The 1,153,433-nt window shown below is 37.2% G+C and overlaps 38 protein-coding genes, 10 long non-coding RNA genes and 1 other non-coding gene across 92 annotated transcripts in view; 27 read left to right on the forward strand and 22 right to left on the reverse strand.

The window, feature by feature from the left end:
- Positions 1-17,415: 17,415 nt before the first annotated feature.
- LOC139973379 (uncharacterized) lies at positions 17,416-21,574 on the forward strand. Of its 2 annotated transcripts, XR_011795196.1 has the most exons (3): positions 17,416-18,246; positions 18,530-19,739; positions 19,973-21,574. XR_011795196.1 is itself a non-coding variant. In XM_071980018.1 (2 exons), the coding sequence occupies exons 1-2, from the start codon at positions 17,685-17,687 to the stop codon at positions 19,108-19,110; spliced, it is 1,143 nt and encodes a 380-aa protein (XP_071836119.1). In that variant the 5' UTR covers positions 17,416-17,684; the 3' UTR covers positions 19,111-19,761. The 2 variants fall into 2 exon arrangements, 1 of the variants encoding a protein (XP_071836119.1); XM_071980018.1 differs by lacking the exon at positions 19,973-21,574 and having other exon boundaries at positions 18,530-19,761.
- LOC139973381 (alpha-1A adrenergic receptor-like) lies at positions 20,623-31,061 on the forward strand. Its single transcript, XM_071980020.1, has 3 exons — positions 20,623-21,934; positions 26,545-27,118; positions 28,121-31,061. The coding sequence occupies exons 1-3, from the start codon at positions 21,635-21,637 to the stop codon at positions 28,324-28,326; spliced, it is 1,080 nt and encodes a 359-aa protein (XP_071836121.1). The 5' UTR covers positions 20,623-21,634; the 3' UTR covers positions 28,327-31,061.
- A 7,863-nt stretch (positions 31,062-38,924) lies between these two features.
- Trnat-cgu (transfer RNA threonine (anticodon CGU)) lies at positions 38,925-38,997 on the forward strand. The gene has a single exon. It is a non-coding gene; the product is annotated as a tRNA-Thr (tRNA).
- Positions 38,998-40,438: 1,441 nt separating this feature from the next.
- On the reverse strand, positions 40,439-117,802 carry LOC139973373 (dual oxidase 2-like). Of its 4 annotated transcripts, XM_071979997.1 has the most exons (34): positions 117,665-117,802; positions 104,613-104,759; positions 82,825-82,963; positions 81,713-81,811; positions 74,621-74,716; positions 73,585-73,746; positions 72,887-73,065; positions 71,229-71,436; positions 69,710-69,873; positions 69,045-69,120; positions 68,352-68,448; positions 68,061-68,136; positions 67,688-67,784; positions 66,863-67,035; positions 66,451-66,626; positions 66,006-66,124; positions 65,042-65,206; positions 64,318-64,449; positions 63,131-63,519; positions 61,997-62,210; positions 61,166-61,259; positions 60,110-60,285; positions 58,561-58,744; positions 56,886-57,076; positions 55,855-56,085; positions 54,559-54,652; positions 54,172-54,221; positions 52,931-53,212; positions 51,898-52,127; positions 50,884-51,042; positions 47,800-47,832; positions 44,228-44,383; positions 42,778-42,906; positions 40,439-42,273 (listed from the first exon to the last, which is right to left on the reverse strand). In XM_071979997.1, exons 3-34 carry the CDS (start codon positions 82,910-82,912, stop codon positions 42,148-42,150), a joined length of 4,845 nt encoding a protein of 1,614 aa, XP_071836098.1. In that variant the 5' UTR covers positions 82,913-82,963; positions 104,613-104,759; positions 117,665-117,802; the 3' UTR covers positions 40,439-42,147. The 4 variants fall into 4 exon arrangements, with proteins under 4 accessions (XP_071836098.1, XP_071836099.1, XP_071836097.1 ...); XM_071979998.1 differs by lacking the exons at positions 104,613-104,759; positions 117,665-117,802 and adding an exon at positions 103,382-103,489; XM_071979996.1 differs by lacking the exons at positions 104,613-104,759; positions 117,665-117,802 and adding an exon at positions 88,715-89,028.
- LOC139973376 (uncharacterized) lies at positions 96,538-101,267 on the forward strand. Its single transcript, XM_071980004.1, has one exon. It carries the CDS (start codon positions 97,663-97,665, stop codon positions 99,139-99,141), a length of 1,479 nt encoding a protein of 492 aa, XP_071836105.1. The 5' UTR covers positions 96,538-97,662; the 3' UTR covers positions 99,142-101,267.
- LOC139973380 (inositol monophosphatase 3-like) lies at positions 106,664-115,420 on the forward strand. Its single transcript, XM_071980019.1, has 5 exons — positions 106,664-107,276; positions 108,765-108,930; positions 109,926-110,021; positions 111,091-111,264; positions 111,994-115,420. The coding sequence occupies exons 1-5, from the start codon at positions 106,881-106,883 to the stop codon at positions 112,239-112,241; spliced, it is 1,080 nt and encodes a 359-aa protein (XP_071836120.1). The 5' UTR covers positions 106,664-106,880; the 3' UTR covers positions 112,242-115,420.
- Positions 117,803-117,889: 87 nt separating the features above from the next.
- Positions 117,890-127,240, reverse strand: LOC139973392 (uncharacterized). Its single transcript, XM_071980042.1, has 6 exons — positions 126,811-127,240; positions 124,999-125,115; positions 122,768-122,841; positions 122,222-122,368; positions 121,709-121,784; positions 117,890-119,623 (listed from the first exon to the last, which is right to left on the reverse strand). Exons 1-6 carry the CDS (start codon positions 126,952-126,954, stop codon positions 119,516-119,518), a joined length of 666 nt encoding a protein of 221 aa, XP_071836143.1. The 5' UTR covers positions 126,955-127,240; the 3' UTR covers positions 117,890-119,515.
- A 3,141-nt stretch (positions 127,241-130,381) lies between these two features.
- LOC139973848 (alpha-(1,3)-fucosyltransferase C-like) lies at positions 130,382-131,497 on the forward strand. Its single transcript, XM_071980722.1, has one exon. The coding sequence runs from the start codon at positions 130,382-130,384 to the stop codon at positions 131,495-131,497; it is 1,116 nt and encodes a 371-aa protein (XP_071836823.1).
- Positions 131,498-134,706: 3,209 nt separating this feature from the next.
- Positions 134,707-147,492, reverse strand: LOC139973523 (uncharacterized). Its single transcript, XM_071980258.1, has 8 exons — positions 147,335-147,492; positions 141,345-141,375; positions 140,547-140,719; positions 139,316-139,580; positions 138,641-138,849; positions 137,970-138,287; positions 136,838-137,099; positions 134,707-135,339 (listed from the first exon to the last, which is right to left on the reverse strand). Exons 1-8 carry the CDS (start codon positions 147,413-147,415, stop codon positions 135,038-135,040), a joined length of 1,641 nt encoding a protein of 546 aa, XP_071836359.1. The 5' UTR covers positions 147,416-147,492; the 3' UTR covers positions 134,707-135,037.
- A 3,893-nt stretch (positions 147,493-151,385) lies between these two features.
- On the reverse strand, positions 151,386-164,146 carry LOC139973524 (uncharacterized). Its single transcript, XM_071980259.1, has 8 exons — positions 163,998-164,146; positions 157,944-157,974; positions 157,291-157,463; positions 156,046-156,310; positions 155,371-155,573; positions 154,708-155,025; positions 153,623-153,884; positions 151,386-152,086 (listed from the first exon to the last, which is right to left on the reverse strand). The coding sequence occupies exons 1-8, from the start codon at positions 164,076-164,078 to the stop codon at positions 151,776-151,778; spliced, it is 1,644 nt and encodes a 547-aa protein (XP_071836360.1). The 5' UTR covers positions 164,079-164,146; the 3' UTR covers positions 151,386-151,775.
- Positions 164,147-164,671: 525 nt separating this feature from the next.
- On the reverse strand, positions 164,672-170,219 carry LOC139973471 (uncharacterized). Its single transcript, XM_071980167.1, has 4 exons — positions 169,092-170,219; positions 167,977-168,162; positions 167,337-167,430; positions 164,672-166,892 (listed from the first exon to the last, which is right to left on the reverse strand). Exons 1-4 carry the CDS (start codon positions 169,099-169,101, stop codon positions 165,740-165,742), a joined length of 1,443 nt encoding a protein of 480 aa, XP_071836268.1. The 5' UTR covers positions 169,102-170,219; the 3' UTR covers positions 164,672-165,739.
- Positions 170,220-172,213: 1,994 nt separating this feature from the next.
- On the forward strand, positions 172,214-183,994 carry LOC139973472 (poly(U)-specific endoribonuclease-B-like). Of its 2 annotated transcripts, none has more exons than XM_071980170.1 (7): positions 172,214-172,341; positions 173,682-173,710; positions 175,148-175,344; positions 176,691-176,803; positions 177,528-177,649; positions 178,396-178,549; positions 179,876-183,994. In XM_071980170.1, exons 2-7 carry the CDS (start codon positions 173,697-173,699, stop codon positions 180,134-180,136), a joined length of 861 nt encoding a protein of 286 aa, XP_071836271.1. In that variant the 5' UTR covers positions 172,214-172,341; positions 173,682-173,696; the 3' UTR covers positions 180,137-183,994. The 2 variants fall into 2 exon arrangements, with proteins under 2 accessions (XP_071836271.1, XP_071836270.1); XM_071980169.1 differs by lacking the exon at positions 172,214-172,341 and adding an exon at positions 172,931-173,055.
- A 1,015-nt stretch (positions 183,995-185,009) lies between these two features.
- On the forward strand, positions 185,010-212,293 carry LOC139973040 (cytosolic carboxypeptidase-like protein 5). 8 transcript variants are annotated; one of them, XM_071979393.1, is made up of 17 exons: positions 185,010-185,148; positions 187,293-187,567; positions 188,732-188,903; positions 189,577-189,740; positions 190,985-191,162; positions 191,879-192,918; positions 193,508-193,643; positions 194,578-194,762; positions 195,761-195,927; positions 196,803-197,272; positions 199,276-199,404; positions 200,904-201,046; positions 201,757-201,980; positions 202,607-202,676; positions 204,113-204,159; positions 206,998-207,073; positions 210,503-212,293. In XM_071979393.1, the coding sequence occupies exons 2-16, from the start codon at positions 187,371-187,373 to the stop codon at positions 207,042-207,044; spliced, it is 3,369 nt and encodes a 1,122-aa protein (XP_071835494.1). In that variant the 5' UTR covers positions 185,010-185,148; positions 187,293-187,370; the 3' UTR covers positions 207,045-207,073; positions 210,503-212,293. The 8 variants fall into 8 exon arrangements, with proteins under 8 accessions (XP_071835494.1, XP_071835495.1, XP_071835488.1 ...); XM_071979394.1 differs by having other exon boundaries at positions 207,004-207,073; XM_071979387.1 differs by lacking the exon at positions 204,113-204,159.
- Positions 212,294-214,145: 1,852 nt separating this feature from the next.
- Positions 214,146-224,737, reverse strand: LOC139973041 (uncharacterized). Its single transcript, XM_071979396.1, has 7 exons — positions 224,492-224,737; positions 222,475-222,922; positions 220,931-221,013; positions 220,177-220,240; positions 219,302-219,405; positions 218,776-218,870; positions 214,146-218,145 (listed from the first exon to the last, which is right to left on the reverse strand). The coding sequence occupies exons 2-7, from the start codon at positions 222,874-222,876 to the stop codon at positions 217,805-217,807; spliced, it is 1,089 nt and encodes a 362-aa protein (XP_071835497.1). The 5' UTR covers positions 222,877-222,922; positions 224,492-224,737; the 3' UTR covers positions 214,146-217,804.
- A 2,015-nt stretch (positions 224,738-226,752) lies between these two features.
- Positions 226,753-238,352, forward strand: LOC139973042 (uncharacterized). 2 transcript variants are annotated; one of them, XM_071979397.1, is made up of 8 exons: positions 226,753-226,913; positions 228,268-228,402; positions 229,143-229,253; positions 230,287-230,436; positions 233,921-233,972; positions 234,631-234,713; positions 234,932-235,021; positions 237,992-238,352. In XM_071979397.1, exons 2-8 carry the CDS (start codon positions 228,304-228,306, stop codon positions 238,238-238,240), a joined length of 834 nt encoding a protein of 277 aa, XP_071835498.1. In that variant the 5' UTR covers positions 226,753-226,913; positions 228,268-228,303; the 3' UTR covers positions 238,241-238,352. The 2 variants fall into 2 exon arrangements, with proteins under 2 accessions (XP_071835498.1, XP_071835501.1); XM_071979400.1 differs by having other exon boundaries at positions 233,924-233,972.
- A 6,422-nt stretch (positions 238,353-244,774) lies between these two features.
- Positions 244,775-256,635, reverse strand: LOC139973516 (uncharacterized). The gene is made up of 3 exons (XM_071980249.1): positions 256,403-256,635; positions 247,633-247,989; positions 244,775-245,896 (listed from the first exon to the last, which is right to left on the reverse strand). Exons 2-3 carry the CDS (start codon positions 247,834-247,836, stop codon positions 245,423-245,425), a joined length of 678 nt encoding a protein of 225 aa, XP_071836350.1. The 5' UTR covers positions 247,837-247,989; positions 256,403-256,635; the 3' UTR covers positions 244,775-245,422.
- Positions 256,636-259,313: 2,678 nt separating this feature from the next.
- On the forward strand, positions 259,314-266,171 carry LOC139974420 (uncharacterized). The gene is made up of 3 exons (XM_071981563.1): positions 259,314-259,473; positions 260,067-260,186; positions 261,623-266,171. The coding sequence occupies exons 2-3, from the start codon at positions 260,086-260,088 to the stop codon at positions 262,488-262,490; spliced, it is 969 nt and encodes a 322-aa protein (XP_071837664.1). The 5' UTR covers positions 259,314-259,473; positions 260,067-260,085; the 3' UTR covers positions 262,491-266,171.
- Positions 265,229-282,582, reverse strand: LOC139974419 (CDK5 and ABL1 enzyme substrate 2-like). Of its 2 annotated transcripts, none has more exons than XM_071981562.1 (10): positions 281,927-282,582; positions 280,736-280,966; positions 279,728-279,814; positions 277,963-278,092; positions 273,118-273,268; positions 271,757-271,875; positions 270,700-270,806; positions 269,723-269,859; positions 269,221-269,288; positions 265,229-267,949 (listed from the first exon to the last, which is right to left on the reverse strand). In XM_071981562.1, exons 1-10 carry the CDS (start codon positions 282,403-282,405, stop codon positions 267,812-267,814), a joined length of 1,647 nt encoding a protein of 548 aa, XP_071837663.1. In that variant the 5' UTR covers positions 282,406-282,582; the 3' UTR covers positions 265,229-267,811. The 2 variants fall into 2 exon arrangements, with proteins under 2 accessions (XP_071837663.1, XP_071837662.1); XM_071981561.1 differs by lacking the exon at positions 277,963-278,092 and adding an exon at positions 278,952-279,081 and having other exon boundaries at positions 281,927-282,544.
- A 2,546-nt stretch (positions 282,583-285,128) lies between these two features.
- LOC139974422 (organic cation transporter-like protein) lies at positions 285,129-297,899 on the forward strand. Its single transcript, XM_071981574.1, has 10 exons — positions 285,129-285,720; positions 287,822-288,341; positions 288,942-289,172; positions 290,259-290,455; positions 290,710-291,051; positions 292,107-292,241; positions 294,866-294,951; positions 295,586-295,706; positions 296,442-296,514; positions 297,707-297,899. Exons 2-10 carry the CDS (start codon positions 288,042-288,044, stop codon positions 297,893-297,895), a joined length of 1,674 nt encoding a protein of 557 aa, XP_071837675.1. The 5' UTR covers positions 285,129-285,720; positions 287,822-288,041; the 3' UTR covers positions 297,896-297,899.
- A 7,414-nt stretch (positions 297,900-305,313) lies between these two features.
- On the forward strand, positions 305,314-325,994 carry LOC139974421 (organic cation transporter-like protein). 9 transcript variants are annotated; one of them, XM_071981567.1, is made up of 16 exons: positions 305,314-305,386; positions 306,494-306,836; positions 308,746-308,976; positions 311,414-311,610; positions 312,006-312,365; positions 312,700-312,834; positions 313,971-314,056; positions 315,720-315,840; positions 316,533-316,605; positions 316,817-317,109; positions 317,151-320,573; positions 320,852-321,145; positions 322,578-322,717; positions 323,605-323,716; positions 324,104-324,186; positions 325,906-325,994. In XM_071981567.1, the coding sequence occupies exons 2-10, from the start codon at positions 306,501-306,503 to the stop codon at positions 317,021-317,023; spliced, it is 1,746 nt and encodes a 581-aa protein (XP_071837668.1). In that variant the 5' UTR covers positions 305,314-305,386; positions 306,494-306,500; the 3' UTR covers positions 317,024-317,109; positions 317,151-320,573; positions 320,852-321,145; positions 322,578-322,717; positions 323,605-323,716; positions 324,104-324,186; positions 325,906-325,994. The 9 variants fall into 9 exon arrangements, with proteins under 9 accessions (XP_071837668.1, XP_071837666.1, XP_071837670.1 ...); XM_071981565.1 differs by lacking the exon at positions 324,104-324,186 and having other exon boundaries at positions 317,151-320,653; XM_071981569.1 differs by lacking the exon at positions 324,104-324,186 and having other exon boundaries at positions 320,852-321,474.
- Positions 325,995-358,014: 32,020 nt separating this feature from the next.
- On the reverse strand, positions 358,015-364,051 carry LOC139974426 (uncharacterized). The gene is made up of 3 exons (XR_011795478.1): positions 363,875-364,051; positions 362,509-362,606; positions 358,015-358,190 (listed from the first exon to the last, which is right to left on the reverse strand). It is a non-coding gene; the product is annotated as an uncharacterized lncRNA (long non-coding RNA).
- Positions 364,052-370,698: 6,647 nt separating this feature from the next.
- Positions 370,699-379,529, forward strand: LOC139973587 (uncharacterized). The gene is made up of 5 exons (XR_011795262.1): positions 370,699-371,008; positions 372,402-372,542; positions 373,815-373,899; positions 374,466-374,586; positions 377,259-379,529. It is a non-coding gene; the product is annotated as an uncharacterized lncRNA (long non-coding RNA).
- Positions 379,530-385,186: 5,657 nt separating this feature from the next.
- On the reverse strand, positions 385,187-400,683 carry LOC139973849 (uncharacterized). The gene is made up of 6 exons (XM_071980723.1): positions 400,656-400,683; positions 398,909-399,066; positions 398,419-398,529; positions 394,521-394,568; positions 390,365-390,532; positions 385,187-389,843 (listed from the first exon to the last, which is right to left on the reverse strand). The coding sequence occupies exons 1-6, from the start codon at positions 400,681-400,683 to the stop codon at positions 389,826-389,828; spliced, it is 531 nt and encodes a 176-aa protein (XP_071836824.1). The 3' UTR covers positions 385,187-389,825.
- LOC139974425 (uncharacterized) lies at positions 399,211-403,856 on the reverse strand. The gene is made up of 3 exons (XM_071981581.1): positions 403,568-403,856; positions 402,580-402,852; positions 399,211-401,872 (listed from the first exon to the last, which is right to left on the reverse strand). The coding sequence occupies exons 1-3, from the start codon at positions 403,568-403,570 to the stop codon at positions 401,795-401,797; spliced, it is 354 nt and encodes a 117-aa protein (XP_071837682.1). The 5' UTR covers positions 403,571-403,856; the 3' UTR covers positions 399,211-401,794.
- An 11,230-nt stretch (positions 403,857-415,086) lies between these two features.
- LOC139974427 (uncharacterized) lies at positions 415,087-452,502 on the forward strand. Of its 2 annotated transcripts, XR_011795480.1 has the most exons (14): positions 415,087-416,112; positions 419,201-419,358; positions 419,714-419,787; positions 420,744-422,699; positions 424,925-424,998; positions 427,751-427,868; positions 433,804-433,921; positions 437,042-437,115; positions 439,869-439,986; positions 440,690-440,757; positions 443,083-443,156; positions 445,909-446,026; positions 448,415-448,522; positions 449,752-452,502. It is a non-coding gene; the product is annotated as an uncharacterized lncRNA (long non-coding RNA). The 2 variants fall into 2 exon arrangements; XR_011795479.1 differs by lacking the exons at positions 440,690-440,757; positions 443,083-443,156 and having other exon boundaries at positions 415,098-416,112; positions 420,744-420,815.
- LOC139974423 (GDP-fucose protein O-fucosyltransferase 1-like) lies at positions 417,103-462,301 on the reverse strand. Of its 5 annotated transcripts, none has more exons than XM_071981576.1 (9): positions 461,960-462,073; positions 460,985-461,182; positions 459,740-459,834; positions 458,753-458,927; positions 457,542-457,674; positions 456,077-456,275; positions 455,047-455,271; positions 454,193-454,369; positions 417,103-419,113 (listed from the first exon to the last, which is right to left on the reverse strand). In XM_071981576.1, the coding sequence occupies exons 2-8, from the start codon at positions 461,154-461,156 to the stop codon at positions 454,205-454,207; spliced, it is 1,164 nt and encodes a 387-aa protein (XP_071837677.1). In that variant the 5' UTR covers positions 461,157-461,182; positions 461,960-462,073; the 3' UTR covers positions 417,103-419,113; positions 454,193-454,204. The 5 variants fall into 5 exon arrangements, with proteins under 5 accessions (XP_071837677.1, XP_071837680.1, XP_071837678.1 ...); XM_071981579.1 differs by lacking the exon at positions 417,103-419,113 and adding an exon at positions 461,622-461,654 and having other exon boundaries at positions 451,887-454,369; positions 461,960-462,017; XM_071981577.1 differs by lacking the exons at positions 417,103-419,113; positions 461,960-462,073 and adding an exon at positions 462,129-462,301 and having other exon boundaries at positions 451,887-454,369.
- Positions 462,302-465,341: 3,040 nt separating this feature from the next.
- LOC139973576 (GDP-fucose protein O-fucosyltransferase 1-like) lies at positions 465,342-473,310 on the reverse strand. 2 transcript variants are annotated; one of them, XM_071980361.1, is made up of 8 exons: positions 472,947-473,310; positions 471,224-471,467; positions 470,363-470,457; positions 469,628-469,802; positions 468,987-469,119; positions 467,998-468,193; positions 467,063-467,287; positions 465,342-466,089 (listed from the first exon to the last, which is right to left on the reverse strand). In XM_071980361.1, the coding sequence occupies exons 2-8, from the start codon at positions 471,438-471,440 to the stop codon at positions 465,925-465,927; spliced, it is 1,206 nt and encodes a 401-aa protein (XP_071836462.1). In that variant the 5' UTR covers positions 471,441-471,467; positions 472,947-473,310; the 3' UTR covers positions 465,342-465,924. The 2 variants fall into 2 exon arrangements, with proteins under 2 accessions (XP_071836462.1, XP_071836464.1); XM_071980363.1 differs by lacking the exons at positions 470,363-470,457; positions 472,947-473,310 and having other exon boundaries at positions 471,224-471,396.
- Positions 473,311-475,834: 2,524 nt separating this feature from the next.
- LOC139974429 (uncharacterized) lies at positions 475,835-504,727 on the forward strand. Its single transcript, XM_071981583.1, has 10 exons — positions 475,835-475,991; positions 476,989-477,579; positions 487,331-487,844; positions 492,555-492,620; positions 494,371-494,534; positions 496,673-496,809; positions 497,011-497,174; positions 498,129-498,398; positions 498,608-498,706; positions 499,519-504,727. The coding sequence occupies exons 2-10, from the start codon at positions 477,112-477,114 to the stop codon at positions 499,635-499,637; spliced, it is 2,001 nt and encodes a 666-aa protein (XP_071837684.1). The 5' UTR covers positions 475,835-475,991; positions 476,989-477,111; the 3' UTR covers positions 499,638-504,727.
- Positions 502,091-512,884, reverse strand: LOC139974432 (adenosine 5'-monophosphoramidase HINT3-like). The gene is made up of 5 exons (XM_071981587.1): positions 511,996-512,884; positions 511,419-511,536; positions 510,671-510,737; positions 508,196-508,322; positions 502,091-507,451 (listed from the first exon to the last, which is right to left on the reverse strand). Exons 1-5 carry the CDS (start codon positions 512,122-512,124, stop codon positions 507,392-507,394), a joined length of 501 nt encoding a protein of 166 aa, XP_071837688.1. The 5' UTR covers positions 512,125-512,884; the 3' UTR covers positions 502,091-507,391.
- A 118-nt stretch (positions 512,885-513,002) lies between these two features.
- On the forward strand, positions 513,003-534,577 carry LOC139974430 (squalene monooxygenase-like). The gene is made up of 10 exons (XM_071981584.1): positions 513,003-513,176; positions 522,005-522,262; positions 522,951-523,200; positions 523,452-523,629; positions 524,571-524,667; positions 525,285-525,570; positions 526,474-526,689; positions 527,324-527,443; positions 529,377-529,464; positions 530,204-534,577. The coding sequence occupies exons 2-10, from the start codon at positions 522,152-522,154 to the stop codon at positions 530,397-530,399; spliced, it is 1,542 nt and encodes a 513-aa protein (XP_071837685.1). The 5' UTR covers positions 513,003-513,176; positions 522,005-522,151; the 3' UTR covers positions 530,400-534,577.
- Positions 534,578-535,696: 1,119 nt separating this feature from the next.
- LOC139974431 (ciliary microtubule inner protein 2C-like) lies at positions 535,697-543,969 on the reverse strand. The gene is made up of 4 exons (XM_071981585.1): positions 543,652-543,969; positions 541,068-541,341; positions 540,335-540,447; positions 535,697-536,039 (listed from the first exon to the last, which is right to left on the reverse strand). Exons 1-4 carry the CDS (start codon positions 543,720-543,722, stop codon positions 535,880-535,882), a joined length of 618 nt encoding a protein of 205 aa, XP_071837686.1. The 5' UTR covers positions 543,723-543,969; the 3' UTR covers positions 535,697-535,879.
- On the forward strand, positions 541,547-566,140 carry LOC139974428 (radial spoke head 10 homolog B-like). Its single transcript, XM_071981582.1, has 20 exons — positions 541,547-541,811; positions 542,142-542,236; positions 544,173-544,404; positions 546,661-546,736; positions 547,440-547,508; positions 548,474-548,647; positions 549,610-549,816; positions 550,089-550,265; positions 550,846-550,993; positions 551,595-551,719; positions 552,503-552,689; positions 553,513-553,624; positions 554,322-554,499; positions 555,211-555,372; positions 556,000-556,164; positions 560,285-560,440; positions 561,104-561,179; positions 563,786-563,938; positions 564,617-564,768; positions 565,402-566,140. Exons 3-20 carry the CDS (start codon positions 544,178-544,180, stop codon positions 565,582-565,584), a joined length of 2,727 nt encoding a protein of 908 aa, XP_071837683.1. The 5' UTR covers positions 541,547-541,811; positions 542,142-542,236; positions 544,173-544,177; the 3' UTR covers positions 565,585-566,140.
- LOC139974433 (uncharacterized) lies at positions 565,904-568,673 on the reverse strand. Its single transcript, XR_011795481.1, has 2 exons — positions 567,274-568,673; positions 565,904-567,204 (listed from the first exon to the last, which is right to left on the reverse strand). It is a non-coding gene; the product is annotated as an uncharacterized lncRNA (long non-coding RNA).
- Positions 568,674-575,831: 7,158 nt separating this feature from the next.
- Positions 575,832-777,513, reverse strand: LOC139973850 (protein phosphatase EYA4-like). The gene is made up of 17 exons (XM_071980725.1): positions 777,363-777,513; positions 734,339-734,566; positions 618,784-618,842; positions 616,975-617,102; positions 613,256-613,333; positions 609,518-609,604; positions 605,769-605,844; positions 599,538-599,677; positions 597,026-597,154; positions 596,278-596,375; positions 595,840-595,987; positions 590,500-590,651; positions 589,477-589,560; positions 582,340-582,429; positions 577,737-577,795; positions 577,277-577,437; positions 575,832-575,956 (listed from the first exon to the last, which is right to left on the reverse strand). The coding sequence occupies exons 2-17, from the start codon at positions 734,366-734,368 to the stop codon at positions 575,832-575,834; spliced, it is 1,644 nt and encodes a 547-aa protein (XP_071836826.1). The 5' UTR covers positions 734,369-734,566; positions 777,363-777,513.
- Positions 777,514-784,858: 7,345 nt separating this feature from the next.
- On the forward strand, positions 784,859-857,560 carry LOC139974569 (uncharacterized). Of its 6 annotated transcripts, XM_071981802.1 has the most exons (71): positions 784,866-785,541; positions 790,482-790,607; positions 791,579-791,695; positions 793,115-793,234; positions 794,232-794,345; positions 795,644-795,763; positions 796,744-796,854; positions 797,682-797,795; positions 798,200-798,310; positions 799,504-799,614; positions 800,320-800,430; positions 802,638-802,760; positions 803,656-803,769; positions 804,193-804,315; positions 805,414-805,524; positions 806,047-806,169; positions 807,111-807,221; positions 807,918-808,037; positions 808,977-809,090; positions 810,851-810,964; positions 811,560-811,670; positions 814,135-814,266; positions 815,221-815,334; positions 815,569-815,679; positions 816,425-816,535; positions 816,942-817,064; positions 817,326-817,436; positions 817,924-818,034; positions 818,287-818,397; positions 818,695-818,805; positions 819,843-819,953; positions 820,842-820,952; positions 821,412-821,522; positions 821,823-821,948; positions 823,623-823,739; positions 824,226-824,348; positions 824,692-824,805; positions 825,219-825,329; positions 826,261-826,380; positions 829,931-830,044; positions 831,182-831,295; positions 833,039-833,152; positions 833,727-833,840; positions 834,453-834,566; positions 835,792-835,905; positions 836,883-836,996; positions 837,816-837,935; positions 838,523-838,642; positions 839,591-839,707; positions 840,434-840,544; positions 840,885-841,088; positions 841,428-841,544; positions 841,745-841,861; positions 842,083-842,199; positions 842,821-842,934; positions 843,803-843,922; positions 844,856-844,969; positions 845,866-845,973; positions 846,199-846,312; positions 847,121-847,240; positions 847,581-847,697; positions 848,260-848,376; positions 848,900-849,016; positions 849,953-850,069; positions 850,377-850,496; positions 850,917-851,309; positions 851,566-851,676; positions 852,590-852,706; positions 853,343-853,453; positions 854,489-854,602; positions 855,917-857,560. In XM_071981802.1, the coding sequence occupies exons 1-71, from the start codon at positions 785,454-785,456 to the stop codon at positions 856,399-856,401; spliced, it is 8,916 nt and encodes a 2,971-aa protein (XP_071837903.1). In that variant the 5' UTR covers positions 784,866-785,453; the 3' UTR covers positions 856,402-857,560. The 6 variants fall into 6 exon arrangements, with proteins under 6 accessions (XP_071837909.1, XP_071837903.1, XP_071837904.1 ...); XM_071981803.1 differs by lacking the exon at positions 842,083-842,199; XM_071981808.1 differs by lacking the exons at positions 852,590-852,706; positions 853,343-853,453; positions 854,489-854,602; positions 855,917-857,560 and adding an exon at positions 852,402-852,457 and having other exon boundaries at positions 784,859-785,541.
- Positions 857,561-861,853: 4,293 nt separating this feature from the next.
- LOC139974574 (uncharacterized) lies at positions 861,854-870,308 on the forward strand. The gene is made up of 6 exons (XM_071981822.1): positions 861,854-861,976; positions 863,162-863,227; positions 863,359-864,392; positions 865,923-866,225; positions 867,318-867,585; positions 868,543-870,308. The coding sequence occupies exons 1-6, from the start codon at positions 861,910-861,912 to the stop codon at positions 868,809-868,811; spliced, it is 2,007 nt and encodes a 668-aa protein (XP_071837923.1). The 5' UTR covers positions 861,854-861,909; the 3' UTR covers positions 868,812-870,308.
- Positions 870,309-872,590: 2,282 nt separating this feature from the next.
- On the forward strand, positions 872,591-881,707 carry LOC139974055 (microfibril-associated glycoprotein 4-like). Of its 2 annotated transcripts, XM_071980969.1 has the most exons (8): positions 872,592-872,832; positions 875,222-875,287; positions 876,266-876,346; positions 876,557-876,637; positions 877,412-877,620; positions 879,101-879,412; positions 879,801-880,053; positions 880,240-881,707. In XM_071980969.1, exons 1-8 carry the CDS (start codon positions 872,760-872,762, stop codon positions 880,551-880,553), a joined length of 1,389 nt encoding a protein of 462 aa, XP_071837070.1. In that variant the 5' UTR covers positions 872,592-872,759; the 3' UTR covers positions 880,554-881,707. The 2 variants fall into 2 exon arrangements, with proteins under 2 accessions (XP_071837071.1, XP_071837070.1); XM_071980970.1 differs by lacking the exon at positions 876,266-876,346 and having other exon boundaries at positions 872,591-872,832.
- Positions 881,708-882,477: 770 nt separating this feature from the next.
- On the forward strand, positions 882,478-918,329 carry LOC139974571 (structural maintenance of chromosomes protein 6-like). Of its 4 annotated transcripts, none has more exons than XM_071981814.1 (24): positions 882,478-882,679; positions 883,843-883,991; positions 884,522-884,636; positions 885,423-885,528; positions 887,157-887,355; positions 888,383-888,463; positions 888,932-889,171; positions 890,905-890,985; positions 891,820-891,966; positions 892,395-892,483; positions 893,439-893,603; positions 895,728-895,897; positions 896,901-897,079; positions 898,680-898,790; positions 901,995-902,191; positions 903,448-903,607; positions 904,870-905,097; positions 905,789-905,926; positions 906,149-906,267; positions 907,967-908,066; positions 912,115-912,273; positions 913,924-914,079; positions 914,997-915,094; positions 915,969-918,329. In XM_071981814.1, the coding sequence occupies exons 2-24, from the start codon at positions 883,851-883,853 to the stop codon at positions 916,081-916,083; spliced, it is 3,294 nt and encodes a 1,097-aa protein (XP_071837915.1). In that variant the 5' UTR covers positions 882,478-882,679; positions 883,843-883,850; the 3' UTR covers positions 916,084-918,329. The 4 variants fall into 4 exon arrangements, with proteins under 4 accessions (XP_071837915.1, XP_071837917.1, XP_071837913.1 ...); XM_071981812.1 differs by lacking the exon at positions 912,115-912,273 and adding an exon at positions 911,319-911,477 and having other exon boundaries at positions 882,480-882,679; XM_071981813.1 differs by lacking the exon at positions 912,115-912,273 and adding an exon at positions 911,319-911,477 and having other exon boundaries at positions 882,480-882,679; positions 883,850-883,991.
- A 2,830-nt stretch (positions 918,330-921,159) lies between these two features.
- LOC139974575 (regulator of chromosome condensation-like) lies at positions 921,160-932,114 on the forward strand. Its single transcript, XM_071981823.1, has 9 exons — positions 921,160-921,315; positions 922,187-922,277; positions 922,745-922,944; positions 923,644-923,823; positions 924,454-924,670; positions 925,401-925,556; positions 926,450-926,563; positions 927,351-927,509; positions 928,674-932,114. The coding sequence occupies exons 2-9, from the start codon at positions 922,199-922,201 to the stop codon at positions 928,838-928,840; spliced, it is 1,272 nt and encodes a 423-aa protein (XP_071837924.1). The 5' UTR covers positions 921,160-921,315; positions 922,187-922,198; the 3' UTR covers positions 928,841-932,114.
- A 2,433-nt stretch (positions 932,115-934,547) lies between these two features.
- Positions 934,548-955,285, forward strand: LOC139974573 (hephaestin-like protein). Of its 2 annotated transcripts, none has more exons than XM_071981821.1 (16): positions 934,548-934,729; positions 935,220-935,396; positions 940,040-940,284; positions 942,196-942,408; positions 943,690-943,827; positions 944,197-944,363; positions 945,461-945,584; positions 946,026-946,197; positions 947,141-947,421; positions 948,210-948,421; positions 949,235-949,376; positions 949,841-950,053; positions 951,060-951,267; positions 951,986-952,599; positions 953,396-953,578; positions 954,867-955,285. In XM_071981821.1, the coding sequence occupies exons 2-16, from the start codon at positions 935,239-935,241 to the stop codon at positions 954,998-955,000; spliced, it is 3,204 nt and encodes a 1,067-aa protein (XP_071837922.1). In that variant the 5' UTR covers positions 934,548-934,729; positions 935,220-935,238; the 3' UTR covers positions 955,001-955,285. The 2 variants fall into 2 exon arrangements, with proteins under 2 accessions (XP_071837922.1, XP_071837921.1); XM_071981820.1 differs by having other exon boundaries at positions 934,549-934,729; positions 935,237-935,396.
- Positions 955,286-958,334: 3,049 nt separating this feature from the next.
- Positions 958,335-1,001,392, forward strand: LOC139974570 (hephaestin-like protein). Of its 3 annotated transcripts, none has more exons than XM_071981809.1 (17): positions 958,335-958,536; positions 970,788-970,975; positions 975,152-975,396; positions 978,254-978,466; positions 979,306-979,449; positions 980,479-980,645; positions 983,183-983,306; positions 983,603-983,768; positions 985,427-985,707; positions 986,935-987,137; positions 988,902-989,052; positions 990,565-990,777; positions 991,405-991,612; positions 992,769-993,361; positions 994,345-994,527; positions 997,711-997,821; positions 999,125-1,001,392. In XM_071981809.1, the coding sequence occupies exons 1-17, from the start codon at positions 958,387-958,389 to the stop codon at positions 999,217-999,219; spliced, it is 3,435 nt and encodes a 1,144-aa protein (XP_071837910.1). In that variant the 5' UTR covers positions 958,335-958,386; the 3' UTR covers positions 999,220-1,001,392. The 3 variants fall into 3 exon arrangements, with proteins under 3 accessions (XP_071837910.1, XP_071837911.1, XP_071837912.1); XM_071981810.1 differs by lacking the exon at positions 958,335-958,536 and adding an exon at positions 964,158-964,552; XM_071981811.1 differs by lacking the exons at positions 958,335-958,536; positions 970,788-970,975; positions 975,152-975,396 and adding an exon at positions 975,815-975,923.
- Positions 967,942-969,392, reverse strand: LOC139974582 (uncharacterized). The gene is made up of 2 exons (XR_011795511.1): positions 968,651-969,392; positions 967,942-968,594 (listed from the first exon to the last, which is right to left on the reverse strand). It is a non-coding gene; the product is annotated as an uncharacterized lncRNA (long non-coding RNA).
- A 355-nt stretch (positions 1,001,393-1,001,747) lies between the features above and the next one.
- Positions 1,001,748-1,008,282, reverse strand: LOC139974578 (EEF1A lysine methyltransferase 1-like). The gene is made up of 5 exons (XM_071981825.1): positions 1,008,129-1,008,282; positions 1,006,494-1,006,655; positions 1,005,547-1,005,629; positions 1,003,075-1,003,352; positions 1,001,748-1,002,881 (listed from the first exon to the last, which is right to left on the reverse strand). The coding sequence occupies exons 1-5, from the start codon at positions 1,008,198-1,008,200 to the stop codon at positions 1,002,742-1,002,744; spliced, it is 735 nt and encodes a 244-aa protein (XP_071837926.1). The 5' UTR covers positions 1,008,201-1,008,282; the 3' UTR covers positions 1,001,748-1,002,741.
- Positions 1,003,494-1,005,111, forward strand: LOC139974585 (uncharacterized). The gene is made up of 2 exons (XR_011795513.1): positions 1,003,494-1,003,706; positions 1,003,754-1,005,111. It is a non-coding gene; the product is annotated as an uncharacterized lncRNA (long non-coding RNA).
- On the reverse strand, positions 1,003,943-1,005,540 carry LOC139974581 (uncharacterized). The gene is made up of 2 exons (XR_011795510.1): positions 1,005,071-1,005,540; positions 1,003,943-1,004,516 (listed from the first exon to the last, which is right to left on the reverse strand). It is a non-coding gene; the product is annotated as an uncharacterized lncRNA (long non-coding RNA).
- Positions 1,008,283-1,013,121: 4,839 nt separating the features above from the next.
- LOC139974586 (uncharacterized) lies at positions 1,013,122-1,101,702 on the reverse strand. Of its 2 annotated transcripts, none has more exons than XR_011795514.1 (3): positions 1,101,436-1,101,702; positions 1,013,899-1,014,017; positions 1,013,122-1,013,283 (listed from the first exon to the last, which is right to left on the reverse strand). It is a non-coding gene; the product is annotated as an uncharacterized lncRNA (long non-coding RNA). The 2 variants fall into 2 exon arrangements; XR_011795515.1 differs by lacking the exon at positions 1,101,436-1,101,702 and adding an exon at positions 1,024,999-1,025,600.
- Positions 1,015,138-1,071,813, forward strand: LOC139974580 (uncharacterized). 3 transcript variants are annotated; one of them, XR_011795509.1, is made up of 6 exons: positions 1,015,138-1,015,853; positions 1,019,453-1,019,694; positions 1,023,315-1,023,387; positions 1,046,691-1,046,863; positions 1,064,477-1,064,560; positions 1,070,467-1,071,813. It is a non-coding gene; the product is annotated as an uncharacterized lncRNA (long non-coding RNA). The 3 variants fall into 3 exon arrangements; XR_011795508.1 differs by having other exon boundaries at positions 1,015,139-1,015,853; positions 1,064,477-1,064,611; XR_011795507.1 differs by having other exon boundaries at positions 1,015,143-1,015,853; positions 1,064,477-1,071,813.
- Positions 1,101,703-1,124,345: 22,643 nt separating the features above from the next.
- Positions 1,124,346-1,128,258, forward strand: LOC139974577 (transcription factor Sox-11-like). The gene has a single exon (XM_071981824.1). The coding sequence runs from the start codon at positions 1,124,498-1,124,500 to the stop codon at positions 1,125,644-1,125,646; it is 1,149 nt and encodes a 382-aa protein (XP_071837925.1). The 5' UTR covers positions 1,124,346-1,124,497; the 3' UTR covers positions 1,125,647-1,128,258.
- Positions 1,128,259-1,153,200: 24,942 nt separating this feature from the next.
- The window catches only part of LOC139973616 (uncharacterized), a 4,596-nt gene continuing 4,363 nt past the window's right edge, over positions 1,153,201-1,153,433 (reverse strand). The window contains exon 2 of the long non-coding RNA XR_011795270.1: positions 1,153,201-1,153,433. This exon is cut by the window's right edge and continues 2,334 nt beyond it. This is a non-coding gene — a long non-coding RNA (uncharacterized lncRNA).

Below are 1,153,433 nucleotides of genomic sequence, written 5' to 3' on the forward strand. Positions count from 1 at the left end.
TGCTCTGATCACATGGAAAGGAATCAAAAGGGCGCCACACATCCCAGGTACAATTTTGGGAAGAATTAAAAAAAGTCGTGATTTGGGCCAAAATCGAACAAAATCATGAGGGTATAGCCTTACAAAATTGCCAAATTTCGGCCAAAAATGAAAGTTCTTAAATTTCTCTCAGGATACTTATACGGGTTCCCAGAACCCAAATAAACGCTTCTCTCGTGACAAAAGTGGAATTCGACGAAGTTTTAGTCATTTCAATTTCATATGAAATCACGTCAAGATATGGTTTTTAAATTTCATTTTTTACCGAAATATGACTGTTTATTCTGCTCTGATCACATGGAAAGAAATCAAAAGGGCGCCACACATTCCAGGTACACTTTTGGGAAGAATTAAAAAAAGTCGTGATTTGGGCCAAAATCGAACAAAATCATAAGGGTATAGCCTTACAAAATTGCCAAATTTCGGCCAAAAATGAAAGTTCTTAAATTTCTCTCAGGATACATATACGGGTTCCCAGAACCAAAATAAACGCTTCTCTCGTGACAAAAGTGGAATTCGACGAAGTTTTAGTCTTTTAAATTTCATATGAAATCACGTCAAGATATGGTTTTTCAATTTCATTTTTTACCGAAATATGACTGTTTATTCTGCTCTGATCACATGGAAAGGAATCAAAAGGGCGCCACACATCCCAGGTACAATTTTGGGAAGAATTAAAAAAAGTCGTGATTTGGGCCAAAATCGAACAAAATCATAAGGGCCTTACAAAATTGCCAAATTTCGGCCAAAAATGAAAGTTCTTAAATTTCTCTCAGGATACTTATACGGGTTCCCAGAACCCAAATAAACGCTTCTCTTGTGACAAAAGTGGAATTCGACGAAGTTTTAGTCATTTAAATTTCATATGAAATCACGTCAAGATATGGTTTTTAAATTTCATTTTTTACCGAAATATGACTGTTTATTCTGCTCTGATCACATGGAAAGAAATCAAAAGGGCGCCACACATCCCAGGTACAATTTTGGGAAGAATTAAAAAAAGTCGTGATTTGGGCCAAAATCGAACAAAATCATAAGGGTATAGCCTTACAAAATTGCCAAATTTCGGCCAAAAATGAAAGTTCTTAAATTTCTCTCAGGATACTTATACGGGTTCCCAGAACCCAAATAAACGCTTCTCTCGTGACAAAAGTGGAATTCGACGAAGTTTTAGTCATTTAAATTTCATATGAAATCACGTCAAGATATGGTTTTTAAATTTCATTTTTTACCGAAATATGACTGTTTATTCTGCTCTGATCACATGGAAAGGAATCAAAAGGGCGCCACACATCCCAGGTACACTTTTGGGAAGAATTAAAAAAAGTCGTGATTTGGGCCAAAATCGAACAAAATCATAAGGGTATAGCCTTACAAAATTTCGGCCAAAAATGAAAGTTCTTAAATTTCTCTCAGGATACTTATACGGGTTCCCAGAACCCAAATAAACGCTTCTCTCTTGACAAAAGTGGAATTCGACGAAGTTTTAGTCATTTCAATTTCATATGAAATCACGTCAAGATATGGTTTTTCAATTTCATTTTTTACCGAAATATGACTGTTTATTCTGCTCTGATCACATGGAAAGGAATCAAAAGGGCGCCACACATCCCAGGTACAATTTTGGGAAGAATTAAAAAAAGTCGTGATTTGGGCCAAAATCGAACAAAATCATAAGGGCCTTACAAAATTGCCAAATTTCGGCCAAAAATGAAAGTTCTTAAATTTCTCTCAGGATACTTATACGGGTTCCCAGAACCCAAATAAACGCTTCTCTTGTGACAAAAGTGGAATTCGACGAAGTTTTAGTCATTTCAATTTCATATGAAATCACGTCAAGATATGGTTTTTAAATTTCATTTTTTACCGAAATATGACTGTTTATTCTGCTCTGATCACATGGAAAGAAATCAAAAGGGCGCCACACATCCCAGGTACAATTTTGGGAAGAATTAAAAAAAGTCGTGATTTGGGCCAAAATCGAACAAAATCATAAGGGTATAGCCTTACAAAATTGCCAAATTTCGGCCAAAAATGAAAGTTCTTAAATTTCTCTCAGGATACTTATACGGGTTCCCAGAACCCAAATAAACGCTTCTCTCGTGACAAAAGTGGAATTCGACGAAGTTTTAGTCATTTAAATTTCATATGAAATCACGTCAAGATATGGTTTTTAAATTTCATTTTTTAACGAAATATGACTGTTTATTCTGCTCTGATCACATGGAAAGGAATCAAAAGGGCGCCACACATCCCAGGTACACTTTTGGGAAGAATTAAAAAAAGTCGTGATTTGGGCCAAAATCGAACAAAATCATAAGGGTATAGCCTTACAAAATTTCGGCCAAAAATGAAAGTTCTTAAATTTCTCTCAGGATACTTATACGGGTTCCCAGAACCCAAATAAACGCTTCCCTCTTGACAAAAGTGGAATTCGACGAAGTTTTAGTCATTTCAATTTCATATGAAATCACGTCAAGATATGGTTTTTAAATTTCATTTTTTACCGAAATATGACTGTTTATTCTGCTCTGATCACATGGAAGGAAATCAAAAGGGCGCCACACATTCCAGGTACACTTTTGGGAAGAATTAAAAAAGTCGTGATTTGGGCCAAAATCGAACAAAATCATAAGGGTATAGCCTTACAAAATTGCCAATATTCGGCCAAAAATGAAAGTTCTTAAATTTCTCTCAGGATACATATACGGGTTCCCAGAACCCAAATAAACGCTTCTCTCGTGACAAAAGTGGAATTCGACGAAGTTTTAGTCCTTTAAATTTCATATGAAATCACGTCAAGATATGGTTTTTAAATTTCATTTTTTACCGAAATATGACTGTTTATTCTGCTCTGATCACATGGATAGAAATCAAAAGGGCGCCACACATCCCAGGTACACTTTTGGGAAGAATTAAAAAAAGTCGTGATTTGGGCCAAAATCGAACAAAATCATAAGGGTATAGCCTTACAAAATTGCCAAATTTCGGCCAAAAATGAAAGTTCTTAAATTTCTCTCAGGATACTTATACGGGTTCCCAGAACCCAAATAAACGCTTCTCTCGTGACAAAAGTGGAATTCGACGAAGTTTTAGTCATATAAATTTCATATGAAATCACGTCAAGATATGGTTTTTCAATTTCATTTTTTACCGCAAATATGACTGTTTATTCTGCTCTGATCACATGGAAAGGAATCAAAAGGGCGCCACACATCCCAGGTACAATTTTGGGAAGAATTAAAAAAAGTCGTGATTTGGGCCAAAATCGAACAAAATCATAAGGGTATAGCCTTACAAAATTGCCAAATTTCGGCCAAAAATGAAAGTTCTTAAATTTCTCTCAGGATACTTATACGGGTTCCCAGAACCCAAATAAACGCTTCTCTCGTGACAAAAGTGGAATTCGACGAAGTTTTAGTCATTTCAATATCATATGAAATCACGTCAAGATATGGTTTTTAAATTTCATTTTTTACCGAAATATGACTGTTTATTCTGCTCTGATCACATGGAAAGGAATCAAAAGGGCGCCACACATCCCAGGTACAATTTTGGGAAGAATTAAAAAAAGTCGTGATTTGGGCCAAAATCGAACAAAATCATAAGGGTATAGCCTTACAAAATTGCCAAATTTCGGCCAAAAATGAAAGTTCTTAAATTTCTCTCAGGATACTTATACGGGTTCCCAGAACCCAAATAAACGCTTCTCTCGTGACAAAAGTGGAATTCGACGAAGTTTTAGTCATTTCAATTTCATATGAAATCACGTCAAGATATGGTTTTTAAATTTCATTTTTTACCGAAATATGACTGTTTATTCTGCTCTGATCACATGGAAAGAAATCAAAAGGGCGCCACACATTCCAGGTACACTTTTGGGAAGAATTAAAAAAATTGCCAAAATTCGGCCAAAAATGAAAGTTCTTAAATTTCTCTCAGGATACATATACGGGTTCCCAGAACCAAAATAAACGCTTCTCTCGTGACAAAAGTGGAATTCGACGAAGTTTTAGTCTTTTAAATTTCATATGAAATCACGTCAAGATATGGTGATTTGGGCCAAAATCGAACAAAATCATAAGGGTATAGCCTTACAAAATTGCCAAATTTCGGCCAAAAATGAAAGTTCTTAAATTTCTCTCAGGATACTTATACGGGTTCCCAGAACCCAAATAAACGCTTCTCTTGTGACAAAAGTGGAATTCGACGAAGTTTTAGTCATATAAATTTCATATGAAATCACGTCAAGATATGGTTTTTAAATTTCATTTTTTACCGAAAATATGACTGTTTATTCTGCTCTGATCACATGGAAAGGAATCAAAAGGGCGCCACACATCCCAGGTACAATTTTGGGAAGAATTAAGAAAAGTCGTGATTTGGGCCAAAATCGAACAAAATCATAAGGGTATAGCCTTACAAAATTGCCAAATTTCGGCCAAAAATGAAAGTTCTTAAATTTCTCTCAGGATACTTATACGGGTTCCCAGAACCCAAATAAACGCTTCTCTCGTGACAAAAGTGGAATTCGACGAAGTTTTAGTCATTTCAATTTCATATGAAATCACGTCAAGATATGGTTTTTAAATTTCATTTTTTACCGAAATATGACTGTTTATTCTGCTCTGATCACATGGGAAGGAATCAAAAGGGCGCCACACATCCCAGGTACAATTTTGGGAAGAATTAAGAAAAGTCGTGATTTGGGCCAAAATCGAACAAAATCATAAGGGTATAGCCTTACAAAATTGCCAAATTTCGGCCAAAAATGAAAGTTCTTAAATTTCTCTCAGGATACTTATACGGGTTCCCAGAACCCAAATAAACGCTTCTCTTGTGACAAAAGTGGAATTCGACGAAGTTTTAGTCATTTAAATTTCATATGAAATCACGTCAAGATATGGTTTTTAAATTTCATTTTTTACCGAAATATGACTGTTTATTCTGCTCTGATCACATGGAAAGGAATCAAAAGGGCGCCACACATCCCAGGTACAATTTTGGGAAGAATTAAAAAAAGTCGTGATTTGGGCCAAAATCGAACAAAATCATAAGGGCCTTACAAAATTGCCAAATTTCGGCCAAAAATGAAAGTTCTTAAATTTCTCTCAGGATACTTATACGGGTTCCCAGAACCAAAATAAACGCTTCTCTTGTGACAAAAGTGGAATTCGACGAAGTTTTAGTCTTTTAAATTTCATATGAAATCACGTCAAGATATGGTTTTTAAATTTCATTTTTTACCGAAATATGACTGTTTATTCTGCTCTGATCACATGGAAAGAAATCAAAAGGGCGCCACACATCCCAGGTACAATTTTGGGAAGAATTAAAAAAAGTCGTGATTTGGGCCAAAATCGAACAAAATCATAAGGGTATAGCCTTACAAAATTGCCAATATTCGGCCAAAAATGAAAGTTCTTAAATTTCTCTCAGGATACTTATACGGGTTCCCAGAACCCAAATAAACGCTTCTCTCGTGACAAAAGTGGAATTCGACGAAGTTTTAGTCATTTAAATTTCATATGAAATCACGTCAAGATATGGTTTTTAAATTTCATTTTTTAACGAAATATGACTGTTTATTCTGCTCTGATCACATGGAAAGGAATCAAAAGGGCGCCACACATCCCAGGTACACTTTTGGGAAGAATTAAAAAAAGTCGTGATTTGGGCCAAAATCGAACAAAATCATAAGGGTATAGCCTTACAAAATTGCCAAATTTCGGCCAAAAATGAAAGTTCTTAAATTTCTCTCAGGATACTTATACGGGTTCCCAGAACCCAAATAAACGCTTCTCTCTTGACAAAAGTGGAATTCGACGAAGTTTTAGTCATTTCAATTTCATATGAAATCACGTCAAGATATGGTTTTTAAATTTCATTTTTTACCGAAATATGACTGTTTATTCTGCTCTGATCACATGGAAAGGAATCAAAAGGGCGCCACACATTCCAGGTACACTTTTGGGAAGAATTAAAAAAAGTCGTGATTTGGGCCAAAATCGAACAAAATCATAAGGGTATAGCCTTACAAAATTGCCAAATTTCGGCCAAAAATGGAAAGTTCTTAAATTTCTCTCAGGATACTTATACGGGCTCCCAGAACCCAAATAAACGCTTCTCTCTTGACAAAAGTGGAATTCGACGAAGTTTTAGTCATATAAATTTCATATGAAATCACGTCAAGATATGGTTTTTAAATTTCATTTTTTACCGAAATATGACTGTTTATTCTGCTCTGATCACATGGAAAGAAATCAAAAGGGCGCCACACATCCCAGGTACAATTTTGGGAAGAATTAAAAAAAGTCGTGATTTGGGCCAAAATCGAACAAAATCATAAGGGTATAGCCTTACAAAATTGCCAAATTTCGGCCAAAAATGAAAGTTCTTAAATTTCTCTCAGGATACTTATACGGGTTCCCAGAACCCAAATAAACGCTTCTCTCGTGACAAAAGTGGAATTCGACGAAGTTTTAGTCATTTCAATTTCATATGAAATCACGTCAAGATATGGTTTTTAAATTTCATTTTTTACCGAAATATGACTGTTTATTCTGCTCTGATCACATGGAAAGGAATCAAAAGGGCGCCACACATCCCCGGTACAATTTTGGGAAGAATTAAAAAAAGTCGTGATTTGGGCCAAAATCGAACAAAATCATAAGGGTATATATAGCCTTACAAAATTGCCAAATTTCGGCCAAAAATGAAAGTTCTTAAATTTCTCTCAGGATACTTATACGGGTTCCCAGAACCCAAAGAAACGCTTCCCTCTTGACAAAAGTGGAATTCGACGAAGTTTTAGTCATTTAAATTTCATATGAAATCACGTCAAGATATGGTTTTTAAATTTCATTTTTTACCGAAATATGACTGTTTATTCTGCTCTGATCACATGGAAAGAAATCAAAAGGGCGCCACACATTCCAGGTACACTTTTGGGAAGAATTAAAAAAAGTCGTGATTTGGGCCAAAATCGAACAAAATCATAAGGGTATATATAGCCTTACAAAATTGCCAATATTCGGCCAAAAATGGAAAGTTCTTAAATTTCTCTCAGGATACTATAAACGCTTCTCTTGTGACAAAAGTGGAATTCGACGAAGTTTTAGTCATATAAATTTCATATGAAATCACGTCAAGATATGGTTTTTAAATTTCATTTTTTACCGAAAATATGACTGTTTATTCTGCTCTGATCACATGGAAAGGAATCAAAAGGGCGCCACACATCCCAGGTACAATTTTGGGAAGAATTAAAAAAATTGCCAAAATTCGGCCAAAAATGAAAGTTCTTAAATTTCTCTCAGGATACATATACGGGTTCCCAGAACCAAAATAAACGCTTCTCTTGTGACAAAAGTGGAATTCGACGAAGTTTTAGTCCTTTAAATTTCATATGAAATCACGTCAAGATATGGTGATTTGGGCCAAAATCGAACAAAATCATAAGGGTATAGCCTTACAAAATTGCCAAATTTCGGCCAAAAATGAAAGTTCTTAAATTTCTCTCAGGATACTTATACGGGTTCCCAGAACCCAAATAAACGCTTCTCTCGTGACAAAAGTGGAATTCGACGAAGTTTTAGTCATTTCAATTTCATATGAAATCACGTCAAGATATGGTTTTTAAATTTCATTTTTTACCGAAATATGACTGTTTATTCTGCTCTGATCACATGGAAAGGAATCAAAAGGGCGCCACACATCCCCGGTACAATTTTGGGAAGAATTAAAAAAAGTCGTGATTTGGGCCAAAATCGAACAAAATCATAAGGGTATATATAGCCTTACAAAATTGCCAAATTTCGGCCAAAAATGAAAGTTCTTAAATTTCTCTCAGGATACATATACGGGTTCCCAGAACCAAAATAAACGCTTCTCTCGTGACAAAAGTGGAATTCGACGAAGTTTTAGTCCTTTAAATTTCATATGAAATCACGTCAAGATATGGTTTTTAAATTTCATTTTTTACCGAAATATGACTGTTTATTCTGCTCTGATCACATGGAAAGGAATCAAAAGGGCGCCACACATCCCAGGTACAATTTTGGGAAGAATTAAAAAAAGTCGTGATTTGGGCCAAACTCGAACAAAATCATAAGGGCCTTACAAAATTGCCAAATTTCGGCCAAAAATGAAAGTTCTTAAATTTCTCTCAGGATACTTATACGGGTTCCCAGAACCAAAATAAACGCTTCTCTTGTGACAAAAGTGGAATTCGACGAAGTTTTAGTCATTTCAATTTCATATGAAATCACGTCAAGATATGGTTTTTAAATTTCATTTTTTACCGAAATATGACTGTTTATTCTGCTCTGATCACATGGAAAGAAATCAAAAGGGCGCCACACATCCCAGGTACAATTTTGGGAAGAATTAAAAAAAGTCGTGATTTGGGCCAAAATCGAACAAAATCATAAGGGCCTTACAAAATTGCCAAATTTCGGCCAAAAATGAAAGTTCTTAAATTTCTCTCAGGATACTTATACGGGTTCCCAGAACCCAAATAAACGCTTCTCTCGTGACAAAAGTGGAATTCGACGAAGTTTTAGTCATTTCAATTTCATATGAAATCACGTCAAGATATGGTTTTTAAATTTCATTTTTTACCGAAATATGACTGTTTATTCTGCTCTGATCACATGGAAAGGAATCAAAAGGGCGCCACACATCCCAGGTACAATTTTGGGAAGAATTAAAAAAAGTCGTGATTTGGGCCAAAATCGAACAAAATCATAAGGGTATAGTCTTACAAAATTGCCAAATTTCGGCCAAAAATGGAAAGTTCTTAAATTTCTCTCAGGATACTTATACGGGCTCCCAGAACCCAAATAAACGCTTCTCTCTTGACAAAAGTGGAATTCGACGAAGTTTTAGTCATATAAATTTCATATGAAATCACGTCAAGATATGGTTTTTAAATTTCATTTTTTACCGAAATATGACTGTTTATTCTGCTCTGATCACATGGAAAGAAATCAAAAGGGCGCCACACATCCCAGGTACAATTTTGGGAAGAATTAAAAAAAGTCGTGATTTGGGCCAAAATCGAACAAAATCATAAGGGTATAGCCTTACAAAATTGCCAAATTTCGGCCAAAAATGAAAGTTCTTAAATTTCTCTCAGGATACTTATACGGGTTCCCAGAACCCAAATAAACGCTTCTCTCGTGACAAAAGTGGAATTCGACGAAGTTTTAGTCATTTCAATTTCATATGAAATCACGTCAAGATATGGTTTTTAAATTTCATTTTTTACCGAAATATGACTGTTTATTCTGCTCTGATCACATGGAAAGGAATCAAAAGGGCGCCACACATCCCAGGTACAATTTTGGGAAGAATTAAAAAAAGTCGTGATTTGGGCCAAAATCGAACAAAATCATAAGGGTATATATAGCCTTACAAAATTGCCAAATTTCGGCCAAAAATGAAAGTTCTTAAATTTCTCTCAGGATACTTATACGGGTTCCCAGAACCCAAAGAAACGCTTCCCTCTTGACAAAAGTGGAATTCGACGAAGTTTTAGTCATTTAAATTTCATATGAAATCACGTCAAGATATGGTTTTTAAATTTCATTTTTTACCGAAATATGACTGTTTATTCTGCTCTGATCACATGGAAAGAAATCAAAAGGGCGCCACACATTCCAGGTACACTTTTGGGAAGAATTAAAAAAAGTCGTGATTTGGGCCAAAATCGAACAAAATCATAAGGGTATATATAGCCTTACAAAATTGCCAATATTCGGCCAAAAATGGAAAGTTCTTAAATTTCTCTCAGGATACTATAAACGCTTCTCTTGTGACAAAAGTGGAATTCGACGAAGTTTTAGTCATATAAATTTCATATGAAATCACGTCAAGATATGGTTTTTAAATTTCATTTTTTACCGAAAATATGACTGTTTATTCTGCTCTGATCACATGGAAAGGAATCAAAAGGGCGCCACACATCCCAGGTACAATTTTGGGAAGAATTAAAAAAATTGCCAAAATTCGGCCAAAAATGAAAGTTCTTAAATTTCTCTCAGGATACATATACGGGTTCCCAGAACCAAAATAAACGCTTCTCTTGTGACAAAAGTGGAATTCGACGAAGTTTTAGTCCTTTAAATTTCATATGAAATCACGTCAAGATATGGTGATTTGGGCCAAAATCGAACAAAATCATAAGGGTATAGCCTTACAAAATTGCCAAATTTCGGCCAAAAATGAAAGTTCTTAAATTTCTCTCAGGATACTTATACGGGTTCCCAGAACCCAAATAAACGCTTCTCTCGTGACAAAAGTGGAATTCGACGAAGTTTTAGTCATTTCAATTTCATATGAAATCACGTCAAGATATGGTTTTTAAATTTCATTTTTTACCGAAATATGACTGTTTATTCTGCTCTGATCACATGGAAAGGAATCAAAAGGGCGCCACACATCCCCGGTACAATTTTGGGAAGAATTAAAAAAAGTCGTGATTTGGGCCAAAATCGAACAAAATCATAAGGGTATATATAGCCTTACAAAATTGCCAAATTTCGGCCAAAAATGAAAGTTCTTAAATTTCTCTCAGGATACATATACGGGTTCCCAGAACCAAAATAAACGCTTCTCTCGTGACAAAAGTGGAATTCGACGAAGTTTTAGTCCTTTAAATTTCATATGAAATCACGTCAAGATATGGTTTTTAAATTTCATTTTTTACCGAAATATGACTGTTTATTCTGCTCTGATCACATGGAAAGGAATCAAAAGGGCGCCACACATCCCAGGTACAATTTTGGGAAGAATTAAAAAAAGTCGTGATTTGGGCCAAACTCGAACAAAATCATAAGGGCCTTACAAAATTGCCAAATTTCGGCCAAAAATGAAAGTTCTTAAATTTCTCTCAGGATACTTATACGGGTTCCCAGAACCAAAATAAACGCTTCTCTTGTGACAAAAGTGGAATTCGACGAAGTTTTAGTCATTTAAATTTCATATGAAATCACGTCAAGATATGGTTTTTAAATTTCATTTTTTACCGAAATATGACTGTTTATTCTGCTCTGATCACATGGAAAGAAATCAAAAGGGCGCCACACATCCCAGGTACAATTTTGGGAAGAATTAAAAAAAGTCGTGATTTGGGCCAAAATCGAACAAAATCATAAGGGCCTTACAAAATTGCCAAATTTCGGCCAAAAATGAAAGTTCTTAAATTTCTCTCAGGATACTTATACGGGTTCCCAGAACCCAAATAAACGCTTCTCTCGTGACAAAAGTGGAATTCGACGAAGTTTTAGTCATTTCAATTTCATATGAAATCACGTCAAGATATGGTTTTTAAATTTCATTTTTTACCGAAATATGACTGTTTATTCTGCTCTGATCACATGGAAAGGAATCAAAAGGGCGCCACACATCCCAGGTACAATTTTGGGAAGAATTAAAAAAAGTCGTGATTTGGGCCAAAATCGAACAAAATCATAAGGGTATAGCCTTACAAAATTGCCAAATTTCGGCCAAAAATGAAAGTTCTTAAATTTCTCTCAGGATACTTATACGGGTTCCCAGAACCCAAATAAACGCTTCTCTCGTGACAAAAGTGGAATTCGACGAAGTTTTAGTCATTTCAATTTCATATGAAATCACGTCAAGATATGGTTTTTAAATTTCATTTTTTACCGAAATATGACTGTTTATTCTGCTCTGATCACATGGAAAGAAATCAAAAGGGCGCCACACATTCCAGGTACACTTTTGGGAAGAATTAAAAAAATTGCCAAAATTCGGCCAAAAATGAAAGTTCTTAAATTTCTCTCAGGATACATATACGGGTTCCCAGAACCAAAATAAACGCTTCTCTCGTGACAAAAGTGGAATTCGACGAAGTTTTAGTCCTTTAAATTTCATATGAAATCACGTCAAGATATGGTGATTTGGGCCAAAATCGAACAAAATCATAAGGGTATAGCCTTACAAAATTGCCAAATTTCGGCCAAAAATGAAAGTTCTTAAATTTCTCTCAGGATACTTATACGGGTTCCCAGAACCCAAATAAACGCTTCTCTCGTGACAAAAGTGGAATTCGACGAAGTTTTAGTCATTTCAATTTCATATGAAATCACGTCAAGATATGGTTTTTAAATTTCATTTTTTACCGAAATATGACTGTTTATTCTGCTCTGATCACATGGAAAGGAATCAAAAGGGCGCCACACATCCCCGGTACAATTTTGGGAAGAATTAAAAAAAGTCGTGATTTGGGCCAAACTCGAACAAAATCATAAGGGCCTTACAAAATTGCCAAATTTCGGCCAAAAATGAAAGTTCTTAAATTTCTCTCAGGATACTTATACGGGTTCCCAGAACCAAAATAAACGCTTCTCTTGTGACAAAAGTGGAATTCGACGAAGTTTTAGTCATTTCAATTTCATATGAAATCACGTCAAGATATGGTTTTTAAATTTCATTTTTTACCGAAATATGACTGTTTATTCTGCTCTGATCACATGGAAAGAAATCAAAAGGGCGCCACACATCCCAGGTACAATTTTGGGAAGAATTAAAAAAAGTCGTGATTTGGGCCAAAATCGAACAAAATCATAAGGGCCTTACAAAATTGCCAAATTTCGGCCAAAAATGAAAGTTCTTAAATTTCTCTCAGGATACTTATACGGGTTCCCAGAACCAAAATAAACGCTTCTCTTGTGACAAAAGTGGAATTCGACGAAGTTTTAGTCATTTCAATTTCATATGAAATCACGTCAAGATATGGTTTTTAAATTTCATTTTTTACCGAAATATGACTGTTTATTCTGCTCTGATCACATGGAAAGAAATCAAAAGGGCGCCACACATCCCAGGTACAATTTTGGGAAGAATTAAAAAAAGTCGTGATTTGGGCCAAAATCGAACAAAATCATAAGGGTATAGCCTTACAAAATTGCCAAATTTCGGCCAAAAATGAAAGTTCTTAAATTTCTCTCAGGATACTTATACGGGTTCCCAGAACCCAAATAAACGCTTCTCTCGTGACAAAAGTGGAATTCGACGAAGTTTTAGTCATTTAAATTTCATATGAAATCACGTCAAGATATGGTTTTTAAATTTCATTTTTTAACGAAATATGACTGTTTATTCTGCTCTGATCACATGGAAAGAAATCAAAAGGGCGCCACACATTCCAGGTACACTTTTGGGAAGAATTAAAAAAATTGCCAAAATTCGGCCAAAAATGAAAGTTCTTAAATTTCTCTCAGGATACATATACGGGTTCCCAGAACCAAAATAAACGCTTCTCTCGTGACAAAAGTGGAATTCGACGAAGTTTTAGTCCTTTAAATTTCATATGAAATCACGTCAAGATATGGTGATTTGGGCCAAAATCGAACAAAATCATAAGGGTATAGCCTTACAAAATTGCCAAATTTCGGCCAAAAATGAAAGTTCTTAAATTTCTCTCAGGATACTTATACGGGTTCCCAGAACCAAAATAAACGCTTCTCTCGTGACAAAAGTGGAATTCGACGAAGTTTTAGTCATTTCAATTTCATATGAAATCACGTCAAGATATGGTTTTTAAATTTCATTTTTTACCGAAATATGACTGTTTATTCTGCTCTGATCACATGGAAAGGAATCAAAAGGGCGCCACACATCCCCGGTACAATTTTGGGAAGAATTAAAAAAAGTCGTGATTTGGGCCAAAATCGAACAAAATCATAAGGGTATATATAGCCTTACAAAATTGCCAAATTTCGGCCAAAAATGAAAGTTCTTAAATTTCTCTCAGGATACATATACGGGTTCCCAGAACCAAAATAAACGCTTCTCTCGTGACAAAAGTGGAATTCGACGAAGTTTTAGTCCTTTAAATTTCATATGAAATCACGTCAAGATATGGTTTTTAAATTTCATTTTTTACCGAAATATGACTGTTTATTCTGCTCTGATCACATGGAAAGGAATCAAAAGGGCGCCACACATCCCAGGTACAATTTTGGGAAGAATTAAAAAAAGTCGTGATTTGGGCCAAACTCGAACAAAATCATAAGGGCCTTACAAAATTGCCAAATTTCGGCCAAAAATGAAAGTTCTTAAATTTCTCTCAGGATACTTATACGGGTTCCCAGAACCAAAATAAACGCTTCTCTTGTGACAAAAGTGGAATTCGACGAAGTTTTAGTCATTTCAATTTCATATGAAATCACGTCAAGATATGGTTTTTAAATTTCATTTTTTACCGAAATATGACTGTTTATTCTGCTCTGATCACATGGAAAGAAATCAAAAGGGCGCCACACATCCCAGGTACAATTTTGGGAAGAATTAAAAAAAGTCGTGATTTGGGCCAAAATCGAACAAAATCATAAGGGCCTTACAAAATTGCCAAATTTCGGCCAAAAATGAAAGTTCTTAAATTTCTCTCAGGATACTTATACGGGTTCCCAGAACCAAAATAAACGCTTCTCTTGTGACAAAAGTGGAATTCGACGAAGTTTTAGTCATTTCAATTTCATATGAAATCACGTCAAGATATGGTTTTTAAATTTCATTTTTTACCGAAATATGACTGTTTATTCTGCTCTGATCACATGGAAAGAAATCAAAAGGGCGCCACACATCCCAGGTACAATTTTGGGAAGAATTAAAAAAAGTCGTGATTTGGGCCAAAATCGAACAAAATCATAAGGGTATAGCCTTACAAAATTGCCAAATTTCGGCCAAAAATGAAAGTTCTTAAATTTCTCTCAGGATACTTATACGGGTTCCCAGAACCCAAATAAACGCTTCTCTCGTGACAAAAGTGGAATTCGACGAAGTTTTAGTCATTTAAATTTCATATGAAATCACGTCAAGATATGGTTTTTAAATTTCATTTTTTAACGAAATATGACTGTTTATTCTGCTCTGATCACATGGAAAGAAATCAAAAGGGCGCCACACATCCCAGGTACACTTTTGGGAAGAATTAAAAAAAGTCGTGATTTGGGCCAAAATCGAACAAAATCATAAGGGTATAGCCTTACAAAATTGCCAAATTTCGGCCAAAAATGAAAGTTCTTAAATTTCTCTCAGGATACTTATACGGGTTCCCAGAACCCAAATAAACGCTTCTCTCTTGACAAAAGTGGAATTCGACGAAGTTTTAGTCATTTCAATTTCATATGAAATCACGTCAAGATATGGTTTTTAAATTTCATTTTTTACCGAAATATGACTGTTTATTCTGCTCTGATCACATGGAAAGGAATCAAAAGGGCGCCACACATTCCAGGTACACTTTTGGGAAGAATTAAAAAAAGTCGTGATTTGGGCCAAAATCGAACAAAATCATAAAGGTATAGCCTTACAAAATTGCCAAATTTCGGCCAAAAATGAAAGTTCTTAAATTTCTCTCAGGATACTTATACGGGTTCCCAGAACCCAAATAAACGCTTCTCTCTTGACAAAAGTGGAATTCGACGAAGTTTTAGTCATATAAATTTCATATGAAATCACGTCAAGATATGGTTTTTAAATTTCATTTTTTACCGAAATATGACTGTTTATTCTGCTCTGATCACATGGAAAGGAATCAAAAGGGCGCCACACATCCCCGGTACAATTTTGGGAAGAATTAAAAAAAGTCGTGATTTGGGCCAAAATCGAACAAAATCATAAGGGTATATATAGCCTTACAAAATTGCCAAATTTCGGCCAAAAAGGAAAGTTCTTAAATTTCTCTCAGGATACTTATACGGGTTCCCAGAACCCAAATAAACGCTTCTCTCGTGACAAAAGTGGAATTCGACGAAGTTTTAGTCATTTCAATTTCATATGAAATCACGTCAAGATATGGTTTTTAAATTTCATTTTTTACCGAAATATGACTGTTTATTCTGCTCTGATCACATGGAAAGGAATCAAAAGGGCGCCACACATCCCAGGTACAATTTTGGGAAGAATTAAAAAAAGTCGTGATTTGGGCCAAAATCGAACAAAATCATAAGGGCCTTACAAAATTGCCAAATTTCGGCCAAAAATGAAAGTTCTTAAATTTCTCTCAGGATACTTATACGGGTTCCCAGAACCAAAATAAACGCTTCTCTTGTGACAAAAGTGGAATTCGACGAAGTTTTAGTCATTTAAATTTCATATGAAATCACGTCAAGATATGGTTTTTAAATTTCATTTTTTACCGAAATATGACTGTTTATTCTGCTCTGATCACATGGAAAGAAATCAAAAGGGCGCCACACATCCCAGGTACAATTTTGGGAAGAATTAAAAAAAGTCGTGATTTGGGCCAAAATCGAACAAAATCATAAGGGTATAGCCTTACAAAATTGCCAAATTTCGGCCAAAAATGAAAGTTCTTAAATTTCTCTCAGGATACTTATACGGGTTCCCAGAACCAAAATAAACGCTTCTCTCGTGACAAAAGTGGAATTCGACGAAGTTTTAGTCATTTCAATTTCATATGAAATCACGTCAAGATATGGTTTTTAAATTTCATTTTTTACCGAAATATGACTGTTTATTCTGCTCTGATCACATGGAAAGAAATCAAAAGGGCGCCACACATTCCAGGTACACTTTTGGGAAGAATTAAAAAAAGTCGTGATTTGGGCCAAAATCGAACAAAATCATAAGGGTATAGCCTTACAAAATTGCCAAATTTCGGCCAAAAATGAAAGTTCTTAAATTTCTCTCAGGATACTTATACGGGTTCCCAGAACCCAAATAAACGCTTCTCTCGTGACAAAAGTGGAATTCGACGAAGTTTTAGTCATTTCAATTTCATATGAAATCACGTCAAGATATGGTTTTTAAATTTCATTTTTTACCGAAATATGACTGTTTATTCTGCTCTGATCACATGGAGAGGAATCAAAAGGGCGCCACACATCCCAGGTACAATTTTGGGAAGAATTAAAAAAAGTCGTGATTTGGGCCAAAATCGAACAAAATCATAAGGGTATATATAGCCTTACAAAATTGCCAAATTTCGGCCAAAAAGGAAAGTTCTTAAATTTCTCTCAGGATACTTATACGGGTTCCCAGAACCCAAATAAACGCTTCTCTCTTGACAAAAGTGGAATTCGACGAAGTTTTAGTCATTTCAATTTCATATGAAATCACGTCAAGATATGGTTTTTAAATTTCATTTTGTACCGAAATATGACTGTTTATTCTGCTCTGATCACATGGAAAGAAATCAAAAGGGCGCCACACATCCCAGGTACAATTTTGGGAAGAATTAAAAAAAGTCGTGATTTGGGCCAAAATCGAACAAAATCATACAAAATCGAACAAAATAAAAAAAAAACATAAAAAAATAAAAATAAAAAAATAAACAAAATAAAACAAAATAAAACAAAACAAAATAAAACAAAACAAAAATAAACAAAACAAAACAAAACAAAATAAAAAATCGAACAAACAACAAAATCGAACAAAATTGCCAAATTTCGGCCAAAAATGAAAGTTCTTAAATTTCTCTCAGGATACTTATACGGGTTCCCAAGATATGGTTTTTAAATTTTGGTGAAGAATTCCAAGGGATAAGAGATTTTGCAATCATGTTACTCCCTACAACTCTGTATTATTGTAAGATTCCTTCTATTAAAAAGTTTCGTCATCTCATCCGTTAATCACAAAAACTTCACTTTATGTCGGACACCCTCTTTCTCTATCTCTCTCTCTCCTCAGAGGGTTTACTCACCGTAACTTCCCAACAGAATGTTGACAATAAACAGACAACCCTACGAGTGATGGGTGCACAACAAAACGACCAAAACCTGAATCATACCTCACGCAGTACAACAAGAGCCGTACCATCAACAGAATTAGCTGAGGTCTCAACCTCACGAAGGACCACCGACGAATACAGTACAGCAATAATGACCACGGAAACTACAGTCTCGACTACAATCCAACAGCATAAGAGCACCACAGATACACCAACAATAGGAATTCATACAACAGAACTAGAACCTTTGCAGCAAACCCCTTCAGAGGAATCGACGATAATTGCAGACTCGTTAACCAAACAGCGGCAAGAGAGCACCACATATACACCATCCGTTACTGCATCACAGGAACCACTACTTAGCCGCCGAACCGCTTCTACACCTGTCAACACACTGTTGTCAACGGCAGAAACATTGTTAGACCATTCAGTACCGTTAACCGTTGAAGTTGAAACACCATACACGACAATTGATACCACCGGTTTGTATACAATGAGTCGAAGCAATGTCATAGCATTTTGTACATTTTCAAATATAAGTTATATTAGTATAGGTCACTTTCCTGGAATGGGCCACATGTTAAATGTTTCCAAAATCAAAACCTAAGATGGATAGCGCCCTTTTGATTCCTTTCCAAGGATTGAAGTTACTCCTTACAACTCTGTATTATTGTAAGATTCCTTCTATTCAAAGGTTTCGTTATCTCATCCGTTAATCACAAAAAAAATCACTTTATATCGGACACTCTCTCTCTCTCTCTTCAGAGGGTTCACTCACCGTAACTCCCCAACTATATGTTGACAACAAACAGACAACCCTACGAGTGATGGGTACACAACAAAACGACCAAAACCTGAATCATACCTCACGCAGTACAACAAGAGCCATACCATCAACTGAATTAGCTGAGGTCTCAACCTCACGAAGGACCACTGACGAATACAGTACAGCAATAATGACCACGGAAACTACAGTCTCGACTACAATCCAACATAAGAGCACGACAGATACACCAACAATAGGAACCAATACAACAGAACTAGAACCTTTGCAGCAAACCCCTTCAGAGGAAAGGACGATAATTGCAGCCTCGTTAACCAAACAGCAGCAAGAGAGCACCACATATACACCATCCGTTACTGCATCACAGGAACCGCTACTTAGCCGCCAAACCGTTTCTACACCTGTCAACACACTGTTGTCAACGGCAGAAACATTGTTAGACCATTCAGTACCGTTAACCGTTGAAGTTGCAACACCATACACGGCAGTTGATACCACTGGTTTGTATACAATGAGTCCAAGTAATGTCATAGCATTTTGTACATTGTCAAATATATATTAGTATAGGTCAGTTTCGTGCAGTGCGCCACATGTTAATTGTGAATACGATTCGTATATATTTTTTTCTCTAGCTTACAACCAAGCTACAGGTAAGTGCGTCTGTAAATCAACACGGTAAGATTGAAATTTACTTAAGCAATAAAACTATTATATGTGTAGTATATCAAAAGGACATTTACATATAAGTATCGGACGTGACTGGTCCGTGAACGAAGGCCAGGCTCGAAGATGACGATTGGCGGAGACACATGACGAAAGTGGCTGGTTCGTGGCCGAGAGCTCAAAGATGTCGAATGGAGAAGATGTACGACGAAAGAAGCTGGTTCCTAACCGACATGTTTTTTCTCTAGGTTACAACCAAGCTACAGGTAAGTGTGTGTATACATTCAACACGGTAAGAGTTAAAGTTTACATCAGCAATATAACTATAACATGTTTAGTATATGACAAGAGCATTTAAATTTGATGTACCGGACGTGACTGGTTCCTGAACGAAGGCCCAGAGATGGTGAACGGCGGAGATGCACGGCGAACGTGGCTGGTTCGTGGCCGAGGGCTCGAAGATGTCGAATGGCGGAGATGCACGACGAACGTGGTTGGTTCGTGGCCGAGGGCTCGAAGATGGTCAAGGTAAAGGATGACATAACCGATTCTTTGAATCAAAGAACATACTTTTTGTTGTACATTTATCAGGTATCATTTATCTATAACTTATCGATAAGTTATCATTTCTGTAGACTGTCATTCTTTTGATATCTCGTGATATAGACATCTCGAAAAGTCGGTATGTCAGATATGTTCTAACTGATATATTGTAATGATTAATTTAATTACTCACCGAATCTTTTCCCAAAACTGTTTAGTTGAAGAAACAGAAGAAGAATAAATCAGTACTAGGGAGCCGAGGTAAGGATGGCTAGAAGGGGAGATGTGGAGTCCTATATGAAGTTTCTCGGTTTGTTATTCAATCATTCAACATCACCACACCGACACATAATAAGTATCATATGAACAGGTTAACCGGTGCTATAGAAACTTACTGAAGGATTTTCATTGACATTGTTTGGCTATTTAGGGACAGCACCAAATAATAACCGAAACAGTACATTGAGCAAAATTACTATGGTTTTTTTGTCTATGCTAAAATGGCTGATTTTGATCAAGCACGCAAAAAACACTTGTCCAAGTCCCCATCACTCCCACAATGTACTTTGCCAAGTTTACCAAGACTCATGCATTTTCTTTGAGTCGAAGAAACTCCCTAAGATATTGCCAATACTTGACAGGGAGTAAGACCTGAAAATTTCAGAGACCACTCTATCAAACAGTCATTTATCATCATTTACTATTACAGTATTTTAGCATTTTACTCTCTTGCAACCCTGACAAAACTTCAGAAATTAGTTCCTTGTCATACGTTGATGGTAACTCTTTAGCAGATATGACGGGCACAGAAAGCCAGATGAGAAATCCCCGTCATTTATGATTCATTGTTTGCCTCCCTTTGTTGCCACTTTCAGACAGGCAATAAGTATCTACAATTTACCAGTGCATATATACTGACTTGGAAATGATACACAAGATTTATTTTCATAAATGCTATATCAATAGAACTTAATACAGGAAATGTAGGGAAGTAACTTCCCTTAAAGGACATTCGCTTGCATTTTTTTGGGCATTAGGGACAGCCCCTTATAATAACTGAACAGGAAATTTAGCAAGATTACTATGGTTTTTGCCGATGCTAAAATTTCTGATTTTTTGTTATTGTTGAATAAAATTGAAATAATGAAGGCATGATAACAAAACTGCAACTACGACATTTTTCAAAATTATAACAATTAAAAAAAAAGAATATGGAACATTCCATACCATATTGATGAATTAATTCCAAAACCGAATCTTATCATATTAAACGTATTTTGAAGGTTGTATTATCCCTCAATACTCAGAATGCCGGACACTATCTCAGAGACTTGTGTTGGGTTTATGATATATAACAGCACTGTACCAATTTTATGTCATGAAATGTGCAGTATAGGTCACCACCCTTCCCCAGCCCCACCGAAACACACTCACACATTTCTTTAAATTCACACAAAGTCAATTTTTTGACAAAACCTTGCGTTCAGGGCTACTCATAGAGACTTAAATCGTGGAATATGCCACAGAAATTCCAATCTGATTCACCAAACTTTCGATTGAGCCGGAAGAAAAACATAACTAAACACACATTGCTTTTTTTTTTATTTGAAAGTGAAACAAGAAGTGTCATACAATCCTTGAATGAGACAGCTATTGAGTATTGGTTAATTACAAATCCTTTTTTCAACTGTCTGATTGTCTAGTTTTATAACACAGCGCTTGCCTTACAGGTCTAACAATTATATAAAACTTGAACGTAGCAACGTCCTTAAGTTGGTTATTTCCATTATCATCATCAGGAACAGTGCATTTATGACCTCATAGTCTCTACGTGTCTCCAATCTCTTATTTTGATAAATTCCATCCGCAATTTTTAAAAGATGTCTACTGCAGGATTGCTAAATCAGACCAGATTGCATGGCGATTCGACAGAGCCTTCTGATGTCATCAATGTATTTGCGGTCATCTCATTAATAATGATCATGTTAGTCAGTATTTTATGGAACGTGTTAGCTTTGATAGCAATTAAGAGGACGCGGTCTCCACAAAATAATATTCACACTTTGTTCATCATTAATTTATGTGTCGCTGATCTTGCAATCGCAACAACCAGTATTCCCTTTACTCTGTTTGATCTTCTCTACGAGGGATACCTACTGCGCAGCTCCATCCTCTGCAATGTAAGTATACCCACATCTTATTTCTTGTATATTCCGTGTGTTAGTGCCCCCTGCCATGCATCTATGTCCTCTTAATGTATCTGTACCCTCTATCCTCTATTTGTGTATTACCGTCTATCAGTAACGTAGCCGTACTCTGTTTGATCTTCTCTACGAGGGATACCTACTGCGCAGCTCGATCCTCTGCAATGTAAGTATACATACATCTTATTTCTTGTATATTTCGTGTGTAAGTGTCCCCTGTCATGCATCAATGTCCTCTTAATGTATATATCTATATATATATATATATGTACCCTCTATCCTCTATTTGTTTTATTACCGTCTATCGGTGACCGTAGCCAGAAGGGTGGGGAGGGGAAATTTTCGGAGAAGAAATGGGGACGGAAACCACCCCCCCCCAAAAAAAAAATAGCCAAGATTTTGATACTGAATATAGGCTACCTGCTTTATAACACGATGTGATCTGCTTCTCAGAAAATGCTCGTTATTAACCGTATAATAGCCGTAAATAACCGTAAAGCCGTAATAACCGTAAAGCATATAGAACGAGATTCCATACGTCGTATGGAATTTGATTGTCGTGTTTTAATAAAACACAATAGGCCTATCTCCATTTGGGTCAATACAGAGATGTGAGACACATACGTAAATACCTACCCACAAGTACTATTATGCATTCGTATATGTTTGATGACGTTAATATACACAGAGGGCCATAGCCACTGAGAGCATGTGAACACGTTCCTCCTCTCCCTATCCTCCAGCTCCAAATCCTCTTCCAAATGGCGTACAAACATGTGTAATATTTGATAACATATAGGCTGGCCTGTTTCGTGGCAACATGTCTATGGCAAATGATAACGTATATAAATCTCAAAGAGTTCTGTTTGATTTGATTTGATTTGATTTGATTTGATTTGATTTGATTTGATTTGATTTGATTTGATTTGATTCGGCAAGATATCAATCTTCATCTACATACAAACAAAAAATTGCACATAAAGATAAACATTTAAAAATACAAGATGGGAATATACTTAAATGCATCAAAAAGAAAATAACAAGCCAAGGATAACCCTTTAAGCTAAAAGCTTATTTCCAAAGGGGTCTGTCAATAAGTCTGTTAATATGAAATTGTGCAGGTTGAGTACAAGATTGAAATTCTGTGACAGTAAGACCAACATGACAGATAGTTTGGGACCAATATAATGCCAAGTTAGTAACTAACAAGTTAGAAATGTGTAAAAGCGAATTGGCCTGTAACAGTGCCAAGTAACAGTAACCGAAGGGACAAATACAAGCACAGAAAACAGACAGATGAATGAGCAGGGTGAATACAGATAGATGTAAGAGGATTAGTAGGCAAGGGAAGGAGAGAAGAAAGAAACCAACAGGGGGAAGAGGAGAGGTAGGAGATAACCTGTAGAGGGACAAAGAGAGAATTAAGCGAGTTGGAAATGCTAACATGTACGTTCAACAAAATGTTAGCAAATTGAAATAATGTCATTGCTCTTTTCCGTAGATAATGTTACCACTCAGTTCTTCGTTGTTCTCTTACTTGTGTAATGACGTATAAATTAAATTTCATATTTAAAGATATAAAAGGGATCTTTGGTTAAAAAATGAGAGATAAATGTGTATCACGATATACTGTACTACAGTTTTATTATTATTTAACTGTTTAGGGTTGTTTTCAATATAGTACAGACCCTCATTAAATGTGACTTGTTTAATTCAAATACTGACACAAATTGACTTGGGCCAAAAAATTTGACTTGACTTGCATCTGTTGACCTGACTTGACTTGAATATGTTTCTGCTTTGTCTTGACTCGAATCGACTTGGGAATTGACCCAAGGTTGACTATAGAGTTATACGACACTGCTAAAAGTCAGTGGCGGCGGAACCGGGGGGGCTTGGGGGGGGGCTCAGCCCCCCCAATAAAAAAGTTGAGGGGGCAAATGCATGATAAGCCCCCCCAATATTTACCAAGGCTCCGAAACGTGCATCTGCCCATTTTTCAATGCATACTTGTCGATCTGTCCGATGCACACGTATACTATACAGGTGTAATAATTTTAGTAAATGCTGGAGGACCCTCGGCCCGTCCCCTGGCTATAGACCACATTGTCACCCCAACCGCTTCTTCACGCCCCGTGAAAAGTGGAAGCAGTGAGTGTGAGTACCGGTAAGCTCAACACAACTTCGTCTTAGGCCAATGACTTGCCTCATTTCAGCCAGTTCTCCAACATCCCCTTACTCAGTGGCGGAGCGTCCTGACGGACTCAAATAGACTGCTGGCGCCCTTTTCAGCTTTTCACTACTTTTTAATTATTCGCGTTTATTGACTATTTTATTGCGCTCTCATCTATCTATTGACATTTGTCATATTCTGTTGGTGTAATTTTCCGACAAAATGGCGACGACACCTATTTATTCTCCGTTTATCTGCAAATTAGCAAGGCCCGGAGAGGGTCATTTCCTGCAATCTAGGGAGTATCTTTACTCAAAAAATATCTGTACGCTCCGCGCCAACCTGTGGTGGCGCTCCGCTTAGATAGTGTCGAAAGTGCCCCTACAGACCATTCTTGCCCCCCCCCCCCGCCCCCGACCAATACCCCTAGCTCCGCCACTGCCCTTACTACACTCAAAAAACGTCTTTGCGAGTACACTACGAGTAATAGCTACTCTCTTAAAACACCATCGGATATACAAATAACAATGTTTTTACAGACTTTTACGTGCAATCAGAGAAATTGCAGGCTTGAGACCCATATTTTAGGGCTAGGTATTCGAAGCATAAAGCACTCGGGAAGTGCCGTTTCCGGCCATCTGGGGGTTTGAAAAAACCCAAAATTTTCTTGTACGCTCCGCGCCAACCGATGGTGGCGCTCCGCTTAGATAGTCTCCACACATTAGCCCCCCCCAATAATTTTTCCGTTCCGCCGCGCCTTCTAAAAGTGCAAATGATTTGAAACCTTTCAAGTCGTGAAAAGAACTCCGGGCGTCACTCGTTTGTTTTATGATAGTAGCCTACTTGTCTACGTATCTGAAGTGTGAACAGTTTTCAGATGTTTCTATGTTCCTGATTCTCGTACTAATTATATACATGATTGTATTTTACCAGGGTATGCCTACTTTACTAATGATTAACAATTGAAAGTAGGCTAGAGCATTCTTTAGAACCTACTACAAAGGGAAATGAAGTACTTCATAACACAGGTATATCAGATGGACACAATTAATCCTTTACTGGAAATGAAAGCAAAACCAAGTTTCATGTTAATAATGTCTTACTACGAACGTCGGTTACCACTCTTTAGTGGTTTGGACTAACTAACGTATACTTAGAATACGAGGTAATAAAACGAGTTACGGAAATGTTTCAAAATTATCCAAAGAACTAATAATAGTAATAATAATGGCATTTCTATCGCGCTCACTTCTGTAGAAACTATATGCAGTAAAGCTTTACAAAAACAACAACCACACCATGAAACAGTACTAGTGAAATGAACCCGGAACAGATGTGTTTTAAAATTGCTCCTAAAACTCGTGAAGGAACAGCACGACCAGTGGCGGCGCCAGGAATTTTTAGTTCGGGAGGCTAAGGGGGGGGGGGGCTGAGCCAATTTTGGGGGTGGCTTACAAGATTGAGTGATCGCCGTCCTGGGGGAGGGGTATAAGGGGAGGGGGTGCCCCCTCCCCTTTTGAAATTTTCCCAATCCTGGAAAGGCCTACATGCAAAATGGTGGCATTTAGCGAGGCTTTTGTCACCTGAAAATTTCTCCAAAAATATGCATTTTTTTGTGAGTAACTTTAGTCAAATTAGAATGGAAGATACCAATTCACAGTTTTCGTATCACTAAAATATTACCTGCTGTGAAAGATCCAATTCCTTTGCTCAATTATTATATCGCTGACTATTATCATGTGAAAAATTCATCAAAATTTCCATTGACCATTGTAGCACTGCGTTATGGCTGACAAAATTTGGGTAGGCTATATTGTTTCAATGAGGTTTTTTTTTTGTTGCCTATTTCAGTTGGGGGGCTGATGGGGGGGGGGCTGACTACTTCAGTGGGGGGCTAAAGCCCCCCAAGCCCCCCTTGGCGCCGCCACTGAACACGACTGAACAAACAAAAGTTCTGACCAAATTCAAGCCTTTACGATTAACTTCATTCGCCTAGCATTCAATCTCATTTATTGCTTGCTAGTCCTGGTTTGTTCCCCTCATGTTGATTCGACAGTGTCTGCAGTTCAAAATATTTCAGAGCAATATGCGGTACTAAGCACTACCACGTCACATGACCTTCATTGTCTGATCACGTGTTGTTTTCCCTCTTGAATATGCAACGTGGACGCAAGCAACACAAGCGTGCATGACAAACGTTTGTGTGCATAAATGTATATACAGCGATATGCCGCAATGCCAGTTCAACCTTTTCAAGTAGGCCTACTGTATAAAGTAGACCAAACACTACAACTGAATCTATTATGAAAGTGTACTTTTATTATTCTTAATGTGTTTGCGACATAAGGGACTGTATATATTATCATTAATGTTTACTTATCGATCGTTTCCTTCTTAATTGAATTCTTTACAGATCAACGGGTTCTTAGTAACGATTTTCCCAGCTGTTAATGTACAAACAGTGGCCCTCATAGCGGTCCATCGGTATGTCCAAACAATTCATCCTCACAGCGTGGTTGTCGATATTAAGCGAGCTACGCTGGCCTTAGTATCCGTCTGGTCGGTCTCTGTAACCCTGGCAACGCTCCCTTTGACACACCTGGTGTCTCACATTGACTATTCGCGCGCGTTACATCACTGTTGTCCCAGCTTCAAGGATCCTTGCATTTATGGCTACGTATGTCTCACGGCTTACATCGTGACTATACCAGCCAGTATTTTCTGCTACACGTCGATAACGAGAAAACTCTCTCAAATGGCAAAAACTCTCAACTTGCGAAAGAAGAGAGTGAAACCGTGGAATGACATCTTCTATGACGACGATACTCTGCCATCTTCGGGCGGTTTAGCGAAAGATGAGTTATCATCGACAGTAGCCGGACCATCTTCGGCGGTTACCACTGGTAACGACCGTCACAGAAGCCGCAAGTTGGAGAGGAAACGCGCAATATTAAAATTAGCCGCAGATAAACGAGTAGCGATTGCTAGTAAGTACCGTGTATAGCTCAATTGTGGTGTAGTACATATGAATGGTGTCTTATGGTAAGCCAAATGCCTAATAAGGAGATACTACAGGTCTTTCGGTCGAGAAACCTGGATTAGTGACCGTTAATCCTGGTATATCTACCAATAATCCAGGGATTTCAACCGATAAACCAGGTTACTTAATCGTAGTTGAATTTTTTATTTTTTGGGGGGAGGGGGAGGGGTAGGGGGTATTGTGTTTCCATGTATGGTCACTAACCTTGTGAACAGTATCTCTGTTTCCTAAAGCCCTTCATATTATGTTTTGTTTTTCTCTAAAGTACCGTTACTGTGTTAGGTTTGTCTGTATGATAGATAATATGAGATATAAATTTGAATTGCATTGAAATATCCGCAAAACGCTGGATTACTGGAAGAAAGTCTATGTCTTTCGAGCGACAGACCAACTTTGTCGGCGATAATCCAAATTTCGACTGATAATCCAGGTTTATTGTTGTACAGCTTGATTTATCGACCGATAAACCTGCTGGATTATCAGCTTATTAGTTATTCCATTTACACTGGTCAATAACTCAGGTTTTTGTTTTTCCTCGACCGAAAAACCTGCTGGAATAACAAGCAGTTGGCTTGCCATAGGAATGACATAAGTATCAACTAGACACAACACGATAGCTATTATTACAGGAAGAAACATGATGGCGGAAGGTTAACGATCAATTAGCCTATACTTAACCTATATCAGTGTTTCAGACGTCACGTATTATTCTTTCAGTCTGTGATCAGTATTGTTTACACTTACTTTTCACAACAACTGAATGTTTCCTAACTGTCGAATTGCATAAAATGTGTGCCTAGGCTCGTCCACGTATGATGACGCGAATGTTTGTGCTGTTACAAACAAAACAATTACTATTTCGTATGTTAAGTAATTGAATGAATTCAATTGGAAAGAGATTCACAGTAATATTCAAAATCTGATTCTATACTATTTTTTTCTATTCCAGGTGCTTTGATAATCTTCACAACCATCACCTGTTGGACGCCATTCGCCCTCACAAACGTTTGCTTCTTGCGAGGTGAAATAAAGCCAGGATTCTCGATATTTATTTTGTGGCTCGCTTATACAAATTCAGTTCTAGATCCAATCATTTACATATTTTTCAATAAAAGTGTTTGCGAAAAAGTGAAGCAAACGCTTAAATGTAGATGAGCAGAGAAGGACACTTGTCTCCCTTTTGAGAAAGGGAACGATGTTAATACTAGCCGTGACTTAAAAGTTTCCTCAAGTTTAACGGACCAAAGGATCCAATGCACAGAATAACTTCTAAATCCAATCCTCACAATTTGGAATTTTCTCATTGTGTAAAAATCGCCACCTTCCTTCTTTCCGTTTACTGATGTAACCTCGTACGGTTCACTTACGGTCACAACTCGACCAGCGAGATTGCCCGCACAACGGACGTGTATTACTCCTGCACTGGTTAGCTGCATTCGTAATACCACCGTTAGTAGATGGTACACATCCACACCTGCTACGAAAGGTTACCCGAGAGGTGGCACAAACCATATCAATGCGCACGTGGAACCTTAGTACGTCGGAACAAATTGATTAATTCAACAAATGTATCAAATATCACCGACTGACCGAAACGGGAAAAAACATGAAAGATTTATACTATTTGCAGTTTCTATATCAGTTGTGCATACTTGTGAGAGGATATATTTCTACATAGTATATATATGAACAATGCAATAGGAAACCCGTTTGATTGTGCAATTTCCATATCATGTGCTATTCCAAACTTTCTTTTTGACCCGGGAGTAGGGACACTATCAAGTGCTGCGGTCCGCGGATTGGATACGCAATGGCTGGAAATCTGATCAACTTGTCAATCTCATAGTTACGTCATATTCTTGTTACGTCATAATCTTGGTCTTATAAAATCAAAAGTCACCAACGGTGAAACTCTCTATAATTTGCAATAAGTTACTGTACGGAAGAGGAGAAGAAATATAAGATTTGCCCGAAACTGAGTATCAACTACATTAACGACTGACCATTACATTTGGCTCATTAGCCCACAGTGGAATACACGTAAAGTGTTTTCATAAGTGTACATACACGTACATTTGTTTGGTCTTGTTTTGTATTTTGTCAACAACAAAAATCTACAGTGGTAAGAATGAGTTATCGGAAATAACATGTTTCATAAATTAACCTATAACTTATAACTATAGATATACATTAGCAACGGACTGTTTCCTTGCAGCCGATACAAGGAAACGAATCTACACGAAAACTTGACAAACAGATCTTATGGTACTTGGCAACGTTGAAAGCCATTAAAATAATAAATTTATTAACAATCCAAATGTATAATTGTTCAAATGATGCGTTTAACAATTTGTAACAAATGTATTGAATTCAGCGAGCTATTAATGTCCGGTTTCGAAATGATAAAATTGTTATTTTCACATTCCAACAGTATGCATTGTTTAGTAATTTAAGCTATACCGCTTCATCAATCGGAAGAAAATTGCTGACATAACTATATGAATATTTTGATCTTAATTCGATGGCGCCGAAAAGTACTTACCAAGAGGGAATGGGGGGGGGGGGGTCCACATCCTAGAATGGAATTCATCAATCTCCAATTCCTGAGTTATCTAGTTTACAAGGTTTCAAAAGCTTAAATGGCTGCAGCTGACCTTTTGACCTACTCCAATTTGGGGTCCACCTACAAGTAGAATTTCATCCAAGCATCCCCTTTTGCGTTATTGTGTTTACATTGTTTTCATGCTTTGAACTATGTTGCCCTCAAATGACCTATGACCAACAATTTCAGTAGGATGTTTACAAGGGTTTCAGACTTTTACCCCAAATGACCTTTTATCTCCACAGATAACAATATGGTTCTTGTACTCACTAAGATTTATCAACATACCAAGTACCAAAGGATGTACTTTTCGAATTATATCGTTTCAAGGCTTTCATACTTTGACCCTTCACTTACATATTTCATGGCAAACAATTGTCCAGTAATTTGCCAAAATTCTGTTGTATACTGAGCTCATATGCACATGGTTTCAAACCGTGAGAACTTTTTGTTTTGTGATGTAAAGCATATGTATATCGATATATAGCTTCCGGACTTAAAGCATGTAGCCTCAGCGAAAGAGGAACAAAAGCTCTCTGTATAATTATTTTTGAAACCAAAGACAAGAAGAAAAAAATCCATTTCCAGAAACGGGCGTGGGGAAAAATAGAAATAAATCGGCCTGGAAGGCAGTTCTTTGTGTACACAGTCGCATGTATCTGTGGGGGAAGCTGCATGGCTTGTAACCTACACTACAAATCGAGTGGCTGTCCAATACAATAAGAAGTTTTAGCTCATTTTAGATCTTAAGAATATGTCGCCGCGCCCTCTCATTTGAAGTCTTCATTAATCCTGAAGTAAATGAGAATCAATTATTGATTATATTACATCCTTCCTGGCCCCTTAATCGACCCTGGTCCCGGAATTACATCCCACTGAACCCCCCCCCCCCCGCCCCTTTCGTGAGGCCTGCTCGTTTCTTCAGACCCAATTCCCACCCCCGTCCATCGCTACCAAGTCTTCAAGCAGAACCAATCAGACAAGACCAGTCTAACCATGTTGCTACACTGTCTTCAGAGCCCACAAGGCTGTCAATTATCTTGCTTCCGTGTCTTTCTGATCGGCCTGACCAACTACTGTATGTTGCTAAGATGTCGTCAGACCCGATACCAAACAACTCTGTTGCTCTTCATTTCTGTGGACCTAACCAGTTTAACATATTGTCACTTCTAAAGGCTAGGCATAGGCTAATACAATAGGTGCATTTCTTTTGCGAAGACGTGTGTGGAGTAAAACTGTTTTGATTCTCTTTGCTAAGACCTGCTCAAGTTTTCCTTCTCTTCCTTTTTTTTTTTTGATATCTTAATTTCTGGTGGTGGTGGGGGGGGGGGGATCTGAAAGTTAACAAACATTTTGAATTATGCAAGATTCGCAAGTTTGGGTGTAGTGTGGCTTTAGGCTTATTTCCAGTCGTTCTTTGTACTTATCATTGGAGATATATAAGATACGACCATGGGATATGGATGTCATAGTGTTTAAACGACTACTTAAAGGAGACTTGTGTACTCTGTATGAATGTGACTTTGCTTTTTTTCATGCTGGTTTAGTTTGATAGAATGATTTCCATATTTCTTAATAAAAATTTACCAGAAAGCCAGAAGGTTTTGTGATTCCTTGCCATATTATTAGCTCAAAATTCCACGTAACTATCTGACTAATGTACAGCAAGTGAGTAAACTTTGTCCAAGAATTAAGTAAGAACCATCTCTTATTTGTAGCACTCACCTTTTGATCTTGAATACTCGTCAGCTCCGTTTACTCGATTATAATCAAAGTTACATTCAGGCCTACTGATTCAAGTACTTGCTTAGTTTGGCAGCTGCAATTAGCTAAATTTAGCCTATAGCTATTAAAAGCCTACAGTAGACCACTGCGCGCGTAATAAAATACATATTACTGTACCTACATAACCGCACTCGATGGAGTGTCACGAACCGTATGCACAACGACTTCGACAACGTTTGTCCTCATCCTTTCTATGATTCGTCCTAATTGTTGTTGCACGACCAGCATGTAATTGTTATGAAGCTAAGCTAGCTAATCCAAAGCTAGCTAATACACTGCGATAACTATATTTGTTTTTAGGCCACTGCACATCTGGCTGTCTTACAAAATATGAAAGTTTATATTGTCCATCAGTTAAGTTCGTCAAATGTATTACAGTCGAGACATTGGACAATAAACAAAAATCATCCTACTGGAAAAATTGGAAAAGAGCACTAGTTTTGTCTTTCTGATAGGTTATGTAAAAGAACATGTAAAATAATTCAAACAGGAAACAAAATCTGCTGATAATATCATATGATATCATATGATAATGATGAAACTGGCAAAACATTGCACCAGATCGTATCTAAGGACCTTCCATTGTTCAAAATATCTCAAAGGGGACACCCCCTCCCCTTAGACTCCTCCCCAATATCAATCACAAAAAGTGCTCCCCCTTTCAAATTCCTTGCTACGTCGCTGGCACTCACTTGGGGGGGGGGGGGGTTCAACCAATTAATTCACTGGTAGGGATTTTACAGTATAGAATTTTTACCAATATTGAGCTAGCATCAGCTCGGCCACCCACCATCCCTTAATAAATATTATTGAATGAGAGTAACATGACATTGCTTATGAAGTTTGAAATGTTTTCACAACTTACCGCCGAAGCCAAAGTTATCTACTGTAAATCAGACAGAATAAGGTTAAACATTGAGACCATTTGAGATAACCTGTTGACCCCTTGAGCCAAGTTTGAGATAATTTGAAGCTCAGAGTGTCAAAACTGATATGGGCCACTTGAGTGTTTTCAAATCACCCAACCCATGATCATCAACTGTGTGAAGCAGATTTCATTTCCTGGATGGAAGTATGGTTTGGTGAAGACCTACTTTATATTGGCCCCTTCACAAAACTAAGCTGAACTGACATTGGCCATCTATGTTTGAGAAAATCATAGCATCGGAGAACTCACAGATTGTAGTTTTAAATATTGAAGTTATCATGTTAACAAGGAATGCAGACATTGACACCATGTTGACCTCATAGCATCATGTTGACCTCACAGCATAGACCTCAGAAAATCATAGCATCGGAGAACTCACAGATTGTAGTTTTAAATATTGAAGTTATCATGTTAACAAGGAATGCAGACATTGACACCATGTTGACCTCATGTGACCTTTGACCTCTACCAATTTCAACAGGGTTCATGCACTCACCAAACTGGATCTACATGTTGTGTGTCAAGTTCAACAAAGATCCACTTTTAGAGTTATCATGAACAAAGTTTTCAGATTTTGACCTCTTTTGACCTCAATTGGCCTTTGAACTTCACAGAAAGGATCCACATACCAAGTAGGAAGTTAATCCATGTTATATATATTTTTGACTGTTTACAATTAGGTGCCACATACACACCATCACCATTGCATAGGTTCCTATTCCTTTAGCTTTCTTCGGCAAGGAATCACAGATGAGACATGGCAAAGGGTGAAAAATTTGAAATTTACTAGGTAAATGAAAATAAAAGGGATTTCAGACGAAAATTGGAAAGAAAAAGTCACAATTGTTAATGCTAACTTCTGTTTACGCCAAATGAGCTGGTTTCTGGTAGTTACTAAGGCAGGCCTACACACCATTTATGGGTTTTTCAATGATCATAGTACAACTATCATCAATTATTTAGACATTAATCCAATGAGGACCGTGCGATTCGCAAAGTTCCACAAAACGGTAACTCGAATGGGTGGAACGAATAGCAGAAGAGTACTGCACACTGTAAAAGTAACAGAACTTCATCAGTTTCCTGATGACAACTGAACTTGAAAAAAAAAGGGAGGGAGAAAATATGAAAAGTCGCTACCTTCAGAGTCAATTTTCGAAACAATTGGCTTCAATTATAGGATTTACTTTGTGTTTCCTTGCGTTTGCACTTGCGTTGCTCACACGTACTTGTCCTAATTGATACCTCCAAATTCGTAACTGATACGAAGGCAAAAAGGGGGCCAGTCTTCCCTGACCGAAGTTGCTTGATTGGTTTTCGGCCGATGAATACCTTGAAAATTTGAGAATTACAATCTAAAGTACTCATCTTGAACACTGGTGCTGTAATACTTGTAACTCCCCAGTGTGAGGTACTGTGGCACTATTACATTGCATTCATAGGTTAACTTTCACATTACTTCACATGCGGTAGGCATCTCAATCATTTTATAACATTCCAGTCTTATAGTTTTCTAGGTGTGATCGAACTTGTTTCATATTATTAAATGATGAAGCGGTAATAAAAAGAAAAACAATTCTGTGGAAGTTTAATCGTTTTTCTTGAAGGGATCAAAGTGTTAACTTATACATTTTGTAGTCTGACAATTAATTAAGCTCCATAGCATGATCTGTATTCTGTACCCCAGATACCCTGCGCTAATGGCAGTCCTGTAGCCAGACTGGGGAGGGAACTTGCCCCCCACCCATCCCACCCCTGTGCTGACTGATGTTCCCCTCCCCCCAAACCCCATGAATGCAACCTTGTGTACAATACTTCACATGTTACTGGACATGATTATTTGTGCACTCCTTGGAATTGCTGGTGCCCCTCCAACTCAGAATTCTTAGCTAAAACAGTCCCAATCCGTAAAACCGCACAGTAAACAATCGGGAAAATCCCACTGGTTAACAGGATGGCTACAGTACTTCTAGCAAATCTATAGAACCATACCATGAGGCCTGTACGACAGTATTTGCCAGCAAATACAGTGCGTCTGCTATCACTTTAAAATTACCTCTTAAGGTCTGAAGAGATATATGGTTTCCATTTCATCATTTCATCAAAAGCACTTCCATTGATCTATTTTGATATAAACTGAACCTGTTTAGCGAGATTTTATGATTCTTCCTGGTTTTATCTCTGATGACCGGTGACCGGCTTGTCCCAACGGCAAGAACATCATCCAGGGTTAGTTGTCACAGGCTTTTTCCTTCCTAGCTCTGAAAAGTGATGAAAAATATTTTGTTTAGTTGTGCAGGTTCCACTCACACTGACCTCCAGGAGATATGTATGTGTGTATTTGTATGTATTTTAGATCCTCCTGCAAGCAGGACGTCACGAAGAAGCCTCATTGGCTTATCAAAGCCGCAAGCTGACCGAAATCAGTATCTTACATTCACATTTATTTAACGTCCATGATTATGAATTGTCAACAACTCTGTAACTGGACAACATATATTAATCTGGGAGTGACTCGAACCGGGGACCTTATGATTGGAAGGCACCGGCGTTGGCACCGGCGTTGACCATGGCGATATCTCAACCAGATGATATCTCAACCAGGGCTTGAATCCATGATCCAGAAGGGCAAGGTGACTTGCTTAGGACAAGTTAGACATTTCCTTGGACACTCATTGAAAAGCCAGGGCACTACAGCAATTTTTCAGTTTTCAGTTGGGTAGGCTGGCATGCATATATTCTAACACACATGTCACTTTGGAATCCTAATCAACATAATTATGAGAATACCTTCAGCAACTTGACAGAAGGAGCAAGGCAGTCATTGCTGTCAGCAATGGATTATTGTTAAAGTCATTATGGCCAGTGGTAGGGCCTATCGCAGCAATATGCTGTTGGTGCCATCCCTTAATTCAAACCCTGATCCGAATGTATCAACAGACTCTGAATAAAATGTTTAAGCAATATTGCATGTGCTACTGTTGATTTGCTAAGAATTTGAAATCAATAAACAGGGTAATCGGTTCGGCAGTTTCACTTTTACTTAAATGCAGCTAGTGCTTTTATTATTAAAGCCATCTCCAGTAGCATAGTTTGCATTGCATTTACCTGCAATGAACAATGTATGTCCATTTCCCTAGCTACCAATTGAAAATTACATCCAGTACTTAGTTGCCATTATTCAACATAACACCAAACATATAGATGAACAATGGGCTGGACATATAACCATTCTATCGTGATTTAGTTAAACTTCATCAGATCACCCTTCCTTTATGTATATTTGCGTTGGATTGGTTTGGCAGTTGAGGAAGAGAGTTATAAGGGAGCACGTAAAGAGAGAGGAGGAATAAAGAGCAGAAAGATATGTCAACTGTTCACGTCTTAATTTGTACTTGTTGTGTAATATTTACAGGACCCTGTCACAAATGGTGGAAGTGCGGGGCACTGATAAGTTGCGAAAATTCAGCAGTTATGTCAAGATTATAAGTTGCGATCAATAGCCAAATCTTTGACAATTTAACAACCGCCGTCAACTTGATAAATGTATCGTAAAATCACCTGATTCACCCATAGGCAATAGAGCTGCTGTTAATTCTAGAATGGCGTCATATTTGCGACCTGACTCCTTTCATGTTAAGCCAAGTGAAGATCCGTATCTCTGGCTCATTAAATTTTAATCATGGACATTGTTGTCGCAACTTCCTCGAGAGCAAATTGCCCAAGCAATGAATATGTTGCTTGTAGGGAGTGCTAATATCTGGCTAAATTCTCTATCACCTGTAACGAAACAAGATCCAGAATTACTCTACGCATCTATTGAAAGTCATTTTTGTTCCATTCATCCAAAATGGCTGCAAGAATATCAACTATGGGACAGGAAGATGGAACCCGGAGAACCGCTGGATTCATTTATTTTGGACATCTAACAACGATGCAGTAGGCTCAACAAAGTGGATAAAGAAAGAACTGCTGCGCTGGTGAGAGGGTTAACGCCACTCCTGAGGATGTTCGTGATCCAACGGAATCCGAAAACCTGGGAGGACGCCGTGTCGGCAGCACGACTGGCAACCGAATCCCACTCTATCAACAACGCCACAGTGAGTGCAGCGACTACTCGACATTCTGACCAGTACGATGAAAAAACGGCAATTTGGCTCAGCAAGGAAGGAAATACAAGACCTTACAACGACGGTGTCGGCGATGTCAACTCAATTGTCGACCCTGCAGATCTCACCCTTGGATAAGGTAACATGTCAGATATGTTCACGGGAAGGTCACACCGCCCCCCAATGTTATTCTTTTCAAAGTATGATAGACCTACCTAGGCCTACATAGGCCTACCTGTTGGGAATGTGGAAAACCGGGTCACATAGCTCGATTTTGTTGTAGTGTTGGACTGGGTTCGTACTGGGATAGAGGGCGCGATCGTGGTATGGGAAGAGGTAGAGGTCGGCCAATGTATTCAAGTCATCAGTTCTAAATCTCACCATCACAGAAGTTAAAAGGGTGGAACGGATCTTAGTCAGGTTTGATTGATAACTTAGCATGTAGACCTATTATTCTTTCTCTCCTTTTTCGTAAATGGTAGGGACACAAGAGGACTGTGCAAAGTCACTGCCTAAAGTTGCACAAAGTTTGTTGTACCAGTAGATTGGGCTTAGCCTACTTACTTGTTAGTAAGTACTTCTCTCAGAGAGTTTTGAAAAAATGTTTGATTCGCCTGTGTGTGTCGTCTTTTCAAATATTCGATGGTTAAGAATGCTTTGGACATTTATTGCAATACTGTAGTGTAACAGGATTTGAGATTTCTGTGGTTAGCTTGTTATCTTGAAGTTGAAGGGTCGTCAATAGGGTTTTTAGTCCCCTCCTGATCTTTTATATTTTACAACTAAACTAAGTCTGAGTTTTGAACCATATGAACTCTAATCATATCAGTTCTAATGTAAAGTTGATAGGCTTTAGGCCTAGCCAATATGAGTATAACTATAAAGGAGTATTAAGTTACTTTGAACTACAGTTAGTCTAAACTAGCCTAGATATTATAATGTATATATATATATTTTTTAATGTGAGGCAGATGCCTGTATACTCTTCTGCTATGTTACGGTACCTTACAGTACCTAGCTTAACAATAACAATTACGGAATCCTGTGCACAGTACTGTACTAGTAGTATTAGTAGGCCGTAGGTTAGTGTACTTAACGTTAGGCTAACAGTAACAGATAGGCCTACTGGTAATAGGTTGAGCCTACTGTGACAACAGTGTGAGTTGAAACTGAAAGTTGAAACCGTAAGAACTGTAAGATGAAACTGAAACCTAGCACAGAATTCTTTATGTAGTAATCAATACTAATGTGTGAAATAACTTACCAGCATGAATACCGGAATCAATTAAACCCATACAAAACTGTTACGTTTGAGTTTGGGAATTCACCCAATTTGACTTCAAAATGACAGCAGTATTACTGATGATACATCTTAAGGGTTTCATGTCGAGGTGATTTTTAGACCACGCCTACTTAGTGAGACTCTGTTCAACCCTCCGAAACCGTGCTCCTTCTAGGTGGAGTTCTTACACCGGTTTTATCACTCGTCATCGATATTTTTAAGAAAAGTCACCCAAAAGGAGGTTTGGCACGAAAACCAACGACTTAACTTATCCACTCTCAACGCCCAGTACCCTTTCATCGAGACTGTTATCGTGTGAATGATTACGTTGTTACGTCAAATGTATTGGAGTCCATTGGAAAGTGTGCAGAATCGATACATAATCGTAGCCAAAAAACGAGATGAATGCAGATACATTTACGTCTTTTTATATACCAGGCAGCTTTAATAGATCGTGTAAACCTTGAGACCTACTGAGTTTATAACTTAGACAACAATGTCACGCAGTTAAAGTATATGTATCATTCCAATCCAATCATAATGTTTCGGTGGTCTACAACTCATGGACTTTTAAATGAAATGTAAAAACTTTAAAAAGGAGAGGTAATATTTCATTTCGAACGAGTCAACATTGTTGCATGAATTAAAATACCTTTTTTTTTACTGTTTTCCACCGTTGGCAGTTAAGATTGTGGTGTTTAAGTTACCAGTTGGGTTGCATGGGGATATCAGACAAATATGAAAACGATCAATGAGCGGTTTGTATAAGCCAGTACTCATGAAACACTTACGGGTTATACGAACAAGCCGAATGGACAGTGCAGCTGTATCAGCACGATTTGCGTGGGGATAATCGAAACATAAAAAAGATTCAATTTGTCACCTTAGCGGTCGAAAGTCCCACAAACATGTCTAGATTGATCAATATTACCTTCGTCGTAGGTAGTTCATTAAAAATAACGACTTAAGCGTGGTTACTTCGAAAAAGTGGAGAGTTGCAAATAAATGTTCTTCAATAATAATTAATCATGCCAATTTGGCATGTTCGGCGCGGTGGCCAAGTGGCTAAGGCGTCGGTCTCGTAAACCGAAGATCGAGGGTTCGACCCCCTCTCGCGCCTGGAACTGACAAGCCTTTTTTTTTTTTTTTCCCCCCCTTAGCACAGTATTTTTTTCAATCGCTCAACCTATACTTTTATTACTGTCTATGAGACCATGGAGGTAAAACCTGGTGTTACCTACTCAGCTTGGAGTTCCCTCATAGGAATTGTAAACACTCCAACAAGTACTAAAACTGTTTGGTTACGTAATAATATTGCGTATAGCGTGAACGTTTTGCTTACAGCTTTAAACTGGCGAGGTTAGGGTTTCTTTCTAACAGAAAACGAAAGTCGCAGTAGTTACCATTACTGGCTATTCCAAGAAAATTAAATGTACCTCACTCTCAGAAAAACGGTTTCCATGTGCCTATATCGACATGGAGATTTCGAGCACGAAAACTAGTTTCACAACAGTAGCGATCGATACAGTATGAATGGTTCAGTAAAAGCTGCATATTCCAAATTGGCAAACTTACCCGTTTACTTTTTCTTTTCTCTTTTCTTTATCGCTTAATAATTTGATATATGTCTTTCTTTTCTTTAACTCGTGTCGTACTCAAAAGACGTATATATATAAAGAATATGCTACTTTATGCTTAATGCTAGCCTATTAATTGAATTAAAACAAACAAAGAGAATTGAACCCAGATGATTTCTCCATAAATCTTCTTTTTGTCTGGTCAAATACTAGGACCATTCAGCTAGTATCGGGTGCGGATCCAGGAACTAAGGAAGGGGAGGGGCGGATGGGGGAGGGGAGTGTATACCCCCTTTCAAGCACACAACAACCTTACGTGCATACCTATAATTGTAGACCTAATCTATAGCCTAATAATGTATCAGAATGCATCACTTCACGTCTAAAATGTACACCCCTTCTTGGGAGAGGACCTCCACGCCCCCTGCAAGGGATTCGGGTTCAGTGACCTCCGAATCACACCCTTTCTTTTGAAATTCCCGGATCTACCTTTGAGTATCGCAGCTCAGTGACCGTTGTTGAACTCCCCCCCCCCCCCGATTGTGGCCAGGGTTCCTATTAATATCATTGTGAGTATCATGTGCTAGATATTGTTCAGTACAGGGGTCAACTTTCCCTACACTATACTGGTTTATATCAAACTTAAGTTTGATTATGTAATGTTGAATGCTTACAATAAAAACAAAAGATAACAAGATTTGCTTTCAAATTGATGAATCTTTATTTTACAGCAAATGCAGGGCTGGAGAAACAATACAAATCTTGATGGAAGATATTAGGACAAAACAATAACATCAAAGTGATATTCAATGAAAGCATCTATAATATTCATAACTATATAACTATATATATAAATATATATATATATATATATATATATATATAACTATATAACTATATATATATATATATATATAACTATATATATATAAATATATATATATATATATATATATATATATATATATATATATATATATATATATATATATATATATATATCGTATTTCGATATATATCGATATATATCATAGTTTTGACGTGTTGTCCTGTTAACACTAATACATTCAGTCTGTCCCTCTAGAACCACCACAGTTTTCAAATATTGCAAGTTACGTCAATGCAGTATCTCGACAACGGTTTAACACCAATATATCCATATGCATATTAACTTAACTTGTCATCTCTACAAACAAACAAAAATCGTATTTTTGACGTGTTGTCGTGTTAACACCAACACATTCAGTCTGTCCCTCTAAAACCACCACATTATTCAAATATAAATACAATATTACACAGAACCATTGCCAAAAATATGAAAAAAAACTACAGAGCATAGCTTATTAAACGTGGATTAAGTGATAATAGACAGTGATAGTGTGGACAAAACATCCCTAACAATGGCCACTACCAATTCAGCCCAAATAGTCATTTCATTAATAATTAAACACTCTGAAAAGTTAGATAATACAAAATAATATATACAAAGAAATTGAACCCATTAAAAGGTGCTCGTTGATACTTTGTGACTGTAAACCAAGTAGTCCGCTCGTCAGAAGCAACACAAAAGTCATAACACAGACCATACGAAATAAAGGCATGGTCGCAGCCCCATGCCCCATAGAATTCCCACATAAGCCCCATATAAGCCCCATATAATCAATGTACCTTGATTATATAAAACTATATGAACATTTATTTCTAGACACTAATAAAATATGTGTATTAAAAAAAACACTAATTTAACGGAAAGAATTTTCTTACGAGCTGACGTCATCTTCATAATAATCATGATTGCCGAGTACGTCATTGGACATGTTAATCCAATTTGCATGTTAAAATATCTAGAAAGTCACTGTAAATGTTCTGTTTTTGTAGACGTATCATAAAGTTAGTTATCATCTGAAGTTAAAAATGCAACGTCACGGCCACGCCGCCCTCAGTTTTAAAAATCCTGTATCCCACCGCTGACACCACCGCTGACACCACCACTGACACATCGATCCACCTGCAACCGTTTCTTGTGCTCTCTCTCCCCGAGAATATGGTAAGTATAATGTATCCTTCACAATTTTGCAACAAGTACCCGGTCCATGGGTTTTTTTTTTCAAAAACATCAGAATGCTACACTTGCTTTTAATATCTCATTGAAGTCTGTTGGCTTAGCCACATTATTTACAAAAATGTTTAAAAGAATTGACTGTTAAAGAATGTCTTCGTTTTGAAAGAAATGCTCTTCATTAGACAAAAGAGGATTATTTTTTCTAGAAAGTCACTGTAAACTTTTTGTTTCGTAGACGTATCAAAAAGTTAGTTATCATCTGAAGTTAAGAATGCGCCCTCACTATTAAAATCTTGTATCCCACCGCTGACACCACCGCTGACACATCGATCCACCTGTAACCGTTTCTTGTGCTCTCTTTCCTCTAGAATATGGTAAGTATAATGTATCCTTCACAATGTTGCAACAAGTACCCGGTCCATGGGGGGGGGGGATGTTTCAAAATACCTCCGACTGCCACACTTGCTTTTAAAATCTCATTGAAGTCCGTTGGCTTAGCCACATTATTTACAGAAATGTTTGAAAGAATTGACTGTTAAAGAATGTCGTTGTTTTGAAAGAAATGCTCCTTGTCAGACAAAAAGAGCGTTTTTTTTTTGTTTTTTTTTTAAGATGACCGGATATGAGATCACTAAAACGTCTCAGAGTGGTGACTAAACGCAACCTTTCCATGAACTTTGTTAAGTGCTGTACACGCGGAGACAAGTCCAGTATTCATCTGTGGCGGACCGCAACTGAAAACCCCTATAGGGCAAACCTATGAATGAAAACAAGCAAACGAAGACATATCAGTGACGTTAGGAGACAAATTAAAGTATTTTATTCAAACTCACACTATAACCTCGATATCAAGCTTGTCAGAAATTCAGGCTTGGTTTAAATTTCTGTTTAACATTATGTGAATAGAGACATGCCTAGTTTGAACTCAACACATATCTTATAGGCCATATTGCAACATTTTGTATGAATATTTCAGATCCCGGTTCCGTCTATTGCACATTTAACTTTACTAGGGGATCTATTGAAATGTGATGCTCTTACCAAATAGCACAATGTCATAATGAACGATGTACCGTAAATTTCCATATTCATGAATTATTTGGAATAATAAGAAAATACAAATGCAATATCTCGACTTTTAAAGATTGGACCAAATATTTGATTATGTGTAATCTCGCGCAGATATATTCGCACGCATTAGACGAAAGGTGGAGCATAGAGCGCTCCAGTTTCTAAGTTTCAAAAGGGAATTACTGCTTACCCCACTGTGGTTGTCTTTGATAGATTGTAAAAATGAAACAAAGTCTGGTCTTCCAAAATGAGTTTCTGAACGTAGTCCGGTAAACAGGGATCGACTTGAGACCTTGTAGAAGTGGCGTTCACATACATACTGTAAAATGGTAATTAATTGGATGTAAAACAAAAGAATGAGAAATAGATAGCATAAAGTCATTCGAGAGAGTACCTGCATTGATAATCAGAAATGTCCAAGTTTGTAACATGAGACGGGAGAAATCAGGGGGGGTAGGAGCCGGGGGAACTGGGGGCACGTGCCCCTCCCCCTTACTTTATACCAAACTAGCAAATGTCCTTTACTGGCAAATAAAATGTGCACATTTCATGAAGAACTGTCTTTTGGATATCTTAAGCCTTTGTTAATTTTAATATTTTATTTTAATTATTTTTTTAATCTGTATATGCTATTTTTAAAATGGCATCCCATATCTTGTTGTAGCATGGTTAACAATAAACAATCTCAATAAATAGTACTGATAGCATACTAACACATCATATATATTTAAGTGATATGGCCGTTGTGTATCGGTTTATAGCATAACGAGTGGTGGTTGTGGAATGAGAAAGTGCCCCTCTGATGTTGTGCCCCCCCCCTCCCCACTTTTTGGAAGCTTCCTACCCCCTGAGTGAAATAATAATAGGGGAATGGGGACGACAGTAAACAAGGGGTAATGGGATGTCATGGAATGGGACACAAACTAACAGTAAAGGTTATCGGAATAATTGTGTCCTAATATAATATACGCAAACTATAACAGAGCAAAACGGTGAGCGTGGCTAACTATGGGACATACTGCACTAATACACAAAATAGGTACTACCGTGACATTAAACGGGAGCCAAGCTCCTACTGGTTATCAGGATATCCTCTGTCATAATATTGGACACAAAGTATTAATTATGGGATTGATCAGACATTAAGTTTATAAACTTGTATATATCCAAGAAATCTTTTTCTGAGATTACACAATATATATTAATAAGTACAGAGTTGATAATAGCTTATTAATTATTTGTGGAATATATAAATATTCTCGACACTATCTCGAAAAGTTGACTGTTAATTTCAAGAACCAAAAAAAAATCAAACTTTCAAGATTTAAAAAAAAAAGGATGAAACTGTTGAGGCGAATTCTGTGATAAAGTAATACAAACAAAAGTTCGAGAAGAAAATGCCACAAATTTGAGATATCGTTGAGAAAAATCAATACTTTTTCACATGTACTTAAAGAATATCCGTATAGTCTACCAAATTTGAAACGAAGGAACGCTGCATTTTGATTCTTATTTTTGATCACTTGACCACGTGATCATTTGATCACGTGATCACTTGATCACTTGAGGTAGTGATTCTTAATCAGCAAACTCTCTCTCTCTCTCTTCGCCGATAGTGTAGTGAATGAATGATGACTTACCAACATAGTCGTTCGTAAGTCAAATTCCTGGAAGAACTGAGTAATGAAGATATGTGACTCGACAAACATATCCTCGTCGCTTTCCTCGACTTTACGAATGATATCTGTGAACCACTCGAAGTGTTTCTGCGTTCTCGTCAGCCATATGAAGTAGACCTGCGCATTGATTGATACAGAGAAGCATTGGATATACGTATAAGTGAGTGAGATCATCCACATCTGGAATATATATAGAAACCCACTTTTAATATACAAGCTACAGGCAAGCATTTTACATAACATTGTGTATCCAACCAACGTTAGGAAAAGTTCGTGCAAAATTTAACAAGTAAAATTACGACAGTTTAACCAATCTAGAAGTAATAGATTTGTCCAAATTGTCTGCATTTTACTCTGACCGAACTTTAACAATCACTGGTTGGATACATACGTACCCAGTGTCAGGGACGTAGTCAGGGGAGCAATGGGAGCGATCGCCTCCCCCCCCCCCTTCCACCTCCTTTGAGTACCCCGAAAAATAAAAACTTAACGAAAAGCAGGAAATGTCATTGAAGCCCTCTTTTCAGGTTAAAGGACGCTAAGCGACCCTTCTCAATCTTTTCCCTGAAAGTTCGTCTGCTACGTAATACAATACTCTTATGATTGTTTTATTTATTTCCTGCAATGTGGGAGGCATTTTGGGCCAAAATTTTCTTTGTACATCATGGCGCTCCGTTAAGTGTAATAATGCTCCCTTTGTGAGTAGTGCCCCTTTTAATATTCTGCCCACCCCCCCCCCGCTCCCCGCCCTTTCAAAATTCTGGCTACGTTCCTGCCCAATGTTTGGTTAGACATTTGCTCAACTTAGCTTTAATTAGTACGATACTACGTGAGTCAATCACCCGTATGTCAAAACTTAACACAGAGTATAATTTTACTGTTATTAATATTGTAAAAGTATATAAATCATTTTAAGTTCTTTTCTTTTTTAATGCAAACTTGGTAACTGCTTGAAAGCAATTTATATTTTCAGAGATATGTTTTCTTTGATCACGGATGCAGCTAAGAACGCAATCACCATGCAGTTGACCCCATCATTTACATTAATGAATTACCGTTACGATACGCTTGTTATGGTAGCGATCGTTCTCATCCGGTCGTATTTCTTATCAACGACAATAATCAAACGTGTTTTGAGGAATAGAAGCCAGTTTAGCGTAATGATGATAACTAATTAATTTGTTACATCAGCCAATACCACAAACCAAATGAAATGGTGCAAAGCGGGCGAAAAAAAAGCTTTAATTTTTTACATATTATTTTTAAACAGGTTTTCGTCAAAACTGAAAGCAGTTCATTTCACACCCTTTAATTATGAATAGCCCCATCAAGTAAATCGACAACTCAAATAAGTTCACCGTATAGTCATTGGTTCTGTCCACCACCTTTTACTTTATTGTCATGAAATGAGCTAATAAGCAGGAAATTAACAACAACAAACCAATGATATAAATGATAGTTAATTCAATCAATGATGGACAAAGGACAAGAAAAGGAATAAAACAAATATTAGGAATAGAAGATGTTATCATAGAAGCACCGATATAATGATTATACCTAAATCTTTGGAGATTTGCTTTAGTTTGTGGCGTCCAAAAAAAATAATAATAATAATACTCATAATAATGAGGTTGTTACTGGTATAGCATTGTGTGTATACCGTAAGTGTATATTGACGTACTTACATGTATCATTGTGTTCACACTGAGTGAATAATGACGTAGTTACTGGTTGCATAGCGTTCACTCTGAGTGAATAATGAGGTAATTAACTGTGGTATACATGGAGTATTTCAAAAATTAAGACTCATTACGCAGATTAAGTTTTTACAACGTCGAATTGATGATAGTGTTCAAAAGCAGGCCATGACTCAAAATTCAATCTTTTCATCGGTGCTGAGGACCAGCTGGGAGGAAAGGGCTTAATTGAGACGTTAAATCATCGTCCCATTCCTCAAAATTGTTTGGATAATGCAAATTGATGAAACATCGTTACTAGGGACGTTACAGAACTGTTCAAATTGCATTAAGTCGCTAAAAGCCTATACCCTTCGGGCGTTCTGCACCCTTGCGTTCGGACCGTTCCATTTTCATACTATTGAAAGGTACATCAGGATTTCCACGTTCAACAATACCACGTGACTTTATGTCAATTTATTTTCAACTACTTTAACTCTGACCTGGCATTTGCTTTCAACTATTATCGCGGAAGCCACTAAAAATACGTCCAAATTAAGCGTGGCTGGTCGTTGTATTCCACCAGTACCTTTCAATAGCCAAACGCAATGCTCAGAGGATGTGATCTGGCGCCAGGCAAGCATAGTGAAGTAGGGAGTTCCTGGCTGTTGTATAGCTTTAATGAACTTAAAATATTAAATCGCAATGTTGCCTATTGCAGATACAACGAACATTTGAATAGCGGACTTCGTAAACAAACGGCGTTTAAAACGAGATGCGGGTAGGTTATGTTACTAACAACGTTTCAGAAAACATGCGCGAAGATGACATTACACCCTGCCAAACAAAACGCAGGTGAGGTGAGGTGACGTGGACAGCCTTCCAGATGATACAAGACTACGTTGCCGATTACATTTGAAACGATCGATACGAGGGGAGATGACGTTAAGAACAACGCTTCAAATTATAGGCGCGAAGATTAAAGTATGTTACTATCAACGTTAACGTTTCAGAAGACAGGCGCGAAGATGACTTCATAGCAAACCTAGCAAACAAAACTCGGGCAGATGAGGTGGAGAGCCTTCGAGATGCTTCCACATAACGTTACAGACTACGTTTAAAACGATCGATACGAGGGGGGGATGACGTTTAGAACAACACTTCAAATTATAGGCGCGAAGATTATGTTACTAACAACGTTTCAGAAGACAGGCGCGAAGATGACTTCATAGATAATCTGCCAAACAAAACGAGGGTAGATGACGTGGACAGCCTTCTAGATGCTTCCAGATAACGTTACCAACCACGTTTGAAACGATCGATACAAGGGGAGATGACGTTAAGAACAACGCTTCAAATGATAGTTGCGAAGATTATGTTACTAACAACGTTTCAGAAGACAGGCGCGAAGATGACTTCATAGATAATCTGCCAAACAAAACGCGGGCAGATGACGTGGACAGCCTTCGAGATGCTTCCAGATGACGTTACAGACTACGTTTGAAACGATCGATACGAGGGGAGATGACGTTAGAAAAACGCTTCAAAGGATAGGCCAAAACATTATGTTACTAATGTTACTAACAACGTTTGCAATGATATGCATGCGGCAAGATGAAGATTTGGACAACACTGCCAAATAAAACGCTGGCTTTATGGACATATTTATTTTATTTTTATTTCATTTTATTTTATTTGTGAGTATATGTTGGAGTGACGAATGACATCACAGAACACAACAGGTATCTATGAATGGGTTGTATCCTTACCATGAAGTGAAAATGAGTTAGTACGCAAAGCGTTACTAAATGAGCGATGAACTTTTCTTCATTAAACGCATCATGAAGACATTATTACCTTTTTAATTTTCTTCCATTTATATCGTTTCTCCTGCTCAAAAGTGTCAAAAGAAAAAACACATTTTTACATTGAACAGACTCGATTGATTTCTTCTTTTAGCAAGGATTGCAGGAAATTATTGCAAAAAAAGTCTCAGCCGTGTATACTGTAACAGAATACTGTAGTTACCATGTATGTACTATTTATAATCTTGTTCACATTTCATCGAAGAATAGAAGGTCCTCGAGAATTCTACCAAAAAGCTTCGTCCGATCACACAGCTTGCCAACAAATAATCGGTTAAGCAAACATGTCCAAAACATTCCAGTTGATCAATCTTGAACAAAGTTTTGGTCGGTAACTGGAATAAATTCTAACTAAATTTGAAGACTTCCTGTAAACTCTCACCTTGAATTTGTATTACTCCAATGCGTTAGTGTTGCATGAATCAACGACTTTGTGAATCGGTGGAGGGGGGGGGGGTGCAATTTCCTTTTAGGGCATTCATTTTAGTCTAACAAGCAGCGTAATTCAGGTGCGTATCCAGGGGGGGGCGTTGGGGGCGCGCGCCCCCCGGGTAAGAAAAAGAGAGAAAAAAAGAGAAGAAAAAAGGAAAAAAGAGGGGAAAAAAGAGGAGGAGGAGAGGAAGGAAGGGAAAAGAAAAAGAAGAAAGAGAGAAAAAAGGAGAAAAGGAGGGAGTAAAAGAAAAACTCGAAGACACCGGGAAGAGAAAGAGGAACAGTTACATCATTACAGCGCTGAAGGGTAGCCAGTGACGGATCAATGATTTCGTAAAAGTGTGACTCACCCTACCCCTTACACCGACAACTCCATTTTTTACGTTTCCATTTTCCTCTCTCACTAATGATCTATATATATACTATATATGGTCTATCATAACGCGTGTGTAGAATTGTGCTATGAAACCAACTGTGGCTGGTCTCGAACTCGACCGTGTCGTCGGGGAACATGACGATTTTTGGGATGGGGGCGACCGACCGCCCCCCCCCCATTCAGCATTTTTCTAAATGATATCGCTAAGTAATTTCAAAATAGAAAGTGCTTAGATGCAACTTACAAGGCCTGGGAATCGCCTGGTCATTTCCAGCGATCTGGGAGACATTTTCGGCCAAAATTTCTTGTACGCTTCGCGCTAACAAATGGTCCTGGGTAGTGCCATTTCCAGCGATCTGGGAGACACTTTCGGCCAAAATTTTCTTGTACGCTTAGCGCCAACCTATGGTGGCGCTACGCTTAGATAATTTGCCTACAGGCTTCGCCCCTCCCTTGGCAAATTCCTCGCTACGCGCCTGTTCGAATTTGTAACGCAAACAGCAGATATCACATCATATGAGTGAGCATGAAAATGGCGTTCCAGGATGAAAAGCCTCAAAACTGTTCGACTTGCCTGGAAAAATAACCAAAAATTTTCGCGCGCGAAGCGCGCGTTCAACGGGTTAATGTCAATATCATATAAGCAAGCACCGGTTATTACATCGCATGCCATCATGTACCGTACGGTCCGTTCAAATTGCGCAGTATACCGCGGGATGCTAATGTAAACAACGACATGTCTCATGTAGATGTATAAAAAGCATGGAGGTCCAATTATGTCAAAACTCTCTTTTACATTAGTAATGGCGAATTAGGGGCTGCACCCCGCCGCGCAGTGGCGGAGCGTCCATACGGTCAGGGGGGCGGATGCCCCCCCCCTGACGGACTCAAATGGACTGCTGGCGCCTTTTCCAGCTCTTTACCACTTTTTACTTATTCTACATTATTCACTTTCTTATTGCGCTCTCATCTACTTATTGACATTTGTCATATTTTGTTGGTGTAATTTGGCGATGACACCTTATTCTTCGTTTATCTGCAAATTAGCCAGGACCGGAAAGGGTCATTTCCGGCGATCTAGGGAGTATCTTTACTCAACAATTTTCTGTACGCTACGCGCCAACCAGTGGTGGTGCTCCGCTTAGATAGTGTCGAAAGCGCCCCTACAGACCATTCTCGCCCCTCCTGACCAATACCCCTAGCTCCGCCACTGCCGCTGCGCCTCCTACGCCTATGTGTGTAGTGTTCGGTTGAAGGAAATATCTGCTATTTTTTCATTTCCTTCAACCAAGTTTTATAATAGCCGTTATAAGAGGTTTTAATATTTGTACACCAATAAATTAACTGTGTCTGAATTTTCGAAAATTTTTCACCAACATTCTGCATCGAACTTCCCTCTACTCGTGCAATTTTGGCCGGTTTCTTAGGGGTTGAAGGAAGTTTTTCTATATTGGTTGTCCATAGATGAAATTTTGTTTTGAAGTAAGATTATTCACGAGAAATGTGAATTTTCTAATTCTGAACAAATATGGGGCTTAAAACCTTGAAAAGTGGGGCTGACGGGTATTGTGGGCCGCGACGTAGAATCACATACAAATGCAAAGACCCACAGGAGATGCGATCAGGTCGAATATGATGTGTGCCGGGTTGACAACCTTCAAAAAGGTTATGGATGGAAAAAAAAAACTATTAGGAAATACTTGGTTCTCAGGCAAAAAGTGTACATCTGGTTGGTCATTTCAAGCCCGAGAAGTGCCGTTTCCGGTTATCTGGGGGGTATCAAAATAAGAAATTTTCTTGTACGCTGCGCGCCAACCGATGGTGGCGCTCCGCTTAGATAGTAATTCGCGCCCCCCGGGTTTGAAAATCCTGGATACGCGCCTGTAATTGAATGACGTATCATGGACTGATCATATCTATCAAACCGTATCTCATGTAGCTGTTTCATTCAAACCGGAGGGTAACTTGCAGAAGGTTATGGATGGTGTAAATTGGTTAGATGGCAACTATGCTACATTGTCCAGTAATTCTAATCTAACAAGCCGCATCTCATGTAGTTGCATGTTTTCTCTCAAACTGATGATATAAATTGCAGTGGGTTAGGTACAAGTTTACATTGGTTATATAGATGACATCTATGCAAACATTGGTTAGAGATCAAAATTACTGACACCATTTCTATAGTTTACACAGGCTTTTTTCGTTGGCTACGTTAAATCAAAACTAGCTCAATTTTCGTTTCCTTCAACAACAAACAAAGTACAATACCTTTTTACATGGAAACTGCGCCCTCTTAGCAGAGTTGTGAACAATGTCCTTCAGAATAGATGCAAATGGTGTTACACCTATACCCGCGCCAATCAGCACAGAGACTTCAAACTTAAACCAGTCTTGATGGCCCTCGCCATAAGGTCCATCGAGGAATATCTGAAACGTGGAAAACATCACAATCACAATGTACTCTGAGCGATCACAAATATGGACTGACGTATGTTACATCACATACTAGATTATTGAGTACTCACATTTCACACGTGAAAGGGTACAATTCTATATATGAGTACCAACATTACCCGAGATTGCTACGGGATGGCATATTTGTCTTTCATCTGCCAATAAGATAACCTTGGGGCCTCGCATACAAATTTACTGTGGTTTTCGGAACAATTTCGGTGAAAGGAGATATTAAAAGTTGTAAGGCCTGGATTGCTGCCTTACGTAGAAAAGTACCTACTTTAACCTTTATATTACGGGTTGCGAGTAACTATGAGATACTTTTTTCATTCATATCCCCATGGTAGCAGGTTAATCTCACAAGAAAATGAAAACGGATGTCCAAATGAATTGGTAAACGGAAGAGTACAGTATGATTATATAAATATATATCTATATATATATATATATATATATATATATATATATTTATATATATATATTTATATATTTTATATATATTTTCATTTTCATATATATAAATATATATATATATATATATATAAAGAACCTAACACAATTATGACTATACCGTCTATTCTATTAAATGCCAATTTTTTGAAATTCCTCGTGTATTTCATATTTTCAAACTTAAAATTAATCCAGTTTTGCGTCTGAAAATATTCCAGACAGACCACTATCGGGTCACCTCGTGATGGAAATTATCAAATTGAATCGAACTATTAACTATTATACTCATAAAACAAACGTTTGAGTCTTCTATAACGTCTGGATAGAGCAGACGCTATATATATATCACGCATTCATATTCATATAGCGTTGACTTACTTTGGGAAGTGGCTTATCACGCAAAGTTTCCGGGTCGTACACTTTACGTAGAGCAGTGGTCCATGGGCCTACTGCCCTCACATGGACTGATAGGTTGTCTTCATGAGGGGCTGATGTCAATGTGAAAGGATGGTACTCATGTGCTCCGAGGGCACTGCAAGCGATTCGCACCCATTGTCCAGACTTGTACTCAAACGTCGATGGTCTAGTAAAGACAACGTTGGTGACCTCTGTACAGAGAAAAAAATTAATTTCGTAATGAATATACTTATAATTAATTATTAAAACATTAATAAAAAATTAATTATTCATTCGCAATTAATTAATAATTAATAACTAATTAATTTATACAAGTATTGTAAATCCTTAATTTTCCTTGTTTCTTGTCTAGCTTCTCGCTCCTTCTAGTTGATCAAATAATTTTGTAATGAATATACTTATAATTAATTATTAAAACATTAATAAAAAATAAATTATTCATTCGTAATTAATTAATAATTAATAACTAATTAATTTATACAAGTATTGTAAATCCTTAATTTTCCTTGTTTCTTGTCTAGCTTCTCGCTCCTTCTAGTTGATCAGCCTTTATTATACTACTTCAAAAATGTTTTCCCGATAAAAGTATAGACCATTGTTCACCGGCTAATACAATAGCGTGCGCAAGTTGAGGGAGTGCATGGCATGTCAGTCGGAGGAAAAACTTTCAGCCTGGGATTTTTCAATGTATTAGTATTCATTAACACAACCTTGTAATTAGAGACCTAATTTTTAGATTAAATATACTTCAGTATGCACCATTTAACCTGTCAACCTCTACATAGGAGTCACATTCAACGACCACATAGGCGCACCATTTATAGGTGAAGGAAAGAGTGATCCGCATACATCCCGTCCATTCAGAACCTATACCTTAAACCATTTGAGGAAATTTTGGAAGCTGCCACCCCTTCCCCCCCCCCCCCACCCTCCTCCTCAAAGCTTTGAAATCCGTGTGTACGTCACTGGGTTAAATTTTGAAATGTATTATTACCTGATGGTAGAAGTTGCGCTTTTAACACTGGTATCTCGACCTTTCTACGGCTAACAGATATGAGTTTGTCGATCGTGAACATAATCGCAGGGAAAAGAAAGAACTTGAAGAAATCGGGTGTCTGGACGAGTCGGGCGCTTCCGTGGACAATGCACAAGATGAATAGCACTATGTAAAGCTGATGAGCGGTCCAAAAGAATCGGAAGACTCTTCGTCTGGCATAAGGTGTTGCGAAGGTGTACATCACAGTAGCCACCATCACTAACAACACACCAGAGACGCCTGTTGAATACAATAAAGAGAACAATTAAGGTGTTGCAAAGGTGTACATAACAGTCGCCACCATCACTAACAACACACCAGAGACGCCTGTCGAATACAATAACGAGAACAGTGGGTGGTCAGACCTGATGATGCTAGAAGCCTGACGGTGGGTAATGGATGTCTTGTGAGGCTTAGAGGCCTTGTGGGGCATGGATATCTTGTGGGGCTTGGAGGCCGTCTGGGCCTAAGAGGTCTCATGGTGAAGCTTGGAGGCCGTCTGGGCATGGAAGCATTGTGGGGCATGGAATCATTGTGGGGCATGGATGCATTGTGAGGCTTGTAGGCCTTGTGGGGTATGTAGGCCTGTTGGAACGATTTGGAGGCATTGTGGGCCTAAGAGGTCTGGTGAGGCCTATAGACCTGGTATGGCATGGACGCCTTGTTGGGCTTGGAGGCCTCGTGGGCTTGGATGCCTTCGGGGGCTTAGAGGCCTTGTGGGCCTTAGACATGCGGTGAGGCTGGAGGTCTTGTGGGCCATGGAAGCCTTATGGGGCTGGATGCCTCATAGGGCTTGGAAGCCTTGTGGTCTTTGAGGCCTTGCGATGTATGTTGGCGGGGGGGGGGGGGGCGATTTGGAGGACTTGTGGGTCTAGAAGGTGTAGTAGGGCTTGGCGGCATGGTGGGGCTTAGAGGCCTGGTGAAAATTGGAGGCTTGGTGGGGGCGTGGATGCCTTGTGGGTTCAAGGGTTTGATGGGGTTTGGGGACTGGATAGGGTTACATGTAAAGTGAATACCTCTCTTTCAGCTATTGATGAAGCTAAAGAAAACGTTACTTGACCGCATTTTCGGTTTCCATACAACGTATTATAGATTCCTGAGCTAGGTTACCAATCAAGTTCATGTCTTGGCGGCCTCTTTTTATGGTATGGTTTACAGTGCCATCGATTAAATCTTGAAAATGGATTAAACATATTTACCTGTAACTGTGCCCCAAACCCAGTGGTGAAATTTTGGCAGTTCATTTGACCTAAGAAGTAGAGAACAAATAAATAGGTTAATTAGTACTGACTTTGAATACCCTAATTCTAGCACGATTCGTGATCTATACAATAATTGGTATGCTTATATTTTAGCCATATGTTAAGAAATCTCGGTTCCATACTTCCACATGCAATGAATCTTTGTATTAACTGCCTGTCCTCTATACAAAATATAAAAGTTTTTATATGACATTCAAAGTTATATACTGTACATTGTAGTATGCCTAATGTAACGTTATATACTAAATCATATCAGTCGCATTAGATTTACAAATATGAAGTTGTTCTGTTTGGAATAATAAAAGTAAAATATAAATATATTACCTATGAAAAGTTGCCCGAACCAAACACGTGACATCATCAGCAGGCTGCGATGTCACGTGTAGAAAGTTACTGAAATGACCTAATGCATGGACCACTAGAAGAGCAAAACGAGAGTAAAGAATGAAATGCGTGAGAATGATATATATATATATATATATATATATATATATATATATATATATATATATATATATATATATATATATATATATATATATATATATATATATCACTTTGAACCATATTAGGAAGTCAACAGCCGTACCAATGTAGAGTCTGGGGGTGTCTCTTGTAAATTTTATATTAAAGCATCGCGCCCTCGCTTATTTCGAATACCGTTCGTATCTGACATAACTTGTCTCTTTTTGAAGATACACGCACTCGTTTCAAATTAGGACAGGCGTTGTGCTTTTACTGTGGCAGGGCTTGACTGAATACCAAGATTTGTCTCTTAATGACAATTGGTAATCACTTATCAATTAATAACTAGATGGACACATGTGTCCTTGTGTAGACCCTGCGGAAGTCCTGGGAGCAGTAGAGTAACCACAGCAGTATTAGGACTGGCGAAAAAAGTGAGAGTAAACTTTAGGGGGCCGGGAAGATATGGAGGGGGCCCTGGTAAATATCAAATGAAGAATCGTAAATTCTTATTTTTTAGGATGAGTGTACAAAGGAGCCTTATTGACATAATTGTACCCGGGTCCGACCTGGCTCTCGACATCTTTGAACATTATAACAGGAAGAAGACACCAAACATATTACATGGAGCATTTTGATACAACTAAACATTCACTCAAGATTGAAGTTTTTTTCTCAAGCACAATAAAATAACCCTATTCGACAACGAGGCTAAAATGGTTGCATAATACCCCCACTTAGTTCTACCTTGCCCCCACCCCCCCCCACCCAGTGGCGGAGCGTCCATACAGTCAGGGGGCGGATGCCCCCTGACGGACTCAAATGGACTGCTGGCGCCCTTTTCAGCTATTTACCACTTTTTACTTATTCGCGATTACTGACTTTTTTATTGCGCTCTCATCTATAGACATTTGTCACATTTTGTTGGCGATGACACCTATTTATTCTTCGTTTATCTGCAAATTAGCAAGTCCCGGAAAGGGTAAGTTCCGGTGATCTAGGGAGTATCTTTACTCAAAAACTTTCTGTACGCTCCGCACCAACCTGTGGTGGCAGCGCCCCTACAGACCATTCTCGACCCCCTGACCAATACCCCTAGCTCCGCCACTGCCCCACCCCTAAATTCCATCAAACAAAATAGATATTGTAACCTACCAGAAAAGATGACTGCCAAGTAAGCTACGAATTTGTGGAAGGCCAGAGATGAATCCAGTGGGATATATTTGCTAACCACTGTCTCCCTCAGCTTAGTTATAAAGTTTCGACTGACTGTCACCAACAATGTTGAGAAGGTAAACATCTGAGCTGCTGCTGCACCTCGAGTAATTGATAGTCCCAATCCAGTTACGGCCCGCATTCCTTTGTGTTCACTTTCATATGTGTACACTAAAAAATGAAATTGTGAAAACATAAAGAGTTCTTTCAACTATACAACCTTTCAAAATCATCAGTATTGCTCTTTTAAAGATGATAGTCAGATAAATGGTCACCCATTTGGCCAAAATACAAAATACAAATTGCAAGGCCTGGGAAGTGCCATTTCCAGCGATCTGGGAGGCATTTTCAGCCAAAATTTTCTTGTACGCTTCGAGCCAACCATGGTGGCGCTACGCTTAGATAGTTTGCCAGGCCGAATTTATAGTTTCGCCCCTCCCTCGGCAAATTCCTGGCTACACGCCTGATTTGATAGCACAATTCTACTGTGTTTGTAATTGGTGAGGCTGATTGGCGGGATCGTCAAGTTGTTAACGTATTATAAGACGAAAACACACATAACTATTGATCCGGACAAGAAGTAGTTGCAAGAACTAATTGTAATACGACGGGTTGTGTTGCACTTTGCGAGGTTACATCGTATCCAGTTTTACATGATGCCATATGCCTTGTGTCAATACATTCTGATCCTACTTTCTGATCTTACTTTGTTTCTGTTATTTTCTATCTCTTTCTTTAGGGTTACTAGCTTTGATAAACATTTTATGTTTTTATAGTATCCTGTATATACCATTCCTGCAGTTTTTTTTGTATGTCTATGCATATGCGAAATATATTAACTGAACTGAACTGAACTAACACAGAGTACACGAACATAAGAAACAATAAAATATTTCGTAATATAATAATAACAAGTAAATTTCTGGGAGCTTAAAAGATCCAAACTTATCTCTTAATTGAGTGATCCTTACCGTACAGTTTGTAGAGGACGATGCCACAGAGAACTAACAAGTACAAGATCAGACAGAAAATGTGAGACATGTGATTTTCTGTGAATGCAATATATGAGCGAAGCTTTCGCTGGAATGCATTGCGAGGGTATTGCTTCTTGATGGTCCGGATGGATAGCTTTTCATCAGAAACACGGCGTCCGGACGATTTCCTTTTGTAAATGGAAGAAAGGAAGGACAGTGAAAATGTTACTTAATGCAAATCAACAGTTACTATGATGAGAACGTTATAGAGAGACATAATAATGTTAAGTTTTCGTTTAATAATAATAATAATACACAGTTCTTATAAAGCGCAAATACACACTTAAGTCTCAGTGCGCTGATTATTATTAACCCCTGGTCATTGGTAACTTGTCACACCCACACACCAAAGTGTGCACAATTCAATCAATCTCTCCTGGGGCACCACAGTGCACCACAACCACGTGTCCCCCGGGGGACTTCCCATAGGGTGCAGCCACAAACCGGCGCACGCAACTATATTTACAAGTTACCTCGCAGGTCCCCATTTATACACCTGGGTGAAGAGAGGCAATGGAGATAAAGCGCCTTGCCCAAGGACACAACGCAATGATCTGGCCAGGGCTCGAACCTGTAATCCTTAGATCACAAGTCCACTGCCTTAACCACTTGACCACAACGCCCTAAAGTACCATATAATTCAGCAATTCTGTTTTGTACAAAATGTTGAAATTTCTGACCTATTTGACCTCCAATTACAGGCAGGATTGTGTGTTGAAATTGTCCAAAGAATATCATCCACCGCTGATTACTTTTTTTATTTTTGCTAACAATTAATACTTTACGTTTCAAAAAAATAAATAAATGAGGAACTCATCATCCAGTGTAGTTGCAAATTGGTATCACGGTGTGTAGGTGTATCGTTTGGAAGAGAATTGCTAGCTTAAGAAAGACAGTTCGTAATCGTTCGCCAGACAAGACTCATTATGAAGTTACCCTAATGGCGGCACCTCTGTTCCATTATATATCAGTAAATGATGACGCCCTCTCTATCTCTAATGGCGATAATATCGATAGTAAAAAGACAAAATTCGATATGAAGTTACCTAAAATGGTGAGTTTATCTATGGCTACACTTACCTTCGTCAACCATGATAAACAAATTAAACGCAATATAGCATCGACAAAGTATTATATCTGTGTATAGTTGTTGTATTTCAGTGCAAGGTATTTTCGGGTGCAAAAATATTAAGAAAAGATCTTTTTATGTCAGAGATTTTATTTTACCGGTGTATGTATGTATTTTAGATCCTCCTGCAAGCAGGAACTCGCGAAGAAGCCTCATTGACTTATCAAAGCCGCAAGTTGACCAAAGTCAGTCTCTTAGATTCATATTTAACGTCCATAATTATGAATTGTCAATTGTCAACAACTCTGTAACTGGACGACATACATTAATCTTGGAGTGACTCGAACTCGGAACCTTAAGATTGAAAGGCACCGGCGTTAACCACTGAGCTAACACTCCTGTGTGTTGTATATCGTCAGACGTATGATGGAGTACATAAAGAACAACGCACTGTCGTTGGTTAGCAAGTTGACCTTCAACATTGGAACATTGTCGTAAGTAAAAAATTCATATAACACCTTAAACATATTTATTTATTCATACCTGGAGGAACCGGATGAAGTTGCTGCTTTTTTACTTTCCCCTCCATCTTTAAGACTAAACCGGCGTGCCATAGATGAGATTGCTGATTTGCCATCGGGAAGTAGACTGAAACGTCTGTTTTCGGATGATGCCGGAAGGCTACCACGTCGACTGTCGTTTTCAACGCTTTGCATTAAATCGGAACCTAAGCAAAATACAAAAGTAGGGTCCGAAATAACAATAATACTCAAAGGACTATAGATATTGACAGTAAAAGGTTAGAAGAAGAAGCTAAATGGTCCAAGACCAAAGCAAGATAAAAAACAATTCGTGATGAAAGGAAGACAAGCTCTAGGTTTTGCAACATATTGAACTTTCCTAAACAAGTATACCCATAGGCGTAGGAGGCGGGGGCCTGGGGGGGGGGGTGCCCCAACCAAATATCTTTGTGAAAATTCGGGCAATATGCTGAGAATTTTTCGGGCACCTACTGAAGGAAAATAAATTGTAATGATTAAGCTAAAGGAAATGAATAGTTTTAAAAACAATCTCCATGGTAATTAAAATAAAGTTGTAAGCTTGCCCGACTAATTCGCCATTACTAATGTAAAAGCTTATATGATATGTACATTAACATGTTGAGCGAGAAAATTGTTGGTTATATTTTTCGGGCAAGTCGTTACAGCCCCCCCCCCCCCCCCATGAAATTGGGCTCCTACACCTATGCAAGTAGCCTACCTAAATATTAAAACATTAAATATGCAACATTGTTTCTCTCGGACGGACGCTTTTCCACATTTGTATTGACATGGACCTATATTAATGGAGCTCCACGTTATTGATCACGCAACAAAAGCAAACCAACATTTTTATTCCGAAAATGTTAGCCCTTTTTCTTCATTACAGAATATTAAATGAGATTTTACAATCATGCAGGTAAACTGCGATTTTATGAAATATTAAACATCATCTTAACCTAACCTATTCTGAATACAACAATCAAATGGTGACTACCTTTCAATCATAATTACCAGTCCAACGCTGCCAATATATAAATGTCGTTTGACGACGTATATTTTTTTTAAAGTTATTTTACGTAATATTACCTTTTTATAATCTCTTGTTTGTTATAACCTTGTACGTTTATAACCTCCTATTGTTTTTTTTTTATTATATAACCCCCTATTGTATTGTTAATAACCTCTTATTGGTGTTTGCTCTTTTTTTGTGTTGTTATTTTAAGATTAGTTTTATTAGGTTATTATTTGTTTTCACTGTATTTATTTCCTTTTTATCGCTTTTTGTTTTTGTTTTTTGGGGAAGCGCTTTGATACTTTTTGTGATTTAGCGCTATATAAATGACGTATTTATTTATTATAATTATGATCATAAATACCACTGTATTTCTGTGGAAGGAGACTCGTACAGAAAGACAATTACACTAAGAAATAGCCATCCGAGCAAAACGTAAGAACACCAGAAACTGCCCATAATTGTATTATTTGCTGGGTGTCAGTATACGAGACATGAATTAAGCAACCATCATGTAACTTATAGGCGTGCCTTATACCTTTTATTTTGAGGGAAGCATTGCTTAGTTGTTCCATATGTTCTGCCATCAGTGTTTTGAAATCATCAAAAGTGAGTTCTTCTTTATTTTCTAGACCACTGTTGATAAACATGGCAGCTATGGCTTCCTCGACTTGTTCCTGTTCCATGGATGTTCTTGCCATTTCCAGAAGTGATCTAAAGACAAAGAGAAATTAGAAAGATTTAATTTAATTTAATTTAAATTAAATTAAATTAATTTAATTTTATTTTTTTTTATTTTTTGAATAAATTATGTAAAATATATTGCTGTAAAACATTTTTCTCTGAAAATGGTGACAAGAGTCTAAATGAGACTGAGTAGTGCCCTCCCCCCCTCCCCGAGAAAGAATACCCGAACCCTGGGCAATGCACCATGACGGACCCTAGGCAGTTATGAAACATGTAAGTACCATGATACAGCAAGTTGTACAAAACATCAAATATAGCCTGTGAACTACTTTCCATTTTGTTTACTGTACTCTTCTTCCGCCCCAACCCACCCCCTCCCCCCCCCTTGCGTTGACTATTGGTGAAGGATGGAGGGTTTAGTCAACCAAAGTTCATAATAACGATGTCTATGAATCTACAAGGACGACGACAAATTATATGGATAGCAACCTCCTGGAATCATTAAAAAGGGTGTGAAGACTCGCGCAAAAGAAACGTCTAATGCCGGTAATATGACATAGTTTCGAATGAGGTGTAACAGAAGTGTTAGACACCACCATTGATCCCAGAAAATACACACACAGTTTGATACCGTCGGTAATTAGACACTAGTGTACAGTCAGTACATACAGCTACAGTCAATACCCACAGCACAGTGTACAAACGATACAGCGATGGACATCTCAGGTCTAGATAGAAGATAACAAGGTATCACGTTTCATTACCGTCTGCATTTTGTAGCGACAAGAGAAAAACTTCACTTGCAAGCAACGGAAAGTTAACTTTTTCAGAACGCGGCACGCGGTTTGGAGCGAGTCTTCAATGCCTTTAACATTCGGACATTGCCTAGATATATGTGATATCTTACTTTAGCATGCCTTCCAACTCTTTTCTTGACAGTTCTCCGGAATTATCGACATCATACATGTTAAACATCATTTCGAGTTTGTCTTCTGGCTTCCCTGAGGATTTATAAAAAAAAAAATATTAGTTAGTAATAAGTATACATTTACTTTTACAGTAAATAAAACCGAAGCTGTACTAACTTACAAGACTACATTAAAACTAATGAGTGAATGCTTCTGTGGAGTGTTACAGTAGTATGATTTCTGTGTATTGCAGCGTAGCGTAGAGTCAGTGTAGCGTCGTTCTCTGTGTATCGTCTGTGCATTGTTGTTGTAACGCAATGGCGATGTACTGTTGTTGAAGTGCTGTACTGTTGTACTGTTGTACTGTTTTACTGTTGTTGAGGTGCAGTGTAGTGCCAGTATTGTGTTGCTTAGTATTTTCGAATTATCTATCATAATTATGAACGACTTATAATTTTTCTTTTAAATGACCATGTTACACAACTTATCGAGCACCTAAAAATTACAAGATTATTCATGGTTCATCTAGGTTATGTTAATTTGCTAATGATACAGTACTCCCAAATAGGTATAATGATTACATAACATTAGTGCAGTGAAATTAATTCAATTGCCGATTTGCTTTATTATTATGTATGTATTTTAGATCCTCCTGCAAGCAGGAACTCGCGAAGAAGCCTCATTGGCTTATCAAAGCCGCAAGCTGACCAAAGTCAGTCTCTTACATTCATATATTAACGTCATATTAACGTCATATTTAACGTCATATATAACGCATTACTTGAAAATGATTGATAATGCCAGCTGGGCTATTCATGAATAATAATTACCTTCAGCAAATATCACAGTCACGTCCAAGAATTCGCGAAATGAAATCGTTCCATTTTTATCTTTGTCAGCCAGCTCAAACATGAGTTCAACGAACATAGAATCCTGCGTCAGTTTCAGAATATCGGCAAACTCGCTCTTCGTCATCTCGGTGGAGAATATTTCCCGATTTTCTGGTTCGTGGTTATCGTCCATTAAAACGTCTGGTTCGAAAGCCTATAGTGATCAACATGACCAAAAAAAAATTAAAGGTAAAAATGCATTCACCTCAGTTTATCTTTACTCTTTGGGCGTAGGTTACTGCAGTGTGTGTTCTATAGTGTAGTTTCATGACCTGCACTTTCGAAGGTAAACTGTAATGGTAGAACAACAGAACTCAGGGTAACGTCCAAAAAAGAGAGAAAGCGTAATAAGTATAATTTTCGACCTCACCAAATTCTTCCTCACACCCCGCCTCTTCCCGATCAAAAAATACTCAAAACCCTCATTTCAGCACAATTGTCAATTTCTTTACTAAAATTAACTTTTTATTTAATATGGTCAGTTTGGTTTTCGTCCCGGAAAATCTACTTTTCAGACCCTTCTTTTTTTTGTCATCCAGACTCTTTCTTCCGCTTTCGAGGAAGGTCATTTCGTCAATGGCACTTTGCTTGAATTCTCGAAAGCTTTAGGCATCCTAGATGATAGTATGTCTACTTTCTAAGCTCGATAAACACGGGGTAAGAGGTCTTCCTTTGCAAATGGTTGAGAAATTACGTAGTGGCCACTAACCACACCCACTCACCTAAATAATGGTGAAGGTTGCGTGCCTCAGAGGTCACTTCTAGGTTCTCCTCCTTTGATCATTTATGTTAACTATCTTCATCGTTCAATTGACAAGATCTTTATGATTCTTTATACTGACGTCACCAATCTGTACTGTTCTGGGTATAACCCATTGTGAATCATTGCTGCTCTTGCACACAAAAATAGTTGCATAATGTTTTGACTGTGGGTTTAACGATAACAAACTTTCACTCAATGTCAAAACGACCAGTTTTGTGATGGTCTCCATTTGCAAACCAGTCAATCCCATCAAGTTGCAGTGGACCTTAATATATCTACATCAACCATTTCAAATTTTCTCATCAACTTACTTGAACAAAGGCAGCTCTTACAAATCTCTCCACATTCTGTTGTCGTTTTTCTTTCGTTACCACCATTTTTCTAAGCTCCTTATCTTTCATATCTAATCTTCCTGTCATCACGTCTGAGTCGCCTAGAAACTCCTCAAAGCCATCCAGAAACAACGTACGGTTGTCTACGTGATCAAATATCAGGACCAGGTCGTATTCCTTCTCTACTTTGAGTAACAGTGTTCGGCCGCCATTATCACTCGAGAGAACCACTGTGATTTTCTGCTTGGCAAGATCTATGGTCCGCAAAATGTCACCATCTCCGGTTTCGTAGACCCGTAACCCACGCGGGGACGCACTGTAACCGACCTCTACCATACGTGTCTCTTTAGGTCCACACCACTCTTCGGCTGAGGAACGAGTCGATAGATTACAATCATTTATTACATCAATATCCAGTGACGAAGCAAAGCTACATTGTGTTTCGAGAATGTCACAACTTTACTATATAGAGTACTCAGAAACATGTAATCACGAAGTTACCTTGGAAGCTAAAACATTCATATTGAGTTTTATATATTTATATCTCCAAACGAAAACATGATTTGCAAATATTCGTATTGATTTTCTATCATGAAGAAAGACTCAACCGGCAGATTAATAACTTACACCAGACTTTCAACGAAGATAACAAACTTTTTAGTTTACAGTACCTCAGTTGATTCAGGTTCATGTACCATTATATTTTTTCAGTTGTTATATATATATATATAGAAATATATATATATATACATATATATATATATATATATATATATATACGTGCCTATAGTGGCCTGTGGATATAATATATACTCATTGCATGCCCAGTTTCATATGGATATGACATATGACGATTGCGAATGCCCAGCTACCTGTGGATATGATTATCGTCGTTTCATGCCCATTTACCCTCGGTGCATGCCCAGTTTCATGTGGATATGATATATACTCATTGCATGCCCTGTTACCTGTGGATATGTCATATCATGGTTGCGAATGTCCATCTACCCCCCCCCCCCCCCCGCCCTACCACCACCTCCGGATACACAGAACACGCAGACAGCCCTAAAACCGGAACAAAGAGACGCTGCATTGCTATACAGAAATTAATGATTCATTTCAATAATAACCATTCGAATGTGTGCTCCTTTGTTGGGGGGACTTACCGACACTATGCTTGCGAACCACTTCGTCGCTCAGTTGTCGGGTTGAGCTTTTCTTCCGAACGTACAACTGTCGTGCTCGTTTCCCCATGCGTTCCTGCCGTTTAGCTAGTATGAATACAATCGTTATAACCCCTGCAGATAGCAAACAAGATACAAACGTAAAACATACCATAAAATTATTAAACACAATTATTACGGGAAAAGTTTACGATTTGAAACAGTCAATTGATTAGATTTAATAGCTTGATAATATTGTGCGTATACAGTCACCATTAATTGTAACTCATATCGAGTTACGTAAGAGGATGAATTTAAGTTAATCCAAACAAATATGAATCAAATCTTAATCATTTCAGCAAACAGTAATCGAAACGATATGAGTAATCAACAAGTTTATTTATTAATTTAAAATTATGAAATAGTAAACAATAATATTAAACATAATAGAAAACGATATTGGTATAGTCAATGAGATAATATTAATCATTTTATTCATTGCGATTATAGTATTGATATCAGTAAACTCATCAATACAATACAAATTTATCATCGATGATAGAAATCAATAAGTAATCAATAATACATTAGGTATGATTGAGATAATAAGTGAGCAATACGATATCGATTATAATTGATATATATTAATTAATAACTTAAGGATATCTATAAGGTAATATAAAGGAAGAAGATAAATTTATTGTAACAGCAATAAAATGTACTTTACCAACTATCCATCCGACGATACTTAGTAAAGTGGCACCAAAGCTGAACCAAGAACCCTCAAAGAAATTGAAGAATTCTAGAGGAGTACACTGCTCGAGGTTAGTGTCCAGTGCGGCTCTGCCTTCGTTCTGGAACCAATCTAAACTTCCTGAGAAGCACGGATCCCCTAAAACCGCGATAACATAAAAAATATCATATGTTAATTACAATTTAGGGGGTCATTACCCATTACTCCTTAAACCAGGGGTGGGCAACCTTTTTGAATGAACGGGCCAGATATAAGGAGTGAAACATTGACTGGGCCGCACCTAACCAACGACCTGCAGTTTATTTCAAACCATTGATTCCGAGGACTTTCAAGCAATAGGTTTGTGTACTTAATCTATATTCACAAAAACATAATGTCAATACAGTACAGTTGATAATTAATGGGGATAATAGGCCTACCTGACAGCACCATTAGTGCCGATTACTTCTAAGCAGCTAGCACGTCTTTTAATGATGATGTAAAATGTATTGATTTTTTTTTTCTTTTTCTTGAGACATCACACGGGCCACAAAAAAATCACTGGCGGACCGCATGTGGCCCGCAGGCCGTAGGTTACCCATCCCAGCCTTTAACGGATATATGCACATGAATATATATATATATATATAAATATATATATATATATATATATATATATATATATATATATATGTAATAAATATATGGAAATAGATATATGGAAATATACAGCTCTGTAAGGATGTGGATGTGATCTAAAGTTGCACAAACTTCCTAGAAGAGTTCTGTCAAACAGTGAACGGAACATGCAATTACGGGGTGACACCGCAGAAAATGCCAAAACAGCCTATACCTATAGAATTCTCCATTACTAGTACCAAGTTATTCCGTCCCAAATATCGGTAATACAAATATTTCTCAGTCAGATAGGAAGGTAAAACTTAAAATTATCTCTCACCATCTCGGTAATAGAAAGGATTTTTTTGAATGTCACTTCCATCTATATCGGTGGTCAAAGTGATGACGTCGTATATAGTAATGTTACGGATGTAATCAATTTGCTTTTCAGTGAAATGGCTGTGAGAAAAAAAAAGTTTGATTAGAAAATGAAAAAATGATCACTGCTTAGGTAGGTCTTTGAGGATATAACAGAATAAGCCAATCATGACCTAAGATACATATTTGATAAAATGCACGTGACCATTTTACTGTAGGGTGAGAGGCATTGTGTAAATTAATATAGGCCTACTAGTATAGAGAAAATCTTTCCAGTTCTGAACTAGATATTTATATTTGCTAGATGAACTATGGAACCACATCGAGGTTGTACATGGTGCAACGTATGAACGTAACTGTCCCGATGTATGGACGATTTGTCATCAAGTATAGTTGGTGCAACGTACCCGTTAGCTTGGTTTTCAAACCAGAACCTATCGCCATCTCTGATTCGAGAGAACTGGTCCAGTATGATGTGTGTAAATAACTCCCCTGGACCCTCTGAAGTCGACTCCATCATTCCACCAGTCCATAAGTCAAGTTTCCTCACGTCACCGTGCATCTCCAGCAATTCTCTTAATTTCTGCAAACAACAAATTTTATCACATTTCGTCAAATTAAAACGACAGCTATCTTCCAAAGGGATTTTACCTTATACGACAAATTGTAAACGCGGAAACTCATCTCATAAATCATGATAACACAGCTTATATATGTAGTTTCAAGCTTGGAAATAGCCAAACTTGACACGAGAACATAAAAACTAAGGTTTACGAACGTTAAGATATGGAACTAAATCATATTTTATTTTATTTTTACCTCAGCGGTTATGGTTGAATTATTCGGGACAATGTCCAAAAAAGAGTCGACCGCTTTCAAACCCAGCATCTCCCTTGCGGTGTTATAATCTGGTAGCCCATGATCTCTACCACGCATGATATCCGTAGCAACAAGATCCACACGACTGTAACCATGGGGTCCATATGAGAAAGCTTTCAAAAGAGAAGAACGTAAAATGTGTTTTATTTTGTCAATAGGTGTGTTTGTTCCCAGTATACAGTGGCGGAGCGTCCATACAGTCAGAGGGGGCGGATGCCCCCCCCCCCTGACGGACTCAAAGGGACTGTTGGCGCCCTTTTCAGATTTTTTACCACTTTCTACTTATTCGCGATTATTGACATTTTTATTGCGCTCTCAAATACCTATTGACATTTGTCACATTTTTGTTGGTGTAATTTTCTGACAAAATGGCGATGACACCTATTTATTCTTCGTTTATCTGAAAACCAGCAATGCCCGGAAAGGGTCATTTCCGGCGATCTAGGGAGTATCTTTACTCAAAGTGTCTGTACGCTCCGCGCCAACCTGTGACGCTCCGCTTAGATAGTGTCGAAAGCGCCTCTACAGACCATTCTCGCCCCCTGACCAATACCCCTAGCTCCGCCACTGCCAGTATAGATGATACAACCATCTTTTAGGTGGAAATGTGCGGATCCCATTTCAATATATAGGTTTCATGGATTATTTCAATTGTTTCCAAACTTTGAAGGATATAACATTATCGCTTTCCACCCTGCAATCATATGACTTGAAAGGTTTGATAATGATATGATGTTAACCTACCCGAGATCATAATCTACTTACTTCTGAGATCCTCAACGATCACGTGGTCTTCACGTTCTGCCCTCTGTGAAGCCATACCTAGAATAATCTCCTCGATGGCTACATTTTCTGAAATATTCTAAACAAGATGAGAGTGACGAAAAATGAACACAGAGCTAGTTAGAATGTATAACAATAGGACTGTTACACACCCACATATATATAAATATATATATATATATATATATATATATATATATACACACACACATATATCCTTTAATTATAGTAATCATAAATAGCTTGCTTGAATTTAAATTCACGTTATTCTGTATTAATAAGCACAACATCATGATAATATTAAATTAGAAGAAAGCAAATTATGTATTTGCCACAATTGGACTTTTTGTCTAACCTGTGAATTCCAGAAAACGTTGCACATTCTGTTCCCTCCGGTCTGGGTAAGGTTGCTAAACACACAGTATTTGTTTCTAAACGAGATGGGGAAAAAATATTAATGTGTTTGCTTCATTCTCGTCTTATCAATCACTCCATGCTACCGCCATAAGGGCACCTTCTTGATCCTTCTCCCTCCCCCTCCTCAAAATATTCAGCATACTTCACCTCCTAACTCATGCACTTTATAATTATTTTCTTTTATTTAAAACTTAATCCCTAGCTTTTGCGCTTATCTACGTTTGCCTACCTTTTATAAACTGCGGCAGGAACCATTGTATGACCAAACCTCATTGCAGCGGCCTGGAATTCATGAGTAATTCCTGGATTTATGTACGTTTTGTAGCCTGCAAATAAAAAGAGTAAACTAAAGCTACTTAAAAGGCATTGAAGACTCGCCCCAAACCGCTTGCCGCGCTCTGAAAAAGTAAACTTTCCGTTGCTTTCAAATGACGTTTTCTTCTTGTCGCTTCAAAATGCAGACAGTAATGAAACGTGATACTTTTATCTAGACCCGAGATGTCCATCGCTGCTATGTACACTTTGATGTGGGTATTTACCGTAGCTGTATGTAATGACTGTACACTAGTGTCTGATTACCGACGGTAGCAAGCTGTGTGTATTTTCTGGGATCGATGGTGGTGTCTAACACTTCCGTTTCACTTCATTCTAAACTAGGTCAGATTATCGGCATTAGACGTTTCTTTGTGCGCGAGTCTTCACACCCTTTAATAATTGAAATGACTGCATGGAATAACATGTTTCATCGATTCGTTCATTACGTCGTTGACCACTCATTCACTATGTCATGTCATTTTACTTCATTAAAAAAATTTCGCTTGAAAGAGAGAAGCAAATTGAACCATCATATGCAATCGTGAATTCTATTTTACGAGGAACTCACATAATTATTCGATAAAGTAAACACAGAGACATATTATACCTGCATACTCCAACATCTTCATATCTTTTTCACTGAGATTCAAGAAAGCTGGCAACCAATCATAAAAAGCAATTTTCTGTAAAGGAAAGAGGATGAAAGTGATGAGAAATTGCTTTTTCTGTCAACATTCTTATAAATTTCGGTACGTGTTGTGTTAAACGCTCTCCACTAAAAGTGACCTCCTGATTTTGGGGGCATTTCTGAATCATCATCATTCTTGTTAATGCTTGGATGCTGAAGAGGATGAAATAATTTACTGATGGTTTAAACATCTGGAGGATTGAATGTGATTTCAGGCATTTTGGAAAATCCTGGATGAAACAAGAAAATTTCTGTAGCGAGAAATGGCATATGGGTTGGGGTATCACTATGCTAACCTGTGAGCTCTTCTAGCATTCAATCAACCATCTCCCAAGTTAGGAACAAGATGTTGACAATCAAAATTTTTTGTTTCAATCACAATTGGGGTAAAACTTTTCTCTTCAACGTAAGTGAAACATTGGCTGTCACTGCAGCAATATTCCTCTGATTCATCTAAGATACGTCAGATACAAAGCTATCGGACGGGGTTTTTTTTTTTATTTCAGCGGACTAAACTGTTACCATGAAGATATATTTGATAACCTCTACGCTGCTGGGTGGGGGGGGGGGGAAGAAACACTCACCTGATAGGTCGCAATCACCCATTTACGGGATTCTTGGAAAATTCTTTCGTCTCTCCATTCGGTATTTTGTTTGAAAAGATCCGCCCAGTAATTGTGCCAACGGTACATCAAGATACCAATTGCGAATAGATAGGGTGTCTCGTGACCACGAGCGTTTCCGAACTCTACCGAGAAGAAATATATGAAGCTGCATCAAGGTCACGTGATCATCGAGTTTTCTAGGTGTTTAGAATTAGTCATGCGTCTAGTCGGCCTATACTAGTTACGGTAGGTGATTTACCAAGTGGGACCAGTACTTCAGCCGTTCATTGAAAGATTTCAATAATTCACATAAAATATCTTACACCATGTTCCAACAATCACGGTATGATAACATGAACTGAAGCTATGCACTGCGATTTAAACAGATATGTTACGGACGTAAGCTAAATATATCAGTTTGCACAAATTGCGCAAGAAAGTTACGAGAATGACGCCACACCGTCCAGAATCCCGAGGTCCTGTGCCACCGGCTGTGAGACGTGAGCAACAACCCCACTTAAATAAACAATCTTGTGTCACTGGCAGCGAACCCTATAGTGTTATATGGTTTAGGAGTGAAGGCTGAGGCAAAACTAGGAGAAGAAAAAACATCAGGTTTCGAAAGAGCAAACCAACTTTAGTTATAAGAGGTCCCGTGATTAAGTACTGTAGCATCCGGGCGTTAGATGGCGAAGATCTTTGTGTTAATTTTCATTTGTTTAGAGGAGGTACTCGTACACCACAGTACTTTAGTAACTGTCCACGGTTGTTACACATCTTTCATCCGATGCAAGCACTAGAGGCGGCAGGGAAGCGCTTTAAACATTTGTTTGTTTATGATTTGCTAAATTTGTTCTCTTTTCTGTTGCCTATTAACCCATCAAATAGTTTGTTTAATGCTGCTTTAATATGAAACAGCCTGTGTAAAATATAGTTTGAATATAACATATGCCTCTAAGCGACTGTCGTGCCTACAAACTAGAAGAGTATATTAATCGCATTCGCTATAGGCCTATGCATATGCAGACAATTTATTCTCAACTTACCTTGTCATCTCCGCTATGTATACCTTGTGGACTTCATCTAATTTAGTAAAATGTCCTATAATTTCATTGAAATTTCCTTCAATTAACTTTGTGATTGTTAAACTGACATCGGCGCTTTATGTATGGATGTTCACTCAAAAGGACACTTGGCAAGAATGGTAAAGAGGTAACAAGGTAGGAGAGGGAAGCTGGTATAGCTATTCAAGAAATTTTTTATCATTTAATTGTTTTCTGCCGATTGAAAATTACTTTAATCATTGAAAAACAGTCGATCGAGAACTTCATTGTATGTGTGCGAACGTAACTATACTGGCGTGAACATTACCTCAACGCGAATATAAAGTCCCCGGAAATTCTTGGCAATTATACCCATCACCTTTATATAGCGTAAACTTGCTGCATTGGATGGCCTGAGAAAAGTTTGGGTTATAAGGTTGGAGGGAATAACTCACTGTGCAGACGTCGAGACTCCTTCAAAACAGAGTCAAATGGAGAGGCAGGGTTGGTCATTGGTAAACCCTCTTTGTTCCTTTCAGGGTACTCAAAGTTGTTCTCATCAAATGCCAGTCTGCCGCCATGATAGCTTCTAAGGAATGATGACCAACTATGGGTGGTCCCGTAAATACTACTTCCGTCAAGCCAGGCTGTCTGCACGTTTAACTATATGGACATGGACAACATCAGGTAATATATATATCAAACAGGAATTAGTTCTATCTGATATTGAGTACATTTTTGGGGACTTGGGGGGGGGGGGGAGGGGAGGGGGGGTGGGTGCGATATATTTAGATATATATATATATAATATATATATATATATATATATATATATATATTTATATATATATATATATATATATATATATATATATATATATATATATATATATATATATATATATATATATATATATATATATATATTGAGATATATATTGAGATATATATATATATTGAGATATATATATATATTGAGATATATATTGAGATATATTGAGATACGTTGAATATATTACTTTCTATGTGAAAGACATGTTCAATTTGGCAGGTATATATCCTCAAGTAAACTTGTAGACAAGATTCTAGTGAAAAAAATACTTCCGTATGATTAATATTATATGCCGTGTATATAACAGACTTACTTCGTATATGTATAAGATATGTTACATATATGTTCTATAAAGTACGTGATCATTATGAAAGATATCAGCCAATACAATAAACGTGCTCAGAACAAAGGAGAATTTCTATTGACATTTGGAGGCAATAGCATACGATAGTCCATGGCATGTCAGGTATGGGTCACTATTATTAGTCCGGGTGCGCAAAGGGGGGGGGGGGAGGGTCCATCAAAGCGTTCAGTCGGGGGAAGGGTTTCAACATTCAAAAATGTATGTTTAATTTAACACATACTTGAGTTTGACTTTAATTAAAGACCTCAATTCTAGTCTAAATAGTCTCAGAATGCACCATTTGACGTCCGAAAACTTCAAGCTGGTCCCTTTCAACGACCTCACAGCCATACCACTCATCCGAAAATGTTGATCCGACTCCAGCCCGTCCATAAAGTTTCATGCCCCTACCAAAATCAGTACGGAGGGGAAAGGGGGCTTTGGAATCACCCCACCTCCCACCTTTGAAATTTCTGTAATCGTCCTATAAAAGTGTGACATGTATTTCGTTTTATAGTCTTATTAAAAGGCATTGAAGACTCGCCCCAAACCGCGTGCCGCGCTCTTAAAAAGTAAACTTTCCGTTGCTTGCAAATGACGTTTTCTTCTTGTCACTACAAAATGCAGACAGTAATGAAACGTGATACCTTGAATTCTTTTATCTAGACCTGAGATGTCCACGCTGCTATGTACACTGTGTTGTGGGTATTGACCGTATGCTGTATGTATTGACTGTACACTAGTGTCTAATTACCGACGGTAGCAAGCTGTATGTGTATTTTCTGGGATCGATGGTGGTGTATAACACTTCTGTTACACCTCATTCGAAACTAGGTCAGATTACCGGCACGAGACGTTTCTTTATGTGCGAGTCTTCACACCCTTTAAAACATGACCAAATCCACTAATTCACTGATAATGCAAAGCCTATACCGTACCTGCTGTCGCGGATTATTGACTTGCGGGCTGTCGTTGTCATGCTCGGCGGATCTCTTGAAATACATTTGCTTTGCATCGGAAAATGACGATCTTCGGTTCTCCGGTATATCGACGTTTACATATTCCGGTGGGCAACTTGGACGGTGTGTATCAACAATTTCATGAACAATATGTTCTCCTGCATGGTATAAATAAAACAACGAAATTTGAAAAGCCACTCATCATATTTTTAATACGTTCAAAATTCATTTTTATAACCAACTGGTCAAAGCGTTAAAACAGGGTGAAAACTTTCTTTACCACTAGTAGTTGTCAATCAAATGATTTTGTAGAAAATATAAGTCTCTTATTTTTTATTCTCTTCTTTTCATTTTGCTTTACGAAATAAGTTTGTGAGAATAATAGTAAGGATAGGAACCCGCTTTTAAGCTTTGCTGATTCAACTAAGGAGAACATTTGGTAATGTCTCCCTAATGTGTTTAACGTTTATTTTCACGCTAGTTGTAAAGTTACTCTGAAAGCATATACTGGTTATATTAAATAATATACTGGCAACATTACATTCACAGGGATAGTGCATCTACCGGTAATATAAACCTATATAGCTGACAGCGGTATGATGCAGCGTACACTGGCATTACGCAACTGGCACACCCAAAGAAAGCGAAGCACAACCGTGCAGGTCCATGAGCCTTACCAAAAAAAACTAAGAGGACGGATTTATCGGAGTTAGAAGCAAGGCCTGCCTCTCCTTTGCTCAGGGTCTCACTGACTTCCATTGGATTTGGTCTGTCTGCTCCCGATAACGAGTACGACCCATCTGAGTACGCAGCCGGCATCGACCGCATCAGTGGAGTCTCTAATATGATACAGGCGGTGTAAAAAACAAACATACTATATGAATATTGTCTGACACAAAACAAAAATCAATGAAAACTTCAACATTTTGACATTATTATAGAGTTACAGCCCTCGTCATCTTCATCGTAGCTCGCGTCACACTGACTGGCACCGTCACCAACGCCGTTGTCATCGTCGTCATATATAATAATAATAATAATAATAATAATAATAATAATAATAATAATAATAATAATAATAATAATAATAATAATAACAGTAATAATAATAATTATAATCATAATCATAATCATAAATAATAATAATAATAATAATCATAAAAATAATAATAATAATAATAATGATAATAATAATAGTAATAATAATAATAATAAATAATAATAATAATAATAGTAAAGGCTTATAAGCACAACTACTGCAGAAAATTGTGTGCACTGCTGTGCTGGAAAACAACTAAATAAATCTCAAAGTAACGATACAAAAGTTAAACCCGGTCGAGATTCTGGCTGAAATCAGAACCATTGAAAAATATATTCCGACGATACCGTAGCTACAGTACGTCCTTCGAACTCATCATTTCTGAAACGTCATCACCAACACCCAACGTCGTTGTCCTATTCATCATATTTAACCTAAAGGAGAGTTCCTTCATTCATTTCTTCATGGGTCGTTCCAATAATTAACATTATCTCAATCAACTGCGATTGTATTTTATCGGCTGGACTTTACCGGGGTCTCCGATCTCTTTGTAGTATTGCCTTACCTATTCTCCCACGCCCCTCTCGGACCACACCCTCTCGCCCCTCCCCCCCCCTTCCCCACCTTCTCCCATCCGCCATAGGTCAATAAAATGATAAATGGTCGTAGTTTACCTGATCCACCAAAGTCCGGTCTGTCAGCATTATTGTACCACCCATTATGAGATTCGTATTCGACTATGTTCCCATCCTCGAATAGTCCAAGATCCCCTTTAAAAGAAAAGTAAGCCATATTAATACTTGTTTTCACATGATTATCCTTAATTTGGTAAATCTCTGTTTGTCATTCTCAGATTTTCAAGAACAACGAGCGTGGGCACTTTCGAATTTCCGCTTCGGTTTATGTTGCTCCTTAGAATATATAGTCAGGACGTTCGTTCTGTGTATATATATATATATATATATATATATATATATATATATATATATATATATATATATATATATATATATATATATATATATATATATATATACATATATATATATATATATATATATATATATCGTCGAATTCAAACACGTACTGAGGGCGCCCTTCCACACATCTGCTTGTCAGGGAGTCCAGCCTTAAAACTTGGTTTTAACAGATTTTCGAAAAAGGAAGTGAGGGCGCGCTCTTATTATAATTGTAACTGGCAAAGTAACAGCAGCATGCCAGGGTCTTTAACAAGACTATAGAAAATAAGAAGAATGAGTACATAGTTTAACCAACGTCAGATTTTGATTATTTATTCAATGCTTTTGCAATACCAAAATCACATAGATACTTAGTTCATTAAGCTTAACTAAAGTCAATTGAAGTAATAGTGTAACGAATCACATGTGGCTCGATGACGTCATATTTGGACTTGATCAAGTCTAAAAAAATCCTTGTGTGTGCACGGAACATTAAATCTGTGATATCTCTCAAATATGGAAAAGGGTTTTTCTATGCTGTTTGGGGGAAAGTTGTGTCTCCTTTAAATGCAGCTGTAGTAAAGCGGTAAGGGAATGACGTCATTGTTTTCCAAATTGCTATTGGCTCATAATATTTACATTGCGATGCAGTATTGGAAAGTGGTTTTAGTGTGATGAGCTGCGGTCTTTTACTGTTAACTAATACTCAAGCTTGATATGTTACAGTCGCGGCAAAACTCAAAAAGAGCATCTTTAAGTTACCATCAACAACACAATCTAAAACTCTACAGGCAAGGAACCAGCGGTTTGGGATTTACACCCCTCCCCTCCCCCCCCCCCACTCCTCCCAACTCCTTCAACCCACACAAAAACTTAAAGTCGCGGCAAAACTCAAAACAGCATCTTTAAGTTACCATCAACAACTCACCTAAAATTCTACAGGCGAGGAACCAGCGGTTTGGGATTTACACCCCCTACCCCCCCCCCCACCCCTCCCCCTTCAACCCACATAAAAACTAAGAGTAGTTATTTTCAGGAAATTGCGTGTAGATCTAATTATAAACTTACTGTATAGTTTTAAGTATGCCTCCGAATTCACCATGTCACATCTATTTATTTTCTGTTGGGGTGGGGGTGGGTGTGGGGTGGGGGACATGTGAGCCGGCTTCAACGCCGACTCCAGTCAGTACCACACCCCTCTTACTGTATCCAGCCCTGTACACATTGGTATAAAATGATTTACAAACTGCTAGTTTCTTTAAGATACCCTCAGTCCAAACCACATGTTTTTTTAATATTATGTTTCACGTGAGTATAGATTGGTATTTTAACAATGTTCATGCAAGGTAATTTGATTCAAAATTTTATTACAATGAGTTTTACAATGACCTCTGCATGAACTTTGCAGCCTTATAATCATCCATGCAGAAAGCCATTATGTCATCAGCTATAGAGTATATACGACGTTGTGAAATAGTGATTTCATGGCAACAAAATACTGGAGAAGGTCAAGCACTGTAGGTCACCAAAGACGAATCGAAAGCAACGGGCCCGCAAACTTTCGGGCCAACGAATGATCTATACAGGGGGCTTCCATAAGGACTAAGCCACGCCCAACCAGTTATAATAATAAAGTTTATTATATGCATGATAGAAAACATTACTCTTTAGAGGATTTTGCTGATTATTTATTTGTATAAAACAATAAAAATTAAATTCCCTGATTTAAAAAAAACGACTGAAGTTAGCACTCAGTCGATCTACGTCGGCTATAAAGTAAAGTTGCCGACGTATGGAAATTCCCGCGACCAACCAAATGTTTTAATTTTGCGGTCCGTCTGGCTAGGGAAAAACCAATGTTGTATTCCCAATCACGAAGGTACAAGTCAGGGATTCGCTAGTACAATTGGTGAACTTTTTCTCCCACGCAACCGAGACAAAAGGAAAAATACATATTTTAGAACCATTGTTGCTTGGTTGGTACACATAATTATCTAGATTCGAGCAAAGCAAATAATTTTAATGAATTCACAGAGCGGTTAGTAATGTCCGCCCTATTGTTATATGCATATTTGTACTGTCGGGTGACGTTATCCCGTTATGATTGTGATAGACCACAATATACGATGGTTATCTCATTATTCGACTTTAGTTTGCTAAATACACCCAACTGCGTAAGAACTTCACAATGAATCACTTCAGTTATATGTATGTATCTATCTTGACCTTTAAAATCACAAAACATTCAATATTCTCTTCGGAGAATTTTGTATTTGCAGACCGACGAGACACTCTTAGAGTAACCCGATAGTGACGTCTTTTGCCTTCCATAAAATGTCTTATCATGACAAATACGTGGGATGTATTTCAATAACGTTTCGTGGAAGATGTAGTTCAAACACATTGGGTGTGTTATACATGTATGACATATTTAATTACAAAGCGAAATCATTTTCGATCGTTGTGTTTCAAGTGTCTGATTACAAACAGCCCTTTTGTCAAGTCAATTGCTTTTGATCAACTTTTGAGCCACACGTTTGTAGTTGACCTTGTTTATACAAAGCCCCCACATGACACTCTCCGTCTAAAAGCAGAGCTTTTTTACCAAGAAAATGATTATGTTATGTTGCGTGTAAATGTTGGATGGTTACCAGCTCCGTATGTAACTGTAATAGAGCAATAATAGACATTAAAAAACTTGTTTCAATTTAACCAACGGTACGATAGTTACTTCTGATGTTTGTCGAAATAAGCCCGACGCAAACTGCCACATAACGACGGTCGGGTTGAGTCGGTTAGTAGTGTTCAGTCAGTCGGTCGGGTATTGTGCAAATGGGCTGTAGGGATTTTGATCGATCTCGTAAAAACGAAGAAAGGTATATGGAAGTGCTATAGTAGAACGAATCCTCGCTTTTATGACAATATGCTTTCAGTATTATACGTTTCGTCCTTACAAGAAGTGAATAAATGTAATTTTTCATAAAATAGTCCATCCGTCACTAAGCATATATAATTAATGCTATGTCTATAGTGAATCATATATTGCACATAAGTTCAGTGAAAATAATATCAAAAACAATAACACTATGTAAGAAAATCGCCGTTTTGGATACGAATATATATAGGTATTATATATAGTGCGAATATTGCCCGTAACGATGGGTATATAAACACACACACACACACACATACACACACACACACATATATATATATATATATATATATATTTATATATATATATATTTATATATATATATATATATATATATATATATATATATATATATATATATATATATATATATATACATATTTTTTTTAATTTTTTTTTTATAACCTATACTCGGTAGTTCAACATAGTCACCTTAGATGACCGTCCAGGGCAGTCCACCGTTTAATGAAATCCGTAAAACTCTGACGTGCGTTCTTTTTTTGGTTGCCACTTTGTCTGGTCGAGTTTGTTTTCAGTATTTAAGAAAACTATTGAAGGATGAACTCCAACGAGTCGCCAAAGTTCCCCTTTATCAGGGCAGAACGCATAAACTGGTCACAGTGACGTATATATCAGTGTCTATTTTGTCTTCGTTTGTTTGTTTGTGTTCTTTTTCTTCTTTTGTTTCTTCTTCTTCTCTTTGGTACTCGACATGCATGTACACCCATGCAGTATCGTTTTGAAAGAGATTTTGTTAGAAGGTTCATATATATATATATATAGCCTAGATGCATATCAGCGGGTACTTGCCTCGGGCGACGGGAACACTTGGGTTGTAGATTATATACGTTTGCGTTGTAGGCTTTCAATATAACTTCACATATTATGCTAGTGATATACCATTAACGTTTTTTTAAGAACGGTTCCAATGTGGGTACTTAAAGCACTGTCGTAGCGTATATAGATGACCAAAATGATTTATATTAGTATCATTGAGCACCTTATTATGGAATTCACAATTTTGTTGAACTCAGTTTTTAAGTAATCAGACAAGATTCAGGCGTGGGTGTGTGTTGTTGATTAATGTGCAACCACCCCCCCCCCCCACACCCACACACACACACACCTTTCATTTCATAAAAATAAATGAAAAGTTTTTTCTTAATTTATAACTAATTTAGAACTACCTTATATCCTATATACGTCTCACAATGGACCATTTCACCCTTTCTGAGGGGAACCCCAGACTCCCTCCCCACCCCACCCCCTCCCTACATGGGAAACGGTACGTAAACGTAGTAAACGGTACGCTTGGTAGGGTTAGACTGCGCTTAGATTTATTTTAGATTAATTTATATTGTCAAACAATACGACTCAACCAAAATTGATATACTGCATGGGAAATCCGTAATCTGACTCAAGGTTTCTTACACCTGTGTCTGCATGAATGCCGGAGATTCTGGAACTTATTAATGGACTTAGGGATGGCCAAGCTCCGGGTGTGTATTATATGGCATTTCCATTCCAAGTTAATTACAAAAATTAATAACGTATTTACCTCAGGTATAATATCTTGATGCTCTTAAAATAGCAAAGTTTATTCCACCGTTTAAAAATGGTGAATATACACATTACCTGAAACCTATAGGCCTATAAGTTTACTCTTATGAATACTTTAAAATCTTGAAGTGTTATAGGAAAACAGATGAGATTTTTTTTGGCTTGTTTTTTCAAACAAACACGATGTTATTCACAAATTTCAGTTTGGTTTTAGGGGTGGCTCACTCGACATGTTATGCTTCATTGAAATTGTAAGTAACATTCGCCCCTAATTGGATAATAATAACAATGTACTGGAAACTTTTGTGAAGACTTGAAGAAAGCTTTTGACACAGTCAACCATGCTATTCGCTTGAAGAAGCTGTTACACTATATGGCAGGGTTTCCCTAACTTTATCCCCCTCCCCCCCACGAACCCCCTGTGGATGTCAGAATTGTCCACGAACCCCTAACTTTTCGATACACGATCTGAGTCGTTATTATACTCTCATACGCATAACAGTGCTTCGTAAATGATCAAGTTCATAGTGTAATATTGTAATGGAAAAAAAACAAGAGATGAACAAATATTTATTTGGAAACTTCAATCTTCACGACGTACTGTCATGCCGGCCTACATCAACTTCACCAAAGTCACGCGGCCTGTGTCTGTTTCATAATTCAGTCATTTATCACATGCAAGGTACGATACTACCATGGCAACATATGCGTACGGAACGCGAAAAGAGTTTGTCGATAGGTACGACTTTTGTACATTTACTAAATTATATGATATATCAGATTTAAGTTCAACAAATAGTACTCTAGTTTTGACTATCAGACACGTCTCATGAACCTCCTGGCATGGACTAACGCACCCCCTGGGAGTTCATGTGCACCCCAGTTAGGGAACCCTATATGGGTATCTATGTCAAGGCGTATAATATTCTTTCAAGTTTCCTAAGCCACCTATAATGTAATTAAAATCTCAACGCATACTCGAAATAATAATCTCTTTTTCTGTAAGACGTCATAAAGCTGTACACGACAAAATAACCAGAATTAGGCCCAGGCCTATTTGTTGTGTGAAAGTAAAGTGGGCCTAACGTTTAGAATTATATTTTGGCACAAGCTTTCACTAATGTAACGATCGAGCGCTTCACCTCATTCTTTCCAAAGGAATATCAAATCTTTTCTTATAATCAGTTGTCATTTCTAAGTTCTAGATGTTCAATCTAACTGCTTACTATTTATCTCCTACCTCTCCTTCCCCCCCCCCCCCCCGTTGGTTTATTTCTTCTCTCCACCCCTTGTCTACTAGTCCTCTTATATCTTTCTCTTTTGTGTGTTCACCCTGCTCATTAACCTGTCTGTATTTTGTGTGTGTATTTGTCCCCTCTGTTACTGTAAATGTCATTCAGCCTCTGAAGAAGATCCTGCTAGGATCGAAACGTCGGGCCCTCTTACTTTTACACATTTTCTGACACATGCTCTTTAGTGGATGAGCAGTTTGCTAACAGTTTTGTTTTATTTTTGCTTACTGTCCTGACAAGTTACGTTTTTATCCTTTGTCCTTGATATTGTCTTTCTGTTTGTTGTTTGTTTGGGGATTTTTAAGGGGGAGAGGGGGGGGGGGTGGGTTCACGGTCACTAACTTTGATGAACAGTATTGTTTCTTTTTCTAGTGTCCATCATATGTAATATTATTTAATTCTTTGTTAAAACTACTCTTTTCTTTCTGTGAGTTATGTACATACGATAAAAAAAATATATAAAAATAAATGAATTGAAAAATAAATACCAATGGTAAACTGATGGTATAATTACCAAATAAACCATTATTATACATGACGTGGAATTTAGGAACACGTCATAGGAACTAATAGTTGTTAAGGGGTTCCTAAGTCTTTGTTCAGACCGGTGATAAGAAACAATAGTAATTCGTTCGAGGCCTATTCATAAACCCACCACATCCGTTCTTGTGAATGGAAAATAATGCATGGTTGGAGGGTCCCAGAAGATAAGCCTCCTACTGAAATATTTTAGGGACAACCCCCGTCTCTATAATTACCTTTATGTGCAAGTAGGCTATACGTCATTTACGACTCAGTCGTTGATTGTGCCATTGTTATGTTGCATTTGAACAATGTGATTTAGTATATATATATATATATATATATATATATATATATATATATATATATATATATATATATATATGTGATAGTGTGATTGAGAACAAACTAATTACCATAATTATAATAAGTGTGTAACCAGCATACTACTAATGCAAAAAAAAAAACATCCTGTTTGATAACTTGGAGTTTACTCACATTCATTCGGTTCTAGTTGCCTTCTTTCACGTACTCCAATCTCCGCATTGATAGAGTCACGGTTCGATTCCTCTATCTTCTCCACATTAAGCGGATGTCCTGCATGGAGGTAATAATTTGAAGTGAACACCCGAGGCGCGTGTCCTTAACACTACCCCCACCTTCTCCCCTCCACCTTTGACCTCACTTACTTATAGACGTAATGGGAAGCGCCATTTGATTTCTAAATCCTGTTTTGTTTTGTCTATTGAAGCCCCCCCCCCCTCCCCCTCAACCCACCGTAGATAAAATATAATCATAACATATGAACATAATAATAAGATGTTAGCATATGTTTATATAATAACATGTTAACATAGTGTAAGCAACATTGTGTGTTAACATGACGTTAACATCGATGATATGTTAACAAATTCATATTATGCAGTTATATGTATCGGTGTGTTCTAAAATAATATCAACACTAAATTAAGCAATGAATTCAGCCACACATGGAAACCGCCTACTATATATATTCTACTGGTGGACACATGTTCCGGTTTAGATGTATCTAAAATCCTTTGAAATCCCCCTCACTAATTCCTTTTTTTTCTTCTCATTTAGACAAAAGAGCCATTTTGCATTACAAAAGGAGGAACTTCTAATTTATGAAAATGAGAAGTCTTGGGATTTTACAGACATAAGTCCTCCCCCCCCCATCCATCCCCCTTCCCGCCACCGCCCCTGTATGAATAGCTGTAACTGTGGATAAAGTCATTTCCGTACACGGCTTGGATATAATTAGATTTAAACGCAAGTTTGTCAATTTACTTTACTGCAATTGCAAGTGTTCACGGGCTTCCTAGTTGCTTACAATCAAGTATTCATGAGCTAATCCATTACTTGGCTGCGATCAGATTTTCATGAGCTCAAGGCAATTGCTTGCAATCAAGTATTCATTAGCTAATCCAGTACTTGGCTGCAATCAAATGTTCATGAGCTATAGGCAATTGCTTGCAATCAAGTACGCTTGGGTCTATTTTATGAAAATAAAAAATAAGCTGCGTTGGAGTGAAGTTTATGATCTTATCGATTCACCGTTTGCTAACTTAACGTCAGACAGTAATACTTACCAGAAACAGCATTCCATAGGACGCAGTAGCAACAGACTTGAAGGAAAACACCTATCAACTTTCTCCTGAAAATAGGAAACGACACCATAGCTGCAGTGACCCACCGAAGTAGTCTAGAAATCGTAAACTCTTGGTAATCCTATAAAAAATAGAAGTAAAATATTGAAACAATTTAAAGTTAAAAAAAAGGAGAAGGAGAAGGAGCTAGAAGGAGAAGGAGCTAGAACAGGGGCGTAGCCAGGATTTTCAAAGGTTTAGGCACGACTATCTTTGCGGAGCGCCACCATCAGTTGACGCGGAGCAGTGGCGGAGAAACAGGGGGGGTTGGGGGGTTTTAACCCCCCACTTTTTGAAGAGGGGGGGGTTGGCCCACACAATCAACCCCCCTAGTTTTTGCCAGTAATGTTCTGTTATAGCCTATGTTATGTGCTCCAAATGGCGTAATAAATCAAATTATTAAATTTGAAATTGTTAAAGTCATTTCAACCTTTTACCTGGTAGGCTACATCAACAATTAACGACCGAAAACCGAGTTAGAATTGACCCACACATTATTTCTAGCCCCTTTCCCTCACCTTGCGCATTGGAACTTGTAGCTCATAGCGCTAACTTCACCCCACAACAGACATACACAAAATAACGTTTTGTTGCTGTTGAATAGCTTTGGAACTGTATACACTGGCCAACTTCAACGAGGTGAAGGAAGGAAAAGAAAAAGAAGAAAGAGAGAAAAGGAGAAAAGGATGGAGTAGAAAATACGGCAAGAAAACGGGAAGAGAAAGAGGAACAGTGACAAAATTATTCGAATTTGTAAAGCAAACAGCAGGTATCACATCATATCATTGAGCATGAAAATGGCATTCCACGATTAACAGCCTCCAAACCATGGGCCCAGATCCTGGTGAGGACAGCGGGACGCGTCCCCACCAACTTTTTCAGTAGTGGGAACATGATATACCTTGTCCCCACCAATTTGTCTTGACCAATAGCTGCATTTCAAGTTCCCCTGTATTGAACTTTGGCGCAGTTTGATCCAGCATTGTGCAAATGACATGCAGAAGTTCTCATTTTATTATATTTATCCACAGTTGTTAAATATAGGACGGAAATCGCATTTGCAGCAGTCTATCATTGTTTTCTGGGAGAGGACCCCAGACCCATCGTATATACAAAAGTCTACTTGGATTATTTGTCCCCTGATTTTCTTTCTGCAGACGCCCATGTATTTCTCCAAACTAAATTTCTAAGCCATGAGATCTAAAACTTAAGGAGGTTTAGGAGCATCATTAGGTCTGGGAAGTGTTATTTCCGGCGATCTGGGAGGTATATTTGCCCAAAAAAATCGTACGCTACGCGCGAAACCCATGGTCGCGCTCCGCTTAGATAGTGTCATAGAACAGACACGCGTCCCCACCATTATCCAAGACTGATCTGCGCCCATGCTCAAAACTGTCGATGTGTGTAGTGTTCGGTTTCGGAAATATCTGGTATATTTTTATTTCCTTCAACGAAATTTTTTAGTAGCCGTCTGAATTTTCGAAAATTCCCTAACCAACATTCTTCATCATACTTCATCATACTCGTGCAATTTTGACCCGTCTGTTAGGTTTTGAAGGAGGTTTTTCTATATCGGTTGTCCATAGATGATATTTTGTGCAATATTATGGGTATGTTTTGAAGTGAATTTATTCACGAGAATTGTGAATTTTCAAATTCTGAACAGTGGGGCTGACGGATATTGTGGGCCGCGATGAAGAATCACCTACAAAAGCAATGATCCACAGGATATGTGATGAAGTCGAACATGATGTGTGACTGGTGACGAAGTTATAGATGAGAAAGAAAGTATTTGGAAAAAAACTTGGTTCTCAGGCAAAAGTGTACATATGGTTGGTCAGTTTCAAGCCCGAGAAGTGCCATTTCCGGTGATCTGGGGGTACCAAAACCACAAATTTGCTTGTACGCTGCGCGCCAACCAATGGTGGCGCTCCGCTTAGATAGTAATACGCGCTCCCCTCCCCCCCCCCCCCCGGGTTAGAAAATCCTGCATACGCCACTGGTTAAATGCAACTTTTCAAGGCCTGGGCAGTGCCATTTACTGCAATCTGGGAGGCAATATTTGCCAAAAAATTCTTGAGCACTTCGCGCCAACTTATGGTGGCGCTCCACTTAGATAGTGAGCCAGCAGTTATGACTTTTTATTTCATCAATGGCCTGCAACCCCCCCCCCCCCCCCACTTCTGACAAGAAATCTCCGCCACTGACGCGGAGCGTACAAGAAAATGTTTGGATTTACAAACCCCCCAGATGGACGGAAACGGCCGTTCCTGAGTGTTCATTCTGGTTCTTTGGCCTCTTGCTAACTTGAGACACCTCATTCAATATCACTTTTAAACCCCAAAAAACAAACGAGTTAAAAAAGTACGCAATTCAAAAATTAGCAAGGAACATGTACAGAGTAGTCTTACTTTTCATATACTTGTATATACAATACTTGTATATACAATACTTGTATATACAAAGATAGGCCAGAAATGTCTTTGATACAACTATAGCTAGTAATTGTCTTTGATACAACTGTAGCTAGTAAATGTTTAAGTTAGCCTAATAATTCGGCGGGTAGAGTGTTGAATGAAACGGCACGCGATAGAAATGACAGCCTAGATAACAGAAGAATAGGTCACCTAATTTAGCTATATTCTTGCTACGTTCTATTCAATAGTCTTTCCTGTCTAGACTCTAAAACTCGTGCAGCAAGCTTATGGATTTGAATTATGGGTGTTTAAAAAAAAGGATAAACTTAGCCAAAAAAGTGTAGGCCCGGGCCTACAGTGCTACATACTGGCTACGCCCCTGTAGAAGGAGAAGGAGCTAGAAGGAGCTAGAAGGAGCTAGAAGGAGAAGGAGAAGGAGAAGGAGAAGGAGAAGGAGAAGGAGAAGGAGAAGGAGAAGGAGAAGGAGAAGGAGAAGGAGAAGGAGAAGGAGGAGAAGAAGAATTAGTCATAGTAGTGATGACGATGACGATGACGGAAACAATAACATTCTTTTTTTTTTCCATTTCAGGTCTTGTTTCGTATGTTGAAAGGTCATTCGATACAAACGCCAAATATGTTTTAAAAAAGAAACACACAAATTTGCCATAAATCAGTGTTTTAAAGGTCGTCAACACATTAGAATGCCTACAAATTGCAACTATTTGCGTGGTATAGGTTTATATAGGCTACGTGTAAAACTTGAACTAAGCTAGATCTGTGACATGCGTACCTGAATTTGATGCTGTGCCTTTGATACGATACAAGTTAATAATGACATCATTAATCTGACTAAAAATATCAAAATATTAAGGGCGTTAACAGGAGGGAGATATACTTGCATCTATATTTCTATGTTATTGACTACAGTACCACTATGAACGACCTTCATGCAGCTGTAAGTTCATCGCTTGAACGTGGGAATGGCCTCTAAACGTACTAGTGAGAGTTAACATAGTTTCGGGAGCAGTGGTGAATTGAGTGTGAAGTTAACTGTTATGCAAGTCATGTGACGCTTGCGAAACATCTCTTTTTCTTTTCTTTTTTTTCTCTTTTTGCTCCATTTATTCGAAATCTGCTTTCTGTCACCAATGAATCATGTAGGGGCACAGCCAAAGGCTTGAATGGACATGCAAATACAAATCACTACAAACACACGAAAAAAGATGTACAACAACTAACGAAATAAGTCAACACAACAAGAGAAAGCGAAAAATCGATGTTGTTTGACATAGAAGATGAACATGCATGGGAATTGAGCAATATCATTCCGTCCATATTGTATGTGTGACGTCACACTACCATCAGAAGGTTAAAAACCTTTAAATTTTAATTAGTATTGATATAGTATAATTATCGGACAACATTAGTACCAAAATCATTCACATTATCTGTCAAAGTATTTGCAAACAACAAATGTATAAATTAGCAATAAAAGTAATCATAAAAGAAAATAGTATGGCATTTCAACTTTTTCAACTATGTAGATTTTTTTGTTAAAGCTTACACAAGTCTAAGCCTGCATATTAAAACAAAAAAGGCATTAAACCTCCTAATAGTTCCGATAAGGAGACGTTTGCGTAATAGCTTTTGCTCTTTTTTTATAATAATTTTTGCTCTCAAAAGCGTCTCTACAACAAGTATTATTATGGAGCTATGTTACGGAGCTCGGAAAGTGGAGTAAAAGTGTACCAGCGAAAACTATGAAACTGGCCTCTAAAAATGTCCTAGCTGAGAGAATACCTTTAATTAAAGATGATGGCGACTGGTATATTCTCTTGTTAAATGGTTTCATAGCTATTGAAATTGTTTGATTCAGAAAACCTCAGCAAGCCTCCCTCTCCACCCCCCCCCCCTCTGCGAACGATACTACACTCGGGAAGTGAATCACAAGTACATTGGAGAAACACAAAAATATCTTGTGAAAAAAAATAAGAAAGGACTTTTCCCAGAATGACCACATTTATTCTGTATTTATGACGGGTGAAAGTTAAAAATTTGTTTTCGGATGGCAATGTAGTCCTTAGTAAACACGGTCCGGTAGGACACTTTGTACTGGCAAACTATATTTTCTGCGGGATATATTCGAAGTATACAAACACCCCTCAAGTAAATTGGTACCTTGTCCTCCGTCACTCCTTAACTTTCTGTATAATATATACACTGCGATGGTAACCAGGTTTTTATCTTTAGCTACTGAATAATTTATCTAGAAATTAATTTGTCACTGCATGTTATAGCATACAGCTTTATGAAATTCCATATCCCGGAAAAAAAATTAACACACGCTGCCACGACTTCATGAATCTGTATGCATCGTGAACATTCTTTTATCAGAACCTTTCAGTCTCTGTTTTATTAATCTAACTGCTCATTGGAAAATCATTTTATATGATTGTAACTACTGCTTAATTAATGTGCCTGTTATTTAAAATATGGAATTTAGTATTTTCTACACACACCAGGGATCTGCTCACACTGGGCGGCACCGGGCGGCTGCGCCCAGCACAAACATTAATTTAAACATTTCCGCCCGGTAATTTTTTGATGATAATTTAACAAATTTCACCATAACCAAAGTATGGGAGAATACATGGCACATAATAGGAAAAATAGCATCACCTAAGCATTCTTCATGTGCAAAATTTGTCCAATGGGGAGGGGGTACCCCACCCATGAGATCCCTCTCCAAGGATGTGGATCAAACTACCGTGCAATCTGCACGGCACTCAAATATTCCTGAGCACATCCCTGCACACAAACACATACATGAACTTTGATAACTAAGCAAACATTTCAAAATGAATCAAATTTGAAGTATAAAATCAAGGAGAAGATTATATTCATAGTATAAATAAAGATTTTGATCTAAATCTACCCGTAATGACATCACAAGCCATCTTCTGAGATCCACTTACTGGAGATTAATGTAAAAGTCTAGCCAGTCAACTTGGATTAGGCCTGTGTTCAACCAACCATATCTCGACCAAGGGACAAGATTTTTCTCTTTAATTATTTGTAAGTTGCAATTGAAAGGAAGGCCCGTGTAGATTCAAGTTAATATTTGTATAGGCCAAAGAAGGGGTTTGAATGATTGCACATTATTTTATTGAGTTATACAAACCAAGACTGTTCGATATTATAAAAAAAAAAAGAGAAAAATATGAATTACGACGTGAACATTATAATGATGGGGTTTAAGGATTCAAGCCCAGTCGTCAATTGGACGTTCTACTTTGGGTACCGAATTAAAGAGGTGTAGCTTTAATTATTTTAAACGATTTAAAAAAAAAATTGATTTGAGGTAGCAATTCAATACGTGTTAAGAATTCAAAGTTATCATTATCTGATCTACTTACCAGAGAAGAAAAAAAGAAAATGAGCGGCTCTCTTTCGATTCTTCGGGTGCGAATGTCAATGCAGCATCCACAGTTAAAATGAGTGTTGTAAAGACAATCAAGAATAATTAATCACCTATAACTACACGACTCAGGTTGGCCGAGTGCCCAACTAACTTCTATGGCGGCGTGTTTTTACCAGAACCCCAAAATAATGTTTGTGAGCTTCAGTGATCGCCTGCGCACCTCAACTGACACCAAGTTGCTAAAAGGTCGATACGTTTTGAGGTATTTATATAAGTGCAGCACACCACCAAACCCATAAATGATAATCAATGTCAATTGTGTTATGTTACCCGTGTGAACGCGTGTCAGCCTATATAATATAATAGACTGTTTCCACGCCTTTCATGGCAAAATTATAACAAAACCGCGAAGGTAACTGGTTTCTCACCGGCTGCGGTCGAGTCCATTTTTTGGGTGCCACCAAAGAGCAACTCTGTCGACTTCTACTCTACTGTCACGGTAAGAGCAGGTGATGCTGTGTGTTAAAATGGCGGCGGGAGTCACAACCCTCCAATATGAATGACCACTAGATCAAAATGGGCTGAGTTGAAAATATTTAAAGGGATAATCCGGTGGCTGACAATGAGTGCTTAATAAAGGGTGGGTTTGCCTCCTAAGGAATTAACATTTTTTCGAAAGATGCCTTTAATAAATAATAAAAATCTCATATAAAGACGCATTGCGAGTGGTATGGATACATACGTTCGACTAACTGGGATGGGACCAGGGGGTGGGGTGAGGTGGGGGGAGGGTGTTGATGTGACCACACAGACTTTCCTATTTATGTTAGGCTAGTTTATAAAGGGCCAAGGACCTGTGCTCGAGTCACGTGTATCTTGACTAAATCAATTTATTAATTTGTTAATTAATTTCGTGATTTAATTGACTTTATTTGCAGATGTACATCAAATGAATGGTGCCTTGGCTTACGGTCAGGTGACCCCTGGATGGTACAGAATGAGTTATGTTGGGTGTATAGAACTTACTATAGCAATGGTCAGTCGAGCGGAACATCATGATTTTACGGTAATGCATGTCATTAGGGTCATATATTCACATGTATTGAAAGCGAGTTAGAAGTTCCTGTTGTTTTACAGTATACGTTCCCTTCAACTCTCAAGTCCACCCATGCAAGACTATAAATTGCGCAACTCAATCCTGCTCATATCATTCAGTTGACGCTGATTACGTCATCATCATCCACTGCCGGTGAAGCAGTACGAACTGTCGCATGTCCCCCTGATTCAGTATACATACTGTCCTAGTCCCCCTAGGACATTTTATACTGGATATACCAGTACATATTGTCTCCCTGGACAACATATGCTATGATTAACACCGGAGGGGGACATTACTTAACGGCCGTTTATTTTGTTATAAAGTGTGTACTCCGAACACAATGTCCGCTAGCAGTAAAATAAATAGTCAGTAAAAGACTTTGGCAGTATCCGTATTATTAGCAAATTCGTCCAATTTCGGCTTCCGTATATTTAGAAGTACGTCGATCGATCGTGCGACAACTAAAAACGGAAAATTTCTCAGAAAAATGTGAGACAAATTGCCGATTTTCTAAGAGATGAGAGCTATCCAAGTGGTTTTTACAACAACAAAAAGCCAGAAGAGGATCTTACGGAGACAAAGTCAGTCTTTCAGACTGGCTGAAAATGGAACTCTTGCATACCTAGGCCTACATGGAATGAAAGTTTTGCCGATCTAGGGCTTAAATCGAGGCAGCTCACAATGGCATCGGAGGTAATTGATGTGTACAGTAAAGGATACACACTATGCCTGTGGTTAGTCCAGGCCGTTTGGTAGGAAATGTGACTTTAGTCATAATAGTATACTTAGGCCTATGTAATTTTACACGTAGGAAAGGCTTATCCTCTAGTTGCACAGTGATGGTCACATTTACGGAAGTTTATTTCTACATTACATTGCATATTGCAATTTATTTTAATGTTTTCAACCTTCACACCTGCATATTCTTAATGGCCGAGATAAATTTCTGGACACGAAACAGCAGCGCAGTAGCTCTAGCCTATAGTATAAGGTTAACAAGCTAAGAAATAAAATGGGTTTTATTTCGTTTACGTTTCATTCTGCGTGGCCTTAGGCGCGTAGCCAAGGGGGGAAGGGGGCAGCCGCCCCCCCCCTTGAGCATATTTTTAAAATATTGTTTTAATGTTTTTATGATATCGCTAGTATTTTCAACAGAGAAAATGCTAAGATGCAACTTACAAGGCCTGGGAAGTGCCATTTCCAGCGATCTGGGAGGCATTTTTAGCCAAAATTTTCTTGTACGCTTCGCGCCAACACATGGTGGCGCTACGCTTAGATAGTTTGCAATGCCGAATCTACAGTTTCGCCCCTCCCTTGGCAAATTCCTGGGTACGCGCCTGGCTTATGCAACCCTGTCCTGCTAGCCTATAATTAAATTGATATCATATTTTGGTAATTCACCCATGAGCACTCTGAATTGTCTAATAAAACATAATGTCAAATGGCAAGCATTCGTTAATGGCTATTCGCCGTTTGACATCATGTAATATCCCAGTCAAAAACTAACTATAGGCCTAATTGGTGCACAAATCATGATATTATTCTTTTACCACGTTTGGTTAGTTGTTTTATTTTTGCTTATTGTGCATTATAATCAGTTGCATGTTTGAGCAAAGTTGTTAGTTCATGAACAAAGTTGTTACGGCCTAGTTGGGTTTTTTTTAGTACTCAATTGTCATAACACATTAATGAAAAATATCATAAATTTCCACATTTTATGGCTCTGCTTATCAAAGAAGTTACCAAGCGTAACAAAATCATATCACTCAAGCTTACAGAGATAGTGATTGGCTGCATGCATACAGCAATATAAAAATGCAATAAATGGATATAGCCTAGCCTACTGCTATAGGAAATTGGTACTTAATGTATATGTAACAAATTCGGATTCATTGTGGTTGGTGAGATATTGAAGGCCTGAATAACTAGATTATGGAAGCAAGTATATATGTATATATGTTTATGTATATATGTATATATATGTTTGTATATATATATATATATGTATATATATATATATATATATATATTTATATATATATATATATATATATATATATATATATTTATGTATATATGGGGGGTTTTTTGGGGGGTTTTTTCCCTTTCTTTCTCTCTTGGGAGTCCTTTACCTTGTTAAGCCTGAATTGGCTTTTTAGAGGACTTCCCTCCACATGTATATATCATGTGGAAAATCAAATAAATCAAATCAAATCAAGTACATTTTCCAGATGTTCTAATTGCATATAGGTTGTCCACAACATGCAGTAAGATTCAAGCCTAGTTGAAGTCACTCTGTCTGGACAAAATTGAATATTTACAAGTTTACAGGTAATCTGTATAGCCATTAATTCTGGCCATTATAATTGCTAGAAGTTTTCATAAAGTACTTTCCTGGAGGTTTTATCCCTTCAAATTGTGCTCAGACATTCTAAATGAACACACAAAATGATTGAATGTTCCAGTGACGCACATTTTCTCCAGCTGAGGATGGTAAATAATATAGATTTAGAATTTTCACCAAAGTGACCATAATGTATAGATTCAGAAAATTATGTTCGTGAATATCATCCAACTTCATGTTTTGATTTTTACTTCATTTCTTTGAACAAACTTATCTCTACAAGAATGACGTATTTAAAGTGTGAACATGATGAGACAAACAAATCTATAGCTTATTGCAACCTGCTGTCATATTTTCTATTATTCTTCTTTTTTCTTCTCTTTTTTGCTTTGTTTTTGTTTCTTAGATGTTTACAGCTCTTTTGAAGAGGATATCGTAATGTTTCCAAGCAAACTGAAAGTATTGGCTGCAAAATTAATCAGACGAGGTGTTTGTATAGGGGAGGGAGGTGGTGGCTGACATTGTTGATAGAATACAAAGTATTGTTGCCCTTTTCGAAATGCATAGCTATTGTAAGGAAAAGGCACCGTGCCATTTTTCTGATGGGGATGTAGAGCCTCAAGCCTTATTACATATCTGTTCTATTTAGAACCACTTTTTGTTCATTAAGAAAATGCCATATTTAGAAACAGCGAACCTTTATCACTGGAATTCATCATGGCATTTGTCTATACAAATGAATATTTGTTCCACGCATGGTCATCGCAACTGGGTTAGGGGCTGGGGGGGGGGGCTCATGGTCCCTCCATCTTTTTGCCAAGGGAGAAAACCTTTTCCTCGACGGTAGAGTAAGAAAAATAAGGAAGCGTAAGAAAGTAAACAATGAAGTGGTAATGAAAGTCACGAAATATGGTTCAGGCCTGTACGGAGAGGATGGAGGGGGGGGGGGGGGGGGGGTGGACAGTGATGATATTTTCAAGGTTTCAAAGTTGATGTGCTCGATAGACCATGTCATTTGTTCAGAATCAGTGACCCATTTTCTCAGTCTTCACGAGTTTGTTTTCTTCCGAATTCGCAGTTTTCGTTCTTTTCAAAACAAAGGACACAAAGGCAACACCTAGCTAGACTGTAAACTAACTGATCAGCGTATCCGAGCTCTTGCACCACTATATATATGGTAGTGTGACGTCATACGTGTCCCATGTGACGTCATACGAACGATTTACCATAAACATTCTCGCGTTATTCAACGATGGTCTCGTGCAAGATAATTTAGTCGACTTTTTTTTCAGGGAGTGGTCAGGCCCTAGCTGACATAGCACTGATTTGACCTCAGCCTTGGATGACAGCCTATGCCCAAATTAAAGAGATATATACCAGTGATATATATATATAGACCATGTGACACTTAATAATATCAAAGAGAAACTATAGTCGTGCCTGTTTGACAACCCTCTCTCGATAGTATGTACCCACTTGTACTCGACATGTGGTTGATTGAAGGTGCATCACAATATGTCATATGTGATGTCATAATGGGAGATGTTCTTCAAATATAGCTTTGTTTTTGTATTATTGTATTCATCTTATATGATATATAGCCTTGAAATGTTATACATTTAGAATATCTGCTTATTTGTCAAAATTAACATTCTCTGTATATCAAGAATTACTTTAAATGCCCCTTTTTTGAAATTTAAGTTTCCTCTTAAGATAATTATTTTAAATATTATGGGTGGTGGTGGGTGGGGTGTGGTGGTGGTGGGGGGGGTGAGGGGTAGATATTTCAGTTCAATTGCCGTGATGACGTCATATATTGTGCAGCTACTAGCTGCATCCAAACCTATACTACCAATTTTAAAACCTGCATATCGTTGCCACACAAAATGGTATAAAAAAAGAAGGTGTCGACCTAAACGTGCATAAAATTGACAGCAATTTTGTCACCCAATCACTGAACTTCAACAACCGGGATCCCCCGTTGAGTTTTTTAAGATGTAAGTAACCTTTACAAAATCACTGTTTTGCCGAGCAGTCCAGTCTGTATACTTTCTTAAATTATATGTATAAATGTCAGAGACCCATCAATCAAGATGTTTTGTCTATATGCATAACCGTATATTCAAACACGTACACCGCAAATTGCCACGAACAAATAGTATGAATGTCACACACACAGTTTGGTGGACATTAGGATTTCATGATTAACGGTTAAATACAGACATTTAATTCTTGGAATACGGTAGGTAGTTCTATAGTCTTCCAGACAGTTTGCAAATTTTAAAAGGTGACTATCCTGAGAAGAAAAAAACAAATAAAGGTACAAAGTAAAAGCGATATTGGATATTGTTTACATCACTGATACGTGATACCTCGTATGACTATAGACTTCCAGACAGTTTGCATATTTTTTTTTTTTAAAGATGAATACCTATTAAACCAATAAAGGTACTAGTTAAAGCCTGATAACAACTCAGTTAGGTGTTGTTCTCCTTTAATTACACTATAACATGTTAAAACTAACTGACATTTTACAAACACACCCTGGAGTCGAACGATTGATTCGTATATACAGATCATAAAATTTAGGGGGGTGTGGTACCACCCCCACCCCCTCACACCCGTCCTCGCTCCCCACTCACACACACACACACACACGCACTACAATCCAAAAAGATGAAATTATGTTAGGAAAACATTGCGAATTTACTAAAGTTGCAACGTAAAGTATAGGCCTACATAGCTTATAATTAAAATTTAAATTATAATCGTCAAGTGACGGAACATTGTTGGGTCCATTTTATCATGCGTGTATGGAGAAGGGAATCCATGATATAGCCATCGGCATTGCGTTCATTGCTTTATATATATGCTTGCGATGAAGAACTCCAAAGAATTAAGAAAAAATATCTTGCTACGTCACTTGGGAAATAGGCTAGTTTCAAAGTCCTGATGGGGGGGGGGTTACCGTGTTGTCTTTGTGTGATGTAATTGTGCTACAAGAAATAATTGATATATGTACATTCAAACCTCTCAAACCTATGTTTTTTTAACATAAACGTAAACAGTCCTTTTAGTTACTTATAGAGACCAATATGTAGGGCCATGGAGGTAAACCTGCTGTTTTACTTCCATGATAGACATATTGGCATCATCAGCAAACAACATGTTACAGGGAGTATGGCTATTAGCTAGTCCAATCAAGCGACAAAATATATAAACGTACAATCACATATGATTCACATCGATATGGGGCCACTGGGTTTCCATTTGGCATGTGTTTCCTACAAGATTTCTAACCGTAGGTGCGAGGCCATATATTTTATGATATCGCTAGTAATTTCAAAATAGAATATGCCTAGATGCAACTTACAAGGCCTGGGAAGTGCCATTTCCAGCGATCTGGGAGGCATTTTCGGCCAATTTTTTCTTTTTACGCATTGCGCCAACCGTGGTGGCGCTACGCTTAGATAGTTTGCCTTCAAGATTCGCCCCTCAGTCCCTTGGCAAATTACTCGATACGCGCCTGTCTAACCGTGTCACAATTTGTTACCAAATATCTCCAAAAACGTCACAGACTTTCAACGAAAGTAGTTTTTACTTATTTCGAATTGAATTAGCTAGACGGACCGCATCCGTAATGAAAAAATATATATATATATATGTAACTATATATATATATATATATATATACTCATGATATATATATATATATATATATATATATGTGTGTAATATATATATATATATACTCATGATATATATATATATATATATATATACTCATGATATATATATATATATATATATATATATACTCATGATATATATATATATATATATATATATATATATATATATATATATATATATATATATATACATATATATCTATATCTATATCTATACAAAATATCACGAAGCGCGCGAACATTTTTGGGGATGAAAGTTGCTACGCGCCTGCACCAAGCAAATATCCCCCCCCCCCCCCCACCAATATTTGAAACAAATCGCCGCCCCTGCATACATCAATACGTGTTTTGTGTGGTAGCGTGTTTGATACATGTCATGTATACTATAATGATATTTTTATTTTGTTTTGGTAAGAATAGTCACCTAGATAGAGCCTTTGCAAGTAAACGAAGCAACTATAAGGAACATTGACGACCCAGTTCGTTAACTTTTCAAACAAACAAGTGTCAAAAGATAAACACCTTGCATTAGGGCGACAAACTGCACACATACCTGCACAGCTCTGAGGCAATCAATAGGGGTTACAACGTGTGTCTTCCAATCGCTTTGATACACCCGGTTGTCAATGTCGTTGCTATGACCACGAGACGCACTGTATCGATCTTAACAGGGCGCTATAGTGCCCAGCTGGTAGATGTTGTTTTTCGACAATAGCTGTATAGACAGAGGGGGTACATGATCCATGCAGTACGGTAACTTATGGTTTCAATGGTGTATACAGTTGCGCACCAGGAGAGGCATTGCAACAAAGCGATGGTCCCATGTATTTCACGTGATGAACGGAGCTCTTAATTACTTATATTTACACAGGACGGAGAGAAGAATATCTCTAAAAGTGATAAGTTCTTATGGATCATTAATAAATACGTTTAATTTCATCAATTGTGAGAGAGAAATTCAAGCATGGCTTCCGAAAACTTTTGACACTGTATTATCTCATAGTAGGTAGATCTACACACAATATAGGCCTACCGTGTTGAAATCACATCGTGTGTTGCATGACTTTCTCGAGGAGTAACAGGTCCCATCCATCTTTTTAACTGACCTACCAACCTTCTTCATACTGTACTTTACAGAATGGTTTAATGCCAACAGTATATCTTCACCACAATTTCCCTGTATTGGCCCATTTCCATGTGTGCAAGTTCAACAGATACTGTGATAACGGCAGGGCGCACTACACACAGAATCTCAACAGTGCAGTTTATTTGACGAAACGATGGTGATCATATTTTTCTTTACTATGTAAATGTCAAAGGTGAAATCTATTTTGCCAACCCCTACAGCGACTGTTGCCACGAAACAGTTCATATGTAACACACGGCATGCAATGTATATGGTGGTCTAATCTCCTGCATACACTGTTTGCACAAGGCAGATTGTGTCCACATCAAAACAAGGTATCAGAATCAGTACTTGCGGCTCGGTAAATATTTTTTTTTTTTTTGATAATCCCTACTACGTACACTAGTCCAACCGAGTACAAGCTAGTCGAGAACTGCCATAATCGTGGCACGTAGAATCTGGATTTATCTTACTCTTTTAAGAGGTAGCGGGACCTTGTGAAGTCAGACAAGAAAAGCAGTAACTAAATCGGGAATTACCTCATTTTTTGCTGCAAGTGTGTGAATGGCGTAATTTATATCACAAGTATGTTTTGAAAGTTTATCATACGCAGGCCTTTCGAACACCGTAGTAGTATCATAGGCCTACACTACTGACTGACTACTGCAATGTGCAACAGATTATGATGAGCTCCTTCAATCGATTGTCGCAAGCTAGCGAACCGGCAATTCCATTGCGCCGCCCTAAAATTCGCCGAGCATGGAGTGCACCTTCACATCGCCAACCACCGCCAAATCAACCGCTTAAAGTTTCCGGTTTTCACCTGCACCGTGATATCGAGTCTGAATTTCAGAGCGAACTTGGTAAGAATTTATTTGAGCAGACTGTACAGCTTCAGGAAAATTCCGCTACATTAGCCCCTGTTAATATTAGTAACCTGCCTGCCACAGGGAGAATTGCCTGTTGCTGGAGGCAATGTGATAAAACTCCGCACTTGTACGATCAACGGCGCTGTGTTAATATTCGTGACACCATCTGCAAATCTCCGCTTGTTACGGAAAACAAGAATTTCATTTCTTATTTCACAAGAGGTCAACTCGACAAAGTCTCTGTGGCAAAGTCACGGGGATATACCGACTTACCGGTACCGAATATCGGAAAATTTGTCAAACGCGTTCGTAGTGCTGATGTTGGTTCGTTAACACAATTTTCATTGAAAGATCAATATTGTAATGAGTCTATTGAAGAGATTAGAGGAAATTACTGGAGATCAAAAGTTTTGGAGAAGGAAGAAAAAGACAGAATTACATTGGTAGAAGGGATTTGTCGAGATATTCTCAATGAACTTTGTGATGGCCCTGTTTCTGATCAGCTATACTTCAGCGAAAAAAGAAAACATTTATTAAAAATAAAAATGTCTCTAGACGAAGAAACTGAAAACTGGATAAGTCTTGTCAAAGAAGAAGCGAAAAGGGAAGCCGAACAAAGAGAGGCAGCTGCGAAAAAGCTTCTCGAGTACGAGGAGTCAAAACGACCGAAGAGGAAAAAGAATTCGAAAAAGAAACGACCAAAATCGATACTGAAAAGCAGGTTGCGTTCAAAGTCTGATACAGACAGCGATTTGGCGTCCCTTAAAAGTTCAAGGGAAGGAGGAAAGTCTGTACGATTTCGAGAAAACTTAACTGATACAAAGATTATCAATAGATCCAAAACAGGCACGAGTAAGAAAAGGGGGAAGAAAAAACAGGAGACTGGACTCACCGAGCTTGACCAGTCTAAAGGACAAAAGAAGGCAGGTGGACGCATTCTGTCGCCGAAACGACGATCTAGCAGGAAAAAGAAAACGTTTCCTGGTTACACAAGCAGTGAAAAACTTTCAAAACAAAAAGTGACGCCAATCGAAGAAATATCGTCGGTAAGCCCAATAGATTCGACAACCATGGGAACGAAAGCAGACCACCGCCGTGAAGAAATATCAAACGTTGAAGCTCAAGATGAAACTGTCGATTGCTTGCCTCAGGAATTAGTCAAAATTGTTACTCCTGACGAACCTCCGAACTTTTCACTGGCGGATGAATATCACACTAAAAAGGAACTGGTGGCTGACTGGTTACAAAATAAATATTGTTCCGCCGCTCCAAAAACCATACCTTTAATTTGACTGATAACTTAATTACGCATTATTATTTTTTTATTATTATTATTATTATTGACTCTCTATACGCAAAGCATCAACGTGAGTATTAAAGGTGGGCAATGGTGGACAATACAACTCTTCCATGACTAGGTCAGGTTATTTTCTTTCTTTTCCTTTCCATTCTCTCGCCATTATATACAATTGACATGTACTTCTTGAGCTTAGTAAACTACAAGTGAATTTATTTTTAGCTGAAGAAAGAACACATTCTATATAAGTATGGTTAAATTTTGCATGGTGAATTTTTCACGTGATGAAGTTTGCAGGCGATTCCATCTTAGTGAGTTTGAGATATGTGTAATACTGAAATTGTCTCATTTTGTATAACTGAACTTGACGCAAACATATATAGTGTTATAGTTGCCCACTGAGAGCAAACTGATATTTTTTTTAACGTTTTATATTTGACTTTAATTATGATCGTGACCTTGGATTAGAACGGGTTCCAAATTTATGGGTTGTAAACACAATAATCTATCAATGACTTTACGCTATTGTAGCTTGAAGGAAACTGATGATAGCATTGCTCTTATATGATTCACATGCAGCCACTTAAAGGCATTGAAGACTCGCCCCAAACCGCGTGCCGCCCTCTGCCAAAAAATGTTCACTTTCCGTTGCTTGCAAGTGAAGTTTTTTTCTTGTCGCTACAAAATGCAGACAGTAATGAAACGTGATACCTTGTTATCTTTTATCTAGACCTGAGATGTCCATCGCTGCTATGTATACTGTGTTATAGGTATTGACCGTAGCTGCAAGTATTAACTGTACACTAGTGTCTAATTACCGACGGTAACATGTGTGTATTTTCTGGGATCGATGGTGGTGTCTAACACTTCTGTTACACCTCATTCGAAACTAGGTCAGATTACCGGCATCATACGTTTCTTTGTGCGCGAGTCTTAACTCCCTTTTAAAAGTATTTTCTGATGACTAACTTGGTAAACTTTATTTTGAAGAAAACAATATTCCAGACTGCCAGTTGAACCCCCCCCCCCCCCCCTATCTCAATATCTTGCCCTTAACTCGAGAGATGGTTGATTGAATGTATCATATGGCTAAGCCTTTAACTATACTCCCGGAAGTTGCGTCACATTAGGGGATCTTTGACGTCATCTCGGCAAATGGTCTTCTTTTCTTTTCTTTTTTTTTTGTAAAAATATTCTTTTCCTTGTAGAGAAATGATTGACATATGATACAGGAAAACAGAGACGTTTTCACCCGAAGTGCTGTAAAATGACATCCTTTCTCCGTTTGGCAGATGCATGTTTTTACAAAATATCACAACATTTCAAAAAAATAATATCTTCGCGAAAGAAACTGGTATGAGAATGTGGTTTTCACCTAGAAGAATTTCAGCAATTTTGCTAAACAATCAACTCTAGTCACCAGAGAGTCCTTTAAAGTTTGTATATTGTTTACAACTAGACATAGATTAATGGTGGATAATTGCAACTTATAATTAGTGTTTAATTGTTCAGATTATTTTTATTATTTCTATCATGATTAGATTTACACAGGGCAAACTTTCTGACGTTCAGTTTTGAAAAAGATGGTTTGATATGTTATAGTAAAGAAACATTCATTAATGATTTTTTCAGTTATTCCGGTTTTTGAAGCTGTAGTCGATGATGGGTGAATGCCTCATGACTTATGCAAAGAATTTATGATGCCAATGATACAGTACGAATCTTTATAATAAATGAATGAAATGTTTTGGGGATCAAATGTAAACAAGTCAGAAAGTGGTCAACGGAAAGTTTCTAATCAATTTTTACATCTCTATTCGCCAGAGTTGTTCGAGAGCACCCCCCCCCCCCCTCCCATTCCTTCTAGAAGGACCTTTTTTATTCAGTCACATGAGCTTTCTGCGAATAGATCAAGTTATTACAGTACGTCTCATTGTTATTGTGATTGTTTTGAACCACATAGACATGTCTGTATGTGGTTTAGTACTGAGGTCCACAATAGAGGTAAAAAGGGAATTTCCCTGATTTCACCAAGACAATGAAGTTAAGTAACGCAGTCTGCATGGATTTGATTGAATTTAAATTACAATATATTTTCTAATACAATACTCCTTATTTTTCTATTGTGAGTCATATCTTATTTCTCTGCCTTTGTTTATTTTATTTCATTTTGGGGAAGATTTGGATTTTTTTATAATATATATATTCTTACACATGACCCTACTCTTTACACAAGTCTATGTAAGCCTATTAGTAGCTCCTTTGTTGCAATTGTCCGTTTGCATGTTATTGTAATTCACTACTCGCCAGTCAAAGTACTATGCTCTTCCTTCATTAGTTGAAACCGCTTTGTGGAAAATAGTTCTCTTTCCGAAAGAAAAAAAAATTATTTGAATTGTCTTCTCATCTCTTCAGTCATTTACATAATCCGATTTAACCTTAGTGTAACACCCCTATCCACATGTTATCTACAACTTTCAATTAAAAACAGCCTTCGCGACATTTGTCATTTAGTATAAGCAAAATAGAACGAACATCGGGATGACATGCTTCCCAATTACCTATAGTATATGAAAAATAGAACGAGCAAGAACATGACATGTCCGCTTCGTTAAGGAAAAATAGAAGGAACATGTACACGACATGTTTTATTTAGTATATAAAAATAGAATGAATATAACAATATGACATGCCCATCCAGATATATGAATAAGGAACGAACAACAACACGTCCACTTAGTATATTAAAATAGGACGAACATGACTTGCCCATCCAGATATATGAAAACTGAACGAACAATAATATGTCTGTGCACTTAGTATATGAAAAAAGAATGAACATGATATGCCCATTTAGATATATGAAAAAGAACGAACAACAACATGTCCACTTATTGTATGAAAATAGAACGAACATGAACATGGCATGCCCATCTAGATATATGAAAAAGAACGAACAACAACATGTCCACTAAGTATATGAAAATAGAGCGAACATGGCATGCCCATCTAGATATATGAAAAAGAACGAACAACAATATGTCCACTAAGTATATGAAAATAGAACGAACATGAACATGACATGCACATTTAGATATATGAAAACTGAACGAACAACAACATGTCCACTTATTGTATGAAAATAGAACGAACATGAACATGACCGCCCATCTAGTTATATGAAAAATAACGAACCACAACACGTCCACTTAGTATGAAAATAGAGCGAACATGAACATGACCTGCCCATCTAGATATATGAAAATAGAACTAAAAACAACACGTCCACTTAGTACATAAAATTATAACCAAAATGGACATGACATGCCCATTTAGATATATGAAAAAGAACGAACAACAACATGTCCACTTATAGAACGATCATGAACATGACTTTACTCACTATATGAAAATAAGCGGATATCACATGATATGCACACTCAGTAGCGGATTAAGGGCGGGACAACAGGGGAACGTGCTCCGCCCCCCCCCCACATTTTGGGGGCCCCACATTTAGAGTATCCTAAAATTTACAAAACTGTCGTAATTGTGATCATTGAAGGTCTCGAATGTTAGCGGTGAAAGGTCTTTTTCAAAACTTAAGTTGATTAAAAATCACATGAGAACCACGATGAGCCAACAGAGATTGGTGAACCTCAGTATTCTCGCTATCGAAAGTGACATTTTAAATTCATTAAAACACGATGAAATACTCTCTGCAAGCATGAAAGTGCGGAAAAAATACAGACTATAGGGCCCCCCACACAATTGCGTGCCCCCCCCCCCACACGCTTAGTCCGGCCCTGTGCACACTATATGAAACTGAAAGAACAACAACACGGCATGCTCACAGCTTAGTACATAAAACTAGAACGATCATCAATGTGACATGAAGAATGATTATCGTAGAACCTACCCTATCCCCTGTTGCTCTTTCTGTGTTAGAAATATAGCTGCATCCTCCTCTAATATTTCAATGAATTTTTATGCAAACATGGCTGCAACTTCAGCCATGCTTCGTTCTCGCATATACGTACTATACAAACCCGGTAATTCAGTATCACCATTTAATATCAATTATAATTATCCCAGCAGACACAAAAACGTATATCATAACATTTTTCATCGTGCTATAGAACTATTATAGTTCTATATATAGCACGAATACGATGATCTGCATGTATAGTTAATAATTGAATCAAGCAGAATGCAAATGTGTAGTTATATATACTCACTCTTGACTGCCTACAGAAATCACTAACAGGTTGAATTAATTACAGTACAGGAAACAGGGAAACTTTACCAAACAGTACGTAGTATATATCTAACTGACCAGATCATGGATGTGTAGTAGTATAATTGAAATGGTGATGGCTATGTATATATATATAATGAATTAAGCGGCAAAGTGAATGCTTGTAAACTTGTCATCGATTTTCTCTTATTTGCATGAAGCTGGCAAACATTGCACTTTTATAACAGCCAAACATGTGGTGACAGACGCTAGCCTATACAGTTAGGCTAGCGTCAGAAAAATGCATGTTCATCGCCCGCGTAAATGACAGCCGGCCAAGTAGTGGTATTACAAAACATGCCGTAATATGTATGGCGCGGGAAGGAATAAATTGAAAACGGCCTATATAAAGTAGTGTAAGCAAACATATACTCGGACCTAACGTATAAATGAGCGATATCAACACAATGGTTATATATGGTTTTAGATGAAACTAATTCGAAGTTTGATATATCGTCATTAATTTAAAATACTTAGTTACAGTTTTGAGATAGACAGTGTACATTTTTTAGATGCAAAAGTCGACATTCTTTTTCGAAATTGCGATATGAACATTTTAAATGTGCTCAATATTTTCGACTCCTCTAAATGTCAAGCAAAAACAAAAAGACTAATTAAGAAGAGCGTGATTTTGAGTAATTCATTTTTTTTCAATTCAAACTTTTAGGAAAAACTCTCATCATTGCGATATCAATTGCCGACATGTTTCTTGAAATTGTTACCCTTATATAAACTGCCGAGAAAAATATTAGGAATCAGCGTAATTTTCGAGGAAAATATTCGAAATTTTGGTCAAGTTGGTGAAGATGATACTGAGTTAAAATTTTCAGGAACAAGTGAAAATAACAATGAAAAAATAAAGAAATAAAAGGTCATGTAGAAATTTCTGAGATAATAGAACTTAAATTCCGAGAAAAACGGTAGGGTCTCGTATGGGTCGTGGCTCAGTCTTGATCAAGAAAATCCTATATCGTGGACCTACAAGTTTGTAGACTGATGCTCTAAAAGACGTCATTATACTATACTATTTACTGTTTCTATCACTGAGACAATATAGTAATACGAAGAAATTAATGCCGACACAACACAAGAGAGAGCATTTATATATATATATATATATATATATATATATATATATATATATATATATATATAAATATATGTTTGCTTACCTCATTTCGTCAACGGCACCATCCAGTAATCCCCGACAGAAAGTGTTTAAGCCAGCTGTGATAATGGCTGCTTGGAGGAGCACGGCGAAAGACGTAATCACAAAGAAAGGAATCATGATGAACAGTCGCACCCACTGTCGCATTGCTCTAATAATAATAAATCAAATAATCAAGACAAGAACATTAAAACCAATAATTGTAAAGCTATGTATCGCTTTACGAGAGAGCAGCATAATCAAACGTATTAAACTGCACACTGGTAAAATATCTGTCATTAAATGATTTGATCAATGATGTATATGTATATATGTATATATATATATATATATATATATATATATATATATATATATATATATATATATATAAATATAAATAAATATATATATATATATATACATATATATATATATATATATATATATATATATATATATATATATATATATATATATAGTATCATTAGAGAAGAAGCAGTACAGCCATATAAATTGAAGCCACTCATCCAACTGGTGGCGCTTCGCTTTTACGGCAAGTAGAGTTCTCTATAAAGGAACTCTAACGGCAAGAAAGTACCGGCGCGTAATACAAACACTACCGTCTTTTGACATAACTAAAGTGATAAAGTTGACATAAATCACTCGAAATGGTGATATCGTGTGCCGCATTAAGGGGCATAAATCGTCAAATATGTGGCAGTGGACTGTAGTTTCACAGGTATTTCTTAGAAGCAATTACATATAGGAATCTAAATACTTTACACTATATTGTCGTATGCTCAGCTGCTGTATTGTTATTCACTGGACCCTGGATATAGTTATCCTAGGCCCTTAGACCGGATACAGCTGTCCTTTCGGATACGATTTGACTAAAGCCTAATGGCAAAAATGATTACCACCTTATTTGTCTTAAAACTGTTTCCCAGAATAACATGGGATGGCGGTTATGATGTCCTGGGCGTATCACTAACATATAATACTAGGAAAATAGGCTACTACACACTTTGCAACATTAACATTAAACTGAGAACTGCATATGCACAGAGGAAGTATTACACAAATGTAGGTGTGAGGAGGTGGTGGAGAGGAGGTAGGGTTGCTTTTTCGTGGCACTTTTCAGGGACATCTATGACACTATTTGAGTGGAGCATTTAAATAATACTAGCAAGAAAAATGTTTCCAGACATTAAAAGTTGCACAAAACACTCCACTTACTCGAGTCATTAGTGGCGGGAAAAAAAGCTGTCAAAGTTGGTTCTCCAGCCATGAGTGTATAGTAGCCTACTTACCACTCTGGTCTCCAAAACATGTCTCTGTTGTGAAAGTACACCTGCTCTTTAAAAAAAAACGGGTAAAATCACATTCAGTTTCAAAGTCCCAACGCACAATGTATGTATGAAGACGTAAAAATGATATGGCTTTTTGCCGTACAACGCAAAGCGCCATCACTTTTTCGAGGAATCACTGCTTAAACGCACGGCAATTCACTGTGTCAACATTCTTCTTAGTTTAATTTCTAAATTAAACAAAACTGTTGGCAAATTGCTTATCCACTGAACTTAGCCGGGGTAAGAAAATGAGTAAAGTAAGTTGGCCTGACGTTTCGATCCTAGCAGGATTTTCTTCAGAGGCTAAAATGACAATAACAGTAACAGAAGAGACAAATACATGAACAGAATACAGACAGGTTAAAGGGCAGGGTGAACTCAAAAGAGATAGATGTAAATGGATAAGTAGACAATGGTTCAATTTCTATGAGTACAACACGAACGCACAAGTTACAAATTTGGAGCGGCATGCTCATCATAGGACTCGAGGTAGTTCAGCAGCACCTACATTGACACAGATATAAGTACATAGAATTTTCACAACAAAATGCATGAAAACATGATATTACACGCACAATCTAGTGAAACTAACTTCATGTTTCGTTTACCATATATGTGCTTAAGTAAATTTTATTAAGATGTTTGTGGATGATGCAAGTCAGCGGCGTTATTTGCTAGAACGTATTATGTAACATTATGTGTGAACTATTTTCTGTCAATGCGGCAAACTTCGCTTTTACGTTATCTGATTATTGTTTCGCGCAACAAGTGCCCGTTCTAAAGGTACGGAAACGCTCTACCAAACACTATCTCAGTGCATAGAAGTGACGTGGATGCGGAAAGTTAGTAACACGTAGCGGCCATAACATTTCTATCAGTTTTAATTATGAGCCTTGATACACTGGAAGGCACCGATTGAGAAGTATCTTTTTTTTCGAGGAATGACGAAGGTATACGGGCACGAAGTTCAAAGTGACTCTAGTCGTATATTTTTAAAGAAGACAATGAATAGCGTAAAGATTAGTCCAATCGGGCTTTTGGTGTTGGCCTTTGTAGGGGCCTTAGCACTGTACTATGTGCAGCAAAGTTGGTGGGGACATGAAATTGAGGTCTCGACATCTGCCGATGAAATAAGCATGAAACAACTGTTATCTGCTGCAATATATGCAGCCGAAAAAGGTGGTGTCGAAGTTGTGAAAGTACGAAAAGATGCTGATCTAGAAGAAAAGAGCAAAGGGAAAACCTTAGAAGGTGCCAATAATCCTGTGACAGCTGGAGACATGAAATCCCATGAAGCAATTGTGTATTCCCTGAAAGTAACATTTGACGGTTTACCAGTAAGTTTTGGTTACTTTTAGTCTTGTAACTTATCACTATGGTAGCATACTACCCATGTTGGTCTACGGTAAGTTATGCTGTGGATACTGAAGTATATGTAAAATACCATAACTAGCCTTGGCCTACAGTAGTCTTAAATTTGAACCTTACCTAGGAGTAGGACCTAGCCTAGGCCTATAAATGTGTAATGTTGTTAGGCCTAGGCTATAGCGTACATAAACTCACCAAGCCTAGCCTAGGAATATAGTAGCCTACTGTAGAAAACCAGTCTTATTATGCCTATATGATAGCATATATATTTGTGGTGACAGTGCACTTAGGACTGCCTGGGCATCTGCTACAGTTACTGTCTTGAGTGCTCTCACCCACCCCCCCCCCACTTTTACTTTTAGTATTGTCAGCTGACATCAAACCCTTTGTCATAAGGATGAATGCTGGCATTATAGTCAACTCCATCGCAGATACTTCCTTTAGTAACATTTTCGAAGACTAGAACTCATTTCGCAGCAAGTTTGTAGGTAATTAAGCAAATGTATATATTCTCTGACATGATTTGTAGAACATGCTACTGATAAATCAGATCCTACTTCTCAATGATACTGTATATGACAAGTACTATAGATTAGACTTTTCAGTCAAGGTTGCAGGATTTTCTAGATTGTTGAAAGCTTCAGCATACCGTGGGAAAGGTAATCGTGTACTTACAGTAGTTTCAAGGGGAAATGAATTGGCTTGTTAAATCACACCCTTTGTTGAGGAAACAGGTTTATCAAAAATTCTCAAGTACGTATAGAGAGGGGGCAATATATCTGGTAAGAGAGAGTGTTGGTTATCTCCATTTCTAACACCTCCCTGCTTGCGCATGCATGAAAAGGCTTGCTAATTGCACACTTTGTACATTCATGAAACAGATTCTTAAATTCTCAAGTATATATGTAGTGAGAGGGGGTTATATATTCTGGAAAAGAAACTCGGGTTGAATCTCCATCTGCAGTACCTCCTTGCTTTTGCTGTAAAGTAACTGACATGGCACTGTTCTGTACAGTAGACTTTGTCGTTTGCCAAATGGACGAAGTAATTTTGAATACCATTGGCAATGTACTGTATGGTCTGTGTTGAGTAGTGGTGTAGCAAAATCATATGCAAATGCGACTAATTTGAATGATATGTTTTCATACGTTGACAACAGTTATCTTACAAAGTTTCCAATCATACAAGAGCAGAATATTTACATTTCGGTCCTCAAGCAAGCAGTCGGTGTTAGTGTAATCTCTATGGTTTTAATAAGGGTTGGAAAGTGGGACACTACAGTATGGTCTGATAAAGATATTTAGCCTTTTGCATTAATTACTGTAGCCTGGATGTCAACATCCATGGAAGGTTCCACTGACCCACTTTCATGTTTCTCATTTGCTATATACTGTACAACATTTGGAATATTAGTAATGCCACTGACGTACAGTTTTGTGATTTATCATCCATCAAAGGTTGTATCCGAAGAGAAGGAAGATAAGCCATGGGATAAAACAAAAGTCAAGAAGTTGGAGGTGAACCATCCAGATGTGAAGTCTATCATCACCGACGATCAGATGATACCCATCAAAGACGTAGTCGTGTGGGTCGACCCCCTTGATGCTACACAGGAATACACTGGTAAGTTTTAGCATGTCATTGATACAGTGCTTCGTCTCATGGAAGTCCATAGTATATAGTATACATGCTTACATCACTGTACTTAGGCTTTCTGGTAACTTCGCCCAACAGCCATTTCGCCCAACTGCCATTTCGTCCAACTAGCATGGGCATTTCGCCCAACCAGCATGGTCATTTCGCCCAACCAGCATGGTCATTTCGCCTAACCAGCATGGTCATTTCGACCAACCATTTTTTTACTCATTTTCGGTGAGAATAATATCGCTTTTGATGGGAGGCCTATTGTTCGTGGGTCATTAATCCACAGCTCTTGTTCTGCTTGATGACTTCGGTCAAGCATTTATCAAGTCCGCCAGGCGTTAATCAAGGGTATTGTTCACAGCAGTTGGGTGTTAATCTAGTTCTACATAGTGTTAATCTAATGTTATCAAAAAAGGGGGTGATCAGTCTCCATAAAAACCTATCAAACCTAACCCCTTAAACACTGATCCATCTTACCGACTGTAACCACGACTTCAAGTTGCCTTAATAATGGGTTCGTATCCCGTAACTTTAACAATTCCCGAACGTTTCCTTATTAATTTGACCAAACCCATAGAAGTATCCCTGTCCGTTATATTGAAGTATAATATTTAATCAATGTTGGTCGAAATAACCAGCAAGGTTGGGCGAAATGACCAAGCTGGTTGGGGCGTTGGGCGAAAGGACCAACAGGGTTGGGCGAAATGGTATAGTTGGTCGAAATGGCAGTTGAGCCAAATGGTTGTTGGGCGAGTGACCAGTTTCCGTACAGCAGTAATGGCAGTGCCAAGTGTTCAGTCTAAAACAGTCCTTACCTATAAACGTCCAATCTCTTCCAATCATTGTCGCAGATATTCTGTCCATTCATTGTTCTTTTCAATCACAATCACAGCTGTAAATCAGTTTTGTTACAGTTGAAAAAATGTCAAATACTTAACAAGTTTTCTTCCTTTCTCCCTCCCTCCTCCTGATAGAGAATTTAGTCCATTATGTGACAACAATGGTCTGTGTTGCTATCAAGGGAGAGCCTGTGATTGGTGTTATCCACAAACCATTTTCTGACCAAACAAGTGAGTATCTACTCTTTTATATGTTGTATTTATTTTTTAGTTCCAGTTTCTTCACGACTGAAGTGATTTTTATGTCAGTTATTAGTTCTCTGGTTGGCTAGTGTACAGTACGTCTTAATTGTTTACCCTATTCCGCTACTTTTGTAGTAAGATACTTTACAGCCGACAAGAAAGCTATGAATAATGCATGATAGCCTTGGTAAAGACATTGGGCAAATTTAGCAGTCAGGCCCTCGTAAGCAATTAGATACCAGCACTTGTTGATAGGTTTTTCTTTGAACAGGATTATTAATCGGTTCGTAGAGATTCGATACGATTTATAGAAACAGCCTGGCTGGTAAAACTGATGAGCATTTCCATCCCTTTTCATTTGATATTCCTCTGCACAACTAAATTTCAAATTCCTATGAGCAGAATGAGTGTCATTTCTGCTACCCTGCATCATCTTATGAAATCGTGAATGTTAGTAAATAAGTATTGTGAGGGCAACACAAATCATAATATCTTCTCATATCATCACTTAAGGTTTCATTGGAAATTATCAATTACCTTCAGTAAGCTATTTATGGTAGAAGGAAAGTGTAGAAGGACAAAGAGGGGATTAAGGGAAGAGTGTAGGGAATAAATTAGAGAAGGACAAGGACAGAAAAGTGTGGAGAAAACAAGGTGGAAGAGAGCTTCAAGAGGAGGGGTGACAGAGGAGGATACCAGGTGGTGCAGGGGGGAAAGCAGAGGAAAGGTTAGTCATGTCCTTCCTGAATGTTCAGCCCATGAGGTTGAATGGTACGAAGGCGTTGCATCCGCAGCCTCTCTCTGCTGATTCGTACTAAGTCAGGACGGCTATCTAAGGATTCAATCCCCTGTAGGGACATGTCATTGATTGTATTGTTAGGAAGGTTAAAGTGTTATCGAACCGGGGTCTCAGTCTTCATGGTGTTGACTGTGCATCTGTGACAATAGAACCGCTTCTTGAGGGTGGTTTTGGTTTCACCAACATACTGGATGCGGCAAACTCTACAATTCGTTTTATATTATATTTAACACTTTCTTAACTTTTCATGCCATTTAGCTTGGGCTTGGGTTGGACATGGTCACTCTGCCAATCTGAAGTCACCACCGTACAAAGTGAGCATGAAGGAGAGCCCAAATATCATCGTATCGAGGAGTCATGCGGGAGCGGTCAAAGGTGTGGCAGAGGAAACCTTTGGAAAAGAAGTTAACGTTATAAAAGCTGGTGGCGCAGGTGGGTATTTCACCGATTCATTTGAGGAACGGTTCCTCTCTGCTTCAGCAGGTCGCTTTAGAATGTTCTATATTGTTGATGCTATCTGTCGTGAAAATTAACTAGGTTTTTCTGCACACGTCTATGAAAGGAGACACTGATCCAAGTATCATCTTTAGTCTACACAATGGAGACGACTCCCCAAAAAGAGTTGAAAAACCCACCTTTGCTCCATCTGGGAGATATCCTAGTTTTAAAAGGTCATCTCGGAAGGGAGGGGGGGGGGGGGGAGATGGGGTTGGCACTAAGTCACTGACACCTTCAATATTCTCTTTGTTTCAAGGTCTGTAGAATGTTAGCAGAGCAGAGCAGAATATTTCAAACAATAGAATCTTATATCAGAAACTTTGCGACTATGTTTGATATTTTGACCACAATAACAAAAAAATCATGATTATGGGACTTACTGGTGTGGTAAAGCACTGAATCTACTGAACCAAATGAATGGAAGTACACTACAGTAACAGGCATAGTCTGGACTGTATGAATCTTGCACCGAGTATCAACAGTGAATCAGCCGAGATGAATACACATGATACAAATTTGGGGCTGGTCATTGTATTAATACATCAGTAGTAACAAATGCGCGGCAGTCACTTAAAATACCGAATGCTGTTGTTATTCATTTAATTTTATTTTTTTTTGTTGAATTTCTTAAATTTCTTGTTCTACTTCTTCTCATCTTAACAGGTTACAAAGTTTTAGAGCTGTTTGCAGGCAATGCAGATGCCTACATACATACTACGTTGATTAAAAAATGGGACATCTGTGCTGGAAATGCACTCCTGAAGGAGATGAGTAGTAAAATGACCACATTATCAGGTGAATCTATCGGCTACGAGTACCAAAGCGATCCAAAGAACGATGGCGGCCTGTTGGCTTCAATATGGGACCATGATAATTTCTTGAAAAAATTGTCCAGCGCCAAAGGAGTTTGAAAAAAAATAGGGATTTATTTATCAAAATCTGATGAGTAAGTCCGTTTCTATTCTTGGAAGTTTTACATTGTGGGTTGACAGGCTGTGGGTTTTGTTGAGAGCAGAAATTTCCCAGGTGTCGATCAAGAACTGCCATCAGATTCTTTGAATAAATGGGAGTTGGATAGCCTTTCATCAGCAAAGAAACACATTTGGGTTATAAAAGTACATATCCTTTTCTTTCATAAATTGATATATCACATTTTGTCTCCCTCTTTTATGAATTGAAACGTAAACATTATTTGCTTCTGGGTTCAAGGAAAGTAATGTATTATGGAAAAAAAATGGGGGAGGGGGGGGGGTAATGTGTGAAAGGTTTACAATTTGAGACCGAGGTTTTTTCTTTGTAATTTGAATTTATTGCCTCTCACTAAAAGTTTCTTCTACTTAACATATAGTGTATAGTATTTGCAAAATGATAAATGTTCAAAAGTAGGTTTGATGAATCACCTGAGCAATCTTTGCAGAGCAATGTATCATGTCTTCCAGTGTACATTGGCATCAATGTTGAATCTGGAATCAAAATGGTTGTGAAGTGTGTCTTTCGATGCAAGCAATTATTGCATTATTATGAAGTTAAGATGTTGAAGGAGCCAGATATTTCCTGTCATCACAATTACCTGCACAAATTACTACTTGATTTACTGTACTCTTTATGATCAGGTTTATGATACACATGGACATATAAAGGCATTTGGTTTTTGTCAGAAATTGTGATTATTATGCCTTTCAATAATAAGGTCCCAATGTCGTCCATGTATGTCGTCCAGTTACAGAGTTGTTGACAATTGACAATTCATAATCATGGATGTTAAATATGAATCTAAGAGACCGACTTCGGTCAGCTTGCGGCTTTGATAAGCCAATGATGGCTTCGTCGCGAGTTCCTGTTTGCAGGAGGATCTAAAATACAATATTATGACGGCTGGAACATTGTGCTAATATTAATCATCAGATCACTTTGGAAGAATGCAGTTATGTAACTTAGGTTTAAGTTATGTGTAAAAGAAGTATGTAGCATGTACATGACAGTTAGATAGCTAGTCATATGAGGGTAGCAGTACTTTGCAGTGACGGTCTGGGGATTATACAGTAGATTCCAGCCATTTGCTTAATATAAGTTTAGCTTATAATGTTACCCATGTATGCCAGAAACTGTGTGCATACGCCAAAAATAATGTTTTTATTCATCGTCATAGTGCAGCTGTCGTGTTCTCTGTTTTTAAGTGTGACCGTACATCCTGCATTCTTGTTTTTAAATGACCAAGACATACATAAAATGTTCCTTACCATGCAGTGTACAGCCTTTAGTGCAAGTAGTAGGTTGTGAAATGTCTGGCCAATTCCATGAATTGCTGATTTAAAAAAAAAAGCACCCCCCCCCAGCTTCCAGCAGAGGAAAACATTGACAGTGTGAAAAATGCATGAAATTTTCTTCATACAAAATGCCAACACCGCAATCATAGCAGTTTTCTTATGGGGGAAAATGTGATTTTTTGTGTTAAATGTATCGATAGTTTGGGATTGTATCTGGCAACAACGGAATGAATGATGTCATCGCGACAATTCAGCTGAAATTGGTTTTGTTTTTATGTTTATAATATTTAGCTAACTTATCCACAGAACAAGATAATATTTCTACAATAAAAGCTGCTCCTTGATGGAGTTCTTAATACAGAGAACTTTGGCGGGAATGACAGCTAAGCAAACATTCCAAATGTATCACATTTCAAAGATAAATTAACGAGAAGATTAGAAAAAGTAATACTTTTGAAGAACAATTGCTGCAATGACATCACATACCACTGTGATCCACTTCAGGGAAGAATCAATGGTTTAGCCAGAAAAATAGGTTTCCTTCAACCGTTTCAGTCAACCATACCCCCTCCACTCCCTCAGCCCCCCCCCCCCCCCCGGTTTCAGGCAGTGTCAGATTGTCTGCCTCAGGAATATGCCTTTAAAGGAAACCATTTAGCACATGCTATTTTATTTCTACCTGGCAATAAATAGCACTAAGGGGAATGTGAATCTCTTAGATGTGGTTTATGGCATAGGAATATCTCAAGTGTAAGATTGACAGAGGATTTGTTCAGTTTTTTGCACAATTGATATCTTCCATCGTTTTTTCATTTTGCTATTTTATTTTTCTATAAGTTCTTGAATTAAAAACTTGCAAATGAAGGTTGTTGCTACTGTAAAATAGGTAGCTCTATAACCTTTGCTAGACTTAATGATTCTTAACCTTTAATAAAGCGGAAAGTGACTTAGCCACCGAATAAAAGTTGCTTGGTGGTACAGTAAGCTAATATTACCACACCCTTGATGTTGTTCACTTTACAAATCAGTGATCAAACTTGATTTGAACATCATTATATGTACATTTAATTGAGCTTTTGTTATAGTCTATCTATGTTCTAATTGATTTATATTTAGTATAGATTTATATTTCTGTAGAAATAGTTTCGATTTATATTTGCATATATTGCATGTAGAGTGGGAGGCCCAGATAGTATTCTGTACAATGGAAACCTTGCTGGTACAGTATGTGTAGTGAGTGGTACAAAACCACTAATGATGGTTACAGGTTGACTGTAGGCCTGGCAGGATTGTCAGCCAGGAATTTGAGTTAGAGGGGCACCAAAATTTAAAAATGGGCTCAATATTCGTGCCTGGTTCCTTTTGAAGTGTCTGTACATGTGATGGTGGCACATGTGGGGTGGGGGGCATTAGACTGCACGGGGGGTTGGGGAGGGGGCACATCACTCTGACCTGGCCATGAGCCAGTTGTGAGGCCTGCTATCTTTAACCTGCCGTGATCATTTCTGTATTTTTGCTGTTCTTTTGCAGTTCAGTGAAGCCTGTCAAAATAGAAATGTGTTGTCTGTTCAGTTACAGTAAAATAGTTTTCACTTTGTTGTAGTTTAGTTTTAAGTACTGTTTTCTGTTATGCATCGGCAGAATTTCTGTCTGTTCTTCTTCATATTCTATTTATTTTTCCTCATCGTGTTTATTTGGACTGGACATTTCAAATTCAATTTTTTTGATCTGTGAACAATTATTTGTTATGAATCTGCAGAAGTGATTTATTTTATATACTTTTGACTCTTTCTCTTTGTTTCAATAAAGGTAATGATATTTAATTTTCTTTCCATTTGTATTTATTAACGTACCCCGTCCTTGCCTTAAGTGTGTAAACGAAATGAACGTGGAGACATCAAGTGTGTACACTGGTATAAGAGTACTTTGTATTGCATAAGAGAGATTGCCCAGTGTTAACTACAAGCCATTCGAGGCCACTACGTCAAACCTGAAGATGATTTATTACAGCACTGGACGAAATGAGTGTTGCACAAGGAAGCTGCCTGTTATAGCCTTGAAAGTGGAAAGACTTACTGAGAGGGCTAGTTTAAGGTGACCAGACGTCCCCGATTTTCGGGGACAGTCCCCGATTACAGTGTGCTGTCCCCGATGAACAAGTGTCCCCGAAAATGTCCCCAATTCGTCAAAATGTTCAGGAATTTCGAAAATATCCCACATTATTAGTAAAATAATTTTAAAGACTAGTCAAGTGTGCAGTCGCAGAACGGAACTAACCAGTATTTCAGGTGGGCCAGTGTGAAGTGGAAACATTGTTAAAATATATTTCAGATCGATCTAGCCTAGCACTCTTTCGTAAAGTAAGTAAATTTCATCACTTGATTTAAAAGTGCTTGTAAGTATCACCATTTTACATCTAAGCACCTTGGGCACTTGAAACTTTTCCACCCCCTCCCCTTACACCCCTCCCCCATATCAGTCACGCAATAAATGTCCTTGATTCCAGTCAGGAGATATGGTCACCTTAGTCTAGTTATTACTGTAGTGCTCGTCAGCGCTGCAATATTGTAATTACTGGCCAAGTGAACAATACCTACATGACTGGACATTGAAACTGAAAGTTTCATATAGTCTCTGTACATTTGCAGTGTCAGATGCTAGCTGCGTAGCCAACATATTATGCCTGTCATGGCACTAACTTTATAGGTACCTACAAGACTAAGTTAACTCCCTGGTGTGTTGTCCATCCAAAAATAACATCATGAACAACCAAAAAGTTCTCCCTATAATGCAAGCACTCCACACACATTACAATGCTGTGTGTTTGCAGGCAAATGCAGTTCTAGTTTACCTAAAGGCTTTCGTTACATTTCCGGTATTTGCCGTGGCAGACTAGTAACAAAAGCAATAAAGTTCGTCGGTTTATATAAAAAAACTACCTAGCTTGTATACAATACAGTCTCCAGAAACAGGATATTGACAAATATCATACTCCAGCTGCCTCGTCTTGAATGAGTGACCAGCCCTAATCAATGATCTGTGGATAATTTAAATAAGAAGTCCCCAGTGTAGCGTGCCGTACCCCAGCCAAGGAGCTGGCACTCTGTGACTCTCTCTAAGAAAGGGCTGGGGATGGGGAGGTGACATTGTGTCTTGTTAGGTATGTAGTTAGGCTACATATAGATCGTTCCGAGTAATAGACAACAACCAGAAGACTACGTCCTCCCACCACTTCGAATCATCATATGAGTTCAACTAATACGGTCAACTATGGTGCTACTATGATTTACGTCAATTATGGCAACTACGTACGAAAGATGCCCTCCCATAAAACCCATCCAAATGTATACGTGCACATTGGCACATTGCAGTGTGTCTGTACACAGTGTATTGGTGCAGAGTACTGTTTGATACAGTGTACACAGTAGGTACTAACGAACCAATATTATATACCCAATCAAAATTGGACCAGTAGCTGTTTGAGGCCTAGCGTGGGTAATAATCTGCATTGTACAGGTGCAGAATACTGTGTGATACAGTATACACAGTAAGTAATATTGAACCAACATTTACATACTACATACAAAATTGGACCAGTGGCTGTTTAAGGCCTAGCCTGGGCTATATTCTGGTGAGCCTCTAGTGTCTTACCTTGGGTTATGGCAAAATCTCAATTAACCTATGTATACAGGAAAGAATATGGAACAGAATAAGGAGATTCTGGTCAGAGCAATTATCTCAGTGCCGCCCAAAACATTTTAGGTGACGAACTGGTTGGGCAGTGGTTGCTATGTAGCTTAGACTATGTCACATTACAATGTAAGGTTAACGTTATGTCTTACTACGTAACGTTTACGGCTAGGCTACTTTCGTGAATCTCGTACGGTATTGCGAACAACTTGTGCCTAAATTCCAGACCCCGAAAGGCCAAGTGTCGTGACTTAAGCAAACTGCTTTTGTCTCGCAGAGCCACTTCTTTTCTAAGCCAACCCCTAACATCCAAGCAAAATACTTTTATAAGAAATTTATAGGAAATATTAGTGAGAGTTTACATCAAGTAGTCTTACCGAATCTCGAAAGGTATAGTACAGTATGTATTAGTTGATGCAGTAGTATTATAGGCTTCATAGCTGTTGTCTGCTAATGGTTCGTTGACATCACTGATCTGTAGATCAGTGGTTGACATACGACATTACGTAAACAACAAGCCAAGGCTCAGTACCATACTTTTTGTTTGACGTCATCAATTTCTACAACTCGTAGTCTTACCAAAAAAACTCTGTAAATTGCAGTCATTTTCTCAGTTACATTTATATTTATATTACAATTATGACAAATAATTATAATCTGGAGTATAATATATACGTAAAAATGAATTGTATAAGTAATTAAATCCCATTTTTTGTCACTGCTTTTAGGATTCTGTAAATTCGAAATGGTGACATTTGTACACATAAACGAAACGACTTGGAATTCTGCCCCCTCCCCTCCAGCACTGAGACCCACAGCTAAGCTCGAGTATACTCTCTCGCAAAAAGACCGTTTGACCTACAACTAGCTAACTAATTTCATGCACACTCTTTTGTCTTGTATTTATTTCCATCAATGTGCTGTGTTCATCATTCCTCGGGGTATTTTTTTGTTAACAAACTGATAATATTAGTTTGAATAATTTACACCAAAGATCAAAATATAAATGAACATCGCAATGCTAGCGTTAACGTTTGTAATGACTTCTAATTTTTGCGAGTCTCATATTAGTGTGAGTCACCCATCATCAGCAAAATTCTCTTGCATTGAGTTACATTATACTGCTGGATTTTCCTTTGTTTAGAACATTTATACGAGTTCATTATAATGAAAATGGCACCATGTTATATACATCATATCATTTATTATAGTTTTTTATATAGTTTTATTAACCCAATACTGAAACGCAATGTCGCGAACATTCTCTCCCCTCAAAAGTACGTTGTAGTTTATCAGAAAATTTTTCAATGATTTTAGGGGTCAAAATTAATTAACATGCCCTGGAAAACGTCATCATATGGCTCTCGACATGGCCAAGTAAATGACAAAAAACGTAACTACCCCCCCACCCTTCTCCTCCTCACTGCTACTAAATTTAGAACAATGCATATAACTGAATACATATATATACAGAACGAACCAGTGTTTTGTTGGTAACATACAAATATACTGGGAGAAATTATCATCAGTGGTCTATGAAATTTAAGCATGCAATGAATTATACTAGCACGTCAGAACTCTATGTATGAAATAAAATGATACACTCCGGCATAATATAATAACAATAATAATAATAATATATTAATCAGCAGTTACTTTTACGACGCTTAAGCGACCACAACTGTGGGAGAAACCCGCAAGGGCGTATGGATTACAACTTACACGTCGGGTGGCTTCCAATTCAACATTTCAACTCAAATTTGGAATCTTTCCAATTTAGAAATTCATTTCAGATTGAATATAGTTCAATAGTTATAACGGGGATGTATTAGGGAGGTTTCACAGACATGAAACTACTCTGGAGAGGTGTCGAAATTTGGTCCCAAATAATCCAGCGTTTGTTTGTGCTTGACGGTATTTACATTAAGATTGGTGTAATAGTTGATCAGCAACAGCCGTACGCCCTCTATTTTATTGATGTGACTCTGTTGGCTATTTTCCCCGCTGGTATATGAAATTTGAAATCATCATAATCGGGTCATATCGCTGTAAGATAGGCAGCTCCAGCACGTAAAGTACTAACATATTTAATCTCAAATTCGAAATTGAACACATCAAGTGTGAACTTTACAACCTACGATAACAAAAAAAAAACAATTGTACATGAAATTTTGTGCGATCGCGGAAATGTGCTTTGCTTTTAATAAAACGACGCCTCAAATACGGTTTCACTGCTGCCGCCTTCGTTGATTTGGAGGTTTCTTAGAGGAGAGCGCAACAAGACATGAAGATGTGGTGAGAATCGCCCAAATTAGAAATGAGCTCCATGAAGCAATCTGTGGATATAAGAATGTACAGGAGAACATCAAAGATAAATGAATCTTCACGTATCAGTGCATATATGGCAATGTGTGTGTGTTTGTCTGTGTGTGTGTGAGTGTAAGAAGAGTGCTACGTGAAATCAAACTTGCACATATCAGTCCAAGGGCGTAGGAACCGGGGGGCTGGGGGCGCCAGCCCCCCCAGTAAAAAATGTGGAGGGGCGGAAGTATCATTCCGCCCCCCCCCCCCCGCTTCGCAAGTCAGAAAACCCCTTTTTCATTTCCAAATGAGAAAAAAATCTCATTTGGAGCACCAAATTGCATCTAAGGCCTGGTGAAAATACAAAATTAAGTTTACAAAATGGAGTGGGTGTTGAAGTGTGCTATATTGCACCAAATTGCATCTGAGGCTACCTGGAAATGCAAAAAAATCCCCTTAGACCCCCCCCCCCCAGGCCGGCCATCAGTCTTCAGCCACCCCACTCAAAAGTACCTTCCTACGCCACTGTATATCAGTCTACCTATAAAGACGTTCATATTAATTAACATTCATGCATCATTGCATCAGTTACAAAGAAAAAGACCACATAAATGAATCTTCACATGTCGGTGAACCAGTCTATACCTATGAAAACGTTCATATTAATTAACATTCACAAATCATTGCATCAGTTTTATATAGACGACTGAAGCAATTAATACCCACATATCGGTGAACCAGTCTATATTTGAAAGGATCTGTATTAATCAACATTCACACATCATCGCATCAGGGTATATAGAAGAACATATAAATCAATCTTCACATATCGGTGAACCAGTCCAATATTTCAAGGGATCCATTTTAATGAACATTCACAAATCATTCAATCATGTTATATAGAAGACCACATAAAGGAATCTTCACATATCAGTGAACCAGTCCAATCTTTCAAGGGATCCATTTTAATGAACATTCACATATCATTCAATCATGTTATATAGAAGACCACATAAAGGAATCTTCACATATCGGTGAACCAGTCCAATCTTTCAAGGGATCCATTTAAATGAACATTCACACATCATTGCATCATTCTATATAGAAGACATCGACATAAATGAATCTTCACATATCGGTTAATCAGGCTTCCTATGAAGGAAGCATCCATTACAATGAACATTCACATATCATTGTATCAGTCTATATAGAAGACATCGACACAAATGCACATTTACATATCGGTTAATCAGGCTTCCTATGAAGGAAATATCCATTACAATGAGCCTTCACACATCATTGTATCATTCTATATAGAAGACATCGACACAAATGAACATTCACATATCGGTGGATTATAGTTTATCTGTGAAGAAGACATCCATACTAATGAGCATTCACACACCGTTGCGTCAGTTCATCTATGACTTGTAGGGTATGAGGCATGCAGATAACTTTTATCTTGATGTAAAATTTGAGCCTTCACATATATGGTGTATAGATCAGTCTATATCTACAATGGTGCGTACAGTATATGCCTATATAAAGAAGACATCTACTGTATGTACATGAAACTACACATAAAATGCAATGTTGAGCGCATAGCCACGAGCTAGGGTTTAGTGGGGTTGTTTTGTCTCGCCATTCGGCCCAGCCGATTTTCCACGTACCTGCTCTGTCGGCCTTGCGTTTGCTTGAACATCTTCTCTTGTTATGATCTCGATATTAATCATAACCTTTACCATCCATATTGGTATTCAACACGCATATTGTTTGTTTTAATGGAGGTCAAAGGGCATTTGATGTCAACGTATACGGTGTCTTGATATAGCAATAGCGTTTTAAATTTGGATGTTACGGAGCAAAATATACCCCAAACATCATGCGTGGTATGTTAGTGAACCAAAACAAGATGTACCATATCTTTCTGAAGGTCGATATTTTGATGATAAAGAAAATAAAATCTTTTTCAATGTTGAAAGCAATTCCTGTCTCTGTATGTAAACATTCTCGCAATTTTGTGTGTGTGTGTATATATTGATCGTGTGTCTATGTATGTATGTTTGTTTGCGTTAATTTATTTTGTAAACAGTGTAGTAGATTTATAGCAGTCAACTTACCATTCCCTTGAAAAGGCGGTCATAAAAACGGAAACCGTCGTAGATACTCCAGTCTATGGGCTGAAACATCCAACATCTACAGAGATATAAGCGATGTGTTACATTTCAGTTATCAGTGAAAAAAACAGATTTATTCAAAAGGGAAACGTTATTTGGCCTGTAACTAAATTAGATATTAAATCAGTGGCTAAATTTATTTACGATGAGTCGATTTGGAAATCTGAGGCAAATTTTGAAAGATTCAATATTGACTTTTGCTATTCCTCAATATATCTTCAGTATTTGTACCCAAATAGGCTATATATATATATATATATATATATATATATATATATATATATATATATATATATATATATATATATATATATATATATATATATATAAATATATATAAATATATATATATATATATATATATATATATATATATATATATATATATATATATATATATATATATATATATATATATATATATATATATATATATATATATATATATGCTTATACCTCATTTCGTCAACGGCACCATCCAGTAATCCCCGACAGAAAGTGTTTAAGCCAGCTGTGATAATGGCTGCTTGGAGGAGCACGGCGAAAGACGTAATCACAAAGAAAGGAATCATGATAATCAGTCGCACCCACTGTCGCATTGCTCTAATAATAATAATAAATCAAATAATCAAGACAAGAACATTAAAACTAATAATTGTAAAGCTATGTATCGCTTTACGAGATAGCAGCAATGATAATCAAAACATATTATACTGCACATTGGCAAAATATCTGTAATTGAATGATTTGATCAAACTACTCATATCTAATTATTGTCCGAAAGTTGTTTCAGAGTCATAATGCAACAAATATGTGCCAATAATTGTACTTTTTTTAACGACATATAATGTGTATGCATCTTTGGCATTACAATATCGAATGAAGATGAGAATGAAATTATTTGACATTCCAATCAGGTGAAGTAATGATTCTTATAACATTAACACAGAAACTAAAGATTTCGAAAGTGTATGTTCAATAATTTGTAAAAAAAATACTCACGGTGACACGAGCCTTGTACAAATGACGATGATTCTAAGCATTATTAACAAGAGCGCTGACATAGCCAAAAACACCTGAAACGGATTTTTTTTAAAGAAAAAAAAAAGGCATTTATTGCAATGAAATACCAAGTTGGCTACATTCTCTGTGACGAACGCTGAACATAGTCAATGAGTATACGGGTATGCACCGGGCGTTAAGAGTGTATACAGCAATGAATTTGACAGTATGTGAGTGTTAATAGAGTTCGTCGGTGAGTATGGCAGTGAATGTGGCAGTGAGTATGCATCGAGTGTTGAGGGAGTATGGCAATAAACATGACAATATATATTGAGTGTACGTTAGGATAGTTCGTTAGTGGGTATGACAGTGAGTATGTATTGAGTGGTAAAGGAGTATGGCAATCAATGAGTAGGGCAGAATGTGCTGAATGTTAAGAGAGTTCGTTAGTGAGAATGGCAGTGAGTATGTATTGAGTGGTAAGGAAGTATGGCAATCATTGAGTATAGGGCAGAATGTGCTGAATGTTAAGAGAGTAAGCTAGTGAGAATGGCAGTGAGTATGCATTGAGTGGTAAGGGAGTATGGTAATCATTGAGTATAGGGCAGAATGTGCTGAATGTTAAGAGAGTTTATCTGTGAGTATGGCAGTGAGTATGTATTGAGTGGTAAGGGAGTATGGCAATCATTGAGTAGGGCAGAATGTGCTGAATGATAAGAGAGTTCGTTAGTGAGAATGGCAGTGAGTATGCATTGAGTGGTAAGGGAGTATGGCAATCATTGAGTAGGGCAGAATGTGTTGAATCATAAGAGAGTTCATATGTGAGTATGGCAGTGAGTATGCATTGAGTGGTAAGGGAGTATGGCAATCATTGAGTAGGGCAGAATGTGCTGAATGTTAAGAGAGTTCGCTAATGAGAATGGCAGTAAGTATGCATTGAGTGGTAAGGGAGTATGGCATTCATTGAGTATGGGGCAGAATGTGCTGAATGTTAAGAGAGTTTATCTGTGAGTATGGCAGTGAGTATGCATTGAGTGGTAAGGGAGTATGGCAATCAATGAGTAGGGCAGAATGTGCTGAATGTTAAGAGAGTTCGCTAATGAGAATGGCAGTAAGTATGCATTGAGTGGTAAGGGAGTATGGCATTCATTGAGTATGGGGCAGAATGTGCTGAATGTTAAGAGAGTTCATCTGTGAGTATGGCAGTATGTGTTGAGTATACAGAGAATATAACAACCAGGAGGTATGTGCTAAGTGATAAGAGAGTAAGTCAATTTTTAACCAGTAAAGACAAGTAACATGACCATACATGGAAGAGACATCTCAACACTCTCACCAGATTCCATTGCCGCTCCACCCATATCCACACCCCACCATTCTCTCTCTCCCCCCCCCCCACTTCCCCTTCAGTGTTATTGAGTTAAAACATGGTTCCCACATCTAACAAGACACTCTGCACTATATAACACCACACTGCAAAGAGTTCGGATAACATTGCATGGGCTGTTCAATATAGCTCCTCACCATAAGTATATCATAATCTCAATTTCTAATTACCTCTTCCTTTGTTATTTATTTTCAACATTCAGGTCATTTCCTCCGGGATAATGAGGGCAGTATAATTAGGTACTTAACAGACTAGTTTTTATCATTTGTGAGCGAGTCTTTCTTCTTTAAAGAGAAGAATCGGGACGTCAAATCGGTGGGCAATAGCTGTTATAACTACAGTAGGACCATTGGAGAGGGGAGGGGGGAGATCATTTTGATATCCTGCCAAACAGACCACTTTAACTTTATAAAGATCGAAAGGTACAATGTGACCAAACTAGAGGCTATAACCTATGTCTATATATTAACTAGCGTGACCAGAATCTGATAAGGAAATGATAGCTTTATCACTTGAAATCCTATGAATGAGGTGGTCTGTAGTTGTATCAGATACAGGACATGAATGATTTGTCTGTTGGCCTTTGAAAGGAAACATAGTGTCAAGCTATACAAACAATTCAGTTTCACTTTGCAAGATTAGGAAGCCAAGTGGCCATGGTTTCAGTCATCGAATGGTCCATCAATGTTATGCTTTAACAAGCAATTTACCCTTTCTGAGACATTTATTATTGTCTAGTATATATGAACATTGCTATATTAAGTCCGGAGCCTCTAGCCTATGTTTGAAAGTGTATGTCGGGCTGCCTCACATGATGACCAAACTGCGATAGACACATACATACCTGTAAAATTATGCAATAATCACACTCGAAGGATGAAGGATTTACGTCAATTCGAAAATAGACTATGTTTGTGTAAGTGACTTCAGCAAAAAGTGGGCAGTCGCCTTCAAAGTCGGCCTGAAAAGAATGAATGACCAAAAAGAAATTAGAAAAAGAGTGAATGATCAAACTTATTTGTCCTTTCGACACAATAATATTATAATAGGTTATATTACAGTAATAATATTTAGAAACACTGAAATTTGTAAGGAACGATTATCCGTAACGTGTAGGCATTTAGCAAAACAAAGAGTGAGGGGATGATCTCAACTTTCAATGGCTGACGAATGAAAGGGTTTAGGCCGATGTAAGCTGTCTAACAGGAAATGGAGAATTTGGGAAAGATTCGTCCCACCAACCGTGATATTATGTAATCCGTGCATGGTGTGTGGGTGGCATACTCCTATTAGAGTCTATATCCATCCGCTCGATTGTTCTCCTTCAGGAAAAGTGCCAAAAAGCAGCAGGAGAACATCTTTGATGACCTGTTATCAATCATGATCTAGTTTTTTTGTGGCTTGCATGTTGAAGAGCATGAATGGAAGTACATGTGGTGAGAAAATTGGGTCAATTGAGGCAATTTTAGACCCCTTTAGGCCTCCCAGGAGCAGCGTAGGAAATTTGTTTACCACTGAGTGAAGAGGTTTGTTTACAAGTGACGAAAACTTCCAGCTCGGATAGCAAAAAAATCCACACGGTCATGTAATAGAAAATTGATGGTGCCATGCATGAAAGGCCAATTTGTCAGCTATCCGGTGAAGGGTAGCGTTTAGCTAGTGAAAACTTCTATCCAGACTTAGAGACCACGTTACTTTTGTAATTTAGTGTGTAAGTCAATGGAGCTTTTAATGGGCGTATGCTACCTGTACCACGCACTGATGAAGTTCTAACAAGTATAGAAGTGCCAGAGCATCACTTAAAAAGACGTAGCAGGCTTGGGTTCTGCACACCGAGCCTATATAATCAGTGCTTGTATTATGGTAAATTGATCTGGCGTTGACTTCGTATTACTTATAACAGTAGTGTATTGTTGCAATCCAATTAAACCTTAATTCTTTCTTCAGAAGGGTTTATAAAGATGACTTTGAAAGCCTGACAAGTCAAATATGGATAGTCTGCCAACGCAGCATGTAATGGGTCATATAGTGGCTGCCTAAATATGGTATTTAGTACTCACCTTATTGTAAAATAAAGCATATTGCTTTATTAAAGTTTGTGTCCTAGATGCCATTTACCTCGTATTGGGAGTTAAGGATAGTGGCTCAGATGGGACATGGGGTCGGGGGCACAGTAGTCTGTGCGGGGAGGATCTCTTTTGTCCCTACCTGACTTGGGGCCTGCCAGTACCATGTATAAATAGTTTTCTAACCGTCTTCCGCCTACAGTACATGGGCTCGCTCTTATATATATTTATATATATATATATATATATATATATATATATATATATATATATATATTTATATGTATATATATATATATAAATATATGTATGTATATAGTAGTCTATATATATATGTTTATATATATATATGTTTATATATATATATATATATTTACATATATATATATATATATATATATAGACAACTATATATATATATATATATATAGACAACTATATATATATATATATATATATATATAGACAACTATATATATGTATATCGTATATAGTTGTCCTTACCTTCTACCGCTTATATCATATACTAAGTGTACTCTTACCTTCTATACCGCTTATAACATATTTCAGGGGGGTCGGGTCCGGCTTACCTTTACTAATGCAACGGTGACTGCTGCAACTCCACCAACAGCTGCAGCCCCAAATAATAATGTTATCTCAAATACATTGAATAAGCGAGATCTAATCGTTGTTTCTTGAACATGCACTTGAGTGACTTCTTCGTCTCCACCCATCGTTCTGCCTCGCGTATTAAAAAAAAAAACCGATCCAAAACAAATCACGTATAAGTACCGCCTTGTCTTTACTCAATAATACGTCTTGAAATTTTCTTGATCGAAGTTTTCAATTTCAGAATGTTTTGCGGTAATTCCAGGTATAATATATCCTGTAGATAACCTTGGCTCGGTAAACGTTCATTTACAATCTTGTTTTTTTTTTACAGTTTGATAAATAACTAATTGTCCCAGCGTTTTCGATGCATCCACGTAGCGTACAATTTGCCACACTTAAGTGCGTGTAGAAAACCTATGCACGATTAAGGATAGCAGGGTGTTTTTTAGTCACATGTAAGGACGGAACTCTCATAATTGGCCCCTTCCTTCTCTGCCTTCATTAATAGATTCAAACGAAGGATATACGTTGGGAAATGCGACTTATTTAATTAAAACCTCATCACATTAACAGTAGAAAATGAAAATGAAACATGTATTAAATGTGAACGCATTCTCTTGAGGTATAAGATTTTCAAACAATACATTTTAACATGTCAACAGATGAAACCTGAAATCGCAATCTTATGATCTAAGCAAACTATAGCGATCATATATATATATATATATATATATATATATATATATATATATATATATATATATATATATATATATATATATATATATATATATATATATATATATATATATATATATATGTATATGTATATATATATATATATATATATATATATATATATATATATATATATATATATATATATCTGGAACAGTGGCGTAGGAAGGTACCTTTGAGTGGGGGGGGGGGGCTGAAGACTGATGGCCGGAATTTTTTGCATTTCCAGGTGACCTCAGATGCAATTTGGTGCAATATAGCTCACTTCAACACCCACTCCATTTTGTAAACTTAATTTTGTATTTTCACCTGGACTTAAAATCAATTTGGTGCTCCAAATGAGATTTGTTTTCTCATCTGGAAATGAAAGGGGTTTTCTGACTTGCGAAGCGCGGGGGGGGGGGGGGGGGGCGGAATGATACTTCCGCCCCTCCACATTTTCCACTGGGCAGCCCCCCGGTTCCTACGCCCTTGATCTGGAAGGATATGGAGCAATGATAACGTCACCTCCGACTGAACCCGACAACAAACGAGTTTTTACAATCTCGGGAGCATTCTATACGCAACTATAATACTCCGCGAAAATTGTGAGCAGTTGTAACCTCCCTCGATTTTCGTGAGCACAAGTAACATTATGATCTGCCTAAGTTTTAAAAGAGGAACATTATGAACAGAAATCAATCTTGCAATAATATAATTGCCTTGCATTTTGTAAGCACGTGTTTATTCGATACTTACGCAGTCTTACATACAATATTAGATTCACCGTTTTTTCCTTTATTTCAACTTTTTATGGTTTTATTTATATCTTTTTTCTTCATTTTTCAGAGATAGAACTTGGGAGTCTCTGTGTTACAACCACATTGGAGTCTGAAGTTACATCCACACACACGTAAAAAATAATGTACATGCATAATGCGGGCAAGACAAACTAGTTAACAGCGTGCGTCATTTTTTATTATCTTAAAGGGTGGCACAATCCCACCCATCCTTCTTCAATTGATGTGATAAACATATTTACCGTACATGTCAGACCAACTTCCTCAGACAGCTAAGATAAATATCACTCCACTTGGAAGATACCACGGAAGTAGTGTTCCTTCACACACAGACGGCCGAAGACTTTATCAAGTCTAAATATGACATCATCGAGCCACGTATGTTTCACCTGGTCACCTATAGTCTTGGTGATAATGTTTATGTTCTGTATTGGAGTTGGCGTTGAAAATGTTGAATCAAAAATATTCAACATCTTATGATGACCCAATGATAGTTTCGGCCAACAACACTGTTGAAATTCTACCTTGAAGGTATTAAAGAAATAAAGGGAAGGGAGAAAGTAAGATATTTTAGATCCTAGCGGCAATATGACATCACAGATTTACTAAATGACATCTCCTAAGCACTACAGCTGTTTGGGAGCGTTGTCCCTTGCACAGATCTCCGTCATATGAGTTAAGATGATGGTTGGGTTTTTTGTCCCCCCCCCCTCCCCTCCCCCCCTCGTTCCCTTGTCTGAAAACAAAATATAGCAGTGAAATTCTACTGAATTTGAAAATGGAATGCAAAACAGTGGAAAACAAACAAAGTAGACGTGTAACCAGATTTGCAAGACTGGCGTTTTTGTAAAAAGAAAATGTTGAATAGAAACGGAAAAAAAAAATAGTTGTAGTAAAACCCTAAAAAAGGAAGGCATTTTACGATACTTCTTTCTGTTTACTTTCTTACACACCTTTTGAAACACTTGGTCTGATTTGCATCTAATTCGAATGACAATGGCCACGTGTTTTGTCGATGCGTAATAATGGTTTTTTACCAATGAGTTACAGTAATCTGCATGCATTAATGGTTAGGAGGAAATTGTTTTCACTATACACCTGTATTCGAATTTGAATCAAGAGTATAGCCAGCCGACAAATTACGGCCTATTAAGCTTGCTTAAGTTATGATATACTTCACTTTCCAACAGGAAATCGGAAACTTATACAGCAATGTACAGGAAGCAAATATTACCCCTGCGTCTGATATCGATCATTACTAACTTATCAATATGCCTACTAGTTCAGTCACTCATTGGCAAATTACCACACGGGTCATCTCCTATGTACAGACGTATACCTGTGAACTGTATTGTTGTAACTCGCAGTACAGTCATTACAAATTGGGAAGTCCAGACCAGTTGCCTGGCGAACTATGAGAACGTGTCGTCTACATATATAGACGTACTTTATATAACGCAACCATATATGAACAACGACGTATGTATGGGCTGAGGACAGCAAAACTTCGTTCCATTTGTTGCGCTTTATATAATGGCTATCTTATATACTTGGAGAATCATGCGGCTGTGTTAACTATATAAGCTAGGCTCCTATAGAGTCACGTGTACCAACATATATCCTATCTTTAAGCCCAGGATGTAAGGTTATAGTCGGAACTATAAAGGGCTTCATTTGACGTCTGAAAATGTGTTTATTTTAATTTAATGGATCGGTATGATGAAGATGTGAGCTTCGGTATAGAGTTACATGGGACTTATCAATGACGGCGTGTATTGCACTATCTGATATCGCATGTGACCACTGGGCTATCAGTGAATGAATCGACCCTGTACCAGATTTGAAGCTTAAAATGTCGCAAGACGTTCAATCAAGACTCAAGCGAATTTTGCTAACTGTAGCCATTTTCTCGGCAATTTTCACAGTTTCCCTGAAAAATTTATTTTCTCCGGTATATATCAGTTTTGATTGGCTCAAAGTTAAAAGTAAAAAATTTCATTCAGTTCAATTCAAGAAGGATTTGCATCTTAACATGCAAACGTGTCCATGTGAACTAGTAAGGGCAGGTAGAAATATTGTCGACGGCGATTACACTCATAGAATGGTGATTGTGAAGTCGACGCCGTATTGGTACGGACGGTATTCCCAAGAAAGGATTGTTACGTGTGACGGATATGCTGTGTTAGTCTCCTACTCACGGGGCGATCTCTGTACAATCTGCTCGGCTGACTATGTAGTCATCAATGCACGATTAGAAACTTGGGAGTGGCTACAACTGCACCAACTCAGAACAAACGATCAGGTTTGGGTGCATACGACAGAAGAGAGTCCCATTAATTCCAGGAAGTTGGTACCCGATAAAAGACTAGTGGATGCCATAACACTGAACGTAACCCAGACCTGGCACCCGAACGCTGACATCTATTTGCCGTATGGGGAGTTTGTACCCTACCCTCCTGGGGTTAGCAAGAAGCTGTCTACTAATTCAAACTTTGAGAGCAAGAACAAGCTTGTGCTTTGGATTTCGAGTCATTGTTACACACAGATGTGGCATAGATACAATTTTGTCTACGATTTTGCCAAACATATACCCGTTGATATGTATGGTGATTGTGGGAATTTGACCTGTCTCATAGGTGATCCGACTTGCCGAGATATCTTTCGACAGTACAAGTTTTTATTGGCTTTAGAAAATAGCTGTTGCGGAGGTTACATAACAGAAAAGTTTTGGAATAGTTTAACTAAAATAGAAGCGATTCCTATCGTTGTGGGCGCGCCCAAGGAGGATTACGAACGGTTAGCTCCGGCAGGTTCATTCATCCACGCAGATGATTTCCCATCAATGGAGGACTTAGCTGATTACATCTTCAAAGTTGCCAAAAATAAGGGCTTATATAGTTCATATTTCAAGTGGCGAGAACATGGAGATATCGTAAGCCACAAACCGCATGAAATGTTATCTATTAGTAATGAAGGTATTTGTTCATTGTTAGATTTTACGCACTCGAGCAGTTTCTTATTAAAAACATCTTCCTTCCATCCGTACGGGCCGAACTGGATGGGTGGATGTTTCTCGTGTGGCGAGCATACCTGGATTCAGAGATATGTCCATAAAAATGTCACTGAAAAACTTAAGACACTCCACTAATTTATGGAGACCTCGGAAATGCAATGACAGGATCGAAAGAATCATGGTTGTTAACCGGGGGCTTTGATCCAGGATTTCAAAGAAGGATAAGGTGTAACCCTGGGATCGTTGAAGGCGACTCCCAGGTAAGGAGATCACCCAGTGCTCACGCAAATATATATATATATATATATATATATATATACATACATATATATATATATATATATATATATATATATATATATATATATATTTGTTTGCTTCAACCACTCCCACTCATATTAATATGCATACTCTCACTTAGAATAAATAATGGTAATCACCAACCCAGCCATTGGGTACTTATTGTTGTACCTAAAATTGTCCAAACTTCCATAGTAGAAATCATTGTGTGTGCTTTCGTCTATTTAGGTGGTCGTTTCAATTTGGATATTACTTGTTATGTCCGTGAAATTACACTCTAAATTTCTAATAAAATGGTAGAAAGTTGAAAAAAAATCGCTATTTTTAGCGTTTGCAGGCACTTAACGTTTTTGGCAACTGGTCAGCAGAACTGCCCAGTTCAATATTCAATAATAATATCAATAGAATATTCACTCTTGTTTGAGAATCGTTACGATAAAACGAAGTTCTTTTGTCGTGGCAAACAGAAACCAATAGAACTTTAAACTGCAGCCCTGAAAACAAACGGCATATCGTGAAAGACTCGACGAAATATATTGATAACGTCATCTGTAAGTTCGTGAAGCAATGCTAGAGTCTGTGAGAAAGCTCAGACTAAATATTATCCCGGAATACCAAATATAATGGTCGTAGGGATGAAAAAAAAACATGGAAACTGGTTTTGAAGTTGTTTTTCAGTAAGCAATGACATTTTAAGCAATATAGAAAATTAAAAAGAAGTCAATGCACTTGAACTTAAAAATCCTATGAAGATGCATGTGAAATGTTAAAATACATGTTGGCTAGTTTGAAAGTACTGCTCCTCTGATAATATTAAAGATAAATACAACAGCGAATTAAAAGGCAATGCATACACAGTTTAATGAAGTGACACTTAAGGATGAACACGTTAAAACGACATAAACAAATTGAGGACCTCAATGCGAGGACATCTATTCAAGGACGTCAATTCGAGAACAGAGGAGGGCGCTCTTCGTAAAATGATTTTCTACCATACACACAGTTCAGCCAAATTTGTGTCTGATGGTGAAAAATTTGAGGACATCCCCCATACTGATACTGGAGCTTGCTGAAAACACTTTGAGTCCTTTTTCCAATTTTACAATTAGAGGACGTCCTCAAATTGACGGTCACACCAAATATCCTCAAAGCGAAGGTGTGTACCAGAACACAAGTCCTCGAGTTGATAGCTAAGGCAACACCTACCTATGCAATCCCCTCCACACACACACTCCCCCCCCCCCCACCTTACGCACACAAACCCGCCCGGGTATGTTGAAATATGAACATCTGATATGACTTCCGTCTTTATGTTATTAAATTTACCATCTGATACACCTATTACATTGAACAGGATATTATGATCATTGTCCAAACTACATGTTATTCAAGGCTTAATGTTATCAATATTTATGTCTCTAAAATCTGTTTACTTAATTTTTGTCTCTTCGTACCTTTCTGCTGTCAATGACATCCACTCACAACAGGTGAATTGTTTCCTGTTAGCCTATATAACGACCATATGTAGACTTAACGTGGTATAACAGACTGACAGTACAAGTATATTGGTTTCAAAAAATCCCAGTAAAGTTTTGAGCCTTTTGTTGTCTGTCAAATGAGGAAATGAGGAAAATGTGTTGATGTTATAAGTAAACACAAAGATAATTGGAATGCACTTGTTAGCAGTTTGTTTGAATGTTTTGTCTGAATTTGCTGAATCGGTGTGCTTAAACAGAAAAAATGTTATTAGCTGTCATTTACAATTCAATCTTGACGTTCTTGTTCCTAATCAATATTTCAAATTTTACCGATCAACTATTCAAATTAGATAACGTCATCAGACATCAGTTGTCAAATGCATAGGCGTAGAAATATGCGGTTCAAACGATTCATTAATTGAACCAGGGCCCCAAATGTCCAGAGACTCCCTCCCATAAGGGTTTGCTCTACAATACTGAATCAACGAATCACAACTGGTGCTCATATTTCCTCATGAAATATTTGAATGATTACCATAGTCTCTATGCATCATAGCTAGAGGCAAGGTGCCGAATAAAGGGAACAGCTGGGTCAGGGGGCGGTGCTGCAATTTCATATATGTTTCGTTCTTTCGTAGAGATTCTCAAAGCACAAAAATCCATATAAGGAAGAGGAATTATGGATCCATTCTGGGAATTCTCAATAAAAGCTTGCATCTCAGAGCCCTCCTGATTGTCAAGAAGCTGTCGGATTTTCAATCCCACCCCCCCCCCCCCCGCTCGTTGTGATGTAGGCCTACTAAAGCAAAAAAAGTATAGGATACTTTCAATAACAATGCCACAAGAAACATACTCATTATCAGTGTGTATTGAATTCGACTGCACTTGTTACTGTCGTTGATGGGATCAAGATCAAGACAATTAGCTTGTTTTCTTTAGCATGGTCGCTTTAGTATCATGGGGCTTTTTAATATTCAGTTTATAGCACTGTATCGCAAACGTTATTAATGAGGGATACGTTCAGAAGAACAAAAGAAACGTAAAATTTCAAACTCGAGTACTGCATTAATATTTGCTCTGCTGTGGTTCCTCGAATCATGTTATAGGTTGTTATAAATTTTCCAAGACAGGATTTTGTTTTGTTTTTCAAAACCCGGTGGATGGCATCACACTCACACATTTCATGGAATTCGGTTCGCAACCCGGTAAACACGTGTGTGTTTAAATTCATAGCAACGATAAGGAATCGTACAATACTAGGGAATAAAACAAAAAGGTAAAATCAAGCTTCACCAAAGATCTGAAATGTTGCAAATTAAATTTGGGAATGAGAATGTACGTAAATAATATAGCCTAATAAACAAGTAGTGCCCATATTTTTTTATGAGAACGGTATAGAGATGCTTATCGCAAGCGAAAAATATCTTCCAAAGGTCATTCATACCAGACAGGAACAACTGAAAACTTTAAAACATCATGTAGAGTACGTACACTCAAATAAAGACAGATCGAGACTCTTTTATTTGTATAAAGACAGATCGAGACTCCTTTATTTGTATCTACTTATATATTTTCGTTTTGGTAAGCGTACACAGAAGTTCGTGTTTTACATTAAAATGGTAAAGAAATGGAAGCAATATATGTATCTTTCCTATATGAACTTTCCTTTCACTTCCACTGTCTCTGTATAGACTGCAGAAAGTCCTATACTTTTGAATGTGTCCTCATTGTTGTTGTAATACTCAATAGTTCTCTGAATCAGATAACAAATGATATAGTCCAACGAAGTTGTTGTATCCATGACTGACGAGTAAATTGAAACTTAACATGGATGATTGATAAAGATATCTCAGGGTCCAGATTTTACAATCTATATGTGTATGAGAGATATTGTTTGCTATCCAACTGGTCGTATCCTCATTTTTGTACCATCGATGCCGCAATCGTTCCCAGGAAGATTATACCAGAAGATTCCGCGGTAGTCGCTGTATTGGTAGTCTCCGTTGAGGTTAGAAGCAGTGCAATAGTAATAGTATCCACCGTAACTAAAGCGGTAGCAGCTGTAATAATAATAATAATAATAATAATGCCACCAGCCACTGCGATGCTTCTGTGCACAGTTGACACTACTCCAATGATCGTAGTCCCGATCGTGCGTGCTGAAAGGTTTATTGTTTCTGTATTTCATGGCGTCATAACCTGAAAGAATGGAAATGAGGACGTATATAATCAACATCGCATACAAAGGAACTGAAATACTCTAACAATAACCATGTTATGAGGTTAAACATTTTGAAGATTTTTTATTCCATTTTTATTCCATAACCGTATTTAATCTAGTTTATATTTTAACAAGCTTGCAAGTATTCATAAATACATGCTTGTATGTTAATATGTGATTGTGTTTACGTGCGAAATGAAGCACGGTCATTTTTAGTGAGGGGGGGGGGGGGGGGTGAGATGAATGGATATGATTTATCGCCATGTCAGTTAGAAAATTCAACGCTTTAATTCTTTTTGTAAGCCAGGTTGGTAGATATTGGTTTTCAAATGTACTCAATTTATCCGATGTAAAAGAAATGTGCAATTAGGTTAATTTGTCTCAGGGATCATTGAAGGCAAACCTAAAGGAAAAACTGCATCTTTCATGAAGGTTTTCTTTTGCAACCAGATTATAACTACTCAACTGTGTATTAGTTTAAAACTTGTTTTCCACCTCTGAGAGACACATTCACCAATTGAATATCAAATCATATGCATGTCAATATCATCACTTCCATATGTGTGCTGTGCATTCATGAGGCACATTCAATTGAACTATGTAACTATTTGTTCATATTAATGATATCATAGTTAAGTGACTAATTGGGACATCATATGAACACCGCTGTGATTTAAATTTTTCCAAATATTAAAAACAAGTAACACACAAACAATATAGAGAGGTGTAGTGGACGTGATCCCGCCAACAACGCAACTCTGTCGGTTATCGCGATGACACTGCAAGTGATATTTGGATAATAGTGTAATAAATAGAGCCCAGCTTTTGTGTCAAGGTTCAAATGTTTAAAGTGTTCTGAATTTCCATGTTACTCAGATTCGAGCAGTAACGGTCATCATTGTCTTTTCGATCAGCAAGCTATGCTCATTTGCATTGAACAGCATTGGGCTCAGTTTTTGTTTTAATAATGATATATGTAATAACTGCATCTTCCAATGAGCGCGTAATGCCAAATGTGCAAGTGGTCTAAAATATATTAAACTTGATTGCAGCTCGGTAAAGCTAACCTTTGAAAATGATCATGATTAAGAAATTTCATCTTATCTACCGCCTGTATTTTGTAAGTAATTATGATAAGCATAGTTTTATATTCTAGTTTTCTAGGAAATAGCGTTATCATAACATACTTGTTTTCCGTTCCCTTCACTGAGTTTAGCCACGATGTCGTGTGGGGTTTATTAGAATCATCATTAAATGTATTACACATGCAGTAGTTTTCGAGTAATAATAATTTTTTGAAATGAAAATGGGTTACATATTACATGTTCATATTTACATTGTTTGTTTTTTGTAGTCTCTTAGCAAGATTCATTTTTCAAGCATCCTGTGAAGTTCTGTAGAGGTTATTATGCACCCAAACCATTAAAAACTAACGTTATCAAACAAAAGCTTCATAAATTTGCAAAATACACTAACCTGCATTTCCTGTGTACGAGCCTATAGAGAGTCTATATTTATTACCCTCGTCTCCAATTCTGAATGTGGAGTAGCGGGCGTGGAACTGTGAACCAGCTGAATCTGTCAGGTCAATCATTAGTTGGTAGGTCTTCTGAGTTGTAAGGTCGTGAATCTTGTCGTTACCAAGCCAGTGATCCCCGCTTGGACTTTCAAACCCGTCCCTGTATGCATTCCAACCACGATAGAAGTTAACTGAACCAGACGTCCTGTTCTGTAGAATCTAGAAATATGTAAAGATATAAATATGATATAAAGTTAAATATCGTTCCAACCTGTTTCCGTTCATTGTTTACTCCAGCACTTTAATCTGAAATAGGGCAGATGTTTTATTTCTTCCAAAAACTGATGGATGGCAACGCACTCACACATTTCATGGAAGTTGGTTCGCAACTCGTTTTACCGGTAAACACGTGTTTTAAATACTTAGTAACGATAAGGAAATCGTATAATACTGTACGGAAGAAAACAAAAAGGTAAATTGATGCATCGCCAAAGTTCTAAAATGGCGCAAATGAATAGGAATGTATTTATATAATATAGCCTAATATAGTAGTGCCAATGCATCTTCCATCTGACAAACGTAAAGATATGTTTATCGCAAGCATCCAATTTCTGCCAAAGATCGGTATTGCTCTTCAATCTTCAGACCCTTACTCATGTTTCCCTCGCAAAGACAACCAGGCCAAACGTGAAAGTTATTGACGTTACCGTTATGTTTAGATACTGATATTTCTGTCTAAAAGCTGTTCAATTCAAGACGACATAAGGCTTACGCAATTGAGAGCTATAGAGTAGCGATAAAACATCGTAAGTTCATTGGACATCTCGCGTCCAACAAACACACTCAGCACAACAAAACTCAAATTTGTTATGTGAAGTCCTCTTTCCGGTGAGTATTGAAATTAACTTGATATTCAACGTCAGACAAACTGACGATCAATCGACTCGATATATCGACAAACTTGTCCTGTTTAATTGAGAAGAAGCTTTATAGTTCCTTTCTTAGAGACATGCACTGCCCGTGGGTCCACATGCAACTCGACCAAGACGGTTAGAAGTTATCCCTCTCTTGTGGATTGTAAAGACTTACCGTCCATCCTCCTCCGTCCGTTGACATCTCACAGTAGACCTGGAAGCCAGAATCCTCCCAGCCAGTAGGATAGATGGTATAAACCCCGTCGATATGGATCCCTGTATTGTATATCTCGTAGCAATCCTTCGGAGGTTCGTTCCGAATACACGTTACCCCATCTCCTTCATACGTATCGTTGCAAATACATCTTCTCACACCGTCTCTCTCCTGACACGTTGCATCGTCACTGCATCGGTAGTCATTTTCATAACTCAGCCGATTTTCGTTGCAGTTTATACGGGAAGTACAGTCAGAATTGACAAATGATTCACCGTCCTGTCATGGCAAATAGACCTTAAAAATTTCAGTTTATCAAAAACTATTTGCTGACTCACTTTTCACTAATGAATTTAAGTCAAATTACCATAACCAGTGTTTTTTCACGTATTGCTCATGCATTAATATTTCATAGAATACTCTATGCACACAGTAACATGAAAGATTTAGCGAAGAAGGAACATCGTATTTATATGTGATAAAGCATGTGGAAATGAGGAATTGTCTAGTGCTGCAACATCTTCCATTCCATTATTAGCTTATGGAAGAAGTTGACCAAATCAGCGTTTACTTTTGGAGCAGGTTGAATGAGCAAAAAAGGCAACAAACTTCTCACTGATCCATTGACTTACATTAAGCACACTTCCCTTTTCTTGTAAAAAGCATCCACACTGACTTTGAGGTATGCAGTTCTCTCCTTGTATCATATAACCGTTTGGACAGATGCACCTTTCTGTTTCCATAGATGCTGAATTAATACACGTATTGGGTTCAGTACAAAGTCTCTCGCATGTACTCTTAGAAAACCTCGTATTCGATGGACACTCCTCGATAAATGGACCTGGGAGAAGGTAAAGGAAAAGATCATCTTAAAATTCAGTTGGTGGTTGTGACATATTTGAGGCATTGAAATTATTAAATGGTCCAGATATAGATCGTAATGGCTTCCGATATTACCTTTATCACCTACAGTACAGACAGGTGGGTGGGTGGGGGGGGGGCGAATAACCTTATATATAACGTACGCAACACTACTTGACAAGAAAGAAATTGTTGTATTGTTTTATTACATTAAGGATAATAATTCTATTCAAATTTTAATTCTTCGATTTTTTTTTGGGGGGGGGTGATAAATATATGTTTCAATAATACTACTAGAAACTCTAATAGAAACCTTTAGCAATTTAAGAGGAACTTGGCAGGTACCCACATTTCCTTCTTTAAGCATAGCTCCTACGAAAACATGAAATAAGATGAAAATCGGTCTTTGCTGAGATTAAACAGAAATGTAAACACAGAACATTTACCTGGATCGCCACTTTCGTTTCCAAGTCTTTGAATAGAATATTGGCTCCATTCATCGGCGATACGAAAATCGTCGTAAGTCACGTAATACGTGTGCCCTGCAGCATTCGTTAAGTCCATACGAAGTTGATACTTCTTTTGATTTGTTAGGTAAGCGAATTTTTCATTTCCTAACCAAAATTCACTTCCCAGATATCCAAAACCGTGCTTGTAATCGTCCCAATTCCGAGTAAAGTTGATGAATCCATCCGTCCGTCGCTGTATTACCTGTCGTAATGAAACAGAATCAAGGTAGGCCTATGTTAATTTCTTGCACAATGAAGTTTTTTTTTTTTTTTTTTGTGGCTGCAACTGTTTTTTTTTCAACATTTTCTGAATATTTAGGCTAAAACCACATCCTCATAGGATGTTTCCAACGCGTAGAATTGATTTTTTTTCAAATTTTTTATGATATTTTGCCAAATAATCCATCTGGCAACCATAGAATGGAAGATGTCATCATGGCACTTTACCTGACAAAAATATGCATGCTTTTTAAATAAATTCTTAATCATTTATTCACAGTTATAAATAACATTTCTACAACAAAGATATATTTTGATGAAAATTCTTAGTACGGAGAACTTTGACAAACTAACTTAACATTATAAATTTATCAGGTTAAAGAATTAATCAACAAGAGAATTATAATAACATCAGTAAAGATTTGAAGAGCATGTGCCCAGATGACATCACAGACCTCCTACTGTGATCCAACTTCCTGGAGTAGTTGAAGGTTTAGCCAGCCAAAGATAGGTAACATTCAATCAACAATACCTCATGTCACAGGCAAGAAATTGAGATGAGGTTTTCAACAAGCAGGGTGAAACACTTTCTCTTCAATATAACTATCACATTGTTTATTCACCAGTAAATAATTTTAACTGGCAAGTTAGTAAAAAAGTTGATTCGAGTCGTCCACACTACGTCACTGAATATTTCGTTTCAGCGTGCATAAATTTTGATATTTGGAGAAAAAAAAACATGACTTTTTTTTTCTCATGAAATTTTAATGCTGCCTCTTGAAGTTCAATCAAAACTGGGCCTCCTATTGTTCGAAGAGGAACCCAAACAAAAGTTCATTTATAAAGTTCCTGGTTGTTTGGGGTCTTCCGTTGGTCAATTTTATTGACTAGTCCAGTATTATATTTTGAATTTTTGAAACTATAAGCTTAGCGAACGTTATCAACTTACCGTCCATCCATTACTGCCTGAGTCGTTTTCACAGTACACTTCGAACGGCTCTGGGAAACCAGCAGGTTTGATTTTGTAAACACCAGATGCATTTGGGGTATTTGAACATTTACTGAGGATTTCTTGGCAATCTTTCGGGTTCTCGGTTGATTGAAATAGAAAGTAAGATAAACCTATAACAGAAAATAATGGATGACAGCAGCATTAACTTTATCTAAGGAAGAGTCATTTAATTGATTTATTAATTTTTGTATTTATTCCTAATTTCATGCAGTTTTTTCCCTTCACCAAAACGAGTGCCCGGTTAGCATACACATCGACTACTCAGGGCCAATAATATCATCTCAACAACCATCGAGAAAGCTGTCTGTCAATGAATAACATGTCTACTTCACTACTCCTTCCTCTCTCCTCCCTCCTCCTTCCTCCTTCTCCCTCCTCCCTCCTCCCTCCTCCCTCCTCCCTCCTCCTCCTCCCTCCTCCCTCCTCCCTCCTCCCTCCTCCCTCCTCCCTCCTCCCTCCTCCCTCCTCCCTCCTCCCTCCTCCCTCCTCCCTCCTCTCTCCTCCCTCCTCCCTCCTCCCTCCTCCCTCAACAATTTGTATACAATTCTATAGGACCATTTTGTTTTTGCTTTATTATATTAAAGTTTATTCTTACGGAAACATCTTCATTAATGAACAAACGTGCAAATGATTTCAAATACGAATAATATTACCTGGAATCGTAAAGGGGTTGTGAATATTTTAAGCTTAAGTGTAAGAAATTATACATATAGTCAATAACAAAAGGTAACTTACTCGATGATCGATCAGTGACGTCAGCAGAAGCCTGCATGGTAAGACAAAGAACGTATAGACTGATCTTTAATATCCTTAATGCACATAAATATCAATGAATTGTTGGAGTTTAGAAAAGGTTCAATATTAAAATAATCATGTTTTTACGTTTCCTTTCACCTTATTGAATGTTAAGGCATTAATTCTGTGACGAACTCCAGTTATAAGTGCGTAAAATTGTCATTGTTACTGAATTTATCGCAAATTCCAAATACATAATCTAAACAAGACAATAGTATTTACGGAAACAACTAACGTACAGCAAGGTCGGTGTAAACCACATTTTCTGGAACAAAGGATCGTTTGTTTCTTTAAAGAAGCATATTAGGCAAAGTGACCAGCCATACCAAAGAGCACATCTTTTCTCGTTATCAGATTCAGATATCCACGGAATAACAACAACTGCCAAAACCCATTTTTGTTTGGCTCTCTCTCTCTATTTCCTTGTCGGTATATGATTTTTGTTTTTCGTAGGAAAAATTTGATATTTTTGATCAGCAAATACTACGATTGCTTTTTTTTCTTTCCCCAGACAATGTTGTAATTGGCTTCTTTTTTATTTATTTTTTTCGTTTCGATTTCGTGATGTATAATGCAGAACTTACACGAAAATATCCGCCGTGAAGCGAGTTGACAATCACCGCTATATAGTTTTGCATTTCCTGTCACTCATTTTTGTTATCATTTTATTGTTTTCGCAAGCAACATTTTCATTCTGTTTTCAAAATTACCAGTGCAGTTCCACACCACAGTCTCCCAACTAAATAAGGCAATTTGTCGATAACATTCGACAGGAAAACGTATAAAATTTAATAGACATTCTTGGCAGAAGATCCTATATTTACCGATGCTTTAAAAAAACATCGATAGCAATGAACAAAGACTTTGTAGGAATTAACTAACAGATGCTCAATCCCTATGTTCTGATATTTTTTTATGAATTTCATTACATCGCGTGCATTTAACTCAGTACCTTTGTCTGGTACCTGGATATAAAATGGAGATACTGTTTCGTATTTACGAACGGAATCAACGCTTAGTTGCTCGGACAAGTCATTTTCATAGAGAAATATCGCCCTGGCAAGTATATGTGCACAATAATTATTTATATATTTGTTAAATCTAATATCTTAATCTTTTCATTATTCACCAAATTGCAACATTTTCTGCGAGCATGAAATAAAGTTATACCGATGATGTGAATTTAACTCATTGGCTACTGATATGTAGCTCTATGTAACATTAACAATCTGTTTTCTATGTCCAGAAACAAGCGGTAACGATCTAAAATTGCAAGAGTGTGAACAACAACTTGTACGTTACCATGTATTTTGTAAATTTCTTAGAATACAACTCGACTCAATGACCACTGATGTGTAGCTTTACGAAAGGTTAAAAATCTGCTATATCGTTTTAAATAGTATAAGCTGTACAGATCTACAATAAACATAAACTGGAAGATAGTTAACCCCAAACTATAACCATCACGTTTACAACAAGTTTACGTTTCCCATTAACGTGTAAAGGTCACAATGGTATGATATTTATTCGACATACATTTGAGCTGCATGGTAACATGCATACGCCTCCCTATACTGTTAAGCTATTTCTTTGTGACTGTACGAGCAATTTTTGTTAGTGCGATGACACAGATCCTCTGGTTTGAACACAAAGATGTGTAAACGAATTGGTAACCAAAAGGCCGAGGTAAAAGATAATGCCGATATTTGGTATTTTTAACACAGATTTTTGTCGTGCTATAACCTCATATACTTTGCCAAGCTTTTCAGATTATGAGCGCTATCATTTTGTTAAACCAGAAAACTTCGCACGTGAATCATAATACTATAAAATTATATAACGGTGTGTGCATGACCCTGTTTGAATCGTTAAAAATACTATATCAAAGATAGTGAAATATACTATATATGGATGAACTTGGTGTTTAATGCATCAATTCGACAGTTTCCTTCCTCTGCATTTTACTTCTATCTTTATTATAAAATGGTCTAATGCGTCTTTCAAGTTGCCTGTAATCTTTTAAAGCTTGTGACTCTAGGCACATAACCCACATAAATGTTTACAGTGTTAGGATATGGTAATGTCATATCTTTCTAACAACGAAAAATGTTATTACAAAAGGTTATCCTGAATATAACAAAGGAAAATCGTTCTTAATTTCGATAAAATGATAGCTTAATTTGATCAATATATTTGTAAAAAATTTGATCATAACCGTTATGCATACAATTTAACACATCTTGAGTTTTGAATTTAAAACATAGAATCGGTTTGATCAAAGAAGTAACATGGGCTGTTGCCCATTAAATCTCGTCTTTAGTTTTGCGACAAATGGTTCCTTTCATATAATGCTGCTTCGAAAAAACACTGAAAGCAAATTTATAATCCTGCCTTATACTTACCTTCACATGTTTATATATTTTTTTTAATGAACACATATATTATGGTTTAATAATTGTGTTAAAAATAAATTTGTTAATAAAGAGCATATTAAGCCTATCTATTCACATCTACATAATAAGGCGAAAACAGAAATGAAACTGAAGTACACTTTTTAGCCACCAAATTTGTGAAGCCAACTAATAAATTGTTACTGTTAAATGAATATCATTCGTGGTTCTTGGGCTTCACTTCTAAACTATAGTTTCTTGAGATCTCCCTATCCTAGTTAAAAGGAATAATATAAAATGAGTAGGCGCAGGCATGCTACTTTGAGTGTAAATTATCAAAACGGACTATCATTTGTGAAAACGTTTATTAAAAATACCGAAGTTCGTAATGCGGAATCGCTTTCAACTGTACACTGGAGAACACAATTGAATAAATGTCGTAGAAACAGACTGTCACGAAATCAGCGACGTTTACACCGTGTTAGGTTTGATCTTTCTCACCGTAAATATGAACTAAACATTGTATTTGCAGTTAAAAACCAATGGCTTTTGGAGCAACAATGCTTCCGTCCAAGCTTATCAAAATTTAAATTTAGAAGAAAACATATTTAGCCTGTTTTTCATAGAATCAAAACTTTTGTTTATCGGAGGAAGAAAGATTCAAACAGTTAACGCTGTCGGAATAAGATTCAAGAAGTAATTTTTTAAGTACAAAAATAAGGAGACAATTCACGGGATATTAAATGGGAACGCTGTTAAATATTTTTCAATTAAGTTTCCTATACAAAGTGGTCGAATGTTCAAATAACACTTTGAGATTCAAAACCGTTTCAATTTGTACGTCTCACAACGTAAACTCCCAAAGTAAGTAGGATGATATTTTTGCTGTCAATATAGTGTATAAGAACTGAAAAAAAGATATACATAGGTTTTTTTAATATGGCGCCTAACATAGATGGAAAAAAAGAACACGTCTACAGAATTTTTCAATAAGTAGGCTACCAACTTGAAAGTATTCAAACCGATGAATTATTTGACACGTTTAACGTTTCAGGTTTTTGTAAGGAAAAAGGTATCGACAACATTGTCAAATTGTGAACTTGTTCAATGTCATTTCCAATTTAAATAAATTGTTGAATCTGAGACGCTCCTAATCAGGGATCCAAATACATGGACTTTAATATCTATAGACTTACCGACAGGGATGACAAGAAAAAATCAACAATATGGATACAAGAAAGTTCCTTACAAGGACATCTTTGAATTGAATAATTTGAGTCTTAATCATCTAAGTATTTTTTCAAATGACAAACTGGGATTATTCTATCTGAAAAAATCTTCCTGTCATAGGAAATCATCACTCGACAGAATAAGCAAATTTTAATGATGAACATCGTTATTTAGTGCATTTCATAGATTCACTTTAGGTTCAAACTTTTACAAATTACGTCTGCTAAGCAAGCTACATTTTCTTATATCATTGAAAAATGATCATTATACGAAGTAATATCTGTGTATATCGAGCTTGAAGTTAGTAGTTCAAAATAGACTAGAACAAACTTCAAACAAATATGTTTTAACTAGTTGAATACGTTAAATCAAAAGTCCTTGCTCATTTGTTTTCTTCCTTCATTTGTTAGACAAGAAATAAGAAATATATGAAACTAAGTCGCAACTTGTGAATATATAACACTTGTTAATATATGAATAAGGTCTTATAAAGTACATTTGCGTTGTAGTTTAAAGTTTACTTTTCGTTTTTTATTATTTTTTTTTATCTTTTAGGACAGGTCGGGTAAAGAATTATGAACACGAATCATGACGAAAAATCAACAATATATGGTTACAAGAAAGTTGCTGACAAGGATATTTCTTAGCTGAATAATTGGAGTCTTAATCATCTAAGTATATTTCAAAATGACAAGCTGATGTTATCCTAGCTGAAAACAATATTTACTGTCAAATAAAATCATCACTCGACAGAATGAGCAAATTTTTATGATGAATATTATTATTTAGTGCATTCCGTAGATCAAACTTTTGGTTCAAAATTTTAAAAATCACGTTTACTAAGCAAGCTACATATTCTTAAATCATAAAAAGGAGTATTATACGAAGTAATATATGTGTATATCAAGCTTGATTTAATGGTTCAAAATAGACAAGTAAAAATCTTCAAATAAATAGGTTTTAACTAGTTCAATACGTTACATCAAAAGTACTTGCTGATTTGTTTTCTTCTTTCATTTGTTAGACAAGAAATATATCAAACTAAGTCGCGACTTGTGAAGATGTAACACTTGTTAATATATGAAGAAGTTCTTATAAAATGCCTTTGCGTTGTAGTTTAAAGTTTACTTCACGTTTTTTTTTTTTTTAGTTTTTTTTTAGGACAGGTCGAGTAAAGAATTATGAACACGAATCATTACGAAAAAATCAACAATATGGATACAAGAAATTTTCTTCCTTACAAGGACATTTTCTTAACTGAATGATTTGAGTCTTAATCCTCTTAGTTTATTTCAAAATGACAAGCTGCGGTTTTCCTAGCTGAAACATTTTTATTGTCAAAGGAAATCGTCATTCGACAGAGAGGGCAAATTTTGATGAAAACATCATTTTTAGGTTTTAGTGCATTTCATAGATCAAGTTTTGGTTCAAACTTTTAAAAATACGTCTGCAAAGCGAGCTAAATTTCTTATAATGAAATATATTGAAAAATGAATATTATACGAAATTAAAAATCTGTGTATATTGAGCTTGATTCAAAATAGATTTAAAAAAATCTTTATAAAATTGGTTTTAACTAGTTTAATACGTTACATCAAAGTCGTTGTTCATTTGTTTTCTTTGTTCATTTGTTAGACAAGAAATATGTAGAAGTCGCGACTTGAGAAAATATAACACTTGTTAATATATGAAGTAAGTCCTATAAAATACATATGCGTTGTAGTTTAATTTTGTATTAATTTTTTAATTGTTTGATTTTTTAGGACAGGTCGAGTAAGGAATTATGAACACGAAACATTACGTTCAACTATCGTCTACATATTTGAACAAAAAATTGTATGTATTTTTTTTTGGGGGGGGGTCCCGTTGACGTATTAAAATAACATGAATAATATATTAAAGACAGCGTTGATTTGGCTAACTCGGTAACTGGAAATAGAAGTGCAGCATTCATCGGACTGTTTCGTAAAATAACTATTTCAATTAACTTATGGTTAACCTACATCACCTATTAAAACAACTTTTCTATTTCTCATTTTTATATCTTGAATATTGAAAAGCTGAGATGTCAATATTCACAAACATATCGTGAAATTATTGAATACCTTCCCCAAAAATTGTTAACTGTATTTCGGTATGAGTTATGGTCAATACAACTTAGTGTAACAAACATTGCAGCGATAACAATTATGCATTGCTAATTTTTAATTTTGAAAGAAGACCAAAAATGAAGTTACTATTATGTGAAAAAGTAACGGAGTTGTTAAATGTTTGCATGCGGCTAGTCCATACAAAATTTGAGAAACTTACCGTTATTGATGCAAGGACATTCCATCCCATCAACAATGTGAAAAAGTTGACGCAGAAAAGTTCCCTTCTTTGGTTCCCCATCTTGCGAGCCCTGTGCTTTACGAATGATAACTGAGATAATCTTCATGAATGACTAAAGTGACCATCAAGGGCGGTTCGCCGTTTCGCTTCAATTGAAAAAAAGTACCGAAGACGCTTGTTGAAACATTAAAAGGTCTTTATCGTATTACATGACGTTTGCTACCAGTTGGCCATGCCATCTTGACAAGTCCCTTCTTATCTTCCGTTAGAATGTATGTAAATAGAAGCTACAAAATGTCATGGCGTGACATGATTGGGTAAGGCAGCGTTACAATGCGCAAGTCTGCAAGCGGCTGATGTAATTTTAAACGAGGAAGTTAATGGAGATGTTCGCCGATCATGGCGGAGGAGGATGGACGGTGAGTCTAGTATGCCATCCTATTACAAATATATGTATATATGGGTAATATGACTAGCGGAGGAGGATGGACGGTATCTCTGGTATGACATTCTACATAATATACGATATATTGAATATGTATTATATGACTGTTGGAGGAGGGTGGACGTTAAGTCTAGTATGACATCCTATAGTATAGACGATATATTGTATATGTATAATATGACTGGCGGAGGATGGACGGTAAGTCTAATATGACATCCTATAGTACATGAAGACATATTCTTTCACTCAAATATACCATAGCTGTATTCCTCACCCCCCCCCCTTTGCACTCCACCCCATGCCAAAAAAAACATCTAATCATAAGATTCTAGTGTGGAAGTTTCAGTTTGTATTAACCCCTCGCACTCGTTCACCAAAACATTTGGTACTTATCAATGTACCTAAAGTTATTATTATATCCTTAGCAGACATCTTGTGTGTACTTTGTGGTCTTTTGTGGTAGTTTTAATTTGGATATTACCTGTTATGTCCGTGAAAACACAATCTAAATTTCCACATTAAAGGTTATCGGAAATACTACCAAATGTTCAAGAATGTAAACAAGATGTTACTCATTCCATAATAAGGGACTTACTTGGAGGATCAGAGAAACTCTAACAGTAATTTTGAAAGAATTATAGCCTGCTCAAAAATGGGGGCCGATACGGATGACTTTGAACACTGTGAAAGAAACTAACCTGGGAAGGTAATTTGTTGTATAGTATGGAAATTACTACTCGGTAATTAATACAGATAAAGAGTTTTGTTCAATGAAAATTACTACATTGACTTAAATTTTGGCCAGATTTTGCTGTAGCATTAACTAAACCATCAATTCGAGTAGGTTTGGGGCTTTTAAACTTACTCCTAGCTTCAGAGTACTCAAACGATACATCGACCAGCAGGAAGAGATACGTGAGCCGATTGCTTCTTTCCATGTTACGCGGTTTATCAGTAAACAGTATTATCTTCAGCTTACCCTCTCCACACTTACGACAACGATGACACGACTTGACAAACTGCAGCAGGAAATGTGTACTTGAAGCTACAGCTTATGCGCATGATCAATATGATGAAATCTTACCAAATGTATATGTAATGAATGATTTGCATCTTATTATCACAGTTAGGCAAACATTTACTGATGTATGAAAACCATTTGCTAGCGGGGATGTGTATAATAATAGACTTTTTTTTAAACGTATGAACATTGATGATTAAGTCTCTCTGATTGGGTAATCGGTTTTGAGCGTTACGAAAGTATGACGTGACTAATGAGTTAAAATACTATGTAAAGATCTATTAAGGTAATTATATCTACCTGGTTTCGGTTTTATTGGTCGAACGTTTAAACACCTATACATCTGAGAGTGTATTTTGGGTAAGTTTTTTTGCATGTGTGAGGTGCGAGGTGTATCCGGTTAGTTTTGTAGAGAAAACAGATTTAATGAACCTTCGGTCTTACTTTGTTTTGTTTCTCATATTTGTTTGGTTTACTTTTACTTATATCTGCGTGATTTCAACGATTCAAGATTTCCTATAAACGTTCCTCAGCATATTTTATCTACTTCGAGTCTTTGCACTTTGCGTCGTCTCTTTCACATAAATAATCAAATAAAATTAAATTATGTTCTTGGTCTTAACTTAAATAGTAGAATTTGTTTCCAGTGACATAAGCTCTGTAAAGCGCTATAACAAGTTTGTGCATTTGAACATTGAACAAGTTTTCCTTTGTCTCCACTAACCCCCCCCCCCCCCACCATACACACATACCCCTCGCCCCTCCACACACTCTCGCACGTGAACTCAATCACACAAACCTTCTCAGTTATGTTAAAACATTAAGGTCTGATGTGATTCAGTCTCCCGTCTTTAAGTTATTGAAATTACCGTTTGACACACCTATTACATTGAACGGGATATTATGATCATTGTCGAAACTACATGTTATTCAAGGCTAAAAGTTATTAACATTTATGGTTCTGAAATCTGTTTCCTTGATTTTGTCTCTTAGAACCTTTTATTTGTCAATGACATCTCACTCACAAACGGCGAATTGTTTCCTGTTTAACGACCATTTGTAGACTTTACGTGGTAGAAAAGGCTGAGCTTTTATAGTACAAGTACATTGGTTTCAAGGTATCCCAGTGAAGTTTTCATTCTTTTGATTGAAATGAGGAAATTTTGCTGATGTTATGAATTAACGCAAGGATAATTGGAATGCACTTGTTAAATTTGCTGAATTTGCTGAATGAGTGTGCTTAAACAGAACATATTATTAGCTGTCATTGACGATTCAATCTGAACGTTCTTGTTCTCTTTTAATATTTCAAATTTTACCGACCAACTCTTTAAATTAGATAACGTCATCAGTCGTCAGTTGCCACATGCAAAGGCGTAGAAAAATGCGGTTCAAGCATCATTAATTGAACCAGGGAGTTGTTATGGAACCAAGGCTCCAAATGTCAAGAAGCTCCCTTAGGGTTCGCTCTGCCATATTGAATCAACGAATCACAGCTGTTACTCATGTTTCTTCGTGTATATTTGAAAGATTGACAAAGTGTCTATACCTCATAGCTAGAGGCAAGGTGCCGAATGAAGTGAACAGCTGCAATTTCATATATGTTTCGTTCTCTCGTAGAGATTCTCAAAGCACAAAAGTCCATATAAGAAAGAGGAATTATGGACCCACTCTGGAATTTTCAGTAAAAGCCAGCATCTCAGAGCTCTCGTGATTGTAAAGAAGCTGTCGGATTTTCTTTCTTATTATGAACCCACTCTGGAATTTTCAATAAAAGCCTGCTTCTCAGAGCTCTCGTGTTTGTCAAGAAGCTGTTGAATTTTCTTTCTTTTCCGCATGTTGTGATATACTATAGCAAAAAGGTGTCTACTACAGTACATTCATTTACAATGCCACAAGAAACATACTCATTATCAGTGTGTATTGAATTCGACGGCACTTGTTACTATCGTTGATGGGATAAAGACAATTAGCTTGTTTTCTTTAGCATGGTCGCTTTAGTATCATGGGGCTTTTTAATATTCAGTTTATAGCACTGTATCGCAAACGTTATTAATGAGGGAAACGTTCAGAAGAACAAAATAACGTAAAATTTCAAACTCGAATACTGCATTAATATTTGCTCTGCTGTGGTTCCTCGAATCATGTTATAGGTTGTTATAAATTTTCCAAGACAGAATTTTGTTTTGTTTTGCAAAACCCGATGGTTGGCACCACACTCACACATTTCATGGAATTCGGTTCGCAATCCGCTAAACACGTGTGTGTTTAAATTCATAGCAACGATAAGGAATCGTACAATACTAGGGAAGAAAACAAAAAGGTAAAATCAAGCTTCACCAAAGATCTGAAATGTTGCAAATTAAATTTGGGAATGAGAATGTACGTAAATAATATAGCCTAATAAACAAGTAGTGCCCATATTTTTTTATGAGAACGGTATAGAGATGCTTATCGCAAGCGAAAAATATCTTCCAAAGGTCATTCATACCAGACAGGAACAACTGAAAACTTTAAAACATCATGTAGAGTACGTACACTCAAATAAAGACAGATCGAGACTCTTTTATTTGTATAAAGACAGATCGAGACTCCTTTATTTGTATCTACTTATATATTTTCGTTTTGGTAAGCGTACACAGAAGTTCGTGTTTTACATTAAAATGGTAAAGAAATGGAAGCAATATATGTATCTTTCCTATATGAACTTTCCTTTCACTTCCACTGTCTCTGTATAGACTGCAGAAAGTCCTATACTTTTGAATGTGTCCTCATTGTTGTTGTAATACTCAATAGTTCTCTGAATCAGATAACAAATGATATAGTCCAACGAAGTTGTTGTATCCATGACTGACGAGTAAATTGAAACTTAACATGGATGATTGATAAAGATATCTCAGGGTCCAGATTTTACGAAATTTCACAATCTAAATGTGTATGAGAGATATTGTTTGCTATCCAACTGGTCGTATCCTCATTTTTGTACCATCGATGCCGCAATCGTTCCCAGGAAGATTATACCAGAAGATTCCGCGGTAGTCGCTGTCTTGGTAGTCTCCGTTGAGGTTAGAAGCAGTGCAGTAGTAATAGTATCCACCGTAACTAAAGCGGTAGCAGCGGTTGTAATAATAATAATAAGAATAATAATAGCCATACCACCAGGCACCGCGATGCTTCTGTGCACAGTTGACACTACTCCAATGATCGTAGTCCCGATCGTGCGTGCTGAAAGGTTCATTGTTTCTGTATTTCATGGCGTCATAACCTGAAAGAATGGAAATGAGGACGTATATAATCAACATCGCATACAAAGGAACTGAAATACTCTAACAATAACAATGTTATGAGGTTAAACATTTTGAGGATTTTATTCCATAACCGTATTTAATCTAGTTTATATTTTAACAAGCTTGCAAGTATTCATAAATACATGCTTGTATGTTAATATGTGATTGTGTTTACGTGCGAAATGAAGCACGGTCATTTTTAGTGAGGGGGGGGGGGGTGAGATGAATGGATATGATTTATCGCCATGTCAGTTAGAAAATTCAACGCTTTAATTCTTTTTGTAAGCCAGGTTCGTAGATATAGGTTTTCAAATGTACTCAATTTATCCGATGTAAAAGAAATGTGCAATTAGGTTAATTTGTCTCAGGGATCATTGAAGGCAAATCTAAAGGAAAAACTGCATCTTTCAGGAAGTGTTTTTTTGCAACGAGATTATAACTACTCAACTGTGTATTAGTTTAAAACTTGTTCTCCGCCTCTGAGAGACACATTCACCAATTGAATGTCAAATCATATGCATGTCAATATCATCACTTCCATATGTGTGCTGTGCATTCATGAGGCACATTCAATTGAACTATGTAACTATTTGTTCATATTAATGATATCATAGTAAAGTGACTATATAAGGACATCATATGAACACCGCTGTGATTTAAATTTTTCTAAATATTAAAAATAAGTAACACACAAACAATTTAGAGAGGTGTAGTGGACGTGATCCCGCCAACAACGCAACTCTGTCGGTTATCGCGATGACACTGCAAGTGATATTTGGATAATAGTGTAATAAATAGAGCCCAGCTTTTGTGTCAAGGTTCAAATGTTTAAAGTGTTCTGAATTTCCATGTTACTCAGATTCGAGCAGTAACGGTCATCATTGTCTTTTCGATCAGCAAGCTATGCTCATTTGCATTGAACAGCATTGGGCCCAGTTTTTGTTATAATAATGATATATGTAATGACTGCATCTTCCAATTAGCGCGTAATGCCAAATGTGCAAGTGGTCTAAAATATATTAAACTTGATTGCAGCTCGGGAAAGTTAACCTTTGAAAATGATCATGATTAAGAAATTTCATCTTATCTACCGCCTGTATTTTGTAAGTAATTATGATAAGCATAGTTTTTTATTCTAGTTTTCTAGGAAATAGTGTTATCATAACATACTTGTTTTCCGTTCCCTTCACTGAGTTTAGCCACGATGTCGTGTGGGGTTTATTAATCATAATTAAATGTATTACACATGCAGTAGTTTTCGAGTAAAAATAAATTTTTTAAATGAAAATGGGTTACATATTACATGTTCATATTTGTTTTGTTTTTTTGTTTTTTGTAGTCTCTTAGCAAGATTCATTTTTCAAGCATCCTGTGAAGTTCTGTAGAGGTTATTATGCACCCAAACCATTATAAACTAACGTTATCAAACAAAAGCTTCATAAATTTGCAAAAAAACTTAAATAAAAACTAACGTTATCAAAGAAAAGCTTCATAAATTTGCAAAATACACCAACCTGCATTTCCTGTGTACGAGCCTATAGAGAGTCTATATTTATTACCCTCGTCTCCAATTCTGAATGTGGAGTAGCGGGCGTGGAACTGTGAACCAGCTGAATCTATCAGGTCAATCTGTAGTTGGTAGGTCTTCTGAGTTGTAAGGTCGTGAATCTTGTCGTTACCAAGCCAGTGATCCCCGCTTGGACTTCCAAACCCGTCCCTGTATGCATTCCAATCACGATAGAAGTTAACTGAACCAGACGTCCTTTTCTGGAGAATCTAGAAATATGTAAAGATATAAATATGATATAAAGTTAAATATCGTTCCAATGCTGTTTCCGTTCATTATTTTCTCGTACACTTTAATCTGAAATAGGGCAGATGTTTTATTTCTTCCAAAAACTGATGGATAGCAACGTACTCACACATTTCATGGAAGTTGGTTCGCAACTCGTTTTACCGGTAAACACGTGTTTTAAATACTTAGTAACGATAAGGAAATCGTATAATACTGTACGGAAGAAAACAAAAGGTAAATTGATGCATCGCCAAAGATCTGAAATGGCGCAATGAATGGGAATGTATTTATATAATATAGCCTAATATAATAGTGCCAATGCATCCTCCATCTGACAAACGTATATAGATGTTTATCGCAAGCATCCAATTTCTGCCAAAGATCGGTATTGCTCTTCAATTGCCTCAGACCCTTACTCATGTTTCGCTCACAAAGACAACCAGGCCAACCGTGAAAGTTATTGACGTTACCGTTGTGTTTATATACTGATATTCGTTCTTAGAAGTTGTTCAATGGACAATTCATTGGACATCTCGCGTCCAACAAACACACTCAGCACAACAAAACTCTCAAATTTGTTATGTGAAATCCTCTTTCCTGTGAGTGTTGAAATTAACTTGATATTCAACGTCAGACATACTGAAGATCAATCGACTCGATATATCGACAAACTTGCCCTGTTTAATTGAGAAGAAGCTTTATAGTTCCTTTCTTACATTTAGACATGCACTGCCCGTGGGTCCACATGCAACTCGACCAAGACGGTCAGAAGTTATCCCTCTCTTGAGGAATGTAAAGACTTACCGTCCATCCTCCTCCGTTCGTTGACATCTCACAGTAGACCTGGAAGCCAGAATCCTCCCTGCCAGTAGGATAGATGGTATAAACCCCGTCGGTACGGATCCCTGTATTGTATATCTCGTAGCAATCCTTCCGGGGTTCGTTCCGAATACACGTTACCCCATCTCCTTCATACCTATCGTTGCAAATACATCTTCTCACACCGTCTCTCTCCTGACACGTCGCATTGTCACTACACCGGTAGTCATCTTCATAACTCAGCCGATTGTCGCTGCAGTTTACACGGGAAGTACAGTCAGAATTGACAAATGTTTCACCGTCCTGTCATGGAAAACAGACCTTTCAATTTCAGTTTATCAAAAACCATTTGCTGACTCACTTTTCACTAATGAATTTAAGTCAAATTACCATAACCAGTGTTTTTTCACGTATTGCTCATGCATGAATATTTCATAAAATACTCTATGCAAACAGTAACCTGAAAGATTTAGCGAAGAAGGAACATGAAAGTGAGTAAGCATGTGGAAATGAGGAATTGTCTTGTACTGCAACATCTTCCGTACCATGATTAGCTTATGGAAGAAGTTGACCAAATCAGCGTTTACTTTTGGAGCAGGTTGAATGAGCAAAAAAGGCAACAAACTTCTCACTGATCCATTGACTTACATTAAGCACACTTCCCTTTTCTTGTAAAAAGCATCCACACTGACTTTGAGGTATGCAGTTCTCTCCTTGTATCATATAATCGTTTGGACAGATGCACCTTTCTGATTCCATAGATGCTGAATTAATACACGTATCGGGTTCGGTACATCGTCTCTCGCATGTGCTATTAGAAAATATCGTATTCGATGGACACGGATCTGGGTCTGGATATGGGTAAAGGTAAATGAAGACATAATCTTTTAATTAACTTGGGAGTTATGACTTCTTTGACACATTGAAATTAGTAAATGGTCCAGAAATAAAGTCGCAATTGCTTCCGATATACCCTTTCTCACCTACAGGACAGACAGGAATGTTTGGGTGGGGGGATTGAAACGGTTAACAGTATATATAAGGTACGCAACACTACTTGACAACAAGGAAATTGTTGTATTTCTTTTATTACATTAAGGATAATAGTTCTATTCAAATTTTGGTGCTCCCAATTTTTTCTCTCTTCTTGGGTAATAAATAAATGTTTCAATAATTCTACTAGAAACTCTAAAAGTAACATTTAGGAATTTAAGAGAAACTTGACAGGTACCCACATTCTCGTCTATTAACATAGCTTTTACGTAGTAAGGAAATAAGATGAAAATCTATCTTCGCTGAGAAATGTAAACACAGAACAGTTACCTGCATTGCCACCTTCCTCTCCAAGACTTTGAATAGAGTATTGGCTCCATTCATCAACGATACGAAAATCGTCGTAGGTCACGTGATACGAGTGCCCTGCAGCATCCGTAAAGTCAATACGAAGTTGATATTTCTTTTGATTAGTTAGGTGAGCGATTTTTTCATTTCCTAACCAAAATTCACTTCCCAGAAATCCAAAACCGTTCTTGTATTCGTTCCAATTCCGATTAAAGTTGATGAATCCATCCGTCCGTCGCTGTATTACCTGTCGTAAATAAAACAGAATGAAGATAGGCCTATGTTTATTTCTTGCACAATGAAGATGTTTTTTGTTTTTTTGGTGGCTGGAACTGGTTTTTAGCAAAATTGCTCAAATTTTCTGAATATTTAAGTGAAAACCACATCCTCATAGGATGTTTCATTGCAACGCGTAGAATTTGATTTTTTTTCTCCAAGTTTCCATGATAAGTTGCCGATCCATCTGGCAACAGCAGAATGGGTGATGGATATCATAAAAGCACTTCAGCTGAAAAAATTATTTATGGTCTTTTAATAAATTTTTAATCATTTATTCACAGATAAAAATAATATTTCTACAAAAAAGATATATTTTGATAAAAATTCTTAGTACTGAGAAATTTGACAAACTAAGTTAATATTATAAATTTATCAGGTTCCAAGAATTAATCAACAAGGAAATTATGATAACATAAGTAAATCTTTTGAAGAACATCTGCCCAGATGACATCACAGATCTCATACTGTGATCTAACTTCCTGGAGTAGCTGAAGGTTTAGCCAGCCAAAAATAGGTAACATTCAATCAACAATACCTCATGTTACAGGCAAGAAATTGAGGTGAGATTTTCAACTAGCAGGGTGAAACACTTTCTCTTCAATATAACTATCACATTGTTTATTCACCAGTAAATAAATTTAACTGCCAAGTTAGTAAAAAAGTTGACTCGAGTCGTCCACACTACGTTACTCAATATTTAGTTTCATCATGCGTAAATTTTGATATTTGAAGAAAAACTTTTTTTTTACTTATGAAATTTTAATGCTGCCTCTTGAAGTTCAATCAAACTTGGTCCTCCTATTGTTCGAATACGAACCCAAACAAAACTTCATTAATAAAGTTCCTGGTTGTTTGGGGTCTTCCGTTGGTCAATTTTATTGACTAGTCCAGTATTATATTTTGAATTTTTGAAACTATTTATAAGCTTAGCTAACGTTATCAACTTACCGTCCATCCATCACTGCCTGAGTCGTTATCACAGTACACTTCGAACGGCTCTGGGAAACCAGCAGGTTTGATTTTGTAAACACCAGATGCATTTTGGGTATTTGAACAGGTACTGAGGATTTCTTGGCAATCTTTCGGGTTCTCGGTTGATTGAAATAGAAAGTAAGATAAACCTATAACAGAAAATAATGGAAGAGAGCAGCATTAACTTTATCTAAGGAAGGATCATTTAATTGATTGACTTATTTTTTGTATTTAGTCCTAATTTCATGTAGTTCATTCCCTTCACCAAAACGAGTGCCCGGTTAGCATACACGCCGATTACTCAGATCCAATGATACCATCTCAACGACCTTTCAAACCACCGAGAAAGCTGTCTGTCAATGAATAACATGTCTACTTAACTCCTGCTTCCTCCCTCCTCTCTCTTCCATCCTCCATCCTCCCTCAACAATTTGTATACAAATTTAGAACCATTTGATTTTGCTTTTTTATATTAAAGTTTATTCTTACGGAAACACCTTCATTAATGAACAAACGTGCAAATGATTTCAAATACGAATAATATCACCTGGAATCGTAAAGGGGTTGTGAATGTTTTAAGCTAAAGTGTAAGAAATTATACATATAGTCAATAACAAAAGGTAACTTACTCGATGATCGATTAGTGACGTCAGCAGAAGCCTGCATGGTAAGACAAATAACGTATAGACTGATCTTTTATATCCTTAATGCACATAAATATTAATGAATTGTTGGAGTTTAATAAACGGTTCAATATTAAAATAATCATGTTGTTACGTTTCCTTTCACTTTATTAAATATGAAAGCATTAATTCTGTGACGAACTCCAATTATAAAGTGCGTAACATTGTCATTATTACTGAAATTATCGCAAATTATAAATACATAATCTAAACAAGGCAATAGTATTTACGGAAAAAACTAACGTACAGCAGGTCGGTGTAAACCACATTTTCTGGAACAAAGGATCGTTTTTGTTTCTTTAAAGAAGCATATTAGGCAAAGTGACCAGTCGTCCCAAAGGTCAAATTTTTCTCGTTATCAGATTCAGATATCCACAGAACAACAACAACTGCCAAAACCCATTTTTGTTTGGCTCTCTCTCTCTATTTCCTTGTCGGTATATGATATTTGTTTTTCGTAGGAAAAAAATGATATTTTTGACCAGCAAATACTACGATTGCTTTTTGTTTTCTTTCCCCAGACAATGTTGTAATTGGCTTCTTTTTAATTTATTTTTTTCGTTTCGATTTCGTGATGTATAATGCATGGCCTTACACGAAAATATCCGCCGTGATGCGAGTCGACAATCACCGCTATATAGTTTTGTATTTCCCCTGTCACTCATTTTGTTATCATATTTTTGTTTTCGCAAGAAACATTTTCATTCTGTTTTCAAAATTACCAGTGCAGTTCCTCACCACAGTCTCCCAAATAAATAAGGCAAAATGTCAATAACTTTCGACAGGAAAACGTAATAAAATTAAATAGACATTCTTGGCAGAAGGTCCTATATTTACCGATGCTTTAAAAAACGTCGATAGCAATGAACAAAGACTTTGTAGGATTTAACAACAGATGCTCAATCCCTGTGTTCTGGAAACGGTTATTATGAATTTCATAAGATCGCGTGCATTTAACTCAGTATACCTTTGTCTGGTATCTTGATATAAAATGGAGATACTGTTTCGTAGTTACGAACGGAATCAACGCTGAGTCGTTCGGACAAGTTCTTTGCATAGAGAAATATCGTTCTGGCAAGTATATACATGTGCACATTAATTATTTATATATTTATTAAACTAATGATTTAACCTTTTCACCAAATTCCGATATTTCCTGCGAGCATGAAATGAAGTTATACCGATAATTTGAACTCATTAGCTCATTAGCTACTGATGTGTAGTTTCAGTAACGTTAAAAATCTGTTTTGTATGTCCAGAAACAAGCGGTATCGATCTAAAATTGCAAGCGTGTTAACCACAACCTATACGTTTACCATTTTGTTTGGGAAATTTCTTAGAATATAACTCGACTCAATGACCACTGACGTGTAGTTTTACGTAAGGTTAAAAATCTGCTATATCGTTAAAAAAAGTAAAACTGTATCAATCTACAATAAACATAAACAGGAAGATAGTTAACCCCAACTCTTACCATCACGTTTACAACAAGCTTACGTTTCCCATGTACTAGTAAAGTTCTTAGAACACAATGGTATGACATTATATTCGACATACATTTGAGTTGCATGGTAACATACATACGCCTTCCTTTACTTTTAGACAATTTCTCTGTGACTGTACGAGCAATTTTTGTTAGTGGGATGACAGAGATCCTTTGGTTTAACACAAGGATGTGTAAGTTAATTGGTGACCAAAAGGCCGAGGTAAAAGATTATGGTGATATTTTGTATTTTAACAACATATGTTTGTCGTGGCATAACCTCATCTTTGCAAAGCTATTATGGTTGTCAGCTTTATCATTTTGTTGAAACAGAAAACTTGGCACGTGAATCATAATACTAAAATTATATAAAGGTGTGTGTATGACCAGTTTGAATCATTCAAAATACTATTTTAAAGATAGTAAAGTATAATATGAATGAATTTGGTGTATAATGCACTAATTCGACAATTTTCCTTCATCTGCATATTACTTATATCTTTATTATAAAATGGTCTAATGCGTCTTTCGCGTTGCCAGTAATATTTTAAAGCTTGAGAATCTTGACACATAACCCACATGAAGTTTACAGTGTTAGGATAAAGTAATATCATGTTTTTCTAACAACGCAAAATGTTATTACAAAAGGTTATCCTGAATATAACAAAGAAATATCGTTCTTAATTTCGATAAAATGATAGATTAATTTCATCAATCTATTTCTCAAAATTTTGAGCATCATCGTTATGCATCCAATTTAACATAATTTAGGTTTTGAATTTGAAACATAGAATCGGTTGGATCAAAGCAGTAAGCCTATAACGGTAACATGGGCTGTTGCCTTTTTCTTATTTTAAATCCCGTCTATAGTTTTGCTACAAATGGTTCCTTTCGTATAATGCAGCTTCGAAAATACTCTGAAGTAAACTATAATCCTGCCTTACACTCTCCTTACTGACATGAACTCATGTTTCTATATGTTATAAACACACATATTTTATTGTTTAATAAATATGTTAAAAATATAAATCTGTCAATAAAGAGCATATTACCCCTTTCTATTCACATCTACATAATACAGCGAAAACAGCGAAAACAGAAATAGAAATGGAGTACATTTTTCAGCCACCAAATTTGTGAAACAAACTAATAAATTGTTACTGTTAAATGAAATCATTCGCGCTTCTTGCGCTTCACTTCTAACCTATAGTTTCTTGAGATCTCCCTATCCTAGTTAAAAGGAATAATATAAAATGAGTAGGCGCAGGCATGCTACTTTGAGTGTAAATTATCAAAACGGACTATCATTTGTGAAAACGTTTGTTAAAAATACCGAAGTTCGTAATGCGGAATCGCTTTCAACTGTACACTGGAGAACACAATTGAATAAATGTCGTAGAAACAGGCTGTCACGAAATCAGCGACGTTTACACCGTGTTAGGTTTGATCTTTCTCACCGTAAATATGAAATAAACATTGCATTTGCAGTTAAAAACCAATCGCTTTTGGAGCAACAATGCTTCCGTCCAAGCTTATCAAAATTTAAATTGAGAAGAAAACATATTTAGCATGTTTTTCATAGAATCAATACTTTTGTTTATCGGAGGAAGAAGATTCAAACAGTTAACGCTGTCAGAATAAGCTTCAAGAAGTAATTGTTTAAAGTACAAATATAAGGAGACAATTCACGGGATATTAAATGGGAACGCTGTTAAATATTTTTCAATTTAGTTTCCTATACAAAGTGGTCGAATGTTCAAATAACACTTTGAGATTCAAAAGCGATTCAAATTCTACGTCTCGCAACGTAAATTGCCCAAGTAAGTAGGACGATATCTTTTGTTGTCAATATAGTGTATAAGAACTGTAAAAAAGATATATATATATATATATGTTTTTTAATATTACGACTAACATAGATGAAAAAAAGCTTCTTTGGTATATACACTGACAAAGTCTACAATTTTCTCAAGGATTCTTTAGCAATTCGTTTTTTTCATTGTATAAATTATATCACGTCTACAGAATTTTTCAAGGAGTAGGCTACCAACTTGAAAGTATTCAAACTGATGAATTATTTGACACGTTTAACGTTTCCATATTTTTGTAAGGAAAAAGGGTATCGACAAATCGTCAAATTGTGAACTTGTTCAAAGTCATTTCCATTAAAATAAGTTGTTGAATCTGAGACGCTCCTAATCAGGGATCCAAATACATGGACTTTAATATCTATAGACTTACCGACAGGGATGACAAGAAAAAATCAATAATTTGAGTCTTAATCATCTAAGTATATTTTCAAATGACAAACTGGGATTATCCTATCTGAAAAAAAATATTTCCTGTAATAGGAAATCATCACTCGACAGAATGAGCAAATTTTAATGATGAACATCGTCATTTAGTGCATTTCATAGATCAACTTTAGGTTCAAACTTTTAAAAATCAAGTCTGCTAAGCAAGCTACATTTTCTTATATCAATGAAAAATGATCATTATACGAAGTAATATCTGTATATATCGAGCTTGGTTTAGTCGTTCAAAATAGACTAGAAAAAAACTTCAAACAAATATGTTTTAATTAGTTTAATACGTTACAGTAAAAGTACTTGCTAATTGTTTCTTCTTTCATTTGTTAGACAAGAAATATATCAAACTAAGTCTCGACTTGTGAAGATATAACACTTGTTATAGATGAAGAAGATCTTATAGAAAACATTTGCGTTGTAGTTTATAGGTAATTTTTTTTTTTTATTCTTTTTTAGGACCGGTCGAGTAAAGAATTATGAACACGAATCATTACGAAAACTTCAACAATATGAAGACAAGAAAGTTCATTACAAAGACATTTTTAACTGAATAATTTGAGTCTTAATCATCTAAGTATATATCAAAAAGACAAACTACGGTGATCCTAGTTGTAAAATCCTTACTGTCAAAGAAATCACCACTCGACAGAGAGGGCAACTTTTAATGATGAACATCGTTATTTAGTGCATTTCATAGATTAACTTTAGGTTCAAACTTTTAAAACTCACGTTTACTAAGCAAGCTTCATATTCTTATATCATTGAAAAATGATCATTATATGAAGTAATATCTGTGTATATCGAGCTTGATTTAATGGTTCAAAATAGACAAGTAAAAAACTTTAAAGAAATATGTTTCAACTAGTTCAATACGTTACATCAAAAGTACTTGCTCATTTGTTTTCATCTTTCATATGTTAGACAAGAAATATATCTAAGTCGCGACTTGTGAAGATATAACACTTGTTAATAGATGACTAAAGTCTTATAACGTACATTTGCGTTGTAGTTTAAAGTTTACACTCCGTTTTTTTTTTTTTAGGACAGGTCGAGTTAAGAATTATGAACACGAATCATTACGAAAAATTCAACAATATGAAGACAATTAAGTTCTTTACAAGGACATTTCTTAGCTGAATAATTTGAGTCTTAATCATCTAAGTATATATCAAAAAGACAAGCTGTGGTTATCCTAGCTGTAAAATCTTTACTTTAAACTTTGAGGAAATCATCACTCGACAGGATGGCAAATTTTGGTGATGAACATTATTATTTTTTTAGTGCATTACATAGATCCAGTTTAGGTTCAAACTTTTAAAAATCACGTCTGCTAAGCGAGCTACATTTCTTATAATGAAAAATATTGAAATATAAATATTATACAAAATCATATCTGTGTATATTGAGCTTGATTTAAATTAGACTAAAAAAATCTTTAAAAATTTTGTTTTAACTAGTTTAATACGTTACATCAAAAGTCCTTGCTCATTTTTTCTTTTTCATTTGTTAGACAAGAAATATATAGAAGTCGCGACTTTTGAAGATATAACACTTTATAAAATATGAAGTAAGTCCTATAAAATACATGTGCGTTGTAGTTTAAAGTTTTATTTTTTATTTTGTAGGATAAGTCGAGTAACGAATTATGAAAACGAAACATTACGTTCAACTATCGTCCACATATGTATAAAAATATATATATATGTATTTTTTTTGGGGGGGGGGGGTCCTGTTGACGTATTAAAATTACATGAATAATATATTTAAAACAGCGTTGATTTTGCTAACTCGGTGTAGGAAAATAGCAGTGCAGCCTTCATCGGACTGTTTCGTAAAATAACTATTTCACTTAACTGATGGTTAACCTACATCACCTATTAAAACAACTTTTGTATTTCCAATTTTTATCTTTTGATAATTGGAAAGCTGAGATGTCAAATATTCGTAAACATGATCGTGAAATTATTGAATACCTTCCCCAAAAGTTGTAAACTGTATTTTGGTATCAGTTACATGGAAAATACAACTTGGTGTTACAAACATTGCAGTGATAATAAATACACAGTGTTATTTTTAATTTTGAAAGAAGACCAAAAATGAACTTTTATGTGAAAAAGTAACGGAGTTGTTAATTGTTTGCATGCAACCTGCAGTCCTCAGCCTACAGACATTTCACCCAACTAGTCCATAAAAAATTAAGAAACTTACCGTTATTGATGCAAGGACATTCCATCCCATCAACAATGTGAAAAAGTTGACGCAGAAAAGTTGCCTTCTTTGGTTCCCCATCTTGCGAGCCCTGTGCTTTGCGAATGATAACTGAGATTATCTTCATGAATGACTAAAGTGACCATCAAGTACGGTTCGCCGTTTCGCTTCAAAATGCGGAAATTCTCGAAAAGTACCGAAGACGCTTGTTGAAACTTTGAAAGTTCTTTATCGTATTACATGACGTTTGCGACTAGTGGACCATACCATCTTGACAAGTCCCTTCTAGTCTTCCGTTAGAATGTATGTAAATAGAAGCTACGAAATGTCTTGGAGTGACATGATTGGGTGTGACAGCGTTCTAATGCGCAAGTCTGCAAGCGGCTGATGTAATTTTAAACGAGGAAGTAAATGAAGATGTTCGCATTTTCAGTCGAGATTAAACAATTATGCACATGACCGCTGGCATCATTAAATATATAGGAGCTACTACCACGTTTAAACAGCTATATATGCTTGTAAACGGCCAAGATGATACATTATCAAAAATACTGACTTCTCACTGTAAGAGACCACAATGAGTTAAAAAGTTTTTCCGAACGTTTTTTGTTTTTGACTTTTCATAATATCGAGTTGGTATTATGCATGCATACGTACAGACTGAGATATCGTTATTGAAAACTGTCCAATGTTCCAAGTATTTTAACTTTGGAGTATTTCATATGAACGAGATTTTATAAGACTTAGTGTTGGAGAGGTCTCTTTCAGTTTACAATCAGAATGCTCCCGAAATATTCTCCTGAATTGACAAACATATACTTCTGCATAGGCACAATACATGCTGTTTATGCTAATCCAAGAAAGGACGTGATACGTAACTTCAACGTGTCTTTCTAACTTTATTGCATGGCACGTTGATTGTTACAGAGTATTTTCGTATTACAAATTAAATGAGCAAGCTGCTTTCTCTCAAACTGCAATTTTAATTATTAACAAGTTATGATGCGAGAATAAAGACTTGAAAAAACAGTGATCTATATGAAATTAATTAGGCAAAAACATTGATAAATATATTGAATAATGGTTGTAAATATTTGCCAGTCACTGGTCACAACTTAGAAGCTTGTATATGTATTCAGTTAATATATAAGTTATGAGACTAATTCTGACGTGACATTATTACATATTGCCTCTACTCCACTATTGCCAGCTGCCTGGGTGGTTTGTTTTTAGCTTAACAGATTAACATATTTCAAAGTATGTACAAACTATGTGAAGGGAATTGGGTTAGTCAGACAGATAGTTCTATCAATTATTTCGTCTAACTTTCAGACCGCTGTCAACATGCCTGCCATTCCTTAAATGATGACTTCAAGCAGAATTTTGGTTTCGATATGTAATAGTTCAAGCAAAAAGAAAAATATATTGAGTGCTAGTAAATGCTTCACTAGCTACATCGGCTTCAATGTAGTCACCTTTTTAAAATATGCTAAATCTCTGAAATACTTCTCTTATGCTATATTGGTGATTGCGCGGGTGGATCCAGGATTTCGTCATGGAGACGGGGTGGCCATGAGGTTGGTGAAGACGACTTCGACAACAACAAAAACTATAAATGTTTAGACGTGAAATATGGTGCTTTCGGAGGCATATATTGGCAATAAATTATCGCTCTATTATCAGGTCTACGCTAAATGTTTTGCTCAAAACTACTTTTACAAACTGTCGAAACTCTCTTTAAGTTATCGCATGTCGTTATGATTCACGGGGTACTCCTCGTAAACCGTTTCATCCTCTTCTGTAAAATCCACTGTGTAAACATCATCCTCTCCAGACGTCGATATATGCGGCGTCTCGTGACTATGAACTTCACCTTTGAGTGAACTGATCTCTCCATCACTTCCAAAGTAAATGGAATCACCTTCATCACTGTCCCCCTTGGACGACTGGCCGGTGCGGCTATCTGACGTCATTCGGAGCCTTTCTAATGCTCTCTCTGTGAAGGGTAGAGTTGGCCTTTCAAAGCTTCCTTTCGTCATAACATTTCTGGAGGTATGATCTATCTTCTTTAAAACCGTTGGCACTTGATCTGCAACATCTGTTTTGAGCAAAGCCGATAGTTTCGATTCTATACTCTGGCTTATAGATGCTACGTGGGACCGTGAAGGTTTCGCAACGTTCGGGAGAAATATTTCATCTCTCTTATTTCTGACGGAGCTTGACACTTGTACATCACCAGACAACCGTCTCATTTCGAGCGACGTGGTCTGATGCAAAACGCGCGCATCTTCTGCATCTTCTCTGGCATGGAAACTGGCGTTACTGAAAGATGATCTTCTCTTCAAATGGAAGTTAGCCGCGGAAGAAGCAATGCTTTCAAGTTCAACATGACTGAATGTTTTCATGTTTTCATCTCTCTCGTCGTTGTCCAAAGGTACCGAGACTTCAGTTCTCGTGCTGTTTTCAGAATAAATTCCACTGGTTCTTTCCAACTCCGGTTCATCATCTGACGTTTTTACCATGTCAGTACTTTTGGTATCCTCACCATCAATTGCCCCTACTTTCCCCGTTAGTTGATCACTGTTGTCTCGCATCTCACCTTCTTCGTAGAGGGTTTCAGGTATCTGAACCAAACGATCGCCATTTCCTCTCTTGCCATCTGTGTAGCCTTCCGCAGTAACCACATGCGCATTGCTGCTGCTTTCAGAGCCGGATGTCAGTATGTTGCCTTCATCATTACCGCTGTCACTTGAGGCCATCTTCAAGATGGCGCTTCCTCTCGATTCATCGTTGTCACTATTAACACTCATCTCTCTTCTCAGATTATTATTTCTGTTTCGATTTTTGTTGTTCTTTTCAACATCTGCGTAAAAATAGCGACGTATCTTGCCTTTCCTACACACACAAAAAAGACAAATAGAAAAAGACGATACGATATTAAGCTGGTGTGTAATGGAAATGAAGTAACTAAGTTTGCACAAACAAAGAAAAAGAGGTGCAGCCATTTCAATTATAATCGTCATGTATATCAATTGTAATGCATAGTTTTTGAGGTTTTTTCGCACACAAAAATGGAGAGAAAAAACAACGGATACCGTCGGATTCAAGGTTCATAACGACAAAACACAACACCCTAAATGACAACCAAATCCGATCATATAAGATATTATACATTCTCATTACCATATGACATGTGACACTGACATTTTTCTTTCTTTGTTGTTTGTTAACGGAGGATTTGATGCATGACTAACAATGCACATGCCCAACTCGCATCTATAATCTACGTTAGATGAATACAAATATTGATTGTGCATAAGCGATAAAGATCTTATTTACCTTCTCATTATTCTCAATAAGCAGATCATTGCTAAAATGAAAAGAAGAATAGCACATAGTGAAGCTACAAGAGCGGCTGTGAAGGATTCAACATCTGCGGGGAAAACAAAAGCATTGAAACATGTATTAATTACATTTCGAAGCAAGTTTGAGATTTTATACGAGTGATACTAGTAATATAAAGTATTGTATGTGTAGTACAGCGTATATAAGTAATGTGTAGAGAAATTATAGCAGTGTGAAATTAAAAAGCTTACAATTTTACCGTGTATAATATTGACCATAGCCTGAAAAAAAATGCTAAGTTATTTCAACGAGCACACCGTGGTGTAATCAAATATTACGTAGAGAGCTAGCAATATGAAGTATATTACCCAACCATACATTTCAAATGATAAATAAACGTCACATATTTTAAAAATGAGTTTGGGAAGTTTACTATGAAATAGAAACGTGTATATCTCTCGTTACCGAAAATTGAACTATTGATTTGTGAAAATGGGGTTCACGTGACAAGTGGAGATGCGCGTGCCCCAGTGCACCCCCACCCCCCCCCCCCCCCCATCGCCAAACCTGTCCACCATTAAAGAACTGTCATATTGTCGCATTCTATTCCACTGTACTTCTATTATAAACTCACCGAAACGACAAAATCGGTCCCCGCCTACCCACTCTCCCATGCGACATTCTCCTTTTACATCTCCCACGAGCGTAGTTGTCGATTCGCATCTGTACTCGACGAACTCGCGTCCACAATATGCTTTCCTTCTCGGGTAAATGGTGAGCCCCGGTCTGTCGTTGGGTGGAGAGCAACACAAGTACGACGCTGCATAAAAAGTAAATAAAACGGAATTGTCGTTTACATTTTATATGGTTGTATGACTTTTGTTAAAATATAAATTAGCTGAGAATATATATAAAATTTGTTATAATTTTGTAAGGAGTGGTAGTTCTATAAATGATCTGCAATGTAGATCTGTGTTTTTTATTTAGTTGAAAAACCAAATGACTTTCTCAAACTATTAAAACATTGTTTGGGAGTACATTAAGTAACACAGTAGTTCCTCATCTAGCGTACCGTATTCGATTCAGTACTGTGCATAGATATTCAAAGGTGGGGCCGACTAAATTCTAAATTCCCATGTCTGATATAGGTAAGGGCCTGGGCCCTGGGCCCGGAGGAGTGACTTAACTCTTCCCAGACAGAATGTTAAAAGCATCTGACTGTATGTATTATTACGACTGGCTATGGATATATATATCATAGGCGTATAAAAACAGTGGGTGGGGCAGTTGATTGTACGCTGGGACACGACCCACCAACTTTCTAACTGTAGAGGTACATTTCACAGTATTCATAGCCCGTTCAACTAGATCGATACGATATATTAGCAGAGATAAATACATTGCAGGCAATCAAACTATCAATTTCAACTATTCTATGCTTCATAATCCGTCACAACATTCTACAGTTTGGGAAATTTTGAAAGTTTGACATAAAATATCGAAATCTTGACACAAAAGTTTGACAATTGAAGGACGTGATCGAAAGTTTGAGATCAAACATTCGAATCTTTTGAGGTCAAATATTCGACTTTGAGCTACAAAAAGTCAAAATTTTTTATGTTCCATTTTGGCTTCCGTAGTATTTTCAAAACGCAAAATATTCTGTGGAAGATACCCAAATGGTGCCAGTTTTCTATACCACTGCACACTTTTGAAGAAATGCCTATGCCAATGTGTATTATTACTTACGGAGTGTCATACTGATTCTGTTCCACGACGATTCTCACGATCCTTAGGCATGAGAGCAACGAAGAATTGATCCAACATTAATCCTTTTTAACTCCAAAATGTTCCATTACTTTCAGTATATGGTCTAAATGTTGTGAATTTCATACAAGCTTTATCTATTCAAATACATTTGTTTATTTCGACAAATGTCCACCATTTATTATTGTTCGTTCATAAATGCTGTCAAAATGACAAAAACTATGTTTAAAAGGTTGAAACGTTATCCATAGTTCGTTGCATCTCGTAACAAAAGAACAATCTCATAACACGCTCTGGTATGGGAGAATTCCAGATAAGCGTCTCCACTGTAAATTCACAGAATTGAATGGACACGTCAATGAAGAAAAATGTAAAATTAAATACAACATAGGTAATCTGAGTTTCTTTTTTTTTTCTTTTTTCTTGTGCAAATTATATGACCGCTTGTGAGTTCCGAAATACTTTTTAGCTACTTTTGTAAGTGAATAGATCCTCTGATGAAATATTGAAAACAGGCCAATATATATGTATTTGCTCCGTCGATGTTAAAAATTCAACAGTAACTTCACTATCAACTGCCAAAGGAGAAATCGTTAGACCAAATTGTAGTTTAATCATTTATAAGAATAGATATTTTAGAACTGAAAATAAACACAACTGTCTATCCAGTTTTATGCAGAAATGGTAAAAAGATTCAATATGTCCAGTATAGCATTGCATGAATATACTCCGTGAACAGAGCGTTTTATCTTAATATTAACAATGTCGAAAAATATCTATTTGCCATTGTCATAAACATGCGAGCAACAAAAATTTTACTTTCCCCATTTCCATGCGTGTGTGTTCATGTAAGACCTATGTGCGTATATGGAGAACCAATCAACCTAAACAAGGTTGTGGTCTTCCAGTATAATATATATTTATTTTCCGTCTGTGTGTATCACAAAATGATAAACAAGTAGAACTAATAAACAACTCTTTCCTCACAGAAAATATTCCTTTCGAATGACAACGATAGAAATGCCATACGAACACCCAATTTCACGATGAAATAATAACTGACTACCTATATACATATTAATTTGAAGAATGGTCTGTATATCCACGGTCAATTCCAATCTGCCTACTGCGGAGATTATTGGTTATACTCTAGTATATAGTTCTGAGTACATATTTTATGCCAATATTAGTTCGTCCGTTCATTTCATAGTCCAATGCTCCTATAGGTTTTCACTTGTCCTTAAACCCTTTTATAATATCGCAAATTTATCTCATCAAGTAGAAATTGACGCGGGGAGTCGCAGCTATTATGTGACTTCATTCTTCACATCTCTCTTTCTCTCGTTATCCAAACAGAATCACCGGCTTGAATAAACATCCATGGAAGGTCCTGAAAGCAGAGATATCCGGAATAATTTCAAATCAAGCCTCAGTAAAGATGGGCTGGGTTTAATATGAGAAATTCATAAGTCGAAATATGGAAATTATGAGAGAAATTTATACTTCTGTGAGGAGAAACGATTAGTTGGCCGTTTCCATTGAAGATACTCAGCAATAAAACTAAGTAAGAAAACTATAAGCGCATGCTATGCGTGGGCGGATTCACAAAAGACGAAAATGGAACATTAACTGGAGGCAAAGAGAAATTCTTGGTTTAGAAATATTTCATCTACAGAACAATACAACTATTTTCCCTGGGGCGGGAACTTCGATATTACCAAACTATGTACAGCGGTGAACATTACATACCGTATAGGAGAATAAATAAAAGCTGTTTATTTTGGTTGAATTCTTTGTTAGTCTCACGTGATATACATTGAGTTTACGATTAAAAACATAATAACATAATGATGTCACGAGGAAGAAATATACTGCTTCCAAAGAGGTTTTCGTTAGACTGTAAATACAATGTTACTTAGCCAAAACTCGAAAAGTTTACCCACATAATTCCCGATATTAATTTACAAGCGAACAACATTATCATTGAGTAAGCTTTTCAAATGCATCCATTTTGAAGGTAAACATTCTGCAGTATACGCCATGCTACAGTAGTACATATGTTGACGTAAGATGCAATGCTTGAATTTCAAAAAGACGGACTATAAAGCACCATAAAAAAATATATAAACGATATGGCCCCCTACCCCCTCCCGCCCAACCCTAATTAGTAGAGATAAATCATGTAGCATATATATGTGTAAGACAATGAACCGTAAATTATAACTCAGTCAGTGATATATATTTGCCTCTTTGCCCTAATTGCTTTGTTTTTCTTCGTTTCGTTTTGCTTTAGTTTCTTCTTGTAAATCGATACCATATATCATTCTAATTTTCATATAACCAACACCCTGCCCCCCTACCGACCCAGATATACCTCCTCTAACATACTGTATTCCCAAGTTCCAAGACCATGCACTCACCCCGTACCCCTCCCCCAGTAAATTTCCACACATCCCTCATTCCCTGTGGATTAAACGCAGTAGGCCCCACCGGAAAGTAACCCTCTCCCCTGTGCACTTTACTCTCCTTTTCAACCTCACAACCACCTGCCTCGATCCTCACATTTCTCGTAAAATTGCTTGTCAATGAGGCTACATATTGTTACACCAGGCGCGTAGCCAAGGGGGCGAAGGTGTGACCGCCCCCCCCCCCTTGAGCACATTTTTTTTATGTTTTTATGATATCACTAGTAATTTCAAGTTTGGTCGAACTTACAAGGGCTTGGAAAGGTCCATTTCCAGCGATCTGGGAGGCATATAAGTTCAGCCAAAAAAAATGTGTACGCGTAGCGCCAACCTATTGTGGCGCTCTGCTAAGATAGTTTCCAATGCAGAATCTACGGCTCTGATCGTTTGCCTACAGGATGGCCCCTCCCTTGGCAAATTCCTGGTTACTCGTGATTTAGCTCACGCATGGAGTTAACCTCCATGGTTCACGCAATCATGGTTCACCCAATCACCCCGCAGCAGGTTTCACAAGACCACATGATTATATCACAGTGGTCGATATGGGTGTGTCGTCTGTTGGAGCGATCGAGGCCTTGATTTGGGAAATCTAGCTCATTCTTGTTTAAATATGCCATTTACCTGGTTATTCTAGCATATCGTCCATATAAAATATGGTTACTCCTGTTAACCTTGAAACGTCTGCTTTTAGTACATTGTGTATTGTCGACTGCTTGCCATTCCCGTTAAGTTAACCTCTCCTTTCCAATCGTTGTGGACATCTAACGGTAATCGAATTTCAAATAAGTTCAGCTAACTTGTTTAATAAGTTCTTCGTTGCAAGCTTACGGTCTCATATTCCTTGTAGTTACAAACTGTACTTAATGTTCTTCCACTGTAGATTGCATACTAGTTACTACTAAGTACTATTAGTATTACTACAGTAGGTTAAAGTACTATCAGTTCACTACTACTACCAATCTAATTTGCATGTTAGGCTACAAAGTACAGGATTGTACTTATACGTGTAGGTGTTCAAGTTCAGTAACTTTGTACAAACAAACCGCAGTATGGCCTATGTAGTGTACTATTGGCATTCTTTCTGTGAAATCATCAAAAGTTGGCTAATTTTCTCCCGGTTACCATTCTAAAGGAAATGATAATAATATTGTTCTAGTTTTTTTATATGAATGTGGGAGGTGCTTCCGTTTTTAATGTGCTGTATCTGATTTTTTTTTTATTTATTTTTTTTTTAACAAGGGTCTTCCTCTATCATGGGTTTTGAGTTTTACGCTAGGTGTCTATGCTGGTAACATTGGCTGGCATGAGACCGCTGGATGCATGCCAAGTCTACCTTAAGTAGACCTGTAATATCTTGGTACAAAACCACAAACTATTTGTACTAAGGCCTAATGCCATATTAAAAAGCATGTTGCTTGTCATCTAGAATGTTAGCACTTTACTACCGATGGAATGTCCGAAAGGTGTGGACAATTTGCAGTGTAAGTCATCTGAAGGTTGAGAAAACAATGAAGAGGACCTCCTCCTTCCTATTTGATTTTCGGTAGAAAATAGTTGAATGTCAAACAGATATATGTATCTTTCATTTCTTTTGTGACCTACTGTACTGCATTTCATAGTTGTTTACAGCAATTCAAGACTGAAAGCCACTCACAGTCTTACAGTGTCAGAAATTAAGGCAGTTATAACCATGTAGCACACATTCAGTAGTTCTTGGATATGGCCAACTGTTCCAGAGTTCAACACTGACATGGACCAGGGAAAACAACTATATATATTGTTGCTTGTTTGCCAGGTTTATTAGCATTGTGTGCTATTTTTCATTTAGTGACTAAAACATTGTGAGGACATTGACACCTTTGCAGATAAGGTAAATTAAAAATTATAGCTATATAGCAAGAAGAAATTTGGGTGGGTGCCTACTAAAAGAGTTTGGACATTTCACAACTTAGACAATGTTTGTGAATTTGTGCTCTCTCGTCTTTGGAATAAGAACAACGTTGAATTTGGAAGCCTCCTCAGTTCACATCATTATGTCTGCCTCTAAAGAAATAAGTGGTATTTTTTTCTAACATGTTATCCATTTTTCTTTTGAATTCATTTTCAGAATTTACTGACCAACATGGCCCAAAGAGAGTGAGTGTCTCTTCCTAGTGGTGTTTTGGAAATGTTGTCTATATATATATATTAATATATATATATATATATATATATATATATATATATATATATACAGGTCATGAAGAAATGTCATGATTAATCTGGTGAAAAAGCAGCTTGCCTCCAAGAATGAACAGCTTTGACTTTCAGGCATTGCAACTCCAGTCTCTGACAGTGTCAGCCAGTCAATACTGTATGGATAGCTCAGTATCCACAGCATTAGGGAATGCAGTTAATAGCCGCATACCACCCTATGGGTTTAAGAATGCTTTGGACAAGCACTTTAAGCATTGTAATCGGGTCTGAGTGTTTGTGTCTTCAGTTTTTTTTCTCTCTCTCTATAGGGTCCTTGATGGGTACTTAAGTGTCCCTCCTGATCCTTTTTTCTACTAAACTAAACTAAACTAACTAAACTATGTCGTTATCATATTTTTCCAGCGAAATGGAAAAGACCGGTGAAGCTCATGAGAGTTTGGTCTTGCAGTCTGCAGATTTTGTTATGTACTGTTAGCAGCATAGCATTTCAAATATTAAATTGATAAAGTGATATTAATTTGGATGTACATCAAAAATTTATAATCACAGAGTGAAATTTTGAGAAAAATTAGTGGATTTATTTGCAAGTTTTAATAATACACAGGTCTGTATGGTGATATTTTAAAAAAGTCATCGGTATTAGGATTTAGCCCCAAATTGTTAGCACATGTGCTAAAAATTGCCAGAAGCTTTCAATAGTAAGACTTTCCAAGGGGCTCTGGTCCTCCAAAACTTAAGAAAGAAGAGGCGTGGCTTAGCGATTACTACCGTTTAGATAGGTCATAAGGTTTCTGATTCAAATCCTCACCAGGAATTAGATTTGCTTGACCCGTTAAATTGCTGTTTCCCAGTTTTATTGAGCTGAGTCGTCCGTGGACTTGGTATTTGTGGTTTCCAAATTCGGAACTGCGGTTTGGCTCTGTTCTTTCAATGGTTTCGAAACAGCTTCATTCACCAAAGCTGCACTGCAGTGATGATGAATGTGGTAACTTGAACTCCCTCAGTATTTGAGAAAGTGGTCAGATGCTGAGGTACAATCTCGTCCAGATGTCGGATGGGGATGTTATAAATGCCGAACCCTGGAGCATTAACAGGGGTGACAATTGCACGCCCGCCACATAATTCTCTAAACGATCTCCAAAATGAGAAGGCTTGGTATATAAGTCAGTGTTTATCCAAGATCATTACATGAATAAGGTTTCAAATGGGCTTCTGTTAACTTCCTAAGCCTTGGGAAATACAAAGCTAAACTGAAACTAATTGAAGATGGTCAGTACACTGCTTGTTGAAATTTGAGCATTTTCTAGCATATATGGGTGTAATTAATACTGGTAACCTTTGAACTGTGTTACTCTTTCCTGAAATACCTCTCTGTAGATTCAATCCTGACAAAGAGTTGTCCCACATGTGCACAAAGCTGTGGACGTTGGACGTGAATCGACTCGTCCCCGGCAAGGATTACAATCTCGATCTTCAGGGAGAGACCAAAGTCTACAAAAGAGAAGACAAGGCCAAAGATCCTCTGTTTCTAAACGTCAACGAAGACAAACTGAAGAAACTGCCCACATTCAAAGGTTTGTTAGAATTCGGAGATTATATGTATTATAACGCACATACTTTACATACAAGAAGAGAGTTAGATTCAGGCTGATCACCTGCACTAACCATGAGAAAGTATTCATTTGTCATAAACTGAGCTTCACAGCTTGGCCCGAGATTTAAAACCTCATAATTGGCTTCAGGAGATAAGTAATTAAGGATAGTATTGCCAACCCCAAAAATTATCATTACTGCAAAGTTTAATTACTGTATCACTTAGGAGGCTTTTCTAACTCTGATTGGTCAAAACTGATGTGGTAGAAAAAAACAGTGTTATTAAGCAAAGCAGATGGTCGAAATTAAAGATGAACAATATCCAACCTCAGACTACTTATTAATTAGCTCCTTAATTCTCTCACTGGCTTGGTTAATGGATATATACATTGGGTGCTTCACTGTTACATCCAGATAAAAACTTATCTGGTATTGCATAGCAAATAAAGCCAAATCGTAACACAACTACTTGGCAAAGTTGCTTAGCAATGTTTATGCACATAGAACTGTAGAAGGTTTTATTTCCAGTGGTGACCAAAATCCTTTTATCTGACCAAACGTTGAATTTGTGGTTACGGCAGCATGGAATATAAACAGGGACGATGGGGGGGGGGGGGGGGAATCGTCTCCTGTTTTGTCCAAACAGCCCTCAGAGAAACATCGCGAGGGGCTAAAAAAAAATAGAACTGTAAGCAAAACTGCCCCCAGTGTTATGTCACTGAGAAATAATTTCTGTTTTATTACAACAATTTGAGTCCCCAAAATGTTGATGTTTTTCGATGCACCCGTTATGCGAAATTTTCATCTGTGCTGTAACTCGGTCATCGCTGCAATTGTAGTGCATATATTTACATGTGTTATGTTATTTATATGCATACGTCTCATTGTAATTTCTACTGATGCACATTGCATGTTTATCTAGCCTACCTCTGCTTTGGGAAATAATTATACACATGCACGTTAAGTTTCGACAATTCTTTTTCTTTCCTTTAAAAATTAATTCCAAACGAGTGTTCCAAGCAGGCTTTTCATGCTTTTTGAGCATCCATTCTGATCGGTGGGGTCTTGCGGGGCCTGGCTCAGTCCTCGTGGAATATCATGGGTTGTGGACCTAAAAGAATGCAGTCTGCTGGGTTAGATACTAATAATTTAATTGACCATATTCAAAAAGTAGATTGGTAAATATATTTGGTGGGTCAAAATATTTTCCATGTTGAAAAGTTTCTTCACATTTTTCGGAGCTTGCCGACACGGATCAATTAAGTTTTTTTATATTAACAGTAAGACCAATAATTTTATTGATCATTACCTCTGCCTTCTCTTGTAGCCTTCATTGCCCTCTTAGATAACTATGCAACAGAGACTGGAGTGCCTGAAGAGGTCACCCCACAAGAAGAGAAGGAAAATAGACATTTTCTGGAAGAAATCATGAAAACGAAGGTATCTTAAATACTTGTAATACTGCTGTTGAATTCTCCTTAAAATTTGATAAATTTGGAATATTTCCATAGGCGACCATCTTCTAGAAAACCAGTACTTCATCAAACAGTGATCATAGTTTGTGTACAGATACTGTTTGTATCTGCTTAACTTATATAACAGAAGGAGAAACTTATTATCGTCTGCTCAGTTGCCATGGTGGACTTGTCTTTCATTTCTGATGTAAACTTTTATATTTTTGCAATAAAATTGCCATTAGATTGACTTCAGCCACTGGAATATGAATATATATATATGTATATATATATACAGGGTTATAGCCACGCCGGTGGTAACCGCCACTCACGCCTGCCGGCCGGCATTGGAAGTGAATAAACAGTCCACTGGCCGGCACAAAAAAATAGTAAAATGCTTGTGAAATACAACAAAAGTAACAAATTTATCTTTCCCTTGCCGTAAAACATGATAATAACGTCACCTTTTTCTGTTATTTACCAATTGTCAATCTGAAAAGTAGCAAAAATCACCCTTAAGCGGGCCCCTGGACCCCCGGCCGTGAGATGAGAGAGCTTCGCTCGCTACGCTCGCTACGCTTCGCAAATTTATTTAACCAGCACTCACAATCTCCTAGCTATAACCCTGTATATATATATATATATATATATATATATATATATGTGCAAATACATAAATACATACAAATCCCCCACCCAACTCCCTACAGGTCATGAAGAAATGTCATGAATATCTGGTGAAGAAGCAGCTTGCCTCCAACGACGTATCGCAATTCAAGCAACAGCTTTATGATCTTTGGTTCAAACTGTACAGAAGGACAAGGGGTATGAGGTAAGTCAGTGAAGTGGGACACCGTTAAAGACAAATATATTGTCTCTGGCTACCGTGTCCCCAACTCAGTACATGAAACTGGCAAATTGCACAAAACCTGCACATTTATTCCAAAATTTTACAATTTGAATTATTTGCAGGAAATTGAGCATCACTTCTGTTGCATACTTCTTTGTATTCTGACAGGACACGTGTGTAGCAAGGGTATACAGGGTATCATGTACCATTTCTGGGGGTACGTACCCCAGTGTAGTTGCAGTGAGGGTGACCCTCAGGGAACCAGTACCAAAGATTTAGATAAGAACACATATCAACATCTTAGTCTAACCATAGTCTCCCCACTGCTAAATATTTTGGGGCCATGTTATGTGATTGCTGTATTGTGGGGAAAAGGACACATGTTTAAATTGTATGAAGAGTAGCATAGGTATACACCTGGAGATCATATTTGATATTATAAAAATGATGTTTTTGTACCTGTGAAAAAACATATATAATGTTAATTACCAGTTTGAAGTCCAGAGAAGCCAATTTTACATTATTCTTGGTGTGGACCGAATGTACCCATTTCTACACTGCAAAAGTGTATGGATGTAGTAGAAGTAGCAACTATATATGTTAGATAATGATAATGCAGACCAGCTGTATATTGGTTTCTTTGTCAGCTATTTTAATTCTTTAAAATGGAAGTTTGAGGGTTAGGGTAAATTCAAGTTAACTTTTCTCTTCTTTTTTTTACCATTCAGGGAAGCAGACTCATCAGGGTTTGAGCATGTCTTTGTAGGTGAGTGTAGAGGAGGGACAGATGAGGTGATCGGTTTCCATAACTGGATCCAATACTACTTGGAAGAGAAGAGAGGCAACGTGGACTACCAAGGATGGATTCGACCCAGGGGCAAGGTAAGGCTTTATGTATATATATATTTCAATATATGTAATTGAAATTGTAGTGAGTTGGAAAATCCTGAACAGCGGGAGGCCCGGGTTCGAAAACTCTCGGTGGAGGCTGGAAGATTTTTCACTGTTCTGGATTTACCAACTCACTTCAATTTCAATTACACACAGGTGTCCCACAGGTTTAAATAGCAAAGCAGCTAGGTCACCACAAACAAAACCAGATTGTAAGCACGATATCTCAGCAACCACAAGTTGAATCAATATGATACGTGGGGTATAGATGCCCCATGGTGAGTAGGTGTGTTGGTTAGTGAATATCATATCTTAATTATTATACCCTAAGGATGTGCCAAATTTTTCTTGGTTCTCATCTCATGAATATAAATGAGTGGGTGGGGCGCAATGTAAAATTTAGTGCACACTGGTATGGTGATGTAGGTATGTAATAAGCACATTTTAATGACATCACCAACTTAATGACATTAGCGTTTTAATCAGGGAAGATAAAATTCTTAATCAGATATCTCTGAAATTAGCTATATAATGTATGTACTTGGATAATACAATGTCAGTATACAGATACATGCTAATGAGATCATCAAACTTTACCTCATTAATATTCATGCATGTATCTGTTTTTGTACTATGCCCCTAAATAGACTTTGTCAACTCGATAACAGATTCCTGGTACCTTACTTTATATGTTGCCGCATTAAACAATAGAGAATCCTCTTCATGTTGGTGCGCACAAGTTCATAAATATTAACATGTATGGCTTACTGCACTATGAATATGCTTAGGCATCTAAACCACCAAACAATTTCATCTTCTGGTTAATATATTCCAACAAAATCACTTCAAGAATGTTTCCCAAATTGATCATTTAGTTTGTGATGTCAAAACGTGCTCATTCCATGGTTTGGTAAACCCAAAGACTAGTGCCCCCTGTGTTGAAAAACATTCTGAAGTGAAAGGAATTAACCTCCAATATATTTGTGCAGACTGGTCACAAGTTTAGGCTGCCGACTGTAGCTTAACATGACAAGGCAGTCCATGCACTTAATTAAAATTTTCTATGAATTTTGCTTTAATTAAAATTTTGTTTAAAGTTTGCTAGAATTCATTTGGGAGGGGAAAGGGTAACTTTGTTTTGAATTTTGAATTAAGTTTGTTCTCTTCAAGTCAAAGTGACACCTCCCACCACCTCTCAAAATTCTGCCATTACACCCCTTCCAACCCCCATTCCCGGGATTCAATCCCCTTCAACTAAAAAATGGATGGACGTTTTCCGTCGTGCTATCCATCTCTCGTCTTTGTCTCCTCTTCCAGAAATCGAGGAGTTCGGCAACGGACAGTCATTCCCAGCTGATTAGCATCCAGTTCACGTGGAAGAGCGACACCAAACCTGTCGGTAGCTCCTTCATCGGCACCAGTCCAGAGTTTGAGGTGGCACTGTACACTCTGGTCTTCTTCGCCGGTCAGCACGGCAAGAATTACATCTCCGTAGCGGATTACGACATCGAGCTCGTGGTCCACAAAATGGGTGACAAGTTGGGTAGCAGTTACCCTGTGAGCCTCCATAAAGAATAGAATTCACAACTTTCTTTCTTTCCTTTTTTTTGTTTCTTTCTTTTTTAGGGGTTAATCAATAATGCTAAAGTGTTTAATTATTTTGCTTTATGCTTAAACTATGCTATATCCCTCAAATGTTTCCCTCAGCTTTTGATCAAGAGTCATATTTGCCTAACAAATTCACTTGTGCCTATTAAAAAGAGTTATCATCTCTGTTAATACCAGCATTCATGAATATGCACAGCTCTCATGAATTATTTATGCTGGCATGAATATGCATCGAGAGAATAGATGATATACTGTTTCATGATCGCAGGTCATGGTAGCCTGTGCCAAGGCTTCATATTAAGAATGTTCAATGGAGAAGTTAACCTATGGGTGAATTGTTTGTTTGTTCTTCAAAAAAAAAACTCAAAAGTGGTAAATACTTTTCCAATATTTTCTAGGAAGTCCATGTTTGTCTGCCATGTACGTGCTACATGTTATCTTGCAAATAGTACTATTAACTGCGAACACACAATTAGCTCAAAATGGTAATGTCAGGTTAGTTTTTAACTTTTAATGGATAGGGATATTGGTGGAAAAGGATAATTATGTTTGCAATCAAATTGCAGGGATTTCCAACATACGTCAACATGTGTTTCCGTTGTTTAATTTGGCCTATAATATACGCAAGTTTTTCTTTAATTTTTATACACTTAGTAGCCCTTTGAGGGCATGGATTTAGTTGTAGTGTGGTATAGTGGACATTTAATATGGGTTAATAATTTGTCTTCCCATTTTCTTTTACCTCATTGGATGGTCTTCATAATATTTTAGCTGCTTCTCAGATGGTGATTAGCTAATACGGAATGTTACGAAAGCATCAAAATTGGAACACATTGGAGTGCAGTTAATATTGTATGCTTCCAAGGGGGAATATTTGTGTATGTTTGGTATACTTAAATAACTCTCTCAACTCCTTCAAAAATTAATAAAATAATTTTCTACTTTATTTATTTATTTTCTTTTTGTTGGTTGCTGGGTTGTTTTTTGTTTTTGATTGTTTTACTCAGGGGCATTCTTTTTTTATACAGAAAACTAAACTTTTGTGCTGTTTAATTTTGGTCACTCCTTGACAACGATAAACCTACCGTTCTTCGTAGTTATGAAGGGACAGACATTCACCTTCGAGAATAATTTCCCCAGAGAAATCGATCGGCAACTGCACTGTCAAGCTTTTGCGATACGTTTTATGAAAACCTCGAAGGCCACCGTATTGTAAAAATTTGTTATCTTCTGTGTTGATTCGTTCATTACCTTGAATGCAATACTGAAATTTAGCAGATGCAATAGTTACCATGGTAACATGTGATATTATGAGACAGTAACTTCCATGGCAGTGACTAACATATAATGTCCTTTTCTGGAGAATTGTTTTGTTCAAATTCAAGGCTTTTGGAGCAAGACAAGAAAAATCACTGCCAAAATTTTACTTAATTATTTTTTTGAGAAATGTTGTGCCAGTTATTAACTATATTATATCAGCAATTGGACCGTTCAGACTAATAAGAGAAAATATTAATTAAGAGGTGGTAATATGTAAATTTTTGTAATGCAGATATTAAACATGTAATTTTTAACAAAGTTCAAGCTTTTCATACTTTATACTAGACATCACTTAATTTGACTGTTGATACATTCCTATCATGCAGAAACAACATTTCAGGTGTAGACTTTCCAGTACTTGTCATCAAGCATGGATTAAGATAACAATTTAAAGTTCATCAGGTTTGTTAACTTTATTGTACAATATTTTATACACATAAGTGCAATTACCACATGGAGTAAAAATAATTTATACAACGCAGCCACAAAAATTGTCATAGGTCAGAAAGTAATCTTACAGAATTCATAGTTAATTCTTTGTAATGTCATTTTCAAAATGAATATATGTTTATTTATGAAGTGAATTCATCTAGCCATGATAGAAGGATGTTATACAGAGTACAACAGAATATATTGTATTGCTCTATTGAAAGGTCAATATATTTATTGAATGTAATTCGAATTAATTATTCATAACAGAAGAGATGGATTGAAAGACATCCTGCATAAGGTATTTTATCATGATGTTGTACAATATGCCAGGTGGGTGGAACTGTGGGTAATCGAAGTGTCACGCACCAAAAATGTCACATTCATAAGTGATAACTGAGTAACGATGCTAATTGTATGAATCACTTATTTACAATAACCATGCTGTGCCAATTTTGGTTAATTGCCCAAGTTACTGGCCCTAGATAATTGTAAACATGACACTTGTATGAGTTGGGAATCAAACTTTAAACACTTTTATTTCAGAAATATAAAATTGTGAAACATCAAATACCAAAGTGACAATTAAGCATGGTAATTGTTTTTTGGGAAATATGTTTTGTTAAAATTTTGTGATAGTTTTTATTTTATTGGTTGGTCACTTTTGGGTTTATTTTCATCAACATTGCCACCAAAAAAACTTCACCAAAGTAGGGTTTATGTTAACCTTTTATTTATTTCTATAGCCATTAAATAATATTTACAATTCCTATATACTGTTTTAGCACTTAGTTAATTAATAGGTCTTAATTACATTACTGTATTCCATATTGTTAGCTCCATGACCAACTTTTTACTTCTCCCTTGTGGCACTTTATTTTCCCTTCTTCTTCATGTTAATCTTGGCTGAGTTTACACACAGTACATCATCTTTGGCTGAGTTTAGTGGATCAGACCCTTTGTTCAACATTCATTCAAGTTCAACGTTCAAAATCAACGTTCTTTACCGTTTATAAACCAAGCGATTGCTTACAAGGTTGAGCTCCTAATGTGGGTCTGTGTCATAGATATATTTAGATGAATATTGTGAGGCTGTTCACTTTCTTGTTCAGTTTTCCATTCAATACAGGGTAAAATAATGTCACCAATTGGCAAGTTTTCTAGCAAGTAAAGGAATTAACAAAAACATTGATGAATAAACAGATTTCATAAAGTTCTCATTTGAAATTGGTATTTTCCCTCAAATTTTTTTAAAATTTTTTGTTTCTTTCTTTTTTGATAATCATTAATGACACAATGGGTACGATACTTACCTAACAATACAATAATTTTTGTTTGATCATCATCAAATTAATATCATTACATACAACATGTTGTGATTTATGTCGTTTGCATTTGAGAACGAAATCTGTAGCACAAACAGTTCTTGTCAAAGGAGCTGGGCAGCTTGCCCTTCCACCACCTCCTTTAATCAACCACCAAATTTGCATCTCGCTTTTATCTGTGTCAGTGTCTGTTATTTTTTGACAGTGAGGGATATTTGTTTAAAGGACGAAAAGTATGAAGTGTAGAAATTGAAACTAGAAGATGCCGCGAAGCACTGAATAATAGAGCATATGTGTGTGTGTCTGTGTTAAGCTTGTATACACAGACAAATAGACTAAATAATATAGCTTATATGGTGGATTCTTAAACCGTATCAAATTGTTTACTGAATGATAACAGTGGGCACAATTTGGTTGGTTATTGGTAAATTGTTCACATATTGTAATGGAAATTAACAAGTTTTGTCATCTTCAGAATTATTAAAAATGATTAAAACATATAATGTAATTAATGAAGATTTCATGGGTTAGTATATCTTCACTGAATGGTTTGCAGAGTTCCTGCAGATATATGTGTTAGTTTCATTGCTTTGGAACTTCTGATTGTCAAACACAGCCACCTATGACTCAATTACCTCAGATTAACTTAAAGGGTATGTTTCGTTTTTTTTTTTTTGTGATCATTATTAATCTCATTAACAATTATGCATGTGTACACAATAATTGAAATGAAAATAAACTTTTCCCAAGTTTTCTTATTATTTTACAGCATTCATGAATCATTGTAGCTGGTTAGCAAATATATAAAAAAATAAATGAATAAGGTATGATAACAAGGAACAAGTGCGTAGCGAGGAATTTGCCAAGGGGGGGCGAAAACTGTAGCAGCTGTAGCAAACTATCTAAGCGTAGCGCCACCACGTGTTGGCCGAAAATGCCTCCTCCCAGACTCACTGGAAATGGCACTTTCCAGGCCTTGTTAGTTGCATCTAAGCATTTTTTATTTTGAAGTTACTAGCGATATCATCAAAAAAATATGCTCAAGGGGGACGGTTGCCCCCTTCGCCCCCCCCCCCCCCTCCCCTGGCTATGCGCCTGACAAGGAATGGTAATTAGATATGATCAAATCGATGAAATGACTTGTCGTGGTGACTGGCTTTTATAGTCACACAGTTCGATTAGGCCTATAATATGGTGACTTTATGACAACACAGTATGTAACTTAGACTAGTAACTATGGATTGAACAATCTATCGGGTTCTGACAATGTTAAGCGTCTTAGAAATCGAAAACGGAGTGAAACCCTCAGTGGTTTCCTAGGCAATTTATGAAGTGTGGCCGCATAGTCACGGTATGGGAGCAGTGACATGCACAGGATTTTAAAGACCGTGTGGGGGAAATTCAAGATTTTCTCTACTGATTAATGAAAGGTGTTTCTTCAACCTATGTGGAAGGCCACAGTTTATAAACCAAGGTCAAGGAGCTGTCGGTCTAATTCAGAGCCGCAGCAACAATTACGTCTTCACATGAGCCCAAATTAATGGGGGCAGCAGAACCATTTTCTTTTCCTTTATCTCCGTAAGAAAAGATATGGCCATTTTGGGGCTTCTGCTACTGATATCTAATTCTTCCCCGACTGAATGTAAGAAATTATCCCGAGTGAAGTTGGCGGTAGGGACCGTGTCTCCCTTCGCCGCCTTTGCGTACGGACGTCTGCTTTGTAACAGGAACTGAAGCCCCTCTGAGCCGCCATACTAAATCAGTCCCTTCTTTATCCAATGAGAAGTAGGGATTACCCACACGTGCTAGTTGCTACAAAATTTGTTTACGATTGAGCAGACGCCTAATTGAAACAACATAGCAACGACGTTTTGAATGCGCACTTCGTTACAATATATAGCATATTTGGTAAACAGTTTGATGTATGTATTGTGCTGTATGTGTTGTAATATAAGTTATCCAGCAGCCTCATAAAGGCTTTTCAAAGGCTATGATGTTCATTATCAGACCCCTCCTCAATTCCCCAAAATTTTCACAACTAGCCTAGTGTTAACATATATGTCTACTGATTCACGTTAGGCGCCTGGCCTAGGCTGCATTCGGGCCTAGCCCGTTCATTCTAACGTTTGGCGATGTTGTTAGGTCTACCAGTACCACTAGTAGTAGTAGTACTGACATTGCACTCTGCAAGGTAAAGTTTATATGACTGCAGAAGAAACTTATGTTGGCGAAATTTAGAGTAAGTTGGATAAGGGGTCCTAATCCTAGCCTATTTTGTCAGTGTCAAGTTACTGGCTAACTTTGGCTATCCTATAGGCATATATCTCTTACTTAGCCTAAGCCTAACTTAAGACGGCCTAGTAAGACCTAGACTATAGTTGGGGGATGCACAAAGCAAAGGATTCATAATACGAAATGTTAAATCTATGTTTGGTTGAAATTTAAAGGCATTTAAGACTTGCCCCAAACCGCATGCGGCCATCTGTAAAAGTTAACTTTCTGTTGCTTGCAAGTGACGTTTTATTTGTGTGGCTACAAAATGCAGACAGTATAGGCTCAAGCCATATCTGCAAGATCTAAAATATGGACAGATTCAAAGGATACTTGTGCATATCTGATCTAGGCCATCTCAGCATAGCAAGAAAAACAGGTTATACAATTATATCAAGGCCTATTTATCAATAGGCCTTGGAAACAGTCTAAGATTCCATTGCACAAGACAAATTCATTTCAATTTATTGTTGGCAATCAACTTGCCATAAATTTTTAACGTGTGTTTTTCTTGCTAACTTTGGTCCTATGCTGGTTATACCTATCATCAAAAGTTTGCTCGTAGTCATTCTATTGCTAAGGTATTAAAGTTTTCAGACTAATATAATAATAAACCATGTTGATATCTGGCCAACCACAGATATATTCCCCATTCACATTGAGTATCAGCATGGCCCAGGTCATTAATTGCATTGCTCAGCAACCCAACATAGCCTATTAGTAGGCCTAACTGTGTTAGACCTCACCATAATTATGTTTTACTGTAGGAACCCTGTTGTTTTATGATTGTTAACTTGGTTTTAAGGTCATATGAAGGATAAGTTGTAATTTCAGAGAGGTAAGTTGTTATTGTTTTGTGTGTCTCTGGCAATGTTAGGAGTTTGGGCTAAATTCTTAATGTATTTACATTAATTATAAAAATTCTGACCACAGGACTTCTTTTACCAGGCTGAAATTTTATTCTATGGCACATCATCAAAACTTTTCTGGTTTTAAAGGTGATTTGCAAAGATCTGTACTCGATCTCAAATTTTAAGTACTTCACCCAAACCTTGTGTGCACATGTGCCCTAATAACTGTGTGCACTGCAATAACAATTTCTAGAAATGGGGTATATCATGAGTGGTCATATTGCATATTACAGCGTAATACCTGGTCATGAGGTATATCTTTCCCAATAGATTTCCTGTCCCATCTCATATCTGTAGATATCTGCTTTAATAAATATAGCCCAGGCCAAATCTGTTTATCCAGTAAGATAAACTTGTACTCTTCTAACTCATGAAGCAATACCCACTGGATTGTAGTTGTATAATCCCACTTAAACTTACATCTTACATAGGTGTAAGACATTTCACAATTCCAAAACCTTTCATGAATGTGGATGCACCGTGTACACACCTTGTCTCTTAGTAGCCACCTTATTATATCAGTTATATAGAGCAATCAAACACATCGTATTGTCATCCATTCCACTGGCACTGATACATTTCTACACCATCTACAGTATAAATAGAGAGTGAGTCATTAGTTCAAACATGTGACACTGTCAGTTGCATTGTGGTGAACTTGTACCAGATCATGGCGGCCTTGTTAATGTGCATGATATCTTTGGTACATTGACAAAACCATACCTTAACAAGCCAAAAATAACACTGCAAAGACTTGCCATGTAAGTTGTATTCAGTTTACGACATCTTTTGTTAGCTTGTATTTAGTATAGTCATCAAACATGTGTCATCAATCTGTAACTTTGTTTTTCTTCATCCTTTTGCTTACAGATAACTAATGAACACATTGTGAAGAAATGGATGTCAGGTGACATTGTCCATTAAGTCGACAAGCTAGTCTCTGTCATTATGGAAGCAAGACTGGGGGGCATCCTCTTTACTTCCAAGTTTGACTCGGGTAATCTGGCCAGAATCGAGAGAGTCCATGGAGACGATGACGATTCCGGTAACCATAGAATAGGTGACTTCACCGCCACTCCAGATTATGAGTTCAATCTCTGGACCAAACCAGACTGCGATGGCACAGAATACCAGAACGGAAATCGGTTTGTATCTTTGCAATATTTCTGAGACTGCTTCATACAGATCTACTTAGTTGCTTTCATTTATTTGAGTAACTACAAATGAAGTTCTAAATCCTGTATTAAAGCATCATATTTGTCAGTATATGCATATTATTTCACTCCTCAGTACATGTAAAGCAAAGCAGTGGTTTAAGTTCTTTCCTGAAAGTGATTTTACGAGTATTCTGGTTTCTGCAAGAGGCATTTATGTCATTTTTGCGACATTAAGTATGTACGAATGAGGCGGTATGTCTCGGTGTGAATGGTGCAGTTAGCTGTTACTGTACCTCTTTCCAACAAACTTGTCCGAAATTCTTATAAATGTAAAGTAGGCTCGGAGTAGAGTATTTATACTTAATCTGTTATGGAAGTGGTGTAGCTCGAGGCTTACTGCTAATATTTTATATGAGGAGAAATGGATTTGTCTCGTGGTATTAAACATAGATGCATGTATTTGTGTCCATGTTTACATTCGAAGGTGTTTGTACTGCAGATACAACCATACCACTGCTGTAAGGTTGAGAAACATTTACCTCCAATTGGTGTATACAGTAGTTAGATTATCCATTACATACAACGTGCTGTATTTTGGAGTTTTGAGACTTTCTGGACCAAAAACCTAATTGAATATCACTGATATCTGTTGCCAATGGTGCCTGCATTATTCATTTTTTTTAGAAACAATCGTTGTGCCTCTTAGAAATGCCCTCTCTGGCAGTGGCACAGAATGTCATGGTACCCATTTGTGTGTTCCGGCAATCCACAGTTTCTTCATGCAATCAAAAATTTGTCAAATTCGTTTGATTATTTCAATGACATAGTTTGTCTAAATATTATTAAGTCTAGGGGGACTGTAAGACATCACAACCAGAACCATTAGTTATCATGCAAAAAGCTGGGTCCCATACAGGAGGTTTTGGTATCAATTAATTTTTTTTGGGGGGGGGGGTTTCATTAAATGTTTTAACACTCTCCATTGTGAAGCATCCCTAAACATTGTTAGGCTAATGCAAAACTTTCCTCCTCAGATTTCTGTTGTTGGAATTGCCCATTTCCTACCCCCCCCCCCCCTCCCTCTTCCACCTCCACCTCAACCTATGTCCATTTGACATAATTTGTTTACTGTTGTGTTTTGTCCCCTTTCAGGTCGTGGTTCCATTTTGCTGTGAAAGGATGTCCTATGAACAAACTGGTCAAGTTCAACATCATGAATATGAACCGTCAGGGCAAACTCTACAATCAGGGCATGGCTCCAGTGGTCAAAGTACTGCCACAGAAACCCCGCTGGGAGAGAATCCGAGACAGGCCTGTATGTGAGGTATTGTTAATAGCCAGTGTACTCTCTGTGTGTGTTACACTGATTTATACTGATTTATAATATTGACCTGGATAGTTTAAAAGGCAATAATAAATAGCATGGCTTCTGTGGTCAATGCACTACCTCACCAACCTTGTTTGGAGGTAATCAGAGACAGGCCTGTATGTGAGGTATTGTTAACAGCCAGTGTACTTTCTGTGTGTGTGTGCTTCAGCGATCTATACTGTGCGTGTGACCTGGATCAGCTCTTTGGTAATAAATGGCGTGGCTTCTGTGGTCGAGGCACTACCTCAACAACCTTGTTGGGAAGGAACTCAGAGACCTAAAATTGCTGTTAAAAGTCGTTTAAATAAGTTCATAAAATGATCAAAATATCATGTTAATGTCCTCTGAAAGGAAGCTATAGTTAGAAAACTTGACTTAAGTTTGGGTGCACAAAGTTGCTTCTGTTGACTGCACCTTCTTTGAAGGAACAATGTTCATGATAACCTGTTAAAAATAACGTACTGTTTATACTTTTCCTTAAAACCCACACAATTGCGAGTTCTACAGTTGCAGTATAAAATGTTCCTTGGTATTAAACGTAGTCTTAAAATTGTTCCAAATTTAGTGTTTTAAGCCCTGTGGTTATCTTACTTTCCCTTATCTGTATAATTTCTCCACCTCTTTGAAGACCGTGGACGGACAGTTCATCATGGCGTTCACTTACCGATTCGAGTATCGGTATTCGACAGTTTATTTTGCTTTCTGCTATCCGTTTTCATACACCGAGTGCCAGAATATGTTGGAAGAGTTAGATCAACAGTTTAACCACTGCCAGGAAGCTGGAACACCAAGGTGAGATCCATTTAACAATTACATTAGGTTACAGTGACATGTTAATGATATAGACTGCCTGGGATGAGAAAATATTTCAAAGCAGTCGGCAGGCAGGGCGACCTTTCTAACCGTCAACGAGACGACAAACTTTCCCTTCCAACTAGTCAGACGGACAAGTGTTATAAAGTGTTTTAAAGTGTTTTAAAGTGTTATAAAGTGTTATAAAGTGTTAAATTTCACAGGCAGATTTGACAAAGAATGTCTCATGTTTGGATGGTCCTTAGCAGCAACTTTAAGGATTTCAGCAATAAGGAGCTAATATTTTGCAGTACATTAGAGCTAATTGAATTTGCACAGGACTAAATACATCCCTGACTACAGTCAGATATATATGACAGAGAGTTGTTCTCAAGCTGACATAGATATATTATTATATTCGATTGGCCTATTGCTCAGAACAAGTCATTTAAAAAGATTTTAGCATACTCCATGTATACTAATTGTACACAACAGTTAAAGCTGTTTGCAGGAGCTTCCAACACTATTAGGTCACTTTTTGGTGTAAAAATTGATCCACCTATGGTACAGTTAAGATGCACAAATCATAACATTAGGCCATTTTGTTACATTGTCTTCTCATAACATGTCATGATACTGTAAGCAACCGTAATGATATCTAGAATTAACATGTAACAGGAGCATCAATGATGGCATTCCCCTGAAACTTTTCTCAGTGTTTTTGTGACTCATTTGAGAAACTGTTATGTCATATCTGGCCTGTTTCTGCATCCACAAATACGTTTACACTCCAGTTGCCTGGAGTAGTGCACTTTTGGCAATGGCCATAAGCTAAGAGAATTAGCACTTTGTTTAAACCACAGGCTTCAGTTGAGGGATTTCCATGCCCTTATTAATCTGTAAATTTGGTATGAAATTTTAAATAAGCACATGTATATCTGTTCTGCAGATCCACTGTAAATGGTAACATTTTTAGTTGCCTTACTCAAATTGAAATATGTTCAGTTGGGTCAAAGGAATATATGTTGTAAATTGGTGTCTTTTCGAAGATAGAGTTATAGGAACCTGAAGGTACATCTGTTTTATTTACTTTGCATGTTAAAGTTAAATCCCTTTCAAATCCGTCTCAAAATAATGGATATTCCTAAGAAATAACAGGCTATGAATACATTGTTAGTCAGATCGTTTCTAGTGAAGACTTGATATTTTTCTCTTTTTTCTTTCTTTTTTCGTTCCTTCTGCAGTTCTCTAGATTCAATCTACTACCACAGAGAATTACTCTGCCATTCGTTGGACGGGCTAAGAGTGGATCTACTTACAGTGTCTTCTTACCACGGCATCACTGACAACCATGAACCTAGACTGGAAAAACTCTTTCCAGATATGACCACCACAAGGGCTCGCAGATTTGAAGGCAAAAGAGTAAGTAGCGTGTGAGGAGCTTTCTTCTCTCTTTTATTCTTTCTTTCTTTTTGCTTTTTGATATGGTTATGATGTTGAGATATTAAAGATGTGGGCACACGCATTTGTGCGATTAAACTGTTCCTTTTTGCTCGTGAGAGATCATGAAGTGATGTGATGAAACGATATAATTTTGGGTAACTTTTAGTAGTTTCGCAACTAAATTTTTTATAGTGTTTGCACATGACACCATTGTTTATTTCTGCATGAATTGAGTGTATTACCAGCCTTCTTTTGAGCTCAGTTATAGTGAAACAGTTAGTAACCCCCCCCCCTTCCTTAGGTGGTATGTGCCATATGACATGATACGTCACTGCTTTGTTCCAACTATATACTTATATTGTTTCCAAGTAGAGGTTACTACTTCTATTAAGGGGTTCCGTATGAAGATTCCCCCTTAATTTAAGTCATAACTTAAATCAACTAAAGCAAGTCTGATTTCACGCGACCAAGTCAATGGGCTGTTAGTGTGTGATTTCCGTCTCACTGAGTTAACTGAGTGGAAAAGGCCCATTGACTTACTGTGTTAAAAGTCAAAAGATTGTCGATTCAATGTTCTTGTGAAGGACAAATCAGTAACGATCTCAACAAGATCCTTTTTTTTTGTATTTCTTCCGATGTTGTACACACCTATTTCTCAACTTTATCTCTGTAATTCTCCCTATTTTGTTGATAAGGTTTACTTTTTGAGCAGCCGAGTTCATCCTGGCGAGACACCTGCAAGTTTTGTTTTCAACGGATTCTTGGACTTTATACTCCGTTCCAAGGATCCTCGGTCACAGCAGCTGAGAAGGCAATACGTGTTTAAGATGGTTCCCCTCTTGAATCCAGACGGGGTGCAACGAGGGCATTACAGAACCGACCAAAGAGGCGTTAACTTAAATAGAATGTACACGAATCCAGATTTTGGATTTCACCCTTCAGTGTATGCTGCAAAGAGTATAGTCATTCACCATCATAAACATTCCAGAGTCATAAACGAGCCGAATTCTGAGCCAGCCGTCGATGACTCCAAGTCTAGAGCTAGTTGTCAAAAATCCAACGGAACAAGTGAAGATGTACAACCTGCTACGGGGGAGAAGAAAAACTGCAACTCACCGCTCGGCGTCGAACAGGTAGATAACGATGACATGACGTCGTCAAATAGTAAACCGAATGCAATAACGATAGTTTACGAAGGTAACGGGTCTGGCTCTCTGGGCAGGACTCCTCAAAGCAGTTTAGAAGATTTTGAAAGTAGTGAAACGGACCACGGTCCTAGGTGTAGATCGAGCCACTCTACCGTAAGGACAGACTCTGGACCATCGGAACGAACAGTCGACGTTGAATCGGATGACGATGACGACGATCTCTGCCACGGCATGGATAAACTCTCACTGCTGACGACGACCGCGACAGGGACCAACAGCAACAATTCCAACAGCGTCGACAGCCTGTCGATTCCGTGGCACGAGAGCGGCATCGCGTTCTACGTGGACCTCCATGGGCACGCGTCCAAACGTGGATGTTTCATCTACGGCAACCATCTCCGGGACGAGGAGAAGCAAGTGGAGAACGTCCTCTTCCCGAAGCTGATCTCCTTGAATTCTTCTCACTTCGACTTTGACGGCTGTAACTTCTCAGAGAAGAACATGTACACGAAGGACAAACGGGATGGGATGTCCAAGGAAGGCAGCGGTAGAGTAGCCATGCTCAAGTCAACCGGTATCGTCCACAGGTGAGTCAATTTCCTGCTTGTTTCTTTTGGTGTCACTGGCAAGATTCTTCACATTAAAGTACATGTTTGAAGAATATAGTATACATAGAGGAATGCTTTTGTCAATATCTCTCCCAAAGTCTATAGACCAGGGTAGCAACCACCAATTTTTTATTTTTCTTTATTTAACTGGTGGGTGGGGGGATGGGGAGGGCTAAGACGTTATGTCATCTAGAAGAGTGGTCAAAGGGTTGGGTTGCCCCCTCCCCTTTTAGACATTTTGGTAAAATGGAAGCTGCTTTTAGATGCAACGAAATAGTGCTATATTTTGAATCTTTTAATACAATTTTGACAAATTTTCTTATTGTTTAGGTTGTAAAGCAGATGCATGCTATATAAGTATGTGCTGTAAACTAGGATGTTTTTGGCTTTGTAATATTCTGCCAGTGGTTGGAGGGCCCTCACTCCATCTCTCCTCCCTGATTATACTCTGGGATGGCTAAAGTTTGTAAGTGGAAATAAGGAGGTTACATTGAAGACATGTGTTGAAACAACTTTCTCATACTAAGCTTTTTGATGATGCTCATTCTCTCCCTCTGCTTATCAACAGTTATACCCTTGAGTGCAATTACAACACGGGACGATTCATGAATTCTTTAGCTCCTGCATGCATGGATGACGGCAGGGCAACACCACCGCAGGTAGCGGGCTTCCCACCAAAGTATTCCATCGCCCATTTTGAAGACGTAATTATAACAATTTATATATCATTTGTTTTTTGGGGGGGTTTTTTTTGAAAATCTTACTGTGTGAGTTATGATGATTGAAATGTTGTATAAAAGTAGTTGTCAAGTAGTTTAAATGTAAAGATGGAAACTTTGTTTCTTTATTTTTGTTACTTTATTTTTATCTCTATATTTTAGTCTTTTGCAGTGTGTACAATTATATGCAAAACAGAAAATTAATACTAAGAGTTAACATAAGTACAACAGTACATTAATTATTAATATGTAGATACAAAGAAATTGAGCACATCCCCATGAAAGTTTAATGAAGAAATTTTTAGATAAAAAATATTACCATTGTAGAGCCCTGAACGTCGGCAGAAAATTAAGATGTCACATTTCTCGAGGAATTTACTGTGTATGATATGGAGCTCACTGAAGGTAGCAGATTGAGTCTGTGAGGAGGGAGACAGGCAGTCATGTCCGAGTGGACAAGTGCAGGGACACATCTCCTTAAGAAAATATGCTCTCATCAAAGAATTCCATCACAAATAGAACAAAAAAGAGATTTGATTGTATGTGTCTTTTCAAACAAGCTGTTAAACTTTTATCAATAATTGGTTTGTTAATGATCCTTGATTAGCATAAACGTTATTTTTTTTGTTTTTTTTTGTATGTATGTATGTTTGCTTTCCTTTTTTAATCAAAAAGTAGGAAAAGCTATTTTTGTTGTTTGAATAATTAACTATAAAATCAGGTTTCTAATCCATTTCCATTTTTGATGGAATTTATTTTTCATTTACTGTAAGTTCATGAACAGAAGGGGCAGAGTCTATGGCTGTCTCTATCTGAAACAGTTCAAGGTAAGTCTTTCTCAAGTCACTGTTTTTTTTCTGTATTTTTTCCCTTTTTACGTATATTTAACCATTTCATATTTTCTCACTTTTCGGGTTAGGTTGGGAGAGCACTTGCCGTTGCAGCTCTGGATTTCACAGACTCGAATCCCTGGTCCAGAATTGCATCCACGGAGTACAACAGTGTTCATGGAATCAGAGCTTGGGTACAGAGGTACCTGCGGAGTATGAGGGGAGCACCGTCCTTGCCAAAGAAGATGTCCAGGGTAGCATCTAAAACATCAAGGTAATGAGAAGTGAAAAAAAAACAGTTTACAGGTTTGCAGTCTCAATATTTTAAAGAACTTGGGACTTTTAATTGTTAGTTATTATGTTTGCTCACAATAATAAATAAATTCAATAAAAAAAATAAGAAGAAAAAAAATATGAATATTTGATTCCCTTTATTTGTGGCCTTGTTTAAAGCATATTTTGAATTAATTTGGATAAATTTGTGAATGCTTATCAACATTGAATCCCATTACCCAAGGTAGGTCTTAGTTTGACTAGTTAGATTTTATTACCCAAAAAAATAAAGCACAAAATTTACAAAGTTTTCCAATTCTTTTAATTTCAATGTGATTTAATCATTAATACGAAATTTATCTGAGAATGGAATCAATTTCATAAACTGCTCACTTGCTAATCTTCACATTAAAATGATGAGGCAAGAATTCAAATAGTTATGAATTAGGTTTGTTTTTGGAACCTGTTTTATCCATACTTTTTCAACATTGTTAATCATTCAGGTATGACTAATATATGTAAATTGTGTTAGCTATTTGAATTAAACATTGTAAATATTTGTGTTCTTTTTCCCCATCAAATGGTTAGGTATTGGAATATTTAAATATGCTAATGGAAGTGTAAAGTTGTTTGTCGGAGAAACAAATATTGGAAAAGAAGTTGAAGGAAGTCAAGTCAGGCACAGAACCAGGGGAGGGTAGGGGTGTACACCTGTCTCCCTTTTCAACCCCACACCAAATATTTTATAGAAGTTATTAGCACAACTTTGCATGTAAACCCCAACTAAAGGCCTAAGTTATAGTCTAGATATGCCACAAAATGGACCATTTCAGGTCTCAACTTTTAATTTTTCTGTGAAAAGATCCGCCAAACCTTATCCCCCATTCATCCCCATACATGGGAGTCAGGTTCATTGACCTCAGGACCACAACCCATCCTTTTAAAAAGTCTTATATCTGCCCTGAAGTTATTTAATGATTCCATTGCTCCTCCGATTAGCCTGGTGGCAACAGCAACAAGTCGACATAACCTCAACATGGTGTCGAGGCCAAGGCTGGTCGCGGGTGATACCAGAGCTGTCGCGTTTGGCAGAAGGGTAACACCAAGGCCGTCCGGTTCTCCGGTTAAAAAGAGTTCCGTGTCAAAGAATCTCGGACCGGTCAGAGGTAAGAAAATACCGGATGAAGGAAAACCAAGTATGAAACAAGTAGAATCACATCTAGCAATGAGTTAATAAAGCTGCTTGGATGATTCTGCTCGCATGTGTTTCGAAGCGTAATCATCGCATTAGTTACTTACATATGTTTACGAGGAGTTTCATGTAAGGGTAATCACAGAATGGGGTAAATGTGTCAACTTGTGTTTGCATGTATGACCTGATTACTAAAGAACCAGTATAAACTATTTATTTAAATGGAAATATACAAAGTCAATTGGATCACTCATAGCAAAATAATATACATTATTGACATGTGTTTTGATACAGGTAGCTATGTATATACCAGCCAGTTGGGGACAAATTTCCTAATGCTAAAAACCTCTCAAACCTGTCCTCCCATTGCATGCTGCAGAGCATTGGTATTGTCAGTACAAACAGTTCCTAACCTCGATCTGATAGAAACATGATATTCATACTGCTCATACTGACAGTATAAGTGCTCTGAAGCAGGACATGACAGTACAGTATTGAAAAACATTGTCCCAACTGGGTCACCTATACTGGTAATGACAATGATAATTGTGATATGTTTGTTTTTTGTTCTCATTCATAGGACCTGACCAGTAGTTCACTCACAGCACAATTATCTACACACATATGTGTGTGTGTACATATGTGTGTATGGGATATGTGGATATGTATGATATGATATGTGGATAAATGCGTGTATGGGATAGTTAAGTACAATGTGGGTCATCATGGATTGGAATGGGTGAAAAAAGTTGCGCACACAGCTTTTGCTTGTGTTTTTCTTTTTATATTGACATCCTATCAGTTAACAAGATAACAAACTGCCACCATTTTTCTCTGATATTCCTGCAGAAACGAAAGCATCAATCGAGAGAAAGAAGAAAATCACGTCAAATCAGCCGACGGTCTCTTCAAATTCGAAAACGAAAGCCACTCACAGCGTATCGTCCAAGTCGTTTGAGAAACCTATCACTCCGTCCCTCCAGAACAAGTCCCATCCTCCAGGAATCTCCAGCAAGCAGCAGGACAAGGACCTAGTCTCCCTCCCTCTGACCCATAAACCGCCCAACGCCAGCCTCTCGATCATAAGAGCGAGGTCTGGTTCCCGTATCGGCAGAGACCAACAGACTCGCGGCGATCAGTTCGTAACGAAGAAGATCGAAAACGTCCGCAACGCCAAGAATTTAAACGAGGAAAAGGAGAGAGCATTCGAAGAAGATTCTTCGGTCGTTCAGGGTCTCTTGAATCACATGGTGGTTCAGGTCTTGGAGCAGAGACCAGACAGTGCCATGGCTGGTCAATTTGGCTTGAATAGAGAGAAGGTGAGTTTTTCTGGTCCTATTACCCTCTTTAGCTTTCCTTCATTTCAAGTTTTGGCTCTGGAATGAAATACCCAGAAGTTAGAAATAGAAAGCGAAGTGAGTTTCTGCAGTTGCCATTTTTTGTTTTTACTTTATTATTGTTTGAATAATCAGCGCACTAATACCTTTTTTCGTTATCATTGGCTTAAATATTCCACTACTGTAGCAAGAGATAACCAGTGACAATATCAATATATCAGTTTGTGATACTTCTTTTCCCAAATTTTGTGGGAAATGTCCTATCCTTTCATTTTTTTCCCTCATAATTGTTGCCCGAAGTTCTGCTAAGTTTTCACACTTTTACAAAATGTCTGGTCTTTGGAATTCAGACTAAAATCCAATTTGAAACTGCCACAGTTGTGTACACTTTTTAGCCTGATTCTCAATGCTAAATGAAACGCAAAGGCCAGCTTAGGATCATGTTTTGAGAACAAAGCACATCTTCAAATCAGTCGATTACATGAATGAGTGTAGCAAAGGTCAGAACGACTTACCTTTTGCAGGCTCAGCGTGGCCAAATATCCCCACCATGATGCATCAGAATGGTCTTTACTGTCTGCCTTTTGGCCCATTTGTACAAGTTTCAATGGACCTTTTTGTCTCATGGACCACATAACCCAACTAACCACAAAGTAACCTATTCAGCCTTCATTTACTGTTGCATGTTTATTTGAATACAACTACCTTGCTATGACACTAACATTAAGAATAAGCTGAATCTGTCAAGTTGATAGCCAATAGACAAAAAGTGTAAGTTAAAGTCATTCAGCATCCCCAACATGCATGTATGTGGCTGCTTTGAGTGTCGTTAAGATACTAACCACCCATCCAAGCCGATATTATAATAACCAATACCATTGCACAGCATCATTATTCCTAAGGAGTGGTGGAGCATTAGTGCTCCATAGTCACACAGTCATAGATTGCTTCTCTATAGCAATAGAAAGGTCAGAAAAATGTTCTCACAATAAAAAAATGTTGCACTCTCATACTACAGAACAACAACGAACATTTTAAAGTTTACACCCATGTTTGTGGAGAGACTTGAACAAGTAACAAGTTGTATGAAAGATTCCGACGTGAGATTGATGCAGTGATGGTAAACTTAGTTCTTGCCATCAAGGTACATTAATCCATGGATTACCCAGATTTGTTTTACCTGGATTATCCACAACCAGTATCCAACAATGTACCTTTAATGGGAACAAAAACAACAAAAATGCAAGTTCTAAGCACTTTACTGTACTTTTTGTTGTATTTATATTATGTAAACATGGAGAATAGATTCCTTTGTGATTATTAATTTATTTTCACATCTTCCTTGTCATGTAATTAATATGTCCTCCTCCTCCTATAGAGGGCAGTATGCCTGTTATTTGACTCAATTCATTTCCCCCAACTTCATTGTAATGTAATAAACATGTCCTCCCCAATTGAGGGCAGTATGACACTAAACACAACAATTCTCAGATCATACTTCCCAAAGAAACAGTACATAGTACTTTGCACTGACTATTACACATGGCAATCTTTGCTTAAGTGTGCTAGCAAACATTTATACGATTTAATGCATTCATATGATTTCTCCTGTTGAAATTTTGTTGCATTTCTTCGAAGAAATTTCTGACAAAGAGGAACAACCAATTCAGTTTAGGAATGGAATTCCTTGATAGAAAATTATTTCATTTCGTTTATAGATGTACACTTGTTATATATTGTTCTAGCAATGAGTTGTTTTAAAACTTTCCTTTTTGAAGTGTTTTAAATGTTGTAAATCTTTTAATTTTATGAACTGCTTGTTCTTATAACCTGTTTGAATATTGTAACAATTTCCTGCATAAAGGAAAAATTGTGTTTTATTGTGCCACTTTTTCAGTCCTTTTCCGCCACATTCAGCAATTTCTTTTTCCCCCCTCACTTTTCTGCATGCACCTACTACTCGCTTGTTAACCCTTGTTATACAGTCTCACCTTGGATCAGTGAATGTTCTGCAGCGCCCTCACTCTGCGTTTGCTCTCCGCAATACTTACCAGCACATTAATCGACTAACACAATGGCCCATGAGCAAAGTAGTGATGCAGGTACCTCAGATGGTAAGGCAATCTTTGTACATGAATATTTATGAGGTCATTATGCATGCAACTAACAGCCAATCATGTTAAAGTGGCTGGCTGTGTTCCATTAGTAAATTTGTATAAACAATATGGCAAACTTGGATACCAGATTTAAGCCCTCAAGTTTAAACTGTATTCTGTGTGTACACTTTCAGATACTTTCTTCTTGTTTTCTTTTTGCTTTTTTGAAATAACATGTTTTCTTGAAAGGAGGAGTTAAGAACTTTGTTATGATGCTAATTAATGTAATAAACTAACGCTATATTAACAAGGATCCTTAATGTTTGAGAGAGATTTAGGATAGATTGCAACATGTCAGGCTAGACATTCAACAAAATGTTGAATGTGTTGAAAATATGTTGAATGTTGAAAAAGTATTAACATCTTGTTAAGTACAATTGATACAGTATTGACGCTATGATAGTGAATGGCTTGACAGTTATCAGATTTCTTACACAATAATTTAACATTCTCGCCTTGTCTTTTTCCACATGTATAAAATTCATTTTTGTTACAAAATTGATGAAATAAATTAAAAGTTTTGTATTTCTTGCCCGACTTTCCTACACAAAGTCAGATCAAAGAAAATTTGATAACCTGGCTCTCACCTGAAATGTTTCTTTCTTGAAAATAGCAAACGACTAACTTATCAAAATTATTGTCATTATTGTTAATATCTCTTCGACATTACTATGATTAATTTGTAACCCAGTATGCTGCCCTCACAGTACCTCAGTTATTTGCATTGCATTTGAACTGGATCGACTCTATCCTCGTCTATCATTAATAATAACAATGTGAAGTGCGTCGAATGTAAATACAAGATCAAACACTTGCTATGTTTATACTCTCACTTTGTTGTCTTCTTTATCTATTAAACTTCAAGAATCAAGTTTAATTCTTGATGTGTTCCTCCATGTTAACAAATTGCTTATCTATAGTAAAAGAAAGCCTTTTTAGGTAAATATATATTTATAAAGGTTAATGGGCCTCACCTTTCAATTCTAGCGAGATCTTAAGGGATGAACTTAAAAAGAGAAAAAAGTATTTGCAATTGAAGAAGATCCTGTTAGGATAGTGGTCATCAGGCATACAGTTTTAGTCTGTGTTGTTACTATGTCCTATGTATTTTAACTATGTCCTATGAATTTTGACTATGTCCTATGTATTTTGACCATGTCCTATGTATTTTGACCATGTCCTATGTATTTTGATCATGTCCTATGTATTTTGACCATGTCCAATGTATTTTGACTATGTCCTGTGTATATTAACTATGTCCTATGTATTTTGACTATGACCTATGTATTTTGACTATGTCCTATGTATTTCTTACTCTGTTCTGTGTTACTTTGTCGCATGTTTTTTCTTCTTCTTTTCTGTAAATGTTACAGAAAATTTTGTTTTGTTTTAAGTCCTTACAGTCTAGCGTTGTTATATCTTTGACAATTCTGCTCATATCAAATAACATTTTGCAGACCACACCGTTAATCAATCCGGTGGGTGGCGGCAGTACTCATCATAAGGATCAGTCAATGTTCAGATCTTTCATCCAGAGAAAAAACAGCAATTTACAGATGAGGCACGGCAAGACTAATAATACCAAACAGGAACCTGCTCAGTAAGCTGAAATTAATCATTAACGGATTTGATAAATAGTTTTGCATCCAATTTTATGTGACGACTGAATCTGAGAATCCCAAGTAATGTGCCCTTTAAATCAGCGGTTTCATAATAATTTTAGGGCCATGACCCAGCCAAAACTTTTTGACATTCAGCTGATGATTCATTGATGATCCCCAGTCCCCTCACCCTATTTATTATTACAATGACACTGAAATGTGGTTGCTAAGTTTGAGGGGGAGGGGGGTGGGGCTCTGCTTCCTTGCCACAACTTGATCGATCTTGGATTGCACATGGGGACATCTTGTCTAGTACTACAATGCTTTGAATAAAGATAAGTTGACATTTTTCCTGCAAATTCTGAGACAATATCACAACCCATCAAAAATCCTTTGCGACTCGAACAGTGGGTCAGGAAGGAGGTATCCTGTTAATTACTTCCGAACACATTCAAGTGAAAATGAGGTATTTTACAACATGATAAACAGTTCAAAAAGTGGAGGCATTTCACTTTTGTACATCGGAAACACATGTTGTGCCTAGTATATAACAGATCCATACCCCCTCAAAGGCTTTATTCAAATCATTGTGTTCCATTTCTCTTTGATATGAAGATGTGATTTTTCCTTTTATTTTATTTTATTTTTTATTTATTTATTTATTATTTTGGTGACATTTATTTATGCTTTTCTGTATTGGCATTTTTAGATCTAATGTGTTACCAAAGCATCCTAAGAAGTCTTCCGTCCCTAAGAGGAGAAGCCTATCCCACAGTCCAAACAGGAAACAATCCCACTTAATTCACAAGCCAAAGATGAAAAACCAAGAGCAACATTCACAAAGTCAAGAAGACAAGCTCTACAATACAGGATACATGGATCGTATCATCCAGCAACGACTATTGAATAGCAGTTTGTCAGATCCCCACCCTGGTGAGCAGATTTAAGATTACCCATCCCCTAAATGTACCCCTATTCCCCTCCCCTTCATGGCACCACCTGCCCATCTCATTGTCTCATCATGCCATTGATGCAGAATGTTTTTGTTAATACTCTATTCATAAATTGTTGTCAAAGGTCAGGCATGCTCCTCCGAACCAGACCCGCACATAGTCAGGAATTTGAGTCTGAGGTGCACACGCAATTTAAGGAGGGGCACAGTGTAACTTCTGTAACTTAATTGTGAAGTTTGGTGCACATGATGGTAGTTAAGGTGGGAGGTATAGCTGTCTGTAGGGGGAGGGGCAGGTGGGGGGAGGGGGCTGGTGGGGGGAGGGGGCCAGTGGGGGGAGGGGGCCAGTGGGGGGGCATGGCCCCAGTCTGGCTTTGAGCCTTCACTGAACCAAGAGACTATTGCACATTCATGTGACGAGTAATGTTCCTATATAGGTACATATGTTACGATATCATATAAGAACTCCCCTTGATCCTAAACCTTATAGTGCTGATAAATTCACTGTTTCTGTTTTAAACTCTCTTTAAAAGTTACATTCAATTTGTCAGATTATTGGCAAAAATCTGTCTAAAAATTTAAGTCATATTGCTCTTTCCACTTACAGGAGATTCAGTCTATCCTAACCTCACATGCAAATCACTTGAACCGAGCCCATCATCTGCTTCTCTAAGAAGGTAAGAATCATGAAACCCCATCCCTCCCTCACACCTACCCCTTCCTCTGCTAGTTAGGAGAATTTGTCATCTTGTTGTTCAATTAAGGGTCGTCTTTGGAAACGTCTTTTTTTCTCATGTCCAAACACCATGTTGTTATAAACCACTTCATTCTGTGACTATTTAGGACATTTCAATCAACCCCTTTGGACCCTCAGTTATAGTTTTTGTTCTATGAGCTGAATAGTTCTTGTAAAGTTTTCGATATATTTACAGTAGTTTTGTAAATGTTAATTTTAGCTCCGAGCACACACTGTGTTATGGTTACAGATTTTGAATTAACAATGTAAAATGTCAGAATTTTGTAACATTTTATGTTTTTATATTTAGCTACTGTATTATGAACGGAGAGTTCAACTTTTTATCAAATCTTTTTAAAAAATCAGCTTGTTGTTTGATATTGTACAAGTTAAATAAATCTGGGGGGGGGAGGGGAATTGTATTTCATTTTATTTAAGGGCTCTGAAATGAAAGGGAATTTCCCCCCTTTGAAGTCAAGTTGGTTCAAGTTGAAGAAGGTCAAGGCGTTTGATTGATTTTCAAGGATGTTTGTGATAACTTGTTTTGTTTCGTTTTCCCTTGTTTTCATTCATTTTTGGGAATTGAGAAATCTGTTTTGCATGACCTGGTATTGCCAGAATGTTTTCTTAGGAAGCCTCGAACCCTGCGAGCACTTTCCTCATGGCTTAAACATAGAAAGGATCGAATTTGCCAATTGATATTATTGCCATGGATTTTTGATGGTTTTAATGCTAAGTTTTAATAAACATATAGGTAAAAAATAATGATATATATTTTATAAACCATAAATCCAAACTTTTAACATATTGTGCTACATTATTGAGAATGTTACCTCAAAAGAGAAAAAAAAAACTGGTAACATTCTGTTCATCTACTGCTAAAAAGTTGTGTGAGGTAAACATTATTAACATTAGAGGGCCCAAGTATGGTAACCCAGAATTCCAAGCGTTCAACACATTGTAAGTGTATGAGAGTGTGAATCAATAATTTAATAGCAAACTGCTAAATCTGTACCCGCAAACACTTTCTGTGAAGGGAGAAAAAAAAATAAGTAAAAGGTTATAATATGTATCTTCATACCTTCCAAGTCGAGAATTTTTTTTATGATAAATAGTTAAGTTTAGTTTGAATTTGCATGAATCATTAGTGGTATAGTAGCAGAATTTGTTCATTAATTAAGACATGTAGTTAAATATCAGCTTAGTTTTTCACATTTGTTTCTTATCCTTTCGTAACATTTTGGCATCACAGTTTTGATGTTATATTTCTCTATTTTCGTTTCTCTTCTTCATCTTCATCGCTGTCGGCTGATTTAATTTGAATGTTCCCGTTTTTTTTTTCTTTTCTTTTTTATGACTGTTCTCTTTCCATCCAAGCTTACATGACATGAAACGAATTTTGAAATTGGTTTCTCCAACTCCTGGTATGTGAGAGAGTCTGTTCAGGCAGTCTGCATGGCTTCTACATATATATATATAAACGACACTACCTCTTTAATTACTACTAACACAAAACTCGCATTTAAATGGCTTTACTGCCCTAGTGCATGTATGCATACTTTAGCTCTGGGTTAACAATATCTAACAAATTAGCAAATGGTCTCTTTGCTTGCTTCTCTTCACTCTGCCAGTACCCACTCAAACGACTGTTTTTACCCTCTAGATTTCTTATAGTCACACTTTTAGACTGTCTCTGCAGTAACAAGATTAAAATTCAGTAGTAGTAGCTACCTCCAGTAGTGTTAGCCAGCAGAATTTTAAAGAGGTGCAGTGGCCTTCTTCTTTTAGTTATAATTTATTTTATTTTATTATTTATTAATTTTTTTTATTTTTACTTTTTACTTTTATTTTGTCATTATTATTTAAGCCGTTTAGTTCATTAACCCTCATATATGCATACCTTTTCTGTATTTGGTTTGATCCTAGAACCCTCTAAATTATACCGAACTACTTTTTATACTTCCGAAAGGGTTTGCTTCCCCCAGTTCAGATTTATGATACAAATCTGGGGTATTTGTACATTTCGTGTGGAGGACATGATTTGTTAACATACAGACCAACGAAGAAGAAGATTCGGCCTTTGCTTCTTTCATTGTTTTGTGTACAATACAGAGTAGTTGAGGATATGGTATGATTATGAAGAGACTTTTCATGCTCAATATTTTTTGATTTATTTATTTTTTTCATTCCCCTCCCTTTCTTTCTTCTTTGTGAGGAAAGTCTTTTATATTAGAAAAATGTCCTGATGCCTCATAAATCCTTTGTATTATTTTTGCTTATTGAATAGAAATTATGGGGAGGGGGGGGGTAGGATTTCCTCTGAACCATCCCTTTAAGGAGAGGAAAGGAACCTGAATCGTGATCTATTTGTTTATTGCTCCAAAATCACATCAATAACAAACAATGAAATTTGGCAAATATTTGAAATGTTTTGCCAATGAAAAATAAACAAAAATAGAAATTTACTTTCACTCTTGGAGACATGAAAGCTTCTGTACTGGATTAAACTGTCAATGACTCGAGAGTTTTAGAGCCGCCAAATGAAAATGAAGGATGACGTTAGTGAATTTTACAAATTTCTGGACCAGGTAGTTGAATGGCCTGGACCAGGAAGCATTCTTTTCTTCTTTTTTTTTCTTTTTTTCTACTGTCGGTCATTCCCCCGAAGGACTGTACCCGTCACTAATTATTTTTGTCAAGAGACAGAAATATTACAAGTTAACAACACTCAAATTGCAGTTTTCTAAATATGGTGTGTGTCTGCTTTGCAAATTAACCCAATGTTAGGCTATTGCTGCATACAGTAGAGTCTCTGGCTGGCTGGCAGCCTAACATGGTGGGTGCATACCACCAAATACATAGGTTAATAAATTAATCAGCGGTGAACAGTAATGAATTGCAGAAATGATGAAATCATTTATAGGGTGGTGTAAATGCTTCATTTTGTAAAATATAGCAACTTTTACTTATATCCCACACTGCTGTAACAACACTGTTGTTTATTCACAATTATTCATCAGGTATTCCCGTTGCTTTTATTTAAATTAAAAAAATATATACTTGCTGCTATACAAACACGAAATTCCAAAAGGTGTTCTGCAGACAATAATCTTCTAGTAACCTTAGCAATATAACCATTTCTATGACTTGCTGTGTATATATATATATATATATATATATATATATATATATATTTTGTAAGGAATACAGTTTCTGCCAGGGGTAACAATTTTTGTGAATGGCGCAGAGTGACTTTTTAGTCTGTTTCGTGATTTGCACTTGTATTTATATTGGGACAATGTAGTGCAATTATCTCTGTAATAGTTTATACCAGTTTTGATGTTTTAACCAGACTTTGGTCTATATATTTTGATCAGGTTGTGAATATTAAAATAAAAACAAGTTTAATACGGTAAGCTTTGGGCTGGAATGGATTAATTAATGTTTCACCAATTTAATATTAAGGCATTTGTGAATGATAATCTGAGAACAGTGACAGAGAAGTTTTATAATAATATGTGCGAAATTCTAATGATTGATGGTATCCATGGAGATAGATTAATCACACCAAAGGGGGGGGGGGGTAGTACTGCTCCTAGTTGAACATGTCTTTAACAGACTCGTGGGGAGGGGGTCATCAGGCAGGGGGGGAAGTGCCTTATTTGACTATGGAAGGTGTGGCCAATAAGAAATCAGAATTCTTATTTACCAATAAGTTGATATATGAACACATAGTGTGATTGAAAGCTGACAGAAGATGATAAACCTTTTGTTCCTTAATAACAGCCAGAATGGAAAAGATATCACTTTATGAAATGATCCCATGTCCTGCCTTACAGGTATTTAGCTCAGGCCCCCATTACAAAAATCCATTTTCTTTCCCAGTCATCCAAATAAAATCTTGAAAATATTTCAGATGATGATGATTTTTTATTGTTAAGATGGTAAAGGATACTAACAGGTTAACTGTTTACATGCTGCAAGATCTTTATTAGTGAAAAACCTGCATCCATTAATATACTCCATTAGAACACAAAAAAAGAAATGGTAATAAAGAGAATAACAATGTGCTACTTACATATAGGAAAATAATTCATAATTTATAATCTTGTAGAAAGATCACATACAGTATATTAAAACACTTCTGAAGAAGTCACATTCTTTTCTGTTTTGAAATATTATTTTGTTAAAAGAACCTCGATACAACTAATTCAAAGTAATAAAATTTAAAAAATAAGAAATTTTTTGATGTTCTTTCTAAGGTACAGTGCACCCCAGGCGATTGCCAGCTCTGGACAAAAGTTGGTGATGTCACGCTCAAGGTCAAGTTCACCTCTGGTAAGACATTATGTTTGCTTTAATGGATTCCTTTGATAGTATGATGTATGCAGCTGTGTACATAGAGATTTTTCTTTTGTGCGAAATTTCTCAATCGTTCACCGGTCAATATGTTTGGTCGAAACAGAACACCACTGAGCTTAAAGGAGGGAGACACACACCCAGCCACCATAACTGGTCAATGTGATAGAGATAATAACTGTAATGAACATCTCCCCAAAACAGCTAAGAAAAATCTTATTCCATTCGGGAGATATCAGAGATTTTAGTGTTCTTTCACACACAAGGTTTGAAGACTTGATCAAGTCTAAATATGACATCATCAAGCCACATGTGCTTCAAGGTTTTTTTTTTTTTTTTTTAATGTATTTGTATGTTTAGTGTACGTGATGGAGATGGGTTTTGGAAACCTAAAATCTTGAACCTTTTAGTCTTGATGTGACTGAATGAACCTTTAAGTCTTGAACCTTAAAGTCTTGAACCTTTAAGTCTTGAACCTTTAAGTCTTTAACCTTTAAGTCTTGAACCTTTCAGTTTTGAACCTTTAAGTCTTGAACCTAGTCTTGAACCTTTAAGTCTTGAACCTAGTCTTGAACCTTTAAGTCTTGAACCTTTAAGTCTTGAACCTTTAAGTTTTGAACCTTGTCTTGAACCTTTAAGTCTTGATGTGACTGAATGATGTCATTGGTTTTACTGTTTTCAGTGTCAATATGGTTTTTACATTCCACCCTGAAAATACTAAAAGGGAAAATGAAACGGTTTCAGAACCTCGTGGCACTATGACGTCACAGATTGACAATATCGTCCCCTCTTTCGCGTACTGACAAATGTTTATATTAAAAAATGTATATCACAGTCCAAATCATTGCACTGATTTGCAACTGAAGTTTTGATCACAAATAATATCCTTTTAAGCGGTCTTCTAGTTTTAAGTTACAGATAACAAAAATTATACTTGATTGTCACTATAAATTTAAAGGATGCAGAACAATTTTTAAGAGCATATAGATGTTTCAAAATCATTTGTCACTACGTAAAAACAAAATAAAAGTATATTCCTATTCGTCAGTAGGCGAAACAAGGGACGATATGACAGGTCCCAGCCACTGTAATATCTCCCAAACAGAACAAGATATTTCTAGGCTGTTTTTGGGGGAGTTGTTTTTCACAAAGCTAGATCTCTGTGATGTACGCCAAACCCGATAGGTGTGGTTGTGTCCCCTTCTTTGCCATGGTTACAACGTAACAAGGAAATACAAATAAAATTAACCGGGCAAGTTCGAATCGACTGCCTGTTTCCCTGTGTCAAATTTTGTCATGAAATTCTGTTGTCATGCTGTCATATTGTCCTTGCGATTGGATGAGTCTATTGACAGATAATTACGTATTCACGAGGAAAATTGAGTATTGACTGACCAGTCAGTTTACTTGGCACCACACGCTCACCGAGGTCACCCCCTCTTTTCTAGAAAAGATTTCCACGACAAACAATTTAGACTATTAAGAGCATTCAGGTTGTTTTCTTTTTTCACTTTGTTTATTTATTCCGTGGAATATGCAAGCAACCTCCAGGATCTGTAATTGTGGCCCGCGGCTTGTGAAAACACAGCTGTCACGAAAGTGTTTTTCATGGAGGTGTCAGTGAACATCTTAGGAAGTCGATGTTTTGTTTAAAACGTCAAAGCCGAAGGATTGTCACATTTCTTCCCATATTTAAGCCGGTTTGAGAGCAAGATTGTTATTCTTAATAAATTTTTTTTCATTGAAATCTTGTCTTTCATGTTGAATTCAGACACATCTTATACCCGATGAAAAGGAAATGGATTTTGAAACAAACAAAAAAATGTACTTAAAAATGATAGCAAAGAATTGATGAAGATATTTGTTGATCTCTTAAGACCCTTTCCTACTGCTTTCAGGTTGTATCAAATAAAATGAGGGGAGGAGGGTGGGAGGGTGCCCTTGATCCACCTAGAGTCACATCATAAATTTTTATGTAATGTTTGATTGTTCATGTTATCATCCTAGCACCCATTTCTAAAAAATAAATAGGGAAGTTAAAGCAGAATTTGCTTCAACCTAAGGCTTGGAGTGCTCAGTTGGTACAGCACTGGGCATAGTTGATTCCTTAAGTTCATGATCCCTTCAAATTTTGTAAGCATTTTTCGGGACAACCTGGGCTTACTTTTTGGTTGTCCATACAACAAGTTGGGGAAAAAATGTACCAAAGAACGAAGAATATGTACGTTTGTACACTGTAGTTCGTTTGGTGAATAGAACCTCTGTTCAGCTTTAGAGCTAGTAAAACTCTTCTTTGGATGGATAATAGGCCATTTAAACACTAATTATTGTTTGATATCAATAGATCCCCAAAGTGATGGAGAATGGTAATTTATCATTTTACCAAATTGGCAATATTTTAGTTACAAATTTTTGCAATGTGCATTTTGATGTAAACAACTAGTGTGTTGAAGTGTTTTGCTGAACATGAAAAAGAAAGGAAAAAGTCATTCCCACGTAACTATCCAACTTTCATCCTCCCTTGAGCGTTCCATCGTTCTATCGCTGAAAATACCACGCAAGGTTTATGTAACATATTCAACACCCTTTTGTCCAATCATATCACATCACTTATTATTATTATGCAAAATGAAACCTAGGAAGAGTCCAAAAAAATATATTTATTTTGACTATGTACATATGTTTCCCTTATCCAGGACATTTATCCATAAATTTATTAACATCTGTAAAAGTCTCCTATAGAAGAACCCTTGACGATTCACAGTTTTCCAGTCATCAATCACTCATGAAAAATAGACCAAAACCAGAGAACCAACCCTGAATGTTACTTTTATAATTTCCTTAGTATGCAGCAAAGTATGTACATTAGGTATGCAGAACTAGACCTGGCATAGTATTTTGACATGCAAATGTGCTGTTAGATTCATTGGAAAGATGATTATCTGTCATTAATATCGTCTATAACCTAAGACTTGTAATTAAAGGCATTGAAGACTCGCCCCAAACCGTGTGCCGCGCACTGAAAAAGTTAACTTTCCGTTGCTTGCAAATGACGTTTTCTTCTTGTCGCTACAAAATGCAGACAGTCATGAAACGTGATACCTTGTTATCTTTGATCTAGACCGGAGATGTCCATGCTGCTATGTACACTGTGCTGTGGGTATTGACCATAGTTGTATGTATTGACTGTACACTAGTGTCTAATTACCGACGGTAGCAAGCTGTGTGTGTATTTTCTGGGATCGATGGTGGTGTCTAACACTTGTTTTGCACCTCATTCGGAACTAGGTCAGATTACCGGCATGAGACGTTCTTTGTGCGCGATCCTTCACTCCCTTTAACATGGAATCAATTTATTTATTTATTTATTTACTTATTTATTTATTTATTTATTATTTTTATTTATAGAGAACTCTCTCCTGCCAAGTTGTCGATTTGAATGATCTGACGACAAAATCGCAGCCTCTGGAACCATCCCAGTTGCTCTGGAATGACCTTTGACATTTCCCTTGGCGATCAACACTTTCGATGAAAGTGTTACGTAGCCCAGCATCAAGATTTGCATGCGAGGGGGTTCAACTTTGTTAATAGTTCATCCGATTCGGTGGATTTAAAAAGGGGGGAAATGGCAAAAAATGTGCTTATATTAAGGTTTTTATATCTAATTGCTGCAACTTAACGTGCTGTTACAGTCATACAGGTTTATGAAACACTTCATAATGATTGGTGAATCCTTGTGATGTACCAGCTGTCCTGGGGGTTGGGTGGGGTGGGGGTTTAAAGGAAGATTGTTGTTAACTTTGATCCAAGCAACAGCAGTGACAACATAACCTTGCAATGTTTGATATTTTGTTGTTTGAAAGACCTTGCATCCGGATTTACCGTGTATACATATTATTTATTACTCTGTGTTGATCTAACAGTAAGGACCTGGGTTGATGTTGTGATTGTTTGGTGAAGACTTTGAAGAGGCTCAAGTTTGTACCACTTTCTACTACTTTTATGCACTTTCTTTGTAGCTCTCTGTGATGGTAAGAGCTTTATATTATTTATCAGTTATGACTTTTGTAAAACCCATGTGAATGTGTATCATCTTAAATATGGTTCACAGGGGTACAATCCAGATTCGAACCTCATAGTCGAACAATCGATCAATCTATCAATCAGTATTTATATAGCACTGATATCGTGGAACACTTCAAAAGCGCCTTGAAAGAGAAATCATTCAATTTTGGTGGAGAAAATTAGTTCATTTTTAGAGATCTAACCATTTGGTAGTAAGTGAATGGGGGAGGCAGGGGGGGGGGGACTGGTACTGTATCGTCCTCTACCCTTCTTGCATGACAAAAAACGGTGGCTAAAACACTGTCCTAACTACATCAACACCCTTTCGGCCTCATGGAGGCATTGTCCACTAGCTGGAATAATTTGCCATTTCTGGTTTGTCCAGTAGCTGGAATTGTTGACCACCATCTTGGCTGGTGTGTTTTTGTTATGTGACATAAGGCGATGCAGACCACTTGCTGTTTTTGTTACACATAACCTTTGACACGACTTACAATTGTGTAAAGAATCTGTTTGTGAATTCAAGCCAGATGATTCAAAAACAGGAAATTAGAAGCTGTAAAATTTGAAGGGTGACAAAGATGATCCAAATACTCCAGGAAAAAAAAATAGAAAGGTTAACCAAATTAAATCTTGTTGTCACTTTCACAATCATGGTTTATGTTAGAACCGGTATAATCACTTCAGATTTCTCTAATTACATGGAAAAGCGTTAACTTACCTGAATAATATTATGATTAGCCAAGGTTTTGTTGTGTCAGTTGGTGTCAGTGCTATTCCCACTGCCATTGGATATGGCTGTGTGTCACAAACAGCAACATTAAACTTTAAATAAAAGGTATTAATTTAAGGCAATTCCTCATGCAGAAAGGGGGGGGGGAATGTGTATTAGACAGGTCCGTGGAATTGGAGGTTTCTTTTTTCTTCCTCTGAAACATGATCAGTATCTGTGTGAATGGATATATGATAAAAAAATATATCATATACTGATGATGGCTCATTAACTGGCATTCAGCTGGTACTTAGTTTAATCAGCCAATAAATATTAAAACTTCAGCCCAGAGTTTTATATACAAATTATGGCCATGGATAATAGAGATTTTGTCACTGTGTTGATAATTGAAACTTAGGAGGCAGGGGGGTTGGTGGTGGGGGGTGGGGTTAAGTGGGTGGGCATTTTGAAAGCTGACCTTCTGAAGGTTTAATAGAAGCATTGACTTTTAATTTCTGTGTTTTTTTTTTCTCTTTTTATTTGACAATCAGATACATTTCTAATACTTGCTTAATTCTTCACTTGCCAGTCGGTAACTCAAGTCGTGTGTACTTTTATTGCTGAATATTTTGTAAACCATTTTCTACTATAGGCCGGGTGCTCTTTATCCAGTAATTTGCAGATTTGTCGTTGGTGAAATGTTTGTTAATTCTTTTACGTTTGAAAGTTATTCCACGTTTAGACAGCTGCCAAAGGACCGAGTGAACAGACATGTACTGAACGTTCAAAGAACTGGAGTACTGACATGTTCAGAAGTCATGTTCAAATACCGATACGATATAATCTAGGTGTCCCTGTCCGTATCAGGAGGGAGGGGGCATACTTCAAGGAAAAAGCCAGCTGTTATCAAGTTATGAAAAGGATGTGGTGAGCAACTAAAAATATTTTTGTATTTGTATGTTTGGTTTGTGTTTTTTTCATGTTTAGAGGAAGGTACAACAGTCACTCTGGACTCAAGTACCACATATTCTACTTGAGTATTAAATATTGTACTCTAGTAAGTACTTACTGCGAGCGCATTACTAGTACCGTGAACTACCGTTTCAAAAATGTTTTGATCGTGGTAATAGTTGGACCTACCAAATGTGGCAAGCTGCAGGCTGGAACTTGTGATGATAATGTGATGTGTTGTGTAACTAAATAGAGGGAGGTAAGGGCGGGTAGAGCAGTTACCCCGCCTCACCCTTATGTCCAATGTGACTTTTTCGACTAGCTATTCGTTGCAGGGACAAGTAATCGTCCCTACACAAAAAAGACTTCATTAGCCTCGCTGTGATAATTGATTTCCCAGTTTAATGTTTTCTACACTGAAGAGAAGTTCACATTTATATATGTGATGTTGTCAGTTATGACACTCAATGTGTGTGATACTAGATGGCAAAGCATGAATCAAATGTAAAGTTATCTGCACATTACTGGAAGTTTTCCACATGCAGTCCCACAGTAATTTATATCATCAGATTTTCATACTCGGTAGAAACCTTTCACGGTGACCCTATCGAGTGAACAATACTACCTTGCTGATGGTGTTTCATTCAGGCAAGGTCTGATATGCACCTTCTTTATGTGTTACAGTCATTATTTACCAATCTTCACCATCTGTCCCAAAGGTTGATTCTTTTGATGTACATACCAAATTGATGTAAAATTCTGATGTTTGTACTCAAAAGTGACAATGTCTTGGGATGTCAGGACCAAAACCGGTGCAAGAAACTACTACCTAATTGTGGATATATTTCTATGGTAATGTAACGTAAACAACAGTTTGAGAGTCACCATCAATTTGCTTTAGAAGGGTTTCTACTTTCACTTTGGTCTCATATGTATCTTAACTTCTGCAAAACTGTAATAGTGTGCTATGCTAAATTAAGATGTGCGTTTGTATGTAAATATTTACCATAAAAACCAAGTTGAAAAAAGAAGTCCGTCCAAACAGAAGACAGACTCGGATTTTGGGTCTTTCTCCTCATCTTTTAGTTGTCATGGTTTTTAACGCTTCACTGGCAGGAGACTTGGATAAGTCTAACTACCGATGCCACATCAAATGTTAACTTAAAGGCTCTCGGAATTTGGTCCGTGTATCACGAACAGAACTCTAAGAATTTATTTCATCTGTGTTAAAAAAAGGGGACTTTTCGTGACTGAAATTAAGCCAAACTTTCTTGATGACTTTTGAAAGAAAAAAAAAGGATCTAAACAACACACAAGAGTTAATTCATTTGACGTATTTTTTTATTTCAACATTTTCTTTTTTCTCACTCCATTGAAAATTAACTGTTGTCTCTCTTTTGTAACAATGCTGAACTGAACAAAACTGAAATTTTCTTATACTTCAAATAAGAATATTAAAAAAAAAAAAAAACACAGAAATGAAGCATAGAATGAAAAAAAAAAAATTAAAAATTTGGAAATGATTACATATCACTGCACATGCTAGATATTATCACACACTTCTTCAGATGTGAATGTTTCTCTCAAAAGCTATAATAATGCCTGAGTGACAGCCATTCTCTTAAATTGCAGAGGTGATGCCCCCTCCCCGACCACCCCATTGCGTGGGAGGAACGAGGGTACGGATGAAACAAAAGCTACAGACACCCTGTGAACCTATCGCACAACAGGAGACAAATCAGTACACACTGAATCTTTGCATAATCCATTCCATAGTTCTTAAAGATCGGCTTTATTGGCTCCAATTATAGCACGCTATAGCTAGGAAAGTTTGATGATTACGTAATTGACCTGCCACGGTCCTAAATCCACCTCCGGCTCGGCAATTAGCCTGCGTAGCTTCTTAACACCATGAGGCTCTTTGTATAAACACTGTGTGGAAATATGTTCATGTCTACAGTGTAGTTAATCATACAGCGTTCACACAAAGACCCTCATACAAGAACAAAATATGTGGCAGGTGTTGCAGACTAATTGGTAAAAAGAGGTCATTTTACGACCAAGGCAGGTCGATTACGTAATCTCAAGAAACTTTTCCATGATAGCGTGCTATAGTTGGGGTCTATAAGCAGAAGTTTAAGTGTGCCATGTCCTGGTTCCAGCTCAGGTGAAACTTTACAAGTATTGTCTTCTACAGTTTATCTATACATGCCACGTACGTACTCGGTATTAACCAGAACAGAGAGTATCGACTCAACATTGCTTTAATAATGATTTCTGAAGTATATCGATAACTTGATTTATTCCAATACCCACATTATTTGGACAGATTGAAAAAGGAAGTTTTATAAAAGTCAGTCACAAAGTTACTACCATTCTAACACTCATAACAATCATGAAAGGGATTATTTTCAACAATATTTTGAGGTTTTTAATATCAGTTTGAGATTTTAGTCCTTTTTCATCCGAGTGTTATCGACTGTCGTATGTCATACGTTTCAAAAGTAATATTTAAAAAAAATTAACCAAATGTGTTAAGCCAATTTTTATCCTGTTTTATGTATGTCTTTTTCTGTGAACAAAAAACAAAAAAGCTCTCATTTCAATTAAATTATTGAGAGCTTTACCTCTGATTTGAGATATGCCTGTCAGACTTTTTGACAATGGTGTTTAATCTGAAAATTTGCTAATTACATGTTCAAAAAGTGAGATTAAATAGTATTTTAATTACAACAATTATATAGCCAACCATCCTCTTGTTGCTGGACTCGCTAGAGTAAAGTAGTATAAAGTACAAGGTTCTAATTTCCATATTCCAATGTTTCTTATTCTTAAAGTAAAGATAGTCAAATGTTAAAGGTTTAGTTTACAACATTTGACAACATTCTCTACACATTGTATTCACACCCTTTGAGAAAAAAACAAAACATGGTCACCTACTTTATAAATAGTCCTATCCAAATAAGTTAACAATTTTCCTTGTGGATGAGAGCCGTAAAAGCTCCTCGTCTGTTTATACACCCTGTCAATTTTATGAGTTACTGGAAAAAGTAGCAATTTTTATCCGTCAATTTGTCTGAAAAGAATAACGGTGACCAACACACAAGGCAAATACAAATACTGTGCAAAAGGTGTTCAAGTAGTGCCAATTTTTTTTTTTTCCATCTCAACATTTTGGTAGTATTTTTTCAATGTTTTCTTTCTTTTAAGAAATCTGTGTCTCCATTTAGAATATCCTATAAAAATCCATTTAGAGTGCAATTTTAGGCCATTTCTTACATATTTGCCACTTGGTTATTACATGTATACAAATCTGTAGTTGCTACGAGCCAGACTTCCCGGTAACGAATCTGCTTCCACAGCAATGCAGAAATTGTTTTGATTTATTTCTATATTCCAATTTATCCACAAATGCTGAAATGTGTAGAATCACCACAAAAATGTCAATGACAAATACGAGCTACAATTAATCCATTGTTTCAGTTCATTATGCTTTCCTTTGGAAATCAAAAAATTCCAAAATTCCATCATTAAAGCCATTTTCTTGTTTAATAAGACAAAACATTGGCTCAGGGTCAATATCGACCGAATAAAAAGTGTTGGAAAGTGAATAAACCATTGATGGAGCTCACTCTGTGATGAACTATTTCTTCACATTCAACGAAGCTCTCACCTGATGATTAGTGATAATTAGCTTGCATTTCTGCCCATTTTTGTGTCCCTCATTTACCATGTACCATAGAAGTACAACATTTTCTGTGTATGAAGCAACAGCAAATCTCGAACAAAACACAATATTTCCTTTACAGAGTAGGGCCATTAAATATTGCCTATTTTTTTCCAGAACTTTTTTTTTAATTGGCATTTGCAAGTGGAAGTTACACTTGTAACATTGATCAAGATGAAGAAACCTAGTTACTCTTGTAAATTGATATTCAGGAGGAGAGGTTACCAAAAAAACTGGTTGGAAATATTTTCATGTTTGACTTGCAGTGTCCCATGAGAAGAAAAAAAAAACACATAAGAAAGGGTGTTATAAGAAAACTCTTAAGACAAGAATTCAAATAGAAAAAGAAATTTTCCAAAATTTCACCAACACAACAACTCTATCTCGTAATAAAACATAACAGAGGTTTTTAACTTCGATAAATCCGACCCCTTCCGTGGTTTACACCGTGGCAGAATCTAGCGTAGCACACTCCTTTAAGTAAGTACCGCGTTACCTGTCAGGTCATAAGCGTAGACAGTGAGACACGACAGAGTTAAAAGTAGAAAATTGTCTATAAAAATGCCAAAACAAACAAAAAACCGTGTTAGGAGAACGATACAAAATACCTGAAACTGCTTAACGATCAATTTCTATGGAAGGCCAAAAGCTGTAAATACTTTCGCCAGTGCGTCCTTCCACTGTCCATTCATTAGACATTCAGGTGTACCACTTTCACAGGTGTACATTTCACAAACTTTGTCATTCCACCAATCGGTACCACTTTTAGAAAGTGCGCTCGCCGTGCATCACTCACAACGATATCTACATACAAAACTATCGAAACGGACTTTGGTGTTTCACATAGAAGACGATGAAAAAACATTCACAGCTGTAAAGACGTGTATGTGCAAAACCACAGAAGACCATTTTGTGTTCTTCTCACAAACCAAACTTACTATTTCATTCGTAAAATTTTAATCCCGTCCGATGCAATCGTTCCATTCAGCACTCTTATCAATCTCCCGCTAGTTTCATGCTTCTTCGCCGATAAACGACGGTCGCCTGTATCGCGGCCCTAGGAAGCTCTCCCGGTTAAACGTCCGGTTATATGTTGGTGACCGCGTCGGACCGTAATTGAATGACCGCTTTGAGAAGACGCATCTTTTGCAGACACTCGAAGACTTTGGAGTCTTGACCACTTTTTGCAAGTCGCTCACAGACAGCTGATCTCAAACAAACAGTTTATTCTGCGCCTAGTCTGCTGGAGTGTGGGTCAAAGGTCATCGTCCGATAATTCACTCTCCCATTCTTCCTCCTCCATTGCTTCTTCTTCATCAACATCATCTTCATCGTCGTCATTATCCAGAGGGTCTTCCTCCAAGTCATCTTCCACTTCCACAACTTTTTCCACCCCTCCCCATCCCCCTCCTACTACTCCTCCTCCCACCCTTATAATGTCCTGTTTCCTTTTATCTTTCTTCTCTGCCATCTTCTTCTCTGACTGATTCTTGTTCGGCTGCTTGGGCTGTTTCTTCTCTATCCGCTCCATCTGGTGCGGTTCCACGAGGGGGTAGATATGGTGAATAGCATGTTGGACGTTTTCTACTGAGGGCGCTGTGTCCGAGAAAAGAAAGAACAAAACGGGATGTCATCTTCAAATGACAACCAACAATAATCGGTGATTAACTTAACCAGAAGAATAACGATCATAACAAAGCAAAAAATGTTCCTTCAGTTTGTAATATTTTACATAACAAGCAGTTCCTCCTTGTGCACACAATCTATGCACACATGTGTGTGCATAGAGTGTAATATTTTGCAGAGCAAGGGGTTCCACAAGTTCTATTTGCAAATAGCATTTAGAAATTGATACCTTTTAATACAAGAAGTGAATTTCAAGCAAAAAACTGTGATGTCACATATGCACACTGACAAGACATGATTTGGATTTTTCTTTCTGCGAAAAAAGATATCTGCAATATTTCTACACACTCGAAATATATGCGTCATAATATGCATAAACCATATTCATCGATAGTTTGTAAACTTCACACCCACTTCAGTAAAAAGTTGCAACTCCACTCAATCTGAGGTCTAACCAACAAGAGGGCAAGAAGGGAAGCAACACTCATTCCTATGTCACATATAAGCGCCATGAGCACCTTCGGGCAGATACCGGCGCTATGCAAAGTGCCCATTATTATTATTATATTGATAACTACTGGGCAAAGTCATTCAGCTCACCTGTAACAGTTATACTTCCCGTTGAAAATATTTTAAGAGTTGCCTTTGGTGATTTTATTTTGTAGGTCACAGCTGGGTGTATTTCGGGCTCATAACTGGGAAGAAAATGAGACAAGAATAGTACCGTCGTTATTGGCTGACAATGAAGAGGCAATGAAGAAAACCGTTAGCACACCGCTTATATCCTGGCAAAGGGCCATGTGTATAGGTACTATATAGCAATCGCTCATTTTCTCCAATTTATCTGTCTGTTCATCGGACCCCTCTCTAACCTTTCCTCTCAAGTTTGACAGAAATCTCAAAGCCTAAGTTGCTGTGTTGGGTTCGACTTGTGTTGAACACATACAGTAGGTGGATTTCTAACTTATCCACAAATTACTCATGGAATGACAAAAAATATCACCAGAACATGTGAACGACATATATGCAAGTATAGCAAGGATACAGGTTTGGGTAGGGGGTGGGGGGGTTAGGTGGGGGAGGGAGGGAGGCAGCAGCAAGGAACCAGTAAAAATAATGTCCATACCTTGCACTTTGTGTATGCCCTTCGGAAAATTGTGCTATTCGTATTGCAAAAGGTAGACGGCATGTCCCGAGAACATTGACGACTTGAAATTGATGGAAATGAACCTGAAAAGGAATCGAAAAATGGAAGGGAAAAAAAGGATATGAATTGCTCAAAAGCTAACCGCCCATGGGGTGGGGAGTGTCTGATGTCCTCTTACGTCCACAGTCTGTGACCATCTTCAGAGAGTGTTAATTAAATCAGTGTCCGTGAAGTAATCAAAATAACGCCCCCCATTTAAATCCACATCCTGTTATTTTTTTCTCTACGATATTGTTTACCTACTCATACCCAAAACTCCCCTTTCATCAACAAACCACGATAATTTTAACATTTTTGTCACTCACATTAATTGACATAATTTCATTAATCATCTTAGGCTACCTTCCCAATGACGTCCCTCAGCCTACAGATGAATCACAATCGAAGATACTTTCCGGGTTTTTATTTTTTTTTCTCACGCGGCAGCAAGATAATTTGGCTGTACCAAGACTATTTGCTTGCAAATACCACAACTCTGTGCAAAAAATACCATAGCACCCATTCACAGGTCTTGCGCATGCCCTCCTTGCACTTCCAGACATTTATTAAAAATGTGAAAATGAAATAAACGATGATATTGCTCACGGCAAAACCCGGCGAGGGAAAAAACAGTCGCCTGCCGATGAGACAGTTTAAAGTAATTTAAGTCAAGGTTGGTGTAGAGAAAGGTTAACACATATCGACTGTGCGTACTAACATTATAACAGAGTGAATGTAAATTATGAGCCGGTCTTCTTAGCATGTACTACTACAGTGTACAAGTACTCCCAAATTAGCAAAGAAGAGTTCCTTACCCTGAATCCCAGTTTCTGCAGCTGCCTAGCTATTCTCCTGGCGCACATTTTAGCATCTGATTCACTTAGAATGCAAAGAGACAAAAAACATAATTAGCATGAGCACCATAATTAAGGTCCATGGAAACAATATTAAAAGGTAATGAGATACAGTAGAGGAGAATGGGGTAAGCAAGGGGGGCAGAAGACGAGGTTAGAAAATGAGCTCAGCAAGAGGAACTTTTTGTCAAAAATACCAGATGCCCACAGTTAGTATGACACTCATATGGCAATGCAATTTCAATCTTTCTCCCTTTCTCTTTTTAATAAGAGCACAATGCACTACTTGTTTTTCAACATAGCTTCTCTACCAAATTCACAATATACCACTTTGCTTGTAGTATGTGTGCTTCCTGTTCTATTTTTCTTTTTTCTACTTTATCATTGTCCTTTTCTTGGATTAGGGAGGGGGGAAGGGGGGAGGGGAGGGCAATCAAGAATGATGTTAGGCCTGATTTGAGTTTACCACAACGAAACAGCAAAATGATGCTATATACCAAATGGGTTAGGGGGGGGGGTTGGGTGGGGAGGGGTTTGATAGATTGAGACAAGTAACTTACTGTCCAGCCCTAGATTTACTTTATTCCGAGGCATTGTGCCAAACCTATCTATGCCACACTATGTGGTAGGCTGGTTATGGCTGACAGCACAAGCAACACTTTGCTCTCTACAGTCTCGCTCGAAAGGAATGATCAAATTGATGCCAAATTTTTACCTGCTGTTGCCGGTCACAGTGATTTTACCGGACGACCATATTGTAGCTGTACAGTATGGCTTCCTCAACTTCATCAGGACTTTCTGGATTAACAAAAATGAAACGTAGACGTGTATAAAATAAGAAATTTAAAATACATATATATATATATATAGATAGATATATATATATATGCAATTTGATCCTAGCAGGATCGTCTGCAAAGGTAAATTTGTTTTTGCGCCTTTTGTTTTGAACCCGCCCACTCATAATACAATACTACTATCATAACAGGATACAACAGTGCTGTACATAAAGAGTAAGATTACACAACCAGCCGTCCCTTATGTACGGCAAAAACCAAACAGAAGGCTGCAGCCCCTTATTGTACGATATTTTTGGCACACAATGACCTCAAATGCCTGGACATTACAAACAGAACAAGCAGCACTAAATCAATGTTACAGGATGACCATGTGCAGATAAGTGATTTGCGTCTTTTTAATAATTCGCACACATGACACGGGAAGCAGAGACAGACCAGTTTCTCAAATTTCTCTAATACGCCCTCGCACTTCCCACACTGTCTTCTACACAGTAAACTGCAACTTTCTGTTACGGTATTCATCGGCCAAACAAAGTTATAAATCTTTGTCTTGATAAGAACATAATTTCAAACATTTCATTCATATCAGATAACTTTGTTAAGATCAGATGATTTTCAAATAATGCTGGCCAGTAGCCAATGTTTATTCATGACCGAGAATGCAAACATTTCCTGTCTTGTAAATTCTCGAGACGGCTGTGAAAAGTACTTGTTAAAACTGTACATGTATGTATCCGATCTGTGATAACAATGGAAAGAGACAATGTTTTGTTTTCTTCCTGTTCTCGTACCAGTATTGTACTGTACGTACAGAAATGTTGTACATAACTAGACACGTACGATAAGCTCACAAAAAAATAGCAAACACTTTAATGCAATCTGAGTATCATGCCGTGAACAAGAAGCCGAGGCCATCATTAAATTTGTGTACAGTAGGATTCCAGACATAAATTATCAATTTGAATATGATGTGAATATGATGAATGTGAACAGAGCATTAATGACTTGCACTCATTTCATGTTTTGGCTTTATGTTAAGACTATGACAAAAAGTTGAACCACTACTCCTCCTTTAACAGGTATGGGGATGCAGGATTCCCAAAGAGAAAGGACGGGCGGTACCGAGGTTATCGAAGCCGACCCCCCTGTAAGGTGGTATGGGGGAATCTCCAACTTTTGCCAGAGAAAAAGAAAAGAATTGAATTTTAGGCAAACCAATGGTGCAATCTGAGGGATAGCTTTTTTTTAAATTAAGTCTATAACTATTTTCAACTATTATGAATACCATTTATTTTAATGACTTTAATATTAAATTGTTATTACTATTTAACTACTTTTAACTCTTTTGTTTGCTGATGACAATGAGGTGTACATGGGTCCAACACCCCCCCCCCCCTCCCCCTTTCCCCCTCTTGGAATCTGCACACGTTTAAAAGCTCCTAGCACTATCTTCTCTTACCCCTGCCTCTCGCTTGTACTCCACGTTTCTACCCTCCATTCCAATTCTCTTCAGGTTCAGATGGCATCGCACACTAAAAGTACATACGACATTGCTGATGAAAATGTCAATGTCGGGCTTGCCGTCGTCATCTCCGTTCTTTGCATCGTCTTTGGTGTTGCTATCTTTGGCTTCTTGAGTGGCACTACATAACGGGCTCGCTTCCGTTGCCTTGTCAGCGCTGTCTTCATGTGAGGAGGTAGTAGTGGAAGTGAAAAAGGTTGGGACATTTGCATACTGCTGCTGCACGGCTGAGAGGTCCTGTGCCGTGGGAGGAGGGCTCACGCTGGCGGCAGTGGACTGTATGATACCGTGGGCGTGGGAAGGGAAAGACTGAATCTGGTGGAGGGTTGTTGCCTCCATTGTCGTTGAAAGATGATAGAGTCGGGTCTCTTTCAAGACCAACAACCTACAAAAAAAAATTTTTTTTTAACTAATGCAATGTAATGTAAGGTAATAATTACATGATGTTAATGAAAACATGTTGAAACTAGATGTACAGTGTAATTTGCAAAAACGTATGTACATGAAACAAGTACAACAAAAATTAATGTAATGTAATGTTATGTAATAATCACACGATTTGATATAAAACCATTTTGAAACTATGTATCAGTGTGCTTTGCAAAAATGTATACATGAAACAAGGAAGCACAAAACAAAAAGGGAGGATATTTTGTTACTTTAATTACTGTGGAGGTCTACTGTAACAGTTGACCCCAGTTGGATGCTATGTAGGCCTACTACAAATCTGTATGCATACTATTCTCCTCCAAATATAGTCAACGAGTGAACTTTGTATTCATTAACCTCCACATCATGTCAATTGTTTTTACACATTGGTCACAGTCTCAGAAGGAACTTTTTGTCAAGGGTATTAAAAGTTGTAATAGTGAGTATAATCTTGTTATGGCACTTAAAGTTTAACATTAAATATAAGCAGTTTGCTCATGAATGATAATTTAATGATAAGTAAAACATTCTTAGTTACATTTAATAACCATCTGTGAAGCACGTTGGACAGTTTGACTTCAAACCACATACATCTGCTAGGGGATGTGGGAGGGGGAAGAGGGGGGGGCTGGACTGTAGTGAATGTTGTTTAAGAATTATGGTACTGTAAAATACTGTATATGGCCCTACTAGTAAATTCATCTAAATATGAGACAACAATGGGTTATGCCATCCTGAAAAGAGATGGTATACCAGTTATGTAGCGAAAATGTTCTATTTTAAATTCCAATATTATATATTCACACACAATTACATAATCCTCAATCCATCTATGAGATCAACAATCACTTCGTTTTCCTTGGGCCTAATTTGAGAGTTACAAAGCATACAACATCACATACTTAAGCATATCGTTAGAATAATTTGGTTTGATTTGAACACACAAATTTAAATTAAATTTCATGATATTATGTTTTCATTTGCTGATATTTGAAGACTAAGCTTATCGTCCTTCAATAGTTTTGCCTACGGTAGGCAAGAATTAAGTCAATCAAGAGATTTTTTAAACACGATCGTTAAATTATGCTACCACAGAGCCACACCATCAGCCTATATCATTCATAGGCCTAATCATGTATGCCTACTGACAATGTTGTTAGAGTTAGCATGCTGAACCTAGCCTAGGCGCTAGTTTGTGCTCGACCTCAAGTCAAGAAAGTAAAGACGATGTGCAATGCTACTTCTCTATCAATTAGTCAAATTAATGACTTTTACTAACTGTGCTGAAGACAACATTGCTACGGTTAGGAAGGATCCCGCGTACCGTTAAATTACAGTAAGTATGCACACAGCGAGTCGCTTATTAAAATTAAATATAATGAGCTATTACTGTAGTACGCCTAGCCTGCAGCCTAGTTGCAGATAATATTCCATTAACGTTAGGCTACGCTGAAATAATATAATAATTTAACAAAAGACTGTATCTATTCCTCCAAATGTTTCGTAGAATACATGACACACTTACCGTGTAATATTCAAGGCATCTGCATTTTCTTAGACTCAAATTATGGGAATAAAAGCATACTTTTTAATGAAAATGTAGTGGCGCAGGTTACAGTCCAGTTAGTGCCAGGCAGCTTCACCACAGGAAACTCGTCATTGTATCGGGCCTGTCTCTTTAATATAGCGGACTATTGGTGGCAGCAGCTCTGTTTGATATTGAGTTGTTCATGCTGTTTATATAATATCTATCAGCGGATGTACAGCAAACTTAGTGACCCAAGGAACCGACTCTAATCCGTACTTTTCCATGATTCATTGATCGGATGCAACTTCCAAATTTCACCGTCAAATTTCATGGCAATTTTTATTTCGGCCGAGGAGCGGGTCATGGGAGGGAGGAGAGGAGGTGGCGGCAGCATATCCATGGCCAATTGAGAGTGGTAATGTAAAATGGAACGTAGGTCAATGGAGGATAGGGGGATGTACATCATGGAAGTCCGATCAAGAATGTATTAGATGGTAATGTGATGAGGTCTTAATTCATCCCTTCATTTCTTTATTATTGTATTAACAGGGTAAGTTTAGTTTATGTGAAAAGGAAATACAAAAGCCGCTAGAATCCAACCATCAACTTCTTCTTTTTTTATATATCTCATTGTATTGTAATGCTGAAATACCGAAGATACTTATCAAATGTCTCTTCTCAGTAAACCAGATTCGGGCAAACTGATTTAATTTGTTAAGGCGGAGCAGAGGTTCATATCGATCCGGTTTGCGAATTCTTATTGAATGGAAATAAAGCAAATTAAAAGGCAACCCGGGTATTCTGGGAGAATTTAAGCGAATTTACATTAATTACGTTTTAAGATGTCAATTTATACCGTTGACTTCGAATCTTGTACAGAAATTGACTCTACAAGGCTTAAAAGAATCATGATATAAATAAATTGCCTTTCTTTAAATATTCCATCCACATATTTTACTTGATATCTTTATGCACAACCGCCGTGAATAAACCACCGGCAATCCAGGTTCGGTGAGACGCAATCTCTCCAGTTATATCCAGACCTATAATGACTTATCCAATCTGTGATCCAAACAATACGGTTAAAAGGTATTGAATTATTGACAATTATCAATCATTAATTGCTTCATGTCCATGCACGTTACATAGGCGTATTTAAATATCAATATTTTCAGTGTTGAACAAATTCAGCATAAGTGCTTCGAAAGTAGGCCATCCTCTTTTTCAGGTACAAAAACAATTCTCAGGAACAGGCTTCATTCTCATCCCCATTTTTATATGGCAAAGCTAATTCGTTGCTATGTTACAAAAAACAATCGAGTTGATAAAAACTGATCATCAAATTCCCCCTTCCCTGCGCCAGTGTTATGATACTATTAACCAAGGGCCAATTTTCCTTAGACAATAATATATGATTTCTTGTATTTACTTCTTCAATGTCTAGGAAAAATTTGGATAATGAAAACGATTTTTAATGCCCTTTTCCACCACACAGATATATCACTTTATTTGAGTTAAACACTATGCTGCAATCGTTAGGTATGTGTAGGTTATGTAGGCCATATCTTTCACTGGAATTAAATAATTCATGCAGAAAAAAATCCGGGTGCAAGATGACCGTAGCCTGGCTTATAACAAGTAAATTGTTTAATGCATGGAAACTTGATTGAATTTTTACGTATGGAAGGCCAAAAACGAACATTATTCAGTAGCTTTTTATGCAGCTTTCATTTTGAATTTTTGCAAGTGATTTAGTCATTCTGTTGCAGTAAATGTTGCCGAATAACGAGTACGTTAACTAAAGTCGTCCTGCTGCAGCAAAGACTGCCGTATAATGAGTAAGATTCACGTTAGTCCTTATTTGGCAATAACATTGCCTCATAATTAGATTTGTTCTTTCTTGATCATTATGTAACTGTAAATATTGCCGCATAATGACTACGATATTTATATTTTCGTCATTATGCGGCAGTAAAAACTGCATAATAAAGAAAATATGATTTTTGTCCGAAATGGCGACCTTTCTGTGACAGTTGACAGACTGCAAAATAAAAATTCAAGCTTTAGTCATGATGTTGAGTGAAACGAACCTCACATAATGACTTGTTCTTCTCATTATGTGACACAGGGTTTACTACTGTAGAAGGATTAAAAGCTGCCTAAAAAGTTACTGAAAAAGCTCATTTTGGCGTTCCATAGCTACGCGATCATTCTTTTAGAATTACGTAACTATATTATACCCATTTGGCGTTCAATAGCAATTTAGCATTTAGTATAAAAAGAAACCCGCGAAGAATTAAATAGTATCACCGTGGTCACTCGTTTCAGTCTCAAGCAAGTTGTACTTCGAATGAGTTTCCGTTTATCTTGAATCAACCCTTTTATACCGTTTTCTGGTTAAGATTGTTATATTTATTGAGTAAGTACAGACTGCTGTCGAACAAGCTTAGAGAAAGCTCTACATTTTCAATTCGCCCAAGAAACTAGTTGGACCGTCTGCCTATAGCCTAGGCCTAGCTTAGGTCTTACGTTAGGCTACACCAAACGTTAGTTATATTGTCCTCACATAGTTGTGACGAATAGCCTAACATAAACTGTACAAAGGGTACTACGTAGGCGCAGTAGGATTCCAAGTTGGTTGGAGTTAGGCCTACGCTATGCGTAAAGGTAATACTACTTTAGTGTAATATTGCCTGATGTCAGACATAAAACCTGTAGGACACATGATTGCTAAGCTGCAATGCATAGCATAGACGGTACAATTATAGAATACAAGGCCATTCATTAACTCTTCCCAGCATCCGGATGCGCAGATGCGCGGTGAACCTGTACATGTCCGTAAAATTACACGTATGACGCCCTCTAAAATTCCATCACGTATTTCATTTTGACTCCGCATCCGCGCATCCACCTCGTGAGTACTACTACTAGGAAAGGACTTAAATAATTTTCGAAAGTTTCCCCATATACCATCACGTATTTCATTTTGACTCCGCATCCACGCATCCGCGCATCCACCACGGGAGCACTGGGAATGGACTTCAATAATTTTCGAAAAGTTTCAACATATACCATCACGTATTTCCAATACTGAAAGTCCCGTATGTACGAAGATATTCCACATCAATAGTGTGTCGTTCTTAAAAGGCATCCGTACATGTGCGACGCCCACTAAAATTCCGGAAGTACTAGGAAAGGACCTAGGAAATTTTTGACTCCGCATCCACGCATCCGCGCATCCACTCAAAAAGAAAGAACTGGGACTCTGACATTTTTTACTTACATACGTACTGGGGTGAGACTGAGCATCCGTGCATCCGGATGCTCAGATAGAATCATCGAGTGGCCCTGTATTCTATAATTACTCCGCATAGACATTGGGCCCTACAGTGCTAGGCCTAGGCAATACAGCAGTAGGGCTAGGCTAGTACTAGCCTACTACTACTAGTAGTAGTAGAAGTAATATGCCTACTTCCAACTTACTAAATTTAGAAAATTACTAGTCCATACATAACTTAACTTAGTCAGCCTAGTTGCAATTTAACAATGTCAGCCTTTTGCTAAAAAATGCAATGCAACTGGCTAAAATCAAGTGCGAGTGTCCACGAACAAATCATGAAAGAGTTGCAACTTACATATCTAAGTCTAAGATACCTTTATTTTTATCAATAACACCAATTTTATCAAAAAATTTATGAATAAAACTGTTGATTTCTACATGAATGAAAATTGCTACAACCTCATGAAATAACCCCTCCTTTTTCCATCATTAGCCTTAGAGAAGAAAATTTGCCTGAAGACTTGAAAAGATGAATATCAGTGCACAGTCAGCATCAAGTACACATTCAACTGGGACAGCCAGGAAACCAGCCAAAACCATCAAGTTGAAGACATTCCTGAATTCAAAGGTGCTGGACATCTTACCTCTTCATCTTCACCATCTTCAGAAGCCACAAATTGGAAATGGCTAACAGTGTCATAAAAAACTTCAAACTATTGTCATCTCAGAAGATTTGCAATTTCTTCCTCTACTAAGATAATGAATGTTTCTATCTGCTCCTCCCATACTGCTATTGTAGTTATAGAAATTAGAGGGTCTGCGCACAGTTATCTGATAGATGTGGGTCAGGCTGTACTTTGGGTCCTACTTGTGACTGGTCTGGTATCCACATTACATCAAATACGAATGATTATTTCTTTGTTATGAAAAGAACTTTCCGTTCAAAAAGGTAAAGACATTTTGTGATCTCAAGAGGTGCTGCGTTATATAGGATAATTTAAAACATTGAGGGAATTGCTATTATTGTTCCTGATAGAATGGTGACAGTCAAACATAGTTGGTTCTTTGATCAAAAGTTGAATGTTAAACTGAAGCCCTACCAACCCATCCCCCCCCCCCCCCTTGCCCTCCCATTTTGTAATTCATGTGTGCAGTGCCATACTAAAATTTAACATACCTCCTGATCATTCATAAATTTGGCAAATATTTTATCTATATTATTATCTACATGAAATACTGTACGATCAGAATCTATGATTGAAAGTTGTCAAAGTTGGCCTGCAAAAATTAAGTTACTCAAAACCATATTGAGTGAATATTTACATTATTTGTTTAATAATTTTGTGTTTAAATTGTACATTTCTGTAGGCTCCGCACAGCTCTCCCAGTCAACGTAAATCACTGCAGCAGTTACAGCCCTCTGCTGGAGATGACAGCAAACTTGTTGGAAAAGACGGATTCGTTCGAAGCGTAAATCAGGTGCGTATGAAATTTTATAATGTTTGCCGTTGAGTTTGAGAAAGTGTTGATGGATTTTACAAAAAAAAATGTTTACAATTGTATAATGGAAATCTATACTAATGACCACACTAAGCTGTTAGCTTAAAGCAAACTCTTGTATATTCTTAGGGAGATATCAGAGCATTCTATTTTCTATCTTTGCGATATTGAGGGGCTTTGAGCAAGTCTTGAAAATAAACTCACAGTGCCAATATACTTCAGCCTTTTTTCTGCTTTTCTAAGTGAAATTTTGATGAATGTGATGTTTGCAAATGTATGCCTTTGTCTGTTTAACAATATAAATCTAGTACTATAATCAAATTCAAATAACATTCTAAAATATGAACAGAAAAGGTGGGTGAAAAGGTTGGGACTGTTTCTCATACTTACAGAATAACATTTCTTTGGGAAAGCCAAATGTAAAACTGGAATAGTTTCCAAATTTATGCTCTTGGCAATCCAAGTGATAACCAAATGATAACCAAGTGATAACCCATTTATTACTTGTGATAACCAAGTGATAATTTGTGATAACCAAGTAATAACTTTAGCTTATTGTGGATTTTATAATCAAATTGGAATATATCGTGTTGCAAAATTTCACATAAAAATGAAAAGGAATGTTTTTTAATGTTTCTTGTTGTTTTGATTTTTCTTATTGGGTTATGAAGATTGCATACTTTGTTAATGGAATGGGTTAAAAAAGCAAATTGTTACTTTCCCATGTTTACATAAATTGACATCCTCGGTTTGGTGGCGTATCATGTTCCTGATTGCCTAATGTGATTAATTTTTTACTATTTCTCTTCCAGTTAAGCTGCAAATAGTTTGATGCAACAAATTTGTGTTTTAGTTCTTAGTCTAAAGAGATGGATATAACCACAAATGAAGGGGGGGGGGGAGGGACTAACAAATAATGTGGATGGAGACAAATAGGTATTTTAATGACTTAAAATAATTTCTATGTAGCCCTAAATCCTGTATCTTTTATTTTTTTATTGTCCTGCTACAGAAACCCCGAACTCCAAAGAGAAAGCGAGATGGAGATGGCGAGAAACCAGCAAAGAGGCATGCAAAGTTCATCGCCAAACCGAGCAAGAAATTTTCTGTTTACAAAGATATCACAGCTGAAGGATCAAAAAGCTCAGGAGAAACTGTCGCAGTGAGTTTTGTCTTTCTCTTTCTGATTTTCGATTCCAATGAAAATTGCTCCTTGTACGTAGTGTCATTTGAAACTGAACTGTGTAACAAATAATTATTATTACACCAATGTTAAAACAAAAGCTTCAGTGAAAATGAAAGAGAAATAGTAGGGAAGGTGGGTGGCAGATTTTTTGCAAGAGGACAAGGGGTTTATCCGTTGGTAAAACAGACGGTGACAAGGGGAACCAGCAGGTAGGAAAGGGGGCGGGGTTACGTCCTCCACAGATAGGAACAAAAGTCAAAATTTAATTGTTTTACCATTTTTCAATAAAAGCCAAAAATACAATTAAACTCACACCAGTAATAAAATTAATGATAACGATAATAAACACATTTCTTAATCACCCAAACTACGGGGGGGAAAGGTAACAACTGACCGCTGACCAATCAACATAGGAGGTTAAAACATGAGTCTTAAGTTGCAGTTTAAAAGAATACACAATAGGATAGTGTCAACTAACAATGGAGTTTCACAGACGAAGGGGCTTCAGACACCAATGCGCTGTCTCGAGTGTCTGCTGCTGTATTTATATTAACACCTTGAATTAGTATTATATTCTCATCCAAGAAGGATGCATCTAGCTGTTAATTAACTCTATGAGTTAATATTGAAATGGAAATGATGTACGATAGGCTTTCATGTTAATTTTTTGTCGTGATATAGGTAACAATGACTCTTGTCTAGATGTTTATTGCAGCATTAACAGTGCGCCAACCGACACGATTGTTGGAACTTGTGTATGGTGCATGGTGAGAATTGCTACATTGCAAACACACAAATTGTAACAGTCATGTTTTACAAGTCTTATCAGTCAGTGTTTTTACAGTAACATCCAATGTTACTTAAGTTTGTGGAACACGTTCGGTGCACTTAAGTGCAGGGAATTCTAGAGGATCACAATCAGAGCAACCATAAACAGGATAATACAAGATATAACACCACTCCACCAGAAACATGTGAGCTCGACAGCTGCCTCACATGTGCGATGTCTCCATCTCTATGACAATATTTTTCTGTACAGGAAAGGCTATAGAGTTAAATTTGTACGGTAATTAAAGTAATGACCGAATGCTTCAGTTAGTTTCCCTTCATGTTTGTATACCTGTGGGCTTTTTTACATCTGTGACTGTTATCATGTGTTGCTGTAAATTTAAATTACAACCATACCTGATTAAAAATTCACACATACTACATAAGAAGAACGAAAAGGGTAAAAATATGAACGTCATCAGTCGTAACCTCCGGTCGATTCCGAAACTAATCGTACAGTACTCGTGTAGGCAATAATCTACATAATGAAATGCACTGCATTAAATAATATTAGGCCAAAGTGTGGTAAACGTACGATGAAAAACGGTGAAGTTTAGTTCAGTTGCTGGCCACAAAAGTCAACGGTAAGTGGAACAGAAAAGTGTGTGAACAGGTTGGTTCCTTTTAGGATAAAGCAGGAAAAAAAGGGGCAGATATATGTAGATTAAAATTGTTTCTCAGGATAAGCATAGGATTATTTTTTGAGGCATAATTGTTTTTGATCATTTGGATAATCTACTGTACTTACTTGTAATGCTAGTAGAGTGTGCAGTAGACTCAATACGATGATATCGAGTCCAAAAAAGGGACTAGTAGATGGGATGGAGGTACAGGGTAGATAGAACTGATAGAAGAAATAAGCTCAGGCATTTTCAGTTATTAGTGGTCAAGCCTATGTTTACAATTTTGTTTACAATTTAGATTTATCGGTTAATGTCAGACTGAAGGTCCAGTAGCTGCAGAGAGGACAGGGGAGAGGGAGGATAAGGCCCTGTTTCTGTATATTTATTAAAATATTGGAGAAATTGGTGCAGGCAAGAATCTATTGAAATTGTATTTAGCATTATTAAGTTCAACCCATGTTTGAAAACCATGACCCAAAATAATGCAACAAACTAAAGCTATATTTTCCTCGAGCTCACTTATAACACAAAATTTTGTAGGCAGACCACATACATATAGCATACTCAAATAATAAATTTAATTACAAGAGATTGAAAATTGGAAGTCAGTGCCACACACATAGGCATAACTTAATGGTCTACAAAAGGGTGTCAAATATAATTCCTATAGGCCCCCTTTTCAAGTGGCTAGGACAATTTTAGTTGCTTGGCCTATCTGTTTTGATGTGTCCATCGTCTTGGCACGTGACCGCCAATGTTTGGCCAAACAGATCCCTGTGAAGGAAATGAATGGCATACTGCAGAGTCTGTTTTAGTCATTTAGTTGTTAAGTGCCTTCTTCTACCCATGTTATGCAATGAAGCATCGTGTATACATCGATTGGTGGAATTCATTATGCAATACACATGAAGTCAAAAAAGATTTAAACCTTGCACTTTTAATAGATCTTTCAAGTGGATCGATTGCAAATTGTTAACCTGGCTACGATAATTTTATTCGCTTGACCTTTTCTGTTTATAGTGTACATTGTCTTGAAATAAATGAATGGCATATTGCAGAATTGCTCTGTGTATAGCAGAAACTGTTTCAGGATCCAGTGCATTCTTCTTGAACCTATTTACATTACTTTCACTTTTACAATTTTGATAATGTTCCATTTTCAATGTACTTTTCAATCCGATAAGTAGATACAAGTAATTAATTGATAGGATCAAGTGCCTTCTACATCAGAAACCCATTGTTAAATGAAACAATATACACTGTACACTGATTGTGAAATTCAATTTAATACATTAAACATTAGAAATGACAACTTTTTAAACGTTGCACTTTTGATGGACGTTTTCCGAGTGGATTAATTATTATTCCTGGCTAGGACAGTTTAAGTTGCTTGGCTTTAAGTCTGGTTTCCTCATCAAAAGAATGGGCAAGTGCATGTGGTTCCCTCCGTAAGAGCTCAAAAGTCGCGAGGAAAGTCTGCTCTTACCTTGGTGTTTGTGGTTCAGGACCTCACCCTACATTTGGAATGGATAAATTATAAGCCTGCAGATAGCATGAATAGTGGCTGTTGTCCGTCAATCCATCCGTCCGTCTTGAGTTAGTGTTACTGCTGCCTGGAATACCATGTAAACCTACACCCGTAGACAGATTCATGAATGAGTTGAGCCTTGAAATATAGCCTGCATATCACACTTCCATAATTGGCAATACCTGCACCCCCCTTTTCCCTTCCTCTGAATTTACACTGAATGAACCATTACGTCTTTTCATCTCATAAGACTTATCTCTCCTTAGCTTGGGACACCTCTTTATTAGGAAAATATGCTCACTCAAACTTGTTTTAATGAAAAGTAATAGTTTCCTATTTCGCTCAAAATTCTTTCATTGTGACTGTTGAGAGCAAACTTGCTTTTTGTCAAAGAATATGAAAACAAGGTATTTTTCTCAATGTCTTGTTCGAGTCTTGGCACACTCTGATGTGATTATTTTTGTGATGTTCTTGTCCGTAGCAGAAGACAAAGAAAACCCCAGAGGAAGAGGCATATGAGCTGATGGTACAAGGTATGAAATTTGGGCTTTCTTTCTATTTTCTGTTTAAATTTGTTAAAATGTTTTATTGCTCTGTGCATACTACTGTACTCCCTCTTCCTAACCCAGATGACACTATGAACATACAAATTGACTGTTCCTACAGTACTTTTTTAATAGCAAAAATTGCATTCTTTCTGTAGCAATGTAAAATCAAACAAGAGAAATAAGAAACAAATGAATAAAGGAAGAAAAAATAGAAGGTGGTTTGGTCTGATGCTGCAGTGCAGGTATTTCATATTGCTGAAGTTAGTTTTCTACTGCTACACTTAGTGACACACAGGTTGGACTTCATGCCCCACTGTGTGAACTTAGTGCCACATGGCATGAACTTAATGCCCCATGGTATGAACTTAATACCCCACAGGATGAAAGTTGTGCCCCACATGATAAAATTAGTGCCACATGGTATGAAGTTAATGCCCGACCGTATGAACTTAATGCCCCATGGTATGAACCTAATACCCACAGGATGAAATTAGTGCCCAACATAATGAAATAAGTGCCCACATGATGAACTTTAAGGCGTGGAAAGAGATGAATCTGAAGCTAATTGTACTAAGATATTGATTTGGAAACAGAACAATGGATCTTCGTGTGATGTTTACATTCTATTTATTTTGATTTACAGAGGAAATTCCAGAGAAATATTGGGAAGATATTGCTGAAGAAAGAAGGGTAGCTCTTGAAAATACCTTGAATGAGAATGAGAGGGTAAGACATATATCAATATTGATTTTTCTTTCAACATTTTCAGTAAAAGATTCAAATTTCTCTTTAGAATTATCTTAATCTTGAAAAGACTGTGATTTGCAAGAGTCTAGTTACCACTTGGTATTAATATTAAGTATTTTGTGTTTACTCTAAGCTTTTACATTTCATAATAAGTTTAGAGTTGATTTATGCTTTTACGTGCTATCTCTTCCATTCAGCTGCACACAGAAGTTAATGATCTTAAAGAGGAGAACCAGAGGTTAAAGGTCACAGCCGATCAAGCAGTCTACCTCGCTGAAGTCGTTCAGGTGAGTAATATTGTGGTTGCTTTAAATTTTAAATTCTGATATTTAATGAGGGCAGTTTGCTGCACCTACTCATGTATGAAGATATAAAATATGACGAACAACGTCAGCTGGTGTCTACACTTCATCTCCAAGGTCTCTCATTTATGAGATGATTTAGGAAAATGTCAATTTTGGATGTCTCAAAGGTTGTTTACTAATTAATAACATAGAAAATAAGATATCACCTTTTCACTGTATCTTTCTTCCTGCAAGTGGAAAGGGTTTGGGGTGGGGGGGGTGGGCATGTGGATGATTAGCATGTGGTTTCAATGTCTCAAAGGTCGTTTACTAATTATTAACATAGAAAATAAGATATCACCTTTTCACTTTATCTTTCTTCCTGAAAGTGGAAAGGGTTTGGGGCGGGGGGGGGGGGGATTAGCATGTGGTTTCAATGTCTCAAAGGTCGTTTACTAATTAATAACATAGAAAATAAGATATCACCTTTTCACTTTATCTTTCTTCCTGAGAGTGGAAAGGGTTTGGGACGGGGGGGGGGGGGGGCATGTGGATGATCAATATGTGGTTTATTTTTCGTAGAAAATGGTCTTTTCACATATATGTTGAATTTTGCAGGTCTGAAATATAAGCTACAGTAAATATTCTTCAGATTACATAAACATTAGGTTGTTAGTTCACTTTGAAAGAATGGAGAGAACACCAAATTTCTTTTTATCTGCTGACATATGCCACCACTTTGAAAAACACAAAACTAATTAGCCACTTCAGCACCCATATCATATGTCATATATGCTTCTCATACTGTGAAGCCAAAAACACAGAAGGGAAAGAAAGAAAGGAAACAAACATATATAGAGCTTTGTTTGGAACAAGATTTTGACAAGTTTGACCTGATTTTGACAAGATTTTGACCTGGAATACTGTAGTTTTACTTTTTTCCTTTTTTTTATAATTTTCAAATTAACTGCCACTGGAGTAATTCATATATATGTATATATATATATGTATATATATGCATGTGTGATATCAAATGTGTATGACGATGTTGTGTAACAGTTTTATTGGCAACATTGTTACGGTAGTATTTATATTGTAACTTTCATCAAGAGACTTGGATAAAACGGCTTTGATAGTGATATAGATTAAGTACCAGCAACATTGAAACAGAATAAACGAGCAAGTTGGACCTTTTAAAACGTTTTGATAAACAATCTGTTTGTGATGACTGAATCTGTTTACCATTAGGAGAGAATTTCTACATCTGTAGTTTTAATCATATGTTTGAAGTTGCAACTTATTGATTGCAGCAATCACCACCTTATGTAGGTGAGAAAATGATTATTTAAACAGACTGCAAGCAGCTGTGTGTGAACATTGTCTGTGCATGTAGCCATTCATGGAATGAACTTGAAAAACATTTTTTTCAAAAAGATTGACTGAAGCTGATATGGCCAATGGCCAGTTTGTGGCAATTGCATTTTTTAGCTCATACCAGCATGCTGGTGTGAGCTATTGTTACAGTGCGGCGTCTATCACTCTATCATTCTATCACTCTATCACTCTATCCGTCAACAATTGGTAAAACCGCTCCCACTCGCACAGTGTTTGTTGGAATTCCCTGAAACTTGGACACAAGGACCATTGGGTATAGGGCCATCAGAGATGGTCCGAAATTTGGGGTCAAAGGTCACCTGTGGGCCGTAATGGGCCATTTTGTGGAAATACGCAAAATGCTTCTTCTCCTACAGATTTCATGGTACAATGTTGAGGGTTTGTCACGATAGTACTATGGAAGTTTTACCTTCAGAGTGTTCATGAATTTGAGATCAAAGATCAACTAGGGGTCTTTTGTGGCCCGGGCCGTGGCCCTATATTTTCAAATTGCTCCTGTTCGTACAGTGTATGGCCAGTTATAATGAAACTTGGTCACAACGTTCCTCGGGATGAGAGTTACGAGGGGTGTTCGGAAAATTGAGGTCAAATGTCATTTAGGGGGTCATCGGGGGTCATTCTTTGTAATATTTTCAAATATCTCAATCTCCTCAAGATTTTGATGGATCATATTCAAAGTTGAACTGATGATTGTTGGATTGTGTATGAATAAGGTGATGCCTAATAATTTTTGGTCAAAAGTTAATTAATTACAATTAATGCCCATTGTTTAAAAAAAATCTGAGCCTTCACTTTTAGCCAAAGCTCCTTTAATTTGTCTCCCAGTCTCTGCAGTGTTTGTTTACATTTGTGGTTAAGCTCTGCAGAGGCTGTTAGTGGAATTAAAGCAGGACTGGGAGTTGTTATTAACTGTTGAACTGTAAGCATGAGAGCCCTATAGCCAATCAGCACTTGCCGATTCTTAGAAGTCTTTGAGCCTGAGGTATGTAGGTAGCTTGTAAAGTTATATAGGGAGTGCTTGTGAAGTTATCACTGCTAAGGTAGAGGGGAGAAGGTTTAATAGGGTACAGTAGGTCAGTGGTATTGTTTGAGAGAGTGGGTAAAATAGGATTTAAAGGGGAAAATAGGAATTATAGCCAGTGGTGTGGCCAGGATTCTGCTAACAGAGGGGGGGGGGGTATCCCTCATGGGCCCAAAATTGGTTTTGTGGGCCCTACATTTTTAAGCTCGAAAAGGTATGAGCTTCTGCACCATTGGTGCTCTAGTTTCCCCAGTGGTACTAAAGATGTGACATTGGGGTTACCCCTTCATGGAAGATGTCCACATTCCATGAAGGAAACTGAACTGTGGATATCAATATGGAACTGAGACACCATTCAACTCTTTTTTTAAATGCAGGCTGAAGAAAGCCTCTTATAAGACCATGCTTGTTTTTAAGAGACTTTTACTGTTGTGTTTTGTGGCTTATTTGTGGCAAGTTTAAAATACTTTGTAAAGAACTACCCAGTAGTGCTTAAACATTTTGAAGTAGCATAAAAAAAATTCAAGTTGACTCATGTAGCTACTTTTCATTGCCAGGATCTCCTTGGAGAGAAGGAAGAGGAAGAGGATGGGGAGAAGGAGGATGAAGATGAGATTAAATGTGAAGAAAGATTGAAAGAGGATGAGGGAGATGCAGTGAATACAGAAGAAGATGGAAATGACAGAAAGCTGAACCAAAACTGCACACGAGAGGAGAGTAGTGAGGAGGAAACGGAGAGCAACAGTAGGTCAGAGGACGACGAAGAAAATGTCGAGAGTGAATCAGAAAGCAACGACTGTAGATAACATGTTTCATAGAAAAGAGGTTTATCAAACCTACCGAGCAATGATCCATACCAAACAATTGATCAGGCATAAAGTAGATGCACTGGTAGATATTGTTTTATTTTGTCCACTCACAAACAATTCAGCAGTGCTTAATTTAAATACATTTTGAGTTGTACAAAACTGTTGGCCACACACCATTGCTTTCATTGGCATTAATCCCCATAATATAGTTGACATTAATACCCTTATGGTTTCCCCCATCCGTTGACCAGTGTTAGGATCTGGCTTAACAACATCTGAAATAGAAAAAGCTTGTCGTCATGGATGGGCTCAAGAAAACAAGGTCTGATTGAGGTAGGGAAGGAGGCGGATAGAATGGGCAGAACTGTGCTAGAGACTTTGAAATATTTGGAGAGCGTTGTGTTTGTGGCTGGTCCTTCACCCTTACCCCACCCCGCTCCACCCCTCCTCGTCATTACACATACTTGATGTGTAATTAGAATAAGATCCTTTTGGAGTGTTGGCTGTGCTCGAGAAAATAGGTCGGACTGGAGCAGGATGAGAGGAGCAGCACTAAGGCTTGGATCTCAATGTATTTATGAGCAAATTGAGATTTTAAAGGGTTGACATGCAACATGCATGGTGTTATTAAGGGTAGCAGCAATAATAAGCTATTTAAGCAGATGCCAAAGATTTGACAATAATTTGTGGAGAACATCTCAGTGAGATAAAAGAAAGAAAATATGTTAAAGAGTCAACACCCCTTTTGATATGATTGTATAGTAGGCAATCTTTTATTGACCTCTACTGGAAATAAAATATATTAGAAGCTGCTCTTACTGTGGACAGATACTGAACATCCTCAATTAACCTCGTTAAAAGGGGAAAGGAAAAACAACAGGATTGATTGTCACTGACCTATCGACAAATGGGAGGAAAATGTTTATCTCAGGAAGTTTGGTGGTGTTGATTCCAGAAGAAAGTTTGTGACTTTTAATGCACAAGTTTCATTATTATGATATTATTCAATGGTCTGGTACCAAGCTATTGGCCATGGGAGGGGTGATGAATGTGTGCACTTTGTTAAACACTAGTACCAATTTTTTAGGGGGGAAGTGGTTGTTATACCCTTTTTGGGAGGGTGGAGGTGGGGGGACGGTTGGGGGATGGTGGGGGAGGGGAGGGTGGAGGTGGGGAGGGGAGGGGATTGATTTTCAAGTTCAACTGTTGGGCAGTTTTTCTGCATTTTTTTTAGCTCTAATGTAAAGAAACCATATTGTTGTCCTAAAGTTAACTTTGTTTCTTCTTTGTTCTTGTTTTGGGGTGGAGGGATGGAGGAATTTCTTGTCAGATGTATCTTTTAGGGTTTGTTTACAACAATACCCCATTGTTTCAGTAGTACCTATACAGACTGTCACTTTTGGTTTGATAATTAAATCGTCCTCAACAGTGTGGTACAATTAACATTATGATGGACATTGCATCGGATACTTTACTTTGTATATTTTGTAAAATAATTACTTAAATTTTTTATCTTTCATTTCTATTCGTTATTTTATTCCGTCATTTGGAAAATAAAAGACAAATGAGACAAAGCAATTGTTTGTATCGGAATATTCTTTTCTCAAGAAGAACTACATATTTATGTATATTTTTACATTTCCATACATAAAATTTTTACATTGCTATACATAAAATAGTTCAATGGATAGTAAAACTCTTTGAACATTAAATTTCAGTACTCCTTTGTCATTTTACATTACTCTCATAAAGATCTTACAATAAGGTCAGTAAAACGCACACGAAGTTTTAACATGGGCATAGGAGCCCAATTTTTGGGGGTTGGGGGGGGGGAGGAGCTGTAACGATGTGCCCGAAAAATGTAACATATAGTAGGGCGTACTGGTGAGATCCAATTGAAATTCGAATTACTTATGAGGAATGCCAACAGTGATATATACCATAACATCATCTTGGACAGAGAAGGAAACCGTGGAGTGTGAACTGTGTTTAAACTCCACAACATCAATGTCAGATAAGTTTTGTTAATCTCTTCATTTTTAGTGATATGTACCGTGTAAATGTCTCTTATACTCACTTAAGTGATGTGGAGAAAACAATTTAGCTGTCAGGCAAGCTTAGAACATTAGTCTACTGTAATTATTTGAGGCTGAATACATTACGTAACTACTGACTCTCATCAAACAAGATTATTGCAGTTTTTTTTTTTTTTTGCTGTGACCGAAACAACATCAGTATATTGCCCGCATTTTCACAGAAATATCTTGTTGTGGGGTTGCGTTGGCCACCCCTCCCACCCTCCCTCCTACAACTATGTCTTAACTGCAACAATCTCGTGGTGGTGGGGAGGGATGCCCTCCAAAGAGATATATTTTGTAAATTTGAACCGTACGCAGATGCAAAATGCTGCTATATTTTGCAAGTTTCAAATCTATGTTGAAGAATGTTGTACTGTACATGTTTATATTCAGTTCAAACAGGAGACATGGGTTCAACCACGTACACGCCTCGTGATTGGATAAAGCCCTCCCTCTCATCACAAGGAGTAGACCCAGTACGTGGTTGCTTCTCTGCCTCCTTTTCCCGATGTTTTAATTTCCTCAAGTATCCCAGAATTTAACCTATTGTCTTCCAATGATTATCATTATCCATTGTCTAAGACTTTCTAGCGGATACTAATCACACAGAAACAATAATATTTATCTTTGAAGTGTTCTACAGATAGCCTATTGTTTCACTTCCTGCTAGGATCAAGATTGTGTCAGTTACATTGTTTTCCTTTTTAAGGGTTTGCGATGTCCCATTACTTTGAGATGAGGAGGACGGGGGGGGGGGGGGATGGCGGAGAGAGGGAGTGACGTCAGCAGGATGTATGCTTAAAATAGAACGGAATGTTTGCTAGTCAGGATAGTTGCTAATAATACTTTTAAACCATCTTTGAAAACGAAAAATGTTTTGACTATAAATGTTTGAATAAGTAACACAATAGTCATAGATATAGTTATAGTTATTTTGTCAGCATGTGATGTCGCTTTGTTTGTTGTCATAATTTTGAAATGAAAGTAAACTACATTGCTACAAAATAACAATGCCAGTTTTTACGAATAGATTATGCTTTAGACATATCATTGGTAACAGGTGGATTTCGGTTATTCTCAGCTGTGAAACTAGGCGTGTTAGCCGGATATGATTTAACGTTTACTCTGTTGGGGTGTGTGGGTTTTGGCAACGCGAATCACAACAAGAAGTTGAAACCACAAAATCAGCACATTATCGAAAGATCCAGATATCTGATAAAAGCTCTGCTAAGGGTTTACAAATGCTTAGTTAAAGTGGTAGGGAGTTTGAACGAACATTTGTATCATTCTTGTTGTTGTTTTCTGACTTTGGTAACCGATTTATCACGTTTCCAGGAATTCAACTGGTTCTAACTGTGTGTCTTAATTTTGCTGGAATTTGGGTGAAACTGTATAGAAAATTATTTTGGTGTTGGTTAATGAAACATTTCCCAATTTGCGCTAATGGCAACAAGATGAACCGTTTGTGCTAACTTAACAAGGTAAACCGTTTGTACTTTAAAGACGATTAACCGTTTGTGCGTTAACCTTTGTGGCTTGAAAACAGTATAAGAATGTCATAATGACCTGAATTATAAAATTTTACACTTCCTTTCAAATTTCGTGAGATGAAACCTTAAAAGTTTGACTGTAGCCAGAAAGAATAATATTCTGACATGTTTCGAGCTTCTCCGAAACAGTATCAGTGATTGCAACTATGACCAATTGACTAGGAAACAAATAAAACCCATCATGTATTTTTACCGGTCGGGTGTATGTCTGTAGGGTTTGAATGTAGCATAACACGACATGAACGTCTTACATGCAGAATAGGAACACTTGGTATAACATAACAGGATTACCACTATTAAATTGTACTGATGTTATTTCCAACCAATGAGCATTCGCCCTTTAAGATTTTCCCGGATGAAACCTATGTTAAAGGAGGCAATGCTGATGTTTCATATATTAAGCGACAATCCTATCAATGTGGCTATAATGCCAAATGGAACAAAATAATATTTTAGAATTTTACAGTTAAGTTTTCGTGAAGCTTTTCTCAGGTTTAGCCTATATATGAAACTTACTCCTAGAAAAAGTCACCATCCTAGAATCCTAGACACTCTCCAAGGATGAATTCTTGAAATTGAAAGTTACAATTGACTAACTTAAGAGTGAGATAATTATATTAATTAATAAAATCATATTACTGTTATATAAAAAATATACAAGAAGCACTATATATAGTAAAAAATATTTTATTTGATAATTTTTTTAAATTCATTTTATACCATGTTTGTATCAACATTGAACTCAATTAATTTCAATTGTATATACGTACTGTAAGGATACAAGTACAACATTTATCCCTTACACATGTGCCACATGTACGTCAAGCTTATCGCAAGGCATTTGGGGGGGGGGGGGGTTCTTTAAATTAAAATTCGTCAGTAATCCTTCCAAATAAGCTTGAAGGTGAAATACTGGTCACCCATTACTCGAAATTACTAAAACAGGACATTTTTACGGCCATCATGAAAAGCAGTCTTCTGTCACTGAAATGGATAATGGTCTAATTAAGAATTCATTAGAGGGTGGAACTGCCAGGGGAGGTACGTTTTCTTTATCAGCTATATATGTTAGCGTGTTCAAATTTAGAGTGTAACTTAAAGGCATTGAAGACTCGCCCCAAACCGCGTGCGGCCATCTGAAAACGTTAACTTTCCGTTGCTTATAAGTGAGCTACAAAATGCAGACAGCACAGTAATGGAACGTGCTACCTTGTTATCTTTAGCTGGACCTGAGATGCCCACCGCTGTATGATTTGTACACTGTGCTGTGGGTATTGACCGCAGCTGTATGTACTGACTGTACACTAGTGTCTAATTACCGATGGTATAGCAAGCTGTGTGTGTGTATTTTCGATGGTGGTGTCTAACACTTCTGTTGCACCTCATTCGAAACTAGGTCAGATTACCGGCATTAGACGTTTCTTTTTGCGCGAGTCTTCACACCCTTTAAGCATACTAACATCGATGGCCAGTCTGGTGAATTTTAATTAAATAAAAGAAAACTCAGCTACCGCATGACTTATACAGTACGATGAAAAAGTCTTGTCACGAACACCTCCACACAGCTGAAAGAATTCTTGTTCTGATATGGAGATATTCTGGTTCAAAGGTCATCTTATAGTCATCTTATCAGCGTGTGACGTCGCTTTGTTTATTGTCATAACATGCATGAAAATGAAAGTAAGCTATACATTGTTACAAAATAACAATGCCAGTTTGTACGAATAGGTTAAATAGATTTAGTCATATTTTTCTATTTATGTGACCGAACACATAAACTATAATATATCCCCAACTACAGGGAGTCAAATTTAGGTTAGCTGTTCGATGGATGTGTTCTTCATAAATATCTAAATATAGCATGCCGTAAGTAAGGAATGATCGTTAGGTTTCTCCCCCCCCCCCCCCCATTCCCTTTAAATTTTGAAGGGAAAAAACCCCAACCATTGTTAAGCAAAAATTGATGGCCATCTTAATATTTCCTTCATCCTGTTGAACTCACCGTGAATGGCTAGCTGCCAAGAAGACATAACAAAGGCGATTTGTTATGCCAAGGGAGGAAACATTAAACGGTTGAATGTGTAATTATCATACAACATCAACGCCTTAGGCTATTACAACCACTCAGAAGGAAGACTGTTTGGCTCCTCACAAAGACAGACATTTTGATAACCTCATTTCTTTAACACCATTCTCTGTCTGCAGACAGACCTGACCTAGACTCACAACTTAAAGCAGCAAAATTTAGTGCTGAATTATATGAAGATTTTATCTGCACTGTATATAGGTGTCTCACTGTAAGACAGTTTATATATAAGCAGTTTAAATTACGATATATATTTTCATCCTTTTCAAATCATGAAGCAAGATCGTAATTTGTACTTTACTTAAAATTAGCCGATATCAGTAATGCGTGACTCGACAATAGTGTTTGCGCGCTATTTCTTAATCAGATGCGAATGTATTTTTCTTCTGACCAAGGAAAAAAATTTGATTGTCTTAGTTTTGTTTTTATCAAGTGTAATCTTAGTTTAAGAAACACTTTACATAGTGACGTAAATTTGCTGCGAGCTATTTACACACACTGCTGCTTTAACCAATGCATTCCGATGTACAGAACAGAGGGTTTAGAACAGGAAACAGATGATTTCATTCAGTACAGATGACGTCACGGCAAGTCACAATTTACAACCTACCGTATGTCACTATTAGTACATATTAGTACAAATACAGTACCGGTAGCCCACGTATACAAAGTCACGAAAGCACCAACCCCTTTTCTCTCCTTACCTCTGAGAACAGGTTAAATCCGTTTTATACCTTATTGACCAGCAAGCTCTACCCTTCACTGCTGCATCGTCACAATTCCTCCCTTTGTCTTCCCCATGCCCACCCCCCCCCCCCTGCAGGCGGAAAGTTTGTGATAATACCCCTGTCATTATCTCAAGGCTTCAAGTGATTAAAAATTGAACATTAATGTTTTTGCCACAAAACATATACATAAAATATCTCCACAAAAGTACTTAATCTTGTCGTCATCTATGGTCATGGCAGGCCAGCAGGGCAATAAATGTAATAATGTCTACTACGTTTGGTCGACAAGCGGTCCATGTAGCCTTTCATCCATGTACGAGATTTATAAATGTGTACATATACAGTATACATTACGAGGTGTCGTCGACTATGGCAAGCCAAGGAGGCCATAAAGGCTGTCAAGTACGCATACTCAAAACAACCCAATCAATGCAGCGTTTTCACTGATCCCGTGATACGCCTGCCAACGAATCGTCGAAATTCAGTAACGTGGGAAATGAATTGTGTTACCAAGTTAATAGATCCGAAAACGTTAACATGCAGATAAGGATTCAGTTTGTAATATAGCTTACACAGTTTTACACAATAACTGGACTCGGAAATCTCCACATGCTGTTCACCAGATGGTTTTGGAGCATCAGGCGTTCTCGGGAATCCTATTTACGCTGTTCCGTGGAAGCTAGTAGCCGATCAGTCGCATATCATCGACGCATTTCCAGTTTAACCGAACGGTGACTTCAGCAGTCGTATTCGTCTTCAGTTGCCCCGGAAGTAAAGGACATATTCCTCGTCCGCATGGCTAGCAGCTCTGCCGGTCCCGGAGATTTGACGCAGGTCGGCGTGAGGACCGACAGGGCCCTACCGCGGTATTCGAGTGTATCGAACGCAGGATTTTCTTCCACTGAATCGCACTCACTGCCGTCGGAGTCTTCGTTGAAGAAATGTTTCGGCGGACTCGCCTGCGGTTCACCGGGTCCTCGAGGGTGCCTGGCGTTCTTCTTTGCGGGTAACGTCTGGTACCAACTTGAAATTGGCTTCTTAGGGGAAAGCTGCGGCGAACCGGCGACCATTTCGTCAAATTGATTGGAGTTGAGGTCTTGAGTATAAGACGGTAATCTGTTTATAAAACCGTACCGTCTGAGATGATGTATTACAGACCGAAGTTCGATAAATTGTCTCGTCAACGATTTGTCCTGTTTCTTGAGTTCATGCTTCAGGTAAATTGAAAGGGAGAGAATGAAAAAATGGATGAGAAACATCAAAGATTATGGAAATTTGTCCTTGAATAAAACATTAAATGAAATTTTAATTCTTCGAAAAATTTAAATGACTTAAGTTGACCAAACCGGTGTGTGGGAAGGGAGGGGAAAAGGAGAGCATGGGAATACAATTGAATTTGCCGCAGTTTTGTGTTATACCGTATCAAATGTAAATAAAAATTTGACGTAAAAAAAATCCAACATATGAACTAATAGTGTATTACATCAAACTTGCATTGGATTGGGAATGATGAAAGTATAGGAAACAACTTAAAAGGGACATATAAAAAACATATTATGAAACACAAAATACTGTCTGTATTGGACGTGTCGTAAGTCTCTGTTAAGCACGAACCGAATGGTTGTGCATACGTCTCAAAGTGTCGAATCAGTCAATAACGTGTGAATAATTTCATAGTGTTGGTCAGAATAGCAAAAAAACGTACACCCACTTACGCAAAATGCAGCTTTGATAGTTTTCTGTGATTTAATTTGTATGAAGGCTATAGCTGGTATATATTGACCTATCAGAGGACCTCATTAGACCGTCTGTTTGTTACAATTTTTGTTTCTCTTGTTCTTTTTTTTTTTTGCGTTTCTTTATACGAACCACACCAACTATAACAAACCGGTAAACACCGTGAGACCTCGTATAGGAAATTATCCGGAAGAAACCGGACACGGTTATTGAACCTCGATTGCTTCCTGGGTTTACACTACACTGTAAGGCCTATCACAAGAAAGGTTTATCGTGTATAGATATGTATATATATTGCTGCTGCAAGTAACAGATGGTTGGCTATATAGTGTAAGCTTACATATGACTTAAAGGGATTAAAGAACGGCCGTTTGGTAATGATTTCCATCATATATAGGATAAATGGTTATAACCGTGTGAGAATTCTTAAGAAGCAGTGATATGTTAACAACATATGTTGCAATAGGAGATAAATTAATTTCTTGAGGCGTTATATCGGTGTATGGTAGAATACACAAAAATCAGCCAATTGCAAATATAAATAAATATGTATGTATGTATGTATGTATATATATATATATATATATATTTCATTGAGCTAGTATACTACTGTTGGACATGGTGTTGTTTGTGTTTTCTCGGAGGGGGTGGGGAGGGGGTTGGCAGTAGAAAGGGCTATAGAATACCCTCAGTCTCTCTCAGCAATTACCTAGAAGGCATCGGGTATTGCCCTATATTTTTTTTTTTAAAAGGAGCTCAATAAAAATATCCCTCCTGGGGCTCTCTATCGCACCTGGCAATACGTTTCATGAACCCGACGGGGGAGGCATGTATCCATTCCCGTTAATTTTCACACCATCAGGGGTATTCACGTGGGCGTGATACCTCCAGATGCGATAATTTCAAAAGGAGTGAACGAACATGGGTCTTGCTCCTGCAGCCAACCCCCTCTACATCCTAAACCAGTTGTCGAGGGGTCCCTGTGTTTCTATGTGTTTCTATGTGTTTCTATGTGTCATTGCTTGGAGTGCCGTACTTTACTTATGACATGCAGCATGACAGCTCAATATTACTTAGAAAAGTATCATCATTAAGGAAAATGACGGTATCCAAACAATTAAAACAAACTGTAAAGTACATGCACTATACTAAAGGTTACAGTTGTACATACCGTATGTACTTCTCCGTTGCCAAAAAAAAATATACTTACAATTTCATTCCTTATCCACGTGATATTTCCAGACAATCTCGTCTCCCAATCACCGCCGTCTTCACCTGTCGTCTGCTCAGTCTCTCCACCATTGATGACATTTTCCGCCATGTTTTTCGAAGTCGTTGTATCTATCTTTTCGAACTGTTTGACTTCTGCGCGATGTTTTTCTATATCATTACGTAATTCCTGGTTGGTATCCATGGCTTCCACTTTATACCGCGGTGTAAAGGTGACATTCGTTGCCGCCAACCATGAAGCAAATTCCGTTTGATCATTAAATACTGTGTTTCAGGAACGATCGAGTTCTTTGATGTTGTTGCAGGTGCACGAAAATCGCCAAACTGTCCTCCCAACCTGTTTTGAAAGAAGCATACATAATATAACAATATTCTCTGCTATTAATAGGTCCTTATAAGCAGAATAAACCCTAGGAAAATTTTTGAAAGCAGCTTCACATGCATGCACTCACAGCATGCATAAAGATCAGTCGATGGCCTGCACACAGTCTTGTCAGCCTACATAATCAAAATAGACATATCAGAGTATGTGGCGTATATTAACAGAGTTATCGAATCGTCAGCATTGTATTAGGTGCGAATAAATTAGTGTATCCTAATTAACACTGTTAAAAATAGGCCTGTTTAATAAACCGGTGCTGAGAAACGCGTTCACTCTACCTGCGAGCGTCCTGGTTTTTATTTAACGCTAACTGAAATTCGCATCGATCTTATAACAAACTATACATGCATATAGGGAAACATACCACGCTAGGATATACCTTCGCAGGCCTCTGTCAATTTGATTTAGTAATCGTATAGGGATACTGAAAATCATGATGAGAGAGGATTATATTAGTCAGTTTGGGCCTCATTGATGTATTAAATGAAATTCGTTTTGTCCGTTGAATTCAATTTGGTAAACTTAGACTGATAGGTTTACCGCATCATATATACATAGGCTATATATATATATATATATATATATATATATATATATATATATATATATATATATATATATATTCGAATCCCGGTGGAGGCTGGAAGTTTTTTCACTGTTCTTGATTTTTCAACTCATTACGATTTTCAATTATATTATATTATATTGATAATATATATATTGATAATATTGTTTGTCAAGAGGGGGGGGGGCGGGGTATTCTTCCCTTAGATTTATTATGGGGAGGCTTAAGCCTCTTTGTACCTTCAAGATAATAATGCACCGTCGCGTATATATACGAGATGGTATAGATAATATCTGCATACCTTTTATTCATCTTTTATTCATGAAACATATATAGTCCCTACATAAAAAACAGCTTGAGATGAATTTAAATGAACCGCAAGATCGTCTAAGAAATGAATCCGTCACGGTGTAATTAAGTTTCATATTCACATTTAGTATAATTATATCATATAAAAGGGAAATTTTTGGAATATGTCAATTTCGTTAATAAATGAGGTCTCTCGACGTGACTTATTGGGCGACTGTTTAATATCGTTAGGTTGTTTAAATATTGAAATTTTTGACATTATCATATGGACATTTATTTCGAAATCCTTCTATGCAGAAATATTTCAGAAATACCGGTATAGCGCGTGCAAGTGCGGGTTTTTACTAAAACTGTCATTGCTACTGACGGATCTGCGCCTAGACTGCCAGACGTCAATGAAGAGTTTTCAATAATACCAGTGGTTACGAACCTTTTTGGAACCGGTAAACAAATCGCCCTTTCCCTACCTATATCCTGCCGTTGTCAAACGGTCTTTAATTAATACATTTTTCTCCACCCCCCCCAACAGTGTGTCATTGCCCCCTCCACCAGTCCCCTCCACCCGTCCCCTCGCCCCACTTTCGAATCATCGGATCACTAACCCATTATCATTAATACATTACAATTAATACATCATTAATACAATACATTAATACATCACACCAGGTATAGGGAACCACTGAACTATGAAACGTCCCATTTGGAAGACATTCATCAGTTTCGGTCATTTTTCAATATGTAACATATCTGGGAGTCCATACTGATAATCTATACGGTACCGTATATAAAAATAATCTTGTTACAAGACTGAATGGCCTGAATTACAATTACATTGATTTTAATGATAGGCATACACCTTTTCATCTTTTACGTATTGTATAAAACAATTCATCTTCTTATGTGTTACAATCACTCAAATGTACATCGCATCATAGAGATGACATCCCGACCCTCCCCACCCCACTCGTCCTGCACCCTCCCCTCCCCTCCACACCCCAACCCACTAAAATAATTGACGTAATTTTGTCTTCATTATAATCCTAAATTTGGTTAAACGTACATGTCTGTATTGTATCCATGGGAAAAGAACACATTCAAATTATGAACATTGTAGAAAACTGACAAAGCTGGAGAACAATTTATATTGCATATTGCTATTAACATTTCGAACAGTATAGACCTTATGTGTGTGTGTGTTTTCCCCCTTGGTGAATTTAACATCAATGCATTCATCAATAATGAAATCAGCTCCCTCGTAAATTTAATTTCAGTAAATGATGTGTTAGGTGCAATCATTGCAGTGGTGATCGACGTTAATAAACCAAATTGGATTTTAATTCGAAGTAGGTATCATCTTCGAAAGTTCAAGGCTGTTGGAAAGTTGGACTTGACAAGTCTGACTCCAAATTTCAAGTTTAAAGGGGGAAAAATGTTTACAGCTGTCGGTGTATATATACAATTCATAAAGATGTGTGGGAGCTTTATTAATCTATTGCATGCCACCTTCAGCCAGTGGGAACCTGAAAATGTGGTTTTGTATATACCTTGCAAGATCAATGACCCAGTGTGATATATATACATACATATATATATATATATATATATATATATATATATATATATATATATATATATATATATATATATATGTATGTATATATGACATGCATGTGGCAATCATTTATGTGATATATATATATATATATATATATATATATTCTTTCCTGTTCCTCGATCGGTTCACCATTTTGCTTTCACATAAATGGTTGCCACATGCATGTCATATATTATATATATATATATATATATATATATATATATATATGTATGTATATATGACATGCATGTGGCAATCATTTATGTGATATATATATATATATATATATATATATATATATATATATATATATATATAATATATGACATGCATGTGGCAACCATTTATGTGAAAGCAAAATGGTGAACCGATCGAGGAGCAGGAAAGAAAATCGTTAGAATTGTCCATAATTCGTCCTACATTCTACATAGACCCTTCCTTAGGGTTGATGTATTCCACACAATTATTGCCAGACGTTGCATGCTGAGCGTTGGAATCAAAACATCGAATTAAAAGTGATCGGAAAATGCTTTCATGAGTAGCCTATACTCAGACTATGTAATAAGGTAATTATGATTTAGTTTAACAGGTGAACATGATGGCTGGTTCTATTTCTAAGCAATATGTCAGTGTCATTTAAAGAGCATGACATGCTTAAAATGATTTTCAAAGAGTTCAACTTTTGAACCCTTCAAGATTTCGCGTCGTATAAGTTGTATCGCTACAGTATATCTTCAAAATGTGTAGAATATAGTGAGGCATGCATGAGGGAGGGGATGAGCTGGGGTGGGGATGGGGTTGGTGTGAGATGAAGGGAAGGGGGATGTTTTATCATGTGTTCCCCCATAGACATGCATCCCCTATATCTCAAAATAAGACAATGACAATTTAAGGCAGGACATTCCGCCCTCTAACTCGAATCTACTGCATAATGGGGAGACTTTTTTATTCCTTGTGTTTAAATTCAATTCATTTTCTCCCTAAGCTTCCTCTGGTAGCCTATACCCCTGCTTTATGGAATAGGGAAACCCAAGAGAGGCTAGCAAAACGCTTTCCTTTCAATTTATCTTCCTTTAGTACGGCTCAATTTATTTTAAACACCACTAAAATATGATTTACCTTCTACATCATGCACGAGTATACGCAATCAAGTTTTGTGTATGCGGCAAAGCACCAAATATGGGCCTCTTCTGATGGCGATATACGACGACAAGGGCTACTACCAGAGGACCGTTGCGCGCAGGTTTCTCCCCCCCCCCTCCATCCTCCTCCCAAGTTATGAAAGAATATACAACGGGATAAAACATACTTTGATAGAAAATATTCACACCCTCCGAGAGCTGCCCATCCAACAGTGCTCTTCCCCCTTCTATGTGGTCCTCTGCAGCCCCTCACCAATACCCTCATGTACCTCAGGAAAGTCCCTTGCGTAAAAAATTAAAGCATTCCTAAAGCTCTCGATGCAGCCAGGGTCTTTAACGGTGAGCGTTAAAAGTTTAATGGTTTTTGTTGTGATCTTCAATGCAAGTTATTGATGTACTTATTTGATAGCAAAAGTCCGCATATGCACCTGCATAACTTTCACTTTCTTTGATGCCCTAAAGCACCCCATTTTATAGGTATTTCCTTCTCATTGCATGATATAGCCTATATAAATATATATATATATATATGTTGTGTATATCACAGAAAATATTGACATCAAACCGTTTCACGCGATGCCCCCTGTGCTAATATAGTTGTTGCTCATCGTTGTTGTGGAAACAACTGAAGTTGGCATGGTGAGCGCGTGTGAACCGAAGCTTACACCTTACACCCATGCAGGCGGGGTGAATATACTTTTAGATAGGCTTGCAGTGCAAGCAAAACAGCATACATACGAGTACAACAGCTAGAATACCAGAACAAACAGCTCGAATACGAATACAACAGCATTAATACGAGTACAACAGCATGCATACGAGTACAACAGCATGCATACGATTACAACATCATGCATACGAGTACAACAGCATGCATACGAGTACAACAGCATGTATACGAGTACAACAGCATGCATACGAGCACAACAGCATAATACGAGCACAACAGCATGATACGAGCACAACAGCATGCACACGAGTACAACAGCTAGAATACCAGTACAACAGCTCGAATACGAATACAACAGCATTAATACGAGTACAACAGCATGCATACGAGTACACCAGCATGTATACGAGTACAACAGCATGCATACGAGTACAACAGCATAATACGAGCACAACAGCATGCATACGAGTACAACATCTAGAATACCAGTACAACAGCTCGAATACGAATACAACAGCATTAATACGAGTACAACAGCATACATACGAGTACAACAGTATGCATACGAGTACAACAGCATGCATACGAGTACAACAGCATGATACGAGCACAACAGCATACATACGAATACAACAGCTAGAATACCAGTACAACAGCTCGAATACGAATACAACAGCATTAATACGAGTACAACAGCATACATACGAGTACAACAGTATGCATACGAGTACAACAGCATGCATACGAGTACAACAGCATGATACGAGCACAACAGCATGAATACGAGTACAACAGCATGAGAGCGAGTACAACAGCATGAGTATACGATCACAACAGCATGAGTACGAGTACAACAGCAACCAAATGTCAGGTCGGTGTCGCACGATTTTCCACCTTGAAAACAATTCGATCGACCATCAATTTACAACAGGACATTACATATCATACAGCCGTATATACATTGACGACATACAGACGGACGGACAGTACACGGCCGCCACCGAGGCGACTATACCTATAAACGTGAAAGACTATGTAAAGTTTTCCTTTTTTTTTTTTTTTTTTGGTGGGGAGGAAGTACTGGAAAACAAATGGTCCGACTAAATTCTCGACTGTTGTGTTAAATTAATGTCATTCATACACAGTTTGAAACGAGTAAAACATGCCATATGCGTCGGAAGAAAGCATTTCCAATCATAATTCTAAGTATTTTGAAGATTCTTTACAAGCTACTGGGTCAAGTGAGGGTCGTAAAAGGGTCCCAGAGGTGTTATTATTATTATCCTTTTTTCTTTTCTTTTTTGGCCTGTTTGTATCAAATAAACGTGCCTTCTCTTTCGGAATACCCATTATGCCCGAACGGTCCTCTATTGATACGGTTATATGTCTTCAAATTTAATATCGTTGTCATGGTTACTGAGGAGTAAGGTAAATAGCTAAGGGGTGGTATTGTAAATTGTATTAGGGATTTCTATCTTACGAAAGTAAACTTTTGTCGGATAAGCATGCATGCATGCACCACTGTAACGCGCAGCTGGCTTGTGTGTCGGCTTGTAGACAACGTGCGTGGTTGATACTGTGCCATAATAGGATAATATATATATATATATATATATAGGCTAAATATATATATAGGCTATATATATATATGCTATATATATATATATAGCGGGAGGCCCGTGGTTCGAATCCCGGTAGAGGCTGAAAGTTTTTTCACTGTTCTTGATTTTCCAACTCATTACGATTTTCATTTTTATATATTCATTTGCCTTTGTCGTTTACCTCCATTGCATATATATATATATATATATATATATATATATATATATATATATATATATATATATATATATATATATATATATGAGAACATTTACAACAAACAATTAAACTCTCGATGATATTTAACTTTACGTTGAATGACCGGTCATGCATAAACCTTTCCTGAGACAACAAAATTTCAAAACAACCATTCCGTTTGAGAATTGATCGATGTAAATGATTACAAGTTGGCCTCTAAATGACGATAATATCTTCATCTGAATCATTAACGTTCTGGGGGAGCTGTCAAGGTTTACATTAATTTGTTTATGATCGTCGATGTTATTAACTTTGATTTCCGCTGTTCATGCACGTTCATTTTGTGTGTCTTCCTGTTGTTTCCATGCGTGGTTGCGACTTGTTTTCAGGAGGCATACATGACATTTATTCCGTAAACATGCATCGCTGGTGCATGATTTTGCTCAAAACTCGAAGTGCTTATCTTTATTTTTTTTCTTTTGTAAACTGTATCGTCGCCTGCACTTATGGAAAGCATTCTCATTGATATTTATACTAAATTCAGATTAATATCTTGACTTCAATCATCCTTTAAGGACTTGTCATACAAAGAAACAGAAAATGGTGTAATTTTGCTGGTACATGAATCATATAAACAACAGGTATAGATATAAGCTATGCATACTCTTTTTTTATCAGACACCGAGGCTGTATTTTAAATTTGAACGGTTTAATCGACACGGCCTGTACGGGGCGACGCGCTAGATATGCTAACAGCTTATATATATGTACGTTGATCATGGTGGGTGGTGCATGGTATATAAAAGCGTGACCGATTTAGCACACTGAATATAAAGGTCCAAGTTTTAAAGTTAGTACACTATATAATGTTTTTAACAATTGGCGATAATATGATATGCTGTTTATCATTAGGCCCGGTATAGGGCTTATTATAACATTTGCGACACTACGGTAGGTTGATTTTGAATATTAATTATAGCCATCACGATATGCCTATGAATTCTCTTGTTTCGCTTAATTTGCATCATTTTTAAAGATCGTTGAAACAAACACATTTCATTCGGAAAAATTGAGACTCACCGGCATTTCAATTATCATACAAGAAAAGTATAGTATGAAACGTCTCATGAACCAAGTCTTGACAAGTATAAAGTTCTTGACAAATTTCACCTCCTCCACTAACACGCACTTTGACAACGCATTATATAGGTAAAGAGCCACTATAACGCCTACCACTCACCGCCGCATATTGCACGGCCCCCTCCACCTCCTCCATACACACCGTACACATACATACCAATAGCATATTAACATCGGCCCCTTCCTGTTTCGATTAGGTCTCTGTTAGGGGTTCCGTTAATTAGGTTAATGTTTAAACTATGATTACTATCCTTTGTTTGAACACACTAAAAACATGTCCCATGCATACCTCAGTAACGCTTCAGCACATTTGCAGATGGGTCGACTTCGATACCAAAGAATAATTGAAGAATAATGTATTTTACCTGGTGTTGCTAGGAAATATCTCACCGTCCTGTGAAAGGTTGAAGGCTAGCTAGGAACATCATAAAGTAACACGTACTGACCTCAAGCAGAATCGAATGATATTATTCATATGAACAGCCGCGTGTATAATAAAGTTTCTCAGTGAACGAATTTCAGAAAGACAGGCTAAAGGATAGTATTTATGCTCTTGTTTTATATTTTGTAACGATAGTTATCGTCGATGTATACACACACACATATAAAGATATATATATATATATATATATATATATGTGTGTGTGTGTGTGTGTGTGTGTGTGTGTGGACGTGTTTGTATGTGTATAATTATACATATATACATATATATTTATATTTATAAATATATATACATACATATATATATCTGTCCAGGATATATGTCCAGGATATAATGTGAAAGTAAAACTCAATCCATATCCATCGCGTGTTGGCTTGTACACTAGCTGCTGTGTGCGGTTCGCATTGTTGCTGATATCCGTGTATATGATTAATACGTTAATAATTAGTTCGCGACACTTTGTATAGCGATGATGCTGTCTAAGCGGTTTATAATGATAAAACTACGAAGAGTATCTTAGAGAATGGAATAAGTACAAAGACATTAATTGCATGCAAAGACTATAGATGCCGAAATACAGCCTATCCTATATATACCTGCCTATTCTCGAAAATCAGCTCTATCACTTGAGTTCTATCATATAGATTTGCTGCCCAATATACATATAGTAAATATAACGAAAAGGGTATATAGGCCTACTTACCGTGAATCAAAATATTATCGATGAAAGTTGCTTAGCCACCTGCACGCGAGCTAACATCTGAAGTTATCACTTGAACTATGAACACTAACGCCTGCCTGCATAGAACGGTATTTTCGCAGAACTTCGTGGGGAATATTATCTCGTACATAATCATATATCTTGCCCTGGTATCATCTTTGTATGTAGTAGTATGCATGCGTAACAAACTATATATGTGGGACGTAGCTGCCGGACCAGGAAATGTTAACTGCTGTAAGTTTTCCTGCTGACAACAAGTGAGAGTACATTTACACTTTGAAAACTTAAAGGGTGTACGTCTTGGTATACTTCAAACAGTTTTGAAAGTGATTTATTTCATAGCCTCTATAGTCATAGCCATTCAGTCATGGGACCGTTACTTGATGGGGGAGGGGGTACATGATTTGAAACTTTGTCGCAACAATATTACATAGTAAAATGCGAGTATGTATGTATATTGACACGGTAATTTTGAAATGGTTTAAACTTCAGTTAAGTGATTATCTGATTGTTGAAATCACACATATATTTTCCACAACAAGTGAATTATTGCAAGCGTTACGTTGATACTAAATAACTTACATATCCTTGAAATTGTTAGGTAATGGGAGGGTGCGGGGACGTATGGTCTAGGAGGGAGTGGGAGAGGGATGCATGGAGAAAGAGGTGGAGAGAGAGAGAGAAAAAGAGTCTAGTGTAGTGTAGTGTATTGTGTCTGGAAGAAAAGAGACCCAGTTTTAACTCTTACTTGGAGAGACGCGTATAGAATTAATAACAAGTTCTGCCCTCTGTTCGTAATAAATATACGTTGTATACTTAACATGTATCATTTTAAATCAGTAACTTTTATAAGTGTCTAACCCACCTTGATATGTAGGCTATATGTCGTAATGCATATCTGGAAATAATATATAAGCCAACATTTCTGTAGTCACACATTTGAAAAATCACTTTTTGAGTTTTTGTCATGTGCGTCGACGCCAAAGATAGGGGAAAGCGCATGCACACAGTCCAGTACATTGCCTGGTGCTCCCCCAATCGACGAAATTGGCAAGTTTAATATAATGTTGGCACCATACATAGTACTACCCGATCTAGTCTAGGCTGTTCTAATATCTGCTATTATTTTATTACGTGCGATTGGAAAGAGGTGCACCCCCCCCCCACTTCACCCCAGTTGCCACAACATATCCTGAATCCGAGTCTGTCGATAATCATAGATAGTTTCCTTGGATATTTGACATCATGCATGGGCGTAAATTATCTTCCTATCATTTCTTGGTTTTAATATTTCTCCATAACTTTTTATCTGCGCAGAATGTAATGGGTGAATGTGTACAGAAAAATTCGCTACAGCATGCAGTCTATAATGAAAGTTTTTTTTTTTTTTTTGTCGGCGCCCATTGCCCTTGCAACAGTCAACAGCTGAACAGGTTCGTGCAACGTTGCATATATTGTGATGGTTACCTTTGCTCCGTATATACAGAAAAGCCAAATGCTTTCGAGATGTGATTACGTTAAATCTATATATCATATAAACATGTCCACGCTTGTGTGATCATGGAGGTGATTGACCACAAAAACATTGAAAAAAACCCACCTGCATAGGCCTAAGGCACGTTTTTGTCACTGCTGTAAAATAACGTGCACGTTATGTTCATTAATTTTACATCAGTTTGAAATATTGCTTAATTGCAGAGCATCATCTGATTCGCCGTGAGTCAAGTTTAGCGGGTAAACAGTATATGAACGTTTCTGAACATATGGACATGGTCGTGTGGGGATCCTTGGATACCGTATGTCATTCAGAAAACGACAATATGTATTTGATGAGCCGTTGGCGCTCCATACCCATGAGGGGTGTTTATTCTCAACGGTCAGGTGGCAAGACCCAACTTATATGTCCTAAATGATGGGAGTCGCGTTTAACGATCCCGTGGCCACACCCCCCCCCCCCCAATGTTCTTTATGAAATCATTGATTCGACCAGTCTCTGCTTCTCTACTTCCATAGAGGTTCATGTCCGTAAAGTAAAGCCATTCGGCAGAAAATGTGACTATTTGGCCCCGGCCGTAGGCTTTGAAATCCAATGACACGCTATACCGATTATGTCCTACCCACCATATCATAGCCGTCATGGCTTGCCATGCATGATCGTGGTGCTACTTGCAAATTAAGTACCGTAACCCCCCCCCCCCCCCGCCCACGAGATATTCGAATTTGAGTTACAAGTGGTGAAAGTTTGTCACATCGTCAACGTCCTAGCATAACATATATATATGTGTAATATATGTATAATATATGAATAATCTATATAATATATGTATAATATATATATATATATAGGCTATATTTGCACAATCGGTAATTTTTGTCATACATCGTCAACATCCTAGCATAAAATATAAAATATAATGGTGGTAGATGCAACAAAATTCACTCAGTATAGGCCCTGAACTGGTAGTGAATCCCTCTTAAAGGGATTCTACTACAAGGTTTTTAATGCGCTATGCAACCGATTGCTGTTCCCATATAATCAGTTACCGACAATATACAAACTTACACATAAATATGAAGAAGGAAAACAATATATATATAAACATATATATACATATATAAATATATAGGACTAAATATATATGCCGGATGCTCAATTGTGTAAGAGACCCAGAAGTAAATTACATCACGTAACCATATTGCAATAAAATATGTGAAAATACCATGCTGTGTACGGTACGAAGTGTAGACCAAAATGCGAAAGAAAGAAAAATAATATATGAATATTCATAATGACGTATCACTTTCTACACATAATTGTTGTGTTTACTACTAGTACTACGTGAAATGATGTATGAATGATGCACGCTACTATGTGCTATAAATAACTCAAATTTTGCTACGTAACGCTTACTACATATGCTGTGTATATGTTGTTATTACCGTATCTCACTTAGTCATCGTGCAGTTAGAGGATATTCCTTCAATTATATCACCAAACCTTTTCTACATTAACGTAGACATCGCTTACAGAAAGTAAAACAGTCAGATAATCCGTAAGTATCGTAATAGTCGGTTATCTTTGAGTTTTTTGGCAAGACTTTAAAGCTTAAGTGTTATTTGTCGCACAGACTAACTAAGGCTAAGTAACAATGTAGCTAGGCTAGAGGCTAGGGTGCATATCGCTATATTCGCACTATTGTAATGTTGTCTAGCCTAATTCAGGATACAGTTGGCTTAAGTTTGGCTGACTTATTAGCTTACTAGTGTTGAAACCGGATATCAATAACTATTCAAAACAATGGCCTAGCCTAAAATTATACCTAAAATAGATGCTAAAGTTAGGGCTTCAGTAGGATTAGGAAAATACTAGTAATAGTAATACTAACTAGGCCTAGCCTAGGCCTAGCTAGGCTAAACATGATGTACAAAAAAATGACATAGGAACTAGTCATAATCAAGGATAGGCTTTAGGTTAGTCTTGGCTACAACTTGAAACATGAAAAGCCAGTGTTCAGGTTACATTTCTTTGTAATTTTACATAATAATTCAATGGCTGTCATTGCCACAGACACAATTATGTCTAGGCTTTTCCTCTTGACTGCATTCTTATGACATGTTTATTTTTTCCCCTTACTACTCCTTGTAGATCTTACAAAGGAGAATTAATGCACATAACAATGGAAGAGAAAGAGAGAGAGGTCAGATTGATTGACGACAGCCCAAACCTCCATAAAATATTCAAGAAGTTACAAGTTGACCCTCAAAAGTAAGTTTATGTCATGTTTTGATTTTGTTACAGGTGTGCTGAGATAATAGCCCAGACCTAGTTTTCATTAACGAATGTGTGTGTGTGTGATTTTATGTATACTTGTATGTTTGAATGATTTAGATTTAATCCATTGCGTTGCAGACATTTAATGAGTCACTTGGAATTTGTCACAATCTACTACTGTACCGGTACAGTAATACTGTAGCATATTCATCGGTTGAAAGAAAGCTAACACTTTATTTGTTACCTCTCACTGACAACATTGCAGCAAAAACTGAGAAGTTTAATTCTAATGTTTGCAAATTGAACCCCACTTACAGTATTACATCAATATTTGTGAGATGCAAAATCTTCTGCATTGGTTGGAACCTCTTGTACAGTAAGTTACAGCAGTTTATTTATTAAAAGCAGTCACATGTACATCTCTTATATAGTAAAGTTGGTATCCAGTCAAAACGTCCCTTTACCAAAACGTCCCCGCTTTTTTAAGACCAAAACGTCCCCGCTTTTTACCAAAACGTCCCCGCAGTCAAAACGTCCCCGTGACAAAACGTCCCCGCTTTTATAATCAGTTGGAATGCAAGTGTGGATGTTTTTAGTTCAAATCAACGAGTAAGGATAAGTATAGTTCAGGTTGAAAACACAGTTTTTAGGGAGTGGGAAGTGCCGGTTATGAGGGCGGAAACATTTTTGAGTATAATTTTCTGAGGTAAGATACTATAAATAGAAAAAGGGATGCAAGAGGGCTGTAGATTAATATGATTTTTTTCAAACACAATTTGGTTTCTGAATTTAATACGATATTGAGGGAAGGAAATAAAAAATTTTTTTTTTTTTAGTTACTTTTGGAATATGCAAGACAGGCTGGATGTAAGTGATATATATTTTCCTACAGCACACTACGTTTATTTTATTTTTCTGAATTCAAATTATAACTTAAAATTAATATATATTCACAACTGTGAATGAATGTGATAGACAGGGACGTTTTGACTTACGGGGACGTTTTGACCAACGGGGACGTTTTGACCAAAAGCGGGGAGGTTTTGGTAAAGGGACGTTTTGACTGGTAAGCGTAAAGTTAAACCTTATAATGCAAGTGCATATCACTGGACAGTCGGAAAATATCTACTCGGTATCGCTTCGCAAAATGGACAAATTGCTATATACCTTGTGAAGATGTACTGTACAGGTGATAGCAGTATCTGGACACAGGTAACATAGTACTTTGCAAGGTAACGTTCAGAGCCTTCAAAAGTGCTATACAAAGTTCAAGCACTAAATTATGCCCTGAAAGTGCTATACTGTAGAACTTATAGCAAAATTGACTCAAACCTTATTACTACCCACTGTTTGTTTGGGCTTAGAATAACAGTTTGTTACTTTTTCATTTAAAAAAATAAACTATTTCATTTGTAACATTTCTCTTACAGCAGGAAAGATCTTTGGAGGAGAAGAAAACTCATGCAAAAGACACACAGCTGGCATCGATGCCCTTCTCTGAAAACCTTTCACAAGACCACAACCTCCAAGAAGGCGCCTCTGGTCAGGCCAGCAAAGTTCTGCGTGGTGAAATACCGCAGCAACCGGAAGAATGATAGCAATCAAGATGCCGTCTTTGTGAACGGTTCCAATCCGTCGAATCTGAAATTCGACGGTAGCTTCTCGTTTTCTTGCCCGTCTAACTTTAGCGTCAGCCAGACGGGAGGCTGGAAGACCTCCCTGACGCGGCGGAAGAGACTGCATCCGGCAGAGGAGAAATTTCAAAAGAAGAGGATGGCAAAGAGGATTAGCGGAACCAAAGATCTCATCTTGACCGAAGGACTCAGCATCACGACAAACAAAAATAAATTGCCGTCCTTCAGAACGTTAGCGACGATCGAGGAAGAACGGCCGGAAGAGGTCAGTGCTAAAGTTCAAGAGACAAGTCGTTCGTCCTCTTCCGTCCACGGTCATCGTGGCGCAAGTGCGGACGTCGTCCCGCAAGCTGCAGCATTTTCCTGTTTCGCCGATTCGGCCGGCTCCTCTTTCGCTAACGTCGGAGCTCGGATCGAGTACGGAGTGCCCGATCAGAAACCGCCGCAGAACACTTTTGCCAAATGGAAGTATCGAAATTCGGAAAGAACTTTGAACAGGAGGGGCAATATCGCAATGTCCAAACAGTCGTGTTCCCAGCAGGCCAGATTATCGCAGGCAGCGGCCGTCGATGACACGACGGTGGAAGAATTGGCCGGTTATTTTGACAACCTCGTGCACATCCCTAAAAAGATGTCCGCTATGGCGGAGATGATGTATACGTAGCCAAATCCTGCGACTGGGATTGAATAGTTTCTATATTTTTTTGTTGTGGAAGCGAGCAGATTTACAGTTACAGTGCAACTCACACTTGGAGAGTTATGTCATTGAAAAACGTGAGAATGAATGAAAGTCTAAGCCAGTAGCACCGTAGAAGTCAGAGGAAAGATATCATAAATTGCATCTGGATATCCCCACCCCCCCCCCCCCTCCCCTACCGTTTTCTTCCTCTGGATATCAAAATTAATTTCAGCAGCTCTAGCAGTCCATGAATTAGTATTCTCAGTATCCTCCATAGACTATAAAAGAGACAACATCTTTAAGCTGTACTCTAGGTTCGTTTTCCTGTTTGTAAATGTTTGGGACTTATCCAGAGACATCACCGCAAGGTATTATTATAAATAGTAAGCAATTTATTTGCAAGGTTAGTCCATACTGAACAGTGGAACCTTTCCCCACACTTTCCTTCCCACACAGATAAAAGACAAAGCAAGACTTCAATGTAAAGTTCCTTTGAAAGGAAGAGAGACAAGCAGAGATTTTAAAGTGTTTACTTTATTAACTAAATATTCTGTTTCCCTGTTGTGATCATCCATGATTGCAGTTTTCATGTTGAGTTTGTTTCTTCTTAGAATATAGAGTAAATCCATTTCTAGAAATAATTTTACTAGATACCGGTGACATTTGTTCAAGTTTTTGGTGGACCCTCTCATCCAGTTTGTATGTATGTTAAGTTCAAATCGAGACATTCATTCGTGCTGTAACTTGTACCAGCGGTACCCATCATATGGCATCCACTATCTCTCTTTCGATTGCCCGTCATCTTGATGTCAGTAATGATGTAGTGTCGTTATTTGGGGAAGTTTTATGTTTGTTACCAAGCAATCTATGTTTGAATATATTAAAAAGAGTCGAGATGTGGAGACACTTCTGTTTGTTATTTTACAAAGTAATTAATCATTGTACTTATTATTAATAATCTCTAAACGTTGAATGAGGATGTGTTCACTGAAAGAGGAAAGTGGTTGGCTTCTAAAGGCTACAGTATATTATTAAGCTGTTAATAATGCTTTGGATTGTTTATTTAGACTTGATGCATCAATTCAGAATGGTTGCATCCAGTATATTATTCCTTCTGAAGGTTAAAATAACAGGCTCTCTCTCTCTGGAGTAAATAGGTATCAAGGCTTGTCAGTAACAATTTAGTCAAACAGCTATTCTATTTCTCTGTTTTGAGAGTCTATGTGGACATGAAAAAGAAAATATTTATTTTGTCTATTCTTTTTTCTGAAGTTGAATTCCCCCGTCTTAATTTGAATAGACAGCGTCATTATGATAGTAAATTCTGATATCGAGTTAAACAAGCATAGAGTCAGATCTATAGTTTATTTCTGATGTAACCACTGGGTGTCTGAATCTTGCATTGGGTTTCTTGTATGCTCTTATCACTGAAGTTTGTCCATTCTTAAATCTATATTACAAATGCGGTTGGAAAGTCAGGAGGTAAAAATTTTCACTTACAGACGGTTGTGCACCCTTCACCTCTTGCCTCTGTGTTCCCATAGTCTGTGTTCCTGTAAAAGGAATGACATGAAGTGAAACGTGGCGCTTCAGGAAATTGGATCATTGTTTGGGATTCAGTTTGACTGATTCCACAAATTGTCTTAGTATATATAAAGAGGTAGTTGTTCCACAGGAGATTGTTGCAATTATTGCAAAAATTACCGATAAATAGTCTCAATATAAATTACTTTTTCCTCCCCACCCCCCCCTCCCCATCTTCTCACCCTTTGACTTCCCTGTGCTGTAACAGTAAAAAGAGTTTCATAATTATTTATTGTTTTAGGTCCTCAAATTTGTTTTGTGAAACATACAAACAACAGATGTTTTTTCTGTCTTATTACATATCATTGTCTAATGTGCCTTCTTTTGTTTATTGCTTTACTATCAGCTGGTCCAGAGGCAACTTATATTAAGAGGAAGGGGAAGGATGTGGCCCAGGGGTAGTTGAAATTGATACCCAGTGTAGGGGTATGGCCATATCTCTCCCCCCCCCCTACAAAAAAGTTAAGATGTGAAAATACTAAGCTTGAAAAAGGAGTGTACAGTACATCACCATAGCCTGTAACCTAAGTTTGACACTTGGTCTAGGCATCTATCTCCTGCATATGCAGTGGTGCATTCCACACCACCCTGAAAGGATGGTAGGCTGGGTTAGCATTCTGAAACACTAAACTCATTCCTTTCATGACAGGGTGGTGAGTAGGGTGTCATTGAGATATTTAACCTACTAACAAGGGAGCATATCCCCCCCCCCCCATCCATCATCCACTTTCAAAATAAAATCCAGCATGTACTTCTAATGATGTTTCCAATGATGTTTATGTTTGTTGCTTTTATGATGTTTCCATAGGAAAGAAAAAAAAAAAGTATCTACTCTACCAAACCATATTATTATCCCCCATAGGACCTCTTGCGAGGTCGAACAGGGGTAAACTCCTTTTTGTTGTTGAATGATGTTTTTTTACTCTCACGCCAACATACGTTGGTACTGTATTTCAATTTCAACTGCATCCCATAAAAGATTCTGGGAAAATCCCCCAGATTTCTTTATTCCATTTAAAATTATACCTCGAAACAAAAACGTACATTACATCGTAGTAGGGAAATTGGGTTAGGATGGGGGAAAATAATGAGTTTTGAGCCCCAAAAATCATTCACAGAAATAAGGAACAAAATCAGAATCATAGTTATATTTCTGTATTTACTTAAGTTATCAGCTTAAAACATTGCACATAAATATACCCACAGCACATACACCGCTGTAGTGTATGTACTTCCTGTTGTTCATTGATACTCTGTTTATTAACTATCATTTATAATACTTAACTGACTGGCCTTTTTGAATATGAATAAAGGTGAGCAGCATTTAACCGAGAAGGAAGTGGTAAAAAATTAAGTATTATAAGGTTAACTTCCTCCTTAGTGCGTGCTGAATTGAATTGTTTTGCTCCTAAGGACATTATCTTCCATTCCCCAAAGTTTGTGGGCGACTGCCTTCTCTGCTCACTATAAAAAGTACATTCTGACCAACAAGAAAAATATTTGAGGGAAACGGGTGAAAAATGTCACATTGTTCCTACTTCCTACGTTAAAAGAGGGAAGGAAGCAACCGTTTCCTGATGACAATATTAGCATCAAGACAAAAATGACTGGCTTTTGAACAACAAAACAAATCTTGTATCCTTTTCCAAGGTTAAATCTCATCAGTACTCCCCCTGCCCATACCCCCTCCCCCGCCCATTCCCCTCCCCTGCCCATTCCCCTCCCCCATCCCCCCCCCTCAAATGTGCCAGAAAGTCAGGCGACAATGGCCTCCCATGCTCAAGTTTCACTCAAGCATTAAGTAAAAACCCACCCAGACATTTAAATACCGATGACATTCAAAAACATGTGGGAAAATGGCTTGCCTGTTTTATGCTTTTTGAAAGTCTGTCCAAGAGTGACAACTATTCAACTTGCTAACATATTCACGGCAACATTGACGGTTCATCATTTGTATTTCCTTGGGAGGGGGACTGTTGGGGGAAGGGGAGGGGCATCATTTATCGGACAATAACAATTTGTCACTGGCACTTAGTTGCTGTAATAACACAAAATTTTACAGGACTAAAATTGGTATTGTTGTCTTTCAATTTTTTACTCGAATGAAATTAATGTTGCATAAACTTTTATGCTGGGTGTCAATTTGTTTGGATTTTTGGCAAACAGTAGACGAAATAAGTAGAATTAGAAATGTCAAACAGAGGTTGTCCTCTTAACTTGAAATTTATCCCGTCCTTCCCAGTTTTGCAATATTGGACACTAATACATCTTCGTCTGCACTATGGTGTCTCAAGGCATTCTTTCCTATAGTGTGTGCCACTTAAGCGCTGGCATGTTAAGAAAGGGGGGTACAAAAGCATTATTTGTGAACTAAACTATCACCATGTTTTAAAGGTACTGTAATAGTTTGACCTTCTTTGGTCCCCCCCACTCACTCCCTTCCCCTCCCCACCCCTCATTTCAAACAAAATTGGTCCTTTTCACTTATCAACTAAAATTTATAGATAGAATTCTTAATGTTTACATCAGTTTCCCACTGTCTTTTAATGATTGTGAAAATAATGTGCAATCATGTGCAGTTTAGAGAACTTGAATATCCAGCCTTCAAAAATGTCCACATGTTGGATATTTTTTCTCCCCTCGTCCTGTCAAAACAAAATACTGGATATTCAAAGCTATGCGAACACATACATTTAAAACTTTGGTCATAATCTCATCAATCATTTTCAAATGAGCTGTAATGAGCCAAAACCTCAAGCCTAAAAAAAAGCGATGATTTTAATTTGGTCTAGTAAGCAGAAATCTCAAGTTAACATTTCAAGGTAGGCTGTATGCTCCATGCAGCAACAAACCTAAAAGAATGTGTGCCCTCTATAGTTGAGGGAGTGAACATGTTACACTGTTGAAATAATGACAGACTTTTGTAATGAGCTTTCCAATGTTCACCAGGATCTGGACTTACTTGCCATCCCCCATATTAACATAAGTTTTTGTACAGTTTTACATGAGCAAGGAATCCTTCCACGAAGAAGTGACCTTTGTGACCTTATTTGTTGTAAGTGAGGTACAAACCTCCTATGTCAAGGGTTAATCATCACCAACCTCAAATGACCACTGAAAAACTTCCTAAATATCAACATGATGGTGTTGAGGTATCAGGACTGGTTTATTCATCAACCTGAAGAAGTGAGGTATTACCTCAGCTTGATGTATGGTGCAATATTTATGTCCTGACTATACCGACTTGATATCACAAGTTATATCAATAGTTACATCATGTCCTACTACCTCCATGAGGTAATACCTCAGCCTGGTGTTGTATGGTGTAATATTCATGTCCTGACTATACCAACTTGATATCACAAGCTATATCAATAGTTACATCATGTCCTGTCTGTAAATTACTGGTGCATTGAGGTAATACCTCAGTCAGATGTTGTGATGTTTCACCATTGTCTTGTAACTGCATCAACCTGATGAGAATGAGATGTTGCCTCTAGTTACTATTGTGAGGTACTAACGCTCTCATCTGCAGAAACTTGACGTAATGAGGCGCAACCTCAGTCAGATGTTGTGATGTTTCACCATTTAACTGCATCAAGCTGATGAGAATGAGATGTTGCCTCTAGTTACTGTTGTGAGGTACTAATGCTTTACATCTGCAGCAACTTGACGTAATGAGGCGCTACCTCAGTCAGATGTGGCGATTGCTTCAAGACATGTCACGACTGCATCAACCTGACATAGTGGGGCATCACCTCCTGGGTCGGAATGTGAAGGGCAAACTCAAGAGCAACTAGTACTGGGAACTCAAAAGAGAAAAGGTCCTTCCGGCTCTCTCGGAATGTATCTTCGATTTCCTGTTGTGAAAATGACAATGGTGTAATTAATCGGTGTCATTCAATCATTACTGACAACAAAGGAATATCAAAGCAAATCAACGTCTATTGTTACAGCTTGTACGAGTTATAACAATCACAATGAAAGAGACTTTATACTATGGAAAAAGAGTTTAAACTTATTAAAATTAAAATATACCCTTCAAAAACAGAACCATCCTTTTTCTCTTGTAGAAAATTTCTCACATACACTTTATAGGCAGAGGTCAGTTTTAACCTTTTAATTGTTCAACATCTTCATATAGCTTCTCACAGGTCCCCATTTTGCTTCACTGTGGGTCCTAGTTCTTTCTTTGCAGGGGGCGGGGTCCAAGTTGAACCCTTTCCCCTCCCCATTTGTAAGACAAACAAAATAATTCTGCAGGACTTTGGATGTTAGAAGCCATTTCCCATTGTAAGATCAAGAACAGTTACTATTGACAGTTACTATTGCATTGCTGTACTCAAAATGGAGACGGTAGATGGCCAATGAGAGTCAAAAGAGCCTTTTTTCTTTTTGACTTAAATTTTTATATCTGACTTACCTAAAATTCTGATTTTTTTTTTTTTTTTTTTTAATCTGTATTTTGAAGTACTAATAAATTTGTACTAATACATTTTAAGTCTGTAAATTCACCCAGATAAGTCAAAAGAGGATGTGCCTGGGAAAGTTAGGACACATGGTAACCCTATGCCCCTCCCAACCTCACACAGACCCCAGAGAGGTGCATCAGGGTGATCTATCAGTCTCTAAAATTATTAATTATTAATCTATATTTCAACTGCGATATGATTCTTTCAGCTTTGATGGTTGTGTTTCCAAGGTTATGTCTCACCACCAAATAAATGCATTGGAACAAAATTATGTTGCTAATTTGTTGCTCTAGTGTCAAAATTGATGTTGAAACCTGCATTCTGCATTCCATTATAACCACAACCAATACAATACCAATCTTTCGTTCTTTTTTCTTGGCACTAATAAACTATCACACATTCATGTAAAGGTCCTTTTTTCCCCATATTTCAAACTCTTCACAAGAGTTAGAGCACTCGTAACATTGAGATGTCAACCTTCTTTTAAATGGATTTTCTGGTTGTCTCTTGGACAAAGCACGTCTTACTTATTGGTTGTCCGAAGAGCGAATTTTGGTTGACCGAAAAGTATCCGAAAATTCCAACATAATAATGACCTACATGTATGTACACTGTAGGAGAGGGCATAATTAATTCAATCCAGAGACAATTCAACATACCTTAATTAGTGTCTGTAACTCGGCCCCTTTGATATCATTAAGTTTGGCCGAGAGGAGCAAGCATACACCTGAGAAAGCGAGAAATTAAAGAGGTAATGTTACAGCGTGAAGCAAAATTACATACATCTAGCAAATACATAGACAAACTAGCTAAATGAACAAGGCAATGCAAATATTTTTTTGTGGGATAACATATAGATCATTATAGAGTAGCTAACCATTATCAGATGAAATAAAAATAAACAAGATGTGTGTTTTGAAACTCTCAGTTATGTTCTAAAATTTGGCCCATTTATTCTTCAAAACACAGCTGGATAAAAGGATAACTTTTGGCATAACTAACTGTTGATTTGTAACTATGAAAAAGATCGTAACATTTTGGCAAACTAAAGTCCTTTCTTTCTTGCTTCTTTCTCTTCATATACATAATTTTGATTTTGATTCAACCCCACCCCCTCCCCCACCCCCCTAAACAAACTTCTTCTGAATGGTTTATACGAACCTGCCAGAAGCTTCCTATTTTCTTTATTTATCTTCTCATATAGCACCAATTTTTCAAAGTAGACATAAGCGAGGGCGAGAACGCCTGGATCCAGCTCACATTCATCTACGAGAATTTTCTTCATTTCTCTCTTTATACTGTAAAACGAAAAATGAATGAGATACAATGTAAAAAAAATTACAAAAAAATAAAACATGGCATCACTGTTTATTTTGAAGGTGCTATAAGGAAGGCTATAGTGTTAGCCAAAACAAAATCAGATCCAAATTTGCAGACTGTTTTTTTGGACTTTTTCTGACAAAATCTCACCAGTTGATAATTTGAATACCGAGGTAAACGCTTTGACGACTTCATATGCAAAATGATTTTGCTCGGTCGGTTCGTTTCATTTGTCTCTTTTCAAAAATTGTTGCAAACGTTTGCAACAGTGCAGCTAAGATAATACGCAGTTATACGAGAAGTTTTCTTTGCCTGAAAGCAAGCACACTTGGAAGGGAAGGGACAAAATTCAGACTTGAAGTTTGACTCCTGGTTTGAAATTTGAAAACCTAACAAAATTAGCAGGTGTATGCTCACTTTAAAAAAATAATCTAAGATAATATAAAAGATAAACTTCAGAAAAATAACTGGGAAATTGTTTCAACAAAAAAATGGAAAAGAGCAAATAAAATCTGTGGTAAAAGGCAAGATTTGCACAATTTACCACAGGATTATAATTTCCATCTCTGGGTCTTTAAAATTTGTATTCCTGATGTCACTGGTTTAAATTCTCTTCCAGCCAGTTTGTTTTTGTTTTGTTGCTATTTTCAAACTTTTGATACAAAACATGGCTGCATTTTTTTTTTTTTTTCTGTGTGAGAACACTGATAGCTGTTGATGCTGTTTTTAATATTACATCCAGCAACACAACAATCTGCTATGTGTTTTATTGTCAATTATAAATGCTTAAAGACCACGTGAACACACAAACAACACACCTTCTTAGTTTGCTGAGGGTTAAATCGATACCGGGGTATCTTGCTTTGAACTTCTCGTTGATATCTCTCTTGAGGGCGGACGGCTTTGCGTAGTCAATCACAGACACCTATTAAAGCAGAATGAGAACAGGAAAAAATGATATTTTGCAGTAAGTTTGCAGTAATAAAAAAACCCAGCCCCCCCCCAACCCCAACCCCTCTCACCTCAATACTAAATATATGCTCATCATTGACGCTGGTGATTGAAAGGGTAGAATATTTTTATTTGTTTGTTCAAAGCGACGTCTCAGTATCTTGTTTCTATCGTGAGGTATGGTTGACTCGGTGTAACCTTGATTGGGATGTATGACAGCAGACCAGTGGTCTGTGGGGTCAACAGGGCAGATCCTTTTTAAACGCTTTACTTTCCCATCGTAATCTTTTTCTTTGATTTATCCTTGAAATGTGATACGTTCAGAATGTGTGTGTTTAGTCATCGATGTTTCTCTGTATTTAGTAATTTATTAAAATGCAAGTTTTTATTTTGGTGGAAATATTAGTGCTTTCTGAGGAAAAGTGATTTATATATTACAACGAGAAAGAAAAAAAAGACATTTTCAGTTTAACTGCCATGATGGCATCATTCACTCTGCCCTTTGCATGATGCATGCACAAAACATCACCAAATTTGAGACGGTCGTAACGGAATAAACAAAACATCTTCAGACCTCCACAAATGACCTTTGACCTTCCCAAAAATAAAGTTTATTTTATTCCTTTGCAATCACTATGCACATACCAAATATGAACTTCAAACCAACCTTTAAATTTTGATTTATCCTGTTCACAAGGTTTTCAGACTCTGACTTCTGTTTACCTCACCTGAACTTTGACCTATTTTTTTTTCTTCCAGCAATGAATCAAAACTAGAATCACAACTTGTTGCTACAACAATGTACATATGATTTATATTATCAAATTGAGATAATCATAAAATTTTGAGAAAACCAAGAGACTATCCTGACCTCCTTGGCTTCACCTATTTATCAAAGAAAAACATAATATAAACAAGTTTTACCCGATAAGAAGAAAACTGGAAAAGTTTCTTGTGTTTTCCCGATATCAATTCAGGGTCGTCCAAATTATTGGGGTCATAGATTACACGTTGGCAGGGAATTTCTGGATTTGTTTCGACCTCTGCAAAAGGAAAAACATATTAATATCAAACCCTCAGTCTCAAAGAGTGCTGTCATGCTGATAAACAGGCAGTGTTTTCTGAATCCTGGTTGTTCACTCTGTCAAACGAATATACCATACACGTGGTGATGTAAATCAATGCAGAACTGATAGAATGATCTGAATGCGTTGCTAAAAGGTTACAGACACACTAAGGACGATAACAATGTTGAGATGCATTTTGATTGTTTCTGTTCACTTTCAAACACAATATGAGGGGTGATGCAATGATTTTGGAATAAACAAATGCTCCATTGTGTGAGATCTGCATTCTAGGTTAAAAGGTGGTAAATCCATTGTGTAATAAATGGATTGAAGACTTACCCTGAGAGTATAACTATGCACCCTGAGAGTATGACTCTATACCTGAGAGTATAACTCTATACCCAACAGTATAACTCTATACCCGACAGTATAACTCTATACCCGACAGTATAACTCTATACCCTGAGAGTGTAACTATACACCCTTAGAGTATTAATCTATACACCCTTAGAGTATTAATCTATACCCAAGAGTATAACCCTATACCCGAGAGTATTACTCTTTACCCAAGAGTATAACTCTATACCCGAGAGTATAAATTTCTACCTGAGAGTATAACTCTATGCCCGAGGGTATAACTCTATGCCCGAGGGTATAACTCTATACTCGAGAGTATAACTCTATACCCTGAGAGTATAACTCTATACCCGAGAGTATAACTATACACCCTGAGAGTATAACTGATTATAAATTTGCACCCTGAGAGTATAACTTTATACCTGAGAGTATAACTCTATACCCAAGAGTAAAATTCTATACCCAAGAGTATAAATCTATACCTGAGAGTATAACTCCATACCCAAGAGTACAGCTCTATACCCGAGTGTATAACTAACTCTATAACTGAGAGTATAACTCTAGACTATATAGAGAGTAGAACTTAGGTAGGATAACACCAAAGCAGGGTTGCAGAGTTGTTCTAAAAGAAAATTGGGAAGGGTGTGGGAGATGGTAGTGCCCTAGAAGGTAGCATCAGGGTACATCAACAAATATGAAAAAACAGCAAAGGGTATGGTATGGGGAGGAGAGAAAGGGTTAATGGCAGGGATGGATTATTCGTCTTCAATAAGATGTCTTGTTTGTTATTACAATGTTTTTCACAACTTTTTCTATGTAATATATACACCCAGCAGATGAGATTTTGATAAAGTACCTTACCTCTCTCAGTGATAGTAGACACAGGAGCTATGACCCCTCCAACAGCCAGTGCTGGGGATGTCCCCAATATGCCCTCTGTGACCGTATGTTTCCTTAAGGCCAGAGAGCTGGAGTTTAACGTCGGTATCAGCATGTGACTATAGGACACAGTCTGTGGAAAGGAGAACACAACAAGGCATGAGTATCACATAGTAGGTCACATGGTAGGTCATATGGTAGGTCACATGGTAGGTGACAACATAGCTGTCATGTGTGTTATATGCTTTAGTGAACAGAACCTTGAAAAAACAGAAATCAATGCCATACAATGTCTTCAAGGTCAGTCAAATTCATATGGTCACAATTGCAGATTGAAAGTGTCCAGCAGAGAGGGTCAGATTGATGCATTGAGGGAGATGGAATAGGACAGTCCCTAACCCCCCATTCACCATCAATACCCCCCCCCAACCCCATCACCTCTCCATGTTTTTTGAGAAAGATGTGTCACACTTTTGTTTGATACCAAACAACTTATGAAAAGTGGCTACTATCGCAGTTATTTGACCCAAATGCTGCTCGTATATTTTCAATTTTTATTTCTTTCTGCAAAGTCTACAGTAAAAGTCCACAACATGCAGCCATACTATATCTGACTGGGATGACTTAACCGAACCCATACAACTCTAGAAATAGTTACTGGTACTGCTAATTACTGCAGTGACATTCCAAACATGGGCTTTTTAACCTTCCCCAGATATAAAGTCAACAACCAGCAATTCCAACAGAGCTGTAGCCCTCCCATTCAATGTCCTTGTGTGTTTAATATCATACTAGTTATTATCCTGCATAGCATATGTTTTTTTAATTCCTTCAGAAGGGAGTGATTAGTGAAGCAATGCTGTAACAAATCGTTTGATTATTTGTAACACACTGAATATTCATCAGGATGATTAAATCAAAGGGATTAATTACAGCATACACATTTATGCAAATATCTGAGACACACTGTAGGTAAAATGCTGTGTTGGGATATGTACAATTTCAACCAATAGCTGATTGGAATCTATACATACTCATACTACAACCAATGGCTGTGATTGGTGATTTCAGTTGGGATCTATGCATATTCATATATATTAATATGAAACCTTCAAAACCACCTTGTTATCACTGTTAGAAATTAATTTCAGCATATATTTCCAAAGCAATATGAATTTAAATGAACCACAGGAATGCAATTCTTTGCATAGATTTCATTCAAAAAAAGGATGTTTTCCCATTAATATTTAAGAGTGAAGATGCGGATGATTGTTGAAACTCGATCTAGTTGTGATCTAACTAGGCAGCTCTTCAGGCATAAGCCGACTGGCCCATTGTTTTCATTCGACAGGGTCGGTTTTTGCAGTTAATGACTCCCAGTGGAAGGTTTCTAAGCTGCTTTATGGGAATATATTTTATATCAAAAGGCTAACTGGAGGGTGGAGAAGTGAGTAAGCTAACTGGAGGGTGGAGAAGTGAGTAGGGTGAATTCCCCTCCCCTCCCCCATCCCCAAGTCATAATGCCCCATAAACAAACATTTGTGTCGTGTTATAACGAGGGTAATTGCCATGGAACTATTTTTTGTCAATTTTGAACTGTTTACAACTTTATACGAACCCTTCACCAGATCTGGTAAAAAAAAACACACAAAACTTGCTCATTTGTACTTTTGCAGACAAACACACAGACAAACAGATATCAATATTTTACTACAAATTTTGCTTTGCATCTAATAGTACTACACTGGACACCCAATGTCCAACTTTTCAAGTTATATTCTTGCGCAGCAACGAGCTGCCTGTTTTTCGGATTGTGTCAAACACAAAGAAGGAAACCAAGGCTCTCTAGGATGGAGCAATGAATGGGAATGTGCTCATTTCAAAACGAAAGAAAGAAAAAAAATTGACAACTTTCAAAACTAATATTGTACCCAACACAATAAATCAAATGACATCTTGTGAATGCCTTTTTTGTTATTTTGAAGAAAATAAGACAACTCAGGAATACATTATAAAACACAAATACCAAAACAACGAGAGATTGCACTTTATCAACAACAAAAAAACTAAGGTGGGAGAAGAAAAACCAAATCAACGGTGCAAGGGTGAACAATTTGCCTCCGAGAGGGTGCTTAATTAAAAAAAAATAGAAACAAAGGAACATTTGAAAGACAAAAAAGGAAAACGAGGTGTTGGAACACAATCTAATTCTTCCATACAGCGATAAATAGTGCGAGACCCTTTGGAAAATAAATTGCCCAAAGTGAAAAGAGAAGTTACTGAAGAGAAACTAGAAGATTACACGGATTGCAAGAGGAGGGCAATATTTTGTGATTGTCAAATGTTGTGCTTTTGTTTTGTTTTTTTCGGTGCATGTAAAACTTGGATGGTGTGTGTAATTAAGGCAATATAGTAGGCTCTGATGTGGCATACCATACATAACGAGCTTAAAGATGCTAAGAGAGTGGCGAGAAGACATCAAGTGCATTTTCAACCACTTGTCATGCAATATCTGAACGACCAATTTATTGAGTAATGTCTCAAAATATCGATTTCAAAGGACAAGGAAGATCCACCTCATCATCCTTTCATTTCCATCTCTCCTCCCTCCTCCCCTCCCTTCCCCCCCCCTCCCACTTCCCAGAAAATCATACCCCCTTCCCTTCTCCCACAACCCAAATCCATTACCACCACCTCCTCTCCGCACTCGAGAGAAAGATTCTTCTCATTTATATCGTTATCAGTAAGGTAAATATATTCGAAGTGTTGAAAACAACAAATTTACGGAAGATATGGGATGTTCAAAATGGGTTTGAAAATAGAGATTCACTCCCAACTTGATTTATGGATATTTGATGAATATTTGTATGACAACATTTGAACTGTTTCGCTGAACAAAACGAGAAAAGTACTTTTATATGCTGGTGAACACTCGTTTCTCCCATTCATTGTACAGTGTTGTTTTATTTAGTTTCCATTCTGGCCACTGAAATGCATATTTTAACGTTCATTGTAAAGGTCAATGTAACATTGTGCACTTTATTTATAGCTACTTGAACTCACTTGAAGTCACTTTCAATCTAATTTTGCGAATAAAATAAACTCTGATGAGTCACTCGACAGCATATCCTGTTGACTTAGCAGAGCTAACCAACAGACCTGGCAATATTTAGACCACATACTTGTATTTTTTTTTTTTTTTTCACGAGTGGGCACAGTGGTTTTCCAAATAAAACTTGTTGGATTAGTGAATGAAATGGGTTGTCAGAAATATACAGCATTTTTTCACAATACTCTGAGAAAAAGGTTTAACTCAACAAAAGAGGTGCACAGACAGAAGGACATACAACACACAGAAATTCATCGGAACAGATTTTTAATGTTGATTTTGTTTTAGGTTTTTTTGATAAAAAAATGAAAAAAATTCCCATAAATATGTAATAGTGCAGATCATTAACTTGGATATGTTAAGTTCATTCCAACTAATGAAGGGGGAAAAAAATCCAAGTTGATTTGTATTCCTGATTAATACTAATATGAAAGATGGATCTGAGTAAAAACATTATGTTTACAGTTGCACTGAAATCTTTAAAAAAAACTTGGTGAAAAAATGACTAGGAGGATCTCTTTGTTCGATCAATTGCGTTGTTTAATTGCATGTGACTTTAATTTGAAGGGGGCAGACGGCAAAGATCGCCTCCTAACGTCCCAACAAAATACTGATCTTATATGTACATTCTGTACTAAAATTTCAATATTTGGAATGTTTCTCAACGAAACAAAACTTGTTAATTAAAACTTGTTGTGACTTTCTTAACAAAAGGGCACCTTTTACAAGAATGGAAGGATGCTTGAACGAAAAGTGGGGGGGGGGGACTAATATAATGCAAAATATAGTCTGTTGAGATATTTTTTCGTAAAACTTTGAGAATACGTTCCTGAATAGAGTGATTCTGATTCAAATACTTTTAATTTCTATTCTACTCAATAACATCATCCCTGCCTTATCCCTTCATTACATCCCTGATATACACACTGAAAAAAAGTGACATTTATTAAATCTGTTCAGCATATGAAATGAAGGTTTTGCAAAATAAGGACTAATCAAAAATACTTATTTGGATTCCTTAAACATCATTAAAGGCCTAAGAATGCTAAGCATACAGAATTTCATGAAGTATGCTTTTTATACACACATAGGTATGGGGAGGAGAAGCAGAATAAGCAAAAGGACAAGGGCACTGGGGCATCTTGGGCAGATGGGGGGGGCATAGAAGGGTCTGGAGTTTCTTGGGCATGCTGTCATAAATAACTACAGTATGTTGGTCTTAAAGTTGTACCATACCCAACAGTCTACGACTACTTCCAAATTCTTTTGCATGCGATCTGATATCACACCTCCAGCCGATTTGATGAAAACTAGCAATTCTGTTTAAAAGAGCAAAACTTTTCTTCTAAGGCATACAGCCACCCTTTGGATGATGGTCAAAATGTCGAAATGCCTGCGAGGCACACATTTCGTTGTTTTGAATATAAAAAAATAAAAAAAACTGTCAGGCAAATGATTTATGGCATATTACCGCACGTGGTATAGAAGCTTTCGTTACCCCCGGTATAATAAAGCACCATTTCCCATTAAGGTTATGAAAATTCAAACAGGAGGCAGAAGAAAAAAAGAGAGAAAAAACAAATCAAAAAGGTGAGCTGCAGAAGAGAGAACGGCGGCAGAGAGAGGCACAAAAATACAAGAGAAGGAAAAAACCAAAAAACTGTAATTTGGAGATCTACTGAGGATGTGCAGGTGCTGTATGACTACTGCAATGTTACCATTTCCTCATCCATAAAATCTGCTACCCCTAATAAATTAATCATCATCTGCCGTCTCTCTCCTCGAGGGGATCGGGTTATTGTGATCCTGGTATTAGGATGCAAAACTGACGAGGATTCCTGGTCGTATCTGGTCGTTATAGAAGAGAAGGAATTATATCAATGAACAGGAACCAAAAATGAAAAAGTTATCGGCTGTCGGGAGTGGCAGAAGATGTCCGTCCCCTTGTTGGTGTAAACAAACAACAAACTTTGTCATTGGTTGCACGTCCATCCTTTGACCTAAAGCCTTTCAGACCGTGTTTCGGCCGAAGCTTCTAAAAGTTATTTAAGTTTTTTGGCTTTTTTTCCCCCTGAAAACGTACATGATGATAATGTACACAATGCACACTATGACAGGGATGTGCTCACACTGGACGACGGCGGGCGCCGCCAACCAGCACAGACGGTATTTTAACTATTTCCGCCCGGGACAAGTTTTTATGATTAATTTAACAAATTTTACCATTATCAAAATATGGGTGAATACTCAACACAGAAGTTAGTTCGAGAATAGGAAAGAGAAAGCACCATTTGCCATCTAAGCGTACTTCGTTTGCCAAAAAATTTTCCAAAGGGGAGGGGGACCCCTCCCCCAGGACGTGGATCACACTACCGCAGAAAAATCCACCCGGCACTCATATATATTCCCGAGCACATCCCTGCGATAGCGTTACTGTCAATGTAGACTTCATCAGCCACAAGTTTCCAGTAACCACATTTTAGAACCCTGATACGATACCCACAAATTAACTACTAAATTTAAATTGGTTCAAAATCACTCAATTTTAAAGCCGCTTTGTAAGGTCGTTCGGAATTCCGTTTAGAAAAGATCATAATAAAAAAATATGACAATGAACTGCTTCAAGTGTCAGGAAGACGTGTCTCCTTTGAGGGCCTTTTATCTTCTGCCACCCCTTCACAGCACCATTAGGGTGAGATTGCCATACCTTTCCTTCATCCCCTAGCTCTACACCATCCAGGGTGTTTGAGTAAGGAGGTACGTCCTGTGATAATTCCAGTAGCCTCGGTAGGACCACTGAGCCCACTCTGGGTCTGGGCAACGCCTCAGAGTCTCTTCTACCGAAATGGAAACGAACATTTACAAACATAGAGGGGAAGATACCAAAGGAAGAAATGGAAAAACAGTCACGTGGTTTTATTTTCTTTGAGGAACCATACCAAGACTCACACTGGTCACAAAACAAGTGAAAACAACGAAAAAGAAAAGGTTCTTGGTCGTGGGCTGCTTTCAATAATAAGCTCTATCACTGAAAAAATAATTGACCACACTGATGGTGAATTGTAAAAGAGCATGCTTAGTTTGCTAGTATGCCCGACTGTCAACCATCCTCCACCCACATGGCCAAACATCACCCCCACACCCTTCATTTCCCCCACACCCTTCCTCCTCCCCCACCCCCCACCACTGCCTTTCTCCCCCTCCAGCCGCCACAACCCAACAAAGACTGTTTATCATGCAATACTTGCAGGTGTTTTGGTACTTTCATTATCTGCTCGGTTTTATAAATTTAGAACACTTTAAAAGGTCACATGATTGACCCAAGATTTCAGGCAAATTCCAAAAAATTGAGAAGCGTCATCCATACTTCAAGTACTTCATGAAAGCAACAAGAAAACTGAGCCAAATTAACAATGGAAAAGTGCAAATGTAATTTAATATATATATATTTTTTAATGGATTATGAGATGACAGACTACTAACCTGATGTGAGCATATTGTGATGTTCTTTTATATCTCAAATGAGACCAGATGGCAAATGGAACCTTGTGGCTGGATACCAGCACAACACTGAAAGAAAGAAAACACAATGTCTTAATCATAGCATACAGGCCTAGAATTTAAAGCTTTAATCACTTGCTAGAGAGAAGGGGGAAAAAATGCCAGTGCATAAAACACTTTACTAGATAAAACAAAATTCCCACTTGCATATCCTTTGAATTAATTATATTACAGCAACTTTAACTTTCTAATGGCAGGAAAGTGCACTTGTTTTATTCTTCAGGCAAACAACAAAATCTACTGGAATTTAGCCTGTGCTATACCCTGAAAACATTGGAACCTATACTGTCAAATTAATAACTGTTTGTTCTGCAAATGAGCTTTGTGGTTTTATTTCTTATACTGTGAGTTAGTGTAGTTCTTGCAGTATGCCTTAGTCTCAGTATGACACAAGACATTTTATTCAAAGTCACAATGCACGTAATTGCACACAAATATGTCCCTCCCTATAATAAATAAACAGGTGAGTGTCTAAGGCATGGTGAGCTAACAATTGCCAATCCTGTGTATCAATATTCCAGAGTTGCCCACCCCCCCCAGCCCAACCCCCCCCCAAAAATAATAATAATAATATTTATAATTTACACAAACCAGGCATCTGGCAACAACAGAGTAAAGATGTCATCATTGTTTTCTCTTTAAAATATTTAAATCAGCTACTGTACCCACAGAGGACAACAATATTTACTGTGTATAAATGGTTGCATTGCTTTGGTGAAATTCTAAATACAGATATATCTTTGACAGCTACGCAAAGACTGTAATCTTTACAGGAAAGTTCTTAAATGGAAGATCTGCCATCGTGACAAATAAGCTAGAAACAGGATATGAAGATGTGGTTTTCAACTAAAACTTACAATCAGTTTTCCACTGTCCGCCACTGGATTAAAATCCCTTAAAAAAGTGAGTGTCACCCTGCGTTATTCTTACCGACCACCGCTGCAAAAGCCTCTGGTGAATCTCTGCCTAGAGAAATCCATCTCTGCTCCTTCTGGAGGCGATTCCAAACTGGAGAGTTTCCTGATGGTGATGACATGCTGGAGTTCTTCGTTGCTACTGTGATTAGATACACTCAAGTACGGTTCAGATGGGATTTGTTTCGCAAGGTGATGGCGTGGCTCGCTTGAGAAGGATCTGCTTACGAAGAATCTGTCACCGCTTCTGGGAGTAGAAAAATGGACAAACACTCAATAATAATCAGCAGTTCTTTTTACGACTCCTAAGCGACCACAAATGTGGGAGAAACACGTAAGGGCTTTTATGGATTGCAACTTACATGTCGGGTGGCTTCCAATTCAACAATTTAACTCTAATCTGGAATATTTTCAATTTAGAGAGTTATTTCAGAAGGGAAAACTGTAGATTACTCTTGGAAGAAAAACCCACCTTACTATGACCCGGACGCGCATCGAACCCGGAACCTCCCGATAACTAAGCCTCATTGCTTCAACTGCCACAGCCTTTATCCACTTGGCCACAGCATGGGTATACACTTGACATGTATTTAGACAGTCTTTGAAATGTCAATGCCATTCAAAAGGGAATGAGGAAACCAACCATGGCAATATTACCATCATTACCCTTAGGCACTTTGTAAGATGTAGGAATAGGATGCACAGCATAATGCCAGGCTGCGTGGGACAGAATATGTTGTGCTCTGCAGTTCATACAATAGAAGTTGCTGGTCTGTTGAAATATTCTATATTGTTGAATATTGAGTCAGCCATGCTGTAGGTGATTTTGAAGCTTTTAATTTTTGTAACTTGGATGCATGTACATATGCTAGATCAATTCAAGACAAAAATCAAGATAAAACATTCCTAGTGCAGTCAATATAACTACAAGTGACCTTGTAGTGAACCTGCAGTTCCCTGAAGTTCTGAGACATGATCAGCTTTCCATAATGGGTGAACCACGACAACGTTCTTATTCCTTTGAATTGCGATTGTAGTTGGTCTTACTAGCCTAAATCTCGGACAAAGAGGCCACATGCCGTATGGGATATTGTGGATGTTCTTTGAAGGCCTGCTTGGTATTTAACTTTACTTAGACTCAACCTACCCTATATTCAAAGAAATGGGAATGGCCTGTGGCCAACATTGTTAGGTTTAATTAACCTACCCTTTCGTAGGTGAACTCGGTGGAGTATGTCCTCCAGACGTCCTTCGTGTTCTGGGACCGGAAAGAGACCTTCTTAGTTTTGAACTTGTTGAAGATGTAGGCGTTTCATGAACGCCAGTTTCGGTATGCAAGAATGAAAGGGTACTGACATTTGTCGATGTTGCACTTGCACTGTTCCGTTGCCTAACTGACTTACCCTGTGGAGTTTCTAACGTCAGTACATTCGGTATGGAAACACGACTAGGAGTAGTAGTACTGTCACGCACGTTAGCAATGTTAACATTAGGCCTAACTTTAAAACCTACATCATCTTTAGTGTCATCGTCGACAACAGACACATTCTGTTTTGATCCTTCCCCGTTTTTACGGTGCTTTTTCTCTACCTTTCCACTGAGGGAAATATTAGAAAGGAATGTAATGGCCTCAGCTCTTCTTTTAGCAATTTTGTAGGAGCTATGCCTCCGACGACGGTCGGCCATGCTAATTGAGTCGAATGAATGATACACAAGTCAGCTTATGATTCAACTCATCATTCACATCTATCTATAAAATCGAGATCAATCGGTTGGTCCAAATATGGCTGAATTCGTGGTATGTACGTCATATATCAAGAATTCGAATTATGAAATCATTAAATATGGCTGAATATGTATATGTACGTCATGCTTGATGATAATTCGAATTAGTGATATATCATTAAATATGGCTGAACTCTTGATATGTTCGTCATATTTATTGATATCATTAATTTAACATTGAAAGAATTATGATACCTTGATATTATAAATTGATTGATATTTTGAATAAGCAAATTTATTGATATCAAGAATTGAATTCGTGGGTCAGAACTCTTTACAGTAATGTCTCATCTTGTATTGTTAATAATGGTTTTCTTTCCGAGTATTTCAGAGTCTCCACTAAGGGTGTCCGTCAAGGGTGCCCTCTGAGCCCATATTTGTTCATCACTTGCTCTGAGATTATACTGCTCTTATTATTTGAGGAGTTTTGGCAAGTTTCTGGATTTAAAGTAAATTTGGGCAAATCTTGCCTTTTTCCCCTTGGACTTTTTTTGCTCGACCCCACCACGTTATTTTCGCAATTTAAATTTTGTTATAAGCGACGAACTTGTCAATTATTTATAGGTACTTCTTTTAACATCTCACCAAGAAGACTTCTATAAGTTGAAATATGTCCCCAAACTGTCTCGTATTAAAAGCGGTTAATCTCTGGTCTTCTCGAGTTCTTACGCCCATCGGGAAAACTTTTTCGACAATAATGGAACTATGCCATCGGTTATGATGGGTTTTGTATACAAAGTTCGATCTGGATCATTTCCCTTTTAACTTTTACTTCGGAATTGTGTCGGCGATTCCAAGCCCTTAGAAAGAAAGTGTAAATCACGCTCACAACCGAAATGGTAATTAGCAACGCCCTGTAAAAGCTATTACGTCACCCAAAGTAACAAATTATGTATAGGCCTACAAGATACATCTAATTGAGAAAAAATCACAGCAATTCAGAAATGGCATGAAATCGATAGCAAGACGTATATGACTGGGAAAGTATTTTTGTGTACCTTATCTGGTTGTACGAGCAGTGGCGGCGCCAGGAATTTTTAGTTGGGGAGGCTAAGGGGGGGCTGGATATAAGGGGAGGGGGTTCCCCCTCCCCTTTTGAAATTTTTCCCAATCCTGGAAAGGCCTACATGCAAAATGGTGGCATTTAGCGAGGCTTTTGTCACCTGAAAATTTCTCCAAAAATATGCATTTTTTTGTGAGTAACTTTAGTCAAATTAGAATGGAAGATACCAATTCACAGTTTTCGTATCACTAAAATATTACCTGCTGTGAAAGATCCAATTCCTTTGCTCAATTATTATATCGCGCTCTCTGACACAACTCCTGTTTAGTCTGTATACACTCTGTTTGTGAAACGCACACGACATTGCCGTATGAGAACAAAATTCATCAAAATTTCCATTGACCATTGTAGCACTGCGTTATGGCTGACAACATTTGGGTAGGCTATATTGTTTCAATGAGGTTTTTTTTTTTTGCCTATTTCAGTTGGGGGGGCTAATGGGGGGGCTGACTACTTCAGTGGGGGGTTAAAGCCCCCCCCCCAAGCCCCCCCCCCCCCCTTGGCGCCGCCACTGTGTACGAGATACCAAAAATACACTACTTTAAGCTCCGTTTCTTGCATAGAATACTTTGTAGGCCTACGAACATGTTTTCATTTAGGATCAATGTAAAAGGATAGCTCGCTATACACATTTTGTCAGAGAGACTAAATGAAACACTAGAGCATTTGTTTTGGGAATGTGATTTTGTTAAAACCTTCTGCAGGGTTAGAGTCTTTTAACCTTTGCCCGAAGAGCAACTTTGATATTAACTATGATCACGTTATGTTTGTTCATATCTACGAAGCATAAACATCCAATTAACTTTTATCTTTTACCTGCAAAGTATTTTCAGTTGCAAATTAAATGATAAGCTGTCAGATGCTATGGCAGTTTACTAAACAAACTCAATTTTTTTTTTTTACAGGTAGAATATTACATGCTTAAATTAGCTAATAATGAATGCCGTAGTACAATCTTAAGCGACATGTATAATGATTGAATGTATCAATTACTTTCTCAAAAAAATATATATATATTAATTTTGGGATATGTAAATTTCTTTTTCATTAATTCTGTTTGTTTCTTGTATTGTTTTTGAGAATATTTTTTTTTTTTTGATTAACGTAAATGTAATCATTTATATAATTTGAAGCAAATTCGAATTAAAATTTGAAATTGATTGTTAGAAAGATATCAATAAATGGAGAAAAACAAATGAATTCGTGATATCAACAATTACAGGCTGATATCAACAAACTAAGTTATGATATCAACGATTTTCCTGCACTAATTAAATATCATCAAATTAATTAAAGACGCCATCAATTATTCAATTATATCATTCAATATATACTGATACCATTCAATATAGAGTAAGAGTAAAACGCGCATTTGCCATATACGCCAGTCAATGACCCGATTCGGTACAACAACTCGCACCGTTGTGTAATTCGATATGAGCCTATTGTTCCTGCCGACCTCGCTATCATCGACGCAAACTAGAACTGAAGATTGCCCATGAGGCTATTCATAACAAACTACAACAGACCTACGTGCCTTTCCATAGTGACACAATAGTGCAATCACCGACTAAAATGTGTAGTGATCACGATATGGACATTATTTAATAATTGACTGATCCGTGTACCAGCATACTTCCAGCTGTGTTATCTATATACAACAGATTATGATTATATTGAGTGTGGTATTGTTCTACCATAACTAGAGTTCCTTTATAGATAAAAGGGACTCTTAACCAAAACAGTCGCTTCTCGCGAGTAAGAATCGCGGTTGTTTCAAGTATTTCTGAGTGCATGGTTGGCTGTCTGCGTGATTGGCTGTGCGTGATTGCCTGTCGCAGACAACCATTCACTTAGATTCGTAATTTTCGCCTCGCAGTGACTAATTCTAATCGGAGCCGCGTTATTATAACGCCACTATATACACTTCTCAGAGCAACAGGAAATACTCAACAGAACACGGTTTTACGTATAGGCTATGAATCCTGTAGCAATAGCAGACCTCTTGTCGTCTGGCAAATTCGATGAATGTGCAACTGTCATTATTTGTTCATTTTAGCAAGCAACGTATATCAGAGAAGCAATATACAGCAGGATGTACGTATAGTATTGACTGAAGAGATAGACGCCAACACAGAACTTGCTTCACATCGGTAAGTTTATTCCTATTATCATATTCTTTTGTTGATATATTAATTTGAGTTGATGATACATCCAGTTAAAGTAAGCTCACCAAGAATATCACCGTTTGCCTATAGGCCGATACTGTTTCCATCGGAATATTGTGACTCTGGTAGACTAATACGTAGATACATATTTATAGTGAAGTGTTTTCCAATGAATTAGTATAAGTGAGGTTGCTATCCCCCCCCCCCCCAACACACACAATCACCGACCAGTGGTAAAGGGGCGCATTGGATGTTGGGTGGGTTACCAGTGTTTATCAGGAATATATTATAGGGCTGAAGACGTTAACGCGATCGCCGTCCGTAACAAGCATTAGCATGATGAGTTTCCTTTTGGTGCCAAATTATACTGTTTAGCATAACAATGTTACATGGGGAATATCGGGAAGGGAATAAAGGGGAGGGGGTGGGTGGGTAGTAAAGACGCCTTTCATTTCGTCTCTGATATGTGAAATAATGCATTCTGAGGCATATTTGTGCTATAAATTATGTGTATAAAACATAAAACTAAGTATACATGGAAGGTGCATAAGGCCAATATATATATATATATATATATATATATATACCTTTGTAATTATATTTTTTGTGTGGGTATAGGGGAGGACTGTAAATTATGTGTATAAAACATAAAACTAAGTATACATGGAAGGTGCATAAGGCCAATATATATATATATATATATATATATATATATGTACCTTTGTAATTATATTTTTTGTGTGGGTATAGGGGAGGACTGTAAATTATGTGTATAAAACATAAAACTAAGTATACATGGAAGGTGCATAAGGCCAATATATATATATATATATATATATATATATATATATATATATATATATATATATATATATATATATATATATATATATAAAGATACCTTTGTAATTATATTTTTTGTGTGGGTATAGGGGAGGACTGTAAAAGGAGGTCACCTCACACAAAGTGATCCCCAGGATTGGTGTCTGACTAAAGCTCCAGGCATCTAAATCATTGCGTAATCATGCCTATACTTATCAGACAGAGGCCTATATTGAAATTCGCTGAAGCATGCAAAAGTAGTCTGCTGGTATGTTTGCCACTCAGTGTATTCTTAACAGTATTGTAGTATGTTCTCTATGTGATACGGTAAATGTGTGTGTGTTTATCAGTTCCACTTCCAGTATTGCGTCGTGTATGGAGGAGCTGTGACAACTCTGTTGCTTGATATAGTTGTCGTGTTAATTGCTGTTTGTTTGCGAATTAAGGAAAGTGTCTTATTCTTCCAAAATCTGCTCAAACTTCGTTGAAATCACGTAAATGAATTAGGGATTAAACAAAACCTTGCATTTATTGACCGTATAATGGCAAACGAATTGTATTCCTAACATGCATTGTATATCGAATCACCTCCTAAGCAATAACTTCTTCCCTCGATGATTTGCTAACACATTCATTTATAGCTTTCGCAATGTATAAATGAGAGATATGAGAAACACGTGACAAGCACCATATACAATCCGTTAAAGGCAATGGGAAGGAGACTTTTTCTCCTGGATCAGTTTATTATGTTGTTTACGGATAGGGTGAGGATAGCTCCAACTCACCCTTAGCGCCTGGTGTGTGTCCGGGAGGGGAGGGTATATCCAGCTCCTTCTAAGCGCCAATGGTAAAATACAGAGTTGCAAACTTTGGTATACTGGTATATATGCGCGGGCGATTTGTCTGTTGAAAAGTATAGATATTCTAATTATCAGCTAACTTGTAAAAATGGCAGATCGCTGGATGGCAGGCTCTTCAAATTAACTTGAACACACACAAAAAAGAGCTCGTAATGCACTTTACGTACTTGTATATCATGCCGTTTCGATATAAAACATTGGAACTTTAAAGCACAACTATTCGGCAGATTTGGCAATTGGATCGGGTACATTATTCAGCATCAGGAGACCCCCCCCCCTCCACCACCACCAACACCACCACCCATGCCTCAGCCAGGCAAGGGCCTTTTGTGTATTTCAATATTCCAGTAATATGACGTTATTACCTCCCTCTCCACCTCTCTCTCCTGTTCTTGTCCAAACAGAGTTAACTGTGAAAAGGATGGTTTTGAATCGCTCTGGCAGATTACCAATACACATGTAGTGAACGATGAATGCAGAGAAGACTTGTTTAAGTCTTATCTTGTCAGTTTCGTGACGTCAAACTGAAGGCCACTAGTAATTCAACGAAGCTACCACTTATATATATTTTGTTATACGTAGATCATTTGGTAAAGAAAAACAAACCAAAGTGCCAAAAAGAAAATGGATCTTGACAAAGCTCTCTATTCTATCAACGACCACGGGCGCGGACAACTATTCATTCTATTCCTAATCAGTTGTATGGGCCAGCTTCCTGCTTCCTGGCACATTTTCGCGATCGTGTTTTTAGGGATCGTTCCCGATCATTTTTGCACCACTGACAATTCGGAATATGACCTTGACGATTGGACGACTGCAGTCTCGCCACATGAATATTCACAGTGTACACATGAAAATGGAAGTGAGTCATGTGACAGCTGGACGTACGCGCATGACGTCACGGGCTCCACAATTGTCAGCGAGGTACGTTTGTAGGCCTACACTATAGTTTAACTATCGTGTATATGTAGCCCTTCGACTCCCCCCCCCCCCCCCCTCCGCCCCCAAAAAAATCCTGGATCCGTTATTATATTACCTAAATTACTGTATATCTATCATGCATGGGAGGTATTTAACTGCTGACTTTCCAATGGTTCTATACAATTGATATCCAATAACAACAAGGAAGGAGGTTAAAATGCTCTCCTCTATTTTTAATATAATTAATAAAATATTTCAAACAAATTTCAATTTACAACGCCTGTAGCATTCGATCGTTTTTGTGCAACGCATCCGCTCGTCACATTGGTAAATTTCGCCAAGATGTACTATTAATTATCGTTTCAAATATCTTCCTTTTTTTACGTGCTGTAGTTTTATACTTTGACCACAGCAAGTCAACAACTTACCTGTCCCCTCGGGACCACCGTAGTAAAATACGCCTCTATATTTCTGTCTATCCTAAATTCATATTTTGTTTGGGTTACATTCAGCAAAGTTTTCAAAGTTTCAAAGTTTTCAAGATTTTTACATATTACATTTTACATATATAAAGATTTTACATGTCTTGAATTCGCCCGACAGTGGAACCTTGTATGTGATCGTGCCAGCTTTCTGGAATTGTCACAAACAGCGCTTATCATCGGTGTCACTATAGGGTCTGTAACCTTTGGTTTCTTAGCTGATCGTTTTGGCCGTAAAAGGGTGTTTTTCATGAGTCTGTTCGTCCAAGGACTTCTTGGCTGTATCGAGGCGTCTGTATCTTCCATTGAGGTATTCATCATAGTCCGTCTTTTCATCGGCATTGTTGATCAGGTAGAGATTATTTTGTTTTTTTAATTCTTAAGTTTTTGCATTACTTTCTTTGGTATAGTCTAAAGTGACGTCATCCTTCCCTTCGCTTATCTTCTATATATATATATATATATATATATATATATATATATATATATATATATATATATATATATATGTATATATATATATATATGTGTATATGTATATATATATATATGTATCTATATATATATATGTATATATATATTTAGATATAGATACATATATATATATAGATACAGATACATATAGATACATATACATATACAACTGAGTTGTCTGAAGATCGCTATAACGCGTGAAACTCCGAGTTACAACTACTAGTGTTCCACTAGTCTCATCTAGTATCAACATATATTCCGCTCTGTCCAATGGACATAGAGCACTCTGCGCCAAGATAGACGCCAACCTACTATATATATATATATATATATATATATATATATATATATATATATATATATATATATATATATATATATATATATATATATATATATATATATATGTATATATATATATATATATATATATATATATATATATATATATATATATATATATATATATGTATATATATGTATATATATATATATATATATATATATATATATATATATGATATGCGTCCATACAAACTCGATAGTAAGCAAAAAGAATAATTTTTTGTCATTCGCTTTATAGATGTTATTTATAGATTTGATAACCTATGGATTGATTGATGGGCATACTCAAACGATCGATCGCTGATTGATTAATTGACTGATTAAATGATCTATTAATTGATCTAATAATTGGCCCACGCATGCGTTTTCAATGTAAATGTTCCATATACTAATATCATTTACTTCATTTCTCTCTTACCTGTCCCCTCTACATACGTACTCCTATCTACCTAGACTTAAAACGAATGGCAACATCGTTGCACACAGCACATCCCTTCACTCTCCCACCCACTCCCACCCCTACCACTGCCCTATAAAATCATTGCCTATTTATCTAATTATCTCTCTTAATTCTTACTATTATTTTTAAATTTTCTCTTTCTTTTAATATCATTTTCAGGGATACGAGTTACCAACATACACAATGGTTTCCGAATTCTTTACACCACGATGTCGCCCGTACGCCTTTCCATGCATATTCATAGCCTGGGCCACGGGGATTATGACGTTACCTCTTCTAGCTTACTTCATTCGAGACTGGCGATATCTTCAGTTAGCCATTTCTATTCCGCTCCTGTTCTTTCCTCTGTTTTATTGGTAATTGTTATAATAAAAACTTCTTTCTCGTTTTTTGGGTAACAGAATTTCAACGAGAGACCAGTTTTGTTACTCAGTATGGCTAATCAAGTAAAAGTACTCATAATTAGCAATAATGAGATTTAGTTAGGTTTGGAGGGAATTTTATACAATGGGTTGGCAGTAAAGCGTGTAATTGTTCATAATCTGTGGATATAATATTGTCCGTTTGTTGCTATATACGTCACTTCCGTCCGCCATCCTCTTTTCTACAGGTTTGTACCCGAATCGCCAAGATGGCTGCTTTCTGTTGGACGTGAAGAAGAGGCACGCGCCGTTTTGCGTAGGATAGCCAAATGTAACGGTCGACCAAATGCAGTGATTGATTTCTCTGATGAACCAGAAACATTGAAGATGAAAACTGTAGAAGCAGACACTGGTGATACAGGGTTGAAACAACAAAATAACTCATATCGAGAAATTAATACGTTTGAAGAAGAAGTAGAAACTGACGTCAGAGATGACGTCAAAGACAGCAAGCTGGGGCAAGCTTCTTATCTGGATCTGTTTAGAGGATGGCAGATGACAAAAGTGACAGTAATCTTATTTATAATTTGGTGAGTATACAATAACCGGGGTGTGATGTATATAGTATTGTTCCTCCATGCGCAGGTGCGCAACCTCCATTGTTGATATGGGGGTAGTGTTGCTACCATGTCGTGATGGAGGATGAGTCTAAGGTGATTTGGATCCCCTCCCCCACCGCCCTCCTCCCCTCCCCCCACCTCCCCCTGTTGGGAAATTGTGGTATTATGGATAGCAAATGGTATTATGTTCTGTAACCTCTGAGACCACTTTGAATAATTTTCAAGTGTATAGATTGCACTGTGCGTATATGTTATATAAGGATAAGCGTGATATTCTGTCTGTCAGTAGGGAGAGAGGTGAGCCTCCCCCCTTGATTTCATGCAGGGAAAGTGGCCGATGCCCCCCCCCCCAACCCACATCCCCCTCCCATTAGAAGTATACACGTATGCGATATACACTACACGAAGGCTTAAAGGACGAACTCAGGCAGAATTTAGTCTTAAACAAGTCACAGCCCAGGAGCAGTAAGAATAGAGAGAAAACGTTTGAGTGCAAGTAATGTTTTCTAGTATACATAGCTGTTTCGATTTTCCAGATATTCACCTTTGAAGTACCGTATGATTATCTCTGGTATGCTCCTTTAAGACTTTACTGATGATGATGTCGGCTGCTATGTGCAGACCTACATTTTAATGTTCATCCGTCTTTCTATATCAATTCTAAATAAAGCAATCAAAATGGGGACTTTGAACTTCAAATAAGCACAACAGAGAGATGGAGATAATATTTCAACACCTTTGTCCCTTTACATGTAATGCATTGCAAATATAAAGTATCGTGTTCTGCTATAGAGGTTTCTTTGTGTTGCTTGTGAGGGCACTGACCTAATGGGTCTGTGTGTTAGAATAACTAGTCCAGCCACTTTAATCGATGAGCCTCAGATGTGTAAAGGATCATTTCTCAAGAATGCCGGTGTCTAGCTGGCAGACGATCTATACATGCCATACCGTACGCTATCGCACAATAGTTTATTAACGACTATAGCTATTTACGACTTGCGCCATCTATTTCTCTTCTCGCACAGGTTAGTTTCCTCCGTATCCTACTACGGGTTGACGTTTCACGCGGGGCAACTCGTCGGCGATATGTATGTCAATTTCTTCCTAAGTGGTGCTGTCGAGATTCCCTCCATTCTTTTGTTAATGGTTTTGGTGGTCAGGTAAGCATACTTATGTACTCGACGTTGGAGCATATATACATGAAACATTAGAGGGGGAAAAAAACACCCAAAGAGAACATGAAACCTGTTGTTCATAAAAATGACTGAAAGAGAGAAGACCAAATCATGAAATGGGTATCCAGATTAAGGGAGCGATGGTGAAGGGGAGGGGGAAGGGGCCGGGGGTAGACTAAGCAATCCAACCACTTAAAGTTGATGAGCCTCATATGTTTCATGGATCCATTCCTTTGGTATATTGGTACAGAAATAATGACCGAATCGATTGCAGTGTTTCTACAACCTATCAGATTATAATTGCGTACCGTCAACCCGTTTGATATTACGCAAGTGACTCTATAAAATGTAGATCATATATGCACAGTGTTCGATTTTTCCGGTATCGCATCGCAAAATGCGATCCAAAACAACAAACTTGCGAGACGTTTCCAAATCAGCATCGCACATTGTGCCGATTTGTGCGATTCAAATTCCTAGTCAGATTTGGGAGCAAACACTCAAACCTTAACTTACGAACTGTCGATCACAATGTAGAAGTTATAATTTATTGAGTTTATACTCAATGTACAACTTATTCACTTGACCGTATAGCGAAAAAAAAACCTGAAAAAATAATATCCTACCATAGTTAAGTGTAAAGCAAATAGCCTAACCACCTCGGCGGTTACGGATCTCACGTAACTAATAGGTTCCCTGGCAACGTACCAAAAAAATGTTAAGAAACAGGTGTTACACAGGGGATGAGCTCACAGTTGTTGGGAGGGTACCTGGGCAAATTTGCAGCACATAAACCGTGGTACAATAGTTGGGTATAGGGTTAAACACTGCAGTTGTAAAAATGTACGCATAGTGCACGCTATTCATTGTTAGGCAGTCTAGAAACGGGGCTTTACTGAACGTTGTTTGTTTCATAATATCGGAAGTTTTGTAAGTTGCACTTTTTAAAGATTGAAAGACAGATTAAATCTCTTTTCATTTTATAACATAATATAGCTACTTTAACTTGTCATTTTAAAATTTTCATCAGTTTCGTGACAATTTAAATAAAAAAAGTTGTCAGTATTTTGCATCCTCAACTGCGAAATTTTTCATCGCCAGACATCGCAAAAAATGACAACAATTTTCGGGGGCTTTCGCCCCCAGGATCCCCACGAGGGGTTCTACCCCATGACCCCACCATAGCCCTAAGACGGGCCCCTGGACACCACGCCTTTATGCTCGCACGTTACGCGTGCTAGGCAGGCGAACACCGGCGGGAAATCGGCAGTGTGTTCGCAGGAAATTGAACAAGGTTTTCCAACACTGCTGAACTGTGCAGTTACTGTATGCATCATGTTCAAGGTTTTCACGGAGGCCTTTGAGGAAATGAATGGTTAGTACAGTGTATATATGCTGCACTAATGCTGTGTGTAGGCCAAGGTTCACGAAGGTCATTGGTTATATTCGCGCGCCGTAGACGTGTTTTCAGATGTTACGGAGAGTCAGGTTTCCATGGATATTAATCGAAAATGAATCTGAGTTTAACTGACGCTAAAGAAATGGATCGTCTTGGGCAGATTAACAAATCATTGCAAGTATAAATAAGTACAGGTAGCTCTGCTGTTAAAAAGAAAAGTTCAATATCGGTTTGCTGTTATGGGCAATTAGGCAAAATTTTACCGATACCGATATGCTGCCGATATTGCAAATATCGGCCGATACCCATATTGAAAACGATTATCGTAGCAACACTAGTATAAATAATAATAATAAACAAACATTTTCTAGTTAATACATTGATCGCCAACATTTGGTCCGTTTTGTGGTAATTTCAAAACTGCTATTCAATATTGGGGAACTGCTATGCAACAAAAATATTGTATAGCAATTGTCGAAATTTGTTGCTATGCAATTTTTTGGCCATAAGTCGAACCCTGTATATGCATATGAACCATTGCAAAAAACAAATAAACTTAGTAGTGTTGAGGTTAATGATGGGATACAAGGGGACCGGGAACGTAAGAGAGCAGGAAGCCAGTTATTTTTTGTTAACTGAGGGAATAGAGAAGGACCCATTATGAAATAAGCATCCCGATTAAGAGAGCGCAAGTGAGGGAGGGGTTGGGTTGGTGGTTGAGGGGGATGAGTTACAGGGGGGGGTGTATAAACACTCGTGGTGGGGTAGTTTTACTTTTCTTCTCGTTCGTATACGAGAAAACAAACAGGATTTTTTTCACGGATTGAAGTCTATACTCTGTAATTTCTTCTCATCGATATTTCAGCTCATGTGCAACAATATTAATATCAGAGCAAAGAGTTAACATAATGGCACTGTGCACCCCACCCCCCCCCCCAACCCACCCCACCCTTCATAGAGGAATCTGCCACTGAAAGGGATCCCTTGGCTGAAATTCCTTCAGTCGTTTGATGTTGATCCTAATTTGGAAAGAGGAAATCCTCAACCTGTTTGGTGATCAGAATGATTAGAAAACTCTCGACTTTATTTGACTATTTATTGAGGGCAGCAAGCACAAAGTTTATCGAGGGCAGCAAGCACAAAGTTTATCGAGGGCAGCAACCACATCGACTATAATACCCTGATAGATCCTTGTGCTTTGTTCTTACAGGTTCGGTAGACGGGTGCCTCTTTCTGTCTTCTTCGTTATTGCTGGGATTGCCTGTTTTGTAACAGCATTCATACCCAAGACAACAGGTGAGTAAAAAAAAGTCCCAGTGGGGGCTTTTTGATATTCAATAACTCACATCATTTCAGGACAATACAATACATTACAATGCAGTTCAATACAATATTATGCAATTCGATGTGATGTGATGAAAAGCGATGCAATTCAATGTAATCTATATATAATACAGTACAATGCAAGAAAAGACAATTGATATCATATCCAGGCAAAACAAGACAATACAAAACAATACACTACACTAATAATGCAATACAATAATATACAATGCAATACAATACCATGTAATATAATGTCATGCAACCCGATAAAATATGATGAAGTTCAATTTAATTTAATACAAGGAAATGCGAGTCAAGAAAAGTAGACTTCAAGAAAATTACAATCCAAGAAAGTACACAAGGCAATCACCAACTGCTTAGGCAAAAGTAACGTCTGTTCCATAGACCACTAAACACTTATACCCCTTCTCACCGCCCCCTCTTCCACCCCCCCCCCCCCCGCCGCTCTGACTGAAACTCCCGATGTATTCCAAAAAGAATATCGACAAATTGAAGTTCTTGTCGAATAATATTTTACCATTGAGTGCACGTATTCAGATTCTTCCAAAATTCCTGCGTTACTTCTTTTTTTTTCTCCAAACAGCTAACGGTGGCGATTTGACAGCAGCTATCGTCACCTCGGCAATGATCGGCAAATTTTCGGTAACTGTGTCCTACCAGATTATATGCCTGTGTGCTACCGAGATATTCCCTACAGTTGTGAGGTCAGTATACTTGTATTACGTACCTGATTTAGTCTTTGTTTATCAATAAGTCTTTAAAAGGAAACACCCAAATTTAAAAATGTTCTTTCACTTCAGGAATGATCTTGCACTGACTGAGATCCTCAGTGTGAAATTATGTAAATTATGCATAACTTCATTCCCTCAGATTAAATTCAGTTTTCGGGTTGTTTTTTGTTTTTTGTCTTTTACGGTGTGCTCGCTCAACCATTTATATATATTTTATCATTTGCTGTAAGTTTCTACTGTTGCTGTATTATGAACGTTGGATATGATAAGCGCAGCCTCCCCCCCCTACCCCCTCCCTTTTTTCCCTCAAAGTTTACGCGTAGACCTATCGACTAACCTAATTTATAGACAAAATATGCATTTCACGTCATTTTGTTTTCTGGAAGAGGACCCTCAACCGCTCACATCTACATGCACAGGAGTCGGCTTCAAATATACCATGGCCGTACTTCTCTTTTTTTCAAAATCCTGGATCCGCTATTTGCTCCTCAACTCCCTCACCCCCCCCCCCCCCACAGAAAAAATCTTAGAATTACATCTAAGGAATTATAGTACCATATTTGATCACCAACGGTCGCTGTAACATTCTACCATTTATCTTGGGTTAGTATACTGTGTTAGTAAAGCCTGCTCCATTATATCTAAACACTTCTGTCTTAGACCATAATGCATAAACATATCATTATTTCCCTTATATCCATCGTTCAGGAACAAAGGCATTGGCTTTGTAGCTCTATCCGCAAGAATAGGTGCAATATTAGCCCCGTTTACCACAGCGATGGTAAGATATTTGTAAAAGTTTAATTTTCTCCAATCTAACCTTGGAATGTTTGGTTCCTTCTCATTTAACTGGTCACGTGACTACCTGTCAATCATACTTCGCCGTAAGACAGCGGCTTGACAGCGTGTTACGTACGTACGATTGGCGTCTTCATGCTCAGTATTATGGAACGCCAAAACCGACAAAAATGCAGTGGGAAAAATGTAATTTTTGGCGTTCCATACAAAATACCACTTGAGCACAAAACAGTGTCCTATGCACTTCATACTGTTACAGATTTGGAATACATTACTGCAGCACTCTGGTCGTTTTATTTCTTGCAGAAAGTTTGCTCGTATATAGTTTAAACTTATGCTCTAAATGTATGCTGTTTGTTGCGCTGATGATGTACAGAAACTATACGAACTGCTATATCTAATTCGCTGGCGTTCGATAGCGTTTCATAACAGCCCTAGCTCATATGCGATATGCTATTAGTAGATAACATCAAATAATAATCTCAATAAATATAAATAGTGCAAGTCTTAATATATAATATATATTTTATGCCTATATATTTTAGTACCAACATTTTTATTGCCCTGGTTTTAACTGATGATACCTTGATAAAGCATACGTTGGATTTTTTATTTTTATATATCATCCAAATAACACGGGTAGACTCCCTGAAGAGTTTAATACCAGCATGTTGAGATTAATTTGATGTATCTACTGTAAAGGCCTGTGTAATTAAATTTGAGCAATGAGCAATGCACATGCAGAACTATAACATATATAGACACAACGAAGGTTTGCTGATTTGCTATTTTTCCCCTTTGTTGCGCTCATTTTGTCCAGTTTAACTGTCTGTCATGCATCTTTGTCTCATTAATGTGTTCTTAGAATTTTTTCTCGTTTCAATTAGCCTCTGAAGAAGATCATGTTAGGATCGAAACGTCAAGCCCTCTAAACATTTACACACATGAATTTGATGGTGAAAACGAAATTTTCTTGGAACCCCAGTATATGATCACAAATCATGAATTCACTTGGAATACTTACAAATATATTTATAATAACTATTTTTCCTTTCGTAATTATTGTCAAATAGTTTTAAAAAACAAGGATATCTCTTTTGTATTCAATGATTGTCTGAAAAGAAGAAAAATCCAAATACTTCTTGCCCCTTTTCTCTCTATGCACGCATGCGCAGGAAGACCACATAGCGAAGTTTCCTATGATATTGTTTGGCTCCGTGTCTCTCGTACCGTGTTTGTTGGTTTTTCTTTTGCCGGAGATGAAAGGACGCCAACAACCACAGACAATCACCGACTTAGAACAGATTTTTGAAGAATGTAAACACAGCAAGAAACAGAGGCTGAGGAATACAGATGAAGCATGATATAGGTGACCAAAAGTAAATCACTTCCATGGAACAGCAAAAGTATTAGTTAACTAATTTAGTTCTGTTTATGTATTGTTAAGCCCATTGAACCCTGGGATTTTGCGCTATATAAGCACCGGTGTAACAATAATAAACGCTACAGTTTACGTATTTGTTGGACGTGTCGTACCACCATTAAATGCTCTCATTGACTTACACACTAAGCTCGTCACTTTTCTAAGGCCGCTAGAGCATAGATAGAAGTTTTCAACTGCCCACCATACGATAGCTGATGGCTTGAGCTATCACAGGTTTGCCACCATGACCGTTTAGATTTGGAGCTAGAAGAGCTCAAAGGTTAGCATAAAGTGCTCCCCCAAGCCCATGGCATCTGCCAACTCCCGCTGCGGAATATGCTTGTTTCACCCAGGAGCTTCTTAAAATGCCTTAAATCACCTTCAATCCTCCAGATTTTATAGACCGTCAGTAGTTTATTTGATCCTCTTCAACATCCAAGCATGAAAAAGAATGATGATGCTGACTCAGAAAATGACAAAACGAATCACTATTTATAGTAGGTTAATGACTATTTTAGGACAGTGGTTAACCTTTCAGGCGCCGCGTGCACTATACTCTAATTGTGGTATACGGTACCGAAACATGTACGTATAATGGGGATCTCGAGCCACGCGCCATATTAACAAAGTGCGCGGTCATATCGGTCCCATGGCTAGTTCCACGAAACTTGACAAGATTTCGTCTATGAAATTGCTGAGAATTCTTTGAGGAATCTCTCAGACGGACATTTCTTGTGCAAACTGCCATCATATTCACTATAATACACACGTAGTGTGACATATTCGAGCAGCACATTTGGTGTTGACCACTCAACTAGCACATGTTATCAACGAAATGTTGCCCAACATTAATTTGGCAACTTTACGCACGTCTGGTCGTCAACAATTCTGCCCCGAATGAATGGTAAACAATCCCCTAAGGAGATGTTTTAACCCCCGCCCCACCCTCCTCTTATTTTGGTCACGCCACTGTGTCAGCGTACTGCCCGGAGACCTTTGGCCCAAATACGGGGTGCGGGCATGAATTATTTGCGAATAGCCCCCTCCCCTTCTTTCTCAGTTACGTGATAGCGAATAAGATTTTTTTTTTTTAAATTGAAAGATGTGCAATATCTTTAACTAAAATGTATATCACATTGGTATATATATATATATCCTTATAAAAGGTATTTTGAAACTTTTCAGTTCTTTTTTGAATATCGAAACTAAATTTACTTTGCGTTGGAATTGACACGATCAAAATAAGACCAAGGGCTCACGTCCTTCCTATCCCCTCCTGCGGGGGGGGGGGTAGAGTGGTGTTGCACCACGTAAACATCTGTATCACACTAGATTAAATGTGACTTTTTGAGGTTGGTTCTCTTAATTGTAACTACACAAGAATGATAATTCATAAAGTAAACTTGGTGCCGCCGCGGTTCTTTTGAGCCCGAGATGAATTTTATTTTAAATAAATATAAATATTCTAACGGTAAGTGCAGTATGTCATTAGATTATAATGGAAGGGGAATATATTTACATACTTTTAGTTAAAAGAACTTCTACTTTTTTACAACATATTTTATAAGAGTCTTCCATTATAAATGATTGAAAAGTTAAAACTGAAGGGAGCATGCCCGTATCTGATTGTGTTTCATAAATTGTCGTTATTTGTTGTTGGGAGATCTTCTTTTAAGTCCACTCGTCTTGACGAAAGTATGTATGTATGTATGTATGTATATGTGATCTTCCTGCAAGCAGGAACTCGCGAAAGAAGTCATGGAGGCTTATAGACTCGCAAGCTGACCGAAGCCAATCTCTCGGCACACATCCATTTAACGTCCATGTCGGGAAGTTGTTATTGAACAACACCCTTGCCAGACGACACACCTTGCTGTCGGCGGGGAATCGAACCGGGGATCTCATGACTGGGAGACGCCGGCGTTAACCACTAGGCTATACACTCCGCCTTGAAAGTCGAAAACTAGGACCGCGACGATAGAGTTGAGTCCGGGTCGTAATAAGTCTGGTAGCGTGCGGTGGCAGGGTTAACAGCGTCTGACTTGCCCTAGTAAAGAATTGCTAAAGACCCCTCCCCATCCCAACCCCACCCCCCCCCCTCCCCACCTCAGAAAAGGAAGACGGAAGATATAAGCTGAAGATGTAAGCATTTATAACAATATTTTGAGCTTTCGTCGCAAGTTTAATTTGTTAAAAGGGGTTTCCATATATATAGGAAAAAGTGCGAACATTGGAACCATTCCACAATATATATTTGTTTACCAAAAGTTTAAATTGGAATATGCTAATGGAAATTAATACATCATATGTAGATTAATTGTTAGCAAGCCTTGACTATAGAGCAATTGCATTGGAGAATTAGCCAACATCTAATTAACAAACTGGTCATTAATTATTAAGAAGGAAAGAAATGCAAGGTACCGGTACCCAATCGAGCTGGCGAGTCCTCGCAATATCGTGTTACCCCATGACACTTTTTGCCGCCTATTAAGTCCACGTATATGGCAAGCCATGTGGGACAAACACCGCAAAATATATACGCGTATTAATTCGAATATATATATGTTGTACATGTGTAAAGTTTCGCTTTTTGAAGCGATCTCGCGAGCCCGCCAAAAACGTTGGTATATGTACACAGCAAGAGCGTAAATGTGTTTTCGTGTATATTCTAATTAATCCGTGCATATATTGGATTTAATCCCCATATGTATTCTATTTAATACGTGTATATATTCAAATTAATACGTGTATATATTCGAATTAATACGTGTATATATTCGAATTAATACGCGGATATATTTGGGCCATATGATTGGCTAATAATATATACGCGTATATATTCCAATTAATACGCGTATAAATTACGATGCTGATATATTATGCAGTGTTTGTCCCACATGGCTTGCCATACACGTGAAAGTTTAAAGTCTTTATAGTTTCCTCATAATTTTTCTCTTTAATAATTGCAAAAGAGAAGCATCCCAATGAGATCCACACACTGACAGATTTGCTCTTTTAAACAGTATATTTAATTCTCTTCATACTTGGGATACATTAGCATCTTAACACCCTACGGTCATCGGGCATGTCTCTCTTTTTTTTTCAAAGAAAATTCACATAATATAGAGCCTGGGCGCGAAAATCAAAATATTTAACGGATCCACTCTCATCCCCAGTCCCATCGGACATCGAGACTGTAACAGTATATGAGCATGAAGTGTCACGTCAAATGTGTATCACGAAGTCCCTCGGAAAGGCCGCATCAGATACTACAATTCCTATGGTCAACGTTTATGAAGTTTCAGTGTGAACGTTAGTACAGACTCTCCGGCTGCTCGTTGAACCCTAAGAAAAACAAAAATATCGTTCCTATTTCAGTTTCCATAAGACTTGGCCTGCACAAATATACATTTTACGAAAAGTCACCCAGGAAAGTACTACCTGGCCACGAAAAACCAAACAACCGAACGACTGATCCGCTCTCAACCCCAGTCCCCTTGTATCGAGACTGTGACTGTGTGATCATCGTCAGGTGTGCATCACAATTCCCCGATGCACAAGTCTGTGTTGTTCCTGAACCAACATAATGTCGGCTTTACGTTTCTTGGACTATAGACTCCGTTCAATGTCATTTACGTGGCGAAATTTAAGTAATGAGGGGATTATGCTCGAGAAATGAGGAAAGAAAAGAGAACATTGGAATTATAGGCTATAGTCTGAGGTAACAAACGGAATCTTATCAATGTAGGTTGCTAAGGCATGTGTCACAGACAAACTTAAGACTATGTATTCATCGCATGTGATAGTAGCATTAGAGAGGAGGCTAAAGACAGCAACAACTAAAACGAAGTGAAAAAAGGTTAGTATAAAAAGGACCAAGACATGGTACTGAGGTATTTCCATATCAAAGATTTCCGTGGAAAAGAATTGAAGAACAATGTGGCCTGACAAAGACGTAGAAAACCATCCCATGCAGTACGGTAACACGTGTATCAGGTTAGCCCGTTTACTGTCAGTCTGGTCATGTCTAGCATCCCCTGGACGGGGAGGGGTGGTGGTGAATGGCCAGGCTAGCGGGCTGCATGAACACCACTTACTTTTATTTGTACCGCCGTAAGTGAGCTTTCCAACACCCATTGGATCACATTGTCGCATTTGCGCTATTCTGTACTATACATCGACGGCCCTTAGGGCATATAGTAGAGAGTTCAGTGTGTGATTTCTGGCAAAATCGGCTTTCTCTTGCAATTAAAGTGACTATTTTACTTTTGGGGCGCATAGTTTCTGTAAAAAATGTGATCAGTTAACTATGCAGCAACGCTCAATTCTATAAATTAATTAATTTCGTTAGGTTTTGTTGTCTGCCTGAGGATTTCAAAGTAAAACATAATGTTGTTTGTCAATGGGGAATATACGGTACTCATACCTACGAAATTTCATGTTGTTCTCCAACGATTGTTTTTATTGGGGGGGGGGGGGGCGGTGTTAGATTAGATATTTTGTAAGCTTTACAACCATGTCAAAATGCTGCCGATAGATTCAGTATTTTATCAGACTCGCCTTTTGTTTTGTCGAAAATCCAATAATGACAAGATCGCCACCAAATATATTATTGATATGCAACGGGTGTCAACAAAGATCACGTGACCAAGGCCTTAATTTCTCGTTTCCGTGTTCCTTTAATTAAATAAGAATTGAAATGCTATAATAGATGTTAGACTTGTTTTCCAATTTATAATAGGATATGATTCATCTCTTGTAAAGCAGGAAGTGATAGCATTACAGTTTTGGTGGTCAGGATGACAATATACACAATATATACTCACTAGGCCTGTATGCACGTTTTATACGTAGGCTACGTGCCACATAACTACATCACAAGTACGTGGTACGTACGTATACGTATGTTCAAATTACAAGTGTAGGCCTACATGTAGAGTATAATGCTTCGTAATTGACGCACCATTAAATATTTCTAGATATCACCGTGGCAACCCTACTGCACTACTGCAGACATCCTAACCTATTTGCACCTATGCACAGTGCTGTATTGTATTCAGGACTCGACCAAGGCCAACGTGCAATAACGACCTTGCGCGAAGTCCGAGAACTGACAAAGTAGCCTGCTATTGGTTGAGAGTCCCGAACAGCACTGTGTCAGTCGTAACGTGTTTGTAAACAATCAATCTAGTTTTAGATTACACTTATTACGGGAATAAGCATAGGACCAACTGTTGGCTATTTTCAGAAATGTCGCAAGTGATGAAACATTCAAAAACCGGGAGAATAGAACAGTGGCGTAGGAAGGTACTTTTGAGTGGGGGGGCTGAAGACTGATGGCCGGCCTGGGGGAGGGGTCTAAGGGGAGGGGGTGTCCCCCTCCCCCTTGGAATTTTTTGCATTTCCAGGTAGCCTCAGATGCAATTTGGTGCAATATAACACACTTCAACACCCACTCCATTTTGTAAACTTAATTTTGTATTTTCACCAGGCCTTAGATGCAATTTGGTGCTCCAAATGAGATTTTTTTTCTCATTTGGAAATGAAAAAGGGGTTTTCTGACTTGCGAAGCGGGGGGGCGGAATGATACTTCCGCCCCTCCACATTTTTCACTGGGGGGCTGGCGCCCCCCCCCCCAGCCCCCCCCCGGTTCCTACGCCCTTGGAATAGAATATGAAGCCGGGAGATTCGGGTCAAAACCGGGAGTCTACCGGTATAACCGGGAGAGTTGACGGGTCTGCCTAAGCAGATACGTTTTTCACGAGTATGAGTCCGTTTCAGATATGTGCCGATGGAAGTTTGGTTCAAGCTTTCTACACACTCCCCGCCCCCCCCCCCCTAATGTTGCAGGTATTTCTCGCTTTTGGACATCTTACTCTCTAAAAATAACCAAAATTCCTCTAGATGATTACGCTAATACTCCGTAAGAACGACCCGTCTGCTACATCTAGGTTTGCCGCATATAGGCTCAGAGCATGGCAACAATATGGTACAGTAAATGTATGCACACACGGATTCTTAAGATGTTTTACTAACAAGGCACTTTGGTATTATCCAAGAGCTATACCCACCCAGCAGAAACGACTGTCAATTCATGGTAAATCAGGGGTTTTGTGTGTGTACAACCCTCTTTCACCCCAACAATTAAATGTAGTTAGTCATTAGCACAACTTTGCGTGTAGCCCTAATTATAGATCTAGGCCTATATACTAATTATAGCCTAATTATGCCTCTCGTCAACGACCATATCAATATTTCCGGGGAGTACCAGACCCCCCCCCCTCCATCCCACCCACATAGGAGTTCACGTCAACGACCCGAGGGTCAACCCCCTCCATTTTGTAAATCCTGGACCCTCCCGATTTAGTTTAGCTGTTGTTCCTGTAGTTAATTATCACAAATATGCAAAATGGTGCAAAGTATTATATCAGGTATTGGCTATATGAAGTTTCGACACAGATTCCAATTCCAAACAACTCAAGCACCGATCGATGTGGCCTTAAGGAACAATGGACAAAGGCTTGGCCTTCAATCTCAGTAAGCCGTGACGACGTTCAGTGAAAGGACAACTGCTGCTTGCATATATATAGACAAGTCTAAAAGGACGATAGGCCTATACTATCGGTAATATAACTATTATTACAGGAAGTACTGCTGTCACAAAATTGACTGCAAAATACATCATCATTTCGTTGAGTGATGTTTTTGATAACTATAGCCTACTATTTGATGGGTAGTTTGCCGCAATGCAGTATGATACACCACGAGCAACGAACACCGTATTTTGACGTGAATTGACCCACTGTGAGTGATCTCGAGTAGGTTACACATATAGGCCTATGATGAACACGATGCATCATCTAAATACAGATATGAACTAAACCTTGTTGGTTCATATATAAACATATTGGACTCTGTTAGTTGTCTGTTTAATCAAGCGTTCACTCTCAGCGTGTTTGCTACTGATAACAAATACTGTGCATGCATGGTCTATAGCCTATATATTCTTCCGATCATAATTTGTAAACATCACAATTTGGCGAGTATATATAGGAATGTACGGGTACATATATGTGCACTACGTTGGAGCTTTTCGGTGCCAGAAATTTTACAGCAGTTGGTGGTAGCCTATAGAACTACCGTATTATACGTACAGCTAACCTAGTCGCATTATATCCTACTGGGTACTACATGTGAGCGCATGTATTTCATGTAATCACAACACGCATTAGAAGTCAAAACTCGATGGCATCCGCAGCTGTAGAAGTTTCCAAGGAGTGACCCATCATTATTATTTCTTTTGTTTCACATGGAGTAAAACTGTTGATGCCGATAGCGATCGTTTTTTTGTTGATCTCTTAAAAGATACTATCGTTGAGATAATGTGAGTTGGTGACGTCACTTGCGCTCGACGAATAGCCACTTTACATCGGTAAGTAGCATATACCGTAATGTTATACCACACGACATAATCTATTTCGACTTCTTCTATACTTCTCCGTCATTTCAATAACGTGTTCATTTATATACAACCTATTTTTTACCAACTTTGTGCATTGATTTTTTAAATTATACAAGGCCTACTTGCAAAGAGGGAAAACCATAGATATAGAAAGGGAATGTCCTTAATGCTCTAGTTTCATAAAAAAATATATCTGCAATAGAAAGTCTTATAACAGTCATATAATGGTCGCACTTTTAGAAATCATCTTTCTCTAACCACCGAAGCCTATTTCCCTCTGTAAGACATTTGATTGTTTTCTCAGTAACATTCCACACGCAGGCCTTTACAGTTTATGACTATGTTGACATCCTTGTTTCTGCTATGATCCCAACTAGTAAAAGTTACCGTTAAAGTTCCACTGCAGTGGGAGTGGACAATGGGGTTAGGCATAGATGGGCTATAAGTAAGATGTGTATAACCAAAGTATGCATGTAAATATTGAATAGGTTATATCAATTTGCCAAAACATTGAATTAAAATAGTTAGTTGATGGGAGACGGGACTTGAAGAGAATGGTATTTCGTTACCTTTTACTTTTGGTAGCTAAAACCCACGCCCGTGGTTAGGCATATATATAATATATATATATATATATATATATATATATATATATATATATATAAATATATATATATATAAATATATATATATATATATATATATATATATATATATATATATATATATATATATATATATATATATATATATATATATATATATATATATATGATAGATGGCATTAATTCCAGGTGAAGAGTGCTCAATATACCTGGGTATAGAGCTGGATAGGTATAAATAATGTACACTCGTACAAAGTTTGCGCTATTACTCGAGTTTCATGCTTCTTCGCAATCGTCAGATAGCTATCTGACGATTGCGAAGAAGCATGAAACTCGAGTAATAGCGCAAACTTTGTACGAGTGTACATTATTTATACCTATATATATATATATATATATATATATATATATATATATATATATATATATATATATATATATATATTTACTAAACTTGGTTTCCTCTTTTCAGGACATCAATGATGGACCTCGACGGTGCCTTGTATTCTATCGGTGACCATGGCAAGGGTCAAATGTCAATCCTATTTCTAATATGCTTTATGGGTCAGCTGCCATCCTCTTGGCATATCTTCAGTATTGCATTTCTCGGCGCCACACCTAATTACGCCTGTGCATCATCGTTCGATGAACTTACAGAGGATCAATTACAATATGAATATTCAAACAGAACACCGGGATCAATGGAGAAACATGAATATTCAAAATGTCGTCATATTGGGCCAACCAATGACAGCACGGCGTGTGATGATTGGATATATGCAAACGAACCATACGGTTCCACGATAGTTAGTGAGGTATTGACGTGTGTTCTTTTTTCTTCTTCTTCTTCTGGAATTTCTACTAATTGAGGTATATTTGTTGATATGTTTTCGAGACTATTCAATACTAAAAATCCCACGACTTTGCAGTTTATACTTTTATACATTGCAGTCTATTGAACAAAATATTTATTTAAAGAAAATACAACAAGAAAAGGTTGACAATTTTGCTAATTTACGAATTGAATATTGCAAGGACCGAGGTCTACTAACGAGGCTTATTGTGCTTCTCTCGATGTCCCAAAAAAAAAACACACACACAACTTTGAAGACTTCCACACAGAACAGTTGCTCAAGGAGATGAACTAAAACACAACCGAAAAAAAAAATTCTTGTAACTGTTTGCAGTTTTAATTCAAATGAAAAAAAAATCGAAAATGTTTTCTTTAGCCTAACTTTCGAATGGACGAGGTCTGTAAGCCGCGAGTTTCTCCCGCACGTATATACTTTTGACCTCATTTATCGAATTTAAAAAAAAAAATAAAAAAAAATTATTGGTTAGCCCGTATAGGTTAACTATATAAGCGCAAGATTGAGATATATAGCGTGACCACTGACCTGTCACATATAAATATTTGCTTTGTTTTCATTTGTAACCAGCAATCTGCAATAGTTTTATACCGTTAATTAAGAAATAATGAGAATTAACAGTTTGAGAGAATCCAGGATGATAAAAATATAGAATGAATTCCGAAGAGCATGCAGAGAGGTTCTCAATAAGTCAACGAATTCAATGTTGGTCGGCGGAATAGAAAATTGGCAAAATATCTTGCGCTGACGTGATATGCGGGGGATTGTGAGTCCTATAGAGTTATACCAGGCTACACCTTTTACATTGCTTGGCTGCATTGATGATACATTGCACGTGAGATTGTGGCACTCACTGGCTCTTTGCTTCAAACCAGTGTTTCGTTTTAACCCTAGTAGAAAATTGATTGAGGAACCATATATAATCATAGATTGACCTAATGTGTAGTTACCTCCAAATTACCTAAGTCGTTATTTGCACTCTTTACATATAGAGCTGCATTCACGTGAATTCATGTCGAAAGAAGAATACTGCATGAATAAAGTCCTCGCCAAAAAAAGTGATTATATTGTGGCACTTTTTGAAAAATAGAATTCTCTTCGGAATTAAGTGTACTAGCGAATTGCCACCAGAAAGAAAAAAGTATAACCGTGGGGCAATAATGAGGACCTCCTGAGGCCACTGGCTGGAGTTCCTCTTTGTGTATGATAAACCATTTAATAAGCTCCAAAAAAAACAAATGAAAAACGTGTGTCCTTCGTACTAACCACAACTGACCTTTCCAAGAATTTGTTAACGTTTATTAATATGACCAGCAAAGTATATCTCATTCTGTTACATATTGACAGGAGGGTCCGACATGCAGAGGTCAATCTTACGTTGCAGTCGACATATATATAGATCATCACATTCCACACACACACGCACACACCCATAGTCACTGAACTATTAAAGGAATATTCCAGAGTAAAATTTATATTTGACTGATGAATTTTCAACGCATTCTAAGAATTCTAGTGAAGTTTGCGTACAATTCCTACGAACCGTTATTGAGATAACAATTTTTTAAAAGTTGACAAACTTTTGTACCGAAAGTCAAAACTTGAGGTAAAACATCAGGGTGTGATGTCATTTAAATCACACTGACAAAAATTTATTTGATGCTTTTGGCTTAGAAATTTACATCCAATTTCCATACTTCCAAATTGGGATACATGTCGACAAGGAAAAAAAAATTCACAAGGCTTCTTAGAATGTGACACTCTTTCACCAGTCAATTTTTTCTTTTCTTTTTTTCGTCGGGAATATCCTGTTAAATCAATATTTCTTCTCCTCATCTTCTCTTTAAATATTTAGTGGAACCTTGTTTGCGATCGAGCGAGTTTCGTGGAACTTTCACAGACTGTTTTAATGATAGGGGTGACCATTGGCTCGGTTATATTCGGCTATATTGTGGATCGCTTTGGAAGACGGCAGATATTTTTCGCGAGTTTATTCATGCAGGGTATCTTTGGATGTATCGAGGCGTTTTCTCCGTCATTTGTGATCTTTCTCGTCTTCCGCTTGTTTATCGGCATCACGGATCAGGTATAGCCTAACAGATACTTTGAAGGCCCCCCCCCCTCCCCTCCCCGACTCATTTAGTGTGGGGTATGAAACTATATGTGGAAGGGTGTCCTGGGCCCGAAGGAGTTGTCCAATTCCTTCCCAACTGAATGTCAAAAATCCACCCAACTGAATACGTTACACCCTGGATGACGATGTGGGCCCCTCCCCCTACTCCCCTACCCCCTGCGCACGTTACTAAAGTTAACCAGGTGGTTGTAGTCTGCCAAATACATTATTTCTGTATCAAATAAAGCTGACAGGAAATATTAATATTGATTTCATTTGCATTAACATGACTGAGAATTTTAGTCTTGATATAACAAGAGAGTCCAAGACAAAAGAGCAGTTTGAGTGCAAGTAGGCCTAATGTTTTCTATAGCTAGTCCGGTATTTAAAATATTCAGCTTTAGAGTAGTCAAATAAATGCTCCTTTAAGGCTAAATTGATGATATAACGTCGGTTCCTCGATTGCAGGTCTTAATGTTCATGTCTAATTTCATTGTTTTTATCAATAATAATAACTCAAAACTTCATTCGAACCACAGAGAGCAACGTTTGGATAACATTCAACACAAATTTATCCGTGTTACATTTTAACTGTTGCATTTGTAAACATATCACTTAAGGCCATAATATTATTATGTTTTCCTTTTAGTTTAGTGTTGCATCTGAGGAACTGATCTAATCGTCTGTGCGTTAGACTTTATAGTCCAGTCAATTTCAATTGATGAGCCTGAGATGCTTACCGGGGGGGGGGGGGGGGGGAGGTGGCAGGTATTTCTCAAAACTAAATAGTGAGATAGAAATACAACCTACACACATAGCAGTGTTTTACAACAGTATACAAGAAAATAAAAAATAAATTTTGTGCCAAACGTCATTCTTCATTTGTGAAAGATATATAAGGGCATTCTTTTCTGTTTAATCTGAAAGGGAAAACCCCTAGCTATACTGTTCGTACAGATTCACTCAATGGAAGATTGCTCTCTTGTACACGAACAATTTGAGGGTTTCCTTTATTGCGGTAACTCCAAAAATAGGCAATACTGTACATATAGCTGGTATTTTTGGTTCCTTGCTTTTTGCAAAGCAAGGAACCTATATGCGTTCAACATGGCGTGTGTGCGCGTGTATGTGTGTGTGTATGTGACGCTTGGCTTGTGTACACGATATCTCAATAAGGAAATGATGTATCATGATCAAACTTGTTGGGTGGATAGCCCATAGTAAGAGGAAGATCCATATTGTTTTTGGTGCCCGCAAAGGTCACCAAAGGTCAGTTAGATGCCAAAAACCAATATATTAAAAACAGCAATAACTCCCATTGACAGGGTCCGACATGGTTGATATTTTGGGAGTAATTGTGAATGGGGTAAGGGATCGTTTCCAAACATAACGGTAATGTGATCGAAGGTCAACAAAGGTCAATTAATGATAAAAAAACTAGTATTTTTGCGATAACTTGAGAACGAAATGTCCGTTAGGGTTGGGAGTTGCTTCAATGTAATCCAATTGTCGACCCGCATCTGGGTGACCCTTGACCTCAATTTGACCTCTGGTGACCTTTTCGTGTTTTAGGGATTTTTACAGTTTCGATGCTATTTTCAGATGTTAAAGGTACCTTCTGATCATAAATGTCAATAGGTTGACCCCCGGATGAGCTTTGTTTGTGAAGTTATATGAGGTCAAAGTTAATTATCAGACATTTAATGCAATAACTCCCAGTGCCAAGGTGTGACAAGGTTGATTTTTTTGGACAAGTTGCGAATGGTATAGGGGAATATTTTCAAACTTAGCGGACATGTGATCCAAGGTCATCAAAGGTCAGCAAATGTTAAAAAAATAGTATTTTGGGGGATAAAATGGGCAAAGAATTTTTTTTTTGAATTTTTACATGTTTTGATGCTCTATTTAGGTCTCAGCGATCAAAAATGTCAATTGGTTGACCTCCGGGTGACCTTTGTGTGTGAAGTTATGTATACAAGTTCAAAGTTAATTTTTAGACATTTAATGCAATTAAATCCCAATGCCAAGGTGTGACATGGTTGATATTTTGGGACAAGTTGTGAATGGGGTGTTGGAACATTTTCAAACTTAAGGTCATGTCATCTGAGGTCACCAATGTTATCATATCTGTTGACCCGCTTGTAGGTGACCTTATATTTCTTACATTTTCGACGCCATATTTAGATCTCAAAAGTGCCTTTTGATAAAAAATCCGATCACATTTTGTGATCACAAAAGTGTTGGCTATAGTGTTGGTTACTTTATGGGAACATGTAGGACCACAATTACTTGGACTATTTGAGCCCAATCTTGCTTGATAATATTATGTGTATTGTCATATACCCCAAGCAAGGAACCACAGTGCCCTTGGGCTCTTGTTTATTTTTATTTTTTGCTTCCATTTTTGAAGGGATTCGTACTACCAGCATGGGCTATGGTATCCGAGCTCTTTACTCCTCGCTGTAGACCTTACACGTTCCCATGCCTCTTTATATTTTGGGCTGTTGGAGTGATGACGTTACCAATCTTAGCGTATTTTATCCGAAACTGGAGATTCCTTCAACTGGCCTTGTCTTTGCCTTTGCTATTTTGCCCACTTTTATGCTGGTAAGTGCATAATACCGAAAGGACGTCATTCTACCTTCTCACCCCCCTCACCCCACCCCCCCCCACCCCACCGCCCACACACACAAACCCCTCCAAGATATAGTAATGTAAAATAATGGTCAGGTAGTTCGAAATGCAACACACATTTTACTGCCACGACTATATACGCATCAAAGAATTAGGTTTCACTGCGGCAGGCCTGTCGAGAAGAGAAGAGGGGGTCAGTTAGGTTACGGGCCCCAAGGCCCGAGGTCAAGCAGGGAAAATATGGAAAACAGTAAAGAATATTCTCATTATTGTCATGTTAAATTTAATTAAGGTAAACTAGAAAGTTAAAGAAATACCTCTGGAATATCCATTTGACATGTATTTACATCGTTTTGTAAATTATTTAGGTTCGTCCCTGAATCACCGAGATGGTTACTCTCGGTCGGAAGAAAGCAGGAGGCGACCACAATCTTACAAAATATCGCCAGAGTTAACGGACGAAAAGATGTCACCATATGTCTATCGACGAATAAAGACAAACTTATAGCAAAAAATGAGACCGAAAATAACCTACAAATCGTTCAAAATTCATCGAATGGAACCGAAGGCAAAAATAACTCTTACGAAAACGATACTACGGAAGAGGATACGTTACATGATGAATACAAAACAAAAGTAACACAAACGAATGGAAACAGAGCGTCATATCTTGATCTTTTCGCTGGAGTTCACATTGCCATGGTAACCATAGTCATATTTATTATCTGGTAAGATAAACATAATTGTTAATTATTTTGAAAAAATAACCACTATTATATTCATAGCGAATACAAATCGTGTACAATTAAAAAAAAAAAAAACCTATGTAGAGTCAATGTTCTAATCTTTAATATATCAAGGTTTATTTGCTGCAGAATCAAAGGTTAGGCTTTCTTCCCTACCAGCAACATACACCCGTCCAATATATCACTGCACACTAGGCTCGTTCGTTCACTCCTGCGAAGTTTTTGATAGTGTTTTTAAACTTCTGTTTTCGCCTTTGATTCCTTGTTTTTTTTCTCCATATTTATTTCATATATCCTCGTTTTTTTTTTATGACAGGTTGTTTGCGTCTATGACGTTCTACGGGCTGACACTAAATGCGAGTCATTTGGTGGGCAATCCTTACCTTAACTTTTTCCTGGTGGGATTAGTGGAGATACCGTCTGACTTGACTGTTATGATAACAGTCGCCAGGTACGCAGGCTTACATTCAGGATAGCATACAGCCTATTAAATCTCCCATTGACTTACACACTACATCGTCAAAGTAACTTAGTCTAGATAAAGTTCTGACTAGCTAAACGCTACTCATCACTGGATACCTGACAAGTTAGGCATTCATGGCAACATCGATTTTCCGTATCGTGAGCATGTTAGATTTGTTTGCTATCAGGGCCAGAAGTTTCGTCAGTTGTAAACAACCCTCTTCACTCAGTATTGACCAAGTTTCGTACGGTGCTCTTGGGATGCATAAAGTGGTCTAAAATTGCCTCAATTGACCCAATTTGTGCACCTCGTGTACTTCAATTCATGCTCTTCAACACTCAAGCTACAAAACAGAAACAGATTTTGCCTGATAATATATCAAAAAAAGATGTCCTCCTGATGCTTTTTCGCACTTTTCCAGAAGAACACTTGGGCGGATTGATATAGACTCCGATAGGAGTATGTCACCTCAGTGATACCTTTAACTGTCTTCTCAACACTTCCATACTTCCATTTTCGACCTTCTAGCTGGTTAACAGCTGGTTAATGATTGCATTCTTGTAATGGGCAAAGAAGTTGTCTTGATTTTCGTCTTTGTGTGGAAAAGAATATCTTTTGATAACTATTCGAAGGTTTTGGAGAAACTTAATTTACATTACAATTTACAGTTACGAAGTGGGCACCCTCCCCGTTTGAGAAATTTTGGTAAAATGGAGGATTCTTAGATTAATAAATGCTGTCGTACATTTTGCAATTTTTGAAACGACGTAGAAAAATTCTTGACTGTCTATGTTTTACCGCGCGTACATGCATGCTATATACTTATAAACTATACACTTGGATTTGTCTTGCAATGTTTTCCTGAGCCCCCTGATTTTTGCTCTGTGGGAGGTATATCCCCCAGAGGTATAAGTGATTGCGCCCAGGGTTGTGACAGGCATCCCCAGCACGGACATCGTGGTGTACTCAAGTGCAGTTGTACGCTAACATCACAGAAACAATCTGTTTGTAGATGAAAATTTCATTACTACTAAACAGAAAACTTCTCAACACTTGTTTATTAATTCTTTTCTCTCTTTTCATATTTTCTTTTTATTTACTTTTTTTGGGCTTCTGAATCATAGATTTGGTCGAAGAAGACCCATCTCGATATGTTTTGCTCTGGCGGGAATTGCCTGTATTGCCACTGCGTTCATTCCAAGGGAAACAGGTAAAATTTATAACCTTTCAAAAAGGTGGAAATTTAGAAGTACTCTTAATCGCAGCCCATGAAGAGGTACTCGTCATTAATCAAGTAGTATATATCGTGTTACTTCACCCCCCCCCCCCCTCGGGAGTTCAAACGAGGCGACCTCGTGAGACCATTTCGGGAGCCCCAGTTTTTTATCTGTTTGGGAGTGTTATCGAATCCTACAACTTAATTTTTTTTTAAAGCGGGCACCCGTTTTTCACACGAGGTCGTCATTGGTGTTGTTATCGTTAATAACAGGGAATTTAATTAACTAATTAATTACACATCGTACATGTCTCTCTATGTAAAATTTATCTATTTCAACAACACATAAGGCGACGTTGGCGTTTAATGTAAATACGTCACACTGGACCATTGTTAGGACTCCAGTATGGGTGCAATTTATAATACTCCCTCTGCAAAATACATGTAGCAAGGAATTTAATTAACTAATTAATTAATTACACATGTAAATGTTGTCTGTTTTCGGGGGCCTTTTCGGGAACTTTGCTTTTGATCTGTGTGGGAGTCTTATTGAATCCCACAACATTTTTTCCATTTTTGGATTGTCCAAGACAGTACATTAGTTCCACATTTACATGGTACATAAAATGCAGAAGGGAATGTATATTCACGCGTACACGCTATAGGATCCTAGCGCTCCCGTTTGTAACAGAAGTGATAATACCAAACCAGCAATAGTTGAAAGACCTGCCAATGCACTAATTAATATCCAGATTGTTTACTTTCCTACGTGAACTGTCCCAAACAGCTTATGTAACGGTCAAGCGGCACTAAACAAATGCGCTTATCTGGAATGTAAGATGTATCTAAATGATACCATACTTGGAGCCAAGGTCCTTCAAGATGAAAGAGATTGAAGCAAAACGAGTTGGAACTCGACTACATGCTATATGCTATGAAAGATAACAACATCAATGACGACCTCGTGTGAAAAACGGGTGCCCGCTTTAATAAAAATAATAATAATAATAATAATAATAAATAAATAAAATACAAAAACTTGTGGATTCGATAACACTCCCAAACATGCAGATCCAACAAATGGGGGCTCCCGAAACGGCTCGCGAAAAGAGCCCCCGAAAAGCGGGGACTTCCGAACTGGTCCCCCAAGTTCGCCCCGTTAAGACTCCCGAGGGGTTAGGGGTGACGTAGTACGATACGTACTACTTATTCATTCATTTTCTAAGTTGGTGGAAGGGAGCGATGGGCGGAGGGAGTGAGGGAGAGACTGACGGAGGTAGGGTAGGTGTGGAGGAGGGGGTCAGTATCGTTGGTTGATAACATTCATGAGGATCCTCCTTCTGCATATTCAACGTCTTATTATGATGATTTTTGATACATTTGTATTACTGACATTCTCACTTAATTCTTGGACAAATTCAACTCACTTGCTCTACATTATATTAGTCAGATATTTATTCACTTTTTCCTCGGAATTTTCAGCAAATTATAGGGCAAGGAATCAAATAGTCAACTGGCTTTATGGTTTCATATATTATGAATGCTAGTAACGAATTTAATCTAATGCTATTTTTTCCCCGTCATATTTACATATTTATGTAAATGATAATAGGTGTTGTTCAATGGTATTTTTTTTTTTTCATTTTGACCTAAACAGAGAGTGGTATTAATCTTACATCTGCAGTAGTGGCCACGGCAATGTTGGGAAAGTTTGCAATAACTGTATCCTTTCATACTACTTGCCTATGTGTAACAGAAGTGTTCCCTACGGTGCTAAGGTGAGCCAATATATTTTACGTATGCAATTATTATTAATTTTTTTCAGTTAAATATTACTTCTGACCGACAGAACGTAACCCAACTCAACCCGACCGTCGTAACTTGAACTCATAACTTGCAAACTCAGACAGTGTTCGAGTCCTACTTAAGACCCAACGACTGACTAATTACTTTGTTACGGTAGTTTTTAAGTCGTTTATATAGGCTCCAGTCGTAGAAACTCATTAATTATTTAATTAATATTTGGTTTAATTATCATTTAATACGTCACTGGTCCGACATTTTATGTACTACCGTAAGTCTGTCTATAGCAACGAAGCCGGATCATTTTTTTTTTTTTCAAATTGACTCTTTTCTTCCCATCTTGAGAGATTAGATCAAAAAGTGAACCAAGCGAAATCATTGGACCTTTTTCTGTCGATCCAAACTTCAGAAAAGTTTAATTAACTAGCTATTTGAACATCAGAGCAGTTTTAACATGCTGGACGTGAGGCGATGATGTATAGTGCATTAATAAAAGTTGTCAGTGAGAGGAGTCAAGCAGTGTGTGTATTAACATATATATATTAATATATGATATTAATATACATATATATATTAATATATGTATATGTAAATAAATATATTATACATATTTTACATACATATTTATCCTTTCAATATTAGAATATATATTTTCTTCTCATTTCAGGAGCAAAGGGATTGCTTTTGTCGCCATAGCAGTCAGATTAGGAGCAACGATCGCTCCTTTCATCATTTTAATGGTATGAATTTTTGTTATCTAGAGGCGTAGGAACATTTTTACTTTCACCTGTTTCACCTGACTTTCACCTGTTTCACCTTTGATTGTCTGCTTGATAAAGATTGTAGTAGAGGTTAACCTGCCGGGAAGGTAGATGACCAAGCCCCCACCCCCTTCTTCCCCCTCCTGCTGATCATTCCATTTATGCTCGTTTTCTCTCAATTTCCCACCAGGAAAATAGATTCCCAAAGCTACCAATGGTACTCTTCGGAGTTGTTGCCCTGGTACCGTCTCTCCTTATATTTTTACTACCTGAAATGAAAGACCGCCCTCAACCACAAACAATGGAGGACTTTAATGACCTGTTTCGTTCTAAGCAAAAATGGCTGCACGTACCATTATCTGATGATCACCAAGGCAGGAAAAAGACCAGTGTTTGAGGACCAGCATTTACGGGGAAACATTGTTGAGCCAAGGATGGTGGTGATGAGTGGGGGAGGGGGTGGTAGGAGCAGTTATCCAATAGGCAGATGAGTTGGGGGGGGGGTAGGAGCAGTTATCCAATAGGCAGATGAAGCAAGAGTCTTCCTGCTTGTAAGACATACCTCTTTTGTATCATTGGGTTTAACTAATAGACGGATGAGGAAAGACCAAAGGATTCCGTATCTTGTATAGCTTTAAGTACAAGAAGTGGATTTTTGTTAACATTAATAGAACCATGCTACCTCATAACACTACTTCCATTGTTTCGAAAATAAACAAATATAGTCCAGAGGGAAAACCTTTTTTTTGTGACCAATGAAAGCAGAACGTATTCGGAGAATCCTAATAAAATCTGCCTTCTTTTGGATATTTATGTTTTAAATTGTTCCAGTGTGTAACCACATAAGTGAACTTGAAGCAAACAGGGTGTGACGTCATCGTTGCACACTGAGAGCAAAACGTTTTGTGTTTCTTTATCTCTTCGCGTTAATATTTCACCTTGGATTGGACAGGCGTTTTCAACTTTGCTTTATAATTATGGGATGTGAAGTTATCGATTCTTCAATGACTATTGTGTAGTCACATTGTAATATGCATCCCTGTCAAGAAGTCGATGTACATGTTTTAACATGTTTTTTTTTTTAGAAACGTACAACAAATTTGTCAGTGTGCCTCTATGACATCACACCTGTTTGCCACAAGTTGCCATTTTGGTTATAAGACATGTCAAATTTCAACTTGGTTATCTCGAAAACGATCCAGAGGAATTGAATGCAAATTTCACCAGAAATGCTTATAGAATATGTTCCCCCTTCCACCAGTCAAAAAGGTGAATTTTCCTTTGGGTTATTCTATTAACAATTGCGTCTATAGTTTCATCACATTATTGCAAATTCCTCACAACTTGTAGCTTAAATAAGTCTGATTGCTTGTTATGTGTGGATGTTTGAGGCTTGGTGGTAGTAGTAAGTTGAGTCTCGTCTATCCGACATGCTCAGTGATTAACCTCCGCCACGTATCACGATCTTGTGCAAGGTTTATTGCTTCCTCGAAATTGTTAATATTAACGTCCTTAAATTGCGATTTTATTTTTCCAAGCAAGGTATAGTCACGGGCCTTCCTACTGGTTTAGCAGTATGTATCAATGCTTCTCTTTAAGCAACCTTTGCTGGAGCGTCCTCCTGAAGTCTTGCTACATGACCGAAAAATCTCAATCAAAAATCTCAATCTTCTATGTGCGACTATGGATGACCAAGGTTTTTGGTTGGTTTCATTGTAGAGCTCATCGTTTGATAACCAATTGTTAGTGGTCCATCTAATGTTTGAGGCTTACTAAAGGTTAAAGTAATTGCGTGCATTCTACATATTAAAGCAACGCATTCCATTCAGGGAATTAAAAATAGGAAAACATTAAACTAACGGCTTGTGTTTCAGTTGTTATATATTTGCATATTTTCAACCTCAGGGCACTTCTCCGAAGCGTAATGTGCGCCACATAATTTAACGAGGGGGAAAGAGGGGCGGCGCGCATTCATTCAGAAAATGCTTGAGAAAATATGTACCTTTTTACCTTAACATCTTAAACTACATGGCAATAGTGAACACCTTTGTTCCTCTTACACTAAGGATGTGACAAAGATAATAATAGTAATCATAATAATAATAATAAAAATGAAAACGATATAAAATGAAACTGTTAGCAAACTGCTTATCCACTAAAGAGCCTGTGTAGGAGAATGTGTAAAAGTAAGTTGGCCTGACGTTTCGATCCTAGCAGGATCTTTTTCAAATGCCAAATGACAAGTAACAGTAACAGAAGGGACAAAAACATGCCCAGAATACAGAGAGGTTAATGAGCATGGTGAACACAAAGAGATATATGCAAGGGGATTAGTAGACAAGGGATGGAGAAAAGAAAGAAAGAAACCAACAGGGGAAGAGGAGAGGTAGGAAATAAACAGTGGAGGGACAAAGAGGATTAAGGGAAGGGGGTAGGGAATAAACTGGAGAAGGACAAAGACAGAAAGGTGTGAAGAAAAAGGGTGGAAGAGAGCTATGAGGAGAGGGGTGAATGGGGGGAGAAGGAGGGGGGACAGAGGAAAAGTTAGTCATGTCCTTCCTAAATGTTGAGCCCATGAGGTTGAATGGTGCGATGGCGTTGCATCCACAGCCTCTCTCTGCTAATTCGTACTATGGTCAGGACGGCTACCTAAGGATTCAATCCCCTGTAGGGACATGTCGTTAATGGTATGTTTGGAAGGTTAAAGTGTTCTCCAACTGGGGTCTCAGTCTTCATTGTGTTGACTGTGGAACTGTGACCATAGAATCGCTTCTTGAGGGTGGTTTTGGTTTCGCCAACATACTTGATGCCGCAAACTCTACAAGAGATCAGATATATGACATTAGTGGTTGTGCAAGTGATTTGATTCCAAGTATTGTGTGTGAGTTGCATGCTGTGGCTGGTTATGGAATTGGATTCAACAATGTGGTGGCTGCAGATGATGCATCTCGAAGTACGATCACATTTGAAAGTACCATGCTGGATGGGTGTAGGGTTAGAAGTTAGAGGTGGAACAGCAGCACGCACAAGAAGGTCTCGTAGGTTGCGGCGATGATGGGTTTTTTCCATCATCGCCTACAGACGACCCGCAACCTATGAGACCTTCTTGTGCGTGCTGCTATTCCACCTCTAATGCAGAAACAAATTATGTAAAATTTATTATGTAAAAATTATGTCAAATGTTATTGGTCATTATGTGGAGGTTCTATTAGTGCCACATAAGGACTTAAATTGTTCTTGGTCATTATGTGGCGATAACTGTGTACAGTGGCGTAGGAAGGTACATTTGAGTGGGGGGGGGGGGCTGAAGACTGATGACCGGCCTGGGGGAGGGGTCTAAGGGGAGGGGGTGTCCCCCTCCCCTTTGGAATTTTTTGCATTTCCAGGTGGCCTCAGATGCAATTTGGTGCAATATAGCACTCTTCAACACCCACTCCATTTTGTAAACTTAATTTTGTATTTTCACCTGGCCTTAGATGCAATTTGGTGCTCCAAATGAGATTTTTTTTCTCATTTGGAAATGAAAAAGGGGTTTTATGACTTGCGAACCGGGGGGCGGAATGATACTTCCGCCCCTCCACATTTTTCACTGGGGGGCTGGCGCCCCCCCAGCCCACCGGTTCCTACGCCCTTGACTGTGTATTCACATCATGACTTAGGTTTACATAATTTGTTTCTGCGTTTTGTCGGTTTTGGCGTTCCATACAGCTATCATGCGGTGGATAGCACGGCTGAGGTTAGTTCCAAGGTGTTTCGACAACAGGGAAGTTGAACTGTGACGTACTTCCGTTTTCAAAAGCCTTGCTTTGTACGGCAAGAAAGTACCAGCGCGAAGTACAAACACTATGCGGTACACTAAAGTGATAAAGTTTACATAAATCACTTCAAATGGTGATATCGTGTGCCGCATTTCGCCAAAAATGTGGCAGTGTACTGCAGCTTCACAGGTAATTATTAAGAAGCGATAGCAGAAGCATTTACATAGGAATATAATTACTTTAGTGTCGTCTGCCCATCTAATGATCTAGTGAGTAGTGCTATTTTGTTATTCACTGGACCTTGGAAAGTTGGATGTAGGCTAGTTAGCCTACTGTAGGCCCCTAGGCCTAGACCAGCTATACGGCTGTCCTTTTGGATGCGAAATGACTTAAGCCTAATGACAGCAATTATCACCACCTCATTTTACTTATCTTTATCCTTCTTTATCCTTTATCCCTAACGATAGATCCACATGCCAGAATAACTGAAGATGACATTTACATAGCCTACCTTGCCCTTGGTCTACTGAAGAGCCATACTGGAAAGTACGACCTTTTACACAAAGATCTTTGGCGTATGGAAGTGTACGCCAATAAATTTGGCGTACGGCGTACATTACTGCCCCAGGGAAAAGTACAACAGTTGGCGTGGCGTATCGCGTAAGCGTGGAGGAAAATTCAGCCGCAACAGTGCAAGTGACGCAACATGGTTCATACCATCGAGTTTAATAAATCTGGAGAAACTTTCACACAGTAAATACGTGCGTACCATGCATGGAGGGTCATGTGATGTGTTCCAGGGTGGTACTAATATATTACTATCACTATTACGCATGATGATTTCACCCAAATTTTCATTACACGAAACATACAATTACAGATGTAAGTTATATGGTCCAGGAAGTGCCATTTCCTGCGATCTGGGAGGCATTATTGACCAAAACTTTTTGTGTACGCTCCGCGCCAACCGATGGTGGTGCTCCGCTTAGACAGTGTGGCGTACAAATACAGAACAAAACCACATCCAGCTTGGCGTATTTCTTTGGCGTATGGTCACAGTTCTTTCCAGTCTGAAGAGTAAGATTCTAACGTAGGTTCGCCTAGGTCATAACGAAGCCTACAATATTTCAGTCTATTAATATATCTACTAGAATTGTACAAATATTCAAACACATTCTCCATTTGCAACATATTCCCAACAATGTACAAGTTAGTGTGGCAAAAAGGTATAGGGCCTAAGCAGTAAAGCAGGCTAAAGCCTAGCCAGTAATCTGAGTCTTGATGTAGGCTAGGCCAAAGCCTATAGCCAAGTATGTTCTGGATAGTAACTTTAATTACAGGCAATTTGCATAAATTTACTCAACTATGATTTAAAGGCCTAATGATATTCACTTACCATGTTTGGACAAAGCTTTGTAGGCAATACAACACACTCAAGCCACCACTCGTGATAACATCTCATCTGTTGATGACAATATGTGACTGAATGTAGATATGCATCAAACTGTTTGCACTCTCACTTCATAAGGTGGGATCTGTTATCCTGCATAATCTACTACCCACTTTGCAACATTAACATTTAACTGAAAACTGCATGCACAGACTAATATGGAAATATTACACAAAAGTAGGTGTGTGGAAAGAGGGAGGGGAGTGGGGTGGAAGGTGGAGGGAGGGTTGCTTCTTCACTGCATTTTCCTGGGACAACTATGGCTCTATCTGAGTGGAGCACTAAAATAATACAAGCAAGAATATGTTTGCCATATGCTTCTCTGATACCGGAATTTCCAGACATTAAAAGTTGCATAAAGCACTCCACTTGCTCATAAGAGGCAAGAAAATGTTTCAAAGTTGGTTCTTATAAGTCAGGAGTATAGTAATTACTACTCTGATCTGGTCACCATAACATGTCTCTCTTGTGAAAAGTACACCTACTCTTTCGGAAAAATGGGTAAAATCAAATTCCGTTTTCAAAGTCGAATGGACAATGTATGTATGACGACTTATAAATGAGTTGGCTCTTTGCCTCACTTTTCTCAAGGCTTCACCGCTTCAACACACGATTACTGTAATTATGTCCCATTGAGATACTTTTCTTGACTCACAGGCAAAATGTTTATCGATCCTTCCATACAGAATCTCATATAATCTTTGATACAGCAATTTTTTTAATTCTCGTATATTCTCCTATAGGCAAATATGGAGAATAGATGTGCAATACAGTGTGTCAGTTGTGAGAAGCATGTCCTCTACCTTGCACACCATGTAGCCAGGCAACACCAGGTGAAGGACAAAGGCCAAAGATTGCGGCTTAAGTACTAGTGAGGACAAATGTAAGTAGCAAATGTTTGTGAAAAGTATCATATTCACACAATGTAAGAAGTAAAGTTCTAATATTTTGACAAGTAAAATTACTGCCTTTTTTCATTAAGGAACTCACATTCTTCTTCCAATTTGAATGACAGCATCTAGCTCTCTCCTTTTCTGCTCAATCAGCATGGAATTGTAGTAGCATCCTGTACTTCTGCCCTTAATCAAAAGTACTTTTATTGCAAGTTACTTTCAGATATAACCCTTCACGGTTCAAAAGGTCTCCTGTTAGAAATAACCCTTCACAGTTCACAAGGTCTCACCTGTTAGATCTAAAGATGCAGTACTTTAAGTGGCTAGAACATGTTTCATATTGTGTGATGTGACTCCAGTCAGTTAGTAACTCTATTCCAGCTAGATCTGAAGATGTTGTAAGTGGCTAGACCATGTTTTGTGTTGTGTGATGTTACTCCAGTCAGTCAGTAACTTTATTCGGCAGTGGATAACTTTGATTTGTCCAGTGGAAAATCCTGGAAAAGTAAAGAAATTTCAGTTTCAACCCTGATAGTTATTGAAATCTTTGATAGCCAAGTACTGTAACAAATTTGTGTTGAGATAATACTAATAGTATGAAATGTTATAAAAAGGTGAAGCTAATATGTATAATCAAACCAGGTTTTGAGACTGAAGACTTTTATTAACTTGGAGATAGTGAGCTTGGTGTCTTGGTAGCACATGCAATAAAAATACTATTTTTATGTCATAATATTTACTCACAATACTTTTGTTAAATTTTGAAAGTAAATATTTTATCAAAATGCCACACTTTTGGACCCATCATGTATTGAATAACCCATCATGTAAGTTTCTAAGATAGTAACCATGTTTTAATTTATTTGTATCTTCACAGAGGGGCAATCCTATACTGTACAGTAGTTACTCAGATTTTGATGGCGACTAGAGTTAAGAATTTAAGTGATGACACACTGGAAGGAAAACCTGCAGATAGAAATAGATGGGAAGTATGTTGAAATAAAGTATTCAGAGAATGAATTGTGACTTGAATATATGGCATATTGCAGTGATTTTTTGATGGACAGGAGAGTTTGCAGCTAATCAATTCATTTTGCTGCCATCTTAAAGTGTTTAAATGATTACCTGCTTAAATATTGATATCGTACAACATGGTGGATACCAAATCAAATTCATCAGTTGCGCTATTATGCCTTGGTTAAATATTTTGTAAAAAGTGTGATGTTTGTTGACAAAATTTTCAAATTCATCCTCAAAGCATATAACATTGTTGAACTGATGAATTTCAAATAGACATAAAATAGCAATGAAAAATGAACTAATTGACATGATTATAGCAAAGTATGGTCTGTGAAGGGGTGTGTCTCTTGTCTCAGGACTGATAGATGGGGACCTAGGTAGACTCACAGATGGCTGGTACAGTTAAGGATCAACTTACAAACAGTTCCAGTCTGAGACAGTTAGTATGGTTTATTTTCCTTGGTCAGATTGTAGAAATGAATATCTCTGATATGGGTAGTCAGTCTGTCATTGTGCAAGCCAAGGATGAACCTTGCCATATCAGAGGCTGTAGAATGTTTGCATTTTGACAAGAGAGTCCTGTTCATCAGTAGTTTAATTACCTAGCCTTTTGGCCATATATTGTATGTCCAGTTAGACTTTGGCAGAAAGCTCATTAGTGGCATGATGAAAGTGGTCCTTGCAGAAATTGGTGAAGTAGAGGGGTTAGAAAGGGATTTTCATGACATCTGTAAAAGGGCAGACTGTGTCCTATGGATACTTGATTTAAGTCTCCTATGAATAGAAATGATGTGTGCTTTGTGAGTCTCGAAAATTCAGGTTATGGAGAAATGACAGACCAAGTTCAGCATTCTCTTATTAATGATAGCCTATATAAATATCAGGTACGTCTAAGCAGTTCTCACTGGTCAGAGGTTGAGCACTGGTGCATGACTTGATGATAATTTTGGTTTGTAACCTAAAATATCCCCATCATCAACTCTCAGGCTGAATTTACTTATTCATGTTCTTGTTTGATGATTTGTACATCTTTGGTTGTGGCTATGTGCATGCAGGCACTTTTGATTATTTTTTCATAAAGACTATATGTGTGAGCTAACATTGGCTATGCTTGTCCAGTCAGGCTGTGAATCGGAATTCCTGTTCCTGGGTCAATTATACTATCTTTCACTTGCATCATTTCAGGAAAGCAGGAATTGTTGCTTGCAGTGCTGAACTGTTTTTATCCAAGCTTACAGTGGCTTTTCTTATTGATTAATGTTGAATGTGTTTCTGTAATTTTATAATTTTTGTGGTTGTAATTTCATGTTTGTCCTGTAATTTTTATTTCTGTTCTTTCCTTTTTAGCTGTCATTTCCTTGCCCAACATGCTGTTACATTGGAAAAGCACTTTTATCTATGGTTCATCATTGTTTATACAACTACAATCATGGCAATCTAATGTTTTACAAATATCTAAGTAAAATCACAACTTCAGTAGCAGTATCTCGAGGCCAGCCAATTTGAAGAAGTTCAGATTTACCATTTAAAAATTCATAAAATATAGTATTTTCCAATGTGACCTAATAAATATGATCTGAGCAACCAATAGTGAGGCATATAGCAGGGCTCTAAGCCAGGTTCACTTGTCCAAAATCAAGTCAAAGTCAACATGTCCTGAGTCCAAGCCATGTCAGAATCAGAGTAAAGGCCGGGACAAGAATATCAGAGTCGAGAATCCAGTTGAAACATAATTTTGATTTCTGTTGATCACACCAACTTGGCTGGCCTGGATGTATTGCCATTGCTAATGTTGTTTGTGATAATACTTAAATATTTGCAAATATTGGATTGCCATTGTGTTATCGATAAGGCATGATAAGTATGGACAGTTTGTCAACTGCTTGTGACAATTAGGATTCAAAGACATTTTAAAACTCTTTTCATAGTAGTGTTAATGAAGCAGTCTACGAGTCATGTATTACAAGTTTTCCCTGTCATATTGTATGGGAGGGGGCAGAAGAGAGTAAAGGAGGCTATTGGGGAATGGTAGGTATGGGTGTGGAGGAGGGGTAGGGAAAGATTAAACTTTGGAACAGGAGGACTCCCAGAAAAGTTGTCCATAGCTGTTTAAAACTATGAATGCATCATTATAACCTCAAACCTTGTTTATTTTCAGTGTGATAATCACCATGCAAAGCTCAAAGATCATCATTCAAGGGACTCGTGCGAAGAGACCAGCAAGAAAGTTAAAATCCTAGATTAGAGGTGAGAGGTTTGATCAGACATAGTGAAGTCTGCATGTTTTTGTGTGATTATGTGTGTGTGTATGTCTTATAATGGAATCTTGGGTTATATAGTTAAATGAGCCAATATGCCATGTTATGTTGGATTGTTGGTACTCATACCATAAATTAATTATGAATTAAGTTTTCAATATATACACAACTATAAAGTAGGTACAATTTCATCAAGCATGGAATGTGCTGCTGTACACATAAATTGACCTTACCAAAATTTGAAAACTTTATTATAACTCAAACATAAAATGTAAAACAAATTTTATGGACCAATACAAGATTTCTACATGCCAATAATTGGGTGAATGTTTTGTTACATTTCATAAAGTTGTATTTGTGTTGTGTGGATCATTCCATTCTAATGCCAATTAGTCCAAAAACATATCATGACTGTTACATTTAATAATTGTGGTTTTTTTACCAGATTTTCTTGGTTGATTACTGTAGGTGTTAACATGTACTAGTGAGAAATTATCATATTGGAGAATATTTTACCATTTTGTTAAATTTGCTAAACTAGAATGTTATATCCTGTATGGCTATAACATTATTTTATTTTTTCCATTTGGATTGAACTCATGTAAATATGATTATTATCATTACTTTATCAACAATGCAGATTTGAACAATTTGCACTTTTTAGTAAAAGTGAATTAATAACAACTTTTGTGGCTAATAGCTCATTTTTGGCAAGGAAGTCATTTCTATTGGTGGTTGATCATATGCAAATTCATCCCTTACTAATTTAATTATGTGATTAATTGTTGGTAAACAATGAAAAGTTCACACTAACTATCATTTCATGCGAAAAAATGATCAGTAGTGCAAGCAAGCCATGATATTTCTACTGGTCTAGGTTGTCATTACATATTTTTCTTTTATATAGACAAAATGATTGATGCCAAAGATATAAACACAGTAGTTATGATGCTGAAGAAGGAGACAACACCATACATCAGTGAGTTGTATTGTCTTGAAACAATTGATTGGCTCCTTGTTAATTACTTCCCATACTGGAGGCAACTAAAATTTATACAGTCAAGTTGGTGTCTGGGTGTGTATGTGACAATGAGCTTGTGAACAAAATATCTCTACAAAATGCATACTAGAGTGATACCATACTTGGTTTATAAGTTGGGAAGTTGGTGATCCCTATTGTTTTGGTGCACAACTCATGAATATTAGTGATTGGGCTTGGTTTACTGAGGCCTATAGCAAATAGCTTTGGCCATGTTAGTTTGCGTTTCCAATTTTTAGTGCTAATCTATTGGTATCTCAGTATCTGCCTTCTACTTTAATCTTGTCCAACTAAACATCTATAACATGAGAAGGTGTGATAGGGAGGGGGGGGGGGTGGATTGGATAACATGGGAGGGAGGAGGGAAGGTAAGAAAGGGTGGACCATTGCACTTTTCCCCAAAACCTTCAGTTTTGTTTCTCTGATTCACTTTATGCAGATACCATAATTTCAGAGCCAAACACATGGCTAAATCTGGGAAATAAGCTATGGACACCCCTCCCCTCAGACCCCTGCCCCTTATTCAGACATCAAGGCTTTATGCAGCTATTTGTGTGATCCAAAGAAAATATCATGCTTTGTGCGCTACTGATGTACTTGTTAAGTGAGAAGATTCAAATTTGGCCACCCCACTTTCCAAACCCACTGCTGATGCCGTCATGAGGTGATCCAAAAAACTTTCATTCATGAAACTACACAAAATCTATAAACATTAATTATTCCTTAACAATTACCAGCAAGAGTCTAATCATGGATAGTACCATATTGACATTTAAGTCTAGCTAGTTTTCCTTGTTGAAAACAATTCTCCTCTCCTTATGACCTTCCCAATTTAGTAGGGCAGCTGAAAGGGCTGTCAGCTGGGGCAGGTCTCACCCAGCATGCCCAGGGCCACTAGGCAAGTGTCCATACAAAGATTACACAAGTGGATAAAATGCTCATTTTCCTGTTGTGATCCTAATGAAGAAAAAGATTGATGAATTCAAAATAAAATTTACAAAAATTGAACCCCAAAATGACATGTTTGTTGGACAGTACAAATGCATATATTCCATTATATTTCAGTAACTAAACTGATTGAAAAAGAACATTTTTCCTCTCTGCATGCAAATTATTATTTTTGTTTTGTCTGAGGTTAACTTCTAGCTAGGCTGACTCCTACTGGCTCCTGCTCAACTTGCTCACCACATGGTAGAGCAAAGAAATACCATCATAAATGCATACAATTCAGCCATTACATCTTAAAAATGAAAATAGTGTTATTGAACTAAAATGTTACAAAATATCTTACTTATATGATGAATATTAATTATCCTTCCTGAGTGGATGAGATTGCAAGTCTCAGCTCGACACATGGTCCTTGTCATTGATGGAATGTGTACATTAGTACAGGTGATATTTGATATTAGAAAAGTAGGTTTGAAAAGTTTGGTTTGTCCTATTTCTGTTGTCTATCAGGTGCCTGGATGACTCTGATGAATTAGCTGAGAGTAGTGATCTTAAAGGGGAGCATTGGTTTAATTCCTGTGATTACAAGTCTCAGCTCATCACCTGATTGGTTGTTGGCATTGATGGCACATGTTCATGAGTTGCCAAGGCCTGTGCCATTTAAGTAAATTGTTCATGTGGAACATTGTCCTTATTTACAACTTTTTATTCTGAAAAATTAAATTAAAACTTCATTGTTATTTAAATCACATCAAATTTATGCATGTTGATGACCCACATTTGACCTTCATCACTTCTCAGCAATAAAGTACCTGTCTGAACATATGATATTCCACTCTAAATTTGCTGAACATGACATTTTGTCACTAATATCTGAGAGTTAATCCTAATATTTGAATATTCATAACAGCATCTGGCAATTTTTAAAAGTACACATTGGATAGATGTGAGGAGGCAAACTGTTAGGTATGTGGGAATTTGAAAGGATTTCTACTTGATAGGCACACTGGTAGTGTGCAAACTGGTAGTGGGACAAAATGACCTGTTATCTTCTCAAACTGCCAAAATGTTGATGAATGAAAACATAGTATAGAAGCTTCTACTTCTTAAATGCATTTTCATATATTTTGATAACTACTTTCAAGAAAATGTAACAGTAACTTCAGTCCCATACAGAAACTAGAATTTCTTCACACATTTACTGTGCAAAAAATGTTTATTATATTCAAAGCTAATTGTTGAGTGCATATTCCAGTTGGTTCATGGTGAGTCACTCTAGAGATCACAATTTTGTTTTGAGGTACTGATCAAGTTAGGTCTATAAACAATTATCTCTACATTTGACAAATTTCACCATGATGTCTTTGTTGGTATTTCAACAAAACTAACAAGTTAGTTTTAAGCAAAGTTCTGCAAAAGTTTATCAGCTGCAAAACCTCACTTTAAACATACAGCCGACTGTTGGCCAACAGGTACTGATAGAGTGCTGCAATATTTCTGTACCTTTAAAGTAGGGGGCTACCATGGACCATGATATTTTCTAAACCAGCCCCTTACTATTAACCTCAAAATAACAAAATAAATTACTGAATGCAAATGAAAACTCCCATTTTATAAGGGTAAATTTCCACTGACTCCAACCTGTTTTTTATCATTTAACCAATAACTCATTTGATTATAAATGAATTTGGATTCTACACTTGTGCAAAAGGAAATATCATCTGCCATTAGATAATCACTAGTTATGGCTGGTCTTATAGTGGCTATCTTTGGTGTGGAAGCTATAAATAATCAAAAGTTGCTGTGAGTCTTAACTACTCTGGATCATACCTTGCCACTTGGATTTGTTTTTAACAAACATTCATTTTCAGAGCAACATGTCTCTGATACAAAATGGAAAAAAAAATCAAACAAACCATATTAAAGAATTCTTTCTTTAAACTTTCTACCTATTATTAGATTAAACAGTAGTAATTATTTCTTAAGCGGCGACTTATGGGACATCATCCAGTTTTGCTTCTGCTTTTAACTTACTGCTCTCAATGTCATTGCATGTGTATTGTTTTTATGATTTTAAATGTTTTGTGATGTTATCTCTCTTTTTTATGTAGTTTCATAATAAGATCACCCTACACCAGGACTGCCTCCATCATGTACAATCAGAGTGTGATAAGGAAGACTTTCAAGTGAGGTTCATCATTGATACCATTGGTAAGATGTAAAAGAAAAATCATTTAATGCCTTTTTAGGATATTCTGTATGATAGTGCATCAAATTCAAGTGGGAAATGATCCACAGCTTAAACTATAAAACTAAGACTAAAAATTTCAACTTGAACGTTGGTCAAATTGTTTTTACTGACATTGGAGTACAGTATGTTAAAGGTAGTCTGTATTGGCCCTAAATTTGGCATGCTAAAATTGCTAGAAGTTTTCAAAAAGCACTAACCTTGAGGTCTTTACTTTCCAAACTGTTCTCATATTCTAAATGAACACACAAGATGACTGAATGTCCCAGTGAGATAATTGATTTAGTTCCAATATGGAAATTACCGCCATTTACTGTTGCTCAATGGAATACTATTATGAATACAAAGCAATTTTTCTTCCTGCCACTGGGATTGGGGTGGGATGGGGGGATGAGGGGGTCATGCCCAGTGTCTCTCTCATTTTGTTTTGTCCTTTTTGTGAGTGGGGGGATGGGGGGTGTTCATTTAGAAGAGTTGGTCTTGATAACATTACTGTTTCATTATAATGGTTGTACAGATGGAGGGATGGGGGTTAGCAGAAAGAAGGGAGATTATTTAAGAACAAAATCACTTGTAGAACACCAACTGTGTATGGCCTTCTGTGATTGTTCCCAATCCGATATGGAACGCGGGAAGTGAGGCTGTCCAAGATTGAAGACATTGGACACAACATCAAAGAACTCTTCTATTTTCTTTCCCTGTATCAGAAAATCTTTTTCAATCCATTCCTTTTTTGACATCTTGACAGGAATAGGAGTGTTTGCAACAAAGTAAATCAGGCAAGGTGATTTCTAGCTAGAGCATAGAGGAGAAATAATTTCTCCTGAGGAGGCATCCAAAATAGCTAGAACCAAGGAAGATGGCAACACCTTCTTGTACTTTTATGAGAATGGTGGAACTATAGAATGGTAAGCTAAAATGTTTGCTTCCCATATTATGGTCTGTAAATGTTTAATTTTTCTTTGACTATTCACAACATTAAGGATAACAATTTAAACTTTGATATGCATATTTTGTTCTATAAATATTCACAAAATGGAGGGTTCGAATGTCACACTACTTGCTAATTTGTGAGTAGGATTTTATTATTACCAGGAGAAAATGAAAGGCACTACTATTTTTCATGGCGTAGCCTAAATTCCCTGAGAATATTCGCTGCATATTTCTACAAATAAAACCTAGTCTACTTTCCAAAGATTTGTCTGATGGAGCGAGATATCACCTTTGAATTACACTGATTTTTCACCAGAAGTGGACTTGAAGCAAACAAGGGTGATGTCAGAGTTATGCACTGACAACAAAGTGTTTTTTTTACCTTTCACAAACTACTGTATGTTTGCACCTTGGAATGAATAACTTGCAAATCAGGAATCATACTTGATGCTTGGGGTTGACTTTTGTGTGAAAAGAGACAACTTCAAATGTACATCAAAACATATGACTTGAATCATATTCCTCCAGAATGTTACATTCATTTTCCTATTTAACCTGTCAAAAATTCATTTTGGCTTGTACTATCATATACAATGAGTGATCTGTCTATGTAGCTCTCTATACAGTGTGTCAACTTTTACAGTTGTTCATTCCTGCTCCTTTGGTTTCATAGTCATTCTGAATTGTTTTTATAATCCACTTAAACTTTCAATTTGTTGCCCTCAGTATTGATGCTACAGACACAGCCTGTGTTGCAAAGATGGTAAATGATGAGATTGGCAGGGAGGCCAATTCTGTTATGAAGAAACAGACACTTGAAGGAAGAGTCTGTCTCTGTTTGTTTGCCCTAAAAGACATGAAACATGGTCAAGAACTCCGGTACGACTATGGGCAAACAGATTTACCGTGGAGAAAGAAGGTAAGAAAGAAATTGCAAGGCATGAGTAAAAAATCACTGGTTTGTTAAAGTTTAATAGGGTATGGAGAAACATCTTAAAGATAAAGTCTTAGTCATGATGTTTTTTTCAGATTTTAACTTGTGGAAGTTCATGTCAGCATTAAGGAAAACTGAATGGATATTGCAACTGCTTCCACTTTATGTAGGGAACAGAGTGGTATGTTGTAACTGAACTGTGTAGACTTGGCGACAAACACATTGCTGGCACTAAACACATTTCTAACGTTAAAGATAAGTTTAAAAACCCTTTCTGCTAGAATGAGATTTGATTGAGGAAACCTTGGATGTTGTCATAACCTCATTATTCAATTGCAACTATTTATGTGGTTTGACACAATTCATAACATTTTTTTTAATTTAACCTTTGTGTTAGTTTATACTAATATCACCTTAATACCTTCCCTGGAGTTCAGTACTTGTCTTACAGTACTGATACTTAGCTATGCATGTGACTATGAAGAAGACAAATATGTGCTGTGGCTGCAGAGCACAAGACTCCTTTGATGCTTGAGACTTTCAAGAACTCCTCCGCACATACATTACAGGTCAGTAAAATACGAGAACTCTGTTTTCTTTCTTTCATTATGTATATATTATTACAACACTAGTGAAATTTTTATCAAATGACCTCATTGGACACTTGAGTCTAAACAAGGTCATTGTTTTGTTCCAACTGTGAAGTAACTTCTGTTTGTCCAAACCGGCTAGCAAGTGGTGTTATCAGGGAGTTGTTATGGAACGTAACAACTCCCTGGTGTAATCACTAGAGGGATGACTTCAGCATGGTACTCTCATGGGGGGTGTATGGTACTCTTATTGGGGGGTGTATGGTACTCTCATGGGGGGGGTGTATATAAGGCATGTCAAGGTTTGTAGGCCTAGACTGAATCCACAGTCTTTGTTTTCAAGAGAAGACTGAGAATTAGGATTCAGTATGAAGATACAAGTTGCTCTATTTGGTAGAAACTAATTAGCCATCCCACTGGAAGTCTTAAGTAAAACCAAAAAATAGGCATGAAGGAAACTGCCCAAAGCTTCAAATATTTCGCTATTTGGAACATGAGAATTTGTGGAAATTATTAAAAATATGAACACTTTTGAACTGTTCTAGACCTACCAGGAATTTGGACCCTAAACAAAGACCCAGAGAATTATAAAACTTATAATTTGAAGCAATGTTTATAATATCACCTTTCATGGGATGAATTGTAAGGTACATAACCTTGAGAATCTGTAAGATAAAATATATACTTTACTGCAAAATAGCTAAAACTACTTGCTACTAAACTTTTAGAGTCTTGCTAAACTGTGAGGTTAATTTACAAATTGTAATGGAAGTTGTCAATACTTGGTAAACTATTTACAAGGTAATAGTGGCCAAACATGATGTGGTAGGAATTAGAAAATATGCAATGAAATATAAGCAAGATTTGTGTACAGAAATAAATGAATTTATAGCAACCTTCTAGAAAATCTGCTTAACCACCAAATCTGCTAGAAATTAAATAATGGTCACTAATGCTCTTTGCTTCATTCCTCAAATAATTTTTCTGTTGCACAAAACTTTTAGAACCATTTATTGTGAATAATCTTTCTCTTCTCAAAACAATAAATAAAAGATGTAACTGTAAGTAAATGATAACAAAGGAATGTATGATCTTATATTTCTCAAGTTTATTTTCCTTTAATAATGTTGAAATCAAATATTACAAAACGATATAATGCATTGTATGAAATATTACAAATTTTGGTCCCTGGCACCGAATGTTCCTATTTTCACCCATCAATCCTCGTCTACCCCCTCCCCACCCCCACTCACTATTCACTCATCTAGTAGCCTTTGTTATCTACATAAACAGATTAAGAGGGAAATATTCTAAATATGTTGCATGATTGGATAAACTTGGAAGTAAATATTTAAAAGCCCATCTCTGTGATTTCTTCCTCCAAAAAACGAACTATTTCACAAATTTTTGTAGAAAAATAATTATTAAAAAGTTTACTTTTGATAATAATAACAACGATTGCAAAATAATATATATCTGTGAAGTTAAGATTTCCCTCTACCAGAAAAAAACAGAACACTGTTTAAAACATAAAAATGACAAAAATGTACAAAAAAAAACCCAAAAATCTTGCTATTGTTTGAGATCTTGAACATAACATACATCATATTGCATCTTGCTCATATCCAGATGTTTAAAGGAGCATTTTGAGGAAAAGTTCAATTTTTTTTTAGGCCCTGTCAAGATACTAAAATCCCATGCAACTGAAGGCAATTAATTTCACTTAGACAACTTTAACCTCAAATAATGTATTCCAAGTGAAACAATTTCAAACATGATCCATGTGATTTCTGTGCTTAAAATATGAAAAGTATCTGAGTGTTAAATATTGAAGATTAATGGATTTGTTAACCACTTTAACCACTGTCGGCTTGATTAAATTTACAATTAAACGCATAAAGCTTCTGTAATTGCTCCAAGAAAGTTGTTGTTTTTGGTTGAAAGCAATTTATTCCTTTCCTGTTGTAAGTCCTATTCATATAGGGTAAGACACGATGTTCTTGATTCATGAAGATTGATTGCCTGTTTATTTCTTACTCGTAAGTGCGTAGCACTGCCATCTTGGAGAGGGCGTACTTCAAGAATACATATCATAAATACATAAAGAATGTCATTACAATAACTGAACACAACATTTCCCCCTCCTTATAACTGAAGTGTAACCCCTGCAGTAGGGTCATAGGATTTTGTTTTCTTCAGAATTCATGTTTGTAAAAGAATACCACATGCATAAATCAACAACTTTAATAAACTTGAATAATAAACATATTAAACTTCAAACTGATCAAATCTCTTGACTACTTTAAACATTAAATTAGTCCATGACATAATCCCTCACCCAAGTGGGTGGTCTACGGTTCCTGATGGGCCGTTCCCTAATTGCTTCCCGTCCTCTGGGCCTCTCACATGGTTCTACTTGACCAGCCACAGGCAAGAGCCACTCTTCATTCCTGCCCTGGTTTGGGGCCCAACCTCCCATGTAGGGAACCAATCGCTCTACATTCCAGGTCTTGCCATCAGACAGAATGTAGGTGCTTTGACCAACTTTCTTGGTTATTTGTAAAGGATCAGAATAACTGCTTTTGCCCTTTGGAATATGTCCTGGTAAGTGGACACGTACCCAGTCATGCACCTTAAATACTCTGTGCTTAACCCTCTTTCTCTTGTCAAAATATTGCTTGCTCTTAGTCTGCGCATGCTCTACACGCTCTCTAACTCTATCTGGGTCAGTCTGTGTAGGTACAGGGGTTGCTCCCACTATATCTAATTTGGTTCGCAGATGACGACCATGCAATGCCATCTTTGGGGATTCCCCCGTTGTAGCATGAGGGGTACTCCTGTAAATACACAGAAATTCTCGCACTGCCCTTTTCCTATTGGTGTTCTCTAGCCTAGCTGTTTGTAAGTAACCCTTGAACACCCTATTGAATCGCTCTACTGTACTATTCCCTTGAGGGTGGTAGATAGCGGACATTCTATGTACTATGTTTCTCGAACGCAAGAATTCTTTAAATTCATGAGAAGTAAATTGTACACCATGGTCCGTCACAATCTCTTTAGGGTAGCCTTCCCTACTGAACACAGTTAATAAAAACTCTATCACCGTGCTTGATGTGACAGTATCCGTAAATGCAACCTCTGGCCACTTAGACTTGTAGTCTATCAGGGTAATTGCAAATCTGCATCCTAATGGTGCAGTCTCATCGGGACCCACAATGTCCAATCCCAGTTTGTCCCAACTACCTTCTGGTAATGGTACTGGCTGCATTGGAGCTACTCTTGTGCTCACCGACTTATCAGCCAAGTTGCATGTTGCACAATGCTTTACCCTTGTGGTAACCTGGTTGTCCATGCCTGGCCACCAATATAGCTTCCTTATTCTCTGTTTTGTCCTTACCATACCCTGGTGTCCCTTATGGGCCATGCTAACTATGATACTTGTTAGTCCTGTAGGGACTACAACTTTTCCACCCCTGAATATGATATTGTCATGCACTGACAATTCATCATGCACACTGTAGTATGGCTTCACTTTATCATCTACTCCTGATTTACTCTGAGGCCATCCCTGCTGTATGTACCCTTTTATAGTTTGGCAAGCCTCGTCCCTATTAGTCTCACTTTGTAGCTGAGTATAGGTAACGCTACTCTCCTGTAATACTGTTTGACATACCGCAGCAATGTCGTCATCGTCATCATCGACTACGCCAATTGCTGGGTTATGTTCCACTGGCAAACGGGATAGGGCGTCTGCCACTTTATTTTCTATACCAGGTTTGTATTCCACTGTATAGTTGTAATGACAGAGGCGTGTAGCCCAGCGGGCAATCCGCATTGGCCTATGGCCCGTTCCACTAGTGGCTAACAATGTAGTCAATGCCCTATGATCTGTCCTTAGGACAAATGGTCTACCCCATAAGTATGTATGCCATTTTTCAATCGCCCATACGCATGCCAAGGCCTCCCGTTCTCCCACCGAATATTTCTGTTCTGTAGCGGTTAGTTTACGGGATGCAAAACACACAGTGACCTCTTGCCCCCCTTGAATTTGTGTCATTACAGATCCAACACCATACCCACTAGCATCAGTTGTAACAATGGTCTCCCTATCCGGATCAAATAAGGCTAGCGCCGTACTATTGATGATTTCATGCTTTACTGCCTGAAATGCCACTTCGGCCTCCTTTGTCCATTCAAAGGCATCAGCTACCATTGTATCCCTAATGTGCTGAACTCGCATGGCAAAGTGGCGAATAAATTTGGAGTAATACCCCACCAGCCCCAAGAAAGATTTCACTTGATCCCTATTTGTTGGGGTGGGTGCCTCATTAATTGCTCTCACCAGGTCTGGGTTTGGAGATAGTCCCTTATGATCCACCACGTGACCCAAGATTTCAATTGACCCCACATTGAACTCACACTTAGAGTTCAGTTTCATCCCCACTGACCTGAGTTTGGTCAACACTGCATGCAATCTCTTATCATGCTCCCCCCTGTTTACACCATATACAATTATATCGTCAATGAAACATTGGACTCCTTGAATCCCCTGTAAAACAGAGCTCATGACACGTTGAAAACAGGTAGGAGCTGAGGCCAGGCCAAAGCAAACACGCTTATAACGATAAAGGCCTTCGTGTGTCACAAACGTTGTTAAGTAACGTGAACTCTCCTCTAACTCAAGCTGGTAGTAAGCCGACCTGAGGTCTAATTTTGAGAAAAATTTGGCATTCCTAAGCTCAGACAGGAGCTCATCAATATTCGGTAGGGGGTATTTTTCAATCACTACCGCTTCGTTAACTTTTCGCAAATCAACACAAATACGGATCCCCCCATCCTTTTTCCACGCTACTACTACTGGGGATACCCACTCGGATGCCTCCCGAACTGGTTCAATGACCCCCTCGTCTGTCAGACGCTTCAGCTCATTCGCAACTTTACCCCTGACTGCAAATGGTATGCGTCGTAGTTGCTGTTGTACTGGCTTGAAGCCAGGCTGAAGTTTTATTTTGTGGGCATAGCCTTTGATTCGCCCCACACCATCAGAAAATAAATCCTGAAATTGCCCTGTAATGGCACTTGAATCATGTGTGTAACTGTTAGCATCATTACTGCTGACTGTACCATCCTTCAGTCTAAGTGTAGGCCTATGTCTAGTAGTTTTACCATGACTAATACCTGTGTTATTATCACTACTAGTGTCAGGGCAAGTGTTAGGCTTAAAACCCTTGCTACCCCTCATAACACCGGGCGCACTAGGCATATTAGGTGTAGGCCCAACATCACTTGTACCCACCTGTAGGCATGATAATGATGTGCCATCCAACTGTAAGCCTAGTCCTTGGATGACATCTTTACCAATAAGGGAAATCCCCACCTCAACAACATAAATATTAGCATGCATGCTCTTTCCTTTATAGCCTACTTTGGCCGTAAAACAACCTAAAGTTTGAATAACAGTGTTGTTGTAGGAAACAAGTTTCTTATTTATTGGACCGAGGGATTCCCGCAAAAAATACTTATCAAACCTTCTTGCATTCATGAGGGTAATATCACTGCCTGTGTCCACCACAAACCTCAGACTGATGCTGTTGATTTCCAGTTCACAGACGATGCTCGGTTTCGCGGAACCGGCTTCAACCGCTGGTCCTGTAACGTTAGAAATTCCCAACACCTGTACACTATCTGTTCCTTCATCGGTAGTACTAGGATTATGTAGCGTACTGCTCTGTGTAGAATCCACCTTTCGAACACTCGCATTATTGTTGTTTTGTAAACAAACCCTCGCGAAGTGTCCTGTTTTACCACACGCGTCGCACTTAGCATTCTTTGCTCTGCATAGATGTGACTTGGCTAAATGTTGTTTCGATCCACAACGATAACAACACTGGCGCCCTCTGTTATCTGGAGTGTTCTGGTTTGTAAAACTAGAATTTCCCCGAGACTTTGTGAACTGCGACTGCGAGTTTCTAGCATCTCCTGATCTATGGTTGGAACGGTCAGAGTTCTTGCCCCTCGTAAACTTGACATTTGCGCACGTCGCTTCTTCCGGCATTTTCCCAGATATGGAACGGGAGTCTCTTACTGCTTGTTCCACCTGTCGGGCGGTTTCTATCGCTTTGGGTAACTTCAAATCCGTTTCCAAGAGTAGTCGTTCTCGTATACGTGTCGAGTTCGTTTTTTCGACGAGTTGATCCCGCAACATCTCGTCCAGGAAGGTTCCGAAATTACAGGTCGAAGACAACTCGCGTAATGCAGACATGTACGTGTCTACTGGCTCACCTGTTAGTTGTGCTCGCTTTCTGAAACGGTAGCGGGCTGCCACGACGTTTACTGTTGGTTCAAATCGTTTGTCCAAAACTTGGATAGTCCGATCGTAAACATCCTCGCCTTCTACAACGGGAAGGTCTGGCAATGTGTAGAAAATTCGCTGTCCTTCTAGTCCAAGCGAATGAAGCAGTATCGCCTGCTTTCGTCCGGCGGATGACGTATCCGTACCTGCCGCTAGCATGTAATTACTGAACATGCGCTTCCATTGCGGCCACAGTGTAGGCGGCTCTCCAGGGCTTGATAGAAAAACGGGCGGAGGGAGTAGTCCTGAGGTAGCCATGATTGTAAAAACACGTCCAAATTGTAAAATTTTCTCCTCGTCGCCAAATATAGTGTTTAGTTGTTATAAAAAAAGACACGATGTTCTTGATTCATGAAGATTGATTGCCTGTTTATTTCTTACTCGTAAGTGCGTAGCACTGCCATCTTGGAGAGGGCGTACTTCAAGAATACATATCATAAATACATAAAGAATGTCATTACAATAACTGAACACAACAGAATTGGTTTGTTTACGAGGTAAACACCCCCCCTACCCCAATACAGAAATCATTGATACAAATATGTAGCTAACCTGTTGCATTATTGTTCAGCATTATACATGGCTTTAGAACTCATTTGTATACATTTCCTCCAGTTCTGCTTGTGTTAATTCCTGTTAAGAATGAAACTTCATGTCTTCTTATGGCATATATACATTTTTGTTTCGTGCGCAGTTTTTATCAAGTTTTTTTGAAACACACTTAGAAGGAAGTGAAAATACAAGGAACTCTTTTTCTGATACAACAAATTTGTTACCATTAAAGAACAGAAAGTAAAACACAAAGTGTGTAATGTAGTCTAAGAGGTAAAAAATACTAACTTTGTAACACAAAAGAAAAAAAAAACTTTATGAATGTTGGTCCGTCAAATGTAATACAAACTATTCCTGTGTAAATAAAAAAAATATCTACAATGGCAGAAAAGGAGACAAAAGTCCTCCAAGCAATTCTGGGATACATATAAATATTGCAAAATTATGATGAGATATCAGAAATGAAAAAGTTATCATGTGTGACACATTGATTTTTAATTTTGAGGAGAACATGAATCGCCCATTAACCTTAAATAAATATAAAGAAAATGCATTTCTTTTACAAATGCTGAAAAAAAGTAGCCATCTCAATGAGCACTCGATCCAAAACTTTTTTTGATTTAATACAAACCAATGACCTACTTTTACGAACTCATTGTAATTAGTGACCATTTAGCAGTACATGTAATGATCCAGCAATGAGTTATGTCATAGACCCATTGCAATTAGTGACCATGTAGCAGTACGTGTAATTATCCAGCAATGAGCTATTTAATAGACCCCATTGTAATGAGTAACCATTTAGCAGTATGTGTTTTCTATTTTCTATTATCTATTGTTGTTACGTTGCAAGACAATATTACAACTGTATTATTCATTATGAGAATTGAATTCATGTTATTGATCCACTAACCAAGCTCTGCCTGTATGAATTTCAATATGTTGAACAATCAATATGTTTTGTGCACATTGGGACAATCATATATGTACAGTCATATATGACAGTCATATATGACAATTAACTCTACAGGGTGACAAATATTTGTAAATAGATCATTTCTTAACAAGACTGCAATTCTACGATGATTGGATGAGTACTGTCCTGAACAAACTAAACGTAGGTAAATGCCATGCTATGTATAATCCATTTTGAATCTGTTATCGATTCCAATCGTTCCAAGAATCCAGTGTTTGATATGGGAACCATGCAACCCATATAATCCATTCTCTTCTTCACCAGGAAACACCAGCTAACATGAAACATTCTCAATCACATTCTTTAGGATTCACGTTATCGGCGGCCATATTTCTGGGATGTTTCCTGAGCAAACATTGGCAATAGATTTGTAAAGATGGTGGCTTTTCACCTCTGTACCCTTGAGTTGTATCAGACTGAATCTCACACTATTGGATGTTGAAATAATTGTATTTTTTACAAAGAGATTACATTCTATTTAAATATTTTATGTATCTTCTTCATCGCTGTCTTGATTTCTGAAAAGTTTGGTCTGTCCTCTGGTTCTTTCCTCCAGCAGGCCTGGATCCATTCCCAGACGGCATCTGGACATTCCGGAGGCTGGTTCATCCGATAGCCTGAAATTGAGGAGAAGATAGGCTTATAACCATGACAACGACAAACTGGCACAGGCATCTAACGGTCGCTATGGTAGTGGTCAATAACGAGACATTTTAGGCATATTTCCAAGAATGTCAGACTTTTTTCTACATCATTTGTATCATTCATATATATATGTAACTAGCAGTAGTTAGTGAATCTAACGTAAATTAAGGTGGCATTTTTCTTGAGGACGAAAATAAGGAAGCAGTTACAGCTTTACAAAAATTACCCCCCCCCCCTCCACTCCCCCAAAGAATAATTCATTAACTGTCTGGTACAGCTTTGGAAACCCTCTATTATACCTACTGTGGCTTTCTTGTGTAACTATAGTAACCAACTGAGGACCACCTGGTGTAACTTTTGTTATCTATTATATATCATCTTTTAATTGTAATTTGAATTGTATACAGTGAGTACTATTATTTTCCAGTTCATCTGGCCAATATTCTTATTTTCCTTAAAGGGGGAGGGTAAGGTTAAGGTGACTTCATATTCCTCTCTCATTGTTTTTCAGTACTTACTGCCCTCTATTTTCTCTCTGGCCTCGTTGTTATTCATGCCGGGTACAGAGTGCTACCTCTGGAGAATATCTCCCAGAGGAGTACTCCATAACTCCAGACATCAGAGAGCGACGTGTATCTTCCTGAAAGAGGATAGAGAGAGGACAAGCAGAACGGGTTGATTCGTGAGGAGATAGATGATGCAAGTCTCACGTTGAATGGAAGAGTCTAAAACACATATTTATATATATATATATTTTATTATATATGCAATCAATTTAATATGTAATCTGAACAAGATTTGAATGCTAGTATCTGTCTGTTGATGTTTCATGCTACGATGTAAGCTAGGGGCAAATTTTTTACGGATTTGACTGGTTGTCCATCTGACAACCCGGCCTACTAGTTTGTATGTCAAGAAAATGATAAAAATATCAAAATAAGAATCACTAATATATTCACTGTAGGAGAGATTGATTAGACCATTGATTAGATTAGATTAATCAAAACTGATTGGTTGGAATTAAACAGGACTATAGCTGAGCCTTATGATGTTTTCATTTATATATTTGATTATTGATTCCTAGAGCTACAGTATGATGTGTCAACTGTTTTTCACAAATTATTCTTATTTTTCAAATTGGGGGCCTGGGGGAGGGATGTGGGGTGAAGAAATACATTATCAATGAATTTGGACAAAACAAATTCTAAGATGCCAATCAGGATGCTCATTATGGATTCCAAGGGCTCAGGTAAACTCTTCAATGAAGTGGCAGGGTTTGGGATTGTAAGTGTTTCACATAATAAAACGATTTTCAAAATGTTTCCTTGTGCTTTATTCCAAATTGTGAATGTTCTGATTTTGGCCAAAAATGAGAAATAAAATCTTGATGCTTTGGCCAGACAAAATCATTAAATTGAAAGAAAAAAAAATGTTCTCAAATGCCAGTCAGGATGCTCATTATGGATTCCAAGAGCTCGGGTATACTCTTCAATGAAGGTAAGTGTCAGTCTATGGAACACTAATAAAATGATTTTCAAATGTGTCTTTGTACTTTCTTTAAATTGAGAACGAATAATCTCATTATTGCTTTATAAGGACACCCTCTATACAGTGTAGAAAAACTAAAAATAATTGGCAAAAAAAAAATGGAGAATTGATAAGGCTATAGCCATACAAAATCCCAAAAATTTTGACCAAAAAAAAAAGTTCTCAAATGCCAGTCGGGATGCTCATTATGGATACCAAGAGACCAGATATGCTTCTCTCTGAAGTTAAAAGTGGTAGTTTATGAAATTTTTAGCCTATTAAAATGATTCTCAAAATGTTTCATTATAAATTCTCTCAAATTGAGAATGAATAATATCACTGTTGCTTTATAAGGACACCCTCTATCTAATGCATATGCATTGAAAGAACTATAAAGGTCATGATTTTGGCCAAAAAAAACAAACTCATAAGGCTATAGCCATACAAAATCATTAAATTTTGGAAACAAAAAAAAAGTTCTCAAATGCCAGTCAGGATGCTCATTATGGATTCCCAGAGCCCAGATATGCTTGTCTCTGAAGTTAAAAGTGGAAGTCTATGAAATTTTTAGCCTATTAAAATGATTCTCAAAATGTTTCATTATAAATTCTCTCAAATTGAGAATGAATAATATCATTGTTGCTTTATAAGAAGGACACCCTCTATCTAATGCATATGCATTGAAAGAACTATAAAGGTCATGATTTTGGCCCAAAAAAAACAAACTCATAAGGCTATAAGCCATACAAAATCATTAAATTTTGGAAACAAAAAAAAGTTCTCAAATGCCAGTCAGGATGCTCATTATGGATTCCCAGAGCCCAGATATGCTTGTCTCTGAAGTTAAAAGTGGAAGTCTATGAAATTTTTAGCCTATTAAAATGATTCTCAAAATGTTTCATTATAAATTCTCTCAAATTGAGAATGAATAATATCATTGTTGCTTTATAAGAAGGACACCCTCTATCTAATGCATATGCATTGAAAGAACTATAAAGGTCATGATTTTGGCCCCAAAAAAAACAAACTCATAAGGCTATAAGCCATACAAAATCATTAAATTTTGGAAACAAAAAAAAGTTCTCAAATGCCAGTCAGGATGCTCATTATGGATTCCCAGAGCCCAGTTATGCTTCTCTCTGAAGTTAAAAGTGGTAGTTTATGGAATTTTTAGCCTATTAAAATGATTCTCAAAATGTTTCATTATAAATTCTCTCAAATTGAGAATGAATAATATCATTGTTGCTTAATCAGAAGGAAACCCTCCATCCAATGCATATGTGTGGAAAGAACTAAAAGGGTCATGATTTTTGCCTCCCTCCTCCCCAAAGTAAGGCTTTGGCCATACAAACTCAATAAATTCAGACAAAAAAAAGTTCTCAAATGCCAGTCAGGATGCTCATTATGGATTCCCAGAGCCCAGTTATGCTTCTCTCTGAAGTTAAAAGTGGTAGTTTATGGAATTTTTAGCATATTAAAATGATTCTCAAAATGTTTCATTATAAATTCTCTCAAATTGAGAATGAATAATATCATTGTTGCTTAATCAGAAGGAAACCCTCCATCCAATGCATATGTGTGGAAAGAACTAAAAGGGTCATGATTTTTGCCTCCCTCCTCCCCAAAGTAAGGCTTTGGCCATACAAACTCAATAAATTCAGACAAAAAAAAGTTCTCAAATGCCAGTCAGGATGCTCATTATGGATTCCCAGAGCCCAGTTATGCTTCTCTCTGAAGTTAAAAGTGGTAGTTTATGGAATTTTTAGCATATTAAAATGATTCTCAAAATGTTTCATTATAAATTCTCTCAAATTGAGAATGAATAATATCATTGTTGCTTAATCAGAAGGACACCCTCCATCCAATGCATATGTGTGGAAAGAACTAAAAGGGTCGTGATTTTTTATCTCCCCCCTCCCCAATGTAAGGCTTTGGCCATACAAACTCAATAAATTCAGACAAAAAAAGTTCTCAATGCCAGTCAGGATGCTCAAGAGCCCAGATATGCTTCTCTCTGAAGTTATAAGTGGTAGCATATGGAATTTTTAGCATATTAAAATGATTCTCAAAATGTTTCATAATAAATTCTCTCAAACTGAGAATGAATTATATCATTGTTGCTTTATAAGAAGGACACCCTCTATGCAATGCATATGTGTGGAAAGAATTCAAAAGGTCATGATATTTGACCCCCCTCTCCCCCTCCCCCAAAAATCAAGGCTTTAGCCATACAAACTCATCAAATTCAGACATAAAAAAGTTCCCAAATGCCAGTCGGGATGCTCATTAATGTTCCAAGAGCCCAGATATGCTTCTCTCTAAAGTTAAAAGTGGTAATCTTTGGAATATTTAGCCTATTAAAATGATTTTCAAAATGTTTCATTTATAAATTCTCTCAAATTAAGAATAATATCATTGCTGCTTAATAAGAACGACACCCTCTATCTAATGCACATGTGTGGAAAGAATTAAATAGGTCATGATGTGGGCCATACGGCTGCAAATTTAGTGAATTTGGAGAAGGAAAGTTCTCAAATGCCAGTCAGGATGGTTATAATTGATTCCAAGAGCTCAAGTTTACTCTTCTATGAAGTTTAGTGGCAGTCTATGGAATTTATACCATAAAATGATTCTCAAAATGGGTCCTTGTAACTTTTAGTCAAACTATAGAGAGAATATCATTATCACTGAATTAAGAAGGACACCCAATTAGTTCTCAATTGACAGTCAGGATGCTCCCTATGTTTTCATACAGAGCTCAGAAATATGCTTTACTATGCAGTAATTTGTGTTTTTTTTAGCATTTGGTGTTTATTACTATCTGTTTTAGGCTTTTACAATAATTGTCTTACTGTACTATTGTTTCTCATACTTATTTATATTTATAAACATAGACTATGATTTAATCTTTTGTGCATTTTGCTAAGTTTTTAAAATTATTTTACTATTTACATACTTCTGAAATTGTTTTGGACTGTATGCGTTCAGGTTGTATTTTTTTATTATCGTTTAGTACAAGTGTTTTTTATATTGTTGGGCTTTTACATTTTATGCCTTATTGGTTCTATATATTTAATATTTAAGTTTTTGTTACTATTTGTTTTTAGGTTTTACATTTGCAAAGCGCTTTGAGCAGTGTTGCTGATTATGCGCTTAAAATATTACTTATTATTATTAATATTATTGACTGATGATTTTTTTGTTTTAGCTTTTGGTTAAAATCACAGACTTCTTTTAATTCTTTCCAAAATTATGGTTAGGATGGAAGTTGTCCTACTGCATTAAGTTCAAATAATATGCTACATTCTCAATTTGAAAGGAAGTGAAATGAAACGTTCTGATAATTATTTTAATATTTAGAGGTTTAACAGTCCATAGACTTCAACTATTAGTTTCAGTATAAAGCATATTTCTGAGCTCTGGGAATTTATAATGAGCATCCTGAATGGCATTTGAGAACCTTTGTTGTTTGTCCCAATTTAATGATTTTTGCATGGCTGAAACCTAATGATTTTTTTGTGGCAAATCATGCCTTCCTGTTTATTCCACAAGCAACAATGATATAATAAATTCATACTTTGAAAGAAGTTATAACAAAACATTTTAAAAATCATTTTAATATTTAGCGGCTCTAAGTTCCATAGACTAACTATTTAACTTGGAATCCATAATGAACATCCTGACTGGCATTTGAGAACTTTCTATTTTTTGGGGTCCATATTTAACAGTTTTGTAGGCTGAAACCTTATAATTTTGTTTTATTTTTTGGCCCAAAAAAATTAACTTTTAAGTTGAGGGTATCCTTCTGAATTAAGCAACAATTATATCAATTCTTAATTTGAAAGAAGTTATAATATAACATTTTAAAAAATCATTTTAATATTTAGAGGCTTTTGGTTCCATAGACTAACACTTTAACATCAGAACTTTCTATTTTTGTTTGTCCAACTTTAACAGTTTTGTTACTCTAAAACCATAAAATTATTTTAATACTATAAGAGGCCTAGCTCTGAGAATCCATAATGAGCATCCTGACTGGCATTTGAGAAATTGTTATTTGGTCCAAATTAAATAAGTTTGTAAAATGAAATTTAAGTTAAATTTAAATTAACTAAGTTATGATTTTCTTTAGCTAAACCATGACCTTTTTAAGTATTTCCACAATGATGCATAGGATGGTGTGTGTCTTTCTGAATTAAGCAACAATCATATAATACAATCCAAATTTGAAAGAAATTATTATGACATATTTTGAAAATCATTTTATGCACATTTCTGAGCTTTGAGATGCCATTATGAGTATCCTGACTTCTGTCCAAATTGAATGATTGAATGATTTTTGATAATATTTGAAAACAATCATGACCTTTTAAGGCCTTCCCAAAATTACACATAGGATGGAGGGTGTCCTTCAGCAAAAAGCAATAATGGCATTTGAAAACTTCTGCCAAATTGAAAGTTTTGTAGGGCCATATATAGCATATGACCTTTTTTTAATTCTTTAGCAAAAATCATGACTGTTTTAATTCTTTCCAAAATTATGCATAGAATGTCTTTTATTCTCAATTATCAGGTCTGGATGCTCTTTATGGATTCCTAGAGCCCTGGTTTGCATTTATTTTAGTGGAAGTCCCTAATTATCAAAATGATTTCATATAACACAAAATCATTCAATTTAGATTCTCAGCACCAAGAGTTTTATGCTTTTCTCTGAAGCTAAAAGTGGCATGTTAAGAGGGTTAAAACTCCATTTTTTTCTGTGGCTAAAATTCTGACCTTTTTTTAATTCTTTCTAATATTATACCTAGATTGGAAGTTGTCATTCTGATTTAAGTTATTATTACTTCTGAATTATTACTTCTGACTTATTACGTCTGAGTACTTATTACTTCTGAGTTATTATTACTTCTGAATTAAGTAATATGATCTGTTCTCACATTGATAGAAGTTATAGCCATTTTTTTGTAAAATCACTTTAATGTTTAGAGGGTAAAACTTCTAAAGACTACCACCTTTAACTCCATTTTTCTTTCTGTGGCTACAATCGTGACCTATTTTTAATTCTTTCTAATATTATACCTAGATTGGAAGTTGTCATTCTGAATTATATTAGATGAATATGATCTGTTCCTACCTTGAAAGAAGTTATAGACATTTTTTGGGGAAAATCACTTTAATGTTTAGAAGGTTAACTTTCAGAGAAAAGAACATTTCTGGGCTCTGTGAATCTATTTTAGAACTTTCATATTTTGTTTAAACTATAATGATATTGTACATGCTTATAAATACCTTATTTTGTTTGCCTTATGATGATTTTTTATTATTTGCCAAAATAATGACCTGTTTCTAAAATGATTTGATCCCAATTATTTATTATGTAATGGGCAATAGCCTTGTGATTCAATTTGTTTTTGGCCACACTCATTTTATCTTTTCATTTTAACTCAATACATGTTTCTGCATTTGAAAACTTTCGTTTTGGTCCAAATTTAATAATTTTGTAAGGCTAAAACCTTATGATTTTATCAGTTTTGGCCAAAGTCATAACCATTTAATTTTTTTTCCACAATTACGCATGAAATGGAAGGTTTCCTTCTGTGTTAGGCAACAATGGATACAATCAATTCCAAATTTGAAAGAAGTTATAATCAAACATGTTAAAAATCATTTTAAATATTTAGAGGCTTTAAGTTCCATAGACTAACACTTTTTACTTCAGAGAAAAGCAAATTTCTGGTCTCTGGGAATCCATAATGAGCATCCTGACTGGCATGTGAGAAACTTTTTATATTTGTCCCAATTTAATGTTTTGTAATGCTAAAGCTTAATGATTTTTGTTTTACTTTTTACCAAAATCATGACCTTTTAAGTTGTTCCACAAGTATATGCATATGATTTAGGGTGTCCTCCTAAATTCAGCACCAATGATATAATTCATTCCCAATGTAACAGAAGTTATGAAAAACATTTTGAAAATCATTTTAATAAGCATAAAAATCCAAACATTACCACTTTTAACCTTCAGAGAAAAGTATGTTTCCAAGCTCGGGGAATCGGTAATGAGCATCCTGACTGGCATTTGAGAACATTTTGTTTGTTCAAGTTAATTGATTTAGTAAGACTATTCATATCGCCTTACGAATTTTTAAATTTTCCACCAAAAATATCATGACCATTTTCATTCTTTCCACAATGATGCATAAGTGACAAAGGCTGTCCCTCCTAAAGTAAGCAACAATGATATAAAACATTCCCAATGTGAAAGAAGTAATTATGAAACATTTTGAAAATCATTTTAATAAGCATAAAAATCCATACACTACCACTTTTAACTTCAGAGAAAGTATGTTTCCAAGCTCTGGTTCCGTAATGGGCATCCTGAGTGGCATTGGAGAACTTGTTGAGTTTTTGGCCCCAATTTAGATATCATGAACAGTTTAATTCTTTCCACGGTGATGCATTAGATGGAAGGTGTCCTTCTGAAGGAAGCAATATGATATAAAACATTCCCAATGTGAAAGGAATTTTTAGAAACATTTTGAAAATCATTTTAATAAGCATAAAAATCCATACACTTACCACTTAACTTCAGAGAATAGCATATTTTTGAGCTCTGGGAATCCATAATGAGCATCCTGATGGCATTTGAGAACTTTTTTTTTTGTCCAAAATTTAACAGTTTTGTAAGGCCTTGTAAGCCTTACAAGTTTTTTTTTTTTTTGCGGCCGCAATCATGACCTTTAAGTTTTTCCACAATAATGCATAGGATGGAGGGTGTCCTTCTGTATAAAGCAACAATGATACAATACACTCCCAAGAAGTAATTATGAAACATTTTGAAAATCATTTAATAAGCATAAAATTCCATACACTACCACTTTTAACTTCAGAGAAAGTATGTTTCCAAGCTCTGGTTCCGTAATGGGCATCCTGAGTGGCATTGGAGAACTTGTTGAGTATTTGGCCCCAATTTAGATATCATGAACAGTTTAATTCTTTCCACGGTGATGCATTAGATGGAAGGTGTCCTTCTGAAGGAAGCAATATGATATAAAACATTCCCAATGTGAAAGGAATTTTTAGAAACATTTTGAAAATCATTTTAATAAGCATAAAAATCCATACACTACCACTTTTAACTTCAGAGAATAGCATATTTTTGAGCTCTGGGAATCCATAATTAGCATCCTGACTGGCATTTGAGAACTTTCTTTTTTGTCCAAAATTTAACAGTTTTGTAAGGCCTTGTAAACCTTACAAGTTTTTTTTTTGCGGCCATAATCATGACCTTTAAGTTTTTCCACAATAATGCATAGGATGGAGGGTGTCCTTCTGTATAAAGCAACAATGATATAATACATTCCCAATGTGAAAGAAGTTATATTGAAACATTTTGAAAATCATTTCAATAAGCATAAAAATCCATAGACTAAACACATTTTAACTTCAAAAAGAAGCATATTTCTGAGCTCTGGGAATCCATAATGAGCATCCTGACTGGCATTTGAGAACTTTCTTTTTTGTCCAAAATTTAACAGTTTTGTATGGCTATAAACCTTATGAGTTTTTTTTTGTTGGCCAAAATCATGACCTTTTTAGTTCTTTCCACACATATGCATTAGATAGAGGATGTCCTTCTAAATTAAGCAACAATAATATCATACATTCCCAATGTGAAAGAAGTTATAATGAAACATTTTAAAAATCATTTCAATAAGCATAAAAATCCATAGACTAACACATTTTAACTTCAGAGAGAAGCATATTTCTGAGCTCTGTTAATCTATAATGAGCATCCTGACTGGCATTTGAGAACTTTTTTTTTGGTCCAAATTTAATGAATTTGTATGGCTATAAACCTTATGAGTTTAATTTTTTGTTGGCCAAAATCATGACCTTTTAAGTTCTTTCTACACATATGCATTAGATAGAGGGTGTCCTTTTGAATTAAGCAACAGTGATATCATACATTCCCAATGTGAAAGAAGTTATGATTAAACATTTTGAAAATCATTTTAATAAGCATAAAAATCCATAGACTACCACATTTTAACTTCAGAGAGAAGCATATTTCTGAGCTCTGGGAATCTATAGTGATCATCCTGACTGGCATTTGAGAACTTTCTATTTTTGTTTGTCCAAATTTAACAATTTTGTAGTGCTAAAACCTTACAATTTTTTTGCCAAATATCATGACCTTTTTAAGTTTACCAACAATTATACATTAGATAGAAGGTGTCCTTCTGAATTAAGCAACAATGATATCACCAATTCCTAATTTGAAAGAAGTTATAATAAAACATTTTGAAAATCATTTCAATAAGCATAAAAAGACATAGACTAACACATTTTAACTTCAGAGAGAACGATATTTCTGAGCTATGGGAATCTATAATGAGCATTCTGACTGGCATTTGAGAACCTTTTTTTGTCCAAATTTTAACAATTTTGTAGGGCTAAAACCTTATAATTTTGTTTAATTTTTTGCCAAAAATCATGACCATTTTAAGTTTTACCACAGTGATACATAAGATAGAGGGTGTCCTTCTAAATTAAGCAACAATGATATAATCAATTCCTAATTTAAAAGAAGTTATAACAAAACATTTTAAAAATAATGCTTTAAGTTCCATAGACTAACACATTTCAGAAGAAAAGCATATTTCTGAGCTCTAGGAATCCATAATGAGCATCCTGACTGGCATTTGAGAACTTTCTATATCTGTTTGTTCAAATTTAACAATTTTGTAAGGCTAAAACCTTATAATTTTGTTTTAATTTTTGCCAAAACTATTGACCTTTTAGGTTTTTCCACAATTATGCATCATATAGAGGGTGTCCTTCTAAATTAGGCATCAATGATATAATCAATTCCAAATTTGAAAGAGATGTAATAAAACATTTTAAAAATCATTTAAATATTTAGAGGCTTTAAGTTCCATAAACTAACACATTTCAGAAGAAAAGCATATTTCTGAGCTCTAGGAATCCATAATGAGCATCCTGACTGGCATTTGAGAACTTTCTATTTCTGTATGTCCAAATTTAACAATTTTTTAAGGCTAAAACCTTATAAATATGTTTTACTTTTTGGGCAAAAATAATGAGGTTCTAAGTTTTTCCACAATAATGCATCAGATAGAGGATGTCTTTCTGAATTAAGCAACAATGATATCATCAATTCCTAATTTGAATGAAGTTATTACAAAATATTTCAAAATCTTTTTAATATTTAGAGGCTCTAAGTTCCATAGACTAACATTTTAATTTTTAGAGAAAAGCATATTTTTGAGCTCTGGGAATCCATATTGAGCCATCTGACTGGCATTTGAGAACTTTCTTTCTTGTTTGTCCCAATTTAACAATTTAAAGTTAGGTATATCTGAGCTTTTGAAATCAATATTTTAGCACTCTGACTTAATATATAGTCCTTTTTTAAAAACCTTCCATATAATTATTGTAAGTCTTTAGTCGTTATGATTTTTTTTCTAGAAACACAAAATTTTTAAATTGTTCCCAAAGTGATGCATAGGATGCCCTGTTGATTATAAAAATGCAAAGGGTTCAATTAAATTCAGTGTTATTCAAAGCTATATCATAATGTGAGGCTTAATATTTCATAGAACCCCACTTTTAACTCAAGAATAAACCAGACCCTAGTTTGGGGGGGAATTCCTAGTTTCTAAACTTTAATTTTTGCTACATTTTAAGGTTTCATAACCTGTCATAATTTTTTCAATTTTCAGCAACAAAGCACAAATTCCTCTTGCTTAATAAAAAACATGCCATCATTTGATGATGACGTTATATTGTCCCTAATGTTAATTATTATTACCCAAAAAAAAAAAATAGTAATAATACTATTTCACTTATATATAGCGCTTATACCAGCAATAGGTCTCAAAGCGCTTTACAGAAGATATGTTACCCCTGGTCAATGATAACCTGTCCCAGAGACAATCCCTCCAGGCAGCTGCAGTTATATACTGCGCCCAATGACAAGTTACCTAGCAGGTACCCATTTAACCCCTGGGTGGAGAGAGGCAATTGAGATAAAGCATCTTGCCCAAGGACACAAGGTAATGGACTAGGCAGGAGTCGAACCAGCAATCCTTGGATCACAAGTCTGACGCCTTAGCCAATTGTCCACAACACTCTCTAAGGTTTTGAACACGCAGGTTTTGAAACAGACCCACAGAATATTTCACTTTTATATAGCGCTTTATACCAGCAATAGGTCTCAAAGCGCTTTACAGAAGATATGCTATCCCTGGTCAATGATAACCTGTCCCAGAGACAATCCCTCCAGGCAGCTGCAGTTACATACTGCGCCCAATGACAAGTTACCTCACAGGTACCCATTTAACCCCTGGGTGGAGAGAGGCAATTGAGATAAAGGATCTTGCCCAAGGACACAAGGTAATGGACTAGGCAGGAGTCGAACCAGCAATCCTTGGATCACAAGTCCGTCCTCTTAGCCAATCGTCCACAACACTCTCTAAGGTTTTGAACACGCAGGTTTTGAAACAGACCCACAGAATATTTCACTTTTATATAGCGCTTATACCAGCAATAGGTATCAAAGCACTTTACAGAAGATATGTTATCCCTGGTCAATGATAACCTGTCCCAGAGACAATCCCTCCAGGCAGCTGCAGTTATATACTGCGCCCAATGACAAGTTACCTCACAGGTACCCATTTAACCTCTGGGTGGAGAGAGGCAATTGAGATAAAGCATCTTGCCCAAGGACACAAGGTAATGGACTAGGCAGGAGTCGAACCAGCAATCCTTGGATCACAAGTCCGACGCCTTAGCCAATCGTCCACAACACTCTCTAAGGTTTTGAACACGCAGGTTTTGAAACAGACCCACAGAATATTTCACTTTTATATAGCGCTTATACCAGCAATAGGTATCAAAGCACTTTACAGAAGATATGTTATCCCTGGTCAATGATAACCTGTCCCAGAGACAATCCCTCCAGGCGGCTGCAGTTATATACTGCGCCCAATGACAAGTTACCTCACAGGTACCCATTTAACCCCTGGGTGGAGAGAGGCAATTGAGATAAAGCATCTTGCCCAAGGACACAAGGTAATGGACTAGGCAGGAGTCGAACCAGCAATCCTTGGATCACAAGTCCGTCCTCTTAGCCAATCGTCCACAACACTCTCTAAGGTTTTGAACACGCAGGTTTTGAAACAGACCCACAGAATATTTCACTTTTATATAGCGCTTATACCAGCAACAGGTATCAAAGCACTTTACAGAAGATATGTTATCCCTGGTCAATGATAACCTGTCCCAGAGACAATCCCTCCAGGCGGCTGCAGTTATATACTGCGCCCAATGACAAGTTACCTCACAGGTACCCATTTAACCCCTGGGTGGAGAGAGGCAATTGAGATAAAGCATCTTGCCCAAGGACACAATGTAATGGACTAGGCAGGAGTCGAACCAGCAATCCTTGGATCACAAGTCCGACGCCTTAGCCAATCGTCCACAACACTCTCTAAGGTTTTGAACACGCAGGTTTTAAAACAGACCCACAGAATATTTCACTTTTATATAGCGCTTTATACCAGCAATAGGTCTCAAAGCGCTTTACAGAAGATATGCTATCCCTGGTCAATGATAACCTGTCCCAGAGACAATCCCTCCAGGCAGCTGCAGTTATATACTGCGCCCAATGACAGGTTACCTCACAGGTACCCATTTAACCCCTGGGTGGAGAGAGGCAATTGAGATAAAGCATCTTGCCCAAGGACACAAGGTAATGGACTAGGCAGGAGTCGAACCAGCAATCCTTGGATCACAAGTCCGACGCCTTAGCCAATCGTCCACAACACTCTCTAAGGTATTGAACACGCAGGTTTTGAAACAGACCCACAGAATATTTCACTTTTATATAGCGCTTTATACCAGCAATAGGTATCAAAGCACTTTACAGAAGATATGTTACCCCTGGTCAATGATAACCTGTCCCAGAGACAATCCCTCCAGGCGGCTGCAGTTATATACTGCGCCCAATGACAAGTTACCTCACAGGTACCCATTTAACCCCTGGGTGGAGAGAGGCAATTGAGATAAAGCATCTTGCCCAAGGACACAACGTAATGGACTAGGCAGGAGTCGAACCAGCAATCCTTGGATCACAAGTCCGACGCCTTAGCCAATCGTCCACGACACTCTCTTAGGTTTTGAACACGCAGGTTTTGAAACAGACCCACAGTAACTGCTTTTACCACTTCTTTGCCATACTCAGGCGCGTAGCCAGGAATTTGCCATGGGAGGGGCGAACCTGTAGGCAAACTATCAGAGCCAATTATGGCTCTGCAAACTATCTTAGCGTAGCGCCATCACGAGTGGCATGAAGCGTACAAGAAAACTTTGGCCGAAAATGCCTCCCAGATCGCTGGAAATGGCACTTCCCAGGCCTTGTAAGTTGCATTTAAGCATTTTCTATTTTGAAATTACTAGGGATATCAAAAAAATATACAAAAAAAATATGCTCAAGGGGGGGGCGGTCGCCCCCTTGGCCCCCCCTTGGCTACGTGCCTGGACATATGTATACACAACCTTTACCATATTTCATGGCCTCAGGGGCCGTCCATTTGATTGGTATCTGTCTCATGTTGTTGCTGTCGATCTGTTATTCCTCTTCTTCTTCTCTCGACATTCCAAAATCGCTGATCTTCAGAATATTCTTCGTGCCGACCAGACAATTCCTCGCAGCCAGGTCTCTGTCAATGAGGTGAAAGCATGACCATGAGTTTTACAGAGGTATACTGTGGGAGCATGGCAGTGACCATATATCAATCTACTAGATCTGCTGTAATATACAGAGCATTTGGCATCTCACGTTATTGGGCCCCTCCCAAAAAATTTCTCCCTACCTTGAGGTTTCATTCCTTAATGTTGCCGCATTTTTGATAATGTTAACATCATTTCAGTTCCACAGAGTGTTTTATTCTAACATTCGTGTAGATGGATAGGAGATTAATGGTGTGAGGTGGAGAGGGGGGGGGGGGTTGCATGATGGTGGTGAGGTTCTATCTGTTAACAGAAAGTTACTTATCACTACAATTTACTGGCAGCATTCTACAATTACAACCATCAAGAGCAAAATGTCTAATTTTTAAAAGGAGTGGGAATATCCCATTCTCCTTATTTGGTTAAGTAACGAGAATTGTCTTTAGTATTCAGTTTTGACATTTTCCCTTTGAAAGCAGGTATCACACAAAGTTTCAAATAGACAAGAGTCCTGATTACTTATCTGAGTTCTTCTTGTTTGTTCCTCAACAAATACATACTAGCATACATGCATACCCATGCCTACATCCATATACCCACACACATGTTTATTAATCCCAGGACAATTTCTAGTTTACCTGTGAATACAACTTTTGCCCTCCAAGTAAGCCATCCCTGATGCTGCGTCTTCACTCATTTTAATCTTCTCGGGGACACTCAAGGTCTTGCTGTCATCTCGAAGCAACTTCAAAAGATCTCCTCCTGCAAAGGTGACAGAGAAGCAAACATCAGTCAGTAAAATCACTTGTGGACGTCACCTAAAATGTCCCTGCATGTACACAAGAAAAAGGACGCTTATGAAACTAAAAAAACAATGCAGTCAACAAACCCACCCCCTCACCCACCCCACCCCCGTTTTCATTTTTTAATATTTTATTTGACTTGGGGTGCAATAGAGAAGAGTTACAACCATATGGGTTGTAATTAATACAGTTCTAACAAGATATTCATCTAAAAATTCACTTTTTTTCTTTTTCTTTTTTCCACCTTAAATAAAGAATGCAGCAGTAGTATAGACAAGGAGATGTCACACGCGAGGTCATGTGATATGTCACATGAGAGCTCACAATATATGTCACATGAGAGGCAACCAGTGGCTTAATAAACCTTAAAACAGTAATTTTTCATTGCCTACAGCTGAAGGGGTATACACAAGAATTCAGCTAACATCTTACGTTAGCCCATGTACCAACAGTAAGATTCTCCCCAATTAACTCAACATTAGTGCACACACATACTGTGTTGATAGGAATAGACTGGAGTAAACAACATGACACATGTTGTGCACACATGGTCATCCCTGTTAGCTTCAAATACAAGTCAATTGGCCAAACAAAAATTACAAGGTTCCAGGGACACTGGTACAAAGTGGGTAAATGTCAGTGAAATTAACTCATCTACCAATTAACTTTTCATTACCATTAAAGGCAATGAAGACTCGCCCCAAACAGTGTGCTGCCATCTGAAAAATTTAACTCTCTGTTGCTTGCAAGTGACGTTTTGTTCGTGTCGCTACAAAATGCAGACAGTAATGAAAGTGATACCTTGTTATCTTTAGCTGGACCTGAGATGTCCATCGCTGTATCGTTTGTACACTGTGCTGTGGGTATTGACCGCAGCTGTATGTACTGACTATACACTAGTGTCTAATTTACTGATGGTAGCAAGCTGTATGTGTATTTGCTGGGATTGATGGTGGTGTGTAACACTTCTATTACACCTCATTCGAAACTAGGTCAGATTACTGGCATTAGACGTTTCTTTTTTTGCGCGAGTCTTCACACCCTTTAAAAGATTGAATCATTGTGTCTTTCATGAAACTCACCTGTCCTAATTTGGTGTCCAGCAGGATGTCCTTGTGTCGAAGGTCGTGCTCGTCCTTGACCTTACTTATTGGATTTCTGATCATCGCGTTGGACGCTTTCGTCACCGGTGTTTGAGTTGACATGTGATGGTTCACCAGTTCCTGGATTGACCGAAAACTCCCTCCTTCCAATCGATACTGTTAAAAACCAGAACATTCAGACATTCAAAAAAATTGTGTGGAGGAGAAAAGTCAGGCTTAATGATATATCATATCAAACACACACAGTATGCCATTTCAATTTTGTAATGGGAGGGAGGAAGGGGAAGGGGGACCAAGATGTGTGGAAGGGGAGCCTTTGAGGACCCCTGGCCCCACCACTGCCTACAGAGGATGGTATTGTAACACCAAAATGTGTATTTTACATGGTGTTTTTACATGCTTTTATTTAAAAAATATTATGCTATTATGCTAATATATTACATATATATTATGCTAAATTATTAAAAAAAGCACTATTGTAATAATAGCTATCAGCAAAAATTAAGTCCCAAGATTGATTTGCTGTCATAGATGGGTTAACTCTCTGCAGGTTTAAAAACTCGCAATGGACTGACCGTGCTATCGTCTTGTTTCACGATCGGGAAGTGCCTCTGTTTATCGGCGGACCTGCAGGAGAGCACGTACTGGCCGGAGGCATGGCTCTTGAATCTGAAAATGAAGTCTCCCTCCTGTTTCAGCAGCTCCTCCGTCTCTTGTCTCGGCAGGGCGCCGTGGTACCAGGCTTCATCCTCCAGGGGCACGTCCTTGTTGGAGCTAGGCTGTAGACACAAACATCTCTGCCGTAAGTTACTCAACATCAACAACATTCTGTTAAATAACAACTTTGGACCACAAAAAATATAACTGAACCTAACAGTATTAGGAGACTGACTTGACACAATGAAGTCAGACCACAGTTGGAGCACACTTCTCCCATCTCATGTTTGTTCAGCTGGAAGATTTCAATTATCATATGACATGTGCACACTGTCACCTGACTAAGTACACTTGTCACCTGATTGAGTGCACATATCAACTGACTGAGTAGACTTGTCACCTGATTGAGTGCGCATATCACCTGAATGAGTGCACTTGTCACCTGATTGAGTGCACATATCATCTGACTGAGTGCACATATCACCTGACTGAGTGCACTTGTCACCTGATTGAGTGCACATATCACCTGACTAAGTGCACTTATCACATGACTGAGTGCACTTGTCACATGACTTCAGTGCATGAGAATGGTCTACCCTTCACCCACCTCAGACCGAAATACTTGCTAACATCACAGAATCTAAGCAGACTCAGAGATTGAAATAAGCCAAGACAATATGATTAACTCATATCTCCCATTCTTGGTATTATTTAAATGTACTATGAATTAACCATTGTCCACAATTCTTCAATTATCGGCCAAATGCTTAACACGCTAAAATTGTTCAAAGTACTTCCCGAAAGGCTTTCATCCTCTCTACATTATACTGAGATGGGTGGGTGGGTGTTCAATTAGATAAATATGTCGCAGTGAGTTTATATACTTTGTGGGTTGATATAATATACTTCTCGTTATTTGATGTTTTTAGTATGTGTAGGGGACACACTGATGACTATTAATATCAGTGTTTAATGCTTTAATATTCACACACACACTTATGACTTGTATAAACTACCTTCATACCTCTTTAATACTTCACACCCCGCATGTTTATGAGACTGATATTTTCACCGGTATATTTAAACAAAGCGAATCTAAAACATATCAGTACAGAATTGCCAAGGTATAATAAATTCAGGTTGCAGATAAACCCAGCTTCCTTAAAAAAAAATGGTATCAATAAAATCTGAGGTTTAATCTTCCTTCAAATCTGTAATATAGTATTCCCACCTAACATTTCCCAAGAAAATCGAACATGCGACTGAAGCACTGGGAACCTAAATAACTCAGACAAAGTAAAACAAGACGTGAAAGCAACAAGGAAACGGTCACCTTTATCACTAGTATACTAGCACTCTCTATAGCTAAATCAACTTTAACACACCTGCTGGCCTTGTTTATCAAACACAGGTTACCACAATATTAGCAATACATGTTTGGGAAATGTCATGTCATAAGTGTAGTAATAGAAGAAATCAAGTCAGAAAATCTGCTAGAAATGAACACTTCCATGTCCAATGATATGTTTCTCTTGAATCTCCCAGAGGAAGGAGTCTTGACTATAAAGACAACAATGGAGATTCGTAATTCAGGATGTTTGTAAATGAATAAAGTTTCAACTAGCTTCAATTATGTCTCTAGTTTAAGCAACAGAGGATAGGAGGAAACAGGATAACTAGCACATCTCCAAGCAGACACAAATTTTCTCTGACATTCAGATCAACTCTTAAGGTGGCATACTCCTATTAGGGTCTACATCAATCCACGGCAAGTGTTCTCCTTCAGGAAAAGTGCCAATTAGGAGCAGAAGAACAACTTTTTTGCTATGTTATCAATTAGGATGAGCTTTTTTGTGGCTTGGATGTTAAAGAACATGAATGGAAGCACATGTGGTTAAAAAATTGGGCAAAATTGAGGCAATTTTAGATCAGTTTATCCCTCCCAGGAGCAGCGGACAAAGATTGTTTACAGCCGAGTGAAGAGGTTTGTTTACAAGTGACGAAAAGTTCCGGCTCTCGTAGCAAAATATTTTCACGGTCATGGTAGGAAAATTGATGGTGCCATGAAAGGCCAACTTGTCAGCTATCTAGTGATGGGTAGCGTTTAGCAAGTGAAAACTTCTATCTAGACTTAGAAAAGGCATTACTTTTGTGATTTAGTGTGTAAGTCAATGGGGCTTTTAATGGGCGTATGCTACCTTAACAGTTAATATACAGAATATAGTAATTTATCATGTCTTATTTATAGAGGTAGGTTAAAGGTCATATGTATTTTCCTCCCAAGTTCATTGCAGACATTACTAGTCAGTTAATTAGGACATTTAAGTGTCTCATGCCATATGGTGGCCAAAGCAAGAACTTAAGTGCAAATGATTGGTCATGAATTACCACTTTTCTAGCACATTTTCACATACATATATGGTCATTTTCACAATCAGTGGTGTAACTTTCAATATTGGCACTTATTGCTTTGTAACTCAGTGACCAAATACCAGAATTCTTTATAGATTTTTTGCCATTTGACCATCCTAAGTGAAGTCTACCTTGGGTAGCTTAACAAACTTTCTCGGTTTCTTCAGGTGGATTTGGTGGCCATAAATATGCTTAAAATATGCTAGTTTAGCCATACACTTTCAACTTCACTGCTTTTGTCAGAGCCTGTACTTTTTGGTGGAAGGTATTTTCCAGTTCTTATTTGGTTGATATTATCAACAAGTGTCCAAACTAAAATGCAATTGTGTTCCCCAGGTTTCATATATAGAATGAACATAGACTTGTGTGTGTCATGAACACATGTGGCCTCCACTTCTGAATATATTATAAATAGGAAACATTAGGGGGACATCTTAAATCCATATTCCTTATATGTTAAAGACATACAGCTAAATGAATACTGTAGTAGGTAGGCCATTCAGCAAGCAGCCATGTACTGTAAGACAAAGTTTGTTACTGGTCCATCTTTTGTCAGGGAATTTATAGTTGAGTATACATGCTAAACGTTTGCCTAGATCACTGTAGCCTATATGTCCATGACCTTTGAATACATACTACATTCTGTACCCCACAATGTACAATGAACATGGATTTGTGTGTTTGGAGGGGGGGGGGGGCTACTAAGTAGGAGAGACCCATTGAAGACGAGTGTACTTGATTTAGGGATTTTCTTGTACACACATTGCTTCCACCGTCTTATGTCAAATTAAACATTTTGTGTCAACTTCAACATAGGCAACATTAGGGAGACATATTCATATATGTTGAAGACATGTACAGCTAAATGAACAGTACAGTTAAGACAAAGTTTGTCATTGGACTAGTGTTCAAACGATTATGCATAACAGAAAATACCGATTACCGATTATTTTTTTCATAATCGTACCGATTCCGATTCCATTTAATTTGAAAATGAGAAAATATCCCGTTTATACGAAATCGGCAATAAAGTTTGTGATAGAAACAATTATTGTTGTGATTTTCCTCTGTTTCCATTTGCTTCTTGTAATACAAGGCTCTTAGATATCCTTTTGTATGTACCAAGTAACCTCTGGAGTTTCTCGGAAAGAAAAAAAAATATGCAATAATCGTACCGATTCTGATTCCGATTAGGTTAATCGTTTGAACACTACATTGGACCATTTTATTTCAGGGAATGTATAGTTGAGGATGATAAATATTGGCCTAGCTGGCTCTCACTGTAGCCCTTCATGACCTTCGAATACATATTCCATACTACATACCTCACAATGTGCAATGGACATGGATAATTTGTGTGTGTGGAGGGAGAGGGGGCTACTAGGTAGGAAAGACCCATTGAAGACATGGGAACATGTTTTAAGGATTGCCATGAACACTATATGTGGCTTTAATGTCTCACAGGCCTATCAAATTAAATATTTTGTGTCAACTTACACATAGGCAACATTAGGGGACATATATTCATATGTTGAAGACGTGCTATTAACCACTGTGCCCCTGCTTATCTTGAACCATGGTCCATCTTATTTCAAGGAATTTATAGTTGAGGTTGCAAAACATTTGCCTAGCTCACTGTATCCCTACATGACCTTTGGATAAATATTCCATACTACTTAGCTCACAGTGTCCAATGGGCATATAAGTGGAGGGGGGGGGGGGGTACTAAGTAGGATAGACCTGCATTGGAATCATGTGTAACTAGGCTATACCAAAGTTCAAACACAAGCGTTAAAATGCCTCAGAACTCAATTTTTTTATAAGTAAATATTATATGTACTTGCCCAATGTTAAATGAATGGTGGTTATGACATTCAGCACACAGCCAAGTCCAGTAACACAAAGTTTGTCACTGGACCTGTATTGGGGTACACTTCAATCCAAACATCACAAAAGACATTTTTTGTATATGTACGCAGTTGTCAAACTCATTATCAATCACTACATGAAATATCAAACCTTTCTTACCTGTCAAGGTTTTGTGTGTTGTTTCAGGAGATGACTGCTGTCACAGGAGCTTGTTTCAGATTCTGTAAAATTTTCACAACTTTCCTCATCTTGTGGAACTGAAAGATATGTGCAAAAGGTCATGAAGAATTTGTAGCTACAGCTGGAGTATACATTGCATAATTATTTAAGAATGAAACAGATCCAACAGTAAGCTAATGGGGTCTTACTTTACCAAGTGCTGTAACGTTAGCTAGGCATTTTGGACTAGTCACTGACCATAACTGTGTGTTATGGTTTATCAAAGGTGGAAGCTGTTTAACCGATCGTCAGCCAAATACCCAGAATTTGTAGCAAAGTATATACTGTACCTGTACTATATATTGTCATATTTTCCGAGAGTACTGTATTTTTAACTCATAGAGACAGATATTTTGACTATTTATTTCTTCAATGTTGTTTACATTTTAGACTGTTGAACAGTGGCTTAATAAATTGGACAGATCATTAAATGTTTTGTTTAGTGTATTTTCAATAAAACTACTGTACTGTTTTTTTGCGTGCTTTGGGCGCTTTTATTAGACCTCCTAATCAAAGGTTTATTCTATACTAATGAGGTTATATTAATTGTTGCGGTTGGATTAACTAAATCCTTTTGTCTCGATGATTTGTGTTTCAAGGGTTTTAAGTTTTGTTCTGCTGGAACCTGAGGGTTTCACTGAGATTAAATTCAAGGTGTTTTGACAACGCAGCTAGTAGCCTAGTTGAGACTAGTTTCAAGGTATTTCCAAAACAAAACTTGGTATTGCTTTCTGAGGGTTCCACTGTGATTAGTGTCAAGGTGTTTCGACAACACAGCTAGTTGAGGCTAGTGTCAAGGTGTTTCGACAACAAAACTTGGTATTGCATTCTGAGGGTTTCACTGAGATTAGTGTCAAGGTGTTTCGACAACACAGCTAGTTGAGGCTAGTTTCAAGGTTTTTCGACAACAAAACTTGGTATTGCTTTCTGAGGTTTCCACTGAGATTAGTGTCAAGGTGTTTCGACAACACAGCTACAGTAGTTTAGGCTAGTGTCAAGGTGTTTCGACAACAAAACTTGGTATTGCATTCTGAGGGTTTCACTGAGATTAGTGTCAAGGTGTTTCGACAACGCAGCTATACAGTAGTTGAGGCTAGTTTCAAGGTGTTTCGACAACAAAACTTGGTATTGCATTCTGAGGGTTTCACTTACTGTACCAGGACAAAGTGATTCAAACACTTGGAATGCCATGCAGGGTGTTTCAATTACGGCATCACAGACACAGTGATTGAAACACCTGTTACAGCAAACTGAGTGTTTCGTGTACCAACTTTACCTAGGGCCTAGATCTGAGGGTTTCTCTTACCTTAGTGATGCAAACAGTTAGTACCGCAAACTCAGTGTTTCGTTTCCATCATTTCTTGACTTGATTTTATGCATTTCGATTTAACAATGCTCTAAAAGTAACTAACAACTTCACCTCTATCCCCAACACATCCCAAAACTCCATAATACGATCAGCGAATCCGAAACGGAAGTGACGTTAGAGGTCAACTAGCTGTGTTTGTCGAAACACCTTGGAACTAACCTCAGCCTGGATAGCACATGCGATGAAATGGATCGCCCTTATGGCAAGCCGTTTTACTTTTTATTCGATATTTGATGATATCATCAAATATTTGGTGATATCAGCAAATAATTGTTGATATCATCAAATCATTTGCTGATATCATCAAATAATTGCTGATATCAACAATTATTTGCTGATATCACCAAATAATTGTTGATATCAGCAATTCATTTGCTGATATCACCAATTCATTTGCTGATATCACCAATTCATTTGTTGATATCATCAAATAATTGCTGATATCAACAAATAATTGCTGATATCAACAAATATTTGCAGATATCAACAAATATTTGCTGATATCAGCAAATGAATTGGTGATATCAGCAAATCATTTGCTGATATCAACAATTCCGACATATCACTAATTAATTAGTGATATGTGGAACCGAATTGGTGATATCATTAAATGATTTGGTGATATCATTAAATGATTTGCTGATATCAGCAATTGAATTGGCGATATGTTGGAATTGATGATATCACCAATTCATTTGCTGATATCAACAATTCATTTGCTGATATCAGTAATTCAAGCGTATCGAACCAACGTCTACAAAAAGGAATTAGAAACGAGCGCCATCAACAGGCATTCTTTTTGGGTCTTAAGAGCGCTGTTTGGCTGGTAGCGGGCACCAAAAGGCGTCTGGTGCGCGATTAAATTCAGCCTTGGTAATAGCGATCAACGGGAGGGGGAAAGGGGACTAAGTTACACAGTACTATTACTGCCACTGGGAGAGGTACCGTCGCTACTCATGCTCTTGTGACAGGGAGGACAAACGTTGGACAAGCACCGAGTAGGCCAGGCCTATAAACCTATGAAAAATAATACCGGGGTGGTTAAGTAGTTTATTATGAAATACCAAAATGTAAAAAGTATACCCTGGTCGGCGACAGAAACAGGCTGGGAAACGTGTCCATTAGACTGGCTCCCCGATGGTGGCTGCAACCAGGGGCGGCGATTTGTTTCAAATATTGGGCGGGGGACTTTAACTTGGGTGCAGACGCGTAACAATTCCCCCCCCCCCCCAAATAAAAATTGTTCGCGCACTTCGTTATTTTGTATCTATGTATATATATGTATGTATACATATATATATATACATACAGGCGTGTATCCAGGATTTTCTAACCCGGGGGGGGGGGGGCGCGATCGAATTACTATCTAGGCGGAGCGACACCATTGGTTGGCGCGCAGCATACAAGAAAATTTCTGGTTTTGATAGCCCCCCAGATCACAGGAAATGGCACTTCTCGGGCTTGAAAATGATCAACAAGTTGTACATTTTGGCCTGAGAATCAAGTTTTCCCAATAGTTTTTTTTTCATCCATAACCATTTTCAAGATTGTCACCAGTCACACATCATGTTCGACCTCATCGCTTCTTCTGTGGATCATTGCTTTGGAAGGTAATACGACGTAACGGCCTATACAATACCCGTCAGCCCCACTTTTCAAGGTTTTAAGCCCATTATTTGTTCAGAATTTGAATAATAAATTCACTTCAAAACATATCCATAAATGTTGCACAAAATTTTCATCTATGACAACCAATAAAGAAAAACCCCTTCAACCCCTAACAGACCGGTCAAAATGGCACGAGTAGAGGGAAGTATGATGAAGAATGTTGGTCAGGGAATTTTCGAAAATTCAGACACAGTTAATTTATTGGTGTACAAATATTAAAACCTCTTATAACGGCTTCTATAACACTTCGATATCGCTAAAAAAGACAACAAATATCTTCGCCCCCACCCCCCTCCTTGGCTACGTGCCTGCGGTTAGAAATCTTGTAGGAAACAGGCCAAATGGAAACCCAGTGAACCCATATCGATGTGGATCATATATATGATTGTACTTACTTACACTCATACACAAGAGATGTACAGACATTATGATAATAATCATGAGTGACAACATGCTATACGGTCACAGGTCACAGAAACGACCACGAAGAGTCATTTACCTCAGGCAGCATGTGTTGGATGAAGTTTTAGCCACCGCCAAATAGGATTTGGATAAATAATCTCACGCATTATTTTCTATTTATAGCCACACAAAAAACTATGCCACCAAATATTTGGGGGGGGGGATATTAGATACTACATCCCCCACCTAAAATATGTCCCCCCCCCCCCCCATGATCGCCGCTCATGGCTGCAACGTTCCGTCTGGCTGTGCCTGTGCGTCTGCGATGGAAAGGAGCTGATCGAGCACAGCTGCTATTGAATTGAACCTGTGCTCATCGATGCTCGCGTTAATCCGTTCTAAATTGCTCTTTGTTTGGAGAAGACGTTCTTTCGCTTCAGAAGCATTCTCATTGCCAGTTAAGAGCCTCTCTACTTCGCCCAAAATCCGAGAACTTCTGTCAATAACGATCTGTGCTTCATCAAGTTTACCGCAATCGCCAAGGTGAAAGTAACGCTACCCGTACCCTGTTGTCTCGTCACTGTCATTTGCATGTACTGCTTAGTACACTGACATCGTGTGCGCATGCTTGTAAGACGGGCTGTCACGGTTGAATTACTGATATCATCGTCACGGTTGAATTACTGATATCAGCAAATGATTTGTTGATATCATCAAATGAATTGGTGATATCAACAAATGAATTGGTGATATCAACAAAAGCATGCATTAGTGATATGTACGGTTCATTTGCTGATATCATTAAATCAATTACTGATATCACCAATTGATTTGTTGATATCAGCAAATGAATTAGTGATATGTTGGAATTGTTGATATCATCAAATGATTTGCTGATATCACCAATTATTTGATGATATCAGCAAATAATTGTTGATATCATCAAATGATTTGCTGATATCATCAAATGATTTGCTGATATCACCAATTCATTTGCTGATATCACCAAATAATTGCTGATATCTGCAAATATTTGTTGATATCACCAATTATTTGTTGATATCAGCAATTATTTGATGATATCAACAAATGAATTGGTGATATCAGCAAATGAATTGCTGATATCAACAATTATTTGCTGATATCAGCAAATAATTGATGATATCAGCAATTATTTGATGATATCATCAAATGATTTGATGATATCAACAATTATTTGCTGATATCACCAAATATTTGATGATATCATCAAATATCGAATAAAAAGTAAAACGGCTTGCCATACGCCCTAAAATCACAACCATGCAGTCGTAAAAATTAAAATAAATGAACAATAAATGATTAAGAGTCCTAAAATGATTAAAAACGTCCATAAAACGATTTTCCATGGGTTTTTACGACTCATGTGCAGCGCCATTTTGTTCCGCGTGAGGAACGGGAGTGACGTTTTTTGCTCACTTTGTTGAAGTAAACAAACTTCGCTCACACAAACTTTTCACGCTGAAATCCACATGCCCGTATGGCAAGCCGTTTTACTTTTTATTCGATATTTGATGATATCATCAAATATTTGGTGATATCAGCAAGTAATTGTTGATATCATCAAATCATTTGATGATATCATCAAATAATTGCTGATATCAACAATTATTTGCTGATATCAGCAAATAATTGTTGATATCAGCAATTCATTTGCTGATATCACCAATTCATTTGCTGATATCACCAATTCATTTGTTGATATCATCAAATAATTGCTGATATCAACAAATATTTGCAGATATCAGCAATTATTTGGTGATATCAGCAAATGAATTGGTGATATCAGCAAATCATTTGATGATATCAGCAAATCATTTGATGATATCAACAATTATTTGCTGATATCATCAAATAATTGGTGATATCAGCAAATCATTTGATGATATCAACAATTCCAACATATCACTTATTCATTTGCTGATATCAACAAATCAATTGGTGATATCAGTAATTGATTTAATGATATCAGCAAATGAACCGTACATATCACTAATGCATGCTTTTGTTGATATCACCAATTCATTTGTTGATATCACCAATTCATTTGATGATATCACCAATTCATTTGCTGATATCAGTAATTCAACCGTGACGATGATATCAGTAATTCAACCGTGACAGCCCGTCTTACAAGCATGCGCACACGATGTCAGTGTACTAAGCAGTACATGCAAATGACAGTGACGAGACAACAGGGTACGGGTAGCGTTACTTTCACCTTGGCGATTGCGGTAAACTTGATGAAGCACAGATCGTTATTGACAGAAGTTCTCGGATTTTGGGCGAAGTAGAGAGGCTTTTAACTGGCAATGAGAATGCTTCTGAAGCGAAAGAACGCCTTCTCCAAAGCAAAGAGAAATTTAGAACGGATTAACTCGAGCATCGATGAGCACAGGTTCAATTCAATAGCAGCTGTGCACGATCAGCTCCTTTCCATTGCAGACGCACAGGCACAGCCAGACGGAACGTTGCAGCCATGAGCGGCGATCATGGGGGGGGGGGGGGTGGGAGACATATTTTAGGTGGGGGATGTAGTATCTAATATCCCCCTCCCCAATATTTGGTGGCATAGTGTTTTTGTGTGGCTATAAATAGAAAATAATGCATGAGATTATTTATCCAAATCCTATTTGGCGGTGGCTAAAACTTCATCCAACACATGCGCTATGAGGTAAATGACTCTTCGTCGTCGTTTCTGTGACCTGTGACCGTATAGCATGTTGTCACTCATGATTATTATCATAATGTCTGTACATCTCTTGTGTATGAGTGTAAGTACGTACAATCACACATATGATCCACATCGATATGGGTTCACTGGGTCACTGGGTTTCCATTTGGCCTGTTTCCTACAAGATTTCTAACCGCAGGCACGTAGCCAAGTAGGGGGGGGGGGTGGGGCGAAGATATTTTTTGTCTTTTTTAACGATATCGAAGTTTTATATTTATAATATTTGTACACAATAAATTAACTGTGTCTGAATTTTCGAAAATTCCCTGACCAACATTCTTCATCATACTTCCCTCTACTGACCGGTCTGTTAGGGGTTGAAGGTTTTTTTTCTATATTGGTTGACCATAGATGAAATTTTGTGCAACATTTATGGATATGTTTTGAAGTGAATTTATAATTCAAATTCTGAACAAATAATGGGCTTCAAACCTTGAAAAGTGGGGCTGACGGGTATTGTATAGGCCGTTACGTAGTATTACCTTCCAAAGCAATGATCCACAGGAGAAGCGATGAGGTCGAACATGATGTGTGACTGGTGACAATCTTGAAAAAGGTTATGGATAGAAAAAAAACTATTGGGAAAACTTGATTCTCAGGCCAAAGTATACAACTTGTTGATCATTTTCAAGCCCGAGAAGTGCCATTTCCTGTGATCTGGGGGGCTATCAAAACCAGACATTTTCTGTGGCGCTCCGCTTAGATAGTTATTCGATCGCGCCCCCGGGTTAGAAAATCCTGGATACACGCCTGTATTTATATATACATATATATATATATATATATATACAAAATAACGATATATATATATATATACAAAATAACGATATATATATATATATATATACAAAATAACGAAGTGCGCGAACAATTTTAATTTGGGGTGGGGGAATTGTTACGCGTCTGCACCCAAGTTAAAGTCCCCCCACCCCAATATTTGAAACAAATCTCCCGCCACTGGTTGCAGCCACCATCGGGGAGCCAGTCTAATGGACACAGTTCCCAGCCTGTTTCTGTCGCCCGCCGACCAGGGTATACTTTTTACATTTTGGTATTTCATATTGAGCTACTTAACCACCCCGATATTATTTTTCATAGGTTTATAGGCCTGGCCTACTCGGTGCTTGCCCAATGTTTGTCCTCCCTGTCACAAGTGCATGAGTAGCCACGGTACCTCTCCCAGTGGCAGTAGTGGTACTGTGTAACTTAGTCCCCTTTCCCCTCCCGTTGATCGCTATAACCAAGGCTGAAATTAACCGCGCACCAGGCGCCTTTCTGTGCCCGCTACCAGCCAAACAGCGCCCTTAAGACCCAAAAAGAATGCCTGTTGATGGCGCTCGTTTCTAATTCCTTTATGTAGACGTTGGTTCGATACGCTTGAATTACTGATATCAGCAAATGAATTGGTGATATCAGCAAATGAATTGTTGATATCAGCAATTCCAACATATCGCCAATTCAATTGCTGATATCAGCAAATCTTTTAATGATATCACCAAATCATTTCATGATATCAGCAATTCGGTTCCTCATATCACTAATTAATTAGTGATATGTCGGAATTGTTGATATCAGCAAATGATTTGCTGATATCATCAATTCAATTGCTGATATCACCAATTCATTTGCTGATATCAGCAAATATTTGTTGATATCAGCTATTATTTATTGATATCAGCAATTATTTGGTGATATCACCAAATGAATTGGTGATATCAGCAAATGAATTGGTGATATCAGCAAATGAATTGCTGATATCAACAATTATTTGGTGATATCACCAAATAATTGTTGATATCAGCAATTATTTGATGATATCATCAAATGATTTGATGATATCAACAATTATTTGATGATATCACCAAATATTTGATGATATCATCAAATATCGAATAAAAAGTAAAACGGCTTGCCATATGCCCGCAACCTAGCACAAAGGTAACAACTCTCAAAAGTTATTCTTATTGTTCGAGAGATGTCAGTAAAAATTATGCCTGAATGTCATGCCAATGGCTGAACGAACCGTTGGGGAACAGGAGAGGCGAAAGGAAAGCGTTTTTTGTTGTTCCGGACGGGAAGAATCGGGCCAAAAGAGACTTGGCACAGAGGTGGTTGTACGACTTTGGCACTGGTCATAGAAAAATAGCAATAGCAGTTGGGCGAAATGGTTGTTGGGCGAAGTGACCAGAAAGCATCCTTCTTCCTGTACCGTATGAAACTGCACTAACGTAAGTTGTAGTATAAGTTCACGAAGAATTCCTGGAAAGTCATCAGTATTACAAAAAGAGTCCATCCTCTCCTTTCTCGATCTTTTCTGCAAAAACGTCTGCAACAAACATTTTCCCTCTCAGATTACATTTGACGACATTCACCACAAAGACAGCAGCCTTCGTTGCTGTTCTCCGAATCAGATTTTAGAAACCTATTTTCGCGCAACTTGGCCAAAAATTAAGTTGCCGCGACCCTTCGTCACTCGTTTTAAGGTTCTGCTGTTGCCTTCTTTTTCTTCTTCTTCCAGTATGGTGCTAACTTCATCTTTGAAGACTCATGCACTTGATTGACAGGTTGGCTATGTGAACATTAGTCGTCTAACTGGATTAGGTTTTAAAAGCTTCAACAGATTGGACCCTAATAGACTCCTCAGATAGATAGTTCCAATCACGTACAGTACGGTGGGGGGGGGGGGAGATATCCTATAATAGTCTCTAGAACAATGTGGATTATGATAGGCTTGGGTGTTTTCACATCTGGTTGGAACTTGATGGTTCTTTGAGGTAAGATGTTGTGTTGGATCAATATGCTACCAACTGGTTCTGCATTTTGTAGAACATTTTCAACCTCGATATTCTACGTCTTTCGACAAGAAGCTTCCAATCTAGATCTTGGTTGCCTCTCTCTTAACACTTCAGTGCTATACTGAGGCTAGATAAGATATCCCTGAACGCCAAAAGAATCCATGAGCACGACTCAATTTATTTTATGTCCAAATTGGGTTGAATTAAGTTTTATTTGCTGTAGCTTTGTAAGTGGTTTTGTTCGATGTTGTTCGTTTGAGGTGGAGGTACGTGAGGATCTGGATACGCCTATATATGATAATTGCCCATAACCCTCCTAGGGAAAAAAAATTATTCCTCCCACTTGACATGTAGTTGTATTGTATGGGGAGTCGTGTGTGACAAATTTATACACCGAATATATTGGTTATTCTCATATATATTAGTGAGTCCATAATATATATCCTATGTTAACTACTTACCTCTCATATATGTTAAGGTTATGTAAAACATATTTATATTTTCCAAAACATATATACAATAGTAACTTATATATTCTTGTAATCATCATATATAATGTTTTTGCATACGGCTCTGCATATTATTTTGTCATGTTCGGCGAGTGCATATATAGGTATAAAGGTATAAGGGCATACCGCAGTTGTTGCCATCAGTGATGGATGATTTATAAGCTCATTACCACAAGAGGTATTTTGCTATTTTGCCATCGACCTGCTTCCTGACGTACATATTCTTATGTTCATTGAGTGCGTTTTGTTTTTTGTTTATTCTTCTTTCACCCTCTGTCTACATTGTTGATTCTTTTTTCTTTCATCTTCCGCTGCAGTTTATTTCCCCCACAAAAGGTCGCTATAGAAAATTTAGGAGAAACGGCTCAGTCGGAGTACAAGCATGGCTCATCTCTGAACACGGAGTCCAGTGGTACTAGTGGTAGCGATAGTTACAGGGACATTTTAACCAGTCATTAGTAAGTTTCACTCTCTAAACATGTTTGTCAGCTGGCAACATATTATGATCTATGTTTGATTCTTTTGTAAAACAATTCAAAATAAGAAACTGACTGGGAAAAGTAAATGGCAATGTACTTTATTGAGACAAATTATTGGATAATCCCAAACTGAATGTTTACTTACCATTTATGTAACTGGTTGAAAGGGAACGATGTGTCTTGGTAACGACATTTTAAACTATCTCAAGTTGTAAAGGATTGGGAAGGTATTAATAGAAGTCGGCTTGGGGTGGGGGGAGTGTAGGAGGGATGGGTGGCTAAAATAAGTTGCTTGATACGATATGATTTTTAAATTTTATTCTCTAAACAATTGACTGTACTGAAAGCTGCACAGTGCATTTTAAAGTAGACCACTATCTATTTCTTGCTGTAAAGCAGAACTGTTTGTGACTTTGTGTTGAGTTTGTTTTGATCTCAATCTCCCTTCATATAATGTATAGGGAGATGAGCTATTGTACTTCACCCCACATCAGAAATGTGAGTGAGTTAGTGTGTGTGCGTGGGTAGGTGGGTGGGCAAAATTAAGTATGTCTAAAACTCCTCCTAGACCCGAAGTCCAGTCAAGTTCAAGCTTGGTGGATGGGTGCCTGACCATGTTAACTCATGATGCCTGCATGATTGATGACGTCAAAGAGGTCAAGAAATCTAAAAATTGGTTTTTTACCATTTTCTGCATGCCAACTTGTTGGACAAAGGCATTAAACCACATTATATATGTAGAGAAAGAAGAGACAAAGTTTAAAACAAGACAGATTTAGCTGTTTAGGCTTGTAGTTAACAGGGTCAATTGATTTAAAGTTAAAATTGGTCTAAATTGTGCAAAAGAGTGTGTTGTGAAGTTAACTTCTCCTAGACTGTAAGTTTAATCAGGTTCAAACTTGGTGGGTAGGTGCCTGACTATGTACTGTAAACTTGATCTTGGGTGATTGGTATAAATGTCATAGGTGGAAGGTCAAATACTCAGAAACTGTAGCCATTTTCTGCTTGTCAAGTTGTCAGTATGTTGGAAAAAGTCATTAAACCACAAAATATGTAGACTATAATGGGACAAATTCTTATGCAGTTGTTAAGGGTCAAGGTCAAAGTTCATTGTAGGTCCATTCCATCATAGAAGAGATGAGATGCCATGGATTGCCATCTTGTCTTATGTTTTAATGGTAATAGATGCTAAGATCCCATAACAAGGGAGTTTATTAGGCAAGTTTCATTTGTTTCTGTTTTTCTCGACAGGTAAAATATGATTGATAAAGATGGCTACCTTCAAGGTTTGCAAGGAATTTAGATGACTAATGAAGCAATCCAGGACAGAATGAAGGTGAGATGACAAAACTATTATAAATGTATAATTCAACTGTCAATTTGAGGTAAAGTTTCATTAGTTTAATGTAAGTTTAATTGCTTTGTTCAAGGGCTGTCCTAACATTGTTGGTGTTTAATATCATTAGATGCAAAGTAACATTGCGTCTAACATGCAGCATCATGTATCCTGTTGAAAATTTCAAGTTTCATTGCTTTACACTACATTTCGTGTTTAATAGAATGCTGAGTGAAACTACCCACTGCTGTAGGTGATGAAACATTTGGTGTTTAATCCCGCAAGCTCCAGCTCATTCTTTGGGGCTTAAATTCCAGTTCGAAGAGAGAATAAAGTGACGTCTGCTCCTGTAATAGCATATAACATAACACGTCATTTAATGAAAGTGAAAAAAATCCCCATCTTGGTGGGGTGGAATTCATTTCCCCGGTGGGTTGTATTACAAAAGAGAAATCTGTAAGCTATGATGATTATTAATGCATCTTTGCGTAATTCATTACTAATCCATCTTTGCGTGATTGGTTATTAAATCCATCTTTGCATGATTGATTATTAATCCTGCTTAGATGTTGAAGGACAGCGTAGTAAAATCAGAGGATTCCGTGAAGAGACTGGTAGCAGAGCTCAAGATGCTAGGTCAAAGGGTCGTTCAATCTCTTAAAGCCGTACAGAAGGAGGAATAGCCAGGTACATTTTCAAGTTTCTTCCATTTGGGTTTGGTACGTTGAGAGTACAATATGGATATGATGCTCGCATTGTATAATAAAATTATTGGTAGCAGTATGCTGGAGACAATGGGTTGTTGTTTGCAAGCGGGTCACAGATATGGTCATGTGCGAAGAAAGTTGGAATGAATTTCAAAACTAACCAATGAGTCTGTCTTGCGTACAAAGATTTACTTCGCTGCTAAATAAACCTGAGCGTGTTTAGCAGGAGTGTCAAGCATAAATCAGGGACGTTTAAATTCGGTTAAAATGTACTATTTATGGTAGTTCGCAAGCGAAGATGTTACCTAACTTAAATGGAATTGATTCAAGTTTTTGTATTGAATGAGTTCAGTTGATAAATTTTATGTCCCTGCCAACCCCACCCCACCCCTGGAAAGAAGTTTCCCTAACTGTGATGAAACATCACTTAGTAATAGTCAGTCTTACCGAAGGCGATGGAGTACAACAGAGTTGAGGAGTGTGGAATTTTCCAAACGTTAAAGAATACATCAAGTTTATTTCCTTCGTCCTCAGATTCAGTGTAAAGTATATTTGGTGAATATTGTAAGGATAACAAGCTTGTTCCCTTTTTCCTAGAACTGAATAAGTATTCACGCAAAGCAATTTGCTCTTTTTACCCATCATGAAAGTAGCTGTGCAGTTACTAGTGTATTGCAAACAATATTATACCTGCCATTAGTTTTGCCATATGCAACTGTGCAAGAATTTTTTTTTTTGGGGGGGGGGGGTTTCCCTTAAATTGTATGTGCATTGTGTCATGTTTGTTATGACATATAAGGCTTTGGTCTGTGCAGTGATCATTTTTTCCTATAATCCCAGAGTTATATAAATATATTTAGAGAAAAATCTTGAAAAGGGTGTAACAATATTAACATCGGGTCAGGTCAGATCTTTCTGGAAACCTACACGTAAAGAGACTAGGAGAGAATTGGTCGGGGAGGATGGGAGGGGGGGGGGTAGGTCTTTGTGGAATATTTAGGGACATGGCAGTTATTGTGTGTTGTTCTCCATCTCAATTAAAGACCTGTAATTTATTTGTTAATAAACACCCAGTTACTTAGTATTTTGCTGTTTTGGATGCACTGTCAGGGGTGGGACCTAGATTCCCCATCTCTTAGTTTTTGTCTGTAACCCCACCAAAACACATATCCAGTACCACTAAACCCACTCCAAACCCTGTTGCTCCATTTACCCGAGAGAATCTTACTATGAAATTGACTGACTTGCTACACAAGTGCAAAGATATTGGGCATTTTTTTTGTTTCCATTAACAGAAACTCTGGTATTATCATCAATATAATGATAAACAAAATGGAGAAACTTTCAGCACATGTATTCAAAATAGTAAACACTAACTTATTGCCTCCACTCCACCCTCTACTTTAAATATTCTGGCTTTGCTTTCTGATTATGGGCAGGTTTGAGATGTAGTACATTTCTCCATCCGTGTTATTGTCAGATAATGAAATGAGAATAAGAATTAATAAAATTGTAAAAGAAATGTTTCCTTCCTTGACAGCATGACTTCATATTTGTCACATCTTTAGTATCTACCTAAATGACAAATGTAGGCTGAATTTTTTGACACATTATGTCGTAGTCCACCAGAAAATGGTTAATTTGAGATTTTACACTCATAAACTGCTGATCCAGTTTCAAGCTATTCACCGTTAAAATATGCTAAACCTCTGGTATGTTCCTTTAAAGGCTAACTTGATGATGCTATCAGCTCTTCTAGTACAGGCCTAATTTTAATGTTAACCCATTGCATTACATAAATTCTAATAAATCACTTAACCAAAGCATGTTCCTTTAACTTGGTATTAAAACAACAACACCCTTGCACCCATTGAATGAAAATTAAACACCATCTGGCTAAAAGTTCACAAATTTGTACTACCACCGTAAACATGTCATTTGAGACAGGTGAAACTCTTTTTGTGATTATGTGTTGGATCTGAGCTAAATGGTTAAAGTATTAGACTAAATAATCTTGTCACTCTAAACCGATGAACCTTGGCAAATTAGAGGGTCGTTCCCTCAAAACTTAAAAGTGGCATAAAAAATCCAGCCTGGCCTGATAGCACTGTTTTTCAACGGTTCACAACAAATTAACTGAAGTTTGTTTCTAAAGTCATCTTTTATATGAAGTTTTCCTTCATGTCTTTCCATTGTAATATACTTGTAAATCTATTGCAACTCAAACGCTTTTGGCCTTCATGTTGTAATATATTCCTCTTTTTTTTTTACACCTTTTTTTTTTACATTTAATAATAATATTCTGTAACTACTGTAGTTGATACAACAACATTAGACAGTTTACTAGTAAATGGGTTATAAATGAAAAAAAAAAATTTGACATTTCTGACATTACATAAGTTAGGGAACTCATTAAATGTTCTTACATCTCTGTCTGTGGCTCTGACCCCCTCACACCAAGAAAGTGATCCTCCCCCACCCCCTCCCATCACCCAAAGCAATCTGTGTTCGCCCTTAAAATGATTGGCTATTGTCGACTCATTCGAGTCTTCAAATGAACATGCATGATCTACACTTTATGCAGAGTACTTTTGTCTACATGGCTTGTGTATTCCTATCTAGTAATTTTCTTTCATACACTTTTTTTGACAGAACCACCTATGGTGTCCACCATGGAACAGCTCCCAGAGAGACCTCCGGAAGACTTACATTAGGAAGAGACTTGGGAAGATGACGAAACATCAGACAGAGATAATAAATTGGAATCCCAAGCCCCTGTAGCCGATTCAGATCCCTTCTCTAGTCTCATTATGGACATGAAAGCCTCCATGTCATCTCCGAGTAAAGTACGGTCTAACTCGGACCAGATCAGGAAAGGCTTACCAGACGATAACCTCCTGAAGGCAGAAGAAGACAGAGGGATTATAAATAGGGCTAAAGTTGAAGAATCGGAAAGTGATTCGATCCAGCTAGTCCTGCCGGTCTCGAACTTTCAGGATGACAAACTTTTTGAACCACTGATGTTGTAGCTTCTTAAAAGATACATGTATATATATTATATATACATATGTAATATTATATATATATATATATATATATATATATATATATATATATATATATATATATATATATATATATATATATATATATATATGTAAGCTTTTCTACTTTTTCTTTGTATGACCATGTGTGTAAATATTGAAGCACTAAGGATATGCAGTTTTTTTTTCCTTGAAATAGCAAGAGATAAAATGGAGAACACTGTTATGAAAGCTGTACTTACAACACTTGCAAAACTGCTTTCCTAAATTTTAAGGAACATTTTGGCAGAATCTTTTCTGGAGAAATCTATCTATATTTCATGCATAGTTTTGAATACTTCTGCAATACCATAAGACCATCTCTGCCCTGCACCTAAAATAAAAACAGTGTTTTTTTCTCTCTTGTATGTTTTCAAAAGAGCTCTTTTCACGGGTATCATGTTGAAAATTTTCTCAGATTTGCAGATGAAAATTATAAAAGGTTTTTCGTTAAGGTTGGTCGTGTGATGATGCAAGCATATCTTGCATGAATTTCATGAAAATTAGGATGTAAATTTACAGCACTGAATTCTTTGGCTGCTCCAGTTATTGAGCGGAGTCAAAGGTCAATTGAGGTCATCAGCGGCCAAACAACAAAAACCTTGTAGTCAAGTTTGGTGAACATCTGTAGCATCGGTAAAATGTCATAGTTAGGTGGTAGGTCCCCCTCACTGAGCATTACACTTTTGGCAGTTCTGTTAAGAGGTCAAATGTAAATTGGAGTCATCAGCTGCCAAAAGCCTGAAATCCTTATCGACATATAAAGCTTCAAAATCAAAGCTGCGATTATCCACATGCTCGGAAATGTACAAGAACTGAATGTTTTATGAAGAGGTCAAAGGTCACTAAGGGTCAAATTCTGACCACCTTGATAACTCCAAAAGTTAAGGTCAGATGAATTGCACACCTGCTATGATGGTGCCCCCGCTGTGAGTTCTCCATTGCAATCATTTCCTTTTGGTGAACATAATTTAGTCAACTTCAGATTAAGTTTGTGAAGTGGCTCTGAAGTAACCTTGAACAATGTATAAACAGTCAATCAGGTAAATAATATTTGCTTCAGAAGTGATAATCATGTGTTGGATGATCTTAAAGCACACCTCAATTGATCCCTGGCAGTTATCACTAGTTGAGTCTCAAGGGGGTAAATAGGCTGTCTGAAAAGTTGCCTATATACTAGATGACTTTGGTATTAAAATATTTTATAGTGTATTGAAGGGGTAGGTTGGTGGCAGAGCTGATTTGCTAACTCAAAAAAAGGTAAAAGGTTATGTCCATTTGCTCATACATATTCAACATCCATGGGTCTATATTTCACATATAAGGAAGACTGTACTTCCTGGATTTTAAACCTTTTTTGGCCATAAAACTTATGTATTGTAAAAACGTTATCAGTGACTGAATAGGTTGATGTCCAAAGAGTGAGATAGTACACTTTTTTGTGGTCTAGGGAGTTTGGAATGTCTGAACATTCCTGGGTATCACTTAATTTCTTGAACAAATGTTAACTCACTAGACTCCATATCAGTCAGATAGTCAAGTGGGATTTTATGCAAATTATATTGCAAGGAATCACTATTCTTTGCCCCCAGTCTAGAGAATGCTAAACCTCCATTCTTTGGGTGGTTTGATATATATGCAATATTTGGTTGGCACTAAGTGGACATATTTTGTTTATTTGTAAGTTTTGGTTAAGTTGTTTTACTTGTATTAAAGCATTTAAAGCTATTAAAGTATTAAAAGAAAATGTGAAAAATCGGTGGTAAGTTTTTTTTTTTTTTTTTTTTTTACTTGTGCTTTCACTGGAAAGAATAAAAAGAGAATATGAGTTGAAATTGAACCAGGAACCTTGTAATGCCTAATTTTTTTATCTACCACTAGACCATATGGTGAGATGCTTCAGCAAGATGCATTCCAAATATTTAAAGATCCAGTTGTTGGGACTTAGGTGTTTTATAAAATATTTTCTCCTCCACTGAACCTTGTCAGGGAGAGGGGTAGTAGCCAACTCGCTTCACCCGCTTGGGAACCTTGTCAGGGAGAGGGGTGGCAGCCAACTCGGGTGCCGCTTGGGAACCTTGTCAGATAGAGGGAGGCTGTGCAGCTCCAAGGCTGCTTGGGAACCTTGTCAGGGGGAGGGGTGCCAGCAAACTCCTTTTACAGAATTCACTCACTCACCCACCCAGGGCTTGAACCGAGCTGCTCAGTATCATTGCAGACGGAACAACCCATTACACCATTTTGGTTCCCAATGAAATAACCTTCGTTTCTTACCTTTATACTTCCACCTGTTCCAAGGAACAGAAAAGTAAAAGGCTCTGGTTGGGTCTTGAACTCATGACAGTGTGTTTGTCTGTCTCTCTCAGTCCAGAGCACTAACCACTGCACCACAGCAACTGTTGAGAAATAATGCTTGTTTCTAATATTTCAACTTCAGAATGGAAGTAGGAAATTGCAAAAGAAAAATGTTGTCTGGGGATCGAACTCATGACAGTGCGTTTGTCTGCCTCTCTGTCCAGAGCACTAACCACTGCACCACAGCAACTGTTAAGAAATAATGCTCGTTTCTAATATTTCAACTTCAGAATGGAAGTAGGAAATTGCAAAAGATCAAAATGTTGTCTGGGGATCGAACTCATGACAGTGCGTTTGTCTGTCTTTCTCAGTCCAGAGCACTAACCACTGCACCACAGCAACTGTTGAGAAATAATGCTCGTTTCTAATATTTCAACCTCAGAATGGATGGAGGAAATTGCAAAAGATCAAAATGTTGTCTGGGGATCGAACTCATGACTGTGTGTTTGTCTATCTCTCTCAGTCCAGAGCACTAACCACTGCACCACAGCAACTGTTGAGAAATACTGCTCGTTTCTAATATTTCAACTTCAGAATGGAAGTAGGAAATTGCAAAAGATCAAAATGTTGTCTGGGGATCGAACTCATGACAATGTGTTTGTCTGTTAGTGTATAACAAAGACAAGGGTATCCTCTACTCCACGTCTAATTTTAATTTCGATGGGTGTTTCAGAGAGGACAAGAGAGGGACTGAAAAGAGGGGGTTTTCCAAATGGTGCACTTATAAAGAACACGTATTTCTATCTTGTACTTTGGGACCACGTATCTCCCGAACGGAAGCAGATATGGACCTGGGAGTTGCAGATTTGGGCTCCTGAGCATCGATTACTCCCTATTACGTCTTTTGGGCTAAATCGATTTGGGGTCAATTTTTGGCAATTTTTATTTGCGCCAAAAATAGGTTTTTTGTCTGAAAATTTAAAAAAGTACTTCTTTTTGGTACCCAATTCCAAAATAAACTTCAGATTCGTAATCAGCGTGTCGCGAACTACCAGAAAAGATACACATTTATCGCATTTGCGACTACAAATTTTTGCACCTCAAACTTGAAAAAGTAAGACCGAAAAACTTTTACGACGAACAAAGGATTAAAATCCTTTGTTGTCCCTAAAAGTTTTTCGCTTTTCTATTGTCCCTATGAAGTTGCAAACTGAGCGAAAAAAGTGTCATAAGAGTGCGCAAAGGCGATAAATGTGTATCTTTTCTGGTAGTTCGCGACACGCTGATTACGAATCTGAAGTTTATTTTCGAATTGGGTACCAAAAGGAGGTACTTTTTTAACTTTTCAAGACAAAACACCTATTTTTGGCGCAAATAGAAATAATATGAACAAAAAGCCTTTCCCGGTCAGATAATAACACGAAATTGGTGTATAACAAAGACAAGGGTGTCTTCTACTCCACGTCTAATTTTAATTTCGATGGGTGTTTCAGAGGGGACAAGAGAGGGGGCTGAAAAGAGGGGGTTTTCCAAATGGTGCACTTATAAAGAACACTTAATTCTATCTTGAACTTTGGGTCCACGTATCTCCCGAACGGAAGCAGATATGGACCTGGGAGTTGCAGATTTGGGCTCCTGAGCATCGATTACTCCCTATTACGTCTTTTTGGCTAAATCGATTTGGGGTCAATTTTTGGCAATTTTTATTTGCGCCAAAAGTAGGTTTTTTGTCTGAAAAGTTAAAAAAGTACTTCTTTTTGGTACCCAATTCCAAAATAAACTTCAGATTCGTAATCAGCGTGTCGCGAACTACCAGAAAAGATACACATTTATCACATTTGCGACTACAAATTTTTGCACCTCAAACTTGAAAAAGTAAGACCGAAAAACTTTTACGACGAACAAAGGATTAAAATCTTTTGTTGTCCCTAAAAGTTTTTCGCTTTTCTATTGTCCCTATGAAGTTGCAAACTGAGCGAAAAAAGTGTCATAAGAGGGCGCAAAGGCGATAAATGTGTATCTTTTCTGGTAGTTCGCGACACGCTGATTACGAATCTGAAGTTTATTTTCGAATTGGGTACCAAAAGGAGGTACTTTTTTAACTTTTCAAGACAAAACACCTATTTTTGGCGCAAATAGAAATAATATGAACAAAAAGCCTTTCCCGGTCAGATAATAACACGAAATTGGTGTATAACAAAGACAAGGGTGTCTTCTACTCCACGTCTAATTTTAATTTCGATGGGTGTTTCAGAGGGGACAAGAGAGGGGGCTGAAAAGAGGGGGTTTTCCAAATGGTGCACTTATAAAGAACACTTAATTCTATCTTGAACTTTGGGTCCACGTATCTCCCGAACGGAAGCAGATATGGACCTGGGAGTTGCAGATTTGGGCTCCTGAGCATCGATTACTCCCTATTACGTCTTTTTGGCTAAATCGATTTGGGGTCAATTTTTGGCAATTTTTATTTGCGCCAAAAGTAGGTTTTTTGTCTGAAAAGTTAAAAAAGTACTTCTTTTTGGTACCCAATTCCAAAATAAACTTCAGATTCGTAATCAGCGTGTCGCGAACTACCAGAAAAGATACACATTTATCACATTTGCGACTACAAATTTTTGCACCTCAAACTTGAAAAAGTAAGACCGAAAAACTTTTACGACGAACAAAGGATTAAAATCTTTTGTTGTCCCTAAAAGTTTTTCGCTTTTCTATTGTCCCTATGAAGTTGCAAACTGAGCGAAAAAAGTGTCATAAGAGGGCGCAAAGGCGATAAATGTGTATCTTTTCTGGTAGTTCGCGACACGCTGATTACGAATCTGAAGTTTATTTTCGAATTGGGTACCAAAAGGAGGTACTTTTTTAACTTTTCAAGACAAAACACCTATTTTTGGCGCAAATAGAAATAATATGAACAAAAAGCCTTTCCCGGTCAGATAGTAACACGAAATTGGCGTATAACAAAGACAAGGGTGTCTTCTACTCCACGTCTAATTTTAATTTCGATGGGTGTTTCAGAGAGGACAAGAGAGGGGGCTGAAAAGAGGGGGTTTTCCAAATGGTGCACTTATAAAGAACACGTATTTCTATCTTGTACTTTGGGACCACGTATCTCCCGAACGGAAGCAGATATGGACGTGGGAGTTGCAGATTTGGGCTCCTGAGCATCGATTACTTCCTATTACGTCTTTTGGGCTAAATCGATTTGGGGTCAATTTTTGGCAATTTTTATTTGCGCCAAAAATAGGTTTTTTGTCTGAAAAGTTAAAAAAGTACTTCTTTTTGGTACCCAATTCCAAAATAAACTTCAGATTCGTAATCAGCGTGTCGCGAACTACCAGAAAAGATACACATTTATCACATTTGCGACTACAAATTTTTGCACCTCAAACTTGAAAAAGTAAGACCGAAAAACTTTTACGACGAACAAAGGATTAAAATCTTTTGTTGTCCCTAAAAGTTTTTCGCTTTTCTATTGTCCCTATGAAGTTGCAAACTGAGCGAAAAAAGTGTCATAAGAGGGCGCAAAGGCGATAAATGTGTATCTTTTCTGGTAGTTCGCGACACGCTGATTACGAATCTGAAGTTTATTTTCGAATTGGGTACCAAAAGGAGGTACTTTTTTTAACTTTTCAAGACAAAACACCTATTTTTGGCGCAAATAGAAATAATATGAACAAAAAGCCTTTCCCGGTCAGATAATAACACGAAATTGGTGTATAACAAAGACAAGGGTGTCTTCTACTCCACGTCTAATTTTAATTTCGATGGGTGTTTCAGAGAGGACAAGAGAGGGGGCTGAAAAGAGGGGGTTTTCCAAATGGTGCACTTATAAAGAACACGTATTTCTATCTTGTACTTTGGGACCACGTATCTCCCGAACGGAAGCAGATATGGACGTGGGAGTTGCAGATTTGGGCTCCTGAGCATCGATTACTCCCTATTACGTCTTTTGGGCTAAATCGATTTGGGGTCAATTTTTGGCAATTTTTATTTGCGCCAAAAGTAGGTTTTTTGTCTGAAAAGTTAAAAAAGTACTTCTTTTTGGTACCCAATTCCAAAATAAACTTCAGATTCGTAATCAGCGTGTCGCGAACTACCAGAAAAGATACACATTTATCACATTTGCGACTACAAATTTTTGCACCTCAAACTTGAAAAAGTAAGACCGAAAAACTTTTACGACGAACAAAGGATTAAAATCTTTTGTTGTCCCTAAAAGTTTTTCGCTTTTCTATTGTCCCTATGAAGTTGCAAACTGAGCGAAAAAAGTGTCATAAGAGGGCGCAAAGGCGATAAATGTGTATCTTTTCTGGTAGTTCGCGACACGCTGATTACGAATCTGAAGTTTATTTTCGAATTGGGTACCAAAAGGAGGTACTTTTTTAACTTTTCAAGACAAAACACCTATTTTTGGCGCAAATAGAAATAATATAAACAAACAAAAGGCCTTTCCCGGTCAGATAATAACACGAAATTGGTGTATAACAAAGACAAGGGTGTCTTCTACTCCACGTCTAATTTTAATTTCGATGGGTGTTTCAGAGGGGACAAGAGAGGGGACTGAAAAGAGGGGGTTTTCCAAATGGTGCACTTATAAAGAACACTTAATTCTATCTTGAACTTTGGGTCCACGTATCTCCCGAACGGAAGCAGATATGGACCTGGGAGTTGCAGATTTGGGCTCCTGAGCATCGATTAACTCCTGTTACGTAATTTGGGCGAAATCGAGTTTGGGTCAGTTTTGGGAAAAACTGCAAGGGGTACGTTACCATTACGGTTTTTTTAGGTGAAAAACCTTTTTGTCGCAAAGGCGATTAATGTGTATCTTTTCTGGTAGTTCGCGACACGCTGATTACGAATCTGAAGTTTATTTTGGAATTGGGTGTTGTGTGGGGGCTGCAATATCCTGTCTTGTCAGAACAATTTTTTGGGCAAACTAGTCTGTAAGATTTGTCATAACATCCTGTTATATATATATATATATATATATATATATATATATATATATATATATATATATATATATATATACGATATGTAGGGGTGTTAAGCGAGGTCAACTTCAAGTTCCATTTGTAAGGACCAGAAAAGTTCTCAAATCGCTCTCTGTTTTTTCTTCCACACACTAGAAATGAGAGAGAGACAGACAAGAAATAAATACGGAAAGAAAAGGAATTTCAGGATCACCTGTTTATTTTTCCACTTCTTTTGGGACACGATATTGCAACATTATTAAGCAAAAGTGCAAAGAACCACATGTGTGAATCGCATACATAAAAAGGCAATTGCCATGGAGACAATGAATACACAATAGAAACCAGTGGTTCCTGCAATTATTGGACGTGCATTGAAAATTCTACATAGCTTCGTGTACTGTGATAGAACGCTTCACCCATTCTGCACAAAAAAAATACCGTGACGAGACGTCGCGATGTCGGAGCGTCCCCTCCCATTTTGTACCTCGGTAGAGGTTACTTACGTACGACAACGATGACATGACGTGGGTGTTATCTGCATGTGGTACAGGACTATGTGTATTAACTAAAGCACCTAAAGAAGCCATTCCAATCCCACAAGCAATGATAAAGCCATAGTAAAGAAAGGAAACATATGCAAATGACTAAAAGAAAAGAAAAATTAGTATATATATCACCATTCCCCCATGCATTATGTTATTATGTTTGGTTTCTACTGGAACAAAATGTGTCAAGTGTCTTTTACCCCCACCCTCCCCCCACTATTTTTGATTGAAAATTAATTCCGAGTTTAGAAAGGCTAGGGTAACAGTCAGTACCTTTTGTCCAAAAACTATAAATATTGGAAAAGAGAAGTCCCTGTCACTCCCCAGCCTGGGATTAAGAGACGATCCAAAGTCTACTCTTCCAACCAACCAACCACTTCACAAAACAAAACCTCTTTTCTGGAAAGGAAAAAAAAACACTTCAGATCGACCTGGGTGATCTTGCCGTACAAATACAACGTCACGATTAATACCATGGCAATTTCTTTACAGCATTTTTGACCATCATCCCATTCACTCTTCGATAACCAGTTATAGGTTTCCTTATATCAATATTCAAATTTGGTTACATAACACTAATTAACTACCATACAGGATATACATTCAACGTTTTATCTCAACTTAAACTTTAAATGAATTTTGTATCATTTTACAGCCTTGCAGTTATACCTCGCCTCACCTTCCCAAATTTTTTGGGCTTCCATTCATTTTTTTTATTTATTTCTGTGCAAAGAATCTATTTTTCCAAAAATTTTAGTTAAGCAAACTACATGCATGAACTATACAATCTGTAGGGGTAACGGTTCCCATGGTGACTGCAAAACCCTCCACTTAAACACGAACGCTCACATGACGACAACATGGAAAATCAGGCATAGGAATCATGCGAATTTTGATATATGACATGAATATTCATTGTGCTTGTAGTTTCAGTACATCTGTAATGAACATCAGTTGATCCAAACTTGTCTAAAAATACTGCCTCTTTCTATTTGTAATATTTCCCTTCAACCTCTGCTATTGTTACAAATCTCTTAATAAGGCACCCCTCTGACATACACACAATGCCTGCAGAATGAGTCATTGCGTCCACATCACCATGGTGACCTCACAAATAGGCAAAATACCAAGAAAGTTGTTGAATGAAATGGGATGTTTTCTACTTGGCTGCTCTCTTCCTGTTGATCTGAATACTTTGATATGTCGATACAAATTCATGAATATTCAATAGCACTGCACTAAACTAACATCAGCTAATAAATATTCATAGCCATAACACCAATATCCATATATCCCATGAGCACTTGTTCCTGGAGTGGCCTCTGCTCAATGTTGATTATGGGTATGTAAACTCCCAAATTAATGGAAAATCCCCCCAAAAAAATTGTCTCCATAGTTGGTCTTTAAGTTGTACATGTTTACCATGAGGACACCATGCCAAGTTCTTGGCCTTTGGTACGACTGTTCCATTTATCCACGGGACAATGGTACAGCCCAGTCAATGAACCCGCCCAGAGGTTACAGGAGAATGCACCATCTCGTGGTCTGAAGATAGCTATTCCCTTATTATCAAATCACAGCATGCATAACTACAGGTTTGTTCACACCCCCCATGTTTAAACTTGTAAAATGCATTTGAAGTTTACAGGCAAATATTATTCTGCACCATAATCATAGCTACACCTTTCATAAGTCAAGAGCAAGACTATATACAAATAAAGAGTCAACAGCGGGCTAACAGACTTCATACTTTAACAACCTGTCGCCGTATTTCACTGCTTATTCTGTGTTCAGACTTTAAAAAAACAACAGAACACAGTTTAATATTTCAATATATATGACATAGATGAAACAACATTGAAGAACTATCTTAGTGAATACAAGTCGTAATGAAATACTTTAAACATGAATACATGCATCCAAGACGTAACCTAATAACACAAGGAATATATTCATAACTTTTACATGTCTAGCCATTTAATTATTATGAATTAACAAACAAAAAAACAGTAAAGATTGTTTTTAAGCTTGGCTTTGTTGTACAAATGAAGATTACATTCATATCTTAAGGTAAATAATAAAAAATTTCAGCAGGCAGTCATATTTGAAAAACAAAATACCCTTTGAAAAGTTTGTTTCCTTCTTTCTTTTATTACAAAATACCAAGTTTCACAAAGCCCATTCATTCTTCATCCATTCAACAAGGTTAATTGTTTTATTCATGCTACTCTACACTACACTAGATAACTAAACAAACCACATTCCATACAGATCGGCCTCTGTTGACCAGATGCTGTTACTGAAATATTCTTTTTTCTTTTCTTTCTTTTGTTAAACCTGCGAAAATAAAAAAAACGACCTATATGATAATTACGTTATTTTTGTTTTGTTTTCGTTACAATTAAAATTGCACTTACTAAGGTACTCCTACAACTAAGTTTTAAGTAGGTCTGAATCCAAAGCCAATAGAAAAAAAAAAGCTATCCTTCAAATATGGAAACAAAATGAAGCATGCCTGTGAAGTGTACATAACACGATGTGTTTATATGAGAGCATGCAAATCTTACAGGCAGTTTCAAAGTGTTTCTTATTGACATTAGAAAAAAGCAGTATCTGCTCGTCTACTATGTTTAACATCTTTGGCAAAACAAATTAAAGCAATTCCAGATCATTTCCTATCTCCATGGATCGTACATGGCATACTAGAAATTGGATATGGCTAAGGCTCCTGGCAAAAAATGCTTGTGCAATTTTTTAAGTGATTTTAGAGAATAAGCAAAAAAAATAATTACAAATGATAAATTAGCAAAGGGATTGTTTCTATTCTTATTTCCGTGTGATGCTCCTGATAACCGCACATAAACAGAGTAAATATTAGCTTCATTGTTTCCTGGAACTTTGCACTGCGGCATGTTGAGAATTAATTCTAAACATCCCTCTCTCGTCCTGTGAAGAGAGTTTTGTTACAACATAACGCTAGTCTGATAGTCCTTGATCCACGAGAATATACAGAAATATTTCAGCAAAGCGATTTTCAATGTCTACTTTCACAACAGCAGTTCTAATGTGGTTTAAAAATCTTGGCTGGATTTTTGAAGTTCAAGAACTAAAATAAAAAAAAGTATGTATAAAAAGTGACGTTTGTGCTCCAATCTAATAAGATTACGAACGAGTGGCTTTGTCTCAATCGTAAAGGCAGTTTGTATATATCAAAGACCTGTTGTATCATGATTTCTATCACTGTGACCTGGCCTCAAAACAAAAACAAAAGACAAACTTTCTCTTCACAACATGCATGATATTAACAACAATGCAAACATTCAGATAGGTTAAAAAAAAAAATACTAATGAGATTAACATTTCAGGGAAATCCAAAAACCGAACCAACACATGGTCCCGTTACAAAACCGGGGCATGCAAGAAGGAAGGAAGGAGCCTTTATATGCGCCATTCTCATACATATCTACACAGAATACTAAACGAGGAAAGTGATACGACTTCAATGCTTAAAATCTGTTCCGACAAATACATGATATTATGTACTATACAAAAAAGTTACATTATGCGACTGGAGTAAATAGACCGTGTACGCTCTGCGATCCTGTAAGCCTAAAAATTTAAGAGAAAAAGTAAGGGGGGAAAAAAAATAAACAGAGGGAGAAAACTTTCCCCTGGAACGTAATGCTGATCCAGTCTAGAGTTAATTTCACTATTTGACAACAAACCCAATAAACTTATATAATGGAAGCCAAAGAAACAAAACAAAAATCTGGACATTTTAATACCATTGACCACTGCCCTGGCTACTTCCCGTCGCCATGGACACTTGAGAGAAGCTTCTCGCATCACAGAGTAGGCATATACTTGACTTACATGTAGCTGTTATAATGCATCTACAAACATAGTACTTGCAATGAGAAAAAAAAAATAGAAAAAAATCGTAATAACGAGAGGGGAGAGGATTAATGTGATCAGTACTTGAGAGATATGTTGGCCCACTCTCCTTCCCACAGCGTCGGACAGTTGAACTCTAACAGTCCTACGTTTACAACCAACTTTCCACGCAAACAAACTTATGACAAGAAATTTGACCTGTCATTTTAAAAGTAGCGATTCTTCCTCTAGCTCTCCGCCTTTTTGTCCTTCTTCTTCTTTGACAAGAATGATGGCGTTCGGAACTTCTTCTTCTTCTCGGTCAATGAGAGAGCAGGTCCTTCGAGAGGGAACCTTCCACGCTCTGACTCTCCTCGGGGGTGGGGGAGGGTGCCCTGTCATCGTTGTCTTCCTTCTCGCCGTTCACCATACTGACTGTGGTCGTTTCTACCGTCCTCGGTTAATCTGAAAGAGTTGTGAGGAGAGAGAGAGGATGGAAAACTGCAATCGTACAAGCGAGAGACATTGACAAGATCATAATTAATTTATACCATGACTGGTTGGGATGATAGCGGAGTTTAACAGAATTGGAGTGGCAGGGTAGGAGCAGGATTTTAATGTGGTGAGATGGGGAAGGGGTAGCATGATTTAAGCCAGAAATGGAACTGCTGAGGAGAGATTCAAATCTGTGTTGCGGAGGAGGAAACGTACGGAGATGGGTTTTCTCACTCTCCTTGAAGAGTGAAACAGACAGACGTATACTGATAACATCTAAAGTAGGGTGTAAATCTGTCTTTCATGGCAATTCCTTGGGAGGGGTAAGGTAAGGGAAGGGGAGGACAAGGGCTGAAAGGTCATAGATCCAAGCTGTGTCAGCGAGCCCTCATATCAGACCAATCTGCCCAACCCCTGCACCCAACCCACCAAAAAAAAAAAATGGATCAAAAAAATTTTATCTACAGGACTTGTAAATGAGATGAACAAACCTTGACCAGATTTATCCGCAATTTCTTTCTTGTAATCAAGGAAATCTCTCTCTGATATCGACGTGAATGGATTGGGAGTGTAGGCTGTGTACAGTACAGCCTCGTCTTGGTACTCCCTCTGGATAATTCCTTTAGACTTGGCGTAGACTTGAGCGTTCGGGTCGTTGGCTGAGGAGGGCAAAATCAAGGAAGACGAGGTGTGAGCTGTTAATTCATATTTATTAAAACCTCTGTTGTATTTCTCTCGTCCCTCTTTTGACCAAGACAAGAATCAGCAGAGGATGAAACCATTCATCACATCTGTCAGTTTAATTTTTTCCATGTGTAATATAATATAATTCATACTTCTGTGTTATATGTGTTTAATATAAAATTAACTCATACTTCTACCATTTGTAATATATATATATATAAAGGCGGCCATCATGGCTTGAAAATATGACATAAAATATTGCAGAAAGACTGTCAAATATACATCCCTCTCTCAAGATGGAAAGCAGAAATGTGATAGTGTTATTTTTGATATAATGTACATGCAGAGGTTCATCATAATAATAATTATAAATATGGATAAATGCATTATAGGTTTAGTAATTTCTAGCAACTTTACATTTGCATATATGTTCAAGCTTCACTGAGATGATAACAGCATTAAAAAGTAAGACTCGTAACTCTTGACAGGAGGAACTCTAAACAGGTAAATTTGTCAACAACAGGTTGGAAGAAAGACAGGACCCAGTGACAAAGGCTTGTAACGGTTTATCCAAACCCAGGAAGGAAGTAATCATTGACCGTCACAAACGCCCATTACGATAATAACGACTAATTTTAACTAAAGGCAACTGTACTGCTATCTCTTTGTTTCAGTCTCCTTTTAAATTTCTTGTTTGTTCACTCTTCTCTCAACAGTTCAAAGAAGCTTGTCTCATTTAATAACGATGGCTTTTAAGAGTCCAAGGAAGTAGAGGAAAAGAATGCCACAAAATGTGACAACTTAACATGGTCCTGGAGTGAATGCTGATTGGTCGAATCATCCGGAAGATGAGAGCATTGTACATTAAGCAGGACATGCAGAACGACACTGACCACAAATCTTGATATGGCATGAGATCTCCCTCATTTCAGCCCCCTCTGACAGCCAATAATCTCCCATCCTCCACCCCGTCCCCAACCCAAGTGAAAACTTCAATGTGAAGGTGAAATATTACAAGAATTTGTCCCAAAAAAATGTTATTATTCAATAATGTTGAATTTTGTATTCATATTATATAACATTATAACAAATATTTGGAATAATAAGTTTGAAATTATTAAGTAAATGTGAGTGCCCACATGCCAAAAAAAGTAAAAAAGAAAAAAGGAATACATGAAAACTAGAAATGTGAGCAGGCACAGGCAAAGCAGTTAATGTGCAGATAAATAAAAGGAGGAAGAATACAGAAACAAAACCAAAAAGAAACCTTAATAGAGAAATGAACAAAAGCACTTTAAGTATTGAGATTTGGGCTGCTTGAATGAAGTGCTTGAATGCAGGAAAATTTAAATTGAAAATGGTTTGTTTTTAACTCCTTTTTTTTCTGCTTAAATAGGCCGCACAAGGTACGTATTATTGTTTTTATAACCATTCCCACAGCTGTTTGTCTGGACTGGAAAGTGATAATGAAAAACTGTTGACCGCTTTCTTTTTTCGAATGACAAATTAATTTCAAGAGTAATATTTCTTGATTCTTAAACTGCAAAAACAGTGTTAGAGATCCGCCACGGCTGGATTGTATGCGTTCAACTTGCCACAATAACTTCCTCCACAGGTTTGGTAAAATTACTGTTAATCAATCATTTCAGTTGCGCTGAATTCTTCTGAAAGCCTTCGATTTATTTATTACAGAATTTCAATATCAGGAAGTCAAGCTGTTTTCTCTTTTGGTCTTCCTTTGTGCAGTTGTACACTCATTTGTGCGTTGAAGTCACCCAGACGGACTTGACAAACTTGATGTTGCTATAGCAACTAACAGCGTTCTCAGAAGACACTGCAACTTTCTGTGTGAAACTGTGACTACAAATTTGACCATACCCTGTCTAGTCCCACAAAAATTGTAAAGTAAGCAGGCACCTGGATAACTGTTGAGGGCTTACACAATTTTTGGTGTCATATTACCATCAAAAAATAATGAAAATGATAATAAATGAGACTTATATAGCGCCAAATCAGTAAACAAAAGTCACTGCTCAAAGCGCTTTACAAAGAATTAATTTACAAAAGAACAAGTGAAAAAATGGGTCTTAAGTAGACTTTTGAAAGTAGAAAGTTTATAGCATGTTCGAATGTGATCTGGTAACTTGTTCCAGAGATAAGACCCAGAGTATTGGAAGCTTCTGTAACCATAGCTCTTCAATCGTGGTTTTGGAACAGTTAAATACAGTTTGTTGGAGGAATGAAGTGTGCGAGTTGGAGTATATGGCAAGAGAAGTTGTGACAGGTACACAGGCCGTTCAAGATGATGAGCACAAAACGTGACAAGTTTATACTGGATTCTGTAGCTGATAGGGAGCCAATGAAGTTCCTTCAGAAATGAAAGTTTTCTTGTTTTTGTCTCTTAATCATCTCTCTGTCATTCAATTCACAGGGGTTTGAACTTTGAACCATCCTGATACACCCACAATTACATATTGGCAGTGAAAATTAATCCTCCTATGGCGCTGTGACGAGAATGCAAAAAATTGTGTTAAAAAAAAATGATTGCAATGTTTGGGAAAAATGAAAGATAAAAGAAAAACTTTCCCCAGTGTTTATGTAGTTTACACGACTGAATTTCTGTGCCATGCAATAATTACCAGAACTGCAACTGATGTGTCTTAACTTTCAGATTGGGTTTGCTTCTCTTTGGAGTAGTACTACATCCAATTTTTCAATTTTCAGATCAGAAGCAACTTAATTGGAAAATGATAGCCTTTTTTTCCCTTCAATTTTCCCTTGAAAATGATAAGCATTTCCTTGTTCTTTTTCTTTGGTTTTAATTTCATTTACTTGACATCAATCTTGATGCAGGTGAAATTTCTAGATATAGTTGAAAATTTAATTTGTCTGTTTTTGCTTTTTCAAAATTTTGTTGAAAACTGATAAGTTAATGTTTTTCTATAAATATTGAAGACTTAAAAAAAGGGATTATCCTGCATTTAAAATTGTCTGATCAACGGTTTTAACATCTGAGCACCACACTAGCATTGTTTTGCTGTTAGCGTGTAAAGGAAAAGCATTTTACAGCACGTGGGCTGTGTTTTCGTCTTTTTAGCTTTGGTATACATTTTTTCATAGGCCAAAGACAGAGAGCATAAAAGCCAAGGAATAGAGAGTTTGTTGAGGGTATTCAAACCACATTGACTACAAGCAGTCAAACCTGCAATCAGTAGAGTTGCTGGTAGCAATTCACTAATTGTTTAAATAACCGGTATCTGGTTAAGTAGCCACTGGATAGCTCCGTAAAAACACTTTGACGAGTTTTACTTCAGGGCTGTCGAAATGGGTGCAATTAGCCCGTAAACATATGATGCTTGGCATGGCAAAACATGGATGGGGCAGACATTGAGACTTCGTATTTAGAGAGGACAGAAAGAAACAAACAAGCAGAGACTTAAAGTAGACTCCAGATGTCGTTTTATCACTGAATGGAGAATCGGTTGAGAGAGCATTTCAGAGACGAAGACTGAATTGAAAACTAAAAGATCAATCAATTTTGCGAAGTAGCATTTAACGTACTACACTTTATATTCAATTCCAATTACCACCAGGTGAACGCAATATTATGCAATATTTCCGTACGAAACCCTTGGTGTATTTCTCCCCCTCCAACCCACGCCCAAAGAGGTGCAACTTCACATGGCTAATTAGCCTGATCACCTCTGTCCCTTCTGCTATATGCAAAGTTAAGTAAGACATCTTGAACTTCTCTTACATTTGATCTTTCTGTGGTTTTAAGAATTTTGCATATTTCAAGTATTCAGGGTGGCATTTTTTGTTCTAATAATGTCCTCATAGATAATACGCAAACCTCAAGTTTGCAATATAAATCCACCCTGACAAAATGATGATATTTCGGTTGCTATTATTTCCCAAGATGCGCTTTTGTTTTGCTTTTGTTAATAAATTTATTTCCAATACCTGTTGGCCCGGTTCCATACCGTCATGAGAATCCGACAGCGGCGCATCCTGGACGACCGAGTGGGGAAGGAAAACCAAAACTTGCAACAACATCAACGACAACGACAGAGTAAATACAGACTTGTGACATGTTGTGACAAATTGTAACAACGTCACATCAAAATCACATCATTGTAGCATTTCTTCGCTGAACAGTAACAACAAAAAATGCCCAAAAAGATGGCTGAATTGAGAAAGAAAACAGTTTCTCCTTTCTCCCCTCTTTTCGGTCGAGGCAACATCACAGCTTTGAGAGAAAGTCAAGCAATTTTGGGGGAACTAGTTTAAGAAGATTGAAGAATGACAGCATTTAAAGGTGATATGCACTACTGTAATTTGACTAAAAGTGGAGCTATATTCCAAGCAGGCAATTTAGATTAAAGGAGCACTTTTCCCCCCATTTTTTTTTTAAACTGTTTGTTAGCCAAACACTAAAGCTAAAACAGTTACAGTAAAACATGGAAAAGACTAACGCTAAAAGCTAATATGGACATAGTCGGAGGTTAAAACTTCCTCTTTGTGTAATTTCTATCATTTGAACATTATGTTCGTATTTGATATGGTATACATGGTTTGGTTTTTAATTGACATTTTTCAAGCTGAATGCAACTTTAACTGAGCAATAAACATACAGTCTGGCAGGATCAGAACCGATGTTTCAGAAAGTCTGGCGCATCTAAAATAATATTCTTTGAGAATCTCCTGGGTATTAATTCTCTAAACTATAGTTTAATTATGAAATTATTTTCTTGTATCTTTCTGATGTTCAGCAAAGATACATACATTACCACAAAAGCATTTTTTCATGCAAAATGAGGGTGAAAGTGAAGCTTACGAAACAATATCACTTCAAAAATAATTTCAAATAAAACACTCAATTGAAAAGAAAAGAAAAGCTGCAGGTAAGTCTATCAAACATGTGAGTTTAGTCAAACCAATCCGAAAACAACTGCAATTTGGGGGTGGGGATAGGTGGAGGGTAGAGGTTGGGTAGAACAGCACTGATCAACCGAGTTCACCAACAAAAGTACAGCAAAGCATTGATTTATGGAAACTCACATAAAAGGTGACATGATTTCTCTACACTTAAAACCAATCACTTTGTGTAATCATTAAAGAGGCCATGACACGAAAAATCCAACTAATCGAGAGTAGCTTCCTCTGAATCTATGAGAAAATCTATATTCAAAACTGTCCTCATCACCTTGAAAACCTCAAGGACTAATTATTAATTAACGTTTTAATATCCTCATCCAAAAATATATATCTCAAAATGCGATTTCACAACAAGACAATGATGACGTCGTGTTAGGAACACAAGTGCCAAGCCCAGGCATGTACCGGATGCGCGACAATCATACCGTTCCATATACACGCACATTTACACTGAGAGAACAACCACTGTTATTGCGCTATATCGCTAGAAATTTCCAATTGTTTTACAACTGTTGTAAACTATCAGAGAGGACTGCCGGTCCGTTGTGTTGTTGGGGGCTGCATAAATATCATAACCCATGCAATTAGCCTTCATCCATGGCTGAAGGACAAAAAAAACATGGCAATTATGACCAAGTTAGTGCACAACACCAGCGCCAATTTCACTGGGCCTTGCCAGTATACAGCTCCGTATGTTGCGAACACTTCACGAAAGCATACTACGATGATAAAACAAATGGACTTTAACGGGTCGACATAAACAAGTCGTTCTCCTGTCAAGTATTCCACATTAAAAACTCCGAAGACCAGATCGGAGAACAGGAAACCTCCAATGTGGCAAGTGGAGAACCTTGTACATGTATGAATACATAGCCAACACACCGTACATATGGGTTGTAAGTCACCTTAACACAACGCACAATACGGTTTAGGTATTCCGCAAATTCCAACAACACATGCACAAAATGGACTGGATTTTGTGTTTAAAATGCTTCGTTAATATTTTCTTACCACGTTGTATGTTCCTTGCAATAGTTCCGAACGGGTTTCTTCTTCGATATGTTGTGGAGCTTCAATTTCGGCTCGTTTAACAGGCTCGAACTGATACAGTTCTAACACTTCAGGTCCACCCTCAACGTTCGGTTCAATATTGGCCTGATCATCGCCTTCACTGTCTGCTTCGAATATGAGAATGGGCACTCTAATTATAACCCAATTTCACTGCCTGGTGAAGAACCACTATCACTTTGAACTTCGGTTGCCGCAATTGGTTCTGGATCCGCCATTTCACAGGAAATTTTGATTTGATATCGCACTTGTGATCGGTGTTTTGTTTAGTAACTACTAGTGGTATGTGTACTTGTCTACTGTGTACGTGAATGGTATGTTCGGAGGATCGTAAGCAGCGACAACAAATATGTTCAAAACGTGACGTCACATGACGTCATGCAAATCAGATTTTTTTTTCGAGTAAACAAAGTTTCTAACGCCAAAGAGGGTAAATTCATTCTCAATTTTCGACTTGAAAAATCAAGTTTTAAACTGGCATTGGTGAATACATGTTCTAGAGAACATTCTTTGATGGATCCCAAAATTATAGAACTTTGAAATTTTTGTGTCATGGCCACTTTAATGAAGAATATCAAAACAAGCCATAACTGAAAGATATTTGTTGCCGAGTAAGCTGGCTTAAGTAATTTGAGATTGATCAATTGATTCGATCTTATGAATGGAAGTTTGTTCAACCTATTGATTTTAACATGAAGTGCAACTCCAGTGGCATGTCCAAGTACTAGCTTCAGTGTCAATTTACCCACACATTTTATTGGGTGGAGTGGGAGGGGGGAGTAGCTAATTTCTCAACTTTTCCCCGTGGCACATGTACCTTCTTGATCAACATTCACTAATATTACCTACATAGAACCTAACGGCAGGAATGTCGAGACCATTCGTAAATTTCACCACACTTTAATAAGTACACATGGTATCTTTATGATTGTCACACCAGGCACATTGATAAAACAAAATTGCCCTCCCCCCTCCCTTTTATTTTCTCTCTTTCTATTACTTAGTGCTTGTTTTGTATTAATGATGAAGATTTTTACAATTTTTGTAAGCAAGGATACTTTTTGGCAACCCATTGGTAGGTGCAGTCAAGATAATGCTTAATCAAATAACATAAAAAAAATTGTTGGGATTGGGGGATAGGCCAGCCAAGCAATTACCTAACTACAGACGGAAAAAAAAAAAAACTTTACAGTTTTAAGTAAACTGGTACCTTGATCAAACTTAACCATATTATTAAATCTTGATCAATGTTTACAATATTATGTTCATTCCAAGAATTTTCAGTTCGCTGCATTTTTTCTGTTAATTTTCCCACGGTTTTCTCTGCTTTGTGAAACAATTTATTGATGAGAGGGTCGTCGGGCTGATACAGGTGGTTTACTCTCGTACCAGTGTAAAAGCTTAAATGAAACAGGACACTGTTGCGCAGGTATGAGGCGTGTTAGAACACAACAGGAATGGAATGGAAATATACACCCACCCAGCTTCAACCTGACATAAAAATACAAAAGTAGTAAATAGCACAACTTAAAGAACTTTCTTGGGAGAACCCTCCTTTCATGTGGAAAGCGCTCCCTAAATGAGGAGTCCGCTCCCTACAAGAGGTGAACCCTACCTACGTGGGGAGTCCGCTTCAACGAATCCAGGGCCTCACCCACTGATACACTTTTACATTATCTTCTTTTTTTTTACCACTTTTTCTTTAACATACCAGATACATCATTCACTCCTTGGAAGACCGAATTAGGGGAAAGGCTAAAAATGGGAAAGAAGTGAGAGGAAGAAGAAAGCGGTGACAAATAACAAAAATAAAACAACCAATTAGAAATAACAGTGTATAACGTCATCAACGTACGGTTTTAGCCTTCTTCTTGTACTCCTTAGGACCTTGTCCCTGTCTTGCAAACTGTTGTGGATCTGTGATAGCGAGCGAATCACCACTCTTGGGGTCCTTGTCACCTACCCACTGTGAAAAATGAAATGAGAGAGAAGAGTTGTGGATGACACAAAATCACATTATCCAGGATGGTGACAATCCCGCTTCCCCTCCCCCCCCCAAACCCTTCTATCCCTGTTTTCCTTCTGAAAAGATCAACAATTTGCTGAATTAATAGCAAACAAACAAAGGATGACTAACTTCTGATAATTCCATCTGTAGGACATTTTAGATTTAGATTTTTTTGTTTCTGAAGTGCTAAAATCAACATTTTCATCAATTTGGCAAGCGCCTCTTCGATGTCTTGAATTGTCAAAGTCCCCAAATTGCCCAAAATTAAGGATTCTGTCGGGTGATTCTGTCAAACAGATGATGTGCCTACCACCAATTACATGTCAATACTACTCACGTGAATCTTCGTCTTGTAGCCCTCGTCTTCCCCTTCCTCTTTCTCTCTCCAGTCGGCATACTCTTGGGCTACCTCCACCTTGGAGTATGTGTTTGGCGTGTTCAGCCATTTTGTCTTCTCGCCGGCCTGCCTCCTGTTCAAAATCTTGATCGTTTGCTCTTCTCAAATTTGTTGTCGTAGATGTAGGTGAAGTTGGAGGAGGCGGCTGGGTAGGCGACGCTGCTCTTGGGCTTCAGTTCGTGTCTCACACCACGGCTGGTGGTACACATAGCCTGTTCTGTAACCCTGTCACAAATTAAAAAAGTTCCTGCGATCAAATTTTTGTGCTGGGTGCAGATCTAAGTCACTCTTACATCTAACATCAGCAGCACAATATTCTTCCATCTCCCAGGTGGGTAACCTTGCCCTTGGGGTCAGACATCAAAAAGAATATTATGGGAACTTTATCGATGAATGTCAACATTATAAGTGCACATACATGTTACAAAGCAAACATCCCCTACTATGCTTTAATCCTAATCCATAATTTCGATTTGGAGTCGGCAAGTCGCATCAAGACTAGCTATTTTTCCAGCCAAACATACTTTTTTTTAACATTTTCTATTCATTTCATGGAGCAGGCTTTGCTATTGCTGGTGGCATTCTGCTGTTACTCAGAGCCTAGTTCGACTCGGGGGAAAAGCAAACAAAAGTTTGTACAGAAGCAGAATCTTCGGAGGTGGAGAGAGTTGAGGAGAGTGTAATGACTACATATTGATACAGAAGTTACAGACTACGCTCATGGCAAAATCAAGTTCCGTGTAGGCTAGGAGATACAATCATTCCCGAGACAATAAACCTTCCAAATCGATTACATTGTTTGGAAACAGTTTGAAAATTTCAGATAACTATTCTCAGAGGAGAGGGTCATATCAAAGATTAACTCAATCCATACCATTTACTTTGTGTTTGGAGTTGACAAATCTTGTCCCTTTTCATCCCTCAACCCCCTCCACCCCCATTCCCGGGTCGTTAAAAAACAGCTTAAAAAAAGGTAAAACTCTGTAACTTTCACAGGTCTCCAAAATATTCTGGAGCGGAGGAGGAATGAACAAGCTGTAACATAACCCAGAGAACATTTGGCCTCACACTGCTAAGTTTTACAAGCAATCCGACCACGTTGGACCAAGTCCATGTTATCCAAAATGTTAACAGTGAATTAATAGATTTAAACTTCCATTTAGTTTTGTTGTTACGACCTGGCACTGCAATGCAGATGCCGCGGTGCCATTTGAATGTAACATAGTAAAATGGTTGGAACATCAAACACATCCGCAGCAATTCCCACGCGCGTTATCCAAGGGTTGACTTCAAAGCTTGAGGAAAAGTGGAGGCGGGGGGGGGGGGTGGCTACATGCTTAAACAAAGACCTAAGCGTACATCGTTATTTTCATATGAACTGATTTTACTACAGACACTGAAAAGTGTTGAGAGAATATTTAATTTTTGAAAATTTATTTTGAACCAAATAGACTGACATCAGAGCACATTACGTAACTCTATTAACTTAAAATCGAATTTTAAAATGCATTGTAAGTACACTCTATCTATAAGTACAATTTCGGAGCTTGTCCAATATGATCTACTAAATAAAATCACACTCATGTTATTCGTAAATTGAAAAACATTATTTGAGGAAACACGTTTTACACTTTGTAAACTTTAAATCACTCATAACTCGAAAACGGAAGGAGATACAGACTTTTACCGGCAGTGTGAGGAATCGTAAAATGCATTTTAAATAAGCTCTATTTATCTGTACAATTTCGGAGCTTGTCCAATATGATCTGACTGAGTGAGGAAAAAAATGTATAAGTTTAACAAAATAGCGTATAAAAAATAGCACACAAAAAAATCACACGCATGTTATTCTTAAGTGAAAAAAAAAAGCATTACTGAGGCAACACATTTTATATTTTGTAAACTTTATATCACTCATAAATCCTATATTTTTTTTCCCATTTATTTTACATGTTGAGGAATGTTTTAGAAGCATCTACAGTAACTTGTTCAACATCCTTTAAATATAGAATGAATAAAATGGATCTTGTTTTGTGTAACTTACACTACTGCAGGAGACAACTAAAAAGATATTATTTGTGCTGAAGTTCAGTTTTAACTCACAGAAAATTGTTACATTACAACATAAGGAATATTCTTCTGTACAACTAGATAAGGTTATCTACTGTTGCATTAGCCTTCTCTCGCAGTTGCTGTCGGTAGTGCCTGTTGAAGAGATCGATGGTTGTCTTCACACGTGCCCACTCAGCTTCCTCTGCCTGATGTGTCGGCAGCGGTGCAAAGTCAAATATGGAGCGTCTTATTTTCTGTAGGCGGTGTTGATCTGGTTGGGTCTTGCCCCGCTTCCCTGATGTGTTCCCACATACTTGCTCTTCCGCCGTTAAATATTGTGCAACCAGAAGTTTTGCCATTTGCCTTCGATCCTGGCAACATTTAGACAGGAGAACATGGATGGGGCTATCTTGCACTTGCAGTGGTGTGGGTGCGGGTGCGGGCGAGGAAGACAGAGTAAGTAGAGCATTGCCGACTGCACTGGAAAGCTCAATTGGTGGCGGTGTGGCAGGTACAGGCATTGGGGAAGAAGTAGTTGTTGGTGGCTGCTGAATTGACCCTTGCTTCCTCTCCATCTCATCCACTCTCTTCCTCAACTCTGCAAGTTCTTCGGACTGCGCTAACATCTTCAACGATAATTCTGCAAATCGTCCGTCGCACACTGCTGAGCAACCAAAGGCTGGAGTAGCCCTCGACCACTCATCCGGCAAAGGTGGGGGATTGCCCTCTGCTGTGGCTGACAACACCGCTGACTGAAGTGCCATTGTGGCAGCATCAGCGCATCCATCTGCCATCCCTTCTGTCTGTGGCGGACACTGGGGCTGCCGGCCCAATGGCTATCCTCTTTGCAATCTGTTAGAACAAATGAATAAACAAAATGAAGGTTACTGTATTAGGTATGCATCATTTAATCAAGTACGTTCAGTCTGTTTTTCTGCTTTAAAAGTTAGGTGTACTGAGTAAAGAATTATTTTACAGGGACTGCAGAGACAAAAAAAAACCTTTTTTTTCTAGGGAAAAACGGTCCACGGTAATAAGGTGATCATTTCAAAATTTACATAGCAAGAAAAAAATGGAGGAGGCTACCCCCCCCCCACCCCTCTCTGTGGTCCTTGTTATGTACTGGTGTTTGTTTATAATTGAGTCACCTTAAACTTTGTAACTGATCGGCTTTTTCAAACCCACAAAGCTTGTTATAGAAACGATTAAGTTCCATCCCAATTGTGTATATTGAGGACATCTATGAATAGCATCGTATCAATTTATCTTCTTTTGCCATGTTGATCGTTAATGAGGAGAAAGAGGTACTACTATCTGGAACCTGTACTTTTTACGCAGAAATTTCAATTATGCATTTAATAACAACTTCAACTTTTCAAATCGTCACTTTTACAGATATGCAGTACGCTGTATACACACAGTGTCACATTTATATAAATACTTCTTTCCAATTTTTTTGCTGTGTCCGAGCAGGTTATCAAAGGAATTAAATGGAAAGGTGTGATTGAAGGATTTACTGTAAATTACTTCGTAACCACCAAAATGATAGCTCACCGTACCTTTTTGGGCACCAGCGTCCTTGTCTTCTTCATCGTCGACGGAGCCTTGCTTGACGTTCTTTGCATACGTTGTGCGGGGCGCCTGTGCGGGGTTTCGTTTTCTTGGTCCCTTTGGTGGTTGACGACATCCCGATGAACAACAGTATTACTGCGGCTTGTTGAGCCCTCTCCCTGGTTTACAATCATTACTAACCGTTGCCTCCGATGCGTTGATTCCACCAGATTCATATCCTTGAGCCACTCATATTTAAGGCTTCTGCTTTTGGCATAGATCTGGAAGGATATATATAATGTCGATACGGTGAACGACAAAAAAAAAACGCATTTTGAGAACGAGACAACCAAGAAGAATATACTTTATAATGTTCCTCGGGCTTTCGGTGATTGAAAGAAATTGTTGTTGAATTGTTGATTCTAGGCTACAGATACTGTAGGCCCAAAAAGTCTTAAAGATTTAGTTTTCAAATGAAGTGTTAAAAATCGGCCGTATCTCAAGGTTTCAAAAAAAAAAAAAAATTAGATGCAATATATACTGTACATGGTGTTCAGGTCAATTCTTACGTGCGCGACAAAAAAATTATATTTGAGAACGAGACAACTAAGCAGAATATACAAAGTAGTTGCTATTTTGCTTCATTACAGGAACATATTCTAAGCCAATGTTTCTCAGGCTTGCTATAAGAAATAACGAGTTGCTTCGCCACTATACGTTGCGTTAGATATTGTAAACCGCCTACTGTACCCCCTACTTTCACTGGACGAGTAAAGAAGTATCAGTTCAAAAACCATTAATTTTCTTCTAACAAGATATTAACGTTAGATTTTATCATTATCGAGATACTGTATTGAGATTAAAAAATAACCAGAGGAAGACTTAAAGCAAGTTTACACTATCATAACAAAATGGTAAAGAGGCCTACAGTTCTTCAGGGCGATTGGCAATTGGGGGGGGGGGGGGGGGTTGCGACTGTAAATCCTTGGTACTTACCATGCAGTTAAAAGAGTCGTTTTCCTCGACTTTTACACACTCTCCAGAAGTTCCGTCCGCCTTCTTAATTGTTACTTCTTCACCTTTCTGATATAAATACGGTTGGGTTGCTTTCCAATTTTCGCTATCCAGCCGACATTGCCGCTTTGGCACGGACAGTCTCGTCTTTTCTTTAGCAACCGGTAACTCTGTAGTTCGCCCAGCGAATTTTGAAGGCGTCGGCTCTCTTCTCCAAAACTTTTCCAATGAGCCAGATTCCACATGCAGGATCCACTGCTTGCACTGACGTCTTTACTGAAATCATGTTGGTATTGAAATACTACACGGTAATGGCTCTCTTCTACAGAAACTGTATTCGAATGGTAGCAGGGATCTCAAAGTTCTTTGCTTTATACAAAGTAATTACTTTAATGACACCGCCAATAAACTTTCTGCCTATTTTAGGCAGTGCTTTATCTTGTTAACATAATGCAATCAAACATCAATAGGGAGACTACCATGTGGGTCTGTAATAGCTCAACAGGTTTGCTCACTGCATGCATTCATTCTGCAAGGGTCATATCATTACTCAGTTTTCCTTGAGCTATACCTTCGAATACAATATGCCAGGCAAGTTAGTACCAACGCATATACGACTGAATATTGTACGTGCGGCAATTCTCGGAAGAAAACCACCTTTACAAATTTGGCGAGAACTTAAAGATTCTGGTGTGTTGATATCTCGGAACACCGTGAAGAACATTATAGCGAGATTCCGTACGAGAAGTAACCTGCAAAACAAGAAGCGGGGTGGACGGCAATGAAGTATGACTACAGAGCATCTTAAACTTATTGATGGGTTGATGGAGACTAACGACGAGTTGACTTCAGCAGATCTTCGCTGAGAATTACATAAGGCCACGGGCACCAGTTTCGCCACATCCACTATCAGGAAGAAGAAGCTTGAACTTGGTAGGGTGTTTAATCAGACTCAGTTTGCCCAAAATATCAGAAGGCAAAACCGTATGAAGCGTTTGATACACATCAGAGAACTGGCTCTAACGAATGAAACTTACAATGACGTTGTGTTTACTGACGAATGTTCAATCGAGCTAGATCATCATGCCAGGATAGTATTTCACCGTAAAGGCACAAAACCTAAACTTAAAGGAAAACCGAAGCACCCATACAAATTGCACGTGTGGGCCAGTATTTCGAAGCGGGGGGCTACTGACATCTTCATCTTCGATGGGATAATGCGTCAGGAGTTCTTCGTGGAAATTTTACGAGACGCTCTTCTGCCTGTCGGTCCCAAAAATTTCCCAGAAGGTTTTCGTCTGATGCAAGATACCGACCCAAAACACACCAGTCTGTACGCAAGACGTTTCATGGAGGAAACCAATATTACATGGTGGAAGACTCCCCCAGAGAGCCCTGACCTACAGTAAATCCGATCGAAAAGGTGGAAAAGAATGGAAGCCACACAAGAAGGAGGAACTGGTGGAAGGAATTCTTAAGTTCTGGAGGGAGCGGGTGACCCACAAAAGTGCCGAACCTTCATCAACAACTTAAAGAAGGCAATACCAGCGGTCATCGATAGTCGGGGAGAGGCAACACAGTATTAAGCTGTATGTAACAAACAAAACGGTTCTTTTAAGGACCATCACATATTCCAGAAAGAGATGACCATCCTCCCTCAAACATGCTTGTATTTCATCTTCTTTATTTAAATTAAGGCTTTCATTTTTAGTACCGAAGATCTCCCCCGGGGGGTGTGGGCATGATAAGAACTTACCCTGAGCACTGATTTCCGGTTATAATGTCAGGGGCAGTGCTAGCTTCCTAATAAAGTAAAGAAAAATCGCCATTTATTAAAAAATCGCCATTTTTACGCCCCGTCAAAGCAAGAAAAAATCTGTTATTTCTGGTCATTATGTTATAAAAAAAAGGGAGGGGGGGTCTCGTTTCGACCCTAGTATGAACTTCGGACGCAAAGACGAGTAACAGAAAATACAAGAGGCAAACTACTGTACTAGTGCAGGTATACAGAGGGCAAGGCGAACTCAAATAAAGAAGTAAATGCATTAGTAAACAAAGAGGGAGAAAAGTAAATAAGTCAGGGAAAAAATATAAACTGTAGAAGGATAAAGAGAGAATTAAATAATGAGGAGTAAATAATAGACTGTGGGGAGGGTGGGGGGGGGGGAATCAACGTACAGGAAGGACATATCAAAAGTTTTAATAATGACAATAATATGACTAGCGTGTGAAATGCGTGTATATCTTACCACAGTGAAATGCCAATAGCCTTAACACCTCGGCGGTTAAGAAGTTTGTGTTATTATACACAAACAAGAGAACTAATTATTATCAGCGTACATTACAACAAGAATTCTTCTTTTTGTGATCATTTCAAATGGAATTAAATGATACATGCTGCGTAGATGGTGTGATGGTGTGTTAGGTCATTGCATATAACTCCTGACTATTCTGTCATTTGTGAACAGGACTGCATAATGCAATTTTAGTCTAGTATATTAATTATTTAACGATGTCTATTTTCCTCAAGATGAGCTTCATTCTCAAAAGTTATACCTATACTTACATTTTATGCCTTTGTTTGCTAACTGGGTCATCTACTTGGTTATTTTGCAGTGGCAAAGGTGTCACTTATAACTGTTTCTTCTCCTCTTTTCTGCTTGCAAGTGTTCCTCTCATTCCTAAATTTGTCCATCAACTTCATGCTCCAGTTCTCCTGTTTCAAAAGGAATTATAAATAATAACGATGGATCTATGTTCACATACTGGGTATTGACTAATCACAATAAGTCCCATTCCAACCTCATAGCTTCAAGCACACACACATCTAATCAAATACAAACACATGCTGTTCAAAAGCCGTTATTTCCTAACCACACTTGCTTTGGTCTACCAAACATACTCTGAAACTCTCTACAAAGACAACGATGCACAGAGCTGACCTTGGCAACCTAGGATATGGAATTATATTTTACCCAGCCCAGACACAATAGCATGTGCATATCAACATTACTTACTACAGGATGAGCTCCAGGTATGGCTGCCTTTCCCAGGAATGGGTACACCCCGCTGCCTCTGAGTAGTGGGCTGAAGAGGGCCGGCCAAGTGGTGATAGATCAGTTCATGTGCAACTCGTAGATTGCTCAGCAGCATCTCTCTTCCAAGTCCTGCTGTCGGTACACTACAAAAGTCAGCCAACCGGTTTGGACCTACATGTAATGAAAGAAATTAATGAAAATGATATGGCACAAAAGAGGGGTCTAATTAGGAAGACACTGCAACTGCGTGACCTCTCCAAAGACTCTCCAATTTGTGCAGAATATGATCATCAATATAACAACCCTCTGAGTAATGCAAGAAGTAAGACTCCATTTGCTCCTGCAAGCCAATGCAGAGATGTGATTGTTGAGAATGTCACCATGCATAAATATGTTATTAGTTACTATCACAGTAACAAGTTGTGCATAATTTGGGTGAAATAAAAAAAAGAAGCGATCACAAGGTACAATATCCAGACCATGAGAGCTGTTCAGCAAAGATGCCCTATTTCGGAGATGAACAAAATGGTCGAAAGATTTGTGAATCCAAATTACTTACAGGTAAAAATCCACTAATGGTCAAGTGTCTCACAACTGATGCCAATGGCAAGGCATATCAAGGGTTCAGTACTACAATGGCTGTAACTACTCATTAAAGAGGTTATGAAATGAAACACTTTCATGTCTTGGAATGGTTTATCTACATTACTACAACACCACCCATGCACATTTTTCCGTAAATACGGCTTCAAACGCCAGAAATTCGCTGTCAAAGTATTCCCTAGAGACCTCTCGAGCTGCCACTCGTAAAAAAAAAGCAAAGCTGCCCATCGCAGTTCATCTGACGTCATCAAAGGAACCATTTCAGCCAAAGCCGACTCCCCGCTGTTTACCGATACGGCGTTATACAGTTTACAACATGTAACCACAACACTCCTCTCATCAATTGTCTTCTCCCGAATCTGCCGATTCCGAGGAAATAGGACTTCACCTCTCAGGACATTCGTAAACCTTTGACTAAAATTATTTTCTTGAGGAAGAAGAGGAGTAAATAGTTTTGAGGGTGATGAAGATAATATCAGTGTTTTTCCCTATCAATTGAGCCCCTTGCAGAAGAATTGTAAAACGATCCTGATGGCCGAGACACGTCGCTGCCGTGCGAAGTCCCCAGGCAGAATGCTTGGACGACCCTGAACCGGAACTGGTCGGTTGAGCATAAACAAAACCACCGTTATTAAGACCTTCATATGATTTAAATTATCTCGAATGTTGATGATCCTTTTACTTAACTTCGTAGCGAAGCTTCTAGAATTTTGTGTCTTACAGTGCAAGGAAAATGTGACATTCTGTTACAGTGCAACCCTAGAGTAGTACTAGTAACATGGCCCTAGACCTAACTAATAGACGTTGTATAACAGGCTAGCCCGTGTAATTGTATCATCCAACTGTTACGTAAAATCACAACACAGCGCCAGTTTTACCACAAAAGAAAACTTGCAGATCTAGAATTGATTGTTCTAAAACCAACTGGCTTTAAGTTTTGTGCAAAATATTAGGTAACCAACAAAAAAATCGTCATTTGCTGTATCAAGGAGGCCTAGGCTATGGTCATAACAAGTAATTTGGCAACAGTATAGGCCTAAAGGCACTCATAACGTTGTGTATGTGTAGTGTTTTGAGCGAGTCGTGTTCAAATTCTTCGATTTCTGTCATCTTTTGGAAAAGCTTGCAATTGAAATCCGTCTTTACTTGTGGTGGAGCAACCTGATACCACATATCGGCTCAGCATATTTAACAGTAACGAGATAAATTTACGTAAAAACAAAACTCCAAATCTCAATTACTACGGAGCGCTGCAACAGTGTAATGTTGTGTGTTCTCAGACGTTTGAGAATGTAAACATAGCGTCTCGGAAGTGAGCTGAGTTCCTCGACTGACGTCACACCGCAATACCGTAAATACAACAATTTTTCGAAAGTTTTTATTACCATCGAATTTTTGATCGTTTATTCCTCGAGGATGCAAGCTTCATTTGACACATTTGGAAAGCTACTAGTATACAGAATACGATGAGAAATATTTTTTTTCCATTTCATAACCTCTTTAAATTAAAGGAGAACATTAGTCGTGGATTGATATAGGTCGCTAATAGGAGTGTGCCACCCTATAGTATTACAATTTCAATCTAAACCAATCCCACAATATGGTCTCTTCCTTCATTCCTTTTTTTTCTTCATGGGATCCCATGAAACCTTTTAGCACAAAATTAGATAAGGTTCGTATCCCCAGATTATAAACACTGTTTTTGGTAGTACAACACCAAACTGCTACTACCCAGTATTAATGTCAATTATTGGAACATACTGTACAGTCTCAGAAACCTTTGTACACCAATTAGTAGGGTCAGAGCTAAATCGATTTCACAATGACATTAGTATCAGTGTGGCAATTAATGCTGCAGTTTACTTATTACACCTTAATGAAAAGAACAGCTTAAGAAAATGCAGCAATGTATGTGACAATCATGTTAATATTGGGATTTCTTTTTTACTAACTTTGCAGATAAACTTCTACTTCTCATCTGAATCTTCACTGCTCTCCTTAACTTCCTATCTAGAATGACTACTTGTTGTTGAAATGTTGTTGGGATGTCCCATGCTTCTGAAGTTGATTGGCAACTGTCATTTTGTTGTGCAAGTTGAAAATAACACTGCTTATATGTTGGATGGCTCCTAACAGTCACCAATGATTCATGGAAACTATATAGTGGGCCTTCACTATCAAGTAAGCTACATGTACTACTTAGTGAGTGTAAGTCTGTGATGGTATAAGCTCTAAGGTGCTGGGTATTACTTTCACTTTTCCTCTTTGAGGTAGCTGAGAGGTTTCCACACCTACCCATGCAATCATCCCATTCTTTATCATAAAGTTGAAATTTGATTTCTTCTTGAATATGAAACTTTTGCCTAATTTAAAGTTGCTAACTCTTCAACTTGTTTCTGTTCTTTTAAGATGAGGTCAGAGATAGCCAATGTGAGCAGTTCATAAATACTTATTTTTTTTCCATTACGTCTAGTTTTTCTTCACTCACCTCTCCAGTGCAAATACAAAATATGAGCCATCGTTGAATAAAGTTGCAGGGTCTGGCATAATTATATTTGTGTGACAATGCTGGCTGCTTTAGACGCTGTACTGTCTGATGAAAGAAAAAATAAACAAGATTACAGCAAATACTGTTGTAATGATGATGTTGGAACAACAAAGTTGATTTTATCAATATCTATAGACATCTACAGCTCAAAATACTCTTCATGAAACTTACACTTGATCACCACATAGCTCTTAACATCAAATTTAAATCATGGCAATGTACAGTGATCAATAAAACTCTGGCTTTCGTATAATTAATGTATTGTATGACTCTACAACAACATATACATGGCATTCCCTATCAAAACAATCAGTGTCCATTTCTTGCACAATGAAGTAGCACATGGAAAGGTGAAAAAAAACATACTTTGAAATAAAGCATTAGATTTATAATTGGCTCCATCACAATAGTCCATTACAATATCTGGATTCCTAGACAAATGACCAATGTTAACCACATGAGCAAAACTATCATCATTTAGGAACAAAGACTGCAAGGTACCTAGAATGCTCAAATGTTTCTGTTTGCTCACAAGTCCTAATCAAAGTTGCAGTCGTGCCACCATATTCAACTTTTGTCTACAAACCTGAAGTTTCATGGTGGCTCTCTTTAGCCATTTGGTCAATAGCTGCTTCAGAAAGTTTGTTTTTCTTCAAAATTTTCTGATTGGACAATCTTTCACATCAACCATTATATGGTAAAATTCCACCTGTTTTCTGCCATACTACCTTTGTGGGAAATGGTGTAGGACAACCCTGAATTTCTGTACCGTAAAAGAAAGAAAACATAGATAATTAAAATCATTTATTAAAATTACAATTCATTTTTCTTAATTTTAGTTAACCATAAAAATAGCTTGAACAACAGCTCTTGTCTCTTACTATTTTCATGACCAGGGCCCTATTCCATAAAAGTTAAGAACATTCTTATCTAGGACTTAAGAAGAATAATCTTTCTTAAGTCTGTTATTATTCTTAACTTTAAGAACATTCTTATCGAGACTTCTATTTCATAAAGCAACTTAAGAAGAATTCATTCTTATCTTTGTCCTGAAATCGTTCTTAACTTTAAAAATGATCAGCATCATTCTTAAGTATGTTCTTAAGTGTCACATGTCAATTAGGCGGGAAATTTCAATCAAAACACATCATTGCTTATTTCGGTGTTTAATGTGGGTGCCAATGATGGCTATGTATATGGCTTTTGGGCTGCTTGAAAGAGAAAACCAACGAGCTCTACGAAGGGAAAGGGTATTTAGGGACAGAACTAACCCACTACATCAATGGACAGACCGACTGATGCATTCAAAGTACCGGTTCAGTAGACTTGCGTGCATCAACATCATTGATATGCTTCAAGCTGATATTTCTTTAAGCATATGCCCTACTTAATATAGAATAGGCTATAATAGTGGTGGGGGTGGTGATGGGATGGCAATCACAGCTACTATAATGGGGTAACTATAGAAAAGTTCATTTCTGACTGGGGTGGGAGGGATGGGGGAAGGGTAGAACTACTTACCGCAAGGTTGGGGAGGGGACAAAACCGTTCTTGAGGGAAAGTTGAACTGTTGCCCGACTTCAGACCGTCTTCCTGGGGGAGGGGTCTAATGGGGTATCCCCTCCCCTTTGAAAATTTTGGTTTATATATGGGGGATTATATGCAAAATGGTGTTATCATTTGCCCTAATTTGCACAGATTTTTTGCCCGTATCTTAGGTCTTCAGAAATTTGTTTTTTTTTGGGGGGGGCAGATACCCCCACCTTGTATGCCTATAATCGGTATGTTTGTGGGTTTTTTGACCAGGAGCTGATCCAGATTTTTTGGCAGCAGGTTTAGGGTTATATGTGATGCTGTCCTGGGGGAGGGATCTGTTGTGTTCCTGCAACATTTTGCATTGACTTTGAATATATAGAACTCATTTGAAGCTAGCGAACATGGTCGACCCACCCAATAACAAAAATTGTACACAAAATGCAGAATTGAAGCTGGCAAACAGTGTAATTCTATCTTCAAAATCATACCAAGTTTTGTACGGTGGAGTATAAGAATCGCAAGATACAATTTGTTAAAGTTGACAAGTGAAACGTGGTAAAACTGCATGATTTTCGATCAATTAACTGAAACTTGCAAATACTTAGGTTTTTCACAGGAATATACGAAGAGTCCTAATTGGCAAATTAAGAAATTCCGCACAACGATTTTTCAATTAAAAAAATCATTGGGGACCCCTCTAAAAAATATACAAACATGTTTTTGTGTGCTTCACCCTCTATGTAGAAAAATCTCCCTACATTTTTTTCCCTTTCTATAAACTTTTTTCCCCACTGTCAGGGCTTCCCCCCCCCCCCCCACCGCCTCTGTCAGATTGTTTTTAAAGGTAATCTATTATTTTCTACATTTCTTATTTGGCTAGAACATTACAAATTTATATAGGATACTGGAATAGAAATTTTAAAGTGAATTTGTAATATTGTTCAATTACAATGAATATGAACTGACTTTTACAATAGCATTCACGGCAAAAGATATTAAAGGACATTTCCTTTCTTCCCATATAAGACTCAAATAAACGTAGAATGTGGCAATGTGGAATGCTTGAGTTATTACAGTTATTATACTTCTGAAGAGACTCAGATTGCACGGCTGAAGTCCATGCGATGAATGGGCAGGCAGGCAATATAGGATGATTTGTTTTCAGCATAGAAGTTTACAGTCTCGAGGGTGATGTGAGAGCTATGCCCTTCAAATAGAAGGGTGATAGGGAAGGTGATGTCCTCTCTCCTAGCGCTCAGTCAAATCAAATTGGCGATCCATTCGTAAAAAACTTCTGTGTTAATCCAGCCGTTCGAGGATTGTCCTACACACCATTCCTCTGGAGCACCCTACAGGGGGTCGTAACAGAAGCCGCTGTTCGGGAAGATTAACATAGGCTCCAAGAAAAGCCCTGTAGCATTCACACAGGCCAGGACGGTGATTTGCCTTTTGTCCATGTTGCTCAACTGGTAGATGTTCTTTGTCTCTCTTGGGGCCAACACTTTCTCCTTGCATCCTGCCAGTGGAAACCCACTTTTGTCACAGTTGAAAATGCGACTGCCATCATTAAGAATGTCCTCCCAGTTTTCCACCGCCTCGGAACTGACACACACCTTATAGTCTCTGAACCATTTTTTCTAGTTGCTCGACTGTAAACATAGCTTTTTCTTTTCTTTTATCCAGTCTTCCTTTTCAAGATTTGCCTATACTGCAAATCTCGAAAACGAAGATCGAAAAACGAAGACTTGGATATTTCAAGCTAACTTCGTTTTGTATCTGCAACTATTGGTAGAATGCTTATTAGATGTTCATTTTCCAAAGAAGATGAGACAGACAATATGAAGAAAAAGAGATCAGGAAACCTGACAAATAAAGTCAATGGTTAATTTTGAAAAGGCCAAAAGAGATCACAGTTGTAAGGATGCTCATAAGCTTTATGCCATGCTCCTTACCACGAACTAATAATTTCATAATCCCCACTCCCCTGTCCCCAGGGCTGACACGGCCATTAAACCTTGTATGATCTACTCGGAGAGATTTATGACTGATTGTATCTGTTTTATTGATTATTAAGAATTCAGGTCTTCGTTATTCGGTCTTCCTTTTCGAGATTTGCCTATACTGCAAATCTCGAAAACGAAGATCGAAAAACAAAGTCTTGAATATTTCAAGCTAAATTCGACTTGTATCTGCAACTATTGGTAGAATGCTTCTTAAATGTTCACTTCCGAAAGAAGATGAGACAGACAATATGAAGAAAAAGAGATCAGGAAACCTGACAAATAAACTCAATGGTTAATTTTGAAAAGGCCAAAAGAGATCACAGTTGTAAGGATGCTCATAAGCTTTATGCCATGCTCCTTACCACGAACTAATAATTTCATAATCCCCACTCCCCTGTCCCCAGGGCTGACACGGCCATTAAACCTTGTATGATCTACTCGGAGAGTTCATGACCATTGTATGTGTTTTAAATGATTATTATTGCAGGTCTTCATTATTCGGTCTTCCTTTTCGAGATTTGCCTATATTGCGATTCTCGAAGACGAAGATCGAAAAATGAAGACTTCTTTATTTGTTTTCGATTTTTCCAGTCTTCTATCTTCGGTCTTCATGTTAGATGTCTTCGTTTTAGAGATTTCACCAGTCTTCTGTCTTCGATCTTCGTTTCAGAGGTCTTCGTTTTAGACACACCCCTTATCCTACTTAGCCTTTCTCTGGACCTTTCCCAGTAGGCCTACTTCCTTATCCTTAGCAAAATATCGGTTCCAAGCCTGCACAACATACTCCATATGAGGCCTAGATAACTGCTTATGAAGCCTAACAAATATGTCCTCTTTCAGAAAACTGAAGTTCCTCTTGATCATACCTAAACCCCTATAGCCTCTACACACATACTGTAGGCGTAGGTCCCGTAGGAGGCGGGGTCTGCAGCCCCCCCCCCCCCGGCAACCAAATTTTTCGGGCACCTACTGAAAGAAAAATAAATAGCAATGTATAGCTTAAAAATGATCTCCTTGGTAATTAAATTAAAGTTCTAAGCTTGGCCGACATTACTACTGTAAAAGAGAGTTTTGACATAAATGGATCTGTATGCTTTTTCTCCATCTACATAAGACATTTGGTTGTTTACATTAGCATCCGGCGGTATACTGTGCAACTTTCACGGACCGTGCGGTACATGATGCCATGCAATGTAATGACCGATGCTTGCTTATATGATATTGGCATCGATTTGTTGAACGCGAGCTTTTTTTCGGGCAAGTCATTACAGCCCCCAAATCCAATTGGGCTCCTACAGTACGCCTTTGACTACACACATAGACAGTTTTTGAGGCTGTTCATCATGGAACATGCATTTCAATGCTCACTGATATGATGGTATATCTGCTCTTTTTCCATACACACACCAGCGTTATGATAGACCATATATAGTATTTATATAGATACATTAGTGAGAGAGGAAAAATGGAAACGTCAAAAATGGAGTTGTCGGTGTAAGGGGTAGGGTGAGGCGCACACCCCCTCCGTAATCCTTGATCTGTCACTGGCTAACCTGTGTATATAAAAGGGATCAGCGCTTTACCTATGACTGTTCCTGTTTCTCTTCCCGAGGTCTTGGCTATCTTCTACTCCCTCCTTTTCTCCTTTTCCTCTCTTTTTTCTTTTTCTTTTCCCTTCCTTCCTTCCTCTCCTCCTTTTCTTTTTTCCCCCCTCCTTTTCTTTTTTCTTCTCTTTTTTTCTCTCCTCTTTTTCTTACCCGGGGGGCGCGCGCCCCCAACGCCCCCCCCCTGGATACGCGCCTGAACAAGGGACCCAACACAGACCATTGTGGAACCCCACTAGTAATGTCCTGCCAATAACAACAACAACATTGCAAGCATGCATTGTAAATATATTGCTAGGCTACATCACATGCATGCGAGTCTATATTGTCTACGAATGCAGCCTAGGCCTAGTGTTATTGTTAATATTCTGGCTGACATTGGGTCGTTAAGTTGTATGTACTGTAGGCTATGTACTATTTTTATGTATTTTTTATCCTTCTGCCAGCAGGAACTCGTTGTACGTTGTCGTCCTAGCCAATCGTTACACTAAACTAGCCAATATAAATAATCAAATAGCACCTGCATACTACTGTACTCACTATTTGGCCTATAAACGTTCCGAATTTTAATGATAAAAGTGCACATTCTTGATTTTCAGTAAGATGCTTAGGCTATGCAGTACTTGGTGTCCTGGTCACAGCAGAAGTCGATTTTCTGTTCCAAGTTGATACGAGAAGCCGTCTCACTCTACTATAGCCTAGGTCTCTAGGTCTCACTAAGAGTAGTACCGTGCGCGTTTTTTTTTTCCTAGGTGGGTTAAGGAACTTAATAAGGGCCGGACACACCACAACGATATCGGATCGGAATCCGATTCCGAATTTTACAGAAAAAAAAATCGGAAGGGTGGGTTTCCTATTAGGACGGCCACACTACACGATATCGGTCCGGATTGTCTTCCGATAAAGTAGTCCGATCCGATTTATATTTTATGATCGGTCAGCAGAGCGATTTTTATCGAACTATCGATTTGCGCAGCTTTGTCCAATCAGCGCCTTTGTTTATATTGACGTCATAATTTTGTAAGTGCCTTGCTTAACTTGCTACCAATCATGATGGCGGACGACGAAAATGAGAAATTGGTTGAGTTTGTGAGGTTGAACCCCTCACTTAACCACAAAACCGACAAAAATTTTAAGGATTCTACCCGGAAGAGAGACATTTGGGACTCAATTGGGAGAAATGTCGGTATGAATGGTAAGCAAATGGTTTCGTGATATGAAAAACCCACAAAATGAACTTGCATATTGTGCATTTTACTTAGCCTAGTGTAGTTTGGTCTTCTGTCAAGCCTATGCCTAGGAATATAGGCTTTGTTGTATTGTAGGCTATTGCGATCGCTATATGCTTCTCGAATTCCAAACATCTAAGTTTGAAACAAAGAAACTACACTTCCAATGTAAACCAGTATCTCCCGGTAAAACACACCTGTGGTGGCCTGACTTTAGAATCCGTACCATATGAATGTGAAAGCTTACTTCGAATCGGCAGAATAACAACTGTATAATCCGGCTGAACGTGTGTGCTCGCATCGATTGCTTCAATAGAGCAGCGAGTGAGGAATATACAGAAAGAATAGAGAGAATTACGGTTGAAGGTGTGGGGGGTGGTAAATGAAGGGACATAGGCGCTGAAGCTACTGTACTATTTTCATTAAAACCCCCAAACTCTTTTAGTCCCCCAAATATATCCAAGCCGCATTGAACAATGCTCACCCCATCAAAAAGAGCGCCCTCTTTTAGCCTGTCGGATGGTACGGATTCCAAATTAGTAACCCTGTGGTTATGGTAGGCAAAGTCATTTTTTTTTATTGAGGGATTTGTGAAAACTTGTTTTCCAAGTTACTCAGCCTAGGACTAGCCAAGTCAACCTCGAAGTGAAGTTTGTTGCTTTTCATGGAAGTGGCTCTCAGTACATGCTTCAACTGTATATTCTACTTTCGCTAAGAGTAAGACTATAGGGAATCGGAACGTTACGCGTTGGAGTTTCATTTCATTTCATTTCATTATTTATTTGATCCAATCAAAGAGCAATATACAAATAACAAAGTAAGAAAACACAAAGCGGATCAGGATGTACAAAAGGAAACCAAATTCCTGTAGCCAGGAGGCCTGTACACCCTTACAATAAGAGACTTAGAACTAAAATAAATATAAATATAATAATAAATATAATATATAATATTCACAAATAAACCATAAGAAATATAAGAATTAAAAATGACAAATTTACACATGTGATAATGCTAAGAAATGTTCCTTAATATTGCACACAAATGACTGGTAAGAACCACACAAGAGCAAATTCCTGGTCTCTGGGGGAAGTTCATTCCAAATCCTAGGAAATTGGTTCAAAAAATTCATTTATAAAACATTTGTTCTTGCAAAAGCATGATTAAAAAGTAAATTATCAGTGTGGCAGGAATTTACAGTGATGTTTACAATAGCAGGACAAGAAAATTTAATGTAATCTAACACCTCTGACAAACTTGACAAGTCAAGCCTTAGTAGTGGCGGAGATATTGTAGAAGTAAGGCCTAGTGGGGGAATGTTTAGTTCATTACCCAGTGGGTGGTAGAACTAAGTAAAGCCATGTTTGCCAACAAAAGTGAATACGAACAAAGAGATGGCCTTAGTATTTACTGCCACCTTGGCAATCATAAGTTGATATTAAGAATAATCAATCTGCAGTGTAATTCTTTTAGCAGGACAGAGGAAGAACTATTAAGCATCCAAACTGTTTAATCAGTTTATTATCTATTGCAGAGCTCCCAACTGACCCACATTTTGAGGGTTGCACCCGCGTTCTAACACCCAAACCCGCTGACCCGTGCAAGCGTCTGAAAAACCTGCATTGTAATTGTCAAGAATACATAATAAAAAAATTGCGTCAAATTTTGACTAAGCAACCATCATTTCTTTAGCATTTAGCATAATAGAGTATAAAACCTCCTTTACAGCATCATTTGAACCTCAAATTAGCCTAGATTTCTTTTCATTGGGGCGAGCAGCAAACATTTTCATGCCACAGGAAAGAATGAATTATCACCTACTATTCAATTTATTGATGTTACACAAAAAATGCATATTTTTCAGAAAATTTTGTGTGACAAAAGCCTTTCTAAGTGCCACCATTTTACATGTAGGCATCACCAGGATTCCAAAAAAATTTAAAAGGGGAGGGGGACACCCCTCCCCTTATACCCCTCCCAGAGGACGGCAATTCGTGGCATGGACCAGCATTTGCCATCTCAAGAGTTGGGAGCTATATGCTATTGACAGAATTGTAAAAAAAAGCATGATCACCTCTGCCATGGTACAGAACCAGCTTCTGAATTAAAATAATGCTGGAACTTCTCTCTTGTATTTATAGCCTCATGGCTAGCATGGCAACCTTTCTTTTGCATGTCTTGCAAACTGACTGCACTCTCCTGAGTATTTACAGTCTCATTTGTTTGTGTCATCTGTGCAGACTGTGAAGTATTCTGTAGAAAGTTGTGCAAGGCCCAAGTAGCTTTAATAATTTTATCCACATTCTGTGGTTGCAGCTGAATCCTCCTCTGGTAGATCCTCCAGCGGGCTGCAATGATTCCAAAGGCATTCTCCACGACCCTCCTGGCCTGTGAAAGGCGATAATTGTATATTCTCTTCCCTTCACACAGCTGCTGTCCAGGATGAGGCCTCATTAAATTAATTTTTCATGGGAATGCTTCATCACCCACAGCAACAAAAGGTAGCTTTCCTATTTCAGGAGCTCCAGGGAGCTGTTGGTATGGACGTATATTCAGGTTATCGCAGTCCATTTGCTGTCCTATTTAGCTCCTGGCAAAAATCCCTCCATTACTACATGATCCAAAAGCACCAACATCAATTACATTGAAACAGTACATGTGGTTTACTATAGCCATGAGAACTACAGAACAAGTGTGTTTGTAGTTGTAGAACACAGATCCTGAATTTGGTGGTGCCTGGATAACCGCATGCTCGCCATCAATTGCACCAATGCAGTTTGGAAATTGCCATCTATTGAGGACTTCCGCTGTTGTCTCCCAATCCTTTCTCTTTGGAACCGGCATTTTCAGTGGTTGTAACTTCCTCCAGAGTATACGCACGTCTCTGGAACTATGCCAACTATGGTGGATTTCCCAACCCTGTAATTAAATCCAAACAACTTGTACGAGTCTCCTGTAGCCAAAAACCTACCAATGGAAAGACAACAATACAGAAAGTCGTTGTTCTAATTATGTTACTTTCAAGTTATATATCTATTTATTCTTTTCAAATAGGGGAGGCGGCGCAGAAAAGGTGGATGAACCTCCGTGATGCCTTATAACTTTAATAAAAAAATGAAGGGCCACAAGTCTGGGGACGAATACAGGAAAATAATAAAATACTGATATGCTGATGTCCTGCAGTTCTTATTGCCTTTCCTTAAACAACGAGAGTAAGTCATTGCTATGCATTATCAAAGAGAAGAGCAATAATGATTATTCAATATTGACTTAATTACCCAATACTGTTGTGTTGTTGTTGCTGTTTTTTCAAGGAAACGATTCCTGGAAGACTATGAAAAGGTTGCGGAGAAGAATGTTGCGTCAGCTTCTGCGTTATAAGCGTATTTTCATTAGTTGTTTTTTTTTTTCTTCTTTAACTTACCTACAGTTGGAAGTTAAGTAGTCAGTGGCTATTTATCAAAATCAAAAAGGAACACAGATACAGACACAGGCACAAACAGTAGTGCAAAAACAAAAGAATAATACAAAATATGGTTTATCGTAATGTTTCTTCTCTCGTTGTAGCGATATATCGAAGACCGTAAGGGAACTCGTTCTCTATCGATCACCGGCCTATTTACTAAACCTTTGGGTTACTGGTGAGTATTTTAATTTTAAAGTTTAAGGTTGTGTTACAACTAGGTTTGATGGTTGTAGATCTGAGGCACTTAGTTACCAGTGGGTGGTGGAAGGCAGGGGCGGCGATTTGTTTCAAATATTGGGGGACATTTGCTTGGGTGCAGGCGTGTAGCAACTTTCATCCCCAAAATTGTTCGCACGCTTGGTGATATTTTGTATATTACGATCTAAGCGGAGCGCCACCATCGGTTAGCGGGCAGCGTACGAAAAAATTTCTGGTTTTGAGGCGCGTGGCAACTTTAATCCCCAAAATTGTTCGCACGCTTCGTGATATTTTGTATATTACTATCTCAGCGGAGCGCCACCATCGGTTGGCGCGCAGCGCTGGTTTTGATAGCCCCCCAGATCACTGGAAATGGCAATTCTCGGGCTTGAAAATGACCTACCAGATGTACACTTTTGCCTGAGAACCAGTTTTTCCCAATAGTTTTTTTTTTCATCCATAACCTTTTTCAAGATTGACACCAGTCACACATCATGTTCGACCTTATCGCATCTCCTGTGGATCATTGCTTTTGTGATCACACACAGGTAAGGATTAGTTCGAAATATAAGTGACTCGATTAGTTGTTGCTCATAACCACTGACAAGGAGACAAACAGGTAGCACATTCACACACAGACACGCACACACACACACAAACTAAAGCCACACACACATAACGTAAAAGAGGCAATCTTGTTAGAGTATTTTTCATTTCTAGCTGTGTGTTCGTATCTCGTAAGACGATAATGTCAGTAATATAACTATATTAAACCAGCATATGGAAAGCCTTATGTGACAATACGACACAACCACATCAGTATACTGTCTAAATGTTCTTACGATATATGTGATTGGTTTATAACAGACATTAATTTAACAATTCAGGTTCTTTTCTGGAAGACAAAGTTGCTTTTCTTCAAATTTTTGATAGATTGTTGCTGATGAAAGTTATTGCGGACAGCTAATTACAATCTTGTGAAGACACCATTACATTCAGTAAAAGGTAAGAAATTGTATCAGCGTTTTAGTATATATTTCATGTTTTTATTTGTGATATATGTACAATATGAATGTCAATGTAACTTCAGCGCCTTTTATGTTTTAGTTTGAGCAGTTTCAGATTTTCCAGCTTCAATGCATTTATTGTGTTTTGTTTAGTTTAGTTTTCTGTACATTCTGTTTTCATTTATGTGTCTTGTTTTGTGTTTGTTTGCCTACTTCAGTTGATTTTCCATGTCTGTTTATGTGTAGTTTTGTGAACCTGTTGTTAAAGTAGCCTAACACTGATTGTATTTCACCAGTTTTTGCGATTTTTCCTTCGGTGATCGGCACCCATCGCACCTTGAGTAAGTTTATCGTTTGTTTTATTTCAATTCATCTCATTTCAGTACATTCTATCTCTTGAGCTTATTTATTAGTTATCATGCTCATTGTCACCCACAACCTCATCGTCTCTACTGTTCTTGCTAACATACTCAAAGTCTATGGCTCTCCAAAATCCTTGTGTTAAGGGCAACTTTACTCATCTCAGAGATCAAATTTATTTTTAAATGCTCCAAAAACTGGGTATGTTGTGCTGTTTGGATCAAGTGATTATTCAAGTCGCACTTTATTAAAATATCAATGTATTGATGGGCATTTTCATTCTTCATGTTCAATTTGGAAGTTGTCAAAATTCAACTCCCACCGGAGAAAATTATTCCTGTTATTAAGTACCCTCTCTGGTGACATCGAAAGCAACCCAGGACCTATACCAAAATATCCTTGTAAAATTTGTAAAATATCTGTGAAAATAACCAGAGAGGTATATGCTGTGGTGATTTTGATTTAAGGGTTCATAGTAAGTGTGCAGGCATCAGTAATGCAGCAGTTACAACACCCTTGGTTAGTCAAATGACGATTGGTTTTGCATAGAATGTTCAGCACCTTGTGATAGGAAAATAGATTCCCAAAGCTACCAATGGTACTCTTCGGAATTGTTGCCCTGGTACCTCGTCTCCTTGTATTTTTACTACCTGAAATGAAAGACCCCCCTCAACCACAAACAATGGAGGACTTTAATGATCTGTTTCGTTCTAAGCAAAAATGGCTGCGCGTACCATTATCTGATGATCACCAAGGCAGGAGAGACACCAGTGTTTGAGGACCAGCATTTACAGGGGAAAATTGTTGAGCCAAGGATGGTGGTGATGAGTGGGGGAGGGGGGGTAGGAGCAGATATCCAATAGGCAGATGAAGCAAGTGTCTATAGGGGATCATTAAAGTCACTTCCTCCTTGTAAGACATACCTCTTTTGTATTATTGGGTTTTACTAATAGACAGCTCAGGAAAGACCAAGGATTCCGTATCTTGTATAGCTTTAAGTGCAAGAAGTGGATTTGTGTTAACATTCATAGACCTGTGCCACCTCATAACACTTTTTCCATTGTTTCGAAAATAAACAAGGATCGTCCACAGTATAACAAGTGTGAAGACGTATATTCTTCACTCAGTCCACTGGCTTCAAAGAACCCAGTGACGCACAGGATAAGGGATACTATACACCGTAGTAGTTTTGTGGTTATGGTTTCTGCTGTTGTGTGCTCTTATTGTCCGTGCTTATTGTCCGTGCTTATTGTCCGCCACCTTCTACTGAGGGTATTCATTTGCATGTTTATTGCAAAACACGCTCATGTCCTGTGGCATTGAAGTTCGCGCCAAATTTATATTACGTCATCTGAAACATGACCTGTGTCATTGAAGCGCCAAGTTTATATAACATCATTTACCTTAAGTCAGTATATACGTATACTTTAGTTTAATTTAGTAGAAGTCAAGTCCACATCAAGGACAATCTAGTATAGAACTACTGAACAATAGACGCCAACGCAGAACTTGCATCACATCGGTAAGCTTGATCCTATTATCATATGTTTTTGTTGAGATATTAATTTGAGTTTATGATAAATCTTCAGCCTATTACTATAGTATTAACGTTACTACACTGATGTCACAATAGATGACTAGTTTTTGCTGCGTCATAGGCCTATTGCATAGTAATAGGCTATGAGCCTAGCTTCAGAAGGTATATATGGGTAACATCTTCAAAATGGTGATACACCAGCAGTAGTTTCGGAATATTCAGTATTTCGTGTTTCAATTTGTAACCAATGCATAGCTCCCAACTCTTGAGATGGCAAATGCTGGTCCATGCCATGAATAGCTGTCCTTTGGGAGGGGTTTAAGGGGAGGAGGTGTCTTTTTTTGGAATCCTGGTGATGCCTACATGTAAAATGGTGGCACTTAGAAAGGCTTTTGTCACCCAAAATTTTCTGAGAAATATGCATTTTTTTGTGTGTAACATCAATAAATTGAATAGTAGGTGATAATTCATTCCTTCCCGTGGCATGAAAATGTTCGCTGCTCGCCCCAATGAAAAGAAATATAGGCTAATTTCAGGTTCAAATGATGCTGTAAAGGAGGACACCCCCTCCCCTTATACCCTTCCCCAGGACGGCGATTCGTGGCATGGACCAGCATTTGCCTTCTCAAGAGTTGGGAGCTATGTAAATGTATGCATGGGCGGCGATCCTGGGGCGGGGGAAGGGGGGATATATCCCCCCATGAAAATGGGTGGAGGGGATGTAATACACCATATCCCCCCCACCAAATGCCAGGGATAAGAATATTTTCATGCCTACATTTATGTATCATCGTGAATGTACGGCTCCTTTTTAGCTTCATTTCTCGCCTACCATAAACGCAGTGCGATCTTTTCAAATAAACCGTCTTTATCTTTATCACGGTATTGATATAGTTCATATATGCACCCTCATAGTATTCATATAGGCCCTATAGTAGGCCTACACACGTACATGTTCCCTCGAACAGCTGAGAATCTCATGTTACCAGGGTAATGCTTAATACACGTTTCACCTGGATGCACTAGCAATCGGTACCTAGGAATGTAACTATGTGTAATTGTGTATTGCATGTGTATAGGCCTATAATAGCCTGCATAAGGCCATTTTCTTCATCGAATAATATAAAAGAGCTCTCGAACATTCTAACGTAGCGCCTGAAACAAGATTGACAGGGGCAATTTTCCCAAAATAACACCTGAAATTCAAAAAAAAGTATTTTGGATCCTGATTATGAGATATTTCGGACATGATATCCCTACTTTAAAGTTGGGTATATGCCGCTTGGAAACCTTGGGAAGTGCCGTTTCGGGCCATCTAGAGGGTTTGTAAATCCCCAAATTTTCTTGTACGCTTCGCGCCAACTCATGGTGGCGCTACGCTTAGATAGTCAACAAGGTCATATACCCCCCACTCGGAAGAACGGATCGCCGCCCATGAATGTATGAGCATGTGGATTTCCAGTTTAACACAATTTTGCAGTTACAGGCTGGTTGTAAGAAATTTATAAACTACGAGAAATAAAATTTCTTGAGAAAGATGATCCCAAATTTGTTTTATAAATATTTTAGAAAATTACACCTGGGAAACATTTTTTTTAGAAGTAAATTAACATCACCATTGTACACTTTTGTCGCACCAAATTGCATCTGAGGGCATTCAGCAATAGAAAATTTTCCAAAGGGGAGGGGGCCACCCCCTCCACTTAGACCCCTCCCCCATATCACTCTAATGCCACTTTGGCCCCTCCCAAACAAAGGCCCTGGATCCGCCAGTGTGTGAGAGTGAGTAGGATCTATCTTTTATAAGTTTTGGTTGAGTTATGGGTTTTATTCATATTATGACCTACGAAAATAGGTCATGAAAAGGGTATTGACCCAGTGAGGTTTATAATATTTTGTGTATACTTGGCTATTGTATACAAACTCCCATTGCGCACTAGTTAATTGAGGTATTTCCCATAATTCCATTCTCTACCCAGAAAAATAAAATTGTTCACAGGACTTTTTGTTTCATGTCATTTGTTGGTCCCACTGCATATAACTATATTAACCAGCATAAGGAAGGCGTAATGTGACAACACAACACAACCACATCAGTTAACTCTCTAAATGTTATTACAATATATGTGATTGGTTTATAACAGACATTAATTTAACAATTCAGGTTCTTTTCTGGAAGACAAAGTTGCTTTTCTTCAAATTTTTGATAGATTGTCGCTGATGAAACAGTTATTGTGGACAGCGAATTACAATCTTGTGAAGACGCCGTTATAGTCAGTGAAAGGTAAGAAATTATATCAGCTTTTCAGTATAATATTAGCTGTATTACAATTTTCTTTCTCATCTATACATGCCCGTTGGTACGGATATGTAAAGCTGTTATTTTCAGGCTGAACTTGTTCATAAATTTCCCCGAGAATGGCCTGTAGGGGCGCTTTCGGCACTATCTAAGCGGAGCGCCACCAAAGGTTGGCGCGTACAGAATTTTTTTGAGTAAAGATATTCCCTAGATCGCCAGAAATGACCCTTTCCGGGCCTTGCTAATTTGCAGATAAACGAAGAATAAATATGTGTCATCACCATTTGTGACAAGTCGGAAGTTTATATGGGTGTTGAAAGTACATGCGCTTCATCACAATCCCTGTGGTATCTTTGTGAGTGCTCATGTTATCGAAAAAATAGATCGAAAACCCCGTATAGTTCTTGGAAAAAGTTTCGTACAACAGAATTAAGTTCCGATAAATTAAATGCCGCCGTACATTAGAGCATTTTGTCAGTAAACTACACCAACAAAATGTGACAAATGTCAATAGGTAGATGAGAGTGCAATAAAAAAGTCAATAATCGAGAATAAGCAGTCCATTTGAGTCCGTCAGGAGGGGGGGGCATCCACCCCTTACTGTTTGGAGGCTCCCCCACTGTTGGCCGGTAGTTCTCAGCGATAGTGTTGTCTCTTTTCTTGAAAATTTGGTTTTTTAGCGGTTTTAAGAGTATCAGGGTACATCCCAGAAGTGAAAACCTGATGGAAAATGTAACAGGGTATCGAGCCAATGACGGGAGTACACAGTACACATGTGAGAAATATGTGTATGATGTCAGCATTTTTTACCTTTAACATCTTCTTTGGCATTCAAGTACCTGGAAACCACCTTTCTATAAGGGTATAGTATTGCTCACTAGCTTGTTTGATCAGTTAATGCACACTGGTTACAAGATACTGATTGGCTGTTTATATATATTAGTATTTATTTGTATGTTAGGGATCATTATGGATATTTTATAAAAGAGTGACAAAGGCAAAGTTTGCCCGAGCAGTCGAACACACAGATTCAGTAGTAAACATTATGTGTGTTGTAGTCTTGTAGAGCAATAATTATTGGACGGTCGTTAACATGTGTGTTCAGTACAGTGCGACTACTGTAGACTTCTCGGCCTATGCGCTATATCACGTCAGGTTTTTCAGCAACTATAGTCTACTGCCGGTCGGCGGTCGAAGGGTCGTTCATGAGTGGTCATCATGGAGATTCGAGACCATTCAGACCAATGATACATTTTTCGCACATGTAATTTTTTATTATGACACCCAAATTCCCAGTGGGGGGCAACTGGGGGCGACAAGCTTTCATGGGGGGCTATCGGCCCCCTCCGTAGCTACGTCACTGTTCACAGGTCACACCATAACTTCTCCATGCTTGGATTTGAGGTAGTTTAAGACCGATTTAGAAATTCGTAAGTGCAACAGAAATAGTCCGCAAGGAGAGCTGGCACAGGCTGGGAAGCACTATGCTAACCTAAACATTCACAATATCTTCTTGCTGAAAACTGAATATTCAAATTGTGTAAAATTTGTGACTATCATTTACAGTCCAAGCCACCAGCTATCATGCGGTGGATAGCACCATGGGCCTGAAAAGTTTACCTTTGTCCTCAAAAATGTCTCTTAAAGGACCTTACGAAGAGACTCTTTTCTCTGGTGGGGGGAAAGGTGTTTCGGAAGGGCATTTTCGCGGGTTACACCATTACTTCTCCATGCTTGGATTCGAGGGATGGTAGGCTATGTATCTGTACAGCCTGAAAATAAAAATGATGAGAGTTCAGATGTATTACTGTGGGCCCATGATGTCCACAATAACAAGCAGTGATACAATGTACAGTTATTGTTATATTTGTTGTGAATTTACACCTTCCATGTTTCATGAAACATTCTTTACAGTTTCAGACAATTGATTTGCAAAACTCCAGACCTAAGTACTAGCCTAGAATTAGTAGTAATGAGTATAAAAAGACACATATGCCTACCTAACATGGCTGCATAATGCAGTTTACATCGCTGAGCCACACTTTCAGTATTCAACCAACCTTACTAGTAGTAGTTCTACGCAGCATACTGTACATGTATGATGTACTCTCATTAGCAGCACCGGGGTAGTACAATACATAGCCAACACACTGTACATAGGGGTTGTAAAGTCTGATGGTTGTAAGTCACCGTAATACAACGCACAATACGGTTTAGGCAGTTCCCAGAATTTCAACGTCCAAGAATGGACTGGATTTTTTTTTAAATTTTCTTTGCTACAAAATTCAATCAGTTTGTATGTTCCTTGCAATCATTCCGAACAGTTTTCTTCTTCGATATGTTGTGGAGCTTCAATTTTGGCTCATTGAACAGGCTCGGGTGGGTTACCAGTGTTTATCAGAAATTATAGCGCCGAAGACGTTAACATGATTGCCGTCTGTAACAAGCATTAGCATGATGAGTTTCCTTTTGGTGCCGAATTTTGCTGTTTAGCAGTAGCGTATCCAGTACACAGGCTGGAAAATTACATGGGGCATATCAGGGAAGGGAATAAGAAACGCACTTTCCACTAAAGATACAAGGTATTTCTTCCGCACATATCCTTCACAGAGACAAGATGCTCTCCTTTAGACATTTGCTTTCGGTGATGTGATTAATTTGGTGCATCAGTGATGTTAGTCTTGTTATCAATATTAATAGCTTTTTATTAATTAAATTCCTTTGTTTTATGCACCAGCTTTCCTGTACGACGAAGACATTGCCGAGCTCCCGTCAGTCGAACCAATCAGACCGCAAGAACTGGTCAAGTGGGTGAGGCCTGGTGACATAGCTTATCATCACATTGATTTGATCAGGTACGTTAGTACTTGAAACCCATATTGTCATACCGCATGTTGAGTCCTTGTTGAGACAAGGAGACTTGGTGTCATCGTGTATTGTGTTTTGCAACTTTGGTTGTATGGTTTATGGCACTTGTAGTAATTGGCTGGTGTATGTGAGGCTTGAAATGTCACTTGTAGATATCATTTCATTAGTTAGTCAAGAAAATTTAAGGAAAACCTCTGTTAAGTTGTAAATAATATATATTTAGTTGATGGATTTCACTTGTAGGAAGTTCCATTTCAAACTTATCAGTGAAGTATTCTTACTTAGCCATTTGCAGTTTACCATTGATTCAGGGAAGAAATTGACAAAATTTGTGCAAAACTTACATCAAAACTCTCATGCAGATTATTCTAGATCTGGGTCATTTGTATTATTTTTCACCGTCTGTAGTTTGAGGACAAACTACGGGTGCAGGGGAGAATGTGGAGAAATGGGATCTATTTTAACTTGTTGCTAGGCAACTAAGCAGGAGGTCAGGCTCCACGATTTGTTTACTGTTTGCGTTATCGGGTCACTTGCGGAAAGATAACAAGCATTTTCAGGTTTTATCTCCAAAAGCAGTTTGACTGGCTCTCTTTCCGTTTGCACAGTGAACAGATAACACACTCTACATCTCTAGATTTCTGTTGTAACTTTCCTGCAAATTTTACTTTATTCCTCTGTGATTTCAAGACCACAGCTATGTGAGAGCACTGGCGGATCCAAGGGGGGGCCAAGGGGGGCCATGGCCCCCCCCCAAAGGTGAGCCAAAAAGTGTTTCCAAACATCCGCTAAATCTTAAAAAATCGAGAGGAATATCAGTGGTAGACTAGTCTAAACCTTTTCGTTTTCTGGTTTAAAATTAAATGTACAGCTCCCAACTGACCCGCAATTCGCGGGAATTAGACCCGCATTCTAACACCCAAACCCACTGACCCGCACAAGCGTCCGAAAAAAACGCAAGTATACATATCAAGTATACATACAAGTATACATACATACATACATACATACATACATACATACATACATACATACATACATACATACATACATACATACATACATACATACAAGTATACATACAAGTATACATACATCAAGTATACATGTCAAGTATACATGTCAAGTATACATAAAAAAATTTGCATCAATTTTTGACTTAGCAACCATCATTTCTTTAGCATTTATCATAATAGAGTATAAAACCTCCTTTACAGCATCATTTGAACCTGAAATTAGCCTATATTTCTTTTCATTGGGGCGAGCAGCGAACATTTTCATGCCACGGGAAGGAATGAATTATCACCTACTATTCAATTTATTGATGTTACACACAAAAAAATGCATATTTCTCAGAAAATTTTGGGTGACAAAAGCCTTTCTAAGTGCCACCATTTTACATGTAGGCATCACCAGGATTCCAAAAAAAATCAAAAGGGGAGGGGGACACCCCCTCCCCTTATACCCTTCCCCAGGACGGCGATTCGTGGCATGGACCAGCATTTGCCTTCTCAAGAGTTGGGAGCTATGTAAATGTATGCATGGGCGGCGATCCTGGGGAGGGGGAAGGGGGGATATATCCCCCCATGAAAATGGGTGGAGGGGATGTAATACACCATATCCCCCCCACCAAATGCCAGGGATAAGAATATTTTCATGCCTACATTTATGTATCATCGTGAATGTACGGCTCCTTTTTAGCTTCATTTCTCGCCTACCATAAACGCAGTGCGATCTTTTCAAATAAACCGTCTTTATCTTTATCACGGTATTGATATAGTTCATATATGCACCCTCATAGTATTCATATAGGCCCTATAGTAGGCCTACACACGTACATGTTCCCTCGAACAGCTGAGAATCTCATGTTACCAGGGTAATGCTTAATACACGTTTCACCTGGATGCACTAGCAATCGGTACCTAGGAATGTAACTATGTGTAATTGTGTATTGCATGTGTATAGGCCTATAATAGCCTGCATAAGGCCATTTTCTTCATCGAATAATATAAAAGAGCTCTCGAACATTCTAACGTAGCGCCTGAAACAAGATTGACAGGGGCAATTTTCCCAAAATAACACCTGAAATTCAAAAAAAAGTATTTTGGATCCTGATTATGAGATATTTCGGACATGATATCCCTACTTTAAAGTTGGGTATATGCCGCTTGGAAACCTTGGGAAGTGCCGTTTCGGGCCATCTAGAGGGTTTGTAAATCCCCAAATTTTCTTGTACGCTTCGCGCCAACTCATGGTGGCGCTACGCTTAGATAGTAAACAAGGTCATATACCCCCCACTCGGAAGAACGGATCGCCGCCCATGAATGTATGAGCATGTGGATTTCCAGTTTAACACAATTTTGCAGTTACAGGCTGGTTGTAAGAAATTTATAAACTACGAGAAATAAAATTTCTTGAGAAAGATGATCCCAAATTTGTTTTATAAATATTTTAGAAAATTACACCTGGGAAACATTTTTTTTAGAAGTAAATTAACATCACCATTGTACACTTTTGTCGCACCAAATTGCATCTGAGGGCATTCAGCAATAGAAAATTTTCCAAAGGGGAGGGGGCCACCCCCTCCACTTAGACCCCTCCCCCATATCACTCTAATGCCACTTTGGCCCCTCCCAAACAAAGGCCCTGGATCCGCCAGTGTGTGAGAGTGAGTAGGATCTATCTTTTATAAGTTTTGTTGAGTTATGGGTTTTATTCATATTATGACCTACGAAAATAGGTCATGAAAAGGGTATTGACCCAGTGAGGTTTATAATATTTTGTGTATACTTGGCTATTGTATACAAACTCCCATTGCGCACTAGTTAATTGAGGTATTTCCCATAATTCCATTCTCTACCCAGAAAAATAAAATTGTTCACAGGACTTTTTGTTTCATGTCATTTGTTGGTCCCACTGCATATAACTATATTAACCAGCATAAGGAAGGCGTAATGTGACAACACAACACAACCACATCAGTTAACTCTCTAAATGTTATTACAATATATGTGATTGGTTTATAACAGACATTAATTTAACAATTCAGGTTCTTTTCTGGAAGACAAAGTTGCTTTTCTTCAAATTTTTGATAGATTGTCGCTGATGAAACAGTTATTGTGGACAGCGAATTACAATCTTGTGAAGACGCCGTTATAGTCAGTGAAAGGTAAGAAATTATATCAGCTTTTCAGTATAATATTAGCTGTATTACAATTTTCTTTCTCATCTATACATGCCCGTTGGTACGGATATGTAAAGCTGTTATTTTCAGGCTGAACTTGTTCATAAATTTCCCCGAGAATGGCCTGTAGGGGCGCTTTCGGCACTATCTAAGCGGAGCGCCACCAAAGGTTGGCGCGTACAGAATTTTTTTGAGTAAAGATATTCCCTAGATCGCCAGAAATGACCCTTTCCGGGCCTTGCTAATTTGCAGATAAACGAAGAATAAATATGTGTCATCACCATTTGTGACAAGTCGGAAGTTTATATGGGTGTTGAAAGTACATGCGCTTCATCACAATCCCTGTGGTATCTTTGTGAGTGCTCATGTTATCGAAAAAATAGATCGAAAACCCCGTATAGTTCTTGGAAAAAGTTTCGTACAACAGAATTAAGTTCCGATAAATTAAATGCCGCCGTACATTAGAGCATTTTGTCAGTAAACTACACCAACAAAATGTGACAAATGTCAATAGGTAGATGAGAGTGCAATAAAAAAGTCAATAATCGAGAATAAGCAGTCCATTTGAGTCCGTCAGGAGGGGGGGGCATCCACCCCTTACTGTTTGGAGGCTCCCCCACTGTTGGCCGGTAGTTCTCAGCGATAGTGTTGTCTCTTTTCTTGAAAATTTGGTTTTTTAGCGGTTTTAAGAGTATCAGGGTACATCCCAGAAGTGAAAACCTGATGGAAAATGTAACAGGGTATCGAGCCAATGACGGGAGTACACAGTACACATGTGAGAAATATGTGTATGATGTCAGCATTTTTTTACCTTTAACATCTTCTTTGGCATTCAAGTACCTGGAAACCACCTTTCTATAAGGGTATAGTATTGCTCACTAGCTTGTTTGATCAGTTAATGCACACTGGTTACAAGATACTGATTGGCTGTTTATATATATTAGTATTTATTTGTATGTTAGGGATCATTATGGATATTTTATAAAAGAGTGACAAAGGCAAAGTTTGCCCGAGCAGTCGAACACACAGATTCAGTAGTAAACATTATGTGTGTTGTAGTCTTGTAGAGCAATAATTATTGGACGGTCGTTAACATGTGTGTTCAGTACAGTGCGACTACTGTAGACTTCTCGGCCTATGCGCTATATCACGTCAGGTTTTTCAGCAACTATAGTCTACTGCCGGTCGGCGGTCGAAGGGTCGTTCATGAGTGGTCATCATGGAGATTCGAGACCATTCAGACCAATGATACATTTTTCGCACATGTAATTTTTTATTATGACACCCAAATTCCCAGTGGGGGGCAACTGGGGGCGACAAGCTTTCATGGGGGGCTATCGGCCCCCTCCGTAGCTACGTCACTGTTCACAGGTCACACCATAACTTCTCCATGCTTGGATTTGAGGTAGTTTAAGACCGATTTAGAAATTCGTAAGTGCAACAGAAATAGTCCGCAAGGAGAGCTGGCACAGGCTGGGAAGCACTATGCTAACCTAAACATTCACAATATCTTCTTGCTGAAAACTGAATATTCAAATTGTGTAAAATTTGTGACTATCATTTACAGTCCAAGCCACCAGCTATCATGCGGTGGATAGCACCATGGGCCTGAAAAGTTTACCTTTGTCCTCAAAAATGTCTCTTAAAGGACCTTACGAAGAGACTCTTTTCTCTGGTGGGGGGAAAGGTGTTTCGGAAGGGCATTTTCGCGGGTTACACCATTACTTCTCCATGCTTGGATTCGAGGGATGGTAGGCTATGTATCTGTACAGCCTGAAAATAAAAATGATGAGAGTTCAGATGTATTACTGTGGGCCCATGATGTCCACAATAACAAGCAGTGATACAATGTACAGTTATTGTTATATTTGTTGTGAATTTACACCTTCCATGTTTCATGAAACATTCTTTACAGTTTCAGACAATTGATTTGCAAAACTCCAGACCTAAGTACTAGCCTAGAATTAGTAGTAATGAGTATAAAAAGACACATATGCCTACCTAACATGGCTGCATAATGCAGTTTACATCGCTGAGCCACACTTTCAGTATTCAACCAACCTTACTAGTAGTAGTTCTATGCAGCATACTGTACATGTATGATGTACTCTCATTAGCAGCACCGGGGTAGTACAATACATAGCCAACACACTGTACATAGGGGTTGTAAAGTCTGATGGTTGTAAGTCACCGTAATACAACGCACAATACGGTTTAGGCAGTTCCCAGAATTTCAACGTCCAAGAATGGACTGGATTTTTTTTTAAATTTTCTTTGCTACAAAATTCAATCAGTTTGTATGTTCCTTGCAATCATTCCGAACAGTTTTCTTCTTCGATATGTTGTGGAGCTTCAATTTTGGCTCATTGAACAGGCTCGGGTGGGTTACCAGTGTTTATCAGAAATTATAGCGCCGAAGACGTTAACATGATTGCCGTCTGTAACAAGCATTAGCATGATGAGTTTCCTTTTGGTGCCGAATTTTGCTGTTTAGCAGTAGCGTATCCAGTACACAGGCTGGAAAATTACATGGGGCATATCAGGGAAGGGAATAAGAAACGCACTTTCCACTAAAGATACAAGGTATTTCTTCCGCACATATCCTTCACAGAGACAAGATGCTCTCCTTTAGACATTTGCTTTCGGTGATGTGATTAATTTGGTGCATCAGTGATGTTAGTCTTGTTATCAATATTAATAGCTTTTTATTAATTAAATTCCTTTGTTTTATGCACCAGCTTTCCTGTACGACGAAGACATTGCCGAGCTCCCGTCAGTCGAACCAATCAGACCGCAAGAACTGGTCAAGTGGGTGAGGCCTGGTGACATAGCTTATCATCACATTGATTTGATCAGGTACGTTAGTACTTGAAACCCATATTGTCATACCGCATGTTGAGTCCTTGTTGAGACAAGGAGACTTGGTGTCATCGTGTATTGTGTTTTGCAACTTTGGTTGTATGGTTTATGGCACTTGTAGTAATTGGCTGGTGTATGTGAGGCTTGAAATGTCACTTGTAGATATCATTTCATTAGTTAGTCAAGAAAATTTAAGGAAAACCTCTGTTAAGTTGTAAATAATATATATTTAGTTGATGGATTTCACTTGTAGGAAGTTCCATTTCAAACTTATCAGTGAAGTATTCTTACTTAGCCATTTGCAGTTTACCATTGATTCAGGGAAGAAATTGACAAAATTTGTGCAAAACTTACATCAAAACTCTCATGCAGATTATTCTAGATCTGGGTCATTTGTATTATTTTTCACCGTCTGTAGTTTGAGGACAAACTACGGGTGCAGGGGAGAATGTGGAGAAATGGGATCTATTTTAACTTGTTGCTAGGCAACTAAGCAGGAGGTCAGGCTCCACGATTTGTTTACTGTTTGCGTTATCGGGTCACTTGCGGAAAGATAACAAGCATTTTCAGGTTTTATCTCCAAAAGCAGTTTGACTGGCTCTCTTTCCGTTTGCACAGTGAACAGATAACACACTCTACATCTCTAGATTTCTGTTGTAACTTTCCTGCAAATTTTACTTTATTCCTCTGTGATTTCAAGACCACAGCTATGTGAGAGCACTGGCGGATCCAAGGGGGGGCCAAGGGGGGCCATGGCCCCCCCCCAAAGGTGAGCCAAAAAGTGTTTCCAAACATCCGCTAAATCTTAAAAAATCGAGAGGAATATCAGTGGTAGACTAGTCTAAACCTTTTCGTTTTCTGGTTTAAAATTAAATGTACAGCTCCCAACTGACCCGCAATTCGCGGGAATTAGACCCGCATTCTAACACCCAAACCCACTGACCCGCACAAGCGTCCGAAAAAAACGCAAGTATACATATCAAGTATACATACAAGTATACATACATACATACATACATACATACATACATACATACATACATACATACATACATACATACATACATACATACATACATACATACATACATACAAGTATACATACAAGTATACATACATCAAGTATACATGTCAAGTATACATGTCAAGTATACATAAAAAAATTTGCATCAATTTTTGACTTAGCAACCATCATTTCTTTAGCATTTATCATAATAGAGTATAAAACCTCCTTTACAGCATCATTTGAACCTGAAATTAGCCTATATTTCTTTTCATTGGGGCGAGCAGCGAACATTTTCATGCCACGGGAAGGAATGAATTATCACCTACTATTCAATTTATTGATGTTACACACAAAAAAATGCATATTTCTCAGAAAATTTTGGGTGACAAAAGCCTTTCTAAGTGCCACCATTTTACATGTAGGCATCACCAGGATTCCAAAAAAAATCAAAAGGGGAGGGGGACACCCCCTCCCCTTATACCCTTCCCCAGGACGGCGATTCGTGGCATGGACCAGCATTTGCCTTCTCAAGAGTTGGGAGCTATGTAAATGTATGCATGGGCGGCGATCCTGGGGAGGGGGAAGGGGGGATATATCCCCCCATGAAAATGGGTGGAGGGGATGTAATACACCATATCCCCCCCACCAAATGCCAGGGATAAGAATATTTTCATGCCTACATTTATGTATCATCGTGAATGTACGGCTCCTTTTTAGCTTCATTTCTCGCCTACCATAAACGCAGTGCGATCTTTTCAAATAAACCGTCTTTATCTTTATCACGGTATTGATATAGTTCATATATGCACCCTCATAGTATTCATATAGGCCCTATAGTAGGCCTACACACGTACATGTTCCCTCGAACAGCTGAGAATCTCATGTTACCAGGGTAATGCTTAATACACGTTTCACCTGGATGCACTAGCAATCGGTACCTAGGAATGTAACTATGTGTAATTGTGTATTGCATGTGTATAGGCCTATAATAGCCTGCATAAGGCCATTTTCTTCATCGAATAATATAAAAGAGCTCTCGAACATTCTAACGTAGCGCCTGAAACAAGATTGACAGGGGCAATTTTCCCAAAATAACACCTGAAATTCAAAAAAAAGTATTTTGGATCCTGATTATGAGATATTTCGGACATGATATCCCTACTTTAAAGTTGGGTATATGCCGCTTGGAAACCTTGGGAAGTGCCGTTTCGGGCCATCTAGAGGGTTTGTAAATCCCCAAATTTTCTTGTACGCTTCGCGCCAACTCATGGTGGCGCTACGCTTAGATAGTAAACAAGGTCATATACCCCCCACTCGGAAGAACGGATCGCCGCCCATGAATGTATGAGCATGTGGATTTCCAGTTTAACACAATTTTGCAGTTACAGGCTGGTTGTAAGAAATTTATAAACTACGAGAAATAAAATTTCTTGAGAAAGATGATCCCAAATTTGTTTTATAAATATTTTAGAAAATTACACCTGGGAAACATTTTTTTTAGAAGTAAATTAACATCACCATTGTACACTTTTGTCGCACCAAATTGCATCTGAGGGCATTCAGCAATAGAAAATTTTCCAAAGGGGAGGGGGCCACCCCCTCCACTTAGACCCCTCCCCCATATCACTCTAATGCCACTTTGGCCCCTCCCAAACAAAGGCCCTGGATCCGCCAGTGTGTGAGAGTGAGTAGGATCTATCTTTTATAAGTTTTGTTGAGTTATGGGTTTTATTCATATTATGACCTACGAAAATAGGTCATGAAAAGGGTATTGACCCAGTGAGGTTTATAATATTTTGTGTATACTTGGCTATTGTATACAAACTCCCATTGCGCACTAGTTAATTGAGGTATTTCCCATAATTCCATTCTCTACCCAGAAAAATAAAATTGTTCACAGGACTTTTTGTTTCATGTCATTTGTTGGTCCCACTGCATATAACTATATTAACCAGCATAAGGAAGGCGTAATGTGACAACACAACACAACCACATCAGTTAACTCTCTAAATGTTATTACAATATATGTGATTGGTTTATAACAGACATTAATTTAACAATTCAGGTTCTTTTCTGGAAGACAAAGTTGCTTTTCTTCAAATTTTTGATAGATTGTCGCTGATGAAACAGTTATTGTGGACAGCGAATTACAATCTTGTGAAGACGCCGTTATAGTCAGTGAAAGGTAAGAAATTATATCAGCTTTTCAGTATAATATTAGCTGTATTACAATTTTCTTTCTCATCTATACATGCCCGTTGGTACGGATATGTAAAGCTGTTATTTTCAGGCTGAACTTGTTCATAAATTTCCCCGAGAATGGCCTGTAGGGGCGCTTTCGGCACTATCTAAGCGGAGCGCCACCAAAGGTTGGCGCGTACAGAATTTTTTTGAGTAAAGATATTCCCTAGATCGCCAGAAATGACCCTTTCCGGGCCTTGCTAATTTGCAGATAAACGAAGAATAAATATGTGTCATCACCATTTGTGACAAGTCGGAAGTTTATATGGGTGTTGAAAGTACATGCGCTTCATCACAATCCCTGTGGTATCTTTGTGAGTGCTCATGTTATCGAAAAAATAGATCGAAAACCCCGTATAGTTCTTGGAAAAAGTTTCGTACAACAGAATTAAGTTCCGATAAATTAAATGCCGCCGTACATTAGAGCATTTTGTCAGTAAACTACACCAACAAAATGTGACAAATGTCAATAGGTAGATGAGAGTGCAATAAAAAAGTCAATAATCGAGAATAAGCAGTCCATTTGAGTCCGTCAGGAGGGGGGGGCATCCACCCCTTACTGTTTGGAGGCTCCCCCACTGTTGGCCGGTAGTTCTCAGCGATAGTGTTGTCTCTTTTCTTGAAAATTTGGTTTTTTAGCGGTTTTAAGAGTATCAGGGTACATCCCAGAAGTGAAAACCTGATGGAAAATGTAACAGGGTATCGAGCCAATGACGGGAGTACACAGTACACATGTGAGAAATATGTGTATGATGTCAGCATTTTTTTACCTTTAACATCTTCTTTGGCATTCAAGTACCTGGAAACCACCTTTCTATAAGGGTATAGTATTGCTCACTAGCTTGTTTGATCAGTTAATGCACACTGGTTACAAGATACTGATTGGCTGTTTATATATATTAGTATTTATTTGTATGTTAGGGATCATTATGGATATTTTATAAAAGAGTGACAAAGGCAAAGTTTGCCCGAGCAGTCGAACACACAGATTCAGTAGTAAACATTATGTGTGTTGTAGTCTTGTAGAGCAATAATTATTGGACGGTCGTTAACATGTGTGTTCAGTACAGTGCGACTACTGTAGACTTCTCGGCCTATGCGCTATATCACGTCAGGTTTTTCAGCAACTATAGTCTACTGCCGGTCGGCGGTCGAAGGGTCGTTCATGAGTGGTCATCATGGAGATTCGAGACCATTCAGACCAATGATACATTTTTCGCACATGTAATTTTTTATTATGACACCCAAATTCCCAGTGGGGGGCAACTGGGGGCGACAAGCTTTCATGGGGGGCTATCGGCCCCCTCCGTAGCTACGTCACTGTTCACAGGTCACACCATAACTTCTCCATGCTTGGATTTGAGGTAGTTTAAGACCGATTTAGAAATTCGTAAGTGCAACAGAAATAGTCCGCAAGGAGAGCTGGCACAGGCTGGGAAGCACTATGCTAACCTAAACATTCACAATATCTTCTTGCTGAAAACTGAATATTCAAATTGTGTAAAATTTGTGACTATCATTTACAGTCCAAGCCACCAGCTATCATGCGGTGGATAGCACCATGGGCCTGAAAAGTTTACCTTTGTCCTCAAAAATGTCTCTTAAAGGACCTTACGAAGAGACTCTTTTCTCTGGTGGGGGGAAAGGTGTTTCGGAAGGGCATTTTCGCGGGTTACACCATTACTTCTCCATGCTTGGATTCGAGGGATGGTAGGCTATGTATCTGTACAGCCTGAAAATAAAAATGATGAGAGTTCAGATGTATTACTGTGGGCCCATGATGTCCACAATAACAAGCAGTGATACAATGTACAGTTATTGTTATATTTGTTGTGAATTTACACCTTCCATGTTTCATGAAACATTCTTTACAGTTTCAGACAATTGATTTGCAAAACTCCAGACCTAAGTACTAGCCTAGAATTAGTAGTAATGAGTATAAAAAGACACATATGCCTACCTAACATGGCTGCATAATGCAGTTTACATCGCTGAGCCACACTTTCAGTATTCAACCAACCTTACTAGTAGTAGTTCTATGCAGCATACTGTACATGTATGATGTACTCTCATTAGCAGCACCGGGGTAGTACAATACATAGCCAACACACTGTACATAGGGGTTGTAAAGTCTGATGGTTGTAAGTCACCGTAATACAACGCACAATACGGTTTAGGCAGTTCCCAGAATTTCAACGTCCAAGAATGGACTGGATTTTTTTTTAAATTTTCTTTGCTACAAAATTCAATCAGTTTGTATGTTCCTTGCAATCATTCCGAACAGTTTTCTTCTTCGATATGTTGTGGAGCTTCAATTTTGGCTCATTGAACAGGCTCGGGTGGGTTACCAGTGTTTATCAGAAATTATAGCGCCGAAGACGTTAACATGATTGCCGTCTGTAACAAGCATTAGCATGATGAGTTTCCTTTTGGTGCCGAATTTTGCTGTTTAGCAGTAGCGTATCCAGTACACAGGCTGGAAAATTACATGGGGCATATCAGGGAAGGGAATAAGAAACGCACTTTCCACTAAAGATACAAGGTATTTCTTCCGCACATATCCTTCACAGAGACAAGATGCTCTCCTTTAGACATTTGCTTTCGGTGATGTGATTAATTTGGTGCATCAGTGATGTTAGTCTTGTTATCAATATTAATAGCTTTTTATTAATTAAATTCCTTTGTTTTATGCACCAGCTTTCCTGTACGACGAAGACATTGCCGAGCTCCCGTCAGTCGAACCAATCAGACCGCAAGAACTGGTCAAGTGGGTGAGGCCTGGTGACATAGCTTATCATCACATTGATTTGATCAGGTACGTTAGTACTTGAAACCCATATTGTCATACCGCATGTTGAGTCCTTGTTGAGACAAGGAGACTTGGTGTCATCGTGTATTGTGTTTTGCAACTTTGGTTGTATGGTTTATGGCACTTGTAGTAATTGGCTGGTGTATGTGAGGCTTGAAATGTCACTTGTAGATATCATTTCATTAGTTAGTCAAGAAAATTTAAGGAAAACCTCTGTTAAGTTGTAAATAATATATATTTAGTTGATGGATTTCACTTGTAGGAAGTTCCATTTCAAACTTATCAGTGAAGTATTCTTACTTAGCCATTTGCAGTTTACCATTGATTCAGGGAAGAAATTGACAAAATTTGTGCAAAACTTACATCAAAACTCTCATGCAGATTATTCTAGATCTGGGTCATTTGTATTATTTTTCACCGTCTGTAGTTTGAGGACAAACTACGGGTGCAGGGGAGAATGTGGAGAAATGGGATCTATTTTAACTTGTTGCTAGGCAACTAAGCAGGAGGTCAGGCTCCACGATTTGTTTACTGTTTGCGTTATCGGGTCACTTGCGGAAAGATAACAAGCATTTTCAGGTTTTATCTCCAAAAGCAGTTTGACTGGCTCTCTTTCCGTTTGCACAGTGAACAGATAACACACTCTACATCTCTAGATTTCTGTTGTAACTTTCCTGCAAATTTTACTTTATTCCTCTGTGATTTCAAGACCACAGCTATGTGAGAGCACTGGCGGATCCAAGGGGGGGCCAAGGGGGGCCATGGCCCCCCCCAAAGGTGAGCCAAAAAGTGTTTCCAAACATCCGCTAAATCTTAAAAAATCGAGAGGAATATCAGTGGTAGACTAGTCTAAACCTTTTCGTTTTCTGGTTTAAAATTAAATGTACAGCTCCCAACTGACCCGCAATTCGCGGGAATTAGACCCGCATTCTAACACCCAAACCCACTGACCCGCACAAGCGTCCGAAAAAAACGCAAGTATACATATCAAGTATACATACAAGTATACATACAAGTATACATACATACATACATACATACATACATACATACATACATACATACATACATACATACATACATACATACAAGTATACATACATCAAGTATACATATCAAGTATACATGTCAAGTATACATAAAAAAATTTGCATCAATTTTTGACTTAGCAACCATCATTTCTTTAGCATTTATCATAATAGAGTATAAAACCTCCTTTACAGCATCATTTGAACCTGAAATTAGCCTATATTTCTTTTCATTGGGGCGAGCAGCGAACATTTTCATGCCACGGGAAGGAATGAATTATCACCTACTATTCAATTTATTGATGTTACACACAAAAAAATGCATATTTCTCAGAAAATTTTGGGTGACAAAAGCCTTTCTAAGTGCCACCATTTTACATGTAGGCATCACCAGGATTCCAAAAAAAATCAAAAGGGGAGGGGGACACCCCCTCCCCTTATACCCTTCCCCAGGACGGCGATTCGTGGCATGGACCAGCATTTGCCTTCTCAAGAGTTGGGAGCTATGTAAATGTATGCATGGGCGGCGATCCTGGGGAGGGGGAAGGGGGGATATATCCCCCCATGAAAATGGGTGGAGGGGATGTAATACACCATATCCCCCCCACCAAATGCCAGGGATAAGAATATTTTCATGCCTACATTTATGTATCATCGTGAATGTACGGCTCCTTTTTAGCTTCATTTCTCGCCTACCATAAACGCAGTGCGATCTTTTCAAATAAACCGTCTTTATCTTTATCACGGTATTGATATAGTTCATATATGCACCCTCATAGTATTCATATAGGCCCTATAGTAGGCCTACACACGTACATGTTCCCTCGAACAGCTGAGAATCTCATGTTACCAGGGTAATGCTTAATACACGTTTCACCTGGATGCACTAGCAATCGGTACCTAGGAATGTAACTATGTGTAATTGTGTATTGCATGTGTATAGGCCTATAATAGCCTGCATAAGGCCATTTTCTTCATCGAATAATATAAAAGAGCTCTCGAACATTCTAACGTAGCGCCTGAAACAAGATTGACAGGGGCAATTTTCCCAAAATAACACCTGAAATTCAAAAAAAAGTATTTTGGATCCTGATTATGAGATATTTCGGACATGATATCCCTACTTTAAAGTTGGGTATATGCCGCTTGGAAACCTTGGGAAGTGCCGTTTCGGGCCATCTAGAGGGTTTGTAAATCCCCAAATTTTCTTGTACGCTTCGCGCCAACTCATGGTGGCGCTACGCTTAGATAGTCAACAAGGTCATATACCCCCCACTCGGAAGAACGGATCGCCGCCCATGAATGTATGAGCATGTGGATTTCCAGTTTAACACAATTTTGCAGTTACAGGCTGGTTGTAAGAAATTTATAAACTACGAGAAATAAAATTTCTTGAGAAAGATGATCCCAAATTTGTTTTATAAATATTTTAGAAAATTACACCTGGGAAACATTTTTTTTAGAAGTAAATTAACATCACCATTGTACACTTTTGTCGCACCAAATTGCATCTGAGGGCATTCAGCAATAGAAAATTTTCCAAAGGGGAGGGGGCCACCCCCTCCACTTAGACCCCTCCCCCATATCACTCTAATGCCACTTTGGCCCCTCCCAAACAAAGGCCCTGGATCCGCCAGTGTGTGAGAGTGAGTAGGATCTATCTTTTATAAGTTTTGGTTGAGTTATGGGTTTTATTCATATTATGACCTACGAAAATAGGTCATGAAAAGGGTATTGACCCAGTGAGGTTTATAATATTTTGTGTATACTTGGCTATTGTATACAAACTCCCATTGCGCACTAGTTAATTGAGGTATTTCCCATAATTCCATTCTCTACCCAGAAAAATAAAATTGTTCACAGGACTTTTTGTTTCATGTCATTTGTTGGTCCCACTGCATATAACTATATTAACCAGCATAAGGAAGGCGTAATGTGACAACACAACACAACCACATCAGTTAACTCTCTAAATGTTATTACAATATATGTGATTGGTTTATAACAGACATTAATTTAACAATTCAGGTTCTTTTCTGGAAGACAAAGTTGCTTTTCTTCAAATTTTTGATAGATTGTCGCTGATGAAACAGTTATTGTGGACAGCGAATTACAATCTTGTGAAGACGCCGTTATAGTCAGTGAAAGGTAAGAAATTATATCAGCTTTTCAGTATAATATTAGCTGTATTACAATTTTCTTTCTCATCTATACATGCCCGTTGGTACGGATATGTAAAGCTGTTATTTTCAGGCTGAACTTGTTCATAAATTTCCCCGAGAATGGCCTGTAGGGGCGCTTTCGGCACTATCTAAGCGGAGCGCCACCAAAGGTTGGCGCGTACAGAATTTTTTTGAGTAAAGATATTCCCTAGATCGCCAGAAATGACCCTTTCCGGGCCTTGCTAATTTGCAGATAAACGAAGAATAAATATGTGTCATCACCATTTGTGACAAGTCGGAAGTTTATATGGGTGTTGAAAGTACATGCGCTTCATCACAATCCCTGTGGTATCTTTGTGAGTGCTCATGTTATCGAAAAAATAGATCGAAAACCCCGTATAGTTCTTGGAAAAAGTTTCGTACAACAGAATTAAGTTCCGATAAATTAAATGCCGCCGTACATTAGAGCATTTTGTCAGTAAACTACACCAACAAAATGTGACAAATGTCAATAGGTAGATGAGAGTGCAATAAAAAAGTCAATAATCGAGAATAAGCAGTCCATTTGAGTCCGTCAGGAGGGGGGGGCATCCACCCCTTACTGTTTGGAGGCTCCCCCACTGTTGGCCGGTAGTTCTCAGCGATAGTGTTGTCTCTTTTCTTGAAAATTTGGTTTTTTAGCGGTTTTAAGAGTATCAGGGTACATCCCAGAAGTGAAAACCTGATGGAAAATGTAACAGGGTATCGAGCCAATGACGGGAGTACACAGTACACATGTGAGAAATATGTGTATGATGTCAGCATTTTTTACCTTTAACATCTTCTTTGGCATTCAAGTACCTGGAAACCACCTTTCTATAAGGGTATAGTATTGCTCACTAGCTTGTTTGATCAGTTAATGCACACTGGTTACAAGATACTGATTGGCTGTTTATATATATTAGTATTTATTTGTATGTTAGGGATCATTATGGATATTTTATAAAAGAGTGACAAAGGCAAAGTTTGCCCGAGCAGTCGAACACACAGATTCAGTAGTAAACATTATGTGTGTTGTAGTCTTGTAGAGCAATAATTATTGGACGGTCGTTAACATGTGTGTTCAGTACAGTGCGACTACTGTAGACTTCTCGGCCTATGCGCTATATCACGTCAGGTTTTTCAGCAACTATAGTCTACTGCCGGTCGGCGGTCGAAGGGTCGTTCATGAGTGGTCATCATGGAGATTCGAGACCATTCAGACCAATGATACATTTTTCGCACATGTAATTTTTTATTATGACACCCAAATTCCCAGTGGGGGGCAACTGGGGGCGACAAGCTTTCATGGGGGGCTATCGGCCCCCTCCGTAGCTACGTCACTGTTCACAGGTCACACCATAACTTCTCCATGCTTGGATTTGAGGTAGTTTAAGACCGATTTAGAAATTCGTAAGTGCAACAGAAATAGTCCGCAAGGAGAGCTGGCACAGGCTGGGAAGCACTATGCTAACCTAAACATTCACAATATCTTCTTGCTGAAAACTGAATATTCAAATTGTGTAAAATTTGTGACTATCATTTACAGTCCAAGCCACCAGCTATCATGCGGTGGATAGCACCATGGGCCTGAAAAGTTTACCTTTGTCCTCAAAAATGTCTCTTAAAGGACCTTACGAAGAGACTCTTTTCTCTGGTGGGGGGAAAGGTGTTTCGGAAGGGCATTTTCGCGGGTTACACCATTACTTCTCCATGCTTGGATTCGAGGGATGGTAGGCTATGTATCTGTACAGCCTGAAAATAAAAATGATGAGAGTTCAGATGTATTACTGTGGGCCCATGATGTCCACAATAACAAGCAGTGATACAATGTACAGTTATTGTTATATTTGTTGTGAATTTACACCTTCCATGTTTCATGAAACATTCTTTACAGTTTCAGACAATTGATTTGCAAAACTCCAGACCTAAGTACTAGCCTAGAATTAGTAGTAATGAGTATAAAAAGACACATATGCCTACCTAACATGGCTGCATAATGCAGTTTACATCGCTGAGCCACACTTTCAGTATTCAACCAACCTTACTAGTAGTAGTTCTACGCAGCATACTGTACATGTATGATGTACTCTCATTAGCAGCACCGGGGTAGTACAATACATAGCCAACACACTGTACATAGGGGTTGTAAAGTCTGATGGTTGTAAGTCACCGTAATACAACGCACAATACGGTTTAGGCAGTTCCCAGAATTTCAACGTCCAAGAATGGACTGGATTTTTTTTTAAATTTTCTTTGCTACAAAATTCAATCAGTTTGTATGTTCCTTGCAATCATTCCGAACAGTTTTCTTCTTCGATATGTTGTGGAGCTTCAATTTTGGCTCATTGAACAGGCTCGGGTGGGTTACCAGTGTTTATCAGAAATTATAGCGCCGAAGACGTTAACATGATTGCCGTCTGTAACAAGCATTAGCATGATGAGTTTCCTTTTGGTGCCGAATTTTGCTGTTTAGCAGTAGCGTATCCAGTACACAGGCTGGAAAATTACATGGGGCATATCAGGGAAGGGAATAAGAAACGCACTTTCCACTAAAGATACAAGGTATTTCTTCCGCACATATCCTTCACAGAGACAAGATGCTCTCCTTTAGACATTTGCTTTCGGTGATGTGATTAATTTGGTGCATCAGTGATGTTAGTCTTGTTATCAATATTAATAGCTTTTTATTAATTAAATTCCTTTGTTTTATGCACCAGCTTTCCTGTACGACGAAGACATTGCCGAGCTCCCGTCAGTCGAACCAATCAGACCGCAAGAACTGGTCAAGTGGGTGAGGCCTGGTGACATAGCTTATCATCACATTGATTTGATCAGGTACGTTAGTACTTGAAACCCATATTGTCATACCGCATGTTGAGTCCTTGTTGAGACAAGGAGACTTGGTGTCATCGTGTATTGTGTTTTGCAACTTTGGTTGTATGGTTTATGGCACTTGTAGTAATTGGCTGGTGTATGTGAGGCTTGAAATGTCACTTGTAGATATCATTTCATTAGTTAGTCAAGAAAATTTAAGGAAAACCTCTGTTAAGTTGTAAATAATATATATTTAGTTGATGGATTTCACTTGTAGGAAGTTCCATTTCAAACTTATCAGTGAAGTATTCTTACTTAGCCATTTGCAGTTTACCATTGATTCAGGGAAGAAATTGACAAAATTTGTGCAAAACTTACATCAAAACTCTCATGCAGATTATTCTAGATCTGGGTCATTTGTATTATTTTTCACCGTCTGTAGTTTGAGGACAAACTACGGGTGCAGGGGAGAATGTGGAGAAATGGGATCTATTTTAACTTGTTGCTAGGCAACTAAGCAGGAGGTCAGGCTCCACGATTTGTTTACTGTTTGCGTTATCGGGTCACTTGCGGAAAGATAACAAGCATTTTCAGGTTTTATCTCCAAAAGCAGTTTGACTGGCTCTCTTTCCGTTTGCACAGTGAACAGATAACACACTCTACATCTCTAGATTTCTGTTGTAACTTTCCTGCAAATTTTACTTTATTCCTCTGTGATTTCAAGACCACAGCTATGTGAGAGCACTGGCGGATCCAAGGGGGGGCCAAGGGGGGCCATGGCCCCCCCAAAGGTGAGCCAAAAAGTGTTTCCAAACATCCGCTAAATCTTAAAAAATCGAGAGGAATATCAGTGGTAGACTAGTCTAAACCTTTTCGTTTTCTGGTTTAAAATTAAATGTACAGCTCCCAACTGACCCGCAATTCGCGGGAATTAGACCCGCATTCTAACACCCAAACCCACTGACCCGCACAAGCGTCCAAAAAAAACGCATTGTAATTGTCAAGTATACATAAAAAAATTTGCATCAATTTTTGACTTAGCAACCATCATTTCTTTAGCATTTATCATAATAGAGTATAAAACCTCCTTTACAGCATCATTTGAACCTGAAATTAGCCTATATTTCTTTTCATTGGGGCGAGCAGCGAACATTTTCATGCCACGGGAAGGAATGAATTATCACCTACTATTCAATTTATTGATGTTACACACAAAAAAATGCATATTTCTCAGAAAATTTTGGGTGACAAAAGCCTTTCTAAGTGCCACCATTTTACATGTAGGCATCACCAGGATTCCAAAAAAAATCAAAAGGGGAGGGGGACACCCCCTCCCCTTATACCCTTCCCCAGGACGGCGATTCGTGGCATGGACCAGCATTTGCCTTCTCAAGAGTTGGGAGCTATGTAAATGTATGCATGGGCGGCGATCCTGGGGCGGGGGAAGGGGGGATATATCCCCCCATGAAAATGGGTGGAGGGGATGTAATACACCATATCCCCCCCACCAAATGCCAGGGATAAGAATATTTTCATGCCTACATTTATGTATCATCGTGAATGTACGGCTCCTTTTTAGCTTCATTTCTCGCCTACCATAAACGCAGTGCGATCTTTTCAAATAAACCGTCTTTATCTTTATCACGGTATTGATATAGTTCATATATGCACCCTCATAGTATTCATATAGGCCCTATAGTAGGCCTACACACGTACATGTTCCCTCGAACAGCTGAGAATCTCATGTTACCAGGGTAATGCTTAATACACGTTTCACCTGGATGCACTAGCAATCGGTACCTAGGAATGTAACTATGTGTAATTGTGTATTGCATGTGTATAGGCCTATAATAGCCTGCATAAGGCCATTTTCTTCATCGAATAATATAAAAGAGCTCTCGAACATTCTAACGTAGCGCCTGAAACAAGATTGACAGGGGCAATTTTCCCAAAATAACACCCGAAATTCAAAAAAAAGTATTTTGGATCCTGATTATGAGATATTTCGGACATGATATCCCTACTTTGTTGTGGAGCTTCAATTTTGGCTCATTGAACAGGCTCGGGTGGGTTACCAGTGTTTATCAGAAATTATAGCGCCGAAGACGTTAACATGATTGCCGTCTGTAACAAGCATTAGCATGATGAGTTTCCTTTTGGTGCCGAATTTTGCTGTTTAGCAGTAGCGTATCCAGTACACAGGCTGGATAATGACATGGGGCATATAGGGGAAGGGCATAAAGAGGGGGGTAGGGAGTAGACACCTTTCATTTCTTCTCTGATACTGTATGTGAAATTGTGCATTTTGAGGCATATTTGTGCTATAAATTATGTATGTATGTATACATGGAAGGTGCATAGGGTCAATATATAAATATAAATATACCTTTGTAATTATTTTTTGTGTAGGTAGGAGAGGACTGTAAAAGGAGGTCATCCCACACACAGTGATCCCTGGGATTGGTGCCTGACTGAAGTATCCAGCCATCTAAATCAGAACACTTTTACTTTGCTCAGGTTTGTTTCCTAATTTAAAAACAAAAAATTGCATGATCATGCCTATTTACTTATAATACAGAGTAGGCCTATTGAAATTCGCTGAAGCATGCAATAGTGGTCTGCTGGGAATGTGTTTGCCACTCAGTGAGTTCTTAACAGTATTGTAGGATACGTGATATACAGTAAATATGTGTGTTTATCAGTTCCTGTATTGTGTAGTGATATGCAGGGAGCTCTTACAACTCTCTGATATATGTTGCTGCGTTTGATAGATAGTATAGTTGTAGTGTTAATTGGTGTTTGTTTGTTTGCAAATTAAGAAGTGATGTCTTATTCTATCAAAATCTGCTCAACTTTCATTGAGATCATGTAATTGAGGGATTAAACAAAACGTTGCCCCTTATATACCAAATTATGGCAAACAAATTGTATTCCTAACATGCATTGTATATTGAATCACCTAGTGCAATAACTTCTTCCCTTGATGATTTGCTAACACATTCATTTAGCTTTCTCAATGTATAAATAAGCAACATGTGACAAGCACCATATACAATCCGTTAAAGGCAATGGGAAGGAGACTTTTTCTCCTATTGTGTGTCCGGGTGGAGTGGGGGTAGCTCGAACTCACCCTTAGCTACAGGTGTGTCCGGCGGGAGCGGATGGGGGAGGGGTATATCCAGCCCACCCTTAGCAAAAACAGAATATACTTTACAGCAGACAAATCGCCTGGGCATATACCAAAGTTTGCTATTAAAAGTAAAAGTAAAATTTATTGATATTCATCATAAAATGACAATATAATAAAATAGCATCTCAAAAATAGGTTAAAAAAAGTTATCTATGTATCATACAAGACTTTGAATTGTATGATACATAGATAACTTTTTTTTAACCTATGAGATGCTGTAGTCCATTTTATTATATTGTCATTTTATGATGAATATCAATAAATTTTACTTTACTTTTACTTTTAATAGCAAACTTTGGTATATGCCCAGGCGATTTGTCTGCTGTAAAGTATAGATATACTAATTATTAGCTAACTTACATCGCAGGATGGCAGGCTCTTCAAATTACACAAAAACAAGAGCTTGTGATGCACTTTACAGTTGGATAGGGTACATTACTCAGCATCGGGAGACCCCCCCCCCACCCATGCCTCAGCCAGGCAAGGGACTTTTGTGTATTTCAATATTCCAGTAATATTACGTTATTACCTCTCTCTCCTGTTCTTGTCCAATCAGAGTAAACTGTGAAAAGGATATTTTTGAATCGCCTTGCCGAATTACCAACACACAGTAAACGTTGAATGCAGAGAAGTCAAGATGTCTGACTTCACCTTGTCCAATTTAATCAAGAAAAAGACTTTGCAGACAACAGAACATGTAGAAAATGTGAATTTCAATTGTAATTATCGCACAGAAGACCAATTTAGAATGCAAAGTGAAACTAAAAACCGATTTTCCATTATCCATTTCAATTGTGGAAGTATTATTTCTAAATTTTTACACCTACAGTTTTGTTTAAGCGTCTTGAAAATTTGTTTCGATGTTATAGCAATAAGTGAGACGTGGCTAAAGACATCATCAAATTTAAAACTTTATCAAATTGATGGATATGACATGTTCCATCAAGATAGAGATGACAGCACCAAAGGAGGTGGAGTTGCTCTTTATGTTCGCAAAGCTTTTCGTTACAAAAAGCTGGAAGAAATGTGCTTTACAATTAAAAAGAAGTTCTCGACGAAAGCTCTCGAATGTATTTCAGTTAAGATTACATTACAAAATGGGAAGAGTATTATTGTTAGTTGTATATACAGTAATTCTAAAACCAATATTGCAGATTTAACCGATTGCATTGAAAAATTATGCAAACTAAAAGATAAAAAATGTGATGTGTACTTATGCGGTGACTTTAACATCAATCTTCTTGAAGAATGCGATAACACTACACTGTTTCTAGATAAACTCTCCAGCCTAGGTTTATACCCACTCATTGATAAACCCACCCGTATAACAAGCAATACTGCAACATTGATTGATAATATATTTACCAATGTACGTGGTGCTGAATTAGAAAGTGGATTGTTACTTACTGATGTCAGTGATCATCTTCCAGTTTTTAGTGTAACTAAATATAATATAAGGAATAAAACCGAGTTCATTGATATAAGAAGACCAGAACTTTTACAAATGCTATACCAACTGAAAGTTTTATCATATGTTTCATTTATTAAAAAGAGGACATTAGAATCTGAAAAGAGATATATAAGAATTAAAAAAATGTTTAAACAGTCCTATGTTGAAATGTTAAAAGCCCATAAAAAGGAACAGTATTTAAACCTTTTGGTTCGTTTAAAAGAAAAGTAGAAAGGTAGTCATAGTAAGGTGGGTTTTTCATCCAAGAGTAATCTACGGTTTTCCCATCTGTAATGACTTTCTAAATTGAAGAGATTCCAAATTTGAGTTAAATTGTTGAATTGGAAGCTACCCGACGTGTAAGTTGTAATCCATAAGCCCTTGTGGGTTTCTCCCACATTTGATTTCTTACTGAAAGTGATACCTTGCTGTTTTGCCATATACTAGGATTTTATATTTCATGATTGGACCACAGAGATGAGGTATATCGCAACTGCAAATATATTGTGATATATCAGAATGATGCCTCCATTCTTTCTAGCATCCCTCTATCTTGTTAGAAACAATACTTCTGTGTCATTCAATTCAAATTTACAGACAAATTTGTCTGCGTTCATGTTTTATCCTATTCTTGCGGTTCCTTTTCTGTACTACGAAAAATATTATTTTGATTGCCATCTTAGACATACGGCGAAGCAGTTTCACAAAACGAACAACCAAGTAGAAATAAATACCAGCGTGTTTACGTGCAATTTAAAATTGTATGTGCAGTTCATTTGTATTTGTCTTTATTCTTGTTTTTGTAATAAGATTTATTATGTGAAGGAAAGTGTTTACGTGCAAGTTGGCTCCATCATTAAAGTGTAGACCAGAGCCGTATATATACGGCTTTGGTGTAAACAAACGTTCTGCAAGAAACCGTATTGTCAAAATGCGCGCGTGTAGCCGGCGGCTATAACTGTTTGTGTGTAAAATGTATATGAGTCATCAATCTAGCGCTTTTGGCGCTATACAACATCATTGAGAATAAGTTCCTTCACAATATGTCTGTTTATTTAATGTTAATCTCAGAAAAGTTTAAAAAAAATTAAAATTGGGTGTGTAGTTCATTTGTATTTGTCTTTATTCTTGTTTTTGTAAGATTTATTATGTGAAGGAAAGGCAATGGAAAGGGTTGTGCCATCTTAGAAAAAATACGTTTACATAATAACACAATAATTACAGCAAAAATACGAAAAACACAGGTTTTTGATAAATCTATTAGTTTTGTCTTGAATACAAAAATAAGATTTTCAATGGTATAAATATGTCATATGTTGAAACACCTACTGAAAGACAAAATGTTTGGAGTGAATAAAATAAAAAAAACAGCCACAATTTTGCAAAGGGAGGCAGGAAGAATGTTTAAAGCAAATATCTAATAATACCTTGGACATGATACCAACATAATAGGGAGAATGCTGAATGGAAGATGGAAAGAGAACTGAAATCCATAAAAACAAAGGTCTTAATAAGATTCCCTCAAGCAGCCAAATATATTGTCCATGCAGAATGAGGTTAAGAAAATTTAACAACTTGAAAAAAAGGATTCAAATCAAAATGCATTTCTATGCTGGTGCAATTGTTAGGAATGAAAGTATAAAGTTTGGTACTGCAGACAACAAGTTGATGACTGGTAGCATCCGTCTCTGACTGATGGCATCAGATTCTGGGTGATCAGTTCCTTTTTTTGTTGTCGAGGACATAATATCGCACGATAGTGGAATATGCATTTTTTATAATGCAGTACTTGTGCTGCTAAGTGCATAGTAAGTAAGTTATGGTCCATGATAATTATATAAATGAATTTAAGAAACATATATACCTTATATTGAATGTTATATTCAATTGCATAGAAATTATGAGGCAAGGAAGACTTTTGAACCCTGTTAGAATATAATATGTGGACAGATCCAGAATTTTGTAAGGAGTTGTGGCCTTGAGGTCATTACAATATACCCCTATGTATGGGAGACCTTTCCCCCAGAAACCAGAAGAAAAAAATTTGGGTGATGTGAAATGGTACATATATGAGGCATATTAAGGCTATATAAGTTAGGTCTTCACGGAAGGTTGTGCTAATCGCTACTTTTAAATTTTTTTGGTTTGTTGAGAAGGGAGGTGTGCACCCCTACCTTAACCCTGTATCCCCCCACCTTCAATTAACATGAAGTAATGATCATAACATATCCTAATTTAGCTCTACTAAATTTGAAATAATCAAAGAAACACAATTGCTGGATAACACCCATGCAGGTTCATTACAGGATTGAATGTTTTGATCCTAGCAGGATCTTAGCATGTTTGCTGTTGAGCTAGGTTCCAGTAGGATCCAACTGACTGGCTCCATTTGATGCTATGCAGATATATGACAAAATTAATGCAGATGATTGCATGCTTCAGTTTGGATTGTATTTATTTTGATAAGTTCTGTGCCGTTACGGCATCCCAGCATTATTCGGCTTGTGTCTGCGAAGAGCCATATTAAGGACGTCAATGAGAATTTTTGCATTTTATATTGACAGCCAGGTAATGTTATCAATATAAACCATACCAAAGTCATTCTTACATGTATTGGCAAGAACTGGTTGGAAGTATGGCAACATAACAACAGATGCCAGTACTACTTTATGACTGTTTGTTTGATGAAGTCCTGACTTGAAATACTGCTTGCCTAAATGAGATATCCAATCCTCTGTTACTGAAGGAAATGTAACAAGCTACGTAACTTGGAAATAAGCAGAAAAAAATTTCTGACTAAAACAGGATTCGAAGCAGTGGCCTAGTGGTTACGAGCCCAGTGCTTTACCACACTGAGCTATCCAGCCTGTAGTTGATGGTGATTGCTATGTTAGCCCATTCCTTTGCCAATGTAGCTTTAAACTTGTTACAATTATTGATAGCAATTGTGTTCCTAAGGCTTGTTTCTTATCTTAAAATGTTAGTTTATCTTTGAACCTTCATGCACTTGGAATGTCTGTTTGGCAGCCTCATATCAACTAAAGTTGATTTAATTAATTGTTTCTTTAATTTTCCTTCCCCCCTCCCCCCCCCCCTTGGAATGTACATAAATATCACAAATATAAAGTAACAAAACCACATAGACAAACAAAACAAGACATTAGCAACTTGTATGCAATGATGATAATCATGATATCACTTCTATGGAAATTGCTACACATATGTTATATTGTTTGGTTACTGTAAGATTCTTTTGTTAATTTACAATTATATACTTTTTTTTTCTTTATTAAACTCAATTTGTTATTTCATCTACAAAACTCACCTTCATTCAACAAGATATGCTATTGTAATATCAACTTTTACCTGTTCACAGACGCATCTTCCAGCAAAACAATTTAAGCCGATTGATATCAATTCTGCTACCACATTACACCAGATCAACTACTGACAGAATCACACCTTAACGATTAATTTCAGTCCCCGAGCGTCCCTCCACCACTCACCACCTGAAAAATGTTATTATTATGATACAGTGCTACCTAACCTTAACTCACTGTCAGACGGGGAATCCCCAGAAAGTCGACGGTTTTCCGTTAATGTCTCTTTCTCGTTTCACGAAAGACGTGAAGGAAGACACACAATTACCGATGAAGAAGTCGGCTTGACCGAGTATCATTAGATCCATTTGAGGTAGATGGGGGTCCAAATGATGAACTTTGACCTAGGAAAGAGAGATAACATATAATACCGCGGTGGGTGCTGGATTCAAGAGCAAGGATAAGTATCATAAGTCACAAAATAGGTTCACTGTGTATCCTAATATTCACCTCTAACCTGTGGCTTATCTTCCCTGCTTAGTAATTGTATTTTTAGGTCTTTTTGTTGTTAGTATTTTGTGTCTATATTATTGATGTTTTACAAAGTTGCAATGACTTTCTTCGTCCACAGTTAAAATTGTGTCATCATCTGCAAAAAGCCGCAAACTTGTGCTTAATTTCATAGCAGAAAGTGGCTGGCACTGGCATACAGAATGTCATCTTACTTTTTCTTGAGCAGAGATACAGTGGATCGAAGGATCTTTCAGAACTCACCTTGAACAGTGGCATGTGTAAAGGGGGCCTGGGGGCCACCCCACCCCCCCCAACTGCCATCATCAGTAGGGGAAAAAATCTTCTTGTTTTCAAACTTCAAAGTACATATTGGCACAACTTTTGAGTATTGACGTAATTTCAAGTCTAAAAATGCCTCCCAAAGAAATCATTTTACTTTTAGCCACACCACTCAGTTTGCAAACTTTTTGATCCCTCTACAGCACTTCCATAAAGGTGCAAGGCCCTATTAAAATCAGTCTGGGTCAAATTTGGAATTTGAAAACCCCAACCTTTCGAAATCACTGACCTGCAAGGGCTCCAGAGCTTCAGATAGTTCTTGGAAGTAGGATAATTTATCCGTGGCTATGTATAAATGACCGACGGCATATTTCTGAACCGCCTCGGTCGTCTGCTTCACCACGTCTTCGGCAGTGGGGTAGCACATCTCTTGGAAAACCTTCTCTCCTCTCGAGAGGCACTGGGAGGATGCCATGAATGAGGGAGAATCGACAGCATGTTTGCAAGTTGAAATCTGGAAGACAGTCACATCAAAAATATTTACAAAATGTTTTCAAAAGGTAAAAAAATCTAATGACCATTCATCGAAAAATCAGCTGCATGGTTTGAAAAGAAAAAAAATTGACAGCAGCCCAGAAAGCTAGATAGGACACTTCTACTTTGTTATTAACAAAACAATTAAAAAGGATATTCGATATTTCTTTTTCATTTCTTTTTTAAAACCGGTGAAGAGCATACAAGGACAGAGAAATGCAATGCCCATCTCTTACGTTTATCATTTTACTATTTTTATCATACACCCATACATGTGATGAAATCTCTCCTCCAACACTCTCCCCACACCCTTCCCTCCATCTCACAACCATGTTTGAAGAATAGTGAATACAGTGGCCAGTACTGGCCACAACGCTCACTGCTAGTCACTGGTTCATTAGTTTAAAACACATTTTGGAGATGATTTTTAGCAAATTGTTTTATGTCATATTATGCATAATTGACAATCCAATGACAATCTAACTTCATAGCAATGGCTAGCTTGTAAAGTATCACTTCTAGAAATGAGTCCAAAAATTATTTTGAGAATCGACCAATTCGCAATTAACATGATATTAATACCAATACAGAGAGCATCTAAGCCGCCAAATATTTCAACTGAATGGAATCATGTGTTGCTTGCATTTTAAACCTTGTTTCGTAGAGAATAAAAGCGTGTCATGCTCTTATTCTGAGTAAGTTCTTGGTGGCAAAAGAAAGAAGAAAAAACGGGAAAGTGGTTTTCAGAATTGCAAGTGCATGTCTTAACAGAAGATTTCTTTTACCCAGTCTTGTCCTGTCCTCAGATGGATCCCAACAAATTTTTTGTCGCCGTGGAATAACCGAGCCATCTCATCTTCCGCCTTGGCAAACAGCTGCAGGTTCCACTTAAAGTATTTCTGAATCTGTCTGTTACCTGCAGCCATAGGAAAAGTAGCTGGAGCACCACGGAATGCGATAACTGGATGCTGGGATGCAGGGTACCTGTAAAAAGGTGATTAAAAAAGAAATAATAACTCACAGTTTTGAGGTATAATATCTTGCTCCATCTAGAAGTAGTCTTAATTCCTGTTATTGATACCTGATGTGATCTCTCGTAACCCAAGGTGACTGCATTATTGTGATAACATGTAAAGTAACCTCAGTGCACAGCCACAACCCTTTGATCACACAGATAACTGTAGTAATACCTAAAGCGGACCAAAAGTGATCAAACATTTATAATCCAAGTGATAACCACGACCTTGGGATCATTCCCATACTAGCGATCATATCTTACTCCATACCATAACTTTTTTACCCTAGTGATCACTAGTAGTATAGTACCCTAGTACTAGCATTCATCACAAATAATTCTACAGTGTCCTAGCGATCATCAAACACTGTTTATAGGAGTACATACTAATGATCACCCAGTATGTACATGACCACACAATGCCCCTAGTGATCATCCATTATGACAACAATAAACCAGTCACCGTGGTGATCATCATACTCAGAGACTACCAAATTTACATGTGTCATCACCATTATACTCTGCTGGTCACAGTTTACATTAGTGATAACTCTAGTGCCAAAGTGTTCACTCAGTACACAGACAATCACACAGTGCCCTAATGACCATTATACTCTGGTGGTCAGTTTACATTAGTGATCACCTAGTACCAAAGTGATCACCCAGTACACAGACAATTCCACAGTGCCCTAGTGACCATTACACTGTGGTGGTCAGTTTACATAAGTGAAAACCTAGTACCAAAGTGACCATTCAGTACACATACAATCACACAGTGCCCTAGTGACCATTTTACTCTGGTGGTCAGTTTACATTAGTGATATTTCGAGTACCAAAGTGATCACTCAGTACACAGACAATCACACAGTGCCCTAGTGACCATTAAACTCTGGTGGTCAGTTTACACTAGTGAAAACCTAGTGCCAAAGTGATCATTCAGTACACCCTAGTGACCGTCTTACTCTGGTGGTCAGTTTACACTAGTGATAACCTAGTACCAATTAATCAATGAGGACACAAATGATCACACAGTGACCTAGTGACCTTTATACTCTAGTGATCACAATTTACATCAGTGATCACTTATTAAGCTATTACCTTATTGATCCCCCGGTCTTCAAATAACTACACGCACAGTTCCTAGAGTTCAACCACTTCCACAATGATAGCCCATTACCCAAGTACCCTGGAAATTACCCATAATAATCCTGTTGGGAATACATTCAGTAACTTACTTCTGATCCCACTCTGACTTCAGCCAAACCATCCTGTCCGCATTTGTGATGTCTGCCTGGTTCGTAATCCCAAACTTGATATATTCATCAAAGTCAATGTGGAAACCGTCCCAAAATGGACCAAATGGATTTCCTAAATTGACCATAAGAAAGATTTCCTCTAGTAAGTCGGAATGGGCAGTACAGAAACATCTTAAAAAGTAGAGAACATTAGATTGGAATCACCAATGTGGTCTTTTTGAAAGGCATACTACTGGGATCAAAGCTCCCGAACGTATGAAGTTAGGTCGAAACGGCCCAAAGCAATGTTTACTACGCCAAATATAGAAGTTGTGTAAATATAGAAGTTAATGGTAATCGTGTGGACAACACTAACAGACTACCCATCTGACAATCCAACGATAAGTTTCATTTATATTAGCTTCACTTGTCTATTTCCATTTAAATAAATGAACAAAGGAAGTACAGGGCTTGTAACCATTAGTTCATTGCTTCAAAGCCTGCTGTAGCAGTTTTTCCTCTTTTCCAATTTCATTTAAAATATATTGAAAGAATAGGTCACAGATTTTGATATTATGAAAACCAATTTTTGTACGTAAATTCACACTGATATGAAAAAGTTTCTAAGAGAATGTTTCAAACTTGTATTTAATTAATAATTTTTTCTCCCTAATTACTCAATTAATATGTCTTTATTCGATCATTCCTAAACATATTTTGAGTAATGCTTTGGAGACAGAATGGAAACAGCAGCTTCCACCAAAATGAGAGATATTTTCAAATAAGTGTAGAAAAAGTGATTACCTTACAGTAATAACAAGTTCATTTATGTGTTTGAGGTTAATTACCAAAGCAAGTTTTCTTGACTTACTTTATTTCACCCACCTCCCATGGAAATAAAGAGATGTGAATCTCAGAAACTCCCTGAAGGCTGAAAGTATCCCACTTGGAAATATGGTAGTAGCTAAGTCCACCATGCCAAACATTTAGGAGTCGTTCTCAGTACTAGCTCAAATGAAACTGCAGCTAAAATTCCTGGTAAGGGTTTTAGGAACTTGTGCCTGACCCTATCACCCACACCCACCCCATAATAAAATAAGAAATATATTATTTTAATAGTGATGCATCTTACCCAATCCCCCATACCCACCCCATAATAAAAGTTAAGCAATATTTTATATTAATATTGGTTTCTTTAATGCAACACTAACCATTCTTCATTTGACATTCGTTTGGGGAATTTTGGGGCAGCCAGCAGTACCCTCTCCTCTCTCCGACCGGCCATTTTGTTTCTCCAAAATGTTTCATGAAATCTTCCATGGTGATCACCTTGTGGAAATGGGTGAATGGTTCGATTTGAAACCAATCGGATAATGGGACATTAATCTGCATGAAAAAGGAAAGAAAGATCAGATTGGAGAGAAAGTTGTCCAGGCTAGACTATTTCTTAAAGAGATGTTTTGTTTTAGGAAATGCTCAACAGAAGCTTTTTAAGCTCTTTAAGTTGTCGTTGATATACAGTATTTTAAGCAAATCATGCAACAAGATAATTCCCATTCTTGGATAGTGAAGTTTCATAGCAAAATAAATAAACGTGGGAAATTTTGAACCAATTCAATTTCATTATGGAAATTTCTCGCTCAATAAATTAAATTGTCTGAAAATTTCCCAGAGCATTTTAGTATCAAAAGCATTGATAAGTCGCAATCTAGTTTGCCTTCATTCTCAGGTTGTTGACCAAACGAACAAGAAAACACTCCAAATCCTATTAGGGAAAAAAAAATCACAAGCTCCTACTGCCTACCATGCACAACACTTCCTTTAAATTAAGTCTGTAATGTTTTGGTGTGTTTTGCAAGAATACTGTTGTTCAAGAAAAATAATATTCAATGAAATATCCCATCTCTTTTCTGTAAGGTACAGTGCCAAATTGGTTAAGCTGTGCTTAAATGTTATATTTGTTTTTTAAAATTTAAATTTGACACTTTGCTCTCTTCCCACAAGTAATTAGCATAACTATATGGGAACATTGAGCATCATTTTTATGACTCATGGCATGTTTGAAAAACTGGCTGCTGTTAATTTTTATTGTAAGCTCTTGAATAATAACTCCACTATCAAGAGAAATTGTTTCTCTTTAGATGCAGAATACTACAATTGCTCAACCAGAGAGAGAATTGATGGAAATGTGTACTCACATAGGTTCTAAATGGTGGCAACACTAGAGTCCTGTCGATCGCTTTTGCAAATGCTAGAGCTCCAACGTAGTGTTCAGCTTGGTTTCCAAACCTCCCTGTATCAAAGGGTAAGAGGAAGGTGCTCTTGAATAAACAAGTTAGTATCTGGTCAAGTGGTTAAGGCAGTGGACTTGTGATCTAAGGATTACAGGTTCGAGCCCTGGCTAGATTTTTGCATTGTGTCCTTAGGCAAGGCACTTTATCTCCATTGCCTCTCTTCACCCAGGTGTATAAATGGGGACTTGCAAGGTAACTTGTAAATATTGTTGCGTGCGCCGGTTTGTGGCTGCACCCTATGGGAAGTCCCCCGGGGGACACATGGTTGTGGTGCACTGTGGTGCCAAGGAGAGACTGATTGAATGGTGCACACTTTGGTGTGTAGGTGTGACAAGTTACCAATGACCAGGGTTAAGTTGTGAAGTCGTGTGAGAGGGCCTTGGCCTCGAACAAGACTAAACCTAAATAAAAATAATAAAATAATAATCTACGGTACTTTATTGCATTTACATGCAATGAGGGAACACCAAGTATTGCTGGTATTAGAAATATTATATCAAGTACTATAGGAAGTTCATTGGATGCCATTGAACTAGTTCATTAATAGCTGAGGGAGACCAATAGAGATTATGTAGATAACATTCCATATAATGTAAAGGACTGTCTTTGACTACAATCTGTTGTGTTACGATAATTAGCCAAGCACAACTGACAACAAAAGTAAGGAAAAGTTAATCTCTATCAACAAACTTCTAATATTGCACTAAAAAGCCATGCTCTGTCAATATCTCATGTACAAGTTAAACAATGCCACAGAGAGCTTAAAGGCATTGAAGACTCGCCCCAAACAACGTGCCGCCATCTTCAAAAAGTTAACTTTCCGTTGCTTGCAAGTAAGGTTTTTCTCTTGAAATATGAAATGTGATACCTTGTTATCATTAGCTGGACCTGAGATGTCCATCACTGTATCGTTTGTACACTGTGCTGTGGGTATTGATCACAGCTGTTTGTACTGATTGTACACTAGTGTCTAATTACCGACGGTAGCAAGCTGTGTGCATTTTCTGGGATCGATGGTGGTGTCTAACACTTCTGTTACACCTCATTCGAAACTAGATCAGATTACCGGCATTAGATGTTTCTTTTTGCGCGAGTCTTCACACCCTTTAAACGTGATTAAAATGGTACTAACAAAACTTGGTAACATACCCATGCAAGGACAGAACATAATGTAGCCATTATCATCCCACTCGGGCACAGTATCTTCTACTGGCTTAGTCAAGTCAACAACTTCTACATCGTCAGCAAAGGAAAGAGTTAATTCTTGGCAGACAAGTAGAAGAAGAATAGTAGAAAGAATTCCTCTACAAAAATCTTCCATTTTTAAAGTTTGAATACTGCAACCTCCTGAAGAAAATAAGAATAATGTTAAAGTATTAAATGTGGTAGAAACCTCTAAAAATCATGTGGATTACAAAATTTTTGCCAAAGAAAATTGTTTAATACCCAAGATCTGAGGATCTTAGAGATGTGTTTATATCCTGCATAGTTGGCTGAATCTGCAGACAGAAAAATGGTTACATAAATATGTATTCATGTTTCCTCTTGTCGAATTTTCATACAAATTTCAGCTATGGTTATCCGCATCAATGCTTATCAATTTAGCTTATCAATTAACAGCTACTGTAACTTTTAGATCTGTGCAATTCCGTCTGTTCTAATCCCATCCCAGTTTTAGCAAGGAGTGCTCAATGTTACAATTAGACCAAAAGTTGAGCCTTTTGATATGACTGGGCTCCTATTCCTAATCATTGAAAAAAATTTCAGCTTCATAGCTTAAGCTTACATTAATGTACCAGTGAGTATGCTAGGGTCCGACCTGCAGACATAAGTAAAATAGCATCATTGAGCCTGCAAAGTAACATCTATGAAGTCAATCCATTAGCCTAATGTTACGCCTAGGTGAGACTACGTGGCTATAACTAAGTTATATAAGCAGTATCAATGGCAGTATCAATAGTTAAGTAGGCTTCATATCGTAGAAACCAGTTATGCGAATAAAAGTAAAATTAACAACGACTTGTTTCATAAGCAATTCCATTAATGGTCAAGTTGTGTCAGCAGACTAGGACATTTTGCGATGGCGCTTACATAGTCAAGAACAACTTTGTAATTCATCATTACCATGAAACTGGACGATAAACTGCAACGGTGTTACACTTTACGTTGTTGACAACCGTGCACCACCCAGGCTGTGTGTAGATGTACACACGACATGTTGCTAATTATAGCTTATTTCGTCATAACACCAAAGATAATTCACCGAAGGTAGAAAATCTTTGATAATGCTCACCAACAACTCCGTTCCCGTACCAGGGACGCTAGAGGATCGCCCGTAACCACTTTCGTGTGAGACAGTAATTATATTATTGTATGTTTAAAGAATTCGTTTTATGTTGTGCAAACGAAGACTCTTTATAGTGACACGTGTACGAACTTTCAAAGTTATAGGCTAGTTTGGACAATTTTGCAATGCTAATGCAGCTCTATACTGTCCTCTTGTATCAAGCTTCATATCACTTGGTGACAGTATAAACAGTTCTCAATTCATACTGCTAGTACAAGTGCTTCGAAGCATGACTTGAAACTACTGTAGTTAGCAGGTAATTATTACCATGCAAATGGAGTAATGGACTGCTGGATGAAGAAGTCAACACCGTACGTAACGTTTAGCAGACGGAGAAGCGAAAAAGACACAATCGAACGTCTTTTACTGGGAAAGTTTTGTTGGGAGCAAATCGTTGTTCGATATTGTATAGAACACGTAGAGCTGCGTCTTTCATTTCATTTTTTTGTTTTATCACAACGTACATATATGGAACAGTGGCGGAGGCTGGGGGTATTAATCAGGGGGTCGAGAATGGTCTAACAGGGGCGCTTTCGACACTATCAGAGCCGTATATACGGCTCTGGACACTATCTAAGCGGAGCGCCACCACAGGTTCGCGCGGAGCGTACAAAACATTTTTGAGTAAAGATACTCCCTAGATCGCCGGAAATTATACCTCCGAGGCCAGAATAAATAGGTGCCATCGCCAACGAAATGTGACAAATGTCAATAGGTAGATTAGAGCGCAGTTAAAAAGTCAGTAATCGTGAATAAGTTAAAAGTGGTAAAAAGCTGAAAAGGGCGCCAGCTGTCCATCTGAGTCCGTCAAGGGGGGGGGGGGTCATCCGTCCCCCTGACTGCATGGACGCTCCGCCACTGATATGGAACATGATATGTTAATAAGTATCATTGCAATAGGAGGCGACCTCAAAAGTGACTTTAATTTGTAGGCTTATCTAGTATAGGAACTCCCTGTATAACACAGCCTTAAACTTATACATATGGACAAATATATATGAACAAAAGCAAAACATAACACAACAATAAACTAACAAAAACAATGCAAAAGATGGAAATATTGGTAATAGTCATTAATTTCTCAAATAGCTATTTTTCTTCTGAAAGATGAAACAGTGCTATAATGTTTAATATCCTTTGGCAATGCAGTGTTCCAGAGAGAATTTGCACGAATTCTCAAACAATGTTTGGCAGCATTAGTTCTAACACGAAGTGTGAAGGTTATCAGCTGACCTATTGTTATAATTGTGGATTTCGTAATTGTAGGTGAAGAAATTTGGGAAGAAATTTGCTGGGAGTAGATTATGAACCAAGCGGTAAGCAAAGGTAGCTATCGACAAGTATAAGATCAACAAAATTGAGCAAATTCTGAAAAGAATACAACCTACTAGCATGTTCAGCATACATGTTTAGCATGTGATATGTAAAGAATTGCCTCGAGCCCTTTGAAGAGAGTATTAATTTGCATGCGACAGAGCAGACAATTAAGTAGTATGTCAACTGTGGTAAAATTTTATATAGGCCTAAGACGCAAAGAACGAAGAAAACTTCTTGGGAGGGAATTTTTCATCTTTGCCAGAGACTATATAGCAGCTGAATCGTAGTACGAATATACAACAGCACGAGTACAATTAGAATTCCCCATTGAATGAGTACGAGTATACATCATTATGTACTAAAGTATATATATACTGCTTTAACAGGGACTTTCCATAAAAAAAAATCTGCTTTTTTTTTTGGCGTAGGCTACGTCCTTTTTTTTGTGGAGATTTCTTTACTTGGGTTTGTAGTTAGTTCTCAGGCTCACGATACCCTACCATCACTCGAGTTTCATGTGGGATCCTATGGAACCTAAACTTCGTCGTGACAAATAGGCCTAATGGTAGCAATTTTTTGGGCGATCTTAACCCAAAATGCTTCCAACCCACGTAGCCTACTTGGTGGCCTAAATCGGGCTGTAGATTCGTACGTTCTGGGATACCGTACTGTTTTAATAGTACTCGATAAGTGCGTTATAAAAGTTAAAAACTATATCACAGGAATGAAACCATAAACACATTGAACAGTGTTGTTCCTTCACGGTTCCGAAGGACCCCAGACGCACCCAGTGCCCGCCAAGGGCGGCGGAAGCACTTTTAATCTGGGGGGGCACCAACGTCGAAGGGCACTTTGCAGAAATTCGATTGGACTGATGCAGCCTGATATTTAGTACCCTTTATAACTCTAACTTCTATCCCTCCATCAACGCCCCCCCCCCCCCCCAAAGGAAACAATGCATACTAGCACTGCAATATCTAATGTGCAAATTGGGAACCAAGGAACAAGTTTTCTTTCGAGACAAAACGAGGTGAAATCATTATAAAGTCCAAGTCCCTGCACACGCGATCGATACATGCATGAAAGCAAATGAAATATGTCAAAATACGAAAGGATGGGGTAGGTTAAGGGATATTAAAACTATACTCATTATTCATAGTAGGCTATAAATGGTTTCTGCTTATTACAAAGTCACAATGTAAAATAGCAAGGCATTTTTGAAATGCAATATGGAAGGGTAATAACACGGCAAATGATTGTATGTTATTGGCATGTGATTTAATAACCGACGCATGCCTATATGATATGCAAATTAATATGTAAGACGCGCGCGGAGCGCGCGAAAAATTTTGGTTATATTTTTCGGGCACGTCGTTACAGCCCCCCCCCCCCCCCAATCCAATTGGGCTCCTACGCCTATGGTAGTAAACATTTAAAACTTCCCGAAATATTTCATTCGACGTGGGTTTCGCTTTGTAAACTCTTTTTTTAATTAGAAATTTGTATGTAGAAAAAGGGCACATTTTTGACCTGAGGAAAAGTGGGGGGGGCACGTGCCCCCTGTGCCCCCCCCGGTTCCGCCGCCCTTGGTGCCCGCCCTCGTGAGCGGATCTATTATAGGCCAATGGTAAAACGAAACTAAACGTAGAAAAGAAAACAGGTCAGAACGCTTGTTCTAGGAAGTCCCTCCTGTAACCCCGCCCCCTTCTCCGCAACCCCGCCCCCACTCAACACCGACTTTTATATAGGGTATGAATAATTCATGTATAGATATGCCAGGCATGGAGACAAACACGACACATATAGATTAAAATTAAACGAATAGATTAGTATATGGTTAATTTGTAGTTTATTAAAATTCTCTTTGAGACGGTTCATAATAGTAATTAAAATGAATATCATTTTTTTCAACGAATGTTTCTATACACAATGTCAAACTGATTCAGTCTAATGATTCTTAAAATTTCACTTAAATTTATTGTAATTATATATAAATCAGTTCCTGTAAACTTAAAACAGTAAATTATATCACGGTTGTTAAAAAAAAAAATTGTATATAGACTACGTCACCCAACCACGTGAATCTGACCATTTGAAATAATGAAGCATAATATTTCGTCAAGAATTGCGAAGATGTTTTCTGATTCACAGAATCAATTTCTTCCAAACGGACATACTCAGTCTTTCACATACCTTCGTCCATCTTGCCCACATTTAGTAATAAAAAAATCCCGATTGAACCATTTAACGTATGAAGGTAAAGCGAATATAAAGGGACCAAAGAAAGATATAACCGATAAGGTATGGTAAGTTTAATAGGATTAGCGCCTAAGGCTATTCGGTGTTTGGTGCGCATGCCCATGCCTAAACGTCCATACCAGACTCCAGTTGGTGTTCGCACATGGGGATATATGCTTCTAGCGCGTCACACGGGAAATCCCCAGAAAGTTGATGGTTTGCCGTTAGCGTCTCTTTGACGTTTAACGAAAGACGTAAAGGAAGACGCACAATTACCAATGAAGAAATCTGCTTCACCAAGTATCATTAGATCCATTTGAGGTAGAAGAGGGTCCAAATGATGAACTTTGACCTGTGCAATAAAAAAGAACACGATTTTTTTGACAATTACGATTTCTTTGAAGAGCATGTTATTTCTAGCGAGAAAAACCCCCGTGCAGCTAACCCTTACGTTTATCTGAATGAAAACTTCTCAGCAGCTGCGACCTCTTCGGGGACCCCGGCAGAGGTCTGAGACGGAATGTGGTGTGGGGAGGGGGTGGGTAGCGGGGGTAGGGAGAATAGTTCAGTGGTGCGGAGATTGCCAAAAACCGCGAGAAAGTCACTGCTGTTTAATTTACAAAGGACTTGGCCGCTTGCTCCGCCCCCCCCCCCCAACCGTCTCCCTCGGCTGTTGGGATCATAATATGGCTATACTAACTTATAGTGGAGACCCCCTGACTTGTAACGCTATATAGCTCGTATACGTATATACAATACATGGATAAAGTGTGAAGCTTATTAGTCTAGTTATGTAATTTACGTAAGATATCGAGGGAGAAAAAGAGCAAAATCACTGATATTATGATAAGATTATTCGCCTTCCTTAAATTCCTCTGCAACCTTACTTTGTTACCAGCAACAACAAAAAAGAATTATGAAACTTTATGGCATGCAGTAACCGTAGATTTTGTCTTAATTATTATTCAGGCGCGGATCTATAAGGTGTGTGGGGGTGTACACCCCTCCCTTTTCAGCCCCACAAAATATATTAAACGTATTAATAAGCACAACCTTGCGAGAAAATTTAACTATATAGAACTCATTTATACTCTATATAAATGTTTCAATTTGTTTCCATGGGATGACCTCTAGTCTCTCTACATGGAAGTCGGCTTCAAGGACCTCACGCCCCCCCCCCCTCCCAGGTTCCCCCACAATCCTTTTTAATATCCTGGATCAGCCGCCTGTATTGTTTGTTTTTGTTGTAATTACCATATAATGCTTTTGTATATGTCCTGCAGAATGACAACAAATGATAACAATACCTAGAAGCCTAGACTTACCCCAAGTGGTTTTAACGCCGTATTGAGTTCATGAGAATATGACAACTTATCTGTTGCAATAAATAGATGTTGTAGGGAATGTTTCACCACAGCTTCTTTAGTAAGGTTTACTATATGTTCTACTGTGGGATAACACATATTTTCAAATACGTGCTCTCCTGGTGCCAAACACTGTGTAGAAGCCATGACTCCTTCAGAACCAAGGGTAGTCCGACAACAAACAACCTGAAATAAAAAGAAACATATATATTAATCAATCGGATACATAGAAAGCCATAGCGCCATCTAACCTTGTTAATACAAAGAATATATTGATAGTTTGTTGTGTCGGTGTCATATTAGATGTTCATTAATACCCCCACCCCACTGCAACTAACTACACCAGACCCCATCCCAACCAGTCACCACCCATCACCCCAGCACCACCAACATACAAGAAGGTCTGCTATGCAGTATGTAGTCTAGTGCGTTTCATTAACATACCGTAAATGCAGTGGGGTCGAGGGTCAGCTCGACCGCCGGGGACATATATAATATGGCACCAATCCTATTAATTAATTCTTCATATTTCCTTCAATTTATAATATTAATGAGAGTAAATTAACCTTCATCCCATATTAGCCTAATCTCTCTAATTAACCCCAAACTGTTGATGCTTTATCCACCGACACCCTACCACCCCCACCCCCCCCCCCCCCACCAGCACCACCCTTCCCTCACTCTAGTTAGGTCTGGATATGCATCGTGTTTCCTCTCGGTCATTAACTTAATGAACACCCTCTGTTTTTTTCTAGTCTAGTGTACTGTCCCTCATATGTAGATGTTTATTGTAATTTGGTATACACCACACACCTGTATTGACTTTCATGTCAATGTGAGAGAATTGAATTGAATTTAATAAGTTTATGCAGTCAAAAAATCAAAACACATCTTACCCAATCAGGACCCGTTCTGAGATGTATCCCAAGAAATGTTTCTCCGTTGAACATCCTAGATATTTCATGTTCAGCGTAGGCAAATATATTAGGATTCCATTGTAAGTATCTTTGAATCTGTCTGTTTCCTGGTTGCATTGGATACGGTGCAGGAGGGAAACGAAAAACTATCACCGGATGCTCCGAAACTGGATATCTGTTTAGATGAAAAAAATTATATCCAAGTCGTTAAAAGACCACAATTGGAAGCTACAGCATCAAATCTTCCAAATCACACTATGCGTATGTACTTATTATGTGATAAGGTAGCATACGCCCATTAAAAAGCCCCATTGACTTACACACTAAATCACAAAAGTAATGTGGGCTCTAAGTCTAGATTGAAGTTTTCATTAGATAAACGCTACCCATCACCGAATAGCTGACGAGTTGGCCTTTCATGGCACCATCAATTTTCCGTACCATGACTATGCAGATTTTTTGCTACGAGAGCCTGAAGTTTTCGTCACTTGTAAACAAACCTCTTTACTCAGTCGTAAACAACTATCGTAGGCTGCTCCTGGGATGGCTAAACTGGTCTAAAATTGCCTCAATTTACCCAATTGGTCAAATGTTTGTAAGTGACACTTACTATTTATCAGCGAAAGGGCTCTTTTTTTTTTACTCAAAACGAGTACGGTAACTTATGAAAAACAATATTTCCATGTCTTTCGCAAATCTGTGAAGGTACCTGCCCTCTTTGCCTCGGTTGTATATACCTGAGCCTAACCTGCTTTGCATATAGGAATCGGGTCGACAGTTGTTACTGTACAGCTAATTATGTTGGGACAACTGTATATACGTGACGAAAGGTTATTTGGTGGCAAGAAAAATTTAATTGTGATATTAATTTGAGATATCATATATAAATACTCGTCAAATTTGTTAAAACTGCTTATAAAATTAGCGAGCGTAACGCGTAATATTGCTTTACTATCAATTATTCTTACCTTTCATTCCATTTCGTCGTCAGTTCCATGGTCCTCTTTTCATTGGTTATGTCAGCATGAACACCAATGTTATATTTCTCGTGGTCATCAAAATCGATATTTAACTCATCCCAAAATGGTTTTAATGGAGTACCTGGGAATAAAAACCAAAACACATGTAGCAGAGATATGGAAGATTATGAACCGACTAATGGTCACCGTAAGTAACTCAAGAGTTGCAACAAACATGCTATACTCATGTGCACCCTCAAAAGATTTCCCTCCTGAATTCGTTGAAACAACTTAGTTGTCCATGCATTGTAATTCATCGATCAATGGGAACATTTTAGAATGTCAATTGCAACCTCTAAAAGACATCTTTACAATATAATATATATAAAAAATGGGTTACCTATTTTAATGACCTGTCCAGTTAGTTCTCTCGATTTTTTTAAATTCGCAAATTTACAATTCTCTACATCTGTCCATCTGACTTTACATCATGTTTCGGTTTTATGTAAATGCAAATGCTTGTAAAGAAATTTCATTTTCCCTTAGATATATGCCAGTTACCATGATGAAAGAAAAGCATACTGAAAGTAAAAAAAAAACGAAAATGTGAAAATAAAAAAACCAAATGTTCATCATTCTTACAAACTCACCTACTTTCATATTACATTCATGTGGTGATGTTGGTTCCATCCCACAATACCCCACTCTCTTTCCCGGTGGCCATTTATCAACCCCAAAATTTTCTAAAAATTCCTCCATGGTTATGACCCTATGTAATTCTTCAAAAGGTTCAACGAGAAACCATTCTGTAAAAGGTACATTTTTCTGCAAAAGAAGAATAAAAGAGGAATAATTTGAGAATTTGAATTTTTCATCTCCCTGTTTTAAATTTGTCGAGAAAAAGCTGGATATCTGCATGCACACCCTCCAGCTATCCTATATACCTCCAAGAAATTCCGGAACCTTACCCAATAAGATCTTGGAGAAATGTGTGTCCCTCACAATGAGAAGTCTTTATCCGGCGCCTCCCCCGCCCCCTCCACACCCAACACAAAACACACACTCACGGACAGTTACATACACAGAGACAAAAGAGAACCTTTGCTATATATATATATATATGTTCTGCAATCTGACGTACAACATTTCAGTCATTCGTCTTTAAAAATTATAGAAATCATATCTCGTAATATGTAAAATTGTACATGACAGCAGCGTATATACAGTTTTGCCAAAATGTGGTGCAGGTTATTAGTTGTCATTGTGAAGGGTGGCGGGGAGTGTTCCCCCCCCCCACCCCAAATTTTGTGGAAATGTATTTTTTTTTCTGCCAGCAGGCCCCCTAGAAAAGTATCCACCCACCCCCTCCCTCTAATGATACTAACTTTGACCCTGAAAGGAGGTAAAACTAGGGTCCTGTCTATGGATTTAGCGAAGGCGAGAGTGCCAATTAAATACTCCACTTGGTTACCAAAGTTTCCTGCGAAAATATAAACAGAGAAGGAAACAAATTAGAGGAACGAAAAGAAAAGAAGGGGGGGGGGGGAACGAAACGAAAGAGAAGGAAGTAGACGAAACAACCCAACACGAGACACTACACAAGACGACCCGAGACGACCCGAAACGACACTGAATGTTAAGAGACGAACTCGAGGTGACTAAGAAGAAACGGAAAGTACGTGATATTGGCTACTTAGTAAATAAGCAATTGTATAGTATTTGAACCAGAAATGCGTCGCCCAGACACTTAGGCTTATATCATCTGAACCCATCCTGATCCCACCAAGTTCACTACTACCACCTCCCCAACGAGGGGCACGACCAACTTCCTCCTGTGAGGGGGTGGAGGTGGGGTTAAGCCGTTAAGATGTCCAGGGGAGGGGTATGAGAAATTTTGGTTGAACGGAGGGTGCTTAGATGCAATATTGTGCTATATTTTTTGCAACTATTTGATAGGATGATGAAGACTTCTCGAATGTTTAGGTTATACCTCATATACATGTTCTATATGATATGTTATGTTCCTATATGAACTTTTGTAATATTGTGCCTGTCAGTTGTGGGGGGGGGGGGGGAACTGACCCCTACTAAGTTTTTTTTTCCGGTGGGTGGGGAGGGGGAAAGTCCCCAGACGTAAACGTGGTTGCACCCCTGCTCCCCACCGATTCACAAAAATCACCATAATGTATATTTGTTGAAGGCATGTATAGCATGTAATATAGTAAGTAGCAAGAGATCAAGCTTACCCATGCATGGGCAGAACATAACATAACCATTGGTATCCCACGTGGGTCTGGTACTGGTTGTAGATAACTCAGTTACATCTGCATAAGACAGACTGACGGGTGGAAGTGTATCTACCACAAACTGTTCGTTGGGTGAGTTCAAAACTTCTTGACCGCTCATCAAAATACAGATCCAGTGGAGGAAGAACCCGTTGCTTTGTGCAGGTATGAAGCGCATGGTAAGTGCGTATATATAAACCTCTGCCTAAAATGTGAAAGAAGACGATGGATTTGTTTTATTTAAGTTTTCAATTTTTATATAATTCGCATTCCTGTATTCCTTCATATAGCCACTCCCTCTCATCTCACCAGGAGCTGCTACTCTAACCCTGATCTCACCATCCTCTCTGTGTACTGTATAATTTATGCATGCTCTATTCATTGTTTCTACGGTCCAAGTTAAGTGTCTGCCCGTAAGACTCTTTTGAATTTGGACAAGTCTGTATGCGTTTCAGTGAGAAAGGTCCCAGAGGCCTTTCAAGAGATCCTGCTAGGCTCGAAACGTTGCAGTATTTCTCGGGTCAGGGTTAGGGTTAAACCTAGGAGTTAACCCTAGCCCTGGGGTTTACCCGGTCCACAGGTTACGTCATTCATTGGGCTGTATCATGCATGATGACATTGCTCGACATACAGTTTTCTTGAGAAATACTGTCACGTGAGGATTGGCTGCTCATATCGTGACTAAAATGAATATGCATGATATAACATTGTATGATTAAATATTGTAAAAGAAAATAATTCTACATAGTGTGCTAAAACTGTAAATTTGATAATCACCCCGATGAAGTGTAAGTAACAAAGCTATATTGTTGTAAAATATACCGCAAACATTTCAATAACAGCTAAAAGTGAAAAAGACCGTATTTCAATATGCGGGTATATATAACCGATGGTTTGGAACCAGCCAGGCATAATAGACAGCTACCTGGCCTCTGTCTGCAGTAGGCTATACGCAATCATGTCTTTGTACTCTGGTTTACAACTGTATCAGCATTACATTTGCAAGTAAATATATGTATTGTTTAACCAGGGAGTTAGAGTAGCAGCTCCCTGGTTTAACTGGATCACGTTGATATGTTTGCGCAGTGAATAATATGCTTAGATTGACATGCGCGAAATGTCAATATTATAACAACCTAACTTTAAACAGCTCCTTTAATTTAATATAATGGTCGTGGACGTAGTATTGGTCGTTTAGAACAATGTAGGTGTTAACAGCACAGTTTGCATGCTGAGCTTTTCATTCAACTTAGTGGAAACAGTGATAGAACTACATGACCACCCACGAAAATCGGTATAGACCTACAGTATTAGGAATTAATTAGGCTTTGACGATGAGCATAATGTATACATGTTTAGGGTTTCCGCAAATAAAGCGGGAGGCCCGCGTTCGAAGCCCGGTGGAGGCTGGAAGTTTTTTCACTGTTCTGGATTTTCCAACTCACTACAATTTCAATTATATATATATATATATATATATATATATATATATATATATAAATATATATATATATATATATATATATATACATATACATATATATATATATATATATATATATATATATATATATATATATATATATATATATATATTATGTATATATATATTAGGCCTATATATAAATATTCATTTCACAATGCCCGAAGCCTATATGTATAGAAAATCGAACGCTTTGCTTACCTTTTTAACAAATTTAATCTAGACGTGTCACGCCAATTCAGTCTTCGGGTAGCCTACCTCCGGTTGCTATGGTGATTTTGACTGTTACAGCAAGTTATACAGTATAACATATGTTATTTTTATAAAGGGGATATTGTGAGGGGAGATAAGACCATATGTTACTACTGTTTTCAAGGTTCAATGTGCCCATATGCGGGTGATCGTTCTGCCCTCTCTCTCTCTCTCTATATATATATATCAATCAAAGTAGCCTGTATAGGCCTATTTAATATTGTGACTGTATCAATGATTACTCAGTGAACCGTATATGAACGGTATACGGTACAAGTTCAAATCTGTGCACTGAGCCTGGCAGACATTCTCAGTTTCCTTGTGACCTTATTATCAAACACTTGATTAACCATGCATACCTCCTTTGTGTTGACCAATATCCTTGTTTTTTACCCTATTGTGACAAACCATGCAACATGTCGTAGCTATACCACGAACGAGCTAACGCTCTTTGAAAATCAGTGTGTCCCGAAAAGATTTCAAAAGCAATACCATGACTATATAGAATAGGCCTACCATCCATTCATGTGACACCCACTCAATGGTTCTGGTCGTGGTCGCTCATATCTTAGCCAATGTATAGTAGGTCTACTGATATCAGTAATTTCTTTACAGAAGGGGAAAGAAACTGTGCACTAAGCCCCCCCCCCCAACCCCCCTGTGCGACCTGAAAAGGTTGGACGCGAAAACGTTTTGGTGGGTCACAGAATTGAATTCATCGGAAATAAACTACATCGATTTTCGGAGGTTGTCGACGTATATCGTTTTAAGTTATTGTTTTAACATCAAATCCATGTCCAAGCTATAGTATCATGCATTCTGAGCATCGATTCTGAGCCGGGATCGGGGTCTGTTGGGTTGAGCCTCAGTCCTCACGGAACCCTTGGTCGTGGGCCCGCGTAAAATGAAGTTTGCCGACCGTTTGCTGTTTGCATGTTCATGTATTTAGAGTCTATACTACTTTTTCGCCACTGTATAGCACTGTTGGGGAAGAATTAATTTCCGTCGCCGATACAAACGGTTATTTCATGAAGGTGAAAAGCGCAATAATTCCCAAAGTTAAACACTTTAGACCTTCCAAATTTGCTCTATTAGCAGGCTTGGTGGAGGTTTGAACCGTCAAAGTTATTTCCAGATGAAAGACGAACGTCAAAATAAGACATTTTTACATTTTTCAGTGATAAAAGTTGGCTACGTTGAGACTCAGTTTAAGAGTATTTTTGGTCAGCAGTTTTTCTCTTTCCAGCCTATTTGGAGTGAGTACGTATTACCACTTAGGCAATCATCGATAGTAAAGAATGGTCTTTTTTCCACTAGACTGCTAGTTGCTCTCCAACCTAACATGTCATGCCGTGTTGAGCTACGTAGGGGCCTACTGGCAATGAAATGGTCCTTAACTGTGCCTCAATGAAATGAAGATTATTGGGAGCTGATTCTAAATATCAATAGCATTCCAATTACGTGAATAGGTAAAAACATGGATCTAGGGTAATATTTTAATTGTTCAAGCGGTTGGTTACACATCACAATCTCCCATCGTGTGATTGCTTCCGTAAAATACTCTCAAACATAGATAAGTTATATACCAAGTCAAGGCGTTACAATATTACTACAATTATAGGGTACTGGAACAGCGCCACCCATTCCGGTCTTCGCTCAAAATTATGAGAGTTGTAACAGAGTATAAAACATCGTATACCATGCGCTTACCCGCAAAACAGCCAGTAGATAATTAATTATAGCTCCATACATCTTAGGAAGGCCCAAGTTTAGCAATAATAAAAATTAAAAAAACGTTGCGGATAATTTTGTTATGTTTTCTTTTAAACCTATATGTCTTGGTTATTTTCCTTTACAGAAGTGGTATTACCAAAAGATGTCTTATTGATATCATAACATTTTATACTTAAAGGTATGCTGTATTGGCCCCCAAAATACTAAATATATAAATATGGTCACCTTTGGTCAAAATTCTGAAACTGTTTTTATTCCAACCTTCGAGAAAATTTTCCTCATTGGGACATTCAGTCATCTTGTGTGTTCCTTAAAATTGTCTGAGAACAATTTGGAGAGTAAAGACCATCAAGGAAAGTACTTTATGAAAACTTCTAGCAATTATAGCGTGCTATTGTTCGGGGCCTACACAGACTACCTTTAGTACCCATAATATCCTCAAGTTGTAATTGAAATTGTTATTGCAAAAACTCATGATGGATACTATAGAAACAAAAAGCCATGAAGGAGTTCTTAAATACTTATCGTCTACTTATATTTTAAAGGCGCTTCTGAAATATGAAGTTCCATTTAGCTTCACACTTGAAAGTTTTAGGCCTAGGTTGCTTAAAAGTTCCGACCCCTCCCATCCTACGTCACGGGCTACGTAGATGTACGTCCAGGGCACGACCATATCATCCCGCAAAGATTCTCCACAAAGCCATCTCTAGAGAATATTTCGTTTTATACTGATATTTGAGATGAAACAAGATCTTAAAAATCATTACATGAGTAAATTTAATTCCTTTGTTTTGTTCAAGGAAATACGGCTGACTAATTTTCTTGAGACCTGCACAATTTACCAAGTTGACGCACTTTGAACATTCCATTATGGAAAATCGTCCTCGAACTTTGTCATAGACTTAATAATCCTTCATATTAAAATATTTCATGGTACCTTTTATTTGCAAAACTTATTGAAACATAATAAAAAATTAAAGTTGTAATTTTTTGTGGACATTAAATACCTCTCACTATAAATATAATCAAATAATGCTCTCATACTTCCCTAAGAATAGTGGTATGATCGTTGTCGCATACTTCGGGATTTTGTCAACAACGTATTTTTCGCTCAACAGCTGTGAAGCCCATGGACGACCTATTGGAACACAGAACTACTGTACGTACGTAACGTTCCTCACGGATACTGTATAGGATAAGGCAGGGACCGTGAACGGTCGGCAGGGGACATGGTCTTAAACATCAAAACAAGGAACCCAGGTACGGTAAATACGTCGCAAAGTGAAATCCAATTTACTGTAATGCAAAAATATATGTTTCAAAAGTAAGGATATATAGCCATGCTCCTTTTGATAGTTTTCCATTTTTGCATGGTGTAACTTTTAACGTTAGCCCTAAGTTAGCGTACTGCCACTGGGGTTCGCAGTCCTACTGTAGCCTAAATTACTGTGGGGAGTAATGACATTGCTATAGCCAGACTGTAACTTAGGTCAACACAGCCTAGCTGTTAGTTTCCTATCTTGCGACATGTCAGACATGTACTAGAGTGCGTATTTCATTTCGGTGAACGTTCGGGTGTCAATTTTATGCCTTTGATCAGTAAAATTTAAAATGAAATTTCAGGAACTATTATTAACATCGTAGTTTTTGTTTCATGATTAATTATTAAAGTGATGTATACTTTTTCCCGATTCACTTTTACTGGAGGTTCGACTGACAAAGTGATATAGGCCTACATTGCATTACTAGGACAGTGAAGTTGAAACTGTTAGGTACTTTTCATAACTTTAACTTCTGTTAAAAGTAAAGAACTGAGATTGGAGTAACCTCAGATTGTACAGTCTGTAGTTAGGCTGAGCGTGTAACCCATATCTCTGAGCTGAATTTGAGACAGGCCTACTGTCTTTGGCAGTCTAAAGGTTAGCCAAGGTTAGCCTTGTACAGTGTCCTAAGGCTATAATTTACTGTACTTACAATGTAACCAAGTTTGATGCATATTAGGCTTCTTCCTGGGCCTATGCAAACTATTTCTATAGTTATCAGATTAATCAAGTAACAGAAAACAATTATTGAAGGTCTAATGTCGTAATGTAAAAATGTTGACATCGGTAGTGTTCATTGGTAGCAGTTACATGAAATGTGTCAGGTGAAAGCCAAAAATCATATCAACAGTTTTATGAAAAAGTATTATTTATTCTAAAACATCATTTCTTTTTAACATCTGTATAAAAATAAGTCTCTCCTTATTACTTTCTAGGTCTTTCAAGTGCTCCATTATAAGCAGAATTCCACCTGCAGGCAATGACCAAGTATATTTTAAATCAACAAATTGGAGTCTCCTTTCCAGCCTTCTTTCCAACGCCCCCACTCAGTCATCTCAATGTCACAAGCCACCGGAGGCCGAATGTATCACGCATCACAGTTTCGTCGCCCCGGTGACTTCCCCTACATCAACCACACCAACGGTCCCCAACATTACAACCCCCACCGATCGGTGCAAGTCTATTCCATAACCAGATACTCTGCCCAAAACCGGGGCAGAGGTGGTCGAGGAGGGAATTATGGATCGTCTAGAGGACGCCCGTTCAATAATTTTTATAGACCTAGGAATGGTTACTTAGACAGTGACTTGGAGTGGGACAATTATGACATTGGGACCAATAAATCCTCCAGAGGTCGAAGAAACCGGCAAAATGGTCGAGACGCATACTACAGAATCGGTTCCAGCTTTTCGTCCAGTGATTCAGAGCTCGAGTGGGATGACTACGATCTCAGGGGCAAAGAAGAAGCAGAGGCAGCAGGGGGTGGATCTCTTGAGATTTATGTCACAGAGGAATTTGTACCCTTGGTAAGTACTGGATTGTTGGGAGTGGTGGGTATGAGTAAGTGAGGAGCATTTGGTTGGTGAGGGAGAGGTGAGGGGGTGAGGGGGGGGTGGGAGGAGGATAGCAGCAGAGGCACTGGGTCCTTCTTTGCCACCATGATATTGCCAAGAATTTGCAAAAATGTCGAAACAGGTGAACATATTTAAAGAAGAGGCAAGCCCAATGATTGTTTTTCGCCTAATATGATAGAGATGGCTGTGACGAACAATTTTCCCAAATTTATATGAAATCTCTTAAGAAGAATCTAGCTAACTTTAGGAGTTTTAATGACCCTGTAAAAGTAGTGTCAGGGGTCTGCCACTGTGCTCATTCATTATTTTACTGCTTGAAGGGTGAAAAGTTATCTTTCCCTTTGTCTTTCTAAGTTTCAATCTAACTGTAAGTGACACAGATATCACAACATAATGTTGTATGAAGACATACATGTGTTAGTATCAAGTCTGTATAAATAGTATATTATATAGTATCTCCTAAATGGAATCAGGTTTTTCTCATCTGTGTGGGAAAGTTGTTTATCCCTGGAAGTATCGTAAAAATCGTACATACCAGTGATGACGGTTGGGTTTGCCACCCCTTTCAATAACTAAGAGACCATTAAATTTCTCTCTTCTTGCTGTTGCTCAAAGGATGGAGTATTAGGGTCAGGGGTAGGGCCTGGGGTGGGGGGGGGGAGGAGAGGTACTTTGCTGGTGGTTGTGAGATTCTGATATGACCATTTTCATGTTTATGTGTTCATTTGTGAACATTTTTTAGTAGTTTGGATTAAATGGCACCAAATTATTTGATCTTTTAAATGCTTTTTCTACCTTATGTGCAAAAATTATTATTTGACAAAATATATACTGCTTCAGTTAAGTTTTGCCTATCTTGCAGTTAGTTGCCGAATAGGTCATATGCCTATATATACATACAGTTAGACTGTGTAAACTTTGGAATGTCAACCATTAAACATCCAGTCATTTATAGCACTTCATAGTCATGGTCTGTGTCTCACATTGTTCCTTTTTTCCAGGGCCCAGAAATCAAATATAATATAGCATTGTTTGAATCTACCCACTCCGTACCTTTGTCTGAGTTCCCTTTTTGTAAATGGCAAGATAATGAACTTCAGACTGGAACTTCAGAAAGAAAAAACACAAACAAACCGGAATTAACCTTTTCTTTGAATTTTTAAACAGTTCAAAAGCAAGTTAAGGTTATTGTTACATAAAAGTTTCAAGGTCAGGATCTGGAAATTCCTTGTGATTGTCTGTGATCTAGACAAGACATACGTCATAAATTGTGAAAAATTTAGGCAGGAAACCAAGATTGTGACCTGGGATCATTTTATACAGTCACTTAATTAGCATACAATATTTGGGCAAAAATACAATTCACACTGGATGAGATGCTAATATTGGAACGTTTGGTTTCCCTAGTGTCAAAGCAAAGCTCCAAGTATGCCAACTCTGAAAGTTAACTTTTAATGCTTCTCATTCCTTGGAGTAAATCTTTAAAGGGTGTGAAGAGACGCGCAAAAAGAAACGTCTAATGCTGGTAATCTGACCTAGTTTCAAATGAGGTGTTACAGAAGTGTTAGACACCACCATCGATCCCAGAAAATACACACACACCGCTTGCTGCCATCGGTAATTAGACACTAGTGTACAGTCAGTAACTACAGCTGCGGTCAATACCCACAGCACAGTGTGCAAACGATACAGCGATGGACATCTCAGGTCCAGCTAAAGATAGCAAGGTATCACGTTTCATTACTGTCTGCACTTTGTAGCGACACAAACAAAACGTCACTTGTAAGCAACAGAAAGTTAACTTTTTCAGATGGCCGCACACGGTTTGGGGCGAGTCTTCAATGCCTTTAAGCTTCTAGATTTGTTTCATCGGAGCTACAGTACTTATTTGAGGAAAAGAATTCTCCATGACAGTCTTGAGGCTAACCTCCTATTATAGTCGTTTATTGGAATGCAGCAAAGGTTATTAGCGTACTTAAACCGAGCCCCACCGTCTTTTAAGAGCTCCAGATGATGTTTGTGTTGAATTTTTCAAAATCTAGCTTCACCATATATATATACTTGACCATTGAAAGAAAAAATAAGGAACAGGAAACAATAAAATGTCATTCGTCCACAAAAATATCACCAGAAATGGTGAACTTGTACAGCACAGACATTCATGAACTGGAAATTTGGTGTGGAAATTTGTAAATAAAGCTAGTAAAACATCTTTTAGACATGGGACACAAAACTTCAATGGATTAATTGTTGGAATAACATATAGAGCTGTTTTTATCCAAAATCATATTTTTTTAGATATTTTATTTTTTTAAATGTAGCCCATCGTGTGTAAATTTTGTATGTATTTGTAAGTACTTTACTAAATGCTAACAGTGGTCAAAGCAAGAAGTGTTGCGGTACTTGCAGAGTTTGAGAAATTGACTCCAGTTATAACTGTGTTTATTATTGTTTAATCCTGTCTAACTTCAGTGTGCAATGTACTGTAGTGCTTATTGTCACCTCAACTGTTCCTCAGCTATATAAAACATAGGCCGCCTTCATTTGGGAATACCTACGATGTGTCAGTGCTTGCAAGATACTTTGCTTGAAATGAACAAGTCTGTGACTGGAAACTATTTTCTTGCATCTGAGAGTGAAAACATGTCTAAAATTTGGCATCCTTTTTCCTTTTTTTTTTGTTTGTTTTAAATTTATGGAAGCTAATCGTCTGCCAGAGGATTGCTTGTTTTCTAAAACAATTTGGATGATCCGTTGACAGTTAAAAATCATTTGAATTCTCATAATTATTGTATAATTTCTGATGTATTTTTACCTATGTGTGGCTATGTCTGGACACCTTCCTGTTTTTCTTATCGCTGTGGAAAGGCACTTTAATTCACGACTCTAAGCAGCCACATATGCATGTGTAGAAGCCGAATAGCTTGTAACTTACAGTACACTTCACATCAGGTGGCTATCTAATTTTTAGTTTTAATTCATTTGTATTTTTTTTTACAATTTAGAAGACTATTTGGAAAGGGAAAACCGTGGATTTCTAGATGAAAACCCCACCTTACTTTTGGCCAGCCAAAGATCAAGCCCACAATCTCTCAGATGCTAGGTTTCATTGCTTCTAATTGTTACCTCATTTATCCACTAGACCATATAGGACTGATTCCTGCGCTGACCCTCTCTTTTCCATTCAAAGCTACATACAGTAATCCACATGGCTTATTTAGCACTATACTGCTGCAATATGACTAAGAGTTGCACCCTAATGGTAACCTCTGTAATTCTGTACCCTCCCTTATTCTGACCCACTTCTAACCCTGACCCCTCACTGACTCTAACCCTTTCAGGACTAACCCTGACCCTTTCCTAACCCTGAACACTAAGACATTCAGTAGGTCTTCACAGTTCTTGAAAACTTCTTGTAAACATTGGTCATCAGCTGCCATAATTTAAATACAGCAATGTCTGAGCACTATATGTGTGTGTGCACTATACTAAAGGTCTGCTATCAATCTGATATGTTTTCCATGGGATATATATATCTGACAATTTGTCCACAGAGACTTCCAGTGAGTAGGCTACACTACATGTACATGTACATATACCACACATTAGAGTTAACATGGAATGCAGGGAGTTTACATTAGTATGTTACTGTAGATGTTTGTTCTGTCTGTGTGAAGGCATATCAAGTATTTTGTCTTCATGAATTTGTCATTTCTTGTCTTGTACATAAGTTTGAAATGGCACTGCAAAAGTTGTCTGGATCTTTGTAAAATATTTTCACAGTATTTTTTTCAAAACAGCCTGCTGTACTTTTCACCAATTTGGTTAAACTCAGGGAGTAAAATATAGCCCTTTGAATATTCCAGCTATTTGCTGGCTAAATGGATTTTGCTATTTGCCAGTAGAAAACAAAAGGCACTGGCGTTGTATTTTGCTACTTAGTCAATGAGACATAAGCACACAATGAGTCTTAACTATCGTTGGTCACAGAATGGCTGTGATATCCATACTTAACATAAGCCCAGTGTTTAATATTGACTATTATCAGCAGGTTATATAATATTGGGCTGCTTTCAAAAGCCTATAGCATAACTGATAACATGTGTGTTTTTAATTCAGGAAAATGCCAGTGTGAATTTGATTAGATTTTTGCATTGTTTATCAAATTGCTAAAAGTGTGAAATTCTTTGACTGTAATAATCAAAACAAGATTCCAGTTGATCAATCTAAGATAGCTCAAGTAGGTTATTTTTACCAAATTATGTCTAACAATAAGTAATTATATACTGACAATCTTGGGGATCACTTTTTACTAGACATTGTGCAACTTTGTGTTCCAGACATTTCTATAAAGGATATGTTCACAATTTAAGTCATTTCAGAAATGTTCAAAATTGTTATTTAAAATAAAACAAAACTGCTTATCCACTAAAGAGCCTGTGTCAGAGAATTTGTGAAAGGAGATGATGTTTCGATCCTAGCAGGATCTTCTTCAGAGGCTGAATGATCTTCTGCATTCAGCCTCTGAAGAAGATCCTGCTAGGATAGAAACATATGGCCCCCTTTCTTTTAAAAAAAGTTGTTATTTAACGGACTTTGTCATTAGTTGACCATATAATAGTTGAACCATTCACTTTAGATGCTTAATTGGAAATCTACAGTATACACTGTATCACAATCTGAATTTACACTGTGTAATATCCCTTGTAATAAAAAAAGTCGGTCTTAGGATGATAAAGTTCTAAACTGTTTTAACTGTTTTCCAGTGCTGTAAACACAATAGCTTACCTACTACAACACTAGATGGTTTAGGATGGATTACTATAGAACTGTCGGAAACCTTTTGTGTTTGTTTGCCAGCCCTGATTCTTCTGAAGAAAAAAGGAGAGCTTATGGGACCAGTCAACTGTTTCTGATTCAGATTGTTACCTATATTGTGGCCTGCTAGGTCAACCGAGAAAATAACACCTGGTAGGGTCTTGTATGGTCACCTACAGTAAATACAGTGTTGTTGTCTGTACTGTATACTATATACATTGCGTATATGTTAAAAGTGTAGTTTGCAAACACTGCACCTATGGGGAACAATTTGCTGATAGTATTTTAATTTTCCTGTACATAGCAGTTTTGAAAACTTTGTTGAAGTTTGTCTCTTAAAAAATAATATAGATCCTGTGTAACAAAGCATGCTACATGTTTGCACTGTAGCAATTTGTCCATTTTCGTTATATATTACTGTACGCCTTTTTGCGATGTGAAACCTAATAAATGATTTAATGAATATTGTATATTTATGGTCATATTCTGTGTGCTCACGTACTTTAAAGTGAATCCCTTTGTAGTGTATTAAAATGGATACATCTAGGTAGGAGGCAAAGTATATGAAACTCTCTGTTTAAATAGAACCTGTGATACGTTGGACTATGTTCTGGTTAACTCTTTTAATGGTCATCATTGCCAGAGAATATGCTAGATGATACAATATTTATATATATTCACCATGTATGCCTGTATCAAGATACAGGCAACTGTTCTCCACATTCTACTTTCCCAGATAAACTTCCAAATTTATTTTATATCCAAGTTGACCAAGTAGCTATCTCTCTAAACTGGCAATTTTTGCATAAAATATGATATGCACCAACATAAGTTGGGGATGATTTATAAAATATGAATCAAAATAGCCATGTTGAAATTCTTGAGATAAACCTTAAATACGCTTGAAGACCTATGATTACAGAAGATTCGAATACTCTGGCTCTTATCTCTGGAACAAGTTATTAGATCACATTCGACTCTAAACTTTCTACATTCAAAAGTCTACTTGAGACCCAGATCTTTTCACTTGTTCTTTTGTAAATTAATCTGCTTTCTTTGTAAAGCGCTTTGAGCAGTGACTTTTGTCTACTGATTTGGTTGTACATAAGTCTCATTTATTACTATTATTATGATGATTATATCATACTTTTTTGTTTGCTGCAGTTACCAGAGCTGCATGCTGACATGTCAGCGGGAGTGTGTAATTCAGAATGCCAAGAAAATCACATACAGATGTACTGTAAATATACAACACACTAACACTGTGCAAACTAGACTGAATGTCTGCTAGCATTTACATGAAATCACACATGTCTAAATGTATCTCCACTTAGTGTACATAACATGTGATCGATGAGGTCAGGCATCCATCAAAAACAGAAGGTAATTATCGGGATAGTGTACGTGGAATGATTTAGTAAGTAACACAAAGTCATTCTAATTAATGCAAGATTACATTAATACAATTTCTATCTACACTAGATACCACAGATTGTACAATATTTTCCTTGTGTTGGTAGATTAAAATACTAGCTAATAATGAAATTCATACAGTAATTCTAATGACAACGGACAAACTGGTTTATTGTACACATATGTATGCCTAATGTATGAGGGTGCTGTACGCAGTGCAGATACCATTAATCACATCAATGCCGTATCGGCTGTTCTCATCTATAGGACGACGGCATCATTAGTAGCACCTTTGTTTGACCGATTCTCGTTTCCCAAGCCCCTGCAGGATGAGCAAGCTGCTCAGGAATGTCTATCTTCATCAGATGAGCGTGAGACGGCTGTGTATGCAAACCGCCAAACCGTTGTCTTGCGGTGATGCACAGCGCTGTAAACATATTATAGTACTAACTCACTCTACCTATAGTGTCTTTGTTACAAATGTTGTACAAGCCCTAACTGCAAGATATTGGAAGATGTGTAAAACTGTTTTGACCTGCCTGCGGTATTTACATATATACACATATAGTACAGTACACACAGTATCCAGATTACTTGGAAATTGATGAATAAGTGTACTATGACCCAGTAGCTGTGCAGTACAGTACTTTTTATTAATTACACTGTTATGTGAATTTGAAAACCGAATGGGATATTAACACCACTCTTTGTAAATAAATTACTTTGGTTTCCAGTTTAAAGTCCAGTTTGGCATATATTTCACAACTAGGTTAAAATGCAATTACATAGTTGTATATATATAGTTATAGTTATAAGTATATAGTATACCTATACGGTAACATACATATATATAGTACACCACCATACAGAATTTCTTGGATTGGTGTTAGCCGCAAATTTTTTGATGGCATTGCAGAATAGCCTTAGACATTCTTAGTACAGTGTATTGAGGGGGCTTTGAATATGTTTTTTTTTCTGTGTGACTTTTACTGTGGAAAGTTGATGTATATTACAATGACAAACATTAGGGAATGGGTCACAGAGAAATTCCACAAAGGTTTCACTGAATAATATAACAGAGCAAATTTATATGTAATATCACCCTACAGTACCATACATACTGTACAATCATGTATTCATGTTTGTATGTGTTTTTGCTGAGGCAAATGTAACACACTTAGGATGAATTTGGGGTTGCACGAAATGAGAAATTTCATGGTCATGTTTAACTATAACGAGTCATAACTATTGACTATGCAAAGCAAACTTGTAATTCAATATTTTTTCTTCATAATAAAAAACAAAGGAGAAATAGAAGAAAAGAAACAAAAAACATATTTAAGTTTAACATATATGTGATACATACAGCAAGATCATGATTTCCACTCACAGGGAAGAACTCATCTGGTACAGTATCTCTTAGCAAAATGCTACATTTGCAAAATGGTCAGGTTGCTTAACATATATGTGCAAATATGTACAGTGTAGCAACTTGTAATAATTACTGAATCATAGACTAGTACTGTATATCCTGTAATAGATGAACTCAGAGCCTTCAACACTGCTTTACAAAATTGAACATCACTATTAAAATTATTCCATGTAATGAAATCTCATTTCAGAAATATATAAGTGAATGAACAAACCAGTGTACAAATGAATGAATTTATTTTGTTTTAAGTCATGCTGTACAGACACGGTCATTTAATATTCTGTACCCTGCCTAAGAGATGCATGACATCTTGAACCGCTCTCTGATCACAATGTGTCTTTGAAACCATTATAATATTGACCAAACCAGTCACATTTGATTGCTGGCATTAAGCCAGTGAATAGCCAAAATTTTCCATCCTGACTGTACTGTTCAAAGTCAAGTCTCATAAACACATGTACACAGAATACTGTGTATAAAATAGTCATTGTGTATCAAATTGACGTGTGAAAAAGTTTAGAATCCTGCTTCCCTAACCTCGTATCTACCTTCAATCTTGATTACATAGATGAAAGCTTGTTTATACTGTAATGTTGTTTAATTATTTACTTAAAGTCTTTTAGTACCAGGAATACTTAATTCCCAAATCTCAATTAACTTGTACTATGTATATTTCAAAATTGTTTTCCTCTTAGAAAACGATAGCATCTCGTTTGTAGACTGACGTCATTGGACCTCGGTGGGGAGTTGTGTGTACATAAACAAGCGATCCTTTCAACTGATTACATGTGCATGTGTCTTCTGGTTGGGGGCTCTGTGCTTAATAGCTAGTTATTGTTACGTATATATATAGCCTATAGGTCAATTTAATAAGTAGAAAGAATCTTTACTTGTTTTAATTTACTGTAGTCTCTTTAATAACCTTTACCATTCAATCATGCACTTTACGGAGAATGTTGTCGTAGAAAAATGATTCACAATATATGCGACATACATAAACGAAGATCTCTACAGGAGCTATGCTAGGTTGATAATTCTTTTGTTTTTCTTGGCTTTAATTTTTATTACTAAAGCAGCTGTTTGAGTTGAAACTGATATGTTTTTCAATGATCCTAGTCCTTAATAACATCCTATAGCAAAGTAACTCATTAACATGTATATATATTTTGTTTACTACGATTTCATTTCAAGTAGTGAAGCAAAAAGCCCAAAGTACTGAACTGTGCTTTAATTACATGTGTTTAATTTACTACTATGAAAGGTGTCCGGCTGACGTGATGTTGCGTATCAAATCAAATTCATTAATTACCCCCTCAATTACATTCATTTGATGAAAAAACAAAGGACATGAAGGATGTCTTTAGTTTGGGTTATTTACAATATTATTTTAAGAAATACTCTGGTTTGGCCAAAATTTCTGGCCAAATTTACCAAACTGGAAAAGTTATTACATTGGATAGCAAAGTACATCTATCATTGGAAAAACCAATTCAGTCTGTGTCCTGACAACCACACGCCCTCATTTTACCAGCTTTCAATCTCGTAAATTATTTCATTCACAAGAACCAAAACTCATATTTTTCAAAATTTCATTCATTTGATGTTATTTAAAATGGTTCATTGTAGAATCATCTTTGATGTTACACAATGACAAAGTAGTAAAAATGAAAAAAACAAGCTTTGGTTTAATGTAACAACTTAATTATGTATGTACATTGAAATGTAACCTTTGATAAATAAGTACTGTATATATATTCTGTGGGTACAGTAGCACAAGAACCATTGACCGACCTGCAGGTACTCAGGTGTACTCTATCAAATGTATTCATGACAAATATAACTGACAAATCAACGTGACAAATCAAATCTAATTTATGTCTATTCAAAGAAAAAAAATAAGCAGAAGAAAATGATAAAAAGTTGCCTACCCTGTCTGTATTGAAGGGTAGGAATCCGCAACTTTCTTGTAGAATGATACAAAATCCGAATGCAGCTTATAATACTGATGTATATATCTGTCTTTTTTTTTTTCCATGACAGATAAACGCGACAGATTCAGGTTCACTCTCACGAGGCCACATTCCACTAGGTGCCATCCAGGTCCGAAAATTACCGCAGGGTAACGGGGACCCGGGGATCCTATTGAAAGGGGACGACCTCGGCGTCAGCAAAGAACTGCTTCTCTTAACCTCCGAAGTAAACAATAACTGCAAAGCCGAAGGGATAGTCGGCGTGACAGGGTCCTTCGACGAGACCCTCGTAAGAATCCAGGATTTCCTAGTCCAGTCAGGTCTCGAGACCGCCACAAAGACTCACGAGATTTTAAAGAGGAGATCCTCGGATTCGTCTCAAAAGACGGACAGATCGCCCGAGTCCGACGCGCCTGCCGATTCCCTCAGCTCGGAGAGCGATGCCCTCCTGGAGGACGACTACGAGCCTAATCTTCAAGACAAGCTAGCCGACTCGGACCTCTACGCACTCCTCCCTCCAGATCTAGACTCCCCCAATTCGTTGCTGAGCCGATCGTTGGCCGACCTCACCGATCAGACCTTGTGTGAGTACCGGCGATGGGATGATGTACTACCACCACACTGTGTGATATATATCTTACTATTATATATCTTACTATATGTGTGTATATCATATAATATACACACACACTCACACAGTCTGACACAGACAGATATTACCACTTGGTTGAGGTGTTGGGCACTACACTAACATAGCATGTATGCCGATTATCATCAAATATATATATAACAGCAACGCAGGCTGGCAGATTCCATCCTACCAATCTGACTACCGACTTTGTGCTCATCTACTTTGCAGCTATGCCATTTAAAATGCACATACTGAACTTGCACCACACTAACATGCCATTTTCATCGCATGTCGTCTACACAGGTTGTCTGCCCGGGTTGGTAATGTACCTCCTGCAGTGTGTAAAGCATTATTAACATCATGTTAGAGACAGCACTGGAGTCTCGTAAAATCTCCCCCATCATCACCATCATCGACAGGTTTTGGAAAGAAAGGTTCGTCCGTTTTTATCTTCAGAGCAGGAATCTTCCCGCTTTTGTCTGTTTCTGTGTTTCACTGTGTAAAAGTATGGTTGCTATAGTGATAAGTGTGTTTGTGTTTTATGTGTGGAACAGAGTCTTATGTACCCCGCTTTGTTTCAAACCTAGCTTCTGTCCTACAAACCATCCTCCCTACTTCCTTCCCACACCCCTTCCAGCAGCAAAGAAGAGAATACAAAATAATAAGAAAGGAGATAAGGTAAATATATATATTTTTATTCTCCATCTGTTCCATCCTGCATATGTCTGCATATTTGCCTCCGCTCCTCGCTTACCTGTCTCCCCACAACCTTATCACTCTCGTTCTACAGTGTCTTGAATGAACTGGTAGCCTTTTAACACTGTGCGCCCTCCATGACCAGACCGCACCGGTCAATGCCCTGACTCTGTTACATGTACATTACAATTACTCCTCCATATGAAAATCAAGATGGTATGGGTTAAAATGTGTAGTCACAGTAACAATATTTCACATATTGTAGTAGAGATGAAAACATGGAAAAATTAGGGAAAAAAAAGCAGCCTTTATTGATCAATCACGGCAACAAAATTACTGCAGCCCCAAAAAACAAAATGTAGAGAATATGAATATTATATCATTATAAAATAAAATATTAAGGCAACAATGATATAATTTAGATTGGACATTTTTAAGTTATTGCTGCTCGGATGTTACGTTTGCAGTTGCACAGTACAATACAGAATGGCCGGGAAAGGGATGGTGGAGGAGGGCGGGGTGGGGGGGGGGGTTTGTGAAGGATTTCGTGATTAAGGTGTAACATTGATAGGACGTGTGGTAGATATCGTGACAGAAATTTCTATGCCAGTTGATTTTGAGATTTCAGTGCATCAATAAAAGTAGAAAACTTGGTAGAAGTGGAATTGCCAGGGAAGTTATATGATTTGTCAATATTGAAATTGTGATTGTAGCTTCATGCTTGGTGCCTGGTCAGTGTAATATACAAGAAGAAAAATAGTTGTTGTACAGCAAGTAAAGACCAGTATCGTAAATTGGCTATAATCATCATTTCCTTTAGTGACTTCTCATCATCGGAATAGATCAAACAGATCGTTGAATCGTAAAGAGTGACGTGTGAAACTCTCTCACCGGCACTGATTTTGTTGTGTCCATCTCCGTTCCTTGCGTATATGTAATGGCTTAAGTGGTTTTGATCGGTAACAGACTACAACTTTTAAAACGGTATGGTGGTTTCTTTACTGAACATTTCATGTTTGGAGCAGATCCTGTCCAAGATTCGGTCAGTTTTGCAAAAATTGCTTCATGCTTACAATAGGTAGGGATAATTTTCTCTGAGTTACAGTATATATATATATATTATTGAAATCCTAGTGAGTTGGAAAATCAAGAACAGTCAAAAACTTCCAGCCTCCACCAAGATTCGAACCCGGCCTCTTGCTTTATATGCAGACACCTTAACCACTAGGCTATGACACTGATTGTATGTCCAGAGGTTCGAACCGGTTAGGAAGGTCATAATTCCACTGTGGGCGTTTGTCACCTGTATCGAACAATACTAGTTCTGTTTTTGGTGACATATTTTGCCTTACTCTAAAGATCAAACATGATGCTAACCAACTCCAAATCATTTGTGATTCCTAAAGCCGGATTTTGAAAGAGATACTTTGAACAGATATATATCAAGACCTATAGAGAAAAAAAAAAAAACAAATCTATGAACATAAGAGTGCCTTTTGAGGAAAAGATAATGCCTAGCAATTTAAGGAAAAACCTGGTTGCTCAATCATAATGACCAGCCACACATGCCACTGAACACTTAATTTGCATGTTATTTGCATAATAAAAGTTACATACACTACCACAGTTGTACGTTTTTTCCAGAAACATGTTAGTGTACAAACATAACTGCATCCAGTAAGCTCATGTAAATGTCTATTACCAAAAGTCTTGTACTGTAATAGATTGATCTTTCAAACTATTCCTCGATACCCCTCAATGTTATAACTCCAAACTAGCTTATTGATGTGTGTTGCATTGGACTTGAACTGCAGTATTACTGTTGCATTTCTCTATCCTTCTAAATTTTGGTCTTGTTGTTGTACATATAAACGTTTTACCTCATCCCTTGTGTTTTAGCTTATTATTTTGATTGTTGTTGTTAGTGTTGTTGTGTGTCTCATTTGGCTTTAACTGTGATTGCTGCAGTATTGTTATCCTTTCATCTCTTGTTGTTAATGATGTTATTGTTTTGTGTCTCATTTGGCTTGATTTCGGATTGTTGAAGAATGCTATCTTTTCATCTCCTGTTGTTGTTGTTGTTGTGTGTCTCATTGGCTTAATCTGTGATTGCTGTAGTATGTTATCTTTTCATCTCTTGTTGTTGTTGTTGTTGTTGTTGTTGTGTGTCTCATTGGCTTAATCTGTGATTGCTGTAGTATGCTATCTTTTCATCTCTTGTTGTTGTTGTTGTTGTTGTTGTTGTTGTTGTTGTGTGTCTCATTTGGCTTGATCTGTGATTGCTGCAGTATGCTATCCTTTCATCTCTTGTTGTTGTTGTTGTTGTTGTTGTTGTTGTTGTTGAATGTCTCATTTGGCTTGATCTGTGATTGCTGTAGTATGCTATCTTTTCATCTCTTGTTGTTGTTGTTGTTGTTGTTGTGTGTCTCATTTGGCTTGATCTGTGATTGCTGCAGTATGCTATCCTTTCATCTCTTGTTGTTGTTGTTGTTGTTGTTGTTGTTGTTGAATGTCTCATTTGGCTTGATCTGTGATTGCTGTAGTATGCTATCTTTTCATCTCTTGTTGTTGTTGTTGTTGTTGTTGAATGTCTCATTTGGCTTGATCTGTGATTGCTGTAGTATGCTATCTTTTCATCTCTTGTTGTTATTATTGTTGTTGTTGTGTGTCTCATTGGCTTGCTTCAGTGATTGCTTCAGTATGCTATCCTTTCATGTGTTGTTTTTGTTGTTGTTACTATTGTTGTTCTAATTTTATAGATCTTCTTTATTTTTATTGTTTGCTGCATGCTCTCTTCCTGCTTCTATCACATACATCTTTGTGATGCATCCTGCACTACCAGTATTACCCCATTTGCATTATTTACGGTTTCGATTTATTTATATTTGAATTGATATATATATGAATGAGGATTGTAGTGGCATGTTCTATACTATTATGAATATTTATCTTAATCTCAACTTAATAATATTGGACAAATCACACAGTTATTTCAAGAATTCTTACTTTAAAGAAAGAGAAATGATTCCCTTGACCCTCTTCCTCATTTGGAACAACTGTTATGTGAAAAATTATATGAAATTGTCCTCGAATTAGACTCCGTATACTGTGTTTGTATGAACTATGGATAGACATGTTATTTATATCACAATATGCAGTAGCTTGATGGAAGGCCAGAAGGCAAAATAACTTGCAAGGCATGGCAATAAAGGAGGAAGACTAGAGAATTTTCTCCCTCCAATCCTCCTCCCAATCCCCTTCTTCTGCCCTTCCCATGCCCACCCCTCCCCCTCCTCCCCTCATTCCTCCTCCTCCCCTCTCCTCCCTTAGAAAGAAAATGTGCAATTTTTAGGTAGCACGGTGCGGTGATTATGGTGTACTTAAAGACTTTGGACTAGAAGTTTGTTTACTTAATTGCACAAAGTGTTGTTATTCTAGTATTGCAGTGTGTTAACTGTATGTACATCTATATGTATACATAAGCCCCAAAAATTATGAGACGATCTGCACCTACCTAGTGTTTACAAAGTCGCATCATCTTTTAACTTCACTTGTTTAAAAAAATACGTTGAGAGACTTGCTAGCACACTTTAAGTGAATCACGTGATGCAATTGCTTTGATAAAGTCATGAAATTCACCAAAGTGCACCATAATTAGGTTCCCAATTATATAGCATATTTTGCAATAATTCTGTTAGTAATTGTTAAGCTATTATTGGTAATGGTACTGACAGATGTTCTTACTCTCCCTCCCCCCCACCTTAACATTCTCACCTTAACAACAGCCCCACCTTAGCATCCCCCCCCCCCCTTCCAGCTGAATAGTGAAGTTTCAAACAGTCAAAAGTTGTAGTTAGCAATGAAAAGACTTTGTATTTTCCTTGGTAAAGATCATTTTTTGTTATAACCCTGCTGATACAAAGATCTCTGTAATCACTTCCTCCATCATATGATCATTTCCAAACAGATGAGGAGTACGGACTTGAAACAAGAAGAAGAGACGAGAAAGATGGAGAAACAGAAGAAGATAAAGGTAAGTAGATGGTAAACTTTCATCTATTTGTGGAAAAGTGAAACTTTATAATCATTTCCTGTTCTGTCATCCATTACTAATGAACGGGCATACTGTATGCATGCAGGCATTGTTTCTAATGGTAGGCCTTGTAACACTGAACACCTTCCTTAGAATTTGCAGTGAGCTTTCAGGGCCGAAATAATGGAGGGAAATATTAAAGACAAGAAGAAGAAGAAATAACAAGAATGTTGGATGAAGAAGACTTTGCAAACGTCTCTCCTTCCCCCTTTCCCCTCCTCTTATGCCTCTACTGTACCCTTTTTCTGGCCAATGCTTCTCTTTCTCTCTCCTATGTTACAATTATTTCCACCCCCCCTTTCTTGCCCTCTCCCTACCTCTAAATTTCCTGGTCAGTCTGTTAGCTGAGCACCACTCTGCACTCACATTGTAGCAATGTGGCAGTACACTATATCACTGCTGATAAAACATTTACCTAGCTTTATAGAATAGTCGTGGTTATCGTCATGTTCCAAACCATGTTTCAAAATTAAAGCGGTCTATAAATAGCACCCAGTCCTAAAGGAAAAGAGGTGACAGTTCTGTTTGTGTGTCGTAAGTAACAAACCGTGTTCGGTTTGCGACTTCCAGCTGAGTATAACTTGCTGCTCGTGAACATTCTACTGCCTCCTGGAACTAGTATTATTAATGTTTACAAACATCTATAACCAAGATCCCTTCCTGAAGTTCAATAAAAAGAAGAAAAAAAAAGGGGGACCTGTCAGTTTGTATGTGTGCTGTGGTTTAAGGGCATCTATTGAAGTGACTGATTGTCTTGGTGGTATCAAATTTTGCCAAAAGTTGGTTACGAAAGGGTCGAGATACACCAGTCCAAATTTTGGTCTCTTCAAAAAAGGTATATTCGAAGGAAATGTGTTAATAACTAGGTAGCTGGGAGATTGAGAGCTGCTGTAGAGTGAAGACAGGTATGTACTTGGTTGATTAAGACCTAAAGGAGGATAAAATGTTTTTGGAGCTTTGCTTGACATGGTTACAGTTCATAAACAAATAAAAACAATGATGGTAACTACCATAGAAATGTCACTGTGTTGTTTACAGGAACATGAAATTCTCTCAAGGTTTGAAGAATCATGCAAGAAGATTTAACCTCAAACATTTTGGGGATAACATCGTCACTTTATTATTCGTCATTGTATTTTTTAAGTGCCCTGTTGTTCTTTGATGGCACGGATCAAGGAAGGGGTGGGGGTGGGGGGGGGGAAGGAATGGTCTCACCTCACCCACAAATTCAAAAGGATAATTTGTTAGATTTACTTCGCTCCTCGCTTACCTGACTCCTCAGAACCTTAGCACCTCGTTCTACAGTGCCTAGAAAGTCCTGGTAATCTTTTAACACTGTGCGCCCTATATGACCGCCCTCTATGAAAGCGCCCTCTACAAACTTACATGTAGACCTAATTTGGAATCGAAATACCCCTCAGAATGCACCGTTTGATGCAAAATATTTTATAATTTCTTTTTCTGGGGAAGGATACTCCTAGACCCACAAGGGGGTCAGCTTCAATGACCCCAGGGCCACACCCACTTTATTCTAAACTCTCGGATCCCACCTTGGCTCTGTGGGAAAAACGAAGCAAAACAAAAATGAATAAAGATGTAAAGAAACATGATGTTGACATTAGGCTTGAAATTTCCCCAAAAATTTAATTTTTTCTGCTGTCACCTTTTTTACCTTCTTTGATTTATATAGACAAACAAGAAGCAAAGGAAAAGAGGAAGGCCGCTGCCAAGGCCAAGAGGAGAAAACGAGATAAACGGATGGAATCAGACTCCAGCGTAGGAGAGAGCGACGACAGCAGGAAGAAACGACTAGCCCCAAACTTTTTTGTGGCGATACAGGTTTGCGATCCAGAGGTGAGTACTTCTTAAAGAAGGGACACATTATCCATGTCATGGGTAACACCGATGTAATCACTACCAAGAGTGGTATTAAACAGCCAATTGTCGACGGTTGCGTAAACGATCAATTTTGTTCCTCGTGTGACCCTCGTAGGGCGCCAACATTATAATTGTTAGGTAAGTGTCAAGGGAAGTGTCGAAAATGTCAGGATAGTGTTACGTGTCAAGGAAGTGTCAAGAAAGTGTTATGGACCCTGGTTCCACTATGGTTGATTGGATACAGGTGATGCCATGATATTAAGAAATGAAAGCTAACATCTGCGAGGTTATTTATCTTTGTCCGTGGTTGGGTATTGTAAACTAAGGTGGAATTTTCACTTAGAAGGGATCCACATTTCTGAAGTGGGATTTCCAAAATGGAAGACCAAATTCAAACTATGCTAACCTGTCATCGGATTGACACCTAACCCGAAGTTGAACGTAAGAGACTTCCTTCCACATGTTCCCCCGTGCCAATATACAGGGTTACTAACATTCATAAACTGCCAATTTCAGCCAAATTAATATTGTTATAATTCCTTTGAAGCATTCCAACCTGAAACCAAATAGAAATTGGCATAAAACTCAAATCTATTTACAGTAGCATTAAGGATGAATGTCTTAAACAAAATAATAAGTGTCTCAAAATTGGCATTTTCCTTTTATTGTTAAGCAATAGTTTACTAGTAAACTATTGTTTTATATAGATTATTGTGTGGAAAGAGAAAAAGGAAGATATATTTGTGTCAATTGTATTAGAAAAAGATAAAGTAAAAGAAATAGTTAAAAAAAAATCCACCAAGTTATTACTGAACACTAGTCTTTTACAGTACCAGCTTGACCAGATTCTCACACATTTTAAACAGTGCTTATGTCCATAATTATACAAAACCCAAAACAGTCTTATGCGGTCTTAGTCTGTCATTTAATATTTTAGCCCAAACATAGTGCAGTTTAAAGAGTCCATGATTTTATTCTGCATTAACTCGGCATATATCTATATAATGATGATACGTTATGAAAGGTTTACACATAATATCCCACAAAGGGAAACTGCCTGGTGTTTTATTTGTAATTGGTCTCTTCCTGTCCTTCATAATGTATTCTCGTCACGATACACAGGATTGTGAAGAGATCTTGCTAGCACAGTGATAGCATCAATGAATTAATTTATCCGGGATCGCATGGCAAAATGATGCATACCGGGGAATAATGCAGATTCCAAGTTTTGTGTAGCACTTTTGAAGGAGCTGTTATTATTTAATTATTCTCTAATAGAATATTGTGATTTCTATGTGCAAAAGCTTTCTAGATAGTACATCTTTGCACACTTGTAAAAGTAGCAATTTGCCCAAGTTTTGCATAGCATTTTAGCGATGGGGTGCCGGATAAATTATTATTCCCCGATTCAACTAGAGCCCTTCAAAACTGCTTATACGAAGTTTGGATACCCAATTATGTCCAAACTGAAGTGGAAAAAGTGTCATATGGACAGTTTCAGTTTCTGCTCACCTTTGAAGTATATATTTTAAGTTTACTGTCGTTGCACTGCAAACAGATATAGGAGACATCATGGTATCAGCACTGTCCACAGTGTGGTGTTGTTGTGTTTTCATCAGTAGTACTTTCATAAATATTAGATCTCGAGCAGAGGATCTGATCCGGATATGATCCGGATCTGATCCTCCCTTCCAAGATAAATTAGTGTGATAGCTATGGCACTCAGAATCTTACCCAAGATCTTACCCCCCCCCCCCACCCCCAAGAATCAGATCAGACTTGACAGCTGGAGCTCAAAATTGAGAGAGCTTGTTGGATCATCGTGATCCGAGATCCAAATGACATATGACGTAATGTCCTGTTTCTTGCTGTACGCTGCTTGTGTATTACTTGCTTAGTTACTTCACCCACTCACTGTCTGAGGATCCAGTGTGACAGTAAAAGAAAATGGATCGGAGGATCACATGTGAAATCTTGCTCTTATGGAAGTAACACCTGTGGTGTGACACCATCAGAATCATATGTTGCATTTGTCTACTTCCTCACTGTGTTTTCTTGCCTTTGGTACTTTAAATAAGAAAACCGATAAATATGTGATCTGTTTTCTTTCTCAGGTTTTACAGTCACTAAGGAATGTTCAACAAAGTGTCCTGGAAGGTGATGAAAAGTTGAAAGATGCAATGGTTCCCATAGCAACGTTACATCTCACAGTCATGGTAATGCACCTATCCTCCGAGGAGGAAATAATAAAGTAAGCATTCTTTCAGTCAAGCTTTTATTTTCAGAAAAACTTAGATTTTGGTCCAGATTGACTGATTATTGTTTTGAAAAAAAAAGAAAATAAAAAAGAATGAGTTTATCAAATGCCACATGTTTGTTTAATGATTTTAATAAATTATAAAAATTGTTTTAAAGAGAGTTTAAGTTCCTTCTTTTTGGTGACTTTCCACAGAGCAAAAGCAGCCTTGAGGGACTGTCACGAAATCCTCGGCCCCAAATTCTGCAGAGAGACTTTGAATATCGAATTCCACGGTCTCGGCCACTTCAACAATCAAGTTATGTTTGCCAAAATAAAAGATTCTGGAAGCACAGTCCAAGCATTGTATGAAATAGCAGGTAAGTTTGGAGAGATGTAAATTATCGGTCAAAGTTTTGATTTGATGTATCACAAAGTTATCATAGAAATGTACGCTAGTCCTAGCAGAAAGGTATCAGAGATAAGGGTGGTGTTTGATGTTAGCCTTTGAAGCTATGTGCGTTGCTGCCATTAATCTTTGTATTGTTTCGCCCCATTGATACAGTAGCAATGTAGTCAGATAATATCAAAGAAGCGACTCTACTCTGGTGTTTACGACAGCTAGCTTCTGCCCTCAGCTCGTACACTTCCACTTTACTGGTATTACCAGCCGTTCTATGTTTTTAAAATTACAAAAAATTTCAAGGTGGTGGGGTGAGGTACCACAGTCAAAGCCACACTGATGGACTCTTTGCTGTTGTCTTTTCTTAACAATTTTCACTGCTTAAAAGGAATTGCATGAAATTGCTCAAAAATAGGTAGAAATTGTATAAACCTATCCAAAGTAATTGCTAATGACACCAGCCCAAGGCTCAAAACTGATGTGATATATGATATTGTAGATTTGACATTTCAGTTGATTTAACATGAAAAGACCAGCTAGTATTAAAGGCTGTCAGTTAGGCCTATCCTATTGAAGTATTGTTTATGCTGTGTCAGTGTCTGAGGGACTTTCTAGACTAAGTAAACTTCAGCATCCGTTGGGAAGAAACATAAATAATACTCAATTGAATCAAGTGGCCATGAATGGGACCCATCTTGAAAATTGGAAAGCATTAACTAACTCTCAAGAATGTATTGAGAGGACTAAAGTTAAATTAAGTTTTGTTGTCTACCTTCATGACAACAACTTACATAATCTAAAAAAAATTAGGTAACTTTATTAAAGCAGGAATTAACTATATTGTATGGAAGACAGCAGAACTCTCGAAACAAAAGCTCTTTTCAAGAGGTTTCAGGAAATTTAAATCACTGTTCGGTGCTTCTTTCTCCAGACATCGTTGAAAAGCGATACGAGAAATACGGCATCACGTCCACGGGCGAGAGAGGCTTCAAACCACACTTAACGGTCATGAAGCTCTCTCGTGCCCCGAGTCTGCGGAAGAAGGGCGTCAGGAGGATCAAGTCGGAACTCTACAAAGCTCACAGCAATAGATCCTTCGGGTCTCAGGTCATGACGGGCTTACAGTTGTGTTCCATCAACAAGACGAAAGGAGTCGACGGATATTTCTTCAAAGCGTCAGAGTTCTTCTTTGCCGACTGTGGTGAGTCTTAGAGTAATGTGAAAGTAGATTGGTAGTCAAATCCACTTTTGACTGACGATTGTCTTCATATGTTGAATTGCATCCCACAGAGTTTTCATAAAGAGTTACATGTCCAGTTGATTTAAGAATAGCCCCACCACTTTCCAAACCATTTTGCAGTGTCCTGTAATGTAATGTTATGTCTTGTACTTTATTTTTCAATATGATAGGAAGCCGGTCTCTACAAGGTTTGACTAAAATTTGTGAAGATCCAGAAAGGAAAGGAGAAGTCGGAGAGACGAACAAGGAAAATAGTGGAAACAGTGAAGGTGAGAATCTACTCTATCAATCCCAACAGAACGGTGTCTACCGATTTTGGTGCCTGGCATTAGAGGCTGTGTTCAAACTGTTATGGCACAAATCCATGGTTGAAGGGGGGGGGGGGGTGTACACCACTCTTCCTTTTCAAATTCACAGATAAAAGCAGATGTATTTTTTCTTGCGTGTAGGATTAGTTATAGGCCTAATGTATATTCTAAGTATGCCTCAGGATGCTCAATTTCACAATTAAAATTAAAATTTTGGGAGTCTGCCGCATCGAACCCAGAACCACATCCCCTCCTTTTTTCAATAGTGGATGCACCCCAGCTGGCTGTTGCTACTATACTATACTGTACTATACTATTCTATACTGTACTGTACTTTACTATACTATAATATACTGTACTATACTTTACTATAGTATACTATACATATACTGTACTGTACTATAATATACTATACTGAACAATAACAATACTATAGTATACAATACTATACTGTTCTATACTATACAAATACTATAGTACAGTATACTATACAAATACTATACTGTACTATAGTATACTAAACTAAACAATTACTATACTATAGTATACTATACTATACAACACTACTATACTGTACTATACTATACTATACTGTACTATACTATACTTGTTTCTAAATGTTGCAGCTTAACAGAGCTTTCAGATGTTGACTTTGAAGTTGGAAGCTATAAAACCAATAGTTTGTTTTACCTATATCTTGATTTTGTGATTTGTTAGTTACACTCATTATACGTTCCTTCATTTCCTTTCTTTTTTTCTTCTCTTCTCATCAGCAAACGATGAGTCCAAGATAGATAAGGAGATGACAAGAAGTTTAAGAACAGAAAGTACTAAAGACGGATCAGCCGCTCAGTCCGACAGGAAGACTATCAGAGATCAAGAGAATGGATAGAGCGGAATTTTTGAGAAATAATATATTTGGTCAGAATTTAGGTTTATTGGGTTATGATGTGATATTTTAGCAATAGTGCTGGTATCTCTGTCCAGTTGCATAACCAAGTCTGGGGAGAGCTGATTGGCAGGGGACGTTGCTCTGCCGCCCTCTACTTACACATATCAGACAGCCTTTGAAATTCAGTTCTTTAATTAAAATTCCTGCCAGTAAAATAAGGTTGTAGTTTAGTGCACTTGAATACTTTTACCTCATGTGGATTAAATTCCTGGTTTACACCACAGATTCACCAAACTTGCCTTAACTCATTAACACAGTAAACCAATCTGTAAGATTATGACATTACAGAATTCACAATTTTTTCCCCATTTTTCTATAACAGCCAGCAAAAATTCTGTAAAAAAAAAGTCCTTTTGGTGTAATTTTGCAGAAGTCACTATGACAACTGAGCAGAAATGGCTTCTGTTGAAGGAATTCTTTTTGACATGTGGCAAAATGCAATGGAATTTTGTTTACTATTTATACAGAGTCATAAAATTTGGACAGCTAAGCAACACATGTTTCCATATCCAATACAGTCAGCATACACTGCCTATTTATTGTTGCAAAAACATTGACAAAGATTGGACAATTCTATTTTTGGAAGTATTTCTTACGAAATGTTTCATTCTTAATATTTTGTGAATACTTTTATCATTATTTTCTTAATCAGCAATTAACGATATGTACAAGGACAGAGCAATACCCCTTGCGCATGATAACTCCATGTTGAACACAAAACATGCAAGAAGGATCAATTGGTCAAATTAATTTAATTTTTGTCAACTTATTCTATGCTTTTTGTCTCACTATGCAAATAGACAAATTACAATGCTTATTTTGAACCTAAGCTGTATGGTTAGGTAACCATATGGTTAGTTTGAACCTAAACCACATGGCTAGGTTGTACCTAACCCATATGGTTAGTTTGAACCTAAACCATATGGTTAGTCTGAACCTAAACCACATGTTTAGGTTGTACCTAAACCATATGGTTAGTCTGAACCTAAACCACATGTTAAGGTTGTACCTAAACCATATGGTTAACTTGAACCTAAACCACATGGTTATTTCGTACCTAATCTATACTGTTATTTCGAACCTAAACCGCAACGTTACTTCAAACCTAAACCATATCGTCGTTTGGAACCGAAACTATATCGTTAGTTTAGGGAATAATTGTCACATGATGTAAAGCTGCAGTTTACTGTGAATTTTTGTCACAAATCTGCTGTGACACTTTAAGAACCGCAAAGATCCTTAGAGGGGCAGGGACATGCTGTAATATCAATCTAAAAAATATCTGTGAAAGGACGATGAAGCTTTGATTGCAAGACGTAAGTAGATTGAAAGTGATAGCAAGTCTACGAAAAATAGTAAAAGAGAAAATAAGAGAGATGCGCAAAGGAGATATGGAGATATTTTCATGTTGGAAAATTTCTTCTTTGTTATCTGTGAGAGTCACAAACGTATGTACTGTCCTCTGTGTCATATCCTATGGACGAGAGCATCAGATGAAAAACTTAAGAAATTGTCATAATGTCGAAAGGTTTTGAATAATCCATGCAAGTGAAAGGGATGTTCTGTTTATGTCTGATACATCCATAGAAGCAAGCCAGTAGGAGCGAAGTATCTATTAGGACTATCACGGTTTGAAGTATGCAAACATTAATGTCGCAAACTCATTTGGTCCTACATTTGACTTAGAAAAGATGTCAGTAATAAATTGCAATTTTCACTATATCTCACCTTGCGTGAAGTCTAGTGTGGAATGGGCAAACGACATGACAAGGATCTTGGAACTGACATGCTTGCATATGCTTGTATGTATGGGTGCTTGTATGTGTGTATGCTTGTATGTATGTATGCATGTTTGCTTGCATACACACACACACACACACATACATATTCATAAATGCAAAGCAGAGATATTTGTTTTGTTTTTGTCAGAGGTTATGATTGTCAGGTTGTATACGAAAATGGAATAACACGATTTCATAGGAAATTATTGTTTGGCCAATTATGTAAATTGACAAGATACCAGTTGAAATAGGTGACTAGAAGGAAGCTTTTCTTTTGTTGCTAGATATAAATGTTCCGGATTTGTTATACGGACTTTGTTTGAGGCTTTTGTCATGATAAGGTATAGTGAAACTTGCCTCGTTTGGTCTTATTGTAAACGTCTTAAAATTCACATTTCGTTTATTTTTTTGTTTTGTTTTCATGTTTTGTTTCTCTATTTTTATGTCATTTTTTCCCCTTCATCTGGTTTTGGTAGACAATGGTTTTGGTTTTGTATTGAAATATCAGATGTGCAGACTGTACACATTTGTCTATTCTTTTTTTTTTCCTTTTCCATATCATTCATTGGACAGCATTTACCTTGTACAAGTTTTGTATTTTTTTTTTTAAGGGGGGGGGGGATTCGTTTTTGTGGCTGACTTGTCAAAATGTTTGAAGTAGAGAGATTGAAGAAAGATTTAATACAGTGAATTATTGAACTTGCTTCTCCCACCGATACAAAAGCAACTGAAAAAGCCTCCACTGGACAATTAATTGGACACATTGCTCTCCCAGAAAAGATGTTGTACATGCACTATTTTTTTTGTTTCTGTGGGGAGTGCGACTCATATTAGGATCCTTCATGAATATTCAGTGATATTAATGAATAAACATTAGCAGTTCTCATTGTCTTGTAGATAGCTGTGGAAATGTGTACTGCCACTGTATTTGTGTCAGTTATGTTAGATTCAAAAGTTTTTTGGAAAGAGGTCGTTATTTTTGGTTAGATATTTGCCTGCCAAGCAGATATGCTTTAGCCCAAAATGTATCGCAATCTTTTTGGCATCAATGTCATGAAAGACGTTTGAAAACTTTGAGAAAGTTTGTGTGACTCTTGAAGACGAACATCATGGGGTATTTTACACTGCTTCCTTGGGAATTGGATAAAGCTATAGCCGCATAGCCTAATTTGCATAGCCTAATTTGCATATAAGAATAAGGACAGAAACTTTTACTATCATCTAATATCTAGTAAGTCTTTAATGCAAGCTCAGTTACATCATTGATGGGACAAATATACTTCATAATATTTATGCAGAACACATTTCTTGAAAAAGTGGAATATTATTAATTTGATTTCAGTTATTAAATTATGAGTCGCTTGCAGAATTGAAATATCTATCCCCTCGTTTCACGGCATTAGAATCCATAATTTTATCACACTTATGCAAGAAGGAAACCTCAGGATTTTCTATATCTTACATACATATACTTTTGGCATTAAAACCAAAAAAGCTTGCATTTTACAACTCAGTAGTAGCGATTAGATTCAGAAGGCTTTGAGATGATCTGTTCATTTCATACACTTAAAAAACTTTGAAAAATTACAAGTAGCGGTAGTCGATTATTCTGTATTTATATAAATTTTCAGATGCAAACAAGAAGACGCGCAAGGATCATGGAAAATATGCTCGGTATTTATGCATATCCAAAATGGACAAAATTGCAACAATTTTCACACATTTTCCAGGATTCACTTTTCAAAAGCTCTACATATGCATAGCTCTTAACATTTGCGTGTGTGTGTCTGTCAGTGTTTACTCTTTCAGTTAAGTTATTTGTGTGTTTGTTTAATGACTTACGAGTCGTGGAGTACCCCCATACGAACAGTTTGTATTCACACTGTTTGTTTTACATATATATCTAGGCCAAGGTGCTGTATATCTAAATGGTTGGTTTAACGTCTACATCTTCTAACTTGATTATTATTGTTACTATTAGCATTATTATTATTATTACTTCTACTATTAGTATTATTTTTTTCCTGTTTACAATGCAATGGTGGTGTACACAAATGAAAGGCTAGACAGGGAAGCTATGCAATATACTCAGTCTTCCTCAATTTTTTTCCCATTTATTGGTATTAATTTTATAAATTAATGACCAAGGTGCCTTCTTACATACTTTTTTCTCCAATTTTCGGAGCTATATATTTATCTTCTGTGCCTTATTGATAAATTGTCTCCATGCTCCGAGCTCATCCTAGGCTTGTTCTACATACATAATCTGAATTCTTTTTCACTCGCTTTCAAAGTGCCTTAAAGATTTTTTTTCTTGATTTGAAGACCTCAAGGAAACGGGATGTCCTTTTGTTCATATTTCTCCTAATTACAAGAAATTATGTGAAAATTCTTTTGAATTCTCTCATTTGGTTTAGATATCTAGAAATTGTGAAATAAACTTCTCTTTCTTGATAAAGTGACTAGGTTCTTTCAAGATATGACGACACCAAGAGGTTGAAACTGGAACGATTTTTGTCTATCAGAGGCCACAAAGATCTTTCTATATTTTGACACGATGCTCCAGTTTGTCACATCTTTTACTGAAAAGAACGCTGCACTTTGTAGGAAATATGTATTATTATTCAACTTTTGTTAACTTCATCAAATTGATCATTTGAGTTTGACAGATTGCAGCATTTCATAAATCTGGATGGAATAATATTTATGTTTCAGAGCTTTGTTTGATAGAAATTTAAAAGGTGACCAGTCTTTAAAGACTTGAATAACATGGTTTTGAAGAGTGTGTATATTTAGAGGTATGATGTAATGACTGACGACAAGAAGGAATGAATTTTTGATGGTGTCGCAAATTAATGGAATTAAAAGATCTTGTCCGAGTGGATGTGAGATTTGCGACAAAAAACGAAGATGAGACGATTGGCTAGTAAAGTGAAATAGGGAAAAAAATATCAATTTGCCCATTTTTTCAGAGGAAGATTAAACCACTGTTAAAAGTCTATTTTCGTAAGAGAGATCACATTTATGTGGCATTAAAAAAAAAATAAGAAAACAAATGAACTTGATCAACAGATACAATTAATGAAAAGCCTTATTAACTGAAAATGATTTATTTAAAAAAAAATATTAAAAAATTGCCTTATATTGGAAACTTCTTTAAATGCTAACAAAATTTATCATGTAAAAAGAGAAAATGACTGTACTTATAAAAAAAAACAGAATATTCATAAATACAAGTGCAGAACGTAATATGTGATTGTTTACTTTTATTAATTTTTTTTTTTGGTCTACTGTAAGTTTTGATACTTCATGAGATATCCTGCTGACCGATGTAGATCTGAACAAACTTGCTGGGGTTTTTCTGCATCATAACTATATCTTCATTTAATTTTTTATGGCGAAAATTAATTTTTTGATTCCTTGCTGAAGGTGATGGGACACCCAGTTGAGACAATTTTTTCTGTACTGTAGTGTCATATCCCGCTAAAAGCATTCGTATTGTCAGGACGAGCAGTATGAAAATATCATGTTTCTATTAGATCAAGGTAAGGAACTGTTTGTACTGTCAATACCAGTGCTTTGTGAGCATGATATTGGAGTACAGTTTAGAGAGGTATTAGCATTAGGATTTAGGAAATTGTCCCAACTGGCTGGATGGGAATCTATGTGATGTTGTGTGCGTGTATGTGACGCCGACATGTAAACATGGTAACCCATATAGTACATCTGCGTTGAAGTTCATACCGAGGAATGCAGATCCCACTCCCATTTCCCCTCCCCTCCCATTGCGTTAAACAAAACCTTCAAAATTTGTGGAGGTCAAAGTCTTCAGACTCAAAAGAGTACAATCTTCCTGCAATGAGATACTCAATAACGATGACTGCAAAAGTGTCCTTAACCTACTGCAAGCTGTTGGACTCTGCATTTGGACTAGATAAATAAAAGGGGCTAGGGTAGGTTAGTCTGTGTTTCTTTTGGAAAACTTCATCTGATGACAGAACCGTACCGATATCTTCAGACCTGTCTGCTTTTAATGTTAAAAATGCGCTGATGAAGGGTTTGTAGTAAAACTTTACAAGGGGATGTTGTGGTCTGTCTATCACAATGGCACATTCCACTGAAAAATAAAGGCTTTGAGGACTTTGATTAAGGGCATGTTGGAAGTTAGAGGGAGGGGTGTGGAGAGGGAATGGAATGGAGTTGGAGGGGGACAGGGATGAAGAGGATGGGACAGGGGTGAAGAAGGACAACCCTTTATCACTGCCAATCCTGGCAATGGTTGTGATGACTGATTTAATACATCGCTGTCCATAAGGTATTATCAATTGCTAGACCTGTTAATCCTGATTAAGCGATACAAGTTTTAAGTTGGAGAGATGTGATATTTTTCATCACTATGAATAGTCAGATCTTTGTGTATGTTTGTAATTATATATATATTTTTAAGAGGATCCAAGTTGAATTTTGCGCTGCAAAAAAACACGTCAAATTAACACATTAGTACGTTGCTCTCTTAACTCAAGTCAAGTCACATGGGATAATCTGAGAGATGCTATAAAATACCGACTACATTGCTGTCCTTTTAAATACAGTTGAACCTGATAGACACATATGAAGTTACTACATTAAATCTCTTCTTTACTCGAGAGGAACCGCACAGGGGGAAGATGCTTAACATGAGTAAAACACTGATTAAGTTTACAATCTGTAGAAAACAAATGGCAGAGACTTGTGTTATTTTTTGCTCTTTTTTTTTATATTTTTTTATTATGATAACACATTGATCAAATGACTCCCTGTGAAAGGACAAATCATTGATTCACAAACCCTACCTCCAACCCTCCTTTTCTCATTTTACAGAAATAACATTTAAATCAGTATCAATAGATCAGTGTAAGAAGTGAAAACTAACAACATGTTTTCATACTATTATATTCAGATGGTTATACCATATTTAAAATTATGTGAACTTGGATAATGTGAACATTTTCTTGGGAGTTGATATGTGTACAAACAAGGTACTTCCCATAATCTTTCACCCAAAATAACAGAAGAAAACCTGTAAAGGTTAGAGATGAATCTGAATGTGAAACCTGTAGTTTTAGCATTGTCTTTTCCTTATGAAGAATGGCAAGGGGAAGGGGATAGAAAGGGAGGGTAGGTGGGACGGTAACAACAAAAAAAACATGTAGCTTGTAAACCCCAAAATGACAGTAAAATAATTGTTAAAGTTCAAGGGTTCGTAGCATATCTGAAGGCAAACCTGATGACCCTTATTGCAGCAAAATAATACAATATTTTGTGTGTTCTAATGTTAAAGCATTATTAGTAATGTTTACATAGCAGTCCAATCAGCTGTTTTAACACAATTGACAACCATCGAGGGTATATATGGAATAAGGAGCAAGGGAATAAAAGTGAAAAATAACTCCTTTTTTTTTTCCTTTGTGGAAATGTAAAATACTTTTGCAATTCAGTCCCGGTTCATCGTATACCGTATTATTGCACATGATAGTAGCTTTTGAGAATGAAATGAAAAACATAGACAATTCATTCCATTCACAACCATTTTCTTCCTATCAATTATATATAATTTAACAAAAAAGAAGGAACTGAATGATAAATGTTTTTGGGCCAAAAGCAGGATTTGAACTTGTGACCTCTGGATTACAAATGTGACTGGTTTGAGTCCCAAATTCAAATAACCAAAAAATGTCTTCTTATACAAAGTATGTATAAATTTTCTAGTCTGTTTTGGATTGTTGGATTTTATTATGAGTACAACACATTTTCATATACTTCTCATTACAGAGGCTCTTTTAATAAAATACAATAGAATGATTTGCACCACACAGCGGTGATCATATCCTGACGTCGCCCCCGGTGTGTCAATATCCCTTCTGTATGCTGTCTTTAATTCCCGGGAGATTGCCAGGGTTCTCGTTTTGCTAACCAATCGAGGGTCCATTCATACTAATGAAGAAGAAAACAAGAGTAGTATGTTAAAATGTGGCTATATTAAAAAAAAGAAAAGTTAATATGCTATAGCATCTCAGTGTGTAGTCAGGGGGGTGGGGGGGGGTAAGGGAACAGAGGTGCTGTTTTGTCTCATGGCCTTCATGCAAGGCGGTTACATACATTGGTGTTCATAACAGATTAAGGAAATAAAGTGTCCAGAACTTTATAAAGTTTTCCACAGGGGAGGGACATCTGAAAATACAAGGAGTAAAATACACATATTGAAAGAAGGGCATGGGGTGGGGTATTGATGGGGAATATGGGGGGGCAGGAGGATCCTGTAGGGGACTTTCAGTGGGCAGTCAATAGATTGAGGTGCAGGAATAGCAAGGTGCAGGATGTGAATTCACATGACTAGAGTTGGGAATTGTTTGATTTCTTCCAAAGCCTCCATTACATGACATGATTTGCATTAACCTTTAGAACCACTAAATGAATGCTTGGGGGCTGTACAGACGCATATGGACCAACATATTTAGAAGTTAGATATGTGCCATTCTCTATAGGGTCGGGTTGGGGAGAGGGCTACTGTCCCAAGACAGGTAAACTTGTCAACCTTCTTCCACCCCTATCCCCACACCCCAACCCCTATCCCCACCCCCCCCCTTCCCAACAAAAATAGGAGACACTGAAGCAAACAAGGTTGTTTGATGATGTTGATAGTTGACTGACTATAGTGAACTCAAACTGAATACTCACTGTTGCAAAATAAGGTGAATTTGGCAGATATAACCATCGTTTGAGTAAACCCATTTCACTTTGAGGATAAATGATATGAAGATGAAGGTGTTCTATACTATGGAAAGGAGGCCAGTGGAATCCACATCTATAACCAAATAAAAAAAGTAAGAAGAATAAAAGTTTGTAAAAGTTACACAGAATCTAACGTCAAAATAAACCAAAACTGCTTATCCACTAGAGAGCCTGTGTAAGAGAATGTGTAAAGGTAAGAGGGCCTGACGTTTCAGTCCTAGCAGGATCTTCTTCAAAGGCTAAATCCTAACGTCAGATAAAACCATGTTCTGTGTATCTCTCCGTTGAGAATGAGTTGGGTGAAAGCCATTAAGTCACACATGCCTTCAGCTACGAAAAAGGAATTTCAAGGGATTGGGACAGATATTTTGACATTTGAGAAATAATTATTTCACACTTTTAGGTGAAAACACCCATTTCAGTATCTTTTTATTTTCCTAACTCAAGGTTTGGTTGATTGAATGTAACCAGAAAACACAAACAATTTTTAGCTCAATTTGCTATGATGATGACATCATTCACTCTGCCGTTGCCAGATACATTATGAAATACCACCAACTAGAGCACCAATGGTGCAGAAGCTCATACCTTTTCGAGCTTAAAAATGTAGGGCCCACAAAACCAATTTTGGGCCCGTGAGGGATACCCCCCCCCCCTCCATTAGCAGAATCCTGGCCACACCACTGGCTATAATTCCTATTTTCCCCTTTAAATCCTATTTTACCCACTCTCTCAAACAATACCACTGACCTACCCTATTAAACTTTCTCCCCTCTACCTTAGCAGACATAACAAGCACTCCCTACAAGGCATAACTTCACAAGCTGCCTACATACCTCAGGCTCAAAGACTTCTAAGAATCGGCAAGTGCTGATTGGCTATAGGGCTCTCATGCTTACAGTTCAACAGTTAATAACAACTCCCAGTCCTGCTTTAATTCCACTAACAGCCTCTGCAGAGCTTAACCACAAATGTAAACAAACACTGCAGACACTGGGAGACAAATTAAAGGAGCTTTGGCAAAAAGTGAAGGCTCAGATTTTTTTAAACAGTGGGGATTAATTGTAATTAATTAACTTTTGACCAAAAATTTTTAGGCATCACCTTATTCATACACAATCCAACAATCATCAGTTCAACTTTGAATATGATCCATCAAAATCTTGAGAAGATTGAGATATTTGAAAATATTACAAAGAATGACCCCCGATGACCCCCTAAATGACCTTTGACCTCAATTTTCCGAACACCCCTCGTAACTCTCATCCCGAGGAACATTGTGACCAAGTTTCATTATAATTGGCCATACACTGTACGAACAGGAGCAATTTGAAAATATAGGGCCGCGGCCCGGGCCACAAAAGACCCCTAGTTGATCTTTGATCTCAAATTCATGAACACCCTGAAGGTAAAACTACCATAGTACTATCGTGACAAACCATGAAATCTGTAGGAGAAGAAGCATTTTGCGTATTTCCACAAAACGGCCCATTACGGCCCACAGGTGACCTTTGACCCCAAATTTTGGATCATCTCTGATGGACCTATACCTAATGGTCCTTGTGTCCAAGTTTCATGAAATTCCATCAAACACTGTGCGAGTGGGAGCGGTTTTACCAATTGTTGACGGATAGAGTGATAGAGTGATAGAATGATAGAGTGATAGAGTGATAGACGCCGCACTGTAACAATAGCTCACACCAGCATGCTGGTATGAGCTAAAAATTAAACAATTTGTATCATTGCAGTAGAAAATGCAATGAGGATTGTGGTTTGGACCGAAACATGCAGACAATTTTCAGCAAATTGTTAAACGATCAAAATCAGAAACCAAAACGGAACAAGATACATAATTAAATAGAAAATACAAGGGTGTACTCAAAGGTGACCAGTTCTAATCTGCTAGAGAGTCAGATAATGGTTACCCATGCTCAAAAGCATTTTACACCTGATACTGTAAAAGTGGATTATATCCACAGAGATCATATTTACTTATCTATTCTAACATTCATCAAAGTCTAGAAATCATTTGGATGACCGGAGCCTCTAGAAGAATATTTTTCGAAAACTTGCGGCAATTTTTTATTACGCAAAAAATTTTGGGGACCGATACTGGTGACTTTTCTCAAGTTTGAGTGGAAAGATAATACATTATGTGAGTTTAGGAAACAGCCAAGATCATAATGATTACAACCACAATGTGGCGACTCCCAGACAGTTGTGATCTGCCATGCAAAACTTGCCAGAAACACGTCTTGAAAACTGTTAAGGTGAGTCGAGTCGATGTTCAAATTCTTCGGACCTATTTCATTAAACAGTAGATTGGGTGCAAAATTTAACACATTTCCACAAAAGGTACCACAGAGACAACAATTTTGGCAAACATACGTACAGCATAGTTGTAAGAAACTGAATTTTTACCTCGCCTCACTGATATCACCACCTCTTTTCTCCAGGACAGCTTTACCAAGATCATACAGGTATTCTACTACATACAGAAAAACATAAGAATAAATTGTATTTCATGTAGGCTGACGATTAAATGGTTAAATAAGTGCATAAAAGTAATACATTTTCTTGGGGTTTTGGTTCTAGTTAATGTGATATATCGCAGGTTATATGTTGAAGTACTATCTGCTATAACTTTGGATGGAATTTTCCAGGCTGGCCAGATTCTAAAGTGGAGGGGCACATTCCATCCATGGGCCCTTCTGCCGTCCATACCAACCATATTCCCATATTAATAGATGTATAGTCAATAGTATATATTAAATCCAATCTCCATAATGTGAAGTAACTTAGCTGCAGTCTATAAAAGTAACAGTTATTTTAGTACAAACTTATATTTGATAATAATCAGAAGTTATTTTATTGACGCTTAAGCGACCACAGATGTGGGAGAAACCAGCAAGGGCTTATAGATTACAACTTAGGCATGTCCATGGCTGAGAACTACAGTACTTCAGGTGTTGATATGATATTTAGTTTTAGTGGACTGTGAAGTTGCAAAATGTGGCATTGACATGCCCTGATGTTTTGTAAATTTTAGTAATATTTATGCCTGTTCACCCAAGGTTTTGTTGGTTATTGGGAGGGCATAAAGTTGGAGAGGCGATAATCTTTGATATTTGACCCTCTCAACTTCAAAGGCTCGAAATGAATCACTTACACTTGGGCTTGTCGTCTTTGGTGAAGGCTTTAATCGTGCGAACATGATTGGTCGGAATAACAAGGAGATGTTCCCTGCTGGCTGGTCGGATATCATGAAAGACAACAGCCTCAGAATTCTACATAAAGAAATAGAAATAAGAAAAGAAAAGCAAAGAAATGCTAAGGAATGTATATGAATTCCACTAATGACCTTGATAAGGATCAAGTACTTACAGTATAAGAAGTTTGAGTAATGGACCAGCAAGCAACATGTTATAATCGTGTGTCCAGGATTCACATCGATTGTTACTAATCCAACCAGTCCTCGTTCCACACGAGACAATGGAACTTGACTCCCAATCGTTTCCTCTCAATTTCTTCCGACAGATTAGTAAGTTCGTCTGTTCAATTTCTTTTATGTTGCAATGGCAAAGAACATTGCATTTGTTAATAGAAATTGGAAGTACTTGATTTTGGTGATGATACACGAATATATATATATGTAATTTGAAAGCATCCAAAATAATAAGGACCAGGGTAATGCAGACTTTTCTGCACAACAAATCAGTTAACAAGGTAATAGTCAATTTATTTACCTGGTAAATTATCTTATTTTCACTGTCTGTTCCTGCTGCAATGTTACAAAATATACAACCTTCTTTGTGGACAGCAGCCTGACCTCCAGTGATGACATCGGATTTGAAGCATTCATCTAGATCTTCCATATTTGTAGTGACACTGTATCTGTTCACTGCACTTCAATTACTACTAGGCTAATGACACTATGAGAGCATTACAGTAATAGTATACCTTTTGCATAAGAGGCCAGGCAATACAATTACTTCACTAAGTACAGTAACTCTTGTCCATGCAATATTTTTGTTCCTGTAAAGGGGGTTCTGTACTTAAACTTGCAAACTTCTATGTCTATGTAACGCTTAATACAGAACTTGAGATGTGAAAATATATCGCAAGTTGCTATAACATGCACTATCCCACACGGTGCTATCAATTTGACACAATTACTACCACAACTTCACAAGGCCTTACTCAATCAGTATACAATAGTTAGACTTACTGTAGGTAGTTAGGTTGGCAAGTTACACCTACTCATTGAAAGGGCTGAATTAATTACTAAGTTAGGATAGGTGGTGAAGCTGGTAACTTATTTCTAAAAGGTACTAAGAGGTTAATTTCTGTGCAATTGTTCCGTTGGGCCTAGCCAGGCTTAATTGGCTAGCCTAGGCTCTAGTAGTAAGTATAGTATAACTAAGTTAAGCCTATGGGCAAGCAACATCAGACCAAGACGATAAAGACAGATCTTGTACAGTTGGACATGCAGTTTTATCGGCTCGCTTCGAATTTTCGCAGTAGTCCTCAAAGTGAAAACATGATTTTCGCTAAATTTCCAGATTGCACTTTTTTGTTTGGCAAGGGGCGCTTGGATTTACAACTCTAGCACTACTAACATCAGAAGCACTGTACGGTCTGTCAAATGAAGAGGGCGTTTGGACAAAACAGCAAAGGGGAAAGTACCTGTAATCATCGATCATGCCATGCATCGTATCATTTTTGCCTAACGACCAAACGACCCGTGCCTGGCGTCAGAAGGTGTCAATCCGTTCCTTCGTACCCTGGTTAGGGAAATTACTGAACTGGTAAAGCCATGATTGCTAAATGGAATACTTTATTGTAGCTGAAATAACCATAAAAAGGACGATTATTTGAGGTATTAGGCAGAACGATCATCGATTCATCAATGTACTTATGGAATAAGGTTAGTTCTTTTCAATGGCATTCTTCAAGTTTAAACCATTCTGTGTCTAGCGTAGGCTGAGGGCATAACATACTGTTAATGTTAAACTTGAAGCATAGGCTAGACCTACCCTAACTTAGAATAGTTATAGGCCTGGTGTATCACAATACAAATTACATGTTGACTTACGTAATAATCCTCACTCAAGGTAACCATGTATGTATTTTACAATAAACACTCTGTAACAATGTATATTCTCTTACACAAAAATTATATTTTTCTATGACAAGAATATATTTATCCTCTAAGAGAAAAAAAAAAAAAAATTCTCTAAGAGAAAATATATGTAGGCCTATATATTCTCCCCCCCCCCCCCCAAAATATACATTTCAGTTAATTTAATACCAGTTCCATAACAGTTTAGCTGCCTTGGACATTTTAAAAAGCTCTCGCTGTAGATCGCAGGAAGTATGAGCTGTGCAAGTGACTTTTCCACGCTTTGCAAGGCTAGGCAAATTGATTACGTAACCTTTAAAGGTGAAGAAGTGGGCAGTGGCGAAAAATGAACGGAAGTCTTACTACAGGGGGTATTTTCAAATGTTGAAATTCTGGTACAGAAAAATCCTTTTCTCCAACAAAATATAAAAATTCTGTAAACAGAAAATATACATATATTGAATACATTATATTCTTATAAATTATATTCTTTGTAAGACAAAAAAACATGTATTCTCAAACTAATTCTGTAAGAAAAATATATTCTGTACGAAAAATATATTCTGTAAGAAAAATATATATGCTATACATAGTACGGAGCGGAGTGCCAATTGAGATGTTTTGTTGTTCATATATATATAGCGGGAGGCCCGTGGTTCGAATCCCGGTGGAGGCTGAAAGTTTTTTCACTGTTCTTGATTTTCCAACTCATTACGATTTTCATTTATATATATATATATATATATATATATATATATATATATATATTAATGGATATATGTGTACATAGCATCAATGAATCCCAAAGCAGGGTTGTTGATTTTTTTTATTTTTTTAAAAAAATCAAAAAAATCGGATTTTTTTGATTTAAATCAGATTTTTTTGATTTAAATCGGATTTTTTTGATTTTTTTAAAACCACATTTCAGTTGGACCCCATTGTTGCCTACATTATCACATATATGCACCCATATCCACCCAGATCATTATATCCCCACATTGGGGATATTATGGTGTTGATCACTTTCAATCTGACCACATGTGACCCACTGCAGTGGCCATTTAATTCATCCAATTTGAACAAAACAAATGAGAGCAACGTATGGTGGTACCAAAAGTTGGTGGTGATCTCATATAGTTCCTGATATTCTCCCATTTGGCTTTTAAACACACTGTGATTGCTATGATGTGGGGATATACGTTGGCGGTTTAACGCCAGCTGATGTCTAGTTTTAATATATAAGCCTTATAGGCCTATAATATATTCAGAATACTTTGCAGGCTAATTAAACCTGGGCCTCAATCAATTTCCCATTGAACACACATGACCTAAGGCTACTGCAAGTCTAAGAATACCAATTCCAGTCATTCACTTGGGGAGCTTGTTTGTGCAAGCACTGTGGGCCTAACACTTCATAGTTTATCCATCAATATACACAGGAAATACATTCTGGTCCACTCCACTAGTGATAATTGGAGATTACACTAACACCTATTGTATTCTGGGGTGTTGTTTGAGCACTTGACTTATGAATTGAAGTGTCATGACTCATGCCTAAGACACCTTGTCCATTGGGCCTATTGATTGTGCCATGGATGGAGGTACCTCCATAATTGTACACAGATCACATAGTGACCACTAGTCATCCAGTGAGCTCATTGCACTATATCATAATCACATGGACATAGCAGAACATTGCCAAGCCTTAGTCTTATCATATCTCAGCTAGAACACACCTAAATACAGTATGTCTGGTAGGAAACAGGATGCCATTTGGCATCATTTCAAGAAAATACCATCCAATACCATGACTGGGTGCCGTGCGAAGTGTAACAACTGTGGGCATGAATTGCAAGGTCTTGTGAAGAGGATGAAAATTCACTACAACAAGTGCTCAGGGAAGGAAGATGAAGGTGGTGCAAGTACTTCAACGCCTGCTCATGGGGATACAACTGGATACAATGAAAGGAATGGTCACCTCCTGTCTATCACCACTGAGTTGTGCCGCAACAAAACCAACCATGCAATACATCACTCAATATATCATATGCATGCATACAACTTTCATGGCATCAAAATATAGCAAACTACATTCCTGATTTTGTAGGGTTTAGCTACAAATTCCAGCGTAATGAGTATGGAAATTTAGTGTGTGAACGAACTACAGTGTACAGTATGTCTGGTTCAAGTAATCTAGGCCTAGTAATTCTGGTACCACAGAGACTGGAAATAATGAGGGGGGTAGCCTGAATGTCTTACAATAAATTATTGTGTGTACTCTAATATAGAATTGGTGATTTGCAATGATTTCAAGCAACTATTCACATAAAAAATGGAAAAGTAGTAAAAGTGATTTAAATCAGTGATTTTTTTGAAAAAAATCATCTGATTTAAATCGCGATTTAAATCAGTGATTTTAATCAAGGTGATTTAAATCAAACAACCCTGTCCCAAAGTGACTCATATTTTATCATGGTTTGCTATTTACAGTACCTCCCTATCCCTCACAAATTCTTACCTAATAATTAGGCTCACCAGTCCTAGAATATCAAAATTTGAGCCCTTTTCTATTAAAAAATAACAGTGCCTACTGTAAACTAAAGCTACAATTGAGCAAACATGTGTCTCCACTGGCAAATCGCAAAATCCAGTTGGCATTTAGCCAGTGAATCGCCTGACTTTTGAGGCCTACTCACTATCATATGCTTCATACTTTGTAAGAGCATCTATACAGCCTTTTAGTTTAGTTTGACGACATTCCAAAGCTCCGACGTCATAATACAAATCAGTCGCCTATTTTCATAGTCTTCAGTACATGATTACAGTAGTTAAGTGTGAAGTCGTAAAAAATGTGAACAATCAGCCTAAAAGTTGCAGAATTAACTTAAAAGTAAGAAACGTACATGTGTGGTGGTGTAAAGTTCATATTTGGTATAATAGTCAGGGTTGGCATTTTCCCGGGGAAAAACCTGTTTTTCCCACTAAGCGGTAAAAACCAGGTAAAAACCGGGAAAAACTGGTAAATACCGGTAAAAACCGCCTCCGTCTCGAAAACTAGTATTAATTGTCCGTAAAATGCAGGGTCATCAGTAGGCACGATATTGTTTCATGACAGGCATATTTTATTGAATATGGAAGTTTCTTAGCTTCATTTTGAGCTATTTTATCACATTCTTATTCGACTTTTTGTGGAAAAAGGAGTATTTTTCGTATTGCACATGTATAGTTATTCTGTCACGATCTCTTAACAGTATGCATTGCCTATTGCCCAAACCATTATAGGTCTACACTGGGACATTCACCCCTCCTAAATTCTTCAGGCCTATTATGTGGCATGAACAGCGGAGGATAGAACGAAGTGGCGAACCATGGCATCCAAAGCCTCAAAGGGACAAGGAACCATATAATAATATAATATTATGTGCTCAGACAGTTCATTCCATTAATACAGTAGGCAACAGTCTATTGAGGTGAACTTCAATCCAGGGGGCTCAATAGAAACTGCTTTGAAACTTTGTAAGGCACATGGGCCCAATTAAAGTATTAAACGCACAATGGCCCTATGGAGCCATTCACACAACCAAACTGTTTACCTTGATGCAAACATGGTCCAATTATTATACAACTTCATGCATGAGTGATTAAACACTTTGAGGTGGACAGGTGAGGTGATACTGGGCACTTCCTGTGTATAGGCTAACTGAAGAGGTAGGAGTATCAACAACACATGTAACTGTTCCAATTGTTACTTATTCTCAAATTAGTTGATGTCACAACAGTCACTTAGTACAGTGCCTATAAGCAATATAAGCATAGTACAGTGCCTAGTGCGAAGTGTGAACAGAGTACAATATATCGCAGACATGAAGTGATCGTTCTTGGATGTGAATCATCATTTGGATCTGAGCGGACTAATGTGGCATGTATAATATGACGAACCATAGCCCTAGGAGGCACCAACAGTTTGATACGAGTCCATTCTCTAGATAATGGAATTATGCATCTCGATAGGAAAATAAAGTTGGTTGATTTGAGCATCCAATATATAATTTATTTGAATTATTTATAATAGTCTAATCGGTAAACTCACAAGTTATAGATCATAGCTGTTCTTTGGATGTAACCCAACCCCCTACCATAAGATGCCATTTTCTTGTAGATTCTATGCTCCTCCACAAGTTCCACATGAGTTTTGAGGAATTCTATATAATTTGAGGTTTTTCCCGGTTTTTCCCAGTTTTTCCCACTTAAATGTGGGAAAAACCTCCCGGTAAAAACCGGTAAAAAACCTGTTTTTACCGGGGCGGTAAAAACCGCCCGGTAAAAACCGGCCAACCCTGATAATAGTGAGTACAGTGTTGTCCTACTTTGCAGAGGTCAAAGGTTAATTTAAGTCAACAGAGGTCAAAGTCTAAAACCTTGTAAACTGAATTAACTCCGATAGTAAAGCTTAAATGAACTTCATAACGTACTTAGAATGTTGATCCACCCCAAGAAAGTTCAAGAAATGAACTGGTTTTGTGAGTGCCAAAGGTCATTTGAAGTCAATAGATTTAAAGTCTGAACTCATTTTAAAAAAGAGAAAGTTAGTCCAGTTTTGTAGACCTTGGATAAAAATGTTGATTCTTGGTACTGTTGCATTGTTCAAAGAGAAATTAACACTATTAACACTATTCTAAACTGTTTAATTTTTTCCCCGATCTAAGACAACGCACAATATCAGTATATCATTGTCATAGTGCATGAACCATTTAGCCTGCATTTATTTCCCTGAATCCTTCCCCGCATCCCCCCCCCCCCCCCTCTTAAGTGAAGTGAATAGAAGTTTTCAAAAAGGAGACAAATCAATCATGCCAGCTCTAAATATTAGACCCCTTAATTCATTCTGCTTGAGTTTATTTTAAAGTTAGATTGTACAGTATGTCACTTGACAACATCTTTGAAGCCTATCCAATTCAATTCATGATCTGGTTATTGGAGCCCTAGTTCTGCATACTTCATATTTTTTGTTTCTGTGCTGCCTAGATCTTCTGTAAGGGAGAGCTCTCAATGCTTTACAGTAGTACCATCTCAACTGAGCTTTTCTTTTGAGTTTTTGTGTTGAAGTCAATCTCTGTATTTTAATGTACATTTATATTGGTTGTTTAGAAACAAAACTTCTTTTGCCATATTCCTGAATTTGATTCTCTGTGATCAAAATAAAGGTTTTTAGACATGTTGCAAACAGTTATAATATAATTGCTGAAATGATACCCTCATACAGGTCTCGTTTGTCTTTTCGATCTCATGAAGGTAAAATGTCAGTCAAATTTGTCTGGTGCCATAGTACGGTAGGCCTGCACATGTAAATGAAACATATAGTCTCCCGAAAGTTACAGTATATAACTTTGCAACATTTGATGAATGAAAGAATTCTTAAATTTATTCAAAACTGACATGTGGTCGCCACATGTACCTTCGTTTTACTAACGAAACAATTTTCTTGTCTTCAACTGCAATGATCACAAGTTAATCATCATCATGCACCTATAGAGCTCTCTATTACACTACTGTGTACATGTATGCGCATTTGTTTTCTTAAAGTGTGTACCTATATCATAGAAACAGTCGTCATGCGAACGATCCGATCGATAAAACCATGACTCATCTTGAACACCTATAAATGCGCACAAACAAAGAAAACTTATTCTTTCTATGTTTATTTTATTGACAATTGCTTCACAGATTTCAAGGGTGTTCTTTCAGATTTTCAGAATACTATATTATTTTCTAACCTTTGGTAATGGTAGGAAAACAAAAGAGTTGTGTTCTCTAACTGGCTGTTGAAAAGCCTTGGCAGCTACAGATATAATCATATGCACCGCATAAAAATTGCTTTCTTAGTGAATATGTGACGAGTAAAATGGAGTGGTTTACTAAATGTAGACACAAAACCCAACCATCATTGATTGATATATATATATATATATATATATATATATATATATATATATATTTATATGTGGTTTAGATGCTATAATCCGAGTCACACCGGCCATATCACTTTAATGATGTGTTAGTATGCTATCAATACTTTTATGGGGCATGTGACTCTATTTAAAATTAACAACTTTAGGCTTAAGATATCCAAAAGACAGTTCTTCATCAAAGGGGCACATTTATTTGCCAGTAAGGGCACATTTGCTATTTTGGGAAAATAGTGGAGGTGGGGGGGAGGGCACATGCCCCCAGTGCCCCTGGCTCCTACCCCCTGTGTGTATCCCCTTTTAAGTATGTTGCAATGTCCAAAAACTCTTACATAGCATCAGTGATGAGGAATTTGTTAAAACATTTTTAATTAGTTCTCTCTTCTTTTTTTCTTTTTTAATGACATTCTTCTTCTATTGTTTTAACTTAAATTAGCTTAAATTTCTTTCAGGATTATCCCTAAATATAGAAAGATCAAAACTGGTCAAATTACAGCATATATACCATACATAGCAGCCTCAGAACATTTTTTTTCTAGACTGAGGCAAGGATCTTCTGATTTGAATTGAATGAAGAAAAATACTTTTGAGGACAAATCAGTTAACAGAAAAGTATATATGAGATATTGTAAAGAAAGATGGAAAGCTGAAGGACATTATTGGCTTAAAGAACCATATTTGGCACCCTGCCAATTGGGAACATTTAAATACTGTATATGCTAATACCACTCTATACTCTCCTCCCATATCATGCTTCAAATCACTCATAATGACAGTACAAACAGTTCCTACCCCTTTTTCTGATAGAAACAGGATAGATTCATTACTGTTCATACTGTCAATATGAGCTAAAAAAGAAGGACATTAAAATACAGTATGGAAAAACAAGTATATTTGGAATTTTTTGAGCTATCTTTTGACATGATGCTAACATTAAGAGGCGGTTCTGTATGGGGTGTCGTGTCTATTATATCATGCATTAATTGCATTATCTAACGCAATTATATATACAATTAATACAAATTGTTTACGTAATTTATGGACCAAACTCTGCTTACACAATGATGTGTCATGGTTAACAGTCTACCATCATAAAAACCTCAGTAAGGAAGCACTTGAGAGTCTTTAAGAAGATTTAAATTTTCTTTCTTTTTTCTGCCAGTTGTGTACTTGACAGAACCAGCAACATATAAACAGAGAGGGGTTAAGTGACTTTGTGTAACAAAGATATTCCAGAGAAATGATTGTATATAGTAAAGTATTTAGAACTACACAGAGAGAATGCATGTGATTTTTAGAGTCACCTTTCCATTATATTGATTTGTAGGACATACAATTGGTCAGTCCAAGTCTAAGAACTTCAGGTAGGTCATTTTGGTTGTGATTCTTAAAGTCATTCTGTTGCTGTGCAGGATATGACATTGGTCATTCCAAATCTAAGAGTTCAGGTAGGTCATTTTGCTTCAGTGATTCTTAAAGTTAGCTTCCATTCTATTGCTTTGTAGGATATTAAATTGGTCATTCCAAATCTAAGAAATTCAGGTACTGTAGGTCATTTTGCTTAAGTGATTCTTAAAGTTAGCTTCGATTCTACTGAGCATTTGTAGGACATTGCATTGGTCTGTCTAAATCTAAGAAATTAAGGTAAGCCACTTTTGTTGTTTTGTTAAAAGTTTTTAAAACTATTAAATATTATTATTACTTCTAAGAGGAACTGTATTTTCCTTTTTTCCCTGCCAAAATGTCTAATGAGTTTGCTGTAATGTAATATATTCTGTTACAATTAAACAACAGAAAGTTATTTTAAAACTGAATTTAAAGATGTTAACTTGCAGACTTTATTCATGAAAATTATTTCTGTGTTTTCTCTATGACAAAAGACTGCATTACAATTTACTTACACAATTCATTTATGCAGGCAATTTCATATCAAAGTTAATATCAAATAAAGCCAATTTTAAAAACCTTTTTTTGTTTTCTTTGCCTGAAACCTTGCTGTTCTTTTGTAGTAAATATCACGCAGGGCTGTTTTAAAAAACCTGATAGGACAGTGGTTATATTCCTAAGAGCGACATAGTAGATTGTCTCAAATTGTACATCAAAGTTATTGCTTGTCCTAAATCGTGTACCGAGTGTATGTACAGTACAGTGTACAGTCAAGTGCAGTGTAAAGTCTAACAGACTACTGTCTGTACATATTCATCAGAAAGACAGAGGTCCTGATACTACTGTAACTGAAGCAACCTATTGATGTAGTGCAACAATGGGAACCATGCTTCCCTTGTCTGTCTAATTTACTTCTTGCTTCAGTTTTTCAAATTTTGTAGGCTATGACTGTGGATTACTCATTGTATATTATATGTGGTAGCTACAAAAGAAGTAGAATAAACCCCAAAATCTTGAAGCTAAAAGAGGACGCCTTATCCACAAGTGTTTTCATTTATAAATTATGTATAGTAGGTCTAGCACAATGATTTCTGGTAGTACTTAAACTTAAAATCTTGGAATTGCACTTAAAAAGCCACCTGCTGTGTAACTTCATTCGTGATTAGTTTTCCTTGCTATGCTTTTAGTGTACGTAGTGTGTGGAGGCCGACACTGTCTTGTCAGTACAAAACAATGATATCAAACTAAAGTATGATATCGATAACTTGGCTCTTATTTCAGATGATTATAAGCCACCTTCAACGTAAAAACCGTTGCTGAAGCAACTTGGAAATCTTTCGCTGGGAGACGAGATCAACAACATCCTTCATCACCTCCGGTAGCCGAGGCTGCTTCCAGCGAGAGTTTTGGACGGAGACGGCTTGCGCTATGTCTCTAGCTTCCCAGTTTCTCCTCCCGTTCTACACAACCGGAGGAGCAGCTTTTCTTTCAGCTGCCCTGGTTGGTCTACTCGGCTTGTACTTTTTCTTTGCATCCAGGGTAAGTCTCTCAAAGGTTGTTCTTGCACGTAGCATTGGCTAATACAGTATATCAGATGAGAGCTTGAAACATCTATACGTAGATTTTAATACGCCCTCCCTATGAGTTTCTTAGCATTTGTGATTCTTGTCAAGATTAAAATTGTCTGAAAGGGTAGCTGATATTACATAAATGCAATATTTATTTTCCTTGGACGAAAAGCAACTTTTGGTTTTCACACTGCAAGTTGCATGATACATTTTCAATACCATTATAATGTTGTTGTCTTAGAAATTACTGTTATATAGTGACTGACGAGTGAAAACAAAGATTACCGCTCATACTGTTTCAAATAATCAGAGCAATAAACATTGGATTCTTACAACAAACACGACAGTAATACATTTATGATCATTAGGATCGCTACGCAGCATATTTGCATAAATTTGGTTTTAGCAAATTTCCATCTTTACACTCATATTTCAAATGATAAGTTGACTAGTCATACTAATGAACTGCCTTCTCTTTTTTCTATTCTTTTCTTTTTGGGTATTTGCTTACAAAATCTATAAATTATCTATCTATTCAGGAAATACATTTTCCAGATGCACCACCAATGTGGTAACATGTTGCTTGTGACATAAATAGTTTTCGTTAAAGAAACCTGAATGATTTTTGTTTGTTTTTGTTTCATTTCCCTCTTACTAAGAGCTTCAAGGTGAAGAAGAGCAACTCTACCCACAATGCCTTCCACCAGCGATGCGAATCGGGTACTACGGACGAGACGGAGATCATCATCGTCGGGTCTGGTATCCTGGGCTCTGCGATGGCTGCCGTTCTCGGTCACGATGGCCGACGGGTGACGGTGATCGAACGGGATTTGAAACAACCGGATAGGATAGTCGGAGAATTATTGCAACCGGGAGGGTATGAGGCCGTCAAAGCTCTGGGACTCAAAGGTGAGTCGAACAAATCTTCTTCAGTCTTTTTCAAAAGATTTGTGGTTCACAATTTCCTGATCAGTTTTCTAGTTACCTTTTAAACGTATCCATCACATTCAACCTGTGCCAAAGTTAAGCACTTTTAGTTTAGATTTCAAAGTATTATGATAAAAGAAATTTATGTTGTGTTATCATGTTTTCCTATTTTTGAAGAGATTCGCTTTTGTTAATTTTGCTTTTTTTCCTTCCTCTTACACACACATCCTTAGATTGTGTTGAAGGCCTGGATGCCCATGAGGTCAAAGGTTACATCATACATGACATTGAGAGTAAGATATCCGTAGAGGTTCCCTACCCATCACAGGAGGAGGACGTTTATAGCGGTAGATCTTTCCATCACGGTAGATTTGTCATGGGTCTAAGAAAAGCTGCCAGGGCGCAACCAAGGTAGTGTCCAGCAAATTCTATCTACATTCTATCTCATTATATAAGATTATATTCTATAATACTATACTGTATTGCATTGTACATGGGTTTGCATTGTATTATAATGCACTGTGTTGTAATTTACATTGTTTTGCACTGTATTGCATAGCTTTTTGCTTGCATTGCATTGAATTGCACTGTATTTATTGTACAGTGATTTGCAACGTATTGTAAATGCATTGTATGTTATATCACTGCATTGCATTGCACTGGATTACATATGTGATTGCATTGTATTAATTTACATTGTATTGTAATGCACTGTATTGTAATTTGACATTGTTTTGCACTGTATTACATTGATTTAAGCTCTCATTGCATTGAATTGCACTGTATTAAATACTGTGCATTGTTTTGCACTGTATTGCATTGCATTGTATGTTATATCACTGCATTAAGTTGCATTGCATTGGATTACATATGTGATTGCACTGTTTTTAATTGATATTGTATTGAAATGCACTATGGTATATCACTGCATGACATTGCATTGCATATGTGTATTGGATTGTATTGTATTTACATCGTTGTGTAATGTACTGTTTTGTATCATATCGAGACGGTATGTTCATATAAAGTGGGAAGCTTAAACTGAAAGTCCAGTGAGAACTGGGAGCTTTACATTAGTGGCACAAAATGTCTGTACAGAACAGCAGTATAAATAACCCAATTTGGTCAAATGTGTCCTTCTGTACATTGTTTAAGTTGAAATTCTTTTGAGAGGTGGAAACCTTCTTGCAAGTTCCAGCCCCAGTCATAGATTTGTGAAGCCTAGGTTGAAATTCCTGGTGGCCATTATTCAAACTAGATTAAATGTACTGAACCCACACCATTCAGTTTAAGCCATTCATGCCGTGTAAGTGCTGTAATAAATGACAATTTCCTCTCTGTCATATTAACAGTGTCAGCTACATCGAAGGCGTGGTCACTAAAATCATGGAACAAGATGGCGTCATCACCGGGGTAACATACCGACAGAAGGACACAGAAGAAATCAAGGTAAGTTTCTTCCACCTGAACAGTAACCCTTTTTGTTATAACCTTTTCTTCAAGTGGGTGAGAGGGTGGGGGCAGGGGTGGAGGAGGGAGGGTACATGGGAAAGATGAATGGGAAATTTTAAAAAGTTCCTTTTTTGAAGTAAAATTTCTAACCCCATAAAACATGTTCAATTAGGTATACATAATATTGAGAGTTTGGACATCATTAGTAGTTTGTAGCCTACAAATATGCCCGAAAGAAAAGAACAGTCACATATCATCGCAACTTGTTTACTGCCATTTCTGAGAGCATTTCTCACCATTGTTTGAGCACTACAATCACAACCGCTCTGGACTGCGTTTATGCCCACCACGTACACTTAGGGCCCGCTACAGATACTCATTTGTGCCTAACTCTATCCATATTTAATTCACAAGTGAGAAGATAAGTTTCTTATTTGTAGGACTTGCTGTATATTTGTTTGTATTACTGTATGTGTATCGCAGTCTATTGATACTTATACTATTGCTTTTCTTTTTTCTTTTCTTTTTTCGTTTACGACCTGTGTAAGTCGAATTTCCGATTGTGGACAATAAATTCAAATTCAATTCAATGACACTCTTCTCATTTCTCTCAGAATATTACTGCGCCTCTCACCATCGTAGCCGACGGATGCTTCTCCAAATTTCGTAAAACTCTCGTCAACACCAAACCGCAGACGTCTTCTCACTTTGCCGGTTTGATCATCAAAGACTGCCCTCAATTTAAGGACAATCATGCGGAACTGGTCCTGGCGAAACCGTCGCCGATTCTGATCTACAAAATAGCGTCCCACGATACCAGAGTACTTGTGGATATCCCGGACAAAATGCCAAAGGATATGAAAGGATACATGTTGGAAAATATACTCCCTCAGTTGCCAGGTGACTAATTGTTCTTAACAATAATGATATGTTTACAATATTGGAATCTAGTGCTATATGTGTAGCAATTGTGATGAAAGTATATTCTACCTGGGGATATATTCCATGGTTCATTTGTAATTCCATCCTCACGAAGGAGTATTTGTGTCTGTATGCCTTTGTCGTACCAAAATTCTCTTAGAGCTACTGTTTGGGTTTCATTATAAAAAGTTACGAAACTATCAACTTCATTCACTCCTCACTGCAATTTTGGGTTAATTACCAACGGCAACATTTTCTTCGATTCATTAGACTTTGGGCATGAGTAATTAATTCACTAATAAAACAAAGTAACAAATTATTTAAGCTCAGGATAGTGTGGTATAAGATGTTAGGTTGTTAACACAACCTGGTTACTAAAAAAAAACGTTTTCATTATTTGGAACATCTTTGACCATTAAATTGGCATCCTGTTTTGGTCTCCTTTTGTTTACCTTTTCTTATTTTGCGTTTCTTTTGTTCCGTCAACTAACCCCCCCCCTTCCCTCCCAATCTTTTGTTTTTCTTTGTGCATGTTTATGCACATGTTGACAGGGTGAGGTTCATATTGATTTCACTTTTGTAAACAAAGCCAATGTTTGGAGCTTTTTTATGGTTTATCCGATCCTTATGGCTCTGAGGAGCTGTTTTATAGCATTATATTCAAAGAAATCTCCAATGTCAGGATCATATTTTCATTGTTTGTAAAACAATGCATGTCTTGATTCAAAATTAGCATATCATACCATTGTATTCGCTACGTTGGGTTATCCTGATTTTTATTTCTATTTCATAAAGTTGTTTACTCCTCATTCTTCTCACGTCCATAATATTAATCCTCTCGTACAGCAACAACGACTACAACATTTTTCTTTATATATGCAGATCACATCAAAGAGTCTTTCCACGATAGTGTGGTCAATGGAGGCATCCGTAGCATGCCGAACAGCTTCCTACCCCCGGCTCCCATAGAGAAATCGGGGGTACTCCTCCTCGGCGATGCTTATAATATGAGACACCCACTCACTGGAGGTGGTATGAGCGTGGCGCTGAATGACGTAAAGTTGTGGAGGGAACTGTTTAAAGAAATGAAGAATGTAGGTAAGAACGTTTGAGGACATGTATATCTGGAACAGAGAGGAGAAGTGAAAACATGAAAATGAAAACACACCAAGATAAAAAGCAATGTCCCCACACCCCTTCCACAACCTCCCAAATCAATTACTTGGATGGCAACAGTAATTTGCTCTACAAGTTAGCTACAAGGCTGTAAACTTGAATTTTTTTTTTTTTTTTTAATAATATCATTAAAATCATTCAAAATGAAAGTCATTGTAGATCCTCATCAACTGTGCCCAAAGCTGGTATTCAATTTCACCAAACCTACACATCTCTCCTAGGGTGTACATGTTGGTCATTCTTTGTTTACATATTGCTACATTTTGCAGACTTGAACCCAATTTGCCTGTTCTGACAACTAAACAGTAGGACCTGGTCGTAATCTGATGGAAAAATCCTTAAAAATTTTGCCCTGATGTTACCATGGATATAGATATAAAAAACTCATAAGGATAGGAAGTTCACTTTTGTACCCTCATGGGTTTTACTAGACGAACGAGAACTTTCTCATGGGAAAGATGTGCACAATTGCTTTAAAAAGGGTTGCCAAATTTTCCTGTGATTCATTTTAATCAATATTTTTAGTATTAAATATGTTCCATTTTCTTCTCTTCAGGAGACTATGAAGCAATGTCGAAAGCCCTGAGGCTCTTCCATTGGCAGAGAAAGAGATCTCATTCTTTTGTGGTCAACGTGCTGGCTCAAGCCCTCTACGCTCTCTTTGCCGCACAAGACGGTGAGTCGTCTTGTGTGAATATAGTGTGATTATAGTGTGATTCTAGTGTGAATATAGTGTGATTATAATGTAATTATAGTGTGAATATAGTGTGATTATAGTGTAATTATAGTGTGAATATAGTGATTATAGTGTGATTATAGTGTGAATATTGTGTGATTATAGTGTGAATATAGTGTGATTATAGTGTGAATATAGTGTGATTATAGTGTGATTATAGTGTGAATATAGTGTGAATATAGTGTGATTGTAGTGTGATTGTAGTGTGATTATGGTGTGAATAGTGTGATTGTAGTGTGATTATAGTGTGAATATAGTGTGATTGTAGTGTGATTATAGTGTGAATATAGTGTGATTATAATGTAATTATAGTGTGATTATAGTGTAATTATAGTGTGAATATAGTGATTATAGTGTGATTATAGTGTGAATATTGTGTGATTATAGTGTGATTATAGTGTGAATATAATGTGATTATAGTGTGATTGTAGTGTGATTGTAGTGTGATTATGGTGTGAATAGTGTGATTGTAGTGTGAATATAGTGTGATTATAATGTAATTATAGTGTGAATATAGTGTGATTATAGTGTGAATATAGTGATTATAGTGTGATTATAGTGTGAATATTGTGTGATTATAGTGTGAATATAGTGTGATTATAGTGTGAATATAGTGTGATTATAGTGTGAATATAGTGTGATTATAGTGTGAATATTGTGTGATTATAGTGTGAATATAGTGTGAATATAGTGTGATTGTAGTGTGATTGTAGTGTGATTGTAGTGTGATTATGGTGTGAATAGTGTGATTGGAGACCTACATTGGTTGCCAATATCTGCCTTTATCGAATTTAAGGTAGCATACGCCCATTAAAAGCCCTATTGGCTTACAAACTAAATCACAAAAGTAATGTGGTCTCTAAGTCTAGATAGAAGTTCTCACTAGCTAAACGCTACCGATCACCGGATAGCTGACAAGTTGGCCTTTCATGGCACCATCAATTTTCTGTATCATGACCATGTAGATTTTTTTGCTATCCGAGCCGGAAGTGTTCCTCACCTCTTCACTCAGTAGTAAACAATTTTTGTACGCTGCTCCTGGGAGGCCTAAAGGGGTCGAAAATTGCCTCAATTGACCCAATTTTCTCACCACATGTACTTGCATTCATGCTCTTCAACATGCAAGCCACAAAAAACTAGATCATGATTGATAACAGGTCAAAAAAGAGTGTTCTCCTGCTGCTTTTTGGCACTTTCCCTGAAGGAGAACAATCGAGCGGATGGATATAGACGCTAATAGGAGTATGCCACCTTAAGCTGCTGCTCCTCACCTACAAGTGTTTGAATTGAATGGACCCTGAATTACCTGCAGATCTTATTGAGCCCATATCAACCATGCCGTGACTTGAGGTCCTCTAATCAGACACTTCTTAAAGATCCAAAGGCCAGACTTTCTTCATTGTGGTTCCAAGGCTTTCAAAATCACTGCCCCTACATTGTAGAACGACATCCCTCTTAACATCAGGAAAAGCGACCTCATTTAAATGTTCCAAATCCCAGCTGATCACATTTCTGCTTTGTAGATATTTTCATCTTAAGCACTTGACAGCGCCTTTGAACAAGCCTGGATTTATGGTGCATTATTAAGTGATTTATTTACGTTGGAAAGCCTGCCCCCATTGAGGGCAGAAGTCACTCCTTTACCAGTTAGTTTCCTTTAATCAACTGCTTGATGTCCGACCCAATTAAAATACATTCATGACTGTGGTGGGGTGGGGGGGGTGGGGTTTGGGGAGGTAAAATATTTCTTCTCCCTTGATGTCAGTAATGGAGAATCAGAGGGTGATATACAGTACAGTAACATTTCAGTCACACGCTTGTATTAATGCATCGTAAAATATGTTTAAAGACTCGGTATGCAATTCTATTACAGAGCACCTCATGAAGTTACGACAAGCCTGCTTTCGATATTTCCGTTTGGGAGGAGTAGCAGTTTCTGGGCCCGTTGGTCTTTTATCAGTGTGAGTAGAAACTTTTATACCCCAGCATTGAACTTTGAAGAGAGCAATACACAGAACTCAGTTCCCATTCAACTGCCCCGGCAACAGACCTTCCCCACATTTTACCACCATCTCCCCCTTCTCCATCTCCATCCCCCTTCCCCCACCCTTTGAAGCACCTTTGTGTCGACCAGCACTTCCTCTTACATCTCAATCTACGATTCAGAAGACTTAAACCTAAAATATCTAAGAATAATAATATGAATAAAAACATTCATTGAAACCTAGCTATCTAAGAATAATACTATGTGATTAACATATCCATCGAAACCTAGCTATCTAAGAATAATATTATCAATAAACGTACCCATTGGAAGAAGTTATATTGTACAATATTTTATGCCAAGCCAGAGAGCATAAGATTCTCACCAACCCTCCCCCTGCCCCTCCCCTGCCCCTCCCCTGCCCAATATAGATTGTTTGTGACCCATCAACAAAATCACAGGAATAAATTAATGGCAAGTTTTCAGCAAACTTGATTCATTTCTTCTACAAAAAATAACAGACTATCCATGTATTTCTCCAATTGTAAAAAAAAAATAAAAAAATAAAAAAATAATAATATTCAGTTTTCAAAATGTGTTGGTGATGCAATACCACACATTATTCATTCAATCTAACATAGGACATATATTAAGTACTAAGTTAATTAAATATATTAATTATATATTAAGTAATAAATTTCTGTCTTTTGTTTCAGTCTTAGCCCGAATCCAGTCGTTCTGATTGGGCATTTCTTCGCTGTGGCCGTCTATGCAATCCTTTTCACATTCCGAGACAGACCTTGGTATTTGATGCCCTTAGCGGTAATGGATTCATTCTTAATATTCATCAAGGCTTGCGGAGTTTTATTTCCTTTGATATTTTCCGAATTTCACATGGTGTTGAGCTGCTGAAAGAAAATCGTCTTTCCGTTTTGCAATATTTTTCTTTGTTTGTCTGTCTGCCGCTGGTTTGGTCGGTCTGCAGCTGGTAGAAGTTTCTCATCTTTAAGAGAGTCTTTTAATATCTAATATTAATTTCTCTATCCATGCATTGTGTTTTGTTTTGATTGCACACTAAAATATTATCCAAAGTGAAGTAGTTTAGATTTAATAGCAAATTAAAAAAAAAACATTCCTTAGCATATGTGTTTTTGATAGCTTACAGTAATGAGATTTTATCTTGAAAATCATTCTGTTTATTCACCCTGGCTTTGTGTGAAAAAAAAAATGTGGATATTTTTTTATAAATCAAACAGTAAAATCTTCTTTAAAACTTATCCAAATGAATATCTATATATTAATATATAAATATATGACTCTCTATGGCTGAAAGATAGATGCACACAGTACTGTTTGTGACCGTAGCGATTTTATTTATTTATTTTTTCCACTTTGAAAAAAATGAAATGAAGGGATATATATTTTCTTAGATCATGTTTAAATAAAAAACAGTTATGAGGTTGATTCTTTGAACTCTAGAGGCTCTTTTCTTTGGAAATAAACAACTGTTTGTCGTTCAATTAAATAGCTCCCCGTTCTGGATTTATTTTTGATCCATTATCTTCATTTTCTCTGAATATCTTTTTGCTGAGCAAGTTTGACGAAATGTAATGAAGCAAGTTAATTTCCTCTCCGTTTATTTGGGAAAAAACAAAACAAATTTGTACTCATTTTCTAACTCTCGCATTTATATATTTAATGTTGATTTGTTTTGTTTCTGGGTTTATTTATTTGTTTGTATTTTTGATACAGTTAAAACAGCATTTCGTACATCAATTTATTTTCCCAAAAAATTTAGGCTGCACAGAAAGGTTACCTTCAACCATTTTTATACAAAGAACAGTAAAGGCTGAAAACTTGAATTAATGGAGCACCTTATGGAAAGAGTTTCTTTTTCTATTAAATTTATACGAAGGGATATTATCGTAAGGAAAGTACTCTTTTGGTGGAAGATAATTTGCTTCAAAAAAGTATATTTCATACTTTTATCTTCTATTCAGTGCAATCACAGTTTGCATCATATATCATCTTTTTGTTCTGAGGGGCGGGGGGGGGGGGGGCAGGGTGGTGTGGTGGGTGGATGTGTATATTGTGGAAATTATATGAAATTGCACACACTTTCAATTTGCAAAAGTATGTGAATTTGTATGTAAGATTTGTCAAAGCTAAACTTTCCAAAAGTTAAGTTTAACACATATATATTGCCAGTTCACCCAAGTTTGTTTTAGGGCTACACAAGTTGAAAGTCTTCTGTTTTCAACAATCAATGGTCTCCTTGTGGGCAAATAGATTTCATAGTTTGTTAGTTGTAAAATTATTGAGCACAACCTTTTCAGTTAGACGGTGACCTAGAAACAGACCTTAATTTATAGACTGTGTAAACATGCCTGGAATGGCCCCATTTGATTTTTATTCCGCCCTTGTTATTCACATTTATAACAAAAAGAATCAACCTTTGCAAAAGCTTCTTTCTGATCAATATTGAATTTTTTACAAACTGGGCTGAACTATTGTCACACGGGGTAAATACTAGCACTGTGACCCTTTTATAAAGTTGACTTTCTAGAAAAAACATGAAATGGTCGTTTACCTATTAGAAGGGAATCCGAAGAAACATTATGCTGAAAACCTCTGTTTTTAATTTGATAGAGCAAAAATATCACAATTCAAGAGGTCATCTGTTTTGAATATGGTTTGAGCCAAAAGAATTTGTTACTTTTTTTTTCAAAATGTATGTAAAATATCCCTTTTCCAGTTTTATTGTCAGCTTAGTTCCATTAATCATTTTGGTTAACATCTGTAGACCTTGTTAGTTTAACATAGCCCATCGATACAAAATATTAAGAATTCATAAACATATATCTAATTCACTCAGCGTTGAAGTCAGTCTCAGCTGACAGCTATCATAAAGTATTTTGTCTCCCTTCCCTCCTATCCTCCAAACCCCCTTTGTTTTGTTTTTCCACCTCATATATCCTATACCACCTACATTTCAGGGGAAATTATTAACCATCATCCGAGGCAACCAAAACCAGATCTGGAGGTTGTCTGGGCAGATGACAAGTTATTTACATCAAATTCAGATTGCATTGTAAATAAATACCCCCAAATATGTGTAAAAATGGTTTAATAATGGTTTTTCCCTCCATTACTTTGGAGATAATGAAAATAAAACAGAAAATTATTGCTAGGCCTGTGATCCACCCGAAAGGGAGTTCTACCTGGCCCCAAACTGGTGTTCTACTCATCCAACTATTGTTCTACTCGTGGCTAATATGTACACATCTCTCCCTACAAGTGTACATATTAGCCATTCTTTTGTTATTTTGTTACATTTCATCGGGCAACTAAATTTGCTGTTCTGACATTCCAAAAAGTAAAACCCTTCTGTCTTAGATACAACCAGAAAATAAGAAATCCTTAAAAACAATTGCCCTGAAGTTTAGTAGGATGGTTAAAATATTGATTATGAATCTTGTTAATTTTGTCATCGATGAAGATTGAACTTGTAGTTCGATTAATAACCATTATTTTAACAAATTTATCATAATAACCAGCAAACTGGATCAATAGCTTTTCAACAGCAGCTTTTATATATGGTCTTATTAATTTCTGATTTTTTTCCTATTAATTTGGCAATAAATTGATCAATCAATAACTTTTTGACAATTTGACAAAATACAAATTTGTAATGTGCTAATATGTTTTTGCAACAGTAACAAAATACTACCTTTCTCACCTGTTTTTGAGAATGAGCGCTAACATCATAAATATTGAAATGGTTTCTTCTTTCTACATTGTTAAAATAACGAAACTAATTCCACCTTGTATTTACTGCAGCTAATCCTTTTAGTTGATTATATGTTTGCAAAATATTTAAAAAAAATTAGACGGCCTGATTTTCTTCAATCCTAACAGTATCTATTTGAGATCTTCTTCTTGTTGATTGCATTATAATAATTTATTGTGCATTATAATGCATTATATATGCATTATATGCATTAAATGCATATATATGCATTATAATATATTGTTATTATTTATTGTTATTTATATTGCAGTGGGAATTCGATGTTGAAACATGATGTTAAAGCTAGGTTTTAGGTTAATGTACGTGGATATACAAACAAATTGTGTTTTCTTTTCACAACTGTTATGCATTACATATTGGTATGTAAATTAAGTAAATGGTAAAATATATCTACATGTTAGATACCACCTTTGCTGCATGGTATGTTTCACACAATTGGTACTGTTTCATATATGCAAGCAGAACGGGGGGGGGGGGGGGGGGGAAAATCGTGGTTAGTTTGACCCAAAACTGTAAAATATTCATGTGTAACTTTCTTCAGGGCCAGTGTCATTCTTTATTTTTTTTAAATGGTAGAAATCCTTTTTTTACACATTTAGCGGCTGATTTGAAGAACTTATATAAAAAGAGGTCTGGGGAAAAAAATCATGGTTAAGTTTGACCCAAACTGTAAAATATTCATGTGTAATTTTCTTCTGGGCCAGTGTCAATACTTATTTTTAAAAAATGGTAGAAATCCTTTTTTTTGTTACACATTTAGCGGCTGATTTGAAGAACTTATATAAAAAGAGGTCTGGTTAAAATATCTCTCTTACATATCTATTGATATGTGACTGCATTGTTAAGAAAAATGTAAAAACAGTCAAAACATTTTCCTAAATTGTGGAAAACTTAAATATTTAGATGCTGATTGTATTTTGGAAAGAGGACGTAGGACTTGACTTTTATTATATATTTTTTCGTAGAAATGAGAAAGGAATAAATTTATTTTACACAAAATACGTTATACCCTCATTGCTTAGTCCATGATACCTGTCTTCAATAGTGTTGTTGTTGTGGTTTTCTATTTTTGTTTGTTTTTATCGTTGTGTATTTAATACTTTCGACTGACAAGTTTGTTTCTGTCCATACATCTTGAATGATTTTTCGGACATCTGTTCATAATTTTTGTTTGTTCTCGTTTAAATGTTACTACCTATCGTGCATTTTTGCAATGGGTCGCACCAAACACTTTGCTGGTGAGAGATGGAATGAAAAATAAAGTATGCAATGAAAATTATCTATTTTTTTTTGGCACTTTTCTTTTTTACCTGTATGCAATTCAGGGGTGGCAGAGATGGGAAGGTGAGTGGGGGTGGGAGGGAGGGATCACAGGAGGCCTGGAAAGTGGTACAAATGCACAGAGGAAACCATTTTGTCATAAGTTAGGTTTGAAGTTTGAGTGGATTGTCCCCCTCAAATCGAATTCACATGTTCCGCTACCCCTCAAGGGTTTGGATTTGAAATCTCTTCGACAATCAGATGGAATGAAAAAGGAAGTATACAATGGAAATGATCTATTTTGTCTACTTTATTTCTGTAGTATTTTCTACCTGTATGTCCCACTGCCTGTCAAATTTATGGATCCACCTCAGCCGCTTGTAATGTTATTGAGAAGTTAGATTTGACAAACAAGAGGAACTTGGTTGCACTTGTATTGAATATGATTGTGATCTGATCATGTTAGTGAAATTTAATTATCTCTAAAAGTTAACGGAACAGTGGTTTAAATATTTTATTCATAGCCTATGCTGAAAAGACCCCCACAATCACCTGGTCCCAAGCCCCCTCCAAGCTCAACCCGGCCCCTCGCCTTCCGGTTCAGAGTTAGCCCCTGGAATGAAAGGTATGGCAGAACCAATTCCAAACCATTGACCCAGAATCAAGCATGTGTCGAGCTAGCTACGTAAGTACTTTCGGATGTTCAACCATTTTCATGAAACCTCTCATTAGATTTCTAAGTAGTATTCTAGAATGATATGGATACAGAGAAAGGGTATTTAAATCACTTTGAAAGATTTTTAAAATTTAAAAATAAACGTATATGACTCTATATCCAGCTATATAGAGTCGTCAAGCTATATCCAGCTGTGTATACCACCCCTACCACTGCCCCATACTGTAGCATAGTTACTTAATATAGCGGAACTGAGATTATGACTAAACCTAAGCAGAAAATTCCCACTTGATGTTTAATAGTTGATATCTACGGTGGCCCAGAAGAGACACTAAAAAAAAAGTTACACGACTTGACATATTCTGAAATTTGGAGATCGAAATTTCAAGAAAAGGAAAAACAATCGCAGTTCTTTCTCCTTAAGTGACAGAGATTTAATATACAAAAGATAATATAAAAAAAATGTTTCTCCTTTGTCATTTCCATTTTTTATTTTCAATATTTACAACCATTTTCAAAATTTTGCACATGATACGGAATGTGTGTGTCTATTGCTCACCGCAACAACATTTCTTTTAATTAGCATAATGAATTGTTGAAGTTATCTTAAAGTACAGTATGAAGAAAGTTAAAACATAAAACATTTTATCTGCTTTCGAAATGTACATCTCTCATTGCTCTGTCGCGAACAGTCGACTCTCTGCTTAGCGTTGTGACAGGTGGTTGAGGTCGCCTAGCAACTGGTCTATTTACGGTACGTTTGGCGCCAATAGCTCCTTGAGTGTCCACTCTTTCAACTTCTTCCCTGTTCGGATGAAACGAAATAGAACAAAAGTACAATAAAGGTCCGTACGTGTGTGTGGGGGTGGGGGGGTGAGGGGTTGCGTATTCACTGGTACGCATTTCCTGTAGTGGGAATGGTCCTTCATGCTGTGGGGGGCTTTAACACTAGATGCGCCAAATTTCAACTACATAAATTGATGAAGTCTGCAAAATAAAGCAGCATTTTACATCCAAGCACCCTTAATTATACAGAGTTACAGACTCTCAGGGCTGGTGGTCATAAATGGGTCCACATCTTCAGTAACCTTATCACCCAAGGCCTGTCGTATATTATATTCATTTCATAGAAACTGGAAGTTTCGGTAGGTTTATTTAAACATGATTATTTGAGTAGATCTATTTTAAAATTAGTTCAATCCAATGCACTTCAATGACGTCACATATGAACGAATATTTTGTAGACTGGTATCTGAATGACAGAAACCAATTTCCATTCCCTAAAAATGGAGGAGATTAGAGTAATCTGGAAGTACTAGGAATTTGTAATTGGAGTCACATTTGGTATAAGGTTCATTCTGAAAGTTTCCAAATCTGATTAGGTTTTCTGTGTTTAACCCTGGTCAATACACAGATGAAACTTCCAGGTGCGATCAGGATTGAATTTTATTTATAGATTAGGGTTTGAGGCGAAATTGCTGACCAGTCCAATTACAACTCAATTACAACCTCCGTAGAGACTCCTTAGGAAGTAATAACGAAGGGGGAGGGGTTACCTTTACCCCCGAAATGGGTTAAACTGCAGACATTGCAAAGAAAGTTCTTAGTTATTTCTCTTAATGATGAACATTTTGGGGGGGGGGGTGGGGGGGTTGAAAATTGCTACAAGAGAACAAGATATCTCCCAAATGTATTCAGTTTCCCCCTCCCCCATTCCCCCGGACCAGACAAGGGTTGTCTAACCTGGGTAGAACGTGTAACCCCAAATCAACGTTTTGGTGATTTCGTAGCAAACGTGGCATCTGTAGATACACATTTAAGTTTCATGCTATAGGTAATGTGAATTGCTATCTATATCCTATGTAGAGATACCCAGGTCGTGGTGACTACTTTACCGTTGTGCATGGGCCCACAACAAGAGAAATAATTGGGAAAATATATCAAAAGCAAAAATCGTTTGTTTGGAGATGGGGACATGTATAAACCATCCATCGTCGAAGTGTAAGCCCCTAGAAAATCTTCTTAGTGTCAAAGACTTTTCATAACAGAAATTTGGAGTGGGGGCTGCAAGAGGGGGCAGGAAAGGGCTGGGGTGGGGGGGGGGGCTATTACAGATTAACAGTGTTTAACTCCTTTGTTTTGTGTTCAATAAATTATTCATTCGTCACTTTTAATTGCAAACTGATAAATACAAAGTTTTTTCTTTTTAATAATGTTAATAGGTGCATCATCATAAAGTGAAACAGTTTGATACTATATTAAAGGAGTTGATGGATATTTTCATATGGTTCTTTTAATATTTATAAGTTGTACTTGTGTAGAAACACCACAAGAAGAGAGTAAAAACAAGGACAATTTCATGTGAATCTGTTATGTGACATGATATGGCAAAAAATGACAGCCTTAAGACTGAAGGCCAGATACTGTATAGTGTTTTCAATGATGTGTTGTTGTTTGATAGCTTGAATGAATCCATGTCACTTATGATAGGGGAATGATGTTATCAATCAAAAGTAGACATACATTTAAAGTTAGATAGTTTCAATGAAAAGTATTACAGCCCCCACCCCCCCCCCCAAAAAAAAAGAACAACAAATAATGACTTTATCTTATTGGTTTGCTAAATTTTCAGTCACCTTTTTGCGGCATTCATGTGGCAATTTAACCCTTTTGACTACGTTTGAACACTTTCAGAGGGTGTGAAAATCATCCCCTTACCCCCCCCCCCCCCATGAATATTCATGAAACAAATTAGAAGTGCGAATGTAGATCATGAAGAAAGTGGATGTACACAGGGAAAAAAGGAAAGACATCACAGCAAAATAAATGTGCATGAAAAGAAGATAGAAAAGAGTTTTTCAACATTTTTATTCGTCAAAACCCATTTTTAAAGCTAATATGTAGGCAGTTCATTATTGTACTCTACTGTAGAACACAACATTGCACTATTTACATACTAAATCCAACAATTTACACATTTCAGTTAACATATATTTTCAGCTATTGTTAATTTGTAGGCAAGGCTTCGAAGTGCTTTCAATATCTACAAAATAGTTCTTCCTCAAAAATCTTGGATGATGTTATTTAACTAAATAACCATAGTGATTAGTTACATGAAATTAATTTACACAAATCAGCATTTCTAAAGGTATTTTAATTTCTAATATATAGTTTAATATACAGTACTTTAAACCAAAATTAAATAGAAATAAAAATAATTCGGTTCGGTTTACACATTTCAGTAAATATATATTTTTCAGCTATTGTAGGGAAGGCTACAAAGTGCTTTCAATATCTAAAAAAAAATATATTTTCCACAAAATCTTGCAAGATGTTGTTTAACTAAATAACCATAGTGAAGTTATATGAAATTAATTTTACACAAATCAGCATTTCTAAAGGTATTTTAACTTCTATTATATAGTTTAATACAGTACTTTAAAGCACAATTCCTAAATATCTATATTTAACGTTGTAAGTCAAATTAAATAAAATAAAAATAAAAATAATTTGGTTCTCAAATTGCAAATGGCATTTCAAGTTATGCACATATATGCTTTGAAAAATATTCCTGTGAAGTACTTCATCACAAAGTTGAACTTTGAGGATATTAAAGAAGCAAAAATATTAAAAATTGTTTTACAAAAAGTAGCAAACTATCTGCTGACCAAATGTTAGCAAAGACATTCTTAAAAACTCAAATTTTAAATAACTTTTTATGAATAATGCGAATTAGTATCCTTTAGAGATTTTCATAAGACATGGCAAGATGGCTTTATAAAGTAAATGTGATTGATAATTTTGTTTTTGCAAACTGAGGGATGCCATTTGTGGGCTACATTTACTATCATGATCAATGCATACTTAAAACAAAATTATGTGAGGATTTCTTATTTTTTTTTTAATGTCCTCTGTCAAAGCTTTCAGAAATTCAAAGACATTTTTGTAACCACATAGAGCATACTTTTCTTATAAAGAAAAAGTAGCCAAAATCAAGACAAAAACCCTAAAAAACAAAAGGAATTAAAGGAAGAATATCATGGAATGAAATGTGGTGGCACAGTTGTCATCCATGACATCATTTTGTATAAAGCAATAAAAGGATCACATTTGTGATGACTAAAACAAATGGAAGGGCCGACTATACTGTACATGGTTGTAACCAGAAGGTCTTCAGGCCTAAACATTATTAGTTGGGTGTGCCAGGCCTTTGGAATTCAGGCTTTTTGCTGACTAAATGCCAGAGGATTTTGTTTTTTTGCAAGTAGGAAAAATAAGAAGCAGTGTATTTTATCTGCCAGTGCAAAAGCTAATGTTGCTTCTGTATTATTCAAGGAAAATGCAAGTGGGAATTTTAGCCAGTAAACTTTTGACGCACTGGGCAATTTTTTTTAGCAACCTGTTCAAATTGTTAAATTCTAGGCCTGCACTGTGCTGAAAGCTTATAGATACTGGTGCCAAGAGGTCATCAGTGTTGCCGCCAAAACTATGCTAATTAAGTCAAGAAATGGTCACTCCTTTTCAAACTTTGAGAGCTTCTTCTCTCACTAAAATGATGAATCATCAACTGTTACACTCCATAACAGATGAGAATAATTTGCAATCTGAAACCCTCAGGAAAGTATGTGGTTCATTTGGTTAATTTTTTGGCAATCTAGCTACAATTTACTGATAACTTCAATACATTCTATATAAAACTAAAAAGAAATTGATGTTTAGAAATGACAGAAATGTGCAGAAAAAAAAGAAAGAAAATGAAAAAGCTATGATTTCTTGAGTTAAATTAGAAATTAAAACGATATGAAAGAGTAATTTTACAGACCCCATCACAGCAAATCAAAAAAATCAAGTACTGTAAAAGCATAAAGATCTCTTCAGACATGATTTTTTTTTTAGAAAGAAAATGATGAGAGGAAAAATAAAAAGATGTTAAAAAAAAAAAAAATTGAGAATTATATATGAAATAGCAAAAAGGAAGAGATGTTATGGTAGGTGATTGCAAGACTGCGAGAAGATGGTCCATGAGAAGAATCCAAGTGCAATTTTGTGAGACAAGTTTTCGCTTTTTCGTGGCTTTTTTTTTAATTCGATAGTACTCACACTTTTCGATCCATGTTGTACATATCGGCAGCAGATTTGGGAATGAGGAACTCATCTACACGTTGCGCTGTCCCTGTTCTATCCTTGTAGTGTTCTCTGTGGGCCTGAGCTAGCTGTTTGTTCGAAGAAGGAATAGAAACGGGTGTACTTGAAGTCTTGAAGACATTTTACCATAACAATTTCTGAGGACTTAATGTCTTGTGCCAGCATAGATGGTTCTCTCTGCTAGTACTAATAAATAATCTTTTAAACATTGCTCTTGTAAAAAACAGGTCAGTTAAATTTTGTCCCCACTTTTTTAGCAACATTTAAATAAAAGGTGGATGGGGGAAGGATGGGGGTGGGGGGGGAAGGAGTACAAATCTTCCAACCTCTTTTGGTAGAACATTGTTAACCATAACCCCAAACAGCACACATGGATGTGTAGGGTATCAGAATTTGATTTTACACAAGTTGCAATCATTTTGATAAGCATTTTTGACACTTTATTCTATAAAGATTTTTTTGACAATTCTTCCCCCCCCCCCGCCCCCCCCCCCGCCCCCCCCCCCCAAAGTAATCCTTTGCACTATACAAGAAAAAATGTGTGAACTGAAATAAAGTAAATACCTCAATATTAAAATGTTAGGTAACTTATAATTGCATATAAAAATGACAGAAAGAATTGTCATTAGTAAAAATCATTAGACAAAAAACAAAAAAACAGTTTGAGGCTGTTCTCTGTTTTATCTACCTGGTCAAACTTTGAAAGTTCTTCTTTTCTGTCGTAGTTTTGGTTCGTCAAACTGTATTTAGGTTCCATTCTGTGTCTTTCTCTAGTCCTGTCTCTGGCACTTATAACCAAGTCAGGGTTGTGTGTGTAAACGGTAGGGAACTGGCCCCCGTTGGCATAGGTTGATTTACTGGTGTTGAGAGTCTCTGACCTGTAATCTTGGAATTGTTTGGCGGTAGCATTTCCGTAGGTCTCCCCGTAATCGAACTTCAGCCCTGGGCAATGACCTTTGTAGCTGGAAATAATAAAGAATTGTTGTACTAATTTATACTGCTAAATATATAAAATGGAAAGTATGAATGTAACTTGTTAAATTATTCACTGTTGGATAATTTACTTGGCTATAAACTAACCTTTTCATATTGCCTAGGGTCAGCAACTAGCTAGACTATAGATACAGTTCTCTGTGAATTACAATTTAAATCAAAGTTTTTGGTTTAGCCTCTAGTGAAATTTGTTAGCAATTTCATGAATATTTATTCTGATGTTAATTTGGTCATTAGAAGATACATGAGTACGATTGGTCAAAGATAAACTGACCAATTGAATATGCATGAGTGGAAAATTTTCTACTTTCTCTGTATGTTGTATACTGTGTGTCTGAACAGTGCTACAAAGAGCACATGTATGGTTTTAGATACTGAGCCTGTTGGAAGGATACCATTGCAAACTACCAAGAAGAGCTAAAACTTGATAATATTTGCTGTACTTGCACAAATGAAATATTTCTTTTTACTGATTGTTTCTATTAAGTAACTTTTCTGCTTTACAAAAGCAAAAAGTGATATTGGTTTTTAATGGACATTTGTCTAGTCTTATTAAGTAAACTTGCTAGTGGGCCTATCTGCAGGGATGTTAATTAAGTTAGGTTTGAGGCTAGGCCATAGGCCTATCAAAATTAGCTAGTATCATTTTCCAGCAAGGAGCAGAACTTGATTAAGTTTACAAAAGTTCTATACATTAAGTAGAATGGATTTATTCAGATTTCTGCTTTGCGACAAACTTTCACTTGGGAACATGTTTGCTTCATAACAGGCTTCACTCTCTGGAAAGGAGTTTGAAAGGGTCAGCCAGGCCAAGGTCAATCGTGTGGATTGTCAACGCTGCTTTACACGGGATTTGACTACTGGGTAAGTCCTCAATGTTGTTAAACTTACTCTAAAAGCAGAACTTTCGTCTTATTTATGGCATAGCTATTTAATTAATTAAATAATTAGTTAATTTTTGTATGGCTAGCTAGATCGTAAGATATTCCTTTCCTCTGGCTGGCTGGCTCTAGCCTAGTTATTTTTGGTTTGTTTCCAATCTAGAATAAAATGTTTGTCTACTGTTCACCCACTTTTACCCCATTCTAAAGCTAGACTGGTTTAATGACAACAAATTCTCTCTCTCAATGTTGAGAAAACTGAATTAATTCTTTTTGGTACTGATAGAAAGCTCAAAAAAGCTGGTGACTTCAAAATTACTACAAGTGGCAACTACTCCATTTCTGCTACGACTGTTGTCAAATATCTTGGTGTCTTAATCGACAGCTGTTTGAGCTTTAACGAGCATGCTATTGATGTTATTAAAAAAGGCAATGCGAGGCTCCATTTTCTGTATCGCCAAGCCAGTTGCCTGAATCAACGGTGCAGAAGACTGCTTTGCATGGCCCTTATTAAATGTCTTTTTGACTGCTCTTCTTCTTCTTGGTTCACAGGCATCAATAAAACTCTTTAAAAGATGCTTCTAATTACTCAAATAAATTGGTTTGCTACAAACTACATGCAAGGCCCAAGATTCCATGTTGGGCAGGAGGAAATTTCCGGTCTTGGATTGTTATCCGTGGATAGTAGAGCAAAATTCGTTAGGTTAAACCATGCACAAAAAATCTTTAACAACTGTAGTTCTCCCTACCAATTTCGCCAAAACCTCTGTTATTCATAATCAGGGGACTCGTTCAAGACATCAGAGTTTCTATGTTATTGATTCTAAGGGTGGTGTTAGCTCTACTTTCTACTTCACAGCAATTAAAGGATAGGATTTCTCCGCCAAATCATATCAAAACCATCAATCCTTCTTGTCTTTTTAAAGCTGAGTTAAGGAAGCAGCAAATGTAAAATATGGTGTGGGGGGAGGGGAGGCACTTTTCAGAATTATGTGCAATATGTGAGTTTTTAGAGTCTTATTTATTGGTTTTATTAGAATTTACCATTGAATGTGCAATTTGTTGTCTCTAGGGCCCCATTGGAAATGGGCCTACTGTACGTTCTGTCGGCCCAATGGGTTTAGCTCCTCTTACTCTTTTTGTTCTTTTCAATCTGTTCCCTTCTATTATGTCTTCCCTGTTATTTTTTTTTTGTATTTTGAACAATCTGAGTGCGAATAAAACAAACAAACAAGTCAGTTCAAAATTTGCTGCAGGAGCAGGCCTGCCCGCCGCCCACACCCCCTGTCACATACGTCTATCTAAGTAACAGTATAACACCTAGGCCTACGTACGAAGCAGTCTGTGATAATGACACCACAGTTAGCCTGTCAGTAATGTATAGTCTTACGTTCTTACCCAGGCATCAGTCTTGGTGGAATGTACGTAGCCTGATGAGTTGTCTGTAATGTACCTGCACTTTTCGACATCTTGAAAACTGGAAGCTTCTTTATTTCACAAGAAAATACTTTTATTTCATTCAAAGATTCCTCGCAGATTTTGCTACTTTTTCTATGATATGGTTTAGCTTATGTCGCGTTAGCAATTAACTGCCTTGTAGCAGTGTGATAGCCTATATTGTTGTATCGTTGTTGACTTTGACAACTCGTCAAAACACATGGGTTTTGTTTACGTTTCACATGCGGATGAATCGACAGCTATGATAATACCAATTACCGCGAGTTCGACCAATTTTTATTAATTGGTTCCACAGTTTCATAAATTTTAGGTTTTCATTACATGATAGCTTAGAAATAAAACATAGAACTTAGAAGGAATGCAATTAATAAACGGTTTATATTCATTGAGCTCCAGAATAACGCAAACAGTCCTAAGCAACCGTATCTAGTGACATTTTGAGGGCGCTTTGTAATTTTTAGAGAAAATGGCGAGCAAGGGCCGTAGTAAAGAGAAGAAAGGATCAAAGAAAGAAAAGGTAGTGGAAGAACCACCTCCTCCTCCTCCTGACGATAAGAAGGAACAGGAGGCCGAAGATTATGGCGATGATAAATTGATGGACGAACAGTCAGCAGAAGATCAGGAACCCCCAAAACAACCAACTCCTCCACCTGAACCCGACGAGCCGTCTTTGGCCCATCTTATCGTAGAACAGTAAGTACCGTACGTTAGGCTAGTACTAGCCCACAGGCCTAACTAGTGCTGCAGACTACAGTACTAATTTCACGAATCCAAAATAAACATCAGATTAGGCTAATAGCCCAGTGTTGTGAAGGGTCGCCTAACCAAACTTGATTGCCACAGTTATCTCGCAACATTCCAATTTGAGTTTTAAAGTGGTTCAGTAATACTAATGGAAGTGCCACCTCGGTACAAAACCAACTCCATACATACCAACTTGGTATAGGCCTAGTCAGTATTGCGAAGTTCGGAACACTGCGAAGTTTGGACACCCCAAAGAAATACACGATTTCACCATGACAACCTACAGGAAGAGCCAAATTTCACCAAAAAGTACGAAGCTACAGATATTTTCTCTCCAAAATGACCTGTGTGCAAGAAAGTACTTACATATTTGTCAATAAAATGACGGAGATCTTTGAAGTCTGTTATAATTACTGAAAGAGCAACTGCGCCACCAATTTTATCACCAGCGCCACACTGTAGGTTGGGTGTCCGAACTTCGCAATATACTCTACAAAGAAATACCAGTTCCACAATCACGAAGAATCTTCTAAGAATACAATGTGAAAACAGTTTGCAGGAAAGGAAGTTTGGCCGTGTATCGTAATATAACATAATTCTCCCACCATATCAAGTATATTTTCCGGTGATTTAGACCAGAAGATATAGTTTTGGGGTGTTTTAAGGCTTAGGTGTCCGAACTTCGAAGTTACCATGCTACTTCAAAACCAACTCGGCACAGAACTGTACCGAGTTGGCAGTATACCAACTCGGTACAGTACCGAGTTGTTAGATAAACAATGGGATCACTTTTTTTTAATCGTTTTATATGACCAGAGTTTGTATTTCTTATGGGTCTAAAATTGTTATAAAAAACTATGTTGGAATTTGGGAACGGAATTTATGGTTTTAATTTGTTAAAAAATCCTTTTTTTAAATCGTTAAAAAAAAATACGTTGGAATTTCTATGAGTTTGAAAGTTCAAGGGCGAAGTTTAAAACAGGCTTCTGATAATGGATATGTAAAATAAAGGATTGGACAATATTTTACAGTTTACAGTGATCAAGACTTTATAATGCAGGATTTTTGAATATTCGGATTTTTAACGTAATGACTTTCATGATTTAATGGTATGTGAAAGGAACATTCAGTAGGATCTAGGTCTAGTATTTTATTTTATATATTAGTTTTAAAACAGGGAGGATGCTTAAAAAGGCTCATTAATTGAAAAATAAAGGAAAGTAAGAATGACAGAAGAAAACTATTTAAACGATCATCATTGGCTCTTGTGTATTTACATTATGTATAATTTGCAAAAGTGTTGTGCGTTATGACAATCTAATTAAGACTGTAAGAAATAAAAATGAATAACACAAAACGTTAATGAATAATTTTCGAAATATTGGTCCGTAATAATCTGTCGGTCCTAAATTGACGAACAAAAACCCTTTTTTCCAAATTTTCTTCAAACTTTACCACTTTTCTCAAAATTTCTGTCTCTATAATCAAATTTACCGTTTTTCAAAGTTTCAAATTTTCTCAATATTTCCTTTTTATAAATTTCCCAACCTTTTCAGTAAACTAAGGAAACTGTACCGAGTTGGTATATTACTCGGTACAGTACCGAGTTGGCATTTCTAAACTGTACCGAGTTGGTCATGACCAACTCGGTTCTCTACCAACTTGGTATATACCAACTCGGTACGTAGCGAGTTGGTATGTGCCGAGTTGGTTGTACCGAGTTGATTGACATTCATACTGATAGCCTAGGCCAAGGATCTAGCCCAGGCCTCTTCAATTTCTTTCTATTATAAATCATCCATCATTCATAGCCATAGCCTACTAGGCCAGATATAAAAACCAGAGTTACCAAATTTACAAAAGATTGAACAACACTGTAAAGCAGCAATTTTAAATCTAGGCCAAGAGAATCTGGTTCCTGGTTAGCTTTGGAACTGGGCACCTAATGTATCAATGTAGATAGTTATTAGTGAATTTTGTTTAGTTTCTATTTCTTAAATTGAAGGACAGGTTGCAGTTATAAATACCTAAAATTCTAGTTTAATTATTTTAGAATCTATATTTCAAATGATAGAATCAACATTTTAGATAACAGAATCTATAATTTATTTGTTTTGTTACTGAGACTACTGAGTATAGGCTTATAGCTCTGGAGTATTTAGACAGATTACTCTCTCAATCTTATCCTCTTCCTGCATTTTTCAGCTATGAAGGAGAAATGGTCAGAGGCTTGTATGAAGGTGAAGGAGTTGCATATTTCTGTGGTGGACATTTCTACAAGGTACAGTAACTATCAGTATATATATGCTTTACCATCAAAGAGAGAAACCAATTAAAGCATTGTCACTGACAAAAAAAGGATTATCACTAGGCGTATAAGTGCATGTTCATAGAAACAAAGTGTATACTTCCAATTAATTGTGGTAAATTAATGAAAGTGAACGACAGAGAAATAGACATATATTCAGATAGGTTATCCAGTTGCCTTCTTTAATGAGTCTCAATGTTTAAAGCCATTTGTCCCAAGCAATGGATTATGACTACAAAGAAAATGTGTCGTCGAGTTCTTGTTATGGATCCTGAGTCTGGTAGCCGAAAGCCACAAAAGTTTAAAACTTTGATCAGTAAATAATGTTCCCATTAGAATGTGACTTTAAACTTGTGATTTGTGTCCCAACTTTGATAAATGTGTGTGTGTGTTGTTTTAATAGTATACTAACTTTCAGTCCTGTACAAGTTTCAACCAATTGCAATCAAATGTGCTGTTTTAGTCACCAATCGTGTTAGGAGTATACGGTACATTTTAGGCATTTGTAAGTCACAGCTAGCTTATCGGCCTGCTTTAGGGATATCGCAACATGAAATAAAAAATTTGGTACTAGGAATAATCGCGAAAGTTTTTGGCTCCAAAAGATATATTTTTTTGCTCTTTTGCTGACACTTAACCTGTAAATTTACCAATCTTGAAACCTTTCTTTTTACAGGGACAGTTCTACAAGGGTATGATGCATGGTCGAGGGACGTACACATGGAGCGACGGAGTAGTATATGAGGTGAGAGATTCCATTCACAGTTGGTCTTTATATTATTACCCTTAAGCAATTTAGCTGCCTACAAATATCCAATTGTCTTTACATACTTAGCTGGTTGCAGCTCTGCTCTGTCAGGAATTCTATGAGGTACTGCTTGTCCGAAATATGCAAAATTTCACTGACAGGAGCAACATTCAATTTGAATGATTTGTATGTATCAGACTGGATCAAGAATAAACAAAAAAACTACCTAGAGTTCACCACAATGAATAAATTATGGATTTATTAACTTAATAACTGTAAATTACAATGTAAGAAAACAAATTAAGTATAGTCTCTCATATTTTAAAGACTGATATTTATAAAATGGAATTATGTTGTTTATGATACTATGGTAGTTACATAGTAACATAATACATCAGAAATAGGCATATGGCATCGATAATTTGTTGACAACGTTTAAGCTGAGAAGTAGCATTGCCTCGTTTGACACGAGATTAAACATGTTTTCCAACGTAGATTTGTTTACCTTGACCTTTGGAACTGTCTGAATGTGATATTGAGGATTAATAAAGCGCAGATATATCCAACAATAACAGTGCTCAATAACAATATTAGACTGGTCAACAATAACCTGTCAAACATAGAGACAATCCCTCCACTTGGCAGCAACTAAACAGCACTCACCTAACAGTTGATCTCACAGGTCCCCATTTATACACCTGTGTGAAGGGAGCCAATGGAGATAAAGTGCCTTGCCCAAGGACACAACGCAATGATCTGGCCAGGAACCTGCAAAACCTTAGATCACAAGTCCACTACCTTGACCACTGGACCACAATGCTCTAACGAGGGAGGGTGGGGGGGGGGGGAAGAGAGGTGTGAAACAGTTTGCACAAATATTTTTTAACTTTTCTCTCCAATTTTATCGATGAACACTTTGAAAAAAATATACTTAATTTACATTCTTGCTTTAATATTTAAAGGGAGATTTCACAAACAATGAAATAACAGGAAAGGGTCTCTACCATTGGCCAGACAGCAGTACCTATGAAGGGGAAGTCCTGAATGGAAAGCGGCATGGACATGGCACTTTTAGATGTATGGCGTCACCGGCATCATACACTGGACAATGGAAAATGGGACAGAGGCACGGAACAGTAAGTTTGACATAATTTGTGTCCCGAACTGGGAATTGATCTGCAGTTTCAACCATTATGCAGTATTGCCTTGAAATCTACTAGACATTCAAATAAACAGTAACTCAAGCTTTACATCTCTGAGGTATTGAAAGAAATTTTCTAGTGACAGACAATGTTATCTTTATATCTGAGCAAAAAATATTTCACTAGTTAATAAGCCCATCTCAATAGTTTGTTCCTAACTTTGAGGTATAGTTGATTGAACTTAATGTAACCTATTATGACTAGCTAACCTTCAACTTCTCCATGATGTTGGATCACAGTAGGGGGTCTGTGATGTCATCTGGGCAGATGCTCTTCAAAAGTTTTACTTAGGTCTTTATATTCTTCTTGTTGATTTATACTTGAATCATGATTGATTTGGAATGTTCGCATAGCTGTCAAATATTCTCTGTAATTAAGAATATCATCAAATTGTATCTTTCATTGTAGGAATATTTTCTCCTTTGTGGATGAATGATTGAAATATCATAAAGAAAAATGAAGACATTTTTAGTTGAATTGCCTTGATGACATCATTTGTTTCTGCTGTTGGCAGATAGAATTTTACAAAATATCACAAAATTTGGAAACAAATTCATATGATTCGCGATACAAAGTGCTGCTGTATGAGGATGTGGTGTTTTGCCCAAGTATGCAGAAAAAGTTTCAGCAATTCTGCTAAGCATCTCAACTTTAGCCACCAGAAAATCCTGTTAATTATTCAATCAAACGATATCTTTTATCTGCAAATATCTGGTAATGGAATGGATTTTTTTTCCATTGTTTAAAAAACGCATCTCTCAATTTTTTAAATTTACACTGGAATATCTGCAGCAATGTTTAACAAATAGTTTTTACAAATAGTTTTACAAATAGTTTTAAAATTCATTTTCTATTTCATGATAATAAAGTTTTCATGTTTTCATCCAACCTCAAAGGGAATTATCCGATATGACACGGACGGACTGTCGTTCTACGAGGGCGACTGGATGAGTAACAAACGTCATGGATACGGAGTGAGGCGCTACAGATCTGGTAACGTCTATGAGGGTGAATGGGCCAATAATAACAGGCACGGTCAGGGGATCATGAGGTGGGTGGACCTCAATCAGACCTACAATGGCCAATGGGAGAAGGGAGTCCAGGTGAGCAAAATTAAAATCTTCACCGATTTTCATGTGTGTTAGATTATGCATAGGAGACGGTTCAAACAGTACAGTACACTTAAGGACAGTTTGGTACAGCACATTACGTACAGATCGTAAAGTATTCTCCTTCTCATGTTGGCTTTTTCATAAAAAAAAAACTAATATATTATAGATATTCCATAGGCCAAACTAGAATTTCCGTTTAGGTTGTAAATTCTCTGTGTCATCAGAAAGATTCATGTTCAATATATATATGGTCTATTCTCTAGAATGGGCACGGAGATCACACCTGGTACATTCGACGTCTGCCGGGATCTCAGTACCCGATGCGTAATCAGTACATCGGCGACTTCCTGTACGGCAGACGTCATGGTTACGGCGTCATCCTCTACGCGAATGGTTCCAAGTACGAGGGGGATTGGCTAGATGACAAGAAGAGTGGCAGGGTGAGTAAGTGCTGGAGGAAGCTCATATCTGGGAATGAATAGAGAAGCTTATCGTTTGAGATGTTGCCGTTGTTGAGATGTTGCGTTTGTTGAGATGTTGCGTTTGTTTAGATGTTGATTGGTTGCAGTTGTTGAGATGTTGACATTGAAGTGTACTGCTCGGGCAGTTATCCAGAGAGGTGTCCTACGAAGAGATGAGCTTCTTGCCATAAAATATCAGAACTGCTTTTTGCTACTTTAACATGCTGAATTAAGATGTCACATGCATAAAATTTCAAGGAGAAATTCAGAAATAAGAAATATAAAACAGGGGCTTTAATGGGAAGATGCTTACCTTCAAAGTATCACAGACTAGTCACATTAAGTTTTTATATTTTTTTATTCAGGTGTTACCTCTGCAATTGTCTCAAAAACTTGGTTAGTTTTCAAATGAGCATATTTAAAGTGGTGAGGCTGATATTGCAACAATTTTTGCTTTTGAAACAATATATAGCAATTCTTAGAAAGCATTGACAGAAACCTATTCAATTTTGTCAATTTCATCCTCATCATTTCATATTTTAATCACTGTCTTACTCAGGGAATCTTCACATTCAAAAACGGTCGCATTTTTGAAGGAATCTTCGTAGAGGATAGAATGGCGGATTATCCGGAGTTTGTGATGGATGGCACGGTTACCCCGGATATAAGTGAGATAAGAACCAGGACACCAGATCCAGCAGGACCCAGTAAGATTACTATTTGAGCAAATGTTAACAAAATTTAAAGCTTTTCTTCAAAAAAAAGCTTTTCTTCTCTTATTAAAATTTAAAAAAAAAGACTGCCACCAAGAGAGTTCTGGATAACTCGGTTAGTAGAGCACATGACTTATAATCCTGAGGTGGCTGGTTCAAATCCATTTCAAGCCAAACATATCTTTGTTCTCCTTACAATTTCGTTTGGTAATTTTCCAATATCCTTTCTTTGTACATTACTTCTACCAAAAAAAACCCCTACGTTTTGGCATATCCCATTCACCATTACTCTCCCCGAAGATGCTAGTTAGAAATTCATGGCACCTTACAGTAAAAAGTTTCATCTTTTCTTTGTGTGCTGCATCTGAGGAACCGATTTTATATGATATGTGTATTAGACTTGTTAGTTCAGCCGCTTTGATGAACTTCCGATGTTTAAAGCGCCATTTTTCTCAAAAAAATTCAAAGTGTTACCGAAGTACAACCTGTACTGACAGGACATCAGTGTGTGTTCTCTTGATGGTCTCAAACATATCAAAAGATTTTGATTTTGTGCCGACAAAAAAAATCATCCTGACATAATTTTTTGGCACAGATGCTGGAAATTTGACCTCTAGAAGTGACGATAGTCACAACACTCTCGGTCCTAGTCTGACGTTGGACATTGACCATCTGTTAAATCGATGCACAGACTCTGAGAAAGAGGACGAACTCCAACAGGTTAGTGACCATTTATGAATGGAAACCACTGGCTATTTTACAACCATAATGTAATATCTTATATGTCCTAGAGATACTACATTTCAAAGTAATATGGGAGCTAGCTGCAGTTATAGTGTTTTTGTGATTTTAGTCAAAAATTCAATTAACCAATTTTTTCAGATAAATGTCCTCTGCTTTGATCTTCTTACTCTTTGTAAACAGGTATAACAGCAGTGACCAGACATCCACAATGTTTGTGGACAGTCCGCAGATTCTATGTACAATCCCTGGGTTAAAGCTGTCCCGGGAATCTTGCCCCAACTTTTTATGAAGTGTCCCTAGATTGTTACGAAAGTCACCCTGGAACTATCCTCAAAGTTGTAAACAGGCCCATGAAAGATACAAATTTACCAAAGTGATGTAGAAACAGGTTGATCATAGGCCGATAAGATTGTTAACTATGGACATGCATGTGTTACGGAAACACAGATATTGGAATGAATCGGCAGCCGTTGATTCACATATTCATCCTCCTCTTTGTATAAACATTTGCATTCATCTTTAAGCTTTTAGCAGCGACTCTTTCATTTTTGGACAAAGCAATTCTTTCTTGAAAATTAAAAAAAAAATATATATTTGATATATATATTTATATATTTCTGCTATTTTGCGTTGCTACATTTGTCACCCACACTCGGTACATATCCAGACATTTCAACGTATATTTAATTTATCGTTGAATTTTCAGTTTTCACGATCATATTATCAGAGGTTATTTTCTTGTTTCTTATACCCATCTAGGTAATGTTTGTGGTACTTCGTCACGTCACTGTGCTCAAGAAGACCTACAACTTCTACAGCAGTCTCGGCCACGATGCCTCGCCCGACAACACCTTCATCATGACCAAACTACAATTCTGGAGAATGCTAAAGGACTGCCGATTCCATTTCCTTGATACCACCCTCGCAGAGATCGATAGGATCCTTGGTAAGGATTTTTCTCATAATTTTGATGCTGGGTTTGCAAAATCTTTGTCTCCTGAAATTTTTCAAAATTTTGGGACATTTTGTTCTTTTTTGGATGATTTTGGGTAGTTCTAACAATTTCTAACAAATGTGTCGTGTAACACCTTTGGCGTTGCTCTTGTCACAGAACGTGCTTCTAAACATTGGTGACATTCTTGTTGTCTCCTATTACAGGCATCCCCTAGCCCTAGCTTTGACCGTTAAATCTGAAATATTTATCAATGTTATGACGGTTAGCTTGTCTCTGATGAATGGTAACATATCTCATTCTCAAAAGCACAGGTAGATACAGGCACTTAAAATTATGCTGAAAGATATCTTCACAGATTTAACTGGAACAGAGTCACTGTATAGTGTGTATACATGGAATGTACCCCCCCCCCTCCCCCCTCCATGGCACACACAGAACTTCTTAATGATTATCAATTGATTTTGAGTGTCCTTCTCATTTTGGAATAATTAAAAATGAAATGATTGATATATTCATACATTTAAATATTTTCACTGTATAAGTATTCGTGCAATTTCCATAACATCGTAGAAAGATAAATAATTCAAACTTAAATTTCCACTCAAAATAGATTTCCTGAATTTTGTACATGTAGGGGAAAATTATTTTGCTGACCATTAATAAACTCATAATGAATATTTAGATTCAGTCTCTTGTTCATTGAATAATTTCACCAGACGGTCTGTTTGTATCTAACCTGTCGACTATTCTGAAACATCGTTTTGCTAATCTGTGTTTTTTTCAAATTCAATCAAATTCCATTTGATTTCTTCAGCTGTCGATAAGGGAGCCACGGAGATCCATTCTCCGCTGGACAAGCTTCTCATGAGGGAGTACTTGAACCATCTGATTACCTTATCTTATCATCTTTATCTAGAAGATTGTCAGTGAGTTAAATAAAATTGGCATTTCTAACTGTTTATCAAAAATTCTTGACATCAAGAATTTTGCCGATGCTTGTTTTAACTTTTAACCCAATATATATGCAACAAATTTTTTTTTAAATTGTATTTCTATTGTATTTTCTTATTTACATGTTTGTGAAGTGAAAGTGACAAACACCCATACTTATAAGTTGATTAAAGTGCCTCTCATCTGTATTGAATTACTGACTTTTAGTTCTCCATGTTTGTCATCTGAAATCTGCGATATGTATGCTGTGATATTGTAGCATGCTCAGTTTTTTTGTCATTCCAAATCTTACTTTTCAACGATTTTTAAAGACTGAAAATGTATGAATATTGAACATTTACACATAAACACTGGAGGAAAGTTAGTATTCCATAATTTGTTTATATTTATTGATCAATTCTAGAAAACTCTTCGTTTGAATACCAGAGAACCTAGTTGCTAAAAAAATTGATGAAATTATTGGATCTTGTTTTTGAACAGGTTAACATACAAAAGAGATTTCTGAACTTGGTTTCGATATGATGTATTCTTTATTTATCACAACCATATAACTCTTAAAGCCAACATTACTCCTAAGCCAGTGATTTTTACGCTATGCACTGACAATGTTGTCGATTATAGATAATTATCATACGAGACAGATTCTGATTTTAACAAATTCCTCCTCCTCAGGGAAAGTGAACAATCCACAATTGCTTGGTGCTTCGACCACGCAATCAGAGAGAACATCATCCCGTACGGTTGCGACGTCCAAGGCAACTTTCTCTACGAGCCTACTAGAGCCATCAACGCCTTAGGTTACATGGATAAATGCTGGCAGGTTTACAAATCCATATGCACACTGTCAAAGGTATGTATATATGACAAAAAGTTCAATCTCAAATATTCATGGAATTTATTCTTAGGTATTTATCAGGAATGACTTTAATGTTATTCCAATAAATACAGTCGGTACTGATATGAAGTTATCATTTGAAAATGAGTTGGTATTAAAAGTTGCAATTTTTAATACTTTAATTTTTTTTCTTCTAATGTGTATTCAAACACTGAAGTAAATGGGAAAGTTTTTTGGTGCTATGCCGTTATCCATTAAAACTTGGTGATTGGATTTTCTCATTTGATCACAACTTTTTACCTAATTTGTAATTGTGTTTCTGAAATGTAAAGTGCAGTTAGATTGTTACTCTCGTGTAATATTAATTTTTAATTAGAAGGCGTGCTAGTTCTTCATCAATTGCCACTTTCAAACTGAGTCCTGCTAATGCATAGTTTCTGGATCGTTCGCTGGCAGCCGTTTTCCCTCACCCTGAATTTGACATTCAAATATGTCTTCCCGTTTTTTAACGCTGTCTGTTGTGTTCTCCATGATTTCATGAGCCATACATCCGTCCATCTGTCTGTCCGTTCGTAACTAGTGTCGGTTTGTTGACCACAGAGTTACTGCTACGATCAAACTGCAACCCCAACCTAGGACAATTTTGTATTTTGAATTATGTGAAGTTATTCAGTGTGAAGTCAATCTCTCGTAACATTGTTCTCTTCTCATTTCTTTTTGTTTTAGTTTCCTCCTCACGACCACACCCTGAAGATGCGAGATTTCCTCTTCATGCTCAAGGACTACCGTCTGATCAACGAGAGACTGACCTCCAGACGTATCCTGGAGGTCCTGTCTGCGGACGACCCCGCAGCCTACGATTCGGAAACGTGTAACTTAGAACTGGAGGTGAGTTTTGATTTGTTAGTGTCTCTCCTAATTTATGTAAAACCCAACCATGGACAGAAAACTGTCTGACTGTTTGTCTGTACAAAAAGCCAAAATGTTGTTGTAAATCCTGTCCTTTCCTTTTCTGGCTAGTATTTTAATGTACATAGGGCCTATGTAATCTCTCATTTGAGTTTGGTTACTGGTTATATGGTACACCATGACTTTGGAGTAGCAACATCTGAGCCTAGTCCCCACCTTGCCTGACAATAAAGATAACGTTTAAAAAAAATAAACATTTACTAATGGCTAGATAACCAGTAGACTTGAAGCAGGTTTGAAGAGACACACAGCAATACGACAAACTTTCAGGGAACTACATCACTGACCGTATTACCAGTTAATTGTATCAATCCATGTAAAGAACTTTTATAATGAAAGTGATGAATTTTTTGGTGCATTTTTCTTTCAGTTGACCTTTTAATATTGTTTAAGTGGGTTTTAGTCATTGTTGGGGGGGGGGGGGGGGTTAGAGAGACAAGTTGGGTGCTACATCAATTTGCTATCCATACTGCCAGTTGTTTTAGTTCTTGTAAAGTATTTTGTTGATTAAATCTAACATTGTTGTTCTTTTTTTGTCCTTTCCAGATGACCTTTCTAGACTTCTTTGAGGCATTGATTGGATGTGCTATGATCTTTGTGACCGAGGAGGTAGTCAAGGACCCCAACACACCCCGACCAAGCACGGTGGCCTCCCACACACAGACCACTTTCTCCACGACATCGAGGGCCACAACCTCCAGGGGGAGCCAGGTAGGGTCAAATGCCACCATCAAGTTATGAATATTTATGACTTTAATGTAGTTGGCACTGTTTGCAAAGTAGCATTGCATATTTCATATGAGAAAGCTGTCCGATATAGCAAAATTTATCGTTAAACAAGGCACGCACAACGGAGAGCATGAAACTATATCAAGTAAAACAGAAATAGGGTTGTCCTTCGAAAAACAGTCAGAAATAGTTTATGGTTTTCAAAAGAAATCACTAAAGAACGTAGCCCTTTGGCCAAACAACTTGATCCTGTCATGAAATATTTTATACTTTAGTAAATGCCAAAATGTCTAGTTTTCTGGAAAGTTTACAGTTTTAAGCGTTTCCCTGATTTTGAGCAAAGTAATTTTGTATACAGAGATGCCGTCTCACGTTGAACTGTTTTACGACATAACTGGGTCAGACTCTGCAGCCCCAGAATGTCAAAACAGTCTTAAACTGATATCGGAGCCAATAAGCAGTAGCGCCTGTGGGTGTAGCAATCCTCGTCAGGTACCTACAGAGCCGTGTGTCTCTAATCGTTATTTTGACCCAGATTCACTCGGAGGGCGGCACTGAATAATCGGGCAAAACGGAGTTAAACTGTCATTGATCGATCAGATTATGAGGTAGTTTGAAACATTAATCAACCGGTCTTAAAAAAATGTGCTTCCAATTCCAGAGAAAACAAGAACACGATCTTTCAAGTAAGAAACGACCCAGAAAATACTGTTCGTTATCGAATGTGCAAGTTCGGCTTAGTTTATGGTCTTCTGAACCTCTCTTCGGGAGTATTCCGGCGTTTACGTCGCTCGTTTCGTCAAAGGGAAGGATCGATGGTTGCGACATTCTCGGCGATGACGTTAAACGCACATGAAAGAACTGTGTTGGCAGTGCACTTAAAAAATGGAATTTTGTTTTAAATTTCTTTCAAAGGATAGCTAATCTATGTTGAAATATCGGTTGTGCTCAAATGCAATGGCTCTACATTTTGTCGGTGTAGGTGTATTTCGGTGATCTCCAAGGGTTAGGATGTTGACTTTAGTGATAGTTATTGTTGATTGATATACTGTAACGTCATAGTGTGTGTCAGCATCCTTCCACAGATTGGTGCCATAGACTTCTGAATTGTGTCGGTGCTCTTTTATTAGTAACACTAGACGACACTAGGGACGACACTAGGGACAACACTAGGAACGACAGACATGAACTTTTAGACTACATCGTTACTATCTTGCCCACCGAGGTAAGAAACATTCAGATTATTGACCATACAGGCTTTAGTGACCATCACATGATCTTAAATCATTTTACACTCAGACCTCTTGGTTTGACCAACAACTACTACCACTCCCCTAACCTTACTAACTGTACTTATTTTAGGAACGACATTGACAAATTAATGACTGACTTCAACAAACATCAACTCGACCTACAAACGGTATGAAATAGCTAGATCTCTCTCCTGTGCAGTCAAGAACAGTTTTATAAAATAATTGCACTCTCAAGAAAGCAAATAATAGAAAATTGGCATTAGATAATTATATTTTTACTCTTTATGAACGCCTGGAGAAAGCTTAGGAGGAAGTACTGTACTTGTAGAAATCCCAGACTGAACACTAGGATTAATAACAGAAAGAAATTAACCATCTCATTGATCATCAGGAAACAAATAAACTAAAGTCAACTTGTTAAATTTTGCCGGGGAAAAGGATCCCCGTATTTTTCGGAGGAAAGTTAAGTCTCCTTAAGCCCAAACTAGGACCGAGCCTTGGTAACAATACCAAATACCCGCTATTAACAGTACTGGGGACTGTATTATTGAACCGTCTGACCAAATTGATCTCCTAAATAATACTTTTACTAGCACTTTTGACATCCCCACCAGCCCAAACTATGATAATGTCTTCAAACACTGTGTAGTTAAGTTTAAGAACTCTAATCCAAACTTTGTCACGACATTCCTCTTAAAGAGAATGAAATTACCACCCCAATTACTCATATTGGCTGGAACATTGCACTTGCTAGCACAAATAACAGTTTCTCTCCTGGTCATGATGGCATTAGCTACCTTATGCTGAAAATTATTCCTGTTAGTTTTACCAGCAACGCCATCTTTTCAATATCCTCACTAAAAGTAGGATATTTCCCTTTTCCTTTGCAAACCAATTTCCATTCAAATCCAAATAACTATAGACTGATTAGTCTACTTCCAGTCTTGGGAAAGATCTTTGGAAAATCCCTAATCATTGGATTAGACTTCCCTCAGAAATACAAATAAATATTTTCCTTATCAGGCTGGTTCCAGGTTCCAAAAAGTACAACTTTAAATCCCATCTTTAGAATTACGGAAAGTATCAAAATCGGCTTCCAAAATAAACATCACTCGGTCGCTCTTTTTTCTTCATTCTGAAAAGGCCTTCGACAAAACTTGGCATAATAGTCTTCGGTACAAACTTCTAAATTATAATCTTCCTAATCCAACTATTAGATTTCTTTCCTCCCATCTCCACGGCCGTTAACTTCAATTGTCTAAGCTCCAATTCCTTCGAGCTCAAAGCTGGTACTGCTCGGGGCTCTGTTCTAACTCCCCATTTATACAGTATTTATATGTAAATGACATCCCTTCACAACAAGGGATTCATCTTGCACTTAAAATCCATACCTTTATTGCTACTTCCCACATTCTCCGTGCAGGAAACACAACATCTCTTTTCACCCTACTTGAAGAATTCAACACCAAGCTATACAAAAACAACCTCGAGAACGACCCATTGATTGAAGATCTCCTCCTGAAATACAAAGTCGCAACAACTCACTTCCCCCAAGAAACAAAACTTTTCTGTATTCACAATTGTTACTACTTAAAGTCTCATTCCATTAAAAAAACCTTTCCTAAATGGGTCTAGGCCCGACTACAAGTATACTTATATATAAAGAACAAACCAAACAATTCCGACAATGAATGACCGATTGATTAAAAAAAAGTTTTTGATTAAAAAAAAAAAGGAGCAACCACTTCCTTCCCAAACAATAGAAACCGCTCCACAATCCTCAGTACTTAGAAATTCCTCTCCTTAAGAAATCCCTCCCTAATTGGCTCTTCGACTCCAACCTTGGGTATGTTTATGGCTATCTGTACCATGTAATTATTAAAAGACTTCATTTACCAGCAATTCCCTGACTGAACATAGACAACTTTTCCAAGAAAAAAAAAGGTGTCTATCCTATGAAAGCAAACTTATTATCCCCCGTAGGACCTCTCGCGAGGTCGATCAGGGGTTAAACTCCTTTTGATTTACAACAAGTTCATTTCTACACATTGAAGTCCATTCGCCCGACGATCTCTCTATGTTGCACAGTATTAAAAAAAAATGGATCCTACATAACCTCAAAACTCATCTAATCTTAATTGTCTCCCTCTGTGCATCCCTTTACAAATTTAAAACACAAAAAATCAAACCTATTATATACGTACAGCAGTATCTACCTCATAAGTTGTTCTAAGTTTCAAATTTCCAAATTAAACATTAATTATAAAGCCCTTAGTATGTCTAAACATCCCTAGTTATATTGCTATCAAAAAGCTGCTTGAAGCAGCTAAAACAATCCCTCTCTTTGACCAACTTATTGTTTCAAACCGAAAATATTTATAAAACACCCTTCTCCTTCGACCCCCTTTATTCAATTCAAGAAGTACATGAGTAATGAAACCTCAAAAACATAATTTAAAATCCTCTCTGGATAAGCTAGATCTTTTAAACTGGGAGGAGGCTTTGGTTCTGGAAGAGGGATGGGGGGGGGCGGGGTTGGGGGTGGGCTTGTTTAGGAACTTGGTGCTAGAGGGCTTGTGGGTCAAACTCCAGAAGAATAGTTTTCTACGGGGGAACAGCCCAGCCACAAGGAAGGGATTTTTCTTAGCTTAGTTCTCCTCCCAGGGAGGTGGGGGGGTGGGGTTGCCAGGTCTGGAGCAGCATCCCAGTATTTAAGCTCCCCCTCGTAGAAGTTTACAAAGCTTCCATTCTGTCAATATTGCTTGCCTTCATTACCCATATTTGTTTTGATTTGATTTGTTTTAGCTATTTCTCTGAGTTACTTATTTCTCGAACATTTTGATCAGCAGAACCCTGAGAGTGAAGATCCTGGCAGTCAAGGCCCTACTTCCTCTCACCACGGTAGCATCGCTGAGGGAGGGTCACCCCGGGGTAACGATGGATCCATGTCAGCAGTCACAAGAAAAGAATCGCTCGGCGATGCACCTGCAGCAGCCAAACAAGAGGTTAGAGTAATAAATACAACCAATAGTAAATCCAATTTGAAAAATCTCACAATTTGAGATTGGTGTTTTCGTAAAAGTTTAAGTCAAGGGTTCTTATCAATTTTCATGATGTAAAGACATAAATTTCGAAGGATAAAAATGTTGAAAATGAATATAAGAAGCAAAATTATGTTGATCTTCCTATAAAAACTAGGCCTCCCCCCCCCAAAAAATCTGTATCGTTAAGCATTTATTAATCACCACAGGCCCTCCTGCAACTGTGCACACCACAGGGAGGGTGTGGGGGGGTGGGGGTAGTAGCCAAGCTTCCTCATGTGTGCCCTTATATAAATGACTCCCATAGAATTGAAGTCGTTGTCTCTCTCTTGATCTAGCTGCGCATTGTCAGTTTGTTCATGATGGTATAGCCTCATCATCATTCAGTGCATCTCAACACGATATTACAGAAACCTACCATAAGAACATTTTGGTCCAGGGTGCGTTTTGGACCGTTGAAAGTTCTTCGTACTAAAATTTGACATTTTTCAGATGTTATGTACCCTACATAGTCATTGTTACGCAGTCGCTGTATGGGGTTTTGTAACAGAAAATGGAACTGGTTGTTCTTTTTCCTGAGCAAAGAGCAGAGCAAATCTGATGTTTCTTCTTGATACAATTTTGCAGGGAACGGAGTCAGGGGTGCACGAGTCATTGCAGGGAGACGATAACCAGATCGTGGATGGCAAGAACGAAAAATCAGGTAAAACCTCGCTTTTGAAATCTTTATTCATGGTTAAAAATTGATAGACGATATGCAATGCTTGATGTATTAAGGCAGCAATTAGGAGTTCTAGGTTGGCTTAACTAATTGTAAAAAGTTATCCAAGTGTTGCCTCCAACTCTGTTCCAAAAGGGCATAAAATTCCATGTTTGGAGGCACGGTAATGGCGGGTAATGGCGGGATCCTAAAACTAAAGACTGGCAATTAAGCCAGTAGTTCATTCATTTGTGATTCTGTCACGAATGGAATAATGGAGTTCTCATCAATCTTCTTCTGTACAGAACGAAACAACACATAATTCCACCAACTTTCCACCAATTAATAACCTAATAACTTAATTTGCATATCTCTAAGGGTGACAACCAATCATATAGGACTCTTAGGTCTAGGATAGCAGTTAACTTAGGTCAACATCGTGCATCAATTTGCATATAATTACATATTCATATTAATGTCAAAATATTGCTACAAAACGATAAGTTAGTGTAACATGTCTCCAGAAAAATGGGAGCATGAACAGATCTCAGACCTGCCCATAGGGGTGACCCAATTCTTGTTGTCCCAGTAAGCCCCCTCCACACCCCACAGAAATTACAACTATCAAAGATCATACAAACTTCACAGTTCCAAATTTGATTTGTTAAAATATGCAGCACAATACATCATTCAAACCACACATTTTTCATTTTTTTTTTCATTTCCAGAAAAGCTTTTAATATTTTGATCTGTTTTTGATGGTTTCAGAGAATTCCTTTTTTCCTAAATGCTTATCTGGAAATGTCATTCATCATGACCAGGTGTATCGAAATTGTTAGAACTCAAGACGTCAATATTTACCCCATAAATGATAAAAATTACTTCCCGTCTTAATGTTATTCTTTGTATCGATATTGTTATTCAATTTTTCTATAATTTTTTTTTTGGGGGGGGGGGTTAACTTGGTACTTGAGAACCTTGGAGAGAAACGTGCTAATTTTTGACAACAACGATTACAAAAAGTAACGTCAAGATAAGAACAGGATCGACAGGTGTTTCGATCTCCAGAAATTCAGAAAGTCATAGTACGTCGTTGCGAAAGTGGGGTATTAAAAATAAGGAAGGACTAAGAACCGTATATTTTTTTCGTACCTTGACACTAAACTGCGTGGTATATACAATGGGGGGGGGTCAAAGTTAAGTGTAGATAACTTTTACTAATGGGTCTGATAGCGGCGCACTTTTGTCGAAGGAAGTTTAACAAGATCGGCGAGAATTAGCTGTATACATTTCAATCAGACGCCATGGTATGTGACCATGTAAGACATATTAAAATACCATCTCTAGACATCTGTAGCCGCCATGAGAATTGCAAGTAAACTTATGTTCCGTTTATGTCATATGATAATTTCTCTTGTCGGGTTAGTCAGTTAACAGAAGACAAGGATCTGTTTTGGGGAAATGAAAGAACCGAAAGTTGTTAGAGAAGCAGAGAGTTCAAGCTCTGGTCGAAATGTGAAAATATTTCTGTCTATCTGTCTTTGAGCCAATTTAAAAATATGTGAAAAGAGTCAACAAACTTTTAGAACTTAGCTTTTCATGAGGCAAAAAATTGCCAACTTGCATTGCATACCGTTTATGCATCTCGATAGGTGAACATTGTAATGATAAGTGGCAAGTAAATTGTATTTCTGTGTTCTTTTGTGAACAATTTTTAAGTACTTAACTTACTGAATAGGCAAAATAATTTCATTACTGTATTAGGGAAATTTATCATTTTTTGGGGGGAAAATTGATTTATTGTTTATATATTTGGTAAATCTTGTAAATTTTGTTTAAAAGAGTGATAAATTGAAGGGAACCAAAAATAAACAGTTTGCTGAGAATTTGTTTAATTGCTAACTATTTTAAGTGAATACTTCATCAAATTGCATCAGAACCTTGAACAGTTTGTAAATTGCAATGAAAATTATTCACTTATTCTTCCCATATAGTTCATCATTTTTTATCAATTATTATAAACATACTAATTAATTAATTGGTATGCATCTTCTGTGGTAACTTTCTACATAGCAACCGGTTTAACACAAGGCCTTTAAAATATGGATAGTGTGTACAACCTATGGTGTATTTGGTTGCACCAGTAGAGATTAGTTTGCACTTTCTCTGACCTTCTGCGAGATAACAGGGTAGTATTTTTCTATCATTTTTCTAAAATTTTCCTCCAACACTTCAAAACAATGAAACGTTTATCATATTTCAGTGAACAGGTATTCGTTCCCATTTCCACTGTTTTTTTTATTAAAATTTCTTTCAGAAATTGTGTGTTTTGTGTAACATTTTCTTAGGCAATGATAATAGAGTTTTAGACAAATAACGACACCCTATCCACTCTGTGAGTATTCAACTTCCATGCATCAAATACATCCCCAATTATAAAGTTCTACTTTGATCTATGTCTCTGCCTGACTTCCTTTTCTTTTTCTTCTTTGAAGTCATGTTCCTGCTGTTTGTAGTTTTTGTCTTTGTCTTTGTGAGCAACCCACAGTCCTCCAGTTTCTATACCTTTGAACAGTTTAAAAGCATATTTTAATATTTACTTTTAATAGAAACAGACACAGAAGCCAAAGCTGCCTCGATCCACAGTGGGAGTGGCAGTAACCAGGGGGGTGTCGATGGGGGTCAACAACCACTGACCCAAGAGCCTCATCTTTTACAGTCCATGCTCTCCATGGGTGGAGAAGAACCCCCCATAGCAGAAGGTATTGATTTGTAGGGACTATACACCGCTAAGAAGTATCGCTTCGAAGATTAATTCAGTGACCACTGTCTTGTTCTGTGTATGTCACATTGAAAATTTAGCAAGATTATAATCATAATAAACCCCCAAAAAATAAGGAAAAAAAGATCATCTATTACTGTGTAAAAGAAATAGCTTTATAAAAAGCTGTTTGTTTATTGTGGATACTTTGTGACCATTTTAGCAATTTTTGTACTAATATTGCATCATAATGAAAATATGACAGCTTATGATGTGATCATAACACTTGAAAAGCATTACTTTCCCCTTGTAATCTTGTTGCGACTTTGTCCTTGAAATACGATTCATTGGAAATATTTTCCTTGAAGCTGACACGATGATTTCTTAACGGAAAACTTTATTGAAATGAATAGTATTAGCTTCCTCCATTGTATAAATTAATTAATTTTAATTAATAAAATTTAATTAATTATATTTAATTAATTAATTTACAGTTGGAAAGAAACCAATCATTTACCACTCCACTGCCATGATGGTGTCATTTAATCGACTGTTACACAATATGTTTTCGATATTTAACAGTCAAACTCTAGTTCATCTTGGATTTTTTTTATATTAGTGGATCCATGCCTAAACGAGCTGGTCTTAGTATCAAACATCAAAGCTGTTTCCATTTCAGTTTCAGGAGAGGAAGAGATGGACGAGGCTACTAGGGATTTCAACTTCTGGACTCACCAGATAAATATCTTTTTCATTAAGAAGTTGTTCCCAGCGTATGAACACATGCAAGATGTTCTTGCTCTGGGTGCAAAAATCCAACTTGAAAAGCAGGTAAGTTTTATCCTTTATTTACAGAAAGGTTTTGTATGGTGTGGAAAAGGGGAGACAGGCAGATATTTTCAATGCAAAGTTGAGCCTGGGAAGGTCCTAGATAGCTGGGAGCTGGCCTAATTTCAGCAAAGGAAATTAAAGTAGCATATAAGTCTGCTTCAATGCTTATCGTTTCCCAAAAGGCAACAAAGGTAAATTTTGACAACCAATGCTCAGTAAATGAGAGTGAATATTAAATACAGGTCAGTTCATCTCTGGTTAGTATTAAAGTAAACCAATGCTCAGTATATGTGTGTGCAATAGAGGTGAACACATTAGTTCATCTCTGGTAATATTTAAGTAAACCAATGCTCAGTATATGTGTGTGTAATAGAGGTGAACACATAAGTTAGTTCATCTCTGGTTAGTATTAAAGAAAACCAATGCTCAGTATATGTGTGTGTAATAAAGGTGAACACATAAGTAAGTTCAAGTAAACGAATGCTCAGTATATGTCAGGGTGTAGTAAATATCATCAGATACGAGATAAATATCATCAACAGCGGAGGTAGTATTTGAATGACCACAGAGTTTAAGTTTTAAACTGGACTGAACAATGAAGCTAATAACTTAATTCCATTTCTTCATGAACAGTTGGCTGAAGCAGACAAAATGGAGAAGATGAAAATGAAATCAGGCTCGGCAGTGTCGTCCGTAGTAAAGAAGATCGGGGAGACCCACGATGGACCGCTGGACCAAGAACGGAATACCGAAGGTTCTGCCGGGGTCAAAGTTGAAGATTCTAGGTCAGAGGTCTCTTTGACTAAAGGGAGATGATTTATGGGAGACCCCAGAAACACTTGAACTGATCCGTCCAAACAATAGTTGACATTTTTAAACCTGACATGATAACAACAAGAGTATACCCATTTGCAAATTGAGGTAACGTTTTATTATTCCTTTGTAGTTGTGATTACCTCTCAAGACAAGCAGGATAATTGGGCGTTATGGCTCCTTGCTTAGTAGAATATTAAAGAAGGAAAGAATTCACTCCTTTTTGATGAGGCTAATTGAACTCCATGCTGACTTCACTAGCTTAACAGAAACAAGTAGAAGAAGAATAAGCCGAAACAAGAAAACAGGGACAAGAAAATCGTATTTTTTTTTCCATCTCTTTCTTTCAACTGAAAGAAGACAAGGTATCAATAAAAGATAAAACATTGGGAGCAGTGACTTTTAACTTTAAACATAATAATATATCTTGGATCGAAAGAAACAAAACTCACTGATTTTGATTGTCATGTGACTGACGGAAAATTTATCAATTTTAAAAGATCAGGTAATATTCATCCAAGACTTACATCTGTGAATGATAAAGCAACCCCCCCCCCCCCACCAAAAAAGTTAAATAATGATAACAATACACGACACAACTGCGGACCTAAAATACTGTGAAATGACAGCCATGGAAAGTGTCAATTTATGTGCTTGCAGTGTTGTACGGCCCTGTGGAGACACTACTAGTGAGCTTTTCATTCAATTTTGGTTTTGCATTGAAAAACCCAATTGACACAATTTTTTTGGTAAGTTCCAGTCATACCTATAGTCACACCACGGCTATGACAAAATATGTTTGACGGTTTTGCTTTTCAAAATAGACACAGATGTTGTTGTGTCAATTAGGATATCTTTGTAGTTTAGTCATGCAGTATCCCAACATTTTGCCTATTTTGTCTATGATGTAAATAATGGAAACATTTTCAATAACAGGAAATATCACTACTTTTTGCATGATAACATGTGCTGGAAACAGTCAAGGATGTGGGTCCATCAAGGTTTATCTGTGGGTTTGTCATCATTCAATATTTCAATATTTAATTAGATTCACATAAAATTTTAGATAGGCCCATATGCGAGCAAATTTTTTTTGCCCAATGGTGTAATTAAAAGGCAAACTTTGAGAATCTTTCCAGCTTGCCCTTAGTCATTTTTAATTCAAAGCATCTAGGTGACAAAAATGTTGAGGATGTAATAATATATTTCCTATATTTATACCCTTACTTATTTTGAAAAGTTTGATCACCTATAATCATAATGTAAGTTTGATCACCTATAATCATAATGTAATTCAACACAGAAAGGTTATCTGGTTGGCAAAGCCAAAAATCCCAAATATCTGTTGCAAATCTAAATAGTAATTGACTATATCTATTGTTCATATCATCAAGAAATTATTTATAAAACCACAAGGGTCATAACAACCCTCTCCTGACAACATAATCATATCATCCATTAACAGCTGTTGATAACTCTGACAGTATTTTGAAAACTCAAAATTGAATAGAATAAGCATCAGAAAGTTTCTCTCCTGTTCCAGAAATGAACGTTCAGGGGGTTGGGGGGGGGGGACTATTTGGAATAGTGAAATTAGTTCAACCCATCATTTTTGGAAACCCACTTTATTTATTTGCTAACCATTCCCAGATACAAAATGTTTCCAATCTTGTGAATGTTTAAAATGATGACCCAAAAAAAATTCATATTATATTTTGAAAGAGAGCTGTACAAATATCACTTTTGCAATGTTTCATATTAGAATATACCGCTTGCTTTACCTCCCCACCCCCACCCAAACAGATTTAGTACAATGGGGGGGAGGAGGATGGATTATGCTTCATTTGATTGTATATTCATTCAAAAAATGACAAGTTGTACATAATAAACAGGAAAATACCTCAAGTACTCCATTAAGCCTATAGACTCTGAAATTGAAATTTGGAAAACGGTTTGGACTCGAACAAACGATTCAACAAAATTGTTGAACAAAATTCAGCTGCTAGTCAAACCTGTTATCAAATGGAAGATCAGAACTGTAGGTAATCTAAATCGGTGTTGACCCTTGGACTACGTAATAATAAACATGGCCGTCATATACCTTAGTAGAGTACTGAGGGAATTAATTAGTATGAAAAAAAGGAAAAAAGGAGGAAAAAAAAAATTCTACCAGCCGTTAACTGACGGTAGAATGCTGTTATCATTGTGAGATAGAAATAATTTAATAGAATTGGCTTTAACATGATTTTTTCCCCCACTATTTTTTTTTTCTTTTTGCAGAGGGTGGGTGGGGGGTAAACAACAACTAACAACAAAAGACTTAAGAAATATAAAGAACAATGTTGGCGACTCTGTTGATATAACTACCACTGAAGAAAAAAAATAAAATCACTAAAAACAGAAACTCCCAACAATAAATTCAGAAAAAAAGGAACACATTCACACGACTTTTTAATTTACAGCGTACAAACCACAAAATATTTATACAGAATAGTCTTAGATTCAACTTAGCAATTAATATCCTTAGTATCTACATGAGAGACCAATAAAATAAAAAAAAATCCATGTTTCTTTTTTTTGATGTACAAGAGATCCCAAGAATAGTAGTTTTTTATCTTTGGTTCTTCGTATCCCATTGCTGTCTTTTAAAGAGAACCCTATTTTCCTCTGTAAATTTTTTCCATCGCCCCCTCTTTGGTATTCTCGTAGCATAAAGTCGACGTTCTCGAGACTGTTTAGTCCGCTGCAAAATACACTGCCAAAATCTTTCTTTACATAATGATATAAGCCCCATGTCTCTCTGATAAGAAATGTGAGTTCTATTTAAACTTCACCAAAATCAAGAAATGTGTTCTTTGGCAGACGACTTTTTCCCCCATTTTTTCCTCACTTTCGTTTTGAAAGTTTTTCTTCATCCAGTTACGAAGAAGGGTCAGAGGTCAGCATGGAAGGAGTTCCTGCACACTCCCCCATCTTCCGTGTCCGGCCTTCATTATCAAAATAAAAAAAAGGTCCTTTTCATCATTTGGCCTTTATCTTTTCTTTGAACCCCTCCCTCTGTAGTTAAATCCTCTTTGTGGAAAGCCCCTAAAGGTAACCCAAGTCCAAGGCATGGTGCAGCGCAGCCAAGTCTGAGTGGCTCGTCACTCTCCAGAATGGAAAGTCCATCTGTGCCGATAAAAATGTTAAAAGAAATTATAAATGAAAGCATTAAGCACTGCATTGTCATGGAGTTTTATTATGTACCTAATACTACTATGGCTTACCATGCCAACATATATCCATTGTCTTATAATGATATTTATTATTTAAAAAAAAAGGTTTTAAGCATTTTCTATGGAGCTTGTGTTGTCATTAGGAAACCAATGTACTGATAAAGAATATGTTAATATATATATTGTACTCACACCAGGTCCATATTTTAATTATTTAATTATTAAAACTGCATTTCATAATGTTTTAATACCGAATAGGTTTTGTACGTTCGTCCTCTGTGCCTCACACCAGGGGATACTAGCTCGATGCAAGTTGAGATAATCTCATATGCACCAGACCTCGTCGTTTCGGTATCATTCCCGGGAATCCCGGACATAATAAAAATATCTACGTGTTACTATTTGAAATAAAGAAAAGATTATTTCTGGTGTCTGTGTTCCTAGTTTGAAGAACATTCTGATCAATTTTTTGTACTGGCCTAGACCTATATATTAACGAATCAACTTTTCACGTTACTTGGGCTGAGCATGTTGCGGGACCTCAGTGTTATTCTGAATTTTTCGTTATTTATTCTTCCTTCAAGCGATGATTGTAAAGGTTTCCCTGTATAAAATCTTACTACATGTATTTCACCTCATTTTGATGTAATAATTATAACGATTTAATACATTTTGAGGCAAAACCGCAGTGAGTATATCCAGATTAAATCCATATTTGCCGGGACTGTATATTATTATAGCCTAGGGTACTGTACTGGTACACACACAGTGTAATGCAGTACTTGAGACTTGATGCTGTTATGAAATGGATTCGTTTATTATTACAGAGGGTTCCCTGATGTCATTTATAGTTATCTTTGGCTACGTTTCCAATTTTTAAGAACTTTTTGTACAAAAGATGGATATGGTACTTATTGAAAGTATATTTTCTGCAGAAAACAACAGCCGATTAACGTTATAAATAATTTTGTACTATTTTCATGTATGTAGTTTATAATCCTGTATTAACATAGCCCCTATGTTACATTCTTCTTGTCTGATGTTCCAAACACGTGGTGACTTTTTGAAAACTTTTCATTGTGAACTTTTTAACTTGAAGGGTTGCCCTATTCCAATATCATGGAATAGTGGGGAACCCCCCATTTTCTGTTTGTGTACGGATTACGGGTTTTATCCATGTGCGAACGTGTTAATCTAATATCGTACGTCGAGTATGAATGAAGGATGGTGTGTGGTGCTTTTTTCCAAGGTTTGTGCTTTTCTTTTTGAAAGTGTATGTTAAAATCAATGGCCCTAATACAGCATGTTATTTTGGATGTTTTTTTTATATATAATTGTACGTGTAAGAGTATGAAAATAGCCTAGGCAATGCCATTGAACGTATGAAATTGACAGTCTCGTAACAAGTTCATTGAACCCTAGATGAAATGTTGAGGAAAATCCCAGTAGTAGTTACGATACCGGGATTCATGTTGCAACACTACAGGTTGTGGGAAATTTGCACTACCACACAGTGCTACACCTCACCCTCACCTGGGAATACTAAACCTATACACCTCACCTCACCTGGTGATACTTAACCTATACACCTCACCTCACCTGGGAATACTAATCCTATACACCCCACCTCACCTGGTTATACTAATCCTATACACCTCACCTCACCTAGGGATACTAATCCTATGCACCTCACCTCACCTAGGGATACTAATCCTATGCACCTCACCTCACCTAGGGATACTCATCCAATACACCTCACCCTCACCCGGGGATACTAAACCTATGCACCTCACCTGGGGATACTAAACCTATGCACCTCACCTCACCTGGGAATACTCATCCTATACACCTCACCTCACCTGGGGATACTAATCCTATACACCTCACCTAGGGATACTAATCCTATGCACATCACCTCACCTGGGGATACTCATACTATACACCTCACCTGGGGATACTCATCCTATACACCTCACCCTCACCCGGGGATACTAATCCTATACACCTCACCTCACCTAGGGATACAAATCCTATGCACATCACCTCACCTGGGGATACTAAACCTATACACCTCACCTCACCTAGGGATACTAATCCTATACACGTCACCTCACCTGGGGATACTAATCCTATACCCCTCACCCGGGGATACTAATCCTATACACCTCACCTCACCTAGGGATACTAATCCTATACACCTCACCTCACCTGGGGGTACTCATACTATACACCTCACCTGGGGATACTCATCCTATGCACCTCACCTCACCTTGGAATACTAATCCTGTACACCTCACCCTCACCCGGGGATACTAATCCTATACACCTCACCTCACCTGGGGATACTCATCCTATACACCTCACCCTCACCCAGGGATACTAATCCTATGCACATCACCTCACCTGGGGATACTAAACCTATACACCTCACCTCACCTCGGGATACTAATCCTATGCACATCATCTCAACTGGGGATACTAAACCTATACACCTCACCTCACCTCGGGATACTAAACCTATACACCTCACCTCACCTAGGGATACTAATCCTATGCACATCACCTCACCTGGGGATACTAAACCTATACACCTCACCTCACCTAGGGATACTAATCCTATGCACATCACCTCACCTGGGGATACTAAACCTATACACCTCACCTGGGGATACTAATCCTATGCACCTCACCTCACCTGGGGATACTAATCCTATGCACCTCACCAGTGAAATCACCTACCTGTTTGGCCGCTTGTTCCTCGTCGTTCGCATCTCCGATTGCCACATAGGTCACCTTTCTCCCAAACCTTGCCACTATTCTCTCAAAGCAGCTCTCTTTTCCTACTCTTGTTGCACTGTAGACATTTTCAATGTCAAAGACACCACCAAGGCCGTAGAGGAGAACTTTGGCTACCGCTGGCACCAACTGTGTGGTCGTTACTAACACATTGACACAGTTGGATCTGTTGAAACAGTGGAAGAAGTGGTGATTCAAAAAAATACATTAAATTCAATATAAAACATACATAGGCGAGATAGATAAATAAGATCTAAATAGGTTGATAGGCGTACATAGATCTATCCACCCTTCTTATTTTACATTTAAATATATACATAGGTCACAGATTCTCCCTCCCTACCTCGACAGATTTAGAGGTAGACTTTAGAGGTAGACTTTAGAGGTAGACTTTAGAGGTAGACTTTAGAGGTAGACTTTAGAGGTAGACTTTAGAGGTAGACTTTAGAGGTAGACTTTAGAGGTAGACTTTAGAGGTAGACTTTAGAGGTAGACTTTAGAGGTAGACTTTAGAGGTAGACTTTAGAGGTAAACTTTAGAGGTAGACTTTAGAGGTAGACTTTAGAGGTAGACTTTAGAGGTAGACTTTAGAGGTAGACTTTAGAGGTAGACTTTAGAGGTAGACTTTAGAGGTGAGGTAGAGGCTACCTACCTACCTACCTACCTACCTACCTACCTACCTACCTACCTACCTACCTACCTACCTACCTACCTACCTACCTACCTACCTACCTACCTACCTACCTACCTACCTACCTACCTACCTACCTACCTACCTACCTACCTACCTACCTACCTACCTACCTACCTACCTACCTACCTACCTACCTACCTACCTACCTACCTACCTACCTACCTACCTACCTACCTACCTACCTACCTACCTACCTACCTACCTACCTACCTACCTACCTACCTACCTACCTACCTACCTACCTACCTACCTACCTACCTACCTACCTACCTACCTACCTACCTACCTACCTACCTACCTACCTACCTACCTACCTACCTACCTACCTACCTACCTACCTACCTACCTACCTACCTACCTACCTACCTACCTACCTACCTACCTACCTACCTACCTACCTACCTACCTACCTACCTACCTACCTACCTACCTACCTACCTACCTACCTACCTACCTACCTACCTAGATAGATAGATAGATAGATAGATAGATAGATAGATAGATAGATAGATAGATAGATAGATAGATAGATAGATAGATAGATAGATAGATAGATAGATAGATAGATAGATAGATAGATAGATAGATAGATAGATAGATAGATAGATAGATAGATAGATAGATAGATAGATAGATAGATAGATAGATAGATAGATAGATAGATAGATAGATAGATAGATAGATAGATAGATAGATAGATAGATAGATAGATAGATAGATAGATAGATAGATAGATAGATAGATAGATAGATAGATAGATAGATAGATAGATAGATAGATAGATAGATAGATAGATAGATAGATAGATAGATAGATAGATAGATAGATAGATAGATAGATAGATAGATAGATAGATAGATAGATAGATAGATAGATAGATAGATAGATAGATAGATAGATAGATAGATAGATAGATAGATAGATAGATAGATAGATAGATAGATAGATAGATAGATAGATAGATAGATAGATAGATAGATAGATAGATAGATAGATAGATAGATAGATAGATAGATAGATAGATAGATAGATAGATAGATAGATAGATAGATAGATAGATAGATAGATAGATAGATAGATAGATAGATAGATAGATAGATAGATAGATAGATAGATAGATAGATAGATAGATAGATAGATAGATAGATAGATAGATAGATAGATAGATAGATAGATAGATAGATAGATAGATAGATAGATAGATAGATAGATAGATAGATAGATAGATAGATAGATAGATAGATAGATAGATAGATAGATAGATAGATAGATAGATAGATAGATAGATAGATAGATAGATAGATAGATAGATAGATAGATAGATAGATACCCCTCCCATAGATAGATAGATAGATAGATAGATAGATAGATAGATAGATAGATAGATAGATAGATAGATAGATAGATAGATAGATAGATAGATAGATAGATAGATAGATAGATAGATAGATAGATAGATAGATAGATAGATAGATAGATAGATAGATAGATAGATAGATAGATAGATAGATAGATAGATAGATAGATAGATAGATAGATAGATAGATAGATAGATAGATAGATAGATAGATAGATAGATAGATAGATAGATAGATAGATAGATAGATAGATAGATAGATAGATAGATAGATAGATAGATACCCCTCCCCTAGATAGATAGATAGATAGATAGATAGATAGATACCCCTCCCCTCCCCCCCTCCCCTCCCCTTTTACATCAATACATACCCCCCCTCCCCTCCCCTTTTACATCAATACATACCCCCCCTCCCCTCCCCTTTTACATCAATACATACCCCCCCTCCCCTCCCCTTTTACATCAATACATACCCCCCCTCCCCTCCCCTTTTACATCAATACATACCCCCCCTCCCCTCCCCTTTTACATCAATACATACCCCCCCTCCCCTCCCCTTTTACATCAATACATACCCCCCCTCCCCTCCCCTTTTACATCAATACATACCCCCCCTCCCCTCCCCTTTTACATCAATACATACCCCCCCTCCCCTCCCCTTTTACATCAATACATACCCCCCCTCCCCTCCCCTTTTACATCAATACATACCCCCCCTCCCCTCCCCTTTTACATCAATACATACCCCCCCTCCCCTCCCCTTTTACATCAATACATACCCCCCCTCCCCTCCCCTTTTACATCAATACATACCCCCCCTCCCCTCCCCTTTTACATCAATACATACCCCCCCTCCCCTCCCCTTTTACATCAATACATACCCCCCCTCCCCTCCCCTTTTACATCAATACATACCCCCTCCCCTTTTACATCAATACATACCCCTCTCCCCTTTTACGATTGTACATTGTCCCCCCTCCCCTTTTACGTTTGTACATCCATACATAGTCCCCCCCTCACCTATTACGTTTGTACATCCATACATAGTCCCCTGTTACTTACATTTCTCATTTTACATACATAGCCCCCCTCCTTTAACATTTATACATACAGAGATAGCTACCCTCTCTTTTTAAATACATTTCCCATTTTACAAACATAGCCCCCCCTCTCATTTTACATTTATACATACAGAGATAGCTACCCTCTCTTTCTAAATACATTTCCCATTTTACAAACATAGCCCCCCCTCTCATTTTACATTTATACATACAGAGATAGCTACCCTCTCTTTCTAAATACATTTCTTTTTTACATTTGTACATGTCCCCCTCTCCTTTTACATTTATACATACATAGATAATTACCCTTTCATTTTATATTCATTTCTCATTGCACATATATAGCCCCCTCCCTCTCCTTTTACATTTTACATAGATAAAAAGATAGCTGCCCCCTCTCATTTTACATTTATACATAGATAATAATAATCACTAAGATTTATAATGTGCTAATTATAAACAAAATAGTTGTCAAAAGCGCCATACATAGATAGATAGCTGCCCCCTCTATTTACATTGATACATGCATAGATGGATAGATAGCCTGCCACCCCTCCTCTTACATTTATACATACATGAGAGGTAGAAGATAAAGTGTAGAGAGATTAAGGGAAGAGGGTAGGGAATAAATTGCACAAGGAGAGAGACAGGAAAGTGTGGAGAAGAGGGGGTGACAGAGGGGGAGTAAGAGGAGTTGCAGACTACTACCTCTCCTCTTTCCTCTGTTGTTTTCTCTTTCTCTTCTACCTTTGTCTACTTATCCTCCTACATCAATCTCTAAATTGTGTTCACCCTGCTCATTAACCTGTCTGTATTCTGTGTGTGAATTTTTTCTTTTTTTACTCTTACTTGTCATTCAGCCTCTAAGGAAGATCCTGCTATGATCAAAAACGTCAGGCCCTCTTACTTTTACACTGTATTCTGTATTTACACTGTATTGTGGATAACCGGTTTTCTAATATTTTGTTTTTTGGGGGGATCACTTATGAAACGATACGATGATTCAACACATTTTCAATTCAAGACATCAAACTAATGACTCAACTCAATACATTCACATACAATTCCTGTAATAGAAGCTTATCTTGTGAAACCCTTACAGTACAAGTCTAATAAACCAAATTTTGTTATTCAGGCCATTTGCCGACGATGGAAAGTGACTTGAGTGCAATTGTGAGCCAGGAATCCGTCATGGCCTCTATCTCTGCTCGTAGCTGGATCCACTGTTCCCTCTTTTGAGGACCCAATAATTCTACAAGATTACGGAAAAAGAAGAAATTTCACGAAACCTATCAGTCAAGCAATATTTCGGCCACAGAGTTTGCCAGGATTTCAGTGCAAGTGAAACACAATAAAAACTCTTTCTTTTTTAAAGATCGAAAAGGTGGAACAACTTTTAATACATCTCTGTTGACACTTATTTACAATTTCCACTTTTGGGAAAACACAAAACCTCAAAATGTAAGCCTTTTTTTGGGCAATGTATCATTCTTGAAAGGAAAGCGATTTTGTTTTTGATTTAATTCACTTGGCAAAATTCAAAGCAGTGTTTGAATTTGTGGTCAAACAGTTAACCTAGCCATCCTAAACAAACGGACACACCGTCCTAAATTTTTCACAAACTGAAGATAAATTAACAAATAATTGGATTTGACTTAATTCTCTACATCAAAGTAGTTAAACTGACAATGTTGCAGAGAATTTGACTTTTAACTTCATTATTTTAGAAGAAATTTGATTGTTCAAGCCCTAACAGACTACATTGCGATTGTCTGTCAGTATGGTACTTTGTCAAAATGATGATCAAAATCAACTCTATACACAGCTATCTCAACTTCCAAATTTACACAATTCTTTAATAAACTTTGTTAATTGTTGTTCACTTTACCACTAAACGTACATTAAAAAGTTACAACATATGCTTTGCATATCCAAAGCAGGGGCTGATCAAGGTTTTTCAAAGAGGAAGGTGGGGTGGCCGTGGGGTCTCCCTCATCCCCCCCACCCCCCAGAAAAAGAAATAGGTATGTGATCATACATTCTGATGCATACTTAAAGCTTGGATATTAGGTCTACATGCAAGATTGTGCTACGAACTACATTATTATGTACCACCCCCCAAAACCACGGAATCCCCCCCCTGGACCCACATAGGAATAAATAAAACCAAGCTGTAAAATAGACCAATGACATTCCATTTAGATAAATTATACGTAGTTAAAATTACTCTTTGTACCTGAGTGTTGTGTCTTCCACAGAATATTAACCAGCTACGTAGTTAAAATTACTCTTTGTACCTGAGTGTTGTGTCTTCCACAGAATATTAACCAGCTGCTTCTTTACCACATGATCCTAAATATTCTTGAAAACCAGGCTATCTACATGGGGGCGGGGGAGTGGTAGGGTGCTAGGAAACAGATGCTGGTCCCTATTATATGCCTGTCTGCTTACACATAATACTCAATCTAGGTATAGCAAGAAATATGGTTCTCTCTGGTTCTTTGCTCCAAACAATGATTCTCTCTGGCCATTATAGACAATTAATTAATCAAAGTCAGTTAATGTAACTCACCTCCTACATTATTCTTGTAACTGCTGTATATTTCCTTTATCCTTCTGTACCTGTATGAGAGTTTCCTCATCCAGTCCACCCCACCTCTGACACCGGTTGCGAGGCAGAGATTCGCACTGGTAGCAGCAGCGTGGAATCCATCTGTCTGGAAGTTGTAATTCCTGCGGGGAAGAAAAAATAATCATCTTGCAGTTTTAAAAAAAAAAAATTGTCAATGTCAAAAAGCAGGCATACCAAAATAATGACCAACTAACTTTATAATATTATGGCCATTTGTTATGACTTTCTTTCTAACTTTGATTTTCATTCGGAGAATCAAAGCAACAAAACAAAAAAGAAAACAACAAACAATTGTATTGTGATACGATTGCTTACACTTATGTTCCATTTAGGCTAAATCACGACTCTTCAGGAATGCAAACCAAATGATTACCATGGAAATACGATCGAGACAACTTACGTTAAATCTTGTCCATTATCGTCTGAAGCAACATCATCTATATGGACTTGGTCACATTCCTGCAAGAGAGGGAAAAAGAGAATCAGTTTTATGGCTCCACAATATCAAAAAAATAAACTCAGTCTCACTCACTCCTAAGTCCTTTTGCTTTCATCTACCACTTGGTCAGCAGTGGCGTGCATGAATTGCATTAGGCCACCGGACAAAATAGTGGACAAACTTACGCCCTTGTCGTGTATTGATACCTGATTCCAGAGGGAGGCTATTTGTCTATGAAAAAGTAAATCCATTATCATTAAAATATATTTTGATAAACAAGTAACATGGCTATTGAAGGATTCAAGTAAACAATAATTCCATATATGTGAAACATGTATGTAACTCATTCAGAATTTCTGAAGAATTGAAGGCGGAAAAAAAAAGAAGCTATTAGTAGTGTCCTGAGGCAGCGCAACAATAATTGGATGGTTATAACTAGCGGCAACCAATTCCATTTCCGACAATAGAGGGGGCACTTTCATATCATACATTCTAAAGCAGATATGTATACGACCTTGATCCCACAGACAGACAATGTTTGCTTTCTTGACCATGCCCCACCCCTTATAACTGACCCAGGGCTAAAAGTAAAGGTAAATATTTTCCCACAACAAGAATCTGCCTCATTAAAGGTCATCATGCTTGTTTTGCAGTCATCATTGATATGTTTAGAGAGGTTATAATAGGGGCTGTTATAACAACAGGGATGCAAGGATTTATCTCCCCATGAGGTCACCATATAACCCTGGGGATAACACAGGGGTGGGAAGACACATTTAGGACAACAAGGAAGATAAGACAGTAAATAGTATTTTTTGTCCACTAGTTATAGCTTGGGGTGAATATCTATATATATCAATATATATAGATGACTTAATTGGAATCACCCTCCATCCTTTAGTGAAATTACAACAAACCAAAAAAAAAACATTCTTTACAATGGTGGCACACTATAGCAACCCACTGAGTTTATCTAGCCCTCCTAAACAAACCTCCCTGGTTTTATTATCACAGGTTGCTGAAAACATTTTTTTGAAAACTCTTGTTGGGTTAACCTTGGATAACACAGTCTGATGACTTTTAATGATTAAAATTGATGTGGGTGGATGTTAATGCAAATAGATTATCTATATAAATATTATGGCTTTTAAAGCTAGACAGTGTTCTGTATACATGATAACATGACTCTTAAACATACCATGAAAAAGGGATGTGGCAGAATAAAGTCACTGGGTTTTTTAATGTAATTTTGTGTACTTTGAACCTAAAATAGTTGTCATAACTGTTAATATTGCAATGCCTCAGACAAACCTGACAAACTTGATGGGATAGAGCGGGGGGGGGGGGGGGGTAGGGGTGGGGGAGAGATGAGGTAAACTACCATCATATATCAGGGTGGGTTTCAGGAATCAAGTTTCATCATGTTCTTGTCAATATATATCTATGATAAGTCAAAGGCAATCCTTACTTTGTCTTTGAGTGGTTAAGATCAAGATGTAAAAATGTTCAACTAGGAAAGGATGGAAATGGGATTGTTTGGCACATGTGGTACTGACAAACTCAGCTGCCCTTTCATGGTTGAGGTAGGAGTTGTTAGGGTTGGCCATCATCAACAAACAGTGAGAAACCACCGCCTGTTACCATCATTTCCTTGGAATGCCAAATGTTCAGCAGCCTTGTTCTATTTTACAGTTCAACAGAAAAAAGAAAGAAAAAAAAACAGACCCTGAAGATGTTTATCTATCCATCTTAAAACAAAAAGCATCACACATTTGAGTGGGAGAGGTTTGTTTCTGAGGCAGAAGAAAAGATTATTGCCAGTGGGAAGCGCACATCCACACAGCATGGGTCCCGGTGTGTCAGGGGAGGGCCAAAGGCCTCTGGCACTCACGAACCAGCGACTACCCACAGGGAAATAGCAGGCAATTATCCCACAGTTGCTGTAGGGGGAAAGCTATGATGACGATGATGATGATGATGAGTGCAAACCACTGCCAACGGTGGTCCGTAGGGCAATTGAGAAAATTGAAAAGCAAAACATGGCAGATTTAGAAAAGTTATAGGCTTTGTGGCTTATGTCAAAACTGAAATTGGACAAAAGAAGGGAAAATGACAGGTAAAGTGAGACCAAAAAGCTTTTTCTTGAAATATTTTTTTTTTACTGTCATGAACTAAGTGGATGAAGACAATATGTTTAATAGTCTGTTGATAGTTTCATATTCTGGTGTCTTAAAAACTTTCATTAAATTTCATTTTTTTAAGGATTTTCCCTTCCGTTTTTGGCATAGACACTTTACTTACAGATTGAAAGTAAACTTACTCTTACATACAGAAGGATATCAGTGAAAGAAGCTTATCAAACCTACTACAGAATTGACCCTGGTCACTCAAATGTGATGGTTAGATCGATTTGCCAACCCGTTTGGTTATAATATATAAATGGTACAGGATTGAGGGTATGGTGACCATTAATTAGTTAAGGGTGGCATGTTTGAAGATTGGGCATGTGTGTCAAAAGGGTTAGTGGGTCAATTTTCTTTGGCTGGGAATGATACATAAGGACATTAATAAAATTAACTAGGCATTTTCAAACATACAAACATTGGCCAGATTCTTCCCACAAAGTGAAAAACAAAATTTGAAGGAGATGTACAGGGGGGAGGGGGGTATTTCCCCATAAACTCCAGATTTTAGAAAGACAAACCTATGGGTTGACCGAAAGGTGAAGGGTTTGGTGAGATGGGTTGAGGAAGGGGTGTGGGAAAGAGGAAAAGATTTGAATCAAGATCAATTAAATGATGACAGATGGAAGAAATTCTTCTCCGGTGAGAGATGGACTGAATTTCTACTTTTGTCAAAATTCAGTGTTTTCCATCAGAAGTATACATGATGCAGCTGCCCAGGCATGCAGATTAATACACACACACACACACATACAAAACCAGAAAATCATCGCTACATGACAGAGGTGAAAAATAAGAAGGGGGGGTTTATTTCATGTCTAATTCACAGAGATTTTCATGTATTCAAAGAATCAGTCTGTGTTCAAAAGTCACCGATTCCACCCTCCCCCCCCCCCCAAAATAAAGAGAATTTATATAGATTTGATCCCCTTCACCCTCTGCAGAAACAGATTACTTATTTTTAAGCTGTTGACTCTGAGGGGCAAACACTATGAAATCGAAACTGAAACTAAACGTTACTGTGTACTGAAGATTTACTGAACTGAACTGCACAAAACCCTCAAACATTTAACCTGTGTAACAAACCCCATTCACCAGCTTTTCTTATTTCTTTTTCTTTTTCATGTATTATCAACTTCTCAATCCTCATTCTATAGCAGAAAAAAAGAAGGACAAATAAGCAACCCTTCCACAATTCCAATGCACCCTCCTTTTCTTCTGTTTTTAAATACGAGGGGGGGGGGAGGAAAAATCCTTTCAGATGGCACAGTGAATGAATGCTAAGTTTATAACCAAAAACATGGTCGCTTTGAGAACGTAACCTAGAAATTTCTATTTAACCTCAATTTTCAAAAGTTTTCGATCTATCCCAATCCTCTTTGTCTTCTTCTTCTTTGGTGGTTCATTTTCAAATAGTAAGAAGTAAACCGGATTTACGACAAGACAGACATTTATTTTGGGTTTTTATGCTCCCAGGCAAGAATCTGTGAAGTGCAAGATCCCAAATGTTCTATCAATGTATATGAGTATTTGGCCTATTGCTATGAAAAACGTCTCCTTTTGAGAGATGTGAGGTGAACGACCACAACGCCTGTTTGCCTCATCTCTCTGACTAATGACTAATGACTCTGTCTATTTTTTTTTTGTTTTTTTTTTAATGGTCATTCATTTCACACTTGTTGATGTTAAGGTATTGGTACTTATCTTCTGTTATAACATTACAATTTTGTTTTTCTATTTTGAAAAGAAGGAAGAAACATTACAATTGGATTTCTGTGACTTGGGGATTACTAGGGGAAGGTGTCCGAGGGGGGGGGGGGTTCATGTGAGTCAGATGCAAGAGTACCTTGCATACTGTGTAAACCAGGTATCACACCACAATTTAATTTAATGCGATCACAGGAAAGACATTCAGCTATGTGTGATCACATCTATGTATCTTTAATTGTTATTCATTTATGTCTTATTTTTGTTTGTTTGTTAATAGCAAATGAAGAAAGGGCCCGCCATAATCACCTGGCCCACGGAAGCTAAGTACGGCCCTGCCTCGTGTTTACAGCACCTGTGTTATAAGAGTGGGTGACACAGACATATGGGGTAGCCCACACACTGGCAACATGAAAATTGATCAATGAGCATAATGGATTTTCTTTGCTAACATTTTTTTCACTTACCTCTTTGGCTCTTTCATTTACTGGCTTTGGCAAAGTTTAATATAAAACATCAATCTTATAATATAATTGAAACGACATTGTGATATTTGCATTACATTGCAGATATAATAATACCTTTGCACATTCTGCATAGATGGCATTGTATGTCAGCGCATGTAGGTAGCTGTATGTAAAGTATATGTGGCAAGTTTGACTTGGAAAACTTACTTCTAAATCGTTGAAAAATAGATGAGTATCGGCCAAATTAAATATCATCTCTTCCATTCTCAAGCCCAGTGATACTGCAGATGGTGCATCCTGAAGAGGAGAACAAAAGAGAAGAAAATATAAGACCAACGGGGGAAGGAAAAACAGGATTAAAAATGTCTGGTTACTTTAATGAAACACATGACTGTAAGATACTAAGCTTCTATCTAAGAGTTTGAATGTACTCTATGTAAACTTGGAAGGAAGCCAACATGTAGCAATAGTTTAATGAGCTTTAAACATGTCAGTATTTGAAGAGATATAGTCTGACGATAACAAGAAGAAACAGGTCGTAACCGGTCAAACTTATACCAGTTAACATATTGTCAGGGATCGGGTGTCAGGGGTCGGGGGCAGGGGTCAGAATCTGAGGGTCTTTCACCAGATTTGTCAAACGGTTTATTTAAGCAGTTTGCTTACAGTTTATTTTGGTTTATTTAAGAGAAAGTTTTCATGTTTTCTCTAACCTCGCCTCTCGAAATATAAAATAAATAAGTGAGAATGACAACAAAAATTGAGCATTCTTTATTTTCTTCTTGCTTTTCATATAAAAAAAATTATTAACAAAACAACCCTTTAAAAAAATACTTTAGAAAAAAAAAACACAAATGTAGGTGATCATGTTCTTACTTTAATTAATCAAACCAAAAACTAGTGATTAATATTTAAATTGATCATTTCTACTCAAATATTAAGCCAATTTTTTTTTTTCCTTTGAATGCACTGCAAACTGACCAGTTCCTCCAACCCTTTGAAGATCAAATTTCTGTTCCATAGGGAAGGTCTGAAGTTTTCTCTGAACTGGGATTATCAAGGCTTGCAATACCCCCTTTTTTTTTCTTTCTAAATGCAGTACAGTTTTTATATTACCAATATATACCACCACTACCATCTTCATCATCATCATCAACAATGAATGGCTGTTTTTTAAGCACGGGGCAATAATGACTCAGTTATGATGAGGATGAGATTAATCGATACGAACAGGCTATCTTGCGGTGGTAAGAAACATCTCTGGCACGGTCTCTGACAGGCACGTCAATAACTGCAGGGTGATGACGAAGGGCAGAGTGTGCCATAAGCTATGCGAGCATTCTCTTCTCCCTCAGACATGACCCAGAATACAAATGCAGAAAATTGACGCCCAATTGGTGCCAATTTACTGGCCTGCTTAAGTAAATTGGTAACAACACCTGTGCCAGGTTTCTGGCCCAGTTCTTAAAACTGAGGCCAGCTGCAGACAGGCTTCAGAGAATTGACAGTCGGTATGCAGGGCTGTTTTTTTGTTTTACCAGGGAGAAGGCGTTGATTAAACAATTTTTTCCGTCGGTAAGTGGCAATTAACTATCCCCAAAATATCACGGTGTGATCCAAAGACTCGCATCGCAGACCTAATGAGAGGTGGGTGGGAATAATTCTGACTTTTGACGCAACAGGATTGACGGGTAAAGCACAACAAACATAACTCAGACACTAGGAGTCATCTAGACAGTCAGTCCTCCTTAGACACAAACAAACAAACACCGAAGATGAAGACGCTGGTTTACAGGTTTGGATGACTGGAATTAGCTACAATCAACCCTGACTGATAAAGAGGGGCGGGGGATAGTGAAGACAAGGAAGGGGGTTCAAATGGTAAACTGCAATTCGGGATTAATTGTGTGGTAATTGGTAACTGAGCACTATACTGTGTGAAAGCAAAGTATCAACATACATGTTGTGTTTATAATCTGCTATAGTATAGATTTACTCTACCCACCAACCACTTCTCCCTTCCCCCTCCCCCAACTCTTCCCCGTCCCCCAACTCTTCCCCGTCCCCCAACTCACTTCCTGCCCAACTATGACATAAGGCAAAAACTTCTTCAGTCATTTGTGAAACATTAAAGCCTTAATTAATTTAGCTTTCATTAATAAAGCTTTAATTAAAGATTTAATTTGTGTCACATCCAAATTTTAATTATCATAATTCAGAGATCTCTAGCTTGGAGGAATATATCTTAATATTGTGAATATTACATCGCAAGTTCAAATAAAGTCCCAAGGTTAACAACTCCTATACAAAGTACAATTTATAAAATCCATCCAAATATAATTTCATCGTTAATTCCTACATATCGAAATAGTTGCTTTGTAAGATCAGAGTGAACTGTCTGTCTGTTAAAACCTTTGACTTTTTCCATTTTTTAACAGCTTTTCTCACCCACATGTTGCACAAGTTTAAACTGGCCTATTAAAATAACAGCTTTCAATCACCCAGCATGCAGTGACCCATCTGATTTCTTTCACATTTTGTCTTCTTCTTTTTTCCCCCCCATTTTTTCACCTCTAAAATCAAGTCTTTTTTTGGTTTTGTTCCACCGCACAGTTGATTTTCTTCTTCTTCTTCCCAAATTTTTCAAGAATAGGGCCAGGCCAGTCAAGGTACTAGTTTAGAAAAAGTTCCCCCAAATTCTGGCAACATGTCCCATCACCGTAGCAACCAAAATGGTCGCCTCAGGCTGAAAAATGATGTTTAGGCAATGATGGATCTCAGACACAGATAACATAGTGTCTAATCCAGTTTACATCAAGTACCCAGTTAGGTTCTCTTTTGTTTCAAAAATTCACCCCCCCCCCCCTCTCAAAAAGCAGAACGAGACAAGGCAATGAAAACAAAAGAGCAAAAGCAGTAAATATCAAAAACATTATTTGCATCCATGTTATTTTTTCCTCCCTTTGACTACGTTTTCACTTATTTACTTTTTTCTTCTGTTTAACTCTCTCTACTAAACTCAACGACAAGTTCCCGTTCATTCCGAGAGGTATGGTACGTGTCAGAATCCCAATTAAAAATCTTGAAGGCGTAAGGAACTGCTGAGCCAAGAGGAACTTTTCCCACACTGTGTAATGACAAAAGACCTCTCAGACAAAAAATTGGTCGTCCTTTCTCTTCCGTTCCCATGGATATCAGGAGGATGACTCACTCCACCCGACTGACAAATTTATTCATGCCAGTTTGAAAGCTTCAATTGGACAAGAAAAACTGACGAGCTGTCCAAGCTACATCATCAACAAAGTTCCATTCATTTTTTGTTTTGTCTCTTTCTATCTCTCTTTCTTCTTCTCGTTATGCGTGGCGTGTAATAATTGCGTCCACAATTGGCTGGAAGCCATACTCAAGACTGACAAGGAAAGACTAATCCTGGAAGTCAGATATTACTTCAAACGGCAAAAAAAAAAAAAAAAAATAGTATCTGAAGAGTTTCATATTAATATTTCTTCCTTCTTTCTTTTCTTAATTTTTTTTTGGGGGAAGGATGAAATCAGCTCATAACATTTTAATGTTTTAACTTGAGCATTTTTCATCAAAAAAGGATGATTACCTCAATAAGGAGAGGATGGGCTCCTTCAAGGTTGCCGGTATCGTCCGGATAAAAATTTTTGCTAGGCAATCAAATAATGGGTCCCATACTCTGACTTCAATGAGCGTTTTATTGCCTCCCTCATAGCAATTATCTTACTTTTCAACAGAAAAAAAAAGAAAAAAAAATGGGTGAATATGTCAAGATAAAGAACTGAGCCTGAATGTTACTTTTATAAGTATTTTCAGCAATTTGTAAAATTCTTTAAAGTTTAGGGTCAGTAATTCATGTCCCTTCTATTTGTTGCATTTAAAATAAATATGAATAATAACTAATTCCAGGATTCTGTTAAATATTTATTTTGCTTCTAACACTTACAGCTGGTTCTGTTTAGCTGGTTCTTCAATTGACCACATGTGTAGTGTGTTGTCTACCATTACACTAGTTTTAAGGTGCTTTGCATCACATCAACAAACTTGTGCACATATTAACCAATAAATTACGACCACAAAAAAATCCACCACCACCAAAAAAATCCCCCTCCCCAAAAACCAATTCAATCCAATGATTGCAAATTCTAATAAACCAAAAACCACTTTCAAAGAGAATTTCTAACAATAGAGATGTAAATTGAAACAGTTTGATGTAAAATTGTCCAAACTCTTTCAAAAAGTACATTTCAAGTTTGCTACCGTTAAGTACCGCGAACGGTATTTCCATATCAGCTGCCAATCAAACCTCTGAATGGTAATTATACAGATTGCCAGAGTGCATGCCGCCAGTTGGTACATTTCAAGCCGGTCACACATGGCCTCGTACATGCCTCCAGCCATAATTTACTTCGGGAGATTAGTATATAATGAGCCTGCAGGAATAGAGGGGGAATTCCCCTGTGACCATTTTTTTTTTTGTGTCCCTAGAAGGGCATTGACCTTTAGAATCGTCGGCTACGGTAGGGTCTTTTTACGAAGGGGTATGATATGGGAGAAGGATGGACGTAGTAGGACCTTCGTTTTAAGCAGAACACAGGAGGGCTCAAACTGGTTTGAATATTTAATGCAGCTGGTAAAGGTGTGTTTTCAAAGTCAATGAATACAGCCATGAAAATTCACAGTTTTGAAAACAAACCATATAATTTGAGTTCTGTCAACTTTGTGGTTTTAAAAATACAAAAAAAGATGTTTATTATTCTCAAAGAATAAAATGTAAGGCCTGACCTGTTCCACAGTGATAACTTGTGAGGATGGAATGGAAGCATGCACAGATGATAGGTGCATATTCAATTTGTTAGAAAACAAGATTTCTGAATGGGGACCGGACCAGGACAAGGAAGGGATGAAACCGATCAAACATACATGATTGCACATTCAAATTCTTTGTCAGCTAAGAAAATGTTCCAGATTACAAGATCATTATTTTTAAAATATTACAAAAGATATTATTTTTTATTAATTACAACACAATTTCAGCTTTTATCCAAGTTTCAGCAGATGCATAATGAATATAAAGTTTTCTCTAACTAAAAAACAAAATGTGTTAGGGACATGGGTGGTGGGGGTCGGCTCATAGTTTCTTTAATTAGACTCTACAAACTCGGTTAATGGAGTTGGTCCAAGTACTCTCCAACATGGCTCATATAATTCTTCATCCAGTAAGAATGATCTAGTGGTCACATTTGTTGGATCAACTTCTACCACTTTTTCTTTTTTTCATTCCTTCAACTTTATAAGCTCTTGCATCCAATGGAGAGTTACTGGTATCCTTCACAAATGTTCTACACCCTCTCAATGTTTCACTTTGACATTAAATATGTCATTGTTAAGTTGCATTTCATTCCCTCCCCTTAATAAAAGTGATTTGCCGACCAGTTTTTTCCCTAGCTGTCCTTTAGCAGAGATGCCTTATCGACCTGCAGATTGCCTATTTCGCACGTGTTTCGTGAACTATCGTTCCAAGTTCAATAACAGCATACCCCCTACCAGATCTGAGAGTCAGGACCCCCTGATAAATTGGAGGACGTGTACCACCGTTGACACAAAAGGAAACAGAAGTTTGGGTTGATTGTCAGTGAAAAGTCGGCTGATAATCTGATAAGTGCATACCAGGAATAGCTGACTCGAACACCGTACAAAGTGACACCTGAGGATATCCCTCCAGCAGCGAAGGACGGACGGACAAGGTATTTTACTCTTGCTCAGATTGTCAGGGACATAAACTCTGAATCTAGAAGCCAATTAGCATCACCATCATCCTCTAAATCAATGATTTATACACCCAAAATAAACCAAATATTTCCATTTAGGATTGACAAGTTTAATTCTATACACCAACCAGGTTGTGAAGTGGGGGGAGGGGGGAGCGGGTGGGAAACAATATCTTGTTCATATATATTGTATGCTGTAACTACAACCCAACTTGTGTCTCCTTTGTCTTGACCCCCTCCCCCACCCCCTCCCCCTCCCCCCACCCTGTCCCCTGCTCCTAAGACCGGTCTTGTTGATTCCAATGCCCAAAGTAACTAGTGAATGATGGTTAAATAATTTCAGAGTGACGTGTCTGCGCTTCCACCCAAAAGTTAGCAGTGAAACTCAAAGCCCTCTCAGAAGTTGCTTTACGGAGCAGAAAATCCTCACATTTCACAATAAGTTTCTTTCTCATGTTACGGCATTTCTCTTACGATGGTGCTTTGAGATCTCCATGATCGGTAAAGCAGGAAAACTAACAGAGTGTCTGTGAAGAAACTTCTTTTTTTTTGCTCCCTCCATTTTTGTCAGGAGGTGTACCTTCCAAGACGTTTTCTTCTGTCCGACGACAACGAAACTACCTAGTCATGTCACGTCAGATTAAATACCTTAGTTTAGTTTAGCTGTGCCAAATAGACCACAGATATATATGTATATATACATATATATATACATGTAATTGACCTTAAGGTAGCCCTGTGCGCCATCCTAGATAAGAGACATATGGTGTGTATCATGACCGAGGGAGCAGTGACTCTACAAAAGCCAAGCCACAGAACGGAGTGTCTGAACAAACAGCTAACAGCATGAATCTACCAGGATGAGATATAAAACAAACATAGAGGAAGGGAGGTGGGAATCGCTAGCACCACCCCAATTAAAGTCTTAAAAAAAGAATACTTTGTGTGTACCAATAGAGCAAAAGCAAAACAACATTTTTTTGTCGTTGATGTAAGTGTTATTTAGAAAAATTGAGTTAAAAAACCCTGCATGTTAAACTGAATCTTTTGATCCAGCTTCATGAATCGCTCCAAACAGGAAAACATGACAGAACAGTATAATGCTGGTATACATAGCAAAGTCCCGAAACATGTCCGCGACTTATTTCTTATCATCTCGGTATCTTACGGGGGAAGGGGGCGGAGGCGTTCAGAATAAGTATTGCATGGGGTCTTCTTAGCATTTCACCACATACAAAAAATATTACAAATATTTGTATTATCTCAATACATTATAAAAGGGAGAAGTTGAAACAAGAATGGATCAATAAATCTGTACAAATTTTTAAAAAACTTAAAAAGAATATATACTTCCCGACGTTGAAATATTTTTTTATTTTTCAAAACTTTGCATAGTTCAATGCTTCAATGGTGCAGCACAACATTTGGACCTACACAGTAAATGTATGAAATAAATGTATCTACATATACATACACACACGCACCAACACATTACCATTACACACACACATATATATACAAACAGGAAGGTGAGGAAAGCTGAGAGACGTACCTTTCCAAATCGTGTTGCGTACGAGCCGGTGAGTAACGAATGGAAAATGATAATAGTCTCATCTAAATCCCAGACAAAAATCCTCTGTAGAACAAAGAGAAATATACGGGCAAATTTATAACCGGCATGGGAACGAGCTCCTACAACTTGAGGAGCTGAGACAAACGTATCATGATGTATATACAATGCATATATTTTGTTCTATACTAAATATAAGCTGAGTTTATATAAGCTCTCTACGTAAATCTACAGTGTTTGCCTGTGTTCACTGTCAACTTTGATTGCACTAGGGCCCTCTTGTTTCGTCTTTCCGTTTCGTTTTGTTTCTTTACTTTAATTTGTCTTTCTTCTCTGACCGAATTGATAAATATGAGTTAATTGATACATCAAAGTGTCAGACTATACTACCCAAAAAAAAAAAATTATTTGTCACTACTGATCTAATTAATGGTTAATTAGAATAGAAACGAAACAAAAATCTGATAATTTCACTCATAAATATTTGGCAGTAAACCCAAATGCATTGTGCTAACCGCACACATCTCTTAGTTAGGTTGAGGGATACTATCCCAGTTGTGTGAAACGATTACACTACTTTAGTAAGAATGTTGTCAAAGTACAACCCCAAAGAAAATTACACATGTAACATATATTTTTGTAGTTTACTTCCCAAGATTAAATTATAATACCATCTCTTGGCAACCAATTTGTCAACTTAAACGGTACAAACATTACAATGGCTCTGTGGATATTCTCTCTTTTCTGTGCATTCTCTCAACCCCCCCCCCAGGGACCTTCCTTTTTTTTCCTACATTCTTTGTTTCTGTTGAACCATTTTCTTTAAACGATGTTCCCCAAACGCACAATGATTTACTTACTCTCCTAAGGAATCAATATACACATTGTTGGGGGGGGGGGGGGAGAAAATCATTCTCCTAGTTGAACAACATGGATGAAACATATATCCGAGCACAATATGTAAATGCAGAAACAAGTTCAGAAATGGTTCAAGAGAGTGCTTACGTCGACTCCATCTTCTGGTGTAGGGGATGGGTTTCTTTTCGTCCTCCCCGACGTCTTGTTCTTGTTGTTCCTTGGGGCTGCTGTGCGCCCCCTTCCCAAGGGGCTCACATCATCCAGTTTTATACTTGCGTCTGCAGTGAAAGAATGTTCGACTATAGGGGGAAAGATCAAAATTAAAGCCAGTATCACCCAACTGACGTACTCCGCTCGGTCTAGCAAGGGTCATGACTATACCGCTAGTTACACCAAAATATGACCGGCCTAAATTGCAAAACTGATTCATCCCTTATCTGAAGTATTTCTTTGTGACAGACTATTGCTAAAATCTGTTTTTTTTTGTAAATATTTTTTATTTTTTACTATAAACTTTTAATGTATACAATGATAGACTCTTAACCACACACTAACAAATAAATATGGAAATTACATACATTTGCATAAAACACTGTCTTCATTCTCAGTTTATACCATGATAATGAATTCAAAAGAATGGTACATTATTTTGGTCACAGAAGAAATTCATTGTAAGTACTTATTAATACATGACATGAATTTATCTAATGGCGTTTAACAAACAATTATTTAGAATTACGTAGAGTTAATGAAAGTTTCTGCACGGACACTTTTACTTTTCACCGTCGTAATGATAACATGTGAATACGATACAAGAATGTACCATTGATTATAGCACTTGAATAAAAATATGGCGGAAGAAAAAAAAACTGTTTAACATTAATAACTTGCTAATTAAGACTCATTTGGCCAGATTACTTAGTCAAATCAAGCATAATGTTGCTGTTAGTAATTCTTGATATATGCCTGAAAAACAGGCCTGTAACTTTGCGACGAAATGTTGACTGCTGCTTTTACAAGATGACGATGTTTCAATCGACGTCGCGGTTTTCTTGGGGACCTTAATTCGACGAGTTCACATAACCGTAGTGAAGAATATTGACAAGAAGAGAAGGCAAGTTCTTTAAACTTTTATGAATTTAACTACACAGGCAGTAGATATTCAGTTAGTTAACAGCTTATTCCCTCTTCTCTCTCTCTATCTCTCCACCTCATGCTTGTTTTGCTTCTCTTTCTTATGAATATTAGATGTTCTATCACCAATCCCGTCTGCTAAACGCGATCATATATTGAAGATATTAAAGCTCTCACATCAACGACACAAATAATACTAAATGTTGAAAGGCAAAAAAAATTAGGAGAGAAAAACAAGGAATCACCCAAATCTTTGCATAATATTTGATCCGTTTTTGACATTTACATTTTTTTTCTCATCTGTGTCTTTTTTCTCTGGCTCCAGAGTAACCGTTTTCTTTTCTTTTCCGAGTATTTTTCCCGTATTATTCGGGTCTAATTCCTGTACGACTCTACCATGAATATGTAAAGCTCGTATTGATGTGATTTCTTACTTCAACCAAATCTGACAGATTTGAAGAATATTATCATCCTAAATTCCTCGCGAGTGTTGCACCTTACCATTTATCAAAAGCAATTTTCTTGGCTTATGCAAGCCCCGAGCCAACAGATTTGGCTCTACTCTGCTCATTCAACTTTCTTTTTTCTCTCTCTCTTTCTCCAACTCTCTTATTTTTTTTTTTCTTCTTCTTCTTCTTCTTTTTGCTCAACAAGCTTTTGGCTTGTGGCACAAAACAATGGTAACCAACGTTGTCGCGTTTGAAATGTTCTGATTCAGGCCCAAAGGCGAGAAGTGGGTGTGAGTATGTACGTTTGCAGCTGCGAATTAGTCTCGGAGATTTTTTCAAAGCCGGGGTTCTCAATGCACACTCAATGACGGTTTAACCATCCCCTTAATAACGTTTGAATAAATTAAGACCCAAAATCTTCAAGCAGGGATGTCAAAATCGGCTGCGGGTGCTTTGGAACTAATTAAAGGTTCGCTTGATACTGACTGACAGGGTATGTTCCTCAATCACACATCTACCAAGAGAGACAACAAAAATTAGAGAAAAGGAAAAAGAAAAAGAAAAAAGGAAAAGGAAGAGAGAAAAAACTGAGAGAAAAAGAGGAAAAGAAAAGAAACCACGGAAAGAGAGACAAGAAGGTTCGATAACATCATAAGACAATGACATTTTACTCGAAAAAAACAACTACTCGCAAGATAGGATTCCCATTACCACTTCAAAATATGATCAAGGCAAAAAAAAAAATACAAAAATACAAAAAAAAAATGGAAAAGAATGTATTAAGCAAACTTTCATAGGGTGAAGTATGCACACGTGTGCTACTGAACGGTACGCCTAATTTGACGAGTAAAAAAGAAAAAATGCTAATCAGTTTGTGGTTCTGAGGACGGATTCTTCTCAAGATCATCACTCGGGGGGCTGAGATGAAAACTGAATCGAGAGGCGAGATATGTTTTGCTACACTTTTGGAAAAACGAAGCGAACGGATGTGTGAGAGGCATTACCGTTAGGGACATGACTTGATAGAAGATTGAAAAAAAAATATATATATCAACAGCTTTGTAACCACTTGTAATGACCTGATAATAAATCATAAGTTCACTAATTCAGGTAATTTTTTGGGACTAGATTGACTTAATTCAGTTACTTCCATCTAAATACAAGAAAATTTCCATGTATTATAATTTCATGTCAATTCTCAAACAGCTGTAATATTTAGCCTATTTTACCAAAAGTTGGCACGCAAAGAAGAAGTTTCCAGGCTGAATGGATGTATATGTGCATTCCTGTTTTCTTCTTTTAGACATTTTTCAGATAAAAAAATAATCCCAAATTCAGCTTATTAATACTTGCCAATTACAACACTTGGCCACCAACCCCAAATACCACTTTCCAACTTTAGCTGACAAGGGTGTACTAATTTTTCATTTTGAAAAAAAATTCTAATTCAGGCCAGGAAAACCCTGTTTGGTATCAGACCTATCTCTCAAGTACTCTAAAAAAGAACTGATACATTACCACACAAAAGCTAGCAAAAATCTTACAATTTTTTTTCTCCATGTTTTATTCTTTTTATTTGCTATTTTGAATTCGATGACAACAGTGCAATTTGCTCAGAGGTCAACTAATTTTGCCCCCGAGCTGCGTACACCAATCACCAGTGAAAGAAAAAGAGAAAAAAATCTTTTGGAAGATGCGCACGTCAGTTCACAGCTGGGGGCTAAAAGCTTCCATGGGCAGGCCATCAGATTTACAGATTTTTTTTTTTATCCCTTTGTGTTCGTAAAATTTTCACAGATGAAGGGGGAGATAAGACAACTAGGGCTAAAAAGCCGAGCACGGTCTTTTTCTTAAGACAATTTTTTTTTTCTTCCTCCTTCTCCTTCTTCTTCTTCTTCTTCTTCTCTTGCTGTGGCTTTTTGACGTGGATTCTATTTAGGCGACAAGTCAAATTAAAAAGGCTCGCCAAACCCACCTGGGAAAATGGGTGTACTGAGTTTCAACACGTATATAAATGTACTGTGCCATGAACATTTTGATTAGAGGGAATAAAAACAAGCAAACAGTTGACAAGTTTTATGGAGAAAAACACATTCAAAATATTACGGCTTCGATAAGCAGGTTCCACGTGTACAGTATAATGGGAAGGATGGAACTCATATTAAAGGCAATAGTTGAATTGCTACAGATTTCAAAACAAAATTTTGGGTTCTAGAATAGTATTGACGAGATTGTTATAAACACAGAACCCCTACGAGAGATGGGGAGGGGTGAGAAATGTGTGCTGGCAATCCTTGCTTTACACAAAAAATTCTGCTGTGGTATTTGTGTAACTTAACTTCCATATTTTGCCACAGAAATACATATTTTTGGAAAATTCTTTCGGTTTGAGTGACTGGACCTTTTCATAAACACGCTCTAAATAGAGATGATATTAACTTTACCGAAAAAACTACTGAATGAAAATCAATATTAGAAAGGTTTCCATTTTACATGTTTGACTGCACTTTTCTTTCCTCCTTATTATTATTATTATTTTTCATGTTGTATTTATATTATCCTTTTTGCATATTTACAAAGACAATAGTCTGTATTTGAATTTGACAAAAAAACCAAAAAAAAAACCCCCAAAAAAGTTAATGACAGGTAAGTGGATGATTGAAACACCAAACTCGATATTTTCTATGAACTTATTAAAGTTACTCTCACTGGAATTAAAGCACTTTACTGTTATAAATTCTTTATTGAGTTTGTGACTTGAGAAGAATATCAACACAAAAGTTCGTCGAAAGCCGATCCCAGTGAATCACCCAACCCATTTTTCTACTGTTTCAAGGTTAACAACGACATTAACGGATAAACGTCTATGAGTAACATTCCCCCAAACTTAAAAGCAGGTTTTACATCAACAAATTTCCACTTTATACATCCATAAAAGGCACCATCATTGAAAATGAAAACTACGGTTAACTTTCATTCTTCAATAGACTTATCCCAAAGAAAAGGCATAAACAATGAACCAACCCAGTAGAGAATATTTCAATATTTTTTTTTGTTTGTTTAATCAACAATCTTTCCTGTTCTCTGTATAATTGGAATTCTCCAGTACATACTTATTCCTTCCTCGCTTACAATTACAAACTAATTTTTCTTCCTTTTTCTTCCCTTTCTGAAACCTTCTTCAACATATTGATATTATGCGATGAACTGTTTCAGACGCAATGAGATTCTTTGCCTTTGTAATTCTTTCATTGGCAACAGAGAGCTAACCTTCACACCTCTGGCTACTAATCTCCATGTTTATTCCAAAATTAAAAACATCTTTTTTTTCTTCTTTTTTTTTTTACTTCCATTAAGATCAATCCCTCCACCCTCCTAATCTCAGAGCGATGTAACATTTGTGAGAATTGAAGAAATTACCACGATTGTTCATTTACTTTTTGAGATACGTTGTGAGTATAAAACGGCTTCGAGCTATACAACATTGCCCCTATTCATGAATACATTAATCGCATATGGAATGTTAACATTCAAATCTTTTACAAACCTCACATAATGAACACAACAGTTCGGGTTACGTATCTTTATCGTAAAGTAAGTCACGCGATTTTACTTATTCCAGAAAAGGCCAAATGATTAAGAACAAGGAATGCAGAAAATTAACTTGTTTTCTTTTAGACAAATTACCTGGCATAACATTTAGCAACAACAGAAAAAAACAATTACAGAAGGCTGTGAGCTAAAATCAAATAAATACAAATAAATAAATACAAAATAAATACAAAATAAATAAATACAAAATAAATAAAATTAAAGCGTTACAGTAGTTAAACTCTACGGCCACTGTTTCACAGTTAGTGTCGCTCTGATTTTGAAACTTTTCATTTTTCGGAAATCAACTTACGTTCGGTAGGGAGAGTTGCCAACCTGTACGTCGTGGTTGATATAGAGGACGTTGAGCTACTCGTGAGGTACGGACTGTACCCCTGGGGGTAGTACTGGTTGAGTCCACTTTGGGGGTATACTGTTCCATAGGAACCACTATCAACACCCTGCAATGGAATAAAAGGAAGCCATATTTAATTCCACTGTTTTACTCATGACAGCAAATACCACAGATAAAGAACACTAGTCCACAATTCAAGACAAAAAGGCTTAAAAGGTTATGAAATGAGAAAAGCTTTATACTTCTAGAGGGAGGGGAAGGGAGAGGGGAGAGAAAGGGAGAAGGGGGGAGATAATAAATTTCAGTATTTATGAAATATAAGAAACTCAACATAAAGCTTTTGAGGATTTGTGTAAATTGTAAAAGAAAAGTAAAATATAAAGTGGACTTGCTTACCTGTTGTGTGCTATTGTAACCCTGTGTATTGGCCGTGACCACCGTATTGCTAATGGAGGGGTATGTGTAACATGAACATGTCGTAAATGCACTGCCTGCTGTCAGGGAGGGTAAAAGGGAAGAAAAAGAAGGGTTATTTATTAAATTTATAACAACTATACAAAAATAAAATATAAAATAGAAATTTTTAATTAAAAAACTAATGTCTTTTTCAGATATTTGTTGCTACTAAAAATGAGATATGCACTTAAGCCTAAAAAATGATGGAAAATATACTACATAAGATCTTGTAAGAACTTTTAACAAAATGCATAAAGGTATACTCTTAAAGCAAAGGAAAAACAAACTGAAGGGTCTTTTTCCGAGCACAGGTCTCTTAAAGATAATATAAAACATATTCCAGTTCTGTCACTATCAATACATTTTAGAGTTAAGTTAATAAAAACTTGGGGTTCCAGCTTCTCCATTGAATAACCTTTTTTTTTCTGGGTTATGCTCTTCTTTCCTAAAACAATCTTTCAACTTTCCGATAATTTTTTTCGGGATACAGTAGACGCATGCAGGTTGAACCAGTTAAATGTTATAACACTACCTAGAATGACTTCTTCCTGACCTTATCAAATGCCTCATGGTTCCTTCGGAAAATGTTGAATAATTCATTTCTTTCCCCACCAACTTTTTTTTTCTATATCTTTTTTATTACTGTCGCAGCAATAGAGCCATAAGGCTAAGACTACTACAACGTTACCTTGCATTGTAGGGTAGTAAGGGCTCTGTGCAGTTTGCCCAGCACCTGGAAAGCTCGGGCTATAGGCGCTGCTAAAATATGACCCTTGACCTTGTAAGCTGGGATCTGTTTTGATAGACTTTGTTGCTCCTGGGAGATACAAATAATAATGACATATAAGTGATGACACAGTCTTAAAGTAACAATGAACATTTAACCCAAAAAGAAAGAAGGGAAAAAAAGACAAAAGACATTGATAACAATTCTGTCTCTTCCTGCAGAAGAACAACTTATACTTAAGAGTTTTACCGAGAAATTTCACTGACGATATTTAACTTTGATGGTCGTCATCCTGTTCGCGACTGTTTTTGAAAGGATAGTCCAAAGTAAAGTTTACTTTTGACCAAATGAAAGAAGAGTACTTATACATACTAAAAATCCTGAGGAAATTACCATTCAAAACCTACATACAGTTTTCTTTTTCTTTCCTTTTTGAGGTATTGATAGTTCATTTTTGGATCTAAAACTTGTCAAATACAGATGTCATTTTTCTCGTAAACGAAAGAGAGGAATTGAATGCAGATTTCACCGGGCTGCTTAAAATATGTTCCTCTTGCATCGGCCGAAAATATAAATTTTCATTACTCGAACCATGTTTTTAGTTGAAGTTGTTGAAAAAATATTTAAAAAAACCCCCACTGATTTTGCAACTTTTTTGGAAATGGGTGAAAAAAATGCCATGGAAACGGACCGTGGAGATATATTCGTGACCAAATTATTCTATCAAATTAATCATATAAATTGAATCTGGATAATTTGCCAGTTTCAAGACCAGACTTTTTAGCATTCCGGAGTATGACAAGTTAGAACTCCCCTGGTTATGAGTTTCACAGGGATGAGCCTGGGGTAAAAAAAAAATCATGGAACTTTGCAAAAATTGCGGTATAGGCTCCAGTTTGCATATGCTACAGTGTGTTAGGATAATAGTTTTTGTCCCAGAGGTAGAAAAGAAATCACGGATATTCGGCGAATTTGCGGAAAAAGCTCATGCCTGGTTTCAGTACTTGAGTACAGGGCTCTAAGAGGGTGAGTACCATTTATACTTGTACTCTTGTACTGGTCTCCAAACCAGATTACCAAATATCAATCCATGAGGGTAACCAGGCACTTATACACTAAGGTACGAGCGGGCGTAGTAAAAAACTTACAAATCTGTGTATTGAAGATTAGACCGAGTCAACTTACAAAACAAGTACCAAACCCACTCAGCCTGCATATAATTAACAGAAATGTTGACATCTGTGACTGACTAGTACTTCAAACAAAAGAAGTTTGTCAGTTAATTTACAAAACCCTTCTTTTACTAATTTACAACACACTCCAGATTTCACCAAGCTGTTGAACAAAGGTTCCAGATACCAGCATGACGAGATAAGGTTCACCCTAATCCTAAGATCTTCAGCCAAAAATCTTGACGATACCATGAAATAAAATAAAAAAAGTCGTAACCACTTTCCCAAGCAACAAGATTTTGAAGTATTCGTACTCTAAGTACAGTAAAAAATATTTATGTACTTAAAAAAAAAAAAAGCTGTAAATCCATCATGCACAATCTTGCTATAACTATTGTCAAACATCCACATCTGCTCTTGACTGGGAAGAGGAAGTCTCCACAACTTGAATTTACTGCCAAATATGCTCAAAAGTTAACAAGTGCCATTTTCTTTCAAAGAGTTCTGCTCTTTTCATACTTAACAAGAGAGTGCCATAAGTTTGGTGTAATTGGCATGTCAAAGTTTCAGCAGATTATTCTCTTTATTAATTTCAGCTACTTTCAAGCTTTTCTCCTTTTTAATGAACATTATTGCTTTCCTTAGGTCCACTGTGTTAACCCAAACCTCTACCATACATTTACTCATAAATAAGATAGTAGCAATTTAAGGTCATAATCATTGGCCCCACTAAGCTAAAATTTGCGAGAACTTTGGTTGAAAGTATTTCGCTGTTGGTTGCTTGCATCTTTGCATCTTCAGGTCACTTCCAGACACTAATTGTTCACTTAGACGATCAAATGTTTCTGCGACAAAACATACTCTTGAAAGTGGTTAAAAAATGCTTGTTGAATTTAGAGCATGAGCGATCATTATTTGATTTGCTAGCATATTCGGGGCCCAATACTGACGACCCTTCAAAATCAAACATCCGCCTAGATTTCTGTCACCAGATAAAGATTAATTAGAGGAAATAATTAATTTATGATCATTCCGTTTAGTTAGTGCATCATTCGAAATGAAATTTTACTATGCAGACACGCTAATGACTTAAGTTGTTACATATGGGATTTAACTTATATCAACTTAAAAAAAAAAAACAGTCAAAAAGATTTGAATGCTCAAAAAGACCTTGTGTTGAGTTTTAATTGTTTGTAAATATGGCTTTGTTTGCAAGCTTCAAACACACAGACACCAAACACACACAATTATACAAAGAAAACATAAATTCGACTGATATGTGGGACGTGAGAACTACTTACCGTAAGACATCTGGCTGGGTAACCCGTAGGGAACCTGACTACTGTATGGGTACCCAGCGTTTGGTTGCACACCGAGGGTAGGTTGTGGTACGGGATACGTGTTTGACTGCGGCGTTGGCAAGATGTGGGGGTAGGTAGGACTGACGGTGAGAAAAAAAGAGAATGAAAACATGGTTACTTACGCCTACAGGTCTGTTTATTGGAAAACTGGAAGAACTTCAAAAGTTTTTGAGTTTTACTCAATTATTCGAAACGAAAACTGGACTGGTCTCGGTTAAGTCTTGTTCTGTGATTTTAATACCAAACACCATAAGAATTTTTTTTTCAAAAAATTGTTTCACCAAATTTCACTCAAAATAAATGGTGAACTCAGAGAGACATGCTTTGTCTACTCGGTCAAGCACCCTCTCTCCTTAATTATCCAACCTCCCTCTCTAGTTACTTCTGTTTTCCTTTTCTTTTTGCATCTTTTTATCTGAGATCCTGGCACGAAACAAGACCAAAATAAACCGACGTATCCAAACATCCCTTACAAAATGAGCTCATAAAAATGAACCGGTCATCCTGTTTTCCTTCATCGCTCTACCGTTTTACTCATTTTATTGATGGATGTTTATTGTTTTTGTCGCCGTTCTGCGATATGCGCCAAGACAGAGGTCCAAGACAGACCCCCTCCCCCCCCGGACTCAATTTTGCTTGTTAAATCTGCATCGTGTTACGTTGTAAAACCTATTTCTCCGACTGAAACGAAGAGACAGAACCCCTCGGATAGAATTTAAATAGTCCTGTGCTCTAACTTTGCCCCTTTTCTTCAAATGAGTAAAACTGTCGAGGTTTCAAGCAACGAACTTCATAATCTTTATGATCTTGAGACGTGTTGGGTACACCATGAGTATCGGTCGAGTGGGCCCACAGAGATGGAAGATAGATTGAACAAAATTAATAATGGGTGTATGAAACCTACTCTCGCCACAAGAAACAAAAACAAACAATGATAAATGAAATAAAAGAAAAAGAGTGCCATGTTTTTTTTTTTCTTTTTTTTTTCTTTTTCTTTTTCGAAGAAGGTACAATTCCCCCTCCTATCTTCACCTAACTGACCAAGCTAGGTGAACGGAGCACATTTTGCTTTGGAAGTTTGGATGAATTCGAGAGGCCTATCGACTTTAGGGCCCTCCGCACTCACTGACCGGCTCTTTTGTTTTTCTCTCTAGACATATATAGTCAATAAACCTGTCAACTGGCACACCAATTAATGTACTCCGTGATAACTCCGGCTAAAAACCACCTTCGGACCGAAGAATGTTACGTATAAATAATAGAACGGCTGTCAAATTGTTTGATTCACGACTGGGGAGCGGCGATGGAATGTTTCTCGTCAGCTCCGTGAGGTACCGATGGTGAAAAAGTATGGTATTGGATACGATGGAGAAATCAACAGAGTACTACACACCCAGCTTATTATATTCAAGCAGGTGGTTGGATGACTATTGAAAAGTTACCAATCATCATTCATCTCTTCATAGATCCAGTGATCCTTGGCTTACAAAAGTTCTTCCGGAAAGCGGGTTACCAGCAGGAATCCTGATGGCATACATACTGTACTCCATCGAACAAAGTAAATTGAGTGATATCAGCTTCCATTTTTTATTTTGCCGTATCAATTTTTAATTCCAATTATGTCCATTTTTGCATCTTTTTAAAATTTTAAAAATCATAATCAAAGACGGTTACTACAGTCTCCTCCCCTAAAGCTGTTTGTTCCGTTGAATTAAAATGACGAAACCCGGTGGTACCATCATTCTCCTTTAAGGTTTATAAAGTTGATATACCTGAAAACATAGGTCTGTTAAAATGCCATCCAACAAAACTATACCAGGGAAGAATAAGCATGGACTTCAAAGATTTCCAAATGCAATAGTACAATATACAGTAGGAACATAGTAACAGGTGGGCCACAAAACCAACGACACATCCAATCCAAAAGAGGTGCATTTACACACACACCTTCAAGTCTGTCGCACAAAATACACCCCATAAAACGTATTTAAGTTTGCGGCTGATGAAGCCTCCATAACCCAGCGATACCTCTAGTCCGAAAAGAAGGGCATCATACTAACTACACCTTAAAATATAGTTACATTAAGTTTGTGGCACGCAGACAACACAAACACAGCAACATTTCTAGTCCAACAAGAAGTGCACAACATAAAATACCCCCCTAAACGTATAGTGACAAAAAAATCTGTGGGACACAAAACCTGCGACATTTCCCGACTAGAGAAAGAATTACATCAGATCAAAACACCTGCATCCAATCTGTTTTAAGGATACAAACAGATATTAGTTATGAGTACAATTAATACAAACAATTATCACAGAATCTAAGAAAAGCAAAAGAACCATTAAAAATATTATTATAGCTTATAGTTTAATCATTCTATAAACTATATGTTATCCCTTACCTATAAATGTTCATGTTGGTATCGATGCGTATTAAAGATTCACAGCAGTTCTCTTATTATTTTTTTAGCGCAAAAGATCTGCACGGAAATTGAACCGTTCATTTACCGAGTAGAGCATGAAATGTGACCGCCCAATTGACTACTTCAATCAGTGGCTCGTAAAAACTACCAATACCCCCTACCTGGTGCTGGATTCCCAGACTTGACTATCATCTCCGTGAAACTCCATCCGTCCCGATGTCATCGCAAGTAGGGAATGATACCGTGGTCTCTTTCTCAAGCCTACTGATATTCTACTGATATTCTAACTGGGTTGGGCTTGCTTTAAGGACGGCGTTTGCAAAGATTGAAGTAGAAGGGAAAGACCAGCCAGGAACTTTGTGTCAAAGTGGGCATCGGATTACTTGCCTACTACTAGCTCTCATGCCTTCTAGAAAGCAATAGATTTTCTTTTGTTTTTTTATTGCTTGAGAGTTCAGTTAAATGATGCTAACTTCCCCTATAATTCCTTCTTTTTTTTCAAAACCAGGAAGTTACAAAAATGTCATAATTGTGTGCGTAGCATTATATGCTCATATTGATTTGCTTCATAAACTTGAAAGAAAAGAAATACAGAAAAGAAAAATCGGTAGTTTGTGGTGCCCTTTCAGGATGACTTTTCAGGTAAGTTTTTATACATCAGATAGGGTTACAAATCAAAGATTGATAAAGATCAATGTTCTGCTTTTCTTTCTTTCTTTGTTATAAGAATTCCAAATTGCTCGTCAAGATCTTCAAATTAACAATATGCAAATTAGGTCCACCATGATCCATCCACGCTATAATGTAAGCGACAGGTACCCCCCACTTTGTGCAGAAAGCGTCAAAGCTTTATCTGCACAACAAATCTGCTAGATTGGTCACCTGTATCGGTCAGCAGCAGCGAGAAAGAGTAAAACAAACGGAAAGCGTTCAAACCACAGGATTGCCACGGAATGATCTTGATCGGATTATAATCAATATACTACCGAATGATCATGATTGGATAATAACCAGAACCAATACGAAACAATATAAAACACAAAAGTGACGCAGGCCAGAGTCGTACATTCTGAGAGACACTGTGAGGGCGGCCTAACTTATCCCACGATATTAATATAAGCCATCCAGTAAAACATTCCGTGAAACATCCAGTGAAACATCCCAGTCAGGATCATCGAGAGGAACAGTCAAAAATCAACCAGATCGGGTAGAGATGAATAAGGTCAGCAATGGTTTATTACACTGTAATATCCACACGTATCCTTTCTTTGATAGTAAACAATTAAACTGCACCACAATACAAGACTATATATATAGATATATGAACTGGTAGATATTATGAACATGGGGTTCCACGGTGGCTGTCTTCTTCAGACAAATTTTTATCAAACTTGGATGTCTTTCCATGATCACAACATACTCTATTCCGTGTGGTTTAAGTCCAATGTTTTCGCACGCTATGTTAGTAACTGCATGATGGGTCGGATGAGAAATATTGAACCGAAGGAAAATTAGTTTTCAAAACATTTCCAACACAGTATGGGTTAGAGATGTACTTGTGGGGTTGATGTACTGTAAATCCCCTGTTCGATAACTGATCTATATTAATATGAGATGCTTTGATCTGGTCAAGAGACGCGCAAACTGCTGCATGGACCTGCAACTCTTTAAATTTTTAAAAGACAACCAGAACTAGCTTTGTAAAATTGTTCAGATTGTCCATTACTTTTAACATGTTCACCACAAGTGGACATGGCAAGCTGACCTTTTTCTTGCTGTTACAGTATAGCCATCACATTCAAAACTTACAACTAAAACCTTGAATTATAAGCAAAAGTTAAGTTAAGAATCTGTATGAGCGACTGTTAAAGTGAAAGAGCACAATTAAACTTCCACAAAATTTTAGACAGTAAAAATCCTTGGGAAATGCTTAAAAATTGCAGCTGTTAATAATAGACCTTTCTGAGTACTAAAGTAATGCAAACAAACTTTGGTACTAGAAAAGGAGGTGATGAATTTTTTAACTTACAGAGAAAGAAAGAGAGAGAGAGAGAGAGAGAGAGACATAAAAAGGCTAAGCATTTGTGCAATCAATTCTTGAAATACAATCCCCAACTGCCCTTACAAATGAAGGAGAAAGAGAAAAAAAGAAAATTCCTTATCAAAGAAAAAGGGGAGAGAAAAAAATTAACTTCCTTTTCCCCTGAATTGTTGTTCAAATCTTTTCTTTCTAATTATTCAAATCTGACCTTCACTGATAGGTCAACCAGGGAAGAAAAAGTTTGATTACTGAACTGTTCAGGCTACCAGCATACCAACAACAAAACTTAAGTATCGGAGGGACCTTTTTCGAACAAAGGCGCTCGATAAGCTATGGCTGACGTCAGCCCCCATATGCACAGAAGTGATAAACTTTCATTTCATTCTTCTGGTCCAAATAGCTAGCTGACGTAAGTTGGCAGTCTGGGCTTGCGAGGGCGGGCGGGGGAAGTCACGTCGCCTGCAGTACATGCAGGAAAACGGGATAAGTATCTGGTTTGAACGTGCAACTGAGAAACAGTGACCCTTTTGTTTGAGTAAATAACATTTCATCGCTAGATGTAACCAAACAAAGGAACATGCATATTTATAATTTGAGTAAAAATATTTCAATTTAGAAAGCAACTTTGAAATAAAGAGGACCATGGACAACAAGACAACAGGAAATTGCTAATTTTAAAGGAGATTGCAAAAATCATCCTCCCTCAAGATGAAATAGTGTCAGTTTTAAAACAATTACAGTGCCCTTGTTTAAACTAACCAGGAAACAACAACAACAACAGAAGAAAGATAAAAGAAGGTGGGGGGGGGAAGAGAGGGGAATTTAATTAACTTAATTATCTATGGGAAGATAATCTTGGCATGAACATTTGAACGTCATAAATTTGAAGACAGGAACCCAGCAAGTTGCAGAAATTCTGTATGACGTTCGAACGCACGACGCACTGAAATATATCCGATCGGTCGGGAAGGGCATCGATGCTTAAATGTAATTACACCGATTAAATCCCGGCTGCTTTTACTAGTATTCATGACTGGCTGATGATGAAACTAGATTGCAATCTTCAGCTAACATGCGTTACTTAAAGGCAAAAATGCTTAGAAAGCGGTAACATGGAAAAATATTTTGAAGCCAACTTGGAAAAGTGGGTGCCTATGTATGCCGTGCCTTCAGTGCACAAGCAGTCAGGTCCAAGAAACAGCTTCTGGGAAGTCCTGTATTAACTTTTTGTATTTACAACAGTACACCTCCTTTTTATAGTGACACAGTTGTAATAATAATCATGCCAATAATAATAATACTATAAATATTAATAATAATAATAATAATATTAGTAATTATTTTTACAACGCTTTAAGCGACCACAAATGTGGGAGGAACCCACAAGGGCTTCTGGATTACAACTAATACATGTGTGGTTTCCTGCCATTCAACATTTTAACTCAAATTTGGAATCTTTCAATTTAGAAAGTTATATCAGATGCGAAAACCCAAGATTGCTCTTGGATGAAAACCCCACCTTACTATTACTCGGCTGGGTATCTAACCCAGAACCTCCCGATTGCTAAGTCTCATTGCTTCAAATGCCATGGCCTTCCATCCACTTGGTCACAGCACTGGTATACCATCACTTATATCCCTGATTTTATTGATAAAAGAGGAAAAAACGTGAGGATGGAGAAAAAATATGAGGAGAGAACTCACCTATAATACTGAGACGGAAACTCTGACTTTGGCGCCCGCAAGTTCATTTCCAATGGGCTCTGATCAGATTCAGCTACTGGAAACCAAAAAAAAAATAGCAAAGATACAACATCAAATAAATAAAACAAATTACGAAATATTCGACTTGCAAAAGATTTTTTCTTTTAAATGGAATAATATCAACGAATATAAGTTCCAATTTACGGTCGGGAATATTTTTAGTAGGAAATTTACTTTCAGACAAAAGAAAAAATCTAAACCATGTTAGCCAGATAAAAACATATATGTATTATATATATTCATCATGTATATTTTATTCACTGTATGATAGGTACAGTACCTTGTTTCAACTTTCTATACCGTATGGATCATATAAGAGCGTCATAACTGTGAAGTGTTGGGATATCAGATATTCACTTTGCTACGTACGGTTGTAAAAATTCCTTTACGACCAATTTGTTTTCACTCTCATCAAAATCTGGGCTGAGCCTGACACTTCTTGTTATTTTTGTTTGAATCTTCTTCTACCACACTTGCAAAGTCTCTGGCCTTCAACAGAGGGCAATGTCTATATGTGCTATCGTTGTTCACAGTGGGAAACTCGACACAAAGATGAAGCCACCCGCTGACTTTTTCACTGGAAGCGAAAACCCATCATGGTAAATTGATAATGTAAATTCTAACTGAGTCGAAATGACGTAAGAAAACAGCCCGTAAAGGCCCGCACAGTTTGCAATGTGTCAACTTATGATCTTTAACTTTTCAACTTTTGGCATCGGAAAGTCACGGAATGAAACCTGCATACTAATGCATATTGGATTTTGTCTTTTTTACTAAAACTTTAATTTCGCTTCCAATTATTGATTAGCTTCATGATTGATCTCTAGAGTAAGCCAAAATATGTCAACAAAATAGGGCTAGCAGTGATTAATAACGGTGGCAAAAGCATACAGTGGAATTACGACCTTCCTTTCCAGTTTCGAACCTCTGGACAAACAATCAGCATCCATAGCCTAGTTGATTTGGGTGTAAGTGGGAGGAAGGGGTTTTTACACATACATACATATATAAATATGAATGTATGTAAAAGCAAATTTCAAATCATCAAATCTTTCGCTTCACTACTTGGAAAGTCTATGATTTACTTTGCAATGTCATTTTTCTATGGATTAGTTTCAAAATATTTATAAACTTCAATGCAGAAAGCTGATGAATATATATAACAGTACATTGGGTCAGTAGTTTAACTGGCCGAGCAGGAATGTAGCCAGAAATAGGGGGGGGGAACAGAACTTTTTAAGGGGCACTTAACGGAGCGCCATGATGGGCAAAGAGAATTTTGGCCCAAAATGCTTCCCACATTGCAGGGGAAAATTTTTTCTTTTTTTTTGGCTGCCACCTTGGTTGTTAGCACAGGTAATCTCAATTGAATTGTTTCTTTGCACAGAGGAATGAATGATTGCTTTCTCTGAATATTATCTCTGCTCTAACAAACCACAAACAGGAAGTTTGTAAACCTCAGGTTTAATGTACTAGAATGTATCAAGTGATGGTGGTGTTTCAACAATTCCTATCTAAATACACAATGGAGTCCAGTGTAAGTCCATTGACAAAAGAATCGAATACTTGAAACAGTTTTGGATTGTATCAATGAAGAATGTGGTTTATAGTAATTATTCAGGTTTAAACCCAGAATTAAATACAAATAAGAATATCTGTGTTACTGCTGACATTTTATTCACAATACCAATGGTTACTTTCTTCTTTACATGGGGAACAAATACAAATATTTAGGTGAGAAAGTGGTGGTGGTGGGTGGGGGGATGGGCATAATTGTAAACTGTTACACTTGTGCATTAGTGTGGAAAAGTTTGTTTTCAGAAGAATAAAACAAATAATAATCATGATATTTCCAATCCTAAGTTGCTGATATGGTTTATTCCATAAATTAAAGACGGAAGGTATATAAAATTGAGTTTACGTTGTGCTACTCCTGAAATGAGGTTCCACAAGAAGTAAATCTACCATTGAAAGCACTAAGTGAGGTAAAATGAGATAATTCGGGGGATTAAAACAAATCGAGACTGCATATATATATATCAAATAGAACTCACCCTTTCACAACAGTAAAAAAGTTACTTTAGTTCTGACAAAATGGTCAAGAAAGAATTTGCCCAGTTGTGATGATGTGTTTCTCCCTCCCCTTCCCTCCTCAACCCTTCCTCTCTCTAATTATTCCTGTCCCCCTATAAAGGGGTAGAACTTTCTACAACTAGTTTAGTGTACTAACTTACACTCGTTAGATACGTTTCAATATTTACATCATCCTTTTAAAATACAAAACTTATAATGAAATTGCTGTCATTTAGGCTTTGTCATGAGTGTTTTGATTTCATTCCTTGAAGAATTTTTAGTGAAAAATATAGTTCAGGTCCATCATTTGGATTTTTACCAGAACAAGCAAGGATTTAGTTACGTTGCAGACTTGTTGTTACTTTGATACGAAAACAACTGTTGGAGCAACCACCACAGAGGGTTTATGGGTAATATGAAAAACAAATAGTAGGGAATCAAGCACTCTTCCCCAAAGGGGTTTACAGATTACAATGCATCCTTTGGAAGTCCTTGAACTTTTCGCCCTCTTTAGCAAAATGAGAGTAACTTAGTTTTCCCGGGGAGGGGAGGGGATGGGGGAGGGAAAAGACTCTCCCTAGAGACTAAGTAAATCATTTGATAAAGTATTAACACTTCATTTTGTGATATATCTGGCTCCAAATTTTCAAACAGGTGTGTACTGATAATTAATGAATATGCATTTTTTATGCGAATCGTAAACAATGATGACAATTGTATTGGTAGGCTAGTCGAGCTTAATTTCAAACTGTACTCAACTGTTTGTTTGTTATTTTCCGGGGCGGGCGATGAAAGAGAGTGCATGATAAGAACATTGGCTTTCCAAGGGAGGTGGGGGATGGGGGGTGTCAGGGTGTAGGAGGGGGTCAAGGTAAATAAACCCTCCTCCACCTTCCCCCTCCTGCAGACACTAATCTCACACTTAGTCCCTATTTCCTCAAGTAAATAAGGGCATGAATAAGGTTTCAAAAGTCCTCGGGACTGCTCCAGATTATTCCCACACAGTAAACCAAGCATTAAATCAAATGTGTTGGAGACTGCGCCCCAGACTATTCCCACACAGTATAGGGAGCCATTACATTAATGAAATATGTCATGGATGAGAACTGGATACCTGTATTTTCTGGGAGGGGGTTGATATGAAAGATATTAAGACATCATGATTCATGACCATGTTTTTGGTGACCACTTTCAGACCTTCTGCTACACTTTAAGGTTTACAAAGATTTCCTCAAACAATCTCTACTACTGTACGTACAAGATCTTCAAATAAGCCATCCAAAATATCCTCACACTCCTTCCCCCCTCCCCCGGGCTTGACGAGCCAGGGTCAGGGGACTACAGACCTGGGGGGTCAACCAGGGGGGGACAGGGAATATGGGCCAAAGTATAACATACTCTACTACAGTATATATGCACATGAATTTACAATGAATTTATGAAGACTTTGGAAAGGGCAGCTTCATGAAATAATTGTCCCCTGGGCCCGACTTTGGTACACCTTTCCATTTTCCCTCCTTCAAATACCGCCCCCCCCCTTCAACCTTACCCTATAGGGCTTGATCCACTCACATGATAATCACATGATAATCTAAATGAGGATGGTTGCCACATACCTGTGTAATTGTCTACTGTGACACTAGAGCCTGTGAAACCACCTTCAGAGGTTGGTGTATCTCTGCTACTCAAAGGTTCGGATTTGACTGAAAGACGAGTAGACAGGATAAGGGAAAAGGGGGTGAGGAGAAGAAGGAGGAGGAGGAGGAGGGGGGAGGAGGGAGATAGGTATAGAGGATAACAGGATGGAAGAGGAAAGGATGAAAAGAAGAAAAGATAGTAAAGAAATAGTCAGATTTTTCACCACAACATATGAAAAGATCACTAAGAGTTGTAGTTTCAAAGGCCAAACTCATTTACTACTGAACATTATAGAAGTACTAATCCCAAATATTTCAATACATAAAAAGACCCAAATGATTCTACATTTTCTTGGAATAATTAAAGAGGTGGAACCAACAAGCGATCACACTGTGGGTGAGAGACATAAGGGGAAGGGGTGGGGGGGAATGCGAGGGATTTAACTGATCTCACTATTATTGTACATAACTACTAATTTATATCAAGAATCTGGGGAGGGGGAGGGGGAGGGACTAATGAAATGGTAAAATTTGAAGAGAATTGAGTAACATATTATTTCAGGTAACCCAATTGGAACTGCAAATAACTGTCTGAAAGTTAAATTCAAGTGAATTTAAGCACAAAGTGAGTACAGGGAATTATCATGATGAATTTAGCAGTGCTCGGATATTTTCATATCTGCTTGTGGTGTGTTTATTTCCATGACAATCTTTAATTCTTTATCACAGAGAAATTTCTGCAAACTTAACAGCCACTGATGTGCAATATGTTGCATTGAGAGAACGTATAATTAAAATCAAATTTAATCGTTTTATAATATTTGTAGAAGAATTCATGGACTTCGATAAAAAAAAGTCCGATCACACATATTGCTTTAGAAATTCTATTATAATATTAATAATATGCAAAGTTACTTTCACAAAAATGTCTCCTGCTGTCCTGCATGTAAATAAAGTATTATTGTTGTGTGTGGTATAGGATTCTAATACTGATAAGGGAAAACATGTAAGCCTAAACTCAATTCACTTTTTGAGATAATTCCCATCAAAAGAGGTCAGAAAATCAAAACAAAGCTTGTAGTTTGTAACCCCATGATAAGAGTTATAAACCAACATCCCAATCATCAGAAAACACATCACAGATTCCCCAGGCTCCTTAACCATAACTCTTTCACCTCCCCCCCCCCCCCTCCACCTACCTCCTTCCTCCCCAATCTATACCTTCCCTCTGTCTTCATTCTGTCACCCAATTTTTGATTCCCTAACACAACAGGTTAGTTAACCTAGCCAAAACATTCAAGGTAACTTCAAACAGCTATTTCTACAGAGGTTAGCAACAGTAGAAATCAACATGGGGATTTTACCTTACGATGTGAAACCGGTTTTTGTCTTCCCTGTCTGTGTCATGTGATCTTTTGACTAAAATATCTCATTACAGGAAATCCTAATCTAACCTCTAGTTCACCTAAATATAAATCACTTATGTACTTAAGATACAAACAAAGACGAAGGCAACTTGGCAATTGTTTCAACGATGGAAGTGATTTTCATGTCCTTGTGAAATTATAATAACACCTTTAAGAGTTATTTTGCAACCAATAGCATCTGGTATTTTCATGCCAGTATAATTATATGAATACATATTTATTTGTTTTAACCACTCGATGAACCACAAGTTACAGAAAATGATGACAATTTTTAAAGTACAATATCGATATATATGAGATTCAGAGCTACCTTCTTGTTGCGATAATATCACTTGACTAATAATGGTTCCCAAAAGGACACTGTTTTTTTGGTCAAAACTAAGATATTCTCATTAGATTATTGTCATTAGATGCTACCCCCCGGCCCCCACCCCAAATTGCTATGTAATTAGTCATCTTTTCTTTTCAAATCTACACACTTCTTGGTTACATTTACATGTGCATCGGTGTGTACCACATGTAAATAGGCAAAAGAATCAAATCTTTTAATTTTCGGCTGTTTCTTCCTGTTTTGGTACATGAAATCGGCTATACTTTATGTCATACCAGCAATAATTGGCTGAAAAAATCTCAACAACTAAGGGGGGGGAGGAGTTTCCTATGAGGAGGAGAAATGGGGGTGGGGTGGGACAGTGGGAGGGGGTCATCAGGTTGGGGGGCTTAAAGTTGGCATTTCAGTAAGACAGTAGTCCCACACTAGTACTATTAATTGCAGTAACAGTGATAATCCACAGTTCGAGAGCTACAGGTTTTTGAGACTTTACTGTACAAAACCAGTTAAGCATACTGTAAAAAATCAAGATGCCACAAGGTTTATACAAGGTACAGTACAACAATGAACAATGGTAAACCATAAGATATCATATTACTTCACAAATCTAAGAACACACTCTATTAAACATCCAATTCAAATGTGGAACAAAATAAAAATAAGAAATAAATGAAGTATGTTATTTCGGAGGTTCCATATGACTGGCTGTACCAATCATTTGTCCACCATTCATTTGCACCATTTATTTACATTATCGATATATAGACTATTGTTCTTTTTTATATTGTTTTTTTACTAGTGTCTATCATATTTATTACCTGTACTGACTTTTGTTCACATCAGAAATTCAATTTCAGTTGAATATCAAGTTATATATTTTTGATTGTCTTTATCAAGTTTAACCTCTCCCCACGATGACAAAATTACCATCATTATCACCTTTTAGACCTGAGGCTCACATGCACAGTGGGCTTATACAATATGTCTGGGTACACAGACACACATATATATATAGTCAAGTGAGAAGGCTGTGCAAGCCTTGATACTAGACTATAAACCTTGAAACTTTTTAACTTTTCACTTAAATGTAAATACATGCAGTGTCTACATTTATGAGTTCATTAACTTGAGAAGATATTTTTTAAGGAACCATAACATAGACATTCATTCTCAAAGTTGGTACTAAACACTAATTATTGTTGGGGATACTCTAATAAATGTAACATTAGCTCACATGTCTACTGGAAAGAAAATCCAGAAATTAATCTGGAAATAATTGGTCTATCCCACTACCTACTTCTTAGTTTGTCAAATGACTGAATTAGGTAAAATTCTATATTTGTCTTAGAGCCCGCCTTAAGTTGAAAATACCACGAAAGCATTTACTTTGTACTCGGCTACATGCATGTTCTTGTGGGAGAAGCCTATTTAATTCGGCTATAACTTTCGTCACCTCATTGCCAACTTACGGTTTCACCTTATCCCGTATTTTTGTTTTAACCATTTGGAAAACCATTTCAGATGGGGAAAACCGAGGCTTTCATTTTGGATGGAACCCCATCCTACTTCAGCTGGCCAGAAATTGGAACGCACAATCTCCCAGACTATGCTAGGTTCAATGTTTCTATATTTCCACCCATTTCATCCACATGTAGACAACAACATTAGTTTTAACTGTACATATATATATTAAGTGTGTATACTGTTGACCCTGTTGCTTTAAGACCTACGAGACTAGCATCCTTTCAGAATGTGCACGGAACATTTTAGAAATGTATCACAATAGAAACATTTTGTGATGGATTTGGTGTTACTCTAAAAGTCACTCATTAGTCAGGTCTTCAAAATGGGGGCATTTTTACAGACAAAGACACAGAAATACACATTGTAGGCAATTAATATATAGTTGAGAAACAAAAGAGAAAATTAAAGAGAGACAAGAAAAAGGATAATGCTTACTTGTATCTGAAGAATTCCAACTATTTGTGTTACTTAGCACACTAGTTTCAGCAGCACTTGCCATACTAGCATGGTTACCTGCAACAACAACCAAGAAAGAAAAGGATATTTAAAGGCAAAAATACGATAAACTGTATATTGTAAAAACTCTGAACAAATACAATTTATAAAACCCTTCTGAATCATAAACATTTACTGCCAAGGACACAAAAGTTATTGCTCAGAAGAAATATAAACGAATCATGCACGCGTACATACAGTTAACTGGAAAATGCCAAATTATGCTGGCTGTTTTGGGACAATGTTTTTTTAGTTTGTGACTGTGCAGAAATTGTTGAGAAGAAAGCGGTTTTGGTTTGTCTGTTTTCCTTCCTTGTCTTTCTTTCTTTCTTTGAATTTTAAATGCGTGGTACAGCTCAAGGTTTGTTGACCTGTACTAGTGTTCCTGGTTTCCATGTGTTACAAAACTTGGTTCAAATCTATGTTACAACAACTACCAGCTCAAAGAAAAGGGTCTGGTCATTTTTATGACTTGAGAGACTGACCACTTTACCCTTTATGGCCTGACCATCAAGTAACATTCATTTGGCTGGAAAATTGGGCCACAGGCAATTTATTTGTGGATAAAATGTTATTATCATTAACAGTTGAATAAACCCAGATTCAAAAAGATTTTCTGGGTGGCTGAAGCTTGATTGATTGCTTAAACAAACTTGCTTTAAATTTTTCTGCATCTTTAGGAGAAAAAAATAACACATCCTCATAGCATTTTGCATGTGGCTGATATCTTAACTGATTGCTTAGCAACCTTGCTGACAAATTTTACAACATCTTTAGGAGGCAGGGAAGTAAAAAACATCCCGATAGCATTTTTGCATCACGAAGCTACAATTTTGTTTTGCTGCGCCTCTAAATTTTGCGATATTTTCTCAATGTATCTGGCAACATACAGCCGAAGGAATGATGTCATCGGGGTATATTCATCTACAAATAGTTTTCTATGTGATGGTTGAATAATTAATCCACAGTGAGGAAAAAAGGGTATGTTATACAGAAATGTTGCAGTTCCAACTGAAGACAATGCATCGACAGCAATTAATGCAAAACGTTCTCTAAAATGTATCCGGTTTCAACGTCGTCTACGATTAATTAGCCAGAAGGCTATAATCACCCTAATCAAGGTTTTGAAAGCTCAGCATTTACCCCGATGACTGTATATGACTGTAGACTGTATATGGAGAATATCAGGATTTAGCCAGTCAAAATACCTCTAAAATAACATTCTCGAAAATTAAACTTATCTTGCATTGAGGACAAAACATTGAGATCCATGGGCTTTTCTGCTGCTGTAGAAGAAGGGAACATTTTTCTCTTCAATATATGCCTAACATTAATGTCTGCTACCACAAAAATTTAAATGTTTAATTATCAGCTTGGCTTTTAGTCTTTGATTTCCCTTCGATTGTATCGAACAATTTTTGCCTAGATTCTGTTTACGAATTAGTAATCAACCCAACGCAAATTCAAACTCGAACACAACTTTTTAACAATTAAAACGGATATGAACTTTGTCGTCACGATTTGAAACAAGAAACTTTCAAACGAGAAGAAATAATGAACTGAGTTGTGATGGGATGGGATGTCTGTATGGAATGGTACAGTAGATTAGAAAGTGTACAAAAATTTGTGTTAAAATGATGAAAACATGTTCCTTTAATGTAGCCTTTCTGTCATTCAGATATTTAATCAAGCCAATTGGTTGCTGGAAATCAACATAGCAATCGATCAAAAACTTAATACACCCTGCTTTAATAGATCTGCTAATCGGCCATTCATGTGAATGAATTCGAGTAAACTTCGTCATTCGGATGCCTTCATCGCATGCATGAACAAGAATGCTGAAAATATTTAAAAACTTTTCCAAAAATCTATTCATTTCATTGGAACTGAAACTTTACCAAAGTCAGAGCTATAATTATGCCATAATATTGTCATTAAAATGTTTAGCGTTTAATATTTGTTGACTGATAAAAAGAAAATTCACAAAAAGATTCGACTCAGAGAGCTGCTCTCGTACGCCTGCAGTAATTTCGGCCACATTCCACAGAACGTGAACATTTGAGTTTCCATCCAAATGAAGCGTACATTTGAAAATGTCAATAATGTATCCTACATGTGGTATAAAGTACACCTGAGTCCAACTGCGATCATTTCCACCAAAAAAATTTCCTTCAAATCTTATATCCTCTCTCTGTCTCTCTTTCCCTATCTTTCAGCTGTTTTCTCCGATCTCGCGAGCCCTGACCCCCCGCTGCACTTCTCTCCACTCTTTGCCTCTATATTTAAGTACAACATAAAAGTAGGAATTATGGAGAATAATGCTAAGCTGTTGAGATTTAAAACAAAATACAAAAAAAAAAAAAACCCAAAGCAATCTATCGCCGGTATGGCTACGATGTTCAATCACTGATGTTTGTTGATGTAGACTCATTATTAATTGACATACTTTCCCTTTCTTACAACGCCACGACGGCTTCGCTAGCGGTCGTCTTTGATGTCGAGCCATATTGCGATACGCAGCTTCGTAATCGGACGGGTTGCTGTACATTGGCGGTCGCGACGAGGTGCGAGGAAGAAATAGCAACGACTTAGAAGACGGAATGTATTCCGGTACAAGAAAAATAACAACAGAAACGAACCGTGCTGTAACGCAGCATTCGAAAAGGTCTCCAAACCACAGAAAAGATTATTCTCTATAATCCTGGGTAAACGTCCCCTGGTATTTTATCCCTTACAACTATTTTTTCTTATTTTTCCAAAAGTCTGCTTAAATAATTAAATTTTCCTAAGATATTGACAATGAGAGAAAGAGAGTGGGAGAGAGAGACGGTGAGAGAGAGATTTGCTGGTGTTGTTTTTTTTTTTATTTACTTTTTTTATTATTAAAATTTAAGTCAGTTTTGCAAATTTTAGTGAGTACAAATTTGTGGTGCATCAGGAGCTGTGTTGAGCTGAGGTAAATTACTCATTCAAGGCAAATGAATAATCTGCAGAGTACTTCTCGTCTGTCTTTAAATGTTTAGTTTTAATTTATTAAATTTCTTCATTTTTTTTTTTTAAATTTGTGTATTTAGTCGCAACCCAACAGGATTTTAACGAAAGATCGAAATACCCCAACACAAATGAGAGACTTAGATATAGATATATATGCAATCTGGAATATTATATGAAAGGAGACTCAGCTGGTTAATTGTTTTGCACACCCCCACAAAGGGAAAAAAACACACGCACACAATTCTGGATGACTCTCTGTGATACTGCGCATGTTTCTTAATCAAGCGTCAAGATTTCGACGAATAATTCATTACCGGCTGTTTTTTATGGAAACAAGCCGCTCAGCAAAATTCAAGTTTTTCAGCAATTATCTTTCCATCATCGTGCCATTGCTCTAGAAACAACAACGAACAGCCGGAACTAGATCCAGGCTAGATTAAGGCACTAGTTTTTGGGGGGGGGACAAAATTTTCCCAAGTTTGAGTTTTGTCCCCCATCTGATCAATCCTACTTTGTGTACTGTATAACGTTTCTTCGATGTCCCAGAATTTTCGATTTTAAAGAGAAAAAGAAGGGGGGGGGGGTTGAAAAAAACTTTTGGCAAGATTTCCATCTTTTCTTCTGCGTCTAAAAAGCAAAGGAGAGGATTTGCTTAAATTACTTACTCTCTGTGCCATTGGGAGTGATTGAACAGTTATTAGTCTCTGGTGTTGAAATGTCGTTATGAGGGGATCCCCCGTTGGTGCTACTGACTTGGTCCTGTGGGCTCGCTATCTGCTGAATGTCCATAGACCTGATTAAGGGAGAGAGAGATGAAAAGAGAAAAATAAAATATTAAAAAAGCCTGAGTGAAGAGACCAAGGAAAGAGAAGTTATTGTCACTTAACTAGAAATGTAGAACTTCAATTTTTTGGGGGGGAAATTTATTACACTTCAACTGGGGGAATTCTAACAAAACACAACCTCTATCAGATGTTGGTTTACTCTACAACTATTTAAATACAAATCGCAAAAACAATGTGAAAGTTCCTATTGTATGGATGAGCTTAAAGACTTCACAGAACAAATAACCTTTCTGATTTTTTTTTATCATTATGATTATTACAGGCTTTGCTAAAATTTACAAAATTATTATGGTTAAAATTTTGTTTCTCAGGAAAAATTGTATCTACTCTAGTGACCATTGACAGCTTCAAAAGCAATGTTAAAATTTTATCTCAAAAAGTATTAAAACACTGGATGAACTTCTATTCCCCGCATTTCACAATATGCAAGAGACCTAGGACTTAAAATATAATTATTATATAAATCAGAAATATAACAAATTGTTTATATCTGAGCGACTGAAATGAATAAGTTAGCAAGCATCTGTGTCATCATAGCAAAAGATGCTACATAGCCGGTTGAATGTCTCATTTTAATAACAGGTTCCCATTATTAACACAAAACTTCCAATTTCTTTCCCTCGCCACCCTCCCACCACTTCTCCCCTTCCCCAACCCACCTGCCTTTGAATTCTCTATGCGGCAAATTTTATCATTTCTTTGTATATATTATATAAAATAATGCTAAAATATTTTGAAAGAAAAAAAAAAGCAGGAAAACAAAAATGCAAATTTATGTGTTGCAGCTAGATGACAAGATTGACTTAGCTATGCACACGACAAGTAAAGAATGGTTTTTTCTTTCTTTGTGGTACGTCAATAATTAGCGTGCTTCAAGTACATACAAGGCGGACATTTATACCAGCAGAATCTCTCACTTGCCTCAATAGGTACAGTTTAAGATGGCGAAACCCGATACGCGGGCAAGGTAAGAGGACACCAGATTCACGTGATCAAAGGGTAGAAGGAACGCTTCCAAAGACGTGCAGAATTTAGCAGCGTTCCTTCGCTACAGGGTTATATATGGACGAGGAAATAGCACATTCTTTTATAGCAAAGTGATATTCATCGACTGATTTCTGAGAACCTTGTACATATGTAGCAACATTGACAATATTAGACACACTGAATTTTTTTTTTAACATAAAGCAAAATTTGATGATGAAACACAAAAGGGGGAAATGAGGACAAATTTTGCAATTATACACACGCTGGCCTGTAGCCAGAAATTCTGAGATGGAGGGGCGGGCACCAAACAAGTTTGGGAGGAGCACAATACTCCTGTTCTGCAACTTGTGAAGTTTTTGTACATATAATGTTAGCACAGATTGGAGGGGATGGACATAGTTATCTGCATTGGGGGTGGGGGTGGGGGTGGGAATAGGATCCAACCAACTCGCATTCCCTTATTTTCTACTCAGATCTTGGTTAGTCTGTTGCTTTCTTACAATAAGTTTCCTTTTATACAAATAAGTTCAATCTCCTATTGGACCCACTCTACTCCCCTTGGCTCCTCCCCCTATATTCCCACTTGTAACCCCTTCCCCCTATATTCTCCCTTGGGTCCCCCTCTACTCCACATTCTCTTACCTTGATGGGGAGGAGTGGTGTTCACTTGTACCATTTGTTTCTGCATATGCTCTTTTCACCTGTAACAAAAAAATACAGAGAGAGATTGTTAAACACTGTATACAAACATTATTATTGAAAGCTTTTTAATAGTTAAATTCAGCGGTATAATGTCAACTTACTAACCATTGAAATTTAATTAAATTTACTACACAATTCCAGCATGCAAGTATTCCCCTTTGTAGAAACAAAATGATGACCCCGTTAAAAGTGGGGGGAGGGGTGGGAGAATGTAGTAGATAAACTGCCTGCACAGTCAAAAATTACAACAAGAAAATGAATTTTGTCAGCTTTTAAAATGTTTGATGGATAAATCATGAATAAAAGATCAGCCCTGGTTGAAGCTGATATACAAACTTATACAGTCAAGGCTTTCATATCTATTTACCAAAATTCTGTAAGAAAAAATGAATATTTTATACTCATTTTTGAAAGAAACATTTAGGTAAAGTAACTTAATACACAATGATCATCAACATCAACAGTTCACAATTTTTTATTTGAGTTTGTTCCCATTTTTATCCCTTTTTTTTTTTTTACTCTGGCAAAAATCTATTTCATTGTTGACGTTTGGTAGGTATATTTTCCACTTGTCATGATGATCCGGTTTACTTTAGTTTGATATATACAGAGGGTGTCCATAACACTATAGCTGAAACCAAATACAGGGACTCTAAAACCAGGCAACCGACCAGTCTGCAATAGAAGATTGCAGTGATCAGATCAAGTGGTATCGATGGAGGATTATCCACAGTGCTTGTATTCCTGTCTGCTGCCACCCTTTTGTATCAATCGATTCCACTCATTAAAGAAATTTCGAAGCTCTGTTAATTGAACAAAAAACTAGTATTCGTACGCATGCTGTGAAGGGCATGATATCGTTACTGCATTAATGTAGAAGCTCGTAGTCGAGTACCACCGAACACAAGCTGCATTTTGATTGTCATGCTAATTAATCAAACTCTGCTGAAAGAAAGGATGTGTTGCCATGGTTACCCTAAATTTGAGAACATTCAAAAGAAACACTGGACGAATTATTTTTTTGGGTGTTGACCATTCACTGACTACAAGTGATCAGACTAGGTAACCTTTCTGCATATAATGCAAAACTAGTTCATTCAATGCTAATTTCCTTTAGGAGTATTGATGGGCCAGTTTACAAGGTTGTCAGGGAAGGACTTCTGTGTGACCTCAAATGACCTGGTGAACTTATAACTTCAGGTATGTTGAACAGAGTCATTGACAAAGGTCAATAGGTTAACACAAAACCAGCAAAATTCACTGTACAAAGTCAATGACATTTAGGTACTTGTGAATTATGTTGGTTTTAAGACAAATATTGACAGTCCATGTACATAGACAATTTTCAAAGAAACTGCAAAAGCTGTATAAAATCTAATGACCGCATGTACCTGTACAATTTTCCTTCTCTCCGTAAAACTGAAGTCAACCTTACTCAATTTCCTTACAAACATGAAACTAGAGACATTTTATCTGTTGTTTTGTCCCTTGCTTTTATAATCAAACTAACAGTATGGAATGTTTCCCGAAAGAAAATGAAGACGGTATTGAAGAAACTAAGCATGAATAGACACCGGATATGTGAGCTGATCAATTAATTCACTTTGGCTTTGGCTTTGAGTACAAAGTTTCTGTATGCTGCCATGTTGGACAAATCTAACAGTGATACGGACTTTGGAACCGTGTTGCCGACTTTGCAGTACACGGTTCCCCTCACAATGTTGCAAGGTCGGTAAGAGTGACTCTATAATTTAACCTTTCTGGAAACCAAAAAGAACTTATTTTCTTATAGCAGTGATCCCTGGTGACTTGCAATTGCTATTGATCACATCCCCCTGATCTTCGTCAACATGACTCTACATGTAAAACGTCGTAGTAAAGATGATGGCATTGTTTATGAATTGATGCCATCACACATATCTCATACGCTGTACAAAGCAGTATGTTTGTCTTGTCATGTAACAACTTCAGAGTATAACTTTCAATTTGCGCCACTGGCACATTAACTTCAAAACAACATTATCATATCTTTGAACTCTGAGTTATTTATATCCATGAGCCTGAAATGCGCTGCATGCTCCCCGAGAGTTCACCTCTCCAAAGAGCAGACCCCGACTCGACGGATACGGTCCGAACAATTTCTGATTTGACGGGATGGCCTAATTTTGTCACTTGCCAAGAGTCGATCCACAGGACAGACTCACGTGAAGAGCCTACACGGCTAATTCCTTGGCAATATTCACAAAACCTAGATACCAAAATTGTGAAATGGCATGTCCATTAGTAAGTATCGAAAACACCAAGCACCCCTGCTGTCAACCTATCCAATCGTTTTAGTGTCCTACTGCTTGCAGAGTCAGGAAATAAGCCTCGATATCGTACGTCCGGGGGAACCTAAATGACGGGTTCTGCTCAGGGAGCAATGCTAAATATATAAAGAAACTCTACATTTCTATTCGTTCAGATTTCTTTTTTATTTATTTTTTTTTACTACAATCCAACCTCTATTTCGGGGAAGGAAACCATGATCTTTTGCCAGACTAAGGTGTAATTATTGCCTAGCTACAGTGCTCTGGTTTTCCTTTATTAAAACATATATACAGAGGGCTGCAGTACTTGCAACAAGTATGGAACTTGTATGCCTGCCTTCAGCTAATGGTTTTGTTAATATAATAACAATCAATTTCAAAGAAAATTTATAGCTTAGATACCAAACCAGGCAGCCTATATATACCATGTTATGTAAAGGTAAGATGCACTTTCTTAACAAGAGCAAGTAATATGATTCAATAGTTAAACTGCAATATTTGGAAACCTGGTCCCATCTGGTCACATTGGTATACAAAACATGAACACAAAGTTCTTTCAAAGCGAATTATAGGAATTTCCCCACATTTCATCTTTTTTTTTCTTTCCATCATTACAGATTAATTGAGGAGTAAACTCCATTTCTAAATAGAAACAAAGAAAGAAAAATATTCCTGCCAAAAAAAGCACTTTACAGAGACTTACCAATGGGTGATGTTTTCTGGACATTTTTCTCGTTCAAGAATGCAATTTATTCCCGTTGTTTTTTCACATTCCCAAACATTTTGCCAAACAATTAGCTACTTAATTATTTGATTCACTGTAGACGACATGGACAACAGAAATATTGCACAATTCTCTTCAAGTGAGATGTCATTTGTCATTTGTGTTCCTTTATTCATTTTATCAATTGTATTTATGAGTTTTTTAATTTTACACAAGAGACAAAAAGTTGAGCATTTTCTATTTTATTTTACTACACAATAGTAGTTTTATATCTAGACCAACAAGACTGAAGGCATAACGATGCTTAATTTTATCCGACTTCATCTGTTAACCGTCGATCAATTTTTCAATGCCATATGATACTAATTAATCCCATGACAATAACATCAGCTTATTAACTGGACTCATCAAGTTTTATGGAGAAAAACAAATTATGTGAAAAAATTTGGAAAATTTCCAAGTTTGCTTCAATTTTTTTCAGATGTGATTATAACACATCAACATGACAACGAACGCAGGAGACAAAATGTCGCGGATTGAACGGATCGATGATGATGTCGCCTGCAGTTAACCTTCGTCGATCTGGTCCGAAGGAGTTTAGGAGTGAACTTGTGAAGCTAGATGTACTAGTGTGCATCTAATTTTAAGAAATATATCATAATTTTAAGAAATTGAAAAAACTTTTTCGGGAAATATCGATCATTAATTTGATCAACCTCAGCAGATGCAGCTTTTTACCGACAAAGAGCAGCCTATTTACAGAGTCACAGTTTTACCTCCCATAGAGATATATTACTGAAGTGGTGCCAGTTTACCCTAAATGACATAGGCAACTTCCGTACTTCCATCAGAATTATTAAGCGGACGAGACTCCTTGACCAACAAACAACCCGAAAATAGACGTGAGATTATACTGCCGTAAATAATACGTGCGTGGGAAATATTGTTGCGTCACTATCGTGGATCAATGGAAGAATGTCAAAATAGAGCTTGATCCCCTTCTAATAGTTTGATTTTGAGTAAACCGCAAAATACATTTTGGATTATAAAATATATTTATAAATTTCTTCCATGGTCATATTTTATTGAAAAAAATACAAGAAGGCGAGATATGTTTTGTTTTAGGTACGGTTACAAAACGGAAAGAATGAATGAATCAAGAACAGGTTAAACTAAAGCGAATTAATCAGAAGAACTGTTTCACCTTCGCAAACACCCTAAATTGGGACGCCACAATCTATTTATATATATTGCCATCTTTTCTTTTTTCCACCAGGACTGCAGCGATATGATGAAATGACGAATGATAAATTTATGTTTAATATCCATTAACAAGCTAGATACAAGCTTCCGATTTAAATTATATGCATAATGAGGTACCTGAATATGTATAATGAGGTACCTGAATATGTATGAGGTACTGGAAGCAGCAAATTGTTGTTAAATAGTACTACTACTTTAATATTTTCATATGGGCAGCTTTCAGATTTCCTTATATAAAAAAAGATACACATCAATAACTGCACAATTTGTTTTTTTGTTTTATTAGATTTTAAAAGATCTTTCTAAATTATAATTTGGACAAATACTTGAGAGAATTTAGATTCCTTCACACCACCACCCCATCCCCCCCCCCCCCGCCTCCTACCACACACACAAATAAAGTGGAAAGAATAAAGAAATGGACACTAGCTACTAGCAGAGAGCTGAGACACGCCATATTGTCAGAACGTTGTTTTGCAAGCAGGGCCACTCGTGCGGTTACTTCCAAATCCTTTACACACCCAGCTAATTCGATTTCCATCTGCTTAATGCGGAATGAGAACCACTTCAGCGAGACTCTTTGTAAATCTTTCCGAACATGCTAATCTAGATATTTTATGCTTAGCATATATATAAGATTTTGTGGATCCAAATTTTAACCAAAAAAAAAAAAAAAATGACACTGCTGCTCTTGAAAACTTTCTAATTTTCTTTTCTTTTCATTTTCCCCTTTTTTTACTCCGTCTTCTTTTTCTCTCCACATCGCCACAATTACTACCACTACTACTACGATAGCAGAAAAAAGCTCCTGCCTGGAGCTGAGTCTACGAGATTTCCCCATTAATGACGATTGCTACCTGAATTAATGAGCGGAACAATCTATCTACGTGTGCAGGGTGCTAAGCCTGGCCCTAGGGAATGGGACGGACATGCATGTACTGAATAGAGGTTCATAACCACGGGCAAAAACTTGTGAATATCTCAACAAAAAAGAACAACAAAAACATAAGAGAGAGTGAGAGGAAAAAAATCCCTTCAACCGATAAAAAGAGAACACGCAAGAGTGGAAGAAGGGTTGTTAAGTCTTCTTTTATTAAGTATGATTATGACTGCTTGTGTCATATATATATATATATATATATATATATATATATATATATATATATATATATATATATATATATATATATATATATATATATATGTATGTATATATATATATATATATATATATATATATATATATGTATATATATATATATATATTTATATATATAGATATATATATAGATATAGATATACATATACATATATATATATATAGATATACATATATATATATATATATATATATATACACAGATATATATATTGCAAATATTGCAAGATAAAAATCACTAGTCACATGTATCCAGACTGTTTCTTAACACACGGATAGATGTATTTATCCGCCAGCACTTATAACAAATTATGTTTCAGGTACACAATTACTGTTAGAAGACTTCAAATCGTATGATAGGACTACCACTTGCTATTAAACAAAACAAAAAATTATAAAACAGACCTTGAAAAGTCCAAATTGGGGAGAAACCCGCAAAGGCTTATGGATTACAACTTACGCGTGGTGACTGTACAGTATTATATCTCACACTGTACATCGATCTTACCTGCACAAACCAATACAGTTTCGCTTATCACTGAGATCCGTATTACTGTATTGCAATGGTGGACGAACGAGACTAGCTGACAGATGCCAAGGCATCGACAAAGTTTATTACTCTTTTAAAAGCAAACTACAGTTGCTTGATTCAAAGGTAAATAAAATCAAGAAGATAGTTATACTCCTGTGGTGCCTGAATTCCACCTACAAAAATCCATATACGGTTTCACACTTTCGCTGACTGAGACTATAAACTCTCTAACGACTATAATAACAGCATTTAATTCTGGGGGAAAATGACACTTTGAATAGTTAGTGAGTAATTCCTGCAGTCACTGTGGTTTGAATCTTGTTTTCATCAAAACATTTCCTTGCAAATTTCCTTCCTTAGTTACTTCCCAGAAAGTTTTTCCATTTTGTCATTTATTTTTTTTACAGACCTTAAAGCTTTGTATCTATAATTTAGAAGAATTGCTGTGATATGAAAAAAAAAGTATAATTGCTGTAACATGGAGCTGCCTTAGTGGGCTTTGTGAACTGCAGTAGCCCTTCAAATTTTAAAATATATAAAGTTTCATATTTTCCGCTACTTTTCTGACATTATTATGTCTCTGGAATTTCCAACGTTCACTACGGTCCTGTTCTTACATGCACTAAATATTTATTTACATCACCTTGTGCCAAAAATGACAACAAAATATAATTAAACAGGAATGGGATTTTATGAAATCATGGGAAAGAAGAAAAAAAATCTCTAAATGATGCAACAACAAAATATATTACAGCATGAATCCTTTGATAATGTCATAGAAGAAATGTTGCCTTCAACTTCCTATCAGATTCCCCCACGTATTGTTTTAAGGATGTCATTGATGTTTAATTAGGACGAGAATGATAACCAACAGAAAGATACATCTCTCCGATATATAATGGATGTCACGACTGAATACATGTTGCAGTTACGATAGTAACTGATGCACTGATTAAAACTGTAAATATTTCTCACCCTTCAGCCAGATTGCTCTGTTCCGTTTTTTACACGCGGCTCGTTCTTTTTTTTACGACGTACATTGCGATGCGAATTATAAAGAACCAAACCGAGAGAGAGTTCGTACATACACAAAAAAAAAAAAAAGCCGAAGCTGTAAACCAGCCTAACATGCTAATAACCTTTGATTGTCGTGTTCACCAAACTTTCCTTTGCTTGTTGTGAATTCTTAAGCAAATCTACTTATACGAGCATCGCCTGTGGGGGTTTGGGGACGATGGAGAATCCTTTATCACCCAACGAGAGGTGTCGGTGATTAGCCCGCAAATGAGAAGGCAGCAGGCACCTGGCGACTAACGAATTTATCCCGTACACCACTGTCAGAGACGCTCTTCAAAATCTGTGACAGTACTTGCCGAGATTAGAGTCTCCAAGAATAACATTGGTGATTTAATAAGGGAACTCTCTCTCCATGGAGTATGCTTGGCAATTAGCGACATCAATTCCTCCGCGTTATCATCGGCAAGTTGAATGACACCGAAAACTTGCCACTCCAAAGCTGACAGCGAGTGACTTCCTTAATTCACGGTTTCGGTTAAAATTAAAAAGGAATGAGTTTGTAAACAGCCAGACTCGATAAATCTACATAATCATTCCGGGCCGGGTGTATAAACGATAGAATGTATACGGTGATTTCTAAAAGAGCAACAAACAATAAGGATTTGTCGTAGCATGTACGTCTTAAGATGTGGTGATCAACACTAGAAACCATGCACAACTGAAAGTTAAACAGAATTCATCCATTTATGAAGTGTTGCTATATCCTTTAATTCCCACAAATCTAGTAGCATTGACATTTTGTTTGATCTTAAAACTCCTTTACAACTGAAGTAAAAAAAACAAAAATACAAATCTATGGGTTTCTAAAAATCTCAGAGAAACAAGCATCAATGAAAGTGTACGGAAATGATTTCACACGTTTGTCTATGATTTGAGTCACACTTCTGCATTATACTTTCTGCAAAAATAAATTTTCTAACTGCAGGGGTGGCATTGCAGTTCCTTCCAACATATATGTGAAGAAGGTCTGCACACAATGTACATCTACATGCACATGCAGGTAATAGCTATACAGTGCATATTACATAACACCATGCAATCCCTTTGACAGATTGCATAGAGCTACTTTAACTAGAGTGTTACATATTCATCGAGTATAGGATCTATGAATATGCATGTACAACAGTATGGAGTCTACATGTACATATTTGATGTTATATCCCTATATTCATTAAACTGTAATATACTTTGGTAAATGTTGATTAATGTTAATGCACTCACTATATAACATGTCCATGAATACAGTGTAAATATTTACAGTTACAGTAATACAACACACTATACAGTGATATATAAAATTACTACAGGAAATAGTAACAGAATATATCATGTTATTTTAGTTTATAAGTACTATGGATGAGCTACACTGCACATATCTTAACTACTACATGTAATGTTGTAAGAATGTAACTATACGCACTAGGGTTCCTTGTCCACAGTACAGTATGTAGGCACCCAGGGATACAACAACATATCACTACAATTTCATTATAAACCATATATACATGTGGTTACATATCCGCAAAGTTGGTAAGACTTTGACTGTGTACTACGTCATGTATGGGTTAAACTATGTGTATCACATTCACTTAGAATAAGAGCAACAAAAACTATAGCTATAACATATGATTGTACAACCACACATTACAAGTATGTGTATGAGATAGCTTATGAGTTTTGTGTCATTCACAGAAAATGATTTTCTCTACGACCGAGCTCCGAGTTCGCTACAACACGACGTCGTCAAACCAGAAAATCGCTTCCCCAGTTTTAATACGCGTACGGCAGAAATAATATAACAATGTGCTCAAAAAACTGGAGTTTAACGAGAGGGATCGTAAATCAGGTTTCCCATCCAGCCAGCTCCCCTCCACATTTCTTCTTTTCAAATATAAACAGATCGAGCCAGACCCTAAAGGATTTCCATCCAGAGAATGAATCATATACAGTCAATCATTCCTGCCAACAGCTCTTGATTTTGATGACCAAGTTACTCATAGATTGAACGGAATAACATACAATTTACCGATGTACCTCGTGTTCACACGGTTAGCCGACGAGAAAGGGATTTAAGAAATTAACGGCTTTTAACAGCTCTATCTAGTACGGAGCCGTTGTCGGACTTGAAAGCATGTACTGAATGTTGTGCTACAAAACTCAGAATGCCGGTTTTGAGCATATTTCACGAAAAGAGAATTGGATATATTGTCGTTACCGAAAACAAAAAAGTGTATCATAGTTATATTTTGGGAGGGACGGTTTCTTTTTGGGGGGGTGGGGAATATCTTGCACTAATATTAAAAGACTATCTCTCCCTCTCAGAGGTTAATTGCTGCTTGATGGTTTCAAATTATTCCAAGAATTTTTCTTTCTTCTTCATATTTCTTATTCTTTTTCATTTTTCTTTTTCTTTGGCATCAACAATCTTTCCTGCTCCGTTCTTTTGGCTCTATTTCGCAATAGGTCACTTTTGCTTAAATTCCGAAGATAAGACCATAGATGCATCAGAAATTACTATCTTGCCAAAAACAAACTACTATGCAGGCTTTTAAATATAAAATAAATTTATTATTTACATCTGCAGTTAATACCAAGAGTTTTCAGAAGGGTGGAAGGAGAAATGTTGGGCGACGAAAAGGAATCAAAATGAACTCCTTGCTCTTTACCAGTAACGATCGAGAAGTTGATCCTATTACAATTACGGTCCACAAGGGCTATCGCCGACATTCAACGATTAGGACGCCAAATTCGCCAATAAGTCATTATAGGCTATTACTGCATACACAAAATTAAATAACAATTTGTTTCGCTCTTTTTTGCAATTTTTACATTTTACATTGCGCATTTTTACATGCACATCTTGGGCAAAGATTGAACAAACCACTCTCTTCAAGAATAACTTCATTTTATTGTTTGCTCCTGTTCTTAACAATCTTAGAAATCAGAAAACTTTTAAGTGTTTACATCAAAATCCAACTCTTTACTACTACCCACACGTCTACCCGTCAAATATTTCCGTTCCTATGCAGTTTCGTCAACTGATGTCAGACACCCGAGCCAACCTTTAAGATATATATCTCAAACTAAGGTCTATAGTCTGTGTTTCTTCGCTTTGTCTCAAAGAATTCTTCACTGCACGATTTCTTTCTCTTTTTTCATTGTTGATCGAGGGGGGGTAACCATTTTCCCCCAGTAATAATGTCATTGACAATGTAAATGTGTTGACGTGATTTATCCCTCAAAAGTCGTCTTCTTATTCTTTCTTCCATTTTTAACCGGTTGGTATAAACTGCTGAGTCATGTTTGGTTATTGACCCCCCTCAATGCTGCGAGTGAACAGTTACACAGTTATCGGTGCGGCGTAGAGATCCCAGGCGATATTAACGCAATGCCTGATGGGATACGTCTAACCGTATATATGCGAGTACGCTTCCTCATCAACACCCTCAGGACGTGCCGCAAAAAACAAATTTGGCTGCTGTATATATGGCGTACTGGGGGGAATAGGGCACAGTGATAATTGCTAGGCTAATGTACGACGGTTCACATCAAACTTTAAAGCTATAGACAGATAAGTCATTGGGAAGACGAAAACCTGTCTGAATCACTTAGGCTTGACGAATGGCTTCCCAAGTCACAATAGGGCAAAGAGTCATCATTTCGGTTCGCCTTAAAAAATTCCCTCTGAGTGGTTCGCCCGTCGCAAAAAAAATTCGGTATAGGAATCGAGAGAGCGGGGTGCCATTAAGCGACGTATTAACTCGACAACTCAGAAAAGCAATTCTCAGACGGATTTCTTTTAACTTGGTCTTTTTCCCTCCGATCAATGACTTTGCTACAGGTGTCAGATTGGCACAATGAATATTGTATCTACATCTTAACACACACCATTAACCTACCATTATGGACATATCCATAACCATTTGTGTTTTCTTTTATTTCTGTTACGTACAAAACAATACCAAAGCCGTAAAATAAGCATGTACATGCAGTAGGTACTACTAAGGCTCTTTCATATGAACTCAAACTGAAGACATTTGGAAATCGGTGTGGGTATAATTCGAACAACATCCATCTATCCCCTCCCCTCCCCTCCCCTTCCCTACCCTCCCGTTCCCTCCCATGCCCCATCTGATCTTTGGCAACCATATTGGATGCCTAAAAATCATCTCTCCTTCCAATATGTGTGCCCAGTAAATAATTTGAAAATCCCCTGATACTGAAAACCAGGGTCAGTCAAGGGAGGCACAAAACTAATACATATGTTTAATACCAACTTTTATAGGCTTGATTAAACACAAGTTATACTAAGACAGGTAAGATCTGGAAGTGAACATAATAATATATGTATGCTCTACAACATAAGGTACTACCACCGTCAGAAGCCATGGAAAGCGATTCACTCACTGAAACTTAATGAACAATATCGGCTTCATTAATTTCCTAGGTTTAGCAATAAACATGTTGGGTACAAACGTTAAAACAAAGGGGCATCATGTTTTGTCTTTTCAGGATAACAATTACTGTTACACTTGATCATAATGGACAATGTGAGCCAATAATTTGGAATTTTGGAACAGTTTTAAAATACTGTATGTGGTGAAATTTGATAGGAACATATTTCAGACCAGAACAGCTGTGCACTATGGGTATATCGTGGTTGTGACTTGTGCATGACGTAGCGACATTAAATTCCACATGCAACAAGTGTAGGATACATTCTAACATGGCCTAGGCAGGCTTTAATACATGTTGCTATTATACATGCATGCCCAACACATTACTGGCTAAAACCATATGAACTGTAGGAACGTTACGATTGAAAACTTAAATGACTTCACTGTAAATATTTGACTGCAAAGATAAGTCGTCTCTCATGAATTAATCAACAGAGATTTTCTCTATTTTCTTTTGTCCAAAACTAATTCAAGCTCTGGATAAATGCAGGAACATTTTGATAGCAATTTTTTTTTTTCTTTTTTACCCTTGTGTGCGAGACAATAGTTTTTCCATCAAATATTATCCATACAGTATATATTCTAACCCCATCTCCCATCTCATAGAAACTTCTCCTTCTCCCATTTTTCAAAAGAAGAAGACGGAGAGAAGTAAGAATCCTCTCAAACTTTCAAATTCAGTTTACTCTTCCCGATACAATTATGAAAACATTTCAAAGCTAAGTATCCTTGACAACCCAAGGGCATATACGTGACCGTAACCCATCAGCTCTCATTAGCTCACCATTACACACCCTCTATTAGTTAAGAAGAACTTTTTCTTTCCTATATCGCAGACCTTACGCATCAAGAAAGAGAAACGACGAACAAAAAAGGCTGAACCATGATTTTTACAAAATCATTCTGGACAAAAATTCTTCAAGTTCATCAGGCTTTGAGATGAATGAATGCACCGGTTAACACAAACTTACACACATGAGTGAAAAAGTGGTTTTCTCGAATATGCTACGACTACGACCCAAAAATAGAGAGTAGAGCTCTCTTTGCCATTGTCTTACTTTCTCAAGAACAGGAAGCTGAAATTCCCTAAGCCCGAAAGATCTTTTTCTAGCATTTATTAATAATGAGAAAAACTTAAATTATATAACTCTAAGTAAGCTTGACATGTCCTGCTTTCATTACCTTGTTTTTTTTGGGGAAAACGTTCGCCGTCCCCATTTTTCGCAAACGACGTTTACGGCACGCTACGTTGGTCTTTTAATTACAATATATAAGGATATTTTTCCTTCTTGCTTTCTTTTAGTCGATCGACCAGAGTTGGGCATTTTATGCTTATTTTAGCATGTTTTATGAAAATAAATTTACATACAAATATGACATAAACTAAGGGATGGATTTTCTACGATCTAACTTGGGGGGTAGTTGTTATGGACGCAAGTTTTATCTTGCAAGGTTTCCGCAAACCACGGTATTTTGATCATTAGTGTCCTTATTAAAAAATATGCAGCGTTTAGCCAGACTTTGACAAATTCTGTTTTGGTAAATATTTTTGCTTATTCCCTGAAGCTGGACACTGCTCTATACCAGGGACTCAGGGGTGCATTAATTGATACCCTGCTCGCAGTCCAGTCTTCACCTCTGGGTGTCCTGAGCTGATCCTCTCCTCTGCACGGTTTTAATGATCCTTCCCCCTCTCCCCCCCCCCCACCCCCCATGCAGAAAAGAAGATGATAACGTTTTCTAGGTAGGAATTTAAATTCTTACCAGGAGGTCTTATTAAAGAACATTTGTCTTCTTCCCAACTTGCGAGGTATTATTCATAATGAGTGAATTTCCTTGGACAAACACGTAGACGTTATTTACAGTAAGGTTTCTTTCTGCAGTTAACTTTGACATGCATGCAAAATTTGGGAGAGTTAATGAGTGGGTTGCTGTACAGCTTAATACTGGAATAGCACGCCAATACTGTAGATTCAAGTACCAGTTAAAACACAAAAATGGTGTTAGATACCATGTCATTCATTACATACATGGTAAATACAACAGAAAAAAGTAAAACACACAAAAAATATAATAACACTGATTAATCCTATTGCAGAATTCTGAGCGAAGAGTACGTCACAAATGCAAATTTTCTTTAAATGTCTGAAAAAGTGAAAGAAACATGTGCAGGGGATAAGATATTTTGTAGCTCAGGGTGGTATAGAGGACAGGATTTTGTAATGCTCAGCATTTGAATCATATTTTAGCCCAAAAACATTCTTTGATCTTTTTCCCCTTCAATTTGAATCAATTAAGTTAAGCTTGTCTTCTTAAAATCTTAAAAAAGGTTGCCTCTTAGTCTGAACATGGAATTACATGGGTTACATCAATTGCCGTATTCTCTACCTTGCATAATACCTAAATTGAGTTTATTAACTGTGTGAACAAACAAACGTTGGTTATTGAAAATGATTAACGTGATTGATCATGGTATAGCAGGGGATGCATAATAAACACAACACAAGTAGAGTAAGATTTCCAGTAGTATTATTATTGTAAAGATCAAATGGTATAATAATGTAATCCGAATAGATGAATAACAGTACAGTACTTTGTAATAAAGTAAAATGCAAAGTAATGAAGTAAAGTACAGTATATATGAGTAAAATGTGAAGCAAGTATGTTATGAAGAGGAAGCTGGAGTAATACTGTGGAGAAAGCTTCCATGCATCAATTTATACTTGCCAGCAAACAAAGCTTTAGATAATCCCTGACCACACAAAACAGCCAACAAAAGAAGCACCAGTGGGAAAAAGCTAAAGCAGTGATGCTCCTCAGCTGAACCTGAACGCTACCCCCAACACCAGATAAACAGGAAGGACGTACCCTATTGTGTTGATAGTTTACGTCAAGATGACCAGGAGAAAATAAACGAGTGGTCTGAATCTATGTGATAATGAACATACCATACATATATATATTGCATATATATATAGCACATGGATATTATTGAACATGGGCATATATCTCAGAGTATCATCACACACTGTGAGCCTTATGTACATAATCCATACACTTTGGGAGCAGCTGCAATCAGCATAAATATTTATGAAACTGATTCATTTTGTCCTTGGTATTACACAGGAATGATTCCAAACTTTTCTTGAAAGAATTAAAATGCCATGCCTTCATTTTCTATTACAAAATTTTAATAGTACTGCACTACTGCGGGTGGCGGGCAATTCGGTTTTAGATTCTACCCAAAAGTCTAAAGCAGGTAGAAACAATTTAAGAGTATCAGTTTTATTTTCCTTGATTTTTCCATGACTTTTTATGAACATTCTTCCATTTTCTTCCGTGACTTTTCCAGGTCCAGAAATTGATTTGAATAATATTTGCATTAGTTTTCTATGACAATTGGCAACCATTCAATAGTAGCCCCACAGATATTTAAACCCTACTGTACCTTTTGACTATATATATAGTAGATTAAGGATGAACATGGTAAAATGTACCACAATTTTACATGACATCAGAAATTACCTGTTATTGATAGACTTTATGAGTACATCCTGTCAAGAGATCCATATTTCTCTCAACAAGAGTCGAAGAAGGTCAAAGTTATTCATCTAAAGAATGTGTAATACTTTGAATGGATGGCTTGATGATAGATGACACCTATCATGGAACCAGCATGGCTAAGCTGATCCCATTAAATATTCAGTTTGGAAACATACCATTTAAATACAGAATTTAACTGCTCGATGCTGGAGTACCAGCATGGCAAAGCTAATCCCCATTAAATATTCAGGTTGGAAACAGACCATTTAAATACAGAATTTAACTGGCTCAGTGCTGGAGTACTAGCATGGTAAAGCTGATCCCCATTAAATATTCAATTTGGAAACATACCATTTAAATACAGAATTTAACTGGCTCAGTGCTGGAGTACCAGCATGGCAAAGCTAATCCCCATTAAATATTCAGGTTGGAAATATACCATTTAAATACACAATTTAACTGCTCAGTGCTGGGGTACCAGCATGGCTAAGCTGATCTCCATTAAATATTCAGGTTGGAAACATACCATTCAAATACAGAATTTAACTGGAGTACCAGCATGGCAAAGCTGATCCCCATTAAATATTCAGGTTGGAAACAGATCATTTAAATGTACAGAATTTAACTACTCAGTGCTGGGGTACCAGCATGGCAAAGCTGATCCCCATTAAATATTTAGGTTGGAAACACACAATTTAAATACAGAATTTAGCTGCTGGAGGATTTTTAGTATTAATTATGCCTTTTGTTTTTCTTTCTCCCATGGTGGGGGAGGGGGTGGGGAAGCAGGAAGGAGAAGGAACTAGGGTGATAGAAGACTCTTTGAGGAGAAATGATCTCATCTTAACATGTTTTTTTTACAATAAATGAATAAAACAGGTAGCTGTAATAGGAAGTAGAAAACAATGAAAATTCTATCCATGGATGATTTGTGTGTATTGCAGTATACAAATTTGATCCTACTTGTTGTTGCTAAACTTCTCTTTTCCCTATAACATGGTAACCTATAAAATCAAACATTTTCCGGGGTTTCTGCCAAAAAGTTGAGAAAAAGCAATTGGTGTGACACACGTGGATAAAAAAAGATTAAGATCAGACATCATAGTAATTATACAAAGATGCCTAAATTAGGTTTCTAGTTAAACACAACAGTTGAACTAGGAGGTTCTGGAGAAGTGGATTAATCCAGCATTCCCCCCTTGCCCCACCTTGACCCCCCCCCCCCCGCTTCCTTTCCCTTATTCCCTTCCACTTCCCTCATATGGAAACCTTGAATTTCCCAAACTATTCCCTATATATCTGCACTTTAAGCTACATCTATGTATGCATATATGTAAATGAGATTATATCAGAAACAGCTCTCTTTTCAGTTCAAAACTCGACATTATCCAATTTCAACTTTTCGCCCGACGATGCCACTTCCTCACTTGAGTTTTCCTTAAAACAAATTTCAATTTTTTTCTTTTCTTCGAACTGCAAAATGCAAACTTATATATATATATATCCTATTAAAACAAAGCCAAGAAACGAGATTTGAAACACTAAACTGCTTTAAACTTTCTATTCTACCATTATTGCAAAAGTGTCACATTTGGTTATATTTCTGTTGAACGATTCGTTCAAAATGATCACGTTCTCCTCGGAAGCCGACTTGGCACCAGACCCTCTTTGGATGTAGTACAAGCTTGCAAAAAGATTTTTTTGATGAATCTTGTCCAAAGATTGCAAATTTTGACCATGAAAATATGAAAATTTGTTGACAGAGTCTTTAGAATGACATTTGTAAACCCTATGGGGGCAGTTCATGGCTGAGTCTAGCAGATAAGCCAAGGAATATTACTCCGGAAGAGCGCAGAGACTAGAGATGATAATCCCTCTAGTCGACTGACAACTTCAACGATTTCTCCTTGATGATAAAAATCACAAGTTTCTTTCTCACAAAGATATAGCTAAAGTAAGAAGTTAACCAACGTTCAGAGACGGCAAGAAGAAGACGAAAAAGAAGAAAAAAACCTCTCCAGTTCTCTCTCTCTCTCTCTCTGCGGACAAGATTAACGAAACCAAACAATCGTTTGCTTAAAATTACTACCCGAAGTGAAAGACGAAGATAAAGCAAATGTGAAAGAGAAAATATGAACTGGATTAGTTTTGAGTCGTCGTTGATGAATTTGACAAAGTGAATATCATCGGTGATAAATAAAACTTGATCGCTTTCAATGAAAGACACTGGATTTTGCTGGCAAAATATGTCAAAGTTACTCGGAAATTCTAACGTTGGTAGTTGTTGCGCTGTTGCTTGCAACAACAAAAAAGTTTTTGCATGGCAAAAACACTGTAAGGGCGTAAAATATGAAAATTTCAACTGTTCAATTTTATAATGTTGCAAATTTGCTTTTTTGGAATCTAATTGCTTGTAAAGGGAACGTCTTAAAATCAACAAGCACTTGTAACATATACATATACTCGTAACATATATCTTGTCATCGTGAAAATACTTAGATCAATCTGGGACTGCGTCGAGAATTTACATAGTTTGGTGACAAATTTACGGAATAACCTGTGTAGTAAACTTTACAGTGCTGCAGTATCTCAGAATAACCTTGCACAGTTAAACGGGAAATAATCCTCACTTATCTTTATATTTTCTTGATAACAAAAGCCATTCATAAATAAGCTACAAAATTTGTTTATCATAAAACATAGAATTGATTATGATGCCAAAGAAATTGCCATGAAATTCTTAATACAGATGAAAACAAACTTTTCTATTAACCCAAAACATGATAGTTTGGTTCTACTGTACTGTAGGTACAGTTAAGCGGCTCAACGACTGACTTAATACTATATTAATACAGTATATTTATAATATAAACATATACATAAATGGCCTAGAAATAAAAGTAACGAGCATGCACTTTCCGATGCAATCGACTTTTCTCTGAAGTCAAAGCTGGGTCGTTTTGAAATGTATAATAAAGGATTGCATCAGGATCAATTACACTGTAAGTTGATGACACGGTCTGCAGAATTGCATAAATCATTCCTACAGCAAGCATTGATTAAAATTTGTCCAAGCTTTCAAACGACGTTAGCCGGCTTCCCCCCATGGTCTACTAAAATCTAGCAGAAATCGTCTCCAGTAAAAAAACTCTTAAAGCAGACATGATTGCTAACGGTCATCATTAACTTATTTCCTACTGTACTACTTTCAACGAAACACCAATTTCACATCCCACAAAAAGAAAATTAATTTTAAGGAAAATTTTTGAGGAAATTGTAAATGAAGATTAAGAGAACATAAAAGATGACAATGGGTACGGGATCAGTGGTTCTGTGGCAACTGAAAGTAGGAATAAAATTTTGTAGATCTTAGAAATGGAAATGAGTTATGAAGGCTGAAAATGGCTCAATGTCTTCCCATTCTACTGTACTTGCTCTGGGTGTTGTTTTTTTTGTATAGAGTGAAAAGGGAACTAAATTTCGAACAGGTCGACAACATATCTACAGTAGGTATAAAAATTTGTAATGATAATATATTTTATTCTCTTCTAGTTAAATCCATCGGGTAATACAATTTAATCTGATTTTTACAAATTGATAAGGACAAGTATATGAACAATAAAAGTACCATTAATTTCTGGTGATAGAAAACATTTGTACAGTACCTTCTGTTAGTTACAGTTGTCCAAAGAGAGACGTTATCAATTTTAGGTTGTGTTAAGATTGTTAACTTATTCCAAATGGTTTAAGGCTTAGATTGAAAGGTTTGTTGACTTACATATATAAGGCATTTTATTGTATACTAATATATACTGACAAGAGTAATTACATACATTCACTCACCTTCATACATATTATATTTTATTCTAATAAAAGGTAACATTTGTGTGAAAAGGTTGAGAAATAAATGCAACATTTTCTTTGGGGAGGAGAAGGGAGAGGGGATGGGGTTGGGGTGGCTCTGCTTGAAAAATATCAACAGTTTACTTATTTTATTCAGAACATCTGGAAGTGTGAACTGAATGTCTTTGAAAGGGACTACAAAGTGAACAAAAGGATCTATTGTTCGATTTTGTCAAACTTGAGTGAAATAAGACTAAATATTGCCATGTTTTGCCTTATGTTGCCATGCCTTATGCTGCCTTATTCTGTTTAATGTTGCCATGGAAAACTTTTGAACACAAAGACTGTAATGAAGTTGTGTTTACCATGAAAAATTACTGAATATTTTTTTATAAAGTTCAAGAAATGCTTCATGCATACCGTACATTGTTTTTTACTGTGTTTAGGCGAGACTTTACTGGCCAGTTTTATAATAGATCTAGCATTTTTTATAAATATATGTGCTATTTATTAAGTTCCATCGAGGGATTTTTTAATTAAATAAAATTATAGAACACATTCTGTAAAATTACAGTTGAAACAGTCCGACTAAGCTGCATTAACTCCAGAACATGCAGGAATCAACTTGTTGTCATGGAAACTATGTAATAATGCATATTATGAATAAATGCCTTTACACTAAATGACTGAGTTTTAACTCTCAATAATTCAGATAAGAAAGAGTCAGGTATTACATCACACACAAAACAATCCATAAGTTCAGTATCTGAAATAATGCTGCATTTTGGATTTAAATTTTTGTAATTTTCAGGTAACTATGACCAAGTTGTTGTCATGGATATTAAAAATCTTCTGTGACAAAAAAAACACGCTCAAAGACATGAATACACAAATCCTCAAGCTTCGTTCTCTCGGATGAATCGTTTTTTTTTACACAGTAATTTTCACAAGGACTTCCAGTACATTTGGGTACAGTCTCTGTTTTCCATTTTCGTTCAGTCTGTTTTCCAAGCTCTAATGATGGCAAAGAAGATAGACTGAGTACCACTGTAGGAGTATAATACTGACATAGCGCTAGGTGATTTAAACGCCATGAGCAAAATTTCTTGATAATCAGATCAAGAAAAGTTTCTATAATCAGTCGATCGCTTAAAGGAGTTGCACTGTAAATACATACACCTTATGTAGGCCTATATATTCTACACAAATGCTGGGATAAGAGATTGATGGAAGAGTTCGAAGGCACAATGAACGATCACGGAAGGAAAAAACAAGAAGGTTATTTAGTTAAAGTAGAATAAAACAAGAACGAGTATATTTCTCTTTTTTTTTTCCTCCTTACCTTGACTCAGATGAATACCAAGAAATTTCTGTTTTAAATATATTGAACTTATGTTTGAGGTAGTCTATGCAGTATCTTGGTCCAAGATTTGAGTCTTGTATCCAAGACTGGTGAGAAAAACGATTTTTATCAACTGGAGAGCGACTGTACATGCTGCCGATCGGCATGAAGAATGAGGTTAGTCGTAAGGCCTATTTCCCTTTTCAAGCTGGACATCTGACTACAAATTGTCAAAATGAAAGGTCCGATGCCCCCCCCTGCGAGTTGGTAACGAATCACCAAGAGTTTTCCCCTTTCGCACCAAAACTTGTAAAAATATGCCTTTCTATTTTTTTTATTTTTTTTATTTGCTCCTCTGCACCCCTTTTTCTTTTCTATAATTCCATCTCAAAATTTATTGTTTTTTTTTTTTTTTACTTAGGCTACAAAAGTTATGGCCGGGGTTTCTTCAATTCTTTATGTACAATTCCCGGTACGCCCGGCTCGCTGGGGTAAAGACAGCATGCTACAGTGCATACCAATACGCATGGTCAACGTGTGTGTCTTAACCATCTCACCGCAGTTGGCTTTTCACTTCTCAGTTGACGAGAATAATCGGCGACGATGCTACGCTTGTCACGAGAAGCCCGTTTATCATATTTCAGATATGACGAGAAATATCAAAGATTTTCCAACGAGCGCTTACATGCTCCCGTCCCGAAAAAATCCAAACCATAGCACGCAACTTCATTCACGCCAGACGTGTGAAGAGTCACAAACACCTCGGCTCTTGGAACGGTTTCGTGGGAGATGGACTGTCAATCTGAACCGAGCAAAAAATCACAACTTTTGGTAAAACTTTTCACACATTGATTTAGTTGTCCCTTCAGATTGCACACTGATTTGACAGGATGTGTGAAATACTTTAATCTGGTCCAAAATCAGGGAAAGAATTTAAAAAAATAATAATAATAAAAAATAATAATAATAATAAAGGATTGGCAGAGATAACAAAATGGAGAAAAAATGGATTCGACAAGTATGATAATACAATCGAAAGAAAAATTGTTTACTGAATCGTTTTTTTTTTGCCGATCGTTGCCACATAAATTTCTTCCTCAATATTTCCATGTCTGTTTTAGAATTTCGAGTAAGTACAGGGGGTGGTGCTAGATCATCTATCGATCTAGTATTTTCCAGGTTATGTCACGTACCAGAAAGGATTGAATTTCAGTTGATGGTTTAAATGAGGTTATTCATTTAAAACATACCAGCACAGTTTATGTCTTAAATAGTTACAACCAATCTGAGTTTATCTTATTAACTATTCATTACTGTCAAAGTTTGTCATTACTATTCTACTGTAGGTATTAACCCTTTGCAATGGGGTCATGCAATAATAAATGCAACAATAAAAACAGCAAGCTAAAAAAGCAAAGAACTGAAAGACAATTGTTAAATGCAGCCCACATACCATTCATGTTTAATTCACACATCATGTCCTTAGCAACAAGTGTGATATGAACCACTGATTGCAACACAAAAAAAAAGGAAATATCACAGAAATAATTCTATATCTTAAATATATAAGAACTTAATTATCTTACAAGAAATTATAATAGACCTTCATGCATATTTATCAACGATTAAAAGCCGCTATTCTATAGCCATTCCTTGCTAATAATCCTTATACAGTTGCTTGTCAGCAATATGCAGAGATAAATATCCTTGCCTAAATAATGCAAATACTATGTATAATCAAAATCTTCCAAATTAAAAATGATGACTTATGCAATTGGGTAAAACCAACCAGCATTATAAAAAAAAAAAAAGGGTTGGGGGAGAGAGAGATTTACAATGATTCCTGATTTTGAAAATAAGCATGACAAAAATTAAAATTACAAAATGTGAAAAAATTAAAATGGTACCTGAAATAGACAAGGAACTCCATCAAAGTCAAAAACCATCACAGAAAGATTTCCTTAGAAAAAACTATTTCCCACAATTCAACCAAGAGAGATGACAGACAGAAGAAACTTAAGTTGCGGATCCACGGTAACCGATCGGTATCCGTCCAAAAATGACTGTATAATATCTACCGAATCCGACTCGAAAAGAAAAAACGAACAATACCTGGACCCAACGTTGTAAAAAACGATGATGGAATTAATTTCGCTTGAAGTTAAAGGAGAAACAATTTTGGGGTTTTTCTTCAAAATCCAGCAAAAACAAAAGATTTGAAACATATATTGTAGAGATTGTACGATAGGTATTTGGCCTTACTTTTTCCTCCTCCTTTTACTCTATGAAACAGAGATGATGCTGTAGACCGATATCAAATGCCTCCTCTCACTGTCTCTTAGCACTAAACTCTTTCTTCAGTAATAAGTACACACACACAGAGAAAATTACCACTGCCTCTCTCTTCGCTCTCTCTCTCTCTCTCTGACTCTAAACTCTCTCGCTACACTTGTGGTACAGATATGAGGAGCTTAATGAAAAGATGTGTGGTTATATTGTGTGGAGATAACCATCATAGATAGATAGCTGGGAATGCATATATATATATACTGAAAAAAGTGACAATGAAATGAACCAAGAATCTTTGAGTGAGAAGACTACACACACAAGATAATCACTTTGCAAAAGTGTATGGGTGCGTAACAAAAACATTTGTTGTTTTAAGAGACTTGTGTGGAAGGAAAGGTTGAATGAGAAGGGACTATTATAGATAAAAACTGGTGTAATGAAGTGTGGATAATTACTAATGATTTCTTGGTTATGCACTAGGAGAAGAGTGGGAAAAGTTCACTGGTCTTGGGAAAATGCTGCTGTAGTCATGTTTGGTATTAAAGACTAACTGGATGATATTGTGGCAAGTGAGAGGAATCAGTTTTTTGGGCAAATGTTGGGGTCATGTTAAAATCGGCAGTCAGTTTTTGAGACAACATTGTAGAAGTGTTGTTCCCTTGTTTCTTTGGTAAGGGTCAGTTAAATTGCTGTGACAGGTTAATTTTAAAAACAGAGTATAAAAGCAGATAACATTCAATCGAGTACTATGGGAGGCCATACTGAGAGAGAGATTGGCACATGGGTTTACTGATTCACAAATGTTTCGGTTGGGATGTTCATATTAGTTTGTTTTTCTTTGCTATAAGATAATGTAAGGATATTTTTAAGAGAATTTTGATGGAAAGGAAAAGTCACATGCCATTTGCTGGTTTCTTTATACAACTTGAGACGCATGGTTGTGTGACACAAAATATAAAAAAGATAATCCATTCTTGTTTGTTTTATATTTTTTGGGTATGTCTGCTGAAATATCACAAGCAAACACAAGACATTTCCTCATACAAATATCTGGAACCATTTATGGTTCAAAGTTCATGTTACACATACAAAATATAAAACTATTATAAAATTAGATCTCAGTAAAAAAAAGAAATGTATACATGCAGCAACTTCACTGGAATGACTAATTGATTAAAACCTTATAGGTTTATTTTTTATTTTTTATATGACTACATCAAGTGAAATGAGGCTACAGTTTCAAAATGTGCACTGAATTTTTATGTCTTTTGGGGGGATTGGGAGGAAGGGGGTTTGGGGAAGGAGGGGGATTTGGGAAAATTTGTGATGAAGACATACATATGTTATGTTATGTTGTGTCATTTAATTTATATAGTGACTCTACCAACTTTTTTCCTTAGGGTACAAATTGAAAATGTAACAGAACAGGGAAGTCATGTCACTGTCTTTCTACACATTTATATAAATACATATACTTATATATATGTTTATATACATATACTTATATACTTTATTCACAAAATCTAACATCAAACATTTTCTTGCACACATTTCACGGCATGCAGATCTCCCTGATAGAAAAAGTGTTAAAAATTTGGGGGAGAGCTACATGATCAACATTCCGAAAAGCATGGCTTCCACGAATATGAATCTCACGTCATCCGACATGCCAACAACGAAAGCTTTCAGATTATTCGACTACAGGCATTGAGTACGTTTAAGGTGACCAAGCCTAACTTTGCTCTCCTTAAGTCAGCAGTTCTATCGTTTAGCTTGCCGAATCGTGTCGTTCCATGCGGTTTACGAGTGTGTTATAGTCGCACACGATGCACGCGATGTAAATCCCAAGCTATATACATAATACGCGGCCGAGAGTCTGCTGTACTACACACTGAACTTAATATTATATATTTTTTCCCCCTTAATTCACTCAGTGCACCCACTTTATGCAGATTACTACAGAGCCAAAAAACAAGGCAAAGACTTGCGGAGAACACGGGGAAAATCAATAACTCGCCTTTTCAATTGTCACCAAGCCCCCGTCGGCAGAATGTTGGTCGTTTGTGGCTCCGAATGCCCTGGGGCGGTGTGAGCCGTAGCCTAAGGTGAGTGAAGATTAATTGCTTGCTACTGCCTGCATCCCTACAGCTACCAAAAGCTTGTGTAATTCGAACAGAAGAAACAACTTTGCAAAAGGAAAAAAAAGACACAAGGTTGGAAAAATCTCGGGATCTGCCAAGCCATTGGCTTCTATCCTGTCATTACGTCTCAGGACCCCTAAGGGTATCGCAACAGACTTGCCATTTATTACATGCGTCTCGTAATTGCTCCGTAGAGTGAAGCTACCGTGGTTGAAATGAAATGACTTGAGAGAGAGTGAGGGAACAAGACAAAAAAAAAAGAAGAAATCCTGAAGGAAGAAGAGTAAAAGAAAGAGAAGAAAAAAACAGAAAAGAGACAGAGATGGAAAGAGAGACAGAAAGAGAAAAGTAGGAAGTAACAGAGGGAACCATACTAGGATGGAACATCAACAAACTCTATATACAAATAAGAAGAGTACAGGGAGGCAATGACCTCAAGTTCAAGAATGGGGTTAATGTATGCAAGGTGATTCATGAGGGAACAGTGGCTGATTGGCTATGGCTCACTGCTCCTCTTTATGAATATTCATAAGCCATGGTAGTATGATGATGAAAGAAAAGAGGGATGATAATAATAGTTGTGTTCTATGAGAGGCATATTGTGATGGGAGATACGACGAAGGCTAGAGCATAATTAGGGTTTTTCGATCAGTAGGGACGAAACACAACACAAAGATTACACGCATGATTAAGGCCTAAGCTCCCCCGAGTCTCAAGGCGTGTAAGCCACGCTGATGACTCTATTTCCAGCTACCGATCAAAAGCCGCAAATTGCATTATTTTTCTGACACTGAACGTGAATAAAGCGTAGAGAGAAGAACAAGGACAGGGGAGGGGAGGGAAGGCTCGGATAAAACTAGCGGTTGTATGAAAGGCAACAAACTTTGATGACTTCTGGCAGCGGTGTATATCATGTCTGAAGTCTCGTCTAATGAATGGTGCTCAAACCAACTACCTTATGCAATAAATAATCTAACCCTAGCTCTCAGATCGTCATCTCGACGATGAAGAAGAAGATGAAGAAGGAGAAGATGAAGATGAAGAAGGAGAAGGAAGGAGGAAAACTTGTGTCGTTTAAAAGCTGGCAAGTATATGAGAGCTATAGTCTGACAAAGGAATCTGGAAAAGGTCTCCTTGCGACGGGTGGGTGTAGAGTCTACGAGCATGGCAACTCCAAATGCCATAACGTCTGGCTTGATATCATTAAGCGATAGTGAAAATATGAAAGTCGTGTTTTACATTGAAAAAGAATGCGTATCTGGTGGTACCAAACCAAAACAGTAAAGAATCAAGAATGCATACCAGCTAAAGGTAAATCCTTTAGTTTAGAAAACTCCCTACCACGAATTATGGAATTTAGCATATATACAGACTCTCAAGGTTTGTCAACTGCAAAACTGAAGCTAATTTCTGGGCTTAATTTGACCACAGAGGAAACTTAAGATAATTTCTAGCATAATGATAACAATAATAATACCCCATTCTTTTATAAGCGCAACACAAACTATTAAGTCTGGTGGAGCTATATTAATTAATTAAAGTAATTACAGAGAGATAACACTATAACCTTGAGAATAGATGAAGTCTCTTATTTTTAAGTAATACTTTAAATCTAGATTACAGATTCTCAACTTCCTTAACTTGCTAACTTGCAGAAAGGCAAGACTATACCACAGAAAGGCAGAAGAAGGCTGAAAAGTTCAATAACTGTATTATTATGACAGATTAACATATTTCTAAGATATTCATGGTTTAAACTGTCATGTGTTCCATAAAATATTTTTTTAATTAAAAAAACAATAATTCCTACTTTTGATTCCTTTTTTGAAGAATTGCAATTAATGAGGGACGACCGCTGGTGATATAATAACAGGGTTACAGCCCGGGGGTTGGAGGCAATTTGCATGTCGTTGCAGACACAGAGAGGACTTCATTAGCCCCGATCTGAGTCAGAAAATTAATATTTTTTGTTTGTTTTTACAAATGTTTTGTGTGTGTAAGCCAACTCCTATTCATTGTGCAACTATGTGTATGTAGTACTTATACCCTTGGTCCAACCAGAGACTGCATTAAGTGCATACATGTGAATGGTAAATTTATAGCCGGAATGGGTCCCATTAAAAATGAAGATGTATTTGAAATATGGATCAAGATTGAATGCACTTTTGATCTACCCCTCATGGGAAGGACAGCTGGTAGATTCCTGAGAGATTGAACACACAGAAGAAAAAGACAATAAAAAAAAAACAGTGAGGTCATTTCTTTTATTTTTTTCCCCCCTCCCTTGTTAGCTATTGATTTATGGAATGGGCTTTTCATAACGCAAGTTTGTAATAGTTCCCCGATGGTTTGTTACCGATAAAGTTGATGGGAATTGATCATAAATTAGCCAATTTGTTTTCATGTGTTAGTTTTAATGCCCAATTAGCTATCTAATGTTGATATTTTTTTAAGACCAACCCCCATAGGGGAGAGACCCCAACAACCGCTCTTGGTTCAAGGGAGTTGAACCTCATTCACCAGAAGGGTTGTACTTTTTCAAAGGTCTGTTGTAACAGAAACATTGAAATCAATTAAACCTGTAAAGACTGTAAGATATAGCATCATGTACTGCTGCTATCAATTCCCTGTGTTTTAATTGGAACCGGCCAATGTTACAATTACAGCAAACAGTCTTGGGACAATCACTGCCAATCAGTCAGAATGTTAACCACAACTTAACGCACGTTGTGGTAAGGGAAATAAATGGCGGGATATCGGATGAATTGTCCTTTACATGAAGCTTTACTGTATTTTTCCTAATCTGAAAGAACAGATATATATATATATATAAACCTTAGTTTTATTTCACAGACCTGCCCCTTTTTTGCTTAGTGCAAAATTATTAGAAAACAATTACCATGTTGTACATATTTTGGCAGCTCTAGTTAAATTGGCTATGTAATCAAATCAAAATTATCCATTTAGATTAGAAAATGTTGAATTTTGGGTAATATTTAGTAGGTCTGGAAAAAAATGTTGACCAAACTCAAATAACCTAAATGTACACTCACACAAATGCACGCATGCATGCACACACGCACGCTTGCACACATGCATGCCATCACCATCGCATAGACTCCTTCTGCCTCCAGCAAGGATTTCAAAACCCCAAATTTAGACAAGTTTACAGTACAAACAACACAAATGGCTACATTATAACAATCGTTCACATCAAATTTTGATGAATTAAGCTAAAAAGAAAAAGTAAAAAGACAAAAAGTAAATGTTTATTCCCAAGACCATTTTCGTTTTTCTAAGCTCATTTCAAAACATAAATTTCAAGTTTTGATGGCAACATTCTTCAAAATGACGCATATTGATCAGTAAAAACACCCAAACTGGAGAAGAAAAATACAAAATAAATTGTGTTTACATTCCCAAACTGTCATCTCCATTACAAAAACGAAACTATAACAGCCCAAAAAAAAAAAATAACAGATATGGAAATGGAAAGAAAATGAAAGTAAAATATCAAACACTGATAAAAAGAAATCTTTTTCAAACAAAAGATTCTACCAGGCTATCTCTTCGTACAACTTTAAGGATGCCGTCAATCCTTCCCCTGTGAAGCCAAAACTCTCTTAAAATGCACTAAATTACCAAATCAGGGGCAAAAATAACAAAATTGGCTTAGGGACTGTGGGATTAATTATTTCTTGAGAGATTTCCATTTTGTGCCCAGGTAAAAGAAAAATTGGAAAAAAAAAAGCCTTTAATTTTCCTGTCAATTCCTGATCATGACTTTCCAACCCTCCTTCCCATCTTCCTTGAAGCTTTCGAAAGAGATAAACTATTCAAACGCACCCCAATATCGGCGTTCTCGCATCATAAATTACTCGAGTCCATTAAGTTGCTTCCAAATATTTACATGAAGTCATATTTCCACAGTTTTCACAGCGCAAATGTTTATTATTTGGCGATTATCTAATCAAATTAATCCTCTGTATAAGTTCTGCTTTTTCTTGAAGAAGAAGAAGAAGATCAACTTCTTTTCTGTTTTTTTCTGGGTTTTTTGCCTTCTTCCATTTTCAAACATAGTCTGATACAGTTTTTCCTACATGAAGGTTGGCAGTATTCAATTTATCTTGCCAGATGCTTTCGAAAGGATAATTTGAAATGCTTTAAAGCTAGCTATTTGTGTTGACTTTGGTAAAGGAAAAATAAAAATCATTTTTTTCGATATGGTTTTGTAATAAAAATGAAATGACAATGCGGTTCATTTTAATTCTACAAATGTCAAGCTTCATTTCAAAATATTTTAATGCCATCTATTAGAAAGTTGAAAAGTTGTCCAATTTTCATATATGATGTGTTTTTGCTATTTTACAACAAAACCTTTCTAGAATTAGAGGAAGGACCATAAAACCACTCCCTAATTAATATTGATCAGGGGCGGGGGATATCTAGCTGGGTATCTTAGTTGGAAAAGATTAGTTTCTTTCAAGTAAAATATAATGTGATTTGGTTAAAAGTTGGCAATCACTCTTGACGCACAGCTGCTTTAAACTCGAGCCGATGAAAGAATACCGGAACTTGAAAAAAACCTTTCGGAAGAGAAGGACAGCAAAGTCATACATCATCTGAGCCAATTTCAACAAAAAAACTTCTGAGAAATGTTACCACGGAATACAACATTTCTTAGTTAACTGAGCGAAACAGGAGGGGGGGGGTGGGGTTGAGGGGAGAGCTTCAGAAACGATCAAAATGAATTGGTGATACACATAGTTCTTAAAGCTATGTTATAAAATAAGAGAAGATATTTATACAAAGAGGTTTATTTCGGAAAGAGAAAAGTGTGATTATACTATGCACTGCAAACTGTGCATTTGATAATACAGTGAATGATTCATCTAGAAAAAAATCACTGAACATAGCAGACTGAATGTGAAAATGGAAAACTGTTCCCTTTGGTTAAAATGTAGAAACTTTGTACTTTGGTCAAGATGAGAGCTTGGAAAGTAAGGGAGGGGGGGGGGGAGTTTCAAGAACCACAACATTTTAGGGATGTAGCAACATAACAGCTAGAATCTCTTTACTTCCAACCCTCTTCCCCATACCCTCCCAGAGCATTAGTGCCTTCCTTCATCACAATTACCCCCCCCCCCTTTGGTGCTGGAACTGTTATTTTAATAATGCTGGTACCAATGGATTGGGCATTCATGTACTTTTGAGAGGTGGTGAATAATTTACATTTGTGAAAAATTACAACTTATCTCTTTAATACAAACCAAATAAATTTCAAAAGTTTGGTATCAAAATTGTAACAATTGAAACCAGCAATGTTTTGGAAATATGGAAACATTAATATTTAATCACTCGTATAAATTTTTCTTTTTATCATATTAGTGATGTTGTTATAAATCGTAAATAGCTATGGACCAGACATTCACACCTCAAGGTGCCTTGAATATCATACAGTTTGAAGTATTCTACAATCTTCTTTTTGTATTCCTCGCTACAAAAGCCAATCGAGAGTAAACACCAATAGTTTAGCACTGATTTGTAAGCCCCTGGATCCTAGACGAGGTAAAATCAGTAAGGGGAGCCCTTGGTCAATTTGTCACGGATCATTGGCTACGGTAAACTATGAGGTTGTAGCTATTGTTTCTCATGTTGCACTGTCAGGGTAAAATGGAGAGACAAACAGGTTCAACAGGGAAGCTGATTGAGGGCAGCAGTATATGCAAGGGTAACAGAGCATAACCTCCTTTTGTAAGCATGTGACAGCGCAAAGAGCCATGTTGTCTGATGAGACTGACAACCTTGAGTTGAAGTACAATCGTTGGTGGCAAAAGTCCACAAATGACCGACCCAGAGTTGAATAGGTCATTGACATCGGAGGGGAGTGGTGGGGGGGGGGGAGATTGGTAGAAGTAGGTCGACATTGTATCAATTTTTGCAAACTCACCAGTGAGCAGCATATGATTTATATTGACCAGCAGTGTAGTCTTGGCATCTAATTGTATAGTATTTAATGAACCACTATAATTTCATCATATAAAGCAATATGTTAGCAATTATACAGTTCGAGAATGTAGTTGAATTGCTAACAATCATCAACACAGCTCCTACCTAATTTACAGGGCTCCTGTCACTGTCTGAGAGAGAGAGGGGTGGGGTGTTGGGGGGGGCATGGCTCCCGAATAACTTTCAAAGCAATGTATCCCACATCGGCCTGGTACCTCCACATGTGGCAATTTAAACAACACTGAAAAATTCCAACACCAGTTACACAAGGTCAGATCTTTTCATTCCTACATTGTTTAATTTCTTGTTTACACTGTTCCGTAAAGCAGTGATCATGTAATTCCTACATTGTTTAATTTCTTGTTACACTGTTCTGTAAAGGAGTGATCATGTAATTCCTACATTGTTTAATTTCTTGTTACACTGTTCTTTAGAGCAGTGATCATGTAATTCCTACATAGCTATTTGATATTACATTGTTTTGTCAAAGAAGACTCTCCTGATTATACACGCCCCTATAATTATAGTGAAATTGTAGCAATGTAGTAATGTAGTGATAGATATAGAATTATAGATGTAGTGAAATTATAGATTATAGTGACATTATAGATAGACTTTATCTAGTTATCATCATAAATATTAAATCAACCACAAATCCATCCACTTATCACATTATCCCGTTTTGCAGGATCCCTTAGTTTGCAAGTTGTTTAACAGGTTAACTTCGAGGATCATTTTTGTTAATAGACCAAAAAACAAAACAAAATACCAGAGATCCTCCTCCCAAGCAAATATTACCCCCGGGCTAATCCTACTGACTTTTGCTACCTCCTGTGTGGAAGAATGACATTCCAAACATTCACGCCTTTCTTGCCTAATTATACAAAAACACCATGGAATGTAGCATTGTTTTGGTTCATTACTAAAGTACACCCTGAACATCTGCAAGATTATAGACTGACCCCCCTCCACCCCCCCCCCATCAGCCAGCTGTTTCTCGATAGGAGGAGGATGTTGATGTATATATGTGCGTTCAAACAGAGAATCACTAATCGTTATTTCCGTCGCCATAGACACCATCCCGGCAGGGTGAGAGAATGTTACGGTCATGTGACATAAATGTAACAACTCTCTGTAATTGCCAATGTCCCAGAGGAAACATTCACATTTTAGTGTATGAAATTGTTATTATCGTCCCAGTGAAAGGCATAACATATACACACCACTTGTGGCAACGCTTTTTTGAGGAAAAGAATTTACATAAACAAAGTATCATTGCTGTTGGTTCTATGTTATTAAAAATGTACATTATAATGAGGTTAAAGCTATGAAGTAAAGGGTTTGTTATGGAATGTAAACGGTTAATTATGTATGTTAACCAAAATGTTCATCGCACATAACGTACACAGGAAAAATTATCAGAGATTTATCACAGCCAATGCTTTTAGGTTGAAGTGTTTATTTTAAAGCTAAGGCAACCCCAACCACCCACCCACCAACCGGAATGAGTATTCAAAACATTAACGTAACATACGTAATATACGTTACATAACGTAACATACGATTCATATTTTAGAAATAATTGGATATTTGCCCTGTAAGGAGGCTGGTTAGGGATGTACAAAGAAATAAGAAATAGAAAAAAAAACAAGAATGTGAAGTTATGCCCTGCAACTTACCCAAATAACAGTAACATAGATGACTCTAACAATTTTTGGCAAGCTGTCAGTGTATACTAAGTTGGTATATGAATAAAGTAGCTTATTATTTTACAGTCTAATGTTTCATGCTTCATGTTTTACTGTTCCATACAAGCTCAGACTAGGACTTTTCATAGCCCATGGCCTTCATTGGGAAGTATGGGAAGCCCACTTCACATGTGAAACGTCACAAGAGAAATTTTCAAGAAATTATGGCAAATTGAACTGGACTTTTTGCCAAGATTTAAGAAATATTAAACGTGGAGTAGCATCCGGCAAAATATATCAAACCCAACTCAAGGGAGCTATTTCATATATCCACATGACCTTCCTCTTTCAATGAAAGTTGAATAAAAATTTTAAAACCCCTCATGAGTGATCCCAAACTCAAAACTTCAAGAAAAACACTCTTTTTGAAGGTAACTTTCATATGCAGAATGGAAACAGTTCAAGACCTATATGCAAGATTTAGCACAAACGAGTGAGGGAGACAAAAAAAGGTTTAACTTGTTTTTTCTTTCTTGTCCGTTTGTATACATTGCTTAAATGCACACAAAAATGGTATAAAATTTGACTGTCCTCGAGTGACCCTGTTTTGCACAGAACTATGACAGAAGAAAGAAAAGGAAAAAAAAATAATGCTTTGCCTCTTTTCTAAGACTACAAGAAAAGGGAAATTCCTCGACAACAAAACCCGAAAAAGATTATCTCGGTCAGATTTGAGAGGTGATCACAGCCAGTACAAAGAATGTTTGAAATGAAGACGCTAGCAGTATGAAAGATAATACCAACCAGTGAAAGGGCCCTAAGAAAGCTAACCCTGGAACCAACCACGACACAAACAAAAAAACGGGGGAAAACAGAGAGAAAAGAAAAGAAAAGCAAAGACAAAGACAATAGACAAAAAAAAACATGGAGCTATATAAACCAAAAGTCAAAAGTGACTGACTGCGTGCCGTCAAGTTCAAAAGCACATTCCCTTCCAAAAAAGAATGAAAAAAGTGGATTTTTAATTCTTGGTTAAACCGATTGGAACTGTATGTCTGCCATGATCGTGATTCCTCGAATTTGGCAAAATTAATGGGCAAACGATGGGACCAGTCGTTTATTAAGAGAGGCCAAAGGAATTGGAACTGTCCGTGAATTACAGCCACTGAACGGTTTCTTCTTCACACAGGACATTGAAATGTATCGAAACGACAAAACCGGTCATGCAAATGTTCCTCTTGTGCCAATTGTGAATACATTTTCCCTATTCTCCAGGCCAAAAAGGGGAGGGAAAATAAAGGTTTTTTTTTTTTACTTTTTTTTTTTAGCGGGGGAGGTGGTCTACGTGTGAGAGTTAAATGCAAATAATATGACAATGATGTGTCCTAACGGTGAAGTGTTTTATTACCCGGTTCTTGAGATTTGAACTGACCTACATATAAAGATAAATAGGTGACCAGTCATGACACAGTTTAGAAAGAGAGAGGGCGATTGTATTAAACAAAACTGAATGAGATATAGGGAAAGGTCAATGCTTTGTAAACCGGTAACCAGAATACAACCGCTTTTCAAGTATTAAAAGTCGGTCTGGGTAGATCTGATGTAAGAATGACAAGCAAGGGCTTATTCAAAATCTGTACCAGTTATGGAAGAAAAGAAGTGTGAGTGAGGGGGGAAATTTAGCATCAAAAATAAAAATGATTTATTGAGTCATGGATGATTTCTATATTCATGCAATATGAGAAAGTATTTAGTAGGGTTCGGATGAAAATCTTGCAGGCAGACAGAAATTATAAAAATTTCAGAAAACTTTGAGACATGAAAATGTAATTAATAATGGTAGTTGGGAGGTGCAGGGAGGGGTTGTGAGGGGGAAGGGGGAGAGATGAGGGGGTGGAGGAGGAGAAGAAGAAGACAAAGCAATACCCTGGCAACAGGGATTTTACATCGAATTAGGGATAATATTCCACTACCCTAAAGGGTGTAGCTCTGTCACTGAGCATATAACTGAATCTTAAAGAGAGTACTTACACAGCAGCTTTTGATCAGATAAACAAATATAATTTGGTTTTTAAACTCTGAATGCAAATAAGAACTTGTTTACTTCAAGTACAATGTTTGTTTGTTTATTGTTTGATTGTTGTTTATTTATTTATTCAATCAGCTATTTGTTTCAGCTGTTTGTTCCAGCTATTGTTTTTCCTTCTTTTATTTACCTCCTTAACATTTCTCTCAATTACTCTGTTTGGTTGGCGACTAGTCAGTCATAAAACCCTCCTGTTTTGGAGAGGCCACCAGTTCGTGCTAGTAGTTGTTCCATATTGTTCTTCGTGTGCTAAACGATGTAATTGACTACATACATACATCACCCCATGCATGCAAATGAATATCAGGGTAAAACTTAAAACGTGGAATGAATAACAAATTAATTCCTACGCAAAATTAGGGGTTTAAACAAATTTAACGTCCATTTCTCGACACTACTGGGTCGAACTTTGCGATTGATTTCCGAGTTCCGGCATGCACGTCAATTTACTATTCACAAAGAACTCCTCCTCCCAACAAACGAGAGACCAAAGTTCCAATAAGTGGTCCATCTTATCATTATCATATCAGGAGCAAATTAGGTCATTATTATACATGATTAACTTGTAAGTATATATTCCACCAACCACTGTTGCCATCATCACCACCCATCATCATCATCATCATCATCATCATCCCGGTCTCATCGTAGGAACAAACTATATAGACAAGTCGACGTCAACGACGTCGTCTACAAGTAAAGAAACTTGGCATATTTCCCTCACTTTCTCTTTTACGCTTTCTTTCCTATATCTTTCTCTTTTCTCCAGAGTTTTCCGCTATGCACGATAAGTCAACCCACTCGGTAGCGTGACATTTTTTTTTCTTCTTTTTTCCAACGGTTCTCTCATGCGTGTACAGTCTTGAGGGCCCTCAAACTTGCTAATGAATGTTGCAGTTAGATCGGGCTACCAGTTGATGAGAAGAAGCAGAAGGGAAATGCTTAACGATTGTCGAGTCCCGACCACTGCTGAGTAGAAGTCCCATCTTTTCAAGAGCAATTACCACATCTCAATACCTCTTGTCGAAACCAGAAAGTTTAGGTTCCAGTTACTGTTATGAAGAGCCCGTGGAGAGCCCCAGCTGAGTGGTAACGGATACCCACAGTCTGTTACATTGAGAGCTGTACTACAACGCCTCCCCTTCGATGCGTTTATGCAACTTTTTCTTTTACAGTTCTCCTCATCGCCACTTCCAAAAAAACAGACAATATTTTGCATTTTCAAATGAACGTCGAGGAAAAAGAAAAGGCAAAGAACAGAAAAAATTGGCCAAAAAAAAGTGTCTTAACATATATTTCGGAGAGAAGTTTATTATGCAAATTTTGGTTACCTCACTAAGGAAATCTGATCCTCATTTAGCACTGTGGGAGTGTACTGTGACACCTTACGAAAACTGCTAATTAGCTGGTTGACTTCCACTTGAAGAATTTCAACGTCACTCCTAAACTGCTCGCAGCAAACCGGGTGGTGCAACAGTCGCGCATTTTCTTTTTCTCCAAACGACCTTGTTTCTCTTCATACAGCTTGCAGCAAAATGTATGCAGCTAACATCTTGTAAAGATACTTCAAATTGTGAGCTAACCATAAAAGTATACAATTAATCTGGCAACAATTTTTTTTTTTACAAACAATTCAGCTAACGTCTTCAGTGAAATGTTTATTTCAGACTAAATCCGAACAAATCACGGATTCCTTTGCTGGTTTAATCTATCCATATCATGCATATGCATTAACAAATGAATTCATATAAATTTGACAAACTCTATGAATATTTTCATTTTTGTTTTTATCTAATATGTATTATTTCAAAGCATCATTTTTCAATCCAATGTGAACGAATTCTTTCTTTCATGCCATTATCCCATTTACAATGCAGGTCTTTTACATACGCAACATTTACAAAAGGAACATTTACCATTGATTATAATTGGTTAATTTTTGGTAAGATTTGATGAAAAGGCAGTTCAATAGCTTAACTATGGTTATATTTTTTTTTTAATTTATTTCATAAGATGCACAGAATGTACTGTTTTTCCTATGTATTGTTTAATTACCCTCAAAATTACTAATAGTACTGGATCCTCCCAAATAATAATAATAATAATTATAATAAATGAGACTTATATAGCGCCAAATCAGTAGACAAAAGTCCGACTGCTCAAGGCTCTTTACAAAGAAAGCAGATTAGTTAATTAATTAATTAATCCACTGTCAAAGACGAGAGTGAAAGTGAGAGTTTAACAAATGACTTGTTTGTCCATGAGCAACAAGCCGTGACATAACACCTGTTTTGCTTTTGTAGCAAAGCCAGGCAACTAATCAACTAATTAATATCTCATAACCAAAAGAGCTTTGTTTCTATGTTCCCTGTTGCAGTCAAAAGTATTATCTCTCTTTCTTTCTTTTAATTTGTTTAATAAACCATATCTCTGACTTGCACAATTCATACCTCTATCATTGTTTTTATTAAAGTTGTCTGTTTTTAAAGTTTAGAGTTGTTTGTGGGGTGATACAATTAATCCTCCCACTCCCCCCTACCCATCCCACCCTTCCCCCCTCCCATCTGCAACCCATGTTTTGTTTTGTTTTTTTTCTAGCCAAAATCCATGTCTAGTACTAAAAGCTATATATTACAAAATTCCCAACTCACAGATCTCCTCACAATCATATTGTACTCTCACTAACATTGCAGCCTGCATTAATCTGATCATTTCCAATATTTAATAGCACAAATTCCTGCCTAATACAGTGACATGGCAACTTTCTGTGTAACATTTCTTCATAATCGATAGAAACAGATATCATGAAATGATGATGAAAAAGATGGCCGTGCTAAGTCAAGCAAAATATCGGACCACTCTATGCATCTTGTAGTATACTGGCAGAGTGCTATTGTTGTGAGAGGACAGGTAATTGACAACTAGAGCTGTGTAAATAAACCACCGGTAATAGAGGAAGTCACTGATATCACTGCTAATGTATAGTTAATCTATAAGTACTGTAGGGCTACATTAACTCTGATATTAAATTATAAAACTACAGCCAAGTGTACCCATAGGATCAGCCTATGCTTCAGTGATCTAACCAAGGAGTTATAATACTATGTGCTCCCTGACCTAACAACCATATAAACCCTCATCCCTTCTTTCAAAGCCAGAAAAGTACCAATTTCTCTAAGAAAGGAATTCCTGACGCACCACCGCCTAATAGTATGACTCAGCTACCCACAGGGTTGTCAGGCTTGGAGTCACCACTTTGTCCAATGTCAGAGTGGGATCAAACATGGCTCCACCATGTCTACCAGGATCCTTCTTTCCCACCCAATGGACCATGGAATTGCCAATTTACTACCAGGAAAAAAAGAAAAGAAAAAAACTCTTGACTCTCTTAGCCCCAGGGCAAGATGTCATGAGGAACTAGCTACTATTACCCCAATGATCTAGGTGACTCCATTGTAACCATTTTCCTCTCTACTTCTTCTTCAACTTTTTTTTTTTTTTCCCTTTTTTCTCCCTACTTGCTAACCTCCAACAAGTCTTGTTTCTCTTGGAATTTTCTTCCCCCTAGTTGTCCAGGCAATATCACAGACAGGTATGCAGTAATTGATACTTCTTACAGCCTGTAAACTCCCACTTGAAGTGAAAACCTACACTTTTTCCTCTCCTTTTGATTGGTTACTTCTCAGTTACTCTTTCCCTTCCATTCAAGAAGTCAGAAGCATCTTCAATTGTGCAAAACGGTCTCCATTTTCATCTCTTTGCAAAGGTCGCGACCTCCAGCCAACTGTTTTCGTGACAATTGTGGGAGGGACGCTTTCGCAACGCCTAGTTAAGCAATTAAAAGCCCAAAAATCTGGGCATTTAATACGGAGGCAATAAAAGTTAAAGGAGTGTTGGGGAGTATTTTAGGTACAAACTTAAAATGATTCCTCTACCCCCAGTTCCATTAATTATCAACAGTCTCAACTTTGGTTATGGAAGGCTAGAGTGGTAAAAACTAAATGCATTTTATGCTTAGATTTAATTGTTGTTTTTTTTTTCTCCCATTCTGCCAAAAACCCCAAACCAAGAGTTAACAGGAAAAGATGGTTACCAAAAAGGACTAAAATGACGAGACGAGTGGTACAGTATGTGGCCAAAAGCCCACCAAAAAATGTCACAACAATTACAATCATTATTTTACGGACAAATTTCTGCCCATCACTCTCTCTCTCTCTCTCTCTCTCGGACCATTTTCTTTTAGAAAGACTTCTAAAATAGAACAACTGTTCAGAACAACCAAAAGCAGTCCCTTCCACCTTTTTCACATCCCTTCATCTGTGAAACATCGCCAAAGAACCATTCATAATGACATGTAATAAGTACAAACAGTTGATCTAACATGAAGACACTTAAAATAGAACAGCTGTGATTTCGACCAGATAACACACAAACACAGGTAGTGTTATTCTGCAGGGCACAATGGCTGGGTAATTGCGTTACTGCCGCTCGGCTGATCGGCCTCCACCACAGGACGGATGAGTAGGCAAGGAGAATTGTGGGAAAAAGGTGGAAAATATTTCCAGTTCTTTTTTTAAGCTCACTATAACTTTCTTGTTTAGCTCAAGAAGATGACTAGAAAGATGCTTTTAGTTTGAGATATATATGTATGTATATATATATGTATGTATATATACCTAGATAGGATCATAACACTTGAGGTGACACAGTATAGGGAATCTACCCCAAGGGTGTATTTGAGCCAATGTTTGAAGAAGGTAGGGAAGGTACCCTTGGTAATAAGAAATTGAAAGGAAACAAAAAATAATAATGTATTATTCATTGCTTTACTGATAGTGGGTAGTAGTTTAATACTCATTATGTATGTGAAAGAAAGATATACAGGGCTGTAATGGAGAAAAACTTTCACTTGAAAGTGACAAAGATAAATGGGAGGTGGAGTGAAGGGGGGGGGGGGTGGGAGAGGCAGGAGTCAAGTAACAATGCAGTTTATGGCTTATGATTTCAAACTATGCACTCAATTCACTCAATGAACATTACATTCAAAATTCAAAATTTTACAATTTCGAATCAGACATTATAAATTGATGTAATATATTACAGATTTGATTTAGCTGGGTCACCATACCATTTGTTTATTTTTATTTTTTTATTTCTATATTCCTAGATTAAAATCCACATGTCTGAACGTCAGAACAGATTTACGTGAAAAGGGCATTTGTAGAACAAAGTTTTCCTGGCTCCTTATTTAATTTATTTCATTTTAGTTGGGTTACATTAATGGCGACTTCAGAAGAGATTTAAACTCGGGTCAAGCTATGAGCTACACTTACTCATTAAGATTAAATCCATGGAGGAGGACACACTTCACATTGATCTTTCCTTGTGAAATTTTATGAAACTAATTCCTAGAGTGAATTAACACTAATACAAGCTTCTTCGCTCTTTTCTGACTCTCCCCCCCCCCCCCCAAAACTCATTTATGAAAACGTTTTTCACTTAACATGGGAATACAACTGAAAGCCAACAACAGAAGCTGTTGAATGAACATTTAAAGCAAATATGCAAAATTATAAATGGCTCAAATTATCGGCATTTTAATTTCCATCTTTTTAACGGCTAACAGGATTGAACTCTTGGAAAACTTCCGTTAACAGCCTGTGGTGTGATCGACCGGAGAAGCCCAACAAAAAAACAAAAACAAAAAAAAACGGAAAAAAAAAGAGAGATTTAAAACACTCAATAAAGGCTAAATTGATGTTCTAACTAGCATGAGGTGCTGCGGAGTGCTACCAATTGATTAGCCGAGCTAAGTGAAGCAATCCATCAGGCAGACCGATAACTATTTGCCCGCCAGTGTATGCAGTAAAAATATGGGGAAAAAAAGATAGAGAAAAACAGAGTAGAAAAACACAGCCATAGGCACCATTTAGCTCTACTGTGTATATATAGTAACGACCATGTGTGCTGTTTTTCATTTGCAAGTTGATTCAACCACGGAAATGGTTTTACGGTGGTGTTGGATCTCCAAACTGTCTTTTTATTGTCAATTTCCTTAATTCAATCTTTGATGACATTATGTGAAGGGTAAAAAAAAAGGACGGCAAAGAACAAATCACCTATTAATCTATATTTTAACCAAAACATTGACAAAATGTCTGAAATGTTAAAACCAGATGCAGAATCTTGGTTGCTAATTTCTGCCAGTTATTTGTGACAGATCTATCGGGCATAACCATAAATAAGTATTTTAATGGACTCAAATTAATGAGACGAGACTCCTTCATTGTTTTACCAAATAAATGCTATTAATTGCCGAATAATCCATTTTTCCATTCCAATATGAAATTTACTGCTGAAGACATTTTTGTTTACATATATGCAATTTTATAGTTTTCACATGAGATCAAAGGAAATATTCTCAAACTGCATTGTCACATGATATTAATAAATCTTGCATAAAAATATATGTATGTATATAATACATAAAACTCTGAACATTAACACACACAAAATCTGCCTACATTAAAAGTTACTGCAAGAAGCCAAATCACTCAACAAACAGTTGTGTTATTTTTGAAATATTTCCATTTCACTTCCAGTTATTATATTAACTCCCAAATCAAATTAAATTTATCAAATGTGATATAAGTGTGACTACTGAATTTGAGATGTAATATTTCCACTTAGCTGGTCACATTTATTGCTAAGATATTATATTTTCTCTTTCTTTTTTTTCACATTTGTGAGTCAAACTTGTTGGGTGGAAAAGGTCTAAATATTTCTTGCAATTCTTGTTCTTAAAAACAAGCATGGATTTGATTGCATAATATTTATTCCCCCCCCCCCAAAAAAAAAAAAAAAAAAAAAAAAATTGTTTTCTAAACTGCAGCTTCATTCATTTTAATTTACAGAAAACATGTATCAGCAACTTCATATAGAGGGCAGCAAGCATATTTCAAAATCATACTTTTGTAGCAGCTCTAAGTACATGTGACCTCATAGCCCTCAAAGGTCGACAGATTATAACAAATCACTCATGATTGGTCAACATGAAAGTCAATAAAACTGTCTTGAAGCAGACCTGCAGTTTCTGTCTGTGGCCAGATGGAATCAGCGCCCCAGCAGAGCCACTCACAGTCATTTTAAATAAATGTTGATGTCTGGCCTAGTTGGAGAAGAGAACTACTGAATCTCATTTATCCCATATAGAGATACACTAAAGAATGCTTCACTATGATCAATCAGTTTTGGTAGATTGAGACAGTAGCCCTCCCAATTAGCCCCAAAACAATCAAATTATCCCAAAGTAAAATACCCAAGCAACAAATTTAAATACTGAAAGAAATTGATAAACAAATGCAGTATAAATGTGTATATGGCAACATTTTGCATAGGCAAAATATCTGGGGACTTTGGAAATCAGAATTAACCATTGTTTGTTTTTTTAAACTTTAATTTGTCCAATCTGATTCTTAAGTATTAACTAGGGAGTACTATGAAGACCTTTCTAAGCCTTTAAATATAACAACTAACAGTTGTAATGAATGGGTCTAACATAATTTTCTGGAGTCTTTTGAAGCCAAAGCCTGTTTTCCAACAGAACTATAAATTCCCTTTTATTTATCACTTGCAAATTATTACCATAAAAGCCCAAATTTGTGTAAAACTTACATTGTAATGAACAAAAATATTAATATTATCATTCTCACAATTTACTGAAAAGTATAGGAATTATTCTCACTTCTAGAGATATCTACGGGGCAAGCACAGCGCCCTTACTATTTCATGTTGAGAGAATTCTTCAGGGGTGTAGCCAGGTCTTTGCCTGTGCACAATAATGCTATGTATGGTTTGGCCAAATAGTTTGCTTCCACAATCTTACAAGCAATCACAACATCAAAACTTTTTTTTCAGTAGGATCACAACTTTGTTTATACACAACCTCAAAAATTCTTCAGTTTGATTTTTATTTTTTTATTTCATAGTTCTACTTAGGAGGATTTTTCCAAATTACTCTCAGAAGCTACTTCAGGCATATGTGACTTGATTCATTATGTCACATTTCGACTTGATCAAGTCTTTAGATTTGCGAGAATACTAAAAATGTGACATCTTCCTGACAGAAATAAGATTATTATTATTATTATTATTTTTATTATTATACCTTTTTGCATAACTGTCTGGGAAGGTTGTCCAGCCAAACCATCTCTATCAGCTTACCTAAAATTGACAATATTCAAAAATTGCTTCTCTTTCAAATTATCAAAATGACACACACTCAGCAAATTTTTTACCAAAAAGTTGGAACTAAAAAAAAAGACCATGCTAGGAGCTATACCTTACTGTATACAGTAACAATACAATTACTGGCATCAGAAAATAATGTTGCCAAACCAACAGCCACCAGCCAATAATGAGTACCATTGAATGTGCACATACAGTTCGTCAATGGTTGCAGGTAGCGATATTATAATCCTTAAGTCAGTTCTCTACAGAGTGCTGAAATATGCTTGATATTTATAACCTAACATAAATACTACTCTTCAATTGACATTGAGCATATGATAAGCAGAGTGCAGTTGTACTGGGCAGGCAGGCTGCTGCTGCATAATAATACAACCACACCGATTGCAATGATTCTGAAACCCAACTAAGCACTAAATTTCAAGTAAGTCAAACACATACACAGCCGGCGAAGTTATAATACATCATCATAAGCTAGCATAAAATGCTACACAACCACACTGTAAAAAGTCCATTTTTTAAAGAGCAAATAATTAATAAAATGGGAAATCTACTGCAGACTTTTGTAAGTTGGAAATTTTTTTTCTCTCTCTTTCTCTCTGTCTCTTAAGTTTTAGAATGATATCCAAGAAATCAGGACAGACAAATCTCAAACTACTCAACTAGATAAATATGGTCAAAACATCTTTACTTTTTTCTTTGAAAGCTTAATACCAATTCATGATGAACTCCCCATTTGTTCCAAGCACACATAAAAGTGCATTATAATCACAATTTCATTTCTCGCAGACCTAGTTTTTTTTTTCTCTCTTTTTTCTCTTTCCCCTCTTTTTGTATCAACAATTCAATCCCGACCTCATAAAGCTACGATGAATGAAGAATGCGAGACCAACACAGAGATAGAGGAGGAAGAAGGAAAAATAAAAAAGTGCGTCTGAACCTTTGCGTCTTCCATCCCGTCATTCCGATCAATTCCTTCCCCGGACACAGAACGACGCAGGCTAGTCATTCTGTAATTGCTTCAGTGGGCTTTTGTGCAAACAGAGAACCCTCACCGTTCTACGGATATATCAACATTTGCTCAACTATTGTCGTGGTTCACGAACGTAAGTTTCTGCCAAGACAAAATTTGCTTCCCGATGCAACTCGCTACTGGTGGTGTGTTAGATTTTAAAATAATCATGTCACACTTTTTTTTTCCTCCAAAATAGTCAAAATCAATCATTTTCCTGACCATTCCACACATTTTCTTCTTCTTTTTTGGGGGGGATTTCTTCTTTTTTTTTGCATAAAGAGGCTTACGTGCTTATTTTTGCAATCATACCATAGGTATTTGGGAAAAATTTCCTCAAGAAATTGATATTGGAGATTTGGATAAAGACAAATCAGACCGCAACAAAAGTAATTTACCTTGATGTTTAGAAGAATTCCCTCCTAGCTTAAATATTGCTCGATAATATATAACAGTCCTTTAGGCATATTCTTTGGATCACTTGGTATGCAATGGTATTTCACTGACCACCCCGCCCCTCTCCACCTCCTCCCCCTCCCCTACTGTACAGATATGAAAAGTATTTCAACTTACTAAGAAAGAAAAAAATTCTTTTGCGATACAAAACAGGTTGGAAATATGCACATACTGTTTATAAAATTCTTAACATATTATCCTGATTTAATCTGCAAGCAAGCAAAGACTGTAACCAAATCTAGGCATCCATTTAAAGCTACAGTAATTATAAAAAAAAACAATCAATTAAATTTGACACAATTATTACTCACCAGTGACAACTTTGCTCTCATATATTCTCTGAAAAAAATACCTCTCCACCACCTCGAAGTCAAACATTGGGCATATTAGCATGATAAACAATTTATTTATTTTCTTTCCTACTTTCTTTGTTTTGTTTTTCTTTTACCTATCTTGTAAATTTAGCAACAAACTGAAAACTTACTGAGCACTAATATACTTTTCCTCCCTTTCAAGCTTACACACAAAAGCATTACGTCCAATACAGAAGAAGATGATGACTAAAGAAAAAAAATCGAAGAATTGAAATGGTGCAGAAAATCAATATATTGTTTGCTGTTGATAATCATAATTTCAAAGCGGAATAATTCACCCTGCGGCCATCTCCTTGTTCCTTCCATTGAAAAGGTCTGACAAGCCATCGCGCCCCCCTTTGTCTCCTGATTTACCTTTGGCTTTCAAACACAATAAGACCTCTCAATACCCGGAGGGCTAGATCTGTACCCCCTCCAGACCCTCTCAGAGTAAACTATGATAACACAAGCTCGGTTCCTGACAGAGACATGAAGCTATGTGTAGAGTAGTTTCAACGCTTATGTATATGGTAACTTGTGATACAGTGGGGGGTGTATTCTGCATCTATCGTTGTGGTGTTGCAAAATTATTAAGATATCAGCCATATATATATATATATATATATATATATATATATAATGTGAGATTTTGCTTGCAATACTGTTTACTAAACCACCTTAAATGATATGGCCATATTTTACTTGAAAATAAGTAACACCAGAATTTTTTTTTTTTTTTAAACGGTTTATAATTAAAATCAGAGTACATTTTAATCACACCGGAAACCAGGTCTTACAGAGTTCTGTTGCCCTACAAAGACTCTGCACCTGATATTTTGCTTCAACCTTCTTCAAGTAACTTTAATATAATTGAGGATAAACAATTATTGGAGTGCATATGTTGTATGGAGACAGGTAAGAGAGGAGCAAAAATAGTAAATATTTCAACCAAAGAAGAAAATGTTTATCAAATTATACCAAAATATGAATTGTAAACCAGTTTGTTATTCATAACAGAATCACACCATATTACAGACATGCAAGATCAATGGGTAATGTATGTATATATTATTTTTTTTCTTTTCCTGAGGCATCTACAGTAATTTTCTCAAATTCGTTTTTGCTTCTATTAGTTATAACATCATCCATAAAAGTTGGTAGAAATTAATTTAGATATATCATGAGTGCTGAAATAAAAAAAAATATCCTCTAGGGGAATGACCTAAACCCTCATACTTTTTTCTCTTTTCTGGTGCAGTGTCTGGTGAATAAGCAATTTTCTTGAATGGATCATAAATCACCATTTTCTTCCAAACTTTTTACGGTCACAATTGCAAGACCTGACAGCTAATACAATATTAGAACCAAATTCTTCCAATAACATGTTCATGACCTCTTTCCCCTTAAACTTTCAATTCTCCTGGTAAGGGCCCTAACTTTTGATTTATGAATTGGGAGACAAGCCTTTCAAGGTCAGATCAGAGGCAAGAGATGTCATTATGAAAGAATAGGGGGGAGAAAAAAGAAGGGAAAAAACTAAGAGATACAGAGAGAGAAGAACAAATATGTTAGCTAGGGTTATTATGATTCTTAAGGGCATTATGATTCATGGATGGACCAGGGATTTGAGAGATTGAAAAGAAAAAATGGTTTTCTTCTGATGCAATTTCACCAATAATTACTAGTTATGGAATCAGTCTGTGAACTTAGTTTCTTTCTATGTGATCTTCGATTTGAACAGATGTCTGGGAAAAGTTGTTTATGAGAAATTATTTTTTAAATCACTTTGAAAAGACGACCAATTCAGGTGCAAAATTAAATTCTGGTTTGTTAATCGTAGATCATGAAAAACAAACTAATTTGAGAAAGTAACTGTTATCGTTCCAACTTTACATTTCTATATCAATTTTAACTTTTTTAAGAAACTGATCCTTTAAACAACTATTAGGTCTATCGATAAAAGAGACTGGACTATTAAGTCTAATGTAGAGACTATGCATTAGGTCAGTTCCTCGGATGAAATTCAAAACGAGTAATTTGGGGAAACATACAAACTTTACGGCCTCAAATGACAATGTTTACAACTGATAGCTGCAGACTGGTCAAGGTCAAGGATAAACCTTTCTCAAATGTTGGAATATATACATAAATACTTTCACTATTCAGTTTAAATCAGTGAAAATTGTCAAATTTTTGCACATTTATCCCTCTTTTTCAAATCCCATTTGCAAGGGAAAGAAGATTTCTCTTAAGCAAAGCATGTCATATGAAAGGGGGGAAACAAACAGGTGTAGTACTACTAATTGAAAGAGATAGAACAGGTCAAATAGCTAGATATGAGAAAGCAGATGGTGCTGTGTTCTACTGCGAAAAGGTTATCGATTCGATAGGAAAGCAGTTTATATACTATTGTAGGTAAAGGTGTGTACATATATCTCTGTAGAGGTACATATTAATGTAAGCTCCTATGTGCATTTCATACCTATTTAATTGCATAACCAAAAGTTCCACTAGCCCCCTCCCCCCCACATGATAACAGTTGACTGAGAATGACAGTGAAGTATTGCTTAATTCACACACAATTCACCGCCTTTGAAAAGTTGGTCAAACGCCCACCTAATGCCCAACCACCCCCCCACCCTTCCCATCCCCCAAATATCAACATTTCTAAACCTCTACCAACTGCTAGATCGGACCTAATAAATATCAACAAGTTTCTTCTTTCTTTCTTTTTTGGCATCCACTGGTGAAAGTAAAGTTTTAACAACTTGTCCAACTTATTCCCCCCCCCCCTGAAAAAAAAACTATTCTGAATTTTCTCTTCAACGAATGAAGCAAAACCATCGACTATTAGAAATGGCAGCGCAAAGCGGACTTGACAGACTATATATTAAAAGGAACGATCGAAACGGGTCGAGATTTACGAGATGGTTCGCGTTTATTGGAAAAATAACCAACCCACCTGAGATTCTATTAGAGGTACGTGAACTTGAAACCGGTGTGTAAGGTCCGATACCTTATTAGAATGTGTACAGAATGAAGGGGAATCGCAGCCATACGTACCCTCAATAAAACTTGAGAAGTCTCTTCTATTAGAAGATGCAAACAAGCACATAGAAACCCTTAACATGCTTAGTCGCAACTTAACTTAGCGATTTGATTTATTGGTGGCCAGGTTTCACCCTAATACAAACCATCTGTGGGAAGGTCTCTCTTTCGCTATCGTAAAGACATGAGAAACTATACATATATATATGTATATATATATATATATATATATATAAATATATATATATATATATACAAGCGATATAAATGAAAGAGAATAATTAAACTCCAGAAGAGAAACTTTGAGCCTCAAGTGTTTGGACAACTTCACATTCAATCCGAGAGGTACGGATATTTAATATTCAAATTTTATCGCTCTGTTCGTTTGCCAGTCGCAACTATGGCAGATCCCGAGGAAAGCTGGCAGTATATGACCTAACTACATTGGATGTGTGGATAGGGGAAAAGTGAGGGGAGGGGGAGAGTGGAGAAGGAGAGAACAACAGGGCATGTAGGAGGGTGGAGGTTAAAGGATGGTGAATAAAGTGGAAATGGTTGAGAATGACATGGAGAAGACGTGGGGAAGATAACACTGCTTTTTAACTCCTTTTTTATGTAATTGTGACAAATACTGGCAAAATTGAGTGGTGACGAAATTTAGGTACGAGCCCCACTAAACGTCTTTGGCAATTCATATGATACCAACCTTATATTTATGAACAACTGTGGGCATTTTAAGAAACAGTACTGGGGTAAGTAAAAAATATTAAAAAAACTTGAGTACAAGCAAACCTTCAGAGAGAAACTAACATTAAAACATTTTCCTTGAAAAGTTAAAAGAGTACCATACTACTTCCTCCATTGTTAGTTTCTTTCGATCAATCCAGCAAACAAGCTGTTTAATAGACCTATTTCACTTGAAACATCCTCTCTCCCCTTGACATACCCCTTCATTTAAGTTTTTCATATTTCTCTTCTGTGAAAATAATATCTGATATCTTTTTCTTTTCAATCTTTCTTTTCGTTAACACCTTAAAGATGTTCCATACTTTACTGTACTTGTCCGTCCAACTTATTTTGTTTTCTTCCAAAAACGAACACTAAAAGGAACGCTTCCTTTAGTTTTCATTTTTAAAAACCAGTCCCTGGATTGAAAAATATGATTGGTTACATCCTTAAAGCATAATATGTAAAACCAAACCCCTCTCCCCCCCCCCAAAGAAAATGATAAAAAAAGAAGAAAATAAATTCTTCTCAATTTCTTAGCTAATCCCCTTGCCCATGCATATACTTTTCTCTCCTTCACAACATGTAGCTAAATCCCATGAACCCTTGTGTCTATTTCCATTTTTTTTCAGACCAGACTGTGTTTGACAAATTTTCTGAAAGACTGCAATTAATAAGTTTGTTCCTTGTGGCACAAAATGTCATCTACCAATCCCTATGAGATGAGTGTGGATTGTATCAACGTAAGATGAAGAAGGATTCTTGTCCCTCAATGCCCACCCTTGAGCGGCTTAATTAGCATCCGCCAAATTACCACTGGGAACCAAAAGGTTCGCTCGCTCCTTTCGTATCGCTCTCTTGTTAACAACGCCTACAGTATAGTATATATATAGTCTCAAACCGAAGTCTTTTAACTTAAATCATCCCCAAACCACTTTTACTGGCAAGGCTTTGGAATCAACGAGCTTCCTTTATATGTATATATACATATATACAACTGTACAACTTTTATACTGTCAATGAATTTCACAAACTTTCACTTGTTTTAAAGTATATCGTAAATCAAAACATATTCCAAACGGGGATGTTAAATTTTGCATCGTCATTTCTTACGTTTCTTCATAAAAAAAATAACACTTCTAATGAGAAATTTTTTAAATATTTCTAAATTTTCAAAATTTGTTCTTGCTAAGTTTAACATTGGTTAATGTCATGACAAAAGTCTGTTTGAGCAAAACATGTGGAGGTTGTCTACCACTGATTGAATACACTGATTGTGTATTTTAACAAAACTCACTGCATGTACATGTGGTCCAAAATACCCCATCTAACCCTAGAAATTTTGCAAAGTTCCACTCTTGCATTAATTTTCATAACCTTTCGGGCATTTATTTCTATCATTTAGTTCACTGTTTTTGGCAGATGCCGCAATATCGTCATTGCACAGTGGGTTAATGCATACATGTTAAGTATCTCGGAGACGGTGTGCCCAAGCCCTAAGGCTATAAAACTTTCCTGTACTGTGAACGCTTTTCTTTACAAGATGGTTGTGTGAACGCTTTCCTGTACAAGATACAGTAGTAGTGTGAATGCTACGGGGATTGTGTTTTGCTGAGGACCTCTTATTACCTGTCCTTGTCACTTCCTTACAAAACACTGCCAAAAAACTGCCAAAACGGCCAGAAACTGCCAAAACTGCCAGAATAAAAAACTGCCAAAACACTAACTTAAGGCAGATCAGCTGTAACACTGTAACTAATAGTAGTAGTAGTAGTAGTAAGCTAATAGGTTGGTAATCAACCACCGTCGCAAACATTCTTTGCACTTGCGACAATACTCTCTTGATCCACATACCCGCTCTCAAATGTGGACGCATCCTGAATCGGCTTAATTACCCCGAGGGAAAACAAGATCCAGCCCCTCCCCCCCCTGCCCCCTTGTGTTCCTAAATGTGATAAGGTCTAAGCAGTGGTCAAGCAAAATGCTTATAAATATAGACACACAAAAGAAGTACCCACACAGAAATGCATATGAATTAACTATAACCATATAAGACATATCTCTGCACAATTAATTCATTGACTGCCATCCATCAATTTTGTTCACACAGCATGAGACATTTTAACACAACTTTGTTAATTCCATCTGATATGTAGTTTTGAGGTACGTACATCGTGCCACAAAAGTTTGCTTCGGTAGGGCCTCTGTGACACATCCTGATAGCCGTCAACCAAAAATAAAAATAAAAAAATAAAAAAAACACCCAAAAAATTGTCTTACCATCTTCTCGCAGGATTTGTTCAACTTTCCTCTCCTCTCTCTCCCGTTTCTATTTTCTCTTTTCTTTTTCCTTTTTTCTTTTTCTCTCTCTCTCTCTCTTTTCTGCTCGTTCTCTTGCAATTAGCGTGATTTAGAGCTTTCCCCTTACAGGAAATGTATTCAGGAAAAGACCGTGCAAAATATTCTCTAAAACAGCCATGTCGAAACGTGCTTTCGTGCGGGGATTGTGGATAAAACATTGCGAACCACTCAGAAGTTGACAGTTTAACCACATGTTAGAACCTATTATCAAATTAATTAACTGAGGCCTGATTTGAAATCAGTAAACGTGGATAGAGGAATGATGGAGACATTCTTTTCCTAGTAATGGCCGACAGAATGACAGGGGGGGTGGGGGGAGAGAGAGATTGCTCGGCGTCGACTGATAGAATTATAACCTCCAAACGGTTCATCCATTCAAAAAAAAACGGAATCAATGCTAATAGCGAAGCGACATGGATAGACGATAGAATAGCGACTACAAAATTGAACTGAAATTTGTGGAAGAACGTTTAAGATGATCATAAATATAAAAAACCTTCATGTGTACGAGTAAATGTATAAAATATTTGAAAAGCTAATTGAAATTTCATCGGAACTATTATTATCAATGTTTGAAATAGTATTATATCACAAACATAAATTGGGTTTTTAATTGGAAATTTCATTGGAACAGCTGGGGAGGGGAGGGGGAGAGGACAGATGAGGGGAGACAGGGGTAAGTATAAGGGGCACATCAAGAGGGGCTACATGCATATTACTTACTCAAGGAGAAAAGGAGCAATGTTCAAACTCCACATTGAAGCAATTGACACAATTTAACAGCTGTTTCCCTTCAAGTTAATTAAAGGAATGCTAACCCTGATCCCCTACCCCACATGCTAAGCGGTTCTCTAAATGTCCTCAATGGTGGGATGAAGGAGTTATATTCAACCCACTCATACACAAGGGAGGCACTTTGGTTTGCTCAGACCAATAGCTCAGAATGATTTGATGGATCAGAGGTTCTGGGAGAGTACTTTTGAAACTTGTAGCAATTTTTAAGGGATCCTAAAATTTGGGGACAATGATGCTGATGATCTTTAAGTACATAAACAGTTTATCCACTAGTACAGTGTGCTGAACTTTTCCTCTTTCATTGACAAATTCTTTTTGAAGGAATACAATCATTACAAATCTTATAGATGGCTTTCTCAAACACTATAATGCAGAAATTCATACAGGGCAATCTTTTCTCCTCAATAAACACCCTCCCCCCACCCCCTCCCCTTACAATCTCCCCTCCAAGAAACAAAAGCAGAAAAAACTGACTGCTACTTCATAATTGTCACCAAAATCATAGATAGCCGTACATATTCAAAATCTTTACCATTGGGTTGAATTTTAGACTCGGCTAGATCCAAGGTCGCTGTGATTTGATTCCATGATAGGCTAAGTTCCAAATTCAACTGTCGTAATACTAAACTGTGCAGCAAATATTATACAGGCAGAGAGACCAGTTATCTCTTTATTACAGTCAAATTCCCTAGTGTTTTAAAACTGAAGTAGTCCTAAGGTAAAGTCTACAAAAGACTGTTCTACAGAAGAGAAGTATAAAAGTTTAAACCTGCCAACAAAATGGTTCTACGAAAGCAGGGCAAACAAAATTATAAAGACAAACTAGGGGAAAGGGGGGGGGGGGATGAGGAAGGAAGGCAACATGATAAATCCCAGTGTCAATGAAGGAAAAAAAATATATATAAAAATTGAAAAATATAATATAAAAAATCAGGATATGTGAGGTATAATAATGCCTTTACAGATCGTTAGGTTTTAACGGATAGAAAAGAGCCTTAGAGCTACGTATATAGAGAGGACAATGATGTCACTGTATAACAATCGGCTTTGTCTCCTCCAACAGTATATCGAGGAGGCAGGCAGTGAGAAACAGCAGGCGGAGAGAGCCAGACTGCTACGCGGAGAAATTATTCAGTTGAACTTGTTGTGCATGTATACCGATGCTACCAGCGAGATTATAAGATTTTTCTGGTGATTATTGAACTGTAATTCATGCAAGTAATATCGTACGCTGTAAAATAGCTACAAAGTTTAATTCGTGTGTGTCTGCCTGACCAGCTGGTCTATCAGTAATCTGGGAGGCACGTTCGAAAATATAAAAAGAACATAAAAACAATGTCAATATTCTCTGGCTTAATTTCGCAACGACGATCACAATTTGACTGTGTGGTAGGTTTATAGGCTGGAGGCAACGTGTATGACAGGGCTGAACAAGACCAAGGATTGTTGGGGTTTTTCTTTGTTTTTTCTGGGGTTTTTTTTCGAGAAATGCCACCATGCATGCCCTTCAGATATGACTATTAATGGCACAGAAAGCTGCAATGCCATTTTTTTAATATTCATACTCTATATTCACTCATATAAGCACATACACCATAGATTTGTTCAATAACAACTAACATTGGTTTTAATAATAATAAAGCTTCAGTCTACAACATACCAAGATATCAGAAGAAAAGAGTGGGTGCCTTAGGGAGAGAAAATATTTTTGATGGTGGCAGCAAAATGCTTCAGATTGCAGTTTGAAAGAAATGAGTGACAATTAGTTTACTAATTAGCATACTGTTGGGTGGGAAGAGGGACAGGACGGGGACCGGTGGCAGGGGGACGAGGGAAGGAAGATGGGTTGATGCTTATAATTTTCAAATATACACTGAGTGGCAGAACACATCCAGGGAGAAATGCTAGCCCATTACATTACACATATATACAGGAATGTTTAACAATTACTATCAAATCAAAAAGGTTATATAAACAATCCTGATTCTTCAAAAAGATCTTCTTTCAAAGTATTTGTAGTAAAAGTAAAAGTATTCCAAACATGAAAGGTGAGTAAGAAAGAAACATTGTTAAACTGACACTATCTATATCTAATGTCTATATCTAATCTATATCTTAAAAGTATGTATAAAGTATGTTTTAGGGAAGTATATATACATGTATAAATACATATATATATAGATATATATAATATAACGAAAATTCACGTTTACTCCAAAAGAAAATATTATTAGAGAAAACCAGAGAAATAAGATATGACTCATAATTAACAAATAAGGAGTAAGTTTTCTAAAACTTACTCCTTATTTGTCAATTATGAGTCATATCTTATTTCTCTGGTTTTCTCTAATAATATAGATATATATATATATATATATACATACATATATATATATATATACATTTATATATACATACATATATATAAATACATATATATATATGTATTCATATATATATATACATGAAAGCCATAACAAAACATTCCAGAGTACTATGTAGGGTGCTGTGATGAAAAGTTCAAGCCACCCCACCCAGACAAAAACCAGAACAAACATCTGTCTTCACCAATAGTTACTACAGTGGTAGTCTAACAAGTTCAGCAAGACTGTCAGCCACAAAGAAAGAAGGAAAAAAAAAGAAGAAAGTCTTAGCACATGTTCAGGGTTGCCCTATATCTGGTGTAGAATGATATGTGATTAAGAATGTATCAGCGAGAGTGAAAGGTAAACAACATCAGCGACGGGACGAAGGAGAGATGACTACCATTTATACCAGGGAGGAACTGACTGTAAGGAGGAACAGCTCAGGGAAAGAAGTTTTCATTTTGCTATTCCCCCCCCCTCCCACCCTCCCACCATAACAACGTAATTATTTTCCTTGCAAGTGGTCCTTAGACGGAATTATGAGATGATCGGATAAACAGTTGATTAGAAGATTGACTTAATAGAGGGTAATATAAAATTGGAAAGAGCATCAAGAGGTCGCGATTGACTCAAAAAAAATTCATGTGACGTGTGTCATAATTAAGATACAAATCCCCATTGCCCCTCCCCCCCCCCCAAAAAAAAAAATAATGCCTTATCTACTGCACTGAATTAATTCTTAAAAATTCTGATGTCAATTGTATATGATATAAGACTCAAAACTATGATATACATTGGGTACATTTTTTCCTACTTACTCCTACATCTGACCCCTCACTTCCCCCTCCCCATCTCCTCAGATATAAGAATTTAAGCTACTAATTTCCTTAATTACGGTGTTATTTGACAGATCATCCATTCAAAACCTTGTGAGATGTATACAGGTCTGACGAGAAAGGTGGGCAGGTGGGAAGGGGGAGGGAGGGGGTACAGCCTGGGTCAATTAGGGGGCTCGGGAAAACATCGGATACAGAATAAATGTATTCTCATACGCCCATAAAGGTATCATGAAGACTTCCAAAGAGGGTCCGGGTGGCAATATTCTCCAGAGCCCAAGGTGGCTCTCGAAGTCCCTTGGGTCATCATATTATAGCACATAATATTTCTTCAGGTCAATGTTAGTGAAATGAGGTCATACAGAGTACATTAAATTCCCTGCTGTTGGCAACCACCATGTCACCACATGTAGCAACAATGTATCACAGTCAACATTCACCTATACATATGTATTCAATGTGCTATTTTCTTCTCTACAATACATACATGTATGAAATGTGTACGAAATGTGGATGACAGCGGGAGTTTTCGAGCCTGAAAATGGGACAATAGTTCTAGTCAAACATGTTTTAAGGTCACTGCTATTGTTATTATTATTATCATCGATCAATATTACAAGTCAAAAAATTTACATATAGAACAAGGGAGTTTTTTTTTCAAGTTTTACTTGAAAAGTGTCCCGTGATAAAATACATACATTTAAAGCAACATCAAACTTCGGCAATAATTTTTCGAGACTTCAATAGTCTAAATAAATTAACCAAAGCTTGAATTTCACAGTGAATTTGGTCGCAATCCAGTAGTACCGTACTAACAGAGTGTCTAGAGGACTCAAATCTCAGTCATACAATTTAGACAAGATGTCAATTTTATCCCACAAATATTGCACCTGAAAATTTATAGTAAACTACAGTAATAAGCATCAAATGTTTGCACATGAGACAACAAAAACTTCCATCTTATTTTTGGAACGTAAAACCTTTCAAACAAATTACATAATCGTTACTTTTGTTAAATGTTTTAGCCATTTGAATAATAATAGACAAGTATCTCATCATCATTTGGCTAATTATCTAAATCGATATCGTTAAAAGATGGAGGTAATATCCAAAATTTATGTGTAGATCTCTATATCAGGCTTCCTCGTACGAGAGCAGGCCCACACATATATCTATACCCTATAAACAATTCATGGAAAAATGCTGCGTTTAGGACCTTTTAAATATCATCTCCATTCACCTTTGACATATTACGTACCATCATGGTAATTCCAACATTACATTCATAAAATTCACAGTGGGTGCATGAGGCCCATTCACCAACCTCCATGTCTAGATACGAAACAGTGGCAAACATGCCACCCACATGAGCTGCCGGTGCAGCATGTGCGTAGTCCAATCATACACATCATTTCTGTTATTTCTTGACATAGCTGACATGCTGTTATGTTAAGTGGTACATACAACATGCTTATGTTATGTTCTGATGTATATATATATATATATATATATATACTGATATAACAAACTGTAAATATATGCATGTCGGAATGTAAAAATATACTGATCTTTGTCTCTAAAATGTTGATGAGAATTTTTCTAAAACTGGTGAAATTATACTCAGCCGACAGTTAAGTCAGTCTATAAATGCTGATTTTATATTTTCAAACCACAGAAAAAAGAATAATATGTATTTGTGTTTAAAATCCTACAGATTGAGCCTAGACATATTGTTGTAACAATAATATTGTGGTATCGCCATGTTTATCTGTAACATGCTTATAACCTATCATTATAACTATACTGTTTGCTAACATTGCAAAAACAGATGATATTCTATCTAATATGTAACAAATGAACTTAGAATTTCAAAAGATAAGCAAACCCAACCATCATCGTTGGTGAATGTGATAGAGTTATTAATTGAACTGAATGACTACCCCATTGGAGACATTTTGAGGAGAACTGTCTTTAATTATATACTCCAGACATACATGGGAATGTTCATAGTTTTAATGTTCTTTCACACATAAGATGTATCTACTCGATCAAGTCCACATATGACACCATCAAGCCACATAGATTTAAATTTGAAATGGTTTTATACATGTATGTTTGGTTACATTTTATTGTATTTAATAAAAGAAGAGTTTCGTATTAAAACGGAACTGTCTTTAAGTACGCCAGACATACATGAGAATGTTAATAGTTTTAATGTTCTTTCACACAAAAGTTGTATATTCGATCAAGTTTAAATATGACATCATGAAGCCACATAGATTTTAATTTGAAATTGGTTTTATACATGTATGTTTTGTTACATTTTATTGTATATAAGAAAAGAAGAGTTTCGTAAACGTTGAATCTAATATATTCAAGTTCTATGCATATATTACCTAATACTGGCATTGAATTCAGTGTCAACACTTTTTACCTTTACCTAGAAAACATGAAAAGATAAAGACAGTGAAAGTTTCAGTTTTCACCTTCAAGTGGGACTTTGTGACATCACACATAGACAAAATGGCAGCTGATCCCCCCCCCCTACCCTCCCCGGCCCTCCAACACACCATTTATAAACTCTGATATCTGGCAATGGAGTAAAGTTTCCTTTATAAGTTTTGTTGGGAGTTGTTTACCACAAATCTCAAATATCTCACTTAATAAATTCAAACATTTGAAATAGTTATCACAAAGATCTCTAAGGCAGTGTTTACTTTACGGATCATACCTCGGGTTTTTTTTTTTTTCATTAAAACAAGATAAATTGATGTTGAACCTCCAACTCATTTACATTAGACCCATGTTTGGTATCATACCTGCCCGCACGGCTGGCAATTGTCACCGAACAGGAAGCTGAGGTTTGCTCAATACTAGATGATAACATGTGAGCCATGTAAGCCATGTCATTTGCTTCAATTGTGTCGAATTACGTGAGTAAAAAATAAAAACACAACAAGAACAGAAGTTGAAGGTCACCCACTCAGATCACAAGTCAACCCCTAGCTGCGTCTACATTATAATGGGCAACATTTAAACACCGGCACGAGATTTGATCCTCACTCGATCCTCATCGTGAACCTAGTGTGGTTCAAGTCACTGGTTTTGATCCACATAAATTTACACATTACAAAATCAGACCACCCAGCTTGGGCAATATTCGACACCACACTTGCAATCTAATGGAAATGGGGCCTTAGACTGAGAGAGGGACCGATGTTGCAATCACTGTACATCGAACGACCTCACATGTTCCGACCTGGGTAAGAATGAAATGTATAAAGTTTACCAGCCGACCCAAAATACGAAATACAAACGGTTAAACTTACCACGCTAACATACTGGTTACTGACTGTGGCTGAATCTGAATCGCCAGAAAAGCAAGAATATCCATTTGGAAACATGCTAGCTTTGTAACACTGCGGTACTAGCCGTTCAATCGACTTGAACGACAGTGATCATAGCAACGTGCCAGACTCATAAACAAATCTTGTAAGTCCTCTTTACGGTTATCACATCCAAAGTTGAAACAAAGAGCGCGTACCAATTAATAGGTGACGTTGATGAGTACGTCGTTATCGAATGAGTATAATCGCGTGGTTCATGATCTTCATCAATATATTCAGTTTTTTTTTTCCCTAGCTCTCTCGCTATACATTATAAAGTTGGATTGAGAAAAAAGTCCAAGTAACTTAAAACTTCCCAACAGAAAGAGTCAGACCCGTTTTTCTCCAAAATAAAGTCTTGGATTTCAGCCGATCTTTCCTTCATGTCTGTAGTTGTAGAGAACGTCGCAAGTACCAGCAAATAATTTCAAAAATTTCTTCTCAACTGGATCTGACCTAATACCTATAACTCTCAAATTTCATTTCTGGATTCAACACAAAGAAAAAACACACTGATTTTCCTTAACACACTCAGATCATCAATGGTAGTATTTTTAATACGTTCTGATATCGTTCGATTCGATAATTATAGAATGTATGCCGAGTTTCGTTCAAACATATAGCGAAACAGAAAATGTTAGTTTCTGTACATATGACTTTATACCCTTTTAAAGGGATATATATTTGTCTAACTAGCAATTTTCCCTGGGGCTATATCCCCCTAAACCTTTAATCCCCCCATAGTCCTCCTTGTCAGGCCAGCATGTAAACAAAATAAAGTGAGAAATATGTTCTGATAAAGTGACTTCATTGATCCCAAATTAATCCCGATCATTCGCAGAGTAAAACAACAGACATTGAATTATGAATGCTACAGTAGTGTAATTAATTTTCAAGGTAAGATTTGTTATTAAACTCCTTGCAAAACCAACAAGTTAATAGTTGCAGCCATATCCAACTGACCTGACAGAGCACTATATATCACTTTCAACTTTCTCTTTAACACGGAAGTTTTGAAAATTTGTAAAACCTTTGCTGCATGCTCATCTGTCAAACTTGAATTATGACTACTGTACAAGAAAAAGCTACACAATAAAGTATTAACATAACAGCATAAAAATATGTTTTGCTCGAATTACAGAGGATCAACATCGATCAGTCGTCGATCCTTCACATTTGCTGCGGAAGCAAATTTGATCCATGCAGCACTTAAATTCTCCACCAGTAGTATTCAATTAAGTTCCTAGGTAAAAATGCCTTTTAATCCAGTTACACTATATTAGTTGGACCTCACCACATCATCCACTGCCCCACCCGCTACCACATCATCCACTGCCCCCAGCCCCTTAATGTGACAAAACAAAATTAACAGTACATAATTTGAGCTCATTGTTAATTAGTGAAACATATGAGCCAATTAATATACAGTACTGTACCTCTACAAACACAACTATACAATAATTGATTCTTAATAACAGATCTAGGCTGTTCTGTCATTGTCAGTTTTCAAGAGTTTAGAAAGAACCGCTACTGTATTGTAGGTGATGGTGGTTGTTAAAGTAAACCTCAAGGTTTCTTGTTCATTAAAGACCTGTCTGTATACTTATCAAGTCTGATCCACGTAAATGGATCTACCTTCTGCTTTCGCAAACTGTCACATTAACCTTCAGTAGTAACTTCATGATTCCAATAGCGCCACTACCCCTCTATCCCCAATAGCCCCTCTATCCCTAACATCCCTCTACCAATACTACCCCTCTATCCTCAACAACCCCTCTATCCCCAATAGCCCCTCTACCTAATACTCCTCTCCCTCCCAGACAATAAAGCTCTGTGTAAAGGTGTTACTGAATGTGCTTACACTCTTTATATCACAGGAGAACAGTAGCTAATGTCTATGTAATTTAAATTCCAATGATCCAATTTCTATAACTACTGAGCATGTAATATTATATGAAGTATATATTGATATCTCTAGTCTCTGTGTAAGGTGTTACTGTATCTGCTTTCACTCTATATAACACAGGAGAACAATAACTATGTAAATGTCCACACAATGATACATTTTCTGTAAATATTAAGCATGTAATATTATATGAAGTATATTCATATCTCTGTGTAATCTCTGTGTAAGGTATTTCTGTATCTGCTTTCACTCTATATAACACAGGAGAACAATAACTATGTCCATGTCTACACAATGATACATTTTCTGTAAATATTAAGCATGTAATATTATATGAAGTATATATTGATATCTCTATGTAATCTCTGTGTAAAGTATTACTGTATCTGCTTTCACTCTATATAACACAGGAGAACAATAACTATGTCTATGTGTATGTCTACACAATGATACATTTTCTGCAAATATTAAGCATGTAATATTATATGAAGTATACTCATATCTCTGTGTAATCTTTGTGTAAGGTATTACTGTATGTGATTTCACTCTTTATATCACAAGAGAACAATAACTATGTCTATGTCCATGTCTACACAATGATACATTTTCTGTAAATATTAAGCATGTAATATTATATGAAGTATATATTGATATCTCTATGTAATCTCTGTGTAAGGTATTCTGTATCTGCTTTCACTCTATATAACACAGGAGAACAATAACTATGTCCATGTCTACACAATGATACATTTTCTGTAAATATTAAGCATGTAATATTATATGAAGTATATTCATATCTCTGTGTAATCTCTGTGTAAGGTATTTCTGTATGTGATTTCACTCTATATATCACAGGAGAACAGTAGCTAAGTCTATGTTGATACAACAATCAATTTTCTAGAACTATGTTAACCATGTAATACCATATGGAATATATTCATAAAATTTGAAACATGCAGTCTATATAATACTTCCATTTATTAAATAGAAATATAAGCAAAATCTAATTGTTTAGCATTATTTCTATCAAGAAATAATCCATTTTCTTTTTCATAACTAAATACATGTCTATGAATTCTGTTATTAACTTTGCTTGATTGTACTACATGAATTACTACAACGTGGCTACATTTTGCTGGATTTTTGCAGCCTACCTCAGATCAGCTCTTGAAATCCTGTTCAGCTATTCTGTACACACTGAATACTCCTCCTCGACTAACCCAGCAGATGTCAGCAGGAAGACTTATTCTTTGCCAAATATAACCAGTACCTTTCAGCATATCATATGGTGTACCAGTCAAAAGTGTACTATAAAATCATAAATCATACCAATTTGCCTGACTACAAATAGTTGCTCTCAAAGAAATTTTGGGGATAAAAAATCGAACCCCCTGAAAAAAAAAAACCTTGGGAATATTGGATAATATCTTGCTCAAGGCTCTATACGTTGATGGATTGTTTTAATGGCATAGATAATGGGCTTATTAAGAGGGTATGTACGTATTAACACGTAACAATAATAGTAATATCCTTCCCACAAGGTATTAAAGGCAAAAAAAAACGAAAATCCAACAAATTTACAGAGCGATTGTGAGGGGACAATAGGAAACTCCTTATTTGCATCTCACCTTCTTTCTTGCTTAATCTCTCCAACGCCCACCAAATTCCTCCTCCCCCCATCAATTTTATCTGGTACCGCACGCCGCATGTGGGGTACTAGTTAGGACATTACTAAATGAGAGAAATTGAATTTAGTTAAATTGTTTAAGGAGTCCAAGCTACACTTATTTATTGTTTACCTGTTATATAAGACTATTTTCATTTTCATTTTCATTATTTATTATTGCTACGTATTTACTGATAATTTATATATATATCTATACTTTTACTGGTATAGTATTAAACCTCATGTTAATGTGGTTCCCCTTTTTTAGATATCATCTGAGTTTCAAAGCTTGCTTGGAATATTAAGATTTATTCAGCCAAGCATTTCCAACATTTCATTGTAAGACAGGAGGTGGAAAAATTACCAAACTCGCCACAAAAAATAAAAACCAATTAAATTAAATTAATAAATTAAAGTAAGTTGAAAATAAATAAAAATATTCATCAACATGTTGAGATATTGACTGAATGAAACCATAAAGAGATCATAAAAATAGGATGTTTGTTTTTTGTCTCTACTCGTCTAAAACAATCTGGTCTTGAAATTGAAAAAACTGGATGATGAGGAACAAGTTAAGTAAACATTGATTAATTAGACAATTAAAGTAACAATTAAAGACAAGGGTGATGTTCCATGAGGGATTTCAAACATGCATCAAAACATATATATATATCATCAATGTCTGTGCTAATATATACCACCATGAACTGACAACAAGGAGAAATTTTATTTCTGTGACAAAAAAAGACAAAAAACAAAAAACAGAAAACAAAAACAAACAAAAATATATTCCAGCCATTTTAAAATCAATTTAGACCACCTACCTTGGCTCATATTATTATAGCAGACAGTAACATCCACAACATTTGAATATTTCAGTTTATTCTAGCACAGATTGATAACGTCAAATGAAAAATTCCTATTGCACATAAATCGATTAAATTCATCCGTAGAATTTGATTTAAAAATATCGCGGGCCGCCTTCAGATCCTCATATCTAGCAACGATTCCAAAAATTGTTCCTCCCAGAAATGGAAAGCAAAACAGAAGGGTTATCCAGAACAAGAAAAATAACATACATGCACATACACTAACCCAATGTTGTAAACATCCAATATCAAAAATATGTTAAACTCCACAAAAGTTTACAACAATTCCACAAACTTTTCAGAGGAAGTTTCAAAAGAAACTTTTTGCTGCTTGTTTCTTTCTCTGCACTCAAAGTTGAAGAACTCTCCACAAGAAAAAAAGAAAAAAAAACATGGAAATTATTCCTAATGATTCTGACAATTAATTTTGCACAGTCAAGTTTAAAACATAAACTATTGATTAAATCCAATTTTACAAGAGTGTACCCAAAATGTGTACTCCTATACACACCACTGCCACTTCTAACCTGCTAATAACCCATTCCTTATTCTCAGTATGATGGGCAAAAGCTAGCTGTCACCTTAATATTGTCTATATATTCCTCTCCGACTTACTGCTGCAGCAAATGCAATGAGGCCGGGCGGCGTCTGTCCGTGGTATCTATGAAAAGTCCTTGGGTTGCTAAAGGGGACTCACTGCAATATATATATATATTTATAGTACAACGACCTTTATTTGCACTCTCTCGGTCTCACTCTCTCCCTTTCTTCTCTGGCATCAAACTGACCAGCCGGCAGGTCAAACACAGACTACAAACAGCAGAATGGACATGGACAGAATGGCAAAAGTGTGAGAGCTCTTTTTTATTTGGTCAATTCCAATCAAACACGCACCTACCCCATCAAAAAAAAAAAAAAAAGATAGATTGAGAGAGAGAGAGTGGAGTGAGTGTGTGAGCAAGTTTGGGGATTCATACAGTCCTGAGCTGAATATACCGATGGCTGTTTGAATAACCTTTTCTGGTCCGTACACAACCACACAGGAACGAAGCAACAACATGCCAGCCCCCAAAGCTAACAAAACAGGACAATGACACGAATCAATGAATACAGTAACAAATTCACAATTCTCCTTGGGAGTGCCCACCAAATCCTTTTCAAACTCTTTCTTTCTTTTCTCTCTCTCTCCGTGTTTTTTTTTTCTCCCTTCTTCTTCTTCTTTTCTATCGCCTTCAACTTGAGGCTAACAGCGAGGCAGAAGGAGAAATTCGCCTGAGAGGCATTTGATGGTTTTGTCAAAGTCGAGGATAATTCTACGTCCCAAACAATGGTGGTGAACTTTACGAGCGGCACGTCATACCAGATGGCCTTGCTACAGCCTCTGAATAACCATCGGAGAAACTTTAGCCTGAAGCAGACATCATTGTGTCTGCCTCCAGACAACCATGTACAAGACCTTAAAATCACACGTACTTTACGATTACCCCACTATCGAGACATGGAGGATCCGTGTGTATCAAGGCAAATTTCGACAAGACCCTGTCGATAAGATGACTTGAAAAAGAAAGAAATATTCCCTTGTATTTGCAGCCTCCTCTCCAGGGGATTTTTTTTTCTATTTTTTTTTTTCTTTCTTTTTTTTTTGGTTGGAAAAAAATACAGTTTCAACATGAAGATATATATAAATTTCTTTTCAATACTTTGCCAGGACAGCAATTGACTCCTGGAAAGGTATGAATATATTCCTTTCACTTTGACAGATCAGGTATAAAAGGAGTTCACTCAACAACAAAAATGAAAGCAAAATAATGTCCAAAGATATCTATGACCAAATAAAACATTTCAATTAACAGATAGTAAAAAAAGGCATGAAGATGTTTTGTCGAGTAAAAAAAAAATGCGAAATAATCAGAGGAACGGAAAGGAAATGTTCATTTGGTCACAGATTTATTTGGACAATTTTACCACATCTGATTTAAGTTATTATTTAACGTCTTCCTTCAGAATTTCTTCATATGAAATTTATACAAAATTTTTGTAAATTATTTAGTCAAAAAAAAATCTTGATCCTGTTTTTTCCTTTGAAATAAGGGTTAATTTGTCAAAAGTAGCGACTGCATAACGATGAGTTTGCATCAGTTTAACATTGTTTTGGGATCTTATTGATTTATCAAACTTTTCTTTTAAATATTATTGCAAAACGTTCACTTTAAGGCGAATTAGGCCTACTATAAAGTTAAAGTGTATATTTTGAAAATACCTACATTGCAGTAAAACTGCAATTCATTACACTACTGTGTTAAAGATGAGGTCCAGGTATTGCTCAATACATTAGTTACTCGAAAAAATAGCCAGGGCTTTGCAAAGTTGGCAGTCACACGGTTTTCTCCACATAGTGTTCCTGCATGTTATCGATGCAGCTTTTTGAGTTCTATTAATTATCAAATTTTCTTAACGAAAGTCCTGTAGAGAGATTTTCAGTTTTCAGAGGGAGGGGGGGGGGAGAAGTCCTGTAGAGAGATTTCGAGTTTTCAGAGGCGGAAAGGGGGAGGCACAAATGCTGGCTGATTGCGATCCTGGGTGTCCCTCTCCCATGTGAGAAATTTTTGTTTGGGCATGAGTGCTTGGATGCAAATACCTTGACTATTTTCATCATTTTTACTATGTTTGTGTAGTACAAGATTTTTTTTTAAATGTAAGCTACTTGCAAGAGAGTCTGAAAATTTGGGGGATTGACATTCCTCCTCCCACCCCCACTCCCCTGTGGCTGTGGCCCTGCTACGCAATGAAAAAATCCCATATATATAACATCATTACAGTTTGATTAATTATGCAAGTGTGATTTTTAAAAGCAAAAAAAAAAAAACACTTTTGTTTTCAGTCATACTCAGATGTGGTTTGTGAAAGTTTTGGGACAAAAAAATGTTGTGGATTGAATTAAACTGATAAATTACTCTCTAAAATAACCTTCACAGTGGTGCAAATGCCTATGAGTCTGTCTTTCAAGTTTGTCAGACTGCAGTCATAAGCTTATCTTGGGTAGGTTTTGGTAAACTTTCCGTGCTAACAACAGAAAGCAGCGTTTTAATTATATGTTATTATTAAACGATAAATGTACAGCAAGGACGACATAGCATTTTATTTCCTACGTGACTGCTGCTCGTTTTCTTGAATTATTTAATCTACAGGGTGCTTTAAAAGTAACATTAACGGAATGCCTAATTACGATAAGTGAAAAACAGCTCACGTGGGATGGGGACATGTCTTAGGAATCCATAGTGTTATTCAATCTCTTTAGGGGAAGATAAAGGCATGACAAATGACGGAGGTGAGAGGATGGTACATCTGCAACCATTTTCCAAAAGACCAAAATTAATAAAACATTTTAATATAGATTTCCATTTAGAAAAACGGCACTTAGTTTGTACTAGCCAGTAAAGGGTTAATTAATATGCTCGAATAGGCTTGAGACGTTTATTTACTACTGATATATTTCAAAGGTGTATACCTAGCTCTGACGGCGATCTTTAAGGCACGACTGTTATTGACGTGGATGAGGAGTAGGCGGTTGTGTGTATGCATGCCTGACTGACTGACTCAATTGGGTGAAGGCTCTCATCATGATAATATAGGAACCTTACAATTACATTCTGAACAGTACCATTAAAGACCCAATTGGCCCCCCACGTGTTTGATCTAGTTTCTTTTCCGGTTGCAACATTATTAACAATTCAGACCTTTACGTGATGGGCTCATTTTAATAAGTCCATACAATTTGTTATAGGTATGTGTGTGTGTATATGTATGTATGTATTTGTCTGAACTCATGTATGGTAGTTTATCTGTTCATGACAATGTAGCCAGGCATAACTTATAAACCCTACCCTACCCCTTCCACCCCCCCCCCCCACAAAAAAAAGCTTTAGCAATTAATTTAACTCCCCATTTCCATTCCGATATGAAAGAGAAGAATAAAAGATAATTGTTCACATTTTCTGAGATTAAATAAGTGTTTCATTTTTGCATCTGGTGGGAAAGGAAAACTGTTACTTTAAATAGTAAAATTGATGACATAGTTCCTAGTTAATTCTGAAACTCATTTTAGGGATGTTTTTTTTTCTCTCAATTTTGGCCAACATTACCCTTTTTCATATGTATGGTAACTATTAAATATTCATGAGGTAAAAATCATGAACACATTGGCTTGATCCACCATAACACTTTGGCCCGATATATTGAGAATCATTTGCTACAAATATTGAGAAGATGTAAGTCGGCCCAAAGTGGGATCAAAATTATATTGCTTTTGATGATCAATTTACTTTTTAATTGTTTTATTTACAAACCCCCAAAACACCAACAAAAATCACCATTTCTTTCAAGTAATTTTCAGCTCTTATTAGGGTTAAAAAATGATAAATATTTTGATAATGATAATGTTAGGGCTATATTGCATACTGTATGTTTATTTTAAGAGTTTAATGTACATATAACTTAAACAACTAAACGCCCCAAAATGAATTTTTATACAACTATTTTCTCCACCTTCTTCTCAATTCATTCTCAATTCATTTTGAAAACACTAAAATACCCTGGGTATTTCACTGCTGCCAGTTGTTGAAACATTTCCCTTCACGCTGTTTGCCTGCTGTTCACCCATCTACGACCAACATGTAAATGTTACTCCGTCATAAAAACAAAAGCAATAATTCATGACCCTCTAATTTGTTCTCTCCAAATCCACGTCGTCAACATCATGAAACGAATGCTGCAGAACACACCCCGGGCTGCCAACGTGGTGTCCCGGCGTGAACAACCCAAAACTAGACCACGGGCATTCAGACGCACCGTGGGGGTCGTTTAACGTCGTCGGTACGGCAAAACACTTCTGTCCAGGTGATATCAAAACTCTCAGATATTAAAACCTACACGTCTGTTACAGATGGCCGATTACTATATATACTATATATATATCAGTGAAGTATTATGTACATGTGGAATATAGCTACACATAATACACGGTCTTTAGATGTGTGTACTGCATTGATTCTATATATATGCAAAAAGGGGGTGTTTCTTCTTCCCCCCCTACCCCTCCCCTTTAAAGATAAACTCGTTCACAAGCTGTGGACTGAAGGGGGTGAATACCCTGTATATATGTATTCTTCCATTCAGGTTCCATAAATTATGCTGGTTTCTACAAACTATGATGCTAACATATCATTGACTTATAATATGTTAGGTATACCACTAAAGTTACAAAGTTTAAAGTGAGTTGTAGTACCACTTGACTCAGTTAAAAATTAGTTATTTAATTTAATATAATTGAAATAATTTGATGAATTTAAAAATGTCAGGATGACCTCAGCATGACCTCGAGATGACCTCAGAATAACAGGTGGTCACAGTAGCTAGAGCCTGTCAAATGGACAGTTATCATTAACTTTAATACCTCTTTACCCTAGTTGGTCAAACTATACATTTCTAGGTTGTATTTGTTGCAATCAGACTATACTACATACCTAGGAGACATCTTGAGATTTATAATTTAAAACCCAATCTCTTATTAAACTTACCCCAAACTTGATCACCGGGAACAATGACATTAATTAGGCCCCAAAAAAATGTGTGACATTTGTGAAAAGCAAATTGAAGATTACACTTAATCTGTATACACACAAAGGGTGTATCCCATAATGAGATGGGTGTATCCCATAATGTGGGGGTGTACCCCACTATGTGGAGGGTGTACCCCACTATGAGAGGGGTTTATTCCACTATGCGTGGGTTGTAGTCCATTACCAGACGGGCGTATCCCATTATGAGTGAATATTACACATGGCTTGGTCAAAAGAGTGACACATATGAAGTGACAATTTACAAAACCTTGTGCAAACTATATACAGTAGCTTTAAGTCTATTATGTATGAAGGAATAGTAAGATTAAACTTGTACTGGACTAAAATTTGATCTTGAATCTTATTTAGACACACTTCTTTAAACGATAATTACCAGCAAAACAAGCAGGCTGTCAACAGTCCAGATGTTGCACAAATTTGGGGGTACTGAAGGTATATCTATATGCAAGTGTTATATGGTACTAGACAGCTGAGCACACATTTTGCAAGACATACAAATCTAGAGTGAGTTCAGCTGTACGAGGGGGGGGGGGGGTGTATAGGCTTGAGCTATTTGTAAACTGTTTTGAGTCATTTAAGTACCTTATAGGCAGTCCATAGCGATTCACAAATAATATAGAAAGGATTCCAAAGTATAAATGGTCAACTGATATAGCAGCAGATCACTAAATGTCAAAAAAAATTGTGATTCAATAAACTATAGCTACTTTAAACTTGACGATTGTGTACCATTTTCTTAAGGGAGATTGTACTATCCCCTTTATTTCTCATAGAGCTGCTTAAAATCCTTTCTCATTTCAGTATTTCTTGTCTATCTTATCTGTTATTTTGGACCATATCTTAACTGTTGAATAAAAGCTTTTTACCTTATGGTCAGTGGCCTTGTTAACAGTATCTCTGTGTGGAGGTAGGGTGGAAGGGGTGGAGAGAGGGAGGGGTGGACAAAGGGAGGGGTGGAGGGAGGGAGGGGTGGACGGAGGGAGAGGTGGAGGGATGGAGGGAGGGGTGGAGGAAGGGCGAGAAGGAGGGGGATAACTGCATACAGAGAAGAAAGACAGTCCAGACTGCGAAGATTCAAAAGTTTCCCTATGACCATCTCAGCCCAAATCTGCTCTCATTCCCAAAAGCTAAGCCAGTACTACAAACATTAAAATTTCAACTTTACACGATAGTAGAATTATTAGGCAAATGTTGTGTCCAAAGTATGGGATGCTGCAGGGGGGATGCATGCAGTATGCTGCAGGGGACTTCATGCAGCATGCTGCAGGGGGCTGTATGCAGCAATGCTGCAGGGGGCTGCATGCAGCATCCTGCGGGGGATGCATGCAGCATGCTGCAGGGGAGATGCATGCAGCATCCTGCAGCTCCAGAGTCTGCACAGGATGCAATCTTTTCAAACTACTTTGAATACGTTTCAATACAGCACTACTGGTCTGCCGACTTAAAAAAAAAAAATGTTTTAGCTGAGCTGCTGCAGCTTTTCCTTCTCAACAGCGATGCCTTAAAATTATCTGTTATAACCGCTTTCGTCACTGGACCTAATGGCCTCTCGAGGAGATGACCAGTCCAATATCTTTCTCCTCTTCTTGTTTGGACAATCAAAGAAGATATTGCATCTTCATATAATTACTCTCCCATGATCAAAACGAACCCCATATCCCATGCATCACCTGTTCGTCCGTTTCACGAATGACAAATTCCCATGTCAGTTTTATTACAATTTTGGTCAGGACGATTAATCTCAAAACTGTGGTTTCCCTTGCACACCTTCCATTTTTAGCTTATTAACGACTATCAAATGTTTACATTAACAGTCCCCTTGCCATATTTGCATTTATGATAGGATTCTAGAACAACGGGTGGGCTACCATCACTCAACATGTCAGAGGATTAACGCTTCCCTAACTCTCGACCCCTTGGGACGTCGTCCATGTTAAATGTACATGTATTAATACGTATCTATGTATTAATTCTGCGGCGTGTATTATAATCTCTTCTCACAGAACAAACAAGGAAATAAAATAAAATAAATGCAAAAGAAGACAACAAAAAAAAAAACAGAAACAGAAAAAAAACGCCGAAACAACAAAAGTCCCTTTTCCCCCCCGATCGACACAAAGGATTCTGGTTAAACCTTTGGATATATATATATATTATTTTTTTTCAAAAGAGATTTTCCAACTCCATCACCAGAGTTCTAGGGCTCAGAGTCGTGTAAATAACTTAATGCTCTCAGTAGGACAGAAAAAGAAACAAAAAGATCGGCTTCTTAAGGAAGATAATGACTTAAAAAACCCAGGTTCATAGATTTTTATCTGGAATTATCCTGCATTTTTCTTAAAAATTTTATGAACTGTGTAGGTGGTGCTCAGCTTGAAACTGGATTACAGGGTGTAATTAAAAGTGCTCGAGGAAAAACAACCCGTTTGGTTATCATGTGCATTAAAACACTGTTGGCACTCACATTGAAAGGATGAAGAAAACAAAACTGGTGGGGGGGGAGTAAAAGGTTTCACCTCCTGTGACATTACAGATTTACAAAATGGCAGCTATATCTCCCCCCCCCCACTTTCCCTCACCTCCTCCCTTCCATTACAACTCATGAAATCAGGTATTCTCCCAAACGATGGAAGATTTTCCTCTGACATTTGGGATCGCTGTTCATCTCTTAGACTCTCTATCATACGAACTAGTTCGACGATGACTATGGGTCAACTGGTTTTCTCCTTTTTTGAATTATCCAACCCTATGAACTCTTCAGAACCATGTACCCTAATTTACCAAGTGTTAATCTGGTTCCAGCATGACGTTACAGCGATTGCTGAAAAAAAATTGTGAAATACTTAAAGCAAAAAATTATATCCCAATAATATGTCATGTAGTAAAACAATTTTTGGTTTAATTCTTAGTTCAATTTGCACAACAAGAAGAAAATTAAAAGAAATGAATTTTTTTTAAAACTGCCAATTTGCTAGAGCCTTTTTTTGCATACAATATGTCCATAATTGAATCTCACAGGAAACAGCTGTCGATAGGGAAAAAAATATTTCTCGATCCCGTATAAAGCTTATCTCGTTAACGTTATTCAACGGCCATAATTAGCGACATACTTCGCTGACTTACAATTTCCATAAAGTGTGATTTCATTCTTTTTTCACTCTGTTGCTAGGCTAAGGTGACCGTAATTACACAAAGCAGTTGCTTAATACAGTCAAGTTCTTGAAACAGCTGCACGATACTTAATTAATTTATGGACTGTTTTGACCATGCAAAAAGAATGTCATGGCTCTCTCAATTGCTTTTAAACAAATAAAATTGCAGACATTTTGCAAGAATTGTTAAGGCTATAGGCCCAAAAAGTATTCGTTGAAGATGCTATGCTAATTCCTATAATTAATATGTGGTGATGAGGATGTTCAAGAAGCCATGAACCATCCACCTCCCCCCCCCCCACCCCCAAAAAAAACATGGCATAAAGCCATAGCCTTTTATTACTTTTCACAACCGATTGATTTATGCTGTTAAGTTTCATCTCACAATTCTAAACCACTTTGTTAGTGTTTAACTAATCTTATCATGGTGTACTAGTAATTCTAAGCCAGGGAATCATTATAGTAATAATAATAATAATAATAATAATCAGGATTTAATTTTATGACGCTTAAGCGACCACCAATGTGGGAGAAGCCCGCAAGGGCATATGGATTACAACTTACATATTGGTGGCTTCCAATTCAACATTTGAACTCAAATTTGGAATCTTTTCAAATTAGAAAGTCGTTTCCTATGGGAAAACCGTAGACTGCTCTTTGATTAAATAACCACCTTACTATGACCAGGCCGGGAATCGAACCTCCCGATTGCTAAGCCTTATTGCTTCAAATGCCACAATCTTTATCCACTCGGCCATAGCACCGGTTAATAGTGTAAAAAAAAGAAATATTGTAAAAATTTACATAGCAGTGTTGAAGGCTATGAACTTTGTCTCTCATCAAATACTTTAGTTCCTGTACATGAAAACTGCAACATACGTAAAGCTGTTTAATGTTTATGTGTCTTGGCAATTTGCCCATTTTGCATAGCAACTTGCACGCGATATCTGACAAAAACAAAAGCGGAGCTGTAATATGTAGCATATATGATTTCAGCATAATTAAGGCCAGCCCTGATGCCTTGGCTAAAATTACAGAAAGGTTACGAAAAACATTACAAATCACAGGACAGTTATAAGAACCAAACTGGACCGCTCCAGACCCAAATACACAACAATTATCTAGCAAAGAAAGATTTTCATAAGAAGGCTACTTACTTTATCATTAAGATGTGGCTAAATGAGGATGAGGATTTTGCCTCACCTCCCAGACTAAAGTTCAAAATTCAAGGAGACTTTCAAGAACGAGGAATGAGAGGTTTATCCATTTCCCAACTGTCCGCCTACTATTCCATGTGGTGTGGGACTGATACAATTTTAAATTTAAAACCAACTTTTGCAGGTTAGATTAAAAAATTAATGATTAGAGTGCGTGGAGACAGGTAAGTAAAGATTGCAGTAAATACAACAAGGTAATTCAAATTTAGCCTAGTTTCTCCATCCTTTTTCTACCGAGGAATTGATCTTTTGTTTTCAGGACAAAACAGTTACCAGGTACATTAAAGCCTGCGGCTCCTATACTATGTTAAAACATGTCGTTGTCATCGTTTGGTCAACAATATTTGTCACTACTGCTCACAGTTTGCCTCTATAACGAAACAGATCCGAGCAAATAATCCAACACTTACATGAATAAAACTTAAATATACAAGATTAAGATTAAAGAGCCCTAAAAATACACATATATGTTCCAATTAATCTAACTTTTCTTTGAGGGTTTATATTACACTGGCATGGTTCACATATCATATATATATATATATATATATATATATATATATATATATATATATATATATATATATATTAATATATATTTCCCATACAATGTTTGTTGCTATAAGTATATATACTTACATGGCAATGATACGATGTACCGCGCAAACCTGCAACTGCCAGGCTGGACGATCTATGCGGTTCAAATTTCACCTACGCTGTCAGTCTGAAACTAGGCAACCCTTTAAACAGTAAATACAACAACCTCATGAACCTACATCACATTCAGTACACAACTGGAAACCTTTAGGTAGGGATCAAATCACACCACAGAGATCTTTGAAAGTTTTCCGAGCAGTGGACGAGGAAATAACTATTTGTCGTAGTGCGATCGACTTGACCAAGACAATTTATTTTACCGACAATTTAATACATCGGGAGGGAGAGATATGAATCATATGCATTAGAAATTGTTGAAGAAGTTGTCACCATCGCAGGAAAAAAAATGACTTTTCAGTTTTTATTTGCCTTCTTTCTCCCTTTCTTTCATTCCAATTTTTTTTTTTCTTTTTTTCTTAAACCCGGTGTTGGTGTAAGTCCTTTAAGACTTATTGACGAGCTTGAGGGCAGGTCGGGACTGTATTAACCCACAATCACATCTCAAATCAAAAAGCTGAAAGGGACAAGAAAGAGTCTCTCCTTGAATGCTGTGCACACCCTACCCATGGCCAAACCCACTGTACACAACTGACAATAATCCAATGAGTAAACAGGCAGTCATTTAAATCTGGTCGGATTTAATCAACCTACCACAAAAGGCAAAAGTGGGAAGGAACAGTTGCAGGTTGAAAGGAAAGAGAAGAAAAAAAGAAAGAAAAATTCATACCAATGTACCAAGCCATATACATCGCCTAAACCTTCGGGCTAAGCAGTGACGGCTTCCCTTTTTTTTTCTTCTCCCTTTCTTTCTTTATATTTTTTTCCTTTTCTTAAGTCGAAAATATTTTTCCAAAATTGATGGCAGGGGAGAGAGAGAGAGAGACTCTTTCCACCTAAAGAGTTGTGGAGCACAAAATCAAATAATAGCAGCAATATTTTTCTTCATAGACAGAAATGTTTCCTTTTCATTTATAACTTGTGATGGCAAATAAATGTTTCTAAAGATTTTTGTTTTCATAAGTTACTTTTGCCCAGGGCTCTTCTTTTCCTACTTAACTTTGAAATAACATCGACTGATAGAGAGACAGACTTCTCGAGGGGGGGAAGGGGGAAAAAAAAGAGAGAGGTAGGTTTGACACATTTACCTTAATAATGCTATCATCGGTGATTCGAAATTGCTTGTTATTTCACGGCTGCGAGAAGTCATGCTGAAGTTACCAAAGAGTGATGTTTACACCTATGAATTACATCGTTATTACTGTATGCTTTTTACCTATTCTGTCGTGGTGGGATGACTTTGCTATGATTTTTCCAACAATGCAGATTGTGACCATTTCTTAACGCTATTTTTTTTTAATTTACAGAATAGTAAATATATAAATATAAATATAAATATTAATATATATACATATACACATATATATATATATATATATATATATATATATATATATACATATATATATATATATATACATATAAATATACATAAACACCTACACATTTATTTTTATATATATATATATATATATATATATATATATATATATATATATATATATATATCATACAAGGGTCCCTTCACCTTCCCCTTCCCCTTCATCAATTCCCACCTTCTTTCCAAGCTCTTCCTGCCTTTTTCCCACTCTGAAAGAAAATGAAGGAATTTCCCTTAATACACCACTTGCACAATATTCATTCTAACTAGTTACATTATCACTGGGAAAACAGTTGCAACTGCAGTCAGTGAACTATTGACCTTACTCAAAGGTACAGATTTATCAAGCCTTATCAAGTTATATATGCTGTTCTCCCTCTATTTCCCCTCCCTCTCTTTCTCTGTACAGTACAGTATGAAATATATGAACAATATGTCAATCTTTAATTTGTACGCAATTTACCACAATCATATTTTCTCAGTTTTCTACAATTTTTCAAGTCAACATATGAGGAAAAAGGTAAAGAAAAAAAAACTGTAACAATACTCTAACAGGAAATGATGTTTTATGATAGAGACCTTTTAATCTTTGCAGAACAGGATGCAACATGCTAGCTAATGGCTTTGAACAGGAAATACCCAACCATGCGTAGAAATATTGGGAATACTGAAACTATTTTTGACATTGTAGGCAAGACAACAACAAAACTCAAAACGAAATAAAAAAGGATTTATCTCAAACATATTCAACTTCCTCCATTGCATATACATACATGGGATTAATAGATAATCCTTACCGAGAATTTAAAAAAAAAAAAAAAAAAAAAATTGGAAGCACGTTCATGTCAATGAAGATAACGGCAGAAATAATTTATAAGTCGATTCAACGAAAGTTAGCAGTCTAGTTGAGACAAGAATTAATAAGTTATTTTCTAATGTGTTTTATCAGATGAAAACAAATATGGCCCTATCAGGCTAACAAGGCTCTCTCTCACCCAACAGAGGGAGCTATACAAGAAATTGTTGAGAGCAGCTAACTAAGTTATCGACCATTCGGCCATGATTTAATAGCTCTGAAGACAAGAAACTTCCCCATTTTCTTGATTACAAGTCTTTCTCTGGGGGAAATGATTTTCTTTGCTGGACCAATTTCAGCGCCAACGCTTGGCAGAAATGCAGTCTGGCTATCTCACGTTACCGGCAAATTGGGAAAATTTCAGTCCTTGTGGGCAAAAAGGCAGGATAAGAGGATGTCAGGCCATTGATCTGTAGCTTAAACTAGGTTTTCCGAGAGACTTGTCAATCCTGGTCAATCTGTGTCAAGGAAAGGTTAATGTGGACCGTTTTTGTTGTTATTGTTTTTCCTTCTTCTGACGTTAAAAAAGTGACCGTACCACCATCATCAATCAGTACTTAACCCAATCTACTCCCCAAGAATTTTTTTTTTAAGGGGATTCCTAATTCTGCTTCAAGCTTGATGTGGATATATCAGTATTAGTTCACTTTCGATATAATATTTACTGTTTATAGTAATCTTAGAATTATATACCACTAACCGTATGTTCAGATGTACCAGCGTGTCACATGTGAAAGGAAAAGCGGTTGGCCATGGGGTGGTATACCGATGCTACCATTTCTCTCTATATCATTGTTTTGAAAGCTGGTAAATGGGGTACCGCAAGTCATTCAGTCAACAGCTAACGGGAGGAAAAGCTTACGGAACACGTACCGTGACTAAACATATTATATATGTTACATATCCTGGGTCACGCATACCCGCTGTGTTAATATATTATTAAACGGGTTTATTGTGACCACCCCAACTAACCTTCACGATCTGAAGGCTTTTGGTTTTCCTTTTCATATTTTCAGGGTAGAAATGTTAATGTCAGTGTCAACACTGAAACCAAATGCCATCATTAGTGCATGTTAATTGCTTTATTATTTTACAATTAGCAATTGCAAAACCCATTATTTAAAATACATGTAAATCAAGACAGACATGAACCATTGAAAGCACTCACATGTGACTCGATGATGTCATAGTTAGACTTGTCCAAGTCTTCAGCTTTGGATATTCAACCAACCATACATACCTTGTTTAAGTTGATATGAGTATACTAATCAATTGTTGGTATCAGTGTACCACAATAAAATAGTTATGTAATATTAACTAGACTGCATTAACAAAACCATGCATCACTATGAACTATACTATGATGTCAATTATATATATATATATATATATATATATACACTACCTCTTGCTTGTTTTCAATTTGGGACTTTTTCATCACCCTCTAACATGTAAATTGGCAATGTTTTGTACAACTTTGATCGTTTGTTTTTGTGACTAATCTCTTATGATTAATCCTTCTGTCACTATGGACTTGATCCAGATGGTTAATATGAATCATTCTTACTGTTCACCGACATTCAACAGATTTCACCATCATCCTTGAAAAAACCTCCTCCTTAGAAAGGTGGCCAAAGGAAAAATTTTATTTTTGGCTGACAAAAGAGGAACAATATTCTAAACGTTCTGATGTGAAATTTGCACTGAGTTCCTACAAATCGTTTTCGAGACACCCACATCTTACGTTTACTTGTTTTCGTACCAAAAGTGAACTTGAAGCAAACACTGTTTGCTCCAAGTTTCACTTAAGAAGATATATATTGTGACATTTTCAACTGTCAATATCTCCAAAATGAATTGCGTACAAATTTCACCAGTATCCTTAGAATGTGTTCCTCTTTCATTGAGTCCAAACTATAAATTTTCCTCCGAACTATCTTGTTAAGGATGATTGATGATAAAAAAGAGGCATCGCTGTTGAAGAACTGATACATCTATTAGTACTATAAGGAATTCTATGAGGCCAGTCTCAACTATGGACCTAGATCAGACATGTTGGTGACCCACATTCAACATGGAGGTCCTGGATCGAATACCAGATAGAAACAAATTTAAAGCCCGATTTCAAGAGCTATGAAGATTGAATCCAAATCAGAGAACAGGGATAAACAATCAAGTGTGTATAGGGTCTATAATTTCTGAAAGTCCCCAATTATTTTCATACTAAAGATCTAACATCCAAAAAAGTTTCGATCCAATAGCATAAAGTCCTTCATAGGTAAACTGACAAGCTGACACAGAAAACCAAGTTTAACATATACACACATGGGACAGACTGGTTGAAGTACCTCTTTAAGCTTGGTCAACCATTTTGCAAAAATAACAAGTTTTACTCGAAATAAATTTGCAACTCGGGCTTAACACTTTGAAAAATATCCCTCATCTCCCCACCCCCCCCCTCCTCAATGACTCAAAGACTTCAGTTCACTAACTGCTCTATAACCAAGCTTCACATTATATAATGAAGTTAAAATTGAACGTATTGAAGAATTTCCAATTTACATATATATATATATATATATATGTATATGATTATTACTGACAATGAAAAAGTGCCCGGGCGACAAAATGTTGAGAATCAAATCAAATCAAATTGATTAAGATTTGCCTTTGTTTGATCAATACTTTCAATCTTCTAATCTTCTCTTTGTCCCTATTCAGTTTATCTCCTACCTCTCCTCTCCCCTCCCCTCCCATTCCCCCACCCCCCCCCCCACATTGCTAAGTTCATGTTTCACAAACAGTTCCTGCAGCATTTGTGAATTATACAAGAGGTGAATTTAGCATTTTGACCATAGGTGACCATTTTTGGGTCTATCAAAATGGCCTGTCTTAGCACATTTGGGAGATTAGCTATTGTTTCACATAATGCTATATAAATTCAGAGTCTACAATATTCAAGGTATAAGGTAAAGTGATGTCTTTACCCAACAAAAATTACAGCAAGGAAGTGATGAAATAGGAAGTGGTAGATTTCATTCAGATAAGGATGATAATAGGAAAATGAGACATGCTGTGGGAAGTGTATATGTTGTTTTCAAAGGACATTTATAGAGGGGGGAAAAATCATAAAAAAGCAAAAGCATTTGGGAAAATATTACTGGCCAAAAATAATAGATCTATTTATTATTTTAAAATGTACAATGCAACAAGTAAAAGTGACTAAGGGGATATAGTTGTCCCAGGAAGAACATTTATCAACGTAAGGAATAAGTTCTCAAATAAAAACACAATATGACTCTTCTTAGGGAAGGTACTAGGAAAGAAGGCAAAATCCACCCATCAAATTTTAGTTTAGGGCCACTGAACTGTGGATCCAAGAGTACAAATCCACCACCCCAACCCCCTCCTCCCTTCCCTTCCAATGCATGTTAACTTCAACAAATTCTATTTTGCAACAAGAGAATTTCAAATATGGAAATTATAGACTTATGGATGCATTAACACTTTTCTAGTCAACCATTCAAATGTGTACATGTGTTTCCAAATTCGAGATCCCATTCCATCATCATATTTCCAGTTGTTGCCATCGCCGATGCAAAAGATACCTTTCTTATTTTGCATTTTAAGCTTTGCACTATTTGGGTGTATGTAGAAGATTATACCTACGGCACTCAGTCAACTTCCATATTTATATATATATATATACATACATATATAGATATATATATATATATACATACATATATAGATATATATATATATATATATATAGATATATATAGATATATACATACATATACATACATATACATACAGATATATACATATAGATATATATACATGTATATATGTGTGTGTGTGTGTAGTATGCTCTTCACACATACTGGGAAGTACCGACGACAGAGATTAGAGAGCAGTGTAGTGGAGGTCCTCGGACCTAACAATGTATGTTACCCCTTACAAAGAATGTATTATCAATTTAACCATCAGGAGTGAAAGTAATGACGACAATGGCCCCCTAAGGTACCAAGGCCTCCAGGAATAACTGTCATGATGTTTTACTCTTTTTTTTCTTGCTTCTTCTTCTTCCTGCTTTTTTTTTTTACACTAGACCCAGAAGGAAGAAACTTCTTTTTAAAACATTTTCTTTTGCTGTTATTTAAAAGCCATTTTTAAAAAACAATCACTTCACTAACCCTTAGGATAACTTTAAGGTTTAAAATATTTGACAGGTAGGCATCATCTTGCCGGCTAACGACCAGTGTGCCAATTTCAGAGCATACCTTAAAAAAAAAAAAAAGAGAGAGGGAAAGAAACTTTGCCCTTTCAAAAAAGAAGAAGAAGAAGAAAGAAAAAAAGAAAAAAAGTCAGAAAAGAATTTTTGGCTTGAGGGCTGTTCTCCTGTCTAGGGACTGCAAGCCTAGGACTGCCAAATTTATTTTGATAGCCCCTTTTTAAGTGTTTACGTCTTAGGAGGAACCCTGGTGGGCAGTTAATGAGACCGATGATAAGGAAAGCTCTGTTCCCTTGATCTGCCAGCAACATGAATGACGTCATCGGCCCGCCATGTTGGAAGCCCCAGCGATTCGTGAACATACCGAGCGTAATGAGCCCTGTAGCTACCAATGCTGCTAACCTGGGGAGAGGTATTGTTAGCCTCGTGGGGGTGGCTAATGACAAGTGGAGGTTCTGACATCGCCTGAAGCGTGACAATTGTTGCTACAAAAGCAGCCCTGATGGTGGGTTCATCTTCTTATTAACCCCAGGTGAAGACTTTAAAAATAGACAAGGACGACAAAGTTTAGTCCAACAAATTTTAACCAAATCACAGACTTTATCCATTTTCTTTTGTCAAGTAAAAAACATGGATTGTTTAAGATTACAATAATGACTCTCAAGAAAGAGACAGTAACCTAGACACTTAAAAGGAGACACAAACCCAAACAACCATCATTATTGATTTATGTGATGGAGATAATTGTCATGAACAGCTTCCCCCCCCCCCCACCCCAAAAAACAGCTAAGCCAAATCTCAATCCAGTTTTAGGAGACATACAGCACAGACTTGATCAAGTCTAAATGGAACAACATTGAGCCCCATGTGGTGGCTTCAGTATTTTGTGCTTTTTCTCTGTATTTATTTAAAATGTTTATTTTCTGTGATAGGAATGGGCTTTGCAATTGCTGAATCTATAACAAAAAAAGGAAGCAATTAACACTAATTTGTTTTTTATTAATTAATTAACCTAATGATGACAATGGTTTCAGTGTCAATACTGCGAACATTCCACTCTACATGACAATACGACAGACCAAACAAAGAGAGAGGTAAAAAGGTTTCAGATCCTGGGTCCAGCAATATGACATCACAGATTTACAAAAAGACAGATATTTTACGTAGTGTGCTGTAAAGACGGTATTCTCTGATCAGCTCCTTTGACATTTTTGATGTGTTACCACAACACTGTTGAATCTAAACAATAGGGTTTTTCCTTGATTTTATCCATATATGCAAAACATGGTATAGAGAAATCTGGCAGGTATGGCCAAAATTTCCAATTTTTGTAGAGTCGAATGAATCAACATTCAAGCTTGGACAAGATCATGAGGGGTCACATGAGGCTACAGCCCTGGCCAGGTAGAATTTGAAGGGGCCGGGGAAATACATGGAATAAAATATAGTGTATTCTCATGTTCATAATATATTTGATATAAGGTAAAAATAAATAGCGAGCAAAATGAGCACCTGGTTACATAATTGTCCCGAGGGCCACAGCCTGTCTCTTGACACCTCTTGATACGAACACAATATACAAACTTGTCATACCCATACACTCTTCCTTAAAACCCTGCAAGTAAATAAGCTTATACCCTGCAGGTAGATAAGCTTATACTCTGCAGGTAGATATGCTCATACCCTACAGGTAGATAAGCTGCAGATAGATAAGCTTATACCCTACAGGTAGATTAGCTGATACCCTACAGGTAGATAAGCTTATACCCTGCAGGTAGATAAGCTTATACCCTACAGATAGAGAAGCTTATACCCTGCAGGTAGATAAGCTGATACCCTGCAGGTATGAGCTTATACCCTGCAGGTAGATAAGCTGATACCCTGCAGATATATAAGCTTATACCCTGCAGTTAGATAAGCTTATACCCTACAGGTAGATAAGCTGATACCCTGCCAGTAGATAAGCTTATACCCTGCATGTAGATACGCTTATACCCTGCAGGTAGATAAGCTGATACCCTGCAGGTAGATAAGCTTATATCCTGCAGGTAGATAAACTTATACCCTGCAGGTAGATAAGCTACCCTGCACGCATATAAGCTTATACCCTGCAGGTAGATAAGCTGATACCTTGCAGGTAAATAAGCTGATACCCTGTAGGTAGATAAGCTTATACCCTGCAGGTAGATAAGCTGATACCCTGCAGATAGATAAGCTCATAACCTGCAGGTAGATTAGCTTATACCCAATAGGTAGATTAGCTTTTACCCTGCAGGTAGATAAGCTTTTACCCTATCTTCAAATAGTGTTATCATCCTTTTTAAGAAGATTAATCCAAGGCAAACTGTAAACTATACATGACCTATAATAATGGCAGGGTTTTCTTCACCACCAGTTTGTATCCACTCAACTGACAATATGTACGTACCCACATGTGAGTTCCACATACACTCACAAAGTTAAGTGATTATTTTTTTTTACCTTAAGAAAACAAGCTTTACAAATAATAATTTACTTGCTCCTAGTTAATTATTAAAAACTCCTAAGTTGATCCACATGCATGCACTCTGGCAAAAACTACACATATCAATGACACACCGTAGGAAGTCTTCTCTTTTCCTTTTTTCTTTTTTCCTTGCCTCTTCATTTTCTCTTTCTACCTTTTACCTTTTTACGAGTCGCTTTGGTGTCACACTTTACACTGTACATAACCTTAAAGAATAATCCCTGCTCGGAAAGGCAGCCGCAATGTCCTACAATGACCGTTATCTAAACAGCTCACACCTTAACAGATCGTAAAGTCACTGCGGTTAAATCGGCGTCCTTAGCGGTACACTTTCATTACCTCATAACTCGGTTGGCCTATGTAAACTAGCCAGGATGCATGTGGGATACAGGTTGTCTTCATGTGGGCTAGGCCAATATAATACTGCTCTCTGTTACAGTATTAAGATGTAGGCTTTTATAGGTACACATGTTTTCAATTCATAAAATTTGAGAAAACAATTAAAAAATTTGTGATTGCCAGTTTTTCTAAATCCAAATATTATATATGACTATACACCTTGATGAAAGAAAACAGGAAGACACATAATCCGTCTCAGTTATTAAATTATGAAAAGGTAATCTTAAAAATTCCTCTTTATATACATATTAGCTCCCTTATTTATTAGCAATATGGCAAGACCAAAGTCTGTGAGGTTCTTAATGTGACCCCAAAAAAAATGTGAACTGTGGAAGCAAAAAGTAAAGCAATGCTTTCTTCATCTACCTTCCCTATCACCTCCACCATAAATCTGCCACCCACCCACCCCCCCCTTTCCCCCTTTCTTGCCAAATTTCTCTCATCTTTTCCAACTATTCCGCATTTATAGAACATGTCCATATAGGATGAAAGTAATACCGTCATGACCAAGTCAAAAAAAGTCTTTCTTTCAAATTGTGCCTCCAAATTTCTGCTTCAAAATAGGGATGCATGCAAAGTTGGGATTTGCTGTCAATGTGCGGCAATAACGACATCAAACCTATTTGCTTCGGTTCACTTACGGTACAAAACCGTGATTACTTCGACCACCAATATCTACAAATTAAAATGTACGAATCCTGTGCAAGTATCACCCGAATGCTTCATACGTTCTTCTCTTGATTGGTCAAAAATAAATGCTTCCTCTGGACTATCGTTTTAACTTTTTGAATTGGAGATAATATCTGTACCCAAAACTGAAAGACGATTTATGGGTGTGTATAGAACAGAACAGAAAACCTGCAATAAGTCCACCACTATTTTTCTACTTCCTCCACTTCCATCACAAATATCTTGTTGTACACAACTTTTAGTATTTAAACAAAATAGCTAAACCAAAGACAGGCTACGAATGTCGTCTTGCCCAAAACTACAAACGCTGCCCTCACTGTCCCATGTCCCTCCCCTGTCCCTCATCCACCAACCTCTATATACATACATTTACACACACAAACAACTGTGAATATTACTTAACTTTTTTGTTTTTCCAGCTTTCCCGGCCAGACTGCTCAAAGAAGTCCACTCACGTTTTGCAAAGATTTAGTGCAACAAGGTAAATTTTTAAATCATTAATGCTTCCATGCAGTTAGACACAAAGTCAAAAGTTCATCCAACTTTGACCAGGAATAAAAGGCAGAAAGCTTTCACTTACTCTCCACCTCTCTCTCTCTTTCTTGTCTCAATCCATCCCTTGATTGCTTTCACACAATTCAGACATGGTAAGTTCCAAACAGAAAATAGTTACAAAAAAAAGAAAGAAAAAAAAACACATGCCAAAACCTTTAATAATAATTCCACCACAAGTCTTTGGAGAATTTTCTAATATGCAAAGAAAAATAATTAACATTCTCCAAAATTAATTTTCAGCTGAACAATTAAATAATGAAAAGGCGTGTGAGATTCACCATTAATTTTGCCCATTGTGCTACATCGGATTGCGTGGTCATGTCTCGAACCACCTCCGAAGCACTTGCTTAAATTGAATTTTTTCTCTCTTTCTTTCTTTTCATTGTGTTGGTGAGAATAATTTTGGGCAATTAATTTACATTTTTTAAATAGATTCCATGCAATTTTTTTGAATCCCGCGTAGCTTCCCCAGAGACACTGTCTACGCGTAACACCAACTCTGAGCCTATCATGTTACATGAATGTTGCACCTCAGCCTAGCCAATTCTGCATATTAAGCAGGCTACTTTTTTTCCCCTCCAAATTCTAAATGCCATTCTACAGTACGGTTGCGAGCTACAAACTCTTCTAAAAATGCAAGCTTGTGAAGTTAATGACCTTGGAGGGCTATATAAAGCTAAGCATGTAGAGGCATATATTGAAAAATAGAGGAAGTTACTTTTTCAAATTAAATACTTCTGACCAAGCCTCAAGCAAATTTTTAAACAGGTTTGATTAATTTAGTTCTACTTTTTGTACAGCAGCAGGTAAATTTGACAATTTTGTAGTCTGCTGGATATATTGTGCTATTGGCCTACGCAAAAAATACCCATAGTTATTGTTGTTGTTAGTATAGCCAGCAGTATCGCAAAGTTTTTTACAACATACATGAAAGACCGAAATAGCGAATTCAAGAGCTAGGTATCGTAAAGGTATCGTAGACTATACCAGTAGACTGTCACATTGTATGTGTTCTGGTCATCAACCAATCACAGGCTTGTATTTGGGTATCAATTCTCTCTCAGATCATACTGTTTCAGGAGATATATCGCAGTTGCATGTGTAAAAGTCATCAACCAATCAGAGACAAGTACACACATTGCATCTGTTATGAAAAACAACCAACCAGAATCCAGTATTCTCTGACATGTTAGATTGTGCCAGGCTTTCACATTGTATACGTTATGATCATCAACCAATCAGAGGGCAGGATTTGGAGTTTTGTCTGTCAAGGTCTGACTATATAACAGGGTGATAGGTTGATCTTCTTTTAAACCCAATACACCTGGCTTTTCCTTCAAGGATCCCCTGTTTGGGTATCAAAAGGGGCTGCCCCCTTCTAAGGAAAAGTCAGGCTCCCCCTCTCTCCCCCTCCCCTCACCACCTGGCCCCCTCCTCTCTCCACCTGGCCCCTTCCCCTCCCCACCTTGCCCCCTCCTGCTGAAGTTATGCACTCCTCCATTCAGTTCAAAAGGGAATAAACATCTCTGCACCCTTGAGATCTTCCTTCCGAGAATATTTTAAACGACTGTAGTGAGCAAAAAATATCCACTTCATTTGTTTTTTTGTTTTTTTAAATTTACAAAAGTGATGAAGGTTTGTAACATCAGATAATTATATTTATAGTCTTGATTGAGAAAGATGCTAAATCATCAGTGAAATTTCATTAATATAATAACCAACAAAGGAGCTTTTTTATTTTTTTGCACCATATTGTACACAGGAAAATATATTTTTGGCATGTTACATAGCACTTTTGAAGTTACTATAGCTGCTGTGTCATACCGATTAAAACCACAAACAGTGTATGAAACGCAGGGAATCATTTATCTGGTCTTTTATTTTAAACAAAATGCTATGCAAAATGGTCAAACATGTACCTATAGCAGTTTCTGTACACAGGACTCATAGCATCTTAAAAACAAAGCAAAGTATAGCAACTTCAAACACTGCTAAAACAAACTATCAACACTGAATTATTCCCTGATAGGGTAGTATGTAAATGTTATCTACTAACTGCATAAACATACTGATGTACTCATTTCGCTATACGATGCCAGAGAAATTATTTCCTGCTTAGATAATATCCATTTTCAAAGAAAAATTATCCAGGACTTTTGTGATAGCATTAATACAGGTACTAAATCTTTCCACAAATTTTATTGCTTCCAATTACGACGCAGACCAAAGCTGCAGTCAATTATACCCTCACACATTTCTCTTATGACCGAATTTCTGAGCCAAAATAAGTTTATGGAGATCTATATTACATTCAACGATTTATTGGATCTATAGGAATAAAAAGCAAAGAAATTGATATTGACAGGGATCACATACTCGCTGATCATTCCGATTGAATTAAAGAAGACTGAGTTAAAGGTTAGGAAACAACAAAGACAAAGTATGCGTTATTTTATTTCAACTATCATTCTTTCTAATTGTCCTTGCCATTTACCCCACTTAAAATTCCTGAAGAATTGTGATTTTTTAATTATTATTCTGATTTAATCACATCTTTGTCATATATACCCCTGAATCTACGTCGGGTAGTGCTGAGGTTATGGGGCGACATGTAAGTGAAGTAAAATTTTACATACTTCAGCTGTGAGTTATGCATGATGTCCGATGAACACACAAGATAAATTTAGCGGTAGAAATTGAAAGAAAACAAACCCAACTTGGTAGAATGAGAGGGAAACGAGGGCAGTGCCATCAGAAGGAGCTGATGGCTGATGTTACGGTTAGAACTAAAACGAGTGAATACCTAAAATTAGACATTGGGTGGAGATAGGTAACAGATGAAGTCAACTGATACATGCACACATCTGCAGTGCAGTGTAAGCTACTTTCTTGATCAACCATTTTGGCCGATAAATCAGTACCTTTTGTAACAAATTCTTGCATCTTTGATTTAAATCACAATCATACTTCAAGACACTCGCCTTTTTGTAAATGATCCAGCCCCCCCCCCCCCAGAAGACGGAAAGCCTTGACACATGTGTAGTACGTACTCACAGATCTGACAAACAAATGTATATGTACCTATAGTGAAGACGAAGAGAAAAATTTTCTCCACAAAAAATATCTTCATTTTTTTTTTTTCTGTCAAACACCAAGGACCATATCTAATGTATTTTCCCTGTCACATATGTACCAGCCGGTTTGGAAGGGGAAAAAAATCTGTTTGGTTCTCTAGAAGCTGCCATTTTGATTAACGTCTGGTTTCCGATGAGTGACACATTCGTCCCATGTCACAATCGTCCCAGCGCATCACATTCAATGAAAAGACAATCAACCCGCTGAATGAATTTGCTCCTCCAAGTCTCTCAGGAAATTTTCTGTCAATTCCTTCTTTTTTTCTTTTTTCTTTCTCCTTCTTTCTCTTTTTATTTTCTTCCTTTTTCCTGTTTTTTTTTTCTTCTTCTTCTTCTAAACATTGTTTAAAATTTCAGCATAAATCAATTTCGCAAAAAGATTGGAGCAGCTTGTTCGCAACTGCGGTTTTATAAGTGATGCATGCATACATTGCACGCATGTAAAAGCTTTTTTTTGAAGTATTCCTTAAATCAATTTTCAGGCATGCCGTGCAACCTAAACAAACGACGTTGTAATTTTTTGTTTTTTACATTAAAAAATATACACTTTTTCAAATTTTTCTCTCACTTGAACAAATTACATCTGGGAAATGGTGGGCTCATTTAAAATGCATGATGTTTAGGTATTACAACATTCTCAGCACAAATGTTGAGCAGAATACATTTGATCAATTCAGATTGAGAAAAAAAAAGGTGGAATTGAATATAGAGGTTAAAGCAGTTCAGTGTATATTTCATGTGTGTTGGGGTGGGGTGTGTTGGGGTGGGGGTGTTGGGGTGGGGTGTGTGGGGGTGGGGGTGTAGGTGTGGGGTGGGGTTGTAGATGTGGGTATCTGTATGCATTAAATAGCAGGCTCTCTATTCACTGTTAAATTCCCAAGGTTCATTGAATGGAAATTATTTCTATATGCAAAAAAAAATATGTTTTGAGCATTAGAAATCAATTGATAAAGTGGTGCACAATTGTGCTGTATTTTACACATAATATTTTCTTCTTTGTTTTGTAGAAGATATACAAGAGAATTAATGTAGCACAAATAACATTCCTCTGTGACATATATGACTGAAAAGAACAAATCTGATATTAATATTTCTCATACAAATATATCACCCTAAAATATGACATGATATGGTCATGCAACAGGTGATGTTATCAGTGTTGGCAAATAGTAAAGTCTATAAATTAAAAAACATGCCAGGTGGTATCATCATCTCCAAAGTTAATGGAAAGTCCTATGCAAGGCAACTGCTTCCATAATTCTTGAAAGTGATATGAGGCACATTTTTGGAATTTTTAAGCCTAAAGTTGGCATATTTGGGCACATGCCCAAGGAAAGATACCCTAGTAGATTAGGTAATTATAAGAGACCCTACTTGCCTAACGCCTAAAAGCTACTGTCCCATCCCATTTACTGTAGATCTGAACATGCAATATAGTAACACTAGGCATGGGTAACTTCAGACATTTGGCAAGAGACCTTGCATGTAACCTAACCTCTAAGCTACTACTGCTCCATCACATTTACTATAGGGCTGAACATGCAAGTTAATAACACTAGGCTTGGGTAACTTCAGACATTTGGCAAGAGACCTTGCATGTAACCTAACCTCTAAGCTACTAATGTCCCATCACATTTACTATAGGCCTGTACATGCGCGAGAAAAACACTATAAGCTTGGGTAACATCAGACATTTGGTAGTTGAATACTTACGGCCCCCTAGGATACAATTCCATTGTCTTTTAACACAAACATCAAAAGGATATAATGGTTTGGGCTTATATACAGCGGTAGAGTACGTGACTGAAAAATAATGCAGAAGCTAGCTTAATAACTTGTTATCTACACCATCAACATGATTTATTATATGGCAAGTTTTTAAAGTAACTAATTTGCTTACTTTGGGCATATTTTGTATAGATTAATTTTGTACCCTAAAGGCTATCATATATTCTTGTCTCATCTTTTCAAGTAATATTATTACTAAATTACTAAGTTAGAGAAAACGGTGATTAAACTCGGAGGAAATCCACTGGTCCTATCTTAATAAATACTGCAGATGCGGGAGGTACAGAATTAGTAACGTTCTAACATTGTTTAAGGTATGCTGTATTGGCCCCAAATATGCTAGATATTCAAATATGGTCACCTTGGGCAAAATTCTTAAACTATTTTTATTACAACCATCAAGGCTAATTTCCTCATTGGAACATTCAGTCATCTTGTGTGTTCCTTAAAATTGTCTGAGAACAATTTGACTTCCAGGAAAGTACTTTTTGAAAACTTCTAGCAATTATAGCTTGCTATAATTTGGGGCCTAATAAACAGACTAGTATGGTTGGATGGGCGATGTACGTACTACAAAATGGTAACACCACAAATGTACTCACAATCTAATCGTATGGTCTCTGAAACATAAATGATAGATATATCATTCTTAGAAATCACATCCCAACCTTGTAGATGGTATAATTTTATAAACTTCCTACAGGTATGATGGCAATTTCTTGACCATATAAACGGAGGCTAAATTTAGTTACACTATCAACAATGCTACTAAAATGTGCCAACCTTTGGTAACGTACATTCAGAAGAGGGCTTATGTGATGATGACGTACTTTTAATTGATTCAAAATTTGTTAAGATGGTAGATACGGGATTAGTGCATTTGTAAGGAGGGGATAGGTAAGAGCTGCAATTAAAGTTAATATCAGTGCAAATCCTGCAAAGAACGAAGTACAAAAGGAGCACGACACAGACTGACAATGCATTTTCTCTTTTTACAAAATGACGAATACTTTATGCGATATAGTACTTATTAAAGGGTGTATTAAACCATAATTCTTCCACGCTGAAATTAGAAAGAACGGTTTTATGGTATCTTGGAGCTAATTACCACAAACCGAAACAAGCAGCAAAGTATTAAAATTAAGTTCCCTACTCATCACAATACAAACTTTTGCAAAACCTCGTTGATGCCAACTGGAGTCCTTTCTAACGTTCATCTTATGTTCTCCCAAAAAGAAAAATAGCACTTTTTGCATACATAGAATGTTTTATGGTTCATCTGCGCAAGCTTGAAATCTCTCCTTGCTCAAGCGCTAATTTAATCCCCTGCGTTTTGACAACTTTAGTACAAAAAAAATAATAATAAAAATTGTGGATGTTTACTTCAGAGTTGTGAAGCAAATGAAAAAGTGTAAATACATTTTCATCCCCGTTGATTTTAGCTTGCACAAACTCCGTAATGCAAAGTCATATAATTGATAAGAAATAAATTATCGTCATATTTTCGCCTCCGTTAGCGAGGGGAAAATTGGCTTTTTAACTCTTCTTCGCCGGGTTTGACGGCAATTTATGGCTTTACACAAACACACTTAAAGTAAATGCCAGGGCAGTAACTCAGTCCTTTTTATGACGAAGAAGATGCACGTTTTCTTACACTGATAGAACAGGGTATCACATTTCATCGCGACGACCGCAATAATGACTACGGTTGATTGCGTCTTCTCTGGAAGATTCAAAATTCAATTTAGTATCTCTATACCACAAAGACGCTCTACACCTGTTGATTGTATACACATTGAGATTTCTATGACCATTTTAACGCAATGTGATTCCAAAGCTTCCATACATCACCGGACGGGCGCAGTGGGTGACAGGGTATATTAAACATTGGGAGGGGGTAGTGGAAGGGATGGGGAAATGTGGGTAATGGGGTAGGGCTGGAAGAGAGGTAGGGATTGGGTAGAGTAGGGGCTGGAAGAGGGGTAGGGATAGGGGAGGGGTGGATATAGGTGGTGTAGTCAGTAGTGGTCTTGGGATGTCAATCTATTTGGGACATGAAGGGTTTTACAAAGTTTTACAAGCAACTGCCTGCCAGAGACATGTTTTCAATTCAAAGAACCATCCAATCTCAGCTAGGATATGATTGGGAGGGGTGAGGATAGGGTAATGGGGAAGTTAAGCTGTGAACGGTCAGGAAGGTTAAATTAGAATTTGACGGTATGGAATAAATCAAAAGTTTTACATGTAGTTGCTCATTTAACCCAACAACCTACCATTCCGACAATACGAAAGTCTATGTGAGCAAAATTTGGGTACTGCGCAAATTTCTTATTCGGAATTGGTTTCTATTCTGGCGACCATTCACGCATGAACAACGATTCCGAACTAAAAAGCAATGTGATTAACATCGCTAGCTGAATGTAACGTAGGGAAAATCCGATTACAGATTCAACAACAACACATTTCCATGTACTTTCGATGGTAGACATAAGAAGGAAGGTCACCGACCGGCAGTGCCCAATTATTGGTTTCCAGATCACTCAAGGTACGGTAGAGTGCTGAGGTCCTAGAAAGACAGGTAAGCGAGTAAGTGAAGTAATTGTGAGCATGCCCAAAACAACTTATAATAACTTACAACTTGTATCTCAAACTTTAGAAAAAGGATATTCCTGTTTTTTATTTTATTTTTTTCATCTATGTTTTCATCTGTGACTACAGGATAAAAACTTTATATCACACGCTCTAATCCATCAAATGCTATCTACAATTTTGGTTTGCCTTCAGATATCAGATAAATATGTTACAGGTTCGGAAATTGAAAATTATGTATCAGTTATATATCAAAGGGTCCGTGACGACTCAAAGGCTGATATAATCTGCTATACTATAGTTCAGGGAGTTAAAAGATATTAGGGAAGGGAATTTCCCTTCCTAGTTCCCATCCAACGATGAAAAATACCAATGAAGACCTATCTCATTTTACTTGTGGTTACGTTTTCTTGCTCAAAGATAAACAAAACAGGATTCTATCAATTTTCCTTTCCGTCCACCTGTCATATCCGTAGAAAGTAGAACAAACCAATTAACAAAAGCTCTCGATAAAGAATGGAAAAAAAATGTCGAAAAACAAGCACAATCTGTGACTGCATTTGTTTTTCCCACTATCAGATCGCAGCACTATAATACTGTAGGGCTTACACTTCTCAGTAAAACAGAAACCGATAACGTTCCCTGAAAAAATTATCGCTCCATGAATGATAGAGTAAAGAGATTAAAGAAACATTTCCAGATTGGCAAAGAAAGAACATTAACAGATAACATAAAATTTGTGGGACACAAAAGTTTGTGTCGAGGATTTAAAGGGATATTCCAGTGGCAAACACATAACACTTGATATTCTTAAGAGAAAAATATAATAAAGACAATTTTCAGTGAAAACTGTCTAAAGTCATTTAGTTAAATTATATTTAGGTATGATGCGAAAGGTTTCATTCACATTATGTTCACATTCATATTCACAATATTAATTTCACATTATCCTACATAAGCCTTACACTGTTTTTCTTACAGGAGAAGGTGTATAATCTTGTGCTATCTCTTTGTAAGAGGGATCAACACAGTGCACTTAGCTCAACACAGAAAATACTGTGTCCCACAAATTATTTTATTTTTATTTTTTTTTTTTTTAGGGGGGGTCCCTTTGCAGTTATAATGCCAAGTAAGTCCTGTAAGAATTTTGGTGAACTAAAGTCCTTAGCAGATTATTTTAGGAACCAGAGTTAAATTTCTGTTCTTCAATGGTTTTGTTCATGATACCACAGGATTTATACAGGCAACAGTTTTACAGGAAGCTTTAACAAAAATCAAATATTCAATGCAAATAGCAATGATTTCATAAAAACCAACCCTTTTATTCATCACTTAACATATTTACCTGTTAATAATAATGATTGTGTTTGCTTCTCGAAACCATAATTTTATTGAGATGCAGTGTAAGCATACTGTAGTTAAGGCTATTATAATAATCAGTATATATAATTTGGGTACAAAATGCCAAACACCAAGCAATACCAAAAGCACAAAACAACTTATGGTCATAGTTTATGCTTACGTATTGAATTTGCCTCTTCGGCTCACGAAAAAAAGGTATTGTTTTCCTTTTGCTTTCAATTTCTAGTCATCATGTATGTTGTGGTCATGCATTTTACTATCTACATTTCCCACCCATCTAGCCTACATCAAAATTGGTTCTAATTACTTGACGATTAAAATCCAGTTGAACCTAGATAAACTAGGCAACCTTTTGATCATATGCAGCCCACTTCCTCTATGATACTATTCATTCGTTGATCATCAACAACAACATTACCTCTTGTTATGCTTATAAAAACAACTTGTAAAAACAATTTGCTTCCACTGCAACGAAAACAACAATCTATTTTTCGACTTGGCAGGAAACGTTAAAAAAGGAACCTCTTGATTATATACATATAATATATTATAAATATATATATATATAATATACATATAATACGTTTCCTGGAAAAAAAGATGATATCAAAAAGGATTTTTGCTGATACTCGAAAAATTGTAAGGCACTTTATAGTACCTAAATAAGTCTTTACTTTGCAGTCACTTTAAAAATTAGATATGTACCTTAATCTATTGAATGTAAATTAATGTTGTAAATTTTATAATTTTGTAAATTTGACAATTTTAGATGAGATTATATAAATGTTGACCATTATGACAGACAACTTAAAAACCAGCAAATCAGCCGTGGACAGAATTATTACTAATTTTAATTCTTGTTTGTTTTACACAACTTTCCATAGATCTACAACAGAGCAACCTTGGAAGTTTAAGGCTGATCTTCAAAAGAAATACTTCGTTGGTAAAATTATTTGGTTTCAGTCTTCTTGTTCTAGATAAAGACAACTAAAGAAAAATTGAACCATATCTAACATCCCTTTCAGCACAAAATCTACAGCAGATGCCCCAGCCTTTTCATTGAGTGAACTGACTCTACATATAAAGAGCTACACATCATTGAGGATGAAAAGAAAAGGGAAAAAAAAAGCGACAATTTTTTACCATTCATGTGGCAACTGAATTGAATCTAGTCTAATATCTATGTGTGTTGACATAAGGTATTAATGCAGTTATGTGTACAGGACACTCCACCGTGTGTTTACCCCCGGTGTTTGCATTACCTAGATTACAGAAGGACCGAGTGCTCTCACAAAGCAAAATCAAGGAGCACTCCTTTCTTGCAATCTGCTTCCGATTTGGAAGAATTTGGGTCGGATGTGTTTGTCTACCTGAGTGACTTGTGAGTATTTGCTGAGGTGAGGCTATGACCCACATTTGTTTGGAGAGACGAGGGTTGCGAGTGGCTCGTTCAGGGCATCACTTCAGCTGGTGTAAGGATGGAGAAAAAATTGACGAAGATCAAAGGGTTTACGAGCACCGTCTCTCCAATCTTCTCCTCCTGTACATACTAGACTGTCTCGAGAGATAATTTTCTCTGCGTTTACAAGAAACGTCAAAGTAAATTGTATTTTATCACAGTAAAATTTATGGACAGCTGTGATGGCAAATCGTGCCACGGATACCAGTCACACGCTATGTCAATATATGGCTAGGTAATCATTTGAATATTGAGCTGTATTGATTTCAGGACGTTAGTGTATATATGCATGAGTCTATATCATCCCCAAAAGTGCTTCCTCCGAGAAAAGTTTACCCACGACGATGGCTTAAAGCACTGGTATTCAAAATGAGGGGGGGGGGGGTGGGGGTGTCACAATCCTTTTCACAGTTGTCAAAATAAAAAATTAGAAGGTCACCAAGAAAATCGGAAGGAATAGTGCTATATCTTGTGAAAGAAATGTCGAAAAATCTAGAACATAAATTACTTCAAACTTGATATAGCAGAATATCACCATTTTGCAACAAAGTACCCTTAATGGTATAACAAATGTCGAAGGGATGGGAATCATACCTCCTCAACCTAGACCCCTTCCCCAGGCCGATCTAGCTACCACTGGGGGGAAGGGGGGGTTGCAAAGATGATCAAGGTAATAATTGGGGTCACCAGTTTGAATACCAGGGGTTTAAAGAATACCAATGTCTCTTAAACCCACATTCCCTTCCAGAAACAATCTTCTTAAAAGCAAAAATGTCTACAAAAGAATCGTTGTATCTCAAGCTAATAAAGCAGCTACTGGAATTACGTCATCTTTTTCTGGATACTGTACCAAAAGGGAGAGGGAGGTGGGTTACGATGCAAAAGGCTTACCTGTCTGCTCACAACCTTTGCACTGTCGCAGTCTACCATATATAATTAAGGATTTTCCAGTCAGTTATTTAGGTACCCAGAAATGGAATGGTAAATTTGGAAAGAGGGTAGTGACCTCGAGAGGAGTCACTCGGGGAGGGGGGGGGGGGGTTTACAGCTAGTTCAATAAAGTTACAAGTCATTATGAGCTATAGGTATATAGAATAGATAGGAATGAATTAAATTAGGCTTTTACAAAAGGTTTTTTTTCTTTTTACCTCCAGTCGGATCCTTATGAATGTTCATTTCTGGTGAAATAAATCAATGGGATGCTCTAAATTCTTAGCCATTTCTTTGAGTAATAGTAAGAGAAATTTGGGTTAAACTTGCGTAACAGTCGGAACACACACACACATCTGTCGTGAAAGTCACCATTTTAAGACCTTAACCCTAGATGTTAATAGTTTTTCAAACATGGCATCATATTCTACGTGCCTGATATCCTCCTCACAAGACCGGTTCCTACAGTACGTATCATCACAGCTAATCTTCGTATTCATAATCCTTGATCAATTTACTGGGAAAAAAAACTCATGGTTATGCTAACTGGCAAGAAAAAAGGGAAAAAAGGAAAGAAAATGGCAAAAGCCTGCACTTCCATGGTTGAGTATAGGTAACCCAAGCGCTTAATGCTTCCTATTGCCTTCACCAAGCCAATGGTGAGAAGATTTTGGAGATTAGAGTGGTGCCCCCGACGGAAAATATGATGCAGAGCTGATGAAATTAAGCAGAAAATTGGGAAACATTTTTCTTGGGGGCCCTTTAGGTTTGATATTGAAAATACATAGTCAAAGCAAAAGTGATAGCTTATCAGATTATGAAGAAAGAAGAACGGAAAAGAAAAATAGAAAAAAAAAATAAAGCGGAAAAAGAAAAAATACAGAAATGAGTCTCATCTTAATTATGGAATAACTTGATTATACTTCACGAAAGTCTAGCACAGCCAGATATATTACTTTTCTTCCCCGGGTGTATGCGTAAAGAAAGATGATTCCATAACCCCCCAAAAATTGCTGCCTTTACAGGAGAGCAGAAAATAAATTTATGTAGAAAACTTTATGAACAGAGATGGAAGGAAGCAAGCACGATACCAACTTTTTTTTCAAATCTGCACGTTTATCCTTGGCCGGGTTCATTATACATTCGAATATGTTAAATTTACATATATCGGAAAAGATGATTCTGTATGGAAAAGGTCTATGGGGTTTTCTTGGAGTGATGAAGTGAGAGAAAAATAGCAGGGCAAAAGTGAAACCCCAACACAGTTCAGCTGTACAAAGCAATTATCCGGAGCAACATTTCAAAGAATAATATTCCCTAAACTGACATAATTTGGAATTCAAAATCTGAAGGAAAGATGCCTTGTCTAGAGAGGATAAAAACAGTGCAGAGGTGAGGGTTTTATTTATTTACATTTCTTGAGGCATATTACAGAATTATAACTTTGAGGCAGATATGTTACAGACATGTTATAGAAAAACTCAAAAGTTGAGTGATAGTCATGTTGCCATTTTTCTTATACCTCTAGAAGGCTCCTTTAAGGCTATATCAATGCATGATGACGATTCCCCTCGTCAGCGGAAGCCTTGACGTAGATGTTAATCCATTGTTTTATAGCTTCTAATAACTCAACGACATAGATTGTTTTATAGCTTCTAATAACTCAACCAACATACAGTATACAGTATGTTCAAGATTTTATCCTTATGTGAGGTATTCAACACCATTTGTCTTTGAAACAAATTTGTAATGTCATAAAATTGTCAACTTTGTCATTTAATTGAGTCCATAAAGGTCTTAACTTTCCTATTGAGTTTTGTGTGGCATCTGAGGAACTGACCTCAAAGGTCTTTGTATTAGACTATGTAGTCCAGTCACTTTAATAGATGAACCTCAGTTGCTTAAAGGCATTAAAGACTTGTCCCAAACAGCGTGCCGCCATCTGAAAAAGTAAACTTTCCGTTGCTTGCAAGTGACGTTTTGTTCGTGTCGCCACAACATGCAGACAGTACAGTAATGAAACGTGATACCTTGTTATCTTTAGCTGGACCTGAGATGTCCATCGCTGTATTGTTTGTACACTGTGCTGTGGGTATTGACCGCAGCTGTATGTAAAGACTGTACACTAGTGTCTAATTACCGATGGTAGCAAGCTGTGTGTGTATTTTCTGGGATCCTGGTGGTGTCTAACACTTCTGTTACACCTCATTCGAAACTAGGTCAGATTACCGGCATTAGACCTTTGTTTTTGCGCGAGTCTTCACACCCTTTAAAGGGTCATTCTCAAAAAAAAATGTAAAAGTGCTATAGCAATCTAGCAGCTTTGACTGATAACAGGTTTTTTTTAACTGTCTACAACAGTTCCAAATAAATTTTGTCCCTAAAGTCATCCGTTATAAGAAGGAAAGAATTTACAAGTTACCATAGTAACATACAGCCCACTGTAGCCATAGTGCAATATCTCAAGTAAGTGCTATGTCCTTGTTGTAGTTACACATTTATTTGTTTCTTGTTTTCCATCTCTTAGTTTGAATGAATAATGTCAAATTTCTTTCGAGCTGGTGACCAGAACTGTTCCTTAGGGTCTGCTTGTAACAGTGTGTTTGATAATACTACCGTGATGTGTAATATTAGACAATAGGCCTAAGTTGATTGGCTGACAAGTTAATAGTAAGCCTATTGTTCAAATAGCAGTGAGCGAATGAGCCACTCGCCAAAATGTCGCATTTTATGCTCGCCAGCCTCCAAATTCCACTCGCCACTGGCGAGTTGGCGACTGTATTCGTAGAGGCCTGTACCTTGCTAGAGCTAATTCAGTCACATTATGTATTTAACCTTTGACCTTATCAGACAAACCTTACCCAAACAATCAGACAGATAGTTCAACAGACATCCACTGGGATTTAGTTGTCCTTTCTAAGGTATGAGCTACAAAAGGAAAGTAACGGGCGGAGCCTTTCAAGGAATACTTGTATCCTGTGTATCACAATGCATTGTCCATCGGTGTTATATTGTGCTTTATGCAGTGATGATGAAATTAACATGAACATGTGTCTAGTGGCTCTATAGAAATACAATCCCTTTGGTCCTAGTAGTAGTGGGTGACATTAGGGTGAAGGTAGGAATTTGGGCCAACATCAGAAACTATCAACCTAGAAATCTGTAGAATGTTATTCAGATGATTTAAAAATCCAGCCAGAAAGATGTGTTATGTATGTATGTATGCGTATGGAATGGAGGATTTGGTGGGAAAGAGGGCAGTGACCCTGAGATAGCCACTGGGGGCGCAATGCAAGAATATTAATACAAGTGGGTTACATAGGCTAGGCATATATGGAGACAGGTAAGAGAGGCATTGAAATACAAATAAAGCCCTCCATCGGTTACAAACTTTGTGATACAGTTTCAAGTTCAATTGAATTAGCAAACAATTGAGGGCATATGAAATTTATCAATTTTATAAAAATTCTGTGGGTTCAAATATTTCAAAGGTGCCCGCCCTTCCCTTTAGTCAGTTTTTGTTTTAGTAGGCAGTTTGAAGATCACTAGGATATCAGACATCAGCAGACATATCATTCCTGAATAATGGATTAGGGATATAAATAAAGTCTGGCACTCACGATACTGTACGTAACAAGAACAGGATTACATGTAGTTGCCATATATACTAGAAAACCTGAAATATAACTTAGGTCAGTACTTGGTGGATTGAGTGGAAAATTGTAAAAACTGAAGGAAAAATATTCTGCGGTAAGAAATGCCTAGAAATATTTGTTATCAGTTTTGACTAAGTCTCTTATACATGAAGTTCCCTTCCATCTAATATGCTACTAATATGTATGCTAATTGTATGCTAATCAATCAGTAATACAAATCTATAACAAACCAGTTCATTACTGTTTTTGGACTGAATGTCACAAATTTGGTTCTTAATATATTCACACAAAAAACGAAAGGAAGAAATGCAGAAATGCAGAAAATAAATATTTCATACCTTGTAGATTTTTGTAAATGAAAATTATGGATGAACGTCAATATCATTCAAGCAAACATAGTAAAACTTAACGATAGCACGCATCAGTTTCTTTCTTGGAAATCATTTTTCAACCAGCAGCTGCTGGTCAAAGTATTTCCATTTACCAATGTTGTACAAGGGAGACGATAGTTGCAATAAATGACTGAGGAAGTGTTTAACCATGCAGAAAACAAAAATATTTAGTGGTTCTGATATCCTAAACAAATTCATAGTATGGTAAGCCATACATGTTAATATTCATGAACTTGTGCACATCAAAATGAAGAGGATTATTATTACCACGGATCAGTTATCATGTTCACAAAGTCTATTTAGTGACATATGTAGTAAAATGCATGAATATTAATGAGGTCTAATTTTATGATCTCATAAACATGTATCTATATAAATACATTGTATTTATACATGTACATATTTATAAAACTAATTAAAGAAACTATATCAGAAATCTCTGATTAAGATTTTCACGAATATTCATGATATGCCCACAAAAAAAACATGGCAGATTGTATGAATGTAAATGTGACAGACCTAATGATGGAAACCATGGAATATTTGGTTTTGTCTTGTGTATAAAAGCCGTTTCTTGCAGTTTGATGAATAAATGTGCTTATTATGTACCACAATCAGTTCAGTATGAACCAAACCCCACCCCCTCATTAATATTCATGAGATGAGAACCAAGAACAATAGGGCATACCTACTCCTTATGGGAAGTCAATCTACCAAGTATTACATTGATTCATATGGTGGTTGTTGAGGTTTCCTGTTTACAAGCTGTTTTTGACAATTTCCCATTGTGTCCCATCCATTTAATGAAAATTATGAGGTAAATTTGTTCTTTGTTCATACTATGCAATTAAATCACCATACCAAGTAAAAACTAAATTGAACATAAGGTTGAACTGATATTGACTTTTTAAAAAAATGAATGGCAAGCTCTGCCCACTCATTAATATGCGCAAGATGGGAACCAAAAACAACAACAGGGCACATCTATTCATCATGGGGCATCTAACTACCATGTATGACTATTATTCAACCTGTGGTTGTTGAGATATTGTTTTTACAAGCTAGCCGTCACAAACACACATACAGACACGATATACATACATACATGATATATCATCTCCTTATCAAACAATGATTACAGTGAAACTTTTTACAGTTTACACAGTTAGTTTTGTGAATAATTCTGCACATTATATTTTATCATTTATTTGGAAAGCACAGACTGTGCACAGTTTATGGTGTAAACAAAGGAAATTGACGCTCTCTCATAGTTTACATTATTGTACTTATCATTTATTTTGGAGACTTTTCTTGGAAAGTTGCTTGGCTAGTTGGGCCATAAATTGACAAGAATTCAAGGAACTACCTATCTAGGCAGTCACAAGTTGCAGATGTTATTGTAATCACTTTTAATCGGTTAGTAATTTTGTAGGAGTAGGAAGTTATACTTTGTGGTTCAGAAGGTCAGCTTTGTTCATCAGTTTTGTTTGTATGGGTGTACTGTAGTATGCGTGTTTGTGTGTATGAATGTGTGTTTGTATGTATGTAAGTACATACGTATGCGTGTGTGCGTGTGTGCCTGCGTGCGTGTGCGTACGTAAGTATGTATAGAGATCTGGTCTGGTCAAGCGTGGTTGGGTATTACATTAGATTTGTTATGGAGTATGCATATAAGTCGGAATACATGGCATACTGATATGGTGTGGTGTGGTGTGGTGTGGTGTGGTGTGGTGTGGTATAGTATGGTACATGGTAATCACATTGCCAAAATGTTCACACTTTTCTATCTATTTTATATAGCTTCCTAGACCTGGGATTATATTTCACTATCATAGGTAATGAAGAATGCATTATATTATACAATTTAGCATAAATAAATTAACTGTAATCACTTCAGAAATTGTATGGGAAGATATTGTGTAATGGAAAACATTTAACACAATTGCAGGTAACATATCCCTAAACTTTTTTACAGGTAATTAAGGAGTTCTATATATACTGAAAACAGAAACATAACCTTTCAGTAGAACATGATCTGCAGTCATTCATGTTTCTAGATGGTTTTGGATATGCTCTTGTTAATAGAGGGCAGCAAATTCATATGGCACTTAGGGAGCACTCAAGCCGTTTTACAGGGAGGGTAAGAATGATGATAAGGTCACGAATGGTTATAATAGATAATCATTGATTCTTCCAACATAGCAACAAACGAAATCACAAGCATGATTTATGTCGGGAAAAAAAATTGAGAAATTAACCACCGATGGAATGCCAAATTTTCTTTATCTTCTGTCTGTTTAATGGAAAAACCAATTTCTCCAAATAAATTGAGATTTAGCACTCCAGGAATTCTTGGGCTCTTAGCTAATTTCTTTCCCAAAGTGTTTTTAAATCATCAGGATATGACATATTACTTGACATATATACAAGTGTTGCTGACTTCAAAGATAGACTTTGGGAGGGTATATAATTGGTTCCATATTTCAGAGAAGTAATGGGTATACCGTGCTAGATGGTGGCAGGAATTTCTCATTTTTGAAGAAATCATTTCTCTTTCTCAGCTGTCAAATCTGCACAGCTCACAAACAGTATATAATGAAATACGGGTAATACATTTTGTTACATGGTAAATTTTAACTGTTTCAGAAAGGCTCTATGTAGTGACTCACAATGGAATGAGAAGAGCTAATTTTTTTTTTCTCAGGGAACAGAGAGAGGATGGAGTGATCCCAAAAGTGACGGCATGATTCATCACTTCATCATCACTACATGAGTACAAAAGGGTTCACCATGCTGTAAACGCTACTATAACAACGAGATTGATATAACAAAGAAAGAGATCGATTGATCAATGAAATCAATCGATACATCTGGAACTTTTATTTGTGTTATTGTTCAGATTAATTTACACATATATGACTATCAATTGAACAAAAACCCACAAGTCAGTAATTTAATAATATTACTAAATACAGCAAAATATTAAATAATTGCAATGGTAAAATCTCTCCTTATTCAACAGGAAAAAAACAAAATCATGGATTTTTGTCAGGTCTATTACTCTAATCAGTTTATACTGTAAATATTAAATTAAAAAGGCAAATTAATAATTTATCTGGCATTTATTATTACAGAAACCACTTTTCTTCCCCTCCCCTTGTATTTACTTTATTTTTTTTTATTTTTTGGTTTCAAGTTTATTTGGAGGATGTCACTGTAAATTAAGTTTTCTCCCATGTATGCTCTCAAAATCATCCAAAAGTAAACACAACCAATATTAAAAAGTGAATAAAAATTATTATATCATTGAAATTTACTTCTCGCTTCGCAGGTTGCCTCTTCCACTAGTTCTTTGAAGTGCAATTGATTTTTTTTTTGTGGAAATCTAGGTAGGGTGGAGGGAAGGAGAGGGGTTCAAGGAAAAGGGTGGATTTCATTTAAAAGAAAGCTTAACCATAGACAACCCATTCATATTCAGCTCAGAGCAGACAAGACCACTTTGATGATTAAGGAATGTTGCAGAATATGTTTATTCATTAAAATTTCTTTATTTTTGTCCTTGGTTTCTTTGAGAATATTTATTTCATATTTATTAGAATACTGGTGATAACATATATGTCCTCATATTTATAAAAGACAGCCTTTAGGTGAAAATTTCTTGATATATACAGCCATGATTTCTTCACGGCTTAGTATGGCAATCATATTAAGAAGTTATTCTGGATACATGTGCATATGGGATATATATTGAAAACGTAATGAGTTGGAAAATTTAGAACGTTCAGTGAAAAAACTTCCAGCCTCCACCGGGATTCGAACCCGGGCCTCCCGCTTTATTGTATGTCCAGAGGTTCAAAACCGGTAAGAACGGTCGCAATTCCACTGTTGGTGTTTGTCACCTGTATCGAACAATACTAGTTCTGTTTTTGGTGACATATTTGCCTTACTCTAGAGATCAAACATGATTCTAACCAACTCGAATATATATATATATATATAAACTTACCAATTGAATCTGCGCATTATGTTGCTGGGCTGTGTAGAGTGGTATGCTTGACATAAACATGGCTCCAGATGAAGACGAAAAAAAGGTTAACCCCTCTCCTCCTCTCTGGATTAAGAATTTGATTCCTTTGACGCAAAATAAGGTGTCCCGACAAACGGCAAAATCTTAAAACATGGGTGGTGGGGATGAGGGTGGGGGGTGGTTGGTCTAATATCGAGTTTCCAAAGTGACCTCCAGTGAAAAGTATCATTCACAATGCCATGTTCAGAGTTATCAATCTGATATATAAATACAGTTAAATAAGTAACTTCTTTTTGGATTCACAGTGTATAAAGTAGTGTACTATACTGAAGAGCTTGAGATCCTTTTCCAGAAGCTTTACATTGAAGGTTGAACAATTGCCAGTTTTCAAGCTGTTACAAACAATCTCTATGCTTCCATGTAAGTTTTTAAGTTTCACCTTCCTGTATGGTAAGTAATGGGTAGATAATTTCACACAGCGACCCCAGCCAAAAATAAAAATTATTTTCCTCAAAAAAAAATAGAAAAACAGCTTTGAAATCCTGATAAGGCCAACTAAAACTGAATTCTCCTCAGCTTCTTCTACCTTCCGTGTGCTGGGTTTTTTTTTTTTGTCTTTTCCTGGGTGCGACGTCGTGCCTCCACAAGAAATGCTAACCCTGTGTTGAAACAGCCTTGAACTCACACTAACTGTATAGTCTCACTCCTCTCTCTCGGGGTTGAACACACTGATATCCACTGTGTCGAAGCACAACAAAATATTTGGCTCTTGGATCCTTCTGATCTGTCGCGCGTCTATCTTTCCAAAAAATCTTCAGCTTTGGGATAGGTTTCCTTGCTCAGCTGTCTGGTAATATGATAAGGCCAAAATATTATAATATCCAAAACATATCAAACAGGATGACTTCGGGAATGGCTTGTCAACTTTCAGGAACTATCAGTGTTTGCTTCCTTGTCCATTCCTAGCAACCAGAGAAAATTATCAGATTTTACCGATGACCTCCCAGTGTAATTTCTTCCGCATATCGGCCACTCGGGCTGATGTTTATAACATCAATTTAAATCAAACTTTTGTCTGATTTTTTCTTTTGTTGAAATTGTATCATTCTGTTATTATTAATAGCTGGCAATTTGGATTGGTTTTTTGAACTGTACCTTCAATTCAAAATCAACACTTTTTACACAGACAGAAAAAGAAATATATGAAAAAATACATAAACAAAAAAAAACATTCCGATTCGCTGACGTTCGACAAAAAATTATGTCAAACTGTCGGTTTGATTCTTTCCAAATTCTTCTGGTGATCCACCGATCAATTTCTCCACTTTTATTTCGCCCCCTGTTCGTTGCTTTTCGTGTATTTTTATTTTTTGGTTAAATTTATTTTTGTGATTCGTTCACAAACCGCTGTTACCAAATTAGTTATCCACTACATACTTACAACACGATACCGCCATGTACGCCACATACACACACTGTGGTGGTTTTTTTCGTAAAGATACTGTCGTACCAAGGTGTCACATGTGTTTTCCAAATTGCTTCGGGTCTGAATTTGGTAACATGCGTATATAAAGCAGTTTAAAACTGAGCACTACTGAACCACTAACTATATACGACACAACATACACACAGCTGAGAGAGAGAGACGAATATTTAGCATACGGTAGTATATAGTACTTCTGCAGTAGAACAGGATTCCCAGTACAAGTGAGCAAGCAGCAGTAGTAGCAGTAGGCAACAGCTCAAAACAGTTCCACTTCTCTGCAGCAAGCTTCCAACATCTCCAGCTTCAAACTGATCAATGGATGTCCTGTGTTGGTTCACACTATGTACCTCAGCGTAAAATCTTATCTCTTGACAAGATTCTTAAAATGGCCTGAAGTGATCTCTTGGCAGTCTGTGGAGCTTAGTTAGCTGCTGAGAGGACGGTGACCTGCTACTTTACTCTACTATGTACGGATGATCGTCGTCGTTCTAGGGCATAGTGTCAAATCTATGATCTAAGCTCTGTTCAATAAAAATCAGCATTGTTAACCAGGTAAAAAAATTTGTACCATTTTTGCACTGAACAATAAATAAATTTAACCCCAAAAAATGAGGACAATTTTTTTTTTTTTTGGTCACGGCAACAACAACTTATCATGACAGTGATTCTGTGTTACAATTTTTCTTCTTTAATGCTATTTTTGAAATAATTTTATTTTTATGAATAATGTAGCTAATTGTTTTCAGTTGTGTCATCACTATGTTCCTGAATATATTTAAATTTTTTACTGAAATTGCACTTGATGGTAAACAAATACATTGCATACTTCAGTGGGTTAAATACTTGAATATTTTAATATTAATACAACTTTAATATTTCCAAGTGCTATATTAAGCTGGGCTCAGCCACAGCTGAGTAGCATGCAGTTTCATTATTAAGGCAACAGTAATTTAAATTGTTTCACTTTCAATTCTGTTATAATAACAAAGACATTATCTAAACCATCTGGAGAGTCAGCTGCTATTAAAGGTTGATTTTATGAGGAAAACAAAATTATAGCCCTTACACCAAAAGAGGTGGAATGTTAATTTCAAGTTGTCTCATAAACAAATATGCAAAATACTTCCTTAGAAAAATCAGTTACCATATATCTAGTTTTTACAATCTAAGTAATTTATTGGATATATCCATGTGTAATTTCTGTGTTTTGATTTTTCCATCAAGGCTTCATTTTTTAGCTGGTTTGTGACTTTGTATCAGTTTGACCAAACAGTGCACATAACTACAGATATCCCCATCCCAACTCCCCCCCACCTCTCCCAACCCCCTACCTTCTCTCTGTCTCTATCTATTTGTCTTCAGTCTAAGAAAGATTTCTATGTTTTTTTCAACCATTTTTTTTTAGGATGGTCATGGACTGAGCTCCCGCCAGGAACATGATTTCTCTTGACCCATTCAAATGTGCTACTTTGCAGTGTTGTTGGGTGGGCGGGGTGTCTTCTGTGGATTTGGTATAAATTATCTGGTTTGTGAATTGGGAACTGGGGTCTTGAGTTCTGTTCTTTGCAATGGTTTCAAACAACTTAGTTCACCATAGTAAAACTAAAATACACAAAATAACAGCATAGGATAGTAGTGTCAAATCACACTGTGAATCAAGCGAACAAAAAATCCAGGCTAGCTAGAAGAAACTATTATAAGGTCTTCGGAATGGTAGATTCCACAAGGAAGAGGGCAGGAATCCCTAGAGAGGGTCATGAGGGGCGCAGTGCAAGAATTTTCTTATTCAGTTTATAGGCTCGGGTAGACCACAGTGAATCTTAGGTTTGAGTTCTAGAGTGAAGTTACAATAGGTTAGTACAACTGTTGTCAGATCTGTGTTGAGGAGTTTTATTTCAGATAAAGGAAAGAGTAAGGATCGGTCGAAACGATTTAGGGTGGTGTAACGTGGTCGTGAGGAGACAGGTAAGTGAGGACAAAGGCAGCAGGATGCGATTTGAGTGCTTGATAAACGGTACAGTAAAACATATAATATAACCTCATTGCAAGAGGTCAGTATTGCATAAAATACATTATCTATAGTAAAGATAAAGATAAAGATTAAAGGTTAAAAGGTTAAATGTTAAAGGTTAAAGGTCATCGGTATTATCTTGAAGTTGTGCATTGTTTTCCTCTTCTTTTTTTGTAAAGTAGATTAAGAGCACAATGTAGGTGACGAGATAACGAGAGTTTCGAAGACTGGTATGAAACTAAGTGAGAAGTATAAATGTGACGATCAAACACAAGTAAAAGTACAGATATATATACAGTATGAACACCTTTTGAAAGGATCAAGGCCAAGTTTAAAACAAAACAAATCAAAACAAATCGTAAGAGGAATGTTATAAACTCCTGAAAAAAATTGTCCAAAAAAGAAAAGTGTAGATTTCAGAGTTCCATTGGGCAACCTTGACATGAAGGGACATTCACCTTCCTGTTACATCCTTTGCTCTCTCAGCCTGACAGCTCCTAGCTCTGTGAGAAATTCTACAAGATAAAACATTCTTTTTAAAATCTATCACTTCTTCTTATATTCTTGCTTAACTGCATCATCATATATCTATTTTTTTTCCCCCCATCTTCTTTTGCATTCTCTGTTCTTCGTGTTATCTGCGCACTTTTAGTCATTTATTTTTACTATTGTCGTTATTATCATTTTGAAAAAATTCAACGATTATATATCAATATATATAAAAGATAATATTCCACCATGTTAGATTTTTTTTTTCTTTCTTAAAAAAAATGATGTGTATGACTTGTAAGGAAAAGGGTGACACATAGCATAAATGTGACTACGCATTAATATCTGGTGAGCTCTCCCATAAACTCTTGGCGGAAGAAAAATGACACTCCTCAAGAATATCGATGGCAACACTGCAAAAAAACTCATGACAGCAAAGCCTCTTGTACTTAAACTTACAACAGTGTGTGTGTTTTAGATCTTCACTGAAACAGTTAGAATCGGAGGATGTAGAAGAAAAATAGAAAAATCTAACAAAACAGGTGTTAAATATTACGTGAAAAAATGTCATTCGACAACACAAATGGGGGTGAAATACATCAATTGTGGTCTTCAAACAATAAGTCTTTCAAAATGGTAAAATTGTTGCATTTTTCCCCCTTTTTCTGTATTTAGATATTATTAAAAACTGAAGACTACAGTATGTCTAGATTTAATTTCAAGATGCTCACACTATAAAAACTCATCTGATTTAAATGAATATGTGATACATCGGATCGTGACAAACAACTTATCGCAACCCCTCAAAAAAAACTTCCATTCCCTTTTGATGAAATTTGAAAAGCATTTTAAGTAGTTAATCTTTTGTGAAAAGTACACAATTGGGATATCAAAGTTCCTCCCATAAGTAATATTTGTTGGTTCAGTTTCTGACCTACTTTTTCTATTCGTATTTTTATACCAAATTTAAACCATATGCCAGTTCTTTGCTTCTAAACATTAATGTCAGTGATCTGTAAGAAGGTAAAAGTTGATACATTCAATAGAAAGAACACACATGTGTAAACCACCTTGAAGTCAATCACAGAAGATATTAAATGATGCAATGAGTATTAAAGAAGAGCACAAAACATTACGAGCCATAACGGTTCTGAGATGTCAGTAATTAGACTTGTCAAAGGTCATAGAGGGTGCATAGTGTTAAAAGGTTACCAGTTTACTCTAGACACTGTAGAGGTAGTGTGCTGAGGTTGTGAGGAGACAGGTAAGCTAGGTGCAAAGAAAATATTCAGAATTTCCCTACCATTCTGATGGACATGGATGGGGAGGGGGGGGGACATAGGAAGGGATAGAAGGACAAAGAGGTAGAATAGGCAGGGGATGCTTGAAAAACTTGAAGCTACATTTATACAGTAGGTTTGGTTTTTCCTTTATTTCTTTGTATAGTATTTCATTAGGTGAACTACTCAAAAATGTTATCAATGTTACTTACAAAGCCTCTAAATGGGATTCAAGGAGGGAGAAGATTTGGGATGGATGGGGCTGGGATTGGAGATTAGGGATGGGTGACAGTAGTGACACGATCAAGGTATTTTAAGTTACCATTTCAAACTCAATAAGTTGCTTTAAAAGCAGCTTTTTACAGTTAACTTTGATAAATGTTTTGATGCTTCTCTTAGACACTTAAAATGTGGTTCTTATCTTGCATACATACTCTCGAAAGTTTCTATTCAAATTATGAAAGCATTATAAGAGTCAAAATTTTAAAATTGCATTTAGACATGATTTAATCTCAGTATTAAAGTTGACTGGACGATGAATTGTTTGAGGATCGAAACCAAATTCGTTAGTCACAGAGTCAACTACCATCAGGCAGGAAAAATCTACAAATGCTTCTTATCTTGATAAATTGCAACCTGACTCCAAAGAACACATTCCGATACTTACTGGGTTGGTTATTTATGAGTTATAAGCTTACCTGTCTCCCCACAACCTTAACACTCTCGTTCTACCATGCCTAGCATGAACTTGTAACCTTTAAACACTGTACCCCCTCTATGACCTCTCTAAAAATGAAAGTTTTTGGCTTGATTAATTGCACCCTTATTCCGAAGTACACTATTGTCGGTTTGGCAAAATTTGCCGACCAGACCCAAAGAAACCTACTCTGCAAAATGTGCAGCAAAAAATACTGGACACTGGTGTTAACCATCTACTGTGTGTTCTGTTAGCAATATGATTATATATACACAAACTAGCATACATCACTTTATACCATAGTTATTAATTAATGCTCTAAATCCTTTGTTATTCGAGGAGAGCGAAAAGGGAGGTAAGGGTAAAAGAGTGGTCATTATACCCTGTACAAGCTGTTATAACAGAATTAATCTATGCTTCGTTTATAACAAAGAAACAAAGTACTAAGCTGCGAGGACTGTATTCCATTTTTTTCCTAAGTTTCTTTTCTTTTCTTTCCTTTATTTCAAAAAGTTATGCTGGTACTAAGTTCTGGGGGAACGGAACCCTGCATTTATCATCCCACAGGAGTTGTGGTGGGGTGTGTTGATCATGCACATATATGAAATGACACAGGCATAGACTGCACGGCTATGATTTTGGCATTGTTCCTTGGGAGAAATATAGGCTATCATGCATTTCCACGGTCATTTCAGCTGGAATTGCTCTATAAGGCAGTTGAAAATTGTCAAAATCTGGCTGATATGCAAGCCTGTGCAGACCAAGGGCTTTGATATGTAACAGCATTAGTAACAAAGAAAAAAAAAAGCCTAAAACCAATAACAAAGGGATGAATCTTTGCTACATCAGGGTGAGATCGCAATTTAGTGAAACCATGGTCTAAGTTAATCACCCACTGCAGCTTGTAAGCACTTTCACGCGACCGTGCTACTTTAATTAAGAAATTGCTAATTAGAGATTTCTATCACCATTAGGACAGATATGACAATGCCCTCTGTTCAAATGCTGGAGATAGCCCCATTACCAACATTTCATTGACCATATAGTTTCCATACCAGTATATAATTATAACAATATAAAATCCAAATTTGGAAATTTGGAAGATTTCAATATTTTCCACTTTTTTAAAAAGGAAACACCACACTGAAAGTTACGAAGTACCGATTTATGAGTTTTTCTTTCAAAATATATAGATGTATGAATCAGCAAATTATCAAAAAGTAAAAAAAAACTATGTGCTATAAACAGTCCACATGAAACTCATGCATACAATATATATGTATGTATATATGTATTTATGATTAAAAGGAAGAAAGTTAAATTATATCAAAACTGAGACATCAGGAAAAAATGTGTGACAGGAACTGGGATAAAACTTGATATCTTTGCTTTTTCTGGAAGGGAAATGATGGGCGGAAACGGGAAATTAAACTGTGGCAAACATCTGAAGAGGAATCGGGGTCATCAGAGCCACAAATTTACTGACATTTCAGAGAAATTAAGGAAGTCCTGTGCATGGTTGTGGTTTTGCTACAGATGGGTCAATGATTGCTTGGCCAAATTTGAAGAACATCCACTTACATTCCGAGGAAAAAATGAGGGGGAAAACATCGGAAACGAAAACATTTGTGTACACCGGATCGATTACTTACTACAGCCCTGTAAAGATAAGATATTTGTACATCAGTATACATAGCTTATTATATACCAAATGTTCAAAGGAGGCCATTTTAACCAGACTTTCAGGGCGTAATTTATCCGGTACCACAATGCAAAATGCTATGAAAATGAGGAAACTTGTACACAAAATTTATGCAAATACATGCATGCATTGATGATACATTGATGAGACATAATATTCATTTTTGCATTTCATTGCCAACAAAACTATTAACCTGCCACACGACTGAATTTTCACTAAATTATTAACTGAATTTCAGCCAAATTATTGTACACATAGATGTGTACATTAATGTTAATAGTGTTTAAATGTTGCAATTATGAAGTCACAAAATGTATAAATTAACAGTCATTTAGTAAATTTACCAACAAAACCTCTGCCACATTGCTAAAAAGAACCTCTTCATTTCAGCCATGCCTACACAGTATAATGTCTGTTTATGCACTCAAGAAACAGCTATGTGCAGTACATGTTAAATGTTTAAATAAATGTCATTTAGTAGTTTAGTGGGTCAAGTCACAGCTGAATGCACCTTTTTGGTTAAGAGAAATTTATACTCAATAACGTTTGCACAGAATCCCCAAAACTTTACTGGTCTGGGTCTTTATGAATGACGATACTTACCTGTCTATATTCTACATGCACTCAAATCTACCTAGCCTACAAAAGTTGATAATAGTTTAGCACTGCGTCCCACCACTGACCTAGTTCAAGGTCAATGTCCACTTCCAAATCTACTATTCTCGATGACGTTTGCACAGAAGGACACATAGCACAAGTTGAACACTTGAGTGAAACTGGTTTGAATGAATGTGAATGAAATCTGGTAGAACATGTATACAAATGTTGTTATTGATTGATTGATTGACTGATTGATTGATTTCACCAACTTCCAATGATTTAATTTTTTGCAGCCTGCTGTGCATTATAGACTGGAGTGCACCTAGATGCTAAGAGGAGACAGGTGAGGGGAGGACCATAAATTCTAGTCACTGATGTGAACTCTTATATACATTAATTACTTTAACATTATGACTCATTAATGCTAGGAAAGATTTCTTCTCACCCAAATGTGATGTGCATGACAGCACAAAGGCAGAAATTTTAGAAATTTAGCGAAGAGTGTGCGACATCCTTACTATTAATAGCAGCATTGCAAAGAACACAATGCAAACTTGTAGCTAAAATCGCAACATGACCTTAGATATGATTCACTTAGTATTCACGGTTTGAAGTGAGGAAACCTTCAGAAGAGGTTATAGTTATACAACAGATATAATATTCTTTGCTTTGAGAGAGAAGTTTTGCAAGTCATGGTATCACAATACATTGATGAGATTTAAACTTAATTATAAAGTTAAGAGCAAGGAAAATGTAATGACGTATCTAAATATCACTCAATGATATTCCCATACCCCACCGCTACAAAACAATATGCCTAAATATATATTAGAGAGAGTCTTTCTTTGATCTGGATCGGATGATACGGGGAATGTTTCGTCCTACGATCGCTAGAGGGATCGTTCAAGTGGATCCAAATAAACAGAGACTACTTGAAGGATATGAAGTCTCTCGCTTTGAAAAATCTTGCTATTTTTCTGACATGATAAAAGAACAGGAAATAAAGTAAACGATAAGATACTCTACAAGGAAGCTACACGCTTGTATGTATTAATTCAACAACAAAAAATCCAAATTTGCATATCAAAGAGAGCCTCAATTTACAGGAACTACTGTACGATACAAATTTTATTTCCATTCCCAGCTTTACTGCAGATTCGTCTATTTAATCCATTTGGTAGACACTTCAACTTTTTTCGCTTTACCATTCAAAACCCCTCGATACCTTCGATATTCCCTCGTTTCCGGTCCTTCTTTAATCAGCGGTTTCAAACTGTTCTGAGATTTGTTAAATATTTGCTTTCATTTTTGACGGTATAATGTGTTCTTCCACTAATGTTTGTTCATGTAAGAAATGTTTTTATAAGACAGTACATAAGAATATGATAGTAATCATCTGCGAACAAACAAGGAAACCTTGAACTTTTCTATCGCTTCCATTGCAAGAGCATTCCCCCAATAGTATTAGGTTGTACCAAGCGATCTCCTTTGAGGGGAAAATTAAATAATTCTACTGTATATACTTATTATTGGTTATGAAACAAATATCTTAAAGGCTAAATTAAAAAACAAAGAGTGGATAGGCTTGCTGATTCCTTGACACATTTTGTATATATTAAGTTATTGTTTGTAAAAAAATTAAAATTCAGACTAAAAACTCAGTTGACTCCAAATGAACTTTCACCTCCACAAAAATAACAGGATTGTTGCACACTCGTTAAGGTAGAGCTACATATGTACAGTACCGTAACAAACTTGTACAAAATTCATCCAAGCTTTACTTCTGCAGTTAGAATTTGAACTCTGTTGACTTTGAATTTACTCCACCAGAATTAAAGGGTTCTTCTACTCATCAAGGTGGACCTACATATTATTGTACCAAGTAACAGGTTCATCTGAGTGGCTCTTCTGCAGTTACTGTTTACCAAGTTTAATAAGTACTGACCTCTGTTGACATCAAATGACCTCTGGGTTCAAACAATTTCAATAGCGTTCTTGTACTCACATACTATGTTTGAAGTGTCATACAGATCTACACAGATATCCCCATGAACACGCACACACGCACTACACACAATGACATAAGAAATGCCGTTGCCATTTCTTACATTTCTTTTGCCTCAGTAAGGAATTAACATAACAAAAAGATAAAAGCTTGACAAAACTTTAATAAACAAATTATTTATATCGAACAGAATGTGCACATGTATACCATTTCCTAGCAATATGGATACAAACATACAGCAGGCTACTTGAATGTGTACGGTACGGTGAACATATGGTACAGTAAGAGGGCAAAGAATAAAATCTGATCATAATGGGTACAAAAGATTTACAGCAGAAACCTTGAATTAATTTTAACAAATGACGTGTGTCAACTAGAGCAATTGCTTTTCACATATCTACCTTCATTTACTTCAAATTTAATGATGCACATAAACATAAACATTCCCTCAGACATCTTCCACTTGCTTCCCCCAATACCCCCCCCCCAACCTCCCCTCCACGATGAAAAAATGATACCAATATAAGCAGTAAAACATTTAACCTCCACTGATCATCTTATAGATGAACATTGTACACTTTAAACCTTTTGCGCCAATTGTCACTGAATGACTTCACGTAGGGCCAAGCTCACCCACAGCTCGCTCCTAAAACACGCTGGAAAATTTATTTGAAGGAAACTTATTATTCTGTTCGCTAAAACATACATGTATGATTTCAAATCCTGGACCATGAATTCTTTCCAAATTTATGACAACATTTCAGCCACAAGAGCAGCAGCTATCTGACAACTTGATGGTACTGAAAATTGCATGTATATTGAAAGAGCTGTGAAATAAACCAAACGTTGGCAAACTTCGATTCCAGGGATGGCAATACAGTTTAGTTTGCCATGCTTGAACGCGACAGAGTCGGCAAAACGGTCGTAATGTGTTCACACCTTCCGAACAACCCGGCACGTTTGAAGCAAAGAACATGTTATTTCTTTCCCCTTTAGTATACAAGACATAACCAGACAGAACAACAGCGTGCGGCTATATACTCATTCCTTCCTAATATATCATGATAAAAAGGTGTATAGAAAGTGTGGTGTGATAACTACACCCTTAACTATTTTATCCTACTAAGTGTAAAATGGCAAGATAAAAAAGCAGAAAGTTTATCTGGCCACATTAACACAAAGTAAAAAGGGATATATTCCAGTGCCTGAATTTGAACGCTTTTTACAGTGCAATTGCACTGAGCTTGAGAGCTCCTCTGGAAAGCAGTGCTTCTGCACACTGAGCAGGACAATAATAAAAAATAAAATTGCTGGAAATTTCTTGCATCGCTAGGTCAAAACTACAACCTCATAGCCAGATCGTTTGGCAAAGACATGAATTTTCAAATTTGGTGATATACTTTGTGAATGCATCTGGCAAAAGCGGAGTGAATGATGAAATTGTGGCAATTGAGCTGGAAAAAAAAGTTGTTTTTTCTTAAATCATTTATCCTTTTGTCTTTTGATATTTACATTAGTTCCGAGGAGCTGACCTGTGTGATGTAGAATCCTGAATTACTCCAGTCGACGGTGTATTGCCAATGATGTTAATTTTTGTGCATTGAGGGTCAATGCTTCAAAACTTTTGAACTGGATGGTAAGGGACCTTGACAATGCTTCACTACTGGATGGGTATGGGAGAGTTCAGTGGTACTGAAATTGGCACCTGCGGGGGCACCATGCTTAGGTGACAACCATGGCACACTGTTAAAGTTATTGGTACGGGACGGTCCCTGGCCCCCTTTCCCGGCTGTCAGGGGCAATGTGATGGGGACGTAGCCTGACCTTATGACAGTTTCTATTGCTTTCATTTCTTTTATTCTTCTGATCAAGATGGCATTCTCAGTTGCAAGTCGTTCTAAACTTCTAAATTATGATCAGTTCACGCATCTATTGAAAAGGAAACTCAAAAAAGAAAAAACAATCGGAAACTCAATAATTCCGAGTAACTATGTATTCTTGAAAAAATAATTTATGACAATCCAGAAATTATTTGAAAAAAAGTCTCACTTACTTGTTTTGGATCTCCTTCATCAGCATCCATCTCAGAGAATTTAACCAGAAGGTTCGGACCTGACCCCAAGAGGTGCAGCGTGGTCCTTTCCTTTCCTTTGTTTTTGGTCCTTTACTTAACCCAACTACTAATCAAGCAAGAGGAAGACTTGGTTGTTGCTCACATCAGCTCCTAGCAATCCTTGTACAAACTTAACATCCTTCCTTCCTTCCTCAATAAGACATGTTCCTGGTGAAAAGACGAGAAGATAGATTTGAGTACAAATTAAAGCAGGGAAATATTTGTCTTAAAATTCAAGGGTGGGTGATCTGGAAGGAGGAGAAAGTGGGGCAATGACTTGGAAGTGGGGCAACGACTGGGAAGTGGGTCAGTGACTGGGAAGTGGGTCAGTGGGATTGCTGTGATGATTCCAATTCTTTCTAGGGTCCCCCCTCCCTGTAAGCTTTTAGGCTGTAGGCAGACAAGATAGTACATAGTTGGACTGGAGCCAGGTACTCAGATGAGTTAAGTGAATACATCTTGTCTGAACCACAAATACTGATCATTAATGCGTCATGTGTGCAGGCTAACATTCCCCAAACCTTAACCGGTTTGTGAATTAACGAGCGACGTACTCACCTCATATAACCTATGCATTACCGTATTAACCTCGCTCTAGCATCTGGCAATTTGTCTGTATGTAAGTGTGGCCATCTCCCTTCCGTAATTTCCAGGCCGCAATGGTGCGGCACCGGACGGAGAAGGGGGAGAGGATCGACCAAGGGGCGGAAACCCCGAGGATACAACCAAAAACATTCTCACCTGAAGAGGCCCTAGGTGGGCTGGTGTGGGTGACAGGTGGGTCCTGAGTGGGCCCGAAGTGGGTCCAGAGTGGGTCGTCGGTGGGTGTAGGCGGGACCCCACGACATCCCTCGAAAATTCCTGGGGGGAAAGGCCGACACATGGTCATATCTGCGTGGCCAGTTCCCCTAGTATCCGAGGAGGGTATCCGACGTGGTTGTATGGTTCCGTCCGCGAGGTCCCCCATAGTGGGGAGGCGGGTCGGGATGTTATATGAGGTGAGTACGTCGCTCGTTAATTCACAAACCGGTTAAGGTTTGGGGAATTCACAGCGCGTACTCCCTCACCTCATATAACCTATGCATTTGTGACACAGGAGCCCTGGCGGTGGGTCGAGGATCTCGCGGGCGGCGGACCTAGGGCCGCTCGGGCAAAATCCCCTTCCGTGGCAGGGGTGTTTGTGAGATAACAGGCGACAAAGGAAGACGGGGTCTTCCAGGCCGCCGCCTTCATAATATCTTCCAGGGGAACCCCCCGGAACCACGCCCTGGACGTGGCGTGGCCTCGGACGTCGTGCGCCCGGACGGGTTCCCCAGGCTGGGTGTGGGCACGAATTAAGTCGGCCATCCACCGTGAAATGGTGTCCTTTGAGGCCGGGGTGTAGGGCGACCGCGGTAAAATGAAGAGCCTGTCCGAGGTACGTAGCTGTTTGGTCCTCTCTATGTACCACTTAAGGGCTCGGACAGGGCACCAGCGCTTGTCTTCCGCGATTGACGAGGCTTGTGACAGACTCGGTAGGAAGATCTCGTTCGGGGTAAAGGTTACTGATTGGTTCTTTGGGAGGAAGTGAGGGTCAGGTAGTAATCTGACTCCTCCTGGTTCGAACCTCGTGAACCCCCGTTGGAGGGTGAGCGCGTGGAGACAGCTTCTGCGCCTGGCAGAGGCGGCCGCGATCAGAAACAGAGTTTTGTGTGTTAGTTTGTCCAATGGAGCATTGTGTAACGGCTCGTACGGAGAGCCCGCAAGGGTCGTCAGGACCTCGTGGAGGGCCCATGACGGGGCCAGGCGGCGCCTGGGAGGGCGTCTGTGGAACATGCCCCTTAAGACCTGGCGGAGGACCGGGTTGGTTCCTACTGAGGAGCCATCCGAGAATCCGCTGTGAACCGCTGCTATTGCGGAGCGGTAATTTCTAATTGTACTTATTTGCTTCCCTTCTCGGAAGAGTTCGAGTAGGAAGGCCGCCACCTGGTCTACTGAGGCCTCCACGGGATCAGCAGCGTTGTCCCCGGCCCAAACATAGTATCGGTGCAGTCTAGAATCGTATGTTTTAACCGTGGACTGCCGGCGGGCATCCACTGCAATGTCCGCAACCTCCGGTGGAAACCCCGCTGTCTGGAGCGAGAGCCGGAGAGTTTCCACGCAGCTAGATGGAGGCTCGTGATGTCGGGGTGGGTTATGTGGCCGCTCCGTTGGGAGAGGAGCTTGGCGGCCGGTGGGAATTTGTATGGTAGGTCTACCAGCATTTCGATGATGAGTGGGAACCATGCTTGATTGGGCCAGCAAGGTGCGATCAAAAGCATGTCCGCTTCCACGTCCCGAAGCATCGTGAGAATTCTGCGGAGTAATCCCAGTGGGGGAAAGGCGTACATGGAGAGGCCCGCCCATGAGACGACTAGGGCGTCGGTCTTCCAGGCCTGCGGGTCGTGGTATCTGGAGCAGAACGTCGGGAGTTTGGCGTTCTTGGCCGTCGCGAACATGTCGACGGACGGCCTGCCGAACAGGTGGAATATGTGGTCGGACCACGTTTGGGAGAGCTCCCATTCCCCATTGTCTAGATACCCCCTGGACAGTGCGTCTGCCAGTATATTGTCTTTCCCTGCTAGGTGGGACGCCCGTAGGCCGATCCGAAGGGAGTCGCAGAGGACGAGCAGGTCCCATGTCCTGCGTAGGAGGGCCAGGGATCGAGTGCCCCCTTGACGGTTGATATACGCCACGGTCGTGGTGTTGTCTGACCGGACCGTGACAGTGTGGCCCGTTAGGTGGGTTGCCCAGTGACGTACGGCCCTCAGGACCGCTTCCGTCTCTAAAATATTGATATGGAGACCCCTCTCGGGCTCCGCCCATTCGCCGGCAACTGTGTGTGTGCCCCATACCGCTCCCCAGCCGCTGAGGGAGGCATCCGTCGTGATCGACGTTGTAGGGGCTGGGTTCCGGAAAGGTCGCCCTGCCGCGATCCTGTCCGACTCTGCCCACCACGTGAGAAACGGGCGAAGCCCCGTTGGAAGTGGGATTGGCGTTGCCGCCGACGACCGATCCGGGGCATAGTGTTTGAGGAGGTGCCGCTGGAGCGGCCTCATTCTGAGTCTGCACAGGTCTAGAAGGTCTGTGAAGCTCGCCATCTTCCCCAATAGGCGCTGCCACGTGAGCGCTGGGGTATTCCGATTGCCTAGTATTTTTCTGGCCGTGGCCACTAGGCTTGCCGTTCTTTCGGCCGTCGGGTAGACCATGCCGCTGGCGAGGTCGAGACGGGCCCCTAAGTATATGATCGATTGAGTGGGCACGAGGTTGGATTTCTCGACATTGATTAACCACCCCAGTTTCGTCAGGAGGGAGACGGTGGCGTTTGTACTGGCGAGAGCCCCTTGTTGGGAGTTGCCGAGTACTAACCAATCGTCTAGGTAGGCGAACACCATTACCCCGTTTCGGCGGAGGTGAGCCAGGACCGCCCTTGTTACCCTGGTGAAAACCCTGGGTGCCGTGGAGAGGCCAAATGGTAGCGCTGTGAAGCGGTAATCTATGGCCTTGTACCTGAACGCGAGGAACCGCTGGTCCTCGAGTCGGATGGGGATATGTAGGTAGGCATCCTTTAGATCGACGGAGGATGCCCACATCCCTGGGCGCAGTAGGTGGAGGATTGATGTGAGAGTCTCCATCCTGAACCTCTCCGGTCGGATGAACCTCCTGTTGAGAGGTCTGAGGTTCAGGATGGGCCTCCAAGTCCCGTTCTTCTTCGGCGTGAGGAAGAACGAGGACCGGAAGAGGGGGCCGTCCGCGTTTGCGGTGGTGACCCGCGTAATGGCGCCTTTTTTGAGAAGACTGTTGATCTCGTCTTCGAGGGCGGCCCGCTTTTCCGGTATCTCGGGTACTGGCGTGGTTGCGAAGAGGCCATATTGGGGTGGGGTAGACGAGAACTCTATCTCGTAGCCCCTTTTTACCACGTCCAGTACCCAGGCTCCTGGGTCGATTTTCTCCCAGTGAGCCCAGAAAACTCTTAGTCGCCCCCCCACCTTGGCCTTGGCCGCTACGGTGGGGTGGGCATCCCTAGGGCCGTTTACCGCGCCCGCGGCTTCCGCGGCTTCCGCGGTATTGCGGGCGGTACGGCCTGTGTTCGGGCCGCGAAGGAGCGGAATGCGTTCGCGGAGCGCCCCGACTCTGACTGTAGCTGGATCTTGAGCGGCTACCTTGTCTTGAGTCAAAACGTGGGCGCGAGGATGAGGTCGGGCGGGACATATGCTCATCCGCCTCCCTCAGAGACTTCATCCTCTCTGCCTCCTCCCGGAGTTTGTCATCGAACTTGCCGCCGAAGAGGTCGCTGCCCAGGATCGGTAAGTTGCGGAACGCGTCCGCCGTGGATCTGGACGACCAATTCAGGGAGTTCAGAACCAGGTCCCGACGTGTCAAGGTAGCCTTAACCGAGACGCGGGCGAACTGGTCTAATACCATCCTGGAAACGGGTCCCAGGAGGGCAATGATGGCGGCGGTATCTTTGCGGGAGATACCCGATGCCTGGGCCTGTTGGAACGATCTGTTCAATAGCTCGGCGAAAAGTAATAGGGCTGACGAGTACTTCATCCCTGCGCGGGAGGCCCTATCTACGTCGAACAGGGAGGATTCTAGGGTCTGTGCACCCTTCTCCCTGAACTTGTCTTTGCCGTCTAAGGCACCCGCCGACCGAAGTCTCTCCTTCACTTGAGGCGGGATTTGGGGTGGCGTGAAAAGACTTTCCCAGTCTTCGTCGCCCACGTGGAAAGTGCGATGGGCTGATCGCTGGAAGGCTGTCCAGCGTTTCGCCTGTGCCACCGCCTCGAACCGCTCTCTACATTCCACATCCACCGGGATGGAGGCTCGAGGCTTTTGGGTGGCCGCGTTCAAAGTGAGTTTGGATGCCGGCCCCTCGTGGGCCCGCGCATCCACCCTTTCCTCGAAGCCGAGGACTCTGCGGAGTACTGCCGTCGCCTTCTCAAAGGCTTCCGCCGAAATTTCTGTACCCCGTAAGGGTTCTTCATCCTCCGCCTCGGAGTCTCCACTGAGGAGGCGGGCACTAGCTGCGATTGACAGCGCATCATCAGCTCTGGAGGAGACGTCGTCCCAGGGATCTGCCTGGGCCTCCTCAGGGGCGAGATCGTCCGTAACCGGTGCTGGCGGTGGCGCCGGTTGTGGTGGAATTGACGGAGCCCCTTGTTGTTCCGGGTCCTGTTGACTCGGCTTTTGTAGCAATTGTCCCAGGAGGTCTTTAACCTGGGAAAGGAGAGCCTGCCCCGGATCTGGGGATTGTCTCCTCTTTCGTTTCTTGGCCCTGTGTCGCCCAGAAGAATGTCCGCTCGAGGACGAGGGCGACGAGCCAGACCTCGACCTGCGTCGAGGTCGCCGGTGTCTTTCCCGGCTCCTACCGCGGCTACGGCTGTGGGTACGGCTTCTGCTTCGGCTTTGGCGCCGTTCCGTACTCTCCGGGGAGAACCCCGAGAAATCTCTCCGGTTGTGGTCCCACGACCCCGGAGTTGAAGTAAATAAGTCCGCCACCGCTTGTCTTCGGGGGCTTCTGGACTCCACGTGGCCTGAAGTGGACGGACCCTCCTGGGGTCGCGGCCGTGGCTGAGCTGACGCCGCACGGGAATTAGCTCCATCTCGTATGGATACCCGTTCCTGAGGAGGGTTTGAGCCATCTCGTATGGCGCCCTCCGTTCCCCCATGTTTAGGGCTTATGCCATCTCTTATGGCCGCCTGGGGTTCCTTCGCCGGCGGCTTCTTTTTCCCCTGCTTTGAGGAAGCCGCCTTCTTTCTTTTTTCTGCGGCTTTATCCGCCAGCCAGGTACCGATCAAATCCCAGCGCTCCTGGGTCCAGTCCTGGCAAATGGAGCAGGTCTGCTTACTCCCGCATGGGCGACACTTTGGGCATAAATCATGCTTATCCCATGCTTTGAACGGACGGAACTGCTTACAAGAACGGCAGTTTTCCATCCTTTTTTTTTTTTTTTTTTTCCGAGAAATCTCCGAAAAATTTTTTTTTTTTCGAGAAATCTCCGAGACCTGAAGCTGTGAAAACTAAATCAAAAACAGTTACTTTACTGCAGAATGAAAACGTACACGGCTGCTGTACGTGAACAGCAAGAAATTCGTATCTAAACCAGTACGAAAAATAAACAAGGCAGTTACTTTACTGCAAAGGGAAAACGTACACGACTGCTGTACGAAAACAGTATGAAGAACTAAACAAAGCAGTTACTTAACTGCAAGTAAGCCCACGTACACGACTGCTGTACGTGGAAGTAAATAAACGCTAGGGGAACGCTACACTAAGGTGCGGGCCTAGCCACGCTACGTGAACCACGTTCACGAGGTAAACCAAAAAAACGTTCGAAAATCACGAAAGAAAAAACGTTTCAAAGACAAAAAGCAGTTCAAACGTGCAGGACGTTGAATAGATGAAAAAGAATTACAAAAACAACGATAAACTTTAGACGAAGTAATTGAAATCTTAGGATTTAGTGAGAGCAATAAGAGAGCGATACTTGCGTAACAGCTGGCAATTACGGAAGGGAGATGGCCACACTTACATACAGACAAATTGCCAGATGCTAGAGCGAGGTTAATACGGTAATGCATAGGTTATATGAGGTGAGGGAGTACGCGCTGTGAATTCCTGATGTTACGCTCCGTGAGTCTACGAGTCAGGGGTGGCAGTGAATTTTATTTCTTTTTGGAGTTGGACATGAACGACCTTTTATTGACCTTATAGCATACTTAGGGCCATCACTGATGGCCGTTTAATTGTCTACGTTCAAGTAATATACTCTTGATTAGATTGCTCAAACTGGCATACTAAAATATATTAACCTTGGCAATAGAGTATAAAGAACATCAGCAATGGCCTCAAACTAAAGCACCCTAAAATTGCTAGGATTCCAAGCCTCCAAATACAACAGCCAACCAAATTTGTACAAATTTACTTCACCCAGATAAGAACAAGAGAAGTAATATAGGAATGACAATAAAAGTTAAATTTGGGGCTGTTTTAGAGTCTTTCCAACATACTTTTGACCCAATGCACCAGATGGTAAATAATGAATGTATACTTGGAAACAATGAAGGGCTAGATCCTCAAACAGTATGTATACATTAAAACAAATTCAAGACAATTTTTAGCATGCTAAACTTTGGGGGGAAACATTGATAGTGATAACCGTCCAAAAATTGTACTTTTATCTGTTGTCCACTGGCATCCTGAAATCCATTCACATTTTCCAACTCTCCTGAACGGAAAAAAGACTCTGTACAGTGGATAACAATTTTATTTTTCGAGCGACGAGTTCAGTCGCCAAAAGGTTGAAGAAAGCTGCTCATTCATTCGTGACAAATTAAATTTAGGACTTTTTAGGAATTTTTGGGAAGTTTCTCCAACTTTTAATCGGTAAAACGGCCTTTCCTTTAAAATAACCCCTGGGTGAGTGGAAAAATTTACATAGATCATTCACCTGTGCTGTGTCGTGACATTCTGGCAATCTTTTTTCTCATTACCTTTTTGCTTCCTTTTCACGGGAAGAGAAAGCAATAATTTAGGGATTAAGCTGTAATGACCCCCAGAGGTAAAAGAATTAGAGCAATTGCTGGGCTCAATTTTCAAACACTTTTTATGGCCTTAGGTCAAACAACACCATGAAATCTATTGGCTCCTTTTGTTAATCTTGAGATTGAATCTCTTCGTCTTTTTCGGATTGAAACGATTCGAGGGAGATCCAGAGAAACCGGCAGATAAAGAAAAATGAACACGGAATTATTTGAAATCAAAACGTTACACGATATGGCAATAATGGCATCATCTATTGATTGTTCCATTAACACATTTTATCCAAACTGTTCTACTTTTTTCAGTCTGATGGCAGTTAGGTTTCTACAGTAAACTTCTGGGTTTTTTTTATCTTTCTTACTTGCTAACATCGACCTACCTCCCAGATTACATAGTGCAAGGTGAAGTTATCATTATACCCCGAAGGCCTACACCTTTACAGGTACACACTCTGTCCTACATAACGCAATCAAATTTGTGACCTAAATGTTAGAATTTGAATTTCGTTTAAAATTCATGTTTTTTATCTTCAAGGAGAAAAAAAAAATAGAAGTGATTTGGAATAAAAGCAGATGCACATCCAACCACCATCTTTGATATCTTAAGTGGTAGAGACACTTATGACAAACAACTCCCTGAAACAGCTAAGAATACATTTTACTCTGTGAGATGTTATGTTCATTCAGCCTTCTTTTGCTAGGCTGTGAGGACTTGAGCAAGTCTGAGATATAACATTTCATTTATTTGTTTCTTCACAATATAAATACAGAGAAGTTAACTAAGTGACAAAACATATCAACAACAGGGAAAATTGTGAAAGGAAGCACTCCAAAAAACCCAGAGGGCTTGTCTAGTAGAGCGCTCCCATAAGTAAATAGAGAGAACAATGCAAGAAAACAGTAACACTTATATCCACCCAGACACCAACCCAATACGTATAACCCATCCACCCCACCCCCACCACCCACAATACATATATCTTCACATATGCATACATACACAATTGAATACAAAAACACACATGCATATATACATATACATATAAGTATATACATACATATATATATATATACACCTATGTTAATATAAACATGTATGCTTACTTTCACAGACACAAAAACAATCATGTATATACATATATGTTATACATATATGTTATACATATATGTTATGACATATATGTTATGACATCATAGGACCATCAGTACAAGTATTTCATACATTTTAAACCTTACTGGTTTGGTTATTGACTTGTGATGAGCTTACCTGTCTCCCCACAACCTAAGCACTCTCGTTCTACCGTGAATAGAATGAACTGGTAACCTTTAAACACTGTGCGCTCTGTATGACCGGCCTCTCCAGTCAATGCCTTTCCTTCTCATGAGACCTCAAAAAACAAAGGATGTAGGCACTTTGGGTGGTAGAATGAGAAGGGTATTGACCCAAGGGGCGGTCATAGAGGGCACAGTGTTAAAAGGTTACCAGTTCATTCTAGGCATGGTAGAACGAGGGTGCTAAGGTTGTGGGGAGACAGGTAAGCAAGGATCAAAGTAAATTGCACTATTACCCCCTAGTATTGGTATTTGCAAATGCTCTTGTATTATATGATGAAGTAATACCAGACACTGACATTAACATAGATTTATGGAAAACCAAATGCTCAATAATTAGATATATTCAAAATTTGGTTTCAATAGTTTATGACCGGTATAAAGCTGGTTCATCAAAAAATATTAGGTTATCCAAAAAAAGAAAAAACAATTAGGTTTATCAGTGAGAAACTAGGAATTATGGAATACAAGCCTGGTATTATTTTGAGTATTATTGACCAATACAATTAGTTTATATTCCATGTTTGTTTGAAAATCCTGGTTTAATAGTTCATTCATGAAGGGTTTGTCAAGATTTTGCACACACAAGAAAAGAACTGAATGAACCTCATATGATAGTGTCTTGTATTTATTCCCAAAAAAAATCATAAAATCAATTAATAAATCAATAAATAGTTGTCCTGCACTTAGTGACCTAGAACACCTACTACACTGTAAATTCCTTTAAAAACAGTTTATCTAAAGTATAAAGTGAAATTTATAGTTAAGATTTAGTTCACATGAAATTACAATCCTATTTTGCTACTTTTTGTAAGTACAAATTGATACCATATTACCAGCTAACATTATATTGGAAGGAAAATGCAAAATTTCCAAGAAGAAACAAATTCATTTCCTTCCCTTACATCCTTGGATAAAAAGTAAGAACATACATCCTAGATGGTTATTTGCAAAGCGCGGATTATGGAAAACTGGGTTCAAGCTAAGAAACCACCCTGTAAGTCCCATGCTTGTATGACATTTCCTATAATACTGTAAGCATTGAAATGAACACAACACTCACCTAAGGAGCAGTTATAAAGTAGAGGGCAGCATGCCAAAATATAATTATTTCATTTTCTTATTTGTCATCAGTTTATTTGTCATATTTACAGTATATCAATCTTGAGCTACCACATACTCTGTTAGGTTTTTTTGAACTAAGTTAATTAAAAGAAACAGGAAGAATAACTCATTATGGGATCAGATGATAATTAACAAAATACTCATAGAATTCTGACACACCCAGTTGAAAATTTAAGTAGGAGTAAACTGAGAAACATTCTAATAGGTGTAGGGCCCTTATTTTAAGAATATTCCCAAAACTCTTGGAATAGTACAGAAGGGGAACTGCATCTAGGGTCCACCACACACAGAAATGACAGAGTCAGGTCTACCACAGTTAGCAGAGATTTCAATTGTGTCCCATTTATATGTAAATACACCATCTCAAGATGCATGTGTTGTTGTAAAGACCTTAACTCTACCTCAATAAATAGCTAATTATAAGACCTAGTTCTTCATACCTCCATCATATATACACCTTGCCTACCTAACAATAAAATAGCATTTGTCACACCAACAGACTATCTGAAAATGTTGTCATGCTGGCACCATCAACATAACAGCCTGCACACATAAGTTGACGACACATTGATATAATCAAGTACATTTTCTATTCAGCCATTTCAGTAACTTGGATCTAAAATCAACTGAACCATGGGTAAAACTAAAATTAAAATTAATATTAAAATTAAAGTAAGAGGAGTTTCTCTTGTTTTTCTCACTGCACATCTACTGTATACCCAGATATCTTGCATTACCTTCAATTGTAACATCTCCGATAGGGTTCAATTTTTATTCGTCCTCCCAAAGCTTTCAACCACAAGTTTCAATGCAGTTTGCCCATGCCTACACATATAAAGGGACTACCACAACATTTGACAAATTATTTCAAAATATTGAAGTATATTTCCTAGCTGATCATAACATATGAACCTTTACATTCACTGTTCAACTTTGCATTCACACTTCTTTCCAGCTTGAGACGTGAGACGGTCCGATCAATGACTCTTAATTTTTACTGAATATTTATTCTTTTTCCCTCGCATAGGACTTAAACATGCTACTCCTAACAAAGCTCCCGCCCACATTAGGCCCACATTATCATGCAGGCTTAGTGAAGAACCCTGCAGCAGTTTTATGCTCCAACATCTGGAACAGGCAACCCATGTCAATCTCTGAAAGCCTTCTACAAAGTCAATGTATTTCAAGATTGCTCAAGTCAAGTTCTCTCTTTTTCCCCCCCACTCTGTCATTGCCATGACAACCACCAGCAAGTACCATTCATTTATATGAACCATTATGCAATGCTATGACTTAACATTACTATGAGGAGGTTAAAGGGTCCAATGGAGGTTGTAGGTCATTAGCAGAAGAAACCACAGACAAGTAGGGTAGTTAAAAATTAATATTATAGATAAATTTGTTAAAGACAACCATAAAATACAGGGAACAGGGAAGGTTACTAGATAGCAAACCCAGTGTGAACAAAAACTACAGATTTGTAGTACCAGAACAATAAAGCATATAAGTAAAGAACAAAATTTATCACCCACACCCCCTCCCCCCCAATTCCACTGTTAAGAGTACATGTTCCAGTTGCAAAACATAGAATTTCTTGAAAACTGGGATAGCTTCAAATATTACCAACACTCAAAGTTTTCCTATTCTGTTGTATTATGACATATCAACAGTAAATATTGCCTAAAGTCATCCATTTAAAAACTAGTGTTAGGTGTGCTCATAATAAAATAACGAAAACACAGCATGTAAAAATTGTCATTAGTTACAGGTACACTATAAACATGATAACCACTATACCTTACTTCTCAGACGGTATCTTTGTTATGCACAAACTGTAGTTTGGTCTGTAACACAGATACAACCAATTGCAATTCAGCCACAAGTGCAAGGCTTCTTTTGACTTGACGGTCAAAGGTCATCTCAGCATCCCCCCACCACGATGATGGATAAATGATGCTCACAATTTCCCCGTAAAATTCGCACAGATGGAGAAGACAAACTTCTCATCATCGTTATGAAACTGGAAAGTTTTTTCCCCCCCTACTTTTTTGTTTTTTCCGTCACTCCACAAACTGGTTCTGTCATACAACAACCACGACCGACCCGAGCAAGGGGAAGTACTAATTGATACTCTTGCCAAAAAAAAAAAAAAAAAACCTCCAGAGAGAAGGAGACTGGCGGAGCGAAGCTTGAAGAGTTCAGACCAAGCAATTGACTCCTCAATCCAAGCATGACCAAAGACAGCCTGCGCCCCTTCGTCCGTGATTTCCCTGATGAAAACCCATTTCTGGCTTTTTCCTTGTTCATCCAAGGGGAGAGCAAAACCACCAAACAATTCATCGGATAAACTTTGTCATGGGGTGACAAAATGGGAAGTCACTCATTCCAACTGTTCCGAGAGCATCCACTCAAAAAATTAAATGTCAAGGTATCTTGATAGCAATTTCAAATAAATGATCTGATGTTAGGAAAAAGATAAGTCCCCAAAACAAAGAAACACAAGAACAGCAAGGCACGGAGATGACTCCTCTCGGCCATCTCAAAGCACCCCGTCTACAAATTTAAAGTGGTATTTTTTACCAGAATTACCCCCAAAAAATAAAAATAGAAATGGATGATACTGAGAGAAACCCTACTAGATTTTCCCGTTTCACCAATTGAATAATCAGGGAATAATTACTGGATTTGTCATTGGCCAGGAGCTAGTATTTATCTTTATAATGTATAAGACACAAAACGGGGAAACTTCAGAAATTGTTGGTGAACATTAATGTAAATAACAGTAAGCATTCATTATACAGGTATAACTGTATTCTATTAATCCCCCCCCCTCCTCCCACTTCCCTTCCCCACCTAAAAGGGAAGAAAAGCTACACAGAAAACAGAAAGAATTGTGAGATGTGTCATTGTTTGATGCTAATTCTCATTCTGGACAGCAAATTAACTTTGGGCTATGACTTTTTGAACCAACATTGGACCAATCGGTGAGTTATTTATTAGTTGTCATCTAATATATAAACAAGATGGGCTATGACTTTTTGAACCAACATTAGACCAAACAGTGAGTTATTAATTAGTTTTCATCCAATATATATACAAGATGGCATTTAAATGTTGGCAAGGAGACACAAACCCATCCATCATCATTAGTTTAAATGGTTAGTGGCATTGCACCTCCTTCCCTAAGCAGCTCCATTTGGGAGATATTATAGATTTTAATTTTCCCAATTCACACACAAGGCTGAGGAGACTTGATCAAGTTTAACAATGACAACATCAAACCGTGTGTGCTTCCTTTTGCATATATTTTCATTTATTATTACAATTTTATTATTACAATATGTAATTTTCCATATTGGAGATGGGTTTGCAAATGATGTTATATTTGTCTTCTCTAAAATATCGAAGCCCTTAACAGGAACTAATGATGGCATAGGCTTCAGTGATGTGCAGCACTGTTAAACATCTTACCTTGAAAATGTAAACGAAAAACAAAGAGAAAGTAAATTATGGTTTCAACTTAAGATTCAAGTTTTGTCACTATGACATCACAGAATTACACCATGACAGCTTCTAGATAAGACTTTTAAGCTAGGTATCTCCCCAAACTAAAACAAACTTATTCTTAGCTCTTTGAGTGAGTTGCACTTTACAAATATCTCTGTCCTGGTGGTTGGGTTTCTTGTGACTTCTTTGAAGCCAATTCTAATTTAAAAGCATTGGGGGGGGGGGGGGAATTTGCAGTGGTATTCAATTGTACATGAGATAAATGTGTACACTACTGTACATATACAGTACTGCTCATTTCAGGAAAATGCTATCCTACTTATCTATCATTCCATCTGCAACACTAGCAGAGAGATAGAGAACATTTTTGATGAGAACCACCTGTTCCTCCTTTTGGTGCAATTGTACAGTTTGCAATATGCATAGATCCATAGATCTTTAAATAAAAATGACAGGGATGGACATGCCTTGTAATCGTTGATTTAGTACGGCTGTTGGATCCAAGTTACATTTATTCTTTCTCACTCTAAATTTTGCCTTAATCCCTTCTCAGGCTTGACAATTGATCGTTCTTTTTTTCCAACATCCCTCGCTTCTCCACCCTGTACTGCTAAATAGATGCATATCACAACTTTATTAAAAACAAACTAGTTAGCAATAACAGTAAAAGCAAAAATTATTAATAATTCTCATTGCAAGACAATATAAACTAGGTTTTTCCACAGGACTTTGTATTAAACCAATGTAACAGTCAAGTACAGCCTGACAATTGTATTCCACAATGCTACATGAAAATGTGTCATATTTTGTTGCCAACTGCAAACATGCCTATTAAATAGTAATTTATTTCTTCTCCCTCCCCCTATCCCCTGCTCCCCCCCCCCCCCTCTCACTATACTTCCAATATTGGGAAATTTACTCAGAATCACTGGCCAACTGTTCAGATTGAGCAAATATTATTTTAATTTTATTATTGCAATGCATCCTGAAGCATGCATGCACCCCATGTTTATATCAAACCCTCTTAATTTACATACATGTGCTGGTGGGATAGCAATCTTCAAGTTTAAGGGACTCTTACCTAGATGCTCCATCTAGTTAATTACAACTTTCAAGAGCAACATGATATATCTTGTATCCTAAAATTTCAGAGTATATGTGGGACACATATCATACAGGTTACTCTTGAGACTTGCTCTGTATGATAATGACTGGCCATAGATCAGCCATTTAAATTAAAGGGTTCAACCGACTTGTAACCAACGACCTCAATTCGTCCAAATTAACATTCCGCAGAAATTTTAAATGCTGTAGGCCGGTTTTTAAAATTAATTGGAGTGACATGTCAAGAATAAGCCAAAATTCACCCAAAAGTGAAGTCAAACCATGATATATATAATTTTCTCACTAGATATGCAAATGGATGAGATCGTTGAGTGACAAGAGTGCTGTGGTTGTGAAGAGACAGGTAAGCGAGGAGCAAAGTAAATTCAACCATCAAGCGCTATCCGGTCACATTGTTCATGTTAGTTGCTTTGGTAACATGTTTCATGTTAGTTGCCTTGCTCAATTTTTCCAGCTCAATTGTTGATTGCTTTTTGTTCAATGGAAAGAATGAGAGTAATATCCCAAATCTATTCTTTCTAGAGACATACCGTTGATATTGTTTTTTGTTATATTTGTATTAAAACAAAGGATAGTATTCAAATTTACAAGCGGTTGAGACCACACAAGGCAAATTTCAAATGCAATTCACTATCAAGCATAGACTTCTACATTAATGTGTATCCCAACCTATCGCCACTATTAGCGAAGATGCTTCTAAATTAATTGCTCAACATTTCATCAATATTTTGTCGAAATACATTTAAAACATAGTTCTATGTGCATACTGTTGGGTCGCAAATTTGAGATATTTAATTATTTCGAGAGATTTAGTTGACAATGGGCAATATCAGTGGGTTCCAAGTGTGTCATAATTGCACCCATCATGCTAAAAATCTATGAATATGGTACAGTAAAGATATACATGTATGTATACAGCACATAATGCATTATATATACTAACCACGCATATATCATACTACATACATGCATAGTAAATTACAGCTGATGTTACCTAGATGATGCTAATCAATCAACCATTCCCATCTATTTCTAGCCCCAATCCAAAGTTCCACTGATCAATAAAATGTGTTTAAAAGAACAACATTTAGCTGCTTGCTTTGGTAACAACCCTATGTTTGTATAGCATTCTTGCACTTTATGCTAGCTCATAATGACAAGTTAACAGTCTCTGAATGGATGTGCATATATATGTGCATGTACTGTATGCAGACAGAGTGGAAAAATAAATTCAACTGTAAAAATGTGTTTTAATAGCAAGACCATTTTGTTTTGGGGGGCTTGTGGGTTTTGTTCAGCTCATCTTCTTTGCTTTTGAAAGTCAGAGGGTAGAATGAGGATGGTAATAGTAGATATCATTGTTAATTATGACAAAACCAAAGATTAAAAGATATTCATGATTTATAGAATAGGTCACTACACTTAAGACAGTTTCACAAACTTAATGACTACTTTTGCATTTGTAAACATGAAATTAACATGAAATTTCATGAAAAATGTTCATATAATGCCATACATATTCCATATATATTCTGTGTATATTATATTTCATATAAATTTCATATATATCCATGTGTATTTCATACACATTCCATATATATTCCAAACATATTCCATATATATACCATGTTTCATGCCATACATATTCCATAAATATTCCATGTATATTCCATACATATTCCATATATATATTTCATACATAATTCCATATAAAATCAATCACTATTTTTGCTGAGCCTTTTGACTTCATTTTAGTTTTTTAATGCTCCTTATCCCCACAATTGTACTAAAATGATAACAGAGTCATACATAGAGGTATGCTCAGATCAAGTGTCATATATGTACAGTATGTTCTACAATTTGCACACATGATAAATGGTGAGATGTTTTCTTTTCTTTCATTTTTCTTCAATTGCACTATTTAAGACTAATTATTATTACTTCTACTTTGATTTTACAACTTGGAAGGTTCTTACATTACTTAGATACGAAGTATGGATTGCTAAGAATAGAAAAGCTACTCTAGATTTTGGCCTACTGTGATTCTAACCCACGACTTTCCAGATGTTCAGTCCATTGCATCAAAAACAACCATCTTTATATCCACTCCATAACAGCACTATGGTAGACATATTATGGTTCAGACCTAAATGGTTAAATATTCCTCTCAGTTGTTATATAATTTCTCATAATTACAATCTTAAAAAACTAGATTATAAAATCAGATACATCAAATTTCACCAAAACTCTCCATCTTTTCGCTCCCATTTTTTTTGTATGTGTGTGTGTCTAAATTAGTTTTATATTACAGTACACACATATATACTAAACTTGTATATATAATTCTTTTTTTCTTTTCTTTTTGTCTTTGTACATTTTTCCCTGAGGGAACAAAGGCTGTGAAATGCACCACATTAGCCCTGAGATCTTTAAATTATTCATAAAATTCACTTTGTGTTACAAGTAGCAGTAACACTTCAAATCCATAGCTCACTGCCAAAATGAATATTTAGGCACAACAAAAAAAAATTGAGCAACGATTGAAGAAAAGAACAAATATTCTGTTGAGATTGCTACGTAGGTCATTTCTCCTTTGTGACAAACTTTGATTTGAATTCATTAGGATTTCCGTCTCTCCCAATCAGTACATCACTGAGGGAATTGAGAGTAATTAGTACTTGAACATTAAAGGTCAGTCTGTATTAGCGACCAGTAGAAAAGGGAGAGGTCACTTCTCTGATAATTTATGGAAAAGTTCGCTCTTTGTGGGTGTAAGTTTTGTTAAAAGATATGAATAAAACAAAAATTGAAAAAAAAAAAAAGCGAATGTCAATTAGAGGTTAAGTTTGATGTGTATGGGATATACTCTCACACTTGCTATTTTTCTATGACATTTTTGTATCACACTTGGTTGCTTCAAGTCCTCTTTTGGGATGAAAAACGTATATTTCAAATCACCTATCTCAAAAGCAGGGGAGATACTGTACTATCACACTTGCTTTTTTTCCAGCTGTGCATCTATGACATCACACTTGTTTGCTTCAAGTCCATTTTTGGGATGCAAAACCTATGAAAACCTATGTCAAATCACCTCTCTCAAAAGAAGCAGAGATGCTATCATACTTGCTATTTTTCCGGCTGTGCATCTACGGTATGACATCACACAAGTTCACTGTCAGGGTGCAAAATGTTTTTCTAATCAACAGATCTCAAAAAGCAGTTATACGTTACAAAACAAATTCAATTCACCAATTTATATACAGTATGGCATTTAATATCATACAAGAAAATCGGCTTACTGAATTTGGTTCTTTGCTATTAACCTAGTTGAATCATTGCAAAATGGTTGACTGGTACCACAGTATGTTCTCATTTTGCTATAAAACCTAGTGGATGGCTTTAAAACGTAGTGGATGGCTACACAACTAAATTAGCTAAAACCTACTCCTTGAAATGCTACAGATTTCAAATAAAATTCTCTTATATGCATAAATAGCGGTGAAACACACAAATTTCAAAACTCCAAATTTCAAACAGCTTCTTTTCAGGTGTTTCACAAGCAACGATTTTCAACACAAAAAATCCTAAAAAACAGCTGAAATGTTTTCAATATATGACTGATTTATAAATGGCTAGCTTTCGAAAGTCGCTGTACCCCACACGCTCCTGAGGGGACCTGCCGCCTGTCAATTTGATCCTTCCAAAAGTTTACCAGTTGTCCAGTTATCAACTTTAACTGACAAGGCTTAAGGGGTGGCCGGTTATGATCGCCACCGCACTGATTGTTTATCGAACAAGATGGCCCTCAAGACAGAAAATGAACCTAACTAAATTTTTGTCAACTACAGTAAACCAATCATAGCTAATACCCCGATAGCATTGTCCTAATTTTCTTCTTTTTCTTGGTAAGACAGTAAGTGACAGAGAAAGAACAAGGCACAAAACTGTGGATAAAATTACATCATATTTTTGAAGAAAAAAAATATGGTAAAATTAACAGTACGAATTTAACAATGACAGCAATTGTTTGTTTTCAATAATAGTTTAGTCACTGATGCCGATGTCAATTTCCGCCAATATTTTCAGGACTTCCTACTGACTTTTCTTCATAAAAATTGAACTGCCGAGAAATTTGTCTATTAAGGCGAGTTGGAGAGTGGGACTCGGTCATGGTGACACTTCACGAGAGTTTTTAAGATGGAAATTTGAAATTTTATTAGGAATGGACATCCCATTATTATGGACAGGACTTGCCATAACAAGCCTTTCAAAAATGCACTCTTAACATGGATACATTATCTAAACCAACAAACTTGTCCCAAGAAAAAGAAATTTATTTCATCTGGAGGATGGTGGTGCCAGATACTTTCCGTTTAATAACGATTTTCACACAGGCATGACTCACCCCACCTTCAAGCTTTGACAGTCAAAATATCATTAATCTACCCAGAGAAACCACTCAGCAGCAGGTTGTGATTGTGCATAGAAATGACTGAAGGTACTTAACAGGAGTGAGTGTTTTTAATTCTTAGCCAAACTAAGCTTGATAAAGTAATGGTTAACCCTGTATGTAGGACAGTAACTGATCCATGTACATTCAAGCAGATAGCTCTGGTTGACTCATGCGCACATGTATGCAGCCAATGCTCTTTTGAGTTCGTGCAAACTTTCTGTACTGTGAAATGGTTCAAATCTCCTTCTACTATATAGTGAGGGGATTTTTCTGGAGTTTTTTTAATAATTGTAATATTTTGGGGCTTATGTTAGTACAATGTCCATGTACTGTGAGAGCACAAACTGTACAATCATACATCATACATGATTTTACTTTTGCTGGGTAGGAAGATGTGTCAGAGGACAACTCTGTGAATACGAGTACCGAAAAAAAAATGTACTCGGGAATGAATATGAGTACAAAGTACATGATGTTACTTTTGCTGAGTAGGAAATATGAATACAAAACCATGACAAGAGTATGGACAATATGTACTCGAGAAGGATTGGGTACAAAGTACATGATGCTGAGTAGGAATATGAATACAAAACCATGACTACGAGTACCGAAAAAAATGTACTCGAGAATGAATATGAGTACAACGTACATGATTTTACTTAGATCTACTGAGTAAGAATAAGAGTACAAATCCATGACTACGAGTACGGAGTAAAATGGTACTCGAGAATGAATATGGGTACAAAGTACATGATGTTACTTTTGCTGAGTGGAAATAAATGTACAAATCTGTGAACATGAGTACAGAAGAACATACTTGAATATGAATATGAGTACAAAAGTACAGAATTTTTGTTTTGCTGAGTAGGAATAAAGAGTAACAAATTACCATGTGTTTGAGTAGAACAGGTTAATCTACATAAGTATGAATATGAGTACTTAAAGCATACAAAATTGAAATTTAACCAAGATTTTAAACCTGTACAGATGATTTCATCAGATTAGCCGTTTGATTAAACGTGCCATTAATTCCAACAATTAATTCCCACAGACATGTTTTTCACATTTTCAAATTTGAGCTGATTGTAAAAGCTGGAAACGAAAAAAAAATTAACAATGCAAAATCTATAGCAGTAGCAGATGGGATGTTCCTGCTCTCTTCACACCTATAATGCCAACTAACAATATAGTACTCCAGATATGTGGATGGAAACAACTACAATTAATTTGTCAATAACTTGAAAATTGGATTTTGAGACAAATTATATATCTTTCATCAGGTCATGAATCTTGACAGAGAGAGGAATGGTAGGCTGTCATGGCGGATGAGTTACAGGCAGAGAATGAGATTTAAGACCCTTAAACTTCATTCTGCAATTTGGGTTAATTGTTACTTAATGTAGCTTCACTATGCAAAAAGCCGTGTGTGTCGGTCACACACGACTGGGTATGAAAGTTTTTAGGCGATCCAGTTTGAGCTCACACTCGCATTGTACATGTATAGCATAATTAAGATACTGCGCTCGTACTGTACTTGCTAGGGTGGCGGATGAGTTGATGACAAAAATGGAGGACACATAGACAACCAAGGAAAATGACATGGAGGATGTTTCAAAGCTGTGTACAGATAAGGAATGCCGATCACTTTGGCTTTCTTCAATTCTTTTAATTTCTTTTTAATTAGAAATGATGGACACAAAGCTTTCCGCAATCTGGTTTTACCAGATGGAGCCAGGACGGCGCACAAAAATGCCAGGCTGTCCTGTCTGATGAAAAAAAATCATTTTCTGCTGTGATGTAAGAGAAATGACACATTCTGTTTTTTACTTTACTCCAGTATTCCATATCATCTGTATTCTTCACACCCAAGAGCACTACTACTGTTCAGTGACATAGTCTTGTCAACATATTAAATTTGAAAAACATACGGTATGATATTTTAACCCCCATGCATGTTGCTAGTAATGTATTTTGTGCAGGCACTTATAATGGTAGATTGAGAAGGGGCAATGACCGGGGAGCCGGTCATGGAGGGTGCACAGTTTTAAAGGGTTACCAAGGACATAATAGGCACGGTAGAACATGTGCTAAGGTTTTGAGGAGACAGGTAAGCGAGGAGCGAAGTAAATCCATAATTACGAAAATACGGCCTGAACTGTCACTTATGTGATCTGTCATTATAACGACATTCACACACTGAACATGTAATTACCTGCGTTCTACAGTAGACCACACTATACAACATGTTGTACAGAAGACCACACTATACAACATGTTGTACAGTAGTCCACACTATACAACATGTTGTACAGTAGTCCACACTATACAACATGTTGTACAGTAGACCACACTATACAACATGTTGTACAGTAGACCACACTATACAACATGTTGTACAGTAGACCACACTATACAACATATTGTACAGTAGACCACACTATACAACATGTTGTACAGTAGACCACACTATACAACATGTTGTACAGTAGTCCACACTATACAACATGTTGTACAGTAGACCACACTATACAACATGTTGTACAGTAGACCACACTATACAACATGTTGTACAGTAGACCACACTATACAACATGTTGTACAGTAGACCACACTATACAACATATTGTACAGTAGACCACACTATACAACATGTTGTACAGTAGTCTAAAGACAAACCACTCTCTCCTTCTAGCCTTTCATCAAGAAGAAAAAAGCTAAAACTTGAGAACACAGAATGAAATACAAACAAAATAATAGTACTGTTCAATAAATCACAAAACTAGATCATCAAGAGAAACTACAAAATTACCCCGTGGAGAATTATTACAAAGAGGGCAAAAGAAAATGAAAAATATAAAAAAATAGTTAAAATGAGTACATCGAATTATTATATTCCCAAAACGAGATGATGTATGTGATAACACAATAAAGCACATGAGACCAAAAAATAATTGTGAATATTTTCTGTTTATTTTTATTATTATGTATTTTATCTCTCTCTAACTCTCTCCCCCTCTCTTTCATTTCTTTTTCTTTTTTATGGATGATATTTTTTTTTTTTAACTTTCTTAGATCTGAGAGGAGACTGACAGACATGGTATAAGATCAAAGAGCTGCTACTGAACCCTAGAGGCCAAGCAGGTGAGCAGACATATTGGTGATTTTACAACTCTCATAAATCATTTTTCTTCTCACATGATCAACAGATCTCTGAAAGTGGCAGATTCATGAGTCTTCAAAAATCATGTCACAGATTTATATATATATATATATATATATAGTCTATATACTTGCACTAATGCACTAAACCTAGCTGTAATGGTTAGTATCAAGGTTTAATGCAACTTTATACAAACTGACAAATTTTGACAATCCCATTTGTTACTTTTCCCAACATGGAGGTGAAACTGACTGGTGGAAGGAGGAGGCGGGAGAAAATTCTAGCAAGTGTTTATTCCCTTCAGCAGTCCCCTCCCTCCTCCCCCACCCCAAAGGTATAAAGCTGGGGACCCCCACACCCCTCTCATTAGTGTGCAACCTCAAGATTCTAGGCACATATTTTAGGAAAGGTTTATTTGAACCGCTCATCACATATATATGCACATTCGCGGATAAACGTAGAGATCACCTTAGATTGAACCTGCATGAACAGTGTAGCAGTATAATGTGGAGCTAGGATTTATAAATATATTTATTACGTCTAGTATATGCTTTATATAGTCCTATCAGTTTCATTGTTAGCCCCTATATCAGTGCCCCTATGTTTTAACTAAAAATGTCAAGGCACAGTCCCCTACACGGCCCACCAACTCAGCTGCAAAGCCCCCTTCCCCCCAGTAGGTCCCTTTTTGGCAACATGTAAAACAAATAATGACAACACAAATTCATTTACTCCTAAATTCCCGATCTGGCTTCCCCTCAGCATAAATAGGCTATGGCTATCATCGGAAACCTAGCATGCTTTTATATCTTCAAATACCTGTGTAGGCTGTGTAAAACAATGACTAAAGCAGAGCTTATACAGTAACGTAAAGTCTTAGTTTTCCCCTATAAAGTGATTTTACATAATACAATATTTCTAATTTCTTAGTGTAAATTTCTAAAACATGTGATGTCAAAATTGAGAATGTTTAGATGCAACTTACAAGGCCTGGGATATGCCATTTCTGGTACTTTCGGAGGCATTTCTGGCCAAAATTCTCTTGCTACGCTATGCGCCAACCGATGCCGTCTAACAAGATGATTTTATTCTTGATTCCGTTTTGGCTTTAAGTTCCAATTTTTATCAATCAAATAAAGACCCTAAGTGACACCCGGATGTTAAATAGACAAGTCTTTCTTAATTTAAGTCTAATGACTTGTCAGATGAGACTTTTGTTTAAAATATATTTATCACTGGTATATCAATCCAGGGACGAAACAGAAGCAAACTTGAAGATTCTATATGTGAGTCTGCTGGGCCTTCGCCCCTGAACTCCATCAGGGACCCTAAGACAGGCCCCTCGAACCCACCCGATAAAGCTTTGCACAAAGGCGCTCGCAGACTCCATCAGTTCTATCTTTATTCATTCATGTAAATGTCCCCACCCCCTCCCCTCCCTTTTCAATTCGGACTGACGCCCCTGACATCAGAGGAGGTAGTGAACAGCCAGTGGGGAGGAAGCAGTCCATGGAAAATGCAAATTAGTTTGCCTAACAATGTTTTGCAAAATCAGCTTTGCAAAGTTCACACTGCTTTAGGCATTGTTTTGGAGTCGTGTGCACATAATAACCTGTCCACTTTGTTATAACTGCATGATGCTAGAATACCTTGGACAATTGCATAACCAGTCACTTCCATGAAAAATTGGAGGAAAAATCCCCATCTAGATTCGTAGCTTGGCTGTACAACAAAACAACTCAAAGATGTTGTTTTGAAGTTTTTCTTAGCTGCACCCCCTGTGATATCCTGTTTTGAACCCTGTTTGAAATTTGATATTTTATTTCCTTGATGGAGGATCTTGGAACTCAGGTTAACATCAATCAGATCATCAGTGTATACACACTAGCACAGCTTTCTACGAGTACTTATCAATAACATGACTGACCCGTGATAATGACAAATTCAGCAGTAATATGTATTTAGAGTAAACCGTTCAATATCCTTCCTTCCTACTTCTGCCCAAATCCAGAGATTTTTAACTAACACTGGTCATTCCCTGGGCTGATGTTTTGTAGAAAAACACAAGATTAAATGTAAAAAATGTTACAAATCATTAATAGATCAAATGGATATAACTCTAGAACCAGTGGGTGCAAGAAGCATATAATGAAGCATTATCGTCACCCACTGTCACACAGTGCTCTAAGAACTCAGACCTTCAATTCTGGTGATCCCCCCCTTTCCTTTCCCTTCCTCCTCTCCCTTTCTTTCATCTTCTTCATCCCTTCCTCCACCTCCCTCCACCCCTCCCTCTCCCTTTCCCTCCCCTTCTTTCTCTCTTTCCCTGGCCCTCATTCCTTCATCCCTTCTTTCTCCCTCTCCCTCTTTTCTGGCCCTAATTCTTGCCTCTCTCCCTTCTTCACTTCCAGAACACAAAAGTACTACTGTATAAAACCAGTGAGATGTGATTCTATTTTTCTTCTTGCCAAAGATTACATTGACCACTTTAGTGCATTACTGACCAATTTAAGTACCTTTCAACATTGTTTAGATACACACAAGGTTACCAGTTCCTTCTAGGCACGGTAGAACGAGGTGCTAAGGTTGTGGGGAGATAGGTAAGCGAGGAACGAAGTCATTTTATCTCTACTGGCCTTGTGATATCATCTTTAAACTTGATAAGTCTAAAACCTTTCATAGGAAACTGAAAATCCTAAAGTAAATAACCTCTTAATTAAAAACCTTATTTCACTGATCTATTTGGATACAGTGTAAGTTGTTCACATCTCTATCATCAAATTATAAATTAACATTCATGGTTTTTCATTCCCCCCCTTCCCCACCCCAACCACTTTTGGGAGGGGGATTATTTTAAATTTAATTTAACACTTGATCTATTCAGCAAGTTATAAAGCAAGTTACTAATAGCTCAATGCTGCAGTTTTTGATAAATCTCTCAAACTGTTGACAACATTTTAAACCTTATTTAGTATAAAATATACATGGCCATTCAGTACTCCATTGCTTTGTATATAATGTTTGGTTTGGCTTTAAGTTTGAGTTTTTCTTCTTCTTCCTTCCCTTTTTTTTTGTCTTTCTTTTATCGACTTTGCAAACGCAAACCTGGGTAAGATTATTTAATTCCATTCCCCAAGAGTCTGATTCCATAAACTTTAATAAAAACAGTGGCACTACAAATTTGCTGTGAGAATCACAGCTACATAAAACATTACACCCTCCATCCTTGCTTTGTGTTAGAAACACGACTGGTTTGTTGTTTTTATTGACACTGACTACATCGATGTAACATTTTAAACTGAGCATTCGCCGTTAAAACACAGGAGTAAATAATAAATAATTCTTCAGAGAAAAATTGGAAAAAGAGTGGAAAAAAACCGACTGTTGAGCACGGTTCTAATATGTACAGTAACAGCGACTGGAGGTTTTGAAGTAGCTTGGATTTCAAGTTTGACACTATTAGCCGACGGATTTCTTACTTGCACTCTCTATGGAAGTTAAGAGCCCCGGTTACACTAGTGTGCGCACCCAAAAAGTCAAGACGACCAGACAGATCCTTTAAAACTTTGCGCTGGTAAAGTAAACGACTCAATTGCATATAGCTCCAGTTTTACATTTTCATATCTGGTGTGTCCATTCTTGAATAATATGTCCACTGTATCAACTATACACACAACTATACACAAAGTAAATGCCTCAATTGCATATATAGCTCCAGTTTTACATTTTCATATCTGGTGTGTCCATTCTTGAATAATATGTCCACTGTATCAACTTAACACACAACTATACACAATGTAAATGCCTCAATTGCATAAATATATATAGGTCCAGTTTTACATTTTCATATCTGGTGTGTCCATTCTTGAATAATATGTCCAGTGTATCAACTTTACACACAACTATACACAAAGTAAATGCCTCAATTACATATATAGCTCCAGTTTTACATTTTATATCTGGTGTGTCCATTCTTGAATAATGTGTCCACTGTATCAACTATACACACAACTATACACAAAGTAATTGCCTCAATTGCATATATTTATAGGTCCAGTTTTACATTTTTACATCTGGTGTGTCCATTCTTGAATAATATGTCCACTGTATCAACTTTACACACAACTACACACAATGTAAATGCCTCAATTGCATATACCTATAGCTGGACAGTTTTACATTTTATATCTGGTGTGTCCATTTTTGAATAAAATGTCCACTGTATCAACTATACACACAACTATACACAAAGTAATTGCCTCAATTGCATATATTTATAGGTCCAGTTTTACATTTTTACATCTGGTGTGTCCATTCTTGAATAATATGTCCACTGTATCAACTTTACACACAACTATACACAATGTAAATGCCTCAATTGCATATATATAAATATATAGGTCCAGTTTTACATTTTCATATCTGGTGTGTCCATTCTTGAATAATATGTCCACTGTATCAACTATACACACAACTATACACAAAGTAAATGCCTCAATTGCATATATAGCTCCAGTTTTACATTTTCATATCTGGTGTGTCCATTCTTGAATAATATGTCCACTGTATCAACTTTACACACAACTATACACAATGTAAATGCCTCAATTGCATAAATATATATAGGTCCAGTTTTACATTTTCATATCTGGTGTGTCCATTCTTGAATAATATGTCCAGTGTATCAACTTTACACACAACTATACACAAAGTAAATGCCTCAATTACATATATAGCTCCAGTTTTACATTTTATATCTGGTGTGTCCATTCTTGAATAATGTGTCCACTGTATCAACTATACACACAACTATACACAAAGTAATTGCCTCAATTGCATATATTTATAGGTCCAGTTTTACATTTTTACATCTGGTGTGTCCATTCTTGAATAATATGTCCACTGTATCAACTTTACACACAACTACACACAATGTAAATGCCTCAATTGCATATACCTATAGCTGGACAGTTTTACATTTTATATCTGGTGTGTCCATTTTTGAATAAAATGTCCACTGTATCAACTATACACACAACTATACACAAAGTAATTGCCTCAATTGCATATATTTATAGGTCCAGTTTTACATTTTTACATCTGGTGTGTCCATTCTTGAATAATATGTCCACTGTATCAACTTTACACACAACTATACACAATGTAAATGCCTCAATTGCATATATATAAATATATAGGTCCAGTTTTACATTTTCATATCTGGTGTGTCCATTCATGAATAATATGTCCAGTGTATCAACTTTACACACAACTATACACAATGTAAATGCCTCAATTGCATATATATATATATAGGTCCAGTTTTACATTTTCATATCTGGTGTGTCCATTCTTGAATAATATGTCCACTGTATCAACTACACACTGTAATTTAGCTTCTCTTTCTTCATCTTCATTCACATATTTGCAATCTGCTCCAAAAAAATTCTGTCTCATGAATTTATAATTTATAATTAATAAGTACATGCACTACCTTAACGCCACCCTTTTCTTCGACCGCCCAAACGTGCTTATTGATTTGTCACCTCCACTCTCATATTTATATCTTTCATTTTTCTCTCTCTCTCTATCTTTCTCCGTCTTGCGAGCCTTGAGAAACATCGCACCACTATGTGCACCGTCCAAAAAATTCAGGTCGGAGAGGTGGGTGGGAATAAAATTGTGGGAAATTGGGGGTGTCTCTGAGGACGAACACAGATATAATCTATGTTACTTTCGACAAACTTGGTATTTTGCAGTACCAAGAAAGAAAAAAATTTATATATCTATATATTCTCACTTTTGCTTTGGGAGGAGGTAGAGATGAAGGATGCTGCAGGAATGATGACGAGCACACCTGGCACAGCTGTGCGCCGTACCAGAGATGGTAACTCGATCTCTTCCACGGAAATTGAAGAACCACTGGAAGGTGTCTGAAGGGAGATATTTTTCAAAATTGACAATTTCCCTCAGGATGCTGGCTGCGCATGAATATGGACAGAACGACAGATAGAGGCAGGCACTGCGTAATAAACTTTCCCAACAGTCTGTACGTTGCAGTTAAACTGTTAAAAGACTAGATTCACAAGCTATGCTGGTACAGTTGGTATATACAGTAGTTTTATATGTAAACCTGAAGTGCAGTACAGCATACACACCTGAGAGCAAAACCTTAATTCATACAGCGCATGAAAATATGTGGTTTAATTTCCAAACTTATGCAATGCACCTCAGGGGTAACCTCCTATATAGATCAGGCCGCGACAAATATTTTTAACAGTACTCGCCATTTGGCGACCGTGACTTCAAGTCTACTCCCCAAAACGCATGATTCACTCTCCACTATGATTGCTGGTGAAGTCTCCATAGTACATGTCTACAACATCAATTACCTTTTGTAAGCTAAGGTTAGGCAGATACATGATGCTACTACTTAATTTCACAATGGAAAACTATATTTCTGTGCAGTATGAAGTTTAAACTTTCTCTACCAAAAGTAAGTGATGAACAAGGTGAAATATGTTGCAGAATCATTAATAAGCAGCTGGGCCTACTGTAGTGTTCAAACAATTTCAAAGAACATCATCAAATATACCTACAAAAGTAGCTTGGCTTCTATAATATCAGGGCTCCACGAGTACTAGGCATATATACTATACAGTAGCTAGGTGTGTGTGAGTCCTCAGCCTATATACAGCTTTGAGCTGCTACTCGATAAGCGCGACTTTGTACATTTCCCAATTATTTATTCTTGTCTTATAGGTGCAAAATGGTGCCTGAAAACTGTCACTGTTACTCCATTACACTGCCTAAATCAAAGCGACCTTTTACACAATGAAAATCTTAAGGTTGGCAAAGCATCTATATTCCCCTTCAGTGTCGAGTGAAAATCTGAAAACTCAGCAAAATATCATGGCAGCAATAACAGCAAACTAGTCTCAAAACTCTTGAAATTGTTGTATATTTTGCGAATTATGACCGATGGCATTCAGAAACGTCCTTAAAATATAGAAAATGGGATTACATGTGAAAAGCATTTTGGGAAGGATACTTATCAGGAATCTACAGGAATCACTTTCTAGAGTCCAGAGGATTAAACAAAGTCCAGACTGTTACCAGTGATGGCTGTAGAATCATGTGGGTATGAAAGGCTCAAAAAGATAACATTCCCAGAAGACAAGTTGTATGTTGAAGATGCTAGATGACCGAAAAAGGACTGGTTACCAACTTGGGAGCAATGCAAAGGGGGTACCAGAATCACTAAATATAGGCAATGAAGCTAGCAAGACAGAGTGGTATTGTTATGGGGAGACAGGTAAGTGAAGCCTTAAATTTGTGAAATTATGTGTGGAATAGATTATTCCATGAAAAAGGTTCATCGGAACACAAAAGAACAGAACTTTGGGGAAAATTTCCACTTTTTCCACTGCAGCCAAAACAAATTCCAATGGAAATCAGGCTAGTCTACTATGAAACTGCAGGTCAAACATTGACATAGATCACATTATAGAAAACACAATGTTGATACATGATGTAGAATTTGAAAGCTATTTCCTCAAATTGTGATCAAACGATTCATTTTGACAACTTTGTGTGCACGGTATAAAAAACGCTTCCTAACCATTTAATATTGATGGTACACTTCTGTGATTGTTTATCTAATGGTACTCCCATTCAACAAGGAAATCAGTTCTCTTTCTTCCTGGTTTTAATAATCTGCTGATGTGTAACTTTAGAATGTTTACGATACCATTTCCTTTTCTCACTTCTTCCCTTCTTTTTTTCTATTCTACAAGCTTTCTACTAGTACTTCTGACAAAACCTGTGTTTTTTGCAGTGAGAATAGAACAATCAGAATCGCCGCAATATCAATTTTTTGGCGTTCATAAGAATCAGCACAAAAAGTATTCAATGCACCACAGCATAAACTGCATGATATTACATACACAATTAATTAACAACATAGCACAACTAATATTATTACTTACAGCTACTTTATGACTGAGGTTGTGACTCATAATGACATCACAAAGCCACTCATACTTCCATAATTAAGTTGCTTGGTTTTTTAATAATTTATGATTTTGTTTTTTGGATATTGTGCTTGTTTTAACACCAAACATTTCCATTCATGTCAGTGACAAGTTCTTCCCTATACTTAAAATATGAAAAGGAGAAAAGGAAAGTTTCAAGGTAACCTAGGAGATGCTCTCACATATTTGCAATATGACATCACACAAGAACATTTTCAATGCCCCCTGCTGACCCCCTCCGCCCTCCCAATCTAAATTTGCCGTGTCCAAAAACAAAGATCTGTTAACCTAAAATATTCTGCTAAATGAAGCTGATACAAGCACTGGACCCCACACCGACAAGGTTTCCAACTCTGCGCTCCCCTGGCATCAGTGTGCACTACCTACATTCTGTGCTCCTCCATGTTATTTTCATTTATCTGGTTCATGTGATGTGACCATACTCAATGAAAGATACCAGATGGTACATGCAGATCTGTTTCCATGTGATGTAATCATACTCAATCTACAATAGTATGTACATACCAGTTAGTACATGCACAGCTGTATCCATGTGACGTGACCATACTCTGTATCCATGTGATGTGACCAGGGCTCGAATTTCGTAATTTCTAGGGCAGGCCAACTGGCCTTGGAATACATGTTTTTGGGGAGGGCATCAAGGCCAGTGGGGAGGGCAGCAAGGGCAACACTGAAATTGTGAGCAGGGCACCAAGGCCACTTTGAAAAATGATGCGAAGAATGTCTCAATGTCCCAACAAAAAAAAACATCATCGGCGAAAATATGCTCGAACTTTCATGATCATACCCGGACCCGCTACGGTTTGGGTCCTCAAACCGCCGCGTAACACTCCTCCATGAAACAGCATTATTATTATGAAATTCATACACAACGCCGAAACACTGTCGATAATACAACTTAACTGCATATGCTTCCAGTGTACGAACTCTCCACTACATAATTATTCGGTCTTCCAACTCCCACCTGAAATTGGGTGTACTTGTAATTGCCAATAGTGACACACCCTCCCGAAATAATCTTGTGTAACTTGACTCTACTGGGAATTTCCCAGATTCCACCAATCACCTCGCATTCATGTAGTTGCTAAGCCAATAAGCGAGCACGATTCTGTGACGTCAATCAGCCAAAGCAGTATAATGGTACTACTGTGTGCTGGTGTGGTTTGACCGTAGCTGCTACTGGTTGTAAACTTTTTCGAACTTTCTTTCAATTTACGATAAATACAGGTATGTTATACATACATATACGTGAATGATATGGTTAGGAAGCTAAACATGTTCTCTCTCGGAATATGATGATTTTGTTCACATTGTTGTCCCTGGAATAATTTCTTCGCGATTCTAGAAACACTGTATTGCATTACGAATGAATTTCCCACTGAACTACGTTACGAAAATGCAATGATAGCCCGCAGAGCGGTCGTATATAATCAGTTGGATAGGCTCACATTCGTGTCCCGTTAGAATGTGGTACGTTTTCACACCAACTACCAAGGTCAATACTGTGATGATGTTCAATTTTCGATCACAGTTCGTTATTCACGTCCTGTGACAGCGATACGCTAGCATGCTCTTCATCATTTTCCGCGAATAATAGCCACGCTTTTTCGGAACATATGATTCGTTTTTTTGTCATTCTCAAAGTCACATTTGTCCAATGCCTATTCCTGCAAAAGGCACAGAGGCCAATGGGTAAAAAGGGCAAGGCCAGTACTGGCCTTGATAGTAGTAATTTTCCCTTGGGCATCGCGGCCAGTGGCGAGGGCACCCGCGGCCATGGCCGCACTGGCCGCCGCTTATTTGGAGCCCTGGATGTGACCATACTCAATGATCTATAGAATGTACATAGCAGCTAGTACATGCAGATCTGTATCTATGTGATGTGACCACACTCAATGAACCATAGTATGTACATACCATACTCAATGTATCCATGTGATGTAATCATACTCTGTATCCATGTGATGTGCAATGAACTATATAGTAGGTACATACCAGCTAGTACATGCAGATCTGTATCCATGTGTGACCAAACTGTGTGTCCATGTGATGTGACCATACTCAATGAACTATAGAATGTACATAGCAAATAGTACATGCAGATCTGTATCCATGTGTTGTAATCATATTCTGTATCCATGTGATTTGACTATACTCTTTGACTCTTACAACTTACCGTTTCCTAACTAATAGATCATTGTTTGGTAGATCCCAAACATGCTTACAGAAAATCAAACCAATCAAATAGCTGGTCATGTGGTATGTTATCACAGGGACTCTATGGCTCAACTATACAGGTAAGTCAATTTGTGACTAGCCTAAATTGTTTGCAGCCTTTTTTCTTTGGAATCGGGGCTTTTAGAATCCTGTTTTGTTTTAGGGGGAAATCGTATCTTCATTGTCTGTGCGAAATGCAGAAAAACTAAACTAGGTGGCAGCTCTGAATAATTTACAGAGACAGTACGTGTACAATCAGCCATTAATTAGTATGTACATACTGTAATTAATACAATATATGACGAATAAGTCTCTGACAGTCGACCACACATGGTGCCTTGACCGCCACCTCGATTTTATCTGCAGGCGTGTACATGTGCATTTAACTCTTTAATGTACATAAAAGAGTGAAATAAAGACCATCAAGCCTAAAATGCTACCACTTGGGGATTAAAATACTGCCACGGTCTGGGGAACTTCACCGTGCACTGACGCATGTAAAAGATTTATTTTGCCTTTTTATCTCCTTTTTAGATTTCTTTTTTTGGTCTGTGAATTCCAGAATTAGTTGATATTCTGGAAATAGGATGGACATCCCACACGACCTACAACTCAAAGGTTTCTCTCTCTAACTCTCTCTCAAGTTGAGCACAACCCCGTCCTATGTTTAGTGGCTTCTTAATGTGCAGTCACACTTTTTGAGTTACGTTTGTGAATAATTGGCCGATTTGGGTCCAAACTGGTGACATCTATCGATTGAAATAATTGTGTGGGTAAGAAATGATAACATTCAAACAGCTTTAGAGGAAAACTTGCCTCGCTAGCCGAACCAGAATTGCTCTGGTGAACACAATATAACGGCTGCTTAGGCTCATAAGTAGCTGCCACTCACCGTCGTCAAACGAAACACTATGTAAAGACCTGGGAGAAGGTGTTACCGAAGCATCGAAGACAATTATTTTCCTCTACGTGTTCCAATTTCGGCAACGGTTTGGGGTCTTGTCCTAATTACGGACAGAGCCGCTGACGAGATTTGCAACTTCTAGAAGAGCCTGGATGAGCAACACAGATGTGTGCACTTTGAGAGTTTGGTTTCTTCCATAAGAAAATGTCATCCATTTTCTAAGGAGATAACATCAACTTTATTCCTTTGCAGAAGGAAAAGTTTGTGACGATATGGAAGGGAGCAAAACCTATGAGCAATACTACAAATTCCCAAAAATTGACTGGTTTGGGTTTTCACGAACAAGGATACTTACCTGTCTTCATTCAACATATGTGCACTCCAATTACCTAGTCTACAAGCATCAACCAATTGGTAACATTTCATTACTACATCCCTGCCTCTTCCTCCTCCTCCCCCCCCCCCTTCACCCTTCCCCACTGACCTACTTCTGAGTCAATGTCCATTTCCACTTCCTTCCAAACTTGATGGTTTTTATGGCTGACAACCAAGATTCTAGTGTAATTTTCATCAAAATGGAATCTTATTGGCCTGCATGTGTTCTGCTGACATTTCATGGCAGGCCAAATGTTGCCCTTAGGCTATCTTCACTTTCAATATATTTATATTGTAGTTTTCTCCATGTAATATGATACAGTCGGAATGTTTCCCTGAATGTGTCAGTGTACTTTTTCAATTTACACAACAAGAAACAAATTAAGCTCTTCTAACATTACTTGGCGTAATCTCTTGTGTTGGTCATTACTACCATAGACCGCACGGTTTACCCTGAGACTTTGTCATGAATGCATATACCGACATACCCCGACACATAAACAGTATGCATCTTGATGCTAGCCAAGCTGTCAAACAGAAACCGCAAGATCAGCCTCCGTCAGTGGGGATTAAATGTCAACCTGGCCTCCGCATAACCCACCGTCCCAATCATAAAAATTTCTCTGGGGAGTACGACATACTCTCCAATGAAAAATGTGTGAACAGCAGTCAATGTACTTGGTTATATTAAATTAAAAGAGACATATATATAGTCAGCCTAACTGACAGGATGTACCCCTTCACACCCCCTCTACACCACCGACCTGTATCCCGATACACCCTCTGAGTAACAGGACATTACTCACACCTGAACAATGTGAGAGCAGCCAATAATCTGCAGCATGTGTGTACTCAGTACAGTATACAGTGGAAAGACACTCAGAGGTGTTTAGATTACTTACCATCATGATTTCCTCCCCCTCCCCCACCATCCTCTTCCAACACCCCCTCCTCCTCCCCCTCCCCACCATGTCACTTTTCAAAACCAGGCAGTGAGTCCATACTGGTACTTACTTTTTTTTCTATAAACTTTGCAAGTGTACACCACATACTTATCCTCACACATTTACTGCACAGTTCTCACACAGAGCCTTGTGTAATCATACCAAGAGGAATTACGCTTTGTACTCCCACTGGTCGGATAGTTACTGTACTTCAAACGAGTACATCTTCTACAGCTACTGTATGTAAAACACTCAAAAACATATCAAAGTCAATACACTATTATAAAACTAAAGAAATAAGGGCAAACGAAAAAAAAAACTAACAGACGAAGGAAACTTGCATTTTAACGTAGATATCTAGAGAGACTTCGCCTCAGCACACTGTCTCTCCAGGAAGCGATGCGTAACTTTAATGGATGCAAAAAGCACTACCAAGTCAGGCTTCGTTGCATTTACTCTGAAATAACTAAGTAATCAATGGCACCATAATTTCATCCTCATAAAAGCTGGTCCTTTCATTGTTGGAGGGGAAACTTTACATATCTGACTTTTTCTTTGTTATATTGAGTCAAGGGTTCTGAAGATTAGGGCCAAAGGTAATGCCTGGCTCTACACAAAGATTACAGAACAGAACCTCTTTTACATTTTCTGAAGTTTTTTTGAACAAGTAGCAATTGAGAGGCATATATATATACATATATATGAACATATGAGAATCTAGGCTAACTGTGATGAGAAGAATTTACAAAGGGAATACATTATCACTTAAAAATTAAGACAATATATTTTAGGCAACAGAGACTACGTGATTATGCACTGTGTACAAAGTACTATATAGCTAACATTAAAAGCTACAAACCAGCATTATTAGTTGGGCTGTAAAACAGGTGGCCCATTGGGAGGGGATGCACGATTGTAAGGAGCCTGCAAGTTACAGTTTTTATGAGTTTTTTTTTTGTTTTTTTTGGAAAGGTTCATTAAAGGGGAAACACAAACAAGGTGAATTGAGTTCAAAACTCTAACGAGGGCATGATGGCATTTTGACTGTCTAGACAAATGACGGACAATAAAACTTTCCTTTTCCATAGTCATTGAGTTTTACATGATCAAGAAGAAGTATAACAGCTTATTCGTGATGTATAAAATTTGTACAGAGGTGGTGGTTTTTAAAAGTAATAGATTAGTTAATTTCATGGGTAGTTTAAGTTTGTTTATGACTGTGCGTAACTGAGGCACATTTTTGTAAGTTTGGCAATGAAATCAGGAGTGAATACTGATCATAACTAATGGGCAGAGTACTTTTGGCAACAACTTGTTGGATAATTTCCAAAGTTAAGGTTTCCTGATAGACAATGAATTGATAAGGATAATATAAACCAAGGGATAATTTAGTGTTCAAATTTTGAATATTTTAGCAATTTTGAAGCTGTTGAATTTGTCTCTTATAGTAATTAAATACTACAGTTCCTGTGTATAAAAAAAGAAAAAGTGCTATATTTAGACTTATGCAATTTGACAATTTTGCAAGAATTTAACATAAATTCAGGAATAATTTGAAGGGTTAGCTATTTAAGCATCCAGAAACATAGTGTTTGAAAGCTATCTACAAAAATTTTTAGCATGGTACTACTAAGATTCTTGGCCAAGTTTCATGACCTCAGGTCCAATACAGCAGATGGTATATATCAGTTGAATCATTAAAATGGTTAGTTATGTCTGTAAACTTTAAGTATATAAAAATTTCAGACTCTATACAGTAACTCTGTTATTATACATGTTTCACAACAAATATAGTCAGAAATTCTCAGAGTAGTCAGACGGTAGAATGAGAGTGCTGAGCTTGTGAGGAGACAGATAAGCGAGGAGAAAAGTAAACGCACAACACACAGTCATAAAATCTCAGACTAGTCCAGGTATTTGATATTTAATACACAAGTTCTGTCTTGCCTAGAAACTAAATCTAGCTGAAATGAACAAAACATTTTAAATTCTAAAAGTTATTTCTGGGTGGTTATTCTCAACAACCTAAAATTATTCAGCAAGAGATCGAGGAGGTCAGACAAAGTCACAAATTAGTGATTACACTTTTCGATCTCAATATATATTATTACATTAAAAGGCAAAATGCAACTGGCGAGTCTTAGACTGATAAGAAACCTTTGTGATAGAATTAATTGACTGTTGTTATTTAACATGAATTCTGTAGTAATGTTTATAGTATAACGTTCTCAAGTATATGAACATCAACATTAAGCTGTGAATAGAGTGTACAGTCTCTATTTTACAACTGAAGGGGAAAAGGAAACCAATTCTACTGGTTTAGGTACAGTATTTATGAACGATGATACTTACCTACTATCTCCATTCTATATATATGAGGAATATACAAAGGAAGATACACAGGCCTGCCGCTGGCTAAAAATTATATGCCACCGGTTGACAAAGAAAATGCGGTGCTACGTCTGTATATATACAGAACTACATCCCCTTTAAGTAGTGCTCAGTGCAAACACTGGAAGGTATGACTGACTGACTCCTAAATTAAGGGACCTTTGGCAAACAGGGCTCATAAAATGTAACTGTCTTGAAATTAAAGGGTAAGGTGATGGTACAGTGTGAACTGTGAAATACACATTCCCTTCAAATTCTCACAGGTTTGCCATTAATAAAGTACTTTCATAGACTACCCAGCACAATTTAAGAAAAACTTTTTTATCTTATCACCATGTCAACGAAGATTATATTGGCAAAGATTTTCACCATAAAATTTTAACAATTGTTGAAGGAATGATAACGACTTATTTGAACATTGCAGTTGTCCAGATGCATCGAACTCTAGTTACTATTTAAGTGTTTGTTTTTAAATTTCATACATCTATACTGTTTGTTGACAGTTAAATTAGATATTTTATGGTACCATTTACTTGTGAAGTCCTTACAGTACTTTGGAACAAATTAACAATAGTCTGACATTTTAAATAACAGAGTTTACAACTTGTCCGTAAGATGTTTACGAGGCAAAAAATTTCTGTCAATTGATGTTTCACAAACGTCACAACAATGTTTCAAGTATAACTTCATTTTGTAACTTTTAAACGTATCTTGACTAGTCGAATGGATGACTTTGACATTTTTCACGGAGTTTTCTTATTCAAAACTGGTCACACACTGCCACGACCGAATGCGACACAACTCAGCTTGACAGATGTGGTGCGTTTTTTGATAGTTGTAATATATATATACCATAGTCATAAAAGTGAGCACCACACACTGAAATACTGAAGATAAGAGAACATTATAGCCACACTTTATTATCTACCGTATGTGTACACACGATGCCACTGTTCTTTGTAGTCTACACACACTGGCCAACGTAGTTAGCAATGTACTCACACTACACGGTAGGGTCCCTTGTCTTCCTGTCACAAATGGAATCCAACTGTACATAAATACACACTGTACATATATATAAACTTTATTAAACCAGGTTATCTATTCCACAATGGGACACATTTCCATGGTGCAGTTGGACCTGACAATGCCATTTCAAACCCCCTCCCACTCAAAAAAAAAATTATTATATTATAAATTTACTTGCCTTTTTATTTTATTTTATTTTTCTTATTTTTTTTTTCCTGTTCATTTTGAAATCCATTAATCATTATTTAAGTCAAAAAGCTCAATGCACAGTCACAGATTGAAAATAATCCTTTGTACATGTTCTGAAATTTAACCCCTCTTTATGACCCATATATATATGGGAGTTAAATATAGCCAGAGCAGTTGAACACTAGGTACAGACTATTTTTTTTTTGAGGACTTGAAGCAAGTCTAAGGTAGCTCTCAACTCCAGGTGTGAATAATAACTTAACAACCAAAATACACATGCCCTTGGCATTGTCACCATATTTTGAATTCTTCACCCCGCTCTGATATATAAGGCATCCCCTCAAGGTTCAGACGAGACAGCAAAATTAATTCTATGGAATGTTTTGCTCCATTTTATGTTCCTTTTCTTTCTCCCCATTTTTTCTTTTCTCTGCTCTCTTTCAGTTTCATATTTGCGATTGTGATCTCACTGCGACCTGTTTTCTTTCCATTTTTTTTTTTTTTTGACGTTGAAATTTGTATAAATAATAGTTTCGCAAGAGCATACACCTTCTTCGTTAGACACATTTTGTCAGGTCTGTTGTTCAGTATGGTGACACTTTGCCCTACAGTATCTTGATTTGTAAAATTTGATTGAATTCTTTACTCTTAGAAGGTACATTCCAAAACCATTGACAAATGCCTTAGGGATTGCTGTAAATACAACCTTATCGCAAAATAGTACTTTTCTAAGAACTGCATATATAATATCTGTATAGTACAGTACTGTGGATACATATTGTGAAGCACTTACTTCCACCACCAACAAGACATAAAGTATTGATCACCACTTTGCTGAATTATGAATTGATTTTGCAGTACAGGAAATGGGACACAGAACTTCAACATGGGGGGGGTGGGGCATGGGCGGGCAGAAACCAAACCAACTAGAAAGTGACATCTTTGGCAGAAACACACCTACAATACATGAACACCACTGCTCTCAAAAATACTGGGGAAACCATCTCCCCCACCAGCCATCCCTCTCCCTCCCCTTCTCCCCTAGGGTGTGACACCATGATTATAATGGGTGAATGGCACTGGATGTAGAAATGCCGAGACCATGGTCCTCTCTTGAGAGATCACTGGATCCTAGAAATATTGCTCTAAAATATATATATATTCAGTGTAGCACTATAGGCCGGGAGAAAACTTGTGCTTGCCATTTACAAACAATAATATTTCTGTACTGACACAGTATTCAGCATTTCCTACATGTTTAATTGTTTGGACTTGATTAACTACAAGTTCGAGACACATGTACCTCATAAACTAAGCCTTTGCAACACTGACTCTTGAGAAAACACAAACTTTTGAGAACGCCTAATATCTAAGTCGAGTTTGTCACCGTTATAAACACAAACAGAATCGAGATCTATGATGCAATGATTTGCACTGGTCAATCTCTGTAACAGGTAATCTGCATTATGTATATCATTAACATATATATTGCAATGTGACAAACAACTCTGTTATGGTGATATTTTCTCCACATATTCCCAATTAACTTGTGTCTTATAAGTAATATCCCAACAACAACTGTACTTGTTATTAGACTGTACAGAAGATTGGTGTTATAAATAGCACAATTGTTAAAGTAATGAAACAATGTTCATCTATGAACTAGGTATCATCAAGGAGCATCCATTGCCACATTTCCATTGTTTTGCAAATACATTTGTAAATTCAATTGTTGGTATTTGGCAATTTATGTTGTAAGTACTATATCATACATCAGTATTATTATTTCTGTTCAAACTACCCCATAAATTCAAAATAAACAGCTGCAATCACACATTATAAACTTCTTACTGAAAGTATTGTTTTCACTATGACATTACTTTAACTATTCCCCTCAAAAGCAATTTCAAAAGGAATTTAAGGTTGCAAGGGATAAGGAAAAAGGTTCTATTTTATAATCATAAACTCCACTAACTTAGAAAATTGGAGTCAATGTATAATGGCTATGGAATGAATGAGGACACACATGTATTGTTATAGCTTCTTTAAATATAATGTACTATGTAATGTACAAACAGTACTTACTGTTACACTTCCTGCTCCTCTTCACTGAAGTTAACATGTTCCATGGTAGTCAACTACATTTAGACCGATACAGATCTATGCAGCAATACCACCCTTTAACCCCCTTTGCTCCCTCCCCCTGCCCCCCACACCTTTCCATTTTCTATCCACACCAATAAGCATGTAAACTCTTAATCAGATTCTAGGAGTATGAAATATTTGAAGCTTATCTATATATAGCTCTAGGGCTGGGCCATATACAATTGCTTACCCCACAGAGAGGGGATGTGTTAGCAAATATTACTGTTCTGGACCAACTTCCATTTGAGAGTGTTTGGTCAAATGCTCAGCAAATTAAAGACAGAAAAACACACGTTAATCATGATAGACAAAACTCTATGGTTTGTACTGTATGTATTTAATTCAAAGCTCAATCCACATCACAAGTGCATTAATAATAATAATAATCAAAATAATATATTCATTTATATAGCGCAACAATACACAAATGCATTTCTAAGCGCTTTACAAAAGGTAGAAAGCCAACCAAAAAGAATTAGTTTTGAACTTTCTAATGCATATGTCGGTGCCTCTCTCATAACACGTGGTAGAGAGTTCCAAGTGTGCTGGGCTTCAGCTCTAAAAGAATTGGAACCCTGACCAGTATCTAGGGCACTGAAGAAGTGTGGTATCTACAGAGGAACGAAGATTGCGTGCAGGACGATAGAGATGAACCATATCACCCAAGAACAGAGGGGATTGAATGTTAATGTCAAGGATTTTATCAATTAAAAGACACTACTTGAACTTGATTCTTTAGTGTTTGGGTAACCAGTGTAGGGCGACCAAATGAACAGAAGCGCTGTCACGTTACGACCTCTTTTGAATTAGGAAAATGTTTAGGTGAAATATTCAGGAATGAAAATATCCCCTCTGGAGCTAATTTAGACCTAGGTCATGTGTGCAGCGTTCCACCAACAAGCAATGCAGTATGTAAAATATCTGCATAGAACTCATTCCCATAGGCGCAATACTGTAGTGTACAGTAGGTCTAACACTAAGTTAGGCTCAAAGAACTAGAACGGGGAGAACAATGTCATGCCAAGTGACCTGAAGCCCACAAAACTATTGGGGCCTTGTGACAAGACAGTAAGTACCAGTGGGTAATGGAAACATTGTACTGTCAGAAGGAATTGACATGAACAGGAGTGTAGCTCAGTGGTTAATGCCGGTGCCTTCCAATCATAAGGTCCCCAGTTCGAGTCACTCCAAGATTAATGTTTGTCATCCAGTTACAGAGTTGTTGACAATTGACAATTCATAATCATGGACGTTTAATATGAATATAAGAGGTTAACTTCGGTCAGCTCGCGGCTTTGATAAGCCAAGACAGCTTCTTCGTGGGTTCCTGCTTGCATGAGGATCTAAAATACATACATACATACATACATACATTCGAAGCATTTTGCCACCTATAAATTGAAGATGTCATAGGCCTACAGAATATGGATACCTTCCCCTTCAGCTCTTAACTTTCCACAATAATCAAGTTCTTGAGTAAAGCTGCTATAATGTGGCTTGGTTTCACAATGCGTCGCACAAATGATGTCTCAAGTTACTAACCCTAGAACCATAACAGACACAGCTTTGAGCATCTATGTTCTCATTAACTCCTGCATCAAATGAGTGCAGGGTGGTGTTAGCAACAGGCTGCATCTAATGTGATTTATAGTGACTTCCCATCCAGTCCTACTTGCCACTAAATAAATCCAAGGCTTGGGTCTGGGTCTGGTAGTTTTCATTCTCCTAAGCCCTTCATCTGCATTGTACTTGGGATCAATAAGAAACTACTAACAAATTAACTGGATTTTTTATCTGAATTTTCTCTGTTATTTCCTTTCAGCTCTGTTTGAATTGTTGACTTTAAGCTTGTACACTAAGGACAGTCAAACATGTAGCACTTAGAAGGTGTACTTCAGTACTGGAACGGAGCATTAATATAAGGAATAATTGGTATTGGTGTTGTCTTCAGTAGCCTTTTACCAGAGAGCTGATTATACCTTATGTCGTAGTGTTATATACAGACTTCAGTTGTACACGTTGAGAGCCATGCTTTAACTTTCGGCCCCAATAAGTCCATAAATTTCAAAGTTGTAATTTTCCAAAAAGTTATGGTACATTTCTTTGAAAGTCCCATTATTGCTTACCTTGTGAAAATTAGGAAAGGTATATTATAAATGAAGCTGAATGTCTTGTTAAATACGTGCAGTTTATCAGGCGCAAGCGGAAAAACAAATGCTGCTTCTTTTTGCCGGACAAACAAGGCCCCCTTTTTTCTGTGCTTCCGCTTTGACGAGACCATACACTGTGTCAGCACTCTCCCCTTTTCTAGTTTTAGGTTAGGCTAGGCCTCACTCTGTAACAGCTAGGCTATGCCTACAGTAATCTAGCCCTCAAGTCCTGGTAGGCTCAAAATATCTAGGCCTAGCCTTGGCTATATTTTCAATGTAACAATGTAGGCCTATTGCTTACTTGTTTTGTTGATCTTATGGACTAATTTGCTTCTAACTTTCTTCTTCAATTGTAACCATATGGTGGTAATGATAGAATAATAAAATTTCTTTCAAAGATAATCACATAGTTCGTATTTAGAATTGACTGCCAGTGTGTTACTGTTACACTCCAGAGTGCTTGGATGTTTAGGCTAGGACTTCACACTAACAACTTAGGCTACGTACCTGGCATACGATGAATGGTTTTGTTGTTTACGTTTTGCCGTCTGCTAACTAAAAAGATCACCTATTATTTTGCTATGCAGTTTCTCAAGTTTTACCTTAGCCCAAGCTATCAGTATGCTTCAAAATTATAGAAAACTTTCTGCTTACCAATGCGTTTCAATCTAAATGCACCTGATTCTCAACAAATCCTTGCTATTCGAGTCCTCCGTTGTTTAAAGTTTTTGCTTTTTTGAGAGGTCAGAGGTCAAGAGTCCTTTACGCACATGCCGAGGTCAACATCGAGTGCAAGTGAGCTTTGAAAACCTGGATGGTAAGTTACGCGCATGAAACACAAAATATCGTAACTGTAGTTTACTTTTTAATAGAGTTTGTTGAAGGCGAGGGACCCCTATTGAGCTAAGGAACAATGGGTATAACGTTAGCTAAGCCAAATGTGTAACAGTTGAGTTCCGTGAGTTGAAAGTTTGAAAACGTATCGACTTAAATTCGTTCCTTCTTCAAATGATTGATTGGAGATCAAAAACATTGTAGAACTCCCGATCCTTTGAAATAATACCTGACACACCCAGTGCCATTGATGTTATAGGCAAGTTCAATTTTCCGTATCGTAATCACGTATATAACAAATATTTTAATGAAGTTCTCGAGATCTGTTAGGTACAATGCTCGAAAGTTAAAGAAGAGACAACTAATGTGCTTGAAAACATATTATGTTACATTAATCCACCAAACTATAATCAAGAATGATGAAAATTATGCATAAACTTTCACAAGTTTGTAAATAATATATAAAAAACTTGCATAAAACTTTAGGGCAGCAGTTGTTATTTTCTTTACTGGACTAAATGGTTAAAAACTTGCTATATAGAAGTAGTCAATAAGTGTAACCGCTACATAGATCTCTCAGTTTAAGAGGTAACCAGTTGTATTTGGATATAACCGATGGCAGAACTTGTCAGAGTAAAACATATTTAAAACTCAACGCAAAGTACTGCCTTTTTTAAGTATAAGAGGTTAATATTTTGTTCATTAACTTTGCAGTTTCCCTCTTAGCGTGGGACAACCACCATCCTCCCAAGATTCCCTCTCATTCAATGATGAAAGCCGAATAGAGGGCGGTATGAACTTTTATTATTCGCAAAACCTTAGACGTTTCTTGTACTGACTCACAAATGTGCACTCAGCGAACCTCTCTTTGGGGGGAAGGGGGGCTGTGGACGAATGCTTCTCAACATTACCTGGCCATTCATTTGAAAGTGAAGAACAAAAACACAACAATAACAAATCAAATTAACTTATAATAACGAAATCTGAATAGATTATCATATCCTGTGTAAAGTCATGTGTCAATCACCAATATTTTATTTTTCTCTTAGTTTTCCTTCCTAACATTTTACAATCGGGATGCGTTTCCTCAACTCTAGATCTTCCTGCGCGTTCAACAAACTTTCTTGTTTCGAGCCTTTGGTACTCTTTCAACATTTCTTCCGCCATCAGTAGTGGGAAGGTGTTGAGGGGCGCAAACTACGGGAAATCGGACATGTATGTTGATTTAACTTGATGAGGGAAACTACAAAGTTACCCTAAACTTTCCGACAAAATGCCATCGTCTTTGTGCATTTTTACCACAATTTCTAGTAGGTGAATTTTTTTTCCAACAACAGACATTTTTTTTTTTTAAATTTCGCAATAGGGCATGTTTAAGTTACATACATATATGCATGGCCACTTATTATTTACAAAATTCAAAAAGAGTATTTTTTTACAGGGAACTTCTTACTATGACAAGGAGCAGCATGGTGGGGTCATCGTGCCCCCCCCCCATCGGCTCCAGCAGGTTCTTCCCCTACTCAAGTATTTGTTATAACTCTAACTGGTGCCTTTAGCTGACCATAAACCCATCTGATGAAGATAATAACAGCTGTCCAGAGCTTGAGGTTATATGCAAATTATTATTTTTTAACAATGCTTTATATATGTATTGAATTGTGAATCTTGTCGTATTTTAATTTCAGGCTGTTATACAGGGATGCAACCACCCTTATTGTACTAGGATGTCTAATATGTTAGCTCGTCCAGAGGAGGGTGGTCCCCCTTTCTGATTAAGTTTGGAAAATCGAGGGTGCTAAGATGCAAAATGGTGCTATTAGTTTTGCAACTTTTGCAATATTGTTGAAGAATTTTCGACTGTTTAGGTCGTACACATATCATATATTTATGAACTGTACACTAGGAACGGTTGTTCATGATATTCTCTCTGCCATACCCTGATGAAAGTTTACTATAAAACGTATCGTACCGTTTTCGAAATTGCAGTGTTTGAAGTCGATTACAGATTTTGCACAAAAAGTGAACTTAAGTCAACCAGATCCTGAAGCACACTGATAAATTTTCTTTAGGTTTCTCTTTATAATTTACATCCAATATCCAAACTTTAAATTGGGATACATCTCTATATCATATGAACACACGTCAGTCGTTGCCATATTGTCAAGTTTATATCCCTTAAGTTAATTAAAATAAGCACCCTAGCCAATCCAAGGTCAAAACAATAAATGGTGGGGGGGGGGGGCGGGGGTCATGTTGTTGCCATGCAGTGCCGACATGCAGATATGCTTAAAACTAGGTATATGATTATAGTTTTTCACGCAAGGTTTTGTGGGGTTGAGAAAGGGATGTGTATATCACCCCTCCTCCTCCACCACCCCCCCCCCCCCCCCGCCCTGCCTGCCCGGATCTGCGTCTGCCGTTGTAGAGGGGTATACAAGGATAAGGAAATGTATTTGAATTTAGCTTCAACGGCATGCCCGGTGATGGGCCATGTATAATTAACATGCGTGAGGAGCTTGGGTGGAAGGGGTTATGGGGTTCATTGCACTCAAAAGCGAAGCAAATCGTGCCATTTTCTGCCGAATATTTCTTTGATCGAAACCAATCAAATTGTACTGCTTTATCATTCGTTTCATACATCTTAAAAGATTCTTATTTTTCGAAACGAATAAACAGAAACTAGAAACCATTGCGATGATGTTTAATCCTGATATAGAACAAGTTAAACATGTTCAATATGAAACTAACCAATTCAACCAACTATATATCCACAAGGAGCAATCAAATTACGAAAATCAAATTTTGTATTAACTCACATCGCTGATGCTCTAAAGTCTTGTGTGGTTTGTATCAAAAAGAGTTGATATCTCACCGAAGACTGTTCCGTTATGATTATTTGATATTAGGAGTGAGTACCGTAATCCCGTCTCAAGATACCACACTCTTTAACCTTGATTTGCTTTCCAATCGGATTTTGCAAACGCTAACTGAGCTTTCCAAAGGCAGACTGTATAGTGAACAGGTGTTGCATTCATTATCCTTCCTGGCATGGACAATCCTCATACCATTTCAGGAATTTATCTGGCGTCCGTATATGCAAATACGCCTCTTTTATTCCGCACTAGTTGTCTATATATTGTTAGCATACTTTGTTCAACATATAATGTGCATGAGAATGTGTAGTAAGCAAAGAGAAGTCGCTTTATTCCATTCCCATGCCAAGCAATATATCAGCTTTGATTCACCAAATGTTTGCATATGTGTACCAATTTCTCGGCCTTTTGGCTACAGTAAGATCATGTGTATCATTATGTTCCCCTTCTGGGTGAATCGTGATACACACCTGACGATGATCACACAGTCACAGTCCCAAATGCAAGGGGACTGGGTTGAGAGTGGATCAGTCATTTAGTAGTTTGGTTTTCGTGCCAAGGTTCTTTCCTGGGTGTCTTTTTTATAAGTATCAATTACTCGACCTTTCCAAGGGACTCGTGTTACACATTTGACGTAACATCGTCGTGATCATACGGTTACATTCTCTATGTGAGCGGACTGGGGTTGAGAGTGGATTATTTAATTATTTTGGTTTTTGTGCCCATGAATATCTTGGGTGACTCTTCTTAAAAGAACCAATTTCTTTCCTCAATGTAGTTACCGACGTCGAACATGTGATCAATATCACTAGCGCCATCGGTTTTGATGGTCAATAATACAGCATTGTCCGCTTCTCTATGTAGTGTATAATACGCGTAACATATCTTATCCAAATACCGAGAGCAGACGACACAAAGGGCAGACAGCAAGTGAAATCGTTACAGCGCCATCTCTTACTCGTTTACCATGGTCTTTTCTTCAGAGTAGTTAATTATTAATGGGTAACCCCTAAACCAAACACTAAGCCGGGATGGGGGGGGGGGGGTTGTCTGATATCCCCTCTCCTCCGAACAAACATGAGGACCTATCAGTGTTGTATCTCCTATAGGATTATGCCTTAGGACAGGCCCATAGAATTTCAAAGTTTCTTAACGCGATCAATTGATTCATCCATGTTACCGAGACTTTCGCAAGACGTATGATTGATGCAAGACAAGTATTGCCCACCACCAGATATTCCCGCTCCTTTGTTTTGGCAATTTACAGAGGCATGGAGCGATACCTTGAATAACATCGACTAGTCGTTAGCGTGACATACCCATTGAGCATCTAGTCTATGGATTGATGCGATCCATGCATGGTTCAGGACTATCGTCGATTCGTATTCAGTCTGAGTCCAAGTATAGTTAATCCAGTTTCGAAACAAATCCCAGCCAAGGTGCGAGTCTGTGCCCATGCAGATGCGAGTCCTAGTCCCGGCGCGAGTCCGAACATTCGAGTCCATAACACACAAGATCGAGTCCAGCCCACCATGTGCGGAATCAGAGCACGAATGATAGGAAACAATAATTACATTATAAATATTCACATGTCATCATTAACATATATGATATGAGTGGTCTGTGATGCACAACTCCACCAAAAAGCTCTGTGAAAGAGCATAATTTAAATTACATATGGTGTGAAAATAGGGAGGATTGAAGGTGAATAAACCATTTTAGGAAATTCTTTGGTTACATGTTGATTTAACTCTGAGCGAGCAAGTGGAAGGGTTGGGTTCAGTATGCTAAACTTGCTCCTCTTCTAGCTTAAAATCTAGACGGTCATGATATGAAAATTTAAATGGGAAAATATCTCAGCTATCATGTGGTGGGTAGGAATTGCCAGTTGAAAACTTATTTCTTTGCATTGGTGGGTCTTGAAAGTGACGAGTTTAGTGTGTAAGTCAATGGAACAATTAATTGCCGTGCGACAGCCAAATTAGGGACTGCCATTGTGTTGACATAGTATACCACTAAAGGAAGTGATAACATCTTACTTTATGTTTGTTCTTTTCCCCCGTTATTTTCATGGTGATTAAAGTGAGCAGTATTTCTACTTAAGACAATAACGTGTGTTAGATAATACATATAACTTTATTCTTGTAGCAGCAACAGTTTGAAATTGACTCAGGCTTTATCAAAGGAAATGAATAAATGAATGAAGAAACAAAAACACCAACAAGAACAACACACGTAAGGAACTACATACTCGTGTATTTCTGTTGTATATATATAAATAACTTGCAGCCCACCCGTGGGTAACGCGGTATTTTACTGTCAAACTTGCAAACAAAATGTTTTCGTTGATGTTTCAAACAGTTAAGGTTTCGTTAATGCAAATGATATTTTAGCATTTGGTCACATAACCATTGTTTTTTTGAAAGGGAAGATTTTATCTTGCTTATGCTTAACTGATCAAAGACATAAGTTTTAATTTTATTTGAACAGTATTTCGACTATACACACAGCAATGAAGGCCTTTCCAAAGTGTCACTCTATAAACTGGTTACCGTAACGAGCTATACTAATAATTTGCGGCCTGTTACTCAGCATGACTTGTCGACCTAATGTTCGCCTCCCCCCTTACCATCGATACACTAAAATGTGTGTGTTTACGTCATGGTAACGTAATCGCCCCTCAGGCTGCATATGAAATAATTAAGGGAGTGACGTCACAGTTAGAAAGTGCGCTGGTGTAAACGTACACCTGTAGTTTATAGTGTGCAACAGGAACGCGGGTAGTGGAGTTGAGGGAGGGATGCTATGAAGGAGGGGAAAGGGATGAGCTTGAAGGGGTGATTGAGAAGCCTGCATTGTGGGAGTGGGGAGGAAGACCCAAACAAAATGTCCGAATTGGGACATTTCATGGCTTAACCACTCACCTCTCGTACGTTATGCAGAGGGACAGGGGGTAGGAGCCAGGGGGGAGGGGCACCGATGGCACGTGCCCCACTTTTTTCCAAAGTAGCAAATGTGCCCTACTGGCAAATAAAATATGTCCCTTTGATGAAGATCTGTCTTTTGGATATCTTAAGCCTTTGTTAATTTTAATATTTTATTTTTCGTGCACCATAATAGTATTCATGGCATACTAACATATCATATATATTTAAGTAATGTGGCCGGTGTGTACCGGTTTATAGCATAACGAGTGCTGGTTGTGGAATGACAAGCTTCCTACCCCCTGCAGAGGAACTTAAGATCTACAAGACTGTCAATATATCGAAGAGATGATTGCATGTATGTATATATGTATTTTAGATCCTCCTGCAAACAGGAACTCGCTAAGAAGCCTCATTGGCTTATCAAAGCCGCAAGCTGACCGAAGTCAGTCTCTTACATTCAAATTTGAACGTCCATGATTATGAATTGTCATTGTCAACAACTCTGTAACTGGACGACGTATATTAATCTTGGAGTGACTCGAACCGGTGACCTTATTATTGGAAGGCCTCGACGTTAACCACTGAGATAACACTCCTAGGTAAAAAATTGTAGATAAAGCATGTAGATGAAGAAATACTCTTGGAGATGTTGTAAGCTATTCAAACAGTTCATTATATCACATTGGACAGCAGCATCACCCTTCACATTCTAGGGTAATGTGGGTGAACGGAAGTGCATCTAACCCAGAGAGAATATATCTACCCCCCCCCCTTCCCCTTCTCAACATTCCTACTTCCAAAACACTTTTTCACACAAGTACATGACTCCCCCAACATTCTTTTTACATTGACCACGCCCATGATCCACTTTTTATCTCTTAATCTCGACATCAATAATTACTTCACCAATCGGAAATTCCCTGCTTCTAGCCTACAAACACACTCATTATATACCATTATATACCATTGCATTAATTAAACATGAGCTCACGTATGCGTCACCTTATAATCCTGCCAGGCATCATACGAATTAAAGCTTCCCTGCTCCCAGCAACCATTGTTAGCAATTCAATAGAAAGTTTACACAAAGATGGTCCTTTATCGATCCGGTAGCGAAATGAAGCTACGAAATCAGAGTATACATTGTAGTTACACAACGCAAGGAAAACTTATACAGGCTGGACATACACAAACTTACTAAGAAAAGGACACATTTTGTTTATCAAATTAAAAGGAATTTGATATATTATTTGGAAAGAGAAACGACAAGGACTTCAAAAGGTGTGAATGGTGTTATTGTTAAAGTGACACCTTATACTGAAATAGCAAACAACAATCGAGAAATATAAGGCCGAGGGATACATACCAACATGGACGCGTTATAACACTTTTATCGGAATTTCTATTGTGGTGTATTATTGTTATAACCTATACATATTGTTTATAAGTTATAACATATAAAGTGTACTGATGCAACTTTGAAATCTGTGCAAAAGTGGAGAACATTTTCGAAATGGATCAAATGTGGAAATGTTATGATGGAGTAATTTGAAACAAAAGAGATATTTTAATTAGACGTACCTGTTAGCTAAAATTCGATTACGCAACAGTTTCGAAGGAGTACTAACGACAACACTATTTACATCACATGATGTCTCAAACAAATTAAGATCCCATAGAAGAGTTTAGCCTACTTATAACAATATTACTTTATGATAAAAAAAATCCTGCAACGCAAAAAAAGTAAGCATTCGTATGAGAACGATTTCAAGTGGAAAGGAAATGTGGATTTTATTGAACTGTGGAGTGTTTATGGTGGCGTTAACATTGGTCACTGGACAAAGTAAGTCGTTTTTAAAGTTTCTCTGTTTTTCCTGTGACTAATTACAACCACATATGGTATAACGTATTGTATATGTCACAAGGGAAACATTGTTAGTCTGAGAGAAGTATGTTTATTTTAAAACAAAGTTATACATTTTAAACGGCTTGCAGTTCACGAAATTGTTTGATTTAGAGACCAGAGGCAATGCAGTTTCTGCATTTTAGTACAGTATATATGGCTATACTGTAACTGTGAACCGAAGCCTTCCTAACTGCAGAGAGAGAGGGGAGGGGGTGTTGGGTGTGGGGGATATCCAACGTCAGTTATGGGGGATGTTGTGGGGGATTATCCAACGTCAGTTATATAAGTGTATCTAATTTGACATTGCCTACATGTTAGTGAAACATTTGGTCTTTGTCCATTGAAATTTGTTAGAAATTTTCTTTTGTTATGATTTAAATGGAACGCCGATTGTTTATTATTATTCCTATTATTATTATTTTATTATTACATTTTTAAAGAGGGTTACAAGACTTAGTTAACAAAGTGCTATAATCTTCCCAAAACGATGAAGAAGAATTACAATTTAAACACTAAAAGAATAACGAATAACAAACAACTTGAACAATAATATAATGACATTACAATTAAATTAAAATTATGAAGAGTAAGAAGCAGTTTTAATAAGACGTTTAAAAGAGCATACACACTTTGCTTTCTGTTGTATTAAGTGGCAATTGGTTAAATTCTTTTGCAGCGAGATATACGCAGTAATCGATTTGTCCTGATTTGAGATATTAGTTGAAGGTCACGTACGTAAGAGAATGGATATGAAAATCATCTAAAGAATTCAACATGTCTGTACTATACATATATTGAGTGGTTTCCTCCATTTAAAGATACATAAGTTATGAATTAATCTATTTTCCTTCATTTTATCACCAAAACACAACCATCCTATAAGAGCTTAGACATACTACCTCTTTAAATCTTTCGTAGAAAGCCTGCATTGAGATTCTAGTTGCCGCATTTTGTAATTTAAGAACCCTTTCATCATTATTACGAGTAGGCTTATGCTAAACTGCAGTAATCTAAGCTTTGTGAAATATACAGCAAATATATTATAAAATACTAGTATCATGATCAGTGAATGGTTTCATTCGCCATCATAGTAATCTTCAATTTACCATTTTTCAAACAGAGACCACTTGGTCATGCCATAAGAAGTTACTATCAATTTTAACACCAATTTGAGTAAGTTTTTACATCTCACACTTTCAAGAGCCCATGCAGGGGAGTCTCATTTTCAGTGACAGACAACTAATTTTCTTCATTGATTCTAGCAACTTTCTGCTTCGAAACCAATCAACGTTGCTTTTTTAGTCTCGTTTGTATTTGTGATCATTTTATTATCAATATTCCACTTGTGCTACTTGCAACCTCAATTATAGCTTCTAAATTTATTTCTATAATTTCGTTTCCTGAAATATGAAAACTTGTATCATCGGCATACATATCTGCTTTGGCGTGTGTTTATAGCATATATCCATATCATATATGTGTATCAACTATCAGTAACAACAATAGACCAAAAAGATTTTAACAATAAGGGGATGATGACCTTTACTGCAATAAAGCTAAACTGCTTAACTGTTGTCTCTTTTTTTTCACAGTACAAACTGATCAAGTCATGTACATTGGGTGGTTTAGAATTGCTTCTAAAAGTCGGAATAACTCCCCCCCCCCAAACTGAACTTGTATTTAGAATATGTGTTACAAACTAGGACCGAGACAGTAATTTACCTTGAAAACATAGAAAGTTACTCCATCTAAAATGCAGTGTCTCTAATAACGTCCAATTCATGTAGGTATTTAAATACAAATCTCGCTGATACACAAATGACGTGTTACTGTGAAGATAAAGTGAAATGCAAGGGCGGCGGAACCGGAGGGGCACAGGGGGCTTTGCAAATCCTGGCTATGCCCCTGACTTTTAATGAATTTCTGTGGGTCAATCTCAAAGCTATTTCGAAAAAAAAAAATTGTTAAGATATTAACAAGAAATAAACTCTAATTCGGAAGATTCCTACATTAGCAACTAGCATGATTTCGCCTCATATTGTCTCAAAAGAAAATTTGTTCCTTGTTTCCCAATTTGCACAATGGATATTGCAGTGCCAGTATGCATATTTTCCTTGAAAGGGGGGGGGGCAGGCGCGGCGGAACGGAAAAATTATTGGGGGGGGGGCTAATATGTGGAGCCTATCAGAGCCTTATATAGCCTGTATATAAGGCTCTGGAGACTATCTAAGCGGAGCGCCACCATCGGTTGGTGCGGAGCGTACAAGAAAATTTTGGGTTTTTCAAACCCCCAAGATGGCCGGAAACGGCACTTACCGAGTGTTTCATGCTGCGAATACCTAGCCCTAAAACATGGGTCTCAAGCCTGCAATTTCTCAGATTGCACTTAAAAATCTGTAAAAACATTGTAATTTGTATATTCGATGGTGTTTTAAGAGAGTATACTCGACGTGTACTCGCAGAGACGTTTTTGAGTGTAGTAAATTACTACTTGCAATTAAATGCAATAATTACAAGGGCGTCGGAAGCTATTTTTGATTGGTACGGCGGTTCAGAGTGTGGCCAACTATCATAATTATCGGGGGACGTTTGGTAGGTCAAACTACGCTACGCGCCACCATGGTTGGCGCGTAGCGTAATGGAGAAAATTTTGAAAATATGCCTCCCAGATTGCAGGAAATGTCACATTTAGCCTACTTGCCGTCATCATTATTGAAAATTATTGAAACATATACCTCCGAGAATTTTTTCCCCCATATTTTAGTCCTACTTTTTTTTTACTTTTTTTTTGCGTCGTGAATATTGGTCCGGCGTTCGCTGGACCTGCCCGTACCGGCTCCGACGCCCTGAATTAAATAAATGTCACAAGAAAAAACAGAAAGCATTTCTTAATGTCAACAAATTGGTAATTCAAAAACCATGTGCAGTTGCCAACAAATTTCTATGACCTAGCACTGTCATCATGTCATGAATGCATGTACCCTCCCTATACGTACAGGTGAAATGCTAATATTGTGTTTTTGTTCGTTTAATAATTGATTGCGTTTAAAAATAAAGCCATGTTCCACGCCTTGAGTGTACTCGTAGTGTAAACGCAAATGTTCATGAGTGTAGCGTTTAGCTTATTACCCTCTTATTTAAAACAATAACATTCGATGAGGCATGATACAGACAATCAATTATCATATTTAATTATTACACCTATGTAGTATACGTGTGCATCGGACAGATCGACAAGTATGCATTAAAAAATGGGCAGATGCACGTTTCGGAGCCTTGGTAAATATTGGGGGGGGGGGGCTTATCATGCATTTGCCCCCTCAACTTTTTCATTGGGGGGGCTGAGCCTCCCAAGCCCCCTCGGTTCCGCCGCCACTGGGGGGGGGCGTTGATGGAGTGATGTGTATACGCAAATAAGATAATACAATAAGAGTTATAAAGGGTACTAAATATAAGGCTGCATCAGTTCAATCGAATTTCTGCAAAGTGCCCTTTGATGTCGGTGCCCCCCCCCCCCAGATTAAAAGTGCTTCCACCGCCCTTGGTGAAATGTATATGTTTCATATTATCCATGTAGGTTTTACTACCATTAGGCGTAATGTATAGTACTTGCATCGTTGCTTACAGAAGTAAAAAAATATCAGCAGATTCTTATAGTGGTTGTTCCACACAGTTGTAACATTTCCGTTGAGAAATTTTGTCAAAAGTTTCAACTGGAAGGAAATTCTTTTTAATAATGAAAAAAAGGAAAGAAAAGGTAAATGTCCAAACAACTATTTCAACACAAAATGAGACGTAACATCCTTTTCAAAGATGGCGTCCTATACGAAGTCATTGTAAATTATAACCATTAATATATGCCGCTGATTTATATTTACGGAAACAAATACGAACAAACGTTGGAGAAAACAGATCCATGGCAGGTGAAGGGTCAAATAGGTAAGGTAGGTTTGGATACTAGCCTTATGTCAAATTTGTGAGGGATTTCCCCTACTTGACAAAGTTGCCATGGAAATTCAAAATTTGTAGCAATACTCTCACCATAGTGCTAACTCAGTTTCTGTGTGTCGTCTGCACTGCAGTGGTCAAATCAGAAACCGTGTATGTGAAAGCATGAATGCAATGTGTTACTAAGCAGGTGGAAAACAGTTTACAGCAAGAACACCGGGTTTTAATATTGAATATTTTCTGATTTCCATAATTTTATCTTAACTAACTGCTTCTCAATTTTTGAATACTGTAAATATCGCCTTCGTAATGTAGGCCTGCAAAAAGACTGAAACTTAAAAGTGCTCAGCTCATGATTCAGGCCCAGAACAGTTCGCGTAGGGGGTGCAACGTAAGGCCTAGGCCTAACTGACTTAGGCTGATGTACAAGTTTCCGTGACTTCTGTTGTTAATGTGGATTCTAATACATTACAATATTACCATATATATTACCAACCAGAATTAACAAATCCATGGATGAATCTGCGCTCATCCGCACTGCCAAGGAACAATTCTTGAATAGGTCAAGAGTATCTGGTTTCTGATAAGAATTAGAATGGGGAAACTAATTCGTATAATAAAGGGTTGACACTCTAAGCTCTGCACCAAGCTTTAACCTGTCGAATGCTTAGGCTTTGACCAAAAACTTGAGGTACTGTACAGATGGCCCACATGCTTAATGCTGAATTGTTTTGAATAATTAACATTTTGTGAAAACTATGTAAACCTTCCTGGCACTGACACTATGGTTTTATAGTAGGTCGAGCAGCTGAATCACAGGCTGCACAGTTTTTTTAGAGGCTCATATGCCTAACCCATGTCTAACCTATGCTACTTTTAACAAAGTTCTTAAAGGTATTTTACATTATTTTCTGTTCCCAATATTGTAGGTGATCCATGCAACAGCGGTCCATGCCAAAATGGTGCTACCTGTTCCAGCTTTGTCACCAGCAGTATTTCAGTTTATTTCTGCGGTTGCCTCAGTGGTTTCTCAGGCGACAACTGTGAAACCAAGGGTAAGTCATTGCACATTAGAATTTAAGCCTTCACAGAAATTTTGTCGTCAAAATTGTCAAAATACTGATCATGCATACATTATGCAAGAGATGGCAATGAGTTTTTTTTTTTTTTTTTAGTTTTATAATTTATAAAGTATAAGAACTTCATTTAGAAGTTGACATAATAGGGAGTAAATGCACATCTTTTATTTTGGGAGAGGTGTAAGGAAATATTATGGCAGTTGGGGGGGGGGGGGGGGGACTTAGGGAGTTGCAAGGTGTTGCAAGCAGTGCATGGAGATGGTGGCTATCTAACTAAATTTTCAAGGATATTATCTGGTTTTCCAAACAGCAAATTTGGATGTATGAAGAAAAAGGACCAAAATATCAAAGAATGACTAATATGTACACTGTAGGAGAGATATGTTGGTTTGGGATATATACATCGCAATCTGAATTTGACATGATTAAAAACTTATATGGACACTTTTGCTCAATAAACGACCTGTTGTCAGAGAATTAAATGCTGTTGCACGCACAGGAAGCGTTGTGGTTTTCACTGTCTAAAATTGCTGTGAGAGCACTGCACACTGTACTGTGTTCAGATTAGCCGCGTCAAGGAGGACTTCACATATTTCTTACGATGCTTTTGATTAACTGGTGCAAAGTATGAGCCTTAATATTGACCAATGAAGTCAAATTTTATATCACTAGAGAGAAGAGTCAACAAACTTTTCTTCAAGTTGGCATACAGTAGGAAATTGGTTATGCAATCACACTCCCAGAAAGCACAATGTAAGCATCCAGAGATAGGGACATTTTGAAGAGGTTCACTGCTTTCCGAAGTGGTTTTTACTTTTTCAGATTTTATGCTGCAAGATTTTGTGATAGCACAAAAGATTGGTCATTAAAAAAGCTGGTTTGATCTGAACATGGCTGTCAGCTTGGCAATTGCTAATTAGAAACATCTTTCTCTTAATAACCTACAGATGATCCCTGTGACAGTAATCCTTGCCAGAATGGAGCTGCATGTCTAAGTTTGAATAACAATCAGTTTTTCATCTGCCAGTGTACTACTGGCTTTGAAGGAGATTTGTGTGCAACAGGTACAGTACTAAAAAAAAACCGTTGTAATCATACACTTCCTCTATACATAGGCGTAGGAGGCTGGGGGGGGGGGGGGCTGCAGCCCCCCAACCCAAAATTTTGTGAAAATTCGGGCAATATGCTGATAATTTTTCGGGCACCTACTGAGAGAAAAGTAATTTGCAATGTGTTTTTCAATGGTTAAACTTATATTTTCTTATCATTATTATTGTAACGACTTTCCCAATAATTATAAGCAATATGGAAGGGTTATAACACGGAAAATGATTGTATGTTATTGGCATGCAATGTAATAACTGATGCATGCCTATATGATATGCACATTAACGGGTGGAATGTGCGCAGAGCACCTGAAAAATTTTGGTTATAGTTTTTCGGACAAATCTTTACAGCCCCCCAAAAACAAATTGGGCTCCTACGCCTATGCCTCCATATAAAGCCTTACATGCAAGTTTTTGTCATTTAGCTTTCTAGTAAGGAGTGTGCCAATTTTTACCATAATGTGGCATACTGGCATTACAGATCATTTGTATTGCAGCCGACTTTGAGCATTAAATTTGACTAACAATTTCTTAAAGGATGTTAAAGTATATTAGTACTGGCTGAAAATGTACTAGAAACTCAAATAAAGGGTCATTCAAACTTTTAAAATGTAGCAACATTACAATGTGTTTCCTAATACTACTATATAATCTCAAAATGATACACGTACTGTGTAATCAGGGGTGAACTTCAGGTTTTCCAGGACAAGGGGTGCCACCACTTTCTGAGTAGAGTGGATCTTGTCTCACAGACTTTTTAGTGGAGTCAAGGACTAATTTCAGTGTACCAAAGTAGCCATTTTATAGGTGCTGTGGCTGAGTGGATAAAGTGGCATTTTAGGCAATGAGGCTTAGCAATCGGGAGGTTCCGGGTTCGATACCCGGCCGGGTCATGGTAAGGTGGGTTTTTCATCCCAGAGCAATCTACGGCTTTTCCCATCTAAATTGACTTTTAAAAAGATTTGAAAAGATTCCAAATTTGAGTTGCAATGGTGAATTGGAAGCCACCCGATGTGTAAGTTGTAATCCATAAGGACTTGCAGATTTTCTCCCACATATGTGATTGCTTCGAAAGCGTCGTAAAAATTAACCAGCGATTATTATGATTATTATTATTTGGCATTATTTAATCTACCATCTATATTCCTGTCATGCAGCAACAAAGTTCGACATAGCTACTTATGAATTATTTTGGCTGTTTATATTTTGCTCTGAAACAAAACAAGGTTCCACCTGAGGAGAGTGTTTGATTGGGTGGGCACTACTAAGCATTAATATACTATCTTGTAAATGAAATGAATTTTCAGATCTGTGCTGATATCAGAATAAAGTTTCTTTAATTCATATCTAGTCAAATCTTTATCATCATTCTTACAGCAACGACTGCTTGCAGCAGTACTCCATGCCAGAATGGCGGTAACTGCATACTGCTGAGTGGAGTCTCGGGTTATGTCTGCCAGTGCGCTGTTGACTTTACAGGAACAAATTGTGAGCTCGGTGAGTGGAAGAATGATAACTTTAGCTTTGATGTATGAGAGATTCCCCAACGAGAGTTGGCAGTGTTTATTGTTTTATCAGGTTTCTAACACCCAACAAATATCCATCCCTCAATTGCAGGTTATGTGTAGTACTGTAGTAAAAATGGCACCTTGTGCTTGCAGCATTATTACAGTTACAACAAAAATCCATGGGTTTCTTTGGGTAACACTCATGGGTAATATTCATGGGTAACACTTATGGTTTATGAATGTTTGTAGACCTACAGGAAAATCACACCTTGTGCTTGCAGTATAAATCAAAAAAGAAAGAAAATTGTTTTCCAGCATATCTTTGAAGGGGGTTTAGAATACTTGTGGTTTGTAATGAGTGCAGTAAAATGTCTTTTAAAGGGGGGGTGGGGGGGAGACATTAGCAGTATTGACAAACTCTTGCACAATTGCATTGTGCTGTAAGAACTTGTTGCTAGTTATGACATGAATAAATTTCTCAGAAACAATGAACAGCTCCACAGGGTCTTCTCAGCTGATAAAAAGATCATGATTTGGAAACCTTGTAGGTAGCTAATTATGCAAAGAAATGTTTATTTCTGCATTTCTGCCAATGACAAAAGCAAAACTATACTTTGCATATCGTGGTTGAGAAACCTAATCAGACAACATGTACTGAATCAGAAAAACATTTATTTCACCACGTTCCGAGTTATGATACGACTAGACCCAATGAGAGGGGTGGTTACCGGCAAGCTATAGTCCCTTGGCCTGGTGTCAAGTGGAAGAACCAGGGGTATATGGGATAAAGGATAATGTATTCTCATTTTCAAAATATGCTGAAGACAAAATGAAGACTTCAAAGGAGGCAGGGGGTGGGTGGGGGTCGGATCGTGATATAATTGTCCCTGAGGGCCCGACTTGGCTCGAGATGCCCCTGCCTCTGACACAATACAAGTTTGCCACAAGATGTATCTGATATATGAAACTTGTTTCCAATTTTGCAGAGGAGGGCCCATGTGAAAGTTCCCCCTGCCAGAATGGTGGAACTTGCAACAACTTTGATACCTTTTACACCTGTACGTGTCTCAGCGGCTGGATTTCAACCAACTGTGATGTGGGTAAGGATATTTCAAGAGATTTTTTTCTTATCAGTTCTTGGGCTTTTTTCTTGTTACATGTAGGACCACAGGCAGTACAACTGCCAAAGGTGTCTTTCTTCAGGTCAAGATCTTTGGACATTTTTTGGTCGTTTCAAAAGATGTCTAAACTCATAACAGATAGGAATTTCTTTCAATTTAAAGTTCAGCAGAAGTTGCACCCATAGTGCGCTTTGAACTGGAATAATGTTGTTTCCCCCATAAAATGGCAGTTCCCGTGGCATTAAATGCTTTTCAAAGATTCAGTATAACACATTAAATTTCAGACATACAAAACTAATTATTGCTTTTTTATTTCTTAGTTCATGCAAAAATTAAGAGAGACAGTTATTTTTTTAGCCTGATTTTTTTAGCGCAATTTTAGCAAGTGGCCAAAATTGTGATATTCTAGGTTTTTTTTTTTTTTTCTAGTATAAATATTTATAAACAGGACATCAAAAGTGCTTACGTAACAAGAAAATAGTATTTTAAATGTTAGTGTACAAAAACGTAAACAAAAAATATATATACAAAACATACAAGTGCAGCTGTCTACAATAAATTATCCAGATTACCATTTTGTAAATAAATAGCAGCACAATAAATAAAACTATTTCTATACACATTAATTCTGAATTGTTTTGTTTCTCAAGTTATACCTAGTAGTTTCTCGAATTAATGAGTTAATATCGGTATGCAAAGAATGTCTGTTATTTCTCTGAGTGCAATTTACACTTCTTAAGAACTCATTTTAAGCAGCATTGTTTACAGTACTCATAAGAAAGTTAAAATCTATATTGAAAAAAAAAGGTGTGTGTCTAGCAGCTCAGTTTGTTCAGTAGTACGTATTTACAGCTCAGCAGATATTTTCATTTCTCAGTCTGTTACATCATGTATCCCATCGAGTATAATGCTGCTCCCCCTGATAACCTTAACGAATCCCATCGTTTCTTCACCCTGTTAATTTTGGTACCACCGATATGTGCCAAATCTGGTACTACAGCCCTTCGCCTTATGTGGGCCGAAGCTTTGGAATTCTGTTCCTATCGCCATCCACATGATTGATGACAATGATAGGTTCAAAGGTCATTTAAAGCACATGTTATTTTGCTAACATGGTTGTATCTTTTAATAAGGTAAATATGTACAGTAAGTTCTGTCCTGTTCGTATATTTTACTTGTGCTTCACCGGCCTGCCTTGTGCACGTCTATGTCATCTCGGCGTAGATAGAGGGCGGGCTGTACAAATACCTTATTCTATCTGCTCTATCTCTCTGCAGCTTTCACACAGAATGCCTGTGATAGTAATCCATGCCTAAATGGAGCCACATGTAATGATGTCGGTAGTCAGTTCACCTGTTCGTGTACTCAAAACTGGTCTGGAACAACCTGTGAAGTGGGTAAGGATCCTACTCTCTGTAAAAATCACACACATTTTTATTTATTTATTTTAGGTTTACAGTCTTGTACAGGGCCAAGGCCCTTTCACACGACTTTTACAACTTAACCCTGGTCATTGGTAACTTGTCACACCTACACACCAAGTGCGCACAATTCAATCAATCTCTCCTGGGGCACCACAGTGCACCACAACCATGTGTCCCCCGGGGGACTTCCCATAGGGTGCAGCCACAAACCGGCGCACGCAACAATTTAAACTTTTTAAAATTTCAATGCATTGCATATATGATATAACAACAGAAATTAAGTATTTATGCAAATGATACAGATACATCATGTAAATGATTAGTGTCTGATTAGCCAATGGGAAGCCCCAAACGTAATGTCAAGGGAACCCAAGGTCAAGGTGCCTCCATAAACACTTCCATGTAATATGTAATGACTATCTATATTTTGGCTAAGTCTGTAAAACCTCATAATGGGTGTTGTGGGGAGGGAGGGGTGGGGGCAAGCATATCATTCCTTAGGGTTCCAGAGGGTGTTAATCTGGGACTGCAAATAATTGAAAGTATTCCAGAGGAAATTAAAAGGAAAAATTGCAGTCTGATATCCTGTGTGAAACACTGATGCAATAAAAGGAAAGTTGGTAGATAGAGCCAGACTAGAAATAGGTTGAAACACCATGCCATGTAATTGGTTGCAATACTTGTTCAACCAAAAATAAATAAGTGCTAGTTTCTTGTATTTACAGATGTTGAAAACCTTGAGAACACTCTTAGTCCATTTTGGAACACTTTGCCTATGACTGCGACACATTTTTTGTGGCAAATTAATTAACTAAGGGCTGTCGTATTTTGCTTATCAGTATTGTGGTTGACAATTATCATGAACTGGTTTAAAGGGCTGAATTACAAGCAGTATTTTGCATATTTTGAAGCACTTTTCAAATGTTATTCTTCTAATTTTTGTTTCTTCCTAGGTAATCCTTGTTTGAGTAATCCCTGCGAGAACGGTGGCAATTGTAACAATTTCCAAACTTTCTTCACTTGTACCTGCAGTGGATCGTGGGCAGGTCTAACCTGTAATATTGGTAAGTTATGGTACCAAGTAAGGTCCAATGTAAGAACATTTTAATGTATAACGCTATTGTTTTTATCAAATTAGTCCCCCACCACCCCCCCCCCTCTTCCCAAGTTATATTAGAAGTAATGATTAACTACACTTACCTGTCTTCCCACAACAACTGCCCTCTTGCTCTACTGTTTTACTCAAGGAAGTTAATTTGTAAATTTATGCTCATCAGAAGGAGATGGATGTTGCCTTTTATTACAAGCAGCTGTTTGGGGAACTTAACACACTCTTTTATGGAACACTAAAACACAAATTTTACTAAAAGAGTTGAGAGCACGTATTCAAACCTTGTCACCATGGTAGCCAAAACATTAATGTATGTACAGAGTGTGAGTATGAGAGTAATAAGGCTAACTGATAAAAGGGAACTTGCAAGATATTTCAGGACCTGAGGATGACCAATGCTATGGTTGAGTTGACTGATGCTATGGTCAAGTTGATTGATGCCATGGTCGTAAATGATACCTAGCATCTGGAAGGTTGTGTGTTTTTGCCTGGCCATCTTTAGTAAGATGAATTTTCCTATCTGTAATGGTTTTACAAATTTTATAAGAAAGAAAAAGAAGTTCGAATTGAGCTAAAATCCTTCATCCCACATGCACATATGGCTGGTTAGGGTCTTAAAATAACTAGTCTTCCAGGCTGATATTCCAGGCCAATATTATTATATTTATTATCTATTACAGCATGGATTAACACTGATGAAGTGAGTACAGACTCTTTATAAATTTCTGTTGATATGTTTTGAATTCTACTGTATAATGGACCTGTATTCTTATCTTCCAGGTGCTTGCGCTGGCGTTCCATGTAGTAATGGAGGGACCTGCACAGACTCGTCAGACGGTAGCTCGTTCACCTGTTCATGTGACATCGGCTGGCTCGGAGACACCTGCGACATTGGTAACCAGATACCCTCTACTTGTCTTACACAAACGGTGTATACATACAGACATTAATTTACCTTGCACAGTTGAATAATTATTGAGCTTATATGTAACACAAATTTTGAAACCCTGACATTTCATGGCTTGGCTGTCCGAGATCAAATTATTCAAAAAAGTAGAATGATGTTACAGTCACATAATCCAAGGCAGCACTGTCCTTTTTAAGTTGAGGAAATCTTAATTTAAGATGTAGCAAACCTTCTTATTAACATTGTCTTTCTTTTTCAAAGCTATACTGATTTAAATCTAAACATCAATCAAATTGCTTTTTTTTCTTCTCTCAAAGCACAATCTTTTTTCTTGTTGAACTATTGAGTTTTTCTCTCTGCACTTTATTAATCAAGTTTCTTCCCCGCACAGACGATCCTTGTAATAGCAATCCGTGTGGTGATAACGGCTTCTGCACTGGCCTGGTGTCAGGCTACCAGTGTTTCTGTTCTCAGGGCTGGGACGGCAATAACTGCGAGATCGGTAATGAACTTATTCCATTTAATTCATCCTCTATGATTTTGCATTTTAAGTTATATATATTTAATTATATTTCAATGACGACTACTTCCATACTGACCTGCCCAAAAAAAACAAAAAAAATCACACCTGCCAAAATGATAGTCGTAAACGGTTAATTGCCAGTAGCTGCGAGAAGAGCTGTGGGATTAATCGACTACAGAAGAAATAGTCGACTATCAGTACTAGGAATACCTGTACATTCATAGGTTAGTTGTAAAGACATGACTTGCACATTGACACAGTGATACTGTGGACGAAACTGCTACATTCAGTTCCTCAACGAGGAGACTTGCTGAGTTTACACTGTTTGGTTTGTCATTGGAAACAATACTTCACAGTGCTCATTTAATTTATATAAATATTTTGATATTAAACTGTATTAGCTGTCAATGCAGATTTTTCAGCTGCTGTAGTTTTTCTATCTGGCAACATACCATAGAGAAAGAATGAATTGTAATTCACAAAGTTAGATTCTATGGACAAGGTACTCCTACATTGGTTAAATGCAAGAAGAAGAAGTATTATGGGTGTTACTTCTGTTGTGGTTTGGTTAATATGAGCAATACTTGAACAGTGTTAATTCAATAAGAATGATGTATAGGCTCATTCAGTTTGGGTTATATTCAGCAAATTTAAAAATTGAACGAATTGAACAACTTCCATCCCAGAAGATAAACTCTGGTTTTATTCATCACAGCTTTTTTCCTGTTTACATATAATTCACAAATTGTAAATATTTTATATTTAAAAGACTGAAAGAATTAAAGCATCTCTTCTACAAACAGCAGATGGTATTGTTCTTCATTGCAAATGACAGTAATCTACTTACATAAATAAATAGATACAATTTAATTTGAATGATAGATTGCAAAATAAGTACCTACAACTTAAGATATTTGCAAATTAAAATTATTAATTTTTTTTTAAAAAGCACAAAATTGTACTTATGTGTTTAAATGGTAAGAATCCTTTTCCTTTTTCAACAAATGTCTTCAAATTAATGATTTTGCACAAATTTCTTTGATGTGACAATTTTTTTACTTTTAAAAACTCTTCATCTTCTCGCCATGCAATCCTGTTATGGGTGCGTGCCTATTGCACACATAATCTCTTAATTGTTCTTCCCTTTCGTGCGCTACCCTTTCACCCTTTAGCCGATCCCTGTGAGTTGGATCCCTGTTCTACAAATGGAATCTGCCGAAACAATGGAACAGACTTCCATTGTGTTTGTATTCCAGGCTATATTGGATTGCTGTGTGAAGTTGGTAATATTCTAGCACGTTTTTTTTACTTCTTCATCTTTTGAAACAATTTTCCTTCTAAAATTTGTGCTATTTAACTAAAATGTTTTTAATGATGTTAGACTCTCTGTCACACTAGAAATAGTTTGAACATTTCTAGGCCTTATCTATTATGATCATTTGCTTGAAAACGGGAAGTTTTCCAGGTTAGATAGGAATGTTAAATAGGAATGTTGTTGTCGGATGACCATTTTAGCTACTTTATAATTTGCTAGATTATAGGATATTTGAACCCTGACCTTCTGCTTTATATGTTGACACGCTAACCCACTATGCTATGCGACACTGATGTTATGTCTAGAGATTCCAAACTAATTAAGGAAGGGCGTCATGAAATATTACAACAGAGAACTACTACAGAAGGATATTAAAGATAGGTCATCATCACTTGAATATGTGACCCTATGTACATATGGAAGCTCATAAATTATCATCTGTTGAATATTCATACAACAGAGAACTACTACAGTAGGATATTAAAGATAGGTCATCATCACTTGAATATGCGGCCCTATGTATATAAGGAGGTTCATAAATTATCATCTGTTGAATATTCATGCAACAGAGAACTACTACAGTAGGATATTAAAGATAGGTCATCATCACTTTAATATGTGACCCTATGTACATATGGAAGCTCATAAATTATCATCTGTTGAATATTCATAGAAAACCCCTGTAGCAGCAACCCTTGCCAGAATGATGGCGGCTGTGTGGGGACCATCGATGGCTACACCTGTTTCTGTCTGGATGGCTGGCTCGGTACCAACTGTGAAATTGGTAACTATATCTTTGGATTGCATCAGTATTGTACAAATCTCACATTTAATGTATTATTAAATGGTTTGTTGATTTCCAAACAGTTCTTCAATGCCATTTCTCCAAAGTGTTTAGATTATTTTTTTAATAAACTGGTTCAGTGGTCAGTTTTGAAATTGTCTAAGGCAAGTACAAATGTTGACTTTGGTAAGTCTTACAAAATATTTTATTATGTAATTATAATATACAGGTGATTCAGTGTGATGATGATTATGTAATGTATCTAGATGAATATAGTATGATGTTGTGAATGAATGAATGAATGATAATTACACACATACATATCAAATATCAAACATGCACCACTAATATACACTTAGAATGACAGCCCAGAGCAGTTAAAAAATTGTTTAACTATAACTATTCCTTCAAATACACAATAACGCTATAATAAATATATATATTTTTCTGTTCAAAACATTTTTGGGATATGCTCTCATCTACAATGATATCCTCAGTCTTGCTGTTCTGAAATAATTTGCATCACAATTTGATTATGTCCGCACTGAAACGTGAACATGATGAAACTACTTTTGCTTTGCTGTGATTCTAACGACTAGAGCACACTAATAGCTAACCCAATCACAATGTCTCCTTCACACACATTTTGCGGTTTGCACTGTCTTTTGTCATCCTCTGTTTCCTTCTGTATGCACTTCATTCATTGGTAGCTCAATCGGTCCGGGAATTACACTCTTCTTAAGTTATGTAAATTTGCTTACCAATTCTGGCTGGTTTAAATGTCCCCTTTCTCTTGCTTATATCTACTCATATTTTCCAACCTTACAAATATGAAAATATGTATTCATATGACTATTTTTTACTCTCAAATAATTCATCTACCAAACTGCTCTGAAGAGAGACGTCAAGAGGATGAGTCATTAAATTCTATTTTACCGTAATTTCAAGATTATCTTTTTGCTGAATATCATTATGAGAAAAGTGTTACACGATGAAAAAGAGCAAAGAAATTTATGGCTAGAACAGGATTTGAACCAGTGACCTCTGACCTCTTGGTTACAAATCCAGCGATCTACCAAACTGTACTGTCCAGCCATTAGTCGGTGGCGATCCCTATACAGGTCGACTTCTTTCGCTGGGGACTCCAGTGACCCAGAGGTCACTGGATCAAATCAACCATTAAAAACTAGACTTAGTTTGCTATCCCGTATTAGCGTCACTCTATACGAAATTGTTAGCCATAAAACAAAGCTTTAAAAAATGTAAGTAATTCATTTATGGATATGTTTACATGTCAACAATGTACAATTTTGGGTTGTTTAAGTTTTCTCTGTCAAATCTTCTATGTACTTTGTAAATGTTAACATCACAGTCTCTAGTCTCCTCGCATGCTATCATCATTCCTTGCCTCGTCTACGGTAGAACTTCTTTCAAAGGTAAGTTTCCTCTGATATCATTAGTAGATGCTTTTTATACTTTTTGTGCTATATTACATTGTATTGGTTAAACATTAGAAGTTTTCATCAGTTTGTAGTTTGGCAAATGGCAGTCTTTCTCAATTATTATTATTATGATGATTATTTTTTTTTTACAATTTGAGACCAGATGGAACAAAAATTTTCTCTTTGCATAGATTGATCAATGTGCTGTGTAGGCTGGTGGGGTGCTCAATAGCTAAGGCCTGGAAGGCCAGCATACCAGTACAAGATTTTGGGATGTTTTTGGTTTTGCAGGGTCAGATCTGGGCTGCTGGCTACCCTTTCAGAACCCCTTGTATATGGTTTCTAATTGAATTACTTTTATCTCATTCTGAATGACCAAATGGTCTCTTTCAAATTGTGCCAATAAAGAAAATCCACATGAGTTAAATCTGGATAGCCACCCAACATAAAGTGTAAGAAGCCATTGAGCTGCTCCCACATACAAACTTTGCTGCTTAGAATCTTAAAAAACATAATTTCCTTCCAGGCCGATCCAGACTTTGTCTTTAAAGAAGGATGTACAAAGATGAGATCATCTTGGATGATCAGTTTGCAATTGTCAAGTAGAACAATTCACCTCCATATCTGGTCATTTTAAAGTTATTTATGCTCACATTACATAATTTTCAGTTACTAGAACATTTGCGTTACTTTAAATGGACGGATGTACATTTAGAAATGACAACAATGAAATAGCTAAATGCTTTACGTTTTCTTCCTAATCAGTGACAGATCAGTGTGCTGCTTTTGCCCCGTGTCAAAATGGAGCAACCTGCTTCAGTCAAGGAAATGGAACGTCCTATTCTTGCCTCTGTCCTTCGGGATGGGTCGGCGACAACTGTCACATCGGTGAGTACTGGAATGTTTTCTTCAGTTTTGATATAAACGCTGACGATGTTGAGCACTGAACTGAATGAGTGTCAACGGTGGAAGGATGACCGGTTGAAGGGTGCGTTAAAATGTATGCAACGGAATGCATGCTGTAGTGCTGTACTTTACTTGGGGAGCTAAAAGACACCTCCCTGCTTCAATTCAACTCACCCATAATGGATGAGTGCATTGTAATGCTTAGCAAAAGAGTGCTACTGTGAAGAAAGTCAGTTGCTTCTTAGTGACACTAATTGGGTTTAAAAAAATATCCAGTAGTCACAAAATGGTGTGATCACAGTTGACAATTGTACATTAATCGGGTGCTCATTACTTTCATTTATGTGTAAAAGTAAGTTAGCCTGACGTTTCGATCCTAGCCGGATCTTCTTCATTGCAAGGATTGAAACGTCAGGCCAACTTACTTTTACACATTCTCCTACACAGGCTCTTTAGTGGATAAGCAGTTTGCTAACAATTTTATTTTATTTTGATTTTTACTTTCATTTATATAACAATTTTTTTTTTTTTTTTTTTACCATTCACTTTAGTAAATGATTTACATTGCCCTCCTCCTCAAATTTAAAGCATGCAATCATTAATTTCAAAGATCTTTCAGTGACGGAAAGTGCTTTGAGAATATGGCAGTAAAATGCTTGTTGTAGTTTTGAGCAGTGACCAAAGATTATTTCGCATTCTAGCATATTTGGAAAGCTATACTGCTGACCTATTATGGCAAATTGTTGGCATGTATTTTCGGTCATTCATCAGTAACTCTTCTATAAAAGGTTTGATCATTGTTTTTGATACCATTTTGCCATCTCAATGTCAAGTCCTCTAAGGCCTCATACTAATCTCTGTATTGTCTTAATCACAGTTGATCCCTGCCTCTCCCAGCCATGTCAACATCTCGGCGACTGTGTCAACATCTTCGATGAAAAATTCTTGTGTAACTGTACCGCTGGATATGGAGGTCCTACATGCAGCATTGGTAGGTGGAAATAGTTTTGTTTATTTGTCTCGCTGTGTTTTAAACAAACTACTGGTAAAGTTCACGATTGGGTGACTCAATTTCAAGTTGTGTCAATTTAGTGCCTAAGTTTCGTGAATGAATGTATTGTTGTCTTCCGATATGTTTTGCATCACTTAACAGGGATTGTTTTCAACTAAGAGTTGGATATAGCTCCGTTTGGTCGAGCACAAGAGTTGCAATCCTGCAGCAACTGGTTGGAAATTCTGTTCCTAGCCTAAAATATTATTTGCTTTTAAAATTCAAAAAACCAATAAAAAACAATTACAAAAATACAAAACCCTAGATGCTTTTTCATTTTTATTTCTTCTTAATTTCTTGATTTACTTTTTCAGGCTTTTTTTGCTCCTTTTTTATATTAAATTTTCTTCCTTTCTGCAACAGTGACAGATGCCTGCTTCTTATCGAATACATGTCAGAATGGAGCCACTTGCCAAAACTCTGATGATGGGTCCACTTTGACATGTGTCTGTGCTCTTGGTTGGTTAGGGAGCAATTGTACTGTCGGTAAGTCATTTCATCGTACAAGCTGGATGGTAAGAAGAATGTGACATACTTTAGAATGTTCTCAATGTTCAGTGGTAGGGTTTATAGAGTTGAAGTTGAAGGTTTACAGTCTTGTTTGAGGCCAAGGCCCCCTCACACAACTTTACAACTTAACCCCTGGTCATTGGTAACTTGTCGCACCCACACACCAAAGTGTGCACAATTCAAACAATCCCTCCCGGAGCACTGCAGTGCACCACGTCTGCGTGTCCATCGGGGGGGGGGGGGACTACCCATAGGGTACAGCAACAAACCAGCACATGCAACTATATTTACCAAGTTACCTCAGAAGTCCCCATTTATACATTATCTGTGTGAAGAGAGGCAATGGAGATAAAATGCCTTCACCCAAGAACATAATGTAATGATCTGGTCAGGTCTCAAACCTGTTAACCTTTGATCACAAATCCACGGGTTTATAGAGATTTCGTTTGAGTTTTCTGCAAAGTTAACCAATATTAGCACAACTTTAAGCATACTAAAGTAGCTATAACTTTTCAAAAGACTAAACCATAGGTTCTGAAAGCTGCAAATCATTCTCAGACATTTGAGAAGGATTAAAGATGCTTTTTACAGGTGGCAGTGAGTTACTCATTGAAGGTTGTGTGTTAGCGACCGTTATTTGACTTCTAGCATATTGCAGGCGTAAGAACGACCATTTAAGGTAATATTGTAAATTGGTATTACATGTACGATTTGTTTTTTTCTCTCGAAGAATTGAACACAGGATGAAAATTGTAATCAAAACATTGAAAACTTAACATAGAGTTTTTTTCCCTTTTCAAGCCTTAATATCCAAATATACTTGTAATTCCTTAAATTCCGGATATACTTGTAATTCCTTAATGTCTGGATATACTTGTAATTCCTTAATGTCCGGATATACTTGTAATTCCTTAATGTCCCTATATACTTGTATTTCCTTAATCTCCGGATATACTTGTAATTCCTTAATTTCCGGATATACTTGTAATTCCTTAATGTCCGGATGTACTTGTAATTTGAATCTGTAACATTAGTAACTTTTGTCACAAATATTTAGTTCTTCTTCCTTTGCAGTTGATCCATGTTTGTCTAATCCCTGTTTGAATAATGGAGTCTGCCTCTCAAACGAACATCAATTCACCTGCATCTGCCAAGATGGGTACGGCGGTAAACGCTGTCGGAATGGTAAATAATTATAAGGCGATGATGCATTAAGAAATTCCTCAATTTAGTTGCCAAGAATAAATGCTCAGTATTAAACTGGTTAAGGCTGAAGTTGGTGCTTACATTTAAAAAACCGAAGGAAGTTGGGACCTTAATTTGAGACCAGGGGGGGGTTATCCCTTCCCGTAGATCCCTTCCCCGGGTCACAACATTTGCCACTAGAGGGTCGTCAATGTGATTAAGGTGAAAATTTAGGTCCCAGAGCAAAAATGGTTTGCAGTACTAGGGTACTGAGCTATCAAGTTTATGTTTATTTTTTGATTTCCTTTTGGTTCATCAGAGGTGTTGAAAGGGAACAATTTTGTTTACACTTTTTGTTTCAGTGAAAATTAATTAAGATCTTTTGCAAAGATTTTATAATTAAGATATTAAATTACAAACAATGTCTTTGAGTATCTTTTTTGTAAATATATATTTTGCATCATATCCTTCTTTCCTGTATGTTTAAACTTATTCTATTTCTCCCCGTTTTTCTATGGACAGTTCGGGATGCTTGCCTGGTCGACAATCCATGCTTTAACTCGGGGAGTTGTGTTAACTCTGTGGATGGCTCAACAGCGAGCTGTGACTGTCCAATTGGCTGGCTCGGTGACAACTGTGAAATTAGTATGACTGATTATGACTAATAAAACAATAATATTCATTGTAATGAATTATGCAAAAAGGATTAAGTTACATACAAAACAACCATTGTTCCAACACTGTTATGTTATTCATGTGTAATTTCCTTTGTACAACATGTTAACATGAGATTATTATTCAATCAAAATTATTTAATGCAACCATTCAATGTGTATACGATTACCAGTACGGACTATTGCTCCAGAAAAAAGTGCTTTGAAAAGTTGAAAAAGTTGACAAGTTTTTATTGTAATTTTGTTTGCTTTACATCTCTCCTTACAGGATTATATGCATGTTATAAGCCAGCTTGATCATCAAATTCAATAATTGCTTTCTTACTTGAAAGTATATTTTATGGAATTTATTCTTACTTTTTTCTTAATTTATTCTATGTACTTTATGCCATTTTGAAAAACTATTTTCAAAATATTTAAAGTAATTCAGTAAATGGAAAGAAATTATGTCTTGTTCTTATAGTAATTCCATTTTCTTCAATTCCTCTTCACAATTTTGCACACTGCACTGATGACAACCTCACTGTTATCAGAGGAACGAAAAGTTTTGCACTCCAGCACAAGCAAAATAACAATAATTTGCACATTTTTGTACAAATTTTTCACCCACAATGAAATGCAAAGATTTGTGTGAGAGATGGTTGTGTGAATAATCTGAGAATTAAATAAATAAATGCATGATTTAATAGCTGCAAGAATCTAATCTACCATTTATTTGAACTTTTTATCATTTTTTTCGGCTCTAAAATGATAAATGTCACTTTGATTACAGATCTAAGCTGCTACAATGCAGTGGTCTGACCTTTTGAAATTTCTCAAATTTTTAAATTTAAATTTTTTAAATTTTAATTTTAATCACTTGGATGTTGCTCAGAATCTTGATATTTGTTATTATTAATATTTTGTCTGTAGGAGACAATTGTCTTAGTGTTCCATGCCAGAACCAGGGAGATTGTAGTGTTGTTAATGGGAGCTACGTGTGTACTTGTTACGAGGGCTACTCAGGGATCAACTGTGGGATCGGTAAGCTGCCTCTCAAACATTTTTGACTTTACGTTAACCTTATAAACTTCTAATCTGTGTAGTTTCTGAACCCGTACAACTCTATGAGTCTGTAAACATTGGGTGAGTCTTGGAGGGGGAAGATAGGGAGAGAGATGTTGATCGGATGTTAGTGAAGGAATGGACGCCAATTTTGTCATTCCATCTGCAATGGGTTTTTTTTACCATTTTTGGGGCTCTTTTTTTTTCTAAATGAAACTTAAGAAGGTTGAGATTAGATTAGATTATGCAGCTTGTGGACAACTTTACCTCTATCCCATCCATTATGGACCTCCTGCGTCTGTTTAGAAAATCTATTTAGGACTGTTTAGGACTTTGCAACCGTTATATCCTGCTAACTAAGTTTGATATGTATAAGTCTGTTAGAATTTTATCCAAGAAAGAAAAACAGAAAACTGAATCATACGTTGAATTCTCAGCAGTTTGCTGTTTGGACACCAATCCTGGGGTGGATATTGTTTTGTCTTTGATCAACATCGTTGAGTGTCCGTAACCTATCAGTAACGAAGGTGTGACTAATGAGGGCAACAGTATCTGCTTAGTTAATGTCTATAATTTAACACATTAAATTATTGTACATCGAAATTGTTATTTTTCGGTATTTAAATGACTAAAATGAAAGTGAATACATTTTTCTTTTCCTCCTTTTTTGTGCAGAGAACCCTTGCATTCTTAACAATCCCTGTCAGAATGCAGCAACTTGTTACAATCCAGAACTGACTACCAATTACACATGCTACTGTCCAGGTGGTTGGAGGGGAATAGATTGTGAAATTGGTGAGTTTTTTCTCCTTTGTTTCAGTTTAGGCGTTACTTATCGTAATCTGGTTTACGAAGTGTTCAGAACAAGATCACCAGTGAGGCTTTAGATGTGTACCAGTGTGTTAAGCTAAAGCTGCATGGGAAACTGTCTGTGGGAACGTGAGGGAAATTGAGGTAACGAATGAGGGGGGGGCAGGGGTTGGTGGGGGTATAAGGGGTGAGAAATGTGAAAAAGGATGGGTGGCTGTTTCTCATGGGGGAAGGGATTTCTGCCATTTTGTTGAGAAGATTAACTATCACTGTGGTAGAAGGGAGGATGTGTGTGTGCGGGGGGGGGGGGGGGGACTGCTGAGCTAAAGGACAATACTGTGTTGTTTTCATTGACAATTGTAGAGTACTGAGAGACCTTCACAATGAATCTTTGTCTGCTAAATTTGCAGGTTTATCGAAAGACCCCTGGATACAGTTGAAACCCTGATTTCTGGAACCCCTCTTAATCCCAATGATATTTTCCTGGTCCATTATCCAACCATTCATAAAGACATAATATCACCCATGCCTTTTTTCCTACAGTCCAATCCTAATTCCAATAACCAGTGTGATGTGTTCTAGCGCTTGTAATTTGAATCTCTCTATCATATTTGCATGGACATTGAAAATACAACAGCTCATGTCAAGAATCACACATTTTTTTTGCCACTGGATTTCACAAAACTGTGACAACTTGCTATAAAAGAAGGGAAAGGGAAAAAAGAAGAGACAAATTAATGGCTAGAAAGGGATTCGAACCATTGACCTCTGGATGACCTCTGGATGACAAGCCCAGAGAGGGCCACGGGTCTACAAGTGTGCCATTGTTCAAAGACTACAAGAGTGTTAAATTTATTTTTATTGCATCAATATAATTACATATTCATTTTATTATGTAATAATCTCCTCTTTATCACTCTACAGTGGATCTGTGCTATTTTGAACCCTGTTTTAACAATGCTACCTGCGATTATGTCGGTATCGATGGGTATTCGTGTGACTGTACCGAAGGCTGGCTGGGCGAGAACTGTGATGTCGGTGAGTCTGTAGGGTAACGTATGGGGTATTAGACCAGGAGGATATTTTCGACCACATTATTGTATCGATCAATAAATACAATTTTGCTATGAAATTCATACTTACTTAACAATGTTAACTCATTGACAAGAGTTTCTCCATCTTGATATATCATTATGGTGCACATTTATTAAAACTGGGCAGAAAACTAAATAAACAAACCTCGAATGAGTCGCAGCATATTTGGCTGATTTTAAGAGACAGCTGCACAGTATTAAAAGGTATATATGAAAAACTGTGATCATTAGCAAAAAGAAATTTCTGCTGTGATCATAAAACCCATGGAGAGTCAACACATCTATCTATAGTTTATCATTTCAATGTGCAACACGTAAACAGCTGTTTGGTATTTATTTTACAACTCTTGTTTGTCAGGCGGTCGAAAACCCTGATGCATAGGCCCTGTGAGATAGGCAGTAATCGACTACTTTCTAACATGGAATTAAGCACTAGCTCTGCATATTAAATTTAAATCCTATGAATAGATTGACAAAAACTTGTCATAGAAATCTATTTATTTTGGGTAATATGACCAAACATCTGTTAACAGGTTGATAACATTTCACATATATGCCATGAATGTGTCAGTGTTAGGTCAAGTGTAACCATGTTCAGTATGTGCTTTAATGTATCACTTAACATACTATGCTAAGAACACTTTGCAAATAGTTAACAGGACTTCCTAGCTGAAATAGCTTAAAGAGATAAAAGATGTGACTTTAAGTTTCCAATTTTTTTATTATTTAAGCTGTTTATTGACAGAATCAGTTGACATAAAACTGGAAGGTCAAAATATTTCCATATTGTCGGAAATCCCACCTGTATGTCTAAACACATATGTCAGACTCCATTATTTGAATCAACTCTATTTATTCTTTCAAACCATATAATGGAAAAAGAATAAATTTACAAGAAACAGATTAATATTGTGAGCATGTTTTTATGAAAGTTGATACTGTTTTAGTCTTCTTTGTTATTTTCTGACCAATAATCATTAAGTGGTCCGAAAACCCCCTCTATCACCATATGTCTTTTATGCTCATGTTAAATAGATCGATTTTCAAGCTACTTTTCATGTCTGCCAATGTTTGACAAGTTTTACCAGACCTACTGGGTATCACTGCAAATTAAGATTGCACCTTACGAAGCCAAAAAAAATAACCTTAAAGAGTTTTTTTCATCAAAAGACCAAGTTATTAGCAATTAGCTCTTGCTACTTCTTTTCATTTGAAAGAAAAATTTGTCAATCCAGCAATTTCGTCACATGAGTCATTTACAAATCACACAGCTATGAAAATATTTAACTTATCTCATCTGTACTCGAAATATAAACTTCTCATTTTAAGCTAGATATGGAAATTAATTATCAATTGATGTAACAAAAATAACCAATATCTCACATAAAAATTCTTGAAATTAAAATAATCTAAAATGTCATTTGGGGTCAGTTCTATTATTCAAGTCTTTCATAAAAATATAAATTCAAACAAGCTTCTGAAAGACACCAGGTTTTTTTAATTTTTTATTTTATAAAAGTCAGAAGAACAATTTAGATTTTTTCCAGTTTGTTTGTCAAAAAAATAATGCACCAATGGTAATTACCTCTGTCTGTGAATTTCTAAGAAATGAGGGAGGGAAGTCGGTTTTTGTTTACTAGAAGTTTATTATAACCCTCCTTTCTGACATTGTTTTAATTACAATCTTTTGTTTTTATCTCCCAGATGACCTATGCTTGCCTAACCCTTGCAACAATGATGGAAATTGCACCAATGACGGCCTTTCTGATTATTCCTGCGATTGCCTTCCTGAATGGACGGGAAAAGATTGTCAAATAGGTATGGAAAGAATTGTCAAAACAAATCCAAAGATTTGGAAATTGTCAAAATCCAAGGATTTAGAATTGTCAAATAGGTATCCTTGCTGTTTTGGAAAAATGAGATTTGGCATTTTCGACCCACGGGCACTCTGAATTACAGATTGTCTGACAGTTACTGTATCATTACAGTATCAAATATTATTTAAACAAAATTCCGTACATCACTCTTAAGATATTTCAATGAAGCAGATTATGAAAGGAAAATAATTTTCATTCCTTCCCGATTATTAAAAGTGGTAATTTTGCCCATTCTATCTTCAAATCAGGCACAAAAAGAGGTAGAAATAATTTGGAAATAACTCAACTTACGATTTGAAAACATTGATTATGTTTGTGTTACTCATTTGGTTTATGGTACTTAAATCACAGATATCATAGGTAAGCAAACCCTTCTCCACCCCCACCCCCCACCACCACCAGTGGGAACCTTCCCCCCACCACCACCAGTGTCAACCTTGGAACCATCATAAAAGCAGCAATGTCTCATATCTTGTACTTCTCTTTAATTCTTAGGGTAGTTTGTCATGAATGACTTTGTTACTTTCTCCCTTTAGAGCAAGCATGCCTCAGCAACCCATGTCAGAATGGAGCAGCTTGTGTACTCACTAATCCTGGCTACCTATGTGTGTGTCAAGAAGGTTGGATGGGAATCAATTGTGACATAGGTAAGCTGGAATTTCCTTTCTTTCCTCTTATTTGTCCGTCTTGGTAAACCATGGTAAACCTTGGTAACTTGGTAACCATGTTGAGCAATATACGTCCCATCATTATGCCACAAAGAGATGTCAAGGAATATATAATACGACACACTCATATCATGTTCTCTCCACATACATTTCAATTATTCTGTTTTTGTTAAAAATTTGACTGTTTGTACTCAGCATTAATTTTCCTTTCCTTTGGAAAATTAAAATGTTGCTGATACCAAAGTTGTCAACATGAACAGATGAATGAGTAATAAATCATTACATGTCTATTATTTGATTCACAAGAAAATTGAAGAAAACGTTTTCCCCACCCCTCCTTTTCTACTAGCATGAGAAGGGTTTCATTTCATGATCATCATTATATACTGTGTCTACATATTCTTGAGTTATTCTCTCCATTTTAAGTTTGCTTATCACCTCTGCTTTGTTTTCCAGTTTTTGAATGGTAATAAGTAGGGTTGGGCAATATATCGAAAATTATTATTATCGCGATAATTTTTTTTCAAGACGATATTTTTTGAGGATTGAACATATGACAATAATTTCTTGTGAAAGAAATTTGAAATAGATGTGGAATTTTTGAGATTATCCTTTTTCCGTTTTATGTGTAAATGTTATTCTAGCATTCCATAGTTAAGAAAGTTGGAAAGAATTAAAGTTTATCAACTTCATTTACTGACTTCTGAACTTCGTAAAATACCGTCTTTTACAACATTGACTGTATAGAGGGAAAAACTCTGAAAATCAGAAGAGAAATTACCAATTGTGTACGAACAGTAAGTTGGTTCACCTTTCAAATTTTACGAAAGATCGAACAAAATACTTTCGAAAAATTCACGCGAAACTGCCATATCGTGCTAAATAAAACTAATGTCATGTAAACAAGGCTCTAGTTCACCCATTTATGAATAAACCATAAGTCCACATCTGGTGTTAAGCGGGAGAAAAAGAAAGTATTTTCTAGAATTTTCCCCCCCCCAAAAAAGGAAAAATTAATATCCTACCATAGTTAAGTGTATAGTAAATAGCCTAACCACTTCGTCGGTTACGGATCTCACGTAACAACAAAACCATAACTTATTGTATTTTGCGAAGTTGACGTTTTCTACAAGGACATGGAAACAATATTTAGCATTTAGTTAATCATGCAAAGTGGCCTAAAACATGGGATTAAAAGGTTTACTTCCATAAAGATGGCCATACTGTAGCTATTGGGGCCTTGATATCGTGCTATGTCTGGTATACTGTAGACTGTGCCTCGTGTATCATGGGGAATATATTGTTTTGTTCATGCGGAGGAGTCGGTTGGCTTAAAGTGTGTTTTTCTTACCTTAATGTTACGGGGATATTTACCTACTTTTCTTGAACGTCTAAGATAATATTTCGCATAACTTTACCGATCCTTTATTGACTGACCTAAGTTATTCTAGAGTGGAGCCAAAATAGTTTACTCCATGAAAAGTTTTTTGGAAACGTGCCAAAAATGTTAACAAACAGGTGTTAGACAGGGCAAGGTACAGTACCTGGGAAAATTCGCAGCACATGTACTGTAGCCTACCGTGATATTTAAGTAGGGGTAAACACTGCAGTTGTAAACAGATGTACGTATAGTGCACGCTGTTCATTGTTAGGCAGTCTAGAAACGGGGCTTTACCGAACGTAGTTTGTTTCATATATCGAAAGTTTTGTAAGTTAAACTTTTTAAAGATTGTAAGACAGATTAAATTATTTTCATTTTATCACATAATATAGCTACTCTAACTTGTCATTTCCAAATTTTCATCAGTTTCGTGACAATTTAAATTTAAAAAGTTGTCAGTATTTTGAATCCTCAACTTACAAATTTTTTATCGCCAGACACGCGAAAATACTAAAATTTTCCGTGGTTATTTATTTATTTATTTTCAAGGGAACAGTTCATAACAAACTTAGATATTCTCTTTGAATGTCCCCACCATATATCTCTCTTTCTCCGTCCACTCAAAGCTCGACAGTTTACGCTAATTCTGATAGAGGAAAAATTATCGTAATTATCGAAATATCGCGATAATTTTTGAACTATTTATCGTGACGTTAAAAAGCAAATATCTCCCAATCCTAGTAATAATATCTCCCAATCCTAGTAATAAGCTGGATTACAAGCATTTCAGTCATGACTGTCAAAGATACCAATGATTTTATCATTTTGAATTATTAATATAGCTAATAAAGAAGTTGTCAACAGATGAAATGCATGAAAATCATTACATCTTAATATTTTGAATTTGTGAGGAGATTGAATACCAAGGATACCTATTTTTTTTTTTGGATGACTTGCAAACCCCCCCCCCCCTTCAATATCATACAGACATGATTTATATCATGTTCTCTGTCCACGTTGTCAAACCATTTTTCTGTTTATTTATTCATATTTTCTTTGCAGTTAACCCCTGCTTTGTCTCCCAGTGTTTGAACGGTGCTACGTGCCAAATACACATAGAAGATCTTGTAAATGGACCGGCTAATTACTCTTGCACCTGTCAGGACGGTTTTGTGGGCTACGATTGTGAGAGAGGTTAGTGCCAGTCGTTTTTCTGGATAATTTAACGTCATTTTAATTTTTAACATTTCATTAAAACAAAGTCTTAATTAATGAGAGGTTGCATTTTTAATTTGATAATGAATGCTTCCTTCACATTTGGAGTTAGAATATAACATATTACTGAGAAATGAAAAGTTAGAAATTAACAATATTGGAAATTAAAAATTTCAGCTTTAGATATATACCAACTGTACAAACAAATCATCGGGTTGATTTATTGTGATTAACAAACAAAGAGGACATTAATTAGTCAGTTTCAAGGACTTTTCATTTCAGAAATGTATATAATAGTCTTCAGACATCAGAGCTATTCTTGTTTCACGCGGGGGACTTCCCAAGTCCGAGTCACTCCAAGATTAATGTATGTCATCTAGTTACAGAATTGTTGACAATTGACAATTCATAATCATTGACGTTAAATATGAATCTAAGAGACTGACTTCGGTCAGCTTGCGGCTTTGATAAGCCAATGATGGCTTCTTCGCAAGTTCCTGCTTGCAGGAGGATCTAATATACATACATACATACATAATTACTTGAAGGGGGCTTATCAAGAGTATGAATTCATCAACGTTAATCGTGTCGGTCACAAGTTGTTCTCATAGGACAGACCACTGACTAATGTTGTTAATAAAATGATAGTTGCATGCATGTTTCTTACTGCTGTTGCCACTGAAAGCGATTACATAAGCTTGTTTCTGTTCTATGAGTTTAACCAAATGTTGAAGCCATTGTAGAGATAAATCTGATAATAAAGCAGTGAGCCCTCACAAGTTGCCAACAGATGTTATAAGTCTTATCACAGCCCATATTTATATTCGATATAATTTTTGCAATTGTTGTATGTTAAACCTCTGTTGCATTAAAGAGCTTGTTCTCAGGATATATATATATATCTCATTTGATCTACTCTATTCCCTTCATTAGTGGATGAATGTTTCTCTGGACCTTGTCAGAATGGTGGTGCATGTTCCTTACTACCAGTGGTTGACTACCAGTGTGACTGTCCGGGGGGTTTCCTCGGTAAAGATTGTGAAATACGTAAGTTCATCATTCTTCTCTCTCTCTGTCTTCTGTTTCATCATCATCTTCTTCTTCATGTTTGCTGAAGATTTTCGTTTTTGGACAACAAGATGCTCTTTCCAAGAATTGAGAATAATGACTGCCCTTGTATCAGATACATCTATTCCATGCTTGCTTCTATATACACAACATAACGTAAGGTGAAACTAGCATAGAAATGATTTTTTCGTCTTTATCTATTGTTCTCTTCAGTGGATTTTTGCTTCAGTGACCCTTGTCAAAACAATGCAACATGTGAGCTCTTTCCTGATGGTTACAGCTGTCACTGTACCATTGGCTACCTTGGAACCCACTGTGATGAAAGTAAGTGTGTTTCCTTTCTGTGGGGTGTTTGTGAGTGGGGGGGGGAGGGAGGGGTGGGCTGGTGATGTGGACAAATACTGCTCACGTTGGTTAAGGACTTAAGGTACTGGTATTTACTGGGGATGGTGCTCAATAAGCCAGGGTGGACAAAACTTGGGAATCATCTGAACCTTCCAAAAAGATTGAACTATAGCAGAGGCTTTAAACCAGCAGAGTGTTCGATTTTTTCTCTTCAATTTAAAGTATCCTTATGTTTCTGGTTTGCTCAAATGTCTGCTTTTATGAACAATTGGAGGGGAATCATCCATAGTAGCTAATGCATTTACTGGAAATTCAGCCATTAACCCTGCAGTAGGCCCCACCATTATTAACAACGTAATGTTGTAGTTTTTACCTAGGGCTTAGTTAATTCAGGATTTAATATAATCATGTGTTCTATAAGACATTGTTTCTTTATAACTGTGTGGGGTGTTTTGACCCACACACTAAAATGCAAGCAGTTGTTGATTATTCTCATTAAATTCTTACAGTGTTAGCCTAGATTTTCTATGCAAATTAGGTTAGGCCGATGCACACCTGTTGACTGTTTTCCTAATTGATATTCTTGTTGGTTGGTGTTTTTGGCAGAAATCATCATTCCATTGCAAATATTTGTGTACCCCTGCAAAGAAATGGTATAGCCCACAATCTTGGCAATATTAAATTTACAATAACAATTTGAAATATGTATTTTTGCTTTCTACAGTTGACTTTTGTTTGAGTGATCCCTGTCAGAATAATGCTACCTGTAATGTATTGATAGACGGCTATACCTGTGAATGCCCAGGAGGATACATAGGGACACACTGTGAAATTGGTAAGTCTTATACGGGAGAGAGGGAGTTACGTTTAAATCAGCTGTCAAGTTAACCATTAACATATCCCCATCATGGATACTAAATGACCATTGACTTTTGTATTCAATGTCTGTTGGACACTACATGTTGCTTGAATACTATGTATGTTGAATACAATGATGTATTTTTGATGTTGTTTTCCTGTTAAATACTATGTCTGTTGGATACTATGTGTCCATTGAATATCATGACTGTCGGATACTATATATTCTGTTGGATACTATATGGCCTGTTGGATACTGTATGGTCTGTTGGATACTATATGGTATATTGTATACTATATGGTATATCACAGATATTTATTGATTCGTCCTCATCGGTTTAGCAATTGTCAGCAATGTCTTCCTTCTTCATTTCCCATGACAGAGGATTTTTGTTTTAGTGATCCCTGTCAAAATGGAGCCACCTGTGAGCTGCTGATGGAAGAAGATGAGGAAGGCTACCTCTGCCACTGTGCTGAGGGATTTCTTGGTACTTTCTGTGAAATAAGTAAGTTTTTTAAGAAAGACAAAGAGAGGCCAAAAATTGAAAGCAAAATCAAACTACAAATCCCAGAATATTAGAAATGTAGCAATAATGTTACATTATCAACTTTAGCCATTAGATGTGAAATTTTATCCCCTCAAAGTCAAAATTTGAATTTTTAGTAAATTAATACATTTCATGACATCACGTTCAAATCATATCTCCGAACAAGTTGATAATCTTAGATTGTAACTTATTTTATTTGTTTTTATTTGTTATTTCTAGTTGATTTCTGCTTCAGCGATCCTTGTCAGAACAATGGAACATGTGACCTGTTTGAGATTGGTTATGTCTGCACCTGTCCTGGGGGATATATCGGAGTCAACTGTGCCATTGGTAAGTTTGAGCCATAGAGTAGCATTACCCATCCTGGGGTGAGCACACCCCATGGGGGTGCGAGGCAGGACTCTAGGGGGGGGTGCTAAACTATAGACATAAACAACAAAGACAGCAAATATCGTTGAAAGATTAACTTCAATCCTGCACAGCTGGAAAAGGAGGTTGTTAATTTGTTTTTTCAATTGCTAAGGAGTGTGAGTAATAGTTTAATAATAAGGATGAGAAACATTGTCAGAGATATATATATATGCAAAGAGAAAGGAAACAAAAATATTATTAATAACACACTGCAGAAATGTAAAGCTGGATATATACAGCAGAACAATCTTTTCCCAAAGGGATACAAAATTTTGGCTAAAACGAAATTTCTTAACTTACCAAAAAAAAAATTCAAAATATATTCCATTAAGATATTTGGTAAGTTTAGTGATATTTCGTCATTTTTCAAAGCTTAAAATTATCAGTAAAATCTTTCTCTCTGCAGAGGACTTCTGCTTCAGCGATCCTTGTCAGAACGGCGCCACCTGTCAACTGTTACAAGATGGTTACGAGTGCGTCTGTCCTCTCGGATTCCTCGGAACTCACTGTGACACAGGTGACAACCTTTTTTCACCCTTTTAACATTTTCCCACAATATTTAGGAAAACTTTTTGTCTTAAATTCTTGAAGATAACATATTTGCCCCAAATTTCCTTACTGCATAACTAGTGACAGAATTTGATTATTATGCAATTTGTAACTGCTGGGATGGGACCTGCCTATTTTTGATGATTTCATCGTCACTAGTGATTCTTTGCTTTTCCTGCATCTCCAATAAATTCTCCTTTTTTTTTTGTCTCTCCTTCAGTGGATTACTGTTTCTCTGCTCCGTGTGAAAACAACGGAACTTGTCAGCTGTTACCGGATGGTTACAAGTGCACTTGCCCTACAGGCTTTGTTGGCACTGAGTGTTCAGCAAGTGAGTATAGACCGTCACAAGATATTATAAAATTGCGAGGAAAGTCTGGAAATTTATGAAATGCCTGACAGAGTGTGGATTGACAAATTTGATTTACTGAAGCTATGGAGAGGACTTGAAAACATTCTACGACAATCGGCAATCGCAATTTCATTGATTCCCAGCGAAAAACCTGTGGATTTGCTCTCGGAAGAGTGACTAATATTATCCGACATAAGGCAAAGATGTAGAAGAAAAAAAACACCCCTAGGTCCTGTCTGTTTTTGATTCCTTGTTTTGTTTTGTTTCTTTTCCCAGTTGACTATTGTTTGAGTACCCCTTGTCAGAACAATGGCACTTGCCAACTTCTCCCCGACGGCTACGAGTGTGTCTGTCAGGCGGGTTTCATCGGGGATGACTGCGAAATCAGTGAGTATTGCTGGCCAAACATACACAAGTGTATGATAAGTGTCATTATATTGCTATTAGTCATCCATTTATCATTTACAATTTTTATTTTTGTTAAATTATTGTTTAAATTTATCAAGTTAAAATGACAAGCATATATAGTTTAATATAACTATCGTAAGTACTATATTGGCTGCAGTTAGTCTTAGTTTAAGTTTGTTATACTGAACTTCAACAGAAATGATATCAGCAAAAATCGCCCGCACTTTGTATCATGTTGGGAAGTGTTTTTTTTTATAAAAAAAAGAAATATTCCACAAAGTCCTGTTATTATAGCTGGTCTGGTCTGTCAGTCTGAGAGCATGGTTTCAAAAGAGAAACATTGATATCACATTTGAACATTGAGTGTCAGGTTGAGATTGTATCTGGCCACACCAAAAGAAGATTGACGCTAACACTAACAGTGTAGAATAAATGCCCTTGCTTATACTACATAAATGTGCAAACCACTTAGCAGGAGGAAAATGATTTTGTTAAAAAGTTGGGTGTTTCGTTAAAAGTGTGATTTTATTGTGCAAACAATGTAAGCAAGCAGTCCTAATGCGCCTAATTTGAACAGTAAATAAAGAAGGATACGTTTTGAAGAGAAGAAATGGATAGAGCATGTGCCTAAGTGATATTCACAGAGTAATCACTGAGTCGCTGGGCTGGAGTTTTATTGACCAGAATTGTTTGATCTAGGCGCGGTTATATCAGAGATAGGGTTTTCACATGGCATCCTAGAATGTATTTCATTTTGAGTTGAAGTCAAATTCTCTGCCACAAGACAAGATTTGTCGTGAATTTTTAGTTTTTTTTTCAAAAATTCACCAATTTTTTTTGTTATTGGGGGGGGGGGGGTTAACTTTACTCTGTAGCTTTCACCTGGGAATCTTTTTAATCTTTCTGAAATGAGTAATCAATAAGTTGTTTTTATGTCTTAGCTTGTTTGGTATGTGAAATGTGCTTTACATTTTCACATTAAATACATTTGAATTTGATATTGTATTTCCCCCCAGTTAACTATTGTCATAGCAACCCTTGCCAGAATGATGGTACGTGTCAACTAGAACCTGATCAATACGTCTGTCAGTGCATCCCGGGTTATCTCGGAGTCAACTGTGAAATAGGTAAGAAAAAATGTCCGTCAAATCTCTTGATATTTTGGTTTTAAGAAAGTAAACATTTCAAATATAGTAATGGGATGAAGAAACACCTTCTCTCTTCTCAACCAACTGATTTGAATAAATGAAAATATAACAGTTTGTAAAGTTTTATAGGCCACTCCTTATGATGCAAGGACAATTACAGATTACATATGGTATGATCTATGGTAGAATATCTCCATATTTTACCTTTTAATATTGGCTGTCATTTTTTTGGTTTCTTGTCACCCAGTGAATTGTAGTAAATATGTGAGTGGTTTTACTTTATTTATGTATTAATGTATGGTAATTATGTTATGGTTTGGTTTTATTTTGTTATATTATTTTATGGTAATATATTTATTAATATATGGTAATTATTTAATGGTTTAAGTTTATTTAATGTTATTTTGTGGTAATTATTTTATGGTAATATATATTTATTAATGTATGGTAATTATTTTATGGTTTCATTAATTTATTTATTTTATGGTAATATATTTCTTAATGTATGGTTAATTATTTTATGGTTTAATTTAATTTTATGTCATATTATTTTAGGTAATTATTTTATGGTAATATATTTATTAATGTTTGGTCAATTATTTTATGGTTTAATTTAGTTTGTTATTTTATTATCTTTTTCATTTTCATTGAAGGTCAATAAACATGAAGCGGGATATTAAATTATGTTTTCCTTGTTATGATATTCTTTGAAACAGAATTATTGTTTTAAAAAAAAAATCTTTCACTGTGATAAAAATTGTGTGGACTCAACATAAAAACTGGAAAAAAAAATTAGGAGCAAATATGTATTCTTTGTACAAATTTCTCTCCATTCATGAAGTTGTTGTATTTTATTTTACTTTTCAGAGAATCTTTGTTTCTTTCAACCTTGTTTGAATGGTGGGGACTGCTTTCTAGCTGATGGTGGTTATAACTGTACCTGCGTATGGCCTTGGATCGGACACGACTGCGAAGAAGGTGAACGTTGAGCGAAATCTAATTGTTTTTCACTTAGAAGCAGAAGGAATAAATGGAAGATATACTTGAAGGGTATCTTGATATATTCCATCTGTAATGCAACGTGAAGATAAAACAACAACAAAAATGATTGGATTGTGTCTCCTTTTAAGGGTATCCAGTAATTGTTAAAATTGATTTGTCAAACATGTTAAATTTTAAAAACAATTGCACAATCCATTTTCTTTCCTTTAAAAACTTAGCTGATATTTTTGTTTGAGTCAAAGTTGGTGGGGTTTTTTTGTTGTTATTTTTTTTTGTGTTGTTTTTACCTGTTCGTTCAGAAAATGTTGAAGTCTATATTTTTCGTTGCTGATAGAGAAGGTGTTAAACTATTTGATTTTTTTATTTTCAGACACATACTATATCATTTGATGTCTCATTCAGCAATCATTAACATATATTTTTCTTCATTCATAGGTATTCCTTGTGCCAGCAATCCATGCACTAATAATGGCACCTGCTATGAGTTTGGTGGGGAGTTTACCTGTGACTGTCTTCCTGGCTTTACTGGAGATAACTGTTCCATCGGTGAGTGAAATAAGTTTGGTAGACATTTATTGTTTCTTTGTATATTCTTTGTAGTTTTGAAGAATTTTATATACTTGGTACTGTTACCAAAAAAAAAAAATATATATATATATATATATATATATATATAATAAAAAGAAAAGAAAAAATAGGAAATTGATTCATTTTTGTTGTTTGTTTCTCATCCACTGTCATAGTATATGTCATAGGTTCCCTTTTTTGTCTTGGCCAATTAATTGTAATAAACATACAAAGTGTTATTGTAATATTTTGATGTTGTTTTCTTCTTTCCTTTTCCAGGTTTTTATAACCCCTGTCTCAACTTCCCCTGCCAAAACCAGGCCACTTGTCTTCTCATCAACCGTAACACAGACTACGAGTGTGATTGCACTCTCGGCTGGGATGGCAAAGATTGCGACCTGCCAGGTGAGATTGTCCAATCAGCATCCTTCTCTTGTAGATATCACAAAAGCCATAGTTTCAGTTTCCCTGCTTCAGTTTGTGCTCTGAATATCCTTTCAAGAAGAAGTGATACAGACTGTTATGAAAAGAAAGTACAAAATGATCTAAAAAGATGGGAGAGAAAGTGAAACTTGTTGTTGCTGTCAATAATAGACCTGTCAGCAGGCCTAACGAGAAAAAGGTCAGGGGATTACAGCCCTGGGGTGGGAGATCAATTGGGGGCAGGGAAGCATGGGTAAAAGAAAACTGTATGCTCATTTGCATAATTTAACGTAAATAACAGGGACCTGGTAATTTTCACAGGGGCACTCTCCTGACTCTTAAGGCTTCTGTTTATCTGAAGAATTTCACAGATGGGTCTGTCAGGAGAGTCTGTTGAAAGCAACGTTCCAGATTTTACTTTGGTTATCGTTTGTTAATAACTTTGTTGAGATTGATCAAGATTCTTTGGGTCATCCTGGCAAAAAGCTTAACACTCAAAGCTTATCTCTCAGGTTGATTTTTACAGTAATGATAACACTTAAACATAGTAAAACATGGAGGAATAAATGCTGTAACAGAGCTAATGGAAGCTGCTTGCATAGAAGTATCTCTCAGGTTGATTTAACAGTAATGATAACACTTAAACATAGTAAACCTTAACACAGAGGAATAAATGCTGTAACAGAACTAATGGAAGCAGCTTGCATAGAAGTATCTCTCAGGTTGATTTTACAGTAATGATAACACTTTAACATAGTAAACCTTAACACGGAGGAATAAATGCTGTAACAGAGCTAATGGAAGCAGCTTGCATAGACGTATCTCTCAGGTTGATTTTACAGTAATGATAACACTTAAACATAGTAAACCTTAACACAGTGGAATAAATGCTGTAACAGAGCTAATGGGAGTAGTTTGTATAGACGTATCTCTCAGGTTGATTTTACAGTAATGATAACACTTAAACATAGTAAACCTTAACACAGTGGAATAAATGCTGTAACAGAGCTAATGGGAGTAGTTTGTATAGAAGTATCTCTCAGGTTGATTTTACAGTAATATTAAACATAGTAAACCCACTACAGAGTAAGTTTGGCCTTTTTTTAATCCATCGTGTGCTGTTTTTTTGATCTTGGGTTAAGATACTGTTGCTTCAGATGGACACCCCATCAAAGAAGTGACTATGTCAAGATACACTACCAACTAAGGGTAACCCTGAGGCCACAGGTTCAAATGCTGTTCAAGCTAAGATTTTCTTTCCAGTATTATAATAATAATAATAATAATAATCAGCAGTTATTTTTACGACGCTTAAGCGACCACAAATGTGGGAGAAACCCGCAAGGGCTTATGGATTACAACTTACACGTCGGGTGGCTTCCAATTCAACATTTTAACTCAAATTTGGAATCTTTTCAATTTAGAAAGTCATTTCAGATGGGAAAACCGTAGATTGCTCTTGGATGAAAAACCCACCTTACTATGACCCGGCCGGGAATCGAACCCCGAACCTCCCGATTGCTAAGCCTCATTGCTTCAAATGCCACCGTCTTTATCCACTCGGCCACAGCACTGGTATTAATTATCTTTTTCCAGTTTGTTTCCCATTGTTCATTTACTCTTCTTTTTTTTTTTTCTCATCTTTGTAATTTTTAGTCCAGTATGAACCGTGTCTCAGTAATCCTTGCCAACACTTCGGTGAATGTTCCAGCTTCACCTCTTACTACTACTGTACATGTACAGATGACTACTTTGGCATCAACTGTGAGCTAGGTAAGTCTTCTGTAATAACTACTCTATGTGGACTCAACTGAGCTTAGTAAGTCAAGAAACTGTATCAGCACAATGTGTCTGCATCCCTACCATTTTATGTACATTTACGTGTGCATAGCTGGTTTAATGTGTATTGTGTATGTGTGTTGTTTTTGATGTTGCTCACAACACAATGTGCATGTACCCCACCATTTTTACGTACACTTATGTCTACATACAGGGTTTGTTTGTACCATGTTTGTGTATCTCTTTTATATGTTGTTCAGGAATCTAATTCAACCACAAATTTGTCACTTCATTGAAGTCCTTGTATCAGCAAATCCTTGTTACAATCAGACTTTTTGTCGACCAGAGATCTACGGCATTTTGTACATTTAACCCACCATCTCATGCACACGTTTATGTCTACATATCTGTTTCAATATATATCACGTATGTGTCTGTTTGAAATTTTGTCCATTATTGATATTTATCATGTCGTTCCAGTCAATCCATGTATCAGCGATCCATGTTACAATCAGGCCGGGTGTCGGCCGGTGATCGTCAACGCTGCCTCCGTTTTTGTCTGTGATTGTCTGCCATCTTTCTACGGTACACAGTGTGAGCTCGGTAAGTGATATAAAGATATTCTAAGAAAAATATCGGAGGGATGAAATTGTCCACAAGGTATTTCATTTCGTTACTACGTTTAATAAAATGATTCACCCGGCAGATGTTTCTACCAGGTTCCCTCATTTGTCACATGTTCCCTATTAGAGTCTGTGAATTAGTTCATCTCTTACCAAACAGTGACATAAACAAAGTATGTCTTGAATCTTTGATATGTAAAGTAATGAATTTAATCAGATAAGCAAGTTTAACATTTTCTTTCCTTTTGACAGTTCATTTATTTGATTGAATTATTAGGGATGTATTAAAACAGATGGTCACTCTTTTTGTTTCAATTCCACAGGGAGTCCGTGTGACAGTAACCCATGTTTCTATGGCGGTACATGTCAACAATTGGGTGTATCCTTCTTCTGCCAATGCCACCAAGGATACGCAGGCCAACAGTGTGGTGAAATTAGTTAGTATTTACCCATTTTTATAATTTATTTAAAAAAAATTTTATAGCATTTTTGCTTCCAAAGCCATTATTGACTCACATATCCAAATACATGTTGCCTGATGTTTGTAACCTCACATAATATTGCTGTGTTAATTTCTAAATTACATAAACCATTGTCCACATCTCTGTGGTAGGTTGCCACCCAGTACCACCCTGTGGTAGGTTACCACCCTCTTAGGCACCATGTGTTAGGCTCCCTCCCTTTAAAAGTTTTGCACAACCCTGCCCCTCTAACCCCCCCCCCCCCCGGCCAGAAAATGCAACCAGCTAACAATATATATGGTAGTAGTGTATTTACATAGTGGGGATTTGTTATATACCAGAGAAAAGATCAGGTGTTTCAATTAATGCATCTAATTTTGTCTCTGCAGTTCCGCCCTGCCAGAGTGATCCCTGTCAGAATGATGGCAGTTGCATCACCATAGACTTCACCTATGCCTGTATCTGTCCGCCAGAGTATGTCGGAACAAATTGTGAAGAAGGTTAGTATATCCTAGAGATGAGATCCACTTTGTAACCTTACAAAATAGACATAATAACTGATTTTAAAATTTTAAATCGTGAAGAAGGTTAGTAGTCTTAGAGATGAGATCCACTTTGTAACCTAAGAAAATAGACATAATAACTGGTTTTAAAATTTGACATTGTGAAGAAGGTTAGTAGTCCTAGAGATGAGATCCACTTTGTAACCTAACAAAGTAGACATAATAACTGGTTTCTAAAATTTAAAATTGTGAAGAAGGTTAGTGTTCCTGGAGATGAGATCCACTATGCAACCGAAACAAAATAGACAAAACTGGTTTCAAGTCAGGTGTAAAAATTTAAATGTGATATTTATTTAAAATTTGAGTTGAACCTGGCAGTCTTATACAGTGTGGTAATGACAGAGGATTGTGTGAGAGAAAGTGGGATTGGGGAAGGGGGGGGGGGAGCTGAGGGGATTAAGACTGGGTATCAAAGGGGATAGTATGGTTGTAGTGGGAGGAGGAATGAGACATTTCCACCAAGAAACTTTTTCATTATCATCTTCATTTCATTATCCTGCATTCCCTCTTAAGCATACATGGAAGATTGGTGACCTTGAGGTGGGGGGGGGTGGAGGGGGAGCAGGGGCAGGGAGGTTTGGATGGGATTGATAACCTATATAGGCACTAAAACCATAGTAACATAAGTATACGTATTACCTTATCTCCCCATGGACATATTAAACGAATAGTTTGTTTGTAACAGAGGTTGCCAGTATGGTCCTTTTTAGGTTTCTATGCATTCTACTTTCCAATTTGTTGAAACCTTGGCACAAGAAGTTGATTATGAAGTACCCCATCATTTCAACACAACTCATCTCAGGTCCTCAATGATGCATTCACACTGCATCCTTGTTAATATTTTCTTCCCCTGCACTCTCCTCTGTAGTTTATTTACCCTGCTCCAGTAATCCATGCCAGAACGGCGCCTTCTGCTTGGACAACCTGGTGACCTCTGCATATCAGTGTATTTGTATTCCACCGTTTGAAGGCACTGACTGCAACATAGGTAAGAAACATTCACTCAGGATGCTGCAAAGTAAAAAGGAAAGATGGATAATCATGTATTTAGGCATGTGCTCACACTGGGCGGCATCGGGCATCTGCGCCCAGCAGTTCTGAATGCCGCCCAGCACAAACAGTATTTTAAGCATTTCCGCCCGGCACTTTTTGGTTCCTTGCTAAAAGCAAAGGAACCTATGTATTCAGGTTGGCGTGTGTGTGTGTGTGTGTGTGTATGTGTGTGTGTGTGTGTGTGTGTGTGTGTGTGACGCTTAAGCTTGTATGCACGATAACTCAACAAGGGATTGACTGATCATGATCAAACTTGGTGGGTGGGTGGCCCATAGTGAGTAGATGAACCCTATTGTTTTTGGTGCCCACAAAGGTCACCAAAGGTCAGTTATGGTCCAAAAACCCAAAATACTAAAACTGCAATAACTCCCAGTGCCAATGTGCGACAAGGTTGATATTTTGGGACAAGTTGTGAACTGGTTAGGGAAACATTTTGAAACTTAACGGTCATGTGATGTGAGGTCACCAAAGGTCAATTAATGTTAAAAAACTAGTTTTTTTGCGATATCTTGAGAACGAATTGTCCATTAGGGTTGGGAGTTGCTTCAGTGTAATCCAATTGTCGACCCACATCTGGGTCACCCTTGACCTCAATTTGACCTCTGGTGACCTTTTCATGTTTTGGGGATTTTAACAGTTTCGATGCTATTTTCAGATGTCAAAGGTACCTTCCGATCATAAATATCGATAGGTTGACCCCCGTGTGACCTTTGTGTGCGAACTTATAAGGGGTCAAAGTTTTCGGTCGGAGTTAGGATGGCTGTACAGACTTATCGTGTTGATTTTTGGAATCAGCAGATCAAACTACATTTGAAACCAAGGTCAAAAGGTCAAAGGTCACATTAGAAAAAATGTGCTTAGTTTGGGAGAAAACGGGCGAAAAAGAAAAAGTTTGGTTTTGATTCTAGATTTGGATATCAAAGGTACCTTCCGATCAAAAATGTCAATGGGTTGACACCCGGGTGACCTTTGTCTGTAAAGTTATACAAGGTCAAAGTTAATTTTCAGACATTTAATGCAATAACTCCCAGGGCCAAGGTGTAACAAGGTTGATATTTTGGGACAAGTTGCAAATGGTATAGAGGAATATTTTCAAACTTAACGGTCATGTGATCCGAGGTCATCAAAGGTCAATTAATGTTAAAAAACTAGTATTTTGGGTGAGAAAATGGGCAAAGAAAAAAATGTTTGAATTTTTACAGTTTTGATGCTATATTCACGTCTCACCAATCAAAAATGTCAATAGGTGTACCCCAGGTGACCTTTGTGTGTGAAGTTATATGAGGTCAAAGTTAATTTTCAGACATTTAGTGCAATAATTCCCAGTTCCAAGGTGTGACACAGTTGATATTTTGGGACAAGTTGCAAATGGTATAGGGGAATATTTTCAAACTTAACGGTCATGTGATCCGGGGTCACCAAAGGTCAATTAATGATAAAAAACTAGCATTTTTGCGATAACTTGAGAATGAATTGTCCGTTAGGGTTGGGAGTTGCTTCAATGTAATCCAATTGTCGACCCGCATCTGGGTGACCCTTGACCTCAATTTGACCTCTGGTGACCTTTTCGTGTTTTGGGGATTTTTACAGTTTCGATGCTATTTTCAGATGTCAAAGGTACCTTCTGATCATAAATGTCAATGGGTTGACCCCCGTGTGACCTTCGTGTGCGGAGTTATACGAGGTCAAAGTTAATTTTCAGACATTTAATGCAATAACTCTCAGTTCCAAGGTATGACACGGTTGATATTTTGGGACAAGTTGCAAATGGTATAGGGGAATATTTTCAAACTTAACGGTCATGTGATCCGAGGTCACCAAAGGTCAATTAATGATAAAAAAACTAGTATTTTTGTGATAACTTGAGAACGAACTGTCCGTTAAGGTTGGGAGTTGCTTCAATGTAATCCAGTTGTCGACTTGCATCTGGGTGACCCTTGACCTCAATTTGACCTCTGGTGACCTTTTCGTGTTTTGGGGATTTTTACATTTTCGATGCTATTTTCAGATGTCAAAGGTGCCTTCTGATCATAAATGTCAATAGGTTGACCCCCGTGTGACCTTCGTGTGCGAAGTTATACGAGGTCAAAGTTAATTTTCAGACATTTAATGCAATAACTCTCAGTTCCAAGGTGTGACACGGTTGATATTTTGGGACAAGTTGCAAATGGTATAGGGGAATATTTTCAAACTTAACGGTCATGTGATCCGAGGTCACCAAAGGTCAATTAATGATAAAAAACTAGTATTTTTGTGATAACTTGAGAAGGAACTGTCCGTTAAGGTTGGGAGTTGCTTCAATGTAATCCAGTTGTCGACCCGCATCTGGGTGACCCTTGACCTCAATTTGACCTCTGGTGACCTTTTCGTGTTTTGGGGATTTTTACAGTTTCGATGCTATTTTCAGATGTCAAAGGTGCCTTCTGATCATAAATGTCAATAGGTTGACCCCCGTGTGACCTTCGTGTGCGAAGTTATACGAGGTCAAAGTTAAAAAATATTAATGAGGTCACAGGTCAAACGTGAAAAACTCCCAAGTTGCAATAACTTGGCTACTATTTATTGGAATTTCGTCAAACTTGGTATGATATTGGTAGATAGTCTCCACACACTGATGTGTGTTGCAATTGATATCATGCATGTTTATAGGGGGGGGGGCCTAGCATTATTTCGTTATGAAAAGTTTGTATGCACAATAACTCAACAAGGGAATGACCAATCATTACCATACTTGGTGAGTGGGTGGCCCATAGTAAGTAGATTAACCCTGTTGATTTTGGTGCTCATTTCATGAATATGAATGAGGTCATGGGGTCAAACGTGAAATACTCCAAATTGCAATTACTTGGCTACTATTACTAGTCAGAATTTCGTCAAACTTGGTATGATGATAATGGTAGATAGTCTTCACACACTGATGTGTGTTGCAATTGATATCAGGGCTTAGCATTACTTTGGCAACAAAAGTTTGTGAGCATAAATTACTGTTGTTGTATTAGGGCTTTGTTAGAAATTTCCCTATGAACGGAACTAATGAACAGCAGCAAGGAACCATGAAATGTTTTCATTCTGGTTTGATGATAATTTAACAAATTTTACCATAACCAAAATCTGGGAGAATACATGGCACAGAATAGGAAAAATAGCGCCACCTAAGCATACTTCACGTGCAAAATTTGTCCAGTGGGGAGGGGCTACCCCACCCATGAGATTCCTCTCCCAGGGTGTGGATTACACTACCGCACAATCTGCCTGGCACTCAAGTATTCCTGAGCACATCCCTGTGTATTGTAATGTCTAGCAATGTATTGTAATGTCTATGAGATTGTTATCTCATATTTAACAATCCATATCATAGTTATGAATAAGCTACCAAATTTATCCTTAATTTTTCTCTGCAACAAATAGCAACAACATGCCAAAAATTGAAAACTTTTGCTTCTATAGAATATGTTTCACTTTTCTTCATTATCCTTGTACGGCAGTATTGGAACCATGTGGAAGTTCACCATGTCTGAATGGTGGTGTCTGTATTGAACAGGGCTCCAACTACATATGCGCCTGCTCTCTTGGTTACCAAGGCGACCATTGTGAAACAGGTATAAGTTTGATAACATGTTTGTTTTCAAGTTTGTTGACGACGAAAATTATGGTATTTCTTAAATGACTCAATGTATATAATAATAATAATAATAATAAATGAGACTTATATAGCGCCAAATCAGTAGACAAAAGTCACTGCTCAAAGCGCTTTACAAAGAAAACAGATTAATTTACAAAAGAACAAGTGAAAAGATGGGTCTTAAGTAGATTTTTGAATGTAGAAAGTTTAGAGCATGTTCGAATGTGATCTGGTAAATTGTTAAGAGCCAGAGTATTCGAAGCTTCTGTAACCATATGTCTTCAAGCGTGGTTTAGGAACAGTTAAATACAGTTTGTTAACAGTCACAGAATGTCATATTTTTCATCAAGTTTACTGCAAGTGGTGTGTATCAGCATTTGAACATGTATATTGCAGCAATGTAAATGTCTGCAAAATGGGGGAAAGCACCCTGCAGAAAGGCTGAATCAATATCAAAACAGTCGACATTATCACTGAAGACCAGCAGTTTTTATTGTTTGAATCTGTGATTCTGTCCTATGCAGCCTCGCTGCAGTGATGCTGCAGCCCCCTCAGCATGTATCTTTTGACACAGTGTCTCATTAATCTTTAGTGTATATAACTTTATGACATGATTTTTAGAAAAAAGATGGATAATTGACATTATTCCTGCAGATGATATGCTTGTGTTTTGATTTTTTGTTTTGATGCTTTTTATGCATAAATGGTTCATCCAGAGATGAAGAAAAGTGTACATTTCTTACATTGTAACACAGATAATAAAAAAAACATTGGTGTGAAAAAAATGCTGCCAAGAAAGGTTAAAGAACCTCCAGAAACTTTTACTACTTCGGTATGTTTGTTGGGTGGGGCAGGGTAGGGTGGGGATTGGGTTGGGATGGGGGTTGGTTGGGTGGGAATACGGGGCATGGGCAGCTGTATCCAGTTTGTTTTAATGTTTTTGGTTTGATAATGCCCCTGCCGATGATGGTCTCTATAAACAGTAATTGCAAATGTGGAAGCTTCAGCCTAACCACTTTGCATTTTTTCCACACTGTGGAGAAGAGCTTTTTTGCTATAATCGCCAAAAATCTTAAAAATGTAAAGGGTTCTACCTATTGCTTTCCTTCATCAGAGGTCAACCCCTGCTTTAGTGCCCCCTGTCAGAACGGCGGTACTTGCAATAACTTTGCACCATACTACACCTGCAGCTGTACTCTAACGTTCACTGGACCCAGCTGTGAATATTGTAAGTAGAAAAGTCCAGTATTTTACTGTAAGTGATGTTGTAACTATGAACCATACTACACCTGCAGCTGTTCTCTAACCTTCACTGGACCCAGCTGTGAATATTGTAAGTAGAAAAGTCCAGTATTTTACTGTAAGTGATGTTGTAACTATGAACCATACTACACCTGCAGCTGTTCTCTAACCTTCACTGGACCCAGCTGTGAATATTGTAAGTAGAAAAGTCCAGTATTTTACTGTAAGTGATGTTGTAACTATGAACCATACTACACCTGCAGCTGTTCTCTATTCTTCACTGGACCCAGCTGTGAATATTGTAAGTAGAAAAGTCCAGTATTTTACTGTAAGTGATGTTGTAACTGTGAACCATACTACACCTGCAGCTGTACTGTAACGTACACTGGACCCAGCTGTGAATATTGTAAGTACAAAAGTCCAGGATTTTACTGTAAGTGATGTTGTAACTTTGTACCATACTACACCTGCAGCTTTACTCTAACCTACACTGGACCCAGCTGTGAATATTGTAAGTACAAAAGTCCAGGATTTTACTGTCAGTGATGTAACTTTGCACCATACTACACTAGCAACTGTACTGTAACATATGCTGGACCTAACTACGACTATTGTAAGTACAAAAGTCCAATAGTTTTACTTGAGGTTATACAGCCAATCTGACACAATGCCTTGATCTTTTATTTTCAAAACTTTTCGTACTGAACATTTTGAGCTCAGTGGATTAAGGTCACAGCTATTGCTGCATAGTAGTCAAAGAGTGCTCTCCTGTTTTGTAAATTTAGTTTAAGACCATTTCAGCAGCAGCAAAATTGGGAGTAAAATTAGTGAATTAGTATGGAATAAAAACAATTATTCATATATCCCTTCAATCCGTAGCCCTCTGATCCCCTCCTTCCTCCTAGTTACTCCCTTCTCCAACCTTCTCTCTCCACCTCCTTCCCCTTTGGCTGTCTCTCTTGTCAAGGTGGGAAGCACACTGACTTTCTCAGTGATTTGAAATCAGATCTAGGTGGGATATCTAACAGTTATTATATCCCCATACAACTTACTCTACATACGTTCAACCCATGGTCACCTAGTTGTATGCATGTATGTATGTATGTATTTTAGATCCTCCTGCAAGCAGGAACTCGCGAAGAAGCCATCATTGGCTTATCAAAGCCGCAAGTTGACCTAAGTCATTCTCTTAGATTCATATTTTATCAACCATGATTACGAATTGTCAATTGTCAACATTTCTGTAACTGGACGACATACATTAATCTTGGAGTGAATCCTAACTCGGGACCTTATTATTATGATTGAAAGGCACTGGTGTTAACCACTGAGCTAAACACTCCCTTAAATGCCAGTCTAAGATTGTCACAAAACAAAAACTGTAACATGTTGTTGATAGCTGATTGCGACTGGGGTATCTCTCATAACCACCAAAATTACGATGTATACCAATCGTATCCCATGGTTACCAAAATGATTTTTGCACTCTTGCTTGTGCAGTTCATCCCGAGTAACATAAAATGGTGGTGTTTATGCTGTGACAGTTAATGTTTGGTATTTTGAGGAAAGATGATCATAAGAAGATTGGATTGGTGATATCTAACCTTTATCTGAATCATGCGTACAATTTACTGGATCTGGTCTGGACCTCGGGATCTCATTTGACTGTTGAGACCGGTTGTCAGAATTTTGGTGTAAGATATCCTCTTTTACATTTTATATCTTGCAGATGCAAATCCGTGCGACAGCAACCCTTGCTATTACTCAGGTACCTGTCTGACCGTCGGTTCTAATTTCATGTGCATTTGCCAGTTGCCTTATTCTGGAAAGCAGTGTGAAATAGGTAAGCAGCTTTTGAAGTGTCACTAAAATAAAAAATAAATAAATAAAAAAATTGCTAGCCTTAATTCTAACAGGATCAGTAAATACTTCATTCAATATTCTGGTATAAAGTTTTCATTCCCCCCCCCAAAAAAAATGGTCATATTTTTTATATTTTGACTTTCATTGTAGAATACCTGTTTGGGTATTAATATCTTCTGCAAAACTTACTTCCTTTTGACTTTCAAAATTCAAGTCCTTATAACTTTGTAATGAAACGAACATGAATTTGCATACAACGTTGATAACAAAAATTAACACTTCCTATTGTATAAATTGCTTCTCCCACTTTGCCATCCACCCACGATGTTATCTGTTATTGCAAATTTTTATAAACTCAATTCAGTGGTTACTTAATGCATAGAGTACATTTATTTATTAATTTAAAATCTTAACATTTTTATATTAGTATTTAAGTATTTAATTAATTTTTATGATTTCAATTTAGATGTTACTTAATTATTTTTTTAAATCTTAAAATTTCTATATTATTTATTAGTTATTTAATTATTTAACCATTTTCTTTCTGGCCACAGTTACAGATCCTTGTAACAGCACACCTTGTCTTAATGATGGGATATGTCTTTCCAATGGAGCTACATTCAGCTGTCTGTGCATTGAACCCTATCAGGGAATGCTCTGTGAGAGCTGTGAGTGATCTCCAAGTTTTCTTTCATTGTTTTTTTGACAGCTTATATAGGCCGTCCTCTTTTCTCTCTTAATACACAAATGACTGCAATTATCATAATCAGTCTTTCAGGAAATAAGGTTCTTTTTTATGGTATAAAAGTTTGATGATATTACTTTTGAAACTAAACAATTTTTGTGGATCCTATTTTAATATTTTCATGTTTTTTTTATTCATTAGGATGTTCTTACCCATCACTGTTAAATGTCCTTAACTTAGATCATGAATTGGTGATGTGATGTGGTATGATATGATTCTAAACTGTGCATGTTCATTGTTTGTGAACAAGTGGCACTTGGAAGGTCAGAATACAGTATTTCTGTGGTCACTGATCAATTTGCTTTGTTTGAAGTCATGTCTGTGACTGATAAAACTTCTCTCATTAGGTGTGGTCCAACTGTAAAATCTTGTAGCCAAACACTTTAATAATTTAAAAATAAATTTTTAAAAAGTGCTGTCTGTTAAACCACCTTGTCCCTTTGAGTTTGATACAACTCAAATTGTTAATAAGTTATGATTCAGGAACACGTTTGACATTATTTTGACCACTTTTACCCTATTTTGGTCTCTCTAGATGGAGATCCTTGCGGTAGCAGTCCGTGTTATAATGGCGGATTCTGTTCAGCTCAGGGAGCAGATTTCTTTTGCGTCTGTTCAGAGCCTTACTTTGGGGAGCATTGTGAAACATGTGAGTATCTACAGTCATCTCAATATCACAGTATATATACACCTGGTTCTATTTGAAGTCTCTGAGAGCAAAATCTTGGTAGATACATCAACCACATATGATTGTTTGATACCTTAAAGTTGTTACTAGTAGTTAAAATCAATATCCCCTTTAAGAGAAGTAGCTTAATGGGTAGCCAGTCATGACATTAAGGTAAATGTACATTTTTGTGTTACTCAGTTATTGCTTTGCCCTTTGAAAAAAGAAAGTGACAAATTCAAAGTTTATGTGTTTCCCTACTTTGTGTGATTCCCTACTCTGTGTGATTCCCTACTTTGTGTGATTCCCTACTTTGTGTGATTCCCTACTTTGTGTGATTCGCTACTTTGTGTGATTCCCTACTTTGTGTGATTCCCTACTTTGTGTGATTCCTGACATTGTGTGATTCCTGACATTGTGTGATTCCCTACTTTGTGTGACTCCCTACTTTGTGTGACTCTTTACTTTGTGATTCCCTACTTTGTGTGACTCCCTACTTTGTGTGATTCCCTACTTTGTGTGATTCCCTACTTTGTGTGACTCCCTACTTTGTGTGACTCCCTACTTTGTGTGACTCCCTACTTTGTGTGATTCCCTACTTTGTGTGATTCCCTACTTTGTGTGATTCCCTACTTTGTGTGATTCCCTACTTTGTGTGATTCCCTACTTTGTGTGACTCCCTACTTTGTGTGACTCCCTACTTTGTGTGACTCCCTACTTTGTGTGATTCCTGACATTGTGTGATTCCTGACATTGTGTGATTCCCTACTTTGTGTGACTCCCTACTTTGTGTGACTCTTTACTTTGTGATTCCCTACTTTGTGTGATTCCCTACTTTGTGTGATTCCCTACTTTGTTTTGAAATTCTGACCTCTACATTTCCAGTTTGTGTGACTCTGGTATGTGTGATTGTAATTTTCTGTCATTGCTACTTGCATAATTCTAAATCCCAGCCACACTTCCCGACAGAACACAGCTTGAATTGAAAAATGCTGACTGTGATTCTACCTCGTGCAATTGCTACTTGTCTTATTACCACTGCCATCATCTATATTTTATGATTTCTGAATATTTATTTATTCCCACTCTAGATGATGTGATATTGTGATATCTAACCAGGTGTTTTCTCATTGATTGATCTTTAATCAACACTTGATATTTCCATGTATTATTCCCAGTTCCTATTTTTTCCTGTTTCTCTTTTAAGATCGAGACCCCTGTCAGAGCTCTCCCTGTAACAATGGTGCTACCTGTATCAACATAGCTGATCAGTATGAGTGTGTCTGCTCAGAATACTACCAAGGACAAAGATGTGATACCTGTGAGTGTCTGTTATAAGTGTTTTCACATGACAAGTCCCTTCTTACATTATACTAATCACATTTTACTTATTACTTTTATACAGTAAATCTTTGTCACTACCTTCTTCTTCATTTCTTTCCCCTTCAGGTAAAAGTTCCCTTTTCCATATTTTCCTCAAACAAGAGATGAAAAAAAAAATAATTAAAGTGGTTTACCGATGGAGTAGCATTTACACTACTCAAAAGGAAACATATTTTTTGCTAATATTGAGATAGGTAGAACTTTATGACAATAAATTATAAAACTTGTGTACTTTGGGGAGTTGGTATAGTGGCTTAGTGCCTAATTGTGGTCGGATATTTCAACATAACAGATGAACTATGTGCTATTTCTAATCTTATGACCATAAAATGATATATTTCTAATATCTCCATCTAATGGAATTAGTAACGTCCATGGCATTGTGGCGCCGGGATAGCAAGGTGCAAAAGTTTAATGTGGTTGCACAATTTATGCTGTTAACCCTGTTCTATACCAATTCATAATAGTATGTATGGTACCTTACAGAAGGTACAAATGTTACTAACAGGCTACTTTGTAATCTGAATAAATATTACATTATGCATTACACAATTATGAGGGGGGGGCTGAGATGTGTGGGGGTATACACCCCCTTTTTCACCTTACACAAAAAATTTAGAGCCCCTATACCTAATTTTAGACCTAATCATTATTCCTTAATATTGCTCAGAATGCACTATTTCACATTTAAGGTTTTAACTTTTATTCTGGGGGACGGACCCCCACACTCCCCCTTCCCCCCTACATGTAAGACTACTTCAATGACCTCAGGGTCACACCCCTCAAAATCCTGCATTCATCCCTGGTCTTAATATTGTCTTCATGCAAATCCCAAATGGTGTGAACATTTCTTGTACCTGGCGTAACTGCAACTGGTCAATAATATTTTCTCATTCATCTGTTTCCTTCTTCTAGTAATCAACCCATGTGGAAGTAACCCGTGTCTTTATGGAGGGACCTGTCTCAGGTTAGGTAACTCCTTCTCCTGTGTTTGTACCCTCGGCTATGAGGGAGGTTTTTGTCAGCTTGGTGAGTTGCATTTCGATATCATAAAAAAAAGGTACCTAATTTCATTGATCAGTCATTTCGTTTCCTATTAACTCTGTTCCTTTTTTACTTAAACCTATTTAATAAATTTATTTTTGATATCTTTGTTCAGATGTGCCAGATAGACAAATAATAGCTTCAAAAACAACAGCAATGGAAATAATAATATTAATACTTTTATGATGATAATAATAATAAGAAGAAGAATAAGAATAAGAAGAATTATTCTATCATTATGATGTGATTTATTTAATTAAGATCTTTAAATTTATGTACATATTCCTATATATTATCACCTTGGTATCCCAAAAGAATGTTCATATATGAGCTTTAGATATTATCTTTCTAATCATTAAATATATGTGTATAATTTCATCCTGTCTTTTCATTAATTGTGTGAATAACCTCTATTTATGCGATAACATTTAGACATCAGGTAAAAAGGGCAAGAAAAGGCTAAAAACAAAAATTCACAATAATAAGTTTAATTTATTTAGCAACTTTTTTTGGTAATTCTTTGTCGGTAATAGCTTGTATATGTTATTGTGGTATTGCCCTTAATGACTCTTTTTCTTGTACATGTGTTCAACATCAGAAATCATTAAATATATGTATATATCTTTATCATGTCTTTTCATTAGTTGTGTCAATGATCTCTTAATTATGCGATAACATTTAGACATCAAATTAAAAGGGCAAGAAAAAGCTTAAAAAAATAAATTAAAAAAAATTAACAATGATAGTTTGAATTTATATTTGCCTTTTGATGACTCTTCTTTCTTCTTGTACATTCCACGTCAGAAATCAACCCATGTCAAAGTTCCCCCTGCCAGAATGGTGCCACCTGTTTGAGGGCAGCAGACAGCTATGAGTACTTTTGCCTATGTCCTCAATTCTTCGACGGAGTTCATTGCGAAGAAGGTAAAAGAGAAAGGAAAGAAGCAAATTATCCGATTATGAACAGTGCAAATTATGTCTTATTGTTTAATTTCATGTCCATTTATGTCCATTTTTTGTGTTTATTTTCCTCTTTTTGTTTATTTCTTGTTCAGTTAGTAGCACACAAGACATGTCTATAGAATTTTTACAGGGGAACTTTTTTTTCTTCATCTCATCTACTCATATTATCTAGAATTTCTGTAAAACTATTTCTATATTTGGGAGTACGTTTCTCTTTGGTTTTTATTTCAACAGCTCCTCTCTGAGAGGCAACTTAGGATTCTCCCAGGGTCACTTTTTTTTTCTTTTGGGGGGGGGGGGCTGTACTGGTAAAGAAGCTCTGTCTGTTTGTGTAAAATCTCGTTTCGGTACCATGGGCATGCTAAGTCGGGTCGGCCTAGTGTTTATACCTGGCTATAAATGTAACGTTGGTCTACAGGTTAAGCGTTAATATTGTTTAACTAAAATGCAGGCTTTCTTGATGTGTATTAGCCATGTGCTGTGACACTGAGCCAACTATATATTTTGTGCAAACTGTTTGAAAATGCCTTTTTACCTTTATTTTTCAGAGCTTCATCCTTGTGACAGTTCTCCCTGTCAAAATGGGGCTACTTGTTTGAGTTCAACGGATGGCCTCAGCTTTTATTGTCAATGTACAGGCATTTATCAAGGAACACAGTGTGAACAAGGTAACTATGTAGTTACTATAGAAACAAACAAAAAATGATCATATTTTGTGTAGTGAAAAGTTAAAAAAGTACCATGAAGGGTATTTGTCATATTTGAAAAATTTTCTATCAAGTATTCCTTGAGTAGGATTGTGACAATAAAACTGCTGCCATGAAAACCAACAAAGACTTATGACTACCCTGATTCATTCAATATTTCAGTGAACTCCTGTTGACCTCTGACCCTTTGCCTCAACCTGTCTGCCAATGTCTGGTGGAATTCTTCTTTCAAATATAAACATCATTTTGGCAGTCTGATGAAAGAAGGTGGTTTTATTTAACCACCAACATGATACAACTCTAGTTTATGCTTCTCATGATTCACTCTTCCTTCATGAGCCTGAACACTATTAAAGTACCTTTCTCAACCCCCACCCCCCTCATATATATTTGTATATGTATCTATATATATATATATACACGTATCTATATATATATATATTTATATATATATATATATATTTATATATATATGTTTATATATATATATATATATATATATATATATATATATATAAAGATATACATATATATATAGATATATATCTCTTTACATATATATAATTGAAATCATAATGAGTTGGAAAATCAAGAACGGTGAAAAAACTTCCAGCCTCCAACAGGATTCGAACCCGGGCCTCCCGCCTTATATGTGGACACCCTAACCACTAGGCTATGGATGCTGATTGTATGTCCAGAGGTCCTATATGTTCTCTATACATATATATATATTTATTTGGTGATCTGTCAAATTACTCGATGATATTGCAGCTATTTTCCTACTTTGATCCGTTCTACAAAGGTTACATAGGTTTTGACATTCATGGAATCAACAGACCTTTCCATATTCTTTCTTTCCTTATTTGTTAAATTAATGACCTTCTCATCCTTGGTTTTCCTTGCTTACAGAAATCAACCCCTGTGACAACGTTCCTTGTCGGAATTCAGGGATCTGCTTGAGAGTATCTGCCATCGAGTATGTGTGTAGTTGTCAGCCTCCATTCACAGGATCCAACTGCCAAGCTTGTAAGTCAGTTTGACCTCAACTAGTTTACTAGTCTAGTCTAGTCTTTGTCTGAATTCAGGGATCTGCTTAAGAGTATCTGCCATAGAGTATGTGTGTAGTTGTCAGCCTCCATTCACAGGATCCAACTGCCAAGCTTGTAAGTCAGTTCGACCCCAACTAGTACTCAGTCTAGTCAGGACGGGCCCAGTTTTTCTGTGCCGTAAAAATGGACGAATTGGTGGCCAGATCGGGTGAAAAACACCAAATAATTTTTTTTTTTTATGATAGTAGACCCTGTGTGTGGGTATGACTTGTGTTGGGTTTGCTATTTGCAACTCATAGCAGAACCATTATGGATTAAAATGTGCCAGAAATTGCTTTTACCAGTGCATTTGGCCTGTATGCAACCTTGTATTGGAATTGGACTGAATTACATGAAATGGTTGAAATCAGTGTTCTTTGGGAGATTTAATAATATTCAGCTACTTTCTTGTTTAAATTGTTAGGCCATTAAAAACTCCCTAAATACCGTGTAGAGCTGTTTGGGCGAACCTTCCATTTTCCTCTGGCCAAGGCAAAACACCCAAATCTGTCATGTTTGGCTTCTTAAAACACCAAACAGGCGAGCCAGTTATAGGTTCAAATTTGAATTGCACCAGGTTTTTCTTATTTTTTGTATATTCTATTGTAATGTAGCTTAAATCTTGTTTCTCAGCATGTTACTCAGCATTCTTTCCATCTTTCAGTCGATCTCTGTGCTCTACAACCTTGCCAGAACGGTGCTACTTGCTTCAGTGAGAATCTAACCTTGACCTGCATCTGTCCTGATTATTATGAGGGACAATTCTGTGAGATTTGTAAGTAATGATTTGAATATCTTGATTGAGTATTGCTTTCAACTCCACAGTTATTGTTCATGGCATGTTTAAAATTACAAACAGGGGAACAGAAGGTTCAGTTGGGCAGGGGGGGGAGGGGGGGAGATTTGTAAGTAATGATTTGAATATTTGATTGAGTATTGCCTTCAACCCCACAGTTCTTGTTTATGACATGTTCAAAATTGCAAACAGGTTAGGGCAACAGAAGTTACAATCGGAGGGGGTGGGGGAGGGATGTACAAACTTTAAATGGATCCAAAGTAAAGGTAAATGGTATTTTAAAAAAAATTTCTTTTTTCTTGTTCCCCATATTTAACAGTTTCTCCAACCACTGTTGCTGCAACCACTCTCTTGGTTCCAACCACGGTTTCGGTTCCGACCACCTTACCTGGAGCGACGACAGAGATTTCTGCATCGGCTTGTTTGAGCGACCCATGTAGAAACCGTGCACCGTGCTTGGAAACTGAAAACCGATATTTCTGTATCTGTTTGCCTGGTTTCTCTGGAGTCCAGTGTGAGATTGGTATGGTTGAGTTTTATATCTTCAATAACTATTTTTGTAATCATCATCATCATCAACATTACAATCTACAAATGGATGTATTTTCATAGCTCATCTGTTAACTGATAAATTTAACTGATTAATTAATTGATTAATTTTCACTTCAGTACCATAGCTGCACTTATTCACATTATGTTGTACATTGCACTTATCCATGCAGTTCTGTGTTTTTGGTTAATGTGGCTTACATCAAACATCTGTATATTAACTCTTTGACTAAATGTGTCACACATTCAATTCATTATTAATGTAATTTATTCCATATTCATTCATACATATTCATACATTGGCATTCATTAGGTTCAACTGATCCATGTGACAGCAATCCTTGTCAGAATCAAGCTCCCTGTGTTACTAGTGATGATACTTATTTGTGTTTGTGTACTGAAGGGTTCTCAGGTACACAGTGTGAAATAGGTAGGTGGAAGCCTTTCTCATTAACATCTTTAATACATATTTTGTTAACAATCCATAAATGCATATTCATGTTTCAGTTCATTTGATAATTTGATTTACATCAAACATCTGTACATTACAATGTGTAACACATTCAATTCCTTTTGATGTAATTCATTCCATATTCATTTCATACATATTCATAAATTGGCATTCATTAGGTTCAACTGATCCATGTGACAGCAATCCTTGTCAGAATCAAGCTCCCTGTGTTACTAGTGATGATACTTATTTGTGTCTGTGTACTGAAGGGTTCTCAGGTACACAGTGTGAAATAGGTAGGTGGAACCCTTTCTCCTTAACATCTTTAATACATTTTTTTTTTCATAATCCATAAATGCATATTCATGTTTTGGTTCATTTGGTAATTTGGTCTACATCAAAGTTGCAAACATCTGTATATTGACTCTATTTACTAAATGTGTCACACATTCAATTCATTTTAATATAATTTATTCCATATTCATTTCATACATATTCATACATTGGCATTCATTAGGTTCAACTGATCCATGTGACAGCAATCCTTGTCAGAATCAAGCTCCCTGTGTTACTAGTGATGATACTTATTTGTGTCTGTGTACTGAAGGGTTCTCAGGTACACACTGTGAAATAGGTAGGTGGCAGAAATTCTGTCAAATAATATCTTTCACACTTTCCTACATGAAACTTCAGAAATTTATATTCTGTACTTACTTTGCAATGTTCCACTCACGTAGTTTGTCTCTAACTTGAATTCAACAGCAAGTAGTATAGCTATGTGCTCCTCATAGCAAACTGATGCATATTCATATCATATTGCTCATGTATATTCATACTTTTTTTCCTGTTTTTTCCTTATCCTTGTGGGTCAAGGAAATGATCCCCTGCACCGACAATTTGCTGCAAAATGGAGGATTTGCTAAAATTTATGTAAAATATTTTTTCAAAAGGTTCTTTTGTGCTAATTGCATTGTAATGTTAGATTTCAGAATTCTTACATTCCCTCATATATCGGTGACAATATTGATGTCTTAAGATCTTTTAATAAATCAGAAACACCTCACAACTTTGTGTGGATGAATGTTCTCCATGAGGTTGTGAATATTTATAAGTTGATGCATTAATAAAACTCATTGAATTTGTTCCTTCTACTGACTTCCACCTAATCGTTTTCTTATTAAGTCTTTGTTAATTAGGTCATGCTAATCACTGTCAGAACCATTAAAACTAATTATAAATATTTTATTCTCCACAGCACCTAATCCTTGTCTGAGCAACCCATGTCTTCTTGGTTCAACGTGTAATAACTTTGTAACAACGTTCACCTGTGATTGTCTGGAGGGATTCGCCGGAGACAGATGCCAAACCGGTAAGCCAAGAACATTTGTAGCAAACATTGAAGAATACTACTTTACGAGGAATATATGATATAAGGTTTCCCATATCGACTGCTGTGTTACAAATTGAGGGCAAGTCCTGGTAGTAGCACAGTTATGCTTCCATTTGTGTTCTCTGTTGATATTAATTTTCTCTGAAGGGTATTGTTTATACCATGGAATCATTCACAACATTCCTTTATTGTATCAAATGTATCACAAAAATGTGTCAAACTCTTGTATGAAACATGATCAAGGTTTGGAGGTTTGTATCTGACAAGTTCCCCCCAACTGGCTAGTGGATGATGGACTCTCAGAAGTTTGTAATTGTGATTAAAAAATTGACGTTGTTAAACAACAAGTTACATCTTAATATAAACAGATAAGGATATTATATTCACCTCCCATTCATGTTATGGTCAATCCTGAGCTGGTATGGTCATTGTGGTCAGTGTATGGTCAATGTATGGTCAATGTATGGTCAATGTATGGTCAATGTATGGTCAATGTATGGTCAATGTATGGTCAATGTATGGTCAATGTATGGTCAATGTATGGTCAATGTATGGTCAATGTATGGTCAGTGTGTTACATGTAGCTTGTAATTAGTCTAGCATCGCATAGTGTAATAAATATTACATGAATATTCATTGGCTTGAATTCTGATGTCATACGTACTGTCTATTAGGTCATTACATGCGCTCCTTCCCTTTGTTATATATATGTATTTTTTCATTTCTGGTTATCTGCTGCTGTAAAGCATCGACTATCGTTATTAAAATAGACTTTAATAATATCTGGAAACCATACATTTTTTTTTGTCATAAGATCTGAAGCTATCAACTTGTTTCATCTTTACAGTTACACCATGTGCTAGTAACCCTTGTCAGAATGGAGCCACCTGTCTGACAGCAGAAGATCACAGCTCTTACAGATGTTTATGTCCGAGTCCACAGTTCATCGGCTCCAGGTGTGAAATTGGTAAGATCATGCAAATAGCGAGCAGGGATATTATTGAAGTGAATGATGCTTAGGAAAAATACTTGAAAAGTTGTATATATGAAGCAAACCCTAGCAGGAATCTGAAAAGAAGGAACGACCGTTTAAAATGTTTCCCCCAGGAGTCAAGAATAGCGAGACCTAGGTTATGTTTGCCATGTACCCTGCTGAAATTCATATTTTTGGGCAATTTTTCCATCGTCCATTCTTGACCATTTGAAGAATTGGTCTATAGATTACTAGAAAATTTGAAAATTGAAATAATATAGATTCACAATGATGGACTAAAAACTTCAGTAGCTCAAGTTATGACCAATTCATCCGAGCATTTACGATGTTTTACAACTTGCCTAGTCTTTGTGTCCAATTTTTTTCCTGTATGCTTCCTTTAACCTGTTTTACCTAATTATACTTCCTAATATTAGAAGAAAGAACTGCAGAAGGAAAGTAAAGTAGGGTAATGGCCTACTCAAGTAACACAAAGTGTGTTACGTGGCATACCTTTTCCTATGTCTTTGGCTTTATGCCTGAGCTCATGTGATAAAGTTTTCTCATGTAGATCATAAGCATGACGCTCCAAAGCTTAACGAGAGTTACGTATTCTGTTCCCATGATTCCAAATCATAATTCTATGTGATTTCCAGGATGTCGAAACCTCAAAGCACATTTTTTTTGTCCTCATCCTAAACTAAGAGCACTAACTCAATGGATCCTTTTTGACACTACTCCTAGAACAGTTGTCAGTGTCTCCTTCATCCTACAGTTTGTGAATGTCATTAGCAATATGCTAATTTTCTTGAATACTAAATGAGGACTGAAAACTAAATAAAATTTCATGAAAGGATCGGTACAGTTGACTGTGTTTTCTTACTCAATTTTCACTTTTTCTCTAAAATTTCCCTTTCGTTATTCCAGAGTTGGACCCATGTGTCAGCGACCCTTGTCAAAATTTGGGCATCTGTGTCAACTTTTACACCTTCTACCAGTGTTTGTGTCCGACGGGCTACTCGGGAAACGAATGTCAATTTGGTAAAGTAAATCCGTGTTTTTAGAGGCAATAATGATAAGAAACGGAAGAGGGAACAAGTTTAACAGACAGACTTGGATATTTGCAACAAGTCGATTAATCACTATCATCTTCATATTGATACCGTGAGGTGGTGCAAAGATGTCACAACTAGTCTGCCCCTGTTGAAGCAAACTGCATCAGAGCTTTTTACCTATAAACTCAACTGCTGTGTAGAATCACGCTAGACAGTGCAGTTAGAATGATTGATATGTGCCCAACTGGAGATTCCTTCACCTTCAGTTAAAATTCCTTCAGTAAATTCCTTTAGTAAATTCCTTTAGTATAAAAAAATGCATATCTATAGACATGGAAGAATTTTCTTGAATGTTGTCTTTGCTCTATATTAATATTTTTTTAATATTCTTTAATTTTTGTAAGGAGCTTTTAAGTCAAGCTATATGTTGAAAATTGTAAATTTAATTTTCTTTTGATAATGGTGACTATCATTTACAACTAACTGGATCTTGCTTGTAATCTGTTTGTTTTCACAATATGTTAGCAAATTATAAACAGAAATCTGATGAAATATTGTAAAGAATGAGATCTAAATCAGTGAGATCTAAATCAATGTGATCTAAATCTAAATCAGGAATACAAGTCCTGTGCTCAATCAGCAGAGTTATTCCAGGCGTTCTTCCCTTCTTCTTGTTAAAGCTGAAAATACTGATCTTTTTGAAAATAATTGTCAGATTTAAAAATTGAGACTTGAATATCATGTGTCAGATTTTTAGATCTTAAAAATATACCTTGTAATATTTATGCAGTTGAATAAACTCTTTAAGAAACATGAAATAAATGTGTTGCTCGTGGGTCTCTCTTAATTTATTTGACCTTTTTGTCTTTTTCCACCTTCCAGATCCCTGTGCTGATAACCTCTGTGTCAATGAAGCCAATTGTTTTGTGGTGGGCAGTTCGTATCTCTGCGAGTGTCTCGATGGTTGGCAGGGAGCATTCTGTAATGTCGGTCAGTAACAATCTCTTTGAATAAGTTTTTTAATATTAGAATTTTCTAGACAGACAAAAATGACTCTAACGAACAGAAAAGAAAAAAAGCTTTAACAACAAATGAACAATGCAATGGCCTCAACTGCATTTGATGTAGTAAAAATCTGCTAGGAAAAGATACTTTCTTATCACAATGTTCTGAGAGTGTTAAAGGGTAACCAAGTGATTGTTTTCTTACCCTCAGCTCAAGATCCGTGCATCAGTTCACCCTGTCTGAATCAAGCCACCTGCTTAAATACCGGTAATACCTACCTCTGTCAGTGTGCGTCAGGATACCTGGGTGCTCATTGCGAGATCAGTAAGTACAAAGTCTATCGTTGGCTCTGATTGGCCGTCAAGCAGTCATGTGATCGATCATTCCTGACAAATCTGTGTTATATTTAACAACGTATTGAAGACCTTATTAGCATGGATAAAATCCCAAGTAAACACACTTTGGGAGGGTGTATAGATGGTGTACTTTTGCTAGGTAAAAAAGAAAAGAATTGCTTTGAATTTGAACTTCACCTTACCATTAAGAAGACCATTTTACACTTGTGGATTACTCCTGGCTGGATCAGACACCTGTCCTACTTAGATCTTCGCTCAAACCTAAAGAAACCTCTCAGATGCTTGGTGTCATTGCCTTTCATCAGCTTAAACATGACATTAGTTGGCCTCACTAGTTATGTAGTGTACTTACTTACGATGTGGTAAAAGATATGTAAAGAACAATTTAACATTAGTGGCTATTAAATATATGTAGCAGTGCTGTTGACGAGTGAATAAAGGCGGTGGCATTTGGAATGAGGCTTAGCAATCGGGAGGTTCGGGGTTCGATTCCAGGCCCGGTCATAGTAAGGCAGGTGTTTCATACAAGAGCAATCTATGGTTTTCTCATCAGTAATGACTTTCTTAAATGAAACAAATTTGAGTTAAAATGTTGAATTGGCAGTCATTCGACGTTTAAGTTGTAATCCATAAGCCCTTGTGGGTTTCTCCCACATTTGTGGTCACTTAAGCGTCGTAAAAAGAACTGCCGATCATTATTAAATAAATTTTGAATGTATCTTTCAATGTTATAAACAAGCAGTCACTTTTATTGTCTTTTTTGATTTTCCAAACAGCTCTGGAGCCTTGTGACAGCAAGCCCTGTCTGAATGGTGGTAGCTGTTACATCAACCCAGGATCTTTCTCCTACATCTGCATCTGTCCCGAAGGTTACCAGGGTAACCAGTGTCAAACAGGTAAGAAAGCCTTCCGATTAACAGGCAACTGATTACAACCAACTGACTAACTGAAAAAGTTAAAGGATGAAATATCTAATCTCTTGGCAAAAAGGAGGAATTTAAACAGCATGTGTTCCTTGATGTAGTAAAAAATGGTTGTAGCGTAATTTGCATCCACATGCATGGCACCATACTGTAATGATATTGTTACGTTGCGTACTAGAATATACTCACACAATATACTCATTTGCCTCAAGACCTTAACCCATTTCCCCTGGCATGCATTGCAGTCAGTTGATTTGTTCATCACATTTAAGGTTATAATGTGTTTTTTTCACCCTCTCTTGCTGTTATCTAGAGAGCAATCCATGCTCGTCAATGCCTTGTTTGAATGGAGCTACCTGCTTCAGGCTGTCCCGGCTTGATTTCACATGTCAGTGCCGATCAGAATTTGCTGGTGACTTCTGCGAGCAAGGTAAAAAGAGAGTGAATTTAGTTAGTTGCATACACTTAAGATATCTAAAGTTTTCATAAGGTTTATATGTAATGGGTTATATTTGTTGTCTTAAATCTCTCATATACTAAATTCATCTAGACAGAAAATATGTTCATGATTCGCTTTTGAAAATCTCTTTGGATTTATGTACACAATTTGAAAATAACTAAGGTTGTCAATTGTCACTTTGTGGCCGTGATTCTGAGCCTAGCCAATGCCTAGTGTGTTAATTTATTTTGGGTGCTGTAATATTGTTATGTATTAAGGTCTAGTAAAGAAAACACAGCCAGTTACATTAAGTCTGATCAGAGATGAAAGTTTTATAAAGGTCCTTGTGGAAACTTTGTTGGAATCCATGTGGCAAGTTGTTCATTTCATTAAAATATTGGCTATTCAGGAATTATATGAAATATATAAAAAAGAAAGAAAAGTACATGAAACGTCAGTAAACTATATGTTAAATAAAATGCTATAAAAAAAAAATTAAGCAAATTTCTCTTTTTAGATGTGTATAATCTTAAATGATTTCTTCATTTTGTAGAGGCAGACCCCTGTACGATTGACGTATGCCAAAATGGTGGTATTTGTGTAAGACAAGGACCTTTGTCATTCACCTGTATCTGTCTAGAAGGCTTTGAAGGAATAACATGTGGAATAGGTGGGTTATGATTGTGATTTTATTTGACATAAATATGGAATAATGAAATTAAACAGTCTGAATGTTGTTTCTGGTGAAGTTTACCGAACAAAAATGTAGCCCCAGGCTAAGTGACTCCCATCCACCTTCTCATACCTCCCCCTTCCTATACCCCCTCTCCATACCTCCCCATCCCCATACCTCCCCCTCCCCATACCTCCCCCTCTCCATACCTCCCCGTCCCCATACCTCCCTGTAACCTCTCTTACTCCCCTTCTCAGAGAAGTGTATATACCCAAGTATTTAGGTATTTAGCCCTAATGTTGGAGTTGATTATTCAGTCAATGGACTTTTCTTAATGGTATACACTGTTGGACTACACTGTAAAAGAAAACCCTGAAAGGGGACAAATAATTTTAAGGATAATTCTCACTTGAGAAGAGCTGAGTACCTTCTGAATAGTTTATTTCACATGCATGCATACTATGAAATGTTCTCATTTCTTCTACGCTGCGTTACATTTTAAATATCTCCTCTCTTTCAGAGATCAACCCATGTGATGCTGATCCCTGTTTGAATGGTGGAGTGTGTCTTCCTTTAGGTGGTCGCAGCTTCTTCTGTGACTGTCCCGACGAATGGACTGGAGAAACATGTCAGACTGGTGAGGAGTGCAGATAGAACTTTTGGTTAAATGTCTTAAAATATAAGTGAAAAGAACTCCTACAGTCCCTTTCCCATTGGATTTGACCATCGGCTGTATTGTCTACGAGGTATCTTGGCTTGCCTTAGCAAAGGAATGGGTTAAATAAGGATTGTTCGCAATTTAGGGTCAATTAGCACAGTTTGCAATGCTCAGGACTTCCTTAGTTAGGGAGATAACTAACTGGAATGTCTGTGATATCATCTTGTAAATGCTCACCTGCAGTCAAGGTATCGATCTGATCTTAAAGGATGTGAAGCCTCGCGCAAAAAGAAACGTCTAATGCTGGTAATCTGACCTAGTTTCGAATGAGGTGTAACAGAAGTGTTAGACACCACCATCGATCCCAGAAAATACACACACACAGCTTGGTACCGTCGGTAATTAGACACTAGTGTACAGTCAGTACATACAGCTGCGGTAATACCCACAGCACAGTGTACAAATGATACAGTGATGGACATCTCAGGTCCAGCTATAGATAACAAGGTATCATGATTTATTACTGTCTGCATTTTGGCGCGACAAGCAGAAAACTTCACTTTCAAGCAACGGAAAGTTAACTTTTTCAGAGCGCGGCACATGGTTTTGGGGGAGACTTCAATGCCTTTAAGACCTCTTACATGAAAGAATTTTATCGTCCTCTTTACACGTGTATGAAAATGGGAAAAGAAGTCAATTCTCCTGACTCCTTTATTGCCGTAATGATGTCATTCAGTCTGCTGTTGCCAGATGCCATAACGAAATCACTGGAAACTTTACGCATAAATGTGTTCGCCAGAAAGCGTCGGACAGGTTCAGGAAGTCTTGAAAACAAATTTACTGAAAGGTACTAATACCTTGAATTGATAGAGATGATGTTCACAGATTAATCTTCTTTTTTTGGTTTTTCTTCAGAGGACCTTGGTGCGTGTGTGTCCAGCCCTTGTCAGAACGGTGCTCCCTGCATACCCACCAGCATCGGCTATCAGTGCGTCTGCCCCGATGGGTTTATCGGTGCTGACTGTGACATTGGTGAGTGTTTCTGATCTGGCATAGCTCATTTTTATAACACAGGGAATATTTACGGATCATCATATTCAGGGATCATCATGTTCAGGGTATGCATATTCATGGGATCAACATATCTAGGAAAAAGGATAAGCCTATCAAGGGATCATTTATCAGGGCATTTCAGAGGTCATGGCGTAGGGTACTTCAAATGTTTGTAAATGTAAAGTAAATCTTCTCCAAGTATACCCACACAGTATGCAAATGAAGTTCTGGAATCCAAGTGTTTCGCATTTTCTCATTTTTTGTATGAAATTCACTTTTCTTGCAGTACTACCCGAGGACCATTGCGAGTCAGCACCGTGTCAAAATAGCGGAAGTTGTTCGAACCAAGGAAACGGGTACAAATGCACATGCCCAGAGACACACTATGGATATAGTTGTGAAACAGGTAAACAAATTAAAAGCAGTGGAGAGTAAAATGACATCACTCATCTAAAACACCACTTCATCATATTCATGAAAGGCCACTCCATAATGTAATAGCTTGAAGTATTTCCAACATTTCGTCAACATTCGATCTACATAAGTCATTGTGGTGATTATCATGAGATGTGATTTCATCTACACACCTTTATTTTTGAAGTAACATTCCCTGCATATCCTAGTTGTTAGCTATCTATGTGCCAAGACTCTCATTACTTTTGTATAGTTAAATTCTCATTAGCAAACCATCGAGCTATCACTCCTGTAAAAGAGACTGCATGGCTGTCTTCTGTCCTCGAATCACTTTTCTTGTTTTGTTCTGGTTTTATCTTTCATTCTAACTAATTCATTTCCATCATCATCATCTTCTTTCTCTCGCCATCAGAAAACACTCTCGGCGGAGTGATGGAGATACCATCTTCGGGTTCCATCGTGGTAGAGTCTCCGGGGTACCCTCGGTCCTACCCTAATAATTCATTCACCAAATGGACCATCACCGCCGGGTCGCCGAACGTCCGCCTTCGCGGTGCAGTCCAAGATCTCCAGACCGATTCCATCGGTGACTACCTGGAGATCTTTGATGGAAACGTGACCGAAGTCACCCGCCGAAGACGGAGACGCAGGAGACAGAGCCAGCTTCTCCTGCTCTCTGGAGAAGTCACGGAGCAGCAGACGTTCGAGAGCAGCGGTCGGATCATCACCGTTCTGTTTGTGAGCGATTCAGAAGGGATGGGTCGAGGATTCTCGTTAACGGTGGAGGGAGTTCCAGAAGTAACAGGTGGGTAACAAGCAATGAGCAAACAATAAACCCAATAGGCTGCCAGTATGTGCTGAGGGCAGGAGTTGCCCATATGGGAAGGGTGAGAGGGGGTGCCAAGTGTTTGTCGTTTTGGGGCAAATGCCTGACTGGGCCGCTGTACTCATGTCCACTTTGATTTAGTACAAAAAGTCGCATGCCTTACTGCCCCCCCCCTACCCCGCGTTGAACCCACTTTCAACCCTTATTATAAAACATATTTTACTCTCTCACATAGGACCTTGTTCCCCCTCTCCTTGCCTCAATGGAGCAACGTGCCTCGTTCAGTCCCCGACAGAATCAACGTGCCAATGTAGGACTGGTTACTACGGAGTCCTTTGTGACAGAGGTAAGTGGGACTTCAAAAGTGCGACATTTCCATGTCAAATAATAAATTTATGTTAAGTGCAGTGAATAACAATATATTGTGGTATATGGGAACGAATCTTTTGTAAGGGTGTCAATTGATAATATATTTTTTGGTCACAGAATTCTGATGTTTGACATTTTTACTTTATATGTGGTTAACATTCAAATACAGCAACGACACTTGTAATGAATAACATACATGTAAGACCTCATAACATCTCTCAAGTTGATAGGAAATGTTACTGAAATCATCTCTGTCTTTACTGAAAATACATGAAAAAATTATCGCCTCTTTTAAATCAGAATGACAAAGTATACATTGTCTATATTGTTTTAAATACCGCCGTTTTGTAATCTCTTCAGATTAATTTGATACCATATTCTTCGTTACACATTTTTGTTATTCTGTTTGTCTTAGAGTTGGTCCTTGTACCAGTGTTTTAATACTAGGTGCCGTTCTTAATCTTTTCAGATTAATTTGATTATTACATATTTTTGTTATTCTGTTGTCTAACTTGGTCCTTGTACCAGTGTTTTAATACTAGGTGCCGTTCTTAATCTTTTCAGATTAATTTGATTATTACATATTTTTGTTATTCTGTTGTCTAACTTGGTCCCTGTGCCAATGTTTTAATACTAGGTGCCGTTCTTAATCTTTTCAGATTAATTTGATTATTACATATTTTTGTTATTCTGTTGTCTAACTTGGTCCTTGTGCCAGTGTTTTAATACTAGGTCTTTCTTAATCCCTTCAGATTAATTTGATTATTACATATTTTTGTTATTCTGTTGTCTAACTTGGTCCTTGTGCCAGTGTTTTAATACTAGGTGCCATTCTTAATCTTTTCAGATTAATTTAATTGTTATATATTTTTGTTATTCTATTGTCTTAGTTGGTCCTTGTGCCAGTGGCCCCTGTCAGAATGACAGTCCTTGCTTTGAGATGAACAATGGCAACAGTTTCCTTTGCGCCTGTTCAAACGGTTGGACTGGATCCACTTGTACCATCAGTAAGTTCTGTCCTAACTTTTATAAAATGTCACCATATTTCTCAAGAATGTTTAAAAAAAAGAAAAGAGAATTGTCACAGTGTCTTAATCATAACAAACAACTTTTGTTTCTAACATAAACAGTTTGTGTATGGTATTGATTATTGTAATACAACAATTTAAAATAAGCTACCGTGTTGAGATGGAAGATTGGGGACTTTATTACCTTTTAGCCTAGCTATGCTGCTTTATGGTCACTTACTGCAAATAACCTTGCAGAAAACTATCAGCAGTTTAAAGGTACAACATCATCGTTTGGCAGCACCGTACGTTATCACATTTTCACTGATCTCCAAACCTATGAATGTGACCCTACCCCCTCGGAAAATATGATTCTGATGTTGTCCTCATCATGCGCCTTGAGAGTTTACACGCACACCATGAATTTACATCTATTTCTATTTGATACCCGTAGAATATAAAACTTTAGAATCACAGGAGCGAAACATATTTCACTTGTTGGAGGGAGAACTATTTCAAATATTTTGGTCAAATTTCTCATTTCGTAGTGAACTATGTGCAAGATTGTGAAATATAGTGCATTGTCACCAAAAGCTAGAGTTCTACATTATCTGTGTTTCCAATTTATTTACATAGCCGACTGCACCCTGGAAAATTGCCAGCACGGAGGTACTTGCGAAAGAGGCCTCAATGGGAACATGCTATGCACCTGTCCGGCAGGTTACGCAGGATTGAAATGTCAAACAGGTAAATCATCAGGAAGAAGCAATTAATGAAACATTATTTCTGCAAGAAATGTGATTTTAGAATAGCTGAATTCCACTGCCTATTATTGGTAACACTGTGGTCTGTGCAAGCGCCATGTAGTTTTAGCTCACCTTGAAAACTTAGATTGCAGTTAGGTGACTGGATAAGTCCATTCTATTGGTTCCATAATTAACTTTTGAGGAAGTTGCAACAATTGGTCCGACAATATTACAGGCAACCTCTCACAAATATTTGGTTTCACCATTAATAGTGTGTGGTGGAAGGAGTTGGGTGTGTGAAAGAGGAAGGTGTTATGTTTTCAAACTAAATCAAAATAAAATAAAACTATTAGCAAACTGCATATCCACTAGAGAGCCTGTGTAGGAGAATGTGTAAAAGTAAGTTGGCCTGACGTTTCGATCCTAGCAGGATCTTCTTCAAAAGCTAAATGACAAGTAACAGTAACAGAAGGGAAAAAAACACGCACAGAATACAGACAGGTTAATGAGCATGGTGAGCACAAAGAGATAAATGTAAGGGGATTTTTGTCCCTTCTGTTACATGTTTTCAAACTGGCAGTATTAAAGCATAGCATAATAAACACATATTATATAAAGACTTGCTAGTCCTTTCATGGTGTTCTCTTCCTACAAGTCAAGAATACAGTGTGTTGAATGTAAAATAAGAATAAGGACAATACAGAAATATACGAAAATTATTTAAACATCTCAGCAGCTCTGTATGTAAGCAATGCATGAACTCACAGTGACAATAATGGAAGGTGGCATGCCGAATAGACGGTAGCCTATCACATGTAAGAATATTTTGTACCTACTAGGAGGCCTACAGTTACCCATAGAAATTAACAAAATTTGAATCATTTTTTGAAAAATGGAGATGTTTCTTGTTTCACCAAATCCTCTCATCTGTATCTCCTTAGTAGTCCTCCTTAGAAAAATAGGATCTAGTTTTTCTGGTGAACTTACAAACTAAATCACCTCTATTTTTCTGCATTATAATCATCTGAATCAACAGAAGTGGATGAGTGTGGAAGCTCCCCCTGTCGAAACGATGCCATCTGTTCTGATCTGGTAGGGGATTATCTCTGTACTTGTACCTCGGGATTCACTGGAAAGAATTGTGATACCGGTGAGTCTCCATGGTGATAGTAAATGTTGAAAGTGGTAAACTGCCTTAAATACCTCAACTTTGCAAGTGGTGTATTTGCTCCTGTGTTTTTATTTTCATTACGGTGTCTACACAGCATAAATTTGAAACCGTCCTAATCTTCTGAAGTGAAAATGTTGGTGGAACTTGCTTTGAAAATGAAATACTTACTCCCCTGTGTAGTCAACTCTGGTAGTTCCTGCAATTTATAAACAGTTAGAAAACATCCATATAATATGTAAAGATATTGGAACGAAACTGAGAAAGGTCACATAGTCAAAGTCCATAGTCATAGTCACACAGTCACAGACAGATAGTCACAGACAGATAGTCACAGATATAGTCACAGATGTAGTCACAGACATAGTCACAGACAGTCACAGATATAGTCACAGACATAGTCACAGACATAGTCAAGAGTAAGGTCACATAGTCCCATGTTGTGCGTGAAGAAGCAGAAGGGCTGGAAGGAAAAAATTGCCTCCAAGTTTGGGAAGTACCTCACTAGGTAACCACAAAACACGTATCCCAAATTTATTCAAATGCGATGAAATTATAAATGTAAATGTGATACACAATCATAGCAAATCTGTGGAACAAAGAGAAGAAGTGGAATGTTCTGCCTCAACTTTGGACTCGACTAGTTTCGGGTGACTACTGTCACGTTTCCTCTCATCTCATCCATTTGTAGATCAGTAGTACAACCAGCAGGGATGGGGTGAGGCTTTTAGGAATGGGGTGAGGTCTTTAGGGATGGGTCGAGGTCTTTAGGGATGGGGTGAGGCCTTTGGGAATGGGGTGAGGTCTTTAGGGATGTGGTGAGGTCTTTGGGGATGGTGTGAAGCCTTTGGGAATGGGATGAGGTCTTTAGGGATGGTGTGAAGCCTTTGGGAATGGGATGTGTTCTTTGGGGATGGGGTGAGGCCTTTGGGGATGTGTGAGGCCTTTTGGAATGGGGTGAGCCCTTTGGGGATGTGTGAGGCCTTTTGGAATGGGGGGTCCTTTGGGGCTGGGGTGTGTCCTTTGGTGATGGGGGATTCCTTTGGGGATGGGGTGAGGTCTTTGGTGATGGGGTGAGGTCTTAAGGGATTGGGTCGAGGCTTTTTGGGATGGAGTGAGGCCTTTGGGGATGGATCGAGGCCTTTGGCTGACTTCAGTTAATATTATTATATTACGCTTCAGATAATTCTGTCTCTTGAACTTGCCCCTATGGAGGAGAATCAAGATTCAGGGTAGGACTCTGCTCACCTCTCACTACTTATGATATGATTTCTCTCTTGTTTTGATATCAAACAGTTACATCGGATGGGGTCACCGACAGCCCTAACGTGAACCGCAGTCTCTTGAAGATCTTGCAGGAGGATTCGTGGTTGGTGGTGATCGTATCCCTGGCCTGTCTGATCGTCATAGTGGTCTTCGTCGTCTGTCTGTGTCTCTGCTGCACGAGAGGCAAGAACAAGTGGAAGAACGACGACGTGGTCGGAAAGGAAAACTGGGAGATGAGGCACGACTATTCCACGCCGGCGGTTGCCCGGGCGGCATCGCCTAGGTTTAATCCACAGACCAACATCAGGAGTCCAAACATATCGTCCGTGGGTCAGTACAGGGCTCAGTCGACTGCCGGTCGGTACAGTCTTAAGAAAGTCAACAACTCTCCTCCTCAGAGATTCAGTCCTAATCCTTCCCCATCTCGTCTGGATCAGATCACGATTAGATCCGATATCGTGTCTCCAGGCCCCAGGGAGTACGACTTGCACAGTACCAGGAGTGAGAACAGGTAGCAGTAACCCTCCCTTAATATCTGAAAACGATGTCTTCAATTCAACTACGAGTTGCTTTGATACATTATGCAACAGTTACATCTATATAGTACCAGGTAAACTCTGGGAACAGTCAGAGGATGACATGACAAATAACGAGAACTGAACCTTGTTTCAAGTGTTACACCTCCTGTTGTGTGTGCATACTTTCTACATACCCCTTACCCTCCCCATCTCCCACCACCACCTCCTCTCTGAAACTGTCTTTTGTACACTGTAAACTGAAGGACTTGAAAACTGTGGTGGAACTTGGTTAGTTTGCCTTATCTACAAAATGATAAGAAAGAGAATGTACAGCGGCAATCAGCCGGCTGTCACATTTGTAAAGCTGTATTACGACAGCTGGTCGTGTTACGTGGCCATGTTACAACAGTTGGTCGTGTGTATCCTTACATGCAAATAAACTGCTACTGTCCGAACAGATGTTAAACTCTATGAAAATGTCTCGTTTGAACTTTTAAACCCTTTATTAACCCCGAGGTCACTGGTTCTAAACCGCTTGAAGAAGGGGGTGGGGAGAGGGGGAGGGGAATGCAGTCATAGCAAAGACATGCTCTCACAATGTAGAGCCTTCTTTATACTGACACGATTAGATAACTTACAGCTTGATGCACCTTGCTGTGAAAGGCAGGGGGTGGTGATGGGGGAGGGGATGCTGGGAGAGTGGAGGGAGGGGGTGCTTTGCAGTAAGTGGAGTATTGGAACAAGTTCCTTCAGTGAATGTTGAAATATTACCAAATATGTTTCAATTACAGTACGCTGCTTAAATTTATTATTTGTAAGTGACGTTTTGTTTTCACTCAAGTTAACATATTCATTGAAAATACAACATTGTTTTTTTTATTGAATAATGATTTTATTTGCTTTTTATGAGAGGGAGGATACATCAGTTTTGTTTTTAGTGAGTTTTTATCCCTCATTTTCCTAATTCAGAGGATTTTATGTATATTACTATATTTATATGAGATGAAATGTATAAGTACTAAATATGGTTTTCCTTAAAAAAATCTCTTTTTTTTGAGGTTCCAACCTGTGTGATTTTTCGGCATGATCTCTATTTTTGTGTAGTATTTTTTCAAATTAAATTTTGATATAATAAATTGTAGTAAAAATAATGAAACGTTCAAACGTTTTTTATTTTCGGTTATATATCTCAGAATTGTTTTTATTTTGGTCTGAAAGAATAGGATGGACCTATTTTACATCTTTTATATTATCTCACTATCAATCAAAAGTTGACCTCGTCTAATCTGATTAAGAATGAAACAATCAAACTAATATCTTTCAAAGATTATTCTTATTTTGATTGTTTACATTCTAAGCCTTAACCTTTCAAAGTGGATTTGTATATGCCTTCCCATATACATATATTTTCTAAGTATGGGAGACTATACATCTAACATCACTTCCTAAGTGAGTAGGGATGGGGTTGGGGAAGCCTGGTGGGGTGGCACTGGGGGTTCAGGAAGCCTGGTGGGGTGGCACTGGGGGTTCAGGAATCCTGGTGGAGTGGCACTGGGGGTTGGGGAAGCCTAGTGGGATGGGACTTGGGTGGAGATGGAAAAACAGTATTTTCTATGAAAACGTACTGTTAGAGTGATCCACAGAGCAGAAAGTTGGATGTTTAATACACCCAGTAGATAGGCGGGTGGGGGGGTGGGGCAGGAGGCGGGCAGAAGACCCCTCCCCCACTTTATGGGACTTGAAAATTCTGGCAACTTCTGTTGTTACTGTTCATGTCCCACAACCGTGCCATGTGTTACAGGTGGCACCAGTAGTTACTATACTAGCTATGTGAGTATCAGCTGTATCGGCTATGAAATGTTGCATTTAAAGAGTACAACATTTGATGTTTCCCTTGTCACAGTAGCAAATTAAGCCGTTTCGTTAAGATAATGTAAATTTAAAATTTAATATGCACAAAAAAAAAACGTGGAATCGATTGACTCTCACACACGTTAATATACGTTTAACGCAGTACGCGAATGGAAAACCACCATATTAATTAAGATATTGATATTTTCGTTTTATAGTGAAACTAATATGTGAATATCAGTGTGGCGAAAAAATCGTTTTCCTGGTTTCCAGGACGACACTTAAAGTAATCTTAAAGTATAAATAGATGTCCGTTTATGAGTCTTTTGTGATTCATTTGTTTCCTTGGATTATTGTCAAAATGTACAAAAACGAAAAACTGACTAGAAAACGATTGAAAAGTAAAAGGAAAAAACCCAAATGAATTGATTTGAAGGTAAGGTTTGAAAAGATAGATACAGGTACAACTTTAATCAAGCGGTTTCACGATTATTATCATTATTATTATTATTCTTTTGTGCTTTTTTTATATTTTTATCTTCGATGTTAGTTAAATATAAAACATAAAAAGTTCATGATGAAAAAAAAAATTGTTGCAAAAACTTAAAAAGTATATTCATTGAATGGAAGGTACACGGGCAGATGAGCACACGACACAGAGTTGTGCTATAGTTCTACTATTACGTCTAGGCAACGGATCGCTGATCGGCCTTTTTTGTAAAAGATCATGTTTAGTATCCACCCCCCTCAGGCGCGTAGCCAAGGGGGGGCGAAGGGGCAGCCCCCCCCCTTGAGCATATTTTTTTTTTTTTTTTAATGTTTTTATGATATCGCTAGTATTTCTAAAAGAGAAAATGCTAAGATGCAACTTACAAGGCCTGGGAAGTGCCATTTCCAGCGATCTGGGAGGCATTTTCAGCCAAACTTTTCTTGTACGCTTCGCGCCAATTATGGTGGCGCTACGCTTAGATAGTTTGCAATGCCGAATCTACAGTTTCGCCCCTCCCTTGGCAAATTCCTGGCTACGTGCCTGACCCCCCCCCTTTCCCTTGTTACTCGTGATGGTCATTTGACGTCATTTTGATGATCAGTTTGACGTCATTTTCACGTCATTTTGATGATCAGTTTGACGATCAGTTTGATGATCAGTTTGACGATCAGTTTGACGTGATCGACATGATCAAACAGTCACGGATGTCGATGTCATGCATTGTACTGGCTTTGAGAGTGATTAGTTTCTCTTAGCTGTCTGGTGACTGCAGTTGTTCGTTACCTTTAAAGCGAAATGAACATTAAATAAAACTGTTAGCAAACTGCTTATCCAATAGAGAGCCTGTGTAAGAGAATGTGTATAAGTAAGTTGGCCTGACGTTTCGATCCTAGCAGGACCTTCTTCAGAGGCTAAATGACAAGGCCCTTGACAAGACCCTTGTCATTTAGCCTCTGAAAAAGAACATGCTAGGATCGAAACGTCCGGCCATTTTACTTTTACACACCTTTAAAGTGAGTCTGATATTTGCAATTTTTTCATCTGTCAGCTCGTGTCCCTCCAACTTAAAGAAATTCATGAATCGATGTAAATATGCTATTTTGGTGGATTAAACTGGAAAATTAGTTTTTTTTTTTAAATTAGCTTATATACGTTATACTTGGTTATTAAATGATATCATTCTGATGTATTTCAGAGAGCTTCATTAAAGGGAAGCAAGACTTATAATGTAGGCTACGTGTAACGTGTAATCCGTTCAACTATTGCTGGTCCTAAGAGGGATGATGTATACACACATCACAAGTACATGAAATGCTTGTCATGGACTACATGATAGCGGAAAGTAGCAAGTAACAAAGTTAATATTCAAATAACATTTACGAGACATACCCGAAAGTCAATCAGTCTCGTTTCTAAGTAAAGTGAAAACAAAAGATTATGATTACATTTCGTAAATTGACATCTTCGATCGATGCAGTCGCGGATCCTATAACAAGGAGGGTGTAGGGTAAACAACAATATATATATATATATATATATATATATATATATATATATATATATATATATATATATATATATATATATATATATATCAGGCCTCGACAAATACAGTCGCTAACTCGCCAATGGTGAGTAGAATGTTGCGACTGGCGAGCCTAAAAAATGCACTACGCTCGATTTTTTGGCGAGTGGCTCATTCGTTCACTGACTTTATACGATAGGCTTACTATTAACTTGTGAGCCAATCAAGAAAGGCGTATTGCCTAAAGTTACACATCACAGTAGTATTATCAACTATACTCATTTTAACTTATTAACGATACTAACTCATGTATACACTGATACAGTAGTCTGATGTCATGTCAAGTGAAAGTTACAGATTGTCATCCATGCCATAGCTTATGTTTGTGTCCTAAGCAATGCTTACAATGTTTCACCGTCATATATTTTCACATATAACATGTTTTAAACACTTTTGACGAACCACAATATAAAAATAGATCGTTTTTGCTGTAAACAACTAACAGTAACACTATACGGCGATATCCTATGTTAGGCCATTCTACCTAGGCTTACATCACACACAAAAATTAGCGGGGGAAATGGCGACTAAATTTAACGTTTTTGCGAGTAGAATTTTAGACTCGGTCGCCTGTTGGCGAGTAGTTTTAAAATAATTTTTCGAGACCTGGCATACATATATATATATATATATATATATATATATATATATATATATACATATATATATATATTTATATATATATATATATATTTATATATATATATATATTTATATATATATATATATATATATATATATATATATATATATATATATATATATCTACAGTGGCGTATAGGAAGGTACTTTTGAGTGGGGGGGCTGAAGACTGATGGCCGGCCTGGGGGAGGGGTCTAAGGGGAGGGGGTGTCCCCCTCCCCTTTGGAATTTTTTTGCATTTCCAGGTGGCCTCAGATGCAATTTGGTGCAATATAGCACACTTCAACTCCCACTCCATTTTGTAAAGAATTTTGCATTTTCACCTGGCCTTAAATGCAATTTGGTGCTCCAAATGAGATTTTTTTCTCATTTGGAAATGAAAAAGGGGTTTCCTGACTTGCGGAGCGGGGGGGCGGAATGATACTTCCGCCCCCCCCCCATATTTTTCACTGGGGGGCTGGCGCCCCCAGCCCCCCCGGTTCCTACGCCCTTGTATATCTATATATATCTATCTATATCTATCTATCTATCTATATATTTATTTATATATATATATATATATATATATATATATATATATATATATATATATATATATATACCAATATCAGTAAAGACGTTGTTATTAACAAAAAAGTGTTCGTTTCAAATGATTTATTGTTAGAGCTTATAATATATCCTATTCAAACCTTTAAATGCGCACTGATTATCGATTAGCTTAAACAATACCCCCTGCCTCTCATATCGCTCTCTCTCTCTCTCTCTCAGTTAATTAGAGGAACAATTTATTCCTGATTTGCTAACACCCGATCGGGAAGAGTACATTTCACTTTCTGGGCAAGGAGTCATTTGGTGGTTAAAAGTTCTTTATTCTTGTTCAATATAATACTTACGTACAGGAACAACGTAACAAGCAGGAACTACAATCACAAGAAAAATGACGAAGACGAAAATGCTGCAATCTTTGTTGCTGTTGATATTCTTAGATGTTGTACAAGCAGGAAGTAAGTTCACTTATTATTGAAATAGGCCTAGTTACTTATAAACTGTAAAGTTTATTCAATTATATTAGTAATGGAACCATTTCCAAATTATATCCTTATCTCCGCTCGTCATATATGTTTGTTACATATATATGTAACATATATTGTTACATATATATGTAACCATATATGTCATATGATTGTTCGACGTGGTAAAGCACGCATGCATGTTGGACCCTATACGTGACGTGTTATAGGCCTATTCCACACGGTAAAGATTGACATTGTTGTCAAGCTTAAAAAACCTGATGAAAACCCGTCAAATTTAGTGGCAATCCATATATCGGATGTAAATATGCCCTTATTTGGACGCATATATAGAATATTTTCAAAATGCATGTCTTTTCAACTTTCCTTACGACAGAGTTATTTAAACCCATCATTAGGCTATACCAAATCGACAGCGGTTTGTTTACATCATTACCGTCTATGTAAATATATATTGGTGGTTTTTCTTGCCAGTATGTTGAAATGAAGGTAGAAATGGCAAATGTATAAAAACGAATGAGATTATTGTCTTTTAATTTCTTATTTGCATTCTGTTACATATACTGTTGACGATATCATCACCAATTTAACGAATAAATGTTTCTACACGACGTTAACAGTTACTTTAACTTGTTAGGGTGCTAATACTAAGTTTACTCACCAACTCATCCATACTAAGTGGCTGCGTTGAAATATCTAATAATACTCACTAGGAGTTAACTGACCAGATATATGATACAGAAATATGCTAAGAAATATGTTCTTTCGCACTTTCTTGTTCTCGTTGATGTCACTTCCGAGTGATTTCATTTTTTTATATTTTTGATTCCACAATGTCAAATTACTGACGTCATCAACAATTTTCGGCAATCATAATACGGTGATAGTGACAAAACTCAACTCAATTGAATCTTGTACTACCTCTTAACTCAAGTTCTTGATTAATTAAACAAAGCAAAAAAAAAAAAGGTTTGTTCAGCAGCTCCAAACCTCCCAGCTAAGATATAAAGGTTTTGGTAACAGCTCATTGTAACTGGATAAATCTACAGTTCTCAAATACAGGATTACGTTCATTAAATCTTTACTTTTATCTCTGCAAATTCTACTATAATAAATGGTAAACATTTCATGATTTCCATGCTTTCTGTTTCTCTGCAGAGTTATGTGACTTTGCTAAGAAATTCCCATGTAAAGGAAAGCATTGCCTGTCATATGAAGAGGAAGGTAAGTATCCGGATTCAATACAATGACCAAAGGTACATAAATACATACATAGAAGTATAGTGTGTCTTCTTTATCAAGATTTACGAAGGTTGCATTGAAAAAGACCCAACAGTTTGTTTTCTTCATTCCAGATGATACAACTATGAAGAGCACCAGCTCATCACCGACCGAAGCACTTTCCTCCTCGCCTGGCAACACAGTCTCTTCGAGTGACACCACAGGGCAGGGCACCAGCTCGTCACCAAACGAAGCTCTTTCCTCCTCGCCTGGCAACACAGTCTCTTCGAGTGACACCATCGGGCAGGGCACCAGCTCGTCACCAAACGAAGCTCTTTCCTCCTCGCCTGACAACACAGTCTCTTCGAGTGATACCACCGTGCAGGGCACCAGCTCGTCACCAAACGAAGCACTTTCCTCCTCGACTGGCAACACAGTCTCTTCGAGTGACACCACCGGGCAGGGCACCAGCTCGTCACCAACCGAAGCACTTTCATCCTCGCCTGGCAATACAGTCTCTTCGAGTGACACCACAGGGCAGCAGAGCACCAGCTCGTCACCAAACGAAGCTCTTTCCTCCTTGCCTGGCTCTACAGTCTCTTCGGATGACACCATCGGGCAGCAGAGCACCAGCTCAACACCAAACGAAGCACGTTCCTCCTTTCCTGGCTCTACAGTCTCTTCGGATGACACCATCGGGCAGCAGAGCACCAGCTCAACACCAAACGAAGCACTTTCCTCCTTGCCTGGCTCTACAGTCTCTTCGGATGACACCATCGGGCAGCAAAGCACCAGCTCAACACCAAACGAAGCACTTTTCTCCTTGCCTGGCTCTACAGTCTCTTCGGATGACACCATCGGGCAGCAGAGCACCAGTTCAACACCAAACGAAGCACTTTCCTCCTTGCCTGGCTCTACAGTCTCTTCGGATGACACCATCGGGCAGCAGAGCACCAGTTCAACACCAAACGAAGCTCTTTCCTCCTTGCTTGACACTACAGTCTCTTCGGATGACACCTCGCCTTCCCCAAGCGACACCACTGTATCACCATCCCCCACTGTCTGTCAACTTGACGAGATGCGATGTTACAATGAAGATCATCAGATGGTTTGTTCGGCACCTGAGAATTGTACGTGTCAACTTACAAGTATCAACGCGAGCATCTCGGTGAGTTTCCAATGTTTACTTTACATTTAAAGGGACACGCCAGTCCAAACGTCGACCTTTAACCTCTAGTACGCGATACATTCGTCTCGGAAGGACAACTGTCCCTCATACAACTAGCAAGCAAACTCATATCATTTAGGATGTGTTAAGGTTCCTGTATGTGTTTTAATTTGTTTAATATCTTTCTGAATTGAATACAATGTCTTATTTTATGTAATGGCGATTGCTTTGCAAATGCTGAATCAAGGCAATCCCCAGCTGTTCGGAGCAGTTGTTCATCGTGCAGACATCAGTCTAAGAAGCTATAGTGTTGCTTTGGTGTAATGGGTGAACTATTTAGTAGACCCCACAAAATTTTGATTGTCGTAATAGAGGGCGCAAGGACAGTTTCTGTTACAACTCGTTGCTGTCCGATCAATCAAACGATCAGCTTTCTTGTCTCTCTTCCCCTCCTTTATAGGTGAGTAGATGCATAAATTAGACTTATATTACCTGCTAAACTGATTCACATGTGTATTATATATTATTCTAAATGAGTAACAGTAGTTTGGTAGCAGGATGTCAGATTTCACTGAGTTATCGGGTAAAATATGATAAAATAATAACATTAGCCTAAGGTTATCTATGTATGTTAGGATGGCACACAAGGTAGTTGTCATGGCCATCGTTTAGTGCCAAAAGCGACACATTCGTTACCGTTAAATCATTCATTTTTAGTATGTTGTGTGTATTGAGATGTCATTTCTAGTGTTTTATGAAGCATCAAGCATTTTTACGGTGCCATTATTAGCCAATTATAACTCGGATGAGTCCAATAAGTGTTGATTTGGTAAATGCATTCCTAAGCTTTTGAGTGTCACGCAGCTAGGAAAGGCTGGGCGTGTACACGTTGTTCGTATATATAGACCTGAGCATGGGAATTACTCAAGGGACCGACTCAAAAACTGGGGAGCTTTGTGTATGTACAGTACACACATTATTCGGGATCAGGGACCATCTCAACAGTTGTTTATATTCAATTACATATTCACTCATCAATGATTGTTCAGGGATCAGCTGAACAACCTTAGTCATATTTTTGTGTGCATGCAGTGTACACATGGATAATTCAGGGATCATCTTGACAATTATATCATTAATCATTTATTCATTTTCATTTTCATATAGTTGCATATTATAGATATTAAGTTAAATTTAATTGTTTTGAGAGTTGCGAGCATGTGGCTTGTAAAGCAGTTTAATACAACTCGTTGCTGTCCGATCAATCAAACGATCAGCTTTCTTGTCTCTCTTCCCCTCCTTTATAGCCAGATGAGCCGCCTGGCCCCCCATTACCCCAGCCCCACCTAACACCTCTGGGCATGTAACATTGGTATACCTCCATCAGTTTTACTGCTCTCTGTTATGGGGAAATTCATCGAGCTATTAATGTGCATCAGCTCTGTGCATCAGCTGTTATGGCATTTTGATAAGTATATGTATTTAAAAGTTCAGTTTATATTGTTATATTATTATGTTTGTACACTACAGGCCGGTGGATTTTATGTCAATTCTAATTGTACTAAGAGGGCTCACTGTATCAACGGCAATGTCACGTGGGATGGCGAATACAATTGCAGCCCCAATGCACAGTGCGAGGAACAACGCAATGTTCGTCAATGTTACTGCAAGGCTGGTTACCACGGCGATGGTCAAACCTGTGAGTCCCCCGACTGTAAAGGTGTTTATGACAGCGGACATATTACCAGTGGTATCTACACTACGAAACCAACAAATTGGCCTGGGCCACCATTTACGGTATATTGTAACATGACTGACGGTGGAGGATGGACTGTAAGTAAAGCAGACAATTTCTGAGTTAACGTTTTAAATATCACTTTTCATGTCTTTCTTTGTTTCAAGAAACAAGTCAGTGAGACGAATAAAGTTGTCTGTTTTAGAAGAAAAAAACAATCATCTAATGTCATATCAATAATAATACTAATATTGAGGATTTAAAGGCATTGAAGACTCGCCCCAAACCGCGTGCCGCCCTGTGAAAAAGTTAACTTTCCGATGCTTGCAAGTGAATTTTTCTTCTTGTAGCTACAAAATGCAGACAGTAATGAAACGTGATACCTTACTATCTTTTATCTAGACCTGAGATGTCTATCGCTGCTATGTACACTGTGTTGTGGGTATGACCGTAGCTGTATGTATTGACTGTACACTAGTGTCTAATTACCGACGGTAGCAAGCTGTGTGTGTATTTTCTGGGACCGATGGTGGTGTCTAACACTTCTGTTACACCTCATTCGAAACTAGGTCAGATTACCGGCATGAGACGTTTCTTTGTGCGCGAGTCTTCACACCCTTTATTATGACCAAACACAAAATAGGTGCTGAATATTATATACAAATACTCGTTTAGACATTGAATGACGATACAGGATTTATATAATAACACTGAATTTGATCTATGAAGGGAATAAGTGAAAAATACTTACAAATGTAAATCATTACTCATTATTAAAGTAACAATTTAAGAAATTGGTATTTCATTGTTATATAACTTACATTTCGCTTGGAGAGTTGCACGATGACCTGAAGTAGTTATGAACTATTTAGTCATAAAGTTGTTTTGATCCAATTAGCATTTGAGAAGAACGGAGATGAGAAAAGATTAGTAACTAAGTAAGGTATACGTTCCATCATATAGCATGAACTGCCAATACTGAAACACAGATTATATATAGCACTTATAAACGATATTATGTCAAAATTTCACTTCGTCTTGCAATGTAGTGATAAGTTAGTTTCGTAAGCATTTGTCTTGGAACTAATAGGTGTTCATATTTTTTCTTTATTCACTATAAAGGATATCGTGTAGCTTCGTATATGTAGTCAGAATGTAATATATTTGTGTTTTGTTTCTTTTCATTTCAGGTTTTCCAACGTCGTGTTAATGGTTCCGTTGACTTTTATCGTAACTGGCTCAGCTATAAGGAAGGCTTTGGTGAGCTGGATCATGAGTTTTGGTTGGGAAATGACAAGCTGTATTACCTCACCAATCAAGGTAATTATCAACTGCGGATTGATCTGGTGGATAGGGAAGGAAATCAATACTACGCCGAATATGACTTATTCCGAATCAACGATGAAAATGACAATTATCGACTCTCTGGACTGGGAACATTCAACGGCACAGACGTCGGTGAGTTCAATGTATATATGGTACAGAGCTGTTGATTTGATCAGTATTCACGCAGCCATGTGTTAGGACAAACATTTTGATCTGGCTGTAAGTCATTTTTTTACCGGCTGTCCGAATTAGGCACTTTCAACTTGACAGCGAGGGACAATCCTTCTATAGCTATAGGTTAACTTGTAAATGTAAATGCCTGTTAAACTAGTTTAACTTGTAAATGCCTGCTTCTAATTTAAGCTTGTATATACTCTCATCCAGCAGGAAGCTTGAACTTGAAACGAAATGTGAATTCCTGTCTATATAGATAAGTACTATCCTCTCTCTAAATAATATAGTTGCACAGCCGGAGATGGATTTCGAATACTGGAGGAGGCAGTAAGAACGAAAATGGTTTTTAACCTCGTTACCTGTTTATAGACAGATATTGAAACTTAAACAGGTCCATTTACGCGACGCTAATTCGTCACGACTAAATAGTACGGTATGGTGGTAAAACAAAGGTATACGATTTGAAACTTAAGTTTGTCAATAAAAAACGAGTTTCAATATATCTGTAGCGGACTCTAGATTCGTATTGGCAGACATTCTTCAGTCACGCGTGCTTTCCTCCCGCGAAATCGGAGGTGGCATACTCCTATTAGAGTCTTTATCCATCCGCCCGATTGCAGGAGAACATCTTTTATGACATGTTATCAATCAGGATCTGTTTTTTTAAGTGGCTTTGCATGTTAAAGAGCATGAATGGAAGTACATGTGGGCAATTTTAGACCCCTTTATGCCTCCTAGGAGCAGCGTACGAAAATTGTTTATAGTACTGAGTCATAAGGCTTGTTTACAAGTGACGAAAACTTTAGGCTCTGATAGCAACAAAAAAAAGCAGAAAAGCAGTATATAGGCTTACGCATGTCAGTATAAGAGAGCATTGTTATAATCTGTGGGATTTTATTTCTAACATCTTTGCAGGAGATGGGTTGCGTTGGCACTACAACCACAGATTTACTACCTACGATCGGGATAATGATATTCTTCAGAACAACTGTGCGAAGGCCAACCATGGTGCCTGGTGGTATCGTGGATGTTGTCATAGCAACCTTAACGGCAACTACCACGCTAACCTCGTCCCAGCCACGGTAGTGTGTTGCGGTCAGGAATCCACTGTTTGTTGGAAGTCACTGCCTGGCCCTGATCACAACATTCAATACACAGAGATGAAGATTCGAGAGATTCTGTAGAATCACAACATCATTCTAAAACAAGAACTTAGAACATATATACAAGACTATACCAACAGTCCAACACGTCTCTTAATTACAAAATTTCCAGCTTGCTTTTCATTTATTTCATAACCGCAATGCACTATTTCATTTATGGCGTTTGGAATCACAACATATCAGGACTGCATCTTCTGTGGACAATTTTAAAACAAAACTGAAAACTCATCTCTTTACTCAGTAATTCATTGTCTATGTACATATTGTGAGACAATTTTTATTGGACACTTTTCTCTTGTATATACATGTTTGATTTTATATCAAATTGGTATGGTTTATTTTTAGAATAGGTCAGGATCGATGGCCAGACACTGGTGTTCTTTTGGTTTGCTCTTTCGTTGCATGTTCCTTGTCTGGTCAGCGGTCATTTGCTTCTTTTGCTGTGTGTTTGACTTGTATTCTTTATGTATTTTATGACTTTTGTATTTGTAAAGCACCCTGAGACTTCTGTTACGGGCGCTTAATAAAACCTGTTTATTATTATTATTATTATTATTAATCAGCCTAGAACCATCACTGTCGCGTCGAACTAGCGTCGAAATTGTCAATTTAAGCTTCGCAATTAAAATATGCTAACAGCATACACATGCCAGCAATACCCACCTACACACAGACATACACACGCATATGCACAACTCCACATACATACACGCACATGCACAAGTCACGCACGCACGCATACACGCACGCACACACACACACACACACATGTGGACATACGTGCATACGTATGTGGATACATACATATTGACCTTTAAAGAAAATCTGTCCTTGCACAGTTCTAAATGGAAAGAGGTCATTCTGCGTTATGTGTTTTTTGTTTGTTTGTTTGCGTTTGTTTCTCTATCTGACCGAGGACTTGAACAAAAGAATTCCAGGTTCTCGGTTGTGATTTCTAAAGAATCGTCCTCGGAAGAATTCTATTGTATGGGGTATTGTTAAGGTTAGGGTACGTGGATTTCAACAATGGAAAATACAATGGGGTCCTCTGTCTGAATGTAATACAAACATGTGTGTGTGTGTGTTTTGTCAAATTAAAATTTTCGATTATCTTCATTTTATTCAAAGGTACACATTGCCCTCAAATAGTTGTTTAATAAAGTGTTAATTTACGCCAAATCATTGTATGTTTTCTTAGTGATTATATGTTAGTTTTGCGGGGAGCTCCTGGCTGGCTGGATGGTACATTTGTGCTTAATTAACCGCAGGAAAAGTCCAAGCATTTATTAGAGAACCTGAGTGTGGTCAAATGTTTAGGATAATAATTAAAAGAGAAAACTGAATATAGTTCTGGATGGGCATGCCTTGACCCCAAATACTGCTGTAAAATATTGGCAAGACTTCTCAGACATAACTTAACATTAATGTATATTGTTGTTGTTTTTTAATTTAATTATAAACATTCTGTATTCAATAGCGTGTGTTATAATACATTATGTAATAAATGTTGTTAATCAATCCCGTCTTTGTCGCTGATGGAACCATTTATTTATCTTAATGTTACGGTGACTTTAAAGTAGAGGGGGGTATTTTACTATCTAGACATAGACTTGGGAGCTTTGTAGAAAATACACACAAATGCCAGACAGGCACTAGGCGATAAGTTCTCCATAACGGTATAACGAAGATCTATGTGTGTAACTAGTATAGTGCAATAGAGATGGCGGATAACTTGTGCAACCGTCCAGCAGTCTTTATTTTTTCCTCTGAATTAAAAACAGAATATATTGTAATCTCCAGCGAATTGTTCAAACCTATACAACTGCTACTTTAATGTACCTCTACGCCATCTTACTACCCCACCCCCTTCCCATCGCACCCCCCCCCCTAAACTACGTTCTCCAGTTAAAAGACTCCATACGACCGCAATAACGCCCTCATCACAAATTTGGTTCGTTTTCCAGAGGGAAGTATTTTTGGTAATATAATTCCTCTTATAGTGCATCGGTACGATCTACTGGATATTTACCACCGCCCCCACACCCCACCCCTGCTAGTTACAAAACCGTCCCGACAGTACATCTGTATTGAACAACTATACTTCACATGCGAAGATCTCGGCAGCACGTCGTATCATATATTTAATCATAGTACATGAATTTTTTATCAAACACAGACAACACAGTATGCGCTTTGATATCATAGTTTAGACAGATTAACAAGAACAAATGTGTTCTGTAGAGTCGTCATGCCAACTTTGGAAAGAAATTAAACCAGCGATCATTTCAAAACTGTCTAAGTACGAGCAAGACAAGTCATGACATCGAACACTCGGACTCGAGCTTGTGTGTCTTTAAACTGTGCGGACCTTGAACCAGTGTAATTAGTTAAAACCTGAAAGGTCTGCCGTCAACTTATAACACAACACAGAAATAACCACTAACAATATAACTGTTTATAACGGTAAAACGTTCAAGCTTATTGAAAAGGACGAATAAACTAAACGAACCCTCAACTGTGTTATAAGTTGGCATGCTTTCAGTATTTTAAATTCTGCCACAGAAATCGCCAAATTAGGCTATAGGCTCATCGAACATGTTCCTCGTCGGATAATTGGTCTGGTTAGCAAAGGACCTTGGCATAATAATGAATGATTATACAGTTCTGCGTAATTACTTCTACATCATTGTTGTATGCGCCTGCGCGCTACAATATTGGCAATACTGCCTACGTTTGAACGATACCTACGTGACTGGACGTTGAAACTAACGTTTCATATAATTTCTGTACATTTGCACTTTCAGAGGCTGGCTGCGTAGCCAATTTGTTCTGAGCCTGTCACGGCGCTCACAGGCGCTCTCACTTTGTAGGTACTTATAACATCACTGTACTCCCTGGTGTGTTGTCCGCCCCAAAAAATAACACCATCAACGACCGAAAAGTTCTTCCTAATACTGCAAGCACTCCGTGCGCACTGCAATACTGCGTATTTGCAGGCAAATGCAGTTCTAGTTGATATAGATATTGCTGGTCACATTTTGTTCCTCAACTTCCGACCAGACCATTGTTTTCACACGTTACGTATAAATTGGTTGCGTGTATAAGCTCCATGTACTGTTTCAATCATCAATAAAATCCATTTTTTTTGTGTCAATGTTTATGGTTGGGCAAAAAAGATAAGACAGTGTTTTTTTTTTTTTTTTAATGGGGAAGTTCAATTTTTCTGCAAGGAAAAATCCGAACTATGTTTGCCGTCAAAGACGATATTTCTTTTAAGCATCCGTAGTAATGCTTACTATATAGGGGAAACCCATATAGACACCTCGCTACACGGATTTATTGGCATCTCAAAAGTGACAATGTGTACACGCTCTCACGCAAATATGTTTAATGTGTAGCAAGTAGTATGACAGATATATAATAAATGATTAAAGATATAAACACTCCAGAAAAAAAAGTCCACTTTACACGACCGGTTTCGTCCTTTTCGTAAAACCTGTCAGAAATGATCAGTCCGACGCCAAAGAAGAATAAGCCAGTTTTAATAACATATCTTAAACAGGTCAATTAGATATTCCACTATACATTCTAAAATACTATTTTTCTCAAATCAATCACTAGCAAGATCTATATAAGTCAACGCAAGAACTAACCAATAAATCGTATTGCATTATCCTCAGTCTATAAATGTTGTCAATTGCACTGGTGGTTTCCTATTCAAAATCGATTTCTTAATTCCGTGGTGCCTAAGAAGAAGAAAAAATCGTTCTTTTGATCTACGAATCGTACAAGGCTTAATGAAGGCTTAAAACAGTTGTCAATCAAGCAGATGACGAAAAAGGAAAGAAGTGGTTTAGTCTCGGGTGACAACAAAACGTGAAATATCAAACACTTTGACGAGCGGATTTTTGGAAGGAAGAGGATTTTATCACGGCTAATTTCTTTAAGTTTCCCAGAGGATATTAAGCCATGGAACCGTACCAACGTTTCTTGACATTCATAGCATGTATAGTATGCTTAGTAACATCACATCGAATAAGTAGTAAGTTTTATTAAATTAGATTTCATTTTGGAAATTTTAATTCGTTCAAGAAATTGTAACAATTTCTCTTGTAAAAAAGTAGCTTCTCAGTGACTTTTGCCGTTAGTTGTAAGCTACATTTCACCCAAAATGCGACATAATTTCTGCAGTAGACTTATTATAGTTATTTGTATAAGTTATATACCTTTTCACCATCGTTTGACTAAGTTATCCTTCTCAATTGTCGTTACGTTAATAATCAGCTGAATCTTGCTAGATTCAATAAAGGAAAGTTAAGAAACTGCTTACCTACTACAAAAAAAATGTGTATTTTAATCCTATAATTGGATTCTCTTAAGAGGTAGATTTTAAAGACTTAGACATATAGAGATGAACAATTGTCTTCCCGTTTCTATTTGCCAGTGAGGAGGATCATTCTAACGAATTTGGAAGTTCCTTCCAACTTCCATACATTTACTGTATACCTTGGTTGTTAAAGTTTACGTCATTTTCACAACCTGGTAATTCTAAGAGGAAACCATTCATATGACTAAATTTTCATATAATTAAGTTAATAATCGTTGGTATTATCTTTCTTTAAAGTCGTCCACAGTATCACAATTATATTAATGCAATATTACCGTATATGATCTCTATAGTTAGCTATAGATTACTGCATAATTAATACCATGCGTATAGGTAAATATATGCAAGTTATAAGGGGAGCTGTAGTGTTTCGATCCTAGCAGGGATTATTTCAGGGGCATATACTTTGGAAGTAAACTATAAGAAACGAAAATGTGTTCCCTCTGTTTCCGTTTTTGTCTACTTCCGATGGGAATCTTACTAACGTCACGCCCCTCTTAAATTACTACATTTTACTGAACCTTTGTGTTACAAGGCACCCGAACCGAATTGTACAGTTGCTTATAATAGCGTTTTCGACTTGAATATATTGCGCATTTAAATGCATCTGTGTTATAACATGATAACACGTGTTATGCTAGAGGCACATTTTATTGCGGGCTGTGTTAAAAAAAATAAAAAAATTAAAAAAAATAAAAAAAAATAAAAAATAAAAAAATGTTTTATATTATATATTAAAAAAAAAAAAAAAAAAAAAAAATATATATATATATATATATATATATATATATATATATATATATATATATATATATATATATATATATATATATATATATATATATTTAATGCCACTACGATTTACTGTATTGTATCTTTAACATATCTAGCTCTCGCATGCTCCCAAAACATAACACGTGTTAGTGTGTTATAACACCCTGGCATATAAATGCATAATATGCTACACGTTAAGAACAAATATAAGCTCACACCTTTTCGGCTTGGGTGTACAAGGATATCTTTAAGATTAATAATACCTTTCATAGGACGGTAATAATATTTGGCATTATGTTTTTCTTTCTCTGGGTCTTTTAGTCTCATCATATCACAAATTACATCAATTCAGTTGCTGTAAATATATTGCTAGTTTCCTTCGGCAGGAAGAATTCTGTATTATGATTATTACTATTGATTTTCTATTCACGATCTTTGGTGGTTTTTAGTTTGTTTTTATAACCAACAATATTGATCTGAACTTACGAACGTTGGTGGTTTCTCTCTATGGTTGAGGCAAACTTATTGATCTGTAGATTACAATCATTGGGAAATTTGAGTGCATTTTTAACCAATCTTACTGAACTGAATTACAAGAACGTGACCGAGTTAATTGTCCAGATTAACCTATTATTTATTATCGTTTCAAATAGTTGGAGGACATTCAAGATTATATTATTTAACGTCGATGAAATTGGAGATGTGAAGTAACATTTTCTTTGATTAAAATATTCAACTAATAAAGGTGCAAACAACAAAAAATTAGAATTGAAGCAAGAAGAACATTTTAATGAACAGAATACGTCTTTAAGAAAAGAAAATTTAATCTTTCGTTTGAACTGATAATTTCAGTAAAGTTTAGAAAATATAAACGGGCTCTAAAGTGTGTGTAAATATCTGGTGTGAAACGTTTTTATTAGAAAAGATTTCACTTATTGCTCTACCTGTGGAAAAGCGTTGATTGGAAAATCTATACCTTTTCTTTACTCAAGAAGTTTTAAATTCAAATATTAATTTCGTTCTTTCATCTTCAACGCTAATGATTACAGACGATCAAACTATTTTCCTTAAATGGCGAACTTCACAAATGACTCTGTGAAACGGAGCTTATTTTTGGCAAACCCCAAAATGTTGATCACCATCGAGATATTATAATATAGTTTGATGAGACAGTGTGTAAATCTTACAACTGGATAAACTTCGTTTTCAGCTTTTTAGTGATTTTAGCAGGCTCCCTTGCCCAACTCTTTTCTTTCTCATATTTTCACAGAATTGTGCCAGTTCTCAGTGATGTTCCCAAGCAACGAACAATTTTGTAATAGTAGTTCTAAAAGAGGTAAAGAATTGCATTGTAGGATTGATTTTCGTCGAGTTTCAGTTTATTTATTTTTTCTTTCTTATTTAGCGAAATCCACGCTAAAGTAAAAATGTTATGGAAGTCAATTTGAACGTAGGAATGGTTTATAATTGAATTGATCGATATTAAAAAGAAAAAAAATGACGATTATCAAAAATGAAATTTTTACTGTATACTGTTGTAGTAATCATATTCAAAATTATTTAAAATGATATTTCGAATTAAGCGAGATTTATTCCAACACCATCAGAATGGTTGGGTTTTGGACGCGATATGTTAGTTAAATGCAACCCAGTTGGGACAATTGTTTTTCTATAATGTAGTGTCATCTCCCGCTTCAGAGCACTCGTATTGTCAGTACGAGCAGTATAAAAATCATGTTTCTATCAGATATAGGTTAGGAACTGTTTGTACTGCAGTCAGTACCAGTGACTTAAGAGCGTGATATTGGAGTACAGTTTAGAGAGGTATTAGCATTAGGAAATTGTTCCAACTGGCTGTCTCGGGTTAATTTTGCGGTTGTTCGGTGTCGTTTATTTAACTGTTTGTCATAACCTTAGAAGGCTTCACAATACATATATAAATATATATATATCGTAGACATTGAGTAAAGGAACGAATCGAAGACTACGTACTTTTAAATTATCTTGTATTTTTTTGGGGTCTGTATATCGCAAGCACCTGATGCAAAGAATCTATAACTATTGAAGATTTGCTAAGTTTTACTACACTGGGTCATACAAATGTTAAAATTTTGCCTCATATTTTTGTTTTATGAAATGGTTTATCATTACCATTATAGGGACCAAATGGGTGAAAATCATAGAATTGTGTCAATTTAAGGGAAAAGACCATAATGACTCTCTTTTGAAGTTTTTGATAGATTTTGTGTAAAGGAAAAAAAACTATAATTAGTCTCTCTTTGTTGTTATTATTATCTTTTGTCTTTATGATAAGCTCTTGAGGAAACCACAGCAGAATTCCAGACTGTGAAAGATCTTGGAAGTTTTACTACACTGAATCCTACATCTGTTCAAGGTTTGCTACATATTTTTTTGTCTTATGAAACGGTTTTTCTTGACCATAATAGGGACCGAATGGGTGAACATAATATATTTTTGTAAAAGGAAATTGCCATAATGAGTCTCTTTTGATCTTAATGATAGATATTGTTACAAGGGGAAAGACCATAAGCAGGTTCTCTTTGTTTTAATAATAAACAATAATTTCTTTTGTCTTTATAATAAGATCTTGAGGAAACTACAACAGAATTCAAGCCAGTGCAAGATCTTCCAAGTTTTACTACACTGAATCCTACATCTGTGAAAGGTTACTGACTCATATTATCATATTTTTACAGGCCTATTATATTTAACGGTTTATTATAATCATATTGAGCTGACCAAGTGTGCATATTTTAGACATTGTACAAAAAGTTAGAAAGGTTAACAACATTGACTCTCATGTAATCAATTAATTTTGTTTTATCTGCATCATTATCCTGATAATACCACAAAAGAATTTAAGACTACTGAAGATCAGGTCAATTTTACTATACACTGAATCCTACCACCGTAAGAGCTATGTTTTTATGTATACGCTAAGCAATTTGAAAGACATGACATAGAGATGAGAAATTTAAAACAAAGAAAGCGTTTTCTCGATCCCAGATGTTGAATTTCGGTACCTTAACGATTTGTGTATACTGTTAAAATATGTCAAGCAGATGTAATGAGAAATATATTATATATATATATATATATATATATGAAAATCGTGATGAGTTGGAAAATCAAGAACAGTGAAAAAACTTTCAGCCTCCACCGGGATTCGAACCACGGGCCTCCCGCTCTGTACGCGGACACCCTAACCACTAGGCTATGGACGCTGATTGTATGTCCAGAGGTTCGAAACCGGTAAGGAAGATCGTAATTCCACTGTAGGCGTTTGTCACCTATATATATATATATATATATATATATATATATATATATATATATATATATATATATATATATATATATATATGTATTTTTGACAAATCAAAAGACAAGACAAGATGTCAAAAATTTAATGTCAGTTGACAATGTTTCCATGTTTCAGGCGAGTCCGAACAACTGTGTCCCCAAAACATGATATTTCAAAGCAATACATGTGCTACCACATGTGGAAATCCGTATGAAAAAACAGGATGCGAACAGACTCACGAAGAGATGTGTATTTGTCCTGATGGGTTTTACTTAACTAAAAGTAACTCGTGCGTTACACAAGAGGAGTGCGGGTGCTATATTCCGGGAGTTGGGATTATGGCAGTAAGTATTTATTTTATCATCATCATCATCATCATCATCATCATCATCATCATCATCATCATCATCATCATCATCATCATCATCATCATCATCATCATCATCATCATCATCATCATCATCATCATCATCATCATCATCATCATCATCATCATCATCATCATCATCATCATCATCATCATCATCATCATCATCATCATCATCATCATCATCATCATCATCATCATCATCATCATCATCATCATCATCATCACTGGCATTGTTATGTATTTGTAACGTCAAATTGTCCCACTCAAATACCGGTGAGCAAAAGTTACATGTGGAGCCCATTGCTTGTGACGTTTCATCCTTACAATTTAAAACGTTTCATATTGGCATCGAAGATCAAACCGAGGGAGGAAAAAACTTTTAACGAACTGATTATCCTGCTGCAAAAAAAATCCTGTGTAGATAATTAGTTAAAGGGGCTGATTTATCGATCCTAGCAGGATCTTCTTCGAAGGCAAACGGAAACGGATGAAGGACATATTTAAAACAAGAAAGCGCGGATGGACAGACAACAAAAATTGGACAGTTGAACAATGAATACAATAACAAAAGTCTGAAAAAGGGATGAAAACAAACTCATGGAAGATGACGAGACTCAGGAGATAAACTGTGTAGAAGGTTGTAACAATCAGTTGGTTAATTAGTAAGTTGGTGAATGGAGATAATGAAAAGCCGGGAAATTAAGAAGAAAATAACAATTGATTGTCATAGATGGACAGAAGTAAATGAAACTTAACTCAACTATGACGACATATATAAGAGAGAATAACGAGTACAATGTATCACGAAATATCATCATACATCGAACTAAAGAACATTCGTTTAAAGGTTGTTGACAATGATTGTCGTATGTTTTTATTTTATTTTATTTTATACAGCCCGTAATTTTAGAGATCTTTAATTTCGTAACCTGTGTTTTTTTTTTAAATATAAACGAATCAATAAAAGGTAAAAAAAGAAGGAGATAACCACTGCAAAAAATGCCATTAAAAGCAGCTATTTTGCGTTATGGCGTGCAATATCATCACAACCTACCATGTATTACTCCAAACTAAGTTAGTAACTGCCATATCTAAAGCCCGGGTCACATCTGCGCGATTCAACACGCGATTCAACTCGCAACTAAAATCATGCGAATCAGAAAAGTTGCTTCTGATAAGTTGCGCTGATTAGGACATTGCTCTATTACAAATCAACCCAAATCGACGGCGCAACTTTTATTGCGCAACAAGTTGATACCCGTGTCTAACTACGCGATTCAACCTTCAATTGTATTGCGAGTTGAATCGCGTGTTGAATCGCGCAGATGTGACCCGGGCTTAAGACACACAATATATAAACACATTATTGATCAGTGTTAACATATATGTTATCGTTAATAGTAAGACACATCGACACAGCTATTAAAATATTCGGAATCCATTTTGTTTTTCAGGAGGGGAATATGTACGTGAACAACATATGCTCTAAACGATATCACTGTACAAGCGACTGGCTCATCACAGAAGAAGTCTACCATTGTGAGGACGGTGCCACCTGTATAGAGGAAGACGATGTTTATAAATGTAGCTGTAACCATGGGTACGTAGGAGACGGAATCAACTGTGTCCCACAATCGAATCCGAGAGATTGTTACGATCTGTTAAATGCTGGCGTAACAGCTGATGGAGTGTATACGATATACCCTACGGACGATACCGAAGTGCAGGTTTACTGTCTGATGACTACCAACGGTGGCGGATGGACTGTGAGTTATTTTCAATTCACAAACAGCGCCATCATTTTTGTTCTATGTGATAGTGATGACGATCATGAATATACCCCCCCCCCCAAAAAAAAACAAAAAAAACAGCTCATAAAAAGTAAAAGCTTATTGAAAATTGCGAGACATCACATAAGTCATGTAAGTTATTTTCACACACACAAGCCTGAAGACTTATGTGTTTGGCTTATCTTTAAGATTTTTATATTTTTTTTTTTAAGATAAGATTTTTAAGATTTTAAGTTTTTAAGATTTTAAGTTTTTTAATAGTAAGAATATTAACTTTTTATGAAGTGTGGTATTCACTCATGGCACATACAATGAAAATATTTCCAAGATTATAGTATATCCTTTCTTATTTTACAACACTTAGATCTTTCAAAGAAGGTCGGGTGCTTCGGTTGATTTCAATCGTGGCTGGAACGACTACAAATATGGCTTTGGAGATCCAAACAATGATTATTGGCTAGGCAACGAAATCATACACGCCTTGACGAGTCGCAAATCGTATCAACTACGTATAGCGTTAAGGGATGCGGGCGGATCGCCAAAATACATTTTGTGTAACAGCTTCAGCCTCGGTAGCGAACAAGACAAGTATAGACTTTATGCAGACGTTCCCTATGGTTTGTATAAACGCTATTTAATAATAAGTTTATTTCGAGTGTTAACCAGTATAATAGTGATAAGCTTGCAAGGTCACGAGAATTTTTTTATTTTTTTTTATGTCTAAATTATAATTGTGATCATTTTTTGTTATAATCTGCATGCATTGATGATATTTTTTTGCCCTCTTTTCGTTTAACCGGCAGCGTACTCAGAAATTGGCGACATCTTTTATGAGAACATTGGACAGCAATTTAGTACGTCCGATAGCGACAACGACGGTTCTTGGCTTATAGACTGCGCAAACGAACATCAAGGTGGTTGGTGGTACGGACGCGAGTATGAAGATCAAGGCTGTCAAACATTTAGAGACCACGGTACTTGGTACGATTGCGGACTAACGAATCTAAACGGTGGCTTCAATAATTACGACTCTGGCGGTATCTTTTGGAGTTCACTCTATGGCAACTACTGCAAAATAGAAAAGACGATGATGATGATACGTCCTTGGTACGATTAACTGAAGAAAGCGGTACCAATATATAACAGGATGGTATCGCAACAGTGATAGCACAGTGTATAGTACAGTGTACAGTAATAGTAACAGTGTACAGGGGTATACGATTAACTGAATCAATATATAACATCAAAGTATCAATATAGCAGGATGGTTTCGCAACAGTAATAGCACAGTGATATAGCACAGTGTACATTACAGTGTACAGTAATAGTAACAGTACAGTGGTTCGAGTAACTGAATCAATACATAACATAAGTATCAATATAGCAGGATGGTTTCGCAACAGTGATAGCACAGTGTATAGTACAGTTTACAGTAATAGTAACAGTGCAGGGGTATACGATTAACTGAATCAATATATAACGTGTCAATATAGCAGGATGGTCTCGCAACAGTGATAGCACAGTGTATAGTACAGTTTACAGTAATAGTAACAGTGCAGGGGTATACGATTAACTGAATCAATATATAAAATCAAAGTATCAATATAGCAGGATGGTTTCGCAACAGTAATAGCACAGTGTATAATACAGTGTACAGTAATAAGGACAGTACAGTGGTACGATTAACTGAATTAAAATAGCATCAAAGTATCAATATAGCAGGATGGTTTCGCAACAGTATCTTCGGACGATTATGGCATTATGGATTAAAATTGAGGAATTATAAACCTGTTATATGGTCATGGCTTGCCACACGCAGGTTCCGTACCTAGCCTGCGTCAAGCAGGTTAAGATTCTGTCATGTATAATTTTAACCATGACAATTTGAAACCGTCGGTAAAAGTGTTAACTTGTTACTCCTATTAACAAATTCCGTTAGCACACCCAGTTTTATACAGTCCTTTCATATCACGTTTTCAAAGCACTCATATATATATGACTGTAAGAGAAGTATCAATATTATATTTCTATAAGATAAAATATAAATAAATGGGTTAATACAGGTAGTAGGAATGCTTTGAATCATGGTATTGCATAGGCGAAGGACAATCAAGTACAGTCAGTGGAACATAACATTTTCAGCCCCCATTGGCTGGTCATGGAAGGTTGTCACAATCAGTTCATATTTATTTAGGTACTGGCCGTGTTATGTAACTGTGAATTATTATCTTTATCAAACTGATAGGAAATGCAAAGAATAGATCATTGTAAAATCGTCGTGAACTTGTTTTTACTATCTTCCCTACTCGACCAGTATCCGGCATTGTCGTCGCGAGCTATGAGTTGGTAGGGCCGCGTGTTTGTGTTACCGAGGCCTTCTTTTTGAACTTTTCAGTTTTTAGTTTATCACAAAATTATGCTTTTTTTCCAGGGCCACTCAATTGACCCCGCTTCCCGTGTTGCTTCCCTTCTCAGTCACCCCACCCATTACGTCTCCAAGCATTCAGGCCAGGTCTTTACATTCTTAATGGCTTCATTATGAATGTTTAAATCCATTGTCAAGTTGGTAGTTGCTGTCTTCGGGCCTATACCTTCTATTACTTTAACGACGGTTTCGTAACCATGAGAAATGTATGTTCACCCATGATCCCGTAAAGAAAGAAAATGACGTGTACTGATCAGTTAAGTCGTTTTGAAGAGTTGGCCTTCTTCAAGGCAATGTGGATAGCAGCGTCCTCTATATTGAAGAATATCTTCAGCGTGATATTAATCAGGGACCGATGGCTTAGTTCTGTATATCAGATGAATAATCTAAAAGCAATATCAATGAATGTATCTATCTCGCGTAACTTCCCATCGAACCTTTTCCCCTCCTCTTGCCCAGGATTCTCTCCCACATCTTAACTACCACAAACTTTCTTTTGGCGTTCAATAGAAGTTGGCGGGAACCAGAGTGATTAAAACAACGTATACGTAGTTTAGTAAGCACCAAAGAACTATAAAGAAGCATTGTCCATACAGTACATCTGCATAATGAATCATTGCACGATTAACGTAACCCGACACCGTTTATATACATTCGACCACACTACCACCGTACCGGCCATTGAAACACCTACAATCACTAGCCTAGGTGTTATTCTTATTCAATTGCAAACCCTAGATCCACAAACAAAGGCATGACACCATTCAAGTGCAAGCGTTTCCTTTGAAGCAATGTTGGGTTTGTTTCATTTGTAGAACGTGAGTTTCTTTGCGCATATTTGTGCTTTCAGTGAAGCAACTGTATGACCAGGTTCCAATCCAACGTTTCCTCGGGCCTAGCTTGGGAAGCTAGGCCTAACGTTAGTCTAACTAAACAACACACTTACAGAAAGGCCTACACTTACTAGGCTAGGCCTACTGTCAATTAGCAATGGTCATAGAAATGTGCTTGAGCTACAGTATGTTAGGGAAATAGAGCCTAATCATGACCATATTGTGGCAAGACCAAGGCTTTTACTTGTATGTTGTTGTTAGGCCTATGACTTAATACTACACTTTTTGTAGGCCTACCCTAGTTAGCCTAAGGCTTGTAAAGTTGTACTAGTATTAGGAGGCACTAGTAGCATGGTGACTTCGAAGTTCGGACACTTAAGACTTAAAACACCCCAAAACTAAATCTTCTGGTATAAATCATTTGAAAATATACTTCATATGGTGGGAGAATTTTGTTATAGTACGATACACGGCCAAACTTTCTTTCCTGCAAACTGTTTTCACGTTGTTTTCCAAGAAGATTCTTCGTGATTGTGGAACTGGTATTTCTTTGCTAGAGTATTGCGAAGTTCGGACACGCAACCCACAGTGTGGCGCTGGTGATAAAATTGGTGGCGCAGTTGCTCTTTCAGTAATTATAACAGACTTCATAGATCTTCGTCATTTTATTGACAAATATGTAAGTAATTTCTTGCACACGGGTCATTTTGGAGAGAAAATAACTGTAGCTTCGTACTTTTTGGTGAAATTTGACTCTTCCTGTAGATTTTCATGGTGAAATCGTGTATTTCTTAGGGTGTCCGAACTTTCGCAGTATGCCGAACTTCGCAATACTGACTATACTAGTAGTAGTAGTAGGCCTCATAGTAAAATAGTGTTAAAGGCTTCATAAGTAATTGATGCACCTTCGTAATTGACGCTCCTTCAAATAGTACTAGCAACACAGCAGATATTGCTAGCAACAGACTAACGACACAGCAGACAATCTAAACTTTTTGAAGCAGAGTTACATATTTCATGAGATTGAATCCATTTCAGGTATGCCCTGATCAAATTGTGTTTTTTTAGCTTTAAACACCCTCCCCAAAGTGTTTGTCATCATTCTTGCAAATCACACTGTATCGAAACATTTTCCATCTTCTTTAAAGATTGCAGTATGGATAAAAGGAAATTTGTTGAGGATGGAGCAACTCCAAAAGCGAAAAGAATACATGTGAAAGCTTCCTCATCTCAGCGGTCCTCTGCAGATGAAAGTGGATTGGATTCATCACAGTTACATGATCTTTCATCTTTAGGGGTAAGTGATATTCTCAACACACCATAAGGCAGCAGTTCTACAGACATTTAGGTCCACAATCTAGAACCTTCGATGAGGATTGAGCCAAGACCCACCTGACTCGCACCCTTCAGTTTCGCTGCACTAGTAACGCATGGAAGCTAACTATTAGTATGGTCTGAATGTAAAGAATGACTTAAATCAATCTCCATCGAATGCTCTCAAAATAGAGCAGGGATTACAAGGACACAATTCCTTTCAAAACCTTTAATCAGACTTAACTTGCATCGAGACAGGAAGAATAAGTATTCACATTTTACAGTGAAATAGCAACTATAACTTTTTTGTTTTCTGGGGGGGGGAAGGGCCTTAAATCCCTTTAATTATTTTGGCTCTGAAGCAGGAGTGCAACTATGTATAGCTTTAAGGGAAATTTAGTCCAACACACCCCCCCCAGGAAAACATCAGGGAGGCCCAGTCTCCCCCCCCCCCCACAGTGGCAGACAGAATGTAAAAAATAACACACATATAATTATTGTCATCTCTTACAGAACAATGCTGACCATGGTATAATTGACAGGATTTATCTGAAGAATTTCATGTGCCATGGAAAACTGGAGTTCAATTTCGGCCCTAACGTGAACTTTGTCGTGGGAAGGAATGGAAGTAAGTGTGTGAGATGGATTAACACAATATACTGTAACTTCAAAGAATTTGAAACAGATTTTCTTGGTTGAAAAACAACAGTTTACGATAGGATTCGCATTGTGCTTTCTGTGCTACTTAGCAATTTAAGATTAGAAAGCATCCACAGATCTATATCTTCAATTTGATATATATAGTGCAACCATTGGCAAAAATGTGATGAAAATATGCAAGAATGTGCACTTCTGATTAAAATGAAACGTGAGATAGGCCGACCGGAACCCTTCTTCCATCTCCCAACTTCAGTACTGTACCTGCTATTCACGGGAAGGAGTTGTAATGCATGCTGTAGCATACCAAACTAATATAAAATGAGCAAAACATGTGTTTAATTGTACACCTGCAACAAGCCATATATACATATATTTTGTTTGGGGGGGGGGGGTGGGGAGGGGAAGATATGGAGAAATGCAAAATTGATGCATCTCATGGACGTTGCTATGCTTACCTGTCTCCCTCTCCCCTGCTCCTCCTTTGCCCTTTGTTTACCTTGATGAAGTCTGGCTTACAGTATTTGTGAGTGTGGATCAACAAGTTTTCAAACATTATTTCCTATCGTGCATTGCAAGCAGAATTCTTGAGTCTGGTGGGAAAAATTTACTGAAATCCTAGATTACCAATGTATGTATACCATACAGGAATCATATTTGTTCTGAGCTTTGTTTTTAAATTCTTTCATTATTGAATAAATTATGCTTTTTACCAGACATTAAAAATCTCACATTTCCATCAAAATTCACTCTCCAGGTGGTAAAAGCGCCATCATGACCGCTCTGGTGGTTGGACTTGGAGGTAAAGCATCTGTTACCAGCAGAGGCTCATCACTGAAAAATTTCATCAAGGATGGGAAAAAGTGAGTGTTGAGATTCTCTCCTTCGTGAAAAGAGTTTTGTTCATGTGTTTTTCTTCTTAATGTTAATAGGAGAACACTGGAGGGCTATATATAGTAGGTACGGTAGGTATAGCAGGTACTATACATGGTAGGTATACATCAGGCCTCGACAAAATTTTTTAAAACTACTTGCCAACTGGCGACCGAGTCTAAAATTCTACTCGCCAAAACGTTAAATTTTCTCGCCATTTTTTCTCGCAAAGTGTTTGTGTGATATAAGCCTAGGTAGTATGGCCTAACTTAGGATATCGCGGTTTAGTGTTACTGTTAGTTCTTTACAGCAAAAATGATCTTTTTAAATTGTGCTTCGTCAAAAGTGTTTAAAACATGATATTCATGCGTTACCCCTGTTTGAGTTGTCGTTACGCATTTATCTAAGTTTGTAGTTTTCCAGTTTGGTAACACCTATCGTGCATCATTTAGTCGATTAGTATCAAATTAGTTTCGAGCCGGTGAACAGAGCTGTTCCTTAGAACCTACTTGTAACAGTGCACTTGATAATTCTACTGTGATGTGTAACATTAGGCAATAGGCCTTTGTTGATTGGCTCACAAGTTAATAGTAAGCCTATCGTATAAAGGCAGTGAGCAAATGAGCCACTCGCCAAACTGTCGAGCGTAAAGCAAGTTGGCGACCGTATTTGTCGAGGCCTGGTATACATAGTAGGTACAGGTATACATAGTAGGTACATGGTAGTATAGTAGGTATACGTAGCAGGTACAGCAGTTTTTCTGGTTCTGAATCTACAGCTAGTAACATTGCTTGAGCAAGTCTATCAGTAGGGATGTGTTCAAGCCGAGCAGCCTCGTCTGGCAGTTCTGAACGCCTCCCAGTGCAAACAGTACTGTCAACACTTCTGCTCAGCACTAGTTTTGATGATTTATTTCACAAATTTTACCATTACTGAACCAAAATATGGGTGAATAGTTGGCACAGAAGTTAGCTCCAAAGTAGGAAAATGATAGCACCATTTGACATCTAAGCCTACTTCATTTTCAAAAATTTTCCAAAAGAGGGGGGAGGGGGGAATCCCAACCCTTTAGAACCACTTTCCCCAGATTACACAAATCCACGGTCCAGCACTCCAATTATTCCTGAGCATATCCCTGCATTACCATTCTTGAACACTCTCTCACAAATGTTTACACAGTATAAAGAAGAATCTATTCAGTGCAATTGTGCAACACTGCCTCTTCACTCGGTTTATCACCAAAAAAGAGGAGGAATAAAACAAAACAGGGAGGAAAATATTTGAGCTTGCAAACAAAGGAAACCACATTGTCACAAAGAAAATTATCTCAGTAAACTATGAAATAAAAATAAAAATACAGTCACTGCATTACTATCACCTAAATAATTTCTTTGTTTTTCCCATCTCTTATAAAAACCAAAAATTAGTGTCTTTTTCAAATTCTTGTTTCATGTTCAGGATTTGATTTACATTAATTGAAAGTCATCTCCAAATTAAAAGAAAGTAAAATACCAGAACGAAATATAAGTTTAAAAGATATTTTAAGAAAACTTACTCTCTGCCATTTTGTGACGAGCCGGAAGTTCAACTATTTGGTCTTGTATTCTCGAAAATTTAGCGTTGCGGAAATTTCCATCATTCTACGAAACGAGGGCACAGATGCTTATAAGTCTGAACTGTACGGCCCAAGGATAAGAATTGAGAGGAGGATAACTTCGGATGGCGCCACCTCATACAAGCTAAAATCGCACAAGGGTCACGTGGTGAGCAATAAACGAGAAGAACTGACTCGCATTATGGACCAATTCAATATTCAGGTGAGAGCTTTAATCAAACAGTTGATCTGTGATGTCAGTGAGTCTAGCACATTTATTTTAACCCGTTTGTGGAAGTTATTAATGAACCTGGGAAGAAGAAGAACTCAAAGCCAGAAACTTCAGCAAGAACTCAAAGCAAGAAGTTAACCAAATTGAGACAACCTTGTAGATGGTTTCACTTATTAAGCATTACATCAAGGAAATGCAAACATCTCGAAATTCATTTACAGAGCCACATCTTCCTATGACAGTTAAATATCAGAGTAAGAGAACAAATGGTAAAGTTTTTCAACTCATTAATAATCTGAAAATTAATTTTTGAGGATCAAGCTAGGTAATAAATAGCACTCTCTTAGCAGTATAAGTGTTGAATGGAGATCAATTTTAAAGCATCACAAAATTCTGCTTTCATATAGCTTGTAAGATATCTGTATGATGTCTTTTCCAAATTCACAGAAGTTGCAATTTACTTATTTGAATCTGCTTGTAATAACCTAAGTCTTCACTTTCTATGACAAGAACAACTTCATCCCTAATAACTAATATGTATGTTATATAAGAGACGAGAAATGCCTGTTATGAAAGTGTGGTAACTCTACAGTAGGCTACATGCAGATATTTTATCAAATTATTTTTATAAATTATGCAAAACATACAAATTATTATTTTCTAATTCCTCTGCTGTGATAATGAACTAACTTTGCCAATGTTGTTTCTTATCATGACAGTGATGTTGTAAAAGTTGTCCACAAATCGTGTTTACCCTCTTGATCTGAAATATATGGTGACTAGAAAGTCTCAAAATTTCTCGTTCCAGTCTCACATGTTTGTGGTTATTCGAGAGTAAAACTCGGAAGAGTTCATTAACAGAGTGATGGGTCGACATTTGAGCTCATTAATTATAAACCTAATTTGTGTCTTTTAAGTTTCTTGACGAGTTCAAATCTACAGAGTGATATGCTTGGAGTTGCAACAGATGTTTCCCCTATAGCTATTTAAATTTCGCTGTTTCTATTCTTGTCAACAGGTTGATAATCCAGTCTCAATCCTCAACCAGGACACCAGCAGAAACTTTCTATTTACTAAAGATCCTAGAGATAAATATAAGGTAATACAACATAACGTCTGTTGTTTTGCAACATTGATGTTTGTAAAATATGCGGTCCGTTCTCATGGAAACTGAGAAGGAAAGAAAAAAGGTTCCTTGTACAACAACTTCTATAAATCATTTCTTGAAGTTGAGTCTGCCCGAGATACCTGTTGTAATAGACAGTCTGTTATGACATAAATGCAAGAAAAAACCATTGCTTCATTGTATTACCGCAATATAGAAGTACATGGGGGAGAGTTAGAGGGGGGGGGGGGTGTTGGCGGTGGTGAAGGCAAGCTGACGCCCTCATCCTTGAAACAAATTATGAAACCAGAAAAGGAAAACCCGAACTTGATCTCCATCGTGCCTCGAAAGGTTTGTTCATCAGCCATTATCTTGTTCTTGAGCAGTGTTGTAGGATTGCTAATTATCGAGTGTATCCTCGCAGATGAATTTCATTCTTTTTGTGTGTTTTGGCTCGTCTAGTTTTTCATGAAGGCTACACAGCTGGAGCAGATCGAGTCGCACTACGCGCTCATTCAGGAACAGAAGACCATCACGGAGGATAAAATTTCCATGAAGGAGGAGGGCCTGCCCGACCTGGAAAAGGATGCCCTCGAGAAAGAACAACGGTTTAAAGACATCGAATCTCTGAACACCCTCAGGGAGAAGAGAGAAAAGCTGTTGAAAGTGCTAGCATGGGCACATGTGACGGAAATAGAGCAGGTAAGGGCACAACAGAAGAGATGTGGAAAGGAAGAAGCTCTGTCCCTATGGCTGTACTTACAGGCATCCCACACCCCTCTGACCTGCCCCCCTTGCCCCTGCCCGGCCTCGGCCCCTTGAAGTATATATATTTAATGAACAGACAGTTTGAACGTCTCAAAGAGGTTGGTCTGTTCGCATCAAGGCAACACGACTGCACTTAAAGATTTGGTGAACCATATTTGAGATTTATTTCTAGACATGATATATTTCTAATCAGTAATAGGCGCATAAACAGATATATGACAGGAATAGATGCAACTGCAGAATACCCGAGATTGTTCTCTTGATTCGGTTTTGAGGCAACCATAACCTTTGATCAGTCATGATGGCGTGTGATGTGAAGTCAGCTGATGATGTAACCTTGTAAAAAAAGTTGGAAAAAACGGTACCTCAGGCAACGAAAATTTGGATGGATCTCAAACCATGAATGAATTTTGCCCACCATTGAACAGTAAAAAAACTACCAATTTCAAAGGTCATTTGAGGTCGGCAGCAGCATTCAAAATGGAAAATAATTGAAACCACAGTATCATAAGAATGGGAGTATAAGTGGTGTTCATTCTAAGTGTGAGGTTGGACCTGTATTGAGTTCCAGAAACATTGTTTTCTTGGGTGGATAAAAGTCAGCAGAGGTCAGAATGCATAAACATTGTACAGACAATATTCCAGGAAGTAAACCATTGATCGTTCAGGTCCAGTGTAATATATGCGGTAAATGCAGCATATCGAACTTAGTGGAGGTCAAATGTCAGTTAGATCAATGCTCAGAATTTGAAAATCCTTGTAAAACAGGATATTTTCATAATTGGAGTCTTTTAGCTGGTTTTCATTCTTTGTTTGAGGATGCCTCATGAAGTGAGGGAGACAAATAGCATTCTTGTATGTAGTAAAGGTCAAAGGTCATTTGAGTGTAAAAATATGTAAACCTTTGTAAACTGGTATCTCAAGACTGGAATTTCCATGTAGACCTACGGTTCCTTACAAATTTCAACTAATTAGGTGATGTACAATTTTTTTTGTCACCTTGCCAGAGCAAGAGGAACCCATTCAATGTCTGTAAATCTTGCACATGTAATAACTACTACCAAAATGCTTCAGTGAACTTCAAACTACTATTAGTGATTACCAGAATCCATTTTTATTTTGTGTGTGTGTGAAGTTGGAAGATCATTTTAGGTCAAGAGTAACTATGGTAAACCTTGTAAACAGAATCACGTAAGCACAAGAACCTTGCTGATAATGTGAATTCGGCAATGGTCCAAACTTGTAATATTGCCTGCAGTGTTACATTGAATATATTATCATGTGAAATAAGATGAGATGTGAAATGATATGAGGAACCACTGAAACGTTTGTTCTTATGGTTACGTTTCTTGTTGATTTTGTTTACCACAAGAATCTCTAAAAGGATTGCTTGGGATCAACTTCATTTTTTGTGTGTCCAGATTCACCCAAATGAATACAAGGTCCCTATTGTTTCAAAGGTCAAAGGTTACTGTATCTCTGGTCAACAGAGGTTTTAAGTCTGAAACCGTACAAACCTAAAGCTTGGATGAAACTTTTATTACTTTGATATGTAGATCCATACTTGTTCAATAGCCTTCCGTTCAACAATGGTCAAATTTAAACAAAAAATGGTGATCTGAAAAGTTTCTTATATATCCTGTCTGGGTTTTCGTTATTCCATTTAGGAATTGGATGTTATCGCCAAATCGTTAACTCAAGAAGAAAACAGGTTACCAAAGTTTGAGACAAAAGTCGAAGAATCTCAGGTAAGAATTTGTAAACGTCATTTCTCGAAACGGTGAGAGTGTTAGGGAGATGCAACAACCTACAGTAGACTAATAGCAGCGCTTGGTAATTTCCTGTTATATATAAATGATAATTAAATTGTGGCATACCAGTCATGTGACATCAGTGATGTCTTCCTGTCATACCAAGACTCAATCATTACAATGAGCTCCTGGCAAACCATAAACAACGAGTGCAGTAATAATAATATTTGCTTTTTATATAGCGCTTTATACCAGGGATAGGTCTGAAAGCGCTTTACAGACGTAATATTACCCCTGGTCAATGATAACCTGTCCCAGGGACCTAGTCAGCAGCAGTTATATACTGCGCCCAATGACAAGTTACCTCACAGGTACCCATTTCCCCTGGGTGGAGAGAGGCAAGTGAGATAAAGCATCTTGCCAAAGGACACAACGTAATGAACTAGGCAGGAATCGAACCAGCAATCCTTGGAGCACAAGTCCGATGCTTTAGCCAATTGGCCACCACGCTCTCTTAATGTATCGTTGAATTAATCCGACTGTTGAACAACCTATCTGAACTGTGTGAGTGATTGGATCAAAATTAAAATCTGGGAGTGGCTTATTTGCTTTATAAACAGATCTTCAAAACTGGATTTCGATGTATCATGTTCTCATCCTCGTTTCTTGAGAAAACAAAAAAATATTTTGTGCGCCCGTCTGTAAAATGTAAATCAAGTTAATTCAATATCATCTGCAGCGTTGCATGTTTTGTTCCCCCCCCCTGCGACACATTTTTTATCGGCACCACGATGTAAATCTCGGCCTCCACGGCCCCATCTCTATCGACAGGTCAAAGTTTCCGAGGCGGAGGGCAAAGTCAACGAGGTGAAGCAGAAGATAACAGAGTTGACCAAACAGATGGAGGAAATTCAACCTCAACTAGATGTCGCTAAAGGCCTCTCGGCCCAGAGCAGAAAATACGTGAAGGATTTGGAGGTAAGACTGTGTTTTAACAGATTGATGTTGTCAAAACCAGGGGACAGAAGAATGACAGACAGTATTATTTGTAAATGTTACTAGTAATATACATATATACCAAATAACAACCCATTTCAAAATGTGATTCCAGCGAAATGCCAATTTTTTATTCTCTTTTGACAAACTACAAAATTTAGTAGCATTTTAACCGGTAAAATAGCCTAAATTTCAATGACTGTAAACGTTATCGTTTTCTTTGGAATAATAACATCAATCAAGTTGTTTTAAAGGTTGTAATCATTGTACCTAGCATTTTATTATTTTGTAACAATTGTCTTGTTTCAAAATAACAGAGTTTTAATTGAAGAGTCAGAAAATCTATGGTTGTAAATTGAAGTCTTCTCAAAAATTTGTCATTTTTTGCCTTGTTTTTTATTCATCTCCAGAAACAGATCAGATCCATACAACAGTCGGAGGCTCGCGATCGACATGACATGAAAGATTGTCAGAGGAAGATTGAAGAACTAAAGCAGAGGTAAAGAGCAAAGCTAATGTAATTAATCAGGGATGTGCTCAAGCCGGGTGGCGGCAGGCAGTTCTGAATGCCGCCCAGCACAAACAGTACTTTATACATTTCTGCCTGGCACTTTCTCAAGATTATAATTAATTGAACAAATTTTACCAACCAATTGTGAATACTTTGCCCAGAAATTAGTAGCAGAATAGGAAAAAGCACCGTTTGCCATCCAAGCATACTTTATTTGCAAAAAATGGTAATGGGGAGGGGCCAGCAACCCCCCCAAGACCCCCTCTCATGTGGATCACACTACTGAACAATTGTGCCTGGCACTCAAATATTCCTGAACACATCCCTGAATAATGAGAATGAATCATAACCACAAGAACTACAACATAATATAGTAATCAATCGAAGTTGAAAGTTGGATTGAGGAAGGGGCTTGGTTACCTTGTGGATTGGCGACATTCCGGAGGAAATATATACTCCTAGACCCTCCTCTCCCTCCTCCCCCCACCCCTCCCCTACACCCCTCACCCTCCCTGATTTTGTAATAAAAGCATAACTTTGAGCTTTGATATGAATCTTATGCTGCAACATGGAGAGACTTATCACATGTGCTCATGTTGCAGTGCAACATGGAGAGATTTATCACATGTGCTCATGTTGCAGAGATTTATCACATGTGCTCATGTTGCAGTGCAACATGGAGAGATTTATTCACATGTGCTAATGTTGCAGTGCAACATGGAGAGATTTATCACATGTGCTCATGTTGCAGTGCAACATGGAGAGATTTCTCACATGTGCTCATGTTGCAGTGCAACATGGAGAGATTTATTCACATGTGCTCATGTTGCAGTGCAACATGGAGAGATTTATCACATGTGCTCATGTTGCAGAGATTTATCACATGTGCTCATGTTGCAGTGCAACATGGAGAGATTTATCACTTGTGCTCATGTTGTTGCAGTGCTCAGAGAGATTACGATAAGGAACGTCTGGAGAGGGAGGAGAAGATGGCGATCTTGCTGAAAGAGAAAGAAGAACGGGAGGCCAGATTTGCCACGACGGAAAACGACTTCCGACAGTTTACAGAGGCAGTGGAACGTACAAGGCAGAGGAATTATGAATTGAGGTATGAGTTCAAACACGCTTCCTGACTGAGGTGGACTGTGTTTGGCTGCAAGCTTTTTTTGCAGAGCATAACAAGTTTGAAGTCCATTAAGTAATTGCAGTCAATAATGCGCAGCAACTTGTTCTCTCAAAATTTTGGGAGCAATATGCCAGTCATTGTGAAAATAAGTAAAATGTAAATCTCTGATGGTTTTACCCTGGTCAAGCCAATCTTTTGAATGAGGATTTCCAGAATAGCTTGAAGTCAGAGCTCACCCTACATGTTTATTCTGGGGGCTAGGGATCCCTCTCATGTTTGTCCTGTAGAAAGTTTCTGAAGTAAAAAGCAGAGGGTCAGATGTATAGTTTGTATTACGAGAGTCCCTTTCCTTTGTTCAACAACATTATCCATTGTCCGTAATGATCCCTAAGACACTTTTCCTTTAAAAACTGCCAAAATCTTTTTGCTCTTTGTTAATCCTTGCTCTTTAGCCAGGTTCTCATCCAACAGTAATTGTATGCATGAAAAATACCAATTTCACAGGTGTCTTTTAAACAGACTTTTTATCTTGTTAGGAAGAGCAGGTTGTACATTTTCAGCCCTAGTTCTGTGTTGAATTTTATATACAGCCTGGTGCTGCAATAGGCGACCATTACACAAAAGATATATAGGTACCTAAAGACAGTTTACTGCTGAACCCCTCCAAGAAGGATTTAAAACAGGCATAAAATTTATATATTGAAATAAAGAAACAGAACAAATTTGTGGGACACAAATATATTGGTTAAACAGTTCAGAACTTGTTAAATCAAGAGATTTTACATGATTGTATCTGTTATAGATCTAGAAGCCTGAGTGGTATCTAATAAGGAGTCAACATTATATGGTTTAGGTCAGAGAGATGAGAAGTTACAAGCCCAACACGCCATAAAGCCGTAATGGAATTACTACGAGAACAGGATCACTACAGAATCCTTGCACAGGGCAAATTTCTAAGGATTATTCAGAGAAGACCAAATTTTCTGTTGGTACGACCAAAATTAGCTTTGGAGGTTTATTGGTTGTTTACATTAAATTCAGATAGCATAGTAACTAAAGACCCTCAAATAGGTAAAAATTTCATTTTCATTTTTCATTCATTGGTATGAACCCATCACTTTGGAGATACTAAAATGAAACAAAACTAGTGGCAGGCTTGCTCTCTACCTGAATGGGAGTTTAAACTGGCCCAAAGCTGGTGTTCTATTCACCAAACAAACAAGTCTCTCCTACAGTATACACATTGATCGTTTTCGTCTTTATTTTGATACATTTTATAACGGACAACCAAAGAGAAGGATCTGGTCGTCCAAGGGAAGACCAGAAGGAGGAAAAAAAAAACCCTTTGAAAATTTGCCCTGGTGCAGTATCCTCACAGAATATTGCAGTATCCATGCAGAAGCCTGCAGAATAATAATAGTAATAATATAATAATAATATATATATAATAATATGTGTTATTTATAAAGCGCTTTCACATAAAATCTCAAAGCGCTGTACATAAAATAAATACCTAAAAGATAACAAACAATACAAAAAAATTGCACCAGGTAACTAAAAATAGCAATACAAAGAATAAAAGAGGAATAATTAAAACATAAGAGCAAATATTTACATTATATTACAAGTATAAAGTGTTCATATTAAACATTTATAAATATGAGTTTTCAAATCCCTTTTAAAATGATTAATGATGAGTTAAAGAACGGATATTTCCTGGAAGACTGTTCCAAACCTTGGGGGCAGCTGCTGTGAAAGATCTCTCTCCGTTTAGAAGTCGGTCTTGGATTTAGAAGGATGGCAAAAGAGGAGTTGTGATGAGGAGCGTAAACTACGACTTGGTTCATATTTGGTGATGAGTTCCGAAATGTAGACAGGAGCCATATTATTTAGAGATTTGAAAGTGGGCAGTGCTATCTTATAATCGATATGTTGTTGTATTGGTAGCCAATGCAGTTCACGGAGGATCTGGGATTATATGCTCATTCTTCTTGGAACGTTTTACTAATCTGATGGCAGAATTTATCTATCCTAACATATCTATCCTAACAGTATCTATCCTAACATCTATCCTAACATTGAAGCATACCTCTTCTTGTTTTTTAGGGCAAAATTGCAAGATCTGAAAAACTCTGTGGATCAAAGACAGAGACGGATCGAGGATCTGGAGAAGAGCAGAAGTAACCGGATCAGACTCTTTGGCAATTTCGTTCCGGCGTTGGTGGCAGAAATTAAAAAGCAGAGGAACTTTCACCGGGTCCCGAAAGGTCCCGTCGGTGAGTGAAATAAATGTTTGACCATGTTGAAGGGTTGTACTGAACTTTTCAATATGGTGTCCAAAATTATGAACTTCAGTTACATCAGTTTTTAAATTTTTTTTGAAACTTTTGGTTGGGTAACTGCTGTGGCGTATTGCGACATATATGTGGAATCGATTCGTTCTAGTTGTGCTGATGTAGTTTAAAGGGATGGTGCTCTGCAGATATAAAATTGCAATGCAAAGTTACTACATTGACATTATCAGTGAATTTTGTTGGTAACCAGCTACCCAAATTTATTAAAATGTATATATGAAATATAAATATATGCATAAGTATGTAAATATATGTAAATATATATATAATAATATATGATTTGCAAGTGACTACAAGGTCAATGGGTTGTATGGGTCGTACATGTCATCTGCCTGTCAAGTAAAGCAGTCTTTTGTTCTTGATGACATCATCAGTGAACTGTTCGGTTGTTACCCGTTCTTCACATATGTTTCGTTAACTTGCTTTCATTGTCAATGTACAGAACACAAAAAACATACTTTTGCGTTTGAGATCTTAAAATATAAAACAAAATTTAAGTAATCTAAAACAGAGAAGAAAACCAATATTGTTTCTGAAGTTTTGAAGGCTTTGGACAAGCCCAGCCGATATATGTCCTGTTATAACCCCAGCTTATGTAAACAGATTTGGACAAGAAGTTGAAATGTTAGATTTGTTTCTTTATCGGGATATGGCTGATACCAAATCAATCTGTTCCAATTGTGGTGATATAGTTAAAAGGGATGGTGCTCTGCAGATATAAAGTTGCAATGCAAAGTTACTACATTGACATTATCAGTGTAGTGAACTGTTTGGTAACCAGCTACCCAAATTTATTAAAAAAGATATATGAAATATAAATGGTGAAATATAAATATATGCATATATATGCATATATATGTAAATATATGTAAATATATACATATTGACATTCTTAAAATTCCTTGATATTCTTGACATCTCACAGGGATGTACTTGAAGGTCAAACAAATCAAATGGGCCCTGGGAGTAGAGTGCATCCTAAAGGGGTTGATGTTCAACTTTTGTTGCCATGACCACCATGATGCCACCATCCTCAAGAAGCTGATGGCACAGGTGGCACCAAAGGGAGCAAGAATGCCTGGCATCATCATTTCAACTTTTGAGGTATTTTGAGTCGATCATGTTTTTAATGTTCTGTTTTGTTTTGCATGGTGTGATGTAAACTAGCGCTCTCTGTAACGTCTTCTTTAGTATAGATCGGTACACAATTGGTGGGCAGTGGTAAAATCGATCTAAAGTCCCAAAAGGCCAATTAATATCCATTCATAATACAACTCTGTATAACAAAATGAATTTCAGCATAACTTCTCACAATTACTGTGTTAGTGGGTGTGTTTGCATTGCATCTGAAGGTGTCATGTTGTGTCGAAGCTGGTAAAAAAAATTCTGTGAGTGTCTTTATTTTTGCAATGGAAAATGACTGGTTTCACAGTCTTACATAACCTCAATTATATCTGGTCCAAGTTAGACAATGCGCCGTATTACAATATTTATAATTTTTCCCAATATTGTTTTAATTATGTCATTATGTCGCAGCACGCAGGGAAATAGTTCAGTGTTCAAATGTTGAGTCTACAGCAGTTTTTTTTGTGTTTTATTTCTGAATTTTGTCTCCTAAAAAGTAGTGTAGATCCCGTGTAAAATAACTGCTATACACCTTTGAACATGTATACCAATTTGACCATTTTGCATAGTAGCATTACGGGATGCGATACTGAATAAATTATTCCTTGGCACGTGGCATCACAGACTATTTTTATCATGAACTTTCCCAGATAAGCCAGAGAAAATAAAAAATAATCAGCTTTTTTTTGTATCCAGAACAATTGTGTATGGTTTGTGGCTTCAAGCCAACTCCATAGGTGTCCCCAGGTCCTGACTAAATGAGTTGCATGTACATGGCTTTGGCTTTTCTGTGTACACAATCATTGTATATTATACCTCTATATTTCTCTGAAATTATTGGTCAAGCAATTTACAAAATATCACTATCACTGCTGGAATACTGAATCTGTTTTGATTTGAAAACAGATAAACACCTTTGTATCCTTAGCAGCTCCTTTGGTCATTAAATTGTCGTTATTGTTTGTCTCTGTTTGTAATAAGGCAACTTGTCCACACAAAAAACAAGTCGCAGCAACGACATAATCCACGGCAACAAAGGCCGAAGCAGTATCAAACAATAGGGCGTTGTGGTCAAGTGGTTTAGGCAGTGGACTTGTGATCTAAGGATTACAGTTTCAGGCCCTGGCCAGATCATTGCGTTGTGTCCTTGGGCAAGGCACTTTATCTCCATTGACTCTCTTACCCAGGTGTATAAATTGGGACTTGTAAATATAGTTGCGTGCGCCGGTTTGTGGCTGCACCCCCAAGGGACAAGTGGCTGTGGTGCCCCAGGAGAGATACAAGTTACCAATGACCAGAGTTAAGTACAGCGCGGCGAGACTTTATTGTAAGTTGCGCTATATAAGAACTGTTAATTATGATTATTATTATTATTAATAGAGGTTATCACGATAGACCAGTGTTGCTTGCTTATTGTGTGAAACCGCACAACAGCCCAAAAATCCCTGCGCAGTGTGGACCGCAAGGTGTCGTTGCCTCCTCAGCGTGTCTCTGTGGACACTGTGTTTGAGAGGACTTGCATTGTGTAGAGAGTAACATTACAAAAACCCATTTTTTTCCCACCTCTCCCTGACCCCAGGAACGAAAACATGACATAAACTCTGGCATGATCCACGGCAGCAATCATCCGTCTTTCTTGGATCTCGTGGAGGTCGACGATCCTGTGATCTTCAACTGTCTTATTGATCAGGTGAGTAGGTTTGATGGTTCAAAGAGGAATTATCTTACAAGGTATGATATATACTATATTAATATGTCAGCATTGCTAAAAGGAGTTATCTTACAAGTTATGATATTCTATATCAATATGCCAGCATTGCTAAAAGGAGTCATCGTACAAGTTATGATATATACTATATCAATATGTCAGCATTGCTAAAAGGAGTTATCGTACAAGTTATGATATATACTATATCAATATGCCAGCATTGCTAAAAGGAGTTATCTTACAAGTTATACTATATCCATATGCCAGCATTGCTAAAAGGTTGACATTAAGGCCCAAAAATAAATCCGATATCTTACATGCCTGTAAAAGCCTCCTAGCAACCAACACAGGTTATGGTTCTATACCACTTTGTAATGTTTGAGAAACCTGAGGCTCATTTGCCAAAGTGATTGGATATTAGTCTAGCACACATACCATAATGGCAGTTCCTCTGAGGCATCACATACTCTGTGGAAGGTAAACAAAAATTTCATTGCATTTGTTTGCCTTTACATGCAAGACATTTTCGCTCAAAGATCAAAATTCCAACAAAGGTGGATGCTAGGGTAGTAACAATTTTTTTCCCCTTTTTGGTTCCTTGCTAAAAGCAAAGGAACCTATGCATTCAGGTTGGCGTGTGTGTGTGTGTATGTGTGTGTGTGTGTGTGTGTGTGTGTGACGCTTTAGTTTGTATGCACGATAACTCAACAAGGGATTGACTGATCATGATCAAACTTGGTGGGTGGGTGGCCCATAGTGAGTAGATGAACCCTATTGTTTTTGGTGCCCACAAAGGTCACCAAAGGTCAGTTGTGGTCCAAAAACCCAAAATACTAAAATTGCAATAACTCCCAGTGCCAATGTACGACAAGGTTGATATTTTGGGACAAGTTGTGAACTGGTTAGGGAAACATTTTGAAACTTAACGGTCATGTGATCTGAGGTCACCAAAGGTCAATTAATGTTAAAAAACTAGTATTTTTGCGATAACTTGAGAACGAAATGTCCGTTAGGGTTGGGAGTTGCTTCAGTGTAATCCAATTGTCGACCCACATCTGGGTGACCCTTGACCTCAATTTGACCTCTGGTGACCTTTTCATGTTTTGGGGATTTTTACAGTTTCGATGCTATTTTCAGATGTCAAAGGTACCTTCCGATCATAAATATCGATAGGTTGACCCCCGTGTGACCTTTGTGCGAACTTACATGGGGTCAAAGTTTTCGGTCGGAGTAAGGATAGCTGGACAGACTTGTCGTGTTGATTTTTGGAATCAGCAGATCAAACTACATTTGAAACCAAGGTCAAAAGGTCAAAGGTCACATTAGAAAAAATGTGCTTAGTTTGGGAGAAAACGGGCGAAAAAGAAAATGTTTGGTTTTGATGCTAGATTTGGATATCAAAGGTACCTTCCGATCAAAAATGTCAATGGGTTGACACCCGGGTGACCTTTGTGTGTAAAGTTATACAAGGTCAAAGTTAATTTTCAGACATTTAATGCAATAACTCCCAGTGCCAAGGTGTAACAAGGTTGATATTTTGGGACAAGTTGCAAATGGTATAGAGGAATATTTTCAAACTTAACGGTCATGTGATCCGAGGTCATCAAAGGTCAATTAATGTTAAAAAACTAGTATTTTGGGTGAAAAAATGGGCAAAGAAAAATTTTTTTGAATTTTTACAGTTTTGATGCTATATTCACGTCTCACCAATCAAAAATGTCAATAGGTTTTCCCCAGGTGACCTCTGTGTGTGAAGTTATATGAGGTCAAATTAAATTTTCAGACATTTAGTGCAATAATTCCCAGTTCCAAGGTGTGACACGGTTGATATTTTGGGACAAGTTGCAAATGGTATAGGGGAATATTTTCAAACTTAACGGTCATGTGATCCGAGGTCACCAAAGGTCAATTAATGATAAAAAACTAGTATTTTTGCGATAACTTGAGAACGAATTGTCCGTTAGGGTTGGGAGTTGCTTCAATTTACTCCAATTATCGACCCGCATCTGGGTGACCCTTGACCTCAATTTGACCTCTGGTGACCTTTTCATGTTTTGGGGATTTTTACAGTTTCGATGCTATTTTCAGATGTCAAAGGTACCTTCTGATCATAAATGTCAATGGGTTGACCCCCGTGTGACCTTCGTGTGCGGAGTTATACGAGGTCAAAGTTAATTTTCAGACATTTAATGCAATAACTCTCGGTTCCAAGGTGTGACACGGTTGATATTTTGGGACAAGTTGCAAATGGTATAGGGGAATATTTTCAAACTTAACGGTCATGTGATCCGAGGTCACCAAAGGTCAATTAATGATAAAAAACTAGTATTTTTGTGATAACTTGAGAACGAACTGTCCGTTAAGGTTGGGAGTTGCTTCAATGTAATCCAGTTGTCGACCCGCATCTGGGTGACCCTTGACCTCAATTTGACCTCTGGTGACCTTTTCGTGTTTTGGGGATTTGTACAGTTTCGATGCTATTTTCAGATGTCAAAGGTACCTTCTGATCATAAATGTCAATAGGTTGACCCCCGTGTGACCTTCGTGTGCGAAGTTATACGAGGTCAAAGTTAAAAAATATTAATGAGGTCACGGGTCAAACGTGAAAAACTCCCAAGTTGCAATAACTTGGCTACTATTTATTGGAATTTCGTCAAACTTGGTATGATGATATTGGTAGATAGTCTCCACACACTGATGTGTGTTGCAATTGATATCATGCATGTTTATAAGGGGGGGGGGGCTAGCATTATTTTGTTATGAAAAGTTTGTATGCACAATAACTCAACAAGGGAATGACCAATCATTACCATACTTAGTGAGTGGGTGGCCCATAGTAAGTAGATTAACCCTGTTGATTTTGGTGCTCATATGAATATTAATGAGGTCATGGGGTCAAACGTAAAAAACTCCAAATTGCAATTACTTGGCTACTATTACTAGTCGGAATTTCGTCAAACTTGGTATGATGATAATGGTAGATAGTCTTCACACACTGATGTGTGTTGCAATTGATATCAGGGCTTAGCATAACTTTGGCAACAAAAGTTTGTGAGCATAAATTACTGTTGTTGTATTAGGGCTTTGTTAGAAATTTCCCTATGAATGGAACTAATGAACAGCAGCAAGGAACCATGAAATGTTTTCATTCTGGTTTTCTTCTCCATCTTCTTTGGTGAATTCCAGAGAGCAGTGGAGAGAATACTCTTGGTCGAGAGTAAAGAAGAGGCCCGAAATTACCTCAGGTTCAGTCCTCCGCAGAATTGCCGAGAGGCTTTCACCCTGGAGGGAGATCAGGTCTATGCTGGATCTGAGCAGAGGTACTACTCCTCCATGAAGACCAAGGCCAGAGTTATGCAAGCTGATGTTGCTCAGGGGATCAGGTGAGAATGAACGTTGGGGAGCAGAGTAATAAATAACCTGTACGTCGAATTTAAAGTTACCGCCATAACCGTATAGTTACCAGGGTTTGTTCACTCGCTTTCATAATGTTTCGCTCATTGTCTGAATGTTTTAATATAATCAAACCATTTTATAACCGACGTGGTCCTTAAAGAACCACAAATTTTAAGGCAAGTAAGTGGCGCTGATGTTGCCCAGAAGATCGGGTGAGATTTTTGGAGCGAGCCTTATCCGATGTCTGACGAAAACATACCTGTCATAACAATCCTTATTCCCCCGATCTGGTTTAACCTTGTAACTCAGCTAGCGACTAATCAAGAATGCAATGGACCAATTAAATTTGACATAAAGAATAAACACAATTTCATGGTTGTCTACTGGTGTCTCATTTTCTACCGTCTCATCGTCGTCTTGTCTACTGGTGTCTCATACAGACTGAACAATGATACTTAAAAAGTTTTTAAGGAGATCATAAAAGATTTTGAGTAATTTTAATATTGTATTCTTGTGTGAGCATGATGATGTTCCAAATCAGTTAGTTGGACCTTCCCACATCTAGCAGCAGGGGCGATTGTTTTAGTTGCTTCGACTAATAGATCACGGCTTATTTCCTTCTGAAATATGGTTTGCTTTTTCTTGGCGACCGTTTCATACGAATCGACATTCTTCCTCATTCATTCCACAATGCATCAAACTTTATACAGAAGACTTTCAACGTTAGATCTCGTCTGGCTGTTTCTTCTGTTCCGACTGTACTCTCTTGCCATTGTCCTGAGCTTTGTATGTTGCTTTACTGCATGTTTTAAAATGTCTTATGTTTTCATTCTTTCAATTGTTCGATACTGTACTTTTTAGGTTTTCATATTTTGAATGTTTGTATCTCATATCCTGTTTTAAAATGTCTTATGTTTTCATATTCTTACAATTGTTTGATACTGTACGATTTAGGTTTTCATAGTTGGATGTTTGTATCTCATATCCTGTTTTAAAATGTCTTATGTTTTCATATTCTTACAATTGTTTGATACTGTACGTTTTAGGTTTTTCATATTTCAATGTTTGTATCTCATATCCTGTTTTAAAATGTCTTATGTTTTCATATTCTTGCAATTGTTTGATACTGTTCCATTTAGGTTTCCATATATTAATGTTTGTGTCTCATACCCTGTTTTATACGAGCATGATATTACCCTCGTGGTTTATTAACGTTGATCTAATCTAATCTAATCTAATCTAGTGATACCAAGGCCGAATTGGCCAACCTGAGGCAGGAGAAGGCAGAGGGCGACAGAGAACTGCACGAGCTCCAGTTAGAACGGGAGAACAATGAGAGACATTCACGAAGACTGAACGATCAGAGGAGGCAACTCCGAAAAGAAATAGGACAGTTGGAAGATGTAAGTGGATCGATTTTCTCTCTGATTTGATCATTACCTAAACATCTTCTTAATTAGCTTCAACGTGTTCAGAACCGTGCTGCTAGACTTGAAACAAAAGTAAAAAAAAACACCAACATATAACACCAATTCTTAAAGATCTTCACTGGCTTAGAATTGCGGACAGAATCAATTATAAAATTCTTGTCCTTGTGTTCAAAGCAAGGAATGGTTTAGCCCCAGTTTACCTACAAGAGCTTCTCCAAAAATACAGACCTAGCAGGGTGCTTCGTTCAAGTGCACAACATATGCTATCTGTTCCTACTGTTCGCACTTCCACCTATGGGGAACGTTGCTTTGGTAGATCAGCTCCACAGCTCTGGAACAGTCTCCCCTTACATCTGAAAACAATCCAGCATGTGTCAACTTTCCAGAAAGAACTCAAGACGTTCTTACTCATGAATGCGTATCCATTTGTTTGATAACTGTTGTGTCCATTTTGGGTACTTTGCTCCTGCAGCGCTTCTGAGCATTTTTTTTTAACTGGATAAAGCGCTTTACAAATTCTTATATTATTATTGTCACCATCCTAGACTTCTTTTGTACTCTTTCATTTTAAATATTAGTCAGCAAAATAATTTAGCAGGTTTCACTGGAATCTTACAAGTTGAAGAAAGGCAATAATTGTTGAAATCATTTTTAAACAGCAACATAACTGTAGACACTGATTTGATCAATAAGCTGACAATTTGAAAGAAACAAAGGTGTTATATATGTGGTTATTTGAAATGGTTATCGGTCAGAATTGTTAAAAATGTGCCTTTATGATCGAATATTAATATGGTGAAAAACCTAGGAAACTTCACTTGAAGTGCAGTTCTCTAAGAGTGACACTCTCATTTATGGCATAAACAACTAGGAAACTCCACTTGAAGTACAGTTCTCTAAGAGCGACACTCTCATTCGTGGCATAAACAACTAAGAAACTCCACTTGAAGTGCAGTTCTCTAAGAGTGACACTGTCATTGGTGGCATAAAAAACTAAGAAACTCTAAAGTGCAGTTCGCTAAGAGTGGCACTCTCATTAGTGGCATAAACATCTAAGAAACTCCACTTGAAGTGCAGTTCTCTAAGAGTGACACTCTCGTTCGTGGCATAAACAACTAAGAAACTCCACTTGAAGTGCAGTTCTCTAAGAGTGACACTCTCATAGTGGCATAAACAACTAAGAAACTCCACTTGAAGTACAATTCTCTACGAGTGACACTCTCATTTCATCAAAGGAAATTCAAGAGCTTGAATCGGTGGAGGACTCCGCTCCAGTGGATGTCAGCGCTCTGGAAGAAGAAGTCCATCAGCTGCAGGAGCAGCTAGAGAACAAACGGCAGGAGTGCACGGCTAAGAAAGAGGAACTAGGAAAATGTAACCAGGAGTTTGCGAATAATAAGGCGGAATTTGAGCGGCTCCAAAACCAGCTGATGGAATACGCCGATCAAGTTGAACCGTTTAAGGTAAATGACAACGACCTTTGGGGTAAAGAATAAGGTCTAGGCACTTTCCTAATTTTCATGTTCGGTAAAACGTGTGGTACAAAAGTGATACATAAGTCCCATAAACTCAACTATTGATTAGGATAACCAGCAAAGATTTTATTTCATCATGTTACTTGATGCAAAATGTCCAAATTTTCAAATCCATCTGTTTTTGTTGCTCTTTGTCATTCGGTTGATACAAATGTCAAAGTTCATCGTGTCGAGAAAAACATTTTGGGGTGGAGTTAAATACCTCAAGCTAAAGATGGTTTTGTGAAGGGGGTCAAAGATTGACCAGTCGTGATCTTATGTATGCAGTAGGTTTGATAAATTTGCTGCGGGAATTTATGGAATTAAAGCAGTGCAAAAACTACTACTTTAAAGGGAAGGTTTTTACAACCTCACTGCATATCATAACAGTCACTTACACACAAGTCTAGTATATTATTCCACAAAAGTGAAGTTACACTTTGTCACCAAGAAGTGGTGCACTGGTAATTTAAGCACAATTGTCGAATTGTAAAGGAATGGATTGATCGTGAGGTCCAGTCTTGTTTGAATTAGAGTGAATATCTATTATATTTATATAATATATATATATCTCCAATATATATATATGTTATTTTCTCATTGTATACATATAATATATATATATATTATTTTTCCCCAGCACGAACTCCACACCAATGGACTCCAGGTGGAGCGGGCCAAACATGAGAGGAAACATTACGAGGGGAAGAAGAGAGAACAAATGGCGAAGATCGATGAGTTGAAAAAGAGGATGTCAAAGAAAGAAGAAGATGTCGCGGTATGGAATAGTTTTCAATTCATATCTAAGACAGCAGTTTGACTTTAAGTCAAAGAATATGATGTGGCATACAAGTTGTTGCTGGGAAAAGTAATGAAGGGGTGGGGGGGGGAGGGGAAGGGGGACATGTCGATTGTATTTGCATGGCAACTGCAAGACTCCTCTTTATCTTTGCTCACGCACGGCCAAAACGTCTTTCTCACTCGTTCTCCGTCACTGCAGAAGGACACGGAGAAAGCCAAACAGATCAGTAAAGACAGAATTAAGACCAAGAGAAAGCCTCAGAATATCGACAACGAACTTCGGCAGATGACGACTAGGATCGATAAAGAACAGGAAAGGTAAGACCGGATGTTGAATGTCTCGTCTTGTTGAGTTGTTCTGCAGCTGTATTTTGTATGTCGGACTGAAATTCTTGGACCAAGTGCAAGGCTCCGACTTAATGGTAAAAAATTCACTGACCAGCAGGGCCACTAACTTTTCATTTCTACTGACCCTACCAATTTTCCACTGGCCCATGATATATGAGAACTTCTTAAGGTTAATTTTGAAAGGAGTTCAACCAAAGACAAGAATATAAAGTTTCTGATATCATGTATATTTTATTCACAGTGAGGGTAAATAACTCAAAATAAGCCTCCTGCTCATGAATAACACTATGTTCATAATCATTTGTATTACACATAGTCTGCACGGGAAACCGGTTTTTGCTGACGGAATTTCGGTACTATTTTTATTTTAAGCAAACAGAAAAACCCAGGAAAAAAATGAAATTGATTTGTATATACAGAAAAAAACAAGGATAAAGCTTCCATTCATCATTTGTTTCTCCAATTTAAGGTTGTTTTTGCAATATGAAAGTAAAATTGCAACAAGTAAGGTTTTCTGCTAGACCACATTGTCAGCTACGATCTGCACAAGCCATACACTAGTGCATGAGTCTGGACAGCTAGGCCTAACGTTAGGCTATGCAGCCCTTATATGCACGCATCAGTTAGGGACCTTGTAGTATTGTACTTATAGAGCCTGTGTAATTTAGTACCTTGGAACACCTTGTCAGCCACTATTGAATGTAATGAACCAATCATATCGTAAAGCAAGTTTTTTTACGATCTCCAATTGGTCATGATGGGGTTTACGCTCGAAAAGTCTCCGAAAATCCCAGCCTAATCGTGAAGGAGAGCACCTTAGCTCCCTAGCTGAGAAAATAAATATCGTGCATCAGTTTTCACACACCTGTTAATCTTTTACCTTTTTTTCACCCAGAGACACAGTATACCTAATAATAATAATTGGCTTAAAAGAGTGGATTTAGGGTAGAGCCATGGATCGTATTTGTTGGGAGGGGATATTACAATAACATCTATGGTTCAGGAAGATTCTCCATTTGGTGCAACAGAAATTTTGTGGTTAACAAACGAATGCTATTTTATCGTCATTAGCATTTTAAACAGTAAGCAATCCGAGCAAACCCTTCCTTAGTTTTACGGAAATTCTTAGATGACTGTAAGTACAAGCTTATACATAGGGCCAGTGATTTTCCGTGATCGCGAAAATTCGCAGGAAAATGTGGAACCCATGAAAACGGAAAATCACAAAATTTGATTTTGCCACCTCTGCTTCTGTTACATGTATTTTTCATATGTGAATCAATTCACTTCAACAAAGGGCACGGAAATAATCAACCGGTGAAAAAAAATTGAAGTTAAAAATAGTCAATTCATCCAGCATGCAACATATATATATACGGTGCAACATTCATTCACATTTGGGTACACACATACGTAGCTATGTACACACAACTTCAGATTCCTAGGGACGCAGTTAAACTGTATGGAGTTTTGGGCACGAGTTCTGCTTCATCAATTTCGTGGAATTTAGTTACGGATGCCTTGACATTTTTTATCCCTCTTCAAAAATATTGTAATATTTTAACCAATTTTCAATTTGCATTGCTCGATCACATTCTGTGCAGCTCTTGTATCACTAATAATTTTGTATTATTTAATATAATTTTATTATTTCATTTCAATTTTACAGACGTGGAGATCCTGCGGAAATTACAAGAGAGTACGACAGAGCCAAGGAAAGTTACGAAGAAGCCAGACGACAAATTGAAAAGTTAAAGAGCATCATCAAGGTCAGTCTTTGAGTTAATTCCGGTCTGCTCATTTAACTGGAAAAAAAATACATGATTTCCAATATTTTATGTAGGTCAGGAAGTGGGTCAAAGCTATATGGAAGTTTATGCAAAAGGAGGCGTTTATTCAGCCATTTTGATTATGACCAAAACTAATAGAACTCCATAGGAAAGAAAAAAAATGTAGTGGATCAAACCCCCATTTTCTACACACAGAAAAATGTCTGTGATGGAGTACCCCGTAATGAACACCTATTCCTCCAAAAGTTGAAAGTAAGAAACCCAACCTATGAGATGTTCGAAATACTTGTGAAGTACAACTTCCCAAGAGTGATAAGGGAAGCCTCGCAAATCTCACCGCCATGTCCGGGCCGGTGGATTTTTCCGCGGCTATAATGAGCACAGCCACAAGCAGATAATGAGTCACACTTGAGTGCACACTCTCTCCAAACCACCCTCCAAGCTATACAGTTACATTCACAGCCGCGGTCAAGTTTTTACTAAGCCGATTTGAACACAATAGTGAGTTGAACAAAACATCATAGCTAAGTCTCAAGGTATTCAAACGTTTCAAAAAAGATAGTATGTTTATACGCCGTATTTTATCCTACTGCAGAAGCAAAACTTCTGTGAAAAATAAGTAAGGAAATGTGAATTTACACTGCAGGAATCTAAAATGCTATCTTTCTTATTTTCCCAGTCGGCCAAGTAGGAACAAAAAGTTTCGTTGCCTTTTTGCAAGGACATTAAGTTTCCTGAATTTTTAAGATTTAAAAATCTAAAAAACTGAAATCACAATCTCACTTCTTGTACACGTGCACATAAGCGTGAACAAGAGCCTAACATACGGGATGACTTTAGAATAATCCTACTAAGTTGTATAGAACAGGACCTAAACTACCTAGCTAGGTGAAAAAAAAGCGGTTGACTGTAGGGAATTTTTCGCACTCCAGCGAAGCTGTACTTTTTTTTAGCCAGCTAGATCGTAGACATCATGAGGATTGAACAAATGACGATAATTTCTTGTGAAAGAAATTTGAAATAAATGTGGAAAAAAATGCGATTATCCTTTCTCCGTTTTAAGTGTAAATGTTATTCTAGCATTAAAGAAAGTTGAAAGAAATAAAATTTATCAACTTCATTTACTGACTTTTGAACTTCGTAAAAAAAACCGTCCTTTACTACTCTGAAAATCAGTAGAGAAATTAGCAATTGTGTACGAACAGTAAGTTGGTACACCTTTCAAATTTTACGAAAGATCGAGCAAAATACTTTCGAAAAATTTACGCGAAACTGGCATATCGTGCTAAATGCAATTAATGTCATGTAGACAAGGCTCTAGTACACCCATTTATGAATAAACCATATGACCACATCTGGCGGGGGGAAAAGAAAGTATTTTCTAGAATTTCCACCCCCAAAAAAAGGAAAAATTAATATCCTACCATAGTTAAGTGTATAGTAAATAGCCTAACCACTTCGCCGGTTACGGATCTCACGTAACAACAAAAACACAACTAATTGTATTTTGCGAAGTTGACGTTTTCTACAAGGACATGGAAACAATATTTAGCATTCAGTTAATCATGCCAAGTGGCCTAAAACATGGGATTAAAAGGTTTACTTTCATAAAGATAGCCATACTGTAGCTATTGGGGCCTTGATATCGTGCTATGTCTGTATGGTATAGACTCGTGTATCATGGGGAATAGAATGTTTTGTTCATGCGGAGGAGTCGGTTGGCTTGAGGTGTGTTTTACTTACCTTAATGTTACGGGGATATATACTTTTCTTGAACGTCTAAGATAATATTTCGCATAACTTTACCGATCCTTTACTGACTTACCTAATTAATTCTAGAGTGGAGCCAAAATAGTTTACTCCATGAAAAGTTTTTTGGAAACGTGCCAAAAATGTTAACAAACAGGTGTTAAACAGGGGGGTTGTTTGGCAGTATGCCTACGATGATATTTAAGTAGGGGTAAACACTGCAGTTGTAAACTGATGTACGTATAGTAAAATTTTCACCGAATAGTAACTTATATCTCTAACCACATGGCAGCCTAACACACTAAGTCAATGGGAAAATCAAAACCATCTGTTTATTCATTGAATTTGTGTCGCAGTTAGCTTCGGAGATCAACGTTACGGTCGATGTTCTCTCTTTAACATACATATGTGGCATAGCTTAACTATTATTTTGTTAAATTCTGGTTTGTCAATATGGGTTTTCTGAAGCTCTTGGGGGCATATATTTAATGCAATGGCTGATTCAGTTTTTAATTCATAGTTACGTACCACTCGTTGAACAAGGCTCATAATGTATAGGCCCAGGTAAAGGCTGCTTTTATCGAACTTTCGAGTAGCGGAGTTTCACAATTGTTCATAAGAGACCCAAGAAATTTTATTTGTGAGGTTTGATAACGTGGAAGATTTGCAAGAATTATATAAAGTACTGAATCTCGGACATTTGGTAGTGGCGGATTTTAGTGTATAAGTCACTTTGCAACATAAACTACCACTCTATTGACTGTCAAAACCGCAAAAGTTAATCCGGTCACTTGGCCAAGTTTGCTCATTGTTTGTGAAGAATAACCAGCCTTGTGTTGTCAGGACGCTGTGCTCATTACTCCGGCTGGCAACCAGCGTGTGTGCATTCAACCATGGGACCAATATGCACATGCATAATGAGCAAGGAGTGCGAGATTTCCGCCGGCCCGGAACCGGCGGTTAGATTTGCGAGGCTTCCCTAAGTAAGCTTGGGAGATGCTAAGTCTCTCAGTGCAGCTGACTTGTGTTAACAAGGAAATGTCGCCCTCAACAAGCAGAATGTAACTTCTAGTGTTTAGCTTCCAGGCCTCAATATTTGGACTATCTACTGGCTTAATGCCCCCCCCCCCCCCCCTCCCAAAAAAAACCCTCTCTGCTGAAGTTTTCATCAAGTGACTACTAAACTAATTTTACCAACTTTTTTTACACCCTTTGGGCAAAGAGAGAAAATTACTGTTTACCATTCTGCAGGAAGACTACCCACCGCACTGTCCTTCCTTATGTGACAGAAAATGTTTGTGTTCACATAGAGTTGCATGAATGTAAGTGCCAATGAAAAGCAAAAGCAGTTTCTTGAAATAATTAAAAGTGGATACTTGGGAGTTTTTTATTCTTTATTTCTTCTTTAATTTCTGTGGCTCCTCCATTGTGTGGAATGTATGTTGTTAAAGTGGCAAATAATTAGTGTTTTTCACTGAACAGAAACTGGAGGATATGTTGGAGATCAGGCAGCAGGCATTTGTCCAACTGCGGCATTTTATCGCCCTCCGAACAAAGTACTTCTTTACGTTGATGCTCTCGCAACGGAAATACAATGGCAAGATAAAATTCAATCACAAGGAGGAGGCTTTGCTCTTGGAAGTAAGTGAGCCACCGAACCAAGACTTGGTGTGTCGGTGTTTAGAAGCCGCAAACCCAGGCACACCACCATCACACTTTTGTTGCCATTTCTCACAGTAACTATATTAGGGGTGCAAACAGGAATCTATGTTACCTCAAAAAAACTAACTGTTCTGTTCAAACCAAAAATTGTCATTTTTGTGACTCACACACAGTTCATTCAAATTCTAACCAGCCAATTCATCTATTAATATTTTCTTGATGTTCTGTGGTTTGTCAATGGTTAAACGCTGTCGTTTGAGTTTAAAGAAAGATTGTAAAATAGTGTGGTGAAAAAAATTGGTTTTCCCGTGCATTATGATAATCAGGAAGTTATCAATAATGAATTTTGCTGTCAAGGTGTACACAACAGATCTTCAACAGCTCTCATAATTTGAAGTATAACTGATGCCACCATTGGAAATACAATTTATTTTCAAGCCTTCTATAGACCAAACTATACAGCTGATGTATACTACGTTTCGCAGAGTGGATTAGGTTTTTCACGGTAGCACAGATTCCTGTTGCAAAAACTAAGAGTAGGGGTCACCACCGTCACGGCGGTGGTCATGAATAATGTGCCGGATGTACGCAATCATCTGATTGGTTGATTCGGCAGATTCTCGACGAAATGCTACAGGTGAGGAAGGCTGGGCACCTTCAAATTCGGGCGTCGACTTCTGCAAATTTTCGGATGAGATTTATTGACCTAATGCACATTCGAAAGATGGAGTGCAAACTCAGAGTCAACCACCAAAACGAAACCATTGACTTTGAAGTAAGTTTGTTTTCGGAGGTTCCCCTCAAAGGTGTCTGCGTTCATTTCATAGTTACTACTTCTCCTTTTGTCAGAAGTGGTCAGGTTTGGAATGCCTTTAGTGGAAAAAAAAGGGGAAAAAAAGAAAAAAATGGGGGAATCAAATAGTACCCTTAATAAAATGACATGCTTAAGGAGGATTTCCCTCTAACACATCCCCCCCCCCCATTCACCTTGATTGGAACCATATTTTTGATCCGTTGCATGCTTTGTCGTAGAATGTCCCAAATCAACCAGTCGGCACTCTGTTCCCCCCTACGCACTTAACCTGTTGTCTGTTTCTTTCTGCACTTTCTTTGCTTGTACTCATATGCTTAAGTTTGGATTATTGTGCTTTTTGTCATATATGTACTCTACTGCAACATAGTCTGTCATCTAAATCTCCCTGCACCATAACCCACTTTTCCTTGTCTTCTGTTATGATTTTGTATCTCTCTGTAACTAAATGTTTAATGTTCACATTTGTTCATTTCCACTTTTCGTATTTTAATTTTGTATCAAAAACAATTGGAACTTACGTCAGTAACCTATGTTAGTGATGACGAATATAAAATAACATTTTTTAAATATAGCCGTTAAATTTAAAAGCATCTTTATTACAATTCTTTGGTTCCCTATTAACATGCATGCATTTTCAATTACTCGCAGTTCGTCAATTTGCTTAAATGTTTCTGGTGAAGGTAAGGGTTATAGGTTATCAGTATTCTATTGTCACCCTATTGTAAGCAATTTCAACATGCTTAAGAAATGATCAACTTCAAAATGCAAGCTTCTAAAGCAGGGTTGTCCAACCTTTTGCAGAGGAGGGCCACATGGAATGATTATGATTAAGGAGGGGGCCGCATGAACCCTACGCTCAATTTTTTGCCCAAAGCCCAAGGCAACAAAATGTGAGCACTGCGCGCGGAGCGCACTGATTTATTTTCCTTCCTGATAAAACAGATGAATGAAGTCCAGCCGCCCCCCCCCCCTCCGCTTAGAGAGTGTCACACAAACTGACCTGTATGCAGTTTTGTGGACCCACAAGGTTCGAATGATTGATTGTATAGCTTCAAATTGTTATCAATAAATCTGCTCACTAAAATTTCGCACCATAGAGCATCTCTGGTGGGCCGGACGCAACCCTGCGGCGGGCCGGACTGTGGCCCGCGGGCGGTAGGTTGGACAACCCTGTTCTAAAGGGTTCTAATCACTGAAAGTCTTCTCATCAAAGAATTAAACATTGCATTAAATCGCGAAGCTAAATCGTTCGACCAAACTTCACGAAAGAATTAGCCATTTGTTATTTTTCTAGCAATTTCTGCATGCCATACGTATGATGGCTAGAGATTTCTTCTCTGCAATGCTAAATTTCTGCCCCATTTTAAGAGTTGGTCAAGTTGACTTTATGTTAGCTTCAGTAAGGTGTATTTATGTTATCTTCCATACCGATCGACCCTTTCTAGAGTGGACAATTAATTGTTAGTTCTAAATAATTTAATCATTTTTATCATGCTGCCTGAAAGTCTGAATTGAAAGGTGGGGGTGGGTGAGGATTGGAAGGGGGGTGGGAGTACATTTAAGTATAGAACAAGTTTGATTAGGTGATTTTTATTTTTATCGTTATTTTAGGTGCAACCCACAGAGGGACACAAACAGAGCAAGTCCAAGGATATGAGGGCGCTCTCTGGAGGTGAAAGGTCATTCTCTACCGTCTGTTTCATAATGGCTTTGTGGGAATCCATGGATGCCCCATTTCGGGCCCTGGATGAATTTGATGTCTTTATGGTTAGTCCTTTTACTTGAACATCAAGTTTCAGTATCAATTTCTTAATCGCAATATCCTAGTCACGTTACCAGTGAATCACTTCTTTGTAATTTATGCCCTCATAAGTTGTTTTTTTTGTGAAGAAAAATGTCTTTCTTCAAATTTCCATGAAAATTGTGACATTTGGTGGTGTTCTACATCTACAACATAGACTGCACATTTCCATTATTAACTGGAGTATCCAATGCAGTAGACTGTCATAATGCCAGTATTTCCATACAGAACAAGAAGTATACAAAAGGCATCCTTTCTTGGTTTACTTGCTGTAGGCAGTCAAGTCAGCATGTGTGTGTGTGTGTACGTGACGCCCTAGCTTTTGTAAACCCAATATTTCCAGATGGGTATCCTCTGCAGTTCTCATATTTGGCATGTGGCTTCCCACCATAAGTACAAGAACCCTATTGTTTTGGGTGGAGTTCAAAGGTTATTTGGGTTCATTAGAGGCTCATATATGCATGGAAGGATAGCCTTATGTAATGTGAAGGTTTTTTTGTACAATTTGGTGTAGGTTACAGTTCATTTAAGGTCACAAGGGGTCAAAACTTGAAATCCTTGTAAACACGATATTTCCAGGAAGGTAACTTGATTGGCTCTCATATTTTGCATGTGGCTTCCCTACAATGAGTACAAGAACCTTATTGTTTGTGGTAGAGGTTAAAGGTCATCTGGGGTCATCAAATGTCACACTCTTGTAAAGCTTCATAAAAACAGACCTTGTAAACATGACATCCCAAGATAGGTCACATCACATACCCCATATTAGGCATATGCCTTTATTATAATGAGTACAAGAACCCTATTGCTTTTGGTGGATGTCAAAGGTCATTTGGGGGTCAGCAGAGGTCTGTTTAAATATTTATATCTGTTTGTGTTTCAGGATATGATCAACAGGAAGATTGTCATGGAGTTGTTACTTCAAGTTGCCAAAGACCTAAGGCATCGACAGTTCATCTTTCTGACTCCGCAAGACATGAGGTACTCATTTAGTTAGGATAGCTGGTTAGGTTTCAACTTTAGCATTACATAAACATGTTCACTTTCCCCAGTGGATACCCATACCTACGTCATCAGTATCGTCACCAAGTTTACAAGCATTTATAATTTACTAAAAAAAATTCAAATTGTTCTTACCTCACGGTTTGAACTCTTCAAGTTATCAGCAGTCATTGGGGATATTTAAACTAGACTGTAATGGGTAAGAGCTTAAGAAACACTGACAGTTATTTTCTCTGTGACCATAACTTGACTTTCTAGCAAATTAAGGAGCCATACTTATGATCATTTGAGTAGCTAGTTTTAGCAGATTGAGGTTGGCAAAGTGTTGTCAGCATGCCAACATCAGACTTATTTTCTGTGGCACACAAGGTTGTCCAGTGCAGTCTTTAAATGCAGCCCGCATAACCTAATGCTAAAGTAAGCACATGAAATAGATTTTGTCCTAATTACACATTGGGGAAGTTTGTACAGAGGCTTACAGTGTACTGGTGATAAGCCATTTTAATGTGAGAGATAGTCAAAGTTAATGTAAAACTTTTCTGATGGTTTTTTCACCATTTTATGAAATGTTCACATTTCACTGGAGGGGTTTCATTATTAAGCGTTGTGGTCCTTGGGTTGGGTACACAACATTTTAATTGTGGCCCGCAAGATCAATTCGTGCCCACCCTAGCAAGTATAGAATGTCATTTCTCCAAAACTCTGTGCTTGTCCTTTTTTCATTATATATTATTTGTTTTATCATTTTTATTATATAATATTATTTGCAATAACCACTTATCCTTAGTGTTTGCTTTATCTAACTATCACATCCCTCTTTTGTTTGAAAATTTTCTACTTCTCTTTTTCACAGCAAAATCACAGCTAGCCCATTGGTCAGAATCGTCAGATTAAACGACCCAGAGAGAAACCAAAGCACCTTGCCATTCAGGAGAAGAAATGACACTGAAGAAGAAAATGGAGACTAGATGAAATATTCAAGGATTGAAGCTTGTCAAACTTGATATAGTGCCTGAAATCTTTGTAAAACTGATAGGTACAAGCCTATAAATAAGGTGAATTGCCTTCACAAATGACATGTTTTTATCATGTACCTATGTTAGTATGGACTTTTAGTCCTGCATTGTCTGAGTAGTAGCATATTGTATCGGTATAGGACACATATGTACTCACATATAGCGATCTTGCCTTTGTGGGTGGGATTGATATAAAGCATTAAAATATCCCATCCCATCAGAGGTTGTATTGCAAGTGTGAGAGGAAATAAAGACTTCTTGGTCATCATTTTTTGACATCAAATTTGCTAGACAAATAATAAAAATGCTGATTCAGAATACAACTCAAAAGAAGTATTTTGATTCCAGCCGTCAAAGAAAATTTTCCTCAGTGGGATATTTAGTTGTGTTTATGTAAACAATTCTAATCATCTAGCCTCCCAGGCATACTCTGGAAATGGTCAGAAAAGTACTCTTGAAAACTTTCAAAGAATTTAATCCGGATTAAAACATTTCAGGAAAAAATTATAACAGCCTTATCAAGCCACTGGTTGCATTCCATTACTGGAAATTTTATCATTTGACTTCCCACTAAATTAACTCCATGTTACTTGTTAGGGTATTATTATGATTATTTAGTGTTCAAATTTGGTGTAGCAAGTTTCTGAAGGCTTGGAATTTTGTCTCTTATAAGATACTACATAAGAACACAACTGCTGATTATAAACAAGTGCTCTACATCCGTGGACATGTATCACTAATTTGATCACTGCTTGTGCAGTTGCCTTTACAAAATCTACTCTGACATTTCCCATGGATAGGTGTGTAACTGATAAGTTGGTGTTGACAATAACGTCATATTAATTCCAGTCATACTTCTTGTTTGCAAACATATCAAAGCTAGTGATATAAGCTGTGAAATTACTCAAGCTGTTGAGACTTTAAAGTGTTTATGTTAGATGTTTTTAATTTTTTGTCATTAAGCCTGTAATAAGGCTATGAAACTTTCCTTGATATTCTTCCCTGAAAGTCTCCTTTTTTTCCTTCCATGATGCTTACTTTATCAAGTTTACATGCATGAATCTTGCCTTGAAATTTTAATGTTTTTTATTTATATTGACTGTATGGTCTTTCATTGTTAGATACATTCACTAACATATTCATTGTAAAACAATAAACCGCAGCTTTGTATTGTAACAGTAGAGACTTGTAAGCACAGACTTCCATCACTTTGTAGTTAAATACAGCAAGGAAAGTTGTCCAGTTCCTACCGTTCTATGCAGTTTCTTTGTATATACTGACAGTATTCCTTCAGTACTTATGTAGTGAAATGATGTGTTTGTGAGTGTAGCCAATGGGCTTAAAACACAACTCAGTATGCATTGCTTTGCATGAACATTATTGCCAACAAATTGAAAACATTGTTAAACAAGTTTCACTCACAGCTTAGGTGGCCCACAACAAGCACTAGCTTTTTAGTAGTTTTTGATGGCACTTACAGTTAGCGGTTTGTTTCAAGGAGTTGATGCTCTTGTGTAAGGGGAGCTAATGAACTTTGCCTATTGCCATGGTCAACGTGAGCAGAGACTAAAAGATTTTGTCTGTGATCTCATGGGGTCTCCTCATGGGAGGTTAAAGGGGACTTATTTTTAAGAGTGAAAGGTACTACATGCTTTTAGGGGAGTGGTATTTTCAAATGAATTGTTTAAATATTTCACAATGAATACAATAAAAGCCACTATAGGGTTCCTTCAGTCATATTGATCGTTAAAGGGGTTGGTGGCAGAATCGATATGTTTTGTACAAACAGTTGAAGGAAAGGTTCATAGCTTGATAGTTTCTCTGTGTGGCTGTATTCCACAAACGAATACCGGTCTTGCTAATTTGGCCATGTCTGACAAAATAAATATCGTACAATCCTATTCAGTGACTTTGTTGGTGTCCATAAGGAAGCATCACATATACTGCTGTAATGGTGAATAGAGCTGGTACTCTCATATGCCAAGACATATTTTACCAAGTTGCATATCAAGTAATTGCAAAAGATTCACAAAACCTAGGTTTCTCGTCTCTGTGTGAAATGTATGCTTTGCTGTCTTGTTAGATACACACACACACACAGAAGAGGACAGTACTGCCTTTCATAGTTCATATATTTTCCTTATCTTGTATTTTGCTGTAAATTACATCAATAAAAAGACCTTTCTACAGAAACCTTTTTCAGCTTTGTCAATGTTTTCTCATTCTTTGTGGTTAACTAGCAGACTCTGCACAATGTTGATCTTCAATGATCAGCTAGTATTTCTGATTTATGAAGAGGTAACATCTAATGCTTCTGTATGAAACGACCACCCTTGCATTTCCAGGGTTTTACATCAAACTTGGTTAAGGTACAGTATATGAACAAATGGAAAGGAAAGTAGCATGTTCCATTGTGATGTTCATATTTTAGGTTGGAAAGCTATATTTATATAAGTTTGCACTGACTGTTTTGAAAAAAAGGAGTCCATTGGGGGCCAGGGAAATGGATGAGGACAAACTTAGAAATAATTTTAAGGGAAATTTGCAGTGCAATACTGGTTACTTCTATCAGTGTATTTCTTAAAAGAAACAATGTATAGATTAACTTTTATTCATTAGGATTCCAGTACCCACCCCAATGTTGAAAAGACATGGGAATGACAGCCTGTCACAAACTCTTACTGTAGACCTAACAACATGTATCTAACAAAATAGATAGAACGTAATCAACTATAATGCAGTTCTGGCATTGGACAATATAAGTATAACCATGGTATCTTGAAATTAACATGGGCTAGAATGTATCAAAGGAGGTCGGGTCTGTAGCCAAGCAACTTCCCTCCCTGAAATGTACAGCAGGAGAACATTTCTCAAGCGAAAGACACATACAGTGTGTGGTTTATTTAGAAAAACCGCTTACTGTATACGTAATAAATTCATTGAAACTGCACTATAATCAATAAACTTACTGTACCTCTTCAGTCAATACACTGTACTATTCCAATCTTCTACGTACACACAGTAACCACATGTGTTAACTAATTTGAAGTACAGTGGTCAATACTTATAATTAGCTAAATTCTTAATTGATTTATTAGTTTTTATTAACTACCAATATTTCGTTAATTTATAAATAACCTTGAAATTTTGTACCAAAACAAGAAAGAAAGAAGAAGCTAATACTCTACATTTTTGTGACTGTTGCAACTCTTTCAGTTTACAACTATTCTTATAATGCTATACCATTGCGTTTACTCAGCACGAAATGAAGAAATCATATTCTCCCTTCATGTGCTTGTGTCACTTGATTAGTTACTGATTAGTATGTGCGATTGATTTTACTGATGATAGATTTGTTAACAATCAGTCAGCAAGTGGGCTAAAAAAACTATGCAACTTATGACTGGAAAATGAAATTGTAGGGTATGGTATGTAGTGTAAGGTACAAATGGATGATTACAGGTGACTAGAAAATTCTAAGTGGTCAATCTCACATCCAGGGGTCTTTTAATTAAACTTGGGGTCCAACTAACAATTTTTGGTGGCATTGGTAATTTGTTATTCTAAAAACAGTAGTTCATTTCCTAACAAGTACCAGTATCTTAGAGAATGCAAGGCTAAGCAGATTTGTATCAACACAGTAGATATTTCATAACAAGTAGATATTTCATAACAGAGTTGCTAAATTTGCCATTTTCTGTCTGTGCAAAATGAGCAGGACATGGACATAAAATGTCAAAAAGTTACATCCCTTTCTATTTGTGGATAATCCATTATGAATTGCAATGGTCTGAATTTGTAAAGAAAAGCCGGAGAATGTTTTTTCACAGTCAAATAGATGTTATCAAACAATCTGAGAGATTAATGATTGATTTTGTCAGTAACTCCACTACATCCTCCACAAGGCTGCTTCTACTGCCATGCATCATTTTTCTTCCAAGCTGAGCCAGACCCGCTGTATTCTCCAAGCCTGTTGAATCAGCACATCATAGCTTCAGGCAATACAAAATTCATGTTGTCTTTTCCCATGTCAGTTCCCAGCTTAGCATCAGGTCACATCATTTTGAATCAGCTTCATATAGTGTCAAATATTAACTTTCTCAACAATATGAAAATACTGTATAAATAAGATGTAATCCATCTGCAACTGGTTGTGTACAAATGTTGTAACATCCTTCTCAACAGGGGTAGCAATAACAATGTTACAGTATACCTTAAGTAGTTCTGCCTACACAGATAGGTAAGCCATAGTTGCAGTTAGGCCTTCTGTGTTGATGTTGTGAGTACCCTTGCCCATAGATCAGCATACTGTAGGCCTAAGTTAGGCTAGGCTAACGTTAGGCTTCTTACTGTATGTTTGCAGTTGGAACTCCTAGATAGCCTAACTAGGCCTACAACGTATTTCGTTTCAAATATGAAACTTGTTCATTGATCTTCTGGTCTTTCTGGAGGTGGTCCACATGGTTGAATTAACTTTTCCAACATATTAAATTTCACTCTAGCCTTGCTTTCGTTTTCTGCAACGGCCACAAAATTCATCATATCGTAATGTCCTATCAATGATGAAAACGTATCTCGGTGCTGGTTCGTCAGCCATTCCCACTTTGTTGTATCAGAATGACCTGTGCCGATGTATTTCGACTGCAGATGTTCCATCTGACTAAATATGTTATAACGATCCCCCATTTTGTCTGCTTGTGTACTTCAACTGATGAAGAAAATCTGAAATTGACAGGAATTCTCTGCAAAAGTATAGTGCGAAAGATGTTTGACTACGACTACGAGTGTACGACTATGTTAATCGTGTAGTTGCTCTACGCCACACATTGTCACAGTGCAGATTGAGAGGGTCAATAATCATGTCGCCAATCTCAGTAATATTTCTGATCTAAGAAATTCCCAGATTGACATAAAAGAGCGAAACCTATTTTTAAAGTTTATATATATTTTTAATGATCTAAATTTATATTTTAATATACATCATATTAAATTTCAACATTATTCTGTTCACACTTTTTGGTACTGCATTTATTGTCTGGTTACTTACAGTAAATTTCGAAACGCGTGCTGCGTGCGATCGAGAATTATCGCAGATCTAGTACGTATGTAAATTGATAGTAAAGTGGTCTTATCTCTGGCTTAGACAGTGTTAATAATCTACTGTTCGGCGAAAGAATTTAAAAGGTATGTTTTATCCTGTGATTTTCGTCGCAGACCCTTTCAATTTCTATTATTTAGCTGCATGATTTACATTTAATTCACAGTTAGCTACGTTTCCTATTATATCATAGATATTGGCCTACTCTGGTCGTAGAAATAAGTTAAATTAGGTTAGGTCTAGCCTAACAAGTAACATTAAACAGTTATTGAGCCTAGGCCTACGCTAGGCCAGACCTAACCTACCCACAGCTTATTTAAGCTTTTGTAGTAAAAGTATGACTAGGCTATGCTTAACAACACTGTTACAGTTAAATATTTAAGCGTAGAACATACAAGTCAAGTTCATTTATGTTATTGATCAGTTCCATTTTCTCCAGGCTTTAGTTTAGGCTGACCACAATTACACAAGCCCTATGTGGAACGGCCCCACAAAATTTGAACAGCACCTTTCGATAAAGTACTTGAAAAAAATCAAACCACTTGTGATTGGTCCATATTTACACAAGAGACCTCACCATTTAACAGTACAGGTTAATTGTAGTTTCTGCAGACTTTCCAACTACTCCTGTATAAATAGCCAAAACCTCCTGGTTTGCTAGCTTTAGTGAGCAGTAGGTTGGATAGCTCAAGTATGATATTGCAGTGCTGTATAAGTGCCATAACTTTCTTGTAAGAAATTTAAATCTTGCGAAGCAAAGTAACTTGTTCAGCGAGGCATTGCACTGTCAGTGTTAGATTTGAAAGGCCTTTGATTTGCACACTTGCCAGTTGCAAAACCTTGTATAGATCACTGGAAAAAAAAACACTTAGCTAGAAGTATTTTACAATGCACAGCAAATACATGTCCTAGTGGCCATCTCATAGAAAAATATTCAAGTCTTAGTCTATATATCAGTTTCAGTGTACAATGCCACCCAAGAGGAAGTCCGTTCTGCCAAAGTCTGGAGATGTGAAAGAAAATGGAGTACCTACAAAGAAGGCAAAAAGTAAGTCCAACTGTTATCAAATTCAGTTAGTGATTGACAAATAAATTGTTGAGTCCAAGCTTTTAAAGTATAGCACTTTGGTGGACAGTTCGAGAGCTGCTTGCAGGTCATTAGTAATATTGTATACAGTCACTATTTTGGAGAAAAAGTCACTCTGGCGACTTAGTTACTTTAAGACAACCACCAATTATTCAAGTAGTCTCCACTGAGCATTAGTTAGCACTACAGTTAGTCTAAAATCTACATCTAGCTTAAGTGCAATCCAACATGCACAGTTAGTTTACGCCAGCATTTGATGTAAACTTTTCCAAACTGAATGTCCTCACCTGACTGTTTGTTTGAAAATGAAACCAAGGTACTGCTGTTCATAACGATCCCACAATTTAAACCCATGTGAGTTAGCTTTGTCATATTTGTTTTGATGTGATACATTGCTATCTACGTTCCTCCTCACAATTGTTTATCAGTTTTCCACCCGTCTCATCGATCTGAGCGCGGAACCGTCCTGGCACTCGGACAGGGAGATGTGGGTCAGCTTGGACTAGGAGAGGACTACATGGAAAGGAAACGTCCGACAGTAGTACCCTTCCCAGAGGAAGCATCTGGAAATATTGTTGATATCTTTGCAGCAGGGATGCATACCATTTGTGTCACTGAAAATGGAGAGGTAAGAAACAAGCTTTAAAGCCAAGTCTTAGCTCCTCTCATATTGATAACCTTTTACAGTCAAAATTTCAGTGGTAATCTACTCAATATTTTTTTACGTTCAAAGATGTCAACAGAGTAATTCCCAACTCATCACAAATGTTAAAATATTGAAGTAAATTAAGTTATCCTTCCCATTACTTCTGCATTATCCACAAGAGCAACTATATTGAAATTTTGAAAGACTACTCACAGAAATGGGAGAGTAAAAGTTAAAGCTCAAAGAAGTGCCCGACCGCTGGACTGCTTTAAAAAAAGAAAGCTTAGAAGTTATGTGAGGTTGTTTAACATGACCTCCTAATGACAAAATAATGGCAATGGAAGGATTTTAAAATGCTGCAGTTTGTCGTACACCCTACAAGTTACAGTAGTTCTTTGCAAGTCCTCTAAGCAGGTTTCCTTTTCTTTTCTTTCTTTTTTTCCGTAATCTAATCGTTTGCGTAAACTGCATTAATTATAGACCAAGCATCGTCTACTGTTTGAATATTTCTGTACAATAACAGCTGGGTAGTTTGGTTTTTGAGTTGCAGATTATTGCATGTACTGGTAAAAGTGTTGAAATATGGCAGCAACATTTTGACATTAAACTAACCTTCCATTTGTGGAGGGTAAAATGCCAAGTGTTGACACCTACTGTATTACCTGTCTGTTTCTTCTGTAGGTTTACACTTTCGGTTGTAATGATGAGGGTGCTCTCGGTAGGGACACCAGTGAAGAAGGGTCAGAGTTCACTCCCCACAAGGTAGAACTCTCCGAGAAAGTCGTCCAGGTCAGCGGAGGGGATTCCCACACCGCAGCTCTGACAGATACAGGAGAAGTTTATGCGTGGGGGACATTTAGGGTGAGAAATTAGTCGCGACTTTCGGTTTATTCATGAGGGATGAAACATGCAGTGCTCTCATTAAAGGCTATGATTAATTATATTGGTGTTATGAGGTCACATCTAAATGTAGTTCTGTCCTGCATTGAAAATGCATTTGCAAAGAAAGGGGGCTAAATTGGTGTGAAGCTTTACATAACAACATGCTGAAAATTTATTGAAAGATTGCTGAGATAGTGATATTGTTGACTTGTCCTCTGTCCCTTTTCTACCTCCCCCCTCTCTCTTCATCCCCATTATAAGCATAGACCTTCACCTCACGTTCAGAAGGAAAATACCTGTAGAAGGATATGAAGAAGGAACTTAATCATGAGTGGCTTTAGCTAAAAACTGCAATTTTTAAGTTAATAGCTGGGAATGGCCATTTTCACTGACCTCCAAGATGAAAATGCTTTTAATGTAACATATGTCCATGACGTCTTCCATTTATGGCTGTCTTTGTCTAGAAATTTGAAGTTTTGAGGTCTAGCTTTAAGGGATCTCACCCTTCAGTTAGTCAAGAATTTATTTTATTCTTTACATATATACGTAATGAACATTCTCATATGTGGATATATCGTGTTAGAAAAATTTGCACCTTTTGAACCCTAGGATGGAAATGGTCCTTTCGGACTCACCGTTGAGGGCATGAAGAAGTTACCTCACCACTTACCCATACCCGCCACAGTGGTCCAGATCTCCTCTGGCAACGATCACCTTGCGATGCTTACAGACCAAGGCGACATTTATACGATAGGGTGCGGGTCGCAAGGGCAGATCGGGAGGATAGCAGAATGTTTCTCTATACGAGGAGGACGCAAAGGACTTTGTAAGTGTTCCATACTCATTAATTGCAAGTTATGTATCACTTGAAGGCATTGAAGACTCGCTCCAAACCGCGTGCCACGCTCTGAAAAAGTTAACTTTCTGTTGCTTGCAATTGAAGTTTTCTTCTTGTGCAGACAGTAATGAAACGTGATACCTTGTCATCTTTTGTCTGGACCTGAGATCAGGGATTTCCATAACAACTCCCTACTGAGATGTCTATCGCTTCTATGTTCACTGTGTTGTTGGTATTGACCGTAGCTGCATGTATTGACTGTACACTAGTGTCTATTTACTGACGATAGCAAGCTGTGTGTGTATTATCTGGGATCGATGGTGGTGTCTAACACTTCTGTTACACCTCATTCAAAACTAGGTCTCTTCACTCCCTTTAAATCAAAGAAATTTTTAAGAGACACTGGTAACTTATGATGGTAAGCAGTTGCCAAATTATCGACAACTTATATATATCTGTTCATGTAGGCTTGTGGAGACGAAAAAGCTTCCATCATCAGTGAATATGAAATTTGTTGTTTCTTTTCTACCTGGACCTCTGTTATAGGGACCATTCTTTGCCAGCATAGGCGTTTAAAAATTGTCTACACCCCTGCCATCTACCCATGCAAACAAACGATAACGCCTAAACACTTTTGCTTTACAATGCAATACAACTTTCAATCTGGCCTGAGTAATGTGGTATCATTCTGTTTACAAATTGACAATTTTCTCCTCAGCTCTACTGTTGGAACCTGCACTAGTGATCCGTCCCAAGATCAGAGGTCAGGGAAAAGTGTTCTTTGAAGACGTCTGGTGCACTCCTTACTGTACCTTCGCGAGAGTCCGAGGAGGTGGCGTTTATGGATGGGGTTTAAACAATTACCATCATTTAGGTCAGTTATCAACTTTTTAAACGTTCACTTTTGGAGACGATGCCAGCAGGGAGGGGCTGGGTGAGAGGCGGCGGAGAAGAACAATTGTTTGAGGTGGCAGCTGTGGGTGGGGGGGGGGGGATTGTGGTTGGGATTAGGCTGTTGGGTGATGGTAGTTGATAGGGCTTGGTCGCACTCCTCATTTGCATTCCTCAAGAATCACATACATGAGTTACTTCTGCAACCCCACCCCACTCCACTGATGGAGTTAATAATGAGAGACTGTAAAATCAAAGTTTCATTCAAAGAGTTTTTTCTCCTTTATACCAATATGATGTGGAGGCAGAAAGAGATGCAAATCCATACGCTTTGATCAGGGTTTTTGTTTTTCTATGATTACAAGAATTCTCTGTGGTTTATACTAGATGAGTTTGGCTTTGGCAGTAAGTTGTGAAAATATTTCACAATGTGTAAACAATGTCCTGTAACTCTCATCACTTACAATTATTAAATGGGTAAAAGTAAATGTCCAGTTGCTGCTCATACATCTATGTCTCTATATTTCACCTAGGAAGACTGTTTTTTCTGGCTATTGTAACATTTTGGAATAAAAATGGTATACTGTGTAAAATTCTTACCAGTGGATTAAATGGTTGATGTGTGAGTGCTACAAATAAGAGATGAACAATCCCGATCTTTTCTGCTTCTCACTTAATTTGTCAACAAATTAAACTGACTTACTCTATCCATAAGTCAGATATGTGGAATTAAGAGCAAATTATATGGCGAGGAACACAAGGCCAACTGGCTTCCTGGTTTATCTTTGTTATTAGATTTGAAAACCCTGTCTTCATCTTCTTCATCTTCTCCTTATTCTTCTTCTTCTTCTCTTCACACATTTTGTATTCTTTTAGGAGTAGAAGACATCAAGAGTTGGTTTAGGCCAGTCGGCATTGAAAGTTTCTCCCACATTAAGGTCAAATCAGTATGCGGCGGTCAACACCACTCAATACTTCTCGATTCAGAAGGTGAGATGAATATCTACTCACAGTTTTGTTTATTAAAGTTGCGCTTCTATACTGAATTTCCAGTCTGACATTTTCATATCGACCTAACGTTACCTAAGGAAAGCATAAATGGAAGGAAGTCATAAATTGCATAAATGGAAAGAAGGAAGCATAAATGTAAGGAAGCATAATTGTCTGTAAATTAGAGCAGCAGTCCCACACAAGGGACGTAAAGGTTTTCATACAAATTTGGAAATAACATCTAACCTCAGTCAAGGCATGATACCATTTTGTCTCCAAAAATTGTCTTGTTTCGGTCCAGGTAAATATTTGTCTTTTGTTCCTGAATTTTTTTTTTAAAAATGTGATTTATTTTCTAACATCGTACCATCTTTCTTACATATTACCAAAAACAGCAGAAAACAGCAGAAAACAAAATTCACCAGTTGGAATGTGTTCAATAAACCCATGCAATTCTATGTTTTAGTATATTAATTCTAAATATTATAGACTATATATATATATATATATATTATAACAAAGTATTATATTATCTATTCATGTATCCATCTGAGCATCATTAGGTTATCATTACCGTATATTTAATCCTTACGTATACTGTATTATTTATATTTGTAAATTTTTCTTTTCTTTTCTTCCAGGAAGTCTCCTCCTTTGTTATGTCTTTTTAAGACTTTATAGGAGACGTCCTTTCCCATTGTACACAATTGGCGATAAAACAAATAAATGAATTAAAGAGTGAGCTTACCGACAGGTTTTAACCTTATATCATTCATTTCATCGGTAGGCACCGTCCATTCTCTTGGGAGGGTCGACTATGGTCGCTTGGGTCTAGGAGACGAATGCGAGGAGTCCCACGAGCCGTCTGCAATCGGAAGTCTAAAGAACGAGGAAGTTACGCAAGTAGCCTGTGGATCCAGCGTCAGTTTTGCTCTGACGAGTAATGGTAAGTACCTCCCCACCCCCACTGTACATACTTCATGGTATATCACTTCATTAGAACCGGGTGATGCAAAAAAAACAGAAACCCAACTAGTCGGGACGATCAGTCGTACATTGGTGATGTAAACTTGAGCTATCAAACCACCCTGGTGTATGAATTACTTACAACTTTGATGAAATGGGAGAAGACAGTTTTTCAGTTACGTGATTCATAGAAAATATCAAACTCTACAAAGTGTGTGTCTAATGACCTTACCTTAACCTTAATTTTCTCCTGGCCAGTAGTCGCATACAGCCATAACGCTGTCTGCCAAATCCGTCCTGTTTCTGTGCTGTACTTTGGTCACCTCCCAGCTCCTCCATCCTGACCTACTGTTGTGTTTTCCTTGGCAGGGTTGATTAATTAGACATCTCAGGATAATAAACAATTATCAGAAACACAATTAAGGTCTGATTCGACTCCGATTTATTGATATTTTCTCTGCGTTTCGAATATATTCTGGTCAACACACTCCCAGAACGTGACTCCTGTCAGAACCAGCAAAGGTCCTTCCAGAAGCTTCGATCTGGGTCTCTTGATCAAATCATGTGACATACATAATAATGAATAATTATGAATCAATAACCAATCACAATACTGAAGATTATCTTTAATTTTACCGAGCGGCATTGGAAATCCTCTACAAAACTACTTCTCTCCTTCTCTACCATCCTGCTCAATATCGTTCTCGGTCTACCTCTCGCCCTTCGTCCCTCTGGTGTCCACCCTAATGCTGTCACACAGTCTTTCTCCATCTTCCCTCCTGAGTATATGCTCCACCCAATTCCATCTTACTTCTTCTTCTTATCTCAGTACCTATGTCATTGTGTCTAATGACAGTAATGTATATTAGATCCTCCTGCAAGCAGGAACCCGCGAAGAAGCCTCATTGGCTTAATATCAAAGCCGTAAGCTGACCGAAGTCAGTCTCTTACATTCATATTTAACTTCCATGATTATGGATTGTTAATTGTCAACAACTCTGTAACTGGACAACATACTTTAATCTGGGAGTGACTCGAACCGGGGACCTTGTGATTGAAAGGCACCGGCGTTAACCGCTGAGCTAACACTCCAATATGAGTTAAAACAATACCTAGCAATATATTTTCTTTCTCTCTCTGGTAGGTGAAGTCTATGCCTGGGGAATGGGGAGCAACTATCAGCTCGGGAATGGAGAAGAGGATGATATATTAACGCCGGAGAAGATGAGCGGCAAGCAGCTGGAGAGTCGTAAGGTCATCGCCGTGTCATCGGGAGGGCAGCACACCCTACTATTAGCCAAAGACAAATAAGAAAATAGAAATTTGTAATTTACAGAGATATTTTTTTAAGCCACGACTCACTTTTTAAGGGGATTACGAAAGATTTGTCTGATCTGTACATGGAATGTTCCTTGTAGATATTTTGAATGAGAACCAAAAATTTGGACAGTTTTCGGCAAGGTTTTTTTTCTCAGAAAAAGCCATTGTTTCCAAAACTGTTTATGATTGGTTATGATGTGGTTTCCTTCAAAGCTTACCATCTCGTACAGAGCTAACTGTTGATTTTCTGTAGCGATTCAACATGTTGGTAAGAGTGCTAGAGTTAAGATAGATTTCTGTTGCTCTCTAACTTTTCTGTCGCAGTTTCTGTGAGCATTCCAAGATATGACAAAGACATTTTGCTTTTACGAGCAAAGCTACAACTATTAGGATCCCTGAATGGACTGTTATTCCAATTAAGTTGCTGATTTATAAGAAGGTCGGAAGGTCGGACAACCTAAAACTTCCGCTTGAAAATGCAAATTAGCTGCTTTGTCTCGATATTAATGTGCAAAGGTTAGATCAATTTGTTAAGTGAAACAAGTTATTAAAAGGGTAATTTGTATTGTCCACATATACAAGAAGGTACAACAACTTATGTTGTAAATTCCTTCTGGCCAAAGATCTTACTCACAGAGAGACATAACTGACTGCAAAACTATAAACAAATGGTGTTAAAAGCAAAGAGCTGATTTCTTATAACAACACCACTGGTTTGAATCCCATTATAGGCTATTGGTTGGAGTGGGTTTTGAATTAGCAACCTCACTGTTTTGTAATCCCATTCTGGGTTATTGGTTAGAGTGGGTTTTGAACTAGCAACCTCACTGGTCTGTAATCCCATTCTATGCTATTGGTTAGGGTGGATTCTGAACTAGCAACCTCACTGGTTTGTAATCCCATTCTGGGCTGTTGGTTAGAGTGGGTTTTGAACTAGCAACCTCGCTGGTTTGTAATCCCATTCTGGACTATTGGTTAGGGTGGATTCTGAACTAGCAACCTCACTGTTTTGTAATCCCATTCTGGGTTATTGGTTAGAGTGGGTTTTGAAATAGCAACCTCACTGGTTTGTATTCCCATTCTAGGCTACTGTTTAGAATGGGTTTTGAACTAGCAACCTCGCTGGTTTGTAATCCCATTCTGGACTATTGGTTAGAGTGGTTTTTGAACTAGCAACCTCACTGGTTTGAATCCAAATGTAAGCTATTGGTTAGAGTGGGTTTTGAACTAGCAACCTCACTGGTTTGCAATCCTTTTGTAAGCTATTGGTTAGAGTGGGTTTTGAACTAGCAACCTCACTGGTTTGTAATCCCATTCTATGCTATTGGTTAGGGTGGATTCTGAACTAGCAACCTCACTGTTTTGTAATCCCATTCTGGGTTATTGGTTAGAGTGGGGTTTAAACTAGCAACCTCACTGGTTTGTATTCCCATTCTAGGCTACTGTTTAGAATGGGTTTTGAACTAGCAACCTCGCTGGTTTGTAATCCCATTCTGGACTATTGGTTAGAGTGGGTTTTGAACTAGCAACCCCACTGGTTTGTAATCCCATTATAGGCAATTGGTTAGAATGGGTTTTGAAATAGCAACCTCACTGGTTTGTAATCCCATTCTGGGCAATTGGTTAGAGTGGGGTTTAAAACTTTAAAACATCACTGGTTATTAAGCCCATTCCAACAATCACTTTCTCTGTTAGTTTCCTTCAAAATTTCAGAAACTTCATGATCTGATAAATCCTGCCTAAAGATGTGAACATAGTTTGAGGGTTAGCAGCGCCAACATTAAAAAATGTATAGGAAAATTAGCACACTCAAATGTTGCGTGGTGAGGACCCCTAAGTTGTGGGGGCCTTATGGGTTTCCTGACAGATCACTTTGCTTTTCTCACTACAGTTTGCAAATTACAAGGCAGTTTGCAGTTCTAAGACATTGGTATTATTCAACCTTAACTGTACACTAATATCAAACACCATGAGAGAATGAAGTGTTAATCTTCTTACATTTAACATACATGTTCGACTACATTAATGTGGTTGTGTGTAATTTCTTGTTTTTGTAAGCTTTAAGGACACTCGTTTTTGGTTTCCTGACAGTGATATTTGCATTTCTCACTTCACAGTTTGCAATCATTTGCAAGGAGTTCTCAGAAGACATATTGATTCAGCTGTTTAGACCATTCACCATGAGTCCAACGACAGTTTAAGATCAGCCAAACCTTTACACTTATACACTTTAAAAGACTTATTAACATCCTCTTAGACTATACATATGCTTCTGTTATACACTTTAATTGAATTGTTAACATCCTCTTAGACTATACATATGCTTCTGTTCTATGCAGCAATCTCTAAAAGATGCTTGTTATCGTTGTGCGACTGTATCAACGGCCACGGTTAGTTAATGTACTTACGGCTTATATTTAAAAAAAAACTTTGTTTTAACATGACTTAACTGTGTGTGGTGTTTGATATATATGCCAACTATGTTGATTGATTGATGCAAGTCTCTCTATCTATACATGCTTGGATTGTTATTCAAAGAAATTACTATTATGATGATAATTCAAAGTATAAAAGACTGGTCAAATGAGCATTTTTACTGCTGATATCATCTGTGCTGAATGAGTGAATCAAAATCGATAAGATAAGAAGGAAGAAGTGTCTTGCCTTCTCTTGTTTAATATTCTGAATAGGTCTTCTAAAGGTCATCAAAGGTCATTCAAAGGAAACAAAAATACCTCACTTTGCCAAAAATTTGATGAATAATTAAATCTTCATCTGACTTCATATATAAGAAGAAGAAAAAATAAAAACAACAATGGCTTATTTTGCTGCTATAAAATGCTGATGAGCTTCTCCCAGTTATTTTGCTTAATATTCTGCATAATAAATGATGAAAAAGTGATCAGAATCCGACCTGATCAAAAGAAAACAATGCCTCTCTTTGTCCGATGTTAATATTCTGAATGGTGACGTAGCATGTTGATCTCCATTGTCAAGAAAACAATAGCTGTTGTGATTTCAGTAAACGAGTGTTTTAAAGTCCCTTTGTTTATTGATCTTTGTTACATGTGAAATTGTTGTCCGTTCTTCTCTTCTCTGGAGTCAGTTGAAATTAGTGAATAATTGGTGGTTATTTGTCTTTTTTCTTTCCTTTTAAATATTAAGTATATGTCATCATTAATTTGTATTGTCTTATTGGTAGTATTTTACTATGCAAAATGTAAAAGCTAAACGCCATAATAAAAAAGTCGGAAATTTTTAACAATTTAGAATGAAAATCACCTTTTGTAATTCCACATGCTGTTATGTAACGTAACATGTATCTCTCGATTAGAAGTGTAAGAATATTGTTAATTTTAAATGGAACAGTGTGGTACCTGACCAAATACCCCCCTCACTCTTGTCAACTTTTAAAGGAGACTTAACCCCAACCATCATTATTTGTCTACATGATAGAGGTCACTGTTCTGCACAACTTCCTTCCCCAAGCAGCTAAGTGACATCTTATTCCATTTGGGAGATATCACAAGTTGAATACTCCTTATATAAGACACAAGGCTGGAGACTTGATCAAGTTTAAATATGACGTCATCACGTCACGTCACGTCTGCTTTTATTTGTATTTCATTTATAATACAATGTTGAAAAATGCTGAATCTAAAATATTGAAACTTGACCAAATGATGACATGAGTTTTAAAGGCATTGAAGATTCGCTCCAAACCGCGTGTGCGGCCATCTGAAAAAGTGAACTTTCTGTTGCTTGCAAGTGACGTTTTGTTCTTGCCGCTACAAAATGCAGACCGTAATGAAACGTGATACCTTGTTATCTTTAGCTGGACCTGAGATGTCCATCGCTGTATCGTTTGTATACTGTGCTATGGGTATTGACCGCAGCTGTATGTACTGACTGTACACTAGTGTCTAATTACCGACGGTAGCCAAGCTGTGTGTGTATTTTCTGGGATCGATGGTGGTGTTTAACACTTCTGTTACACCTCATTCGAAACTAGGTCAAATTACCGGCATTAGACGTTTCTTTTTGCGTGAGTCTTCACACCCTTTAATTGTCAACACTAATAACATTCTATCTTGAAAATATGAAAAAGCAAAAGAAGGAGAAGAAAATATGGTTCAGGTCCTCGTGGCATTCCCAGACAGCTCACAGACACAACTTTTAAACTAAAATATCTCCCAAACGTAACATGAGTTTTTCTTAGTTCTTCTTTTTTTTTGCGAGGGTGGGGGGGGGGAGGTTGGGGAGTTCTTCATCACAAAGATCTATGTATGCCTAATATGAACGCATAAAGATGTACGCATAGATATGTACGCCTAAAGTTGTACGCCTAATATGATGGGTAGGGTTTGTGTCCCCATATATAATTTTTGCATAGCATACTTTAGCAGATGTATCGGTCGCTTACTTATAGCTTGTCATTTCCTGGCTACTGTTATTCAATGTTTCAGACTATATTGTGATTAAAAACTGCGAGTGCATTGAGTCGCAGGTTAATATCCAAACATAGTAACTTGCATTAATAGCAGTTATTGTTAAGAATCAGTCCTATATCACAATTGAACTGTGTGTCTGCCTTTAGTTATTATGAAGTAATTTGATCTTTTCCCGTTTTTTCCCCCTCTTTTGTATTGTACTGTTACATTATGGAATGGTATAGACGGGACGGCACCACAGGGTACCACAGAAATAAGGATGTTGATGTGGGGATGATTAAAAGTTTAGAAGAAAAAAAACGGGGCATTTAAAATGCCTTTGATCTAGAAGGGTTATATATACATCATACCTGGAAACGATATTTTTTTTATAACTTTGTCTTTATCAGCGAGAGTGCGAAACTAGAGAATATAAAAAAGATCTCCCTGCAGGTTCGCCTGAAAGTTTGGGGGTTATGTTTACTTTAATAAGCCTAGCCCAGGCTTTAAGCCTAAGCCATTCCAAGACAAACGATGAATAAGTCAACTTGTTTTTTTTTTTTTGCAATTAGTTTTTTTTTCTCTCTCTCAGTAAAGAATTGTCGGTAAAACGAACAATCACATAACAAAAAACAAAATATGAACAGCAAATCATTGAGTGGCCGTCTGATTCGAGAAACAAAACACTTTTATAGTTTCTCCCCGGTAGGCTACAAAACTCATGAAAAACAACTCGTAAAAGTCGTATTAATAAAAATGGTTGCTCCAGAGAACTTACCATTAGTGAAGGGGAGAAGTTTTCCCCTTCATGTGGACTGTCAAGGACACAAAAACATGACATTTAAAGGTATGCTGTACTGGCCCCAAATATGCTAGATTTCAAAATATGGTCACCTTTGGTCAAAATTCTTAAACTGTTTTTATTACACCCTTCGAGGACATTTTCCTCACTGGGACATTCAGTCATTTTGTTGTGTTCTTTAAAAATGTCTGAGAACAATTTGGAGAGTAAAGACCTCCAGGAAAGTACTTTTTTTTTAAAACTTCTAGCAATTTTAGCGTCTTATAATTTGGGGCCTAAACTGACTACCTTTAAAATGCATTGATGGTAGAAGGGTTGTAAGTTTTATTTCTTTGTTATCAAAATATCTGTAACTTTGGGAAAGCAGTCTTGTGTATTATCTTTCCGCCACCTGCATAACCCAGATCGTTTCCTATTGCGGCGTATGAATATGCCAGAGTAATACGGCCACATGTGAAAAGGTTAACATTGTCTGCTAGTTGACAAAGGTGACATTGTAATAAATGCTGACTTGATATATAACATCACATTCACTCGATGCATGTCATTGGGCGATAGACCTTCGGCAGTTATTTCACAGACGAAGAAACAGCGACGGTGACGGCTAATCGAAGCAGTTTGCAGACGTCTTGTTTTCTTCAGTAACAGGTAAGAACAAAATTGTCCGTTGGTAATGAAATCTTCCAATAAGTTGCATTACAAGATTACTGGCATATGTTAAATCATTACTTTATTATTCACTGGGATTTGATGATATGATCATTTGGAATTAGAGACATTAAGACTTGAACTTATAGTACCCATGATATTGTTTTTAACGTCATGTTAATTACTACAAGCATATGTTAAATCATTAATTTATTATTCACTGGGATTTAATTATATGATCATTTGGAATTAGAGAAATTAAGTACCCATGATACTGTTTTCAACATGTTCTACTGGTTGCTATATGGTTTTACAAAAGTACGGTATTTTTCTGAAGATTCTATTCAAAATGTGGAAACTCAAAATTATTCCCAGATATTGGGATATAATACTTAATAGATAACCAAATGTCTAACTGAGGGACAATACTTTGAATGTGTCGGTGCCATATAAAACTTGTGTCTCGAGCATGAGTAACAATGAGTTTCAGTTTTCTATCATCTTCAGGGATGTCAAAGATGTTAATTCAATTGCTGGTGCCATTACTGTGTGTTGGTCTCAGCCACCAGGCCAATCTACACTTCTACATTGCAGCAGTCGAAGTAGACTGGGACTATGCACCCTCTGGAATAAACGGAATCACCGGGGACGCCTTTGACCCAGACAGGTTTGTCCATGATTTTAGATTAATCAAAGTATGATATCATTTTGTCCGAACCCAATGGCTATAGTTCAGTATTAATATATTATTATTTATAATATTATTTTATGTAGGTAGATATCCAATATATATATTTATATATATATATATACATATATATATATATATATATATATATATATATATATATATATATATATATATATATATATATAATTGAAATCGTAACGAGTTGGAAAATCAAGAACAGTGAAAAAACTTCCAGCCTCCACCGGGATTCGAACCCAGGCCTCCCGCTTTATATGCGGACACCCTAACGATTAGGATATGGACGCTGATTGTATGTCCAGAGGTTCGGAACCGATAAGGAAGGTCGTAATTCCACTGTAGGCGCTTGTCACCTGTGTCGATCTATATATATATATATATATATATATAATATATATATATATATATATATATATATATATATATATATATATTATTAGAGAAAACCAGAGAAATAAGATATGACTCATAATTGACAAGTAAGGAGTAAGTTTCCTGTATAGTCATGGTTAATTTGGTTTTAATTCCATCATTGCAACTTACACTTGTCTAGCGTCATACTTTCATTGTGTCACATTTTGTACTTCTCATTCGACTGCCAAGTATTGCTGACGAAGGTCCCAGGGGGACCGAAAATTCCAAAATATTTTCTAAAACTTACTCCTTATTTGTCAATTATGAGTCATATCATTCTTATTTCTCTGGTTTTCTCTAATAATATTTTCTTTTGGAGTAAACGTGGATTTTCGTTATATTATATATATATATATATATATATATATATATATATATATATATATATATATATATATATATATATATATATATATATATATATATATATATATATATATATATATATATATATATATATATATATATATATATATATATATATATATATATATATATATATATATATATATATATATATATATATATATATATATATATATATATATATATATATATATATATATATATATATATATATATATATATATATATATATATATATAGCTTTTGTTAAGACTGTTTTAAAGGAGCAATAGCTTCCAGAATTGAAGAAATCTCACTACTGCCGAATTTAATAAACAACAAGACTGTTTCCTAAACTTTTTGTCAAAGTTTGACGCGGGAACTTTGTATCTTACACTTTTTAGTACAAGTATGTTCTTTTTCCTATCATGTTAAATTTAATTCACATATGAAGTTTAACGTTGAAATAAATAAATTTTAGCTTCACACATCGAGGCACTGAAAAAGAACGGTCTACTCAAAGGCATGCAACAGTGCTCTTCTTGCATGGGAAGCACATTTCCCACCTTCTCCCACCCCTCAGGCCTCAGCTCTCCCCATCTCATACACAACCCCCCCCCCTTTCACCACTCATATGGTAGCTTGTTTTTAAAGAGAAGTGTCCGAACCAAATTGTGATTACTAAATAGAATCACAGTGGAAGGAAACTTTTCCCGCCACAATCTATGAAATAAAGATACTTCTTGAGCCCTATTAGTACAGTGATGCCACTATTGCAAACTCAAGAACATTTAAGCTATTTTAGACCAAACATTAAGAAATAGATGTAAAAAATCGTTATATTTTCTGCTTAATTTCACTCGATCACTTTGACATGGGAAGTGAAGCCATGCAATGAGTTTAATAGTCTATAGATCTCGCAGAAGATGTAGCAATCATGTTACATGAATGTTTAACACACCCATTAGGAAACGTGGTGCAGCTGAAATAAAGTAGTGACAAAATGTTCAGTGTATAACGTGTTACTTAACTAAATATCCAACAAACAACTCACATTCCCCTGGAAGGAAATGGTTTGCCATTTTTAATCTAGATACCATTGTGATATGATAATTGTGCGGGTGGTATCTTACACCCAAATTACTTTTACAGACCAGGGATTTGTGGGGATCAAACAGTCAATTGTTTATGGCTTCATATCCAGAACATCATGCAATGAAAAAGAACCTTCCCAGGTACTGCACAACAACCTCCAATAATTATTTTGACCAATCAAACTGCTGAAATGCTGAACAGGTGGTTTAGTCATCCGGAAGCACTTCTGCACGTACTTACAAGTTACTGCCAATTTCTTCCAGTTAGGGATCATAACGATTGCATCTTCTAGCCAGCGGTGAAACGTTTGGGAATCCCCCGATGCTCTTACAGCCAATCAACATTGACCTTTGTTTGTTGTTTTTTTTTGCAATCACAATGCTGGCAGTGCTCCCAAGTTCTAAAACAAAGTTTAGTAATCTAGGAAGTACTTCCAGTTACTTCCGCTTTTCCTTGAATGATTACCACTCAGAGGTCACTTCATCTTGTTGAAACGTTAGGGAAATCCCCAACGCTGTCCTATATATCTCGGACACGTAATCTATTTATTTTTTAAAGTAGCACATCCCTGTAAACATGTGCGCTTCATGTGTTTTGACGTAAGCACATGAACAAAATAAATGTCTAAGAGGGTTTGATTTTTTTTTGGATGAATAAGGCTGTTTCCATTCATTTTTCAAAGTTAACAAAATAAACAATACGAGAAAAATTCAAATTTCTTTTGCTTTTCTTAACAACCCGAGGTATATCATCGGCAACATTGATATTACGCCAGGGTTTCTTTCCTGTTCATAGTTGAATTGCATTCCATCCTCTTTACAAAGTTGTGTAAACATGCGATTTTTTTTTGGGATGAATAAGGCCGTTTCCATTCATTTTTTTCAAAGTTAACAAAATAAACAATACGAGAAAAATTCAATTACTTTTGCTTAAATGTTTCCATCAGAGGTCACAAAGACCGCACTTCATCCCGGGAAACGTTTGGGAATTCCCCAACGCTGTCCTATATATTTCGGACACGTAACCGTACTTATTTTTTAAAGTAGCATAACCCTGTAAACATGTGCGCTTCGTCTTATGTTTGACACTTGAACAAAATTAATGTCTAGAAGGTTTGTTTTCTTAACAACCCGAGGTATATCATCGGCAACATTGATATTGCGCCAGGGTTTTTTTCCTGTTCATAGTTGAATTGCATTCCATTCTCTTTACAAAGTTGTTGGACAGTGTATACATGTGATTTTTTTGCATGAATAAGGCTGTTTCCATTCATATTTCAAAGTTAAAAAAAATAAACAATACGAACAAAATTAAAATACTTTTGCTTGAATGTTTCCAAGGAAATCTATGAAATTTGTGTACAAAATGGACTGACTCGTTCATATAGTTCCCTGAGAAATTTTCATTATGGTGACATAAATTGCGAGGTGCCGCGGTCAATGCCTCTCAAATAGTTCTTTGGAAATATAACATTTGCGTTCCAGAACTCTTTTCAACAGTCGGCTGTGCCTTTTAACAAGTTTTCCTTAAGGTCGGCTATAACATGCAGAACCCTATAAAGGGAATGGGTCACCGCATCAAACGGGGGTAAGGAGGGGGGGTATGGAGGGGGCGGGTCATATTGTTGTGTATTGATACTCCGAAAGTAATACTATAGGCCTGTATAAATATCAAGGTGTGTTTTAGCAAAATGAAGTTAGCTACGTTAACAACAAAGTAAAGACCAGTAAAAGTGTTCTTTGGTCCTGTATATATTGGACGAGCACACCAAATTAATATCCGGAGAAAAAGTGATTCACTGGTTCAGTAAAGTTAATCGCAAATTGGGGGGCTTAGTTTCTATGACAACATCTTAAACACCACAGAGGCATACGGAAGCTTGGAATTAGGCTGAAGTTATTTACTCTATACCCACATCTATCATAATATATCCTCATCTCTCCGGCCCCGAAACTTCCCCTGCAGAAAATGGCCACGCATCCTCCTATGCACTATACAAAAAAAGAAGGAAAAAAAAAAGAAGAGAAATCTGCAGTTGGCAGGCATGTAAAATATCCAGCCAGTTGGGACAACTTCCTAATGCTAATACCTTTCTAAACTGTACTCCAATATCAGGCTTCAAAGCACTCGTACTGACAATACAAACAGTTCCTAACCTCGATCTGATAGAAACATGCATGTCATTCATGCTGACGTACTGACAATACGAGTGCTCGTAAAGCGGGACATGACACTACTAGTATAGAAAAAAACTTGTCCCAACTGGGTGAAAATATCATTGTCACTTTTTGTCAATTAGGTTAGCAAGTAGTTATGTCACAAACGCATACAAATCACTTGAAGAACATGGTTATTTTCCGTTCACGGCAATTACCCCTCACGCCATGCTCGTAGCGAGGAATTTGCCAAAGGAGGGGCGAACCTGTTGGCAAATTATCAGAGCCGTAGATTCGGCATTGGGAACTATCTAAGCGTAGCGTCACCATAAGTTGGCGCGAAGCGTGCAAGAACATTTTGGTCGAAAATGCCTCCCAGATCGCTGGAAATGGCACTTCCCAGGCCTTGCAAGTTGCATCTAAGCATTTTCTATTTTAAATTACTAGCGATATCATAAAAACGTACAAAAAAAATATGCTCAAGAGGGGGGGGGGGGCGGTCGCCCCTTCGCCCCCCCCCCCGTTGGCTACGCGCCTGATTCTAGTGAATGACCTACAATAGTCACATTTCTACTCAATTTTCATTAACAGCACTGCAGCAAAGTACGTTCTTGGTGGACCAGACAGAATCGGCTCAGTCTACAAGAAAGCTTTGTACAGAGAGTTTACCAATGACACATTTACCGTACAGAAGCCACATCCTGAATGGCTGGGCACTTTGGGCCCCATTCTGAGAGCTGAAGTAAAGGACATCTTGCACATTCATTTCAAAAATCTGGCTTCGAGACCATACACCATGCATCCACATGGAGTATTCTACGACAAGAATAGTGAAGGTTTGTCTAAACCAAGTTATGTAATTTGACTGACATTAAAAACCCACAACATCAACATGTCCAATAGCCTTTAGGTGGACCTTATAGGAAATGGGTACTATATATAGCACTTCAAGAGTTTTAGGTAAAGATGTCTTTTTTCATGTGAATCTTTATGAAATTAAACCACGACATAAGACAATCATTATCTGTTGTTTTTAATTAGCCTTACTTTTTTTAAGGGTAATAAAGGTAGGTGAAGGTGGGGCACGGTGGATCACGGGGCACAGTAAATCACCTTGGATAACTCTAGAAAATCAAGAAATTATTAATGTATAGCGCCACCATTTCAAAACAAGCCTTTGAGCCTACAAGTCACAGAAACGTTAGTAGGGAGGAGCAGCTTCTCGGAAGTTGGTGAGGATTTCTTGATTTTCATCTCCAAATCTCAAATTTTGAATGTCATCATCCAAGTCTCCTAAAAAATAGGATGAATTCATATGAAGTTTACTTCATCATCATTGAATAAAGTATTTTAGCAACAGATATATGACTATGTGTTTAGTCATGTTTGAGCCTAGTGTTATAGTTAGGTAACAATCATTGTGCAAAACCATATTGGGGCAGAGTGGATCGGGGCACAGTGAATCACATTGGTCAGTGATCCACTGTGCCCCAGGGACTTTATCACATCTGTTTCTCATAGTATGTGAATGTTTGGACAATGTATTTGTGCTAAATGATGTTGTTATATAACAACACTGGTAAATTATCGATAGTGACGGTTTAGTAGTTTTGCTAGGCCTATGCAACGATGTCATTTGCGTCATCACCTGTAGGCTATTGCTACAATGAAAAAATAAAAAAACGTGCGTGTGGTTACATGAAACACATGCATGTGTGTTATGCCTATAGCCTAGGCCTACTGTGGCCAAATTATTTCGTGGCACAAAATTTTTAATTGTGCTGCCCACCAAGTCAACTTGTGACGTCACATGCATAGGCCTAAGCTCAATTAATGCTCCTTTATAGCCTACTTTAGACCTACAGGCATAACTGGATATGTTTTCTCACACATTCACAGGTCCAAATATCCAGTAATATGGTGAGGCACCGGAATAAAGAAAGGAAAATTGGCAACATTAGCATTCATGTTTTACTTTTCATTACCTGTGGTAGGGCATTCATTTCATGCCGATTGCATGCGAGGACATATCAGGGACTGACACCCCTGATTTTAGGTGCTTGTGCCCAATAAAAGAAAGTACTTGATGTATTTTATTTGTATTTTATCTTGCAGTTTGCATACATGATTCACTGTGCACCATGGGATGATTCACTCTGCCCCGGGTGTGGGGCACAGTGGATCATTTTTTTGAAACGACTAATTAATGAATAATTAAATGAAGGAAACATGTTACTCCAATCATGGGGGATTTTATTATAGTACTGGACAATGGCTATTGTTATGCACAAAAGAATGTTAATGTATCTACCAGGAAAATGCGGATATATTGAAAATGAAAATTGCTGATCCACTGTGCCCCACCTTCCCCTAATGTTCTTAACATAATATTAACTTATGAACTGTACTGAATCGAAATCAGTAGTTGGTTTAAAGTCATGTACGAACAATGCGGTCACAAAGGTGGATTTCGTATGTATGGAATCACTATATCTTCTGCCCTGAGGATATATATAGTCTCTTCATGTTGGTGCCATGTATATTCATAAATTATTCAAGAAAACATGCTTTGAATGCACGTTTTCAGTTATTGATACAAATACAAATACGTTTATATGGAATGAATTTCTTTGAAGTCGCCCTACCATTGGACATTCCCTCCCACATATCCCAATATGGTGCAGGACAAACAACAGCCAAGTGTATATAGGTTTGACTCCGTTTTCGTTTTCATTTCTATATCCCAGGAGCTTTGTATCAAGATGGCACCTCGGGCGATGACAAACGCGATGACGGTGTTCCACCAGGAGGCACCTATAATTACTTATGGGAGGTCCCTACCAGAGCTGGACCTAGCCGAGGTGACTCTGGCTGTGTGTCCTGGCAATACCATTCCCACATAGAGAGTCCATTAGGCACCAATACCGGATTGGTTGGCCCAATGGTTATCTGCAGACAAGGTATAGGCCTACATCCTTTCGTATATAGTGCATGTCAGAGGCTCATGGGTATTGACGTTGCGGGGACGCCGATAGAATATTCCTATTTTTATAATGTTCAAAACAATTTGTTGAAAGTCCACTGTATTCGCTTGGGGTGAAAACTGTTGAAATACATCTCTCATGTGAATCATCTTAAGTTCTATGCACATTGCGTTCTGGCATCGGTGCAGATGTCCGAATTAAATATGAACCCATACATATATAGAGATCCATTCCATATGCAGCAGTATTGTCTTTCAATCAAGGTGACAATAATCAGTTGTTGAAGAAGCTCGACATAACTATTTTAACAAAACATTTAGAACATATCTAGTTGGAAATTCTGTGTCAAAAACGGTGCCAAACTTTAAAACAAGATGGAAATTCTTTTGTAATTTTCGTATCGCTGTTATTAATGAATTATCAGTGGGTATTAGACTTGTGCTGATGTAAATAAATATAATGCTGAGTGAATAATGCTGTGGAGGGGTGAAACGGTTCTGCCATTTCAGGCGTTATTTTGAAAGCAAAATAAGGATAAATCATTCACAATTTCAACTGTCTTAGCTACAACTAAAGTAAGTCGGGCAGTATAAGCGAAGCACTCACAGGATATTTTGCTTTTGCCCCTATAGCCAAAGTTTACCTTTACAGAGTTTGTTTTGTTATGTTAGACTTTCATGCAGAAAACGAGAACTTTATACCGACGGATAATATATAGTGTGGTATCCAGAACAATATATAGTCAATCAGTATATGCATAGGCGTAGAAGCCCAATTTAATTGGGGAGAGGGGCTGTAACGAATTGCCCGAAAAATATAACCAACATTTTTCGCGCTCCGCGCGCGTTCAACATGTTAATGTGCATATCGGCATGCATCGGTTATTACATCGCATGCCAATAACATATACAATCATTTGCCGTATTATTACCCTTCAATATTGGTTATAATTATTGGGGAAGTCGTTACAATTATAATTATAATAATGATATAAGTCAAACCTTTGAAAAATCTCAGCACATTGCCGGAATTTTTACAAAAGTATTTTGTGGGGGGCTACAGCCCCCCACTCCCCACCCTCCACTGCCTCCTACACCTATGAGTATATGTCACACTTTCGAACAGAGTTTTCGGTGATCATCTAGAGGGCACTATATATAGTACAGCTTAACAACCACCAGGAGCCGGTTTGTTTGGACTATGAGCTACGTGTGTAGTAATTACATTAATATTAGTTCATGGTTATCATTTTAACAGCGGTTTTGAAACCAGATGGCTCAAGAGTGGATGTTGATAAGGAGTTCTTCTTAATGGTTACAACTTTCGATGAGAATCTCAGTTACTACATCCAAGACAATATTAAAACCTACTGCGATGTTTCCTCTGTTGATCAAGGTATGTGTTCTTGCAATGTATAATAACATAAACACAAATATATAAATATACATATATATATATATATATATATATATTATTTATATTATTTATATATTTATATATACATAAACATAAACATATAAATATATAAGTATAAAATGGAAAGAACGGACACTGTTTTACATTTCGGCATTTCATTTCTAGAGAGATTTTCCCTATATACGAGACTAACGAACTCAACTTAGTCACGGCATTGTATCGACAGGGGCGTGGTCACTGACTTATTTATATCAGTTTATTGACAACGGAAATGACTTGAACTATAATGATTCTCTATATAGCTGGTCTTTTCTTTAACAACCGCTCATGGTTTTACTCATTTCACAGAGGATGAAGGTTTCTTAGACAGCAACAAAATGCGGAGCATTAATGGATATGTTTACGGAAATCTGCCAGGACTCGAGGTCTGTGTCGGGGAAAAGATAGTCTGGCATATCTTTGGCATGGGCACAGAAATAGACGTCCATACTATTACCTTCACAGGGAACGAATTGGTAGGGCACTATAGAGTTTCCTTCATTGTATTTGTTTATCATCTGACGATGGCCAAGTGGCAATCTCTCTCAGTTAAAACATGTCACTGCACTCAAACTATAGTCGATGAAAAATCTAAATGGCATAAATCCAACAAATTTGGTAAAGGTAGGGTCTGGAACCTTTTTTGGTATTGTTTCCCCTAGAAGAAAGCTAAGGCTTTTTTTCAACCCTAGAGAAATAGGACCGTAACAACTAAAGTTTGTATACGAGACCCTACAATATGGTGTCTTGTTCACGATATCAGTTAGAATTCTAATTGTCAACAATAATTTATCGTGTTTTGACCTTAACCTAAGATTCCTCTCTGTGGTTTTGTTCTTGCTTTATTTATATTTTTTGGTTTCTACTTAACAAAGTCTGTTTTAATGTTGAACCACAAACTGCAATTTAAGTATCAACCTTTTGCACATTAAATTTCGGAGGATTACTATAATGATGGCCTAAGATCTTTGCGGCTATATTACAAAAACTCATATGGTCTGGCGTTGACCATGCCCTTGCCTCGTGCATGAACCATTGAAATCAGCTGACAGCCATTTATACAGAAATTTATTCTGTAAAATTGTCACTTGTAGATAACTTAGATAATACCATGATTATGTGGTGTTTATTTACAGGGCGATTGTGGTTACGTTCATGCGAAACGTTTCCATGTCTCAACACACTTTATACCATCCCTTATACCACATTTATCACACTGATATATTTATACCAGTGCTGTGGCCGAGTGGATCAAAGCGGTGGCATTTGAAGCAATGAGATTTAGCAATCGAGAGGTTCCGGGTTCGATACCCGACCGGGTCATAGTAAGGTGGGCTTTTTCATGCAAGAGCAATCTATGGGTTTCCCATCTGAAATGACTTTCTAAATTGAAAAGATTCAAAAGTTGAGTTAAAATGTTGAATTGGAAGCCACTCGACATGAAAGTGGTAATCCATAAGCCCTTGCGAGTTTCTTGGTCGCTTAAACGCCGTAAAAATAACTACTGATTATTACTATATTGATTTTTATTATGATTATTATTATTATTATTATAACCTTCAATCTTTACTAGGTTCAAAATAATCACAGGAGAGATGTCTTTGGCATATCCCCGGCAGCTATCTTCAACACGATTATGAGACCAAGGAATACAGGCACTTGGCTCATCACTTCTAATGTTATCAATCACATTGAAGGTAACTGCAAATAAATATCTTGGTGAAAAGCAACCTCTTGTCACAGATATGGGTAGTAAATGGAAGAATAACCTCTGGAGCATTTACCCTAACTTCAGCTGTATACATAAGTTTAGATATTCATATTTGCAGGCCAATATTGTCCTAATTCCATTAGCTTTGCATATCTTATAAAATACCACTGTCCATGGATAGGCTGGGTGAATGCTTATCAAAGGTGCGACTAGGTCTAAAAATTCAAATAAAAGCATATAAAGTGTAAGTAAAAAAAAACATTTGTCCAACTCCTGTGTTAAATAGCTTGTTCCATCGCTGAGATGAAAATGCCTTTAAATTTATTTATGTTTCTCAAATCGCAGCAGAATAATGTTCCTAAAACAGTTAAAACGCATATTAAAATGTCATTGTTTTCTGTCCTGTTTTTCCAACTGATGCAATTAGCTGGACTACAGGCGCTGTACACTGTCAGAAGTGATTGTGGATGGGAAGCGGTAGAGCGCCCTCTAATGGGTCAAATACGAGAGTACTTTATTGGAGCGGTAAATACTTCTTGGAATTACGCACCCACAGGGATGAATACTATATATCGCACTTCGCTGACGGATCCCACACAGTGAGTGATTCTTTCTTAATTTAAGAGTTCTGTCATGACTCCCCAACTGCAGCCCAAAAGTGAATTTCAGTTATAATCCTTCTTGGACAACTCCTGTTCTGTCTTTCCATTAAAGGCATTGAAGACTCGCCCCAAACAGCGTGCCGCCATCTTTAAAAAGTTAACTTTCCGTTGCTTGCAAGTGAAGTTTTTCTCTTGTTGCTACCAAATGCAGACAGCAATGAAACGTGATACCTTGTTATCTTTAGCTGGACCTGAGATGTCCATCGCTGTATCGTGTGTACACTGTGCTGTGGGTATTGACCGCAGCTGTATGTACTGACTGTACACTGGTGTCTAATTACCGACGGTAGCAAGCTGTGTGTGTATTTTCTGGGGTCGATGGTGGTGTCTCACACTTCTGTTACACCTCATTCGAAACTAGGTCAGATCACCGGCATTAGACGTTTTTTTTGCACGAGTCTTCACACCCTTTAATAAATTGCAGAAGCCATGTCCACAAGACGACAGCCTATAAGTCATATCTAAGTATAATTACTGATATTTTAGACTATTATAGTGGAGAGAAGTCTTAGACACTACATAGTCAGATAACAAAAAGGTCCTTAAAAATATTTTCACCCGATGTTCCCGGATAAGTCATATCTTTGATGAAAGTGTTTCATAGTGGAAAAAAAATAAATGAGGCTTTATATAAGCCTGAACCATATCGTATGTTGCGCAAGTCATTTAAAACAAGTTCCAACTTGAGACTTCGCGGGAATTTCTTGTGCCAAGTTGGAACTGATTTCATCTGCGAAAACGGTCTATTATACTTTACTACATGCAAAAAAAGCACCTTTTGTAATATTTTAGGGGGTGCTTGATTGTAATGCTAACATGTCCCGATTTGTTAATTGATAATTGAAAATTTTAAATCATTAATTACTTTGTTTCACTATAGACATGAGAATACGTATTTTGAGAGTAGTCCTGAGAGAATCGGCGGCACCTACCTCAAGTACCGCTATCTGGCTTATTCTGATGACACATTCAGTCGCAGGATGCGGCCACAGCCTGATGAGATATATCTTGGGATTCTGGGTCCCCTCATCAGAGCAGAGGTCGGCGATACGATAAGAGTTCACTTCAAGAATATGGCTTCCCATCCACTTAATATCCATGCCAGTGGTGTCGCTTACAACAAGAGTAACGAAGGGATTAAGTACAATGATGGGACATCAGGTACGTATCACGCGTTAAACTGATCAGAAACTTTTTTGAAGCTTCATGGGACTCCGTCAGTGTAATATAATGTCAAATGTTTCGTTGTTATAGGTCTTTCAATATAAATGTTATAAAACTGTAGAAAGTGCGGCAGGACTATAACAGGAGAGTTTAAAAAATACATTCTAGTGTGTAGCTATAGGTGATCAGTCTTTTCTTTCACATAAGGAGCACATTCGATTAAAGAAACGCTCAATATTTTGGTAATTTTTCTAGACAAAACAATTGTTGAAAACTCCCGAGCCAAACAGTAACAAGAAGTGCAATCTCTCGACGGCACTTATCAGTTTCTCTGTTTTGAAAAGGGGTTTAACTTGACATGTTTTAATGTTTAAAGGCATTGAAGACTCGCCCCAAACCGCATGCGGCCATCTGAAAAAGTTAACTTTCCGTTGCTTGCAAGTGACGTTTTGTTCTTGTCGCTACAAAGTGCAGACAGTAATGAAACATGATACCTTGTTATCTTTAGCTGGACCTGAGATGTCCATCGCTGTATCGTTTATACACTGTGCTGTGGGTATTGACTGCAGCTGTATGTACTGACTGTACACTAGTGTCTAATTACCGACGGTAGCAAGCTGTGTGTGTATTTTCTGGGATCGATGGTGGTGTCTAACACTTCTGTTACACCTCATTCGAAACTAGGTCAGATTACCGGCATTAGACATTTCTTTGTGCGCGAGTCTTCACACCCTTTAATGTTTGACTGGCAATGCATGAAAACTTGTTGACTTTGTCTTTGTCAGGTAGGGACAAAGAAGATGATGAGGTGGCCCCTGGTGGGACCTACATCTATGAATGGACTGTTCCCGAACACGTTGGCCCTACGGACGACGACCTGCAGTGCTTGACACGCATCTACCGATCTACCGTCGACTCCATCAGGGACTATAACTCTGGATTAATTGGTCCTCTAGTTATATGCAGACAAGGTACCCTGGACCAAAATGGCAAACAGGTAAAATGGATATCTTATTCGAAGCTCACGATCAGATTTTTTTCCCGACAAATTATATAATAAGACAATTTTTTGTTTTTTTAATTTTTTAATTTTCATTTAATTATTTTAATTTTTTAATTGTTTAAGACCCATATGGTTACAGTTGCATCTGTTCCACATTGCTTTATCAATTAATAAGTTGTAACATTTTCTTAGGACGGAGGATGTTTGCACTGAATTTGATAAAGTAGAACTTGTTATTTTGAGGCTCTGCTCTAAGCAGGAGCAGGTCCGATGTCTAACTTTCATGGATGACACCTTGTAATGTCAGTTTGTAAAAAGTCGGGTATATGTCAGCTATGTGTGTCTCGGAGTCCATTTCCAGCATGCACGGCTAGCAATGCACAAGGTAGTACTTTAAACCTTTGAGATTACAAGTAGATTCCAAACACGACATATTCACGGTTCTATCTTGTTTTCGGACTTTTTTGGATTTGGGTTCACAGACAGTTCCTCCCCCTCCCCCTCTTCAAACATATAATTTAATTAATTAAATTTTAATTGAAATAAAATGCAAAAGAAAAACATGTATAGGGATACTTTTCCTCAGTACTAGAAATGGAACATGGAAGCAAGTTCCACCTTCCGATTACCTTTACAATCCCAACCCCCCCACCCCACCCCCACCCCACCCACCGCCATTTCATTTCTTTCTCCATTCACAGCTGGAATGAAGAATCTACGTAACATTCGTAGGTCGGTTGATGATGTCATTCTTGATTTACTTTCTTTGATTTGTTTTAACCCTTGTTTATATCTTTTCCCTTGTAGATGAATGTTGACAGAGAGTATTTCCTTCTGTTTGCACATTTCGATGAAAATGAGAGCTGGCTTACTGATGACAACATTCGAATGTTTGCTCCAGAAGCTGACCCTGAAGATGCGGGATTCATAGAATCAAACCAGATGTTCGGTACGTAGCAGAAAAATCCATGCATCGACTTTAAGTCGCTCACCGAAAAGTCTATAGGACTCAATGTTTGAATATGTATATATATGTATGAATTAAGTTTTACATTGAATGGAAAAGATCCATCAATTCTAATGGGGGGCAAGGGTGCATCGCAGCACGCTAAGTTATAGACATTTTCATCCTGTAGATTATTGCTTCCTTCGAGAAAGTCATGTTAGTTTCATTGACAGTTGTGCTTTCACATATGCACACTTCCAAATCACGAAGGGAGATAACCACTTTCTACCTTCATCTTCACCCCCTTCCCACTCCCGTGCCCTTCCCCCTTCGCCTATATATATATATATATATATATATATATATATATATATATATATATATATATATATATATATATATATATATATATATATATATATATATATATATAGATATTTGTAATGTATAGATTACTTTCTCTGTAGCAATCAACGGATGGAGTTATGCCAACATTCCGAGTATAAACGCATGTCTCGGCGACACAATTAGCTGGCACCTTGCCGGCTTTGGACAAGCGACAGACCATCATTCCGCTTACTTTACCAAAGGTAGTTTCAATGAAGAAGGGAGGACCCAGGATCAATTATCTTTGCTTCCAGGGATGTCCGGTACTGTCCATATGCTGGCAGACAATATAGGTTAGAACTTCCCTAATACTTTGATGATCCTTTTTTCAAGCCGTTTCTGAGTCGAAATTCCTACGTAACTTCTAGAGTTGTTATATTTTAACTTTTTCGTTTGACTGTTCTTTAAAGATCATACGTGTTGACTTCTATGTGATCATGTTGCACACCTGATCAAAACACTTTCCTCTCCAAGTTATTGCCATATAAAAAAAAATTAAAAAACTTTGGCAATCAAATTCTCTCTGCGTAGAAGAATGTTACGTAGGTAGTTGTAAAATACTCACTGACGATGAAGATTTGTGGCCATTGCATTTTCCTAATTTCTAGCATATTATAAGCCAATGCGGTTTCGTGACATTATCAAGTAACCTACTTTTGTTTACGATAGTGTATACGTGCATGTGTATGGATGGAATAAAGATAATTGTACATAGAACTTAATCAATATTAGATTAATAAACTTCAGTTCCTCACAACTGAAGCAGTAGAATAAGAAGTTGGAGATTTTGCTTAAAATTTTCATTGTATCATCATCATCATCGTGATCGTGATCATGATCATCGTCATCGTCATTATTTTTATTATTATTATTATGATTATGATTATGATTATGATGATGACGATGGTGATGGTGATTGTGATGGTGATGGTGATGGTGATGGTGATGGTGATGGTGATGATGATGATGATGATGATGATGATGATGATGATGATGATGATGATGATGATGATGATGATGATGATGATGATGATGATGATGATGATGATGATGATGATGGTGATGGTGGTGGTGGTGGTGGTGGTGGTGGTGGTGATGATGATGATGATGATGATGATGATGATGATGATGATGATGATGATGACGATGGCGATGGCGATGGCGATGGCGATGTCGATGTCAATGATGGTGATGGTTGTTGTTGTTTATGTTGTTGTTGTTATTATTATTATGTTGTTTTTTAAAGCTTCAGATTTCGGTGAGCCTTCCTCTTAAGTTAACATCTGTTTACTCTCACAGGTGAGTGGTCATTTGCCTGTTTAACCGTTGATCACCATGACAATGGACTAATAGGATGTTACAATGTGAGTGAATGTGGAAGGCAAGACCCTGTTCCAGAGAGAGAACCAGTCAGAACTCATTACATTGCAGCGGTGGAAGTAGAGTGGGACTATGCGCCTGTTCACTTCGACCCGGTCAGGAACCAATCCTTAGATGACCCAGACAGGTTAGTAGCATCTTCCTTGTCACATATGGTTGTGACAATCCAAAAGTCCAGATTTTGTCGTCTGTGTTTTATTACTCAAACTATTATAGAATCATTCTGAAAAGTTAGGCCCACTTACTTTTACACATTCTCTTTATACACAGGCTCTTTAGTGTTTATGCAGTTTGCGAATAGTTTTTGTTTAAGTTTGATTCTCTGTTACTGTATCCCTTCGAGTGATCCTCCTTATCCAATTTGTACTTTGTATTTTTGTGTTTCAGTTCTCCATTTTCTCTTGTCATTTACTCATCCCGTTGTTTTCCTCCACACTTTCCTGTCTTTGTCCTGCTGCAGTTTATTCCCTACCCTCTTCCCTTAATCTTCTATTTGTCCCCTCTTCAGTTTCATCTCCTTCCTCTCCTCTTCCCCTGGTTGGTTTCTTTCTTTCTTCTCTCTGCACCCTTTGTAATCCTCTAACATCAATCTCTTTTGTGTACACCCTGCTCTGTACTCCATGTGCTTGTATGTCGTCCCTTATATTTTCTGTTACTGGTCATTCAGCCTCTGAAGAAGATCCTGCTAGGATCATAACGACAGACCAAGTTACTTTTACACACATTATTACTCTGTGGGAGGATTATGAATTGTTACTTTCAATGGGCAAACTGGGTTGTGGAAACTGATGAGCTGCCTAGGTACTTGTACGTCTGTTTCTCTTTGTTTTGCATATGCATTCTAGCGAAGGTCACGTGTTTGTCTCGAGAGGAGACACTTTCATTGGTAGTCGCTACAAGAAGATCTTGTACCGGGAATTCACCAACGAAACCTTCCAGGAGGAGAAAGATCGGCCCGTGGATTGGGGTTTCCTAGGACCTCCTATTTACATCGAAGTAGATGAAACAATAAAGATCGTCTTCAAGAACATGGGTTCCAGGCCACACTCGATTCATGCACACGGAATCGACTACACTGCGACCATTGAAAACCCCACCAAGGGTGACAGTTCTCATGCCGGAGTCCGTCCAGGGGGTACTGGTGTCTACCTATGGACAGTTCCACGGTCTAAAGCGCCAACGAGTACTGGCAGTAGATGCGTCCCCTTCACTTACCATTCATCAGTCGATTATCAACATGACTTGTATTCGGGATTAGTAGGGCCTCTGTTAGTCTGCAAGAAGGGTGCTCTCCGGAACGGTGCGAGGAACGATGTGGACCGAGAGTTGTTCCTCTTCTTCATAGTTTCAGATGAAAACAGGAGCTGGTATCTTCAGGAGAACATCGACACCTACTGCTTAGATCCATCGTCTGTAGATGTTACTGATGGCGACTTCGTAGAGAGTAACCTGATGCATGGTAAGAAATAAACAATTTGGGAATTGATTATTATTATTTATTATGAACTGCGATGATAAGGTTAAGTTTAAGCATTGTCATGTCCACAGTTGGTTTGTAGCAATTGAGTATCATGGGTGGAGAAGGGGAGGCAGGCGCGTAGCCAGGGGGGGTACGAAGGCGGCGACCGCCCCCCCCCTTGAGCATATTTTTTTTGTACGTTTTTATGATATCGCTAATAATTTCAAATAGAAAATGCTTAGATGCAACTTGCAATGCCTGGGAAGTGCCATATCCAGCAATCTGGGAGGCATTTTCGGCCAAAATTTTCTTCGCGCCAACTCATAGTGGCGCTACGCTTAGACAGTTTCCAATGGCGAATCTAAGGCTCTGATAATTTGCCTACAGGTTCGCCCCTCCCTTGGCAAATTCCTTGCTACGCGCCTGATGGGAGGGGGTTTAATGGGTGGTTGGGATGTTTTTCATTTTTCGTAGTCTTCGTAGTTGTTCATTTCTTCCATGTTTTTGTGTATTGTATACGGGAGTGCACATCTTCAAGCCCCTGCCTGGTTTCTGCATGTGCACTTCCTTTCACATCATGTATATATAATTTCTGTAATTACAATATACGTATCCGTTGAATCTGTTGTGGTTATAGGTGAAGTGATAGACCAACTAAACGAAACGGAAACAGTGTTACCGGTATACTCTGATTACGTTGGCCGTTGAATATGGTCAATTTCACCTGTACTGTGTCGAAGTTTAAATATAGATCGCTCAGGCTTTGGCTTACAAATGTTGTTTACTTCTCACCCAGGTATTAATGGTTACATCTATTCAAACCTGAAAGGTTTAACAATGAAGAAAGGTGAGAAGGTGGAATGGTACCTACTTGGTATGGGTAATGAAGTGGATTTACACTCCGTTCATTTTCACGGTCAAACCATTGTCTACCGAAAAGAACAACCACACAGAGCAGATGTGTTTGAACTCTTTCCAGGTATGGTAATGTCCTCTTTTTTGAATATATTAATACTTTGTATTAATATGTTGGTAGATAGTGGGTACATGGTAATATATGTTCAAGTCGATATTATGCATATTTATTAGGGGGCGGGGTTAAGTTTATTTTCACTAAATTAGCTTGTAAACACAGTAACTGAACAACGACAAGTTGGATTGAAGTCATACTAGGTACATACATATATGGCCTATAGTGCAGTAGATGAACCCTATTGGTTTTGCTGCTCATCTCGAGAATATTATATATGAGGTCACAGGGTCAAATGTAAACATTTTCAGAATTGAATCATACTTTGTGTGAAGGTGTTGGTAGATAGCCGGTCCATGATAATGTATGTTCAATGTGATATTATGCACATTTATTAGGTGGCAGGGCTTGAGTTGATTTTTGCTAAAAAATAGCTTGTAAACATGGTAAGTTAACATATTTAGTAGGTAGGTCCACAGTCAGTGAAAGAACCTTGCTGATCAATTTAATCAACAATGACAAAAGCTTGGGATTTATAATCTCAATTGGCAAGGAATCACAATAAGCCCACTGGCTTTCTGATTCCTTCTTCTTTTCTTTCTTGCCTTCTCGGGAATGTTTATCATATGCAACCATATAAAATCACATTTTTCTTCTTACGGCGATAATGGAATGTAATTTTGAATATATTAGTCATGATACATTTATATATTTATTTCTGTATGCATTGCATTCGTCAACATGAACGTTCTTACAAGCCATAATAATGTTTGTATAAGCTACGGATATTTCTTCCTTTCCTTTTCTCGTTTTGTGGAGTTTCATTGCCTCGAGTCATGGAAATGATTTGATATGTAAAAAACCTACCACATTATCACAATGAGGCATCATCGCCATAGTAGCCTCTACACGAGTTACCATAGATGTCTTATATAGCAACAAGCAATACTTTCTACGAATTTGTAAAGCAAATATGTAAACAATTTGGTGTATTTTCTTGGAAATCTTTATATATATATATATATATATATATATATAAATATATATATATATATATATTATAGTATATATATATATAATATATATATATATATATATATATATATATATATAAAATTGAAAATGTAATGACGTAATAATTGAAAATATATATTATGCCACGAGTTACCATAGATGTCTTATATAGCAACAAGAATACTTTCTACGAATTTGTAAGCGAATATGTAAATAATTGAGTTTTTTAAGTTCTTGGAAATCTATATATAGATATATATATGTTCATTTCTTTACTACACAGGGCTTTACAGTGCACTGAGAATGGTACCAGACAATCCAGGCGAGTGGTTATTGCATTGTCATGTTAATGACCACATCCTGGGTGGAATGGAAACAACCTTTACTGTGTTAAGTTCCTCTAGCACAGGTTTGTAACTAAGAAACCCACTTCAGATACCAAATTTCACATTTGGAGTCATGTTGGCTGCAATCTTTATACCTAGACTAAATCAGTAGTGTACATATAGCTGTAGTTTTATTCTCACATACACGTCTAGGCTGATCGTTGTCCAGAATTTCAAATAAGTGTGATGTGTTACTAGATGACATATTGTGTTGGAAACTTTGTTTTAAGGAATGCGTTTAAGAATCTTTAACGAAAAAAAAGAGCAAGTATTTTTACAACTCATTGAGAAATAAATAAACTGAAAGAAAACTAAACCAAGTAAACTTTCCTGCCTTTTTTGTGTTGTTGTAAAGATTATGGTTAAACTACGAGTGCAGTATAGCAACGTCTGTACAATAATTACCACACTGCAATATAATCACTGCTGTCAGGGACCAGCGTATCTTCATAACACATCACTAATCAAATTCAAACTATTTCATGCCGCACTCGAATTGGTCTATGACTGTACCGCAATGCTTCATGGACTCGACGTCACTAGTTCATCTAATACATCTATTACACCCTACTATACTCTATCCAGTTTATTACTGCTCCTTCTAGCCAGCTATCTGCCTCATCAGTAACATCTCACTGCTTCGTTCATTTCACTTGACTGATCCATGTATAGTAGCCTGTAATGGTCGATCTCTTTTACACATAAGTGTTACATCATTTTCATTCCCCATCGAGTTCCCCTGTATGATCCATCCATTAAATGCACCTCACTAATGTATCGAATACCCCTCATTTCACTTTACTGATCCATTTATAGTAGCCTGTAATGGTCGATCACTTTAACACATCAGTGTTATACATCATTTTCATTCCCCATCGAGTCCCCCTGATATATGATCCATCCATTAATTGTACCTCACTAATGTATCGAAAACACCTCCCTTATACCACTTGTTATGCCTTCATTTCACTCCGATGTGCACATAGAGTAGACTACCATATATCATGCATCTATGCCTGATTGATTACGTGATGTCCGACTTGTGTTACTATGAGTTATCTATGTGTTACTGTGAGTTATCTATGTGTTACTATGAGTTATCTATGTGTTACTATGAATTACCTGATGATAAACAATGAGAATCTGTATTCACCATTTCCCTGTTAGCACCAACTGACATGATGCAGACATAGTTGGTAACTCCGAGTATAGTATCAAATCTACTTTGAAATTAAAAAATTTAGATGATAACAAGACAGCAAAACTGCAGTGTGGTTTCGATGATGCTACATGAAATAATCGTATATGAATGTGACACACTAGAATGTAGCGTATAGCCAGGATGAACAACATATTACTTTAAAGTAGTTCAGTAAAAAGCATTGAGATATGACAAACAATATTCACATTGGCAGCTGATAACCGAAATGGACACTTTTCTTGTATTCAGTATACAGATTGATCTCTACCAAGACAACATGCTTCTTCTCAAGCCTATAGACAAATATTAGGCGGAGTGTATAGCCGGAGGGTAAGGCGGAGTGTATAGCCGAGTGGTTAACGCCGGCGTCTCCCAGTCATGAGATCCCCGGTTCGATTCCCCGCCGACAGCAATGTGTGTCGTCTGGCAAGGGTGTTGTTCAATAACAACTTCCTGACATGGACGTTAAATGGATGTGTGCCGAGAGATTGGCTTCGGTCAGCTTGCGAGTCTACAAGCCTCCATGGCTTCTTTCGCGAGTTCCTGCTTGCGGGAAGATCACATATACATACATACATATTATTTGGGGACCGTGACTCACAACACTATGATGCTGTTCAGGTCTCCATAGTACAGATTTACAACATCAATACTTTCTGTGAACAAAGGTTAGGCACTTAGGCAGAAACATGGTGCTACGTAATTGGACATTGGAAAATTTTGTTTCTGTGCAGTAAGAAATTTAAGCTTATTCTACCAAAAGTAAGTGTTGAACAAAGCAAAACATGTCGCAGAATCATAAATAAGCAGCTGGGCCTATTGTAGTGTCTCGAACGATTAAAAATAAAACATCTGCAAAAATACCTACGAAGATAGCTAATGCTTCTGTTACATTACAGCTCCTCGATTACTAGGCATGTACTATACAGTAGCTAGGAGTGCGCGACTCCCAAGCATATGCAATATACCTCATTGCTACTTTGAACCGCTACTCAGTCGATTAGCGCGACTTCGTACATTTTCTCAATTATTAACCTTGTCTTTTAGCTGCAGATTGGTGCGCGAAAATATCGCTATTACTTCATTACACTGCCTATTTGAGGACTGCGGATGTGTTTTGTTCACTGTTTTACTCTTGTTGCTTTTATGGTGGCACTGTTGATTTCTTCAAGTTTGGATTTGTTGATTATTATATTATTTCTGATTTCGATGGGTCTAGGAGCCAGTGAGTGGGTTTGTTATTGAAATTAGGCTTGTGATCTTTAAGTGTGATGAATGCGTCCTTTCAGCGATTGACCGCTCGATACGGTCTTCGAGTTTCAGTTTGCAGCGATTTCTTGCACACGCTTCTTTATTGACTGCTGTGACGTCGTAATCGCTCGCCTTTTTTCGTAGTCATTAGTTATGTTCTTCTAACAACCCGTTTGTATCATCATATAGTGGAAATACATAATTTAAAGGCATTGAAGACTCGCCCCAAACTCCGCGTGCGGCCATCTGAAAAAGTTAACTTTCTGTCGCTTGCAAGTGACGTGTTGTTCGTGTCGCTACAAAATGCAGACAGTAATGGAACGTGATACCTTGGTATCTTTAGCTGGACCTGGGATGTCCATCGCTGTATTGTTTGTACACTGTGCTATGGGTATTGACCGCAGCTGTATGTACTGACTGTACACTAGTGTCTAATTACCGACGGTAGCAAGCTGTGTGTGTATTTCGTGGGATCGATGGTGGTGTCTAACACTTCTGTTACACCTCATTCGAAACTAGGTCAGATAACCGGCATTTTGCGCGAGTCTTCACACCCTTTAATATTCAGACCTATGTAGATGCCCTTCAATCTAAATAGACGATGTCGGTGTTTACAACCATTTAAGTTATCTTAACAAGTGAGTCGTCGACCGTTTAATCCCAACACAGAAACGTTTGTGCCCGACAAATAATAATATAACGGTTTGTTCCATTTGTAAAACGTATAGATGCCATGCCATATTTGATCGCTTCCTGCGGGATTTATGATAGGTCAAATTAACAGATTATAGTGTAAAAGAACTCAACTCTTTCCTTAAATGCGTGAATATATATATATTGCGCCACCAGCTTCAGGTTCCAACTAAGTAGTTGTTATTAAGCGATAACTTCCTGTTCAACACAACCTTCATGTTTTACTGTGGACGAGGGTGCTATAGAACGACAGCAAGGTAATTGGATCATTGATGCGAGACACTTGCTCAACAATAAAACTATCATCTCTGAAATGTACAGACTTTCGGGGTGCTTTATATAAATCGATAAGTTATCGATACACGGTCTTAAAGGGGGTATTTGAAAGGAATTCTCAAGAAGATCGAGGGACTAAATTCTTGGTACGTATACAGGATTAGTTTAGAACTAACTTAAAGCTAAACTTTAACATACATAGCACAAGAAAAAGGGGGATTGAGGTGCATCATTTTGATGATCAAGTGTGCACCGTTGGATGCTGTTATATCTAAGTGTTTTTCATGTTGAGGTTGCTCTGTCTCCATACAAACATGATTTCGAAGATGCAAAGCTTTCCTGAAATGTGACATGACGAAAGTTGTAGTTTGTTGCCGAGGGGCTGAGACTTTTTCTGCTGTGAAGTAAAGTGACCAGGTCCTCTGATACTGGTAACACCAAGGGGAAGTCTATCAAGAGTGCTTACATCAACTTGACATACCGTACGTAACAAATTTTTAGTACCGATAGGTCCTCATTCAGGCAATGATGGTCCCCGTAGCTCGGTCCATCTCTGCTTGTGTAGGCATTTGTCTGTTAAGCTGAAAGGAGGGAAAGCATGATAGAAACACTCCGCACTGATGGCTATTACCATAGCGGTTGCATTAGGACCCAAAGAAACGTACCTTTGTACGTGAGTATTGATGAGTCTTGATGTCAATTTGTGGTTTTCTCTATAGACAGTATTCTATATATATATATATATATATATATATATATATATATATGTTGATACTAGTTGAGACTAGTGGAACACTAGTAGTTGTGACTCGGAGCTTCACGCGTCAACAAGTTGTCTCACGATCGCTATAACGCGTGAAACTCCGTGTTACAACTACTAGTGTTCCACTAGTCAACAAGTTGTCTCAACATATATTCCGCTCTGTCCACTGGCACTCTGCGCCAAGATAGACGCCAACCAACCAACTCTCTCTCTCTCTATATATATATATATGTATATGTGTGTGTGTACTTCTAAGCGGATTCGACTCTTAGCTATGTTAGCTTTACCCGGTATATGAGCAGCAGAGATCTACATACTGTTGTCGATGGAACAAAACCAAATGTTTCGCTTTCCGACTTAAAACCACTGACCCATTCGCTTCAAGTTGTGTGTTTTAAAGCTTTAAGTCCGACTATCTCAAGAGACCTGTACAGAATAACGGTCCATATCAGTCCACGCTAGGAAAGTTGGACACTAAAATGCTAATCCCTTCAGCTAAAAAAAAACCGAACGAATTTTCACACAGGCAAGATCCATTATATCAAGGATTGTATAGTGTTAGTCTTTATTTTATTTTCATCATCAGCTTAAAGCCCCCCTCCACCCCAGAACCTTATGGCAATCTGCATTACTAGGACCGTACTGCAACCTGTGCATTATCAGGAACTTAATGCAACCTGCATTATCAGGACCTGACTACCTTACTGCAACCTGGCAATATCGGGGCCTTACTATGACCTTCATTATCAGGCCCTTATTACACTTTGGCTGCACTTCATTACTGCGATTCACTTGAATTGTCTCGAGAATGGCGTGTTTTTTTTTAAATAAATTGAGAAATGTCGGTGGTTATAGCCGCACGGCGGGGGCAATTCGGACAGGGGTAAGATTAGCCAAACTCTCAGTATATCAATCAGCTCTTCGGAATTGTCAAGTTCTTCGTGAGCCATATTGGACTAGATCACGTGCAGTTATGCCACTCATTTAATGATAATTAAACTGTGACTTATTGCATCATTGTGTCTATAAAAGCAAGTATGCCTGCACGCATATATGCCTTCATGCTTTTTTATTCCAGTATATAGGCAACATAAATTATAATACAATTGTACTGTCCAAGTCTTTCGTAGACCTGTATGACGAAGTCTGCAGCAATTTATGCCTGCCCTCCACACTGCAGTGTATTAAAGTGAAAAACGTGATTCTGCTTCTATAGTTTTACTTGCTAATTAATTAAGTTATACATTGAATGACTTGTATATTAAGTAACTGCTACATTTAATAACAAGTCTGAAAAAAAGCAAAAAGCATTGCAATTCATAAATGATCCAAGACAAATATGCCACTGTAAAGGTAATGCTATAAAATACATGACAAGTACCACATTAAACTATACCAAACTAAACAGGAGAGGCAGGGAGCAGCAGCCTATTCAGTTACTGATGTGAATAGAGAGGATAAACGGCCGAATGCTCTTCCTAATTTGGCGAGCAACACAACGAGGCTTCTACTGCATCAATCTCTCACGTATAGTCCTGGAATGCGGACTATTCATGTGACGACAATAAAGCCGGATACACATTCGTCATATTCTCATATCATAGGTCATGTTCGAGACCTTACAATACATTAAAGGATGACCTTAGGCAAACCTTTTGTCTCGATATTCATTGTATTACTAATATCAACAGGCGCGTATCCAGGATTTTCTAACCCGGGGGGCGCGAATTACTATCTAAGCGGAGCGCCACCATCGGTTGGCGCGGAGCGTACAAGAAAATTTCTGGTTTATGATACCCCCCAGATCACCGGAAATGGCAATTCTCTGGCTTGAAAATGACCAACCAGATGTACACTTTTGCCTGAGAACCAAGTATTTCCCAAAAGTTTTTTTTTCCATCCATAACCTTTTTGAAGATTGTCATCAGTCACACATCATGTTCGACCTCATTGCATGTCCTATGGATCATTGCTTTTGTAGGTGATTCTACGTCACGGCCCACAATATCCGAAAGCCCCACTTTTCAAGGTTTTAAGCCCATTATTTGTTGAGAATTTGAAAATTCACATTTCTCGTGAATAAAAATCACTTCAAAACATACCCATAATGTTGCACAAAATTCTATCTATGGACAAGCAATATAGAAAACTCCTTGAACCCCTAATAGACAGGTCAAAATTGCACGAGTAGAGGAAAGTATGATGAAGAATGTTGGTGAGGAAATTTTCGAAAATTCCGACACAGTTAATTTATTGGTGTAGAAATATTGCAACCTCTTATAACGGCTATTATAAAACTTGGTTGAAGGAAATGACAAATAGCAGATATTTCCGATATCTGGTATATCGAAACCGAACACTACACACATAGGCGTAGGTCCCGTAGGAGGCGGGGCTGCAGCCCACGGGCCCCCCCCCTTCCCGCAACCAAATTTTCCCCATTTTTTTCGGGCACCTACTGAAAGAAAAATAAATAGCAATGAATAGCTTAAAAATGATCTCCTTGGTAATTAACATAATTTAAAAAAAGTTCTAAGCTTGGCCGACATTACTACTGTAAAAGAGAGTTTTGACATAAATGGATCTGTATGGTTTTTCTCCATCTACATAAGACATTTGGTTGTTTACATTAGCATTCGGCGGTATACTGTGCAACTTTCACGGATCTTAAGGCACACGATGCCATGCAATGTAATGACCGATGCTTGCTTATATGATATTGACATCGATATGTTGAACGCGCGCACCGCGCGCGAAAAATTTTGGCTTTTTTCTCGGGCAAGTCGTTACAGCCCCAAATCCAATTTGGCTCCTACGCCTTTGACTACACACATAGACAGTTTTTGAGGCTGTTCATCGTGGAACATGCATTTCAATGCTCACTGATATGATGCTAATCTGCTCTTTGCTTTACAAATTCGAACAGGCGTGTAGCGAGTAATTGCCAAGGGAGGGGCGAAGCCTGTAGGCAAACTATCTAAGCAAAGCGCCACCATGAGTTGGCGCGAAGCGTACAAGAAAAATTTTGGCCGAAAATGCCTCCCAGATCGCTGGAAATGACACTTCCCAGGCCTTGTAAGTTGCATCTAAGCATTGTCTATTTTGAAATTACTAGCGATGTCGTAAAGAAAATTTGCTCGGGGGGGGGGGCGGTCGCCCCCTTCCCGAAATGCGTCACGTTCCCCGACGACTCGGTCGAGTTCAAGACCAGCCACAGTTGGTTCCATATAGCACAACAATTGTTAAGGCGTCCATACACACACACGCGTTATGATAGACCATATATAGTATTTATATAGATACATTAGTGAGAGAGAAAAAATGGAAACGTCAAAAATGGAGTTGTCGGTGTAAGGGGTAGGGTGAGGCGCACACCCCCTCCGTAATCCTTGATCTGTCACTGGCTACCCTGTGTATATAATTGGGATTAGCGCTTTAACTATGACCGTTCCTCTTTCTCTTCCCGAGGTCTTGGCTATCTTCTACTCCCTCCTTTTCTCCTTTTTCTCTCTTTTTTCTTTTTCTCTTCCCTTCCTTCCTCTCCTCCTTTTCTTTTTCCCCCTCCTTTTCCCTTTTTTCTTCTCTCCTTTTCTCTCCTATTTTCCTTACCCGGGGGGCGCGCGCCCCCAACGCCCCCCCCTGGATACGCACCTGATCAAGTATGTTTTTCACCTTCACTGTATACATTACGTCAGATTCATGGAGAAAACTGCTCACTGTTACATCTTCGAAACCGCAATGCATTTTTGCATTCCGGTTTCTCCATGCCGCTTGGTCTGAGTTCCCGGCCAACTATTTGAAGCGAGGACAGTAAGATAAAACCTTTGATATCTGCACCGAGCCGGGAACTAGAAATAGGGAGCCCGGGTAATCATGTTTTTGCTGTATTTTGAACAGGGGCGTCCACATGGGAGATAAGATGTTAAGTCGTCACTTTTGAGGAATTATCGTAAATGAAGGTTGATTAACATGCAAACTGGTGCTACATTTTACAACTTTTGAAAAAATGTTGAAGAATTTTTGACGGGTTAAGGGTATTATGCATATACATGTTATATAATTATATATGTACTACACACTAGGATATATTTTTTGTAAGATTGTGTCTGCCAGTGGGGGGACGGTAGGTGCGAGTCGGGGTACTAAGTCAACGTATAACTAATTGATGTAAATTAGTCTAAGAAGTTTGAATTTACGTTTGTAGTATACCTTTACCTTCCAAAGTAATATTAAGTTCACGATGGTCAACTTCACTGATTAACTTTAGGAACGGTTTGACCCTTTTGTCGCCCCAATTTCGGTTCTTAATTTGTCTATTTAATGTTTGGTAATGGTAGAGGAGGGGGAGGAGAAAGAGGAGGAGGAGGAGGAGGAGGAGGAGGAGGAGAAACCACACAAAGGCTTATCAAAGCAAATAGTTGATGTATAGACGATTTTAGGCTTTATCAGTTCAAGACTACAGGGGAAGTGGGCTTTCGTAATCAGTTGTACAGTATACGAGATGGAACTTGTTGAAAACGTTTACAAACATATTTATCGAATGCTTACTTTCGGTCAGGGTAGTTTTATGCTGAATTTAGAATCGCTTGTTGTGCAGAAAGTTTTGGTCAGTATAGGCCTATAGGCAACGTGATAGGCTATGGGTATTATTTATTAACCGACTGAATATCCGAATGCTATTATTATTATTAATGTTATTAACATTTTGCCAGTATCTTAAGAGTCAACTATAGGCCTAGATGCCATTCGTTTGACATCCGCTTTTATGCCTACGCCAAAACAGCCGAAGAGATAAGTAACAAGGATATGGGTGTAACTGAAGTGTAAAACAATCTTATCTCTAATTGTGTACATAAACTGATATTGATATATATAGGTTGGATGGAAGGGCAAATATTATACAAGATGTGGTATGTAAGTTGGCGTATAGTAAAACGATACTCAAGAAAAGAAACATTAGCTGGTGTTTCGAATTTCGAATTAGTGGTGATAATGAGAGCGCTGTTGTTTCTCGGAATAACCAGATTGCCTTTCCGTATACGTGCCAAACAATCCGTTCACATTTACGGACCTGAAGGTCACTACGCGGTTCACCATCGATGAGACGTGATTCCTGGTGCTGCTTGGATATATTTATATCGTTGTGTCACGTGCCCGTCCGGCATTACTGCCAAAGGAGTAAGCAGGGCAGCCTGTAGAAGTAGTTACCGATAGGATATCTGTACGAGATAACAAACCTATATCTGACTTGCTGTAGTAATATTATTCGAACAACTGGCGTTATATACTGAGCAGTATCTATAGGAAGACGATCCATGAGGGAATAGTTACCGTGGAAACCAACTCAAGTTCCAACGGATCACCTCATCACCAGTACCCTCTCCAACGCGTTAGCATACGTAAGAAGTCTTATTGTTATTATACGATAAGGTGAAGTTGCTACTGAACGTATAGGCAGATTCCTGGTTTAGGATGCAGGAGTGGATGCTCTTACTTCTAAGCTTAATTTTTTTAAGGTGTAACAGAATTTATTATGCTGTAATTTGCATGAAGTAATAGTGATCTTTCTCATTTTAGAGTTTAAGCCTACAGTTAGCGAACTCCATACTATAGGTGAACGTATAGTAAATGAACAATAAAAGCACGCATACGTACGTACGTCTTTCACTGGAGACTACTGCACATCTACAAGCTCCGTAACATGCAGTTAGTCACACCACAGAGTTGTCAGAGACCACCCGAGCCACCAGGAGTTTGTCATACTATCCAGGGGTGGTGAGAGGAGGGGAGGAGAAGGGCTGAACGTAGCGGTAGTTTTGTTACATATAGATGTAACAAAAATTAGTTGTCCCAAAAGTAGATTTCACTTTTAGAAAAGATTTGAATTTTCGAGACGGCACCTTGGTTTCCTCTGTGAACAAGAAACTAAGAGTGTCATGTCCATGTTATCACATTTTGAAGTTGAAGATTCACATACTATAGTATATGCGAGGGGGAGGGGGGGGGGGGTGCTGGACCAGATAAATTAAGGGGCCTCACTAGCTGTAAGGCAAGAAATGCATGCGTTAATTGTACATGTTTAAATTTTAATCCAGGAGCACAGTTAATAATAGTTGTGTATGTGTAATATAGGCTATACGGCGGCTGTGCCAGGGAAGTGGGTGCATGTTACACCATGTAGGACTAATTATAATATCGAAAGGCAACAGAAAAAATACTTATTTTATCATATTCTCTGAAATATTTCAAATCTCACGTAGTCCTGGGTGTGGGCCTCCACAATGTCTGATCAAAATAAATTCAGCTCCAGGGAAATGGTGAAGGAAACTTTTGGCACCTTTTATTGGTAGTAGCCTGATGACTGATGACCACCATTAAATGTTCGATGTGATCGCCTATGTTGCATAACGATACTATGGTACGTAGGCTTACACAGTATTATGTAAGCTGATGAATCGCTATATGATCTAAACCAAACTTTGCCTATAGGCCTAATTTTGCGATCCCATGCACATAATGACAATAACCCTCAGATCTGATTTGTCATTTCAAAATATGCTAGAATATATCTAGATAGAACTTCAAAGAAAGTGTTTTACGCGTATAGTATATGGTCTAATTGAGGTACTAGTTTCAATGTAATAACTGGACGCCTGCAAAAGTTAGCAACCCAGTAACACACATTCTTATCTTACATAACATGCATTATATATATATATATATATATATATATATATATATATATATATATATATATATATATATATATATATATATATATATATCAACATCGACATGCCAGGCTATACAGTTACTCAACGGTGTTTGTTTGGACTGATACGATACAGAGCAACTTGCTTTAATAGGGTACAACGTACACTATATATAAGTTAACAGTTAACACAGACATTGTCACAAGTATAGAGGTCACTACGATAACTAATGAAACACTGCGCTGAATGTATGCTTTAGGCCTTCTTGATATCTGGGCTTCTATTCACAGTTGTGTTTCGTTTGTTCCGTTGTTTATTTTTGACTTTTTAATAGTTAGGCCTATACCTCACAAATCTACTGCCGGTCAATTAACCCATATATTGCGTGATGAATAACATAGCTACAAATAGACACGTGGTTATACCAAAACTGTGACGTATCAGTGGTGTGCAGGGTTTTTGAATGGTGGTGGGAGGGTACAGAGTTTGAAATCCTCTCCCCCTCCCCTCCCCACCGCCCCGACGGACAAAGCTAGAGAAGTGAAGCTTCATGAAAGAGCCAGAGGCGGAGAGATGATTTTATAAAAATAAAAAAGAAGCTGCATGGCGCGTGGTCCTGGGATTGGTGAAGCAGACTATCATGTATGAAACGCCAAAAGGGCAATGTATTATGTTGTTTACTTCTATGCTGTCTGTTATCATGCTGTTGTCTCCTTCAATGTTCTTGTCTCCTTCAATGTTCTTGTCATCTTGTTTACCTTCAATGTTGTTGTCTCCTTCAATGTTGTTGTCTACTTTGATGCTGTTGTCTAAGTAACAGACATAGGCGTACGGGACCGTTTCAGTTTGGGGGGCAGAAATTTTTGTGCCCGAAAGTTCCCGTGACACTATCTAAGCGGAGCGCCACCATCGGTTGGCGCGTAGCGTACAAGAACATTTTTGGCAAAAAATGCCTCTCAGATTGCCGGAAACGGCACTCCTGAGGCCTTGCAAGTTGCATCTAAACATTCTTAATTTTATAATCTCACGTTTTAGAAATTTTCACTTCCCCAAAAATTTGGTAAATTAGAAGAAGAAAAAATGGTGACATCACTTTGAAGGGGAAAAATAGGACAGTATATTTTTTAAGCTCCTATTTAGTTACCGTATTTATTATTTTAACACAGTACTCAGCTACCTCCAGAAAAACATACATTGTTCAACGACATCTAGGCGGGATAATGTCGCTGTGTCAGGTGAGACTGCGATTTGTCTCACAAAAAAGTATAAAATATAACAAAAAATATGATAAACCTGTAGTTCTAGGCTTGTAGGGACTCCACCCCCCCCCTTACCATCCATGAAAAAGAAAATGTTTCTTCAATATACACTCATGTCGGAGATGTCCAGGTATACAGTTGACTAGTTAAAAAAAATGATCGTATAAAAAGCGTGGTAGCCCACATGAGCTGCGCTTACGGTGGTGTTACACGGAAATATTCGGGCATCATGATGCTAAATAAAGAAAACATGGAATTGTCGGGCAAAAATTTGAAAAAGATTCGGGCAAGCTACTGCATACAGTATTTATATGTATGTATATATATATATATATATATATATATATATATATATATATATATATATATATATATATATATATATATATATATATATATATATATATATATATATATATATATATATATATATATATATATATATATATATATATAGCTATTCCCTCCTTGCCGACCTATTATTTCAGGAATTGGTACGCTAACTGAACATCTTTCAGGATATATGGACTCCGTACTCAACCCTTTATTAACCCATATTCCTTCTTATATACAGGACACTACGCATTTTTTGAGAATTCTTAACACTATTCAGGCGTTACCAATTAATTCCTTACTCGTTACTATGGATGTATCCTCTTTGTACACTAATATCCCTCATGACGAGGGAATTATCGCTTGTCAAAATTTTCTTCGTGAGCATGCCACCAACCCCACTTTAGGTGATGATCTTGGTCCCATTTTACGTTTCATATTAAGTAATAATTATTTCTCTTTTAACGGGAAATATTATCTACAAATCAATGGTACCGCTATGGGCACTAAGATGGCACCTTGTTACGCCAACATATTTATGCACGAATTAGAACAGGAAATGCTATCCACTTCTCCTCTTAAGCCATCACATTATTATAGATATATTGACGATATATTTTTTGTCTGGCCACATGGTGAAGAATCTCTTAAGTCTTTCTTTGATCATGTTAATTCTTTTCATGACAGCATTAAATTTTCTGTCGAAGTTTCCAAACATCAAATTTCATTCCTAGATGTTCTGGTCAAGTTGGATGGCAATTCCTTAACCACTTCGGTCTATTATAAGCCCACTGATATTCATATGTATTTACACTCTAATAGTTTTCACCCACATAATCTCAAGAGTTCTATTGTTTACAGCCAATGCCTTAGACTTAAACGCATTTGCTCCAACCCATGTGATTTTAAACACCAGGTATCCATATTAACTGGTTATTTCTTGAACGTAGGATACCCCCTTCACTTAATTAGACAGGGTATTTCCAGGGCCGACAAGTTGAGCCGTGAGGACTTATTAAAATACAAGTCTAAAAGTCCCAACACACGCATTCCGTTCGTTACCAGTTACAACCCCCTCATCAAATCTTTCATTCGCTCCATCAAACAGGAATTTGCTGTATTTCAAGACGATCAGTCTGTAGGAGAATCGTTTAAGGTACCCCCCATGCTAGCATTTCGTCAACCCCCCAACCTTAAATTTCTTCTCACTTCCTCCAGACTCCCCCGCTCAGTTTCCACCTCCGCAGGCAATTTTCCTTGCGGTAAACCTAGATGCCAAATATGCCCCCATATTACCCCAGGCACCGTGGTCAAGATTCCCAATGTTGACTTTAGTCTTAGACCCCCTTCCCTCTCTTGTGATTCTATTAATGTTATTTACATTTTCTATTGTGTACTTTGCAAAGAGGGCAACAATTATGTAGGTGAAACAGGCTCCCGATTCCGCTTACGTTTTAATAATCACAAAAAATCTATTCGTGATAATTTTGCAGGATTCCCAGTGTCCGAACATTTCAATCTTCATGGTCATTCTCTAAAAACCTAAAATGTATTTTAATTGCCTCGAACTTCAAATCAACTACTGAACGTAAACGTAAAGAAATCGATTGGATCTTTCGTATTAAGTCTCACATCACCGGCCTCAACAAAGACTTGGGACCCCTTAACAACTACCAGTTCTACAAGCATATGTAATCCGTTCTTTGCTCCTTAATCCGCTTCCTGTATAGTCATGGTTTATTTGGTTTTAATTCCATCATTGCAACTTACACTTATCTAGCGTCATACTTTCATTGTGTCACATTTTGTACTTCTCATTCGACTGCCAAGTATTGCTGACGAAGGTCCCAGGGGGACCGAAAATTCCAATATATTTTCTAAAACTTACTCCTTATTTGTCAATTATGAGTCATATCTTATTTCTCTGGTTTTCTCTAATAGTATATATATATGTATATATATATATATATATATATATATATATATATATATTTCTCCGCTTAGGCTGCCCGAATTTTTCAGGACTTTTGCCCGAATGTCTTGACCTCTGGAAATTTGGGGGGGCAGTCTGCCCCCCCCGCCCCGTACGCCAATGGTAACAGATAAAATAGAAGTAAACTACATAATACATTGCCCTTTCGGCGTTCCATAGTCATGTAGTCATGGTGTGAATTGTGACAGTGAAAGAACATCACCTTATTTTATGACTCTTACCTTCCTTATTATGTGTTTTTATTTTCGATATGCTTACACAATGAGCTGACTGCGAGGTATTCCAACGAATACAAAACACCTTTCACATGGTGTCATAATTGCGTTTCGAAGGAAGGTGAAAGGTCGCATTGACTGTATCGTCGTTTTTGTTATCGAATTTAGTGAGATATTTGAAATTGATATGTAAACGTTTATTCACAACGAATTACAGAGTTCATCTATAATTCGAATCAGAGATATCTTTAATACCGAAAGTTGAGATATAATTCATTTGTTATGCCTAATTGCATCATCTCAGGTAGGATTTGGAGTGAACCCAATCGAATTTAGGCAATAAGGTATTTATTTTCCCGTGCACCTTTGCCCATACCTCGGCATGCACATTATAGTCTATATAGTCAATGTTCATACATGTGTCTTGAATCAACGATGCCCTACCGTATTTACACTGTATACAGTACATGGGCTCTATTACATGGTCATCATCATGCAGAGAGAGGGAAGCATGAATTATACAACTCATGATTGGTTTAAACATGAACATGAATAAAAGGAAATCCGTTGATACAATGCGCAAAATTTACGCAACGAGAACTGGCCGAGTGTTGGGAAGCACTGTGCTATAAACTTTCTCCCATTCTATAAGTCAAAGTTAAACGGTAAGATAGAAGTTTGGAAGTACCATGGAAGTCCAATCCTTGATATATTATGGTGGGTTGGCATGGAGGGTTGGGTCGACCGATTCACCGGCTTGAAACCCTGAGACGTCGAAGCGCAGCGCAACTTATAGTTGAGAGGTTTCAAAGGCCCGATTTCCATCCTCTTGTTTGCGAAGGGGGTGGGGGGGGGGGCTGCTCATTTCGTCTGAAGTGATAATGAGCAGCTTGTGTCAAACTTGCCAGTTGAAATTACTTCAATCTCGACCAATAGGCTGTAATATTATTCCGTTTTCCTCCACCGACAGCCTACCGAAGGTCGCTTCCAGTGAAGATGATCGAAACACTTGCTCAGGCTATCGGCCCACACATCTGTTTGTTGAGCAGACAAAGTTGCATTTATATTATATAATATATGAACCAACATTTTTTTTTGCTTCTTACTTTTTTTCGTGATAGTGTTCCAGAAAGATGAACTTAAAGAGGAACCTCCGTAGCCTATTATTGGTGGCAGCGTTCGTCGTCGTCACTTTTGAAGGGGTCTCCGCTAAAGATCGTGTGTATTTTATTGGAGTCAAGGAAATAGAGTGGGATTACACTCCATCTGGAAAGAACTTGATCAAGGATGTGGAGTTTTCTAAAGATGGGTAAGTGCATGGCTCGAATTATGGTATGATATAACGACGGCATGTGGCTCTTAAAAGTTTCCGTTTCCGACAACAACGATGCCGTTTACGTCTCATATTTATCTCAAACATGGCTCAAAGTTGTCCAGAAACGTCAGCTTCGTATTTATATATTTGCGCCAGCAAGCAAATAATAAGGAGCTGCGTGGGAAGCGTTATAATCTATAGACCCTGCAGGGTTTTACGAACAATGCCATTAATTTTCCTGTTTGCTGTCTCTTCCGTGCGTGATTTCTGTGGGGACTGAAATTGTCTTGGTATCCTTTTTGAAAAACTGACAAGTTGCGTGGGTGCCCTGTCATTTCAATCATAATTAAAAAAAAAAAGCTGATCGACCGGTTAAGAAACTGTGATGTCGGCGTAACCACCACCGTGTGTTGCTGGCCTGAAGATAATTTGCTTGATATATAATTTTTTTCCCTTTCAAAGACCTCCAATTTTGTTTTAAAGTTTATAGTAGTATTAATGATACTTCCTGATTAAAAAAAAATGTCTGTTGAAAGACCAAGAGGAAGCTTCGAAGAGTCGGCGTCTCAACCTAGCCTTCGGCTGTAGCCTATCACACTCAATGCGAGAAGACTACACTTCTGAAACAGAGGAAGGTGAATTCACAAGCATCAAAGGAGTCAACAGCATCGAAGAAGACAATAACGTTGAAGGAGACAACAACATCAAAAGAGATGAAACAGACAGTATATAGAAGTAAACAACATAATACTTTACCATTTCTTCGTTCCATAGCCCTAGCCTCTAACGGTTACTATATTGTGGACGACTTTATTGCAGTTGATTTCGGAGAAAAGACGAAATGGGGTCCAAAGGTACAAGAATTATATAGAAATGGAGGTCGGTGATTTGTGGAGAGGAAGTTATATAAGCCTTATCAGTTTAACTGAACCCCTCTTCTCTAAGTGGAATAGTCCCACCATTTTACTTGCATTCCCCTTCGAGTCTAAGTGGAGTGGATCTGTTACTGCGGTTTCATTTCGTACTTATTTACGGAGAGCCAAACGTTCCATAAATGTCGAAAAAGAAAGTGAAGTGTCCAAGTTAATATATATATATATGTCCAATTCGATATCAACATGTTACAATTCCATATGAACATGTCGAAACAAAATACCAATATGTCATTACGTCTATCAACATGTCAAATTCAACATCAGCATGTCGAAAACTTTTAACAGCATACCACTACTACATTGGTCATGTCAACATTGCTTGCTAGATACAATATTGACGTCATGCTATAATTTTGGCACATCGGCGCGCGCCATCGTTTCGTTAATGCCCAAAACTGTATATATATGTCGAGATTTATATGAGAATGTCCAAAACTTGTGTCAGCATGTTGAGAGAAGGAAATAAATTGTCTGGGCCATGGTAGAGGATAAATTTGCAGTAAATCGACCTGTGATGTCATTATGATGGCTCGCATCTTGCAGTGATGTGAGCCTAGTTTATTGCATTGCACTGCACTTGGCCCGCGTTTACTTTCAACCCAGTCTGCATCGATGCGATACTCAACTGGACCGGGAACCCAGAAGATTTGAAAAGAGACAGAGGGTTTGATGGGCAGGTTATGTCCGTTTAAAGGCATTCAGGGTTATGTGTTGCTGCTTTTTAAGGGTTTTTTTAAGGCTATAAAAAATAAAACCTATGACTACAAATTTATCCTCTACCATTGCCCAGACAACCGCAAGGGCCCAATTCGAATATAAACACGTATTAATTTCGAAGACATTATGATGATTAATTCGAATACATATGAGGATTAATTCGAATCCTGATATACACGTAAGTTATGCTGTAATCTAGATCAAGTTGGCCTGGGTGTACGTCAATAGAGACTAAATTTGCAATTTCTCATTTATTGCACTGGCGAGGACACAATGTGGGTGAAAGCTATAAGACATGCCATGCAGTTCTTGTCTGATTTTATATGCGTATTAATACGAGGATATATTAAGCGGTGTTTGTCCCATATGGCTTGCCATACACATGCGGGCCAAACGATGATGACCCTGCAGCTATTCACAATAGCATTACACCCTGTTTACATATAGCATTAATCGTCAGGCTATCCTCCTGGGCGGAGACTTAATCCTTGTTTGCAATCTCAATATTGACAAACAAGGAGGGAGGCAAGGACAAATGTTATAGCACGGGATGAAGGTCTTCTTACGTACGTTAGTTGAATTTAATCTTATTTATATGTGGGATTCTGGAAGTTCAACAATTCCCTTTTAATTGACAAAAATTATGTTATTATAACCAAATACCTTGATTGAAAATGAAATTAATAAAACTGTTCACCTTGATCCTGCAAGCCGTACTTTGGGAATTTATTAAGTATAAATTTCGTATTCACACTATCAGCTACAGTAAGTATAAAGCCCGTGCTATGCAGGAAAATTATATCCTTTTTTGTTTTAATTTCACTACTTGAGCGACAATTCGTAATTGATAAGTTCGCTGATATCACAATAAGTCTTAATTTACTTTACAAGCATACGTTAGATGGAACTACCGCTAGGTTTAGGGCACGTTGGTTCGAGTCCATGGTGGAAAACTTTGTCCAGTCTAATCTAATTTCATAAGAATTCATAATTCAACAATTTATTTTAATAAGCTCCGTCAAGCCGGGATTATGTACATCAAGGATCTATTCAGAAATAAAGCATCGCCCATTTTCATATGCTCATTACTTGCAATTAATTTAAGCTGACGAGGTTCCCCATTTACAACGTTTTTTTTTTCTTGTTTCTTCCTGCAATTCCTTTAACATTCTTTTCAGACTGAGTTAGCCAGCGCTCCAGATGAACATAGTATAACTGTCATATCTAATTCTCCAAGTCTTTCAAAAGCGATTTACTCTCTCTTAATCCCTGCCTATTTCTCTTCCTTCACGTGCTTGCGATATGTGGAACGCGTTCTTTAATCTCAATGATGATAACTGTATACATCATTTTTAGAATCCATTTTCGTACTCTCTATGAGACCAAAGGTCAGTAGTTTGAACTTAAATGTCTATACCGACTTCTTGCTACCAAAAGGCTTCTATATTTCATGAAAACAAATTGATAGCCATTTCTGTGACATGATTTTTGTGACATGAATTTTGTGACATGAATTTCTGTGTCATGATTATATACAGAAACCATTGAGCACCTATTTTGGAACTGTCATGTTACCTCAATTTTTCGATTAGATATCGAGCAACTATTTCTTGGGAGGCAATTTATTTTGACCAAAGAAAAAAAAAAAAAGTTTCGTCTTTTGGTTATAATTTAGTGTTAGATCACTCTATGAACTTTTCTGTTTTGCATTGTAAATATTATGTATATAATTAATGCAAGTTGAACGAGAATATGCCAAAATGTAACGAGTACCTTTACAAACCAAAATTCTGAAAGTAGAAAATTATATTAATTCTAAACCCGACATGCCAAAACGTAATATACTAATGACTGACCACATGTTTGGCTCATCTCCCAAGCCCGTTCGAAAATTTATCTGTTTCTGTTAAATGTTTGGTTGTGTTAACCGGTTGTACTGTGCTCCTATATACATTAATTCGATTGAATATAGATTGAATTGGTTCTGATTGAAGTAAAGTAAGATAAGTATAACATTAGGCCTATATAGGCCAGTATTATTTAAGTAGGAAACAATGTATGCATGATAAAAATAATTCCTATATAGTTTACTATTGAGATTCCATAACAATGCCATATCAATGTTGTTATATCAGAACTGTAAATACAATTATGTATACCATGAAGAAAAGAAAAATATTTGTTTGCCAAACAACGGAATTCACTATCATTTAAGTGATTCTAGCGGGAAATGAACAAAGGCAGTTAGGTATTTTAGCATGTTCAGTGTCAACCTTTTTAAATGTAACATGTATTAATTTATCATTGCTAGTTCATTTCTGCAATATTTCAAATAAAAAAGCAACATTAACTATGCTGATCAACAACAGTTTACAACATATTACATTTAAACCTACTTAAACTCATAAGTTATAAGGTAACGTTACGGGTTAACTGCTCGTTAAAAGTTAACTGGTTGATGTGGTAAAAGTAGCCTACATTACACCACTATGTAATTAATTGTTTATTTCCGTGACAGTTACGAAGCGGATTACGTAATCGCAGGTCCCAACCGGATCGGATCTACGTATAAGAAGGCGGTATATAGAGCCTATACTGACAATACGTACACCACCGAGCTTGATCATCCAGAGCACCTTGGTATACTTGGACCTATGCTTATAGGAGAGGTCGGTGACAGACTGGTTCTACATTTTAAGAATACAGGCTCTTATCCTGCGACAATGCATCCTCATGGTGTTTTCTACAATAAGGATTCTGAAGGTAAGGCTTTAATTGGTCTATACTTTGAAATCAATGCGGAAGTTCAAGTTATGCTTGGGCCAACAGCCCTGCAGTGGGTCGGGTTAATTCGGAGGAGGGGGGGGGGCGTCCTTCGTCGGGGAAACCATAAAGACGGCCGGTAAAATATGGTAGGAAAGTCAAGAAAATTTCATGTTTAATTTGTTAAAAGTTTCATGACGAAACATTGGATAAGACAATCGTAACTTAATTTCGAAAATGCATGCAAACGACTCAATTACAAGATGAAATGTCGACATTTCGACATAGACCATCGAAACTTTGTGCCGTCTTATATTGATGGTTCAATCCAGATCTTTAGTTATGCGCAAGCTCAATATGCAGTTATGCGGCTGTCTGCAAATTAAAGCTGGACTCATGACTGAGCGGAATTCGACTAAGTTACCAAAACTAGAGGAGAAGATGCCCACTGTGGTTTAGATTCTTTATCGACAAATCCAACGTGGCTAATGAATGTTAAAATTGTCTTCTTATTTCAAGTTGAATTGGTAACTGAAACACTTTTACTCAAGCTCGAAGAGCGCGGATATCTCCGACTTTGGAATAAGTTAGGCCAAACGTAATAAGTACTTACCTTTGTACGGGTAGGCCGAGCCTAGACTAACTTAGACTAGCTTAGGCCAAACTGTACGAATTAATTGGGTTGGCCTTACGCCTAGCCTGGTTCCATCGTGTGTGTGAGTGGGGGTGGGGGGTGGGGGTTGAGGTGGGATCAGTTTGATCAGAAATGTGGTTATGGAATTAGCAATCACAAATCCAAGGTTTGAATCCCTTGAACAGTTAAAATACTTTGCGAGGCCCAGTGCAGGATTCCTGTATGTCTTGCTCAATATATTCATCTTCAGTTATACTTAAGTTATAGGGTTTTATTAAGGGTTTTATAGGGTTTTATATAGGGTTTTATTAAAGGAATTGTCTGGTGGAAGATTTTGATACATTGTCCTTGTAGTTATTATTTTTCTCTTTCTAACCATGTAAAAATTGTCCCCATTCGACGTTTTCTTCTTGTAGAAATCTGGTTTTCAAATTCACCAGTTTCTCACCAAAAGTACCGTTTCAATATGGTGATTGACGTAGTGCTTGCAAATAGGCAAAACAGGCGACTTGAAGTTAGCACTCCCAATTCCGCAGCAAATAAACTCACGTGTAAGCACATAGGATATATAACGTACATACTCGCGAACGTATATACTACGATGCTCAGTTGGTGTACTTGTATAGCGTTACACATAGTACACTCACACTCAAACCACAGTTCATTAACTGTTCTTCGAAATCGCTGAAACAAAATTCACGGATCAAATTAACAGTAAAACGAAACTTGTAAAGTATTCGTTAAACCGAAAGATGAAACTTGGCGGAATCGATGTCATCGCAGAACTGTCCGATTGTAAACGTTAGAGTAAACTATACACGCGCACATTCTTCGCGCTGGAGCTGGATACCGCGATGTATAAACAACGAAGAGCCTGCTGTTAAAACTTATCTTGTGTTACACAAAGACCACGAAACCACCGATCTACTACATATATGGCGGCTTAAGGAGTTTTTTAAATCATATCTAATTTATAAGAAATTTCACCGGAAATTATTGAAGAAATTGATCGAATCGTTGTCAGAGCAGAATGTAGCACTGAGAAGCTTAGGCTTCGCAGAACTGTCCGATTGTCAACGTTTGAGTATAGCCTACATGCGAACATTTTTCGCGTTGGAGCTGGATAGCGCGATGTATAGCCTGAACAACTCAGAGTCTGCTGTTAAAATTTACCTTGTGTTACACAAAGACCACGGAACCACCGATCAAGTACATGGCGGCTTAAGGAGTTTTTGAAAACATATCTAATTTTTAAGAAATTTCACCGGAAATTAAGGAAGAAATTCATCTGTATACAAACGCTGTTTTTGTTGTGATTACCATATAGGTACTGTGCGGAGGGTGGGTTATGACGCAATCTGCTATGGCAGAGCTGACGTCACGTATTGTACTGTTCAAATCATATTTGAAATGTCTATCCATAACGATTAAAAAATCGTTTCTCTGTCAAACGCAACATTAGCGTTCTCATACTTTGACAACATGTTTGGAAAATTATTTACTATTTTTTAAGGTAACTTCTTTGGGCCACCAGACAATCCTTTTAAGGTAATATCATGCACTCAAGTGTCACTTAAAGTTAAGCTTCTGTTTTGATATCCGGAGTAAACACTGACTCACCAATGTCAATTGTTTATTTGCACTTGGCAGGGTCATTGCAAAGGTTTTGCCATTCTTCTCATTGTATCTAAATGATATTGGGAAATTCCCATGTAGGCTGCGTTTACCGTTGTAAATCCCGACAAAAGTGGATGGAATACCTTTCAAAGACCTGTCAACCCATCAAAAGAAAGGTATACACCCTGAGAATTATGGGTAAAACTGGAGATTGTTGCCCAAAAACTGGAAATTTTACAAAACATTCTGAACTCAAGTAAAATTAATTCTTTTAACATTCTAACACACATGTCGGTTTTTTTGGTTGTACGATTTATCAAATGAAAAATATCCACAAGCCCTCGGAAATCGCTTTACTTTGAATCGATCAGTTCAAACATGCGGTGCTTATGAAATTTGGAGATCCCACTGTGACACTGACTATCGAAAATGATCATGATAGTAACAAGGTAATATGCTTTTAAATAGCTGGTGAGCTACTTTATTATACACTCCATGGAAAACCAGTTGAGTTTTGCTTGTAAGGGTCTGCTATACTCCCAGACCCATATATTTTCCTAAAGCTTTTTAGTTTTATCACATGTTGTAATAATGTCATTTCACCAGGTGCCATATATGAGGACAATACAGAAGGGAGCGATAAAGCAGATGATGGTGTCCAACCGGGCGACAGCCACACCTACATATGGGTCGGTAATGAGAGGGCTGGACCCACCGAGGATGAGGATGGCTGTGCTCATTGGCTGTACCACTCACATATCGAAAGTACTGTCGGTACAAACAGTGGACTGCTTGGACCCATGCTCATATGCAGGAAAGGTAATCATGTGGCAGCACACACTATATATGGGGAAAAAATCCCACTTGGTCGTAATTCAATAATTTATTATTTGCAGTCGCCTAATTAATATTGTCCTGCTGACTCCTAATGGGGTGAAAAGCTTGGTTTATTCTGCCATAAAAGTTCATAAGTAGGACTGGCTCCCTTTGGTCTAGATTCATGCAGCCATATAGGTTGCTAGAGCGAAATTTCTACGCGGAGTATCGCCCAGAATGTATATATGCTAGACAGGCTCAAAGTGATCACAAATGGTCAAACTATTTGCAGTGTTGGGTAATGGCATGAGCAATTAAAGTAGGCCATGGCCTAGGGCACCGCAAATTTTGGGACCCTGTGTGTTATTCTCTTAGTTTTTTCACCATTGGATCAGATTTGACGAAAGACATTTACTTCTAGGGTTTCATTGGTGACTTTACAAAAGTGAAATCCAGAAAAAGGTTAATTTGATAGATATGCTATCAGTCAAAGGGGAATAACCCCCACTCCACACCCCCCCCCCCCCAAAAAAAAATGAAAAATATGCCCAATTTGAAAAGTATTGGTTGTAGTTTCCTGCAATGACAAATAACACTACAATAATGTTGTCATGCATGCAGTCAGATGTACAATACTTTTTGAAGCTACTCAGAAACAGTGACAATGATGGGATATATTAACCCAACATTCCATTATTTTGTGACCATATAATTGTCCAGGCTTTCAGATGCAGCATTTCCAGAGCAGAGATTTCTACATGAATAATAGGTATGATAAATGTCCCTTTTACTTTCTTTCACATAACTGTTATTAATTTTACGAGCATGCAATTCTGCTTTAGGTTTTCTCCGGTCAGATGGCTCGAGAAGAGATGTTGACAGAGTTTTCTTCCTCATGATGACAGTGATAGATGAAAACTCCAGCCATTATATCGAAGAGAATGTTCGTACCTTCGTAACTGGGAATCCTGAAGACGTAGATCTTGGTAAGTTCAGTGTACCTCGTACATGTCCAGTTCCGCAAAGATTTAGACATACTGACCATTTAGCCTAGCTTTCAAAGCTGCATGCAGATTGAGCTAGGCTATATTTTGACATGAATGTTTAAAGTAATAGAGATCTATTTTAGCTCATATATTCAGTGAGTTATTATAAATCCAGTTAAATTTGATGCAGAACATTTTCTGTCCGAAAAGTTAGTATACTATTATATTGTTTCATTTCCAAAGCTATACAGCCATAGGGAATAGTTTTAGCCAGTATCGCATCATGAAGTGCCATGCAAAAAATGGTCAAATTGCAATACAAGTCCAAACTTGTATTGTATTTTTTTTAGCACAGCAACTAGTAGTAGCAGTAACAGTAGTAGTTGTTTTGTTGTTGTTCATTATAAGAGAAAAATTTCTGTGCCTTCAAAGCTGCTACACCAAATTTGGACACAAAAATTATTCCCTGTTACAAATTGCAATGCAATTTTTGGTGGTGTGGGGGTTGGCAGTATAATAGGTGGGACTTTGGGGGTATTAAATTCATACCACCCTATCAGGTGTAGGAGTAATCTTGCTATTAGGTTTAGAATATATAAATTTGTAGAATGCCATGTCAAATTGTCAATCCCCCTACAAACTGGTTTTCTCATTGAAAGTGCCAAAATCTGGTGATATTTTATTTAGTTCACTTTCCAAAGAAAGATATAGGCATACTGTGTTCATAAATACTTTTGTGTTCATAAATACTGTCTTCTTAAATACAAAACTTTGTTCACCTTTAGGCCTACTCTTAAAGTTAGCCTAATAAAGTCCTGATGATGTATTAAAATCCAAAAATTTTAATAAATATAGGACAGCTAAATAATATACATGTGCAAAAAGGCAAATTTACAAAAGTCAAATTGTATGTCACACAATATGTATATTTTGAGGTGTCATCGCAATAATAAATCAGGAAACTGGACATGAGTCTCGACATCTGCCCTTTGATATATATCAAACTATTTTTTCTTCTCTCTCGTTTAGAGGATGGTGACTTTCTGGAGAGTAATCTTATGCGTTCCATTAATGGATACATGTACGGAAACCTACCCGGGTTGGATATGTGCTCTGGAGATCGTATTGAATGGAACATATTCTGTACCGGGACAGAAGTTGATGTTCATTCCATCACATTCTATGGGAATAGCCTGGTAGGGATGAAATTACTACTTTTTTCCAATTAGTTTTAATTCAACATGTATTAATCGAGGAGGTTACTGGCTAAAACATATTTATAAATATGATAATATTTATAATATTTCCTCATAGATTCCCTATAGCTACACTATACTCTATGTTTGACATTCAAACTATTTAAGGGAAATAAGGCAAGCAGAACAAAACCGAAAAATCAGATTTGACATTTTCAGTTCATTTCATTTATTTGTTTCACCTCAATGTAGAGGTTTTAACAGTAAATAGTGACTAACATAAATGTAAATAACGAGGAAGTGGAAGTGGCCTAGAAGAACTTTGCAAGGCTAAACGAGTATAGTGCCACTCCCCCATGCAAAGGGAAATATAAACCTAAACCAACCGCTCAAAGGTGTTCCTTTGATGCACATGACCTTGTTGGCTGAATTAATATAACAGCTTTATAGACCTTACTCATCAGAAAGTAAGGCTGTTGCATTGATAAATTTTGATCTTGTAAACAAAGATATTAAAGTGAAGCTATATTTGTCATGAAAGGACATAACCTATAGAAGGTGATGAAATCACTACACACCTTGTGCTGCTACTTTGTCATTTACCCACTGATGCATTTCATTTTAGGATACAGTGTTGCAAAAACACCCACAACCAGTTTCGAAACTGCCGTACAGGTGTTACAAAGGTTTCAGTTCAGATATTTTTGGAATTTATGTCATCAACAGCATTGAAAATCTCTTTTGTTACCTTTAATACTTTTTCGGTTTGAAATTCCGACAGTAAATGGATATACATATGCCAAATTGCAGACACTGACACTCTTTGAAGGGAAGACAAACTTTAGTAGTTATGGAGCAAATTTTGAAGGATTTTATTTATGGGTTCCTTGGACGACCAGATGTTACTTCTCCGGTTGGCTGAATAAATGAAACAAAACAACAAAGACACCATTATGTAGATATACATGAATACTAGATATAGATGTGTTTTAAAAAAAAAAACACAAACTTTGGGCCCGTAAGACTCCCCTGCTCGTGTGGATTATACCATTATTTTTGTGTTATTTTAGTATCTGCGAAATGATGGAGGGTAAAACAATCATATTTCCTATTTGGGGGTATTTTAATAGTTGCAATGCAAATGATGTTCACCAACAGACGACCTCCCAAGCTTACTTTGGTCGTCCGAAGAGACATTTGGTCGTCTCGGGCGACCGTTAAAATATCGTCCTGAGCACTCATCACAATATCTTGATTCTATCCCTAGATAAAGGTCTTTAAACCTCGCTTACTTCTTGTGGTGCTTATCATCATGCTTTAACTTGTTAATCTAGCATAACTATGGTGTGTATGGTTTTGACAATTTATCCTTTACCGATTTTTCCATGTTTGCTACTAGTAGTTGTACCAGAGGTCATTGTCTTAAACTCCAAAAGTCACAAAGTAGGATTAATATTCGGCATAACTTTTTTTCTAATAGGGTTGTGAATGAGTGGAACGGTTTGCCTGAGAAAGTTGTACTTGCAAGTAGTGTCAATGGGTTTAAGAATGCTTTGGACAAGCACTTTAAGCATTGTAATCGGACCTGAGTGTTTGTGTCTTCAGTTTTTATTCCCTCCTATAGGGTCCTTGATGGGGACTTGAGTGTCCCTCCTGATCCTTTTTTTCTACTAAACTAATCTAAACTAGCAATCTGAGTCGTCTGTGTCTTGTATCTCCTAAAAAGTGTTCATCGAAGGCGTTATGGTTCTTATTACAGTCTTGGTTGAACATTATTTTCCCTCTACCTTTTGTCATATGTTTCATTAAAATATGCTCGGAATGTGTCACTAATTGACAAATCTGTAAAGAAAATGTACCTACAATATGTCATCAGACTACATATATTTGTTACAATATTCATCTCTGTCATCAGACTACATATATTTGTTACAACATTCATCTCTGTCATCAGACTACATATATTTGTTACAACATTCATCTCTGTCATCAGACTACATATATTTGTTACAACATTCATCTCTGTCATCAGACTACATATATTTGTTACAACATTCATCTCTGTCATCAGACTACATATATTTGTTACAACATTCATCTCTGTCATCAGACTACATATATTTGTTACAACATTCATCTCTGTCATCAGACTACATATATTTGTTACAACATTCATCTCCATCTATAAAGAATGAATGATTTGTAAATTACAAAGACACGCAAGAAATTAATATCAACTTAATCAATAATTCCATGGTGGTATCATTCACACTGTTGCTGTTGACAGAAAACATCCATACTAATTTTGTCAAACTTTCAAAATTTATGTAAGTAAATAAACATCAGAAAAACTGACTGGGAGATTATTAACTAACGGGAAAGATCCAATTTCAAACTTTCTTGGGGTTTTTGTTTGGTCAAATATTATCTTTAATCTTTCACCAGTGATACAGCAAATTCACAGAACAATCAAATTAATTTGCCAGCATATATCTATGTGATATGTACATTAAAATTCTCATTTTGTTTTCTTGCAGAATTTCCGTGGCCACACAGAAAAGACCATCTCAATCACGCCAGCTATCAGCTTAAACGCCTTCATGACAGCTCGGAACCAGGGTACCTGGATGTTGACATCTGACGTCACGACACATTTTTGGGGTAAGTTCAAGTAAACTGGATGATTTTTATAAGTCATCATGATACGACACACTGTTAGCTTACACTCTGAGTGGCGTGTGTTCCATACTTGGTCCTTGTGAACTAGGTAGAGGTCCGTATGGGATACATGTCACTTTTTCTCCTTTTGTGCAGAGGCTGGCTAAAGGATAAAGAAAAGGACCATAAACAGTAATTAAATTGTACATGTGCAGAAATTAGTTATCCAGTTTTAACCAATATACATATATAAACGTCTTCTGTACGTTACTTCCAATTGTCGGTTTCATTTGTAATAGCTGGAATGCAAGCATTGTACACCGTGAATTCTTGTGGGCAGTCTCCATCGGAGCCCGAAGGCCTAGAGGGGGACACTCGGAGGTACTACATAGCAGCCGTGGAGCAGGAATGGGACTACGCTCCGACTGGTATGAATGGAGAACATTCCTTAACAGACGAATCCAGGTGAGTTCATCATCATAAATTGTGAAATTCGGTGAGGATATTTTAAGTCGCAAAGATGTTCCCAACAGATGTGAAGCCGTCTCTAATATTGCCGTAAAAAAGTGAAAGAAACCATGATTTACTTTACCAAGTGTGGCAGTGAGCATACAAGAAAAGAGCAACATTTGTTTCAAACTTTAGACATTACAGATATATTCCAGTACCAATATGACAATAATAAGGAAAAGGAAAGTATTCCAAGCTGTTCATTGAAAACCCCCATCTTATTATCTTTGACCTAACTGCATGTGATATGACTGATTGATTGGTTAAATCCTACTCGGGCTGGCATGTACCCTCCATTCTTCCCTGGAGGGGATCATGTGATATCTTTTATTGAAAATTTGTTATTGAAAAGCTTTACTCTCCTGTAGTGGTCTTTGTGTTGATTTATCCTTAATTAGATGACGCAGTTTGTTAAGTTTTTTTTTTCTCTTAAATTACAAATGTTATTGTTTGTGGGTTTTTTTTTTTTAGTATGAAAATCACAAGTGAGGATTTCAGTAAAGATGGTAAAGACAGATCACCCTCTTTTGGATAGTTTGAATAGATTGGAGAAAAACTGCAAGGTATGCTGGTATTCTGACCAACAGCTCAACATTGCTGTCACCCATCGTTTCAAATTACAATGCAAGTTGCAGTATTTACTGTCTTGCATTTCCAATGACGTGAAATCATTAACACTGAAATGACTTCCACTATTGCAAATACCACTCAAGTCATATTTGCTTAATTTACCAAACAGACTTAGGATAGTCAAAAAGATGCCCGTTATCAATACTCCAGCAAAATAAAAAAGGGTGAAAATAATATTTAAATACAACAAGACCTTTTTTTAAAAATCCCATTTTGATGCCTGCTTCAATCAAATAGTAATTTGTGTATGCATTTTGAAATGTCATAGCTCAGAATTGAACAACTGTGTTCCATACTTGTTAAACCAACTTTTATGTTTGTAGTTTTATACTGTGAAAGTCTCAAAATGTTTGCAAACATAGCATTGATTTGTCTCGAACTGCAGTGGGCCTACCCAGTCTTGTGGAGTTTGCAAAGTTTGGTACAATACAGCAACGACTAAAGACCACACTTTGGAGAAGTTGGCAAATTGTTCACTTAATAAAACACACAAAATAGTATTAATATATATATATATATATATATATATATATATATATATATATATATATATATATATATATATATATATATATATATATATATATAAATATATAAATATATATATATATGTATATATATATATATATATATATATATATATATATATATAAAGATGTGGAGGGATGATTTTATCCAGTTGCTCTTGTTCTGTCTAACCGACTTGGGTTCACTTGCCACCAGGGTCTAAAATTTACTAATTTCTGATGTTCATTATGCATACCCATAAATGATAATAAGATATCAGTTCTCATTTGTATTCCCCTTATTTTCACCATAACTCAGGAAATGCATTGTTGGTGGAGTCATTTATTAAACAGCTTGATATAATAATTTTGGTCAATTTCTAGTTAGTTTGGGACACTGTTCTCACAAAAATTCCCACAAATCATGAGTTTAGACATCAATTTTCAGTCATCGTTTTCCTTTTTATGTCACCACAGACCGGAGTCGACGTACTTCTCCAAGACCGGAAACCGTATAGGTGGGGTGTATCTCAAAGCTCTGTACAGAGAATTTGAAGACAGTAATTTTACTGTGCAAAAAGAGAGGACTGCCGAAGAGGAACACCTTGGTTTCCTTGGACCGGTGATTAGGGCAGAAGTGGGCGATACCATAGAGGTCGTCTTCAAGAATAAAGCAAGTCGAAACTATAGCATTCACGCACAAGGCGTGTATTACAACAAGTCCAACGAGGGCGCTCTTTACAACGACGGATCTACTGGTGAGTCATATAGCCAACCAGTGATGGAAACAGCTGGTGGATTTGTGGAAGCTGAGGAATACTCGGGGAAAGTTTGTTGTCCAGTTTAATAGAAAAGACAAAGCAGTTGAGGAGCATCATATTGAGCCCTTTGAATTTTGTGGAGATCAGACGTTGAGGTCAACAAACTACACAGTGCAAAATTTTAAAAGTGTGCACAATATTTTCAAGTAGGACAAAGTGGAAGAAAGCTTATATGCAACCAGTACATGAAAATCCTAGACAGATGGCAAATTCTTGTATATCATATCTTAGTGGAGGTCATGCAAAGGTCACCTGTGTTAGCAGATGTCAGAATGTCAAACATTGGGAACAGCATGATATCTCTTAAAGAAAAAAAACTTGGCAAGATTTCTTCTAAGCATTTGGTAGTCTGTGATGAGAACTTTGTGAAGCCAAATATGTTTTGTAGAGGTTGAAGTTCATCCAAAAATATAATTGTCCAATGGAGTACAAGTGGCATGTTGTTGTTTTGCTGCAGAGAACAAAGTTCATTAAATTATATCTTCTGAAGAAGGACATTTTTATTAGGATTGCAATCTGAACAACATTCTTTACCCTGTCGTTGCCACATCTGCATTCACAAAATATTACCAAATTATTACAAGCATCGTATTCTTTACCTTACAAAATAGTATGAGGAAAACATTTCAGCAATTTTTTTTCAAGCAATCACTTTCACCATCTGGGAACATCCCTTTAAAATACCCAGGAAGGCTTCCAGTCGAGGCAAATTTCTTATCTCAAAATATTCTCCTTTGTGATTCCTTGCCAGAGGCAAATGGAATCTATGCAGTCACGCTTGTGTGTGTGTGTGTCTGTCTGTCTGTCCATTTGTGACACTTCCTTGTAATACACAATATCTCAAGACATTGAACTTTGATGAAGCTCATACTTGGTATATAGATCCCCCATGGGGGAGTACATGGTCCCTACTGTTGTTGATGCTAATTTCATGAATATTAATGAGCAGACGGGGCATAATGTCAAATCCGTCAAACTTCAATATCTCTGCAACCGTACACCCGATATTGACCAAACTTGCTGTGATGGAATAAGTTCAAGGTGGTACATATGCTTGCACTATTTAAATTTGATCTAATTGATATTCATGAGTGGGCTGGGCTTTGAAAGATTTCACCAATATTTATCTTGTAAACACGACTTTGACTTTCTTGTTCTACTTAGAGCATGATGATGATATGGTGACTCCAGGATCAACCTACACCTATACATGGCTAATCCCTGAGTACATGACCCCAACGGATCTAGATGGCGATTGTGCCACCTGGATGTATCAATCACAGGTTGACCCTGTCAGGGATGCATACTCTGGCCTGATTGGACCAATTCTGGTCTGTAAGGATGGATCACTAGATGGAAATATGGAGGTATACTCGTGGCATTTGCCTTTACGTGTACCCGGTGTTCCTAAGAAAGAACCCGTGTTAGAAATGATCTTTATAAACTAGGGTGTGACATAGTTTAACCTTTTCTTTTGTTGATTTACTGTTCACCCAGTCAAAAGGTAATGGAAGGCTCGCAAATTTAACCGACGATCATCGCCGGCCCAGCCGTTGCTACCTAATGTATTGACATAGCAACTAGCTGGTAATGAGTCATGCTTGAACACACACATTTCCTGGCTTCCAAGAATCTGTGGACAGTTGTATGCACTGACTATGAGACCACAAATTAAGCCCCTAAAAGTTGTTTAGTTGTTAGCAGTTGTTTAGAAGGTATGTGGTATAGTCTCGAAGAGGAAATGTAGTATTTTACGTACACTGTTGCTGTGGCGATCGATTGAAGGTTTTAACTTTGAGTACTTTTCACCGGTATTATATTTTCGTTTTCAGTGGTGATGTTATCAAAACACGAAAAAATACATGATTAAATTAAAGGGCAACTTCGGCGAAAGCAAATTAGTGCTTTCTATATCAGTTGATGGGTTCTTGGTTTTTGTCGTATATTTGCAAATAAGTCTTACACAATCAATTAAAAATACACAACACGCGGTATAACTATTTCCTACTTCAAAAACATCATCTAGAAGATAAAAATGTTTCGTTGGAAACTAAGGAAAAAACAGATGGATCAGTGTTAGTGTGAATGAGTTTCATAATGGAACAGGAAAAGAAGTCAAAGTATTTTGACACATTCAATGCGAAAACGGTGTGTCATGATTTCAACTCATTCTTGAAATAAATCTCCTGCTACTGTGGTCAGAGTGCTATTGTTACATGAAAACCACAGCCCAGGAAATGCCAAGTGCAGCTTTTGTTTACAAACAATAGCAGCGCTTCTCTGTTGGGAACTGTATGTTCATTACTTTAGCATACTTAAGCGTGAGCGATATGCAGGTTGCATATTGAGCTGTGGTGTGCTGCTGGCTGGGCCGGCGATTGATCGTTGGTTAAATTTGCGAGCCTTCCCTAAATGGCTTCAACAATCTGTATTGAAGTAAAGACTGGGTTGTTACTATAGCACCTACTTCTTACTGTGTGTGATACTATATGTGTACAAAATCATCAATGAACTCACACCTACCATGGGACCTTTGTTTAATACACATGAGATGTTCAGGTCCTAAAAGACTTTATAGTTTTCTGCATAGCTGTAGTTATATAGATAGTTGTAGTTATCTGAGTTATCGAGTGATTCAGCTGTTGTTAATTGCTGCAGTCAGTATTACAGGTCAAGGCACTAATCAGGAACTACACAAAATTGTGTTCTACTGGAATATGCTATTATAAATCAAACATTTTTCAAAAGACAATAACTTTGGCATTGATGAAAACTTTTTGCTCAATGACATATGTGCTTTTATATCAATTGTGTTAAAGGGGTTTTAGTGTAGGATATAAGCATGTGGAGGACCAAATAGGAAAAGTTTGTAGACTTGAAAGATTATGAGGATAATTACCTTCAAATGAATAACATGTAAGTCTCGTTCGATATATGTGGCAGAAACAATCTTTCTGAGTGCAGATTGCATTTCAGTACCGTTTTATACAATGAGATAGTAGCCCTTTGACGAATTATCCGTTACAAAGACTTGAAAAACAACTTTGATTTTTGACAAATAAGTGCATGTGTCGACTTTTCAGAAGAAGTAACAGATATAACCTAAGTTATTTCTTGTTTTATTCGGGTAGAGAGGTGCTGATGCCGAGTTTTTCCTGCTGTTTATGAATATGGATGAGAACTGGAGTCATTATTTAGACCACAATATTATGAACTACATTGATAATCCAAGTGAGGTCGACCAAACTGATGGTGACTTCATAGAATCTAATAATATGAGAGGTACGTACACAAATTACATACCATTGATATATATTGTACCACACATAGCTAATCAGCACTCGTAACATTACAGCAAAACCTAGATGGCCTATGAAAGACCCACTTTAGAGTGGTCTAAATTTTCGTTTGGTTCCTGACTTTGTTCACCATGACTTCCGGTCTTATACTAAAGATGCATCAGAACATTAGTACAAAATCTGCAAGCATCTAGTATACTTTGTATTAATCAGAACATTAGTACAAAATCCGCTAGCATCAGGTATACTTTGTATTAACCAGCCTTTGGTGATTGAGGAAATGCAGCATAAGTGATTCTTTCCCTTCATTCATAAATATGTAGATATTGTTTCATAAAAACTTTCATCAAAAACTGTATTTGTGAACGGTTTTCTTCCCTCTGAAGGCAGTTTGCCTTTAATATGTTATCAACTCTAAGCAAATACATTTCACAGATTGAACAAAGTTGGGACCACTTGCCAGATGAGACGTGAACCAGACTTGAAAATTTAAATTGAAAACTAAATTGAAAACTTTATTTCCACTTCACTTATTTTAGTATCGCATTATATTTCTGACTGTTCAGAGTTTAAATAGCAGTTTGGAATGCTCCAAAACTTTGTCTCTTATAAAAATACTATCATTCCCTGTGTAAAAAACAAAACAAAAAAACAGCGCTACATCATCGAACTTGTATAGCAACATGAACATTTTGCTATAAAGCATTTTGCGGTGCGATAACAGATAGTAAAATGATACCCTGTTTATGATACCCTGTACATTGTCATTGTATATACCCGTACATGATGTGAGTTTCTATAATGTTACATATCAGGTTACATATTAGTAACATAAAAAAAAGACTTGATAGATGTGATAGGCTTGATACTTGAAACTTGAAGGACATGATTGACTTGATACTTGATAGTTTCAGTATAGAAATAAGATCCTGTCTGTCTCATATCCATGTCACTTCCTGTATAAGTTGCCTTGTGTCCTGTCGCTGGAGTCAATTGCACATGTATGTATAAGGAAGAAATTTGGATCAAGAAAAGTTTGACGTAAAAGTTTCAACGCATAACCTATCTGTCATTGTTTCTGTTTTGTTCCAGCCAGGGGCGTAGCCAGTATGTAGTACTGTAGGCCCGGGCCCGGGCCTTCACTTTTTTTGGCCAAGTTATCTTTTTTTTAAAAACGCCCATAATTCTATATTAATATTTTAACTCGTTTGTTTTTGGGGTTTAAAAGTGATATTGAATGAGGTTTCTCAAGTTAGCAAGAGGCCAGGGAACCATGCAGAATGCACACTCGGGAAGGGCTGTTTTCTGGGGGGGTTGTAAAGCCAACAATTTTCTTGTATACTCCGCGCCAACTGATGGTGGCGCTCCGCTCAGATAGTCGTCTGTACTACTTTGACATTTCTGGCAACGCCCCTGCCAGCATGATCTAGGATATAACATAAGAGACTCTGCATTAGACTCTCTAGCATAATATGTATTTGAATTTCCTGGACAGGTATCAATGGTTATCTCTACTCCAACCTGCCTGGATTAGACGTCTGTGTGGGAGACAGGGTCTCTTGGCATCTTGCATCCTTCGGCAAAGAGAGCGACATGCACATGGCGGTCTTCGAACAACAGTCCCTCGTGTCCAACGGTCTGCGTCGGGATCTGGTGCCTCTCTATCCAGGGACCGCACAGTCTTTCTCTATCGATGAAATTACCCCCGGTAGGAAGGAATTGAAATTGATTAGTAATTAGAGAAAATTGAGAGCAAATGACTGGTATTGAAACTGAGTTCTTGTAACATGCTTCATATCTGTGATGTACATGTAGAAACCCTGCAATCATTGGTAATTGAAGGAAAATGGAAAATTCTTAGAAGGCTGAAACATAGGTGCTACTCTAGTAAAAGTAGCTGTCTGCCAACTCTGGGCTGTGAGCAAGGAGCTTCCATGAGAACTTAGCCATGGCCCACCAAACTTATCCCACTATACCCAACCCTCCCCTGGCCCACCAAACCTATCCCACTCCCCAACCCTCCACCCTTAAATACAATGCATGAAAGCTACCTTGGACTGTGACACATCAAGGCTCAATTTCTGCCCTAAATTCACCATTAAAAGTCATGCACAGGGTGACTGCATGGCAGTCTGAAATGTGTTTGTGACAGAATCACTCATTGCTATATAATATTATAATGTACAGTCAGGTGCCCACATTAGCCATACAGCAGGTAAGTATCATGCAGCCGCTGGTTACATAGCATGACGATGTCGGGGGAAATTGTCATAACAGTCATGGATAAGTCTGAGCCCTTTTAACTGTTTTATGTCGTTACACACCATTCTTGCAGGAAAGTGGTCTGTGACCTGTTATGTAGCCACTCATTTTGAGGGTGGCACCCAAGCTGCCATTACTGTAGACCAGAGCTGCGGTACCTACACACCTATTGATACACCCGTTGGAGAGGTGTTCTACTTTGCTGCTGTAGAGATGGACTGGAACTATGCTCCTGTAAGATATGACCCGGTCAGGAGCCAGTCGTTAGACGATGAAGACAGGTAATGTGTAATTTTGTCAGGATTGTACTAGAGGACTGAAGTGAAGGTCGCAGGGGGGGGGGGGGAAGTGCCCGCCAGAGGACAACAATCCGGAAACTGGTTGAGATTCTGAACCATGGTGTATATTCCTGACTGGTTAATTTCAAAATGGAATGGTGATCTTGGGTTGTTGTCAATACACAAGTTGCACAATCAAGTACATGGTAAAGCCAAAATGGGATTTGCATTGCCACTGTTGACTTGCCATATGTGGAGGTGAGGGGTTGGGATGGGTGATCCAACAACCTGGTTAAAGATTGCATAATCCAGAGATGTATTTGAATATGGTACTTTTCATTAGGATCAAACAATAAAGAAACAACATCAAACTGAAATGATATTCCAAGTATAGTTATTGATGAAAATTGTGGATTTATAACATAAAATTAGCATTTTGTGTTTGGTCAGCAATTTCACTAAACCTACTCAGAAGTGTCACAAGCAAACCAAAATTGCATTAGATCAAACTTAATGAGACACCTAGGTTTTACCACCGAGAGAATCATAATGAATTATATATAGATCTCAATGTATAAAGCACAGACCTCTTGATGTGTAGGTGCTTATACATTAGTGCATACAACATGAAGTCAGTAGGATTAAAGTCAGGAATTCAAAATGTTGTAAGGTGTTGAATGTTCTGTTCTCATATAAGGTGTGGCAGGGAGTCACTCTAGACCAGGGGTGGGCAACCTTTTTGAATGAATGGGCCAGATATAAGGGGTGAAAATTGACTGGACCGCACCTAACCATTGACCTGCTGTTGATTTCAAACTTTTGATTCCGAGGACTTTCAAGCAACAGGTGTGTGTACTTAATCTATATTCACAAAAACAAAATGTCAATACGGTACGATACCGTACAGTTGATAATTAATGGGGATAATAGGCCTACCTGACAGCATCGTAGGGCGATAAATTCTAAGCAGCTAGCTCGTTTTTTTTTTATGATGTAAAATATATTGATTTTTTTTTCATTTTCTTGAGACAGCTCAGGGGCTGCAAAAAAATCACTGGCGGGCCGCATGTGGCCCGCGGGCCGTAGATTGCCCACCCCTGCTCTAGACAGTCCGCTCGATAAATGTGATCTATTAACTAAACTTTTCTCTCTGCCGTAGCCCTGGAAATGTCTTCGTCCGGCGAGATGACCATCTGCTCGGCTCCACCTACAAGAAGGCTGTTTACAGAAGGTTTGAGGACAGTTCCTTCTCACAGCAAGTTACCAGAGAGGAGAGCTGGGGAATCCTGGGACACCCCATCCATGTAGAGGTCGGAGATAGCTTCCAGGTGGTTTTCAAGAATATGGCAAGCCGCTCCTATGGGTTCTACATTCACGGAGTGCAGTGGGTCAACTTTGACGAAGGTGTCGAAAAGAATGGTGTCGCACCCGACGGTACGTTCACGTTCGATTTTGTGGCTACCGAAGGACCGTCTGATATGGAGGCTGCTTGTGCCCCATTTCTATACATGTCTTTGGTCGATCTGGCACGGGACGCTGCCACGGGGCTTGTGGGTCCACTCGTGGTCTGCAGAGAGGGCATCCTGGACGACGGAATAAGGAAAGACGTGGCTAAGGAGCTGTTCTTATTCTTCATGGTGTTTGACGAGAACAAAAGCTGGTACCTCGACGATAACATCCAAACTCTCGCTGGAAAGCCAAATGAGGTGGACAAAGGTGATCCTGAATTTCAGGAGGGTAACCTGATGCATGGTAAGATTAAAACTAGTCTACTCTCACTAGGACTGAGTATCTTCAATCCTACCACTGTCTCTACATAGGAAGGTAACCAAGATAAACTCCTGAGATGGAGTCAGGCTTTGAACCAGCTTCTTAGATCAAACTATTTATCTCTAGTGGATAAGCAGTTTGCTAACAGTTTTTCAAACTATTAAGCAACGGACGTAGTGAAAGCAGTATCAAAGTATACCTTTAATATTCAGTGCAAATTTGTCTGGTTTATGTCTCGGACAACCAAGGGGCCTTACTGTTTGGTTTTCTGAAAAAATGTACTTAAATAGGAAACAATGATCAATTTTGTAAACTCTAGGGGAGATGTGTAGGTTTTGGTGATTAGGATGCCAGTAAACCTCCCCCTCTGGGCGGATCATACCATTATTGTTGTTTTATTTCAGTTTATCCAAAGTGATGTAGGGTGATACCAAATTGATTATTTTACCTATTTAGAGGTATTCAGTTACAAGGAAATGCAAAATTGATTTTTAGCGACTACCCATCTGCAGGACAATATTCAAAGCTGATTTTGAAATTCTGAAATGTGGTTAAAATGCGACCTTGTTATTTTTATGTGTTTTCATCAAAATAAAGAAAAGCTACAGGAAGTTCACAAAACTTAGAATCAAAACCCTGAGCCTGCATGACGGCAGATATTGTTTTGTCTCATAGATATTTGATATGTGTTATGTAATAAGTATTTCTCCAAATGTGTCATTTCTTATTTCAAAAGGAGAAATATAAATTCTTGTATCTATCCCTTTGATTCGCTCAGGAATAAATGGGTTGCTTTATAACAACCTTAAAGGTTTACAAGTGTCCTTTAACCAGTCTCATAGATAGTCTCATATAGTCTCATAGATATTTGTATAAGTATAAAAATATGTATTTCTACAAATGTGTCATTTTTTATTTCAGAAAGTTGATTGTAATTCTTGTATCTATCCCTTTGATTCGCTCAGGAATAAATGGGTTGCTCTATAACAACCTTAAAGGTTTACAAGTGTCGTTTAACCAGTCGACGGAGTGGTACCTGATGGGACTGGGTGATGAAGTCGATCTGCATACCGTTCACTTCCACGGACAGACCATCCTCTACCGTCACGAGAGACAACACGTCGCTGACGTTTACGAATTGGGACCAGGTATGCATGCGATACACGGATACAATGTCTGTTGTCTTTACATAAGGATTTTTCCTGTGACACAGTTAGCATGTTTATATATAATTTTTTCGATATGAGTTAGTTACAGTAAAAAATGGGATTGTGGCTAATACCAGTAGTAGGTGTAATCTGTAATTTTGGGAGAAAGGGGTCCCTGAAGGTAGGCGGTGGGGTGAGGGGGAGTGGGGGTTGAGCTCTGGAGAGTATTGGGGGTAAAATGTAAAGCCCCATCCTCATATGTTATTTTGATTTTTCCAGATATGTGGTTGCTTATAGCTAAGAAAGTTGGCATTTTCATAGATTGTGGATTTAATTGCATCTGTGATTACTTGCCATATAATTTGCTCTTAATTCCACTGACTTATGGATAGAGTAAGTGAGATAAATTTGTTCAAGAATTAAATGAGAACCAGAGAAGTGTTCATGAATTTTATGAGAAAGCCTTTTAAAATCTCTCATGGCTGCATTGTTGACTCGGTTAATAAGGGTGTTAAAATCTAGTCTACAAATTTTGGCACAGTAAAACAAGGAGGCTCTAATTCTTTTCTGATCCTTTACAAGTAAAAAATGGTACCAGGAAGGAACAGCGTATATAATATGAGATAAAATATAGGTATTAAAAACTTCCATTCTTACATCTAACTTAAAATATGGCACAATACAAAATAAAGCAGAAATGATATAATAAACCCTCTTTAAAATTCTGGAAATATGACAAGTAAAAATTAAGCTTATTGTCCATACACACCCCCCATTAATACATTGTTTGTTCAGTACGGTCAACTTCGACACCCCGTATCACAGCTTTCCTTGCTTTGGCAGTTGAGTAGGCTCTCGTGTTTAATATTGGAATTTTCAAAAATCATCTCTTTAGATTTCTTTGGGTTCAGAAGTAATTTTTTTTTTATCACAGACAGTAGCAACATGAGATACCACAGATTCATAATGACTTTGATCCACATTATGTGAAGATTTAAATGAATGAGAGTTACATAACATTATTTATACACTTAAAGGGTGTGAAGACTCGAGCACAAAGAAACATCTCATGCCGGTAATCTGACCTAGTTTCGAATGAGGTGTAACAGAAGTGTTAGACACCACCATCGATCCCAGAAAATACACACACAGCTTGCTACCGTCGGTAATTAGACACTAGTGTACAGTCAATACATACAGCTATGGTCAATACCCATAGCACAGTGTACATAGCAGCGATGGACATATCAGGTCTAGATAAAAGATAACAAGGTATCACGTTTCATTACTGTCTGCATTTTGTAGGGACAAGAAGAAAACTTCACTTGCAAGCAACGGAAAGTTAACTTTTTCAGAGCGCGGCAGGCGGTTTGGGGCGAGTCTTCAATGCCTTTAAGTATTTTCACAACTTACTGCCAAAGTCATCAGTTGTGAGTTTTTTACAAAGTTTTCAGACTTTGACCTCTGTTGACACCAAATGACAAGTGAACTTCACAGAAAACAACAGGGTTCTTGTACTCCATGAACTTTATGAGTTATGGTGTTTACAAGCAAGTGTCATATCCACACATGCATCCACCAATACACACATGCCATCACCAACTCATAGATTCCTTCTGTCTCCGGCAAAGAATCAACAAAAGCGTAAAAAAAACACCATAAAAGCAAACAGAGATAAACTGATAAAGCCTCTGTCCTGATTAGATCACAGAGCACTAACGGTGACCAAATAAACTTGATTTGAGCTATCAGCATAACCTCTTGCAAAATTTGAAAATGATGAAAAACAAGAGTTTGCCCTTCACCGAGCTTTTAAGGTAGGAGCTAAATGCTGTTGTGTAAAGCTATGCTCAATGCCTATCCGAGTCTCGTCAATTAGCTGAAAGCCCCACAATTAAATTTATGACACAATTAGAGTCAATTTCAAAACACAGAGCTATCATCAACTAAGGTTCCAAACCTTGACCTTTGTTGTACAAAAAACATCAGCTGTCATTTTGTATAAAATAATAATTCAAATAAGTGACTTGTTTAGCCCCCCTCGTTTGATCTTATACAGAAGACTTGTTATCCCCCCCTGTTTTTGTTTTTCTCTGCCTTGTTTTTTCTTTTTTTGTGGAGTAATTGAAGCATTTTCAAGTCACATTGTTAAGGGCTAGAAAATATTCCATTGAGAACCAAATCCAGCATGTCTTCTGGCACGCTGTTGAAGATGTGCTACAGATATAGGGAGAGTGATGCAGACAAAGCAATACTTTAATTTGAATTAGCCATCAGTCTTTTTTATTTTTTATTAAGTTATTGCAATGCTTTCTGGCTGCAAGTTCTTTGTGTTTGTGTTGCTCTTTGTGTTGTCCTTGTGTGAAAACTTTTCTGGTATTAACGGTGGTTTACATTATAATAGACCTGTGATTTATAGTGTATAGACGTCAATGGAAGTTGCTGAAACCATAAAACTAAACATTCAGAAAAGAAGAAAATGGATGCTTCTCTTTAATAGAGCTGTTGCCAAATTTAGTTGAAATTTGATAAATTTGTGTTCTCACACTGTTGATCCTAGTTTGGTGTACTGGAAAATTGTCTCACATGCAATTTGAATTATGCTCCTCATCCCCTTTTTAATTTTGTGTTAAAAGTAACATGACTTTGTGCACATTTTAGAAATGCTGCACCTCAATATCATCCAAAATCTATACAACATGAAGACGTTTTCATGTAGTTTTATTTCAACTGTACTTGAACTTTGGAAACTCAATGCTTTTTTCCTTGTGGTAGTTTGGGCCACTTTTAGGAACTTTCTGGTTACTAGAACAAGTCCATTGATGACTTCAGGTAGTTGATATCGCACAGGTTGAGAGCAGCATGATACGATTAAATTATAAGTCTTAATGGCCTTATATCTATTTGCTATGAGCTAGCAGTGGATAAGGTAATTATCCTCTTTGCTGATTTTTTCATCCATTTTACCTTAAAGGAGCATTCCTTACTGTCTTATTAAGTTGTTGTAAAACAGAAATCCCTGTGTAGCATGCACAACAGATTTATGTTGAAACTTGCTTAAAAATTGTTTTATGTTTGAATAAGAAGAAAATGCACATATTTCTTTGGGTCTCTCCTAGTTTGCATCTTTCGATGCTTTATTTATTTCTTCATCTTTTGTAACTTTTTTCATCTCCAATGCAGGAGTTACAGCTGCAGTGAGAATGATTGCAGATAATCCCGGGGAATGGTTACTCCATTGTCATGTAAATGATCATATTCTGGGAGGCATGGAAACCACCTTTATTGTAAATGGTAAGAGAAAGAGAGCTCTTTGTAGATGGTAATAGTCATAGGCTTAGGAGCCTTATATGATTTGGAGGGGCTGTAAGGACTTGCCTGAAAAATATAACCAAAATTGTTAGCGCGCTCTGCGAACGTTCAACATGTTAATGTGCACATCATATAGGCATTCATCGGCTATTACATCACATGCCAATATCATACAATCATTTTTCGTGTTATTACCCGTCCACATTGGTTATAATTATTGGGCAAGTCGTTACAATAATAATGATAATAACATAAGTTTAACCATTGAAAAACACATTGCAAATTATTTTTCTTTCAGTAGGTGCCCAAAAAATTCTCAGCATATTGCCCGAATTTTCACAAAAAGTTTGGTTGGGGGGGCTGCAGCCCCGCCTCCTAAGCCTATGGTAATAGTAGCCAATGTTTAATTCAGGGTTTATTTACTGTTCTTTCATCTGTGTACTATGAATGTGATGCTTATATGCCATTTCCTTTGAAATTGATTTGCTTTATGCAGATTTTCACCCGCCCCCCCCCTTCTCCCTCATCCTGTAAAAAGTTACAAAAGTTGAGCAAACAGTTGGTAGAGCATTTGTAAAGACAAGTAATCAACAATCACTCATTTTTCAAAAGTGAAAAATTCACGTAGAATACATTAAATATTTATTCCTCATGAGACAATGGTGGGCCAAATAGATTAACATGCCTTGTGGTGACCCCTTATGGGATCATACTATGGAGTGATTCGTGTAAAAATTCCATTTGGGACTAACTGGTGTTTGTGGCCAGCAATGTCACAGTCACTTGTGAAGCTTCCAATTCTTTTAGTTTATGTATGTATGCATGTATTTTAGATCCTCCTGCAAGCAGGAATTCGCTAAGAAGCCTCATTGGCTTATCAAAGCCGCAAGCTGACCGAAATCAATCTCGTACCATCATATTTCTCGTCCATGATTATGAATTGTCAATTGTCAACAACTCTGTAACTGGATGACATACATTAATCTTGGAGTGACTCGAACCGGGGACCTTATGATTGGAAGGCACCGGCATTCACCACTGAGCTAACACTCCTAATAATGCCTACTCTGCATTAAAAGAGGGCCTGATGTTCTGGTTCTTGGCAGGATTCTTTCTTGATAGGGTAAACTGACAGCATATCCTGCTAAGGTTCCAAATGTCAGAAATATATGTACACAAGCCATTGTATAAATTGTAGAGCAGATTTTGGCCAATTACTTTCCTCTTCTGTGACTTCAAAGTCAACTCTCTAAAATAATTCATTTATATTTCCCTATCATTACAGAACCAGAAGGCGCAGGGGCTACCATTGTTCAACCAATAACCCTCACACTGATATTTCTTACCGGTCTCATACAAGCATTTCTTTTGTTAATTTAGACCCCGGAATTGTCGAAGCGGTGAATCGAAAACAACCAGGGATCGATGCACACATCATGCAAGCAATTTTGGGAGATATTATTTGTCAAAAGAAATATGTGTGATGACAGTGACAGGGTTTAATATAGTAGAAGTTTGTCTAGTTTCAACTTCTTTGTTTAAAGCTGATGTAAGTACAAAAGAGCAATATAGAAGTGATGCATCTGTAAAACATTTTTGCTAATGCTAAGAAGATGTAATTTAAATAACATCTTATGCTTGGTGGAGTTTTTAATAGTGTGTCCAAACCAAAGTTGTTTAGAGGTACATTTAGGATGTACTGGCAAAAGGGTTTGGGTACCCTCTATTGGTTGGAGCTGCAAAACCAAAAAACTTTTGTTTTCACTTTAAATGTTGACTTTAGACACAAGTTAAGTTTTGATATGTTGTAGATTGTTAATAAATAATGCTTTCAGTCCAATATTTTATTTCCATATCAATTTTTAAGTTTTGAAAAATGACCCTTTAAATGAATATTTTAGGCTCATCAATTAAAATGACTGGACCTTGTAGTCTAACACACAGACCATTGTGCTCAGTTTCAAATGCAACACAAAGCTCATTGGTAAAGAAAAACATGCTCACAATGCATTACTAATTTGTCAAGAACAAATACTTGTATAATATGTCAGTGTGCTTCTTCTATAGTCGAGGATTCCAATCACCCTCTCTTTGATTTATACATGAAACCACGTAGAAATTACAGGATCCCACGTATGCGGACAGAACAGTTTAGGCGACCATTTTTACCTAGAAGTATTAAGACTGTGAATTGTATGATACATAGATAGCTTTTTTTTAACCTATTTTTGAGATGCTGTAGTCCATTTTATTATATTGTCATTTTATGATGAATATCAATAAATTTTACTTTACTGTTGACTGTCATCGAAGGGTGTTCTGTTGGTCATCTGCAATTGAGGGAACATTTGTGGTCTAGTTGTTAGAATTGAAAAAGGAATGTGGTCGAGTTGTTAGAATTAAAAAAAAAATGATGGATTATAAAATAAGACCTGCCTTATGAGTGGACATCATTATTAGTGTGCCTTGTAAGAGGGATTCCAGAGATGTAGCCTATTTTTAAAACTAACAAAAACAGTCATTGTCCTTTTCAAATTTTCTTTATGATCTCAGAGTTAGATATACAGTTTTATTTACTTTTATATGTCATTCCCGTTTGAGAACAATCCGAACGGTATCCGTTCCGTGCATTGTGGTAAGTCAGCTTAGATTGCTGTTAAGCATAAGCCTTTTGGAAGCTACAGTATAAATAATTTGACAGCTATTTGATTATTTTATGTGGGTTGACTCAACGATTACTTGATCCAGATGATGGTGAAGAGATTCTGAAACTTTTATTAGGAGATAGTATTATAGTACAGCAAAATAAGAAACAATCTTGTAAAGAAAACAAAACATTGCATTGTCTGTCATTGTGTTTGGCCAACATCACTCCACGTTTGTTTCATGTTTGCATTCGATACAAAATGAGTCTACTTGAATGAAGAAGCCTCAGAAAATATAGGAAACGGGGGAAATATATCCGGGCTGTGTAGTGTACTATTTCTCTTATCAGTTGAAAATAAATCTTCATAAGGATGGTTATTTTAACAGGTTTGCTCATACTTGCCCATACTTGCACATATAATCTTGAAAGTATATAACAAATTGGTATCTTATTTTGTAAGCAATAGTTTTATCTTTAAGTATACCTTTCAGTGTGCAGTATTTTGTCAAAGTTTTGTGATGCCTAAATTTATGATTTTTCTGTATTTATAAGTCTTGAGTGTTAAGAAACTTCCAGAGAAAAGCTTAAAACTTGTTTTCATTTACATAACATTTATTGAAATCTTTACCATTTAATTCTGCCAAAAATTACTCTTTATGTTAAATGATATGATCAACAGTACTGTGAATTAAATCTTATATTTCATTCACCATGATACAGTACATATATATATATACACTTAAATGTAAGGGGGAGAAGCCTGTTATTACAAAATTTAGTCAATTTAAGAAAATAGGGCTTTCAATATTTGATATATTTACTCATTCTCAAGCTAAGCCATTGTGGACCATTTTCATCCATTTCTACAGTTGATTTATTTAGAAAAGGGTCCAAAAATATTTTTTTTAATAACAAGGGATTGTATGTAAAATTATGTTAATGTTTTGATTTTATTCGGTTCTGTAACAAACGATGCAATTCATCAGCTTGCGTAGGCCCCAATTTCATTTTGAAGAGGAACACATTAGTTAGAAAAAGTTTAGACTTTTATAATGTGCATGTTACATGTGATTATTAAATGCTTATAAATAGATAAACAAGTCTGGGGGACAAAATTGTACAGGACAGTGGAATTGTTCATTCCCAGCTCATTCAACTTTGAGACCATTTTTGAATTGTATCTTGGTTTGATTTGTTTGTCAAGCAAATACATTCAATGAATTCTTGTTCAATATTCTACTGACTGGCATAAACCGATAATACTCTAAATCTATAACGATTAACAGTAAAATATTACACAGTGCAACAAATACTATTTTTTTGGTGGATGTCAAACTTCCATCGAAGGTTGCTTACTCCACTAGAATGCCATAGGTAAACTGTATAGTAGAAAGATATACTGTGATTTACAAATGTTTGAAATGGAAAAAATGTACCTGATATAAAGTTGGTAACTGTCCAATTCTAGTTAATATATGAAAATATTTAATGAAAGTTTAGACTAAAAATTTTGTATAACAAACACATCAACTATCATGTCTACTGTTAGTTTAAACCACCATACATGTAACATGGTATGATTTATGAATGTTATTCGTCATCAATTATCCCAAATATGCTAGAAAGTACAAAAATGGTCACCCAGCTCAATCGTTTAACTGCCAATTTCCCCGACCGTCTTACCTCAATTAGAAATTAAATTTGTTGACAGACTGCCACACGCTGGCTGACTAAACTCGAAGCAACTGGACTTTACTATCGTAACATGGAAATTGCAGATAGTAACGCTGTGCCAACATTTTTAAGACTACGTCTGATCAAATTCTTTGCCAGGTTTAGGCCGTGTCAGCTTCAGTCGAGGAAGCATGTATCCTTTCCCCAGACTGGCAGTTCACGACTACCTAGTTTTACCAATGGTGACCAATCGTGAAGAAATAATTTTAAACGAGCACGCACCGTTAACAGGAATCAGCCCCTTTTTTAAGCTCATCAGTTCTTCAGTGTGTTTCGGTTAGGTCACTTAGGTTTAAGACCATGGGTGTTTTTTAATACAGAAACTAGATCAAGACTGTCGAGGGGAGTCCGGTCAATTCAGTAGAGGCCGTCTTAAATTTACTCGATGTTTAGAGATAACCCAAATGATCTGAGCATCCAGGGAAGTTGACTGTGAAAAAACACACCTTCTGTGGATCCTGCAAAAGCCCCAGTCGATGGACACGGATATATTAAGAGCCAGAAATCGAACCAGTAATCAGTCATGTATCCTCATTAAGAAACCTGGTTGGATAGTTTGAATAGCAGCTGAATTCATTGGCCAAATTCCTGGCATGTTTAGGTTTAAACTTGCACATGTCCATATTTAGAAGCCTCTTCACCGCAGCTTCCATGATCGAACCTGCAGGATAAAAAGTACATTTTAAAAACACACAGGGGTGGGCAGAAGGGTGGGGGGGAGTAGGTGGGAAGGGACAGTGTAATGTTGTCGTTTACATTGCAAATACAAAACTTCTGTGTACAATAACTGCAATACACACTATATAACCCTCAAGATTATACTTGGGTGTGTGTCCTGCTGAATGGTCACTTACCTGTGCAAAGTATCATCTTCTCTTTGGCCAAAAATTTCATCGTTTGAGAAAAAAGTCCCAAGCACCTATCTTGAAGAAATGGTGGATCGCCCACCACAAGATCAAACGAATGTTCCGCTATATGCTTCGGTAAGCTGAGAGGTTCATTGAAGTCGTAAAATACGAAATCTTCCCCGTAGGCGTCAAATCGTTTGTCGTACTCGAAGAGTACCACAGTCGGATCTGCCTTCATCTGACACAACTTCTGAAAGAGTGTTGGTGATGACAGGCAGGCAATCCTGGGAAAAGAAAGAGGTAATGATGTGAAAAAGAGAAGACAAATTCCATCAAGAGGTTCAAGATTTCCTTTAGCAGCGAGGGAGATTTTCTGCCAAACTGTCATAGTACCTTTGGAACAGCTGTATCGCAAAAGAGGAGTCATTATGGTGGCCAAATGTGGCCCATTAGGCCAGACCAAATAGTTGTCATGGTGGCCAAATGTCACGCATAAGGCCAGGCCGAAGAGTTATCATTATGGTGGCCAAATGTCGCCCGTAAGGCCAGGCCGAAGAGTTGTTCTTATGGTGGCCAAATATTGTGCATTAGGCCAGACCAAATGGTCGTCATTACAGTGGCCAAATGTTGCACATTAGGCCAGGCCGAAGAGTTGTTCTTATGGTGGCCAAATGTCACGCATTAGGCCAGGCTGAAGAGTTGCTATTATGGTGGCCAAATGTCGTGCATTAGGCCAGAACAAAAAGTCCGTGCACACTCTTTCATCCATAATGACAACCCGACAGACACACACATGTCTGGCATGTCTTAAAGCAAAATTAAACGGGACAATCCGATATTTACGGAATCTAACTGCTCCACGTTTTAATAAAATAATTCTACTTGTCCATGCACTCTGCTTTTAATACTGGCTTCCGTCAATGAATGCACATTTACGCATACCCATAATTTATACAGCTGTTACAATTTCAATTCCGTTGAAATATTTTTTTTAATAACAAAGGATTGTATGTAAAATTATTTTAATGTTTTGATTTGATTCGGTTCTGTAACAAACAATGCAATTCATCAGCTTGCGTAGGCCCCATTTCATTTTGAAGAGGAACACAATAGTTAGAAAAAGTGATTATTAAATGCTTATAAAAAGATAAACAAGTCTGGGTGACAAAATTGTACAGGACAGTGGAATTGTTCACTCCCAGCTCATTCAACTTTGAGACCATTTTTGGAGATAATATTTTGAATTGTATCTTGGTTTGATTTGTTTGTCAAGCAAATACATTCAATGAATTCTTGTTCAATATTCTACTGATTAACATAAACCGATAATACTCTAAATCTATAACGATTAACAGTAAAATATTACACAGTACAACAAATACTATTTTTTTGGTGGATGTCAAACTTCCAACGAAGGTTGCTTACTCCACTAGACCGCTTTAGGTAAACTGTATAGTAGAAAGATATACTGTGATTTACAAATGTTTGAAATGGCAAAAGTGTCCCTTATATAATGCATGTATTGAAGTTGGTAACTGTCCAATTCTAGTTAATATATGAAAATATTTAATGAAAGTTAAGACTAAAAAATTTTGTATTACAAACACATCAACTATCATGTCTACTGTTACTTTAAACCACCATACATGTAACATGGTATGATTTATGAATGTTAATCGTCATCAATTATCCCCAAATATGCTAGAAAGTAAAAATATGGTCACCCATTTTCAATCATTTAACTGCGAAACTACTAAACGGGACAATCCGTTATTTAAGGAATCTTACAGCTCAAGTTTTTATTTTAAAATTCTACATGTCCATGCACTGTGCTTTTAATACTGGCTTCTGTCAATGAATGTACATTTACGCATACCCATAATCTATACAGCTGTTACAGTTTCAATTCAGTTAATATTATCTTTTCTAGCTTCATACTGACTGCATTGAAAATTGAACACAGTACATTTATAAGTATTAACATTGCAAGATATATATATACTTGCGGGTTTTCCACACAAGTTATAAAAACATGGTTCACGACTGGCAGCCTCATGTCATATTTTCATATCATCTCCTTGTGTTGTCGATGTGTCCTGGCCTGACGAGTGTGTGGTCAGGCAGGCTACAGCCCTGGGGTAAGTCAGGGTCTGAGAAAAATATGTATTAAGTATAGTATTTGATGAAAAGTAAGTGATGAAAAGTAAGATGAAAAGTAGTCTCATTTTCATAATATACTTTATTCATTAATTAATTAAAGATATTTTTAAGAAAGATATCTATCTGCTTCACCTAGCTCTCAATGCCTCGGGATGTGTCCTCCATTTTGATTTCATGTCAGAGACAACCCTTCATAGCAGTGTAGATTATTAGATAGCAATTGTCTCACACAAATTGACACAATTGTTACAATATCTGGCACGGGACACTATCTGAAATCAAAGGTTCGTCCAAAATTTGCTAGTTTGACCGACATACCTTCCCTTTGGTCCAGCTATATGGAGTGCTTCTTTAGCCAGAACTTCAGCAGTATCGTCATTGTACCAAAATTGGGACAGTTGCTGAAAGAGGTAAAAGATGTTCCCAAATTGTGAAATATGGTTTATACATCTCAATGGCCACAGATTCATAGCTATTAAATTAATGAGGGGTAAAGTGTTGACTTCTTGAAACTTTATCACACAAATTAAGGGATATATACAAATGAAGGGATTCATGACTTATGAATCCAGTCTTCTTAAGTTCCATGATCAACTAATTGAGCTCAATAAAATACAGGTCTGTTGTTATAGATATGCTGAATCAGCCCTACCGAAACCACAGGTGGACAAAGTGTGGCCCTCAGGTCACATGGGGCCCAAAGAATTTGCAGCCTGCAAAGTCTATGAAAACCCTATTGATGTAGGCACACGTAACCCAATAGCATCACAGAAAAGTTTTATCCTAGAATCAAGTATCAACTGAAGCAGTTAATTTACTGACTCAAAGAAATGACATGAAAATTATAGGGAATTTTTGGCATGGGACCTGGTACATCCTGAAGTGTGGCGCCCTATGGATTACACAAAATATCACTGTGGTATGTGAGGTCAATTCCATGCCACTCCCCCAAGCTCTCCTTACCAAGAGGCCCTATAACCTGAAGCTGGAATTATTTGCACTTTTGTACTATGTTAGATTTTGTCATGTGGTCAAGAAACTGATGTGATAATCAGGTAAGTCTGTCGTTCTGTACCAAATTTTCTCAAGCTTGTCAGCTTTCTGCTCTTACCTATGCCAGCTCTCAAAGCTGTCTGTAGTCCTGAGCTACCCACGGTCAGTATTCAACAAATTATTTAATGGTCTTAGAAAGAACGTATGCAGTTGCCAACCATGTGTCTAAAGAGTAAGTACTAGAAGTTAAAAAACTCAAAAGATAGACTTGCCCAATCTTCTTGGAATCCACCAACTCTGGCAGCTTTCCGCTGCTTGCTTTCACTCTCAATTTCTTGTTGCTCTGATAGGAACTCTTGTAGTGCACAGAGTGCATGGATAGAGAGCTGTGGAGTCTCATCATCACTGTCGCTGCTCATTTTGAGATGGAGGACCTGGAGGGGGGCAGGATGGAAACCTTGAGGAACATACACGTATGTGTGGGTATTTACATGAACAGGTAAAGAAAAAAATCATCAGCAATTTTAGACTTAAAGGGTGTGAAGACTCGCGCACAAAGAAACGTCTCATGCCGGTAATCTGACCTAGTTTTGAATGAGGTGTAACAGAAGTGTTAGACACCACCATCGATCCCAGAAAATACACATACAGCTTGCTACCATCGGTAATTAGACACTAGTGTACAGTCAATACATACAGCTACGGTCAACACCCACAACACAGTGAGCATAGCAGCGACGGACATCTCAGGTCTAGATAAAAGATAAGGTTTCACGTTTCATTACTCTCTGCATTTTGTAGCGACAAGAAGAAAACTTCACTCGCAAGCCACGGAAAGTTAACTTTTTCAGAGCGCGGCATGTGATTTGGGGTGAGTCTTCAATGCCTTTAACGAAGTAAAGAATGGACTTTTGCTATACCACTGCACTTGACCTGATACAGGTATAAGGCTAATATCCTTTCCTTATGGGTGTACAACAGATGAGCACCAAGACTGACAAAAGCTACCAACAGCCTTTCTGTTTATTTTAAAGCATAAACCCTGTGTTATGCAATCTCAAGGGTTAATTATGTTTGGTTAAATATGTAATGTATAGTCATGTATAAGCCCTTGCGGGTTTCTCCCACATTTTTGGACACTTAAAGTGTCGTAAAAGTTACTATTGACTATTATTACTATTAATATTATATTTCTACTACTACACTCTCTATTTTCATTCATAGGTTTCGGTTTAAAATAAACATTCTAGTTAAAGTAGAAGAAAGCGATTGGTTTCCGCGTACAATCCAATCAGTTTTCTTTTGATGTGACAATAACATGTTTTGATGAAATTGATTAAATGAGACAATTTGACGAAATTAAAACAAAACTAGAGTGGCTATGTTACCTAGAAGAAGTATGTGGTCAATCCTTTTCAAAAATTCCAGTGATACTAGAACTAGAGCTTCTAAATGATCCCTGATAAAGAAATACTAACATGATTTGCATATGCAGCCTCTGGGACATAATTATAGCTTATCAAGAGATTAAGTTTTTTAACCCATCAGGTAATCAATCCATGTGATACCTTTGCAATATGTTTGTTTAAGCATTGAGCCTAACTTGTTATAGGGCTCAATTCGTAACTTCTTTTTTTTTAGTGGCAATCAGTCTACACTTTGTAATTGTATGTTAGTTTACTGTACAACTTAATTACCTTATGGAACAGTTAATGTGTCAGTCATACTAGGCCTGGTACGCGATACGCATATATCTATACATTACGTATGTACATTTACATACATGTATAGGCCTATAGGATTACTATTACTAGCCTAACTTTAGGCCTAGGCTAGGCTGTGCGAACTGACGCCGGTAGGCTTGCAAGGTTATGACAATTTTAATTATCTTTCATTCATAATTCTACCTTCACAGGCCTTAATTCCGATAACTTTAGACAATTTTTTCCGACCAAGTTCTCACGCCGGTGAAACACCATAAAAGTTCCGCAGATGCAACAACGATCAGTGTTTCGGCCACGTTTCTTTTACGTAACATGCACGGCTATGCCGTATGACTTGTCAGGTGACTACAATACTACGCCAGCTGTTTTGTTATTGTTGTTGCTGTTTAATATGCATCACTCTCTTTAACAACCAATCACAGAAGAGATATTAGACGAGCCCCCAGATTTGCTCGAAAAGAAAACTATCGGTGTTGTGCATCCCTTGTTTCCAAACAAAGAAGTTATGTCAAATGGCGGGAGATTGAGAAAAGTTCTTTGTGTTACTCATTCATTCATTCTTTTTTTTTTTACTACAAGCGACCACATGTTTCGATTTCACTTGGAACTGCGGTAGAACACAGAATGGAAGCAAGGATTGTACCAAAGAGAAGAGAACAGTTGATCTCATGGAAAGAGATTCTTCTAATCAGTTTCTGGATTTTTAAGGATTTATTATGGATTATAATCACTTACCACCGAATGATGAATCCTGGAGGAAAGGTAAATTTCAATTTTTTTTCAGGAAATGTTTTCTGTTTACAAACTTACATGTACCGACCATTGTTTTCATTTTCTGTTGATAACATTGCTTTATTTTGCTTTCAATAACAGCTTTTCATGGGGAAAATAATAAGGAAAACACATGAAAAAAACTTGTTAGCCGTATTGCACCCTCTGATACATAAAGATATTACCACATCTGGTGTAAAATAAGGTTCAATTGAGTTTATGCTATTTGTTCAATTTAAAAGAATTAGCTCTAACTTTTGTTTCTTGCACACATGAACTTCTACTTATTCTGATATTTATTTGCAGTTAGTTAGTACCTGTTTAGTTGTATCTTGCGGCTAACCCAATACACATTTTATAACATATCTCAGATTAGAAACGAAAAGACGGAAATTGATATCGTTTTGTAGTCCGCGATTTGGTCTTTGAACGTACTATATGCCATGTGTGTCCTTCGCAGGGCCTCGCACAACAAAAACCACGTTGTGGCTAATAATAACTCAAGTGCATTGTAGGGGAATCACCGTCTAACTACCCTGGGATATTCCACAAGGTTAAATCGTGAAGATTCACCCTTGATGGAGCTGTAAAGGAAGATTTTGGTGTTTCAAAACTTATAATAACGATTCTTAATATTTAAAAACTGAATAATAACTATATCAGTATAATTTTCTTCTGTTTCTTCCGTTTTTCTTTCTTTAAGCTTTATAATTTGCCGTTTTTCTCCTTTTGTTCACGATTTCAAATCGAGGCGACTCTTTGTGTAGCTTATTAATAAAAGCATTAATGTTTTTCTTTAACTAATAAATTCCCGCGTTCGGCCTTTGTTTAGTGGCGACCTGAAGTGAACGATCGCTTTGTGTCGGCTCGACGACTTTCGTTGATTCAAAGTACAGATTGAGAGAAATAAAGCAAATCATTTTTCTTTGTCGTGAATTTTTTTTAGAGAGGCGAGCTTTGTTAGATGGTTATGTACTATTGCAGAATACGAAATTTTGTGAAGTAGGTTAAATTTGACCTTTGAAAATACTTTGTAATGTTTAATCCTATTCTACTTTTACAAACTAAAAGTCCTTTTTTTGCAAGTTTGTTTGGAGGACGGTGGATTAAAAAATTAAAGCCGTTAATTTTTCAAATAATGAAAAATGAAGAAAATCCTGATATATCGAAAGAAATGTCTATATAATATTAAATATCTGGTTCTGTAGTCCAAAATTGTTAAATTTTCATAAACTGATCTTAAATTTCAGGAATTTGTTACAAAGAGAAATACTCGATGGAATTATTCTCCCCTTAAGTAACAAAAGTGAATAGCAGGCATGCATGTAATAAATATAAAATAATAAAAAACGTAAATGAAAAGTGAGTTGATAACAACCTCGGGGGAACAAAGGAACCACTCATTTCATGATATTATAGTTTTATGTGTTATCACATTATTAGAAAATAATTATTTCAAAAAATCATATTGATATGCACACGTTCTTCAACTTTAAAAGCTTTGAAATAAATAATAAAACTGTTTTGGTTTAATTTTCGATTTCGGATACGCGTTATGGAAGGTAGATTCATATAAAACATGAACAAGAAAACGCAAATCGCGCACAAAGTAATTTTATAGTATATTTTAATAGTCGTTAAATATATATACACACACACATATATATATATATATATATATATATATATATATATATAGATATATATTATGAATTTCGAAATGTTTGCAGTTGAGTTAGACTGTACATCTTTAAATATATCCACAATTATAAGAACACGTGACTCCATCTGAATGTTGTGCAATGCGGGGTTTTTTTTGGGGGTGGGGGGGGGGTAGGTTGGATAAATAACTACAAGGAATTGAAAAGAAACATTTCATCATTTGTTAGTAATTCAGTTTATTTTAAGAAATACAATCGATTGTAATATATTAAAAAAAAACAGAGACTCGACAGTGTAAATATATTCATGAAATTTATATATCGAGCACGTGACTTCATTTGCATGTTGAGCAGTACTTTTTTGGAGAGATAGATGTTCCGAACGAAGAAATACTAAAGAGTAAATTCGTATTGGCTAAATGTAGAATAATAATCCTTATAATAAAGATATGATATGTTTTAATAACAATATTAGTATTGATTTCATTTAAAATATCAAACAAAAGTGCACAGATTGCATAAATATCTTACTAATTATAATAACACGTCTAATAATAATTATAATAACACATCATTATAATGAAGTGGATTCAATTGGATGTGCTGTCAAACATTTGGAGGATTGTTTGAAAAAGGAGAGGCAGGAAAAAAGTAAAATTTTAAAAAGACAATATAACTTTACTAAATAATATTTTCTTTATAAAGAATAATAGAAAGAAATTTTAAACTAAAGTTCACTTGGATGCTGGATAGAGTAGTCAAGAGGTTGCATATATTGGTTGCAAGAGGTTGAATGTATTCCGACAGAAGGTCAAAAGATAAAGAACTAGTACACTTCTACACGAGAGGAAGGGGGTGGGGAAGCAATCACAAGAATAAGGTAATGGTGGTAATGAATTTGTTTACTGGCAAATATACAAATATATATATCAAATCACGAACGGTCATTTCTCTTATACATGTTTGGGGTTTAGGGCTAAGTTAACCCTACGTTAACCTTAAGTTAACCCTAAGTTAACCCAAAAGTCAAATTTGAACCTAGGAGAAAAATCAAACAAGTAGAGAAAGAACGAAAGATACCGCATATCACTGATTAAAGCGATAAATATACCCATATCAATGTTAACTTGCAATACGCATACATTGCATCTAACTTGATATTATATCATGTGTAACATTCTTTGTCATTATTCTTCCACTGAAAGGAGTTTAATATGTTGCGGGGAAGTTAGCGGTGGGGGAGCTGGGGTGGGAGTGGGAAGGGTGGTGTAGAGAACAGAGTTCCTGCAGTTTCAATGTGCATTCCACGGGACTATATCGGTGAATGACATGCATGAGTATTTCCTGCTCCAACGGTTATAGGTTTTGTCCATTTTTGTGTTGTCCCTATAGAAGCTCAATTACGATTTCACAATCGAAATAGTTTTTTTCTCGTGCTCTTTGTGTCATGTTTTAGTTATTCTTACTCAATATTTGTTATTTTCTGGCTAACCGATGAAACGAAAACGAAAGCTTTAAACTTTTAAGCCGGAAATTCATAATATATATTTATATATATATATATATATATATATATATATATATATATATATATATATATATATATATATATATATATATATATATATATATATATATATGTATATATATGTATGTATATATATATATATATATATATATATATATGTATGTATATATGTATATATATATATAGCCTATGCAATATTTTAGAATTGAAGATGATTATGCCACAGGACGTGCACGTTGCAAGCTAGAGTAGGTGAGAATACAATGGACAGCTATTTAAAGCACTCAATATTTTTCGACGAAAACGATTTTGTACATACTTTTGAGCCAAAAATGAAGAACTATTATACAGCAAAAAAATGTATGTCACTTGTTCTGTATTTAAGAGAGAGAGAGAGAGGTGGAGAGAGGTGGAGAGAGAAGGGGGGGGGGATGATGGGGGTGGACTGTGCAGAGAAGGGGTTAACATACATATTGTAAACAGTCATTCGATCGCTGTATATGGGGGGCTGTGGACCCTATTCTGGATAATTTGAGATTGGCAGATTAGAGACAAGGATGTCGATGGTCGTCTGCAGTCGGGACCGTACATATGAATATATATATTAGGTACGCCCAAACCGTTACAAACATACATTGTCCCTACCACGCCTGACCCACGTGGTTACAATACAAAAATTTCAGCCCAGATGAATATATATATATATAAGGGTTAGTCCATCATTTAAGCAGATGGTTTTTAATTTTGAGGGTCTGAAATCTTATTATCCATAATTTTTCTAAATACAAAGCTTCATTTCAGGCTTTATTTTTTAGCATGACAGTGTCTTATGGTAACAAATAAACAAATATATTCGACTAACGGCCGGATGCAAACGTAATTATACCTCCTAAAAATTATAGTGGCTGTTTAATTGATGTACGTGTGGATGTTTACGACACTAATAACGGTACGCAAGAGGTTGTGATGCTGAGATCGTAACCTAAATGAGGGCAGTCTTCTTACTGCATATTGGCCACAATATAGCCGTTGTTAGAGATATACGGCTCTCTGCAGGGGCAAACTGACACAGCGTAAAACAGAAAAGACAGAGTAAAAGGTTCATTAATATAAAGTGAGCATAATTTGTGTATCCATTTGATGGTAAATCAAACCGTAAATTTTGCAAGCTGTTTTAATTTTTTTTTACCGCTTTCTTGTAAGAGGTAGGACGGGGAGATGATATGGGTGGTCGGTCAGTGCCTTTGTGTCGTACAGTGCGGTACGTGAGTAATACAACACAGTATATGCAAAAGTATATATCAAATAGGCGTACACCCCCCCCCCCCCCAAGAGTGTGCAGGACAGAGAGTGTAGGACAGTGCTATCTCGGAAACATCTATATAATAAATAATGTATATAATATCAGAAATTGAAACTTTGTGTTTTTAAAGTTTTTAAACGAAATAGATGACTCTGTTCATGTTCTGGGACTTTCTAAGCGTGATGTTTAGTTTTTACATCAAACCGTGAATCATGAGTTAAACTGTAAAGGTATGAAACCCTTCATAAGGTGGTCTAGAGTCTTTCGCAGTGACGGATTCAAGAGGCAACCCTCGCCCCTATCCCCACCAACACCCTATTAAACAGCGTGAAGGTACTAGTATTTTGTTCACTTAACTGATTAAATTCGCCTGTTTGTTTTCTGAGAATACGATGGAGTTCTTTGAATACTGCTAGATAAAGTTACAACAAATTGGTATCGAAATCGATCACTTTCGGTACTAAATATGAAAACGTGCGTTACATCAGGTACTGAATAAGATGCATCATAATAGCAGTATACGTCTAAATCCTGCTTATGTGCACAGACCTTTCTCAAATGGGAGGGGAAAACTTCTTCGAAACGCCACCCCTTGTCCAAGATGGTTGATGTCGTCCAACACCTGCGCCCTCCCCCCCCCCCGACTCTTTTAGGATACTACTAAATACGCCAATGAATTACTGTCGTTACCTGTGATTTCCGTTGTTCAATTTTGCAGGTGATTTCTGAAGAGCGCCATCTGCAGCGGTTGTTGCTTTGTTGTGCTGATGTGTAGTTCTATTTGGATTGCTAGTTCAGTTCTTTTTCACCTGCAAAGCAGATTAATAAATAGCACAAGAGAAACACTATGACAAATCGAATATCATGTATGTTACACATTTAGATTTTATTTAGATTTAGATTCATAACGGTTTGTTAAAATATAAAGAGAAGACATTGGCCTTTGTTTAATTGTAACTGCGTCAATAAAAACGATCCATGGCAATCTTAAGATTAGCAAACATTAGAAAGTGATGTAATGAAATGACTGATAAACATTCTAATTTAAACTACATCGCGAACAGTCTATTACTATATTATCGGCTATATTAATACTTCAACTTAGAGTACAAACAAACATCATAATATGCAAGTCAACAGCAGGATTACACGGCCTCGTTTGCTTTGCGAGTTTGACTTCATTTTAATCTTTAATTCTAAATCCACGGGTAAATAAAACCCGGACAATCCACCTCTTATGGACATATTTGAAATCTACGAAACGATTGGATGGTAACTTTTCTTTTGAAATATCGCCATCTTTTCAGTAATAACATATAATCCCGCACAGCGCCATCACTTTTTTGCTATGACCCGTAGCCCCGATTGTATAACGGCATTTCATCTGAGAGCTGTGCGTACAAGGATTTGTGATTTATATGTATGTATTTACCGCCCCCTGTAGGGATTAGTAGAAAACAACTTGACTAAGAGCATAGGGAGGAAATAAGCAGCAAGGGAAATCGGTGTGCCGTCTGAGTGCGATCAACCAAAGCCAAACCGACTCATTTATGGCAATAATACTTGACTTACATTACTTCCAGGATTTCTAAGACAGATAGGCTCGAAGAATATTAGCAAAGCAATTGATAACAACTTCAGTCGCTGTGAGCTGTCAAAATGAGAGCATATACAACTGAAGTAATGTGTAATTAATCGCAAACTCGAATTTCGAATGTCTTTTAAAAGGAAACCCCTATGTACAATCATCCAAATTTTCATTGTGCTGAATACCTCAACTAGGCTGCAGCGTGAAAAACTCTCTAATCGAAGCTAATCAGTCGATAACTTCCGTGATAAAATATTGATACAAAACGCACTTTAAGTTAATAACATTCCATGTCCTTTCAGAGACAAGTCAAGCATGGTCCATTATCCCAACATTACTGACGACTCGAGTGTTCACTCTAGCATTATCCTGTAAGTAATCATCATCAAATAAGAATGTTACTGAAAATGCAAATTTCATGACAGGCCTGCTATAAATGGCGCAAGCATTTGCCTGTCTGAGTACTTTTTCTTCCGGTTCAATAGCTATTAGCAGTAACCTAAATATGCAACAACAAATATACTGAGTTCTGATGATAATATAACCAATAACGACAGATAATAATTAACACGAAAGTACTGTGTCTATTCTGTACTTGTACAATAACCAAAGTCACTTTCCTTCTTGATCAAGTTTCGAACAAAAATAACAGGGTTTTTGGCAATTTGAGTTCTTTTGTCTTAATGAAAGGATCATGAAAAGGTGTGTGCATGAAGTTTATTGATTGAACATAGATTAATCTGTGATTGAATCGTTACAGCGCCCTCATTTTAACAAGTAGCAGACGACACCATCCTGATACCAAAATTTCAACCCTTCTCGAATTTCGATGTAGGCTAGGTCATACAGGCAGCTGTCAGCTAATCCTACATAAGAATACGCAGATAAAGGTTTTTACATCAAGAAATGAACGACTTTCACTGACATCTGTTGCAGAGTACCTGATGCATATGTAAACGTTAGACTGGTCTTGATACGTTTATGTCTATATCAATGATAACCATCCGTTTTCCTTTCATATTTCCAAGTTCATTTGGACGAAAGACATCATGAGCAAGTTAGGCCCTCAGCCATTATGATTAATTCTTTGCCTAGGTTAGGCACTATACTAAGGCCTATGTTAGGCTAGTCATGAAATGTTAATATGTATCCAGCCTAACTCCCACCAGGCTACAGATTGAAAGGCGCATTGGAATCCATATATTCTCTATCTAACAGTAACAGCAAGTGACATTTGGGTTATTATGATGTAACCTAATGGCCGAAGTTGTGGGGCTAACCTAAAGCCAAATGCATAGCCTAGGTAATGTAAATAAGCCTAGCCTTACAAAGTTGCAGTTTATTCTTCACATGAGGCCCTAGGCCTAAGTCCAACTATAACATTAATGCCAGGCATTACGTTAGAGGGGAAAAGTGCAACATATGCACTTGGTCAGTACTCAGTAGTGAACCCCAGCAGTAACAAGTGGTAAAGTTGAATGTACAACACCATCAAGATTGCTACTTTGTCATCTTCAAACTTGGTATTGACTGGCCAAAGTTTGGTCAAACTGAGGGATTTGTGGTTATAGGCCCTATACCTTTATAGGTAGGCACATGTTGTCACTGAAAGGTTTTAACTTGTTCAAGATTTTTGGCAACCTCAAGAATAAGACTAGAGTTCAAAGTTTAGCTCTAACTGTAGTGTTAGGTCTAGTAGATAATTGACATTCCTAGTCTGGCAGTGTGTCATTAGTATACAAGTTAGGGCTAAGTCAGCAGACAACACCTGGTACAGTGTAAGTTCCTTTGAACCCTATTGTGTGTGATAACCAAATTTGGGATAAAAACTGATACTTTGTAACTGTAGACCCTAGAATGGTCAGGTGTGATATGACGCATATTAGAATTAGGGTGCTTTTACACTAGATTCGGATCAGATCCCCTGATGTTATCGGATGATCATCTCTCCATGTGGTAAACTTATGCATTGATCCGGACACATTTACACATTGAGTCGTACTCTGATCCAGCCCGGCTATTCACCGGATGTTGGTAAAAACTTAGATTGGAATTGCGTCATGCGCAGTTGCAGATCGCATTGTACGTATACCCTAAAACTTTAGTTGTCATGGTTGCATAACTTTAGGGTGACAATATTACGATATGCACACATTTAATGTAATGAAGTCACCGGATATATTGGGTCACTGTAGATGCAGGAGTGTTTACATTGCAAAATTGATCTTGTCGTCCGGATCAAAATAGGAGGATCAGATCCGGATCTGAACTGCATTTACACTACAGCCAAGATCTCGACGTCGAGATCAGCTCCCGACGTTGAGACCTGATCCGGATCTAGTGTAAAAGCACCCTTAGAACAGGCAATGTTTATTCATTGTCAAAGGGTTTCTTCAAATTGTTTTATATAGAACTCCAGCAAGGTGCTACTGGCATGCCATCTGTCAGTTTAGTGGTAATCCCTGGTAAAAACTTTGCCACAATTCCTTGCATATAGTGTAGCTAAGGATGTCATACCCTAGATTCATACAGCTGGGAAAAAAACATGAAATTCAAGACCAATTGGCCATTTTTGAATACATTAAAATGATGAAGGCATATATACTTATGAGATTTATTATACATCGCTGAAGAAAATCTGAAATTGGCTGTTTTGCAATCTGCAGGTATCATAGAAAGAACTTGTGGTGTGTAGTTACCTATGACCAGAATCCTCAGTTTTATTTGTACATCTGCCTTCAGAGAACTTTCTTCCTGTCATACAATGACAGTAATAGTGTACATTTGCCCTTCCTAACTGTACATGCCTGGATAAATGAAACCATCATACCATAGTCCCATCTAGAATGCATTACTCACCCGTTTTGAATAACAAGTCACGTTTGGCATTCTTTATTTACAGTACTATTATTTATCACATTATTACTATCATCATATCCAGACATAATTAATTTTACTTCTGAAATAGATACAGTACCTGCATTTTTTGTAACACTTGCATAGCTTGATTAGTTCCTTTGGAACTGAACTGTTTGTTTATCAATTTTGCTGAGAAAACCGGGTAATAGTACACTCTTAGAAGTGTTTACATTTGAATTCATTCTGTTTTAACTTTAGTTGATAGAGTTGGTTTTGTATATAAAACCTTTTTGTATGGAATTCAACCCTAAAATCCCATAGCAATGTAGTTCAGAAGGTTGACCAGTTTCATTTCAAGTTAGGTTTTATCTTCTTTTTAAGTTTTCCTATTTTCAAATTTTCCCATGTGCTCTTTACAAGTGGTTAACACTAACATGAAGTAGTTCGGGGGCAAGGAAAAGCTGAAATCCAAATTAATTTCTCATTTTGTGAAACCAAAAATAGGATGTTATACTTTGAGTTATTCCTGGTAAGTTTGTTGAAACTGTTCGTAACCAAACTCTAAGTTGCTTTAAGCTTATAGCTTAAGCTTATAGACCACAAAACTGCCCCCAAACGTTGCAGTTTCCCAACTTTTGAGGGAAAGTGTGCCACCTGTGTAGAAGGTTATGATAGGATAATAGTAAGCAGATAATGTTGTGCTTGCTTATAGAACAGTATTCAAACAATGAGTCTAGCTCAGTGGAATGACTGAATGATTGATTGTCAGTGCAGACACTGATGAAGACCCCCTATCAAGGTAGTAGATAAACTGAAGGCTCTAAAGTGCACGGCATTAGGCACTGTATATCCTCAAAAATAACATTAAAAAAAAAATTTAAGAGGCAGGTTTGTTTACTTAATGTTACATAATTTCAAAATTGAAGTGACTTGAACTTTTTTTAAAGTGTTTCTCCTTATAAAAATAACACAGTGACTGTCTCGAGTCGAGTATTTTTATACTCGAGTCCTAAAAAAATGTCTTCACTAGACCTAAAGAAAAAACTATGCATATTTTTTACTCTTATAAGGGAAAATATTTAATCGAATTGTATCTCTGAGCAAAGAACTTTTCCGTCACAGAGCCTCCAAATGGACTATTCAGTATAAACGTAAATTTCCTACTCTGAAATATTACAATGGTTACATTGAAAGACATGAACAACTTTCATCCAAATTATTTCCTTCTTTTATGTTTAGACTGCAAAGTGTTGCTTCTCTGCTAAAGTAGCCGCCACGCTTTTGTATAATCTGATTTACAATATCTATACTAAAAAATTGATGAGACAATTTCTTGAAAATCAAAGAAGTTGAATTAGAAATTGATTACAACTAATAAAGGTCAGAGTTAGAAAAAATAAATAAAGGGTAATAAAATCGATCCATTCTAGTGTGAAGCAAAATTAGATTTTACCCAAAGAGTGGAAAACTCTCCTACAATATTGACTTACTTTTATAAAACACTTGGAACGCATGCTTGATTGCATTCAACATGTTCTCATGATCTCGCCAAAATTAAGTTTAAATATTGGTCAACTCCGCAATTTCGGCATAAAAAAACCAATTTGCAAATTCAATCTCTTAACGTTGTTAGTCGAGTCTCATACTAAATACCCACGCTTTGTGTGTTTCTTTATTCTGGATGGTCTCGGAATTAGAATCTTTGGTTATTGATTCATCTCTTAGCCTTGCCTTGTAACTCAATTGTATTTTTGTATTTTTCTCATCACTACACCCAATTATCCTTCGTCTTCACAGACCATATTCCATCCAATTATCCGACATCAATTACAGGAGAAGTTTTCCGCGCAGAAGCCCTTCGGCGCAATGCCGCTCCTTTACGTCGTAGTTGACACGCACATGTTGACACAGGCCGATATTGATCATTGCCACTTCCCAAGGGTCTCAAATTAATCTGCTGCAGTACAGCGGTAATCGCCGTCAGAGAATCAAACTTGGCGTAAATTTTCTGACTTGACCCAAGAGTAAGGACAGTTTAGGTAATTATGATGGGAGGGCTTTTATTTTTTTTCTATTTCTTTCGTTTTGTTTGCTGTTGGTTGACTGGCTACGGATGTACGCAATTTATCAAACTTTTTACAGTGTTTATATTCGTCGCTGGCGTAGAGAAACATTTAAAAACAGTCACAAAGATGCATCATTCTGCAAAATTGTGTTTAAAATGCTGACATGATTTGAAACCTTTTGGCGGTATGAACTAAACAGCCTCGTTGTGATAAATAAAGCACATCACAAATTAAACTGAAATGAGTCAAAGCTTGTAAGCAAACAGGTTTTGTCTATCACACTCAATTAAATTGCTGGTGTGTAATAAACAATATACTTTTGATCCATTTAAGATGGAATCCTTCTAGGAATTTGAGGGATGGGAACTTTACAAAATATTTACCTTTTTCTTTTCAATTTAATTTTTCAAGTTCAAGGGTTTTACCTCTGACATTAAGATTTTTCTTTACATCATGATTGTGATTGGTCCAAGTCAAATCATGCCATGGATGACATTTAGTCTCAGAAAAATTAATGTAATAATAAAAAAAATTGTCAAAAATATTTTTTTATGATTATTGATGTTGAACACACCCAAGTGAACAATAATTTAGCTTAGAACCAGAAATACAAAACTACTCCTTTCATTTCAAACTTTTCCAACTAGAACTAGGGGTGGCTGAGGCGGTTGGTTGCATTTATGTTCTTCCTAGAAATCATTATTAACGTTTGTAAGGTATTTTGTTTCAATGGCACAGCAGTTTTCTATATTTTCCAACGTATGAATTCAACAACACAACATTGATGTCTTCCATTTTTATCTTGTTCTTATTTGTGAGAAAATTGAGCTAAAATTTCTTAATTTGTTTTGTTTGTCTAGCCCTTAACAAGTTGTTGATATTTAGTGATGATTTATTTTAACCCACTCTGGCAGAATTGCTATCATTTATAAGGAAAAAAAATACTCTGATCTCAGTGATTGTGTTTATGTCCCTTCAAATGTGATTCTTGAAGCTGTGACTTGTGTTTAACTTTTTAATTCTGGAGCAACATGAGTGTACACTCTCCATGGCTTTACTGTCTATAGCTTATCCAACAGCATTGTTTGCAAGCTTAAAGGGATATTCCAAAAGCTGAAGTTAATTGCTTAATAAAAATTCTGGAAATGTTTTGTACCTTTTAGGTCAAAACCACATCCTCTAAGCAGTTTGTTTGGCAAAGATACACATAACTAAAATTTTATGGTAGTTTAGGCATCTGGCAACAACATCAGAGACAAAGATGTCATCAAGGCAATTTCTGCTAAGAATGTGTTTTGTCCTTTATTATATTTAATTCACTTAGTCACAGAGGACAAATAATATTTCTACGGACAAGTTACATTTTGATGAAATTCTAATTACGGAGAAAATCGGCAGCCCAAGCGAGCATTTCAAATATATCACATTTCAGGGATAAATCAACAAGAAAAGAGAATTATAATAGGACAGTAAAGCTTATGAAGAACAGTTCTTAATACTGTGATGACATCATAGACCTCCTGCTGTTATCCAATCATTGGAAGGACTAGAGGGTTTAGTCAGTCAAAAAAGGGTACATTGAAATCATCAATATCTTGAGTAAACAATATATTGAGATGGGGTTTACAACTAACAGTGCAGAATATTTTACTTTTCCAAGTATACGACTTTTGTCGGTACATCGTTTATGTTTCCAGTGATACTAATATAATGCTGAGTATTAAATAAATCATGTTTGATTTCGAGCACTACGTATAACTTTACATATATTTACGATTAGCTAACAAATATAAGCTAGAGATATATTGCATCGATAGTATTTTGCTTTAGACCTTTTTTTCCTCCCTGTCCTTTTCCACGTGTTTACATCATCTTATCAATTTTCTGCCCCTTTTTTTTTTCAAATTTAAATGCAACACCAACCTTTGAAAATATGATTCAACCCTTTTGGAAAAGAAGAAAGATAAAAGACTATTATTTCATGACTGAGCTATAACAAATATTAGTCGAGACCTTTCGTATTATTGATTTTATTCTCTCGGTTGCAACAGCTGCATGTTCCCAAGTATTAAAACACAAAAAAAAAACAAAAAACAGCCTTATTGTGGATAATGTGGGAAAAAGCCCAAAATGTTCGTGGAAGCCAATCAGTGAGTATTTTTCATCGATTGCTACGGAGGTTTCTTGTGCAAATAGATTTAATGATCAAATTAACTGTCTGTGATACAATCGAATGGTAGGGCGGGGATATTATATGCTGCAGCCTCATTAATTTTGTAAGATGATTGTCTGATTTGGGCTGCAGTGCTGTTTACATTGTGGTCACTATTCTACAGAGGATTGAATGGAAACCATACTGACAAGGTTCAATCTCTACAGTAGTCGGATTATAGGTTTAAGTGATGAGTAATTTCCTCACTGTGATTATTATTCTTCTGTGAGTGGAGTTGTTTCGTAGTTTAGATATGATGAGAAGTGAAGCTTGAGAGGATGTATTATCAGCGGTTCAACCTGAGTCTATGTAGCCTTCCCCCTGGGGGCCTGGGCCCCATGGGGGGAGGTAACAAATACCAAAAACAATATAGGAACATTCAAACCAAATCCTGTCCTCAACAGAGAAAAGCCTAAGAGGGCCTGATCAGGGCAACAAGAGTTGCCAAACATAAAAATGTTCACCCAAGCACAAACCATGGACTCTCCTTTTGGGGCCATTTCTCTTGCTGCACGTGGGTGGGGGGGGGGCAAATATGTGTTATACATCAGGCTTTTTCATCAAAATTTTTCTATTATATCCTTGTCAGTTATTTATTAATTGCGCTGTAACATTCCTCTGATATATTTTTATGCTTTGAATATGCATTAGCTAATTTGTTGATAAATGTCACTTTTGAGACCCCTTTAGAAAAAAAGCCAAGCAGTAGTATAACCTGTGGCTATTAAAACAGTTTTCTTTATTTTTCTGAGGTGCCCTGCATTGGGATTATCTTTTATCTTAACTGACCCAGGAATTAGTGTTTTGTGTATAAATATAAAAAAAAATGAATTTCATGAGTGAAATTGAACTATTTCAAAATCCTTTTTGTTGAAGCACTGCCATATATAAACGGGATCAGAAATTGAATTTAACAGATTTTTAGATATAGCAACTCTTATTTAAACACCCAATTACTAATATTCTCCTTTCTGTAATTCTATTCTTTTTTTTTCAAATGAAATTTGTTGAAAGGAAAGTGGTTGCTTTTAGATGTTTCAACGTACACATTTAATTGTATTCAAACTTGTTTACTCTCTCAAAATTTTACTCAATACTGTTGTTATTGCAATGACTTACCCTGTACTTAAGTGTATAAGAACTCATTTACAATATAAATATTGATGTTAGGTCTTACATCCTCAAATTCTAGCATATCGAGGAGTATTTTGATATGTACATAAGTTTGGGTTTCCCATTTGCTGTGGTCGTCGTTCTTTGGATGAACGATGTCCACATAGTGTTAGAGTTATAGATGATGTTATTATCATGAAAGGTACATGATGGTAATCCTAATAATAATAATAATAATTTAATGTCATTTTATCTGTTAAATTCACAGCTGAGATCTGGTCACCACTCTGAAGATGCAAGTGACAAATGGATCGTGTGAATCAGCTACCATTTTCATGAAGGTAAAATATTACTACAGTACATATCTGTATAATAACAAGTAAGCCAAACCAGTCAACTGGTAAAAGTAGATGATGTGATGGGGAGAAAAACTGGTTTGGCTGGGGGGCGGGGGGAGGTAGAAGCGGGAGGGCAGGCGGTGGGGGGGGGGAAGGAATCCCAAAGGGAGTTGTGGGAGGTTAGAGTTTCTTTTTCAACTGTGAACTGTCACTGGATTCCTTAAATTTTATATCTGGATAAATGGAAGTGTTTCCATTGTTGCTATTGACCATGATGAATAATTTTCAGTAACTGTCTGTATTTTATAAGCTATTTCTAATTGCTTGCAACCCATTGTGAGTCCTTTCTGGTAAAGCCTGGAACCCTTTTTGTTAATGTTGGAATCGATGTTGCATGAGAATTAAGTAAAATGTATGGTGGCAGCAGATCAAATGTTGATAAAAAATGAAGGTGTCTGTCCAAGTTGATTGGAGACATTGTTATGAACTTTATGAAGACATTCTTATTGACCCTAGGGGATGATTTTATTCTTTAAAGTCTCAATGTGTGTTTGCCAAATTTCAACCTTTTTTCAGCTTATTCCCTAAAAGCTCATTGAAAATGACACCATTCTATGCAATTTTATAATAATAATCATTATTTTTATTGAGTTATCCGTCATTAAACATTTGAGCTGGATGAAATTCGCCAGATTTTTTAACGAGTCCATAGATTCTACAAACTTCAATCAAAATTTGCAAGCCCTGCCCAACAGTTCATGCGCCAATCAAATCTCTCTGTTTTGTTTACGACCGTTAGGCTAGGCTTACTTTCACTTTAGTGGTTAGCCTATGTTAGGTCCATTCTCTTCAATAGTATCTTTCTTTCGGTCTTATCGATGTAGCGTGCAAAATTGTGTCATTTCCTTCCATTGCAAGGAAAAACCAGTGTTTTCAGACGTTTCCTCCATGAAATTGGGTAAAAAAAGTGGATGACACGAGTATATTTAGGTTACATTTGTGTATAAATAAACATGCTGATATGGGCAATCGCAGTGATTTTACGGTAAATCGTTCGCGCCATAAGGGCAAGAGAAAATAAATTTCTTTCTTTCGACTGAGGCAGCTTTTCTCCATGAAACCCACCTGGTCAGAGTGCATTTAGAGTAAGAAACATTGATTCTCCTTCGGAAGTTTGTTTTCTGAACTTCTATCAGCAAACACGTATCGAGACTTTAAATCTGCTAAAAGAACAATGAATAGTTAAATTTTAGGTTGTTTTTCTGACTTATTACAAGCTCAAAGACGAGAGCTGATAGGAACTTGCGATGGAACATATCCACATTGTGATTTAACAATTAGGAAGGAGACCGACGTCACAAAGCAAGGAGGCATTTGCTTTCTTGTGCCACCGATAGAGTCATTTTTGAGGGGCGGCCACAGGGGCATTTTTTGGAACTAAATTAAGGGCACTGACGGGCAAAAAAGCCATCATTAAAAGCCATCGGTTTGTGTCAAGCCCAGAATTAACAAGAGCAGCTATCAATCAATTTTCTTCCTGCGACAGAATTGGTCAACTATTAAACAGGTCTGTAGTGCAAATATTTTTTTAAGCGTTAACAAAGTGAGTCCTACCTTCCAATCGATTGATTTCCTGGTTTACATCAAAAGAACTGTGGCAATGCACCCTTGATTCTGAAACAGAGAGCAAATATTCCCCCTTTTCTGGAGTAGAGAGATATATCTTACCATCTTGTTGACTAGAATTAGTAAAGTTATGAAGACTGAAAGCGAAATTTGATCATGTCACTAGTTGACTATTAATGTACAGTTCCCTATCTAATAGGTTAGGAGTTTGTTGGTTCTCCAATCCGTAAGCTGAGTGCCACTCAGAATGCAGATTCCATTCATATCGGCAGAAGTTTTCTTGCTGGTCTGAGAGATAACAGGAAAGTGGAACTAAATACACCGTGAAGTTGAAACTAGAGTATTTCTAAGAAATAATAAAACGCTATGATATTTTATATTTCCGAGGAGCAGTTGTACTGTACTATATAGCATCGAAGCTTGAAAGATTTATGAGCACCATATTTATGTTTTTTTTGTTGTCAATTAGTCAACAATGACAATGGTGTAATTGAGTGGGTAGCTATTTGTAATGGTGATGTGCTTGGTTTTGATTGCCTAGCTGTGGCAAAGATCGATAAGTAAGTTTTCACAATCTAGTGGAAAGTTAACAAGGGTCACAAATTATTCTTAATTTTTAAATGAAATGAAGTCATGATAGTCTTCCATTGGTAGAGCTTTGTTTTCAGTTCATTCCCTGTGTGTTTGTTAGGATACGCTCTCATCATATGAAAGCCTGTCAGCTATAAATGTTTTTGCAATCGCTTTTCATAGTACGTAGTTAATTGCATGTAACAAGTTCTGTTTATGGTAACTTTTTTGCCTGAAGCAAAGGTTGAAAAGGGTCACAAAATGGGTTGCTTTTTAAAATGAAACAGAGTTATGATGAGCTTTCATTGATGGCACATTATGTAATAGTTCATTCCCGAGTACCAAACAACTGGGACAATTTTTTAACGGTCATCGGAGGCAATCAAATCTCTGTTTGGACCACCAAAAATCAGCTTTAAAGGTCTTCCAGTGGACGACTAGTTGTTAGCATCAACTTCAGATATGCATTGTGACTAAACACCCCAAACGTACAACACCGTATGATGACTCCATCACTTTGGAGATAATGAAATAAAAAAAGATAGCGATAAGCCTATCATCCAACCGAAATGGAGTTTTACTGGTTTTACTGGGTCTATTCACCAAACCCACACATATTGGTCATTCTTTGTCATTTCCTTCATTTTTTGGGACAACCAGATTTGCTGCTCGAACAACCGAGGGACAACCAGAAAAAAAGAATGATCCTTAAAAAACTTGGGCTAAAAAAGCTGATGATTGCCATGCTGTGGGTAGGTTTAATATTGGCATCTAGTACTTCTGTATGGCACTCTTGGTTTGGCTGTTCTAGGTGGTAACTGTCGTGGTAACTAATAATGGTAACTGTCGTGTCTTGTGCTGTACAAATAGTTGTTAAAGTTGTGACTTTTTTAAATTTAACTACTACTCTTCCAACATTTGAGCTGGATTCTTCACATCTCTTCATAACAGACAGACAGACTGAAAAATTATTAAAAATATTAAAACAAACTGAGTTCATCCTTGTGCCGTATATGTAAATGAATCCACATAATGCATGCTCCCAGCTGGTTTAATTTCACTTTCCTAGAAAAACACTATTTTATATTGCACAAATCTCTGAATACCTGACAGTATTTGCAAAAATTGGTACAAAATGAGTCTCTTTTCTTACAAGTATTTGACATTGCTATGATTTAACCCCCCCCCAACTAACCCCCCCCACCTCTTTATTTTATAATTTTATAATTTTATAATTTAAGTTCTTTCTTTTATTGTGCATTGAGTTTGTCGTCTTTTATTAGATCACTTGTCCTGTATAATAGCCAGAGGCGTTTTACCAACAAAACTTTTGTACCCATGAAGCACCTGTCTGGTATCAGACTTTTATCTCAATTCAAAGGAACGCTTATCGTCAATACCTTGTGAATAACTAACTGAACGATTGCATACAAAGGAGAGTTCAGTTACTGAAAAGGTAAAAAATCAAAACCAGAAAAAGTCAGTTTTTTTTTCTACTCTTTTTCATTTTTTTTTTGTCCTACAAATACATCAATCTAACAATTGTCTCTAGCGAGATAGACCGTACTTACAATTGATTTATCTCGTATTAATAATTTCAGCTGCCGTACCTCTGTGGTCGTTATTGTAAAGGTTATCGATTGCATCGTTTCAAGTTATTGAACAAAACTTTGCGGGATTGAAAAATAGAACAAAGTAAAAAAAAAAAGAAAAGAGAATGAAAGAAAGGAAAACTAATTCGTTGTTTTTCAAGCATAAAAATTGATTGTCATAGGGAATGAGTCAGCTGGTCGTCTGATTTTCAGATTAATGGTTCAAAATTATCTTGTCTTTCAAGGATGAACAAATCTTTTGAAATGCATTCTTCTGTACTGGGCAGCATTAGCTCAATTTTTTTATTTCTTTGAAGAATGATTTCATAAAAAGAAATTTGTCACCGACGATTGAAGACATTGTAAGCTTTTTAATTAAAAGTTTAATGGACAAATAAATGGATGCCTGTGGTAGGACTGTTTAACAGCTAGGCTCACTTGCCTTCTGTGTTTTGGTGGTTGGCTATAAAACTTTGAAGGGTTTCCAAAACCTGACAAGTCTAAATACAAAACGAATGGCTTTATAGCGACTGCGGCCTTTCTATTCTATTCTGTTTTCACTTTCAGGAAAGACACCCTCGAGTTAGCAAAAAGACAAAGTTGCAATGGACTTTGGTTAATAAATGAATTATAATAAAACGATTTTAATGTTTCATTGGATGTAAAATATAATATTAAAGTAGCTAGTTGGTATATACTAATCTGTAATTATTAACTATACAACTATGTCGGTACTTCAAAACAGATTCACACAATCAATTTAAATTAAAGTATCCATAACTTATATAAACATTTTTCTGTCTAGAAGGAAACAGACTGAAGGGGCTTTTTAGCTTGTGCAAAATATAGTACAGTCAACTGGTGCTTAGCTCATATAATGACCCAAAAAAGTCACAAAATGACCAACTTTTGCCAAAGAATTTACATATAATGGGTATTTGCAAAGTATGCTAGGCAAGATAGAACCTGCAACATATGAGTTATATTGCTCAGGTCTACTATCATTTAATCACTATTTAATAAAACAAAATTGCACAAAGTTATTCAACTTTATTATATATGTTGTTGTGATTAATAATAATATTCAACAGAGGATACATGTTTTATGCTCACATATTTGTGAGAGACAGAATCGTCTCGTTTGTGTGGTAAGTAAGCTGGTTTCAATACCTTGCCAATCATAGAAGGATGACTTTCTATGTATCAAAGTAATTGATTCAAGAATTGTTTTGCTGCTAATAACAACATTGTTATTCAGAACTGATACACCACAAAATGGCATGAAGAAAAAAACATATCTTTGAAGTCATCGTCCTATGGTGTATGTGTGAAAATCCTGGCTTGTAAACACTTAATATCTTATAGGTACAGTAGTCAATATAGGTTCCAAATTATAGCATGCTATAGTTTTCAAAAAGTACTTTGCTGGACAGTGTTAAGGAACACACAAGATGATTGAATGTCCCAGTGAAAATCTCCTCGAAAGTTGTAATAAATACAGTTTTAGAATTTTTACTATAGGTAACCGTATGGATGTATGTATTGTATGTATTTTTGATCCTCCTGCAAGCAGGAACTCGCGAAGAAGCCTTGGTTGGCTTATCAAAGCCGCAAGCTGACTGAAGTCAGTCTCTTAGATTCATATTTTAATGTCCATGATTGTGAATTGTCAACAACTTTGTATTAACTGGACGACATACATTAAACTTGGAGTGACTCAAACTCGGGACCTTATGATTGAAAGGCACCGGCGTTAACCACTGAGCTAATTACACTCCCTATCTATATCTGTTTGAATATCTAGCATATTTGGGGCCAATACAGCATACCTTTAAGGAGCCTGTGATAAGTTAACATCGTACATAATATTATAGGATACTTGGATCCACCGAATAGTGAGTTCAATCTATTGTTTTCTGTAGAGGTCAAAGATCATTTCAGGTCAAATGTCTGTCACCCATGTTAAAAGAGAACCCCAATAGTAAGACTATGATGAGCTTTGTACTTTTTGTATTTGGATACAACATTGTGAGGTCAAGATCCTTATTGTTGTTTTGTTTTGTTTTGTTATGTTTTTTAGTTTATATTGTTGTGGTAGAAATGAAGGGTCAGCAGTGGTCAAAGTTTGAAAGCCTTGTAAACATGAAACCTCGAAAGGTACAGCTTGAATGAACTTCTTGCTTTGATATTGTCCATCCACCTTAATAGTACAAGAATCTTGTTGGTATTTGCAGAGATCAAAGGCCATTTAAGGTCGGTAAAATTCCAAGTCTAGAGAAACCTAGTAAATTCGTACAATTCCAAGATGAAAGCTGGGATGAACTGTTATGTAGTGTGTTTGATAGGTCCATGTTAATGTTTACAAGATCCTTGTCATTTTCTATGAAGGTAAAAGGTGTTTTCAGGTCCGTAGAGGTCAAGTGCTGAAAAACTTTTGATGAAAAACTTGAATAGATATTCAAATTATGCAAGTTTGGATGAACTCAGTACCTAGTAAAGTAGATCCACATCAGTGTGTACAAGAACTTGGAGCTGTGAAGGTCAAAGGTCACTTGAGGTGAATATTTGTTAAAAGACATAAACATGGTCACCCAAAGGTTAAATTGTGGATGAACTGCAGACATTGCTGCATGAACATTGTCGCTCACTTGAAAGTCAACAATGATGTTGTGTGAAGTACAGTAGTGTTTCATTACATATCTTATATTCAAATGTGGCAAGGGACTCACATATCAAGTTAAAAAGCTATATCAAAATAAAATGAAACTGTTAGCAAACTGCTTTTCCACTACAGAGCCTTTACAAGAGAATGTGTTTAAGTTAGTTAGCCTGACGTTTCGATCCTAGCAGGATCTTCTTCAGAGGCTAAATGACAAGTAACAGTAACAGAAGGGAAAAAAGTCTGTGTGACTTTCTATGTGTGACTATCCTTTACAAATGAGATATACCCCTTCAATCTTGTAAAGTGAATAATTAAGAAGGGTGGAATATTAAACTTTGGAGTACTGAAGTTCATGGAACTTTTAATAAATGAACCCTATTCGATGGAACAGGTGGCCACTTGTGTTACTAAGCAATTGTTTGCTTTGTAGCGTTTTGTAGTTTGGGAGATATCGTGGCATAAATAAATCGATTGGCACGGTTACACTGTGCAAACCCAGGCATTGCAAGACCTACTTTTTTTTTACAACCAAAAGAGCCAGACTAGATTCTTGGAAATAACCTTAAAAGCTAGCAAAGCTGTCCCTGGATCTTTTGAAAAGGAAACCAGTCTTTCTTCAATGTTTACTATTCAAATATTCCAAAATGGGAAGCGGAGGGGGGGGGGGGTTATTTCTTCTTAAAAAAAAAATGGAAACAAAGAAAAATGTAGTCTACTTTTTACAAGATTTCCCCACCTCAATTGTTGACAGTTTCTTTCAATTGTACTAGAAACTTCTATTAAATTCATTTATATGAGAGTCTGACATCAAAATCCTCAGTGTAAGTTCATTCGCTCAGCAAATTTTACCGCAGGGAGCGCTTGATACTTCAAGAGATCGTTACCTTACCGATCAAACTCAGATACCCTTCTAGCTTTTTCTGTACTATATGAAAGCTAATAGGGAAGTGATTAATGATCATACAACTGGGATTGTCATTGTTGTGGTCGTTAAGAAAGTTTTTTTTCCTGATAGTAATCAAATATATGGCAAGAATGGAAAAGAAGTTGATACTTGTTTCTGTAAATAATGACAATAGGCAGATGTTTGTCTTAGTATGTCACAGTTCTAAAAAAACAAAAACAAAATGATTGATAATAATGTTTCTATAGCTATTCCAGTTTGCAAGATATTCACCTTTTTGAAATATGCGTGACCTCTAGAATGCTACTTTAAGGCTAAAGTAATGATGACAACAGGTCCTTTATAGTGGTGCAGGCTTAAATATTTATGTTAATCAGTTGTTTTTATTTATTGTAATACCTCAGACATTACTCGGTGATTCTTTATGTTAACAACATAGTTCTCATGGATGGCATTGGGATTCCTTTTGTCCCTTGTAAATATTTTAAAATATGTTATTTGAGGCTTTTAAAGCTTTTGTTTCATTTCTATCAAGTTTTGTGTTGCATCAGAGGAACTTAACTAATGTTCAGTGTAGTAGACTTAGTAGTCCAGTCATTTAATTTGATGAGCCTGAGATGTTGATTATAGTGTCATTTCCCAAAGTTAAAAGTGGCATCAAAAGTCCAACGTGGACTGATGAACATTATGTTTTAACAGTAAACAACACATCAACATTATTTCTTGCCTAAACGTTATCCTTTAGTCTCATAATTGGAAAATAACAGTTGAATAGACTAAATTACTAGAATCGAATAAAATCATTGACTGCTTTTTAATCAGTTAATTAAACTTATTAAAGCTTGACGTTAAATGCAAAACATCAAGAGGGTTCCTTTAGTTTGATGAGTAACACTTGGTTTCTTCTCCAAGAGGAACTGGCAAAAATTTTGTTTGTAAAAAGAAATGATATCTAGGTGGTCTAAGGATGACTTAAATTCAAACTGCAGGGATTGATGAGTGCATGTGTTATGTCAACAAACTAGTAGCTTATGAGACAACTTCCGTAAAAAAAACTTGGAAGGAGAAGTGGGGTTTGGTCTCTAATTTAGGGTCCTTTCTTGAAATGGCCAAACAGGACATATAGCTGATATGAGTGATTAAAAAACGACAACAATATAACCAGAACAACAATATTACAATATTACCATACAGTAAAACAAGGTAATAACGATATGGTATTGTGAAGGGTCGCAAAGTACACCTATTACATAGTAGAATAATAATCACACAAGAAAAGCAAAAAATGGAAATGATTCAAAAACTTCCTTCTAAATTTGACCTCACTGTTGGAAATGAAACACTGACTAGCCCAGCTAATAACCTACAATAATAATATAGTTTTTGAAACAAAAAGTCGTTGAAAAATGATCAAATTCAGCTAACAATAAAAAAAGATATTTAACAGTTCGTTAACATGGACAGTAATGAGAACAGAGAACTTGATGTTTGTTGGTTGCCGCATCGAGCCTCTTTCTGTTTCGACTTTGATGTTAGTTTACTTTGTTTTTTTACAAAGCCTGTTGATCAAAAGACCGTATACAGTCCTCATCAACATCCAACACGTGATTCATTCAACCAGAGTGTAAGGTCTTTCTTCTTCATTTGCTTTTATGAAGGATTACTCTTGTTTACATAATGTGACAGCTGCTCCTTTCAGAGATAATTTGGGCTTCATATTTAAACAATTGAAGAGTTCAAACCTTTTGGTTTCATTGAATGAGGCTTGTGCACTTTGACAATAAACAAAAAGTATATTTAAACAAGGTCAAACATTGTCATAATCAACATAGACAAACAATATATTCTATATTTGCTAATAGGTACCAGGTAAGCAAAATGAGCTAAAACATAATAACATGGTAATAGAATGGCAAAGTTTCTAGCCACGTATTGATGACTATCGGTATCCCAAAGAAAGGACAAAATACAAACCTTTAATCAACTGTGCTTGATTAAGACACTCATTAAAGGCATTGAAGACTCGCCCCAAACCGCGGCCATCTAAAAAAGTTAACTTTTCCGTTGCTTGCAAATGGAAGTTTTTTCGTGTTGCTGCAAAATGCAGACAGTAATGAAATGTGATATCTTGTTATCTTTAGCTGGACCTGAGATGTCCATCGCTTTATCGTTTGTACACTGTGCTTTGGGTATTGACCGCAGCTGTATGTACTGACTGTACACTAGTGTCTAATTACCGACGTTAGCAAGCTGTGTGTGTGTATTTTGAGGGCGTTGTGGTCAAGTGGTTAAGGCAGTGGACTTGTGATCTAAGGGTTATAGGTTCGAGCCCTGGCCAGATCATTGAGTTGTGTCCTTGGGCAAGGCGCTTTATCTCCATTGCCTCTCTTCACCCAGGTGTATAAATGGGGACCTGCGAGGTAACTTGTAAATATAGTTGCGTGCGCCGGTTTGTGGCTGCACCCTATGGGAAGTCCCCCGGGGGACACGTGGTTGTGGTGCACTGTGGTGCCCCAGGAGAGATTGATTGAATTGTGCACACTTTGGTGTGTGGGTGTGACAAGTTACCAATGACCAGGGGTTAAGTTGTAAAGTCATGTGAGGAGGCATTAGCCTCATACAAGACTGTAAACCTTCAACTTTCAACTTTTATTTTCTGGGATCTAACACTCCTGTTACACCTCATTCGAAACTAGGTCAGATTACCGGCATTAGACGTTTCTTTTTGCGCGAGTCTTCACACCCTTTAATCAACTGTGCTTGATTAAGACACTCATTATGCAGATCTTGCCTATACGAAAATCTGCCCTAGATGCCCCACTTTTTCTGTAAAAACTGGGGTACCCTACCCGACCAATGGCTCATTACTTTTTACGGAAAAAGTGGGGTATCTGGGACGGATTTTCTTATAGGCAAGATCTGCGTTATGTAAGGTTTGTAGCATACATACTGTACTTAATTATCAACCTGTGCAAGATCCAATGGTCAGCATTAACATCACTATTTTTAAAGTAATTTGTTGAGCTTTGGCAGCGATTTGAGTAAATTTTGATGAACAAAAAGGATAAATAGTCCACAATGATTTATTTAAATAATTACCAGTCACACTTCATACCAAGCCTAACCTACTTTCCATACATATATATGAATCATACTGAAACTAATAGAAACCCTTGAGGCTCATAACCAGCCAGTGGCACAATTTGGAAGAAAGCCAAAAAAAAAACCAAATCATACATTTTGACTGAGGTTAACCGTAGTAACTCTAATAGTTTTACATTTATGTACATCTTGTCAATCTTTCTGACTCTGATTGTACTGAAATTAGCAGCTGCTCTGACATCGTCGTAGGTCGTCGTCGTTCCCATGATCAATAGTTTATCTCAGTCCTGTCTCATGTCTCATATCTCATTTCTCATATCTCATGTCTATGTTTGTACATTATAACATGTATCATAATAATTCTCTAACTGTATAACCTGGACAAAACACTTATATATCCGTAATTGATTGGTGATGACAGTAACCTCGGTGGGTGGATTCAAGGGGAGTCTCAGTATCCACCTGCAAAGGTTATAAGCTTCTGTGATATTAAATATGAAAACAGTCATTGTCGTCTAGAATTGAAGCATACAGTAACGAAAAGGATTGTTGCATCAATCGTTCTAGTTTACGAATAAATCAATTCAAATTTTTTGTCTCACTTGTTTTACAAATGTCAAATCTATCTATAGGTAATTGTTAAACAAGATTACAATATTAGTAAGTAAAAATGAATGTTGGACAATATGATAGAAAAAGAAACTTTGTTTATAAAGTCAGTTGACCATTTTGAAAAAACCAAACAGAAGGAAACGGAAGAAGAAAGGTAACAAGAAAAAAAAAAAACTTTTGTACTTTTGTACTATCATTCTGCCCAAACCATAGCAATATTTACTCACATCCCTCAGGCCCTACAATAACTAACTAAGAAATGTATTAAGTCAAGGTTGGATTAATCATTTTGGCAACTCCTAGTCTAAGATTGACTTAGTTAATTGTTAATTCAGTGCCGAAATTTTGGGCGCTGTTGATTTATGTCATACTCTGAACACTTGAATACTTTAGCGATGTGGTTTCGTTATCTTGGCTAATTAACCGCAACCTGAAGTGATGAAGAAGTTAAGTCTCAAAACTTGGGATTATGTCCCTCATGCTTCATGCTGGTAATCAGTACATAAAAAGCGTCGTCTCGAATGGACTCAAATCGTTGTACAGTTAGTAGACAGTCAACTAAACTTTGTATCCAGAATTTAGTTTCTCCATGTGTGTGTGTACAAACAGGGAAAGTGAGGGCGTTGTGGTCAAGTGGTTAAGGCAGTGGACTTGTGATCTAAGGATTACAGGTTCGAGCCCTGGCCAGATCATTACGTTGTGTCCTTGGGCAAGGCGCTTTTATATCTCCATTGCCTCTCTTCACCCAGGTGTATAAATGGGGACTTGGGAGGTAACTTGTAAATATAGTTGTTTGCGCCGGTTTGTGGCTGCACCCTATGGGAAGTCCCCCGGGGGACACGTGGTTGTGGTGCACTGTGGTGCCTCTGGAGAGATTGATTGAATTTAGCAAAATGCTACTCAAAATTGTCTAATTGCTATACGAGTGGAAAGATACGCAAGAACCACTGAGTACAAACAAGAGTCAAACTGAAGAACTGCCGCACAAAATTTTAAAGTTAAATCATTGCCTGTATATACTTCAAACCCCTTTCCACATTTATTGAGTACAAATTGGTCAATTTAGTTGATGTGGGAGTCTTCAGGTAAACTTGGAGGTGTTATAGTGACAAGGTCTCTCGCTATGTGGGAGGGTTTGCAGATGTTTAGTTTCCCACCTTTTATCTATCTCAACTTCTTTCAAAGTGACTACAACTAATTCACAGTTGTCTTCCCTACCATGACTAAAGTTGGATCCCTTTATCACCTTGATCTGAATTATTTCTTAGTAGTACACCTTTTTGAAGATGTTTTAATATGCTTAACCTATGGCTGTCAATTTCACACCATATGGGAAAAACTTACACTAACAGAATTTTTTTCCTTCAGAAAAAAAAGAAAAGAAAAAGAGAAAAAAAAAATTCGAATTGTTTCAGCAACTATACAGTCTTCAGATCTATTCATATATAACACACTGCCGTTTCTTTCAAAACTCACTATAAATGGCGGCTTTGCGTGTCGGTCTCGGAATCCTTTTCCCCATGAACAAACAAGCTGAAAGAAATTTGTTGGCAGATGGTAAGCGTGGCTCTAGCCTGTATACACAAAGTAGTTTTTTCAGTCATGGCAGTCAAGCGAAACTTGGCGTGTGCCTGGCATGAGGTTCATTTACATGACAAAGCAAGGTGGTGAGCCTGGGAGCTTGTCCCAGGGTGATTATAAAACCAGGGACTGTGTGAGAAACGTGTCCCTGCTCAAAGTCCATACAGGGTGTCTCATCTAATTAAGGTAGTGCATATGGCGAAGGGTGCTCGTGTTTCTTTGAAAGCTAACTGCAGGATAGTTTGTAGAGGCTTTTTGTAATTAAGTTCTGCCCAGTAAGGCCGTGAGAGCCAGAACATGAAAGATTAGGCAAGTGTGCTAGGTCTACATGTACACTCTTTTTTCATATTTACGATTCTATTCTATTCTCTCTCTTTCTTTATATATATATATGATGACAAAGCAAGAAGATTTGCATTGTGGGACAGTTGCATCATAATTCCAGACAGCTGTTAGAAACCAGACTGTGGGAAAAATTTTAAGTGCAACTGTCCTGTCAAGGGGGCTATGGATCATGCATGTTAATTAGTTTTCATGGGAAGAATAGTTTTGAAGGAGAAGTTTGTTTTCTATAATTTCTGTCAAGAAGAGAGCAGGTTCTTTTTTTATTGCTTTGATATACCACGGAGCTATTCGTTTATAGCTCCGTGGATAAACCAAGTAATTTTTTTAAATAGATCTGCGATTTTTCAATAAGAGACATAGTTGGGTTTTGTTTGCATTTGACCGACATGTAAAGTTCTCATAACATTTGATTTTTGCCATGTCGGAAGTTAAATTTTTTATTAATTTTTTATATATATATATTTTTTTTATGGTTATTTCTTTTTTTTGTTGGAGGGATTTGATTTGAACTGTTGACTTGGAATAATGGTTTCCCATATAGGGTTTAAGTTCAGGTTGTTCAAATGTTATTTTCAAGTGTGTTTTAATGTGGTATAAACAATGTTCAGAGGATACAATTGACACAAAATGCTATATTGATGGCAACATGAAAAAAAAAAAATATTTACAGCTTTATAATTCAATGAGTTGGATAGGATAGGCAAGGTCTCTTCAATTTTACACCATATTTACAGAAATTAGCTTTCTTGAGTAGCTTTTTATAGATATTTCGAAGTTATGCGATACTGAAAATCCCAGAACTTTGCAGCTACTTATCTTGAATATAGTCAATATTTCATGATGTAATATCAGTATGAAAAATTCTGGGTGTTAAAATGTTGAAACTGGAATAGAATCATTAATGAGTTGCTCATTTTTTGAATTGCTCATTGCTCAATTCACTAAGTGAAAAAATCCAGCATGCTGTGCCAGTTCAATCATTTGCATATTGATGAAATGGGTTAGGTAAAATATATTAAAAACATTGTTATCCTGAATATATTGGGTTTTAGTTAAATCAGAATTTTGAAAGATTCATTGATTCAATCAAGCATTGGTTTAACCAGCCATGTATGAAACACTGTCAAACTAATTTTAAAAGACAATACAATTTAACTTAAATATTTATTTAGATCTCCTCTCCCTGAGAAGAGAAGATTAATCATATATATGAAACCAGAAGTAAATTATTGATAATGGCAAAGTTGTCTTAAAACTACCAGTTTTTTAAACTTGCTAAGTTTTTACAGTGTACTGCTATTACAAATATGCATAACTTGCATAAGTCAATAAAGTTAAAAAAAATAAAAAAATAAAACAGCTTCAAGTGTGTGAACACTGTTGAAATCATACATGATTGCTAAAATGTGAATATATGTACAGCAGTCAATGTATCAAAATGTGAACACTTGTGCAACAGTTCACATTTTCAAATGTCTTTAGTGGGAAAAGTGAATATTGCGTTTAAATGTGAACACTGGAAAATATAGAAATTGTCATACCCTGGACAATGTGAACTCTGCTTGGGATTACATGTGAACAAGAGAGGAACTGTGAGGAGAGTGAACTCTCTGAAAATCCGGCCATAACAGTTTGCTTCCCTGTTCTCCCTTCCCTTCCCTCCCTTCCCTCCCTCTCCCCCCCTCCCCCCCTGCATAATTTAAACAATATAAAGTATTGTAGCCCAGAAACATGGCTATAAATTTGGCAGCTAAGAATTAAGGATACCTGACAGAAGGGTAAGATCTGTAATATATCGAGATAAGTTTACATCCTTCTTGTTAGAAATGGAGAGTTACGTAGTTAGGCATCAGTTTCAGTGTGGCATATCAACAAAGCTTTTTTCGAGGGAGAGCCAACAAGAAAGTTCATTTCTATCCTATTTCCCTATTTCCAATCTGTTCGAAGCTACCAGTTGTCAAGTATAGTTTTTTGTCATTGCCTACAGATAAAACATATTTATTAAAATTATAGGAGCAGTTAATTTAAATCACGAAAGTAAGCTTAAAAGTCCGTTTGAAGTCAGGGGCCCTAGGGGCAGATTAAGAAAAGCCTCTCGTTCAACAGGAATATTCATGTGAGGTTTGCCGACACTTTGAAAATGAAAACAATAGTGGGAATCAGTGAAAAGTCTTGATGTTAATCAAAAACCGCTCGAGAGAGGTCAAGTAGAATATCAAGATGGATATGTATATATCTAGGTAGAACATTTTCAGATGGTACAGCATAAATAATGTTACATTCTGAACATGACGTTTAGAAGATGTGTTTAAAGAAGGAGGCAAAAGTTGGCCAAATATTGCTGACATAGACAAGAAATATTTTGGGAAGACAGATCACATGAGTCACTCTTCCTAAGCTAAGAAATTCTTCTGTGGGACATATTTAAAGCTATTTTGAAATTTTGTGTCCTTGATTTGGCAGATAGATCTCGCTTTGCAGTTGTAATTATGGAAGCTTTAAAGTGCCATCAACATAAGAAAAACTTTGCCCCATAAGTTGACATTTTTCAGTAAATTGTTAAGATAACAAGATAATATCTTATCAAAATCAGAAAAATGTTGGATTGCTCAGTTTCTTTAACTGAGCAGTGGAACAAATTTCTGTGAACTTGTTTAATTGACAACTTATCATATCTTGTCAATTCGACATTTTTCTGCAAATTGTTCAGTTGTTGACTTATTGGGGCCAAGTTTTCTTATGTTGATGGCACTTTTAAGCTTCCGTATGTAGTAGACTTTTATTAAACTTACAAAGTTTACCTAGATTATATTTGACCCTTTGACCTCTGTCCAGTTTGCCAATATGGACTAAGGGAGGAGGAGGAAGAAGGGGAATACCCCCCAAAAAAGTTGCCTTTTAAGTGAAATTTCACTGGTTGTATATCTGTTGTATTACTGTGATAGCTTCTTTTTTTTCCCCTTCTTCTTAAAATTCTACTGTTTTCAGATTATAAGTTTGGAACAAGTTATTTGGTATAATCACCATGCTTGATCATGACCTTCTCCTTTCTCATACACTATTTGCTTGAACACAGTTTGGAGAAAGTTAGTAGTGAGTATTCTGTCAGAGAGGTGGTGATTGCGGGATCAATATCGTGGCCTCTTAACATTTGTATCCCGGAATCTTTGCATTGAGAAGCAGAAAAATATTTCTTAGAAGGCTATGGTCAAGTGGCAGAAGTGAATGGTTCCTGAATTGACATAAGTAGTACATTTAAGCTTATATAAGATGCATTTTGTATTTGAGCTTGCTACAATTATTATTTATTTTGAAGGAAAGTGAAGGTATCTCTTACAGTCTGTTACTTAAGTCCACTGCAAAGGTACAGTATTAGGAAAGATGTTAAAAATAGGCATAAACCTCAAAAGGTTTGTAGTTTTATACTTGAAAATTGTGGGACACATAATTTGTTCTGAAGTCAACTAAACTGTTGATAACGTTGCAATTATAGAAGCATGAAATTTAATTTCAACCACAAAGACTACGTAGACCTATAAGTTAAGAGTGAGGCATATGGATTAAGTGAAGTGGAATGTTAAATTGCTATATGTTTCGTATACATCTTACGATACAATGCAAAATGCAGCTTGAACTATAAGTTAAACATTAATGATTTGCACATTTAGCCAATATTTTCAACCTTGATGTGATATGTACCTCCGGGATCATAGTCATTCAAGCCCACATTGCGTTCAGCTAGCATGATTTGATTAGTTCTGGCTCTGTCAACCACAAGCAAAGTTTATTTATATCTTTCACTCTAATGAGCTACAGTCCCTTTTCAAAAAGAATTTATAGACTCTCCTGAAAATTGCCAGCTATTCTACATTAATAGATGAAAAGCAATCTTAACGCCTGTCCCCTAAAGTGCAGTTCATCTGCCCCCAACAATCATTTCCTCTGTAGAAATTCATCCGAAATTTGGCTGATTTTTTCGTTCGTTTTTGGTTTTTTCTTTTTATATCAAAACATGCAGGGGTAAAAAAAGTGATTCCTTTATTTTTCCCTTTGCTGTAATAAAACCAGAGAAAGTTCCCATGGGAGAAAAACTGTGAATCCTTTAAATAAAAAAAAGTCCCCCTGACCAAAAGCATGCATGCACACCCGAATCGGAGATGATTAACAGCCTGAAGGAGAAACACACCAAAGATTTCACCATTTTCAAAACGGAATGAATGGGAAAACTAAATCTCGTTATAAGATTGGTGTCTACCAGCCCAAAGTAACACAAAACTCACTTCAGAGGGAGGCTATTCATATGTAAATTAGGGAAGCGAGGAGCGCGACTGGCAGAACACCATCAATGCATGAAGAAAGCCATTCATCATGGTGAGTGCTGATCAATTTAGAAAACAAGATAACAAGAAAGAGAGAAATGAACATAGAGAAGGCAGTCGGTAATATTGAGGAAGTATTAAAATTCACACGGGCCAACTGATGATTTCAACAGAGTGGGGATATAAGTTAAGATTTTTTTCTCATTTTTTTTATTTTCTCTCCTCTCTCACTCTCTCTCTCTCTCTCGCTTTGCCCACATGTTTTTACAGGCTTAAGTCTGAAGAAGCCTTTCAGGAAATTAAAACTACTTATAGACCCTGCAAATGAAGAGTATCTAGCATTGCCAGAAGCAATCTTTACTAACTATCAATTAGGCCTCATTGGCTCTTTGAAATTTGGTCTTCTTTTAGGAGTTTTTGGGTAAGATGGATTGGTCTCGCTGGAGCAAATCATGGTTGTGACTGGAGTAACAGGATAGGTTGGAATATTTTAAGTCTCCTTGGGGAACAGGTTTATCCAGTTAGGGAGTAATGACTCAACAGCAAAATTATGTTTAGGTTGGGGACTTTTTTCTATTTTCTTCGTTTCTGACCCGTTTTGTTACTTTTAACCGTTCATTTTATATTTGTGTTTATATAATTTTATTTAGTGGTCTTTTTTACAACTTGATATAATAACAATATCTGAAATAACAAAATAAGTAGTTGCAACATTTAAAATTGATGATACTTCTTGAAAACTACTGAAAAATGAGGACAGTGACCTTTTCAACATGTCATTGGTGGAAAGAAATTTTTCATGTGCGACAATAATTTTCTATGTGATTTTGTCTGGTCTCTGACATATGACTCATCAAGAAATTCACACTTAGTTCCGTATAAATCATTTTAATTCATTTTTCATTCACTCTGCACCCTAGATATTTGATAGGCCTACATTCAAATGAATTTTCTTGGAATGGTAATCTTTTTCTGTTTTCATGAAAATATGTGTGTTGTTATTGTATTTTTCAGTGTAGGTGATTTTTTTTATTACATTTGGAGGCAAGGAGGTGGGGTGGGGTGGGTGGAGGTGATTTGCAGCTGGAATAGTTTTTTCGTCTTATGTTTTATTTTTATTTGTCATTTTTAAGATCATAAAATTATTGTACACTGAAAACGGCAGGGTTCTGACAGTTTCGTTTGTTTATTTCTGCCGTTAAATCACAATGATATACAATAGTTAATACATAGTTACAAAGCAATGAGGCAGCAGGACCAGAAGTAAGATAACTTTTAGAGTCGGTTTCCTAACAAAGTAAAACAAGAAAGTTAAATGTTGTTTAGAGAAAAGGAAACATCAAGAAAACACTAAGAAAAACAAAACTCATTGAAAAGGAAGAAAAAGAAAATGGTTTTAAAGTTTTTTGTTTTTTTTCTGTAGTTGATGAGGTGATCTTTCATCAAAGACCAGGCTTGATTGATCTGGTTTGTTTGTTTAGTCTGCTTTGAGTGAATATTGTCCCCATTTTCTTTCCAGTAGTCAAAATCTTGTCCTCCAAAAGAGGTGAAGGAAACAAGGTGTTTTATTGACTAGATACTGAAATTCATTTCTTTCAATGCTCCTAGATAGATACGGAGGTATTAAGGTGGCTACTTTATGTTGCTACAAAATATAATAGAATGAGTAAATGATTGTGAATGAATTACTTTATTTGTGATAAATTCTTTTTATTTGCCGTTTCGTGTTTAGAAAGGAATTTTTCGATGGTTAATATTTTACTGAGATGCTCAGTTACTTAAATTTACAGCATTTTTACAGCAATTTCTTTGAATACAAATGTCGGAAAGATATTTAGCCTGATTGTCTTTCGGCGTTTTCTGCGAATCTGCTTTGATGATATTGTTTAGGATTTAGATATAACTTTTGATAACTTTTGGTCTAATTATGGTTCCAAACATTGTAACTCAAACGCAGCTGTTCTTGCACTCCCAATCAAGAAATATAAAGAGACAATTGTTGGACTTTAGTCAAGAGCGGCCCTGCTGTTTATTTTGGGGCGGTACCGAGGGGCAGGTGCTAGCTAGGACTGCAGATCGAGACAAGAACATTTGAATTTTTCAGGATTTTCATTGGCACGAAAAAAACTGCCTGCAGATATAATTGCTGATAACAGCCATATTCCAGCCTTGTGCACATAGAATAGACTTGTGCCTATTTCCCCCCCCCCCCCCCCCCCCTTCTTATCTTTTCAGAGTGCTCCCAAACTTAATAAATACCCACTTGCAGGCAGTTGACACATGTGTGCTATAAATGTTTATTGCAGCAGATGCCAGCAAAATTATGTTTGCTTCGTTTTCCTTTCATATATGGGTAATTTTCTGAGGGAGAATTATATGTGTACACGCTTTATGCATGAAATATTTCATTTTCTTTTATAAATGTACAGTACTTACTATAGGAGTTCTGGTTGCTATGCCACCATGGCTATATGCAAACTTTGAACTGTGGATGTATAGCATACATGTACTGTATAGGTAGTGAATTGTATATAAAGCTATATAGGAAACATTGCAGGGTATATATAGATGTCTACAGCAGATAGTGAATTTATGTAGGCTATATAGGAAATAATGATAGGTTCAATGCTGTGTTTGTCGAAACATGTAAAGAAACTATACATTATAGCTTCCATATTTAAGAATCCTCAAGATAATGAGTTTGTGTATGTGTGTTTAATTTGTGTAAGTGTGTTGTATTTATGATGTTTGTGTATGTTAAATATATATAGCACATTTTCTGATCATTACTCAGAAATGTTTAAACAGCTGAGAATAGGTCAAAATGGAGTTTGGCGAAATCAATGATTTATAACTGCATATTTCTGTCTCTCTTAATGTGTGTATAAGGATTAGTGAACATGTCAATGTGCGTGAGCTAAATAGAATCAAATTTAGTATTTTCATCAACTAAAAACTTCAAGATTTGTTCATATATATTAAACATACATATTATACAAAAAAAGAACAAAAAACAAACAAAAAAACAAATTATATGGTCGTTAAAAACCATGGATCTGACAGGATTGTTACAGGTTGTTTTTAGGCTTAACATTATTACAAAAGCAGTCTGGGTCACTCATTCTGAAATTTACCTTTACAATTCAGAACATTTAAAAAATGTGTTGAAAAATTCAATGTCAATGAATTAAAATGTATGTCGCCCGGGTGCTTAATGTACTGACACAGCCTTTAGTTTAATTAAATTTGTATTAAAACTAAGTTTGTATATAGTGACACTGAATGTGTGTACAGTACTAGGAAAACTTGTAACATGAAAACCTAGTAAAGAGAACTTTAAATGTTAACAGTAAATATTATGGCTTTTTTTTTAAGGCAGCAGTTTACAGTTTGTTGCTATTTTTCTGTAATGTTACCAATCATTTCCGAACATTAGTTAAACAAGAAATATCACACTTGATTATGGCATATATGACATCTTTCTAGTTGTTGGTTCTTAAATTTCTTTAATAATTGATAAAACTTTCAGTTCTATTTTTTTTTGTATAATATTTATCATATTGCAAAGCAATTATTGTTGTTTTTATATTTTGTTTATTTATATTTATTTTCTTTTGCTTTTTCTACATAATTTGAAAAGTAGATGAGTAATAAATGATTCAAACTTTCAGTTCCAGAGATTTTGTCAATTATAATCAAGTTTTGGTGTATGTAGTACTGGAAGAGTAAACCATTAAGTACCTCAATTAAATATTTATCTTTTCATATTGGAAATACAGTTGACAAAGGTACCAAAGAGAACATGCAAAAAAAAAAAGGTTTAATATGCCATACCTTAATCATACATCATTGTTGTGCTGCATGCAGCTATTTTAAGTAGTACTTATTGAAGAAAGTTGTGGAATGGCTTGAAGGAGATGCAGCATTGCCATGACATAATTATGAAAATCCAAGAAACATATCTTACTTTAGGAAATGAATTGATTTTAAGGCAGTTGTTTATCTTGGAACCATTTTAATAATATCCTGCCACACAAGACTCTTATTCTTTGACGTGACGTAAATGCTGTTTATTAACTGTTTTAATTTTGTGAACTAAATTTTATAGATATTGCACCTTTTTGGACGACATACTGTACACATCATACATGTTTGATAAATAGGTATATCTTTGTGAGGAAACACTTGGGTTTGCATAACTTATCAATGAAGAACAATTAACTTATTTTAGAAAGATAGTAACATAAACATTCGGTGATTTGGTATAAATCAAGCATACACATGAATGTTTGCTGTGCTGTTTGTTTAGGGTTGAACATTAATGGTTTTTCAGACACAAGAGGTTAATCTCTCTTGGAACTTTCAACAGTTGCTAATTGAGCAGCTGTTGCCTTATACAGAGGCGGTTGTTTAATTGTCAATATTTTTAACCAACTCAGTCTGTCTATCATTATGGATTTATGATGGATTTATAATTCATAGGCGAGAAATATGTGAAAGTCGAAATTTCATTAAACTTACTTCTCTTTTTCTTTTCATTGAATAATTGAGAAATCAAACTGTATAATATTAAGCACATATCCATATATGCAAGCTACTTTACTACAGTATTGCAGGTATTAACAAGACAATATTTAAAGTAAACTCACCCTATCAACTTATCTTTAACATGGTCAATATGAGCAGTAATAAACCCCAAATCTCAATAAACAGTCTTGTTTTTCCCCCTAAAAGGTACAATTTTAGACATAAAAACATGTTCAAACATTTTAGAAGAATGAATGTAAATAAAATTAAAATAAAAATAGAAAATAAAAACAAAGTTTGATTCTATAATCTACAGCAGGATCTTCCTTACCAGCAGACTAAAGCATTTTGTTGATTGCTCCGTGATTTTACCGTCAGGATCGAAACTCAGCTTCTGTTTTTTCATTTTTTGTTCCCTAAATAAGCTCTTTGATGTAGATTAGTAGTTTGTTAATACTTTGTGTTAACTTTGAATTTAAAGAACAGAGATAAACCATGTAAGCCTCACATTCTATGGATTATAATCTTAGGAAATGAACAGACATTTTTTTTGCTCTTCTCCATTGTTTATAGCTTCCCAGTCGGTTTTGTTATTTATGATTCATCTACTTTATTATCCAATTTAAATGGTAAAATAAATTTGTTTATAAAATTCCTGACTTTATCCTTTCACTACATTTTGTAAGATGTGGTTGAGTTATTCATTCAATAATAAACCACAATTGTGCAGTACTATCAAAAGTATGAAGGGGAAAAAAAAACTAGTTTGCTTTAGTTTTATATTCCAGTTCGTAAAACTTGTTTGGCTTCCAATGAATTCTGTCACCTTACTCCATCCATTGTCAAATCGACAGAAAATGCTGAAATCCTTCTGAAAATAAAACTCATAAATTTGAGTTATGAACAGTATCTGTTCCAAGCGGTTCTGAGCTTAGAATTGACAGATCTATTCAAGTAGATCCTTTCATGAAGTTTACAAACCTTCAAACAGAATGCGTACATATTAATTTGAACATCCAAGTGGCAAACACTCCGTAGAATATCTGGTAGTGTTGGTTTTGTTACCTTAGGATTCTACTACACAGAGTAGATTATGGTTGAACTTTTGTTGTTGTCTATCTTTTAACTCTTACCTAGATCCATGAGTTTGAAAAATCCCTGTTGATTTTATAACTACTGTGTCCCAGTGAAATATCAAATGGTCCACTTTCCGACTTAAAATGTTTAGATATTAAGTAAGATTAATCCTGTCCAAACATCCGACAGAATTGTCATCGATAAAGTGTCGTTTTTCGACGTTCACAGTACTCTACGATCGTGAGTACAGTCAGTCCATATCGTATGATCTCAGCGTACACCGATCGTCGTAATGAACCGTCCAGATGTTTTTTTTTTTGATAATTAGCTGATTAATCTATCCGTAAAGTAACGTGTTTTGTTTTATTAATCCCAATTCGTGTACACAGATGGATACGGAACACCTACAACGAGATATTATTCCAGGTTTCAGATCGACGACGAAGAAATCGTCGACAGGCGTGATGACGGGTGCGCAGTGTAATTTCTCAACTGACGTATAAAGGACATCCAGAGAATGTACAGGGATCGACACGTCAACTTATATTGAGATATTAATCATGTGAGTAAAGTATGAAATTGCAATAGTCACGTTTTAGGTCATTTCATTTGATTGAAATTTGTTTTTATACGATGTATATTATACAGTGTAGTAGTTATTAGATATCGAAAATTAATGATATGCATGCAGTTTGGCAGTACAATAAATTAGGTAGGACTCAATTTTGCAATTTAGAATTTTGACTTTGGCTTCTTTTTTTTATCGGGGGGGAGTGAGAGAGGGGAGGGAGAGGGGGGGTTGAGTCAATCGTCTAAATTTTGAATGATTTTTTACGTACACAGTTAACACTAAATTGGCTTGAGCTTTATTGTGCATGTATAGCAGAAGTGTTTAAAAAGAACTGCTGTAAGTTTTATGAAACTGAAAGAAAGTTAGAGACAGCAGTCAATCATCTGTAATGTGTTTTATGTTCTTCCTGTCCATAATGAATTATAAATACTGTGGACGTATTTCTGAATTTTTTCCTGTTAAACCTGTTAAAAAGAGAAAGGCATTATTAATGGGTTTGTGCTTTCACTAGATATCAAAAGTAATGATATGCATTCGGGTTGTATTGTTACGATGGTGGCTGGATAAGTAATTTGTCTGTAGTGTAACATTAAAAGACACTGTGGTCATTAGGATAAGCTATGTTTGGGGTTCATTGAGCCTTTGGCTGAATGTTCAGATTCTGAAATTTGTCATCGATATTGTAAAGTTTGATGGAATCTTTAGGGAAATCTTTTACAAAATTTGACTGTTCTGAAGTAGAATGAAGTGGTAGCTTTTGCCTCATTACCAACATAAAAGAAAACATTTTTGCTATTATGTCATATCTTTCAACGCCATGTTTGAAATACGGCAAGATATACACAAACTGTCTGGTATACTAAAGGAATGAAATCTTTCACAAGCCTAAGCACACATTCCCCATGAGTGCAGATAAGATACGTTGTTGGAACGGAATTGATGTGCTATCATATAAATTCATGTCTCAAATTATTATTTTTGTTATATTGAAAAGTTTTAAGATATATTGATTATTATTTAGTATTGCTACAAATTTCCCCAAATATTCACAAAAATCAAGTAAATGGTCACTTTACACGCATAAATTTAAAGAGGACACGTACCCAACCATCCATCACCTTTGCCTTTTCGACAGAGATCTTTGTGAAGAGCCATTTCCCTCATTTCTTTCTTTCTTCCCTCCATCCCTTGTCTACTAATCCCCTTACATCTATCCCTTTGTGTTCACCATGCTCATTAACCTGTCTGTATTATGTGCGTGTTTTTTGTCCCTTCTGTTACTGTTACTTGTCATTTAGCCTTTGAAGAAGATCCTGCTAGGATAGAAACGTCAGGCCAACTCACTTTTACACATTCCCTCAAACTACTCTAAAAAAAAAGTCTGGTTGCATTTGGGAGATATCCTACTAGTTATAAAAGTCATATGTAGGAGCTTTCATTTTGTAAACTAATCTGTGATGTCATAGTACCACTAGGAGCTTAAACCTTTCACTTTCCCTTTGTTGTAAGGCCTATTCTTTTCATATTTTCAAGGTAGAATGTTTATTAAACAGCATTGCCACAGAAACCATTGCCATCATTAGGTTCCGTTATAAGTGGTTCAGTAGTTTGGATTCAGCATTTGCAAAAGCCATTTCCATTACAAAAAATACACGTAATAAGTAAAGAGAAACATTAAAAAAATTGAAGTATATTTGGCTCAAGGAGGTCATTTTTTACCAAGTTTCTGCCTTGTGTGTGAATTGGAATATTAAGTCTGCATGTGATCTCTCTGAAATAACACTATATTTGTTTCTAAGTTGTTTGAGGAAGTTCTTGTTCATGACAGTTCCCTCTGTTACGTAGACCAGTAATGATGGTTCCAGGGTTGATGTCTCCTTTAAGCATTACATTACCATCCTCAAGACATTTTTCCTTTCTGAGACACTCCTCACTCCCCACTCCCCACTTCCCCCCTGACACTCCCCACTTCTGAGACACTCTGAGACACTCCAAGACACTCCTCCTTCCTTTCATTGATTATTTGAACATTGCGCAATATATTTGGGAATAACATACAGTAGGAAGTCAGTACCTCCACTAACGATTACTTTTGTAAAACATCTAGTATTTCCTTTGAATGTTAAAATCTTGGACGAATTCCAATGATCCTTTATTTGAAATCCTACCTTCACAACTCTACATACAGTACAGTTGTATTTTTAAAGTGCAAACAATTGTGTTCAGTAGACCTTGAACTCATCGGTTTGGGCCTGCCATTGTATATCAAGTGATAATTCTTTTGTTTCGTGCAAATCCATTAAAAGAATCCCTTATTTTTTTAGTTCAGTGTTCACTCATCCAAGTCTTGGTCGTATGCCTTCACGAGAAGAAAGCTAAAAGTTTTTATTGCTTCAGATATTATGATGGTACTGTAAAGTTACGATATAATGTTTAACGTTGAAGCGCATGTGGTACATTTTGGTTCTTACTATTCTGTACCAAAATTCCAAAGAAATGACATTGCATCAACTTAATCAGTCCAGTTTAATAGCCAGGAAAGGAAGAATAAACAAGTGCAGCATTTTGAAAACATGTATTTTTCATTGTGTTGTACAAAGGGAGGAAGGTTTGCCAAAAAAGGATTAGTACTAATTGTAGGTTACAAGTAAAATTCATTTGTTGAAAATAATCCAGATCTTTGGGTTTGTTTGACCAGGTTCAGTCTTCAGTACTTTGACACTGACTGAAGTTGGCCAGAAATTTGCAACAGAGCTTTCAAACGTCAAACATTATGTCTCCCGACGAAGGGCTATCATGGAAAATTATCACATTTTTGCTATAAAGAACTAAGAACAAATTTATCGTAACATCCCAAAGGAAATTTGTTTGCTTCATTCTCTTTTGAGATATATGTAATGCCATTGAAAACTCAGCTTATCTTTCAGTGTGTCAGAAAGCAGTACAGTCTTTGCCTGTCCTTGTCCGATCACTGTGTTTGTTTTCTATAATTTGTACACCTCAATACCTTATATTGAACCCGATCACAGTTAGCCTAAAGTTAACTGTCAATGAGTCCGAAGACTGTTCCGTTGAGTAGCTCAAGTCCGGCTCTCTGCATCTTTTACGATGAGAGCCCTCTATTTTGATTAACGTTCAGCGTTCTCCGAGTGACATCGTTTTCAATACGGTGGGTGGTGATAGCAATTGATTGTGTTACAAGTGCTAGCAGAATGACCGATTAGGGCTTGTTAATGGGCTGGTTTTGCAGTTCGATTGTTTTAGTGCGGTTGATTGATTAGTCTCGGGGCATGCAAAATGCTGCTTACATTAGACTGTGATGGAATATATATATCAGTTACAGTTAGATTGTATAGTGAGAGTGAAAATCATTATTTTGAAGAATCGTTTCCTCGTTGGTCGGTGATTATATTACAGTGTATACATTTTGCGTTTGTTTTTGCAAATGTGATACTCATGACCGTGATACTTGGGTCGTAAGGCTTACAATCGTTGTTCTGCGATAATGGATCATTTTAAATAAAATTGTTGAAATATAACAGGAACATCAATTTACACAAACTAATTTTATTACTAGTGACGACATTTACCCATTTAGTTTTATTTTTGAATAGAACTTGCAGCATGCAGGGACAGTCTTTGCCGATTCCATTGTTTAAATTTGATTCGTTGGAGAAATCGGGACTTTTCTTTTCTATATATATGTTCTGCATTTTTCATCAATTGTAAATCGTTAAGGCCTGTTGGAAGTTGCATTCATAAACAATTAAGTGCAAAAACGCTGCAGAAGCTTAGCCAAGTTTCTTTTTTAGAAATTTGTTTTGATTGGCGATATTTCCGAGCAGTTTTCCAATTGTTGGTGCGAAAAATATAAGACATGGGAAGGATTACGGTGTTGTTTTCTCCCATTTCCACGTATGCTCCTTCTTTAGCAGACATAGTTTGTTTCAATGTTAGAAAGTTGTAAATTTGTTTTGAAAAAATGTTTATGTTTTAATATTTATTGAAATAAACAATGATAATTAGAGCTTAAAATAAATTTGAAAAGTCAAAAGGCTATATTTACTGCTAATTTGTGTTCTTGAATACTTAAAATGCAGAGCAGATTGTAGTATCTTTGAACTAGAATACAAAACTGTATTGGGGTTTGATGGATGACTTCATCGTTAACAGGGTATGAGCTAATGTTATCCTTGTGGAATATCATGTAGGCTTTTGTAACTTTTTAACAAAATGGACTGATTTCAACGGTTGTTAGACCTAATTACTGTAAGGCATATCAGAACCGCCCCTTGTTAGTCCCCCAAATTTCTAGATATTGTTGCACTCAAGGAAAAGTGGAAACACTCTCACAAACTTATGTTATGAATAGATCGTTGTACTTATATACTAGGGATAAATTATGCTCCATTGCAAAAACAAAGCACCAACAGTAGCTGTACTTCATAGCTAGCATTCATGCAATAATAGAACGGAAACATAAAAAATGTATTCCTCGGCTACATCTGCTAAAATGTTGTGGATACCATGTTTGAATTGTGCTAACGCAAAATTGCTCACAAAAAATGCACCCATACAATAATACAACGACCTGCAACTTGTTTACAATCAACATACCACAGAGAAACTTTAATAGCAGAAATTGGAATCGGCTGCAACAATATGGGTCATTCTCACATGTCATATTCCACACACAAACTGTTGAAAAAGTTCAAATTGCAAATCTGCCAAGTAGTCATTTTGCAGAAAATGACATTGAACTAGATAGGAAGCTTGAATAACAAGTTAATATTTGACTTGATCAAGTCTCCCGTGGGTGGAATTATTTCCCAAAATGACTGGAAAATTAAGATGGAAGACATTGTGCTACTCACATCAAACCGTGTACTGGTCATGAAAAGTTGAAAACATGACAGAATTTTTTTTTCCTGAACAAAGTTGATTCACCACCATTCAAACGTTAATTCCACCATGGTTTATAAGAAGATGGGACAAATGCTCTAGGAGGTGTAACATGTTTACATTTTCAGAAAATTACCTCTTGTGACCTCAAATGATCTTCGAATTTATAACATATTTATATCGCATGCATGGAAACTTAACCCACACAAACCACTGATGAATTTTCAGCCAAATTGTATGAAAAATGATGAAATGGCAGTCATCCAAATGCTGCTGCAAAAAGTGATAGAATTTCGGCAGAATCCCAAAGACGGCTGTAGCTAAGCCGAAAGCTTTCAACTGAGCTAAAAAAAGGACTTAGTCTGATATACCTTATTCATAGATAATTAATAGTTCAATATAGAGAGTGATTCCTTGGCAGCCAGTACTACTACACTGGAAAGGATTACGTATCATTTTTAATGCTACCTCGATGGACCTTGTAAACACTGCAGATACAGAGAGGAGTTATACAATCTCTATGAAATAAATACAACAGCCTTTGGTAGGAGATAAAAACAGATATGCATTTTGTTAAATTATGCAGTATGTTTCAAGCCTAGATGATACAATCGCCAAGTCCACATTGTAAAATACAATTGGCTTTGGTGGCTACAAACTACAAAAGGCTCCATATGTTGGCAATCGTTTTCAAGGGAATCATGTTGAGTCTCAGTTCATCAGTACATCACAAATATTTCTCTCCACTTTAATAACAGATTAATAAATAGGAAGTTATGAAGTACACAGCATGTCAAGTAAGGAAGTACACAGCATGTCATATCAATGTTTCCATGTAAAATAGTTACATACACCTTGTACCAATTACAAGCAGTGTGCAGCAAGAAACAGCATTGACACATGACGTCATCTAGGGTCACCATGATCCACATAGCTTTCACACTTGTTATTTTGATCTCAAGCTCTGGATCTGATTTCCCTTTGCAAGTACGATTTAGATCTTTGAGTTAGATCCCGAATGCAAGAACTTCACACAATTAGGACCTTGATCTCTCCGAGAGGATGAGATCCAGAACCCTTACACTACTTATATGATTTGTAGCTCTATGTTGAACCCTGGTCTATGAGATATGTACCCTGAACGCTGGTCTCTGTACAGATATGTACCTGAACCCTGGTCCCTGTATAGACCTGAGTGTACCCTGAACCCTGGTCCCTGTATAGACATGGGTGTACCCTGAACTTTGGTCTCTGTATAGACCTGGGTGTACCCTGGTCCCTGTATAGACCTGGATATACCCAGAACCCTGGTCCTTGTATAGACCTGGGTGTACCCTGAACCCTGGTCCCTGTATAGACCTCAGTGTACCCTGGTCCCTGTATAGACCTGGGTGTATCCTGAACCCTGGTCCTGTATAGACCTGGGCATACCATGAGCCCTGGTCCCTGTTTAGACCTGGGTATACCCAGAACCCTGGTCCTTGTATAGACCTGGGTGTACCCTGAACCCTGGTCCCTGTATAGACCTCAGTGTACCCTGGTCCTTGTATAGACCTGGGTGTACCCTGAACCCTGGTCCCTGTATAGACCTCAGTGTACCCTGGTCCGTGTATAGACCTGGGCATACCATGAGCCCAGGTCTCTGATTTACCAATAAAGTTTTGTGTTGCATCGGAGGAACTAAACCTTATGGTATGTTTGTTAGACTTAGTAGTTCACCCGCTTAAAAGGTATGCTGTATTGGCATCAAATATGCTAGATATTCAAATATGGTCACCTTTAATCAAAATTCTTCAACTGTTTTTATTACAGCCTTTGAGGAAATTGTCCTCACTGGGACATTCAGTCATCTTGTGTGTTCCTTAAAAATGTCTGAGAAAACTTTGGAGAGTAAAGACCTCCAAGAAAGTACTTTTTGAAAACTTCTAGCAATGATAGTGTGCTATAATTTGGGGCCTATACTGGCTACCTTTAAGTGATGATTGAATTGTCGTATAGAAATGCACCTGGACAACTGTCTCCAAAGTAGCAAAAATTAATTTTGGGCTGAAAGTCATCCTTTAATCATCAAATTTTAACTTTGAATTTTGTGAAGAGGAAAATCCTCCAGGAAAACAGTTTTGGAAATAAATAGCAACAGTTTTCGTTCAATTATTGATGACATTTTTCATGATTTGCAAGTCAGGCTTGCTATTGTGACATAACTGAAACAATTGACTAAATTTTTGTGTTGTTTTCAGTAATACTAATTTTTTCTACCACCAACAGTAATTTCTAGAGGATTGCTCATTAATATTTCAGTAGACCCCCCATCCCCCTATAGACACATGGATTAAAGGATCTATTACATTTACACGTCACCATGGAGATCAAGTTTCATACTGATGTAAACACTTTATCTCTAGGCCCTACAGCTGCCACTAATCCTTGTTTATGAGTAATCATCTCATATTGTTGATTTATCTGCATCTACTGATGAGAAAGCAATTTCTTTCTTTTTTAACCCTAAGTTAATTCCTATTTCACCTTATAAAACTAGTTCCATTCGAAAATTGTACTCAAAAGCAAAAAAATATTTTCGAAACCTTAAATTAAATTCTGTTCTCTCTGGTGAAACACCAAAAAAGGTGCGTTAAAATCAGTGAAAGGCCCCATAGGGCATTTTGCAATTAAGCTATAATTCTTTTGAATAGAGACTGAATTTTTAGCTAAAATGGCTTTGGCCTACCTCATATTAGATTTGGCTGACTCGTTTCTCTAATTTTGTTTCCCAAAATGAGTACATGTTTTCACCCACTTTACGGCAAATAAGTGGAAGAAACTTGTCTGTGATATTTTTTGAGTGGTCGATGATCGTTTACTGCCACGGTGATTCATAACGCGCATGTTTAACTTTTAGGTGTATGTGTGGTATAGTCACAGTGAGTTTTCCCCCCCCTGTCTGTCTACACAAATAGGGAAGTGAAAAAAAAACACTGTGATGAGTGTGTGTGTCCAGTACATTGGTATTAAAAGTGGAATGAGTAAGAATTAGTCTCCATCTTTGCCAGACTTGCATTAATTTGATTAAATATCAGGTCTAGTTTTTTTAAGTTATCATTTCTTTTTATCGGTATTGTGGTTTTTGTGACTAGTTTGAATTACTCATACACCCATCCACTACGCAGACACCCTTTTTCTTCATATTTCGTCACAGTTTCTATTTCTTGTTCAAATGAATGAATATATATGGCTTCTTTCTTTTTTTTTAGGTTAGATATTATACATTATTTGGGCATTTTGAGAAGAAATATTGTGATGTGCATGAATTTCGAATTTAAACAGGAAATACATCCATTTGCACATCTACAGTAGCTTATTGATATATCAGTGTCAGATATGTCACACAATACTGTACATTGTGGTATCACACAAATCTGCTATCTGACAGGTTCTTCAAATGATCTTTTTTACTTAAATCCTAATTCCTGGATGGTGTTGAGTAGAAAATGATGATTTGGACATTAAATTATCTACCCTATATCATCAACCATTAAATTAACTACCATGTCCAGGTTTAAACTTACCCCTTAAATTTTCCCAGGGTTTTCAAAGTAGTGCGACTCCCTAGTTAAACATGTACTGTGGATTATATCAGCTCCTCATCATTACAGAAGTAACAGAACAAGTAGTACCAAAACGTGACTTTTATTCTCTCAAATGATCTCATTTGTCTACATTTCTTTACAAATTTTTGAAGAACAAATGGTGTTGGCAAAATCATCATGTAATGATGCTGTTTAAATATGAACCAGAGCAATTGTAATTTATCAAGAAATTATAATCTTTAACATAAGATCCATCTGTAAATGTATTGAATGAAATAGGAAGAAGAAGAAGTTTTCTTTAGGTTTCTGGTAAAATAAAAATTCCATGATACTTTCAAAATAACTACGATTGAAAGTCGATAAATTTTGTCATATTGAAGAAAAGGAAACAGGTATGATGATAATGATGCATAAATATTGCATAATATAAGCTTTTTTGTTTCTCATTCAAAAGTTGCAATGAGTGTTAATTTAGCTTCATAAAATTCAGAATTAGTGAAAATAACAGAGTGAAGAATAATAGATCAAAAGAACATTTCTCTCTGTTGGCAATTTTGACATCACACCTGTTTACATGATATGCTTATAAACTGTGACAATGTCAAATTTTCAACCTATCTGTACGTAAAATATGTTGCATAGGGATAAATGTAAATTACAACAGGATACTTACTGTAGAATGTGTTTCTCTTTCATCAACTATAAAAATCCCTTGACTGGTCTTCTAAGCATTCATGTCTCACCCATCATAATATTATTAAATGAGTAATTACAGAGATTTATTACTAGTTTGAAAGAGGGGGAGGGGATAAAGAGGGGGGGAGGGGATAAAGAGGGGGAGGGATTGGTTAAATCAAATTTGATGTCATAACATAAAGACATTTTGTTGCCTTTTATCAAATTCCTTATTACTATACTAGTGAGGGGGATAGGTATAGGTTCATAGTTTTCAGTCGATAAAGGTTTAATGGCCCTCTATGCATTCCATATTAAACACGAACTTACCGATCCCTCACTCTACAATTGTTTTTGATACTGTTGTGTAGTTTAATAATCACACAAACATGGCAATGTACTTTCCCACAAATTTTTTGCTCCATTTGCAGAGATCAGTGAACGAAAAATTGAAACCTATACAAAGGTGTCTTGTGTCTTGTTTTTGGTCGAGACGAAACAGTGCGTCTGATTAATGTCTTCCTCTCGAGCAAGACAATACAAAGAATGGGACGCCTTGGTTTTGGTTGAAGTTTTACTTAAATGTTTTCTTTATATTATATAAATTATATTCAGTCTCTTCCTGAAAAATTAAAAATTGTCAATTTCAGAAATAATCCATATCTTTTGAATACTAACCCTTCTTATCACATTTGGTGATATTAACATCAAAATGTTATAATCCCACCATACTACAACTCATCATCTTCGGGAAATGGAAGATCTCATAATTCCACAGGGCTCAAACTGTTCTGCAAAGTATACGCAAATAAATTGCCCCAAAACTTAGACAAAGCAGATTTTGGAGACAGAGTAATAGATTTTTTAATTCTTTGTGAGAAACAAATGAAAGTTTGTGATCCTACAAATTGCCGCAATTAAAGGTACCAGTAAAATAAAGAGATCTGGGGTGCATAAGCGCAGCTGAAGGATTAAAAGTGTCATTTCTGTGACCTGTATCAATTTGTCAGACTTGGCAAAGCCTGGAAAATTGACCTGGCAATTAACAATTATATTCATTTATTATCCTGCTCATCATATAAAGAAGGTATGGGTTTGTAAAAATGCATGTGTGTGTGCATGTTGGTGTGTTCACATCAATCATGTGTGTGTTTTCCCTTGGCTTGTAAAAACAATATATTAATCACATTGTACGTATATATGGTGGTGGTTGAACGTCATACTTGGTACTGTATGTGGATCCACAGGATTGTTGTTGTTGAGGACTTTCCAAGTTCACGTGAGCTCCCACATATCAGGTGAGCATATTGTTCTCGTATATACCAATGGTGCATCTACTATCACTCAGGTGTGGCATCTCTCTTACTGGAGTCCGGCCCCCACCGGTTGTAACTTAGACAAACTGTTATAATACCAACCAAACCTGGCTGCCTTTAGTTTTATCTATAGACTGACATGTTGACGTATGCCACTCCAAGCTATTATTGGGCTGTTTTGTCTGCCAGTCTTAAGTGACTAACAATTACTGTTCCTCCGAAAACAGATTCAGGGTACTTCCCGAAAATGAAGTGCAATTAGAAAGCAAAGACACCGTGATGATTCAGCAGCTATGGTAACACACATGCATGTATCAAACTTGTCATTTTAACCAGACGTAACTTTGAGTTAATGACTCTGATCTGATTGAGAACCCTGGCCTCACTCCGTCTGGTGAGTCAGGTTCTGTCATGGCCGCCGCGATGCCTGTCTCTTCAAATCACACAATTTACTCCTGGTATGAAGACGTCAGTAAGCTAGATGTTCGATTCCGTGACAACAAAACGTGTTTTAATTGGGGTAGTCGCTGTGTAAAGTTATCTGGTCGTATATCTGCTTTCAGACGAGGGTATCACAGAAGAGGAAACTTAAAGCAGTGTTATATTATATATTATATATTATAAGTACTATATATACATGAATAATGAGTGCTGATATCATAAAAGGTAGCAAAAATTCCGATCATGTCTTCCATCTTTCTCTATTTTCCCAGTCTAGTTTTGATGATTTTAACTTATTTTGTCTAAATTTTAGTCAGCACTTTTGCAAAATGTTTGCCTAAATTGGTCTAATGATATTGTAAAGACTATATATATTAGATTGAAGCTATCTGTTTTATTTTAAACTGTTATTCTTAAAGCTGAGTCCAACCCTGATACACTGTTTTAAGTTTGGTGTAATTGATTAATTTTGTTGATATCATTGTTCTGGCAACAGCAGAGTGAGTGACGTCATTGTGGCAAGTAAATTTTGTGTTTGCTATTAATTGTTAATGGGTTCATAATCCAAACAGGAAGATCGCTTCTATGGAAAATAAGTTCATTTTCTTAAGAATTTGGAGTTAATTAGATTGAAGGCTGTTAAGCAAGCTAGGGTTTTTGTTGAGTGTTGAAATTAACGGGTGAATAATTAAAGAAATTATATGATATCAACTGGCGGAGCTATTGGGGTTGATTTCAGTAAATGTTCAATATTATTCGCCACAAAAATCCCATTACAATGCAATTCATAAACTTTGAGGAAAAGTTAGAAACATTCATTGGAAATTTCCATTTTGGGTTTTTGCATTTAAGTTACTATTATTATTGTTACTATTATGTATGAAAAATAGTACCATTTTGATACCAAACTTCCAAAGCAATATATCGTTCATAAGAATGAAAATAGCCATTTCAGTACAAGAAAAATCCAGTTACAAATTTCTTTCAGCGTGCATTGAATGCTGGTATATTGCTCAAGTGTCAGGGCAAAAAAGAATTGTTGAATAAAATTAAAAGTTTGTTTATACTTGCTAATTAACATTCACTTTTGGAAAAGAGCAAATAGATTCATGGCCTTAGAATGGAATTTTGAACCAGTGACCTGTGGGTTACAAGCTTGCCCAGACTGGTTTTAACCAAGCTATCCATCTTGTAGTTGGTGGCGATCGTGTTACCTATTTCTTTGCTGGGGACGCAATGCAGTCAGAATCCGCAATTTTTCGCTCAGTTTCCATTGTTCACATGCACATGTAATATTCGCAAATGATTTACGTTATTTTGAGCAATATAAGGGCTGTCCAATTTTTTTTTCTTTTCCAAGTTTTAGCTTATATTAGTTAGGACTGCTTCAAACCAGTATGGAACACTCGGTAGTTAAATGTTCATTATATGTGAAAGAAACGTTGGAAAAAAAACTGTACATGGACCATTAGGGGTACCATTCTGAGAAAGACTGGACAGGATTGGTAGTTTGATAGAAGTGATCTACAAAATACAGAAAGCTCCTTTAAAATTTATCCACATGACAGCAATACTGATTTACATCAAGCTTCACTACTGTATCTGTCCATTCACAACCTTACCACCCTTTATACAATACTTACTCTACACCATCTGATGTGACCTAGTAACACAGTCCTGCCCTAATGATTTGCATCCAGCATACCCGTTATCTCCAGGGTCAGCAACTTTTCTTCGAAATGACCAGTACCAAATTAAATACTAGAGACCGCCTTAAAAATCTTTCTCTTTTTAATGTACCCTAAACAGTATTGCTACTTAAAGTGGGGCCCACAGCTAGTTGGACACTTAAGAAAGAGATACTTAGCAGATCTCAAACACTCGAACCTCCCTCTGAGGTACGTCTCTTCCTTTACTTTAGTATTTTTTCTCCCTTTCTCTTTTGGCCCTTTTCCGCTATTGTGTGATTTATCAGCTGTCTGTGTATTTCTTTAATTGTACTATAGTGCTAAGTTGTCATCTGCTTCAGGCAAATGAATGAGAAATAAGGCTTAAATATGCAAGTAGGGATTTTATCTACCGGTTGATCAATATATTGCTGATATGTGTACAAGAAACAGCGTAAGGATATGTAGTTTAGTTTACTTTGAACGATGGCAAAAAGTACGGTTACGAAGTTTGGAGTCTGTTAAATAACTGCTGTGAATTGTGGGTCACTGACTCAGGAGGATGGTCGGTGTATGTCTTCATTTTCGTATACCTGGAATTTTTTTTAGCCGATCAACAGCTTTATTCTAGCACGAAATGGCTCTAATATTTGGTAATTTGAAGCAGATCCGCTCTGTTACCTGAAGGCATATCAATTTGAAATGCAAATTATGAATGCTTGAAACTGTGTAAAGTCATGATCGTAGCTCGGTGTACTTAGAAACAAAAATTGGTTATCGTTGATAACTCGCATGATCATGATGTTAAAGTTTCAGCGTATTTACTTTGCAAGAGAAACCTTATAACGCCAAATGCTTTCAATCATTAAATTGTTTGTATTTACCATGTGATGTATAGAGTGTGCCAGGGAGGATTGGACAACAAATGTTGTATTTTGGGGTAATTTTGACTATGAATAATACATAATTTAAGACGCTTGAGATGTCTGAGATATATGCTCTCAATTATTCAATTTTCTGTAATTGCCAATGTGATGTAGAAAGTTTGGGAGGTTTTGACAACATTATATTTTTGGCATTTTCCCAATAAATGATGCATAATTTTAAGGTATGTACTTAAGGCAGCATAGTACAGCTGTGTTTGGATCAGATTCATGACTATACATGAAGTTAAATTAGGCAAAATATGGAACATGGAAGAAAAAAAAAAATTTTGATTCCCAGTGATGTTAATATCACAAAATAAATGACAAGAAGGGACTTAATTCTGATGAGACTGTAAAGTACTTTAACCCTGTTTTCTGCAATGTTAAATCATGCAAGATCAGAAATAGTAGAGCGGTTGGTTGCCTCGATCTGCATAATTAGGTTTTTTTATATTTCACTATCGACGCAATTTAGCTTCTAAACCGGAAACTTTGTTTGTCAAGACAGATACTGCAGATAGAATGAGAAAGTGTTTGACTTTACAATGAAAAGTAAGAAGGAGAGGGGAAAATAAGAGAAACCAGACCTAGTCTAGACTTACCATACCTTCATACTAGCAGATGTCCCTGGCCTATAGTCCACTTTGAATATTGGTCAGGGCTTGTAGATGTTATTGTCTGCGAGTGTTTGGACTAAATTAGCAGCCACATTACATTGCACGTTCTGGACAAGAGACCTGCAACACAGGTGAATATTATGGGATGTGAAACAACGTTGTGAAATCAAATTAGCTGTAATTGATCATGTAGAAGTTCTTATATATCCTTCATATTTTAACAGATTAGATTATGGATCATCAAGATCAAATGAAAGTAGAAAGACAACACTGTTCTTTCTTAAAACTTCATTTTGTAAATTTGCCATATATGTATATTACTGACCAGTGGTACCATGCATACTCAGTTTTGAAAAGGAGAGACATATGCAAATACCTAAAAACATATTCTGCGACGTTAGTTCTCCAAACTAGCGCCAGGCATGATCAAATAAGGCCAAAAGTGTTACAAATAATGCAACATGGTACATTCAATTTGTGGGACACAAACTTTTGGCTGTCGTCATAATTAATATTTTTTTCTTGTTTCCTTTTATATTAGGTATTCTTCCTGTTAACATATTTTATGACTCCTGGAATTATATTCATTCTGGAATGATTAAAGAAATGAAACAAATAAATAAATACCTCCCTAACTAATAAGCAACGGTTAATTACACAGAGATTTATTTTGAGAAAGCCAGTTTTGTTCAGTAATAATTTACATGGAATGGTCGGAATGACATATAAAGTTACAACGCAACGCAAAGTGTAGTTTTCAAAAGTTAACAGATCTTGAGGTTTTCCTAAGCAGAAACAATTTATTGAAGCTTAATAGACTCTGCAATGCCTATTACTATAACCTTATGTCTTATTGGACATGAAGGAAAGTATGTACAGTTTGTAGAAGGGATAACTGGGGGGAAAAAAACCTTTCTTTAAAATCTATCCTATTTCAAGCTGTCTACTTTGGCAGATTTTTTAGGGAATAAGTTTAGAATCTCCAGGATAATACGTTTTGGAAATAAACATTTCAGCAGTTAAGTATATAATGTTTCATTGTTTGACTATTGTACTACATGTGAGCTTTAACACTCTTACAAGAAAAGGTAATATAATTATTTTAATATTTTATTTTGATAACGTTACAAGAGGTACCCAAAAGATCTGCATTCACATTCCCAAAGGCCAGTGACAAATTGAGATTTTCAAGGCTCTGTCATAATGTCTTGAGCTCGATCGATGCAAGTATGTATGTACATTTAGAGTTAATGAATAAGAAGTTGGGATGACGTTAGCTGATAAAGAAAACTGACTTTATTTGTACATATATACTGCAGTTACAGTTATTTGATTTTTTGCCTGTTAAAATCTGTTTACTATAAAGTCAACTTGCAAAGTTCTCTGATTAATCACTGGGAGTCATGCATCTGACATGAATCACTCATGTGCTTAACACTCATGGTTTGTCAGCAACCTTTATATAGTCATAGAAATTATTACTACATATACTGCGCAGAGCTTCCCCCCAAAAAAACTGAATATTACTATACCATGTGTTGATGCAGCTGCCATCAATATGACACCAACATTAACCATACTTCAACCCACTGTAATTAATGCCCCTCTGTTTACGCCCAACCATATACCCCGCCTCCCTTAATGGATTGATCTTGGCACCGTGCCATCGTGTTGATCTCAGTCAACCAATAATATTGTCAAGGCATGACTGCAAACAGTTCATCGACAGAAAATTTTCTAGTCCAATTAAATATCATGCTGTGAAAGATCGTTATGGGCTTTTGCAAACTTTCCTAGCTTCCAAGTAAAATTCCTTTTTCCTTTTCATATATTTGTTAGATGCGTTTATTTTACATTTGATGGTTTTTTTTTCTTGGAGGCAGAGGGGTGGGGGGGGTCTTATTAAGAATCATCTTTCTACTTTAGTTACAATTAATATTGTCCCATCTAGCTAATAGAGATTTTGCTTAATTGGTATACATACAGATTAAATTTATATATCGTGTCGGTTTCAAAACGAAGGCGTCGACTTATGAAAATGTATGGTATCTAATGGTTACGTTAGGCTGTGAGTCAAACGTGCAGTTTATTGAATGATGATTCATAGTTTGTTCCATTTCCAAGGGTGTCATAAATATGAAGGAATTCTGTTATATTTTTATGAAGTAAATGTTACTCAATTGCTGTTTATTACTTATTATCTATTTCAATCCGTTGGGATTATCTCCCAGAACAGTTGCCAACCCTCAGTGAGGTACAGATTCAGTGAGATGAATAGTCAGACGTGCAAAGTTAAATGATTAAGTTTAATACATCGTAGAAAGCAAGATGTTTCCCAGTCACGACTCAGTGAAAACTGAATTCTCAGAATTTATGAAATATTACAAAATATATTGCAGCATTGTTCTGGGTATGAGAAAAGAAGTTTTCAAACATTTTAACCACGTTGTTTGTTACAATTACAGTTGCAATTAAATTTGCACCTTAAAATTAGGAACTCAAGTTAATACACAGCGTGGAGGGTCGATTGTTTCATTAATGGTAGGAAGTTCCATCATCTCAGTTTTTGAAGCATTCCCTCCACTAGAAAATGTGTGTGCACCTGTCTTATACCGAAAGGTTTCATGTGATTTAAAGATCAACAATACAATTTCAGAAGTAGCTTACGATTGCTCAAAACATTTGTAAAAGTACTTTGTCAGAATATGTGATGCTAAAATTTTCCCCAGTTTTTAGGATCGCGTGTTAAATTGGACGGCAAGATGTCTTAAAGAGGGAACTTAATGTGTTGATATTGGCGTAAAATACTTCTTAAAGTTTTAGCATGAGTGATCATTATGTTAATGTTCTTGCAGTCACCTTTGTAATGTTATGATAGATAACAAGTACATTGTTGATGTTTGCTTTTAGATCATTCAGAACATGAGATCTAAAACAAACTTTGTAAAAATATACTTCATTGAGCTGTTTACTTTGATCAGTCTGATGGTGATACCTTCATTTCATTTTGTTGTCACATTCATCCAAGTCCAGTTACAACTATGTCTGTAACATCTTGCATAGGGGTATAGGACGGCTCTTCAACAACAGATGATTGGCAAGGGTGAGGAGAGGCTTGGTGGTGGGGGTGTAGAGATCAGGGGATTGGAGAAAGTTTACTTTTCAAACCATTTTGAAAGAAAGTAGGTGTAAACTGTGTTTTTGTTGCAGGGGTTGGGAGGCTAGGTACTTCTAATCCCTTTCATGATTGTTTGAAAACTTGAGCTGACCAATTTACTTTGTTCCTGGCTTACCTGTCTCCCCACAACCTTAGCACCTCGTTCTACCGTGCCTAGAATGAACCGGTAACCTTGTAACACTGTGCGCCCTCTATGACCGGCTCCTCCGGTCAATGCCGGTCAACTTGAGTTGACCAATTTGTCTAGTATCATGAAATTAATTGTACTGGTTTCAATTTTGTTCTTTTCTCCTAGGTAGAAACACCTCTTCGATCTTCATATCAGAAATCTCTGAGATACAGATCTGATGATGACACCTGCTTCAAGGAGGAGTGAAAGGTGCTTTACTTTCAAGTAGCAGAAGTCAAGAATGGTCTGCATATGTGTGAGGTAGATCTTCTTATAAGTGATGCAATAAACCTTCTCGAGCTTCTGACAATGCAGATATGTCTTGTCAGTAAGTCTGGTTTAGGTCAAGTGATGTAAATAATTAGCAGGTATTTATTCTGCTTACCTGTTTCTGCACAACCATAGCTCTCTCACAGTACTGTGCCCACTCGCAGTGATCTGATACCCTATCAGTAATCTGCTAACCAGGCAGTGATATGTGCACAGGATTTGAAAGATGGGTGGGCGGGGGGGGGGGGGGGGGAGAGGGAGAGGGAAAATTCAAAATTTCCCCCACTGATGTTAGGAAGAGGCTTCCAGAAACTTAACGGAAAGGCTGTAGCTGGATCCAAAATTTTACAAACGAGGGGTGTGGTTGTGGGAACGTTGCATGTCACTCCCGTGTCTGGGGGTCTGTAGGTCCTTTCCCAGGGAAAAGTTATTGTTGCTGGTATTCTGCTTGTTAATTACATTCAGTGACTTCCAATGATAAATTTAGGGAACATTTAAACAAACTTAAAGGTATAGTAGGCAATTTTTTTGCCAAATCAAATTTTGCCCAGCTATGTATGTAATGTTTGACTTATTGAAATGGACTTTGCAAGGCAAGCTAGGTGTTTCATAGTTCTATCAAGCTTAAAGTAGAAAAATGACTTCCTGAAAATACATTTTCACCATTTTTCCATGGACACGTCTGACCAAGTTTCCATTCCAGACTATCATGATACAGTTGAAAACAAATATTATTAATGAATTATTGAGTGACAGTGAATCAGTGCTTGTGTACAAGGCATGAATCTAATAGCAATAATGAACTGAGTTCTTCACTGAAACTCTGCCAGAGTAGAAAAAAAACATTATCCATTAATTATGCACTAATTGTTTATATGATTGAATAAAAAAGCTACATCTGGAGGGCAAAATAGGTTTGATCAATTGCAGTCATGTTGTGAGGGAAAACAACCTGATTTAATAAAAATGATCAACATTTTGCAGAAAAATGACTATCCTTCAACAAACTGCTTTAAGTAAAAAAATGTTAGTTATGCATTTAGGCTTTAGGATAGAAAAATGTGGCTGTTGTAACACTAAGATTCAAGGCATTACGAACCTGCCGCCTAATTTGATTACCTTCCAACTGAGTCGTCTAAATTATTCGCGAGAATCTAGTTGGCAGATTTTCAAGAATAATTGAGAAGTGTAGATCAAGACTGGTAAAAGAATGAAAACACACCTGTCAATATTGCCAAATAGTCAAAAATAAAAAATTTAAATAAAATTTTTTGGCCAACATTTTCTTTCTATCTTTTGTGCTGGAGGGGACCAGGTGCTTCTCATTTTGTGAGCACAGTATTTGTATTGGTCCGGAAATCAAGGGTGGGTATCACAGGAAAACTAACGATACTGGTCTGCCTGATAAATTTCATACAAGAATTGAAATGTAAACTATGGAAAACAATGACTTGAATCCAAATAATCCTTACAGCTTGCTAACAACTTAAATAGTGCACTTATCCAAATTGTTATTTATTATGTCAGTGCAAAACAGCATAATGTTACCTTTTTGTCTAAAAGAATGTTAAAGAAGAATGCCCCTTTAATAGTGAAGTACCATAGTTGCAGAATTCAAAGTAAATATGAGCCGCTGGGTGTGTTATAAAGGCTGCATCACTAATCATACGAGTGTACTTTAAGGTTTTAATTCATCTTGTACACTTAGCAATTTTGCTAATTTTAATAGACCAAATTTTTACAGATACACAAGAATTTGTAGAGATTGTTGGTTGAAAAGTGAAACCTAAAAATATGTACACAAACTATAAACATTAAGTCATTTCATTGTGTTATATAAACCCTAAATTTGTTGTTACCTCGGAATAACATTTGACCTGCTATTTTGCCTTGAAATGATAAAAGCATCCCGATGGTTGATTAATATTTTACTGGGTTGGGAGAGGCAGAGTGAGGGTATTATTGTGGTGGGGAGGAGGTGGGTGAACGATCGAAAAAGAGGCAAAAAGTGCCATGAATAAAGAAGCAAAATAATTTGGATGGCTGCGACTTTTGTAAAAACTTTGTATTTCTTTGTGGCCCTCGATAAACAGGGTGTAAGAAATACAGTGCCCATATTTTGCACATCTTTATCAAATATTTTTAATAAACATTTTTGTGACAGCTCGAAAAATTAATTCGAAAATAGGAGAGTAAAAAATTCTGCTAAAAAGTACCAAAGATCTCCTCCTTCCACCCACTCTCTACCGATCCTGACCCAGCGTAACCCTTTTAACGGGGATGACTCACGAGCCCCTCTTCAGATACGTTCTCGCGTCTTAAGATCCGAAAGATAAAGGCCATTTTCCCATCTCGCCACTCGACTAGTCCTCCATGGCCCGAGGCATCAGGAGTTCAGGTGAAAAATGTCGGCTGTAGCTGTAAATCACACCACATCTAATACATCTCATCCATTGATCAAAGGCATAACGCCTCTCGAATACACTCTGTGGATTATAAATACGCGTTTTAGATAGATTTTCTGTCGGTCATTATTGTCTTGCAAATGATTGCCGATTTGGCTCGATGCGGGGGGAGATCGTATTTCACAGCGCTGAGTGTGTTTAGTGTCAGAGTAATTGACGAAGAAAGTCATCGAACGGTTTTGGTTATCTCTGTTTGTATTCGCTCCGCGTGTGGAGCAGCTCCTCTGGAAGTGTAAAATTTCCATAAATGTCTCAGTTTTCGCCATATTGATTTTCTAGAGGTTTTTATCAGTTAATAATGGTCGAGATTGAGCCGAACCGCGTCTGCTTTTGGGAGGCATACAAGAGACCCACCACCTATGGTATTAATACAATTAGATTTCGGGGCTGTCAGGTTCGTGCTCGAATCAAAAGAACGGGGAAAGAAACATCTCGATGAAGTGCAAAAGAGAAAGGATAGTTTCAAACCAGAGGGGAGCAATTAAATTTATCAAGTTTTCTTCTTAATTGAAAGTGATGAGTGATTACATAGATTTTTGTGTTCGAAATTGTGAGATATGATGATAGCAATCCATTTGTTTTGTGTGTGTCACTGAATCTTTAATCTCACAGTTTTTGAGGACGGGCTCAAAAATTAAAAGGCTCAATTTTTTTCAAAGCATATCGATACTTTAGAAATGAAAAGGCTAAGACAAGAAGCCTATCAGTAATCCGACAATGGTAGAGAGATGTAAAACTTATTGAAACGACCACATTATTGCAATAATTGGGTGAATCATACTGTGTTTGTACAAAAGTAAGAAGATGATTTAACGCATAGCAAGTATGAAACGGAATTTAGCTTCCTTGGATTTCATGGGAGTGTTTTTAAACGTGGAAGTGCAATAAACACAATAAAAAATCCATTCAAAAAAATCCTTCCAAACAGTTTAATTAAACATTTACTTTGTACTGTATCAAGTAGCATGGAAATGAAAGGGCTTCACTTTAAGGAAAATCATCATTGTATCCTTTTTGTTAGGTGGTGGTGAGGGGTTCATCGGGGCAAGTTGTGGGTGGGGAGAGGTGGTGGACAGGGGGGAATAGACCATTGTAGAGAAGCTCAACCATAGTAGTGCATGTGACGTATATCTGATTCCAGATTAATTTTTCAAAACCATTATTTCACAAAATGCAGTATTAAAAGTAGTTTTATGCAGAGCAGATAATCAGCTATGAGATTTCTTCATGCAAAGTTTTCATTGTTATTTGTTTTCTCTTTGTAATGATTTGAATGTATGTTTGTATGAGTTTAAATATTTCTTAAATATTTTCATTTTATTTTCAACAGACACGACAAACTAGTTATTGTAAATTCTCAAGTTATTTTTTTGTCAGTTCTCAAGTTATTTACGTTCATTACCAGCAAATGAATTCACTCCGAGGAAGTCCACGGAAATACACCAAATATTCTAGAAAGTCGAATACTGGTGGTCTAACTTTATTTTAAATACTGTACTGTCACCCTCAAAGTAGTTGACCAATCTGAAATGTTTCTTTATTTGAAATGCCCCTTAGTGTCTGGCCGTAATATGGATGGCCAGAACTTCTGACAAACTACTTTTGATGAAATGTGTTTGAATAGTTTAGCAGTTGGTATCAAATTTGGAGAAAATGGCAACGACCTGTAAACTAAGAAATCTGTTTAATATTTAAAAAGATCATGAAATAATGAGTGACTTTAATATAATCCTCTCAAACTGCTAAGAAATCAAGGATTGTAAGAAGACCTTTTTTTTGGGGTGAATGGGTTGTTTTCAACCCTGTCTTTATGAAACGGCATGAATCTATTAAAAACTGTTAAATATCTTTCATGTAACCTGTTTGTTTGAACATATACCCTGTCTAAACCACTGCCACCACCAACTGTGAGCATTAAACTTATTGTATTTCAAAACATGCACTTGCAAAGATCATTATCAAATATTGATGTTTCGCAATTTGCCCTTTCATCGACAGAGAAGAGACTGAAAATGATCTGAAATTAAGGCTTAAATATACTGTTTTGAAAAACAAAAACGCTGACATATGTAAAAGATTCAGCAGTAATTTGAAACTATTCAAACTCGCAAATCATTGGAGAAGGTATTTAAAGTGCAGTGTGAATTGATGTATTTAACAGTCATATGTTATTATCACACCGAAATTTAACGTTGAGGATTATTAGAATAGACAATTAAATATCTCATTAATATTCATATGTAGTGTGGGTTTGTAACTACTCTTAGAGTGGCAGTACAGTAAAATGCTTGTCTCAGACCTTCCAGCGAAACCTTTAAAACCTTTATTTAAAAAACGGCTCTTTATTTTTCAAAAATTCTCTTTAAAACCTTTATTTTTATTTTAAGTTAATAAAAAGAAAACATTTTAAAGATTTAGTTTACAGTAGAAATATATGTATTCAGTCAGGCTAAACATTGACCATTTTAATTTTGTGGACAGCCAGGCATGATCCATGCAGTGATAGAAAACAGGCTCACAAACAACAGTTAATGTATTAAAATCAGGTATTTTAAAGAAGGGCCACAGATGATGTAAAAATGGGCATAGATGATGTGTATGTTACAAATTAACCATTAAAAACCTTTATTTTCATGTTTGAAGCTTTTTAAAACCTTTATTTCTTCATTTACAACCTTTACAAAAAAACCTCATTTTGTTGAAGAGCCGCTGTTGGGAGGTCTGTTGTCCATATATGTGAGCATGGGTGACCATTTCCCGACTTTCTAGCATATTCGGGGGCTATAGTGATGAGCTGTAAATTTTATAAATCACAAACCGTTGGAACATTGTGTAGTTGAGTTTTATATCAAGCAATTTGTTATGATTTAGTTTGTGCAAATAAGATTTATTTGTTTCATTTGTACATTTGGATGCACACTTGCAGATGGTAGAGGTTATACTTCTTATTCTCAAATAGGAAGCATTTGTATGTACCATATATATACCAATTACAAGATAACCAAGTGAATCCAAAACTGGATACTGCAGACAGAATTGCCAAATAAATGAAAAAGAAAAATGTACATTTGCATGATAGCTTACACATTCTGTTTTTGCTTTAAGTAAATAAGAACACTGATAAAACTTGCACAATATCTTACATTATCTCTATTCCCCTCACCCCTCCCCTCTCCCCTCCCTCTCCCCCCAAAAAAGTTTTTACTAATGTTCATCTGAGGTAAATTTTGTGACAATGAAAAAAAATGATAATGTTGTGATTCATATATATAGGTTACGGGATATTATTCACATATTATGTAGTGGTTCAATTAATGGCACATTTGTCACATGTGTCTTATTTTTCTGTCTCTCTTGCCTTTTCCTTTCATTGTATAATAGAATCTGGCACTGAACCGTGTTAATTACAGAATTGAATATGTATCAAGTGGGTATGTATCCTGTTCATTCAAGACCATCATCTAGTTCTTATTAGTTTTCACTTTTCAGTGTTGAATTGTAAAGCACTTTTCTGTCATTATATTGTGCCTCTCTATTATTTTTGATTATTTTTGATTTATTGACAATATGAGATACTATATGAGACATACAAGCAAGAACAGCAGTGGTGTCCATACCTCTCAGTTTTTTTTTCTTTTCTAACTCAGAAAATTGTTACTTTATTTGAAATTTTTTTGTACCTCTAGAATATGCACATTTGATGCCTGATAACAATTTTGTGTTTTGTGTTTTGTTGTTGCTAATTCATTAATGTGATATATTTAGAATATTTGCTCAGCTGTTATTTTACTAATTATCCAGTCTTTGTCAAACTACCATACTGCTTACCCCATCCTCCCCTCCCCCCCCCCAACACTCTTTAAGATGTTATCTTTCCCTTTGGGCAAATTAATTGATTGTAATCAAGAATTTTAATAAATCAGCTAAGTTGTGGTGGTGATAATTCTTCAACCACTTTGCACTTTCAAGAGATGCCATAAAAGTTGACACTTTTTTTCGATAAAATTATTCCGATTTACCAGTGAACTGGTGCCAATATCCCGAGGGCGGCTGGAAGTTTTTTCACTGTTCTGAATTTTCCAATGCACTACAATTTCAATTATATATGTATTCTGAATGCATAATTGGCATAGCTGGGGTGTATAATATTCTGGAGAAGTAACTGCCTTTCTCCTGGCATTAGACAGTTATGTTAGTACTATAGTGTGTTCATTGTTATGTATTAATGTGTTGGTAGATATTTGATTGGGTTGGAAGGGAAGTGGAATGGGGGGGGGTGTAGGGAAATGTAATGGGGTGTAGATGGGATGTAAGGGGGTTGTAGTGAGGTGTTAGTTAGAAGTCACTGAAGTCAATCTGATCCATTCAAGTTGGTTAATAGGAGGGAAAGAATTGTTGTTATTTTGTTGTAAAATTATCAAGTAGTGCAATTTCTTTACTTTTTCATTTTTTATCACTCCTTTGAATTAACAATTTTCTACACTCACCATTGTTATCATGTTTTATTCGTCTTTTGTAATACTCCTTATAATTAACAATTCTCTACACTTACCATCGTTAGTTTTGTTCATTTGATTAATTTGTATTGGTCTTAATTAGACATAATTTCAGTCAACAATGTCCAGGAAACTTTTCAAAGATGTGTTCAGTCAATAAATATATACTTCAAAAATGTTATGAAAATGTTATTTTATATTTGTATCATTTTGTCAACTGTGTCAAAAATGTTTACTTCCTTGTGCCTCTGGTCAGTTTCATTTTCATAAAATATTTGCAGGTTACCACTGACTTAATCCGTCTTCTCCTCCTCCTACCCCTCCTCCTCCTCCTCCTCCTCCTCCTCCTCCTCCTGTTGTCCATCTCCAGGTATCCCCCTTCTTGCCACCTTCTTATACATTCAAGTTAGTCATAGAAAGGTGTTGTAAGCATTAAGTCGTTTTCACTTACCCATTTTAACTGGAGTGGAGGGTAATTCTGTTTGTATGAAACAGCTATATGCTGAGCAATTTGGAATCATGTAGTTATGTGTATTATACAGAAATCCCTTGAGTAGGATTTTTTCATTCCCAATTGTTTATGAACATAAAGTTGGCAGAAAGATAAACCGTAAAATTTTTGGCGAGATTTAAATATCATAATGAACCCTTGACCCATTAGTCATCAAAATCCTTTTAAATTAATAAAGTTCATCAGCAAAGCAAATATAAAGTTTGCTTGTTATTAAGACAGTTTTGTGTTGTTTTTTGTTTATTTTGGAAACTATTTGATTTCCAGAATTCAGTGAGGTTTATAGTTTGACTAGATAGGGCTTTTACATTCCAATAAATAGACCTTTTTTGAAAATTTGGGATTTGCTCTTTGCAAGTGATTGAAATACTAATATGCAAAAAGTGTTTGGACAATGCATTGTTTGAGTATCTTATGGAATCAGTAACTATCTACTCACTGTACTAACTTTATTTACTAAACTGTTCTTGGTGGGGAAAGGAGTGTGATTTATCTGTGTTTCACCATATTGCAATATTGTTTGAGTAACTCTGGGTTGATGTGGAAAATTGATGGCTCATTTCGAGGAAGAGAAAAACACTATGTAATATCCACAATACATTCTTTTCACAGTTATCTTTCAAGATGATATCAAATCATGCAAACTGATCAGGAAATACAACATTTTTTTGGTCATTTCCGAATTTTATGGCTGATGGTTCGTAATATGAAATTGATAATAATAAATATCAAAATAATTAATATCACTATGTACACTATTGACATAAGTAGGAACTTTAAACTTTCCGCTTTGCCCCACCTCTTGTCACACCCCTCCCCATCTCTTCCCACCCTTCTCCACCTCTAGCTCCACCCTCCATCACCCACCTGTCCCACCCCATAAAACAATGAGAAGTGGGCAAAACGAGAGGAAGTAATAAAAGAAAGTACATACAGTAATGTCATTTTTACAAGAAATGAACCTCCATCCCAAATTATATATTAAACTCCTTGTTGTGCTCCAGTACGAGTATTACATAACTAGATTCTGTTCCCATATCAGATATACATTCAGGATGCTACTCAAATCTTCCTTACACTTGAATAGGCTATGCATGAAAACTTTCATGTCTCACAGAAAAGTATAATTTACCAGTAATATACATTACCACAATGTAAAGCGGGCATGTGCTGGAAAATTTTTACCAAACATGATAGTGTTGTATATATTCTGTGGGAATAAAATAACTAATGTTTGTTACGTAATGTGCAACACCTGGTATGACAACACAATACATTTCGTGTTAGTAAACTTAAAGTCTATCACAGCATGACGAGAAAATTTACGTTGCCGTGGTAATTAGCTGCCTAAGTTAGAACATGGAGGTAAAAACAGAGTCTGTTTTTACCTCCATTGTTAGAACTATCAACAAAGTCTGAGGCAAATGAATTCTTCCTCTGCGAGTGAAATTATACCAGAAACTTCAGATACGATGGAAATATATGAGTAAACAAGTGACAAGATTAAAAATATTTTCAAAAAATGTAGAGATTACATGTAACTGTTGGAAGTATAGTGGAGGAATTAATCGGAGCTTGTATAGGATACACGAGTAAAAGAGAGAAATTAAAGACGGGGATTGTTTGCCCACAGAGGTACAGTAAAATGAAATTGTTATACAATTTGGGAATATTCTGTTATAAACAAAAATCGCTAAAGGGCGTATGTTTGACAACGTGCAGTTTGCAATAGGCGTATTTTAATTAGCGGAGATAAAAGAAACTTTCCGAAGTACTATATACATAAAAAAAATCGGTGTCTGTCATTAACAGTAGTAAAGTTCATTTAAAAAAAAAACTGATCTAAATGTTTGTTATTTTTCAATCGTTTTGAATTATTCTAGGAGGCTATCTTAGTTTAGTTAACTGGAATATTAGTTTGAATAAGAATACTTTTGAGCTGTGGTACCTTAATTACAGGCAGGGGCAAACTACCATAATACTATATCACTCTTATCATAACATTTCAACCCTCCCTCCCTACCCTCCCTCCCCCCCCAATTCTTTAAAAATAGATACCCTTTCTGTGATTTGACGGTAGATAAAAATGTACAGTAGCCATCGATACACGTGTCACTGCTAACGAATCATGCAGATTCAAGCAAAATGTTACAACTTGTTGAATGTTGGATTACCTTGACAATCCTTGCCAACCTTGTAAACAAAGTTATATATTATATAAAACAAAACTAGACGACCACATGCTAGATATATTACTTACTTGCTGTACATATAGCCGTTAATTCACTTTCATTAGTACTTCAACTATGTCTACAACACTATCGAAAGCAATTGAGTCGACCAAAAGGTTAAAAACAAAGCTTAAAGGGAAGATGAATTGTTATGGAAAATTAGGTCGTTCTAAAATACAGACGTGAATGCTTGCTATTCGAGAACTTGAAGCCCCCCCCCCCCCCCCAAAAAAAAAGCTGCATTAACGCAACAAAATGTATTAGTTTTGCTTTGTCTCTACTGGAGTGTTACTACATGTATGTACATGGTAACTATCAATACACACAGAGAGAGAACCCAGGTGTGTTAGCGACTGGCCTAAAGCGAAACATTTAACACATGAGTAACTTATTTTCTACAGCCAAAAAAGTGTCTGTGATGGACTGTATAACAATGAACAAGGTTTCAGTGAAGTAAAGGGTTTTGATCAATAAAACTGATAATTGTTACAGAATTTCTTTAAACTGAACTATTCAATCTATACTCACTTTTGAAAAGGTTACAATGGATGGTGGTGGTGGTGGGGAGGGGGGGGGTTAAAGTGTATGTCTCACATAAGCACCTGGACTAAATTATTATAAAAGTGGTCCTTTCACGGGATACAGTATAAACCATAACCGATTGAATACAGTAATTCGTCAGAGGTGATTCTCTTGCCTTGAAGAGATATCCCACTGGCAGATAATGTGGCATTTATATGCATGGAAAAAAAAGAAAAATATTCCACACTGTAAACTGAAAACCCAATCTCACTATCTTGTCACGAACGTATGAAATAGTTGATTGATTAGAACTTATGTTGGCTGTCAGAACCCTCGATTCTTCCAGGGAGTTAATAACATGCAGTATAGCTGATCTGTGATGTTATTACGGCAATTTTTTTTTCTCAAAAGATTTACTTTTAAATTATAATCTTCTTGGAAAGCCGGATGCATTTGGTAGGTTTGCTTAGCTACCAAGAGGTCTTTTCGTTTAGAATGTCATCAATATTCGACTATTTCCCTCTTCAAGTGAGATAAGTAACGAAGATGATGATGATGGTGATGATGATGATGATGATGATATATATATATATATATATATATATATATATATATCATCATATCATCATCATCTTCGTTACTTCGTTATCTCACTTTTTTCATCCAAACTGTGCACCATTGGCTGGTAACGAACTTTAGCAGTTAATATATACTAATAACCACTCCTGCTACGACTGAATAATATAATAATAAATTTGGTTGACCTCATTTGCAGACACACACATTTATATACCCCTCATTCTGGACCCTACGAGTGACAGATGCGTACATTGCATTTCACACTGTCTGACTTTACAACTACAAATTTTATGATGGCATATTTTTTTGTTTTTAATCTTAAACAGCAACAGTTTTTTAGCATCTCTCTAAATTATACGACGTTGCATGCATTTCCACCCCTTTTCTTATTCCTCTAATTCCATAAACTGCATGTATTTCTAAAAAAAAGCTCTATTTCTAGGGCCCCTCCCCCCTCCAACACTTTATTAATGTTTATACGCAATATGTTTGTTTATAACCATTAAAAGTGAATCCACTCACGTGTACACTGTCCTTGCCGCGATAAACCTGATTTTTTTTTTAGAACCTACATTTCGTCCATAAGCCTGTGGACTACTCATCATCATGTAGATTACGATGATTTATAAATGAATGCATATAAAAGAAAAGAAGAAAATTCTGTCAGTTATCAAAAGCGAAATATATATATATAGTCGAAGATGTAACATTTATATGCCATCACGAATTATCACGGTAGAGTGCTCACGCTTTTCATATAATCGCCACGTTTGTTCTCCAACTCGCCTTTTTGAGAGTTTCTTTTTGCATATTGCACTTGTATTCACATGTGACAATGCGGTAAATAATAAATGAGTTTTGCCTGCATATAAAAGCTTAAGAAACTGCACGTTTTCAAAATATTCTAACGAATAGAAAACGAGTGATATTTTATTGTTAGTTAAATGCGGCAAAAATAGGATTTATCTACAAAGATTTCCAAATATAAAAGATCTCCTTAATGATATCGTTATTCTAAGTGTTATGAAGCGGGTTCAAAAGAATTATTTTTTGCTTTAGACTTCTTTACACGTCGTTTCTATGGAAACCCTGTCGTAGGCGTGGCAAACAATCGTTTTTTTTAATTTTTTTTTTTTTTAATTGTGCGTGAGCGGTCAAACAGTGGCTATATATAGGTTTACATAGTTTTACAATAAGGGCATGATATATATACCGTATCTATATATATATATATATATATATATATATATATATATATATATATATATATATATATATATGTATATATATCAGATATATATATCAGATATATATATCAGATATATATATATATATATATTATATATATATATATATACATATATATATATATATATATATCAGATATATATATATATATATTATATATATATATATATATATATATATATATATATATATATCATATCATATATTATCGCGTCAAACAACTCTGGCCAGATATATTCACTCATATTTTGTTATTTTTTCTATTTTATATATTTTTTTACCCCAACTTTACAAATTCATATCTTCGTGTCATAGCATGCTGTCGGAATGTAAACTTTACCGAATGATGCAGAAAGTTTACATTTTGTTTTTGTTTTTCATCAAACACCACAGCATTTACATATAAATTGAAGTCAAGAGAATGCATATATATAACGTTGATAATAACAATCATGGCAAATTGAACTTCTCACACATGGTTAATTATCTTCACGACTTCACAAAGGCAGACATTTTCACAACTTCTCAATGCCAATCGGTGAATACAATAGTTTACACATATTTGGTGAAGTATGCTTTTGTAAGACATTTAATCTATAAAACAAGACCTTTACATCTTGTGTGAGGGTTTCAACAAAGAAAGGGGGTTGTGAATGCGGAGAAGGAAGGGGGAGAGCAGGGGAAGGGAAACAGCAGGGAAATGGGAGGGTGAGGTGGGCAGGTTGATTACCAACACACTGCATGGGCATAACATGAGTTATAGGCGCCGATATAGCCACGTCGGGTCCCCTTGGCCAGGGACAATAATATGACAACGCGCCACCTTTTTGCACTTTTTGTTTTTTCCTTAAGTACTGTATAAATGAGTAAACAATTTTTTATACCAAAGTTGCAAGGCCATTATATTTCCCGGACCCTATGCGAGGCTGTTCCTCACCAGAACCTCTCGTTAGACCTGGTAAGCGTGCAAAATACTTCAAAACCATGCATCGAAATTTCGACTTCCAATCTCTAAAGTTCGAAGTTTAGTTTAAAGTCAAAATTTCGAGTTTTATACTCGAAATTTCGAGTTTTATAGGTTTAATGTCGAGTCCGTTAAGTCGAACTTACAACTTGTTGAAAGTTTTGTTATTGTGCGATGTCTCATAAAACCACCGTTATACTGTATACGTCTAACTATAATTAACCCAGACTTAATTTAATGGCATTTTGGGCACAATTGGCGTCCAATATTACACTTTCATAATTGACTGCAACAATTTACGTTAAATATGAAGATATTTTTGAAGATGATTTCAAGCCCATGTAAAACGGAGATTCTAGTATTTTAATCTGGTCAAAGGTCATTTCAAAATAACCAAGAGACTCGTGTATATTTGAATCATACAAATCTGTGTACATTATGTTACAGCTTAGCCTCATCAAAGTAAAACAACACAAAACTAAGAATTTATTCCCATACTTGAATTCCCCTCTCCTTGCCCCCTCCCCACCCCTCCCCCTCTCAGCCGTCCTAGAAGTTTCTATTGTACACACCAAATATTCATTTTATTAACAGAATACCTATTGCATTCAGGCTATGCAGATGGGGATGGGGGGGGGGGGGGCAGGGTTGAAAAGTTTTGGTAAATTCGTGAAAGTGCTTTAAGGTATATATTGCGTGCATATATATAGAGAGATATACAACTTGGGATATTCTGCTACCCGAAGCAGTGACAAAGTTTTGTGTTGGTTTCTTTGTACACTATCGTATATATTCTTTACGAGCTCCTTCAGAAGAGTTTGTAATCAGTTAATACCTCATAGCATCTCTTACAATGATTTCGTCGGGTGTTAATATCATTTTTTTTAGTTTCCGTTATATTGATACATTAATGTTAAGTCGTTATAACATTGCTTCTTGATGTTGCAAAGTCACTTTGCGGGTGCTTATTTTTTTCCTTCTTCTTTTTGTCAGACTACCATATTGTCACGTACAAAGCGTGCTTCAAACAGCCAATCAGCGTTGGCCTCTATTGATCAGCGTGACCTTAAGTAAACAATTGTTGCCTTTGCTGATTGGCTATTTTGGCTCGTGCCGACAACTACTCTACCCAATCCGATTAAAATCAAGTTTGCTGATTGGTCGAGAGCATGCGAGCGTCGGAGTTGTCATCACCTTTCGTCGCGTGCCATGCAAATTACCCACTTCTTTAGTTGATTGGAGTTATTCACTCGTAAATAAATTCCAAACTCACAAATTGGCGTGGGGTTCATCTCCCCAAAAATCTCTCGTAAAGTGATTTTGTAGCCTTGGGGCTTTGCAACTTTACAGTGCCAGCAACTTGTTTGCATTATCGATTTGTATTCAACTTTCTCCAATGGCTCTTTTATAATATTTTTTTCCCTGCCATAAATAGAGGGCATGGCAGTATATGGCTGCGCCAAAAAATTGTTGAGACATTTAATAGGGGGAATAAGGACTGATAATAGTTTGACCTTTCTACGGAATCCACGGGGAGTACAGGTTAAGGACATTTTCCCTCTTCTTTTATATTTTCATTTTTTTTTTTTTTACATAAATGGTTTGAATGGTCTAAAAAATCTGGAAATTACAGTCAGAAACGGTCATGGCCAAGACCTTCGGTTTATTTGAAGTTCGTAGATAGAAGGTGTATACATAGGAGTGACCGCGTTGTGTTTGTAGATCGATTGCTATATATTGTACATTGATGAATGGGTTGGGTCGCCTTTTAATCTTATTCTTAATTTCTTAGTTTTGATACGGAAACAACAGCTTATCGTCAAGGAAATGCTAAAATACTACTAGCGAATAGGTCAATCGGTAAAAACCAAGTAAAAAGTTCTACTTCCAGCTGAAGTGTTTTTTCCATATTTAAAGAGATAGCGGCAGGTGGTACAGAGAACCTTTTGCTACCACAGCAAATTAATTAACTGCTTTAACCTGTAGTTACTAGCCTATATAGGTTTCTTGTATCTGTTAGGTATTTATTTCTGTACAGCGCTTTGAGATTTTATTGGAAAGCGCTGTATAAATGGCACATATTATTTTCGTTATTATTATTGTGATTCTACTGGTGTGTGAAAGCGTATTAACTGGCTTTGTATAACTGTAAATGAGGGCGCATTACCAAGTATTATGATTGTACAGAGTGCACCCCAGTGGTCGAGTGGGACGGACTTCGGTCTGTGACACAAGGTCCAAGATTCGATTCCTACCTTCGCCTGAGTGAGTCCCAAGAAGGACGAACCCGGTCATGAAGTGGAATTTTTCTGGTGTGTTGATCTTTATTAATTTAAGATATGTCTGTCATACCAATGTCTACACATTTATATATGGTTATGGCTATAAGGTTTTACACATTTTCAAACAAGGGAATTTTTTCGTGGACACTTTATAAATGGATGACTAATGAATTTGAGTCTTTAAAACGTATTATTTATATAAGGTGGGAAGTATACACTTATTTCGCCCACTTCTTTTTGGAAAGTAAATACATGAATTAAAAATAACGGGAGGGGGGGGGGGGGGGGTTAAACAACTTTGCTCATCATATGAAAAAGCTCACATACGGTAGCCTATACAGTACATAGATCAGCGCTGAAAATAATATTTTAAAACAAACTCTAATTTAGCCGGTTCATAAAACGGTCATCGGGGAATCTGAAACAAGGAAATCTCCCATCACTTGTTGTCATGCCACTGAAATGTATGGATGACCTGACACGTGATTGCATCGTTCGAAAGTAAATGCCCCCAAAACAGCAGCAGATCAAGCGGAGAACAAAATATGTCAGAAAACGTAAGTTTACGATATATAAAATGTCCTTAACAACTGAGGCGTTGTGAATATGGACCAATAAGATCAGAGGGAGAGAGAGGTGGAGAGAGAGAGAGAAAAAATAACGTTAGAAAGAGGTAACATTGGAAGAAAGGTGAAATATTAAATAAGTGAACGTAACACCACAATGATGCTTAAGACACGATAGTATGCAGGTAAAGTGTAGGATGGCCTTTAATTTAAGGATAACTTTAGGCAGAATTTTAATCCTGATATAGGACTATTTGATATTCCAAAAAAGAAGAACAGTTTGTGTTCTATGTTCGTATATAACTTTTCCAGTTTTTTCAGATATTCACCTTCGAAATATGCTGACTACCTTAGTCTTATTTTATAACCCATTGAGGTTTGTGTGCATCTGAGGAACTAACATAATGGTCTGTGTGTTAAACTTTATAGTCCAGTCGCTTTAACTGATGACCATCAGCTCTTTAAAGGGACATTTCTCAAAAATAAACAGAGTTAAAGAAAAAAATTGTACTGATGGTAGTGTATGTTATTTACCCAAATATCCAAATCAATTGTGCCTAAAGCCATTTTTCATTGTATTCCATATGCTGAGTTCGTTGTGTCCTGTATGATTACAGGACTGTGTGTGAACAGATGGATTGTGTACACAATGGCTTGAATCAAGGGGTCATTTTCAACTGGCCCCTTCTTTAGCCATTTGGAACGCAGCCAAACGTATTTTTGTATAATTTATATGGAGGTAAATATCATAACTTTAATCAGCTGTTGTACTATAGACCGTTTTCGATGAACTCCAAATGATAGGAAATTTTAGGGAATTCCCCTGGGTAGATCATTCAGACGGAAGAACGATGGGTACAACCACAACCCTTCGTGCATGAATATCGCTGGGCCTATATGCTCTCGTACAATATCGAAGGTCTGATGATCGCTCAACGCGTGAAACTCTGAGTTACAACTACTAGTGTTCCACTAGTCTCAACTAGTCTCAACATATATATATATATATATATATATATATATATATATATATATATATATATATATATATATATATATATATATATATATATAAAGCCTATATAGCCTATATAGCCTATATATATATATAAAACCTATATATCCTATATATATCGCCTATATGTAAAGCCTATATAGCCTATATATATAGCCTATATATATATAAAGCCTATATATATAGCCTATATATATATATATAAAGCCTATATAGTCTATATATATAGCCTATATATATAGCCTATATATATAGCCTATATATATATATATAAAGCCTATATAGCCTATATATATAGCCTATATATATATAGCCTTTATATAGCCTATATATATAGGAGGGATTCAGAAAGGAGGTCCAAGCAGGAGGTTCCAACCTACTTGATATATTACTTCCAAAAAGATTTCATGCCGGAAAAAATGTCATTTCTCTCTCTCTGTCTCTCTTCATGTGTTAAAACAAGAAAGTTACTGACAGAAGACTGTGAAAAGAGGGAAAACAAATCACGTGTACTGTGTTCTATATAGCCAGCTGTTTTTCGAAAATTAGTTTCAGAAAAAAACAGTAAGTTTCGAAATATGATAGGTCGTTTTATCGCAATCAGTGACTCGTGGTAGTTTCAAAGAAACTGATATGAAAGCAGTTGCACATGTACCCACCACCCGTATTAGACGTTTACAATTACATATTATCACGTTTCTTGTGTCTTGTACAGCAGACAATAGATTACAATAACGGTGCTTACTATATTAGTGTATCAATCTAACGTAGCGAAAGAGGAATTGGAATATATCCTAGTACCACCGTCACCATCTTCGGGGAATTATAGGTGTACATTATATACAACGACTTCGAATAGAACAAAACCAGTTTTGTTCTTATTTCTTCGTTTCTTCTGTTTAGTTTTCATTATGCTCTCTTTAAAAACTGGAAGCTTCCAGACAATGTTTAGATTTTCTCCTGCCATAAATTCTGAATCTGAAAAGCTGCACAGACTTTCTCCCCAGTTGCCACATTCATAGATTTTTTTTTATCCCCTAAAGTAGAGGAACAACTAATCGGGCCATTTATTTGCTCTAATCTAATTCACTAGCTCCCCAAATTAGGGACAGATTTGGAAATGACATTTTAGATTCTTCAAACCTTTAATCACGAAGCCTTACACCCCACTGGCCTCCTTTGCCGAAACCACACAAGTGTCCCTATTTATTCTCCAAATCGGATTATAGGTCGCGAGCGCGCGTGGGTTCGTAAGCCTTATTTGCATAATAATAGATTTAGTCTTTAACCTAATCCACGTGGCAGGCTTGGGGCACGTGCCATTCTTCAAGACCACACGAATGGATTATTTTCAATTGTGTCTATCTGGAGGAAATTGGCAAGTAAATCGCTTGTGACCCCTACGGTCCATTGACATTTATTTTTTCAAAATAAGTATTTCATCAAGAACTGGAGTGGGTTTTTATTTCTCTTTTTTTCCCCCTCCTTTTTTTTATCCTTGTTTTGCGTTGTCTTCTCAAATTTATACACAAAATTGGTTTCACAATTACTTTTGGGAAATGAAACGTCAAATGTCCAAAGAAGAAGTGGTAAAAAGTTTAAAAACAACTACAAACACGAATGTGGGTGTGTGTGTGTGTATGATAAGGAATTGTTACCAGTTAGTTGCCATGCGATCGTTATTCTGTTTATATATTCGTTTTTACCAGGCCGGTATATGTATGTGAAAATGCATTTTAATTAGGCATTTTACGTTACTCTCTATAAACCTACGTGTTCACAAGGCACTTTTACCACATTCTTCGAGAATACGTTTTATCAACGTACTGTACCACGTTCTATACATTCACATCTAAATAAGTGACCAAGTACGAGTACCTTAAAGGCTACCGTACCTTTTTTTAAATTTTTTATTGACGTACGATTTAGTCAAGTATGGTAAGTCAGCTTCTGTTTCATTACAATAAAATATAACTGCAATAATATCATACTGAAATATTTTCCAGCTGTACTCAAGTAAACTATAGTGCAGAATTAGGTAAGAACTCTGAAGTTCTTTCTCCTCGTCAAAAGAGGAACAACCTCATCACTAAAATAACGTTAAGCGTTGTATGAATTCTTTCTTATCGCACAAAAGAGGTATAGCCTCTTAAGTGAGGACAGTAATAATTCTCATATTCTTATATGCAAATGAAGTTATTATGACCCTTGTTGTACATATGTATTTTAATACTTTCTATACTGTTTGATAACAGATTCGCTGTTTCTAGTGCCATCCCTTAAGCAGGGTCGGATTAATGCATAGTCTAACTTTAGGCTATAAAGTGAACGACATTGTTGTTGGGTTCTTTGTATTGCACTTTTTTGATCAAAATCAACTGAAGAAGTTGCTTATGACGAGGAATTTCAGAAGAGAAACAAAATTTTTGGTACACAGTGATGGGTGGCTTATGAATATGGATAATGTATAATTATCTATCAATGTTTATGTATAGGCTATATGCATAAAAAAAAAATGGCGGGAAGGTAATCTTGTTCTAAACTGATACATTTGCACCTGCTTGTATCCGTTTAAGCTGAAAAGTCTCCTTCCATCCTACTCCTTCTTTTGTGACAGAACGTCATTATCTCGATATTTTCTACATCCCTGGGATTTTTCTGATCTAAATCGACACCTCTATGTGGCAGAGGGTGTGTAGGAGGGGTGAAGCAATAACAGTGAACGCGGCGAAGGATCGTGGGTGCACGAATTCAAGTTTGGATGCTTGAAACAAGTTTGAAAGGGCCTCTAGGCCAGCTGCTCTCCAACAAAACCACAGGCACACGACATTTCTTGTACCTATTGTTTACGTCCTACCAGCACCTGTCGCTCGCGAGCCGCCAACAATAGGCACATACCGTCACCTTCCATTGTATTGTTCCCGGGGTGTAATTTGCTTCAGCACCTTGGGGTTCTAGTATTTGGACAACCCTTGAACCCTCGGATTAGGTTCCCAGGGCAGGTGCTGGAAACAGAAGAACTTTCATACCAAAAATAATAATGATAGCCTAATATTAATTTGAAAAAGTATAAAATGACCTCGCGAAGGAAGAGATCAAATTTACAAATGGATTGAACTATTCAATGCAGTGAATGCACGTTAAAGTAATATACCACCGGTTGGAAAACTTAATGTTATTATTTACCACACGGTAAACTTAAAGTTTTCTGAATCTAAATATATCGTAACGGTTGAAGCCTGACATAACTAATCAGTTTTGTTAGTATATGAGTCAGCAGTGGTTAACTTTGATGGACTTAATCATGGACTAATATAACAAGAAGTATTCAAAGACAAAATATGACAGATTTTAATGAAACTGTTGAGTTACTAAAACAATGGACTGTCTTTGCAAGAACACAGCTTGAAGGCAGTAGTCTTAATTTAATACATTTTAATTATGTTTCATTCCATTTTTCGTGATATTAAAGACATGATCATTGTTGCCAAATTAACTATCTTCCACAAACTGACTGCTTTAAGACTTCTGTATAGTATAAACAAGACGTGCAGTGATCGTATTGACAAGTATATAAATATCCCCTCTATATGGATATGGGGAACGGTCTCGTCGGGTTCACGTTCTCTTATGATATAGCCTACAAGTTATGTCATAATGACGGTCAACTCTGCGGGATTGTTTTAAATAATAATTTCTCCTCTTCAGTTATAAACGTGAGACCACTGTCACGTTCTTGGCTGCAATATCCCTTATTCACATGATGCTCCTTTGTTAATTTTCTGGATGCACAAATTCATGGCTTCTGTTACTATTTTTAGTCCTATGAAGTAGGTTAAAGTCTATGTTTGTGAGTAGTGTCTGACTTCACCTATATCCCACATATACCGTATATATGAGATGGGGAGGCTATATGGGTGAATGTTTATAGCATACCTTCCCAAGACAGTAAAGGAAAGGCGATATTAGGGGTATATACACTTTAAGAGATTTAGCACCTTCATCTCCACCCTTTCAATTCCCCCCCCCCCACTTTTGAACATCCCGTCGATTACTAAGACCAATGTGTCTAACCATCACTGCTATGGTCAAAACATATATACAATCATTCCATTACAATAGGTACAATTTCGCGACTGCATGCCTGCACGTCCCTATAGCATACACAGAACTAAGTGTAACAATTGTGTTTGAGTCATTTGTTACTTCATTAAGGTTACTCATGCATACATTCACTCTGTAATAATGTATACACACATGTGTTCATATTTTGATGATTGCTACTAAAATTCTTAATGATATGTAGGCTACAATATAACTAGGCGTAATTAAAATGTTTAACTGATTCATTTGACGAGGACATCAAAACTATGGATCCTAATTTATGGAGTGAACCATAAACGCTACTGAGATGATTTGATGTCAGAAATTAAATTTAAAATCGATGAAATTAAAGCAGACACCCGACCGTACATATAAGACCGTCAACCATGCTAATTAACCTGCATTAATCAACTTCCCCTGAGGAGAACAGACATTTATGAATATCAAAGTCCGAAATTTTTTTTTCTGTATTGAACGTGAAAAGTTTTCCTTTGATGTTGTTATTACCGTATGGCGTGTGTATACCCGTGCAAAGTTTTTATCATCCCGGGTTCGACTATAAGAGGTATTTAGCGAGAACCAGGCATACGTAGGGGTACACCTGCTTCTTCTTTCAATATTTACCGTTGTTAAACCTATAAGATGGAAACCCTGGCTGTTTGGATATGAAGACTGCCTGCAGGTCTTACTTTAGTAGTAACAACCGTTATTTTACGTCATTTCTCGCTCAATCTAGAACCGACCTCAGTAAACAGCTGCAAGTTTAAGACAACCAAACCAAATGTTTGATCAACGCGCGAGATGTACTCTTGGTCAGTTTGTTTTGATTCTTACGTTTGAGTTTGGTTCATTATTTTTCAAAGAGGTCCTATTCTATCGGTCATGGCTAGCATTCTCACCCGTACTTTCTGAAAAGCATCCTGCAACCCCGCAGCACGCGTATGGAGCAACCGTTAATCTTGATTGCTTTTCGAGTTGGCACGAAAGGACTTTTATTGAGTAATCTTACAGTAAATTAGTTTGTTTGAACTCTTATAAAACCCCTTTCTTTTCTTTTCTTTCTATCTCCGTTCCTGTTTTTAATACTATGCGCCTTCTTCATGTGCTTGTTTGCCTTATTAAGGTGGTCAAAAGGAGACTTTTTCTATAAGTTTAGAAGTAAACATGGCTATAGCTCCCTTCATTGTTCCCCTTGATTGAAAACAAGATGACTCTATACATATTGTACTCTTTTAAGCAGGAGGGAAAAGGGAGGGGGGGGGGCTCTGTTTTTGATTTCGTCAACAATTTTAACAAGTACCGTATATCAACTAAGAGTTACTAAACTATAAGATCGTAATTGATGGAACTAAGACAACCTCCCACATTGTGTCATTTTTTTTATCAAGCAGGACAGGCCCGGAACCAGGTTGGGGCGCCCGTTCCGCCTCGTGCAGACAATTGTCCATCTCCCCCACCCCCTCCCCAATTTGTAACAAGTAGCAGGACACAACTATTGTGTCCCGCTTTAAGTGGTTTGTGACCCTACTTAAATTGTTGACATACCCCAATTCAGAATTCCTTGCATGGCTACGGGCATGTATGAGGTTAATGAAGCTAATTAAACATTTCATATTTCGTCGCCCGAACACTCTTTCCATATAATTTAAATATTAATCTGATGTCATTATCAAACTGGAAAACTTTTTTGTCAACATCAACTTCATTATTTGATAGTGTAATGTATAGTGTGTAACAGTACCTGATAGTGTAATATAGTGTACAGCAGTACCCGATAGTGTAATATAGTGTACAACAGTCCCTGATAGTTTATGAAAAGGAAAATCGATTGAAGGTACATGATATAGACTGAATGTTTTACTCTATCAAGGAAAGAAAGCAGGCATACTGGTACAACCTATATGTGTTTAAACTTTATATCGCATAGAAATCATATCTTGTACCTCCGTTTTGATCTGAGGAAAACTAAACATAGGCTGGAGGTAGGGGTGGGGTGAGGTGAGGTGAGGGTTTGGGCAAGAGGTGGAAGTTGTAAATTCAATACTTCGACATCACTTGTCTGTGTATCTCTTTAATGAGAATATGTGTGTGGACGCACGGTCGCTATTCCCCACCCATCGTTTAGTACTACGGTGTTGTGCTGAGACTGGTTCGCGAATTCATTCACCCCTTCGACCTGAGCTATGCTGTCACCTTGTTGCCGCTCTTCATGAGGTATCACCCCTCCCCTCCCCTCCCCGCCCCCACCCACCCACCCGTAACTTCTCACAGAACACGGCAGCAGAGGGTTAGGGCATCTCACAGAATATAAGAATAATTTCGGATAGGATTATAGGACCAGACAAACTTCGCCTATAAAGAGACTTTGTAAAATCTGTACCCTCCCCTCGCGTACCTAAAATGATGTTATAAGCCTCCACTATCCCCTATGTAGGTTGGTTTATGTGAAGTATAGGTGACCTTTTAGGGGACCGGCGCAGGATAATTACCGGTACCAACATCTTCTACCGGACTCACTGCAGTGTCACAAACAACCCCATCCGGACTTATTTTCTACCACTTCCTGTAGAATGACTTCTTGTTTGGGCGGGAAGTGTTAATTTCTCTTCATTATAGGAGTATATAAAGTCACACAAACATCCAAAACATCTTGCGAACAAGACTAAACATAATGGGAATTCATTTCTTCATTTCCGGGAGGGCGATTTCTGGTGATATTTCCGGAAGTTCTTAATCAGTTCCATGACGTTCAAAGTTTGAAAGTTTTGAAAGTTAACTAGAGGGAAGTCACTTGCAGATAGACCTATATACTATAAGGTATCAACCACTTAGTCTTAATTTGTGTTGCGTGACATTTCCGTTGACAAGACAAACTTTTCTTTCACAAATACATGTACAGTAGGTGGATGAGCCTGCTGAAGACTACGTCGGTGGATGTACTATATTATGTTGCAATACATCATTTTGCATGTTGATTCTCCTATGTTCAAAATACGTTCTTTCCGCAAAGTCCCTCTGATGATCTGAGAACATGCATGCTAGCAAATTCTTAAACTCGGCTTAAAATTTAGTTCAGTCCATGAGTTGTTTAAGTACTCCACGTACATATATATTAAAGTGCAGAAAACCAACAGTGATCAATGGTAAAGCATTGACTCCCAAAAAGTTGGACTCCTTCACGTTTCCTTAACAATAATATGAAAATGAACAATATTCTTAATTCCATATTTTACCGCCGCCTCCTAGTTCTCCTAGTTCCCCGGGCCTCCCAAATGAACAGCGCCGCTGGATGCATTCTCTCCGCCCCTGCTCCCGTCCCTCTAGTTAGGTCTGGGTATAGAACACAGTGCCAAGTGGATTCAAACAATTTGCAGTTAGATTTTGATCGATAGTCTGTTAAATTATAGACCTCCCTATGTCAAATCTACCTTCATGCAAAAAAAACTACCGCCCTCCCCTCCCCGCCCCCCCCCCCAAAATAAAATGAAAATGTAATTGAATTTGTCAACTTGGGAAATGTATGTTGCTCACTGTTAACAAGGACGAGAAAACTCGTTATTTATAGATATTGTTTACTTGTAAGAAAACAACCGGAGCCATATGGTCAAGTGGGGATGGTATATCTACTTCCTTTATATAAGAGTATTGGGGCAAGCAATTGGTGTGTCTATACCCTTCTTTAGATGGAAATCAATTTTCTATAGCCTACTTGTCCATATGTTACAAGCTGTGTGGCAAAAGGAATCAATTCACACCGCCCCAGGAACTTTAGAATAATCCTTTTCATTGTACGTATGTTCCAACTTTATACGGGAGCCCTCATGTCCCGCGTGTGTACATATACGTTTCGTCCTCACTGTTTGATTACAATGCACCGTTTAATTTACATTATATTGTGGAAAGATGATGTTCAACCATTTTCTGAATGATCTATACGGAAATTGTTATATGTCTCACAACATATAGGCCTATAATGAGACCAGGGAGCTGACATTTATGGTCGGTAGTTAATTGATAACCAAGCTCACATGCATGCACTGAAGAGTAACCTACCGCCCTAAAAGAAAACATGGAACATTTATATCACATTAGTTTCCATAAATAACATATACACACTGACTTTGAAAACACAAATTAATGTTTTCACCGAGGCTATGACTTAGTGAAGCATTGAAAGCAATACTCAATGTATAACGGAGACTCGTATATCTGATTTGTAATATAATTATAGTAATTTTTGTTTTTATTTTATTTGAGATCGACTACGTGAATAAGTTGTACATATGTTTATCTTTTTCCTTCCTCGGGACAACGCTAACTATTTGCATGGAAACACTCTTGATTGTCTGGGTAAACATTTGACTGCATTCGAGAATAATTTAAACCGATTTGTCAACAACCATGTATGTGTCACATTCACAACTCTGGGTTAATATTTCACCAAATTTTGGACAAGGGTTAAACCTGTCTGATAAGATAAGGTACTTCGACGTTCGAACTAGGAAAAATATATTCCAACCTGCTCTGAACCACCCCTCCCCTCCTCCCCCCGGTTCAGGCGACGTTTTGTTATATGGGGATTTATTATATATTTCCTCATGTGAAAAACAATCAGTGTTATAATGATTTGCACTTAATCAAATTCCCAAAAACATGATTTAGAACTATGTACGCCGAACTATATCTATATATTTATATATATGTTTCATGTTTACTGCGCATCATCCTGTCTAGCTTTGTGACGCTGTAATTAACTTCCTATGTCCTACACATGTGTATAACATTTCACTGCGAGCACATATAGTAGTGATTCCAACCACTGTATCCTTGGCCGCTGTGATTGTTTCACAGATGGAAATCTTTTATATCAATTAATAGTTGTCGAAGACCGTATAGAGATACCTTGCTCAATACAATTTTAATAAATGCACTTCCTGTAACTTTGCGAGAGCCGACTCCTAAACAAAACTGAACAAAAGAAGTCGGTAATCGCTGGTTCGTGGATAGGAAATTAAAAAACTTTGCTGAGCGATTTCACAGGAAGACTCTTTAGGCCAGGATTAAGTAAAGAATGTTCAGTATTTGACTGTTGCGAGCCTTTGTGTTCCAATCGAGTTGTCACTTTCCGGTGTCAACTTCCATTTCGGCAATTACATGCATGGGTTAAAAAGCCAAAAGATTCCACTTAACATGCAAATCCTTAACGAATTTTCATTTCTTTCTTGTTCTCCTTGACTTACAAATCTAATTTGAAGACGATTGAAGTACGTAAACTAATAAATGACAAAAACAAAATGCATGAAAAAAGTGCGTGTGTTTGTACGATGTTTTAAACATCTCCAAAAACATCGCGTACCATTAGATAAGTAACAAGGTGAGTGAGTGGATTTTATTACAAACACAAGTATTTGATCACTTTACTTACAATATAATGTGATGTGTTCGGGAATGGGTGTATACCATTTAAATTTTAAAATTACAATGGATCAGACTGAATGACTTCTTTGTATATTTTGATTTTAACCAAATGAACGTTCATTAGCTATGGTAATTTATTAATTGCATTCCAGCAGGGAGATGCTCTTGCAGAAAAACTTTTTTCATAGTCGTCTTAAACACACATATATATATATATATATATATATATATATATATATATATTTATATATATATTTATATATATATATATATATATATATATATATACATATATATATATATATATATATATATACATATATATATATATATATACGTTATAAATGAAACACAAATAGTGGATTTTGTTTCTTCAAATTTTTGAGGGTAGCATATCAGATATAACCGTCCAGTTTATTCTCTTGTAGATATCTAACCTTGAGAGGAGAATGCATTCTTCAGTACCCTTGTCTTTCATTTAGACCTTTTTTTTTGGGAGAAAGTAAAGGGGGGGGGGGGCTAAAACCAACTAGTATAAAAAGTATTCTTTAGTCAGTGACATATTTCTCAAGGACTTAACTTCGCTCATGCAGAGTCTCTGCCTAGCGAGACAAAACTTTTTTTAATTCCGTCGATGGAGTGGTGGTAACAAAGCCAATTTACAGCAGGAAAAAAAAAAGTTTTAAAACCTTTTCGACGGAATTCAAACTTAAGGGCAGGGTTATTTCCGTCTGAGTGTATCCGACAAAAGCAATTTGAAGTTATTTGCGGGTAACTGCGAATTGACAGACGCGATTCAATTGGCCCTAGCAACATCTCCAGATGGCGCGAGAACAAAGATACTGAACCCGTCGGTGGTTGATGGTGCAGGGTGCAATGGACATCTCACTTTTTTTTTTTATCTTTTTTTTTTTTTATCGTGTCATTATTCCGGCTACAGTACACACACCGTTACTTGGTTACAGGATCAATTACGCGAGATGATGGCACATGGCGAAGCAAAGAGATGAAAAGGGAACACTAGGATGGCTCTATGAGGGGGGCTTAAAGAGAGTAAACATTTTTGTTCAAATGACAATAAGGCACGCGCTGGCACGCGAAGAGGACAGAAAAACAAACGGTCGATAAGATTAATTTTACAGTGGGTCCTCCTCGCTGGCATGATCTTGTTACGAAGTGAATGTAAATAGATTCCAAAAAAGGGGTAAGAGATGGTGCTGTTGGTTGAGCCAACTTGAAAGGACTAGACTGTATAGTGCTGAAAAGGTGTTAATTGCCAACGCGTGCCGCTCTTTGTCCAAAAACCAATTATTTCAGTCTCTTTTTCTTCTTCTTTTTTCTTTGTGCGGTCTCTTCTAATCTTCTTCATCTCCTTGGTGACAGTCAAATCTGACGTACCAATTGAGTTACCAAGTATACATGAAAAACTCCATTTTAGCCACCCCCCCGCTCCCCACACACACACCCTATTACGTAATTATACCGTAAGAGGTTAATTTTGAAGAATTCTGTATAATACCTAGTCCAGATATTCATCATATTGCTGACCGCCCTCACTGGTCCTCGGCGATAGCGACCTGTACCCCATGCATAGCTCGCGCCCAATTAGCCTTCATTTTTTTTTCTTTATTATATAAAGTCTTTGATATAAAGTTTTGAAAATTAACATATAACCGATATATAAACAGGTTCTCTTATTAAATATTATCTTGAGTCATTTCTGGGTGTGTTCCAATGCACGCTGGCTAAACATAGACGTCACCAACAAAAGTAACGTGTGAGATTTCATGCAAAACTTAATATCTGCGAAAGAAAGAGAGAAAAGGACGAAGTTGGAGGGGGACTCTCCGATGAGCCCCTTATTATTCCAATTTCAGGTATCATATAGCCCCTCCCCTTCCAATGCACCAATACCGGTCTCGCCGCCCCCTTTGCAACCGTCAACGTCAGCATACGGCAACTATGCAATAAACCGTGTCATGACTGGAAATAGGCATGCGCCTCAAGAAGATAGGACGGCGATGATTGTCTCGTTACGTTTTTGTGTTGTCAATAACTGATTTGCATTTTGTGTTGTGTTTATTACAATCTGACCATGTTACCATGTACGTTCAACTGTTGAACGAAATACCCGTGGCTGTCCTTTTATAAATCTATGATGTTATAGTAGTGCACTATATGATCTGAAAACCTTTTCTTTGTTTTTCTTTTCATATTTTGAATGGCGAAGTGCTAAAAAGTGATAACATTTAAAAGAAAGTCATCATTACATGCATGATGCCATGTTAAAAGCTTCAATATTTCACATTCAGCATTTGCTTAAACCCATCTCTATTACAGAAGAAAAACATTTGCCTAAATAAAGAAACAAATTTAATAAACATGAAGAACATGTGGTCCGACGATGTCATATTTAAACTTGATCAAGTCGTCAACTTTGTGCGTGAAGGAAGATTAGACCATTTCCGCAGTGATATCTCTCAAATGAAATAAAAGTCATAGCTGCTTGGGGAAGTTATTCATCACAGTATATACCTTTACAGCAAAAATCCAACGTTTGATTTGTGCCTCCTTAATCATTTTGTCTCCTTAATCCTTCGAAATCGAAGAAATTAGACATAACGTGTTCGAATGAAACAATACAATATAATTCAATTTGTGAGAATTGACGAGATAGGATTAAACAATTAATATAACTCACTAATTGGGATCATATAGTTGGTTGTATAGCTATGTCCGTAGACGTTTTAAGTAAGATTGAGGGGGTATCCAATTATGTGTGAGAATATCACGTGACATAATTATACAAAGGTACAACACAACACTATACAATTCTATGTGTTCTATATTTGATTCCATTTCTTCGGTGACATGTATATAGTAACTTTCAAAATGATTAACTCCCTGAGACTTATTAAGAGGTTTATATAGTCTACTTCTGTCAATAATACATAATATACTCTGAACATTTTACTCTGATGATCAAGTTCTTTAGAAGTTGAAAGCCACTTCAGAAACAAAGAAGTTATCAATTACTAGCATGCAAAATGTTCGGTTTATCATAATATTAAAGGAGCGTTCCCACGTCTAAGGACACGAACCTTACTCTCTCCAAGTTCATTTTACATATCAGTATGAAATGATAACACAAATTCGTGAGATAACTGTGAATGCTATTTTATTTTACTACACACTTTATGCTCAACGGCCATCGCTGTAGTTAGCTTTATATTTTAAAATTTCCTTTTGGCGGCAGTCTGTCATTTTCTGAGGTGATTTTATCCTTTTCTTGTGATATAGCGCACCTTTTTCATATACCGTAAAGCTGATTAGAGCTTTTTTAAATTAAACTTTCGTGTTACATTGAACAACTTTAAACCGACAGTAATTGCTCTCTTTCAATGTACAGTATGTGCAATACTAGTCTCACAAAAAAAAAAAAAAAAAAAAAAAAGATTTGGGAGGTCAAAAGTTTATTTCTTCTTAAATGGGCCTTATGCGCTATGGTTAGTTGTTCAGTAAATGAAGTTAAAAAATCTCTTTGACTTCAAAATAAGAGTAAATAAGCCGATTTTGTTGATTCTCGAGTCCCGGTTCGTGAACGGAAGGTCGATTCAGGGGTTTAAAGCCCATCGAATGTGCTCAAAACAGCGGGTATGAGATCTTAACAGGGAGATAAGGGAAACACTATATATCGAGAAATTGAATAGAAGAATTGTGTTTAGTCTAAGACTTTTTCCCTGCCCCTTGATAACCTCTAGCCATCTGTCCATTTAAAGAGCATCTTATTGTTCGGGATTGAATAGAGTCGATCCTATATACACGATGTCAAATCCTCTCATTATTTAACTTTGATTGCATTCAGAAACATGACACACGCGAATACGCTTTGAAAAAGGTATACTTTGAAAATGGTAAATCTTTAAGACGATCGATATTACGTAACCAGGCTGGGATATGAATAGAAATACTGACAAAAGGCACGAGAGGGCACGCGCGTCCATTGTGCAACGTTTATCAGGTATCTTCCAAATGGAATAAGTTCTTCCCATGACGTAACACCATCATTATCACACGGTAAAAACCGTCTCGTCGACTGGGTTAATAGTGGTCAAATCGTTTGATTTTCTTACCCCCTGCATCCTCTATCTAGGGTGACTTTTCTTAACAAAAAGTTTCCTTAGCTGTATACGGGTAAGTTGTTCTTCGTTAGCATTATCATCACATTCAAGTTGACCAATGATGATGGTTTGGAATTTTTCTTTACCTTAAATTGTTTAACCTCAAACACCCATCCACTGAACTGAGCTAACTAAGGTAATGGGGGTTAGGGGTGGGGTAATCGAAAAGGCAAGAGGGATGGAGAGCATGGCAGAGAATCCATCAACTACGAGGGATAGTATATCTTCCTTTATTGGCATTGCTCTCTCGCTTCTGACACGGCCTTCTTTTTCCATGGATCTGGGCAAGATCAAGCCACCCCTCTCCGCCAACCCACTACCCCCGTCAAAAAGTTAAATTTCATCAACCATGCGTATGTAGGCAAATGATCACTGTTGTTGTTGTTTGCTTGCATTGCAAAGCTTCCAAAGTTCGTTACTTTAAGTCCAAAACTAACTAGTTAATAATGAATAACGAATAACCGATGTTTTTGAAGATGCTAATGATCAGTCCATGAATGCGTCATCACACTAATACTAGGTCTATAGTTTGTCTGCTCAGTGAAGCCCTAAACTTTATATATTGCTATACCAGGGAAATTCCTGATTAACCCGCCGTGATCCTTTATTTGTTCTCTTCTCAGTCTGAGTCTGGGTAAGTCCAACCCAACCCACCCCACACCTCCAACCCACCCCACACCTCCAACCCACCCCACACCTCCAACCCACCACCCACCTCTTCAGGTATTACAATAACAGGGAAATTCCTGGTTAACCTGTCGCATTTAGTACCGGGTATTGCGTCTTCCTACCAGGGATGTGTTATTTAGTGAGTCTCAGACAGAGCTGTCTTTCGTTGTATATTAGTCAATCTAAATAACACATCCCTGCTCCTTCTGTAAAAGACCGATCTATGGCGGGTAGCAACAGAAAGGAACAATTAATTGGAAAGAATACTATATGATGTTGTATGCATGGAAGCTTTATTAATTAGGGCCTGGAAGTGAAGCAGATAGTTTCATGAACGTGCAGGGGTAATTGTGACAGAGGCTTAGAATTGAAAGGTTAAATAATTGATGGTCATATTGATTGAGTGGGTGTGTATGTAGACCCACAGACATCTATGTATGTATATGTCATGTATGAGGGGCCGGGTGGGTTGGGGGTGAGGTGAGGGTGGGTTTTGGTGGGTTGTATAGTGTGCACGTTCGTAATGAGTAACTTTAACGACAACACATCACAGAGATACACATTCATGGTTGACCATGAACTGCTTACTAGATCCGCAGTAATTGCTCAATAGAAACGTATAATTTTGGTAATGGTCCAACGCCAATTGAGGTCAACGTAGGTCAAGGTTTTTAAAACTGCTTTGACTAGTTTACTTCAAAGTACTACTAATATGGATACCGTGTTATTAAAGAATCACTGTTAGTGTCATTTACCTTCAGAAAGCATGTTATATGAGGTAAGACAGTACTGTAGTCCACCGATCTTGCAAGCGTTGCGCTTGAATTGTGCGTTAAACATATTATTCATAATGTTACATGACATATTCATAATGTTACATGACATATCATTCATAATGATACATGACATATTATTCATATTATTCATTATATAGCCTGTATACACATCTCGGTATGACATTATCCTGGTTTGTTGTACGAATAAGATCAAAATATTTGGTGTGGAAGAGATAGAAGAGGGCTTTTAAACATGATGAAGGAATCTATAGGCTTCCGTACATAATTGCTCTAACCCAGGCGAAAACTTACGAAGCAAACAGCCAGGATTGGACTCGAAGGCCTATTTTATTATATTTTTTACAAGTTATATATATTTTGATGAAGTTTTTTTCTATTCACGTGTGTTAAGTGGTGTAAGATATTTTTTTGTGAGTGTATAGCGCTACATGGAAATATATTAAGTATACCACAATCCTCAGGTGAAACACACGAACAGTAATCTGGTTACAATTTGGGCTATAGAAGGTAACCGTGTGTTACATCATTCTCTCAGTCCCATATATGATATATTGATATGGTTAGGCCAGTATATAAATTAACTTTTTCATGTTTCCTTTCTCTGTCTTTTACATCTCAGATTTTTTTAGTCAGAGTTGCTTCAGAGAAACAGTAAAATACAAGAACAAAACTTGAAAAGTCAGGTGAGTAAAGTTTCTTGTTTCCATAGCCTAACTGAATCCATAGACCCCAAATGTTCATTTTCTTCAACACCTCACTGAGACATGCATTGAATCGCTTCATAACGACTGTCCTCGATGTCCTAGAATAATTTGGAAATTTTGAACCTTATTTTTAGCAAATTTAAGTTTTCAACACGCTTGGCATTGTCAGCATGTTTAAAATCCGTTGGCGATTACACAGTTGACATTTTAACAATAAATCCACCCCCAAAAAAAGAAGAAGCAAATATAGCACAGCAGTTATTGACTTTTGATATATGCAGATATATGTAAAATGACGAATAAATGTTGTATTCTGAAATCCAAGATTCTCCCACCCTTCCGGGTAAGGAGGGTTGGGGGGGGGGGATATATTGACCTCATTGGGCTTATCTTCTAGCTGGGATAAAATGTATAACTTGCATCATTGTCTCGAAATTATAGCATCTTCTTGACCGTTCCAAAATACAAATATAGGTTTTTCGCTTTTCTGCATCAGCTCAGTAAGCATGCAGTACACCACGCAGGGATAAACTTAACTTCAAGATGAGAACGTTTGAACGCAATTAATCTTGCGTTCCCTATCAAAGCCGATTCCAGTGTGGGTTTAGGTTGGCTACGGTCGGAACAAAAAACAAAATAAACACGTATTGTTATACGTATTAACAAACGTATTGGTATACGTATTAACATACGTATTAACAACACGTATTACGAACGTATTGTTTTACGCATGCACAACGCCTTTATATATACCATTAATATTTGTTGCGGTTCTTTATTTAGCGAACGAAACTTGAACCCCTTGCTTACGATAACGATTATTTTTTTTGAAAAAGGTAACGAAAACGATGTACTGTCCTTTGTTTATAACTTTTTACACAGCTATATTGGTATCAAGTTGCGTTATGTATAAATCACTCTTTCAAAGTTCATCATTATTTTGAATAAATTCCTTTCATTTTCGTCATGAGAGACAAAATGTTACAGATGAACATACCGACTGATTTTAAATTCTATACTTCTAAATAATCTTTTTCTACTTCAAAAGTATTTTGTTATTCAATTAGCCGCGTTATTTTGATTAATTTGATCGGCTCGCAATCCCGTTCCACTTATTACATTGAGCCTGTAACAATGTGCTCATGCATGACGGTGTTCAGTGAAATACCATGCACGTGTCGAATCGAAACGTGGACTACATTGAATTTTTAATACACCAGAGAATATGATAATTTGGTCAACTACCGCATTCAGATATGTTCATTCATATATAAGACTAATTAGCTGGTATTTATCAACAAGACTGAACTGTTTTACTCACTTCTTTGACGTAGTTTGTTTTGCGCAGTTTATAATTAAAAACACATAGTAAACAAACACACTTCCCTTTCATCAAAACATTCCATTCTATCAATAACACGTCTTGGCCTTCTTATATCCTAAATGTTTGTTATTGTTTGCTGTTTTCGATTTATTTTTTTTTGGGGGGGGGGGGGCTATTTTTCATGGTTACGCAATGCATTTCTTAACTAATGACGTCACTAGTTTCACTCTCACTTAAAGATTTATCCTCTAGTTGTGGGTGTATTTATCGTAGAATTTTTAATTTCGAGAAATGTAACAGAGAATTAAAAATGATACAAAAACAAAATCACGAGGAATGATCAATTTGATCACATATGGAAAACACAACCAAAACTGTGCTGAATTTCCTCAGTTTTGAAGAAGAAATAGTATGTCGATGTACTTTGAGTGAAAAGCCTATTTCATGACACAGATTTCTTCTTGTTTTGCTTCTTTTTTTACTTGGTATGGACAATTGTATCGAAATAAAACTTTCCCATCAATGGTTCATGTAGTAATGTGTAGAATGAATTCAGCATGTACTTTACACACCAGAGGCAGTGGGGAGTAAGTTATGATACGAACACAATACCCACGCGTATTTATATATATGGATCCTTCAATAGGTGAAAAAAAGCACCTTTCGATCAACTTTGTTGGGGTGTAGTAACAATATCGTACATACACACCAGTTTCAAGTACTTACACATTAAACATCGTGTTGAATTGGGGTATGCATCGTATCATAGGAACTAAAGTTCTTCATGAGAGCCCCACATTGGTGCTCACAAAGTCCACAATAGGGTTTTTGAAGTTTGTTCTGTCAATATTTAACTGATATTAACGCCATTACAATCTTTACTCGTTAAACTATACCGCTTCCATGGTCGCGTGGGCAAATATTTACACGCGGTTTTGCTCGCGTGGGTTCGCCGTATATAGTAACAGTTACTTTAAACTGGTTGCAATGGTGTAGCGTGTTTGTTCGTTTGTAATATACATCCGGAGGGTACAGTTTAAAGATCAAAAACTTGGAAGAAAAGAAAAAAAGAAAAAAAAAAAATTAACAACCCTAAGAAAAATATAGACGACACCACTCTGTAGTAAATACTTTGATAGATATTAAACAACAGATCAAACAAAACGATGTAGACTCATTTCAGCCGTTTCTATACAGCCAAACTGTAAGCAAAAACATACAGTTTGAAAAACCAGGCAACCTCAACTTCGCAAAGATTTGTGATTTTTGTTTGTTGCTTTTTGTATATTTGTTGTGGTTAAAGTCTTGATGAAAAACGACGCTCTTTATCTCGCTTAGGCAGGTTCGGCAGCAAACATAGACCAACCTTGACATACTATAAGTATGGGTTGGAATTTAAGAGCCCTACAAAGAAACAATGAAATGAGGCTATGCGTTTGCCTCGATTATATATATATATATATATATATAGGTCTCTTGTTCACACACAAAATAATAGTCACCCACTATAGACCCAAAGAATGCATTTTTACTGCCGCACCCATTAAGGAGCATTCCTTCGTTGAAAATATTATTTGCTTAATGAATATATTAAAATTCATGCACGGATCCAAACCCATATACTTTTGTATACTTTTAGCAATTTTATGAATTTCAAAGTTTGGAGGCCATATATTACTGCATGGGAGACCTTCGGATATCAGCTTTTTACGTTAAATCTGCAAAGCATGGAATGTGTAAATGTAAGAGAAAAAACTGCGTGCTAATGGAATTTGCTGCGAATAGAATAATTAATTTTATTAGTCACTTTTTGGAGCTTATGTATGTTATGAGTGAGACATTTGGTAAAAGTATAACGGTTTAGTTTGATCAGTTGCGATGACATTCCGTTTGTATCAACAACTCGTTGAGATATAGGACTTAGGTTATGCAGACTATCGTACAGACAATACGTTAAAATAATTGATTGTGTATATTATAAGTCGGTCATATGGGTATGGATATAGGACACTGGTTATGTGGGATATTCGCAACGTTCGGAAATCGGACAGTATAGATATAGCACACTTCTAGGGGGCTTATCACAATCAAGGTTATTTACAAGTAATAAGTGATTCCATTATAGATTCTCAACTATATTTGCGCAACACGCCCGTAGAGAGAGTTCGAAGTTTTTTGGAGGGTGGGGTGGGGTGGGGGTGGGGTTGGGGGGTCAACAGTTGACTAATGCCCATACTGGAAATAGAAATTTTCACAAATTTCTTTTTCAAAATTATGATATTATTTCCATTGTTTTAACTAGACTTGGTTAGTACGGTACAAGGTGAATAATGTTGCCAGGTAGACGACTTTACCTGTGTGTGTTGTAAAAACTGGAAGAAAGTTTTTTTTGGGGGGGGGGGAAGGGAGGGGCGGGGAGCAAGTGACCCGTGCGCCCCCATTGTTATGGACCTGGGGGACAAAAAGATGCGTTCATATCTCTGTTAACTATAGTTCCTGATTGTGATGCCTCAGTATGGCTATGCAGTACCTAATACAAACAAAGGCGTTGCCAAGACAACCTATAAGTAACGAATTTTAATATCACATGTAAAGCTGAAGTAGTTAACGAATAAAGACTTCTGTATAGGTTAATATGATTTCTTACGAAGTATCAAACAAACAACTTTACTTCAATAATCACTTAGTGATTCATTTTACTCTTTGCGTCACATAAATAACATTCAAATAATCGCCTACCTTTATGGTGGTTTTTGACTCGTTTGCTCAAGAAAGCTGTTTGACTCAGTCCATATTCCCCGAAGAAGATCCTGCTAGGATCGAAAGGTCAGGCCCTTTAACTTCAATAAATATTCTTGGTAAGAAGTTTGGTTTCCTAAAGCTTTGTCCACTTACTATAGGACTAATACTATTTACCCCAAAGAATCGCAAACCGATATTATAACGAACCCGCATAGAGCTACATGAAATATTTGAACGCCTGCTTGACTATGTTCCGTATAGCACGTATATATATATTTGTATCGGGTATACTTGGCACGCGCGAAGTGTTGTTAGTAGATATATATGGTAATACCTGTCAAACAACGAAAGGTTAAAGTATATCTTTGGCTCAAGATCCACACTCTTATAGAGATAGTTAAGTTTTGTTTTGTGAAAGATATATTCATATTTCAATTGCGATCTAAGTGCATTCATATAGTAGTAATCGCTGCTATATTGGAGTAGTATATATGCATGCAGCAACACACAAAATGGGCTATCACACTACAAGTCAATGAAAATAATTATGTAGAACCAAAACAAACTTTGAAATCGTTAACGAGTTGCTATACCTATTGTTTACTCGTTAATGGGAAATTTCAATCACAATATCGTCATATATAGTAGAATAAATTGATGACGATCGTTAACAACACAGCCTACACTATGCAGATTTCGTCCAAGCAAGGCTGAATTACTCAAGTCCAAGCATCAACATCAATGCGTAACTTCAACTTTCGTCATGTGACGTAGCCACATAGGATCGGCCAGGGAGATAAGGCGAGGAAAGGGAGTGGGTGGGGTATCAAAATGTTATATATGCTTTACTCCAAACTATTTATCTGAAAATAATACTACATAACCTGTCAATTCATGATACCGTATATTTTAACACTCCACCTGTCACAGAAAAACGTGGAGTATAGTATCCACAGAATAACACACGGTCATCCTCTGTCCTCCCTTCACCCCCCCCCCCCCACCCTCCTGATACACACGCTGGGGTGGCTGAGATGTACTTCACGACTTGGAAGGTTTAAGGATTCAAGTACAGGGTCGCAACCACGTGTAAGCTACACGGGGGGGGGGGGGTTATAAAAACCAGGATAGCCTGCACCCCCCCCCCCCCACCTCCTCCCAGCCCATACACTAGCAGGCAGAATATATCTGAGTCGATTTTAGCAGTTTTTCAATGATATTGGTTTATTTGACTTGGAAGCTTCCACTCGGACTATAAACCTAGATATCTGTTGTGGGGATCGCAACGGTTAGTTACACTTTAAATAGTAAGATTAAATCCAACTCGTTTTAAGATTGTGTAAACTGTCGTAACAAACGTTCATTGTAAAGCAGTTTATATATTTACAGGTGTCGGAAGTCGAGAAAATTAATCTTTTTTATTTACCGAGGGCCCATGTGAGTAGTGGCACCTGTTGTTGCCTCAATACAAGTATATATATTGTGAAGTCCTGATAATTTAATCTGTCTTGATCTGTTTATGAAAACAGAATTGTGATTACGTTATCTGCGTGATTCGTGTCGTGACAGTCATACTTAAAATCTCTCGAATCACACAGGTTGCTTTATTTATTCTCTGGTTTACCTTGTCAGATAATTAAATATACAAACTACTGTGCATTGATTCCTTGTTTTAAAGTTGTTAAAGATGAAGGGAATCCGTGTTTTCACCCCAAAAACAACAGAATATTAAAGGATGACTTAAGCAAAATCTTAATTTTGATACGTTATATAGTTTAAGAGAAGGGCTAGTTTAAGGAAGTGCTACTATAATGTTTGTATACAGTTATTATGGTTGTCATGGTTTTCACCTTTAAAATATGTTAAAAACCTCTGGAATGACGTCGGCTCGTTAGTGTGGATCTTTAATGTTAATTGCCATTCCTTTGCTTTATAAATTCAAACAAAACAAGTTATAAACAACAAATCATCCTTGGATAATATTCAACCATGAATTTTGTCCCTGGCAAAAGTTGTAACAAATTTCAAACGTGTCACTTGAGGTCAGAAGTGTCTTATGTTTACTCATTGCTATTTTTGCATAGTATCTGCATGAGGAACTGAGGTATCTGAGGTCTGTGTATTAGACTAAGTGTTCCAGTCATTTTATCTGATGAACCTCATCTGTTTAAAGGGTAATTTTCTCAAAAGTTAGCAGTTTCATAGAAATACAGTCTGAATAGATAGCAGGGTTTCTTTTAACGTTCTACAACATAACAAATTACTGTTGTGCCTGAAGTCATACTTTAAAAGGTCAAAAACAAGACAAGAAGATTGTATATCAAGTATAGCCAAGCTGCACACCTCTATCATCCACTAGAGAGAGAGAGAGATATCATTTCTTGTGAGAAAGAACAAAACAGTAGATAAAAGAGGAATGGAAAACAAAGGGCTGTACGGGTCAGAGGCTGTAAGACTGCCTTATCTGAACTGCATCGATGTATTCAACTATATTTATGATGATTATTCAGGGTAGAGATGACCCGCTAAATGGAAACACCTTACACAAAGGAAGACAAATATAATGTTATATTTGAGACTATTGACGCATACAAAGCCCCAAAAGCCTAAAATGATTTTGAAAATGAGTACAAAATTCATGTCCCCCCCCCAACCCCTCACCAGTTAACCGGACACAATAATCACTTTCCTGAAATAACGTCTTGCAACTATGTTAAAATCTTATCATCAATGGAGATTTTATCGAGATAATTCTTGTAGGCGGTTTATGCCCCTATTTCAATATGACTTATGTCTAAAGTTCCTTAGATTCGGTCCTAATTATCTCTTCGGCCGTTAGCCAGCTGTGCTATGGCATAATATTGCATTTATAGTGATTTCATACGCGCAGATTCTTGTTGTTATGAACAGATATAGGGGCTACACAAGAAGATATTATTAACCCAGCGCGTAATTTGGGATTACATTGCTATGTCTTAAAAACAACAGAAACCTTTCAATCGAGGAAGTTGTTTGCGAGGATACCTTAAAGTCATTCCTCATTACAAGTCTTCTGACGTCACCTTAATTGGATAACTGTTTATTCCAAGGTTGATATTGTAATTAGCTTTTTATGTAACTCGTAGAATTACACAAGTGTAGCCGATAATAGACGCCATTACAGCCGAAGCACCGCGCTCTCCTTAAGACTAATGTCCCCTGGGTGTGAGCGTTGAACCTGTGGGGTCACAGAAACGGCGCACTTACGTGGGGCTGTAATTATTGATTGAAAGGTAATAAGTGCCTTATAGAAAAGTCCTACTGAATTAAGTTTTTGTCACTGATAATTTACATATCATTGTCATTGTAGATGTGATGTATATACTGGTTCGATTTGATTTGTGTTAATGCTTATATTGTTGATTTTTTTGCCTTAACAAGCATATATTGTATATTAAGGGTAGCAGAATGTAATATTTACTGATGGACTTCGTCGATTTTGCTGTGGTAGTTTTTAATTGTTAAACAATGCTGAAGTTGTCGTTGATTGTTTTGATGTATGGTGCTTCGTTGCTATATTGTACGTTTGCCTTAAAGTTTGTGTTCAAGGCCAGAGTTGCTTGAGCCTGCTAATATCGAGCTTTGAGTTAATATATTGTGTTGGATATGGAGTTACATGATATGTTTTTGTCCTAAGAATAAGAGAATAATTGCTTTTAATGTTTTGAAAGTTTTTGTCTCCTTTACAAATGTTATACTTTTCAGAAAGTTTGAAGTACTTTTCTGATTTGAGAGTAATGTAACAGAGTACAGAGCTATGAAGTTACAAACAATATATTTTAGTGAAATCAGCCCTGACATGTTAACTTTGATAGAGCTTTAACATGCTGTTCGACTCTAACATATCATTAAAATTGTGTTCATTAGCTCGTCTCTAGTGAAGTTTTCTTTCAGACAGTGCACATTAAAAGTTGGAATATTAATGCTTTTAATAATTCCGGGTTCTAAGGTGACCAAATGTTGAGAAGGGAATCGAATGAATTAATTATTTGAACCTTGAACTTTATTTCTTGTAGATCTGTGTCTTAGTTTGATCAATTGTAATTTTTGAAGTAATTACCTGGTACAGTAGAAATATTTAAGTTTGGAAAAAAGATGAACCACCTTAAGGTCCTGCTGTTGGTGGATTTCGAGAATCATTACATTGCAAACTGCACCCGGCAACCAGGTCGGGTCAAAGGGTGAAGGGATGCCCCCCCCCCCCATTTAAAGAACTTCACAAGTTACAGGACACTGGTATTGTGCCCATCCTTAAAATGTTGGTATCCCTCCAGCTCAGAATACCCGGCTACGGGTCAGAACCATGTAGGCTACATGATTTAACGGCTTCATAGACGGTAGACCAAGCACACAGTAAACTGCATACAAAGTGTTATAATAGGCCTATGGGCAACTAAATTCTTGGCTAGCACGGTATTCGCACTAGTGACGTCATTGGTTCAAGGTCAGTGGTTCGAAATCCGTTCTGGCCAGAAAATTTGTTTGGTCTATCCAAGGATGTTTTCAAATATTGAGTTTGAAAAGCAGAATTCAGTGGTTGTATCAATGTAAGGTATCACAGTAACCACACTGACAAGTAAGAATGACAGTACCACAGACAGAAAGTCCATGTTACAAGTACAGAAGTTTTGAAACATAAGTTAAAACTTAAAGAAAATTGAAGATCAATATATACCGCATGTTGCTACATACTTACATACTTTTAGTTCATTTTGCTTGTGTTTTTGTTGTTGTTGAGGGAATTGCACTAAAAAAAATTTTGGTTTTCATATTTTTTCTCGCACAAAAATAACCCCTGTTGTAAAACGAAAGACGTATATTTCCGTATATTAGTTACATTAAATCTTATCATATAAAAATGCAAAGAAAGAAAGATGGAAAAGAAAACCCTTTGTAAATTGATCATGGAGCCCTGAATCGCTGTGTAAATAGTAAACAGGCAGTAACCTGTCTCGAACAACACTAGTTGATCAGGACATGCTAAGGAAATGAAAATTAACTTTAGCGTTTACTTGATATATTCCATTTATTTCATCTCAAAGGCCGCAGAAAAGTGAACTCAGTGGTAGTTCTTTTTAGGTTTAGTTTTTTTACCCTGTAATGATCGAAGAGAATACTCGTAAAGAAACGAGGGTCAACTTAAAATTGTCCAAGAATTTCATACTCAATGCATCCAATTCTTTCCAATCTACAATGCATTTTAGAGGATCATAATGTTTGCTTTCATCATGTATACTTCTACCCCATCTCCCATCACCCACCCTCCCCCAACCCCCCGGTCTTCCCAACATGCAGTCACCCCTGCTCTCATCACCCCATCGCTTCCTCAATCTCCTATTTAACATCCAACTTCATCATTGATCCGTCGTTCTAAGGTTCGTATTTAAAATGATGTCCCTGTACTTATATACTTCTGATATGCATATTTACTCCTCTTTTTTTTTTCCTTTTTTTTTTTAAGTCAACGCCAAACCGTTCGACTTGTACTTTGCCTTCATTTTGTGTAATGAGCTGTAATATTAACAAAAATACCCTTGCAAAGATAATCAGGCCTTACCATCGTTTACACAATACTCAAACTCTTATCTTGGTATACCACATCAGTGGGCAACCACTCGCGTGAAGGAGTACCGCCCAACCGGCGCCATAGCTCGTGTCAAGAGATTTTGTTATGCAAATGATGTATTGTTATTAAAATATGAGGTCGCGTGGCAAGATCTGTCGCGTGACCCCGTGTAGCGGGCGAGGCGTGAATAAAGGTACTTGGGGTGATGTACTACGGGAATATTGTCGTCGTGTAGCAGAAACCCCGCGCACGGAATCGTAAGGTGAGCTAAAGGTGATAGGAATGTTCATTCAGTTTGCTGTTTGAGGCATAGACATTGGAGACTAAATAAACACTTTCCGGGGAAAGAAAAACACATGCCCATATTCTTCTTATTTTATTAGGGGGACAAATATGCCACTTTTACCATACATAAAATGTTGTCATAACAGCAGACCTTACAAAACTTTGGGATGAAGGTTATTTGCTTAACCGAAGGCCCCTTGTCATCGTAGTATAGAAATAAACCAAACCGGAAGGCAAGTTTTTTTTTAATATATTTTTCGTTCTTTCATGAAACAGCTTGATTCGTCACGTGGGTGCACCATATACTCACTGCTATGTCTATATGTAATGTTGTTGCTGAACTTAAAAAAGAAAAAAAGAAGAAGAAAAAAGTGGGGGTTGATTAGAGGGTACGTAGAGAGTCTGAAGATAATCTCATGTGTGTTCTCTAGTTCAAAATGTTTTCCTACTTAAAAGAGAACATTACCGTGCTATAGACTTGACCCTTTATCTTTTGTCTTTGTGGAGATTGTGTTATGGGACGTCGCCGAGAGCTTTGGTTTTGAAGTGTTGGCGACGTGGAAGGGTTGCGGCGAAGTTCTGGCATATTTCCATATGGTCACATGCTGTAAAGGAATATGAACTGGTAAACTGTTATAGGAAGAGAACTGCAGTTATAGTGTGCATAAAAACCATCCATATTATTAACGTTACTAAGGGTGTGGTGCGCTGGAGTTTCTGTGCAATCCAAACAAAATTATATGGGAGGAACAGAGAATTGGAATATATTTAAGAAGTGACTGGTCCCAATTTCTCATCGTTATTTTCTTCTTGGAGGGAGAGGGTGGGGGTCATCAGTATTTATGAATTGTAGTATAACATTACGTTACTGCAGAGAATTATTCCTCAGTGAGGAAAAAAACAACAACTCCAAAACCACTGTATCCTGTCCATTCCAAATGTTTGAGGCTAAGTTATAGGAGCAGGCTTACATCAATTTTAGGTCACTGGAGTCTGCTTCTTCATTGTCATATATATATATATATATATATATATATATATATATATATATATATATATATATATATATATATATATATATATATATATATATATATATATATATATATAGAAATAAACCATTAAACTAACTTCACTGAACCCAGCAATCACGCTATCACTGCTCTTCCTGCCTACCGGTAAGTGTACTCCGACCGTCAAGTAAGGAGAAACTTACACCACGCTAGAAATATGGTGATCGTTGCCAGTGCCTCTATAAGGAAGGGATACGAGAGGGTACTGGGAAGCCATGTCCCCTGAGCGCACTTCATCGTCTCGGTACACTTATACGGGTATGAAATAAGATCCTGCGATACAGATATCCGTGTATGCTCGACATATATATACTGTTAATGAGACGATGCCAGTCCGTGGTATTCATTACAATGCTGGATGTAATTAATGAATATAATTATATATTGTAGATGTGCAAAACACTCCGGATAAGGCGTAGAGCGGAAAGGGATAGTGAAAGTTGAATGACTGAATGAGTGTACATGGCATATCAGAGGTTATGAATGAAGTATATGAATTATCACTGTAGGTAAAACATCCATGTTGTATATATATTGTGTACAGTTATACAATGTATATGAATTGAAGAAAAATATAAACACCTCCTGACTTCTACTGCACATGCGCGCACACTACCTCACCTCCCCCGCCCATCCCGTATGTATACCTTCATATGGTCATGATACACTGTATTATATGTGACGGCGTTCGTGGGTTTGTGCATATAGCCTAGCTAGATTTATCAGACAATATAGGCGTATGTGACCTGTGTCCCATCATGCAGTGTGGTATGCAATTTCGGGGGAGTTGTTATACTTTCAAAGAGAAATTGCGGATAAGTGTGTGACAGAGGGAAACATGTCTTCTATAGGTAACGGTAATTATTTACATTCGAGTTATTGACCACGGGGTAGTTGGGTAGATAGTGGAGCAAACAAAGGGGGGGGGGGGTGGGGTGGGACTGTGTGGACGAAGTTGAATGGTGCCATCTCTTAGTGTTCATGCAGTGCTACAGTGTGTGACATTTCAGCGGCGGGTTATCTTCCAAATCACAATACCATTGAGATGGACACAATGTGGGCAACCACCTTATCGTATTACTAGCTTCTGCTAGGTAAGCCTAATGCTCCTCTAAACTGGTACATTGAAGGAAGCCACTTTGTTCTACAAGTTGATTCCTTAAATCGTTGATAAGGGGGCGCAACAGTATTGTACTGGGGGGGGGGAGGGGTGGAGGTGTTTAGTCGTCCAGGGAAAGGATATATCCCTCCCTTTTGAGAAGGTTTGGTCAAATGGAGGGTGCATCGATGCAAAATGGTGCTATAGTTTGCAACTTTTGATACGATGTAATTTTTTTTTAAGACTACGTGTTATAGGCTATATTTGTTACATTAAACACAAGGATTTTCTTTTTAATTTTCTGCCTGGCATTTTGGAAGAGGAGGTTGATCCCTCTGATTTTAATGTGGAGGTCAAAGCCCGTCGTCGAGAGAGAATGTTAACATTAGGCTTGTAAGATACATGATGTTCGCGAAGATATGTTTACATGATGAACACTGATGGTATGTAATGTGTTTCGTTTTGTTTAGACCTATATTATATTATGTAGCACTAAACATATACACAATTACATCATCTATATATCAATGCACTCTACGAACATACTCATCAAGACATGGACATATCTCTCAGAAGACCTTCATTTATGGTGAATAATTTGGCGTTCCATACCTACCGACAGCATAGACAAAAACTACAGTACCCTATATGCGCTGCGTATTAACTTGTCAAAATTCTTTTAGTTACTCCAAACACACTAAAAAACAAAATTAAAAAAAACCCTCTACAGCATAAATGTATGTCAAATGAAATTGGAATACAAAAAAAAAAATTCAAAATATAGCACTAATGTTTTATGTCCACAAAGACGACTTAGAAGTTTAGACAAATCTAACAGTTTATCTTCTTATATATATATATATATCCTACTCCTAGTAGATAAACTTATACATTCGATGGTATTATAGCCCAGACCTACATATTTGTGATAAACCTTGAAGCTATAATCCGTCTGCTCTCCTAACTCCATCTAAAATCGGGGCAAAGTGAGTAAATCGCATAATCAGAACTTGTTTAGACCTCTTGAATGGCACACGAATAAAAGTTTATGGTTACTGCCAGACTGTGATCCATCTTCGTATTTAATGCGAGACCCCTGTCGACCCCGCCCAAGGTATTTGATGTTACACCCCCCATGCAGCAGCAGCGTTGGTTCGACAGGGAATTCAAGAGTATATACAACATATACTACATGGATATGAATGGCCTAGTTCGATACTCCCCTCTATGTATGCATGCATCTTCGTTGTACAGTGGGTTACATTATAGAAGGATTAATTCTTACTCCAATATAATACATAGCAGGATCATCGCATTGTTCAACTTTTACAATATTTTTGAATGTTCTTCACATATTCAACTGATGCACTTTAATTTCCTAGGCCGTTTTGATATTCTTCTAAATGTTGCTTATTCATATTAGATTAATTCATATTAGATTTAGATTTATTCATATTAGATTTTTACACAGGCTCTCTAGTGGATAAGCAGTTTGCTAACAGTTTTATTTTATTTTGATTTATTCATGTTAGATTTATTCATATTATATTTAGGAGGGGAGAAAATCCTTGTTGTTTGATCTATTGATCAAACCCGGAATCCTGTTTAACACAGTTGTTTCCAGAAAGCCAAGTACCGATATACTCACCACTTGCTAGTAAGCAAAACCAACAAAACAAAATTAAACCTTGTCTAAACACCGTAGTCGCCACGATGAGATATTATTAAAATATTGCACAATACCGAGCTATTGGTCTATTTTATTCATTAAACCATGATATCATGCATTTGTAATATAGCTTTAGTCATTGTTGAAAAAACATAACTATGTAAAAGAAACGTTTGATGGCTAAACGTTGCTTTGTTTATCAACTAAATCTCGCAATTAATTGTGTAAAACATTTATCCTGCATATACATCGATTTAACTTTAAATTGATTCTGACAAGCCTCACAGCGTCACAGAAAGGGGCACAGTATTGGACTACTCTCTTACCTAACGGGCACCGAAATTGAATACTTAAGACTCATTGGAACTGAATTCCATGCATATATCTCTCTCGTAATACTGTAAAACGAACCAAATGGTATACCGCGTAATGATGATATCCGTGCTCTGGCACAGGTTACGGTGAGGTAGTTTGTGTGTTGGATCGGGGGGTGGGGGACTCGCAGGGATGTTGTAGGTTGGCAATGCACGTGACTTATCTTATCCCGCACAGTCATCCCATTCCGGTGCCTATTAGCTACTGCAGGATGTTAGGCACTCAGCAATATCTGACTCCAGTATCACCCTCAATTATGTCAAAATCGAACAGGTCGTCGGTACACAGGTACACCCATCACCTAACCCTGGGGTGGAGGGGGGAGGTATATAACCGTGATTTGAAGGCAAGTGCTGTGTGTGAGACAAAGGAAATTATAGCATAATGTATATGTTATAGGCTGTGCATCTATGTATATATATGCAGCTGACCCCGTCTGGGTTAATCACCCTCATGCCTGCTAACATCCTTAATTCGGTATGAACCCTGAACGCCAATACCTTAATTAACTCATTTTGCTATATAGACTCGTAAACCAAAAAAAGACGTGGGTCTTTGTTTGGACAGGTATATGCATAATTCAGAACATTTATCATTTTAATTTATACACGATCGATTGGAAAATTTCTCCCTTTTAGTGCAATGCCTCTCTAATTATTGTTATAAAAGCGAGCTCTGTTGAGAGTAATTGGTGCATGACCTGCTTAAACGGTTGTAAACGCGTGGTTGACATCCCGACTCAGATTTCTCTTGTACGTGAGTCCCCCTCGTGAGATGCTTCATATCGCACGCTTCAGTTACCATATTTCTTTCCAGAAGTTGTAATCATATTAAGGTTTTAACTTGGTAATATATAGAATCGGAGGGATCGGATCGCCGTCGTAAATCATCAGTAATCAGTCCGGAACTACTTTGCAGCAGTCAACAAAAGAAGGGAGGGGTGTGGCGGGGGGGGGTCAGAGGCAAGAGAGGAAGGATAACAAAAACCTCTACTTGGCGGCATACATACAGGTAATTTATTTAAACAAAACTGATGTGCCGGTGCTTGTTTTGTCACAGAATTAAACAAGGTTCTTGCTTTCAAAGTATACGTATACAGACGCGTTACTGTTTACCTCCAGTTTGCGTTATTGTACCGACAATACTCAACAACTCACCAACTCCCAGTTATATGTGAAGGATGAGGAGTGGAGGAGAGGGCAGGGGAGGGATTGGGTGGGGAAGGGGTTGAGATGGTGAGGTATAAGAGCAGCGGGGGGGGGGGTGTCAGAGGATGGTATTTCCCGACATATACATTTAATGATGTCTTTGTTTCGTTTGTTGGCAATAGTCATTAGAGTACAACATCCCATGCAATTGTGATTAACCTTTAGCATGGCTTATGCAAATTTTACCACGCCAAGAGGTCAGCACCACGTAGGCTTTAACATAGCCTATCATGCATAACATAGGCAGGCCTATGTGTATTTTCCGAAACTCATGTATTTTATACTGTACATGCTTATATTGTATACCTGCACTATTTTGAACACATTTGTTGTACGAAGAGGAATAAGCGGTAATACGACCTTCCCAAGGGAAAATATAGTTTTTTGCTGGTTCCGTTGAAATGTTTTTGACTCTCTGATTACAGAATCATGTGAAATCAAGTAATGTTACGAAGTCGGTCTCGGATAGACTGTTGCTGTATCCTATTACAATTTCAAATATATAAAGGCAAGTTTCACCAAAGTATGATTAGAATTAATCAAAACAATTAACTGATTTAACTATACCCAACGTTGTGTCATGTATGGTTATTTCCTAAATTTAATCTAATTGGCTGCCTTGTAATAGGCTATGATTGGAAATTATAGTTTAGAATAAACTAATATAATTTATTTAAAGGACCCGGATGGGGGCAAAGATGGGGCTAGGCCCGCTAGGGTATAGTGGCGAATTGGTTATAGAGTATCCGTGAAATTTTATGATCAGTCCGTCCGTCGCTGAATTTAGTTTCCATGGATCGAAGATATTTTCACTTACCCGTGTAAGAAGAAGTGTTTGACCTAGAGTGGAATTTTCATTCGACTTTTTTTTTTTGGTATCGTGATGTTAACGAAAGCCACTTGGTGTGTGTTTGTTATATTACATTTGTCTTCAATTTGTTCCGTGTAAATTTGAAAAGAACACAAACAGCCCCATAGTTCCCCAGCTTGACGGGAAACGACACGCCCGGGAATAGCTTGGTACCGTTCCAACTTCAACGGGATGTCAAAGGTCAAACCATAAGAGGCAGAAGACCACCTTGCCTGTGGATGGTTCCTTTTCTTTGGTTTCATTGGACTTCATTACTCCTAATGTCAAATCTAACTGAAATCTCTCTGCTTTCTGATTAAGATGCCTGATTCTTACAGCAAGAACAACAACAGCCAAAAAAAAAAAAAAAAAAGTTATGATGGCTTACATCTCCTCACTAAATTTATGGGGTCAGCCTAGAATATTTATGTGTGTAATGTGTGTTTGTCTACCTTATCTATCTCGGTCTTTCTTTTTCATTATTATTTTTTTTTAACCTTTTTGGTGAAAACGTTTGTCACTGTACAGCGTGGGAGGGAGATGCTCCCAGAGCTTGTTATGACTTTGACCGGAGTTGCTGCGTGTTTCGAACGTGCCAGGCACGCGACTGTTGTCCTCAAAACGATCATATTTTGACAATGAGGTTTCACGGGAGGGCTGTACTCGGTATGCCGATTGAATCGGTAGATACACGCTAACCATATGGTGCTTGGGAGGGGCCCCTTTAGGGGGTGCTCACTTAAGCAAAAGGGTTTAGAAGACTGCCCATGTCCGGGGTGAACGAGTGATGTTACACTATCCCATGGCGTTAACTGCATTAACAGGTGCCGTGGGTCCTTAATGAGGTCACTCGGTGCCCTAGGAGTGTTGATTGACAGTTTACAAGGAGTCCCAACCGAACGTCTGGAGGTTAATGATGTTACTTTGGATGAAGAATTAACAAAATACCTGCCATGGGGGTAGAAAAAAAAAAGTTTGGAAACATGACCTCTCCGTTATTGTATTCACAATACACTCTTAAGACATCTTGTATTTGTCGTATAAACTGCATCTGTAAGACTCATATGAATGTTACTTTCTTACTTTCTTTCGAGTTAGATTCGACAAGTTACCGTAGTTCCAGACTTTTGATAAGAGATCACACAACACAACCAAATTACAACAACTACAAAAAAATCTAAAAAAAAATCTGAACCACACATAGACTACATGCAGTATGGGTAACAAAGAAATGTGTAGTGGAAGACATTAATATTCACGCAGACTCATTGTGTAAGACTTCACTAACACAGAGTATGTGGCAATACAAAATTACCCCGAAATGGTTAAAATAATACCCATGTGATAGGCTACAAGCCTATGTGTTTAGCATAGTGTTAGTGTATATATTGACATATATAGGCATATAGGCTATAAATATATATATATATATATATATATATATATATATATATATAAATAAATAAATTTATCAGACGTAATTATAATCTTGTAACTGTGTGCAGTATTTCTATCGTTTATAATTTTTTTAAAAAACCTGATTTTTGGTCAATGTCTGCATCGTTCATTGTCCACTGCGTCAACCAGCAGGTCGCCCATAATGTTATTATCAGTTCGGGGGAAACAAATCTAACGCGATACAGAGTCTTGTGTTGCATAGCCAATTAGTAACATTAATGACAACTGGAGCCCTTGTATGCGACTAAGATAAGGTTTTTATACTCAAAATGACAAGAAATGGGAATGTTATCGGAATCGTCATAAATTTACAAATAAATTTAGTAGTATAATTGGGCGTTGAAAGACAATGTGACACGGTTAAATTGATGACAAACACAGTATATATTGATGTTATATGTTCCCAATATAATATTGTTCGAGATAGCATACAAAGTATATAATCCATGCATGGGTGTTTAAAGTTACGGAATGTAACTTCATGTGCAGTATTTCTATAGAAAATGCCACTGGTATAAATTTCTGTGATGTCACTATAGGGCAGATTTTAGGCAAACTTGGTAAGTTTATTCAAAGAAAAAAAAAACTTTTTTAAGTTGTTTTTTAATTGCCGACGAATGTTGACCTTAACAGACGTTCTTAGAATCCAAACACTTCGTAATAATGCAAACGTTTGATAGAAATCTTTTATATCTTTCATGCACTTGAAAAATGGGACATATTTTGCTGATTTCCGTGATAACATCTGTGACTCTTCTTTTGTCAGACCACATTCTTTGGAGTTTCATTAGCCTCTATACAAGGTTTCATCTTCCTCATATAACCTACATTATAGGGGATGTATGCTGTATTTCCCCTCCCCCTCCCCTCCCCTCCCCTCCCCCTTTGTGTTATGCGTCAATTTTGCCAAACGCTTTTTGAAATCGATCAGTTTTGCCAGATATTCGACATTGTACCTTTAAAGCAACCGTCGTGCCATGATTATACACATCACTATATAGGCTTATCAAACTCGCAATAAAATTAAGACAGAGCGAATCCGTTGGCAATATGTCGATTAGTAAACTGGGTGTCGGTTATGGGTTAATAATTTACTATACTTAGCTAAATACACCTGTCAAAGTTCCAGTGTACTATAACCAATTGAACCGATCAAAACTTATAAAAGAAATAAAAATAATATAAAGAAGTATAAAATGCGCGTATTGACGACAAAAGTTGAATAAAACGCAGCTGTTATAGTAATCACGTTGTCACACTTTAATGTGTTTATATACCAGGCTCGGGATTAATCAGCTCTTCGAATTAAGTATATATGGTATAACCTACTGACCTATATATAAACCTTATCATTACTTATCGTGACGGAGGTCACGTTCGAACTAGCGCACAAAGCTTAAGCTCTTCCACCCTCCCCGCCCCCACCCCGCACCCTCAAAATATTATGCACAATATTATTTGGCTGTTTTTATTGAGCGAGTTATTCAAGCAATTTTCTTCGCAATTGTGCCCTATGTGAGTTTATATTAAGGAAAATATAGAGAAAATGATTGGGACATCGTTGAGACGGCGATCGTAATCTAGTGCCATGAGTACATGTAGGCTTAAGTATAACACAGATCTAAAAACAGTAAGCCCCGATAAAACACCCCACCCCCTCCCCCAACAAACACACACACGCCCGCTTCTCTGCCGTCTTCTTTGGTAAGAAAATACCGCTCATGAAACTCGTTAATGTGTATTTCGTAGTGAGTAGGGGGGGGGGGGGGGGGTGATGGAGTGTCTTAACTATAGTTGGCCTAAAATTATCATCCGCCATAAGTGTACATTGACCCACAAGTTATTTGGTTATAGCATTTTGGTGTTTATTCTATGAACAGGCACATGGCCTGCACTGCAATAGGACTGGGAAAGGAAAGCTTGTTCAAACATAGACAGTAACACGTAATGTGACTGTGTAGCCATCATGGGGTTACATCATTGAATATACAGTTGTATGGAAGTATGTATAAAAGCCATGACCTGGCGTGGCAGGTTGTTGATCGTTCCGTATATCGCTGATCATACGCCGGATGCACCTGTCTTATTTGTTTCCATTTAAAAGTTAAAGATAAATAGTTGGTTTATCTCTGATGGCATGTTTACAACATTCAATTGTGCAATTATGCATTTCATATTTCAACTGTTAAAATATTTCCAAACATTTAAAGGTTAATATATAGACGGTTCTCAAACTTGAGATACATGAAGCTTGCTATATATATATATATATATATATATATATATATATATATATATATTATATATGTATGTATGTATATATCATTTTGAAGGTGACCTGAAGTTGAGGAAATTCATATAACGTTTAACACATAAAAAAACAGAAAGTATTTGGCAGACCGTCAGTAACAACAACACTGGTTAGTACAGGTAACAATCTAGCGCTACTATTTCCGTCTTAAAAAACCCCCTCCCGTTCTAAGAAGGAAGCTTAAATCTATGAAAAGTGATTGGATTTAAGGACCTTAATAAGGAGGCAAATGTTAGACTTCAGTTGTAGCCTTTTTGCTGTCTCACTGTCTCATTAAGACTATAATATCAGCCTAATCAATGACATAAATGGTTCAATTCTTGTGGTTCCATCGATTTGAGAAGATAAAAAGAACGTGAACTTCCACGAATTATTACAGCCGGTTAAGTTGACCTTTGACCATAATACTCTACCGGCGCGCACATCAGCCTTGATTTGACGTGTGACGTCAATGCATATATCGAATTCCCTTTTTTTGTCGGTGTTTTCAACTATCTGGTTGTCAACTTAATTAAGAGCATCTGGCAATAACAACTTTAGCCCGATTCGTATATGCAAATTATATTGTGTACAGGTTAGGTACATCCCGCCATTGAATAGCAAGAAGTACCGACGACGTTTCTTTTCAAAAGTACCAGAACATCTTAAGAGTTGAAACATCTCTTGCGACATTGAACCAGGGACGTCGAGAGTTAAGTCGGGGACAATTATTAACAGCGCCCCCTCCCCCCTCCCCCCTCCCCCCATTGAAGTCTTCAACTCATGTTACATTCACCGGCGTTTGAAGAATTTTTAGGACACTGAGAACTTGCATCATTCTTTACCCTATACTTCGCGATGCCCGTAATTGACCTCGGTACCCAGGGTCGTTGTCTCACCAGGCCTGCATGCAACCCAAATAATTATTATTTTATTCCAAGTATATGTTTGCACAAGCACTGTCAGCACAAGCGAAAATGCATCCTCCTACTCCTTGACACCCTATACGATATGGTCAACAGTCACGTAATGTTCCCTCCTCCCCATAAAGTGCACAGGGAAGTGTTTTCACAACGTTTGGCGACACTTCTACTGGGTTGCGCATGATGTACAAATCTCTGTTACTTCTTCTTCTTCGACTTTCGTTTCAGTATTTATTTATGAACTATCTTCATTAACCCAAGTAGCCTATATCTATATTCTAATATTATTCTATAAGAAAGCATTACAGCTGTACACACGTTATATACGTTACTTTGTATGTGGCGTTGTTTTAATGGTATAGTCTTACAGGCATGTCATACACGTATACCCTTGTCTTATATGGTCCGATAAAGACGGTAAAGTATAACAAATGTCCCCTCACATACACCCCCCCCCCCCGCCCGTTCTCTCGGTGAACCACGCACGCACGCACATACGCCACGAAGACACACTCACACTCATAGATTTAACTTATTGGGAAATGAATATACGGCAAATTTATCATTAATTACATATCCCGAAACACATTTTTTCCCGTATAGTTAGTTATATATAGTTACCTTTGCCATATATAGTTACCTTTGCCCGTTATGTAACTGTATACATGCAGGAGAAATGTTTTGATATCGTATATGCCTATATAAAAAGCATTTATATACCTCCCACGCAGAAACACCTAATTAAATGAACTTAAACGAGGGACTCAATAAATACAATTTCTGTAATCATTTATTTCAGTTTCGCTATAATAAACATTAGCGGAAACCTGTCGACGAAGCGTGTGTCATATTTCATTACAGATCGATCAAAGTTGCGAAATAAAAAGTCGCATCTGTATACTGCATTCTCCTAGAACCACATCCAGGGAAGGGTTATCGATGTGTCAAGAACATGGGCATTGCGTGCAGGGTAGGAATATCAATTCAATTTCTCGGGATGAGGGGGGGGGGGGTGGCGGGGAGAGAAAGAGTGGGGGGGGGTAACAAGTGGGGGAGGGGGTAACACGCATTGCGTGCTGGTAGGGTATAATGTAATAGTTTCTTGGGAGAGGTGGGAGAGTTGTTTCTCTGTTTCACGTTACTCTGTACCTGTATCCCAATCATCACCATCTTCATCCCTACGGCCCTGCAACCCACTAAGTCCCTATGGGTTGGTAAGATTAGTAACTTTAGCTCACCTAATCGCTGGATGTCCAGTAGCACGTCCTACAAACCGAAGTACATCAACATATTACTTCCTGCTGCCCGCACCTTTTAATTGTAATATAAATATATTGGGGTTTGAGGTGGGGGAGGGGGTGGGAGGGGCTAGTCAGTAGCACTACCGCTCTGATTACCGTAACCGTCGTGCACTGTTAGCTATAGCGAGTTTTCTGACTTTTGCTATTTTTTCATCTTCAAGCTGATTTCATTATAGCGCCCTCTTCAAAAAGTTCCTACTGCCTAAGTTGATGGAGTCACAAAGTGAGCATGATGTTAACCATGCAACCTAAAAATAAAGCAAAAAAATTGAAATGTTCTTAGAATGTTTAATGTAACCATTATGATTAATAGTTAATTCGTAAATAGTCACAATCAAATGTCTAATACATCTTGTTTAACCCTACAATTGATCGCTTACATCAAACATGATAAACAGAACCCTATTTTTTTGGTTTACCCTCTTGAACCATGATCCATCTCACGTAGGCCTCTGTACCGAGCCCACCGGTCATTATGCACGTACAGTTTACCGTACCTTTAATATGCAGTCCGTGTCACCTTATAGTCTATGTACCGTTTGGAAATCAATTTTTATAACTTTCTAACGGTCTCCCAAAATATTCAGCTTTTTCAAAAGAATGAGTAATGGCATGTACTTTTCATCCCTCTTTTCTTCTGTTTTGCCTTTATTTATACATAAGCCTTACTGCACGCCCCGCCGACCGGCCACCGCCCCGGTAAACCTCAGGTTTAACTTGTTATGAATAAGTTTGCGTGTGAAACTATCCCTTATTAACGTGTATACACTGCAGTAAAAACTGGCTTATATAGAAACGGCTATAACAGAGCACCGAATAGCAGCCGTTCAAATCTGCATACAGGTGTAGAAGGTAATTTTGACATTAAACTCGACAATAATTACCCACATAGCATTAAAACTTTATGAAGAATAATGCGATTCGTCTGGGCTGTGATAACAAAGAACTTGGAGGATGTTTGTGAAGAGAAGGAGAAAAAGTACGTTGGTGGTATTTACGGAGCATGTGTTGGACAGTTTTACGTTTTCCTTTATTGCCCGAAGGCGATAGACCATAATAGCACCCATTTTGAAATGAACATCGTTTTCACTGTATGGACTGGTGGTTTATAGTTTAAGGGCAATGGAAACATTGATTCCAACTGAAAACCAATGTTTGTGTCGTAAAAAACAGGAGAAAAATCGGCATAAATCTTGTAGAATGTAGGTTTTCCTCCTTCGTTGACAAAGCAAGAAGATTAAACCTACTTTCACTGACTTTTTGTAACATTTTCAATTTGGGATGGGTTAGTACAGTCTTCTTCATGTTTTTTTTTTGAGGAGGAGGAGGAGGGGGGGGGGGGGTTGTGGGTTGGGAGAAATCTTTGAAAAGACGGAATGACCAACTAAGCAAATAAAAATGTGAATTCACATTTTATATTATATGCCGCATTTGTATATTTTAAAGCCTATGTAACTTAGCCTATTCGAGGGAGGGTGTATTAATCAAGGTTCGGGTCATTTATGTTACAGTAACTGTGTAGCAAATCCAGTGGGTATAAAATATTACACCTATTTTCATTACGTTCAGCGGACAATGTTCTTTAATTCACACGATTAAAACTTGATTTGTCGCATATAAACTATCCGTGTACAAAAATTACCCTACTGTACCCTATGTCACTTGAACTATGTAAACGTCAACGGTCTATGAGTGCATTGTGTAAAGTTGTATACATTCGCACTCGTTATTCATTAATTAGCGAAACAATTGCTGCTGAAGAATCAGGTGTGGAGATGGGGGTGGGGCTGATGTGGGAAAGTTTAGCCACCACCGTCGTTTTGAAAAAGCAAAAAGAAAAGAAAAACAGATAGACATGTACTATAGCGATATCATAACAAAAATATGCTCGGGGGGGGGGGGGCGGTCCCCCCATTCCCGAATTGCGTCATGTTCCCCGACGACTCGGTCGAGTTCGAGACCAGCCACAGTTGGTTTCATAGCACAATAATGTTTAAGGCGTCCATACACACACACGCGTTATGATAGACAATATATAGTATATATATATAGATACATTAGTGAGAGAGGAAAAATAGAAACGTCAAAAATGGAGTTGTCGGTGTAAGGGGTAGGGTGAGGCGCACGCCCCTTCCGAAATCCTTGATCCGTCACTGGCTACACTTGAAAAACAAAGAAGAAAAATAAACTCCATTTTAAGGGTTGCTATACGTTATATAAATATAAATTGTTAGTGCAAAGCAATCGAGCCACATTGACTAAGCAATGTTGCAGTTAGTTGAGCAATTGGGCACATTTCATACATTCATTGAGTTTTGCTTCAGTTTCATAAGGGTTTTATTTGACCTTGGAACTACGGTAGGAAGTGACGTCAAATGACGTTAAACTAGTGTTACTTATGTAATGTGTGAGTTAATCTCGAAGCATAATTAACGTATTTGACTGAAAATTTATTCATCATTGCATTATTATTCTACTTTAAAAAAAAACCATAAACCACCTAATCCACTCCGCACTTCTCCCCTCAACTCCAAATCCAGCACAACACCATTAAGGACTGCATTTTAAACTTTCTATTCCGAAGGTCTGACTTGACGCTCAGGTTAGAGTAATGAAAACGAATGTTCCATAGTTTTTGAAGTCAGTTTGCATATGACATATGAAACTATCTAGATAAATCTATAAAGATGTACCCCTACCCCCTACCACTCTCCTCCTCTCCCCCTCTCGTCCTCTCCACCTCTCCCCTCCCCTCTCCCCCTCCCCCCTCTCTCTCTCTTCTTTTCTCCCTTTTTTCTTAACACGAAAGGTAAGATCATACAAATTTAAAATATGTACACGTCAGAATCAGTTTTCTAATCTGAAACGCCCCCTCACAAAAATTTGAACTGGCAAATGGGAGTTTCGCAGTAAATAGGGGCAACAGTCCGGTTAAATTTTTTGGTGTACTTGTTCAGTCAGTGGCAGTGTTACAAACCGTTAACAACTATAAATCTTCGTTTACCGATGTGACCCGAGTTTGTTGATATGGTCTGATCTTGCATACCGCCGCCAAATATAGTAAGCCACCACCTGTCTAGGCGAGCAGTAATATTTTATAGCACTCTCAACTTTTAGAGCGAGTAGTAAAACTTTATGGAGGGTTGAGAAAAAAATTGTCTGCACATTTTACCCCACGGAGAAGGGCAAAAAAAAAAAGAAAGAAAAAGTATTTCTTGCATTACTGCGGAGGGTTTAGGTTTCCCAGGGTACGAGAGAGGGTTTGGGTGGGGTTATATATTCAGGGGTGTACATTATTGAGAGATATTATAACCAACGTGGCAGAAAGTGCATACAGTATGCAGCACGTATGTACGAGTAAAAGAGAGTTATACTATGTATATTTTAGACGGTAATGTCAAGGTTTTGATACGTTATAGCATAGCAGACATTGGAATCAAACGTAGGAACAGGATAACATCCTATATCACGAGTTAAATGATCATTAATGCACAGATTACGCCTGGAAAAAGCGATAATAACTTGATAACATTATATATATCTATAGAGTTTGACTCAGTACATCATGCACCGTAGGGCCTACTACACATACATACTACATGTATACGCTATACAAAGTCAGTATAATCACTGCATTGATGGCGTTTGATGATTTTAAGAATTCGGCGTTTACTCTTGGAAGATCGTCGACTATCCCAAGTTTATGGTTAATTAGTTAGTGTAAATGTCATCGGAAATGTGGGCAAAAAAAATCAAATATTAACATCGAGAGGACACTTTGAACCTAATGAGTCTTAATTTGAAGCTAACTGATTTAGACAGGACTATAGACTAGTAAGAAAAAGTGAAACTCTAGGCGAGAGGGGGGGGGGGGGGGGACTTGCAAAGGCCTGAAGGAACTTGGTGAACTATCTGAGCATTCGAGGGCTACATCAGTATTTATACTTATTTACATATTGGTTTAGTTGCAATCAATCAACATTTTAAATGGATAAATGTTCAAGATATTCTCGGAGACTAACCCTGCAACTTTTAGACAGAAAATGTGCGATTCTTTGATGTTTTCTTTCTCTTAAAATATCTGTATTCGTGTATTTATTTATATTGCACATGCATTAAGAAAACATTCTGTACTGAATATTTGATTTTCCGTCTAAAGGGTCCAATTCTGTAACAAACTGTTACCAGTTGACTTCGGCAAGCAATGTTTCCATTTTTCGTCCCCCCCCCCCCTACAATTCTATTCTAAATGTTTAGTTTTTAATTTATTATTATTATTATCATTATTTTCTTAAGGTTGGCCTTCCAACACACTTAAAAGGAATTGGGGTGTTTAAAATGTTATTGGAAATATAGACGACTCCACTAAAATGTTAAAGGGCATTTAAAAAACCGAGAGTATTGAAGCTCCCCAAACCTTAAAAATGCACCCAAGGAAATAAACTTTATACTTCATAGAGGAGAACTGTCTCCATTTGACTTTTCCTGCAGCGTCTGTTAACGTTTATATGCTTTATATTGAACAGCCTCATAAACTCAGTTCGTCCTGAGTTAAAAACTTACCGGATTTCTTTAGTCTACTGTCAGCTGATCGATGCTTGTGTTATTATGGCCCCACGCTATCTCAGCGCCGCAGAAGCTATTCCCATTCACTGCATATAATACAAGTCGGCGTGGCGAGGCACGCGAGCTGAAACTCCGCCCACAAACACCCTGATTGGTCAATCTATTTAAGCACTACAATATGTTCGGTTTGAAGGATAAAGTCGTGCTGCTTACTAACAGGAGAATCATACTGACAGTATTACTCACGAGTTGAACACCTTAATGTCACCGTTCAACCATTCTTGTTACTAAACATTGTTTAGACTTTCTTCCAAACTTTGATAATTTTTTATACCAAAACCTTGGATCCTTATTGCAATGGTACCACAGACGCAAACAATTCTAGACAGTAACGGTCAAACCATGGCGTACAGCGACCCTGATTCACCATCCATGGATTCTTCTGGTAGCATCGATCCTACTTTACTCCAATCTACACTGGACATCTCGGAGGATATCTGCCAGACAAACTGGAGAGGAACCAATGGACATATAAAAAGACCAATGAACGCCTTCATGGTCTGGTCTCAAATCGAACGCAGAAAGATCATGGAAACTATGCCTGACATGCACAACGCCGAAATCTCCAAACAACTCGGAAAACGATGGAAATTGCTCAACGATGACCAAAAGACACCATTCGTTGAGGAGGCTGAGAGACTTCGTCAGTTACACATGCAAAACTACCCCGACTACAAGTACCGACCACGGAAGAAAGTCAAACCAGCTGCCAAGTCAGACGGTGGAAACCGCAACAGCAGCGGGGGTAAGCCCAAATCCAAAAGCAAATCGAATTCCAAGACGAACCGCTCGGGCGCCAGCCTCGTCCAGGGCGTTCAAGGAGGTCGCATCGACAAGGTGCCCAAGTTGAAACTCACCATCGACAAGAAATTCCGCGAGAGTATCAAGGCGAGTACCGCAATAGAGCTCGCTGCCAGTCAACTCACGCCGCCTGCGGAAGTCCCATGCAGCCCGACAGGTTCGAGCCTGGATTCTTACCCAGGAGGGGAACACAGTTTGTACGACGAGATTGCGCCACAGAACTGTGAGTACAAACGACATATAAACATTACTAACTGCAGTGTCACATCCATACCGAATAATACAACGACCACTTCCATGATTCCGACGCCCGCTTACGGTGGTTCAACGAGTCCGCAGAGCTTCTCCGTACCTTCGCCAGAACTTTCCGCCCAATGTTCTCCAGCTTCCACAGTGTCGTCCATATCCACAAGTTCACAGAGTCATTTTCCTTTGGATGATCTTTCGTTCCCTGGTGGCTGGCCCTCCCTGGATAACTTCACATTGGAAGACTTAGAATCGTTGGAATCCACGATAAATGGCAATCAAGCTAATGGACAAGCTAACCTAGATCTTTCGGACTACATTACACCAGAAGTTAGTCAAATGATCGAAGGAGATTGGTTAGATTCAAGTCTAGCGTCGTTTGTTACGGCGTGTAACTAGTTTTTAACCAGTAAAATGCTTTTTTGTTGGAACTCCAAAAAACCCAAAATCGACAAGAAAGACATTGTTTTTGTGTGTAAAGGACAACTTATCACTTCCCGCAAAGTTATTCAAGTAAGTGCAACGTAAAATTTTTGAACATTGCATTTCCTAGCCAGACCATAGATCAAACTATATTTTGTACGGATTGAAGAAAAAATCAACATTTTTGTAACGACGAGAAAAAGTACTGTTTTCTACTAAAACTGATCGTACTTTCCAGGTGACGTGTGAATTGTACTTATTTTTGGAGATGAGAACTGTTTTTGTATCGACCATTTTGCCTTCCACGTTTTTTTTCTTTTTTTTCTCGTTTTTAAAAAAAAAAACTTAAGAATGTTTCATGGGATTTTTTTAGTCTCTTACTCAGCGAGGCAACAAGTATGTATCGTTATTTGTTATCTGAGTAATGTGAACAAGTGAAGGCCAACACACGTTGTTAATCCCGGCCTCGAAAAAAAAAGAAGCAAGTTGTAATTATACTGTGTGAAATACTGTACAAAACCACATATTGTGGCCTTCACAATGCTAGTGAAATTCAAAACGTTGTTACTAGCTCACGGCGTTGCCTTGCCAATAAGCCTATTCAAGGTAATTCTTCGCTTATTTTTTTTCCCTCCCTTCATTGGCCTCCGAAACTAGATCGACCCGGCCATTAGCCATGCTTTCAGTACCCCATTCAATTTGCAAAGAACCTTTAATTATGCATATTTGTAATTTTGAAGATATATTTTCCTATCTTATATTACACGTTATTTTGTAAGTCTCTATGATAACATATGCCATTGTGTATTCCTTCCATTGGGCAAGTTTCATGCCGTTTCTTAATCTCAATCACTGTGTATGATGTGTTGTGTATATACTGTTATTGGTATGCCCACAAATAATAGCACACATTCAATCTGAGGCATAAAAAAAAAATCTCGTTGTTCGACACTCGGTGTTGTTTACTTTAGACTCCCTTGAACTGTGTTCCAGCTCTCGGTCAGACATAATTCTGTGTGACCTGAAACCACAGGCGTCGAACAGTATAGCTTCCCTTCGCCAGTCAAATAAACAGAAGGTGACATTTTTTAACGAATTTCAGGATCCTTTTATTCCTGGTTTTTTTAAAGCTTTTTTTTTGGGTATGTGTGTGTGTATATTACATTACGCATATGTAAATTATCAACAAGTTGTATTCCTGTAATGAGCCCACTCAAAAGAAGTGTTTTAATCATCGCAATAATTGCCTACTGTGCTGCATTGTAACAGTTCACGCTGGCTTTTTTTCTTTAAGTATGGTTGAAAACTTCAGTTAACATTTTTTTTAGCTTTGAGAAAAGTTTCCATAATTTATGCAAATATTTTTTTTGTTTTTTTTATTGTTTGGTGATTTAGACCTCTGCGTTACCTCACGACAATTCTTCTGATTCAAGTGCAAGCTGGGTTATACAGCCGACTTTTTGCAAATATGTTTACTACATTTTGTTTTTAAATTATTGTATTTTTACTTTCAAGCAAAAATAATCCAATGCAAAACATGCATGGGGAGTGATGGGAGTTTCATGGAAAATTACAAATAATCGAATAATTTTGGATGCAAAGGAAATGTCTTTTTTTTTTTATTGGCAAAGAGATCAAGAAAATATGGTGAATAATATGCTGATTTTGTAGATTTTCCTGATATAAAGCTATTATGTAAATAAGATGTTATATTAAGTTAAAAAAGAATTAAGAGTTTTATTATTTGTTGCTGCACAATTTCGCACGTGTCATAACTATAAACGTAGCCACTGTTTTTCTTTATTATTACTATTATTATTATTATGATCATTATTTTTTTAATGCTCGGTAGAAATTGTCGAAAAACCAATCCGGATCTCGGCGTGTGAAAGGAGATTTTAATATTTTCATCTGATAAATACAGTAAGCTATAAAAAAGGAAGAAAGGATTGATTTTTTGTTGAAATAAGGCAAAAGTACGGAAAAAACGCGTAAGTTATACATACATAGCTCTCAACTTGTGTGTTTTTTTCTTGATTCATTGATTGATCGATTCGACAATTTCTACCAAGTATCTGATTGTACTGCATATACTCGTGGTGTCGTTTGCCTGTAGCTCTATCTATATAATCTTGCAGATTAGATTTTTTCCCTATTTTAGAAAATCAAAAACTATATTCTCTTTGGCGTTCTAATTGTGTAAAATATTTTGTACAAAGTCTTGAAAATAGCTTAAGAAAAAACATATTCAGCCTTCCACATCACATGAAACATTCTTGATTTTTTATAAGACTTTTTTTTAAGATGTTTTTTTTTTTAGATAATTAAAACAAAATTGAGTGGGTGAATCCCCGAGTGATTTTTTTTATACGGTAAGCTTCTGAAGCTTGAAGATAGAGTGATGATTGAGTGAGATATTGAGAGTGAGAAAAAGAGAGAGAGAGATACTAAGGAAATGCATCACACCTTTTGTATTAATATTATTTGTACTATATTTTTTATGTGACATGCATCTCATGTTTGGTACACTTAACACGAACAAAAAAGGAGAAAAAAACGGTTCAATAAAAAAAATATCAAATATAAGATATATCACTGTCATAAATACTATTCATTTCTTTGAGTTTTCGCTTCGTTTGCGCGGTTTCTTCTTTACCCTTCTTAAGCGCATACATGCCCTCCACCGCACCCTCCATCATGGAACCCCTGCAGTTCCCTCCTTCCTTCAAGAGAAATGTTTATAGCCTATATAGCCACGCATGCATGTTATAGGCCATCATATCGACCATTGGAAGAGATCCGCCTATTCCTCTACCCTTGTCCCGGTCATATCCCCATTTTCTCCCCGCTATCCGATACACCGAGAATTATGGAGCTCCACATTTATTGGTATACACGATTGTGGGCTGTATGTACTAACTGTGCTCCGCGGTTATACAAGATTTGGCCATGAACCCATCTCTTCGGACACCTTGCAGTGCCTTTCACAAGTGAAACCTTTTCAGAGGATTTTTTATTTCTCCTTCAATTGGTTCTTTGCATTCCTAACAGGGTCCGTCTTTATTATACTTCTGCAGTTGACTGTAGCTTTTCGAGGGAGCTTAAAGTGCTGCAAAGCACCTATACTTAACAGTTTGATCGATGTTAAAGGTAACTATAATTGTGTACCCGTATACACTTAATCACCCCCATCCATGTACCATGTTTACCGATCGATACTAATCCCTCCTTTTACACCCCTCTGTGCATGTTGGTCTTGTTATGCTTTTGTTTACAGCTTTGCTTCTTGACAATGTAGAGGGATTTACCTATTTTGATACAGTGTTGTAACGCGCAAAATAGTTCAATGTCCAAAAATTAAGACGTATATGTATGGCGAAGTAAGCCGAACAGCATACAAACAAATAGCTTAGTCTATTTTTATGATGTTTTTAAGTTACGAATAACAAGTTGAAGCGTTGTATACATTCAGTAATTGGTTGTATACAAGATAGAACATCGTATCGATGTGTTAATTGAAGCTAAGATATATACAGAAATAAAGACAATGTAATCGGTGTTCGTTAAAAGTTTTCTAATCTTGACCAAATTATTGGAACTCTTTGCGAGAACGCTCTTGAAATTCATGTACCAGAAATGTCTTGTTCATGCACAGCGAAAAGTCTTTTTTTTTCTTTTCTTTTCTTTTTGAAAACATCAGTTTTTAGTAATTTTTTATTTTGCAATTTGTTTCTGCTTACAAAATAAATATGCCTCAACGATTGTTTACAACTTGCACTGCACCACAATGATACCAGCAGAAGTTTATACGTCTCCCTGTATGTGCTGATGGGGGGGGGGGGAGATAAATGAGGTCCTTCCCCTGCCGAATATTATCATGCCCCGCGTAAATTTATCAATATATGTTACAAACATGTACAAAGTACTTGCTTATATTTTACGTGTGTATAAGTTGTAAGTTTCAATTCCAATATTATTATAGCCCCTACCTTTAGTTCGATGTGTCCACTGCAAGCATCTGCGCCCTTAATGTGACGTTGGGTATGGTTTAAAATCGAGTAAATTCGTTCGCTATTTAGCAATTTTTGAGTGCAAAAGTCTCAGAAGTTGTCTTAGTTTGATAAATTGCAAATCATTGTTTGAAATAACATTTAAATATCTTATAGTGACCTGACTCCACAATACAGCCCCACCCCACACCACCACCACACCGCCTCTATTGTATATTAAGTCTTCAATTTTTAAATTTATGCAAGGAGCTAGTATTTGCATAATCGTCGATAGCGAGAATAAAATCAGACAGTGTATTGCGGCATTTTATCATTGAGAAGTATAGACCATGAATTTTCGTGCCGGTCAGCTATAAATACATGAATCTTGCAAGAAATAGAAATTCTACTTTTGTAGCTATATATATATATATATATATATATATATATATATATATATATATATATATATATATATATATATATATATATATATATATATATATATATATATATATATATATATGAACGATCTATAGCAAATTGCTTTGATACGTGTTAATAGCAGCTGTATATATATGGCACGGATTTCGCTATAGTATTAGCATCTGTTCAATCGAAAGCTCAGCCATCTGGCATTGCACAGCTGTATAATTTCAATGTTTGTTTTGCCGGTCTGCGTTGTTGACTTTGTGTATGGATAGTGAATTTTAAAGGGGGAAATCCTCTCTACAGCCGTCACACCTCTATGAACATGGAGGTCCTGGGAATTTTTTCACTCGTTGTATGCGTGTGCGTGCGTGCTTGATATATATGTTTTGCGTTTGCGTGCATTACACTCCCTAGTAATGCCCGGAATATTGCAAGAAATATATGACGACATTTAAATAATTTGTTGTTGTTGTTGAAGATTCGACCTAAAATCGATTATTCTCCACTGTGAACTGTGTTTGTTATATTATTGTTTGGTTTCGCCTAAAACTCGCAGTTGGTGACACCGTACAAGTGTTTCAAAGAACCATGGGAATTGTATACCCCACAACTTTCTCACGTCAAATACCCTGATATGGTATCAATTTATCTACACGCGATTTGCTCACCTTCCTTGGAACACACTATACAGAAAAGCAAAAATTGTCCATTTGACCATTAGAGAGGGGGCAGTTTAGGATAATTGGAACATCAATCTGCTTACAATTCGAATAGGCCTACGTTCCTCGCGAATGTCCATTATATTTTATCGCTGGTTTTATACATTAGGTTAGACATTTGAGACACGGCAACATACTATGCCATACCCCCCTACACACTGAAAACATCTTTTATTGCGTGTGAGTAAGTGCTTCCCATTACAATACCCACGTATGGTTCATCTGTACTTTCATTTTCTAATTATCCAAGTAAAAGGATATTCTTCAATCCTTAGCTATTGAATATCTACGAAGCAACATATTTGCATAACGCTATTCACACTTAACAACGCCATGTACGTGTCTTGCGTGTCATTTCCTGGATTCGGTCAGCATATATCCAACGCTACTGTGCTCTATAATGCACAAACACGTGCATGAGAAAATACTGTCTTTAATATAATATGTTGCCATGGGCTCGATCAAAATTTTTGTAATTAGAGAGCAGACGCACTCTCAATCGAGATCTATTAGCTGCGGTTACCCGACAGCGCCATCATTTTCAACGGAACGCCAAAGTTTTGCGGTTCGTGCAAGGTCAATGTCACGATCGTATTGATGTATCCGTATAGAGCTACGGATGTCGGTGTGCACGGTGGTATGTATATTCCAGCCTGTGTCGGTGCTTCCATCCCTGACGAGAACGGTGATGGGGGGGGGGGGGGGAGGGAGTGACGGGTCTCCATAAGCGGAGGAGGGGTTGGGGATATATACGTTGAATATATACAATATTCTTAATTTTATAACATAGGCTATACTTTCGGAAAATAAAAGCCTTCCAAGCATTGGTCCGTGTGATATTATTGTCCCAAGATCCCCCACCCAACATACTTTAACAATGAAATGGTATAGTACCTCCGTGTGTCCATAGTATGATGAATTTTACCAAACTGATGAACCCGTCCACGGTGATAAAACTTGCAGCGATCATATTTTTTTTTAAAGATATAGACAAATATAAGACAGCAGAAACTAGCTAAGCAAGCAACTCCACACAGCGGGAGATGTGGTTATACGAGGGATTAGTTTCCGATATGAATGTTAGTATATCCAACTCAAGTTACTTCATGTGTCCGGTATGGCCGGGTTTATATCATTTCTTCAAGATAAACCTATGTTTAGGTGCACTTTTGAACGGGACAACAACAACAACAACAAAAATAGCACAATGTGGTTGAAATTTTCGGTTTCAACGAACGACTTATGTATAGGCCTATAGTCGATCAACAACAAAAACACAACCGGTGACTTTGTAGCACGCTCATCTGTGTTCAAGCTGAGAAGTTGCTGGAATTCTTCGATTCTAAACAAAAATATCAATCATTGTTACAAGTGTCAAGTTAAAATAATGAAGAAATGTAATTTAAAAAAATATTCTGTTCTTTTATTTTACATTTGTTTGTCTCCATTCTTGTTTTTAATGTAGCAAATAACAATATGAAAACTGGGAAGATCTTAATAGAATTGAGAAATATTTAAAATGTTATGAATTGAGAGTAACATTTGTAAAGTCTATAGCTTACTAACCTTTCTTTGGTGAGAAAGAAAAAGTATACGTTTGTTTTTTCTTCGGTTATTTGGCAATCGTATTGAATATTACAAGTAAGTGTTTGCAAATTGGACAATGAGGACATTCCGATACGTTCACTTCTTTTTCTTCATTGTTTAAATGTTATCTTGTCTATAGTGATGTTATTGACTTAACTGTATTGTTAAGGGTGTTTGTAATTTTATGTAATATCGCAAATTTGAAGAAAAAAAAACTTAGCGCCAAAGAGTTACAAGGACGCATAGTCATGGTTCAAAAGACACATTCGCTGACTAGTTGTGCAATATATATTTATATATATATATTTATATATATATGTTTGATTGACTTATTTGAGCGATGTCTCGAAGTCACACGTTGAGTTACAGCTTTAGCCGAGAAGTTTGTTTCTAAAAGTTGTGCTCTTCGTCATGTTGTAATGACCGATTAATGACGTATGGTGCGCCCAATGTGCCATACGTCCTGAAGTCGACATATGTCGAATTAAATTGTCACATCTGGTGATCGTGCTATTATTAAATTATATATGCATAGGGCCCAGAATCCAAACAGTTGAAATTAGAGTAGCTATACACACAACGATCATTTCATCAAGAATTGCATAAATGATGAATTGGAAACCATGACCATGGAAGATCTCAATATGCAGTTTAATTGGTTGTGTAAGTATCACTATCTTTGCAAGCCTTGGACGATGTTGACCTATCCGGGCATCTTTGCTTTTTGTCACTGCCAATGCCAACATAGTACCGCATCATAGCTAGTCTTGTATAGTCCTTCACATACTTGGATTTCTTCCAATCTGCGGCACTAGCAAATAACATGTGACAAGGATGGTCGAATGGAGCACGAAAAATCAACATATATCAAACTAATTCGACAATAACCCAATTCAATTCGACATATGTCGATTTCGTCAAATCAGAGCACAAGAAAAGGACATGTGACAATGATCGTCCAGTGAGAGCACGAGAAACCGACAAACGTCAATTTAAATTGACATATATCGATTTCCTCCAATCAGAGCGCCAGGAAACAACATGTGACACTGATCGTCCAATGAGAGCACGAGAAACCGACATATGTCAATTTAATTCGACACATGTCGATTTCAAAACTTATGGCACACTAGGCGTCGATTTCATCCAATCACAGCACGAGAAACTTACACATGTCAATTGTATTCGACAAATGTCGGTTTAAGGACTTATGGCACACTAGGCGCACCATACATAGACGTCATTCGGGAAGCAATACTTATAATTTGAAGTATTGTACGCCCTAACATGTTATAAGCAGACTTATCTATCGTGAACTCTAGTCTCTATAGGATATAAACCCTGTACGCCGACTAGAGCCTTGATGATGTGTATGATAAGATTTGGCCGAAGACATTTGACTGAGCATATTCAACCCAAATTGGGGTATTAATAGAACGTATGGTGGCTGTTGGATATATATACATCAAGGGTTCCTTATCGGTGAGTTGAGACAAAAGTCAGTGGCGACCTACCAAGGACATGAACAAGTATATGCTGGACGGTAAACATGGCACTGCGGAACTCATTATACAGACACATGGCTTCATTACTGGCTGTATTAGCTTGTATTATCACACAGAAAACACCTGCTTGACATGTTTGAAACGATCACTGTCTCCTGCATAGCAAATACATTAATAGAACATATGTATGTTAACTCATGACCAGGCCTGCTGATATATGGAGTGGGGGGGGGGGGATCATGGGAAATAGCCCCTGGAGCCAGGTCCATTGCGGAATCCGGTCCGGGTAAAGATCGAATCAAAATAGTGTATTCTTATATGCACGGAAAAATAGAGTCCACATGTAGCGAAAGGAGGCCCGGTGACGTTTTGGTCCGCGGGGTCCGACATGCCTCTCTGGGCCTCTTGGGTACTGTGTGCGTTACCAATACAATCAGCTATTTGACCTTAGACCTAATCGTCTACATTTTAACATATGCTTAACTAGGGTTGGCCCTATGTATTCGCGTGCCTCTCCGCGCCAGTGCATCGCTGGGGCATTTGTGGCGCTTTAAAGAGCGAGTCATGTGTAGATATGACTTGTGTACTTATATAGTGTCGAGTGTTATGCAGATATTGCAACATTCTCTTTTAGAAAAGTTTGTATAAAAAGTCTTATATATAGAGCATAATAGATTTATATTAGATACAGGTTTACACCCATAACCAGTATAGCAATATTACAGGTTGGGTATATTTCGATATCGTTGTGGGAGCGTTTTTAAAGATAATTCCCACGTTATCGAAGCATTGTAAACTTTAAAACTGCAACAATAAAATACAATATCTATATAGTTATCCGATTAGAAAAAAGGGTCATGTGGAGAAAATCCTGATATTCAGCTATTGTTAACTGGTTTAATTTAAGTCAATTCTGGTAAATATACAAAGCAAAGATGAGATAGGCCGAACTAGAAGAAAGCCATAAAATAGTCTCACACCTCCACTCGAGAATACACAATAGGGTTAACTGAGGCATCGCTAAGCACACTATAGAGTCTTTAACGATGTTCCTATAGAAGCGTTAATTACAATTTCATTGTCACTATTGTGCTTGAATCACAAAAGCAATCCATTTAGTTCATAATACAAACAATGAATTTATGACAAAAGCAGGTTCCGCATGCTTGATCACAGTACAGCATGGTAGTGAGTGCGATTACTTGTACTCTAGTAGAGTTACCAGTGTCCAAGTGTACTCGCAATTTATAGACTTGTACTGATACTAGATATAGTGTTCGTGGTGTTTAGAAATCAAACTTAGATACTAACGCAAGATTAAGTACCAGTACTCATACACGCGCTAAGATCTTTGTACCCGCACTCGTATACGGTACCCGAGATGAACTAAATACTTGAATTGTTAGCTGGTGCCTTTCAATCATATAGGTCCCCGGTTCGAGTCATTCCAAGATAAATGTATGATGTCGTCCAGTTACAGAGTTGTTGACAACTGAAAATTCATAATCATGGACGTTAAATTTGAATGTAAGAGACTGACTTCGGTCAGCTTGCGGCTTTGATAAGCCAATGAGGCTTCTTCGCAAGTTCCTGCCTGCAGGAGGATAAAACATACATACATACAACTCGTACTCCTATAGTATTGTACTGTTATTCTGCTGTACAGACATTTACTTACTAAGTTGACTGGACTAGTTGGTTGTACAAATATCATGTTTCATACAGACGTGTTGGTGGACCTCGAACCAGTGGCGTTGACACTGGGGAACATTTGAGGTTTGGGTAAGGTGACCATATTTTCCTGACTAGAATCGGGGACATTTATTGCGTGACTGATATGGCGGAGGGGTCTAAGGGGAGGGGCTGTCCCCCTCCCCTTTGGAAAATTTTCAAGTGCCTAAGGTGCTTAGATGTAAAATGTTGCTACTTAGAACCTTTTTTTTTAAATCAATTTTATTTTCAAAAATGTAGCTCTTTTTTTTATGAAATTCACTTACTTTACGTGGTTCTTTGAGAGCTTGTGAGTTGCTCATGCTCACACTATAAGTGTCGTTGTGTCGCCGTAGTTGCCAATTATACGGTCGAAAGAGTGCTAGGCTAGATCGATCTAGCATATTTTTTAACAGTGTTTCCACTTTACACTGCCCCACCTGTTCCGTTCGGCGCCTGCACACTTGACTAAATTTTGTTTTACAATTATTTTACTAATAATTTGGGATATTTTCAAAATTCCTGAACATTTAGACGAAGCGGGGACATTTTCGGGGACACTTGTTCATCGGGGACAGCACACTGTAATCGGGGACTGTCCCCGAAAATCGGGGACGTCTGGTCACCTTAGGTTTGGGAGAGATGATCCCTGTATTGATCTACTGACTTCTCTCGACTGTAGTAGGCTGTTTACATAGCACCCCTTCCTCGCCCCTCCCTTATCAACTAGGCCCTTCCTCTTTCCCAGGTACGCCTTTCAGGTTTATAATATGATTATAATACTTGACAACCACAATGGCATTACGTGTATATATATAGTGTACAATTTTAGCTTTTTTTTTTCTTCTGGTATATGACAATACTGCAATAGTTGAATGTATCTCACAAATTTCACAATAGGTAAACTCTTCACAGAAGATATATGTGTCACGTACAATACTTATTCATTTGAAGAACACGTGGGACGTGGGAGGATCGTTTGCTCTGTAACCCTCAGAAAGAAAAAAGAACGGAGAGTACCTACAAAAGATTTTATACTTTTTAAACTTGATGTCTTTACTAATTAATGCATCGATCAAATAAGGATGATTACACCCAACTAGGACTTTACATAACGCACCATTAGTTCGTGTAAGTAACTGATAATCCAGGTACGCAATGCCCTCGAGCCTTGTCCTTTTAACTCTTTTGTAGAAGGCACCTCACGAACACAATACACCTTTTTCGATACCTGAACGCATGACTGAGTCATTGAGATGCCAAATTTCACGTCCTGTGTAGGGAAATTGAAGGGGCTTGCGATAGGGGTCAGGGGGTGATATATATATGCAATATGCAATATATATGCTTTGATATGGTATGATATAAGCAGAAGGCCATACAACCTTTTTTCTCTCTCTTTTGTTTTTTGAAGGGGGGGGGGGTTGATTCTTAGAGGGAACAGGACTTAGGTAAGGACAGAAATGACACGATTTAGTCCCCAGCCTTCCTTCCCTCCTCTTCTCCTCCCTTCCTCCCCTCCTCCCCCTCCCCTCCTTCCCCCTCCCCCTCCTCCCTCCTCCCTCCTCCCTCCTCCCCTCCTCCCCTCCTCCCCTCCTCTCCTCCCCTCCTCCGTTCCACTCCTCCCCTTCTCCTCCCCTCCTCCTCCCCTCCTCCTCCCCTCTTCCCCCCTCCTCCCCTCACCCTCCTCCACTCCTCCTCCTCCCTCTTCCTCCCCTCCTCCTCTCCTCCCCTCCTCCCCTCCTCCCCTCCCCTCCCCTCCACTCCTCCCCTCCACTCCTCCCTTCCACTCCTCCTCCCCTCCTCCTCCTCCAGCTTCCTCCCCTCCTCCTCCCCTCCTCCTCTCCTCCCCTCCTCCTCCCCTCCTCCCCTCCTCCTCCCCTCCTCCCCTCCTCCTCCCCTCCTCCCCTCCTCCTCCCCTCCTCCCCTCCTCCTCCCCTCCTCCCCTCCCCCTCCTCCTCCCCTCCCCCTCCTCCTCCCCTCCCCCTCCTCCTCCTCCCCTCCTCCTCCCCTCCCGTCTCCCCTCCTCCCCTCCCGTCTCCCCTCCTCCCCTCCTCCCCTCCTCCCCTCCTCCTCCCCTCCTCCCCTCTTCTCCTCCTCCCCACTATGTACTATTCATTTTAGCTACCAGGAAATATAGATATGAACTAGTGCGTATCTTTCGAGAGATCGGTTTCAAGTATACGCCATAAATACATGAATGACTATACAAAATCTCAATTGTTTTTTGCAAGTGTTATTTATGGATTACATAAATGGCACCATATAGAAAGGAAGGGAGCTTGTATCTTTGGTTCTTTTTATTGAAACATGAAACTAACTTGACCCCTTAAATCCAATGAGCACCTTGGTTCTCAAGGGTCGACGAGGCACGTCGTGACAGAGACGGAAGGGACGTGAGTGTGTGCATTCGGATACATAGTTAGCCATTGAAGGCCAAAGGATTTAATTTTTTAATTGATAGCCAAGACCGAAGTAAAAATGTCGTGGTGCTTGCGAGTTCAAACCATTTGTCTCGCTCAGTGAACACACTGACCTAACTGTACACACGTAAAAACCAATATACATCCCAAATACATTTTGATACTACACTCGTGATTCGTAACAATTCAATATTCCAACGTAAGCTTGTTTTGTGTACTAAATTTCAATAGAAATGTAAAAGAATATTACCCTTATATCATTGAACTGCCCGCAGTTACTTAATATATATAAGGTTAAGCGATGTACAGTTATACTCTTGCACTACACTATATATGTATACTATATCAGGAATGTATATAACTGAAACAGCACGATACTCTATACATATGGTCTAAGTGTAATTAAACTATGCTGGTATAGATTCCCATATGCTATAAAGATAGTGTGTAAATTGATATCAAAATCATCTCATGAAGCAAACTACCGGCAGCAGGCTTGTATCATCCAATAGGGACAGTATATGGGTACACAATATACAAGGCCCATACGATGAATCTCGGTGCCTGGAAAAACATACGTCAGAGCCTACCATATACAACAGTGCGGTCTCAATATGCTATGTGATTAGTTATTCTCAGCTGATTCTAGTGCATCTGTTGATATCAGTGCATCTGTTGATATGCAGTGGTCATGAAGTCAAACACGCGCAACTGTGGATATACGGAGACACAAACTCACAGATATGGGTTCATACGCACATAAGGGGTCACATATGCGCATGTGTGCAACCTGCGCGCATGTGTATGGAGAGACATACGCGCATATATCAGTTCATATACACGCATGTAAGATGTCGCATATGCGCATGCGGGGAGTAATATGTGCGTATATGTAGACACTTTCGTGTATATGGGATCAAATACACGCATGTATGGAATCCGATACGCAGTATCAAGTAAATTGAAGTTGAACGTTATCAAGTTGGCCTTGCTGTAAAGTACCAATATCCCATATTTTTTTTTTTAGCTAGTCGACATTTATGGTCGAAGAACCGTCACTTGTAATGGTCCCTCGTAATTTCTATTGTACTCTTTGATTTCTTGTATCTATTGTCAAACGGTTGCTGTATCTAGCGTAGGCGCTTTTTTTGTAGTCAGTTTTATTCGCTATTGTTAAACAACGATTGTCATCGCTACAGAAATTCTTCAATACCCAATTGTTATACTTTTCACCTTTAATGTAAGCCGACATTTACGGTATACCCTGGATAATAATAGTAAACGTATATTCATCTCCTTTCATAGAGAACAGATAATACAAATCCATCTTTGACACCTTTTTGCCTCGGGCAGTTTTATTCCTTTTTTCGGTCTTTTTCACAAGTTTTGGTCTACCTTTTGATGACTTTGATAATAGTAAAAACCGTGATTTTTCTTTCTTTTGATCGGAAATGAGTCCCAGAATCGATTCATTGTTTGTAGTGGGGCTGCACGCGACATCAGCCCGGGGTTACTTGTACCTCTGAGTCTATTGTTTGAAATCCCCCAATTGTCATATCCTTTTGTTTAGTAAAGACTATCAAACTTAACGTAAAACTTGATCAGAATATGGAATTGAGTTTTATAGTCAATCATTGATGTAGAACTAACACTAAACTGGTGGGTATATTGCTGGTTCAATAAAAAAATATATATGCTAGGATATATGCGTCTAATAATATAGATCCGACGTGATGGTTGTATCAAAATATGGCAAATGACAATTGAAAGCGACAATTCCTATACCAGAACATGCACACAAACCAAAAGGCACCGACACGTTGTTGGAGTGATGCAACAATTCCCACCGTCGTTGTGGCTTCCCCCGTGGCCGTCAAACCTGTACAAGTACCACCCCCCCCCCCCCAAAAAAAAACAGGGTCTCTTAAAAATTTTGTTCTTTCCATTCACAGATACCTTAATTATAGTTTTGCAATGATCGCAAAATTTGGCAAGAATTCGAGGTCCAGGAAGTATAGAGAGCTCACGGGTGTTAGAATAACGTATGGAAATGCACATGCACAAATGAAGTCGAAGTAAGTACAAATTTGCGGGTTAGTAAACTGTAACCGTTTCCACCTCCTTGAGATACGCCTGTGTTTACCTTCTTTTTTGAAGAACGTATGATGTTAATTGCAATTACATATTATGTTACATATAGTAACGCGAGAGGTATCAATAAAATACTTGAGAGGTTGTAAAGTCTGAGGCAAATAACGTTGCTCGTGAGTCAGGAAGTGGTATAAAAGTTTATACAAAAGGTAGGCCGTAAACAGTATAGTTAACTATCCCCACATAAGAGTATTTGATTTGCACGTAGCCTATATACATTGTGGTCTAATTTCAAAAGTAGGCCCTATTTACCATGCTTGTGTATAGGTTAGGTGTACACACCGCTCCCACGAGCACTTTGATACGTACGTGTCATAGTCATGAATGATCGAATATTCTGAACGGCGGCAGAATGATGACGTCATGTATTGTGCATCAGGTTGAAGTAGGTTCGCAACTCTTGATTTCTCCCACCTTTAAGCTCCCGTATCTGCGGAGAGTTACGTCTCTCTTAAGGCAAATTTGACTGATCCCTATATTAAGGCCTATACACCACCTCACACTATAGTATGCTGTATTGATATGGTACTGTCCCACTGGCTGGCTGACACCCTATTCTCCTTTTGCCGCCCGCTATAGAAGTTTAGAACAACAGTATGTTCTGACGGTATAGGAATTAAGACCATATGAGACTCGGAATTGCATGGCAAAATAGACTCAGTACGACCCAGCGAATATAACGATGGAGCGTTGCCGATAACCTGACAGTATAGTCAAAGTACCTGCTGTAATTCTCAAAATTGCTATTATTATTATTATTTTTTTTTTTTACGTCTTTTCATTTTGACGATTTCTATGACACCGACCATTGAACGTATTATTCCTTGCACGTTTCTGCGTGTGTACTCTGTATGGTACGGTACTTCTATATAGGTATAGGCATCACCTATATCCACGTACAATTTGGTATGAAATATTCCCGGGTCTATGTCTCGAAATCTCCGAAAGTTGCATGATTTAAAAAGTCAAAAGTCATTCAGCCTGGTTATATAAGCTAGTATATGTTATATGGTATCCAAGACTCATTCAACATCATGTATGCAAAGTCGGGCGACCCTTGCAATTGCCCGCGCTGTTATCTTTCAATTAGTTTTATATAACTTTCCGGATTACTGTATTCTTTAATACTATTGCCTTATTAACCGGAAAGAATCGTCGACACAATTGATTGTTTTTATCTGTAAAATGTTGTTGTAGTTGATATTTCCGTCTACAGTGCGTCGATAGAATTCCTGAAGAGGTCGAACAGATATACTGCCAAAGATCACGTCTGTACTTGCCTTATAGGGTCTTCTCCAAAAGCTTCTTTTTTGATTCCTTTTTCTTCTTCTTCTTCCTTTTTTTGCTGTTATACCGCTGGGAAAATACACTCTTATAAAGTATTTGATTCAACAAGTAATGAGATAAGAATGGAACTAAAAGAGAATAATTTCCAAGGGAGCTAATTTTCTGTTATTTCCACCCCCCTTCCCCCATCCCCCATATTTAAGTTTATGACCCACCCAGTTCAGTCGATGAGATAATTATGACGTAATTTCTTAGGTCATCGTACGTGTAAAGATATATACACAATATATCAGCTGTGGCATTTATTGACACTGTAGTAGACGGAGTTCAGGCTCTCGCAACTTTTCTGATTTTATTTTGATAAATTCTAAAACTTTCTCCTAAACTGCACGTAATAGGTTATTAGCGTGAATACATAGTCAAAGTCAAGTTTATGTTCACAAAGATGTAACAAAAATAAAAAAAATAGATAGAAAAGGGTAGGCCTACCCAGGGACGATTTTAAGCAAATCATTTTTTTTGTGGAAAGTTCACCCTTTTCATTGATCATATGTTTTCTATAACTCTTTTCACTATATATTCACCTTAAAACCAAATTTTCAAAGTACTTTCTTGGATATACTGAATGTCCTAATTAATCACAGACATTAAGCATTGTTTAGTTAGACATGTGGTTCCAACCCTGGGAGAGGTATATTACCCTCGGGAGGGGGAGGAAGGGCCGATTATTTTTCACTGCTGCTGACAAAAATGATATTGTTGCGATCGAATGTATATTAATCCACTTAAGGCCTGTGCGAACCGTTTTCCTACAATACTTCGATTTTTTTACTTTGGTAGATAGGACAGAGAGAGAGAGAGAGGGGTTGGGGGAGGAACCAGAGTGGTGAGTACGTTTAGGGTAAGGTAGCGGTTCTAAAAAAGGTTGGGAACCAATGATTTAGCCGATTAATCTCATTTATAACCAAACAATTCTTAAAAGGACGGTTGTGAAGTTTGACCATGAGTGGCCATGATATGACTAGTTTATATGTGTGTGCATGTTGGGGGGGGGGGGGTGGAGGGGGTGGATGGGTGGCAGTATACCTGACCTTTAGGGAATCTACTCTATTCATTATTTACTGGCGCTTTATACTGTACATATGCTCGTTGACATATTGATTTTACCGTACCTGTGTTCATATTTTTGTCATGTTTGTTGTATACATATACGGGATCATCAAACAGTGACTATAGACGGTGCAGTGTTGGGCAACGCCCGCAGGTGTACAAATACAAACGTGTTTTCACAGTAATGCAATTCATTAATGGAAATCACCCTCCGACTTTTTCTTTCAAATATACCGAACTGCTTGGAAACTTGACAAATTGTGTCAATGTTAAATTGATAATTGATTTGGGATGTTCATAACATTCCGTGCAAGAAATTAATAATTTTCTTTAAAATTAACCTTTATCTCAAAATACCTTCTTGGCCGTGGCAAAGTAAATACATGTGTGTGTGTGTGCGTCACTATGCGATCGCTAAATTATGACCTGAATGTATAATTAAGCTGGCCTGCCATCCAGAGTTAAATATGCAATTAAACTATCTTGAACATTTCGTCCAAACTTGAGTTTCGCCTGGAGTCGTCAGGCTATTCACCCCCCCCCCCCCCGGCACCATCCTTCCCTCTGTCGATAGCACTAATTTCCACCTATAATATATTACTCAAAACCAACATAAGGCTATAAATTACAATGGTGAACCAGCATGACATAGAATTTTCATCATTAGAGCACGGAAGTGTTTAGGGTAATACTTCCATGCATGTTTCATGCATAGCCAGTACCCCATCAACTCTTATTATAATTGACCAATAATTAATTATTAGCCAATGATTAATTATTAGCCAATCATTAACTCATAGACTTACGTACATCTATATAGTTCAGCCCCGAATTGTATGTTAGTAAAGCAGGCTAGGCCTGTATAGCTATACTATATACCAGCTCAGACGCTGAAGCATGACGGCAAGTTTATTTATACTTATACCTAATACCAATAACTCATATCATGGCACGTTTTGTGCTTAACCTGTTAGAATAAAAAAGTATTAACGAAATTGTGGTATTCTGGAATTGTTTATAGAACTTTCGAAAATTGAAAACGTCACCGCTGTATATAGTGACAAGTGAGTGTAGCTCTGTTTAAGACGTACTATTTGCCCAGCTGTTTTTCGTTAGTCGTGTAAAGCACCAACTTCTTAAAATTTAGCTCCAGAAATATGGTCTTGATTTACAGAGTAATATATATCCCCTTTCACCCACACCTCCAGTATAGCACTGCACAGTTGAATTATACATTCCACGTATTAAATTGTTCTATATATAATGTCCATCAGATTATTTTTTTATTATTATTTTTTATGATTGTCATCTTTAATGAGGATAGAAGCACTGCTTTCCAGAGGAGCCCTCAAACTTGACTTGACGTGGGGTTCGTACTCCTATACTCGTACTCTAGCAAGGTGGCATGTCCTAGTCCGTCCTCATGGGTTTCTACTCGTTTTACTCAGGACATCTTGAACTTAGTACTCGAAATCATGCTTAGAACCTTGTAACTGTACTCGTATCATGATACCAAAGGAATATCTACCAGTACTCGTATACTCATGCTGTTGTATATAGATACTGCAAGTCCATACATATAGTGTAAACTCCAAGTCATCTTCCAACTTAAATTTGATCGTAATAAGTAATTGTTTTCTGTTATTGTCTATATTTGAGCCCTCTAGAAGAATCTTTGTGACGTAAGCAATGTTTGTCTACATAACAAAAGATATAAAAGCATATCGTCAATTTTCTCACGCTTGAACAACTCAAACTGGTGCTTAATTTTCGTTATCTTTTTCAAACTTTTTTTTTAATATATTTTTTATGGGTGGGGCGAATCAATACGAAACTTGCAGATTGGCTGTGAAACGTATTGGTCCTTCCATATTTATGACGAGAACAAATTCATATTACATTTACATTTCTCATTTTGCGAATTGAGAGTTAGTTGTCTGTGGGTTTTGTTTTCCAGACGCCGGACAGGTGCATGGATGGTTGTGTGAGTATTGTCTCGTACTCCCGCAGCAGCACCTGGTCTTTAGTCAATCGTGTGTAGTATTTACCTGTCAGTCATTTATAACTTTTTACTGTTTGAACCCATCTGAAGTTTTCAATCACTCCATCTGGTTCAATGACGCTTTTTAACCCTGGTTAAGTGTTTGTACAAAATAATTATTAACAAAAAATAAATAAATTTATATATATAATGCATCCCCGGGGTTTATGAGAATTGAAACCAAAAATGTACTGACAAAACTTACGCCACATATTATAACCTGTGGGTGTTATACATGTAGTAACGCCCAGTGTCTCTTTATTTCTTGTCGGCAGACGGCTGTATAAGAATATATTATATGTGTAAAAGAAAACTAGACAAAACCGAATGCCTACGTATTAATAAAATCCTTTAGACCATGAAAAAGATGGTAGTTGCACCATTGTGTCAGAATTAGACAAATGGCGGGAAGTAGTAATAGGAATAGTTATATCTATAGCTATATAGATATAGTATACAATGCATGACTTTACATCGATAACTCTGACGGCATCATCAACGACTTTTTGCTTGATTTGGGGTTCAAAGGAACCGCTTAGGCCTATTTATAGGTCTCGCACCACAATTAATTGTTCCAGTGACTTACACACTGAACTCGTCACTTTTAAGACCTGCCAGAGCATAGATAAAAGGTTTCAACTGGTATAGTCCTATAGCGAACCACACGATAGCTGAGATCTTGGCCTTATCGTGGCAATCGCAAATTTCCATATCATGACCGTTTAAATGTTGAGCTAGAAGAGGAGCAAGTTTAGCATACTGAACCCCAACCCTTCCATCTGCTCGCTCGGAGTAATATCAACATTTAACCAAAGATTTTCTAAAATGGTTTATATCACCTTCGATCCTCCCTATTTTCACACCATCTGTACTTTAAATTATGCTCTTTCACATAAAGGTAGAAGAAAAAAACGATGATGGTAACTGAAAATATGCTTAAACATGCATTACATTAGGTACTTTTAGCTCTTTTCTCCGAGGTTAACCTTTCGAGCGGATGTACACTACTCTAATTGTGGTGCGGTACCTTTAGCGTGAAGTGTATACAGGAAATGCACCAAACATATACACAAATTAAATGCAAGAGTGCATTGGTCACGTTGCCCCATTTTTGTTTCATTCGATGTGACGGTACGTATAGGGTCATCATACCAACATACATATATAGCCTACAACCTGCAATGATAGTAGAAATATCGCCTGCACATATCGGAATTTCGAAGTTGGCCGCCTCAATTGAATTATCAGCGACTATACAGCAGATAATTCACTATTCCCACTGAGGGCTGCAGCCATCGTATATTGTAGCTTCCAAACCACATGCAACCAGGAGATATTACTGTACTTCAAAATTGTAACCAGGGTGCTGAAATAGCTCCCCTGTTGTAGCAGTTACCTTTCCTCTTCCATCTTTCGTACCATGGAGCAGCCAACGTAACTTCAAGTCCAGACATGCCCCTTCTTTATTAGCGACCACATCTGAAGCTGGAACGCAGATATAACAAACAGTTAAAAAAAAAAAAACGCTCCCGGTCTCTTATTGCCTGCCTGCGTAGCTCGGCGCTGTTCTACAATATCACTGTGTTACTCTGGTCCGTTGGACGGAATAGGATTACACTACGCGGGTTATACCGCGCTCACAGAATGGCAAAGGTGGTTATCTGATGACGGCATTGCATTACATGTACAAATATTACATTCGGGACCTGTCTCTGGACCTTACGTCCCTCTCTATCAAAACTACAAGGAGAAGAAGAAAAAAATCCGACGTACAATAAACATTGAAGACCCTAGCACAGCCCAGTTAATTTCACCTTATTCCACTGATTCATTTGTTTAACCCGCAGGCATTCAACCTGGTGCTCGACCCAGACACAGGAGGTCAAGCAATGTATACATATTTTGTCATTTTTAACTTTCATCGATTCCGAACCCTTTTTCTGGAGTGGCACTGTATACCGCGTAGACCGCTTGATTTTGCTTCAGTCTGAGCGAGGTGGACCATCACGGTAGCTAAGACAGTGCCGAGCTGCGCAGGCTAGAGCATGACACCGAACAGTGACACTCCCATTGGATTTGAAACTGTCGACTTGAAAAAGCACTATAACTAACCTGAATGATCGTCTTTAGCTGCGTCTATGTTGATTATTTGAGGACTAACTGTGGACGTATACTTGTGATGTACTATAACTTCATATGCTGAGAAGTATAAACCTCCTCATGACACACCCCAAATAGGTAATAGATAAAGGCCTGAGGACAGTGGCAGTCAGGGGGTTACAGGGGGCCCAGGACATAATTGTCCCCGGTTCCAAACCTGGCCCTCGACGCCCCTGCATAGATGTGGTAGAAGCCTTACCGTCAGTTCCATTCATTCTATACAACTGAGAGGTAGATGCAGGTCACGTGATGACGTAATCATATATCATTGAGGAAGAGGGAGAGTGAGGAGGAGTGAATAGTTGTGAGGAGATGAGAAGATTCAGGCACATTACAGTATCTTGTAGCACCTCCACCCAATTCCTATGAGACCCCCTCCCTCCAAAGCGATACCAGAAGAAGATTGATAGTACTCTTAACCATTCAGTGTACTGAAATCTAACTTAAATTGACCTTTCAATCACGAGTGGGACCGCGCATGTGCGAGCAGTTGTGTTATGAAGCTGAGCTAAAGTGTTATGTTAGTACTCGGTCGTATCAAGTGTGTGTGTATGTATAATGTAGACTACCACCGCGAAGCGTACTCAGGGAAGTAACGAAGATGACTTGAAATTCGAAGCCTATTTCTTCTCATATTTCATGAACTATAGGAGAGATTAGGTCAACCTAACATTGAAGGTATTGATGATTTAGTTGTATAAACTCTCACTGACGATTTCCGCGTAGCGAATTTGTATTTTAATTAATTTGAAATAAATCTGTTTCTTTCAGTGCCACTACAGCTCCATAGGTGATTAATTCCACTGTACATCATCGGTATAAGAAAACGAGTCCAAGTGACTATATATGGAGCCATGTTTGAACCCACACGCACCTACATGTTGTTCACCAATAGCTTTTCATCAACCCCCCCCCCCCCCATCTTGTAACCCGTTACGCATTATGGCCACGAGTATAGATTGGTTTTCATAATTTCTGTTCTTTCTGAGTTCCTCATCAGTCGTCAACTGTTATAATTACGAATATACATGACAAACACTTCACAAAATAAGCCCCTTAAAGTATAACTTTTTGAAGGTACATAAACATCAAACTGACTATTGACGTTGTCGTCTGAATTGAGTTGATAAACTCCTGTCTGCCTGTATACGCTTCCTGTGGAAACAAAGGCGACGGTCTTTAAATTTAACAATTAAATGAGCTCTATTACTTTATTCTCTACAAGCGCCTCTTGTTTATATACAGACTCACCTCATAAAGCACACAGGATTGGCCTCCTTTGTATACACTAAAGTAAAAACCCGATCGATTTTGCCTGTTTATTTGCCATGGTATATATCAAAGAGGGGGCGATCATTTTGGACAGTTAGTCCTGGTCGAACGGGTCTCTGGATCTCTACGTTTTCTAATAAACGGAATCGCGTAATGGGTCATATAGGGGTATTAGGCAATTACAGACGAGACGTTGTCTTTCTTACAGGCTTGCAGCACTTACACTAATATCGGTGGATGCGATTGTACATATATACAGTTCCATACTAGGTTTTAGAAACTGCATTCCTGGATATACTTACAACCCTCAGAATGATTTCAACCGAAAATAATATATATATATATATATATATATATATATATATATATATATATATATATATATACAGTATATACAGTATAGAATGTAGGCTACGTATAACATGTTGCGTCACTATCATTGCTGAGTAATTCAGCATATGTGACCCCACTATTCCAGGGTAAATGCTCTATACGGTATACACTGAAAATTACATTCTGTGTATATCAACACCATAGTGGTTCGTATGTCGTGTTTCAGATTGGTATTTACCTGTAGGCCTTATTATGCTGCCTACTTAATCCAAGCAAGACCTCTGTAACATTTCAATTCTCACCGGATTTGTTGATCGCAGCAGCCTACATTCGGAACACAAGTAACAGTTTAGAGGTGTGGGGTTCGTGTCAAAAATAAAAAAAAATAATATTATACAGTTAAAGCGCAGGGTTCAGGGTTTGAAATCCATACTTTTCAGTAAATTGCTGTACTTGTAACTTCTTATGTCATAAACAACGTTCAAGATTTAAGACTTTCTGTTTAAATTTGTTCAGCAAATATTTTGACCAGTCCACCAAAATGTACAGTCTAGTTACATACTGAATGTATAGTCTGAATGCACATACTGAATATACACAGTCTAGTTTCATATAACCTATAATTACATACTAGTTACAAACAGTTTAGTTACATATACCTCGACTGATAGTTTGAACGATATTTGACTTCTTCAACTCAGTGTTTTTCTTAAGAGATATAGGATTAAAAATGTAGGCCTATCCTATACCAACATTTATAAAACCGTATTAGAACGAGACTTTCATAATATCGAATGTCATGCAGCCGGTAACCAGGGAGCTGTCACCCTCCCGCTACAGTGCTCACACTATACGTCTCGACAGGGAGTGTGATATCTGTGACTGTACTTAATTGTCTGCTACACATCTGGTCGATGGTCTAATGATAACCAAATGGTCATTTATATGCCTGCTAAAGGCAGAGAGAGGTGATCGAGAGAGATTGGAGAGGAAGAAGGGACGGGTGACCTTAGGATCACCCGAGATTCACAATGTAACCTCATGTTACATTTTAAAAGACATTTCTTCCAAACTTTAGTTTAATTTCCTCTACCACCTTCCTTCCCCACTACTTCCCGACTACCCTACTCTACCAGACTGCCCACTTTCTCGAATCAACTCGTAAGCGCCCTCCCCCCACTCTTCTCCCACCCTCCTCTCCCACTCACTTCTCCCTCTCACTTCTCCCACTGTCCCCGACCACGCTCATTTTCCCAGGTCAGTGCAAGCGTACGCGACTCTCGTATACACTGTAAAAAGTCATATCTGTACACAATCCGGGTTGCTTTCCATGCAGTCACCTTTCCTTATTTATTTGCATACCCTTCTTTAGGCATCTACCAATTTGTACCCGCAGCTAAATACTTCATCACGGCTCGATAATTGACAAGATAAGAACTATTTCGTGACGGCTGCTTTTAGCAACTGGTCACGGTCGGTCAATACTTTGTCATGTTTGAGTGTAAATACAGAGTGTTGACCGTATTGGTTCAAACCATTATTGAACTCAGAAATCACTGTGTATATATCTATCTATCTACATGTGTGTGCGCGTGTGTGTGTAAGTACACATAATAAATCTTAGAATAATAGTAACGACCTGGACCCTATGGGAGCTGTATATAGGGCCCTATTTGACCCTATATGGTTGCATGGCCGTGAAGGTAGGGCGACGGTCATGGGCCGGACCGAAAATAGCGTACATATTATGTATGCTGTGTGCATGGTAATGAGTTATGAGCAAATGTTGACATCTTATACAGCAAACAGCAGAGATGTGAAGGTTTGGACCTCTTCGAATCATAACTGTCCGTACGAATAAAAGTTAAAGAATGAGAAGTGAAGTTCAAACTTCCCTTGGGTAATAATCCTGAGCAGTTATCATCGACTAAGATATGCTATATTGTAGACACCCATAGAAGTCAAATTGATATCGTGAAGTTTGCCATAGTCTGGTGCTAAGATAATATTAAGACCCTGCATGGCAACCACAAGTTTTACTTTGATCCGCCGACATTGCATAACTGCCTGTAGTTAGCTTCCTCTAACACTGTGCCATGTGAGTTAGTTTGATCATGTTTCAGCTTATCTCGAGCTATTAATCGGACGAAACGCACACAACTTCTTTAATCCACGCCATTCATAAATACAATTTGTATTTATGGTACAATTTAAACATGTTTTACTGCTACACATGTTTTCCTTCTTTTTTTGCCCCTTTTCCCTTTTCTCGTTCTCTATAACGTTGTTTGTCAGTGACACTTGCGTAACCCCATCTTCGCAATGCTGTTACTGTCACATTCTTAAATGCATAATATATACATCGCACGTTTAACCTCCACGGAGAAAGTAGGAACAAGGTCGCACTAATGTTTTCCTAATTCCCTAGCCAGCCCCCTCCACTCCTCTCTATAAACAGCATTTTAAGCATTTTCTGGGTCAACGATATCGGCTTTCCAATAATCCACACTAATCAGATTGTCTATGGTATTGAATCGTAGAAATGGATTGGACAATTTCCGCTACCGTGGAGTTTGACTTGAATAGCATCAGGCCTTCAATGGTGTTTGGAGTATCGCGCTGTGTTTCAGGCTACATGCGGGGAGCGATTACGTAATCCGACCATGAGATTTCTCTTCGGTCTTGTGAGGTCATGAAATAGCTTGGTCCTTCGCCAGTTTAGATGTGAAGGCCATGGAAGAATCAGACATGCGTACGCTGACGTATCTAAAATCACGTATTAAGTTTAGTAAGGATATCTATACCCACTCGACCTATCCAGTGAACATTACGTAACCATAACTGAGGTATTTTAAATTATTAACTGTTTAATCACAGTTACGAATCATATGCATGGGTTATTAAAGGTAGCATTGGTGTACACTATAATTAACATGCGAAAACCAACACAGCTTCGATGTGTCCTGATGGATAGGATGAGTTGAGGTTTATGTGGGGAGGAGGGATGAGTTTGAAGGTCAACTAACCACCAGCCCCACCCTCGTACCCCCCCCCCTTTCACCGGTTTCAGTACGACAAAGACATAGATGCTGTATAGCTGTTGACAAGCTAATCGTGCAACCTTACACCCTAGTACTCCTCCGTCTGCTGTTTAGAGAAGAAAAGGTGAAGCAAAAAGAAGATTCTTTCGATGATACCCGACCATAATTTAATGAAGAGGCTGACATGTTTAGTTTACCAACTTGTAACTGCAAACACATGCAACAATGGTTACACCATGATGCAAATACATGTTTACATAAATGTGACAAAAACAGAAAAAGGTTCATACCTTTTCTCAAAGGGTGCGAAATTGGGACACCCCCCCCCCCCACACCCACTCTCGTTGAAATACTGTGCACGTCACTGCGCCTGCCATTTTTCCATGACGTTTTCCATGACGCCCAACCAGGTTCTGTACGAAGACCTGACCATGGACCCCCTACCTACACCAAGTAACAACTTCGCTGCCTGTACCTCTTTCCACGTGTGTCTCACATCTGTACATTAAACACATTACCACTAAAGTACCCCGCAGGGGTTTTGTTTTACTCATTGAATGACAACCGGGATCATGTTTGACAGAGAGTTGTGACATTACCTGTCGAAAGCACAGCATAAAGTCAACCACACTGTATTATAATGTTTGAATCAAGCAACAATGGTAAGTGAATGTTCATAATTAAAATACATTTATGTGATAAAGTGAAACGTAAGCGACTCTTTCCAACCGTTTAAAATCCGCCACTAAAACTTCCGAAGAAGTCATTTTACCCCATATTTTTTTAAATTTATTTATTTTTTACTTTCTTATCCCCATGCATGCCAGCATTCCAATTCTTCGTAAAATCGTCATTATGGTGCCACATATATCCTAAGGGTACTAAGTTTGGATAACCACAGATATGGAATTAAGTTGCGGGAGACGAACCTTCCTGGAACCTATAACATTTCTGTCGACTCGTAAAAAAAAGAATTGGTTTTGGGTTATTGTACGATCCTATAGCTAGCTCTATCTTCAGTGGTCTGAAAGGATACTATAGTCCACTTTGACCGTGTACTGAATTACATGTGTGAGACTTGGTTATAAGCAGACACACACACTCACAGGTAAGATTACAACAGAGATCGATAAAGGTAATTAAAGAAATCCCATGTCTATCGTTAATGACGCAATGAACCGTTAGTCAGATATCGTGATTATTGTATCCACACATGGTAAAGAACTAGTAAGAAACCATTTTATGTACTTCAATTGTCAATCGATGAATAACCTGCTGTTATGCCATGTACTGTACTACTTAGTCTTGTCTTGGGCTATCCTCCTCCGACTTATTAGATATCGCGATAATTGTACATACCATGGAAGTATTAATACTTCCATGTATTTTACTCATACTAGAGGACTGCCGTACTATGCATGTGTATGTACTTGGCGTGTATATCTTTAACTGTCCTAAGAATAATAATATTTGCTTTTTATATAGCGCTTTATACCAGCGATAGGTCTCAAAGCGCTCTACAGACGTTATATTACCCTTGGTCAACGATAACCTGTCCCAGAGACAATCCCTCCAGTCGGCAGCAGTTATATACTGCGCCCAATAACAAGTTACCTCACAGGTACCCATTTACAGTTGGGAGTCTGACCCCGTGACCTCGAAGAATGATCAACGATCACGCATATCATTAAATTTGAATTTGCCCGCATTTTACGTAAAGTCGGTCCTACGTTTCACTCACAGAATTTACAGACATTAATAGTTTACAACTTACCGGAACCTCACAGAATGGATTAAAAGTAATTCCAATGTATGGTAGGGCAAAGATACCCGAGAAAAAATCAACGAAAACCTATGAAACAACGATTGCAATCCAACTTCGTCCTCACACATGTATTCCTAACTGACACAAAATAGGTCAAAACGAACCAACGAAAGAGAGTTACAGCAAAAAAGTTCTCCCATTTGTGGATCTTGTACTCTCCTACATGATGCTGTAAAGA

The sequence above is a fragment of the Apostichopus japonicus genome, chromosome 9 (genome assembly GCF_037975245.1).
Source record: "Apostichopus japonicus isolate 1M-3 chromosome 9, ASM3797524v1, whole genome shotgun sequence".
Classification (NCBI taxonomy): Eukaryota; Metazoa; Echinodermata; class Holothuroidea; order Aspidochirotida; family Stichopodidae; genus Apostichopus; species Apostichopus japonicus.

Bases quoted from the DNA above. Each gene is read 5' to 3' on its own strand.
- LOC139973379 (XM_071980018.1), top strand. From the start codon at position 17,685: ATGTCGGACACCCTCTTTCTCTATCTCTCTCTCTCCTCAGAGGGTTTA. The intron at 18,247-18,529 runs GTTTGTATACAA...CTCTCTCTTCAG, and splicing joins CACGACAATTGATACCACCG to AGGGTTCACTCACCGTAACT.
- LOC139973381 (XM_071980020.1), top strand. From the start codon at position 21,635: ATGTCTACTGCAGGATTGCTAAATCAGACCAGATTGCATGGCGATTCG. The intron at 21,935-26,544 runs GTAAGTATACCC...AATTCTTTACAG, and splicing joins GCAGCTCCATCCTCTGCAAT to ATCAACGGGTTCTTAGTAAC. The intron at 27,119-28,120 runs GTAAGTACCGTG...TTTCTATTCCAG, and splicing joins TAAACGAGTAGCGATTGCTA to GTGCTTTGATAATCTTCACA.
- LOC139973373 (XM_071979997.1), bottom strand. From the start codon at position 82,912: ATGGTGTCGTTTCCTATTTTCAGGAGAAAGTTGATAGGTGTTTTCCTT. The intron at 67,036-67,687 runs GTAAGTAGATTA...CTCTTTTGAAAG, and splicing joins GATCGTTGAGGATCTCAGAA to CTTTCTCATATGGACCCCAT. The intron at 44,384-47,799 runs GTAATAATGTCT...ATCAATGCGCAG, and splicing joins AATGGAAGAAAATTAAAAAG to GTCTACTTCATATGGCTGAC.
- LOC139973376 (XM_071980004.1), top strand. From the start codon at position 97,663: ATGATGAGCTCCTTCAATCGATTGTCGCAAGCTAGCGAACCGGCAATT.
- LOC139973380 (XM_071980019.1), top strand. From the start codon at position 106,881: ATGACGAAGGTATACGGGCACGAAGTTCAAAGTGACTCTAGTCGTATA. The intron at 108,931-109,925 runs GTAAGTTTTAGC...TCCTCCTGATAG, and splicing joins TGCTACACAGGAATACACTG to AGAATTTAGTCCATTATGTG. The intron at 110,022-111,090 runs GTGAGTATCTAC...CATGCCATTTAG, and splicing joins ACCATTTTCTGACCAAACAA to CTTGGGCTTGGGTTGGACAT.
- LOC139973392 (XM_071980042.1), bottom strand. From the start codon at position 126,954: ATGGGTGGAGACGAAGAAGTCACTCAAGTGCATGTTCAAGAAACAACG. The intron at 122,842-124,998 runs GTATGTATGTGT...AATCCGTTTCAG, and splicing joins ATTATTGCATAATTTTACAG to GTGTTTTTGGCTATGTCAGC. The intron at 119,624-121,708 runs GTAAGTTGACTG...TTATATCCACAG, and splicing joins ACCGCCTTTTCAAGGGAATG to ATTGCTTCATGGAGCTCATT.
- LOC139973848 (XM_071980722.1), top strand. From the start codon at position 130,382: ATGCAAACGTGTCCATGTGAACTAGTAAGGGCAGGTAGAAATATTGTC.
- LOC139973523 (XM_071980258.1), bottom strand. From the start codon at position 147,415: ATGGGGAACCAAAGAAGGGAACTTTTCTGCGTCAACTTTTTCACATTG. The intron at 139,581-140,546 runs GTAAGTTGATAA...TCATTACGACAG, and splicing joins CAGGCAGTAATGGATGGACG to GTAATACAGCGACGGACGGA. The intron at 135,340-136,837 runs GTTAGTGTATTT...CCATTCTTTCAG, and splicing joins CTCGTACACAGGAAATGCAG to GTTATGACGCCATGAAATAC.
- LOC139973524 (XM_071980259.1), bottom strand. From the start codon at position 164,078: ATGGGGAACCAAAGAAGGCAACTTTTCTGCGTCAACTTTTTCACATTG. The intron at 157,464-157,943 runs GTAAGTTACCTT...TTTCTGTTATAG, and splicing joins CGTCACTAATCGATCATCGA to GTTTATCTTACTTTCTATTT. The intron at 153,885-154,707 runs GTAAGTCTTTAC...ACATATTTCTAG, and splicing joins CGAACGGAGGAGGATGGACG to ATTCTCCAGAAAAGGACGTC.
- LOC139973471 (XM_071980167.1), bottom strand. The intron at 167,431-167,976 runs GTGAGTTTATAA...TTTTCCCCGCAG, and splicing joins GGACCGATTTTGTCGTTTCG to ATGTTGAATCCTTCACAGCC. The intron at 166,893-167,336 runs GTAAATAAGATC...TTGTGTGTGTAG, and splicing joins TTATTGAGAATAATGAGAAG to GAAAGGCAAGATACGTCGCT.
- LOC139973472 (XM_071980169.1), top strand. From the start codon at position 173,002: ATGTTAGCACTTTACTACCGATGGAATGTCCGAAAGGTGTGGACAATT. The intron at 173,056-173,681 runs GTAAGTCATCTG...ATTCATTTTCAG, and splicing joins AGGTGTGGACAATTTGCAGT to AATTTACTGACCAACATGGC. The intron at 178,550-179,875 runs GTAAGGCTTTAT...CTCCTCTTCCAG, and splicing joins GGATTCGACCCAGGGGCAAG to AAATCGAGGAGTTCGGCAAC.
- LOC139973040 (XM_071979387.1), top strand. From the start codon at position 187,371: ATGGAAGCAAGACTGGGGGGCATCCTCTTTACTTCCAAGTTTGACTCG. The intron at 189,741-190,984 runs GTGAGATCCATT...TTCCTTCTGCAG, and splicing joins CAGGAAGCTGGAACACCAAG to TTCTCTAGATTCAATCTACT. The intron at 192,919-193,507 runs GTGAGTCAATTT...GCTTATCAACAG, and splicing joins TCAACCGGTATCGTCCACAG to TTATACCCTTGAGTGCAATT.
- LOC139973041 (XM_071979396.1), bottom strand. From the start codon at position 222,876: ATGGAGGCAACAACCCTCCACCAGATTCAGTCTTTCCCTTCCCACGCC. The intron at 220,241-220,930 runs GTAAAAATTTGG...TTGCATTCTAAG, and splicing joins ACTGTGACCGGCAACAGCAG to TGAATCAGATGCTAAAATGT. The intron at 218,146-218,775 runs GTGAGCTGAATG...TCTCGGACACAG, and splicing joins GGGAAGTATAACTGTTACAG to CGCCCTCAGTAGAAAACGTC.
- LOC139973042 (XM_071979397.1), top strand. From the start codon at position 228,304: ATGAATATCAGTGCACAGTCAGCATCAAGTACACATTCAACTGGGACA. The intron at 229,254-230,286 runs GTGCGTATGAAA...GTCCTGCTACAG, and splicing joins TCGTTCGAAGCGTAAATCAG to AAACCCCGAACTCCAAAGAG. The intron at 234,714-234,931 runs GTAAGACATATA...TCTTCCATTCAG, and splicing joins CCTTGAATGAGAATGAGAGG to CTGCACACAGAAGTTAATGA.
- LOC139973516 (XM_071980249.1), bottom strand. From the start codon at position 247,836: ATGGATACCAACCAGGAATTACGTAATGATATAGAAAAACATCGCGCA. The intron at 245,897-247,632 runs GTAAGTATATTT...ATTTACCTGAAG, and splicing joins CGTGGATAAGGAATGAAATT to CATGAACTCAAGAAACAGGA.
- LOC139974420 (XM_071981563.1), top strand. From the start codon at position 260,086: ATGCACATAACAATGGAAGAGAAAGAGAGAGAGGTCAGATTGATTGAC. The intron at 260,187-261,622 runs GTAAGTTTATGT...TTTCTCTTACAG, and splicing joins TTACAAGTTGACCCTCAAAA to CAGGAAAGATCTTTGGAGGA.
- LOC139974419 (XM_071981562.1), bottom strand. From the start codon at position 282,405: ATGGCCGACCGTCGTCGGAGGCATAGCTCCTACAAAATTGCTAAAAGA. The intron at 278,093-279,727 runs GTTAGTAGTCTG...TATAACGACCAG, and splicing joins TCACAATATGCTCACATCAG to ATACGACCAGGAATCCTCGT. The intron at 267,950-269,220 runs GTATGTTGAATT...TTTTCACAACAG, and splicing joins AGTTACAGACACTAATTAAG to GAAATCGAAGATACATTCCG.
- LOC139974422 (XM_071981574.1), top strand. From the start codon at position 288,042: ATGGATCTTGACAAAGCTCTCTATTCTATCAACGACCACGGGCGCGGA. The intron at 292,242-294,865 runs GTAAGCATACTT...TTGTTCTTACAG, and splicing joins TTAATGGTTTTGGTGGTCAG to GTTCGGTAGACGGGTGCCTC. The intron at 296,515-297,706 runs GTAAGATATTTG...ACGCATGCGCAG, and splicing joins CCCCGTTTACCACAGCGATG to GAAGACCACATAGCGAAGTT.
- LOC139974421 (XM_071981565.1), top strand. From the start codon at position 306,501: ATGATGGACCTCGACGGTGCCTTGTATTCTATCGGTGACCATGGCAAG. The intron at 314,057-315,719 runs GTAAAATTTATA...TGACCTAAACAG, and splicing joins GTTCATTCCAAGGGAAACAG to AGAGTGGTATTAATCTTACA. The intron at 315,841-316,532 runs GTGAGCCAATAT...TTCTCATTTCAG, and splicing joins GTGTTCCCTACGGTGCTAAG to GAGCAAAGGGATTGCTTTTG.
- LOC139973849 (XM_071980723.1), bottom strand. From the start codon at position 400,683: ATGCATTTTACGATTCCTCACACTGCCG. The intron at 399,067-400,655 runs GTAAAAGTCTGT...AAATTTGAGAAG, and splicing joins TACGATTCCTCACACTGCCG to AGCAAACGATCAAGATTTTG. The intron at 394,569-398,418 runs GTACGTTGATGA...TCGGTCGTCCAG, and splicing joins ACAAGAAGAAGGCTAAAACC to GATGCGCCGCTGTCGGATTC.
- LOC139974425 (XM_071981581.1), bottom strand. The intron at 401,873-402,579 runs GTACGGTGAGCT...TTGTTCTAACAG, and splicing joins GGACGCTGGTGCCCAAAAAG to ATTGCAAAGAGGATAGCCAT.
- LOC139974423 (XM_071981576.1), bottom strand. From the start codon at position 461,156: ATGGAAGATTTTTGTAGAGGAATTCTTTCTACTATTCTTCTTCTACTT. The intron at 457,675-458,752 runs GTTAGTGTTGCA...TGGTCAATTTAG, and splicing joins CGAATGTCAAATGAAGAATG to GAAATCCATTTGGTCCATTT. The intron at 455,272-456,076 runs GTAAAAGAAATC...ACTGTCTTCCAG, and splicing joins TGAGGACAGGACAAGACTGG to ATTTCAACTTGCAAACATGC.
- LOC139973576 (XM_071980361.1), bottom strand. From the start codon at position 471,440: ATGCGCTTCATACCTGCACAAAGCAACGGGTTCTTCCTCCACTGGATC. The intron at 470,458-471,223 runs GTAAGCTTGATC...ATATTTTCGCAG, and splicing joins TATGTTCTGCCCATGCATGG to GAAACTTTGGTAACCAAGTG. The intron at 469,803-470,362 runs GTTAGTATCATT...CTTCTTTTGCAG, and splicing joins TACCTCCTTTCAGGGTCAAA to AAAAATGTACCTTTTACAGA.
- LOC139974429 (XM_071981583.1), top strand. From the start codon at position 477,112: ATGTCACAAGCCACCGGAGGCCGAATGTATCACGCATCACAGTTTCGT. The intron at 494,535-496,672 runs GTGAGTACTTCT...TTTCTTTCTCAG, and splicing joins TACAGGTTTGCGATCCAGAG to GTTTTACAGTCACTAAGGAA. The intron at 496,810-497,010 runs GTAAGCATTCTT...GACTTTCCACAG, and splicing joins TCCGAGGAGGAAATAATAAA to AGCAAAAGCAGCCTTGAGGG.
- LOC139974432 (XM_071981587.1), bottom strand. From the start codon at position 512,124: ATGGAAGATCTAGATGAATGCTTCAAATCCGATGTCATCACTGGAGGT. The intron at 508,323-510,670 runs GTAAAAATTCAG...ATTTGGTTATAG, and splicing joins GGTGATATCAGTGAGGCGAG to ATGTGGATTCCACTGGCCTC. The intron at 507,452-508,195 runs GTGAGTATTCAG...CTTCTTCATTAG, and splicing joins ATTCACCTTATTTTGCAACA to TATGAATGGACCCTCGATTG.
- LOC139974430 (XM_071981584.1), top strand. From the start codon at position 522,152: ATGTCTCTAGCTTCCCAGTTTCTCCTCCCGTTCTACACAACCGGAGGA. The intron at 523,630-524,570 runs GTAGTGTCCAGC...TCATATTAACAG, and splicing joins GCTGCCAGGGCGCAACCAAG to TGTCAGCTACATCGAAGGCG. The intron at 524,668-525,284 runs GTAAGTTTCTTC...CATTTCTCTCAG, and splicing joins AGGACACAGAAGAAATCAAG to AATATTACTGCGCCTCTCAC.
- LOC139974431 (XM_071981585.1), bottom strand. From the start codon at position 543,722: ATGTCGAAAAGTGCAGGTACATTACAGACAACTCATCAGGCTACGTAC. The intron at 541,342-543,651 runs GTAAGAACGTAA...TATTATTTCCAG, and splicing joins CCACCAAGACTGATGCCTGG to CTACAAAGGTCATTGCCCAG. The intron at 536,040-540,334 runs GTGAGTACTATC...TCATCCGAACAG, and splicing joins TACAACATGGATCGAAAAGT to GGAAGAAGTTGAAAGAGTGG.
- LOC139974428 (XM_071981582.1), top strand. From the start codon at position 544,178: ATGGCGAGCAAGGGCCGTAGTAAAGAGAAGAAAGGATCAAAGAAAGAA. The intron at 550,994-551,594 runs GTAAGATTACTA...TTTTTGGCACAG, and splicing joins ACCAGATCCAGCAGGACCCA to ATGCTGGAAATTTGACCTCT. The intron at 555,373-555,999 runs GTGAGTTTTGAT...TGTCCTTTCCAG, and splicing joins CGTGTAACTTAGAACTGGAG to ATGACCTTTCTAGACTTCTT.
- LOC139973850 (XM_071980725.1), bottom strand. From the start codon at position 734,368: ATGGATGCTGATGAAGGAGATCCAAAACAA. The intron at 596,376-597,025 runs GTAACGTTGTAG...CCTCCCTGACAG, and splicing joins TTACTACCCTACAATGCAAG to CAGGCAGTGCATTTACGACA. The intron at 589,561-590,499 runs GTAAGCACTCTC...TTTGTTCTACAG, and splicing joins CACCAGAAGATGGAGTCGAC to AGGATTTTTGTCTGGGATTT.
- LOC139974569 (XM_071981802.1), top strand. From the start codon at position 785,454: ATGAGAACGATTTCAAGTGGAAAGGAAATGTGGATTTTATTGAACTGT. The intron at 798,311-799,503 runs GTAATGAACTTA...TTCACCCTTTAG, and splicing joins CGGCAATAACTGCGAGATCG to CCGATCCCTGTGAGTTGGAT. The intron at 838,643-839,590 runs GTAACTATGTAG...CCTTGCTTACAG, and splicing joins AGGAACACAGTGTGAACAAG to AAATCAACCCCTGTGACAAC.
- LOC139974574 (XM_071981822.1), top strand. From the start codon at position 861,910: ATGACGAAGACGAAAATGCTGCAATCTTTGTTGCTGTTGATATTCTTA. The intron at 861,977-863,161 runs GTAAGTTCACTT...GTTTCTCTGCAG, and splicing joins AGATGTTGTACAAGCAGGAA to AGTTATGTGACTTTGCTAAG. The intron at 866,226-867,317 runs GTAAGTAAAGCA...TTTTCATTTCAG, and splicing joins CTGACGGTGGAGGATGGACT to GTTTTCCAACGTCGTGTTAA.
- LOC139974055 (XM_071980969.1), top strand. From the start codon at position 872,760: ATGGAACCGTACCAACGTTTCTTGACATTCATAGCATGTATAGTATGC. The intron at 872,833-875,221 runs GTAAGTTTTATT...ATATTTTCACAG, and splicing joins AACATCACATCGAATAAGTA to AATTGTGCCAGTTCTCAGTG. The intron at 876,638-877,411 runs GTTACTGACTCA...TCCATGTTTCAG, and splicing joins GAATCCTACATCTGTGAAAG to GCGAGTCCGAACAACTGTGT.
- LOC139974571 (XM_071981814.1), top strand. From the start codon at position 883,851: ATGGATAAAAGGAAATTTGTTGAGGATGGAGCAACTCCAAAAGCGAAA. The intron at 887,356-888,382 runs GTGAGAGCTTTA...TCTTGTCAACAG, and splicing joins TGGACCAATTCAATATTCAG to GTTGATAATCCAGTCTCAAT. The intron at 905,098-905,788 runs GTAAATGACAAC...ATTTTTCCCCAG, and splicing joins ATCAAGTTGAACCGTTTAAG to CACGAACTCCACACCAATGG.
- LOC139974575 (XM_071981823.1), top strand. From the start codon at position 922,199: ATGCCACCCAAGAGGAAGTCCGTTCTGCCAAAGTCTGGAGATGTGAAA. The intron at 924,671-925,400 runs GTAAGTGTTCCA...TTTTCTCCTCAG, and splicing joins AGGAGGACGCAAAGGACTTT to CTCTACTGTTGGAACCTGCA. The intron at 926,564-927,350 runs GTGAGATGAATA...TTTCATCGGTAG, and splicing joins AATACTTCTCGATTCAGAAG to GCACCGTCCATTCTCTTGGG.
- LOC139974573 (XM_071981821.1), top strand. From the start codon at position 935,239: ATGTCAAAGATGTTAATTCAATTGCTGGTGCCATTACTGTGTGTTGGT. The intron at 945,585-946,025 runs GTAACTGCAAAT...TGATGCAATTAG, and splicing joins TGTTATCAATCACATTGAAG to CTGGACTACAGGCGCTGTAC. The intron at 952,600-953,395 runs GTAAGAAATAAA...CTTCTCACCCAG, and splicing joins AGAGAGTAACCTGATGCATG to GTATTAATGGTTACATCTAT.
- LOC139974570 (XM_071981809.1), top strand. From the start codon at position 958,387: ATGCGAGACACTTGCTCAACAATAAAACTATCATCTCTGAAATGTACA. The intron at 978,467-979,305 runs GTAATCATGTGG...ATTCTGCTTTAG, and splicing joins CATGCTCATATGCAGGAAAG to GTTTTCTCCGGTCAGATGGC. The intron at 980,646-983,182 runs GTAGGGATGAAA...GTTTTCTTGCAG, and splicing joins CATTCTATGGGAATAGCCTG to AATTTCCGTGGCCACACAGA.
- LOC139974578 (XM_071981825.1), bottom strand. From the start codon at position 1,008,200: ATGGTGTTTCACCGGCGTGAGAACTTGGTCGGAAAAAATTGTCTAAAG. The intron at 1,005,630-1,006,493 runs GCAAGTCTATCT...TACCTCTTTCAG, and splicing joins GTGGATTCCAAGAAGATTGG to CAACTGTCCCAATTTTGGTA. The intron at 1,002,882-1,003,074 runs GTAAGTGACCAT...TTTATCCTGCAG, and splicing joins GAAGATGATACTTTGCACAG to GTTCGATCATGGAAGCTGCG.
- LOC139974577 (XM_071981824.1), top strand. From the start codon at position 1,124,498: ATGGTACCACAGACGCAAACAATTCTAGACAGTAACGGTCAAACCATG.